At 33.5% G+C, this 1,108,280-nt stretch overlaps 70 protein-coding genes, 5 long non-coding RNA genes and 1 pseudogene across 125 annotated transcripts; 45 read left to right on the forward strand and 31 right to left on the reverse strand.

Moving 5' to 3' along the window:
* Positions 1 to 461: 461 nt before the first annotated feature.
* LOC135836529 (uncharacterized) lies at positions 462 to 4,206 on the forward strand. The gene is made up of 2 exons (XR_010557047.1): positions 462 to 726; positions 3,980 to 4,206. It is a non-coding gene; the product is annotated as an uncharacterized LOC135836529 (long non-coding RNA).
* Positions 4,204 to 5,869, reverse strand: LOC135836527 (uncharacterized). The gene is made up of 2 exons (XM_065351419.1): positions 5,347 to 5,869; positions 4,204 to 4,448 (listed from the first exon to the last, which is right to left on the reverse strand). Exons 1-2 carry the CDS (start codon positions 5,703 to 5,705, stop codon positions 4,388 to 4,390), a joined length of 420 nt encoding a protein of 139 aa, XP_065207491.1. The 5' UTR covers positions 5,706 to 5,869; the 3' UTR covers positions 4,204 to 4,387.
* A 1,963-nt stretch (positions 5,870 to 7,832) lies between these two features.
* On the reverse strand, positions 7,833 to 11,877 carry LOC135836524 (uncharacterized). Its single transcript, XM_065351415.1, has 4 exons — positions 11,616 to 11,877; positions 10,806 to 11,397; positions 10,548 to 10,728; positions 7,833 to 10,474 (listed from the first exon to the last, which is right to left on the reverse strand). Exons 1-4 carry the CDS (start codon positions 11,654 to 11,656, stop codon positions 10,284 to 10,286), a joined length of 1,005 nt encoding a protein of 334 aa, XP_065207487.1. The 5' UTR covers positions 11,657 to 11,877; the 3' UTR covers positions 7,833 to 10,283.
* A 519-nt stretch (positions 11,878 to 12,396) lies between these two features.
* Positions 12,397 to 14,613, forward strand: pths (porthos). Its single transcript, XM_065351411.1, has 9 exons — positions 12,397 to 12,599; positions 12,680 to 12,773; positions 12,878 to 13,042; positions 13,115 to 13,281; positions 13,357 to 13,593; positions 13,664 to 13,887; positions 13,966 to 14,098; positions 14,176 to 14,304; positions 14,389 to 14,613. The coding sequence occupies exons 1-9, from the start codon at positions 12,528 to 12,530 to the stop codon at positions 14,542 to 14,544; spliced, it is 1,377 nt and encodes a 458-aa protein (XP_065207483.1). The 5' UTR covers positions 12,397 to 12,527; the 3' UTR covers positions 14,545 to 14,613.
* A 19-nt stretch (positions 14,614 to 14,632) lies between these two features.
* On the reverse strand, positions 14,633 to 19,569 carry LOC135836516 (uncharacterized). 3 transcript variants are annotated; one of them, XM_065351406.1, is made up of 9 exons: positions 19,445 to 19,569; positions 17,603 to 17,685; positions 16,878 to 17,069; positions 16,667 to 16,795; positions 15,923 to 16,597; positions 15,637 to 15,832; positions 15,104 to 15,420; positions 14,898 to 15,025; positions 14,633 to 14,824 (listed from the first exon to the last, which is right to left on the reverse strand). In XM_065351406.1, exons 2-9 carry the CDS (start codon positions 17,657 to 17,659, stop codon positions 14,641 to 14,643), a joined length of 1,878 nt encoding a protein of 625 aa, XP_065207478.1. In that variant the 5' UTR covers positions 17,660 to 17,685; positions 19,445 to 19,569; the 3' UTR covers positions 14,633 to 14,640. The 3 variants fall into 3 exon arrangements, with proteins under 3 accessions (XP_065207478.1, XP_065207479.1, XP_065207477.1); XM_065351407.1 differs by lacking the exon at positions 19,445 to 19,569 and adding an exon at positions 18,283 to 18,718 and having other exon boundaries at positions 16,926 to 17,069; XM_065351405.1 differs by lacking the exon at positions 19,445 to 19,569 and adding an exon at positions 18,283 to 18,705.
* LOC135836530 (uncharacterized) lies at positions 16,701 to 47,412 on the forward strand. The gene is made up of 2 exons (XR_010557048.1): positions 16,701 to 16,816; positions 45,736 to 47,412. It is a non-coding gene; the product is annotated as an uncharacterized LOC135836530 (long non-coding RNA).
* On the forward strand, positions 21,258 to 40,210 carry LOC135836515 (uncharacterized). Of its 2 annotated transcripts, XM_065351404.1 has the most exons (13): positions 21,258 to 21,565; positions 33,165 to 33,408; positions 33,828 to 34,071; positions 34,714 to 34,964; positions 35,806 to 36,020; positions 36,100 to 36,179; positions 36,256 to 36,310; positions 36,393 to 36,508; positions 36,596 to 36,836; positions 37,540 to 37,622; positions 37,659 to 37,842; positions 37,929 to 38,250; positions 38,382 to 40,210. In XM_065351404.1, the coding sequence occupies exons 2-13, from the start codon at positions 33,238 to 33,240 to the stop codon at positions 39,981 to 39,983; spliced, it is 3,564 nt and encodes a 1,187-aa protein (XP_065207476.1). In that variant the 5' UTR covers positions 21,258 to 21,565; positions 33,165 to 33,237; the 3' UTR covers positions 39,984 to 40,210. The 2 variants fall into 2 exon arrangements, with proteins under 2 accessions (XP_065207476.1, XP_065207475.1); XM_065351403.1 differs by having other exon boundaries at positions 37,540 to 37,842.
* GlcT (ceramide glucosyltransferase) lies at positions 21,564 to 25,823 on the forward strand. The gene has a single exon (XM_065351414.1). It carries the CDS (start codon positions 21,831 to 21,833, stop codon positions 23,010 to 23,012), a length of 1,182 nt encoding a protein of 393 aa, XP_065207486.1. The 5' UTR covers positions 21,564 to 21,830; the 3' UTR covers positions 23,013 to 25,823.
* On the reverse strand, positions 41,653 to 45,287 carry LOC135836517 (probable ubiquitin carboxyl-terminal hydrolase MINDY-4). The gene is made up of 7 exons (XM_065351408.1): positions 44,646 to 45,287; positions 43,760 to 44,568; positions 43,496 to 43,683; positions 43,220 to 43,423; positions 42,595 to 42,805; positions 42,344 to 42,527; positions 41,653 to 42,271 (listed from the first exon to the last, which is right to left on the reverse strand). Exons 1-7 carry the CDS (start codon positions 44,698 to 44,700, stop codon positions 42,144 to 42,146), a joined length of 1,779 nt encoding a protein of 592 aa, XP_065207480.1. The 5' UTR covers positions 44,701 to 45,287; the 3' UTR covers positions 41,653 to 42,143.
* LOC135836519 (uncharacterized) lies at positions 46,697 to 50,348 on the reverse strand. The gene is made up of 4 exons (XM_065351409.1): positions 50,257 to 50,348; positions 48,416 to 48,647; positions 47,887 to 48,322; positions 46,697 to 47,580 (listed from the first exon to the last, which is right to left on the reverse strand). Exons 1-4 carry the CDS (start codon positions 50,343 to 50,345, stop codon positions 46,826 to 46,828), a joined length of 1,512 nt encoding a protein of 503 aa, XP_065207481.1. The 5' UTR covers positions 50,346 to 50,348; the 3' UTR covers positions 46,697 to 46,825.
* A 1,224-nt stretch (positions 50,349 to 51,572) lies between these two features.
* On the reverse strand, positions 51,573 to 53,575 carry LOC135836526 (transmembrane inner ear expressed protein-like). Of its 2 annotated transcripts, none has more exons than XM_065351417.1 (5): positions 53,438 to 53,566; positions 53,006 to 53,199; positions 52,772 to 52,924; positions 52,135 to 52,290; positions 51,573 to 51,977 (listed from the first exon to the last, which is right to left on the reverse strand). In XM_065351417.1, the coding sequence occupies exons 2-5, from the start codon at positions 53,127 to 53,129 to the stop codon at positions 51,850 to 51,852; spliced, it is 561 nt and encodes a 186-aa protein (XP_065207489.1). In that variant the 5' UTR covers positions 53,130 to 53,199; positions 53,438 to 53,566; the 3' UTR covers positions 51,573 to 51,849. The 2 variants fall into 2 exon arrangements, with proteins under 2 accessions (XP_065207489.1, XP_065207490.1); XM_065351418.1 differs by lacking the exon at positions 51,573 to 51,977 and adding an exon at positions 52,656 to 52,702 and having other exon boundaries at positions 52,140 to 52,290; positions 53,438 to 53,575.
* Positions 53,576 to 56,077: 2,502 nt separating this feature from the next.
* schlank lies at positions 56,078 to 61,596 on the forward strand. The gene is made up of 7 exons (XM_065351413.1): positions 56,078 to 57,054; positions 57,139 to 57,372; positions 58,437 to 58,545; positions 58,664 to 58,885; positions 59,881 to 59,999; positions 60,080 to 60,227; positions 60,311 to 61,596. Exons 1-7 carry the CDS (start codon positions 56,831 to 56,833, stop codon positions 60,440 to 60,442), a joined length of 1,188 nt encoding a protein of 395 aa, XP_065207485.1. The 5' UTR covers positions 56,078 to 56,830; the 3' UTR covers positions 60,443 to 61,596.
* Positions 61,597 to 62,056: 460 nt separating this feature from the next.
* On the forward strand, positions 62,057 to 64,093 carry LOC135836520 (ribosome biogenesis protein NOP53). The gene is made up of 7 exons (XM_065351410.1): positions 62,057 to 62,300; positions 62,370 to 62,543; positions 62,619 to 62,815; positions 62,894 to 63,189; positions 63,269 to 63,504; positions 63,599 to 63,865; positions 63,955 to 64,093. Exons 1-7 carry the CDS (start codon positions 62,188 to 62,190, stop codon positions 64,070 to 64,072), a joined length of 1,401 nt encoding a protein of 466 aa, XP_065207482.1. The 5' UTR covers positions 62,057 to 62,187; the 3' UTR covers positions 64,073 to 64,093.
* Positions 64,094 to 64,466: 373 nt separating this feature from the next.
* Positions 64,467 to 66,271, forward strand: l(3)73Ah (lethal (3) 73Ah). The gene is made up of 6 exons (XM_065351416.1): positions 64,467 to 64,621; positions 64,941 to 65,062; positions 65,137 to 65,289; positions 65,369 to 65,511; positions 65,592 to 65,738; positions 65,804 to 66,271. The coding sequence occupies exons 2-6, from the start codon at positions 64,951 to 64,953 to the stop codon at positions 65,927 to 65,929; spliced, it is 681 nt and encodes a 226-aa protein (XP_065207488.1). The 5' UTR covers positions 64,467 to 64,621; positions 64,941 to 64,950; the 3' UTR covers positions 65,930 to 66,271.
* Positions 66,272 to 67,687: 1,416 nt separating this feature from the next.
* LOC135836531 (annexin A1-like) lies at positions 67,688 to 70,187 on the forward strand. The gene is made up of 8 exons (XM_065351420.1): positions 67,688 to 68,087; positions 68,191 to 68,370; positions 68,433 to 68,686; positions 69,096 to 69,181; positions 69,272 to 69,356; positions 69,454 to 69,618; positions 69,700 to 69,881; positions 69,996 to 70,187. The coding sequence occupies exons 3-8, from the start codon at positions 68,653 to 68,655 to the stop codon at positions 70,056 to 70,058; spliced, it is 615 nt and encodes a 204-aa protein (XP_065207492.1). The 5' UTR covers positions 67,688 to 68,087; positions 68,191 to 68,370; positions 68,433 to 68,652; the 3' UTR covers positions 70,059 to 70,187.
* Positions 70,188 to 73,903: 3,716 nt separating this feature from the next.
* On the forward strand, positions 73,904 to 75,693 carry LOC135834103 (annexin A13-like). The gene is made up of 8 exons (XM_065347940.1): positions 73,904 to 73,960; positions 74,087 to 74,266; positions 74,450 to 74,705; positions 74,792 to 74,866; positions 74,924 to 75,043; positions 75,106 to 75,270; positions 75,362 to 75,543; positions 75,628 to 75,693. The coding sequence occupies exons 1-8, from the start codon at positions 73,904 to 73,906 to the stop codon at positions 75,691 to 75,693; spliced, it is 1,101 nt and encodes a 366-aa protein (XP_065204012.1).
* A 604-nt stretch (positions 75,694 to 76,297) lies between these two features.
* On the reverse strand, positions 76,298 to 78,246 carry Bub3 (mitotic checkpoint protein Bub3). The gene is made up of 7 exons (XM_065351437.1): positions 77,643 to 78,246; positions 77,503 to 77,572; positions 77,270 to 77,421; positions 77,045 to 77,200; positions 76,831 to 76,976; positions 76,622 to 76,761; positions 76,298 to 76,545 (listed from the first exon to the last, which is right to left on the reverse strand). The coding sequence occupies exons 1-7, from the start codon at positions 77,856 to 77,858 to the stop codon at positions 76,427 to 76,429; spliced, it is 999 nt and encodes a 332-aa protein (XP_065207509.1). The 5' UTR covers positions 77,859 to 78,246; the 3' UTR covers positions 76,298 to 76,426.
* A 161-nt stretch (positions 78,247 to 78,407) lies between these two features.
* LOC135836540 (arp2/3 complex-activating protein rickA-like) lies at positions 78,408 to 91,296 on the forward strand. Of its 2 annotated transcripts, none has more exons than XM_065351432.1 (8): positions 78,408 to 78,771; positions 78,840 to 79,042; positions 79,123 to 79,258; positions 79,331 to 79,466; positions 79,549 to 80,234; positions 80,320 to 80,430; positions 80,548 to 81,284; positions 91,252 to 91,296. In XM_065351432.1, exons 1-5 carry the CDS (start codon positions 78,684 to 78,686, stop codon positions 80,084 to 80,086), a joined length of 1,101 nt encoding a protein of 366 aa, XP_065207504.1. In that variant the 5' UTR covers positions 78,408 to 78,683; the 3' UTR covers positions 80,087 to 80,234; positions 80,320 to 80,430; positions 80,548 to 81,284; positions 91,252 to 91,296. The 2 variants fall into 2 exon arrangements, with proteins under 2 accessions (XP_065207504.1, XP_065207505.1); XM_065351433.1 differs by having other exon boundaries at positions 78,409 to 78,771; positions 79,549 to 80,005; positions 80,079 to 80,234; positions 80,320 to 81,284.
* LOC135836544 (uncharacterized) lies at positions 79,719 to 91,307 on the reverse strand. Of its 2 annotated transcripts, XM_065351439.1 has the most exons (8): positions 91,252 to 91,307; positions 81,124 to 81,284; positions 80,983 to 81,037; positions 80,756 to 80,905; positions 80,514 to 80,671; positions 80,334 to 80,439; positions 80,165 to 80,267; positions 79,719 to 80,082 (listed from the first exon to the last, which is right to left on the reverse strand). In XM_065351439.1, the coding sequence occupies exons 1-7, from the start codon at positions 91,292 to 91,294 to the stop codon at positions 80,182 to 80,184; spliced, it is 759 nt and encodes a 252-aa protein (XP_065207511.1). In that variant the 5' UTR covers positions 91,295 to 91,307; the 3' UTR covers positions 79,719 to 80,082; positions 80,165 to 80,181. The 2 variants fall into 2 exon arrangements, with proteins under 2 accessions (XP_065207511.1, XP_065207510.1); XM_065351438.1 differs by lacking the exon at positions 79,719 to 80,082 and having other exon boundaries at positions 80,103 to 80,267.
* A 10,025-nt stretch (positions 91,308 to 101,332) lies between these two features.
* Positions 101,333 to 102,622, reverse strand: LOC135834104 (uncharacterized). Its single transcript, XM_065347941.1, has one exon. It carries the CDS (start codon positions 102,620 to 102,622, stop codon positions 101,333 to 101,335), a length of 1,290 nt encoding a protein of 429 aa, XP_065204013.1.
* Positions 102,623 to 105,304: 2,682 nt separating this feature from the next.
* Positions 105,305 to 108,017, forward strand: Usp12-46 (Ubiquitin-specific protease 12/46). Its single transcript, XM_065351431.1, has 9 exons — positions 105,305 to 105,710; positions 105,779 to 105,859; positions 105,936 to 106,155; positions 106,227 to 106,307; positions 106,401 to 106,534; positions 106,611 to 106,766; positions 106,837 to 106,974; positions 107,088 to 107,231; positions 107,323 to 108,017. The coding sequence occupies exons 1-9, from the start codon at positions 105,708 to 105,710 to the stop codon at positions 107,467 to 107,469; spliced, it is 1,104 nt and encodes a 367-aa protein (XP_065207503.1). The 5' UTR covers positions 105,305 to 105,707; the 3' UTR covers positions 107,470 to 108,017.
* Positions 108,018 to 108,062: 45 nt separating this feature from the next.
* On the reverse strand, positions 108,063 to 110,403 carry LOC135836542 (uncharacterized). 2 transcript variants are annotated; one of them, XM_065351436.1, is made up of 8 exons: positions 109,991 to 110,403; positions 109,820 to 109,925; positions 109,640 to 109,746; positions 109,449 to 109,561; positions 109,258 to 109,379; positions 108,991 to 109,181; positions 108,792 to 108,911; positions 108,063 to 108,337 (listed from the first exon to the last, which is right to left on the reverse strand). In XM_065351436.1, the coding sequence occupies exons 1-8, from the start codon at positions 110,179 to 110,181 to the stop codon at positions 108,241 to 108,243; spliced, it is 1,047 nt and encodes a 348-aa protein (XP_065207508.1). In that variant the 5' UTR covers positions 110,182 to 110,403; the 3' UTR covers positions 108,063 to 108,240. The 2 variants fall into 2 exon arrangements, with proteins under 2 accessions (XP_065207508.1, XP_065207507.1); XM_065351435.1 differs by having other exon boundaries at positions 109,640 to 109,749; positions 109,991 to 110,400.
* Positions 110,404 to 111,180: 777 nt separating this feature from the next.
* Positions 111,181 to 112,316, reverse strand: RpS16 (ribosomal protein S16). The gene is made up of 5 exons (XM_065351440.1): positions 112,125 to 112,316; positions 111,885 to 111,929; positions 111,632 to 111,763; positions 111,442 to 111,556; positions 111,181 to 111,369 (listed from the first exon to the last, which is right to left on the reverse strand). The coding sequence occupies exons 1-5, from the start codon at positions 112,164 to 112,166 to the stop codon at positions 111,224 to 111,226; spliced, it is 480 nt and encodes a 159-aa protein (XP_065207512.1). The 5' UTR covers positions 112,167 to 112,316; the 3' UTR covers positions 111,181 to 111,223.
* A 411-nt stretch (positions 112,317 to 112,727) lies between these two features.
* On the forward strand, positions 112,728 to 165,266 carry LOC135836536 (protein inscuteable homolog). Of its 2 annotated transcripts, none has more exons than XM_065351428.1 (9): positions 112,728 to 112,918; positions 159,009 to 160,030; positions 162,321 to 162,527; positions 162,607 to 162,877; positions 163,034 to 163,276; positions 163,364 to 163,535; positions 164,023 to 164,380; positions 164,517 to 164,640; positions 164,834 to 165,266. In XM_065351428.1, the coding sequence occupies exons 2-9, from the start codon at positions 159,015 to 159,017 to the stop codon at positions 164,963 to 164,965; spliced, it is 2,523 nt and encodes an 840-aa protein (XP_065207500.1). In that variant the 5' UTR covers positions 112,728 to 112,918; positions 159,009 to 159,014; the 3' UTR covers positions 164,966 to 165,266. The 2 variants fall into 2 exon arrangements, with proteins under 2 accessions (XP_065207500.1, XP_065207501.1); XM_065351429.1 differs by having other exon boundaries at positions 162,321 to 162,521.
* Positions 165,267 to 165,556: 290 nt separating this feature from the next.
* On the reverse strand, positions 165,557 to 167,788 carry LOC135836546 (uncharacterized). Its single transcript, XM_065351441.1, has 4 exons — positions 166,427 to 167,788; positions 166,212 to 166,277; positions 165,961 to 166,034; positions 165,557 to 165,849 (listed from the first exon to the last, which is right to left on the reverse strand). Exons 1-4 carry the CDS (start codon positions 166,509 to 166,511, stop codon positions 165,766 to 165,768), a joined length of 309 nt encoding a protein of 102 aa, XP_065207513.1. The 5' UTR covers positions 166,512 to 167,788; the 3' UTR covers positions 165,557 to 165,765.
* Positions 167,789 to 167,800: 12 nt separating this feature from the next.
* Positions 167,801 to 171,910, reverse strand: LOC135836534 (uncharacterized). Its single transcript, XM_065351425.1, has 4 exons — positions 171,707 to 171,910; positions 171,500 to 171,601; positions 171,259 to 171,408; positions 167,801 to 171,103 (listed from the first exon to the last, which is right to left on the reverse strand). Exon 4 carries the CDS (start codon positions 170,884 to 170,886, stop codon positions 167,917 to 167,919), a length of 2,970 nt encoding a protein of 989 aa, XP_065207497.1. The 5' UTR covers positions 170,887 to 171,103; positions 171,259 to 171,408; positions 171,500 to 171,601; positions 171,707 to 171,910; the 3' UTR covers positions 167,801 to 167,916.
* A 762-nt stretch (positions 171,911 to 172,672) lies between these two features.
* Positions 172,673 to 176,090, forward strand: LOC135836535 (uncharacterized). 2 transcript variants are annotated; one of them, XM_065351427.1, is made up of 3 exons: positions 172,673 to 172,757; positions 172,869 to 172,994; positions 173,069 to 176,090. In XM_065351427.1, exon 3 carries the CDS (start codon positions 173,157 to 173,159, stop codon positions 175,686 to 175,688), a length of 2,532 nt encoding a protein of 843 aa, XP_065207499.1. In that variant the 5' UTR covers positions 172,673 to 172,757; positions 172,869 to 172,994; positions 173,069 to 173,156; the 3' UTR covers positions 175,689 to 176,090. The 2 variants fall into 2 exon arrangements, with proteins under 2 accessions (XP_065207499.1, XP_065207498.1); XM_065351426.1 differs by having other exon boundaries at positions 173,089 to 176,090.
* A 1,807-nt stretch (positions 176,091 to 177,897) lies between these two features.
* Positions 177,898 to 200,838, reverse strand: larp (La related protein). 2 transcript variants are annotated; one of them, XM_065351421.1, is made up of 20 exons: positions 199,680 to 200,838; positions 191,856 to 191,983; positions 191,623 to 191,685; positions 187,539 to 187,956; positions 187,373 to 187,456; positions 187,051 to 187,292; positions 184,964 to 185,115; positions 184,676 to 184,865; positions 184,074 to 184,593; positions 183,733 to 183,902; positions 183,435 to 183,655; positions 183,118 to 183,337; positions 182,834 to 183,031; positions 182,539 to 182,753; positions 182,123 to 182,277; positions 181,892 to 182,036; positions 181,691 to 181,800; positions 181,467 to 181,600; positions 179,393 to 179,603; positions 177,898 to 178,750 (listed from the first exon to the last, which is right to left on the reverse strand). In XM_065351421.1, exons 1-20 carry the CDS (start codon positions 200,287 to 200,289, stop codon positions 178,668 to 178,670), a joined length of 4,269 nt encoding a protein of 1,422 aa, XP_065207493.1. In that variant the 5' UTR covers positions 200,290 to 200,838; the 3' UTR covers positions 177,898 to 178,667. The 2 variants fall into 2 exon arrangements, with proteins under 2 accessions (XP_065207493.1, XP_065207495.1); XM_065351423.1 differs by having other exon boundaries at positions 184,964 to 185,106; positions 199,680 to 200,837.
* A 913-nt stretch (positions 200,839 to 201,751) lies between these two features.
* Positions 201,752 to 204,188, reverse strand: LOC135836541 (pre-mRNA-splicing factor CWC22 homolog; annotated as a pseudogene).
* Positions 204,188 to 206,803, forward strand: LOC135836537 (uncharacterized). Its single transcript, XM_065351430.1, has 7 exons — positions 204,188 to 204,454; positions 204,525 to 205,282; positions 205,351 to 205,843; positions 205,921 to 205,996; positions 206,074 to 206,174; positions 206,242 to 206,376; positions 206,485 to 206,803. Exons 1-7 carry the CDS (start codon positions 204,380 to 204,382, stop codon positions 206,707 to 206,709), a joined length of 1,863 nt encoding a protein of 620 aa, XP_065207502.1. The 5' UTR covers positions 204,188 to 204,379; the 3' UTR covers positions 206,710 to 206,803.
* A 56-nt stretch (positions 206,804 to 206,859) lies between these two features.
* Positions 206,860 to 211,411, reverse strand: LOC135836533 (DNA repair protein complementing XP-C cells homolog). The gene is made up of 7 exons (XM_065351424.1): positions 211,189 to 211,411; positions 208,545 to 210,931; positions 208,233 to 208,474; positions 207,931 to 208,156; positions 207,698 to 207,863; positions 207,463 to 207,620; positions 206,860 to 207,378 (listed from the first exon to the last, which is right to left on the reverse strand). Exons 2-7 carry the CDS (start codon positions 210,927 to 210,929, stop codon positions 207,211 to 207,213), a joined length of 3,345 nt encoding a protein of 1,114 aa, XP_065207496.1. The 5' UTR covers positions 210,930 to 210,931; positions 211,189 to 211,411; the 3' UTR covers positions 206,860 to 207,210.
* A 1,221-nt stretch (positions 211,412 to 212,632) lies between these two features.
* On the forward strand, positions 212,633 to 290,486 carry LOC135836550 (uncharacterized). Its single transcript, XM_065351444.1, has 5 exons — positions 212,633 to 213,041; positions 285,142 to 285,326; positions 287,901 to 288,305; positions 288,514 to 288,729; positions 289,142 to 290,486. Exons 2-5 carry the CDS (start codon positions 285,186 to 285,188, stop codon positions 289,910 to 289,912), a joined length of 1,533 nt encoding a protein of 510 aa, XP_065207516.1. The 5' UTR covers positions 212,633 to 213,041; positions 285,142 to 285,185; the 3' UTR covers positions 289,913 to 290,486.
* LOC135836548 (uncharacterized) lies at positions 215,969 to 219,729 on the reverse strand. Its single transcript, XM_065351442.1, has 3 exons — positions 219,558 to 219,729; positions 219,259 to 219,450; positions 215,969 to 219,160 (listed from the first exon to the last, which is right to left on the reverse strand). Exon 3 carries the CDS (start codon positions 219,147 to 219,149, stop codon positions 216,351 to 216,353), a length of 2,799 nt encoding a protein of 932 aa, XP_065207514.1. The 5' UTR covers positions 219,150 to 219,160; positions 219,259 to 219,450; positions 219,558 to 219,729; the 3' UTR covers positions 215,969 to 216,350.
* On the forward strand, positions 259,611 to 263,625 carry LOC135836549 (probable serine/threonine-protein kinase tsuA). Its single transcript, XM_065351443.1, has 2 exons — positions 259,611 to 259,826; positions 261,345 to 263,625. The coding sequence occupies exons 1-2, from the start codon at positions 259,742 to 259,744 to the stop codon at positions 263,252 to 263,254; spliced, it is 1,995 nt and encodes a 664-aa protein (XP_065207515.1). The 5' UTR covers positions 259,611 to 259,741; the 3' UTR covers positions 263,255 to 263,625.
* A 1,373-nt stretch (positions 290,487 to 291,859) lies between the features above and the next one.
* On the reverse strand, positions 291,860 to 293,511 carry LOC135836551 (uncharacterized). The gene is made up of 4 exons (XM_065351446.1): positions 293,270 to 293,511; positions 293,083 to 293,204; positions 292,623 to 293,007; positions 291,860 to 292,545 (listed from the first exon to the last, which is right to left on the reverse strand). Exons 1-4 carry the CDS (start codon positions 293,364 to 293,366, stop codon positions 292,040 to 292,042), a joined length of 1,110 nt encoding a protein of 369 aa, XP_065207518.1. The 5' UTR covers positions 293,367 to 293,511; the 3' UTR covers positions 291,860 to 292,039.
* A 5,138-nt stretch (positions 293,512 to 298,649) lies between these two features.
* LOC135836555 (alpha-crystallin B chain) lies at positions 298,650 to 328,794 on the forward strand. 2 transcript variants are annotated; one of them, XM_065351462.1, is made up of 4 exons: positions 298,650 to 299,172; positions 314,009 to 314,032; positions 322,826 to 323,015; positions 328,064 to 328,794. In XM_065351462.1, the coding sequence occupies exons 1-4, from the start codon at positions 298,988 to 298,990 to the stop codon at positions 328,256 to 328,258; spliced, it is 594 nt and encodes a 197-aa protein (XP_065207534.1). In that variant the 5' UTR covers positions 298,650 to 298,987; the 3' UTR covers positions 328,259 to 328,794. The 2 variants fall into 2 exon arrangements, with proteins under 2 accessions (XP_065207534.1, XP_065207535.1); XM_065351463.1 differs by lacking the exon at positions 314,009 to 314,032 and having other exon boundaries at positions 298,745 to 299,172.
* A 1,417-nt stretch (positions 328,795 to 330,211) lies between these two features.
* Positions 330,212 to 335,254, reverse strand: LOC135836553 (uncharacterized). Of its 3 annotated transcripts, XM_065351459.1 has the most exons (5): positions 335,163 to 335,254; positions 334,869 to 335,021; positions 334,599 to 334,695; positions 334,266 to 334,413; positions 330,212 to 333,988 (listed from the first exon to the last, which is right to left on the reverse strand). In XM_065351459.1, the coding sequence occupies exon 5, from the start codon at positions 333,811 to 333,813 to the stop codon at positions 330,478 to 330,480; it is 3,336 nt and encodes a 1,111-aa protein (XP_065207531.1). In that variant the 5' UTR covers positions 333,814 to 333,988; positions 334,266 to 334,413; positions 334,599 to 334,695; positions 334,869 to 335,021; positions 335,163 to 335,254; the 3' UTR covers positions 330,212 to 330,477. The 3 variants fall into 3 exon arrangements, with proteins under 3 accessions (XP_065207531.1, XP_065207530.1, XP_065207529.1); XM_065351458.1 differs by having other exon boundaries at positions 334,893 to 335,170; XM_065351457.1 differs by having other exon boundaries at positions 334,869 to 335,170.
* Positions 335,255 to 335,337: 83 nt separating this feature from the next.
* On the forward strand, positions 335,338 to 340,260 carry LOC135836554 (uncharacterized). 5 transcript variants are annotated; one of them, XR_010557052.1, is made up of 6 exons: positions 335,338 to 335,594; positions 335,710 to 335,823; positions 335,909 to 336,061; positions 336,179 to 336,399; positions 339,382 to 339,452; positions 339,569 to 340,260. XR_010557052.1 is itself a non-coding variant. In XM_065351460.1 (4 exons), the coding sequence occupies exon 4, from the start codon at positions 336,339 to 336,341 to the stop codon at positions 339,306 to 339,308; it is 2,970 nt and encodes a 989-aa protein (XP_065207532.1). In that variant the 5' UTR covers positions 335,338 to 335,594; positions 335,710 to 335,823; positions 335,909 to 336,061; positions 336,179 to 336,338; the 3' UTR covers positions 339,309 to 340,260. The 5 variants fall into 5 exon arrangements, 2 of the variants coding, with proteins under 2 accessions (XP_065207532.1, XP_065207533.1); XR_010557050.1 differs by having other exon boundaries at positions 336,179 to 339,452; XR_010557051.1 differs by having other exon boundaries at positions 339,382 to 340,260.
* Positions 339,859 to 476,102, reverse strand: LOC135836552 (dual 3',5'-cyclic-AMP and -GMP phosphodiesterase 11-like). 9 transcript variants are annotated; one of them, XM_065351449.1, is made up of 23 exons: positions 475,957 to 476,089; positions 450,423 to 450,484; positions 432,962 to 433,063; positions 354,646 to 354,949; positions 354,179 to 354,554; positions 350,906 to 351,586; positions 350,699 to 350,806; positions 349,898 to 350,035; positions 348,174 to 348,284; positions 347,996 to 348,093; positions 347,836 to 347,899; positions 347,410 to 347,544; positions 347,189 to 347,289; positions 346,988 to 347,087; positions 345,230 to 345,316; positions 344,947 to 345,114; positions 344,382 to 344,491; positions 341,829 to 341,916; positions 341,583 to 341,683; positions 341,352 to 341,493; positions 341,186 to 341,260; positions 341,017 to 341,100; positions 339,859 to 340,929 (listed from the first exon to the last, which is right to left on the reverse strand). In XM_065351449.1, the coding sequence occupies exons 2-23, from the start codon at positions 450,445 to 450,447 to the stop codon at positions 340,795 to 340,797; spliced, it is 3,333 nt and encodes a 1,110-aa protein (XP_065207521.1). In that variant the 5' UTR covers positions 450,448 to 450,484; positions 475,957 to 476,089; the 3' UTR covers positions 339,859 to 340,794. The 9 variants fall into 9 exon arrangements, 8 of the variants coding, with proteins under 8 accessions (XP_065207521.1, XP_065207526.1, XP_065207519.1 ...); XM_065351454.1 differs by lacking the exon at positions 450,423 to 450,484 and having other exon boundaries at positions 475,957 to 476,102; XM_065351447.1 differs by lacking the exons at positions 450,423 to 450,484; positions 475,957 to 476,089 and adding an exon at positions 442,020 to 442,110.
* On the forward strand, positions 345,645 to 347,115 carry LOC135836557 (uncharacterized). The gene is made up of 2 exons (XR_010557053.1): positions 345,645 to 346,065; positions 346,925 to 347,115. It is a non-coding gene; the product is annotated as an uncharacterized LOC135836557 (long non-coding RNA).
* LOC135836558 (uncharacterized) lies at positions 348,284 to 349,911 on the forward strand. The gene is made up of 2 exons (XR_010557054.1): positions 348,284 to 349,356; positions 349,517 to 349,911. It is a non-coding gene; the product is annotated as an uncharacterized LOC135836558 (long non-coding RNA).
* Positions 476,103 to 478,129: 2,027 nt separating the features above from the next.
* kel (kelch) lies at positions 478,130 to 481,619 on the reverse strand. The gene is made up of 11 exons (XM_065351464.1): positions 481,292 to 481,619; positions 481,070 to 481,219; positions 480,769 to 480,994; positions 480,514 to 480,689; positions 480,335 to 480,431; positions 480,094 to 480,250; positions 479,913 to 480,019; positions 479,545 to 479,835; positions 479,332 to 479,472; positions 478,991 to 479,246; positions 478,130 to 478,917 (listed from the first exon to the last, which is right to left on the reverse strand). The coding sequence occupies exons 1-11, from the start codon at positions 481,345 to 481,347 to the stop codon at positions 478,733 to 478,735; spliced, it is 1,842 nt and encodes a 613-aa protein (XP_065207536.1). The 5' UTR covers positions 481,348 to 481,619; the 3' UTR covers positions 478,130 to 478,732.
* An 843-nt stretch (positions 481,620 to 482,462) lies between these two features.
* egh (beta-1,4-mannosyltransferase egh) lies at positions 482,463 to 549,862 on the forward strand. Its single transcript, XM_065351466.1, has 3 exons — positions 482,463 to 482,855; positions 483,211 to 484,032; positions 542,709 to 549,862. The coding sequence occupies exons 2-3, from the start codon at positions 483,211 to 483,213 to the stop codon at positions 543,279 to 543,281; spliced, it is 1,395 nt and encodes a 464-aa protein (XP_065207538.1). The 5' UTR covers positions 482,463 to 482,855; the 3' UTR covers positions 543,282 to 549,862.
* Positions 549,863 to 552,998: 3,136 nt separating this feature from the next.
* LOC135836561 (zinc finger protein 605-like) lies at positions 552,999 to 557,098 on the reverse strand. The gene is made up of 4 exons (XM_065351467.1): positions 556,897 to 557,098; positions 556,413 to 556,599; positions 556,124 to 556,236; positions 552,999 to 555,256 (listed from the first exon to the last, which is right to left on the reverse strand). The coding sequence occupies exon 4, from the start codon at positions 555,159 to 555,161 to the stop codon at positions 553,527 to 553,529; it is 1,635 nt and encodes a 544-aa protein (XP_065207539.1). The 5' UTR covers positions 555,162 to 555,256; positions 556,124 to 556,236; positions 556,413 to 556,599; positions 556,897 to 557,098; the 3' UTR covers positions 552,999 to 553,526.
* Positions 557,099 to 557,868: 770 nt separating this feature from the next.
* LOC135836562 (zinc finger protein 583-like) lies at positions 557,869 to 560,198 on the reverse strand. The gene is made up of 2 exons (XM_065351468.1): positions 559,904 to 560,198; positions 557,869 to 559,775 (listed from the first exon to the last, which is right to left on the reverse strand). The coding sequence occupies exon 2, from the start codon at positions 559,605 to 559,607 to the stop codon at positions 558,204 to 558,206; it is 1,404 nt and encodes a 467-aa protein (XP_065207540.1). The 5' UTR covers positions 559,608 to 559,775; positions 559,904 to 560,198; the 3' UTR covers positions 557,869 to 558,203.
* Positions 560,199 to 564,323: 4,125 nt separating this feature from the next.
* LOC135836563 (beta-1,4-mannosyltransferase egh-like) lies at positions 564,324 to 601,534 on the forward strand. Of its 2 annotated transcripts, XM_065351469.1 has the most exons (4): positions 564,324 to 565,049; positions 570,084 to 570,188; positions 572,180 to 572,982; positions 600,172 to 601,534. In XM_065351469.1, exons 2-4 carry the CDS (start codon positions 570,167 to 570,169, stop codon positions 600,748 to 600,750), a joined length of 1,404 nt encoding a protein of 467 aa, XP_065207541.1. In that variant the 5' UTR covers positions 564,324 to 565,049; positions 570,084 to 570,166; the 3' UTR covers positions 600,751 to 601,534. The 2 variants fall into 2 exon arrangements, with proteins under 2 accessions (XP_065207541.1, XP_065207542.1); XM_065351470.1 differs by lacking the exon at positions 570,084 to 570,188.
* A 3,443-nt stretch (positions 601,535 to 604,977) lies between these two features.
* LOC135836564 (beta-1,4-mannosyltransferase egh-like) lies at positions 604,978 to 616,303 on the forward strand. The gene is made up of 4 exons (XM_065351471.1): positions 604,978 to 605,592; positions 610,945 to 611,065; positions 611,292 to 612,094; positions 614,908 to 616,303. Exons 2-4 carry the CDS (start codon positions 611,044 to 611,046, stop codon positions 615,478 to 615,480), a joined length of 1,398 nt encoding a protein of 465 aa, XP_065207543.1. The 5' UTR covers positions 604,978 to 605,592; positions 610,945 to 611,043; the 3' UTR covers positions 615,481 to 616,303.
* Positions 616,304 to 618,369: 2,066 nt separating this feature from the next.
* Positions 618,370 to 621,201, forward strand: LOC135836566 (uncharacterized). Its single transcript, XM_065351473.1, has 10 exons — positions 618,370 to 618,700; positions 618,784 to 618,975; positions 619,054 to 619,240; positions 619,318 to 619,431; positions 619,504 to 619,622; positions 619,697 to 619,837; positions 619,909 to 620,233; positions 620,297 to 620,499; positions 620,587 to 620,749; positions 620,872 to 621,201. The coding sequence occupies exons 1-10, from the start codon at positions 618,513 to 618,515 to the stop codon at positions 621,067 to 621,069; spliced, it is 1,830 nt and encodes a 609-aa protein (XP_065207545.1). The 5' UTR covers positions 618,370 to 618,512; the 3' UTR covers positions 621,070 to 621,201.
* LOC135836565 (A disintegrin and metalloproteinase with thrombospondin motifs adt-1-like) lies at positions 620,792 to 637,667 on the reverse strand. Its single transcript, XM_065351472.1, has 18 exons — positions 637,350 to 637,667; positions 632,986 to 633,061; positions 627,618 to 627,883; positions 627,294 to 627,513; positions 626,955 to 627,208; positions 626,598 to 626,859; positions 626,424 to 626,529; positions 626,193 to 626,327; positions 625,850 to 626,099; positions 625,572 to 625,774; positions 623,082 to 623,148; positions 622,880 to 622,994; positions 622,673 to 622,809; positions 622,347 to 622,583; positions 622,151 to 622,262; positions 621,884 to 622,041; positions 621,614 to 621,773; positions 620,792 to 621,216 (listed from the first exon to the last, which is right to left on the reverse strand). The coding sequence occupies exons 1-18, from the start codon at positions 637,449 to 637,451 to the stop codon at positions 621,116 to 621,118; spliced, it is 2,961 nt and encodes a 986-aa protein (XP_065207544.1). The 5' UTR covers positions 637,452 to 637,667; the 3' UTR covers positions 620,792 to 621,115.
* A 4,584-nt stretch (positions 637,668 to 642,251) lies between these two features.
* L (Lobe) lies at positions 642,252 to 803,982 on the forward strand. Of its 6 annotated transcripts, XM_065351475.1 has the most exons (19): positions 642,252 to 642,487; positions 662,992 to 663,069; positions 663,491 to 663,589; positions 684,259 to 684,405; positions 775,791 to 775,999; positions 792,303 to 792,445; positions 796,516 to 796,726; positions 796,879 to 797,035; positions 797,136 to 797,647; positions 799,032 to 799,418; positions 799,502 to 799,666; positions 799,746 to 799,916; positions 800,753 to 800,980; positions 801,056 to 801,298; positions 801,448 to 801,624; positions 801,709 to 802,140; positions 802,251 to 802,342; positions 802,433 to 802,593; positions 802,677 to 803,982. In XM_065351475.1, exons 1-19 carry the CDS (start codon positions 642,448 to 642,450, stop codon positions 803,108 to 803,110), a joined length of 4,086 nt encoding a protein of 1,361 aa, XP_065207547.1. In that variant the 5' UTR covers positions 642,252 to 642,447; the 3' UTR covers positions 803,111 to 803,982. The 6 variants fall into 6 exon arrangements, with proteins under 6 accessions (XP_065207547.1, XP_065207546.1, XP_065207548.1 ...); XM_065351474.1 differs by having other exon boundaries at positions 802,251 to 802,593; XM_065351476.1 differs by lacking the exons at positions 642,252 to 642,487; positions 662,992 to 663,069; positions 663,491 to 663,589; positions 684,259 to 684,405 and adding an exon at positions 754,841 to 755,241 and having other exon boundaries at positions 802,251 to 802,593.
* Positions 803,983 to 807,996: 4,014 nt separating this feature from the next.
* On the forward strand, positions 807,997 to 812,430 carry LOC135836569 (uncharacterized). The gene is made up of 4 exons (XM_065351481.1): positions 807,997 to 808,252; positions 808,372 to 808,505; positions 808,598 to 808,755; positions 808,913 to 812,430. The coding sequence occupies exon 4, from the start codon at positions 809,134 to 809,136 to the stop codon at positions 812,101 to 812,103; it is 2,970 nt and encodes a 989-aa protein (XP_065207553.1). The 5' UTR covers positions 807,997 to 808,252; positions 808,372 to 808,505; positions 808,598 to 808,755; positions 808,913 to 809,133; the 3' UTR covers positions 812,104 to 812,430.
* A 1,466-nt stretch (positions 812,431 to 813,896) lies between these two features.
* On the reverse strand, positions 813,897 to 814,874 carry LOC135836576 (cyclin-dependent kinases regulatory subunit 1-like). Its single transcript, XM_065351499.1, has 3 exons — positions 814,611 to 814,874; positions 814,384 to 814,511; positions 813,897 to 814,303 (listed from the first exon to the last, which is right to left on the reverse strand). Exons 1-3 carry the CDS (start codon positions 814,667 to 814,669, stop codon positions 814,263 to 814,265), a joined length of 228 nt encoding a protein of 75 aa, XP_065207571.1. The 5' UTR covers positions 814,670 to 814,874; the 3' UTR covers positions 813,897 to 814,262.
* Positions 814,875 to 817,683: 2,809 nt separating this feature from the next.
* alien (COP9 signalosome complex subunit 2 alien) lies at positions 817,684 to 820,076 on the reverse strand. 2 transcript variants are annotated; one of them, XM_065351494.1, is made up of 9 exons: positions 819,844 to 820,076; positions 819,570 to 819,764; positions 819,370 to 819,495; positions 819,140 to 819,307; positions 818,897 to 819,071; positions 818,684 to 818,822; positions 818,418 to 818,608; positions 818,045 to 818,343; positions 817,684 to 817,964 (listed from the first exon to the last, which is right to left on the reverse strand). In XM_065351494.1, exons 1-8 carry the CDS (start codon positions 819,895 to 819,897, stop codon positions 818,057 to 818,059), a joined length of 1,335 nt encoding a protein of 444 aa, XP_065207566.1. In that variant the 5' UTR covers positions 819,898 to 820,076; the 3' UTR covers positions 817,684 to 817,964; positions 818,045 to 818,056. The 2 variants fall into 2 exon arrangements, with proteins under 2 accessions (XP_065207566.1, XP_065207565.1); XM_065351493.1 differs by having other exon boundaries at positions 818,066 to 818,343; positions 819,844 to 820,074.
* Positions 820,077 to 820,606: 530 nt separating this feature from the next.
* On the forward strand, positions 820,607 to 822,367 carry LOC135836575 (ubiquitin-conjugating enzyme E2 N). Its single transcript, XM_065351498.1, has one exon. It carries the CDS (start codon positions 820,841 to 820,843, stop codon positions 821,294 to 821,296), a length of 456 nt encoding a protein of 151 aa, XP_065207570.1. The 5' UTR covers positions 820,607 to 820,840; the 3' UTR covers positions 821,297 to 822,367.
* A 469-nt stretch (positions 822,368 to 822,836) lies between these two features.
* On the reverse strand, positions 822,837 to 972,347 carry LOC135836570 (protein lin-10-like). Of its 11 annotated transcripts, XR_010557058.1 has the most exons (28): positions 972,120 to 972,347; positions 940,009 to 940,078; positions 913,570 to 913,923; positions 858,793 to 859,191; positions 851,444 to 851,572; positions 851,115 to 851,215; positions 850,867 to 850,982; positions 845,974 to 846,186; positions 845,691 to 845,861; positions 845,144 to 845,332; positions 844,708 to 845,064; positions 844,347 to 844,599; positions 844,007 to 844,259; positions 841,381 to 841,415; positions 841,164 to 841,246; positions 839,994 to 840,227; positions 834,940 to 834,979; positions 831,815 to 831,954; positions 829,949 to 830,173; positions 829,047 to 829,133; positions 828,778 to 828,942; positions 825,884 to 826,066; positions 825,583 to 825,795; positions 825,373 to 825,492; positions 825,137 to 825,277; positions 824,879 to 825,041; positions 824,500 to 824,582; positions 822,837 to 824,209 (listed from the first exon to the last, which is right to left on the reverse strand). XR_010557058.1 is itself a non-coding variant. In XM_065351485.1 (26 exons), exons 3-26 carry the CDS (start codon positions 913,845 to 913,847, stop codon positions 824,970 to 824,972), a joined length of 4,152 nt encoding a protein of 1,383 aa, XP_065207557.1. In that variant the 5' UTR covers positions 913,848 to 913,923; positions 940,009 to 940,078; positions 972,120 to 972,347; the 3' UTR covers positions 822,837 to 824,969. The 11 variants fall into 11 exon arrangements, 7 of the variants coding, with proteins under 7 accessions (XP_065207557.1, XP_065207556.1, XP_065207554.1 ...); XR_010557057.1 differs by lacking the exon at positions 824,500 to 824,582; XR_010557056.1 differs by having other exon boundaries at positions 822,837 to 824,582.
* LOC135836572 (uncharacterized) lies at positions 831,167 to 840,613 on the forward strand. Of its 3 annotated transcripts, none has more exons than XM_065351489.1 (10): positions 831,167 to 831,222; positions 835,049 to 835,176; positions 835,305 to 835,535; positions 835,681 to 835,768; positions 835,868 to 836,094; positions 836,206 to 836,346; positions 839,119 to 839,248; positions 839,344 to 839,585; positions 839,660 to 839,938; positions 840,499 to 840,613. In XM_065351489.1, exons 1-10 carry the CDS (start codon positions 831,192 to 831,194, stop codon positions 840,565 to 840,567), a joined length of 1,566 nt encoding a protein of 521 aa, XP_065207561.1. In that variant the 5' UTR covers positions 831,167 to 831,191; the 3' UTR covers positions 840,568 to 840,613. The 3 variants fall into 3 exon arrangements, with proteins under 3 accessions (XP_065207561.1, XP_065207564.1, XP_065207563.1); XM_065351491.1 differs by lacking the exon at positions 831,167 to 831,222 and adding an exon at positions 834,365 to 834,627; XM_065351492.1 differs by lacking the exon at positions 840,499 to 840,613 and having other exon boundaries at positions 839,344 to 839,593; positions 839,660 to 839,828.
* LOC135836574 (uncharacterized) lies at positions 872,502 to 880,993 on the forward strand. 3 transcript variants are annotated; one of them, XM_065351497.1, is made up of 3 exons: positions 872,502 to 872,853; positions 878,232 to 878,622; positions 880,217 to 880,993. In XM_065351497.1, exons 2-3 carry the CDS (start codon positions 878,548 to 878,550, stop codon positions 880,868 to 880,870), a joined length of 729 nt encoding a protein of 242 aa, XP_065207569.1. In that variant the 5' UTR covers positions 872,502 to 872,853; positions 878,232 to 878,547; the 3' UTR covers positions 880,871 to 880,993. The 3 variants fall into 3 exon arrangements, with proteins under 3 accessions (XP_065207569.1, XP_065207567.1, XP_065207568.1); XM_065351495.1 differs by having other exon boundaries at positions 872,502 to 872,837; XM_065351496.1 differs by lacking the exon at positions 872,502 to 872,853 and adding an exon at positions 873,213 to 873,361.
* LOC135834105 (uncharacterized) lies at positions 922,832 to 928,129 on the reverse strand. Its single transcript, XM_065347942.1, has 2 exons — positions 927,340 to 928,129; positions 922,832 to 927,219 (listed from the first exon to the last, which is right to left on the reverse strand). Exons 1-2 carry the CDS (start codon positions 928,127 to 928,129, stop codon positions 922,832 to 922,834), a joined length of 5,178 nt encoding a protein of 1,725 aa, XP_065204014.1.
* Positions 972,348 to 979,243: 6,896 nt separating the features above from the next.
* On the forward strand, positions 979,244 to 989,725 carry LOC135836579 (uncharacterized). Of its 2 annotated transcripts, XM_065351502.1 has the most exons (3): positions 979,244 to 979,538; positions 988,734 to 989,054; positions 989,195 to 989,725. In XM_065351502.1, exons 1-2 carry the CDS (start codon positions 979,521 to 979,523, stop codon positions 989,046 to 989,048), a joined length of 333 nt encoding a protein of 110 aa, XP_065207574.1. In that variant the 5' UTR covers positions 979,244 to 979,520; the 3' UTR covers positions 989,049 to 989,054; positions 989,195 to 989,725. The 2 variants fall into 2 exon arrangements, with proteins under 2 accessions (XP_065207574.1, XP_065207573.1); XM_065351501.1 differs by having other exon boundaries at positions 979,245 to 979,538; positions 988,734 to 989,725.
* An 11,086-nt stretch (positions 989,726 to 1,000,811) lies between these two features.
* LOC135836580 (uncharacterized) lies at positions 1,000,812 to 1,038,468 on the forward strand. The gene is made up of 3 exons (XM_065351504.1): positions 1,000,812 to 1,000,926; positions 1,026,751 to 1,026,848; positions 1,036,114 to 1,038,468. Exons 1-3 carry the CDS (start codon positions 1,000,903 to 1,000,905, stop codon positions 1,036,229 to 1,036,231), a joined length of 240 nt encoding a protein of 79 aa, XP_065207576.1. The 5' UTR covers positions 1,000,812 to 1,000,902; the 3' UTR covers positions 1,036,232 to 1,038,468.
* LOC135836578 (uncharacterized) lies at positions 1,036,583 to 1,043,994 on the reverse strand. Its single transcript, XM_065351500.1, has 4 exons — positions 1,041,917 to 1,043,994; positions 1,041,700 to 1,041,795; positions 1,039,825 to 1,040,091; positions 1,036,583 to 1,039,044 (listed from the first exon to the last, which is right to left on the reverse strand). Exons 2-4 carry the CDS (start codon positions 1,041,715 to 1,041,717, stop codon positions 1,038,958 to 1,038,960), a joined length of 372 nt encoding a protein of 123 aa, XP_065207572.1. The 5' UTR covers positions 1,041,718 to 1,041,795; positions 1,041,917 to 1,043,994; the 3' UTR covers positions 1,036,583 to 1,038,957.
* A 1,656-nt stretch (positions 1,043,995 to 1,045,650) lies between these two features.
* On the forward strand, positions 1,045,651 to 1,046,723 carry LOC135836581 (uncharacterized). The gene is made up of 2 exons (XR_010557059.1): positions 1,045,651 to 1,045,791; positions 1,045,881 to 1,046,723. It is a non-coding gene; the product is annotated as an uncharacterized LOC135836581 (long non-coding RNA).
* Positions 1,046,724 to 1,054,447: 7,724 nt separating this feature from the next.
* On the reverse strand, positions 1,054,448 to 1,054,960 carry LOC135834106 (histone H3-5-like). Its single transcript, XM_065347944.1, has one exon. The coding sequence runs from the start codon at positions 1,054,958 to 1,054,960 to the stop codon at positions 1,054,448 to 1,054,450; it is 513 nt and encodes a 170-aa protein (XP_065204016.1).
* A 969-nt stretch (positions 1,054,961 to 1,055,929) lies between these two features.
* Positions 1,055,930 to 1,057,847, forward strand: LOC135834107 (histone H4-like). Its single transcript, XM_065347945.1, has 2 exons — positions 1,055,930 to 1,056,036; positions 1,057,595 to 1,057,847. The coding sequence occupies exons 1-2, from the start codon at positions 1,055,930 to 1,055,932 to the stop codon at positions 1,057,845 to 1,057,847; spliced, it is 360 nt and encodes a 119-aa protein (XP_065204017.1).
* A 1,226-nt stretch (positions 1,057,848 to 1,059,073) lies between these two features.
* LOC135836583 (histone H3) lies at positions 1,059,074 to 1,059,615 on the forward strand. Its single transcript, XM_065351506.1, has one exon. It carries the CDS (start codon positions 1,059,160 to 1,059,162, stop codon positions 1,059,568 to 1,059,570), a length of 411 nt encoding a protein of 136 aa, XP_065207578.1. The 5' UTR covers positions 1,059,074 to 1,059,159; the 3' UTR covers positions 1,059,571 to 1,059,615.
* Positions 1,059,616 to 1,061,448: 1,833 nt separating this feature from the next.
* Positions 1,061,449 to 1,062,303, forward strand: LOC135836589 (histone H4). The gene has a single exon (XM_065351511.1). The coding sequence runs from the start codon at positions 1,061,650 to 1,061,652 to the stop codon at positions 1,061,959 to 1,061,961; it is 312 nt and encodes a 103-aa protein (XP_065207583.1). The 5' UTR covers positions 1,061,449 to 1,061,649; the 3' UTR covers positions 1,061,962 to 1,062,303.
* A 1,637-nt stretch (positions 1,062,304 to 1,063,940) lies between these two features.
* LOC135836586 (histone H2A) lies at positions 1,063,941 to 1,064,745 on the forward strand. The gene has a single exon (XM_065351509.1). It carries the CDS (start codon positions 1,064,326 to 1,064,328, stop codon positions 1,064,698 to 1,064,700), a length of 375 nt encoding a protein of 124 aa, XP_065207581.1. The 5' UTR covers positions 1,063,941 to 1,064,325; the 3' UTR covers positions 1,064,701 to 1,064,745.
* A 2,423-nt stretch (positions 1,064,746 to 1,067,168) lies between these two features.
* On the forward strand, positions 1,067,169 to 1,067,745 carry LOC135836584 (histone H2B-like). Its single transcript, XM_065351507.1, has one exon. The coding sequence runs from the start codon at positions 1,067,325 to 1,067,327 to the stop codon at positions 1,067,700 to 1,067,702; it is 378 nt and encodes a 125-aa protein (XP_065207579.1). The 5' UTR covers positions 1,067,169 to 1,067,324; the 3' UTR covers positions 1,067,703 to 1,067,745.
* A 1,473-nt stretch (positions 1,067,746 to 1,069,218) lies between these two features.
* Positions 1,069,219 to 1,069,846, forward strand: LOC135836582 (histone H3-like). The gene has a single exon (XM_065351505.1). The coding sequence runs from the start codon at positions 1,069,251 to 1,069,253 to the stop codon at positions 1,069,806 to 1,069,808; it is 558 nt and encodes a 185-aa protein (XP_065207577.1). The 5' UTR covers positions 1,069,219 to 1,069,250; the 3' UTR covers positions 1,069,809 to 1,069,846.
* A 1,280-nt stretch (positions 1,069,847 to 1,071,126) lies between these two features.
* On the forward strand, positions 1,071,127 to 1,072,239 carry LOC135836588 (histone H4). The gene has a single exon (XM_065351510.1). It carries the CDS (start codon positions 1,071,860 to 1,071,862, stop codon positions 1,072,169 to 1,072,171), a length of 312 nt encoding a protein of 103 aa, XP_065207582.1. The 5' UTR covers positions 1,071,127 to 1,071,859; the 3' UTR covers positions 1,072,172 to 1,072,239.
* A 1,179-nt stretch (positions 1,072,240 to 1,073,418) lies between these two features.
* Positions 1,073,419 to 1,074,109, forward strand: LOC135836585 (histone H2A). The gene has a single exon (XM_065351508.1). The coding sequence runs from the start codon at positions 1,073,484 to 1,073,486 to the stop codon at positions 1,073,856 to 1,073,858; it is 375 nt and encodes a 124-aa protein (XP_065207580.1). The 5' UTR covers positions 1,073,419 to 1,073,483; the 3' UTR covers positions 1,073,859 to 1,074,109.
* Positions 1,074,110 to 1,078,111: 4,002 nt separating this feature from the next.
* LOC135836590 (histone H1B-like) lies at positions 1,078,112 to 1,078,860 on the forward strand. The gene has a single exon (XM_065351512.1). It carries the CDS (start codon positions 1,078,177 to 1,078,179, stop codon positions 1,078,804 to 1,078,806), a length of 630 nt encoding a protein of 209 aa, XP_065207584.1. The 5' UTR covers positions 1,078,112 to 1,078,176; the 3' UTR covers positions 1,078,807 to 1,078,860.
* A 126-nt stretch (positions 1,078,861 to 1,078,986) lies between these two features.
* On the forward strand, positions 1,078,987 to 1,080,380 carry LOC135836591 (histone H2B-like). The gene has a single exon (XM_065351514.1). The coding sequence runs from the start codon at positions 1,079,968 to 1,079,970 to the stop codon at positions 1,080,343 to 1,080,345; it is 378 nt and encodes a 125-aa protein (XP_065207586.1). The 5' UTR covers positions 1,078,987 to 1,079,967; the 3' UTR covers positions 1,080,346 to 1,080,380.
* A 1,216-nt stretch (positions 1,080,381 to 1,081,596) lies between these two features.
* LOC135836592 (histone H2A) lies at positions 1,081,597 to 1,083,392 on the forward strand. Its single transcript, XM_065351515.1, has one exon. The coding sequence runs from the start codon at positions 1,082,927 to 1,082,929 to the stop codon at positions 1,083,299 to 1,083,301; it is 375 nt and encodes a 124-aa protein (XP_065207587.1). The 5' UTR covers positions 1,081,597 to 1,082,926; the 3' UTR covers positions 1,083,302 to 1,083,392.
* Positions 1,083,393 to 1,086,299: 2,907 nt separating this feature from the next.
* On the forward strand, positions 1,086,300 to 1,089,254 carry LOC135836594 (probable cytochrome P450 6a14). Its single transcript, XM_065351520.1, has 4 exons — positions 1,086,300 to 1,087,369; positions 1,087,995 to 1,088,219; positions 1,088,308 to 1,088,559; positions 1,088,719 to 1,089,254. Exons 1-4 carry the CDS (start codon positions 1,086,463 to 1,086,465, stop codon positions 1,088,883 to 1,088,885), a joined length of 1,551 nt encoding a protein of 516 aa, XP_065207592.1. The 5' UTR covers positions 1,086,300 to 1,086,462; the 3' UTR covers positions 1,088,886 to 1,089,254.
* A 5,786-nt stretch (positions 1,089,255 to 1,095,040) lies between these two features.
* On the reverse strand, positions 1,095,041 to 1,102,723 carry LOC135836593 (cytochrome P450 4C1-like). 4 transcript variants are annotated; one of them, XM_065351516.1, is made up of 12 exons: positions 1,102,326 to 1,102,723; positions 1,100,216 to 1,100,319; positions 1,100,031 to 1,100,115; positions 1,098,885 to 1,099,076; positions 1,098,689 to 1,098,758; positions 1,098,321 to 1,098,447; positions 1,098,154 to 1,098,220; positions 1,097,594 to 1,097,700; positions 1,097,441 to 1,097,509; positions 1,097,117 to 1,097,288; positions 1,096,832 to 1,097,011; positions 1,095,041 to 1,096,735 (listed from the first exon to the last, which is right to left on the reverse strand). In XM_065351516.1, the coding sequence occupies exons 1-12, from the start codon at positions 1,102,657 to 1,102,659 to the stop codon at positions 1,096,548 to 1,096,550; spliced, it is 1,695 nt and encodes a 564-aa protein (XP_065207588.1). In that variant the 5' UTR covers positions 1,102,660 to 1,102,723; the 3' UTR covers positions 1,095,041 to 1,096,547. The 4 variants fall into 4 exon arrangements, with proteins under 4 accessions (XP_065207588.1, XP_065207589.1, XP_065207591.1 ...); XM_065351517.1 differs by having other exon boundaries at positions 1,097,615 to 1,097,700; positions 1,102,326 to 1,102,722; XM_065351518.1 differs by having other exon boundaries at positions 1,096,563 to 1,096,735; positions 1,096,836 to 1,097,011; positions 1,102,326 to 1,102,722.
* Positions 1,102,724 to 1,108,280: the final 5,557 nt, after the last annotated feature.

Consider the following 1,108,280-nt stretch of genomic DNA (forward strand, 5'->3'; position numbering starts at 1 on the left):
AAATAAAATGAGTGTCGAGTTGAATTCGTCTATAACTAGTGTGACGGTTAAGATGTACCTATTGTGCTAGGAAAATATGATCTGTTGGTATTTCGCTTTATTGTGATTAGTCTGATCGTTATACCGAGCAGTTCGAAAATATATCCCTTCAATATCGAGCTTACTTCGTCTTGAAACCCTCTGTATTAACTTTTGAAACGAAATTCAATTTCATAAACTCAAAGCTTTCAAAATCAAAACCTTCAAACTTGAGCCAATGCTCGGGCATAAGGAATCATCTCGCGGAGATGTTTTCTTTTTTAGGACACCTTGTATATGACGAATTGTATTCGTATTCATCTTCTATTGCGGCGATTTATTTTCTATTTCTCGGACCATCGAATATTGAACAATAAAGAACCGACATTACTTTCATTAGAATTGAATAATATAGTATTTCCAAGCGTAGAAGGGATGGATATTCGTATAGGTACGATTTACTTTGACAGAAGAAACTTTTCGACAAAGATGCAGTTACGATCGATGTAAAGTTGACTGGTTGTAGGTAGTTACCGAAATGGCGGATCGTTCGTTATTGCCGATTTTTTTCATATCTTTAGTTTTGTTCGTAATTATAAAGTATTGTTTAGGAGCACATCTCGAATACCAGGATCGTTTCGATAATAACGTGACGCACTACGTGTTTCAAGAGCTTTATAACACATTAGTAGATCAAGCACCTTACAGGTGAGCTTTTCAAATTTCATTTACCTACCTACCTAAGCAAACCGCAGTACCTACATATTACCTATATGTCTAAAGGGTCAAAGACACCTTGTTGTATAAAAATATATAAGTGCAATTACCACATTGTGATGTGAAATCATTGTCATCCTTTGCGGTGATTCATATAGGTAGGTATGTACTGTAACATATACGTAACCGTAGGTATAAGTCTATAAATAACAATCGTGTGTACCAATATCTAGGCGGTGTAGATGAAAAAAAAGTATAAAGAAAAGACGAGTACACCTACCAACCAATTTAATAAGTATCTATGGCGGTAGTTTTGGTTTTCGTACGTGATATTCGCTGTGCTTATAAATGTATGAATCGAATATCATGACTGATTGCTTTTGAAAACTTGCCGACGTCATTTTTCCATATTAATGTTTTTAACTGTACCTATCATATTCGCTGATAATATCCAAACGGTCCCAGTACTCGGGTGGTTAATGCCTCTGATGCCCATAGGTGCTTCTTTTCATATCAAAACTATAGTATCGTACCATTGGCTAATGCGCTATTTTATTATATCCACGAACACGAGAAAAATGATTCAAAGTTCACGAAAGTGCGATATGCATCGACAATTTTTAAAAAGCAGCCCCAATTATAGCTCGTCAATAGCCGTATAAAGATATGGAGAATAAGCATCTCGTAAAACGAATACCTACCTGTCTGACTTTATCACCGAGAAATCAAAAACCCATATACTAATTATAGGAATATAATTCGTGACCAGGTTAGATTATTTTGACTGAATTCGTATAAAGTTCAACGAACTGCAGGTATTCAATCCACAGGTTACAGAATTTAGTAATTCAATATCGAATATACCGTTTGAATATATTAAAAAATGCTCATTTTTTTTCTTTTTGAATTTTACTATCCAGATTATCGAGTTTCGCAAACTAGTTTACGAGATATATAGGCTATATATTCACATTTGGCAAAAACGTGTGATATAAAATTGTATAGGTAGGTATAATACTCAAACTGGTTATTATAAAACCGCTGCATAGTTGTATCTTTAATTTTCCTATACCAAAAGTTCAGTTATTTTTTATGTCATTTTAAATAATTTATATACGAGTGAATTCGTTCGAAGAGGTCAAAATGACAGACTGGATAAGAACTTATTAAAAATATAAACATTTATAATACCTACTTATACGTCGTGGTGTCAGAAGTTCAAGCAATGATTACAGATGGAAGAAAAATGCCAATAAATCATGATTCCATAAATTTAACGATGAATTTTTTATTCTGGAGATTTCAGGGATTGAGAGATGAAAAAAAATCGCGTCCTAAAATTTCGTCAGTGTTGAAGATGTTGCCTTTTTAGTTTTTTGTGGAGTTATAATTTTAGTGGTGGAAGTTGATTTATCTCTCATTTGTTGGTAAAGGGTTGAAAAAGGTATCAAATCTTAAAATTTATGGAAAGTTTAGAAACTGAAATTGCACTTTTTCAAGAGATGAGGAGATGTCCGAGGTACTGCAAACCATTTTTTTCAAAAATAAAGAATTCTTCACAATAGCCACCGATTTTTGCCAAAATCCAAGAAATGTTATTTTTTTGGTCAATTCACCCTAATGAAACGTACGTAGACCTACCTAATCTTGTGAAATTAAAAAAAAAATTCTGACCACCAATAGGTATGACAGAGTGATTTTCAAGGCTTGAAATCGAATTACAGGTCACTATTTTGTTACAGACAAGTCGAGAAAATCATTGTACATTGTAATATGTTATCCGGATCGAGTATTTTCATTTCTACGAATTTTGTTCTCGGATTTTTTGGGTTCGAGGATTCCTTTCCAACTCCTAACAGGAGTTTTTTTCGCACATTGGACTTGAACACTCGACCTGAGCTTACATACTTAGACTTATGTGTACTTACTTCAATCTGAACGAGACCAACTGACCAAGCTACGACTGAAAAAGCATTTTTTTTTTCGAAGTCCCCAAAATCAAAATTTTAGCAGTTCAAGTTTATTTTTGATTTTAGGAAAATTTTGTAAGATTGGAAGAGCTGTTGGTAATTGGGATAAATTTTCAATTTCAGTAGATCTTTGTATGAAAAAGTATTTCATTTCAAACTTCCGGGCCTCCAACTCGTGATCAGTCACTTGAATGATACCTACTATTTTGGAGCCTCAAGAGAGTTTTCAATTTTCTGCGGGAATTTAAAATTACTCTGGGAAGGTCAGAACTTCAGAAGTGAATTTGATTGATGCTGATTAACAACAGAAGCCCATCTAGGAGGTTTTAAACTGTAGCCTCCAAAAAAATAAAATCGATTTCTTAAAAATTATACTTACACCAACGCAGTGAAGTATTCAATTAGAAACCATCGTCTGTAGGGTTTTTATAACCGCCCTACTCAGTCAAAATTAACCATTTTTGGGCAATTTTATAAGCTCCGGCGAGTTTTCAGATTTCTCCAAAAACTCAAGATGATAAGTGTTTTCAAAGTCTGAAGAAAATTGAAAAATTGCTGGAAGCTCCCAGAAAGGCTCACAAAGAGTTGCCTTCAAGCTATACTTACCTTCCCAAAGAGGCAAAGAATCTCTGTAACCCATCAACTTAGATCGAATTGAAATTTGACTCATTAAAAGAGCACAGGCCTAATACCAACATCTCATAGATAAATATTTTGAGTTTGAAAAGTTGATTTGATTTTTTGATCTTCGGTGAATTTTTGGAAATGAAAATAGCTAAAGGTTTTCGAATTTTTTACAAAAATTGTTTATAGAAAAATATAAGTCTGCATATTGAAGTAATTAGACAGAGATAACTTCGGCCAGAGTAAATATGGATCAATTTGAAAGCCAACTTCCACTGGAGGATTCAGGTAGACTTCAAAGTAGTCTCGATTCGAGATGCCAAATCAAATTTAGCACAAAAACTGATTTCAGATTGCTATCTCATGATTTATCATTTGTCTAAAAAACTGATTCATATAGTACCAAAAATGAGCTATGGGTATTTACGCCATCGGTGTTGACGAGCTGTAGGTATAGATTCTCTGCTTAGTAAAAATGTGAAATTTCAGATTTACTCTTTTGGTGAAAAATGATTTTGAATGAAAAAATGAAAAAATGCACCTAGAAATTAGCACATAGTAGACTGACTTCTCTGCTCTCTCTTCCTCTCCCCTTCCGGTAGATTTTTTCCTCTTGAAACTGCATTGAAATGTTATTTTTTATTTTTCAGATAACACAATTTTCCATCGCAGCTTCTCAAGATTTCCAAACTTGATAGAGAACTTTTCAACATGAAACTCGATTCACTAGACAACTACCTTATTTTTATTTTAAAAGCATTTCTTTTTCTATTTTTAATTTAATTTCTATTCAATAGTTTCAGTTCATTTTTTTCGTCATTTAAATGATGACAACAATGATGTAAGTTATAAGTCAATAAATTAATACGCACGATTACTTACAATTTTTCATTTTATTATTAATCAAGGTACAAATTTAAAATAAGAAAATAAATCACTTTGTTTTTAACACAATCGGTGTTAGAGATACCCTACCTATTTCAATAGTAAGTGAATAAGTAAAAATAGTACTTTATGAAGTTTAACAGGTAATTTCTACATGAGAAATCATTCTACGTTCAATTGCCAGTTGCTCTATTTAGCAAAGGTACCAGTAGGCTTGAAAGGCGTATTCTATTTCTGAAACAAACAAATAGTTATCGCATTTTTTTAAAAAGAGTATTCAGAGTATAAAAACTCAAGCTTCTCTAAATAGATAACTAGTTAGGTACAAAAATCATCGTCCAACCAAGTTCAAATGACTTAAATGATAAAATGCAAGAAAGAAAACTGAATTGCAAAAATTTGCATGACATGAATGTCGTTGATGTTGCATACATTCATTTTAACAGGCGTTGTTATATTTTATTCAATTTGTCCTGGAGATGTATTTTTATTTTTTCGAGTTCGAAATAAGATTCCCAAGTTGAAAAAAAAATTGGTAAGATTGAATTGGTTTAAGTAGGTACCTACTCGAAGGATTTTTTATTTTCTATCCATCTGACAACTTCAAAGTTTACTTTGATATTTATGCCCACTTACGAGAAATTTAGAACTTGTACGTAGGTATAACACTCTTATTGTAATTATTTTTGAAAATTCAATTAAACAAAAAAAAAATGTCTGAGAATGATTTTTAGGAATATTTTAATTTCTCAACAAGAAACAAAATGCACCTGAAATGCATTTGATTTTTCGTAATTTTTTGGTATCTCTACCTGTTTCCAGACACTTTCATGATTTTATTTGGAACCAACAAATTTTTCTTCGTAAAAACTCATTGATTTAATACCTACGAGTAAAAAAAATTACACGAAAAAAAAGTTGGGAAATTTTGAAAAACATTCGTATCAAGTATTCAGCACTTGATTTTTTAATAAACTGAAAAAAATGATACCCATCTAACCAAAACAAATGAAAACTACGTTTAAAAAATTAAAAAACGGATCCACCGATCGATTATTTTTTCGATCAACAAAACCTACTCTATAAGCACACTTCTAAAGTATCAATTAGTTGGTACCAAAAATACACTTACTTTTTATGGGTCTGTTGTTTACATTTCGCTCCATTATCAGATCCGCAGTCGGATAACGAATAAACATTGGGTCCTCCTTGGGGTTTATTCGAATTCGAGCCGGAAACCTCGTTATTATTGTTCAAGAAATCGGACGCCGAGGCGCTCATTAATTGCAAAATTCCATCGGAAGGTGCTACCACCAGAGTCACGTCGTTCATATGGATCCGTAAATTTTCGCTTCCATTTTGGCGTTGATCGTAGACAATTTCATCGTCCGTATCCGGCTTGGAGGTATTTTCAGGTACTGGAATTGTGTAAATAAACGCGAACTGAACAATCAGCAAACAAACGGCGATTACATGAGTGACGGAATTCATGGTTGTCAATGAGAGCAATGAAACAAGTCTAATACAACATCACTGTTTGAGGAGTAAGCGATAATCTTTGGCGCATCTAGACTTGGTACGTGATTCGTATATCTGGTTAATATAGGTGAATTGGCCAACAGCAGGAAGAAGCATTACTACTCGTAGTAGGTAAGGCCAAGCGCGTTCGTTGACGTCCTGCTATTCGTTGTTTTTACTCAGCCGCATCGATAATAAACGAAAGGTAAAAAGATAACTTGCTCTTCGTGCTGTATATCCAGTTGAAATTTGTTACCGGCGATGATATTCAAAATTGATTCCATCATTTCCTTCAGATGTTATATACGATGCACCTATCTCCAGTAGGTCTATAAAATATCTATCGTCTGCTGACTTGACTATATTTTTGGTTTTAAAGATCAACTGCAGCTTATTTACGTATATGGACAATTCATTCTGCATTTGAAGATTGAACTTTATTCAGAAAACGAACTTTGAAACATGGAAAATATTGCAAATCCAAAAATTAATTACTTTTATAAAAATAAATAAAATTTTAAAAAACGAATGTAAATACAGCAGCTTTTCTAGTCCAAAATGACGTTAATTTTAGGAATATTCGTCAATTTTTCAAGAAAAAATAGAAGTTTTCGAAATGATATGCTTCCACTTTTTTGTAGGTACCACGTTAAATGGTTAAATCTCGTTACATTGGGTAGGTATTTCATCAGCTAGAGTTTGAAGTTTCACCAAATCGTTCATTTCCTACCTACCAGCCGAATTTAACTATTATGTATGCCCATTGAATTTTACATAATTAAAAAAATAACATCATCAATGCTGAAATATTTTAACAATTCTTTTCTTCGTGATCATGTTCTCAGCCCCCCTCCCCCACCCCACACTCAAAATCACTTGTAGGAGTAGCTTTGATTTCTATCTTTATGAATATTGATCATATTATAACATTAGGGATCCTATGCCAAATGCAGATACAATTGTAATTTTTTTTCTATAGTTTAGAAACTGTGGAGAGCAATTCAGTAATACTTGAACACTATACCTATACTCGATATACCATTCAACTGGTTTTATTAACGGTAAATACAACTTCTGCAATAATAATCGTGAAGTTTAAGGTTGAAAAAAGTCGAATAATTCCCATAAATAAACAAGGTGATATTGCGATAGTTGCACTGGGTAAATAGCCTATCGATATAAATGAATCATTTTATAACGATAGGTATCCAGAAACAAAATTATTTCGTAGATACTCATCTCGTATTAGAATAATTTTAAACTTCAATTTGCTTCAGCATGAATCAAAGAGAAATTGTTTCTGAGGCAAACAATTTGTAAATTTTGTTTTTGTAGTTCAACATTCAATTTTTCCAAATTTCCTTGTCTCGATATATCACTTTTTGGAAATTATTAAAATGCCTGAACTGAACTCAAAGATCAAATTCGTGGTATACCTATTGGAATTCAAACTACCATCAGCACCACCTCTTCTTTCAAACCAAACGTTAACAAATTTGAATTTATTAAAATTGGACTCGATAAGTTGAACCTTTTGAAAGAATATGCGATAAATGTGTTCGTTCAGTCGAGATGCGGATTAGAGGTAGAATTCACATCAATTCCTATTGATTTATCCAGTATCCATAAAAAAGAAAAACATTTAACAATCGAACCTATCCTCTACAGGACAGGAGAGTAAAAATCAATCTTGATAACAGATACCAAGAAGTCGCAGAATCAATACATCGTTTGCAAATCATTGAGAACGAGCGAGGAAACTTTCAAATTATGATATCAATCTCGATCATTTTCAAAATCAATACATTTTATCGATAAATGATTCATCGTCTTCGGTGAAAAGAGTAACAGATCATTCACACGAACAATGCAGCAGACAGACGGAGAAAATTTACCGACGGGTGTTCCAAAAGAACAGTGAGTGACACATTAAACCGTGCACACTTCAGTCTGGCTGATAACATTTTTTTCATCATTAATTACGTAATAAGTACCTAATCAAAGAGTTCAGAGTTGACTAAAATTTTTTGAGCATACTTTTAAATTTTCATACAGAAATCCACTATCACTATCATATAGGTAGGAAGAAAAAAAATTAGATGATAACGTTCATTAATTTATTTTCAAGTCTTAACGTAATTCTTAATAAACATACATTACCTAATATTAAAAAATACATTATTTCATACGGGAAGACATTAAAATGCAACGCTATATCGACACCAGGCCGCTTAAATTCAAAGGATTACGATTTAATAAAATCGATCTCGAGATCACCTAATTCAATACATCTCGTAAAAATACAGCACCGTTCATCAGTTTCGAAATGAATATAAAAATAACTTATCAGATCACTTACGAATAAATGAAAAAATGTGTTACGTTCTCATCATCCAAAGAAACAAAAAAATCTATCAATATAACCCCGGTATAACCTTCAGAAAACTATAGTTACATCGCCAGAGATGAAACAGTGAACACATATGTTCTAATTCTAAGCTAAAAATCGTCAAAATTTAAAAACAAGTGTCGACTAATTCTACTTTTAAAATTTTTCCAGTGAATAAAAAATACCCTCATTTTGAAAAAGAAATTCCATTCGTTTTCTGGATACAAAAAGGTTAATATTTAAAACTGTAAACGAGCAATACTACGAGAGGTTTTGATTATAACTATTTTAAAATATAATCTTATAAAAATAAAATATAAAAACATAAACTCGTTCAGAATTACGTTTAAAAAATAGGTACGAATGAAGAAGAAAAAAAAAATGAAAAAAAAGCATTTAAAAACTTACCAACTGTAACCTAAAAATTATAAAACAGAATTCAATAAAAGTGTAATCATCCAAAGAGAAAAAAAATCAACTGGTTAACAAGCTTATCACATCAGCAAAATAATAAAATTTCAACAATAAAAGAAGAAAACTACAAAATAACGCGTACAACGCATAATACATCAGTCTAAAAAAAAATCTTATAAAATATAAAATATTTTACAAAAAAAATCTCTTCGAATTGAAAATTTATATAACGGAACAGTTCGTTTTAAAACATAAACTCGTCTTTTTTGAATACCTAATACAGTAATGGTCAAAATTTTTTAGAAAAATGATTTCACAAATTTCTTCTACGGTCTTGAAACACATTTAGAAAAGAAAAAAAAAACTATTCAAATACGAACAAAAATATCAACGAATCGTATACGGAAATGACTGTGAATTTGAACATCGGTGATGATAGAAATAATTCCTTAAAATAAATAACTTACGAATTATTAATCAAAATATGTATAATAATTAAATAAAATCAATCGTGTGAATTTAAAATTAAAAATGGTAAATTGCTATTCTCAAGTCTCATATCTAATCTGACTGAACAACTTGACTATAAAATCCTTCACGTGATAAACACAACTCCAACGATTATTATCGAAAACAAAATAACCGATATCAATTTCTAAAAGTCCAAATTATCATAAACTAAAATTTCACGTATTAAACGGAGAGTCGAAAAGGAATGATGCACAAAAATAACTTAGAAAGATTTTTGATTGTCAGAATTTCTGGTAAATTCAAGTCGCTACTATAATTTGTACTGAAAATTTGGTAAAATAAACCATATCAAACTAATGACTGAATAATATGCTTAATGTCTCCAATATGTACGATTAACGTACTATCAGTAATATTAAAATTCGTTCAACGTAATTAAGTCGGTTAAGCTGTTTACACTTCGATTTGATAACTCTAATTTAGTAAGATAACTCGATAAAATGAACAAAATAATAAGCAACTGGAATATGATAAATTGGGAACTTAATTACCGTTAGAAAAATAGCAACGTAACGAACACAAGAATATATAAATTAAAACAAATAGGCAATTAAACTTACAAGTAACAAAAGAAAATTCTTTCAGCAAATTACTAACAGCATTCTTGAAAAAAAAGAAGAAAAAAAAAACAATAATAAGATATCAGAGGTAGAAATGAAACCACACTAATATCAAATAACAATCAAAGGAACAACTTGTGAAGCGTTAACATAACCGTTCACCAATCCATAAAAAATTCAAGACAAAACAACAATCAATTCGAAAAATCGTTAAATTATAACGATTAAAATCGTACTTCAATCAGGGCAGCTGATTTTTAAACTTTCCAATCAATGGATGGAAATTGAGAAATTATTCTCAATCAATGACTTTAAAATAAAGATTAGATGAGTACGAATGTACCGAAAGGTAATTAGGTAATTTTATTCCTTAGGCCCAGTGAGAAGTTGAAGCGAGCAAAGTCCTATGATTACGTTACGTATAAATGGGCTGAATCAAAAAAGAAAAAAAAATTCATAACAAAAAAATTTCACAAAAAAATCACAAATAGATTTCGATAAATGCGTTTCACACTATAGGGTGAAGTTGAAAACGCGCGTATAAAAATGCCCAATATTTTTGCAGATCAAAACATCACAGTTTCTGGATATGTAACAATACAAGCAATACAAAAATCTAGGCCTAATGAAATAAAATGTACAAATACAAACTGGAATTCATTTTGGAGAAGAACTAGTAGAAGAATGTTGCGCATTGGAATATTGAACTAAATGCTGCAGTATGTAACGAAAGGCATCCAATCCAAATATCTGCCTCCATTGCAATTCCCATAAAGATTGTTCTGCCGGATTCGGACTTGTATTTTGAATTTGTTGACATGTTTCGACGGTTGTGGCCCAAATTGTTTCTACAAAATATAAAAATTTTTAGAATGCATCAAAATGAATATTTTCGACGCGGAATATTCACTATTAAATTACCTATATTCTTAAGTGATTTCTGATATTCGGCAGGATCGGATGTCATCAAAGCTTTGATATTAATAACTTCTGTATACCCAGAGATGTTCTTAACGTACGGATATAATACATGACTGGTGACAATGATAGAATTAGGTTTCACGTGAGCAATCACTGTCTCTACTATTTTGTTGCTGTCGTCCTGTTGAAATAATTTTACATCAGAATCGAACGAATACACACATACTTAATGATGATTCAACACTCGCTAAGACTTACTTCGTACGAAGTATCCAGTAATTGTGTCCAGACACGAGCAGGACCATGAGAGGTATCTGCTATACATAACACCTTTTTGGTATAATTATTATTATTTTGTGGTTGTAACGTCATCGAACCATCCGGAAACACATCGACTATAACGACGGCATCTTCTCCATCGGCAGTTTTACCCCCTAAAACACCTAGCTCTGGATGATTTTTCATATACGATTCCGCTGCAGAAGTGCACATGGAATAAATACGTTTTCCGACGGCTACTTTGTACGTTTTACTATCAGAGAATTCGGTAAGCAGTTTATGAGAACACCAGCCATCGATTGCGCTGAATATACTGCCAAAATCGCATTTCAAATCGGCAAGAAATGTTTCGTGTCTTATGGGTAATTTCTTTTTGCATTTAACGCATATCCAATTATATCTATCTATCACTCTAGCTTTACTCCATCTCATCGGCTCTTGTCCGCATTCGTCATTATTGCAGCATAATTGCTTCGATATCAATCCGTTCTTTTTCAACCATTCGCATAATTTATCCTCACAGCCATTCGCCAACAAAGGCTCGACCACATTCTTGAAGTAATCCGTGTGCCTAAAAATAGACAGAAAATTACCAACGTTAATAAATCATTAAAATTCTTTCCATGGAGTCATATCAACGTGATCTCAAATTAAGTATCGGTTACATAATATAATCGCATACTCGTTTTCGCTGCAATGCGCAATCCGGTCTAATAGCTTTAGCCATCATTTGCATTGAAAGTAACGAAACTGAAAATATAATTTATTGAAAATTGAATGTCACATTACCTTGTACTTTCCTTAAAATTGCTACTTGGCGCGCATTCCATTTTTTCCGGACTTTTTTTTCATTTAAACTTAAATCACATTCCGAAAACTTCGAATTCAACTCGAGGTTACCAAATGAACGAATTCCATCGTGGTTGTCGAAAATATATCATTATTCTTCTAAAAATAAAGTAACACACGCTTCGTTAAATAATTAATTTGAGGGAAATTAAAATAATAAAGGTTATTGATTCCCATTATCTTTATGACTTCCCTTTCCCCTCTACCACTAATTCATTCTTAATTTCAGTAGGTGGGGCATTCAAGGCCACAAGGACGTACATTTTGATTTTTGATGGAAAAAAATTGTGTAATTAATTTCCATTGTGTCAATTTATGCAATAACTCAATAAAAGTACTGTTCTTCAACAAATGATACTCGAATTCAAAATTCTTCAAATTAACTTTCAATACGGAACCAATTACTCAAATGAAAATTTATTTCAAGTAAAATTTTGAAGTGTTTCGAGTGTTTTAAATTTTTCGCATTCTAAAAAGGGAAATTCACTCCGTGTTTTTTGGCAATAATTTACGATTTTTAGCGAATTCTTGTTGCTTTGTGAAACAAACTGCGTCAATTTCCCACGTGCAATATTTTTTTTGTAACATTAATGAGTGCATGTCTTATTGTAGTTGCATTATTTAAACCATGCGATTTGAACTTTTGAAGAAAAGAAAAAATGAAATCACTTGGCCAAATTTCAAAGAATAAAAAGTTCGTCGGTGTGTTTTCAAAAAATAAACACGACGATACAGACGATACCGATAACACGGTAATCGCACGTGCGTGAGCGAAACTTATTTTCTATTTCATTTTACTAGATTTTAGTTTCACGGAATAAGTATTTATGAGATTCTTGAAACTATCTCATCATGAGTGAATCAGATTCCGCGGAAGATGCGGAAATCAAACCTGAAGAAAGTTCGGTCACTTTTAAAGATCTGGTAAATATATAAATCACCTAAGTAGTACCTATGAATCTTATGCTGGTTTTGTATTAATTTTGCGTTGATTACGTTTTCAGGGCGTAGTAGATGTGTTATGTGAAGCTTGTGAGAAATTACAATGGAAAGCACCTACGAAAATTCAAAGAGAAACGATACCACTTGCACTACAAGGTATTGCATTCCCGTTCCTTTCTTTGACATTATTGATGTACCTACACAATTATTTATTCCGTAACATTAGAAGATGATTTGTTAAAAAATATTTTTATTCTCAGGGAAAGATGTTATTGGCCTGGCAGAAACAGGATCCGGCAAAACAGCTGCGTTTGTTATTCCAATTCTACAAGCTTTATTGGAAAATCCTCAAAGATACTTTGCTGTAGTCCTTACTCCCACGAGAGAATTAGCTTTTCAGATCTCGGAACAATTTGAAGCTTTGGGTGAGTGGCATACTTCGCTTGCTAAATTCTATTATTGGTAACGATTCTTGTACTAAAAGTACTCACTTACAGGTGCTAACATCGGTGTAAAATGTGCTGTTATTGTTGGTGGAATGGATATGATGTCGCAGTCCTTGATGTTGAGCAAAAAACCACACGTTATAATCGCCACTCCTGGACGTTTAGTCGATCACTTACAGAACACGAAAGGGTTCAGCTTACGGTCTTTACGATTTTTGGTATGGTTTGTAATCGTATTTTTTGCGAAATGATGATTGTTATAAGTTGATTTTCACTCATTGTGACATGTGAAGGTGATGGACGAAGCTGATCGTATTTTGAATATGGATTTCGAAGCAGAAGTCAACACCATTTTGAAAGCAATTCCTAGAGAAAGACGAACGTTTTTATTTTCGGCTACGATGACGAAAAAAGTTCAAAAATTACAAAGAGCTTCTCTACAAGATCCTGTCAAAATTGAAGTTAGTACGAAATACCAAACTGTTGATCAGTTGCAACAATACTACATTTTCATACCTCAGAAGTACAAGGTGATTATTACCATTTTATCCTGTGATTTCTGTAATTGGATTTTTTTCCTACAATGTATTCATTTTTTAGGACGTATATCTTGTATACCTGCTAAACGAATTAGCTGGCAATTCGTTCATGATATTCTGCTCTACATGTAGTGGAACATTGAGAACAGCGTTGACATTAAGAAATCTCGGATTATCTGCCATACCACTGCATGGACAAATGTCTCAAAATAAACGTTTAGCTGCCTTGACTAAATTTAGAGCGAAATCTAGATCTATTTTAATATCAACTGATGTCGCAAGCAGGTGAGAATTAACTTGATCCATACTTCAATGATCAGTCACAAGCTACCACGGTGATTAACAGATTATTTTTCATTTCAGAGGATTAGATATACCTCACGTTGACGTGGTGATTAATTTAGATATTCCGACTAATAGTAAAGATTACATTCATAGAGTCGGTAGAACTGCCAGAGCTGGTCGTTCCGGCAAAGCTATTACTATTGTTACCCAAGTAAATATAATATCCAAGTTTTCCATTCAGAATCATATTTTTTGAAATATTTTCATCAATTGAAACTTATTTTTCAGTACGATGTGGAATTGTATCAACGAATAGAACAATTAATTGGAAAAAAATTACCCTTGTATACGACCGTAGAGCAAGATGTATTATGTTTACAAGAGAGAGTAGCGGAAGCTCGACGAACTGCTGCAGTGGTAAACTTTTTTCAATACTTTGAAGTAAATCTTTTCATCTATCAAATTTCACTCACGTATTTTGTGAAATATATTTATTTTCAGAGTATCAAAGAACTTGGCGATACATCCAAAAAGAAACGTAGAAGAGTAGACCTGGATGACGACGATGATATGGAAGGAGCTTCTGGAGTACGTAAACGTATAAAAGGTAAACCTGGCGATTATAAAAAGAAATTCAAAAACAAGAAGAGGAAGTGATTTTTTAACGGTTGTTATGTGTGACTTTTTTAAAATACGTATTAAATACACTGTCATTCCTATTTTGAATGATTTTTGTGAATTGATAAACAATCGTCAAGAATTATATTTATTTGAATTTAAAGAGTCGTGGTAATCATATTCAGATCCTGAGTCGTTTTCTGAACATAAATCGAATTCTTTTTTCGTCGTCCAGTAATGCATGTTACTTTTGACATCGTTCAGTAACCATGGCATTTCTAACGAATCGGGAGCCATGTCGATTGACAAGGAATCAAATCTGCAGAAAAAATTTTTCTTCAAATATTTGAACATTAAATTACATAATAGAAACACATTTGGTGAAAACTTACTTCTGGTTGGATATGCTTTCCTTTCGTGGAACTTCTAAAAATTGTTTTTCGTAGATACTCGGTGTACTTCCAGAATCACTGATCAGCGATGTATGTGGTCTAGGAATATCATAATCTGGATCTTCGATCTTGAAAGTTGAATTATAAAAATTTATTAAAATTTCATTTATTATGAAACATAATACTTCGAATCGCATTACACTTACGATATTATTGTGAAATTCGAGAGATTCGTGCGATTTATCACATTGAGTATTCAAAACATTCAACTGAAGTAACAAAGAATCTAGTTCCATACTCGCGCTATTGTCAAAACTTATCGACTCTTTGGTATCGGCGTCATTTGGAGTTGTAATTTTTATTATAGGATAGTTCGAATTTCTATCTTTGAAATCATGATACGTGTAAGAAGTACGATGGCCATTTTTAATGGGTAAATCTGGTAACTTTTCTTCCTCTTGTATATTTTCTGAGGCATCTACGCTGCTTTCTGTGTCTGTATCTGACGATTCTGCTTCAATTTCTGAAACAAAATAATTTTTATGAGGAAAATATCGATTTTTGATTTACTATTTTGAAAGGTCACGCGTTACTCGTGATGTAAGTATTGTCTTAAATCAATGGTTTTATTGCATTGTAAAAACTATTTTGTATCGGAATAGCACAATATGTGTGTATACCTACTCTTCAATTTAATCTATTCATTTATCAAACAATTGATGTTTACAATAAAACTCACCATTATTTGAACTCGCGTTTGTGGTATTTTGCTCGACAAAATTATTGCATGGTGTTATTTCTTCTATTTTACTCTGCGCTGTTTCATCATTTTCTATCGTTTGAATGGTATTTATTTCTTTTATATCTGATTCATTCGATTCCAAAATATTTTCTTCTACAGCTACCGATGTCATTGATTTAGTGTCATGTTTTTCCTGTGGAAAAATCAATCAATAAATTTAAGATTTTCACATAAGTACCTACATAATTTTTTCAATTTTTGATTTGAGAATGATATTATGTACCTCGATTACTTCTGTGGAGCAGTCATTTTCAATTGGTTCAATTGATTGTAAATTTTGAATTTCCATCCTCTTTTTGAAAATTTTTTTCAAAAAGCTGAACGATTTTTTACCCAAAGTGTTGTATTTATTAGAGTCATTTTTACGTTTTCGACGACAACTTGGTTTGTATTTTATAGGTTCTTGCGAATCGCCTGAATTTACGCTGTTTTCTTGAGATCCTTCATCGCTGTGGGTCTGTATGGAACAGCTGCTTAAAAAGTTATATTCTTCTACCGAACTCGTACGAAATTCGGCGAAAATACATTCGCAAGACATACTGCGACGATTCGTTATCCTCTCGTTGATAGAAACAGCATTGATAATGCTACGATAAGAAGAATATTTACGGATGTTGACTTCGCTTCTACATTTCAGCGTATTATCGGCACACGTGTTTTTTTGTAGATTGCATTCCAATGAGGTCGAAATTCTTGTTGTCATAACTTGTAGATTTTCTTGATTAGTAGAGATGTTCTCTATTTCGGTCGAAGTGTGATTTTCAGATAAACTGAAATTCGACTCATTTGCTAAATTTGAAAGATTGTTATCTGATTGTGAGAATGATGATGACTCTTCATGTTCGATTGCCTTGATCGATTCTACGAATTCTTTATGTTTTGACTTTTTCTTCTTCCGCTACAAATAATATCGATAAATATCTCATCTTCGTTTCAATCATATTTAAAATTTGATTTGATTGATTACCTGACTTTTTCGTCGATACTCTATCGAATTCGTTGCGAAGTATAGAATCGGAGATAGGTAGCTGTTTTGTGGTAAGACGCCTACCAAAGCGTGGAACCACTGCTGCTGCTTGTCTTTATTTTTAGTTCTCTGGAAATAATTATCGTGCAGGTAAGTCAAAAGGCATAATTGCAAAATGATCGCTTTAAAGTATATTAAGACGTCTTGTTACCAAAATTATAAGCTGTGTATGTGTGGTGATGTGTATTTGAAAACCTACGTGTGGTTGAACATTTTTCACTAAAGCCATGTTTAATGATCCGCAACAAGGTGACAGATTAGTGTATTCTATGCGGGACTTGTAATAAAGTAGTAACTGCCCTTCTAAAACACACCACCATTTTTTCCATCGTCCCATTATGCTCTGAAACGTAAAATGCTCTAATTAAATTTTCTATTTAAATAATTTACTATCTATTTGAGGAGAAGTGCGAAGTCGTCTTGTCAACTATACAGTTTACACTTCTCTTTAAATTGACTTCTATTTCGAGGAAAATATTTACATTATTCATTTTTCGAGTAACGATGATGCCCCTAGTGATGAGTAATTTTGATTTTTCATTTGAACAACTAAAGAATATTGATGAAATTCTATGTCAGTTGATGTGTCACGTGGACGTGATGATTCAATTCCTATCAAAAAGTTGAATGACATAACAGGAAATACGTACATGAGAGGGTGAAAAGTTCTCTAGAGTTATTGATAATCAGCTAAATGGAGGGGAAGGAGAGGCTATAATGCAGATTTAAAAAGAAAATAAATTCCTACCAGTAAAGTAACATCAACCGATTTAGGTAGGTACCTATCTTTGTTACAAAGTACGTACATTACTCAATTACCTAGGTATTTATTTGATTGCAAAACGACGTCAACCAATTTATTTACTTAGTACTTACCATCTTTCCTCGTTTTTCCAAATATCCGCTCATCTTGTTCAATTTTTCGCATGCCATGTTGGGATAATATTTCAAAATAATACCTAAAATAAAAAAGCTCGGTCAGTTTACAGCGCACATTGACTAATTATAACTCGTTTTAGAATTTGTAATTAAATAAACGAATCAGATAGGTACGTGCGAATAGATAAACGCTTTTGAAAGCTACCGACAGAATGAAGATGAACTTTGAAAACACATTACTCGTAAGTACTCATGGGTAAAAACACATGTTGAAATTTTTTTCGAATGCAACGGAGGAGGAATGAACGTAATGAAACGTATGTTAGCTGAAGCAAAATTAATTTTACTGAAATAAAAAGTATTTCCGTTGGATATGTGTTGAACTGTGAAATGACAAAGTGTCGACGGTGTACTTCCCCAGAACTAATTCAATTTAAGTACTCATTGACAAATAACTTCCGGAAACACCATATGAACTAATTTTATTTCTATCGAATTACGTATTGTGCATTGAAGTTTCCCAAGTTAAAAAGCTGTCATTTGACTTAAAAGGTACGTAATGCGTCACGTTGCATAAAATTGAAAATTTTCACTTTTTTCTGCAAATGTAGGTATCTACTAGTATATTAAAATTCTGGCATAAAATTTAAACTAAGAATAGGATATGATCAACTTACCAATTCTAAAATGAGTCTGGCTTTTATTAATTTGTGTTTTAAAATAAACGCGCGAAAATATATCTAAACAACGCAGGCACAAACACTACCAACGTTAGAGATCGCGGAAGTTGTACTATTAGTAGTAGAAGCATATCGTTATAGCTTCGGTTTCTTGTTATCAGGGAGAGGGCTGTCTAGGAATTACGGATATTGTATCCCTTCTAATGAGTGTCAAACACGGTTTTAGGATTTTTATTATTGTTTTTGTCATGTGGGATTGTAATATAATACTTTTTTGGGGCCTAGTTGCGCTACATCTACTCCTACTCTCTGCTATGCTATTCACATGGTACCTAGCTAAAATTAAATACAGAAATTAGAATTTGGTCTTTTGTAATCTTGCAAAATAACTTTTAAATTTTGAAAGTTTCGTAATTTGAGGAATGAAAGGTTGAAAAAAATAATGGAAATATTTACACTGTAGGAGGATATCAAGTAGGTACAGGTGCCTATCTATATATGTAACATTTCGAGTGTCATTACATTGATATTGAATATGTAGTAAGTTGCAGAGTTATAAAGTATGAATCATGTATTATAATTTTAGATTATGTCGGTGGGCTAAAGGAAACCAATAATATTGACGATAAGATAAACAGGAAAAAAATGAACTAACAGATTCAGTCATGAAATAATATTACTCGTATTTGTGACATAAATTTCATCTCCTCGAGGAAGAGAGATTAATCCTCTGTCAGTTGAAATGATGCGAGGGTGGTGTGTTGGTAAAGTAGTACGGTAGTAATAAATGTAGGAGATACCTACTTACTATCTTAATTAGTCCGATCAGAAATGAGCTTACGTGTAAACGTCCACATTTCAGATTTTTTGCAAAAATCTGTTGTCTACCACATAATTTTAAATTTCCTGATTGAAACCGAGCAATTTTCACGCAGATATCCGTAGTTCTTATGTAACAATCCGAGATAGGAAAAAAATTAACATCACAAAACAGCGCCAGCGATAATTTTGACATAATTTTAATTCGTTCAATGATAACGAAACCGAAATAGCATTAAAAATAAATCTACAATGTTGGTATATTCCATACTAATTGTATATTCATAGGAAAGTGATCGTAAAATGTGTTAATTACTATTACCTGCGAGTAAATATTTACCTGGTAAACGATTCTTTTAACAGGTTGCGTTTAGAATGAAGAATAAAAGTTGGAAAACTTAATACAGAAAATTACTGCGTTACGCTTACTAGGTTGTTACGCTTTCTTGAAGAACCAAGCTCCTGGTGATGTTATAACGTAATTATTATTAATTAAGTAGACTTGATATGATTTTAAAATCAGCATAAACCGTAATTAAAATTCATTCAAAAGCGAACACGAAATTGATTCAATTTGAAATACATACATAAATTTTCGAGGTGAAATTGTTTTCTTCTTGAAAATCATACAGATTGGTTGAGATTTTAATATTGATGCATTGTGAATGAGATTTCCATTTTCGTGGACTGTTTCGTTCCGAAAGAGATCTTCGTGAATTGCTGAGTGCGAGTACCTACTTAAGTAGGTGAGGTAAGGTAAGGGTGGACAAGGTATGGTAAAAGAAGCCGATGCATGCTTGTATTGGGCTACAAAACATGCATGTGGTGTGTTGAAGAAGTTGCCTATGCGTTCCGCCTGATTTGCCAAAAATTAATAATAAGCAGAGGTACCGCATTAGTAATTTTTTAAACTGACGGAATAGTTTGATTAAATCTTCTAAATTTTTTGAAATGTTGAAATGTAGGTACCTACCTTGTGAATCTAATATCCGTTTATTTCTTATTTACTCAACTTGAGGCCTATACCTAATAAGTAAACGTTCACAATAACTGAAAAATACATATGACTTGATTCATATAAAATAATCGGTTGGTCCTAAACGTATAAAATGCAAGAGATCTTCAACAACTTTAAATTTTCAGGAGTACATAGGCATTATTCTGTTAGTAGGAATACTTTCAAACTTGGTTGGCAGAAAAAAAATCGTGAATTGTGAGGACAATCAAGAAGATAGCTGAAATATGTACTCAACTATTTAAGCGCTCTCACTCTCACCGTATGTACTCTCATCATTCATTGCTGCCGCCTGCCATGGGTCTAATTCTAAACTATAGTGGAAAGCCCTATATAGTCCAAACGAAAGAATGCATTAGAATGATTTTGATTCTATGTAGAAGAGCTTGATTGATTTGATAGGATCGAGATCTTTGGGAACTGAAAAAGCGTCATGATCTCAATTCTCAACTCTCAAGCTGTAGCTGGAGAAACGATGCTTCATGTTTTCTAGCGAAAGCGAAAGGTTCATTTTTATCATCGACCATTTATTCCCAAAAGGCAAAAGGTCGATGATTTTTATACTCGTAGGCTAGAAGGCTACCTAGTAACATAGTATGTAGATGTACATTGTACGTAGTAGTACGTAGTACCCAGGTAGAAAATCCTAATCTTGTGAACTATCTTGTGAACTATCTTGTGACTTGTGAGAATATAATGTGAGGTAATCTCTCATTCTTCAAACTCGAAAAGTTGAGTTATAATTTTTTGTTGTATATCGGAAAGTCTTCAACCGAGTGAGTAGTGTTCTTGATCTTGAGTTCTTGAGAGCTTGTAGTAAGGCGTAAGGCACTAGTTCTCGAGCTTTGTTGAAGCTTAAAGACGTCTCAATTTTCAACAAAATGATTCTACCTGCATTTTGAATACAGATTTTATTAAAAACAGGTTTTTTTAGTACATACTTTCATCTTCTTTTGTTCTTGGTATTATGGTATTTAAAAAAAATAAAAAACTAAAATAAAAGTTGAAACTTGAAAATCCATTCATTCCACCTATTCCACCTATTTTAAATACTTTGTAAATTGGCCGCTCGAAACGCTAACTGCTGCCACGTGTTCCATCGGAAAAAAACAAAATTTTCACTCGGCGTGGAGCTTACAATTTTTTTATGCTGGAGTTTTCGATAGCGAAGTTGGACAAAAATTTTTTCTAATTACTTGCATGTGAAATGTTATTGGAAAATAATAATGGAACTGCATCATATCTCGCAGAATCAACAGTAAAATAATGTTTGTTCCTGAACGGTGATTACTTTTCAAAGTTTTATTGAGTGTCAAGTACTTTTTTTCCTACGTAGAGTGTATTACGATAGTGTTTATGTTTAAATTGACTGACGCATACCCTTTAAAATAATATTGTTAATCGCTCATTCCGTTGTAAATTGGACATTGGAGTAAACGTGAATCGGTGAGTGATTCAGTAAATTAATTTACTTATCGTATTAACAAAGTCGCTTCGTCAAGTTTTACATTTTGTTTCAATGTTAACATAAAAACGAAAGCTATAAACAAAAACATGTAAAGTCGCCGTTAAAGTAGTGTGATCGAATCAATCGTTACCCATTTTTTTCACCAAAACATACTGCAGTATTGGAAATCTTTGTACACGTTTCTCGATCATCATCAGCAACTGAAGCAGACTATGGTGAAACTAAAAGAAGCGAGCAGTAGTTATGTTTTACGTATTTTACGCCTTAGCTGTGGTCTTCATTGTAGTATGGTGCGTGTTATGGATACTTCATCTGACAGCTATATTTCACGCTAAACTGAAGCTGCATAGGAAAGTAGATCCTTACCATGGAATCCCGTACGAAGGAGTTTCCATCCTCAAACCGCTCAAGGGTGTGGATACAAATCTGTACTATAACTTAGAGACGTTCTTCACGCTGCAGTTTCCCTTGTACGAAATACTGTTCTGTTTCGAAGAAAGTACCGATCCTGCGATCGCCTTGGTAAACAGTTTAATCGAAAAGTACCCCGATATCGAAGCTAAGATATTCATCGGTGGCAGTACGGTCGGCGTGAATCCTAAAATAAATAACATGCACCAAGGGTACTTGGCGGCGAAATACGATTACGTTATGATATCCGATAGTAATTTGAAAATGAAAGAAGAAACATTGACTGACATGATGCAGTTAATGGAAGACGATGTGGGCATCGTGCATCAGATTCCATTCACAGCCGACCAAGATGGTTTTGCGGCGGTCATCGAGAAAATCTATTTCGGTACTGCTCACGCTCGTATTTACCTATTTGCCGATTTTATGCAAGTCAATTGCCATACTGGCATGTCGACTTTGATACGAAAGTCGCTGCTGGACGATGTCGGCGGCATTCAGTCATTCGGTTGTTATTTGGCCGAAGATTTCTTCATGGCTAAATCGATCATGGAACGGGGTTGGAGGACCCGTATCAGTAGTTTGCCTGCTTTACAAAACCCTGGTTGTTCGAGTGTTCGTTCGTTTCGCGAAAGATTAAAACGATGGACCAAACTTAGGTCCGCCATGGTGCCTCATACCATTTTATTGGAACCGATATCGGAAAGTTTGATCATCGGGGCTTTCACTTCTTGGGCTGTGTGTGTAATGTTTAAATGGGACCCTGTTGTATTTTACCTAGTTCATGTACTTATTTGGTTTCTATTAGATTATACTCTGCTCAGTATCATACAAAACGGTAGCTTACCTTTTAATAAGTTTTACTTTGTAATCGGTTGGTTGTACAGAGAGATAAATGGACCTCTAATATTTCTATCAGCTTTTTGGGATTCGACTATTAGATGGCGATCTAGAACCTATAAAGTACACATCGGTGGAATCGCCGAAGAAATTTCGCCCAAAATTAAAATCTAAATTGCTCAAATTCGTTTTCAGTCTTGGGTCGAATCGTTATTATAATTCTATTTGCCTTTTGTTTTTTTTTCCCTTCGTTCGAAAATAAACGGTTGAAAATTTTCGAACGTTCGTGGTGAAATCTTGTTACACTTCCAGTTACCTAAATTTAACCAAATAAAGAGGTGAATTTTCGTTATTGTAATAATTGTAATAATATTCGCTTAGGTACGAATTATTCAATGTTTCTATCTAAATAGAACACTATGTGTTCGATAATATTGTTTTTTTTCCTGAAAAAGCATAAATACACGTACTTAAAATGTTGATACATGATCATAGGTTAAATGTATGTACTTTTTTTTTTACCTACATGCCATAACTTTTCAACTTTTGATTTTTTTTTCTGTTTTTTTGTTCGTTTGAAACGTTTTTATAAACTTTAAAACGTTACTTTCCTTCCACCGATCTGAATGAGCCAGTATTGTAAAAATTAACGAATTTTTAAACGATATGCCTACGATTATTATTACTCTATACAAGTTTAAAAGGTTCTTTTATCCCTCTTGAAAAAATTAACAAAAGATATCTTAACCTTGAATAAACAATTCGCGAATTTTACGTTTATTATAAAATTGTGTGTATATAATTACTTGTTTTTTGTACGATTTATTTAAAAAATATGAGAAAAAAAACGAAAAATAATTTTTGTAATATTTGTATATTATTCTAGATTTTATATTTAAATCTTTTTTTTCCTTCAGGGTTTATAATTAAAAATATGATTTGAGCTTATTACTTTAAGTGTTCTGGAAAAAAAACGCCCATTTTCCCCCTACTTTTTATATTGACTCGCGTGAACAAAAATGCGATTATTTCGACAAAGATGCAATTATGTATGTATTTCGATATCATTTTCTTATGACCAAAAATATTTCGGATTCGTGATAGGCTTAAATTTACGCTTTATCTACTTAATGTGAAAATTATTAATTTATTGCGCGCTAATCACGACATCGATCCAATTTCCGTATTTTCGCAACTCGATAAGGTACTACATGAAAGTCTTCTATGAAATTTAATATTATTATATCGTTTTATGGTAGTGTTTGAAAGTGGAATATTACCAGTGCGTTGTGAATTACTAGTCTCTTGAGGTGAAGCCGCAGTGTTACTATAGGTCTTGGATTAGGTTACGAACTAACAGAATATTATGCTGAGGTATCGAATCACGAAAGGATATATATTTTGAATTCTGGAGGATTGAATTTTTATCTCGAGTATCTGGTGAGGTGCTATTATTATTCAGTCAGAATTTTTTTTAAAATTTTTGTAGCCATTTATAAGTTTGACATTTTGAAATTTGGGGTTCAAAAGCTTGCATTGTGCTTGTTACCTTATTCTTTGCAACAAATTCATTATCAACTTGTGTGCAAACAATCCAAATTGTTATTTCTCTTATTGGTCTGTTTTGACCACAATTTTGTGTAAAATTGATTTTAAAATGTAATCTTGTTGCTTCACTTTTCATTTTTTTTTTTCGCAGTCTGTTTCTAATGTTGACTCATATCAAAGTCTCTAATGATTTAATCTGCGCTGATAAGAACGATAACGCGATTAGAATCAATTTCACGAATGTTGAACCGAAATAGCTAACTCTTTTGTTGCAAAAATAAAAATGTATTCAGCATCCTTCAACCTACCCATGTCCATGTTCACCTCAATTTTTATCAGTGTTTTTTCATGGGAAGTTTAGAAACAATTTATATTCGTGACTCACTTCAATTGTTATTTCCCATGGTTGATGTGTTATCATTTTCGTTCTCATAAAAATGTGAAGCATCTTTATAAAGAAAATCCAGTCATTAGCTCCAATGCTTATTGAATTTGTGTTTGATCAATTGGTAAAAACTTATTTTTAAATCTCCACTGTGATAATTTTTTGAAAAAAAAATTCAGGCGAGTTTTTTAGTTTGAAATGAAATCTATTCTGGCAAAACTGTGTACACGGTGTTTCTTTTATCTGTATCTGTTTCCTTCCTGTTTGGTCATCTCTGGATGATGTATTAAAATAGAATTCCTCGGCGCTGTTTCTGCAGTCGAACCATGCAATCAGATTACTCAAATGATTTCTAATTAACCTTTAATTAGGATGTGATTTTCCATTTTATTGAAATAAAAAAATTAGTAGGTATTAGAGATAATTATGGAATTAAATGACCAGTGGAAGAATGATTTCAGGGAAAAGGCTAAAAGCTTATACTTTTAAATAACCAATTATCATAATTCGATACTCTAATTAGCGAATTTTTGTTCGATAAAAAGTTAACAACGCCTTGGTATCCATCTTTCGAACCACTATCGTTCAATTTCGAGTACCTACGCAGAATTACCGCGACGAAAATCACCTGTAAAATTGTATAGGTACTATTTTAAACTTAACGATACTTTAAAATAAATGAAAAGTCATGTTTGGCAAATATTTGAATGAAGATTTTTACAACGCCTAATGTATACCAATGTAGATGTACATACGATTTTAATACTTTTTCTATTAACTTTATTGTTTTATCTTTGTCTGAATTGTTACCAGTTTTTACTTTTTTAGTGAGAAGGACTCGAATATTGTGTTATTAATTTTGTACGTCGTTGTAACGATTCAATAACGATTTTTTTTCTAGCCAGTATCACCATTGTTTAGCCTGTAAAATAAGCGTATAAGTTGCTTTTTGAAGTATTGTTTTTTTTTTGAACGTTTGATTTTGGGACACTGTTTTTTTATTTTGAGCTATTTCCTTTTTTTTAATTACAAAAATACATTACTTGATTTGTGATGGTAGCTTATTTATAAGAAGTATAGAAAAATCCAACGTGAACGATACGGTATTCGGGATTCTCGTCTAGATAATATAAATGCATCATTTGAAGAGCGATAAACGTGGAAAAAATTTACTGTTTGGTTGGGTTATTTGGGTGTTGTATACTTACTTGCTAAATTTACAAATACGTTAAATTTTTCGGCAATTTCGAAAGATACGCGGAGAAAAGTACAAACACACGAGACTCGAAGACGATTGCGTCGTATTAAAAATGCACAATCTTGGTTTGGCCAGATAATTTAATATTTACACGTGTAATTTTCGATAAAAAATCATACTATCTACGACGTGCTACGGTAAATTTTTTAGTTTGGATCAAGGGTGTTGGGAATTCGCAAACTTATTGCTGATTTTTTCACCTTGGTACGTGTGTAAGTTTGATGAGACAACCTACACGAATTTACGAGTACGTTATATTATTCTAATAAATGTAGGTGGTCGTTTTAATGGTTTGGTGATCGAAGTGTATGTAATTTTATTACCCTTTTGTTGTAATTTTCAACGTTTATACGAACGACGAGCATGTGCAAAGTTGCGCCGAAGATGAGAAGAACAAATTGGCAATGGCCCTTATTAGATTTTAAGTCGATCGGTGTACGCTAGTCAAGGTTAAGTACAATAATATCATTTTTATTTGTATTTGTATTATTAGTCATTTTCGATATACCTATGTAAATGTAAGAATCCTTGTGTATGTTAGTCTTATATTTTGTAATTCGATACGTTCTATGGCTGGAACATGCTGGAATACTAGAAGAGAGGAATAACTACTCTTATGGGAGTTCGTTTTACCGAATGATCGGATTTAGATTATGTTACCAGAAGGTTATTCAACTTGGAAACTGTTTCGTTGGTGTTTTGAATTTTCGTTTCGTTGTATCGCAGTTTTGTGATGGTTTTTCTAATTTTTTACTCCGATGGCGGTTAATTATACGAATTTACGAGTGTGCTAGTGTTGAAGGGTTGGTCGGACCCGTATCTGCTGATTGGTTTATTAAACAATACGAATCGTATCGTATATTATGAGGAAGAGATTACTTCTAAATTAAAGATGACCCGCGCTTCGTTGCGACGATGGGAATCAATTGGAAACTCGAGTTTCATTTCATCTGTCCTATGACCAATTTACGAGTATTATGTGGAATCGTGTTGAAGGGATCGATTTGAGAGGGGAAAAAGTACGAGAATGAGGGAGGCATAAATACTTACTAATTACTATAATAATTGGTGTATTTGCCATCTTGAAAGGAAAGAAGTAAATGTGGTTTTGGTTTGAATGATGGTTTTATTGCTTTTGGTGTTTTTGTTGGTTGATAGGTAAGTCACATTGATTGCGAACATACGAAAATGCCAAAAATACGTATGTACGACGTACGTAGATTAATTTTTTCCTTGAGAAGGTAAAGATGAAACACTCGACGTGACACCCTCTGAATTGAGCGAAATCCAACTTGAAAGTATATCTAAAGAGCATAGTCATCTTCTGATAAGGGAGGTATCCTAATTGGTGGAAACTTTTTGTACCGGACGGAGCGGGGTCGAAAGAGTATGCAAAAGTACATCACTAGCCAACATTTTGGCTGCTGAACTGAATTTTTCGATTTTTGGCAAATTTTTGAAAATCAAAGGGCCATAAAATGAAGATGCCAAAAAAACAGATTTTTCCAAATTGATCTAGAAAGCTGAAATTTAGTATGTGCCTTATTTCCGACTCGCCAAATCGATTGGAAGCGAGGTCGAGCCATTTTGAGCAGCTCTAAAGCCTTCAGTAAATTTTTGAAAGTTGAGATTTCCACGAAATTCAACTAAAATGTAGTTGAAAATTCAAAAATTCGCTTTATTAGCCTATTTTTAGCATGTCGAGTCGGTTTAAGATGGTTTCAAACCGGTTTAGAGCCTGCAGCCATATTTTGGAAATTGCGTGGTACACATCATTTTTTCAAAATCGGTTTCTGATTCGAAAAAATTCATTGTATCCGAGTCGTTGGATAAAAAAATTCAAATTCAGTTGGTGCCCCGTTTTGGAGCTTCCAGCAATTGTTTGAAGATTCCAGTTTTCGGTTTCAAAATCGATCAAATTCAACTTTAGCACCTAGGAATGCGTTCAATGCGTGCTTGTAAGCTGCTTGATCGATCAGATTACGAGTTGATTTTCAAAAATCATGTATTTCCCTAATGTAGTGGATAAAGAAACTGATTTTGGAAAGATTGTGTTTTATTTGTTGAAGTATTGATGGCATCACTAAGCAGTTTTTATGATTGTTGAAGTCTAAAATTTTCGAAATATGATTGGTGGCTTCAGTATTGTTTAAAACCATCTCCAATCGATTCAATGTGTCGAAATTAGGGTTTAAAGTAAAAAATTTTTAGCTCTTTGACTTCATTGGGTAAAAATTTCGTGGAAATTTCAACTTTAAAAATTCGGCGCTATCGGCTCCAGAACTGCTCAAAATAGTTCAAAACTGTTTCAGTTCATTAGAGGGTTGAGGCAGTCAAAAATAGGGTATATTTACCAATTTTAGATCTCCGAGTGAATTAAGCAACATTTTGATTTTTTTCTTCATTTTTGGCTCAATTTTTTAAAAAAATCACCAAGTTGAAAAGTTGAAAAATGCAGTTTAGCCCCTGAAATTTTGGCTGGTGATGTATTTTTGCATGCTCTTTCAATCTAGCTGTGTTCGATTCAAAAATATTTCTGCCAACTTCGAACTTGTGATGCCTCCTTGAGGGTAAACATGCCAAATTCCTGTGTCCTAGGTCAATTTAGAAGAGCAGACGCGTGACAAGGGTTTTCGCAGTAGAAAAAAGTCATGATGAAATCCACCCTCTTCAAATTGTTCTCGAACGCGAGTCGAGATCATCCTCCCTCAAACCTCTTAATCAAGTCTAAATACGAAATTTGGGCAAATTTGTGGAGATGCCCCTGACTTAGTCGTTCTTATATTTCGAAAAAAATTGTATAAAGTATTAAAAACATCAGACATCCATAAAACCGATGAGGATGGACTTGTAGGACCCCAAAACGTTGAAGATTCGTTATGCAAGTAACCTTTTTGAATTTTCAAAATTTCACCAAAAATCCAAAAATAAACTTCAGCTCCTAGGATTTTGTTTACAAGAGCATGTTCTTTGATTCTAGCTTGATTTCGGTGAAATTGGATTGTGTCAAGTCGAGTTGTTTTCTTCGAAATGCAAAATGTACCTCTTCCTACCTTAAAATGCTCGCGTTTGTTGATGATCATTTTGTTGAGTTATCGGTTGTTTCAAATAATATTTCGCGTCGAGATGTTTATCAGAAAAATTCTCGTGTTAGTGCTACATAAAATAATGTTATGCGATTGTAAACAATGACTACTGCGGAAGAATCGAAGAAGAAAGGAACACGAGTCAAAAAAGTGATAAAAAGGAAAGTTAAAAGGTGAACCTATCTATACGAATTTGTTAAATTCTTGAATTATTATACCTATGTTTGAGAATTTTTTTATTACAATTCATCGAATTTTTCGGATTTTTGTTTGATTAAATGGATTGGGATAGGTATGGATTTTTAGCATAAAAATGTCCAAGTTTTAAGAATTGAATTTTAGGCTTTTAATCCAGTAAATCTTTAAATGGTACTGATGGTTGATTTTGTATAATTTCAACCCCCCTCCTCCCTCCCTTGAATCCGAATATCTGACTGATATCTCGAAATTATGATAGGAATTTCCTAAAAAATGAACTTGAATGTTCAAAATTGAGCTTTTTTATCATGTTTCCGAAAGTTGCTAATCGACTAAATTCGTCACGCTTGGGCTCATTCTAACGGACCGACTACGAAGGTTACCTATCTTGAAATGTTAATAATGTTGATCTTTCGTTCGTCATTTTGGAACATACCAAACCTAACATAATCTTCAGTTTAAAAAAAATTCAACTTCGATGTTCTAATGAACCACTAACGATACTTAATTTGGTTTCACTTTTCATTGAATCTACTCAACACTTTCCGTTTGATTCAAGTACGTGTAAAACGATTACACAGTATGAGGTAATTGCGTGTGTGATGAAATAACTAAAATATTCAAAAAAATGTATTCCAATTGTAGAAAACGTTAACCAGTTACCAGCTGGCTGGATTACTTGTTCTTCATGTACCGGATAGGTATAGGTAGACTATAATGAATGACTACGTCTTGTTTCACCTTTAAAAATATCATCTATATTTATATCTACGAGTACCATAGAACGCTAGAAGTTCGACTTCATTATTATGGAGTAATTTACGTTCTAGTGTGATCTATGAATTTTTTTGATTCCTCAAAGCATTATTTTATTAAATTTTTTATTTCAAATTTCAAGGCTAGTATGAGTGCATACTTCTTATAATTGAATTTCTTAGTTTTGGAATATTGGTACTTGAAGTTGTCTAATCTTACGAGCTCCTTGCAAATTGAATTCTACGTAATCTCCTGGAACTCGTTCATTCTTTTCTTACCGACATCCTCTTGTAGTAAAAAAATTGGGCAATTTTTTTTGAACCTAGGAAGATGGAAACAATTGATAATTGACTAGCTTTGAAGATAAAATCCTGAATCTAATTTCGTATCCTGACTAATCCTATTAAATATTAATAGCTGTAACTGTAGCTACTCGCTAGTCCAGCTGTTCAAATCGTTTACCATTTTAATTCATTATAGTGATTCATTTTTTCAATTTTTCACGTTTCATATTATCAAGTATTGATATGACAGGTAAGTAACAATACCTAAACAATTCCTTGGCCGTTATCGAAGTTAGTGCGAGATACATACATAATATTTTGATATTTACCTACGCATACTTTGCTAACGTGCTGCTAGGTACTTTCCTTGTTTCTTGTGCAATAATAACTGTTGGCGGATTTTATAAATTCCATTTACAATATTCATTTATATGGTCCTCGCTCACTCAAAATAAAAATGAATTGATGAATACCTTTACCTACTCATTAGAATTTCTGTCCCTGCATACTAAATCCCGAAATCCCTGCTGGACTTGAATTTATATGTGATAATAGGTATGTGTGTGCTCAGAAATTACTACATATAAGCTTCCTCGGCAAGCTTCTTTTTTTGTTGAAGATGTAGGTTGGCAACATGGAATAGGCAAATATGACCAATAACGAGTTTGCATTTCAGCTGTTCACTGTGACCAACTTACATTTTCAACTAAAAAATTACATACTCGAATGCTCCTCTGAGCACATTGATTCGTACCTATCATACCCATACGAGTAGGAATAAAAAACAATTTTCTGGTAGTGTTACTTGTGTTTTCCAATATCATGTGAAATGTGTATTTTGAAGTGATTTGTTTTCAATTCTGCGACACCTGGAAACAGTGCGTTATTTATTTTTATTTCTTCAATTTTCCAAAATCTTCCTAATGAAGTAATCATTGATGCGGTTCATCTCGTATATTGTTTCTCTACGAATTAGTTGTGATGTTAATTACTTGACAGATTGCTAAAAGTTCGAAAAGTTCATGCTTATCTCGAGAGTGATGTTTTGACTAACATTATCGCGTCGGTCGTGTTTTTTTTCTCTGAATAAATATAAATTTATACGTCGAAGGTGAAATGTAGTTCATATACCTACCTACTTGAACCTACCTGAAAGGAAACGATGTGCAAGTTGAGGTACACAGACTACAGACATGAATTTTTTTAACTACTTCGCTATGATGAAAATACTCACTCGCTCAAGTAGCATGATAATTTTATTGAAATACTCGTGTATCAGTCGATTCGATGCCTGTATTTGTGAACAATTTTCGAGGTGTTCGCCATTTTTACCTATTACGTTGAAAAGCTGAACTATGAAGTGCGATCAATTTTTAAATTTATCTTGTACGAGTGAATCAGGAGGATGAGTTTGAAAATCTAAGAATTTTATTATCGCTTCGGAGTTTTTTAATTGAGAACATTTTATTTAGTGTTCTTAATTATTAGGCTAATTACCGAAAACCTGAAACGTAACCTAAGCCTTCGGTTAATACAAACCGGTTTCAACTTTTCTAACAATTCTTAATTTTTGAAGAAAAAAAACTATCGATTAGGTATTCAAGTGCATTGTTTTAAAACATGTATTGAAATTACGTTTTCTTTATCAGTTATCAGTGAACCTTTGATTTAACAATAATATACTAAAGAAGTGCGGATGATTAATCAATGATGTAACCTGCATTCGTCAAATGTTAACAAACTGATAATTATATCGTACATATTACTTTTTCACCTACTATCATTGGTGAAAAGAATGATATCTATTCATCTCAAACATAAATTTTGAAGAATGTATTTTTTTAACTGGGTTCAAGATTAGGTTTTATTAAATTATAAAAATATCTAATTTTTTATATTGATAACCCTGAAATGATGAAAAATGCGTTATTTTTAATTGTCCTGATATTCATACTTTGAATTTATTACTCGATTATATACCTTATTGCAATTTTATTATTACATATTTTGTATTACACCTCGATGATTTCAAGCGTAAGGATTTTACTTTGTAACGATGATTGAATGAAATGTACATAGATATTAATTATCTGATGTTTGTGCGGTATCAATGAATAAACATTTTATATTTTTCCATATTTTACTACCTATGTTTATACGGGATGCGCAGAAATACCGAGTACTTCCCAAGTCCAAAAAAAGTTTTTTGTTGAAAATATAGGTTGGCAACGTGAAATAGATGCATATGATTGGTGGAATGTCATCATCTCAGTCCAATAACCTATCATACGCTTTTATTATCATCATTCACTGTGACCAACCGAAACATTTAGCAGAAAATTTGCGGGTATTCGATATTTCTGCGCACCCTGTACGTTCGAGTATTGAACCTATATTCAAAATAATATGTTATCAATTCGCTTTTCAGTTTGTTATAAGGTTATTGTTGCTTTTGTATTTTTTTTTAAATTTTCAACATTTGCGCGTACGGTTGAGGTAAAAAAAAAGTATTTCTTTGAAATAGCTTCATGTAGTACAGGGTGGCCAGAAATATCGGGTACCCCTAAGAAAGTTTTTCATTAAAAATATAGGTTGGCAACGTGAAATAGATGCATATGATTGGTGGAATGTTATCTCTCCAGTCAAACAACCAATCATGTGCTATCATTATTATCATTCACTGTGACCAACCGAAGTATTTTAGCAGAAAACTTTTGTAGGGGTACCCGATATTTCTGGCCACCCTGTACCTAGTTAGTAGGTTAATCGAATTTTTGCAATTATTTCATCACGATTCTGTGTTTTTTTCAGCTTGCGCTTTTAAATTATTTAAATGCGAAGAAATTAATTTTCGACAATATTATTACAATCGGTAAACATCAAGATGTATACCGATTTCGACGAAATGGATATTGAACCCAACGCGGAGCTTGCAGTTGCACCTCCGCGTGAGAAATCGCCACCTGCTCCTACTCCTGCTCCTGTTGCTATTGTTGCTACTCCTGTTGCTCCTGCGCCGGTTCCTGCTGCTGTGAAGGAAGATTCACCTGCGAAGGTAATTATAAACCCGGTTCGTAGTGTTTTATTGATTTGAAAAGAAGTTTTTCCATGTTATTTTTGAAGTTTATGCTGTGTAATCAGAATACCACTGTATTACTCAAGTAAGTATACAGTACCTATTTTAAATAAAACTGTGTACTCGATGAGAAAAGGTGTTAGAAATTTTTCGTTTTTATTTGAATTTAATTGATGCGCCATAAGTATGGTTTTAAAACTTATGACGTTGAGTTGTTTTGAAATTACATGATTTCCTATTTTGCTACGATCGAGTTATCGTATTTACTGTATTTTATTTGTACCAGAAAAAGTAAGTATATTATTGTTAAGATGTGTAAGTTGACTTGTGCTGCGATCGTGTTTTGTGAAGCGGTTTTCGATGTGAAATTATCACCCAGTGTTGTTGGCGTTTTGTAGATTGATAAATCCGACGAAGAATTGCAAAGTCAACTGTTGACGAGAACAGTTCCTTTGGACGATGGCAGTATTGGATACGTTTTTACTTGCACGAAAAATGGACCGTTGGCTACATGGAGATGTCACGCGTGTAATTTTGTCGATAGCTGGAAAAATCTCGTTAAGCATATTGAAAGTAATTGGCATGAGGAGAGTATGTCCAATTTCCAACATTCCAGATCGAATTTTACCAAGGTCGAGAATGGTAAGTGTCTAAATTTTAATATAGTAATGTTGTAATTTAAATGTAAAATGGATTAAAATTTATATCAGAGTGAAGGATGTATCGAAGAAGTATCTGTAATCCCAGTTTGAGAATAGTTTCTTACTACAAGAGTTTTATTGTTTATATTGCTGTTTTTTAATTACTTATTATAATGGCCGATCCAATCAGATTCTTTCGATCGATCAAAGAGTTCTCATTGGTTTATTATGTTTGTTTACTTTCTGATGCAGACCAATGACCATAAATAGTCGATCCATCATCCAATCAGATTGTTTCGATCGATTGCTTTCCTTTGTTTACTTTTTGATTGATGATAACAGCGATCATTGTAATCAGAACTTTTCGATCGATCAATTATTCTCATTGATTTAAATGATTTATGATTTGGTGACTTTTTTCAATTATTAAGGGTATCGATGAATGAGATGATGATAATCTAAATTTGAATCTGCATTAGGTAGTTGCATTTTGTAAATGTTGTGGTTGTGAATTAAGGAAATATCTCTTTCGATGATTTTCTTCATTTTGAATTTCGTGAACAACGTTTTCTTAATAATATTTGTAGAAATGAACCATATACATAAGTAACTGGCGTGTATTGAATCATCTGTTACTACACAGCTATTCCCGATATCTCGAAAGGGCAACCGTTACCACCAGGCATGGAAGATGACGTTATCACCGGCCCATGTCAGCTATGGAAAACCTTAGAAAAATACGATCAGCCTTTAATCGGACTGGAATTCTTGTTAGAGCTGCAAATGATGGAACTGAAGGAACCGCGTTATCTGTGCTTGCTATGCGACAAACGAGGTGACCCTCGTAGTATCTTGGTTCATTTGACGAGTCAAAGCCATTATCTAATTTATCTGGTGAGAATAATATTGTTTTAACGTAGCCAGTATGAATTAAAATTTGAGAAGCGAATAGAAGGCGAACGACATGAGGTGTGTCTGTGCGTTGTATTGCACTATCCGGTGCTTTATGGAAACACGACATGACGTCATAGTCACGCGATGAATATAAACAGCTGTTGAACGTACTTAGTATTATGTATAGTAGTTTTTAAATTTAACATCGATTTGCGTGTGCATTGATCGTAATGATTTTCCCTGAGCTTTTTTTGTCTCGAAGAACGTGTCCTTTAATTTGGTTGTTGAAGGGTGTGAAATTTTTCGGTTCTAAATATACCTACTCGAGTAATTTCGTTTTATCTGAAGTAATTTTCGAACTATACAGCGACGTGATAAACCGCCTAAAGAAAAAAAAGAACAAGCACTTCACTTTTTAGGTTGTTACTAAACTAATGTAATTTCTTATCTGTAATCTGATATATTGGTGCAAACGGCCCTGATAAGAGTAAACATTGTAGTTTGGGGCAGGGGGGAAGTCAGCTCCGGAAAAATACCGTTCGAGTATCGGTTTCGGTTCCTATTTTGTAATCGCATACATTCGTTAATTAGTCTCAAAATAGTTGAAATCAATGAAGATTCGAATATGTATCACGATGGTTGGAAAATGTACTCGTTAACCGATCTAATAGTATATCGAATCAGATTTTCAAATCAGTTGAGAAAAATTCGACGCGATTATTCGAAAATATTTCTAAACACGTTTCATCGCTTACGAACCCACGCATCGAATATTACTAGCGTATTATTCTAATTATTTCGTAATTTTAATATACGATTTTATCGTGACGATTCCTGACAGAGAAAATATTTCAAGTCGTTTCACGCCCTTATCGATAAGCTTCCGAAATCCAACGAATGTCGAGGTAAAGTTAGCACCGTCACCGCACATTTGGTCGCTAAATTAGAAGAAAAATATGGCAGATTACAGCCGACCGCTAGCCGCGAGGAAATCATCAATACACCCGAACAACGAACTATCATTTTGCAGAAAATTGACAGCGGAATACATTTCGTGTAAGAACTTGAAGAAAATCCAGTTCGATGCGTTTGAACGAACGTTGCGTTATTTCTCCTTTTCTTATCTATTTTCTAGCGAATCGCCCGAAGATAAATATTTGGAAGAAATGTTGACGGTCGAATATGTACAAAATACTACCCTGTTGCTTAAAAATTGTATGTGATGGTTGTTTCTAAACAATTATTATTGTTTTCTATTGTGTACTTAAATTTTTTTTAATCGGTTCTCTAGTCCCCCTGAAGCCGAAAATGGCCGACAAATCAAGAACCGAAGAGAATTCGAAAAGGTAAAACGAAATTTATTTTATGTATATGAACATATTGATTAGTTTGTTAAAGAGTAAGTGATCATTTTCATCTCGTTTTCAGCATGTTTAATAAAGGTCGAAGAGGTCTTGCTCAAAAACAATTGCGGAGCAGGAAAGGGCAAGATGCTGATAATGAAGAACCCGATGTGGTGTTTATCAGCAAGAAACCTAAACATGGTAAATATCGAAATCGTAGATCTTTTTTAAAGGTTGAATAAACTTTGACTCGGAAGTGTAAGCAAAATCCGCTCATTTTTGTTATAGATTCTAGAGGACGTGAACTGTCTCCTCGTGGACGTGAATTATCTCCTCGGTCAAGATCACGTAGTTATAGATCATCCAGATCACCACCGCCTGATTACAGACGAAGACATATGTCACCGTCGTACTATCGGTCGAGTAGACATAGATCGAGATCACCTAGAAGACGCTATTCTAGATCCCCTCATGACAGACGTAGATCTAGGTCGCCGGTTAGAGCGCCGCCTCCTCCCAGTAGACACGGGTGAATATTTTTATTTCACGTACATACATAACAAACACAGAAATTAGTACGAAATTTTGAAAGAAATAACTGTTTTTTTTGTATATTACGAGTATGAAGGAAAATTTAAATTAGAATACATTTTTTAAAAAACTGATTTTGACCTCACAAATAGTAAATAGCTCTGTTCTATTCGCTGCTCAGAGCAACTCCGAGCAGAAATTAGACTTTATATATCTCGTTTTTTTCAGCTCTCATTTCGAATAAAGTAAAAAAATTGTGATTTTTGTTATCAGGGAACGACAAAGTTACTCCTTTTACACTTCCTTTTTAGGTAGTGTAAAAAGAGCAGAAAAAAGGAGTAAATTTTTTTACTCGGAGCATGATCTGAGCAGCGAATAGAACAGCTAATTTTCAAAAAGTTTCGCCCTCGCTTTGCTTGGGCAGCAAAACGCTCTCTTTTATTTTTAAATTTAATTTTCAAAGATCAAAACCCGAAAAAGAGCATTGAAAAGAAAAAAGCGTGATAACCGATATTTTTTTCGCTGAAAAATTTTCATACCAGGGGAGGGGTGAATCGAAAAGTACGAAATTTTGTTTTTTTGATTTGGTAGACACCATGATACATAGAAAAAGGAAAATCCTCGAGTGGAAATTTCTCGTACTTCTTGCTACTACTTGAAAAAAAAAATAGCTACCGAACAATTTTATGCAATTATTTCAGGCGTTATCGTGTCTCCCCTGAAAGGTACTACAAACGTACACCTTCGCCAGATATCAGAAGTATTTATGGGCCTGGTTATCGAGGTCATTCTCGGGGTAGAACGCCTCCTGGTTATCGAGGTCATTCTCGGGGTAGATCGCCTCATAGACCTAGAGAAAGAGAAAGAAGTCCGCATCGTAGACCGCATCATAGATCACGTTCGCCCAAACCTGCGTCACGCGCGTCCGAACATCTGTCCAGAAGTACAAAACCACCGGTCGATGGCAAAGATATAAAAGCGGTGAATAATAGCGCTAAAAAAAGGTAACTATTTCAAAAACCGATTTTTTTTCGTCATTGAGATTGGACAAAAAAGAATGAATCGGTTTTATTTTTCATTTTTATCAAAGGGAAGCGGAAAAGAAGCAGTTGGCATTCCAAAAAGAACTGAAAGAAGTCGAGGAGAAGTTGAATAAAGAAATGGAACTTTATACGGAAACACCGGAGAACCACCCGGCTTATCAAGAAGAATGGAAGAAATTTTGGTGCAGCAGATTTAAAGAGCTGCAAACGGAAGGCAAAGTCGATCCTCATAGTTACGATTATAAACCCGAATGGATTACTTTTTGGAACGTTCGTATGAAGGAGTTATTTAACGAAGAATTGGAACGTCAGCGTGAAGAGTTGAAAACCAAGTACGGGGTAAACGATGAAGGAAAAGTGGCTGTATCGGTAAGATTGCGATATTTTTTACTCAATTTCAGCATACGATGCGTTTTAATGAGTTTTTGTTTATATGTAATTTTTTAAAAAAAGAAAAAAAAATCATTAAAAATTTTTGTTTTTTGATTTTAAAATTACAGCCGGCGGAATCTGAAGAAGGTACAAATAAAACCGAAGAAGTCAAAAAACCAGTGGTCGATATTAAAACCATGTGGAAGCAGCTGACCGGTTTTGAAATAAAAGAAACGCCCGCTAAACAAAAATCTATTTCGCCTTGGGAAGATGATAACGACGACGATGACAATGAAAAATCGGGCAATAAAAACGAAAATAACCAGAACAATGTTATCGATAGCGACGCTCAACCAATATCGCCAGAACCGTTGAGTTCGATCTCGGATTCGGAAAGTAGGGGTAGATCCAGAGGAAGATCGTATTCACGTTCAAGGAGTCGTTCACGTTCGCGGTCACGGAAAAGGTCGTACTCCAGAGATCGAGAGTTACTGTTACTGAAAGACGAATACCATCGAAAACCTACGAAAAAGATCCATTTCGAAAATCCGCTGAATATTATAACTGTCCTAAGGCAGTTGTCAGTTCTGGAATTTCAACTTGGTTCCTACACCAGTCACGTCATCACATTGTTATCCAGCGGTTTAGCCATGGAGCGAGTCAAGCCGCAATCCTCAGTCGATTTACTGACAAAAGAAAACGTGATATTTTTAGAATTGGTCAAAGAGAAATTGAAAGGTCAACTGTTGGCCGGAGTAGTCAACAAATCTATGGTCAAGGCTACTTTATTCTGTATAAAAAACATCGAGGACTTATTAGTGGTTGTACCGAAGCTTAGAAATCTTGCTCCTCCGCCAGTTCCTGCTCCTCCACCTGGTCTTTTGTATGGCGCTGGTGTCGAATCGATGGCTCCTGCAGCTCCTTCAATCGGTTACGGCCATCCTGCATCTGCTGGAGGCCATCCTCGTATGTACCATCCTTACGGTATGCCACCGTATGGTAAAATACCCCCGCATGCTATGAAAATGTACGACAGCAGATATAAACCTGAACGATACCCGTTCCGTAAAGGTAGTCCGCCTAAAAGACCGGATAGTACTGATAGACCGACCGAAAGAGTACCGTTTAGCTCTGGTAAAGAAGAATTCCCCTTCGCCAATAACACACAAGATGCGAAAAAAGATATTCCTTCCGCCGTCGAAGAAATTCCTATCGATAAAATTCTCATAGCTAAACAAATAGCCGAAGTTTTGACCGCTCAAGGTAGAACAGACGTTTCCGAAGAAGAATTACAGTCGCTGATCAACACAGTTGTGGAAAGCTTGAAACGTAGTGAAAATGGCAGTGATCCGCAAGCTTTGGCTAAATCGCTCGAAACACTTTTCCCCAAAGAAAACAATACTCCTGTTGATGGTCAGGCGCCCGCAGAAGGCGAACAATTTCCACCATCTAATAATGTCGTCACCATTCCTGATGGATTCAACTTGAACGATGTACCTAGCTCGACATTGGCTATTTTACAAGACGCTTACGCCAATGTATCGTCGATTAACGCTACTAAAACTTTTAGTATAGAGCAGTTGCCCGAAAGCGAGGTAATTCAACTTTTGCGTAATTTCAAAAGTATTCCCAGATTCAAACAGGAGAAATTAATCGAGTATTTGAGAAAATTAGAAGATTCAAATCCTGAACGAGTCGAAGAATTGAAAAAATATGTGAATGTTTTATAGAAAAGTATTTACGATTGAATAATTTTGTGTACATTTTTTTTTCGCGTCCGAGCGAACTGTATGATATTTAAGCTATCGCCGAAGTTTTCATGTTCCGTTTTTACTGGTTACACTGATTTTTTTTTAAGGATTTCTCTACTTTTTTTCAATCATTCGTGTCGCTAATTTGTGTGAAGCATTAGACTTATTTTCATTTATTTAATTTTAATATAAATATTCGAAATCTATTTTGTTATTGATTTGTGATTTGTAGCGGGATGTTTTTAAACTGCTATTGGCACCGTGAAAGAAGCAAGAAGCAAAATGAGAATCTTTGTATTAGTTAGATCTTTTTTCGAGGTTCAGATTTAAACTGGAATGTGATTTTTGGAAAAAAATGTGGTCTGAAACTCTCATAATTAAAATTTCGGCTGCTCAAATTGATATTTCGATTTTTGTCGAATTTTTTAATATCCAAAAATGACTTGGTTATTTTCTGAAGCCAATATTTTTTAGAAACATGCTATTCGGTCATTTCTCAACGTTTTCGTTACTATAATTATAGAAATGCTTTTTTTTATTTAGAATTTTTAAAAAATTTAATTTTTTCATAAACTTGACAAAAAAAATTCAAAGTATCTACACAAAAATATCAACATCATTGAGTGATTTTTTTCAAACTGGCGATTTGTGTGATGGTTGCAAAAAAATGGCATAAAATTTAGTTTTTTTTTTATTAAGTTTTGTTTTATGGTAAAAATTATTGAAAATAATAGCTTTTTTGCAAAAAAATCCAGGAAGTTCTATTTTTTTCAAAAAGTACCCAAAAGCCTCCTTTCTGCCTAAAAATACTAGAAAGTTTCGTTTTTTTCAGCAAAAATTTGAAGAAAAAAAACAGCATAGCTTTTTCGACAAGTAAGTATGACGAAGAAACATCATTTCAAAAATTGCTGAAAAGTTCTGCCTTTTGCTAAAATTACCCAAATTCGGCGTTTTGCCAAAAATTGGCTGTTTCATTTCGCTGCCAAAAATTTTCAAAATAGTCTCAACTTTTTAAAATTGAAACCCAGTAAATTTTAAATGAGGTGTTCAGATTTTTTCTACCTTATATTTGCTCATATTTCATAACATTTTTGGGTATCTGAAGTTACCTACTTTTTTTTGGCAAAAATTGAGTACGTGCCCTGTAAACATGATAAAATTCCGTACCAAAGCTTATATTGACGCCTTTTAACTAAATGGCACCATTTCCAGCCATTATGGAGCTTCCAACGGAATTTTTGAATTTTTCCAGAAGGTGCGGAAATTAATTTGGCCAGCTTAAAATCGAGTTGTGGCTTCTCGACCTGTTTAAACGAGTTAATCCACAACTGGGCAACTTTCAGAGAACTTGAGGGTGCTTTTTTAATGAGCAATTTATGATCATACGCATTTCTTCTTAAGTAAATAAGAATACGAAAATACTCGAGGTGTCCTCAAAAACTGCAAAATCAAGACATGATTTTAGAAATTGCTATTTTTTGATTTTTCAAAAATTAACCAAAAATCAGACAACTGATTTGGTTAGCTGTAATTTTGATGACAGTGATTTCCGACCATGTTTTCCCCAAAAACCATATCAGTCTTGAAATGTGAGGCTAGCACCTCAAGTGGAAGCATAGTGAGTCCATTCAAAATTAAAAACTATTACTTCACTTCAAAACGGTTTATTTATATTGAATAATGAATAATAAAATAAATGCACCCGTTAAAATAGGAAACAAACAACAGAACGAGGAACGTGATACTATAATGATAGTAGAAACGTAATTTCTCAAACATCATCGTAATGTTGAAAATGAGATCAATAAAAACGAATCAGCTGCGTTAAAAATATAAAGTAAAAACAAAGAAGTAGATATTATGATTCATAAAAACACTTATTAACACAAAGATTATAATATAATACTGATTCACGTTTAGGTTCGTAAAGGATATACGTTACGTACACCTACAACACGTGATAATTTCTTAATCAATTAAATGTTTGGGAATTTGTTAACTAGACTAGAAGTGTAATTGACCGGGAACTTGCGTAATTTAAACGCTACTACAATTGCACCAACACGATAAATAGTACGGTAAATATCTCTAAGAACATCTACGTGACTGACTAAGTATTCAAATATAGGTAAATTCTAACTAAACTAAAAATAATTCTGAATTTTCAGCGTAAATCACAATTGCATTCTTCCATTTGGTTCGAATACACAACTGTAAATGAGTACTGTCTTTTTCTAATTGGTCGTCTGAGAAATTGGCCAAAGGATCTGGAAAATTCGATATTATAAGAAACGGCTGTCGAGCTAAGTGAAAACGAATAAAAATGTTTAATTCTTTACCTATGACTAATTTGATATCATTTTCGCACGAAAATGCGGTCATCGAATCGTAATGATATAAAACAAACGGCTGTTCTATGTTCTGCTGCGCGTGTTCCAGTTTACTTGAAAATAAAACCGTAAAATGATCCGTGTAGTTGACCAACCATACAGGAAATTTCGGCGATTTCAAGTTAATGCCCACCTGAAAAGAAAAGGCAAACTCAAATACCAGCATTTTTGAAAAAGAAAATAATTTTCCAATTGTGTACCTCGCAGGTGTTTAGATGTTCGAATAACGATAAAAGCCCAATATTTGATTGCTGTTTGACTCCTTTCAAAAGACAAGAATCAATTTGAATGTCGTTATCGAATACGTTGGATACTGCTTGTCCTGTAATCAAAAGCATCACTAGTTCCATGGAACAGTGTCCGTTTTCTGTGATCAGCGATACGGCATCATCGTCCATGTCTTCTTGAATGCTGAAGAAGCAAATATATCGAATACAAAATACAACTCAGTTTTATTCTAGAAGGTATTTAGATATTTAGTAAAGAGGAAATGATCGTAGATAAACGTCTAAATAAATAATACTTTTGTAATAAAACAAAATGACATTTCTCAAAGAGTGCAAAATAGAAATTCTATAGGAGGTTTAGATAGAATGTGCATTTTCAGCTACTTCCAATAAAATTTTCGTGCGTCAAAATGGACATACGCGTTACACAACTTTACCTTATCTAATTCAAATTTTTAATAATAACTTTTTTCCCGTATTATTATTGTCGATAATTAGTAGCTTTTCCTATTGGTAACAAAGAAGATACACGGATGTATGAAAATAAGTTTTAAAACGGTCACGAAAAGTAGCCTAAAATAATACTAGTAGAACTAACCGATAAATACTTCTGGATAATATCACGCAGATTAAAAAATTCAGGTAACCGTGATTCGGTGAGTTGGTGAAAAATCTCATATTCATAGCAACGGCGTCTTTGAGCTGTTCGAAATCAAAATATTCCGCGTAAACGAACGAATCGGTGATCCCATCTTTGACGTAAGAGCTTCCTTCTATTTTTGAATTATCGTACGAGCTGGGTCTGTGGAAACGATCGCAAGTTCAAAATCAATTTAGATAAATTAGAATTAATACAAAGCAACCTATTTCTTACGTTATGACGGTGGCTTTTTTAAAGTTGCCAGCTTGCCATAAAATATAAGCGAGTGCGTGAATAAAACCATCAACGACTTCTTTCTGACTTGGTCTCAGAGGTTCTTTGAATTTACAGTATCCTGGTTCGAACAACAACGATTTTACGAGGTATGCTTCGACAGCAGCGATTACACCACAACAGCCAGGCTGAAATTATTCATTGGCGAGGATAAATATCAACAATTACAAGTTTCTAAGGATGAGAATGTAATTAAAATATTACTTTTATCTGGACCAGTCTCCATCTACTGGCGGAAATATGGCAGAAGCTGAAACACTGCCTGAGCCATTGATTCGAGAAGTACTTATTTTCGGAACCGATGAGCAATCTTTTCAACGCGATGCTGGTTGCGATATCGATCTCGTAATGATGAACGCTACTACAGTCGTATACTTTGACCGGACTAGAGGAATTATCACTGAGTTGTGACATATCGGTGGTACTTTCAGTAAGTTCGTACTTATCTAGATTCTCATTAAAAGGATAATAATCGTTCGCGTAAATGCCATGTCTTGGTCCAATACGATAAAAGCTTATATCTTCCATGTCAGAAGCTAGGTTATCTATTTTTAACGTCAAAATATACTCGTCGTCGATTTCTTGATTACTAGCGTAAGCACTAGCACTTCGTGATGTAATTTTGCTATCCGTAATTGTATCACTTTTACGACGCGATATACTCTCAGCGCATAAAAACCCTTTGTTTTCAACAGGACTAGAAGGCATTGATATACTTTCTCTGCATTTGCTCGCGTTTTCACTGCTATCCGGTAGCAAACACTTGAATATATTGTTATTTGAAGGTCCTAGACGATAGCTGTTACTCAACGGAGGTAGCGAGTCATCAGTGGCATTTAATGCGGATAAAAGAACGTCTTCTTTTTCGCGTAAAATTTTATGGCAGTATCGATCATGGGCTCCGCTGGTTAATTGGTGTCTACTGTTGTCATTATTGCGAATATACTCTAAGTATTCTTCATCAGACATTTCTCCATCGTCGGCGCTATCCTTTGGGTTGATGCGCCGTTTTCCTGAAATTAAAAAATATCAAATTATATAAGCTTGAAATGCAATTTATGTGCACTTTTCCTTTTATAATTCTCATTACCTGTCTGTTTCGATTGATTCGCACTATTTCCATGTTTACGGTGGAAAGGGAACATATTTTTGGATTACTTATTCGAAATCATGACAACTGTTTCAGTGCACTGAAGTTCAAAGAACAAATACGATGCTGACGATATTCTTCCTCATTTATTCGAATTCAATTTTCTATTATTGACCATTTTGTAAAAAATTCATATCTGATTATAGTTCTACCTACTGCATTTCAACAGTGTTGTTCTGGATGAGAAGTTTACCCAAGCTGTGGTCGGTGGTATTCGTTACACTATCGCAGGCTAACATCCGCAAAAGCTGAGTATTTTAATAAAGTTTTCAAAATCGAAAATGAGTAAATGCGAATTTTGAAAATTAGGTGATAACTGATAAGAAAATTAAACTATTCTGGCCCATGTTGAAATGAAAATAAAGCTTCAACTTTGATTTAGTTACTGAGGATTTACGATGAAATAAACCATATTCGATTGGAAAATGAAGCTGCCTCTTGTCATAGGTAGAGGCTGAAAAGCTTGCTTTTCGTTGGATGAAAAGTTCAAAGTTGGAAACTGATAACAACTTGAAAGTTCGAAATAGTGTTTGTTTACTTTTATTTCTACATTTCAGAGTAGGTAGAGCCAGGAAAGCCGCATGAAGCATTTTTCTTTAAAGTTAAAATTTTTTACTTTTTTTTACATTTTTTAGTTTTTTGAAGCCTTTTGAAGTTTGAACTTGATGGATTTTTAAATTTATTAATTAGTAATGATATGAATGCAGCTTTTGGTAGTTTTGGTGCAACGTAAGCAACGTTTGAAGTTCTGTTGAACGTTAGAAGACGTTCTATTCTACAGATCTTGTTAGGCTTGTATGACAAATTGACAATACCTATTCACCTTTTTGTCGTCACCACATTAAATTCGGAAACGGAAAATGTTATAAAAATTGAAATTTGAAAATACTCGACATTTATTTTAAGGTAGTGTTTTTCTTGTATGTAATGTACTCGTAGTATGTAAGAAAGAGAGAAGAGAAACATTATTTTACGCATGATATTTGTCTTGCACCGAAGTCATCTCATCTTTGATGTTTTATTTTAATAGGTACCACCCAGACCCACACGATAAAAATATAATCGCTCAACGATTTCCACGCATTTACATGACGTATATCATCACGAGGCTGCATTACCATTTACCACAGAAGAAGATAGTTCTAAATGTTAAACTTAAAACTGTTAAAAGTACAACAACTCTTGTGATTTACATTATTATTTACCTACTTACAATGCCGCCAGAACCTTCAATAAACGTTTTTTTTTTTAGTTACCAACATGTGGTTTATATTTTTATGTGTCTATTACCTATTAATTCATATTTGTTGAAGTAAAAATAATCTTTTAATAAACAGAAAATTTCTTAATCGATAGATGTTGTGTTATTATAAAATGCCAAAAATCGCACATGTAATGTAAGCGTTGAAAATTCGATACAGAATACAGGGTATATTCAACTGCAGTTACGACTACGAGTATAGGCATAAAAATTCAGAAAACGTCATCATGACTGGTTGTTTATCCAATGAATTTGATTGAAAAATTCATTAAGAATAAAAATGTCTGAATAATTCAAAATTATGACCATAATTCGTAGTTCTGAACGATGACAAATTGTCTATCTTCAAAATTAAAGGGGCTAACACAGTTTAAAAATTAAAAATCTTCGAAAGTTGGAACTCTTCTTTGGAGGTTTTGAGAATACTTTTTTGTAAAAAAGTAAGTAGGTACTTACTAAAATTGTGTGCATTTTTGTTTATGGATGGGATTCGACTCTGACGCTTATTATGACCTTGTGGTTTTAATTTTTTTCCTGAGTAGATCCCCTCTCCCACCTCCCTCTTAAAGCAAAATTTGAATAACAAAAAAAAACACGAATATTTTTATTAAGTGGTGTAAAGATGTTTCATTGGTTTAATTACTTAGCAATGTAATATTGTCCAACTATCTTTGTCATTTTTTATAAAAATAATATAAAGTTGAGAAATACATGATTGAAAAAGATGCAGTAAAAATTAACATTGATTTATTAATTTTGTTCTGAAAAACATCACAAAAGAAAAAATTTCTTTCATTTTTGTAAGGCCTATACCTAGTATAGGTAGTAGGTAATAGGTATTCGTTAAATGAGATGTCCCTTAACTTACAGTGTATTGTGACTTGAGTAAATTACTATTGTAGGTTGGTGCATCTTCTTCGATCGGATTGGGTCCTGGTCCAACATCTTTAACCTTACTTTGTACAGTTGTAAAAGTACCCTTTATTTTATCCAAAGCTTCCCCTAAACCTGTTCTAATTTGACTGAATTCTTGAGTAACCAAAGACAAACGACCTAATAAGTAGTTCAAATTATCGTCAACTTCGGTCATTCTGCTAGTAATTTGGCCTACTTTACCCTCCATGTGATCTAAAGTTTTCAGACTACCATTTACATAGATTTCGGTATGTTGTTGTAATTTATCCAATGTATCCGCTGAATTGGTCAGTGTTTGATACATGGTTCCGATTTGTCTCCAAACTTGACTGATTTCAGTTTCAATTTTCGAACTCAAATTGGCCAACGCACCATTTTGACTGTTTTGTATATCGAATGAAATTCCGTCAAATCGTTTGTTTACACTCGAATTAAAATCTTTGTTTTGTTCTTTGATGAGTTCAGTTACTTCGAGGAGGACTTCGTGAGATCCGTATTCTATCCTTCGTTTTATATCCAATACGTTATCAGCGGTTTGGATTAAAACTTGTTCGATTTTTGAGAGGCCTTTCATTTCTTTTAGAAGGTGTTCGTAATTTTTCTTCACGTTTAGGTTCAAGGAATCCACAGCTCCTACAGAGTTGGTCAATGTCGCTAAGATGCTGTCTTGCTCTTGGGTTAATGTTTGGAGGGATTTGCCTTAAACAGAAAATAGGTATCATTTTTGTGATTTTCAAAGTAAGTTACCTACCAATTAAAAATAAGTACAGGGTGCCCAGAAATATCGAGTACCCCTAAGAAAGCTTTTCATTAAAAATATAGGTTAGCAACGTGAAATAGATGCATATGATTGGTGGAATTGTTATCTCTCCAGTCTAACAACCAATCACGTGCTATCATTATTATCATTCACTGTGACCAACCAAAGTATTTTAGTAGAAAATTTTTTTAGGGGTACTCGATATTTCTGGGCACCCTGTATAAGTAAACTAAATTGTAACCTACCTATTTCTTCTTGTAGTTTATTAATTTCTCTCTCGCTGAAGTTGATCAAATCGTTCTTGATGATCTGTAAGCTATCGGCTGATAAATGTGATTGAGATGATCCTTCCAAATTTACCGATCGTCTTAAGTTTTCAGCTACTTTATTCGATAAATCTTGAGTTTTTTCAATCACAGTTTCGTGTAGCTTAGTGATCTGATCTTGTAGTTTATATTGCAAGCTCGCCAGCTGTGTGTTCATCGTGTTCGTTTGTTGAGCAGTTTTATCATTCAGTACGGCACTCAAGCTGACCACAACGTTTAGGATTTCATGTACATTGTTGTTGGCAGTCTGCAAACTCATTTTGTTGGTTTGAATAGCTTGCTCCAAATTGGCAAATTTGATCTGAAGTAGTTCTTCGACTTTACTCGGAGTGTCTATAGTAGGCTCGCTGTCAGCCTTATGAAAAAATAAATGAAAATTCGTCAAATATATGAGTAAATAGGTATGAGATTTTATCAGTGATCATGTTTAATCCTCCTGTGCACTTACTTTTGCAACTACATTCTCCAATGTCTCTAATCGTTTGCTTATATTATGCAGAAGGTTCATAATGGAATTCGCATACACCTCTTCGGAATTCTGTTTTTTCTCAACATTGGTAAACGCTTTTTTCAGTTGTTCTCCTAATTGCCTTTCTCGTAACTCGTGTCTTTCTAATTTATCCGTATTATCTCTAAATTGATGTAATAGAGATAATATTGCATCTCGAATATCTTCGTGCCTAAGGACAAAAATTAATAGGTAGGTAAGTACCGTAAGAAGGGATGCCCAAAATAAATTTATCAACTGATTTAATGATGGATAAAATTATATCATTTTAAACTTGGGATAAATTAACTGAACATAACATGACAAGTGGGCTTGTGAAGTATTATTTTCAAAGTTAATGAATCCACATTAGGAAGTATTTCTTGTTATCTTCACTGATTACGCAGCTTCCTGTTCCCTCTTATATCGGATATCCATGTTTCAGCTTTTATCTACATGTTTTGGGTGTATTATTCTATCTAATATCATTGAATAAGTACCTATCTAATGCTTTATAATTTTTTCGTTTGTGTAGCCTTGAAAATGTTTAAAGAATTAAAATTGATTGTAAGATTGTTTGTCAATAACATGCTAGGTACCTGGTACCTATGTACTTATTATAAAGCAAATGTGAAACAATTATCTAATTGGTTAATTAGATAATCAATCAATATCTGTCCAGTTGTATAAAAACTGTTCCTGCTACATGAGAAGCTTGAGGATTTTAAATATTATTGAAAAATAACTGAACAGAATAAATTAGATGTCCGATATTCGGGATAGTTCCTTGAAGTTTTTTCGTTAAATCAATACTCCGCGTTTATTGAAAAAAAAAATGGATCAAGGTTGATGAATTAATTTAGAATTCTTTCCAATAAAAATTTGGTAGGGTCTGCAGGGTGGTGGGTTTGATAGGGATAATGTTCTTGAATTGACAGCTAAAATAAAATAGACCTTTTTTTTAGCATTGCAGGTAAGTATGTAGTAGGTAGTAGGTACATATTACCTTTGTAGTTTGTATGCAAGATAGATGTTCGAATTATGAATTTTGGTTTCAAACGGAATGACCTTTGTGCATTTAATTAGGTGGCTAATTACTTTATTTAATTTTTTCGGCATTATATCAAGTACACTGATAACAACCAGTCAAATGTCAAGGGTGGGTTTATTTATCATTTTTTCAACGATGACGTTTTTTGATCGTCCTATCTACTCGAGAATCTCAAGAAGCATGGAAATTTTTTCTCCGTCAAGTACCTACTCGTAGATACATGCACCTAATCTATACCTCCCGCGGATTAATTTGATTTTGATTTTTCTTTAATGATGTTGTAAGAATAAGAAATTTCTAAGCTTTGAAGTTCCTTACATTATTTTTGAAAAAAACGAATTATGAAAAAATAATTCCAAAAGTATTATAATGAATAAAAATATTTGTGTGTTTTTAAAAAAAAAAGAATACTTAATAATTTTGTTAATCAAAAAAAATATATATATTTTTTCACTTTCATCTAAATTTACCAAATTTTAGTGATAATCACATTCTAGATTCCATTAAATTGAATGCGAAGGAAAAGGTAGTTAGAAAATTAGTAAGCTAGATATGCAATATTATTTGATACCTACTCGTAGGTCACATAGGAACATTTGCCAAGAAATTATTTTGAAAAATGTGCATTAAGAAAATTGTATTTAGGTACATAATATCTAACACATAAAGCTTTCTAGTTTCTACTCAAGTATGAATCAGAAAAGCTTACAAAAAATTTCAATGGTCAACTTGAATATGAAAATTTACTTACGTTATTTCTTTTACCACATTACTTTCCGCAACATTTATAGCACCTTGTAGCATCAAAAATGCAACCACAACAGCTCTCGCGACGTACATCTTCGAAGTCTGCAGAAAAAAAGGATTACGAGTCACGACGGACTATTACAGTTGGTAAAAATGATTCAAAATTCGTTTATAAAATATCCTTAATCACTAAATAATTAATTTTTATTGAATCAAATAATATTCATATACCTTAACCTACGCGATATTAAAAAGCGAATGTACTGTCTCATCTATCGGTCAACAAGAATTTCATTGATTTGAGTAGGTAATTATTAATTAGGTTTTATTTATCTTTGATGCTCCTTTGTGAATACAACAGCATCAAAGTTCACGAAGATAAATTTGCGAATAAAATTATTTGTGCATTGTTATAAAAGTGTTAATCTCAATTACCCGTGTAAATGTAGATTTCATTATCCTATCGCGTATTGTATCATGCAGATTTTAAATAATTAATGGCGTTAGAATTCTTGAATACGGCAAATTTCGAAATAAAAACGTGTAAAAAAGAAAAACATTTGTGATAACGTATGAAAATGAATTTATTCAACTGGAGACGAAATTATTTCAAAGTGAAATAAAAGATATCCATGTAACAATATAAGTGTGGATATCTATCGGTTTATCTGTATTTTTTTTTAATTATTAAAAAAACACTTGTTTTTGAAAATAAAGCATGCCATTTACAAACTTGAAAAAAAATGGATTTGAGTAAATATTTTAATCACATTTTCACGTTCAATAATCTTCGATTATAAAGTACGTCTATAACTTTGAATACCTACCTAAATTATTTTTTACATTTTGAAACGTGTAATAGGACGTTGAACCTTTTTAATCGCCAAAAAAATTTTCGGTCTCTTGATATCAAAATAAATTAGTACCTATGTAATACTAATAATTATTGTTTATTACTCACTGAATTTTCACTGTTTCAGGGAACACACTTCTTCATGAAAAAAAATTGATAATCAGTTAACCGGACGTTTTACGTATTGACGCGAGTTTCGCTATTAAATCATCAACTCCTTCAACAGCCCAATGAAATGCATTAACACTGAACTACTCTATGATGATATTGAACAGTGACAGCAGCTACCATAAAGTAAAAAATACTATTACCGACATGATGTTTTAGTAAATCTGAAACATCCTGATACATATCACAAGCCCTTCCCTTGCTGTGCTAAAGGCGTCCGAAGTTTGTTTATTGATGATGCAGTGGTTACTAATTTGTATGTTTTTTTCTGCTTCATTAAATAACATGCGTTTCTTGAAACACGAATAATAAATGTAATTATCTCAAGTTGGAATAAAATCACAATAATTAGAATACATTTTCGAGCTGAGTATTGTTTTTATTAAGAAAAAAGAATAGAAATACACGTATTTGACTACCGTATCTATAAAAGTCTACATAAAATTTATAAAATTGTGATGCACCTCTAAAAATCATCTAAAAATACTATCAAAATAGTGCATTTTAAAAAAATCTACAAATTGTCTACGATTTTTATTTGAACACACGTTAAATTAAAACTTATTTGCCTATAATTTAGACTGTAATTTGTTTGGAAGATTTTTTTGATCTTAATACATTGAAAGCATTCACAATAGTGACAAATTTATTGTTAAATTGAGTATTGTTTTTATCATCATCCATTAATTTTTCTTCAGATGTTCCTGTATACAAAATAAAATTACGAAAATAAATTATTTTTCAAAATTCAAAAATCAATGTGTTTGATTAAGTATGTACTTAATCGTTTATTGAAAGAACCTAAAAAATCTACGTAGAATACCTTTACCTACCTACCTATCTATTCATTTTACTACTAACCTGTATTCAAAGGGTCGCTGCTAATGGAGGTTTTATCCTGTGTTTGTGATTTTTCATTTATGAAATCTTCTCGAAAATGACACGTTTTTTCTTTAGCTCGTAATTCAGCGTCTTTCTCTTCATCGGTCATTAATTCAAACCGGACTCGTTCAACAGCTATTTAAGTGGATATATGAGCTTATTAAGGGTTTATTGTAATTTAACTTAATTAATTTCATTGCTGTTATAGTTTCAGAACAACTTTCATCTGTTTTTATACTTATAGGGGCGCATCATCAGATTGGCTTTTTTTTATTTCTTTTCGAGTGCTATTTTAATTTCTAGTTCAAATCATTCCAACAGTTCATTTCTAATTGGCATTTAAATGACTGAATAATGTCATTGTTTAATGTTTATTTCACGACTTTGTTCGAATCAAAGCATAATTTTTACAATTTTTTTTATCCATTTAAACTTTACAAAAAACTATTTAAAGGGGAAAAATTCGAAAAACCACATTTATCCACTTAATAATAAAATACTTGATTAGGTTTCTGCCTCATTACGAATTTCTCTTGAGCTCGTATCCCTGATATAAAAGATAAAGCGAATCAACAGCGATTTTCCATTATGTATTAAAAACCAAAATTTCACTCACCTTTTGTTAAATCCATTTCATCCATTTCACCATCCGGAATCAAATTCAATTGTTTGCGAAATTTTTTAGCAATTTGTTTTCGAACATAATCCGCTTCTATTTCTTGCTTCGTTCGAGGAATTCGAAAGCTTATACAACAGCATAAGAATATCACTGCGAAAATATAGGTACTTCATCAAGTATGCTCACCTTGACAAGATTTTGTTCGTTGCTTGAATTTAATTTTTCACTCACGAATTATCAGTATGGTGCAGCAAATGATCGATAAAATGTGCCATACTAGTATATCACCGAAAATTTTCGATTCCAGTATCGCGTCAACTGCACCAGGATCGTCAGTCGTAGAATTATTTTCCATGCTCGATGAATTTTTCCTGTATTAGCAGCTTATGGGGTTTTAAAGCATGTTGATGAATAAGACGAAATTCCTGCAGAAATGAACGACAGATTTTATTACTACGCGAATGTTAATAAATTTGCAGATGCTGGCGCCTGAAAAACGGAAATCGAGAAATACGTGCTTGAAATGTTATTAGATATTTGCATGTGATTTTTTTTTTCTGTAAGTGCCCATGTAATCATTAAAATTTAAGCCGCATTCATCGATACATTGCATATCAATTCGCAATCAGTTCTAAAGTGCAGTTTTGTATTCTACAATTTTACCTGGTATTTTGGCGACGCTCGAAGTCGGAGAAGAGAATAGAACTTTCGGTTAGGTGTTCAAGTAGAAAAATAATAAAAAATCGTATCGCTTTTATTGCACACAGTGGACCACACCCAAAAGCTGTCACGCGATCTTGTTTTAATTTTTTTGTTTTTTTCTTAATGAAAACCTGTAGCATCTTTAATATAACTGAATTGAAAAAGTAAATTTGATAACGACAAATACCAGGTAACATTAGGTCTAAATCATTGCATGGGTTCGGCTTATTTTTGAATCTGCGAGAAATGAAATCAAATAGCAGCAGAACCTACTCATGTAATTGAATTGATGATAGCCTACTTCTTGAAACAATAATATTTTGTTGCATTGCATCTAAAAGATCGGTCCAATGGCTATAAGTATACGGTTTCCAATGCTATGGAGATGGGTACAGAGGAAGGTACATACATATGAATTATAATTTGCATGTCTGAGTCTAGGTACACGGTTCTGTACATGAATTAATCATCATAAGTATGTAATGCACATGTGGGTAGAATTAGGCAGTGGGGTAAGTACATGTCTCTGTAATTCACGTTACTAGTTTTTTTTGTCCTTTAGTTAATTAAATACTTATTTATTATTAATTTATTGATTCTCGCATGATGTTGATAATATGAAAACAAAACAGGCAACCGAATAGGCAACTATTTCGTCGTCGGTCGGTTCTGATTGTTTATTATTTGGTTGTTTTGATTTTCTATAGGCTTACACATTACATGTTTTAAGCTCTGTCCTGTATAAATGTTCGTGACTCGAATAAACAATTTGTAATAAGTTGTTGAAACGTAAATAAAATGCCTATCGTTTCAAAACTCTTGTAAAAATGTACCTACGTAAAAGAACCGTTCGCTCGTCGTAGGTACGTCTTTATACTATGTACAAGTAGAGATACGATATAAGAAAGTTTATCTTGGTGATTAGACTGTATTTTGTTATTAGTTGCTTTTTCTATTTCTGTTATTTACATTACCAAAATCACAGCGCAGTCAAGTTGGGCTATCAATGTGCGAGAGTAAAAAATCTGTTTCATGATCCTAAAAACTGTAAACCAACCAGCACAAAAATTTTTGAACTACCTATATACGTTAATAGGGAATCGAAAAAGGAAAGAGGACTCCAAAAATACACCACCTGCAGCGAAAATTTCAGGTTCTGAAATTCATTTTACGAAAGAATCAAAATGATCAAATTGACATAAAAGGCTGAAATTTGATTTGTACCCCATTTTCGATCTTTTAAAGTTGATTGATGAGGGTCTCATACCATTCTGGAGGCTCCAGCAGATTTTCAGATTTTCCAGTTTTCGAGAAAAAAAACGCTGTAGTAGGATGAAAATGAAATGCAGCACTTATAAACTCGGATTAGCCACCTTTGTGACCCTTTCGATCGATTTAAGTTCATATTTTCGAAAACTCTTTGTGTCGGATCGAATCCAAAATTTTCTTCTGCAATAATTTTTTGGAAAACCAGAGAATCCGCTTGAGGCTCCGAGAACTTTTCTTTCATTTACCGACACATTCATAAACGCTGAATTGTTCATTTTTTTTTCAAAATTAATTGCAAAGAAAATTTTGGATTTGAGCCCTCACACAATATTTTGAAAATATGTCCTTGAATCGATCGGAAGGGTCACAAAAATATGGAAAATATGAGTTTATAGGTGCAGAATTTTTTCACCCTATTATTACTTGCAACGGAGAATCCGAAAATCCACTGAAGGCTCCAGAACGCTTCGAAATTATTACTAATCGACTCGGTAGGTCGAAAATAGAGTTTTCACCAAATTTCAGTTTTTTATGTTGATTTGGACAAATTTGATTTTTTTCATGTTGGGAAATTGGCCAAAATTATGAATTTTCAAAAATTCGCACAAAATCGAAAAATGAATTTTAGCATTTGAAATTTTTGCTGTTGGTGTATTTTGGGGCCACTCAACCTTAGGAGTGTAATAATTATTTCATCGTGACGATATTTTACCTATCTCAAAATTGATTTCACCGTACAAAATTTTGAAAAAATTTCAATGAAGAACCGCCACTGAAGTTTTCAAAAGTTGAAAGTTGAACCCATTTGAATTCAGCTCCCAAGAAGAACTGAAGAAGCGATCTCATTTATCTAATAGACTATAAGTACATATTAATTTTAATATCTAGTGTAAAATACCCACAATGGCACAATACTTTTTTTTTCATGTAGGTAGGTACCTAGAAGTGTTACGAGTATTTACTTGGATCATTTTTATTGCACGGTACTACGATGTTGTTATAAAAAAGTAAACGTTTTTATTATTTTTTTTTTCAAGTCCATATATCATAACGTTTTACGTAGGTCTAGGTATTGTGTAGTGTTTTCCTTCAACGGAGATTTTGAATCGATGTTGAGAATACTAAGTACTTTAGCGGTGTTGATTTGCCTCAACGTTGAAATAAGTACTAGTATTGTTCATGTCATACATGTCGCTTTTCTAGCAATTTTTTGACACGCTCGAATGCCTTCGTGTGTAATCTACCAAATCAAGCAATCATAATAAATTCTACGCGTAAAATTTTAATGGTTTAATGATTTGATTGTCGAGATGGTCTGGTAATTTACCAACTCTGCGGTTGAATTGAGACTTGGAGGAATTGAACATTGTAAAATTGATAACTTGATAGGCTACATGTTTTCTGATGCTACCTGATTTTATAGGATTACGTATTCGAGTCATCGAGTCGAGTGTTTCATTTTATTCGTGATTGATCAATAATTTTTTAATTATTCGACGATTGTGTATCACTTTTTTTATTCATTTTTTTTGCAGACAGAAAAGAGATCGATGTCTCCTGCTGGAGCGCGCTGGGTGCTTTGCAAATGATCGTAAATCGTGATCCATAATTCTACGAAGAAAGCTCTAAGGCTCAGCACCGAACCGGTTCATTTCAAGTTCAACGAAGTCATTTTCTCTCAAAATCAAATTAAATTTTCGTTGAAATTTGAAGAATCAAACTTGATGTTCTAAAAACGAACGACGTTTCGCGTAGTATTTGAACAGATTCAACAGCTGCGCGGTTCTCCCTCTCTTCGAATTTCAGTCATACGATGCGTTGTTGGTGTGTTTGTGTTTGTATATTCATCAACGGTTGTTACGCAAACTTAGCTCCGTGATAACGTCGTACAAATCCTCATTAGAAGAACGTTTTTTCAACTTTATCATGTGCCTGTGTCTGTGGTTGTTATAACGTATGTATTGAAAAGATTAAGGCGTGTTTGGTTTGCTTCCCGGTAAATGCATGTTATGTAATATCCTGATTAATGAATTTTTGAAATTTTGCTAATAAGTGTTAATTTTCTAATCGGAGTGTCGCGTTGACATGGGAATTTATAGTACGTTATGTGTATTCTCCGAAGAAATTTACAGTGCGTATCGTGTGGTCTCCGAATATTTTTGGAGCAAAGAGATTTGGCTGCCGCCGAATTTCACATGGCAGATGTTAGATCCCAAATTCGGACATAATTGCACAGATTACCGGCATTTGTACATCTATCCTATTGCGTTAGCATTCCTCGTATTATTTATTCGAATTGTATTGGAAAAGTGAGTAATGAACGTTCAAAAGTTGCACTTATGTACATGAAAATCATGCTGACCATTATTAACGACTTCATTTTGATTTTTTAGATTTTGTTTCGCACCTCTGGGACTGAAGTTAGGAATTAAAAATGTTAAAAAGAAAAAATTCCACAATAACGTCGTGCTCGAAAATGCCTACAAAGATACATCGGTATGGGATCATAATTTCGTATTGGGCCTTTCAAAACGTATAGATTGGACCGTACGCCAAGTTCAAAGATGGCATCGCCTAAAGAAACTACAAGGAAAACCTAGCACGTTGACCAAGTTTTGCGAAAATAGGTATATATAAGTATTTTAATGGCAAATTATTTCAATGATACACGCTTTTTGCCGGCTATTTGTCAGTATTTAGTCAACGCTACTTTTGTAATCATGAGTCATACTGTGATTAATTTTGGCGTTTCGCGTCGCGTCATTAACGAACATCGATAATTTCCTGTTGTAAGCTAATTTTACTTTCGTTTGGATGTATTTTCTAACTCTGTTGAATCGAATGCTCGTTTATTACTTTTGCAAAGATTTTGAAAACACGCGAGAATTTGTAATTTTTTTGGCTTGGGAGTTCAAGTGGCGTTCGGACTTTTTTGAATTTTGCACAATGCCGGTACACGTGCGTTGTTTTTTTTCGCAATTTTGCAAGAAATTTGTCGAATATTGAAATCACGTTTTAATCACAATGATATTGTATATTGCTCCTTTTGATCGATCCGCCTGAATTACGAAACACTCATTCGTTAAATGACTCGATCTTCTGATTTAATCATCTAATTATAATCGTATTACTTTGATTTCGATTCGTACTCCGTAGGTTCACTTTGGTCTCAAATTAAACCGAATCAATCAATAATAATGAATAACAAAAGCTACTTTGTACTCCTGTATAATAACGTATTTACTACATAGAACATCTTATTATTACGTCGCCTATTGTTTACAAATTTTAAGAAGTGTGTGAGTATCTAAAGAATGTTCGAACCGGTATTCACGTTGTGTAACTTCTTTTGAAAATCCATACGTACTTCGTTTATGAAAAGTCGTTTGAAAGAAAAACAATATCCTTGAAATGCGATAGGATAAAAACGGATTTTGACCGATTACTCGATGTTTTCTCCCCACAGAATGATCACCTTTATCGAAAAAAATGCGTCAATATAAAACACTTATCGAAAGTGAATCCTTATAATATACATTACATCAATTACATGGAATTATATTTATTTAGGAAAAGTATATGTAATGAACGTCGGAATTTATTCTGTTATGTACATAATCTCAAGAATTTTATCGCAATTATGTAGTGATAAGTTGGTAGAGAATTGAAAAAAATTACTCTGTGTTTACAGTTGGAGAAGTTTGTATTACACGAGTTCTTTTATCTACGGTTTGGTCGTGTTATGGGATAAACCATGGTTTTGGAATATCGATTATTGTTGGATTGGATACCCTTATCAAGTGAGAAAATAATTTTGAAAAAATTAATATGAACTATAACCTCGTTGATAAATCACACTACACGGTTTGTGTATTTGATTAAAGATGGGTGATTATACGATTTATTTTTGGTTCACAGGGTGTCACAACGGATGTATGGTGGTACTATATGATCTCATTGGCTTTCTACTGGTCTCTAGCTTTTTCGCAGTTTTTCGACGTGAAAAGAAAAGATTTCTGGCAAATGTTTATTCATCATGTTGCTACTATCGTGTTGCTGTCTTTCTCGTGGATATGTAATTTACACAGAGTTGGAACTTTGGTTCTGGTTATACACGACGCTGCCGATTGTATATTAGATGTGAGTATCAAAATACCAAAACGAAGCTAACGATTTAAATCTTTTTGGCGAAATCCAATCCGCCTAACGAATTGAATTAGGACTAAAGTAAGGCTAGAAAAAAATTACTCGTTTATGCAACCGTATTAAAAGGTATTCATCCAAGTCTTCGGTAAAAATTAACAATACTCGTAATTTTCGTAGCTTAAGACGTAATTTAAAATAATGACGGTTAGTTATATTTTACTACGAAAGTATTCAAATTAAGGCTCAGGCTGACCTAAAATCGACGTCATGGTAAGGAACGATACGCAGCGCGTCATTCAAAAAAATAATAAATCCTCGTAATACTGTTTAATTTCTACGTTATTGGAAAATCTTGACACCCGTTTGATGGACTTGATATAACAAAAAAAAAAAAAAATCAAAAATAAGATATTTCGAAAATTTAAATTTACCTAACGTTTTTGTTGCATTAATTAGTAATAAAAAAAATTAGATTACGTTGAACTGATTGTGTAATCTATAGTCTCAGTCAAGGTCACTCATCGATTTTAAAGCAAGGTCGAAACCTATCATTCCAGTATTTTGGCGACTGTCCATAATATTTTTAAATCAGTTATTGTCGTTTCCTGTTAATTGCGCCATATTTTATCAATCATAATGTCCATAATATTTTTTACTTCACGTTAATCAGCGGTGTAATTTTAATAATTATTTTGTTATCTGCTTCTGATGCTGGTACTTCGTAAAAAGTAACAGTAATTTTTCTACTTTTTTTCATAGTACATTTTTATTGCACATCAAATTATTTTATGGTAGGAAGCGACAGTAGTTTGGAGAGGAAGCATCTAATTTATGAAACAGTAGAATAATTTCACGTTCGAAAATACGTGGTGTGCACTTATTCGCGTTAACTTTTCGGTCATTAGTACAATTCGATTCGCATAAACGATTTTTATCAACTAATAAGCCATTTTCATGAATGATAATCGAATCACTTGTATTTTTTTCAGGGTACGAAAGCTGTCAAATACGCGAAATACGATAACCTTTGTACTGTATTATTTGCCTTATTTTTGGCTGTTTGGATCGGCACCAGGATAATCATATTTCCATTATGGATTCTACGAAGGTGAATAATCCAACATTATTCCACGTGTATAGCGATATATACAAATTAGAGCCTAATTATGATTTTTTTTAAAACCCTAGCACTACACTGGAAGCGCCGTATGTCGCCGGAATGATGTTCCCAGCGTATTATATCTTCAACGGGTTACTTATATTGTTGTTAATACTGCATATTTTCTGGACGAAATTAATTCTACAACTCGCTTATAGAACGTGGACTAAAGGAGAGGTAAAAACTATAAAAGTTGATTAGAAACACGTGTAATTTGATCTTGATAATATTTATATTTAATAACTTTTCAATGATTTCAGCTCGAAGGAGACATTCGAAGTTCATCGAGCGGTGATGATAGTGATGATTCTACTAAAACTTCATTGTGCAATAATCACACGTCAGCGAAAAAGAAAAATGATGAAGCAGATCCGGTAGATTCCATCGATTGAAACCAATTCACGTTTATTTTTTGGTAAAAGTAATTCCTGAAGTACAGTCGCAGTTCCTCAGATTTAAATATCGTTTCAATTTTTGTCATTTTGAAAATTTTATACTTACTACATTCGATGGTCAATTGGTGATTTTAAAAAATACTTAAATATTGTAGAGTGTATAAATAATGTGTATTCGTTTGTACAGTACCTATCATTGTTTTCATAATTTTTTCGAGATTTTCTATTCGTAAAAGTACTGAAAATATCTATCATTTTCGAAGTCGAATACTATCGTATCAATATCGTATTTTGATATCAAGTGAATTTGTTATGCGTTGTTTTTATTCTCGTTGTATGTATTATAATTACTGTTGTAGAAATTCTTATATGTAAGATAATTCGTTAAAGAAAGAGTCGCAACGTTTTAATTTTGTAAAAGTTGTAGTTTTGTGATTGAGTTGTATTATAATTTTTTTTCGAATTGAAAAAATCAAGGAAAAAGTTGAAGCAAAATTACTGTACTCTAGTCGTTCTACCAAATTGTTTTTCTTTTTTTCGAGTTTAATGGCTGAGTAGCTTTGAGCGATTTAAGTACGTGGGCAACCTTTGTTAAATTATTAGGTACCTGTTTTTCACATTTTGAAAAATTGTTTATGTACGAATGTCATCAAATTGTGTAATTTCGTTTGCGAGTAAGCATGTCTGACATATATGTACATCAATGTACATGCGATGAGCAATTTTGTGAGTGATATTGTGAAATACGTTTGTAATTTTGTGTACCTATCGTTTAAACGCACTTACTGTTTGTAGCAAATACCTAAGCGTTGTTGAATTTCCTATGATTATGATTTATAAATTGTGTTAAACTTTTCTTTAAACATTTCATTTTGCTTTTTCCTAGTCCACGTTTTACTAAACTTGAAGAAAAAATTCCATGTGTATCTTTAATTCGTACGGTCTATGAATGGTGTTTAGAAATCGGTAGATTATATTGTCTACTGAATCACTCGAATTGTAATTATTTATGTAACTGCGTTGCCAATCACATTTTCTCATTTTTTATTAATCACTTCCCTTGCATTTAATTTTACTTTACGCTTTTGTGATTATCTTGTCATGAAGTATGTTTTTGAATCTTAGAGAAATAAAATATTTGTTTTTATTTCGATGGTATTATACGTATTTTTATTTTTCGGTCATTTTGTGATGCATGATCATACTTTCACTTTGGTTTACTTTTTTTTTGGAAAATGAATAATTTTTTAGAATCAAACTGAAATTGGTTTCGAATTGAATGGCTTTCAAATGGATTTTCGTGCTGGAACATGACTTTTTGTTTGAGATCGGAGTTCTCCTTTCTCACATATCTACTCCATGTCTCCATTAGTTTAAGTCACTGCAATTTTTTTATTTAAACCTCTCATGATGTCATGAGAAATATGAATGGATTATCCCTATATTATCCCAGAACAGTTGAATAAATTGGATAAATGTTGAAATGTACAAAGTCGAAGATTAATTTAAATTAGCAAAAAAATTGCGAAACGGTCGGATGGAAGAACGATGAACCGAACCGGATGAACGAACGAACCTAATGACGTCACAACATTCTCAACAACCACGTGTTTTCCTTCTTTTCATCAAATTTCTTATCACAGTTGCGAATTTTCTTTTTAAGTTTTTATTTCGATTCATTTTCGGCGATTAAAGAAAAGTAATTGCCTGAACTCATTGTATGTTAACATTATTGAATAACAATGAAAACCAAAAAGAAAGTTTCTAAAAAACTCAAAAGTTCGTGGAGAAAACACGTCGATGTTTCAGACGTCGAAGCATTTCTGGATGATAAAAGATTAGAAGAACGTCTCGGGTAAAATCCTACTTCTACTATTATGTAAAAAATTGTATTGATATCATTACAATGATGAATATTTTACAGAGTCCCATTTGCCAAACGTAAGGATGACGATTTATTCACAATTGACACTAAACCTTCAACTCTCATCCGCGAATCGCTGTTCACATCGAAGAAAGAAAAAGCTCGTAATTTACCTCTGAAATGTTTCGCAGCATTAGAGAATACTTCTGCAGTCCCAGACCCTGTTATTAAAAGGTAACAATTTCGTTTTTTTTTAATATTGAGATCGTCGTGTCAAGTTATGCTGAACAATTGCTTGTATCTTCGCAGAAATACGGTGCGTTCTAAAGAAGAACGTCAACACCCAGCGCTGAGAAAGAAGAATGAAACTCGCCGAAAAGCTGGCATTTTAAAGAAAAAAGAATTCAAAGAATTGAATAAGTATTTCCAAAGACGTGTAAGTCAATTAAAGCAAAAACCCAAACGCAAAGTTGCTGTTGGTAATGACCCATGGGTGGAAACTCCAGGTATGTGTTTGAAGAATCTAGATACTTATTTGCTTTATAACGACCAATTTAAAACTGATAATTTTATTTAACCAACAGATGATTCAAAATTATCTAAATTGAAGAACTGGATGAACAGTAACACACTTCTACATACCGTTCGAAATGTTAGTTGCTTCAAAGAATCATCCAATTATCGACCGGAGAAAGTTGTTACCGAAGTTTCTTCGTTTGAAGTACCTCATCCTGGTATCTCGTATAACCCAACTTTCCAAGATCACTTGACTTTGGTGAAAGAAGTCGCCGAAAAAGAAATAGACCTTCAGAAGAAAGAGGCTCATTTGGATAGAGTCACTCAGAATCTTTTCAAACAGATTACAGCAGAGCAAAATGAGGTAGAATAGTAGGCATTTATATTTTACTATATTTCATCTACTATGAATGTATTGCAATTGGTACGATTTATTTTTTTAGAAAAATTGGTTGGAGGAAATGTCCGAAGGATTACCAATCAGCAATAGTAACGCCGGAAAGGATACTCAAGATGAGAGCGATGTTAGTGATGGAGAATATAAAGCTATCAACCCTCCTGTGACAAGAGAAAAGAAGAAAACAATTAAACAACGAAAGAAATTATTGAAACTGAAACAAGAAGAATTACAGAGACAGGAAGATAAAGAGCAGAAAAAGAAAGTGCAAGATATCAGCAAGTGAGTGCTATTCTTGACGATATTTCAGATTTCTCATTCAAAAGATTTTCAACATTGATTTGAAAATTCCGTAATACTCGAATTTTATTTTCAGGATACGAACTATAATGAACGAAGTACTTCAGAACGAAAAGAAGCAAAAGAGAAGAGAATTGAAAAGAATTAAGAAAGCTGCTGAAAAACTAGAAAAACCTGGACGAGTTGGAAAGAATAAGTTTACCGGAGATGAATCCAACTTTACGAGTGTTAATGAATTAACCGGTAGTTTAAGAGAAATAATCCCCGTTGGTAATATATTGAAGGATCGATTCCATAGTTTGCAGAAACGAAGTTTGATCGAAGTTGTGAAACCTCAATTCAAGTTAGTTTCATTTCATTTTTTGGCTTGCGTCTGATTTTAGGCTCATGAGAATAGAATAGTAACGGATTGTTTTTTTTTTATTTTTTCAGGAAGAAGAATAAGAGGAAGGTTAAAGCATATCAACTGTCATCCCATCGTTTGGAACCGATTGAATTTTCTGCTTCTGATGTTATGAAAAATCTTAAACGAAAAAAGAAAACAAAATAAATATTTTTGTTTGCGTTAGCATTGTGGTGTTTACTGTTTTGTTTTTGTTCCCTTTTATTTATCGATGTCTATCGATGCTAAAAATTTTTATTTTACCTAATGTTTCTGAAATTTTGATGCGATCGTGAAGATCGATAGGTAATGAGCTAAATGACTGTAGACGAATACAGTTGTCGAAGTCTCGTAGAGAGACAAAAATGATCCGTGGAAGTGTTGATTATATAGAATGGCATGGAGCCCAGAAACCAGAGACAATCGATTTTGAAAAGAAGGAAACAATTTTATTATGACTCGACACCGCTACCCGAAAGTGCAAAGTGCAAACAATCAAACATGGTGCAAAGTGCAAACGCTGAAACTCGCAGCGCTTTTACTAACAATGCGGCGATTAAATGAACTAACTTTGTTTATAAAAAAATTTAATCAATTTGGTTCCGATTTTTTCGTTGTAGATAACGAAAAATTTCGGACGAAAATAATTAATTTTCTATTAATTAAGTAGTTTAGCTTCTGTTTCAAAACCTAGTTCAAGGTGGATTCGTTCACGAAGTAAGTCCATGCTTTCTTAATTCATTCATTTTATGTACTTTGATGACGTGTTGATTCTCAGATTCCTCAAAAGTGATTCCATACACTAGAGCCTTTTTCACAATTCATTCTTTTGAGAGAAGAAATTTCTTAGCGGTTTGCTTATCTATATTGTTAAATCAACTCGCAGCTTACTTCTTTTGTGATCAGTCTATCACATTTAAAATGTTGTAAATAATCGAAACACTTCACGTTGTTCCAATATACCTCCTACCTTACCTTCTTGATGTTCACATGTTGTTATTTAAAATTTATGTCGGTGCTTCATCTTTGTTTTTAGCTCTAGTCTGATGATGGGGGAGCGTATTATTAAAATAAAGACGCTGAACCCTCACATAACATGCACAATTTGTAGAGGATATCTAATCGATGCCACCACTGTTACAGAATGTTTGCATACTTGTAAGTTTTCAATTTCCATACATCTATAATTATTAATGAACTATTTTTCATTTGAGATAATATACTTTTCGCAGTTTGCAAAAGTTGTGTTGTGAAGCATCTGGAAGAAGAGAATACCTGTCCAACATGCGATCTTGTGATTCACCAAAGTCATCCTCTGAATTATATAAATTTCGACAGAACTATGCAAGATATGGTATATAAGTTGGTTCCCGGACTAGAAGAAAGTACGACAGTATTGTACTATAAAGCATTAACGAAGAATAAATGTGGAAACATCACAATAATTTTGTTTCATTAATGTAGATGAAATCAATCGAGAACGAGAATTCTATCGTGTTCGTGGATTACCGTATCCTAAAGAAGTGCCTTTAGAAAACGCTAAAATTAAAGAAGAAGAAACCAAAGAAAAAGGAGCCGAATCTGATTATCATCGTTTCGACGAACAAGTGAATAATCTTTCATTTTTCCTGAAATCAAGAATATGATTCAACGTTTCACATTTCTAACTCGAATTTTCATCGTACAGGTTAATATAAGTCTGGAATCTATTGCAAACGATCATATGAAATCGTTGAAACGAAAGTACATCCGAGTTTCTTCTCAAGCAACGGTTACACAGATTAAGAAATTCATCGCCAAGTACGTTTGTGATGGAATGGAGAAATACAGAGATGTAAGTAGAGATACATCGAGATTAATGGAACACTTCATTATTATTTATCTAATGATTCATTTCAGGTGGATATCTTGTGCAATAACGAATTACTAGGCAAAGATCATACCTTGAAGTTTGTTTACGTAACAAGATGGAGATTTCAAAATCCTCCTTTACGATTGCAATACCGACCGAGCATTCAATTATGACAAATATTTTCATCTAAAAAGACCCCTAAATCCATTCCGTTTCTTTTATGAAACTTTTAAAAACCGTATACGCCTATTCTTTATTTTATTATCTACAATCGCAATAGCCAGATAATAAAAAGAAATTTTTAGTAGGAGCAATTTTTTAGATCTCTTTTTTTTCTATTTCTTTTTTTTTCGTGAACGTAATATTTTTTATTTATTTTATTTTTCTCTTCTCTTTCCATTGCGTACCGTGTTTGTACTTTTTGTTGTTTTATCGTGTTATTTTATTTTTTAAATTTCGACTCTATGAGTAAGTGTGTTTTTGTATTCATGAATTTTGTAATAAATTTTACGAATTTTTTGAAATGCGAGTTCGGTTGGTATGAAGAATATAGATTGTAGTAAATCCAAAGATGAGTTGCAGTCCAATTTTTTAGTTATCTTTAATAGGAAGCGCATTCGTTCGAACTTTTCGAAAATTACTGGTGTAAAAATCATGTATGTAAGTAATTTTTTTAATTTATTGCTTGTCACACTGACTGAAGAAGAAGAAGAAAAATTTTAATGAAGGTGTAGTGGGTTGAATTTCGGGGTACCGGTGTAGGTAATTGTGTTGTTAGGTTGTTATAGAATCTCTTCGCAAGAATAATGTTATTTTTTTCAGTCAGAGTCGACTTTAAGAATAATACTGAGACCGGTCATTTGACATTTGAGATTGAAACCTTTGAGTATATAATATACATGATATGGAGGGCTAATAATCCAGCATTCAGCATCTGGTTCAGTAAAAGAACCTATGATAGCGATTTTGATAAATGATAAATGTAAGCGATGAATTGAAGTTCAAATGTTTAAAAATGTTCAAGGGAAGGCTTATAACTTCTTGGGTACTCATTAAACTATTTTTTACTTTACAAAATTGTCTCTTCTCTAAGGTCCAAAATGAGTTGGGTTCTTTTACTGAACCAAGTCGAGCGCGCTCTACAGAATCCTCCACGGAACCTGCTTTATTAGCCCTCCATATCATGTATATTGGTATTATATACTCAAAGATTGAAACTGATTTTCCAATGTTTCCATAGCGATAAGCTGCTCACTTATCGCTAATATTTTATTGATGAATTGCAATGCCAATACCACTTCAACTAAATAGCGCTAGGTAAATTCGACTTCAACTACATACGTAGGTAAAGTAGTCATTTATTCAACAATCAGGTGGTTCAATCTATAAAGTTTAATCAATTAGATGTGTAAATGAGCTAATGGATATATTGATAGGTACATACATTACCAAAAAGTAAGCAAGTCGCCCGCCCCAGAAAAACAAAAAAATATTTGCCTATGTCGTGTAATGTAATTTTCTACGTTACATATTTAATAAGTGGGTACCTTACAATGATTTGGGCTCATAATTTGTTGATGTTGACTTTCATGTAGTGACATTCGGTTGGATGTTTTTAAAAAATAAATCAAGAAGTTTGATAAGTAGTTACAGATTACCCTTTTCATGAATTTCTATTCGAAAAGGGAACCTCTTAGTCACCGATTTTGATAATTTTTGTGCGAAAGCAAGGAAAACTATTGGATAGGTACCTAGATCTTGAAAACTTTCAGTTCACAAGCGCTTTCGTAAAAACGATTAAAAGTGTAATATCCATTTTTTTATATTATGTGTATGTATGCCCTCAAAGTTATGAGATTGAAAAAGATCACCAATTTGAAATCAAATTGCGACAAATAACATATAATCGATATCTTCTGAGGATCTCTTCTTTCTTTCAACAACATTGTAAGGCGTTTACTCCCTTCCACACGACATACTTAGGCCTGTAGTTCTAGAAAATGCGAGTGTAACTATACGGCTAATGATTTATTGTACTTACCCACATATTGTAACAACATATAATATTAGGTACTCATAACGCACAAGCACAAACCAAACATAGGTATTTATTATCTATTTGACATGAAAAATGTACCTACCTATATTGTAAACGAGAACTGTTCACCGTTCAGCAATACTCCATCACGAATTACTGAAACCTACCTACATGTATAATTTTTTACAAAAAGATAATTCTTTGCAGTTAAAGCGTTGAACCTGTGAATGATCAACATGGTTTTCTCTTTATTTGTTGTAATTTTACTCGTTCATCAGTACTTGGTAGTTCAAGTAGGTAGCTATAGCCTGCTAGCGTAATTAACCTAAATTTTATTTTAATCCCTGAGTATTTGGAAATATCAAATTCCTAATTCATGGAAATTACATTTTACAGTCGGAATTGATATGTGATCCAACGGTGAAACCGAAACCAGACTTTCATTGCGATTGGGATGCAGATAAATTGTACCACGATTTCGGCGATGATCAAGGAAATGTCAGGCTCTTATTCCACAGATCTTTAGAGCAACGCCAATCCATTCGAGATTATTTCAATTCCCATTACCATTGGCAGGTCAGAATGAATTTTTCATTTTTACGACGATATTCACCCTCTCATTGAAATATCATTGACAGGTGAGAAAAGATTGCGGTCGTCATTGTACTTACTATGAGTATCCTGCAGCGAATTTAGCCTCTGATCTTGGTAAACAAGCCAGATACAATTTGGATAAATTGTACGATATGATATTCACGAATTTTGAAGATATTCTGATCGGTGTTGTTCACGGTACGATTACTCGAGAATGGAAAGAAGTCGGAGGCATAGGAGGTACTTTGTGCAAATGATAACAAAATGAAAAAGCTGATGAGAGAGTCGTACGAAAAAAGTAGATCAATAATTAGATTACCTATTTACTTATGAATCTTATGAAAACCAAACCATAATAATTTACCGATTGGCACATTTCTGGTGATGTCTGACTAATCATTTCTGCAGTCAGAAATTGCCGTTTTGACAGTCAGATTCGCATTCTGACTACAATCAACCAATCAGAAACAAGTATTTTTTTGAAATTCCAAGATGGCGGTAACTCGTCAGAAGACTGAGTGGAGATCTGAGCGTGGATCTGACTAGTCAGATCCACACTCAGAACCACAGTCAGATATTGCCGTTTTGGCAGTCAGAAAATACATTCTGACTGATATGTAGTCAGATCCCTATTCAGATGCACTATCTAAAAAATGCCGTTTTGCCAACCGGGATTCTCTCTTGTTTAAAAAAATTTGCTAATCTAGATTTTAAAATTAAAATGGAAGACGATTTCAAGACATTCAACAAAGAAGACGCAGCATATCAGAATGCTATGCTCAAGTACTGTTTGGTTAGTACGGGAGGCGTTGCTTTTTTGCGTGTTCTTGTCAGTCAACTATGTAGGTACAAGTACCATGGTTCATATTTCTTTTTGTTGCAGCCGGATCTTTGTCAAGATAAGAAAATCTCCAAAGATCAAGCTACGAAAGAGGCAAAAGCTCTTCAAGATATTGATATAGAAAATGGTGAGTAATTACCTACCTATACTTCAAGCATCTGTGACTTATCCGCAAACGATCATTTTCTAATTCCAATGCGATACCATACTCGTGGATTTCGTAGATAAGGAAAAATTCAAGTGTAAATTGAAAGAATTTTTGAACAAGTATTGCGAACCAGATCTCAAACTTATATTCCAAGCTTACCGTAAGGACGAGGAACATGGCATCGATACAGCTGTAGAGAAAGTGTTTGAAGGCGACGAAAGAAGAGTTTATGACATGATAGGTATGTTATTGACAATTGTGTCTTAAAATGATGATAATACACTGGAAGCATTTATCTGTGTGTGCATATCTATATCTACAGTGCGGTATATCGAAGATACCTGTAGATGTTACGCTGATGAATTACATAAAGCTGTAAAAGGAGGAGGATGCGATTACGATAAAGTGCATCGAATAATTTTAACTCGATCTGAAAGGGACCTGAAGTGTATACTGGACAATTTCCGGAGCCGAAAGGACCAAACCTTCACAGCACGTTTGAAAGTAAGTAAACAGTAGGTACTTTAATTTAATTCACAGGCCAAGATTATAAATTGTGAATTTTTCATTACACATATCTCTACATAATATATTTACGCGACTGTTTTTATTTTCCAGGATGAAACTCGTTTAGAAAAATTATATTTGACTTCTATTCGATATCTGGGCGGTAAACCATAAATATGAATGATTGGTATCAGGATCCTTTCATATTATGTATGTACTTACACGAGTGTTCGGAAATATGCTATTTTACCTACTAGATATAGGTTTCCGCTACGAATAAATTTTTATAAATTTGTTACAAAAGTGGCTGAATTTTGTGATCGACGATACGTATGTACTTAGAGTTTAAGACTAAAGTACATACATCGGTACGATTGTTATAAAAAAATCAATACCTATTGTAGTTAATCAAATGACCACGACATGACCACCAATTTTTCGACCAAGATTGGAAGTCTCATTTCCCCCTCCTTGGTATTAAAATTTCTCTTTGAAAATATACCCGCTGTTACGAACGAATTCGAATCTAAAACTTCGCAAACAGATTTACTCTAATGTAAGTTCAACTGGTCTAAAAAATGACCAAACTAATTCGTAATACGATCAACTTGGTAACTGAAAAAAAAAACAAATCGGGAAAAATGTTAAAAGAGTTGCCTACTCTATTTGCCGTGAATAATATGTACCTGAACCTGATTGTGAACTGTATTTACGGCGAATCGAGTATGCAATTTTATTAACACCAGATTATCTTGGATGTGGAGGAGGAGGGCGCTCGTAATCTTCACGTGTTTACGATTTCTTGCGGAACTGTCATGGGTTTCGAAGGCTCATATCTTGACACTGAACTTGAAGCAGGTCTATTTGAGACGTTTATAGGTTTTAAAGAGACTGTATGGGAGATGCAAAATCAGTAGGTACCTCAGGTACTTGTCTGTTAAACAAAAATCTGAAAACTTCAAATTTGAACTTTCTAAAAATTCGAAAAAAAGTTTGAAAGGGAAGTAACTTAGCATATTGATTGTTGGGCACCTATTAACTTGAAGGCGTTGAGTTTCAATATTAGTTTAGATTTACCTATCATTTCGATTTAATCTCTCTGAACGTTGCATTTTAGCCTACGCGATCAATCACCATCACCAAGTGCACTTAACTTAAACATAGGTACTTAAGTATTATGATTAAAATGATACAGCCAAAATTTTAAAATAACGAGCGATGCATCATTTTGTAGGGTTTCGAGAGGGATGACTTCGCTACGCATTGTTCATTTTGTTCCTCCAGATTCCCAATTTTGAAAAACAATAAAAACACAAACAAAAACAAATTTGAACGAAAGTAGATCGTTTGAGAGAGAATCCGTAAAACAAAATAACATAAACTCAATTTTGTCGAGAACGTATCAAGGCTCAACTGATTTTGATTAAACTCAAAATCTCATAACTTTAATACAATCTCTACAAATCACATTCATCCTATAGTACGACCAAGTCAAAAAAAATAGTACTATTTCAAATTTTTCAAAGGAAACTTTCTTTTGAGAAAAGGGCTGAGCTTTTAATAATATGGTATAATTGAATTCTCAACGAATATTACCTATGGAGGAAGTAAAAGTACACGGTTAACAAACAACAGGTTTTGTGCATTGTTTTTACATAATAGGTACATTAGGTAGTTACCTATGTGCTAAAATAATCAATTCATTTCGTAAAAACAAAACGTAACTTAAATGATCATACGAGTAGGTATATTTCATTACGTAATATTATACCTACGTATATTTTTCGCTGAAATGAGAGCATAATTACTGCATGGTTACTCGTAATCATTAACACGTTGTATTTAACCACTGAGCAAATATCAAAAATTAATGATTACAGCTTGATAACAAGTAAACGAAATTCTATTTTATGAAAATGGGAAAAAAGTACGGTACGTAGACGTACATGAAAAAAAAAATTAATTCTGATCAATGATCATCCATATAGGTAGGTACCATACTTTTTGAAGTGATGTCGATAATGGATCTACGGGTACCTCTACTCTCTACTTGCTCATTTCCTTTATCAGGATTTAAACATAGGTACCAATAAAGATGTGATAATTCTAAACTATCAACAAAATGAGTTGTCCCATTTTTTGATGACATAAATTCTGTAGTCCATTTCAAATACAGTGGAAAGAGTGTTTTTTGGAGAGCATATGAAAATCGAAAAAATATCATTCTGATCGATTAATAACTCTGGATCGCGAAATTCGCGTAAGGGCCTCCTAAATTTTTCAAAAATTATAGGTATTTCCGTAGAAACTTTCATTTAATGACAAGATTGAATTTAAAAAAAAAAAAATGGTGTAACTGCTGCAGGATTCTCAAAAATTATGATAAAAAGGGAGGCATCGAGCACACGGTTAACAAACAGCAGTTTTGGTAGGTATCGTACTTAAAAATTTACACGCTAAATATTCAATTTTCATCAAAACATGATAATATTTCATTATATTTTTCGATAAAGTGCGAGGAAAATTACAGCACGACTGCTCATTATGTGAAATTGTATCTGCGTAATCACCAATATTATGTACTATTTCATCATTGAACCATCCTTTGGTATGAAAACTGCGATTTCAAACAAGCTTGATAACGAACAAAATTCTACATAGGTACATGAAAAAAATCTGCTCGCTGCAGAACATTGCTGATTTACCTACATTTCAGATTTGAACAAAGTTGGACGAACATTTTTTGGAGTGGCCTGTGGAAACTGTAATTTAATATTTTTCTTTTTTTACAAAAAAAAAAAAAAAAAAAAAAAAAGGAAAATTATGATATGAAGAGTGATATTCCAAAACTCGCTTTGTCCATTTTTATCAAAGTTGGGTTTTCAGCAGTACCTGGTAGATGAAGTATTAACTCACATTCCTACATCATCAACCTACCAAAATGAGGTGTTAAGCTCACCTAAATACCCAATTCACTAAAATTTTTAAAAAAAATAATGTTCCAAAACGCGCTTTGTCCATTTTTATTGAAATTTTCTTCAGCAGTATTTAGTGGATGAAGTGTATACCTACACTCCTACATCATAAATCCACCCAAGTAAAGTGCTAAACTCGCCTAAAAAGCCAATTTACCCGTTTAAAGGGAAACTGTTTTTCCTCTTTCCTGAAAAGTTGTGAAAATGGACAAAGCGAGTTTTGGAATATCACTCTTCATATGTAGTAAGATTATTTTCACTAGGTATAAAATAACACTCTCCAGTAAATCGAAGCTCCTGTTAAAATATTTTAAACGAGAAAAAGGAAGAATTTTAAATGAAATTTTCGAAAATAAATTACAATTTATTCAATAGCAAATTAATTAAGTGTTCGAAATAAGGACCAAATCTCGATTTTTACAGTTTTTGAATTTTTTCAAGCAAAAATAAACGGAATATTTTGGGTGCCCAGAAATATCGGGTACCCTTGAAAAAGTTTTCTGCCAAATACTTCGGTTGGTCACAGTGAATGATAACAATGATAGCACATGATTGGTTGTTGGACTGGAGAGATAACATTCCACCAATCATATATGCATCTATTTCACGTTGCCAACCTATATTTTTAATGAAAAACTTTCTTTGTGGTACCCGATATTTCTGGGCACCCTGTATATTAATTTTCATTCAAAAATTCTGTCATTAAAAAGACGTCAAAATTGTAAAAAACGAATATTTTACAATGAGGAATAAAATAGCGAACCATGTACCTACATACATCTATATTATAAATTATAGTATACCCAAGTATACACATTACATACTTACAGACCTTATTTACTATTAATATTCACTAAATAAACGTAGGTAATGGGCACACAAATTTCGTTAATGTTCTCAATTTCAATTCAAATAAAACATAGACTGTATATTATGAGGCAACTGTTGAGCGATATTATGGGCTATCACGAATCACCGATAGGTACTTATAATTGAAAAAAAACAGAGATTTTTTTGTTAGCGTTGAACCTGTGAATGATCAATATGGTTTTCTCATTATTTGTTGCAATTTTACTCATTCGTCAGTTTTTGGTGGTTCGAGTAAGTACCTATTTAACACTCAATAAGCCCATTTCAAATTTCGATATCTACTTACTTAGGTATTTGAAAATACTAAATTCCTAATTCGTGGAAATTACCTATATAATATCTACGTCTTATACGCAGTCGGAATTGATATGCGATCCAACTGTAAAACCAAAACCAGACTTCCACTGCGACGAGGATGCTAAAAAATTATATACTGATGGAAAAGATGACGAAGGAAATGCTAGACTTTTATTCCACAGGTCTTTAGATCAACGCAAAAGTATTCGAGATTACTACGACTCAAAATTCTTCTGGACGGTAAGAATTCGTTCTTCAACTGTGTATAAATATTATGCAAGCTTTTTTCTCTTGAATAGGCCTGGAAAGATTTCAAACTGTGTATAAATATTATGCAAGCTTTTTTCTCTTGAATAGGCCTGGAAAGATTTCATAAAATTTCATGCTTAGATAATTCTTTCAAAATACCTATGATTATAACAGAGAAAACGCAGATGCGGTCGTCATTGTTATTACGATGAAATTTATCCAGCCAATTTAAGTGATGAACTTGGCAGACAATCTCTCTATAATTTGGATAAATTGTACGATATGACTTTCACAAATTTTGAAGACATCTTGACCGGCGTTGTTCACGGCACCATTACTCGAGATTGGAAAGAAGTTGGTGGTATAGAAGAAGTACTTTGTGCTAATGATAACGAAATGAAAAAGCTTTTGAGGGAGTCTTACGAGAAAAGTAAGTATCGATCAAGGTAGCCTAGACTGTAAAATTGATCAATACTCACATTTACGTTTCATTTTAAAAATCATTCTTTTAACCAGATTTTAAAATTAAAATGGAAGAAGATTTTAAGACATTCAACAAGAAGACGCAGCGTATCAGAATGCTATGCTCAAGTATTGTTTGGTCAGTGCGGGATGATTTTAATTCTTTTGTGTGTTTTAATCAAGTAGATATCGAAGTTCCTGAATTCTGTTTTTCATTACAGCCGGATCGTTGTCAAGATAAGAAAATTTCTAAAGAACAAGCTGCAGAAGAAGCAAAAGCTCTTCATGATATTGATATAGAGAACGGTGAGAAAAGAATTACCAATACCAACTTAGATAAGCGAATCAGGCTAATGATATTTTTTTAGAAAAGGAAAAATTCAAGGATAAATTGAAAGAGTTTTTAAACAAGTATTGCGAACCGGATCTCAAACTTATATTCCAAGCTTACCGTAAGGATGATACTCATGGCATCGATACAGATGTAGAGAAAGTATTTGAAGGCGAGGAAAGAAGAGTTTATGACATGATAGGTATGTTTGACAATTGTGTCTTGAAATATGTAATGATAAAACCAGCTAGGAGCATTTACCTGCAATATGCATCTAATCGTAATCTATACAGTGAGATACATCGAAGATACTTGTAAATGCTACGCCGATGAATTACATAAAGCAGTCAAAGGAGGTGGATGTGATTACGACAAAGTGCATAGAATAATTTTAACTCGATCTGAAAGGGACCTGAAGTGTATACTGGACAATTTCCGGAGCCGAAAGGACCAAACCTTCACAGAACGTTTGAAAGTAAATTAATTTACTGGTCCAGGTAAATTATAAACACGCGAATTTTTTATTACATTTTCATACCTATACGTTTTTATTTTATAGGAGGAAACGCCGTTAGAAAAATTATATTTAACGTCCATTCGATATCTTTGCGGAAATCCGGAATGATTTGTACTTATGTTAATTAATTAGTTGTCAGATATATTTTTTAAATAGCTACCTACTAAATTCTACATAATATTTTTCTCGAAGCTCCGCAAACTGATTTGCACAAACTTAAGTTTAACTCGTCACAAGAAACATAACAAGAATGAGCCTTCATAATTTACGAAGATGTTAAAAGAGTTGCATACTCGGTTCGCCGTAAGCAATGGCACATGTGTTGTATTTGCGGCAAACAGATTTGAACGTAACATGAAGTCGGTGATTTCGATTCTGCTTAGATTGTTTTTACAAATATAAGAGGTGTAAAATCAGTAATTAAATTCTGAAGAATTCATACTACATATATTTGAAGTTTTACACGAAACAACTCACCCTAGAGCACATGGCTAATCAACAGTTTTGCTGTATCCACCATTCACACGCTCAATTGTTAAAAATTTCACAAACAAATTTATTGCATCTTGGCTCAAATAAATTCTAAAATCTATTGAACTAGGCACCTATTTGGTTTCTAATATCATAAAGATTTAGGTTTTGATGCTTCATGAGTTTGAAAAAATCGCAATATATTTTGCAAATGTATAATTAATGAGAATTAATCACGCGATTCATCACAAAAAATAAATAATGTATTCAAGATAAACATAACACGATTCATATTTACAGTTACATACCTTTTTTTTCAGCAAATTTATTACGAAAAATGCGTTATCAAACTTGTAAAAATCAAATTATTTTATTTAGGTTTTGTTTCTTGGTCAGTCACGTATCTAATATAAATGCTATCTTCCGGAATTGGATCAGGATGGGTTTCTAATTCGTACATATATGAGCACGCTATTGCTAAAACACCACCTGAAATAACAGAGCAAATACGAATAATCAACAAAAATGGTCGATCGCTTCAATCAACTTCAACTTGAGCACTTACCATCGTTACTAAAGCATAAAGATGCGATCGAGTTACTATAACGGTGAAATTGACACAGTCGTTTTTTATTAAAACCATCCCAAATGTTAACATATCCGTCAGAACCACCAGTGGCGAAAGTATTATACGCTTGATGAAAACTGTTGAAAAAATAGTGTTATTGCGTTCAAATAACATAATTTCGACGCGATTCTTTGATGATTACTTACCTAACGGCATTCACAGGATAAATATATTCGATATTGTTTTCCTTAATACGGTGACATTTAAAAGCGTATTTTTTCTTTTGAATTTCGGGATCAGTGTCCAAATACTCGACTGCTACACGTCCTTCTATACTACTAAGTACGTAACCCTAAACATAAACACGAGTTAATTACCTGTTTTTTGGAATAGAACCAGAGAAATTTATCCTTAACTCACTTGTTTATTAGGAAAACATCGAATACAACGAGTCTGAAACTTCAAACTAGATTCACGCTTTTGAACATAGCCCATGTTTCTTAGATCCCAAATATACACTCTACGGCCGGCAGTTCCTACAACTAGTCGTTCGCCGCATAGACTCATTGTAAATACCTAAACGATAAATATGTCATAAATATTGGTGTTTTTAGAAAAATAATACGGATCATCGCAAATACGTACTTTATCAGGCTGAGGATAAGAACCAACACATCTTGCAGCTCTAGGGTCCCATAATTTTACAGTTGAATCCCAACTGCCGGTAATAATTGAATTAGTCTCGGCAGAATATTCAATCGTCCTGATGGCATTGTCATGAGAGCCGATGAAAGTTTCTGTACGAATCAACATTCACAATTAATGTAAGAAGCATTTCGATTTGTGCTAATTTTATGACTGTAATAAAAGTATAATACCTGAATTAGTGTTTAGGTCATACATTTTCAAAGTATTGTCCAATCCACCACTGAACGAGTGAACAGCATCCTAGAAAAATCAACACATTTAGTATTTCGATTTCAAATGTTTGAAATACATCCGGTTAAATGATACTTACTTGAAAACAAACATCTAATACTGGTCGTTCGTGAGTGTACATCGATCTCAATGTGTTATTTTGAACATCGTATAACCGCACCGAATTATCCCAAGATGAAACTAATAAGAATTGAGACGTTAAAGGTGAAAATTTTACCGATGAAATTGCGTCGGTTGGAGGAGATTTTAGTTGAAATTCTGAACGTGATTCTCCTGACATGTTTGTTACGTGCATGTTTCAATTAACAGTCAATGCCGGTGGAATTGGATGCGGTATTGGCAGTCAAATAATACAAATGAAGAGAAAGTAATTAATTGAAATGAAATATGGAAGATCGAGATACTTAAAGCGATCGTGAAACTAAATATTGATGAGATGAAAACCGAGTAAAATACATTTTTTAAACTTCTGTTACACTTGAAAGTTGCAATTATCAAACATAAACACTAGTCACATGAGTCACATACGCACTTCAAAAAGATGTTTCATGTTGAATAGACTTCGGAAGAAAGTTGAGAATGAATTTAAAAATTGATTAATTAAATGAAATGAAGATCTAACTACGATTCTTCATATTTTTTCGAAGAATTTTTAAAAATTGAAGAAACCGATTTTGTAAACGGAAAAAAAATAATCAATCTTGCCACAGATGCTTATTCGAAAAATTTTATTTTTGCCTACTTGTTTACCTACTAAAATGAGAAATTACGACGCAAACTGTAGTTCGCGCTTAGTTCGCGTCTGAAAAATTCAAAACTTTTCAAAATCCGCATCCGATTTTTTCTTTTGGCAAAACTTTTGGCGGGTATATTGAAAAAGGAGAAAAAGGTAGATAAGAAGATGATGTACATTGGAATTTTTACCACAATAATGAATCGCGATTAAAATTTAAAATGTATAATATGATGAATGAAGCAAACTATAATTGAAAGATATTTCCCTGTTTAGTGAACAATACAATCGACAATTCCGCAAGTTGCATTTATTTTATTGTACCTAATTATATCATCATACTTTCAGACTCAGATTTCGATTGTAAGATTCGTAATTTTCATCATAATGGAAAAAGAAAGTGGGCTCGATGCTCTGAACAAAATAAAAGGAACACGGGACCGCTTCTTAGCGATGCAGAAATTATCTAAAGAAAGTAAGAATAACATTTTTGTGATTCCTATCATTACGTTATCATTCATACTTCACGGATATTTTTTGCAGTTTTTGATGAAACAATAGCTAAAATTAATGAACTGAAACACCACCACGATCAAATCACTTCAAATGCGGATTTACTTCAAAAAAAGAAGAGCGCATTACCGATGTTGGAAGAGAGCAACCGTCTATTAGATAAACGAGTGATAATTTTAGAGAATATTTTACACGACAAGAAGCAGTGTATTGCAGAGCAAGAAACTTTGCTGGTAGGAAAATACGTTTTCTAAATTCATCGTACCTAGGTAAAAAATTTACGAAGTTTGTTTATCGTGATATTATGATGTAGAAAAAAGATCAAGAAGATATTCTTTCTGGAAGATCTTCTCATTGTGACCGCGTTTACGAATACATCAGCAATAATGAAGATCAACATAGCCGGCCTGGTCCATTGATACGCAATGAAAATGATTTCATGTCAAAGGGTAACTAGGTAAAATGTTTGTCTTCGGTTCCTATTACTACGGGAAGTTCATTTCTCGATCAATCTTTCGCAGACTTCGTTGACCTTGCAAAACAGATAGAAAATTGTGAAAATGAATTACGAGTATTGAACGAAAAAGAGTTGAAAACACAATTAGCTCGCAAAGATCTTCAATCTATAGAGAAACTTCAAAAACAAGAAGAACTGCAGTAATTATATTTTCTGAAAACTTTGATACCTAATTTGGTATACCTACTCTAACTATAATCACGTAAAATTTCAATCTTACAGATACCAGCAACTTCTGGATGATAAGAAAGAAACTTTGAAAAATTTAATGCAACAAGTCAAACATTTGAAATTTAATCGAAGAAAATACGAACTGAGCTGTACAATTGAAAACTTATATCAGCAAAATAGTAGTCAGAATGTTCAACCAAGTGGAAATAATCCGAATAGTGAAATCTTGAATTATTTTAATCATTCTACAACTGCTGATAACTCAAAGAGTTCCGAAGTATTGAACAAAATAAAAAAAATGCGAGCAGTGAATACAAGCGAATCGAATACGACACCATCTATGTATCAGGCGATTCGGCGTTTGGGTCCAGATCAAGAAGAATTTAAGGATGCTGCAGTGAAGCGATGCAAGGTTTCTGAAAAACTACCTCCCTCGGTGATTGAGTCTTCTAAATCCAAAATTATACCGTCAGTGGGAGATTCATATAAACTTGGAGAAAGTTCCGATGTAATATTTTTTATTTCTTCGTCGCTACGGGAAAATTTTGTAGAACGTAGTACAATATTCATTTCCTCGACAGATTGCTGAAAATACGAGAAGAAAATTCATTCCAAAGAAACCTTTATTTTCACAGAAGTGAGTTTACACAGGCTCGGAATTATTCACTCGCAAGATTTCTTCCATCAGATTTGTGGTGAAAAAACTTCCACTTGTAATGGAAAACATTTCGAATCAGGTACTTCTTCGCCAACAACCATTGAAACGTCGCCTTAAACATTATAAATTCAATAAAAAATACTTTTTAAAAAAAACTGAATTAGCGTAGAAAAATTACCATGAGGACAAGCGCTGACCGCTACCAATAAATCCATATCCGCGATAAATTCGATATAATCTCCTGGTTTGGCAGGACTTTTCTTGGTGAAATATTGGTGAGTATCCTGTTGAGATTTTTGATAAAATTAGTTCTAATTCAAATGACATCTATAGAATTTAGATCGTGATTTGTACGAACTTTGGTAAATCCTGTGCACATAAATATGTTCCAGACATCATGAACATCATCTTCACTCAAACCGAACCTATCTATTGCCTTAGTCAGCTGCTGATGGCACGAGGTCACACATTTTTCTCCAGTGATCAACTCGCTAGTGTAATTATCACATCGTGTTCCTGTATGATTTTCAAATCAATTTTAATCTGTTTAAACTGAAATGATAATTATAGGTTATGAATTGTCAAGGAAAGCTTACTTACCTATTACATCATGAACTCCAGCCCCATCTTCATCTATACCATATTGCAAAGTATCCGTTACGACAGTTGCTAGGGGATTTAAGTACGGTAAATTACTCCACAATCTGTCGTACGTTGTTAAATGAGCGGAGTGCAGCTGTCTAGTTTTTCCTTTTGAAAAAATAATTTATGTTTATGTAAAATCTATAATTCAAATATTAGATTTTCTGTTTTGATTACCTACATACCCGAGTAAAATCTTTCTTTGCTATTATGTAAATTCCAAAAATTGACGTCTCCTACCTGAAAAGTATCGCCAAACTTGAATTTCTGATCCTGTATTGAATTGGTCCATTTTTTGTGATACCTAGTTATGATAAGTTACTTACTTGCGAACCTTCAGTTACGCTGATTCTACATAATTCGCCTTTTTTCATGGTCCATGCCTCGGCAGTTTTTTTCTGAACAGTGATATTTCTCTTACAAACGCCTTTCAAAGCTGCAGTTTTTTTGGCATCATATTCTGTTCGATTAACAACCGCTGCAGAAGGTTGAAACGGCACCTCCTCCGCCATAATTACGCCAATATAGCTAGAAGTAAAAGTTCAAAGTTAGATTGTGATGTACTTGTTATAACTGGCAACGTTGCTTTATGTATGTATCTTTTCAAAGTAACGGTTTCGTATTGAATATATGTATTATTACCTTTCTGTCATGTCAACGAATATGTTATTATACGCCCTGAGAAAAGATGTCTCGTAGTTTTTATTACAAAATACTTCTTAAATGGTAATAAAATGCTCACAAAGTACCCGGTACACTAGTGGCTCCCATCCGGTGGGCACGATTTTCTTATAAAAAGTGCGATTTATTTCTGTTTTATAAAAAACTATTCTACACGATTGTATCGTCGTAAGTTTCCATTGTTCGAAACCGCGTGTGCAACTTTATTTTCTTATAAAATTCGCGACAATTTATAGAAATGATTACGTAGTTCCTGATCAATTAGAAATAAATGTTACTACTCATTCCAGTAAGTGTAACCTGTTTTTCGTGAAATATTGCGCCGGAAAAACGTCAAAATTCCGCGCAATATTGTATCAGATAAGTCGCTTTCAAGACCAATCACGCCGAATCAATCTCCAATCCTCAAGCTACGGAAACGCGAAGTTCAACGTGTAGAAATAATTAAGAAAAGTGTTCGTAAAACAAAGAATGTTCCAATAGAAATAATCAATCCTAGTGTTGAAGTTTTTGAAGATTTTTATACGAATCAAATCCGAGCATTGTTTGAAAACCTCCCGTTTTCAAACCTAGCCGAGTCAGTACGTGAAAACTTGTCGGAAATGGCTCTGACTGAAGAACAAATAAATACTAAGATCGATGATAAAATCGCCGCAGCTGAAGCTCGAATTAATAATCATGTTACTAAAACGATTACCGATGCGACGAAAGATTTGTTCCAACAAATTTCTACAGCTATGACGACGGCGATAAATAACAGAATGGATGCTGAAATGGCCGAGTTCGAAGTTCCACCTCAGCATATCCAAGTCACGTTACCTAATGAACAGAACTTCATTACCTTATTTCCGAACTCCGGTATAGTCTTCGATGAGCAAAATAAACACCACCCGAATCGTTTCCTTGATCAATTCGAAAACTACATGTCGCAAGTGCAGCTTACCAACGAAATGACTAAAATTATTATGTTTAACACAGCTGTAAAAGTAAACAATGATTCGTGGAGCAGTCGTAGTAAAAATGCGAGAACCTACCAGGATAGCCGAAGAATATTTCTCTCAGTATTCTGGGATGAAGCCTGTCAAAAGGCAGCTCTAGAAGCGTTTAGTAATGAAGCTGCGCCGACCGACTACTCTATTACGAAAGTAATAGAAAGAGTCGAATTATGGTACCCAACGCTGACGAGTATGAAGAAAGTATCACCTAGTGAAGCAATAAGCAGTCTTTACGATAAAATACCACCGGAGTTTCAATATAAAATCTCGAGTGAAGACGTAAACTCTTTCGAACAACTGATTGCCAAATTAAACTCGCTGAAACAGCTGGCTGCCTCAAAAATCTGTAACGTGACCAGCTGGGCTAAACAATTGGAAATCCCTCAGCGAACGACTCACCAGCGAAATGACGATCGCACGTTTCGCGATTATAGTAGCGGTATTATGCAAGACGAGAATGGCAAAACGAGTGATGATCGCGGTGGTTATCGTGGTCGATGGAATAATGGAGAATATCGAGGTGGTTATCGTGGAAGAAGCCGTGGCTATCGAGGTGGCTACCGTGGCGGATATAGAAATTATGACAACTATGATAACAGACCATATGGTGACAAATACGGCGAAGATTCACGTCCATTATCCGAACAACAAACTGGTCAAAATGGTGGCCAAAATGCTACGGAACAACAAGCACAAAATACTACTTCGAATCCTCCGCCAAGCCAATCTCTATTTCAACGACAGCCTCAAGCAAATGCTTCAACATCCGGTAATTCGTTTGCTAATGGTCTATTTGGCAGTCAAACCGGAGCTGCTCAACAGAATTCTTTAAACTAAGTCCTGACTCGTATTCCCGTCCAAGAATAAACCTATGTAAACTAGAAATAAAAAATTGTAAAATAAATTATTTTGGTGATAACATCGCTCAATTATTACTTGGTAACGGGAGTATACGTATGCCAACCTTGGCAAATATTTTTATGACGCTGAAAAATTTTAATCTATCCAATCAAAAGCTGGTAATTTCATTCGGAGAAGGAGAGTTAAACGATGATCGAATTCCGTTAAACTATATCGCATATTGGGTTCAAAAAATCTGTAACCAAATAAAATATCAAAAACCCTCATCAACCTTGGTTCTGTTTCCGATTCTGCATCCGGCGACCAATAAAAAACCTCGTGGTCATATTCGGAGATATTTACGTATTCTATCTATTTACAAGAAAAATATCTATCGTATGAAAAACACCAGGCTAATCACTGAACTATCGAAGCATTTTATCGTAACAACTGGGCATCGAATGAGAACAAATAGATCTGGAGTTATTAATGTTATAAAAGGGAAATTCTTCTATAGTAATAAATTACATGATTTCTTACCTAGAGATGATAACAGTAAAATATTACGATGCCAGTTCGAAGAAATATTGCAGAAATACAATATGATCCAGTCTGAACCTGAAAAGGAAAAATCATCGATAGAAATAAATAAACTACCTACTATGTCAATACCCGAAGAAGAAGAAATCGTACCTGAATCCGTAGCGCGAATTACTCTCAAAAAATCGCCAATTCGTGTAAAATCACCGCCAATATTACGTAGAAAAGTATTCTCGCCATCAAAGAAAAAACTTTCACCAATAAGAAAACCAAAAATTATCCAAACATGCGAAAACAACGACGAAAAAATCGAAATCTGCGAACCAATCACTGAGCAGCATCCGAACGGTGAACCTGAGATAGAAAAACACGAACATATTAACGTTAACTGCATTATAAATCATAATAATGCCGACGATAGCATCTCATCGGAGGAATCGCTTGACTCTTCGGCATCAATGAAAACAGTAGCCACTTGCAACTCACCAGCTAATCTGAGTATCGAAGATGAAATGGAGTTGACATACGATCTATATAATGTTCACTCCAACCAACAGCTAGTACTCTATCAACATCCTGCAGAAGAACAAGCATTAACTATCGAAGAAATTACTGATGAAGTTATAGAAATTAATAAAATAAAAACAATCGAAGCGAATGAACAACCTAAACATCCGCAAAATACAAGTGCTATTCCGTTGAAAATTGAGACTGAAGACTGCGTCGTTTTACTTGATTCCGGTGCTGACGCAAACGTCATTGATCAGGGCACACTTTTCATGCTGCATAGAAATCATCCAAATCACGTTGCTTTCGAACCTGCAAAACAAATTGCCATTGTTAAAGTAGCCAATGGTAACGAAGAAGAATGCCTTGACCTTATGGGCGTCGTACAGTTTAAATTTAAAGACTATAAAATCAACGTAAAATTCCATGTAATGAGAAACCTACCAGGCAAAATTCTTATCGGTCGCCATGCTATGAAAGACAACAATATAGATACTGAGTTTGGTCCAATGAGAGCAAAATGTGAACGTGGTGGCGTGATAGAATACATTGATTTCGTAATTCTAGATAAGTACATCAACATCCGTAAAATTCATATACGTTTAATCGATAAAATAATTAAACCAATCGAACCTGCGAAAGATACCGGTGAAATTCTTCGTAAAAAGCTCCTACGAAATGATAGAAATATTCAGCTATCAAACGAACAACAACAAATCGCTTTCCAACGTTTAAATCCGCACTCTCGTATATTTCGTGACGAAATTGGTCGTTACAATGGTGATCCAGTGGTATTCAAGTTCAACGTTGATAAAGTCCCCAACTTTAATGGTAGAAATTATATCCCAAGCGTTCATATGCGCGAAAAAGTGAAAGCTGAAATGCACCGGTTAATTATTAACGATATTATCAGACCATCGAATACAACTCACGTTAATAATACTATAATACGTACCAAATCCAACGGCTCGCTTCGTATCTGTCTAGATCCAGAAGAACTGAACAAATATCTAATTCCAAACTACAATGAACCACCAAATTCGGAACGTTTGGTTCATGATGGTAAAAAGAAAGTCTATCGATCAACGGGCGATTTTAGCTCTGGATTCTGGCAAGATCCACTCGACGAAAACTCGAAAAAGTACACCGGATTTAAGATGGACGGTGAAATCTGGGAATGGAATGTAGATCCATTTGGTACTGTCGTCGCTATGGGCGAATTCATTGATCGCAGACGAAGAATGTTTTACGGCCTTCCAGTGAAAATGTTCGTTGATGAATTCTTGATTGAAACTGAGACATTCGAGGAGCACGTCCAACTGCTCGAAGAAGTATTTCGGCGAATCAACGAGGCGAATATGACGCTAAACCCGAGCAAAACTAAACTATTTCAGAAAAACGTCGATTTCCTTGGCCACGTTATCGGAGAAGACTCGGTGAAAAAACAAGATCAAAAAATGGAAAAATTACTACGTTTTAGAAATAAATTCTTCAATAAACGCCAAAACAGAGTTATTCTACCAACCGTCACAAATATCAAACAATTCACCGGTCTGACAAACTTATATAGAAAATTCATCGAAAATTATCAGACAATATTAGAGCCAATCACGAAACTTACCAAGAAAGATGTTCCATTTGTATGGGGAAAAGAACAGTCCGATGCGTTCGATCAACTTTATGAAGCTTATCAGCAAAAGTTCGAGTTAAAAATGCCAGATAACGAAGAACCATTCTACATAGAAATTAGCGTCGAACCATCCACTGTGAATGCAGTCTTGTATCAAATACTCGAAGGAGAAAAGCATGTTGTTATGTTCGTGTCATCAGCGCTGAAATCACACGAAAAAAATTATTCCATCATCGAAAAACGAGTATTTGCGCTCGTTAATGCGTTAAAAAAGAACAGAATGTGGCTCATCGGTAGAGAAATTCATGTTCCAATCAGTTTAAAAACAGCAGTATCAAAAATAAAAGACGCATCTGAATTCCATGTTAAAGCAGCCGGCTGGTATCTTTGGACGAAACACCTCAACATCCAATATACTATATCTAAACCTGACCATAAATTATTCAACTCACCTCCGTTAGAATTGATCAGGACCGAAGAAATAATGGATATTTTAGAAATAAGAGTCCAAATAAAACAGGATCTCGAACAAGCGCTTTTTCATCTATCAACATGGCAAAATGATGATCCAAAATTAAAAGCTATTATTAACACATTAAACGGTCAAATTGCAGATAAAATCAAGTTTAGAGGAAAGAAAGCTGTAGCAAAATACGTTGAAAATATCAAAGAGAAATATACAACTGATTACGGCATACTATATCGGACAACTGGAGAATATCCATTACCTTATCTTCCAAGTGCGCTGCTGAGAGAAACTGTTGAATATTTGCACGAATGGTACGGTCATCTCGGGAAAAATAAATTGATTGACATCTTTAATAGAACTTATTACCATCCGTCGGCTGAGAAACATATTGCTTTTATCGTGAGTGTCTGTATTGTCTGCAAACAAAACAAAGTTTACGGATTAAAAAAATATCCGGAGTTTGCTAAAGTTACAGCAAATGATATCGGAGAAAATGTTAGTGTGGATCTTTATGGTCAATTGCCAAATCCACTGGGTCTTCCTCGTGCTATCGTCGTCGCTAAAGATGTATTTAGCAAGAAAGTATATCTAATGGCGCTTAAAGATACGAAAACAGAATCGGTCTTACCTATTCTAACACGAATCAACGATGATATGCGAGCCCATGGTCACAAATTGAAGCGAATCACGACTGACAACGGACCACAGTTTATATCGAATCAGTGGAAAGACGAGTGTAAGCGATTGAAGGTGGAATGTACATACGTATCGCCGTATAATCCTCAGTCATCTACGGTGGAAAGAAGCATGCGTGAAATTGGCACTCAATTGAGAATCTATTTAAATGAAAATAGTAACAGTGAAGACTATACTCACGAAAACTGGCATTATTACGTTTCAGCAGTAGAAAAAAATCTCAATATGGCTCCTTCGGATTATGGTCTTAGTCCATTTGAAATATGGGGCATTCCACAGGATGCACCGAAGCCGGAAATTATAGAAACATTTCGTCATGACATCAATAAACTATTAAAAAAAGCAATAGAAAAAATCAGTACCTACGAGAAAAAATATACTACATTCGATAATCTACCAGATATTATGCACGATGGCGAGTTGTATATTGATAAAAGTGGATTTCTATGGGCAGCTACTGATGGGGCATGTAAAGCCAACGGAAGCGACGATGCTATCGCTGGAATTGGCGTTTGTTTTAAACCAACCAGCCGATATAATATTTCTCAACGATTAAATAAGCAAAAACCCACGAATAATTTGGCCGAACTCTACGCGATAAAAGAGACCATATTAGCTGTGTTATGGAAAACCGATCACCGAAAATTAAAGATCTTGACTGATTCGTTATACGCCAAACAAACTATCGATAAAACACTCGAGTACGAGCTAAATGAATGGAAAAATGCATCAAGGAAATTAGTGGCTCATAAAGACCTTCTTTTACAAATAAAAGAACTAAAAAGCAGAATGCGTTATGTAGAAATAATTCATACAAAAGGTCATAAATATGACTTTACGAACGTAGTAGCGGATAAATTAGCGAAGCAAGCTGTCTATGGCGATGATCGCGAAGAAATCTTGAACTTACCTCAGGAAACTAAGCGTGAAAAAATCCATAAACTCATTCGATTGAAACAGCTAGAACTATGGATCATTCAAGAACAAAAATTCAACGAGAACGACGATCCAGAGAAGAGACTCCAAGAAGGAGATCTAGTAATGATTTCTACTCATCTACATAGTAACGCTGACAGATTTTTAGCCGGTAAATTCTATCCGAAACGCATTGGACCATTTATAGTAGAAGAACAAGTTGATGTCAATTGCTATCTAGTTAGAAATTACAAAACAGAAGAAAACGACGATATAAAATTTGTTAACTTACGCCAAACGACTATTTATGCGAAAAAAGAACAGGTTCAACTGCTCGAAGATAACGTCAAATATACCTCACCATTTGATAAAAGAACTTTTCAGCAGCGGATAGACGATCGGAGAAAACTCGAATTGGTACAGCAGGATGCGGAGTCTGAAAGCGATTATCTCGGTTGGAATGATGAGCAGACAAATCCATCTAAACTGAAACAATTAAAAAATATTATCCAAACGAAGAAAAAGAGAGGTCGTCCACCGAAAGAAAAACCAACGAAAAATGTACTTACTATCAACATGATTGTTTCTAATACGCCGATACCGATCGAAAACAGCTACACTCAAGAATTAATGCGAATCGAAAAAGAAATTGGCGAAGACGAATTATTCAAAAAGGCCACCGAAGTTAGAAAAATTAAACACGAGCAAAATATTTCAAATTCAATCCGCCAACTTCTGAGAAACAAGCTACACGAAGAAATGTCCAAGGAAGACTACCATCGAGTAGTCAGAGGTTGGAATTAACCAAAACGTCACTCATCCGAAAGTAACTGCCTAAAACGCAAAAACATCAAAAAGCCAAAAATCATCTGATAAGAAAAAGATAAAATCACCGATTCTAGAATTCTAAAGGAAGTGCGTCGTAAATTCATTCTCTCGTTAATGTGTTTGATGTGTTTAATGGCTATTCTCTAGTAATTTCATTACGTGCGTTCTCTATTCGATAAAAGCTGATTGATGTAATAATTGCAAATTCAGTTCTATGAGTGTCGATCTGCGTTGCTTTACGGTGGTGTTTTAGAAATAAATTACTACTTTATTCATTACGATGCGTCCCGTTTCATCAATCTCTCGAGTGGCAGACGGTCGAATAGTTCGGAGCTACCGGTATCACGATGACCGTAACTCCTACAGCGAGCGGTCAATCAACGACCTGAAGACCAAACTGAGACAAAAATCCGATATAATCGGAGAATTAAAAGAACAAAATAAATCCGCCAACCGGAGAGCGGAAGATCTACAAAAACGCATCGACGAACTGGAGAAGAAAACAAAAAACCTTCAGTCCAACAGAGTTCCTCTATCTGAATACCGAAACGAAAAGATTATTGCCAACCTGTCGGAGCAAGTTCGTCTTTTAGAAATAAAAATACGTGACCGAGACTACACTATCCGATGTCTCAAAGAGGAGAATATAGAGTCGTCCAACATAATCGATATGGAACGGGATGAACGGAAGCAATACCAAAGGATGCTGCAAGAAGAAAAAGATCGTCAGAATGAAGAAACTGAACGAGTTCGACGTCAATTACAGGAATCCCGAAAGCGAAATCTAGATTTAATACGGCAGCAGACTTGTCTTCAAAACGAGAGAGATGAATCGGTGCAACAGTCAACGGTGTTATCGAGGCAGTTACGACGCATCTCCAAATATCTTACCGGTAAATACCACTCAGAATATATCGTCACAGGGCTGTTATCAATCAAACAAATGAACGACAAACTGTATGCCCATTTTAACAATAGCAGGATGCTCGGTGATAGTTTTGTTGCGTATCTAATTCGTGATGCCCTTATGGAGAATGGCGAAAAATGTATTCTAGAAATGGTCGAAGGAGTTAATATTCGCTATAATATGAAACACTTCCGTGAATACTTAGAAATAAACAACAGAACAGACAGGACATGTACGACTAGCTTCGGTTGGCTTGATATTCAAGACGGTAGAATGACCGACGATAACCTGAAAAAAGAAATCTACGCGATCCTGAGAAAACTGAAATCGAAATACGAAATCGTCCGACTTATTTTACTTCCGCATATCGAAAACGTCTTAAAGATCCAATACGCACAGCCATATGAGTTTCAGTCGATCGTTCAACGGAATGACGAACGGCTAACCTTCTTTAATACTACGCTGATCAATGCAGCGCGAGATATATCAGACGAGACCTGCTCAATCATCATACGAGACATCGAAAACATCGATCAAAACTTCGTTGGGTATAAGTTCTACGTAAAACCCAATTCAACAAAAATATTCTTCCATAATGAATATACAAATGCAACTCGACTGAAGCTAATAGATGAACCAAGGGCTCTTCTTGACGATTAATTCGGTCATCGGTGACTCTCCTCTCTCAAAATATGGTATCTTTATTATTGTGTTACTTACGAATTCACACAGCTATATCGAAGTCTTCAGCTGTGGTTTTCTTTTATTATGTGTTCTTTCATCTTTTTATAGTTATTATTTCTATTACTATCGTTGTTTTGTTTCTCTTTATTAATCATAAGTTCGACTGAACGAAATTGTTTTTGTGTTCTACAAGTGATATGTTGTTTCTTACTATTATTTTTTTTTATTTTTCTAATGTGATACCTCTAGGATAATCGAGGCAAACTACCTTAATTATTGTTCAGTATTTTGTTATTGTTTTTTTTTTGCGACTCGACGTATTATAAAAAGAGTTGTATGAATAGAAATCAAGACTACTTCTTATAAGTTAATTTGTGATATTTTTTTTTACTTATTTTTCTATTCGAGTGTTTTTTACTAGTCGAGTCGGGGCAGGGGGTGTCTGTGGAACTGTCCCTCTTCTCGTGCCTCGCGCCGAGACAGTTGGGGCAGTGAAACGGCACCTCCTCCGCCATAATTACGCCAATATAGCTAGAAGTAAAAGTTCAAAGTTAGATTGTGATGTACTTGTTATAACTGGCAACGTTGCTTTATGTATGTATCTTTTCAAAGTAACGGTTTCGTATTGAATATATGTATTATTACCTTTCTGTCATGTCAACGAATATGTTATTATACGCCCTGAGAAAAGATGTCTCGTAGTTTTTATTACAAAATACTTCTTAAATGGTAATAAAATGCTCACAAAGTACCCGGTACAAGGTGAATTATAGCATATTCTCACAGGACGTTCTGTGGAACTCATTTTTCTCCTTGAAAAAAATCTAAAAAGCACGAAAATATTATTAAACCTTTTAATACGTGTTAATATGTTATCCAGATGATTAAAAAACCGTATCGTAATTAGCTGAGTTACATTTTTTACTTACTTTATACTTACTTTATTCGATTCTTGATAGGTAGGACTGGTAGGTAAATATGTACCTACCTACATATGCGTTGGTGTTGGTTTCTAGTTTCAATTTGAAATAATTGTGGTGAGTTTTTCGCAATGTTCGTCGAATTAAGCACGAATTTCGGACGACTGTTTCAATGTTTCAAAAAAGATAAACGATAAACCCATTGAAATATTTTTGTCTACAATATTTTGCACACGAAAAATCGAGAGTGAACAATTCGTGGCACTATGCATGATTGAATCACGCTATTTACAAAAATAAATAACAAATATGGCTTATCTTTTGAAGCAATTTTTTGTAAGACAACAATTAGTACCAGTTTATTTTAACAATTGTTTCATTTATTAAAATCGAGACGATAACTATGTAATCCATGGTAGGAAACGATGAAGTGTAGACGATAATGGAGGGAGCATTTCAAGAGCATCAGCGTGGACATGGTTTTAATTTCAATTCATCGTAACCTCGATTTGAAGTGAGAAAGGGGAATAATAGGTACTTACATAAATTATGCAATACCTATGTGTATTTACTTACCTAAGTGTGAAATGTATAAAAATTTATGATTTTTCATAATTTCCATAATATTTAACTACAAGTTCAATTTCGTTCGATGCAAAGCTCTAGCTGTGAAACTATGGCTTCATTCTTTTTGAGTTACTCGTAATTTAAATTTTTGTCAACTGTATCGATTCGATTATATTGCTAAACTACCCAAAACCAAGTAAATTACTGGAAAACTTCTATTTTTAATTTTAGGAAAAATATTCAGATCAGAAAGGTTTTCAATTTTCGTGTGAAATTTTTCTCATTTTCTGCCGCAGTGCTGACTGTAGGAAACATATTAACAATTAACGAACAATTAATAACGTTTATTATAAAAAAAATAACAAGGAATATAATTATTACATCTTAACGCTTCGAATATCATAATGTAATACCTGGCAGTGGTGGTTCGGTGTCAGCGTTTATAGCGTGCTAGGCTTGTGTACCACTGTATTTGCTCAGTCGGAGAAGCGTATAATAAACCAATACTTGGCTCAGAGAGTCCAAGTTTTTACCATATAATTCGATGAAACTCGATAAATAATTTACTCTCAGGGTTACGTGGGAGATGATATGTATTGTCATTAAATATAACAGAGATGTGAATAAATACACAGCATCTTTTTATCTTCGAAAGAATTTCCTTATTTTAATAGGTATTTTATACAATATAATTTAATTCGTAGGTATTTCGGAGAAATCTTTATTCTTTTCTTTTTATTTCGATGAGATAAAAAATTCGTTGAAATAAGATGAATCGAACGCATACAACGTATAAAGAAAGCTATACAACTTGAGCTAATTTGGCTGCTGTGCCACCGAGTATATATACACTCGGCGACACAGCTCATCTGCGAGTAGCAGTTTTGGCGTAGTTTAGCCAACCGAGTCGGAGCACCGTACGTCACCACTTCATTGCCCCGTCGAAGCACAGCGTGGTAACACTGTAAGTCGACCAGTGACAACTCCATGGTGAGTACGGTGCCCCTCGGACGAAGCCCAAAAAATTCCAGCTAGCTGGGTTTTTTCGGCCTCGTTCGACTGGCTGCACTGCCACCTACATGATCTAAATATTTACTTTTTGACACAGGGACGCTTCTGTGCCTTCGACTCATCTTGTTTCATTAAAAATCAATTAAAAACTCTTAATTCTAATTTAAAACTCAGCTAAAACTAATTAAAATATAACAATGGTGTATAGAATCTTGATTAAAACCTGTTAAAACTTTTCTTAAAATTACTAAACACACGTAGTGTTATCACCTTAATTGGGAGAAGCCCATTTTCAATCAATCACTTGCCCGTTTATAAATAAAAGAAGACATTTCCGGTATAAAACTAATTACAAGGTAAGAGTATAGTGTCGAACAGTTGCGTCGAACACTTATTAATTAACGCTTAGCTAATTATTTCGTATTTACATTTCAGGATGTTTGAACGCCAGCGGAGAAAGTTTGATCGCCATTTTTATTTCGATGATTCACGGATAACAGATTTTCAATTTGGATGTTTTTAGCCCACGGTTCTTTTTCGATGTAAGTTTTTATTGATTATTAAAATTTAAAATTTCGACGAAATTTATTTGTTCATTTCTTGTTCGTAGATACGATGATGTATCAACTTTATCATACCGCAGTTTGACTAGAATACTGATTTGTTTTGCCCCAAGGCGTTTGGATATGATGAACACCGATGGAAAAAGTGAGCTTCGTTTTTGAATATTAATTAGTATTCATAGTATTAATTTCAATGTTGTACGTAGGATACCGATGAATTTCCACGTTGATTTACGATGGACGTATTTAGTTTCGAGATCCTTTGCTACGATGATAGCTGTTTTCCAAAATGAATTTGGTGAAACGTTCAATGGAATTCATCGCCTTAACTAGGTAATTTTGGTTTTGGTAATTTAGCTTGTTTTCCGAATTTTCAATTTTATTTTTTCCGTAGTACGAGAATATTTTTTCGCTGAAGGCGATGTTGGAATAAATTTACACGTACGACGACGCTAAATGATTACCATAGAATGATACATGAGTTAGAACGATGACTTTACTTTGGTTGAGAGCGGTACTATCCTGGAAGCTGGATACTTCGATGACAGGTAATTATATTTCACCGACGTACCTTCGTCGCCTTTTTCTCATTGTTTGTCTTTTACGTAGCATCGGATTTGTGGAATATTCGTTCGGTGACCGGTGACACATCTTGTTTTGGCTAGCTGAAGATTAAACTTGGTATTATTCGGCGTTGGATTTTCTCGCTGGACGTTCTGTTTTGTACGTATCTGTGACTTTTACAATTTGCATTACTTTTTTCATCGTATTATTTTTTATCTTGTCGTAGTGTTTTCCCTATTTGTTCGTTGTTCCTTTTTGCCCTGACTTTTGAGAATTTGAATTTTTTATACTGTTTAATTTTGATCGAACATTTGACCTCTCTTGTTATCGGATTCTGCTGACGTAATTTGAAAATGTGGTGTGATTTTCTATCCGGTATTTCTTTTAAAATTTCTGTAATTTTAATTCAATCTTTTTTTTATTTTTTACAGATGATTTCGGTTTCAAATGTTCGATTTGTGTTCGAGGTGATTGTATTTGTTCGATGGAGTTTGAATTTTTTGAATCCTGCGCTTTTTTTTAAACAGGTATGCTATTTTTCTGAATTCGTAGAACTTTTCATTTTAATTTTTCAAATTTATTTTTTAAAAAAATTTTGTTTCTGTTTCCTATTAGGTAAGACTGATGAATTTTTCGTTGATTTCTGGTGATGGTGTATTGTAAGATGAAGACACGCTTGGATTTTTTACGTGAATTTACGAATACCGAATTTGTTCTTATTTTTCACCGACGTTGCCACTACTTGCATTGCCTTCAATGGAAGGAATCTACCGAAGACATGACGGCTGATGGAATTTGCCATTTTGATTTCTCGATTAATGTGGCCTTTGAATTCGGTGCTTATCTTCGTATGTGTTGACGATTTTTTATCGAGTCGACAAATTTATCGACTCGATAACACTCATTTTTTCACATTATCGAGGGTCGATAAATCGTCGACTATCAACTCGATAATCGACAATCGAATGATCGGTGACTCTTTCTTTTGGCTGTTTTCTCGTGATTTCGCGATTGATGTGGTTTTCGACGAATTGCTTTTTGGAGACAAAATTTGATGGGTCGGAGGTGTAGGGAATTTTTCAAAATTTCTTGAAATTTCGGAGAACTAAATTCTGGTATAAACCAATTTGACGACGACGATAAATTAATTAAAAATCGATTTCGATCGATAAAAATTTCGAAAAAATATTTTTAGACCTAATTTTTCACTGTGATCTCGATTCTTTCGTTGGTTTTTCAAAATTTTCGTTGGTTTATTAGTTCTAATTGTTTTCGCGTTGTTTTCGATGTTATTTTTATACAATTGAATAGAAAATTCGTTGGTATTCTTCCATAGTCAATTCTTGCTGTTCGAATCTTTTCAGCAAATCGGCGGTTGGTTTTTCCGACGATGTTAATACCTCGAACGCTATGTCCGATAATTTCTGTTCTCCAATTTTATCAGCGACCTGTTGAAATTGGTATCTTTTATCGTCTGATTTTATATGTAAAGCGATGCACACCATTTGAACATTTTTTGACACTTTTTTCTTCCTGTTTTCTTTCAAAATTTTAGCTTTTTCTTGCTGTCTCTGCTTCCTGACCAATTTTCTTGACTCCCTCAACCTATTTAGTTGGTCTTGGAGCCATTCATCGTTCTGTTTGGTAGGTAGTTTTTTTGTAAATTTACCAGTTTTTAAAAATTCTTGTCTCTGTTTTAACTCTTGATTTTCCAATTCGCTGTATCTTTCGCTTATCTCTTTCAGCCTCCTTTCTTCGTTTTCTAGCATTTTGTATACTGCTTCTTCGTCTCCTTTTCTCTTTTTCTCGTCTAGAATTGCCTTTTGGGCTGTAATACGTTCGTGGAATGGTCGATCATCCCATGGGGATTTATACCTAGCTTCGTCTTGCAAAATTCTTAGCTGGTCTTTAGATAGGTAGGGTGTCATTTGCCTAATGTTTGAGATAGGCTTATCATCCGAATTCAAATTTTTGTAGTCTGCTAGTCGGTAGCAGTTGGTCTCAATTTGCTTCGTTATTATATATGGACCTTTTCTTTTTGGAAATAATTTTTTATTTAAATATTTTGGTCCAGATGATTGATTGTGATTTTGCAGCATGACTAGGTCCCCAATTTGGACTCTTTTTTCTGGATCATCATTTTTGTTAAATTCTTTTTCGTCGTGGACAATTTTTTCAAAATTTTTTAATCGAATAAATTTGTTAATTTTTTCCATTTTTTCCTCAGGCTCTTCAACTAATATATCGACCAATTCATCGTCGTACACAGCTGCCTTGGCCAGTCTGTCAGCTAGTAGGTTGGCATAATCGTAGCCATGCCCCTCAACATACTTGATATTTATTTCCTCGAATTCTTTCTTAAGAGAATGGATTATTTGGAGCAGTTCTTTGTTGGCTATTTCTTTTCCAGCCACTTTCCAGTTTTTTTCTTTATATTTCTTGACTCTGCTTATCGTTTCGATGGCATACTTAGAGTCTGTATATATTTCCAGTCGACGATACTTAGTTTTTGACAAAATTAAATCCATTGTTTTTTGAATTGCTACGAGTTCAGCAATATTGTTGGTATATTTAGGCATATTTTGTAATTTTTGACTAATATTTTTCTTTCCATAGGGTCGTAGAATTATTCCAATGCCTGCTACAGCATCATCTTCACCATTTCTGGTGCATGCCCCATCCACGTACACTGTTACCAACTCCTTATCGAGCAACAAATCTTTGTGAGATATTTCTGATTTTTCTGCCTCTTCTAAAGTGATGTAGTCTTTGTCTTTAATTAATTTATTTTTTATTTTAATTAACTCTTCGTCGATATTTATTTCTTTTATAGGAAACAGAGCTGGTGGAGGCTCATCATTTTTGAGGCCCATAATTTCATTTGGCGAGAATTTAAATTCTGTTGGTCGATTATTCATTGCTCGTTCGGCATCAGCCACGTATTGGTGCCATCCTTCATGGGTGTATGTACCTTCTTTTTCTGGATGGTTCAATGCTAGGCGTAGCAGGGTACCTAGTTCTCTCATTGTTCTTTCACACGAATTTGCAGGAGCATTATATGGTGCAATATGAGTTGCTCGAACTCCATATTTTTTACAGGCAGTTTTCCATTCGTCCGAACCAAATTGGGGCCCATTATCGGTTGTTATGGTCTCCAATTTATGTCCCCATTTCTCCAAATCTGCTTTGATACGCATCAGTAGGTCTACACATCGTTGGGTCGTCGAATCGTCGGCTATATGGAACCAGGTGTAATGAAAAAAATTTCTTTCCCAACGATGATGGATTTGGGACCATTTTCTTTACTAGGTAGGGGCCCAAAAATGTCCATGGTCACCAATTGACCTATTTCTTTCGCAGTTATTTTATTGTAGGTAGGATGTTTTTTATACCCATATACTTTATTTTGTTTGCATAAAATGCAAGCATTCGTAATGTTTTGAATGTGTTTCGCAGAATTTGGATAGTAATATGTTCGATTAAAAATGGTTTCCAATCTCTTTGCCCCAAGATGTCCATAAAATTCGTGTAGATAGGTAGTAATTTCGAAGAGTAGGTCATCAGGAAGCCTAATTAAATTTAAATTTTTCAATTTTCGATAGAGTATGCCATTTTCTACGATGTATCTTGATTTCAGATTTTGTATTTTTTTTTCTATTGCTTTTGGTCCTCTTAATTTTGTTTTTTCGTCGACTTCTCCATGTACAATCATTCTCTTTATTTTTCTAAGCTGGTCATCTTTGTCTTGCATTGCTTCCATATTTAAAATTGCATTTGTTAATTGTTCACTTGGGTCCTTTCTTGTAAATTGCTTGTGTTCGATGAAATTTACATCCAGTTTAATTTCAGGGGGCATAGCCTCGAAGTATTTTTTCTTATCTTTTTTTATTTCATAAAAAATATTGAACGAGTTCAAAATTGTAATCCAATAGGCTGCTTTTAAATGTAATTGTGCTACATCTCGCAATTTAGCGATAGGAGTTTTTATCGACTCTGGAACCATTAATTTTTTGCCAATTAACCACATTTGGGCTTTTTTCAATACTGTAACTAGGGCCAAAACCCTCTTTTCGATGAAGGTATAATTTTTTTGGTGCTTTTTCAGTGTTGCACTGATGAACAGAATTACATTGTCATTTTTTTGGTCATCTTGTTGGTATATGACTCCATTTACAGTATCCATGTCACTTGTAATTTCGATGAAAAATTCTTTCTTTGGGTCTGGAGACACCAATTCAAATTCCTTGCAATATTCTTCGTATAATATATTGAATGTGTCGATGTGTTCTTGAGTCCATTCGAAATTTTTCCCTCCTTCGAGCAACAATTTGGTAAATGGTCGAATAATTGTTTGAAAATTTTTAATAAATTTTGAGTATAGGATTGTTAAACCTATCAATTGCTGTACCTGTCGAATATTTTTCAATACGACTCCATTTTTCTTCTTCTGCCAGTGTTTGTTTTTAAATTTTTCCAGTTTTTTAATTTTATCTTTTTGTTTTCCAATTTTATTTTTATCGAGTACATGACCTAAATGGTCAATTTTTGTTTGAAATAATTTTGTTTTCTTGGCATTTAAGGTCAATCCTGCTTTGTCTATTTGTTCTAAAAATTGTACTATTGATTTTAAGTGGTCTTCGAAGGTTTTACTTTTTATTTTGGCGTCATCTACGTATATATCAAGCCCCAAAATATCTTGAATAGCTGTCCTTAGCATACGTATGAAGCAGGCTGCTGCTGTTTTGACCCCAAAGGGCATTACAGTCCATTCATATACACGTCCTTCATATTTGAAAGCTGTATACTTCCAAAAATCAGGGTGTAATAGCATTTGGTGGTATCCTGCTGCAAAATCAAAGACAGATACCCATTGCACTCCATGATTATCGTGCACAATTCGCTCCATAGTGGAGGCTTCTTCTTGGTCGTCGATTAAAATTTTATTTAAATGTGGGGGGTCTAAACATATACGCAGGCTTCCATCTGATTTTTCTCTGGCCAGCATATTATTTAAATACTTGGATTCTGATGGTCTGACATGTCCAAGTTTAATTAATTTTTCAAATTCTTTGTCGAGTTGTTCTTTTTGGTGTTGACTAGGTTTGTAATTCCTAGCTACCCATTCTTTGGCATCAGGATCGATTGAAAATTCAAATTTATATTCTTTGCCATTGTATTGGCCAATTTGACTTCGCCATAGATGTTTGAACGGAATTATTTCGTCGATAACTTTCCATTGTTGCTCTGGTTCCAAATTAGTTTTTCGTAGGTTATTTAAAATAATTGAAAAATTTTCATCGATGGATTTATCTTCAAAAGTTTTATTGTAAAATACATTTAATTCTTTAATTTCTGTTTCAATTTTACAAACACGTACATGGTGAATAAAATGGAGGTTATCTGAAAGAAAATTCAGATATTCTTTTTGACCAGGAATTTTTGTGCATTTTGCTCGTTGTTTCCAAAATTGTAGATCGATGTGTTCTTCCATAATTGTTTCTCTTCCAACCAAAAATCCGCAAGGCAGTCTTCGAACGATATAAAATGGAATTTCCATGTCCACTTTTCCAAATTTCATTTTAATTTTCACAATATATGGCAGAGTTCCTTCGCTCATACCATTGGCAACCCTGATAATTATTTTATTTTTCGGAGTAGCGTATGTGACTGAATTTTTATGTCTACGTTCAATTTTCTTAAGTAGTCTTTCGCTAATTAAATTAATTTCAGCACCGCTATCCAATAGTCCATAATAATCTTCTTTTTCAATTCCAAAATTAACACACGATGTATTTTTCTTTTTTACAGGTGGCGGCAGTGGTATTATCGGATGAACATCTTTTTTGACCTCTTCTTTTGGCCAAAGCTTTGCTGGATACTCGATTGCGAAGATCTGCTTAACTACTGGAGGTGAGACATTATCTTTATCGTTCCTATCGATTTTTTGATGTTTTGTTATAGGTTTTTCTTTGTTTTTCAGGTCTGAATCGATCGACGCCATCCAATCAGTGAAGGAAAATTTTTGTTCTGCAGATTCCGCCGATTTACTGGTGGAAGGTATTGGATTTTCATATAAATTTTCGTTGTTATTTTTATTATTTTTCGCTTGTACTTTTGCATCCCTGTTTTGCTTTGCTCGTCTTTCGTATATTCGTAATTTCGCGTACCAATTTGACCAAAAGTCAGTGACCTTTGGGTCGATTTGATCGATGCATTTGTTTTTATCGTTTTCTAAGCCTTTTTTATCGATCTGCATCGCCATTTTTATCGTGTCTCGATCGCTCGCGATTTGCTTATCTTTTCCGTCGATAGCCTTTTTTATTCGTTCTTGAGAATTTGCCAAGCTGGTTTCATTGCTGGCGATTTCTTGTCTTTTTTTCTCCATCCAGGTAGTTTTCCAATTTATTTTGCGCAATTTTGGGTTGGTATGCGTGTCTAAATTTGTCGTAGGTAGGGTTTTTGGATCTTGCTTATCATTCGTGTCGAACCGATTTTCTATGTATCGAGTAGAAGTAGGTAAAAAATCGTTTTGTTTTTTCGGTGATTTGTTTTTGTTGTTGTTTTTTGCAGACTTCTTGATGTTGTAAACTTCTTCAAAAATCCATCTACCGGTATCTCCTGAATTTAGTCGTTGGACTGCGCTTACCAGCATCCGAAGAGCAGTCTTCAAAAAACTAGGGATAACTGGGGGTTTTCTTGTCTTGTGGTATCGTTGGAAACGATCACAATGGACTCGAACGTTCCCTCTGTCTGTTAAAATTTGCCTATACTTCGTTTTGTCGATGAATAAATCAGCAATTCGGGTGATTAAATTTGTATTTGTCATTTTTGTAATTTTTTTATAAATTTCGATGAAAGTTAAATATCTTCGGAGGCTTTTTGCATTTTTTCGACCTCGTACATAGGGCAGGAGGATCGGGAAAATTACACAAATTTGTTTTGCTCCTTTTTCTTTTATGTATTCAATCGTTTTTCGAAGATAAAACTCAACAAAGTGAAAATCAATGTCACGTTCATTGAGCTCATTTTCTCCAATTGACAAAATTACATTTTCTCTAAATTCCGGTATTTTCTTGATTTGGTCGTAGTGTTCGGTGATCGATCGATTGTTATATAGGCGCCCATTTACTAGGCCTTCTCCCAATATGTCATAAATTTTTTTGTCAATTTTTATCGTCCGGATTTCCCCCCTCGTTGCAGTAATTTCTGCACACGTCGTCATTTGGCGTTTTTTGGGTCAGTTTTCTGCCCCTCTGGCTTATCGTTTCGAGGGGGTGGGGGGTTTCCTTGAGGTTCACGCTGGTCATATTGTCTATATCGATTTCTACGGTAGTTGGGATCGTAGTTTCTTCCCAGATATCTTGGATTTCTATCTTCTTCTTGATTTTGCTGTCTATCTTCTTGGTGGTCATAATTTCTACTTCTATCTTCGTAATTTTTACTTCTTTCTTCCCTATTGTCTTGGTATCTACGGTCTCTGTTATACGGTTCTTCTCGACGATAATCTCTTCTTTCATAATTATTTCGTCGATAGTTGTCTCTGTCATGGTAACGATAATTAATATTTATTTTGGACTGATCTTCTTCCTGATCCCAGATTATGGTCATGTCATCTGTGTCCATGTTTTTGACAGTCTCCAATTTAGCCATGAGTGACTCTTTATTGACCAATCCTTCGCTGTTCGTGTGCTCTTTTATGCACTTAGGGAATTTTTTATACACCTTGGAGATAATCAATTTTTCTCTAGTATCGGTTTTTAACAAGGTGTCGTACCAATTGGAAATATATTCGATAAAGTCGATAATTTTAACAATATGCTTCGGGATTTCCTTCTCAAAGGCCGCTACAGCTGCACTTTTTACATTGTCGTCCCAAAATATATCTAAGAAATATTCCTGGAGCTCTTCGAAAGTCTTTGCTTTTTGGACTTTTTCATTCCAGGCAGTCGATTCGATTTTCACACAGGAAGCTAGAAGCATTCTTCGATTATCTGGATCGATATTTTGAGTTACAGACGGTGTTGTAAATTGAGCTAGGAATTTGTGGGGGAAAAATCGATTTTTTTGCTCAAAGTTAGTCACATTTTTATAAAATAAGTCGATGAAAATTTTATCTGATCCGCTCGTTGGAACTGTAGCAACTTGTACATTTTTCATCGTATTATTTAGGGCCATTTTAGCTCCATCTACCACTGCTTTAACGTTTTCGTCGACTATATCCATGAATTTGTCGTGTGCATCTGATTCAATTTTATCCAAAACATCTTCCATATTCAATTTTAATTGGTCGAAGTAAATTTTGATGTCTTTTTTAATATCGGCGTTTAAATTTGCGATTATTTCGATTTTTATATCTTCTTTTAACTCTTCTTTAAGTTCTTCTTTTATCTGAGTTTTTAGTTCATTTTTTAATTCGGATTTGATGTCGTTTTTTAACTCGCTTTTTGCTAAATTTATATCATTTTTTAATCTTCCTTCTAAATCTGTAATTTCTTGCTGAGTAATCATTTTTAATTTTTTTGTTCTAGGTTTTGGTATCTTCGGAATCGGTGGTGGAGCTATTCGATTTCTGAGTTCAATTCCTGGAGGAATTGGTCTTGCTGGAGATGAAGTTTTTACTGTTGTTTTAGGTATTTTGAATTTTTTGTATTTTTATTTTGAAAAAATATAACTATGGATTCGTGGATTTTTCTGTTTTTATTTATTTTGTTTCGTAGTAGCGGCTGACGAGTCGCATTTATTTTTTAATTTTTATTCCGGATTCGTAGGTGTTTATTTTTTTGAAGATTTTTTAGAAAAAATCATTCTCAAATTTTCGAAGATAATTTTTTAAGCACGAGTCAGGCGCCAATGTAATACCTGGCAGTGGTGGTTCGGTGTCAGCGTTTATAGCGTGCTAGGCTTGTGTACCACTGTATTTGCTCAGTCGGAGAAGCGTATAATAAACCAATACTTGGCTCAGAGAGTCCAAGTTTTTACCATATAATTCGATGAAACTCGATAAATAATTTACTCTCAGGGTTACGTGGGAGATGATATGTATTGTCATTAAATATAACAGAGATGTGAATAAATACACAGCATCTTTTTATCTTCGAAAGAATTTCCTTATTTTAATAGGTATTTTATACAATATAATTTAATTCGTAGGTATTTCGGAGAAATCTTTATTCTTTTCTTTTTATTTCGATGAGATAAAAAATTCGTTGAAATAAGATGAATCGAACGCATACAACGTATAAAGAAAGCTATACAACTTGAGCTAATTTGGCTGCTGTGCCACCGAGTATATATACACTCGGCGACACAGCTCATCTGCGAGTAGCAGTTTTGGCGTAGTTTAGCCAACCGAGTCGGAGCACCGTACGTCACCACTTCAATAACAAGAATACTCGTACATCACGTACACACGAGGAGAGAGACACAACGAGCGTAATTACCGGGAATTACCCGTGAGGTTTACCACACTCGGCCATTCTGCAGTGTGTGTTGTCCTCAACACACCGATTCACGCACTTTTTACGAAATTTCGGCGAACGCAACTCCGGGGAAATGGTACAATTTTCCTCCGAAAAACAAAAACGACAATTATCGCGCTTATCACTAACAATAAACGATTTTTCACGAACTGGTTTTCGCTTCCTTTTCCGATTACGAACACGAATTTCACTCTTTTCAGCAATTTTGCCGGCGTTTTCGACTCGAACGAAGTTGACAGACGTTTCAACGATGTTACACGGCGATTTTTCGGCACTAAACACGACACTATTTTCGTTTAACGACACACGATTCGCCTGTGTGATGATAAATTGATCTTTCCACTTGATCATCGCAACATTCGGGTTTTCGATCCAAGAACAGCCAATGACGAGAGGAACAGGTAACGCATTATCACGGAGGATTAGAATTTCCGTTTCGGGTACTGCCACACCATCGACTGAGACCGTACCTACGATTTTACCAAGTACTTCCGATCCGTTTTCCAAATTACCAACGCCGAAAATTCTCGTATTCGAAGGGGGTTGAATAGTTTCGCACAGGGTGACTGCAGTTGACGCTCGCATCACACATACGCTACTACCATTATCGATCAACGCTCCCGAAATCGTTTTTCCGTTGATAACAGCCGTTTTCACATATTTTTCACGATCAACACCTAACGCTGTATTGACCAGAAGGACGGATTCGGACTTTTTCGTTTCAGGATCAGGAACAACCGGTTTTTCGTTTTCACTTTCAGCAACGTCAGGTTTCGATTTACTAGATTCAAATTCACGAAGTCGTTTGCTCCAATCGGCAGCTTTCGAATAATCGTAAATACGTAGATAATTCGCCATATCTTCGGACTTAAACCCAGCACAAACAGCATTTTTCGATTCTGCAACGGATGCACCAACATCTTTAGCTAAACGCAGCTTATCGAAGATGTATTCGATTGATGATTCGTTATCTTGTTGACATCGCGCGGAGAAACGTTCCCACTTGTCAACCACGTTTCCATCATCTTCGCCAATAAACGTTTCCCAAAAACAACTTCGAAAATCGGACCACGATTTGATATCGTCCGCATTGAGTAGATACCAACTTTTGGCTGCTTTCGTAAGTAATCGCTTCGCAGTTTCCAGCTTTTGTAGGTTATTCCAACCACCGATCAGGCCTTGATTTTCGACGCTTTTCAACCATTCTTTTGCTTCAGTAGCAGACACCTCACCCGTAAACTTCGATATTTCCGGCAGTAGCACTGCGCTGCTAGCTGCTTGGACGATTTCGCTAACGGTATTCATTGAGAGGTCCACTTTCGATGGAGAAAAAGGTGGCGATTGATTTCGTTTCGTTTTGACCATGCTTTCGGCAGAAATCGCGAACAACACACAAAAACACACTTTCAATTATTCAAAACACTTCGTTGACGCACATTCGACCACTTCTGAAATATGTAGGAAACATATTAACAATTAACGAACAATTAATAACGTTTATTATAAAAAAAATAACAAGGAATATAATTATTACATCTTAACGCTTCGAATATCATAACAAGAATACTCGTACATCACGTACACACGAGGAGAGAGACACAACGAGCGTAATTACCGGGAATTACCCGTGAGGTTTACCACACTGACCTCATTTCAATTTTTGAGTTACGATTCAAGATTGCATTAAACTGGCAGCACTGCATCCTTATTTACATTTTTAGTTGCGCAAACTTTTCCAAAAAATAGCAGAAAAGAAAACGCAGATAAAATGCTTGAAAAATGTCGTTTTCAAGTGAAATTTAACCAAAAATATTATTAATTATCGTGTTTCCGAGGTAATTGTTTCATTAAAAAGTCTTTATACTTATTCGATCGCGAGTGAGAAATTGTGGTATTGAGAGCAAGTCTCGTTTTTGTGAGACAGTTCGCCACAACGTAATCGTTCTAGTTTGGCCATTAGTGATAATAAGTCTGTAAACATTTCGTCGACGATTGAATTCTTTTTTGCTGCGTTCGAAGAAGTAAATCATCTCCCAGCGTTACAATTGGTAATAATTACTCCATCGCAGTATGCACTTTGTTGCTGAATACAGATTTTAGAAAAAAAAATCATTATGGTAAGTTATTTGAGGGTATCAGATTCTTAATACGTAACCAGGTACACTAATTAGTGTTTTCATTACAGGGTGGAAATATTTCGCAATTAGAAAAACAAATCGGTTCTGAAAACTTTCCCAATAGTGAACGATATTGTGGACTAGTGAACGTGAGTATGTTTTGTCCGAGAATTGCAATCATGCCAGTTCGATGCCTTTAAAACACGTCCATTTTTTTCGTTTCAGTTTGGGAATACATGTTATAGTAATTCTGTTTTACAAGCGTTATACTTTTGCAAACCATTTCGCGAGAAAGTCCTCGAATACAAAGTTCGAAACAAGCAAAGAAATAAGGAGACGCTTCTGTCTTGCCTGAGTGATTTATTTCACAGTATTGCCAATAATAAGAAACGCGTTAGTACAGTTGCACCTAAGAAATTCATAGCGAGGCTTAGGAAAGAAAAGGGTTTGTAAATTATTTCGTATTTTTCAAATGGTTTAGGTCGTTTTCATTACAGAATTGTGTTTTCTTTACAGAGGAATTCAATAACTATATGCAACAAGATGCTCACGAATTTTTAAATTTTTTAATTAATCGTATTAACGAGATTATTCTTCGTAAGTATTTGTTTACTTTAATGGCAAAGATTAATTGACCTGAAAGTATTCATTGAAAATACGAATACCACGTACTTTGTTCTTCATTTTCAGTTGAAAGAAATCATGGTAAACCAAAGGATATGTCGCATGACGATAATAAGTCCAGTCAAGAGGAACCAACCTGGGTACACGAAATTTTTCAAGGAATCTTGACTAGTGAGACAAGATGTCTTAACTGTGAAACTGTAAGCATTAACGATTACTTTGAACTTTGAACCTATCCTATGGCCGATGGTATTTTAATGCGTTTTTTTCTTACAGATAAGCAGCAAAGATGAAGATTTTTTCGATCTGCAAGTAGATATTGACGAGAATACCAGTATAACCCATTGTTTGAAATGTTATAGCAATACTGAAACGTTATGCGCGGACAATAAATTTAAATGTGATAAATGTAATTCGTATCAAGAAGCTCAAGTTAGTAGTCTTGTTCTATGGCTTCCTTGTTATGGGTTTTTGATTGTAATAATTTTTTTTATCATTCTAGAAACGTATGAGAGTAAAGAAATTGCCGATGATCTTGGCTTTACATCTGAAAAGATTCAAATACGTAGAACATTATAATCGTCATACCAAAGTATCTCATAGGGTCGTGTTTCCTCTAGAATTGAGACTTTTCAATTTTGTAAGTGTGTTTGCTATAATATCTCGACGTGTGTCTTATCAGTTGTTTCGTGTTTATTTAACAAGATAAGTGAAATCTCGATGGGTAATTCAATGTCGAAATCTTGTTTACAGAGCGATGATGCTGTGAATCCTGATCGTATGTATAATTTAGTCGCCGTTGTTGTCCATTGCGGTAGTGGACCAAATCGAGGCCATTACATTAGTATTGTTAAAAGTTACGATTTCTGGTTACTATTTGATGATGATATTATTGACGTAAGTTTTATAATGGATTACCACGTATGGTTCTACGAATGAAAGAAGCTTAATCGGATTTTCAACTTCGTTGAAATTTCTCTGATTACAGAAAATCGACCAATCAGCGTTCGAAGATTTTTACGGGCTTACATCGGACGGTCAAAAATCATCAGAAACTGGGTACATTCTTTTTTACCAGTCCAGAGATACGGAAACAAAAGTTACCAGCAATGACGTAAAAGTAAACGGGAAATAAGGAGCGGTGTTTTGTTATTGTTTTTCCTCAACTAATAAAATTAGTTTAAAAGTTCATACCGCAGAATACCTATTAGAAAAGCTCACTTTTCCAAATTCGACATAATGTAAATTTCAGAAGGCTAGTGTTTTGTTTATTGAGCACATTTCAAGATAATCTACGAATGCAATATTATAATTTAGGGATTCACTATTGTACTACGTGTATTCAGTATTGTATAAATTTATCGTGACTGTTCGCGGATTGCGAAAAAATCTCATGTTAGGTTAAGTTTGTGAACGTAATTTAGTGCTTTGAAATTTATCATATTGCTAATAATTTAAATATCGCGAGGTCGATCGATATACGTGCAATCAAATAAATTTTCATTTACAAAATCGCATACCTATTACCCTACGTTTGTGTGCCCTTTTTTTACTGAACTCTTTTTCGTTTTTTCATTTTTTTTCTGTACTTTTCAAATTATAATCAACTTTTAGGTAGATCTACACGCTGAATACGTATCATAAATGTTTTGTTAAATTTAAATTATATGGTTTTGCTAACTATTTTGCGTTGTTATTTCAAATCGTTTCGTTCGCATTACAAAATGGTTAAACAACACTTATTTATTCAGTTCGATACAATAATTTTAAAAAAAAGAAATACATCAAGATCTAAATAAATGAAATCGTTTCTTTAACATAAACGGAAGCGTAATAAATATTGCAGTCTGTGTAATCGAAATCAACATCACGAATTTCCAAACGATATGTGTAATTTTCGAAATGATCATCTTCGTTTTCGTTTTACAGCTTTGGAATCTGTATACTCGTTTTGCAATTGTCCTTTGGAATCATTCAGTGAATCACTTTCGACATCCGTCAATCTGAAAGAAAATTGTTGATATAATGAAAAATAAATATAAACATCGAAGTTGAAATTTACTGAGGTGTTTCTCAACTTTCGGCGAGTTCAAAAAGTTCCTTGAGAATGTCAGTGACGTAGCCAGAATTTTCTCAAAGAGGGGGCGAAACTAAATTTTAAGGAGCAAAAAAATCGAAATCCGAGGTAATTTTCGGAAAACCTTTCGTGATATGCGATGATTTCATAAAAACGAAGGCAAAATCACTGCTCGAGAGAATCGAGAGCGAAAATTTTTCGAAAAAATTGGTCCACAAAAAGAAAAAACGTACATTTTTGCATGTTTTATTTCAAATTTTCGCTCGCAAAGAAGGGGCAATAGCCCCCTTCGCCCCATCCCCTTGGCTACGCCACTGGAGAATGTCGAAGCATAAAACAGCAGCTCAATAGAAAGCTCATAAAAATTCTTATGGACTTACTTTTGATTTTCTATAGTATGCAACATTTGTAAACCAGTTTCAAAGGAACTCGATAGCAAATCATTTCCTAACATCGAAGTCACATGTAGCTCAGGAATACCGGAATTTTCCTCCTCCAATCTAGGATTTTGACAAATTGACAATCAAAATATTACAAACGATTTTAAGCTACACATCAAATTAAGTCTAATTGACGTACATGATACTTCTCCCATTAACTTGTCTCTGCTCTTCTTTCATTTTTTCAATTACATTATCACAAGCAAGAATTTCATCTTTCACTTCCTTTAGTTTTTTATTCTTATAATCTATAATACTGCTTTGGTAATAGGTAATTAAATTTCTAAGGCTTCCAAGCCCTATTTCATGAAACGTTCTATCGACAACGTCCTGAAACAAAACAGAATTAGGATCCTGAGCAATATACGGAATTACATACCATATAAGGTTTTACAGATATACATACACAAAACCCTGATTCTCCTCTGAGCTTTTCTTTTTCTACATTAAATTTTAACAATCTCAACATTTTCTTAATATATTCTTCGGTTATTTCTGTCAGCACATTTAATGATAAATTGGAAGTATCTGTTGAAAAAATGCTCATTTAGAAATACTTTCATATAAAATGAACTCATTAATGAATAAAAAATGCACCCGTAAAACCGGTAAATGCTAGTACAGTTGCCACCGAGGTACTTAAAGTGTTCAAGGCACTTTCAGGAGTTAAACTAGGAGGTTTTTCGTCCCATATACCATTCACGAAATTGCTATTAAAATAAATCATACAGTTAATCAAAGGATTATTAATTAATTAATTAATTAATTGCACGTAAGATACTCTTTACCTGTCGGTCTGAATTTGTAAGCGTGGACGACTGCAACTGTCGTGTTTCTCTTTGAGTAATTTTGGTACTGGTAAAGTACGAATTTGTTCGTTTAATTGATCTACATCCTTCTGAAATTTACAGCGATAGTAATTGAAAAATAATACCACAATATACGATTTCTCGTGCAGAAAAACTTACTCTTATGGCAGCTTTTTCAACGATAGTTTTCATTTCATCCCGGTAGTTCATCATTTTAATAATATCTTTCATCGTATTATCTAATCTGATGTATTTTGTTTCTTTCCTATTAAAATAAATTCATCAATAACGATGAAACAAATACCGGAAAGAAATTTGAAATGTACTCACTTAATGGGGATGAACCTTGATTGCCGGTCAGGATTAAAAAAGTATCTCTTTGGGTTAATATTTTTGATCGAATTTAGGATTACTTCGTGCTCCGTGTTATTCGATGCATCTCTATTGCACTGTAGTTTAGATGAATTACTACTTCCTTCATATTCTCCCCATAATTTGACTTCATCCATATTTTCATCCATGGTGAATGTTACATTTGTAAAGAACAGAAAATGAAACGATCAACCAGCTCCATGATAGAAGAAACACAATCACTTTGATTTTTCAGTAGATTTTTAATTACTATTTTTGAGATTAAATACATATAAACAACTTCTATCATCGGCGAAATGAAACTTTGAAATCCACGGTCACGTTGTTATCAGTAGTAAACTTTCAATAAGGTACTGTATAATGGGTATGATCGAGGTCAGCCATTTTGGTTGTCTCACGTCGTTGTGTACATTCGTCGATAGTAAATGTTGTATAAGTGTGAGTAAGTCTCACCCACACTTATACAACATTTACTATCGACGAATGTACACAACAACTCGAGACAACCAAAATGACTGACGTCGATCATACCTATTATACAGTACCCTACTTTCAACGTGGTTTTTAGTGATAAAGAAAAGGGTTGAAAATTTACTGCGGAAGACGTGATTAAATGAAATTCGAGAAACGAAGAAAAGTTTGATAAATGAAATGAAATTTAAAAATCGTAAAAACTTTGATAAAGAATAAAATTCAGGTAGAAAATGAAATTTTGAATTAATTTACTTGGAGTAGAGCTGAAGAAATGATCAGACATACTGAAACTACTCTACTCAGAAAATGTGTGTAAAATGTAAAAGTTTTCAAGCCCATTTAAAAGGTCTTTTTTAAAAAAGTACAATCTACTTAGAAATTGAACCCCATAGAACGCCATGAATGAAGGAATCAAAAGTGTGTATGAAGGAAACTGCTGAATGGAAAACTGGGGACAATGCTGACAATTGCAGTTTGAGTTTACGAAGGGCAATTTCAGCTCAAAAAGGTCAACAACCTAACCGATGCCGAAAGGTTACGTTGCACTTTTAAAAATCGTCACATCTGTGAAAATATAAACTTTGAAAATGAGACAGGCCTTTCATCATCTTCTCCTTAAAAAAGGGCAATTTGTAACGCACCTTCACACCGTAAACAAATCAGAAACACGCATAATAAATTGTTTCAATATTTATTGAAAATAATATAAAATGAATATCAACGATAAGATTTCTGGTATCTTGCTCTGGCACCTGGACCACCGAACTTTTTGGATTCGCAGCGTCTAGGATCGGCGACTAATAGAGTTCTGTCATATTGAATCAATACGTCTTTAATTTCTTTCTTGCTAGCTTCGTCAACGTCTAAAAACGAAAAGCAATAGAATTAATCGATTCTCGATAAATTATGGTTGAAAATAACCGTGTTATAATTACATTTCTGATAATATGCTACAAGAGCTTTCGAAATAGCCTGTCTGATGGCATAGATTTGAGCAACGTGACCACCACCGTTTACACGGATCCTCATATCAACGCCAGCGAATTTTTCCTACGAAAAACAAACGATAGTGGTTACTCAAGAACACAAAATAAATTCAATAGAGATACGTGAATTGATACGTACTTTACCCAAAAGAAGGATCGGTTCTTGCAGTTTGTATTGCAACATTTTAGGTTCAATCATTTCCAAAGGTCTGCCGTTCACACGTAAATTACCGTTTCCTCTTTTGCAGTAAGCAACTGCAGTGGCGGTTTTCTAGCAAACAATAAACAAACATAATGAATAATGCGAGTTCAATCAACAATTAATATTGCTAATAGTACGTCTGAAACGACTGAACATATAAGTATCTACAATGAAACACTTCAACACATACCTTCCTGCCGAAAACTTGGACGCATTGGATAGGGGTACGTTTGACCTGAAATAAATAAAGTCAACTAGTTAGAATCACATAATAATTCAAGAGCTGAGAGGTCTTAAATCGATAATTGAAAGCCCCTTTCATGGTACATCAAATTAAAAGTTCTTCATAACTATTCCGAAAGTATCGTCGAGATAATAAGGAACGCCGGAATGTATCTCTGATTACACGTGTTATGAAGAATTTACGTACCTTGGGTTTCTTGACTTTTTCTTTTTTGACAGCTGGGGCCATGTTGATTGATCTACGATTTTTCTTTAGCACAAATGTTTTAAAAGTAACGTGGCAAAATTATTTATTTTAATTTAATTTCAATCATTTAAAACATGATCCACATCAAAAAGATCAGAAATCGTTCGCTGACGAAAAAACAAAAAAGAACGGCATTGAATTTTGGCTTTGTAGTTTTGATTTTTGAGACGAGATGGAAGTACGTAATTTTTCAATGCCATCACGTACTCTGAATTCTGAAAAATATTTTTCTTTTTTTTGAAAAATAAAAATTTTTTATTTTAAATATTATTGTGCTCGAAATAGCATTTTTGAGTTTTATTTTGTCAATTTAAGATGTATTTTTTTCTTTAAAATATTCAAATCGTATTTATCGCCAATTTTGATGGAAAAAATTAAATAAAATCACAAGACTGAAATTTTCCTAATTTCTTCTTCAACTTTTTCCAATTATACACGGTATTATGTCAACACGACGTTACTTTGAAGAACTTTTCGCCCCTCCCACCGTTTTATAATCGTCTATCCCCTCTACTTGCTTATTTTTCAATCAGTTTTCTTCTTCCCGCGAAATCGCGATGATTCAAACTTGAAAAAAAATTTTCATAATTTTTGTGCATGCGTTCGAAAATGGTGTTCTGTTCGGTAAATTGAGTGCTTAATAATCCGATAACGAGAAGTTGTTTTAAAAATGTGCGGTTTTGATGCGTTTTTGTGAATAATTTCTCATTTAGCGAAGAGATTAGCATTTTCCGGTGAGTTTATTATTAATCTATTGCAGTAAATTAGAGTTTTCTTTCCTGTGTTACGAAATGATTTTTCGAGGCAGTAGTACTAGTACCTCATTTTGGGCTAAGCTAGTAACTTTTTTTCTCAAAACTTTGAAAAATGTAAGATCATTTGTTGAAAGATTTTCCCCAGAAATTCTAAAAAAAAATAGATAAAATTCATTTTTTGAGTCAGGATTTTCATGGTAAGTAAGGTAATGTATTGGAAATTTTTTTCAAAGAAATTGGGATCGTCTTGAAAACTGGTTTCTGCATGGTTTCAATCAAAGTTCTAATGATACAGATATTCGAAAATTTTCATTCCAGTTTGGTAGTTTCGAGTTTTTTATTTATTTTTGTTCAGCTGGTGAAATTTGGAAACATTTTATTCCAGTTGGAAATTTTTGCCAGATTTTGATTTCATTGATCACGCTTCATGATGTGGTATGAAATAACAAAAACTTTTCGCAATTCACTTTCAAATTTCAATAACTTTTTGTTTAGTTCAGATATCTTATCTTCTAATCAAATCAGCATAAGAATGCAAGCGTGGTATCTAAAGAAAAATAATTCACATTATTCATAAAATAAGTACCTACCTAATTTCCGAATTTTTAAATGTTATAATTATAAATTATAATAATTGCCTTTTCAAAAAATAGGATTAAGGCACCCATTTAAAATCTATTTTATTTTATAGGAAGTAATTTCCAGCTAAAATTATACCATAATTCACGTTCAACTATCTGATCCTATATGTGCAATATAATTTTATTACCACACCAATCAATACGACTAAGTTAAAACAATCAAAAGAAATCAACACTTTAAATTCTAAAGTGTTTATGGTATTGTGATTGAATAAGTTGAGTTTATTAGACGCCGGTACACTTGTTACTCGAATTTTTATCAGATAACGTATGATTAATTACCCATTACGTTATGTCAAATGAACGTAGGAATTTGACTTGTAAACTCGTCGAACGAATTATTACAAAACTGCCCATAAACGATTTTATGATAATCGACGCACCCGAGCCTTATTAGTTGAATGCGAATAATTTTCATGGAAACGTGAAGTAAAGTTTTCCATCCTTTCAAATCGCATGTAACCTACCTACTTGACGACGAAGACGGTAGAGTATCAGCGAAGAAACTCCTTATTAAGCAAATTAACCTGTGTGTGGGTGTTATTAATTTTTTCAATGGAATTAACGTCTTTGCTTAATACATACAAAGCGCGTAGTAAATTGACGTAAAGTCTCGTACGTTTTGTGACATCGTATTTCTTCGAATTACTTTACTAATATAGATATAAATTTTGACTCTTTTTTAAAGATGTTACGTACCTATAGGAAATAAAAGCAATTAGAATGAGGGGTTTCTTTTTTAGTTGACGCCTATGAATATATTTTGTATCTTAATGGGATTTTTTAGTTATACTCTCGTGTATAATTTCGGCGATTTTTTTTTTGCCAATGTGCAAAGACTTGACCAATTAAACAAGATTTGCGCTCTAATGGATTACGCGTACGTCCTCCTACATACTATGACTGGATTGGCATTTAGAGGAAAAAAATTCCATCGAAACTGGTTTATAGCTTTGGCGACATAAAACGCGTGAACAACAAAGCGCATGCAATTCAAATACATACTTTCCGACTACCAAGTTGCATTAACATTTTATACAATTTTACTTTTCATGTTTACCGATAATGTAACTATCATTTGCCATTACCACCAGGTGTGTAGGGGGTTCGTATGAGTGTGTTATGGTGAATCGTGGCGTAACGCCAATCCATACTCACACGTGCCTAACGGTTTTTCTTTTACACAAGGGATCTTATTAATCGTGTTCCAGCCATTCATTAAATTAAAAACATTGGTAATGCATGAGGCAGATGGCCGATAAATCAATGCTTTTACTAGCATCGCGAATATGGTCAAGTATAAAGTGATGTTTTGTTCCAAACATGCCTACATATTTTAGTAGCATTAATAAAGTAAAAATGATGTCTATTTTTTAAAACTGTGTGGTATATGGCATTTGGCACTTGGCACCTCCTGTATATCTTGAAATTAATTACGGGCTAATTTTCTAGACACCTCCGTAAGTACATATACGAGCTCTCTCGAGTGCTGACTGCTGATTCATTATCTACATACTACGAAAAATTTACCCTGACGCATTGGCATATTATACTACAATACAATTGTCAATTATGTACTTTATTGAAAATAATGCCTTGGCGAAATTTTTCATCCATCGTGATGTCATCGCAGGCGTCGAAAATTCTAGTTTACGAATACTTACGAATAGGTATAGGTACAGTACGGTATTTCACGCTTGGCGAATTCCGAGCGCGTGCTGTTACACGCTCATGGCCCATTCAAAGTATAGTACATATAGTAATAAGTTTGGGTACCTATACTTTGTACTTTCATGGTCTCTTGCATCCGATAAAATGCCAGATGCGGTCTATCTGCAGGAGTGTAAGACAAGGGTGAGCTAGTTGGAGATGCGTTCGGTTACTTTTACTCATTACATATTTTTGCTTGGAAGATGAGACAGGAGTCAGAATGTAATTTTCACCCTTAACGTCTTCGAAAATTGGGTGTGTTTTTCGTACATGTGTTTTTTTTTCAACATCCTTCTCATACCTAGATCTACGTCTGTTGGGTAAGTAGATATGAGTGGCAATAAAGCGTGCAATTCGGTTTCAAGTTCATTTTCTTTATAATTTTGTGCAGGGGTGAGTAAGTTCTCTCAAGTCTAAAGGTCCAGGTATATATTTTTCAAAACCAATTGTAAACAATATGATCTTGAAGTTGGTTATTGAAAAACGTTTCTTGTGGTCATTGACCTCGTTATCAGTTTTGATAGGTAATCGTAACGTCGCAAGAATATGGTATTCCTCCTTTTTCTCATTTCATAAGAAATTGAAAATAATTTCTCATTGAATAATTTTTAATACCTACGATATATGTATTTTTTAAGTACCTAAAATAATAGGTATAATCTTTTGATCGATGTAAGTGTGCAATATTTTCTAAAAACATTGGTATGTATCCAGCTGTAACCACTAACCACCTATATCCATGGTTAAAAATAGCATAGGTAAGTAATGGATAATTTCAACTGTCTCAACCCCCTCGCCCCTCCTTCCCCCAAACGAGTACCTAACTAGCTAGGTACGTTATTTTTTTATAGGTTTCAAGTTTTGTTTTAGTTACAAAAAAATTTGAATAATTAGGAACCAAATTCATTTTTCAAAATTAATTATGACATTTTAATAAAATATTACAATTTTTCTCCAGGGTCCAGACCCTTCATTTTTCGAGCTCTCTAAGAAATAGGAGTCTGGGGCAAGATAATATTCTTTTTTTTTACAGATTTGGTATTGATCTGGTGCTTTTTATATAAGTAAGTACTTCTTTGTGGGCTTTGAAGGTTTATGTTAATATCTCGAGACTGGTTGAACTTTGAGCAAATCTGTTTGCAGTTTTCAAATGAAACGATAACTAGAAAATAGAAAATTGATAGTTAAAAATTGAGATTTAAATATATGGAAATCGGCCTTTCTGATGAAAGGATAACCTTTCTCAAGTATAAAAGTAGAAAGCTAGGTACTTACCTATAATTTTTTTTAAATTTCGTGTAGTAAAATTACTGCAAACTAATTTTCAAAATGGGATTTTGACCTTTCTAAAAAGGAAGCAAGAGGCACAGGTTTTCAAACTTTAACCAACATTTTAGAAAAAAGGAGAAAATTCAAAAGTAAAATTACATTTTTATTATTTTATCATTCAAGGACACAGAGTTCAAATATCTAAGTACTTATTTTTTGACCACATCCCTCTAAACTTCTTTTCTGAGTTGTACAAAAAAAAACAAAACAGTTGACAAACATTGTGATTTTTTTTAGAGCTTTTTCGGTTTTTCTGTTTTTTTTTCAAGTTTTCAAAAAATCTTTAAATCTGAAAAAATTTTTGATTTTGGTAGAATTGTTGAAAAAAAATCACAATTTTGATTATGATGCGTACGTTGCAAATATGTAATCATATTTCTTCACTAAACTACTGGATAAAAAAGGAAAACCGAGTTTGCAATAAAAAATAGCGTTCTACAGCAAAAAATATAATATTTAAAATACGTGTTGATTCTCGCTGATTCGAAAGTACTGAAATCAAATTTCGAATGCCATTTTGATTTTTCAAGTTGGCGGTCGATTTTGAAAAAAACGAAGTACTATTAGGACTCATATCCAGAAAATAAATTTTCATTTTTGAAATTTCTCAGAAACCATTTACAAGGGAGCCTTTTGCCTCAGATTTGAAAAATTTGTTGGTACATAGGTATGTATAGTAAAAAAATATTTCAAAAGACCTTCATCAAGTCTAAAATTTTAATGGCAAAGTTATTTTTTTATGTTAGGTGAGTTGTTTAAAAATTTCAAAATGAGCCAAAAATTGTTTTAAAAAAACAAATTTTTGTAATTGTGTAAAAAATTTGGATTTTTGGTTAGCACGAGTACTTTAAACAAAAAGTTCTTGCAATTTTGATGAAATATTTTTAATTATAAAACAAATTTTCCAAAACTTTCGAGTTCGAGTGATTGATATTAGTTCATAACCGATATTTCAGCTTTTCAACTCAATTTTACTCGATTTTAAAAAACTTGTTTTTTCATTGCCATAATTTTTGGACTTTGGTTTTAATATTTTTCAAAAATTCTACAAAAATAATCTAGAAATGAATTGAAAATAATATGTATGTCTTAGGTAGGTAGTTAAAATTTTGGATGATTTTTCTGACGTGTTTTCCAAATTTCCCAAGTAGGTACTACTTAAGTATCTTGGCATTTTTTTAATTCGAAGAGGACGATTGAAGCACTTGTTTTGTCAGTTTTTCCTGGATTTTCAGAGCCACAAAAACTTCATAATCTTTACCAAAATTCATTTTTTAAAAAAAAAAGTGAAAAGTGAAAAATCATAAATTGAATTGCCTGGTGCTTTTCTCGATCCGACTCCCTTGAACCACCTTCCCATCCCCCTCCCCAGGGCTTCTAAATATGGTGAAAATAGATACAAAATTGAAAATAAATTACGAGACGTTGTTTGTTAGATTTTCAAAATAAAAATGTGGTGTGACTGGGGCGTTGAATTAAATATCAATTGAATTTTTGAATTCGAGTTCTGGGTATCCACAGTTTCTCAATTATGAAAAAAATGTAGGGATGGAAGGTATAAAAAATAAATATCAATTTCCCCCATTAATCGGGGATCAGGACTGTGAGGTAGGGGGGACAACTGAAATTTTGCACTTTTCCGAATTATATTAATTATTCCTCGTGCACGTTGTATGTAAATTGATAAAAATTCATTAAATTGAAGCATTCGACCTGTTTTTTTTTTTTTTTTTTTAATAATCAATAGGTAGGTACACGTGTGACATTTCTTGCAACAAAATGCACCAATATCTACATCTACGATCTACTCACACTCACAGTACACAAACATATAAATTATTACAGGTAAAAGATGCCTTAGCTATAGGTATCGCCGTATTTAAAATGAAATACCAACATTTTCACCTTAATGGTCGAAATCATATAATGGAAACAAGTTCAACTCGGAATCTTTTTAATAATTCGACATCATAATTACCAATTTAGTTGCTATACGATATTGAAAGTGAAATCAAGGTAGGCAATTTCGGATAAAGTTAATTCGCGTAAACTGGTCTGGCATACGCACGAGTATTACTCGTCATCTTAAATATAGCATAGGAAGAAAATCTTCATCTCTTCCCATCCTCATCTCATCCCATCTCATCTACTGAAACAGAGAACACGTTCCATAATAAACATTGCAACAAGACGACGCTCGGCCGTTATCCCGCATTAGATAAATTGTTGATTGAAAAGCGACAAATACATCTGCTCCGAATACCACTCATATCTGTCCCCTATTTCGGTTAAATGTAACTTACTTACCTATACCTATCTGTCTCTATATACTCTGTGGCGTTCAATAAGTGTGTAATATTTCATTACACGGCGCTATAAATACCTAAATAACGATCGTGATCGTCGTCGTTATGGACGGAAAAATCGATGAAATCGCCGAATTCTTCGATCAGATAAAAATTTAATCGTTAGCAACGCTCTGTCTCTGTTTCTCTCTCTCTGCGTGTAGTATATGTACGTAAAGTATTCGTTGGGTTGGGTTAATTATTTCGTCCTTATTTTTTTTTTTTTTCGTAATCATCGGGTCAGGAATTACAAGAATTATTACGACCAAGCAGCGGAAAAACTGAAACCTAATAACGTATTTACGACTGTACGTATACGTTTTCGTATCGCAAGTCGCAAGTGTACTCGTATATATTGTTTTCAAAACATCATATACCTTATAATATATTAATCGCTTCATGTATACGTAGTTCGTCGTGTAAACAAGTCGCTATACGAAAATATTTTACTTTAAAAATCAGGTCAACGTTTTTTGAATCATTCATACGGCCTCTTGCTTCTTGACGCAGGCACGCTGCGCTGCAAAGAGTACCAAAAAATACATAATACTTACCTTACGTACAAAATACAACGAGTACATACAAATCGTACCGTTAAATTTTACCCTTCATCTTTCATTCATTTCTCTAGCCAAATGTACGAGTACCTAGACGTAGACCTACCCTGCGATCATAAAGCACCGAAAGGCAAAAGTAGGGGTAAAATCACGGATACAATTAGGGTGCGAAAAACCGTTAAAACGAGCTACCGCTTTCTTTTCCTTCCGCTGTGAAACATCTGATATCCGGTTTCTGGCTTGAAATCAAAGCAACTCTGGCAATTTACACGAAGAGTAATTCCCGAGTGAAAATTAGCCTACGAAGAGTATAGGTAACCGGGGCGGGGTGAGAGGATTTTTTTCCATAGTACACGAAGGTACCTATATCTATCTACGTATACGAGTACATATGGGCAATTCGCTGACAAATTCCGCATTTTCTCATAATTATGAGTTTATATTATAAAACGATGACTAGATGGTTTTCAAGCTGCTTGTATACGCGACGGAGTTCATATTACATCGATAATGAAATGAAGGGGAAAAATGTCGCGATGGGTGCGTAAGTAGATTTTTTTCTTATCGTTCTCGACTTCTCGAGAAGGTATATTTAATACGCTGTAGGTATCGCATTCCATTGCTAATTTATTTTTTATCGTATATGTAGGTATTCTAATTGTATTAATTTGCGCTGCGTGTATCGATATCTTTACCTGTAGTTTGGTATAAGCAGACATCGAGTAGTCAAATTGAACATTTTCTGAACAAGAATATTATTTAATCGAATTAGGTACTTACCTATTTTAATCGTAATTTAAATGTATTGATTGATTGAAAAATTTGCAATGTACCTAGCTACCTACTTAAAAATGAATTCACTTGATTTACCTAGGTACGTCAAAAAAAAGGAACCAAGTGTTTCAACCGGCTGAAAAGCTTTTGATTCGGACTCCATTAATCAAAAATTCAAAGTGTACCCAAAAATACATCACTGGGCAACCTCTTTGTCAACGAATTTCATTTTTCAAATTTCAGTATTTTTTTTGAAAATTTGAATTCTACGTCTTCTTGACGATGAAAACTGAAAAGTATACGCATATTAGAATTTGATAAGGTCTTGCAAGAAAAGTACCTGTAAAAAAATTGAAGATTTCTAATTTCGGTGAAATTGCAACTTAAGATGTATTTCAAGTTGATATTTTAGTCTTAAACGTTAGCTTTGGAAAACATCCGAAAAAGTGTCAGATGCTCCCCAAATGAGGATATACAATTTTTTTTTAAATTACAAAACCTGGCAGAAATCACCAAAAAATCAGTTTTTTGTAGCTTTAAACATCTTGCACCTGCATAAAAAATTTTGAAAAAATGTACCAAGTGCATAAAAAGTGTTTGTTGATATAGAAAAAAAACGAGTAAACTTTTTGATTAGGTATACTTTGTTCATTATAAAAAAGAAAAAAAAATCAAAAAACCATGGAAAACAGACAGCTTATACCATTTTTACTCAAAAATTAAAAATACAAGGTGTCTAAAAAATTTGTTTGCATTTTCAAAAAAAAAAAAAAAATGCAAGTGCCCAAGTGGACTCTTTAGTTACCCTGTCCAAAGCAAGTGGAAAAAAATAAAAAAAAAAACAGTCGAAAAAATGTGTTTTTTTTCGAAATCAAAAGTCAGAAAGTACAGGGTGACCATAAAAGTTTATTTGCATTTTCAAGGAAAAATCCAAGTAGACTTCAAGACCACTTTGTCCATTTGAAAAATATATAGTTGAAATTATGCGTTTCTTCAACTGAAAATTTAAAGATACAGAACATTCGAAAATTCCGTTTGGATTTTCAAAAAAAAGAACACCTTTAGGTAGATTTTTTGTGTACCCTGTTACACCTAGGAGAGATACGCGATATAATGAATATTTTTCTTGTGATTACGAATATCTTCCTACTATCGAAAAACTAAACATTCAAATTTCATCAATAAAATAATTATTTTTGTTGGAAAAAATGTCAAAAAATTTGGAAAAAGTGTTCAAAAATGTTCACAAATGACCCTTTGGTTATGTCTAGCATTCCTGCAAGTTTGAAGAAATTCGTTTGAGAAATGAGAACTGCTAAAGATAAGATGAAATTTTCTGCTCAAAACGCTTCGAAACAGATTTCAATCATTGGAGAGGTGGGATGGGTCTAAAGGAGGGTGTATACCAAATTTCGACTTTCTGGGCCAATTAAATCATTTGGTAGCATTTTAATTTTTCTTCATTTTTGGCGCGGAAATTTTTCAAAAAAAATTCACCAAAATTGAAAAATGGACTTCAGCATCTGCAATTTTGAGTGGTGATGTACTTTTACAATTTGTATGCTCTTTCAATAATTTAGCCTCGTAACTCTCTCGAAAGTAGAATTTTGAATTGATGGTGTGTCCTCGAATTCTCGAACCAATTGGTCGCAATTTCAAGACGTTTTAGGGCTTCCAGCAGATATTTGGATTTTTCAATTTCGAAATAATCCATAGAAAGGACTCATTCGACTCATACAAACGGAGATTAATTATTCTTGTTTACACTTCGATCGATTTTGACTCAAGGTTTTAGACCTTTGCAGGTTTAAAGAAACTCAAATCGCACCTTTTCAGAAGAGTGACCCCTATTATCACGTTAAAAAAGAAAATTCTTCACTTTGAGGACCCCTATCTTAAACTCCTGTATGAGTGAGAACGTTGAAATTTTTCTGGGGTGTCTCCCACTCAAAATAATTTGCCTCATAAATTTTCATCAAAATTCGGGATACTTTTCTGTTATACAGAGAATCATCAAAAAAACCAATGAAAGAATTCACGTCGCTCGTCTTCATCAAAGAACTAGCTAGTTACCTACCTATTTTAAAATGTTGATCAGATAATTACTCATATTTCCTGCATCGCGTAGCACGTACTACTCATCGTTGTTACCAATTCTAACAAGCGTGAAATATCAAATAGGTATAATTACCGCACGTTTTTATAAATTTTTCATCGAATTTAATATTCGAGATCACGATTTTTAAATCATTTCACGCGCGTATTTTTGTGACCGCCTGCACCGGCCAACGAACTGTCAGGTATAAGGATAGGTAAATCAGGAATATCCGTAAGTAGGTTACCTACACTTGACTTGATCAACAATTTCTTTTCATGAGGTATGCCTGATCCTGAAAATAGTTGCATAGGTAAAGTCTTCTCTGCGAGGAAAGATTTTAAAATCATGAAACTCGAGAATGAATGGCGTTGATAGGAGCTCTGCAGGATTTTTTTCTGAGTTCTTAAAATATGTACGAGTAACAGTGTTGGAAAAAAACGGTTTTTTTTAAAAAAGACAAAACAAACGGTTTTTTTTGTTTAAAACGTTTTTTTTGTTTAAAACAGGGTTTTAAACTGCCGGATTCTCATGTGTTTTAAACGTGTTTTAAACATGTCTAAAATGTGTTTTAAACACGTTTTTAACACAAATTCATTTGTTTTGGATTCAGTTTTTCAAATATACGTCATCCAGTCATCAACTTCCAAGATGCGACGTCATAAAATAGCCATAAGGCTCAAGAAATATTAAAAAATTGAAATCAAAAGACAAAATTTGCCTTCAAAAAAAAGTATAGGAAGAAGAATGAAAATCTAAAAATTCAATTCCTCCAATTTCACTACTTTTTCAACAAGAAATTGAAAAAAAACGTGTTTTTTTCGGGAAATTAGAGTTGAAAAAAAACTTGTTTAAAACAAAAAAAAACATTTTAAACAGAATTTTGTTTTAAACAGGGTCCGTTTTTTTCTCAACGTTTAAAACAGTGTTTTAAACGTTTTAAACACACGGCCCCGTTTTAAACCGACAACACTGACGAGTAACTAGAGATCTCACAGTCTACTTCAATGTTGCTCAAAATTTCAAAAATCCAAATACCTACGTACTTATTGGAGATTGATCAATTTTTTTTTCAACTTTTCAGTTTCACAAATCAGCGTATAACACGAACCAACGTCATAAAAATTTTGAACAGATCCTCCCCCTCCCCCGCCAAAAAAACATATCCGTGACGAAGAAATGAAACATGTTTCGATTAAATAGACGTCTGAATTTTAAAATCTTTATTGTAATACTTACCTATTGTGTAGCAGAATTATTACCCCAGTTATACATAATCAAAATGCACGGAACGAAAATGTTTTCGGCAAAGTTCATACACCTTCCTACGTAATACATATTATCTCATCATCGTACGTAATGTAGGTATTCCTAGATTTGGGTACCAAAGTGTTTCATGCTTCCAAATTGAGTATTACATTTCGCTTTAATGGCTAATTTCATAGTCTAAAAAGCGATTGCTACGAATAGATAAATAAGTAACAATCGCCACTCGCCAGGGTCAAAAAACGAGTTAAAATGGTTAAGCACCTATAAGCACCCATAAAAAGTTGTTGGTTCGCGAGATCTTCTACCGAAATGTGATTAGATAGGTATATCTATCTATGAAATCTATAAACTTTTAAAGTTGTAAAATTTGTGCACGTTTCATTTGGAAAAAAATTCAACACTTGAGAGAATTAGTCTAAAGTGTACACCTTATCCGATTGCCTATTCTTACGTAGGCTTGGGTAGTAGGTATACCTACTTATTTGTTGTCTGCTAATTGAATCCCTATCGAATCTGTAGATACGGTGTATTTTTCAAGTACCAACATTAGACGAGAATGGTCTACTTCCATGTACCTAAATACGAGTACCATTATCCATTATACATAAATATGTAGATAAATGAAATATCTACTTACTCCAGCAGATAAATAATTAAACAATTAGCCTACAAACGACCCATTTTTCAGAAAACCAAACAGGTATAAATGTTTTGATTGGAATCACGATGACAATACAATAGATAAGACTCCTATTGTGTTGTTTGAATTATTTTTCTTATCAGTTACCAGTTACCTATAAAAAAATATGTATTAAACTGAGAACTTATACCTAACTGGATTACTCATGTTTTCGAAATACTTTGCAATGTAGTTACTCATTTCCGGAAATTTACATTACCTACATACATAGGTACCTACAATGTTTTTCCAAGTACTTGTTGTGCCTATTTTCGAATGACGACGTGCGATTAGATGAGTAAGTAAGTACGTCTCCTTATATAGGGAGTGGAAAGTACAAATAACTCATGAAGATTCAGGAGGTAGATATTTCTCTCATGCTCACACCTCAATTGCATGTATCACTCATAGTTTTTGATTCTGAAAAATTATATTTCTCGGCTAAGAATTGAAGCAAACACGTGAACATACCTACTCACTTCAATTAGCACGAGTATGTTTGGCGAAGGGCCTTGGAACGGACATGGATTGGGAGAGTAGAAAGCCTTAAAATTTTTAAAAACTGCAAAAATTCGTCCAAATCTAGAATTTTTAATTTTATGAATTGATATTTATAATTACATACATAATACTCTGGTTTAGGCAGATGTTTTTCATTTGGAGCTCGTGCTCATCGTTAATGGAAAGAGGAACTTTACTTACAAGAGTTTTTTCAAGTTTTCAAAAGCCTGACGATGTATGTAATTTATCAAAAATTCACTGTAATTTGCGAGAAATTTCCAGTAACTTGTCAAAAATTACCAGTAATTTACCAAGAGGCAAAAATTGCCAGTAAGATAACGAAGAATTACCAGTAATTCACCAAGAATTACCGGTAATTTACCCAGAATTACTGGTAATTTACCCAGAATTACCGGTAATTTACCAATAATTACCAGTGTAGTAATTTACCAAGAATTACCAGTGATTTACCAAAAAAATTCCAGTAATTTACCAAAAAATTTCCAGTAATTTACCAACAAAATTCCAGTAATTTACCAACAAAATTCCAGTAATTTACCAACAAAATTCCAGTAATTTACCAAAAAATTTCCAGTAATTTACCAACAAAATTCCAGTAATTTACCAAGAATTACCAGTAATTTACCAAGAATTACCAGTAATTTACCAAGAATTACCAGTAATTTACCAAGAATTACTAGTAATTCTTTCAAGAACTACCAATTTTTTACCAAAAATGTCCCATACCTAATTTTTTAACAAAAATACCTGTATGTACTTCATTTACCACAAATTACCAGTTAGGTATTTACCAAAAAATTTCCAGTAATTTACCAAGAATTTCCAGTACTCAATTCATCAAAAAGTTACCAATACTTGATTTTTACAAAAAATTACCAGTAATTTACAAAAATTTAAATTACTATCAATTCACAAAAAATTATCAATAACTTACTTGAAATGACTAGTCATTTACTGTAAATTACTAGTAATTTATTAAAATTGACTATTGATTTATGAGAATTTACTAGTAATTTAATTACTACAAAAAATATTGATCGAACTCTGTAAGATTTTCTTCCAGTTTGCATTTTCAAAAGTCTGACAAAATGTCTGATATATTCTTTCTTTTGATTTTAAATTCAAAATTTGGCCAAAATTGAAAGAAAATATGTATCAACTCATTTGTTTAGTTTAGAGTAGGTTATCAATCAATTTTCCGAAAGTAAAGGGATTTTAACCGAACAGCATTTCATTTGTTCACTAGGTATACTTCGTGTAGTCTGTATTTATGTACTTATTTGTATTTTCGTCAAAGTTCCAACCAAGAAACACTCCAAAGTCGAAAGTAATGATTTTTTTCACAATTAACGAAAGTGTTGTTGGGTTGAATTGAAACAAGGCGTTTCGTTTTTCCTTCTGACAGCAGCTCGTCAAATTCTGTCCATGTCGTGTTAAACAAAAACATGACACCAAAGCATGGCACGTTTTCATGTGTAAAAATCATAACTGTTTTTACTTTTACATCGTTGGTCGTCGCTTTTACTGGGAATATCGTAGGAAATACGATGTTATAGCGAGTTCAAAGGTTTTCAGAAGAAAACTATACGAACCCCTCTCCTCCTCTCACGTGATAGTGATTTTTTTGACACGAGTAATTCATTTTCTCATTTCTCGAAGCACGTAGATTTATTGACCTAACGGTGAGCTTTTTTCATTAATCTGCACAGAACAGTAGGAAAGTTTCACCGCGGTGAATTGCTGCGATCCACGTACTCGTAGATACCTCTCCTCTAACTTACCTATAAGGTAGGTGGATCAGTGAAGTACTGGGTAGGTAATGCCCAATGAATACGTGTAGAAAGTAATCGTATTAAATTTCGTGCGATGTTAAAAACTTTTAGCGAATTTTTCGTAATCGTGTTATTGGGTATAGACTGTATAGAGGAAGGAGGCTGTGGCTTCTCTTTTTTTTTTTTTTTTGATATTAATTCGGTATTATATGTATCTTACGATGTAACTTTATAACATAGAAACTATCTCAACGATATAATTACTCTGGTTTATCTGGTTTATTTCGTGCCTGAATATAATTTCATAAATATATATTCGTGACCAAGGAGTGATAGTACGCGTACGTGCTGCCACCTCTTATGATAAAGCACACCGAAAGCCACAACTTCGCCTTCGCGAGAGAGTGCTTCTTCAGCATCGTCCCTGTGTCTGGACAAGTATGCCTCGTACTTACACCTTACACTTACCTACCTCGAGTGCGAATAATAACGTTACGTTAGTTAAATTATAGCGCCAGTTTGTACGTTTATATAAACAAAAGTATGTATGTACATTACCGATTCGTATAAATACTTTTACGAATGTCTACCTTACTATAGGCTATATAAAACGTGCAATTTTTTTATCATCTTAACGGTATTGAAGTTTTCATTTCCTAGTAGCACAACCGCCGTGTGCATTTTTTTCACTTATTTACCTCTGAATTACACACACCGTTCGTACACCTTTACTTATATCTTTACCTACTTAATATTTACGTGGAATGTACGCGAAATTACACCTTAAAGGCAGAGATGCAGACTGTACCGGTATCTTCGCAGTTGATAGTAAACAAATATCTCATATATAGGTATAGCCATAAGTAGATAGGTATACTGCAGCTGGAAACGTTAACTAAGAATTTAGCCATTTTTTTTGTCACTTGAACCGACTGTCAAGCACTTGACATTTGCAGATTGTTCGAAGCGGTCATTAACATCGGAATGAACGTGCTGATAGAATTACTCATAACTGGGTTCCTACTTCAGTCATGTAATTATCTGTAAATAGGTATATATTGCTGAATACGATAGATGTCACTTTTTGAAAGCTTTTTTAAATACTTGGTACCTATTATGATTTTTTGACCAATATTGCGATTATTTTTCCATTTAATTTACATCGAAATAATCGCTGACGTTGATCTACAGTAATTGTCTTCCTACGATCGATTCATAGACTGTTTTTTTTCTCTATTGTTTCAAAATACTCGTATACAGCATGGTCGTCTTGTAGTTTACTCAACATTTAGTTAGCCGCGTGTGGTTTATTATTATTTTTTTTCTTATTACTTACCGTTATGACGAGTGTGCTTTTATTTATGGTCCGTGGTATTAATGATTCATTATCGATTTCCTCGATTTGTTTGTCAACTGATTCTGTTTTATCGACCGATAGCCTTGTCTTGAGTATTGTTTTACGATGGATTGAATTGGATTCAAATTTACAAAAGGAGGAGTGTAATGTGTTCAAAAGGGTGGTCGAAGGTTTGGAATGGTTTTGATGTTTACCAGTATGAGTCGATATTTATTTTTAAAATAATTTTTGATTAAATGGCGGAGAAATGGGATTGTCGGAGTCCGTAAGTGATTTTGATTGAATTTGGGAGAAGAATGATGATGAAGTGAATATGAAGTTAGTACGAAGATGGAAGATGGATATTATGATTATGACTGAATAGGTAATTCAATTGGACAACAATTCAAAAGAATTTGAATAAGAGATGAGAGTGTCTTTACTTTGAATTTATGTTTGATTAGCTCTTATATCCTAAAATTATTGAATATTTTTTGAAAAATATTCTCTATTTTTTAAAAAAATATTCTCTATTTTTTAAAAAAATATTCTCTATTTTTTTTTCAAAAAAATTTCTCAAGTCTAAAAACACAATGCTGGAAGTCCCTTCCTCTCCAGTTGAAAAAAAATCAAAAAAATCAAATGAAAAATTTTCAATTTAAAATGCTCAGTTTGAGAAAACTTTTGCCTCGCCCTCCCTCATTGACATGTAATGTTGGTCTCCCAATATTGTGAGAAAAATTGAAACCCATCAGGAAAATGAAATTGAAGGATTTTTCAGAAATTTTCTCTGCATTCTCATTTTCAAGAAAAAACCTCCCTTTGTATTGAAATGGGGAGCACAGTAAAGTGAAATCGGTTTGGAGACTTGAGGTAAAGTTTCCTTGAAAAGAAGGTCAATTAGAGGAATTCTGACGCAACAATTGAACCAACTTTGCTAGGGAGGGGGATAAGGGTAAATTGTTTCTTTAAAATTGGCTCGTTCAGAATAATTCTGCTGCATTTTGAGAATTATTTATGAAATTTTTTGATTTTTTTTCCAAATTTGGATGGCTTCTTGTTCCTTTAAATTCTCACTAGAAAGTTACAATTTTCAGGGATCTTTTTTCGTATATAATTCAACAACTTTGAAGAGTGAGCCCAAAAAAACACGAATTTTTCAAAAACGTCCCTTTTTCAAGAGCAGCTATCTCCGGCGGTGAACTTTTTTCTTGGTAACTTTCAACTCTCTACTCAAAATGAAGCTTTTCACCGAATTTGGTATAAAATACTCCCACATCTATTTTTTCATGATGTACCCTAATATAGGTAGGTAGGTACATTATTATTTCATTGGTAAATTTACAATTTTTTTAGTGGTTCAGGAAATCAGGCCAACTTCCGTCTAATTTTGTCTACCAGTAAGCCATCATTTGGTACAGTTGATGAATTGTGAGTTGACCCTGAATTTTACTCACGGAGTGGCTTCTCCTGCAAATAAATAAATACTTTCAGTTTTTAATGAAATTCGAAAAATTTGAATACCTACACCTCATCCCACATTGAAAAACACTATGCAACCTCATCAACAGTTTGTCGCATTGATCCTTATATTTATACACGTTCAAACAAACAAAGCAGATGAAAAACACCAATAGGTGTAAATTCACCTTGGTATTACCTATGCAATGTACAAATATAATTGTTTTGAAGCTATTGTTTAATCGTTGTATATCTGTGTAGATATTATGACGAGGTAGAGGTGTAGTGGTAGAGGTAGGTATTTCAACGAACGACCATACCATAGACCCACACCCGCCGGCTTGACCTTTTCTCTGTGTCTGCCAGGCCACTCTGCCCGTAGACATTTATTTCAATAATAATTTTGAAGCTGCGACGCTATTAGTATTATACCTTATATTATGCATACATTCATTATTATGTAGCATATAGGCATACGAACTTTACTTACATATGTATATGTTTATGCTACATATGTACTTATGTAGGTACTGTACTTATAGATAACAATGATTTATATTCATTACGAAATTGCTCCCACACACGGTGCATTTCTACTCTCTCGAAGACGGTGATATTTTGTCGAACAAATGTACCCGAATGCTACGGAACAATACACACTCGGATGAATTTTTCTTTTCATTTTTGAGCTGCACATCAACTTCATCTTGTCATGACACACCTCGAAGACCATTTACCCGTACCTACTCAGTTTTATACATGTACATAGGCCTGTGGATGCACGAGAGAGGGTGCTATGTGTCATTATGTATGTATTGAAAAATCTCGCTTGAGACGATGACGAACTGTCGTATTAATTAACCGGTTTAAAATACGTGTAAGACGCTCAACTTGAGAGTATGCTATGATTTAATACATATTCCAGACTCCAGCGTACCGGAACAGGTTACATTATATGTACTTGTTGTATTCGGCGAAGATGTCCATTTAGTAACTAACACGTTATTTATAATAGCGCGTATTGATAATGTAAATATACTTGCTTACGCATAAGCGTATACAGGGTGTCCATGAGGACTGGTTGATGAGAAAATTTTAAAGTCTTCGAATTTTAAAATTTCAAATCCTAGGGGAAAACGATTGGATCTGATCAGGTCGGAATAGATCTTATCCGATCAGACCACTGATTTCATAAAATCTGGCCAGATGAAAATTTTACTCTAGGAATTTCCGGATCTGACCAAAAAAATTTGATCTGATCAATTTTTGTTTCAACTCCTGAAGATAAAACTGCAAAAACCCAATTTTGAGGATGGAGGGGCCCCATAAAAAATTAGCAAGGGGTGTGTGAGGTGGTAGTTCTCAGGAATTATTCGGGGGAACCACCCTTGACAATTTTTCATCGTAAAAGATTAGATAGTCAAAATTGTTTTTATTTTCGAAGTATGATGCTAATTTGCCTCCATTAGTCATTAAAATAGATGTGCCCACTGCCCACCAATTATTGATTTGTTGATCTCTTGTCTTCGCCATTTTCAAGATATAAATACAAATTTGAAAAAAAAAACGTTTGGGAGAAGAGTTGTTAGGGTAATTTTTAGGCTTGTTGACCAAAAAAAAAAAATTCTGGTTACAGTTGAGATTAAAAATTTAACAATAAATTCAAATTTTAGTTTAAAGGTTACAGTTAAGGTTATTCATTTTTTAAAGTTACAGTTAAAGTTTGGGTTATGGTTATTGGTGACCATTTTTTTCAGTCAACGCCGTCAAGGTTACAGTTTTTGGTGGTAATTTTTCCAGTTGAGGTTAAAATTTCGGTTAATAGGTAAAATTTTAGTTGAAAATTGAAGTTTGAAAATTTTAATTCAAAATTTAATAATCTTTTCAAGAAACAATTCTTTATTACCTCTTATCACTAAGATACTCGTATCATTCAAGATCAAGCTTTGATAGTTTGGCTGCAATCATTTGCGCCCAAAATCAGAACTCGATTGCGCACAGGAAGCTTAGGGACATAGGTATAGGGACAGTAGGTGGTACAACTCGTTTGCTCACATATTTTCCTTCTCACTTTCACAGGCTTAGGACTGTCTACTTTATTGGCAGGTGTGATTAAAAATATATGTATCTGTGAGTGTGAGTAGTAAGTAGATACAGTAGACTTCCGCTTATCCGGACTAACTGGGGAATTTGGATGTCCGGATAAGCAAAAATCCGGATAATACGGATTAATATGTTTTTGGTTGAATTTTTGGCCGAAAATGACTGTTTTTTTGATGATAATGGTGTATTTTTGTAATTTTTAATGAAAAGTGCAAAAGATGAATTTTATTTCTTTACAAAATAGAGAAAAACAAACCAAAACCAAAGATAACAATTTTTTTTGAGTATGTACTCGTATATAATTTGTCCGGATAATACGGATTTTGTCCGGATAATCGAAAAGTCCGGATAATAAGGAGAATTTCTTTTCGTCCGGATAATACGGCTGTCCGGATAAGCGGAAGCCGGATAAGCGGAAGTCTACTGTAGTACAATTGATTTAAAATTTAAAGGGAAGTAGGGTGACATCGTTGTCCTCTAAAAGTGTAAAAAATCCATTGTTTTTGCCAAAATTGTCTAAAAGTTTTGAAATCCTATCCTATCTCCTTTTTACTATAAAGTTGTCAAAAAATGTTTGATTTTTCCAAAATTATCAAAAAATGTTCGTTTTTTTTTGGTCAAATTTTTAGGGAGTTCAATTTTTGCCAAAATTGTCAAAATGATGCAACAGAGAATTTCCATTGTTGTGTTTCAGTTCTGCTTGTATAGGAACTACATACGTACAATTGCATATATGTGAGGGCGCATATGGAAAGGGACCTTATGACCAAAAAATCAATTTTCTATTTCTTCGCCAAATTTTTGTAGGGACTCTTTAAAAATCGAGTGGAACCCTCCATAGGCCCCAATTTTTATTATTTCATCGATTTTTTTTACTTTTAAGCAAAGCATGCATACATTTATCATTCATAAAAGTTGAAAAATGACGCAAAAAATTTGAAAAAAGACGTAAAAACGCATAAAAAATGAAAATTTTACAAAAACTCGTGACTTTAACAAGACATGAGTGGAAAAAATCATTAAAAAATTTTCCGATAGCGGAACTCGAATCGAAGACTTTCGGCAAGGTACATACACCTAGCCACCGGTATCGATTTACGAAATGTATTTTTTAACAATATATAACTAACTTTAATGTGAAACTATATAAAAAACACAAGTTGAACCGAAAAACACTGCCACAATCAGCAGCAAACGATTTTTATCAAAACTAATACCCTAAAATTCTTGATAATATCAACAGAATTGCTCACTTTATCAACTTTGTAGTGCCTAATTTGGCCAGTACAGGTCGTTGGAGGGCGTGTGTGAATGTGTGATAATGTATAGGACCTTCGAAGTTGGAATAGCCATATGTAATTGTACCTTAAAACAAGGGGAATAACGCAAAACTTTAAACCCTCCTCTTGTGAAATTTTACTTTTGGTCGTAAGGTCCCTTTCCGTATGCGCCCTCACATATGTGCGCAAAGGAGTTACGGCAAATAGTTTAATGAGTCTGATGCAAACAGTTTAAATTTTTTTAACTTTTTATTCGTGTTTTTTCATTTTATCATTTTTTTAAAAAAATTTCAAATAACTACAAATCACATTGAAAAAAAAATCATAGGTGAAAACTGAAAAAAAATAAAAAACAACACTTTTCAATTTCTTAAAAACTTCTAACAGTTTTTTTTCTAAAAATTTCTCAGTTATGGATGCGCTTACAGCCTACAGTGCATTTTGATCTCAGAAAACAGTTAAGTACAGTTACAGTTGGTAATACTTCCAAGAAAAAAGGTTTTCTGGTTTAGGTTAATTTTTTTTTTGTCAATTTACCAGTTAATTTGTGGTTATGGTTAATGTTTAAAAATAAAAACCAGTTAACAAGCCTCGTAATTTGATAAATTCAGGGAATCAGATTCAGGGAAACGGATTTTGGAAACAAGGAACATACCTAGATTTGGGAAATCGGATTGGAGGAAATGGGTGTTTGGAAAAAATAATCATTGGGGAAATGTCCAGTCAGATAGGATATGTTAAGATATTCCTTTATTGTGTATAGCATATCAAATAAGTTTGTTTTGACTTTTGAGTATAGTAATTATTATTTTAGAAACCTTAGCGTAAAAGATAGATGTACTCGTATATTCGTAAATAAAAAAAAAAAAAAGATAGTGGATTCAGGGAATTGTACCAGAATCCAGTGGACCAGTCCAGTTTATCTAATTCACAACCCAGCCTAGGAACAGTCGGTTTTTTAAAAATTTGACACACCACACTAACCAGCAAGGGCGGCCTCAGTGTGTGGTGCAGAAATCAATTGTTTTTTGTTCGTAGTACCACTCCTTGGCTACCCATACGCAGAATAAATTGCTTTTCTGCGATATTTTAAAAACCTCTCCAACTTTAGCATCTCTGGCTCTGAGCATCTCCACGCAGCCAAAGGTCTTTCTGAATGCCAATACAATTCCGAATTCACTGGATCTGATTAGATCTAAGCTTAATCTTTGGTTTCTGTCTCAATTTGATCAAATTTCATTTCAAATTTTTTACAAAAAATGAGCCAAATTTGAATTTTTAATAATTTGCCAAAAATCTGTAACTGAAATTCAGCATTTTGAACTTAGTCTAAAGATATTAATTTTTTGTAGGCTCTTCTGTGTGTTTTTTTTGTTAGGTCACCTCTTCAATCCCACAGAAATGTAATTTTATTACAAACTTCTTTATTTCGCTAAAAACATAGGTATTCTGAAAAACGAATATCGGAATGTCCTTCAAATTTTTAAAATAGCTGTTAAGTACTTCAAATTTCAAAATGGGCATCCAACTGGTCGAGGAAATTTTTCTCTCATCGTACCTCGTTTCATACGAATTGAAACAAGTATTCGTGGTATGACAGACACTCGATGTCGATGGGACACCCTGTATTATTTACATTCGCGTATGTGCGACTTGCGAACAGGTGCACATGATTCACGGTCGAGGCTACGCGATGACTAGGCGCATGAAGACGCCCGATCCAGCGCCGCGATTGATAGATCCCATTTTTCAGCGTCTTTCGCACGATTTTCAAACCAGATTATTCGATCGATATCGAGGTGGAAAAAATTCCCCACGTATTTAGCCGTATGATGGTCGGTACCTCTTTACCTATATAGCCAATGAAACCCTATACGTATACACATGTTCCATTCGCGCGTCGTTGTCTACTCGACGCGCTCTGGCTCTGGAATTGTACTGTAATTTAACTCTCTATTAAATAGGTACTATAAAACTGCTAACACAATCCAAGCGTGACTTCACAAGTAAACACGACATAATAAATCGTTATTCACGCGCCCGCCGCCGCGCCGTTTCTAAAATGAAAGAAAAAAAGTTTATTTGATTATGTTATTAAACGTGTCTGAAAAAAACATTGTTATTAAAAAGAAAAAAATACTCGACTTTATAAATTTATTTATTCGTTTAAAATAATTCACGCGTGTGCAATAACGCTGCTCGGTGTTACGTTCTATTAGCATATTAGGTACTATAAAACTACCTATTTGTATGGAATGAGGAGTGTTACGTATCGATGTAAAAGATTTCAAATCTGGAATTGTACATAGGTACGTCTATATGTATGTACGTACCTATAGGTATGTGCCGGATTAATTTATGAAAAGGTCATCTCTGCGGTATTGTTACGAAATATCGAACCTATCTCTATCTCCAATGGTGCGTTATGGATGCTGGATTGCTGGATACCTACCTCTTTCGTTTCTATAGGTAACCTAGGTTTTTATAACGTCTTAGTCGCTGTGATAAGAATTTTATACGGGTGATTCGTTCACGCTTACTATTGCGTAATAGATGATTCCGAGTTGGACTTTTATTTAATCGGTATTGTTCATCCCTTTTTGTAATTGCTTTTTTATATACCACGTTGCATTCATCGTGCCTAATCTGCACAGCAGTGCAGTAGGAGAAAGCGTGGGAGTGATTTGAATTAGGATTGGAACTGCCATCTTCATCGTCTCATGATGTGTACATCTGCATATGCAATATGCATGCACTATAAGGTACATACCTACCCATCTTTAATGTTTAATGGACTATGGACAATATAGCTACTTGCAAGGTGTGTGGATGTCAAACCAAAAGACGATTTGAATAATGTAATATTTTAATCTGAAACTACAAAAGAAAACACGACACAATATAACCCATCAGTATTGGGCAGCTCTTGAGGTTTTGAGTGAAAACTGGCTCTTGGAGCTACAGTTTTCAAGCTAACAAGGGAACCTCTTGAGGAGTCACACTCCGATTTGAACGGAACCGCAATTTTTGGAAATAGCATAGTCTAAAACCCCCAAAACCAAAATTTCAGCTGCCCATGTTCATTTTTCGATTTTTGGCGAATTTTTTGAAAATCAAAATTGACTGTTCTTGGCGATTTATGCTTTTTTTTTAAAAGTACGTACTTGATCAATAAAAATGGTCAAAATACATCCCAAAACTAATATTAATTACCCAAATCCAAATTTCACCATTTCCAGCCATTCTGGAGCCTCCGGCGCGATTTTTCAATTTCTCCAGAATTTTGAATTTGCTCCAGAAGGCGTGAATATGAAGTTGGGCAGCTAAAAATCGAGTTGTGTATTATACTCGACCTGTTGAACGAGTTTATCCTCATTTGAGCCGATTTTGAGAGTGACACCTCAAAAGTGGCTTCTTGACCAGCATTTTTCAAGATTAAAAAATCCAAAAAATCAAAAGTTTCCCGTTTGTGTGGAAATTTTTTGAAATTCACGCGAATCGCTGTATTTTGTCCAAAACTAACCCCTCCAATCCAAATTTCACAATTTCCAGCCCTTCTGGAGCCTCCGGCGTGATTTTTCAATTTCTCCAGGATTTTGAATTTGCTCCAGATGCCCTGAATATGCAGTTGGGCAGCTAAAAACCGAGTTGTGTATTATGCTCGACCTGTTTAACGAGTTTATCTACATTTGAGCCGATTTTGGGAGTGACGCCTCAAGAGTGGTTTTTTGACCAGCCTTTTTTCAAAATTAAAAAATCCAAAAAATCAAAAGATAACCGTTTGTGAGGAAATTTTTGAAGAATGTGCTCACTATTGATACCTACTGAATTTTCTCCAAACTTTTAAATAGTACCTACTTACGCTTCAGTCCAGACATGATCAGATCAAAAATAATTTTCCCTTGGGAGATCAGGTCAAAGTTTTGATCGGATTAGATTTCAGATCAGCTCTGATGTAGGTAATATAGGGGAGACCTATGCTAGATCTCATCAGATCTAAAAAAAAAATCTGTTCAGAATTTCTTTTGTCATTTTCATATTTTTTTAAAACCACATTTACCTAGTTTTTGTTGAATTTTGGCAAATTTTGCATAAATTTCATTAAAAATACACGAAATGTAGAAAAGATTTGCATAAAACGTCATAAAAACACTTTGAAAATAACATAAAACCTTTTTAAAAAATGCATTATAATCATTAAAAATTATCAAAAACAAATTTTTTAATAAATTTGAGAAAATTCCATAAAATATAGTTAAAATGCGTTAAAAATAACATTAAAACGTGCATTGGCTAAAACCATTAAGATTCCTAAATATAGGTACCTACCTTACCTACCTAAGTACCTAATGGATAAAATTTATGCAAAATTTGGCTCAATTTACAATAACAAAACACATAGAACGTTCTTAAAACATGTTAATAAAATGGCACAAAAACATTTGAAAAAAACAATAAAATTATTTAAATACCTACCTACTTCCAAAAATTGGAAAAACTTTATCAAAATTTAATATTTACGAAAAATTGCGTAAAACGACTGAAAATTGAAAAAACCCAATTTTAAAATTTTAGCAAAATTGAGGAAAAGTGAAAACTGCAAAAAACATGATGAAAACACTTTGAAAATAAAATCGTAAAACCCCTTAAAATCGCTAGAAACTGATAAAATTCCAGCAAAATAATATGGAAAACTTGGCATAAAACATCTTTAAAATTTGTTTAAAATCATTGGATATTGTCAAAAACTAAATTTTAAAAAATATATTACTCGTACTCATAGGATATATTTTTTAATTTTCACTAATAAAGGACCTCGCAAGTGTGCAAAACGACGGGTCCCACAAGTGTCCAAAGGTTTCGAAATTTCGATTTTTAGCCAATTCCGTCAATTTAAAATAAAAAAATTATCTTTGATCATTTTTGGGCAATTTTTAAAAATTTTTGGACCCAAAAAATATTTGTGAGTCCAAAAAACGTTTTATGAGTTCTATGACTTTTTGATAATTTTGGGACATTTTTTCATTTTTTATTAGCGGAATTGGTCAAAATTATTTGGACTCTTTTGAACCCCCGTGAGACTCTTAGTTTTGCGGTTGAACAGCTACCTAAGGGTCCTCTTACGAAGAAAATGCTTCTCGACAATTTTTATTCCATTTTAACACGTTTTGACGTCGTCGTATGAAATTTTATTTCATGAAAATAATTTTGATGAAATCTCATCTATTTTTGGTAATTTTCAATGGTTTTTATGATATTTTTGTGTTTTAATATCATTTTAAGAATAGGTTTTAACCATGCTACATACAATTTTTAAGCCATAGGTATGTTTTGCCAAATTTTACTAGAATTTCATTAGTCCTAGGTTTTTAAAAATTATTTTAGTGTTTAGTTGAAAGAAACTTTATTTATTTATTATTTCGTTCATTCGTTGATTTTTTTGTGAATTACATGCTTATACTTATAATCTTCCGATGTTAACTTTTAACTAATCTTCAGTTTGTTTTGGTTCTTTTGTTTTAGGTGAGTATAAAATTTTCCTCGACTAAGATCCTAAGATGATTCACATGAGTAAAAAAAGGGAGCTATTTTGTCATTTTCATCTTTACACAGCATAAATTACGAGTACAAATCAGTACCTACCTAATGAATTGCTTGCTGCATCTAAACTTTTTCCACAACAGTAAGTAGGTAGGTACCAGGTATTATTTTTCGCATTTCTTTCAGAATTAATTTTCAACAAATTTCTCTTATAGGCGCCTAAAACAGTCATTTTAAAAATAATCTAATCCAGATTAAAAATACGTAGCTATTTTTATCGAAAAATGACTATATTCGTGGGGAAGGAAGAGGAGAGGGCTGGCTGGTCTCATTTACACGATACTTTTCTTTTAGATAAATTTTGGCTAAATATCATCAAGTCATAGTATGCATTTGAAAATTTTTTTCTTCTCTTTGGAGATGCATAAATACAAAATATGATTTACTCGTAGCTGTCTATGGTCTACTTGAGGTACCTCTACCTACACTACCGTATGGAAAAATGTTCAAAAAAACCAGCTATAGGTACCTGCAGCTAGACGAATATAATGTATAAATGTTTACGCAATAATATTACTTCGATTGTTGTGACTATAGTTATAGCCAGGTATGATTGCGTATGCAGTAGTCTATCGCTTGTTAACCAGTTTCAGTACTGTTTATAAATCCAGTCAAAGATTTTATTTACGGACAATATAACATTACAGCATTGTATAAATTGCAAAGTTGGAAACTGAAGTACATGAAGTATGCGTATCATGTGCTTTAGTTTTCTTTTCTTTCTTCCTTTTTTTTCTTCTTCTTTTGCCTCTCTTCTCTATACCTATGTATATAGGTATAGGTACCTATAGGTATCCTCGCATTTTACGCGCGGTGACAGCTTCGCCGCGTTTAGAACGTGCTCTTCGTCCTCATCAATATTCATTGTCGGTAACCTCATCCTCGTCCTCATCGTACCGAGAATAATCCCTAACTTCGCTATGTTTCTTTGAACTTTTTTTAAAAAATATATAAATCTTATATAAGTACATATACGAGTTGACTGCTTGGCGTATACAAAGATATGTGCGTAGAGTAGACATTGCGAACAGCGTGTTATAGTCTCGTACAAGCGTCAAATATGTGGTATCTTTTTCTCGGATGTCTGAAACATGAGTACAAGATAGGTACTCTCGAGGTTGAGATGACGAATACCTAATGCTGGAAATGGACCTGGTAAATTTGTAGGAGGTTCATTTTTGAGCGGTTTTTTCCGGGGTGGATAGGAGAGGCGGATCAAGCGAGTCAAAACGTGAGTTTTTCAATCTTATCTATGACAATACGATTTTTGAACCAGAGAGGTAACGAATTGATGAATGGGATGTACTTTCAAAGTTCTCCCAAAATTACTCAAACTGAATAATATTGCTGGAAAATTATTGAAAGCAAGTAAATAAAAAATTGATAAAATATCGTGACAATTGTGTGAAATGATGACAAAAATAGACTCAAAATCAGGAAAAAAACTGAATAAATTGGCATTGAAATTATTGAAAATGAAGTAAAACTTCGTAAAATATGACGAAACTTTCATTTAAAAAAATTGATAGAAAAATGAACTACCTAAAAAAACATATTATTTAATTACTAAGAAGTACTCGTAAGTATAGGTACCGAAATTTTTATTCAATTCGATTGTCTCTTTTTTGGGAGGAGGAGGAAGTTTGAAGAAAAACCTAATTAATTAATTTTTATAATTTAATGCAACAATTGGTTTTATCAAATCAGCACATTATGATCATTTTGAAAATTCTCGAATATCCTCCTGTCCTTTTCCATTAATTTAGCAAGGAAAGAAAAGTCCATGAGTTCTAGCTACCCAATCACATCTTTCGATATTTTACAAAGCTATAGATATTATAAATTCAGGCTTCCCTTAAAATTCTATTAAAAAATTGGTGCACGAAATCTTATTATAATAAATTGAAATATGACCGACGAGAGAAGAATCTCAACCAGCATAAAAATTTCCGAACCGGACAAAAGAGACTCGATATAGGACCCTAAAATATACCACCAGCCAAAATTTCAGATACTGAAATCCATTTTTAGATTTTTGGCAAATTTAAAAAAATTCAAATTCGGGCAAAAATATAAATGGAGGGGAAATCAAAATTTTACCAAATGGACCTAGAAAGCTGAAATTTAGTTTTTAACCTATTTCCAACCTCCTAATTCGATTGGTGATGGTTTTGCACCATTCTGGAGCCTCCATTGGATTTTCGAATTTTTCATTATTAGAAAGAAACGCTGTAAACAGGGTGAAAATGAAATTCAGCGCTTATGAAATCGGATTTATTTTCTTTGCGACCCATTCTGGTGCTGGTTCAAATCCAAAATGCTCTCCACTTCTCCAGTAATGATTTACAAAAAAAAAAAAAAAAATATGGAAAAAACCATCGTTTACGAATATGGGAACTAAAAAGGATGAAATTTGGTTTGTCCCTACGCTGTTTTTGATCTACTGAGTCGATTGGTGATGGTTTCGAATCATTTAGAAATTTTGGGATCTGCGCTGGACAAAAATATTTTGAAAATATGTGTCTAAATTGATCTAAAGGATCAGAAAGATGATAAATCCGAGTTTATATTACCTATACCTACGTATTAAATTCATACTTACCTACCTATAGCATTTTTTTTTTTTTTTTTTTTTTGAAAACTGAAGTATCCAAAAATCCGTTGGAGGTTCCAGAACGGTTTGAAACCATCACCAATCGACTAGGGAAGTCAAAAATAGGGTACAAACTAAATTTCAGGGAAGTCAAAAATAGGGTACAAACTAAATTTCAACATCCTAAGTCAATCTGACAAAATTTTGATTTTTACCCATTTTTGGCTCAAATTTGAATTTTCAAAAATTTGCTAAAAATCTAAAAATGAATTTCAGCGCTTGAAATTTTGACTGAAGATGTATTTTGGGGGCCTCTATCGATTCATTCTCTTCCAGTTCAAAAATATATGAACCGGTTGGGAAACTTTCCTTTGTGAGGGCTCTAAAAAGGCTCAAAGCCATAACCAATCGATTCGAAAGATCAAATTGGCTGCCATTTGATTTAAAAAAAAATTGAATTATGCAGTTTTTGGGTTTTAAAAAAAAATTTAAGCCCTTGGTTGAAGTCTTCATTTTTTGAAAGAACAGCCAATATTCCTTGTAAGCTACTCTAATGGGTTCACATGCTGCAGGGCTGATTGAAAAAATCAGCTGACCGACCGAGATTTTCGAAACGTCTCGATACGGGTTGTAAGTCATTCCTATATGTGCACAAGTGATGCACAAAATTCTAATCTCTGGTCCATTTTATGACCATGATTCATGGCCATTCCTCGTTAGATGAAGTAAACAAACGTAAACGTAGGTACTGTTTGAAATCGAACAAGTATAAAGAAATTCTTATAAGGTTGGGTGGAAGTATGCAGGGGAGGGGTATGTTATAAAAATATTATGTAAATCGACACATATGCACGTACGTCTGCGTATAAGTATGTATGTATCAACATAAGTACCTACATAAAGCGAAGATACGAACGCGCAATTGATGTAATTAATTACGTAGGTACGAGTACTTATGCTCAGCATCTGCAGCATTGAATACCTTGGCGAGATAATATATTTTATACGGTCGTCTTCGTGGTCATCTTCCTGGTTCACATGGCTTTGTGTATTACTCGTATATTGGAAAAATAAATGTTGTCATTTTACCACTTCTTACGTAGAAATTACTTACGTTAGGTATACTGGTACGTCGACCAGTGACCACGTCGGCGACTTGAATTGCCCCCGCGCCGCCACAACGACACTTTAATCGGACTAATCATCGTAATAAGGACTACTATAAGAAGACCAGTAATTCATTTTTCAGTGCTCACGAACTGTTGGTGTTGTTGTTGTTACTGCTGAAAATTAAATTTTTACGATGCTAAAATTACCTTCGCGTGAACACTGTGTACCGGTTCAGATGTTTTGATAACTGCCCAGTGCCCACGCCGCCATTGTATGTGCGAAGGTTATAGCGGAATTTCAAAATTACAACATCTCAAGATGCGGCTTGCGACTGCTTTGCTTTTCTCATTATCTGTAGTGGACGTAGACGCGTAGTCGCGTCGTAATATTTAATACTCAACGTGATTATCATTAACACATCTGTAGCATAAACTGTCCTTTGAAATGGCACGGTCCAGGTACGCCAAAAAATAGAGGACATTTTGTTAGATTTTCCACCTTTATAACGAGCCATGCGAACGATTAGTAGAAGTAAACCTGGTTACTTTAGCTTACGTAGGTATGCTGCGAGGGACAGAAAAAGAGCTAGCGGAGCAGATTCGCACGAAGCGCACTTTTCCACCAATTTATATAAGCACGTGACTTCTTGGAATGAAATCATCGACGACGTACTAGTAACTATACTCGTATCGTGATAACCGAGTATCAGAAAACGAATGGAATGGAATGTGCGAGTAACTCGCTCTCGTTTTGAGATAGCGATGGTCGATTTGATTTTCTATTTCTAGGGCATTATACATTATGATGCTTTATAGTAACAGCCTAGAGGGGTATTATTGTTTCTAGCATGGACGTGGATTTCATACACAGTTTTCCATTCATTTTTCTTCGCACTTTTAAAAATTCAAAAAATCGACGAGGTCGAGGATGAAAATCCCTGCCCTCCAGCCTCCAGGTATTCGCCTAGTTCTTATCAAACTTTTCGTTTCGTGAAAAGCATAATATTATGTTATATGGTCTTCGTTTGACATTGGCATTGATAAATCGCTAAAATCTTGGAAATTTTTCCATTCGAATCACATATGTACCGCTATTGAAGACATCGGATATTGAAATTATCCTAGTGCAGATCGCTTTTACCCACACTACCAACATATTTCTGCTATAAAGTGCTGAACTACATACTTATATAAAAATGTAGAAACGTTCGATCACTTTGATTTATCGAATCTCGAATCGAAATCACCATTCGATGTTTTATACGCAGTTGGATTACCTACTTACCTACATGGATATAGGTACCTACTCAGGTATATAGCTCGCTTGTGTTTCATACAAATTCTTTTTGAGAATAATCATGTTTTTCAAAATGGGTTCAAAAATCAGTCTGGTTTTGAGTTCAGATTCTTGGATTTCGCTCAAAAAATTTTTGTTTGTGCTTTACGTTAGGAAAAGGTAAGGGGTTGGTTAGAGTTGTTTTTCTAGTTTTTCTTCAGCATTGAAATTTATTATCTTAATGCCCAACTTTGAAGTTTAATTGCTCAGAACTGCTGCAATTTGGAGAAAATAATGTTTGCAGCGTTTTAAAAATAATTACGAGCAGTTTCAAAAATATTTCGACAAAAATTACAAAATTTCTAAGTAGAGCTTTTTTTGAAAGCTCAATTTTCAAAAGTTTGCCAAATTTCGCAACTGTGATTTTAAAATTGAAAAAAAAAATTGAAACAGATGCATTTTTATGATACATTTTTTTAATCCTCATATTTCTTGAAAATTACAAAAAATTGCAACAATGCGATGTTGAATTTTTTCCAAAAACTTTCAAATCACATTGTTTATTATTTATAATCAGCATTGCTGAAATCCTTCTTCAATATTCTGGAAATTGGGACAGTCGATTAAGGCATCGCTGGTACCACATAAAAAAAAATAAAATAAAAATAAAACAAGCTGATAATTTTCATTTAGCGCTCCCAAAAAGCCAATGAATCATATTTCATACGATTTCTTCAATTTTCAAAAAAATGTTGGGCGCCAATGGGGGCGTTGGATAGGTCTAATTGCAAATCCAAGCTGATGTATTTGTATTCAGCGCACTCAAAAACCTAATAAACCACATTATGACACATGTTCCTTTTCAATTTACAAAAAATAGGGGGGCGGAGTGCAGAGTTGGAGAGGTCAAATCAAAAAAATGAGTTGAAATTCGTATTTGAGACTCTCAAAAACGTGCGAAACAATAGTATTTCTTACATTTTTTTTTCACATTTTGGTCAACATTTTGGAGCTTCAATCCCCCCCCCCCCCTGAAAAGTTTTTCGAATCTTTACTGATGAATAGAAATTGATAGGCCTAGGAAATAAAGAGGTTGATGAACCAACAAAAAGTCTCATATCAGCTTTTGAATAATTCCTACACATATTTTGGTGCTCAAAAACGGATGAAAACCCATCAAAATGAAATTTTTTAATTTCACAATTACCTATTTTATTTTTGACCCTGACCCATCATTTGAAAAAATTTGAAAAAAAATTACCAAGAATATGGCTCAAGGTCGGAAATTTAGCAAACAAATCTACTAGCTTGCAACGTGTTGATAGGTTTCGGACTTCGGAGTAATAACAGTTGAAAATTTTCTTTTTGGATTTTTGGCTAGAATGCGTGCAAAAAAATGAAAAAAAAATCCATGGATTTTAAGTCAGACATTCAAAGACAAAGTGAGGAACAATTTCTGATATTTTGATATGTTAATAGTTTGTTATCAGACTCATAGAAAATTGGGGGAAAGTTTGTTAGTTTTAATCTGATTTCAAAATGTTCTCTCTGCTTTACAAAAACTTGAAAAACATTTCTATGAATTTTTGACATTATACCAGACTGCCTACTAAAAACTTTGAAAAAAATATTTTTTTCCCCTGAAATTTAATGTCTACTTACCTAAATTTATGTAGACTTTCAAATGTCAAGTGTGATTTATAAGAATTTGGAAAAAAATTAGTGAATTTGGTGAAATTATGTCTAAAATTCGAATAGCATTCTGATACAAGACCAAAGTTTTTCTGTTCATTTGGAATTCCAAGTATTGAGTTGACTTGAGAAAAAACATATCCATGATATTTGAAACTTTTCTTGAAAAGGAAACTTTACATCCTGTTTTTTTTTTTGAAATTTTTGAGGTAATTTTTTTATTATTTTAAAAATATGTAGGTACGTACATGAAACTAATTTTCTCGAGAGCACCAAAAAAAAATCAAAGTAATTCTTAATTACATATGTTTTTGTATAGTAGGTATAAATAATTCAAATATACACGATGTAGTGATTCTGACGATGCAACAGGACAAGATTACAATTCACTTACGCATTCAAAACTGGTTCAGTTCAAAAATCAAATCTTATCGGTAGGACATATTAGCGTGAAATAAAATCATGAGTCATTCGAATAAAATCACATGCATCGCATTTATAAGCTCTACGAAAACACTTAAAATAGGTACTAAGTAATATAGGTATAGCAAATACACTAATTCAATTATACCACAACCAGTTTGTAAACAAAATAAGTATACAATGTAGGTACAATCAACTTAAGACTCTCAGCATTATTTTTTCAGAATTGCAGAATATATTTTTTCGATCAATGGGTAACTTTGTCATAAAAACTGGTTGTACCTGTGACCATATCTGGATTGATGTGCGTACCTACCTATCTCAAGCACAGTTTAATTTGGTACCTATTTGAATACACCGTGCGCATATTTTATTAATATACACGTGATAAATTCACTCAAATAGTTTACAATAAATAACATGTCGACGAAGCTGCTAGTGCTGCGAAATTTTACCTTTTTTCTGGCATGTACTTCGAATATTTTGTTGGTATACCCGCGAGTTGAAATCTCTCATATGTCTACGATGTTGATGGTCTATTGAATGATGCTGGTCGAAAGTAGCTTCACTACCGTATAGAAATTTGATCTGTCGAGGTGGTCGGTTAAATTGTCACATATGCCATTGAAACTTTTACAGTTATATAGAGAATTACGCGTAAGAGCGTGTAAAATGTGGTATTTTGCCATTGTACGTATTATATTTAGTAGTATATCGTCCTCATTCATTACTTTTCTTCGGCTTGTGTGCAGCATCTTCGTCTTCGTTACAATGTATAGGTATGTGTATGGGCTTTTCCACGTGCATGTGTGTATACCTAATATTAATAACGGAGACGGTTATTGAACTCCCGAAATTATGATTCGCTAAATTGGCATCTCTGCGCGTACTGGAATTAGTAATTTGTTAATGACATCGATAAAACTTAGCGGATCCGCGATGATTTATTTGCCAACTGTCGATCAGCTCATTGACTGGGGTCTGGGATTCAGATGTATCTAGTACCTACTCACAAAATATAGATACCCTATTCTCCTTCACTCGTCACATCTGACTTTAGACTTTACCTATCTACTTGCATTGCATTGGAATAAGTAAGAGTACTTAATACAGGTATATTTATCTGATCTATGGATGAAATAAACACTCACGATCGATGACGAAAAACTTGCACGTGCATCGATAATTTTTCAAAATATCTCAGCCGAAAAATCATATGGACCATATATACGAGGAGTACCCGATACCATCTTTAGACATCGGTTAAATAAGTCATTAAAGTCCGAATTCCCGCTGCGATAGATAAGCCAGTTCTATTGACCGTTGGCGCTATAATGAAGTATCTCCAACGACGGGATATATCAATATTCTGTTATTTTTTTTGAAAGGTATAATGAATTAACGCCCTATCCCGAACTTCTACATTACGCGACTAGCCGATTTTCTTTTTCTTTTTGGTTTTTATCAATGCTACTTATTAATGCATTATAAATGAACGTAGGTACCTACTGTCTTATCAGATGAAATAAAGTTGTAGATTTTTTTTGAAAGTCGCGATTCGCGCGATCATTATTACACACGTTTTACATATCATAGCCTAGGTATACCAGATTATGGTGGGTTCGATGGTGTAATAAACGCCGATGTAAAGTAGTGTTTTGGTCGTTATTCGAATGCATTTCTCTGTCTATTATTGTAACGAGTTTTGGTAGCTGAATAAAATAAAATGAAATTTATTTCCATTTAATAGGTACCACTGGGATGATTTTTATAGCCATATCTTTGTGTAAGTTTGATGTTTCGAGTTTGTTTTACAATTCTCAATGCCAACGATGGTAAAAAAGATAATGCTGGGTTTATTATTGTTTTCACAGATTGATCTTCCTCGATTGTATTTTAGTTGTTATATCGGTAAGAAGGTATTTTTCTATTTGATGAGTTGTGTGGGATGTGAGGCTTCATTATATCGATGATATTTTTAATCGAGTTTAATAATAAAAAAAAAGTCCGAGTTGATTGGTATGGTACAATATCTACAATTCTACATCAATTGATGAGATCGGAGTTGCAGATGAAGAGAAGGTTATGAAATTCGCAGACATCCACAACATCATTGAAAATGAAGCGGGAATCCCGAATCCATAAATTGTAGCGAAAATTTGTTCGAAATCATCATCATCATCATCATTGAACTTGGACCCTGTGAGCTGTTCCAGCTGTTCAGCCCATCTGAGAAACTGTAGAAGAATTGCTCAAGGCTTGAAAACCGGATAGATATCACTCTCGGTTTTGATTTCGGTTTTATGTTTTTTGAAAAAGTAAAGGTTTTGGTTAATGATTTTGATTTCAAAGCCTCAAAGGAATCAGTTTCAGTTTCAGTTTTTTTTCTTTTTTCTCCATTTTTTAGAGGGAAGAAGGCCAAGAAAGTGATCACCTTTTCAAATACTTTGTGTATGTGACTAGAAAGCGGCACTTTGGCAATGCAAAATTTGTCAACTTCTTTAGTTTTCAGACCTTTTCACCTTTAGCATCAGTTTTTATGTACTTTATTTTTTACCAAAAATGCAGTATTAATTAGGCTAATTACCTGAAAAATTCCAAAACCAATTCAGTTTTCAATCGGTTACGCTCTCAGTTTTGGTATTGAATTTGAGAAAATAACGCTCCTGGTTTTGGTTTTGAGCAATTTTAATTGGTTTTTGGAGGTTTTGGTTTTGGTTTTGGTTTGCAAACCCTGTGAAAAATACCAAAACCAATTCAGTTTTCAATCGGTTAGGCTCTTGGTTTCGGTTTTGAATTTGAGAAATAGGTAACACTCCTAGTTTTGGTTTTGGTCAATTTTAATCGGATTTTTGGGGATTTTGGTTTTGGTTTCTGTTTGCAAGCCCTGGAATTGCGAATTGCTTGCCGATGTGTCATCACGTTTTTTCCTCTGTTTTCCTCTGCTCCTCCTGCCAGTTGTAGTGCATTCTTCGACTTTTTGATGGGACCGTTCATCAGGCATTCTATTAACCTCACACCCGAAATATTATATTTAAAGCTTCTGACTTGTTCCACTGTCAATCTCAGCCCATTTAACAATTTTACTGCATTTTGGCTCTTTCCCCCTCCAAGGATCATCACCTTTGTTTTTGACAACGAGATTCTCATTCCGTATTTATCTGCTACTTTCTGGAGATTGTCTTTATTGTCAGCAAAGACCACCTGATAATCAGCGAATAGCAGGGTATTGACATGGGTGTCATTGATGTCTAGCCCTTTTGGCTTGGTTTTCAGCCATTCTTTAATCATGTAGTCGAAGTAGATGTTGAACAGGCTACACGACATCAAGCATCCCTGTCTTACTCCTCTTCCTATCTTTGCTTCCAACATGTTTCCAGAGCTTACTCTTCTTATTACATTATCCCTGTATATTTCTTCATTCAATTAAGCGTACTAATTGTTCGTTCACTTTGATCTTCCTCAGGATTTCAAACAACTTCCTTCATAAGTTCATACTTGATCATACACCTTCTCCAGATTGGTGAAACACATGTGGGTTTCCAGGTTATACTCTCATCTCTTCTCCACAGGCCTGGACCCACCCACCGAGTTACTAAGAAAATCTCGGCGGCGGGCCGCCACGTATTTGGGGCCATGAGGCAAAAACTGGACCGCTTAAAAAATTTCTGAATGAATTTTTATGCTCAGTGTCCTGCACTTTAAAAAATAAGAGAAAAAGGCCGCTAGTTCTTGGGCCCGGCCCTGCTTCTCCATCAGCAGCTCCGTTGAGTATACTCCATCTATGCACGATCTTCCCTTTTGAAATCCATTTTGGCATTCCAATATTATTGACTCCGCATGGCTCTCAATTCTTCTCGCTAGCATCTTTGCAAGTATTTTGTAAGCAGCATTTAGTAGTCTTATTCTACGATAGTTTCCTGGGTCGTTTTGGTCTCCTTTTTTGAAAATGGGAATTTTATGATGGTTGTACAGAAGTCTTCGGGTATGGTGATGGGATCAATTTTCAAAAATTGATAACATAGGTAATCAAAACAGTATGGGTAGAGTAAAACATTGTAAAAATACATATAAAAATCATAAAAATTGCATAAAACAATGACAAAATACAACCTTAAAATTCGAAAAAAATTGACGAAATTCACATAAAAAATAATTAGGTACTTAAAAAATAGAGTAAAAATTCATCAAGTTTTTATGAAAACTTTAAAAAATGGCAACAGAATAATTATTCCAATATCATCCAAAACGTGGTAAAACTGAAGCAAAAATCGTTGAAAATGAAAAAAAAAACAAGAAAATATGTACCTACCTCTGACGCTAAAATATTTTTTCCAAGTGATTTTCAACTCAAAATGGAAGGTTTCCTCTCAATTTGGTAAAACTCGACTTCCATCATTAATTACTTTTCGTATCTATTAATCTGTGAAAATCAAAAATTTCAGGACTAATTTTATTAGGTAATGTTTTGCGAAGGTATTACGAGGCATAAATTACTGAAAATAGTAAATCTTGGCTTGGATTTTCAAAAATCTAAAAATCAAGCTGAGCAGAAGAAATTTTGGTTATGGGAGTTTCAGACCATACGATTGTCGATTATTATTCCTTTGTTCACCCAAAATTTTGATCCCATTTCATGAGTTGAAAGAACAGAAGTCAGAATTTGTTTAGGGCTTATACCAAATTAACAATAACAGAACCGACCAGTCTTATCAAAAATTCGCTAATGATTATAACCAAAACCAACACGACCTTTGCCAGCTGAAAATTTGCGTTCAACGTGGTCTCCATTTTAAAAACCTCTCCCTCCCAATTTATTAGAATTTTAGGTACCATTTTCATTAAAAGTAACAGTACCTATCGATAACCTATGGACACACTCCACGCACATTACCTGCTATTGTTTGAAATAAGCTCAACCAGATGTTTCTCGATAACGATAAATTCGTATATTTTCCAATAATCAGCGAGTATACTCGAATTCTAACAAAACTTCGCACCCTTTGAAACAACACCAGCTGACATGACACCTCGAAAACTACCCAATTGTATGTCTATAGTTTGTTCTCGCTCACCCAAAACCCAAACCTATTCCGTCATACAAGGTACCGTTACCTCTGCAGTATCTTTCGATAACGAAGTACCTACCTTATAAATTAATCCATAACATTACCTCGACATGAAAAACACAAAGGGTAGCGACCTTGAACCACGATTCTACAATCAGATTTAGATTTCGGTCAACAAAAGTAAATATAAATACGAGATCGAGGTGCTCTTCCCACGTAGACAATTGCTGTACGTACACCGTAGGTACACGTACCCAGTACCTACTAGATGGTACACCGAGGAACCGAATCATCTTCATTGTTTCTTTTTTTTTCTTATTTCATCTCACCAGTCTAGACTTTAGACTTGAGGGTGATAAGTCGATAACTCTTCGAAGAGTAAAAAGAATTACGGTAGTGCCATGCTACGTACGTATCATAACCAGCAACCACAGAAATGTACAGAAAAAAAAACACCGATGATGATACTGTGTGAGCCCAAGCTATCTTTTTCGAACGCGTAATGCTCGTAGTAGGCATAGTAGCCAGGTACGAGTATTAAGAAGAGAACTCGGCGTGGTTAATTTCACGGTGAATTATTACCCAAGTTTTGTATTCTCTGATATACCCATAGAGTAATAAAGTCACCTTAATGTCCAATAAAATAGATACTCTTTTTTCTTCATCGATAACGTATTGCCGACACTTATCACATTGTGGTTAACCTACGCATCAACCATGAACAATATCCGAATGACGGCGAAGTTGGAAAAAAAAATTATAATATACGATAAACCGAACGAATACGGGTATCAGTAAAGAATAATTTTACCAAAAAAAAAGTTTCGAAAAATAAAGAACAAAAAAAGTAAAAAAAAAAATCCATAGCCTACGTCTCAATTATCCATACAAAATAGAAAAATAGAAAGCACGTACTTACGTTAACCTACACCTTGGTGGGGAGGAGTACTTCCTCATCGTCGTCGTCGTCGTCATCGTACTTGGGTGACTTGAACGATGGTGTTTTATTGTTATGTTATAATAAAAAGAGAAAGAATTGAAGTTTTGAAAAAAAAATAAGGTAAGGTGAGTATAAAGTCTGCCTTAATGTGCGAGTTTCATAATCGTGTGTTTATCTCACACCGTTATAGACATAACCTCCGCGATCCGCGAATGTAATTTATTAAAACGAGTAGCGGTATGCGATGTACATATTTAAGCATAGATAGGCTATTTCTAAAATGAAATTTATTAATTTAAAAATTGGCGTTGATCCATATAGGCGCTTTTATGCAGCGCCTACTTTTAAACATATTTTGTACCTATTTCGAGGTTGAAAGGGTTTAATTTTCTGGTTAAAAATTACCTACTACTCGGATTAATTTATGGTTTTGTTTTGAAAATCACTTATTTTCGTAGACCTTATAATCGACGATCGTTGATATTTTCTTTATTAACTGTTTTTACTGCCTACTTTCGATTTATTTATTTATGAATGTTGATTGTAGGGTAAATGTGTAGATACGACTGTAAGTATTACGAGTGATAAGCAAATACACAGGTGTTAACTATGCTGTTTGATATGGCATTTTAAAAAAAAACGATCGATAAATTTAACGTTTTATTTTGTTGTTATGGGTGCAGACTCAAGACTGCAAATTAGGTATTTGACGATTATTTCCTTAATTAGGTCTGCATGGACTTGACAGCTAAGACGTCTTCTTACTTCGAGTCTAATCTGATCTTTGGTGTTGATCTAAGAAAAAATAGTGATTATGTTATGGAATCTACATCATTTATGTCATTTTGGCTCTTGATTCAACTTTAGAATTATACTTCATGCAATTATTTTTTCATACTTAATTTTCAACAACTTTCGAGTGATAAGTACATAGATGGGTACATGTACCTATTTTTTTTGCCAAGTTTACTAAATTTTTGCCATTTCTGGTCAATTTTTACGCTAATTCGGCCATCACGATGTAGATTTAAAAAAAATTTCATTTAAAAGTGTTTGAGTAATTTTTGCAATATATTTTTTGAATTTTATACCTCATTTTTTGAGCCAACTTAGAAAAGTGATCTTGGATTTTGATCGCAATGGCCTGATCCTTCGATATTTTTCTTTTCAAAATTCACCAAACCGAGTAGGTACCAATATACTTACCTAGAAATTTTGATGCAGGGAATCTTCTTCATTTAATGAAATGTATATATGTAAAAGGTTTACATTTTTGTTTTCTCATTTCCCATAAAATAGTTGGAAAATTCTGAGGAATTCTAGGCTCGAATATTTATTCATTTTTGAACTCAATTTTACTTTACATTTGCAGGTCTTTCATTTAAAAACATATTTTCTATTTCATACTTTCGCGATTGCATAAAAATTAAAATTGACGAATTCTTCGTTGTCTGGAACTCATTTCTCATCAATGCAGTTGTAATGGACCAAATCAAAATTTAGGTACCTACCTACTTACCTTTCTGATTCATTTTTTTAAAAAACATCATGTAAGTAGCTGTTCTAAAAAAAAAAAAAGTTTGTACATACTTACCTACTTGGTTTTATCAAAATGGTACTACAAATGATAAATTAATGAATTTATAAGTTTTTAAAAAATTAATCTCATTAAAATATTACATTTGCTTACAAAAAATTCACATCAAATGTACGTAGGTGTATCTATACTTACATTTGACATTATTTACTCTTCAAACTGTATTGCTAATCCACATTTTAATGAAGTTGAGATCCTGTCAAATTTGAATGAATGAAATGAGATTGAATACAGTGACAAACAATTGCTTCAAAAACACGTCAATCAATGTAGGTATAAGTGGTTATCACATGCTCTTGCTTTTTAAAATTTTGACCCAAAATCCAAGCTTGGGCTATCCTTTTTTCTTTAAGAATGTCCATTTTAAAAATGGTATACTCAGTGTTTTTTTTGCGGTGGCACGCTCAAAAATATCAAAAAATTGTCATAAAAACTGAAAAAAAAGAATTTTTTAAAAATGAAGTTTTTAAGCAATTTTGCAAAAAGGAGACTTTTTTTGGAAAACTTTGAATCAAAAAGAAGGCTTTTTATACAGGAAAGGCAAAAAAAACTTCCTAAGAATTTTGACAAAAAAACGTTACAAATTATCGTCAATCTCGCTCAAAATTGACATTCTTTTACAATTTTGACAAACAATGGGAATGTTTTGACAATTTTGGCAAAACCAGGGTTTTTTATGGCAATCCTGGCTAGAACAGAACTGTTTGATAAATTGTGGAAAAAATTGGCCCTTTTTGACAATTTTATCGACAATGGACACTTTTTGACAATTTTGCTAAAAACGGACACTTCTTGACTGTTTTGCCAAAAATCGATGCTTTTTGACAATTGTTTCCAAAAAAACTCACTTTTTGACGATTTTACTAAAAATGGACCCTTCCTGACTGTTTTACCAAACATTTACGTTTATTGACAATTTTTTCCAAAAAATTCAGTTTTTGATAATTTTTAAAAAATATACACTATACCTGACTAATTGACTTGGGCTGGTAAAAAAAACCAGAACCTTATAAAAGCAAGTTTGGCAAAAAACTGGACTTTTGTTGGGAAATTTTAGAGTATTTTCTATAGGTACTGATAAGGCTAAAATCAACTCTTTTTGTATGTTTGAGGGTAGGAGGGAGTATATCTACAAAAAATTATGGACTTATTACACCTTTCAAAAATTGGAGTGTCCTCAAAAAAAAAGTGACAAAAAAGGCCTGGGTGTACTTCTTATACTTGTACTTATTTTAAAATGACACTAAAATGTAATTTTAAATTTTATATAGAGCACTTACCACAATTTGAATTCTAAATACGCCTGTTGAATTTTAAACTTTTGAAAACTTGATGAAAGTTTTTGATTTGAATGGAACTTGAATGTATAAATTTTGGATTCGTTAAAAATGCAAACTTTTCAATATTTTTCATTTACAGAAACCGAGTTTAAATTCAAAAATCATCCTGAAATTTTTTTCCCCGGTAATTCACCTTAAGGTCATTTTTTATACACATCAATATGACGTATCTACGAAAAAATCACCTTAAGGTGAAAGTCCTTTGGCCAAGTCTCAAAAATTTACTCCTTCGAAAATTGTATAGGCAATTTTTGTGCCGCGTCAGTGTTTCTTGCACGTAAATGATGCCAATACGCCTACCAAGTACCTATATGATGAATGTGGGCTCAATCTCAACTGGTCTGTGAGACAGTTATGCGACCAACGGAGGGGAATGAATGTTTCTGAGAACTGGATTTTTACTTAAATCCCCCCGTCTCTCCTACGTATTTTGCATATCTTCAAAATTGAAGGTGTGATTACTGATTACTCATCACTACTGATATACCCTTCTGAATTTCTGAATTTGAACAAATTGTATTCCTAATCCAAATGATAGTAGGTCGAGCAGAAGTTGAAAACCTTTCAGGTTTAAGTAACTTTTTTCTGTGATATGATAAGAGGAATTCGTAGAAAATGTTTTTGTTCATACAAAGGGTACCCCCCCGATAAGATAGGCAAAATGCCCTTAACCTCAGATTTCAATGAAACTCACAGGGTATGTTTAGTACCCCCAAAAAATAATTTTGGTCCCATAGCCCGCTCCCCACCCCACCCCCCTCAGCCAGGGGGGCCAAAAAAGGCGTTTTTCAGGGGAAAAATTCTGTATCAGCGCGTAATTAAGATAAATTGATTCTGTAAACGAATATAGTTAGAGGATACATGGGCGTACCTCCCTGAATTTTTTCAGAATTTTTCATCACACGGGGAGAGAAGGGGGGACAAAAGAAAACTTTAAATCGACATTACTCCGGAACGAAAAAACATACCAAAACGATTTTTTCGTCAAATATGTATCTTTAGGTCTACTTTCTATAGAAGTCATCACCCGGCCATTTGGAGTGGTGGGTCAAGCTCAAAAGCTCAAAAAACTCTCAAAAAACCACGTTTTTTGCGTTTTTCTCCAAAAATATGGACAAATGGCGGAAATCTAAGAGAACCAAGTTGTTCAGCGTGAAATTTTACCTCAGAATTGTGTAATTGAAAATTCATTTACACCGCATGATCGTAAAACTACATGCGCAGAAGTATTTGTGCTTACATCAAGATAGCTGAAAGGGTATTCCTGGGTAAAATAGGTGAAATGTCCCTGTCCTCGGATTTCTGAAATTTTGATGAAACATAGTTGGGTACCATTTAAAAAAATGTCGGAGGCAAAAAATCCCCCCCCCCACCTCCCCTTGCTCATAATAGCGAAAAAAGGGCCTTTTTCGGGGAGAAAAAATCCATGCTTCAACGAGTTTTGACAAAAAAATCTGTATTCACTCAAAATATATGGAGGAGACAGTATAATAAAAGTACCTACATAGGTATTTGAGATTCTGCGCCAATCCATGCTATTGCCATCAAAATCCAAGGCCACTTTTGGGGTTCTACTGAGAAAATTGAAAAGTAAATCTTTTTTTTTTTTGGAGAGGGGGTATTAGTAGTTGGTGTTTTGAAAATATTTTCTTCGCAAAAGTTTCGCTATAATGACGAAAAAATATTGAAAGATAATATATTTCTGAAACTGAGGAAATATTTTGGAACGCAGTGATGACAATATTTTAGGTTTCAAAAAATTGATAAAGATTGGCAAAAATTCCTAAATTTTTGTTGATTTTTCAAAATTGACAAAAACAATTAAAAATAATAGCATAGAATGGACGCAGAATCTAAGATATATTCATTTAGGACTGGGTCGATCGTCATTTTTCTCAAAACAAATTGGGTACAGGGGCTACAGTGAAAAAACCGTGTTTTTCGAAAATACTCCCACTTTAAGGGCACATGTTTTCCCTTTAGGAGCACTTCTGGAGCCAGAATTTTTCTGTACAACTTTCAACTCAAAATGACAGTTTTTGCTAAAATTGGTAAAAATCCAGTTTTTTTTCTTTTTTTGGTGATTTACCCAATCTACTACATAGTACGTAGGTAGGTAATACCTATGTTTTCAATGTACTTGGTAACTCACATAAAAATTTAATCATCGACACCAAAAAGAAACCTTTCTGATAGTTTTGAGTTAGATACCATGTACTTGAAAAGTAGGCTAGTTGTAATTCAAGAAAACCTTGATTAAGAAGTTGCATGGCGTAAATAGCGCTATAATGAAGCATTTTTCACAAAAACTCTAATTTTTGGGCAACCCCTCTCCCCAATGTGGTCGTTGGGAGGGTCCAACTGCAAATCAAACTTCATATTCATGTTCAGCGAGTTCGGTTCATATGATAATGATACCCATATTGTCTGTCTACTTTCGCCCTAAAATTTGGAGAGGGGGTGCCTATGGCCAAAAAATTGGAGTTTAAGAGTATACTCTGCGGAGAGCATTCTAATTTGACAACCGGTCGAAATATGAAACCGATTTGTTCGTTATTTTCATCATTCGTTCGTAAGACTGCATGTAATCGATTGAACGAATTCAGTCGTGCTTATGTCCCGCGACCCGCTCCCATCTAAACTTCAGACGGGGATTTCTCCGTGAATTTTCAAAATTCTTCCAACTTTTTTTCACCAATACTGATTCATCTATGAAATCGAGGGTATGTAGCCATATTTTCTAATTTTGCTTTTACAACAGGGATGTGAGCGTCTAAAGTACCTCCATCCAATTCCCTATTATAGCCATCAAATGTCCTGAATCAAAAATATCTCGACATACCCTCGCTTTTGAAAGCAAACCCTAAAAAAATCCGTTCTATAGTTTTGGCACAATCCCCGCCCAAAGTTGACCATTTTTCATCAAAAAATTAGAATAGCCTTAAAGAAGTTAGTTGGTTTTCTTATTGTTTTTGGAGGCCAGCATCCAAAATTATGGATCGCTTTTTTTGGTGGTGCTGTGACAAAAAAACACAATTTTGAGTGTTTTTTGAGTTTTTGAAGATGGCCTACCTGGAGGGAACATTTGAAAAAAAAATACCAATTATAGTGCTCATGCAGATACATTTTTGAAAAAAAAATTTCATGTAGGTACTTAAATTAGGTTCGGAGATACGGCGGTTTCAAATTTTCTTTTGTCAATATATCTCCCCTGGGGGGCCCACAATTTTTGAAGAAAATTCAAATTGCTAGAATCATATCTCCTTCAAGTATTTTGAGTGAATACAGATTTTTTTGTCAAAACTCGTTGAAGCATGGATTTTTTCTCCCCGAAAAAGGCCCTTTTTTCGCTATTATGAGCAAGGGGAGGTGGGGGGGGGGATTTTTTGCCTCCGACATTTTTTTAAATGGTACCCAACTATGTTTCATCAAAATTTCAGAAATCCGAGGACAGGGACATTTCACCTATTTTACCCAGGAATACCCTTTCAGCTATCTTGATGTAAGCACAAATACTTCTGCGCATGTAGTTTTACGATCATGCGGTGTAAATGAATTTTCAATTACACAATTCTGAGGTAAAATTTCACGCTGAACAACTTGGTTCTCTTAGATTTCCGCCATTTGTCCATATTTTTGGAGAAAAACGCAAAAAACGTGGTTTTTTGAGAGTTTTTTGAGCTTTTGAGCTTGACCCACCACTCCAAATGGCCGGGTGATGACTTCTATAGAAAGTAGATCTAAAGATACATATTTGACGAGAAAATCGTTTTGGTATGTTTTTTCGTTCCGGAGTAATGTCGATTTAAAGTTTTCTTTTGTCCCCCCTTCTCTCCCCGTGTGATGAAAAATTCTGAAAAAATTCAGGGAGGTACGCCCATGTATCCTCTAACTATATTCGTTTACAGAATCAATTTATCTTAATTACGCGCTGATACAGAATTTTTCCCCTGAAAAACGCGTTTTTTGGCCCCCCTGGCTGAGGGGGGTGGGGTGGGGAGCGGGCTATGGGCCCAAAATTATTTTTTGGGGGTACTAAACATACCCTGTGAGTTTCATCGAAATCTGAGGTTAAGGGCATTTTGCCTATCTTATCGGGGGGTACCCTTTTATAGGTATAGCATCATAAGCGTTGGCTCAGTGTTAATCCGATTTCGAATGAATTGAAATTGAAAGTCAAACGAAATTAGATAAAATTTTTTTATTAGTCAATTTGAAATAAAATGGGATGGGGAGGGAGGGAATTTTGAAGTAGGTACATATTGAGCACCCCTAAAAAAATGTCGATATTGAAAATATAAGTTGATCGCTATGAATAGCGATCTGCTCAGGATCTGCTTAGGTAGAGATACCTACCTGATCTGGGATCTAAAAGGAAATAGGTATACTTACTAGTTACTTGATGTGTAATTTGTTTTCATAAAATTGCATTAGGTCATTAATTAAACAATTCTTCTATAAAAATAAATTATTGCGTATCTCTAACTCTGATAGATATCTCGCAGAACCTACTCAACACAAAAAATCTCATATTACGAATCTATTTCTGATTACAGGAAATAATGTGCGAATTTCGACGAACACGCAGCAAAGTCTGGTGGTCGAATTATTTCCACGAAGATGACGAAACAGACGACATAGTCCATCATCCATCGTTATCACGTTCGACCACTTCACGTTTCAGTTGGAGACGTTCCCTGGTCGAAGACAGCAGTCGGAATTCGTCGAGTAGTCCGAGCAACGGCAGTCATAAATCGCAAGACTCGGGGTTTTCTGATTCCGAATCATCTTCGCCTTCAAGCTGCGGTTCGAAGTCAGACAGCGATAATCGCGTCAAAAGCGACGAATCCTGCGACAAATGCGCGTCAGACGAGTCGAAAAACGACGAAAGCCCCAATTCGCCGACCGAATCGACCCTTTCCAAGTTACCAGAAATACCAGTACGAATCAGTAGGCCACATTTGTTACGATACAAAAAACGAGACAGGAATCAGGATAAAAACGAGAAAAATCTACAACTGGTTAAATCGAAATGCAATTCGATCAGCAGCTATTTGGCTGATTGCTATTTTCCTATCAACGATTTCGTTAACGAACCAAAAACACCAAAGGCTGAGTTACCTTGCGCGGAAACGTCGTCTCAAAGATGTACGCTCTCCAGATCCCAAACGTGTCACTCTCTGTATTCAGAATCGAGCGCGGATGAATCCAGAACTTGTTTCATCGTCGATGAGTTACCTAAATTGAGAAGTCCCTCGCTGGAAAATATCGAGAAAACCCCTCTCGGCAGCACCGATACTTTATCTTCGAGTAGTTTCGAAAATAACGATACGGTCAGATTTCTCGATAAAAAAGATCCGCCGAGTGGTCGCTGTTCGCCCGAGTTGCGTGCCGTCGAACAAAAGGATTTACCTTGCTTGAATGTCGATTTGTTGAAGAAGAACGATCACAATGAAACTTTAGATTTAAGCCTGTTACCAGAACCAGCTCATTCGTCGACACCTAAGAAAGATGAAGTCAAGTTACGCGCTGCCAAAAAAATCAGATCTCCGTCTCCTGTGACTGTAGAAGATAATAAGTAAGTATCAATATAGAAAAGGTACCTACCTGTAATTATTTGGAAGGTTTATTTAAATCACCTCATAAAATCTTCGAACGAGAATCCCTTCAATTCAACAATCCCACCTGCTAACGCAAATTTCAAACAAATAGGATGTTTTGAAATTGATTTTTCTATCAAGATGACATAACCCCGCCCCCCCGGTCAGAATTACATAATGGAAATTACCAAAAATTAATTCTATGAAATTAAGCAAAAAAGTTGCGCAAAAATCAGTGTTTAAAAAAATGTTTAAAAAAGTGATGAAACTTCAGAACAATTTGATAAAAAAAATGAACACTAAAAAGTGTTGAGAACATGTAAAATTGTATTTGTATCATAAAAACACAGAAAATTATTAATTAGGTATTTGAGATTTCCCCAAAAGTGATGAAATCTCAGGGAAATTTTAAATGATATCTATTAAAAAAAAACGAAATAAACATCATTAGAATCATTAAAAAATTATCAAAAAAAACAAAAACTGAAGAAATGTTGACAAAATTAAGTAAAAATTGCGTAAATTAATTAATGAAAATTTCCAAAAAAATAATGTAGGTACCACCTAATCTCTGTCGAATTCGACAACAATTGCTTAAAAATACTGTTTAAGATATGAAAACCGAAAAAAAAACATTAAAATCCGATGAAAATTATTTAAAAAATAAAAAATTGTCAAAAGTAGAAAAAGATTGAAAATCTGCATGGAACATTGTAAAAATTATTTCATTCCTACATCAAAAATTTTTCTTATTGCTTTTTGATCAAGTTGAAAATTGAACGTGAAACGAACAGATTTTTAGAAGAAAAAATACATAATACTTATATCTAAATTTTGTTTTCGTTGTTTTAGTACATTCAGGTTTTTTCGTCTCTTTTTTCTTTTTCAATTTCTCAAAAAAAAGTTGTTTATTTACGATTTATCTACGTAAATATTTATTTAGGTATTTCAATTATTTTTTTAAATTTTTGTAAATAACTTTTGTGTTTTGTTTCATTCAAAATTTTAAAAAATCGTATTCATTTCAATTTTTTAAAAAAATACTTGGAAGTAATTCTCCATCCTTTTATTTTCTTTATCCATTTGTTGGCAAAACAAATAATCGCTCATTTTCAAGTACCTAGGTTATTTCTTTTCTTTTTTTAATAATCTATCACAAAAATCTAATTTCTCAAAGAAAATACAGTTGTTTATTCAGGTATAGGTATAATATTTATTTCAATTACCTACTTCTTTTAATTTTTGAGACTTTTCTTTTTGATTTCATTTGAAAATTGAAAAAAGAAGTTTTTTGTTTGTTTTTATTCATTTTGTTTTTTTCAAACAGAATTAATTTTTCAATTTTGTATTTGTTTGATTTTTTTGATAAACTTTTGTTATTTTAAAAATGCATCTCTCGGTGACTTCGATTTCTAAAAGGGAACCTACCTCTGAAGGTCAGGAGAATGTGGTCAAATGTGCATGAGGCAGCGATTTTTGTGAAGAAATTTTTGTAAATCAAAAAAGTGTAAATTCATGAAAGTAGGTAGCTCTAAAATTGATGCCTGCAGTTGAAGTATACCTACCTAAACAAATCATTATGGGTTATGGGTAGAAAAATATTATTCATCTAAAAAATAATCAGTATTATTTTCATTGATCAACACATGACCCACATCAGTTTGATTTATCATTTGAATAATGAGAAACCTAATCTTTATTTCTCAGAAAATTAAATCAGCTACCTACTCGATTATTTGTAAACTTGTTTAATTAGTTGATACGTTGTAGTCAAAAGATGATGGCAATTATCTTTTTTGTGCGTTTATTGCGGTGCATCGAAGAGAGGGGATGGATGGATGGATGGATGGATGGATGGATGAATAAATAAATAAATAAATAAATAAATAAATACAGGGTGCCCAGAAATATCGAGTCCCCCTAAAAAAGTTTTCTACTAAAATACTTTGGTTGGTCGTAGGTCACAGTGAATGATAATAATGATAGCACATGATTGGTTGTTGGACTGGAGAGATAACATTCCACCAATCATATGCATCTATTTCACGTTTCCAACCTATATTTTTAATGAAAATCTTTCTTTGGGGTACTCGATATTTCTGGGCACCCTGTACTTATACCTATGTAGTAGGTACCTTACCATTATTAAAAGGGCTCTAAATATTATTTTTCGAAAAAATAACGCCATAACCATAATAATAGATAGTAACTACGTATTTAATTATAAATATGTATTGATTAATTTACGTATGTATTATTTTAATTCAGACCCATAGATCCACCAGTGGCAAGATGGCTTCGCGAATCAAGATATCGTTACGAACCAGAATGCATGACGACACTTCAAGCGAAATCCATCTCGCAATGCTGTAAAAGAAATCCAAGCACGATGGTCGTTTGGGATTCAGTCAACTCAGTCCTTACGTTTCAACATCGAACTAAACTCATCGCCAACGAATTTTTAAAATTGTACGAGTGAGTTCTCGCGAAAAGTCTCGAAAATACACTCCACAGCCCATTGAAAATTTTTTAACAAAACGTTGTCAATTTTCAGAAAAATCAACATATGCACTGCAGACGACACTAGTTCACATATACAAGGTTTAATTAATAATATTATGGAGTTCATCATCGGTTATTCGCAATTGTTACCTAGAATGGAATCGAATGATAAAGAGAATCTTCTCAAATTAATGGATATGGGTGATAGGCTGAGGCAAATTATCAACACTTCGATCGATCAATCCGCTTTACTGAATGAGATCAATATTTTAGAGAAATTTTTTTCACGTTTCGTCGACAGTGTGCTGATTCAACAAATCACTGTAAGTGTAATAATAGGTACCTACTTTGTTTAAAAGTCGTTCTTGCGTGTTTCATGCTCAAAATATGTTACCAAAACGTAATTACTTAGGTAGTTAAACTTGGAACCTACAAACGTAAATTTATTTATAATTTTTTGCATTTTTTTAAATGTACAGCTATTGTCATCTATACTGGAAAACCCAAGCAGCGAGATCACATTATTAAACGCACTTTCCAGTATTTCCACTTTGAGTACGAATACTTCTCGTGTCAGCGAACTGATCACTCATTTCAACGGAATTCAAAATTTACTCTCGATATGCGCGCATTCCATTTCATCTATTAACGTGAGAACAGCAGCTTTACGTACATTGGCAGCAGTTTGTCAAAATTCAGTCAGCATTCGGCAATTAGAAAAAGTACGTGGACATATCTAGAGATAGGTACCTATGTAGGTACTTGAGTTTTTTGCAACGTTCAACAATGAGTTGATTATTTTATCGTAGGCCGGAGGAATTGAAATACTTTCAAGGTTACTTTCGGATGAAGATACGTCAGAAAATGAACGATTAGAAGTCGTATCAGTGCTAGTCCAAATTACCGCCCCCTGGATCGAAGATGGTCACGTTATTAAAGGATTGGTTTATCATTTGTATCCGATTATCGAATCATTAACTCGTAAGTATGATTTTATTACAGTGAATTTGAGTAATTAAGTGACTTTTTTTTGCTGAGGAATAAAAATGAAGGGTGGTAAAGTATTCTTTTGATCAACATTTCAAGTGCTCAAGCTCATCTTTGAATATTTAACGATATTTTGCGTGTTAAAAATATTTTAAAAAGGTATCATTCGATGATTTTTTCAATTTTTTAATGCTTTTTATTTCAATAAAAGACTCGTAGGTACGTAAGTAGGTATTTACTTAATATTTTTCTCTAAACAAAACAAACAAAGGGTGGATGATCGTTGAAAAAAAAACAAAAATTTTGAACGTGATTATTTTTGCCTAACCTTAAATTTGAAGGAGCTGTAAATGGATTTTTTTATGCAAAAATATATTTTTCGACGAAAGGTTCAAATTGATAACTAAATTAAATTTATTATTATTTCATAAATAATAAAATTAAATATTAAATATGCATTTTTTTCCATTTCTACTCACAGGATTAATAGAACGATGCGAATCCTGCGAAACACTACTCCTATCATCCGCAGCTCTAGCAAATATCACTTTCATCGAGCCTCAAGCTGTATTCGTCCTATTACAACTGGACACAGCAAGATGTCTCCTAACATCTGTAAGAAATCTAGGAGTGCGAGCTTCGGTATTCCTTCAAGAACAAGTCGCCACATTAATTGCAAACATGGCAGCAGTACCAGAGACAAGACCACACTTGGCACAGCATAGGGCAGTGGGTGCTTTACTTTGTTTCTTGCAAGTTAAACATTCACCCATTCAAACCGCCGCTGAAATTTCTGCTGCTGAACGTCTACAGCATAAATCAGCCATAGCTTTATCCAGGTTCGTGCAACGTATGCCGTATTCTTATTACAATTGACACGTTTTAATCATTAAATAATATACCTATAATGCATATTCTATCGAATGTCTATGATATATTCGTATCTTGAAGCGTGGTATTGTGAAAATTTTGCAGATTATGCACTAATCCAGAAATAGCGAAACAAGTTATCGAATTACAAGGTGTCACGCGATTAGTAAGATTATGTCGGGAAGAACGTGAAAGAAATTACAGCGATGGTGTATTAGTCGCTTGTCTGGTAAGCGAATTTCACTTGCATAATACCTACCATGTGTAGATGACTACCATCTATCAGAAAATACACGTAAATAAGAATGCAATACGTATAATAGTATAAATCTCCTCTATAATATAACGAGTAAATCTAGTTTTATAACGCACCTTTTTTTCTATATTTTTTTAATTATCAAACTTTTTTTTTTCGAACGCAGGCTTCTCTACGTAAAATTACTGCTGTCTGCGGAAACGACGTGATTGATAAACTCGATGCCAAAGAATTAGTCGAACCCAGATTGGTTGATTCGTTTCTTCTGTATTCATCCAGACAAGAAAGTTACGTCTAAGTTCATTTAACTTTTTTTTAAAAGTGTAAGTTCTTACCTCGTGTTTTTGTTTTTCACGTATACCTACTTACAGCTTCTTTTATACGTTTTCTTGTCTTGTACACGTGTATTTTTTCTTGTCTTTGAATTAGTTTTCCTTGTAATACGATTCTTTGATGCTATGTTTATTTTATTACAGTGTGCCATATTTTATTTTTATACTATGTTTTCGTATCTTGTACTCATACTCGCGTATTATATTGTTTTTTTTTCAGTCATTCATTATCATTATGAATAAAATATAGCATAACTTATCGTTAGATTCGTTTCATTGTACTTTTTTCCTTCAAAATAAATAATCTTCTTATATAAAAATTCATTGCTCTTCGATTTTCGTCAAAAAAACATGTGAAAAAAAAAGAAAATAAATGAAAAACCAATGCTACAATTGACACGGAATTAGAATCATCATATAGATTCTATGATGATAAGTACCTATTTGCTTGAAATGGAAACTCCCTCATCGTTAATGATCAATAGATCAATGTCTTCCGAAAAATAGACTCATTCTACAATGAAACTTTTGATTGAAGTTACAAAGAACATCGTACATCATGATTCATGCATTTTATTAATTTGAAGCGGATATTTTAATCAGTTGTTATAATTACAAATTCCTAATAAAGAATACGATACTATATTTTAGGTGCGCTGTATAATGTGTTGCCGATGTTGCACTTTTAAGGAATCACAATCTTTCGAATTTCGATAAACTACTATTCTTCGAACTAAATTGATGATTTTTCCACCAGTTATCAAAACTAAGAAATGCTATCATTTCCTTTTGTTTTTGAAATGTTGAAATTGATTTTCCCCATATTGGACAGTCCAGAATCATCGACGATCTATTAAACAGAAAATAACGGAGATGACAATTAAATGATTACTTACTTAGTTATTACATGATAATGATGATTTATAATATTATAATATGAGACACGAAAGGTACAACTTACTATGAAATCTGAATTATTAAAACTTGAATTGAAAGCCGAGTTGTTTTTTATAATATCAATTGAAAATAAAATGCCTGTAAAATAAAAATTTTTTAAAAATGCAAAATACATATCAGAACAATTTAACACGTATCTAGTAGGGGATACCTACTAAAAACATTTTCAATTTTTTCCCCCTTAGGGCTACACATAATATGTATGATTAATTTTAAATTAAAGTTGAAATAATAATATGTACATTTGAAACTTACTGTAATCCGGATATTGTTTAGAATCATTAGCTGAAATCACTTCAATAACTTCATTATTGATAATTCCTGCAAACAAATTGAATTCTTCATTGTAAAATAAAATAGTAACAGCCCCAACAGTGTCAACAGCTCAACACAGTTCTAGATAAGTGCTTATTGCACTCGCGGGTAAGCATTTAAAAAAATGAAAAAAAGTAAAAGGATTAGGTACTCACTGTCCTCCGAGTGAACCAGTAAAAAAAATAAACCCAATATAATTACAATCACTTTAAATACTCGTATCGAATTTCGTAATAACATTGTGTGTAAGTTTTTATTTCGTGTTCTTGAATATTTCTAAATCTTCATCAGCAATAGTACCTAAGAAGGTAGGTTACTTGATTTGATGAAACTGCAATCGAAACTGATCCCTTGTTTCATAAAAAAAATCACCATGCGTCATACTTACTTATTAAAAGGTATTTAACTATTCACACATTAAGAAATTAGTGTACCTTGGTACGTATGGCAATTATAGGTACTTGGCTAATTAAATAGGTAATTTATAAATTGGCGATTGATTTCAATGAGAGTCATGTAAAACATTTCTGTTTCAATAGGTTTATTGAACGTAGATTCTTATAGAGCTGTTTGACAAACAAAGAAAATCAAACATTCTCAATTGCTTTTAAAATACATAAACAGGAAATACCATTCCAGTTGGTCTGATTTTTTTTTTACCTCGAATGAGGAAATCTTACCATGAAGTTTCTAGCTCGGTCGGCGAAAAACAGATCATGTCATTGAGCTCCCAATTTCATTAAAATAATGTGAAAAATCTAGAACTGAGCAAGATATTTATTCTTGGATTTGAACATTTTTTTTGAGTTTGAATAATAGATCTTTAGAAAGTTTGATTAGTGTCGGCCATAGGTTTAATGTCCAAAAAGTATTTGGAAGCTTCAAAGCGACTTAAAACTACCTGCAGGTTGCAGTCAACTTCATAGCGTAAAAGGTTATTGAAATTAGTTTGCAAAGTGGATTCCAGCTTTTCAACTCCATTTCATGAAATGTGGAAACTTCCAAAAAGTCGTTGAAGGCTCCAAAATGACTGGAACCCACCTGCATGTGGAGTGCAGAGTGAACTTTGGATTTTTCAACTCTGTTTTTGGTAAAAATTTTATGGAAATTTGGAGGATTGGGAAGTTTCCAAAAAGTTGCTAAAGGATTCGAAGATTGAACCGACTTGAGTCTACCTGCAGCCTGCCCACTAGATCCGCGCGTTACACTCCTGACGGATCCGTTGTCAGAATTTCAGAGGCCACGTAAGTCACAACACATACAATGTGCTTCTTATGTTTGGGTCTATAGTTGAAATTTTGGGATCTCTTGAGAGGAAACTATATTTTGCATGCTCTTTCACGTCTTTCAGTATGGCTTTTTGTCCGATTCGAAAGCAAGTTGGGATAAGTACCTCCTTCATGAGACAGAAAATTTATTCTTAAAGACAGCTAGGTTTATTTTCTTAGTAAATAATTAGGTATTAGGAACCAGTAACATAAATTTTCAATAGTGAAAAACTTTCTTGCATCTGAAAAAAAAACAAATCGTTCCAATCTCAATCAATTTATTGAAATTTACATAAATGTACCTACTTACAAATACGAGAACACGTTCTACTAGAGAAATTTTTAAACCTAAATTATAACAGTTTAAAAACGATAATTTACCTGGGCAAAAATTGCATATCTCGAATTACTTGTAATTTATCAAATTCATAAACTACATCTACTATTTCATTAATATGATTCATATCAATTTCAACCGCCTTATTGTATATTTTAGACAAACTCTCATCAAATGCTCCTTCCAAACCGTGTTTATCTTTCAATTCACTGACAATTTTTAAAAGATCATGCAACCCAGTCAAAATACTTCGTCGAATCAAATTTTGCTTCAAATGAGAAGATCCGCATTTCTCCACATTACTACTTAAACAACACATCAACCAAACCAGTAACTGATTTTCAGACAGAATAAGACCTTTAGACTTCAGCTCAGGCAAAACTTTGATAATTTGAGCGGCAAATATGATATTAACGTCAGGTAGAACTGAATTCTGTTCATTTTCAAGGGTGAGAAGTCTATTTTCCAGATTATTGACGAAACCTTTGAACTTATCAATCTGTTTCGAGTCGAATTCATGATTTTGAAGAATATCCCAATCAGATATCGTTCTAAATATTACTGAAATATCCGGGAGAGTGTAATTTTTACACGAAGCATCTAGACTCAAAAGACTGACCAGGAAATTCTTCAACCGGTTCTGTTCATCTGGGGTCCATTTTTCTTTGCTCAGAATTTCCAATATTGATAAAGAATCGAATATTTCGACGACGCTTCTAGAATCAAACTGACTGCATATTTTGGTCCCTTTTTCAGCAAGTTTGATAATGAAATGTTTCAAGTTTTTTAACTGATCATCGTTCCATTTCTTGTCATCAAAAATGTTGAATTTACACACAGAGTTTAAGCCGCTGGAAATTTCTTGAGGACTAAATTCATCCACAATAGTACTTCCACGATTTACAGTATTTACGATGAAATGTCGAGCTGCTCGTATTCCAAAAATATGCCACTTGGATAGGGCATTCAAGCTGTTAACGACGCCTCGAGAATCGAATTCATCAGAAATTGAATTCCCTTGTATGACCAGTTCTGCGATAAATTCCTTAGCTCCTTCCAATTCAACGATGTTCCACTTAGAAAGAGCATTTAAGCAATTACTAACTTGTTGGCAATCGAATCTGGTGATCGTTGAACTCCCACGTAAAATTAAACGAACAATGAATTCTCTAGCTCCTTCAAGCTCGTCGATCTTCCACTTAGACACAGCATTCAAGATATTTGCAATCCCTTGAGCATCAAAACCACCAACTGAAGAATTTCCTTGCTTCAGCAGTTCCATGATAAACAAGTTGGCTCCTTCGAATTCGTCGACATTCCATTTACTGAGAGCGTTCAAGCTGTTGGCAATACACTGTGAGTTAAATCTATTGATTAGCAAACGACCGCGTTTTATAAATCGAGTAATTAATTCCCTGGCTCCTTCTACTTCGTCGATATCCCATTTAGAAAGAGCATTCAAGGAGCTAGAAATACTCAATGAGTCGAATGTATCAGCTGATAGAATTCCACATCTGACCAATTGTACTATGAAATCTTTACTTCCTTTCAGTTCGTGAATATTCCATTTAGACAACGCGTTCAAACTATTGGCAATCTCTTGAGGATTGAAACCACCGGTTGTTGATCTTCCTCGTTTTATCAACCGAACGATAAAATCTTTGGAACCGTGGAATTCATCAATATTCCATTTGCTAAACGCATTCAAACTATTGGCGATATTTTGGCAAGTAAATGTATCGATGATAGAGTTTCCATTTTTGATTAACGAAACAATAAAACCTCTAGCTTCTCGCATCTCGTCGACGTTCCACTTGGACAAAGCGTTCAAAATTAGCGCGATCTCCATGGAATTGAATTTATTGGTCACCAAAGTTCCTTGTTTGATTAAGTAAATTATAAACTCGTTGGCACCTCGCAATTCTTCAACGTCCCACTTGGACATTGCGTTGAAGGTTTTAACGATATCCAGAGGAGTGAACCTTTCATCGGTTGATCTTCCTTTTTCAAACAGCAGGTGGATGAATTCTCCGGCACCTTCGAAATCACTTATATTCCATCTGGATAAAGCATTCAAACTGTTTGAAACAGAGAAAGAATCGAACTGATCAATAATTTTGATGCCTCGTTTTACTAAACAACTGATAAATTTCTTCGATCCTTCAAATTCGTTAGTGTTCCATTTCGATAGAGAACTCAGACAATTACTGATACCCTGAGAATCAAATTGATCAGCTGTTTCATTCTCCAGTATCCAAGTTCCTCGACATATCAAACCATTAATTACAGATCTGAACAAATCAACCTCAGCTATTTTCCGGTTACTAATTTGAACACAACCTTCCCATATATCGCTATTCAACACATCCCATTTGGATAACGCGCACAAACTATTAGCAACGTGCCAAGAGCTAAATTTAGAAAGATCTCGACTATTTGGATTTAATAACTGGTCTCCTCTCTCAGCCAATTTAATGATTAACTGTTTGAAATTGTCTCGATGTGCGGAGTTCCATTTGGTACCAAAAATATTGAATTTTAATAAACTATTGAACGTTCCGGAAATTCCACTAGCTTCAATTTTGCCCAGAGAATCGAAACGTCTGAGCCATTCTTGCACCAAATCAGCAACCTCCTCAGATAAGTTTTCGTTTTTTATGATAGAATTTAACTGCTTCGAGAAATCAGCATGTCTTTTGAAGTAGGCGATTCTCTCTTTTTTCCTTTCCATGTGCATGTAACGTAATTCCTTGGAAAAATTAGCGTTATTTGACAAGCTGAGGAATCCCTGTTTCACATTAGAATTAAGAGTATAATGCACTAACTTTGGAGAATCAACATGATCTTGTGAGCTAGAAAGCACGGTTGTTCCGGTTTCTCGCATGTGACATGATTTTTTCGAGAAGTAATTACGACCTCGAAAATTGGGAAACATCTTTAAGGTGGTACCTTCGTGGAAATAATATAACTGCTTCAACATATGAGTGTGACCTTTGCAAATGGAAAACATTTTTACAGTTGAACGTTGTAACACTTCTCAATCAACGAATCTCGGCAAGTGTTCAAACAGTTTAGCCGCAGAATTGGAAATTGTGAGTTACAGCTGCGTAATTCAACAAGAATATGGCAATTACTGGATCGAAAGAATCGTTGCGCTTTCTGTTTTGGTTTCCTTCCTCGAAGATTCGTTTGTTAGATGGCTATGAACAACCCAACCTAAAAGATTCCTGTAACATATTTTTCAGATTAATTTTCAATAATTTGGCACTTTAAAAGTGACTTCGTTTGTAATAAATTTATTAAAATCTGAACATTACAAAATAAACAACACAACGAACTGTATCAATAGAAATGATGATTTTCATTGTGGAATTCCACTCACCTATTTGAATTTTCTCGAGGCACTAAATATCTCGGTTTCTCGACGAATGGACTTTCATTGTAACATCAATAACCCATCGTAGAATAATAAAAACTAAATCAAACAGAATTTTGCTGGTGTTGAGTATATAAGTGTCTACTGAGGCAAAAACTGAAAAAAAGAAAACAAGAGGTAGATGAATGATGACGTTTGATGTAAATCAACGAAGATGGATGATAACTTTTCCATGATGCATACTCACAAATTGGGACACGACGAACAACGACGACTTCTCAATAAAATAGGAAGCGATTTACCGTACTATCAATCTAAGAATACACAATAACTCGGAGATAGAATCTAGCTGAAATGGAAACAGACACATTTTAGCAATCACTCAATCAGCTATCAAAGTAATAAGATATAATTCTACCTAAACAATAGTGAATGTCACTCGAACAATACTTACTAATTAATACTTTTCGAATATTTACCAAACATAAGCAATTGAGTTGGCAATTGGTATATTTATGATAGTTTTCATGAATCAAGGTTAGTTCATTACCGGCACAAAGGTCTCTGCTGCTGCTGATGAATAAGCTTGAATGTATTGAACACGATAATACCGCAGCGTCGAAAGCTTCAGAGCTTCACTGCAATTGATCAAATTGGTCTAATTAGCATTAGCAAAAGTATGAACTATGATTATGAAGCTAGTCAAATAATTAATTTACCTGACTTTGCATTTGGGCACTAGTACACCCTCCTCTCCCCTATCCATCCCAAGAAGTTTGTTTAAAATCATGTGTATCATGTGATAGTTAGTGATAGTGATAATAGTGATAGCAAATGTGATAACAATTTTGAATTTTGAAAAAAAATATTTGAGTCGAATCACGGTCGAAGCAGATTTTATAATTATGAATTAAATTCTGCAGTGCGTACTTTTTAACTTCAGTCCAATTTTTTGATTTGACATTGACTAAATGAACATTAGGAGTGAAATACTCAGTACTCGTAGAGAAGAGATTTCTGCTCATAAAACTTAGATTCGGTTGAAAATTCGTCAAGTTTATTCATACCGGTATAGAACCAATTTTCACGCAAATCCTACCACAGCGGTACTAATTTCTAGCAAATAATTCGTAAGTACAATAAAAAACATAAGAAGATCACATTTACTCTAACATTATTTCATTATTGGCAAAAGTTTTCAATTGTCGGTGTGATGAAATAATTTTTATGACGGATAACCTTGCCAATGATAATACTCATAATACACTGAATTTGAGACTCTCCTGTATTTTTTGCAACATCACTCACTGAAACACCATCTTTAGTTTTCTTCGATTGATTTAGTTTTCTTCGATTGATATCTTCCTTAAGATTCATATATTTATTGTGAGTAATCTTGGTATTAATTTTCTGTTGACAGATATTAAAAACTGTAATGCAGCTTTGAAGTGAATCTTTAATTAATTGCAACTTGGCAACTGAATGGATTGTTCGAAATAACGTTTGTAAGTTCATTTTTATTTTTGTATTCGTGTTATTTGTTTCGTGGTATTCGATTCGAAATATTCATTTTGTATGTTACTGCTCGAAATAGTAATGATTTGTGATATTTTCAGTGTAAAACGAAGAAGTTGAAATATGTATGTGTTTCCTGAATGTTAATTTCTTTCGTTGGATTCCGTTACATTTTCGTATGTTTTCAAAAATGGCTTTAAACAGTTCGATAAAAACGACTCATTAAAGTAAGAAATTATGTTTCGCCTTCCTAAACGTAAACTTTTCGTTTTTTTTTCAAATTCTATACGAATTAAAATAGAATATCTGTATCTGTTTCAGGAATAATTTCACGCAGGGTTTCTCAAAATTCCGATCGTTGAAAGCAGCTGCATCATACGAGTTTCAATATGTTTTCCACCTTACGAGGTCGTGCTCATCTCTCCAAGAAATTATATTTGATCTACGGCAGTAGAGTCCTGAAAATACCGCCAAATTTACGAAGTTACGTCAATTTTTCTAAAAACATTTCTTACCTACAAAAAGGGGGCAACTCGCGAGATCATTGTGATTCTTCAAAGCAGGTGCTTCATACTCATAATGATACGTTAAAATTAGTATCTTTCAGTTTTTCAAATCACCCCGTTTTTTCTCAAAAGTTGCGACGCAATCACGCAAATAGCGAAACAAAACTATTTTCTGCTTATCAAAAACACTCTGATTTTTCAAAAAAATTGTCTTCCACGAGCAAAGATGAGATGGATCAGATAAGCACTCTGGTTGGAGAATGGACAAAGCGTTTCGATTCTTTGGGCAAACTCGATGCCAATATTTTCTGCGGTACTTTGATTACTCTATCAAGATTTCATGTTTTTGATAAGAAATGGAATGAAAAAGATCAGGAAAACTTCAAAGTACTGATTGCTAAAATAGTAGTGGAAGGGAATCGATTATTGGACACGAATCGTCAGTCTGTTTATAAATTAAAACCGTGGCAAATCGCGTATACCTTGAACGCTCTATCTGGTTGGAGTGTATTTAGAAAAGATATGTGGAACGGTAGCTTTGAAGTGTACGGTAAAGAAATAACCGAAGTTCAGCTATTCAAGTCTGTCATCGTTAAACTAATCCATCAAGGGAACAGTTTACTAAATCCTAGTAACAAAACAGTCGATCAGTTCGATTCTCAGACTGTAGCGAACAGCTTGAATGCTTTGTCCAAATGGCACATAAACGAGTTGGAAGGAGCAAGTGAGTTCATTGTTCAATTAATGAAACAAGGAGGTACGGCGGCTACTGGATTTGCTTCAACGCAGCATAATACGGAAGATGAAAAACACATTTGTATGGGAGTCATTAAAACCTTGAAAGCTATGTCTAAATGGCACAACGAGGAATTACAAGGATCTAGAGAGTTTATCACTCAAGTACTTGTGAAAGGAATTTCACTCGCTGGTAAATTCAACTCTAAAGAAATCGCCAACGGTCTAAACGCTTTATCTAAATGGAATATTAATGATTTTCAAGAAGCCAAAGGGTTCATTGTTCTGCTGATCAAACGAGGAAATGCGATTATCGACCAATTTAACTGTCAAGATATTTCCAATTGTTTGAACGCGTTGTCTAAGTGGAGTATAAACGAATTACCGGGCTCTAAAGAATTTGTATCTCAGTTAGTCAAACGTGGAAGTGCTACGGCCAAAGGATTCAATCCTCAAAGCGTTTCTAATAGTTTGAACGCAGTGTCCAAATGGGACATTGATGAAATACAAGGAATTCGGAAATTTATCGTTGAGTTGGTAAAATGCGGAAATCTAACAATCGATATGTTTAGTTCACAAGACGTTTCCAATGCTTTAAACGCCTTTTCTAAGTGTAACATCGATGACTTCGAAGGTGCTAGAAAATTCATCAATCAGCTGATTAAACAAGGAAGTTCTACGATCGATGGATTCGATTCTCAAGAAATTGCCAACAGCTTGAACGCTCTTTCAAAATGGAATATCGAAGAGTTTCGAGGATCCAAAGAGTTCATCACCAATTTAGTTCAACGAGGCAGTGCAACAATAGGTGGATTTCATTCTCAAGAGATAGCTAGCAGCTTGAACGCTCTGTCCAAGTGGACAATAGACGAGTTGCCTGGAACTACAGAATTCATCTCTCAGTTATTAGAACAAGGCAGTTCCATGGTTTCAGAATTTAACTCTCAGGGGATCTCAAATTGTTTAAACGCTCTTTCCAAGTGGAACATCAACGAGTTCCGAGGATCTAAATATTTCATTATTCAGTTATTTAAGAAAGGTATTACAAAGAGCGGTGAATTCATACCTGTAGATATATCTACGAGTCTGAATGCTCTATCTAAATGGGAAATCAACGAATTACCCAGAGCTAGGGAATTTATAGGCAAGTTAATCCAACGAGGAAGCTCGACAGTGGGCAGATTCAATTCTCAGAATGTTGTCAACAGTTTGAATGCATTGTCCAAATGGAGTATAGGCGAATTCGAAGGATCTGAAGAATTCATCTTGAAGATGATTAAACGTGCAAGGTTTCTGATTCGTGAATTTGATCATCAAGCCGTTGCTGCTAGTTTAAACGCGTTTTCCAATTTGAAAGTCCATACGTCGAAAGGAGCTGAGGGCGATTTTCAAGGAGTTGGAGAGTTAATTGATCTATTATGTAAACGAGGTTGTTCAACAGTTGACCAATTCCAACCTCTAGAAATCACCATTAGTCTGAATGCCTTGTCCAAATGCAATATTAATGAATTTCGGGGAACTGGCGAATTTATTGTTCGATTAATAAAGCGAGGGCATTCAACAGTCGACAAATTCAATTCTCAAAACATAGCTGCTAGTTTAAATGCATTATCTAAATGGAATATCAATGAAATCAAAGGATCAAAAGAATTCATCGATCTATTAGTTAAACGAAAATGAAGTTATTAAAAGTTGACGAATTAAAATTGAAATACATACATATCAAACACATTTTAAATGTATAAAAATGAAGAATATTTTCTGTTTTGCTCGAATTGTTTTCAATCTCCTGTGTTTTATTTTTGTAGTGTAGTTTTACGGATGTACATAATTGTCATAATTGTAAATCTGAACTCAATGTACCTATTTTCTTATTTTTCAAATGTTCGTTTTGTTGTTTTTTTTTGTTGTTTATTTACATTTGCCAGATGCAATTTTCAATAAATCGATTAAAATATGGAACCACACGTTTTGTTTCAGATGGAAGAAATTTTTCACCGTTGAAAATTGTACGGTGCCTAATTTATTTCTAGGGAAAATTAACCTCTGTCTTTTGAGAATAAAATGTTTTGTCTTATGAAACCGGTATTCTTACTTGCGTGAACATTTTTAAACTGGGCAGAGCAAGACCGAAGAAGCATGCTAAATAATAAAAATCATCACCCAAAATTTCAGGTTCTGAAGTGCATTCAAAGTTTTTTTTTCGAGTTTTAAAAATCAAAAATCAGGCTATAAAAATAGGAAAATCCAAAATTCTAACAAATTGACTTGGAAAGCTGAAATTTGATATATTAGCGCACTTTTGACCCGCCAAATCGATTGGAAACTGTTTCAAATAATGGTTTTGAGCAGTTCTGGAACTTCCAGTGAATTTTTAGTTCCCAAACTGTTGCTCGTCACTTCTGTTCTGTCTTCCTGCACTTCCACATTTGCCCTTGGTGGAACTTCGGTTTTGTGATTTGAAATAGAAATCCATAATAGAGTATTTCTATCAGATGGTTGGAATTGTTTTTTAAAGATTGTTCTCGCACTTTTAAATCTACTTTCGAAACTAAAATTCACATTCGATTCTGATATTTTGTCCTCTTAAATCATATACTTACTTCTGAGCACAATGTAAAATGAAAAATACCGCAAATTCGGTTTATACATTTTTTTTAAACATTTTCGAAAACAATATAAACTAAATTATACAACAATATCAATAACTGTATAAAATTATACAATACATATAGGAAAATATACGTAAGATAAATACTAAAATTTAATGATAAAATGTAAAATGAACTCTCAATTAAGGCACCTGCATAATAGGAAAAAACCTCATCGAATTTACATTTCGAATATTATGTCACCGAAACAATAAAAAGAACTAATCGAGGGATAACACTACGTAAAAAAATCTTCGTTACTATAGAATCCAGCCATTAAAAAAATTTTGCACTATGATTTTAATTCTCTTCTAAAAAAAAAAAAAAAATACTATCAAAAATCACGACTCGCGTAGCTCGTTACTGGGATAAAAATACAGGTAAAATCGCAGACTTCGACGTATTAATCCGACCTTAATTAATAAATAAGACGTTAGGCTTTTCATTATTAAATTAAACGCACGCGGCAATCGTAAGATGAAATTTAACCGTTTCGAATTACATACAACACGGTAGAACACACCGAAAAAGCGAAGAAGCAGGTGACGCGTAAATCAAGCCATAATTTATTAAAACTAAAGGTAAAACAACAACCTGTTAACAATATAAAATATTTATATTTTAATTTATTAAAATAAGTATCGACAAAAAAGAGAAAAATAATATCGAACAAAATAATAACGTGTAAAAATTATACAAAAAAACCCTTCTTGATTTCACCGCGAAGTCAAAATGGCACCTTTTTTCAGTATGCGAATATAAATAAAATGGAAATTTGCCATTTTTGTATCATCACCCTACTCGAGGGATTCTCGCTCAAATCCACATAAAAACATTCGTCTCCATTCGCAATATCATAATAACATATACGTATATAAATAATCTAATATTTATAAACTCGATTAATCGCGTAAGCGAAAAAGAAAAAAAAACAAGAAACACGAATAAGGAATAGAAAAAGAAATCCCATGACCCCGAAAAGAAGAAAAAGAGCTTATCGTCTAAAAAAAAAATGATGATTAAACTATGTACAAACAGACAATTGATAATTTTATACAAACATTTCTCCTTCTTGCAGAAATAAAAAAAATTGAAGAAATTCTATCACGACTAGACACTAACGATGTTAAAAAAGGTCTTCAACACACGCTTTCGATTTGAAAAAAAAACATTACATTAATAAATATCCGTCTACATAAAACTATGTACTGTATACGCAGGGTATTCTTAAAACACTATTTTACCCTGTTTAGTCAAAATAAAAAAATTACAATTCGATATTTCCTTCTGCGCTGACAAATAAAAAAAAAGCGCCCGAAAAATACTAAGTATCTAGAAATTTGTAACGTGTATTTTTCTCTAAGAAAAAAATTACATCGTTTCGATAAAAACAAAGGGGGGGATACACGTTTAAAATTAGAAAGTTTTCGGAATACGCATGTAAATGATATCAACGAAAACGAGAAAATTTTTCCGCTATAAATCTGAATCGATTATAAAATCCATCTCGATACGATTGGTAAAGAAATTTAGCATGGCCGAGCTTAAATTTTATGCGAGTTATAACGCTGATAAAAAATAGAAAAAATTTACACATAATACGAGAACGCGTCCATTTACTAAACGTTTTCACGTCCAATGATGTCAATTAAAAACCAAAAATTTTCGGTTGTTTTCGCCAATAGTTGATAAGTCTTAAACAATACAAGAAAATTAAATAAAATAAATATTCATCTTATAAACGAAAACAAATAAAAATCATCAAAGTCACTTCCATTTTGTTAACATTCCAAAAAAGAAAAAAAAATCTTGCAACGATAAAATAATTCGAAAACTTCGTCATGCCATAGATTGTCTTTTTTTTTTTTTTTTTTTTTTTAGATCATATTCTCGCGGTAGTCGCGTTATTTCGGAAAATTGCAACGTGTAAAACTTTATGCATAATTGATGAACATAGCGAATTCGAATTTCTTGACGTGTTACATAAATCGAACGTGTTTTGTAATCGTCAAATTTCCGTCATCTTGGGTTTTTCGAGATCGAAATTTACGTGTAGGTTTTTACTCGTCGAATTCTTGATCGATGGTTTAGCTGTGAACAGAACAAAGTACGTTTAATTATATTATTTTCCGACATATCTACATATCAAAGAAAGCATCCGAGTAGTTCTGATGCTTCGATTCACAATCGAGCCATCTTTAAAATATCATCTTCAAATAATGTTATGTATTCACCTCGAACGATTCTCAACGTTTAAAGACACTAACAAAACTCAACAGTACAGAACTTGTGCAATCATGCATAAATGATTTCTATTTCAATTTTGATTTCAGTTTGAAGGTTTATCCACCTCAGATCTCTTCCCTTCTGATTTTGGGTTCCCGAATTTCACAAAAATCGACCATACAACGGAGAGAAACGATCAAATTTTGAAAATCCAAAGAATTTCTGATGATACAAGGTTTGATGAAGGTTCACACGAGACCGTCTTTCGAAAATAGTAACAAGACATCTCAACTGAACTGAGGTTTCATCATCTTGGATTTTTGCGTTAACAAGCAGCAATTTACAAGAAAAACAAAAATTCAAGGTGTACATAAAAATTGAACATGACCGAACACAATCCCTGAAATTTAAAGCCTAACAGTGTATTCTTCAGTTGAGAGAAAAATTCAAAAAAATTGCAACTTGAAAACCTAAAATTCAAAACAATTTTTCAATTCGTAAGCTTACTTCTCGTTCCATTAGGTAAAGTGGAACTCAATTCGATGCTCATCGAATCAGCACGTTTTCTGTTATCACTTTGCACAGACGTCGGAACCGAACCGACAGAGAACTGTCTTCTTCTGGGGTTACGTTCCCAACTCGAACTTTCCGATACACTGCGATTACGTTGGAATCTCTTTTGTCTGCCAATATTATGTCTCATTTGATCTTCGATCGGCTATAAACAAAACAGCAAACGAATTCAAATTAATCATCGGTCTAAAACCATACGTACAAAAATCAGTAACACATCAACACGTGTAATACGCAACAGAGAATAAATTGTCCCTTGGTCTACTTCAAACCCCATTCATGTCATGAAACGGTGTTAGCGAACCCGAGCATTATATTATAGCACTCTTTCGTCTCGTACTCAATCATAAAGTAGATTGATACGTTTCCGGTATTCGTGCAAGAAACATATCTATAGGTAAGCTTTTCTCCTTAATCCTTAAACGTGAACTCACCAGTAACACATCAACATGTATAATATGCAACACAGAATAAATTGTCGCTTGGTCTACTTCAAACCCCATTCATGTCATGAAACGGTGTTAGCGAACCCGAGCATTATATTATAGCACTCTTTCGTCTCGTACTCAATCACAAAGTAGATTGATACGTTTCCGGTATATTCGTGCAATAACCCTATCTGTAAGGTTTTCTCCTTAATCCTTAAACGTAAACTCACCAGTAACACTACTACGCATAAACAACAACACACAATATCTTCGACACATATCAATTCGTGCACGGTACATCTTCGATAGCATCGTTATTTTCAATAACCACGATTTTATCTTCTCGAATTTCATCAAAAAACGAATCTTCTACTAAAACATGTTGGCCAATTTCATCTTCCGCTATCATCCCATCGTCCGACGTGTCGTCGAGGAAACGATCGCTAATTTGAACTTCGCTCGTTTCAACATCTACCTCTTCGGCCCTTTCGACAATACAATACGATCTCGTGACACGTTTCACCGATGCTAAAGATATACCGCATGCTTCGGCGGTCAGACGTTGAGCTTGATTGAAATTCAATCTACGCGGACGCGCCGCGAGCTTTTTAAAAAACGAGTATACGTTAAAAACGATACTTTTCTTCTGAAGTATCAAGTTCTGTTTATCGGTGCTGGTTCTCTTGATACATTCGTTCAATATAACTTTAGAACTTCGTTTATTCTTGGGTAGTTGCTTGTCTTCTGAGGCGTTCGATAATCTTTTCACCGGTTTCTTTTTCGTCTGAGTTGATGATTTAGTGGCATTTGTATCGTTTCCGCCTTCGCTGCATAAAATGGGGATTCCACGTTGAAATTTTGCTACGACTACGTTCGAAGACATGGTATGGTTATTTATAGCGATACTTCGATCGGAAACTGTTTCACGATGATGTTATATTCGTAAAACGAACACGGAAATTGATACGTTACGGTTAGTTTGCCAACACGAGTGCGATAACGAACGTGATGCCGAAGCCGAAATCGATCAACTATTTCGGTATTTCAAGTTACACCTAGTTTTACTCCAACGCGCAAAATTTAATACAAGAATGACTATCATTTGCAATAAACGTAATATTAATATAGAAGCAGCGAACGAATAAAAATAATTAAAATTTTCAACTCTACCCGGAGAACAAAAAAAAAATATTTTCGATTCGATAAGACAAACAAAAATAAACGAGGTAACTTGACGAGGAAAGTAGAAGTAGAGGAAGGAAATCATGAACGGTCCGATCTATCGCGACGCTCTCTATGCAGGAAATCACGTACTATATTTACAACGCATGCGCACAGCTCATTTTTGCGCACATGTGCAACTTTCACAGACAAAATCAGCGTTTTTTTTGAGCCCATTGACATTGACAAACAGCAAAGAAAATTGAGTAATACCGCATCAATAAACTACTATTGTCTATCATATTGAAAAAAATTACTTCCAGAACCATAAAAATACGAATTCGACGAGTTCAAGTCGGTTTCATATTTTAACACGTTACACTAGCGACAAAATAAAAACGATATCATTCGAAACTCACTTCTAAAGCACGAAAATCTTCGATATCCTTGAATTTTGATAAATAAGTTTTCAATTTTGGATCCACTTGTAAAGTACCGCTATGCTTGTAATACTTTAAAAATGCCCAGAATTTTTCCAAAGCATATAATTGTCCTGAAAACAAACGAAAACCCCCGAATTGTAATAAACGAAGTAAAATAATGAGCCGGCTCGTAGTCGTAGCGCAGTTCACCAGAAACTTACCGTTTTCGTAATCCCTCATCGTTTCGATCTGGAAGTCAAGATACAAATCTGGTCGGAATTTCTTTTCCAATCCATAACTGAAGTATCGACAAAGACATTCAAATCCGTATCTAAAACAAAACGAACATATTCCAATTCAAAATCTCAACGTTAACAGAACGCTTCGAAGTTGAAAATACCACATCGTTGAGGGGTTCTTACCGATAACCGTGTTTAGCATCTTCGACAGCCAAAGCTCGAAATTCATCGTACATTTTTCGATTGAAATTATCACGTAAGAAGAACGACCAGAAACGGAACAACGTGTTCATTTCTTGCGTCTGACCGATTCCTAATCTCGCTCGTTCTGCAAACGTACGTAAAATTAACGATTTTAGACAATTGAAAACTCAAAAAACCGATACAGATTTCGAATCATTTGTCGTAACAAACCTTTCAAGCATTTCGAATGCCATTTATGGTAAGCAGTTTGCGTGAAATTATTCTCCTTTAATAAAGCGTGGGACGGATGTTGGAAATTTGGTAATGATTGAGGGGTACTTCCGTAAATAACAGATCCTTCTGTAGGACTAGTGCCTGCATTGCTTCTGTATAACGTAGAAAATGACATTAATAATACAACTACGACGATCAACAAATACACTAACATTGTAATCGGATAATCGTGTACGCGACGCATGACTTTTCAACGTCTATAGACGCCGAAAATTTCAAGCATATGTCGCACGGTTTTACTATCGCACAATCTCTACACCTAAAGATTTATTACAAAAAAATCGATAGGCTCTAGCATGTGCACTAAAATTAACCCAAAACGAAAGCCGAATCAATGTCATCTCAGAACTCACCCAGTGGAATACGTCCTAGGTCTATGCTCTCTGTAGTCCATGATCCAGCCGACATGGTGTTCCGTTGGTTGATTGTGACTGTAATAAATTTTATAACTATTTTCACGAACTTGCGATAGTCGTTCGCTGGTAACTCCGTAGAAACGAGCGGCGTTACGTCGCCTGTCTCGTTTTTGTCTGCTAAATGTGCGAGACTGTACGACCGAATCGGTGGTCTGCAAAATCATCAACGATATATTCATCGATTTGATTACTCAAACTAGTCTATTGGTTGAATTATCCAACAAATACCAACCGGTTTTTGAGCAGATGTCTCTTCCTTTGGAGATTTACTATCTTCCTCCATTTCGAACACTTCGTCGTAGCCGGATGATACACCAGGAGGTGGCGGTGGAACTTCGGGATTACTTGCTCTCGGCATAGGAGGCGTCATTTTCTCGAAATCTTTTTGACTAATCACGTTTACGGTACGGTAATTACTCGGCGAGGATACCTACGAAAGTAACAAGCATAATCGTCAGACATTTTTCTGCAAATAATTCCACCAAAATCAACAACTAGTATGCCCTGCTATTTTACCCATTGCTGTTGGGACCATAAATTTTCTTCGTAAATCTGTAATCCCAAGTCGATGGCTTGTTCCAAATCTTGACTAATTTTCACGCGCGTTTGCCAGTCTCCGGTACGATCGTAACCGTCGTGCTTTAGGCGATTCGGATGCGACGCCTGCGTCACTATTAACAACTTGTTGATTTCGTTATCGCTCAATTCGTCGTAGTCTGAATCTTCGCCTTCAGACCTGCTCGCGTACAGAGTTACACACACACAAATGAGCAAAATTAATGAACATCATAGCGATCGCGTTTGCAACACGAACACGAAATCAAGTTGCTAACCATTCGGTAAACGTGTTATGCCTTCCGGACGGTACGTCCATGTCTTCGTCGAATTGGAAATACAGCTCTTCCTTTTGCGGTACCGATGACGACGGCTTAATGGTGGTTGCCGAAGTCGTAGTGGAAGTCGTCGTCACATTCGTATCCGAAGATATGGTAATACAAGTTGAATCGTAGCTGCTGCCTCTTCTGTCGCGCGTCAATTTCGATCGTCTTTTAACCTGCAAAAAGGATAAATGGAACTCGTTAATCATCCGATTAATCCTCCATCCAGAAAGTTGACAAAACGTGCACATACCTCTTGCCAACGTTCATCGTCGCTAGCTTTTTTATCACTGGTTTCTTTACCGTTGGTCGAATTACTTCTAACGGTATCACTAAAATTACCGGAATCATTTTTCGATTCATCTTCAGTCTTAAGTTCTTCTTCAGTACCGGTTTCGCTATCGTGATTATTCATCTCTACACCTGCGCAAAAAAAAATCATTTGTTACAAATCAATAAAATTGATAAAACAAACGCTCAACCATTTCTTCAATCACCTAATCCTCTTCCACCTCCCCACAACCTACTTTTTTTCTCTCCCAACTCAATTCAACCTCAATGACAATCCAAAAAATCAAAATAAACCATAATCACCTAGATCGGGAAAATCTCCATTTTTCTCATCCATCTCGACGGCAGAAGCAGCACCAACGCCAGTTTGTTTACCACTATCGTCGACCTTCAACTTATCTTCGATGGCTTCGACGCATTCGTCGATATCGTCATCATTCTCGACCGATGACTTCTTCTTCTCTTCCAAACCATTGATCACCGGTATGAATTCCGGCACGTTCGGGTTAAGATTCTCCGAAAACGTGCTGACATGTTCGTCGACGGCCGCGTTGTTCGCCTCTTGTTCGTCAATAGCGTCGTCTTGCAAGTCACCGTAGAACGCCGTCTCATCGGTCGTCGGATGCGAGTACATACGGAAACTCCTCGGCATCGGTGGTGGAGGTATAGCTTGTAAAGGCGCCGTCGCCGGAGCGATCGCAGTCGTAATCACCGGTGGTCCTAGCGGATGAACTGTGAATGGGGCAACGGTAGCGGCGATAGCTGTTGGAGTTGGTACAGCGTCTGGAACCGGCCATTTTGTCGGGTCTTTTTTCGTACGCACCTGGAAATTTGCATCAAAGCGATACATTAGCAGCTGAATTCCAAGTGTGTAAAACAACACAGCCGAGTTGAACGATACGTACTTTGAATCCATCGACTAATTCTAAATGCTCGGATTGCTTGATAGCACATATCACAAGGTTCAAATCGTTGGTCAGTGATCGAACTCGGTGAAATGAGGCTATCAACGTTACTGGTATGAAACCTTCGGAATCCATTTTACGCCTTAAAAATAAGTCTTTCACTAGGTTCTCCTCGCTGAAGTAATATTCTCTGCGAATCAAAAGAATAACAACAACACCAACAATGATCAAACCAGCTATCTTTTTCACCTCGAATCTGCAGCGCTCTTGCTCGAATTTAATACTCACATTTGTTTTTTCACATATTCGATAACCGTAGCTTCGTGCAAATTGCCGTATGTATTAGCCGGAGTATAATAATAAGGCCCCATAAATGGTAATATCAGATCTCCCGACATAATTCCTGTACCACTCAACAATGCAGGATTAATCTGTTCGGTCAACAAAAACAAAACACCATCTTCAATAGATACATCTAGCAATACGTAGGTATTTCTTAAAAGATAAACAACAGGTCAATATCAAAAGATTCTCAACTCGAATATTCAACGAAAACACTACAGTTACACTATCATCTCAATCGTATCGAATCTTTCCACTCGATTAATCTGATTACACATTTTTTTAGCAATTAATTTGGACGGAAATTTATAAAATTCAACCGTTGGAGTTATCTCGACAAGAAAAATTTACTTCTGATTTCACATAAGAACTTGAAAAAAATTGAAAAATGACCATCAACGCGATCGTCGGGTCGAGGCGTAACCGTGGCCTATATTCTCAATTACCTACACAACAATCAATTCGTCTCTCCATATAAAATTACAATATTACCGGATTATCGCTACATACGTCTACTCTACATACATCACTTATTACATGATTTCTAAAAACTAATCGCGTATTCCTTCGTTGGGTATAAAGGTACACACTATATACATATTTTTTTACCTAAGTAATCGTATACTAGTAATTATACATACCAACCTCCATAAGAAAAAACGATACTACAATTTTATCTATCCATCAAAACCAAAATTACAAATAATGAAAAATGGAGAAAAACAAAAAGGTAAACCACTCAAATAATACTAAATTCAGACATCTGAGAGTCGGTGGCCGAATATTTCTCGAAAAAACAAGAAGATTCAAATTTGATTATTGTCATCGATCAACGTCGGCGCGGTGAAGAGGAGCTTCAAAGATCTTTCGCAAATTCAAAAGTGCTTGTTTCATTAATTCGGGATGCTGAGGAATGAGATGGAGGCATCTAACAATATTCGTAAAGTCAGGAAACTTTGTTCTAAAAAAATCCAAAAATTATTGTACTTAATGTGGATTTTGATCGATATTTTACTATTTTTTTGTAATTACCCTTTCCCTTTTTTTCTCCTTCTCATCGTTGATTTAAAAAAAAATTGACGAATTTTTGTAAGGATTTTTTAAATTTTTTGAATGAAATTGGAAAAATTGCGCATTTTGAAGCGAATCGTTCCACAAATGAAGTCGATCCTCCGATTTCGGTCACATTTCCAACTTCTTAAAGTAATAATATGGCTTATGAATTAGTTATAATTTTGAAATTTTCTCTACCTACTTGTCAAACAAAATTAGTAAAAATGATAAAAAATGAAAAAAAATTTTATTCAAGGTGCAAAAAAATCTCTTTCATTATTCCTTTTGCTGATCATCAAACTCTGATTATAAAATTGTTAAAAATAATGGTTCTGTCAAAATTAAAAACAAGTAATAAAAATTTTCCATACGAATCGAATAAAAAAACTTTCAAGGAAACTCGTAATGAAACTAACACAAAAATCGCCAAATTCTACATGAAACATCTGAAGGGCGAAATTGAAAGCTGCTTACGAAGGTAGGTACATGATACCTTAAAAGTGAAATTTTGTACGAAAACCACCACATGAACAAGCATGTTTGTGTTACAATATTCAGAATTGGTTAACTTCAACTTCGCAAAAATAAAATGACAATCGCGTAAAAAAAAGTTTGACAAATTTTCGACCACTTCGAGAGCAATTTTTTTAGGGTTTAACTTGAAAATTCGCAAAAAAATTCAGACAGTAGAATTGGGCAAACAGCTGTTTTTCCCAAACATAATATTTTTCACATCTGCAATACCCACGTAATCGTTGAAAAAAAATTAAGTAGTAAATATGAACACGAAACTAGAAAAGAAACTCGAAGATAACAAAACAACACTCTCAAGTGAGAAATCCTTCAATCGAACGGTTAGTTGGAAAAATCATTCTCTGACATTCTTTTCTCTTTCAAACTCAATGAAGAGTATACGAAAAAATAAAAAATATACCAAGCACCTCCTTACAGGTCTCATCTGCTGAGCAACTTCAACTTACCGGGCAAGTTAGGTAATCGGCGGGATAATCTTGGTACTCGTCGTGTTTAAGGGAGGTAAGGTCCCCGTCTTTAAGGACTTTCTTAACATTGGTAATTCTACTCGTACGAGAAGTGAAAGCGTTTTTGATCGCCGAACGACTATATCGGGTACCACCTCTTAAGCCTTTGAAACTGGTGTTATCATTATGCGGTTGTAAAATATTATCGTCAGTCTTTCGATTCTTAATGGGAGCTCCATTTCCTACAAAAAATACGACAAATTACACACATCATCCAAAAATCCTTCCAATACTACATAATATGAGTAATATTCGCACATACCAGACTTCGATCTCGAACTGAATCTATGTCTGTCTCTCGAAAAATGCGTATCGATTTCCAATCGTTTCCATTTATGTTTTGGAACTGCGAAAAAAAATCACATACACATCAGTATCATAAAAAAAAATCATCGAGTTCTTTACAAATTTACGCTTCTCTTTTTTACCTTTTTTCTGACGTTCGGTCGACGAAGTCGCTGACGAAGAATGACTAGACGGGTGTTCGGCCGATGAACCATTTTTATCCTCATCTTTACTGGCCTCATCTTGCGTTTTGGCACTCCTCTTATTGCTACCTTTACGTTTCATTTTATTACTCAGACCGATCGAGTTGCCATTTTCTTCGCTGCAGCCGCTAACGCTGTCGTCGTCTTGATTGTCTTGACACTGGGCAGTGGAGCCTTTACGATTCTCCTTATTGGCAGGCGAACGATGTCGATAGGAAGATCCCGAAACTACGGAAGACGAACGAGACGAATGCTCAAAGTCTTTATCTTTTGAGCGCGAATTCATCCCCAGTGATTTGTCCAATTTACAAGCGTTGCCGTTCAGCAATCCGAAATGGTCTCCGTTTAAAGCTCGTCTCTGCGTCAAACAAACAACACAAAAAGAATTTTAAAAATGGTCAGAAAACAACATCGAGGTGTGAGGCGGAAAATATTTATCAACGCGTCGCGTAGCGTCGTTCGTTCGTTCTACTTGGAACACGTTTACGATTGAAAATAATATTATTACCCTCTTTTTTTTTTTTGATCCACACTCTAGCATGCGGTGTGCTCTCGTCGCGCTACATGGTATATTTAGTTTGGTTATGTATTGCAAACAGCAACGACTACTACAACGACAACGGCGACATCGACGTCAAAATACATGTACGTAAGTATACGTAGGTACGTAAATAAATACGCGCACCATGCGACAGGGTTGTACAGAACGCAAAAACAAAACTGTGTTACAAACGGGTGTCAAAAAAACAACGCATTTGAAACACTCGTTCCCACATAATCAGAAGTCGTCATCGCTACATACGATTTCAATCATTATTGATATCGGAACGATTTTACAGGGTATCTCATCTACAGGAATTTGTTGCCCGAAAATCGCTACCTTTTCACTACCTTTCAAGATACCCCCCCCCTCCAGATCGATTTTTTCCTTTTTTTTGCAAGGTGTTTAAAACAAAATTTCAAAATGAAAAAAATCAAGACTTTTTAGCAGGACGTTTTTTAAACACTTGGGATTTTTCAAGAGGGAGAGAGGGTGGGCGAGGCAAAATATTTTACATTCAAATTTTTCGCTTTTCTAATGTCTTTAAACATCCTAAGATTTTTTTTCAAGCAAACGGATGTCGAGAACATAACTTTATTACTTTAGGTAATTTTTCATTTTATTTTTACCTGTAAGGTTCTTTGCTAAATGTAACGAAATTAGGCGAAAAAAAAACTTTCTACAACACAACCAATTGTTAGAAATATACAAAAACTTAATGCAAAATTTAAACAATTTTTGTGAAAAAAATCCCAATTTTTCGAAATAAAACGGCAAGTTTTAAACTACGAGTAAATAAGTAAGATAAAAATTATGTTTTTTTGGGCGATGAGTTACATACAAGAAGTTTATTATTTTGTTTCAAAATTTTAAGATTCGAATGATGATTTTTTTTGAAAAATTTGAAATTGAAAAAAAGCAAACGAGCGCAAAAGCTCTCAAAAATGAGTATTTCGAGAGGCATAAAAACGACGTTTTCTTGTGTAATAAACGAAGAAGTTTAGTATTTTTGCTTCAAAATTGTAAAATTTAAATCATGCTTTAAAAAAAAAAGTTCAAGCTTGAAAACAACGCGAACACTTCAAAAGAGTCAGATTTTCAAGAGTCGTTTCTATTGTTTACAAAATGGGTAAATCCTCTCAAAATATCACCTCTTTTTGGTGTTTTTTTTTTTTTTGAAAAATAATTAATTTTTTCATTTTTTTTACATAATTTTCAGACACTTTTCATCTCAAGCTCCTCTCATCTCATCTTCCTACAAAAAATGAACAAGGTCAAAATTATCACAGAAAAAATTTAAAATCAACGCAAAATTAGAGTACTGTCCTGACTGTGACATTATAATAAAAAATTGCGAATTTGAACGTTTAAATTTGGAGAGAAAAAAGTGGAAATTTATTTAAGCCTGAATTTTTTCATGACAAAATTTTTCTACTTTCCGAGAGAATTAGCAAAAATGAAGCAGAAAAAATTCAAAAGGAAATAAATTGGAAAATGTAAATATTGATTCATAAAATCAAAAAACGTAGCACTTTAAGGAAATGTTGACAAAAGCAAGACCTTTTTGATACTTTCTTTAGAAAAACAAACTTCTTATAAATTGGACGGCGCAGACCATGTAATAGCACGTTACAAAGTCAATTTTCTTGGGGTGATGGAAATGTCGCTTGGGCGGATTTGACTGATTGGGGTTCAATTTTGGAAAAAGTTAGAACTTCAAAGAACAATTTAGAAAAATAACCGGACTTTTAAAAAGATGTTGCCAAAAATAGAACTTTCTTGACACTTCTGGAAAAAACAGGCCTTGATAATGTAGACAAAAAAGGACATTTTGAAAATTTTTGCAAAAAAAAATAATTTTAACAAAAACATATCAGGCTTTTTTAGTCAATGTTGACAAAAAACAAGACTTTTTGTAAAGTTTATGGTAAAAATAGGACTTTATAGAGAATTTTGGAAAAAAGCAAGAGTGACTCTTTTTTGGCAATTTTGACAAGAACAGCTTCTCTCGCCAGGACTTTTTTTTTGATAATTTCGGTAAAAATTAAATTTTTTGATAATTTTGCCGGAAAAAAGAACTTTTTTGACAATTTTGGCAAAAAGTCGGACTTTGCTTTTAGTTTCATCACATTTTTCCAACGGATTTATTCCAAGAAATGTAATCTTATTTTCGAAAATGACTACTAACAGAGGAAAAACTCTATTTCTGCTCAAGTATCCAAGCGAAGCGAGGACTGATTTTTGTAATTTTCTTTTTGCCGAACCGAAAACTTTAAATTCAAACTTGCGATTTGGAAAATGGAGAATTCTACTTCCTAAAGGAATTTTTTTTACAAAGGAGGGATATTATGAATTTAAATATTCAAATTTTTTTTTGGTAAAAAGGAAAGAAAACAGGACTTGCAGGACAGTTGGGACTCCCTGATTTAGCAAAATTTGACATTTTCAATTTTTATTCTTCACTTTCGATTAATGGTGGTTACATTTTTCAAAATTGAAAAATATCACTATGATGAAAATGAATGGAAAAAAATAAAAATTTTCCAATTTTACTGCTAAAAAAATATTTCATAATTTTAGAGGGAAAAAACACATTTTAAACAAATAATTCAAAAAATTTTGATCATGCAACGCGATCATTTTCTAGTTTCATTTTTCCTATTCAAAATACGTTTTAAACAGGTTCTATTTGTATCGAAAAGTAGAAAATTCTTTACAAGACAGAAAAACAAAAAAGCTATTGTTTTCTGAAAAAAGTTCTGTACAACCTCGTAGAACACAACCTGCCTTCCTGTACCTGCACACTGCACAGTACATACACATTTCCATCGTTGCAGTCGTTTCGCATATGCCAGATAATTACAAAAAAGTAAAGTCTCATTACTCATTGCTAAAGTATTACCAGATGTTTGCAAGTGTTTCATTCATCTCCTCCCTTCTTCTTTTATACTTTTATTTTCATGTCAAATATTCGCAAATGAATTCAGACAAATGAGTTTCTTTTTAGAATAATCTTATTTCGCGAAGCAGGGGGCGACGAAACAGATTCCGAACAGTACAAGTTCGTACATCCAAAAATTATATGTACTTAAAATATCTTGGAGCTTTCAAATTTCCTGCATCTCTATTGTGAAATCGAGTCTGATCAATGAAAATTTATTTACCTACCATCTTCCTCCTTCCCCACAATTTCGGATCCGCGATACCACCACAACGTTCTACATTCTAATACGATTGAAAGGTCGCATCTACTCGATCTTTCATCATCCGCACCGCGAATTGATTAAACGCGTAAATTAAATAGGTATACCAGAATCACCTCACCTAATTTTTCCCAACACTTATCGAATTTATCAACATTACTCGTATCAGCATGGTCGAATACGTTAATGATAACATACATCGTACCATCATTCGCAAACCCCTACCCCTCTTACTTTCTTACAAAATAATCGAACCATAAGTACACAGTTAAACACTTACTTCAATTTGATTAACTCCACTTCCTAACGATGGCCAGTTTTCAACATCAGTTAGGCCGTTTTCCTGCAACAAGCACAAAAGCCACCACGAGGGCAAAAAAAATTACCACCGTGACGTAAACAAACCGAGCGTAAAAATAATCAAACGCCCGAAGACCCTATAAGAAGAACACAGACACACATGTGACCAGACACGCGTCGAGCAAAGGTAGGTAGGTAGGTAGAGGTACTCACTTTTCTACTCAATTTACCCTTCACCTTATCAGCCGTCGTTACTGGAAGACCGTGAGTATTGGATGGTTTTTCGCTGATGGTTGGTGGTGGTGGTTCTGATTGACTAGCGACGATCTTTTTCGTAGTATCTACAAAACACAAACAAACGGACAAAATGAGCCAAAAAATTGGGTTATTTTTTTAAAACCGACAGATTACGATTAGCTGGTACATCGTATCGGCGGTAAGTCGTCTTATACGTGAGTAGTTTATCGAGTAAAAACAAAAAATATGCGATGTAAATTAGAATATGTACTAATAAAAGTATACGCGTCACTTGTACCGGCGTAGTAGTACGTATAAATCATCGTTAAAATAACGATAAGCGTTTTCTTATCTACGTACATGCGTAAGTACTACTTATTTCTTCGGCTTTAATTTTTAGCAGGAACCTAATAACACCGATAGCTCGTGTTATTCTTGAATTTTTGCAATAAAATAAAGAGAGAGAGAGAGAGAGAGAGAACGAAGACGAAGACTTATCGCAAAAAAAAGAAAAAGAAACCGTAGCTATGCGACATGCAGCACAATCGTGAAGCACGATGCACCAATACAGTTCTTTCGAACTTTCAAACTTATAACAACTTTGTATGCAAGAATCATACTGCTCGTTCCCAGGTCGGTAATTTCAAATCAATTTTCGTCGTTTTGACGTGAAAAGCTACGAGTACTTGTTCGGTCTCCTCTCCGTCTTACACATTTCCTGCAGTGCATCTGTATTGGGAATCGAAGCGGATCTTTGTGTGCTGTAAACGTACGTTTGTGTGCGTAAGTAAACAATCTCATTTGGTCCCAACCTGCGGAAGCGTTCCATAAGATTGCATGTAAATTTGCTACTTTTCAATTTCAATTTTTTCTGAAATTTTGTGTTAAAAAAGGCTCGTTTTTCAATATGATATGTTAGAAAGTCTGAATTTTCGTTTTAAATAAGTTTTTTATCAATAAGTGTCTTATTCATTGAGAAATTTGAACGACAAGCATACCATTTTTACATGGTTTCTTATGGGACTACTTTTTGTTTGGGACCAAATGAGATCGTGTAAACATGGTAAAAATGTGCTTTGACGTCATTGTGACGTCACGCTTCGATTCCCAATACCAATACAGGGTGTTTTACAAAACTCCCAGACAAAAAAATCATGACTTTTTCATGGCCTATTTCTCACATTTTTAATTTTTACCACATGAAAATACCCCCCTCCCCTCAAAATTGAATAACTTGTAACTGCGCGAAAAAACATTTTTATTTGTAAGCAAGTAAGGTATTTAATTTAGTTATTTCATTTTTCTAATTTTTTGAACAAATTTTTCTTTTTCATTTTATGGGCTTTTAAAAACATTTCTATATGTGTTTCGAGCAAAATTCATCACTTTTTACGACTTTTCATGACTTTCATGGCCGTTAGACACCCTGCCATACCATACATGATCGTAAAAAAACAAAACAATTACGTCGCAAAATTTACAAAAAAAATTCCTAATGAATTTCGAATCCTTGATTATTCAGCAACATGATCCGATCAGTTTCAAAATCTACTTCAAAAATGCTTTGAATCGGGAATTTATAATTTTTTTGGCATGACTGTATTTGTTATAAGATTTCTAGAACGAGATTTTGAAAAAATTGAAACAGAGGATAACTCACTGATGAGATAAATGAGTACTGGGTTCTCAAGAAATTCATAATAAGCGTTTCCAAAACAATTTACAAGTCTAGAACCAGTTGTCTGCGATTCCTCAAAAAATAACTTGCATTTTTTTATATCATCGCGAAGTTGAATAACCTTAATGTACACAACTAAGTACATACATGGTTGAAAAAATGTCACGAGAAGAAACTAATATCCTTCATCTTTAATTATTTTGCAATGAAACTGATAATTTTGAAGGCGTTTTCATCGTCAATTTTGAAAATGATAGACAACTGATTCGAAAATCAAGACTTCGTTTTCATGGTATCTACTCGTAACAAAATTTGTTGGAGAAAAAAATCACTACTTTTTTCACTACCTTTTTTCAAGCAAATTTTCAGAAAGCTCTCCACTAGACCCCCCCCCCCCCATTCCTCACAAACACAAAAAATTAACAAAGTCAAATTTTTCACACGAAAATTTAAAAAAAAATTGAAATTGGAAGAAAATTTGTAAGCAAAGTATTTTTAAATTGCAATAAAAGTTATTTAAAAAAAAAAACAATGACATTTTTTCACTACCTTTTCGACTAAATTCACTACTTTTTTTTACTACTTTCACTATTCATTTTTAAAATCACTACTTTTTCACTACTTTCACTACCTGATTTCAGAAATATTTTTCCAGTTGAGCCTAATCCAAAATATGCTATTATAAGTTCACATTAAAACATACCATTTTTATTGGCAATTTCACTTTGAATGATCCAGACCAGAATAAATCCGGCAACAGATAGTACATAACAAGGTCTCGATTTGAAAAAAAAATATTCAATTTCAAACATTATGTGCGTGACAGGTTTGTTATTCCCCCACCTTCGATTTCAATGATTTTAAAAATCTGTCGTAATCGACAAAAAAAATGGTCAGAAATGTACAATTTTGTGCAATAAATTTCATCGATCGAGATCACACTTCGGCAATATGCACCATCCGAAGAGAGGCAAAGGGTGCATTAAACCTCACGTTGGCTTTCTGAAACCAGCTGTACAGATGTGAAAAATTGAGTAGAACAAAATTTTCAAAATTATCAAAAAAATTGAAATCCATTTTCAACGTCACTTCTTGTAACAAATTACAAGCAAACGGTTTTGTATCACAACCACTTTCTGCAACTAGTTTTCATCAACATTTCAGAAAATCATTCAAATATATACCCTCTCCACTCCCCCTGCAAATTAGCTGACCCATTGTTTCAAAAAATCATAATTTTTTGTTACCTTTTTTCACTACATTTAGCCAAATTATCCATCTGCTCACAAAAATGACTCAAATTCAGTTCTGAAAAATCTTGAACCTCTCCCTTTTCTTACAAATTGAAATCCTGAACTTGAATGCACTGAAAAAAATTTTCAAATAAAAGGATGTAATAGTAATACCCTTTCAAATTCGAAAATTGGTACTTTGTTACGATAACATTTTTCAATTCGTTCACTCGAGTAATAAATATGGCTTAGAAGAGTCATTTGAATAATCCAAACATTTTCTCATTTTTGAATTAATAAATTTTTCAAAATTAGCAAATGCCCAATTCTGTGGTACAGATAAGTAACGTGCATTCAATTCACAAAATACAAACATCCACCGAAGGTGTTTTAGACTGGTTTGAAAACGTTTTTCAAATGCAATCTCAACACTGGCCGAAATCATCTCGCTATTAGCAACGATTCGAAACCTATTAGGGTGTTCTTCGGGTTTTTTCAACACACTGTACTGCTGCAGCATGAATTGTAAGAAAAGAAAGAACGAAAGAAAGAAGGAAAGAATGAAAGGAAAAAACTAGTTCAAGAAACCAAGACGGCGGCGGTGCGGCGAATCATCTCCCACTGAGTTGGTTTACACGGTGTAAAAAAAAAATATTGTCAATCTCACTGTCTGCGGCTGTAGCTGTAGCTGACGACTGAGACGACGACGAAGCAGTTGGTAAAGTATTATGCCAGAGAACAGAACATGGCATAAGGCTCGCGTATACTTGAAGAATAGAATCACAATAATACTGTATGCACATACAACCTAGATCAATTACTGAGAATAGATTCTGAAACCAGCGATGCGTCGAACAGACATCTCTGGCAAGTGGCGCACTGCACTCACGTCAGACTGATTCAAAAACAAATGACAGATAACAATTTTGTCTTATTCAAGTTTGAAACTTCCTATTTATGAAAACACAGTAGCTGTAAGTGTAACTATGTACACACAACACCATCACTACACATAAAAATATGTACCTATACATGTAATCTCTCCAATAAGTTCTTACATAGATTAGGGTTTCGATAATTTCGACCAATTTTTAATACACCCCCCCCCCCCCCCAAAGAAGAAAGAAAAAACTTCAATTATGCAATCAAGTTATTATAAGAGAAGTAAACTACTCTTTATTATCAAGTATTATTTACATTGAATACAAAATATCGTACGACCGAGAGAATTAAAACACGTTGTATTATGAAACAACGTTGCCAACTTTCGTTTCGACGACAAGTTTTTCTCCAATCAGAGTTGAAAATTTCAACTTTACTGCGAGAAAAAAACAAACAAACAGCCGAGAGCAAAATTTTTCCACTACAGAGAATAACACCACATTATACGACGTTATATCTGTTTTGTATTCGAGCCTATAATTTTTCAAAATGAATTTCTTTTCAGCTATAAAATTTGTCCCATGTGTTCTCAAAAAGTAAGAGAAAGAAAAACCGAAAACCAAATAAATGAAATAATGATGAATTTATCGATGATAGAGAGACTGAAATTCTTTGAAAGAACTCAGGAGTTCATCGAACTAGTAAGATCGATTCAGTATGTCGATAAATTAATGCATCCAGATCTATGAGCAACCGAAATATTAATTTTTTCCACCATCAACGAAAAAGTAAAAATTTTTGATTTCGAAAGACATTTTTCTTATGAATCTACATCATCTTGAGAAACGATGGATCATAGGAAGCTGAAATATCGTGAACGAAATCAGCCATCGTTGTTTCAATCCTATATTTCCCCTTCCCCTTCACCCCTTTTTAAAAAAAAAAATTCTTCACTCTATCGTATAAAAATTTTAAAATGTTTTCAAACATGTTTTTTTTTTTTTTGAAAACGATATTTTTATAATGAAGTTGAATACTTGATCAATTTTGCACAGCTTTATGGTTTTATACTCGTAATTAAACATTTTTCTGAGTTGGGAAGTTTTTTTCTCTTCATTTGATTGTGTTTTTTTCATCATGCCCAAATAATTTTAGACACCCTGTACCAAAAAAATTTCGATATTTTTGGGCTGAAATCATACTTCAATTTTCTAGAAAAAAGGGAGCTTCCCAGATCAAAATATCAAGAAAAACATTCCAATTTTCAATATCATAACACTTGATTCAAAGTATATACTTGAAACCGACGTACCATTATGGAGCTTATTCACCCCCCCCTCCAAAAATCTGATTTCAAAGATCGAACCAATTTCAAAAAATGACAAGTCAAGCCATCCCATCGCTTCAAAAGTAATTTCACCCGACCCCACCCTCCCCCATTCATAAATAATCACACACCAAAACATTCAAAAATTCAAATCACATAATAGGTTGGCAATAATTAATAAAACTTGGATCAAATTGCAAACAATCAAGTATCGTATACAGCCCTTTCCCCCTAAAAAATAATTAATTCTTCTGACCACAAAAATTCCAAAAAGTGAACGAAGTATCATTTCAGGTAATGCTAACTTCACACAACAAAACCTTTTTACTCTACAATGAATCTGATTCAAATTATTTCGATCTAACAAACGTAAAATGAAAGTACAAATAATCCAAAATTGCAAAATTGGGAAAAAATCTCTCGGTAATAACCCAAAAATGGGATCAGTTTTTCAAAAATGCTATCAGAATATTGTTCCAAGGCAGTCTTGAAATGATGTCGAAAGAATTAGTCACGGAAATAAGTTAAAAAAATTCAAATTCATGATATTATAAGTTAACTAGTTGAACAAAAATTTTACCAAAATCATAAATAAATTTTATAAAAATGTTCGAAAAATTGTACAAAAATATTTTTCAAAATCGAAAAAATATCTCTCGCATATTCGTCTAAAAAGTAGGTCAAATAGATTGTATTTCCAAAAATTTCTCAATTTTTTTCGGGAGGGAGGGAGAGGGGGGAGGGGGCCAAAGTCCTCTTCAAAGCACTCTCGAGAGGTAAAAATTTTTCAAGCTTCGTTTCAGTTTTCCTTTACAAATTAATTCTGATGTTTTGTATCATTTCCTCGAAACTGACCAGAGCCTTTCACTATCAAAAAAATTATCAATTCATTTCGCGAAAATTTTGTTCTTCGGAATGATTTTCGACGAAAAACACACCTAAAAACACCGGTCAGTCCGCCTTATCGTTATTATATTCAATATTCGAGCAACAAGTTGACAAAAAAATAGTACTTTCGGTCGTTGAGTCTTCCGAGAACGAGCAGTTTCTACACGTACGAACATTTTTTCGAACTATCTAATTTCTCGGTAGTACAGTTGGTAAAAATTTGGCCAAAAAAGATGTCGGTATATCAGCGAAAACGTCATAAATGAGAATGAAAAAAAGAGCACCATTAAGATATTAAGAGTGTAAGAGAGAGTAACGGTGTGGCAAAAAATTTCCAACGAGGTTCAAGGTTAAATTATAGCTAAACGATAACGAACATGTGGTTAAACCAGCACTTTACGAAACCATTTCCTTTAAATACTCATTTCCAACGTTAGAAAACAATATACTACATTCCACCTCGATGTAATTTTTTTTCTATCGAATAATCTTTCACTTTGTACGAAGACAGAAAATTTCAATCATGGGTTAATATTTTCGTTCCATGTCACACACACACTCGAAACCATTTCAAATACGTAGATCGAATAATATACTGTCTAAGTACATGCAACCTTGACGCGAATTTGTCCCTGATCTAGACACTGCGAATGTGGAATTCGTTTCCTTACATAATCTTTCCTCTTCTTCACTGTACTTTCAGGTCACTAAAACACGCAGATTTTTTTCACACATGTCTCATAATGCAACAAACACACACGGTAGTTTTAAGACTTCAGTACTTTAGTGTGTTTTCGCGATAAAAAGTGAAATTATTTCGCGCTAATGTAAAATTATCGATGCTCTTTTTCTCTCGTGATATGATAGCGAAGTACGTACGACTGTAAAACCGCATCGTATGGGACTAAAAAATTAACCGGGTGATTTTTTTTTTTTTTTTAAAATAAAAATAAATACGCATCAACGACGGTAGTATAATTACCGTAGACGATTAAATCGCCATCGCCAACATATTATATGTATTCATGGAAGGTCATCTCGAGAAAAATTACGCAGTTATTCAAAGGTTGGTGTTTGAAAACACAATTTTTTCGAATTTTTTGCCAGTTTTCTAGGCGTTATTTATAAATGAACGTGTTTCGTCGTCGTTTTGTAAACATAACGCGATACAGTTGATAAACAATCGCAAAAGTTGGACTCTTTTTTTTTTCTTTTTTACGAAGAGTTTTGAAATTCGAGTTTATTCACTGATGGTGTGACGATTCTCGGCCGATGTTTTGCAAAAATAATAACGATTCGGAGTGACTCGGGAGGCTGAAAAATTTTTATAATTGATTCACCGATATGGTTTCTGCGAACACATGTCATTATTTATGATAGGCAAGGAACTGAGTAAACAATCGGAAATGGTTACGTATTGGCAAATACAATATTATAGATGTACATTTGGAAGATCGATTCAAAATAGTTATGACTTTTCGCTTGTCAATATATATGTATAATACATATAAATGGTAGGTAACTTGCGACATTATTGATCCTCGTTATAGAGTAATTATCGAGGAACAAGTTTCGGTGTATTGTGAGCTAGTTAATGTTACGTACATGGATAGAATTCTACCAATACTTGATTGATATAGTATTGTACATATAACTCGATAATGCCAAGTAAACCAACACACTCGATAATACTACTTATGCAACGTACAAACGTAGACGATAATAATAATAAATTAACTCGTATAATGCAGAGAGAGATAGAGAAAAAAAAGGTAAAATGTAACATTTCTTACCATCGGGCGAATTTTCTTTTTCAGAACACGAAAAGGTATCTGCCTTGAGTACAGAATTTGCGTTTCTTTTTATAGTCCACGGGTTGACTTTAGGTACCGGTGCTTCGACGTATTTTACATCACAGCTCATTGTATTGATTACATCGCTTTTATCGTCGTTAAAAACGATAGGTTTTTCACGCTTTCTATCGCGTATTTTATCTTGTTTTATAGGACTATTTCGCGTTAAAATTATAGGATTAGGTTTAAAGGCTACTTCTTTCTTTTTACTTTTCGCGATTTTTTTCTTCCTTTTGGAACCGCTATAATCTATGAAGTCGTCTTCGGGATCGACATTTTGGTCGTTGGAATTTAAGAGATCAATGTCCGAAGATTTCTCTTCGAGGGTGTTTTGTGAATTGACGTTCTCCTTGTTTACGTTCTCGTTTTCTTTATTACTGTTATTGTCGTCGATCGGGGCCGGTTTGCTTTCCTCTTCTTTGATTGTGTTTTCTTGATCGTTGGAGATGGTCTTGGATTTGGCTGCGTTTGATACGGCGTTGGCGTATGAAAAAACGTTGTTCATTTTACTGCACGAGGCGGCACCGTTTTTCGATACTTCCGCTGCCATTATATGGGCAAGTGGAATCGTAGCGGCGGACGATTATAGAAACTGATCGAAACCGCGCAACGGACGAGTTAAAATTGAAATAAAAGTTAAAATTTGAAACACAACGAAGGTTTCGTGATGTCGACTTTTATCATGCCGCATTACGTTACAAGGGGATTAAATAGAAAAATGAAAAAAGGTCGTCGCTGTGAATAAAATGCATTGGACCTTGGTTAGACTTACAAACTAATGTTATCGGAATAAACACTTTTGCGCGATTAATAACGATTTAAAATACGAATTAAATAAAATATTTACGTTGTCACGTTTTGAAATCTACTATATTCAACGAGTGCCGGAACCGCTTTACTGACGAACCGGTTATTATTGAGGAATACTACGAGAACTGTCTAAATTTAACGTTGCACTTGTAATCCGGAGTGTTATTAATTAAAAATGTACTTTTTAGTACCGATTCAATAGTTAATTTTCGAAAAAACTTAAATTAAACGCAAAAACACTATAAACACCATGTGACAAACTTGAAGACATTATGTTCTGATTACGCGTATTTGCAATGTTGATATTGTGTGAATGTCAATTTGTCGAGTTTCCCTTGCAATGGTTCGAATTTCTCTTTGGATGCGATGAAAACACTTTTAGTTGAAATTCTATTCGACTTCGGATTTGTAACGGTGTCGATGAAACAAAGCGAAGAGTTGATTATCTACGTTTTAAAATGAAATTATTATTTAATATCGAATTTTTCGCAAATTTATAAAAATTGGAGTGCTTTAGCGAATTTGGTTGAAAAACATGTTGTGTTCTTCTGAACAACAACACTGAAACTTTTTGGGTATTTTACTTCGGATTTCGTTGTTGCACAAAAAAGAGGTGAGAAATTTTTTAAATTTTGTAGTGTAGGTGTTTTAAATAGGAAGGTGATTTTTGAATTTTTTTAAAAAAAATAGTTCATTAAAATTTTATAATTTTAATAATTTTCATAGTTATTGTTGTTGTTATAAAAGAATTTTGCTTTTTATTTTAGTAGAACGCCAAGGTGCTCACTAAAAATTTCGAGCAATTTTAATCCAAAATTTTGATATTTATGTACTCTTCGCGACTGTTTTTACTTTTTACAACTTTGAACCTGAATAACTTTCTAACGATCATCAATAGCTAAAGCTCTCAGTAAAAAAACAACAGAACATATTAGAATGTCATTGTATTGCTTGAATCGACCATTTATCTACAGGGCTACAGATTTATAATTTACATCGATGATAATTTATTGTTAATTGCGTGATGTTAATTGATGGCCAACTTCCGAATAAAGTGCTATGATTTTAGTAAACCTGTGAAATTTGCTCTCATTGATTCATGATTGACATGATATTTAAATCAAAATGCATCAGTTAAAATTGAAAGAACATTCTCATTCTCCGTGTTGAAATCGAGACGAGTCGAAGGAACTACTCGTAAATAAAAAAGAGTGAATATCAACTTTTATTCATCTCTTCAATAACGACAAAAACAAAATTAAAAATGAACTAGCAAATTCATTAAATCATAAGTCTTACATCAAAAGTCAAAACACAAATTATGCATTAAATATGTAAATTCGATAATCATATTTTTATGTTCACTAAAAACGATATTATGATACGTCCCTACGACGAAGAACTGGAGGATGAAGAAAAGAAAGAAGTAAGGTGACCATCTTCTCCTTGATTCATGTTGCCTTTCTTTTAAGGATGTTGGTTTCTTCTTCGACTTTTCTTTAGAAACTGCTTTTTTCTTTGATTTTTCTTCAGGAGACGCAGATTTTTTAGTTTTCTTTGCTTTTTGTACAGCTTTTTGGATAAATTCTATCACAGGCGGAGCATTTTCCACAGCACCATTCTTCAGCCATTCCCTTAAATCATCGCTACAGAACAAAAAAAAGGATTAATTTCAAATAGGTACCTACTTAAAACATATAGCGGCGGATGCATAGGAATCACTTACGTCAGACCTCCTAACCCGATCCAAGTGAAAAAATTAATGGAAAATCTGGTATTCTTCGGATTATCTTTACGGAACAATCCTTCGACAGCTTCCTGCATTTCCCTGCAAGTTGAATATTTATTATATTAGCGATAATATTTCGAATACACGCTAAAAACAAACTCAAAAAACATACGGATCCGAAAGACGAACACGTAATTTAAGCAATCCCATATATTCGCACAGTTCTTCGAATAATATTTTAATGAACACTCTTCCTGAAGAAGAAGTATCGTCTTCGCTTAGTCGAATTACGGCAAAAACTGTCTACGGTATCGCATCAGATGATCAGAGTATAACAAATGAGCGAAGAATTTCGCTACGTTGCGTAGTTTGTTCGTGTCTAATCTATGAATTGTGTGGTAGCTATCGACGAATATTTGTTTGAGCGGTTCTATGTAAATTCTGTTAATTTGAGAAAACCTCTGAAAAACAAAAATGGTAATTTAAGATAGGGAAACACTCACATTGAGAAAGGGATGTAAAAAACACTTTACCTGTGCTAATAAACCAAAAAAATTTTCGTACGTTCGTTGCTGCGTGCAACAATCTAAAAATATGTGACACAATTCTACTTCTTGTCCAGGTTTCATTTGCATTTCAAGTAAGTAACTTGTGTGCATATTCTTCGAAATCTAACGAATTATTGATAGTTAAATAGACCGGTCGCCGGAATGCGACTAAATTAGTTTCTATTTCGTCTCGAATTAAATCTGTAATACATACAAACATAAAATTACAGAGTTGATTCAGATAAACCAAAACAACAAAACATGCAACGGATGTTCAATTACTTTTATCAGAGTCTGGATCATCATCGTCGTCAGTTTCGTCATCTCCTAAAATTTCTTTACATAACTGTTTGTATTTATTCTCGTTTTTTTTCGTGATCGGGATCGTGTCTAAATACATCTGCAATGAAATAAAAATATTCAAATAAATGTAATACAATAATGATACCTATTTACGGAAGTATGCATTGATATTTACTCAGAATATCTTGATTATCGAATTTTTCATGAATAGAAACCATATGCATGATTTGTTCTTCTTCGTCAATAAGATCAAGTTCTCCCATTAGGACTGGATAATCTTTGAATTTGTCTTTCCTGACTTGATACATCACTTCTATCATATATTGAACCTGAAATTGAATTTAATAAGTCTTCTGCTTTGAAATAGAAATTAAAACTTATAGGTAAGTATTTGGAACACATACTCGCTTATCTAGATTTCCTTCTTGTAATAGTTTACGAAGAGAATCGAACGTAGAAAACAAACTTTTGGGACTAACTCTATCATGTAATATTATATACTCAAAGGACTAACTTCCCCTAATTTTTCACCACATTCCAAATTTATTTCATCAAACGTCAAAACTCAAAAGTATCAAATCAAAATTTTCATGACGAAAAAATGCAAACTGATAACATGATTGAACCGTATGACCCGCCATGTGCAACTAAGGTACTGTAACCCGGGTATGTCAGACTCCCATTTTGTTCCTCACGAAAAAAAATTGTTGTTTTTCGATTCAAGGTTTTTATGACGGAATTTCTGGCATAGAATGAAAGTAATCATTGAATTAGAGCACATGCTGTGAATTTCACACAATTTCAAACTATTTTTAACCCAAAAATGAAGTGCTGAAAAATGACTGAAATTCAAAACAATTAAATGTATTTCAATTGATACATGTAGCATACCATTGGAAAGCTCGTTCAATTCTCTTTCAAAAATGTTATTATGAAAAAGTTGTAAAAATGCACGGTTTTGAAGATATACGCGGTTAAAGTTTGCCGAATTCCCATATACTGCAATGCTAAGTTCGTCAAACCAGGAACAAAATGGCCGTCTGACATACCTGGGTTACAGTTCCCTAGTGCAACAAAACCTCGTCCTGCCCCTCCCGCCATCATCCAACACATTCTTATCATTCGCTAGTGTTTCCAGTAAATAATTTGTCAGCGAAATTTAAAATCAAACTTCAGTTGAATTATTCGCTTCAAGTACTATCAATAAAATAAATGTATCAATTGAAAAAGTTCCTAGAATAGCTACCAAAATGTTCGTAAACGATCCGAACGATAATTTGGAATCAGATGAAGCAACGAACTACTTCGATTACCTTCCTTATGAGGTACATTTAGCTTTTCTGTATAGGTAATTAATTAATCTAGAGATTCATATAGCCATCCTTCTAATTGCAGCTCATCGTAAAAATCTTCTCCTACTTAACGTGTAAAGAACTAAAACGTGCCAAGCTCGTATGTTCAAGATGGTGTAAAATCAGCGAAGATATTTCGTTAATAAAACTAAAAGATCGAAAATTTGTGTTCAGAGGCTCAATATACGACAACCTTTTCACCGTAATGTTCGATACGTTTCCAAACACCGCATCATATTACAATTTCGAATTTAAGGAAACAACTTTGAATGATGAATTCGAAACATGTATACAATCATATGTCGATAAAATTCACTCGTTGTGTTTCGTCGATTGTAAATTTTCATCGAAAACGATCGAAAAACTAATGCTAAACTGCGTGAATCTGGAAAAATTGTGTTTTAGAAATTGCGAGTGTTATACCGACGATTTTGAAATCATGGATAACATGGAACCAGATAAAATAATGAGACCGAAATTAGAATATTTGGAATTTTCGAGCTGTCATTGGATGTCCGATTATATATTCAATCTATTCATTAGCGTTTATCCTTACGTAAAGAAAATAGTTTTCGACGACGTTCGCATGAATTGTGATTATCGGGTATTTCGAAGGTTTTATCCTTATAATCAAAGCATGGATGAATTTGCATCGGATTCTGTTGTGACATATTTTGCATTCTATAAAAATATCAGCCATAAATGTAAACAAATTGAAAAAATAACTTTGAAAAGTCCTCTCGCGATGTGTGGTCCTGCCGATCAATATCTTATAGAATTCGCATCTACTCCTAATATAAGGTAATTGCCGGGTTTATGTTTTATTTTATGCAGTTACACTCGAGTAATTCTTTGCCCTTTTTTTACAGACTGAAAAAGTTCAAATTGATACAGTGTGATCGACCAAATTCATTCGATACGTTCAAAACGTTCATTACTCATCAGATGAATTTGACTTCTGTGGAATTCGACTGGCAAATGTGCAGTTTTGACAATTTCAAATTTTTACTCAGTCATATTCCTAATCTAGAATCTTTAGCACTTCATTTTAATAACCAAACGATTCCTAAAGATGAATTCATTAGAATTTTATCCAAGTCCTCTTTGAAAAAATTCAAGTGTTATTTTTCGTGGTATAAATTCACAACCGACGGTAGTATCGACTCTGAAAATTTGCCAGCGAATGGGAAACTGCGACATTTACACTTTTCATTGATGGATATCACCACGGCGCTCATCCCCGGCGATATAGTCATCAAGTTACTCAGTGTATTTAATAATTTGGAATATTTATACCTTCATTTTAAGAATTTTAGTAAAGAACATGAATCAAGGATTCCTGAGCTCATTTTTCAAAAACAGGTGAAACTGTCACTTTCGTGATATGAATCGTAATTCATAGTCCTAAAATTCTATTAAAAGTATAATTTCTGTTTCAGATCAATTTGAGAACTTTAATTTTAAATGACTGTCTATGGATTAATAATCTTGCCTTTGAACACGTGAAGTTACCACGTAAGAAATTCATCTGGAATAATAAATTCAAGTTGATTGTTCATTGAGCTATTTTGACAGAAGTGTTTTATTTTCAGATTTGAAACATTTAGAATTGAACAACTGTGATATAAATGGAAAAGCGATCGCCAAATTTGAATTTCCACAACTGAAAGTATTGCGAATTAACGGCTGTAAAGTAATAAATTTGAAATATTTTTTGTAGATAATATATTTTTGTACTGATTTTTAATCAAATAACATAGCCTACAGAATGCGATTTGGATTGGTTGCCACAAAATACTCCATTATTGGAAAAATTGCGAATGAGTGATTTAATATTCGAGGATGGATTGGAAAATCTCTGTCGAGAATTAAAATTTCTTGAACATCTTGTCTTAGTAAGTCTATTTTCATCATTTAGATAGTCGTACGTTTTTTCGCAGTTGAATGAGTAAAATATACATGATACATAATTATGTATTAGTAATTTTATATTGGTGTTTCAGGACTTATGCCACATTGATCGCCCAAAGACCATTTTCAAGTGCTGTCCATCTTTACGATACTTAAAAATGAAATCGTATGATTTTTTGTTCAATTATTTTAGCAAAGAAATTATCATGCGAGATTTAAGTAACGGAGAACCTCGTATAGTGCCTTGGCAGTCTGATGTTATTACTGATAGAAATCCGAATGCACATTTACCAATAACGTTATTTGTTGATCCTTAACTCTTTTAAGTACAATACAATGCAATCGTAACATGTTCCGAATGCCTAATTACTTTTGTAGTTTTTTGTGTTGGAAAAAAATCATTTTCGTATCGTTCAGTTGTATTCTTTTGAAAAAAAAATCTATGAGAATTGAACACAACAGGAAAACTCATTCATAGAAATGCTTATTATTAATAATACTGAGCATAACATTAATCACTGTATTAAACGATAAAATTATAATTAAAAAACGTCACAATGTCGATCAATACCTGAGGAAAATCATTAATATTGTGAGTACCTTACTTCTTATGAAACAGAAAATTACATCTTTATTTATCCGTAATATTTTGAAATGAACAACTTTGAATTGAAACTACGAGATAAATACACTTAATGATCGTTTTAACGCATTAAAATTTACCAATACTGTATCACAATATTTTGTACATTTTTGAATGTATTTCTTGAGGAACATAGAGATAAAAATTCACAAAATCAGGATATGCGTAGAAAACATTACTTCGATTCAGATTTGTCTTGATCAGAAGAGGTACCTGGATCGCCAAAATTATACTTCCTTTTTAGTTTCTCTCTGATGAACATTCCTTTAATTAAACGTCTCCAGTTCGCGTAAACACGTTCTTCCCGTTTTTGTTTTTCTTTTTTCTCAGCTTCTTCAACTTCCTATTGGACCACACAAAATAAATTACGTATTGAGGAAATCTGTTCAATAATTTTTTTTTTCGAATTATGCGTAAATTTACATACTTGATTATAAGCATCCAAGAGAATATCTTTAAATTCTTCGCAAACGACAAATCCGTCTTTGACCGGATACGACCAACCGTTGGTGCTGTATTCGAATCCGGTGATAGCGGCAGCACAATCGATGCTCAATTTATTGGCTATACGCATAAGACCAGGTACTGCGAATAAAATAATGTTGATTAGATTTTCGAATTGAGATCATTATATGTACAAATAAATTGAATTAGAAACTCACTTTGTAAGTACACAGTCCCCTTGGGTAACATACAAGGTTTAAAAAGTTCAACATTTCCAAAACTATTCCTGGGTACGAGACCATTCTCAGCTGTAGGAGGATCATAGTCTTCAGTTTGCCATAAGCCAAATAATTCCAGATCTTTAGGACCTTCACCGGAACCAAACTATAAAATACAACTCATTATAGTACGTAGGATTTCAAAGCAAAGTTGAAAACATGAATAAAATTACTTTATCTTTCTTCTGACGTCCTTTTACAATTTTGTACGGTTTTTCGCCCATTTTCACCACCTTAGCTTCCTTGATCCACATTTCTCTGCCATGTAACTGCACAACACATAATCGCGAATAAACTGGTTCAGCTTTTACAAATCCAAGCGGTGGAGCATCTGGCGGATAAATAGCTTGGAATTTCAACAAATGTCTTTTCAAAGCATACAGTGGATGATTTTTATATCTAAAAGAAATACAATTTATTATGATTTTTAAAATAATATTCAAAATTCAAAAAGATGTATAAATTGAATACTAACTCAGAAATGGCCGTTGGTAACGGTTGCTCTTCCAATATTTTCTCGAGAGCTTCGTCTTCCTCTCTATTTTGAGGATCTTGTGGTGGTTTATACGGATTCACGGTGGTCTTCCACCAAGCATCATCAACCCGGAGTTTTCTCGTCACCGATAAATATTGAGGAACGTATCTTCTAGTGACGTCTTTAATTGTTTGATCACTATTGAATGCAATAACATATCTGACTGGATGGGCAGCTTGATTCTGTAATTTAAAAAAAATGCATTAGTTTACTCTTCGAATTTTAAAACTTAAAAAAATCTATCATACTAACAAATAATTGCTGAGTACAGTGGTAACTTTTATTCGCAATATCCACGCTGGTCCATTGTTCTTCAGCTTCCAAGAATACCTCGAGCCAGTAATTCAATTTATTTCGCTTATTCTTTGTTTCAGATTTCTCCTCGACAGTGACGTCTTCTTCGGATGATAGAACACGACGATCAATTTTCTTCTTCTTTTTCGTCGGTACAAACGTAGCATCAGTATCGTCTTCTTCAGAATCATCAGAAGTACTCATTTCTTCAACCAAATTTTCAGGATCAATTTTTTTACTACTTTTGCTCTTCGAAGTCGACTTTTTGCTATCTTTAGATTTGTTGGATTTTGATGACTCTTTACTTTTAGATGCTTTCGAATCTTCCGCGTCTTTAGCAAAATAACTGGAATTGGTGATTCGTTCGGATTTTCGAGTAGACTTTTCTTCTTCGAAATATTTTGATTGGTCTTTCGAACTTGAACTTTTTGATCGAGCGGATCTTCTGACAGGTTCTTTTTCGGTGTTTTGTTTACTCGATTCTGTGGAGGTGGACTCATTATGAGGACCATTTTTTGAAGATTTCGATTCGCTGGATTTCGCCGACTGAGAACGAGATGAACGTTTTGTTGCCTGAGAACTTTTTTCATCGGATTTTTCGGAAGTGGTTTTGGGTTTTTCTTTAGAAATATTTTTCGAAGAGCTCGAATCTTTTGATTTTTCAGACTGAAAATGAGACGATCGTTCCTCTTTAGTTATAGTATCTTTTTTGTCCGATTTTTCAGATTTACTTTGAGATGATCGTTTCGATTCGGAATGAGAAGATTTCGGTGTTTCTTTCTCTTTAGATTTTTCTGATTTGTTTTCGGAACGTGATCGTTGTTTTGTATCTTTTGAAGACGTTTTGGAGGTTTCCGCTTTTGGTTTGGCATTTGTTTTGCTGCTTTTTGCCGAATTTTCTTTTTCCAACATTTTTTTAGTGCTGGTCGGTGTAGCTGCGTCTTTTTTCGCAGTTATTGGTAATAACTGATCACTGGTTGGTTTTATCGGTACGACGTTTAAATTGACGATCAATCTGCACTTGATTCCTAAAGCTCGGATAATGCAAATGAACATAAAGCATAAATCGTTCTTATTTTCGGCTTCCATTTTCTGAAGTTGCGATTCCAAAGAAACAGAGAGCTGGGTTTTTCTGTCATCTACAGGTTCTTTCTTCAGTTTGATCTTTTTCACGAACCAGTCGATCAATTTACCCAAATAATCCATATCCATTCGCTTGGCAGGGTAACATTTATCATTCGGGAGTAAAGATAAAGCCAAGGATAACAACTCTGGAGAATTTAATATGGAATTAACATGCATGCCATGAGCAATCCAGCATAAAATACTGACTTTGTGAACGTATACTTGATTTTCGCGCCGAATAAAATTCAATCTACGTCGTAAGGTCATCTCTAAATCGGTTTGTTTTTTCTTTTTCAACGCCGGAGCATCCAATAACACCTCTACTTGTTTGGGTATTTCGTAGTTTTCTTGAGAAGATTGACTAACAGATTCTTTAATATCTGTGGCAGACATATCCGTATCTTCTCCCATGGCTAACAATTCAAATACTTCCAAATCTGCTTTATTTTCAGTTTTGGGTTCAGATTTAGCGGTAACTTTTTTGGATTTTTTCGGAGTCGGTTTCTCTAGTTTTTCTGTTTTTTTCGGTTCGGCTTCAATTATGATTTCTTCAACAGGAGTACTGTTTTCATTCGCTTTAACTTTATTGACAAGCGCGGTAAAGTCAAAATATTCAGCTTGGCTGGAACTGGATTCGATTTCTTCTTCTTTAATATTTGGTTCGTCCAAAGGTTCGCTTTTAGTAACGTTATTCGAATTCGAAGATTTATTCGGTTTTACGAACTCATCTGAACTGTCACTATCGGATTTTATCCTCGCAGATGTGTTTAATTTTTTCATCGGCGAACCGTCCGATTTCTTTTTACGTTTAGGGGGAGATTCTTCGCTGGAATCAGATTCATCGGAGCTCAACTTTAATTCAGATTTACTTTGAAGAATTTCAGTGATGGATTTCGGTTTTTTGACGAATTCGTCGGAGCTGCTTTCGTCTTCGGAATCATAACGTTTTCGAGATTTAGCTGATTTTTTAGAATTGCTCACAATTCGAGCTCTTCTTTTCACAGGAGGCGAATCAGATCCAGAGCTTGATTCTTCAGAAAAATCCGGATCGAAATAACTCGATTTTGATGTTTTATTCGGCACAGGAGAAGTGGAACCGTTCCGTTTTGTTTTAGATTTTGGTGCATCGTCCGAGGTATTTTGATTAGTTGCTTTAAAAACGGATGTCGGTTTGGAATTCTCTTTCTGAACGAGTCGAGTTGATCGGCGAGTTTCCATTTCTGTAAAAAAAAATTAATTCGTCTGAGTACATATTTGAATTTATGAATGAATTTACCCGGTTATTATCTATTACGTAATATTTGTCAATAAAAAATGTGTACAGAAAACACGTGATTCAAGTGTTTATTATCAAGCCTGTCGAGAGACGAAATTCATGAAATATTCAATCATCACGTAAAAGAGATGAAACTGAATCTTTCATTTACGATTGTGCAATAAAAATAAGATAATTTTTATAGATAAGTAAGTAATCTACCTGTTATTTTAATTGCTTCAGGAACTGGCAGTTTCTAAACATGAAATCATATCCTGAAGACCAATGTCTTCAACAATTTATCACAGCATTCAAATTTGGAAAGAAATAGTTACATTAAAGTCAACATTACTGAATAAATTAAAAGTGAAGTAATTATAAAGAATAATGCGTTTTAAATTTATAATTCTTACAACTTTGCGCCATCAAAAAATTTTGTTTATCAGTGTTGTAACACAATCGATCAATGAAAATGTCGATATTTTCGTTATCATTTCTTCTCATTCTCGTAATTTCGGTATTGAGGACGGTATTACTGCTTTTTCTCTAATTTTACGATTGAGTTTAAATTAAATTATTCAAATATTCATACAAGATTTTCTTTGTTTTTGTTTTTAATAATTAATTGGCAAAATTGTTTTGCCAATTGACATGTTTTTGATGTTTTGATTTGACAAACCAAACCAAACTTTGGAAAGGACATGAATATACGACTGGTCGACTGTTCAAGATTTTGAGGATTAACTGCTTGAGCTGTTGAAGTGTTGAGCTTGCTTTTTTTTGAAAGGAAAAGGTTATGGAAATGGATGGAAAAGAAGAGATTATCGGAAATGATAAAAGTATTCACTATTCACCGTAAATCCATCAAGAAAATTCAACACCACACACCAGGGCCAAGGACTAAAAATTTAAAGTTGACGATGAGCTACTTCATCCCACCTTGATGTGTAGTATAGCCATAGCCTCAAAATCTTTCAAGCAAAATCTCGTCAAAAGTTCAAAACTACTCGTACATAGGTAATTTTTGTCACTAAAATTAAAAACTAAAAAGTAAAAAAGTATAACCGTACAGCCCTACGCCCTACTTCTATTTCTATCTCGGCTCCGGGCTTTCTCTTTCTCATCTCATTCTTCTGTATTCATCGCAGTTTAAATCACAACACAACTGAAACAGATAAATAGGTAAACATGTAATGCAATGCAATAATAAAGCCGAAAGTGTTGAAATACAAATTTATTCATATTTTTATCAGTCTTATCATTAATTATAATTTAATGATGAATTGATTCAAAAAATTCAGTTGGAAAAAAAATTTAACACCGCATCGAAATCTATCAACAAATTTCTCCAATAAAAAGGTAAATAAAAAAAATCAAAATTTATCTTGACAAAACTCGATGCTGAAATTGTAATACTTATTCAGTTCCCTCAGTTAATCGTTTCATTAGAAAAATCATCATTATACAAACTAAGTACTATTAACCTTTTGACATTAAAAAAACTGATAGGTATTTGTTAAAGAGAAAAGAAAGTAAAAAAAAAGAATTTCAATTTTCAACGAATTCTAAAAGCGACAAACGAAAAAATATTATAGGTGTTTTTAACGGTTGCCATGGAAAAATTAGTTAGCCACTGTCGGGAGTACATTTTCGGTTTGTCTTTTTCGAGCAGAAGCGTATTGCCGCATGCTTGGCAGTTGGATCATGAACGTCACGCCGATTGACCGTATTTTCGCTGGTTCATCAAGTTGACCAATTGCGAACTCGTTATTCGGGCCAATTTTTTTCTCCAGGAATATATTGATGAAAAATTTGTAATTTTTTCCCCAGTGTATTAATCACTTTTTTCGAAGGCGATTTTATACCAAATATTTTCCGAGTGTTATTCTTTCAGACGTTGTTTTTTTTTGGAAGAACAAAATGATTCGCGCGATTAACTTTTTTAATTATAAAATCGACGTTGTTTTCAAGCTTCGTTAATTAAAATGGATTGAAAATTTGACTCGTTTTATCATTACCGATGTGCCCTTATGATAACGAACAGCGTGTTGAATGTAATAATAGCGTTGCAAAAGGTAAGGATTGATTACTTTTATTTTTAGGATAATAGGATTAATTTTTTGATACATATTCATTTACTCGCGGCTCTTGTCGTGATGATTTTTTGAGAATTTTGCACCTACCTACCTACTAACCTATTATAAAAGTCTATTCGTTATTTTTCAAGTCAACAATGATTTGAATCCTTGAAAAAAAAGGAAGCAGGAAAAAGAACCAAAAAATATACCTAGAGTATCATTAATTTAATTTATCAACTCCTCGAAAAAAAAAAGTATTTGTTTGTAAAAATATCACCCACATGAGATTCCATTACACCTACAACAACGTTGAAACCATGCAGTATCACTCGTCTTTATTAGTAGAGGCATGAATAGGTATACCCACTTTACTTACCTATTCTTATTCAACTTGAATATAATCACTTTGATGGGAATCCAAATTCGTGCGGCAAAGATTTGAAAAAAAGAATTCATATAAACAGCTTATTTTGTAACTTTTACTACCTATTTTATAAAATGTAAGTAGGTAGGAAGGTAGATAAGTAGATAGATAGATCTTCATTTGTATATTTTTCACATTATTGTAAATTTCTAATAATTTTAATTCGAAAAGTTCATCTTCTAAATTTAATTTTTCCACTTTTACGAGACAATTCCTCAATAAAAGTTGGTAATTGCTTTTAATCCATAAAAAGCATTTTCACTAAATTAATCTGGCGCGTTAAATTTCAACGGCGACACTTCCATTAATTATTTTTCCCTTCAGTATCTGGAATTTCTTCTAGATGTTTTTATTGTAGGCATAAATAATTCGACTCGAAGTAAGACTTTTCAACGTTCGTGTGGTTCTCAGTTTATGATGAATTGCAGCGTTCATGTCTTGAAGGGGTTAACAGGTGTAATCTTTGACTTGGCGAATTTATTACTCGATAATCTGCTAGCATTTTACGATACGCTGTAGGCGTGTTCTATGCCGATTTTCGAAATGATGATGATTTTCTTGCCGTAGTTGTACTTCTTTAGACTTGAGTCAATCGATATTTCGGTTCAAAAACAGGTCAATGTAACCGAATGGAAGAATTTTCAAAATAATTAGCGTGTAGCTCGCCTATGATTATTTGCGGTTTATCGAAGAGGTTATTTTTCTGATCTGAAAATCTCGAGGTTGAAGAGGAGAGAGTGGATTCAAAACAAAGCTTAAAATTTTTCGAATTCATTCATCAATTTTTTTACATTTACTTATTAAGGTACCCTCAGTTTTTCATCAATGCCAGGCTATTTTTTCAATTTCAATAATTTCGTCTCGCTTGTTTTTTTTTCCAATTTTATATTTTTGCAAAATGTTGCCGGTATAGTAGATTTTTGTCAAAATAAATTCTAAGGGAAGAAGAGACCTTCAATTGTTGAGAGCAATAACTTGTCATATGAGGACGTATGAGGAAAAAAATATTATAATGTCAATATTAACGCAGAAAAATAAATAAAAATAATTAGAAACAAACACACACGTGTGTATAGCGAAGATTATAATTTTAAAAGTGAACAGAATCGAAAGAAGGGTTTTGAAAACCTCGTTCTCAAAGTGTTCAAAATGTTTTGTTGCTTTCGGAGTTTGACATCACGATGTAAATAATTTATCAACAATTCTTATTTATTTAAAAATATATCCACTAAAACTCTGACGAAGTTACAGTTACAAGGTACACTGGAAATTTATTTTTAGAAGCCTAAAATAAATATTGCCATCTTTAACAGACTCAACTCTTTTTTCCCCTTTAAATCCTACTATAAAAGTATATTATTTGTTTGTTGTTTTTGATGTAGGTACTAGGTACAGAAAAAAACTTCAATTTATTTAACAAGGATTTTTCAAGTTTGACAATAACTTTGTGCGTATAGAACCCTCGAAATGATAATTTTTCATTTACCGTATAATTTTACGTATGTTTGTTTCTTTTTTTTTTTCATGTGCCTCAGCAAGTCAGAATTCTATTGCAAAAAGTTTTCGGATAATAATTTTTTACTGGCGTTTTTTAGTCAGCATATTTTTACTTTCATGAGAAACGATAAAGCGTTGAGTGAAAATTTCAAATATACAATTGAATACGTTCGCAGAGAGTCTGACAAAGGAACGCTGAAAAATTGTTTTTTTTTAAATGTTTTCTCAAAGTCAACCTTTTTTATTTTAATTCTATTAAATTGAGCGGATAAAACGAATACTTGGAGATACTGGGACGCGTAATTCGAGCGGTTAAAAATACTACTCGGCAGGCTTTTAGCCTGCGGAAACGTGAAGTGGTTTTTTTGCAAGTAAACACCAAGCTTGCAAGCTGCGATGGGTTTAAACAAAGCGTTCAAATTAGGTTAATGAAATTTACTCATCGAAAAGCTCCTTAGCTGGCGTGAATTTTGCTCGTCTGCTGGTACCTATAGGCTACTATATACATACAACAATGACTCAAATGAACGGTTCTTATTACTTAATCATAAACTTTGATTCGAACGTGTAATTCGCTGCGTAAAAGTTGAACCAATTGAGTTTTATGTAAACAACTCGACCCTCGAATTGGCGAATGTTTCTTGTTTTTCAGTTACAAAACTATACTTGTGTTGTGATCGTATAATCGAGATGTCTCATTTTACATTTCAATATATAAATAAGTGGGTGCTTACAACGCAGGTTAAATACGAATTACTGGTAGTCGGTAGGTAGGTAGGTAGGTAGGTAGGTAGGTAGGTACATACGTACGTATAATTCCTCGTGTTACCTATAACTCTTGAAAATTGAATACACAAGAATAAAAATAAATTTTCTGGATTTGAAATCTGAAGAGGTTGTTCGTAAATTGTAAAATTCATTCGTCGTCAACTCAAAATGTTTCATGCAAAATGGCAAAGTTAAAGCAAAAAATACTTGTTTATATACGAATTACGAAACGAAATCATTTTAATAAAAACGATGTTAAATCAAACAATATCAGTACAAAGATGAACTAACGAGTGCATGTTCGAAGTCAAAACTTAAAATAAGTACCTACAAAACGAAAACAAAAATAAAAATAATTTTCAACTTTTAAACTTACCAATATGATTCATACAAAAACACTTAACGAACCTACCTAAGTGTAAAACAACAGAATTCATTTCATAGTAACTACGCAGGTACCTACAAAACTAAAAAATGTACTAGATTTACATTCACTTAAAATGAACACGTCCAAATTAAATAAAAAATACATCGGTATACTTAATTCAAATAAAAATAAAAAAATCACAATTCAAAATCAACTCCCTACAGAAACGATAAAATTCAAAAATCTGCTTTTACAACGTACGTCTATTTCCAAAATAACTTTCGCGACAAATTCTGATCATATTGACGAAGTGTTCTCCTTTGTGCTTCTTTTTGAATTTAGCCATTTCAACCAAATCGTTTTCAAAAAACCAGTCCATTAATTTCGTCACATAAGAAGAATGGCAATTCTTCTTCAACAACGTGCTAATCGTTTTGATATTCTCGTAAGCATCAAGTTTCTGAATCTTGTACTCTTTTCTTTCCTTCGGCGTTTCAAAATACCAATTCAGAAGTACATCTATCGAATCAAACACAAAATTTTTCTTCAATGTGCAACGATATACTCGATGATGTTCGTCATACGTTTGAAAAATGCAATCTTTGAATACACGTTCGAAAATATCATCAATTGGTAATTTCCATTTCAACTCTCGTACCGATTTTTTGTCTTCTATATACCAATCCATCAAAGATTGCCATCCTGAGTGACCGTAATTATGAAAGATTTCAGCGATTTTCGGCTGCAGATTATCAATTAATTGCTTCTTCAATGCTCGTCGATCTTCGTTTGACTGAAGAAATATGTCGATGTGTTTCTTCACCTGGCTCAATGCTTCACCGTCGAGTATCATTTGTTGCAGTTTTTTCATATATTCTGGACAAAATGCGAAATTTTTTTTCAATTCGTTCGCCGAATCTGTATCATCAGCAAAAATATCGGCAATGATCTCATTCAAAGCATTTCCACCATTTTCTGAAAAAATGCGTTCAGCTTTATACGTACCACTTGATGACAACCAGATATGTTTTTTATATTCTGATACGAGGTTTGGCTGTGATAATAGGAGCTCCATGAGCAAATCATTAATCATTGAGGGTGTCCGATACCACCAGAAGCAATGGTGTCTCAAGTTGGCTGAATTAAATACCAAATTTCGCATGAACTGAACCGATTCAGGGGATTTAGGAAGGCATAAATTCAACAACTGATTTACATCTGCAGGTTCCCAGTAATGAAGAAAACTATTAAAACGACTTTTAACCATATCTTCTACAAAGTTCAGTTTGAATTTCTTCGCTTGCTCGGCATCGGCATTTGAAAGACAACAATCGAACAACATTTTCAGAAAGAAAAAATCTTTACGTTCAATCACTCTCTCACATCTATCTACGAAAAATCTTTCAGTTATTAGTTTGTTTTGAAATTCAGTCAGTAAACGGATATTACCAAAACATGCCTTCAAAATTTGTTGGAGAAAACATACTTTTCCGGGTACCATAAATTCTTTGCAATAATCATACAAATATATATTTTTCGTGAAATTTCGTTCAAATTCTCCATCATCTGCGAGGCATAAGTTCAGTAACGATTCTAAAGCGTAGAATCTTTCATAAACGAATAATTTTTTGCAACAATTTTGGAACAATACCTTTCCAGTGAAATCTTGCTTGAAACTGGTTACTTCTTCGGCATTAGTAAACCATATATTCCACAATTGCTCCAACGCTTTCAACTTTGATAAAGTAATATCTTCTTCATCTTCGTTTATGGCATCTTTCAACACTGAATCACACACGTCGGCAAACAATGTAGTCTTCGTGAATTCTCGTTTAAATTGAATCAAATTATCGCCATCACTTAGAGACCATTCATTAAATAGACGTTCCAGCTTCGTTAATTTAACATCATGGATCTGATCAATTAATTCTTCGCAAAATTTTCTGAAAAATGGTCCTGTAATCATTTCTTGTTTGAGATTTTCATTCGCATATTGGAGCAACGTGTTTAAAAAACTTTCGTCTCCAGCTTTTTTGAACCAGTTCAACGTTTTTTCAAAAATTACATGTTCTTGATTTAGAATATAAGCTCTGAAATCATCACCGGCGCTGGTCCAAATTTCTGTTAAAATAGCGCCAGGAACATGCGAATCTAGCAAAGTCGTGAACACAGACACAAACTGTTCTTGAGTGATGAAATCGCGAAAATCGTACCACGTTGAAATAACTTCTTTATAATTATTATCATCTTGTAAAAACAGGTCTATTATCTCTACAGCTCGAGCCATATAAACCTGAATCAATTGATTCTCAGACAATTTCATCAATGCTAGTTTTATATACGAATACGTATCACCATCATGATCAATCAACCAGATAATATTCTCGACTTGCTCTTCCGCATTTAATCGATCGAAAAAGGGCTCTTTCGCCGACCACCAATATAGAGCCTCATGTCGAAACATGAACACATCCAGGGATAAATTTCCTTCCTTGGGCACTTTATCCAACTCTTTTCGGAAGTAACAGTTCCAATAATAAATCGACGCATCGTCACGAAACTCGACATGATCTACGATATTTTTCGTAAATAGCAACGGTGATAAGCGATCAATATCATCTATCAAAGAATAGTGACATAGAATGTGATACTTTTCAATCTCGCTAAATCTGAGAGAATTCAATAAATTTCTAGCCGTTGCTTTACGATTAATGGTGCCATCTGAATACCAAACTATATCATTTAAATCGTAATACAATTCGTTCTTACGTCCATTACAGCGGAGAACATCATAGGATAAATAAAGAACCCAATCTTTCAATTCTTCTTTTACTTTCTGAACTTGGGTCTTGAGAAGTTCTGTAATGCGTTGAGGAACTTTCAATTTCTTCATTGATTCGAATACATGGCGGATTAACGGAAAATCGCTATTTTCGTCATTATGGTTCGCCCACAAAATACTAGGAAGATCTATGTGTTTCCATAAAGCGACTGCTACGCATGTAGATGCGATTTCTTTCAAATTGGGAATGCGTACTACTGGAGCCATTTCAATTGATACTAAAAAAAGAAAAAAATTAGATACTTAGTTTCAAATTTAAACTAAAATAATAGGTACACCATTATAATGTACTGTACACGTGATCTGCACAACTTACATCATTTAAATGTCGATGCTCGATGATATCGTTGTTTACTGCGAACCGAAACAATAAGTAGGTATTATTTGAATCAGAGCTGAATGAGAACTTCAGGAATCTTCCTCCTTCCGTTGAAATCAAATGATATTATTCGCCAACAATTCGAATCATAATTGATAACTGCTGGAATTACCTTTCCGGAGGCAGTCACTATAGGTAACAATATCAAAACTAACGCATTAGTCGTGTAGTTCACTCAAACACAAGATAAATTTTACAAGTTATAACTTGATAATATGTATGTACTGAGTACTTACCAAGTGTTCCAAATTCCAATGATGTCTAGTTAGTTGTTTCTAAAAAGAGATGAAACTCCAAAGCATCCGCAACCGCAACATCATTACGATATAAGAAAAATATCTATGAAAATGCAAGTTTTTTTTATCAAATTATTTTGTTTTAATTTTCAACTTCACGGAACTACACGGAACGCATGTAGTAGGTAAACAAAAAAAAAACAATCGATTGATAACCGAGATAACCGATAACCGGTTTGAAAAAAAATTGAACGTACAGTGTTGCCACTTCATGAGACCAATCTTCCTCTCGATCTTTTCAAAAAAATTAAATATTTATTTTCATTTTACCTACCTCATGATTTAGATTTTTTTTTAATCATCAAATCTTCCAATCAATTTATTTAGAGCTTTCTTAGTAACTAGGTATATCTATCAAATTCATGATCAGATTCGAATCCAAAATGAGACTAGAATTTCAGAATCCAAATCTTAAAACTTGGATTCAAATTTTACCTTTTGATTGTTTTAAAATAAACTTTTGCTTTCGTGAATTTTGCACTTTCAAGTTTCGAAAATTCAAAGAAGAATTTATCAAGACCATTTTTTCTTTGAAAAAAAATAAAGGTAGGTACCAAATTCTTTCAGGAAATGAACCGCAGCTTCTTTTCTAGAATACAACCTACATAAAATCATTTCGTAATCTTAAAGTTATCACGTTTTCGAGGGCGTTTGAATATTTGATTTTCAAGCTTCTTTTTCCCTGAGAGGTACGATCGTGCACTCAAAAAGAAAATAATTTTAAAATGCCGCCAGACTAAAACATTTTTTATTTTCGACGATACAGCCGTTTGAGATGTTTACTTCTATGTAGTTTAGATCTGCCTACTTGAAAAAACCATCAAAGAATCAAAAATGATTGATTTTTCAGCTTATAATGTAGCTCTTCTCAGAAAAACGCTTACATCGTAGATATCATACTTATCCTTTCTTTCTCTAACAACCAAAAAAATTGAGAAGTCGACACTTGAAAATGGAATAGGTAGTGAAAATTTTATTCAAAAATACCTAATTGTGCGTATACGTAACTTTCTGAATAAAATTTACGAAACCTTTTCTCGTCATTCTCATTTTCCAGCCCCTTTCACATAAAATTACTCACAGGTTGAAATAAATAGGTGTATGGATATTTTGTAATTCAAAAGTGAATTTGATACGAGCTCGAAAGAATTTTCATACGATGCAAATTATCCCATTAAATTAATTCGAAAATGTAGTAAATTATTCGCGAATACATCTCCATGTGGTAGTTTTAGGAAAACCGCAACTTGGTTAGTAATCTCATACAAGTTCAAATATTTTATTAAATCGTTGATTCCCTTTTTACTTCGTAGAAACGTGTAACAGAATAACAGAAGAACGAGGAAATGAACCTACAAAATTCAAGTATGTAGATAAGTAAAATTAAAAAAAAAATCTATTCATTGATTAGGTATTATTTTTTTAAAATAAATAAATACATATGCGTTTTGTTTGTTGATATGTATTGTATTAGAAGGTACTTATTGGTTTCCTTCTGATTCATCTTTTTTTTTGTACCTATTCAATGGAAATTTAAAGAAAATTTTTACTAAAGAATAAATTGGAGTTCATTTCGTTTTTTGTTTTTGTTTTTTTGTTTTTTTTTTTGAATAAACATTTAGTCGAATTATCGATATTGTAAGACAGAAAAAAGACAAGTAGGTAGGTAAATGGGTAAAGTTATTTGTGATGAGCTACGCATTTTTCCGAAGTAAAATATAAACAGTTTGAAAAACCACTTTCACATCGGAATTCCAGCTCGAATTACCAACGTTGCAGGAAAAAATTTCATTTTATGGTAATTGCGTGGTATTTACTGGGATATTTTTTACATCTGAAATATGGTTCGACGATATTAATATTTTTCGAACGAGAGTAGAAAAAAAATCATCGAAATATAAATAACATAACATCATCGTTATTCAAAAAAAAAAAAAAAAAAAGTTTTTAAACAATGTCGAACACGTAGAACTGACGTTGCCGACTTCAATAAAATTCGTCGATAAAATATATTCTTTGTCAGTATGTAGCAGAATATCTTTCGAGTTTGAAAAGTGAAAAAAATTCAACAGTAGAGGAAGAAATAAAAATAAGGCTAACGAAAGATACAAAATCAAACTAAAAATAAACTTTTTTTTTACAGTTTTATTGCTTCAAAAAATATTTACTTTGAAAATGATGGAATTTCTTCGTTGGTTGAAACATTTATTTTTAATCACTTTCTTCCCGTTCACTGTTTCATTATTATAAATTACCATTACCTAGGTACTCGTTTTCTTTCATGTAACAATAAGCGCCTTGGAATCGATTATCATAATGATAAACAAGAAGGTGTTAATAAAATTGCATACCCGGTTCGCCGCAAATATGCATTAACGAAACATACATAGGTACTAGGTAGTTTGGTACGTCATCCTTAATTAACTTATTACGAATTGAATAACAAATTTTTAACGAGTTGAAATTTTTTTACGAATCGATAGTCATAAAAGTGTGCTTTTACACAACATTATCGTTCAACTCCCTCGTGCGACTAGCAAAATAAGTGGATACAAGATAATGTACAACGTTAGCGTTTAAAAAGGTACAGGTGCATTTATTATACCGGCAACTATAGCATACTAGCTACTTTTTTTTTATCTCACTATGCTGCTCGTTGTGATTTTACATTAAATGCTTTTTATATGAAGATTTTCATCGCTTCAGACAAACACGGGCGCAAATTAACTCGCCAGAAATTTCAACGTTGTTTTTAAAATCATTCGCGAACTATTGAAAAGTTTATTTAAAAGATAACCGAGTTGGTTGTTTGTGTTCGTGTTGCATACTCTGCGTCGTCGTCGTCGAGAGTTTGCCTCGTATCAGCGCTAAACATTTACCTGAAATTTCAGCTCACGAATAACAATATAGTGATGTTCTTTAGCAGAAGAAAGCGCACAATAGGTGTGTATTTCTAACAACAATAACGTATATCTCATTATTATATAGATACCTACCATTTCTGCGCATTCAGCGACAATACCCTCTTGAAATTTTCATCCCATATACTAACATATACCTACACTGTAGATAGCTTTTTTACACGAGTATTTTTGCAAACATTACGAAGCAATTGTTTCGTGTTGTTTTTTTTTCAGCGCTCTAGTATGCTCTTCGTTTTAATTTTGTCGACAAAAATAATGTTTTGTGATCGGGTTTTATTCGAGTTAATAATTTTTATCGATGGTTTACAAAATAAACCATCTCCCTAATGAAGTTGATTGCGTTTTTTTCATTTTATTTTTTTTTTATCTATTTCAGTTTATCTCAAAGTTGTCAAGTGAAGTTTTAAAAAATTAGCACGATTCTGTGACCATCCGGTCATTGATGCTTCAAGGATTATTTCTGTAGTTATGTGGCCTTTTCAAAAACAAAAAATCTGTGAAAATCATCCGAGCTCGTATATGTAGGTAGCAATAAATTTTACTCCTCCCAGGTTTTTTCTGCCCATAATTTGTTGCTTCTTATTCCTATTTACAGCAGTTATTCGATAAAGGACAACACAAGTAGAAATACAAAATTTACAACATCGCTGTGAAAGCCTTCCTTCAAAAATTTTCCCGGAAAGAAAAAAAATCGCCAACAATAAAACAGTGATTCTGTTGGGAATTTATGATGAAATGTTCGAACGGTTATTTATAATGATGGTTTGAAAATAAACCAAAGCTTCGATGATTTATTATTTAAACATTGGTTCATGTTTGAAAACACATTTTCGTAACGTTCCCAGATGCTTTTAAATTATTTGTAAGATTTCATTTCGAAAGTTAATTTTTAAAAAGTATGTAGGTACCTACTCGCAACAAAAATTATAAATCGTTCAATGCTCTACGTCGATTCTCAATTAACTGCGCGATAATTTTCGTGAAATGGATCTCAATTAAATGACGTCGGTATTTTTCATTTCATGTGGCTCGACTCGAACGACGAACGTAGCTTTTCTCTTTATCTATACAAAGAAATATCCTTATAAAATGAAATTCCATCGCTGCTACGGAATTTCTCTCAATACTCGGTATACTGACTACATTTTCGTCTCACTCTCAACTAGTTATCCATCTATGTAGTACACATAAGAATTAATTCGAGTAAAGCTTCACCGCAAATGAAAGTTTATGTCAAAGTATCAACTTTTGTAAAATCGTAAAATCTCTCGCCTCGCGTCGGGATATAACTTCAATAAGTGAAATTAAAAACACAATGTACTCGGTATCTCTATACCTATCTAGCTACGTGAGTAGGTATAGTAGATATATAATTCCATTACAAAAATCTTTACAACGTTGAGGAATACTCTTACGCATCAAAACAAAAATATAGAGTGAAAAAGCATATACACGAGTTATTCATCGTAAAGTTGACATTTTCATTTTGCAAAACGTCTGCATCATATAATCAGGCGAAATGTTAATTCCATAACGCGTAGAAAAGTTTTCTATATCAACGAATTATTTTCAACTTTTTCAAACAAAAGCAACGATAACTTTATTTTAGGCAACTTTTTACCTTACCCACATGAATTCGCTGCGTTGGTAATTTTTCTACATCTGTTTCCATTCTAAATTCGCGTTGAAGGTTGAATTCGGATGCAAAACTAATTTCCAGCATTTTTTTTTTTGTTTTTAGAAATTGATTTTCTATGTTTTCTGCACTTATATATTATATTTAGCCATAGCATCATTCATCATCCAATAAGGACGAGCTTCATCTTGTTACAACGATGATGAAACAAATCTACTCCTATACCTTAGCTTTTCGCGTGACTAACGCCAATTTGGTTGAATTTGTAATGTATAAACTAATAAACACGAACGTCTCGTAAAACTTTTTCACTTTATGTGTAGGTAATTTGAAATGTAAAAGCATATAAAATTCACCCTATTGATGATGTTTTATTATTCGTGTACAATGCAAAAAAATGATGTATTGTGTGTTTTTTTTTCACTTCTATAATGTTATTTAGTTTCATAGCGCAACACGTTGATTTTTAAATGAATTATTCATACTAAAAATAGCTACCTCACTTCTATTGTACTGTACCTAGTTACGCCTGCACCGCGCACTTTTCCCCTGTTTGCTCTATTCATAGAAAATAAACTGTTGCTGGACTCGCGCGCGAATTCAACTATCGAAATTTAACACTGCACCGTACCTCGTTTTTCCCGCAAAAAAACGTGCTTCTGGTTTGCTAAAAAGAGCGCTAAACTGTTGCTCATAAATCATTCGTATCTCGTTAATGAAGAAATGTCTACATTTATTGTTTGCTCGTTGATCATCGCCTTTAATTCATTTGTCGTGTAATCATTCATTTTAACGTAATACCTTTAGCTTCGTATTAGTCAAGTTGAAATTTGATTGAAGGAGCTGAAAATGATGCAGTAGGTGTGCTTTACATGTACGTCATTCATAATGTGGTGGGAGCTTTCTGCTTGATGGAAAGATTTTCGAGTGTGTTTATTTTTTAATATGATTACGACGACGTGATGTGGTATGAGTGTTTAAGATGATGAAGATATTTTTTTAAAAAAACATTATGTTTTTTCCCCAGTAACTACAAACGATGATAATTAGCTCTGAAGAGAGCTGAAATACCTATCAACTCTTTCAAAGCAAATTCCCCATCGGTTCCAAGTATTCTGAGGCCTTTACTACAATTTTTCGAGAATTTTTTAATTATCGCAGAAGGTGGGGAAATTAATATGGACAGCTAAAAAACGAGCTCCAGCTTATTCTCGATCTGTAAAACGAGTTTATAGATTGGGGGTGTTGGCTAGGTGATAAGAATAAGAAACAATAATTTGAGCAAATTTCATTTCCTCCACTACCAGAAAATTTCGATTTTTCGAATTTTTGGTCTACTCTTCTGATTCTTTGTAAAGAAGTTGACCTCATCAACAGTCTGACAAGCGAGGTGTATCCCAACCAGCAGAAAATTTTTCAGACAAAGCTAAATCGAAAGGGTCATGCAAAAAATATGTAGGACAGGACATCACCAGCTTAAATTCTAAAAGCAAAAGTGAATTTTTCAATTTTTTGTTTTGACGAATCGTTGAAAATATGTTCACTAAAAATTTGAAAAAATAACAAAATTTTGCCTAGGTAATCGATCTAGAAAACTGAAATTTCATGTGTTCTCTATTTTCGACCCTCCAAATTGATTGGAAAGGGTTCCGAATTAATTTCAACTTTCAAAAACCTGCTGAAAGTTCCAGAACAGCTCAAGAGATCGAAAACAGGGTACATAGGTATATCAAATTTTAACTTTATACCTAGGTTAATTTGGTGAAGTTGTGACTTTTTTGACATTTTTGATCCAAATTTTAGAAAATTTATCAAAAAATTCAATTTGGCTTTCCAAAATGCTGACTGATGATATAATTATGTAACTAGATCTAGCTACCTATTTTTGCATGCTCTTTCGATTCAACTTTGTACAGTTCAAAATTTTCATTGTGGGTATAGGTACAAATTTATGAGTTTTCAAAGAGTTTGGGTTTTTAAAAAAACTGAATGCTCATACATCAGCTTTTCAAGTGTCCACATTAGTTTTTGCATTTTGCATCCTTTAACTCAGGAGAAATTCAAATATACTGAAAAAATCAAAAATCTCGCCGAAGGCCACACAATAGCTGCAAATTATGAAATTTGGTTTGGCGGAGTCGATATCAACTTCGGAACTGATTTTCATCAGTCATCACTTTTACTGCAAAAGTACACTAAAAAAAGAAACATAATATAAATTTTAGAAAATTTCAATTTTTAGATTTTTAAAATAATAGGTATTTCATAGCCATAGTAAGGTACATAGTAGTATATCACACCTTCTCAAGAAGTGTTTTTTTAAAATTTTGACCTCCAAACCTCATTCCAAAAGAAAAAAAAATGGGAAAAGTAGGTAGCTAGTGAAAATGGTGAAATTTTTTGGGCTTTTTGGTTAGAACCTGAAGTAGAAAAAAATTGAAAAAAAATTGAAAAAACAGCTTTCTACTTTTTTTTTGGTGATGATGATTATGAATTTTTTGGAGATGAATCACAATTTTTTGCATTGGAGTTGAAAGAAGGAGAAAAGATAAAATTGTTCTGATATTAATTTTTTTGATAATGCAAAATTTTCAAAATCTGAGCCGAAATTAGGGCTTATTTATTGCCAAAATTGAACCTATTTTTCTCATGTATTTTGGAATATTTCAACTACATTTCCAGCTGAAATTTCAGGGTGTCTGGTGAATTTTTAATAATCAATGATAACCAACAATTCTGAACAAAAGAAATTTCACTTTTTCAACCATGCCAACACTACTTTACAATCTACAAACATTTCATTGCCATAATTTTTCACTGGCCACCCTGGATTCTACCACCTTGGGAAGAACCGAAGATAAAGATTGACTTCGCCTAATTTTGGGGAAAACCAACATAGTGATGTAATTAAAAGAGCTCATCATCAAGAATTGATACATAATTACCAAAATTGAGTTGAAATATTCACAGATGGATCAAAATGTGCCTCATTTGTTGGATGTGCAGTGCTTAGTGACAAGTTTGGTGTCATTTGATATTCTTTACCATCATTTTACTCAATTCTCGCTGGTCTGCTGAATTATTTGCAATTAAATTAGTAGTTAGTTCAACAAACTTCAATCATGCAAAATAAATCTCTCATTATACTTGACTCACATCAGCTATACACAGCTAGTGCACTTCTTTGCCTATTGAATCCGCATCATCATTCTCAACATCCACTGGCTAAAAAATAATCATTTTGACTACACTTCCTTTCAGTCCGGTTACAATAGGGGCATTTGAGCGCTCTCCAGCAAGTTACAGAAACCCCCAGCAATTACAGAAAACGTAAATTTTTTGTTGCAGTTTTCTGTAAAATTGCATTAGTCTGTAGTCCATTTTGATTTTTGAGTCTATCATGAACGCTCAAATCAAAAACTCTAATGTTTTACATTTTCTGTAAATTCTGCAGTGTTCTGTAGAATGCTCGAACACCCCTAATGGTATGGATTTCAGGACATAAAGGCATTGAAGGACACGAATTAGTTGACAAAATGGCAAAAGCAGCAGCCTCACTTTAACTAGTACCAAACATACCAGTCCATAGTGCTGACTTCAAAATTGTTGTGTACAACCACTTATGTTCAGAATGGTTTAATAACTGGAATTACATCTACTCATCTAATAAATTCAGATCCATTGAACCTTCAGTTAAAGTCTGGCCCACCTCCTACCAAATCAACTGCCAAGAGGAAACAGCTCTGAGTAGAAAGCGTATTGCACTCAAAACTCACACATGCCTATCTCCTAGAAAAAAGACCTCCTCCATTTTGTACCATATGTTCTGTCCAAATCACCATCCATCACATTTTAATTGATTGTTTGAAATATTGCGAATTAAAAAATGAAGTTACTAAATAGGCACATTATCAGGAATTCTATGTGATGACCCAGATACTACTGCCAACCTTTTTAAATTTCTACACTCCAGCAGACTTCTAACACAACTCTAACCTTTTTACCTGCCGTGCCTGTGGCCCTTTGTAGCAGTAAAGGCACGTTAATGGAAAAAAGTAAAAAAACAAGTAAATTTGGCCTAAAAATGTGAAAAAAATCAGTTTTACCAAATTGACTTCAAAACTGTAATTTAGTGCTTGCTTACCTTATTCTCGACCTCTTCCCTCGAATCTTCTTTGTAGGTTTTTGAGTTCGTTGAAACTGTTGAAATGGCATCCTCCCATAAGATGGTGAAATCAGCCTTTAAAATGCAGTCGAAAAAGTTTCAAGAGGTTACGTCTCATGTGAAAACTGCAGGAGATTTTTTAAAAAATACGTGGATGTATAGGTAGGTATAATTTAGTTACCTATTAGGAACCATGTTCACCTTTCAGTTCATTCGATAGAATGTTCATGCCATGCCCCACCCAAAATCCTTATCCTTATATAAACAGAAAGATGAACAAATACGTAATTCCATTCCAGTTTTCTATCTTATCTTCGGATAAAATAAAAAATTTATGACAAGAACGCTGGCACAATTTGGAGAAATTCGAATTCAAAATATCGAAAGAAGTAGGCTAAGAAGTCAAAATTGAAAAAAAGAAGGGTTAATGCGGTGTAGTGCTTTTTCTAGTTCTTATATATTTTTGCGACGAACTATGTTCGAAAAAAGTTTTTGGAGATTTGTGTCTAGAATCGATACCAAACTTTCAATGTTTTAAAGAACTTATGTTATAATAAAAGTTTATTCATTCGATAGCTTTTCAAATATACTTACTTATTGAAGATGGGCAAAATTTTTACTCGACGAGTTTAGTTGTTCGCGACGAGTTCTGTGAAAGATACTCGAAACTAAACCGTTGACATTTTTTTTTCAAGTTTTGAAGAATATTCGAGATATTGAACAAGAAATTTGGATATCGTACAGTGTTCGTCAGAAAATAATTTGTTGTTATTTTTTTTCGTGGATTGAATTTATGTATTTCCGCTGTATATTTAGATAAGTATTGCAGTTGTTTAAGGTGTAATGGTATACTTAGAAATGATAAATTACACGTTAACACGCAACACCCATTTTCTAGTGTGGCAATTATTGAAACAAACCGAGTATGCCATTAAAATACCTAAAACATTTGTAGATTTAACCTACTGCTGTTTCGCTGTATATAGATGTATGTAAATTAGTTGCAAATGAACATCCTGCAAGAAAAATCGAGCATAATATACGAAATCTGGTTGGACGTTAATGCGTTGCAATCCACGTTAATTAGAAAATCCCCTCGACAAATATTACACATAAAAGGGGCGCGTAATGAAGTAATTCAGCCAAAGGATAATTTGCCTCGATCGTGTAAACGACGTGTGAGTTCCAATTTAAGGATTAAGTTGTTAATCCGAAAAGGTTACGTGATACTTTAGCATAAAAGTCGACACCGCGAGAAAGAGAACTATAAAATTCTAATCATGTATCACATATCTCACGCATGAACAACTTCAGCGATTAAAGTCGTCGAATTGACCCAAGGTGATTGATAGCGAAAATTTTCTCACGTTTTCCTGTTATTGATTGAGAGACAGCGAGTTATAAAGATGTAGAAGTGACACCTATTGGCCAAAAGTTTTTTCCTATTGTTGTTTTATTTAACACTCGAACGAGCCGGGTAAATGTTTTGCTATTTTTTTTTTCAACTTGGAACCCTTTTAAATCAATAATTTAGAATTTAGATGGCATCGGACGACATTTCGCTGTCATTCTGTCGGATTGTATTTATAGGTATCATGAATGTCTGCCTATATCGCTAGTAAACTAAATTTAACAACATGAGAAAGACTTTTACGTGTGCATGTCGACTTGAGGACTTGATATATTATTTTTCACTCGATCAAGATGTTGAATTACGTACTCGGGTTCAAAATGGACTCGATTACGGCGTGAAACATATTTTATACCGAGTTTTCTTTTATTTTTGAAAGACATGAGACGAATGTTTGAGAGAAATTTGAGTTGACTGATGGAAGGTGTTTGAATGTTGATGATGATATTATGTTTGGATGATTCGAAAAGCTAACATCTCTACAAAAAAATCATATTTGAATACGAATTTGCAAAAGTGAAAAGGACCAATTTTGAATTTAAAATGAAAGAAAAAACTCTGGACTGATTTTTTATTTGTTTGTTCGTTTTGTTGTTTTTTCAATACCTACTCGATCTTACTAGTTGCTTCATGCAGCACCTATTTCTTCAGCTGGTACGTCAAACGTCTGCAAAATTTCTCTTCTTTTTAATGCATAATATTCATCACTAATCACTTTACCTGCCTCAACTTTTAATTACATTTTCATCATTAAAACTTTATTACATTTAATTGAAAAATTTCCAACATTCTATACAAACTGTAATAATGGAAAAACCAAAGGTGCGAATTGATTTTCCAACGAAACAATGAAAATGCTTAATAAACGATTATAAAGTTGATAAAAAGCGAAAAAATATTTCTCGAAACAATTTTCAATCTAAAAAACTTGTTAATTGGCGAACAATACGCCAACGCGGCAGAATCTATTCTTTCACGAGAAAATAGATAGGTACCTCGCTAAATTAAATTTTTTCCGATTTCCCGATATTATTTTAGAAAAAAATTCCACCCAAAGTTTTTGTTTATAGCTGTCTATTCGCTAGTATTAATGGAAATTGAAAATTTTTCCAACCGATACCCGATTTTGAAAAATTTCCCCGGAATGTTGATTCGCAGGGAAGTTGAATTATTATCTACCTGTTCCAATTTACTGTGTGGTATATGAGACGGTGAAGGCCGAACAGACGAAGTCACATATTCAATTTACCTATACCTGTGTGTAGTAGTTATGTGAGTAACAACGTATAGGTAGTAGGTACGTATGTGTATATTTTTCATCTCTCATACCAATTTTCCATCGCATTTCACTGCGCCTACCTGCTTATACTTATATCAGTTGGCTTTTCTTATTTCTATACAGCGATCGATGATGGTGCTTTTTCGTTTTAAAATAACTCATTTTACTATACGTGTGAGTAGGTATTAAGTATATATTTTTTTTTCAGTGAAGAACGTTATACGATTTTATAATTGAATATGTACATCTCGACTCACGATATAGGTGCACTATATCACGCAACTTGATGTTTTCAAACGAATTAATGATGGTAATTTTTTTCAAAGGCGTGTTTATCGTTGCATTATTTTTCAATTAAAAACGAGACCGATGAAAGGTGCTAATAAAAGGTTTTAATGGGTCGTAAAATGCACATGCACGGATACCTATCTTTCTAAGTACAAGTAGGTATAACTATAGAGTTTCTACTTACAATTGGAGATTTTGTAGAACATTTAAAGCTTCGCGAAATGGATCATTTTAAAGTAAAATTAAAAGCGGGGGAATTGACGGAATTTTTGAGCTTGAAAATTTTGCAAGATGTGGAGTTTCTTCAAATCTTTCCCATTGTTCAATTTCAAAAAATAGACTAAATAAATGTAACACCACAAGGGTTGTTGAAACCTTTCCCATTACCTATTCAATTTTTAAAAATCAAATTAACCCGTACAACAATGACCATGCTAATTTCGATGTGAATGTCGACCCATCCACATCCGTCACTTTTGGATGCCACATGTCGATGTGAATTTCGACCCTATGCCGAGCCAATTGTCGATGCAATTGTCGACCAATGCTGATCGACATTTATGTCAACAATTGGCTTTACACAGGATCGAAATTTACATCGACATGTAGGACCCAAATGTGACGGATGTGGATTGCGGATGGATTGACATTGGCATCGAAATTTACATCGACCTTTTGCTACATAAAGTTACGAAATTTTAGTTTCAAAATTGAAATTTTTTTTCCAAAAATGATTTCTCTTAGGTAGCCATTGCTCGATCGTGCTGAAAGCAGCATCGACGCGGAGGCCATCTCCGAGAAGTACAGACAGAAAGTCAGTACAATCTAGAAGTCGATCATTAAAGTCTTTATATTGAGAAAGGTGCAATACTTTACCTAAGAGTACTAAACTAATACTAATACATTTTCATGTCGACAACATGTCAATGTTTATGTTGATGTGAGATTCGACATCAACAATTACATCCACAATATCAATGTAATTTTCCAAATTTGAGAAATATTTGAAAATTTGGTTGATGTTAGTGTTGATGTATTTGTGGACAATCAACTTTCACATCAACATAACATCGACAACTCCAAACTATATTATATTCTGGGAGAACTGGAATTCAATTGAAGAGCTCTATTCCAAAGTGGGTTAAGTCAAATTTTTTCATTTTTCATAAAACGCATTTGAAATTTTTGATGTAGACTTTGTTCTGTTCCTGAAGTGGCACCAATTGTAGAAGGTTGATACATCCTTCCTCTCTTTGGACAAAAAAAATCGATCGTAGAAAAAGTTATTTTTTCGACCATTTTGCACCACTGAAGTTGAAAAATCAATGACTTAACCCACTTTGGAAATAAGAATCGCCGTAAGAATGGAATCTGCCGTTTTGAACCGTACAAACTGCACATTTCGTGTTTTTTTCTTCTGAAATTGGTTAAGTCTTCCTTTCACAACTTTGGACTGTCCAATATGAAGTTGAAACATCAATGACTTAACCCACTTTGGAAATAAGAATCGCCGTAAGAATGAAATCCGCCGTTTTGAACCCTACAAACTGCACATTTCGTGTTTTTTTCTTCTGAAATTGGTCAAGTCTTCCTTTCACAACTTTGGACTGTCAAATATGAAGTTGAAACATCAATGACTTAACCCACTTTGGAAATAAGAATCGCCGCACAGTGGGCCACAGACCCCCAAAAACGGCGATAATTCGGTTTCAACCCTCATTGATGTGATACGTCGAATAATACATTTTCGAGGTCGTAGAATTCGAATCTGCACTTATTTTTTTTGTAGGGGTGGGGGGTGAGGCGTGGGGAGCGGGAAAATTTGAAATGTTGCTTATATTATCGTGTAATATATCGATTAATATGTTTTCGAGGTCGTAGAGTTCGAATATGGAGTTATTTTTTTGGTAGGGGTGAGGGGTGAGGCGCGGGGAGGAAGGAATTTCAAATTTTGCTTATATTATTGTGTAATATGTCGATTGATATGTTTTCGAAGTCGTAGAACTTGAATCTGCACTTATTTTGTTTGTAGGGGTGCGGTGTGAGGCGTGGGGGAGTGAAAAATTCCAAATTTACTTTTTGATGTTTTCTTATACCACTGATTTTTAAAGTTTGCAGTTTTTTACACAAAATCAGAACACATTTTGGAACAAAACTCATATAATCGCGCAATATCGTGTGTTCTCTTCTGCATAGTGATGTGTATTTAGAAGTAGTGTATATTATGTTTTAGCGATTTTTTGCCCGAAATTGCCCCATTGCTTTGCAGGTTCCTTTTTCTAATAAAAATACATCAATTTTCTTCAGAATTGCGGATATACCTATCGCAATTTTAAGATCGAAACATGATATACTCGATTCAATTTTAATTGAAATACATTATTTGAGTTATAAAATGATTTTTTCAAATCAACAATGAAAAAAACCTCAAAAACATGACAAACGGCATATTAAACGACACAATGAGCAAAATTCACCTCTCCACGCCTCACTTTTAATCCCTACCAGAAAAATAACTCCATATTCGAACGCTACGACCTCGAAAACATATTAATCGATATATTACACAATAATATAAGCAAAATTTGAAATTTTCTTACTCCCCACGCCTCACCCCCTACCCCTACAAAAAAAGTAAGTGCAGATTCGAATTCTACGACCTCGAAAACATATCAATCGACATATTACACAATAATATAAGCAAAATTTGAAATTCCTTCCTCCCCGCGCCTCACCCCCACCCCTACCAAAAAAATAACTCCATATTCGAACTCTACGACCTCGAAAACATATTAATCGATATATTACACGATAATATAAGCAACATTTCAAATTTTCCCGCTCCCCACGCCTCACCCCCCACCCCTACAAAAAAAATAAGTGCAGATTCGAATTCTACGACCTCGAAAATGTATTATTCGACGTATTGCACATCAATGAGGGTTGAATCCGAATTAGCTGAATCTCACGCAGTGTTGACTTAACCCATTTTGGAAACCAAAAGTAATTTGACTTAACCCACTTTGGAAAAATGTGAATTTTTAAAGGGCTGGCAACACTGATATGAGGTAGGTATGAAAGTTCTGATACCTATGTTTTGTAAGTACCTCTCTGAACTATTGGATGGCGGTGCTAACTCAATTTTTTTTAAATTTGACTTAACCCACTTTGGAATAGAGCTCTTCAATTATTACTCTCTAAATTTAAAGCAGTCAAATTTCACTGCTTAGCAGTCACGACATTTTGCCTTTTTAAAGCAGTAGTTTTTTTTACTGCAAAACAGTGAAAAATTACTGAATTGATCAGTCAAAATGATTTTTTACTGACCAATTCAGTAATTTTTCACTGTTTTGCAGTAAAAGAAAACTACTGCTTTAAAAAGGCAAAATGCCGTGACTGCTAAGCAGTGAAATTGACTGTTTCAAATTTAGAGAGTATGACAAAATATTGTTAGCAAAGATTTTATTGTTGGAATATGTTTATAAGGTCCATAGAAGTAAAACCGCACAACTTCCCCCACCCGACCGGGTGTGCGTTCTCCCCCAGAGTGGATCTTAGCCCCCCAAAAATCAGTTTTTCGCCATTTTCTCCTCCGCATTGCATTTTAGCGAAAAATATGTTATTAGATAAAAGAATCTACGTCACATTTCCGATCTAATGATGTATCAACTTTCCTTGTATGTTCAAGGGGAGTGGAACCACAACCATTCAAAAAAGGGGGGTTCCTTGAAAATACATAAAGGCTGTAGGCGCCTAAGAGGGGTGAAATGGTCCCCGAAAGCGTTCGAGTTGATATCAGCATGGAAGGTGGGTACGAAGGAGAAACTTCCGCGTGAAAAATTTCAGATCCACACCCCCTTCCCTTTTTGGGGACCCCTCCCCCCTTTTCTGAAACTTCAATCACACTTTTCTCAGCCTCATTTTACCCAATTTTGAAAATTTTTCAGTATGTTATTATGTATATCCTTAGTAGGTATCCCCACAAAAATGTTCAACTCGGGCACGAACCGCTTGATTCTACATCTAAGTACGTCACTTAGACTGCTATCTCGTTTAAATTGAAATTGACCAAAAACCCTTTGAGCCTGAGGTGTGAAACTTTTTGCCGAAGTTGTTAATTTTTTCGTCTTTTTTCAGTACATAGATGAACTTGAATTTCAAAAAATGGTCTTCTCGAAAATGTTTGTTATTTTTCAAGGAATTCAAAAAATTTAACAAAAAAGTCATCAATGCAGACCCGCCCTTTTTCTGCGCCCAAAGTACCACTTTCCTAACAGTTTTGTGAAAATCTGACATCACCAGTCGATTCGCCGTATTTCAAAACCCACATATCTGTGAAATTTTTTTTCCCAAAATTGTGACTTGGTCCCTTTCTGTTCTCACCGATTCAGTTGTAGATGCAAAATATTTCGAGCATCGAAATTAACATCTGCATGTGACGTCGAGATGGTATGTCGAGGTATCAGAAATAACGAAAAAATGTTGGAAATTTTCATTAACCCGACTTCTTTACAGACAGAAGATTACTATACTGAATAACTAATTGGTCACTTTTCCATCATTATGTTGGAAAAAAAACGTAGTCGATGCAAATGTCGATGTCGACAATTGTTGTACTGGAATCTATGAGTTATTTTGTGATTTGGGTGTGCCCTGGTTAGGTTCTTTTGGTATCGCGTTGTGCACTGCATTAGAGCTTTTGGCAGTGTGTTGTGCTTTTGGGTTCACGTTGTGCTTTTGATATTGTGTTGTGCTTTTGGTATTGCATTATGATTTCGGTTTTGTGTTATGCTTTTGACACTGCATTGTGTTTTCAGTATCATGTTGTGCTTTCAAGCTTTCGGTTTCACGTTGTCTTTTTGATATCGCGTTATGCTTCCAAACTTTTGGTATTGATTGTGATTTCCATTTTGATTTTGCTCTGTGATGCTTTCGCACTTTCAGTTTGGTAAAGTGCTTTTGGTATTTGGTACAAATTTATAATTTGAAAAGATAAGATTGGGAATAGATAAATGAAAAAGATGAAGATTTAAAAATATTTTGAAATCTCACTGTGGGTGGTTGAAAAATGAATCACATAGGATAGGTAAATAAGTATTTGTTGATAATAAATTGAAAATTTGAAGGAAAAGATAAGGATTTAGAAATGATCCAAAATCACACAGCAGGTGGTTACAAAATAAATTACACACCTAGTAAATTGAAGGTGAGGAATTTTTACATGCTCCATTTTACCCTGCAGAACCCCCATGCAGTTCTACCAGGTGTCCAAGAACAAGCGACCCAGTATTCCAACACTTGCTGATCAAAAAATTTTTCATCAGCTGTGCATCTTAGTATACGCCTGCTATGTAATAATGAAACCTATTTGAAAAAATGTATACCTACCTATCCATATTATGTATCACAATATTTTTTTGAGAGATATCGATATACGTATCATGAAAGTTGAAACATACTCATGTTCTCCATCTTCATACCCATAATTGAGATAGTGAAAGCTTACAACCCTGAATACAACATACAATTCAAATAGGACCACATCAATTTGTAACACAGTGAGCCAAAAAAATAAGCTATAAAATTTGAAAAAGAAACATTCCAAAATCTCACAACGGGTGTTTAAAAAAATTCTTATCTTGATAGAAACCTAACGTATTCACATCATAATAGGTGGCAAGATAACAAAGAACCTAGATAAAGGGCCCTTTTCCCTTTCTTAGGAAATTATGCTATTAAAATATGACCAAAAATTGCAAATGCTCAGCAATTATCCATTAAAAAATTAAACGAAAACAAATAAATCTACTCCCTCCACCTCAAAAATTCTCATATTCTACTCGTATCTACGATTTTCATGACAAACAATTGGATAGTTCTTGAGTATGAAAAATTAGGTACTTCTCTCAGACTGAGTTGTGTCATTCAAGTTGCAACATTAGTGCACGGAAGGCAATGAACTAGGATAGACACACCCAGCCATAATATGCAAAATATCTATTTTTAATTTTCACCTAATGGTTTTTATATCTGTTCGTGCAACTTTTGCCTTTTTAAAAGGTATACCATTAATCAACTTTTACGATGTGAAAATCTTTTAAAAAATGATCTCATCTAAATTTAACGCATCGATACGAACTTCAATTTAAAGCTATACTCTATCGCGAAACGATTATTACCGCATTAAATATTTAATATTTTCATCCCTGTTAATAGGTACCTACTTTTTCACGGAGATAGTCACAGATTTTTCATCTCATTGCCCCTACAATAATCTTCCCTCCATTAAAAAAAAAATAACATTAATGAAAAAACCAACACTAGGTATGATTTACAAATTTGCAAATACATGGGTCCGTAGCTGGTGAGAATTGTCATGGGTTAGCAGCGCTGAGCTATATCAAAATACATTGATTCAATGCTGCCAACCCACAAAAATTCTCGTCAGCTATGCCCGATACTATTGGTGTTATACTAGTTATACCTATTACTTACTTATAATATGTAGGTACTCGAATAGGTATATTGAATAGATTACGTAGGTACCTAAAAAACGACGAGAATGCGTATATAAAATGACAGGTAATTTAGAAAATTGAAAACGAATTCGTAAGTATCTGAAACTCGAAAACGATGCGTATAAAATTAGGTTACGTTGTCGCCTGTTGGATGTGTAATTTTTCATATTTTTTGCTCAACTCGCTCCGCTTCGAAAAGAAAACGCAACCGAGTAAGTTTTTTTGATCTATAATTTTAGGGGAAAAGAAAAACTTGGTCGCAAATTTAAATACAAAATCTCGTAACTTTTTCCCTAGTTTTTTTGAACATCTAAATTTCTGGTCTACATCGCGCGCGGTAGATAGGTTTTTATTTTGGTTCAGATGAATCGAATCGAGCCTCTTCGCACAAAGATATAGTAACGTAGGAAATTACAACGAGTTTGTAATTATTAATTAGTATTTGGTTAAATTTACGACCTCGAGGTATACTGACCTTTAATGATTAGTGTTTCTTAGAAACATAACGTGTTAAGTTTCGAGCAGAAATTATCGTCTGGGGAATCGATGGGGTGAAGAATTATCGCGTTTAATTTACCTTTAATATTTATACACGCCTAATGTTCGTTAATTACATTTGGCAATGGTTTAATTCTTCGGTTTTTACCTATTCATTTTTCATTTACATTGAATTTAACGAAGATACCTATATCTAGTATCTACATAATGTTCAGTTTGGGGTTTTGTTGATGGAGTTTTTTCTTCTTTTTTTTTCAAAAATCCACCAAAGTGCATAAAATGGATACCTAGGTATGCTTCGAAGAATAGCCAACCAACTCCCACGCTGTGGGCTAAATATAGAAAGCAATACGCGTAAGTTCAGTCTCGAAATTGGTGAAACTTGTACCGAATCTGAATCTGAAACGGAAGCAAATTTACAGCCCATTGGCGTACATTTAAGTTCAAAGTTTAAACGGGTAAATTACTAATTATGAAGCTTAGAAGCGAAACAATCGAGGAGAAGTTGAATTTTCAGCGCGACTGGGCCTAAAGAATAGTACAAAGTTTGTATTTCGCGATTCGACATTTAAACCAACTTTCCAATTATAATTAGGAATTCAAATCAAATACTTGGTAGTTTAATTTGCGAGTTTTTCTCTTCGGCGTTTCGAACAAAAAAAAAAAGAACACAGTTATTACGACGAAAAAGGCTTAAATAAATTGAAACCGGAATTAAAATTCTATATTCGTATCAAAGAACCGGAATCCAGTATAATGACGAGTCAACACGTTTCGTCAAATCGATATTAGGTATATATATATAGGCAGCCAAGGCTTCACATTAAAAATAATGCACCTTCGACTTTCCTATTTGTATAGGGGTTTTTTGCCTTTAAACAAAGTATAAAATGTCGGTTACCCCTTGTGTGTGTGTGTGTTTTTTTCATAGATTTTTCTTCATTTACATTTACCGAAGCTTAAACATTCGCAGCTGTTTTTTTGAAAGCTTTCATTTGTTTATAAATATGGAAGAAACCGTGATGACGGGGAGACTGAAGAAGCAATTCTCAGCCAAGCGTTAAACAAGCTGAAAGACTGAAAAGGCGTGTGTAGTTTCATAAAAGGTTGCAAATAACACTAAAGTGTTGATAGGAAACGAGCAGCAGGCATCATTTTCAAGTAACAACGAAATTCCAATACTCGATCTGCTCTTTAATATTCATTAAACCTTTCGGAAAAGCTCGTTTTGAATAATTTGTTCCTATTTTTTTTTCTGTTCTCGTTCCCGGCTCTGCGCCTCCTTTCCTGGCATCTACCGACATGGAGCGCCAGCGTTTACCTTCTTATCGTTTGAACGATTTTAAGTGCCTTATTGAAATATTTTTCATCCTGCTACATCGATACCTTTGAAATTATCGACTCGAATTTGTCGATTTTTCCCCCTTGTTTACGGATTCCAATTTGAGATGTGAATACGGACGGGGTCTTTCATTTGTATGTAGATCAGTGCTCTGATTGTGTGAGGCTTTGATCTTGTGTCAAATGTTTTGAAGTAGATCAAAACTGAAAATCGTAAGTCAATATATCTCGCTACCATACTCGACGTTCGAGAAATATTTTTCTAGGTACGAGTAGGTAGCGGTACATCTTATGTGCTAACTTTCATCCAATTAAAAAAAAAAAAAATTAAAATCAATTTGCTTTAAAATTATTTACTGAGTTTTAAAAAATAGATACCAATTTTAATAGTTTTTGTGTCTTGTTAAATATACTAACTTGAGTTGGTAAATCTTACAAAAGTTTTTCTTTTCGGTTTTAAATGATATGTCACCAAATATGTGTGATAGGTTACATTTCAGCTTTTTTTTTTTTTTTTTTTTGCAAATAAAGCTCACTACCTCAGATATCTATTAGGTATGCAAATATACACAATTTCACTGCTTTCTAAATTGTTAAAAAAAAAAAAAAAAAAAAAAAAAAAACTTTGAAATATTGGAATTAAATTTGCATACAATTTTAAATCTCAAACTTACCCCGAAATAAAGGCTTTCAATTTTGTAAAACTTGGAATAATTTCTCTTTTCGACGAAAGAATTTCATCCAAAGAAACAAAATATTAAAAAAAACAACGAGTTCCATCATTCCCTCGCCGATATCACCCCTTAAATGAGTTTCGATAACGTCGAGGGAAGAAAATCATCTCGACTCGAATTAATTTTGATCTAATATCGTTAGCTCGACGCTTTCACGCAGCAACGTAGGCAGTATGAAAAAAAGCCTTTGGAAAAAAATTCACTTCTCAACTTGAACATACACAACGCAGATGAGTGGTGTTGAAACTGTTGAAAGCAGCAAAGAAGAAGTATACTATTACGACGAAGCTTTTTCATTAAATGAGAAAGATAAAGGGAGCAATCTAACCTCATATTCTGAAAATCACGAAACTTCAAATACACTCGAACACATTCGTGGCTCATTTTATAAAACACTTGTGCGCTACACAAATATATACAAATTTTCAAGCGTCACAAAGATGGTATTATCATTCAACGGAGCATATACATTGTAACTTACATATACTCGTACATACGATACGTATAGGTATAGGTAGATGTATGTATAGTTAAAGGTTATATAACGGTATGAAAAAGCACATAGCGAATATCTTTTTGTTTTTGCAACGACACAAATTGAATTTTGAATGGCGTGCGCGTAAATCAAGCCGAGGTTTATTCATTTTCAAAATCAATGGCCTCGAAAAGCATCTTCTCTTTGTTAAGGCAATAGCGTTTGAATATTTATCATTTAATTTTACACACAATGACGAACAAAAGAACTTATTAATCCGCTTTTACACTAGCGAAATTATTCAGCCAAATGAACTTTGGCTTGAAAAACATTCGAATAAATGGTAACTGTAAGCTGTACGTATAGGTATCGCTAAAGAAATGCGGGTTGCGTTTCGTTGTTGTTTAACGAACGAGAACACCAAGACGACGATGAGAAAAGGAGATGTTTTTTCGAATTTCACTTCATATTTTAAGTAGATTACTTTACTCTTTGTTCAGGACTCCGCGGATGAGACACACTTTGCAAATTTTACAAAATATTCCATCAAATATCTGCCAGGTTTTCATGCTTCGGATTTAGGTAATTTGATTCATTTGAAATTTGAGGGTTTATGCAGGACTCAAATACTTGAAAAAGAAACTTTAAATAAGTACAAAATTGGCACCTCTGGAAACATTACCCATGACCACACAAATTTTTCATTTTTTTTTTTTTTTTTGAAATTTGGGGCTTTATTTCGATGTTTAAGAGCACCCCCCCCCCCAAACTGTCCCAGACAAAAAAAATTTTAACGTTTATTTTGTCAACATACGAGTGCACATGTACAAATGTGGAGTGCAGAGCTGCAAGAGGACAAGAACGAAAACTACAGAAATGTGTGACCAACCCTTTTATAATTCATTGAGCTACCAAGTCTACTAAATTGACGCTAACTAGGTACAAGACATGTGACTCAATGTCACGTCATCGAAATGAACATTGAAATCTGTTTTTAAAAATTGCAGAGTGAGGAAGGAGTTGGTAGAGAAAAAAATTGAACATTGATACAGTGAGACTAGACTGAACTGCTTCTTCTAAGGTGGGTTTATCAGAAATATTCCTTAGGGAAGGAATATTTGCCGACTACCTGACTAGCTCTAGATTATGCAGCTTTATCTACCTCAATGCACACGGTGAGTAGTTGCAATACTATAAATAAAGAAAGTCTTCTCGAACCAATTACTCATGGATTTTTATTACAGATGTTATGTAATACAAGTAATTGAGCAATATTCGTCGTCGTCGTGGTTCCTTGTCCTTTACAGGACATTGGAAATCGCATTAATGTGGTACCCTTACAGGGTGAGGCGAATGCCTATTGCCACTGCGATTATTCTGGGGAATCGACGTTGTTTCGAGCTTCCACTAGTAGTTTCCCGTTGCTTTCTAGTGACATCTACACAAGCACCTTGGAGCTAGCCGGGTAGTTTAGAGACCCTGAGCTCCTCAGTGTTGACCTCTATAGACGCTCGAACCAGTTTCAGCTTTTTGATTCTGCTAACAGATGGCGTGCATTATCTGTTAGCTCGGCTAAACTGGTAGTCCCCCGGTACTTGGCGTGTAATACCAACTAATTACAAGCAAGCTTATAATTAATTTGTGTGTGAGATAGGTACACACTACCAATCTACTTACTCTACGAGTAGGTAACTTAAAACTATCACAGGAAAACCTGGCAACTTATTATAAAGCAAGGTAGATTATAAAAGAATACGTTGTAGTTGTATTCTTTTAAATTTGAGTGCTCAGGTGATTAACACATCGTCACCTTCCCCTATATTGACAAAATTATGCATAAAAACAGGAGTGTAGATGCGTATGCGTGAATTTGGACTTTTTTCAAAAAAAAAACATGCGGTTCAGCCTGCGAATAGCATGCATAAAAGTAATGTTGAAGCATGTAAAATGAAAGAAAAATAGAAAAAAAATGTTGTCCTGGGTGGGGATCGAACCCAGGACCCGCAGATTCTATTTTTCTGTGTAACCTAACCCACTCAGCCACTTCACTGCTTGCAAAGAGTGAAGTTATTTCTGGATAAATGTTAAGTACTTATTAAATTTTTTAATTTTTCTCCCAAGTCCAAAAATTGCAAACATTTATGGGGAAATAACTCCACTCTTCGCAAGCAGCGAAGTGGCTGAGTGGGTTAGGTAACACGGAAAAACAGAATCTGTGGGTCCCAGTCCCAGGTTTGATCCCCACCCAGGGCAAAAATGTTTTCAATTGTTCTTTCATTTTACATTCTTTAACATTACTTTTACGCATGATATTCGCAGGCTGAATCACATGATTTTTTGAATAAAGTCAAAATTCACGCATTGCTTGTGCTATGCATAAACGCATAGCATGCTATTGCATAATTTTTGTCGATAGGGTTCACACTTGAGGTTCAATTAAACTATGATGTATCATTAGTTAATTAGTTAAGGTAAGGGCGAAAGCAACTACAATAAATGTATAATGACAATTGCCTTTTACTTTTTTAGAAGACTGTTCATTTTGACCATCTCTCCCTGTCAACCCCCAATAATAGGGAAAATAATGGCTATTGTTCTAAATGTGAAACATTTGTGTGGGTCTATCTCTGATTGTCTGGATTGGATCAGAAATATTCCAATAAAAGACCATATGATAATCACATTATAAAACACTAATTAACTATCAACGGATGAGTACATCATAATTTAGGGAGTATGGAATTAAACCATACCAGCCTTGTACAAATTCACTCCAATGACATTGGACCAGGCGAGCTCGAGATACCTAGACCAAGTGATTTCTTTAGGTTCATGATCCTTGCAACGAGGCTCGAATTGCGAGTGCATTATACGTAACGCATTGTCCCCACTATAGAATGAGTACAATAACCTACGCTTATGAGGGAGTTACATTATTAACTGCTAAGGCGATCAGGGCATATCTGCTCATCACAACATGCAGGTGTAGGACATTATAGTGTTCCAAATATATTGAGCAAATCTTAAGAGAGCTTACCTATGAAACTTTTTTTTTCAGTGTTGTTTTGTGATTTTCTCTTTTTACTTGTTATGTTATTTGTACCTACTTGATCCGTTTATTTGTTCATCTGCCTACCTGCTTATTTATTGCGTGATGGTCCATTTTGTGATTTATGCATTTTTGTTCATAGGAGTCCCCATATTTGTAAAAAAAAATTGTATTGTGAATGCAAAAACGCCTATGCAAGGGAAAGACCCAAATCCTTGGTTCCATTCCAAAAATATTTCCAAGTAAGTATTTTAAAGGTTGTTCAAAATTGTCTTATTTCTGCTCACCTATTTTTCGATTTTTCAATTTTCAATTTATAAGGCAGATTAATTTTGACCTCCTCCTCTAGAAAAAATCCTACCACCGGTACTGATCATAAGTCGGCATTTCAGAACGCGAAGCAGTTTCAATTTCATTTTAGTTTGCTCGAATATGTCCAATTTCTCAAATTGAAATTTGAACCATTTCACTTTTCCCATTACAGTACAATGTTGCTGATGTGCTGCAAATAAAACAAAAACAGGATGAAATATGTACATAGATATTTACAAAGAGAAATGTGAGCCTATGCTAAAGTATGTAATGTACACTATAAAGTAAACCCTAGCGACCACGACTGTAACTACTCAAATAAATTGTACGATACATCGACCAAAATTTATATACCCTCTTACTTGTCTATGAAAAAAAAATTACCTATACAGATTGAAAATCAGTCGCGTATTATCGAACACCAAAAACCGAAACTATATATTAGTTACATGACAGTAGTCATAGGAACCGAATAGATCAATAAAGATATACAGAGGTATAAGGAGCGAAGCTCTAATATAATTATCACGATGTAGCCATCAGAGAGAAACGCAGATTGATCAACTTATAAAACCATGAAAAGCTAACCATTACTATACTACTACATGTACAATTACGTGTAACAAAATATAGCCTCACTAACAATTCGAATACCTCCAGCACCAGCTATACCTACCAACCTATCTATAGTATAGTAGGTATCTACCTACCTTCGTAAATACTTTGCTATCGTATCGATATTTTTCAGACAAAGTTACTGTGTAGTATACCTACCTATCTAGTATCTCTACGTCATGTAAATGGTAAATTATTACGACTACGAGTAAGAGAGTGTAAACCGAACAATTGATACAGTTTTGTTAAATTAACTTAAAGTCGACGAATACAAAGGGGAGGTGTTTTTTGTTGTTAATTAAACGTTATACTTACACATCGTAGTACTATATTACGTAGTAGAGGTACCTACATATGTAACGAGTACAATGATGGGTTGCATATATACTTGGCACGTCGTTTTAACAGTTTTGTTCGTCGTGTAACGTGTAGGTACCTACATGTATGTATGTATGTATGTATAACGTTATACATACCTAACTATACAACAGGAGTTAAAATGTAGGTACATAGAGTGTTCTTTGTACAATCGTATGTTTGGGTAAATTTTCAACTGTAAAGAAAATGCCTGCGAGTAAAGTTTTTATTCTGGCTCCAACATTATGAAAACTTTTCACAGCAGAGATGGTTTAACGCTTTTGTTGTTATTTCTGTTCGCAAACAGCTTGGCAAGTTAGACTTTCAATGAAAGTAAGGCAATTTTCCAACTTTGAGCTTTTCTCTACTTTGTACTTCATCAACACATGGGTAAAAAAAAAGAAGAAGAAGAAAGTTTTCTCAAAGTAAACTACACAACGTATCGTCAATACCAATTACAGATGAGAATTTTGTACTTACATTTACGATATAATTTTCTAATATTCTAGATGGTATTTACTTTCGTCGATAGAGGAATAGGATTAATGAAATTCTACTTTCGTCTGGTAAATTGGCAGAGAAAGAGGAATAAAAACACTAGAAGCCTAGACAGTCTGGCGAAGGGGGTAAAAAAATGTTTTAAATATTTGCAAAGCACTCACCAGCACATCATTCTCGATGCCTTAAAATACCTAGGTACTAGTAACTGAATATTTCCTCTTCAGGAATGCCTAAGTATAGCTACAAATTAAATTACGATTTTCTCTCTTTCGCAGTCAGCCTGTTCGCATATGAAAATGTAAATTCGAACCTTTGAAGTGATCGTTTCCCATCTCTATCTTTTGCACCTTGTACTATACGCGAACGCGTTTTAGTTCGATAAATATTCGGCCGATACAAGAATTCCACCGAGTTACGTAAAATACCAACCATTCGTTGCATCAACATATCTCTATACAGATGAACATGTAAACTCCGTGATGTGTATGTACTTGTATCGTAGATACATGTAGTAAGTATAGAGACAGAGAGATACATGTGAACGATTTAGATACACGAACTCGTGGCGTTATTTTTAACCGCGATGCCATTTGAGGTTTTAAAATAGGTCTTAAATGCTGTTTACATTGTATATCCCTCGAGCGTAAACTAATTTATATTAAATCTAATCGCGTAACTTTTTTCAATTTCTTTATCGAGAGAATTTTTTTTTTTTTGTTTCAAATTCGCTTCTATTTATAAAATTTCAGAGCCGATCACGGTTTAAAATTTTTGAATTACGCTCGGATTGTTGCCAGATATCTACTGCATATTTTCAAACGTTAAAATAACATTATAGATAATTCATCGTTTCCAGCATATGCAATTAAAAATGGCTAGGCTGTTTGCCAACTGTTCTCATTCAACGATCGCTGTCGCATGTACGCCTGTTATAGTTGTACTTTGTGTTTTTGCTCCCTTTTTCGTACACGTATAAGTAGGTATATTTCGTTGAACTTTTTTGTTGCCCTTTTATACAGCGACCTTTGAGGTTTGAGTGAGTCGGATTCCAGGATCGTGTGGATTTTTTCAACGTATTATTTCTGTAGGTAGTGTTTGGATTTGGTTGAATTGACTTGCATCGTGTAAGTTTGGCTTAAATGAGTTTAAGAAATTTCACTTAGCATTTACAGGGTGATAGAACTTTAATCTTGCCAAGATAGTTACGTTTGGAATATTTGGGTTTTCAAAGTAAATTGTTTATAATGTATTTTATAAAATTAAAGAATGATGAAAATATTTACTTCAATCGAATACCAATTTTAAAATTACCCAGCACAAAATGAAACTTCATAATAATAAAGATTCCGAGGACATAGAATAAGGGTTTCTGAGATTGTGTCTTTTTTGATTTTGGTGAAGAGTTGTTAAATTGAGGATTTCCAACTGTGACAAAGGATAAGGTACGGAGAAAATCAAAATCGAGAATAAAACTATTTGAAAAAAAATCGTTAATTAAATGGAGAGAAAATATTAAAGATTTAAAAAAGAATATACGAATTAGAGCATTAAGTAGGTATTGATTGAAATGAAAGAAAATCTCAAAATAAAAAATTAATAGGTTTATCTTTTTCGCTGATTCAGACAGATACGAGAGAAAAATGCTGATTATTTAAATGTATCCAAATTTAATTCAATACTAAACGACGATGCTAAATTGAAATTTAAAATTAAAAAACACGTTTTCAAAATTTTAAAGATAAGGAATGCTTTCATAATTGTTTACAGATAAATTCAATATCAATGATACCACTACCAAGATTACAAAATTAAAAAAAAAATCAATCGAAAATAACTCACTTTAAATCAGCGGGTTCTGCGCCAGGAATCAGGTGACTTCCAATTGCCTCACAGGTTAGAGGAAACGAAAATAATGTTTGAAAAGGTAGTCTGCAAAATTGAAACTTTGTGATTGTAAATTTATTGCTACACGTACTCGTCTTCTTTGTTCCTCCTACAACAATAATTCTTGTTTGCTATCTCTGAATGATGACAGGACAAGTTCATGAATTGAGGAATGTTATGTCTTGATACATACCTATTTAGTGCTCCTTTACGAGAATGTGAAGAGTTGTGAGAAATTTTGACTACCAAAGGTACGCGGGTTCTGCGCCAGGAATAAAAAATTGAACCTTCAATTGCCTTAGCCGGCCATAGGTAGTATGGCAGGCATAGGCGTGTTTGGTACCAACGTGTAGATCTCGCCGAGGCGAACACGGTGAGCTACCTGTGAGTCCCTCTATCTAATCATGGGAGGGAGCTACGGGCGTCTAAAGTGTACCAAATGAGCAAAAAATGAAAAATTGTCAAAATAAAAAATTCGACCTAGGGAGCTTGTAGAGTATTCTTTTAACTAAAAATTGCAATTTTTGGCATTGGCCTACCTTCATTTTTGAAGGATTTATGCAACTTTGAAGTTTGGAAACGGATCAATTTCTGTAAAATTGAATTACCTAATCAAACTAAGTACCTTGAGAAAAGTGGGATAAAGGGAGAGCGATGGGTAGAAAACAATTTTCAAGATCAAAATTCTGACTTGAAAATCCCTTTTAAACATAAGAGAAGTACGAACAAACGACCTTCTTATTCCTTTCCTGTTCATTTTAAGTCAATTGAAGAGTTGATCTTTTATTCCTGGCGCAGAACCCGCCCACCTTTCTAGTCAAAATTTCTTATCACAAATCATCACATTCTCGTAAACTAGCACAAAATATGCAATTAGTGGTAACTTTTCTCGATTTATGAACTCGTTCCGTCTCTGTTTATGGATAGCAAACAAGAATTATCGTTCTAGGAGGAACAGAGAAGAACCGCGTAAAAAGTTTCCAATCTCAAAGTCTTCATTTCGCGGACTACTTTTTCATAAACATTAAGAAGAGAAGAACGAACGGATCTCTTCATTTCCCTTTTCTTCTCAGGCAAATGGCAATTGAAGGTCACATATTTGATTCCTGGCGCAGAACCCGCTTACCACTCCGGTCAAAATTTTTGTTCAGTAACTCGTGAATTAATGACTAAATATTCACTAACGTCAAATTCTAATCTCTGGTTTCAAGACACGGTGGAGCCTTTAGCGGATTTTTGTATTTTCCAGTTGAAAAAAAAACAACTGAAAAAAGCAACAAAATTAAATTCAAACGCCTACAAATTGAAATTGACCATTCTGGATCGCTTTAATGAATTAAGAAACCAATTTTCGAAATGCGTTTTTGCTTTTTCAAATTTACAATTTATTCCCTTTTTTGAAGGGTGAGAAAGGAGGCCTGAAAAATTCAAAAATTTTACAGAAGCTCTAAAATGGTTCAAAATGAACATCAATCAATTATTGGAAAGTCAAAAATGAAATATATATATCGAAGTTGCCACAAAAACGGTTAATCCGAGTTTGCAGGTGTTTAGTTTCATTTTTGTTTTTTTTATGGGACCTATTTCTAAACTGGGAAATCCAAAAATCTGCTTTAAAGCACCACCAATCGATTTTTCATCAACTTTTGTGACGCGTTCATTAATTTAAAATTTTTTCAACTTTTCAAACAACTTCATAAAATTGATTTGAAAATAGAACTACGTTTCAACTTATTTTATATTTTTAATTTCGAAAAAATAATAATCAACGTTACTACATAGTTCACATATAAACATATAGGTAGTACGATTTCGTGAAGTTTTTTAATACCATCCGTCAAATTTCATACTGGCCAACAAAAATATGAAGAACATAGCCTATTTGTAAACACGATGAACTTTGAAAGTGATAAAAAACTAATCCATCATAGTACATCCGGCTCGTTTCATATAAAAGAAAGAAAAACTTAGAATTGTGGCGATCGCGTTTCATTTTTCAGATATTTTGACATATTTTTTGAGGGTTTGTTAAAAAAGCAAATATTTACGACGCGTTTGAATGAAGTGGAAAATATTTACTGTCAATTTTTTGCCATTTGGTCCCGTTGATCTTCACCTTATACTCGTCTAGATGTATAGGCCTACTTGAAACCTAAAGTAAATCGAATACAAAGGCCTTTTATATGGTACGAGTACGAAGAGAAAAATGAAGGGTTCTCAAGTCACAATTTTTGATGCTTTTACTCGCGTCACATTTACCTACTCACACATCTACACTATGGGACATGAAAGAAAATCCAAAATTTTTGATTCGTTTAATTTCTATTCATTACAATTTGTAGATTGTACTGGTACCATTAGATACCTACCTATGCTGAATGCTGGAATTATTCCTCATTTCTCGTCAAATTAAACAGAAAACATTTCATTCTACTGGATCAATAACCGTCTTCGCTATTAAGACGTATATATATACCGTTGTATAACGCCAGTAACGAATAAAATACATCATTTAACAAGGCTATAAAACGTGGTTATATTAGAAGAGATTTGCGCTTCAGTTGAAACTACGTTATTCGGAATGCTCGTTAATATTGCTACAATTCCAAGTCAGAACTGTTGAAAGAATACTCGGTTTATTTGCACGCTTCTCTGTTCTCTTAATTTCTTTTTTATTCATTCCTCTGGAGACTTGATTCTATCGTGAAAGTAAAAGAAACGCGAATGAGTGAAGAAAAAAAAATGCAATATCCACCAAAGCAGATATTCTATATTCAACAGATGGCTAGAAATTTACAAAAGGATTATGTATAACAAAGGAATTGTAAACGACCGAAAAACCCAATGTTTTAAAACTGCCGCAAAAAAAAAACACAACATCTCATTTGAATTATTTAATAAGGTACAAATTTTAAGAATTCACTTTACACGACCAAACTCATCGTTGAACCGCTCGAATATAGCTACTCGATGATGAGGTTTCAGATTTTTTTCATCCGATGCCAATATTCTAAATGGATATGATACTGCAATAATTCAAACAGAATGGAAAATTGTTCTGCAAAAGAGATAACTATACGAGATAAATTTTGTAGACGAGGGTGAGGAATTTACCCGAGTTGTTTTATATGGGAAAATTACTTATCCGCGAAAATATATTGAAAATTGCTTTCTGTTTGATTTTCCTCTTAAATTAACATTTTAATTATAGACTTTGCAAGGTTTATTTAAACGACGACGAGACACTGTTTGATGGATAGTTAATTGTTTTTGAAACTTTAGATAAATGTTGATGATTTCGACGCGCTATCCTTTGATGGGAGTAATTTAAGTTTGAGTTTTTTAACGACACAACTGGACTGCAGTTTGAAATTGCTATCATTTTATTTCCCAAAGTGTTCCATTAGTGATGCGGAAAAGTTTATACCTGATTTGTCGATTCGTTTAAATAAATTTTGCAAATAAAACGATTGGTTTTTATTTTAGCTTTTGACGATTTTTCTGGATTTTAGATGACCAGAGTTTGGGAATTTTTTTTCAAATTAAGATGTACTTATTTACCTAATATGTTTTTACTTTTTTTTGCAAAGAATTTTGGAAAATAAAGAAAAGAGTAGGTACCTATGTATACGATTTCAGAAGAGTATCCGCCCACTTACCAGTGGCGTAGCCAGGATTTTCTCAAGGAGGGGGCAAAACCAGATTTTTAGGCATAAAAAATTGAAATGAGGGGTAATTTTCTGGAAATCTATTGTAATGTGTGGTGATTTCATGAAAATGAAGGCATAAATTACTGCTCGAGCGAAGCGAGAGCGAAAATTTTTGGAAAAAATGGGTCCAAACAACGAAAAAACGTCCATTTTTGCATGTTTTCTTTCAAATTTTCGCTCTCAAGGGGGGGGGGGTCATGGCCCCCTTCGCCCCCCCCTTGGCTACGCCACTGCCACTTACCTACTCACCTACCTCTCCGAATATTTGAGAAGGAATAGGGTAAGGAGACTCCTAAAAAAATCAATTTACCTATCTATTTTTTTTGTGATTTTGATCACAAATCAGACGTTTCTAGAATTAGTTTGATTAAGCAGAAATGTTGATTTCGAATTTTATAAAAAAAATTTCTAAAAACATGAAAATGTAATCGTAGGTAGTTACAGTTCACAAATTTAATTTTAAGGCTTTGTCAAATTTTCACTTTCATCAATTTTGTACTTAATTTATATTTCATGTTGTTTTTTTTTTCTTTTTTCAGGTAAGAGCAATCAATGAGAATCCAAGTGATTTGCTACTTGATAGTAAGTGTTAGGAACGAGCTTCCTATTTTCTAAAAATTTTCGGAATCTTTACAATTCTATTTGAGACATGATTTGAAATTAATTTAATTTTAAGAATCGTGAAAAGTCGTGTGTCAGGTGTAAAAATAGGCTACTTGAGTGGTACCTACTTATCAATCGAACTTGTAACTTTGACTTGAATTAAAAATCACGGAAGTGATATTCTCATATGTATTTGAAAAGCTTGGTTCAGAAATTACAGAAAGTTGTAATTTTTACACTGATTTAAGAAATGAAATTCTTAATTTTAGTTCAAAATAATGATTTTAATAATTTTAATTGGAAATATTCCAAAAAATCGAGGCTTTTTTGAGTACAATTGAATACAGCCAGATATTTTAGAGAGCTACTGCTCAAGCCAAAACGTTGGGACGTTTTTCAAGGTAACTTACTGCTTAAGAAATTGAGCTTCTCAACTTCATTATTATCCAGTGAAATGTTTTAAAAAATTGGTGGATTTTCAATTTCCACCCAAGGAGTTGATCCATAAATTTCAGATTAATTGTACCTATTCAATTAATAGGTAAAGTTTTCTAGGAATGATATCTTCTCACGATATTGCTTGAATTTTAAAAATGTTATTTTTGTTGGACTAAATAATTTTTTAATGAAAATTTTCAGACTGTATACTAACAAGAAAAATGCCCCAATTAACAGAAATTTTGGACTTGACAAAGAAAACTTTAAAAAGTACATATCTAAAAGACGCCATCAAGGCCAATTGTTAAGGGCTGGAGTTCAATTTTTGAATATTTTTTTTGGCAATCATATTCTAAAAATTTTCAACTTGGATCATTTTTTGTAAAAAAAATCAAAATTTTATGAGTTAAAATTTGGTTTATGCCCTTTATCAAACTCTTTGGATAAATTTGGTAGCGTTTCGAGCAGTTTTAGAGCCTCTTGAGTTTTTGACTTGGGAAAAACAGATTTTTAAAATGTATTATGCTCGGGTCACAAATATGGTAAATTAGAGATTGCTGATGTTGAATTTCTTTTTGTTGCTATTTACTTATGGCAATTTTCATAAAACTCGAAAATATAAAAATCCATGAAATCATATCCATACCTAAAACTGGTTATATTAAACGCAAAACTGTCCCTTGGTGGACTGAAGACTGTGCCATTGCTGTTAAAAATCGTAGAAAAGCACTCAAACAACTTAAAAACTACCCCTCCATAGATAATCTAATTAACTACAGGAAACTAAAAGCTAAAGCACAATATACCATAAAACAAGCTAAAAAAACATCATGGAAAAACTTCATTGCTAACATTAATCATAAAACACCTATTACTAAACTGTGGACTTCTATTAAAAAACTTGGCTTTAAAAATTTCAACCAAACTCCGAAATTTATTGAATTAAACAATTCTCTCAACTATGACCCTTCAGCTATTGCCGAAGCATTTGCAAAAGAATTTGCTGATACCTCCAGTGATACAAATTTAACTCAAGACTTTCTCAACTTCAAACAAAATAATGAAATCAATCTTCATATAGAAGAAGCCTCTCTAGAACCTTACAACTCAATCTTTTCTTTTGACGAACTTACATTAGCACTTTCCAACGCCAAAAAATCCGCCCCTGGTGCAGATCTCATGCATATTCAATTTATCCAAAATGCTCCCAACAATGTCCTCTTAATACTTTTAGAAATTTTCAATCTCATTTGGACCTCACACAAATTTCCAAAAAGCTGGAACTCAGCTATTATCTTACCCTTCCTAAAACCTAACAAAAATCCGCTAAACATCACTAACTATCGGCCAATATCATTAACCTCAAATCTTTGCAAAATTTTTGAAAAAATGATCAACAAACGACTACTCTGGTTACTCGAATCAAATAACAAGCTATCGCCTTTCCAATGCGGCTTCCGCCCTTCCAGGTCCACACTTCATCAGTTAACATACCTAAACTCGGAAATAAATAAAGCAGTTAAAAACAAAAACCACCTTCTTGCTATCTTCTTTGATATTAACAAAGCATTTGATACTATCTGGAGATATAAAATAATTAAAACACTACACTCTTGGAACATTCAAGGCAATATGCTACATTTTGTTATCAACTTCCTAAAGGATAGGCGTTTTAGAGTAAAAATTTCAGATGTATTATCCAATGAACATATACTAGAAAACGGTGTACCTCAAGGCACTGTAATTAGTCCCACTTTCTTTTTAATTGGTATCAATGATCTCACTGATATCATCCCTTCCCCTATAAAAAAAGCATTATTTGCAGATGATCTCAAGATATTTCTAACATGTCAAGATATTCAACTAGGAGAACATTTGTTACAACAAGCTACAAATAATCTACATACTTGGTCACAAAAGAATGGTCTCAGTTTTTCTCAAACTAAATCTACAGCTATGCATATCTGCAAACGTTACAAATGCTCTAGAGATCTGAAAATACAACTAAACCATACTACTATCCCTACCTCATCCTCAGTTAAATATCTAGGCCTTACTTTTGATAACAATCTCACATGGCGAACTCATATCGATGAAATTAGAAAAAAGTGCTTCAATAAAATCAACTTACTTAAAAAACTCTCTCACACTCATTTTGGCTCTGACCGTCATACATTACTAAAACTATATTGCGCAATCATTAGACCTATACTTGATTATGGATGTCCCATTTTCTTACACGCCCCTTCCTCCACCCTTGATAAACTGAACACAATTCAAAATACAAGCGTGAGAATAGCTACAGGTGCTTTTAGATCTACTCCCACTCCCAGTCTTTTAACTGATGCTTTTGAATGTCCTTTAAACATTCGTAGACATTATATCTCTGCTCTATCCTTCCTAAACATCAAAGCCAACTCAAACTTTAACATTAACTTACAATACTCCACTAATATGCAATCTACCCCTACAAATTTTGGTAATTTTCTTAATGATATTGACTCTAACAATATCAATATCCTACATTTCCCAATTAACCTACTACCACCCTGGCAAAATTACAATCCTACCATTGACCTCTCCCTAACAGAATTTAATAAAAAACAAACAAATCCAATAATTTTCAAAAAACATTTTCTCTGTCTTTTAAACAAATATGAAAAATTTAATCAAATATACACAGATGGTTCAAAATCAAATCAATTTGTAGGTTGTGCTTTCACTCAAAAGGACTTTACCACTCCTATTGCTCTACCTTCTCAATGCACTATTCTAACTGCTGAATTGTATGCGATAAAATATGCTATTTTATACACTACAGACTTCTTACAAAACGAAACTGTCATCTTCTCTGACTCACTCTCTGCAATCCTATCTATAAAAAATTATAAATCAAAGAACTCTCATCCCATCTCTCAAGAAATTGTAAATTTTCTTCAGTCCACCCCTCAGCTTCAAAATTTAGTGTTATGTTGGATCCCTTCACACTCTCAAATAGAAGGTAACGAAATTACTGACAAAACTGCTAAACAGGCTTTCAAAAATCTACCTATAGCAAACATACCAGTTCCCCTTTCTGACTTAAAATTACATGCAAAAAAGATCATGTTTGATGAGTTCCACTCCTACTGGTCCCAAATTCCTAACACAAATAAATTGAAAAGTATTAAAAATTCTGCATCATTCTGGAAAACATCTGAACAACCCAACCGTCGTTCAGAAGTAATACTAACTCGCCTTCGAACTGGACACTCTTTACTCACCCATCAATACTTATTCCTAAAACAACCTCCTCCTATGTGTTCCACTTGCAATGTTCCTCTAAATGTTCCCCACATACTCATACACTGTCCCATTTTCCAACATGCTCGCTCCCTCTTTCTAAATTCCAATCAAATAAATACTATCCTATCAGATGATCCAGTCGCAATAAATAATGTACTGAACTTTATAAATATCACAGGATTAAGACAAAAACTATAATTTAATAATTATATGCTTATTTTATAAATTTTCTTACTTTGTAATATCTATAATTTGTAATTTGTTATGTAGATAACTGTGCCAAATGTAATGATGAGGTGTCCCTAGCCATAGTAGCTGTATATGGCACCCAATAAAATAAATAAATAAATAAATTTGTTTCAGGATTTTCACCGAAAATTGAAAAAATTTCGATTATCTCATATTAAATGGAGCAGATTTGAATTTTCAAAAATCAAAAAAAGGGAATCAGCACTTGGAAGTTGGTCATGAAGGGTAATTTTGGATGTTTTTTCAAATTTCTGCCTTAATTAAAAAATTATTCAAAATAAAACTGGGAAACGATATTTCAAAAAATCTGTTTTTTTTTTGTCTTGAGAGTTTTCACATCAAATCAACATCAAAGTTTGTCCCGTTTCGCGAAAAAATTCCCAGAATTTAGCAAAAAGTGTAAAAGTTACCTATATATTTTTATGTCAATGATGTTTGAAGAAGAGTGAGTTCAGAAATGCAAAATGGCTGAAAAAATGTTGACAAAATTGATTCGATCTATGTAGGTACCAAATTCATTAAATTCATGGACTTCTTATTTTTGATTTTCCGAATCGATTGCTGAGGGCTTAAGCTCATACTTACCTACCTAATGAAATCTCCACAACAGATTGTACAAGTACCTAAGCTACTCAATTTTCTAATTTTTCCAAAAAAAAGCCGAAATTTTTATACATTATTTTTTTAGGCATATTCTTCAAAAAATTAAGGTCAGTTTAAATTTACCTACACAAAATTTTGGCATTTTTGTGAGATTCGAGCGATCAAAAATGAACGAAATATTATCCGAATTTTAGCTTTCAATTCGTGATTAAATCACGAATTGAAAGATATTTTTAAAGAAATGTGATCAAACATTTTTTGCCAATGAAATATTTTCATTTGAGCTGACAGAGAAATTGGGAAAAGAAGACTATTTGCCTCGGACCTCGATATCGTGTGGAGCTTCAGAAATGAAAACCTCGTGGCAAATAATAAATTATTAATCGAACAGGTACCTAGTCTAAATTTTTGAAATAAGGTGCAGTAAAACATTTTCTTTTTTTTTTCTTTTTAGAGGAAATGAAATTACCAAAAAAATTGTTTAAAGGGTCTCTAATATTCATGTAGGTCGGTACTATTATACGATCTGGGCCCTTTTTGATTCCCGATCGCTCTGCCTCTCGGTAAGGTCGTCCCAAAAAGTACTTCCCAAAATTCTCATTTTAAAAGAAAGGTCAATCCCTGATTACAAAACATCAATGATGATGATTCAATTTTTGACAATATGCGCTTACAAGCGTGCCCAAGGTAATTATCAATTATTCGTAGAGTAGGTAAATGATTGATCAAATATTGACTAGGCAGATTTTCCAAATAACGTTAAGAAGATCAATTTATCGGTTAAACGAATACGAAATCCGGTAGCAGCAAATGCGGTTAATAAATACAAGACGACCTTCGAAATTCGAAAACGTAAACTAAATCACACAGAGCGCGAAGAAATTTTCGAATATTTTAAACCACGTTCACAATGAACAAAGCAGAAAAGGGTTGCGGAGGAATACAAATTGAGTTAATTTTACATTAAGCGAGTTTTGAATAATACAATCGAAACTACTACGTCAAGGATTACCGACTGTGTGCTTTCAACGTAGTCTCTCTATCTCTCTCTTTTATGTAATTTGGGAGCTATAGGTACCTATGGTATACTATACACTTGCAATGTACATATTACCTTTCTATATACACTCGCTGTCAATCTTATTCTCGTTCAATTGATACCTACTTATTCGTACATCGGAAAAGGAAAAATACTCGATACTGTACTTTGCTACATTGTTCGTTGTGATGGAATTTTTCTAATATAGCAACTTTTTTTTTCCTTCGCGTCGATTTCGTATCGTCCTTGTTTTTTAAAACAATTACTTAATAAATTGTATCTAGAACGCACGTGCTATCACATACTATACAAGACCCCTTATACTCTTTCGAATGTTTTCAATTTTCTATTTCTCACATATCCAAAGCGAAATTCTACGCTCTACGCTTTGATACGAGTATAACGAATCAACTCTCGCACCACTCTCGATATATACACTAAATGAGTTCACAAGTTGAACAACCATAGCTTGAATCACTTTTCGTGTAGTAATAGAAATCCTTTCCTTGTAAAATGTAATTCGCACTAATTCCGTTTGCTTGACTGCGGAGAAGAGCTCTCGCCAGCTTATGTAAATTTTTTTCCAAACCTTGGAAGTTTTTTCCACTCATCGTCAGTGTAATCCGCAGGATATTTTTAATGAAAGAAATGTCATCGCGAGATATTTGAATTTATTTATTTTTTTTATTCTTTTAAAATATAAAGAACCGGGGCATTTTGCGTATGGCCAAAATAAACATGATTTGAAATTCACCTCGCGGCCTAATTCACGATTCTGTCTTTTCGTATTTGAGAGTACATACTCGAATAAAGTCTACCTATAATATGTAATTATTACCTACCTAATACTCGTTGCAAAATTTATTCAACGTGTGACATTTTTTATTTATAAAAAGTATTAATTTATTTTCTTTCGTGTGCGATGCGGTAAAACGAACCGGATCCGTATCACGCAAATTCTATTAACTTTTCAAGTACCTACATTTCGAGTATACGTGTACGAATTACTCGACGAAGAATATAACCGTTATATGATAACTGTATGAGAAAAATTCGCCCACGTATTCGGTACACCTACCTCTCTAGTCTACCTTGTACATACATAACCCCCATGACAACATGAAGATGTTCTATAGAGAAGAGAAAAAAAGCCACTACGTTCAGCCCTGCTTTATACGAGCACACAATTGTAAAGAACTAGGTCATGTAAATTTCACTATAATTGTCATCTGTCTACTCAAAACCGTTTTAAGTGCTTATAAAAAATATATCTACACATAACAGATTATAAAATTTTGTAGGTATATGTTGAAAAAAAATGTTAAATGATTCATTTCTTCCTATAATTTTTTTTTTGTAAAGCTGTAATGAGGGAATAATTAGTTGTCGAAGTCCAGTATGAAATTGACCAAATCTTATGAAATGCTCCTGTCTTCTTTAGATTTGAAAATTACTCACAATAATTAACTGAAGTCTAAATAAAAATTTACCTCAAAATTTACATGTTTCATGCCGTAGGTATACTTTTTTGTAAGTATGAAAGAAATTGAAAAAAAAAACACGAAAAAAGACCATAAAATTTGTTTAAAAATTCAAGGTGGTATCTGCGTGAGCCTTTTATCAAACGAGTTCTGTACATGTCTTCTCATCACCCCCTCCCCATCTTTCCAAGTGGAAAATAAAGACAGGGTCAACGTGATTTCCAAATCTGACCAGGATTGGCACTTGAACCTTTTTCCAGGGTTAACCTTCACTTACCTAAGAATAAGAATCAACCTTTTTCTCAACCATCATGCTGAAAAATCAGAAATAATCGAGTACTTTTTCTCCTCTATATACTTCATAGTACCTACATATTTATATGAGGTTTTATACGTAATAAAGAAAGACGAGCTATACGTTTATCCTTCGATAAACACTATAAAAATTTTATTCAACCATCACAATCACATTGTATAACATTAAACGAGATTTTTCTACGGTATTCTTCCATTATATCCATTAATCAAATCATAAATTTATAATTATGATGTAATTTACATTTACCTACCTACCTAATGTATCCTTGTTTTAATTCAATTGGTAAGAAAGGTTTCGAAGTGATGTCGCCCTCGTTATTATAACCGCTCTTTATTTCGCTTATCAACATTGTTATAAATTCCGCGAGTATTCGATCGACGAAGTGATTATAATTCGCGATTTGTGAGAAAATGGTATTGGTAGATTGCGCGATTCAGAATGGTTCTGTGGAAATGGTCACCCAGCGTCAAATTACGAATAATATGTGTACGAACGGTGAGTTGTGATTACTTTTTACCAATTGTATTAGGTATTTATTTTTTGGTTCGATAATAGTGAATTTTTCGATTTAAAAATTCAACCGTGTCGTAGCCTGGATATGATTTTAGACAATTTTATATGATGCTTTCTATAGTGATTTGTTTCACCTCGATTATTATAAAAGCTTCCTATTTTATCTAAGTCTAAAATTAAGAAATGAAAAAAAACCACGATGTATGTACAAATTTTCAAATTCTGTTTTTGTTGGTCCAAATTACAATTCAAATATCCATTAAAACCTCCAAAACAGCTCAAGAAAGTCCTTAGTCAACTGCAGATCTCGAAAATTTATCGGTACCTAAATCAAATGGAATGTGTCACAATGAAAGGCTTGGCTATTTCAAAATTTTGTGGAAATTTCAAGTTTCAAAAATCTGCTGAAGACTCCAGGAATTTTCAAAAAGTCACTAGAAGCTTCAAAATGACTTTAACCCACCTGAAGTCGTCTTCAGAGAATGATAAAATTGGAGTGCAGAGTAAATTTCAGTTTTTCATCTCCATTGATGAAATTTTGTTAAAATTTCGAGTTTCAGAAATCTATTGGAGGCTCCAGTAATTTTCAAAAAGTCGCTAGAGACTCCAAAACGACTTGAAATCCACCTGAAGTCGACTTCGTAGCGTATTGAAAATAGTTTGCAGAATTAATTTCGTCTTTCTAGCTCCATTTGATGAAATTTTGTGGGAATTTCAAATTTCAAAAATCTACCGAAGGCTCCAGAACTACTCTAAACGGGCTTAAACAGTTTCCAAACGATTTGGCAGGTCGAAAATGGGGTATATCCCAAATTTCAGCTTTCTAGGTCAATTTGGTGAGATTTCGATTTTTCCTCTCATTTTTGGCCTAAATTTGATTTTCAAAAATTCAACCAAAGATCGAAAAGGGCACTTTAGCACTTGAAATTTTGACAGGGTCTCGCAATACGTTGCCAAATCTTTCATGGCTTGTACATATTTCAAAAGAGACTGTACCTGTTTTCGGAATTTTTAAGAACACAATTTTTTGCAATAGGAATTCAGAAATTGAAATCCAGAATTCAAAAAAACTGTCCAGTGACTCTTTTTCCGTTTAACTGCTTTAATGATTTTTTTTCGATTTTGAGAAGGCTCTGTTCAGGGGAACCAACACTGCTTGTGAAGACCCAGGGGAGATTTTTTCTTGAAAAGAGAGTTATTTAGAAGAGTTTTATCGCAGAAATTGCAAATTTTAAGCAAAAAATGTTTCTAATTTTTTTTTTCATTTTTGGGCCTTTTACCTATTTATGGTTTTATCGTTTGTAATGACGTTGAAGTACAATATTCTTTCTTTGCTTTGATAAAAACTCTACCAATAAATATAGGTCCTGTAAAGGATAAGGAACCACGACGAAATTATAATACATACACAAAGAACGATAAATATCATAAAACCATTCTCAATTAAACTACCTAATAACTTAAATGTAATACACTTACTGATATTGTAGTTTTGTTCAGGTATCCTCACACAATTTGGAGCAATCAGATCAGAATTCACGGAATCTTTACCGCCTCAGCCTTCGTCAGACTCAAATTCATCGGATAGCTCGAGCAGTGAAATAAAATACTTCAAATACATACCTTCGTTACCTCCACTACCAAACCTACCGCAAATAAAACCCAAAGCATTTCAATATGTCAAATCCTCGGGATACTTTCCATCGGCGGAATTACACCATAAAGTCAATTCCAGTCGTCTCAAAGTACCTTCGAAATTCATTAAATCTTCGATTCAAGTATCCAAACGAGCTGAAAATTTGGCGCTGAAACCAACGAGTTGCTACAGTGTCATCGCATCTCCACCTAGCAAACGTATCAAACCAATGGTGAAAGCATTGGGGTCGCGATACAAAGAAAATCTGCAGTTGGTTTTCGAAAATAGACGTCTGTGCTTAGTAACGACTCGTGCCAACGATCAAACTGGTAAAATAACGCTACGAAGATGGGTTTCCGAACCTTGTTTCGCTGTCGAAAACAAAACCAACGAAAATCCTCAATACAAAAGGCGTCATTCGGAAAAATTCAGTTTCGATGAAAATACACCTTCGTTTAAACTATTCGACATACCAACGCCAAAGAAAACGCTAGCTCCAAAAATGACCAATGGTAGATCCTCCACCTCCAACTCAAAGTCGAGAAATACTTCGAAAAATCCTCAAAAAACGCCATCGAAGTCGTCCACTGCAGCGACGAATTCGAAGAATGGTACGCTCAAGTTGGCTCGTCCATCGATACTCGAACCGAAAAAACCCGAAAATAATATCGTAGGTCGTGTTCATACGAGAAGAAAAACGAATCAAGGCACGCAGGTTGAGCAAACGACTAAAGAAGTTGAATCGCAAACTGATTTCAACCAAGAAGCTAAAGATCGCCCTGTTCCTCGTAAAAAGCAAAGCACTCCTTCGACAGATGATAAAAAATCAAAAGAGGGTATGAAAAAGACAGTGATTGCTCCTTTCAGTTTCATGGATCGAGTACAAGCCCTCTTAGAACGAAAGGAGAAACGCAAAAATAAGATCGATAAAACATACGAAATCAAACGATGGGCCAGGCCGCCGCTTATCCTGAAGAAAAAACCTTTCAAATTATCATCGATGGAGAAAAAAATCACCGTACCAGAGCCTATGAAATTTGAAACCGATCTTCGTCGCCAGAAATGGGAAGAGTTCATGAGAGAATTCAATCAACGCCAGCAGGAACAGGAAAAAGAAAAAGAGACCATCAAGCAGAAAGAAATGACAAATTTCAGGAAAACACTAATACCTAAAATTCACACAGTACCTTATAAAAAACTAGGAATCAAACCAAGAAAACGTTTAGTTAGCCAGTTTCGAAAACTAAGAGAACATTCGACCAAAATGGCCGAGTTTAACTACTCGTCCGAAGATGACCTCAATGGTAACAAAACAAGATCCGGCGATCGGGCTAAATTTGCCAAAGTGAAAAAATCCAACCGAAACGAATCAACGTTCAAGATTAAAAGAAATTCTCACATGATTTCCACTCAAAATGAATTCAACTCGAATTATAAAAATTTCTCGAAAAAGAATAAAAATTCAAACTCACCTAACGATAAAATGTTGTCCATCACTCAGAAAATATCCATCAAAGAGAAAAACAATTCGAATGTGAAAAATTCACGAATGTCGTCTTCCGATGAAAACAACACTGTAAAAACATCCTTTCAAAATAGAAACGAGTCGCGTAGAAATTTCTCCACATCGATCAAAAATAGTTCACGAAGTAATTCGTATTCGGTGAAAGACGATTTTGACGGTTTGTACGAAAAAAATGCAACGGCTTCGATCAATTCTAAACAACAATTCAAGGTAGCACCAGCTGTGAAAACGCAGAGGAAAGTTTTTTAATAAAGTTAGAACCACAAATTACATATACCTAGACCTACCATCCTTCCTACCTATTATGATGTTTCTATAATAGATTTTTTTGTATATGCTCTATTATTACAAAGTACTTCAATAGTGAATTCAATAGGAAATGCTCATTAAATCGTTCTGAACAGACCTTGATCAGCTAACTATTGCACTTTTTTCAAACGCCTGCTGAACTCGCTACTTGAATACAAACAATAATATTATGCATGTGAATTATTTTTATTCGTCTTTTTAAAAATCTTTTGTCATTATTATGTATGTATGAATTTGTATTTTTGTGCATACCTACCTACTTATACATATGTAATTAAATTTAAAACAAAATTAAATACCTATTGAATGGACTGGGTGCGTTGGTAATTCCATTTTGGTACGTATTTCTTGTTTAAGTTTTCATTATTGAAGTGTGGGAGCTTCCTTGTCTGTTCATTGTAGGCAACTATGCATACATGAAAGCACAATCAAAGGTATTCTTTCAATTTTGGCTGAGTAGTGAATGGAACTATTCTGAGATGACGAAAAATTATTAATTGTAGAAAATTTTTTGCCTGATTTATTTTTGTAAGGGCTGCAGCAATTCGAAAGTACGTAGCACCTTTAGAAATAAAAATTTGGCCAAAACGTTCTGTAAAATGAACAGATTGAACGATGAGCTTCGTAGAAACTGGTTTTTAATCACAAGAAATGTGGTTTACCTGCTTTTTTTTGCTAATCGGAGGCATCTGAATTACAACTAAGCCTTTTTCGCGAACCAACTTTGTTTCAAAGTGTGAAAAATTTTCAATGCGAAATGAAAAACTTGATCATTTTTTAGGATTTTTAAAGGACGTTGAGAAATAAATGTTGTTGGGAATCAAATCAATTTAAAAAAGAAAAAAAAGAAACCTAAAAGGTACCTTCACTTTCAGTTTTACTTCTTTGCCATGATGAAGAAAACAAATCAGCAGAATTATTTTTCTTCTTCAATACATACAATCATATTAGGCACCTTATAGGTTTATTTTTTTTATTTTTTAAATTGATTTGATTCCCAACAAAATTTATTTCTCAACGTCGTCCTTTAAAAATCCTAAAAAGTGATTAACTTTTTCATTTTGCATTAAAATTGTAATTAGAATTTTCTTCCATAAAATTGTATTCGCAATGAAGTTAATGGAAAACTAAAATTCACTTTGCACCTTAACTAGCTAATATGCTGAGTCAATTGGAGATGGTTTCAAGCTGATCTGAGCCCTCCAGCAATATTTTAAAAATTCTGGACTTGCAAATTCCATAAAAAAGGGTTCAAATGAAATTTAGCTCGAATAAACGCGATTGATGCTTGTTAGTGACCTATTTAAATCACATTCAATTTTTCAGAAATCGATTTCGGAATTGTATATTTCTCCAGTAATATCAGTGACTCACTTGACCGATAGGCGATTGCACACAAATTTTCAATTATGAAATTGTTGAAGAATCTAACTATGTACATTGTACCTGTACCTATTAATTCCCCAAATCCAAATTTCACCATTTCTAGCCATTCTGGAGCCTCCCAGCTCGATTTTTCCAGAATTTTGAATATGCTCTAGAAGGCGTGAATATGAAGTTGGGCAGCTCAAAATCGAGTAAGTATTTATTTTTGGATATTTTAATTACGAAAAAAGCTGGTCAAAAAACCACTCTTGAGGTGTCACTTCCAAAATCGGCTCAAATGTGGATAAACTCGTTAAACAGGTCGAGTATAACACACAACTCGATTTTTAGCTGCCCAACTTCATATTCACGCCTTCTGGAGCATATTCAAAATTCTGGAGAAATTGAAAAATCGCGCTGGAGGCTCTAGAATGGCTGGAAATGGTGAAATTTGGATTTGGGGAATTAATATCAGTTTTTAGGACTTGAAATTGATCATTTTTACTGATCAAGAACCTACGTACTTTTTTTAAAAAATGAGCATAAATCATCAAAAAAATCAATTTTGACCAAAAATCGAAAAATGTAGTTGGGCAGCTGAAAATTTGGTTTTGGGGGTTTTAGACCATGCTCTTTCCAAAAATCGCGGTTCCGTTCCAATCGGAGGGTGAGACCTCAAAAGATTCCCTTGTTAGTAGCTCAAATTAATTTTCGGAAATCAAGATTTTCATAATAATTCAAGACTATCTAAAATAATAAAGTTTACTAAAATTTTGAAATTCGATTTCAAAATTTAGCTTTTCGATCACTCATTCACCAATTTTGATTATTTTTTTTCAATTAAGGGTCCTATGGAGTTGTGAATTTTTCAGGGAAAATAAGAATATCTACCTAGGTACCTTTTAGGGATCAGTATTTTCAAAAAAAAGGTCCCAAAATGTTCAACTTTGTGATTGAGTCGTCTTTTTTTTTGCAATTTTTATAGGTACATTCATCCCTCAAAAAATCTCAGAGCTGCTGATTGTAGTCTCCTCAATTGATAAGCTAATTTTTGAAGGATAAAAAAAATAAAAAAATTTTCCCCAGTACTCTTTTTTAGCTTTGTTTCTACCAAAAGCGTATTAATCAAACATGTAAAAAAAAAACCAAAACTTCAATGTCTATCCCCCAACGAGTCACTCCGGAGCCTTAGATATGTATTTTATAAAAGTTGAAACGATCTTTTTTTAATTAACTTTTACAGATACATTTCACTACAGCTACTCTTAAACAAGCACCCTTAAAAATGTTAAAATACGTGGAAAAGTTTCGAAAACTGACTTGATCCACGAAAGTTCTGCTCTTTCCCTCTATCTCAACTCGACACGACGACGTGACTCGACGTAAATATTATAAAAGACGACTTTTATCGAGCCGAATTCAGAATCCGCCATCGCCATACCGAATGCTATGTGGTACCGCGCTCGAACTTTGATATATAAAATTTAAGCTAAATTTCACGCAGTTAATACTGCCATTTGAGGCTTCATTTGCTCACCTCGTATATAGTAACGATGAAAGCGCCAATTCTAGCGTGAAATTGTATTTAATGTATGTTAAAAATTATCTCTCATACAGCAACCAACAACGCAATGAACGATAGAACCAGCAACCAGCTCTGTACGTCGGAATTCTGCAGCATTAACCGCACCGAAAACCGTTTCGTGCTGATAAATGACGACTTTTCCGCCAAATAACCCAAAGAAAAATTCCATCTAACCAAAGTAAATAATGTATTCGAAACGATAAACCTCTACATATGAATTCTATACTTCGCGAATTGAATACGTGCACGGTTTCGAAGATTTACTAAATTATTAAAAGTAGTTTCCTCGTAGAGTCTTTTTTTTCCTTTTTTCTATTCTACTGTAAGATGAGATGGCCGATAAATGAAAATTTATAAGCTGAAATGGACCTCGGAGCACTGATCTTTTCTTGTTTTGAATTGGGGGGGGGATGTATTGAAAGCCTCTGAAGACAGCATAAATGAGGACCCTCTCCCTCCCATCGTGACAGAATTTTGGAAACGATGTAGGTATATAAAATGAGGGGGAGGGAGAAAATGTAAAAAAAATAATTTATATTTTAAACTTCTCATCTCTGAAAATCAAACCCAGAAAGTAGGTAACAAACACTCATAAAAAATGAAAGAACAATTTCAGAAAAATCTAAAATCTTCAGATCTCACGAGAGAGCCCTAGTTACGGCCATACTGTCTCTAGCGATCGATTTAGAAAGTCTACGCCCATAGTTTCAATCATCTTTGATGAAAAATCTGAACCAAGTTCTTACCTAAGCTGAAAATTACACCTGTTTGAGAAAATATAAATTGCTAGGTAGGTTTCATCTGCTTGCTTATCCCTGTTGGGGTTTTCTTGTTGTGGTAAATAAAATTGTCACAAGTCCGAGAGTAGTAATACATCATCGTTAAATCCTGTTAGAAAAAATGTCACCGTAGATATAAGAAAAACCGACGATGTAATTATATCCCGAAGGTTTTATTACGATAAAACCGACAAAATTCGTTTAACATCGAACCAACAAAACGAATAGCTTTACGTGACTAGAGTACCCTTCTGCCTTTATATTTTTTTCAACCCGGTAAAATTTCCATATTGTGTGTAATATCACCTACCATAATACGAGGTAATTAACGGTTACACGACGCCGTATTGTTAAATTATTTAACCGATATCTTAAAATATTCAAAATGTTGGCGATATTAGTATGTATTATTGCGGAAAAAAACTACCCTGTTGTTGAAATTTTCACGCATGATACGCCTATAACATCTTTATGTAAACACGACGACGACGCGAGCGAAGAAGAAAAGTAAAAAAAAGAAATACATAATAACAGCGTTGAAAATATACACGAGGCTTGATGAATTTTCACTTACACTTTTCTTCCCTCTATAGTAAGGCGGCGGGTTGAATCGGTAAAGAAAACACTTAATATCGCGCTTGAAAAATGTTATTTTTAGCGCGTGTTTTCGTTGACAGTCAAAATTCGCATTTACCAAAATAGATTTTTTGCAGCGCCGAAGTTTCCGACGATATTTTATCATATTCAAAAAGCGTGTCTCCGAAGATAACATAAAAAAGAAATTCAAAAATCGACGTCGTCGTTTAAAATAAGATTCCGATATGAAGGATTTATACATATATCCAAAAGATGAAGTCAGTTCAACCTCGACGACGACAACGACAACGACGACGGTGAGAAGAATAAACCGTCATAAAGTCGATGAATAATTTAATAAAAAAAAATGCCTACGTAGGCGCTCAGTCAGTCAGTCATACTCGTCTTGTACTCGGCAATTTATCCTTCATTGTGAGCACTCGAATATATTCAACGAAAGTATTGTACAGTGAGAGGAAAAAAAGTAGGTAGTACCTCATTATACTTTGATTCGTTGTAATTCAAACGAAAAATATGTGTACAGTGTGTTCAGTAAGTGCAGCGATTTCTTTTGATGATGGTGTAACAATATAAGTACCTAACACCGTTGTGTGATGTTTTGCATAATCTTCACACGAAAGGAGTATTAATGGAATAGTTGGAAATGAGATCAGTTACTTGAATGTCACTATTGTGTGAAGGATCTACTGCACCCCCTTCCACCACCGATCCTTCGGGACAAATTTTTTCTTAAAGGGGGAGTCCTAAGGAATATTTCTAGCCCTTGTTCTAAAAAAAGTGGCCCTATTTACAAAATGGCGGCCATTTTGATTGACAGGTCAGCCGAAATCGCAGATTTTGCATTCCAACATACGACTTGCACGAAATTTTCTAAACCGTACAGAGGTAGATCGAAAGAGCAGGCAACCATTCATCACCTGTCAAAATTTCAAGTGCTGAAAAGCCTTTTTCGATTTTGGTGAAATTTTAAAAATCAAATTTATGACCAAAAATGAGGGGAAAAATCAAAATTTCGCCTAATTGACCTAGAAAGATTTTCGATCTGCCAAATCAATTAGAAACTGTTTCAAGCCGTTTAGAGCAGTTCATGGAGCCTCCAGTAGATTTTTGAAACTTGAAATACCCATAAAATTTCATCAAATGAAGTTGGAAAGCCGAAATTCATTCTGCAAACTAATTTCAATACGCTACGAAGTCGACTGCAGATAAATTTCAAGTCGTTTTGGAGTCTCCAGCGACTTTTTTAGAATTACTGGATCTTTACAGTAGATTTCTGAAGTTTGAAATTTCAACGTAATTTCATCACATGGAGTTGGAAAGCCGAAATTCACTTTGCACAGTAGATTAATACGTGCTAAAGTTGATCAAGTCAAATTTTATGGCATTTATTTAAAAACTGAAGTTTCCAAAAAGGCGAAGGGGGTTCTAAAGTGGATTGAAACTGCCTGCAAGTGCAATCCACTTCGCAATAACGCCAAAAATGGAGTGTCAACTTAATATCATCTTTCTAGCTCAAATGGAGGCGGAAGGGTGAATTTTTTAAATTTTCAAATACGGAAATCGATGCACAAAAATATGTTTCAAACTGAAATATGTACACCGATTTTTTTTAAAAAAATAGCGGATAGGTAGGTACTAGGTAGTCAATTTATCGGTCATTAAGGTCAATAACAAGCACTAATATCGAGCACGCGTGATTAAGATTAATGGAACTGGTTTTATGACTTTTTTTTTTTTGGATACTTAATTGAAATTTCCAAAAAGTAGCTGGAAGCTCTAAAACTACCTACTTGAAACCACCTGCACTCTGCAGTCGACTTCATATCGTATTGAAATTAGTTTGCGGAGTAAATTTCGGCTTTCTAACTCTATTTTTTTGATAAACTGTATAGTGAAAATTTCAAGTTTCAAAAATCTGCTGGAGACTCCAGTAATTTTCAAAAAGTTGCTGGAAGCTCCAAAATGGCTTGAACCCACCTGAAGTCGTCTTCAAAGGGTGTTAAAATTCGAAAGCAGTATAAATTTTGGCTTTCCATCTCCATTTGTTGAAATTTTGTGGGTATTTCAAGTTTCAAAAATCTACTGGAGGCTCCAGAACTGCTCTAAACGGGTTGAAACCGTTTCCAATCGATTTGGCAGATCGAAAATAGAGTATATCCCAAATTTCAACTTTCCAAGTCAATTAGGTAAAATTTTGATTTTTTTAATTCCCTCATTTTTGGCCTAAATTTGATTTTCAAAAACTCATCAAAAATCGAAAAAGGCACTTTAGCACTTGAAATTTTGGCAGGTGATGAATGTTTGCCTGCTCTTTCGATCTACCTTTGTGCGGCTTAAAAAATGTCATGCAAGTCCTATGTTGGAACGCAAAATCTGCGGTTTCGGCTGACCTGTCAATCAATATGGCCGCCATTCTTTAAGTAAGGTCACTTTTTTTTAGGACAAGGGCTATAAAAATGTTCCTTAGGACTCCGCCTTTAAGAAAAAAGTTATCCCGGGGGATCGGCGAGGGGGTGCAGCAAATCCTTATGCAGGCCTACCGACAATCATAGGTACATGTATTTCAACTTCTAACATAAGTATCACTTTTTAAAGCCACTTTCGGCGTGTTCGACGAAAAAAAAACAAACATTGTTTATCAATAAACGCTACATGAAGCGCAGGGGAATCATTATATAAAATGATTTCTTCGTGAAAGAACATATTTGACAAGTTATTTAATCCTATGTGACTTGAATTCGGCTGAAATTTTCGAAAACTATTTTTCCATAACGACGCAGCATAATAATACGCTCATAGAATACGTTAAAACAGTTACCCAACGAGATTATTGGATATTTCTTGGAAAAGATTGACATGTCCCAAACACACGCGTTGCAGAAAATGTGTTCGGATACGTGTTTGTAGTAGATGTAAATGTAAAGTAACGTAATGTAGGTAGTAGGTACCTAAACCTATACGTATCTATACGCTATATGTCTACACCAAGTTGATATGCTCGCATCCCTTCGAAATATATCGTACCTACGCGTGTACGATATAGGTACTACAGGGTTATGTTTTCAATTTATTGCTAATGAACACATTTAACCCTTCAATGTGGTGATTAGACAACTTATATACGGATCATACTATGTTCTCTTGGGGTAAATGAGTAACATTCAAGAATGAAAAGCGATCACCATTTATCATATACAACGTTTTCCTTCATCCCACGTGTGGTATTTGACGTGTCAATTTTAACCACAGCTCAGTCTGTGATCCAAATTATTGTTAAAAGGGTAGTTTTTAAAATGTTGGTATCCTGTGAACTGCGATTCGGCTACAACCTACAGGGTGGCCGGTACATCCCATTCAGCAGCAGTGTGTAGCTATTATTGAATTTTTGCTGGCATATTCGCTCAACATTCAAGTTACGAGGGCAAATTAAATACTTTGTTTTTTTCTTCGCCATCTTGGATGAACAATAAGTAGGTACATTGTTTACTTCTTACAAGGCACGGCACGTATCCCAAGCGGTTGACAATTTTTTGAACTGGACATATAAATACATCACCACTTCACCTGCTAAAACTTCTGCGGTAAGAGGGAATTTTTTGATTTTTGGTGAGTTTTCGAAATCAAAGAGCCAACAATTGAAGAAAAAAATCAAAATTTCACCAAATTGACTTGTAAAATTGAAATTTGCTATTTATTATTTTTAATGCCCCGAATTGACACAAAATAGTTTCAAACCTTTTTGAGCCATTCGTTTTGAAGCCTCCAACAGATTGTTGAAGGATTAACATACCATACAACTTTACCTAATGAAGTTGGAAAGCTAAAATATAGCTTATGTCCTAATTTCATCATGCTGAGTCGAGGCGATTTTAAGACATTTTGGAGCCACCATAGATATTTTAAAAATTCTTGATTTTCAATTGCCATAGGTACCTGTTTAAAGTTACAAAAAACCTAATGTTAATGATGAATTATAAATACTCTTTGGTTGAGTCAGGCATAAGTAGTTTAGAATCAGTGTGTAATGGGTCCAAAGTTGATTTGTGGTTAAGTCAAACACAGCTAGTTTTCAATCAGAGGGTGTTTTCAGACCTAAGAAAAGACCTGTGGTTAAGTATGACAGCGTTTCAATCAGTGGGTGTTTCCAGACCCAAGAAAAGACCTGTGGTTGATTCAGACACAGTTTTTAATCCGTGGGTGTTTTCAGACCCAAGTAAGGACCTGTGGTTGAGTCTGACAGCGTTTCAATCAGTGGGTGTTTTCAAACCCAAGAAAAGACTTCTGGTTGAGTGAGACACAGTTTTTAATCAGTGGGTGTTTTCAAACCCAAGTAAAGACCTGTGGTTGAGTGAGACACGGTTTTTAATCAGTGGCTGTTTTCAGACCCAAGTAAAGACCTATGGTTGAGTCAGACACAGTTTTCAATTAGTGGGTGTCTTCAGACCCAAGTATAAAGACCTGTGGTTGAGTCAGACACAGTTTTCAATCAGTGGATGTTTTCAGACCTAAGAAAAGACCTGTGGTTGAGTCAGACACAGTTTTTAATCAGTGGGTGTTTTCAGACCCAAGAAAGGACCTGTGGTTGAGTCTGACAGCGTTTCAATCAGTGGGTGTTTCCAGACCCTAGAAAAGACCTGTGGTTGAGTCAGACACAGTTTTTAATCCGTGGGTGTTTTCAGACCCAAGTAAGGACCTGTGGTTGAGTCTGGCAGCGTTTCAATCAGTGGGTGTTTTCAAACCCAAGTAGAGACTTGTGGTTGAGTAAGACACGGTTTTTAATCAGTGGGTGTTTTCAAACCCAAGTAAAGACCTGTGGTTGAGTCAGACACAGTTTTCAATCAGTGGGTGTTTTCAACCCCAAGTAAAGACTTGTGGTTGAGTCAGACACAGTTTTTAATCAGTGGGTGTTTTCATACCCAACTATAAGGACTTGTGGTTGAGTCTGACAGCGTTTCAATCAATGGGTGTTTTCAAACCCAAGAAAAGACTTGTGGTTGAGTCAGACACAGTTTTCAATCAGTGGGTGTTTTCAGACCCAAGAAAGGACCTGTGGTTGAGTCTGTCAGCGTTTCAATCAGTGGGTGTTTCCAGACTCAAGAAAAGACCTGTGGTTGAGTCTGACACAGTTTTTAATCAGTGGGTGTTTTCAGACCCATTTAAGGACTTGTGATTGAGTCAGCGTACACAGTTTAATCCGTGGGTGTTTTCAGACCCAAGTAAGGACCTGTGGTTGAGTCTGACAGCGTTTCAATCAGTGGGTGTTTTCAAACCCATGTAAGGACTTATGGTTGAGTCAGCGTACACAGTTTAATCAGTGGGTGTCTTCAGACCCAAGTGTATAGACCTGTGGTAGAGTCAGACACGGTTTTCAATAAGTGGGTGTTTTCAGACCCAATTAAGAACATGTGATTTAATTTATAACTCGTTACAGTTCTGCGCCAGGAGGATTTTTAATGATAGTCATTGATTTCTGTTCTTTTCACATCTGGTGTGCTTGGAAGTCTTGGAACTGATTTAGAACTTGATACCTATTCAATATTGTTCAAATTTATTCGTTTTTTTTGAATTTTTAAAAAAAAGAGTTCTGCGCCAGGAGGATTTTTGTTTGTTCATGCTCTTACGATATTCAAATAATATGTTTTAAAACTTGGTCTTTGAAATTGGAAAAAAATAATTATCTACATCTGCCGTCCATCTTGACAGTATTTTTGGGAAATTTCAATCCATTTTTTTGATTTACCACACTTATCACCCACAAATTTACAACGTTACGAAAATAATTCCTAGCGGGTAGGTACTTACAAAATTTTGGGTTATTCCGTGCTTGCTATAAGTACAAATAAGTAACTTAATTAAATTACCCTTTCAAAACCTACTATGCAAGGTATATGATAATTCCAGTTCATGAATATTCAACTGAAAGACATCAGAGAAAAGAAACTCACCACGCTGTTTTTTTAAAAGCTCCAACATGTTGATAAGTAGGTCGATACAAGTAAATACACTTCAGACGATTTTTCTTGAAACAATTTGTACCATGCCAAGATCTCACGTCAGCTGTTAAACCAACCTGTATCAACGTGTAGAATATGTGTGAACATATCCTTTAACTTGAGAAACTGTACAAACAACACCTTTGGGACATTGTCTTGAAACGTTATACACGTAGCACTTTGACATCTCCTTTTTCAAACAGATAAGAATTTAAGGAATTTAGAATTTTATTAAAATTGTTCATATAATTCCCCTTTCTTATATAAAATTAAAGCTAGTACATCTTCGTTAATATTACCGCCGTTTAACAAATAACTGAAGGGGAAGCTAAAATTTTATTTAAACTTAATAATTTTCAAAAGTTAAAGTCTTTGTTCTAAAGCTTTCCAGTAAATTTTTGGGTTCTAGAATTTTAGGATGCCTACCAAACCAATATAAAATTATATAAGTATATATAAATCTCAACAATACTCATTCAACTTTACACCAATACTTATCCCTGTCAATTTGAAATCAGGCAACTCATTTCACATGAGAGTATGCTTGAAATGCTTTACTTTGTACGTATTAATACTCCATTGAACCTACATAGGTATCTATTTATCGAACACCCTGTATCTTGGAAAATATTCCACGTTTAAAAAGAAATTTCAAGCGATTCTAACTCATTTATACGTAAAATTAATTTCAAATTGGTCAACTTAGCAGCCAACTAACAAATTTTAAAAGGTTAGGTACTTGAGTGTTATCTAATACGATATCGCATCTAATACTACTACGACTACTAAGACGCCATCAATAATTCCTTCATATATTATTCAAAACTGAAAAAGCGCTTTGAGCGACTTTCAAGTTTCTATATCATAAATTTTGTTACGCGAAGTAGCGAGAAAATGCTCGTATGTTTTTCTTCTTGCTCGAAAACTTTTCAACGAATTGTCTCCGTAGGAATTTTTCGCGACAAACTAACTAGATAGATACATATAAGACGTTAATGTGATTTGTATACAGATGGAAATTTTCGCGTTGTTATTTCACACAACGAAACAATTTCGCTAAATCTTACTCATTCGAAATTTAAAATTTATACCGCAACTAGAAACATTTCGCGTCGAAACGAGTTGAATTTTTTCAATATTACAGTAACGCGTAATAAAATGCTAATTCGGAGAATTTTTTTCCAAACGAATCAGAAATTTCGTCCGAAGTTCCATTTTTAAGGGAGAGAATCCTGTATTTGAAATTTTCAAGGCCGGCGGATTATTTAAATTTTGTAATAAAAAAAAAATGTGGAAATGAAATTGAAAAAAAATCTTGCAAACGTTTAAATTTGACGGTTTTAGTTTTTTTAAATAAGTTATCATTCGCAACTTATCGGAATTTCTTCTTCTAAGTATCTGGTAATCCATTTAGTATTCGATTAAATTTGAAATTTAAAAACGCAATTTAAGAAAAAAAACTATACCTCGTAGGTAGACGTATTTATGAATTTAAACAAAGCCAAATTTAAAGATCGCTCGTCCGCTTTGTACCCATTTTTGAAATATTCGACCGAGAAGTTTTCTCACAGATGCTTTACAAAGCTACAAATACGAACACAATGTAAATTTTTTCAGTCTACAAATAATTTAACGATCTGGGCATAGGCAGACGCATGCACCATAATGAGATTAGATTGTTTAAAGTTCCGTCTCAAGTTCTTTTACGGAGTTTTCCACCGAGGGAATAAAACTTAAATGACCAAGTATTTACTACTTTTACAAAGATTACTCAATGTTACATTAAACGCCCTAATTTTTCATGAAAAAAAAGAGAAATTTCGAGTGGAATTTTCTCTTCGTTGGGTTTTACATAATTCAAGTTTTAATTACGTCCTCGTTGTGCTCGATAACCATTTAACTCGGGGTGAAAAAAAATTGCATAATTTATGTTACAGCCGTTAATTTTTTTCCAAGGCGGGGAGTTTTCGGGGTTAATCGATTTCGGAAACAAATGGCGAATTATTTCAGGCATAAATACTACGTCTTCTTGATATTTTAACCGGCGAGAAATCACTACACAGATAAGATATACTTAGCTACCCAAGTGCAAAGAAAAAAATAGTTGAAAAATTAAGCGAATCTTTTCTTTAGTGTAGGTATCTCTACCTACACTTGAATTTTTATATGTACATCGCAAAATCTTGAACTATTTTGATAATTACTATGTCTTTTGCAACCTTTCATGTTGAAGAAATGCTATTTTGGCCTCTCTTCATTGCGCAATTTGGGATTATAAAAGTTATCATCTTCATTCTTTCAAAAGCTGGGTACTCGTAGATGCTTGCATCAAAATCTAGCATGAATTTCCTGCTACTGAAGTCCATATACTTATAATTCTTGTCGGTCTCGAGTCTTTAGTATCACAATGACCAATGACAATCCGAGTATTTATTTAAATTCAGTCAAAAAATCCTCGAATTCAGAAAATTGTCATAATTTTTAAAAATTTGGGGTACCTACATGATACCCTCTCCTCTGAAAAAGGGTTCACACGGGGTCAAAATTACTCGCTCATTAGTTCGAATTTGGCAAACTTTAATAAATGAAAAATGCTTAGAACACATGAACCCCCCCCCCTCCCACAAGCTTCTTATTTTTTGGAGATTATGAACTAATCTAGCTACTGGGAGGTATCTTACCTCCCTTCTTTCCTTATGTAAGTCCGTCTCAAGTGTTTCGTGTCTCATTTATCTCGTAAAATTCAAAGGTTATTCTACAAGTACTATTAGAAAGGAAAATTCCAGAAACATTCTTTGTACCTATTCAAACCATTTGAAAAGTGCAAATTTTTCATTTTTTCTGCAGAACACAGCTAGGTACTAAATTGTGCTCTGGTGAAAATGTAAAATAAAACATGCATACAAAAGTGGTCTTTTTTTCAATTTTGGAACCAATGTTTTCATAAAGTTTTGCTCTCACTTCGCTCAAGCAGTAATTTTGCCTTTTCCCAATGACATATTCAGTCATTTTGAAGAATTTTCTAGAAGTAACACAAAATTTCGATTTTTTTGGGTCTAAAAACCTGCCCCCCCCCCCACATGCCACTGGTGTTCAACACACTATAATTTTAATTTTTGTCAGGAACCCCATAATTTTATTTTTTTATTTTTTAAGTAATAGTATATGTATTTCATTCTCATAAACGCATCACACGCTGCTCAAACACACCTCAATAAATTTGAAAAATTATTTGCTACACATACATATTTTTGGGGGAATAAATTACTCAAAATTGATGAAAAAAAAATTATCTCCTCGAATGAGGCTCGATTGGCATGTATGCACACTTCGATACTAATTTCTAAACCTTCATCAGTGGTGTACTCTTATAAATGAAGATGAGAAACATCCCTTACATGCGGGGTAGAGGAGGCAGTGACCAACATAAACATCCAAGAGAAAGTAGATGCACGGAGAAAACCGGTTCTGTCACTATACATTTCTGTGCAACTACCCTAAACAGTTTACTGTATCTACAGGCTAGGTTTTGGGATGGAATTCATCTTATTGTTATTGTAGTCCCAAACAAAAGAATATTTTTTCTTTTGTTAGGCTACATAAATGAGAACTACGTACATACTGTGGTGGAATATTTTGCCTACATGTTTGCCGAAAAGGAAACATAAAAAACGGACATAATGTGTCTGAAAAAACCCGGTTTAAACAGACACAAGCAGTCACAAATCCGCGGACACAGCAGACACATTGTGTCCACGTTTTTGCACATCGGGTATGCCGTCGTGCATTTATGGATATCGTGCAAACACCCTATTTCTTCATTGAACTTTGCTGTTGTTCAATATATTTTTCTGTCGTGCCATTATATATTCCCCCCCCCCAAAAATAACTCACATTTTTTCCTTTTTTGGTTTGGCGCCCAACGTGGGGCACGAACCCACGACCCTGAGATTACAATGTCAATAATCTTTCAAGGTACGTCAAAGAACTGCTCAGCTACGATTCTATACGAGGTACAATATGGAGGCGCCTGAGACTCATTCTCATCGAGCGTGCTTTCGCTCGAATTGTTCCGATTAAGGGATAATAAGACGCGAAGGAAAAATTGCAAAGAATTCTTCACATATTACCAGCATTAAAATTAAGGCAGCTCAAACGAGAGAACATTTTATATTACAAAACCAGGAATAAAATTTAATCGCGTTGAAAATTATAAAATAGCGAGGTAGCTTTTAATTAAGGCACATTTGATACCCTCTGCCATCATTTTACTTGTAAGTTGCTCGTAAGTCGAAAACGAACCCATAGTGCAGCTGAGAAAATAGGTAAAACAATATCGTATGTTGGTAACTTGTTAATATTAATTTTCAAACTCGCGTCAAATCTTTTTCGCATAAATTATATCTTACTTTAATCGACATTGTTGTTTGGGTACCGTGTTTTGCGTACCTATTTCACGTAGAAAACGTCTCAATATGAAAAGAAAAACGTTAACGTAGCGAGAATAAAAAGGTTCCATTATTGGTTGGAATGAATAATCGAAACGAAATAAATTTCTACATCCATCCGGTAATTACGAAATAGCAACGGAAGGAATTCAATTAAAAGAAAATACAACGAGGGATGTCTTTCAACGTCTTAAACAAAATGAAAATATCACATTAGCAGCCAGACAAAGAATTGTAAAAAGAATAAAGAAAGAAGTAGTTTTCACCTCGTTAGCAAACTGCTCGCTTTTAAAAGAGTCTAATTAAGAAAAAGTAGTCACTGTCACAAAATGTTAACTGTTCAAACATTCGATTATATTTTTCACAATCTGTGGCAAAGGCACTATATATACCTACCTACTCGTACCCTACCCGAGTACCAACTATATGGGTATTCTACTCCGAAATTGAGTTCTTTCAAGCGATAAATTTTTCATACGTAGGTACCTACCTACCTTTTTACCGGCTTTTCGAAGAAAAGTCAGGTACTGTATTTGTCTCAACTGTGACAGTTTCGGTCCGGTGTAAATTTTCTTTGCGTTTTGGGGTGTTGGGATCATTGTGGGACCATTAGTTTTTTTTCAGGTTTCCTTAAAGTTTATATATATATAGATATATATATATATATATGTGTTTATGTACCAATTTTGTGGCAGAGTAAACTCGAAACCTATGAAATTTTGAACAAAGTGCTTTATCCCTCCCGACTGGTGTATTGCCGAAATTTTGAGATTTCGAGTTTTATTAAAATCGGTTTAGGCGTTCCTTAGATATTTCAGATTAAGTGATTTTTTTTGCCATTTTTGCGTCCTTTTGCAGACTTCCTCATCAGTTTTGTTTTTGGTATACCTATTTTTAAATATTTTGCTTAGCAATAATCACTAACGTCTGTCTTTATACCCAAACGATTTCTCAGTTTATTTCTTGTTAGAAACTCGATGGAAAATCGGTTCAGGTGTTCCTTTGACATTTCAGCTTAGGTAGGCTTTGTTGATTTTTTTTGTTATTTTTGCAGACTTTTGCAGACTTCCTCATCAGTTTTGTTTTTGGTATACCTATTTTTTTTAAAGCATAAATGTTTTGCTTAGCAATAATCACTAATGTCTATCTTAATACCCAAACGATTTCTCAGTTTATTTCTTGTTAGGAACTCGATGGGTAATGATGGGCCGATTATTAATCGATTAATCGGGCCTGAAACTCTTTCGATTAATCGATTATTTTTAAAAAAATAATTTGATCAGTTTTCTACGAAAAGCCGGCTCTCTCACGCTAGTTGCGTGAGTGTTTTTTTTTCTCTCTTTCTCTCTCACTCGTAATCACGCGCCAGTAAACAGTTCGTTAACTTAACGGTGAAATTTTATTATGTACGTTCTCAAAAACGTCGCTCCCGTTATATCCAATCAATGGCTGAAAAAAAATTCCCAGCCTATTCAAAGGTTCATTATAAATATCTTTGCGAGTTGTCATTTCGCTTAAAGGTATAGTTCGGAAAATGAAAACACGACGGATTCCATACAGGAGTAAATTATAAATGACAAAAAACTAGAAGAGGTTAGAGAAGGAAAAAAAGGCTGCATACGTTAAAGTTGGATTTTAGTTTTGCAACAAGTTGAATTATATTTTTGTTTTTTTCTCCTTCATAAAATACAGTCAAAGATTTGGGGTTTGTAGGTAATAAATTACGAATGTAAATGGAATATAAATTCAAAATGACGCCTGCAGAAAGTTTCTTTTGCCGCTGACTTTATACGAATTTAATGCGTACAAACTTCAAAACCATAACGTTATCCAGGGTTTCTCAAATTCAACGAGTTTTTTTCTCTCTCTCTCTCTTTGACGCTAACAACGTAACGCAGCGTGCCATTAATGAAATTGTTCACCTTTTGTGGTCTGGTCAAACCAAATTATAAAGTGGAAATATACGTCGATTAATTCAAATACTTACCTGTTCGACTTTTTGGTCTCGGTTTTATTGTGTTGCGGTGGAATTGCTGAGGTACCATAAGATGATATTATTAAGGTTAAAAATCGATTCAACTAGTGCCACTGGGGATACGAAGGTATATTTAACTCCAGGGGCATTACGGATTTTGAAATTGGCTCGATGGTTTAAAACTGAGCTACTCGTAGGTAGGATGGTAAAGTATATTGTAGGTGAGTAAGGTACCTACTACGTAATCCAGTAGGAAGCAACAAATGACGAATTAATTCGTTGCGAATAACGTCGGTATAATTCGCGAGTTAATTTCAACTAGCAACTTATTAAGTCAACGAAGAGAGAATTATTTCTAATACACGTGTTTTGTGTAGAGTGACAACGTGAAATTTTCAACTATAAAGATGATAAGTGGTGCCTTGAAAATGGATAACATATGTGTCGTATGATATGAGCCATTATTTATAAACAGGAATATCAACTAACCGAGATTATGAAATGAATAATTAATTTATTATATTTACAATTGTTTCAATATGACATATGATAATGCTATTTATGAGGATTGTTTTTAACACTGTATTCTACTCATCGAGCAAACATCTCTCCGTTTCTTTATAGAACGTAGGATTTCTTGTTTTCAATCTCAGCAAGAAGCAGCATTTTTTGGCAATTAATTGCAAAAAAGTGATTGACTACTTTTTTACAATTTTATGTTCAAAAAAATATTGACTGAGTAATCAAAAAGTTTTTTGTAAGTTTTTTTTCTGGAAAAAATATTGGTGTTTTGTTCAAAGTTGGTTACTCTATTAAATGATTTTTTTGAAAAAAAAAATTGGTAATGAATAATCCCAATTTTTTATAGAATAGATAACTTGATTGAGTAAAGGTGCCTAATTAGTCAAATATATTTTTTAAATAAATGTTTGAACTAGCTTTGACGGGTTGTTTTTAAACCCTTTTTCATTCTAGAACATCCTAATCTAGTGTACAATGTGCATTAACATTTTTGGGAGATTATTTCAACTCAAAGTCACCCAAGTGCCTGTTTGAAAGCGCAGCAATTTTTCTAATACACCTCAATATGCAAATGAATACGTATTTCACAGGGGAGGGATGTGTTGGTTAAGAGAAAGATTCATGGAAAAAGTACACGTAACATTCCGATAGAAATGTTTCATGTAGATTCGTTTTGTATTCGTGATACATAAGTAGATATTTTCCTCGTAATAATATGCTTTTTTGCGATATGAATGCGAAAAACAATCTCTGTTTTTTTCTAAGGTCTCACCCTCTCCTCCCTTAACTTGCTTAGTTATGTCTCGTTACCAATGATTTCGAATCGAGCATTCATATACATGTATTATTTTTATGTATGTACATACATGTAGGTAGGTAGGTAGGTATTTACGGCAAACTGGTTATGCAATTTTATTAACATCCTCGATGCAGACAATTCATTCCATGTCGGATCTTCCGTTTCTTTTTCACAAGCCGACGTCACAAGCTTCAATTATTAAAATTTCTATGCTAACCCACCGAGGGGTGAGAGGGGGATGAGGCTTGTAATTTTTACGTACATAAGTATTTGTGATTTTTTGTGGAATTTCAAAACTTTAAAAGTTCATTACTGGAGATCGGTTAAACTTCGCTCAAATTTATTTGCAGAGTTTTAAGGTGAAAATTGAAAAAAAAATTCAAAATTGATTATTAAAATGTAAAAGTTCAAAGCTGAACTTTTCAGATCAAAGTCAAGTTTTCATGATAAATGCATTAGTTAAAAGCTATCGATAAGATATTTGAAAAAATTTCTGTAAAAACATTTTTTTTCCAGAACCCAATTTTAGAAATAGGATTACCTACCTAAACATTTTTATGTGCTAGTTCAAATCTCAAATTTTCTCCAGTGATTATTTTTGAAAAAAAATGAAAAAAATCATCGTTTGCGAACGCGTGAACGAAAAAAACTGAAATTTGTTTTGAACCTCATTTTCGACCTGACAAGTCGACTGATGGCGATTTCGAACCGTTCAGGAACTCCCAGCGGATTTTTAGATCTCCAACGACGATTTTTTTTTCAAAAATAATCACTAGAGAAAATTTTGAACTTGAACTGCCACAAAAACATTTTGATAATGGTGTTGAATTTCATTTTCACTCTATTTACAGTGTTTCTTCAAAAACTGAAGTAACCGAAAAACTACTGGAGGCTCCAGAACGGTTCAAAACCGTTATCAATCGACTTGAAAGATAAAAAATAGGTTATAACCCAAATTTTAGCTTCCTCGGTCAATTTGCTAAAATTTTGAATTTTTAAAATTTTGCCAAAAATCGAAAAATGAATTTCAGCCCCTAAAATTTTGGCTGGTTATATATTTTGGGGTCTCCTACCGCTTCCCCTTTGGTTCAAAAATTTCTTGAAGATGAAATGTAAAATTTAATAAATTGAAGAGCTCTATTCCAAAGTGGGTTAAGTCATTTTTTTCACCAAAAAATGCGTTTAAAATTTTTGTTGCTAAGATTTGTTCTGTTTCGAAAGGTCGGTGCACATTTCCTTTCTTTGGACATAGAACAATTGCTTGTTGAAAAAATCACTTTTAAAAATCGATGACTTGACTCACTTTTGAAGTAAAAATCTCCGTAAAACGTGCATTTTTTAAAAATGACTTAATCCACTTTGGAATAGGAGTTCTTCAATTATTCTGATGTATTTTTACCCTGACCATGTGATGAGAAAAATATTTGAAAATTGTTATCCTCACACTTTCCTTCAAACGTTTTTTGGCTGATTTTTTTCTCTTCATTTTTTCATTTTCAGAATGTTATTAGTTCATTTGAACAGATTTAAGAGCAATTTTTTGGACAAAACTGGGATTTCTGAAATGTCGAACGCTAAAAAGTTATTTCAAAAAAGCTGAGACTGTCTCTGTTCGACTCAGCGTGATCGATAAGAGGATGAAAACTGAATGACTATTGACAACCTTTGTCATGAAAGCCAATCCCTGAATAAAACACTCCAAGCAGTATGTGTAATTCAATTGAGCACTTCATTCAAGTGTTTTTTTTTTCAGTCAAAACTTTTCAAAGGTACCTACCTACCTACCTGACCTAGTGATTCAAGAGCTACAAGTGGATATTTTTTCAATATTTGGCCATATAATAAGATAGCTATTAGTTGGAAAAAACAAAAAATCCAACACTTGAATCGAAGTACCTACGTACTCACTTGCTCATCAAACAAAACCATTGATTTAAAATTGACAGCTCCGGTTTGTCCACCATCCTGTTTTTTCCCTCTTTTGTTGCCTTTGTTTTTTTTTCTCCATAACGTTTGAACAACCAAGGAAAATCAATTCAAAAAACATTTCTTTCAAGATTAAATATCAACGTACAATAAATCTTAAAACATAAATCAAACTCGATCATTAACGAGCAGAAACAACAACGAAAAGAAAAAATGAAAACAGAAAAAAACTTCCGCATAAATATAACTGATTAATGACCGTATAAATTAGGTCTTTTTAGAACTCATCGCTCGGTTACAAATTGCTGTACGATTGTACATAGAAAGGGAAAGCCAAAAAAAAAAGAGTAAAATTTACTAACGTCGCTACTTCATTTAGGTATACTTACGTTACATTTCAACGCTACAATTCAATAAGATTAATATTCTGGCATTTTGCGACTACGTATCAAACTTTTAGTCGAAAGGAATACGTTGACGTTTGTTTGGAGAGTTGGAAACAAGCATAATTAATTATTTGCCTAGTTTCAGATTAGGTACCATAGTCTAGCATTATATGTAAGCATCGTGCATCCTTTGTCTACATACCTACGTGTCCTTATACTAGCTTCTATAAAAGCTACCTGGTACAATGCAACAGGAAATTTATATATGAGAGAATTATAATGTATGTGTGAGCTAAAAAGTATATACGCCTACAACACCCAACACGCCAATGATGTTTATTTAATTGCAACTTTTCACATGCAACATACCTCTAAACGAGAGTCTGTTTCAACTTACGAACACGACCGCAGACCTTTGAAGTTTATAGGAATTAATAGGGTCGATTGAATTTGTGGTTTAGTATCTCTACATGGTACCCTGAAACTTACATTATACAGAATTTCTACATATCTGATGATGCAGAAAAAAAATTCTAAATTTCCATTGTAAGTAATTAAGACGACTTTACAGGGTTGATTCGATAAGGTGAAAATTCCAACATAGACACGTCCGTGTGTATTATTCAAATCAGATAGAATTAATGTAAATTTTTTTCATACCAGCAACAAAAAAAGCGAAGGAAAAAGACCCGCAAACGAGCTTAAATATATTCTACTGTAGGTACCTATCTACCTACTACCTACACATTAGGTATTCTTGGAGATAGAATCATTTGGGTGAAATATAAAATAGCAGACCTCGAGCGCGGTTGTCATATGTTCGCGGAACCGCTTTATCGATTCTATGCTATAATGTTGTCTTTTAAATTTAATAAATGTTCGCCTAAACGTGGAATTAAGTTACCTTCTAAGTTATTTTAGAACTTAGAGAGACGTACGAGTATATATATAATGGTGCTTTTGAGGTTGTATTTCGTCGCACATAAAAAAAAGATTTACTGTACAGGATTATGTTTCGGGGAGAGAAAATGTCTTTTTTTTATGATACGCTTCAAGAGCTTAAATTTCTAACGAGAACATGAAAACTACACGTCGTTAGAAAAATGCTTTCCGAGTGAAAAAAAGAAATCAACGAAAACAATTCAATTTTATCCTCCGCTTTGATGATTCGAAAGAAAAAATAGCTCGCGCAGTAAGGCGTTTTTCTCTATTTTAGGCACCTGGAAAAAATTTTTCGAACCGAGTCCTTTTTTTATACGTATTTTTTTGAGAGAGACAATTTACTTTGTTATAAGAAATTAGCTACCGTGTGGAAAGCAAAAGCAACAGGTCAAATTTAACGTAAATATCTATACCTACCTATACTATGTTGTAGTCTTACGGTATGTTGGTAGTTTTCTTCTCGAGCTCATCCTGAAGCAACTTATGAATTAGTTTGAAATTACTTTGCAGGTTGTAAATGGGATTAGCATACGGTAAATGCGGAGTACATTGCAATGGGCGTCGCTTCGAACGCGACAACAACCGCTGTCATATTATCAGAAAGTTTTACTAGGTTGGGCCCAACTCCGACTACTCTCAGCGATCGTGAAAGAGTCAGGATGGAATTCTATCAAACCTACGATGTTATGACTGGCGTAAGTAAACCTTGTATTTTAAATAGGTACTTAATTCATTTTAGCTAAATTTTTCGCTTGTGTATACCAAGTATACTGATGTGGGTAGTTTTTGGCGAAATTTTCCGTTTAGCTAACATTATGTATTCGTGTTCAGCGTCATCAGAAACATACAATTCGATATATATCACATGCCCCAGATTTTCTTTCTAATGTTTCACCCAAAATTGGGGGTGGGGGTGCTCCCCCTCCATCAAGAGATCCCATCTCGAAACTTGAATATTTCAAAAAAGCATCAAAAAGTACATCTATGGAGATTTTTTCAAAATTTTAAATGGTAGCCTCCCACTTACAGCGCCATTTTGAAATTTGAACTTTCAATTTAAAAGTTCAACTTTCAACTTTTGAAAATTTCAAAATGTTTAATAAGTTCTAAATTTAATGCCCATTCGAACTGTGAAATCAGTTTTGATCAAAGTATCATAGTTTTGGAGGAATGGGCTGCTGAAGTTAAGTACGTCGAGACAATGTGAAAATAATGGAAGCCCCTCCAGCCCCCATCCGCCTCCTGAGGGGGCTGGGACCAAACTAATTGCGGGGTTCTTACTTACTGGGTGGGTATATCTATATACTGTAGAAAAAATTTAAGCGAAATCGAAAGACATGACTTTCAAAATCGCCTTTTTTTGGTTGAGTTGGCATGGAGCGACCCAGTGTACTTAATTTAACAAAAAAAAAAACGCGAAAAACTCGTATTTTTAAGTTTTTTTTTGCAAATATGAGCCTTTTGCAGACAAAATTTTAATTTTATGGATTTGTAGGAAGAAAGTAGGTACATGTAAAAAGACACATTTTGGCGAAAACAGTTTTTGCGCCCAATACCCTTCAATCCGGAGCTGTGGTGGTTCAAAGTTTTCTTTTGTAAATTTTACCCCCACCACTATAAATTATGAAAAATTTTGAAAAAAAGGAAATTCAGTTCGAAAATTTTTTTGCAGGTAGGTACCTTACCTACTAGAGCTGAAAACGCCACTCGCTGACAGGGGATAACTACTGTACCTGTACTGTAAATTCTCACTTCTCCCTAGTAACTGCCTAGCTGGTAGCGAGTTGAAAAAATTTCACACCGCTTCACATTATAACGTGTAGCGAGCTGAATGCGTTGCCAGTGTACCGGCATGATGTCATCATTGTCATCAAACATTGTCAAACATCAATCTGATCAATCACACATACGAACGACATGTGTCGAAGCGTAACTCCTCCCACTTACGCATTATCAAGTTTAGGGGTGCGTGCGCAGACTAAGTTCAAAATCAATCGGGTTGTGCTCGCTACACGCTACTATCTATCTACACCCGAATCAACTCGACACCTGCCACTGGCGGGTTAAGCCGGTACAGGGTGCCCAGAAATATCAAGCATCCCTATAAAAAAGTTTTCTACTAAAATACTTTGGTTGGTCACAGTGAATGATAATAATGATAGCACATGATTGGTTGTTGGACTGGAGAGATAACATTCCACCAATCATATGCATCTATTTCACTTTGCCAACCCGTATATTTCCGGGCACCCTGTATTTTCACCAAATACCAGTTAGCGGGTAGCGTAACCTTTTTCAGCTCTAGTACCTACAGGGTGGACAGAAATATCGGGTACCCCTAAGAAAGTTTTTCATTAAAAATATAGGTTGGCAACGTGAAATAGATGCATATGATTGGTGAAATGTTATCTCTCCAGTCTAACAACCAATCATGTGCTACCATTATTATTATTCACTGTGACCAACCGAAGTATTTAGCAGAAAACTTTTTTAGGGGTACCCGATATTTCTGTCCACCCTGTACCTAACAATAATCCATCATAATTTTCCAAATCTGAGAACAAGGCCATATTTTTTTTTTAGTGATTTGTAAAGGTCTCGGTTTCACGGCTTGGGGCAAACTAATTAAAAAGTCCTAGTTTCTGAAATTTTTCCAAAAACTAGGACTTTTTCTTGGAATTTTGGCAAAAAACATAGCTTTTTGTTTGCTAATTTGGTAAAATTGGAACTTTTTGGAATTGGCAAAAGTCATGACTTCTTTGTAATTTTGCCATAAACTAACTTTTTTATAGCTAATATTGCCAAAAAGGTCAAGGCGTTGTGCAAAATTGTAAAAAAGTCCTTTTTTAAACCAATACCTACCTACCTACAAGTTTTTTTTTTTTTTTTTTGGTGTTAGCAAAAGAAGCTGTGTTTATTAGGTACCTACAAAAATTGCAAGAAAAAGTTGGTTTTTGCCTAAATTTTAAAAAGTCCTGGGTTTTTGGCCAAGTAGGTAGACTTCTCCCTCTCTATATTCAAATAATGTAATTTTCGTTTTCCGCCAAAAACACTGCATTAGGAAATACAAAAATTAAAAGGTCACTTGCATCAACCTAATTTTTTTCATTTTCTAATATTTATACCTACTACCTACCTACCAACGTACACCATAATTACGAGTGGATGTGCATTAGCTACCTACTTACTTTATAACTTACGTACTCGGGAATACTTTTACTTATCCAATGATATTTCTAATGCAAACTATTGAAACATTATTTCTGCAGATTCGAATAGCAGCCACTTTAGGAGGATTTTTCGCCCTAATGGTATTACTCGTAGTATACAAAAGTAAATGCAAACCTCGACCCGATGAAACTCTGGAGGCAGCTATCACAACAGCTATAGCAGAAGAGGAAGAGTTAGAAGCGGTACTGAATCAAGCCAAGTTTGACTATTGCATTCGAAGTCCTCGACAGTCATTAGGCAACATGAGCGCTCCAGCATACACTAGATTTTTATCCGTTGGAGGATATGGAAGTTTAATGAATCCACCCACTAGACGATATGAAAGGGGTACTCGGGGACGAGTAAGTCTTCCAGCATCGGATGCTTCATTTAGATACTTCAATTCTTCAGCTTCGAGTAGTCAAGATCGGAGGTCTTCGCAAATGTGGAAATCTTACGACGAGGTAGTTATCTCTTTTTTTTTGTAACAAAAAATCAGTAACATTGATAAAAACCTGTATAAAAATCTTTGCAAAGAATGAAAAGTTAATTGAAATTAGAATTGAAAAAAAAATAAGGACGTTAATAATGAGCCTTTATTCCGTGTTAATAGACGAACTATACCTACCCACCAAAAAGTATACTTAAAATTAAAGCCAATTACAATTTCAGGAGGAAGAAAACGATTTAGAAGAGATCGAAGAAAGCGACGATTTCAACGAAACGAAATTCTTAGCTATTCCAAGCACACGTCGTAAAATAAGCGTCGAACTTAGTCCAAATTTAAATTTAGAAAGAAAAGGTTCATGTTCCAGGGTCGAATTCTTAGCGAGAATGAACAGAAACGCGCAAATGCCAGCGAAAAAATTTAATTCTATAAATATAAAAGTAAGTGCGCAATTTTTTAATCGCCTGCGGTTTTCATCGCCGTCCGTCGAAATTAATTCAGCCGCGAGAAAAAAAGAGGGATTATAACCGTGGGTGAAAAATTTAATCTCGTATGAGGTTCAAATCCTATAGCGTGAAATTGCTGAAATAATTATTTCATCGATTCTTACACATATTTGCTTTTAAGGATTAAAAGATTATTGGAATTTCAAATACCTACCTTTTATACACCTACACTACACTACACAGTATACACCTCTATTCCTACCTATCTATACGACATACAGGTTGTTTTGTCCATCGCATTCGTATCACGATCCAGTATCATTCTAATGATTTCCAACTCCTCGCACACGCGATAAACGAGGAAAAAAATCTATAGGATTAATGAAATAATTATCCTTCTTCGCAGGTAATTCAACCTACGCCTCAGATCTCGCCCAGTGAAAGTAGTTCGGGCCTTCAAGAAGATAATCATTTTTCCGAGCACGTACCACGTATAGAAGGTAAACTGGCACCTTTAGCGTCCATCGGAAGCTGCAGCGCTTTCAGCTCTATAGAATCGGAGAATAGATCTATGGGTTCGGATTCGGTTTTCATAACATCGGAAAATGTCGAAGAAGACGATACAGATAAAGAATTCAACGAAGAAGACCTATCGTCGGCTAAAAGCGACCAAGACTGTACGAATAAAAAATATCGCATAGTTCCAACCACCAATAGTTGTTTTGTGATCTCGGGTAATCCGCTTTTCAATTCGACCAGAAGGTTTTCCGATTCCAATATGCAGAGTTTCGATAACCTTAAAAATACCCCTTTGCCTATCGTTACGAACCTAATGCAGGCAAATAATCAAACCATTACTAGCGTTTGTAATAAAAGTTGTAGCAGTAGCAGCAGTAGTACTAGTTTATCGAGTAATTTTTGTAGCAGTAATTCTACCAATAATTCCGATATACGTAAGAAAGGTATTTTTTCAAGGATCGCCATTATTGATACTAGTTCTCCTAAAAAGACTGATAAAATAATTAAAATGAAGAAAAGACTTTTAAGTAAATCCGTGCCGATGACCATGAATACGTTTAAAGATCGTCCAACGCAGTCTACCAGTGAAAATTTAAAAACTTTATCGTTAACGAATTTCGTCGATACTGATTTATGGACGCAGGAAACATTGTTTTAAACAATTCGATGATTCTTAAAAAAAATGTTTTACCTACTAATAGTCGTGAATTTCTTTTCCTTATTTGTTAAGAAATAGATAGCCTAGGTGATTACCTATCCTGTTTGACAAATATGTACCTACTTACTCGATAGAGAAAATAGGAATTTATTCCAAGTGATAAATAAGCACATATTATTGAAAGCTCTGTACTAAATGTTTATTTTCAACTTGTAAATTTATCCCTATATTCTGTAAGCAAATTTTGCTATTCAAGGCATGTTTGAAAATTTTCTGTAATAATTCTTGTAAAGCAATATAAACCGTAAAATCTCTCCCAGACAAGGACAAATTTAACTGGAGCCAACGAAACAGCAAAAATATAATTTTATTACCGTACTACTATAAATTGCTGATATTTTCTAACGAATCGTAGGAAATAATATTCTAAAAAGCCATTGGTAACTGGATTATAATAAGATGATGAGCTTAATAATCAATACCATCGCAATTTCACAACTTTTCTCGATTTGCCTTCCGTAAATAGATACTTCTTTGTTTGTCTTCAATTTTTTTTTTTTTTTTTTTTTTTTTTTCAATACTTAGCTGTTACACTATCTACTGAATTTCATATTCCAAAGATTTCCAAGCAGAACAGTATCTCAAAAGGAAAAGAAATCAGCAGGTAGATAAATAAAATCTTATCATCTGCCGGCAAAAAAAAAATGAATTCATGATCATAGAAGAATCGAAATGAAAATCTTTCACTTTCACAACTACCTACCTATATCTTGAAATATTGAAGTCATCAGTTTTGATAATTCTTCAACTTGGATTCTGATTTTTTTAAATTTTACTTACATTAGCGGAGCTGTTCGATTTGGTTCGTCTAATGATTGTCCTTCCATCAATTCGAATTGATAGTTTACTGAAAAAAAAATTCTTATCGCATAATTTATCCCATGAAATTAAATTGTAAGTACTTACATCTTGTACAGGAATTGTATTTTGTATACCTACATCTACGTAGACATGGTTGATTCTTGAATACTACATAGTTGAACTATCATATTCGTAACGTACCTCTATCTAGTTTAGTGATTATAAGTGTACCTATTCGATGTTTCATAATGATCTTCGACGTTTTTTAAAATTTAATTATTAATGTATCTGTGATAAAAATATTTTAAATTGTTAAATAGGAGGTGTTTTCATTACTTCTGTAGGATTATATGTACTTAAGTTGTGAACGATTAATGTAAGAAATTAATGTTCATGCTGAGAGTTTTTTTTACCGTTCAGTACTTATTATATAAATGTGTTGTTTTCGATGTAAGTTAGATACTTTAAGTATACGAAATAAATTATTTTGATGAATTACCTACTTATAAGTTTGATTCAATTCACTTCGAATAACAAATTAAATTCAATTAATAATCTCAACGTTTAATACACTGGAACCCTTAAATAAAATTATGAACTGCAGTTCTTACAAATAGGTAGGTATTTATGCTCCTTCAATTTGCAGTAATAGGCAATTAATTGGAATGAAAAATCATCGCAACTCTTTATCTTTCTTGTAAGTAATATTTAATTGCAAACTTCGTCCAGCTGAGCTGTTATTCCAGCCAAATAAGCAGAAATCATCATTTTAAATTTTAAATATTTACTCTACTCTTATGGGAAAATGTTTTCATTTCGCAGGAAGTCGGAACTATTTTTTTTTTTTTTTTTTTTTTTTCATCTACTGAATTTGAATCGAATTCTTTCTGGATAGTTTTAGAGAATAATGATACCTCATTTAAATAAGTTGAATGAATATTAAAAAACGGATAAAAATAATGGACATTTATCAATGATACAGAAAAAAAACCTCTATACCATGAAGTTTATAAAACGCCTTCTTCGAAGCTCTTCAGTTGTACTATTCAGTCGTTCGTGTTACATTATGGAAAAAATCCATCACCATTTCGAAAATATCAAAATATGTATTCAACTTTCGAACAAATTACACGAATAATAATAATAGGTAATCTATAATATACTAAATTAAATAATAATAATAAAAAACAATCACTGATATTCATGTTATTAGAGACACATCGAATAATAATTTCAAATAAAGACAAATTATCACGTAGGAACTGATTAACGTCTAGCCACGCTTTTTCGTTTAGTTTCAATTTTACTAGAATCAGGTTTCACAGACGAATCAGGCTTGCTTTCCGAAGTAGACGAACACCTTTGAGAAAATCTTCTCTTCACCGCGGACTTTTCATCACCCGATGATCTCGTAGGTGATTTCACTTTCTCAGCTTCGGTATTCGAAGGTGTTTCTTGAGATACTATAGAAGCTTTTCGAGAACGAGTAGCAGTAGAAGGCGTAGGTTCGTTGGCTGGTGTTATTTTAGGTGAGGCTTTTCCAGTATTCGAGTTTTCGGCATCGGAACTAACGACCGGCTCGGCTTTCGCGAATTTATTACTTCTGGTTCTTTTTATCTTGACAACTTGATCACTATTACTGACATTCTTCACCTCACTCGGTTGCGGAGGAGGATTTCTCACTTCGGGTGTATCGTCTTTTGTAGCATCATTCGCACTATCGAAATTGTCATCGTTATCTGATGATGGGAAATTAAGGGTAACAATGGTGCCTGAAAATATAGCAAGAATTTTATTAGAATAAAGTTAACGCACAGGACTTGGTTAATTATGAACAAATATATTTTACCTGATGAAACTTCACCGGCTTTGCCATATTGTCTGATAACTTTCTTATTTTCCGTATCATCGCCATATTTTCGTACAATACTTTCGTTTAAATCACCATTATCTGGCCTCTGTTTGGTATCAATCCTTGCACGATCGACACTTTTGTACTGCGGGTTCTCGAACCATTTCAGTTTCTCGTTACCCTTCAGTTTAAATGGTGTTTTAGAATCCGAATCTTCGTCGTCGGTTTCAATACAGCTGACATATTTTCTATACAATCCCGAAACATCTATACTTTTCTTCTCATCGTCGGTTAAACTTTTCACGTATGATTCTGGTATTAGTTCGACTGGAAGTTTGAATTCCTCTTCGTTGTTCTTAAACGGAAGCAGTTCATTATCGTCCTGTAATATTGATCATTTAAATACGTATTCAGGATAACAATTTTATTCTTTTGAGGATGAAAAAAATCATCTTACCAAGCTTTTCAAATTATACCAAGAATTCAACTTCCTCCATAAGACGTCAGAATTAACGGATTTCTTCGAAGATAAAGTGAACTTATCCCAGATTATGGACATTTGAAAATGTTTATCGACTCCTAAAATGAAAATTGAGCTTTATAGTTCATAATTTTCAGCTGACGAATAAAATTGGAATACTTACCAACTGGTTTATTGTCAAGAGTACCGTACAGAAGATGTACTTCATCTTCCACTGTCCATTTGTTCGGATCAGCAAGTTCGGCATCAAAATTTGTCATGATGAGGTGTTTACTTGAAGTAGAGATCAACTAGAAACGAAATATAAAGCTGAATAAAAAATTCTTTACATACCGGCAATTCACATAGAAACTAACTGAAACGAATTGTTTTTCAATTTTCGAATTGATAAGTTTTTTGTTGATAGTGTTTTTCAAAGATAATCAGAATAACTGGATGAAGTCTGAAAATAAATCAATGGTTCATGACATCATGACGTAACTGACGTATTCGACCAATAATAGAAGTGTGGGTCTTCGTAGTGTTTTGGTTTAGTTTTTTTTTAATTTTTAAATTTTTATTTTTTTGTCATTAAAAAAAATGATATACATACTTCATACTTGTATATAAAAAATTATAAAATAAGTATTATGAATTAACTAATAACTTTTTTTTTGCTTTGTAATCAAGTATTCAAAAAATCAAAATTGAATAGTGAGTTCTGCATTTCTTTGGGGCTGAACTATTCAAATATCAAAAAAGTGAAGACTGAAGACGTCGTAAACTTGTACCAGTTGTACCTACTTAATTAACGTTACCAAATTCCCAAAAAATGTCGATTCTTTCATTCGATGATCTTAGAAATTGGAATTTAGATTAGTGTTGCATCGTTGCGACGTTCGTGAGTCCGTATCGTAAGGTATAAATTTGCAAAATTATTAGCACCTACATTACTACTTTAGTACTTAATTAAGTAATGAAAGCCTTCAACAATACTTTAATCAATCATTTATTATAAAGTACCTATTGATTTTTTTAAATCAAGAATTAATTTTCATAAAACTTATTCTGAGTTGAATTGTTTCTTCAACAGCACAATAAACTAAACAAACGAAAACATTCTCTTACCTAATTAAGTTTAGGAATATTATTTCAAACTGGTAGGTACTAGGTACTTATCATCTAACTTATCCATAGAATTTTAATGTTTTGTCGTTGGACAGCTTCACTGGAAACAAATTAAAAATTGAATAGGTACCGTTAATAAATCAATATAAGTTATAAGTCATAATTCATTACTCGTAAGTCGTAAGTTCATTTACAATAGATGCAGTAAGCTTTGATTATCTACACAATTACAGCATTTACGATTTGTCTAGGTGTGAAAGATTTGCAACTTTAAACCTAAATAATTTCTGTTTTTATTTTTACTTATTTTTTAATCATCCATTCTCTTCGTAGCCTACCTATTATCATTATTAATCGAATCAGCTTTAGCTTTTGGTATCATCCTTTGCATTATTTATTAAATTATTTCGAATTCCACGGTCAGCAACTGGAGCGAGACTGGAAACGGTAAGAATAGGAATCGATTACAGAGCTATGATAAATATACGCAGTAGCCCTAATTACCGTGTTAGGAAAAGATGCCTGTTTTTTTTTCGCCAAGTATTGATGAGTATCGAGTTTGGTCAAGAAACTGGTTGCGAATGTGTTGGCGATATTATGATACACATGGCGTTGCATTCTATTTCCGGTTTAGCTTTCGTATGACCATAGATGGAAGTGTACGTTATTTAGTCCTGATGATCACATAAAATACGATGCCTTGTACAATTTAATTCATGAAAGCCAACGTAGGTACATTACAACAATAAGAAATATTATCCTCGCAAATAATTCCAAGATGGAAAAGTTGGGTAAAAATTGAGATAACATCGTACATTACCAGAGATTCATAAATAACCAGCTATCAAACTTCTAACGTTTTATTTCCCATAAAAATTACACACATGTTGATGAGTAGGTATTCTTTTTGCAAGAGTAGTAAAAAGAGAACATTAATTTCTTTTTTTAATATTTAAAAAACTCTCATCAAATTTTCAAACAGTTTATTACATTTTCTGTATGTTTATAATGAAAATCATACCTACGTCATAAAAGTTGTGTGCAGTATATTTTTTGAAGGCGTTCAATGTTGATTGCTGTTACAATTAAAAGATTGACTGTTCGAATCATATGTACATAGGCGTAACTAGACACCTTATTAGGCGATCAGGAATCGATATAATTTTCTTCTCAATGAAAGCATAGTGATGCTGAGGGTGAGCCTACGACCGATGAGTTAAATTTGGTAACATTATGCAATAATTACATACAAGTAGGTAAGTTGTGTCTAGTCTGATGTGTCATACCAATTTTTATAAAAATTTCACGAGTCCCCCTATGGTGTTGCAATTCTACGACCCCTCAAATAAGTATTTTTAAAACTGATGCAAATGCACAACGATGATTAATACTTATCTACAGAAAATAAGCTGTGCGAGCTTGAGATTTTATTTTTACCTACGCGCTACACGCTGTACCTACTTATTGATGCATGCTATGCTTTTGAAAACCAATCCGGTGTGTCGGAGAGTGTCATTGTTGAGTGTAAATGGTAAATGCATTCATTAAAATATTAAATATTACCTCTGAGCAGTAAAATTACAAACGCAACGAATACAATTTTCGCTCGGAAGAATCATCGATACAAATTAAATAGGGAACATAATAATAGAATAGTTGTACACAATTTGTTGGTACCCTACCTAGGTATTTGTCGGGAGTATTTTGCATAAATCACGAATTACGTCAGATACCCAGCATTTAAACTTATTCATCAACCGACAAATTAAATAAGCTTAAATAAACGAGATCAAGGTTAATATATTTTTTACGGTAAATAGATAACACAGAACTCGAAGAAATTTTCAAATTAATGTATTTATTTCGTCTTTTAAACGAAGGCAAATGATCTCAAAGAATTTTTAAATGTGAAAAATACTTTTACTCTTTTTAAACTTTTTTCAAAGTAAGGCCACCTCGATTAAAATTATTCCACATGAAATTTTTCGAACAAGAAGGAGGTCCGAGGTCAATTAATTTTTGAATGTGATTCGTGTAGATGCCTAGGTACTTTACTTCATATAGCTGATAATCTCAGAAAAATTAAATTTTGAAATATGATTTTATCCAGTCCAACTGTCCAAGTCAGCAATACGTAAATACATATACCTTTTTGAAAAATCGACAAAATGTTATCGATTTTCCAATTTTTTGTACCTAATATATTTTAAAAATTTATGAGAGTGTTTCGATCGTTTTATGATTTTAATCATAGCTGTTTGTAAAAGCTTAGCTACTATTCCGTCTTCCCTTTTCAGAAATGTTTGCAGGAGGGATGGCTTTTTATTGCTTTGAATTGAATCATCATTAACGAATAATTTCGTATACATTTACCAATTTTGAAAAGAAAATAATTGTAACTTTGCCTTGGAATGCCTATTTTCCGAAAAAGGGTAAATAAATTGTGCAAATTATTTTTCCTTAAATTTGAACATAAAGCATTACGTTAGCAATATGAAAACATTGCAGTATGGTACCTGTAAGAATACTTTTAAAAAATATCAAAATCGTGAAGAATCATAAAAAAATCGTTAAAATAGCTGAAAATTACCAACCCCAAAACAATGCAAATTCAGCAAAACTTTAGAAAAATGAATGAAAAAGTTTTCAGAAAATGTTAATGATCTAAAAACATTACAAACCATCAAATAACTAACAAAATTTCAGAAAATCTGTAAGAAAAATTACCTATGAAAAAACGTTGAAAACGTGTTAAAATGATGCAAAAATACTAAAAAAATGCGTTGGTATCAAAATTACCAAAAAAATGAGGAAATTTCCAATAGAATTCAACAAAAAATGCAAAACACAGTGTTGGAAACGTTTTTCAAGTGGTGTAAAAACCCTGAAATAAGAATCAAAATCACTAAAATTCACCAAAAACTTAGGTAGGTACAAATAAAAAAGTGTTGAAATGATATTAAAAAAACACTAAAAAAGCAGAAATCAGCAAACAAAAAGATGCAGTAAAATTTGACCAAAATAAAAAACATAAAAAAGTGTCATAAAAATATTAAAATGATATAAAAACTCTGAAAAAGCTTTTAAATAAAGCACCAAAATCACTAAAAAGCACCGAAAAGTGAGGAAAAACTAGTAGAACTTGTCAAAAATGCATGAAAAAAAGTTTAGAATCATCAAATAGTGTTGAAAAAGTATTAAAATGACAAATAAAAACACTAAAAAAAATAATCAAAAGAACTGAAAAAAAACACCAAAAAGCGATAAAAAATTTAAAAAATATACTAAAAAAGTAAATATTTTCGAAAAAAACCTCATAGAACGTAAGTATTAAAATGATGCAAAAACATTGAAATAATCATTAAAATTTCTGAAAGAAAATTCAGTAAAATTCGACAAAAATGCATGAAGAAGTGTTTTAAAAAACGTTTAAATTGTATAAAAACACTTCAGATCTCCATCTCAAAAAAAATGTAGTAAAATTTCTGAAAAAAATGGTCAAAAGTGCCTGAAAAAAAATGTACAAAGTGGGCCAAAATTGTGCTAAAGAACACTAAAAACGCCAAATCGCTGAAAATTCACAAATTTTTTTCTTTTTATCAGTTAATTGCTTATACCTACGATGATATTTCTGTTAAATTTGTATCTCCATCAGAAGGTTCAAAAAACTGACACCACAACAAACGATTTCTGCAATTTCAAAAAATTCACCAAAAATCAAAAAATCTTTCAGCAGCCTATAATGAGGTTCTGAAGTAGAGGTTGACATGCTCCTCCAGTGAACCAAATATCAGATGAACTGAAATTGACGAGTAGTTAAAGTTTCCTTATGATGAGTGAAAAAATGAAATTTATTCTAAGAAATTTGCATTCTATTGTACTTATTTAGGTAGGTCTGGTAGGTAGTAATAGGTACCTTTTCCTGAAGATCCATGTAAGGTATCCTATAACTCCTCAAGTTCAGAAATGAATGGATTGTTGACCCATTGCCTACGGAAGTGATATGAGTGCACCTAGAGTACCCAATTTTAAACATGCTGGTAACGTTTACGTAAATAAACCCAAATTTTAAAAAATTCCACAGCCTTCTAGGTCGATTTAAAACGTATACACTACCATCATCCGACCGCTATGATTTCACCTGTTATAAATTTTTGGCGGCTACCTTCCTACCTACGTGTATGTAAATAACAATCGTAGGTTGTGTATTCTAGAAAAAGTTTTTGGCTCCAAATAGTACGAACTTTTCATTCATTTCAGCATCCTACCTACTGCATCGGATGCTTATTCATCATTATGTTTACAAAAGTGACGTAAACGTGAAGACTCTGTTTGACGAGTGTTTTGGCACTTCTGGCATTTCGCGAAATAAAAACCACCGGCGAGCTTTTTCTTTCTATTTTCTTTTTGCAATCGTCCTCGTAGATTCGCGATTCGCGGAGAGCAAGGGTTTTCTCGAAAATTCTTCCCATATGTACTTCGGATGACGTCATAGATTGAAATTAACAGTGGATCATGCGCGTGGTCGGTGCAAGTATTATTCACTGCTCCCCCACTTTCGGCTTCACGCAATAATTACACCGACGAGGACAACTACAACCACCATTCCGCATTGAACGTTCATTCGCCGTACGTACACGTAAAGCCGAGTTAGTATTTACTCGTAACACATTGTGATTGAGCTATTTGTTCGATAAATTCGTTATCGTTTCCTACCGCGATTTATTTCTATTTACCTTGATAAATTCGCCGGGTTCCGTCAAGTGTTTCGTAAATGTCGGACAGCGGTAATAAACGTAACATCCCAATCAAATTGGGAGACTTCAGCGTTATCGATAACGAATTCAGCAGCATCAGGGAGCGATTCGATGCTGAAATGCGAAAAATGGAAGACGAAATGACCAAATTCAGATCCGAATTGATGAACCGAGAATCCAACTTTTTCAAAACTACCACCAGGTATGTTGATCGTTTTGTGGATAGGTAGATACCTATTACCTACTTTTACTTTCAATCTTGTCGAGTCTTCTTTATTTTGTGTTTTGATAGTGTAAAAGTGATAAGTAGGTAAGGGTTAAATCTGTTTGCAAATTTTGAAATCTTTATGTTACAAAATACGCTTCTTTTGAATTTTGTTAACGTGTAATTTTCGTTTTTTTTTCAAAGTCGAAAGTTTCTTCGTTAGTATTATTTTCAACTTGGCATTCGTATGATTCAATTCAATACCTACTCACATGTGGTGAAATACATTGAGAAAAAATTTAAAAATTCATTTTGATTTTCAATTTTTTTTACCTGTGTTTAAAATGGACCTTTATAGTTCCAGTTCATTGACCTTTATCAACGATATTTTTCTTTAAAAAATGGGTCATTTTATTTGGGTAGATTAGTTTTAAAATTGGTGTTAGAAAAACGCAAGGATTGGCAGGGGAAGGGAAAAGGGCTAACCGAAAAAGTTGAAATTATATCAACTAATCGATACTTACCTATTCGTTGACTTCCTATCTGAAATTTCGGTTACTTCAATTCTTACAACCCAATTGAGAGAATTGCCGGCTTTCAAGAATTTTTCAACAATTTTAGCAGACTTTTCAAAGTTACAGATCAATGCCCTCCCCCTCCCCTCTCCTCTCCCAAAAAGTGCCCCAGTGCCTGTCTGGTATTAAAATTCTTATCCCCTGGAAGTGGAGTTTTCCTCAGGAGGGGGCAAGCCGACCCTGAAAAGTTGTATTCTATAAAAAAAAATCATTTTCAAAAATGTTCTGAGTACATAAATTTTCTATCTGGAGAGTTCTTAGTTAGTTCTCAATAAAACACTATATCCAATTCATTGATTTGAAACAGCTGCTCATTTTGAGCTCACGTATGAACCCCCCCTCCCCACCCTACCCTTCCTTAGAGTGAATTCGCATACTTCGCTTTACACTTTACAGTTATGATCTTGAATTTCACCAGGAGTATTTTTGGTTAATTGAATTTCTTGATTTTACAAAAACAGTAACTAGTTGAAGTTATGCATTCATTTCTTGAAATAGAAAAAATGGTTGTTGGTCAACGACACCCAGAGGGTGGAAATTTTAGTGTGTAATTCAGTAGACCATCAAGTACTTATTCGTAAAAAATCGCCAACTACTTTTTGTTGAAAGGTCAATTTCCTGTTTAAATGGCATATTAAATTTTTTTTTGACAAAATAATTTTTTATGGAGGTGGAGAGGGGTCAAAATGAAATCTATTCTTCTGTTCAGGACTCATTTTGACTCTCATCAATTCTACTTTTAGAATTACTGTGTTTTCAATCGGCTCGCCAATACTTATCTCGAAAACAAAGTATTTTGGATACAAACCAATCGTACTGAGCATGTATATAGAGGGACGTTTCCTTTGCTAATTTTGTAAATGAATTGTTTGGAATTGAATAAATATTTTGAAGTGAATTGAATTTTATGCTCAACAATTTCCTTTTCACTCTTGTCTCAAGGCTTCTGATTAAAAATTCCAAAAAAAAAAATGAATTTTTCATCAAAAGCAATTGATTTAAATTCAATTTTCTAATTTTCTCTGAAAACAATTTGAAAAACAAACAAAAGTCATCTTATGTGAAATTTCAGGTTCCTTTTACTATTTTGGCCTCATTTTATTTTTTCCCAATGATCTTGACTTTTTTCTAAAAATCGTGTTTTCAAAATCGTGAAGCATATAATTTCACACCATTTTACTCCTATTTATTTGGTTATTCAAGGTTTTATTTTTCTGAAATTTTGAGCAAAAAATGGGCAGCTCAACAGTCAACTTTATTCTGTGATTGCTTTTTTGAAACCTCATTAGTCATTACATTCATGATCTACTGCATTTGAGTTGGTTAGTCTAATTCAATTTCATTCGTCATTTAAAGTGTTTAATCTCATTCCCCTTTTTCTGTAGGAGAAAACCTCAGGAGAAAATATGCTTTCGAGAGGGGAGGGGAGGGGAGGAGAGGAAAATTAAATCGCCAACTACACATTTCCCCTATGAAGCTCCGAAGCTTATTTGGACAATATTTCTTTCAATTCAATTATTGTTTGTTTTTTTTCGTACATTAGGTACCTACCTATTTCATTTTTTATTCATTTTTTTTTTCAAAAAAAAGTTTGTATTGGCGGTTGTGAGTTTATTCTTACCTATTAGAAGGGAAAATATCGTGTACAAAATTTTATTTTTCAATTCTTTTTCCTTATTCACGATCATCCCCCTATCTCATCAATAAATCAAAAAGAAATCAAAGGTTGGTTTTCAACGATTGAAATATCTCGAAAAATTTGAAAAAAGATACCAGTTCCTCGCTTTCAATTCGTGTGGAATTTCTTTGGATATTTCTTGAAATTCAGATCCATCGACGAAAATGCTGAGAAGTTGAAATTCCTAACAAAAATAAAATTAAATGAGTAAACTAATGAGTGTCTAATTTTCACTACAATACGTACCATAATTCGTGTAGATAATGGACATTTTGGTATTTTTATCACTCGAATGATCATCGTATTTTATTTAAAATGCAAATATATGTTTTCTCAGAAGCTAACATTATGCATACGACGGCTTTTTGGGGTAAATGAGATTACATTTTTTTTCTCCTAATTAAGATGAGTAACTGGCTGAATTTGTAATATTTGTTCTAAAACTGTCAAAGTCCTCTGCTAAATTAATTACCATCGTATTAACACTTTCATATGAAAAATAAAATGACAATTGACGTTTTGCCAATTACAAATTAGGTATATTACGAAATATCTCGAATGTTGAAAAATTTTAACGCTTCACTGGCACGCTATCCTTGTTCGATGTACGATGAGATATCTAAATTATTTTTTGTGCAGTTTTTTCAATTTCTTATTAAGTACAATATTTTATTTTTTCATCGAGTTTACTTCAAACCCTTTAAAAGTTGAAGTACTTTTATACGAGTTTTTTTTTTCAAATTCGAACTCTTTTGATAATTGCCAAAACATGACTTGTGGCAATATAAACCACATAACCTGTTACTCGTTTTTTTTTTTTTTTTTTTTTTCTTCTAATCCTTATAGCACTCTACGTCCAACTATATACATAAAGTATTTCAGTATGTTAATGCAATTTTTATAGTCATCATCATCACATCGATGCTAAACAAGGACAGTTCAATGAAACATCCATTAGTATATAAACGTATACCTACGAAAGATATCGTGGAAAGTATTTTAAAACGCGGGCAAGCGATGTGGAAATTGTATCAGTTGAACATTTCCTTTTCTAGAGCTACCTACACCTTTTTTTTTTTATTCGCCAACATGTATAACTTAGTTTTGATGGAAGTTTATTTCTTTACAGTCATTTATTCTCCATTCGACCAAACTACATAATGTATTCGGGTCATCGACCCCTAAGTATTTTTTTTACGCAAAATATGAGAACGCGGAAAAAATTATGGGCATTATGGTGAGATGTTATCAGATCAATTGTATCGAGTATTATTTTCATTTTGTTCGACTTATGCCTACGAGGTTATGTAATTATCGAGGTGTCGCCTTCTATTATTATTTCTCCAGAGCCGGATATTTGATCGATATTGCGAAGAGCCTTGCCCTGGAATATGTCCACTCTCTCCCATAGTATTGCTGGAAACATTTGAGCAAACTATCCTACGTAGGTTCCAGTTACCTACGTAGTCTATTTCCTTTTCGAAAATCATCTTGATGTGGGAGAGTAAACGGCTATTTTGTTTGACTTGATGGGCACTTCCTTTTAAATATACAGCCTATTTGGCCTCTGGACAGCGATCACTTCGAACAAAGAAGCGAGATTTTCTCACCAGATGCATAAGCAAATAAATACCGATTGTAAGAAGAACAATTAAAACCACCGATGAAGTACCTAACGAAGATTTTAGTACCGGTAATAATAAGATTTGGATAAAAAGATGGTACTAAATGAAATAGGTATCAGATGTTTACCTATGTACAAAGGAACTGCGGAGTTTTTTATCGAGGAATTCTTCGAATTATTTAAAACTCATCGTGGGTAATGAAAATTACTTTTTTACATAGCACAGATTGGAACTACGAGTAAAAATATTGTATGCTCATAAAGTGCTATTAATCATTGTCAACAACAACGTGTGCAATTGTGTGAAGGCAGCATGTCAATATTTCAAATTCAAATACCTACTCCCTATTGCTCGTATGCTTTGCACGAAGCTATATTTATTTTACTTTGCACCGAGTGGATATATAAATTGAAATTTGCAATAGGTATCCACAATCCGTGGCCTATCGTCGCCGTAGTAAATAAATCAAACGAATGAACGATCGAACGACTTGTAGGTAGGTAAATGGACAATACACGAGTTGAACCCTCCATGTTTTCTCATCGCATGTGATAAAAATACCACATTAGGTAACCTTTAACAACGCAAACGCTGCGAATCGGAATCGTTTGGAAAATTACCCAGCTTTAATGTACCTCTACTTGTGGTACTTGCAAAAGCTCTTGTACTTGTTGCAGAATCGTTGCCGTACCACGAAGGAAACAAAACAAAAAACGTGATTACGAGCCATTTGGCGCGTAAACGTGTACGAGATGAGATGAAGTCTACACAGATTTTGCCGTATTATGGCTGCTTATCTTTGTACGTGTTTCTGGTTTTTCTTAATATGGATATTTTATTAGTTAACCGGCGACAGACAGTTACATTTGTTGGAGATCTCGAACGCTGTGCTGGCGAGTTCCCGGAATAGGTACTTGGATGTTGTGTTGAAATTCTTCTTCTGGAGCAGAATTTATTGGCGGAATTTTTTCGTTGAATTGGGATTGGAAATTCAAATTGCCATTTCCGAAGAAATTCGGTATTGATATCGAAATAGATGAAATATCGATGCATTTCAGTTGAATTTTTTCAAAAATCTGCATACTCTTCGTTCTGGAAGCATTTTTTTTAGATCACAATACCTTAATAGCTTCTTCGAAGACTTGTATATCGTGAGGCATACAAACGATTTTCTTTGTAAGGAGTTTTTTTTGGCTTTGAAACTTTTTTTTAGAAATTTCCATCTTGATCTTGAAAAAGAAAAGAAAACAAGCCCGAACGAAGCTAAGGCAAAATGTTTTGAAAATTTGTGTCTCGAGGTACAAATGAAGCATGTGTTAATTTTTTTAAATTATCAAAAAACAAAAATCTTGTACAAAGACATGGAATTTTAGGCTCACTTCCATTTTGAATTCAAGTTTCAAATTCATGAAAAAAATTTGGACGTTTGAAATTAATTCTGGAACATACAGTCTCTAGCTTAGCAAAAAAAAGTTGACTAAAAAAATCCAATTTTTTTTACTCTTTGAAAAATGCTGAAAAATTTGTATCAATTTTCAAAAAAAAATAGAAATTTCTACCAGAAAAAAGTAAAAGTTTCCACTTTCCCACATTTTTAAAATAAATTTTTGAAAAAATACTGAAAAATTCTCATTAAAAGAAGGTAATACTCTCATTTCAACTCAACAATACAACCAACTGTAATTTTGCATGATTTCTTCCTTTTTTTTTTTTTTGTTTTTTTTGAATAGAAGTGAAATTGTTTCAAAAAATGGCACCGAACTAGGTAGGTACATACTTGTATAAATGTATAGGAATCCCTGGAAATGAGAAGGAATTATGAAAATTAGCTTCTGTCTTTCTTATAATTGTTTTTAATTGTATCTTTTTTTTTCAAAAGTAGGTACTTACTCATTAGAAAAACGCGAAAAATTCACTTTAATTGGTTCAAAATATCAATATAACAATATTGTTCTGCTTTTTAAAAAAATTTCTTACAAATGAAATTTTTTATGGAAAAATTGAAAAAATTTGATGCCAAGTTTTGAAAATTAAAGACAATTTTTCTGTGATTTAATTCCCAGTTTGAAAAAAAATTGTCCATGATTCGGTCAAGCAACACTCTACTTTAAATAGTGATTCGTGATGTTTTTGAGATGAGAGGGGGAGGGGATTGTAGTGGTACTTTTTTAAAAAACCCTGTAAATTGAACCTTATGATATTCCCATTCCTCCCACCACTCTTCTCATTATTCTAAATCCTTTCAAATTCTCAATATTTTAGAGGAGTTGAGAATTGGGCTTTGCTCAAAATAAAGGAGTAAAAAATTCATTTTTTCACATTTAAAATTTTTTTGTACCACAAAAAAATTGTTAGCTCCAAGTGATAGATATTTTGACATTAAGTATTAACCCACACAGCCTATGACAAAATATTTTTCCATTTTTTTTTTTTTTTTTTTTTTTTTTTTTGCTAAAGAATACCTTATTTTAACAGAAAGCTTTCAACAAATCCCTGCAATGATGCTAAAAAATATAGTCATTTAGTCAAGGATCAATTTTGATTTTAAAGGCTCCAAATTTGGAAGAGGAGGGTGTTGTAAAAATTGGCATTTTTTTGGAAAAATGGGTTTTCCAAGTCGCATTTTGAATGAAAATTCAAGGTGACGATTCGAACTATTTTTGCCCATTGGGGGAGAGCTCCTAGTTTTCAAATGAAAATATCCATTTTAAGCTTGGTAGGCATAATTTTAATTGCTCGAAACTTTTTGTAATATTTTTTCGTTTTTTTCTTCTCGCAAATTCTAAATTTTGAAAATGGAAAAGGAAAACTTTCAAAATGAAGTGGGAAATCCAAACAGCGTTCCTATTTTTCAATCAGAAATGTCCATTTTAAGGTAATTTTTATCGCTAAAAACTTTCTGGAATATTTTTTTTTTTTTTTCATGAATTCTTAATTTTGAAAATTGAAAAGAAAAGTTTTCGAAATGAATTTGAAACCCGAACATTTTACGAGTGTAGTTATTACCTACCTTTTTTGACGTCATTCGCCTGTGCAGGTATAAATATCACAAGTTTAATATCCCATCATCGGATAAGTATAGGTAGGTAATTTTATTAAGAGTCACCAGACACCGGTTAATCGATACAATTCGTTTCGCTCGAGTATAATAATTTCACCAAAATAGATCGACCGTTAAATGTCCAGGCGCCGGAGTATTGTCTCACGCGCGGTTAATTTTCTATATTTACTCGAGACTTATACACACGTTCATAATGTAAAAAATTCCACGAAATTATCGATTTTCTGTTTCGAATTGGGTGCAGTGGTAGTTAAGTTAGATATCCTACATGTAGGTACCTAGCCTACGCAAGCATTTGCTCGTAATACGAGGCTGAGGCGCCGTAAAAGTTGTCAGGTTTCTATAAATTACTATAGAACTGTGCACGATGCTCGAGAAACATTCGAGACATTTCGGAAAACGAATGAAAATTGCCGCCTTAGAATTTAACAAATTGATATTTGAAATTTTTTTCTCACTCTTGAGTCTCGCTCGATACATTTTAAAGGTCAACCATTGTATTCGGGTACGATGAACTGTTGAAAGTTGAGCTCTATGTTTTATGCTTTATGAGATCAATTCACTCGGGGTATACGAATTACGAGTATAAATATCATATTGGTGTACCTGATTTTACTGTTCAGCTCTACAGCTACGTACGAGAGTCTAGGTGATCTGCCAATTGCCACCTTCCTTATAGAGAGTCTGTATCACTTATTAATAGACGAATGGCCACACCTGTCACACGTCCAAATTCGAAATTCATTTAGACATTTACGCCAAGACCACGGCACGATGTAAAAATTCGAACAAAAAAAGTACCTATTTACTCGCAAAGTGGTCTGAAGGTCGCAAATATTATGTATATTATGTAGGTAGGCTATACATGCAGTATACTATAAGGTGGGCTCTACCAAATGGACATAACCTTCGCCACAATGACTCTGCAGACAATACATCTTGGACTTGGACTTCTCTTACGTGTTTATACTGTCGTTAGTATACATAGGTACCGGTTCTCTCGTACAGTACGAGATGAAGCTCTTTTCAAAGTAGGTCTCGTCATTGCGTCGTGAACCATAAGGTAAAGAAATAAAAAAAAACTGTTTCCTATGACGACTGACTGGGACTGGTTCGTTGGCCGGATTGTGCACCAGAGGATATGTATGCTTGTTAGTCGAGAAACGGTGATATTTATGGGTATTGATGGCAGCTTGTTCGCGTATTATGTCACGTGCGAGCTCATTCATGGTATCGTGATGAAGATGAGTCAAGATAACTGGAGGTTTCTGAGAAAATGAAACCTTTTGGTTGCCATATGGCTGTTGCGACTTGCGAATGAGACTCTGAGATCGTAAGGGCTAATTTTGACCTACCTTATGATGTGCTGGAGGTTTAAAAATAGTCGTTGGATGAAGGTGAATGCAATGTGACTGAGTATTGAAGCTATTATAGGTGAAGAATTGCAACTTGGAAAAATTATTTCTATTTGATTTTTGAATCAGGTGATATTATAACTAAAACTTGAGGAACATTTGCTTGAAATTGAACTTTAGTATTGCCACCTATCTATTTTATCAATTTTTAATCCATTTACCTAATTGAATACCAGGTGCTCAAAAAGTCTTTAAAACAGAAAATTGGAAAAAATTATTTGGGTGATTAAATAAACATGAGAGGGAAACGGGATGTATTTAAAAATAGGTAGATAATGGTATTTTATCCTACTAGTAAAATAAAGTGATTTTTGACGAGTTTTGAGGTTTATTTCCCGAGCAGAGCGAGGGAAGTAATTAAAAATCGTCGAAAATCACTTTATTTCACTAGTTGAATAACATATTTTATCCAAACGTTGGAAGAAAACGCGCATTTGATCACTCGAGCGACTAGCGAGAGTGAATAAAGTAGTGTTTTATTCTACTAGTAGGATAAAGTATTTTTAGTCCATTTGAAACAGCTACAATAAGCTTTTCAATGATGTAAATCTTCTTCATCAAATTCATCATGAATCATGATGATAACTGGGACTTCCCGAATAGATACTTGGACTTATTTAAATTGAAACATATTCTTAGCCAGAATCAAAATCAGCACATCTGTTTGCAATTCTAGAAATCAGCCTGTGAATCGTCATTACTACAAAATTTATTCCAATAAAGCTATAATATGTAGAGCTCTTTGGAAAAAAGGTTGTAGGTAATGATTTATGCGCCTTATGGTGGATCAAGGGGGGAAAAAATGTTGAAGGATATGGAGCAAATTCGACTTTTCGATCAAAAATCGACCTTAATAGAAAATCGATTCATTTTTCAATCCCATAAATGATAAATCATGTTCGAAATGAAGAAAAAAAAATTAGTCTTAGAAATAGACTTCTTGGTTGAAAATCGATCATGATCATAAATCGAACAATTGAATCCCAAGGATGTTTGCATTTGCATTAAAAACAGACTTCCTGATCTAATTTTGATCATGGTCAAAAATTGATAATTGAATACAAAAAATTGGTTTATTTGCGAAATTTGACGAAGAAAAAATGTTAGCTTTAAAAGCAGACTTCCTGATCTAATATTGATCAAGATCAAAAATCGAATAATTGAACGCAAAAAAATTGATTTATTTACAAAATTTGATCTGATATATGATCAAACATCTTCGAATTCAAAATGAAGAAAAAATGTTTGCTTTAAAAGTCAACTTCTTCGTCAAAAATCAATGTTGACCAGAAATCGATTAATCAAATCTCAAAAATATTACCTATCGAACAATTTTAAAATAAAAAAACCCATTTCAAGCCCAGACACTTGCGATTAAAAATTGATAATTGAAAATTGATTATTTTCTGAGTGTTCTACTTTAGTTATTTTCTCATTATTTTACACCACGTGTAAAGTTTTTTCAGTTGTATCAGGGCCGGACCCAAGAACACAGAAAATTTAGCGGCCCTGATTTTGGGCTCCTCAATTAATTGGCCAAATTTTTTTCTCCCATTTTTTAATTTGAATAATATGGTCTTCAGCCTGCATTAAAGGTTTTACTTGAGCAGTAGCATCAATTTCTTCATCTTTAAAATAAATGATTGGTGTGTGGTGTGTCTTTAGATTCACCAAGTTCAGTTTTAGAGGCTTTTTATTAAAAAATTCATCTGTATTATCACTTTCAAAGCTTTCCCACACCACAATGCTTCATTATCATCTGAAAAGTCTTCTACAGCTGTAACAGAACTTTCTGCAGATCTTGAAAGGCTATCGTGTATGTAGTGATGTTACCTTATTAATGTTTTTTTTGACATTGAATTAATATTTTGCTCTTATTCTTGAGTACCTAGTGTGGCATGATCCTAAATCTTTCTCTCAATTGATTGTGTGGTTACCAACTCTCGTTTGGAAGGTCAAAAATCGATTACCTACCTAATTTCATCGACCATTTTTTTGTTTTGCATCATTCTGTTTCCTCTTTGGTTTTGTTTGTCAAAAAATTGAAAGCCCCCCCCCCCTTTCTAGAAAAAATTAGCTCCAGTGGTGTTATTTGAGACGGATATGAATTTTTTATTCAATGTATTTTTTGGCTCTACACCCCTACACATCCTTTTTTGAGAAAAAATGCCAGTTCCATGAGATGATGCGTTGACCTACGCTATTGTCATGAAAATCCCAAAATATGTACTTTTCGGATTTTTCTGAGAGGTTAAAAATTGATAAACCTTACTTTTGGGTAAATTCGTGTTTTGAAAATGTTTTCATCTCAATATTACACGTTCAGAAAGATATCATTTCTAAAATTTGGGGAATATTTTAGAGTATACTGTGATATCAACTTTTTAAATGATGTTGCCAATTTCAAAAACTCGAAAAAATTTGACAAGTTTTGGATTTTGATGAATATGACTCATATATCGATCCAAAATCTCAAACAACATCTTTTGGAATTGAAAAATTTTTTTACAAAACAGATTCCCTCTCTTTGAGGACCCATGGCCATATCGTTAGAAAATTTAATAGTTTCCGAAATTTCAGCTCATCATTTCAATTTTGAAGTATCAATTTCGAAATTTTTATTTTTCTCTCCAATTTTTATGGTTATTTTGGCATTCTTAAAATTCGCGAAGAAAAATCGAAAAATGAACTTGACCTGCAGAAATGTTGAATTTGGCATTTTTTGGGCATGCTGTCTCCAAAATCCAAATATTCAAAAAAAATTTCAATTTGTTTGAGGGTTGAAATGATTTCCTTGTAAGATTTATCATGGATAGCTTCAATATTGAAATGCGATCTTGAGGCTCATTCCCAGAATATAATAGACAGTAACATACCTAACTCGATTAATTTATCCTCCGCCAGTGATATTTCTAATATTTCCACTCCCTATCTAACTTCATCTTTAGACATTCAAATTGTCAAAAATATGTCAAACGATCCCAGAAGCATAAAATTTCCTCATACCTATTCGCCATTCTAGCAGCAGCATAAGCCTCAGCATGGAGCATGGACTGAAGAATTTCTATAAAACATCATCGTATGATCGATAGTCCACCAACTTATCAAATAATTAATCTAAAGGCTCTCCTGTGACAGCCCCAGATTGACATCGAAAACCATAAACGCGTGTCCCTGAAAGTCGTAAAAATGATCGCAAAATAGGGAGCCACCAGAGAGACTTTATCTCGATACAACATCCACCACATTTCACCATCACGATACCTTGAAGAATAAAAAAAAAGCACATCTAAAGAAAATTATCGTCATAAAACTGCATCGTTGACGACATGAGTATCTCTCATGCAACATGTCCAGCTGATACGATGCTATAAAATTTCACCCAATATTTGACGAAGTTCAGATATCTATCTATGTACTCATCATTGTCATCGATTCGGCTCGATTTCAATAATGGATCTATTGTTTCACTTTACGATTTTACGATGATACAGCGCTGATGGGAATAGGGTTAGTAATGCGTGACGCAATAAGGGGTTGATTTCAACCACCCTTTGTGCATTTTGCAAAAGCTATAAAGTTGAAGATTTAGCATGGCCCTTTTTTTTTCATCATAGTCATCGTACTTATTATGACGATGCATTTTACACGGTGCACTTTTAGTTTAGTACTATGTACTCGTATTTCGGCGTTAAAATTTTTATAGCTGAAGCTCGCTCTTCGGAAATGGCGAATTTACACGTGCGAATGGCAGGAAAAAAGAGATGCGCTGACGCTCAACAGTCAACACTGGCTTTAGAATAAAACAAATTGAGAATATTTGAGTAATAATTATCGAAATATGATGCACTTTTCAACTATTCGGCACGTGCTATGCGACAACAGCGATATTAATATTAATAACCGGAAATAATTATTTGGAAGGAAAGTCGTCGTGTCGTGACGATGACGCTCGCAGAGTCGCAGGCTCATCTGATTGTTACTCTTGACGTTCTTGCGTAACCATAAATCATTATTAAATTCGTCTACATCTGTCTTATTGCATAAATTCGTACTGTAATGCCACGTTCGTCGAGCAAATTATACATTTTGGTATTTTTTTCGACGTCAGCTTCGTCATCGTTGTCATTATCATCATCTTTATTGTCGTGCTTGCAAATATGAATACCACGAAGGATCAAAATGTCCAAGAAAAAGGGGGTAATGACACAAAGTACACCTTTCTTAGTTCTACTTGTATAGATGAAAGGCAAGGTAAGCTGGGTATACCTACTTGTACTTATCACCGCATATGCAAACTTTCTCATACCCATAACGAAGCAGAAACTCAATTTCATCCTAATATTAGTCTTCATCGCAGGGGTGCAAAGCTGCATCGTCGTCGAGCCGACAGCTTAAGAAAAAAAGTCATAAATCAAGGCTTAATTTTAAACGACGCGACAGACGTCGACGTCATCGCCCACCGTCCCTCCTTTGCTGCTGATGAAGAATTTTTGTGGTCATCGTGGTTCGTGTAGTTGATATTAAAAGTGTATGTGTAATGCTCTAGGGATTCGAAATAAAAAGCATGTTCGATTGAGCTACGAGTAAACGGACGGATTAGCGTGCAAAATGCTCCTATATAAGCTACGAATACGAATCTTTGCTATTAATCGTTTAGACTTCGGCGGCCCACGGGTTCAGAGCGCGTGCCAAATGTACGAGTATGGCCGTTTATGAGTCATGCACATTTCGATGGTTACGTAACAAATAGTGCGAAAGAATTTCAAAGTGTTTACTTTCTTCTTCATTTTCTTCTCGTACAAAGTGGTTAGAATGTTTTACGCGTGTATGAACTTGGACAGGTGCAGGAGGATTTCAATTTTCAGCATTGCGGGAGTTTTGTAATAGGAGCTAATTATCTACCTAGGAAGATGACTCATTTTACATGAACTGTCCTTGTTACGAACGTGTTTACTTCTGGGAAGAATCATTTAGAAATATTGGAGCTGATTTATTGTTTTAAAATGTTTATGGCTCAAGATGAATTTTTTTTTCAATTCATCTTGTCACCCGAATATGTGCTTAGGTTTGAACATCTGACTCAAAGTTGAATAAGTACTTAAGTATCTTGTATTTTTGAAATTCAAAGCACACTAAAAAAAAAACAGAACCCTGAACAGAGAGCTTGCTTTTATTTCAATTTTTATTTACAACAAGCTTTCTTCCAGAAAGAGATGAAGGATTCATTTTGAAAATCGAGTTTGAGTACCTACTTAATTAACTATACCTATTTTGAACTATACCTATCTGTAAAAAAGACGGTTTGGTTTTCTGGATTTTTTGCTTTCCCCCATTTGCTGTTGATGATTGAGAGGATTTTCATGTTTTTTGTGTGTGGCTGTGAACTTTTCCCAAAACTGTTTTTTTTTTAAGTGAAAAAATGGGAAAAATTTAAATTTTTCATCTTCCATCTTTTTGCTAAAAATAGCTCAGAAACGAAACTTCATTGAAATAATTGAGACTTTGAATTTATTATTACTAAACTAATTGATGCTGTACCTACTGTTTTTTTTCATTTTTTTTAAATTCTTAGTTTTTGTAAAAAAAAAAAGTCGATTCTTTATGAACAATTTTTTTTAAATACAAATTTTTCCTCTGAAAAATCGATTTTTGGTGAACTTTCCAGCGTTTGCTCTAAACATTCTGAGAAAACAAAATTTTACAGCTAAAAAAGAATTGATCACTCTGAAAATCTGATGCAAAACTTTTTAAGCTGCACAATTTTGTTCGTCTTCCTTTGTTTTCGTAGCACTTTCAGTGTTTTCTAAAAAAAAACCTCAATTTTTGGGATTGAAAAATTTCAAATTTGTCTTTCTTTTTAATTACTTAACTAAAAATCGAGTAATTTTGGAAAAAATTGTGGGTTTTATTGAAAAAAATAATTTAAAAGAAAAAAAATTAAATTTTCCACTTGGAAAATGTCATAAAATTTTGTTTTGAGAAGTTTTTCCCTGATAACCTCAGGTGTTTCCTAAACCATGGTTTTACGAGAAAAAAAATGAAGCGAAGAAAAATTATGGGGTGTAAATTTTTTCATCAAGAAAATTCCATTGTTTTTAACATTGTAGAACATAAAATTTCTCACCAGAAAAATCCCATCATTTTTTTAAAAGCATTTCAAACATCAATTTCAGAGAACTCAACTTCAATTGGTCGAGAAAAATCTAAGGAACAATTATCCAATTAATTATTCTCTACCTTTGCCAGAAAATAAGGAAGGTACACATACTCTCACCGATATTTTGCACTCCATTCGGTATAGGTACATAGAGTACCTATTTACTGGAGAATACATTCCATACACAATACACAATCATAGATAGATTTTACCTAGGTACTTTTATTATTTTCGGTAAATAGATACATATTTTATAAAACAATTTGTCGAAATTGAATACTTATGTACAATTATTATGTTATTTCAATGCTGACATTAGCGTACACTCGGGAGAGAGTTACTTGTGAGTATACAAATTGGTTCAATATATTTACTTACGAGTAATTTGTCGTGCTTTACCACCAAAGTAGCTAGGTACCTATTGGTACTTGCTATTTATTATATCAGCCTTTATAAATAATCACAATATACTATACAATAGGTAGGTACGCTGCTTCAGCGATTTATTTAGATAACTTATCAAAACAAATAGCGCAATTAAACGTCTTTTTAGCACGTTTTGTTGGCTAAAAAAAACTCGCTGTTGCGTAGATTTTTCAAAGCTTTTTCTTCTATTCGTCATGCCTATGTGTACAATATTACTCGAATATTCGTGCGAATAAGTAGCTGTTGAGTAGTTCTTTTTGAATTCGTCAGCTGTTCTTATCTCAGCATTTGCTTTGTAATTAACGCTGGTGCATTATTTCTTGTAATTACAATATTGTACGTACATGATGTTTATTTCGCGTATTCAACGTATAGAATCTACCACAAACCTACTTACTCTAGATTATTAGGTCTGTCTATCGTGTTTCAGTCGTGTACAATTGATCTTAAACACGAATACTTGGTATTTTGTCGACTATAAACAGGGATGTGAAAATTTCAAGTTGGGAAAGGGAGCGAGCTTTTAGTATTATTGATAAAAAAAAAAAAAAATGAACCAGGAGAAAAAGTTTTTATTTTACAGAGGTGGGAGGTGTTAGTCTTATGAGTGGAAAAGAAAAAGCTGTCATGTTTTATGTTTCTTTTAAATTTTTGATGTTGAATATAACCTGGGTTGATTTTTCCAAGTTTTTTTTTCACATTTTATTTACAATGATTGTGATCTAGTGTCTTTAGTTCGTTGTCTTCTACATTTCAGATTTTTCAAAACGATAGGACTTGATAGAATTTGAACAACTAATGACGGGGAAAATGTTTGTTTTAAAATTGGAATGGAGACAGGTGGAGTTATACCTAGTTTTGAAAATTTGAAAAAAATTACATTATTATCATTTTCTTTGGTATACCTAGATATGAATCATAATTCATAAAGTAAATCGACCCATCGGTACTTGCATTAAAATTCTTTTTTTTTTAAAACCTGAAATAATTTGATATTTCACTGATTTAATTAGCTGATGAATTATTGTGATGGTTTTTTTCATTTTTTTGAGATAAGTGAGATATTCAATTTTTTTATTACTCACGAAAAACGTCATAAAAATGTACATTGTACGTACTACGAAGCTATAAATTAGCCTCGTGCAAGTTTTGAAAAACACCAACATCAGGTACAGATATTCGGTAATATAAAAATATGGGCGGCGTATCGTTTCTTTTGAAGCGAAAATTTTCAAGTATTGATCCGCTTCTGTATGCTATTGTCTCACTTTCGGAGAACTTCAGTCTTCAGGTCAGTAGAAGCGTGAAAGTTTTCGGCCTAAATACAAGTATACGTACTACAAAGAATATTACAATACGTTCGAGACTTATTGCTTTAAAATATTACCTAGGTATTTATATTTTTCTTGGAAAAAGTACTAAAAAATAATTACTTACTTCGAAATGTAAATTTAGGTACATACCTAAGTAAATGTTCGAAGTTGAAGAAAAAATAGTATGCTACACACACTAAAAAGCACTCGTACCTGCCTAATTACACTCCAACTAGCTGAGTATAATAAATCATTAAGTTCCTACATATTATAATTATTGTGAAGTCCATTCGAACCGATTTTACGTATTCGGATTTCTGTTTCATTGTTTTAGATGAAATAAATCTGAACGACAAAATTCATTTTTAATATTTATTACGCTTGGATGTTCCCTTTAAATATTTTTCAGTCTCAATTCATATAAATATTACAGGAATATAGATATAGGTAAATTTGTTGTTAAATAAGCTTGGTTTACTTATTACAAATGTACCTATGTACGTAGTACGTACCTACCTACTTACCTTACCCGACACAGCTGGATTTTTTCTTCGTCACAAAACAAGCCAACAAATTTCTAAGTACCTACCTATTTTCTTTTCCTCCTTCGTTCTCGTTCTAATTCCAATATAAACAAAATAATCGACATAGAAATGGATTTTTATAAATGCGCGGTTTTATGTTAAGTGTACAGTGTACATTTTACTCGTTTTAAAAACACCATACCCACGAGTACCAAGAATGGCGAGAAATTAGGTTAGAGTACCTACGATATTTTATTGCGAGGGATTTTCAATATAAATAATGTGGTATATTTAGACTCGAAGTGTTTTGAAAAATGTAACCTCATCGAATGTAAGTATTCGTGTTTGGAAGCTTTTATTAGACTTTTGTAAGCTACCTATGTAAAGAGACGCACGTTCCATTAAACATACAATTGCACTATTAATATTTATAATAACGATGAGGCTTCGAGTAAAAGAAAAAAAATCTATGTTATTGTGACATAAGTATTTTTTATTCAGATGGCTGTTTGATGAAAAAGTCAATTTTCAAAGGGTTTTTTTCTATCCATTGGTAAAAGGAAAAAGACGGTCTTATTTAGGTTCGTGCATACTTTATGTGGTGTCATTTTTGAAAAAAGACGTTAATTATATGAAAAATCATAAGTTCTAAGGCGTTTTTCCAATAGACATATTTTATTGGGTAGTGAATTTTTACTTTTATCAATTTTTGGTATTTTTTTGAGATTTTTATTTCAATTTTACAGAGTTTTTTTGATAAGTACCTCTTCATTCGTGTTATTTTATGCAAATTTATTTTTTTCGTAATATTTGGTTAATTATCCGTACTTTTTTACAACTTTTTACCATTTTGGACATTTTACTCAAATTTTTATTATTTTATCGACTTTTAGTCATTTAACATTTTTTTTTTGACAATTTGATTAGTTTGAACAATTTTAATTCTTAATGAAAAAATGTTGCCAAATTTTACTCAACTTCATTAAAGTTGTATCAATTTTTAGTACCTAATTTTTTGAGATTTTTATGCCAATAATTTTTATCCACTTTTAGTCATTTTTCAACCAGTTTTGATGGCACTTTTACAAATTTTTAAGTAGGTAAATTTTGATTCATGATGTTCAAGTTTATTAAACTTTTTTATCAATTTTTTTGAATATTTTTTGCAATATTTTACTCAAATTTCTCGATGTTTCATCAACTTTGAAGCAATTTTTGCTAAATTTTGGTCTGCTTTACTAAAATTCCATAATTCTTGATCAGTTTTTATGGCAATTTTACATGTTTTACCATACTTGATTGCCAAGACTCTCGTTCGCATTATTTTCACTAAATCAATTTTCAAAATTCTATTTCAATACTCTACAGGAAGGAGGCGTCACAAAAGCTCCGAATTTTGACCAAGTTCTTTATACACAACCTCTCAGTGTGCCTTCAGTCCCTTTTCCCATTTCGAAAGAAAGTTTGGAAAATTAGAGAAAATGTGGTGAGACTATTCAGTTCACGTTAATCCGATGGTGCTGAGTTCAAATTGGATTTTTGAGCCTGTGGTGTGTCAATCAGCCCTCCATTGTTTTCAGTTTTGATTTTGAATCCTAATAAAAACTTAGGTACCTTAATATTATTACAAAAAAATCAGGTAACTTACAGTATATAAAAACCCGAACCAATTTGCAAAATTTTCTAGGTTAGTGACCTTTCAAGTCGGTACATCCAAGTATCCGCGAACGAATGCCATTCATACAGGCATGTCACGTGAGAGAAGCTAGAAGTCGTATGCTTTTTTTCTGCCTCTCTCTTTTAAGGTTATACAGGTCGAGCATTTTATTTGAACTGTCGCAGTTAACATGAAGGTAATGAGATGGTTACGTTTAAGGCACGTAGATATGTACTAAGTATAATGTCGTGTTGGGTACATATTTCATACTCTATTGGACTCTATCCAACTAAGTTATAGGTAGGTAGGTATGTTAGGTACTTCCGAATGTTTAAAAATCATACCGAATCGTCGTTTAACACTTTACCTAGTACCTTACCTATACTCGCGTCAAGTTGATAGTTTTATCGCACCTTGCGACTTGTGCGAGCATACGAAAAAATGTTATCACTGTTTAAACTTTGAGCTTTATCTTTGGTTCTAGTCTGATAGACGAGTATATTACTACAAACGTACGAGTATGTGTTTGTTTTGGAATTTGGATAAACATACGCGAGTACTCGACGTCTACGACGAAGACGTGTTTAACTCACGCAAAGATGAAAGTAAATTGAAAATACATTCGCTCCTCGAGAGGTTCGAGGTAATTAAAATCCAATAAGTGCTATTTTTCTTCGACTTCTTTCTTTTAATTCTACGACCCAAGTTTAATTACTTTTGTATTTATAGGTAGATACTCTGCTGTTGGTCGATAAGTCGATTTACTATACCTATATAGTGAGCCTTGATGCCTATTTTGTTTCCTTTTCTAATTTATTCGCACTTAGTGTACTCGTACCTACTCCTGCCCACCTACACGTATTATAGTAGAACTCGGCGGATTCGATTTTTAACCGCGATTCTATTCCCTGTGCACACCCTGCGCCTAACGAAAAGCTATATAAGTTGTGCTTTGACGTCGTCGATGTAATTAAATTTAGTCACGCTACGTGCTACGTTCCGATCGTAATTTTGAATTGAATGCTGATCCGGCAGATGTCGTTGAGTCAATCACGAACCAGTCGAATGGCCGGTTTATTAGTGGACGATGATGATGAAGATCGAGGAGGAGGTTTTTTTTTTAATTATTCCTTCTAGAAGATTGATAAATTATTCAATTTTTATATCGACGAGATGGTGGGTGTGCTGACCTTTTTTGGTCAACTTCCACTTCGGATGCGTGTACGTTTTTCAAGGAAGAATTCACGTGCTAATTTAACGTTGCGTGGTTGGTTGGTTAAGGAATTCAGGTGTCTATTGGTATGAGTAGCCTATATGGTTTGAATGAGTTATCTGTGCGAAGATCTGACCATAGTCTTGTACATGAAATTCGACTGTACGTGATTCACACCATATTGAGAGGATTTGCCGAATTTATTTATTGAATTTTAACAATGTTGCCAAATATTATGCCCATATACTTTAAGTATCTACTTATGAGAGATGCAATGATAGCGAAAAAAAGTAAAGAGACGAGATGTCCTTGATAATAACGTTAAAGTATTGGTGAAAAATTAGCTATAAAAAATTTCATGCAGGTATTTTGAGAAATTGACGACGGATGTGCTTCCACCTTTAGGTATGGTTTTCTGCGGAACTGGAACTGGAACTCATGATTCATGAAATTAGTGGGAATTTAAGCAGAGGCACAGTGAAAAGAGAAGCGTTGAAACTAATTTTTCGTTTTCAATTTTAAATATTTTTACCAGAACTGATGTTAATCGAAATTACTAAATTTTATTTTAAAAAATAAATTAAATGAAAGAAACTAAAATTTTATACTGTTTTGGAAAAATTGAAAAAAATTATGTTTGTATTTTGGTCGAAAAATTCAAATTTAGTATTGTTACAGTTGAAATTTTTTGCATTTGCTATGCTTATTGCTTACACTTTTTTTATCTGATTGATCCCTTAAGCGGAGGAACTTGCGTTTTAAGGCAGATTAAAATGTTGAGAAGTTCTGTCTTGCTATTTTATTCATGTTTCCAATGATTCCAGTTATTCTTGGAGCGTCAAAGTACACAAATCAGTTTCGATATTTTTCCATGAAACTATGAATAGGCAATTCACAAACATCTGCGACAGTGTTCTTCATAGGTTTTCTTCGAACCAATTCAAAATATTTTCAAGCATTTCTGAACTTCTTGCCAAGTTTCGGTATTTGTTCCTTTTCACGGATTGATGAGAAGTTCAACATTTTGAAATTTAGATTTTAGATCGTTACTGAGAATCTCGGGAAAAATAAAATCAAAAAAGTATAGGGATAGAAGGGGGGATGGAAAAAATGAAAATTTTGAAATGCAAATCTCAAAAAATTCAATTTACCTAAATTGACTGGAGTATTTGAAAATTGATTCATTTCTCAACTTAGAACTTTTCAAAATTCTCTTATCATTTCTTCCCAATTTTTTCAATTTTTCAAACGTTCCTATTTCTTGATTTTGAATCGGTTCCAATATAATATACTCCTCTCCCCTTCCCTCCAAGTGCTTTCCCTGATGTTTTCTTGCGAAAAACTGACGCAATTCTAGGGCCCTATTCATAGTTTTTGAAAAGACAAGTGAGATGAAATTCGGGATTAATGATTTGTTGTTTGGGAACTCAACATTCTTTGGCAAAAAAAAAAAAAAAAATGCTGGAAATACGAGGAAGAGAAATATAGTACTTGGCCATTCTTTCCATATTTTCTTAAAACATGCATAAAAAAGTGGTGATTTTCAATTGAGGATGAGGTAGGTGAAATTTGTGTACTTTTTGACTCATTGACATTACCAAAAAATTGAGAAAATCGCAACTGGTACGTTTACGTTCCAAAAAAATCAAATTTTTGGTAGTTTAAAGATATTACAGCGCATCATACGTGACAAAATTTTTTTAAAAGAATATCTATTTGAAAATTTGAAAAATCATCATTATGTAAAACTAGGTACCTATTTGAGAAATTTTTTATAAATTGTTTCCTTACAAGAAAAGTAAGTTATCTGAAGTATCTCAACTGGCGAAAAAATTTCTGAACAGAACAGAGCTAGACCGAAAGAGCACGCATAAAACATACTATTACTCAAAATTTCAAAAACCAAAGTGCATTTTTCGACTTTTGGTAAATTTTTGAAAATCTTTGGGCTGAAAATGGAAAAAAATCAGAATTTCACCCAATTAACCTAGATATCTGAAATTTGGTATGTACCCTAATTATGACCCGCCGAATCGATTGGAAATGGTTTCGAGCCGTTTTGAGCAGTTCTGAAGCCTCCATCAGATTTTTGAAACTCGAAATTTCTACTAAATTTTATACCAAATGAAGATGGAAAGTTGAAATTCCCACTGCACCCTAATTTCAACGTGCTGAGTCGACTGGTGATGGTTTTGAACCGTTTTGGAGGCTCCAGCAGTATTTTAGAAAGTCCAGTTTTCCAAAAAAAAAAAAAAAAGAAGTCATTGAATCTGTCTAAATTAGCTTTAGCACAAAGCACAACACAAATGCTCGTGATAATATCTCAAAAATTTTCAGTTTTCTGCAAAAATTTGTTCTTACAAACAGATGAAAATTTCTCCAAAATTTCCATCGTTTTGTTCCTTAAATAGTTTCACGATCATAATTTTGTGTTTCTTGCAAAAAGAACTTGAAAATGAAAATAATTACTTACGAAATAGTGAAAAATGATTTTCAGGACATCACGATCCCCCCCCCCCCCTTCTCACTCATCCTACAACACGATTTCATGATTGCTTGGTTGATTTTAAGCCCCACAATACAATATGGGTTGAAAGTTATTTATTGTTGAGGAACTGATTTGAAAATTTTTCTAGGCTGTAGACTAAAATATTCACTGATTACTTACTCTTATCGAATCGGAAATTTGAACATGTTTTGGCTCATTGACATTACAAAAAAAATGCAAGTGATTTATGTGTGTGGCGCGTTTACATTGCAAAAAATCGGAGAGGGGGTCTTTGGTAGAAAATTGCAATGCTCTGAGCCCGAGTATGGCTGTCATCAAAGGAAGAGTGATATTCCAAAACTCGCTTTGTCCATTTTTATCAAAGTTGGGTTTTCAGTGGTACCTGGTAGATGAAGTATTAACTCACATTCCTACATCATCAACCTACCAAAATGAGGTATTAAACTCACCTAAATAGCCAATTCACTAAAAATTTAAAAAAAAATAATGTTTCAAAACGCGCTTTGTCCATTTTTATTGAAATTTTTTTCAGCAGTATACAGTATTTAGTGGATGAAATGTATACCTACACTCCTACATCATAAATCCACCCAAATAAAGTGCTAAACTCGCCTAAAAAGCCAATTTACCCGTTTAAAGAGAAACTGTTTTTCCTCTCTCCTGAAAAGTTGTGAAAATGGACAAAGCGAGTTTTGGAATATCACTCTTCAAAGGCAAAATCATTTTAAAGAAGCTGCTTTACCTATTGTAGATTAGCATTATTCTCTCTTTCTTCACACTCCGATTCCTTTCGACTCTAAAAATGTTGAACAACTCAAAGGTGAATAGTTCAAAATACATAAATCATTCCATTAATTATTATTTTTTGAACATTTCTACGCCGCTGTCTTGAAATTAGTACACCATTAGGCTAGCTTGGCATCGTATTTAAACTCTATAAGAACACTAAACAGCTCTTATATGTTGCCATCTTCTGTGTACTTGAAGCTTATGATTGATTTGCTTTCTTCTGTCCAAAGAAAATAATACCCTGATGATTGAATATCAAATCGCGTGATGCTCGTCACAATCATACTGAATTGATTTTGTTAACGAGACGAACCATGGACGAACCTACATCAAAATCATTGGTTGGTATACCTATGTGAGTTAATGTATAAAAAATGTAAATAGTTATCTGTAGAAGAAAAAAAAAACATTAAGGCAATTTACCTATGTAATGAGTTTGACCCGATGAGATTAGTGTTAAAAGTTACGTCAATACATTGAACCTGGCTAGGTAATAGGTATGTCTCTCCTTAGCTGGTTGAATTGTATTTTTGAGTATGGCATTTTTTCTACTCGCCGATAATAGCAGAAGCTTTTTAGTCGTCTGGTATTCGAGTCTGTACATTATAAATATTACAGGTTGTGATAATATGCCCCGCATTAAGATTATATCGATGGTAATATTTTTCGTTTCTAATCGAAAGTATTATTTATTTTATTTTACAGTTCTTCAAACACAGTCAGCAGTAGCACGGCAGATTCATTAGGAGCACCGAAAAGCAGCACGTGGTTAGATAACATTAATTCGCCCTTAATACAAGAAGATGGAGATAATAAAATGCTCAAGTTACGATTCGACGTGAGCCAATATCAACCCGAAGAAATCGTCGTAAAAACTGTAGATAATAAATTACTGGTGAGTACTGATGAGTTACTGTAATTGTACAATATACCTTACAAGTAGGTACTAGTGGTATAAAATGAAGTGTGAAATACCATAGCACCTATTTTTTTTACACTTATTGACCCTAGGTAGGTAAGCTTTATTATTGTAGGGTATTAAAAGGGTTAAAATTTACACCATAGTCGTCGTTCTTGTCGGATCATCGATCGTTGGTTCTTCGAATAAGTTAGAAAAAAGGTACAAAAACGTGTGTAAGGTTAATCGTTGCTAGTTGCTAGGCCATTCGGTGTGAATTGTCAGAAGGTGAACCCACGCATAAGTCCATTGCGCTATTGTTTGTACATGAACGTTGCCTGTTTCGTCTTTCTGCTCACCTTAAATGGTAAAACGCCGGACCAGTAGACGAATTAAACTAACTAAGCGAAGGAAAAGTGCATTAGAGAAACCAGGTTTTAAACCGAGAGTGGACCCGAGTATAGAGCAGAGGATAGGAGCGTGCAATTTATCGACACGATACGCCTACGTTATGATAGAGTTTTTTTTTTACACGTCTCTCATATAAAAATGTAGTGTACGAGTATTAAACGATGTGCTCAATGAATCAGTGTACGTATTTTTAAACACAGCATCATCGAGACGCCAGGTAAAAGTATTTTCGTAGGCGAGAGTATGGTGCAAGTTTAGAGGGTTATTCCATTCACTATATTCTGTTCCTCTTTCCTCTTCCTCGTGGTGTGGATGGAGGCCTAAGACTAATGTGTTTGGTTAATGCGAGTGAATAGATTATATGAGACTAGTTTGTTAGGTAAGTCTCATTCTGTAGGAATGTTCTTATCGTCTTTTTGAAGGGTTCGTGTTTCTTAAAGGGAGCAATAGATGACTTATTAAATTTTTGTGGGTACACTTTTTTGATTCGTTTTTTGAGGAGGAAAAAAATGTTCATTTTTTAGGTTGGGGGGGGGGTGTTAATCACAAAAGAACCACTCGAAATATCTGGACTTGATTTGAATTACAATTTTACTGGATGGGAAAAATGCTCCGTAGAATTTTTGTCAAAAAATGTTTTATTTTTCAAAAATTGAATTTTTTGAGTCTTGAAAATTCGTCAAAAATTGAAAAATTAATTTTAGTGAGCATTTTACTGAAATTTTGATCACTGAGTTTTTGAAAACATACTTGTCAGTACTACAGATTTCTGATTATGCAGTTCTCCTAAATGAGGAACTGATAAGAAAATAGGTTCATCGCCATTCGTCTCAAAATTTAATTTTGGAGCTCAAAAATTCTTAATTTTTACTGTCAATAACTTATAGTAGGTATTCCTAACATCACATTAAAAAATGTTTTCTATTTTCTTGATCATTGACTTGCTCATAATTTCGAATTTTTAATAAGAAACGACCTTAAAGAAATTTAATTTTTTAATGATCTCAAAACTGAAATTAAGCCAAATTTCGAAAATTGAGCAATCAAACAATTCTTCCGGGTTTTTTATTACATTATGGCTAGGGTGGCTACCATGGCGAATTTCAAACATTTTAATTTACAAAGTTATAAGAATTTTAAATGGTATGCCAAGTGTTGCTCTTTGACCGTGATTTTGGCAGAATTGTCATCATTCATCAATCATAAACCACGAATGCACCTTTTCGAATCATTATTCTTTGACACTATTTTGTTTATTTTGTAAATTTAGCGAATCGGGATTCTGAGTTTTACTCTCCTTGTAGTATTTCACCTACCGTTTTATTGCCAATTTTTTTGTAGGTTGGTTTTGTTATTTTGGCATTATTTTGGGTGTTAGCAAAATGACCTGTAATTTTGTCTATTAAGATGTTCTTCGCGTGTTAATAGATTGGCTACCTACTAATTAATTCCGGGTGTAGAGCTGGAAATTTTGAGAAATTATGGAAATATAGTTTTAAAGCCAAATTTTGGAAACTCATCTTCTTAATGAATAATGCATATCAATTTTATGATGTAAATTTTTGAATTTTTTATGCCGACAATTTTTCATTTAAAAAAATATTATAGCTATACTTAGTCATCTAAAATTCGAAATCAATTTTTAAAAATTGAATTCACTTTACAAAGCACCGGTATTCGATCTCTCGGTGAATTTGATTACTCACGAAATACCCAAATTATACCTCCCCTAATCCATCGTGTATTCATTTGTGGCTGATTTCTAATTCCTACGTACCTATTCAATTCTCTCCTCCCCTATATTTTAGATTAATTCCCCTCTGGACGTTAACATGTTGGTCAGAACATCTAATTAGTAGTACCTAGTACATATCTACCTACCTCCGCATTAAAATTCAGTTTGTTAGTTAATCTGCAAACCAACCCTTTCTTTAGAAGGGCGATTAAAGGGATATTTTCTACCCTTTTACTCTTTTCAGTCGCAATGTACGGAGTAGGTGGTTGCGTAATTATTTTGTGGCGTATTTAAAGCGAATTGATAAAACGAGTCGAATTACAAAACTCACAGTTCTATTTGAATTTTAACCCGATCGAAATATCAGTAACAAACTGGTTTCAAGGGTTAAAATCTGTAGATATTCGTTCGGAGGGGTGGAAGAAGAAGAAATGTGCGAAATCTGGAACTCAATTGCGGTGATTTTAGTACGTAAGACCAGGTGCTTGTTAGTTTTGTGGCTTTATTCTTCGTACAATTTTTTTTTGTTCTTTATTTATCTAGATATAACCATTAAAAGCTTCAAGTCATTATTAAAAAAAAAAAAAACAAAAAAACAATAGTGGAGGAAAATGATATTTTGATAAATCAAAGGTGGAAAAAATATTACACAATACCTAAACGAAAATATTTCTTGGATTATATTTTTATTTATTCAAGTAATTTTTTTTTTTACTCATTCATTTAGATCGAAAGACCTCATTACTTCATTAGATACCTACGAAGGATAAGGACAAAAAAAAGATAATTAAATTCGAAATTTCGCCAAATGATACCATTAAAATCTTCAACATTTTCAAGGGTTTCAGATTGATGGTTGAAGTTTAAATTCAATTGATGTTAGAAAGGCTCTTCAGCTCTTGTGAGCTTGGAATGTACGGTTCCGTTCCATTCTCCTGAAACCTCCTTCATGTTGTTGAGTGAGAGTGAAACACGAGTTCAAAAATCAATCAAAAGTTCATCAAATGTTGTTCAGTTGTACGACTATTTCTGGTGTACAAACTTTTTGACATTCAACTCGATTTTTTTTTTTTTGAAAAATTTTCACTTAAAGGCTTCCACCTTTTTAACCCACCAGAAACCTTTCTGTATCCCAAAAGAAGCATTTTAATTTTTTAAAAAAATAATTTAAAAAAAGTATTTCTTGCTCGTATTATATTTTAAGTAGATATTACTTGACTATTGAATTCATGATTTTTTTAATCTTCAAAAAGCTTTTAACTTAATTTTAAAAAGAAATAATTTAAAAAAAGTATTTCTTGCTCGTATTATATTTTAAGTAGATATTACTTGACTATTGAATTCATGATTTTTTTAATCTTCAAAAAGCTTTTAACTTTAAATTTTTAATCAAAAGGAAAAAAAAGATAACGAATAAAAAATTTGAAGCTTAGATGAATTTTTGAAAATTTTTAATATTTTATAAAAACTTCAATATGTATTTCTTTAAAAAGCAAAACAAATCTGTGTAAATAATTACTTAATTAGAAAAGGAAGGTGGTAGGTAGAGGTACGTGATTTCAATCTATGCAAGCAAAAAAAATCCTCAATATTTGTTCTTTTCCTCTACGACTCTAAATCATCGCAAAACACGTATAAGTAGGACATCCTGTCCAATATACAATTCATACGTAAACTCTCAATGCTTGTCTGATGGTCAAAAACTTTCTGGATTAACACTCGTTTGTCGTTCCACTCTCAACGTCAATATTGCGTTTAAATTACGCAATACGAGTATATTTTAACGAAATATTGCGTTCTGCGTATTGCAACCAGCAACTACGGAGGTGGAATCAACGAGTGAGGGACGAATAAGGTAAAGTTTTTGTGTCTCGATGATGATCTCGCTCTCCAAATACTTACAATTATTTAGGTACATACGATATTTCAATGTCGAATATTCTAAGTATTTTTTAAAAATCTACGACCTTGTTCGCGGTTTTTATTATGTGTTGAAAATAAAAATCGAAAAACTGGTTTCGTATAGTTCGAAATTTTGAATACAAACCTATACCCACGTTAACCTTATTGGTCTTAGAATTGGGAAAATGAAGTCTACGATTAGGCTACACATGCTTACGTTTTGCGGGATTGAAAAATTAGTCGAAGGAAATGCACAAAAAATCGTAGGTATGTGTAGTATAAATACTCGTTCTGTGTTTAAATTCGGATTCAAGGGTATTGTAGCAACTTTTTATCAATTTATTCGTTAGCGAGATAGGTATTGCTTAATTTAATTGAACGGTTATTAAAGTTCACGTGTGTACAACTTTCAATTTCATATTATGATTACCTAGCTCGTTTGCATCGTGCATTCTGAAATAATTCTAAAAACACTTATATTTTTCACCAAAGAGTTAATAATTCATCTATTAGCGAGTGCAGCGTGTAAGCTTTACTGACTGATGTTTATCAAAAAGATGTTTTGAAATAAAATAAAAAAAAGAAGCATCGTTACACCGGAGCCAAGCTTTTAAAAACGTTTATCGTTTAAACGACCCGTAACGCAACATTACACGTTGTAATAGGTATACTCAGTCTCGCAGTTCGCTATGAATTAAAATATCATTTAAAAATAGGTACCTAGAACTCTCTACAAAGAGTACACCATAGAATAGAACACAAACGAGCACCGCCGCTTTGACCTATTGTGTATTACACCGTGAAAAGAAAATCTTTACAGATTTTTAATTGCAATCGGAAGTTACACTTGACTGTTGCGTTTTAATTACTCTCAAGCTGCCTCTATCTCCTCCTCAGCTACCAGGGTCATAGCTGTACATATCCATCTCTACGCTATACAAATTGTACAATTTTTTCGACCAATTGGATTAATTTAATTCGCTTGTTTGTTCTCCAGGTGCACGCTAAACACGAAGAAAAATCAGATACGAAATCCGTGTACAGAGAATACAACCGAGAATTCTTGTTGCCCAAAGGAACGAATCCAGAAAGCATCAAATCGTCGTTGAGTAAAGATGGAGTTTTAACTGTCGAAGCACCTTTGCCAGCCCTCGGAGCTCCCGAAAAATTGATACCAATTGACAAAAAGTAAAAAAAAAAAGGAGAGAGTACTTTCATCGCAACCGCGTCCAGTCTTTTGCACACAATCTGATGAATACCTACGTTGTATTTATTTATTTTTATTTATTTATTAAAGTATTTAATTTTTAATTTAAAAGTAAAAAAAAATCGATAATTTTATAAGTCGAATGTTACACCTGTTTTTGGTTTTATTTTGTTTAGTATTTCGTAGTGAAACAAAGTTGTATAAAAAGAATAGCGCACTGTAATTTTTTTTCAGACAGAGATCAAGCTTTAAAATGCTTCGAAAGTGCCTATAGATTTAAAATTTTTAAAAATCTACCAATTTTAAACCAGAAAAAAAATGTCATCGAGGAACTAACACCGAAAATGTTAATTAATGTTTTTGTATAAGGATTTATCTATTTTTTTTTTTGTATTTTATTTATTAATTGGTACGTTTTTACAATGTACAGTAATGTCATCCGGTTTGAGATTATTTTTCATTTTCCAAACGAGTAAATTTTTATACCACTCTTACACTAAATAAATTTTTTAAAAAAGGTATCGTGTGATTTTTTTCCACTTTTTAACGTATTGTATTACGTCTTGTGCGTGTTTCTCGGTTCTTTTTTTTTACGTAATCTTGACACATTCTTTTACTGCTAAGTTATGCGAGAAGACGTATTCTATATTTAGAATGGTAGGCTGCTGTACGATTTGCACACTGATACGAACGTTTGAATATTTGCCAATTTCTAATCTTATATATGTGTATTTTTGCTCCGAAAAAATCGCATCGAATATTTAAATCGAACGTTTATTTTACGTTACTTTCTTCTGCGCAGGTTAATTGTTCGAATGGTGAAATTTTTGTAAATCTTCAAATACCGATTGACGTACGATGATTTTTTTTATTGCCTTTAACGTTTTGGCTTTTTTGCAGAATTTGATTCTCTAAATTCAGAAGAAACAAAAAAATGAAAAAAAATTTATTTTATTTGCGATTTAATGAAATGAAAAATGGGAAAATAATTCTAGCAATGAATGTTATATTCTCTTATTACGAAATCAATGTACTTCTGATCTAATTTTTTTAATTTCCTTTTTTTGTGAATTGATGGTGTAAAAGTTGAAAGTCAAAAGCTTAAAGCTAAAAGCTCAATGAAATATAGCTAAATTAATAGTTTCGCATTTTTTTTTATATAAATTTGGACCTTCAAAAATAGTAAGTGCCTGCCTATTTTCTTCACTCGTGTCAAAGTGGAGTCGTTGAAACGTAATTTTTATTCAAATGTACCAAAATGATCGGAAATTTCCAATTTCAAAAATTCGCTGGAGGTTCTAGAACTGCTCAAAACCATTTGAAACAATTTCCAATGGATTTGGCGGGTCAAAATGGGCTATAAGTATCTTAAATTTCAGCTTTCTAGATCAATTTCATAAAATTTTGAATTTTTTCTATTTTTTTAGCCTGATTTTTGATTTTTAAGAATTGAAAAAAAAAAATGTAATGCACTTCAAAACTTGTCCAGTGAAAGCAACAGCTCTCAAAATTTCGTATTTCGAGAAATGAATAAACAATTTTTATTTCTATGTGAGGAATTTATTTTTGGATTTAAATATTTTTTTCACTTTGAATAGTAGATCTTTAGAAAGTTTGATTTTGAACAAGAAAATCGAACAGATCTGAGCCAAAAATGTGGTATTCAAATTTCAAAAAAGTCGGTAAATTAAATCTCTTTATTACTAAAAATTTCCAAATAGACTTCGTTGAGTCTCGGCGAAGTTGGAAAATTTGTCGACTTTTCCAAGATTCAACAAATTGGAAGGGAGTGGGGTCCTCCTCCTCAATACGATCGTAATTTAATCGCTGTCAGTCATTACTTTGCATGCTCTTTCAGTCTGGCTTTTTGTCCGATTCAAAAGCAAATTAAAATATACTTAGTAAAAACTTTTTTACATCTAAAAAAAAAAAAAAAAATTGTTCCAATCTCAATCACTTTATTGAAATTTACCTACATACGAGTATGTAGATGAACTTACAAACACACAATGAAAAATTGAAAATAAAACACAGGTAATCTAAAATAATTTGCACAGCGCAGCGGAAAAAAAATCTTACTTTTGTACATTAAATTTCAGATGTTTTTGATCTTTCAATTTTAAATAGCAATTACTAAAAAATACCACGTTCTACATATTAAAGAAATTTTCAAACCTAAATTATAACAGTTTAAAAACGATAATTCACCCAGACAAAAACTGCATATCTCGAATTAAACGTAAATTATCAAATTCATAAATTAATGCTATTATTTCATCAATTTGATTCAAATCAATATCAACCGCCTCATTGTATATTTTAGACAAACTCTCATCAAATGCTCCTTCCAAACCATGTCTATCTTCCAATTCGCTGACAATTTTTATAAGATCATGCAACCCAGTCAAAATATTGTTTAGAATCAAATCTTTCTTTAAATGGGATCCGCATTTCTCCAAATTACTACTCACGCAACACATCAACGAAGCCAGTAACCGATTATCAAACAGAATAAGATTTTTAGACTTCAGCTCCGGCAAAACTTTGATAATTTGAACGGCAAATTCGATATTAACGTCAGGTAGAACTGAATTCTGTTCATTTCCAAGGGTGAGAAGTCGATTTCCCAGATTATTGACGAAACATTTGAACTTATCAATCTGTTTCGAGTCGAATTCGTGATTTTGAAGAATGTCCCAATCAAATATCGCTCTAAATATTACTGAAATCTCCGGGAGAGTGTAATTTTTACACGAAGCATCAAGACTCAAAAGACTGACCAGGAAATTCTTCAACCGGTACTGTTCATCTGGTGTCCATTTTTCTTTGCTCAGAATTTTCAGTATTGATAAAGAATAGAATATTTCGGCGACGCTTCTAGATTCAAACTCACTGCATATGTCGGTGCCTTTTTCAGCGAGTTTGATAATGAAATGTTTCAAGTTTTTCAACTGATTATCGTTCCATTTTTCGCCATCAAAAATTTTAAATTTACACACAGAGTTCAAACCACTGGAAATTTCTATAGGATCAAATTCACTTATGATAGCACTTCCGTGAGTAACTAAATTGATGATAAAATCTTGAGCTTCTCGTATTCCATCAATATCCCACTTGGATAAGGCATTCAAGCTATTAACGACGTTTTGAGAATCGAATTTACTAGAAATTGAATTCCCTTGTTTGACCAGTTCGGAAATAAATCCCTTAGCTCCTTCCAATTCATCGGCCTTCCACTTAGAAAGAGCATTTAAGCAGTTACTAACATTCTGGCAATCAAATCTGGTGATCGTTGAACTCCCACGTTTAAATAATTGAATGATTAATTCTGTAGCTCCTTCAAGCTTGTTGATCTTCCATTTCGACACAGCATTCAAGATATTTGCAATCCCTTGAGCATCAAAATCGTCAACTGAAGAATTTCCTTGCCTCAGCAGTTCGATGATAAACTCGTTGGCTCCTTCGAATTCGTCGACATTCCATTTACTGAGAGCGTTCAAGCTGTTGGCAATACACTGTGAGTTAAATCTATTGATTAGCAAACGACCGCGTTTTATTAATCGAGTAATGAATTCCTTGGATTTTTCTACTTCGTCGATATCCCATTTACAAAGACCGTTTAAGGAGCTAGAAACATTCAACGAGTCGAATGAATCAGCTGTTAGAATTCCACATCTGACCAATTGAACGATGAAATGTTTACTTCCTTCTAAGTCGTGAGTATTCCATTTGGACACCGCGTTCAAACTGATGGCAATCGCTTGAGGATCGAAACCACCGGCTGTAGAGCCTCCTCGTTTCATTAACCGAATGATGAAAACTTTGGAACCATGCAGTTCATCGATATTCCATTTGCTAAACGCGTTCAAACTATTGGCGATATTTTGGCAAGTAAATGTATCGATGATAGAATTTCCTTTTTTGATTAATGAAATAATAAAATCTCTAGCTTCTTGCATCTCGTCGACGTTCCACTTGCACAGAGCATTCAAAGTTAGTGCGATCTCTATAGAATTGAATTTATTGGCCACCAAAGTTCCATTTTTCATTAAGTAAACTATGAACTGTTTGGACCCTCTCAGTTCTTCGACGTTCCATTTGGACATTGCGTTCAAACTATTGGCGATCCCTTGAGGATCGAAACCACTGGCTGTTGCGCTTCCTCTTTGTATTAACCGAACGATGAACTCTTTGGAACCGTGTAATTCATCAATATTCCATTTGCAAAACGCATTCAAACTATTGGCGATATTTTGGCAAGTAAATGTATCGATGATGGAGTTTCCATTTTTGATTAACGAAACAATAAAACCTCTAGCTTCTTGCATCTCGCCGACGTACCACTTGGACAGAGCGTTCAAACTTAGCGCGATCTCCATGGAATTGAATTTATTGGCCACCAAAGTTCCTTGTTCCATTAAGTAAATTACGAACTCCTTGGCTTCTCGAAATTCTTCGACGTCCCACTTGGACATTGCGTTCAAGGTTTTGGCGATATTTGGAGGAGTGAATCTCTCCTCGGTCGAATTTCCTCGTTCAAATAGCAGGTGGATGAATTCTCCGGCACCTTCGAAATCGCTTATATTCCACCTGGATAAAGCAATCAAGCTGTTTGAAACGGAGGAAGAATTGAACTGATCAATAATTTTGATGCCTCGTTTTATTGAACAACTGATGAATTTCTTCGATCCTTTCAACTCGTTAATATTCCAATTCGATAAAGCACTCAGACAATGACCGATACTTTGAGAATCAAATTGATCAGCTGTTCCTTTCTCCAGTATCCAAGTTCCTTGACGTAACAAAGCATCAATTAAAGATTTGAATAAGTCAACCTTGGCTATTTTTTGGTTACTAATTTGAACACAACCTTCCCATACATCGCTATTCAATACATTCCATTTGGATAACGCTTTGAAACTATTAGCAACCTGCCAAGAGTTAAATTTAGAATGAGCTCGGCTATATGGATCCAATGATTGATTTGCTTTCTCAGCCAATTTGATGATCAACTTTTTGAAATTTTCTCGATTTTCAGTATTCCATTCACTATGGAAAATATTTAATTGTAATAAACTATTGAACGTTCCGGAAATTGCACTAGCCTCAATTCTGCCAAGAGAATCGAAACGTAAGAGCCATTCTTCCACCAAATTTCCAATTTCCTCCTTCGAACTTTCATTTTTAATGGCGGAATTTAACTGCTTAGAGAAATCAGCATGTCTTTCGAAGTATGCAATTCTCTGTTTGTTAGTTTCCGTGTGCATGTACCGTAATTCCTTGGAAAAATTAGCGTTATTTGACAAGCTAAGGAATGCCTTTTTCACATTAAAATTGAGAGTATAATGAACCAACTTTGAAGAATCAACATGATCTTGTAAGTTAGAAAGCACAGTTGTTCCACTTTCTTGCATGTGACATGATTTTTCTGAGAAGTAATTACGACCTTGAAGACTGGGAAATATCTTCAAGGTGGTACCTTTATGGAAATAATATAACTGCTTCGACAGATGTGTCTGACCTTTGCAGATAGAAAACATTTTCACAGTTGAACGTTGTAACACTTTTTGACCAACGAACCTCGGCAAGCGTTCAAACAGTTTAGCTGCAGATGGTGACTACTGGTTCGACAAAATCGTTGAGCTTTTTGCTTTGCTTTCCTTCCTCGAAGATTTGTTTGTTAGATGGCTATGAACAACTCAACCTAAAGGATTCCTGCAAAATATTTTTCAGATTAGTTTTCAATAATTTGGCACTTTAAAAACGACTTTGTTTGTAATAATAAATTTTACATAATACACACTCGTAATCTCATCTTTACACCTCTGTCGCTAGATGCAAAATGTACGTCTTTATCAGCGACCTAATGAAGTTTGGTTACTCAGAAAGACGCACATTTTTGCACCTGAACAACAGAAGTGTAATGGCGAGGTTACGAGTGTTTATTATGTAAAGCACCTTACAATACGCAATTTTAAACATAATTTCTTACTTTAACGAGCCATTTACATCCGACATAGCATCTTCATCGAACTGTTTAAAGCTGTTCTCGAAAACATAAAATACGAAATCGTAACGGAATCCAACGAAAGAAATTATCATTCAGGAAACCCATAGAATTTCAACTTCTGCGTTTTACACTGAAAATATCACAAATCATCACCACTTTGAGCAATAACATACAAATAAATATTTCAAACCGAATACCATGAAATAAATACAAAAATTAACTCATAAACGTTATTTCGAACATTCCATTATCAAGTTACTGATGCAAATTACTGCAGTTTGGCTTGTTTGGAGAAAAAAAAACTCCGATAATTACCCATATTCCTTCTACTCGTCGGGTAAAATGTAAGATAATTTGAATCCAACCAAGGTTCGAAAGTTTCACTTCAAAGCTGCATTACAGTTTTTAACAGCTGTGAACAGAAAATTAATACCAACATTACTCACAGTAAATATGTGAATCTTGAAGAAGATTCAAATCAGATGTAATGCAATGATCAATCGAAGAAAACACTAAAGTTCTGATGTTTCGAATATAAAAGAATTTCATACTCAGATTATTATCATTGGCATTGTAGTTACTTACGAATTATTTGCTGGAAATTATTACCTCTGCAATAGGATTTATTACAACCTTTGACGAAGGAAATTGTACGAATTTACATCCGAATCGTTTTACGAGCTGGAATGTGGAATCTCTACGAGCACGAGCCGGCGAGGTACGAGGACTGAGACAGTTCTAGTCAAATCAAAAAATTGGACTTTAGTTTAAAAGCACGCACTGTACGATTTAATTATAAACTTAGCTTCGCTTCGACTCAAAAAATGAAATTATTCATTCAAAATTATTCAAAATTGTCAAATGTTATCATTATTTTACCATCAATTGTTTTCGGAAAGCTGAGTGATAAAGGTAGGGTAGGTAGGGTGAAGGAGATATGAAGGAGATGGCTGGCTGAACCCGTAGCGCTATCTCTCGGAATATCTGAAAACTGAAAACATCACGTGTTTTTTCATTGTCTGTGTTATCAATCAACAATCAACCAGAAAAATCCATAATTCAATTTCTAATTTCTAATCAATCGTATTATTTCAAATAATTATTGCTTTTTAGATCCATTTGATGAATAACTGAGAAACTCTGAAGCCTTCTACTCTGTGATTATACCACGTTCAATAAGTTACGTTCAAGCTTATTTCAGCAGCAGTATTGATAGGACGACTTATGCCGGTAATGAACCGACCTTGATTCATGAAAAACATATAATTGCTTGACGCTTGTTAAATTAAATGTTTCAAAAATTAATAATGAGTGAGTATTGTTCCAGTGACATTCACTATTGTTTACGTAGATGCGTAATATATTATTAATTTGATAAATGATTTGGTGATTGCTGAAATCGGTCTGTTTCAAATTTCCATTTCAGCTGGATTCATGAAGCTGAAGATGATGGTGATTGTGTTTCAATAGTTTCGTCGTTAGATCATCACGTGGTACCTAGTTTATCTAAAATTCGTCGTTGTTCGTCGTGCCCCAATTTGTGAGTATACATCATGGGAAAGTTATCATCGATCTTTGTTGATTCACATCAAACAATCATTCATCTACCTGTGTTTTTTTTTCAGTTTTTGCCTCTATACGTACTAGTTAGTTACTCAACATCAGTAAAATCTTGTGTGATTCAGTTTTTACTATCCTACGATGGGTCATTGAAGTCACAATGAAAAACCATACGTCGAGAAACCGAGATATTTAGTGCCTTAAGAAAAATCAAATTGGTGAGTGGAATTCCACAATAAAAATCATTTCTATTGGCGCAGTTCGGTGTGTTATTTTTCATAATGTTCGGATTTGAGTAAATTTATCATTCAAAGTAAATTTGAAATATTTTACAGGAATCCTTTAGTTACGTTTGGTTGTTCATAGCCATCTGACAAACAAATCTCCGAGGAAGGAAAGCCAAGGAAAAAGTGCAACGATTTTGTCGATCCAGTAGTTACCATAATTATTCTTGTTGAATTGTGCAGCTGCAACTCTCAGTGTTCAACTGTGAAAATGTTTTCCATCTGCAAAGGTCACACGCATCTGTCGAAGCAGTTATATTACATCCATAAAGGTACCACCTTAAAGATATTTCCCAGTCTTCAAGGTCGTAATTACTTCTCAGAAAAATCATATCATGTGCAAGAAACCGGAGCAACTCTACTTTCTACCTCACAAGATCATGTTGATTCTCCAAAGTTGGTTCATTATACTCATAATTCTAATGTCGAACAGGGATTCCTTAGCTTGTCAAATAACGCTAATTTTTCCAAAGAATTACGTTATGTGCACACGAAAAGTAACAAAGAGAGAATCGCCCATTTCAAAAGACACGCTGATTTCTCCAAGCAGTTGAATGCTTTAAATAAAGAAAACTTGGCTGAGGAAATTGGTAATTTGGTGGAAGAATGGCTCTTATGTTTCGATTCTTTAGGCAGAATTGAGGCTAGTGGAATTTCCGGAACGTTCAACAGTTTATTAAAATGTAATATTTTTGGTACCAAATGGAACTCCCAACATCGAGACAATTTCAAAAAGTTGATCATTAAATTGGCTGAGAAAGAAGACCAATTGTTACATCCAAATAGTCGAACGTTTTCTAAATTTAGCTCTTGGCAGGTTGCTAATAGTTTGAACCCATTATCCAAGTGGAATGTGTTGAATAGCGATGTATGGGAAGGTAGTGTTCAAATTAGTAACGGGAAAAATATAGCGAAGGTTGATTTATTCAGATCTGTGATCAGTCGTTTGATATGTCGAGGAACCTGGATACTAGAAAATGAAACAGCTGATCAGTTTGATTCTCAAGGTATCAGTAATTGTCTGAGTGCTCTATCAAATTGGAATACTAACGAGTTCGAAGGATCGAAGAAATTCATCGGTTGTTCAATAAAACGAGCCATCAAAATTATTGATCAGTTCAATTCTTCCTCCGTTTCAAACAGCTTGATTGCTTTATCCAGGTGGAATACAAGCGATTTCGAAGGTGCCGGAGAATTCGTCCACCTGCTGTGTGAACGAGGAAATTCGACCGAGGAAAGATTCACTCCTCTGAATATCGCCAGAACCTTGAACGCAATGTCCAAGTGGGACGACGAAGAATTGAGAGAAGCCAAGAAGTTCGTAATTTACTTGATGACACAAGGAACTTTGGTGGCCAATAAATTCAATTCCATGCAGATCGCGCTAAGTTTGAACGCTCTGTCCAAGTGGAACGTCGAGGAGATGCGAGAAGCTAGAGGTTTTATTGTTTCGTTAATCAAAAATGGAAACTCTATCATCGATACATTTACTTGCCAAAATATCGCCAATAGTTTGAATGCGTTTAGCAAATGGAATATTGATGAATTACCGGGATCCAAAGAGTTCATCGTTCGGTTAATAAAAAGAGGAAGCTCAACAACCAGTGGTTTCAATCCTCAAGAGATTGCCAATAGTTTGAACGCGTTGTCTAAATGGAATATTCACGACTTGAAAGGAAGTAAACAGTTCATCGTGCAATTGGTCAGATGTGGAATTCTAACAGCTGATACATTCGACGCATTGAGTATTTCTAGCTCCTTAAATGCTCTTTGTAAATGGGACATCTACGAATTAGAAAGAACCAAGGAATTCATTACTCGATTAATAAAACGCGGTCGTTTGTTAATCAATAGATTTAACTCACAGTGTATTGCCAACAGCTTGAACGCTCTCAGCAAATGGAATATCGATGAATTCGAAGGAGCCAACGAGTTTATCATGGAGCTGCTGAAGCAAGGAAATTTCTCAGTTGACAGATTCAATGCTCAAGATACCGCAAATATCTTGAATGCTCTGTCAAAGTGGGAAATTGACGAGTTCAAAGGAACTAGAGAATTCATCGTTCGTTTAATTAAACGTGAGAATTCAAAGTCCACTAGATTCGATTGCCAGAATGTTAGTAATTGCTTAAATGCTCTTTCTAAGTGGAACGTCGTGGAATTGGAGGGAGCTGAGGAATTTATTGCAAAACTAGTCCAGCAAGGCAATTCAGTTTCTGGTAAATTCGATTCTCAAAACGTCGTTAATAGCTTGAATGCCCTATGCAAGTGGAATATTGTTGGAATACGAGCAGGTCGAGATTTTATCGTAAATGCTGTAACTCGTGGAAGTGCTATTGCCGATGAATTTACTCCTCAAGAAATTTCCAGCGGTTTATACTCTGTTTGTAAATTGAACATTTTTGATGACAAGAAATGGAATGATAATCAGTTGCATACCTTCAAATGTTTCATTATCAAACTTGCAAAAAAAGGCACTGAAATATGCAGCGAGTTTGAATCTAGAAGCGTCGCCGAAATATTCTATTCTTTATCGATACTGAAAATTCCGAGTAAAGAAAAATGGTCGCTAGATGAACGAAACTCGTTAAAGAATTTCCTTGTCAGTCTTGTTAGTCTAGATGCTTCGTGTAAAAATTACACTCTCATGGCGATTTCAACAATATATAGAACGATATCTGATTGGAATATTCTTCAAAATAATGAATTTGACTCGAAACAGGGTAAGAAGTTCAGAGATTTCATTAATAATCTGGAAAATCGACTTCGTACCCTTGGAAATGAACAGAATTGGAAGGAACCCGACGTTAATATCAAATTTGCCGTTCGAATCATCAAAGATTTACCTGAGCTCAAATCTAAAAACCTTATTCTGTCTGAAAAACCGTTACTAGTTTCGTTGATGAGTTGCTTAAGTAGTAATTTGGAGAAATGTAGATCTTCTCACTTGAAGAAAGATTTGATTGAAAACGGTATTTTGACTGGGTTGCATGATCTTTTAAAAATTGTCAGTGAACTGGAAGATAAACATGGTTTGGAAGGAGCATTTGATGAGAGTTTGTCTAAAATATACAACGAGGTGGTTGGAATTGATTTGAATCATATTGATGAAATAAAAGCTGTAATTTATGAATTTGATAATTTACATGTAATTCGAGATAAGCAGTTTTTGTCTACGTAAATTATCGGTTTTAAGCTATGATAATTTAGGTTTGAAAATTTCTTCTGTAAAACGTGTTATTTTTTGATTTCAGAGAAATTGGTATTTAAAATTATCGTACTTATCAAACAGATCTGAAATGTACCTACAAATTACAAAAATGAGGTATTTTTTCTGTTGTTCGAATTTATTTTAATTACTTATCTGTGATTTATTTTTGTAGTATACTTTGTAAGTATTCAAGTTTCAGAACTTCCTATTTTGTTATTTATATTTTTCAGATGTAATTTTCAATAAATTGATTGAAATTGGAACCATTTGTTTTTTTTCCATTTGGAAGAAAGTTTTCATTCAACGTCTGTCTTAAAGGATATATTTTTTGCATCGAGAGAAGTATCCCCCATCTTGCATGACAATTTTTGACCCAGACCAAAAGCCAGAGAGCATGCAAAATTTAGTTTCCTCCCAAGAACTCTCAAAAAAAACATCAACTTCAGGTAAGTCACTTTTGAATCGTAGAAACACAATTTCTATACAATAAATTTCAGCAAAGCAAAAAATATCCGCAGAATAGGTTTCGTAATTTGTAATTTTATTCGATAAAAATTTTTAATCATATATCTACACAGAGATGAAAATAATAAGAACAAGTAAATATCTACATTAAATTTTAAAATACACATATGTAAGTTTTCATTTAATTTTTGAATCTTAAAATATAGCGTCTCACTTTGTAAAAATTACCATCTAAATTGGTCCTACGTAATCGAATGTTTTACCTTAGGAAAAAAAGAAAAAAAAAGAGAAAAGAAACAAGACAAAACAAGGAGGAAAACAAAAAAATAAATAAATAATAAATAGCATCATTAATCACTGATTAAAAGGAACATAGCTTAACACATGCATTCGTAGCAATTTACGACGAATATATACATACAAAAAGAAAGAAAAAAGAAAAAGAAAAAAAATACACACGAAATTCACACTACGACATTAAACGAGACTAAACACTAAACTGTGCTAAAAGGTGCTCTACACTTTACCAAATTTAAAAAGACTGTTTGCGATAATGAAACAAAAGCGTATTATTAATTTTTAAATCGAGAATATTACACTGTTAAGAGAGAAAAAAATGACAACACTAACGAAATATGTACGAAGAAGCTGATCACAAATTTACAAACACAAATCTACGAAAATTATTTTCAATACAATGTTGCTACAAATACAAATACACATTCGTACTTGCAATTTGGCTATTCGTCATTAGCGATAAAATACAAAAAAAAAATTAATTTCGTAAAAAAATCATTTGTTCAATTAAAGACTGTTTTATTTACATAAAAATTCTTTGGTAATAATGGAGAACATTTTTAAATACTGATATGACTGCGATAAATTATCCACGTAAATTGAATAAAATTAACGAATTGGACATCTCGTTGTGACGGACGAGTTAAATGATCATTTTTGGGATTTTTTTTTTCGTTTCAACGAAGGAATTGATTTAATTTTCGTCGGAGTCGTTTTCGCATTGGATGTGATTTTTAGTTCCTTCTTTGGCTATTTTTTGCCATTGTTCTCGGTTCTTCTTGACGCCTTCTAATAAAGGTTCCAATTTATCTGATAAATCAGCAAACGCCTGTAATTCGAATATTTTTTCACGATTAAATAAAGTGAATTCGAAATATATTATATCTCATTAGATTTTTTCGAAGGTGAAATTTACCTGATAAATTGGTAAACAGATGGAATCGATGAAACCAACTTGCATGTTGGGTAATTGATCTTCTTTCTCTCGATTCATTATATCCTGTGACAAAATATATTGTACGTTTAAACAAAAGGACGTTGATTAAAAAAATTATTCGATTGTTTAAATAAAAAATTCAACTCACGATAGGTGTAGTGTTGAATTTATTCCTTTCGATATCACCTTGCTCGAAAAATTCAGTAGTGACTAATTCAGCCACCTAAAAGGAAAAATTTAGCATATTAAACATAAGTACGTCTAATCACATAAATAGACAAACAGGCACAATTTTCAATGCAAAATTTACTTACTCTTTTTTCAATTGGCCAAGGTTTCGTAATAGCTGCCAAATCACAAACAGTCATAGTCATTCCCCTCAACAGCTCTCTGTGGTCATCCCTATGCCACTGGTATGATTCGGATTTGACCAAATTGAAAAATGCGCTCCGTTTTCTAAAATGAACAAAAGAATACCGTAAATAAAATGTATTATTTTTTCATAATCAACTAAAGGTTTCCATAAATAAAAGTTGAATTCTCACCTGAAATACACAGCGAGGTCAGTTGAGAGAATCGCATCTTCTAATACTTTAACAATACGAGAATATTCGTCCGGAGAAACATTGCCCAAGATTTGATTGCCCTGGTGAACAAAAACATGGAACAAATTATTAACATGGTGTGCATTATAAATTTTTTACATCATATTTCAATGGTTTAAATAAATAAATAAGATGAGTCCTTCTTTACACGATAAAAAGAAAAAAACAGCTAAATGTGTAACCTACCTGACTGTTTAGGATCATAATGCATTGGTCGAAATGGTGATGTTCCATTGTTGATGTGGAATAGAGTTGTGCCAATGGCGAGGAAGCTCTGCAAAAAAATAATAATAATAAATAAATAAAACATCAATTTTGATGCATAAAGCTATTACTATTGAGCTTATAATTTAAATCGATAGAATATATCTTTCGAGCGATTATCTACAATTCAGGGAAAGTCTTGAATTTAACAATGAAAATAAAATATTGAAGTTTGATGAATGCTCCCATCTCGCCTTCCAAAAAACGAGATCGAAACATTTTAATAGCAAACAAATAAAACTCAAAATCAAAAATTTTCAAATTTGGAAAATGTACTGATGTTTTCAAACATTTAAAACAAAAAATGTTGTAGCAAAAAAAATGTACCTACTTCTCAGAAATTTCGGACAACGACAGGAAGTATTTTTTGAAAAAATAGTTATTGATCGAAAAATTCAAAAAAAAAATGAAAATAAGTGAAATAAAATGAGATCCATGATCCATTACATGATAAAAGCAATGTTTAAGTATTAAAATATCAACAAAAAAAAATTAGTCAAAGAAGAAGAACGAGAAATTGTGAAATAAAGACAAAAAAATGCAAGAAACTTCAAAGCAATATTATTTTTTTAAAAAAACAGAACGTTACGTTTTGCAAAAATGTAATTATTGCAAAAACTAATTCATGAAAACTTGATTTAGAAAAAAATAATAATAAAAAATTGAAAAAATATTAAACAAATTAAAAACATTGGTCATTTGCTTAATCGAATAAAGTTTTGTAATGAAAAGTTGAAGCATTTCCAAATGTTGAAAAAACCAACTAAGTAAACTTAATATAAAAAGCAAAAGAAAAAATAGATAGAAAGAAAAATAAACAAAACATTTCAAAGAATGGAAAGTTGGTAAAAATAATCTCATATCACAAAAAATCAAACAAAATCTAAAAAAAAAATGTTAAATTTGAAAAAATACCTAAAAAAAACAAGTGGGGGGAGGGAGGTTTTAAATTTTTATTTTGAATAATCTAATGAATAAAAAAATGATCGAGAAACCAACTTTTAAAAAGTCTTACAATTATTGAAAAAGAAATTGAAAAAATACATGAAAAACGAAAAACATGACTCATTGAATAGAATGAAATTTTGTAAAAAATATCAAAAAAGTGAAGCATTTTTACGCTTGAAAAACTAACCAACTTTAATATCAAAGAGCAATAAACAAAAATCAGAAAAATGAACAAAAATCTATAAAAATTGAAATTTAGAAAAATAGCTTCATTCTTACAAAAAAATGAATAAAAGCTCGAAAAAGCACTGAAAAAGTTGAAAAAAAATAGTAAAATACCCCAAAAAAAATATGTGGGGGAAAAGAGTTCTCATTCTAATTTTTTTTTTTTTTTGCATTATGAATGAGAAAATTACCCAAACAAACTTGAAGAAAAGGTCTCACAATTGAAAAATCGACTTTGAAAAAATAAAAATTTTGTAAAACATTTTGAAAAGTTGAAGTATTTTTCAATGTTGAAAAAACTAACCTAGCTTAATACTAAAATTTAAAAAAAAGAGAGAAAAATGAACAAAAAGTGTTCTAAAAATTGAAATTTCGGAAAAATTATCCTATTCTATAAAACATGATGTTAAAATATCGAAAAATTGAAACAAACAATCAAAAAAAAAGTATACATTTCAAAAATGCTTAGAAAATTGGAAAAAATGGGGAAAAACTTGATTTGGAAAATAACATTTGTTCATTCAACAACATATTAAAAGAATTTTCAACTACATAATAAAATAGTACAAAAAATAACATTAAAAAAACTTCAAGTTGGAAAAAAATTTATTAAAAATATTATAACAAAAATTTTCTCGAAAACATTTTTTTAAAAAAACTTTTTAGAGTAACATTTTATTGAATTGCTTGAGAAATTTTTCTCGTTGATAAAAAAAAAGGAATTATCAATCACAATTAAATAATACTTATACATTTTTTTTTTTTTTGGTAAAAATAGCAAACTTTTAAAACTTGAATCCCAATATATCAAAAATCTTGTTCAATTGGTTGGCTGCAACAGTTAATTTATTTTTATCCTTAGTTGATTATAGTTTCAACAATCGTTTTGATTTTTCGAAAAAATGTTTCAAGAACCATAATTATTAATTTTTCGATCGATTCTAGTGTTTGAAATTTTGATTCATGCCATAAGCCTTAAATTTAAAATAATTTCAGGTTTTAAATTTGATTAAATATTTGGAATTTTTCAACAAAAACGTTACTGTTTCAACTTTTTGAATAAATTTTCAATTTAACACTTAAGTCATTTATTGTAATTTGAAATAGCAATAAAAGGATGTTCCATAAGTTTTTTTTTTAAAATCAAAACTTGAATTGTATCTCATCCCAAATCACAAAATTTTCATAAAATATGATTAGATACTATTAATTAGTATTTTTTTTTTTTTTTTTTTTTTTTTGAAAAATTGGTACATCATCTGATCATCCTTATCAAATAATACAACAAAAACCCGTACGTACTTAATCTGAAACGAATTATTAGTTCCACGATGATCGAGATCATGGCACAAGCACGCGATCATCAATCCTAAACATTCAATTTCGCCAAATATCTTCCACCATTGCGTCGTCTAAACAGGAGGAAAAAAATAAGAGGAAAAAAATTAATAGTCGCAAATACGCACACAATAAACAACCGTAAGAAAAAAACATTTAAAAAAACAAAATAATTTTCCAAGTCGACCAAACAATAAACAAATTTCTTGGTATGTTCGAGTAATATACCGGCGGTTCACAACAAACCCAGCGGCGTCGACATCGTCGTCGTCGTCGATGACCACAGTGTCAACAACCCCGAAGAAAATTTCCTTTCTATCGAAACGTCATCGGCGTGTTATTTAACCACCTCACTCATCGCTCGGTCAACTTGGAATTGGTGAGAATTACGGAATTTGAAAAATTATCAAATCAAGGTCGACGATTATTTAATTGGCCGAATGTAATTTCTAACGCATTAGTAATTGATAATGCGTTGTATTTCGCATTGAAACTCGAAAGAAACACGTCGTAAGTCGTAAATACCTACTGTGATAATAGCAAACATTGTCTGGGCTACGTTGAAGGCGTGTCGCCAATTATGGTACGTCACGTTCCTGTAATTTTTCTTCACACTCAACAACCAACGGCATAACACTTCATAATCAATGTGAAATCTTTCAATGAAATCCAAGTCCAGAAACATACGTAAACATGCCTAATAACAAAACAAAGAATAAAAAAATTAATATTTTTTTCAATTTATTTCAATAATGTGACAAGTAGGTAAATTAGTTATTTAATAAATCGTATTCCATTACACCTACACTCACCTTTAACGTATCGTGATCGTCTAAATCGTTATCGTCGAATGAAAAATCATGCAATTTCAATTTAGCCGCAGAAGGTATTCGCATACCCTGAAAAAAAAATGAAAAAAAAACGCAATAAGTACACCGACAATATCTCAAGTTACCGAAGAAAAGGAGCATGGCTCAAAGGTAAAATGCTGTTAACCGCAGATGAAGTAATTCGACCTGATGTAAAGACAACTCGAGACATAATTTAATAATTAAACGTTCACGTTTGAAAAATGCAATACATCTTGACCTGTCTACTGCTTATTACAAAGCTACCAGTGTACGTTTAAATGTCCCATCAAAACCACATCAAAGTTAACTGATAATAATTACGTAAAAGAATAATTTACATTCGCGTTATGTGCGGTAATAAAAAGCATTTGTCGGTATTAGTCTCGGTTTTGTGAGTCGCAACCACGACCACAAAGAGCATATCATTGCAACGTTTATGCGTTTTGTTTCAAAAGTTGATGCACTTAAAATTCGATAAACTAGTTTATATAAAATGCGTTTTACGTATTTATTACGTTCCATATATAAGTGCAAATATTCTGTTGAAAAACTGGATCGATTTGTGGTAAAAATTTTCAATCGACGAAATTAATAAAATTCCCAGAAAGAAGACCGGTCACTGATACTTGGAAATTGAAGTTAAAATACTGACCAGGGAACCTTTCCAACCCTTCAAGTTCGATTGAGCTACAATTTGGATGACTGAAAGAGCTCATAACCTATGCCTCAGAACGAAATTTTGAGCTCCCGAAGCGGAATTTTCGATGATTGCAGAAATAGCTTATCGCTACAAGTAGGTAAGTAGGTACATTAATTTTCTACAAAAAGAGTAAATAAGGAGATAAAAATCTGAAAATCGATTTGCATACTGAAGTGGACTCCCGAATACATTTCCACCTATTTCGATCAGATTTGAAGTCTCCAGAAAAATTTGAATATTCCTCTAGCATTTTTAAAGTGTTGCAGAAGGCGTTGTAATTAGGTACGTAATTTTGACTGCTAGAAATTTAATCTTGGCATAAGTTCGATATTCCGAATCGATTATTATGGTTAGAGAACTTTGAGGAGTAGAAGTAGTTCAAGTAATTCATGGCAATTTTCTTTAAATGGATATTTTGAAAAGAGTGACAACTTTGGAATTTTTTAAAAATTTGATACTTCCAAATTGTAAAAAAAATACACTTTTCAACTTGTCACTTCAGATTTGCAATTCACATGCCCTAATTCGATTAGAAATATCGAACTTCACGGTAGAATTAAATTTTCAGCACCAGGAAATGAAATTTTTGTTGATTATTTTGCTGCAAAAATTGATGATTCTGGAATTTTTTTCACATTTCAGTTTTATACTTTTTCAATCTATCACTACGAATTTGCAATTTACCGGCCTTAATTGAATCGGAATTTCAATTTACGACAGGATTAAGTTTTCAGCTGCCAAAATTACGAGTAATTTCAACGTCTTCTGCAGCAATTTAAAAATGCTAGAGAAAAGTCAACATTTGCTGAAGGCTCCAGATTAGCTCGAAAATGATGGCAACCGATTCAGAAAAAAAAACTTGAAATTAAATTTCTAGCCGTTACCTTTTGATCAATTGGAAAAAAAAATTAAAATTCAAGTCCAGACATTAAAAAAAAATCATGTTCCTAATGCAGTTACTCAGCATCAAAATATTGGGGTACTTGGCAAGAAGACAGAATACAAAACAATAATCTTACTTTCAGTCTAACGGCATCGTCCAGCGAAGCTGAAGCATGATAACTCAATAACTCCAATGTAACACTTTGCTTAGCCATTGCTATCACAGCCTTTTCATACCTGAAAATACACACAAAAAAAACAACAACGATTATTTCACTAATAACAACAGATTGTACAACATTTTTCATCAAACAAGTACTCAAAAATTTTCCACTCACATGTGAGTATTATGTATTCCCATTCCGCAAAAAATGGCGAACGCTTCGACAAAATTCTCGTCGTTTTTCGTAAACGGTAAGTCGTTGAATTTATTTACCAACTGTAAGTGCCGAATAATAAATTAAAATCAATTCGCACGAGTAGCGTAGGTACTTGTAATTTTACCACCTTCGTATCGTAACATACTAGGTAGGTAATCATTTGGTAGTAAGACGCTCACTTGAATTACTCCGATAATCTGGCCGGATGAATTTTTAATTGGCATACATAAAATGGTTTTATGTCTAAATCCCGCATCTTCGTCTACTTTCGGATCGAATCTGTCGTCTTCGTAAGCGCTTGGAATATTTACAGTCTGCAAGAGTAATCATCATTTGCAATAATCTATTTAAACGTAGGTAGGAGTATATTTGGCGAATATCGTAACGACGGTTTTCTATTTCGAATTTATCATTTTACGAGTAATATACGATATATCGGATCGCAACGAACGTAATTCCGAAGCAATATATATAATATATATATATTTTTTCACTGAATCGTATCGCGATGTATTAAATCGTATATTACGAAAAATTGAAAAAATTTCAGCTACTTTAGGTTATATAATAATATCCACCTTAACCCAACTATGTTCTCTACATACCTCACCTGTGGTAGCTACGTATCCAGTAATACCAACATTAATAGGAAAACGACTTTCAAAAGGACTGCAAAAAAGACACGAAAGAAAACCCATTACAAGATCGATGTTATCGTTTAAAAATATACCAACATTCGTATAAGTACGAGTAGCGCAAACCTACCTAGTTCGTTCATCATTATCTTCACCTTTCAGATCATTCGCTTCGAAGTCAAATACTCTAGAGAAACTTCCCTTAGACGCCTTATGTAATAATAAAACCTACGCGAAACACGATGGTATTAGAAAAGAACTTCTTTTTAATCTACAATTTAAAATTTTCCATCAAAAAGCCCACATACTTGTACTCTTTGGCACTGGATCAACGATTGAGTATGCGTCAAAATTCTAAACACCATATGCTCGATTGTACTTTGTTCTTCGAAGATCATTCTGGCTAAATCTAATAGTACCTGCGAACAAAACGATTTTTTTAATTATTATGCATTTGTCACGTTCTAAGCATAAAATCAGGTATAAACTACATTAACGATATACTTTGCGCATATATGAGTTCTACGGTTCATCTTTACCTATTTATTTTGTTTATTCTAATTATGCAAACCGGTTCGTTAATGATTGCTCTGTCTAAATGAATATGTATTCGAATCGGATTTCAATTTTTTGTCCCCCATTACTTTTATTATGCATGTTTACGACACAGTAGCAGATGTGCGTGTCTCATTAGTGAAACATACAGACGTTTTGCCTACGTTTAGTGTTTAAGGGGTTTCAAAAATTGCAACTAGACTTTAAATTTAATTGACTAAACAAGAAACCAAAAATTGTATCGAAAGCCGATGCCTGATGTGATTTTGGTTTTTGCAGATGTATTAATTTTTCACAAAGGAAGATAAAGTTTGAATCTTTTGATCGGTTTCGAGTTCCGATTTTTCCACCACCAAGGATAAAAAAATCAATTTTATTCTACGAGTAATTTTGATTTCAAAAACGGTTTTCTGGATTCCTTCGACTTCTTATGAGCTCCATTTCAAAGCTTCCAGTAAAATATTCATTTTTTGAATTAACTATATTTTCTCATTTTCTACCCTAAAATGGTTAAGAATTAACTTGAGCATCTAATATCACGACTCAAGTTCATTTTTGGGAAAAAATCTATGGTGAATTTGGCCGTGCGACGTTGCCAATTGACAGTCTTGTATCCTAAATTTAATTTATTTTCTCATCAATTCCTCCCCAACTGGACAACGCAGCGTTGCCAAAGTTACAACTTCATAGAAATTCCTGAATACAATTACAATTAATACATCCAATCGTGCGACGTTGCCAATTAATCAATTTAATTTTATATCCTAAAATTACTAAATTAGATTCTTTTCTTTTCTTTTCTTTTCCAATTCATCATAAGCCAGATTCAACTTTAAGACGTCTTGAAAATTAGTGAAATGCAGCGTTGCCGATGTTACAATTTCATACAAAAGCCCGAATAAAAATATATTTGACAAGGTGACGTGCTGTCAATAGGTAAGCAATTTTAGATCCTAAATACAATTTACTTTCTTCGAATTCCTCTCAAATCATTTGTTTTTTTTTTAAAATAATATTAAGGGTTTGCCAAACCAAAATTTAAACTGAAACTGTAAATTAAAAAAACGGTTAATCGGCATTTTTTTTTTGTTACTAGTAATTGAAACTGAAAATGAAAACGTTAACTTGATGATGGTTACCAAAATCAAAACCGAAACAGTTATTTTTTGGTTTGATGAGCCCTGATACTAATACTTAGCAGCGTTGCCGACGATACAGTTTTATATTAATACAAAAAATATATATATTCGATCACGCGACGTTGCCAATAACCAGTTTTATATCCTAAAATTGATTTCGTTACATTAATTCGTCCCGAACTGGAATCTAGATCTGTGGTTTACTACAGTTCAAAACGCAAATGCAACGTTGCCGATGTTTTAATTTTCGATCAAATACCTCAACAAAAATATACATGGCCATGCAGCGTTGCCAATAAGCAGTTTTATACCATAAATTTCATTTCTCGAATACATACCTGATTACGCTTAACTTCTAATTGACTTTTTTCGTAAAGCTGAGCATTTCTCAAACCAATACCACAAAATTGGAGGTAACTGGAGAATATTTTTTCATCATTGGTGGTAAAACAGCCATCATTTTTCTTATTAATCACCTACAACAATGGAATAAAATCGTTGAGAGATAATGAAGCTGAGAATTTTTGAAGCAATTTCACATTCAGATAAAAATACAGGGTGGATCATGAATCAAGTTTCCAAAAAAAACAAATATCCAATAAAATAAAATTGAGTAGGTACTTACTTATTTAAATTTTTGCTCTAAATATCTCAAAAATAAGGTGCCTTCAGAAAAAAATCAACTGAATGCACTTTACCTCCAGTTCTTCGCAATTAAAGTTCATTTTTTTAGACGGAAAGTTGAATAAAATTGTCTTATATTTTTATCCTCTCAGTTTTTTTATTTTTATTATTATTATTTTTTTTATAGGATCCTGAATTTATTCTTAAAATTGTTCATTTGTTAGACAGAACATGAAAAGATTTTCAATTTTTTATCACGAAGATGAATTTAAAAGAAAGAACTAAAGGATCTTACAAAAAATGAAGAAATGTTAATCAAAGAATTTACTACAGTAAAGTGCAAAGAATTTCTTTCTGCATGTAAAATCCTCTTTTTCTGAGATGTTCCACGAACAAATTTGGAAGTTCGGCTTCATTTAATGATTCGTTTTTGGATTTGCATACGAGCCACCCTGTATGCATTTGTAGTTGTATCTACACATATGTATAAGCATAAATAGTATACGAGTACATACCTGAGCTACACCGATAACTTCACCATTGCAGTCTTTTATGGGCATACATAACAACGATTTTGTTTTGTATCCGGTACGGGCATCGATATCGTGATTGAATCGTTCATCCTACACAATAATAAAACACACGATTAATTACTGAAATAAGGAAACTCCAATCTTCGCCACCATCATCATCATCGTCCCCTTAAAAAAAATCTCACTTACTTTATACGCATCAGGGATATTGACCGGTTCGCCACTATCGGCCACATACCCAACGATACCCATACCCCAAGGTATTCGTATCTCTTTCTTTTTCTCCATCTCTTGCAACGTAGACTGAGAACACACATCGAACAGTTTAGAAACTAAACATTTGGAATGGCAGCCATGAGATCCGCTACTGGGTGTTCTTAAATGCGTCGACGACGTACTGAAAGTTTCACTTTTAAATGGAAGATCAATGGAACCCGTGTTGGTGGACCCGATCGGCGATCCAACAACCACCGAGCCCGTATTGGGCGTCATGATGTTCAGCGGCGCAGTCGAATTCGCCATCACGATTTCATTCCTGACGGGAACCGGAGCCGGTGCATTTTTCTCCATACTCAGGCAGCCGACCGGCTGTATGCGGCCGTTTTCAGTTTTAAACGTGTCGTCTTCTTCATTGGTCAGGCTGCACGTGTTATTGTTGTTGTTGTTGATGTTGATGTTGTTGTTGGAAGCAGTGGTGGTGTTTATAATACTGGCAGACTTACATTTAGAAGTATCAGGAGCCGGAACAGCGGTACGATCTCCTTGGACTAGAAATAGCGAGCTACGATCCGCGTGCAGCAGCGTGCTCACGTTTTGTAAAATTTTATGACATAAGGAACGTACGTCTAACTCGTTGCATATATCTTTGACCTGCAACAACCAAATATCATGTGAGAGTTACTTATTAGTGAATGAAGACGCAACATTTACTTTCAACGATTAGATAACATTAATGAGTGATGAGATAAGAGGTGAATCAAGCTTCCAAACTTTAATGATAAAGTCATAATATCACGAATGATTACTCTACGATAACCCTCAGTACGCGTAATACGGTAATAATTCTGGAAAATTGATAGATGGGTTAGTGGAAACGGAGCTCATTATTTTTATAGAGCAGCAGAGATTTTGTTTCATTGTTTGACTCGGGACCTTTAGAGTTCAGAGTAACCATTTCCATCTTTCAGCTCCACGTTCAGAACACCAAAATATGTACGAGAACTCATGACAACTTCTGGTTCTTGGCTTCGCCTTCCTATTCCCCCTTCAATCAACGAAATTATACTAAATTTCTCAACAACCTCTGGCGTAGCCTTCAATCATTTTTACTTAAAAATCGCTTGAGCCCCCATCAACAGTTCAACACATTCACGAAGCCAAATTTTCAAATAAAGATAAAGATTGCATACTCGAACTTTATAGTCGTTCAGTTTTCAATTTAAAAATTGCAATGAAAATTTCAAAAAGTACAACTTTTATCATTCAATGGAAGAGAAACGAGATCAGAGTCAAAAATTTCAATGTAAAAATTTATTTAAGACCATAAAAAAAGGACAAACAAAAATCAAAATTTCAAAAAACCACTCAACATATTTATAAATAAGTTGTACGAAAATCAAATAAGTCCAAGAATTGGTAAAAATTCTAATTTTTCAAGACAAATCTCCCCCCCCCCCCCGGATCGATATAGCGAGGAGAGAGCGAGGAGGATTAAAAATGCTCAAATTCTAAAAATTTCATTCAAGAGGGTTTTTTGGAGACATTTTTTGATTTTTTTTCCAACTTCTAAACAAAAAATACTTTCAAAAGAGGGTGAGGGAGAAGAGGGTAAACAGAAACGTTACATCAAATATTTTCAAATGAAATATCGATAGAAAACACTGCTTCAATTCTCTCCCCCCCCCCCCCACCTCACCGATTTTGATAAATCACCTCTTGTATTCACCAATAGACCATTTTTGATATTTTTTTTCCTACTGTCTTCCCTTTTACGAGTACATCATAGTTTCGTAAATGAGAACGAAAATATGGTATTTTTTGGACATGAAATTCATATAGAAAACTATATCTACTACATATCTAGTTCAAATTTGAAAGCTGAAAACCAGAAAATTAAACTTCTCACATTAAGACTGATTTTATTTTAATTTGAACATCATAAATTGCCCACAGCTTTGTCCTTGCTTTACTTGATCTAATTTGAGTTCCTAGTTTGAAGTTTTCGAGAATTTTTTGGGATGGAATAATAATTGCCTTGAGATATTCAAAGAATTGAACCTAATCAATAATAAAATTGTGAATTCCAATTTTTGATATTAAACTTTTATTTTTAAAAATTCAAAAATTATTCAGAAATTGCTTGAAGTCTTATTAAGAATTTTGGTTATCGACTCTCCCCCCCCCAAGGCTTCGAACCACCTTTGCCTCTGACCTCGATTGAATAAAATTTTGATATATGTAATTCATTCGCTGAATTGAAATTTTCAAAATGTACCTACCAAAATTGAAAAAAAAATCAGTATGCTTTCTCACAATCCCAATTTTTTTGAGCACTATTTACAAAAAAAATGGTCAAAAATCTTGTTGAGGTGTTCAAACCTTTTCTCCAAACCATTTTTTAAAAATTTTACGTCCCCCAAAAATTCAAAAATGAGAAAGCACCAGTAAAAAAACCGTTCTTGATGAGTTGAAATTCATTTTGAACAGTTTTTTATTTATTTTTTATTCATCATTTATTAAAAATGTACTAAAAAGGAAGTTGAAAAAAGTCAATAATCATTATTTTTTAATGCGTTTTGAACAGTTGTTTAAAAACAAAAATGGAAGTAAAGGAAATTGTACTGTAGAAAAAGCTCAATATCTGATCAATATTTTTTAGAATAACTTCTTAGGGTGCATTTAAATTTCGAAAAAAAAACGATTTTTTGAGAGGAGGAGGTGACAATTTCTATTCTATCAAGAAACACAAAAATGCAAAATTCAGCACTACTCACAGGAGGAATTTTCCAAAATTATTCTTATCATCTATTGGAAAAGTACTTAAAAGAAATTTTAAAACAATTCAGTTTAAAAGTTTTAAAAAATAATTTCAAATAGAAAAAAAACCATGATTATTCATTTTTTGGAAGAAGCAGAAATTTTTATTTACGTCTAGAGGCTCCAATTATCTGAGCAATCCCCTTTTTTTTCATTTGAAAAATTGATTTTCAAAAAAAAGGAGCATTTCAAGGTATAATGAATAATGATACACACTACCGAGATACGAGTATTTTGGCTAAATGGTATAATATTTGAGCAAACTTCGATTCACTTCAATTACCTCATCGCAAATTTCAATCAGGCTAATAAGTTCTTAAAGTTAGCATCGGTCTCGAATATGCCTCCTGGCGCAGAAGCCCCCGATACAGAAATGCCGATTCAAGTTAAAATATCGCGTCAAACCTAACATAAATGAATACTCACGAGTTCAAAAATGAGTTCTTTTTCATCCAGATGTTTCAGTTCATTCCGCGATCTTCGTCTAGAGCGGTTTTGTGCAGCAGACGACTGATGAGTGGCGTTATTTTCCGAAGCAATACCTTCTCTGGTAGGACTAACCGACAGGAATGTAGGAGTGCCATCGATGGTGGTGACAATCGGCTTGAGTAATCCTCCTCGTTCGAACTCGTGAGCCGAGATCTTACGAACCGGCGTCGTAGCCCCAGATGAGGATTTGGTATTCGTGTAGTTCGCGTTCGGATACGTAGGAGAGCCGATATCTTGGGACGAGTTGGAGCTCAACGACGAAGGAGCCGCGTGAGATACCAACCAAGCATCGACAACTTGGCGAGTAGCTTTCCTAAACGAATACGAAATGAAAAATTATACCAAACATTCTGAACAAATTGGAGTAAATTTTTGATTTTATGATGAATCGTACGTTTACCAACCTGATGAAATAATCGTGCGTGAAATCAGGATGCTCGTCTAGCCAAGCTTCCATTTTGGCGTATTCTTGATTGTAGTAGTACTGCTGACAGAATACGTCATCCGAGCAATTATTTTGCAGTTGCGGCGACTGCTGGTGCTGTCCCTGACCACAAAGTTTAACCATTTCTACCGTATCTGGGGCAGCCGTACTTGGCGGAACACTCGGGTACGTTTCGGCCGTCATTCTAGAGTCATCATTACCACCAACATTTCCGCTCAAGTTAGCTCCGATTAGATTCAAACTATTTACTCTAGCGTGCAATCCTATTATCGAACACAAAAACAAATACCAAAATCTATTAATATATCTCGAAACGCGCAAACGATAATACCAAAATATCTTGTAAAATAGGTACTACAACTCTATAAACTAATAGAGTACAAGATACCATCCCATCATTGCATCGAGCTCTCAAGTCTCGACCCGGCCATATCCTTAATCTGCATAGCACTTCAAATAACTCCGAATGGTATTAGGTGTAGGTACTAGGTACCCCGAAACACTCGTAATAGGTACCAAGTACCAACTAAACAGCCAATGTTCCAACATTATGGTCGTATTTCATTACACAACCCTTAAATTACCCGCGTAAGCTTCCCAAGTAATTCTATATACTCGAAATAATTGCTCTTTTTACGCATTCTCGAACGCTAGTAAATATTTTAACGAGTTCGAAAATCCGTCAATTTGCCGCCGATATTACTTTCACACCGCCGAAACCCTACACCGAGACGAAATTCCGCGCGTTCAAATTGCTTAATCGATATAGATAGGTATAGAGGTAGTAGGTAAGCTACCATACCATGTAGCTCTCTAGCTGTAAAGTGTAGACCCACGCTTGGCCCTGCGTAACCATTACGATGATAGGTTTAATTAAAATACAAATAGGTAACTCGATTACTCGATTCTTTACCGTTTAAAGCTATTTTAAGCTCGTAACACGCCCAGAAATGCAAAACTACTGAAATCTCGAACATACCTACCAAAATGGCTATAAAAAGAACGTCCTTTTCCAGCAGCAAAGACGTCACAAAGCCATTACCACTTTTCAAGCCTGATTTCATTTATTTTGTTCTTGGATAAAGAGGCTGATATCCTTGAGCATTATTTAGAATACCACACTCTCTTAAATTCTTCATATCCTCGACATCTCTAAAAATTTGCTCTTCGCTACTCACTCTTAGAGCATAGAAAATTATCAAAATTAACAAAAAACAAGAATATGAAAGGAGAAGGGAAAGACCAAAAAATCTATGATTTTTAGAAAAAAATTTACAAAATCCGTAAGCTAATTCACAAAATTCCATCCTCCTTATAATGCCAACTATTATTTTATACAGCACTGATATAAAACATGATAGAATGACATAAAAACATTCTTAAAAGGATTGAAATCATTAAAAATCTGGAACCAAAAAAACAGATGAAATTTCATCAAAGACAGATTTTGCAAACAATATTCAAAAAGCATAAAAAAAAATCATTACAAATCGCCAAAAAAAATATATTATAAATTTTAGAGAAACCAACGAAAATTGAGTAAAACTTCATTAAAATGCGTTAAAAATGACACAAAAATTTAATAAGCATTGAAATTGCATAGATTTTTCAGAATTTTAATGTTTTTTTCGTTTCGTTTTTTTTTTTACGTTTTCATGATGTTTTTTAAAAATATTGCAAAATCTTGGTAAATTTTATTGAAATTTTATCAGTTTTCAGCAATCTTGAATAACATTTTCTACAATATTTTGAGAGAATTTTGCTGATTTATACACATTTTGACAATTTATTGCTGATTTTGACGAACTTGGTAAAATTTTAGCAGATGCTAATGAATTTTGAGTACCTACTTTTGCGGTAGTTATTGCATGTATTCAACAATATTGAATAATTTCATAGCTTTTTTTATAAACGAATTTACTCAAATTTTATGGAATTTCGCTACTTATGATTTCATCAGATTTTTGTCATTTTTAACAGGATACGTAAAAATAGGGATCAAATGGATCAACTTCAGTAACTTCAACAATCAAACCTTTTTTCATGTTTTAAATCAAAAAATCGCATTTTTTCGCAAACTTTTAATTTTTTTAAATCGACTTTACGAAATACTTATATTATCATCACAATAACCTACCTTGACGGAAATTCAAAAAAACGCAACAACGATCACTCTAATCGATAAAACTCACGAAAAATCGACACCAAAATCATACACAGAACAAAGCCAAAACCAATAGCGAAACCGAAACCGAAACTGAAACTAGATATCCCGACAGTACATCCACAATTATCACACTCGGCGAGAAATTTCACAAAATTCACACAAATTACACGTTTTGCACTCCAATCTATAACTAAAAACCTTGAAAAAAAATATTTGCAAATAAAAACACACGGCTGCTGATGTCTGCACCTCCAAAGCATCAAAGAAAAATGTCTACTACAGACTACAGTGTTGAAAATTACCACGTACTTGTTAAAAACGTGACCATCGTCGTTGACTCTTCGATAGGAAAAAACCACGAGGCTGAATTTTCCCTCCAAATCTTACACCGAGACTCTGACGTTGGTTGTATCCAATTTAGTTTTACCCACTTTTTTCTTCTTACCACTTTCCAGCCTTTCTATATAAATTTCCAATAAATCGCGCGCGAAATTCCCGTATCCTTATCTATGTACTCGTACACAGCGGTAACGATCTCATCGTTACTCACGTTGCCGATATCAATTATCCGAATACACGATGACTACGCGATTACTGCGAGGAAAGCGAACTCGTTTGTCCAATTAAATTTCGTAGTACCCTACCGCGTACTGTAGCTGTAGAGATACAAGTGAACCTACGCATGCCAGGCTGCGTCCATATGACATAATCTTGCTTCCTTTAACGTCAGTACAATTTCCCATATTCATTAATCGAATTCCGAAAGCCATCCTCAATGAAATCATCGACATTGATACGTAATCTACGTACATACGTTGTCTAGTTGTCTATACAATATCACTATTCTACGTTATGTAGGTAGGTACTACGTAGAATGTGTACCTTGTACAAGAACAACTCAATAAACCCACATCATCTCGTCTGGCATCGTGTACCAACGTACGTAAGTTTATCTCTATTAAACGTCACTGCAAGAAAAATTTTCATCCATCAAGTACAAATACCTACTTCTGTAAACATTTCAACCAATAAGACTATACAATCATCGGTTTCATTACACGCTGTAATCCACCAAGGGAAGGGGCTGATTACTGGGGGTGATGTGTTTTGGTTTCGGGAGTTTTAACAGGACATGCTCTCTCGATCTATAGCTTAGATTCCTTCGTTCAAATCGGAGAACCTGAGTTTAGTATACAAGGTTCCCTTGTGAGCTTTCTCAGTCTGTTCTTGAATGATTCCCTCCCTCTCCTTGAAAAATTAGCTTTCAGCATTTGGCAAAATTTTTCGATTTTCACCCCCTACTCTTCTCCTCCTACAATCCACCAGTTCATCAAAATCCATTCTACCAGATGGTCCTATACTTTCACTGCCTGCCTTTGAATACCATCTGACCCAAAAAAAACTACCCTCGAGAATGCAAATACTCTCCATACGAGTATCTTAAATTTAATTACTACAAGTACGTCATCGAGTTGAAATATTACTCATTAATTACACATGTGGAACACGAGCGCGTTGCCTTAAGAAATACGAGAAAATTCACCCAAATCTTCACGATATTACAGATATCAACGCAGATGGCGAATCCCAATATATTCAACGTGTTATTAAAAGCACGTGCGTTGGCAAAAGCTTTAAAACACCAACACGTAGATTTCAAGTAGGTATTCTAAACTCATACGTACTGCACAAACCTCAACTCTTTCACGCGTGTATTTCAATTTCGCACAGATATAAACGTAAATTTTCGCGAGAACACGTGCTTTTGACGAATGTAATCTAAACTTACAGCAAGAAAATATGCATAGATGGTATTTCACTCACGCTATACCTACGTATTTCATACGCGTACATTTATTGAGAAAATATGTACCTACCCCTACCGAGTTTAGCGCTAATATGATCAATTTTATGACGCGTCAATTGTTGAAAAAATAATTTACGCGTTCGGAAAAACCCCCTTCCGTTCCCTTTCTAAATGTTTTTGGATATGTATTTTATTTCCGTTGACGACAATATCATTAAAGTTCAAGTACATTAGACTGATAAAATTTATAACGTCATTGTGTATTGTACTCGTAATACGTATTACCTATAGTATTCCTCGTAATACTCGTAGGTACCGAAGAAAAAAACAAAACGTGTATGGCACATGAATCAGTTTTGGTCGTCATTCTGCATAATATTCCAATCAGTCAGTTAGGGCTGCAGACGTAGGTGCAAGATAGGATTTACGTAAGAATATTGCAGATAAAGCATCCGGACACAAAATATGATCATTCCAAATTTGATAGATCTTCAAGAATATACATCATATCAAATTCTCATTCAATTCGTTCTCAAATTAATAAAGGAATATTCAAATTGAGCAATAAAGATCAGATCTAAACCTTCACCGTTTGTTTTGCTTTTGCAACCACGAAACGACAAATAGGTAGGTAACTAGAGGTACTAGGTAGGTAAGCTTTCAAAGATCACGCGATAGACGAAAGGTGCCAACAAACTACAAAGCTCATCACCTTTCCACGCCAGTATCAGTTTTCATTTTATTAATGAAATTGACCTTTGGTGCCTCTATTTCGACGTAAACGTACATATATAAAAGCAACGTTGAAGAGCAAGGTTACACACACCTAGATCTATTACCTTCTCATAGGTGCGACTATTCGATTTTTTACTCGTATTTCAAAGAGAAAAACACGATGGAAAAATTTGCTTTCAATTTGATAGATAAGAGTTTACTTCAGACCCAGAAAGTCTGTCGTAGCCAAAATTCGATAGGTAGAGATTCTTTTAAACCCAAATACACAACACGAGTATATTAATCTCCACAACTGCACAATAAAAATGTAAATACTTGAGTGGATTGATAATCAATTTTAGAAAAAATCAATGGTCGAAAATTTTAAGTTTTCAGCAAAATAAATAAAAATGTACCTATACATACATAATTAATCATCGAGAGTCTGCTAAATCAAAAAATCAATTAATCAAATAGCCGCTTAATGTTATCACGTTTGTCCGAGCCCGATTTGACAACAGTAAGCGGCTGATAACACAAACTGATTGAAAAAAAAAACTATTTCACATTGTTTCTTTGGACCAGGGATGGTAACTGAAATGAAAAAAAATATCCGTTATTTTTTAGGGGTTATTTTTTTCAAAATTATTGATGGCGGTTAGGTAGGGTTACGGTTATGATTATGACCAAAGAAAATTATGGTTACGGTTAGAAATATAAAGGTTGGGGTTTTTTTTTCATTTATCAAAAAGTATTTGCATAAATGTTTAAAAAAAGTACGCTTGTGGCCTGGGCTGGGGTAAAAGTATGCATTGGAAAACTGGAAAAAGCAACAAAAAAAAACACAATTTCACAGCCTGAAAATATGCATTTTTTGAGTTTGAAGGAAAGAGACAAATTGAGCCATATTTTTGTCAAAAATCATAGTAAATGTCATATTTTACATGGAAAAAATTAGATTTTTACTTTAAAAAATAACCTTAATCAAAACAAAAAAAATGAATTGGTCAAGGTTAAAAAAATTTAAATAAATTATTTTGGTTATGGTTATGGTTACGGTTACAGTTTTTGCCTCATTTTAGCGGTTAAAATTCATATTGGTTAATAAAAATTACGGGTACAGTTACCATCCCTGCTTTGGACATACAGAGTGTGCAGAAATATCATGTATGTACCCCTAAAAAAGTTTTCTGCTAAATATTTCGGTTGGTCATGGTGAATGATAATACTTAATGATAACACATGATTGGTTGTTGGACTGAGATGATAACATTCCACCAATCATATGCATCTAGTTACTTCACGTTGCCCTCTATATATTTTTAATGAAAACTTTCTTTGCAGTTCACATTATTATTGCGCACCCTGTAGTTTATGAACACATTCTACCTCTAAAGTAGAGCTGAAAACAGTACTCGCTGACAGCGGGTAACTACTGTACCCGTATTGTAAATTCTCGCTTCTCGCTAGTAGTGGGTAGCGAGTTGAAAAAATGTCGCACCGGTTCACAATATAACTAGTAGCGCATTGAATGCGTAGTCAGTGTACCGGCATGACATCATCATTGTCATCAATCATGTCAAATGTCAATCACACATATGAACGACAGGTGTCAAAGTGTAACTCCTCCCACTTATGCATTATCAAATTTTGGGGTGCGTGCGCAGACCAAGTGCGAAAACATTCAGGTTGTACTCGCTATACACTACTATCTATATCCAAATCAACCCAATACAACCACTAGTGGGTTTAGCCAGTATTTTAACCAGATACTGGTTAGCGGGTAGTGTAACCGTTTTCAGCTCTACCTAAAGTATGTCAACAGTCATTTAACTACAATTTTGCAAAAATTTCCAGAAAAAGTGTTGAAAATAGGATATAACTTAACTTCAAAAAATTACAAAAGAAGTATTAAAAATGAGGTCATTAAGAAAAAACTTCTGAAATAGAAAAATTATGCAAAAACAGAGTAAAAAAGTGTTAGAAACATTTTAAAATTACATAAAAACACGAAAAAATCCATTAAAATCAGTTAAAAATGATAACATGCATTATCCAATGCTCCAATCACAATAACTGGTTTTTCTATGTACAGTAAAAGCTCATTATAACGCTTTCGGTTATAACGCTGATTTCCTCTGGTCCCTAGACAACCCCATTTAAACCAATGTAAAATTAATCGTGATATAACGATCACGAGCGATTATAAATCGCGTTTAAACGCTCCAAAATTCAGGAAAAATCACATTTTTAAGTAATTTTGATAACAAAAAGCCACTTTTTTGCAACAAAAAAGCAAAATTTTCTGAAAATGTTGGTGGCAACAACAGTTTTTTTTGCAATTTTGATTTTTTTTAAAAAAATTTAAAACTTCTTGGCAACATTTTTCTAAAAAATCGGGTTTTCAACTTTCAACAGTTTCAGTTTATACAAACAAGTGAAATTATTTTCGATTTCGGCCAAAAAAAAGATTTTTTGACATCAAACTTTAATATGTAGTTCCCTTTCAGATTTTTTCACTTCTAAAACTGATTTGAATTGAAACTGCAAGTGATTGACAATCAATTTCAAAATATTATGTATTTCATTGCAATATCATCATTATCACAACGTATCACCCTGTGCTATGGAAAAATGCATGTCATTGCTCCCTGTCTTGCAAACTCCTCACACATTTAGCAAAGCTGCAGCCCTTGCTTTACAAATTGAATCAGTCTGTCAGTCTGTCAGTCAGTCAGTCAGTCATTCAGTCAGTCCATGTGGTCAAAGGGCAACCTCAGTCGCTCTTGCTCCTTCTGCACCATCTTGCACAAGTAAGGTCTCCATTGCACCTGCTCTTGTGACTTATCTCTTTCGATATGAGTCGTCAAAAAGGGACGTTCTATGCATATCTCAACTATCTCAACTCTCGGCATTGCGATAATTTGATTTGAAAATTTAAAGATGAAACTCCAATCGATGAAAATTCTGTAAGAAAAACACACGCGCTTGTGTATAGGTAATTGACTTCATCATTATCTTACACTCGTGTTCTCATGTTGAAAATCTTACGTACGTCTATCTTGATCATACCGAAAAAAGATTACTCGCGCGTTGTTTTCTCTTTATCTTACCTGTTATCTATCTTTACATACACACTACGTAAGTAGGTATATACATTGCTAATCCAATGCCATACAGTGTCTGCTGCGTATTATAGAAAAGCTTCGAAGAAAAACCGACAACTCGCGGTATCGTTTTTGGATATCGAATTTACAATGTACGTCTACATTATGTACACATTACGTATAGTCTACTCTACTCTCTACACACATAATACATCTACTGTACGATGCTATACGATGCTATACGATGATGGTAAAACGACTATAGTGTGGAAATAACCAACACTTGTCGTTACACACGAAATGGGAAATGGGAAAGTTTGGCGATTTAATAACGAGTCGAACTTCCAAGCCCGGACGTAATATAATGATTATGCGGAAAATTTAACCAACTCTATATCCGTGGTATCTGAACAGCTAAAGCATTATCCGATGATCCGATTTAACTTGTATGAAAGAAAATACCATTTTCTCTGCTTCTATAGGTACCAGATATAGGATAGTCTATAAAGTAGCCCAAAATGCTGGAAAGACCGACTACGACATTTACAAACGAATAAAATTAATAGATACGAAGTAGTCTTCTAAAGCATCTTTGGTAATTCCGAACCTATTAAGAATTACATATACTCGAGTTAAGTATTTTAAAACTATTCGTATATTCGTATATGTATTTGGCGTCTCTTTTACACATTACTCCACTCTTCACAAAGAGTTAGCTCGCCGAACAATGAATTAGTACGGATTAAAATTGGACGCAGTTCAAAAGTGTCGTTAATTAACGTACTCTTACGAATACGACGTATGGAACATTTTCCCATAGACTTATTTCAGTTGCAGAAAAAAAAACAACAGATCGTATTTTCATCCAAATCAATAGGTAGATAGGTACTTTCAATTAGGGGGTTTTTTTTCCAAAAGCTTCATACATGTACTCGTACCTACAATCACATGGAAATATCTGCAACGAACATTTACGATGAGACGATTTTATAACCGTCGGCATAGGCACTCGAAGACATATACCAAATACCAATTAACGGTTAATCCAATGAAGATAGTTAGCTGCATATAAAGTCATTAAACTAGTTCGTCATTATCCAAGTAATATACGAGCGAGCAAAAAAAAATACGCTGGAACGCCATCAGGACGCGAGATAAAGCTGATGATGATGATGACGGCGGCAGTGGCGGCGACCACGGATCTATTCTCTTTTTACGATCTACGCATCGTACGTAAATGTATATACCGGAGATGAGTCCGATAGCATAATAAAAGGTAATCGACCTGACGTAAAATTTGTGCTAATTAGCTACCATAAAAAAGTGATAAGATGCACATTCTCTATCTCTTACAGCTTTAACTTTTTGGCTGCAGTTCGCGAATCGCACCAGGTAATATATGTGACTTGACGAGTTGTGACCTTAATTCAGTACCTACGAGTACGTGTGTATGCATACATCTTATCTATCTACATAACTATGTATATGTAGGTACTACGTAGGTAGGTAGGTATTTCGCTGGCTGGGGAAGTAATAAAGAGTTAATCGTGTGATCGCAACAATACATCATAAGAACGATTATTGCAATTTACAAATACGAGTATGTAGTACTTACTCTGTACGCTCTCATAATTTTCAAGATTAATATACTCGTACCTTTACCTATACCTATACATTTTATAAATATGTGCATAGGTAATTATCAGTCATAGAATCGTGTCTGGTAAATTATTGACGATAGTCACGGTTTAAATTTCAATACCAAACTGGGTGAAAAAATTTGCGTAAATACACGATTAGTTTACGAGCCTGCACATAATGGTCAGATAAGGTTAGGCGATTTCCAATTTTTAGCCAAATTTTTTCGCTGACCAGAAAGCACAGTTTATTGCTTTGTATTATACCAATCAATCGATTAGATGTTGAAATTGTTGAAAGGTTGTTATCAAGAATTGGTAAAAAAACGTAATATGTAATTCGAAAATTTGCCTTGGGATCATTAAAATTTTGATCACCATCAGCGCAGTCTCATCAAAAAATTTCTTCCATTTCTTGATCGTTTTTTTCAACTGCTGATAGATCCGTGGCTTTTTTTCATAACGATCAATCGATTTTTTTATTACATTTTTTACTGCAAAAAATTTGCTGCCCCTAGAAATGTGCTCTAAGCGTTTGCTTTTAGTGCCTATACGATAATGCACCCCTGTGTTTAAAACAAAATAATATAGAGTGATTATAACTAGTCTACTTTGAAAACATACTTTTCTCAAATGTTTTGCTTTAATTATGCAAGTCATCGAAAGATATAATTTCATTGTCTGAAACTGTGAACGTATTTTGGAATACAGGGGTGTCAATTTTTTGTTCATGATTGCCAATTAGGTATTTCAAAAAATCAAGAAAATGACCCCGAATTTTATCACAAATCTTCCTTCAGGAGCATCTTTGGAGATAGAATTTTTTCATACATTTTTTATTAAGCTATTTCAGTTATCATTATCGAGAATACAGTAAAGGATAGGTACCTACCAACTGAAAAAAAATGATTGAAAATGTGATTTGGAAAGCTTTAGAAGCTGTCCAGTCATGATCAAACTTGTCGTTACTTTTTTGGGTGGAGGAAGGGGTTGATGAAATAAACTTCAAGAATTCGATTTGGGGCTGGTCAATTGGATTTTTTCAACATTTTTCATCGCATTTTTTCATTAAAAACACCCTTTGGTTCCTCCCATTAAAAGGTGGACCTGAAAACTCTCAAAAAATCCAAAATAATAATTATGGTTAAAATATGAATGTGAATACTCATTTTAGGTAAAGTTTCAACTATCAAAATGTAGTGATTTTTTAAAAAAAATAGGTAGTCTACCTCAAAATTTTAATTTTGGGAATCTTAAAATTTTTTGAGGTTTATACGATGGTTAGTCAGACAACTTTATGCATGCCTTAATTTTAAGGAAGAAAGGACTTGAATCACAATGTGCGCTTAAATTCTATGTATAATTAAGCTCATGAGTCAAGAAAAGTTCCTGATAATCAATTTTTAGGACATTTTGGAAACAATATCAATTTTGAATCCTCCGCTCCCAAGATTCCAAGTTGTTGAACAGCCCTGCTTTTCTTGCCTTTCTCTTGCTTTTGTACCAAAATTGTCAAGAACTCTTAACTTATTGTATTTTTCAGTCAAGCATTGAAAATTCCTTTTTTGAGAATACAGCTTTTTTTCCATTTTCTTCGTTCTTTTGAATGTTGAAAAATATAAAAGTAAGTCTACTCCCCCTCCCTCCCCCTTTCTTTCTTCAATAAAATTTTGGAACGTATGATGTTTCGTGATAAAAATTCTCAAAGTTGGGATAATTTTGGTTTGGCGACATTTAGAGACATGTTTACCCCAAAAAACTGGCTAGAGTAAAACGGAATTTGTAACTTTTTGAAACCTTTTTTCGTACATTTCATCAATACTGTCAATGAAACCAAAAATGTCATGGAATACTGAAATAAGCGGACAAAGAATCGGCTTATAGTATGTACCATTGTACCTCTTTAAAACTCATCATTTCGTCAAGCTATATGGGTCCGCCACAATTCAAATATGGCGGTAAGTTTATCTCAAGAAGACGTATCCAAAATAAGTTCGTCAGACCAACATACTTTTATTTTTCTCTCTGGTAAAAGGTATATGTCTAGGTACCCTGGTGTTTGGTTGTTTACATTTTGCCACAGGGGGTTCTACAGCAAGAGGAGAGCTGTGACTGTGGGTTATGATGGCGGTATAAGTAGATAGACTTCTCTCAAGTAAAACTTGCTACGGAGCTGGTGTGGCTAAGCTGTGGTTACGTTTGGTTCAGTTCAGCTTCGTTATCGAAAGTTAATAAGGTGGTATTATTCATTCGATATTGCGTACCACTGTTCGAAACATGGAGTTCTGTTTACCTCTGCTTTTGCCTTTGCCTCTCTCGGTCTTCCTCCTCCACTGGTGGCGTTTTAACTCTACGAGATCATATTATTTTTGCGTTTTATATATGTATTATGTATCTCGCCAGTCGTCCCGTTCATCGTGTTTCTTCGTCTACAGAATCCATCTACTATTTAGTATCTGGTATCTATCTGTGGTGTATAGGAAAGGTGTACATTAGCGTTAACGATCACCTCTGGCCATTCGACTTCATATAGTGAATATTATAAATGTCTGATCACATACACACAGCTGATCTGGGTATCCAGTTGTACGGCCAACTCATCCGTTAATGTTACGAATGACGGTTCATTTTCGATGAAGGTCGTTGAGAGATATTAACCGAATTATTCGCAACGGTGAAATATAGTACCCATATACTCGAGCACACAGCATAGAAATTATAGTACAATTTACCGTTAGACAGTTGAATACGACTGCGAATTTTGCCATCTATTTTTTACTCAGCCGCATTGCTATAAACGAAATTGAAAAAAAAAATTGATGAAATGAGAGCTAGAGGTAGGTAGTTCTAGGTAAATCATGAATTACTTTTGGCAGATTTCATTTACGAGAAAATCGTGCTTCAAGTAAATACGTAGGTAAGTCTAGTACCCTACCTATTTCAAAGCGTTGCCTTTTCTTCCACCTCCATTCATCAAATTCGATTCTAATCCTACACGTAAAATTGGAAACTATGAGGTCGTCAACTTTGATTACAATCAAGACAAATTAAGAAGAAGACGCGGTATCTTTTTGAAACATCTCGTATTAAATCAACATCCGCAGGAAAAAATAAAATAAAGATGAAAATCTACTCGACATAACAGCAGGAACTTGTTTACTTTATATTCTTCGATTATCAAACAAAAGGCTGCAAAATTACGAGCACAAACCCACGAAATTTTCGAAGCAACAGGTGCCACATTAAATGAATGTTTTTTTTAAAGGTTCGAATAAAAAAAAGGCTACCATTCTCATTCATTTTTCTCTTCTTTTTAAACAGGTAGATGGGTACTCATAATACGTTATTTTATAATACCGGTCTCTCTGTCGAGTTGGTAAAATGTTGATTGATAGCTAGCATTCTGTTTCATACTATAACTACGTCTACGTGTATTGATTTCCGCCTCAGATAGCTTTTCATAATTCCAGATTACTTACTCGTCTCATCGTTTGAATGTTTCCATTAAAATTTCTTCTCATCTTGAAGGGTCAGTGATATAAACGAATAGAAGAATTTAATGCTCTAAGGAATAAAGGCTCGGATTGTTTCCAACAACAAATTGTATGTACCTACCTACATTTTATTATACGAAATGAAACTATTATTTTGATACCGGAAGTACTTTGAAAAAAAAAACATCCCAGTTTCTCTGCGAATTCATTTTAGGTATTTTTTGCGAATATGCGTAGGTAGGCTTTGGATAAGAAAACTCTAAGAGAGTTTGAATAATACATCGTATTTTATTTATTTTTTCAACATATTTGTACCTACCGTAATTGAAATGGTCAGATGCGGAATTTGTGAGCGTTTTTCGAAAAGAGAAAAGAAAAAGGTAAGTATAAAAAATATTATTTTTCCGAAAGCCTTTCAAATGAAGCATCCGTAAGTTCATTTACGAGAAATTTCAGCTCGTTAGATTTCTTCAAACAAGCGCTGTACGTGCGAAGAAGACTGCAGAAAAACCTAAAAGAAGCATATTTTTGGATAGTGTACCTGTTTGAAATATGTAGCTTATTACAAAAAGTATGGGAAATTATTGCCAAAAATTGAATGAAAGTAACTATCTATCGGTCATATCGATAAAAAAAAGTAGAAATTTAATGTACTTGAGGAACATTTTATAAAACTTTAAACAGAAAAAAATCAAGAAAAAACTAAAGAAAAATTTTCACAAAAAGAAATAGATCAGAATTCAGATTTCAATATTTAGGGTCAAAATGTTACTCAAAGAAAACTAGAAAAAATTGTTTAAAAAATAAAGCAGTCAAAGTTACTCATTATGAGAAAAAATGAAAACTTATACAATAAAGTCTGATTGAAGAAATGAAAAAAACAGAACTTTTTATTAGCGGTCTAAGCAGAAAACCTGACTTTTTGACAACAACTCTGGTAAAAGACAGAAATTTCAATTGGTAATTTCGGAAAAAATAGGACTCTTCAGACAGCTACAATTTTGCCAAAAATGGGACTTTCTGACAATTTTGACAAAAAAGCAGGAACTCTGAAAATTTTGCCAAAAATCCAAAATTTTTAGTAATCCAGGTAGAAATTGGACTTTATGATCATTTTGAAAAAAAAAACAAACAGAAACGCAATTTTCACAAAAATGAGCCCTTCGGCAATAAACTAGAAATTATAAAAAATTTGGGTAAAAAAACAAATACTTTTTTGACGTATAGTGTCATCAGTCAATTTTTTTAAGACCTACCTCGAAGTCGAACCACATGTAACACATTATCACATGACTTCGCACGAGTGTCACAGGAAGAAACACCTCATCACGTTTTAAATTCGTGACTAATTTGGAAATTTTTTCACCGTACATGGATATTGCACAAAGACGAACTATTGAATGAATATTATATCGTCGCATCGAAAGTGAAACTCTTCTGTCTCTCTCTCTAGTGAAAACAAAATACGTAACCGGAAACACGTCGTCGTCGACTCGATATTGAAAAAAAAAACGAACCCTTACAAAGTCAACATAATTATTCTCAGTGAAGTGAATAAAAAAAGAAGAAAACAAATGGGCATAGTCCACGTATCGGGTTTTTATGAACGACGTGTTTAAGCTTACATAACCTTTAATACCATTGACCCCGTTTTTTAACAGACAATTATGTACAAGTACAACAATTTGGCCGAATTACGTTCAAGTTCTCTTCTCCATATACATATATATTGATTAGTTCGTATTATTTATTCGACACGACCCCGTATCTTTTGTCCTACGTCCTACCGATAAGTTGACTTTTTAGCTGATGGGTCTATTATAGCTCTCTAGTACCTACACTACACGGTGTTCTTGATATTCTAACACACTCGACAATGAGATATACACAGGAACTAGTGAAAGTCGAATCCAAACACAAACTTGACGTATAAGTACACGAAGGGTATTTTCGATTTATCGTCTATTTTATAACCTACACACCTACATAAGCATACGTTTTGTTGTGATAGTAGGTTGAGATTAGGATAATGAAAAGTTACAATATAAGTGTACCTTAAGTAGGTAGCTAAAGCTAGGTCTCAACAGATAAGATAGGTACCTTAAAACTTGACATTTTCTAACAAATCATGCAATACACATACCTATTTTATACAGTGATCTTCAAACACCAAGATCCATCACTCGAAACACAGATGATTTCAACTTCATCGCGTAAAACACACACAGTTTGTTTCATTAATGAATTTAGAAGCGAGAAACTGACTAAACCGTTTCACTGATAAAACAGTTGCGCGCGCATTTATTTTACGAGAGCGTCGAGTAAACAAAAACAACATGTGTTGATAAAATTTTAGGGTTACGACGCCAGCGACGTTGTCATATCGACGTGTGTTTATTTTGATTATTTACATCGAATGCAATGGTCGAATACCTAAGCACATACTTGAAAGGCTTGAGCTTATGTTCACGTTATATATAATGTAGAGTGATGAGGAGAAGAAGGAGAAGGAGCAGAAGGAGGAGGACTGGAGGAGGACGAATGACAAACATCAATACGTAGATGCAACCTAAAAATTGTGTGATGTGAATTGAAAACTGGGAGATGATCAACCTCAAGTGTTGACAATCAATTAGAGTAGGTAATACCCGCTTACGAGGTTCTTACATGAATCATAGAGTGACTAACTTACCTATTCTCCTCCGAAGTAACATATTGCATGTGAGTAAGTATTGTTTTTATGGCAAAAATTTGCACTCACCTGAAACAAGAAAAAAAAATTACGTTAGTTGATTTCAAATATCGATGTTATACTGTACTTAATTTACTCGTACAATATTACAAAAACTATGGGCACTTACAAAATATCAGTAAAATTTCCAAGAATTTTTTGAAATATGTACTAGGTACCAAAAAAATGAAAAAATTGTGTCGATTTCATAAAAAGTTTTCAAAATTAACAAGAAACCATGGAAACTCGTTCAAAATTCCAAAAATTACAAAGTAATGTTAAAATATTTTATAAAAATAATTCAGAAATTATTTAAGCGACCTACAGACAAACTTGTCTAGGCATAGAAATCATTGAACAACCAAAAAAAACATCTTGCGCAGTAGGCAAGATTAACCGACTTTGCTCTGTTATACAGGAAAATAAACAAACAATTAAACAATTGGTTTTATAAACAATTTGAGGCGTGTAATTTACAAAACAAATACTGAAATTTACCAATTTACCAAAATTTAGCTATTTACCAAAATTTACAGATTTACCAAAATTTACGGATTTACCAAAATTTACCAATTTACCGAAATTTAGCTATTTACCAAAATTTACCAATTTACCAAAATTTCCCAATTTACCAAAATTTATCAATTTACCAAAATTTACCAATTTACCAAAATTTACACCAATTTACCAAAATTTATCAATTTACCAAAATTTACCAATTTACCAAAATTTATCAATTTACCAAAATTTACCAATTTACCAAAATTTACACCAATTTACCAAAATTTATCAATTTACCGAAATTTACCAATTTACCAAAATTTACCAATTTACTAAAATTTACCAATTTACCAAAATTTACCAATTAACCAAAATTTACCAATTTACCAAAATTTACCAATTTACTAAAATTTACCAATTTACCAAAATTTACCAATTTACCAAAATTTATCAATTTACCAAAATTTACCAATTTACCAAAATTTACACCAATTTACCAAAATTTATCAATTTACCGAAATTTACCAATTTACCAAAATTTATCAATTTACCAAAATTTACCAATTTACCAAAATTTACCAATTTACCAACATTTACAAATTTACCAAAAATTACCCCAGCAATTTACCAACATTCACCTCACTAATTTACCAATTTTTTACCGAATTTTTTAAAATTATCCCAGTAATTTACTGCCAAAAGTTTTTACCAATTTACCAAACTTTACCAATTTACCAAAAATAACCCCAGCAATTTACGAAAATTTACCAAGTGGAATACCAATTTACCAATAAAAATTACGCCAATAATGTACCAAAACAAAACAAAGTCGGTAAAATTACCCAAGCAATTTACCAAAATTTTCGACCAACTGTAATTACGAGTAATTCACCAAAAATAACTAATCATTTTATTTACTAAAAATTACTATTAATTCACCAAAAAAAAAAACAAAATTATAAAAATTTACTGGCTATTTACCAAAAACTTGATGTTTTTTGTTGAAACAAAAATTACACTAGAAATTTTTGAAAAATTTTGATTTTTTATGGCAAAAAAATTTTGGACGGATAAAATTAACAAAAAAATTGACAAAAAAATCAACAAAAAAATCAACAAAAAATTTTCGCCTCTAGACTCGCGCGGGATTCGAACACCCGACCTCCGGCGCACCAATCTGCAACTTACACACCCTAACCACCCCATCTGTTTGTTGGGGATGAGCCGTTTGCGAGATATAAGGGTTTACACAAATTTCTGCTTATCCATAACGTTGAAACACACTTAAACGTTCATATCTCGTAAACGGCTGAATCGATTTCGACCAAATTAAAAATTTCTCTAGTTCAGTATCAAAGCAATATTTTGCCATCATCAGTTTCGACTCAAAGTTCGGAGCTTTTGAGTTCAGCGTGACACAAATTTATACATAAATTGATATACCTATATATAAATAAATAAATAAATATATCTATATAGATATGCAAACGGTACCTCTACGTCACCTTTTATATACTCACGCGTTCTCTTCGTCACCGAAATCGGTGACGGAGGCGTTTTGCCGGTGACGAAGACGTTTCCCTGTGTATACCAAGTCCAAACGGTTTGTTTTCCCCTGAAACGTAAAAGGGGAAAAGTTTGTCCGGTGACGAATAGGTCATGTATACACCTACTGTATACAGATTTTTAAAATTTTGTTCCATCAACACTGACATACCCTCGACGTCACCGCATATAAACAGTACCTTTTGGTCACCGCTTTTTAAATGCTTCCAGTTGTGTTATATTTTCGTATTCGGAGCCAGCGTAGTTGTAATCTATTAGGCAAGGCAGCAGGTGACAATTTGGTATAGTCAATATCTTTTTAAATACACAAGGTCACGGAAGAGATCAGTTTATAATCGGAGGCAAATTGGTACCATTCTCGTAAATTTTTTTTGTATAAACTTAAAGCATGTAAATCAAGTGGGGAAAAGAGTATAAGCACTATTATAACTGTGCTGGTTACGAATATGAAGTAAATACACCTCCGGAGGCATTTAAAAGCCTGGTGACCAAAAGGTACTGTTTATGTACGGTGACGTCGAGGATACTTAGGTCCATATATATATATATATAAACTTATCTCGTTTTGCGCCATACGTCTTATCGTGATCAGCACACTCCAAAACGTCAAGAAAAACCACCCCCACCCAAATCCTCAACCATCATGACAAATACAATACCTTACTTTTCCGTTTCACGGCAAAGTCGGTAAAAGTTCAAAATTGAGAAAAATTCCCAAAATTCGTAGAAATTTACCTAAATGTGCTTTAGAGTTGATCAATCATCAAAGTTGTGAAAAAGGATGTAACAATTTTGTCTTTTGAAAAAATTGAGCCAAAATTGACATGCAAGTTGAAAATAAAATTGAAAAATTAAAAAAAATGAGGGTAAAGTCGCCTCTGCAAGGAAAGATTCAACTCAAGGATATGTTTTCAACTTGGAATTTCCATCGTAGGAACTGTACAAGATTTTTTCCAACCCCCCTCTCTCCAAAAATTCGATTATAATTTTAGGAACTCAACATGTAGGATTTTTCAAGTTTTTGAAAGTTTAACGAAATGTCAGAAAATCATTTGAGAGTATGAAGTGATTTTGGAAATTCAGCACATTAATGTTTTTTTCAAGTTTTCAAAAGTCAAACTTGATACCAAACTAATTGTAAGTCAACTGCTGTGCAACTCCAAGAGTCAAAATTTCATTGATCATTTTTTCAAAGTTTTTGAACGGCTGAAATAAAATCAAGAATTCATCGCAATTTTTTCCTAGTTTTTGAAACACTTGATTTAGTATATCAAAATATAAAATAACAAACTTGATAGAATTTTTTTCTACTTTGACGATTTATACTGAATTTTTTCCGAATATTGCTCGATTTTCATGTCATTTAGTTACCTACATTTGAACATTATTGGTAATATTTCAACAGAAAAATTTCAGATCATTTTTCCCAAAAAAAATTTAATGACTTCTATACTCGTGAGATTAATTGTTCCAATATTTTAATGAATTTTAGAGACTTTTTCTTAATTTTCTACATTTTAAACCAACTTTACAACAATTTATTCAATTCTTCATAATAATTCAGAATGAAATGCAAATTCCAACACTTTACAATATCTCCAACAAGGTATATATGTATGTTCTCAAAATTTCCAACAATTTCAGCAAATAATTTTTCATATTTGCACACATATTCTGTAATGATAACAAACTTTCACCCACCTTTCTCCCCTCCTTTGTTTTATCATATTTAGGAGCGGGTAATAAGAAAATTATCAGGTTGTGGGGGATTGAGGTGAAAAAAATGAAAATCATCAAATGTACTTGAATTTGTAAAATTCTATTTTCACCACAAAATATTAAAAATTAAAATTAAAATTTTCAAGGTGGATGATAGTGGAAGGGTTAATTTGCCACCCATCTCCCATTCTGTTACATTCTCAAGTAAGCATGAGAAGATCTCCACAATCTATACACTGATTCAAGACCATAATTCATCTCCTTGTTTCGACTAAAGATTTGATCCGTTTTTATCAACAGATAAAATCCAATTGTCTGCGATAAAACGATTAAAAGAGGAAAATTACAGACAAAATTCTTCGAAATGAGGCACTACTCTATCCAAATTAAATATTCATCAAATTCTTACGACCGCCTACATAAACAATGCTATTGCATTCTCAGACATGAGACAAAAATTTATCTAAAGATAAGTGAAAATTGTAACATGAGCCCTTATACTCGTATACCTAATCCAATGATTTTTTTTTTAGTGAATAGAAAAGAAATAGTTAAGAATAAAATTCTTCTTGGAAACAATGACCATTGTCGAACAACTTCCAACCAATCATCAATATTATATTTGATAAAACCCTTAGTCATACAAACTCGAACGGAAATATGATAATTTTACAGCAGACGTTCGAGATTACCTAGGTATATGCCAGACATTCCAATGGTTTTTACCTGATTCTGATTTCAACTGCAAATTCGCAATAGTAGAAATACATAAGTACGAATTAACCCTTTCGGCTATGAGACAAACTGACGGATAAAATTCGAAGTGCTTTAAACTGAGTAAGGCCGGTTGCTGCCTAGAACTCAAAATTTGCTGGAAATCGCACATTCAGAAAGTATTCATGTCACAAATGGCAATAAACCTTAAGTTGACTATTTTTCGATTTATGACACCGAATAGCATTATAGATCAAAATCAAGCCTTCTGAGGCATCTGATATTACAAGATGAAAATATTGATAACAAGCATTTTTAAAAATGGAAAAAAAGATGAGCTAAAATAAAATAAGTTTGTGTAAAAAAAGAAATTTTTGAAGAAAAACAAGGCATGCGACTTCAGATGGTTATTCAAACTGCAAATGTTTGAAGGTGTTTGCTTGTGGGAGAATTAAAATTGATGGAAAAAGCTTTGTGTTATAGAGAGCATTTTTTGAAATTTTGAAAACTTGTGTCACAATTCAACCTGAAAAGTATGACATCATTTTCATTTTCTGACACATACATCTCTGTTGAGGTGATTTGCTTGGGTGAGTAAGTTACCTCAGAAGATGACTAGGTGAACTTTTGCGAGCATTTGCATTTTATGATAGATACTGTGTCATAATACAGCCCTCAATCTGTTTGTCATAAGGAGATAATAAAAATAAAATACGTACGTCAGGTTGTGGAATTACTGGAATTACTTGTTAGAAGTCATCTTACAGATAATGAATTGATTGAGCGCAGTCTTTATGACACAATATTCATCATAAAATTCAAATGCTTGCAAAAGTTTACCCACTCATCTCCTGAGGCAACTTACTCACCCAAGCAAATTATCTCAAGAGAGATGTATGTGTCAGAACATGAAAATGATACATATTTTTCAGAATTTCATTGAAAATTAGCGTTGAATTGTGACATGAGTTTTCAAAATTTTGAAAAATGCTCTCTATAACACAAAGATTTTTCCATCAATTTTAATCCTCCCACAAGCAAACACCTTCAAACATTTGCAGTTTGAATAACCATCTGAAGTCGCATGCCTTGTTTTTCTTCGAAAATTTCTTTTTTTACACAAACTTATTTTATTTTAGCTCATCTTTTTTTCTATTATTAAAAATGCTTGTTATCAATAATTTCATCTTGAAATATCAGATGCCTCAGAAGGCTTGATATTGATTTATAATGCTATTCGGTGTCATAAATCGAAAAATAGTCAATTTAAGGTTTATTGCCATTTGTGACATGAATACTTTCTGAATGTGCGATTTCCAGCAAATTTTGAGTTCTAGGTAGCAACCGGCCTTACTCAGTTTAAAGCACTTCGAATTTTATCCGCCAGTTTGTCTCGTAGCCGAAAGGGTTAAGACAGATTTTCATGCACTGAGCCAAATACCCTGATTTACTCGAACTATGAGAATTCTCTCTTGGTCTAGTCAGTAGTCACAGACCACTCTACTAGAGGCAGTACACCTCCAGCTGCAGAAGCAAAAACTGACAACAAAGATGAACAACGCTGAGATTGCAGTTAGACCTGCGAACGAAGCTGTATGTTGTATCATCACAAATGGCATCGAGCCAATGATAAATTTAAATCTGTCTCAAAAGGAGCACCGACGAAGCGCGGCGGCGGCGCCAAATTTTACAACCACATGTGCACGATGAAGATGAGATGACGGCCGGATGAAATTCATAGACAATTTGGTCACCTGTCGTGTTTGTCGCTTGTCGCAACTCGCAATCGTATGTCGTATGCTGTAATTTCGAGCTGAATTGGCACGTACAAGTTCAAAGAGTCTAATACATGACGGACGATCGGATCGTTTGAAAATACCTATTTTTTTTTTCGATGACATATTCGATTCGCAGCTTCGTCTCTGTATACTACATCGGCATAGAGATATGTCGAAGTCGAGTCGAACGTGAAATAAAATTACACACTATATGTCACTCGTCCATTTCCACCTGATTAAACTTCATTCTACCAAAGAATGATTACAACAGGAAAAAAGAATCCGTCTGGTTTCTTCCATAGATGTACATAAACTTATAGGAGGTATGTTTGTGTGTTTCGTGTAACGTTATATCACCACTTCTACACCTCTAACCGATCAAAAAAATATATACCAACGTTCAAGGTGTTGTCGGTTCTTTTTTTTCTTTCCTTACTTCATTCGTTAGATAAGTAATATTTGCGCCAACAGCGCCACGCAATGCCAAATGACAACGAAACCAAAACGCCATTTAATAACGAAATGTTTACGTTTAATCTAAATGTGACGGAAAGGAATTCCATCACAACCACTTATTCCATTCTGTTCCGGTTTTACGTATTCAGATGAAGCTCTCATGTGCACCTACAATCTTCTCTAATCATTCTTCTACGAGCTGCCAAAAAATGATGTAAAAAAATTTGGAACGATTGAAGCCTCTAACCTACGACGTTCATTAACGCTACAATATACGAGTATAGAATAAGAAAGAACCCAACCTAATTCACCATATTATGCAGTATACGCCGCTGCGTATAATACACAAGGTATATTATACTCATCGTCAGCAACAAAGTTAATTACACCGACGTCGTCGTCAGTCGTTTGAGTAAATATTTTTCTAATTTACCGCTCGGCAAATTATTTCAAAGTACCGTGGCTTCTTCTCACATGATTCTTTTTTCACCCTCTCTGATGCGTTTCCGTCGTCAAACAGAACAACGGATCTTTTCACGAGTTATTTTCGTTCGAAAGATGAATGAACAGCATCCGAACTATGATTCAATCTAAAAAAATGAAATTTCACTCAGGTTGAAATTGTGAGAACACTAACAGAATAAAATCCTTCTCAAATACATATTATATAGTAAAATGGGAAAATTTTCGAAAGAACATATCCATGACTTGAAACTTTCCTGACAGAAGAGACTCTACCTCCATTTTTGATGAATTTTTGAAAATCGAAGGGTAAAAAATGATGAAAAAATCAAAATTTTACGAACTTGACCAAGAAAACTTGAATTTGGTGGATACTGATAAGATAGGAAATGGTTTCGAACGGTTTAGAGCTATTCTGAAGTCTCCGGAAAATTTTTAAAAGTATAATTTTTCACGAAACTTTACACAATGAAGTTGGAAAATTCAAAAATTTATTTTACCCTCCAATTTCAACCTGCTGAGTATATTGGAGCTGGTATTGAGTCATTCTGAAGCCTCCGGCTTATTGCCAGAATTCCACATTTTCAAAAAATATGCCATAAAAACTGCTCAAATCAATATTAGCACAGAAATTTTCCAAAATCGTTTTCTGCTGGCTCAGAACTATTTATATTTTTCGAATATTTGGATAGTTTTTACGTATGAAATTTCCAAAATATGGCTGGTGAATTTAAAAAATGGTAGAAATGATTCATTGGTTAAAGCTTTCTTCACCAGCGTTATGGCTCTATAGAAAAATGTTCACACCAGATGTACATTCCACGTGTTCTGTTCGTTGGTCATAATGAGTAATCTACCTATACTGTAATATGGTCGAAGTTCCTGTTATCAGTGTAGTGTACTCAGTACACAATGTGGATCAACGATAACGTCACCATCGCACAATTCCGAATAGGAAAATGCAATTAAAATACCGTTTTAGGGAACGCGACATGTAAGTAACTCATTTCACAGCGATGAGATCATTCACGTACGAAATTCATCGTCGTCAGAGTCGTCGGACACATGCGATGGACGATGATGAGTTGACGCATCACAAGAAAAGAGGTCATTCCGTTAAAAAAAATAAATGACGTAATCCAAATCGAAATTTTTGAATGGAAATTTTCACTCGTGTATAACGAGCTGAAAGAAAAATTAAATCATTACAATTTTTAAAAGGGAAAATCATCGGAAAATATGAGCTTATGATCATGATTCAAGCGCCAGCGTGCTAGATGGGTTTTCCGCAAGAATAAAAATCACGCCCGTTGGTTGCTGACCGGATGGCGAAGCCGAAGTGGTGCGGTGAAGATGGCGATGGCGTGGCCGCGGTGACTATGTTTATTTTACAACGACGCCCGACGTCGTCTCTGCTCTGTCCTTGTTGAAATATTACGACGTTGAATAGCGGCCAAATGACTGGAAGAATCATTCATACGATTTGATTTTTTTTTTCGCATTTTTTGATGAATGTAATTAGTACTCTTGGTCGGATTTCCCGCGCTTTTTTTTTTGCTTCGGTATTGGGCCTTGGTTGAGCGCCACGAGCGCGTGTTCGTAAGAGTATGAGTATATTGTTCCGGCGAGGCGAAGATATTTTTCATTTTGTTTTACCAGATTGGGTTGTGCATTATTTAAGAAATAGTATGCAATTATAACGAAATAGCCACTTCGATATTGGCAATATTGTCTGATTAACGTAATCGATGGCGGTATGAAGCAATTGCGAATATTTTTCATCGAGTATGTTGGAAGATGTGTGAGTAGGATCGAATTGAAAAAACATCATCTTCATCGTATGTACTTGAATGTAACTACATACTAAATGGGCAATTATGTGATAATGGCTTTGAATAAAACATATTTCAGTGGCTTCTTGTTGCCTGATTGAAGAACTAAAATTTGAAATAAAAAAATTGGCTATAAAATAAAAACTATTTGCAGTTTTTTTTAAAAAACATTCGCAGAAAAAAAATGCCATTCTTGCATTGAATAACTACATAGAATGAGGCCTATCAAGAAGATTTTCGAAACTAAAGCTGAAAGAGGTACACAAACCATGTTGGTAGTTGAAACGTGCCCTAGAAAGAACAAAGAAAAATTCCTTGAGTAGTAGCTTAGCTACTCAATCGCACATTTCGAGATTTTAAGCAATTTTTTCATGTTGGAAATTTGGATCAAAAATACACTTTTTTTTACTCATGTCAAAACTGGTGCTCAAAACGATGTGTCTCAGAAAAAAGAACCCCAGAGTTGTGCCAGTCCAATCGCACAATCTGAGGCCTCACAGAATTTTTTTTTTCATTTTGAAAGATCACTCACGTTGAAATTGGCCCTCAAAACAAGTACGTAGTTGAAATATGTAACATCCGGTAAGAAGATTCCTGAAGTTGTAGCTGCCCATACTCACACATTTCCACATTAAAAAAAAAAAAAAAAAAAAAAAAATGGGTACCCAAAATATTATTTCCAATTATGTATTTCAAAATTGGCAGTTTAAATGCGGCCAAAAAAATGGTTTCCGGAATAATAATGGTCATTGAATTTCTTCACCGATTCATGTCACTTGATAGACTGTTTAGAACAATTCTAACCCCCCTCCCTGACCCTCAACCTCAATTTTTCGTACGAGCAGTTCACATTTTTTGAGCCCTCATCATCTGGTCAAGAAATCAAAAACAAAAAATATAAAAACACGATCAAAATTGGTGACTGAGAGGTTCTCTTTTTAGAATGATCCCGAAAAATCCATCAAAATGAGAGAACGAAAATCTTCAAAAATTTACACGAATATCTCAACAATTAAATTTTGAAAAGCTTGAATTGAACTTTCAAGACGAAAACTTGACTACACATATTCGTGATGATTGATAAGTATAGGTACAAAAGTTTATAACCAGTATTAAAAAATTTGAAAAAAATTACAGCTATAGTGAAACACTTTTTCATCTTTTTTTTATACTTGACAAAAAATTTTCAAAATGGAATCTTGAAACCTTTTTTTGATCAAAACTCTCATCAGTGCCCTTCAACATGGTAACCCCCCCCCCTCCGCCCAAAAAAACTACTTATAGATTACAAAATCAAAACTTTTACATTGGGTACTAAAATTGAGAAGTAGAAGTGAAATTTAGTTTTAAAAACAACCAATATAAAGGTATAAGGGAAGGAAGCAATAATCCACACCATCCATTTTCCACTGTGCAATAAAGAAAATTCGCCAATTTTCACCAACACAAAAAAAAACATTGTTCTCAATCAAGTAAAAAAAATCCACGAGTACAATTTTTTTCTTTGAAATCGAGATTGCTATACATCCAACGTATCATTTCAAAAATCAAGCTTAATTGGCTTCACATTTTTTTTTTTTTTTTGATATTCCGATAAGAATCTGCAAATGCAAATAAGACTCATATACGAGAAATAACCGGTTTTCTAGAAGTTACCTAACCTGCAAATATACAAATATCAGGGCACTACTTACTTACACATCTTTCAAGAATTTTAACAAACACATCCGTAACTTGAATTACATTTTGAGGCAAGTATTTTCAAATTTCAAATCCGAAATTGAACAGAGTTCACAAAATAATTTCAAATTGAAATACCTAGATAAAGGGAAACATTTATGAAATGAAGCCGAAGAAACCGCCCAGACAAAAATTATGAGAATATTCTAAAAATTTCATTTTTTCGTATTTTTTCGCAAATTCTTTCCTTTTCTATTTCTCCGGAATCAGGTCAATAACCCATTATTTAATCAACTTCACATATCAATTTGCCACGCTTTTGCTCTAAATTTGACGATACGAATCTCATTTAAAAAACCACAAATTACCCGATAACATTTTTTTTTGATGCCTCGTCTATCTGTTGAAGTTTTTACGACCAATTTTACTCGATTAAACTAGTTCGTAAATTTGAAAACCAGTTCGTACGACAGCTTTCGATAAAACTTGGCCATAAAAATGGAAAAATTTCATCCCTGTGAAATTTAACCAATTTTACGATCGGTTATTAAAAAATCAACTCGACAGGAGACACGATGATATATGAAACGGAAAAATGTCAAATAATGATGGAAAATTTCAGAACAGGTCATTCTTCAAACCACGAGCATTCGAGTTGAAGATTTAAAAAATGATAATTCGAGTCTTGGAAAACATTTACCTCTTTCTTTATTTTTTTAAATTCAATTATCACGATTCTGGCGCCGCTACAAGAATGGTAAATAAAGTACTTTGAAACGTAAGTACATACTAAGTACCTAGACCTACGTCAAAATTTCCAAACAATTCGTATCTCTGTACGTACGTCGTCGTAGGTACGCCTCCTCCTTTATTTGATTACATCATTGTAATGTACGTATGTAAAACACATTCAAAACACACCTCCCCCTCTCCCCACAACACCCGCCAAAACAGCATCCGATTCCGACCTAAACACGGCTCCAATCCAAAAAAAAAAGATAAAGAAAGCCCTTTGGAAGAGGAAACATCAAACTAACATCCGATGAACGACGATACCCATTTGAGCGTTTTTTTTTCGAACGTTTATCTAGAATAAAATTACCATAAACGATACAAAGCCATAAAAAAGCGCTACTAATTAAATTTTCGAGCATTAAGACGAGAGCACGCGGAACACAGTTGTAATTTCCGGCTACCACGAAGAACAATAACGCTGAGAGTAAATTTCGAGGTGCTTTTCAATATGCAACGTATGCAAGAAGATAGGTACCATTACGAAGGTATCTATTGTAAGTACAACATGTACATTGTACACGTACAGAGAAATTTCGAACCCTAATTTCTCCTATAGCTTATTTTAATGCATCTTCTCTTCTAAACGTCATCTTTCTAAAAATACACACAGAGACCCAACGTTGCGTTTTTTTCTTTCTCTTTTATTTCTCTTTCTTTTCTTTTTTTTTTTTTTTTTGTCTTTAATCCACTCAACCGCTTAAACTCTCTGGTAATATAGAATTGTACGTGGTATTCGAGCAATGGTACCTACACAGCGATGACATTTTATATTCTCAACAAGAATCGACCTTAACGTTTAATTAACACGTTCGTCGTGTTTCGTACCAAAATGAAAATTTTAACTCCGAAAATTTTCCTAATTTACGTAACATTATCTCGATATCGTCGTGTCATCGGCGACCTATTATCGTATTCCACCAATCTACTCGCTCGAAGAGCCGATTACATTATCATATGGAGCTCGTATATGTATAAAGATAAAAGAAATTCAAATTCATTTATTATTTCCGATTCATTGACCCAAGGGGTACTTAAAATTTCACACCTTATTAGATTTTTGGGTTTATATCTACCATTGGTTCCTCATTCGTTTTCATCTCGTATAACATTGTATCATACGAGTATAGAGATATACGTACAAATTTTCCTTTACAAACTGGGATCGCTTTTTAATACTTCGTCGTATGTATTAGCGCGTTTTAAGAAAAATATTCCAAACTGTCGAAACAACTTTACGCCTGGCTCGTATCGTGATTTATGTCCGCCAACACCATCATCGTGAGAACCTCCTTCCGCATAGCGAATTTGCCACTAGCGAGTAACGAGCAAACGTGAGCACTTATTTTTACGTAAATACCGATTTTCGAATACCGCTGTAAATAATTTTTTTTTTCCTAAGCTCGATTTTTCAATATAATATTATACGTAGCTGCAGCTTAATACAACGTAGTAAACTAATGATTGAATATTTTTTAAAAATCTGTCAAGTCGCCAGACAACCCGTCAAATGCTTTAACCTCCCTTGTTTTTCCCACAGCTTCAAATATAGGGTAATTGAGAAATGACGTCGGCGAATTCTGTAAATCAGGTAAGAGAGAAGAAATAAATCATATCGAGCATCGGATTTATGTCATGTTTTTGAAATTTCAAGGATTCTGGTGTGAAATAATAATTTCATCTTCTCAGGAAAATATTAGTCGTGTTCTAAATTTAATTAGTTTTGAAAAAACTTCGTATTGAATCGGTTTCATATTAAATATGAATTTTAGCATTATTTTTTTAAAATAGATGAAATGATTCTCAGAAAGCTGCGAACAATTTTGAAAAAGACTCGTTGAAAGGTACTCCTTCTCAAGTGATTGCGAAACGTCATCTCTATTCAACAGTTTGCAGCATTAGCATTAGTAAAGATGACGGTGGTAACCGATAAATCACAAAGAAATAAGAATTCGATTGAAAAACAATATAATAATCAAATTACCAAATAAACTTTAAACTAGACAGCTAAGCAAAGCTTAGCTGCAAAGTGTGCGTAGCTAGCTGCCTTTTCTACAGCTATAACCGTTATTACATCTAGGTAGTGCATAAGTGAATCAACCATGTCACAGTGATGAGAATTTTTGAAAGTATTGCTTCTAAATTAAGAAATTTCTAGTTGTTTTTCATAGTTTGCATTGTTTTAAAATTTACAAAATTTCAAATCAATTTCCCGAATTCCCCATCGCTACAATTTCATAAAGTTTTCAATAAATTTTCAGAATTTTGCATTGCTGCTGAGTTAGGAAATTTGCAATCAATTTTTAGAATTCACATTGCCTCTAAATAGTCAAATTTTGAATAATTTTTCAGAATTCTTATTGTCTTTAAATTAAAAAATTTCAAATTCAATTTTCAAGTTCATATTGTTCACAAATTGTAAAAAGTTTACTCAATTTTTGGAATTTACATTGCCTCCAATTTTTCAGAATTCTCATCTTCTTCATAAATATTACAATACTTATTTTATATAATTTTCAAGTTCACATTATCTGCAACTTACAGAACTTTTAATCAATTTTTGGAATTCTCAGCGTCTCTAAATACAAATTTTCATACTATTTTTTTTAGAATTTCCATTGTCTTCAAATTTATAAATTTTCAAACCAACTTTCAGAACTTGCTTTTTATTCTAAATTAAGAATTAAATCTTATAAAATATGTTAAGAATTTGAATTGCCTCTAAATTACACGAAAAAAAATATGGGTAATTTTTACAAAAAAATTTAACTAAATACTGGTATTTAGCACAATTAAGTACCAGATCCCATTTAATAATTTTTACTGTAATCATTTAGTAAAAATTATCATTTTAATAAATTTTGCTATAGGTACCAATGGTAAAAATCATTTTGTTTTAATAATTTTTACTAAATCATGATAATAAAAATTTCATGTTTCAATTGTACAAAAATTAGTTTAATTACTCATTTTGAAGTAATTTTTAAATTATAAGTAGGTAAAAAGTTGAAAATTATTCATGTCAAGGTAATTCTTACTATACTTATGGCTATAGGTAGACAGAAAATTAATGAAATGAATTTTTAGTTAGCAAATGATATCATAATTCATAACTCAATTTCAGCATTATTTTTGCCCCATTATCATGTACTACGTAGGTAGTAAACTCCAAAGCGTTTACCTATCCGATTTTCCTATGAAAAATCTGTCACCTACCTACTTACCTCACGGGGATTCGAACGTGGGTCCCTAAATTTCCTATTCCTACCTACATGCCCTATCCACTCAGCCACCACTTCACTACGAGGGTTACGGCATTAAAATAATATATTTGTTTGGTAAACACCCCACCAAGCCACTCCCACTTGAAATACACAGCTGACAGACTGGGGGTGTAACAGGGTACAATGCAACGCAGCTGTTTATAAAATGATGAAAGGATAAGGCTGGGGGTATAGCAGGGTACAATGAGCGGCAGGTGTTCTACAAGTCCCCTTTTCCCTTTTTTAGGATTTAATGCATTAAAATAATGAACTAAAATTGCAATTACTCAGCAATTACCCATCCGAATTGAATGAAAATTAATCTATTCCCTCCGCCTTAATGATTCTCAAATGGTGTCCAATAGGTACAAAAAACGGTTGGATAGCTTAAGAGAACATTCAGTTCCAATAAAATTTCATTTCTCAAAGCGAAACCAATAGTGTGCTACGCACACTAAAAATCGTAAGAAACTGAAAAAAGTTTGCAAGGCTCTTCCACCCCGCCCCCCAAAAAAGTATTTTTTGGAGAAAAGCGAGACTTTTACAATTTTACCAAAAAGAAGGGCTTCTTGACAGTTTCAGAAAAATAATTTTTGGATAATTATTGGAAAAAATGAAATTTCAAAATTTTCTGGTAACAATGACGGTTTTTAGCAGTTTTTGGGAAAAAACGGGACTTTTTGACCATTTAGACAAAACGAGCGATTTTCTGCTATTATTGGCAGAAAACAAAACTTTGACCAAACAAATGGTTTAAAAGCAATTTTGCTGAAAAAAAATAAAAATAATTATTTATTTGTTAATTTTGGAAAAAGCGAAAATTTTTGACAGTTTTTAGCAAAAAAACAGGACTTTGACAATTTTAGTCAAGACTTTTGCGAATTACAGGTAAAACAAGTGATATTTTATTGCAATTTTTGGAAAAAGAAATCAAAATTTTTGTGCAATATTTTTAAAACAGAATCGAGACGTTTTGGAATTTTTTTTGCGAAAAAACGATAATTTTTAGAAACTTTTAACCAAGCGAGTGTTCGTACCCGAGTTTTTCTTTAAAAAAGTAATTTAAATAACCAAAAAAAAAATCAAAATAGTCACAGACGTGAGCAAAATATCTAAATGGCGGGGAAAAATCGTAAAATAGCCAGAACATTTCATTATGAAACATAATAAAAAGTACTTTTTGGCAACCGTAATTGCGAAAAAATCATGCTTATTTTTTTTCAAATTTTTATTTAAAAAAAGGTGACACTATTTCACGACTTTTTGGTACCTAATTGAGCAGGACAATTTGGCAATAATTTCTGACCAGAAAAAGAGAGATTTTACAATTTCTAATAAAAAAACAAAACTTTAAAAATTTTAGCAAATAGCAGAGCTTTCTTAAAAAATAAAATAAACAATAAAGATTTATTAAATGATATCCGGCGTTGTGGCTTTAAACCTGAACAAGATTTAGGGAACAATAAATAAATTAAGAGAAAATTCATCTAATTTTTGGAAAAAAGTTACACCTTTTTTTTTTTTTTTTAGCAATTTTTAGCAACAAACATCTTTTTTGGCATTTTTAGGTAAAAAGTGCAAGATTTTTTCAGCAATTTGGTAAAAAGAAAGAATTTTTGTGAAATTTTTTGGAAATATTACCGGAAAAAAGTGATGCTTAGTTGAAATTTTTGTCGAAAAAGTGAACATTTTTTTGCAACTTTGAGTAAAAAAGCAACGTATTGGGAAATGTTGACAAAAAAATGAGACGTTCACAATTTTGGCAAGAAATCAAGGCTTTCAGGCAGTTGGTCACAATTACAAAGCAAGACTTTAGGAGGATTGGGAAAAATTGAATTTCTGAAAAAAATCTTCAAAAAAGTATACTTACCTTTAATAACCAAAATGTGACAAAAGTAATCGAAAGGTACTTCTAATAAATTTAGAATTTTAGTTACTTGGAAAAGTAACCGAGCACGAGCCCTGAAAAACATGCTCCTGTTAAAAGCTCACTCATTGGAGCTTTTTTGGTGCCAACGACTCGTCCCAACCAAGAATTATACCACATATTGAATATCCATGCTGAAATGCAATAATTTAACCAAAATGAAAACATTTCCAGCATTCTCCATCACTGCTGTTTCAAAAGTTATAATGCTCCATCAAATGGATCCAGAAAGGACAAGGGAAAGAGAATCCATCTAGTAATACGTCGGAGATACACACAATAAGCACGAAATTCGCCACCTCGTACGTAATTACATACATAGGTTGGTACATAAAATAAATCATAATTTTTTTCACCAGACACAATTCGATTATATGAAACGTCGTATATACCCTTGATTGTTGCAAACGACTACGACATTATTATGGTTATAAGCGCAGCTTATAGGTACACGGAAGGTGTAAAGTTGGGTATGTGCGGTTACATAGAGATACGATGAATTACAATCGTCAAATTTACTATCGCAACGTTAACTAAGTACATACCTACCTAGAGAAGGTAGGTAAAGGTATGACAAGGTATACTCGCAGAACGTACAAAATAATACATTCACATACATAAACAGTAAACACATACCATAGACACAAGTAAGTACAATACCAGCACAAGTACGTACGTACACGTAAAACAGCAAAACTACGCTTTACTGTCTATATCTCCCATACGTACACGTGAAAATGAACTAAAACCCATAACAGTGTGAATAATTGTGAATTGCGCCGCACAAAAAAAGCTCTTCTACATGAAAGGGATAAAGAAATGAACATTTCGTTATAGTATACTACAATAATATCGTTCTACGTATAATATCGTAAATTTATATAAGAATAAAACGTGTAATTGCGGAAGTTTGTAACAGAAAGTGTGTCTGTGTGTGTGCGTGCGTGTGAGTATTCGTAGTTCGTAGTACACATTACACAACTACACATACGTATACACGGTATGAATGAAAGGGTACGGGATGTGAGGGCACCATGGAGAGTGAGAGAGATAGAAAGATAGATAAAAAGAAGAGCCACGATGTTTGATTATTAAAGTCGACGTGAACGGATTGGAAATACATGGTGTAATATAGCTCCGTAATAATGGCGCCTTGTGGTTGGCAAATTCAAACGTTATAAAGGACGATTTAAATGGCAAGGATTGAGGGAGTTCGTTAGTGAGAATTTGTTTTTTACATGGTAAAATGAGCTACACACAGTTTTCCTGCAGTATATACTTTACATGGCAGAGTATTGATTGGCGAGAGGAAAAATAGTACGTGTGTATTTTTATTGTGTAAGAGCCCGTGCCAGTTATTACGAACGAAGGGTCGGGGTTGCGCAGGGATTCTTTGAGTAGGAAGTTTTTTCGTACGAGGATATTAATAACTATTCGCACGTTGCTAAAAAAATTTGGCCTCGTTGGCGTTAAAGACGCGTATCGATGGAGGAAATTTTTTCCGCTGTAGGTGGGCATGTTTTTGACGAGAATTTGGAAAAATATTGACGCACGAGAGAAGGGGAAACACACTTTTGGGGAGCATGCATAAGAAAACAAGATGACTCAAGGCGGGATGATGATGTTGCTCGAATACTCGATATCAGTTGGTGGGTAAATGTCTGAATAAGGAATTTTTGACGTAAGTATTGTCGATATTATAAGAAGGTGGTGAGATCATTTTCTGAGATTTTTTTTTTGCATTGTTTAGAAAAATTCGCAGATTTTTTTCATTTTTTCCAACTATATTTTTCAAGAAAAAAATTTCAAATTTCTGGAATACCACTATTGGTTGAAGGGAGAGACAAATACTATTTTCATATGAAATGAATTCAAAAATATGGTCGCTCATAGGTTAATTTTGTAATAATTTGTAATATGTACTTTTTGAATGAAATTCATTGCTTCTGAAAATAAACAAGTCTTTTTCCAATGAATTTAGGGTTTACAGGGGTCATATTCTATGCTACATATGTAGTTAGAAAATGCTTCTTGAGGACACCCATTCTATTTATCAAAAAAACGGAGATGAAGAAAGTCTATAATAATGTTTTTTACTTGAACCTCTATCGTCAATCATGAAATTGAAATATCCCACATAAAGAATCCTGCAGGTTTTTTTTTTGTTTTTTTTCTCGTTTTCAAAACTCTGGCACTCATGAGAGTCAGTGTCTCAAAAATGTTGGAAAAACGTCCATGTCAAAATCATCAGCACCGGTACTTTGACAAAAATTACAGGTAATTTACTAACAATTAGAAGTCATTGACCCGTCTGTTTGGCCTCTTGAAGTTGTCTGCAAGCCTGTCTGGCTTCTCAAGGTCATCTGTCAGCTTATCTGACCTCCTATAAGGTCATTGACCCGCCTGTCCAACTTCTTGAGGTTGTCTCTGTGCCTGTCTGGCTTCCCAAGGCCGTCTACCTGTCCGCCCTCATAAGGTCATTGACCTGTCTGTACGACGTATTAAGGTCATTGACCTGTCTGTACGACGTATTAAGGTCATTGACCCGTCTGTCTGGCCTTTTGAGGTTGTCTGCGTGCCTGTCTGGATTCCCAAGGTCCCCTGTATTCCTGTATGGCATTTTAAAGATCATTGACCCGTCTGTTTGGCTTCTCAAGATTGTCTGTCTCCCTGGATAACCTCTTAAGGTCATTGACCTGTCTGTATCATCTCTTAAGGTTAGGTATTGGCCCGTCTGACTGACTTTTTGAGGTTGTCTGCGTGCCTTCTCAAGGTCCCCTGCTGTCTTCCTGTCTGGCTTTTCAAGGCCATTGACCCTGTCTGGCCTCTCAAGGTCGTCAGGTTCACCTGTCGAGCCTCTCAGCAATTTATTAGGTCATTTTATTTCAAGTTCTTATAAGTCAGATTTGGTAACTAAAAGTCCACTTTGATACAAAAAAATTTCAAAGATGAGTAGATAAATTTTTTCAAGCTTTCAAAGGTCTAATAAAATCAGGTGGCATTAAAATGACGATTCTTCCGATGATTTTTTTTTTACTGCTACGATTCATCAATAAAACTTAAATTTTTTTATCCATTATTCAATTTGTAAATTTAATCACGATGAAAACCGATTTATTCAAGCTTGAAAATTGAATTATTTCAAGTTGAATGCGATTTTATATCAATTTTTTCCAAAAAGCGTATAAAAACATAGCGAAAAAATATATTTTTCAATTTCCACGAAAATTGTACATCAAATTCAAATATTCCAAATTCAATAATAATAGCGTTTCTTCAATATTCAATTTTACCTACTCAAGACAACTCTCTAATCAAAATTCAACAAAATAAGTAATACCGCATCAGCTACGTACGAGACAAAAATGTATAAGACTACAAAATAAATATTCATTCGAGTAAGACATAAAAAGATATAAAAATTTAAGCACTTGAATGCAGTTTTTAGTTTTTAAAGAGCACATTTCTCTTTTTTACTCCGTACTTTGGAATAAATACGACAATATTGTTCTCGATATAAAACTTCTACGAATAAATTAAAAGCCACTTACGCATACGTACTTTTTACGTTTTACGTATACTTCGGGGTCGATTCAATTCGATATTACCCAGAAGGAAGAAAAAATTACAAGCTTCGAGGAACACATCGAAACAAACGATTCGAACGATAGTATAAAGAGTCGCAGTATACAGTCGTTCGAAAACAGGAAACTTTTATTTTTCAATTTAAAAATTTAGTATTAAAAAACTATATATTTCAGAGCCTTTTTTGTTCTAGTCGTCTCATAAAAAGGAGAAAAAAAGTTCACTTCATATCCGGTATAGACTGAGATACCAAGAACTGTAGCAGCTGACGACGCGACGCAGGGGGAGGTGAGGAACAAAGAGAAAGAAAACCATACGCGTTTATATAGGAGAGAAAATCCACTACCTATTCCAAGTTAAGCGAAATAAAGCTTTAAATTCAGCATCTTCGAACATTACGCTTTTATACATTTCTCACGTAGGTACAAGGAGGAAAGTCAGTCGAGTATCTCTAGAGAATATGTAGGCATACGTTTAGGGGGTAAAAAATTTCAAAACCAACATTCATTCATCGTTATATACCTTTGAGATGCATTCGGCATTAATTTGCGGCCAAAATTTCAAATATAAAGTCAGATAGTTTTTCTACGAGTGGTTGGGGTTCACTTATTTCGTACGTCGAGTATATGAAAAAAATTCATTTTTAAACCACCGCGTAGCTCGTCAAGTTCGAATACACGCGAAATATAATCGCATATCTGTTTCGGTGTCTGTTTATACAAGAGCGCGATGAATTTAATGGATTTTTCATTCATAGCAACAGTAAATAATTTTTTTAAAGCTGATCATAGGTAAACAGAATGGCACAGGTGTGGATTTTCGTCGAAATTCAACTGTTTACGAACGAAAATTAGTTTTTCTATTTCGTCGTGATTTTTTTAAAGCATTTTTTCCCACTATAACTACGCCACGCAGCGAAACGAATTTTATTTTTCATTTTCTCGCGTTTTATTCGATCTATTTCTGTATAAACGGATTATTATTAATCGTACAGGATATTTTTCCTTTTCGGCTCGACGAAACTTTTTTTTTCATTAGATTTCTAGTCGTCGAATATACCTGCACGATTCATGAAATGGAAAATTAATACTCACTCCGCTAAATTCTGGTATTTTACTTTCAATTCAAATGAATCATATCGAATGGTAAGTGCAACTCACCTGTAAAAAAAAAAATAAACGTGAATTAAATTACCTTCGTAAAATTTTCAAATGACGCGGAAAGTACAAGCTATACCTATAGGTACACATAAAACTACTTGTAGGTACATAAAATTAAAATCGTAATAAATTACACATCGCATCGGTTCCATTTCCAATTTCCGATGCTTTTCGAACTATTATTTATAAACCAACAAATCGTAATTTGGGATAAAAAATTATCATAAAATCGTACCGAACGCAAATCTCACGAGCACCGTACACTCTTCAAAATACGAATCTAACAGTAGCAGTGGCATTGTCACCATAAACTATCGTCCATAACGAAATTTACAACTTATTATTCCTTCGCGAATCGCAAACTATAGAAAAAACGCGAAATGTCCCTAATCATCGTCGACTGTATAAATGTGTGTCTGTGTACGTATAACACAACACAACCATGAAATCGCCTACATGAACCATTTTTCAAATTTCCATCTCCCACGAGATATTTGGGCGCATATGTTGCCGCTCGAAATTCTAAAACAGCGTGTCAGATTTACTCGTCGTTGATAAAATATCGTATTCGAAACCGCGTAGCTCTGCGAGCGTTTAAATTTAAACGGTTGAAAAATAATTTTTATTTTCGAGTGCTCATTCGTACTTATATATTCATCGATACGATTTGGTGATCAAATTTAACCGTACAGCTTTTTATAGTGTGGTAAAATTCGAAATAATATCTACGTTAAAGGTAACTAAATGAGCAGAGAGCGAATAATGTGTAGAAATTGGCTCAATCCCCCCCTGCTCAATAAATTTTCTATTTTTCTGGTCGAGATAAGGTGCAGAACCCATTCCCACAGAATAAAATAATACAAAAGTTGTTAAACACTTTTTTTTTAAAATTTTTCTTCATTTCAATTTTGGGATTTGGGTACTTCTTCTCCAAACTGATGGTGCTCCGCGCAGGAAAGCTAGCATTGTTCAAAAGAGAAAATTTTTTCTTGAAAAAAAGGCTGTCATTCACAGTGGTTTCAACACAAAAGTAAACAATTGTAAAAAAAATTCATTTCATTTTTTTGAACTAACGGGACTTTTGAACAGAGGGTCCAAAATTACTCAGGAGACCGAGAAAGGTTCTTTTTTAAAAAAGGGTTCGAAATTCTGATATGAAATTAAAACAAAAATTTTTTAGTTCTGATGAAGAAATAAAAAATTGTTGAAAAATTTTCATCCGGGTTTTCCCTCTTTTTGAAAAACTTGAAAAACAAATTGCGAAAATTTATGGTAAATTACAGATAATTTTTAGAGCACAATTGACCATATTCATGTTATGCGCCAGATCATAGAAAAAACAACGAATTTAGTTAGAATGCCCCTATGTTTCGCATTCATCGATTTTGAAAAACGCATTTGACTCTTTGAAATTGGTGTGTATGATGACAGCTCTTGAAAAGATTGGAATTGATCTTGCTTACCTACGTGTGATCGAGTATATCTATAGAAATGTTACAGCTTCTATTACAGTCAATGGAGAAACAGCAAAAATAAGGCTCAAAAGGGAATAAGACAGGGAGATGCCCTTTCACCTAAATTGTTCACAACCATACTCTATAACAGCATCAGAGATATATTATGGGGAGAAGGAGGACTGGAGATCTCCAGAGAAAAGTTGACCCATTTGCTATATGCTGACGATGTGGTGCTGATATCACAGGATATGGATGAACTTCAGGGAATTCTGGACAAGGTGAGAGATGCATGTCTAGAAGTAGGAGTAGGACTGAAAATTAATAAAGGGAAGACCAACACTATGTGCAATGGGTTCGTAACTGATAGAAAATTTACCCAGCTGGAGGATGATGAAATTGAAATGATTGATGGATTTGTGTACCTGGGCCAAGATATGACAATGAATAACGATTTCAATAGGGAGATATCCAGGAGAATAAAGGCAGCATACTTGAGGCTGCGAGGAATAATCAGAGAGAAGTCAATACCGATATATCTGAGAAGGAAGGTAGCCAATCAATGCATCATCCCAGTGGTCTCATATGCTAGTGAGACATGGGTATTGACAAAAAAGCTGGAAGATAGAATTGTCAAGATGAAGAGGCGAATGGAGCGATCAATGCTGGGGATAACACTGCACGACAAATGGACAGTGGAGAAAATTTGGGAGACCACGAGGGATGACGGACATTATGGAGACAGCTAAGTGGAGTAAGTGGCGCTGGTCTGGTCATGTTGCCAAAAGCGGGGATCAACGATGGGTGGTAAAGACCCCTCAGTGGAGACCAGACAGAAAATGGGCACTGGGGAGACCAAAAAAGAGATGGGAGGATGAGATACAGACATGTGATGGAAAACAGTGGAGTACAGCCCAAAAACCGGAGCTCGTAGAAAGAAGTTGGGGAGGCCTTCATCCAGCAGTGGATTGAAAAAAAGGACTAAAAAGAAAAGAAAAGAAGAAAATTACAGGAGATTACTCGTAAATTATACAGGTAATTTTTGGTAAATTACAGGAGATTACTCGTAAATTACAGGTAATTATTGGTAAATTACAGGAGATCACTCGTAAATTACAGATAATTTTTGGTAAATTACAGGAGATTACTTGTAAATTACAGGTAATTTTTTGTAGATTACAGGTATTTTTTGGTAAATTACTTTTTAATAATTTTTAGGAGCTGTTGGTAATTTTTGGTGAATTGCTGGCATTTGTTGTTAAATTGCCCAGAGCGAACACAAAAATTACAAAAGAATTGTTCAAAAGCATAAAATGATGATAAAATTAAAGAATACATCCAATCTGAAAATTTTAAATATTTGTAATACCTAATATGATTTTTGTTCATCCCTTTATTATTTGTAGACTTTCTTTCCACATTAAAATTTCCTATTTTTGGCCAAAAGTGTCCTCGTAAAAGACGAAATTCCATTTTCGATTCGATTCCACGCCACCTTATACTCGTATTCGGTCAGACCCTTTATAATAATATGGCTTACTCGAGGAGAAATTAGGTGCAAATCGTTTAATAGACGTATTAGACGCAGGTATACAACAAACAATTTTGTTTTTCTCTCAAGGGAGAAATTCGATTAATTGATTTGTATGTACGGTTGCAGCGGGAAATAGGCATAGGATAAGTTAGATTGAAATTTATAAATGGGTTGAATTTTTACATTGCTCGGTCGTAGTAGGTATATGTAGTGTACGACCGACTACAGCCAACCACAGTACAACATCTACAAAGTAAGTATACGACCTTCGCTTATAATAGATTCGCCTGAATGGTACGGATAAAATTTAATAATAAAAAATTACCCGCTGACAATCAAACAATTGGCTATTAATTTGAAACGAAAACACGCGCCGCGGTAATTTATTTTACACGAAAATCCGACCAACGTGTGAGAAAAAAGAATAGAACGATGAACACGGTGTCTGTCGTTTGGTTTATGTATAATTGTAAAGCCTGTCTGTAGGCAGATACGAGGTACATTCCTTCGTACATATTAGGTACATTTTAATCGTTATTCATCGATATGTGTATTGAACATGTTCTGGGAGCGAGAAAATTCGTAGAAATTTCTATGTAATAATTCATTATTGTCAAATATATTTTTTTCATTGTTGTAAAATCGATGATACAACGATTTATAGAACTAATGCTGGTTGAAATACCCACCAAATTTTTCTATGTACAACTGGTCAAGATAAAGGTGCTGATCCAACCACATGTCGTAGGATTTTAAAATCCGCGTGAGAATCGACTTGGAACTGGTTTTCGCGGCTAGACCGCATTCATCTCAAAGGACAGGAAATAATAATATGAAAAATTAATAAAAAAGTGTCAAGCAGCTGGTAACGATGTGATGGTCGTCGCCTCGTCGCGTTCCAAACTCGCCAACGAGTCGTAGAAACACACGTTGGACTACGATCCGATCGCCAAGAGAAACCAGTTGAAATAAATAATATATTGCGCCGACGAGACTTATTTTCCGTAGGATTCGCTTTCGTTAAATTTTCCAGCGAGCGGTCCTTGGGGCATTTTCATATTATCATTTTTTGATTCGTCACACCTTTATCATGAATGATTGACTGATTGATTGATAGATTCGTAGAAATTTCGGAAATTGAAAATTACGTGAAGGAAAATGATTCAAACTATGAAACCATTTTTTTATTTTTCGTGTTCAAAATGTAGAACCTGAAAATCTGTGATAAATTCTGAATTCTCATAACTCTTCAAAGTTCATTCTATGATTTTTGGCGTACCTTCAAAAATTTCATAATGGCGAGTTCGCTTACAATTTTGCCGTTCAGATAGACAAAAAATTTTGAAAATTTGCCAAAAATCATCGATATGTGAATACAAGCAAATTGACCTCGGATATTTGTTCTGAAAATGGTATGTAATGCATCTACGAATAACAATATTTGAAATGGAGTTAGCCAGCAATCTTGGAGAATTTTCAGAAAAAAATAAATACTTCAAAAAAATTCAAAGTCTCAATCGGTTCACATCGGGCTGAGAAAATTTTTTTATTGTAATTTCAGAAAAGAGGGAGTTTCTCAAAAACGAGGGGGGGGGGGTCTGGGGGTCTGAAACTTTCCTTACGGAAGGTACTCAAGGGTGGGTACCTTCCATGCAAATATCAACTCCGACGCTCTCGGGGGCAAATTCACCATACTTATCCACCTATAGCCTTTTCGCATTTTCCAGAATTTTTGCAAGACTTTTTATGAGCTGTTCCCTACCTTCTCCGTTCTTTCAAAATTATTTTTCAAAAAAAAAATATTGAATGAAAATGATTATTAAGAGGGAAAATGCCATCAATAGCTTATAGTTACCTTTTTACATTTTGTCAGAATTTTTAGCAACCTTTTTTCTAGGTTCACCAATAAAGCGCACTCGAGTTAATTAATATTTAAAATAGTGCGATATTCAGAAATAATAATTTCAAAATTATTGTTAAAATAACTATTAAAAAATCAACGAGAAAAAATTCCTTAAAATACACTACGTTCATCAAAATACCTTTTTCCACGAGGAATTTCGTTGAAAAAATATTTTTTCGCATGATCAAATAAACAAAATACCCCGAACACATGTTCAACAACTCAGACTGACATTTTTTCAAAAAAAAAAATGCTAGGTATAAAATATGTCGTCGAATATAATAAAATTAATGACAAAATGACCTATTCGTCGAATACGTGAAATATTCATAACGAATACGAAAAAAAATCAACAAAAGAACCCTCGAATATGTTAAATTACAGAGAAAAAAACGTTCGCTGGGAAACGTTGCGGAGCTTGCAGCAAGAGAAGTTGAACAAACGGCGACGTTTTGAGTAAAAGTCCCACTAGAGAATACTGGAGCGGAAAAATTGTACAAAAATTAATAAATATAATGCACGGTTGCGGTGATATTGAAAAGCTTTCGGAGCTTTTACGCACGTACATTTAACGAACGGCCTTCTGAAATGAAAATGGGGTGAAAAAAAGAGAACGAGACATAGGCTGCGTGCTTTGCACGTCTTTTGAAGATGACTAAATCAACATCACGTATATCTATGTACGAGTAGAAAAGGTGTTGGTCTCGTGGAAAATATACCACAACGTGTGGAAATTGTTGTCAGTGTGGATGTCGACTTGGTTCAGTAACCATGTCTCACCCCATCTCACTCTTTACAGTTTCCACCATCATAGAGGCAGAGGAGCAAATCGTGGTTCGAGATATATGATGAATTTGGACCCGATTTTCGCTAATAATATGAACCTATTTGATGACGATGATAGGGTGATGAACTCACAGGGGACAAATCTATGCATATTCAGACAATTGGAATAATCTAAGCTTCTCGAGTATGATTTTTTTTCAGATCTTTGCCCAAAAATCGTATTTACACCCTCAGAACTTCAACTGAAACACCCTCGACCTTTCCAGGTTTCACCAGATTATCACAAATCATAAATGATCTTCTAGAAAATGATACACACAAGAGGACTGAAAAGAGCCAGGTGATACCAAATACCAACATACCGTACGTATAGATATTCGCAGCAATGGATCCCTGGGAAATCAGATAACAGATGGTGATCGAGAATAAAATTCAATTTTTATACCAGTTATGCAAATGAGCTCATAGGCGCCACACCGGAGCCCAGCATCGACTGTATGATTGGGTTTTTTCTCGACGGTTTGGAAAATTCAACCCAGCCTTGCCTTGAGGGTGGTTGGACCCAGGCAACGGAAACAATTACCGAATTTTAAATCTCGAGGACCTCGTGAGATTGTATTTTCTTGGCAATGTGCTGTTTAGATTCATGCATCATTTCAGAACCGCATGTTATACGTACCTACTACTCGTATCTTGAACATGATCGCGTCTCTCGTTCAAGGATTTACTAAATAACAGCGATTGCGATAAAGAGAAGAGAGAGAAGAAAAAAAAACAAAACAAAACCGGTCGACGGCTCTAGAGATGTTTTATGCGTCACATCTGCGAAGCTGTATGTACTAAGAGTATGCGAGTACCGGAAGGAAACGCGAATTCCAGAGATATTCCAGGCTCGTGGGCGTTGAAATTACGTATTACGAAATAAAGGATGCATACGAGTAAGTATACTTATGACGGATTCTCAGATGCGATACGTCTATTAGAGAAGAACTGAATGCGAACGAGAACATATGTGAATGCTGAATGCTGTTTTGCATCATGAGGTATTTATTGATAGTACGACTGCGACCTTTGCCGCGAAACCGGTTCGTTTTAGCGAATTTTACACCAAGTCGTAACGGGTTTATTGGTTGAAATTTTTAATCGAATATCGGCGTCGTAAGATTTACGTAACGTCTGAATCATTCGTAAAACTCGAAAGTGAGTTTTGTTTTTTCAAGGAAGGGATCCGGATGAATAAGATCGCGAAACCAGCTCGAGTTGCGGATTTTTACAAACTCATTTGCAAATTAGCTCGAAATGGTAATTTTTGGGCGTGGGTATAATGCACCTATAATAAGGTGAATAATATTGAATGTTTCACTTGGACTAGATTGAGAAAAAATTTCTGCAATTTCACCAAGTTGTGCAAGTGCTGCAATGATTTCTCAAAATTGAAAAATTATTCGAAAAATAATGAAAAAATTTATTTTCTTGTCTTTAAAATTAGAGATGAATAGAAAAAAATTGAAATTTGAAAAAAAAATTTGAAATAGTAGGAAACTTACTAAAACATTGTAAAAAATTGTTGAAATGGAAGAACACGTGCTTTGTTTCATTGGAAATTTTGCACAACACTTAAAAATGGCGGAAACGTCATTCTAGATGACTGGAAAATGGGTCAACTCTTTTTTTGAAGTAGGAAATTATTTTTAAAAATTTCATAAAAAATTATTTATTCAATTTGGAAAAAAGAGCAAAAAAATCAAGATTTTAAAATTTAAATGAATGATAATTCGACTATAAAAAAACAAATTATAAAAGAAGAATCATTGCTGAATCAGAAAATTTCTCACTTTAATTCAGTTGATAAGAATCTATGAAAGTGAAAAAAAGTAATATATTGCAATCGTGATCTACACTGTCATTTTCATCATGAATTCTCTCTCTTCTCTCCCATCCCTTAATGAAAATCTTCTTTCTGGCTCTCTTTCTCGACAGTAATTTAAAAATCAATTCGAAAAAATTTTAAAGTAATGACTTAATGAGACTACATAGTTTGTTTATTCACTCAAAAATGAAGTCGAGTTTTGTAACGGCAGGCATCTTCATCAAATTTGATTTATGAATGATTCATTTATTGCGGCATTCATTCGTTCGCGAATGATTTTTCGGCTCAAAATAAATCGTTCGCGAACGAATCATTTACAATATTCATTCAAAAATTGAAGAATGTTCCGTTTGTTTGGTTTGTTTTGAAGTGTATTACCTGATTCAATCCCAAGTGGTTCAGTCGTTCTCGAACGATCTTTCGATTTTGAGCAAATCGTTCGCGAACGAATCGAGTCAAATTTCTGAAGAAATGAAGATGATACCTAGTATTAAAAAATGGTAGTGGCCTAATTTGAATTTTGATTTTTCATTGATTCACTCGTTCGCGAACGATTCGTAAAGAGGGGAAAACTCGTTCGCGAACGAATCATTTACAATTATCATTGAAAGATTCAAGAATGTTTCGTTTTGTTTTGTCGTGTATGTATTATCGGATTCCATTTCTAAGAGATTCAGTCATTCTCGAATGATTCATCGTTTCTGAGCGAATCGTTCGCAAACGAATGAACTATAATTTTTGTTGATCGATCGATTTGTAATGTCAGATTTTGTAATGTAATCATTTATGTGGTCTAATTTACTGATGATTCAGTCATTAGCGAATGAGTTTTTTTTCTTTTGAGCAAATCATTCAAGACCAACTTGTAGCTCACTAACTTTTGTCATTTTCAACGATTTTTGGAAAAACTCTGACAGTTCATCAATTTCTCCTCCGTTTTGAACCATTTTCATGTGAATTTCATCAATTTCAAAATACTGAATTTGGATTGGTCGAAATTAATTTTTTCCATACAGTTGGTAAAATCCGTTCAAAAAAGAGATGTTGAGCACATCTCGGGACATAACACCAATTATTACTTACATATACCAATGTAGAAAAAACCTTCCGAAAGCATTATGTAAATTTTTCCAAGGGTAAGTATTTAGAAATTCAGATAAGGAAATTTAAATACGGACTCATCATGAAGCTGGAAGCTTTGATTTTTCACGCTCGGGAAAAATCATTCCTCAGTATAAAACGTATATCTATGTATGATGGATAGGTAGTCTATTTGGGAAAATCAGGGTAGGGGGGAGGGTGTGACGTTTAATTTACATACCGAAAAAGGCTCTTACCAACACAGGTAAATTTATATTATGCACATACGTTTATATCATAGCACAGTAATGAAATTCCAGGTATGTATTTCGACTAAAAACGTATTCGTACGCGTTGAAATAACTAATTCTTTTCATATGCAAGTACATAAAAGTTTCAAAGGAATTCGCTTCCGGCAAAACCTAAGCACAAACTTGTAAAATTACACTAAAATGTTTAAAATTCAAAACGCAACGAGAACTTGATTACTTCAACAAATATCACATCGTTTGGTCGATATAATTTACCAGATTTTCTTCTAAATAAACAAAAACAGTTCCACGTACGTATGTAGCTTAGTAGCTAGCTACGTACTTAGAAGTTTTGAAAGTAAAATTTCAACTTCGTTCATCGAATGTACAATTTACTCAAGTTTCAACCTAAAATATACGTAAATGAAGAAAGGGTTGAGAAGGGGAGGGGGAAAGAAAAAACCATATCCTGAAACGACTTTAATCATCATCATGGTAAATTTGAATGAGATAACCTTTCAGAGTAATACTTCTTATCACCAAATAATCGAGTACATTAACGTTACGTCATATCAGCTCGATTATTTCACTTCAACTTATTAATCAAACGGTTAAACAATAATCGGGTTTTGTTAGCGTGGAAAATTTCTTTCAAACGAATACGTTTCCTTATAATCGTGAATTTTTTTGAAAAAAAAAAAAAAAAACTTCAAGGAAAATTAGCGTCGACGATTTGTGATAACGACTAATACGAGCCTCTTACACGAGTATAACGATATCATTATGATTAAAAGTTTTCGGAAACATACGACGTGATAATGTAGTAGAACGAACTAATGATTTCGAAACACCAAGTATAAGAATTATTGTAGGATACTTCTATCTTAATTCTTTCCCTCTCTCTCTCTCATTCCCTTCCTCGAAGGCTTCCTTCAAAAAAAAAAAAAAAATTGTCGACGAAAAAAAAATGCCAACCTTGTTATAGTAGGAATGTAAGTTAAGTATACCAATAATTTAAACGTGCATTGACATTATTATCATGCAAAACAGTTTATTGGTCAATGTTCACCCGGTAATTAAGTATGTAAATTAACCAACGTGTACGAGAGTCGAGAGTGCTTTAAAGCACGTAAAAATCAACCACTTTTCAAACGCAATAAGTCGACAAACCTATACAATTTGCGTCTTAACAAAAAAAAAAACGCACATTTTTCGAACAAAAAAAAATCTTATCACGAATTATTACTAAACGTGTACTTGGCGTTATTCTCACGTCATAAAAACACACATATGGTTAAGCTGTCCGATTTCCGGCGCCAGTCGAATCATCATTCCACGAATCGTTCAGGAATTACTTCACGCCAATTTGGCGCGAACTTTTTAAACGAATTGCCACATAGATAGAGAGATACATAAATAACACGAAAGGACTTTTATTAAAAATTGCGGGCTTTGAGGAACTCGAATGCTAATTTGGATCAAGAGGATTGGTTCGTGAAGTTTTTGAGCAATGGAGATGCAGTTTGAGCACTGTTTTTCCTACAAAAAAAGGCGATTTGCACAGTTGAGGTGTTTTCAAAAATGAGAGAAGAAAACTAATTTGGAAAAAAAAACTTTAAAACCCACTTTTTCTCCCTTCTTTTTCAAATCAATGCAGCTTCTTCAATTTTGAAGATACCTTACATGTGCAAAGAAGCTTTTTCGTAGAAAATTAAATTTTTTATTCATTATTGGCATTTTTTGAACTTTCTGAAATACCACCTACCCTTTTGATGATAAAAAAACAGTGATAATGATACTTTTTGCTGAAAATTAAATTTTCTTTTGAAAAGTGGTTTCATTTTATCTCAAAATTTGAGCCAGTAACGTAACGTCAAATCGAAAAAATCACGATTTTTGTGAGGTGAGCCAACTTTTCAGAAAAAAAATTACCAGATATTTCAAGACTGATGTGTTTTTTAGAGCAAAGTCCGCACATTCCAGTGCAGCCAATAACTAGAATTCTCAAGATTTTAGATTATTTCACAAAATTTCTTCAATATCTTTAGATTATCGAATTTTTGAAAAAAAACTGGTTTCAGTACAAATACAAAAAAAAAGTGTTTCCAGACAAAATTGGCTATGGTTTCATTTTTTTGTCTTTGTCTATATTAGGCTACATTTATCAATCGATTTCCAAATCAGTAGAAATTATATTTCAGCGAGTACCCCGCCTCTCGTTCCTCCAGAAACGACTTATTATCGAATCCGGATTTTTGACTAAGAAAAATAAAGAGTCCTGGGAAAACATTTAAACGATGAAACAGGACGTTGAAGGAAGACAAAACGACATTAATGCTTAATGAAATTACTATTTTTTTTTTTTTGAGATTTTTCAATTTCCTGGTTCATTCAAAAGAGCTCAAAACCCTGCTTTGAAGGAAATCTCAATTGAACTTCATTTTTCAAAAATAATCTCATCAATCTGACGACTTTTATGACATAAAAGTCATAAAAACTTCAAATATCTTGAAAATGTTGATCACACTCTTACTGGATAACTTTTCTGAAGACATTGAATACGTTTGTAACGCAACCCCCCTACCCCTCCTCCCAATAAAGGTAACCCTTCGATTTCCCACAAAAAATAATTTTTCAATAACAAAAAAGTTTTAATTTTACGTTTTAAGTGATCGTTTTGAGTTTTTTCAATTTTTCTCAAGAAATTTACCTAATTGATTTAAGAACACAATTTTGAGCTTTACAAAATAGATTTTTTAGAGTTAAAAAATTGAAAATTGAAATATTTCGAACAAAAGTTGAAAAGCTCAACTTTATCGAACGAAATCTGTTTGAAACTTTGAATATGAGTCATCCTAGAACTCGACATTTTTGATAAGATAGAGGGGAACAGAAAAATGATAATTTCAGGGGTTCTCAAATGGGTGTTCGAGAGCTATCAATTTTTATTTTTTAAGAAACCCAGCACGAGCTTTCCTCCTTTCAAAAGTCAACAAGCTCCTTTCTTCAAGGAAGCTGTAATTTACGTGTATCGCAATTCAAACCAGAACACCCCCCCCCTCCACCTAAAAACGGACTCAGAATTTATTATGCTCTCAAACTCGATCTGAATACTTTTAAAAAATTGTCAATCACAATTGATATTGAAATCCTCCTCCCCCACCCCCACCCCCACCCCAAAAAAGAACTTAGAATTTAAACTTTTAAAATTGATCCAAATATTTTCAAAAAAATTTCCAAAAATGCAATTCAAGAGCCCTTTTTCAACAGAAATATTCATAAACATGGAAAAATCCAGGCCCTTTCCCCCTCTCCGCAGACTGATTCATAAACATGAAAAACAACCAATATTTCAAACAAAAAAACAAACAAACCATTCATCAATTTTTTAAAATTTTTCTTCATATCGCCAAAATTTGACCCTGTTTCATTTTGAAAACCTCTTCGACGTTAATTTTTGATCAATTTTATGCAAATAACCCAGAAGTTGAAACCTTATCCTTATAGCATGGTTCACTTCGATGGTGTTTTTTTCGCATTTTACAAACTTGTTGCGTGCTCGGCTTACGATGCATATTTTCGCGAGTCACGAAATCTTTTTTATCGAATTAATTACGTTTATTTCGTAACAATGAAATGACCAAACGACGCTATAATACGCAGTTGTACAAAGCTCAGAGTCAGAGAGCTAAGTAACATGCAGCACACACATATACATTAGCCATAGAATATAGAGAAAGAAAACACACACAAATCTTAACAACAGATTGAAATCCATTACCTCTTTTCAAATACCGTTGAATGCATTTGATAAATGAAGGCCAGCGAAAAGTATGCATTTGTCATTATTTACTTGGATGAACTTTCAACACGATTTATATCATAACTTTCGCGAACACAAAACAAAACGAAAAGAAATTCACGAAATAAACACAATACACGATAAATTAAGTAGGTAGGTGGTTATGTACCTAGCTAAAACAATAATATGTTAGAAATTTTTTTAAAAATATTTTAAAAATTCATACGCGATGAATAAGAAAAAAAAATTGGTCGAATATTTAAACACGAATCACGTGACTGAAGAAGAAAAAAACCAATAAAATCGAAGGAAAATTTAAAAAGTAGTAAAAACACAATACACATTGATCGTCTATTAGATGGAAAATTCGTACAACAGACGAAATAATTAACCGATAATGAACGGCACTTGGGCAGCAGACTCAGACTGGTTTTTAACTTAAGTTTACTTACAAGGCTGATTCACGTTGAACGCTCCCTTCGCCTCGCTGACATTGATAAAAATATAGTGGGGGCACATTGAAAAAGAAGACGGTGAAATCTCCGTTTACGAATAAACAGTGGTGACTAAAGTTGCATATTGCGCGCCGTTTATTTCATCTACTCTTTTCCGACACCGTTATTTTGTGGGCTCGCGAGCTCAACTCGCGATGGCGAAAGCTTTCACCGGATGGAGGAGTCGAAATGGCTTCAATTATTTCGCTATAAATTAACGCAAACCGTGTCTGAGGCGCGGAGGAAGGTGGAAGACAAGTGTGAAAATTTTTTTCACAGATGTATTTTGCAGTTGGAAATTACGTTAACGAAAATTATTGAATTCTACTTCGAAGTCGTCGATAATATGTTAGAAATGTATCCGCGAGTCAACGAACTCCTCGTTTTATATATGTACGTAGAATTATTGTATAGTACTTGGAAGATATGCTATAATTTTACCAATGTAGCTCGTTCTGAACGTACTAAACGACTACTATATCAGCCACCGAGCTCTTAAATGTTTCAAATTCTAAACTTTTCTCCTTTCATAATTCATAATATTGAAAGCTTTTCATTTTCCATTTTCCATTTTACCCCATTTTAGCAGTATTTCCAAAACGTAGGTAGGTAAGGTAGGTACCTGGAAAATGTGTTTTTGCTACATGGGTACCTAATATTACATTGTATAATATTCCAGCTGCTAATGCTGCTGCTTTTCTACGAAGCTGAATGCTGATGAAATTCGACGAATATTTATATGCTTATGATGGATCGTTGATCGATATCGTCATAAAATATTTCATTTTTTCTCTCCCTTTGACCAATAAATATGGTCATTTTGCAAGAAAATGTCATTCCAAGGTTTTCTTCCACTAAGAGATTGTAATCTACCCTCGTCAGTAATTTTTTTTTTCTTTTTTCATAAACGAATATTATTATTTTTTAATGACGTACCGCTTTATCATCGCAATTTTGCCGCAGATAACGAACGTTGAAAAGATAACTGGAATACCGCTTAGGTTCGATCAATTTTGCTGTCTCGACGGATATTGTTTTCTTTTTCATTTTTTTTTTGTTTTTTTTGTTTAATTATTTATCTGAAACGTCGCGTCGCCGTCGTATAGAAATGATAATGGGAAAATATGATTCGTCGTACTCGTATATGTCGATAATGTGTCTATAATGTATTTAATCTATGCAATATTTAAAACTAACCAGAACCACCCTAAGTTTTAATATCGCAAATGCATGCAAAAGAGGTTTGTTTCAGGATGCAAATGTCGTTTGCGAACATTTAAACACGCGATAGAAATTTCAAAGTCGCTTTAATGTACTCGTACATTACATCTATAGTTGTTGGTATCCTTTCCAAAAAGCATAAAAGTATAATCTTTATTATTTATTTGAAAAACTTGCTGTAAGATTTTCTAGCATGTTGATGAGCTACGACGATGACTTCTCAGAGGCATGAAAATTACAGTCGTTGGATGCAATTTTGGCGCCAGAATCGTTTGTTAGAGATTAAAATAATTTTTATCGGGTACAACGGTTTTTTTTGAACACCTATTTGCAATGAAGGTATCCCTATAGCAACAGAAAAATTTTTTAATCGGACAAAAATGATTCAGAAGAGCATGCAACAATACATGACCAGCCAAAATTTCAGGTGCTCAAGGGCATTTTCCGATTTTTAGGGAATTTTTGAAAATCTTTAGACCGAAAATGGGTGGAAAAAACTCAAAATTTCATAAAATTGACTTATTGTTAGAAAACTGAAATTTGGCACGTTCCCCATTTCTGCATCTTCCTCTCTCCGGATATATTGGAAACGCTTTCGAATTGTTTAGAGCTTTTCCGGATCAGGAGCCTCCGGCAGATTTTTAAAAATTGGAATTTTCACAAAATTTTACCCAATGAAGTTTGAAATCTAAAATTCACATAGGTACAACAATTTCAATGTGCTGAGAAGTCGATTGAGAGACGAGTGTAGCTCCATATCAAACCGTTCTTGAGCTTCCAGCAACATTTTGGAAGTTCCGATTTTTCAAAATACCATAATAAGTTGTTCAAAAATTGATTTGGACGGTTTTTATGGCACTATTTGATAATCTGGAATTCCCAAAATATGGTTGGAAGCTACAGAACGATTTGAAACCGCCTTAAACCGACTCAACATGATAAAATTATGGAATATGTAGAAGAATTTTCAGTTTCCCAAATTCATTGGGTAAAATCGGGTGAAAATAATTTCAATTTTCGACTTATCCGTTGGAAGCTCCAGATTTGCTCAAAACAGTTTCGAATCGATTGAGACGGTTCTAGGTAGAACAGGGTGTCTACCAAAATTTGATATTTAAAAAAACGACTTTTCGCGACTTTTTTCAGTACCCCTCCAATTATTTAACGTAAAAAAAAAAGGTTTTACAATAAAGCTCACACTTTCTTTTTTATTGGGGGAGGGGGGAGGGAGGAGTTTTTCGACAACTTTAATAGTTTCCATGTGACATAAAAAATGTATGAAATTCATACTGTAAGGCATAGCAAAAAATTTGAGCTATTCCCGAGTAAACTGCCCTCTTTGCCCCCTCTCGACGATTCTGCTCCTCCAGCAATCTAACAATAATTTCCAGAAAATGATTATAGGTATTTCTGAAAATACACATAAATGGCCCGAACGAAGTAAGAGCAAAAGCACTGGAAAGACGAAAATTCACAATTCCTCAGAAGTGAAAAAACATCATTTTTGATGTGAGAAGTCAATTTTTGTACCTTCAAGACTTCACCTTTGGGTTAAAAATAATATGCCCGAGCGAAACGAGGGCGAAAGCTTTTGAAATTTTGAATTTTTATGGTTATTTAAAATGCTAATTTGGCATTTGACAGTAGCACTACCATTTTCGCGACTTTTGCGACCTATGCTATTTTCAGAATCGCGACCTGGTAGACACCCCGTGAAAGCGAAATTGAAAAAAAAGTCAGCGGATTTTGACCAAATTCAGCAGACCTTCATTTTGAGCTGAAAGTTACTTAGAAAAATAAAATTTGTAGCTTTGGAGGTGTCCCTGAAGGGGTGATATGGGCTCTCAAAGAGGGAGCATTTTCGTAAAAATCGTGATGTTGAATGAAATCATTCCTGAAACTGGGGAAATATTTTGGAACGCAGTGATGCCAATTTTTTGGTCATTTATTGGTGATTTCAAAAAGTTGAAAAAATTTCATAAGTTTTCGGATATCTTCCTCAAAGAAGCTAAAATTCTTCTGAGTAACTTTCAACTCAAAATGAAGGTCTTTGCTGAATTTGGTCAAAATCCGCAGATTTAAAAAAAATTTCGCTATCAATTTGTAATTTAATAATTTCATCTCGAATCAATTTTTTTGAGAGGGATGTAGGAAGGGGATGCATTGATATTGGTTTGTTTTGACTTTTGATAATCTGCTCAAAAATTCGATAAAACGTTAATACCTACATTATGCATCAAAAACCCTTAAACTTTTTGAAAAATCAGCAATTTTGGGCACTCATTTTTTATAGGAAAAAATGAAACAAAAAATTACCGTATTTTCTCAATTTCAGTTTGTTGGAAAAAACATTTCAAAAAATCATGATAAAAGTTTCCAAGTTATTGAATCATACTTGATAATTAAAAAAGATTACATCAGCCTTGAAAATCCATCAACTCGTAATTGATGATACCTTTCTGCCAAAATCTGACATCAATTCGTAGTTATTGGAAATAATTATCACTCTATAACGAAGTCAGTATCAACATTTAGGCAACATTTTATAAAACCATTACTGATAATCTGTCCTACGATCATTTTTTTCCCGTAAAATTTGGCATAATCGTATCATTCGTGATTTTTGTACCATGAAAAAAAAACGAATGAAAAATAAAGGGTGGCTTGTTATCTGATAAAGCAGATTTGAAGATCCATTAGCTTGAGAATAGTGTAATTTTAGGTGTTGAAGGCACCTAAAATTCATTATGGATCCTCGCAGTATAGATTAATATATTAGGTATTCTTTTGAAGCATACTTAAGCATACTTCAGGGAGAACAAAAACATGAAGGTTTGCATATTAAAATATAAAATAAATAAAAAGAATTTATTTTCAATTCGTTTCAAAATGCATTTTTGAAATTCCATAAAACTCATAATTTCAAATTTCAATCTGATGAATTTTGAAAGCTAATAAATCTTTGAACATACAATTTGAATTTTTTTAGGCCTTTCAATTTTTCAACACATTTTTGCTCGTGTTTTGCACGAGATGAAAATGTAGGTAAGAAAACATGTGTACCATTTCTTAAAATCAACATTGTTCGTCGAATCTGTTCAAGGATCTTTCTCTTCTTTTTCTTACGGTTCATCTGTTACACTTGATTTTATACTTCCTCCTGATAGCAATTTGATTAATCAGGTATAACAGACCAACAGCAATCTACTTTCTTTCCACATTCGCTGTAAGTGTATAGTCCAGAGAATTATAAAATCGTGATTTTATTTATACAACGAACAAATTTGATTATTAATTTTCACGACTGTGAAAAAAAATTGCATCCGTCCGCAAAATTATATTATCGTAGTGGTAACACTTTCACTACTGCAAACTAAATGAAGATCGAATATCGCGTAGATACGCAATTCAAGTGAAACCGCGTTCGATTCGTACAATTTTTTCCTGTAAAAAGCTGATATTACTTACTAGGAGTCTGATTACATCAGCGTTTAGTAATGATTAATTTTTTGTAGACGTCGTTATTGAATGCGACCGTGAACTTGTATTTGTCTGTATATGTTTGCGTTATCAAAAGTGGTAGTTGTTGTATGTGTATATGGCCAATAAACATAATAGTTGTTTCTATTAAGCGTAGGTACGTGCAGTCCTATTGCATATTACGATACAATTAATTCTAATATATCGAAAAGTATGCAATTAATTTGAGAAAATACTAGGTCTAGGTGTACTTGGAAGGTTCTGACGATATTTTCTGGACACCTTGCGGTACAAATCTTGTTGATGATTTTTTTTTTTTTTCATTATAGTGAAAATTTTAATCACAATGAATAATTCAAATCACCTTCTCACTATATTTATATTCGTACTTTATGGATTTTAAAAAAATGAGGGTTTTTTCATCTGGAAAATGCAAACCATTTCCGCAGGAAGTCTCTACTAACTATCTTGCGAGATATTCTTTTGTATGTAGTTTATGCAGTACGATGTTTGTTTATCCTACAATGAATTTAGCATCATTAAAAATTCATTAATAAATTGTCCTTCTTTATATATTATACGAACGTAGTCGAGTTAAATTACTACCTTTATGAATAAAAAATTGAAACGTAGTATAATATTAAGGTACTACGTAGGCAACTTGTTGACCATTTCAAGTTCCAAATTATTGTTTCAATGTCACGCTAACTAGATTCTTATTCGCGAATAATTCTTTTAATTCGAGTCGTTAGTATAAAGAGTAAAGTACCTAGCTTTTGAAAGAAAATTCAAAAGTCGTTGTTCTCTAGATTCGGGCCAAGTTTTATAATGATAGTTGAACTTTGTGTGTGGGTGATTTTGAGCCAACGAACGGTTAAATATTTAGAAAAAAAAACACCACGTGATGTTGTTGGGAAAAGTTTAAATGCTAAAGATCGAGATCATCTCGCGAAGAACAATTCCACGGCGGCGTCAACAGACAAAAGGGTGACTACCTTTTTATCGTGTTTCTTTTTAAAAACAAAAGCATTAAGGATGCGAAGCGAAGGCGAACTGAAGACAAGAAAAACACTAATTGCGATGATGTTTTTGTTTATATTTTTTTTTGTCGAGCTTGGAAACATTATGAGCTTGGAGTAGGTATACCTTATACCTACCTATTGTACTAATGCAGTGAAAATATTACAATTGCGAATTAGTCGCAGTATTTTTCCTAATTTCCATGTGGCACTGCATAACTGCTTGCGATTCGAGTAAGTACATATTTTAAAATGTAAAAGACGTATGAGTAATTAAGTGTATGGAAATTTGGAGATCACTCGTGAAAATTTTAATTAGGTAAAAATGAGTGATTTTATGCATTTTTGCATACTCGTAGTTTATAATTGGTAAGTATAGTGAAAACACTTGTATTTATCAAATTTAAAGTTGGGTATTAGTTCAGACGAAGACGTTTTGAAGAGTATATCTATTTTGTTGGCTTTTTATCAAATTTTTAATTAAATTCCAATTATATTTACCTACTTTTTTAAAATAATTTCAATTTCTTATTTTGGATTTATTTATTTTTTAAAAACGAGCTCGTTAATTTTCGTTTCATTATTGATTAGTGATTATAATTTATATGAAATATTTTAAAATCACGATTTTATCTCCATTTCTGTATTTTTTCTACTTTTTAGATGATATAAGTAAAATTAATTCAACGTGTAGTCAAATCGTGCTAAAAAATAAAATAAAATTGAAAATAATACTACTTCAAAATTTTGAAAAAAAAATTAAGGGGAAAGGGACTTGGACAGATTTTTTTAGCTCCAAGTTGACTTTTTGAGTCAAAATGGTAAACCTTTATCTCAAACATTTCATAAACAACATTAAAATAATATTTTTCCAATTAACGATGGAAAGGAGTAGGAGGAGAAAGGAGAAATTTGGTTAATTCCTCGCATTCTCTTTCTCAAAATAATCCAAAAAAGACAAAGTAATTTTTTAAGCGGAGGTTGGGAGCCTCGGCAGATTTTCTGGATCAAAATTGACCCTTTGCCTCAGAATGATAGAATTTTGTCACAAAAACCTATTTAAGTGGATGAGAGAAGGGGGAGGGAGAAGGAATTTGGATAATTTCTCATATTCTATGGCTCAAAGTTAATCCTTAAAAAACATATCAAAGTAATTTCCTGAGCGACGGGTTGATCCTACGGCTCAGAATGGTCAGATTTTTCCTAACAAATCTCATGAAGCAATTAAATAATTTATATTTCATTTTCCAATTGAAGGAAAAGGAGTCAAGAGGGAGGAAGAATTTGGATACTTTTTCTCCTTCAAAGTTGACCCTGAAAAACAAAATCGAGAAATATCTGCATAATTATTTTCAGAAGACAAGGGGGGAGGAGGCCAGGAGGCGAGAATTTCAAGTACATTTCCAAGCTCAACGCTGGTCATTTGGCTCAAAATAGCAATATTTTCAAAATGAACGGTGGAAAAGGCGGAGGAAATTTAAGCCTTTTTCTGGCTCAAAGTACGTAAATCTCGATAACTTCGAAATAAATGCTCTTCTTTCCATTGTTTCGTTCAGACCTGAAATGAATTCGAAATTCGTTTATTTTGGCACAAATTTTCAGTATGGAAGCCTATGTACTTCAATTAATTGAATCGTTTGTTCATGAGATCATTTCTCATGAAGAGGAGGAGGAGTCAAAATGATATTTACCAGGACTTATTCTGACTCTCGACAGCTTTCGTTTTAATTGAGAACGACTAAAAAAAAATAATGGCATAAAAAAATCTGAATGAAAAAAAAATTAAAATCTTCAATTCTACGAGTACATACATTCAAAATTTTAAACTATGGGAACAGTGGGATCCATTCCACCTCTTCTTACAATATGCAATTTAAAAAATCCCAACGCATTAAAAATCAAAAAAATGGTAACTGGCGAGTCATAATTCAAAATTACGAATAGATAAAATTTGATTTCAACGAATGTTGTGCTTGCAGTTCGAAGAAAATTATCCGAACAGAAGGTCAAAACTTCGCTGCAAAGATTTACTGCAGTATAATCTGCTCATTCTCGTATTATAGAGCTCCATTCATTTCTCGAAAGACCCGATTGATATTGGCGTGGGATAATACGGTCGAAAGTTTGCATTCGAGCACCCACTACACAATTGAAAATTATCATTGAACAAATTACTTATCATCTCACAGCACAAAGTTCACCATATGTTGAATACATACACGTCTACGTAAGTACGAGTACGTATGGAGATAAACAATGCAACGAAACTCATTGCGGGGAGAGCAGAATTTGGTAATTATCATTGCGCTGTAATATGTAATACGTTGTTGTACTAGTATTCGTATTATTTATCACTACGTAGTAGAAGAGCGAAGAATTCACTTAGGCTGGGTAACCTTCATACATGAATTATTGTTCGCGATAGTCCAAATTGAAGCATATGCGTGATAAACTGTGTCACTGTGGTTATTGATACCGATGTAAATGTTTGATTTTTTGGCAACCGGGATGAATAATCATCTCATTAGTTGCACATGTGCGTGTGTGTGTGTCTTTGCCGTGTATTCGGTATATGGTATTCATCCAACGAACGCCAGTTCATCACTTGCCTCTCTTCGACAGATTTATAGGTACCTATTTGATCAGAGAAGGAACTGAAAATGTAGGTAGGTAGGTACTAGGTAGGTATTAGTCAGTACTTGCTTCGTTCGTTTTACGAAATATTTCAAATATGTTCCACAAGTCGATTTTTATATCAATTTGGTGAATTTTTTTCACTTGAAGAGTGACTTTTTTGAAGTAAATTAGTCATTAGGCCAAAAATTCATTAAAAATACAACAAAATTTAGCTTTCCACGAAGAAATGAAAGTAAAAAAAAAAAAAAAGTTCTAATTCTAAAAGCACATTTTTCCAATTTTAACAAATAAGGGACACAACCTAAGAAAACCTTCAACTTTCAATTTTAAATTGAAATTTCTTCTTAACAGGAAACAGATTTTTAGTTTTGAAAACATGTTGATTAAAAAATAAAATAAGTTGTTAACGGTAATAAAATCATGTCATCCGAATCACCTAACTTTTGCTTTTGGTAGAAATAGCGTTCAATTTACATAAGTGCTTTTACTTCAAAATCGAAGCACAATTTGAAGAGGTTGGGGCACAGTAGTCAACTCTAAGGCGCACTCGAACTATTACCATTCAAATAAAAACTAATAATAGATTTATGCACATAATAAAAATAAATGACTTACTCACTGTTATATTTTTTCACTCTTATGATAAAAACGTGCACTCACCTGAAATGAAAAAACAAAATAAATTGTCAGTCAATAGATTACTTAGAAAGTTACCTCATAAGGACTATATAGAAATGATTTAAAAGTCGAGTAATTAGAATAAGTACCCATAATATTTATTTTACTAGGCGACAACTTGAAGTACGACGTATTTTGAGGAGGTGTGAACAATGAAACAGTGCAGATTTTTTTGGAGTAGCTGGGAGTGGAGAGAAAGCGAGAGAAGAATTTTTTTAGCAAATGTTGTAGTCTTTTCCTGAAAATTTATTCTTGACAAAGCTCAATCAAACAATCAATTTTTTATTTTTTTAGAAGAAAAATCTTATTTTAAAACCTTTCAAGTGTCCCAGAAGTCGAAAACTGAACAATTAATAAACTTTGAATTCCATCCGGAAATAAGCCTCATCAATTAAAAAGATAATTTTCCACTAATTATTCCAGAATACACAGAATTTTAGTATGCTAAAGGGTGTAGTAGGTGAGTAATTCAAAAAAAAAATCATCGTTTCCTCCCTAATTAAAAGGCCAGTTACTTAATTGCAGTATCTTGAGCCATTTGGACACTTACAAAGAAGGTATGTATCCAAACAGGCAAAAAAGCTTTCAGAATAAGCGGAGAAAAATCAAGTCTTCGAAAATTTCAGGAGCTGAATTGTACGTTTTTCGATTAGTAAGGATTTTTGGAAAATTCAAAATTGAAGTCCATTCTCCTTTAGAACAAAAAAACAACTCAAAATTTTATCAAAAAATAAAACACCGTGTTTTCATACTCTATTTCTGACCTCCCAAATCGATTGGTGATGATTTTGAGCCGTTCTCAAGCCTTTGCAGAATTTCGGATTTTCCAATTTTTTGAAAAAAATGCAATACAATTGGAAATCAGAACTTGAAAAGTCGATATTTTCTTTTTTGTAGCCCCTTTGTTTGATTTATAGCTACAAATTTTCAAAAATTATGTCCTTACAGAGAACTTTGAATAAATTCAAAAATTCGCTGGAGACTCCAGAATAGCTCAAAGGGACTGTCGATCGCTTTTGGAGGTTATAAGAATATACGATATGAACCGCGTATTTCAGCTTTTTATAATAATGATTTGTAAATGAGTTTTGAAATGATTCTTCATAATTAAATCGGTCAAAAGAGCTACGAAGATGATGTATTTTAGAGACTTCAAAAATCCACCAGAGCCCCAGAGGCTCCAGAACAAGTGAAATTACTACCAACTTAATTTCATCAGGTGTTGCATTTTTCAGGGAAAATGTGCCTTTAAATTTTCAAAAATTCGTCAGAAATCGAAAAATCAAAATATTCAATAGGTATCTACCGAAACGTTACCTACATGTTGGGGTATTTTTGGAATATCAACTTTCCAGCTCTTTACTTACATTTGATCAAGTTCAACATCTTTCATAGAAAAGGACTTAAATTTTCAGAGATTCGCCAAAAATCGAAAAATAAACTCAGCACCTGAAATTTTTCTAAGTGTTGTATGTATTCTTGGAGTATAAATTTTTCAGCTTCCCTACCTCAATTTCATCAAACTTTGGACTTTTCATAAAAAATGATCCATCTCAAAAATTCACCAAAAATTAAAAAATTAAAATCAGCAACTGAAATTTGATGATGGTACTTTTTTGGATGCTGTTTGAATACTCCTTTTAATTTTGAAAAAATTACATTGAAAATGAATAAAAACACACATTTTTGGCATAATTATCAAAAAAGGGGGCGGGGGAGATATAAGTACCTAAACAAACATTTTACCAGCAAGTTTTCAAACCATATAAAGAGTTGAAAAACAATTTCATCTACTTTTACGTATTACGAGCAATTTTATAATGCACTAAAATGCACATTGATGATTGGTTCTCATCGCCTGTTTTCCTTCAAAATTTCCCGAGAAAATCCCAAAAAATTGATTTCAACCGAAATCAAGAAATTTTATGCAGACACCATTTTTTGTTCCACTGAACTCTCGATCAAAGTGATAGGTAAAATCAATTGATAATTTTCCTTTTAATACTTCATTCATTATCTTTCTCCGAGCAAACATACACGTGTAGTCGTATCTCCATTCATCTTCATTGACATAATCTGTTATACGTAAAAATACAATTGTAAACGTGCAATCCTATCGTTAACACTATCTTTTAGTCACTTCATCAGATTGATAGTAAAGTACTATGTAGATCTAGATATTATACTAGGCCGTTATAACATGAATTGTAAGAATATACCGGAACATGATTCAACATTGAATCGTTCACGAGTCTTACCGTTACATTAAATAAGTAGAAGTACCTATAACCCTTCACAGTCATCTTCCATTCATCCAACTATGCAATATTTTCGTCATATTTTCCCATTTCAAATTCGAATCAATCATACTGATCATCCCCTCGCGATTATATCCAGCTTGGGCAATTTTTCTCCAAAGAATTAGCGACTGAATAAAATGAATTTACGAGCAAAAGCGAATACGCGAACTGGATTTAATATGTTACGTAATTCGTATCCGGCAATCAAAGCGGGCCGAATTCTATGTAATATGTTAATGTCTTTCAATACACCCTTTTTTAAAAACCTTATCTCATTATTAAATCACTCAACAGTAAGAGAGCAGAAAAACTCGCTACTTGGAAAATACACGTCAACGAGATGAATTTAACAAATCAGTGAAAATACGTATACCTATACCTATTCCACCCTCTCTGTGGATAGTATAACTACCGAAGTTGGTCCTTTTTCGTTAAATTTTCAATGATGTAATTTATCAGATACGCCTAAATAAAACGAGAGGAAAAAAATGGCAAACAAAGTGCGAAATTTTAATTAAAATTTTATCGCTTAGTTATTTATCTTTTGAATGGTTCGGCAGATGTTGGCTTATCAAAGGTAGAACTCGCTGGGAATAATTAATTAAAGCAGTTTATTTAGAAAGCAGATAAAACAACAAGAAATCTACTCGCAATCAAAGGAATTTATTTGTTAGACGCTTTTCAAAACAATGAAGAAGTTTCGCTCGTTTGATGCTGCAGCTGGTGCGAATTCTCTCTACTCGTAGTGTCATTTTTTACAAGTTTTTCGTCAAGTCTGTTTTCAAAGTAGTATAAGGTATAGACTTGGCTGATGAAAATTATACCATCGAGAGGATTTTTTTCACGTTTTGAACCGAGATCAAAGGTAATTAAAGTAGGATTTTTCAACAAATGAATTTTGTTATCCAATTATTTCAAAATTACAGGTAAAGAATTGTTATAATAATTAAATTCTAACAATTCGCGAGATATTTTTCCGTTAATTAAATACTCGTACCTACTTCGTTTACTTTTCATTTCATAAGTTTCATTTTTTCCCTCAAATAAAATTATTTCGCCAAGTCGACATAAGTAAGTGTTTTTTTATGCCTCGAAGGGTTACAAAAACACTCGGTAAATTGTAGTTTTCGCCTTACCAACAATTTCAAAACGTTTGGGTCATTCCATGCCAAATCGGCGGATTTTTGCACGAGGGGTCTTCGATTTTTTTCAAAATCAGATCATTTGTAGAGGTCATCAAACGATGACGAATGACGCAAACCGGACATTTTTTCGATTTTTTTTGACGGAGCTGTGGCGCTTCAAAGTTCTCCAAAATGGCCGAAAATGGAAAATTTCAGTTGCAAATTGCTCCGGTTGTACGTGGTATAGAATTTTGAACTTTTTTTCAAATTGTAGTACTTTGAGAGGGTAATCGACGAGTGATGTCAAAATCAGTGTTGCCACTTTCAAAAACCTAAAAAAATCGATTTTAAAACTTATAATTTAAATATAACCACGATCTCGGCGAGTAAAAATTCTGAAAAAATTCTCAGTTTTAGTCCTTTTTATGTAGAATAACATATCAAAAAATTGGACTGGCATCTTTTTTCATTTTCGAGAAAAAAAAATTACAAGTTTTACAATTGCTGCAAAAGTACCATCCGAAACCTAAAAAATGAAAATTTTTGCATTTTTGAAATATTTTACCAATGTGTAGACGATAATGTGAAAAAAATCCCCCTCCCCCCAATTTGTCGACAAATTGACGAAAAATGCATTAATTTCACTCTTGAAATAAAAATTTATAGCACGAAAAATGTCAATTCGTTGACAAATGGGGGGAGGGGGATTTTTTTCACATTATCGTCTACACATTGGTAAAATATTTCAAAAATGCAAAAATTTTCATTTTTTAGGTTTCGGATGGTACTTTTGCAGCAATTGTAAAACTTGTAATTTTTTTTTCTCGAAAATGAAAAAAGATGCCAGTCCAATTTTTTGATATGTTATTCTATATAAAAAGGACTAAAACTGAGAATTTTTTCAGAATTTTTACTCGCCGAGATCGTGGTTATATTTAAATTATAAGTTTTAAAATCGATTTTTTTAGGTTTTTGAAAGTGGCAACACTGATTTTGACATCACTCGTCGATTACCCTCTCAAAGTACTACAATTTGAAAAAAAGTTCAAAATTCTATACCACGTACAACCGGAGCAATTTGCAACTGAAATTTTCCATTTTCGGCCATTTTGGAGAACTTTGAAGCGCCACAGCTCCGTCAAAAAAAATCGAAAAAATGTCCGGTTTGCGTCATTCGTCATCGTTTGATGACCTCTACAAATGATCTGATTTTGAAAAAAATCGAAGACCCCTCGTGCAAAAATCCGCCGATTTGGCATGGAATGACCCATTACAGTTTTTTTTTACGTTGATATTTATTTTTAAAAGAAAATTCATTATTTACAAAATACGACTATAAGAAGGTAGGTACCTAGCTTCCCACGTACCTATTGCTACGTTATTTCCGAGTGTTTTCAATTTTCTTTTCGTCTTGGTAATTTCAACGTGAAGAAAAAACAGTTGTAATTTGATTAAATTTGAAAAACCTTATATTTTTTCATAATAGAGTAACGTCGACAATATATTTTTACTCGATTATTACGATAGCGATTTTTTTCTGCCACCGAAAGGTATTCGAGGAACTAATTTAAATTATAGCGTCTAATTTTATCGAAGCTTTTAATAGCGAACGTGAAGGGGAAAAGGAATTATTCAATTTTAGAAAGAAGTTTTAAAAATATCACCTTAATGAGAGCTTTTGTAAAACGACACCATTTCAACATTAAGGGTTAATAAGAAAAATTGCGCGATATAAATTGAAATTTACGCGCTAGTTGATCGTTCGGCGATATTAAAAAAAGTGTGTAGGGCGTAAATGGAAACAATTAACCATTTCTTTATAATTGCTAATTTATGCGTTCGGTGGTAAACATTTTTCTAATGTCTGTGGGGGTTCAACTCGTATAATTTCACTCAACAACTGATGATTTTTTACACATGTTGGTCCATCGAGATGTTTTTCTTTCATTATACATTACGTCGAAGAAATTGTGTTTTTTTTCGCCATATGACCGTTACGTTGTGGGCGATTTTTGTGTAATTTTTATCGATTCTTGGAATATAATGGTCGTATGTGATAGCATAGAAAACTATGGATACAAGTTTTTTAGTCGGCGCATCTCGAGGAATTCGTAATTTATGAGAGAAGATATTTAAAGGAATTTGATTGTTTTAAGCGTTTTTACGCGGAATCTCGTTCATGACACGAGCTCGAGCAGAACTTATTGCGATTCGATGAACAGTACGTGTTGCTGGAGAATTTGTTGAAACTTGTTCAGTAAGATTGGACGATTGTGGAATGCTCTTCTCTGCATTCTCGGTGACGGCGACGCTATGTGCGAATTCAGACTGCTTAAAGAGTTACTCGCGAAACGAATCTATGAAAGAAAATATCCAAGTTTGACAATAGCCTGGAGTATAGTTTTTATACGACTGAAGGCGAATGCGATGACGGTGGAAGGGTAGCAAGAAAAGAAGGTATGCTAGTAGGAAGAATTTGAACTTTGAGCTTTCGCTAAGCAGAGGTTTCTTTCCACGACAAATTTACCTTGGTACGTTGAATTTAAATGCATTTTTTTTTTCAACGACAAAAATATTCATTACAAAGGAACTACCGAAGGGAGGGAGGAAGAGATCCGGATCTGATTTCAATGGGAATTAATTTTTTAAAAAAGCAGATTCCGAAACGATTATCGAAATATTTTCAGCAGCTCAAATCACATCTTTCACTTGAGGTCACTGAGTTCAAATATCAATTTATTTTCTAAATTCGATTCTTTAGTGTCCTAAATAGCCACTCTGACTATTCTCGAGATGGAGACTGGAGAGACAATGAAAGACGGAGTCAAAAAAATGATTTGATACACAAGTTCGACAACGTTAAATTAGTAGAAATCGACATGTTACGCTTTATTTTCGTAATTTCTCAATTTTCTTCTCAACATTGAGAAGCTAGGGGACACTCTGGAGTCATATCCAAAAAATAAACAAATTTTTGAACTCAGCAGCGCGCCCTGAAACCCTACAAAACGACGTTCCACACGCCATCTTTGATTTTTTTGGTCTCACTGTATTTCGAAATGTTTTTTTTTGGGGGGGGGGGGGGGGTGTCAAAGGTCACATTGAAATGGTGGTAAAGTCTCTCTCCAAAGAAAATTTTGAATCGTGATATGTTTTTAACTCTCAAGTTATCTTACTCTGCGTTTGGAATTGATCCTTTAAAAAAAAGCTGACAAAAATTTGAAAACTTCCAAAAAAAAACTGGTGTAAAGTCTCCTCTGCGAGGAAAGTTTTGATAGTTTTTCTTTGCCAATTATTGTACTCCTCAGTTTAGGTGCACCTATTACCAAGAGAAGTGTTTTTTGACTGGACAAAGCTAAATCGATTGAGCATAATGTCAAAATGCATCACCATTCACCAGTTATCATTTCGGATGCTAAAGTGCATTTTTCGATTTTTGAAATTGATGAATTTTTGTGAATAAAATTTTGGGCCAAAAAAAGCAAACGAATTAAAATGTTACTAAATTTTCCTAGAAAGCTAAAATTTGGCATGAACCATATTTTAGCCCCCACCTGAATAGATTGAAAACGGTTTCGAACCGGTTTGAGTAGTTCTGAAGCCTTCAGCAAATTTTTGAAATATGCATTTCTACAAAAAATTTTCCCCAATGAAGTTGAGAATCTAAAATTTGCGTTGGATCCTGATTTCGACATGCTAATTGTAAGTCGATCGGATGTAGTTTCAAGTCATTCTGGAGCCTCCAGACATTTTTGAGAAAAAATCAGCTTCTCCAAAAAATTTATAATTTCCACAATAGGTAGGTTTCTGCCGGTTCAGAACCGTATGTTTTTCGAATTTACAATCGTGAAATCGTTGGAGAAATATGAGGATTCAAACTGGCTTAAACCGATTTTTGGAAAAGTGATGTGTAAGTAATCGGTTAAGTAGCTCACCAACAAGCACCAATCGCGTTCAAATGCACTGAAGTTAATTTGGACGGTTTTTATGGTATTTTTTGAAAATCTTATAATTTCCAAAATACAGCTGGAGGCTCCAAAATGACCACAGATCATCTCCAATCGACTCTCAGCATGTTGAAAACGTATAACTTTTGGTGAATAGAATTTTGTGGATAATTATTTCAGCGTTCAAAAATCTGCTGAAGGCTCCAGAACTGCTCAAAACGGTCCGAAATCATTTTTAATTTATTCAGGGGGGGGGGGTCCAAAATAGGATGCATTCTAAATTTCAGCTTTGTAGGTGAATTTGGAAAATTTTCATTTTTCCCTATTTTTAGCCCTTTGATTTTTTTAAATTCAAAAATCGAAAAATGCACCTGAGCACCTGGAATTTTGGCGCATGATGTGCTTTTGAATGTTTTTTCGATTCAGCAAAATCTGGTTTAAAAATTTTTCAGTCAGTTGGAATACCAAGAGACCTAGATCTATATCTCTTCTGTTGAACAAGAAATCGAGAAAAAAGACTTCATTTTTGGTACAGGTTGACTAACGTCGGCAAAATATACCTAACAATAAGATTTTAAAACAAAATCAAAATTTTACTGGAGTGATAGTTGAAATCGGTACTGGACACTTCGGATAGTTTCCTTGTGGTTAGGATTGGTTTGAAATGTTGGAAGAAAATACATACTAAAAAGGACTTAGATTAGTTCAAAGCAGCGTAAAGTTTATTAAGTGTTATGAAAATTGGCAATCAAAAATTTCCTAAAATTTCCTTTTTTTGGGGTGTTTGTAATTGCATGATTATTACACCCGTCGTGAGTCAAATGTGATAAAAAAAGCTTTTAATGGAATAAAAATTCAAAAATATATCACAGAAGTTGAAAAAAAGATTCAAAAATTAAAAAATGCTACCTCACTTAAATTTTTGGAGAAAAAATATTGAGTATTTTTCATGATTACTAAAATCGCCAAAAATTAATTTTGCAACAATCATTTCCTATTTTTTAGCTGAATCTGACGAGACTAATAATCACAATACAGTACCTTCTTCTGATGTCAAATTCAAACCAGGTGTTTTCTTCCTTTAAATCATGTGCTGAGAGCAGATATCTCGCAGCAAATACACCGAAAGTCATTTATAAACACGAAGATGAACGTTTTTTCCCTCATATGAGGTACCTACTACCTGTACCAACCGACAATTCGAGCTAATATTTAATGGTTTCAATCCTCCCTGCTCCCTTTCCTCTACACCATAGTCATGCGAAAATAATGGAAAAAACGACACCAGGTACTACCTACAGGTGATTTGTTTAAATCAAGCGTTACTTTATATGGTACACGAGTTTACGAGTATCTTCATCTTTTACATAGTTTGAAGAAAAATGCACATGGGAGTAAAATGAAAAAAACGTGGAATTTGTTTTCAAGTTTGACTTTGAATGAGGCGAAGCGAAAACGAAATTATCACGCGTTATGGATACAGCTCTCGTCACAAAGCAGGTCACCTTAGAAATTTTTTCCTACCCAAAGTCAACATTAAACACATTTTGTCTAAATCTAAGACAAATTATTATAAGTATACAAAATGTATAAAGCAATAAAAAATTCTTTCTATTCGAGAATCTCTTATTCCCAAAGGGCAATAAGGCAATTTACAAATATCACTATAATTCAAAGTACCTACTTAAAATCTCATACCATTCAGTTCGCACAACTTAGTAGGTATGTAGGAAAATAGATAGGTACTTGGGTTTAAAAACAATCCGAGGCAAATATTTATTCGCGATATGGCCAACTTAGCTAGATTTTCAACCGTAATTTCGCAGTCTAAATATTACAAAGATAAAATTTGGCAAAATGATCCCACAACACAACAAAGTCATTAAGAAGTCATACGAAAAGGATCACCGAGTATGTCCGACCGTGCAGTCCAACCCATCGCATTAATCATAATTTGCACAGTGTAAGAATGGAAAATGGACTTGAAAAAAAACATTGAGTAGGGTTAGTATCGCGCATATGCAAACCTGTTCATATTTCCGTTATACTCGATGAGACTGAACCGAAACCGAAGCATAAGGTATGAAAACATAACACGCTTCTATGGCGTGATTACGACGCGATTTAATGATAATTGCGGCGGTATTAAGAAAAAAACCGCCACATTACGAACCATTTGCCCTTTGATTATTATTTTACTCGTACATAACGTTACCTATAGCGATACACAGAACACTCCCACGCACCTTTCCCCAAACCGCGAATACGTATGTATTTCGATATCGCCGCGATTCGCGAGCTTCCTTTATACGTCATTTATTACCTCTCATTCATAAAAACACCATTCGGTTTACTATTGTTGTTGTTTTTACTTATTTCTTTCATATTCGTCGTGTTTGAAAGTCCGTTCAAATGTTTTTACTGTGGCGATGGGATGGCGTTCCTCGTCCGATGGAAAGTTTTTTCAAGCGCAACGCTAACCGCTGATTCTGCTTCGATTTATAAATTATCATTCGTAGAAGGTTTTCTTGACGAAAAAAAGAGATAAATTATCTATACGTCGATACACGTGTGAAAAATTCACGAGAAAAGACTTCGTTTCGCTAAATTTACCAATATCTGTACCACATAACCTATTCGCACTTGTTTCCAATTTAATAAAAATTAGTTTTATTGTTTGAGTGAAAATTTCGACGCAAATACTCATTTTAAATAATGGTAAAGATTTACCAGTTTTCACTCGTTTAGCTCGTAAGTTGATTTTTTTTCTCCTTTAATTGCACAGAGAAAAAAAAATTAAGAAAGTGGGTTAACTTATTCGTAAACTACTTTGATGACGTAATTTTTACTATGTTGCATTTAATGATCATTTTTTTTTTCTTTTTGTCGTCTACCAAATAAATTACCTACGCAGTTTACTAGAATTACATATAACGACAGACGACGAAAATTTCAACTAAACAAGTCATGCCTACAATAATATTCTAATCGTCTAATTTGTAGTAATCGTATAGGCTACACTGCTCATATTATTGTAAGTGGGATAACTTTTAACATTGAGGAGGGAAAGGGGAGAGTAAATGCTCTTGTTTTCATTCCATAACTAACCAAGGGTACCCAAAAGTTGAAATCCACCACCCGCTGAGGAATTTTTCGCGAATATTTTTTTTTTTGGAGATGCGATGAACCAAAATTTTCAATAAATGTCTCATTATGTCAACAAAAAAATTATACCTCATTTTACAAAATTCGATTTTAGGGTAAAAAAAAATTATCAATTTTTGAACGTCCCTAATGACATGAAAAAAGCTGCATTAGAAATTTCAGATGCAAAATTTGAGTTGCTCATCTCCCACATGGAATAAAAATTCAATTTTCAATTTCAAACATAAAAAAAAGTTTAAATTTATTCACTTGTCTTATTTTGACCTCTTTCTGACGTATTTCATGAAAAAGTTTACAAAAATCACACTCACAGCAAAAAAATTAAAATTTGTTTATTTTTTGAATTTTGATTTTTTTGTGATGAGTTTATTTCACCGAGTGAAGGGTTTTTTTCAACAGATACGTAAAAATAGGGGTCAAATGGGTCAACTTTACCAATCAAAACTTTTTTTCATGTTTTAAATCAAAAAATCGTATTTTTTTCGCAAACTTTCAATTTTTTCAAATCGACTTTTCGACAAGTTACCATCCCAATTTTTTAATATGTTGTTCAGCATGAACAGTTGTCCATATAATATATTTTTTTCAGATTTTTTGAGGGTCGGAACGATATGAAAACTACGTTTTGAAACTTTTTGAGCTAATTTTTTGTACGAAAAAAAGTGGCAACACTGATTTTTATGATATCACCAAAAAGCCTTTCAAAACCCCTAACTATGGGAAAAAGTTCCATTTTGGTAGGTATCGCGGTTATCGAGTAATCCACTGCTGAAATGGATGATATTTTATGGTTCACTGAAAACTTTGACACACCCTGGCTGCCGTTCAAAATGGGCTAAAGGGCTGCGATTTGCGCCATTGGTCATCCCTTCAAAAGGTCTTTCCACAGGAAAAATTTCAAAAAAAAATCGCCCAACCCACCTACCACATCTTGGTCCAATTGACGTGAAATGACCCGTTAGTGTTTTTATTTAAAGCTTTTAGGTACTTGTTTATAGTGTTTCATTGATGCTTTATGTAATAATGTTCTCTCAATTTTGTTTTTTAAGGATGGGCTATACTGAATTTAAGGGGATACTTATTCCCTTAACTTATACTTTAGCTTGGTTTATACTGAATTTAACGTCCGTTAACCTAAAATTTGCCTTTGTTTAACTTCTAGGGTTAAGTTTAAGTTTACGGTTAAATTCAGTATAGCCCCTCCTTTACAGTGTTCATCTATCACTTTTCTGTAATTTAAACTTTTAAGCAATTTTATTGCTTGTTTGAGCATTTTTACTTCATTTTAACACGTTTTCGACACTTTTTCTGGCATTTTTGGTATAAATGTCACCGAGGAATTATTTTGTGGTAATTTTCAATGATCTTCATTTTGGGGGGGGGGGGAGGGGGTGACTTTACACCACTTTGTTTTTAGCACTTTTTCATGCATCACTTTTTGGTAATTTTCAATTTTTTTACCAACTTGAATGTTTTTACAACAGTATTTAGGAAAAAATTCAATATCATTTTTACCGCAATCTTTTGCTGTCTTTTCGAAATTTTATTAACAAAAAAGCAATATTTCAAGTTATCAGGTGTCCAACAAATTTCTCAAAACCAAAACATAGAACTTTTTTCAGAATCTTCAATCTGAGAGATATGTACTTATTTTGCCCCCTCCCTCCAAAGTATCTTTTCTCGAAAAACAAATTATCTACATCAAGATATGAAACACAACAGATTTTTTACTTGTATTTCTGTAATTTCAAACGGTAAATTAGAAGAGAGAGAATGTATTTTCAACAGAAAGTATTAGAGGAGTTTCTCAGTTCAGTGCACTTTTCTAATTTAGCAATATTTTTATTAAATGCGAAATTTTTTCAATACTTTCATCGTTTTTTGAAACCTGTTAGAAATTTTGTTTTTTTTCTTTTCTTCAAAAAAAATCCGTTACTATTCTTTTGTTTTCGTATTCAATTTCAAAACACTGTCTAAAATCACAACCGTTATATACACAGCATCATCTACACTTACACGTTAAGCAGTACGAATATATTACATAAAAATACGACTATTTTGATAAACAAGTCACGTACGTTGATATAAAATAATTTTCAAATTATTTAATTTTTCGAAGCTTTGGCAAAAAAAATTCGTAGAATGGATTAGCATGAGAAAGAAATATCTGTTGATAAAATCGCAGTTATTCCTAGTATAACCCTACTATGATGTAATTTGGCCAGATTCGTTAATATCTCATTCAACTGGCCGAATAATATTTTACTTTTTAGTTTCCAAGAACTGAGTATACATACAAACTACAACTACATACTATATAGAATTAAAACTGCAATCGTATATATGACCTTACACGGCTAAATTTTTTATTTGACTCGACAGAAATGAGATTATTACGCCGTTGAAATGACAGCTTAAAGCCCTCCAGCAAATAGCCTTTTTCACAAAAATATACACAGTCACCATTCAAAACAACTGATAAAAGTGTTGCCAGTAATAACACTTTGCACGTGAGACATGTGCGGCGTGCGCTGTGGCTGTACACACTACACAGACGAAAATTATCTTACGATAAATTTTCATTAGTAAACACTGCGCCGCCTATTTTGTTTTTCTTCTATTTCCCCAAACAGCGAATTAAGTTATAAAGGTTTTTGTCCTCATTTCTATGTATCAGTGCCGTACTATTAAGTACACAACATACACAACACACAGTTTCATTAATGACCTAACTTATTACGCCATCGAATTAAAATATGATGTGACGAAAATATACATCCGGTAGGTAGGTACTTGATTTTTTTTTTTGAATTACCTACTCAAAAAATAAAAAAAATCAATCAGATTGGTAAGTTTTATCGCTTCGAGTAAAGTTGTCAAATGAGTAGGTATAGCAGTAAACTGTTCGAGTGTTTGCGATAGATAAGCTTGATTATAAAAACAAGGTGATAAAGTTGACAATGTATGTATGTATTATTAAAAAAATGTTCCAGTTAATTATAATATTAGTACATGAGCCTACACAATTAATTTTCCACTGTTATTAGTTTACAAAACTATGAGCATCGAGTACCTACGCATAGGAAAATGATGAATGTTATTTTGTTTGATCATTGCAGTCTGTCGGTATACGATTTAAGTACCTAGTCGCAATCGTAGAAAACGTAAGGGGAAGTACATAGAGAAGGGCATTGCCCTAATCTACACACTAACAGCTTTTGCTCTGGCGAGAAGAAAAATACCTGTGATGGAGTTTACCTGTGATAGATGTCTACTCTCTTTTAGTTGAAAATATTCGTAACTTTAGATCTGAAATGTCAATCTACTTATTTGTATTTTAGGGGAGTGGGGTGGCGGTAAATAAAACTTCTGAACCTTCCTCCTCCCAAAAAACATTACAATGTGGTGTTTAATGAAATCACGAAGGTATACTATGAAACAAATTCACAATTTTTTTTACTTCTGAGTAGGTAAGTAGTTCTAATTAAGATCAATTATCAGGATAAATTTTTAGAAATGATATTTTTAAATTTTCAATTTTTGGAAAGTTTTGAAAGTTTTAGCCCTAGAGTAAAAATGAATTAAAGGTTTGAATCAAAATTTTGGTCACGGTATTTTGAAAAAAAAACACTCCAGTTTTCTTCGAATCTCTCCTCCAACTTTCCAAAAAAAAAAAAAAGTTAATTACGACCAGTGTAGCATTATAATTATTCAAAAGCAAAGTTTTCATTTTTCGAAAATTTAGTTTTAAACAAGGCTTTGCTTTGGGTAAGTAATCATTCTAATTGTTGGTCGAAAATAATTTTTAATTGAAGTTCATGATTTCAAACAAGGCTGAATAAAATCACGAAAAATATTATTCGAATTACGGATCACGAATCATGTAGGTAAGTACCTAATGTTCAATAAAAAAGATTTGAATCAATTATGTTTGAAGTTTGATTTAGTGAGTATTTTATTAGCTTTAGTACATAGAAAAAGAAAATGCTATGGAATTGACGAATTGCTTTATACTTGTGTTTGTGAATTATTATTTTCAAGGTATGCCCATTTTCTTCTTTCCTTTTTAATATTTTAGGGAAATTGTTTTACGAAGAAGGAAGAAATCCTTCATAAAGCGAATTACAGCTACTCGTAAAAAAAAAAAATTTAATGATTCAAATTACGATATTTTTGATTCCGAATTGTGATTCGAATCGTTCCCAACTCTGCTAATAATTTCGAATAAAGAATCGCTGTTGACAAAAAATTGATAAATCTTAGATATTTTCAAAGAAAAAATAGATACTTAGAAGAAAATGAGAACATTAAATCATATTCATGTATGTGTAGTTTGAATTTTGGACATTTTAGTTGGCAAATTTTGAGATTATTCTTCATTGAGAAATTTTCCAAGAATTTTATTTCACAAAAAGATTCACTGGTGCATTTTTTTTCTATGAAAATATCTGAGATTCATCAATTTTTTGTCAGCAGCGATTCAAATTTTTTCGAAATTATTTTTAGCAGAGTTGGGAACGACTCGAATCACGATTCAGATTCAGAATTAAAAATATCGTGATTTCGATCATTTTTAAATTTATTTTTTTTAGCTGTAATTCGTGATTTATATCTAACAATCCTGCAGATGTTTTAGGTTTCAATTTTTGGTCATTTTTCAACTAATTTTTCACCATTTTAGCAAGTTTTAACATTGTTTCTTGGAATTTTTGCTAAATTTGTTAAAATTTCATTAAACATTTTGTTAATTTTTAGTCATTTTCATGACAATATCATACTTTGAGTACCTACTATCCTACATATACGAGTATATGTATTGAAAAAAGGATAAGAAGATCATGGAACACTGAAATTAAATATTCGGGAGAAAAATTTATCTAAAACAAAAGATATAATTTTTCTAATCTATACTTGCTTTTTTTTTTTACTACGGAACACTCATTTTATCATTAGAGCACTTCTGGAATTTTTTCTCTCGTATACAAAATTAACAGAACAATATGAGGAAGAGTCGATGAAAACATACAAGTATTACCTCTACTCACGAGACCTATACAATAAATGGTTTTTTTCATAATAACGATGAAACGATATAAAGAGCAATTTAAAGCATCAACCATTTACTGTACAAAGTCTTTTAATGCTCAGAATAGGAATTAATTCCTAATTACCCTCGTATCTTTTGTGCAGTGTGCTGAGAAACACTCGAAACCATATGGTATTCGTCACCCTAGTAATAAATTTTAATAAAGAGTTACTCGAGCTTGGATGAGTTATTAAAAATATACAAAAGAAATATGTTTCACTCATTAACGTATAGCTCTTCGTATTCACGCGGAATAATACATATTTTTTTCGCCATAGAAAAAAGAGAGAAAAAAGGCAACAAAGAAATTGTATAGTTTGGAAAATTTACTCGGTGATTTCCACGTAGGTATACTTACTCGTACTAGGTACGTAGGTAAGTAAAGTACACAATTCGTCGAATGAAGAAATTGATTATAGCGCGTTTTATATAGTACCTGGCTTTCGACGAAAATTTATAATACCAATTAAATATTGAAATTAGCTTTCTCGATGGTTTAAAACAATGGGCTACATATCACAACTACAAGCTGAGTCTATGTAGGTAATCGAATCGACTGCAATAAAGGCAAAAATTTTAATAAAAGTTGATAAGAAAAATTGAATTTTTCGAATAATAGTCAAGGTTACATTTTAACAATGCGAATTCAAATTATTCATATTGTGTTTTAATGATTCGTCGCGTATTCCACGAACCACACCTCACTCCACCAACATAACACACATAAAATAAGACACTCTAAGGTGAATTTATCAACTGACTGAAACTAATTACCATTTTTTTCTTATTTTCAGCCAATACCTGATCGCACCCATGTGACCGCTGTCATTGAATCGGATTCGCGCAAGCAAAATGAATCGAACTGTAGGTATAGGTACGAGTATTTTTACGAACCACTGAGCATGTTTTATCGAATCAACACAATATCGTAAATCAAATTTACATTACGATATTCTTCACATACTATTGCGATTGCTTGGCTGGCGTAGCGAGCGCGAGTTGATGCTGCGGCGAAGAAAATCGCGTATAAATTTACTCTCAAGATGACATTACCATGCACTTAATCCCATATTCACGTGTGTTTCTTGTACGTACATATATTGACTTATTAGCGAAAAGCTTTAATTAATGTAACGACGACGCCGTTCAAAACGATCTTGGGTCAAACATGCGAGAAACGTTTCGTAATATTTATCGTATTATGATAAAAACAAAAACACCGTAGCAGCGTGATAAGATTTAGTACACCGGTATACCTGTAGGTTTAAATTTTGATATTTACCTATACCTTCGTAAATAGTCGCACACACATACACACACTTGGTGAGGAAGCAGACAGAAGACGACATAATTCAATTTTCAAAATCGAAGAGGAAAAATTTTAGAAATTTCAAAAAATAGTCGAAGATTGAATTTTTTTGAAGCAATGCTGCACTACCTACAACTTTTCAAAATTCTTCTGTGGTGATTCAGTATGTATACAGTGTATCACATTAATTGATTATTAAAAAAAAAATTGGTGATTTGACCTCTGAAACTTTATGGATACAAAATAGCAGATCAATGTTTTGAAAATTTCATTGGGCAGAAAAATATTATCATGAAAAATGTGAAAAAAAGCAAAAATTACCAACATTCAAAATGTCAACACATTTTTCATACTTTTTCATGCATTTTTGGCAAACACTAAAATTTCATCTCTTTCAAACAATTTCAAAAGATTTTACTGTTTTCTTTATATTTTTTGATAAATTTTTCTGAAATTTCATCACTTTTTGGTAATTTATGGGGGGGGGGGGGACTTAATTGAAATCTAAGACCTTATCATTAAAAAAAAAAATTAAAATCATTCCACATTTTTGTTTCCAGCTTTCCTTTCAAAATTCGTTCGAACCACATCTGGCCAATTGGGAGGAAAAATCTGTGGGGTGATCCGGGAGGGGACTCGAGCTAAGAAGTTGAGAAAATCTGGCGAAAAAAAGTTGGAGGAAAAATCTCAATCTCACCCTCCCTCCCTCCCTCCCTTCCTCCTCCCTCTTACGACAAACCACTTCGTCACGTCACTGTAAGTTAGGTGAATACAACGAAGTGTTCGAAATTCCCTCTCCCCACCTCCATTTTCTCTACCGACTTTTCAACAATAAATAGAGTTGAAGAAAGGGAGGAAAATCATGAAAAAATTAACTGGAAGAAAGAATGATGATGTTGAATCTGGTTCATTTGATGTGTAAATCCACGTACTTACTTATTCAAATTTTTTGATCTCTGCTCTATTTTACTCCTTTTTTTTGCAATAAAATAGAGGGGGAAATTGTTGGAAAATTATAGACCTAGCAAAAAGGAGAGGAAAGAAAAAATTTTTGATGACGTGACTTTACTCATAAAATCTGGTACATACCTTACATAGATTCAATTCCTAGTTTTTTTTGTTTTGCTTCATTGAACGTTGATAATTTTCAGTGGCTTCCATTTTTTCTTTTTCACTTTTTTTTGTGCATTTTTGACAAGTTTTACTTATGTATTCCGTAACTTTTTGGTCATTTTCAATTATTTTATTGCTCCTTTGGGTGTTTTTACATCATTTCGATGCTTTCTTAAAACACTTTCTCCAACATTGAGCAAATTTTGGAGTTTGGAAATTTTTAAAAATTTTATTGCTTCTTTGGGTGTACATTTTGACGCGTTTTCAGTGCTCTTTCATGGATTTAGAGCAAATAGATACAAAAATTTCAACAAAATTGTGGTCACAATATTGCTTTTATCATAGTTGACATTTTTGGCTCTAATTGTTCAAAAACCAGCAAAATCTTTCAAAGGAAATTTGCAATTTCAGAAGTTTCAGAGAACTTGCAATTTTTTTTTGTTGGAAATTCAGTGCTTTGGACGGAGGAAAAGTATTGACTGTTAGAATTTCCAATATTTTCATATTTCTAGGGAAAAGGGGGGAAGGGCCCTGTATTTTTCGGAATATCATTTTTGAAATACACGTGGTTTTAGTCGATTTTTATTTCCCTCGAAATGAAATAATTTCGAACCGTTTAACGTAAATCTTCAGCAGAAGATTGAGAGTATTATAATTTTCGTCATTTTGCTTTTTGAAATTTAATGACCACACTATGTCAAAATATCGTACAACTTGATAATTATTTCGAAACACTGATCAGAAAAATGTTTAGTGTTGCAAACATCGCCCCTTCAATCCAAATTTTGAAAAAATAAAAATGAGGTTAAAGTTTCTTTTTAAAGCATCAAGTAAAAGGCTATCAAGGTATTCTGTAGATATCCGTAATCCACAATGCACCAACTAATTAAAAGTACGTAGGTAAGGTATGTGTATTTGCTATTGACTCACCTAAAGGTCGTCTCGGTCTCCAAAGCACAGGCGGCGATGGAACATGTCTGATGCCTGACGAATCCAGCTTGGCGATTCTCCTGGACCCGACGATCGAATAATCTACACAAATAAACGTAAAAACAACTAATTACTTTAAGAAATAATTAACAGATCGACGCTATAACATGTACCGATGCCGATGACGCTCTACGAGAAACCATTTAATACACACGACTAATAGAAATTCTTTTAAAATTCTCTCCTCACAAGTCAACATTGTGTATCGAAGACATGCTAATGCGCTGTATGACGTCACGACGCGGCGGGTTTTCCACTCACTGCATCGTATGTCTATGTACTGTAGTGTACTGTACATGAGACAATAAAGTACACCAATGTGTAAACAGGTCCTATATGTACGTATGTAGTACACGACGCAATTAAACCAAAATTCACCAATGATGTCTTTTAGTGATAATGTCGACCGATGGGTGTGTTATAATTTATGAATCTTAACTTAACGATGGCAAGTTCTCTTCTACCGCATGTACGATACCGTTCATAATTTCAAACGAATGATAACCGAACGTCGCGTCTGCTTGAATCAGCGTTGTTTTCCTTGTGTCAGTTTCTTATGACACGTCAAAGTGTCAACTTGAATGAAGCCTTAGAAAATCTCTTCGTCAAGGATCGTTATTCATGTATACTCGTATTGCTCAGCATTACATCTGTCTTGAGTTTTGAAAAATGCGCGAATTTTTCAAATCGAAACGCATGCATTTTCGAAATTTCAAAAATATAGGGTCATAGGTCATTATGTCACTAGACAACCCGTTTTAGTCCAAGAGCTATACCACTGCGATTGGGCCGAAATAACTGAAAGCTGGGGATGGTCTCAAAAGTTAGTTTACATACCCCTATTTTGAAAGCACTTGGTCTGCCGATCCGCAGCTGCTGCTTTAAAGCTCAGTAAAAGCTCGAAAGTTCAAAATTTTTCTGAACTTTCAGCTGAGAAAACTGATGGCTAAAATTGGTGCCTAATTATAGCATTTTTCGTGCTGAATCCGAATATATCGGTCTGCCGACCCATAAGTGCCGCCAAACCCCCGCCAGACTGGTTCAAAAGGGGAGCAAATTTGGCAAATTTCACGTTTCTGGGCTAAATTCTCACAAAAAGCTACAAAATCGGGTTAAAAATTATTTTCAAGCAGTTTAACGGAATGCTCTATGGCTGAGATGATTTTTAGGCACCGAAATGTTTCAAAATTTTCATTTTTCGGGGGGTGGGGCGTGAGGGGAGTATTAATGAATTCAGCAAATATGGCCTTGTGATGCATCAAAATATATGTTTTTTGACCGTATTTTCCTCCAATGTGAAAAATATTGCCATAATTGAATTCTACGACCCAAAAAACATATATTTTGATATATCACAAGGCCATATTTGCTGAATTCATTAATACTCCCCTCACGCCCCACTCCCCAAAAAATGAAAATTTTGAAAAATTTCTATGCCTAAAAATCATCTTAGCCACAGAGCATTCCGTTAAACTGCTTGAAAATAATTTTTAACCCGATTTTGTAGCTTTTTGTGAGAATTTAGCCCAGAAACGTGAAATTTGCCAAATTTGCTCCCCTTTTGAACCAGTCTGGCGGGGGTTTGGCGGCACTTATGGGTCGGCAGACCGATATATTCGGATTCAGCACGAAAAATGCTATAATAAGGCACCAATTTTAGCCATCAGTTTTCTCAGCTGAAAGTTTAGAAAAATTTTGAACTTTCGAGCTTTTACTTAGCTTTAAAGCAGCAGCTGCGGATCGGCAGACCAAGTGCTTTCAAAATAGGGGTATGTATACTAACTTTTGAGACCATCCCCAGCTTTCAGTTATTTCGGCCCAATCGCAGTGGTATATCTCTTGGACTATTTAAGGCATTGCGCCTCTCTATTTCGCTAAAAAAATTATAGGTTCTTCCAACTAATTAAGTTAAGAATAAGAAACCACCAAAAAATTCTCAACGTTTTTAAACAGCTCCGATTTTTTGAGTCAATGCACAATTTTGCAATACTATAAAATGAAATCGATTAAAATTAGACTAATTCAAATCAATTCATGCAGATTCACTCAAAAATAATTGAAAGCAGCTTCAAATTAATTACCTATTTGAACATTTTTAAAGTTCAAAAATGATTTTTTTGCAAAATTGCAATTCCAAATTCAGAGAGCTACTTTTTAAAAATTTGAAAAAAAACAATATGCACGTTAGAGCGGATCGCGAAAAAAAAAGTTAAACGATTTTGACCAAATTATGTAGAGAAGTTCATTTTGAGAGGAAAGTCGCCCAGAAAAATTCGTAGCTATAGAAGTGTTTGTGAAAGGGAGATATAAGTCCTCAAAGAAGGGCCCTTTTCGAAAAAATTATGATTTTTTTGCTTTAGGTAGTTCTTACCCAACCCAACTTGTATCGGCAAAAGTGGCTTAGATCCGAAGCTCTACGAGGCCGAAAATTGGTATCACTGCATTCCAAAATATTTTTCCAGTTTCAGAAACCATAAGTATTTTTTGATGATCTGGCATAATTAATTGCGAAATATTCACGAAAAAAATACTTTCAAAACGCGAATTTATCCAAAAATAAGCAAGTTGCAAATTTTCAACAGCTCATTTGGAATTGAATCACGTTCCTCATTGTCAGAACAGATTGGGTGGGGAAGTGGGGACTATAGGATGGGTCGTTTTTCAGGTTTTTTTTCGAATTTTGATGGAGCCTAGCAAAAAATGCCAAATTTGTTGGTCAACGTTTAACTCCCTCCTCCCCGCTTAAGCTCAAAGTTTTTAAAAAATTGAACCCCCCTCCCCATCGAGGACCCACTATCTTGATTTGTTGAATTTTCAGAAATGCTATATTAACCCGCTGGATTACACAAGAGGGCTCCAAATTTCAAAAAATTGAAATGTTAGTGTGACTCACGATTCTGTGGGTTAAGAAGTGACTTTTTTGGTACGAGCATTTTGGATCTCATAATAAGCTCCTGATTCCCTAAAATTATAAGAAAGTCTCGTGATTTATCCTTCGTTGGGGTTTCACTTATCACGACTCAATCTGTCCACCACTTCTTACTTAGCTTTCAGAAACACTCCTCCAGCCTTTAAAAAAAATGGCACAAATTCAATTTTAAAAATAAGAAACTCAGAATAAGTACATATAAGAATTTTCAATTGAAAAGGTAACAAAAAAGTAACTCACTTATCATTAGGTAATTTTCACGTTTTTTTTCATCAGAAATGCACCAAAATAAAATTGAGGGATCGATCTTTTCCGACAAAAAATAATATTTTATGTTTTAATAAAAAGTATAGAATTTTTGACGGTTTTACTAACTTCATTCGGATTTTTTAAATGAAATTTCGATAAATTAAAGGGCTAGACTTGTAAAAAAAAATGGTTAAATTAACGGGAAAAAAACATCGAAAATTATTTTTAAAAATGATAAAAATTAATAACATTGAAGATTGCAAAAGCTTCCTCAGTTGATTGAAAATTATTTCAAATACAAGAAAAATTATTGAATTAAACAATAAAAAAGCGATGAAAATCGCTTCACTTAGAATAGAAAATTTATAATATTTTTTGAAAAAAAAGGAGAATGTTAAATTAAAAAGGAAAATTTGAAAATCACTTCATGTTGATAAAACATTAACAAAATTTTAAAAAATTAATAAAGTACCACACAAATTGTAACAATATTATCAAGAAAAAATTGTAAAATTAACCAAAACCACGTTGAAAAATAACGAAAAAAACTTGTAAAAGCTAACACTTTGTTCAAGAGCAGCAATAACTGCTCAAAATGACCTAAAACTCGTAAAAAAAAATACATCAAAATAAAATTTAAATACAACAAAAAGTTCATAAAATGGATAATACTGTGAAAAATTGCAAAAATTACACAAGATATCATAATGATAAAATGGTTACTAAATATAAAAAAATTGGAAAATTCTAAAAATAATTTCAAAAATTGCAAAAAATACGGAAGAAAAAAATTAACTCGTCAAGTTTGACAAAATAGCGTTGAAAAGGATGCAGCAGTAAACAAATCTCAAAATTGCTAAAAATACCATAAAAACTAATCGAAAATCCAATACGAAAAAAGGGAAATCTCTTCACAAAATGAGGACATGAGAAAATATGACAAAAAATACACCTCTACTAAAATTTTGTGCTCATGCACATCTTCGAAAACGCATTAATTTATCAAATAAAAAAATGTAGGTAGATACTTACACCAAAATTCGTAAACCATCATAAAACATGAAGAATCTCGAAAAAAATTCCGGTAATTTTGAATCTCGTATTTCATTTAAAGTATTAACAATTGGATCACCGCGTTTTATAATGTAACCTAACTTATACATAGATCTACACTTATGTGTAACCCATGTTTTGGATTTTTCCTATCAACGCCTCGTGCTTTATAATTCATAAAACAGCTGTTAGGTACTTCTAAAGTTTAATGACATATAACATAGGATAATACGAACGAACTACGAAGCATGTACGAGCACTTCTGAAAACAATGATCGAACTACACGGTATTTGAACTTTTAAAAAAAGTTCATTAAAGCATAGACAATGAAGTTCGTTAGCAGATTAGTCAAATGCAATTGTGCAAACTGAAAGTAACCATTCACTAATTATCAACCTAATTAAAAATTAACAAGTTGACACTTTCCAGCTTTTTTTTTGTCACCTACATACTTGATAAATTTTTTAACGAAAGATCATTTTTAAATGAGCAGGTACCATGCTGATTTTATCTCAACCCACAAAAAAGTGTAAAAATTTGAGGCAATATTTTCACAAATTTTTTACAAGAAGATTAAATAATTATTCAATATTCATAAATAAATCGTTGACTCGATATGAAATAAATGTAGCGGAAAAAATCACTTCAGAATTATCATTTTAAATAGTGATATGATTTCGAAAAATTGATAGCCTACATTGAGAGCATTGACAAGGCTCTACAGTCTACATACCCACTTCCAGTTGACAGATATTTCACGATAAAATATACCTCCCGATAGTTATATTATGGGCAGGTATAAGTAGTACATGGCGATTTGTTGATAAATTAAATCGTACGATTATATTTTGGTAAATTTCCACAGCTCTTTTTAAAAAAAACAAACCATCATCGTATACTTCAGACCATACCGCTATTTAGTTTATTTACAAAGTCCTCGGCAATTCATAACAACCACAAGAAAACACGACTCGAATTAAAGACCTATAGGTCACTAGTTCAACAATATGTGACATATTGAAACCGTCCAGTCCGGCAGATCAGACAGGGTTGTTATTTTGTGTAGGTAACTGTACAATGCAGGCACGTTTTTCGTGAAAACTACATAATTAATGAAATTATTCGACCATAAACATGGAGCTAGAGAGTACCATGCCTGCCAGCGATGTTGGTGTTGGTGTTGGTGCGGTATCTTCGAGGTGGCGATATTTCTTATAATTGGCTGAAATTATTCCAGCTGCGAATACCTCGAATGGAACCGATTAAATAAACGCGCTATCAATTTCAAAGGGGCAAATGCGAGCAGAGAATTCCATTGTACGAAAAATTAACCTGATATCCGTATCAACGCATATCATCGCCGAGGGATGAATTTCAATTACGCCCGTATACCCGGAAGTCTTTGCCTGCTGCAAATTAACTGCATGATTCGAAAAATTTACCCTTCTCTTGTACCATAGCCGTCGGGCTTTATCTGACACGAGAGCTTATTATCATAATCATAACAATAATATAATAAGCACGTGTTATCGTAAACAAACGTCACTCGTACTAGATTCTAAACGCGCCAATTTCGCAGCATAAACGCGCGAAAAATTACCTCACATCGTCGGATCACATCCAACCTGTCTGTTTGGGTGATATCATTATTATATGTATAGGGGATCAGTTTTGGAAATTATCTCAACAACGGTCACTTCAAATACGGCCACTTTTATCTAATAAACCGAGTAATATGTGAGTTCAAAATGATGGCGCCGATAGATAATAATAATTGTCAACTATTAATTAAGCGCATAATTGCAATTCCAGACGGGTTATACGTACAGCGTCTGTTTCAATCAAAATTAATTGTTCTTCGTTAAAATTGTTCACGTTTTTAAATATAAATGTCTGCCATGCCCGTTTCTGTTATACCAAGCAATTTCATTATTATAGATACGTAGTGATGCGTTAGCGCGTTGGCATCGTTACCAAGTGACTAGTTTTCATCAGTAAGTAAGTGGGTGAATCAAATTAACAGGATTAGTCCATTGGTGAAATTACTGTGTGAGTTAACTTCAAGTTGAACACATTCGATGGTTCAAACCACAATTCAAAACTATAGGCTCAAGTACGAGTATAATGTTTCCATTTTCGAATTTATTTTTCAACTTGCACGATAGATAAGAGTATAAGGAAAATAATTTGAGGAGACGTCTAAAAAGAAGACTTTCGTACCGAATTGGAGAAGTTTCGGTAAAAGAGATCCGAAAAAGTCTGGCAGACTTCTTTTCTCAATTGACTCAAGTTACGAAGTGTATAGTAGAATTAAGAATTTCGATTAATCAATTTTTGATGTTTTATGCGAATTTTACAGCTTTTTATGCATTAAACATAATTTTTTGTGAGATTTCATTTCAATTTGGCAGTAGATACGCATTTGCTGAATAATTTTTTTGATACCTATTTCAGGAATTTTTTGGGTAATTTAACTAAAATTTTACAGCATTGCGTAATTTTTGGTTAATCTCAACTGTTTGCATTACATTTAAAGAAGTTCTTGTGCAATTATTGCAATATTTTGCTCAATTCAGCTGATTTTTATCCATTTATGATTATTTTCATAAGATAAGTACATCAGTTTGGCAATTTTTGATACAATTTAGGCAATTTTTGTGAAATTTCATTCAATCCTGAACTTTTTTGGTAATTTTCAATTGTTTGGACAATTTCTGGCTTAAATTTCGAAACATTTAATGAACTCTTAGTTATTTTCAATTGTGATCATAGTATACGTATTTAAACAAATCTAATAGTTGTTTCATTCAGATTCGGCTCCAGATTGCCTTTCTTTAGTAGCTAAATTTTATTTTTATGCAAAATTTCACAAAAATTTACAATTATTTTTTATGAAATTTTATGCAATTAAAATTGATGTTTTTTATAATATTCAGCAACCGTGTTCATTATTTTATAATTTTAAAACATTACGAAGAACTAATTCAGAATTCTCATCCAAAATAGTAAAGTGAAGTGTTCGCCAAAAACTTCGAAATTGCCGGAAAAATTGTTGAAAATAATCATCAATGCAGAATTACGAAATGGAGAAAAAAATTCATGAAACACTAAATCGGCTAAAAATGACCGAAAATCGAAAAACTAGAAAAATAGGTAAGTACTAATGAATCGACACAAAATATTGTTCAAAGTTGATAGAATATTCGAAAACAACTATGTAAGTAAAGCAAACTATTTTATGAAAATTGTTCAAATGTGATACTAATTTTTGAGGTTTCAAAGATATTTTTGGCAGTTTTTGCAGAATTTTGGGAAATTTTCGGAGATTTCAATAATTTATTCGTTGATTACTTATGTGAATTTAATGCATTTTTTTGAGTACTTTTACATACTTTAGAATACTTTTTCAACGCTTTGTCGTAAAGTTTTGCCAAATTTTGGGGATATTTCATCAATTTTTGAATTGATTTTCAGTGATTTTAATGTTGTTTACTTGTTTTGAATGTTTTCCGCCTATTTCAACACAATTATCATTCTTTTTCATGATTTTTTGGTAATTTTTACTAAAATTACAGCAATTTTCGGTAATTAGCAGTGTTTTTAATTCTTATTTGACGTTCTTTCACCATTTTAACGCGTTCTTAACACTTTTTTATGCATTTTCGGCAAATTTAATTACAAATTTGCGATATTTCGAGGTAATTTACAATGTTCTACACACTCTTTGAGTATTTTCACATCATTTCGACACCTTATAGCACTTTTTCATGCATTTATGACAAATACATATTACCGATATTTTATTATTTTATGCTAATATGTAGTTTTTTGGATGTTTTTGCATCGTTTTAACTCAATTTCAACTTTTCTTTACTGGCATTTTAGGCGAATTTTGCTGAAATTTCATCGCTTTCTGCCATTTTTCAGTGTTTTAGTGCTTTTTAAAAATATTTTTCTACGCTTTCAACGCTTCTTCAAGCATTTTTGAAATATTTTACAATCATTTTAATCTACTTTTAAAACTTCTTCATGCACTTTTGCCAAATTTTGCTGAAATTTTACCATTTTTTTAATTGATTTATAGGTATTTTAATGTTTTCAGGAGTATTTTGCATCAGTTTATCACGTTTTCAACTCTTTTTTGGGCACTTTTGCTTTGAAGCAGCATTCAAATTGCAATCAATTTTTACCCTATTGCAATATTCCCAACAATTTTCATTTACTTCAATTAGGTACAATGTAGTTCATAACCACACTCCCCCCCAAAAAAATTAATAAGGTTGAGCTTTTTAATTTAAAATATCTTATCTTATTTTGTTCTTAATAATTAATAATATGACTATAATGTAAATGAAAATGCCGTATGCGGGTAATTTACAAGCAAAAGGTATGAAATTGGATTAGATTCCTTTAATTTTTGACGGAAAGTTAGGAATTTGAAAAAAATAATTCTATAAAATAAAACTTGGGTTCTATAAAAACAATATTTCTCCCTAAAAAAAAACCACCAACCTCACAAACCAAATCTAACCCCCCCACCCCCATTTCACGCGTGTTAATAATCTTGTATTACGAACACTGAAAAAAAAAATGCCTTTATTTTCAAGGATTATACCATACCTGGGAAGGAACTGATTTAAATCGCAAAAATAAAAACATGAATTATTACTTTACTTGTATATGAAGTTTTCAAAAACTTCGACAAAGACAATTTGATTGATATAAAAATTAATCGACGAAAAAAAATATTTACGAAAAATACCTACTGCAAGTAATGTCTTTATAACTTTCAATAAGCAAATCAATAAAACGATGATTTTTCTGCGAACTTATTTGCATCATTATTCACAACTTTCACAATCGATAGCTTTTTTTGAACAACGAACAACGCAATAGTCGAAATAAAGTTATCAGAACAAACTAGGCAGAGATTTATCGGACAATCTCTCTCAGTAGAGAAATCAATACGATCCTAATTTTTTTAATCGCATGTTCGTCGGGTACTTAATGAGATTTAAAATTTAGCAACATAGAAGTTTCCAAAACGATTGAAATATTAATTAACTAACATGATTAAAATTGTTGGCAAAATTGGCATCACACAAACGTAAAATTTCCCATACTAAGCTCAAATTTGTCACACATGAAAAGAAACTCGAGTTTGTCAATTTTTCATTTATTTTTCCATCTAAATTCGCGGTTACGTATTCTCTTACGCCAATATTATTAAATAAGAGAATTATTTCACAAAGTTTTCGAATGAGTGTGAAACAAAGTAGGTATATTTATAGTCCATGTCACATATCCAATCTTTATAGAGATCTCTCATGCGAATGAAACTCTTACAAAATCTGAGATTTTTCAATATTCTTATTACGTTTCAAAATCAATTCCTAAATATAGGCTTTTATTTTTATGAAAACGAAAGCGAGCGTGAAACTCGTACCAATGTATAACAAAGTTACATTAATTATACGAGTTAATAAATATAGCAAACTTTCTAACAAATATTATGAATTCGAGCTTCAAAAATGTTTCTAAATTCACGATCATATAGATTCCATGAAAGAAATCCCAAACTATAATATACGTATTCTTCTCACGAGTAGATAAAATTCAAAGAGTATACTGTCTGGTTTAATAATTTCGACAAAGTTTTAATCTGATAGAATATATGAGTCATAAAATGATACCTACGTTCAATATGCCCCTAAGAAGGTTAATATACCAATATTGCTTTATTAAATACATAATAAAAATCGATTAAAATCTGGTACTTTTTTTCCTACTCTTCAAACGTAATAATTAAGATAACTCGTCTGCGATTTGATTACACGTATTGGATTATCGATATGTGTGCTCGATTTGCGATTACTCATTATATATGTAAGTAAGGCTTCCAAAGACATTAGCTTATATCGATTGATAATTTTTCAAAACATCGGCGAGTGTATCTCTAGCTTACATTAGGTATACTATCGTACTGAAGGCTTGATTCGAGATTTTCTCGCGATTTTAAGCAGAGGATTAACACTTACGTAAATGAACGTAATAAATTTTCAAAATATTGAATCGAAACGATCGATATTGACCTTAAGAAGTATCGTCATCGATTTCAGATCTGAATTAGCGTATAGAAAAAAAATGTAGGTAGGTATTTAAATTCGAAGATTAATTTACAAGAGATATTAATTAAAATAGTTCGCGTAAGGCCATCTCTAGACTAAGTAGTCGTATTAAAAATTCACACCCGAACTATAAACTGGAAAAAAATTTCAAACGAGAGGAAAAAATCGCTCGACAAGGTGACGAGGAATTCCTACAACCGAGAGAAAAAATTCCATATTCGTTACGTCTGTCCGCGTTGACAAGACTGGCAGAGTATTTTCCAAAACATCAACGAGAAATCTGCATGACTTTCCTATATCTGTGGCACATTTTTCGATCAAAAAACCTGTACCGGTTCTTCGAAGCGAAAAATTTCGCATTAATCATTCCGGACTGTGTGGCTGCGGTGGCGTAACATGGCGCATAAATTCTTCGCACACGAAAAAGTTACTCGTACATTTTACAAAGAAGGAAAAAAAAAGGCGTTGTACACGAGGAATGTGGTCATTACAGGTCGACGCAAGTTCACCAAATGTTGCAGAATTAAAAAATTCGCCAAATAAACAACAACTTTAAAGGTTAGTAGTTAACAATTGTTGTCCGATTGGACGAAGCAAGGATTTTCTTAATTCATTACCTTGTCAAGGACAACTGGATGCTAATGAATTGTACTCGAAGCCAATTTTTAAACTAGAAATTTTTTTAGGGGTTCGGAAAATCGTACGCGTTGGTCAGGTTTAAAAACCCATCCATCGTGGCCGTCTTATGCACTGGTAAAAGTAGCGCACAACGTTTACACACACAGCTATAGACTAAACCAGTTAAAGCTAAATTTTTTTCTACATCGATAAATCAGTCACTCGACGGCGAACTACGAATGAATTTTTCTCGCTGTGTTTTTGCAAACATGATACCAACAGCCATAAATCTACGCCACGTTAATTACCGCGGATTAAAATATTACCGAAAATTATTCCTCATTAATTAACGTCGTCGTCGTCTTCGTCGTCTTTTAAGGCAAATCGACGTGTATAACCTCGCATCTCTTCTTATTCTCTACATACAATGTAGCATCATCTTCATGCAACTCATACGACCAGTTCCATGTATCTACTCGTTCAATGCGTTATAAGTTTAAAGCTTTCAAAGTGAACACGACGGGATGTGAAAATCACAACCGAGCCGACGAATTTCGACAGCATGTTATCGTTGAAAAACACATGAAACTTGGCTATATCGCCGGCGCATACAAAGCTAATCAAAAAGCTCACTGAATGGGGATATAGAGAATATACGCGAATATAAGCTCGCGTTGCGAAAACACTTTTGCCATCTTGAAAGCTCACACGAGCGGATAAAGAATACACCACTTTTGGAGTCGAAATGACAAAGCTGACAAGTAAACAAAATTCGACTCTTTTACCAATTGATATTTAAAAGGTTAAACAAAAATCAACATGTTACAACGTCTTTCAACGCTATATCCAGCAATACACATTTCACAAATGCCGACCGATAAAATACTATACGAATACGAGTTACCAGTACACACATACGTATGTATGTTCACAGTACAAAACTCGAAAAAGGATTATAAAGCCTCTCCATAAGCTACTTGTCTTCTATACCGTCTAACGCCAGTCATTTTTATTACATAAGAGTCATTTTACAGTGTCATATTACACGGTACATTATAAATCTCATTGTCAAATGACCTAACATCAAATGTACAGAGACGGAGATTTTTCTTTTTCAGGAAAACGTTTCGAATAACTTTTTCTTTCTCGGACCAAGTTGAATGGAATTTTTTCAACTAAGTATAAAAATATTTATAAATTCGAAGACGGATACGTACCTACTACCTACTTCTATGTATAGATGTATACACAAACGCCCCACTTGTATAAGTTTATATTACAGGGTGTTTCGTAAGTGGCGAATCTCCAGCGAATTGCCCTAGTAGGCAACTCGACTCGACTTAAAGTACGTATGGTTGCCTACAATCGTTGTATTTTAGGCGCTGGGATAGACTACTTTTGCATGAACAAACTAACAAACTCAAACATCAGCATTCCAACCCTTAACTCAATCAAATTATCATATTCTTTAAAACCGAATTCAAAAATTGATGGAAATTGGAGAAATAAAATTTAGCGCTTGAAATTTTGTATCGTGTGGTGTTTCATCTGTAGGATTTTCATCTAGAAGATAATTATTTCGTTTCATCTGGAGAGTTGATTAGAATGGATTTGAAAACCGAAGAATTTCATGTTGCGTAGGTATTGATCACATGGAGGGCTACAGGAGGTGTCAAAATAAACTTTCTGGCATATAACTTTAGTCGGTGCTTATTGAATAAAATTTCATTGTTGGTCCCTCCAGAGTGATTTGAAATTTCTCGAGGAATTTGAGAACTCGCTGGAAGCTCTAGAATGATCTTAAATTAGTGGATGGGAGTTGAATTGGTAGAAATTATTCACATTAGTTGAATTTATATTCATCAAAAAGTTGAACAGCTTTCTTGAATTTTCAAATTTTCTAAAATTCACCAAAAATCAAAAAATGAACTTTGGGATTTAAGATTTTGGTTGTGGGAGTTTTAGGACGTTCGATCTAGCGTGATTTCGTTCAAATCAGGGAATGCTCATCGAAAGAGCATGTTCAAAACTCCTCAAATTCAAGTTGTTAATTGATGCGATTCATTTTTCAATTTTTAAAGCATTCTTTTTTTTTTTTTTTAATTTCAGACTTTACAAATACGAACATTTTGAAAATCTAATGAAACATAGGAGATCAGAAATTTCATTCTTCATGCACTTTTTCTCAAAGTCTCAATTTTTTTGTAAAATGCCAATCACATGAAAATTGTAATGATTTATAAAAAGCGTACTGAGCTGCTTACGAAATTACGAATGGTACAAAATTCGGCACTGAACGGAGATCTTGAAAATTTTAATATTGGAAATTGATCAAAATGGTGCGAAACCTTCGAGGTAAAATTTTTAGATCACAGCAAAATTGCACTATTCGTTTAAAATCAGGTACTATCTTTTGGCAATTTTTCATCGAATTTCTTAAATAATTACCAAAAACTTCATATACTTAGACAGGAAGCACAGTCATTATAATTAAATGAATTAAAAGCAGCAAAACCATAACAATGAAATTTTATTCTCTCAACATTTTACTACTGTCATGAATACTTAAAGAATTGTGTAAAATCACTACCCGGGACTTCTTTGTCACTTTCTTTTTAGAGACACTCTAATTCTCGAAAGTTGTAAGTCCATAATTTTTTGTACCCCCTCCACACCCCAAACAACTGAAAAGAATTGATTTTTGCCTCATCGGTTCAAAAAGTCCTATTTTTGTTCCAAAATTGCCAAATAAAACTCCTGTTTTTTGCCAAACTTGCATATGATAAGGTTCGTTTTTTTTTCGCTCAATTTGCCCGAGTCAAGTGTCAATTTTTTGGAGGAAAAAAAGTGTCAAAAAGCGTCAATTTTTGGCACAATTGTCAGAAAGTATCATTTATTGCCAAAATTTTCAAACAGCCCTGTTCTTGCCAAGTGCTATAAAATCAAGTTAGTTGACAGAATGATGATATTCTCCTGAAATTACAAAAAATTAAAGCACTTTTCAAAATAAGTTTTAGGTACAAAAACAATGAAATTAATTTTTTTTATTCAAAAAACAAAGAAAATTGGATAAAAGAGCGAAAAGTAAATAAGACGAAAAAAACTATTTTACAAATAATCTAAAAAAAATCAAAAAATAGCATCACTGGGCATCATGGCATTTTTTTGAAATATTGGTTTCACAGGCATTCCAAAAAGGGAACCACAAAAATCTACGAAAAAAAATAAATGAAAAATAATATCAAACAATGTAAGTACTTGAAAATTATTTTTTTTTAAATACTTAAATATAATTTCACGAAATAAAAAAAACTGAAAAATTATTTTAAAAAATACAATCTGACAAAATAAATATGTGTAACTTCAGATACCGAAATACACTTTAGAAATGTTGATAAAATCCTCAAAATAGTCAATACAACATAATAAATGGATCCTTTTTTTCATTTTCAAGTACCTATCAAAAAAAGTCACACTTAATCATCTGAAAAAATGAGTATTTTCAAATTTCTAAGATGTAAGTATTTTTTGGATGTCGTGTTCGTTCATCTTGAGTATAGTTAGTTACGTATTAAGGACTTACTTTTTCAAGTAAGTATTTTTTTCAAATGATTTTTTTGTTCCAGTCAACATTTAAAATACGTATATCCCCAAGATCTTAAATTAGTTTTAAAGACAAGCCAGCTGCAAATATTTTTCAATTTAGAGAATCATGAAAAATTTAAGCTGCCGAAAAAGCTGATGTTACTAAATACCACCTTGAGACATCTAATCCATCCATCCGTAATTTTTCAAAATTTTAGATGCGAAAACTACAATTTTTTCATTTTTTATGGAATTTTCACTTCTGATTAATTTGTAATGTATTCGGTCAAAAATAGAATTGTTTTTCTCATTTGTTCTTTTTTGCTTATTCGATCTAGACCATACTAAATCAATTTAAACCATTTTTTCAAGATCTGAAGAAAAACAATAATTTTTCTCATAATTCACATTCTATTAAAGAAATGTTTTACGTTTCCGATAGTGAAAATTGCCATACTACCTTGGCCTATACAAAATTTCAAGTCTGTAGAAATAAACCCACTTGAGTTCAAGACAAGTTGCCATCTCACTGAGTTGAAGGAAGTTCATCACTTATGAAACACCCTGTACGGCCCCTATCTATTGCAGCACGTCTCTTTATTTTCCATCTCTGCCTCTCTTTCTCTCGAACAACATACTAGGAAATTCTTTCAAGCTTAAATCCGTAATTTATCTTGTGTTAAAGATGAAATTCGCTCAACATCCAGTCTCTTCACAAACTATCACGACTAAATGAACGAGAAAAATTTAGGTACCTTTTTCGAACGTTTCAGACATTTCGAGTTCAAAAAAGAGAGGGAAAAAAGAAAAAGAAAAGGAAACAGACCGCAAAACGTACCAGAGTATATACACATGATATAGGGTTACTTATATTACGTAGGCGTTATCATAATATAATTTCTTTGGCCATTTTTTCTCTTCTTTTTCTAATATCATATCCGCACTAAATCGTAGCAAGATCTTTAATAAGATTTTATTACTTCGGGAAAACATTGGTGTTATCCTTTAACGTAGCATAGCATCAATACTGATGCAATATCGTGCGCCACATTTACTCCGGCACAAAATTTCAAATCACTTTTGATTGAGGATATTGTTGTTCGTTTTGTTGCAAAACCATATAAACTTTATCAGGCTACGTTTATTCAGCAATATCGTATCAACGAGTCGACAGTTTTTCTCTTCTTCTTTTTTTTTTCGTTATTTTGCTCTCTTCAAGATGTCTCCATGAATAAATTTACCACGTGTTCGTTTTCCTACTCATGGGTGTTTTCTGATGGCTAAAATACATTTAGTACGTATTTTATCGATTCCCTATGATTGTATAAGACTATACTCTCTATTAAAATTGGATATTCAAATTTGTACGTTTCTTTTGTTTCATTTCATACGACAATAGAAAGCAATTTCTTTTTAGTAAACGTCTGGGAGAGTTTTCAGATTACGAGTAACTTATTCTTCGAACAGCAAAATATTTTTTTCAGCCACAAAAACGCAGAATTCATTAATTTTTTTCGAATTTTCTGCGATGAAAAGGTAGGTATTAAAAATGAATTATTTATAATTTATTCTCGATAGAGACGTTTGCGTTATAGACATTCTATCGCGGGAAATTGACATTACCTATACAGATGAATGAGATCGTGACTTCGTAGTATTGTGACTGGCAAACTCGTTTTCACCTTTAATAAGACACGGTAGGTCTTGACTTTTGGAATACGAGTAGATGAAATAAGATTTGGGATACGTAATACGTATAGGTGTGATTCTCTCGGGTCTACTTGTAAATTAAAAGAATATAGGTGCTTGATGACAATTTCCAACAATGCTCAAGTAGACAAACAATGGAATACTCCACCTATCAAGATATCAACAGAAGTTTCCAAAGATACCTAGTTTCAGAAGAAAACAATGATAATTTTTTATCTTCCTTTTATTTCAAATAAGCTAAATCAGCTGATACGAGTACCTAACCTAGATGGAAAGATCCATCATCGTTGGAATTTTTCCTAGTAAAATAGCAAAGTACATACGTGCCACAGAAGCAAATTTTAGATGAACATTACATTCATTTTTTTCAGTAAAATATGCGAAAAATTAAAGTAAGTTATGCACATAAAAATATGAAGATATATGTTGAAAAAAACACAAGTTTTTTAGTGCTCTAGTTGGTAATCGAGCAAATAAATGTTCAATTAAAATGCAATTGAAATTGACTTGTAACAGCAGAAGATTTTTTTATAAGAGACAGTACTGCCAAAGTTTAGTTCCTTGGAAAAAACCTAAAAATCAAAAATGAAAAAAAAATACTATAAAAAATGGTAAAATATGCTAAAATGTCTGCGAATAAGCCAAATTACGTGCATTACGTTAGAATACGTATGAGAATGGGAACTAAATGGAGCTCATTTGAGTGAAAATTTAGTGGTTTAGAAAAGTATCGTCATCTCTTTCGTGTGCCTTTACGCTCTCTCGAAAATATGCGAGCATATATCATGCCTTTTAAATTTCTTTTCCAAGTCGTATTTTAAATTTTTCATTCATTACCTACAATTTGAAATACGTATTGTTTGAAATTGTTTTTCTGAAATCCAAAAAGCAAATTTGTGGTTATATTTTTCTCACCTCTTTTCATGCTTTTCCTCCCAAAATGGGATACTTAAGGGATTACGATTGAATTGGCGAATTAGGGTATCACACAAATGATCTTCTCCAAAAAATGTTCAATACTTATAGAGCGGAAGAAATGAAATGAAAATTTTGTACGATGATTTTTTTGAGCTATCAACATACAAATTTTAAAAAAAATTCTGGTTTTTAATTTATAAAATCACTTACTCTTATACACGTTGGTTACATCCATGTACTTTATTATTCATACAGCGAAAAGTGGAACTCACCTGAAACAAAAAAAATTACATCTTAGATTAGTTGATTTCAAATCATCTCATATTTCCACTACCAGATTTAACCATTTTAGCCAAGACTAAGAATTTAAAAAAAAATCACGAAAAGACTAGTGGGGCGAAACTGCTTTTTACTCGGATTTTGGTTTTCATGCTACTAATATTTCTCGCTTTTTAATCTGCTCCCAGCGCATCCCCAAAACAAGATTTTCAAAGGTTTGAAGGTTAAGATACATAAGGGCAATGACCCTGAATTTTTTCAATTTTTTTTACCCCTACAATAACTCTGAAATCCATTTTAAAAACTTCAAATCAATATTGAGGGGAGTCCAAAATCTGAAAAAAAAACAAAAAGATATTTTATTTTATCAGAGTATTTTCTACTACTTTGGGAATTTTTACAGAATTTTTCAAGAGGTGGCCGCAGGGTGTCCACTCATTTCTGGAAATGATTTTCCCTGACTTTTCCAGGTTTTCCAGACCAATTTTTCCATTTTTCCAGACCATTTTTCTCAATTTTCTATGCTCACACCGTACTTTAATTGACAAAAAATTTTTTTTGGGGGGGGGGGTAATTTTTTTTCATAAGCTTCTCTTCGAACTGGATACTTCATCGGATATAAAAAACAGCTTAACTTTGATTATTAACTTTTCCAATTAAAAATAAATAAAACATGCATCAAATATACCTATGTATTCATATGACTTATGAAAATTTTTCTTTTCTTTTTTTGATTTTTGAAGGCCTCAAAATGTTAAATTTGTTCATTATAAAACGAGAGACAAATTGGCCCGAGCGAAGCGAGGGCGAAAATTTTAGAAAATTTTCACTTCAAGATGCCTGAAAACGTGTTTTTTTTTAATGCGAAGAGTGTTCATTTTTTGGTTTTTCAAATTTTAATATTGGAATGGATGTTTTTTTGAAGGAAGTTTACTCTTGAAAAAGAAAAGAGAACCGGCTCGAGCGAAGCGAGGACGGAAGCTTCTGAGAATTTGAGTTTCGAGAGTCATAAAAACGAGGTTTTTTTATGTGAGGACGAGTAGCTTTTTTTTGTCTTTTAAAATTTTAGAATATTTGAATTATGTTTTTTTTTTTTTGAAGGAAGTTGATTTTGAAAAATTAAACAGAACAGGCCCAAGCGAGGGCGAAAGCTCTTGTAAATTTGTATGTATTTCGAGATGTTTATGAATGATGTTTTTTTCATTTTTTCGTGAGGAGTTCATTTTTTGGTATAAAAAATTGATTTTTATAATCTAGAAATTTTCATGTTGTCGTTGAAAAAGAAAAGAAGCCCGAGCGAAGCGAGGGCAAAAGCTTTTGAAAATTTGCGTTTCGAGAAGTGAAAAACAGTGTTTTTCTTTCATCACAGGTCCTTATTCAGAATTTTCAATTGATCGTTTTTTCAAAATTCCAGGGATTTTGCGTGAAAATTACGAAATTCCCTGACTATTCCCTGACTTTTCCAGACCGACCGAATTCCCTGACTTTTCCAGGTTTTCCAGGTTTTCCAGACCTGTGGACACCCTGTCAGGCCGCTGCTCCATGCCCATAAAAATTGGTCAATTACCCCATATTATTTCCAATTACCTCAATTGACCTTATACCCCTACAGTCTACATATGTAAATAAAATATGCAAAAAGCGAATTTTTGAACAATTTTTTTTACAAATTAAAACTTTTCATCAAGTTCACGATCACTGGAAATGCTGCAAATCTTTCAAATCTAAAAAACTTCAACCCGAAAGGCACTCACGATACCATCTAGTCACATTTTTCTTCATTACGGTTCTTCAAAGACGAAAAAAATGTCACAGGTGAGCGTACGTAATTTACGTTCAGAGGGGATTGTTTCTACTTTAAAAAAAAATTATTTCATTTTTCCCCACCTCAATCGGTGCCTACTGCCTACGCGAACAATTCTCTAAATTTAATTAACGTTCGCTGCTTCCGATGTAATTTAATATCACGTAGTCAGTGAAGCGAATAAGATTGAGAAATAAGTCACATCGTAATTTTATAAAATTACAAAAATAAAGTAATAAAGCACGGAGAAAAAAATTATTTTACAACGAGAAAAAAGCCCAAGAGAGATATGTAACTTCAAAAGTCGCCTTTTTGTTACGTAGCATCTTCGTTACTCTTGCGGCATGAAAACAAAATTCATTTCTCCGTGTAATCTGATTTTTCGATACGAAATGAAGCTAATGGCGCAGATAAGTTGGAAAATCGACGTTTATTCTTCAACTGAAAGATTCTGCTTCTGAAAGAATAACTGAAATTCTGCGAAGAAAAAAAAGGGCCATAAAATGATATAAAACCAAACTCTCGATTTCTAATAATCAATCAATATATAAATGAAGATCAACGTGATGATAATTCATCTATCATTGAAAGAGATAACTCAACTGATGATTTTTTAATCTGTAATCTAATGGTCTGCGACTATACGAATTACGATTCTTCGTATTGTTTGTAACCAGTGGTATGAGAAAATACGTTGTTGTTCAACTCTGAGAACAATTTCGAAAATTTTAAACGAAAATTTCGTCGAATTAATGGTAAAATTTTCCAACACCGCGTAAGTTATTTCGAAGCAGACATCAAGACGCCACCAAATCAACCAATAACATTACATTGGTAATTAACTTTCGAACGAATATTATTGGAAATTCAAATTATAATTCACAAAGAAATTATATCATCGCAAATTGCAATAAATTCCAACGATATAAAACGAAGAGATGGTCAATTCTGCCAAACAAATTAAACATATCGACCGACAATCGCCGACAAGACAATCGTTTTCATAGTCGCAATTGGTGAATCAGATAGGATGAATATGATTGATACACATTCGGAACTCGGAAGCCTTCCATTAGCTCATCGGCAAACTCTTCGGCGTGCAAAAAATACATAGTAATGCCAACTGTTTTACAACATTAGTCTAATCTCTTTTTGAAAAAGATTCAATTATCAATCATCCGATAATTGCGCAATACCGCAAATTTTACGATCATACCGATGGACTTCACTTCTACGAAATACGAAACCGATGAATTCATCGGAATATTGCGACTCGTCTTAATTAGAATCGATTTTTGCATTAATGCAGAAGTCATCACAATAAATACAAGTACATTACGTACGTCTTTTTTCTCCATCATAGCAATAATCCAATCAAAGTTTCCCTCGAGATCTTATATACCTACGTAGAGACGTACGTACGTGGTGGTCTACACAGCACAGAGACTCATCAAACGTCCGTTCAAAGTCGAATACGTCTTCAATTATTATTATTCAAAGCTACGCTATCGATTTCAATACCTTTTTTGAATCATTTACGTATAAGTTAAGACCACCTCTTGACGAATACCAATGCTTTACTATACCTACTCTCAGCCAAACATCAACAAAATTAACACGTACTTATTCCGGCGAGCTGCTTTTCCGCACAAATTTATATTGATAAACAATCGAAGCAAAACAGATGTGACCACTATCTCAATGATACGCTGTTTCGATCACGTTTTCGTACATTCGCAAATTCGCAAATTGCGTTCGCTAATACGATACTTGGAAGTCTTTGTCGTATATGGCTGGTGCAATATGTGAAAAAAAAACAACAACCGTAAGCATGATGTCATGTCGAATGCCAATGACCTGATTTCTCCGCCAGTCGATTAATTTAAACTTCAAACAGGGACGAAGGAAAGGGGGGATGGGGGCAAGCTAACCCCTAGCACTTTGAGAAAGTTGGGAAAAGACAGTTTTTTTAAATTTTGAGTGATATAAATGGATGTTATTTTACTTTTCTGTGTATTTATGAATTTTCGAAATCTTTTGCCCTCGCTTCGCTCGGGGCTAGGGGTCGAACCAATTTACAGTCCTACTCTTGAAGAGAAATTTCCAAAAAGTTTTTATTTCAATCCTTTCAATCCAAAAAAATATATTTATTTACACCTTTCGATAAAGCAATTGCCAAAATTTTTGCCTTCGCTTTGCTCGGGCCAATTTGTTCTCCATTTCATGTGAATTTTTAAATTCAAATCAGAGAAGAAGAATTTGAATCCAGAAAAATATATTTCACGCATGGAAAATTATGTTCTTTTTTATAACCTCTTGGTTAGACAATTTTCAAAGTTCAGAACCTCACTTCGCTCGGGGGGGTCAATTTGATTTTCTTCATGAAAAATATGTAAGAAAACTTACAGTAATATTACTCAAATTGAGTACCTTTTTCAAGTTTTAGATACTAATAGTTGCTTATTCGACATGAAAATGTTTTAAATGCACCAAGCATAATTTTCTGTTAATACTTGTTTTTTTTCTAGCTGATTTAGTTGGGAATTTTGTGTCCCCCCCCCCCCTGGGAACAGCACTTCGTTACAATCTTGACTTTAAATTACATGTGAAAAGAGTGAACAAAACTAGCCTTCGACTTATATGGAGAGTAAATACCGAAAAAATCGATTATGCAAAATAAAGTAAGTATTCGATTTCAAAAATTCTTCGAAATACATATTAATCATTATCTTACGTGGAATTCACTTGATAATTAGCAACTAACTAGGTGCGTTTAGGGAAATTGAGGCCAATAGCACGTGCCAGCTGAAACAATAAGCGCAATAAGTAACTAAGTTGACTCCAGTACTTTACCTTTCTCCCCCCATCTATCCCCTCTCTCACGACATTAAAAGTTCAGAACTTTTTATTTTTTATCGCGAAAACTTGAAACAAAGAAGGAAGTGGGAAAATGTCTCATCTTCAACTTTTCGAAATGAAGAGAAAATATGTTGGAAAAAATGTCCGAATCTTTTGCTAGAATTAGTAAGCAATCGAGGCAATTGTCATTTTCAACTATTCCCAAAATGAAAATGAGATATTTTCCCAATTTCCAATTTTTTGCCCTTTCTTACTGATAGGCTATTTTCGATTTTTCTTACTATTCAGACAAAAAGTACCTAACCATGAAGTGATCTTTTTAAATTTTCTATCAAAAAATATACATTATGTACCCTTCTCCATATCGCCCATCATATTTTGAACAGAATACAATTTTTGAAAATACGAGTATCTAGGTACCAAAATACTGCAAATAGACTACTTCAACTAACAAAAAAAAAAACTGCCAGAAACATTTTGAAATATTTGAAAATTTTTTTAATTTTCAAGGCTTCGATTTCTCGTTTAAATGACCATAATTTTTCGCGAGGCTTCATAAAATTATCATTAAAAATTGAAAAGCAACCTACCCCAGCATATAAATTCAATAATTTTACCTCTTTGAATCCTTTGATTTTTTTTTAAATTTTAAATCACATTACAAGAGAACTTCTACAACTCATCGACTCAGAGTCCGATCGAGCTGAAATTTGGCTCACTGAAAGAACATGTCACCAAACCTCAGAACTAAATTTTCATCTGCCCAAATTGATTACAACGCCTTCTGGAGCAATTTTAAACTGCTGAAAAAAGTCAACGTCTGCTGGAGGCTCCAGATCGGTTCAAAAATAGTGGCAATCGATTTGGACGATCGACTTTATAGAGCAGGAAAAGTTTTGAGAAATTTTTTGCCAAAATTAACGATTTTGGAATTCAAAATTTGAGATTTTTCAACTTGTATAAAAATACATTTTTCAACTCGTCATCTCCGATTTTCGATTCACCGACCTTAATCGATTCGAAATACCGAAATTATCAAATTTTCAGCTGCCGAAGTTGATTACAAAGCCTTCTGGAGCGTTTTGAAATTTTCGGAGAAAAGTCGAATTTTGCTAAAGGCTCCAGATCGATCTAAAAATGGTAGCAATCGATTTGGGGAGTCGACTTTGGTACACAAACGAAGTTTCGGATTTTTATATCAATGCTTGCTCTTTTTGTAGAAAATTAATATACCAACAGGCTAGTTTGGTCATTTTCAAAAATTCGCCAAAAATTGAAAAATGAACTTCGGCAGCTGAAAATTGGGTTCTGAGGTTGGATGACATGCTCATTCAGTGAGCCAAATTTCAGCTCGGTCGGAGTGGACGCATTCGAAAAATAAATGTTGTCTTTTTTGAGGTGTGTGACGTGTGACTAGAATTCTATGACATAGTATTTTTGAGGAAAGGCACCTTAAAAGTGTGTTTTTAGAGATGCGAACCATGAAAATGTCCTCACTTGTTTAATTCGAACTCGTACATGCTCCATCCCTCCCTCCCCCTCCCCCTTTCAACTGAACCTTCGTTACTCATCAATCATCATTTCAGATTGTAAATTCGTAATCGCGAATGTTTTGAAAAGTTCTGAAAAAATCAATTCCAGACATTTCCCCAAAGGTCGAAATTCAAATTAGGTAGGTACGTCTACTTAGCTTACGTATTTACATCAGTTCATTTTCATGTCGAATCAAAAATGAAGCTCTTCGTTGTAAAGTTGGAATTAAAACTTCGCTTACATTTCGTAAACTCGGTTAATTCTGAAAGGCCGTAGGGTTTTCACATACTACGTGTAATTCCTACACAGATTGTTGAAATAAATCGAATTCTGTAACAAATCACGCGAGATTTTCCGCTGGAAAAAATATTTCATTATCGAACGGCGCGGGGCATACCATTGAAAAATGATTTTCGAGCTCGAAAATTAAGAAAAATTTCGCCCTTTTTACTTCTACACATCCAAACAATTCATAATTGTCTGGCATTTTACGTCTTATGAATTCCATCTGTGCACGACAAAAGAAAAATATTTCGGCAGGAAATTGCGTAAAAATTTCAACAACACGAACGAAGAAACATTCGAATAATCTCAGATCGCTGAAATTTCCACTTAAATTCGTACAAACCACGCATAACAAGACGTTTTTTCACGCTCCTATATACAAGAAAAACGCATTAATTTGCAGCAAATCGCGAAAAATAGCGAATGTAAATTTCGCAAAATCTTTCAAAATAACCAATAAGAATAAGTAGCTTTCGAAAGCTTTTTCATCGCGAAAAAATAATGTAAATCTTATTTGCCGTATATTTTCTTATTCGCGGTTGATACGATGCGATGCGACGCGACGCTCTCTCTATACACGAAGGAATAAGTATATCTCCAAACCGAGGTTTATTTGTCTTATCAACGAGCCACTGATACAGAACAATGCAAAAAGGCAAACATTTACACGGGCTATACTAAATCAACCATCAAATTTATCCCATTACCATAACAAACCGAGCAGCATCCCGAAAATCTGCTTAAAATTTGTTTATTCGAAAATATTGAATTTTATGCGACCTTATATCCAGTAATACATACCAGTAGCAAATGCCCACCTACTCTTATACGTATACAGTAAGTGCATGGTACGTAAAATAACAAAACCGTCGAGCTAATCCATTGTTTCAACGATATAAAAGTGCTTTTTTTTATATCCGTCTTAATGAACGAATATACTAACTAGAATTAAACCGCAGTAAGTTTAACATTGTCGCACAATATTACCGTATTTTTTAATAGGTCGCACGTGCCAACAAAATAAAAACTCCATATAAATTTTCAAACCTGAACCCGCATCTAGATTTTCGCCCAAAAAAATTTCACGCCGCGTAATTTACGTCAAATTGGAGAACATTTGCAAACATGTTGACCTCAAAATGAAATTCTTTCCACCACGTGTGAATAATGCAACAATGAACTTAGGTAATAAGAAACTGCAAAATATATAATCATACTGATACAGATCATCTTTCGAGAACCAAATTCTAACCAATGAGTTTCATCGACGAGCACTTATCTGTAGAAAAACCGAACCGAAGTTTTCCTTTTGCTGGAAAAATTCTCCTATATTTGATTTTAAAACGATACATCAAATCGCGTTTAAATTTCACATAACTATAAATTCCATAATAAATTCTCGTTATACATTTTCTCTTTTCGTGTAAATGTTCAACAGCACATGCGACTTGTGCTTTTTATCGTATCAACATCCCTTTACCCTTTTTTCGGCGCTACAATTCTCGTATTTTCTGAAACGTGAGATATTTCCAACAAACATAACGTTATAAAACTTTCTGTTCGGTTCATTCTAATACATTTAGAGAGAAATCTCCGCTTGTGCGAGTTTTATTATTGAATTTTTTCAACTGTTGTGGCAAAAAAAAAATCAGGATTTTTTATACTTGTGAAAAGTTGTAACGTTGCTGGTTACACTCGGATCTTTGATAAATTAAATTAAAATCGACGATGGCTGGAAATCTTTGTTTTAATCTTGGAGCTCTTAGAAGGAGCTCGATAAAAAAAATCAAGATCATTTTCGTGTTCAAGACTTTAAAAAACATTATTGTTTACGATATTTTCTTTTAAAATTTCGACTCAATTTAGAAGGCGGGCGGGCGAGAGATATTCCTTCTCCCTGGAACTTCACGGTCTGCTCATCCTGAGTTGGAATTTAAAAAGCTCAAAACTGAACTTTCAAGGTAGAAACACAAATTTGTATGATTAGAGCAAAAGCTGAAAGTTGACATACAAAAATCTAAAAAAAAGTTGCAGGACTTTTGGCAGGACGATTTTCAAACACTCCATGATTTTTTTCAGGGAGGGAAGGACAGTCAAAATTGTATGCACTAATCATTCTACGTATTTTCCAATGTCTTTGGATGTTTCAAGATTTTTTCAAGTCAGAGTAAAGTGGGGGAGGGCGGGCCAAGAATACCTGTAATTTTAATTTTTTATTGGTAGAACATTTTGAAGACTAAATGCAAACTAGAAACATTTTTTGAGGGGAGGAGGAGGATGCATAAATTAAGCATATGAATTTTTCTCTTTTACAATTATTTCGGATAGGTATTCTCATTTTGTTTGAAGGGGAGGCATTAACAATATTTTTGCTATTTCAGTGTTTTATTTATTTTTAAACTTCATCATCATCATCATCATCATCATCAAAAGTTTATTTAACAACGTCCGGCGTCTTGGTCTTGAACGTCAACAATAGGTATAGAAATTAAATTAACAAAAAGCAAAAATATAACAACAGAATGACAAAATTCACAAAAATCAAATAGAATTTTAACAAAGCAAATCAGATAAGTTATAACAAATCATAAATCCCTGCACAAAATAGGAATAAGAACAACTTTTTACACATTTCTTCTTCACTTTCATGTGCTTGCATGCATTCAAAATCCTCCCCCCCCGCGGGTTTTGTTTTTGATTATTTCACATGTATTTTATGTACATGAATCTACAACTACATATTATACTTAGTATGTTGGATTGTCACATTAACATTACATGTCATCACCTTGAAGGCAAATCCATGTATGTATGTCCATAAAAAATTGTCTTTTTGCATCACTGATAAGACTCTGGGAAGTCTGGGATGCCCTGAATTGGAAAATTGGCATCTGAGTGCAGTAAAAGTGCACCATGGAATATGCACAAAGCTAACCAATGTTCAATCAGAACTCAATAAATCCTTCAGAGCACATCCAAACCTTATCAGTGATGCTAACATCGTACTTTTTTTCATGGACATACACAGATTTGCCTTTAAGGTAACAAATTGTCACTTTTTTGAGGGATTTTTCAGTTTCAATTTGTTCTGCAGGAAGTAGTTTTAGTTGGAACAATGAATTGATACTGTTTGTACTTACAAGTTCTGCTTATTAGAATTGATTTGAGACTAGGTATGTTTGATTCTCGCGTACAAATCATCGTGTACCCTTACGCCGAATTGGGTATTTGGACTAACATCCTTTATGTTGGTGTTGCCTCTATCGCGTTGATGACGTATCTCATGGAAATTTATTTTCAAGCTTCCACTAGTAGTTTCCCACTTGCTTACTAGTGACATCTACACAAGCACCTTGGAGCTAGCAGGGTTGTTTAGAGACCCTGAGCTCCTCAGTGTTGACCTGTATAGACATTCAAACCAGTTTCAGCTTAGCAGTTATACGACTCGATGATGATGTTTGATTCTACATATAAACCGGAGTATTCTACATATAAAGCAGAAGGATAAAAAAATGCAAAATTCCAAATTTTGTTGAGATTTTATTTTATAAAATTTTACAAAAATTCCATCATCTTCTTATCCCAATTTTTACCAATTTAAAATCTTTATTTCGTGTTTTTATGCTATTTTTACATGTTTTCAACAAATTTTGTCAAATTTTGCCAAAATCTGTGATTTTTTCCAATTTTTGAAGATTTCTTAATTCTGTCTATCAACCAAATGAAATGCTCTTTATTCCAATAAGTGGGAAAATATGCATGTAAGAAGATACAACCATTCTATCCCCGCCCATTTCATTCCATTAACCAAATTATTCTATTATCCACAATTCTAATAAGTGGGACTTACTGTAATAGCTTTCAATCTGAGGTATGATGAGTGGATCAAGTCTCAATGAAACTATCAGCTCTGTTGTTCTGTATTCAAATGGTTTGTACGAGTATGTGTTAAATTTATTTATGTTGAAGACGAGAGTGGAACGTTTTGAAATGATTTATATGACTATAGTATTATTGGCGAATTTGATGTATTGTTTTAGAGCTAAATATAGTTTCTTCTTTCTTATAGAGCAGTAATTTCAGATTCCTCAGTAAGTTTGATTATAAGGCTGGTTCGGAACGCAGTGATAGACATAATGCATGGTTGGTGATTGGATTTTTGAGCGTTTTCAATGGAATTTTCATAATTATTTTAAAAAAATATACTTTTCTCAACTCATGTCTAGAGAGGCCCTCGGAATGTGTATTATAGATAATTGGAATAGGACAGAAGTAGAAGACTTTGTAGAGTTGCAGAGCTACCATTCTTTCAATTAGTATCAAAATTAAGTATCGAAGTGTGAGTGTGAATGACATATTATGCATGATCAGAAACGACATTTTCCGGAAAGATAACTGGCCAATTTGAATAATTCAAACCCCAGAAAGACCCTCAATTTTTTTATTGAACAACTGAAATATTTTTGTGAGCCACCATGGGTTGCTGTGCTGAAAGCAACGGTAAGAAATTAACCGAAATCGTTGATTAAGTGACCGAGAGGTCCCGTTGTGAGGCAGCAAATTTGAATTTACGGCGCATACATATTACATATACATACACATCATACAGAAGAAATGGATTAACATTAAACAAGTTGCCTATATTTCACACCACAGGAATACATGCTACTGAGCATTATATCCATGATCACAACCATATATTCAGACTTTCAAAACATAATGACTATCACCTCCTCTCTTTTACGAGTATTTACCAAGAAACGAAAGCCAACACACACACACGTTGAAACGCTGACAATCGAAAATTTTTTAAATCTTCTTTAAAATTAGAAGGTAAATGACAAAGCTTCATTATCGAATAAATTCATCCTTTATACATTTTCAACAAACAGAAATATGCAGCTCAGCTTTCATCAAATCAATAAATCAAAACTCAAATTAATTCAAAAAAGCTTAACCTATCAACTTTTTAATAGTAATTGTTCCGCTATAAAAACGACGTCAAAGAACCCGTGCAGAAACAATTCTGAAAAATTACCCCGACGATATTAAAACAAAAAGAATTTTGAAACCCTCGGCGATTTTTAATACTCACGTTAAATGCGCAGCATTTTGAAGTCTTAAATAATAAAGCTCATTATAGTATACACAATAAAGCTATTTCTTGTACCATTTATTCTGCATATAAAAAGCACACCACGAGCAAGACGAGCGAACAACGTAGCTCCTCCAGATGCCCATAATGAGTAATAATTTTTCGCTTTCTTTCAGCGTTAAATTTCAAATCAACTCGTCGATTAATAATCTGAAACAAATCAAGAGATCGAAGGTTGCTTGAGCCGAGCAGAAGTGGCGAAAAAGCGCGTTTCTTTTGAAACATAAATCTCAAATAGTCCGGATTTTATTACTCCATAAGTCGGTCATACACCTGCTACTACATGTTGTACATTACGAGGTATTTGAACGAGTAAAAACGAAACATCAGTATAAATTTACACAAAAATAGGTATTTTCCTGGTACATACGTAAACGTATACATTCATGTGTCAGCACATAAATCTCCACCCCTTTCATTTGCTGCATTGTATATTCACTATAGTGAGAAGGGGATAACGGGGAAGGAAACGATTGGTGGTGATTTTTTTCCATTCTAATTTCATTAAAACCGATGTATTTTATCCCGATATACGAGTATATCGTCACGTCGAGGCGAATAAGTTTCGTATTTGAATAAAACTTTAAAGGATTCTAACAAAGTTAACTTTTTGTCACATTCGAGCGAGGTGGAAATCTGTCACCGGAATGGTAACACGCACAGACAACTTTTAACACCTGTACCATTTCCTGACGAAATTTTTCAACTTTTGTCTCTCAGTTGGGTAAAAAACAATACATTTTATACGGCCGCATTCGTCGAGTTGAACGACAAAAAAAAGTAGGTAAAACTTTCACGAGTGAATCAAACGTCCCCGATTAATGCTATATCGAATAAGTTTTAGAAAATTTACAACGTATTTACGTCCCTTTAATCCGATTAACTCCAGATTTCAGCTGCTTTCGTTCAAACTTTAAAGTAATGTGATTTTGGAACATGGTTTGGTACTTTTTCAGCCTCATATTTAAGCCAAAAACTCAAAAGTACCTACGGGTATTATGGTATTAATTTTTAGTAGCACTTGGCGCACTTACTCTGTATTTTCATTAAAATTAAAATTTAACTTAATTATAAGCACTCAACAAGATTATATAATTATACCGAGTAAGTTATTAACGCTTATTAAAATCACTCAACGATGACGCGACTTTCTCATAAAATTTACACCGAAGATCTTAAAACGTGAGTTGGGCGAATATGAATTTTTCAACAGGCAGCTGAACAATCTTTGCTGTATATTTCTACGAGCTGGAAAATTAAATCATCGATGACGAAACTCGAGTTAGTATGAAAAGCAAACCTAATACGTACAACTTTGACTATGATGAGATGGCCTACTCATTTTAAAAAAGAAAATCTCATTCGTTAGTTTCGATTTCTACTTGACATATTTCCAAAATTCGAGTCTTTAAATTGTAGATACCTGTTTTGGATTTATAAACTTCGCAATTCAACTTTCCAAAGCAATATTTCTCAAAAGTTCAAGTTCTTCATCTCGAGAGAAATGAAAATAGATACTTTCCAGGAAGAGCTTTCAAGATTTGTATGTACTACCTACCGTTTTAGAAGTAGTCATTGTACGAGTTCTGTTCTGCTACGAGCATTAATTCAGTCTTTATTCGAAAATTCGTTCACTTAGCGTAAAGAGGATTAAAACTACCATTCGTCGGAAAATTTTCCCTCTATAATTTGTTAACCAAGACATTAAATAGGTACGTGTAGTTTCCAAAATTCAATTAGTCACCTAGGATAAACATGCGACTGCTCACATAATTTTGAAAAACTAGCACAAATCCAAGGAGTATATAAAATTTTGAAAATACGAATTCTCGAACTTCCTTTTCATAACCAGGTCTCATACTTTATATCGACGCGTAAAAATAGGTATACAAAATAATTCCGACCGAGAGAACGAACGTGGAATAAATTCTGCCATCACAATTAATTTTTTTTCTCTAGTAGGTACCGCCGTCTCCACCCCCTGCATAAAAAACCTCCAATTCTCATCTCAATATTGAAACTAGGCAACTTCGAAGAAAGGAACAAATTTAATATCGTTTTTGGCGAACAGGAATTCTCAAAATGTCGCGGAAGGCTCCAGAATAACTCGAAAGTAAAGTGAGGTAAATACCAAATTTCAGCTTTCCAATTTCAAACTTGATTGGGTGAAATTTAAATTTAAATTTAAATTTTTGAGGCTCCGTGTAAAATTTAATACGATAGGTAATCTTGTAAGAAAGGCAATTTTTGTTTTTCAATTGATCATTTTTTTAGACGCAAATATTCGTTTCATTGAGAGGCTCAAAAAACTTAAAATCGAAAAATTCAACTTTGACAACCCTTAAAATAAAGAAACGTTGGAGAACGCTGTGAGCTGGGCTTTTTTGAAAGTTCAATTTTCAAAAGCTTGCCATAGTTCAAAGGTGTAATTAAAAAATTTTGGAAAAAAAATCAGGAAGCAAACTTTAATGATGCATACTTACAGTTGAGATATTTTCATGATGAGATTCACAAAACCACGGAGGAAGGGAATAAACAGCCCCAAAGTGTTGGTCAAAATTTAAAAAAATATCAAATATCGTGTGACATTATCGTTTCATATTTTGCGACGTAGGTCTTTCCAAAATTATAACTTACTTTATTGATTTGATCACTCCAAAGCAAATATTGACCCTAAAATTTTCTGAAAATTGAAAAGATTTCAGCGATAATTTTGGGGGTCGATTGAAATGTTGGAAGGGCCGAATGAATTTTGGTGAGATTTTTTGAAAATCGAGCTTTCAAAAAAATCAAAACTTTCAGCTTTTGAAATTTTTAGCAAATTCTTTTCAAGCCACTTTCAATCACTTTTGATACGCTACAAACAGATTTTCTTCAAGTTGCTCGATCCTAAATTTCCGAACAATTAGATTCCAAAATGTTGGACACTATATGACGAGAAATTTCAATTACTGAAAAAAATACCCCCCCCCCCCACCTGCTCCAAGGAAATTGGAGAGCAAATGATTGTAATTTATTTTCCTTCTAAATACAAAGAACATTCGAAAAAATTTGAGCAAAATCGAGGTACCTACATAAACACCAAACATGGGCAGATTCAACATGGAATAACCTTTTTATACAAACACTTTGCAAGAAAAAAAAACTTTTACGAGATTTTTTCCAATTTGAAATCTAATTTGTCTACACCAACAGCGAACTTTTTAATTAAAAACTATAAAATTTTAGACAAACGCCAAATTTAGAATTTACTTTTCCCATATTTCAATTGTTCACCCTTAATCTACCTTACCTACTCCAACAAAAAATTAATCAAAAAAGCATTCAACATCTCAATAAAAAAGATAAGGAGAAAAACGTGCATCGGATTTAAATACCAAGACCAAGAGCCATCTTCAAACGTGCATTAAGTAATCACAATATTAATGTTAGGTCGTACTTGAGCGATAGAAACATAAATTTAAATGTTATCCTCAAACAATCTCGTACTAAATCGTAAACAGACAAAAACACGTGGAAAAATGTAATACCTTCCCCTCGAACAAACAGCTATACCTACCTACCTCAGCCAGAATAGTTCAAAAAGACTAAAATGGAAAAGGACGACGGAAGATAAAGATTTATGGATAAACATGAAAGAGGTTTATCTCAGATTTTGGCTCGAATATATATAGTTGAAAAGGATGGAAAATGAGAATATGGTATAAAGGGTAAGAGAAACAGAGAGGACGGTGAAAAAATAAAAGCAGATTATCCGTTCGATTCGGAATACGCAAAATTCGAAGACCGTATAGCGTAGCTTTGCAAATAATTTTGACAACAAATTCGAAGCATTCGTTTAATTAAATCGCCGTTAAATCTTCGCTCGGTAATTACAAATAAGTCAAATAAGAAACTAAAACAGGAACCAAGGTTTTCCCAACCAATATTAAGACCTTTTTATCAATTCACCGATGTAATTCTCATTTCATTATACGTATTCGACGACGGGTAAATATTTACCATAGCACTAGCAGATCTTCTAAACAAAAGAGAAGATTCTTGTATTTGCGCCCACGAGCATCATTTACACCATCTCATCGAGTCGTCGCCGTATTCTTTGAAACAATCGTAAAATAATATTACAACCTAAACACTAAAAATGGAAAAAAATTCCCAACCTATCAAAAATACAATTTACCTTTCAAATTATTGTAAATCAATTCGAACATAACTGTAAAATTTGCATATCTTTCGACATTTAAAAAATAATAACCGCCAGACGATGCTATATCTCGTGAGGCACTCACTTTGTCGTATCGTAAGCCAGCTTGTGAAAAAAAAAACTTGAAAATACTACGTCAATCATACTGACGTCAGTGATTCAAAAGTAAAAGCTAGAAAAGCACATGGACATATTCTTATCTATAAATTATTATCGAGTTAGCACTCGTCGATGGCTTTATAGTAATACATCAATTAATCTCTCATAAACTCGGCAGGAAATTCGCTGTAAACATTATTACACCAGCTCTAAATGCAAATCTAACAAAAAATTTACCGCCGCATAAATTTATGTAGCGAAAAATCTCAAATGAGTCATTGCTCATTGGATTAGACACTCTTCATATTCGACTTGGGAAAAAAATAATGATTTCAGATATCGTCATCGTGCGCGATGTACGAGTAACTACCCGTACAGAGCAAAATAATGAGTCATAAATCAAAAGCTCCGAAGGAGAAAAAAAAGTCAAATCATCCAACGTCAAGTAGTAATTTTCACAATGTATCTAATAAAACGTACCCTCGGAATTAAATCTACCAGAAAACCATTCTGTTTGATTTTTTTTTTTCATTCGAATCAGCTGCCTTTTTTTTTTTGGTAAAACATGTGACATCAATCACTTGGTTCCAATGTGACCAAAGTTTTATTCTATCTATCGAGTGCGTAGTTTTAAAAATTCGAGCTAAATGAGCAACACGTCTAATACCATCGAAAAGCCTCATTTTTTTCCACACACGAGCTGGCCAATAGAGTAAAAAAAATATTTCATCGTGCCACAAAAGGCTCTAATTAAACGTGACGCTGCTTCATTCTTTTTCTTTCCCTAGTCGATTATTAATCATAACGAACATCGATTAACCCTTTATGGTAAGTTTTTAAAGGGTTAATTACCATCCGAAGAGTACAGATAAGAGTGTAGAAAACTTTTAGATGGAAGTTGGACGATTATGCCAATAGCACGTTCAACGAGTCAAGTTGCTGGCTGGCTCATAAAAGCATCGCAGCTTTGAAAATTATGCATAAATACGCCAACAGAATGGTTAAATTCATTCCTCGGATCGATCTACGTAATACACTCTACAGTGAATCTATTCACTTCGGAAGAGATTTTACGCGGGTAATAAACATTTTCGAAGTTTTCAAATAGGTAAATTTACCATACCGACTGTACATATTTAACACCATAGGAGGAGGAGGAAAATTCTCAAGTTATTGTTCCAGAGTGGTCATATGTGTAAGTACCTGAACTGATATTTATTAACGACGGTACAAGATTTATATTTATAACATAAACCCCCATTAGCCGAATGTTTTCAAACCTTAGACGAGAGGGGGTGAGGGGCAGTCGAAAAAATGCTGTAACATAATATTGAAAGAGCGAAATAAAAATATAAAAACCTGTTACTCTTTCTCTTTGCCTTGATGATTCAAAATTCATTTCGAAATAAAAAAATTGTTCACACAGTTGAGATTTTTTCACCAGAAAATATCATCAGCGACGATTTTTCACTCTCAACTCTCATGTCACCTCAAAGTTGAAACTTCGAATAGATTTGAATGTTCAAATTTCAGGTCAGTAACAAATTTCAATAATTTTACTGCCGAAGCTTTTTCAATTTTGAAGATGAGCCATTGTCTATCTTCAAAAGTTATACCAATTGAAAATTGATTCAATTGGAACGTTTTTAAACCCCCCCTTTTTTACCTACTTACAGGTATTCTAAGAAGGAAAGGCGAAAACGTCTTGAGGTAGGTAGGTATTTACATACGATTTGAACGAGACTTAGATTTTTGAAAAGAGTGGGGCCTGAAATCTCCATAACCAAAATTTCAGTGGTCCAAATTGATTTTTTGATTTTTGGTGAATTTTTGAAAATCCTAAATTGACCATTTTTGGCTATTAATGTTTAGAAAAAAATATCTATTTAGGTATGATAATTTACTCAATAAAAATGATGAAATGTAGGTAATCCTGAAACTATAATATCAACTTCCAGAACCGGATTTCACTGGATGTTTTGAATCATTTCGGAACCTCGTCCAGCACGATTTTCAATTTTTCCAGAATACGTGGAAATTAATTTGGGCGGCTAAAAATTAAGCTACACTTCATTGTTAACCTGTTTATAGGGTTTATTCACATTTGAGCCGAATTAAAGGAAAACACTTCGAGTGCGTTTTTTTAAGCAGCAAGAAAAAAATTCAAAAAAATCAAAAATTTTCTGTTGGCAGGGGAAATTTTTGAAATTTGCACGAATGACTGTATCTTATGCCTAAAACCAATCCTCAGAATACGAATTTCACAATTTTTGAATGATTCTGTAGCCTCTAGTCCAATTTTAGATTTCTCCAGGATTTCAAAATTCCTCCAGAATGTGTGGAAATTAATTTAAGCAGCAAAAAGTCGATTTGTGGCTCATTTTCGAGTTTCAACTCATTTAAAGAGTTTATCCACATTCGGCTTGATTTCCAGGTGACCACCTCGAGTGCGTTTTTTTAAATAGCGTATTTTTAATGATAGAACTGAAGACTGTTGGTCAAAAATCATCCTCCGGGTATTCTGGAAATAAATTTTTAAAATGCTAGAGAAATTGAAAATCGCGTTGAGGCTCCAGAATGACTGGAAATAATGAAATTCAGTTCAGGGGACTTCATATTAATTTCAAGACTGATTCCATAAAAAAAAAACTCAAATAGCCAAAGATGGTCAATTTTAAATTTTCAAATCTTCAGCAAAAATCGATAAAAACGATTTCGAGACGAACTCAATTTTTTTGGCAGAAGAAATTTTGCAAAAAAAATTTCAAGACGTTTTGTTTTCGTCATCCTACATTTGAATGGGACACCTTGTATAAAATGGTCATAGTCGTATTTCAAGATTTATGATCAAACGCAAATTACATTCTATGTCATTTTGCTGCATACGTCAGTCATTGCAATCGCGTTTTTTGGCTTTAAACACAAAATGCACTTGAAAAATTATTCGTTTTTAATAACACCTCAACATGGTCTACGTATACGAAGAGATAATCCCAGAGAAACTCTTCAAGTCAAATCTCGACGTAGAAATAAATGAATCACTCAGATAAGTACTCATTTTCCCAATATGACAACATTTTACGCAATTTGACAACAAACTATTCAAAATATCTGAAATGACTCTCAGAAAGACATTTTGACTTGGTCATCATTTAGATATAGTAGTGCATCGTTTCGTTCATTTTATAATCGAAATTTCCAACGCATTCGACTCTTTCGCCTCCGATATGACAACTAATCAAACTGAAATGTCATTCGGGTCACATACTGAAATATCTGCAGGAGCATCATCAAGTGTTTTTTCAGCACACGTTTCAGGATTTTAGTGCAATTAACAACAACTCGGCATCGGCAGTCCGCACACATCGTGCACGTGCACAAATAAACATATCTTCGCGTCGGTCGTCGGACACTCGAGATCGTACAATCTGGTACGGTTCAAATTCATTTTTCAATTACCTACGACGTCATTTTCGACGTCAACCATGTGCCAAAAAAGGTACTCGAGATTTAAAAAGCTCCGCGAATGATAAAAAACTTGACTGGTCGATCGTGTACATAACATACGCACCACACCAATCCTACGTTCGAAATCATTTTCAAGTACACAGTAAATTAGGTAAATGTTTGAGAAATATCTAAAAAGATTAGATAACATTTAAGGTAATATTTACATTACTACTACACATACAACTGCATTATTTTCACGCGTATAAATTAATTTTCACTCTCGTTGAAAAAGATGAAATCATTTTCCTCGTATGTTAAATCATCTCGTAAACATGTCATTAAAAGAGGTTATACTACTTGTACACTTTGCGATATAGTAGGTACCCAAACATCGCGTAATGTAATCTGCTAGACGAAGACAAACGTTTATTTCACCTCATTACACAGATTATACTCGTTTTCGAGTACCTAATACGTGGAAATATTTTTCAAAAACTGCTACTCGAGAGGTTTTTTGATAAAAAAAAATTCTACACTGGGATCATAAGTGATAAAATCGATATCCATTTCATCTCTAATGACGATATTATGGTACGTTGATTAGTTTAAATTAAATGTCCTCTTGGTTATTTTAATTAACACCACATTGTCATCACATCTAATGTCACAATGAAATGTTTATATTGTTCTACGATACAAACTTACAAAGTAACGCATTACGCTGCACCACACTGACTGCTCACGCCAGCGAGGCCCTTAGGGAATCACCAGTGAAAACAACAGTTCGCACTTCGCATCAATCAAAACGTATCTCTTACATTCAATTTTCAACTTGAGTCGAGTTCAAAATAGTTTTGGAATCTAGCAAACCGATTTTTAAAAATAGAATTAATAATGATTCAAATCGTTGAAACGGAGTCCATTAGAAAAATTTACTGGAAATGCAGTTGTTTCATTTTTATCGTAAAAAGGAAAGTTCAGAGAACGTAACAGGACACCATAAAATTATCATTTTACAGAGGAATTTCAACGTTGTAACAATTATTTTTGCAATATTTTCTCATTAATGAAAGTCGTAAGAGAAATTTTTAGAAAAATTGCTCAGTAAAACTGACGGAAAATTTAATGGAATTTCTATACCTAATGATAAATTTTCAGAAAAATTGCGAATTGAATCGTTTCCGGCTCCGTTTCACAAAATGTTTGAATTTTTACCCCTTCAAAATCAAAAAATATTGAAAAAAATAAAAAAGCAGAAATGGGGGGAAATGATACTTAAATACGAATTTTCAATGAAAAACACACGAACGGAACAGGGCTTATGAGTTCTACCTCAATGCAGACAATTTTAGGGAAATAGTCTTTTTTTAAAACTCTATCATTGAATCTGGTCTTTTTCAAGGAATTTGGCCAAATTCTCTTCAACTTCTTTAAACTACATAGTTTTCCATAATTATCATCCATATATTTCAAAAGTGCCTACTTGACCCTTCAAAGCCTCAGAGTAATTCAGAGGATGGATTTCAAAAATTAACAATCGAGAAGTTTAACGGAAAAATTAAATTGTGATACTCGAAAAAAAAAAAATGAATTTGAGATAACTCTTTTCCTAAACTAAGAATCCCTCAATCTCTTCAAAATGATTTTTGTTTGTTTCTAAAGCTGTTCCCATTCCCTCCTAAATTTTTTCAGGGAGTATGAAGGAGAAATTTTAACGCAAGCATTTCATTCCTTTTTTTGATATCACGACAAAATTTGGAATGAAGCGGGGTCAGTTGTCGCGAGAATTTCAATTTCAAAAAAATTTCATTTTGATAAGCAAAAAAATGTTTGTAAAAACTGACATTTTTAACATTTGAAAATTTTTTATGTTTTTTAATAAAATGGAAATCTATGTACAAAAAGGCAAACGGACAAAAATTGTGAAAAATTGTTAAAATTTCATTTTGAAATTTGAAAAGCAAAATGAGATGTAATAATTTCATCTACGTAAATATTGAAATTGAGAAATTACAAAATTTTCAAAATCCAATTCCAAAACTAAATTAAATACAAAAGCAGTCAAAAATTCAAATTTATTTTTCACACAAGTCCAGTAACATTTCAGAATGAAAATTTTTTCTGCTGGTGAAATTTTTTCAAAGTGGAAAAATCCCACAACAATTGGCGCTATTTTATTCCCATTCAAATGCTGTGTTTTGAAAATTGATGAGAAAAGGATCTAAAAAACTGTCAAGTTTCAATTGATAAAATTTCATTCTACCTACCTAAAGTTCTAAACATTTCCATCTGAATAATATTAATTTAAAGGTTTTTGGATTCAAAAAAAAAAAAAAAGCATATATCTTACTCGTTTTGAGAAATCCTCAATTTCCAATTGCGGATTTCTGAAGGTAGATGGTTTTCAATTTTCATTAAAAAAAGTTAAATCTAGCAAAAACACAAACCAGAATGTTTAGCTAGTTTGAGAAGATGCAATTCAAGTTTTTACACTTCTCCAACGAAAAAAGTTACCGTGATTATACCTACAATTTTTAGCTCCTAACACAGCGCAGAAAAATTGTTACGCACAAAAATGAGATTTTCGGTTTTCAAAAATTTGGAAAAAAGAAGTTTTATCTGAAATTCTCAGATTCGCTGTTTCAGAAAGTGAAAGTAAAATCATCCATAAGTTTTTAAAATTTGATTTTTTTTTCAAATTGTCAATGAAAAATTAGGGGAAAAATGTAAGAATGATGAGGTGTTTTTTTTTGTGGACAAACAAAAGTGATTTCGGATTGGGAAAAATGGGGATCTTCAAGTTTACAAGGCATGTCAACTTCAAATTTTAATTTCAAGTCAATTTGATCATCCACAAAGAAGCAGGGAACAAAAAGTTGCAAATTGCAATAGGTAGGCAGTAGGCACGTAACAATTGTGTCAATTCTTCCAGAGCTAGGTAAATTCACCCAAAACTAATTCATATTTTGTAATATGTAAAACCAAACCATACATATATTTGCGAACTTGCAATATGCAAATTGCAAACTACCCATTATTATTATACTTAATGGATTAATGAATTTACAATCGTAAATAAGACGTATTTTTCTTCATTAACATTTCCAGCTGATTTTATTTACTTAATTGAATTCTTCGACGTGAAATATAAATTCTTAAATTATTCCACGTCAGATTATCATTTTATTCTTTAAAATGTAAATCACTGTTTTCACCTCAATACTCGAATTCTCGAAGGAGTTAAAAACTATAAAGCTTATGAATTTACATCGACAAAACAAAGTACTCGTATATATTTTCGCAGCTAAGATTCATTTTGCGATGGAAATGTTTACTTTTGATTCCAGCAGATGGGACGGAATTCCATTTGATTGAAATGCTTTTGTAATTGCGAGAACGTTTCCCAGAGAAACGTTCATTTTTCTTATTTTGTAGAAGTAGAAAAACGATTTCGATTTAAATTTTCATTCGACTCGTCGTCGGTTGTCGTATACTACTTATATAAAAGGCAGCGGTAGAAATCCGCAGGTAAATGAATCGTTCAGTCTAGATTTCCTTCAACTGTTTATTCAGGACATGCTTTCCTAATGTGAAATGATTCGTGACTTATATCATTTTCCAAAATTATTATGAACGAGCTGAGGTAGGTACTAGGTATCATACCTAATACCTAAACCTTTACAAAATGTCGCACCTTCTTCAGTGAATTTATACTCGTATGCGGTACCCACATTGACGTTTTCATCGTGGTATTAGTGGAAAAAGCAAACAGGAAGTTGGAGCCGGATACTAACATTTTAATTCATTGCACGAAACAAATTGTACCTAAGTGAAGTGTGCAGTGATGAAGGTTATGAAAAATTCATAACCAGGTACCTACATACCAAAAAAAAGAACTTCTAACCGATACGAAAAAAAATCGAAATTTTTTTCTATCTTACCTATGCTTCTAAAGAATTACAAAGGTAGGTAAGGTAGGCAGCTAGGCACTATTGAATACCTAAAACCTGTCCACAAGTCTATATATCTGTCAAGTTGTGATATTTTTTTCTAATACTGATTCTCCAATCATTTCGCATACCTATCTACTAAAAAACCATATTTTTCAACGCCAACATAAGTAACATGGAATTATTTTATGATACATTATTAATGAAGAGAATTTGCTGTACAAATGCGCATTAAAATTCACGTGGAATTTTTTTCTTCTTCCTATAACACTCGAAGCGTTATTGTTTTCAAAAATGTAGCCGTACGAATGCGATTTTTTCCTCCGACGATGAGACAAAAGTAATACATCTTTTCAAGTATAAATGTCAGTAAATTTTCAAAATGTAAACATTCAGTGTTGTATAAAGTAACGATTCCCCATTCTTCTGTGTTATAGAAAGTAATATCTCGTTGTTTGCTTGGTATATTTATCATTTTTTCCCCGCTCGTCCACGATATTTCCCCATTTATAAAACGACACGATGGAATTCAAATTTGTATCCTGTTTTTTCCTTCGTCTACGCGCAATTTTTTTTCGCTTAGCTCTAAAACAATCAACTGGGATAATTTTTTTTCGCGTATTAATCACTGTGGAATAATTAATAATTTTTTTAAGTGCAGGTTGCAACCCACTGGACAGTTTTGACAGCGAGCCGAGACTGCTGGCGTTCGTTGATCCCATTTCGAAAGCTAGCATAATCCAAACAAGATTATCATGAATGACTGAATAATGAAAATGGAACGAAATATACCTATTGCGAAACATGTTAATTGACTTATGAACAGCTGAACACCACTGTAAGCGTCAAGCGGGTAAAATCGTCACATTAAAAAAAATTCTCAACTGTGAAAGACGTAATCCACATCATGTAGCGAGTTTATTTACATTTTATCGTGATAATACACTTCAAAACACGAATATGAATCCTAAATAAAAACATACTCGAATACCTAGTTCACCACGAGAGAAAAAAAAACAACCGACAAAAAACTAGGTGCTGAACAATACTAAACTGTTTGTTTCAACGTGGAACATAATAATTATCACGAATTAAATTCATTTCTCAAATTATCAATTCATCGTGGAATGTTGCGCAAAACATAAATTGTTATCAATTCAATTCCATATTATTCAAATGGTCATTTTTATGAAACCGGCGCGGCGGCGAAATACTGAAATACATTATCATAGTGCTATTATGACTAGGATTATGTACCTATATGCAAATGATTTCAGATAACTTTTTCATTTTGATGCAAATCTTTTTGTAAAATTACCTCCAGTTTTCAAATGATTATTTTAAATTTTAATATAGTGGTAAAATCAATAGAAAAAGAGCACTCAAACAAAAAATTAATAGACTAGCTCCTATTTGAACTTCCCAATAATTTCAACTGATTGTCAAAGTTTACACAATATATAAAATATATTGAGAAGAATAATAAAAACTTGAAATTTAAATTTAAAAAATTGCAACACATAATACTTCATGAAACCTTGATTCTTTCTGATTTTTAATGCGATTTCGACCAATCAAAATTTGGTAAAAAAAAAGTAGGTAGGTGCTTCTGTGTCAAACATTGATAACACGTTGATGAAAAGCCATTAAAACCAGTAAACTTGGTTAAATCGTAAAAGAACTGAAAATACTTCACATCAATGAAAAAAAAACCACAATGAAATCGAGTTTTTTTGAACGAAATCAATGCGAAATTTTAACCAAAATTCAAAAGGTAACATGTGTCGAAAAAGTTAAATATAGAACATGTTGATTTTACGACACCGTAGGCGGTTGGTCGAACATGACACGAATGCATGGAAAGCAGAAATCAACCCGACAGAGAGAACTAAGAACAATGGGATATAAATTACGAGTATTAAATTTGTCCTTTTCAAACGCAGATATTCGAAACGAAGAAAAAAAATGCAAAAAATACGCAATAAATACGACAAAGTTCCGGTAAAGTGGTCTTATCACTACGTTATCAGTAAATTGTTAGTGGGGAAGAGTGGCGATGAAACAGGTTTGAAAAAATTCATTCGGTTGAAATTTAAGGAATTATGAATAATGAAAATTAATCTTACCTTTTCAGCAGCTATAGTACGTGACGTGGATAATAGGAAAAAAGTACCAATTAAGTTGAAATTTTGGCAATAAAGGAAAAAAACATCTTATTTCGCGCGCGGTTTCACACTCATATCAAAACGAATATTTGATTATGAAAACGCAGGTTGCCAGCTAAAACGCGATGTACACCTACAAGTACGACACGCATTATGAATTGCGCATGCGCAGTCTCTTTCATATGATGACTTACCGGTAACCCAAGTTTCAAAATGATGATAATATGTTCGCGCTATTCGAGCAAAACGAATAGAATAGTTAATGAGGCTACTGTAATAATTCATCCTTCGTTTTTTTTTGTGCACTGAATGCTTATTTCCAGTATGAATCGAGCTTGAATATTAGATTTGCTAGCTATATTTGTCAAATTTCCCGTAACTTTTTCCGCCCAGTGAAGAGAGTTTGGTGAATAAATCGTTGATTATGCCTGTTGAGTCTGCATATGCCTATTATTACTTATTTGCTCATCAATGGTGACATTTTTATCGAAACTAATGAGACGTGAAATGTATTGAAATATTGATGTTTCTACGATGCTATGTAAATAAATACATTGATAGGAAATTTTACCTACACAACTTGTAGAACAGATTTTCATTTCAATATTCGCATAATCCTAATCGTATGACCCAAGCTCACAGTACTTTTCCGAATAGGTAGATTAGATAGGTAGGTACGTAGTACGTACATCGCAACTCCAGCTCTTTTCACTTTTCTTCAATCACCAGAGGTACAGAAGTATGCTTCATTTTGAAGTCAATTTTAATCTCTCTCAAAGTCTTACTGCTTGAAAACAATCGAACTTTTCCGGAGTGAACAGTTGTCAAAAAAAATTTGATAACTGATGGTGATGAAGACTTTCACCAGACCCAGGACATTATTAAATATTCACCGCTATTAAATTTAAGATGCAAGCACTTACTTACGCAGCATGTGCATAAAAATTGCCACTAAAATATTTCTACTTGCTAGTTAAGATACAACAATAGAAAATACTCTATCATGACGCGAATATTAATTAATAATTAATGATTCTATTTTCATACTTTGATACAACGTTTCGTTTAAATTTTCAATTGATTGAAGAAAAAAGTCACTTAAAAGACAAATTTTTGCAATAAAAATTTAACCTGAAACGAAACGAAACGAAACGCTAATTACTTAATTGAGCTGTTTTCTTTCAAAAAGAATAAAAACGTCAAAGTTGTATAACTTCAAACCAAACTTAATTAATAAGTTTATGAAGTTGTAGCCTACAATGTTTAAAATATACAACACTGTAGTGAAGAAAAAAATCTAAAATTGCATAAAGCAATATGCTTGTCTCAAAAAAAAAAAAAAATTAAAATTTAACATTCTAAGTACCTATTTTTCTTTCGAAATCAGATTAATGAACATTTCTTCTCCACACATCTTTATTTTTTTTGAAAATCAAGTCGGAATTATTCAGCATTACGTAGTTATCTATCGAGATATTTTTGTAAAAATTAGATGATATTTATATTTTCAAAAAAAAAAAAAAAAAAAAAAAAAACGTTCAAAATCATAAGCCGCCAATCCGAATGTACTCAATTTGAAGATACTAATTTTAAACAAAATCTCACATTGTCTGGATGTTTTCCGGTACATAATTACACAGTTCCTTTCATGGAACTTCCATAATGAAATATATAATTGTATTTTCCTGATTTGTTATTTTCATCACGAAAACGCAACTCATACGATAGGTTGAAATCAAGCAGTAAAAATCGTTCAACAAATTACCGTTAGTTTTTTGGACTCTTTTCTTTCTCAAATTCATAGGTGATGCGCGTGACATAATTTTCAACAATACTCGCACTTTTGAGCGACGACAAAGCTACCGGGCGGTACCGCACCATCAACAGATTGGTTGAACATACACGAATTTAAAACAAACGTAGTTAGTTGTTTGAATTAGGAAGAAGGAACGATTCATCGCTAACAATCGCTATAAATAATTATTTTGTAAACGAGCTGGTATGCGAATACCTACCTACGTAATGAATACATAAAAACTCAAATTTTACACCATTCACTATTTGTTTTACATTCAGAAAATGTTACCAGTGCAGATTTGGTATTTTTTCTTAAAATTTCGCGAAAATGAAAAAATTATTGTATAAAAAATTTTATTAGCGATAAAAAATACAAGAAGCTATAAATTATTTGGAATGATTCACTGGATTGGGGGAAAAATTTAACACGATTAAAAGTCAGACTAATCGGAGATTCAACCGATCAAATACTATAGTATAACGATTTTACTTCGCAACACGAAACAGCCATCGAAAAACTTAAGCATAGATTTTACAGCAATTTTAAATTGCTTTATGCTATAACGTCAAGTTGATTAAATTTGCAGCATAAGGTAGGTAAGGTACCTTTACACAACACATAACAACAACATAACAGCAATATATTCTAAATGAACTAAAATAATGGTTAAATAATACGTTGAGTTCCAACGTTACTCACCACACATCACATTGATTCATCAGTCACACGATTGACGCTACCACATCAAAATTCAATTATTTGGAACACTCGTTGCATGATATTTAAGAAAATAAAAGGAGATACTTTTGATACGTGATGTTACCGGCATGTTGTTGTTTAAATGAGACTAGAACGACCTGCAGATCGACGATTTTTCAAGATCGTGTCGATCATAAGAATTGCAAGCGTACTCCAGGTTTCTAGTCTCGGGTCGTACTCTCATAATAATAAATTAGGTGGTTTATCTATCAACGTTACACCGGCATAGCTTCGACCAATACTCATGGATTTCGGTAACAATTTCCACGTGTTCGTATTAGCGCAATATACTTCTACGGAAGACAAATTTGTTGTGCCGTCATCTCCACCCACAACGTATAAAAATCCATTATACGAAACAACGCCTGATAAAACGAAATCGAGTGTGAATAAAAATAAACTTCAATTTAAAATACGTAGACGTTCAATGGAATTTACCAGCATTTCTTCTACACAGAGACATATCAGCGATTGTTTTCCATTGTCCAACGGTAGGATCAAATGCTTCAACAGTGTTTCGAACAGTAGGTCCATCGTGACCTCCGACAGCATATAATATACCATCCATGACACCAACACCAGCTCCACTTCGTTTACATGACATTTCGGCTACTGGAAGCCAAGCACTCGTTTCGGGGCAAAAACATTCCACTGTACTTAGGCACTGACGAGAAATACCATCGTATCCTCCAACCTATTAAAAATAATGATAAAATTATAAACAAAAGAGTTACCAACGCCGAAACAATAACGTTTTCGAAAATCATTTCACAACTTACAGCATACAGCAGATCATTCAAAACACCGACACCAACACTACTCCTTCTAGTTGACATAGCTGCGATTGGAGACCACAGCTGAGTTTTTGGATCAAATACTTCAGCCGTTTCCAAGCCATTTACTCCATCAAATCCACCAACCTACAAAATTAATTCATCGAATAAAAATTCTGTATTCTAAAATTACTCTTACATAAATCTGCGTATTCGTACAGCGTAAATTTTATTCCCCAAAACAGCAACTCCCAAAGTTGATCTTCTAGCTCCCATATCAACACCAGAACTCCACGTATTGGTTTGAATATCATAAACATCGACACTTTTCACACGCTGAGAACCATTGAATCCGCCAACAGCGTATACTTTGTTTCCAAGAAGAACCAAGCCCGCTCTGCATCTTCTGTTTGGAATATCGGCAGCAATAAACCATTTCTGTTCTTTCAAGTCATAACATTCGACACTTCTGATAGCTTTCGGTGCTTGACCTCCGACCACCAAAAGAGACTAAAGAAATCGTAAAAAATTAAATTTCAACCGATAATAAAATTCATATCTTAATAGATGCATAAAAGTGTAAGTACTTTGTGTTTATTAGCCTCTCTGGGAGTTGTACGGACAGTTTTAACTGACGTTTGTTGTTCGGATTTCATCAAATGATATTTCAGAGCTTCAATAATAAAGTCTTTACCTACATCACAAAAAATATTGATTAGTTAAAATTCATTTTTAAAAGCGCAATCAATTCAGTTCAAGATTACAAACATTGTAGATCAGCGCGTAAAAGTGGCTCATGGTCAACTCGCTGTAGTAAATATTCTCTACTGGTAAGAGGTAGCCGAACATGTTCCATAAGTACAGGGAGGTGCGCTTTTCGATTTTCTTCGTCATGTTTCACCCAATTTATGACACATTCGAACACCTAAATAGACACAATTAGGACATAACAATAATGTAAGTTTTTAACATTACAATATGATCTGAAGACTTGGTGAACAAAATTTACTTCTTCTTCAGTTCGAACGATCAATTTATCGTTTTGAATCAATTGAATAACTTGCTTTATTGATAATGATAAAAATTCTTCTCCTTCGACAACCTCCCTGTGAAAAAAAATTGTCAAATGAAACACCTTCGAAAATCAACATCACATGTCATTATTCATACTGTGTAAACATTACGTACGAAAAATGATGTTCGACATATTCGTCAGATTGTGCGAGTAAGTTTAAACAACCATGTAAATCAGCAAACGCTCGTATACCGAGACAATTCGAAGGATGTAACTGACTTTCTAAAAATTCGCAACAAGCATCCCTTACGTAAGTCAATTGAAGCAAGTTTGCGGCAGGTAACAACGACTGAAAGAAAAAAACATCAAGTATTACGCAGCTAGAAACGTATAACACTATGATTGTGTCTTTTCAATTTTTATATTACCTGAACATTATCTTCGGTAACGTAAATTTTACCAGTATACACATACTCGATTAATAATTCTAAGGCTAGTCCATCCAAATCTTTCAAAACAACACGGTCATGTTTTCTTTCTTCGAATTTAGTAAACATTGCATAAAAATAGGAACTACATCCAGCTAGAACAGTACGATGAGCATGGATTTGAGTATCTTCGGCAACCAGAACCACATCACATAAGACTTTGTCACTGTACAAGCAAACAAAGGAATTAATTTGAATTATTCAGGCCGTATGCAAATCTCACCTTGAGTACAACACTTACATCCGCATTTTGTTGAGAAATTGTAAGGATTTTCGCGAATGATGATCATTTTCATATGGTGGCCTTTCTTTAGGTTTATTTTTCGAAACTTGTTTCTGAGAACTTTCATCTAAGGAGTTTTGACTAGCATATCGTAGTAATTTTCCACTGCTGAAAGATGATAAATAATGATTATTCAAGTTGTCTGAATACAATAGTGATAAAATAATTCTGCAACCATACCTTGAACTTTCTGGAGCAAATGGATCAATCGCAGTACTATTGTCCAAGGAATTCATAGCGAAAATTTTACGTACTTTTGAGTACAATCAGATCAGAAACACATGAATAAAAACTTATCAACTGCACAGAGCAAACAATGGAACGAAATTAGATGCAGAATGATTGAAGAATTACATTAGTAAGCGGATAATACTTGTATGATAACATTGATCTAAAATTTATATATTTTTATTCATAAATTAGCAATTTTAATGCTGATAGCTTTGAACGTGCTTCGAATAAAAATTTTATTTTTGTTATGATCATTGATCAGTTCCAATTTCGTTTCATTCGTTTCGAAAAAAAATAACAGTTCATAAGGTCATTTCTTGATTTGCTACCGAAATGCGTATTGCGGCCAAACGAGATGTTCTTCGTTGTTTTGAAGTTTTTGGAAGCAGGTTCGTTCTACGAATTTTCTTTCATCTTTTGCTGGAGGTGCTCAGTGGTCAGTGGACTTCTTTTACAAAAAATGAGAATTGTATGATCTAATAAAGATAGAGAGAAATTTTCTGCTGTACTGTACGACGATTCACAATCATAACAATCGTTTCAAAATTTAAAAAACACAATTACCGGATAGTAGTACCTAGTACTAGTAACATATTGATGAGGAATATACATACAAATTACTTACTTCACTGAATAGTTTCCTCTCAGGAAATCTCAAAACGTCAACTTCAGACCTAAACAAAAGAAGCGCTATATACGAGATATAAGTACGTCTTTTGGCCTCTGAATGAATTCTAAAAACTCAGAGTCAGTTCAATCAAGGAGAGACGATATGATCATAAGATGGGATATGCAATCATGAAATTTGTTTTGAATTTTGAATAATAAATCACTTAATCACTGAGCTATCACTGAGCTCACTCAAGGTTTTTTCCAAGTTCAGAAACTTCAAAACTTTTCAACTTTTCAAGTTTTCGTTTTCAATAATTTCAGATCACCTTTCTTATCATATTTTTATTTTGTTTATTTTTGTTTGATCTTGACTGGTAAAAAAAAAACAAAAAAAATTACTTGTAGACACCGCACTCTACAAAGTTAATTTTGTACTACAATGTAAACTGTAAACAAAACATTCATGAATGGAGCTTGGCTGAATCCATTATAATGTGTATCCATGAGGGAAAAATTTTGCGCCTGACATTTTGCTGAACGTCGCCCGTCGGTGAGGTAAAAAATTGGTTTCGTACCAATTAGACTCGTTTGGATTAGTTTTTGATGTTGTATGATGTGGGTTCTTGTTTGAGGCTAGTCTATGTTGTTCGGTTCGTTTGTTAGTATTGTTTTAATTAAATTTAAGTTCTTATAAGTAAATTATAATCGTGAAAGTTTAGTGTTATGGTTTTCGAAAGTATGTGTTATTTTTTGGTTATATCTTTTCTGTGCCGAATTTGATAACTCCGTGTGTGTAGCTCTCGTCAGTTATTTAAATGCCCGCTGAATATATTTAACGGTCGTTCCGAATAATTTGTTATAAAACTAGTCAGCTGAGAAATTAACGTCTTAGATTGTAAAGGTAAATGACTCAATATTCAATTCATCGAATTCGTGAAATCATTCTTATCGTATTCAGTAAACTCTGTATCTGGTTGAGATGAGTTTGCCGCCTTAAATCCTCATTGGAAACTTCTCGTTTCCAGTTATGCACATTGTTTTCCTTAAACTGTTGTAAAGTACGAGTTACGTTAGGTGGATTACATTACGAAGGCTTCGTTCAAATATTCATCCCTCAATAATTTTTGTTTACATACTCTATCCATACGCACGATATTTCAAAAAAATGATTTCACGAATTGATGTATCGGTACTAGCTGTTTTTCTACCAATACTCGAGTAGAAGTAAAGCTGATGGTTTTGTTTTTTGTTTCTAGATGAGGATGTTAGTAGTGAGCAGCACAACAAAACATATTCTACATTGCACGTTACTGATTACGGTGATCATATTATTCGAACTGTGGACCGGAGGTATCAAATTATCCGAGAAGACTCAGCAAAGCTTCGAGTTCAATCCTTGGGAAAGATACGGATATTTTTGGTGTTCAGTTTTATATCTTCTTAGAATACTGACGTTCTTGCCATTTCCGCAAGTGCTGTTCAACTTTTTCGGTCTTACGTGCTACAATGCGTTTCCCGACAAAGTCGTATTAAAAGGATCGCCTTTGCTGGCGCCTTTTATATGCATAAGAGTGGTTACCAGAGGCGATTATCCGCAGCTAGTGCGTGATAACGTAGCCCGAAACATGGCCAGATGCTGCGAAGCTGGCTTAGAAAACTTCATCATGGAAGTAGTCACAGACAAACCGATTGGTTTACCAGTTCACAGGCGGATACGTGAACTCGTCGTTCCTTCAACTTATAAGACCAAAAGTGGAGCGTTATTCAAAGCTCGAGCTTTACAGTATTGTTTAGAAGACGGAGTTAATATCTTAGCCGATCAAGATTGGGTCGTGCATTTGGACGAAGAAACCTTACTCACCGAGAACTCCATTCGTGGTATTTTGAATTTTACCTACGATGGTAAACATCAGTTCGGACAAGGACTCATTACCTACGCCAATGAACAAGTTATTAATTGGATTACCACCTTAGCTGATAGTTTTCGAGTCGCCGACGATATGGGAAAACTAAGATTACAACTTAGTCTACTACATAAACCCATCCTAAGCTGGAAAGGATCTTACGTCGTGACTCAGGTAATTTTTTCAAGCTTAATTTCATTAACTTAAGCCCATTTCGAGTTTCTCCGGTACAAAGAACACGGATATTTCGTTCAAACTTCACCGAAAGGTTGTTTTACTCGAGTTCCAATGCCGCCAGCTCGTATAAATTCTACACATTAGGAGTACACACATACGTTCTCTATGCGAGCACATCGTCGTTCCGGCCCAAAGATTCTCGTAATTGTTTCGTCCTTGTTGGGATCTTCGTTCGATGTATAATTTCGTTACTTTTATTTTCATTCACCCACTCGTCTTCGGGGTGTTTTCACCAAGGGTAAAAATTTTTCGCGCAGACTTGTCTCATTGACGGTATTTTATCTACGAATTGAAAAATGCATTAAATTTACGCACGTCTACGTACGTATCAATCGACGTACTGATAATTCATATCGATACAGCATCTTCAACATTTACAAACATTGCTTTTAATTGATTAGTACGACTGATATGTGATGTTCTACTATCTTTGATAATTTTACAACTCACTGGAGCGGGTTAACTAAACTAAAATTATACATCATTTGCTTTAATTAGCCAAAGCAAGTTGAGATTTGTGACGAAACGACATTTCATAACGTACTTATATAGAATTCTGCTGCTGCGACTGCGAAGAGAAAGCATGTAGAAAATTTATCGCCAGTGTCAGTGTAAAAAGATGGTTATACATGTGTATCTGTTGTATAAGGAGTTGTTCGCAGGGTTTTGGAGTGAACGAAGAGAACAGGTGTTGGGACGTTAACGGTCGTATTGTTTTTTTTTCTTTACTCTTGCGCATTGTTTATGATCGAAGCTACAAGTTGTACGTGTGTTATATAAAAGTAAACATTCGTATTTCTAATGATAAGATATCACAAATCGAGGATTTAACTTGTCATGTGCTTAACACGATGTTCCATATTAAAACCTACGTACCTACGTTCGTCGTGAAGAAATTTCATACTATCGAAATGCTTGAAAAAAATGGGCAAATTTTTCAGTTTAGAGTCGTGCTACGTGATGTAGTTTGAATTTAGCTCTTTCTCAACGGAATCGATAAATATTTTCACAATCTATATTACTGTTGAATGGGATTTTATTTCCTTGTATTTTATTCACGATCGTCTAATAACAACGTTTTACTTTAATAGGTTTTTCCCTCCTTAAAACGTCTACCAACAATCGTAATTATTGCACATGCTTCGTTACCATGTTCGATTGTAAAAAAATTACTCCCAGAGCAAAAAAATTCCAAGCCCGGATGGCGGCTCAAGTTTATCGCTCGCGTACACCGAAACAAAGTCGCCTTCGCAGTTCGCACCTGCACTCGCCATTTGTGAAGTCGTGGTCTCTACGTTGCCGGACGCTCTTCCCACTTGCCAAATCATGAGCTGCAAGAATCCTCCAAAGTCTAAACACCATCAAGTCAATGTCATTGTTTACCGGTGGTCGGTGGTCTTCAACGTTCGTTGGAATACTGGTCGTTGAGAGCTTGAGACGTTGATGCAGCCGGTGTGCAAGACGAATAAGACTTCACCATCCATGAGTAGTACTCACTCTAGACGAAGACCAAATCATCTAACGATGGTAATTACTGTTACATTCCAAGGTCAACGGCGACGTCATATCTTTTCAGCAAAAACGGTGTCATCGTCACCGACAATGTTAACATGTTTTTTTCCACCATGTTGCCAAATTGTCCGCGAAAAAAGTGCACAAGTTGAGACGTCGTCGTCGGACTGCCGGTGAGAAATGGAGAATGGCGAAGGCGATGAAAAACCGCGACTACGACTCGTTAACGTATTTTCCAGGTCCATGCTCGTGTTATCTTGATAACCTATATCATGTGTATTTTCATTTTTAATGTGTCGTCGTCGAGTGTTTAGAGACTTCGAAGCGAGACCAAGTTGAAAGTAAAATTACACTGGTACTGGGTGGTTTTCCTTATCTGACTGTGTACATAAAAGCTCCTACACTGTACTTGAAGAGTACCATTATCTTTTTCTAAAGTATCGTCGTGAATTTTGTAACGATGTGTAGAAGATGCGTTATTTGCTGCCATGTATTAGAATTCCTGCCCTGCCCTATAACTGGTTCGCGAACATTTTAATTCATAGAAGAAATTCCGTGTCAAAACTGCATTCGTTATGAAGCTGCGTGCTTCGTACCAGTACAAGTTCATCTGTAACTTGCATAATTATTGTGCTATTGGTATAATGTGTTTGCTTTTTGATGCCTTCTATGTAGGTGCACTGCATATTTATGTGTAAATGTTTCAATTTCACCTATGTTGAGTTGAAATGCAGTTATTTTCTCTTTAAATGCGAATGTTCGGATAGATTTCATGGAAAATTTTACCAACTTTTCTCTTCTTTATGGATTAATGATGGGTAGAAGAAGATTCACAGGGTGTCTATGGGTTCAGAAAGCCTAGAAGTCGAGAACTTAAATTTTACGATAAGATTTTACTCGAATTCCTTGAAAATGGGGAATTTTTCTTTTTCATTGCTCTAGATTTGGCAACCCTGCCATAGAATTTTGGTGCGATTTGGTTCACTTGAGCTGTAGTTGGCGAGAAGAAAGGGATTTAAACAGGTGCACAAATTTTGATGCATGTAATTTTTCAATGTACGTGATGAATTATATTATGTAAATTTTCGATGAGAAATTGCTCAGTAAATTTGAACTTCCCAATTTTTGTTCAAAATATGTATTTCAAAAACAAAATTTTTCATTGATAAAAGATGAAACAAATCGTCTTTTAAAGCTCTAAAATTTTTTGTGCTACTCAATTGTAGGTACTTCTCTTTTTTTGTGGAACCACTTTTTCCCCAAAAAATATTATATTGGATAAATTCTGAAGAAGAGAGGGGCACGCATTCCTAGCCTTTGTTTTTGAAAATTTTCTTTTAAAAAAAGTTTGAAGGCTTTGAGATGTTTTTAGTTCAAGAACTATTCAAAATTGGATTACGTATATCTTGAAATATGTAATTATGCACTTTAGTGAAAAAAAACTGCTTTGTACTGGACTTGTTTTCGGTTTCTTTTTTGAGTTGCCAAGTTGAAGTTACCGTTTTTTAAATTTTCCAAAAATTTAATTTTTCCAAATCTTGGCCCTACTTTTTGAATAAAAAAAAAAGAAAAATGTACATAATACATAATGTATCGACAGTCAGAAAGATTATGAGTAGGTAATTATGAAAATATTCACTTTTTCATTCTTTTGGAACTGGTTTCCTCGTATTTTCAGCGTTTCGGTTACAAAGCCCGCAAAAAGTCTCTGCTTTTGTCAATCAAATTACCCAAAAGTGTTGTTTCTTGCCAAAAATTGCTAAAACGTTGTGGCTTATTCGCAAAAAATTCCAAGTCTCTTATTTTTTTCCAAATATTGCCGAAAAGTCTTGCTTTGTTGGCGAAAATTGCCATTCCTTTTTGCTGTAATTGTCAATGTCTCACTTTTCGCCAATATTTTTCAACAAAAAGTCACGTTTTTACCAAAATAATTGCTAAAAGTTCTCATTTTCTGTACAAAATTGCAAACAAATAGTATAATTTTCAATTTTTTCTGAATCGACAAAAATTCTCACTTTTCTTATACCAAATTGATGACAACTTTTGCTTGTTTGCTAAAAGTTGCCAAAAAATCTCTTTTTAGTCAAAAATTACTAAAAATTGTTGGTTTCTGACAAAAATTCTTCTGTGTCTCAATTTTTCCCAAAAATTTCTCATAAATTTTGCTTTTTCGCCTAAAATAGGTATTCAAAAATTCTCATTTTTCGAAAAAAATTTTGAAACTATAATTTTTTTGCCAATATTCGTCAAGAAGTGCTGCTTTTTACTGAAATAAAAGTTTCATTATTATATTTTAATTAGACTGTTAGGTAATTGTTTCGTAATTTTTTTTACACTTCCAATTAAAATTTTCTGTTTTTTTTTTCTACATTAATGTCTATCCTTTTTTTTTCAAATAAATGAGCAACTGAGAAAACACTGATTCAAAAATTAACTAATTCTGTGGATTAGGATGGATCGTGAAAATGAAAGTCGAAGAATTTTACCAAATTTAGCGAAGACCTTTATTTTGAGTTGAAAGTCAGCCAGCAAACTTTTTTGCTCCAGAGGAGTTCCATAGAGGTGATTTATAAATCCCCAAAGAAATCGTGTTTTTTTTCGTTCTAGCTCTTTCCTAGCCCCAGCTAAGCTGTTTTGAAAAAAAAAAAATATATGGTTCAATTCCGAAAGATAGTGTGTATTTGAGATTATACTCGTACGTCGACCTAGGTCATTTGCATCAAAACCCAATAGATAGCACGTTTGGAATTCTACTGAGCAATTGAAAATCTACCAATCGCTTATTTTTGGGTAAATTCGTACTTGGTTTCTTCAAATTTTTTTCGTGGGACAAGATCCTTGTTTTTGTGGGTTTTCTCAAAAAACGATTCGTTCGCAAACCATGTATAATATTCACTTTGAACCAATTAGAAAAATGATTTTTCTCCTCCTTGATTCATTTCAACCTGTACTTCTCTTGTAACGTAGAAATAATGCATTCTCCGTTCAAATTTCCGAGAAAAAACAACGTTTTACTATGTATTTTCTAAACACCTTGTAGACGAAACGAAAAGTTCTGGCGTCTAGGTTGTTGGAATCACCCACGATATATACAATATACATAGAAACACCTCACGTTATCTTCATATGGTCAAGCACATTCTCGTATTATTATTCCATGGTTATGGAGTTCGAAGACTTGATGGTGGGACTTATTTTATGTTCTAGCCTGCGATGAAACTTCTCTAAAACCCAAGTCTTCTAAATATTAATACGTTAAGCGAAATTCCTTCGCTGCCATGACGTAAAAAAGCCCCTTCAAACTTTAATTTTTGGCATTATACTCCGCCGGAATTTAAGCCGAAAAAAATTCTACGCGTATTCCGAACTAACATTATTTTTTAGTTTTCCATTTTTCATAATCTCCTAATGGATGGAGTTTGTCTAAAGCTAGAAAAAAATTTCTACATGTTATCTTCCTCTTTTAAATGACCTTTGTGGAATCGACAACGATACTCGAGAAAGTAATTTGAAACTTGGTTTGTCGTACGATAAAACGAATTCGACTTTCACGAGTAACATTTATCTGTTGTAGAAAAAAAATAATACAGCTGTAAAAAGCTAATGAAAGATTTCAGATTGTGTATTTTTGGATATTTTGTGCATAGACACGGTGATAAGGTGTGATACGGAGGCCACCACGTCGATCTGAAACTTCCTTCTTTAGATAATCTATCGCTTAAATTTTGTGAAATTATTTCGGTGCTGTTTCATGTTTTCTTGGTTGATTAGAGTGGTCATTATAGATGGCGAAAAAAAAGCGTGGAAATTTTTCTCCTATAGTTTCAACTGTTGGTTGTGAGTTGTGAGATCCGAGGCGTGGCACATTTTCATCATTAGGGCAATTTGTTTAGTCTAATTTTTTCTTCTTTTTTTTTTTTTTGAAAATACGTATTTAAAACTAATTTTCTGCTTAATTAGAAAATACAGCGACGAATTTTGTTGTATTTTTCGTTGGCTCAGCGGATAGACAGACGTTTGTGCATTATTTACATTTATTAATATACTGTTTACAAAATGCTTTTCGTTAATGAATAACAATTATACAGTAGTTTTGTAAAGTATGTACGTGTGACTCAAACGATGATAATTTAAACGAACCATAATTATTAGAACGAATTGTATCGAGTATAACTAAGGTCCAAGAGGGGGTTTCCTCGCCATATTCAAATATGTGCATGAGAATTACCATACGAAAGAGTCCATTCCACGGCCGACGATGCGTCAAGTATCGAAAAGATAAGTAAACGACTCAAATATAAACGATAAAAAAAAATCGAGTACATAGTTCATTGGAAGTTTATTGAATTAGATATAATGTCTAATTATTCTCTCTGCATTACGTGTATCGACAATTTAAGCAGTTTATTTCACACGATTTTATCTCTCGTGTATTTTACGGTAAAGTTAATTGATCCGATTACGCGGAGAGCAAGTATACTGCATAGTTTTGTACTATGCCAAGGCAAATGCTTCATCGTTAAATAACTCGCAGAGAAGTTTCATTTGAAATAGTCTTGACGTTTTATAAAATGAAAAACTTGGTTAAAAATTGATCCAGCCTCGAAGAAACGGAATGGCATTTCATTCGCGGCTCGAGTATTAAAATTTATACGTTCGAGATTAAAAAGCGAAGAAAAAAAAACACTGTAAAAGGCATCGTGTAAAGTGCGAGTTATCCTATCCTATGGTAACATTTTATTTTAGACGAATTTCACCGAGAAGGTGAAATTTTCGTTGGCTTACATTTTTTATAAAACCGACGAAAGTTTTTTACCTTTTGATGCGCAATTTTCAATGGCTAAAGGGGGGACTTTTATAGAGTTTGAAAAAAAATTGCCGGCATATTGTGTCGTATTTATGGTGTCGTATAAATCTACCGTAGAAGTAAGTATTCAGATAAGTGGATTTTTTGCGCTGTTTAAATATGCATTAGATTTTTTTCGTAGGGTTTTTTTCTTTCTACTTTTTTTTAAAAATGTAAAAAGTGAATGTTGTCGTTGAATATAAAAAACACCAAGTTGTGTGTATTTGACGATATTATGCTAATTTTTCAAAACATAACATTACGAATGTACGTAAACTAAAGGATTTTCGATGAATTTGCTTTATTTAAAACGAGAAAGTTCCTCTCTGCAGTACGAGACCCACATTAGAGATTGTTTTTCGGAAATGCTATTTCCACAATAGGTTTATGGAGTCTCGAGTAAATTTGGATTTTCGCTCGAGATTGCTAATTGATGAATTTTTTTCCTCATCGTTTGGACATTCTGTGAGCATCGTACGATTAGTGTGGGAAGAAATTTTCTTAGTTTTGATTCGCGTTTTCGTTGCGCAGTTGAAATGTATTTTTGAAGTGGTGAAAAATTTAAAATTCGTTTGAGTGCGTGTTTTTTTTTTTCAGTGAACAATAAAAGAGGCATTTTCAAACTGCATGTATTTTATCGATCGGAATTTAGATTGCATGAAGAGTATGATTGATAAAACAACCACTCGAACCACTTCTGATTGAATTTAACAAAACGTAATCAGGTGAAAAGAGCATGTCATTCTCTTGTAATTTGTAATTGTAATGAAACTTTGGTGTTTCATTAATTTGCTGGTGAGTTCATTTTTGAAACTGAAGTTGACATTTTTTTCTCTTTCCTATCATCCTACTACCTGACTTTGATTTTCCGGATCGATTATGAAACCTAGCAGAACTCATTTAAAATATTTAGAGTAATTTTGATGTTGAAAAAAAAACTTTGAATTTTTGAAAAAAATATTATAGGATGCATCTAAACTACCATCAGTTAGCCTTCCATTCTCTTCTTCATAGTTTTCTTGCGACAAATTAATGCTAGATGCTCAAAAGTTGAATTTTTAGATTCACCGGACCAAACACAAGGAGGAAGAGGAAGTCTCAAAGTAGTCACTCGAGTTTTACCCCTCCAGGTTTTTTGAAAATTCATTATAAAAAAAATTAAAAACTGGTATTGTTTAAACTTTTGAAAATTTTGGCATAAAGTTTACGCCGTTGAAAGGCTAAGAGTGTGAAATCGTAAAATTGTATATCAAAATTTGCTGCCAGCCAATGTTTGTTACAGATCAGGTTTATTTGTAATTGTCAACATTTTCACTTTTTCTTCAAAAATTCCCAAAAAGTCTCATTTTGTGTTAAAAATTGCTGAAAATTTTCATTTTTTTTTTTTTTTTTTTTTTTTGACAAGAATTGCTAAAGAGCTTCATTTTTTTCTGAAATCGTCGAAGTTTTACTTTTAGCCGAAAATAGCGAAATATCTTGCCTTTGTCAATACTTATTGTCAAAAAAATTGCTGCAAATTGTCACCTTTTTTTTGCAAAAAATTTCATGAAGTTTCACTTTTTTCCAAAAATTACCTAGAATTACTTGAAATTGCCAAAAAGTCTCATTTTTTGTCAGGAATAGTCAACAATTCTCCCCTTTTTCGTCAAAAATTGTAGTTCTGCAAAACCTCATAAAACGTCTGCGTTCATTTACTAGAAGCTTGAAATACTTCATCAGCTTAAATTCTGGGTTTCCAAATTTCCAAGGGATAATTATAGCGAAAATTTCTCCAATGTCAGCCTGTGTGATGTTGAAAAACGGTAAATTTCTAGCATTTTTATTCATTTCTTTCATATTTTCTACAACCTACGAGTACTTTAAGAGAAATTTTCTGAAAAGAGTTGTATCTGCTTGAAAAATGATAGCCTGAAAATTCCACTCTGCTGAAAAATCCTTTTAATCTGCGTTTGTATGTTTTTGAAATTTCTTTAGACGTTCTGTACGAGGCAAATACACAAAACTAGAGGTAAAGGTGCATAGAATCGTAAAATTGAGAAAAATAAAAGTACAATATTCAAGGCGGCGGTATATTTTCCAGTTGTTTTTATGCTTTGTCATACTATATCTTACACAAGTTCATGCTTTTCTTTATTTTCTCTATTTTTCTTCCAAACTTCCCGCTTCTTTTCTCGCCTATCTAACGTAAAAACTAAATTACGATTTTCCTTCGCATTGGCGTGTGTATTCGTAAGTATAAGAAAAATAAACCAGAAATATTGCCGAAACGTTTCATTTTTGTAGAAAAATTTTCATATGTATGTATGTATGTAGATGCAGCCAACTGTAATATACTTACTGTTATTATTCTTGAAAATGTAAATTTTTTCTCATTGATTAATGTATCGAGTTTTATTATACTCGTGCTTGGAAATGTATTATATTTGGAAACGAGATTACGATAATTTTGGTTTTTCTGCACTTTTATTATTTGTTTGAAAATTTTTTTTCCATCGTGGCGGAAAATTTATACGGCTTCGTTATTTTACGTATACATTGTATCGTAGATTTGTATTCAATGTTCTCTCGAATCGTTGCTCTGTGGTTATTTGTACGTTAGTGAAAATATAAACTCGTGTATTTTTTTTTCTCGATACAGTAGGCATTTTGTTTCAGTGTTGGGCAATGATTTCAATTTCCTTATTGTCTGTATCAGGTTGATTTGTTGCTGTTGTTGTTGTTGTTGTAAGCGCAGCAGCTTTGGTTTACGAGGCTGGGAAAATTTGTGTGCGTGTCGTGTACGATAAAAGATAACTCGACACGTGTATTTGACGCGAAATTAAAGGGGGGAAAAAACAAGGTCCTGTGGATCGTTTTTCTTACTTACGAGTAGATGAAGTTTCAACTTCGTAATACACTTGGTGGAGTTTTTGAAGTATGACTCGGTACCGCGAGTAAGTTGATTCGTGTTTTACGAAGTTTTTTTTTTTTCGCTGGCTAGATAATATTGAATTTTGTGCGGGGGCTCTTAGCATTTAGTGTACGTGGTCGTGGTAGGTAGGTAGTAGGTACTCGGTACTCGAACCAGAAGTCGATTCTTCGTGGTACTCGAAAGGTGTATCTTATCTGACTTGTTGGATTTTTTTTTGAAAAAGAAATCCCTCGAATGCGGTTATCGCGTTCGCTTTGTAATGGTTTTCCTATAAAATACTTGTATACTTATCTTTCTCGCCCGGCGCGGCGTAGAATTATACGCGTAAAGTGATCTTTGGCGCTGTGTGAAACTCAAGTACGTACCCCGAAGTCGAGAGAATTTTAATTTCATTTCGGCGAGAAGTACAAATTTAAATGTTGGAACGTGGAGAATTCGTTGCGAAATTTAATTCTTAGTCGGGGTTTTCTTCGTTCTACATAGCTTATACGCCTCTTTTCTACGTACTTGGGTATTTTTTTTTTTGCGTACGCCTTGGCATCGTTCGTAGAACGAATTTCAAACTCCCTGCGGTGTTTTTCCACGCTTTACGTGATCGAAAACGCACCAAGGCATGTTTTTTGTCTTTTGTATATCAGAGAAAAGTTTAAATCTTTGAAGATTTTAGCGGATTTTTCCACCATTTGAAGTATTACCCTTTTTTTTTCACTCATACTGTGTGTTATATTGCTGGTAATTTGAATCGTCTGTGTATAGCGAAGCCTCCCTCGTTTTGTTGTAAATACCTACTCATACCATATGCTCAACCTACATTGTGCTCGAAAAGATTTGGCAATCTTTTTCGCTTCCGATGATGCATTTTTCTTATTGACGTGATTCTCGGTAATCTTATCATTGTCAAATGGATTAGATTTTTCGAGTGTTTATGAAACTTAATTCATTACGTTGGTAGTAAATGAAGTATAGGGGACAAATGACTAATTCCACTCGATGATGATTTATTCTTGAATTCGTGATTTGATGTCATTTGGCCATCGAAACTTCGCAATTTCTTTATGATTCATTTCTGCATAGTGTTTCAATTTCGCTCATTTTCTGCATCATTAATTGAAATTCGATCGTTTTGATGTCACTTTTGAATTATTCATGAGGTGAATCCAAATAAATGGAGTACTTTTACGAAGCAGACCATCGTCTTTATGATGAAATGTGCAAATAAGTAACATAGATCGATGAGGAAAGTTTTATTTGCTGGGGATGGTAAATTCGATAACAAACTTGAACTGGTTTTTTTTTAGTTTACTAACCTGTATTGAGTGAATTTTGTATTTTTTTTTTTATGTCTATTTGGCATAGAATCAAAATATTTCGGTCTGATTCCTGGTCAAAACTTTGAACGAAGATTTTAATTTGATAATTTTTGTAGCAACTCGACTTGGATACTTTTTTACGTTTAGTTACATTTCGTTATCATTTTTTTCAAATTCCTAAACTGTGAAAGTCATTTTTTTAAATAATTTTTTTTTGAGATAAAAACAGAATGATGATTTTTGGGGGGGGGGAGGGGAAGAGGGATACCTACAGATCGAAATGAACCCTCTACCTGCCTATGTGAAAAAATAAAGGCATGAAAGGTTATTGACATTAAAATGGATGGATCGAAAAAAACAATCTGAATTTCCACGAAAATTAATATGGAAATACATATGCTTTGAGCGAAAGACTTCTTACCGAAATGTCAACTTTTCCCAAACTGTAAAGAGAGCCAAGCTAAAAGTCATCAAAATGGGGTTATTTTTAAAAAATAATGATAACAATTTTTGCCACTTTTGGGGTATGTTACCTACGCTGAAGTCCTCTTCCAGCGATTTTTATAAGAGGTACCTAGGTCGCGAAAAATACGATTTATCATCGAAAACTAACTCTGTATTCGTGCTCAGCGAATTAAAATACCCTCAATTACCACGATTTTTGCGGTCATTTCAGTTTCGAATTTGTTTTTTTTTGTTCGGATTTTTCCGAAAATTCATTAAAAAAGGATAAACTGTTTCAAAATTCCGTCAAATAGATCGCAGAAAAAGTGTCTACCTAATAGTATATTTCAACTTGTTGAGCACGAATCTGCCATTAGTTTTTTCTAAGTGGGATTTTTAGTAAAAAATTTTGCGATATACCTCTCATCAAATCATTACTAGGGGGCTAAAAGTAGTAAAAATGTCAAGATGGGTCATGAGAAGTCGAAAAACTTAGTTGGGAGGAAGGGATAACGAAAGTATTAGCATGGATAATACATGCCTAATCAAAGGCCGAAAATGTAGGCATCTTTCGTAAAAATAATGCTACTTTGAGGACACCTGGTTCCGCCTCTCATACGGCGCGGCGTGGGTGTTCAACATTTCTCTGAGTAGTCTCCCACTGAAAGTTAAACTCTTCCATTGTCCCCCCCCCCTAAAAAATCGTACTTGATCAATTGAGAATTGAAAAATTCTGATTAAAACTCTTAATTTTTCGCATGGAACAGTTTAAGACAGTATTAAATAATGCCATTGAACCGACAACAGGATAAAAATTACATAAATCATAAAAATTAAGACAGGTGTACTTTCGTTTTTCGAATTAATCGTGCTGCGAGCGCGGTATTCATTACGATGAAGTGTAAAAATGGTTTAAAATGTCGTCTTTGGTACCCTTTTATCGACTCTTTTTTTTTCATGTCAAACCATTAGTAAAAATAATCAAAACTCTTGAGTCAAAATGTTTATATTTTACAAGAAAATTGGTAACATTTGCACGAATGGACTTCTAAACTTAAGTTAAACAAACTTCAATTAAGCCAAACGTTATGAATTATTCGTATGTGGGTTCTCCGGAACCTCACTAGTACCTTACTTTTATGTTTTGATCCATAGTTGGAAGATTACCTTGTTTATTATTTAAAAACGTTTCTTTTAAATCATAATTATTAATTATACTCGGCAACATTGCGATGGTGAAAAATGTCTAGAAAATTAGAAATTAAAACACACCCTGGATGTTTCATATATTTATTCAGTTGAACTTTATTTTTTGCTTGATTAATGATTTGATTACAATTGATTGAAAAAAAATGAAAAGTTGGTGAAAACTGAATTTTTGTCAACTTACTCGTAATTTCCTATGCATATTTCGCATAAAAAATGTGCATTAATAAGCACTCATTTCACGGTTTTTCAAGCATATCTATTTCTCTTTCGTCATGATTATCGTATAATTGCTTTAGGCAGGATGGATATTATCAACGTTTATTTACAAAATCGATCGATTCGAGTTATTTTCCACTCGAGAGTGCTAATTTCCAAAGTCTCGGAAGACAAGAGAGGGAAAAGGAAATGCGTTAAAATTCTTGGAATTCGTGGTTCGCGGATATTTTCGAAAAAATTGGTTTCGCTATTAATACTCGACTCTCGTATCGGTTCGACTTTATAGCCTTTTGACTTCCTTGTGTATGAGTGGCTCGTCGAAAATACTCTATTTTCCGTACGATGATGGTATTTTTCCGCCTTCAAAGTTGGCAAAAAAGGGTTTGATGAATTATCGTAGGTATATATATATATACTTGTTACAAGAATTATTATTGGGCGAAATGTCATCAACGAAACGTTAAAAGTTGAAAGTATACATTTACGTTGGCGATACGTATGCTGAACTGGCGAAGGCAGCGGGGCTAGTAATTCGATTAGGAAGAATCTTTTCAAAATGTAGAAAGCCGAATTGTAACGCGAGGGTAATTTATAACTGCTGTTGTAGAGAACTGTCATCGAATAAATGAAGGATTCGCTTCGAAACTGAATCGATTAATCGATTGAAACCTTTCAGCCTTTTCGTATTAGCAAATTTGTTCATCGAAAGAGTTGGTATGACTGAATATGTATGTATTTTTTTTTCAAATTAATCACAACAGACGGTGACAGTAAAATGCTATCAAACTGTCTTGTAAATATTTTGACGCGTTCGTATTATGACGCGACGCGGTCGACTCGCTCGCTATTCGCTCGATTAAGCGACTCTTGTACCCATAAACCGCATAGTAATATGATGAAGAATCGTATATATCTGCGCGAATGATGAATCGAAGGGTTCGTCTGGTGTGAAATTACTACATTTATTTGAGAAAATATTATATCGTTTAAATGGATAATTTCTCTATTAAATGGCGCAACGAGCACGATTCAAGAGGAAAATACGCTGCGTTTTCGTGATTTAATGACATGTTTAATTTGTGTCTTTCGTTTTTGACAGATATCGACGTAACTTGAGGTTAAAAAAGCGTGCGTGAAATTTACCAAATTGTGGTAGGTTTTTTTTGTGCGAAAAGTGTGTATTTATTGTGTAGGTATTGAAATTCTGCAGTTCGTGTACTTAGTATGTGAGGTTCAAAAGACGAAATCATTCAACAAAGTTAAATTTGTTGATTTTACTCGAAGTATTTCAAAAACGATACCTCAAAAAAGTTTTTAGGTACATACTTACTTTGAAGCAAAGTTGAATGATTCAACATTTTTATCTCATTTTTATCATTCAGATTTTTGACGTCAAACAAAATTGTTAAGCCGTCAACATCTAGGTGAGTAATTCAAGAGATGAATTTTGAAAAATTTCATGAGATAGGATCATGTTGAAAATTGGATTTCATTCTCAGCACATGAAATGAAATTGAGGTCAGTTCAATGTACTCGATTTTAGAAATGAAGAAATTACCACGTTTCTTGATTTCCTCTATATAAAATCGTACATATATCCTCTGAACACTGCCGTTGAAAATTAACGCAGAAACCTTTCAAATGTGGTTCGAATTTATTGTACGTAATTAGGTTTTTACATACTTCGCTTTTCGGTGTGATTATTCGTGTATTTATTTGGGTTTTTATTTTGTTTGTTTCAGGTAAGCTTTCCAAGCGTTTTCTGTGAATAAATATTAAGTTCAACCAGAAATTGGATGTGATTGGTAATGTACCTAAAAGATATGCTGTATCCTATTCAGAGATCGAACGAGTCTGCTGGGAAATGAGACCCTTACAGGACTCGAAGACTACGAGTCTTAGAACCTTAAAAGAGGTCAAATACCATCTTTTGTAATTGGACCATTTTTCCCAAAAGAAGTTGAGTGGGGACTGAAGTAGAAAAAACGCGATTTTTTGAAAATGCTGACTCTTTGAGCACACATATCTGCCCTCCAAGGGCACCTCTGGCACCTCTGGAGCAACAAAAATTTCCGAGTGACTTTCAAATCAAAATTAAGGTTTTCATGGAAGTTTGTCCCAAGACTAAAAAAAAATAGAATCGAATGCAACTCGGAGTCTTCTCCCTCTCCCCCCGCAACCTCCCAAAGAAAAGTTCGAGAATATCAAAAAAATTGTCATGAAAATTTAAAAAATGAAGGAATTAAAAAAATAAATAAATCCAAATACAAAATCTTATCAAGGTTGCCACACTGAAATTTTTGGATTATGGAACATTATTAGTTACTTGAAGAGCAAAAAAAAGTGATCAAAATTAGGGTGGGGGGGGGGGTATGAAAATTAGGGACTTTCAACTTCAATTTAGTGTTCTCCCAATGAAGGAGATACAAAAAAAGACTTGTAACATCTACTTTCTACATACCTACTTATTTTTCAAAATTTCCACGATGATCCAATGAATTATGCATGGTATTGGACTATTGGCTGAAAAAAATGAATGAGCAGTGATGATAAAATTGACAAAAAATTATGAAATTTAGGTATCGAATAAATCACCTAGTTGGATGAAAAATTCAAATCAATTTAAATTAGAGAAATTTTGAGATTTTTATAGTTTTCGACGTCTAACAAGGGAAGTATCCCGACCGGCACAAACTGCCATTATTTTTTAAACACTTTTGAAACAAAATTGAATGAAGCTTAGGGTAATTGAACCTTCCGGAAACGAATTATAGTATTAGTTTTGCGATATTGCTACTTAAATCGATGCTAAAGAGCAGCAAAAATGATAAAGTTGAAATTTTAAAGTCACCCCCCCCCCCAAATTGACGGTAAAATATACGTAAATTTGCTCTAAATTCAACCAGTCTTGAGATTTAGACCTTCAAAGTTTGAATAGTTGGCAAAAAATTGTAAAATGCTTTAAAATTACGATCCCTCCTCCAGCGTCTTGAAAGCTAGGACAAAAATAAAACATTGCAGACAACTTGTGAAAAAAATTGAGTGAATTCGGAGAACTCAATTTCGTTTTTAATGTAAATCGATGTGAAGTAGGTCGTCTCTCTCACAAATTTTTTTTAAAAGTTCGTCCATTAAATTACTTCCTAGTGTCAGGTAGTTGAAATGCTGTGAGTGACATTTCTTTTCGTGGAATAAATCGAAAAAAGTATTTGAAGAGTGATATTCCAAAACTCGCTTTGTCCATTTTCACAACTTTTCAGGAGAGAGGAAAAACAGTTTCCCTTTAAACGGGTAAATTGGCTTTTTAGGCGAGTTAAGCACTTTATTTGGGTGGATTTATGATGTAGGAGTGTAGGTATACATTTCATCCACTAAATTCTGCTGAAAAAAATTTCAATAAAAATGGACAAAGCGCGTTTTGGAACATTATTTTTTTTTTAATTTTTAGTGAATTGGCTATTTAGATGAGTTTAACACCTCATTTTGGTAGGTTGATGATGTAGGAATGTGAGTTAATACTTCATCTACCAGGTACCACTGAAAACCCAACTTTGATAAAAATGGACAAAGCGAGTTTTGGAATATCACTCTTCATTTTATGCCTGATAATTTGTTTGCTTTAGAAGCTATTTTTATCCATTCTCACTGCAGTAAAAAAAAAATCCATTTATATAGCGACTAATATTAGATACTTATACCTGATTAAAGGGAGTTAAAAAAATTGTCCAAGCACGAGTATTACGTACGTAGGATAATACCATTACTATCAGAAGCCAATTTCAAACGAGGAAGGTATAAAGGATTTCGTTTTATGCATTCCGACAGTGTATGTGCATGTGGTATTATTGGAAAATCAAGTCTGAAGGCTGAAAAATAAATGGACAATACGTTACGCCTTTTCCGGCATCGGCGATTACGTAACGACAGAGTGTTTTTATTACAAAGGTGTCGTTATATGTGTTAAGGTTGCGGATGTGCCAGTGCCAATACGCTGAGTGGATCGTTTTCCGGTCAGTGAACTCTTGAACTTTTTTAAATATCGAACAGCGATGCCTTTTGATGAAATTTTGATTTAAAATTTTCACGAGGTTAATCACTTTTTTAACGATTGTCTAGCGCAAGTACACATACGAGAGTGTTATTATCATCGAAGGGTGCGAGGAATTCTTTCGATTACGAAAATTACGACGGCGCTAGAGTATTTCTAGTATATTGAATTAATGTTCTACGGTGGTATGCAATTGAAAGCTATTTGACGATGTGCCAGTAACACCGCCGTTCCGGTTAAAAAATTTTTACACCGGGTTTAAATACGTGTATTTTTCACGAGATTCGTTATCTTCCGAGAAATTGAGTGAAAGAAAGTAATTTTTATCTGGTTTTTCCTATAAAAAGGGAATGACGGAAGAATTCGTAGAATATCAATATCGACTTAATCTGTTTTTGATGCTGCTCGATTTGTGATTTTAATTTAATACGAACGAAGTTGACTTGAAGGTGGTTTTGGCAACCGATGAGATGTGCAGTGCACATTTTGTAGAGGATCAAGGTGTGAAATTATTTTTGGTTTGATAACCACGTCCAAATGTTGGCTTTCTCCATTTGCCCGAGTTGGGATGTTTTCAAAGTATAGCATTGGTAATCTATCGTGAACTGAACGAATTTAAACCTATCGTCACTATAGCACTTTGCTTGGAATTTAGGGTCGACTTTTCGAGTGAAAAAATGAAGTTTATGTTTTCATATAAGTATGGGCGGTGTCGTCAAACTCGTAAAACGTTCCAAAAATGTCGTGAAAAAATTTAATTTTGGGAATGGAATTACCGCATAAAGGTTGACGTTTTGACTTGCAATGTTTTTCTTTTTCTTTTTTTAACGAAGACTCAGGGTATACGAAGTGTAAGTAAGAAAATTTTAAATTGATTTATTGAGTTTTATTTCGAATTGGCATCGAGACGAAATGTTCAGTTGAAACAAAACCTTTGTTTGTTTCAACCTTTGACAGGTCTTGGTGTTTATTCGAGGTTCTGGGGAAATTATAGAAAACGTGAAGTGTTTTGCAGCAAAATTACGATTCTTTAGTGTATATTTTTTCAATTTGTTGAGAAATGAATTTTGCAAACCAAAAAAAATGAAGTAAAGAAGTGCGATGTTGAAGCGTGGAGGAAGCTGTTGAAAATACGTGTGGAAAAATAAACAGTCGTATGAAAACTACTATGGAAATTGGGAATGAATAAGTTTTATTATTGAAAAAACAAAAATGAATTTCAAAGTTGTAAATTGAAATTTGTTTTTCTCTGTCATCTGAAGGAAGAAGAGAGCTAAAATGATGTTTCATCTTTATAATAGCTTTGTTATGATCATAGCTGGTCGGTTTTTTCATAAAAACTGTTGGAAAACCAAAAATCAATCACGTTCGAACGTCGAATTCTGAAACTAAAATCCAATAATTTTCTGGATGTTTAATTAAGTGACTGGAATCAAAATCAAACTGAATCAGCTTTCAGCGTTGACCAGTTTTTCAGAATTTTCAAGATTTGCCATCGTGAATTTCGATTTATGGAAAGATTGAACCATGAATACCTAGAACCTAGATGATGGACCTGCACGATTGAGGTTTACCTTTTTTTTTTTTCATTCATTCTAAGGACTTCATTGATGTCATTTTTTGATGGACGATTTATGGATTTTATATAGATGGTAAACATTAAATAGCCCTTTTTTATAAAATTGAATATTAATTCAGTACATCTTGTAGGGTTTAATGATCATTAGCACTTCGTCATGTTGGTATTAGGTTTTTGTAAAGTGCTCCATTTTCAGTGATCCAAAAAAAGAAGAAAGAATAAAAATGAGTAATACGATTCGGACGTTATCTTAATTCCACGGACGAAGGGAATTGAAAGAAAAATTCACCCCATAAAACAACTGAAAAATCAAGGCCAAATTTTACAATTTTACGCTATCCTTGGCCTATTGAAATTCCTTTTTTCTTACGGAGTTCGAAATACGAGGGTTTCATTTTATTCGAGCGTATAATTTACACACAAAAAAAAGAACAACAAATAAGCTGGAAACAATATGTAAAAACGTGCGTTTATTTTTCAAATAAATAATTCATCGACTCTGCGGCGTTGAGTTAGAATCAAATGAAGGATATAGTATACGATGCGCTAAACTCCGAATGTTTGTAAAATTGACAGAATTTCGAGGATTGCAGGATACGAATTCGTATAATAACCTGTAAATGATATAGAAAAAGCTACAGAATAGGAAAATATGGCCGAAAAATATGCTTTTGACATTTGAAAAAAAAATACATAAATTTTGTATTCGTCGTGTTGAATCGAATTTCTACGCAATTTGCAAAAAGATACGTATAGGTACATAGTGTGTATCTTTAAAAACTTTTTCGGATCGTTAAAACCTCCTTAGGTATTTATGTTTTGTTTATTCGAGTTGGAAAAATTCATCGCCTGTTGGAATAAGTCTGAGAAGAAAAACGAGGAATGAATTTTCTCTCGATTTTTTTCTTTCGCTGAGAAATGAAAATAAAATGGAAATATTCTAAGTGTAGTGAAGAAAAACGAACCACTTTTATACGAATCGAATCACGTCACGCGGAAGAACGCGTAATTGTTGAATGGGTCGATGACATGCTCGGATCAATTTTATTTTTACAGAAAAATTCCATTTAAAATGTACTACCTTGGCGTAGATAACGAAAACATCGCCGCCGGTAGCAGGAAAAAATGTTAAAATGTCTTTTCTTTGTGTTCGGTAGTCGGTATCGAAAAAATTACGTAAAACGGCGAGAAAAATCGTTCGATATGATTTTCATAACGTTAAACGATGCTGGAACACTGTAAGGGGAAAGGGTGACGTTACGGTTAGGTGACATGAGCGTCGCGACGTTCGGAGAGAAAAGTTTAAAGTAATAGTCGGCGCCATTAAGTCGAAAATTTTTGATGATTTTGAAGTCGACTTGATGAAGTATGGGCGTGTACGAATCCTTTTTATATTATTTTGCTATGGTGTGCAGGATTTTCTAGTCTTATTATGCGCTTATGGTATCAACGTCGTCGAGCTTACTCGGTGCGAGCTCGAGCTCGAGCTCGGGTTCGGGTATGGGCTTTTAACGGTAATTTATAATTTATCATTTTCGTCCACTCGGTTAATAATTTTCTATGGTATTGTTAGATTATTGCCTGGGCCAGTTGAAGTTAATTTTGATTAATGTAGGCGAGCGAATTGTTAGTTGATACTTGTGCGTATATGCGATACTCGTCCCGTGCACTGTACACTCTGCACAGTGTACATTGTATCTTGTACCAGCGAATTTATCACCACGTACGCCATACACCATGGTGGATATTGCGAACCATTAATTTTACCTCTCGCAGTCTCGCAATGTAGCTTACACGAGTAGGTACTTTTTTGAGACCTCCTATTCCCTAGATTCATACAGGGTGTCCTTTTGACGTCTATCATTTTTCAGGTTTTGGGTAGAAACAGCCAAATGTAATCGAGGTATACAATTATACATATGTATATTTTGAAGAGATTTTGGCTCCAAAAATTTCAGCCTAAATTGACTAAAAATCAAGAAAACTGCTAACTTTAATGAGATAGAAAGTGAGACTACCAAAGACGAACATCGATGGCACAGATGAATCCAACTAGCAGTTCAGCGTCATTATATTGAAAAAAATCTAGAAAGGCGCCTCTACAGCATTTCCCTTTCTACGTCGCAAAGTTTGGACATCTTACGTCAAATTGGGAGGAAGGCTTCAGGCTGTTTTGTAGCTGTCAAAAAACGCGAAAAATAGCTTAAAAATCCACTTTTGATCTCTAAGAAGGGTCAAATTCTGCTAGCTGATTAAAACCTACCAAAAGGCACATCTGTTGCACTTTCTCAGTGGTTGTGGAAAATTTGGACGACTTTTTTCAACTTGAGTAAGCTGAAGGACAAAAATAGGAGCAGAATTAATTTTTATCCGCCATAAAAAAGGAAAAGGGCGAGGACGGCCTGGAACGCTGAAATTTGGATATTTTAATCATATTGTGCTCAACTGTAACTTTTAGTTACTTTTTCAAAATTTTGGTCACTAAAGTTGGGTACTTTTTTTTTAAATTTGCAAAATACAATTTTTCCAAATCTTGGCCCTACTTCTTGAATTAAAAAAAAAAAAAAAAAAAAATGTGAATATCAACGAGGTAAATAATTTTTGAAAGTATTCACTTTTTTATTTTTTCTAATGGAATAAACACTGTCTTCTCAGTGTTACGGTTTATTAATCCTTGCCTTCTGGCTAAAATTGTTTGTCTCGTTTTCTGCCAGAAATAGTAAAAATTCTTGGCTTTTATCAAAATTGCCAACAGGTGTTGTTTCTTACCAGAAATTGCAAAAAATTCCGAATGCCTCATTTTTCCTCTCAAAAATTGCTCGAAAGTTTCACTTTGTTGCCAAAAATTCAAAAAGCCTTGCCTTTTTGCTAAAATTATCAATGTTCATTTTCCAAAAAAAAGTCACTTTTTGACCGAAAAATTGCAATTAAGTTACTTAGTTATTTCCAAAAAATGATGCTTTTTTCTAAAAATTGACAAAAATTTTCGCTTTTCATCAAAGTATTGAAAAATGTCGCTTTTTTACCAAAAAATACCAAAAATGACTGAAAATTGTTGCTTTTTGGGAAAAAAGTTTTCAAAGGTAAGGTCTCAATTTTTTCCCAAAAAATTGCTCAAAAATCTGTCTTACCAGAAATTCTTTAAAAATTCTCGTTTTTCATGTCAAAAATTTAGTCCTGCTGTTTGCTGAAATTGTCTCAATCTCAATCACGAGGTTCATTATTATTATAATTATTATAATTAAAATGTTTATTGTTTCGTAATTTTTTTACATTTTTGACCATTTTTATAGAGTCCTTATTAATTTCCTCCAGAATAAGGACCTTTCTGTTATTTTTAACGTTCACTCTCACATTTAGGGATACATCTAGATCTCAAGTCCAAGTTTGGCCTTTTTTGATTCATTCTAGTTTCAAAAAACAGAAAAAATTTGATAAGTTTCTGGGTACTTTTTTGATGGTTTTTATTTTTTTGAAATAAGCAATGATGGCTAAAAATAGTAAAATTGGCCTTGGATTTCAATGCCAATGACCCAAGTTAATGCAGAATCTCAAATACTACCGTATCTTTCGGAACATGTCATTTTTCCCAAAAAGGGTCAAGTAGAGACTAGAGTAAAAAAAACACAATTTTATCGGAAAAATCCCCTCTTCAAGGTCTCATATGACCCCTCCAGAGACACCGGTCCTCTGGATCTAAAATTTCTTCAAAATGAAAGTTTTTCTCGAATTTAGTCAAAGTCCTGCGACATTCTTTTTTTGCGATCCACTCTAATGATTGTTTTATTTTGATCGTACGTGGCTATATAACTTAATCCAAATTGTGACACCCTGTATACACTATTGAATACGGACACATGAACGAATATGGTCGAATGTTTTTCGCTGGTGAGTAATTCACTAATTGACCGGCTTATGTGTATAAATGGCGATCGTAAATTATTTTCAAGTTTAAATTTGCAATTCTCGAATTGAATTTAATTGGTAAGCGTATTCCCGCTACACTGTATTCGCGAGTTTGGTTAATTATTTGCGAAATTTTCAACTTCTCGTTTCGATTAGGTACTTACTAGCTTTACTCGTACGCATTTTTCTTTATCGTAATAGCAATGCGGTATAGTACTTGTACGACTTGTCATTTTGTTAAAGATACCGCAGTCGTATGCCATAGCTATCGGCGTGGAATTGTTTCAGCGGTTATTTATAAGTCGTACCTCACTCCTTATATCATGCAGGAATTCCATGGGTAAGCAAATAATCGGTTTTGCATCGTCGTCTCGAAATCATCGTTATTTTTCTTACCAGAGCTTTTATTAACATTTCCGAACAGAAATAGCTCATCGGTTTGGCATAATACGTAACGAAAAAAAAAATGACAGTCAAGGTCTTGATCCAATTTTTTTCTTCGTTCGTTTGTATTTGCAGAAAACTGATTATTATTCGGAGATAATGAAAATTCGCCAGTTTTTCAAATTCGTAAGGACATTCTCATTGTACTTACATTTTATGGAGTTGATTGACCTTAAGATTGACAATAGAATGGTTAAGGTTTTTCCTTGAGCTACGTATTATTTTGTTTAAGAAATATCGCATGGAAAGGAGGCGATTAACCAGGTGTAATGATTTCACCTGTATGGTAAAAACTGGTTGTTTATTAGGAGATTATTTTCAGTTTTCTTTGAATTTTTTTTTTTACATCAGATAAAGTGTACTTAGTTGGGTTTCTCTTGAATGAAGTAAATTTGACCCTGGAACCAGTTTTTTTTTCACTAGTTGGAAAATTTTTCAAGGGATTGTCAGAAATTGTCTCCGCGTGTGAAAATTTTCCTAAAATTGATGACTCTTTAAACTTGTGCATTTTTTTCGAAAATTGAATGGTTTTTAAAATTGCAGCTTTTTTGGGAGGGGGGATTTTAAATAACTGCCTGTTCCGTTCGTAATTTCTTGATAACTTTTGGAGAAGATGATAGTGTACCTGAAATGTAAAATTTGGAAAGTCGTTGTAATGAGGCATAGAGCATAGTTCTGCATAAATTGAAGAAAAATCATTATCTAAAACTAACCTCATTTAAATTTTGGAAAAAAAAGAAAAAGGTTTAGTCCGAAAGCTTCCAATGACCCTAAATTTCGCTAAAGTGTGAAAGTTCTCAATTATGTTTTCCTTTCTTCTTTCCTTCCAGGATTTTCCTTCAAACATCTATGTACTTATATAAATCCTCCATAATGAACCATCCGATCATTTGCCATCATTCATAATTTTAGAAAAATATGAAAATGATCGCACGTGTATCCTGTATATTGTATGAATAGAAAAAAAGTGAAAAAAATGATGAAAATATAGTAAAGCATTAAAATAAACTAGAGATATTTTTTCCAATCGGCGAAGAGTGTGAAATTTACGTAAACAGTTGTATTTTTTTACCCAAGATAATGGAATAGAATAATAGTGTAAGAAGGAAAAAAAGTAAATAAAATAGAGTAAAACCACGTCGTCGATACGTTGCTTTTACATAATTCAACCTATCGTATTACCCAAGTCATTGAATCTTTCTTTCAAGCCGATACAAACGTCGTGTCGAGAGAGTGTTACGATTTGTATTGCACATAATATTTTTATAAAGCGAGAGGTGTAATGGCATTTTAATGCACATATGTATACGCTCGCTGGTGCTAATTTTACAACCAGATAGTTCGTAATACTCAAGATTTACTTACCTACTTTGATGTTCATGCATTCGGAGTAACGTCATCACAAATACGTATCGAATTGCGAAATCATTTTGTAATCAATGAACTGGTTGTTGAGATGGTCAGCTGTTTGAATACTGTATACAGAAGAATGAAATCGATTTGAAAATTTTGAAAATGAAATGAAAAGCTGCAATTGAAAAAATTCTTTGGGATTTCCAAATTCGAAATTACGTATAAATGTGGAGTTTGTTCCTAATAGGGAGTATTTATGTGATTACAAATCACACAGCACCACGACGATCTTATTATGCAGAATTAAAAATAATAACAAGGTGAATACGTTATTTTCCACGTTTCCGTCACATAATACAGCCATTTTAGAAGAGTGACCGCATAGTCGCGTATACAAAGTCACATAATCGCATTGCTTGCAATCGATTAGAAATCATTCGCAGAACGTACAAGTCTACAAGTAGAGGATTATTTACTGCAGGTATATCATGAAAGTCATCGCTGACGACTACGAATTTAACCTGCAGACAACGAGTCGACTCTATACGATGATGGATTAATTAATAGCACACGATTTAACCAAGACTTGGCTAATTATTAACCGATGGAATGCTATTATAGTCGTGTAAATGATAAATGGATTCCGTTAAAGGTAAACGGAAGTCAACGAATTGTGCATGTTAGAGGTTTTACATAGCATTTTGCATAGCATGGTAGTGTATCGCCTATGACTATGAAGCATTGTTTCAAGTTATTTAGTCTATGGATTAGGCGATAGGTTTACGTACCCATATATTCGTTACGACGATATACGCGATGCGATTGTTATAGAGTCATATTTTGTGTATTGTATGTGTAATATATGGCGTATATAACTGTGTGGTATGTATTGTATATGTACATTAATGGTATACCATGTCCATCGATTGGTGGCGTTGATTATAGTGAAAATAAACCTTACAGAAATCGTGCCTCTGCTACTCGTTGTAGTACGATCGAAGGTACGAAAAATGCATCGCGTGCTTAACAGTTATTTAACAAATTATGTAGTAGAGCGCCGCTCGCACCATACCATATAATATGTTAAATTAAAGGCCAAACTTTTGCGACCATTTTGTACAATGTTACGTAGACGTAGGTCTAGATGTAGAGGTATTGGTAATTTGAGGTGGAGTGAAGGAAGTGGTGTACTCGTATTCTGGGCACCAGTTGATAGCGTCGAATTTTTATTCGTGTAAGTATCATATATACTGCGGCACAATTTCAAATTTTAATGCGTAGTATTGCTTATAAAGTATTGTTCAAATGCTCTAGTGTTATTGTCATTGTAGAGAAATAGAGTTTTGAGCAACGTTTTTGAAGAAAAACAAATTTCTACAAAAATATTGTAGAATGTACAACCTTATTTGTCATACGAACTTTCAGCAAAAAAAATCACTGGGTTTTCTGGCTTTTCTCCATGTTTTTGATCGAAAGTCAACAGATACAGAAATTTTGTTGTCAGATCTCCTCTCGTGAATTATATTTCTCTATTTTTCATTTTATTCTTGAGGTATTTTTCTGAAACGAAAGTATCAAAAAGCACCAAAAAAAATCAAAGTTTTATCGAATTTCTCATAAATCCTCCACCATTACTTACCAATCGTTTATTAACAAGTGAATCTGTTTTCAAACGAATTGTTTACGTGTAAATTGATTCATTTCTCAGTGAATTGTTCGTGAGAGTATTACATAAATTACTTTAAGGGAATCATTCATGAATGAATTGATTGTTTTTTTGAAAGAACCATTCGCGAACAAATTGATCATTTCTTCAATTTATGAATCAATTCGTTCGCGAATGATTAACCAAAAATTATTCAATTCCTACGTGAATGATTCCTTCAAAAATTGAGTAAATGAATCGATTCGTTCGCGAACGAGTCACTTATCCAAATCAATTCGTTCGCGAATGATTCACTAAAAAAATCGATTCGTTTGCGAATGATTCACCAACTATTAATAAATTCGTTCGCGAACGATTCACCTAGAAATCAATCAATTTCTTCAATCGCCAATCGGTTGTGAATGATTCGATTCGATTCGATTCACTTCGCTTGAAAACAGATCAATTCCTATGCACAACAACTAGTTTCACAAAAACCGAATCAATCGTAAATTAATTGAGCCGTTTGCGAATGATTCACCGAGAAATCAATCAATTTATTTAATCACCAATCGTTCGTAAATCATTCGATTCTATTGTAAAAAGGTCAATTGTGAATAAATTCGTTCGTAAAACAGATTTTTATTTGAAGAAAAGTTGGTCTTCTCGCGAATAATGCATGAGTGTTTTACCTCCAGAATTAAGTCCTCTTACCTGTTGAAAATATCTTTCACAAATGTATGTAATTAGTAGGTACCTACCTACTACCTACCATTTTCCAAATTCCGTTAAAACATGATTGTAGAAAATGTTTTCAGCTGTTTTTGAGGGCTTGGTTCTGAGTGGAAACTTTATTAGGAGTAGATCAACTGCTTTGCATGAACAAATCGATTAAAATGAGTAGTTGCTTTTCTACAACTACAACAAATGGTGACAATTTGAAAAAAAAAACGTTGGTTTTTTTGACAGTTTTTTGTGAGTACTTCACGATTTTGAAATATCTCGAGAGCAAAATGAGATAGAGAAGTAATGAAATTTTGGTTCTCTCTATACCATATTTCTAGGCTTTTTTCGAAAACTCGAAAAACTATTCAAACAACGTGTATTTTGTAGAAGTTCTTGATTTTTAATCAGAAATTTTCCCTTTGAAATTTCAATGTGTTTAGCTGCATTTTTGCTTTTTCGTTAAGACTTTTTTTGGAGGCGAAAAAGTAAATTTTTCTGATATGCTACTACATTTAACAAGAAAAAAAAAGAGAGGTCACACCAGGGCTTGTGCTCAATTTCTTACAAAAGAAAAAATTTGCGTAGTACCTAATCAAAAAAATTTTAAAAAGTACCTGACCAAAAAGTAAGAAAAAAAATACAAAACGAGTGCAAAACATTTTTCATGCAAAAAAATCATAACAAATTGCCGTTGAATTTATTTTATGAAGAAAAATCAATCAAAAATTTTAAAATTTAAAACAAGAAAAAGGACTTTTTAAAATTATTGGCAAAAAAGTAAGATTATTTCGCAAAGGGTTGAAAAAAAACGAAGTTCTTTAGCAATTTTTGGAGAAAAAAGGTCACTGTTTGCAAAAAAGCAACAATTAATAAGCAAATTTTAAGAAAAAAACGAGTCTTGTCACTTGAAACAAAAAGCGAGACTTTTTGCTATTTCTAGACTGAACGCAATGCAACGACAATTTTAGCTAAAAGCAAATATTTTTAGCAATTTTTAACTAAAAAGTATATTTTGTAAATTTATGAAATGAAATGAAATTTTTTCGCAATTTCAGACAAAAAAATGTGTCGGTGAAAATGAGCGAAAAGTTTTCTAATTTTTTGCCAAAAAAAGCTTAAATTCTTCAACTTTTTGTTTAAAAAAATGAGATTTTGAACAATTTTTCGCCATCAAAGCGACGATTTCCTTCAATTTGTAGCAAAAAAAGAGACCTTTTTTTGGCAATTTTGACAAAGGTAAAGACTTTGTTACACGAGTAATGAAAACGAGACGATAATTTCGAAAGTAAACAAAATTTTAAAACTATCCATCGTATCGATATAACCGCGTCGAATTCCCAATCTACGCCACTTTATAGTTGGAAAAATGCAACTTTAAACACGCAATGTCGTCTCGTTCAACCTTTGCTAACTAACGAAAAAGCAGATAAGGTATACCTACCACTATAACGAATTCGAAATCGAATTAAGAGTTTCCAAAGGTACGCGCACAATTTACCCTCTATTCAGGCGTATAATTCACTTCTTGCGTATTTACCTGCGGTGCGGCGGTATAATCTCTTGGCTCGTAAATCGAAGTCTCTCGAAGTCGAACCTTCCAACACGGCACAAGAATCCGGCCCAATTAGCCATTCGCGGCAATTAATAGCCTTTCGTAACGGCACATCGTCGAAAAATTTCCTATTCGATAATGTACATACCTTACCTTCCTATACAAATAAACTATCGAAAACAAAAACGATTTCTACGAAAGGAAAAAAAATTATCGTGACCGGAGGTAATTTCAACTCAGCGAGCCACCTTTCCTCGCCTAGCTTCGAGAAACAAGCAATCAAATTTTATGCCAGATTTGTGATCGATACTGAAACGTCACGTCGAGTTATATAGTGAGTGTCAACGCAGCGAATTTTTTTTGTCGCCTATCAAACTTAACTGCAGCATTGTATTCGTACAGCGAGATATCTCCGCAGACAATAGCTGCCGCTGGCGTATCTTGGAAAACTTAAAATTTCAATCACGTCCCGAAATACGCCATGTTTCCCTCTCATTTCTCGCTACACTAGAGAAACAGATCCTTATCTGAAGTTGGTACGTACGAGTAATTCGACATGTGTTTCGATCTCGATAGACTTTTTCACCATACAAAGCTGATGGCTTCTTTCGTCTATCTAGATAATTATATTTAATGCTGCGACTTTACTACTTCGACGTCTATGATTCGAACTGCGAAAAATAAATCGGTCCCGTTTTTCCTCTCGTACTTTCTCTCACGCTGAGTTTTTCTTATTTCCTCTCGTTTTTTTTTCAATTTCATAGCTTTTGAAAAACTAAATCCCAGTTTCGAGATGTTCAAAATGATATATTATTAAAAAAATAGAGCGTATTGAAACGGTGTGAAACAAATTTCGCAGTGCTTTGGAACGAAATATATATATTTGTTAGATTGAAAAAAAATCCTTCTAGAGGTATTTCATGTGACATTTGCTCCATTCGTAGTGTAAATAAAAAACAATAGTTTATCGCTGCCATTTTTTCTGGAGAAATTCGCATAAAAATCACTTGCACTCGATTACTTTGAAAAGACGTCTATTTGGTGTTATGCACTTGGGAAAACCATAAAAAATAGACGGAGTATCAATTTTTACCCTCTCCTTTCAATCTGTACCTTTTTCCTGTCTCCAGATCGTTTGAACGGTATAAAATTCAAATATGGCTAGAAAGAAACCAATGTGTCCACCTGTCTAGGAACACAACAACAGTTCAACAGATGAATTCTGGAACTCGAGTATCTATTCCTAAAATCCTAAAACACCAAATGTTGACAAAATTTGGTAAAAATCTTCATTTTTAAATGAAAGTCAGCCCAAAAAAAATGTTTTGCTCTAGAGGTGTCCCTGGAGGCTGGAGATATGGGATTTTTCAAAAATTTTCGATCATTGTTTAGTTCGGTGAAAGGTCATCAAGTCATTCTTTTTTTTTCAAGATTAATTTGCAATGCCAGGGAATGCGTTCCATTGAGCGAGAAATACAGAAAAAATTGATATTTTGGAGCAAAAAATTATTTTTTAATTCGTCGCTTCGTTGTATTCGTAAAAAAAAAATCATTCTGCCCTTGCAGTCACACGAAATCGACAAATTTTCGCATCTGACTTTCCATTTCTAATGCAAAGAAAAGTCAAAAAAAAAATAAAAAATTGTACATTGATCGATATCTCATCGACACGCCATATAGCAGTTATTATTCGAGTAAAACGAACAAAAAAGAAACAGATACACGTACCGAAAAATTGTCACGCGCGAACTAAAATTACTCATAATTAGTTTAAACGAAACAAAGTACCAGTGATTTATTTAGATATACGTCTGAAAATCTCCAATATCATCGCTATCCTCTCACAGGAAAAAAGAAACACCCACGTTCATTTACACACTACAACTTCAGAAGCCCTGAATCAAATGAGGAAGTTGTCGAATGCATAAAAGTAGCGTAAAAACAATCGAACCAAAAGGTCTAACTTTTATCTTTGCTCGATAACGTGCCGTAAACGAGATACACAGTACAGTATAAATTTACCAGGAAAAGCTTTTTTTTTCTGAGTATACTTCGTAAAGAAAAATATTATCGAAAACTTTTGAAAATTTTCGACTTGAAACTCGCTACTTCTCTTTGAAGAAACGAGTTGTGTGTATTCATTAAACACTTGAATCGACCTCATCGTCTTTCATAGTGTAATCGAAATGTGTACTCGGCTATGAAAACATAACAATTAAACTTGAAAATAACACTTTTTTTACGTACTAAACCGAAAGAGGTTCACTTTGTGTTTTAAGTATTGTTAAAGTTGGTAGCTCGTGAAGTCAAACTGTTGTACTAGTTTTAGCGAATGTTACGAGTATTTTGGCTAATATTTTTCGAAGTTTTTTTTTCTTTACGTGCTGTTTGTAGTTTTTGCTAATCAACTTGTTACCGAGAAATAAGCGTTAATTTTCACACTTTTTTGACCCTGAAAAGTCTCGTAGTATGATCACAATCGGTTGACCATTGGGGGTGCGTTTTTCTTCAAAAAAATGAGCGAATTAAATGAAAATCATAATCGAACAAGATTTCACGTCAGAAAATTGATTGGGTAAATAGAAAAAAGTACCTACTCAAACATGGAAATTCTGATGTTGATTTTCGTACTCTTCTGTACGTATTTCTGTACTTACTGTTGAAGTTGATTTAAATAAAAATATCCTAATAACGTTTGTAATTTTTTAATTATGTAACGTTATCGAAAGTGATTTCCTTTCTGGATGAGTATTGCGTATTGTGTATCTGCCTTCCTGTGGGTTGAGAGTTTATTCGAGGCAAAATAAATATCGTCGATGATAGATTAATAATTTGATATCGGGATTTTCAAGGGTTATTTTTAACGAGAGAAATGGAAGAACTTTCGAATGTTGGATCTGAATCGATTTTTCAAAATTTTCGCTGTGTAGTGATGAAAAATAATTTCATGCCCATGATCACTATATCTCACCGACTGGGGGGAGGGGGGCTTAGATTACACGATTTTCACAGTTGAGCTAGGTTTTAGAAATTTTTTGCAACATATCGAACAATTTTTATCATTTCCTTGTTCAGATTCAGGGAGTAAAATTACCCCAATTTTCAATATTTTCTCGAGAATTTATTACAAAAATTTCAAGAATTTCTATTTAGGTAATTCTGAAATCTGTCATTTTTCATGAAAAATCTAATTCAAATTGAAAAACTGATGAAAATAATCACTTTCACTTTCGCGATTCAATAATCTACCCCACTGTATTTTTTGACTAAAATTTAGTACATGAATGCAATTCAAGAAAATGTTTATTGTCAATAAATGAGGGAGAGAGTGAGGAGGAATAGGTTGAAAAATATCCAAGAAAATTGTGTTTGAAAGTATTGGAAAGAATGAACTACTTTATCCGCACGGATTTTTTAAAAAGTGCAAACCGGTTAATTTTTCAATTCAAATTCATTTTTTGGCATTATTGTTTAGAACCATTTGTGTTTTTTTTACCAATGTACAGTTTGTTGTTGCTTTTTTGAGTCTGGAGATCAATGAATTTTGATTTTTTGCATACGATAACAACTGCTGGGCCCTGTTATAGAAAATTAATTAATAATTAGGTACTCGAAAAGAGTGAAAATTGATATTCCCTAGTGTTTATGGCTAGTTCGTTAACCTAGAAAATGAGGGATTTATCCATCTGGATTTACCCAAAAATTGAACAATTTCAAGTATTTGCTTACACGCAGCTCAAAAAAATAACTCGCCCAGTAATTTTTCGTCTCTTCTTCGAATCATTAGCATGATTCTGTTCAAATCGAATCATTCAACGTATGTATTTAAAAATACCTCGTACGATTTTGTTCGATACGCGGGGAGTACTTGTTAGACTGGTTTGTTTCGTATTTTTTTTCAAGGTTTTAACGATGTCGAAGAAGAAGTAGAAGGAAGTATTTTTGCATTATAAGAATCAGATGTACGAATGAGTATATTTAAGATTCTTTTCCTTTGTGCTAAATTTTGGCGGAGAAACAGGCTACTCTAAAATATTGAATTCTCTTTCTGTCGAGTATTTTATTAATTTGACACGAATATTGACGTTGAATTTTCATTTTTAGAAATGCATGAATTGATGGAAAAGAGTATAGTTTAAAATTCAAAGTTTATTTATTTTGAAAGCACGAAATATTTGATACGCGAGATTACGAGTATTTTTAGACGTTCGCGGTTTCTCGCTCGTATCACTTCGGTTCTTATGTAATTAACGTGAACGCACATGGCGAATATTATACAGAAGCGACCGCGGCTGGTCCAATTTTCAAGAGACTAACGCTACCTATTATGCGTCATGTATAGCGTGAATTTATACGTATAATAATGCTGTAAAATTAATGCTATGATTTCGTCCTGGGTGAGATTCTATAGGTATGAAAAATATGCGCGCAGTTTCGCTATGGTAGAGTTCGGCCGACGTTGTTTCAAATTAGGATATTCTAACAGTATCGAGGGAAATATGACTTTTTATGCATTGTTATTTCGCAGTTCAAGGTTAATTACGATATTCGACGAATGCTTCCATTTGGGTAATTCGAGACTATACTATGCTCGGAAATATTTCATAGACTGTACGATCATCGTGATGAATTAGATGTATGCGTATACGAGAAGTGCGTTAAATATAATTTATGTGTAAAAGGAATTTTTTTCATCAATTACATACTCAGTCAGAGAGTATGATATTTATGCGGCATCGTCAATGAAATCATTGAATGAATAATCGTGCTAAGTATATTCTATATGGTCTAGCATATGAGTCAAGTATTGTTTTCTTTCACCTCGGTATCGTGATTGTTTCCATCATTTCCTCGTTAATACGTCATTACTTACTACGTATACCGTGTTACTTATTGATAAGAAATAAAAATCTAAATGTTTGAAAAATTACGCGGTTAAATGACCCAGCTTATGAGGCGGTGCTTGGCGTTTATTCGCCCACAGATATAGTGTTGCTAAAAAAAGCACAGGTTTTCAGCGCTACAGGGTGTTTGAGATATTTTTTCTAGCTTCTAAATGTAGTACTACTTACTTACTATGTGTAGGTATGTAGTATGTACCTAGCCTACTGTGTACGTAAATGTACCTGTACCTACTATACGATGATTTTACTTGCATTGAGCAGTTACCCTTGAAATAGTTATGAGCGTATTGATAATTGATATAGGTACTATAGGTATAGATTGTGATTTGTTTGCGGTATTTATTGGCTTTACGGTACGGCAAGGATATGTGTTTATTAACGCGATGAGTAATCAAAAGTTTTTAATTGAAAAATAGGTAATATGAACAGGTGATGGTACGTGTGTTGCATGAATGAAGTGATTATTCGATTTTCAGCGCATTCATTTTGGGGAAATTGGTTTTAATCTTGAAAATGTGTTTTTGGGTGTTTGAATTATTCGCTGATTTTAAAATGAAAAATAGGTTCTAAAAATAACATTACCGAATGTCTTTAAACTATTGGGTAGAAATTTTTAAAATGATTGATTTTGCATAATTTAGAGTTTGGAATCGATTATTGGTATCTACTAGCAAAAACTGCGGAACTGCTACAATTTTGGAGAAAATCTCTTTGGAGCGTCGCGTCGTTCTAAAGGTCATTTAAGAACAGTTTTTTTTAAATATTCGATGAAAGTTCAAAGTCGAGTTTTTTTTTTTGAAAACTGATATTTTCAAAAACTTGTCACAAAAGCCAAAGCGACAACATTACAAACCGTACCATTTTCAAAGCTACCAAAAAGTTTCATTCTTTTCGAAAAAAATACTCGAAAGTTTCACTTTTTTAATCAATGCCAACAATTGCCAAAAATTTTGATTTATGCAAAAAATTGAAGAAATATCACTTTTCATTTCACTCAAATTATCAAAGTCCTTCTTTTTAACAAAAATTCTCGATTTTTGGCAAAATTGGCTTCAAGTCTCACTTTTTTTGTAAGTCTTGCATTTTTGCCAAATAATTGCTATAAATAGCTAACAAATATCACCTTTTGTCGATAGTTTTCCAAAAACCCTGCTTTTTGCAAAAATTGTCCAAGTTATGCATTTTGGCAATTTATTGTCAAAATTTCTCCCTTTTTACCAAAATTTCTAAAGTTTTGCTTTTTTGCCAAAAAATTGCTACAAAGTCTCGCCTTTTGCTGAAATTTTTTCGAAGCCTTGTTTTTTGACAAAAATAACAGAAAGTTTGGCCTTTTGTATAAATCCAAAAAGTCTTTTTCAAAAAAATTGTTCTAATGTGTCGTTTTTTTTTGTCTATAATTGCGGAAATTCCCGCTTTTTTGCCTAAAATTGTCAACAAAATTGACATTTTTTTAATCAAAAAGCTGCTTTTACTTTTTGCTAAAATTGTACAAGTTTCTATTTAGTTTCAAAATACTACAACTCTGTAGAACACCGCAAAAAATATATTTTTTTATATTTCAAACATTTTTCAAAAAGTGTGTTAAAGCTTATTTTGCATTCTAAAAATTTCTTCACGCAGTTTAGTGAGGTTTCAGTTCATAAAAATATTGAAATAATGTACTAGTTTTTGAAATAGAAGTATCAATTTTTATTTTTTTTATAATTATTGTTATTTTTTCAAATTTTTATTTTTTTTTCGATTTTAATTTTTTGATTTTTTAAAAATCGTACTATATTTCTTTTTTTCAAAATATGTTTTCAAGTTTATTCAAGTTGTTATAGGCTTTTTTGGTGGTGGTGGTGGTGGTGGTGGGGGGGGGGGGGGGTATTTATTTACAACTTTTGGCTTCAAATGAATACTGAAGACATCGAATGCAGAAAAAAATGGTTTGAATATTAGGTATTGAAATTATATTTTTTCAGATGAAAGGATTTTTCGTTTTCATTTTTTCAGTCAAACTTTTTTGGGATTTTATTTTCATTATTTATTTGATACTACAATTTTTTTTCATTTTATTCATTTTAAAAATGCTTTATTTTTTGGAAAAACTACATTTTATGTAAATCAAATAATGTTTCATTTCACTAATTTTTAAATTTTTTAAAGATTTCCTTTTCATTTCTTCATTATTGTTCAGATTGAGAAAAATACCCCACTTCAATTTTTGGTACCTATGTAGGTAGCAACATTATTATTTATTTCATCCATCTTCGTTTTTCAATTTTTCCAATCTTTTTTTCAATTCTAAAAAAAATGTTGCGTTTAAATGTTATTATTTTTTAAACAATGATATAAATTATGCGTTAGTCAAAATTTCATATTATAGCATCAGACATGCATTGCTTTTATGTGACTTGTTTTCCCTTTTCATCATACGATTATCCATTGCTTTGATGAATTCTTCCACACATCATTAAAAAGGGTCTTTTTCAACCCCTTCTCTTTCAAAAAAAAGAACTTGGAATGCGATCGATGATTTGATTGTAATCGGTAAATTTGAATTTGATAGTTGTTTGCTTACTGTTGCATTTACTCGTATTTTCGTGTGCATTCGTGTGAAAATATACATTTCGATTTTTTTTATCAAGGGCCTTTATCTTGCTACCGTGTAATTTTGAAATTTTATTCGAAAATTTCTCAGGGTGGCGATGATGACCTCAATTTGAACACGCTGTTATTATCAGCACGTCGAGAAATTATTCCGCTAATATAGAAAATAATGTTAATGCATCAACCTTGGATAAAACTATCGCATGCGGCGAATTTTAATACACAACGCTTGCATATACCATAGAAGAGTTCATCATATGCCGCATTCAGCTAAATACAATTTTGATTATTACGAAGAAAAATGATAATCTATAGATAGATGTTACGTTGAATCCATATTCGAAGTGAAATGAAAATCGGAATAATTTAAATTAATTGAAAAATACGTAGATATTTACATAGTAGTTAGCTTTACGTAGTTGGTAGGTCTAGGTACTGCCTTAGGTAGCATGTTGTACCTATTTTGGAGTGTTTGACGTATGAGTATTCGATCTTCTAAGCTGACATTAAAAATTATATACCGTGTTGTATTAAATGATGACAATCTTCAAGCCATACACACGTGTACAATACTTCTGATACTTGATTTTTATTGTAAATAAATATACGTTTAAAACCATTCCAGTTGAATGATGGAAAGAAAAGAAACCCTCGTACGCGAAAAATTTATTACCAGGGTGAATTTATACTCGTACGTTTGGGAATCGCCGAATTACTGTACAATGTACATGTGTAGTGGGTACTTGTTCATTTTTAACAAGTTTAAGTTATTATGTAATTGAGCCTTTTTTATAAAAGTTATGTTATGTACACAACGCATGTACCTATAGCTATACTATATTGGTATGGGTGGCTTCGTACGAGTAGAATACCTAACATTGAGGCGTTATTTCGCTAGAGCAAGGTCTCTGACTCTTTTTCTCTCTATGCCAACAGCGTATCCTCAAAAGACTGTTAAAAATTAACGCAGAAACCTTTCAAATGTGGTTTGGGTTTTAGTGTAATTAAGTTTTTACTTTGTTCCTGCGGTTTAATTATTCGTGTATTTATTCGGGTGTTTTATTTTGTTTGTTTCAGGTAAGCTTTCCAAGCGTTTATTGCTGTGCAGATAAATTCAACCATACAAATGATACGGTAACGTTGCCTGGTAAAGGATATCCTGCTGATAGCGTTTTTTTTTCTTCTAAATTTACGCGATGATTCAATACGAAATTACCATCATAATTTAGTGAAAAATTGGAATCATTTCAATTATTATTAATATTGTAGAAAATAGTGCGAATTGAAATCGTCATTTAATTAGAATTGGTGATTGTTAAAAAATTACCCGACGTTATCTCTTCTTTTCATATGATTGAGAGCCTCCAAATAATCTCTTTGCAAAGTATGAATTTGTGGCTTTCTATATTGGTCCTGACGTAATGTAATGTGACTTTTCTCCTCTCTCTGCATTTTTTATTTGAAAAATTACATTATAAGTATAGAGGAAGATGACTTCTGTGTCGCGCTGTATCATTTCCATTCTTAATATAGGCCACTTTGTCTCAAAAATACTTGATCGACGACGTATTTGAAGAATGAAATAATTACATAAATAAATTTCCAGGGTCAAAATTCATTAATGTACGACTACGTGTACGCACTATACGCGCGTAAATACATCCTATTCTTATCAGCTGTAATTACCCAACTCGAATAAAATTGTAGGAATACCCTATATTCTCGTAATATGAGTCATACGAGTGTAACACAACCGAATGGAAAAAGTTCGAGTTATCAAAAAATGAAAAAGTTTGCGAATAGGTAGTAGTCGATTAATCCTCGTATACAAAAGTTAAATAGAACAAGGTGCTTTTTGCTCTCTTTACGATTAAATTTTCATTTTTAATTTCAACTTTCTACTCAAGGCGGTCGGCCCACTTTACCGTTCGATAAAGAAAGGGTAAACTGACGAAGGCTTCCTTTTAAGAGGCGTGGTGGCGTTAAAACTTTCAATTAATTGAATTATAAACACGTTTACGTGTTATAATACTGCTATGATTACGTTCGGTAGGTGTATGGTTGCTTTTTCCACGATATGTTTTCTTCTTATAAGGATAAGTAGGTATCGAGAAAATTCATTTTGCCGTATCTCTTTCTGCGTACAAAACGTGTGTATCGAGTTTCCGCGATCTGTGTTAAGGTATATGGGCTGAATTTGAGAGATAAAAGAGGTGCTTTTAAATGCACTATGTATGGGGTGTCCTACCATGTTTTTGTCGAAGATCGAATTTATATAGTTTTGAAAAAAAAGACAGAATGACTCTTTATTCGTGCTTCTTCTCCTTGTCCTTGCCTCCGTCTACTTCTTGTTTCTTTCTAAAAAAAAAGGCAAGTGAAGATGAATATTTTTTGGAGGATAATATTCGATTATTATTTCAAATTCTTGAAAATTTTTGAAAAGCATAAAACACGAGCGTTGTTTTTACTAAAGGTCTATTTGAGGTAATTCGCAGCAAACTTCTTGTTAGATTTCATAAATTTCTCCGAAAAAAGTATGAAATTTCCACCTCTAATGAGTGCTCTGTTATTGTAAAATTTTCCTTTTATTCATGCCTGCTTGTATGTACTCGTTTCTCTGAAGTAGATGAATAAGGTGGGACACCCTGTATATATGGAGCCTACTTCGAAAAAGTAATTTCGTTTACGAATTTATCGTTCGCGTGAGAAAACGATTAAGGAGGAAATGATCAAAGATGAGACGTATATCTTACCTAAAACGTGTAACGAGAAAATTTTCAATTTCTTCGCTCTTGAGAGTATTTCAAAGGTAAACATTTCCTTTCCTTCGTATATACCTACTTACGTTAGATTAATCACGAGAACTGGCAAAAAGGAAATTTTGCCTCGAACGATGATTCGGTTTGTTTATATTTTTATTCAAAAGCATTCAGTTGTACGATGTGTTTATGCAAGAAGTTCAGTCTTTATCTTAAAATTACGTACCTACGGTACGGTTCTTTTTTCATTTCTTTATCTTTGTCGCAGCTGTTAGGTACTAAAGTGTTATTTTTTCGAATTGTTTAAATATTGTCGTAATTCGGATTTTTTTCCCCGATAAGTCGAGTCGCTTATCGAGGTTGAGGTAATTTTTACCGCTGTTATTATGCGTTTTTTTTTATGGCTCGTGTTTGATATTCATTCAGCAGTAGTTGTAGTTTTAGCTGTTTTATAGTAACGCCTTCAGATTGCTGCGGTTTTCCTTTTACGAAATCTTCGTTGCGCTGCTGTTTTGGTTTAATTTATTTCATCGGGTTGCCGCCTATGCCGGATAGGTTTTTGGAGTGTTAACGCACGAAGGCGAAATCTCCAACGAGTAAATTTTTACAAGAGATTAATTCGCAGGATTATTTCAAAAAAGGGTAGTTTTTAAAAGTTGAAAAAAAAAATTGAATTTGAGCCAAATATTTGTCTTTTTTTTTTTGCTCGGCGTGATATTGAAATTCATTATGGAGATACTACGGTGGTTGATGATGCTTTGTTTTTAGGCGATTTGGAGGGGGGGGGGGTTGATTGAAATTATGGTGTTATAATGAATATAATATATACATGTGCAAGGATCAAGTAGACTTGTAGACTTGGCTATAGGATACACACATTTTGAATGCGGATTTCTGCGCGAGGGGTCTTCGATTTTTCTCAAGATCAAGTCATCAAACGATGACGAATGACGCAAACCGGACATTTTTTCGATTTTTTTGGCGGAGCTGTGGGGCTTTAAAGTTTTCCAAAATAGCCGAAAATGGAAAATTTCAGTTGCAAATTGCTCCCGTTGTGCGTGGTGTAGAATATTTAACTTATTTTTTTTCAAATTGTAATACTTTGAGAGGGTAATCAACGAATGATGTCAAAATCAATGTTGCCACTTTCAAAAACCTAAATACAAAAATTCGATTTAAAAACTTATCATTTAAATATAACCATGATGTCCGCGAGTGAAAATTCTGAAAAAATTCTCAGTTTTAGTCCTTGTTGTGTAGAATAACATATCAAAAAATTAGACTGGCGTTTTTTTTAATTTTCGAGAAAAAAAATTACAAGTTTGGTACTTATTGCAAAAATCCCATCAGAAACCTAAAAAATGAAAATTTTTGCATTTTCGAGATATTCTACCAATGTGTAGAAGAGCATTTGAAAAAAATTTCCGCGCCCAGCAATTTGTCAACGAATTGACGAGAAATACCATTTTTCGTGCTATAATTTTAAGAATGAAACATATTGAAAAAATTTCACCGCTGTTTTAAACAAAAGCAGAAACCTAAAAAATGAATTTTTTTGCATTTTTGAAATATTTCACCAATATGTAGACGGGCATGTGTAAAATCCCCCCTCCCTTAATTTGTCAGTGAATTTACGAGAAATACAATTTTTCTGGCTATGATTTTGCAATTGACCCATATTGGAAAAATTTTGCCGCCGTTTTAAACATATGGAAAGAACATAATTTTCATGAAAATTTTTACTAGGAGTGAAACCGGGTCAAGTGCAACAATTTTTACTTGACCGAAAATTTTTTAAATTTCAGATTCAAGTCTGCACTCTTTTCACGATTTTTTGGATACAGAATTTTGTAATCTAGAACTACAAAAACATGGATAATATCGACCCGAAATTCTTTTCAAGCATTTCTGTATTCCTTAGTCCCTCTCTGCACTTCTTTACCAAGAAAAGAAAATCGTAATTTATGACTTGAAAGAAAAAGTAATCAAATTTTACTTTGAATTTTTATCCCTCCTGAACTTCCACTCTCTTTTTTTTAGGGAAAAAATTCGTAATTTAACGTTTCAAAAACATATTTATCTATCCAAATTTCGTTTTAAACAGTTTTAAAATGGCCTTAGAGCAGGTTTTCTCGCTGGCTTTCTTCTCCCCTTTAAAATTATTTTCTGCTAAAATGATTAAATTACAAGTTTGAAAGCAATTTTTTCTGACCAGTTGTTTACTCAGAAAAAAATTGAAATTTTTAAAATGCAGTGTAAAGAATATGAGAATTTATTATTCATCTCAGATCTTTCTCGTCTTGGGACCTTCGGGATATAAGCGCATGAGGTAAATGACCGTGAAATAAAATGAAAGCTGCGGATTCTTTTTTAAAAAATTTATTTCGAGACCGGGTTTTTAAAAATGGTTTTATGCAGCTTATTTATGTACGAGGTAAGTAGCTATACCTGTGGTCTGTGGTAGCCCAACATGGCAAGATTTCATTTTACTCACAAATAACCTAGCTGTCGGCTCGGTTATATAGTTTTTTCCTTACAGTCAGATAATGAATTCGCGGCGTTTAGCGAAGTCGTATATCCTATGCAGGGAAAAATGAAACATGGAAAAAGCTTTTAGAAAAACTACACAGCTCGTTACATGTGCAAAGGCGGCTTTTTATGTACGTGGTCGCGAGTGCGAGTATCATGGACGCAGGCCAGATTTTTAAAGAGAATAAATTGAAAATTTTGATTAATGGCGAGCTTTCTTCTGACTGGAAATTTATGCCGCGTAGGAGGAGAAAGCGAACGAGTGATGAATAAATAGCGGCGCAAAAGATTGCCGTGTAGTCGAAGTCGCGTTTACTCGTACAATTTTAAAAGCTTCCGAGAGTATGTATTGAAAAGCCTTTATGGTGTTCGAGGAGAATGTTTGGCGGTTGATTTTTCTCGTTTGTGTGGTTCGATGATGACGTTTTCGAAACGAATGTGGCATTTTAAGGGGTTAAAAGTTTGAATGGGAATTTTAGTGTGTATCGAATTAAATCGAATTTCAACATTACGTACGAGCGTAATCGAGTGAAAATTATTCATATTTTTACCACTGAAACGACTCGAAGTTTAGTTTATTGTAAAGTATGGTGCAGATTCGAAGAAATTATAGATATTACGCTCTCGTATACAAATTATGTATGCTGAACGAGTACCTATTCGATTCGACTGTACGATTCGACGAGTTGCTTATTTATTTCCCGAAGTCTCGAATATACTTACTCGACTTTATCAACGCGCGAGTAATTTACCGAAAAAATTATCACGATTGACCTTGCGTAGTTTTGGGATGTCGTGTGTAAGAGAATCGAGTAGTTACCTGTAATATGACAGAACGAACAACGATGACGTGAAGGTATTCTTATTATAAATGGTGTAAAATCAAACAACACCGAACAATAAGATGTGATCTGTGAAAAATCAAGACCAAATTTATCCACATTGTAGTTGGAAAATAATCATTAATTTACGAAAATATCATATTTTTCATCTTCGAATCGAGAAATAAGGCAATTTAAATAGAGAAAATTATGCTAAGGCCGAATTTCAGCCGTTTGAGTGGAAAAAGCATCGAAGGGAGGTGGCGCCTCGACGCCGCGTCTATGTTTTATTCGCTCTTCAAGGTCGATTCTTCGATATAAAATACGATTCATTTAAGATTAACTGTAAAGTAGAAAGAAAAATATACAAATTTTATAGCGCCGTTGATTGTCGACGAGTTTTGTTTCTCTAGTAAAAGAAAATTTTTCTCGTTCACTGCGTCTATCTGTTGATTTAGAAAGATAATTCGAAATCCTTTTTTTTTTCTATGTAGTTGACGTATTTTTCTGATTTCAGTCTGGGTGGGATAAGTTTTATGGTGCTATTTTTTCCCAAAAAGAAATGACCTTTTAAAATAGTGGGAAAAAACTGAATGATGCAAAGGTCATTTTTTCCTGAATAAATATGTATTATTTTTTTTACTACGTGAACTGAAGAAAAATATTTTTTAGTAGGTACCTACTTGTATAGGTAAAAATATGAAAAATTTAACTATGCTTTATTTCGAATTCGGAGAAAAAGTGAAAAGAGAAGTTCGCTGAATATGTCCAACTAAATTCAGATTTTCAAATATCGTCATGTTTTCAAAATTTTGGTTCGGTAAAAAAGTGAAAATTATCAAAATAATGTACCTAATTGTAAGTCTCGATTTTTCGAGGTGTTTCTCACATCGATTTTATAGTTTTCATACGTTTTAAAAGGAACTTTGTTTTTAAAAAAGAAAGCACAAAATTGTTCATATCAAACCAGTTTCAATGGCTTTTCATAATTTCTAAGAAAGGTCGATGACCCAAACTTTTCAGAAACAGGTTCAGTGATTCGCAAACTGCTTCAATGGGTTTTTCAACATTTTTATGAAGGGCCAATGATCCAAACTTTTTTGAAACTGGTTCTGGGATTCACAACCTGTTGTTAGTAGTTTATCTGAATTTATTGTGAAACTTCCGTAATTTTATTTTATTTTTTACAAGACGTTTTAAGTATGTAGATCTGTGAGCCGAAGATTTCTGAAACCGGTTCAATGGTTTGTCATCTGTTTGAGTTAATTTTCCATAAAATGAAAAGTTATCATTGTTTTTAATAAAGACCAAAAAAAAATTTCCAAAACTGGTTCGTTGATTTGCAACCACTTTATCAGTACTTTTTTAGAGTTTCTTGTGAAAATAGTTCAATGGTTTGCAACCGGTTATCAATAGTTTTTCAGAATTTCTTCGGAAAATTGAAACCAGTTCAGTAGTTTGCACAGTATACCATCAATAATTTTTCAAAACATTTGAAATAAATCCGTCAGCCAAAGATTTCTGAAACCGGTTCAGGGGTTTGCAATCTATTCCAGTTTATTTTCAATAAAATGAAAACTGAAAAGTTATCATTAATCAATAGCTTTTTAAAACTTTTATGTAGCCCGATGATGAGCCAAACATTTCTGAAACCAAATCAGTGATTCGTAACCTGTTATTAAAAATGTCAAAATATTTGAAAATGATCAGTGAATCGAACATTTTCAAAATCAGTGCAATGGATTGAAACCGGTTATGAACAGTTTTTCAGAATTTCTTCGGAAAATCGGAAATCAGTTCAGTGGTTTGCAATCTGATATCGATATTTTTTCAGAATTTTTGAAGTAGATCCGCGAGCCAAAGATTTCTACACCGGTTCAATGGTTCGTAATCTGTTGGATTATTTTTTTGAGGTGGGGTCAATTTCTGAATTGGTTGGACTATAAATAGTCTCTCAAAATATTTAATCTCGATTAATGACGAGTCGAACATTTTTGAAACCGGTTCTGTGATTTGTAATTCATTATGAATAATTTTTTTAAATTGATCGATAAATTAAACATTTTTAAAAACGGTTAATTTGCTATCGACAATTTTTAAAAACAACATGAAAATGTTTCGAAAGAAAATGCTCGAAAAGTATTTTATTTTTGGTGTATTGAAATTGAAAATTTAGAAAATTCAAGCTCTATGATAAAAAAGCTATAAATGAGAATCACGGAGCCTTAAAAATCATTCATTTTTTATACCAAAATTGTTTTCCATCCTAGGATGGAGAACACTTAGGATTTGATTGAATGATGAGCGATGCCAACTTCCCCAAACAATATCTCCTCTTCATTTCAAGATACAAAAAAAAGTCATAGAACAAAAAATTATAGATTTTTATTGCTCTATAACTTTTACTCGAAAACATTTTTTCGTATCTTCATTTTCCAAAGAGTTATTGATAACTGCTTGCAAACTACTCGCGATAAATCAAAAAACACGAATTCGAAAACGACGTCTAATAAATTTCATTCTCAAATAAAAAAAAAACGTATCTTTGAAAAGTAACATTTCGAATGCCCTTATTGCAGTCGACTGTTTCGAGTTAAACGCGTCAAATTTCCAGATTACTCGTAACACGTTAAATGAAATTCAAAAATTTCAAACAACATCGAAGCTAGATCACCCGAAGGTGTGAAAATACGCACGTCTAGTACGTTATTTACAATCGGCGAGAAAACGATTTGTAATTCGGCGTTATTTTTTACACTCGGCGTCGGATAATATTGATTTAAACAGCGCTGAATATAAATTCAGTCTAGAACGACGCCAGCCAGCGAGATTTTCCCACGAGAAAATCTCCCCAAGCTGCTTAACAATCGAAAGGGTAAAAATTCGAAATCTATTTGACCAGCTTTTCGAGCTGACGAGTACGAGAGAACATTCACCACGTACAACAAGATCGGGAAAAAAACACAGACACATTCAACAACCGTACAGAAGATTGAGCATGAAAATTGTCTAGAGCGTGGACGTGGAAAAATTTCAGGTTATCGAATGCTTACGTCAATACGACAATTCGAGGTCTCCGTAAGACAACGCGTTGAATAGCGAGGGAAAAAATGACTACGTCCAAATCCTACGTACTTTTTACTGCATTCGAGAAAAATTTCATCGTTGAGGTTGCCAATTAGTAAAATAAAAAATAAAAAAATTGGAACGTTTATAAGTGAAATAAAAAGTTTGTGTAGTTGTGTGCGATTATACTGCTATCGCACATACGTATGTTATGCGTGTATTATGACGAGAGTATGTAATTACATTTTGACATTTTCCCTTTCGCTACGAGACACGGTTGGTCAACCTAACTCGAGCTGGTATGAAAAAATCTGCCTAGAAGGTATAAAACATTTTGGTAGGTACACCTTTTAAATTACATGTTAATTGAGACAAATTAACTTCAATTATTCTCGCGATAGTTTTCACTTAGGCGTATATACGATAAGGCGAAGATCTGCCTATGTCAAACATTACGCTATGTAGATGTACCACATAACCATTTTACGACACTTACTACTGGTATTAGAAATAACGTGTAGATAGTTTTATTTTTACATTCGTCTGCAATCTCTGTATCCGGCCTGTCGTCCCCGAATCTAAAATATATCCCTTTTGGTTTCCTATTTTTAAAAATCACATTACAAGTTTTTACGCCAGGTCGTAAAAAAAATTCCAAATAGAAGGGCAAGGGCATAGAGCAACCACCGTTTGTACCATTCGAAAGAGTTATTAAACAGTTGAACAAAATAGAGAGAAAAAAAATCACGTCATGCCAAATAATAAAATCCACGTAATAATTTTCGTCTCCGTGCTCTGCCTTCCATGGTTTCGATTCGCAATTAAATTAAACATTTTTGATTTTCCATTAATACTTAATATACTACATCATCATCATTCTGTTTGTGTAGAGAAAAAATAAACACGCCTCGGTGAACTTTCGTTTTTAAATTCTTCGCAATTATTATTACTGTAGTTGTGCCATTATCGTACGCTATTTTGCAAAATATGAGCCAACATTGTGTAAAGGGTTTGGTTTTCGGAGACATTTTTCTACGACAGTGAAACTTTATTGCGTTCATTTATTCTGTTCGGCGTATAAAAGGCGCAATTTAGCGGCTCCGATGTTCGAGTGGAAAACTCAATCCCCTGCTCCCTTCATTGACCTATTGGGTATTTTCTGATACCTTCGTTTTAACTGGATGTCTTCGGTTGCTCCCTTTGCTACCTATTCGATTTCACAAAACCAAAAACGCTCGATATCATTTTACCAAATTGACTCTATTATACGACTAATAAACGTATATAAATATGGCGAGATTACTTCGATAAGGTACTTTTAAAATTTCTATGTACATACGCTACACGTGTGCCCTTCAATAAACTTTTTCAAAAAGAAGGTAAAAAAATTCAATAGCTAGATTAAGGTGAGAAAAAAATCAATTTCAAAAGAATATGGATAAGTCACGTGGATTGTAATGGCAAAAAGGTACATTTACCATTTTCATAAGCTATAATATAGTAATTTTTTTTTCATTTCATAATTTTGTAGGTTGAATGGTTATGGAGGCACATTTTAAAGAATAAGTGGTCAATTTTTCTCGATTTTACTACTTACGTATTTTAATGGATGGAATATTTTTCAAGATGTTTGCTTTTTATACGAAGATGCCTGAAGCGGTTGAGAAAAATGCTATTAATGAAAAAACCTTGAACCCCTTCCCCTTTCATTCGAATCCCAAATTAACTCATAGAGTCATAGTTTATCTCCAGTGGGGTACTTACCAAGAATGTGTTTATTTTGAACCTCCCATAAAAATCTTTCCCAGTGAGTTCATTTGATCAACAAATTCCTGATTTCTTCTTTCGTTTCTAGTGAAAAGATAATCAATTAGAAAAAACACTCGAGTCAGAAAAAATTTTCAAACTTTTTGAATTTTCAGCTTTTGCTGAGAAGAAAGGGGAATTTTGGAAGTCATTTAGCTATAATTTTTTGCTGAGTTCCATCAAATTTCAAAAACACTTGGAAAAGACCGAACCTAGTGTTACATGTCGACTCCCATTGTTTTGTTATAATGGTCCCCAAAAATCATATTTTAATTTTACTGCTGCAAATAGGTGGCTGAATAAAAATATAAAAAAATCGATTTAGACCATTCATTTAACAAGAAAACATCTCAAGGTATTTTCTTCCGATTTGAACAGGACCTGCGATTTTTGGAGAGAGCATGGTTTGAAATTCTCATAACCAAAATTCCAGCCACCCAAATTGATTTTTCAATTTTTGGCGAATTTTTGAAAATCCAAAATTGACCAAATTTGACGACTTGTGCTTTTTTGTTTAACGCATTCCTTTAGTAAAAATGATGAACTGTGTCCTGAAACCGAATTTCAAAATTTCAGGCTACTCTGGAGCTTCCAACACGATTTTCGAATTCTTCAAAAGACACAAATCGAGTTGTGGCTTATGTATAATTTATTCCAAAGTGTTTATACTAAATCGAAAAAATGAAGAAGGACGACTTTTTGATGAATTTTAGATGACGAAATTTTCACTTCTGGACGACCTTTTTTCAAGAATTACGTAGGTTTCAAATTCTACTTCGATGGATGATTTTTCACTTGCAGAATTTTTCACGCTGCTGGCCAGTGATCACTGATCAAGTAATGAAAAAATTCTATCACGTCACGATTTTTCACATTTTCAGAATTGATGACTATACATATTATCAATTACCAATATTTTCGTTATTTTCTCTATGACCATGAAAATGCAGGTTTTTTTCAGTTCAATTTTCACTAGCTTCTTTTACCCTTTTTTTTCTTCGAAAAACATTGGTACATCATTCGATAATTTTTCAGCGAATTATTGTGGAATTTTGCGAAAGAAAAAACTACTAACACAACAAACTTTTCAACTAAATTTCAATTGGTTATAAAATTTATATGTCTGCTTGTAACGCTTACTCTAACTTTTTTGCCGACTATTCAGCAACACTTGTCTCTATTTTATTGCCTAACTTCGTTCCATAAAACGCTAAAATACGGTTTTAGATATTTTTGTTATGTTACGGTTCTTGTTTAAATTGTAAAAAATATAGAGAAAACAAAAGTAAGTTTTCAAGACCTGTCCTGAAAAAACCAATTACAACAATTCTCCTTTTTTTTCGGCAAAAATTTCTTCGTTCGCGTGAGGCTATTTAGTTATGAAATTTTTGGAATAGGTAAATTATAAATTGCATTTTATTTGTATACATTCTCCTATGGTGAAAAAAAATGAATATTTTTGCATGTTTGATTCGAAGAAATCATAATGAAAATGAAACTGAAACAGAAAGAGAATTATTTTACTGAAAACAAAATGCAATTCATATGCAATGATGTAATCTCATATGTACAATGCATTTGTGTTTTCCTGACCATTCGAGCCATTAACTTGGCAGAATATGTGCCAAAAAAATGACACAAGATTAAGTTTTCTTATATCTGTTTGATGTTCGAAGGGAATTATGTGAAAGGAAGTGGATGTATGATGTTATCCATATGTGAGTTTTTTCCTCAAGTTGAATCAGCTTTGATTTTGTTTTGAAAATTTCCAGATTTATGTCAGCGTATAGATATAGTTAGTACGTATTAAAGTACTTTGTACATTGTTTCGATAAACACGTGAGCGATTATTGGTCGATCGATCAAATCGACTCGTGAAAACAAAAGGTTCTATTTGTAAGTATAAATTTAATCCGAGAGAATAATTTTTTCGTTTATACGCGAATAGGTAAATAAACGCAGCGGCTGGAAATTAAATTAGATTTAATTTATTCGGATAAAGAACACGTACACGGCGAAACGAAAATGTAAAACATTTGTCGAGCAGACGAAAGCGAATTTCGTGCGCAGGTAGAGAAAGAATGGCGGGTATGCAACATTTTAACATCGCGGCCAAAAATTAAAGTATGTATTCAAAAGAGAATAGACTCGAATACGAAAAAGTATGAGAGAGAGAGACGAAAAAAAAAATTGTACGTACTATATACCGGGCTTATGATAAATTTTGCGTGTCGAGAGCTAAAATACGAGTACGTACGTAAATTTTATACGAAGTTGGGTTGGGTAGGTAGGTATGACAAGGTCTGAACACACGCACAACTTTATCCCGTGTACAATAGCATGGTAATGTTTATAAATGACAATATTGTTAATTTTTATTATAATTATTCAACATATTATATACGACGAGTATTTTGGCGTACGAGTTCATCTTTCGTGTACGCGAACAAATTTCATTAATTTTTTTCTCTCCGACGCGACGCGACGTCCGCAATAGTGAATTACTAGATTATGATATTAAAAAATAAACAACGCCCCCCGGCGTGAAACATACCACCACGAACATGATTAAAAGACTTACGAGCGTGTAGCTGTCTTAAATTATCATGTAAAGGTGATGAATTATCAAACATCCGACGACGACGAAGGGGTTGCGAAAAATACCTCTTTTCGTGGTTTGAATTTTCACACATACTCGAGGTCGATCGACTTGTAATTTTATGGCGCGAAAAAAGACGCCTTTTTGGCTGCGGTATAGTTTTTACGGTCGTCGCAATAATATAAACATGCAAAAGGTATTCGATCGAACCTTTGAATAAAAAAACCATTCTAAGGATAATCGCGTACGATAGTCACGAAAATGAGAGCTTATGATAGCTTTGCCCTGTTGCCCCGGGTGAGAAATGGTTACGAATAATTATTACATAAGTAAAAGCTAAAACGAAGAAGTAAAATCCCATCTTCATTTCCGCGCGCCAAGTTACCCATACCAGCGACTATTGCACTGACTGGCTACCTTACTTAGGTGTACGTTTTGTGAAATTAGATTTTACGCTTCGCAGTATTCCGGACAACACCCGAATTTCCGTTGGCCATTATTTTGAAATCGTTGGACCGACTGTATAAATTAAACGTAACGTTTTTACGCAGGCTTTTCCATTGCTGCGAAATGAAAATATCGCGTGTTTTTAGAGGGTTCTTTACTATTAACCTACCTTTACCTGTATCGTGTTTATCGAAACCTGGATGGAATTGTTTTGTTCAGTTCATGCCAGATGTATGACTTGTAAAGAGGTTTGGAAATAATTCACCATTAGGGAGACAGAAAGTGGCATGTGTGAATGGAAACATAGATATCTTTGATTTAAATTTGTACTCGAATGCATCGAAAATGGGGACTATGTGATGCAAATTTCATTCAAAAGTGTATACGTATACAGGATGTTCCAACTTCGATCGGAAAGCTGGCGTCTGGTGATAGTACTCGGCGAGGCGAATAAAATTTATTATGTACACGAGTAGTCTATCTTGTGAATTGAAGGAGCCACGTGCTGCGTAAAACTAGAAATTTATTAATTTTGAAAGATTCATCAAAATTAAAGAAGTGTTTGAATCATTCAAATAATGCCCAAAACCCATAGTACTTGAGTGGACGAACAAAAAATGCTATTATGACAAATTGCCTATCTTCGAAATTGAAGGGGCAAACTTGATTCCAAATTTACAAATTTGTCTTGCCCCAGATTTTAAACATTTTGAATTTTCAAATTGTGTTCACGCCTTCAATTTTGAAGATAGGCAATTGGTCATAATAACTTTTTTTGTACGTCCATTTGAGTACTATGGGTTATTGAAGTCATTTCAATGATGCAGACATTTTCTTACCATCTGTGAATTGAAGAAATTATGTCAATTTTGGGCAAAAATTGACCAATTTTGAACAATTTGTCAAAAATGAAAAAAATGTTTGGATCATTTAGGTCACTTTAGTAACTCATAGTATTTGAGTGGGCGTACAAAAAAAGTTATTATGACAAATCGCCTATCTTCAAAATTAAAGGTGCAAACACAATTTGAAAATTCAAAATTTTCAAAATCTAGGGCAAGACAAATTTGGAAATTTGGAATCAAGTTTGCCCCTTCAATTTCGAAGACTGGCAATTTGTCATAATAACATTTTTTGTTTGTCCACTCAAGTAGTATGGGTTTTGGGCATTATTTGAATGATTCAAACATTTCTTTAATTTTGATGAATCTTTCAAATTGGTAAATTTATAGTTTTGCGTAGCACGTGGCTCCTTCAATTCACAAGATAGACTACTTGCGTACATAATGAATTTTGTTCTTCTCGCCGAGTACTATCACCACACGCCAGCTTTCCGATCCAAGTTGGAACATGTTCTGAGTTTCACCAGTTTAGAGACGCTGAGTTCGAAGATAAGTTTTTCCCTTCCCTACATTACTCCAATTTTTGTTGTTTTTTTTTTTTTGGTAAAAAAAACACTTGAATCAGTACAATTTGGTGAGTATACGAATCTGGTCTTTATAGGTCGACTTTCTGGATGGAAAAAACGTTTTTCAGTGTCTTTTCATTCATTTTTCGTAAGTAGGTACATATGTATTTTTTCAGTTTCTAAAAATAAGCTGCGAAATTCATCATTTTTTGCCCAAACATTAATTGACCTATTCATCTCGAATTCGTATTCACGCTGTAAATGAAACTGCTCTGCGGAACGACTTCTTTTCATGGTAATTTTTCTCAGTTTTATGAGTGAAAAATTCTATTTTTCATTTTTCTCCAGGATTTTTTTTTTGTTGAAAAATGGCGGATTTCAGGATAAAAAAGTAATACATATGTATGTATTTGAAATTTACCTACAAAATCAGTGATTAAAAAAATGTAAACTGGAGTAATTTGACTGCAACTGAATCTATAGTGAATACAGCGATGGGAAAATTTTTTAAAAGCTGCCTCAATTTCACCTCCTCGTTTAAAATTGAATAAAATCAACAAAAGATCCTGTCATTGGGGCACAGCATAATATTTTATTTGAACTTGAAAAAAATAGGAGGAAAACAAAACACAGGATTGGTTTGTCTGTTTTGAGCTGAAAACTGAGTGTTTAGTGTTAACTCTTCTAGACACCTATGATTTGTAAAATCTTCTTTCTTTCCTTCATATTTAAATTATTTTTTGAATTCTATTTGTAATTCTGAATGGCGCTCAAAATTGTCTTATTTAGGTTTTCTCACCTGATTAGAGACGGAAAATGATCAATTACCGGTGCGTTCAGATTTTGTAGAAGTTTTTATTGAATTCCTTTCTACCTAAACCCACATTACAAACGCCTCATTAACGTTAACCGACTACCCACTATCGCGTATGACAGATATTGAAATTCTCCTGCAATGAAGAAGTCGTATCGTATCGTTTTGGGAGACAGTAATAATAATACGACGTGAATGTAATTTCTGAAATCTCTGGATTTGTTTCAAAAAACAATAATGACGTAGGTACTCGGCGGCTGCATGAGCGACGAGCGTATAGAGCAGACTAAGACCGTTTTTCTTTCATCGGCTATTCAACGTGAACCTGTAATTCATTCGTGAAACTAAATATTACTCATAAATTGCCCGCTTCATTCATTAAACGGTATTAGAGATAAACGAGTATGAACCTAAATCATATTATTTTTACATCGGGTTTGGCCGACATACGTATCAAGCCAAGTATAGGCGGTAACACTTGGCTCGCGAGTGAGTGAGTGAGTGGTGCTGATGCTGTACTATGCATCATGTGTACAGATGAGACATATGATGACCGAACCGAACCTCTATCTTGATACAATTTTCTTTTCTCCTGCGCGCGAGAGAACTTTGACGTCAAAATTCAAGGTGTTGGTGGAATTGTGTCATATGGTTTGCCTGAGAAATAATCAAGAACAGAAGTACGAGTATTTCATAGAAATGTATACGTTCGATAGATAGAGATACGTAGGTTTTACTTTGGTGTTTGATATTTTAGTATTTTACACATACACAGCACACACCTACTATCCGCCCGCTTCGAACGGTATGGTGTGTTAAAATTAGATATCGTAATAGTCTTGACTCTTGAGTCGATGAACTAAAAGAGAGGAGTGTGGTTACGTATCGAGATATGATATTGTATTTTTATATAAAGATTAATTACTCATATGAAACTGGTTGGCGGAAGGACGAGCCTTTTAAATATAGGCTGTTTACTCGATACGCGTGTTCTGCTCGTAAGAATTTAATAGCGAATTAATCAAACAGAAGTGTAACGTTTTTTATGGCTTGTATCCTGACACTGGACTTGACAGCGTGAAGGCTCGTTGACGAGTGAAGGAGTAACGCAGGAGTGACTAAAGAGCTTTAGAGTGACTGGTTTGAAACAGTGTCGCCAAATATGAGGGTGAAAAATGAAAGTATACTATACATTATTCGAAAATTTTGAAAGTTGGAAAAAAGTACCAAAAAAAAAATACAAATTTGACTTATTGGATTTTTGTGGATACCCTGACTCGTAATGTTTGAAAAATTTGACAGCCTCTTCCCCAATATTTAAGTGACTGTGTCTATTGTTTGATATTTGAAGGGTACACTGAAAGAAATGATTTTCAAAACGTGTTATTCAGTCCCAAAATTGATGCAATGGTTACTGCACAGTACAGTAATTTTCAAATTACCTCATTTTGATGTAATGATTACATAGTTTAAATCAGAGAATGCATCAAATAATGGAATGAGTACATCGGCAGGATGGATTTATTGCATCACTTTTTAAAATTCATTTCTATGTTCTCATTACATTTCTTTGGGGATTCAGTCCTGCAGACATGGTATTCAAAACATCATTTGGTGGGTAATAATTACATCATGTAGTAAGCAATGATTACATTCCTTAAACATGACTGAGAACCTTGTAGTGATTTACTGAATACAGTAAACGATGTACTGAGTACATCGCCATGCTGCAATGAAATCCAAATCCTTTATTCCCAAACAGTGAAAAACATATAAATACGTCTTCTAGGGCCTAAATCAAATATTCTACTCGCGGCCAAGTCGTTAAGTGCAGGTAGTTAGGAACAAGAGGTCGCCGGTTCGAATCCCAGTTAGGTCGGAAAATTTTCGTAGGTAAATAAGGTCTTGAAAAATTCGATGCAGTGAGGATTATTTAGATGTGCGGAGAAACTTGAAATTGATATACCCCTAACCCCACTTTTTAAATATTGTTGAATAAAAGCGATGTAATGGTTACCGCACTTCTGTGTAATAGTTACTTCTCTAAATATGTACTGATTAATGCGTTTCATTCCTATACCAAAATTACCGCGTTTTAATGCACTGAGTGCATCGTTTTAATGTAACGATTACTGTTTATTTCTTTCAGTGTATAGAGAATTGAAAACGTCGTCGGTCTGTAAAACATGGAAAAGTTAGCGAAAATAAATTCTTTAAAAAACTGTTGATATTAATACCTACGATTGAGCTAAAAATTTAGAAAATATCTGTTCCGAAATAAAATTGAAAAATTTTTCATTTTCGCCCTTCCCCTTCCTTGGTGACTTTTCTGATGAAAACAGGTTAATTAAGTTACTTTCTTCACTAAATGACCAATTCAGTTACGATTCCTGTTTTTATGAATCTTGACAATCAAGGTTTGAATTTTGGGTACCTAATTAGTGATTAGATTCTCAATTCTTTAAAATTTCAAAATAAATTGCATCAAAATTAATTTAGAAACTTGATGGTCTTCGATCAAGGTTCGGTTTTTAAAAAAATCCAGTCATTATCAGATTTTTTTAAATCAAGGTTCAAAATTTTGAAATTTTCTTTTTTTGATGAATTTAATTTAGATTTTACAGCTTTCCTTCTCACAAAGGAACCTTTTGAACTCACACTCTCGGATTTGAACGAAACATAGCTAGATCGAAAAATAATGCTCTAAAATCCCCTATACCCAACATTCTAAGAGCGAATTGAAATTTATGGAAAAATTCGAAAACTTGCTGGAGGCTTCAAAAAGGTTCAATCGCTCTTGTTGAAAAATCCTATTTTTTCTGAAATTTACAAATTGGTCAAAAATTCACATCATTTTGAATTCACACTTTTGGAATCTCGCAATAACTATCTAAAATGGTCGAGAGGGTGTCCAGTAAGCACCGACTAATTTAATAAGTGCTAGAGCTCATTTTTGATTCTTCCAGAGCGATTTAAAATTTCTGGAGAAAATTGTAAAATTGCTGGAGACTCCAGAATTGTCCAAAACTCGTATAGATACGTCTTAGTTGTTGATTTATGGAAATCGAATCGAAAAATTATTCACATTGGTTCATTTTGCTGTGTAAAATTTATGTTTTTTAAAACAGCATGAAAATTGTCCTTGAAACAGGTTTTTTGAATTTCTTACATTTTCAAAAAATTTACTAAAAATGAACTTGGAGCACTTGAATTTTTTTACACGGAGTTTCAAGACTCAATCTTTTGATCTAGCTTGGTTTCAATCGCTCAGTTTGAAGAGTCTAATTTTGAAAGGTTCTCTTGTGAGCGTCATGAAAGTAATCTTATTCGCATAGAATCTAAATGTGATATTGAATGAATGAAGAAGTCGCCGTCATTTTGCATCTTGAGCTGTTTATGAAGTGCACCTAAATAAGTCTTATGCATTGCATTTCTCATTACCTTCATGCTTCGGCAATCTGAATACATTTGCCAAAATTTGTGCCTATGTTTTTTTCCCTTTTCAACGTCCCGTTGTAACTCCATAGTACAGAAGGAAATAACGATACTTATGAAAATATGACTCATTGAAATGACGAAAAACTTGACGTGTCTACATATGTAATATGTATATTGAACTCTGTGCAAATTCTATTAAAAATATTGTGTATTTCGGCCTGATAGAGAGAAATTTATATTCATAATTAAAAAGAATTCCAACCGTCGCGTTGACTCATCGAGAGGAAGAGGTTTATTTTAATACGACGAATTCCATGTACGTATTTCAATTCTTCTCGTAAAATTATCAATCAGTCGGCTTAAAATACTTCTGACATATGTTCTCGTGAATTTGCGTCCATTCTTCGACTTTATACATAGTACATTATATTTACGAAAGAAGTAAACCTATTTGACTATATGTATAGGTAAAAGAAAACGAATGAATACGTTTAACACATATTTGAAAAATCTCTCGACTCGTTAGTGAAGTTTAATTTCGTCTTCGATAATTAATTTAACGAGATGTTGAAAAGCATCTTTCGAAGCATTGTAAAAACAATAATTAACTCTGTATTTTTTCGCATTCTGATGCGAAGAGTCTATAATATGCTTGAACTGAAAAGACGACTTTCAAGCAAATTATCCTAAGTGTTGGTGATTTGTTTCGTTAGATGTTTGAGTTTCTTCGGAACCGAGATTACCTAATCTCTATGCCCGGATTACAGAACTTTTGTTGACTTTGTTGAGCAAATAGCCCAGTTTTTTTAATTGAAAATTTTCTCAAATTTTTCGAACATTTTGAAAAAATATGATAGCCTCTGTTGAAAATATTCCCTTTTTCAGCAGTAAGAGTAATTTTTCCCTGTGGGAGGAAGCTTCCACCTACTTCCCTCTCTATTCACGATGATAAACGTCAACTTGCTGCTAATTTGACGTTTTCACCGAGGACGAACGCGTTATCGTACGACAGGTGCCCCTACTTCAGTCCAGTAATGTTTAGTGGTTATTTTGGTACATTGCATTATTTTCAACGCGCAATTATAGGTGAATGGTCGTCGTACAGAGGTGATTCGATTGTCGGATGATTTGTCATTGTGGCCTTGACTCGTGGAATAATTCCGGCGATGATGTTACGTCATCATCGGTGTATAGTATTCTGTTTAGTGTGTAGTGTATAGTATACCTTTACCTGTGTATGGTGGAATTTTATGCCGCCGACAACAACAAACGTCGACGACGCGGAAACTAGGTTTGTGTTTGATTGACGTGTGCGCCGAATTGAATTACGTATATATCTTTTAGCCTATTCAAAGGCGGTAAATAATAGGTTTGGGATGTGTGTATTGGAATCGTCGAATATACATAGCTGCCAAAAAGGATATTGAATTTTAGATTATGTGTGATTTTTCAACTCGAAGTCGAATTAAGACGTCGATTTGTTGGTATGAATTGGATGGAAGTGAGTTTATGAAATCGATTTTTAGAATAACTTGGATTGTTGAAGCGTGTTTCTTTATACGAACGAATAAAAGAAACTGAACTCGGTGTAAATTTTGGGAGAAATTGTCTTGATGATGATTTTTGATGTTTGGGATCTTATGATTATGAAGAATCATTTTTGAGCTACGTTAGCCTGATGGTGACCCTGGGGGAGGGGGGGGGTGAAAATTAATTTTGTGGTCTTGGTTTGAAAACTGACTGAAGAGATTGAATAGAGGATGATTTCGATTCAGGTTTATTTTCATTTTTAGAAGAAGAGAGAGAGAGAGTGGATAAAAAAAAGTGAAGCTGAACGTGGACCTGATCGATGGGAAATCTAAAGTTCTACAACATGTCTGAAAGTTAACGCAGTAAAGCAGAAGAAGAGAAAGCTCGTTTTTTGGCATTTTTCTTTCTTGACGAACTTTCTGTCACGCTTTCACTCTACTTTTTCAAACTGTTCATTTGTGAAGTTGAAATTAGGCTTGTGGAATTTAATTTTGAAAGCTATTCTTCTGCATCTTTCGAAAATTTCGACTTTTCAACCCCTTGCTCACCTGCTTCAGCGGTTAATTCGCTCCACCTCCCTCTCAAAAAACAGTTTTTAAATTTTTCATTCAAGTATGTAAATGAAATTGAATCCATCAAAAAATAAATGAATCCATTATTTCTAAAACAGGCAAAAATTCAACTGCACCTACAAAATCCTATAAATATTACGAGAAGAAAATAAAAAAGTAAAAAAAAAGAGGAAAATTTCAAAATCGACAGTCTGTTGTATGATTTTCTTCTTAGTTGTGTTTTGTTTCTTATGTAAAAAGGGAGGGGTGTGTGAGTCGCAAAAAATGTTTTGAGAAAATTCGGGAATTTAATTTCAAAATTTCATCAAGGTGAACCGTTTTAGTATTTTTTTTCGAATTTTAAAAATTGCAATTTTTTGAAAATTTTTTTCATACTTATCCGACGAAAAATAAATTTAATAATTTTGGAAATTGGTGAAAAGTTGAAAAAAAATAATCTCGCTATTTGAGTGTAAATGAGATCACAGGGTGTCTAGCAAAATTTTGACCCTTCCCCTACTCTTCGAAAATTAAAATATTTGAAAAAGGATCCTTCTGAAAGTTGTGCTTTTGTCCTATTTTTTTCAATCATTGAACTTTTTTTATCAATCCTCTCATTTTTTCTCGAGTGATATTGAATTGAAAGGAAAAAAATCTGAAAAAATATTGATAACTCTCCTTTTAAAAATTGAAATATATCTCTCAAAAAAATGTCTTGGTTTTCCATCTTCAATTTAAACATTGAAATTTTCTTGTTGTAGAATTTTTGACATTTTTCTTTGGTGACGTAGAATTGAAAAAAAAAGACAATTGAAAATTTTGTCTCCTTTTGAAGAATTTCAAAATATTTGGAATAATGTCACGTTTTCCCATCTTCCTAAATCAAGTTTTAAAATTTTCGTTCATTTTTCAAAAATATTTTTCATGGGGAAAAAACTGAAAATTTAAAAATTTCGAAATGAAAAAAGTTTCAGGTGTTTCTTTGAGTAATTTTAAAAAATCTGATGAAATATTGAGAAGATGTTTTGCTTTTTTCTTGTTTTTTTATGTTGCTCTGCTTGTTAGACAGTTAGACACCATTAGACTATAGAAATGAAACGATCTGATAAATTTCCTTTGCAGGCCAACTCTTAATGTATTGACATTAGGTAAAAATCATAAAAATTGATGAGACTTTGTAAAACATCGAGCGAAATATCGAAATGAAGTGACATCGTGAAAAAACCCCACATAAAAAATTATAAAAACCGTCAAATTATCGTAGAAATAATTTGAAAGTTATGAGAAATGGATTGAACATCCTGGAAATATGAAAAATCCTGATATGGTGGAATGTTTTCATCATTTTTTTTTCAGCAATCAGCGCGAAAAATTCTAAGAAAATCTCCCATCAAAATTGAATTTCCAACCTACGTTATTTTGGAAAAAAGGGTCGTCCAAAAGTGAAAATTTGCTCATCTGAAAGTCTTCAAAAAATCGTCCTTTTTCATTTTTTAGTAGACAGCTTGCAAATATCTGCCTACACGATTGTGTTTTTTGAGTACTTTTTTTAGTTTCAACGAATTTGTAGATCAAATATTTTATTGTAAACAAAAAAATTGATCATTTTCGACGACTAACATCGTTGGTTTCTACTTTTCTGTTACAGGTGGCAGCCGAAAGACAAGTATCCTTCGACAACGGCCTGAACGGCTCGGTCGCCGAAGACTGCTACTTCGCCATGCAAGCCTACAAAGCCGGCTATTCTTTTAATTTCGTCGAAGGCGAAATGTGGGAAAAATCGCCGTTCTCGCTGTGGGATTTCATGCAACAGCGTAAACGATGGCTTCAAGGGGTTCTGCTGGTGGTGCACTCGCCCGAAATACCCATCCGGTATAAACTATTATTAGCTATATCGTGCTACTCCTGGGTCACGATGCCACTTTCGTCGTCGAATCTGTTTCTTTCGGCCTTTTTCCCTATACCTTGTCCAGGGGTGATGGATTTCTTGTGCGCTTTCATCGGCGCCGTCAACATCTACATGTACATGTTCGGCGTAATGAAATCCTTCTCGTTGTATCGTTTAGGTTTAATTAAATTTTCATTTTGTTTATTAGGCGCCCTTTGCGTCATTCCGTTAAACGTACTGATAGAAAATGTTGCTGTGATTTTAGGCTTATTTGGTAAAAAACATAAATTTTATATTGTCAATAAACAACTACAACCGTTAATTTCGGTATAACGACCACAACCACCACCACCATCATCGTTTTCTCTTCGATTCAAGTCGAAGAGGGTTTCTTCTTCGAATCATGTGTTGTTGTTGGTCTCTGAACTATTCTACTTCGATGTATAATTACGTAATTACGTATTATGCTGATCGTGTGTTTTATTATTGATTGTATCGATGAAGAAGAAGGAACCTGGTGATCGACTGATCCGCTGGCTGGATCGTGTGCTGCTGCTAGACTGTGTTGTTTCACTTCAGTTTTGTTACGTTACGGTTACGTTCCGTTCCGCGGATAAAAATCGACGTCGAGTTCTACCTATTTTGCTGACAAACAGACGTCGACTGAAGATCTCACCGTTGTGTGGTGGGCTTTGCTCTGTGTCGTTTGTTTTTTTTTTTTTTAATATTTAAGTGTGTTTCTTTTTGTCTTATATTTTATTTCTTCTTTTTTTTTCAAATTACATTTTTTTATTTACGATATTCGTACGAAAAAAAAGGCCATGTTACGTTAGAGTAATATGTGCTGTAAAATGTCACCTTGTAATTTTTATTTATTTTTTATTTTGTGCATGTCAGTGTTTATATTATGAGACGGACGTCCGCTGCACGTTCGATTACTTTACACGATTTATTTTTTATTAATTCGAGCCGACAATGCTTTTATACTTACCTTTTTTTTTGTTTTTTTCTATCGTCGCGTCGTCAGTGATTTCAATCCCTCAGTGAGAGGTAGCTATCGAAATTTTTGAACCATGTAGTACTCAGGATAATTTATTATAAAAAAAAGCATGCTTGTAATAGATTTTTATCAATTTTTTTTTATAGGACTTTCCATTTGTTACCAAGTTTATGTTTTTCTTTCTTTCTTTGCATAATTCTCTGTACTTATTAAGGTAATCGATACTTAATTTTTTTTCTTTTTCATTTACTCGTTGAAAGCGTTGTATTTTCCTTCTTTTTGTGTGTTTATGTGTGTGTAAATTGCTCGTATTTATTTTGTCCACTATTTTTTGTACGCTTTTATATTATGTTAATTGCCGAGGCTTATTGGTCGTTGGAATTTGTTATTGGTGCTCTCTGAAAGATACTCGATATACGGTATCGTCTTTCTAGAGGTTATTGAACTTGTTCAGTGGTGTTGTGAAGGTTGATGTTGTGTGAAAAGTGCGTCGAGAAGAGGGGTTTGCGAAAACTTGTGAAATCGGGCGAATGTTGAAAATTTCAAGTCCAAGTCCAAGCAATGTTTTTAGGGTTTTTGTTCAAAGTTGAGATATTTTTTTCAAGAAACGCGCTTTTGCACGTTACGAGAAAAATTGATAAAACTGCAAAAAAATCATTTTTCCTACCCTTCTCCATCCAATATAGGCTATTATCTCTTTCAAAAATATTACTATGTATGAGAACAATTGAAGAAATGTGCGAATAAATTGAAAAAAAATCAGGAAATTATGTGGTCGCTTTGCTCGTTGAATTAGAACCAGTTTCGAGACCTGTTTGAGGAGAAATTCTCTTCATAAATTTTTTTTTTTTTGTGTTTGTATTGCCTCACAAAAATTTACAGGGGCCGAAGGGGGGATTTTGAGCGTAATTTCATTCTTTTTCATTGAAAAAACAATCAAGAATTAGGAAGTAAAAACCAAACTTCTTCGAATAAACGATGTGGCTTTCAAAAAAATCGAAAATTTTTACATTTAGGTATTTCTAATCAAAACTTCGTCTTATTTAACGTATGGGATCCCCAGTGTAAAAAAAGAGGGATTTTGAGAGCATTAAGTAGGACTTTCCAGTCTAAATAAAATTTGGTAAATTCGACAGTTTAGAGATGAATAAATAATTTGACTCGACAGAGAGAAAAAAATTGCGAAGATTAGGAGGAACCAGAGACAGAGAGGAACACAGAATGTAATCAAAAATTTATAAAATCAACTTTGAACTTGGTGAAATTTAATCGATTCGAGTCGAAGTTAATTCAGTGGAGAATACGGTTCGAGAAAATTGGCAAAAGTTATAACTTACCTTTGTACTCTTACTCTCCTTCACCTTCCCCATCCCCACTTTTGTTTTCATAAGATGACAACGGTGAATTTTGAATGACTGTTTGTTATACCTATTAAAATCTTACTGCGAGTTTCGAAGGACCTTATCATTATTTGCTTTCGCTAAAGTTTGAAACACGATTCATTAGTGTAAGCAAATTCTAATCGATCTTTTTCTAGCTTTTTTTTTGAATTGCCAGCACGAACGTTGCAAATTCTGAGAGTAATTTTTTTGGATTTTGATATTCATTTTTTACCATTTTCAATGGGTCGTATCGTGCAATGAACGAATTTCAAAATTCGTGAACTGGAAAAGAGGACAATGTTATTTTTTGTATTGGACCAGAGAAAAAAAGATGATTTTTGAAAATTTGTTCGTTGATGATAAATTTATTGATAAGTTGAATGAGAACTTTTTTTTTAAAAATAAATTTTACCTCCCATTTTTTTTCAAATTGAATGTAATATTTTTAAAGAAAATGTGTTGTATTGATTTGATCGCGATAGAACCTCTTGTTTTGAAAAAACGAACCCCCCCCCCTCCTCCCAGTTCAAACCATGATTTTGGATGCTCTTTCTTGTAAAATTTAAAAAAATGATTTGAAATTGAAAATTAAAATTTTTTGATGCTTTGTTTTTTATAAAAAATATTCTCCAAATTTTTTTCAAATGGTTTGGGAAGTGTTGAAGTTTTTATCCAAATTTGAGCATTTTTCTATTGATACGACCTTAAATTTTTTATGATTATATATTTTTTGTTTCTAATGTTTTGAAACTTCTCGCATTTCTTAAAATTTGGGTGTTTATAATATTAAAAAATTGAGATGCAAAATTATTTTGAAAAAATGTGAGTAAATTGCCTCCTCCTTTTTTACCTCTTATTCTAGCTTCAAAGAGACTATAAAAATTGAAAATGTCAAGTGCAAAATACTCGAAAATCTAATAACAGTAGAAATATTGATTCAAATGCTGCAAATTTAAATTTCAAAAAAAAAAAATGTCTAAAATTTAATCTTCTGCTTTTTTTCTATCGAATTAATTCAACAGCCTTCGGGTTGCTTTTAAGAAAATAATTCGAGTAATTAAATGATGGAAAATTAGATAAAAGTTTGATTTTTTTAAAACAACGACTTTTGTTGGTAACTAAATTGAGTTCTTGTTGGCATGAAAATTTACATAAAGGGCATTATAATATAAAGAAGAAGTGGAAGCAACAGAATAAATTAAACCAATTTTCTTTTTTTCTCTTGAATAATTTTTTTTTTTTTTTAAATATAAAAGTGTCCCTTTGGCTGAATTTTTTTCAGTACATACCGATCACTTTCAAGTATTCATTCGAGTTCAATTTCCTCGATTACAAACAATCCTTCGCAGGTACTCGTACCTACGTTGATAAGTTTATCGAAGCTTTTGAAAAAGAAACCACGCGCGATAAAAAAGCTTTCGACTCGTAGTAATTTTATTTATCGAATCGAACTTGTCAGCTGTTTTAAAAAAATGGACCTAAGTACCTATTTAACGATCAGGCATAAAGTGGTCAAGAGATTCTCACTTTTGTTATTTAATGTTTACCTATACTCTTCCTAATTGATAAAGTAACTCAAAATTGCCATCATTGTACATGATAAAAGACGAAAACCCCTATGTAAATATTTTTCAACTATTTTTACTCATTTTTCAAACAATAAAAGTGTAAAAATTCGCTCTACACGAAAGTGAGACGAACATAAGAAGACGTGTAAATTGACGTGTTGCCTTCTTGAAAGAACAGCTTTGATAGGGTAGTTTGGACAATACATGCCATTTTTATTATCCCCCATACGACTCAATTAAGTACACTAAACTCGAATTTACAACTTTCTTTTCTCTTCTTCATTGTTTCAATTTTTTTTTTTTTTTTTTTGAGTGATGTTCTCAGAAATTTTTCACCTGTATATTCTCTAATTCTTCCATTTGTAGGTGTGGTAAAATTTACGCGACGAAGTAGACTTATTTTGTCGATTTTTGGAATAAAAATGAAACAAAATTATCTAATTTGCTCGTCATTACAGAGCTTATAATTTTTATACGACGACGGTTGTAATAAAATACGACCGAGTGGACGAAGCGAAAAAAATTCACCACGTCGTATACATATAATGAATACCTCATTTATATTTATATACCTACGCTAGACGTATTATATCTCGACTCGAAAACGCTTAAAAACTCCTCGTATAAATTAAGTAGATATATAAATTTTCAACACCTTGAATTTATTATCTCTACACGAGTAAACTCTTTATTTATTTTATCGGTCGCGTAATTCGCCGAGCGATGATTAAATTTCGTACGATAATTAAAACCTTACTTAGTCTATGGCAAAACGCAATCGAACTCGAAAATTTTTATTAAATTTCCATAACGAACAAATTTTAGACTTAATAGATACCTTTTTTTTTTTTTTTTTCGTTTCTATTATTAATCACGTGTATTTGTAAATTCGATCGAGTGCATTATTTTAATAATACTGGTTCCTAAAACAGAAACAATTTTTTCGAATTCAACTTAATTATTTTATTAATCGTTGTTACTATTTTTGTTGACTGTGTGTTTATTGTTGAAAGTTCTTTTTTTTCTTTTTATTAATTTTTAAGGTGTACTCTTTTCTTACTCGTAGGACACGAATGGGCTTTAAATATTATAGATTAATTTTGTATACTGTTTTGTTACAAGATGAAATCTACCCTGTATGTCTCCGGTATTCGGGCCCCCTCCCCCCTCCTCGACCCTTGTCTCTGAAAACCGGAGATATTCGACCATTTATGATGTACGTGTATAACGACGAAGCGTGCAAAAAACACATATTTTTTTTATTGTATAGAATATTTTTTTCTTTTGTAGTCTCGAGCGATATTTTATATTATTTATTTCTTACATTTATAACGCACTTAGATTTTATACGGTATCATTATATACTCTGTAATCATATTAGAAATGTTAGGGCAGCACTTTGCATTTCCTCTGTTTCCCTATTGACCCCATGAGCCCCCGTATTTGTCAATCGTGTTAAGTTGTAAGTTAATTTAGATCTCAAAATAGCTGACTTTTCGGGGGGGTAATGTATCATTGCGATCAGTTGACCGGAGTTTGGTGCTATATTCGAACATGAGACCGGATTTATTTGATCGTATTAGGCAAAAGATACTCGTATTTGATGAGAAACTGGTGTTTTTATGATGATGGATATTTAAAAAAAAAAACTCCTTGTATATATAAAATCGCAATTTATTGGTTATGTTTCTCTTGAAAAATTTTGTTACTTAATTTTTAAAGTTTATTTTTTATACGTGTTGGAAATTTCAATGTGTTTTTTAAATTCGAAAAAAATAAAATGTGGATTTTTTTGGCCCAAAAACAGGAAACTTGGTACTTATGTTTTTTTTATATAGGCAAATGATGGATTACTTTTTTTTTTTACAATAAGACTCTTATTAGTAATTTATTGGTGTGCTAGTCCGTCCAAGGATATATTTATTACTTATTATTATTATTATTATTTTTTTAGAAAGTATTATTTACATATTTTTTTTAAATTTTAAATTTGAATCTTTTTTTTTTAAATGTCAAAATTGAAAAATTTTATTTTTATAAATTGATTCGGTTAAATCAACAATTGATGAAAATCTTCAAAACCTGTAATCATGTTGAAATTTCCATATTTTAACGATTAATAAATAATGCCTACTACGAACCTAGGAACCTACATGCAGACGAATTTTGTATTCCATGTAAATAATATTCGCATTAGTGTTATTGAACCCTTTTAATATTATCACGCAACTCTTTATTTACTATTAGGACTTTTTGACTTTTTTTTTTGTTTGATTTTTTTACCTACTCGTATTACGTAGTTTTGCTCTCGTTATGTGTTCGGATTATCTGGTACATTTTAATTTTTTTTACTCGAGTTTCGATCCGAAACAGGATTAAAGTACAAAATTTAACGATGTCGTTTACTTGATGATCCGATATGGCGAGGTATTACCTGCATAATATAAAAAATACTTAATAATCGTGATGTTTAATTTTGGCATCTGTAGAATTATGCCGGAAAAAATAATAGTGCTTCGAACTTTCCCCTTTTGTGTAATTTTACCTCACTATTGATTGATATTATGCTACTTATAGATATTGAAATTTCGAACAAGAACCCGTATGAACGTATCTATCTACCTATACTTAATGAACTGATGTTTATGAAAGCATTTTAGAAATTTTATCTATGTATTACATTGGACCAAATATCGTAAACGATGAATATTTTTGTGTATTTTTTTGTTTAAGTTGTTTTTTTTTTTTACATCGCTCATTTCGTGTAAGTAACGCCTTTTAAACATAATATGCCTCTTTATTTTTATTGTATCGCATTGTATTAAAAAATTTTTGTTACTTAAATCATGTGTCTAGAATAGATGGATTTTTTTGAATGTATGCCATTATATATGTGTGAATGCTGTGATGTGAGTTTTCACTATTTTATTACACTTAAATATAATAATCTTTCTTTCTTGTGAATTTTAATTTATTTTATTATGGTGTTCGGATCGATATTTTTTACGTTCTTGGATGAGTAAAATGATGGCCGGACTCGACAAAACATCTTACTTATCAGAATAGTGGGTTTATAAGGTGTTAGAAAATTTGGATGAATTTTTTTTAGCCAAAAGTACCGACCATCATCACTTAAGTTCAGGCTAAAAAAATTGCAAAAATGATTAAGAAATGATTCGATAAGGTTCTGCCAAGATTTGAACCCATTTTGATCGGCCATGTGCAACCTTTTTCAAAAATTTCAATAATGGCCCAATTTTAGGCTCAAAAGTTTTTTAAGAGTGGTCAAAAATATTTTCGTCGAAATATTTGAAATTTCTTGCAAAAATCTCGAAAATCATGGGTCAAGTTTAGACTTGACAATTTTCTAAATTGTTCAAAAAAAAGTTTTGATGAGAATTTTTGATTTTCTGTCAAAATTTCAAGTCATCGATTGATGGATTGCATATTACGTTAAGTACATATCTCTAAAAACCCCGGAAATCATAGTCAATTTTATGCTTTTTATAGGTCACAGAACACTCCTTTCAAAAATATGAAAAATCACGACTCCAATTATTATTTAGGGCTCAAAATTGATCAAAAATGCTTAGAAAATGGAAATTTTTGATTTTATAAAAGTCCAATAATCATGATCTAGTTTTAGGCTCAAAATTCTGTAAAAACGCTCAAAAAAGTGTTCATCGAAATATTTGAATTTCTTGCAAAGTTTTGACTCATTTTGGTGCGTCGTGTAACTTTTTTTTTTCAATTCCCAGAATTATGGGCCAAGCTTGGGCTTAAAATTTTTGGAAAGTGCTAAAAAAAATTGTAGTAGAAATTTTTGATTTTCTGCTGAACTTTTAAACAATTTTTCTCATGGTTGGTTTGGTAGATCGCAAAACACGTTTTTCCAAAATTCCAAAACTTATACTCAATTTTGAGTTCAATTTTTTTTTAAATGCTCAAAACAATGTTTTGTTGAAATATTAAAATTTATCGCGAAATTTTTATCCATTTTGATTGGGTCACACGTCATTCTTTGAAAATACCGAAAATTACAACCCAATTTTGAGCTCAAAATGTTTCAGTTGTGTTTGAGACAAGTTTTGATGAACATTTTTGATCTTCCGCTGAAGTTTTAATCTACCTTCTCAATTTGTTCTGTCACAGAAACATTTCTCAAAAATTCAAAAAATTATGACTCAATTTTGGGCTTAAAATTCTTTAAACATGCTCGAAAACATTTTCGTTGAAATATTTGAATTTGTCGCAAATCAAAAAATCTCAAAAAAGTTTCGATGGAAAGTTTTGATTTTCTACTATTTTAATCTAATCTGCTCAATCGCATCAGTTACATGACACATTTTTCAAAATTTCAAAATACCAAGTACCAAGGATATACCTAACACAAACTCAGAATTTTTCAAAAAAGCTCAATAAAATTTTGATGGAAATATTTGATTTACTGCCATAACTACTTTGATCGGTCGCATGAAATCTTGTTTGAGAATTCCGAGAATCATGACCCAATTTTGAAATCAAAATTCTTTTAAAACGTTCAAAAAACATTCTTGTTGAAATATTTGAATTTCTCGTGAAATTCTAGGAAATGTTTCTCCTTTTTGGCTTAAAGTCCTTCAAAAAATATAATTAATTAGACTGTAGACTATAAATTCTTGTTTGAGAGGTTCAAAATAATTATGTAGGTACTTATTATGATGATGATGTGATCCTCTGCATGACTTTTGAGCTTCATTTTTGAGTTTTGTCCCTTCCAATTCGTGAGTTACGTTTGAAGGCGACCTTAAATTTGAATTCAGCGTTTCTTAAAACGCCCTCTATACTGAATTTGAATTTTTTTTTCTTCAGCCCTCTCAAAAAAATGATAAAATAATTCGAAAAATCAAAATAATTTCATTCTCGAATATCTAGGTCATGTTATTAGGCGAATAAATTGAAATGCAATTCGAAAACGGTTCGCCTTTGTAGATTCTGGATATGCAGCTTATTCGACATTTTGAAATCATCGTAACAGTGTTACTTTGACTATTTTGACCCACAAAGCTGGTTGTGGTATTAGGAGAATATAAAATGTAGAAGGTCGCTAGGTTCAAATTTTCAACTGGTCAAGGAGTTCGTTATTATTTCAACAGATAGCGCCACGTATCCACAAGAAGTAAGAACTTGAAATTCCCAGTTATTTGCAAATGCCAGCATAGTTTGTTAATATTTCGAGAGATGGCGTTAGGCATCCGTTAGCATTAAATTAAATTTTAAACTTGATGTTTTTGAATATTTTTCGTCACGGTCGACGATATTTTTAAAAAACATTTCAAGCATAAATTTATATTTGTTTTGAGTCTGAACTCGAAATTGGCTTCGAGAGGCGAGGTGCAGAATTTCAAATTTAGCTCAGTCGAAAGTCAAAAGTAATATAGCTCTTCAAAAATCAGAATTCCTGTAAGACCTCTCAATCAAGAACTTGAAATCATTTCAGCACAGAAAGGAGGGGGAAAGCATGAAATCAGCAAAAAAATTCGATCATCTCACCTTCACTACGTATTGAAATATTTCTAGACATATTTTTGAATCCCTTAAGCCCTTTGACACTATTTCGGTGACAAAACCAGGAAACAAACTCGAATATTGAAATTTTATGAGACAAAAATTTATGGTCAGTGATTTGAATTTCGAAAATAATTATTTTTCGGAGGATTGTTAGGTATTTTATATTTTTCAATACTTGTTTTTAATGTAGAAAAAAAAAAGCTTAAATCCAAGATGTCACACATTCAGATGTTGGGTACATTATTTCATACATCTCTATCATTACCTGCATAATCCATAGTTGAGAAATAAATATTATGATCACATCGAAATATTTAATTACCATTTGCAATGAAATACCTAAATGAAAAAAATGGACGAGTCTTACATTTTTTGATAATTGGAAATGTATTTCTTCAGTAATACATACCTATTTTAAAATAAATTACTATGCGCCTTAAGCACATTGAAAATAAATAAAACAATTATCGAGATGACTTAGTCACAATTCACACAATGGCGTATTGTATCGCCAACTCATACAGAGCAAATAACCATCGATAAAAAACCGAAACAACAAAATATAAAAATAATACGTAAGAACCAAGCGCAAGAAGAAAATTTACGAAATCGTTCAATAATAATATTAAATTTTTACACTTCATAAGCATAGGTATACGTAGGTAATTATAAATTCTGACTTTAGGATAAAAATAGGTAAGTACATATATAAATATAAAACTGCTAAAAACAAGACTTTTCGTGAACACAACAATTAAATGAAACTGAAATCTCTATTTCTAAAACATAATACATACAAAAACCTGAGAACTTGAGGTACTTAGCACATGGTAATGTTTTACTGTGCTTGTGCCTCATTTAACACACTATACCCACATTACTCTCTTGGTAGCGAGTACTAGACCAATAGGTATTTTCAAATTACAGAAAAACTTTCCTACTGTATTTAAACGTATCATTGTTTTGATACGTTTATTCGATAAAAAAAAAGCGACATATTATTGAGCTAAAAATTCGCGACTTTCATTCTCGAAATTCAATACGAATGCGCAGCAAAATTCTAGGTAAGCTGAGTGTTTCAATCATCATCGTCAATTACAATGTAATCTTTCACAACAGGTTCAACGTGTTTTTTCGCACGAGTCGGAGTTCGTCCAATTTTCAACGGATCATGTTGAGATGGTTCTATCTTGAGGGTTTCACTAACATTCGCGAAGTCTTCGACGACCGCGACCCTCAAATTAGGAAAATTCGCCTCGAATTGCGAATCTAAATTAACGTCGCAAAAATTAAATGAAACAGGGGTTTCGTCTTCTTCGGGACTGACTTGCTCGTCATCTTCGAATAACGATTTAACCCTTAAATCCAAATCTTTACTAACTCTTTTTATTGGTCTACCTGGGTAAAATTGTTCTTCCGAAACGTAATCACGTTTTTTTGAAAATTCGTCTTCATCGACCGTTGAATCTAAATGCTGTCTAAACTTTGGCGTGTTCTTGATTTTGAGTTCTTTTTGACGTGCAACTGACTTGCTGTTTACGCTAGTTTGGGTAACAATTTTCTCCAATCTTTTCAAAGCGTTTTTTCTCGTGTGATCTTTCTTCTGGTGATTTTTCCACACATGACGATTCAAGATCAATTTCGAATTGAAGGTAGCATCGCAAACACCGCACGAAAATCGAATCACTTGCTGCTGCGGTGGCGGCAGTTTGAGCGAACTCGGTAGTCGTAAATCTCCTACTACTTCGTGAAAATTTCTATAATGTTGCTCCAGCACCACCTCCTGTTTATGATGGAAATCACAATAATTACACCAGATGTGCGTATCTATGGACACCTCGCGACATTTTAGTTTATGAGTAATCATCGATCTCTCCCAATAAAAAGTAGTTTTGCAGAGTTTACAGGTGAACGGTCGAACTCCCGTGTGAAACCTTTCATGGCGCAATTTACTCGAGATCGTAGCGAAAGTATTAGGACAATAAGAGCAACATAATTCATTGGTGTATACCATTTCTACACCACCTGGTGTTATTAAACGTTTTTTAGTACGTGGTTTTTTGACATTCGTAGTCGTTATTTTAGCGAGTGATTCTTCAACCGTAAGAATATCCTTATTCTCAAACTTGGATGATTTCGAGCTCTTCGCATTCTCTTCTTTTCGGGGTTTCGGTAAAATTTTTTGTACATAACCGCTGCTTATATTACTCAGAACTTTAGACGAAGGTTTACGATTTCTACGTAGGTTCATTTTACGTATTTTCATCTTACGCCTTTCCGATTCGATATCGGCTGGTTTTTTCGCTGTGACTGCGGGTTTGGACACGGTGCTAACCAAATTATTATGGCACTCTCTATGGAAACGATTTATATGCGTTCTCAGTATGGCTAAATTGTTGAACGTACACCAGCAGAAACTACAAGTGTACAGGCATGATCCAGTGTGTGAATCTTGCTCGTGTTTTTCTTTATCGCATCTCCTTCTGAACGTAAATGGGCAAAATGAACAGGTGAATTTAGCAGAACTGTCAATCAAATCTTTCTTAGTTTGTTCCGGATTAGGCTGTTCGATCTCATGCATGCGTTTCTTGTGAAGTCTTAATTGAGTGATGTCTGCAAATATCTTTTCGCAAGTAAGGCACATGAATAATTTCTCATTTTCAGGATTTCGATCAAGTCGTTTCGAAGGAGATGCAGTGGTACTGTTCTGCATTTTTTTCTTCAAGTTGTCATTAGATTTGTCTGAGGTGGTTTTCAGCCTTGGTTTACACGAACGATGTGGACTGGTTCTGGATTTTGAAGTAAACTCTGTGGACAAAAATTGAAACATTAGTTCCTTACTGAGCTCTCCTGTAATAATTTTAGGCGTAGGTATTTGAATTATGTGAATATTTAGAAATTAAATATTATTTTGAACGTTTATTTACTCGAAAGTAATTTCAACAAATTTTGATAATATTGACATAATTTTATATTATGTAGAAAAATGAATTAAATTCGAGGGTGAGATGATTGTTTTAAAATGGCAATTTTTTCTCCAAAAGTGGCCATTTTCAAAAATCCAACAGCACCTACGCACTTGAAAAATAATTTGTTTTCAAATTTTAAGGAAGTTGCGTTCCAAATCTAAAATTCCATTTAGGCTCCAATTTCAACACGCTGAATTGATTGGAGGTGGCTTAAGACGTTTTTGAGTCACCAACGATATTTTGGAAATTTCAGATTTTCATGAAATTCCATAAAAGCTATACCTACAAAGCTACAAAATAACTGTAGCAGTAGTATGTATAATCGCGATTGGTTATTAGAGACTTATGTGGTCGATCATACCCCATTTTTTCAAAATCTAGGGCTCGTACTCAATTTTTTCCAAAAAAAAAAAAGGTAACTTTGGAACCAAAAAAGAGCAAAACAATAATGCAATAAAAAAATCACCAAAAAAAACAAACAAAAAGAACGGAACCATTAGGAGGTAAATAAATACAAATTATTTTCAATAATATAGAACCGGCGAAGAGCAATGTGAAATGCTGCATTAATTTCCGAAAGACCAACTCGAATTTGTGAACATCAATCAACGTATGTATCTTTCACAGCCATATGAACGATCAGTCGATCAATCAATTATAATTCTGAAAACAATAATGTTACCATTTTCACTCCAATTAAGTATACCTTTATCGATGTAAAATGTAATTAGAAACGCTGCTGGATGGCGATGTCGTTAAACACAATCTTCTAAACTGAAGATAACCTCGTAGACAGATAAAATGCTTCAGGAGCTGGAGCTGAAAAATAATACCATGTTTACTAGGTATTATATATATTTAAAAAAAGAAGAAAAGCTCAATATAGAACTCTGAAGTATAAAGAAGAAGTTGAAAAGTAAACAAGAGAAAGATTTAAGACAGATAATTGCAATGCTGACTAAAGACATCGTAACGATGAAAAATAAAATACGTACTTTTCCTAGTAACTTCATGAATCAATTATAGAAGAATCTCGTTGATCAACCAACTCGAAACTGAAATATTGGCTGTCTTTAAAATTCGGTAATAATGCCAATTCGAATATTCTAAGATTAACAACGATCATGCATCTAATTCAATGGACTAGTTGTATTCTCGAAGGAGGAATTATAAGTGAAAAATCTGAAATCAAATCGATGGTGGATTAGGAACAAAAATATTCAAATCGTAGAGATTTCGGTGAAATCAACACGTGACCGGACTATCATGAATAGTAAATTCGTTCGTAATTGTTAGATGCTCATTATGGAACTTGAAATGTGTCACCGAAATAAATTTCTGGATTAGGATTACTACCAAGTGATACATAGATAACACTACATTGTAACACAATTCGAAAAAATCATATTGAAATTTGGTGAATACTAAGCAAGGCAAAGCAACAACAATCGTGAAAGTATAGGAATTTAGTAGACTTACGTTTTTTTCTAACTCTAGTCTTCGGTTCCCATAAGTTATATCGCAATTACATCATGAAAATGAAATTAACAAAAACTCCATTGATCACAGACTCCGGTAAATTCATTTGTCTATCACCCTTACCTTATCAGTATCAGTATTACTCAACATGTTTTAGTTTACTGAATACGAATTGTCAAGTGTACCCCAAAATATGGACGTATTCGTCTCATCTGTATAGAGGCCAGAGGGTGGAAGAGAGAAGAGAGGATTGGTCTTTGGTAATTGGTATCTGGTGGTCAAAATCAAAACTCAGACTTGAAGTAACTAGATCCTCATTTTTGAAAATAAAACACGTACATTTTCATAATTTCACCTTCAATTTTCAAAATTTAGAAAAATCGAAAACTTCATTCATTCCTTGAAAGATGGAAAGTGGAAACAAACGCCAAAAAGAAAAACATTGCTGTTGCTCCACTCGCCTGATTTCCCTAATCTTCATCGGTCACTCATTCAATATTTTTAAAAATAAAATCTCATAGAAATTGCATAATATGATGATGTTAAGAAAATAAAAATAATGAAACGCTCGCTATGAATGAATTGAATCACAAACATTTTCCAGAAATTGAAGTAATCGACGACTTTCTTGAAAGATTTCTTCTGCTTGAATATCAAAATTTAACACCAATTTTGAAATAGTAGATTATGCAACTAGGGAGATAATGTGATTTTCAACAAATTTTGAGGTTTATTTCCCGAGTGAAGCGAGGGAAGTAACTCAAAATGGTTGAAGATCACATTATCTCCCTTGTTCCATAAAATATTTTACGTTTTTAAGGGAGAAAATCGCTAGTTTGTCCACCGAGCGATTAGCGAGCGGGAGATAATGTAGCGGATTATCTCCCTAGAAACGTAAATGAAAATTTTACTCGTACATAAAATATTATCTGTCTTCATTTTGATCAGTATTAACACAAGGAAACAGATTCGTTCAAAATTCAAACATATTTTTTTTCAAAAGCATGACAAATTAATTAATAATAAATTAATATAGATTACAGCCAACATTAATGGTCGCAAAAATGGTCAAAATAGAAGATGAAAAATCACAAACATATAAATTAAATTAAAAAACAATAACTTAATTTGAGCAAATGCAAAATAATATCGAATATCTTTTTCGACGTTTCAGTGTAACAACATATTACGAGTAATGAAAATACTTGAGTGGAATAAAAATAAGTTAAATACCTAAAAACTAGTGGACGAAATAGTAAAAAACATGGTAATCCTCAAAAAAATTCACAGCACATAAGCGTCAACTTTTAATCGTCAATTACGATGAATTCTGACCAAAGAGCTTCATCATCGTCGTCCATTCTCTCATCAGGTTCTTCCTTAATAAAGACCGGCGATTGTTTTCCAGCAGCATCATTTTGAAGGGCATCTGAAGAATGATTTTCTTTCTGAAGGAAAGATTCGTATTCGTTCAAATCAAATTCGTGCGTATTTTGATAGTGCAGTTCTAAATTGGTTCGCACTTTGGTGCAGTAATCGCAAAAGTGGCACCAAATCATGTCATGCATATCACCACATTTCATTTCGTGATCAGAACACGTACGCGGTAAACGGAATACCATTTCACAATCTTTGCACTTATATGACCATTCACCGGTGTGGATTTTCTCGTGTAATTGTTTTGAATACACATTTGCAAAAAAGTTCGGGCAATATGAACAGAACAAATCATCAGCGTAGATCATTTTCACGCCACCAGGAGTATGATGCTTAGGTACAGAATTCGATTGGTTCACACCTTCGGTATACTTTTTGGTTGATTCCAAATCTGTTGAAACTTCACGTTTTCTTCGTTTACGTTTTTTCAACGAAATATGTTTACCATGGGCTTTTCTTTCGTGCCTATACACGTTAAATTTAGCAGTGAATCTCGAATCGCAGTAGGAACATTTGAAGGCTCCATTTTTCGAGCGTTTTCGGACAACGTTGGAGTTACTAGCTTGGCACTCTGGGCGATTTAGTACAGCGTTCGAGTTATTAGCTTGACATTTTGGACTATTTTGGACAGCGGTCGAGTCAGTAGCTTGACATTTTGCGGAGAATTCGTGTTTTCGTAACCAGTTGACGGAAGAAAATACTTTTCCACACTTTGAACAAGCAGTTTGCTCTTCTTTCTTGGAATTTACGCCAGAAATTTGCGGTGCAAACTGTTTTCGTTCTTTGTGGTCGTTCCTCTCGTGAATGAGTAGATTTCCGAACCGTAAGAAAAGTCGAGTACATTTCTTGCACTGGAAAGGGCGCAGCTTACCGAGAGAAGTTTGATGAATCTGTCTCAAATGTTCTTTAAGGTTGCTCTTCTGAAGTATCAACTCGCATACGGGGCACTTGACAGCTTCTTGAAAGCTCTTACAGTCATGACCTGCCAAGTGTTTCTTATATTCGACTGAACCGAGCAGTTGTTTTTTGCACTTGACGCACGTGTAAGTTTTTTTCGGGGGCCCACGTCCGGTACGGATCACACGGTTGAAATGAGATGAATCTCGATGTACATTCTTCATATGATTTTTGTACATCGATATTCCATGCAGTCTTTTTTCACATAACGAACATGAGTAAATATACATTTTCATGGGACAGTATAGTACACCAACTATTTTCGGCGTTTCGCTTTGTTCAACAATACTTTTTGGAATATTTACGGTGGGATTCATCTTTGAATCACGTTCGTCGTCTGGCTTATAATTCAACGATTCTTGGTTTCTTTCGATGTCAAGCTCACTGCCTTGAGAGCTCAGCGATGTTAGTTTTCATACTTGATTTGGTTTTAAATCGGTCAACAGATGTCTCATTATAGACCCAACTACAGTTTGTTATTGATCCTGTGTGGGAAAAAAACGCATTATAAACTAGAATACGTGTACAGCAACAATGATTACATAGATTGCTACGAGAAACAAGAATGTAATTCTAATAATTTACAGCTGTTACCAAAGGAAATTTAACTTACAATCAAAATCGAACTGGAATCGCATATACGAATTCTTACTGAAGATGAATTACTGGAGTTGATGGAGATACAAGTCTCATCCTTCGTGACTTTTTCAATTAAATCTTTTTACAGTAGTTGGGCAGGGCAAATCTGGAAATGCAGGACGACAGAAGCGACGACTCGACGAGCAACAGTTTGAATTTGAGATCAGATGAGAGGGAGATTCCAGATTCCGGTTGAGCAAAGCAAAAGGGTTGAATTTTCAAAATCAAAACAACACCTCGTGACAGTCGTGACACGCGTCAATTTAGAGAGAATGTTCTGGTTTACCTCCGGGTAAACCACCCACAGGCGAGAATAACGTGTACCTTAGGGAATGTTACGATCAGGTTTACCTAGGGGTAAACCCCGACAAAAATTTCAAGGAATGTTACCATGTATGTTTACTCGAGAGTAAACCCAGACAAAATTTTTAATTTTATCATGCATTTGGTGAGATAAGATTTTGTTTTCAGTGTTGGGGGGGGGGGGGGGGCGCGCTCGGCTTCGCCTCGCGCGTGTCCGTATCTCCTACTTTTGCTACGCGAGTACTCCTCGTGAATCGGGCGCTTCGCGCCCTCGCGGCCCCTCAAGGGCCGCACTCGGAGCAAGAGCTCGCTTCGCTCACTCTGCACTTATTCGGTCGGGCGCTTCGCGCCCTCCCTCAATATTAACATATCGGCATTTAACCTAACCTTAACCTAACCTCTCTTTAATAATTACAAAATCATGCCGAATAGGACCATGCTGCTTTCTAGTTTCTACTGCTCAACGATACAATATTGTCCAAAAAATTCATTATTCTATAAAAAAATCAAAAAAATTGATTAAAATAAAATCAATTTTCTGTCAAAATCAAAAATCAACTCGTAAATGGTAAAAATGAAAAATTGTAAAAAAAATTGAAAAAATTTGTGCTCAAATAAGAAATAAAATAAAATAATTATTTCATATTTGCCTAATGCCTACACAATATTTTATTATTTTATCTGTCAAAATCAAAATCAAGCAAAAATTGAATTATCAAAAAAAATTGATTTCAGGGAATGTTATGATGCATGTTTACTTAGAAGTAAACCCTAACAAATTGATCAACGAATGTTAGGGTGCATGTTTACTCGAGAGTAAACCAATACAATGAATTAATGTGCAGATTTACCAAAGGTAAACCTAAAAATGGACTTTCCTTGAAGTACACTTCATTCTCACCCAGGATAAGGGTAAACCTTGTTTTGGTAAACCTGTGTTTTTACATTCTCTCCAATTCGACTTCTCAGACAGTCGTGACCTATTTTTTTTCTGCTTCATAAAGAGCACAACAGCACGAATACAACGGTTATTACCAGTTTAATGTGTAATTTACGGTACGAGACAAATAATTTTTTTTTTTACCATTATATAATTGTATTTTTAATTTTCAAATTTTAATTTTACTGAAGGAAGTGGAACGTGGAACGAATAAATTTTGGTTATTGGATACCCGATAAGATCGTTTGAGCTATGGGTTATGGGATGGGATGATGATGAAAGCCGAGCGAAATTCAATTTTGTACATATGTGATGTTGCATGTTGCACAATATATTATTTTATATTTATTATATCGCAATCGCATTCACGCTTTAATTTTAAAATTAAATTAGGTAATTAGGTATGTTCAGACTATAGTTATCATTTTTAAATTTTAACTTTCCTTAGACCCCTTGGGACTTGGTAAATGAATAAAAATAATAATTAACTAAGACAACTGTGCAAAAAACATTAGTAGGTAGAGGTACTTCAACATTGAAATGATTTGAATTTGACAAATCAAATGACTTGAGCAACGCCGGTTGCCAATTTCGATTCTACTCACAACCATAATCGTAAAATTGAACATCGACTTGACTAGAGGTTGAGGTGAATGAATTTTCGTACCTAACTGCATCTTGTAATAGGCTGGCATTCTGTTGGAGAATTTTTCATTTCAGTAGGATGTGAATAATAAAAAAAAATTAATAATTTGGGCTCAAAAACTTGTACTCAAAGTTAGGTAGATTGAATTTCATGTTTTCAAATACAAAATTTCAACGAGTATTAATTTCATTAGAAAATTAAAAATGATATTTATCAGTTTATCACTAATTGTTCTTAATCGGCATTGAATAATTATGAGAAAAATGAGCATTTTAGCGATTGTTTCGATGAAACACGAGAGAAACTTTCATTTTGCATTGAAACAACTTATACGCACATTTTCTTGATTTTTATTCAATTTTTCATTTTTTACTTGAGGAAATTTTTTCTCCATTTTGGCTTATCAAAATCAAAATACAATCGAAACCTCTTATTCTTGGACACTCAGTACTCGTCGAATGATCAGCGATGATAAACTCGTCATCGTAATCGTACTCGCTTGGGTGCGATACTAACAATTACAAGCATATTGCAAATTTGTACTCGTCTCCCAATTTGTGAGGCAAGATGTGATGTCTTGCGAGAATGAACGGCATCGTGAAGAGATGTGAGATGTGGTACTTACGGAGAGTTGGGTATGTAGGAAGAGTCGCTTATCTAATTGAAAAATTGAAGTTTTCTTGAATTTCTGAAGGTATTAACTTGTGAAGTTTACTAGTACGTCATAAAAGCTTTCAAAAACAAGAGTAGGTATACTTACTTCAATAAAATGTATTTGTTGTCCCCCTCTCCTCCCTCAAAACAAAACTGTTCAAAAATGTGAGGTCGATTTTTAAAACATTAATACCTACTTACGTATATTAATTTATTAATAATTTAGATCATATAAAGGTACATACAATTTTTGCTTTGGTAACTTTGATGTGGACTGCATTACGTATATAAATTTTGTTTTTTCGTTTAAAATTCTGCTCTCATTTGAACTTACGTACCAAAGTGAGATTTGAACTGCCCAAATTTTTATTTGTTATAAAAATTGCAATAATTGTTTTAACTCTACCTAATAAAATTTTTAAAAGTTCTCTCTCTAATCAGTAATCACTCTTGGAGTCGAAGGGTTGAAAATTTATGTACTTTCAATTTATAATGAAGCAAAAATGTTGGACTTTTTCGATTGCCTGTTCATTTACCAACAAAGTTTAGTACCTACCTACCTACGTTTGAAATAAAACAAACATCGTGCAGATATATGTATATCTCGGTACTTAACCCGCCCCCCTCAACATTCAAAAATGTCATCGACTAATAAATTTTCCTGCGCCAGAACAAAATATATGTAGTATGGCATTGAGGTATCCAGAGGGGGTGCGTAGAGGTTGCACCAATAATTTCTCACGTTGGGCATTTTGCCTACTTTTTCATTTCAAGGGGCAAACTTTTTAGAAAAAATTGGTAATTTCCACATTCATTGATACTCGTATTTTATTTTTTTAAATTCAAAAACAGGTGGAATGTATTGACATTGACTCCTCACTGACAATTGTGTGTCCATGTCCAACTTGCTCGTGCACAGCAATTTGCCTATTCTTTTAATTTAAGGGGCAAAAAATTTCAAGCTTCTGGCCTGTACAAAAATTTGTTTAAACATTTCTCAATTCTGCCCCTTAAAATAAAGAAGTAGGCAACTTTCTTCACGCGGCAAATGAACGGTAGAGCATACACGCATGTGTAGGAGTCGTTACTACCCATTACTACTCTATCACTCGTTCCTGTGTTCCTGGTTCCTGCGGAGCGATCATAGGAAGAAACCGGTTTGTGATAATTGTCACATTTGTCACCATGTTGTGGTTGACGGGTGAATACCTAGAACTATGGACCAAAGAAGGTGTAGGTGATGAATATTCACTATTCAGGTACCTAGGTCAGTATTGGGAATTGGGAATATTCGACGAAAAATTCATACCGAAAATTGTACGTGATCAATTATCGTAAAATGAATTTTATTTTATACCAATTTACGTCTTATTGTTACGAACCTGCTGAATGTTTTAATTTAATTATTTAGCGTGTATTAACAATACATAGTACATATGATAGTACCCAAATCACTGACATCTGTATCAATGATCAGTTAAGTAAATAGGTACTTCATTATTTGGAAATGCAAATATGATAGTTTCAAACTTTATCAGAGTGAACTTGTGTTTATGTATTTTACTACATACAACTCAATTTCTTAACCATGAGTAGCTTTCCATAATTTCATCAAACTACAACTGTAATCCCCGATAGTAAACCACTGAATACTTACAAATACCTACATTATCTATTTTATTCTTTTGAAAGTAAAAATATAGCCTACATACTATAAACGTCTGCAAATATTGAACCTATTTTTGCTACCGCAATCGGTTTTTGATAACTGTTTCAGAACCATGTAAGCCCCTCCATTATATGGAATGTTCGAAGTATAGTGCACAGTGGTTGACTGGCTTTGACATGTTTTTTGTAAGTAGTAGGTGGCTAGTTCTCATGTTTGTATGTATTACGTAATCGTAAAGTTTTTCGTTTGAAAAATGAGAAAAATCTATCCTCAATAAATTCACATGCAGTGTTGTTATATTTTTGTAGTTTAAAGATACAAATTAATTACCTTCTTCTTTTTTATTGTTGGTCAAATTACCAACGTGTTTCGAACGAGTTATTATTTTTTTTATACAACAGCCCCTTATCTGAGCTGCTGATTACGAGACTGGCGACAAACGGGAGGTCTGCGTGATGAATATCCAACGCACATTGCACTGCGATACGGTTTAGATACGTTAGTGGTTTCAAGTTCCTTGTGAGTATTTCGGCGAATTCCGGTTTGATTCTGACTCCAGTTACGAGTTACGACCGGTCGATTTAGTTTTGTTTTGAATAATATTTCAGTGATCAGTGATAGAAATTTGTTTTCGTTACCTACGAATTTTACTCATTTCTAATTTTGTATAATAGTATAGTTAATGTGTTAACGTAACGTAAGCTCAAGTTCGAAACGTTCCAATTGATTAGCCTTACAGTGTTTTTTTTTTGCTGACAAGTGTATAAAATTTTGAATTTTGTTGAAAATGAAAATGGAAACGTAAACTCATTGATATGGTACAATGTTTCAAAAATGAAAGTTACTTTCAACCAGTGAAAGAAAAATATTCAAGGATGTTTTGATGTGATCGAAGCCAAAAATTGAAGGTAAATTTGTCATGTAAATACTTACGTGTATAGTAAACGTGTAGGAAACTAGAGGAATTTCTCCAATTTAAATTTCGCTTTTTGTTTTATACCTAATTATAATTCGATGATGACCGAGAGGTGTTATACATTTTCTTGCTGAGGTGAGCAAATAAACGCTTTAAAAAATCCAGCATTTAATGAGCAATTAAGCAATATTCTCCTTGCTTGTGGTAGGTACATACATACAACACGTGCGTGGTACTCGTCACTCAAGTAGGTTATAGTTTCTTGCCCGATTCATTTTGATTTTAAAAAAAAGTTGCACGAAATTTCTCAGAATTTATTGCTGTGTTGAGAATTATTGTTTTATTTAATTGCTTAAGAAGTCTTCAGATTCGAAGTGATTTTATAGAAACCAGTTAGAAAATAATCTAAAAATTTGAGTAAGTCATGATAGGGTATTCGTTGTAAAAATTCGTTCATTTTTATTTTTTCCTGAAAATCTATCTCATAATTGAATATTAAAATGTAATTATTAATTGATCATAATATTGACCTTTCGATCGATTCATTACGCTTCAAAATGGCGGTTTTGTTAAAAAAAAAAAGAGAGAGAAATTGAAAACTCCAGGAGTATCACTACGTAAATACTTCCATAGTAGCATCAAACCATGAAATTTTTTTTGTCAAAGCAACTCTAAAAACAGACGAGGAAGCAATCTCCGCAATATTAGATTTCGATATCATTGACCCTCATCAACATAAATTTCTTTTAAAAAATTGTGATCAAAAAGAGACGAGTTAGTAAACATAAAATTGTCTTCAGAGTAAGATTTAGACCCCCAAAGAAGCATTTCAAATATTTAAATAGAAAATATTTTATTTTAAAACCACGGAATTACTATAAAAGTATACCTATACCTAAGTAATTTGCAAATTTTCAGCTTCTGAATACAATCCGAAAAGTGGTCTTGGTTTCCATGAAATTCAGTTGAAATTTTCTAATTTAATTTCGAGCGTTCTCAAAAGAAATCGAATATCGAAATCTAGGTTGCGAAAAATGAATAATCTCAAAAAAATCAGGGAAAAGACGTACGAAACCTGTTTTATGGTAACCATACGTACAGGGTGCCCAGAAATATCGAGTACCTCTGAGAAAGCTTTTCATTAAAAATATAGGTTGGTAACGTGAAATAGATGCATATGATTGGTGGAATGTTATCTCTCCAGTCCAACAACCAATCATGTGCTATCATTATTATCATTCACTGTGACCAACCGAACTATTTTAGTAGAAAACTTTTTTAGGGGTACTCGATATTTCTGGGCACCCTGTAGCTAGAAAAAATGTCAATCGACACCCTTATTGCTGGTCATCCTACGTCGAATCTGCCCTGTTTTGGGATTCGGTAGGCACTCTGATTTTGATCAAAATTTTATTGTAAGTTCCTGATACAGGGTGCCCAGAAATATTGTGAACCCCTAAAAAAGTTTTCTGCCAAATGTTTCGGTTGATCAGACTGAATGATAATAACGATAGCACATGATTGGTTGTTAGACCAAGGTAATAACATTGCACCAATCATATGCATCTATTTCACGTTGCCAACCTACATTTTTAATAAAAAATGTTCTTTGGGGTTCACGATATTTTTGGGCACCCTGTACTTACTTGATAGGACAGCTGGAAAGTCGTTATCGTTGGTTACGTCACCCAACTCCGCTAAGGCAGATGAAACGTTGTTGAAGGTTTTTTCAGCAATTGAAATTTTTCTTCGATTCGTCGTGATGCTCATCTTTGTAAACTTGCATTTTCAGTCAATTTTAGAGGTATTGGAAGGATCAAATTGAAAAGACATTTTTTTTTCTTCTTCAAGAATTGAGTAAAAAAATAAGTTGATATTCGTAATCGACTTTTTTAAAAACGTATTTACATTTTTTTTTACATTTTGACCAGAATTTTGGGGCTGTGTAAATGCGGCACCGTCCATGATTTTGCAAATCCCTTCACGAAAAGAGTTCATAGTCGTAAATATGTATTTTCAAAATGTGGGTATGCTTTCTGGATTTTTAAAAAACAAAATTTAATTTACAGTCCCAAAATTTGGCAAGCTTTTAAAAATCTCAACTTCGAACATTTGAAACTTTAGGTAAATATTTTCAAACTCAAAAATTGTACGTACATATGTATTTCGTAAAATTGATTCCTGATTCTAAGAAAATGTTTCCCATTTTGAAATTTTTGGCCGGACTTGGTCATAGAAATACTTTTTAAAGTTAAGTGTCGATCTTTTGCCCAAGAATGGTTTACCTACACGTAAAATGTTGAACTGAGAGTTGAAATGAAGCTTTCGAAAACTTACCACGAGCATTTTGTACTCTCGATTAAATTTCAAGCATACAATGTTACATATTTTTTACATTACGTAAATGTACCTACTTTATAGTCTGCGGATGGTAACTTTTCACTCACTTATTATCTCACTATACGCACTCGCATACCACAGTGTTATCACATTGTTATCACAAAGGTACCCAGAGGTACCTTGTAATAAGAGTAAAAGTGCACTTCAATTGATCAGTACAGTAATCAGTTTACTTATGTACGCGACGATTATTCTCGTAATCTCCTCTTTCTATGCACCTATTATCCTAAACTGTTACTTATTGCTGATTTAGAAACGATATGATATGTGTGTAGTAGGGCGGGTCGAAAAAAAACGCAGGTCTCGGAATTTTCTGAAATTCACGTATGTGGTTCCTTTTGAGTTGAAACCACCCCAAAAAAATTTTGAGCCCCCCGCGGCACCGTGGGGCTGAGCCACGTGGCCTCAAAGTGGGGCCATTTTAGCTAAAAATTCACGTTTTTCAGGTTTAAAGCTCTAAAATCGATTTTTAAAATTTACGGCTAGCACTCAATTTGTAGAGTTTGAGATGCTGAATCTCACTGTGGAGTTCGTTTTTTTGTTCGGTGGTCCCTTACGTCTCCAACAAGTCCTTGAAAGTACAAAAATTGCTGATTTTAAGGTGTCACGAAAACGTTTTCGCAAATTTATGCCCAAATGGTGTTTTATAGGGGGACATATCGATGTAGTATGTTGTATATGTAGTCGAGGGGTTAAATTTAGAATCATCAATATGCCCTCAGATCGCTGATAGGGTACATGATTCAAGTTTTATACAACATTTTAGGATTTCATCAATTTGAAAATTTCAACAGATTGCTTCTCATTTTTTCAAAAAAATTTTCATTTTATTTTTTAAAAATTCAATTTTGAATGACATAAATGTATCTTGGAAGTACACAAAACCTTTTTTGAAAAATATGAAAATCATTCGAAAATATCAAAAAATGATGGATCATCAAAAAACGACAAAAATTTGAGAAAATGTCTCATTTGCGTAAAATTTTGCACAGACTTCTTAGATAATTGAAAATTACCTACCAAGAATTAATCAGAACTTCTCAAAATTGAATGATGATTTGTCAAAACTGCAGAAAGTGTCACAATACTTAAGTATCAAAATTGTGCCAAAAAAAACAGTTTTTATTTTCAAAATTCAAAGTATGAATCAACCTAAAAAAAAATGTAAAAAAAAACCAAAAAAAAACCTCAAAGACCACAAAAATCTGTTTTGGATTCCACTTTAGGCATCGCGTTGATGCTTCTCAATTTCTTCTCAATTTTTGTCGTTTTTTGATGGTCCATCATTTTTTGATATTTTCGAATGATTTTCATATTTTTCAAAAAAGGTTTTGTGTACTTCCAAGATACATTTATGTCATTCAAAATTGAATTTTTAAAAAATAAAATGAAAATTTTTTTGAAAAAATGAGAAGCAATCTGTTGAAATTTTCAAATTGATGAAATCCTAAAATGTTGTATAAAACTTGAATCAGGAAATCAAGCAGTAGATGAATCAGCTAAATCAGCTGTTACCCCCTCTAAAATTTTCTCTGTGACCCATGATGATGTTATTAACATTCTAAAAATCATCCAAAACTCCAATTGGCAAAACCTATGGAACTCAAAAACAAATCACAAACTATTTACCCACAAAAAATCAATCCTCCCTTGGAAGCACCTTAGTCACCTAAACAGATCAGAAGAAATTATAATCACCCGCCTCCGAATTGGTCATACCAAATTAACCCACAGCCACTTGTACACCAAAGCTCCTAAACCCACCTGTCAATTCTGTAATTCTGAAATAATCTCCACTCAACACCTTCTATTCTACTGCCCCTCCCTCAAAACAAAACGCCAATCCTTAAACATTTCAGACCTCAACCCTACAATTCCTGACAACATCAAACAGATGGAAAACATTCTCAAATACATCAAAGAAATCAATCTTTCAAACCAAATCTAGACTAACCCCTCGAAACTGGGCGTAAAAATCCTGGCAATTATACACGCCCAGTATAAAAAAATGTCAAAAAAAAAAAAAAAAATGTACCCTATCAGCGATCTGAGGGCATATTGATGATTCTAAATTTAACCCCTCGACTACATATACAACATACTACATCGATATGTCCCCCTATAAAACACCATTTGGGCATAAATTTGCGAAAACGTTTTCGTGACACCTTAAAATCAGCAATTTTTGTACTTTCAAGGACTTGTTGGAGACGTAAGGGACCACCGAACAAAAAAACGAACTCCACAGTGAGATTCAGCATCTCAAACTCTACAAATTGAGTGCTAGCCGTAAATTTTAAAAATCGATTTTAGAGCTTTAAACCTGAAAAACGTGAATTTTTAGCTAAAATGGCCCCACTTTGAGGCCACGTGGCTCAGCCCCACGGTGCCGCGGGGGGCTCAAAATTTTTTTGGGGTGGTTTCAACTCAAAAGGAACCACATACGTGAATTTCAGAAAATTCCGAGACCTGCGTTTTTTTTCGACCCGCCCTAGTGTGTAGTGTACCTAACTACCTATCTTCCCTTATAGCTTTGCTTACCATCTCATTTTATCTTGAACATAAATTATATTTATATATTTATTTATTTAAATGATCTTTCTTGTCTTTAACTATGTTTATATAGGTAGCTTTTATGAATCAACTCTACGACTAAAAATATCCATTTGCAATATCTTTCTGCGGATCAGACAGTCTAAAGAGATAAGCATGTTGAAAGTTGCTTCTCGAGGTAAACATTCAATATATAATAATTACGATTTATTAATTTCGCTAAATTATCTTATGGAATATGAACCAAAAAATATGTAGGTACATACATGATATAGATGAATTACGAGCTGAAAAATAATTATTACACATCCCCCCCTCGCCCTTTCTGAGCTGCATTTTGATACAGTAATTGGTCACGTGGTGTTGAAAATGATATAATTTATCTACAGGGCAGAACGACTACAAAGTAAAACGCCATAAAATGTATTAAAGGTTGCATATCCACGTTCATCTGACATTTTGTTGGGTATAACCGATGATATCACAACAAGAAAACGTGCTAAAAGTACAACATAATCTGGACTTTGCTGCACAGCTAGGTACCTACGAAATATCGAAAAATGTTGAAAATATTTCAATCAAATCGTTCAACATTGGACCCTTGAACTAAAAACTACCTACCAAAATTGAATTTAATAATTAGCTACTTGAACTACAGAATTTTAAATTGGTTATGGATGCTTGATGACAAAATCAGTTACCTACTTACTACGTTGAAAGTGATTTTCATTATTCAAAACTTTTTTGGTTTACAATTTGAATTACTTACTTATGTACTAATTTCACAATTTAAAAGATGTTGAGTCATAGCCACATTCGCAGATTTTGTGAAGTATTAAAAAAAAAAATTTTGGATCTGAAAAATTATTCCAAGTACGGAAGAGCACACATAGATAAAAAACGTTGGTAAGGTGCCAAGTTGGAAAAATCGAATCATTCCATCTTTCGCAGAATACATATATCTGCACTTTTAAACAAGGTTAAATTTAACATTTATAAAATTCGATAAGTTTGCTATCTAAAAAGTACCTAATTAATACCAGAATATTCGATACTTGTTAATCTGATTGATTTGCACCAAATTAAAATCAGACTCATGCAGAGCCTGTGAAAAACAAAACAGGCCCTCTCACCAAACGTCATTTCAACTTTTTCCTCTCACTAGCCAAACAAAAAAAATGAATTCATTGGTAAATTTATTGAATTAGAAATGTTCCTTTAAAAACTGGAATTAACCGATGCAATTTTCTTGTTAAATTTTTGTTAGATTGAAATTTCATTCACCAAGAAATCAGCATCCACCTCTCTCCTCCCTTTGTCCTAATCCTAATGAAAAATTGAAAAAAATCAAAAAATTTAAATATGGATATATTTTAAATTTTAATTAATATTTTTTGAAACCCAAAATACATGTTGAGTAAGGCTCTGGAAAAATCATAATCTATTTTTTTTTTTTTTCAAAACATTCGAATTAAAATAAAATTTCAAATGAATAAAAAATATATACCGATAAGATTATTTGATCAGGTAGGCCTATTTTTAAGACAGAAAAAGTGGGTAAACTTTGAAAAATCAAAAAATGTTAATATTGCCTTTGGCACAAAAAAATAAATAATATTTTTTACTTAATGAAATGTCGAGAATTTGAAGAATTATCTTTAAAACGATAAAACTGTGCTCGAAGAAAACGATTTTAAAAATACATATTTTCAAAAAATACCAGATAAAAAATAAAATCAATGAAAAAATTCAATCTTTTTTTAATCAACCGTTTTCAGCTCGTGTTAAAATTTATAATTAAGAAATTGAGTTAGTCAACCTTCACAAACATTCCTTTCTCCAGAAAATTTTTTGAACTAGACAGAAAAATCGAAAGAGCATCCAGCAAAAGTACACATCGAGGCCAAATTTCAGGCGTTTAATTTTATTTTTAGACTTTTATTTTCACCTTCATTTTCAGATTATTTTTATGCCAATGTAGTGTTATTGAGGAAAACGTATTTTGTTATATTTTTATTCATTTTTTTATTCGAATGTGATAATTTTTATTCTATGTTAACGCCGCGTTCTCTCTCTTGTAGAGACAGCAAGGTGGCTTGAAATTTTTCTAATTTTTTCACCATTCAATTCCGAATGAAATGAAGTCATGGTCGTCTTAATATGTTACAGGTGTGATTACCCGAAACAAAATAAAACATGCGTTGCATTGTATGGGATTCATTTTCGTAATCGCATTCATGATGAAGCACGTAGCATCGTTTGCTGAATTAAGTTCAAAAAATGCCGACGCATGGGAAATGTACGGACCAACAATGTACATCATGATGAGCCTAGTCAGATTCCTAGTCTTCCTCGCTTTACCTCAAGTTGTGCTGAATTTTCTCGGTCTAATATGTTTCAACGCGTTTCCGGAAAAAGTCACTTTAAAAGGATCCTCGTTACTGACGCCTTTGATTTGTATACGGATCGTAACTCGAGGCGATTATCCGCAATTAGTACGCGATAACGTGGCCAGGAACATGGCTCATTGCTCGGAAGCTGGAATGGATAATTTTATAATCGAAGTAGTCACCGATAAAATGATCGGATTTCCGAAGCACAGGCGAATTCGGGAAATCGTTATACCGTCCACTTATACGCCTAAAAGTGGAGCTATGTATAAAGCTCGAGCTTTACAGTACTGTCTGGAAGATGGTGTGAATATTTTGGCTGATAATGATTACATTGTGCATTTGGACGAAGAAACCATTATGACGGTGAACTCGATAAAAGGAATTATTAATTTTATACTCGATGGTAAATATGATTTTGGTCAAGGGCTGATTACTTACGCCAACGATAAAATCGTCAATTGGACTACGACTTTGGCTGACAGTATTCGAGTTGCAGACGATATGGGTAAATTAAGAGCCCAGTTTTACTTCTTCCATAAGCCCGTTCTTAGTTGGAAAGGATCTTATGTTGTGTCCAGGGTAAGTTTTGATACATTTATGCTTATGTATGTCAATGTGAAGACAATAAATGCAATGCATGGGTGTTGGTGGTACATTTTTATTGAATAAGGCTTCATGAGCGAAATTTTGGTTCATGAAAAATTGAGCTTTGGCAGGATGCGATGTTCTTTTACTTTAGTTTGAAATGTTTTTTAAAATAATAGTAAGCACCAATTCGTTTAGTTTTTAATTCGCTTTAAACAGAGGAATATCGCATGAAGTGCTCAGATTATGTATTTGGTAATTAGTATAGGTAAGGCACTCAAATTAATAGAAAAATATTAATAAGCGGGACAATAGCCATTTTAATAATTGAAATATCATATTGTAACGCTTTAGAAATTAGAATCATATATCAACTTGGAATTTAATATATTCAAAATTTGTTAGGTACCTATTCAAATATACGTAGCTATGATCAAAATGTTGTGGGTTGGGTGAATTATGAATTAATTGAATTTTGGAGTGGTTTTGAGTAGGGTTGGAGGATGCATTTCAGATGAATTTGTTTGTTATATAAGTAAGAGTTCTTCTGAAGTCTATATGTTGTGTACCAAGTCCGAAATTGTACAATTCGGGGTTGGTACAGCCAATTTTGTACCATCTCCGAAGTGTCCGGACCAAGCGTGAATATTACTTTCTCATCGGACTTGGTCTGTACCATGCCCGGAGGGTCCGGACAAAGTGTTCGACTTGGTACAATTGTGTTGTGCAAAGTCCGAAATATAGTTTTATAGTGAATTAATTCGAATTTTACACCCCTTTATACCACACATATTGAACCAAATAAAAGGAAATTTAAAGATGACTCTATGTGTAAAATACACCACCAGCAAAATTTTCAGGTGCTGAAATTCATTTTTGTTGATTTTTGGGGAATTTTTAAAGATTCAAATATTGCTACACTCGCGTCTCAAGAAAAAAAATAAAAAGATCAGATTGAGGTACCAACTAAAATGCTGAAATTTGGTTTTTACTCTCTATTTTCAACTTCTCGAGTTGTGAAATTCTCGTACCTAACTCATTTGAAAACTATGCACTAAAACTTTAGATTCCAAATTCATTTTTTTAATAGATTTTTCAAAGTCAAAATTTTACCAAATTGTCGTGAAAGACTGAAATTTGGTTTGTACCATTTTTCTGAGTTAATAGCTGATTTCTCCATTAATTTTTTAAAAAATTAAAAAAATTTTGGATTTGACGTGTACAAAATGGTTTTGAAAAAATCGATCGAAAAGGTCATAAAGATCGATGGCTAACCCGAGTTTATGCTAAATTTTAATTTGCCTGCGAGTAAATACGGCCCTTTATTTTTTTTCTTGAGAAGTGAGTATAGCAATATTTGAATCTTGAAAAAATCCCCAAAAATCAACAAATGAATTTCAGCACCTGAAAATTTTGCTGGTGGTGTATTTTAGAGTCATCTTAAATTTCCTTTTATTTGGTTCAATATTTGTGGTATAAAGGGGTGTAAAATTCGAATTAATTCATTATAAAACTATATTTCGGACTTCGTACAACACAATTGTACCAAGTCGAACACATTGTCCGGACCCTCCGGGCATGGTACAAACCAAGTCCGATGAAAAATTAATATTCACGCTTGGTCCGGACACTTCGGAGATGGTACAAAATTGGCTGTACCAACCCCGAATTGTACAATTTCGGACTTCTGGGGGTAATTTTGCTGCTTCACAGTAAATGCTATCTAAATTGGAGAGGAATAAAGAACTCTTATACAGATCTTTAGAGCTGTATTTCGGATTGTTTTTTTTAGGATATTGGACATTTTATTAGAGATATTTGCCAAACATGAATTGATTTTGTAAAATTACACCATTTTGGAAAGCTGGGCAATTTTTAGAAAACTTTACTCATTAAAATTGGACGAACATAGCGAGGAACCGGGGAACCTCTCACTATGACTAATCCCTTCGGATCTGACATCTGGATTCTGGTTAAAATTCGTCATCTAAATATGATTCACCAGTATCTGTACTTACGCGAATTTAATCTAGTGTCGATAAAAATCCCGAACTGAAAGTCCAAAACGGAAGGCCTTATCGGCATTGAAATAGGGTTTTACATCGATACTTATATCAAGAAATTAATGATGTATATGTACTTCATTAATTATTTGCAAACGTAATTGAATTTAAACACAGGATGCTAAATCATGATGTGGAATATTTCGAGATAATGTGATAATTTCTCCTAAAATTACGTACCTATTATAAATTAGATCGACGAGTGAAATATTAACGTGATATCGTCCATCCAAAGTGATGAAGTTGAATCATTAAAAAAAACAGAGATTATACAATTGCATACCGCTTGAGCGATGACTTAATTTTATGCTGACATCGCTGAGGAAACCTCCGGGTTATGTTAAGTTAACAAGTAAAATTAAAATACTGACTTCACAAAGGAAACCTCTGGGTGCTGACATGGACCCGGAGGTTTCCTCAGTAATGTCAGCTCTCAATGGATATTTACGGTCGGTATAGGTAACATTTATACAGGGTGCCCAGAAATATCGAGTACCCCTAAGAAAGTTTTTCATTAAAAATATAGGTTGGCAACGTGAAATAGATGCATATGATTGGTGGAATGTTATCTCTCCAGTCCAACAACCAATCATGTGCTATCATTATTATCATTCACTGTGACCAACCAACGTATTTTAGTAGAAAACTTTTTTAGGGGTAAGTACTCGATATTTCTGGGCACCCTGTATATTCGTACAGTGCTCAATTTAAGCTCTCCGTCAACCGTTTTCGTTTCTTACTGATCTTATAAATGACCGATGAGACAAAGTAATAAGTACTTTCGAAAGCTCAATTCTTTCTCTTTCCAATGGTGTAATTACTTTTTTATTTGATGATGTTATCACGACGAAAAATTCATTTCTAGTAACGCATGTGGAAAAAAACACATTCCAAAAATATTCGTACACCTCACAAAATGATAGAAAAAATTAAACTCCGGCTGTGTGGTGACGGATTTACACGGGGATGGTACCATTGGGTAGCTGGGACTATGACGAGTCGAATGCACACCGAGTTGACTCAGCTAGCTCTTCGTGGGAGGGAGAAAAGTGTACCTAAAGTTGGAATTCTTTTTTGGACATACGCTGAGCGCTCAAATTTTGGGGTAATTGAAAAAAATGAACATACCATCTTGTAGAGAAAATAATTTCCAACAAGATAGGTTTCATCATCATTTACCTATCTTCAATCGTACAGGCGCCATTTACGAAATTACTGATGAAAAAAAAAGTACATTTTATTCTGTTTTCTATTTTCAAGTGACTTTTCCCCTTACAGTTTCAATGATACCTCAAAGGTGAGATGACCATCGTGTAGGAAATTGAATTTCCTACAAAAACAGTCCTCTGAACATATCGAGTATCCTCAAAATTGAAGGAGCATGACGGCCTAATGAAGCTAGACTCATTTGTGATGAAAGAAAGAATAGAAGTCAAAATGGGTTATCTTGTCTTTTTCAAATGAGAATACCTGCTGCAGGTTTGAACATGTTTGACCTTTTTTTTTTTTTTTGTAAAAAAACTAATTTCTTACAAAAAAGGTCAATTTAGGAAGAAATAACTCTTGCTTCTCAGTTTTTACTATTTATTAGTGCAAAGCTTTTCAAACACCAAGTGTTCATCATCAGGCTTAAATCACTATTGAACAAAATAACCAAGTCTACAAGCTTATATACTAGTGTACAAGGGTGTGGTAGTTTAACAGTACAAGGGTGTGGCAGTACAAGGGTGTGGTCATGTGGAAGAGGGTGTGGTTGTAGGTGAGGATGTGGTAGGAGTCATGTCTTCAAGTTTGGTTTTAATAACAGAAAGTAGGATATTTTCTAAGGGTTTTAAGTCATTATTTAGTAAATTTGTTTTGTTTTTCATCATGGCTATTGCTTCCCTAATGTTTAATTGAGATGGTTTATCTATTTTTTGTATGAGGTTCAGGTTTTCAAAGGAAGTAGTGTGGTTGGTGGCAATGAGATGATCTGAGAGAGCAGACTTATTTTCATATTTGTATTTAGCATAATAAAGATGTTCCTTGAACCTCTTTTTGATGTTTCTTTTGGTTTGACCTATATAAATTCCTTGGCAATCTTTACATTTGATTTTGTAGATGCCACTACAGTCTTCAGGTTTGTCTTTGTCTTTAGTGTTACCAAGAAGGTTTTTAATTTTGTTATCATTGGTGAAAATGGGTTGTATGTTGTGTTTTCTGAAGACTGTTTTCATTTTATTTGTGAGAGGGGGATAGTAACTGATCCTAACTCTTTTGACATCATCTTTTTCAGCAATAAAGGTTGTGGCATCTCTGATTAGTTTTTTGTTTTCATGTTTTCTTATAAGTTTTTGGATAGATGTTTTTGTGTAGCCAAGGTTGGAAGCAATAGACATGATGTTTTTTATTTCTTTATTTTGGTTATTTTTATTTAGGGGGAGATTTAAACACCTGTGTATCATGCTGTTGAAAGCAGCAAATTTTTGGTTCCAAGGCTGGAAAGAGTCTGAAGGAATGTAGTTATTGGTGTGGGTGGGTTTTCTATAGATATCAAATTCAAGATGGTCAGAATGTCTAATGATTAACATGTCCAGAAAAGGGAGTTTGTTTTGTTGTTCAAGCTCATAAGTGAATTTGATGGTAGGATAGAGACTATTTAAAGCATTGAGGAATTCCTCAATGTTGAAGTCTTCAGGAATGATACACAGGATGTCATCAACATATCTAAACCATGCTTTGGGAAAGTTTTTATTGTTCTTTTTGAATTTTGTCTCAAGGTGGCTCAGGAAAAAATTTGCCAAAAAGGGAGATAAGGGGTAGCCCATAGCTGTGCCTCCTGTTTGTTTGTAGTAAGTTCCATTTATTTGGAAAATGTTTTGGGAAGTGCATAACTTTATAGTATTCATATAATGGGTTATTTCTTTTTTGTTGATATTTTGTTCTTTTAGCCAGTTTTCTATCATTTCTAAAGTCTCAGGAATAGGCACACTGGGGAAAAGATTTTGTACATCAAAAGATATGAGCCTGTCTGTGTCATTAATAGTAATCCCTTGCAGTTTTTCTGCAAGTTCATAATTATTTTTAACTTGAAGAGTTTCAGGAAAAGGAAGGTTTTGGAGGTTACAAAGGAGTTTTTTGGCAATGTTATAGGAAGGAGAGTTGATATTGGCCACAATTGGTCTCATAGGATAGTTAGGTTTATGGATCTTGGGAAGACAGTACATTTTAGGAACTTTAGGATTGGAAGGAAAAGGAGTGTTATTAAGGAAGGGAGTAGTTTTCACCAAACTTTTCACTTCTTTCACCATTTTATCCACAGGATCACTTTTTAACTTCTCATAAGGTCCTTCATTAAGAAGGGTTTCACACTTTTCCAAGTATTCATCTTTCTTCATTATCACTACGGTGTTTCCCTTGTCTGCTTTCATATAGTAGACACCTTTCTGTCTCAAGCTTTTGATGGTGTTGTTGTGGGGATGAAATGGAATTCTTGTTGGTTTATGGGTTTTGATGATGTCTACCACTTCTTTCTTTATGCTGATTTTTGTTTCTGAGGTCTCTCTCCACAATGAAGCATCCACATCAGAAATAATATCTTCAATAGGAGGCCTCATGGGTGGTAAAGAGAATTTTAGACCCTTGTTTAGAAGATCCAATTCTTCTTTGGAGAACACCACATCAGTTAGGTTTTTCACATACACAGTAGTCTCATTAACACCATTACTGTCACTGCCACTGACACTAACAACATTGCTAACACCACTATGGTTACTTTTTTCTTTTAACAGATTTTTCAACTTTTTGTTTTGTGAATTTCTTTTCTTTCTCTTTTTCTCCTCAATTGATCTGAACATCTTTCTTTCCATTTCATCCCACTGCAGTTTTGGTATGGTCTGGCTTAGTTTTTTGTGAAGTGCATATAGTTCCACTTCTATGCTGGATCTTTTTGCATACAGGCTGTGAAGCTCAGAGCTTAACCAATAGGTTTTGGCTTTCTCTAGAGCCCTTTTTGTGGAAGGAGTTTTCACTTTACTGTTAAACACCACACACTTAGGGAAAACATTGTGTACCCTACACTGTTTAAGAAAACTAATATCAAGAGGTATCAACTTCACCTTAGTTTTTAGACTTTGGTATCTGTTGAATAATGAATTAGGTTCATTAGGCTCGAATGCCATAATGTCAAAGGTAAAAAGAACCTTTTAGCGAGAAGTTTGTTAGATTAGGAAGAAATAACTCTTGCTTCTCAGTTTTTACTATTTATTAGTGCAAAGCTTTTCAAACACCAAGTGTTCATCATCAGGCTTAAATCACTATTGAACAAAATAACCAAGTCTACAAGCTTATATACTAGTGTACAAGGGTGTGGTAGTTTAACAGTACAAGGGTGTGGCAGTACAAGGGTGTGGTCATGTGGAAGAGGGTGTGGTTGTAGGTGAGGATGTGGTAGGAGTCATGTCTTCAAGTTTGGTTTTAATAACAGAAAGTAGGATATTTTCTAAGGGTTTTAAGTCATTATTTAGTAAATTTGTTTTGTTTTTCATCATGGCTATTGCTTCCCTAATGTTTAATTGAGATGGTTTATCTATTTTTTGTATGAGGTTCAGGTTTTCAAAGGAAGTAGTGTGGTTGGTGGCAATGAGATGATCTGAGAGAGCAGACTTATTTTCATATTTGTATTTAGCATAATAAAGATGTTCCTTGAACCTCTTTTTGATGTTTCTTTTGGTTTGACCTATATAAATTCCTTGGCAATCTTTACATTTGATTTTGTAGATGCCACTACAGTCTTCAGGTTTGTCTTTGTCTTTAGTGTTACCAAGAAGGTTTTTAATTTTGTTATCATTGGTGAAAATGGGTTGTATGTTGTGTTTTCTGAAGACTGTTTTCATTTTATTTGTGAGAGGGGGATAGTAACTGATCCTAACTCTTTTGACATCATCTTTTTCAGCAATAAAGGTTGTGGCATCTCTGATTAGTTTTTTGTTTTCATGTTTTCTTATAAGTTTTTGGATAGATGTTTTTGTGTAGCCAAGGTTGGAAGCAATAGACATGATGTTTTTTATTTCTTTATTTTGGTTATTTTTATTTAGGGGGAGATTTAAACACCTGTGTATCATGCTGTTGAAAGCAGCAAATTTTTGGTTCCAAGGCTGGAAAGAGTCTGAAGGAATGTAGTTATTGGTGTGGGTGGGTTTTCTATAGATATCAAATTCAAGATGGTCAGAATGTCTAATGATTAACATGTCCAGAAAAGGGAGTTTGTTTTGTTGTTCAAGCTCATAAGTGAATTTGATGGTAGGATAGAGACTATTTAAAGCATTGAGGAATTCCTCAATGTTGAAGTCTTCAGGAATGATACACAGGATGTCATCAACATATCTAAACCATGCTTTGGGAAAGTTTTTATTGTTCTTTTTGAATTTTGTCTCAAGGTGGCTCATGAAAAAATTTGCCAAAAAGGGAGATAAGGGGTTGCCCATAGCTGTGCCTCCTGTTTGTTTGTAGTAAGTTCCATTTATTTGGAAAATGTTTTGGGAAGTGCATAATTTTATAGTATTCATATAATGGGTTATTTCTTTTTTGTTGATATTTTGTTCTTTTAGCCAGTTTTCTATCATTTCTAAAGTCTCAGGAATAGGCACACTGGGGAAAAGATTTTGTACATCAAAAGATATGAGCCTGTCTGTGTCATTAATAGTAATCCCTTGCAGTTTTTCTGCAAGTTCATAATTATTTTTAACTTGAAGAGTTTCAGGAAAAGGAAGGTTTTGGAGGTTACAAAGGAGTTTTTTGGCAATGTTATAGGAAGGAGAGTTGATATTGGCCACAATTGGTCTCATAGGATAGTTAGGTTTATGGATCTTGGGAAGACAGTACATTTTAGGAACTTTAGGATTGGAAGGAAAAGGAGTGTTATTAAGGAAGGGAGTAGTTTTCACCAAACTTTTCACTTCTTTCACCATTTTATCCACAGGATCACTTTTTAACTTCTCATAAGGTCCTTCATTAAGAAGGGTTTCACACTTTTCCAAGTATTCATCTTTCTTCATTATCACTACGGTGTTTCCCTTGTCTGCTTTCATATAGTAGACACCTTTCTGTCTCAAGCTTTTGATGGTGTTGTTGTGGGGATGAAATGGAATTCTTGTTGGTTTATGGGTTTTGATGATGTCTACCACTTCTTTCTTTATGCTGATTTTTGTTTCTGAGGTCTCTCTCCACAATGAAGCATCCACATCAGAAATAATATCTTCAATAGGAGGCCTCATGGGTGGTAAAGAGAATTTTAGACCCTTGTTTAGAAGATCCAATTCTTCTTTGGAGAACACCACATCAGTTAGGTTTTTCACATACACAGTAGTCTCATTAACACCATTACTGTCACTGCCACTGACACTAACAACATTGCTAACACCACTATGGTTACTTTTTTCTTTTAACAGATTTTTCAACTTTTTGTTTTGTGAATTTCTTTTCTTTCTCTTTTTCTCCTCAATTGATCTGAACATCTTTCTTTCCATTTCATCCCACTGCAGTTTTGGTATGGTCTGGCTTAGTTTTTTGTGAAGTGCATATAGTTCCACTTCTATGCTGGATCTTTTTGCATACAGGCTGTGAAGCTCAGAGCTTAACCAATAGGTTTTGGCTTTCTCTAGAGCCCTTTTTGTGGAAGGAGTTTTCACTTTACTGTTAAACACCACACACTTAGGGAAAACATTGTGTACCCTACACTGTTTAAGAAAACTAATATCAAGAGGTATCAACTTCACCTTAGTTTTTAGACTTTGGTATCTGTTGAATAATGAATTAGGTTCATTAGGCTCGAATGCCATAATGTCAAAGGTAAAAAGAACCTTTTAGCGAGAAGTTTGTTAGATTAGGAAGAAATAACTCTTGCTTCTCAGTTTTTACTATTTATTAGTGCAAAGCTTTTCAAACACCAAGTGTTCATCATCAGGCTTAAATCACTATTGAACAAAATAACCAAGTCTACAAGCTTATATACTAGTGTACAAGGGTGTGGTAGTTTAACAGTACAAGGGTGTGGCAGTACAAGGGTGTGGTCATGTGGAAGAGGGTGTGGTTGTAGGTGAGGATGTGGTAGGAGTCATGTCTTCAAGTTTGGTTTTAATAACAGAAAGTAGGATATTTTCTAAGGGTTTTAAGTCATTATTTAGTAAATTTGTTTTGTTTTTCATCATGGCTATTGCTTCCCTAATGTTTAATTGAGATGGTTTATCTATTTTTTGTATGAGGTTCAGGTTTTCAAAGGAAGTAGTGTGGTTGGTGGCAATGAGATGATCTGAGAGAGCAGACTTATTTTCATATTTGTATTTAGCATAATAAAGATGTTCCTTGAACCTCTTTTTGATGTTTCTTTTGGTTTGACCTATATAAATTCCTTGGCAATCTTTACATTTGATTTTGTAGATGCCACTACAGTCTTCAGGTTTGTCTTTGTCTTTAGTGTTACCAAGAAGGTTTTTAATTTTGTTATCATTGGTGAAAATGGGTTGTATGTTGTGTTTTCTGAAGACTGTTTTCATTTTATTTGTGAGAGGGGGATAGTAACTGATCCTAACTCTTTTGACATCATCTTTTTCAGCAATAAAGGTTGTGGCATCTCTGATTAGTTTTTTGTTTTCATGTTTTCTTATAAGTTTTTGGATAGATGTTTTTGTGTAGCCAAGGTTGGAAGCAATAGACATGATGTTTTTTATTTCTTTATTTTGGTTATTTTTATTTAGGGGGAGATTTAAACACCTGTGTATCATGCTGTTGAAAGCAGCAAATTTTTGGTTCCAAGGCTGGAAAGAGTCTGAAGGAATGTAGTTATTGGTGTGGGTGGGTTTTCTATAGATATCAAATTCAAGATGGTCAGAATGTCTAATGATTAACATGTCCAGAAAAGGGAGTTTGTTTTGTTGTTCAAGCTCATAAGTGAATTTGATGGTAGGATAGAGACTATTTAAAGCATTGAGGAATTCCTCAATGTTGAAGTCTTCAGGAATGATACACAGGATGTCATCAACATATCTAAACCATGCTTTGGGAAAGTTTTTATTGTTCTTTTTGAATTTTGTCTCAAGGTGGCTCAGGAAAAAATTTGCCAAAAAGGGAGATAAGGGGTAGCCCATAGCTGTGCCTCCTGTTTGTTTGTAGTAAGTTCCATTTATTTGGAAAATGTTTTGGGAAGTGCATAACTTTATAGTATTCATATAATGGGTTATTTCTTTTTTGTTGATATTTTGTTCTTTTAGCCAGTTTTCTATCATTTCTAAAGTCTCAGGAATAGGCACACTGGGGAAAAGATTTTGTACATCAAAAGATATGAGCCTGTCTGTGTCATTAATAGTAATCCCTTGCAGTTTTTCTGCAAGTTCATAATTATTTTTAACTTGAAGAGTTTCAGGAAAAGGAAGGTTTTGGAGGTTACAAAGGAGTTTTTTGGCAATGTTATAGGAAGGAGAGTTGATATTGGCCACAATTGGTCTCATAGGATAGTTAGGTTTATGGATCTTGGGAAGACAGTACATTTTAGGAACTTTAGGATTGGAAGGAAAAGGAGTGTTATTAAGGAAGGGAGTAGTTTTCACCAAACTTTTCACTTCTTTCACCATTTTATCCACAGGATCACTTTTTAACTTCTCATAAGGTCCTTCATTAAGAAGGGTTTCACACTTTTCCAAGTATTCATCTTTCTTCATTATCACTACGGTGTTTCCCTTGTCTGCTTTCATATAGTAGACACCTTTCTGTCTCAAGCTTTTGATGGTGTTGTTGTGGGGATGAAATGGAATTCTTGTTGGTTTATGGGTTTTGATGATGTCTACCACTTCTTTCTTTATGCTGATTTTTGTTTCTGAGGTCTCTCTCCACAATGAAGCATCCACATCAGAAATAATATCTTCAATAGGAGGCCTCATGGGTGGTAAAGAGAATTTTAGACCCTTGTTTAGAAGATCCAATTCTTCTTTGGAGAACACCACATCAGTTAGGTTTTTCACATACACAGTAGTCTCATTAACACCATTACTGTCACTGCCACTGACACTAACAACATTGCTAACACCACTATGGTTACTTTTTTCTTTTAACAGATTTTTCAACTTTTTGTTTTGTGAATTTCTTTTCTTTCTCTTTTTCTCCTCAATTGATCTGAACATCTTTCTTTCCATTTCATCCCACTGCAGTTTTGGTATGGTCTGGCTTAGTTTTTTGTGAAGTGCATATAGTTCCACTTCTATGCTGGATCTTTTTGCATACAGGCTGTGAAGCTCAGAGCTTAACCAATAGGTTTTGGCTTTCTCTAGAGCCCTTTTTGTGGAAGGAGTTTTCACTTTACTGTTAAACACCACACACTTAGGGAAAACATTGTGTACCCTACACTGTTTAAGAAAACTAATATCAAGAGGTATCAACTTCACCTTAGTTTTTAGACTTTGGTATCTGTTGAATAATGAATTAGGTTCATTAGGCTCGAATGCCATAATGTCAAAGGTAAAAAGAACCTTTTAGCGAGAAGTTTGTTAGATTAGGAAGAAATAACTCTTGCTTCTCAGTTTTTACTATTTATTAGTGCAAAGCTTTTCAAACACCAAGTGTTCATCATCAGGCTTAAATCACTATTGAACAAAATAACCAAGTCTACAAGCTTATATACTAGTGTACAAGGGTGTGGTAGTTTAACAGTACAAGGGTGTGGCAGTACAAGGGTGTGGTCATGTGGAAGAGGGTGTGGTTGTAGGTGAGGATGTGGTAGGAGTCATGTCTTCAAGTTTGGTTTTAATAACAGAAAGTAGGATATTTTCTAAGGGTTTTAAGTCATTATTTAGTAAATTTGTTTTGTTTTTCATCATGGCTATTGCTTCCCTAATGTTTAATTGAGATGGTTTATCTATTTTTTGTATGAGGTTCAGGTTTTCAAAGGAAGTAGTGTGGTTGGTGGCAATGAGATGATCTGAGAGAGCAGACTTATTTTCATATTTGTATTTAGCATAATAAAGATGTTCCTTGAACCTCTTTTTGATGTTTCTTTTGGTTTGACCTATATAAATTCCTTGGCAATCTTTACATTTGATTTTGTAGATGCCACTACAGTCTTCAGGTTTGTCTTTGTCTTTAGTGTTACCAAGAAGGTTTTTAATTTTGTTATCATTGGTGAAAATGGGTTGTATGTTGTGTTTTCTGAAGACTGTTTTCATTTTATTTGTGAGAGGGGGATAGTAACTGATCCTAACTCTTTTGACATCATCTTTTTCAGCAATAAAGGTTGTGGCATCTCTGATTAGTTTTTTGTTTTCATGTTTTCTTATAAGTTTTTGGATAGATGTTTTTGTGTAGCCAAGGTTGGAAGCAATAGACATGATGTTTTTTATTTCTTTATTTTGGTTATTTTTATTTAGGGGGAGATTTAAACACCTGTGTATCATGCTGTTGAAAGCAGCAAATTTTTGGTTCCAAGGCTGGAAAGAGTCTGAAGGAATGTAGTTATTGGTGTGGGTGGGTTTTCTATAGATATCAAATTCAAGATGGTCAGAATGTCTAATGATTAACATGTCCAGAAAAGGGAGTTTGTTTTGTTGTTCAAGCTCATAAGTGAATTTGATGGTAGGATAGAGACTATTTAAAGCATTGAGGAATTCCTCAATGTTGAAGTCTTCAGGAATGATACACAGGATGTCATCAACATATCTAAACCATGCTTTGGGAAAGTTTTTATTGTTCTTTTTGAATTTTGTCTCAAGGTGGCTCAGGAAAAAATTTGCCAAAAAGGGAGATAAGGGGTAGCCCATAGCTGTGCCTCCTGTTTGTTTGTAGTAAGTTCCATTTATTTGGAAAATGTTTTGGGAAGTGCATAACTTTATAGTATTCATATAATGGGTTATTTCTTTTTTGTTGATATTTTGTTCTTTTAGCCAGTTTTCTATCATTTCTAAAGTCTCAGGAATAGGCACACTGGGGAAAAGATTTTGTACATCAAAAGATATGAGCCTGTCTGTGTCATTAATAGTAATCCCTTGCAGTTTTTCTGCAAGTTCATAATTATTTTTAACTTGAAGAGTTTCAGGAAAAGGAAGGTTTTGGAGGTTACAAAGGAGTTTTTTGGCAATGTTATAGGAAGGAGAGTTGATATTGGCCACAATTGGTCTCATAGGATAGTTAGGTTTATGGATCTTGGGAAGACAGTACATTTTAGGAACTTTAGGATTGGAAGGAAAAGGAGTGTTATTAAGGAAGGGAGTAGTTTTCACCAAACTTTTCACTTCTTTCACCATTTTATCCACAGGATCACTTTTTAACTTCTCATAAGGTCCTTCATTAAGAAGGGTTTCACACTTTTCCAAGTATTCATCTTTCTTCATTATCACTACGGTGTTTCCCTTGTCTGCTTTCATATAGTAGACACCTTTCTGTCTCAAGCTTTTGATGGTGTTGTTGTGGGGATGAAATGGAATTCTTGTTGGTTTATGGGTTTTGATGATGTCTACCACTTCTTTCTTTATGCTGATTTTTGTTTCTGAGGTCTCTCTCCACAATGAAGCATCCACATCAGAAATAATATCTTCAATAGGAGGCCTCATGGGTGGTAAAGAGAATTTTAGACCCTTGTTTAGAAGATCCAATTCTTCTTTGGAGAACACCACATCAGTTAGGTTTTTCACATACACAGTAGTCTCATTAACACCATTACTGTCACTGCCACTGACACTAACAACATTGCTAACACCACTATGGTTACTTTTTTCTTTTAACAGATTTTTCAACTTTTTGTTTTGTGAATTTCTTTTCTTTCTCTTTTTCTCCTCAATTGATCTGAACATCTTTCTTTCCATTTCATCCCACTGCAGTTTTGGTATGGTCTGGCTTAGTTTTTTGTGAAGTGCATATAGTTCCACTTCTATGCTGGATCTTTTTGCATACAGGCTGTGAAGCTCAGAGCTTAACCAATAGGTTTTGGCTTTCTCTAGAGCCCTTTTTGTGGAAGGAGTTTTCACTTTACTGTTAAACACCACACACTTAGGGAAAACATTGTGTACCCTACACTGTTTAAGAAAACTAATATCAAGAGGTATCAACTTCACCTTAGTTTTTAGACTTTGGTATCTGTTGAATAATGAATTAGGTTCATTAGGCTCGAATGCCATAATGTCAAAGGTAAAAAGAACCTTTTAGCGAGAAGTTTGTTAGATTAGGAAGAAATAACTCTTGCTTCTCAGTTTTTACTATTTATTAGTGCAAAGCTTTTCAAACACCAAGTGTTCATCATCAGGCTTAAATCACTATTGAACAAAATAACCAAGTCTACAAGCTTATATACTAGTGTACAAGGGTGTGGTAGTTTAACAGTACAAGGGTGTGGCAGTACAAGGGTGTGGTCATGTGGAAGAGGGTGTGGTTGTAGGTGAGGATGTGGTAGGAGTCATGTCTTCAAGTTTGGTTTTAATAACAGAAAGTAGGATATTTTCTAAGGGTTTTAAGTCATTATTTAGTAAATTTGTTTTGTTTTTCATCATGGCTATTGCTTCCCTAATGTTTAATTGAGATGGTTTATCTATTTTTTGTATGAGGTTCAGGTTTTCAAAGGAAGTAGTGTGGTTGGTGGCAATGAGATGATCTGAGAGAGCAGACTTATTTTCATATTTGTATTTAGCATAATAAAGATGTTCCTTGAACCTCTTTTTGATGTTTCTTTTGGTTTGACCTATATAAATTCCTTGGCAATCTTTACATTTGATTTTGTAGATGCCACTACAGTCTTCAGGTTTGTCTTTGTCTTTAGTGTTACCAAGAAGGTTTTTAATTTTGTTATCATTGGTGAAAATGGGTTGTATGTTGTGTTTTCTGAAGACTGTTTTCATTTTATTTGTGAGAGGGGGATAGTAACTGATCCTAACTCTTTTGACATCATCTTTTTCAGCAATAAAGGTTGTGGCATCTCTGATTAGTTTTTTGTTTTCATGTTTTCTTATAAGTTTTTGGATAGATGTTTTTGTGTAGCCAAGGTTGGAAGCAATAGACATGATGTTTTTTATTTCTTTATTTTGGTTATTTTTATTTAGGGGGAGATTTAAACACCTGTGTATCATGCTGTTGAAAGCAGCAAATTTTTGGTTCCAAGGCTGGAAAGAGTCTGAAGGAATGTAGTTATTGGTGTGGGTGGGTTTTCTATAGATATCAAATTCAAGATGGTCAGAATGTCTAATGATTAACATGTCCAGAAAAGGGAGTTTGTTTTGTTGTTCAAGCTCATAAGTGAATTTGATGGTAGGATAGAGACTATTTAAAGCATTGAGGAATTCCTCAATGTTGAAGTCTTCAGGAATGATACACAGGATGTCATCAACATATCTAAACCATGCTTTGGGAAAGTTTTTATTGTTCTTTTTGAATTTTGTCTCAAGGTGGCTCATGAAAAAATTTGCCAAAAAGGGAGATAAGGGGTTGCCCATAGCTGTGCCTCCTGTTTGTTTGTAGTAAGTTCCATTTATTTGGAAAATGTTTTGGGAAGTGCATAATTTTATAGTATTCATATAATGGGTTATTTCTTTTTTGTTGATATTTTGTTCTTTTAGCCAGTTTTCTATCATTTCTAAAGTCTCAGGAATAGGCACACTGGGGAAAAGATTTTGTACATCAAAAGATATGAGCCTGTCTGTGTCATTAATAGTAATCCCTTGCAGTTTTTCTGCAAGTTCATAATTATTTTTAACTTGAAGAGTTTCAGGAAAAGGAAGGTTTTGGAGGTTACAAAGGAGTTTTTTGGCAATGTTATAGGAAGGAGAGTTGATATTGGCCACAATTGGTCTCATAGGATAGTTAGGTTTATGGATCTTGGGAAGACAGTACATTTTAGGAACTTTAGGATTGGAAGGAAAAGGAGTGTTATTAAGGAAGGGAGTAGTTTTCACCAAACTTTTCACTTCTTTCACCATTTTATCCACAGGATCACTTTTTAACTTCTCATAAGGTCCTTCATTAAGAAGGGTTTCACACTTTTCCAAGTATTCATCTTTCTTCATTATCACTACGGTGTTTCCCTTGTCTGCTTTCATATAGTAGACACCTTTCTGTCTCAAGCTTTTGATGGTGTTGTTGTGGGGATGAAATGGAATTCTTGTTGGTTTATGGGTTTTGATGATGTCTACCACTTCTTTCTTTATGCTGATTTTTGTTTCTGAGGTCTCTCTCCACAATGAAGCATCCACATCAGAAATAATATCTTCAATAGGAGGCCTCATGGGTGGTAAAGAGAATTTTAGACCCTTGTTTAGAAGATCCAATTCTTCTTTGGAGAACACCACATCAGTTAGGTTTTTCACATACACAGTAGTCTCATTAACACCATTACTGTCACTGCCACTGACACTAACAACATTGCTAACACCACTATGGTTACTTTTTTCTTTTAACAGATTTTTCAACTTTTTGTTTTGTGAATTTCTTTTCTTTCTCTTTTTCTCCTCAATTGATCTGAACATCTTTCTTTCCATTTCATCCCACTGCAGTTTTGGTATGGTCTGGCTTAGTTTTTTGTGAAGTGCATATAGTTCCACTTCTATGCTGGATCTTTTTGCATACAGGCTGTGAAGCTCAGAGCTTAACCAATAGGTTTTGGCTTTCTCTAGAGCCCTTTTTGTGGAAGGAGTTTTCACTTTACTGTTAAACACCACACACTTAGGGAAAACATTGTGTACCCTACACTGTTTAAGAAAACTAATATCAAGAGGTATCAACTTCACCTTAGTTTTTAGACTTTGGTATCTGTTGAATAATGAATTAGGTTCATTAGGCTCGAATGCCATAATGTCAAAGGTAAAAAGAACCTTTTAGCGAGAAGTTTGTTAGATTAGGAAGAAATAACTCTTGCTTCTCAGTTTTTACTATTTATTAGTGCAAAGCTTTTCAAACACCAAGTGTTCATCATCAGGCTTAAATCACTATTGAACAAAATAACCAAGTCTACAAGCTTATATACTAGTGTACAAGGGTGTGGTAGTTTAACAGTACAAGGGTGTGGCAGTACAAGGGTGTGGTCATGTGGAAGAGGGTGTGGTTGTAGGTGAGGATGTGGTAGGAGTCATGTCTTCAAGTTTGGTTTTAATAACAGAAAGTAGGATATTTTCTAAGGGTTTTAAGTCATTATTTAGTAAATTTGTTTTGTTTTTCATCATGGCTATTGCTTCCCTAATGTTTAATTGAGATGGTTTATCTATTTTTTGTATGAGGTTCAGGTTTTCAAAGGAAGTAGTGTGGTTGGTGGCAATGAGATGATCTGAGAGAGCAGACTTATTTTCATATTTGTATTTAGCATAATAAAGATGTTCCTTGAACCTCTTTTTGATGTTTCTTTTGGTTTGACCTATATAAATTCCTTGGCAATCTTTACATTTGATTTTGTAGATGCCACTACAGTCTTCAGGTTTGTCTTTGTCTTTAGTGTTACCAAGAAGGTTTTTAATTTTGTTATCATTGGTGAAAATGGGTTGTATGTTGTGTTTTCTGAAGACTGTTTTCATTTTATTTGTGAGAGGGGGATAGTAACTGATCCTAACTCTTTTGACATCATCTTTTTCAGCAATAAAGGTTGTGGCATCTCTGATTAGTTTTTTGTTTTCATGTTTTCTTATAAGTTTTTGGATAGATGTTTTTGTGTAGCCAAGGTTGGAAGCAATAGACATGATGTTTTTTATTTCTTTATTTTGGTTATTTTTATTTAGGGGGAGATTTAAACACCTGTGTATCATGCTGTTGAAAGCAGCAAATTTTTGGTTCCAAGGCTGGAAAGAGTCTGAAGGAATGTAGTTATTGGTGTGGGTGGGTTTTCTATAGATATCAAATTCAAGATGGTCAGAATGTCTAATGATTAACATGTCCAGAAAAGGGAGTTTGTTTTGTTGTTCAAGCTCATAAGTGAATTTGATGGTAGGATAGAGACTATTTAAAGCATTGAGGAATTCCTCAATGTTGAAGTCTTCAGGAATGATACACAGGATGTCATCAACATATCTAAACCATGCTTTGGGAAAGTTTTTATTGTTCTTTTTGAATTTTGTCTCAAGGTGGCTCAGGAAAAAATTTGCCAAAAAGGGAGATAAGGGGTAGCCCATAGCTGTGCCTCCTGTTTGTTTGTAGTAAGTTCCATTTATTTGGAAAATGTTTTGGGAAGTGCATAACTTTATAGTATTCATATAATGGGTTATTTCTTTTTTGTTGATATTTTGTTCTTTTAGCCAGTTTTCTATCATTTCTAAAGTCTCAGGAATAGGCACACTGGGGAAAAGATTTTGTACATCAAAAGATATGAGCCTGTCTGTGTCATTAATAGTAATCCCTTGCAGTTTTTCTGCAAGTTCATAATTATTTTTAACTTGAAGAGTTTCAGGAAAAGGAAGGTTTTGGAGGTTACAAAGGAGTTTTTTGGCAATGTTATAGGAAGGAGAGTTGATATTGGCCACAATTGGTCTCATAGGATAGTTAGGTTTATGGATCTTGGGAAGACAGTACATTTTAGGAACTTTAGGATTGGAAGGAAAAGGAGTGTTATTAAGGAAGGGAGTAGTTTTCACCAAACTTTTCACTTCTTTCACCATTTTATCCACAGGATCACTTTTTAACTTCTCATAAGGTCCTTCATTAAGAAGGGTTTCACACTTTTCCAAGTATTCATCTTTCTTCATTATCACTACGGTGTTTCCCTTGTCTGCTTTCATATAGTAGACACCTTTCTGTCTCAAGCTTTTGATGGTGTTGTTGTGGGGATGAAATGGAATTCTTGTTGGTTTATGGGTTTTGATGATGTCTACCACTTCTTTCTTTATGCTGATTTTTGTTTCTGAGGTCTCTCTCCACAATGAAGCATCCACATCAGAAATAATATCTTCAATAGGAGGCCTCATGGGTGGTAAAGAGAATTTTAGACCCTTGTTTAGAAGATCCAATTCTTCTTTGGAGAACACCACATCAGTTAGGTTTTTCACATACACAGTAGTCTCATTAACACCATTACTGTCACTGCCACTGACACTAACAACATTGCTAACACCACTATGGTTACTTTTTTCTTTTAACAGATTTTTCAACTTTTTGTTTTGTGAATTTCTTTTCTTTCTCTTTTTCTCCTCAATTGATCTGAACATCTTTCTTTCCATTTCATCCCACTGCAGTTTTGGTATGGTCTGGCTTAGTTTTTTGTGAAGTGCATATAGTTCCACTTCTATGCTGGATCTTTTTGCATACAGGCTGTGAAGCTCAGAGCTTAACCAATAGGTTTTGGCTTTCTCTAGAGCCCTTTTTGTGGAAGGAGTTTTCACTTTACTGTTAAACACCACACACTTAGGGAAAACATTGTGTACCCTACACTGTTTAAGAAAACTAATATCAAGAGGTATCAACTTCACCTTAGTTTTTAGACTTTGGTATCTGTTGAATAATGAATTAGGTTCATTAGGCTCGAATGCCATAATGTCAAAGGTAAAAAGAACCTTTTAGCGAGAAGTTTGTTAGATTAGGAAGAAATAACTCTTGCTTCTCAGTTTTTACTATTTATTAGTGCAAAGCTTTTCAAACACCAAGTGTTCATCATCAGGCTTAAATCACTATTGAACAAAATAACCAAGTCTACAAGCTTATATACTAGTGTACAAGGGTGTGGTAGTTTAACAGTACAAGGGTGTGGCAGTACAAGGGTGTGGTCATGTGGAAGAGGGTGTGGTTGTAGGTGAGGATGTGGTAGGAGTCATGTCTTCAAGTTTGGTTTTAATAACAGAAAGTAGGATATTTTCTAAGGGTTTTAAGTCATTATTTAGTAAATTTGTTTTGTTTTTCATCATGGCTATTGCTTCCCTAATGTTTAATTGAGATGGTTTATCTATTTTTTGTATGAGGTTCAGGTTTTCAAAGGAAGTAGTGTGGTTGGTGGCAATGAGATGATCTGAGAGAGCAGACTTATTTTCATATTTGTATTTAGCATAATAAAGATGTTCCTTGAACCTCTTTTTGATGTTTCTTTTGGTTTGACCTATATAAATTCCTTGGCAATCTTTACATTTGATTTTGTAGATGCCACTACAGTCTTCAGGTTTGTCTTTGTCTTTAGTGTTACCAAGAAGGTTTTTAATTTTGTTATCATTGGTGAAAATGGGTTGTATGTTGTGTTTTCTGAAGACTGTTTTCATTTTATTTGTGAGAGGGGGATAGTAACTGATCCTAACTCTTTTGACATCATCTTTTTCAGCAATAAAGGTTGTGGCATCTCTGATTAGTTTTTTGTTTTCATGTTTTCTTATAAGTTTTTGGATAGATGTTTTTGTGTAGCCAAGGTTGGAAGCAATAGACATGATGTTTTTTATTTCTTTATTTTGGTTATTTTTATTTAGGGGGAGATTTAAACACCTGTGTATCATGCTGTTGAAAGCAGCAAATTTTTGGTTCCAAGGCTGGAAAGAGTCTGAAGGAATGTAGTTATTGGTGTGGGTGGGTTTTCTATAGATATCAAATTCAAGATGGTCAGAATGTCTAATGATTAACATGTCCAGAAAAGGGAGTTTGTTTTGTTGTTCAAGCTCATAAGTGAATTTGATGGTAGGATAGAGACTATTTAAAGCATTGAGGAATTCCTCAATGTTGAAGTCTTCAGGAATGATACACAGGATGTCATCAACATATCTAAACCATGCTTTGGGAAAGTTTTTATTGTTCTTTTTGAATTTTGTCTCAAGGTGGCTCATGAAAAAATTTGCCAAAAAGGGAGATAAGGGGTTGCCCATAGCTGTGCCTCCTGTTTGTTTGTAGTAAGTTCCATTTATTTGGAAAATGTTTTGGGAAGTGCATAATTTTATAGTATTCATATAATGGGTTATTTCTTTTTTGTTGATATTTTGTTCTTTTAGCCAGTTTTCTATCATTTCTAAAGTCTCAGGAATAGGCACACTGGGGAAAAGATTTTGTACATCAAAAGATATGAGCCTGTCTGTGTCATTAATAGTAATCCCTTGCAGTTTTTCTGCAAGTTCATAATTATTTTTAACTTGAAGAGTTTCAGGAAAAGGAAGGTTTTGGAGGTTACAAAGGAGTTTTTTGGCAATGTTATAGGAAGGAGAGTTGATATTGGCCACAATTGGTCTCATAGGATAGTTAGGTTTATGGATCTTGGGAAGACAGTACATTTTAGGAACTTTAGGATTGGAAGGAAAAGGAGTGTTATTAAGGAAGGGAGTAGTTTTCACCAAACTTTTCACTTCTTTCACCATTTTATCCACAGGATCACTTTTTAACTTCTCATAAGGTCCTTCATTAAGAAGGGTTTCACACTTTTCCAAGTATTCATCTTTCTTCATTATCACTACGGTGTTTCCCTTGTCTGCTTTCATATAGTAGACACCTTTCTGTCTCAAGCTTTTGATGGTGTTGTTGTGGGGATGAAATGGAATTCTTGTTGGTTTATGGGTTTTGATGATGTCTACCACTTCTTTCTTTATGCTGATTTTTGTTTCTGAGGTCTCTCTCCACAATGAAGCATCCACATCAGAAATAATATCTTCAATAGGAGGCCTCATGGGTGGTAAAGAGAATTTTAGACCCTTGTTTAGAAGATCCAATTCTTCTTTGGAGAACACCACATCAGTTAGGTTTTTCACATACACAGTAGTCTCATTAACACCATTACTGTCACTGCCACTGACACTAACAACATTGCTAACACCACTATGGTTACTTTTTTCTTTTAACAGATTTTTCAACTTTTTGTTTTGTGAATTTCTTTTCTTTCTCTTTTTCTCCTCAATTGATCTGAACATCTTTCTTTCCATTTCATCCCACTGCAGTTTTGGTATGGTCTGGCTTAGTTTTTTGTGAAGTGCATATAGTTCCACTTCTATGCTGGATCTTTTTGCATACAGGCTGTGAAGCTCAGAGCTTAACCAATAGGTTTTGGCTTTCTATTTTCAACTTTTTGTTTTGTGAATTTCTTTTCTTTCTCTTTTTCTCCTCAATTGATCTGAACATCTTTCTTTCCATTTCATCCCACTGCAGTTTTGGTATGGTCTGGCTTAGTTTTTTGTGAAGTGCATATAGTTCCACTTCTATGCTGGATCTTTTTGCATACAGGCTGTGAAGCTCAGAGCTTAACCAATAGGTTTTGGCTTTCTCTAGAGCCCTTTTTGTGGAAGGAGTTTTCACTTTACTGTTAAACACCACACACTTAGGGAAAACATTGTGTACCCTACACTGTTTAAGAAAACTAATATCAAGAGGTATCAACTTCACCTTAGTTTTTAGACTTTGGTATCTGTTGAATAATGAATTAGGTTCATTAGGCTCGAATGCCATAATGTCAAAGGTAAAAAGAACCTTTTAGCGAGAAGTTTGTTAGATTAGGAAGAAATAACTCTTGCTTCTCAGTTTTTACTATTTATTAGTGCAAAGCTTTTCAAACACCAAGTGTTCATCATCAGGCTTAAATCACTATTGAACAAAATAACCAAGTCTACAAGCTTATATACTAGTGTACAAGGGTGTGGTAGTTTAACAGTACAAGGGTGTGGCAGTACAAGGGTGTGGTCATGTGGAAGAGGGTGTGGTTGTTAGACTTGGTTATTTTGTTCAATAGTGATTTAAGCCTGATGATGAACACTTGGTGTTTGAAAAGCTTTGCACTAATAAATAGTAAAAACTGAGAAGCAAGAGTTATTTCTTCCTAATCTAACAAACTTCTCGCTAAAAGGTTCTTTTTACCTTTGACATTATGGCATTCGAGCCTAATGAACCTAATTCATTATTCAACAGATACCAAAGTCTAAAAACTAAGGTGAAGTTGATACCTCTTGATATTAGTTTTCTTAAACAGTGTAGGGTACACAATGTTTTCCCTAAGTGTGTGGTGTTTAACAGTAAAGTGAAAACTCCTTCCACAAAAAGGGCTCTAGAGAAAGCCAAAACCTATTGGTTAAGCTCTGAGCTTCACAGCCTGTATGCAAAAAGATCCAGCATAGAAGTGGAACTATATGCACTTCACAAAAAACTAAGCCAGACCATACCAAAACTGCAGTGGGATGAAATGGAAAGAAAGATGTTCAGATCAATTGAGGAGAAAAAGAGAAAGAAAAGAAATTCACAAAACAAAAAGTTGAAAAATCTGTTAAAAGAAAAAAGTAACCATAGTGGTGTTAGCAATGTTGTTAGTGTCAGTGGCAGTGACAGTAATGGTGTTAATGAGACTACTGTGTATGTGAAAAACCTAACTGATGTGGTGTTCTCCAAAGAAGAATTGGATCTTCTAAACAAGGGTCTAAAATTCTCTTTACCACCCATGAGGCCTCCTATTGAAGATATTATTTCTGATGTGGATGCTTCATTGTGGAGAGAGACCTCAGAAACAAAAATCAGCATAAAGAAAGAAGTGGTAGACATCATCAAAACCCATAAACCAACAAGAATTCCATTTCATCCCCACAACAACACCATCAAAAGCTTGAGACAGAAAGGTGTCTACTATATGAAAGCAGACAAGGGAAACACCGTAGTGATAATGAAGAAAGATGAATACTTGGAAAAGTGTGAAACCCTTCTTAATGAAGGACCTTATGAGAAGTTAAAAAGTGATCCTGTGGATAAAATGGTGAAAGAAGTGAAAAGTTTGGTGAAAACTACTCCCTTCCTTAATAACACTCCTTTTCCTTCCAATCCTAAAGTTCCTAAAATGTACTGTCTTCCCAAGATCCATAAACCTAACTATCCTATGAGACCAATTGTGGCCAATATCAACTCTCCTTCCTATAACATTGCCAAAAAACTCCTTTGTAACCTCCAAAACCTTCCTTTTCCTGAAACTCTTCAAGTTAAAAATAATTATGAACTTGCAGAAAAACTGCAAGGGATTACTATTAATGACACAGACAGGCTCATATCTTTTGATGTACAAAATCTTTTCCCCAGTGTGCCTATTCCTGAGACTTTAGAAATGATAGAAAACTGGCTAAAAGAACAAAATATCAACAAAAAAGAAATAACCCATTATATGAATACTATAAAATTATGCACTTCCCAAAACATTTTCCAAATAAATGGAACTTACTACAAACAAACAGGAGGCACAGCTATGGGCAACCCCTTATCTCCCTTTTTGGCAAATTTTTTCATGAGCCACCTTGAGACAAAATTCAAAAAGAACAATAAAAACTTTCCCAAAGCATGGTTTAGATATGTTGATGACATCCTGTGTATCATTCCTGAAGACTTCAACATTGAGGAATTCCTCAATGCTTTAAATAGTCTCTATCCTACCATCAAATTCACTTATGAGCTTGAACAACAAAACAAACTCCCTTTTCTGGACATGTTAATCATTAGACATTCTGACCATCTTGAATTTGATATCTATAGAAAACCCACCCACACCAATAACTACATTCCTTCAGACTCTTTCCAGCCTTGGAACCAAAAATTTGCTGCTTTCAACAGCATGATACACAGGTGTTTAAATCTCCCCCTAAATAAAAATAACCAAAATAAAGAAATAAAAAACATCATGTCTATTGCTTCCAACCTTGGCTACACAAAAACATCTATCCAAAAACTTATAAGAAAACATGAAAACAAAAAACTAATCAGAGATGCCACAACCTTTATTGCTGAAAAAGATGATGTCAAAAGAGTTAGGATCAGTTACTATCCCCCTCTCACAAATAAAATGAAAACAGTCTTCAGAAAACACAACATACAACCCATTTTCACCAATGATAACAAAATTAAAAACCTTCTTGGTAACACTAAAGACAAAGACAAACCTGAAGACTGTAGTGGCATCTACAAAATCAAATGTAAAGATTGCCAAGGAATTTATATAGGTCAAACCAAAAGAAACATCAAAAAGAGGTTCAAGGAACATCTTTATTATGCTAAATACAAATATGAAAATAAGTCTGCTCTCTCAGATCATCTCATTGCCACCAACCACACTACTTCCTTTGAAAACCTGAACCTCATACAAAAAATAGATAAACCATCTCAATTAAACATTAGGGAAGCAATAGCCATGATGAAAAACAAAACAAATTTACTAAATAATGACTTAAAACCCTTAGAAAATATCCTACTTTCTGTTATTAAAACCAAACTTGAAGACATGACTCCTACCACATCCTCACCTACAACCACACCCTCTTCCACATGACCACACCCTTGTACTGCCACACCCTTGTACTGTTAAACTACCACACCCTTGTACACTAGTATATAAGCTTGTAGACTTGGTTATTTTGTTCAATAGTGATTTAAGCCTGATGATGAACACTTGGTGTTTGAAAAGCTTTGCACTAATAAATAGTAAAAACTGAGAAGCAAGAGTTATTTCTTCCTAATCTAACAAACTTCTCGCTAAAAGGTTCTTTTTACCTTTGAAAAAAGGTCAAACATGTTCAAACCTGCAGCAGGTAAGTATTCTCAATTGAGAAATGACTTTTCTTTCTTTCATTGCAGATCAGTCTAGCTTCCGTAGACTGTTGCTCCTTCAATTTTGAGAATACCCGATATGTTCAGAGGACAGTTTTTGTAGGAAATTCAATTTCCTACACGATGATTATCTCACCTTTGTGGTATCTTTGAAATTGAAAACCTCGCTTATAAATAGAGAACAGAATAAAATGTACTTTTTTTCTTCAGTAATTTCGTGAATGGCGCCTGTACAATTGAAGATAGGTAAATGATGATGAACTTGTTGGAAATGTTTTTCTCTACAAGATGATAGGTATTTTCATTTTTTCAATTTCCCCAAAATTTGATTCCAACTTTAGGTACACTTTTCTCTCTCCCACGAAGAGCTAGCTGAGTCAACTCGGTGTGCATTAGACTCGTCATAGTCCCAGCTACCCATGGTACCATCCCCGTGTAAATCCGTCACCACACAGCCGGAGTTTAAAGACATTTTTTCTATCATTTTGTGAGGTGTACGAATATTTTTGGAATGTGTTTTTTTCCACATGCGTTACTAGAAATGATTTTTTCGTCGTGATAACATCATAAAATGAAAAAGTAATTACACCATTGGAAAGAGGAAGAATTGAGCTTTCAAAAGTACTTATTACTTTGTCTCATCGATCATTTTTTGCAAAGACGGACAATTTTTGAAAAAAATGCCAATCCCAAAACATTAATTAGTAATTTTAAAAACTTGACAATTCCTACAAAATTTTACACTTTTGCCAAAGTGTTAAATTTTGAGGCGAACCTTTTGATTTTTTGGATTTTTAGCATCTCAAGTTTTTTGGTAAATTCGATGGTTTTAAAAAATGTGGAAATTTTAGGAAATTCCACAATTTTAAAAATTGTATTATTTTGCAAAAGTTTGAGAAAATTGAACAAAGTTGAACAATTGAACAATTTGTTGAAACTTGCAAGCGTTACACAACTGAACGTTTTGCAAAAAAAATTCTACATATTGAAAATTTTTTATGATTTTGGAACATTATGACAATTTTTAATTAGTTTTAAAGTTTTATCATTTCAAAGAATTCAGGTTTCTTGGAATACCAATCAAGTTATTTTGAAAACGTTGATTTTTAAAAAAAATGTAATTCATTAGTAATTTGGAAAAATATTACAATTTCTTAGACTTTGGTCCTTTATAAAAGCTCAGAAATTTTCATCATTAATTTTAAGGAACTTTGCAACATTTTAAAAAACCTGACAATTTTGATAGGTAAATCTTGCGATTTTGGGAAACTTAATTAATCTTATAGAAAATTTGAACAACAATGAAAAATTGAATGATTTTCAAGAAGTTGGCTAAAATTTTAAAAAAGACCAGGGTTTTAATTTTTTTTCAAAACACGCGCCGCTTTTTAAAAAAAAACTTCTGACTTCATCGAAAATTTCACAATATTTCTACAGCTGCTTTAAAAATATAAGTATGCATATTTCATTGGTGTTTTTCAAAATAGCTTCTTTTATTGGCCTTGGTCTTCTTTTTTTGAGAAATCTCATTTTGCTTAAATAACACTCGTAGAATTTCTTGTGTGCTAACCTATTTATAAATCACTTCATATCGCCAACGCTTTCAATACCTTTACATCTCTATAGGTGTCAAAATTTTATCTCATTATCGATTACCCATCTCTAATGAATTTATCTTTCACAGGTGGAAGCTGAAAAACGTGTATCATTCGATAACGGCGTCAAAGGCTCGCTGGCCGAAGACTGTTACTTCGCAATGAAAGCTTACCAGCTCGGATGCACTTTCAGTTTCATCGACGGTGAAATGTGGGAAAAATCACCATTCACCATACGCGACTACATCGAGCAGCGAAAACGATGGGTTCAAGGACTCATGTTGGTTGTTCTTTCGCCAGAAATAAGCTGGCGTTATAAATTCTGGCTATCTATGTCATTATACGCTTGGATTACCATGCCTTTGACTGTAACGAACATTGTTGTGAATTTCTTTTTCCCAATACCGATGCCCATCTGGGTGAATTGCATATGCATATTTTGCGGCATTGTCAACATCTACATGTATTTTTTTGGCATGATAAAGTCGATCTCTCTGTATAGAATAGGCGTTTTCAAATACTTCTTGTGCTTAGTTGGCATCGTCTACACGGTACTTATAGCCACAGTCATGGAAAATATTGCTGTTTTAAAAGGTGTTTTTGGTTCTAAGAAGACGTTCTATATCGTGAAAAAAGATTCCAATCATACTTGTACCAGTGTAGCGTAGTTCTGTCGTAGGTAAGGTGTTTCTTCAATGTAAAAAAACAATTTGAGAAGGCAATTGCTCATCCGAAGTAGGCGATGTTGAACAAGTAGTATCATCGTTCGTTTTCAAATTCAGCCGAATATTTACCTAGAACATACTTCAGTATAAAATGTATGGATGTGTTACAGTTTTCTTTAGAGTCATTATTGATAAAGTCGGTAGGAACTAGGTATACGTAAATTTGTTACTCGTAGGTAGCTACTAAAAAAATCGTGCAACGATTTTAGAGCTTGTGTGTTCAAGGTTTCCCCATTTTTTTTTTTTTTTTTTTTTTCATTTCTTTTCGTTATCAAGTTGTGTATGTGTAGAGTTGTGTTATTTTCAATTGCATGTATTTCTATTTCTTCTTCTTCTTTTTTTTGAAATATGAAAGTAGCAGAAATAATAAATATTAGATAAACGCCATTATTCATTTTTATCTCAGATTTTTCTCGCAGAATTTAACAGGTATGTAGAGTAATTGTTATGAATGAATTTTCATGGTGATGTGAACTTTTTCTCATTATGAAAATTAAAATCAATGCGTGGTCGAACTTTGGTGTGAAAATAGTTTTTTAGTTTTTTCCCCCTTCAATTTTATGGTTAGGTATATTTACGTATAGGTACTTATTTTGATTTATGAAGTTTTATTATGATCTTTTTTGTGATATTATTTAGTATTGTATTTCATTATGAGTTTTTTTTAAGAAATCGTTATTTTATTTTGTTTGTACCTACTTTTAAAATACATGTATCTGGAGTTATATATTTTATACTGAATTACTTCAAGTAGAGTTAGCTTGATAGGTACCTAATTGTCTTGTCAAATGTTTAGATTAATTATGAGTGATTGAATATTGATCTGTCAAGAGAGTTAACGAAAGTCTTCAAAGTCTTGTAAACTCAATAAAGAAATCATTTTCTTCGATGATTATCCTTAGACGATCGTGTCTAAAGTCGCCTTGAAAACTTTGCGGTAGTGAGAACTGAGAATATGATTCAGGTAAAGGAGTCTCAATATTGCTCCAATAATATCAAATTTTGAAATGGTTGTGATTATATAAATACAGTTTTATCCTCCCTGTTTTCTAATTACGAACACTCGAAATGGTCGAAAATTCATAACCCTAAGTGTACCTAGTACCTACTTACTTGTATCGAAAGGCAAGCCGACTTTGTGAGTTTGTGGTACCCTTTTCTCCTCTTTCCTAGCTATTTTTTTTGCGTCAACTTATTTATGGCTTTGTGTCTCGTTACCCGCAACACCAAATCACTTTTAATCACCGATGATGCGCTCTATAATTCTCGTTGAGACCTGCCTACGCATACATCGTTTAATTTTATTTCAAGTACCTACATATAACTCCATTCATTAATGAGAACATTTTGCTGTAAAATAAATTTTATGAGAAATGCCTCGAAAGTCGAAACTATGTAATGAGCGAACACGTGGCTACGCAGTGCGCGCACTATAAATAAAAATTTGTATTTTTAACTCGTATAATATTCAACAAAGTTTGGTTTTTTTCAGTAGGTTGGTGTTGAAATTCTGATTTCTGTAATAAAGGAACATGCTCGGCGAAAACATGTCAATTTCTTCTGCAACAACTTTTGAAATTTGGTTTTTAATATGTACTCGAAAATTAGACCAGAAAAAATAACTTGAAAAATTATGTAGGTACCTTTAGGTAGGTATAGTAAAAGTTGTGAAAAAAATCATCGAAAACAACCTTTACAACCCGTTTGCTTTGATTGGGCTGAAATGTTGCTCATTTCAAGAGCACATTACTCAATTTCAGAACTAAGTTTTAAGCTGCCAAAATTAAGTTTTTGTTGTTTTTTTTTTTGGAAAATTTTTGAAATGTGCGGAGATGATTTTATAGACTATACTGATGAGTAGGTACAAAATACATACAACAATATATATGTATTAACAACAAAATATGAACAAAAAATAAACAAGAAATATACCTACTATAATATGCAAGAGGAAAGTCAACATTGAAAAAATTTTAAGGGAAAGCAATAAGAAAAAAAAAATCAAATAAAACAATGAGTTCAAATATTATTGAATAATTTAAGCACTTTTAAAAAAGTAAACAGTTTTTGGCACAGATTTTCATCATCAGCTGTCAGATGATCGTATTTAAAATCATTACGCAGCTTATACTTTCAGCCAATCTAAAGGCTCCCACGAAAGTTGACTTCTCTCTAGCAAGCAACTACATGCATACAAATCTTTTCAAAATGCATTGTAATCAACTTCGCCAGATAAAAATTTAATTATGGCATAAGTTCGACATTCCGAATCGATTGGGGCAGATGAATTTAAAATTCGAAATGATGTGTTGAAAAATGATTTTTTTTGAAGTAGATAATCTCAATTTAAAAAAAAAAACAAGCAAAAAAATTGTCAATTTTTGCAATATACGAGTAATTAAATTACTCGAAACTTTTTTTACCTCCCAAAGTCAACCTTTGCGATCGATTCAGAATGTCAATCTAGTGACTGGAGTATGCATTATGTATTTCAAAGGAAGTTGATTGCAACGCCTTCCGCAGTGATTAGAAATTTCTGGACTGAAGAAAACTTTTTCTGGAAGCCTCAGATCTGTTCTGAAATGGTGGAAATCGATCGGAGGGGGAGGGGAGGGAGGGATCGACTCTAGAATATAAGCCAATTTTCAGATTTTCTCTTTATTTAGGTACCCTTTTTGTAGAAAATTAATATACTATAGGTACCTAGGTTATTACTTCGTCCATTTCCAAAAATTCACCAACAATTGAAAAACCAACTTTGGCAGCTCAAAATTTGGTTCTAATTCTGCGGTCTACGTGACATGCTCTTTCAATGAGCTAAATAATCACATGCAACCGATGTTGACTAGTAGTAAACGTTCAACGTTTCCTCGTCGGAAGGAAAATATGAAAAATTATTGAAAACATTTCACACAAATAAGTAGCGACTTAAAAGAAATTGGAAAACATTTTTTTTTTTCAGAAAAATATTTTCCAAGAAATGGACAAATAGGTAATCATAAGAAAAAAAAGAGTTTTTGAAAATTAGAAATTTCTTTTAAAAAATGAATGGATGATTAATTTAGGTACTTGGACCTATTGGGAAATTCATGAAGCTTACCCTCGGATAATCTTTTTGAATAATGAAGGATTATTTTTAAAAAAAGGGAAATTAATTTTTCTGCATATAAATCGCAGGTAAGCAAATTTTCGAAATAAGTAACCTGAAGTGGAGAAATATATTCAGTAAAACAAAAATAATTTTTTTTTGGGAGGGTGTTTATAATTACTAGATTATTATACTTACCCTACGTCAGATTATATTGAATTTGTCAGGTTGTGTTTTTTAACAAGAGTAATACATTTTTCTATTTCAGAGGGGCTGTCAGGAATGGAGAGAGAGTTTTCATCTATTTGAAGAGATAATCGATCTTGGTGTAACTGGGGACAATAGGAAAAAAAAATTTGTGCAATTTTGTTCGAATTTCTCAATTTAAGATGTTTTATAAATTACACGTAATTAGGCATTCGATCACCAAACTCCATGAGAAAAGTACCTACACATATATTAATTTAACCAGAGTAATTCCTCGGAAAATAATTGAGTATCTTGAATCTGATTCATATTTTTTGATAGACTCCAATTTGAGGAAGCTTCCATAAATTCAAAATTAGAATCTCTGATTTGTAAATAAAGTCGCCATGATTCCCTTAACATGTACAATATTTTTTCAAGAATTGTCCACAAAACTCTCCAGAATTTTGAAAGGGTTATCAACTGTGCGAATTTTTTAATACTTATATGATTTTGTTACTTTTACCAACATAAGTACCATGAAGGTAGGGTACTAATTGGGTAGGCAATAGGCATGAACTTCTCACAGAAAACTATCAAATGCAAATTCCTATATCGGCTATATCCCACAGTACATTATCATTCTATCCACTCATCTACCTATAACAAAAATGTGAGTAGGTATACTAGGTAGCTGGGTTCCTATAAAGCTACTTGCGAGTAATTGTATACATATTTCTACTAATCGTTTTCTGATAACTGTGTTCACTGTTCAGAACCATACAGCCCCTCCACCTTACGAAAAGCTCGAAGTGCGAGCGTAGTGAACTGGATCGACACATCCATATGTACATGTAGGTACATATATGAATATTACAGTTTATTTACAGAGTTAGTTCTTACTTATTACCGTTAGGTAGTTTTTTTTTTTTTTTTTGGAAATCCTTCCTCAATAAGTTTATTCTGCGTGTGTTCTAATTTTCAAATGGTTAAAAGCGCAAATTTTCCTTAGCGTAATACCGTCGTGTTTTAGATATAAAGTAATTTATTTTCTGTACAAAAATGATGTACCTATACCGTATGTATTGCTGATATGGCAATAAGTGGGAGCACTTGTCGTACATAAAATTACCGCCATGAAAAACCATTCATTGCGCTACGAAACGCTACGTGTTTCACTGTTTCGGTGCGCCGATAATTTTGGGCGAAATCAGGTTTCATTTTGATTATACCGTTCATATTGAAACCCATCGAAGTGATCGGAATCGTGTATTTGGTACAAGTTTTATTAATTCGGTAATAGTATATTTATGTTAAATGAAATTCCTGGCTTAGTGATGTTTTTTGTGCTGGTGCGTTGATATTTGAATCGCGAACTTGTGCTTTGGACTGTTTATGATTTCGCTGATTTGGTGCAGTGTTGTTGACTCTGATCAGAATGAAGATTACTTTTAACCATCGAAGGAAACTTTTCGAAGATGTTTTAATGTGATTGAGCCTAAATTTGATAGGTAAATCGATTTGCTTAATCCTTATCTATATTGTATATCTACTGCGAGTAGCAGACCTATAAAGTAGATGAGATCCGCAAATGTATGTTTTGGGTTTTGTTTTGTACTCGAATTCAATATGTGATGTGATTCATTTAATTTATTACTAACGCAAGTAGGTACCCAAGCAAAGTAAATAGAAGTCTCGAAAAATTAAGCACCTAATTAACAACTGAAGCACTTCTGTTTATAGTAGGTACTAGGTAGCATAGGTACCTACTGCAGGTACATACTTGGTATTGTGTCAGTCGAATATAAGTAGGTACATTTATTTATCGGCGTTCTTTGATGGAAAATTTCGTACAAAATTACTTGAAAGTGTATCTAAAGATGATGGTTCTAGACCTATAACCACACTAGGACGGCTAGATGCCAATAATTGATGTTAAAATTATCTCGACGAATGAGAATCTTAATCACAATCTGCATATATATGCAAACGTATTCATAAACCATCAAGGGAAGGGGAACATCTCGATAGTTTAGTCATCGTTTCATCGATTTCACTCACTTTTTTCATTAGATCATGGGGTCCCATCTAGGGTTATTTTCGAAAACATTTCAGTCGCTCAATCGATGAATTGAAGGTCCTACAAGAGCGTAAATTTTCCAAAATGGGCCTAAAGTTGTACCACCCGAGTTAAGAAAATCAAATACCTGCTCATTTATTACTTCGAAAGATGTAGTTTCTAGTCAGATTTTTCGTGGAATTATTTTTCAAAATTCAATTTTGGTAGGTACCATCATGGGAAAATAACATTTTTTGGAGGGTTTGAATAGGTACCTATTTCAAAAAACTACATTGTTGATTAGTGATTTACTATGCCAAAAAATGTGATTTACTGATTAGTCAGCTTCAACTCTGGCGGCTTATCACATTTTGAAGATCTATTTCAAAGTTCAATGCGACGTGAGAAGAGAAAAAAAATTATCAAATTGGTGTTTTTTTTTTTTTTTAGAAAAAACCATAGGTTGAGATATAGGTGAATTAGTCTGAATTGATTTTTTCACATTTTTCTTCTACCTCGTTATTCTTTGTAATGATGAAAAATGATTCTTATAATAAAATCTAAATGTTGCTTGCACTGTAGCGTTTTCCAAAAATATTCATTTAATTTTTTAATTTATTAGTGCAATTTTTTTGGCTATTTTGGAAAGATCAAGCCCCCTCCCTACTCGGCAAAACGTTTCAGAGTAGGGTCCTCTTCAGAAATTGTGTTTTTTCACCATCTCTTCCGACTGATAAGTTTACCTTTCTAACACTGACTTTATTTATTAATTAAAAAAAAAAAAAAAAATGGCAACCAACTGCCGGATGTTACTGATACGATAGTCCATACAGCTATGATTGCTGACTCAACAGCAAACTGGTACGAGTGAAGTGAGAGCGATAGCTCTTGAAAAAATGTAGGTATAATTCGATCAAGACGTAGATAAGTGAATTAGGCTAAAACAAAAGGGAGTAAGGTCTATGGAATAATTATTTATCAGAATGAAAGAGTGTCCCTCGATTTTTCATGACCAAGATCTGCACTTTCTCTCAATAGGCCTGTCATCAAGAAAAATACAGAGATATCAGAACATTGAACTTTTAAATAATGCATTTTGCTATTTTATTATATTTTTTAAAGAAAAAAATGGTAAAAATAAAATAGGTACCTAATGGACTGACTTTATTAGATGATTTTCTTTTGACTGGTTGGGGCCTTCTTAGAACCTTATTTAATGTGTGTTTTTTTTTTCAACGAGATCTTTCTACATTAATTACTGGATGAAAAAAATGAGCTTCATCATTATTCATTAGAAAGGGTCCATATTACCAATAAGGTCCCTTTTTTATGAGAACCCCCACTTGGCTAATGGCTATACTGACTGATTTTCTGACTAAGAATGAATTAAAATTCTAAACTGAGAATTCAAACAAAGTTTTTAACAAGGAAGACGAGTATTTTGGTATTATTTATAAATCAAGTGGAATTTCCATACTCGTATTCAAGATACCGACGATGTGTGAGTGATAATGATAAAGTTTACATGTTATCATCTGACCAGTTATCAAATTACGATTACATACCATGTAAGAAGAGTAAAAGTGCATTTCAAATGATAATATTAGTACCTACTTACTTGAATCACGTGCAATATTTGCGCGTTTCTTTCATAACTTGAGTTTTAATTTCGAAACGCGATGATGCATTTATTTTAATATTAGATAAATATATTTGCAAATGAGTACATAATTGGCAGAAAATGCAACATAAATAACCGTTAAATTTTAATGGAAACAATGTGAACAGTTTCCAAGAGGCTAACAATTGAACCTCTTGATCATTCATCGTCAAAAGTATCGATTTCACTCAAGTACCTACTACATACCCACAGGGTGCCCAGAAATATCGAGCACCCCTAAGAAAGTTTTTCATTAAAAATATAGGTTGGCAACATGAAATAGATGCATATGATTGGTGGAATGTTCTCTCTACAGTCCAACAACCAATCATGTGCTATCATTATTATCATTCACTGTGACCAACCAAAGTATTTTGGTAGAAAACTTTTTTAGGGGTGCTCGATATTTCTGGGCACCCTGTACGAGTACCTACCTATTCCTTTACTTAAACATGAACCATATCGCACTCATTGAGTATCTTACTAAAAAATCTTATTCGACAAAAAATCTCATCTCATAAATTACCACATTAACAGATGAAAAAATCAATCAAATTGTGAGTTATTACTCGAAAAAAAAACCTGATTTCTGATCCAGGTAGGTAGCCCATAAAAATACACTTTTTGGACCTCAATAATACGTACACATACTCGTATTTTTAAAATATTATGTAGGCTAGTGTGAAATTCATCATTTTTTTCAATGTCACCTTCAGTGAGGAAATTTATGTATATTTTGCCATCCAATTATTCTAATTGCTTCGGGAAAAAATGAATACTTTTGGAACGAAAGTCTAAATTTTGAAAAAATACACGCAACCGTAATCACAGGAGAATAATATTTACCTATCCTATCTACTTGAACAGCCACCTACGAGTACATGTTTTTTCAATTATTATAAGGTAGGTATATTAAGTAGGTACATAATGTTGGAAATAAATAAAATTACATTTCCCTGCCTCCACAATGTTAAAAGTAGCGAACGTGACGTGATCTTCATCAAGTTGAAAAATTGAATTGTTGTGGGGAAATTTTCAAATCGAATGCGGCAATTTTGTTTATAAAAGTTTGGAAAAATCGCACACGAGTTCAAAAAATATGGAAAAAATTCATTTCTGTCTTCTTTTAAGCTTTTCCAATGTTATCCTCGTTTTTTTTTCTTTCGTTACTGTTATTCAATTATTTCTCTGATATTTCATCAATCGGTTGCGGAGTGTCTTCCTTTTTTCTTCCATTTTTTATTGTTCACTTGGTGTTTTTGAAAATCATTTATACTGACACACCTGTAATTTAAACGAGACCAAGCTGTGAAAGAAAAAGAAAAATTGTACCTAGGTGCTGAAGTTCATTTTTGAATTTTTGGCTGCTTGAAAAATATAAAGATGATGAATTTTCATCTCTTTCACAATTTTTTTTCTTCCAATAAACTTTACAGCATGAGAACAATATGTATATGTATTTTGAGTAATTTTGAAGCCCCCTGTGAGTTTTCAATTTTCTTTAGAAATTTTTAATTACCTACGAGTACCTACCTTTGAAATGATCAAACAGTGATTCTTTTCGAGGAAATGAAATAATTATCTTCACTGTTTCATTTTGTTTGAAAAAAAAAATTAATAGAAATGAAGAAGTCAAAAATTCACCATAATGATAGATTTTTGAAAGTTTTGGAATTTTAAAGGATTTATACTGAGAAAAAAAGGAACTCCAATCCAGATTAGCCACTTTTAAGGTCATTTTGATGTTCAGAAAAATTTAAGGAAATTTTAAGACACTCTCCTCATGCAAGCATCTTCATCTCCATGATTTTTGTAAGTCTTTAATGAAACTCGCTATTAAGATGGAATATTCAATGCAAAAGTTGCATTTTTTAAAAATAAGTAACCCAAAGCCACAAGCCTTCACCTTCTGTGGAAAGATTACAAAAAGGATATCCATAATTTGAAATGTCTTTCTCTTTTGAAAAACGTTGTACATGCTTACTTACCTAATTATTTTCACAAAATAGACGAGTTTTCATTTTACGTGAAAATAGTATAAATTTACGTAGGTAGGTATATCTACCTATCAAACCTCGTCTGCATCCTCGTCATGTTATGTTTGCGTGAATAACGCAGTCTCTAATGAGTAATGACTAATTTTTTCCTAAAAAAATTTTCGTGCACTGGGTTTTTTGACTAACAGTAACAAGTAGATAACAAATTTATAAATGGGCATATGCACTCATAATTACAATTGATGCCTGCGATCGACACCGGTATGCGTATGAAAGAAAATAGGGCAACATAATCTTTTTTTCAATAGGTACTGATCAATTTACCAAACACTTGTTAATTGTTCCTATGTGTATATAACCTATTTACAGAATCGTAAATTCAAAAATCCCCCTTGTAGCTGTGAAAGTATCTAGGTACATGGATAAAAAGATATATACCTACAAATTTATTTACAATAAGATCGAATTAAATCTTATTTACGAAGCGATTCGATTGAAATATTAAATAGCCATTCGGGCAGTTGTACTTCACTTACTATGCTAGTATAATATAAAAAAAACTAGGCAGTCTTGATTTTTTTTTTTTTTTTTGATTTTTGAAAGGCACTTTTCAGATTTTGAATTTATGATGAAAAGTTGAGCTTTTATTACGGAAGTTCGACGTTGGACTTCGGATATGAATGTATCAAAACTATCAAATTTCCAATTTTTTAATCAAAATTCCAAAAAAATAGAAATAGAATTATGAATTTTTTCAAAATTCCACAGTCTATTGAAAAATCAAAATGTCATCATATTGAGCAAAGTAAGAAACCCAAATTTGGTTTATACTCTATTTTTGACCTGTCAACTCGATTAGTAGTAGTTCCGCGAGCCCTTTTGGAATCTATAATGGATTATTTGATTTTCCAATTTTGAAAAAAAAAAGTAAATAACCAAAATGAAACTAAGCATCTTCAAACTCAAACTCATCAGCATTGTGGTTATTTTGATCGATTCGGGAACAAATTTTCAAAATCTTATCTTGGGCTCTTCTAGTTGTTAATAGCTCGTACCTATTTGATAATTCGGACTTTCATTTTTACTTTGCATTAACCAACCTCTGATATGACCTACCTAATGGTATTTTTTCTATCGATGTTTACAGGTTTTATGAATTCTACGTTTATTCGTAGATACGATCGAAAACACTCACTGTCACATCAGAATATCCTGTGAGTCAAGCTGTTGAAATAGATATATAAGCATGCTGAAAACTGCCACCCGAGGTAAAATGTTATTTTATAGGTCATTCGCGAATTCACGCAAAATGGCTGACATCTGGCGAATTTTATAGTGTTAATTGAAAAGGGGATACTGAGGAAATCGTGATACGCGACATTTTTTTATTGTGAATACTTTTTCAACTCAAATTCTTTCCAAATCTCCAGTTATTGCACCTCTATGCTGACGAACCTTCTAAAATAGTAAATGATTGTATTCAACATGTTGCAGGTATGATCACTCCAAACAGAATAAAACATGCATTACATTGTATGGGATTCCTTTTCGTGATCATATTCATGATGAAGCATTTAGTATCATTCGCTGAACTAAAGTCTAAAAATGCCGACGCGTGGAAAACGTACGGGCCAACAATGTACACAATGATGGTCGCTATAAGATTACTAGTCTTACTCGCTCTACCTCAAGTTGTGCTGAATTTCCTCGGTCTAATATGTTTCAACGCGTTTCCGGAAAAAGTCACTTTAAAAGGATCCTCGTTACTGACGCCTTTGATTTGTATACGGATCGTAACTCGAGGCGATTATCCGCAATTAGTACGCGATAACGTGGCCAGGAACATGGCTCGTTGTTCGGAAGCCGGCATGGATAATTTTCTAATCGAAGTAGTCACCGATAAAATGATCGGATTACCGAATCACAGACGAATTCGAGAAATCGTCATACCGTCCACGTATACGCCTAAAAGTGGAGCTAAGTATAAAGCTCGAGCTTTACAGTACTGTCTGGAAGATGGTGTGAATATTTTGGCTGATAATGATTACATTGTGCATTTGGACGAAGAAACCATTATGACGGTGAACTCGATACGAGGCATTGTTAATTTTATACTCGATGGTAAATATGATTTTGGTCAAGGGCTGATTACTTACGCCAACGATAAAATCGTCAATTGGACTACGACTTTGGCTGACAGTATTCGAGTTGCAGACGATATGGGTAAATTAAGAGCCCAGTTTTATTTCTTCCATAAGCCCATACTCAGTTGGAAAGGATCGTTTATTGTGTCAAGGGTAAATTTTGAAACTATTTTTTATCGTTAGGTATGTCAAGCTATAATGAGAGTGTTGTGGTGGTATTTTGTTTGCATGATGAGAATTCTGAAAGAGCTGAAATTTTTTAAATTAGGTAGGTACCTATCTTGAAACAGAACATCGCGTAAACAGTTTTCAGAAATCGAATCGATTCATACCATTTTGCTTTCTATGTAACTTGTAACAATTGGAAAGTTAAATTAAGAGGGTTCAAATTAACTGAAAACGGTAATCTAGAAACGCGAATCAATTCCGTTATCAAGTGATGAAACGATTATTCATGCAGTGCTACATATGTAAAAAAAATTATCAAATTGAACATTACACTGCGAAGCAGAACCTTTTATCTTTTTTCACCATATATTTATATAAATCATACTACTATTAGTGGTATTTAACGTGTTTCTCGTAATCAATTTTAAAATCATAAAACGTAAAATATTGCTTTATAAAATAATGCTCGAATAGGTAGAGGTACCTACTCGTACAAATTCAAAAATTCGTCCTTACGTAGTGGCAGAATACCCTGGATACCTAGCTCAGCTACCTACTTAATTTTTTGAAAAATATAAGTAATTCGTGATTCAAATTTGAATAAGATTAGAACAAAATCTTGTCTATGATAATGCTTTCACGGAGTAACATCTGAAATTGCCCAATAAGAAGTCGAAATGACTGCTATTTCAAAAGTAATAAATGAATCTTGATAAATTTTTGAAGTCAAAAAAGAGGTCTTTTTTAAATCAAGACAACAGAAACACCTATGAAAAAAATTTCTCAAAAAATCAAAAAAGTTTCAGTTGAAAAAAAAATTGATTGTGCTGTTTTTAATTGGAATTACAAAATGCACTCATTTGTTGTATTTATTTTTCACATTTTTAAATTATAGATGTTTTTATTGGGAAACTGTTGTACCAGGGACCGATTTTTCGTTTTTTGGGAATGGACTCCACCCATTAACTATTTTTGAAAATGTGAATAGGGTGCATCAAAGAATGGTCTTTTACAAAAAAAAAACGAGACATTCACATTTATTCAAAACTCAATCCCCTCCCCTCCAGAATTTTTTGAAAAAGTCACTTTTTTTTGGTCCATGGTACAACGGGTCGTGTACCAAGGACCAAAAGGAAATTTACCCTGGAAAATGCCTAAAAGTTGGCTGTGAAGGCATGAAGTTCACGTATGGATCATAGACATTCATTATACATATTTACTTTTTACAGTAAGATCATATATTAAAATTTTGCAGAATTTTTTTTTCTAATTTCAGAAGTTTGTCATGTTGTACCAGGGACCATCGATTTTCCCTCAAATTTCAACCAATTTTAACCAATTTCGAAACGTTTTTAGATGCTACAATGTAAAAACTGTGTAAAGGGCATCCTGGCATCTGAAAAAGTATCAAAATTCGGAAAATTAAATGAAAAAATTGCGGTCCGTGATACACGATGAAATTTGGTCCCAGGTACAAGACCTCCCAAAATTTAGAAAAAAATTTCTACAAAATTTCACACAATATTTTTCCAAAAAGTGAATATGTGTACTTACACTTGGATGGTGTAGCTACACGTTGCACTAATTGCTTTGACAAATTTCAAATAAACAGTAGGTCAAAATGAGTTCACAAAACATGGCAAAATGTAATTTTTCGTTTTCAGACGTGATAATCGTGTGCAAAATTTTCAAATGAAAACTTTATCGCCTATACTTAGTTTATTTTGTGACATAGTACCCTAGTGATGCTTTAAAACGTAGGGTCCCTGGTACAACAGGTCCGGGGTACAACAATCTCCCCTACTGAAAGTTGGGCTTTCAATTAAAAAATTCAAGGTTCAACTTCCCACAAAATTTTTAAAAAAGTTTAGAATATTTTTTTAGTTTATTTTTTTTATAATGTGAAGAGATGGATCCATGGAATAGATTCGTGTTGGGTTGGGTATGACCATTTAAGAAATCAAGGCTCCTCAACGTTAAATAATCTCACTGAAAATTGGCAGCCTGAAAGAGGGAACCCTCTCTTCTCGCTCACTAAACAGATCCAGGTGTGTAAATGAAGGTGGTTTTTCAGTAAGTAGGATAACATGATCCTATATTAAGTATGGAATAATTATGAGTGAAATCGGAAAAAGAAACCTGGTCGAATTGATATGGAACTAGCCCTTTATCTGCCTTCCCTGTACCTTTTTATTTCAATTTTTTTTCAACGTTCAGGTATGTATTAGGTAGCTATGGACTAAAAAAAAGGGTATAGTTTTTTCTATTTTTTGAAGATTTTTTTGGCTGAACTATTTTTTGAGCTATTATTGCTGGAATTTTGTTGCCATTCAGAGCACCAGGTAGAAAAAGTATCTGACTTTCATAAATAGGTACCTACCTACTTATTCTGCAAAATTAACATTTCTATTGGAATTTTTCGAGAAAAAAGTCTTGATAGGTGGTTTTTTTGTCAATTTATTCTCTACTCCTAAGACGTCGAAGGTTGGTACTTGGTACTTAAAATTCGGTGATCGATGCCAACTTCCATAAAAAACATATTTCGAATGAACATTATGCATTCATGCTCGTGTACGCAAATGAGCGATGCAAGTTGATCCAAGGTTGTTTACTTTTTCTCATCAACACGGGTCTTCAAGAAATTCCAAGCTTTTTTTCTTAATTTTTGAAAAATATTCTTGAAAATTTGGATTATATATTATTTTTTATACCGCCACCTCTCAACACCATTCTGAAATCTCGACCATCTCCAGATGTAAAAGAAATTCGTCAATCAATAATAAATTTATATTTTACAGGTGGAAGCTGAAAAACGTGTATCCTTCGATAACGGTATGAAAGGCTCGCTAGCCGAAGACTGTTACTTCGCTATGAAAGCTTACCAACTCGGATGCACTTTCAACTTCATCGACGGAGACATGTGGGAAAAGTCACCGTTCACCATTCGCGACTACATCGAACAAAGAAAACGATGGATTCAAGGACTCATGTTGGTGGTTATTTCGCCAGAAATAAGCTGGCGTTATAAATTCTGGCTATCTATGTCTTTATACGCTTGGATTACCATTCCGCTAACTTTATCGAACATTTTTCTCAGTTTCTTTTTCCCCATACCGATGCCTATCTGGTTGAATTGCTTATGCATATTTATCGGCTCCGTCAACTTGTATATGTATTTTTTTGGCACGATAAAATCGATCTCCGTGTATCGAATAGGTGTTTGCAGATATAGCTTGTGCTTGGTCAGTGTCATCTACGTTGTACTTATTGCTACAATTATGGAGAATATTGCTGTCATAAAAAGTGTTTTTGGCTCTAAGAAGGCGTTTTACATTGTGAAAAAAGATTCCAATAATTTGATCGTGGCATAGGTATTGTGCCCAATATTACAAATGTAGATACCTACCTATTATTTGTTTTCCAAGTCAATGTTTTTTTTTTTCGTTTTTTGTTATAAATTAGTTAGGTAGTTAGATATAGGTACATTAGATGTTCTTTTTTCGTGTAAGAAAAAAACCGATGAGGCGACGATACGTTGAACAAGTGTTATTGCACGTTTTTATAGATACAGTCAAATAAGTATACATGTTCATAACTAGAACATTTATCTACTAAGTATGCATATGAGGTGTTTTAGTAGGTACCTACTTCTACTCGTATGTACCATTGGCACTCGATCGCATTGTTTTACTCGTCTAACGAATAAGTGAAATGATTCCGAGCTTGTGTATTCGAGAATTCCCCAGTGCTTTGTTTTACCTACCTCCTTATCAAATTGTGTGTGCAGAATGCAAGAATTCTTTCAAGTATTTTCAGCTGCGTAGTCGTATTTTATTTTTTATTTCCCATCAAAGTAACCAAAATATGTTGGGTACCTTTCATTCTTCATCGTTATCTAAAATTTTTCTCTTCTGCAACTGTAAATTTTTTAAAATATTTTTTTGTTGTTGTGGAGAACAACGAGCGCTTATTTGTGAAAATGATTTTATTTTTTCACTAACGTAGTAGTTTTATACCTACCTTTGCTTTGTGAAGGTTTACAATTTACATGAGTATGTTTTCTTTTGTGATATTACTTAGTATCGGTATTTTATAATAAGTCGATTAGATATTTTGCAACTTCGATAAGAAATCATTATTTTCTTTTGTTTTTAATTTAAAAATACATGTAGATTTTTTTATTGTGACCTGAAACAGAGTGTTAATTATTTTGTAAATTCTTTGGTAAATACTTCGAAAGTGAGTATTGTTGATTTGCCGAGCTGAAATAAGCTTCTTATGAGTATTCTGCAACGAAATAACGTTTCCCATTGATTACCCAATATAGGCAGTTAGGCACACATATGTTGTGGCAACAGTTTAGTATCGAGAATTATTCATAGGGTGATAGGTATAGTGTTGTCGCTTTACAACACGCGTGTGAAAATTTGTTCTGGGGACCATGACCTCGATGAAGTACCTGTCTGTAAATTTTTCTATTTGGAACATATGCGGAATTTAGATACTCACGTTATCATTTTACGATATAGGAATAGAATACAAGATGTTCAGTTCAATGAATTTCTTATCAACATTTGCTCGCAAGTAATACCTACGACAATATTCCGAGAATAATGTGCAGATATTCGCAAGGAAATCACTCGAGATGTCTGGCACCAATTTAAACTATAGAGATATACTCGTAATTTCAAGAAAACTTTGAAATTCAGCTGCCTGTTAGGCAAATTTTTGCTAATTTTGAAACACTTTGTCTATAAAATTCACTTAACTGGAATGGAGCTGTTTGACTCATCGAAAGAGCACGTCGCCCACGTATCGTATCATACGTAAAATTCTGCAGAGCTATCTATAAGTACGATTTTTAAAAATGATGGAGGCGTCTACCTATCTAGATCACCAAACGCGATGTCGTTATTTTGTTAAATTGAAAGTAGGTATAATCTCTTCAAAATGTTAAAGAGTAACTAGATTGAAGATCATATTGATATTTACCTAATAAGAAAACACGATTAAAATGAGTTCACTGGTTCACAAAAGTTCAAGTAAGCACATCCTTTTTTTTCAGTTTGCTTTCTCAAAAATTCAAACTGCGAGTCGATTTTTAAATAGCTAGAGATTCTATTCCAATTTATGTAGGTGTATCAAATTTAGTTTACAAAAACAATATTTTGAACGTCGATTTCAAAACGAAAAGAGTCCGTAGTACTCAATATCACGATAAGTACATAGGAAAGGGTTCATTTCCAATTAAGTATTGTTATCCGCGATTGAATTTTAAAGGCGCTTATTTGAGTAAAAATGATTCCTATAATTATTCCGAAGAGATTAATTAATACTTAGGAATAATAATGTATACCTATGCTTTGAGTAAAAAGGCCAAAAGTTATAGTTTGTTTGGTTCTGGCGTCGCTAATTTTAATTCATCTATCATTTTCTTTTTGTAAGAGTAGGTGTAGGTACACGTACAAGCACAAATTTTGATTTTTCCAATTCCAACTAAGTAAGTACCTACGAGTAATTATACCTGTATTAATCACAGCTTGTTTCTGTGTATTAATTTTAATACTCTGCCTCCCATCAAAATATTTTTAATTTTCAGTTTTTCTTTATAATTCTTTTGTTTAAATTAAATTTCATTTTAGAAATTTTATTTTCATTTCAATAAGGTAGGTATCTATATATCTACTCGTGTACTCGTACTTTATTCGTGATTTTTTAATTTTAATTTATACCTATTTAATCGAAAAATTTGTTTCATTCTGAAACCATGAGTAAAAAACCTGTAACTGATTTTCAATTTTTCAGACAGAGTAAGATTTTTAGACTTGAAATCTTAGATAATTTGAACGGCAAGTTTGATATTAACGTCAGGTTTCACCGAATTCTGTTCATTTCCAAGAATGAGAATTGAGAAGTCGCTTTTCCAGAGGTATTGACGAGAACGAGATTACGACTCTCCGTAATTCACAATAAGAAACAATCGGCACCGTTGGAATAATTTTAGAAAGATGTACATAAACGTTTTGAATGGAATCATAAGGATTTAATTCATTTTCATCTCGAATCTCAGTTTCTGTTAAAAAGAAGTGAGTGCGTCCAACAAAATTAAAAATTCGTAACGTAACTACTAATTTATTTTGGAAATTTTGAAATAAAATTATTTGAAATGAAAAATATCAAAACAAAAAATTTAGTTTAATTTATTACCGATAGATGCCATTGTACGAAAGTCCGTTTCTTATCAAATGCCAACAAAAAAAATCACAATTTTTTAGCGGTAATGAATTTTGAAAACTTTGTCAGTTCAATTAAAAGTGAAATAATGACGTTGTTTGCAGTGTTTTAGGTGATAACTTTGATATTTTTGAGTAATCTACATCCATGATAACTTAACGTAGTCAGAATGGCAGAAATGAACTTCGTTGATTTCCAAATGAAAGTTCTTCGTGGCATTGGCTACAATAATGTTTCCACCACGAACAGAGCATATCAGTGGATAAAAAGTAATAGTACCATCGATGGACCATGTTTAAATTACTTGAAAAATTATGTAACAGAAGACAACTTCATCACCCAAAAAGAAATGAACATGTAAGTCATTGTATTATCGAGGTGCTTTTCTTCTTTTCATCACTCACCTACCGGCTACCAACTCACTCTTTGTATTCTCTCAGGTACAAAAATATAATAAGCCAAGATCTTATACCGATTAGTGAAGAAGAAATTGATAAAGCTCTGGAAGAATTCTATTTGGAAGATGCTCCTATGGCAGGTTTTAATCATAGCGATACTTTCTACGTTGAAAATGAACTAGAAAAAGCAGAAACTTATTTGAAAGAATTGGAATTCTCGAAACGACTTCTGCAGTAAGTTATTTGTTTACTTTTGAAGTATCGAAGAAAACATTGTGTTGATTTGAATTGTGTTTCTCTCGTTTTTTGTAGAAGACAGTATAACAAAGTTCAAGACGAAATCAATGTTTTGAGGACGAAAAACAAAGATAAAGAAACTAATATTGAGAATGCATCTGAACGTGCAAAAAAAATTGATCGTATGTACGAAGAAACATCGAAAAAACTTCAAAATGATTTGAACCAAATTGGAAACACATTCCATAAATTAACGGATAAGGTATGGAGATCTACGAACATAACTGTATTATTTCTGTTCATGAATATTTCATTGGTTTAATTTTGTTCTATATTTAGAACGTTACTGAAGAAGAGCACAGTATTTTCACCATTAATTTTGAAATTTTCAAAAAAATAAATTGTACGTTCAGGGATAGCATTGACTTCATACTAGAGAAGCAGTTTGGTAAAGTAAGTTGGTGTTTAAAATGTTCTTATTCGTATTCGAGTATTTAGTTATGGTAATATTCTGTTATTACTCAGATTCCAGTGCATATAACTGACTCAGAAAATGAAACCGACCCGAGTACTTTGAATAAATTTTTAAACGATGACTTGGGTGACTGGAAGAAAGCTGAAGATTTGGTATCAATTGTTCTCAGGTTAGTATATTTTATACTCGATTTCAAAGCTATCCAGATATGAACGGTGGTCACATTCCTATTTTATGTTACAGTTTAGGAGACCAAACATTTAAAAACTTGATGATTAAATGTGAAGAAGCTGAACTTGGTCAATTGACAGAATTTCTACGTAATTTAAAATTTGAGATCACCGCCAAAAATAGTCTTTCTGGTGCCGGAATCGCCTGTCTACAGTGAGTTCGAACCGTTCCACGAAATTGTTTCACTATTCGTGTGATTTTCACCTTTGTTTTTATTCATGCAGAGCTCAAATTTCGATTAATGACGAAACGACAGAAGAATACAAGAAGAAGTCTGAGCAAATGCAGAACTCTTTGGAAAAGTTCCACAAAAATAACCCTCTGCATGAAATATTACTCAGTGAGAAGTTAAAAGTGGAACAGAAGTCAAAAAATGACAAAAAATGCGTTCGTAAAATATCCGAATTGTGTTCTAAATACGCTGATCTAATCACCGTTCAAGCTTGCTTATTAGAAAACGAAAGAGAAAACGTTACTTTAGCTGTTGATCTGTATAAGCGAGGTATCGATGTTTTAGGAACGCAAGAACAAAAGCATTTAAAAGCGATGGTAATTATCTCTTTGTATTTTTAATTTATTTAGTGCTCGTTTTAACGACACATTCGTTCGCAGGAAAATTTAGAAAAACTGAAAAATCAACCGGAACTAGAACAAAATACTAATACATTCTTGAAATCAACTTTAAACTTATTAAATTTAGTCAGTTCTGATCCAGCTCCTCATAAAATGGTTCAAAAATATCCGAAAGCGGTTTGCGGTGCCAAAAAGAAAATTGTTTCGCTTGTTGATGAAGAATTTCGACGAATTCAGTCAATGTAAATTTAATCCTAATTTAAAACTACGAACGAGAAAAATCATTTGAAGTCTTGATAGTAATGATCGAATTCGTTTATTTTTTACAGACACACTCTTATTTTAGAACTAGATGAAATTGTTTTCAATGGACCTGCTAAACAGCCATTCCATATTGTAGATTTAATGGCAGATAAAAGGATCATTGAGTTGCGATATGCAGAATTCAGTAAAATATATCGTGGCTTCAAAACTAAATACAACGAAGAAATGGTACGTTCGGTTAACATAGCAATCCATTCCTTTCAAATAATATATTTTTATTTCAAAAAATTTATTTGTAAAAAAAAATTCTACACAATTTTTATACACAAAAACACGTTTTTCCCTTGCAGGAGAAATTGAACAACGACGAATATTTGAAACTGGAAAAATTGCTATGGATTATGTTCCTAACGGATCCTACGTCTTTACAAGATAATTTAGTAAAATTAAGACAAAGATCCGGCGCCAATAAAAGTCTGAATGTGAGAAAAGGTGAAAGTATGTTCGTACTGAAAGATAATAAAGTCACCGGGACATCTTTTTATTGAATACGATTCACCATATCGCCATCGGAAAACAATCGTAAAGGTATTTTCAGTACGAATGAACTCTGTCGAATTCTGTTTTCTTGATGTGGATGGGATTTTGCAAATCTATCGAAAATTTACTTCCCATTCTGTCATTTGAATAGTAACCTGAAAAATTATCTTCAATTTATTATGTGTTTATTGCGTTACCTTTTATTAACGACAATTTAATTCTTTGCTTATTTATATGTTATGTTTTTTCTAAGTTGGCTGCGTACAATTTTTTTAAAAAGTATTATTCGTTTGTGCATAATGGTTTTATTTTACGATAATTGTACTTTTTGTATTTGTTGAGAATTATTCACCTGAGACGAATATAGGTGGTACTGCTGGTCTTTCGCCGAGCATGATTGATACTACTCTTTTTTGTTTACTCGATATCTTAATTTATTAATATTTTTAAAAAGCTCTCTTATAACTGAAGTCTTCTTCTTTTCAATTTTTAATTGAAATATTTCGAAATAAGCGTGTAATTTATTATTGTAAATAATGTAAATATACGAACCGTGTTTTAGATAAAAAACGATATCTTTTAATGTTTCGTATATGGTTGGATCGGAATAAGTGTGAGATATTTTTGCTTGTAGGATTTGTCGTTTAATTCTTTCCATTAATGGTAAAGTGTATTCAAAATTATATATAGGAGTGTTTTCAGATCCAAATTCCTGAAATAAAAAATACGTGGCATTAAGTACATTAACGAGAAAAAATATCAAAAGTGGAAACGTACGTTGAAGATTTTTAATATATTTTGTGAAATATTCTAGGTACTTACGAGGCATTTGCCATTCACACAAAATGCTTTACGACTAGAATCGCCTCTAGTGCAGTCGGTTCCAAACGGAAACCAACCTTCTTCTCCGTTGACTAAATAAAATCTATGATTAACTGAATCGTCTTGACAGGCTAATCTGCAAGGTCTATGAGGATCATCTGTTCAAACAGAATCAGTTGAAATTGAGATTATAAAATGATCGAATTTAAATAATTTATTGTAAAATTGCGAGTTGTACATAATATTGTACGTCGTGTAAACCCCTACCTGTTGTGGCAGCTAATTGCATTCCTAGACCTGATAGGCGACGAACTCGTTGACTAAATTTATTACAAACTGTGGTGGCATGTTCTAATACAGTTTTAGTAGAACTACATTTCTGTTGAAAAAAAATAATAATAAATTAGGTATACTTTTGGCTGGATTGTTGAACTAGAAGAGTAAAATGAATAATAAATTTTACTTGACTATGTTCACATGTTTGAACGTTTACTGTAGCGTTGCAAGATGGACATTGCTTTTTTTCAACCAAACGCATGCCCGTTCCTGGAGTAATACAATTATAAAAACATTCAGATGCTGGACGCCAAGGAATAGTCGGCGATTCCCTTCTTTTATCTCGAATTATGTTTGCATGAGCACAATAGTCATCGGAATGAGCATAGATCACGTCGATAGAACTCTTGACACATGTAAACTCCTATTTTAAAAAAAGTTGACGTAGGTAGCATGGTAGATTTTATTCCAGTTGATATAATAATTCAAAATAAATTACGAATGAAAGTTTACTTTGCATAATCCTCGTATGCAGAAAGTTGATTTCTTTCCCTTTCTCAGTTGACAAACGGTACCATCCGGATACGACCAACCGCGACTTTTCCAGCCACCCTTTCTTTTATTACACCAAACTTTACAAGCTTCTTCAGCTGAAAAGCAACATGATTTTAAAAGGGAATAGCTCGAGAAGTGTGTAGAATTTCATGGAATACGTCTTACGATCAGCACTTGTTCGTTGTTGTCCTGTTCCAAATAGTTCTGGATCAACTTCGCTCGCTCGGAAACATATTTCGTTGGAAAAATCTCTGAGTGTGATGACTCCAACTCTTTGGCACTGGAAAAATATGGCCATTGAAACGTAAACATTGAATATTATCAAAAGTGAAGGAAATAGTTTGTATATTCGAGTGTTTTTATTCACCTGCTGAGCTGTACAAGTTTTATATTTTTGATCATTGCCCGCACACATTTCGCCCCCATTTTCTGGTCTGCAAAAAATATCGTAGTTTGATTTGATTAAACGTAGAGATCTATCATCAATATTCATTTTGGTCTACGCTCTAGTCGGTAAAAAGTGGTGCTGGTATTTTTACGACACAAAAAATTCACTTGGTTTTTTGTAGATATGGGTTTAAAATGGTGAGAAAAAACATATTTTGGATTTTCGCAGTCGCACAAGGGAAAAGGCTTGCACCATTGGGCAGAGTCGAATTTTAAAGTGACGCCAAGAAATTCAAATATTTTGACAAAAATGTTTTTTGGACATGTTCGAAGAATTTTGAGACAAAATTAGGTCATAAACTCATGATTTTTGAAAAAGCTTCTATCGACATATTTCTTGACCAATATCACAATTTTTGGGATTTTTTGAAATAGGATCATGCAACTTATCAAAATGGATCAAGAATTTGCAAAAAAGTTCAATTATTTCAACGGAAATGTTTTTGAGGACATTTTTGAAGAATTTTGAGAACAAAATTATGCAATGATTTTTCAGGTTCTTGAAAAGTGTAACAGGAGACCTATCAGAATGCATTAAAATTTTTGCGAAAATTCAAAAATTTCCCTAAAATGGTTTTGAGCAGTTTTGAAAAATTTTGAGCCCAGAATTGGGCCATGATTTTTGTTGATTTTTTTTTTTGAAACCGAATCATGCAACTTATCAAAATGGGTAAAGATTTCGCGAAACATTCAAATATTTTGACGACAATGTTTTTGGGCATAGAATTCAAGAATTTCAATACTCAAGTTCAATATTGTGTCATGATTTTCGGGATTTTCAAAAAAAAGAAAAGGTCACACATTAACCTACTAGAATGGCTGAAATTTCTGCAAAAAATCAGAAATGTATAGTAAAAACCCTTTTTTGTGCACTTCTGAAGATTTTTGAACCTTACAATAAAGGGAACCTCTTGAGGTGTCACATTCCGATTTGAACGGGACCGCGATTTTTGGAAAAGTCTAAAACCCCCAAAACAAAATTTTCAGCTGCCCAAGTACATTTTTCGATTTTTGGCAAACCTTTGATTGAAAGTTCAAAATTGACTGTTTTTGGCGATTTATGCATTTTTTAAAAAAGTACGTACTTGATCAGTGAAAATGGTCAAAATAAATCCCAAAAATTGATATCAATTACCCGAATCCAAATTTCACCATTTCCAGCTATTCTGGAGCCTCCAGCGCGATTTTCAATTTCTCCAGAATTTTGAATTTGCTCCAGAAGGCATGAATATGGAGTTGGGCAGCTAAAAATCGAGTTGTGTATTACACTCGACTTGTTTAACGAGTTTATTGACATTTGAGCCGATTTTGAGTGTGACACCTCAAAAGTGGTTTTTTGACCAGCGTTTTTCAAAATTAGAAAATTCAAAAAATCAAAAGTTTCCCGTTTGCGTGGAACTTTTTGAAACTCGCGCGAATCGCTGTATTTTGTCCATAAATAACTTCCCAAATCCCAATTTCACCATTTCCAGCCATTCTGGAGCCTCCAGCGCGATTTTCAATTTCTCCAGAATTTTGAATTTGCTCCAGAAGGCGTGAATATAAAGCTGACCAGTTAAAAATCGAGTTATGTAATACACTCGACCTGTTTAACGAGCTTATCCACATTTGAGCTGATTTTGGGAGTAAACTTGATTTTTTGGATTTTTTAATTTTGAAAAAAGCTGGTCAAAAAACCACTCTAGAGGTGTCACTCCCAAAATCGGCTCAAATGTGGATAAACTCGTTAAGCAGGTCGAGTATAATACACAACTCGATTTTTAGCTGCCCAACTTCATATTCACTCCTTCTGAAGCATTGGATTTTTTAATTTTGAAAAAAGCTGGTCAAAAAACTACTTGAGGAGTCACTCTCAAAATCGGCTCAAATGTGGATAAACTCGTTAAACAGGTCGAGTGTAATACACAACTCGATTTTTAGCTGCCCAACTGCATATTCACGCCTTCTGGAGCAAATTCAAAATTCTGGAGAAATTGAAAATCGCGCTGAACGCTCCAGAATGGCTGGAATTGGTGAAATTTGGATTCGGGTAATTGATATTAGTTTTGGGATTTATTTTGACCATTTTTACTGATCAAGTACGAACTTTTTAAAAAAAATGCATAAATCGCCAGAAACAGTCAATTTTGAATTTTCAAATGTTCGCTAAAAATCGAAAAATGAAGGTGGGCAGCTGAAAATTCAGTGGGAGGGGGGGGGGGTTAGACTGTGCTCTTTCACAAAATCGCGGCCCCATTCAAATCGGAGTGTAACGCCTCAAGAGGATCCCTTCACCCTTGTTAGCTTGGGTCGTGATTGTAGTCGTTTTTTTAGGAGAAAATCAAAAGTTTATATCAATTCCATAAATCTCTTAAACCTATGACTGTATCAATGTAAGTATACTGGTTTTGGAAAAAATAAATAAACGAACCTGGGATTATTACATCTTCTGGAAGCAACCATGATACCAATGCTGCCAGCATTTAAGCCATCATTGTCCCCATGAAGACAAGAAGACGCACATTCGGAGTATGGCGACCAGCCACTCCAACCGCCGTTTATAACTTGATGGGGAGCGTATCCAGCTTCTAGAACGGTGAGCCCTTTTTCGATACATCGACCGCTGCGACACCACTGTGAAAACCATTCTTGTCAGATATTTCAGTCAATCAAAGAACAACGAACTGACGAAGAATTGAAATTATCTACCTTATTTGTTCCACAAATGGTGCCTTCTAAAGCTGGATGCGAAGTCCAAATGTAATTATCTCTGGCACATTGTAAATCTTTGCAGATATCTTCGAGTAATTGAGTTGGAGAATGGTGGCTAGTACTGCCATATTTTAGTTTACATTGTTGCTGTGCATCGAATCTTTCTCCTGGTAAGATTCCATTGGAACCGTGATCCAGTATATTTGATGTGGTACTTTTGTCGAATAGGCATCGAGATTGTTTACTCCTAGAATAGGAATGCAAAATAGAAATCAGCTAGTATTTAAAAAAAAAAATGATGCCCATCAATGAATATAGGTGATTTGATAGGTATACTTACTGCAAGAATTGTTGTAAATATTGCTTACTGCAAGTAGACCAAGTAATTTTCCCACTTCCTAGAGTAGGAGACATAATAAAACTAGTAGGATCACAGTTATTGTCAGCAGAAGGTCCATCGTGACGCATTCCCAAACTTGAGAAGGAACAAAAAAGCAAAGAATAATCTCGAATTTCTAATAAAAATTCTTAGGTATTAGTGATAAATGGTGGGTAATGTAGTATCATTTACTTATGGCCTATTTCATGGGCAACGACGTAAGCACTTTCAAAATGGCGTCCTTCGTTGACCGTACAACTACTTGTAGCTGTGCACATTCCAGCCACTGGTGCTAAACCTAAAATTTTTCCCAGATTAATTTCGTTGTCCCATTTCTATGCTAACTTGGACTGAGTTCTGACTCACCAACGACTTGATTGCTGATTTTTCCATTCTTACTCAACACATATAAATCTAAACCGGTGAGGATTACAGCATGGTCCCAGTGTAATGGATCATCATCGCTGTACGGATTCTCCAAATGTTGCCAATTACAAAAACTGCTCAAAAATTTATCTACATCGTGTACTCTGACCAATCCCGAAGGATCAGTGTGCAGAATTTCCAGTCTTTTCAGCACGAAATTTATCACCCATCCTAGTGACGGATCGTGGTATAGTAAATGGACCTAGAAAATAATTCCAAGTCTGAATTAATGAACAGTACCTACCTGTATGGTCTCCTTGTATCTACGTAGAAATGCATACGTATTTTTTTACTTACAGCATTAATCAAAGCAAGTACAAATTTGATCAGTTCTTTTTCAGTATTTTGAGGAAAAGTCGAACTCATATGAGCGTACAAGTCTTTATCGACGAAAACAGCCGTTTCTACAAAAATCTCCGTATTCAAAGGCGGAGTAGGTAAGGTCGTTGTAGGACTGGCGTTTCGTTTAATTCGTCCATTAAGATTCGAATCACTATCACCTTTACGTACAAAAGTATTTCCACACTGTAGTCGGTGACCGGTGGAATTATCTGCGAACATGACCCAGAAATGGTGACTCTGCTTACGCTGAGAACGTTATTTTTCAAAATAAATTATTCATGTAGACCACTTTACCTGTCGCCTGCTTCTCGGTATGAAATTTTTCCACATTTCGTTTTCTTCTTCTGGCTTTGTAATTAATTTTGTCGTTCAGCAAACTGGTTTGAATAGCGTTATACTGGCCTAGGCGTTTTTTAATCATAACATGAGGAACATTTGATGAGTCTTTTAGGTAACGTTTAGGCAGTGGATGTATAATGAAGCATTCGTTCGTATCGACAAATATTATTCCACGCTACACAATAATATATACGAGTGATTAATTACCTATGTCCCACCTATAAATAATATTTGTTACACATATTTCAAATAGGTAGGTACAGGTACCTATCAACTCACCAATCCATCGCAAACATCCAGAGCAGCATAAACTGGCCCTTTACTCTGAAAGTAACAATTCAAACTGGGTATTTCATTGGATATAACGCGTGAATGATTATCCCGTCTGCTCAAAGCTACAAAATGAGTATCGACCAAGTTCTCATTCGGCTGTAAATTCAGGGCCAATTGTTTACCGAATTTATGCAAATTTAACCATACAGAGACCGTATTCGCATACTTCGGTGATCTTCCCGAATTCACATTGACCGATGTAATATCGCCTTCTGTAATATAATAATAAACGCAATGTTACAGTTTTTTTTCTTAGGTACTCGTACAATCATTTCGTTCCTATAATATCTAAATCTAGTTTAATTGTTGAACACGTATGAAAGAAAAAGTGTATGCTCAACCAGTCGAGAAAAACTGATAAACAATAAAGATACGCTGGTTTAATTTTCAGGTTCGTAAACCTGGAAACGTGTGCTATGATCTTGTTACCATTTTTTATAGACTTTTTTACGTAATTTTGCAATCGTATTAAAGAAGATTTACCTGTAATCAGAACCAACCAGATCATATGTGAATAAGGCTACACTTCTTGTGCGGTAGGTATCATACACCTATACTAATTGGAGAGTTCTCATAGTGTACCGAAAGTTGTATAATGCTTGTAATTTCTTTCATTAGACTATTGTTTGGTGTTATCAAATATTAATTTTTAGTGTTAAAATTGAAGAGAAGGTTTGTGTTGATGACAGGTTTCAAAGAATTGCCTTTTGAGAACTACTAGATAGGTATGGTTGGTTTTTGTAAATCAAAATACTATACCATCAAGCAGTTTTTTTCGACAAATTTTGATGGGAAGGCCTATTTTCATTCAAAAAATTGTTTTTCACGATTGTTCTATTTTGTATTTTGACAGTTTTTTTTTTTTGTTTCCTAAACATAAACGTTTAGAACTTTTGACGAAATTTTTTTTTTTTGTCGAAAATTTGCCTACCTATTGGAGGTTTTTTTAATGCATCTTATTCTTACCCTTTCTCATAAATGAATGACGTGACCGAGGCAAGGCCATCGGATACGTACCTCACCTACCTTATTTGTTATAGCTTCGAGAAATTTAATTCTTTTCAAAGAACTAGCAAAGCAATGAAGTATAGGTACCTAACCTACCTACCTCGTATAATGCTTTCCATAAAATCATCATAACTGTATCTGTCATCGATATTTACACCATTGACCAAGAAAATTGCTCGACTTGCGGATTTATATCCATTTCGAAGATGACTTTCTTATTAATACGAGAAAAATACCTAGGTACATCTGCCCACGAAAGTGAAAGCGATAAAATTAATTCGCAAGTACTCGAAATGCATCGCTTTTGTACACTTCATATGAAATTCAAATGTCAAATCAGGAAGAAGAAGATGCATATGTAACTGATAACGTTACTGATAACGCCGTAATACTATTACAGCTAGGTTTATGTGTGCTATTTTATGTATGAGAATTACGCGAATGAGGAAAAAGAAAACCAATTCACGCACTAAAGATTCTGTTAATGAATCCTTCTAAGGTCCAGTACGTTTCTGATGTTTAATCGGTTTTAATCTTTTAAAACCCAGACTATTTATTAACCTAAGTACGTACCTATAAGAAAAATTAATATGCGTTTACGTAGTTGTAGGTTCTTGTAGGTATAGGTCATCTTCTGCTAATTTGTGTACCTATACCTAACGTTGCGAGTACCTACTCGTACATATACCTAATGTGTTTTTCTCTTATTCTGATTGTTAGTCCTCGTTTCTACATATTTTGATTTAGAGACTGCTGTAGAATCCTCTCCTCCCCCGAGACTAATTTACCACAATAATTCGTAAAAATAGTAAGTTTCTCGAACTTTGGAACTCAAAAAAATTTAGGTACCTTGTGAGGAAGAGACCTAGATTTTTCATGGTGTTTAATTTATCGAGCGAATCTTTACAACCAGTCAACTCTGATCGAGCTGAGAAGGCGTTGTTACAAATGAGAGGAATATAAGATAAGATCCGAAGGGAGTTTAAGAAGACTTGAGGACCATGGCGATGTGATCTCAGGTTTAAAAAAGTGACCTTCGAACGATTTTTGGAGGACTAATTTCGTGCAATATCAAAATCAGAACACACAAATAAATGGGAAAAACTTGACTTATTGATAGGTAATTCTGAACAGAGCAGTTGTTTTGGAGTTGGAAAAAGGATGACAGGTTCCAATCGCGGAAAAATTTTTGAGATTTTATTTTGTAAAATGAATGACGAAATACTGCTGTTGAAGGATCAATTGGGGAAGAAGCAGAGGGAGAGAAGTGCTCATTGTAAAGAATCTCTTCATTATTATGATACATGCATTTTTTTTCAGATGGTCTGAAAGGTCTGATGATTCCACATAATTTACTTAAAAGAAAAATGTCCGAATATTAGACGATGGCAATCGACATCCTATCATTTTGAGTCACCAAGAAGTCACCAGGATTCACCAAGGAGTCACTGGACATTCAAAAAAAATTTTCAAGGTCCTGAGGACATTCTGGTGATTTTTTTCATCAACAATTCGTCTTAAAACTGACAGTAAACCCACTTGGCGACTTCTGGTGAATCTGTCACCAAAAAGTCACAAGGATTCACCAAGTAGTCAGCAGAAATTCTAAAAAAATGTCTAGGGTCATGGGACATTCTGGTAATTTTATCATCATAAATTCCCCTAAAGAAAGTTAAAAACTCACTCGGTGACTTCTGGTGAATCTGTCACCAAGAAGTCGCCAGGATTCATCAAGAAGTTACCGGACACTCAAAAAAATTTTTCAAAGGCCCTGAGGACATCATGGTGATTTTTTTCACTAACAATTCGTCTCAAAAACGACAACAAACCCACTTAGTGACTTCTGGTGAATCTGTCACCAAGAAGTCTCCACTTCTCCAGGATTCACCAAGAAGTCACCAGACACTCGAAAACAAATTTTAGGTTCATGAGGACATTCTGGTGATTTTTTCACCAACAATTCGTCATAAATAAGACAAAAAATCAACTTGGTGACTTCTGGTGAATCTGTCACCAAGAATCACCAGGATTCACCAAAGAGTCACCAGACATTCTAGAAAAAATTTAGGGTCATGAGGACATTCTGGTGAAGTTTTCACCAACAATTCGTCATAAATAAGACAAAAAACCAACTTGGTGACTTCTGGTGAATCTGTCACCAAGGAGTCACCAGACATTCGAAAAAAAATTTCTAGGGCCATGAGAACATTCTGGTGATTTTTTCACCAACAATTCGCCATAAATAAGACAAAAAACCCACTTGGTGACTTCTGGTGAATCTGTCATCAAGAAGTCACCAGAATTCACCAAGGGGTTCCAGACATTCGAAAAAAAATTTCTAGGTTCATGAGGACATTCTGGTGGGTTTTTCACCAACTATTCTCACTTGGTGACTTCTGGTGAATGTCTCGTCCAAGCAGTCACCAGGATAAAATAATTTCAATCCTTTTTCACCTTTCTAACATGGTGCATTTTTAAAAAAATCTTATGATGTATTTTTGAGAGCCCTGTTCAAGATCTGGCATCTAAATTTTATTCTCAACTCAATAGGTATCCACCTACCAAAAAAATATTCATGTTTTTTTTTTTTTGGTTTAAATGATGTATAAAAACATAAAAAAATCAAGCAATTTTATTCGTTCTCAAAATATGTAGGTAAAAATACCTACGAGGGGTGATCAACAATTTCTTGGATTGTTGCTCCTATTTCGCGACTATTATAGCTAGCGAGTCGAATGAAGTGGCATTTGATAGCTTAAACCTTCCTCTTTCCAACGAGCTACTGACGACCTTGTTTGGATGCTTAGTTTACAGTTGTACGGGCGGTTGAATGAGGTAGTGACAGTATAGTTTTTCGATTTTTTTTTCGTAGTCAAAATGGTGATTTTCGAAGAACGCGCAATTTTGTTTTTTGGTCATGAAATCTTTCACCCAGTGTCTTGAAATGATGAGATTGGCTCCAGTGTGATTTAGTGATGAGGGCTAATGTCCATTTTTGGTACCAGAAATTCGCAAAAGGCCGCGATTTGATTGCAGGTGATGCCATAAGGGAGTGACCTCAAAATGCCCGCTCTCCAGATCAAATTTCTCGAGTAGGCACTTTAATTCGTTCGAACAGATGTTTGACAATTCGAGAATCATGTTCTTCCGTCAATTTGAGCTATGGGACAGTTCAAAAAATTCTCAAAGACGATTTAGAAATGATCTGTCACCAAGAAGTCACCACTTCACCAGAATTCACCAAGGGGTTCCAGACATTCGAAAAAAATTTCTAGGTCCATGAGGACATTCAGGTGGTTTTTTCACCAACAATGCCCACTTGGTGACTTCTGGCGAATGTCTCCAAGCAGTCACCAGGATACGAGTAAAATAATTTCAATCCTTTTCCACCTTTATAACATGGTGCATTTTTTCAAATCTTATGATGTTGTATTTTTGAGAGCCCTGTTCAAGATCTGGCATCTGAATTTTATTCTCAACTCAATAGGTACCCAGGTACCCACCTACCAAAAAAAATAATCATGTTTTTTTTATTTATTTAAATGACGTGTAAAAACATAAAAAATCAAGCAATTTTATTCGTTCTCAAAATATTTATGTAAAAATACCTATGGGATTGGGTATCTACATAAAAAATTGTGAAAATTACGCGAAAGATGCTGAAATACCTATGAAATTTTACCACAATTAAGTAGGTACGTAAGATGCATGAAATAAAATTGGGTTCAGAATGCATTTTTCTGAAACGTAAAATAATTTCATCGTTTGCGAAATCGGATATTTTGCAATATCGTAACAGATATTTGCATGCTGCATTCTGATTAATATTTTGTATTGCAAAATCCCATCCTCTCTTCTCCTCTCCTCTCCAAAAAAAAATAGTGAAAACCCAAATATGTACCATTAATTTCAGAATTTTGACTCAACTGCTCAACGCAACGGTGGAGTAGGTATCGTGAGAAATTCGGCTCCAAAAAAAAATCGTAGAAGGGAATAAAGTTGCACAAAAAGAGGAAATGAGATAGGTACGTAAAAATGAAAAATTTTTGAATGGCAAACTTTGTAAGAAAAGGCCTCCTATGGCTGTGGGTAAAATTTCTCCTCTGGGCAAAAAATTTGAGCAAAAAAAAGTATCTATTCAAACAAGTTTGAGACGTTCTACGTACATATCAGAATATGAAGGAAAAAAATTAACAAAATTTTTATAAATTTTTCAAACCTTTTCCGTTTTTAACACGTGATGTACCTATCTATTTGTAATTAAAGAAATGATTTTGGTGTACGTACTTATCATTAGAATACGAACCTGAAATAACATTCGTTCCAGCTATAGATTTCCATTCTGCTGGAGTCAATGTGACATGAATGTGAGAATCTGTCACCTAAAAAAATAAAAAAAAAAATAAAAAAAATAGAAAATATTCCCAAAAAGTGAAATAAGTACCTACATAAATTCGAGCACATGGTTTACTATGCTAGCTATGTCATTGGAAAATATGTAGTTCCGATGTTAGATGAATTGATAAGCATATGCATGGGTCAGTTACGAGATTCATATTTACTCGTAATTATACTTTTACATAATAGAGCTTGGCTCGAGTTAATGACCGACTTTTTCAGATATGCCAGTTGTTTTGAATGTTGTGCGAACTATGATCTCGTTGCTCTGTGCAAATAATACACATATGGCCACATGGTATAATGGTAATTCATTACACCTATTCGTGTATAATGTACCAAATTGCAATCAGCTGGGTTTAATCCGCGAATTTATACCTATACCTTACAGTCAAGATATTTGAACCTGATATACAAATGAACTAGTTCAGCTTCAAATGAATGAATAAAAACGCAACATCATCATGTATGTATTTAAAAAAGGAGAGCTATGGAAAATGCAGGTCATACGAATTATCGTTCCTAAATAGATCAATTTTCTTTACCGAGGTACCTATGTCTAAAAATGAAAATTATTTTCAACGGATGTTGCTATTGAAACCATTTTGAAAATTTTTCACCTAATAACGGAAGTAAGTCGGCGAGTTTCCTATACTCGAGATTCGATGTGAGAATCTTGCCGGCCTAGGTGACATACTATACACTCGCGATGTTTATTCGCAGACGATCAAGAAAGTCATTTCAAGACCTAATTACATTTCCACTAGACAAACAGGTGTTTAAATTCCAGCTATTTCCTTTTAATTTTATCTTCAACAACGCAGACATACGGCTACTATCTTATTCGCTCAAGTTTGAGATTTATTTGAACTACTAAACTCACAAAGTTGGACTCCTTATCATTGTTTCATGCACCTAGCTGAGTGGAGTGTATCAATGCATACACATGCAAATAATTAAACCAAATTAATATCATATATGACCCTCGATCAATTTCCGTTCAAATAGGCTACACCAAGAACCTTCTGCACGTTAAACAAACAAGATGAATATTCGGCTTCTCTCGTCTCGTCCAAGTATTAAATACTACCTATAGGTAAGTATTTAGTTAGGTATGTTTGTATATACACGTCTAATAGAATGACCCTAACGTTATAAGAATGGTGTTTTTTTCTTCTTTCAAGAGTCATTGTACCGTGAAAAAGGAAAAATACGGTACGTTCTTCATAACTAAAGACCTATTAATCGGTATATACCCAGAGATGTCTGACCTTAGCGTTTCAACCGATGCGGTGTATTCGCCGAATGGAATGGAATAGAATGGATTAATACTTGAAAAAATTTCATTCAAGGAGTTCGTCTTCATCGTCTTCGTCTGATTATAATTGACAATTAGAAATTAGTGAAAGTAGACGCGAACAATTCAACAGTGATGATGGTTTTTTGTATGGGTACCATTTTTTTTTGTTTTTCAAATAATTGCAACGGATACTAGCTGAGTCGGATACTTTGAAAATTTCATTTTTATCAGATTTTATAATTTTACACCGAAGGTTACGTGTGGAAGTTCGACCCTCAAAGTACCAGCCATTTTACCTTCTTCTTCACAGTCTGTGGGTAAAAACAATGATTGCCGTATTGACACTTGATCATATAACTGATTCGCTAATTTTGCACCGCTGATGGATATGATATCTGATCATAACCGTGTTCGAGATTTATGCCAATTTTTTTACTTATGAAGGTGCCCAGACCTACCGATCTGTTTTTCTCGTAGCGAATTAATGTTCGTTAACGCGAAATTGGTAAATTCATCGTAGTTATTTTGCATTAATTAGATACCTATAAGTATAGGTAATTTATCTAATGAATGATGAGAACAGTCTAAATGTGTGTTTTATCGAACTAATTTACTTGGTTAGATTTTTTAAATAGCTTTTATTGATAAGCTGGCGTACTTAGGTACCTACATATAAAGAAGAACGTCGTTATTATTTCATATGTTTTCGAGATCATTTCCGGGATTACCTGATAGACAAAATTAAAAGCAATAACTTAATAGAGAAAAATTTGACCATCTTGAAAAGTTCAATAATTTTTTGTGTCACTTTTTTTTCAATTTAAAAATTAGTTGGAAGAAATGCGTTTTTACATTACCAATTTCTTATAGGTATGATCATTCTTGAAAAAAGGCTACTTTTCACTCGAGAAAAATTTTTTTTCCAAGTCATGGATTATTTTTGAGCTCTAAATTTTAAAGAACATAATTTTTAATTGCAGAACAGGGTGACTCATGTGCAAGATCTCAATAAAGAAAATTGTTCAGTCAAGTTGAGCTTTCTAATTTTTACTCAAAATAATCTCAAAAGCAAAGCCCTGTAACGTGAAAAATTTTATGTTCTATAATTCTGTTTCACTTTATTTTTCTACAAGATCCTTGTTTTTTTTTTAATTCAAAAAATGATTTTTTTAATGGAAAAATTGAAAAATTTCATAATTTTTCAGCTGCTCACAAACAATTGATTAAAATCGAGTTCGTAAATCGTAAATTTAAGCTCAAAATACACATTTTAAATATGATACAGAGTCTCCTAGAATCACAGCCACTTGATGAAAAATGTCTACCTATACTTCATAATATTTTGCCTCTTGTTAATTCATGAGCCTGATTTTCTTTGGAATATGAAAAAATCAGACTAATACGTTCCATCCCATTCTGAGATTTTGAATGGAAATGGGACTATGCACAATCCGTTCCAGGGTCTCTAAGCTCAAATTTAGTGTTTGGAGTTGGATTTCAGGCGTTTGATTTGAGTTGACCTTGACCTGAAATTTGATGATTCAAATTTTTAGGAAAGGTGGAGGGAGACGAATATGGGTTTGAGAAAAGTAAAAATGGAATCGATTAAAATGAAATCAAAAGCTGTACTACATGTTCAAAAATCAGCATTCTCGAGCGATTTAAAGGCGAGAAATCTGGAGAGTTTTGTGTTTTTTGACATTGAAAATCCCTCCGAATTATTGTAGGAGGCTTAAATTGGTATGGTTAGGTATGTATACATGTTTTAAGAGTTTGATCTAGGCGTGCATTTTTGGGGTTTTGGACTTTTGAGCCCTTCGCCACCCCTTTCCAGCTGCAAAAGTTGATTTTTTGTGCCTTTTGTGATGGATTTGAGCATCCCCCTCTCTAAAGTGGCTTTAGGAGTCTGAGGAGGTATCCTAGACCCTTTGATGATTTCAAACTCTTCAACTTCTTCTCATGCATAAAAAATTTTTTAAAAAAGTATATTTTTATGCATTTTTTAGAATTTTTGATCTTATGTTATCGCTTGAGCCTTTACAAATTGACCTGGAAAGCTTAAATTTGGTACTGTATATATTCAAAGGATATCCTAAATGTGCCATTATTGTGCCTTTTTGGGGAGTTCTACATTCCTACCTTCTTCTTCGACCTTCTCCAGCTACAAAAAATGGATTCTAGTTCTTTTTCAATAGGTTTTTGGTAAAAGCAGGTTCTGAAAGATTGATCTATCCAAATAGAGTGAGTATAGTGGTGATTCCTTGTTTTTTTTTTTTCGTAAAACCACAAGTTCCTCCCTCCCAAAAAATAAATTTTCAGTGATGCATTTTTTTCTTTCAATTTTTTTATTACAAAAAATTGATTTTTGACACGAACTGACGATCTTATTAATTTATATTTCAGAAGAGTAGAGAGTACCTAGGTATCCTTTTTATTAACGATTATTTTCTGTTTTTGTTTTTTTTTTTTCAAAATTCTCCCATTCCCAATTTAAAAATGTAGTAACGTTAAAAAAATTATCAATTTTTTGACTGCCAATTCGTCAAAAAATGATAAATAAATTGAGCTTTTTTTGTTAAATACTTTGCAAAGAGTGTAGATCGAAAAGCTGACTATTTTTTCATAATACAAAGAGCCATTTTACGTACAAATGCACATTTTTATGCAAAAAAATACCTGAAGCTGACTTTTTCTCAAGTTTTCAGTTTTCAAATTTTCTGAAAATTTTGAAAAAATTGAAGGATTCTATGATCTGAAGCATTTTAAAACTTGAAGTTGTGGATTTCGAGACATGATTTTGCAAATATCGTTCAATTTCGCGAGTTTTATACCTGATTGTTTAGTTACCTACCTACTTAGCCTAGTAAAGTTTGATATAATTAGGTATTTGTTAATTCCCAACTCAGACACTCACCTGAATTTTTTTAATTTCATAAATACATCAATAATATAAAATTTTTAAAAAATCTTACCTTAAATGTAAAATCTCCATTGATTTCCTCATTTCTGCTAATCTCACATAATAATAAAACATTTAAAAAAACACGTAAAAATTTAGTCAAATATAAATGCATTTCACGTATCGCATCTCCATGCCCAATAAGATTGCAAACAATATTCAAAATTCATCCGGCACTCGCGTCAACTCGTAATTTTTCATTATGAAAAAAATTTTCTTTAATATTTAACGCGCTTGAAAAAAAAAACGTGCGAAAAAAACGTGTGAGATAACGATGCGCCAAACGAACTACGAACTCGATCACTATCGAAACTAGTTGTTGGTGAGCTACCTAGCTTCTGACCATTCATGACCAATGGTTACCAAAGCGGTACATTGTATGGTGGCAGTGAAGGGGACGAGAAGAGGTTGCTGGATTGTTTGCAAACTTAGATCACTACCTATGTCCTTTAATGGTGATTTTTCTTTATGGGTACATTTTTTATTTCGATTTGATAATATAATAGGTTCTTTTTTTCCAAATGTCATACAGATATTTAAAGAAGAAAAAAAAAATGAACCAATTTTGGCATAAAAATTGATCGTTGAGCGAATTAAATCATCACACGTTTGAGCTGAAGATTTAGGTAGGTAGTAACATGTTTACGCATTATCTGCCTTGTTTAAAACGAACACGCATGAAATACCGTGCCTAATTTTAATTTAGAGAAAAAAATTCATTTAAATTAAATACACGATAGTAGATTGGTGTAAAACATCGCGGAAAAGAATGGCTACTATGCATACATTGTAGCATATAACTGTGCGATGATGTTATGCTCGCATTGATTAAATTAAACAGATAAACGTATGTACTTGTGGATACTCTTCACTCCCTACCCACTATTTAGGACTATGGTACCTACTTATATCTACATAGGAGCCTAAAGTATTAGGCAGACGGAAGTCTAGAATGGCTGATTTGAATGCCCTTGAAAATATTTCAATTTTGGAACCAAAAGTAAGTCACAATACATAGACCTAAAACAATGGTAGATATACAAAACATATATAAAATTCTTCAAATACACATAGGTCGCTGACATTGAATGATTTCGAAAGTTTTAAACCCGATTAAACAATATGTTGAAATAAGCCGTTAAAATAATACCTTATACGTTACAAATTGACACGCCTGGAAAATATTATAGTCCTAAATATGCGCGGAATACGTAAAAATAGCGGGAAAATGTGACATAATGTTTGTAAAGGTGATTTACTTGAACTAAATTGGAGAATGTTTAATAGATATAGAGTTTTTTTTTTATTTCGATCGGCCTAGTTATCTATTTCTCTTCACATGAAAGAAATCTTTTTTATTGCTCGCTGTCTCGTATTATTATTTGTTTTGTCACATAATGAAAAAAGTTTTACAACGAATGTTTGCAGTCGAAAAGAAGTAATTAAATGTGTTGTGAGGTTTTTTTTTTTGGCTTGTAGATTTGGATGCTTTAAAGTGAACGAACTCGGGTTTGTGATCAGATGACTTTTGGGCCATTGAAGTGTGCCTATCTGCAAAAATTCGCTATGGTTTTTAAATGTCCAGACGCCCAGGCCTACCTAGGTACTTATCTAGTTGATGTTAATGAACTTGATAAGCGTGTAGTGTGCCATAGGTGCTCTGACTAATTGATTTAATGTCTCATGCTCATCTCCTTTTCCTCGCAACTCTTTCGGACATTTGTCAAGTTCACCAGATAAAATTCTTAATTCATTGCCAATGAATACTTACTTGGAAAGTATTCAAACTGGCAAAAAAATTTTGAACCGAACAAACCTAAATCGAAAAACTGTGCAAAAAAAACATCACCAACCAAAATTTCAGGTAATGAAGAGCGTTTTTCATTTTTTCGTGAATTTTTAAAAATTGAAAAAAAATCAAGATTTTACAGAATTGACGTAGAAAACTGAAAGGTATATTATTGTACTAATCTATTGAGTCTGGAATTTCCAAAATATGACTGGAGGTTGCGGAACGGCTTGAAACTACCTTTAATCAAATCAGCTTATTGAAATTATAGTTCAAAGTAAATTTCAGCTTTTCAATTAAAATTTTGTGGAAATTTCAACTTATAAGAATGTACTGAAGGTTCCAGAACTGCCTACAATAATTCGAAACCGTTTCCAATCGATTTGGATACAGAAGGGGGAGGGGGGGTCGAAAATAAGATTCACATCAAATTTCAAATTTCCAGGTAATTTTAGTTGAATTTTTATTTCTTTAGTATTTTTGACTCAAATGTAATTTTTTTTAAATCCCCAATACTTAATCAAAAAAACGTACAGCCCCAAAATTTTTGGTTATATAATGATATAAATATTTTTGCATATTTTTTTTTTATCAAAGTTTGTTCCGTTTAAACATTTTTTTTTGCCCTTGAAATATCTTAAATAGGGCTAATTATAAGTAATTCCGAAAGAATTTCGATATTTTGTTTTTGAAAATTCACTTATCATTTTCAAAACCATCTGAAAAATCAAAAAAGTGCAAATTTTTTTGAACGATATTTTGAAATTATTCTACAACAACTTTTTTCTAAACACTCTCTCCTTTCCAAACAAAAAAAAATTTGAGAGAATGTCTCGTTTTTTTTTCTGAAGCAAGATTCGTCATCAGTTTTTTTTTTAAAGAAAGGGCATGGGCATAGAAATCGAAGGTAAAAGCCAAAAGGGTCAAAAAATGTCAGGCTACGTTGAAAGAATTCAAACCAGAATCTGTTGTTTTGGACTTTGATCCGAATGAACTTTCTTCGAGCCCATTTCGCTTTCAAATTTCAATCAGAAGTTTGCAAAATTTGAAAGGAAAATATTTTTATTTACAAAAATGTAAGCAAAAATAACAACCACGTTTATCTTGGTGGAGTATTTTTTAGCACTTACTTTTTTTGTGGATCGAGAAAGAAAGAGAAAGAAGTGGAGAAATAAAAAAATACCCTAATTAAATTTTGTCCAATTTTTTTTCGAAGTGTAATTTGCCGAATTCAATTGGAAGGAAAATTAGGTAATAAAAATACACTAAGGGTAATAAGTAAATATTTTGGATTAAAAAGTTTTCAAATTGTTTTTTCAATATTAAGAATTAATTTTAAATGAATAAAATCGACAAATAATTGAAATGTTTATAATACTTTTGATTCAAAATTTCACAAACCGTCTCAATTTCAAAGTAGGTATTTCGACGAAAAACCCTAATACTTTTTTGGTGTGGTTTTAAAATAACTCCTATCAAGATCAAGAAACAAAATGCAAACTTAAAATAATTCATTGATAATTTTATTGGTTAGAAGGGAACGCAAAAAAAAATTGTAGGTATTTTCGTATTCATCATCGTAATTTTTAAAAGAAAAAGTTTGAAATGATCATTTTACATCAATTAAACACGATATTATTAATTTGTTTGAAAAAAATTATCTATAAAATGGCAGAATGGCTCAAGCTGGGGAACATTAAAAAGAATAAAAAAATAAAATAAAACGAAATATGGTGAAAAAATGCTTGTTAATTTTAAATAAAGGTAATTCCCATATTTTTAAAATCTATTTTAAAAGTGGGTAGTGGAATACCACAAATTAGGTATATTGCAAAATTTATAATAGATATTTTAGTAATAGAATTCTGCAATAGGTACACTACCTATTTTACATTTCCCAACAATTCTTTCGAAACATTTTAAACAGAAAAAAGGATATCATTTTACGGTTTTTAAGCTGAAACTTTGATGCTTGAAAAATTGCATTTTCTCTAACGAGTGTTTCATCGATAATCAATTAGATTTTAAAAATAATTAGTCGATTCACATAACGTTAGTAAATTTTAAATTATTTTCTTATGCATATTCAATATTCATCTTACTCAAAAGTTCATCTTTGAAAACCACGTTATCTCTATTTTTAAGATATATCACTAATGATGTTCTTCATATCATAAAATAATTTCGATTTTTTTTTCCTAATTACATGGATTAGGAGGCAAAGAGAGGGAACCGGAGACCTGATTTTATTCATTACAAACATTTGGCGGATATCGACCAATTTGAAATTTTATTCAGCGGATATTTTATTTGATCGAAAATTGAAATTAAACCATTTCAAAAGAATTTCAAACTGCATAGGTACAAAAATAAAAAAACGTATGTACGTAAATTGATAATGAAATAAAATGCACGGTAACTTCAATTTCAAACATTCGTAAATTTGCTACGTTGAAAAGCGTAAACGTTGAACACAAATTACAGTATTGTTATTTGTATTACATGCGATATAAACGTATAAATTTTTATTTTATCTTTAATCCCATTGAGGGTTCTCTTTCAACAACTACATCGACTGCGTTAACCTCCCTGAACTTGAAATATTTATGCATGCGCATGCATGATGCTATTAAAAATTCAATTTTCTTCTCAAAAAATTTTTACTCGTTGGAAAAGGTGAACAAAGTCGCAGTAACGAAGTAATTTTCTTTTCTTGAAAATAAAAAATTGTCAAACAGGTAATTAAAAACATCAAAAAAATGTAATACGAGTTAATATTTAGGTGTTCTGATTTGTAGAAAAAATGTCAATTCTAAATTATTCTCACCAAAACCGTACCCAATGTTCACAAAAACACCTCGTAGACCTTCATATCACGATGACCAAAAACAATCATACCGCATGCCTTTACCTAGATAACAATTCCGAAACAATTATGCAACATTGATAACACAAAATTGCACCCATTATGAAGAGTAAAAACGCCCGCAGAGCATATTTGCTGATAACCTTTCACGAAGCTCCTCCTTTTACGTTCACAAAAAGCCACCCTTCTCACCCCTTTTTCGACAAGACGGAAGGAAACAGAAACAGTTTCAGTCTGGAAACGGAAACGCCGGTCAGTGATATATTTAACAATCGCGAATTCGAACGTGCTTTCGTGTACTTTTTTGCGTAAAAATTGTAAAAAAATTAATTCGGAAAATTCAACAAGTGTTTCGAGTATTAATCGTTACGAAAACTGTTTTACAATACCGAGTACTCGATGTGATTTTTTTTTTCATTTTTACCGTTTGTTATTGTTGTATGTATTACGTAAGTCATGTCTAGACGGAAACAAGCCAAACCGAGGTTATGGAAAAGTAAGTTCCGAAAGGATATTTACATATTTTTTTTTTTTAGTGATTGTTGGTGGAAAAATTTTATTGATTGGGTTATTGAAATTATTAATTTTTGAAATGGTTTTTATTTCGAGATTATTTAACGATGGGTTCTGTTTTACTGTTTATTTTTATCGTGATAATTCGCAGTTTGTAGAAATTTATTGCTGGATTGTAATTTTACATTTTGGTGTTATTTTTTTCATTTCTTTTTTATCTTATCCTGAAATTATTTATTTATCTGCTTATCCAAATTTTGAACTGGAAATTAAATTTTTAAAGAAATGAGCCTCACATAAAGAATCAAAACATTACTATTGAATTTTTTCAAACAAATAAAAAAATACTTCCCAATATTTTCGAATAAAAAAACTTCTAGGTAGGTATAAAATGTATTGGAATTTTTCGAGGAAGTTCAATGACCTTGCATTTCATGAACATATTGGCGAAAAATTCAAATTGTTTAGAGTTTCAGCTGCCGAGAAATATTTTATTGCTTCATTTCAATTTTCAATGTGTTCCATTTAACGCAAAATTTCCCAACTTTTATTCCGAGTCAATTTTATAAACTTCCAGCAATATTGCTTTCGGTTTAGTTTTGTATTTTATGACCATATTATTTCCTTTTCATTGATTTTTCATCAGAAATTTTGCTTTGATTGAAAAAATACCTTCTATAATATTATTTTGAGTATTTTTTTTTTTTTTTTTTTTTTTAACAGAAAAATCGTCAATGTGGAAAAAGTTGCAATATTATGGTGGTTACGAACGGTTTCGAAAGTCAATTGTTTTTTTGAGGAAATTTTCAAAATATTCTCAGGTGTTTGAGTCTGAGTCATGTTAGATTTTTATTAATGGTCAATTTCAGAAAGAATGGGATTTCATTTTATGAAATGACTCCTTATTAAAAAAAAAAAGTTTCCAATTATGAGATTATTATTTGTTTTTAAGATTAGAGAATCTGTTTCTGGATTAATTTGCAAACCTCCATAATTACCCGCAATTAAAATTGAAAAAAAATTTACGTTAAAAAATTTATTTGTTTAGTATTCTTTTCATTTAATCACTCAAATTCATCGCAGATCTGGTTTTATTTGCCTAAATTCAAGTTTTAAGTTTTCTAGTCCTCGCCCTTCCATGCTTGAAATAAGTAGACGATATGTTTACAAACGGAATAATTTAGAATGGAGATGAGATCTTTGAGATTTATACAGTGCATAATTAAGTTATATTCCTAATATATTCAGAGGTAGACATGTTGCCCATGCCCAACTTCTTAGCTACCAGAACAGAAATGGATAAATACATAGATAGGTGTATTTTCATAATTTTTCATTTTAAGTTTTTTCCCTCCTTATTTTCAAGTTATTTTGGTAATTTGAAGAACTATGAGAGTTTTCCGAGGTGGAGTTAATGTTCGCCATTTTTTCCTGCAATTATTCGAAACTGCCGAAATTTTTTGGATAATTTTATCTACCTGAATTTCGATTGGTTATATTTTGGAATGTCTCTGATGGCGAGAAAATAATTTTCGACTGTATGATGACCACTTTCAGAGAGAAAACTCTTTATCAAACACCTCGTGTTTTTATATTTTTTAAAGGGCAACTTGCTGCCCATCAAAAAATTTGAAAAATTTCTAGAACTTACCCTTAAATGGATTTTTTATGTCTTGGAAGTTTGAAATAAAATTAGTTGAAAATCGACAAATCAAAACTTTTGGATGAAAAATCACTTTTTGTACTGCAGACAGCAGGGGAAAACAAAGGGGGAGGTAAGTAGAGGGCTCGAAATGTTAGAAGAAGATTTTTAGACCCTAGGGAGCAATTTCTAGTGGTTGGTCTTAAAATTGGCGCTCAAACTGATTGACTAACCCTATTTACCGATGCCCTTTCTTTCTCAACATCACAGTACCTAGTTATCTATTTGAGGATGTTGATGAAGAAAAAGTTTCACGATACATTTTCCCATTAAAAATCATGTACCCATCCATTTGTAAATAACCAAATAACCGTCTTGGGTTGGAAGCAAGAATAAATGATACAAAAAAAATTAAGTTATTATTTAGTCAACGTTTTGGCACATTTTTCAAAATATCTGATACTGTGCCCCCTGGCAGTGCCCTGATGACATTCCACATGATTTTAAATAAAATACGTTGTGGCACCATTTGGTGGTGCCACAACGTAAATTTTGGTGCCTGAACGTGTGTAAAGTATATAAGATGGTGCCACAAGTACATCAATTATGAGTATCTATATATATTGAAGGGTGGTTTTCCAAAAGTGGGTACCTAAGTCAATTTTTTTGAAAATTGAGTTTTTCACACCATTGTGTTCTATAGGTCATATCATATCTCACTTATTTAATGCCTAACCTACCGAAAATACCTATTTATCTACGCACAATCCAGCTTTTCTGTAAGTTGCGGATTGCAATGGTTTTTCCAAAACGCAATAAGTCATGATCACTTCGTTTTCGTTACTTTTATAGCCAAAATAGAGCTGCGAATATGGTTTTTTAATAGATAGTACTGTAATATGTACCTACTTAATTTTCGTTTTTATTTTATTGCCAAAATGCAGATAATTTTTTTTTAAATGATAGTGCTGTAGATAAATACTTAATTTTTGTCAATTTTATCGCCAAAATGGAGGTAAAAATTTTTTTTAATCAAAAATCTTTTTTTGCAATTTATAGTGTTGTAATAGGCACTTAATTTTTGTTTAAAATACAGGTAAATTTTTTTCATTTATCCAGCTGGATGATCTTCCCCTACTCCAAATTATAGATGAAAAATTTTATCTGAGCCATCACAAAAGAGGAATTCCAACCGGTAGAAAAATTTTTGTACCACTTTTGCACGCAACTTTTTTTCTTTTCACAAAAATGGGTAAGACTGAAACTGAAAAAAATTCAAGAAACTGGAATGAAAATGAAAAAAACCAAAACCAGAGCTGAAACCTGAGAAAATTAAAAAATCAAACTGGCTCCAGTATTCGAGTACTGCCATGACTTAGCTTTAGTCCTGTCTTAGCTCAACTCCAGCTATTCAAGTCACCGATTGGTTTTTGAATGCATTAATCATTGGATTTGAAATCGGTGGTCGAAAAATATACCCAATATTTTGATATCCTACTCAAAAATATATGGAAATTTAAATTTTCTCCCCCTCCAAAGTTTACGTCAGTTGGTTTTTCAGGTTTTTGAATTGGGTAAAATATTTAAATTTGATCGAATTTAGCGAAGCAACCTTTATTTTGAGTTCAAGATCACTCAGAAAATGTTTAGCTCCCAAGGTGTTTCTGGAGGGAAGATATGGTCCACTGGTCCAGTCTTAAAAGATAGTATTTGAGACTCTGCGTCGACCTGACAATTGACATGACCTAAGCCATTGCCATGAAAATCCAAGACCACTTTTAGGGTTCAACTGAGCGGTTGAAAATTGGCAAACCACTTATTTTTGGGTACTTAAATTTGTATTTTGAAATTTTTTTTCTCAAATATTTCATATCTATCAATTATGCCAAAACATCTAAAATAATCATTTTTGAAACTGGGGAAATATTTTGGAACTCAGTGGTGCCAATTTTTTGGTCATTATGACCAAATTTTAAAAAAAATAATTAAAAAAAAATATCCCAAAACTTTATTTTGAGACATTACAAAGACACGATGGACTGGAGCAGCAAATGCAGCTTCATTAAAAAAAACCCAATGTAATACACAGTATTCACGCATTAATAAAGCACGAATAAAGAAGAATCATTAAAATATAACATCGAGCAAAAAGAAAAGCGAAAAAAATGTTAAAAGGTTGATATTAGGCCATAGCACTAGCAGTGTACGTATTCGACTGGCCTTTTTTAGTCTACTATCCAGAAGAGCGACGTTATAAGAGAGTAATACAAAAGATAAAAATCTATTTTGGATAAGTTAATAGGGAGGTGGATATTGGAGCTACGTAGTATACGATGTTATTGGTACCAAGGGAGCGATAGTAAACCCCCGCACGACATAACGTCCGAGTAAAATGTCGCAGCTTGTATACGCATTCAAACGAGTGTTAGGTAAACGACGGGGTGCGGTCATTTGGTGAGACCGACGGCCGACGGGTAAACGAAGGGCCTTCATTAATTACCGTTTTTCTTTTTAATAAAAGGTTTTATCCGAAGAGCTTTTAGCAAAGGCTGTGCCATGCCATACCGCCTTACCGCGTTTCGATAGAATATACATGCTAGGATTGCTGCTAGGGTTAAGTATACGATACCGAGAAGTACAGTACTACGATTATCGAAGATATAGCACGTTTTTATTCGTTGATTTACTCGTGCGAATATTTTCAGCGACAAGGCGAGGAAAACGGAGGCTAAATTGGTTAATTAGGGAGGCTAGAAAAACACAACGGCGGCGCAGCAGGCTGGATTGGATGAACTTTCTATGTCGGAATATGGCGCTGGCGACTCGGTCGCTCGATTTAATTGAACGTCTTATTTGAAACTTATTAAGAAAACGACCCGTAAAATAATAACAAGAGGCGACACAGACGTAGAAACCGCAATCGCGTTATACAACGAGCGACGTGCCCAGTTTTACAAATTGAGATTTTGTCTGCAAAATGCCGGCACCTAAATGCACCCTGCGCCGTTTCTTCGCGCTCCACTTGTATCGTTTTTAGTTTCTTCCTATTTCGAAAGAAATTCAGCTTTTTATTGAAATGACTCAAAACGAAACTTTCTCACTCGCAATTCCATATTTGATATTGCATCATTTTTCCGAAGTGCCGGTAACGGGTTTATCTTTATATAGCTTTTTTACGTGTATACGATATTAAACCTTCATTTGGTCAATGTCGCTATGAATTCCGATTCGCTATGTATTCGCCTTCGTAAGGGGGTTTGCACGCTTCCTCTTCTGATACGAGTACTATACGAATTGACTTGACCATCTACCAGATCTTAATAAAATAGCTGATTTGTTGGTTTGATTGAACGTATCCAGTATAGGTAGGTATTTGTTCGTACAGAAAAATTTCACGAGCTAGGTAGAAGTACCAATCTACGAAAATCTAACACTACTCAAACTGTTCGATTTTTGGCGAATACGTCTTGGAAACCAAATTTGGCCTTAGGGGCAAAAGTGTAAGAAAATCAAAATTTCACTGAATTGAGCTTTGATATGCAGTATGCACTTTCTTTTCAACTCACCGAATCTATTAGAAGTGGTTTCAAATCAGGTAGGTGAGGTAGGTACCTAATTAAATTAACAAAAAAAATTGACAATTACCCATTTGGGATTGGGGCACCCGAGAAAAAAAAGGTAGGTATGGGTACGAATACAGCATGAACAAATTCCATATATATGTTCATGAAAAAAAAGTTGTCGTTGCGTGCCACTGATAAGACTGTCGGGATGCCCGGAATGGGAAAATTTGCATCTGGGTGTGTAGTAAAAGTGCACCACAGAAGATGCATGAAGCTGACTGATGTTCAATCAAGACTCAACAAACCATTCCGAGTCCCAAGCATATCCGAACCTTACCTATCAGTGATGAGTAAAATCATACTTTTTCTTATGGACATAATATACAGATTTGCCTCATAAGGTACCTAACAATATATATCTCAGGCTTGTAGGACCGGACCAAAAAACCTGACTGATGACCTCAACCAGACCCAAAAATGCCCACAAGACTGAGTGGACTGGACCAGACCAGCCCTAACCCCTCTGAAACAAATGTACATCAATATTAGCCGAACTGATGACCCTCTTCAGGAAAAATAGGTACCAATAAGAACAGACATAGACCGAAGACCTTTCTAAAAAAATCAGACCAATCACCCGGGTTTGGATCCTAGTTACATCCAATTTTTCACATTTTTAATGCCAGTTTATATGCCTATTTTGATAAAATTTCTATCATGATTCAATTTCTTTTGAAGCTTTAACATTCTGAAATTAAACAAAATCCCATTTTTCAGCTCATCTAATGTGTTTAATTAGAAGTTTTTTTCTTTCTGAAAAATGAAGACGTTTTTTTGGATTCGGGCTGACCCATGACCAGGATAAAAATTTCTGGTGAGGATAGGACCAGACAGGACTGACCTACAAAGACGAAAAAGTCGTAGCAGTCTGCCGTTATGTAAGAGCCAAATTTTTCTGCCAGAAACATTGAGGGCTTTTGAACTACTCACACCCTCGTTTCGCTCCTGTGCTTCGTCTGTATTGGTGGGGGAGGGGGACTTCGTCCCCCCTGAACCCCCCTTGGGCTTCACCCAACTCTCTCCTTCCGCTGTTTCCTTCTTATGTTGGCGGGGGGACTCGGGGACTCCATCCTCCCTGCACCCCCTTGGGCTTTGCCCAACTCTCTCTTTCCGCTGTTTCCTTCTTGTATTCGCGGGGAGGGGGGCTCTGTCCTCCTTGCACCGCCTCGGGCTTCCCCCCAACTCTCTTCTTCCTCCTTCAGTTAATATGGTAACAAACCTGTCTTGACCCTGAAACGGGTCAAATGGGGTTGGAAGGTTGAAACAGACAAAAGGCACTTCGGGTACATCCTCCCATTGTACTGTGAAAATTTGAAACGTCTAGGTCAATTCAGAGGACCTGTAGGCTTTCCTAACCATCAAAAACACATTTGACCCTGAAAAGGGGTCAAATAGGGTTGGAAGGTTGAAACCTGCAAAAGGCACTTCAGGTACATCCTCCCATTGTACTGTGAAAATTTGGACCCTCTAGGTCAATTTGGAGAGGCTGTAGGCTTTCCTAAATGTCGGTTGAAAGTCGAAAACCGTAAAACAGCCCAAAATTTCACTTTTTTGACCCGGATGAGGGGTAAAATGGGATTGGAAGGTTGAAACCTGCAAACGGCACTTCAGGTACATCCTCCCATTGTACCGTGAAAATTTGGACCCTCTAGGTCAAGAGGTCAAATGGGGTTGGAAGGTTGAAAAATGCAAAAGGCACTTCGGGTACATCTTCCCATTGCACTGTGAAAATTTGGACCCTCTAGGTCAATTTGGAGGGGCTGTAGGCTTTCCTAAACATCGAAAAACACGTAAAATAGACCAAAAATCCACCTTTTTGACCCTGGAGAGAGGTCAAATGTGGTTGGAAGGTTGAAACTAGCAATAAGTGCTCACGGGACACCCTCTCATTGTATTCTGAAAATTTCGACCCCCTAGATCAGTTGTAGGGGTGAGGGGGTCAAAAATAGGAGTAAAATGTGGTTTTTCCCACCTTAAATGGGGTGGGGATGACCTAGGAAGCTGAAATTTGGATATGTTGATCACAATGAAGGTACTGACCAATGATATGATTTTGGACCCTTTTTGTCCATTTGGGGTCATATTATGCCCCTCCAAAAAATGACCTTTCTATAATTTTCAAAATTTATGAAAAGGTGACACATGACCAAAACATCAATTTTTCTTTTATGATTGATTTTTATGTAAAATTTAATGCAGAATCTGATGGAATCATTTTTAGCTTGTATTTTGCAATCAAAATTGGTGAAAAACTGCTCTAAAGTGATATAGTAGGTACTCGTAGGTACCAGTTATTATTTATTAATTATTATTTTTACATTCAAACTTGATTTGTGTCGGTTTGGAGCCATTCTGGAGGCCGAAGCGGATTTTTGGATTTTCTAATTTTGGAGTGAATGTTATTTCTTAGAAGAGCCAAAATAAAATTAACTAAAATTTTCTGCCTTCAGGATCTTTTCAATCGACTTAAAAACTGATTTTCAACGTCTATTTCTATCAACCAAGAAAAATTATACATTCACCAAAGGCTTCAGAATAGTTTAAAATTCAGCATCAATCGATTCGAAAACTCTAAAAAATAATATTCCTATCAAGTACATAAATTTCGGTTTCTTCACATTTTGATTTTTCAATTGGAAATGCTGTTACAATTTTTATAAATAGGGCTAGGATTTTTATGCAAATGCTTGTATGTAGTAGATACCGCATAACAATGTTTCTTTTGCGATTCGTGCGTATGATTAAAAATTTTGTTTTGCCCTCCCTTCCGAAAAGTTCTAGCTACTCCATTATTTTTATCCTATCGGTATGGGTATGATGAATGATTTAATTTTGAAAAGAAAAGAAATTCATTTTCTACTCGTATGAAAAAGATTTGCAGTTTTTTCACAAAAACAATAAGTAAAAAGCGTTGGAAAGAAAGAATTATCTAATCTTCATTTGACTCAAAAACATTCATTTTACAAATTCGCTAAAGTTTGTGCTTGCCTATTTAGTAGGTACCTATATTATAATAACACGTATTTAATTAGCTTAATAGGTACGTAAGTATCAAGTAAGTTCATAGTCGGTACATATCCCAACAGATGAGAGACACTAGTTCAATTAAACAAATATAGTAGGTACAGGTAGACCTACCTTGGCGAAATTAAATAATACGAATAAAATTCCGACAATGAAAATAAGCAAAAACAGAGTGGCATTTTTTTACATTCTTCTTTTTAGTACATCGCGTGTTAAAGAAAATCGTAAAAAAAAGCGAGAAGTAAGGAAAGTCGGTGTAGAAGAAAAGTTGATGCGAAATCTTTCGAGAATTGCTAACGTCATCATTGACGAAGATGAAGTTCTCTTTGTAGTTCTCGAGGGGAGAAGTGTGTACACCTTCGGGATTTTCATTTCTGGTGCTGCGTCCAGGAGACGTCGTTCTTCAATTCCTAGGAGACTGTAAGACTTCCATAGAAAAGTTTACCGTTCGAGTCTGTATGTTGTTAAAATGGATCGGTATCCCGTGGGATTGTTCCTCGGCCTTTGCTTAGCGAAACTGTGTGTGTGTAGCACTGTAGCTGTGTACTGTATATGTGTGTGCCAGTGCCTGTGCACTGTGCAGACTAACGGAGATCTCGACGTCTCGGGAGAATTAAAATTTCGTGCCGCAATCCTCCATTTCCCTCCGCTTCTTAGTACGTACTTTGCGCTCCAATTTTCTCATTTTTTACCGGTATGTGCGCATTTTACAGACGGACTAATGCGCGATGTTTCAGAAAAATAAAAACTAATTTAGTGTCCGAGCGGGATCGTAATTATGGTATCTTTGGGGACTAAAAGAAGTCGGCATTAAAACCGCACTTTATTGCAGCGCTACGTTTCATTTTCCCTCATTACGAGTATACGGCATTGGCTAATTTTGGCCACGGTGACAAATGCGTTAATGGTGTTTGATTTTAATGCCATGTCGTTTCGATGAGAATGAGAACATCTCGCGTCGCGTTGGTATATAGGGTGGCAGTGTTTTATCGCCAACTCATCATAATACGTGCTGTGGAATTATTTGACTAATGATGTTATAGGATATTTTTAATTACACCGAATGGCGCAGTTTTACACCTTTTTTTGGTGGTTAGTTTTACTCGCGTTGCATTCACACGTGAGAAAATGGGGGAAATTTCGGATACTAGTGCTCGACAGCAGATATGATCTATGTATCATTCATTCTGAGCCCCATCTGTGCGAATAATTATCGAAATGATGTGCACATCAAAAATTAAAGGATGCATAAATGAGAGCAAGGGAACTATGTTTGGGAAATTTTGATTCAAATGTATAAAAAGAGGCAAATTATCGAATAAATTTCGTTTTTTTTTCGAATTCGATTCTTTTCTGCAAAAAAAAAATGTAATTTTTACACTTATCAGTTTATATTGTCCGACATATGACGATATGAATAATTCCCCCTCCCCATTCGATCTTCTGGGACAACTTTTTTCTTAAAGAGGACATCCTAAGGAACAATTTTTCTTTTCAAAATTGGATTCATACGAAACTTTTTGAACTGGACAAAGATAGATCGAAAGAGCATGCAAAAATTTATGACCAGCCAAAATTTCAAGTGCTGAAGTGAATTTTTTGATTTTTGGTGAATTTTTAAAAATCAAATTTAATCAAAAAATGATTAAAAAATCAGAATTTTTCCTAATTGACCTAGAAAGCTGAAATTTAGGCTATACTCTATTTACAACCTGCCAACTCGATTGGAAACGGTTTCAAACCGTTTGAGCTGTTCTGGAGCCTCCATCAGATTTTTAAAACTGGAAATTTCCACAAAATTTCATCAAATGAAGTCGGAAGCCCAAAATTCACGCTGCAATCTCATTTAAACACGCTATCAAGTCGATTGCTGGCGAGTTCAAGTCATTTTGGACCTTCCAGCGACGTTTTGAAAAATCTTAGAGTCTCCAGTAGATTTTTGAAATTTGAAATTCCTACAAAATTTAATCAAATGGAGTTCAAAAATCAAAATTTACTCTGAGAATTAATTTTAATACGCTATGAAGTCGATTGCAGGAGGATTTCAAGTCGTTTTGAAGCCTGTTGCGACTTTTTGGAAATTACTGGAGCCTCCAGCAGATTTTTCAATGCTCGAAATTCCCATAAAATTTTACTAAACAGGGCTGGAAATCCGAAATTTACTTTGCACTCCAATTTCAAGTTTCAACACGCTATGTGGCCGATTGCAGGCGAATTCAAGTAATTTTGGAGCCTCCAGTAACTTTTTAAAAATTCCTAGAGCCTCCAGCAGATTTTTGAAACTTTAAATTTCCATAAAGTTTTACGAAATGGAGTTGAAAATGAAATTTTGTGGAAATTTCAAGTTTCAAAAATCTGCTGGAGGCTCCAGAACTGCTCATCGATTTGGCATCGGGTCGAAAATAGGGTATCCTAAATTTAAGCTTTTTAGGTCAATTTGATAAAATTTTGAATTTTCTCATTTTTGACTTGAATTTGATTTTTTTTTAATTCTCCAAAAATCAAAAAATGCACTTCAGCACTTGACATTTTGACTGATGATGAATTTTTTGATGCTCTTTCCATTTTGTTGGAAAGCAAAACAAAATTGCCTCCATTTTATTGGTAGGGCTAACTTTTTTTTTTTGGTAAATGCTTTAAAATATTCTTTATAGGATGTACTCCTCAAGAAAAATGTTGTCTCAGAGGATCGGAGGGTGGGAGGGAAGGGGGAGGTGCAATTACTCCTATTGTCATATGTCGGACGCCGGACTAATACAATTGAACGGATTTTAGAGGTTGACTCACATTTTCAAATTTTGATTTTGAATCAGTGTCTGCAAAAAAAACCATTAGTACCTATATTTCAAAAAAAATAAAAAATAAAAAATATAGGTATCTAGCTACCGAACTAGATGTGATTTTTAAAAAAAATCACCTATGTGTTGTTCAACTTTCATAATTTTTAAACAGCGATCCACCCCTCGAAAACATCTTCAACTCTTTACAAAAAAGGAACCGCAAGTAAAGTAAGTAGGTACTCTCGCAACAATGATTTTAGCTCGCAAATCAAATTACCGGAAGCAAGAAGGCGAAGATTCTTCTACGTTGCTTTTCCTTTCAGTCCTTTCCTTCGCGAACCGACGACGAACTCATTCTTATTTACAGTTTTGTCGGGAGAATTATAATCAAAAATTCATTCAGTTTGGAATTTTTCAAAAATGACGAAGAAAAAACATTAGAGAAACGCGACACACTGTTCGAAGCTTTTGAAAATTTCATGTATACTTATGGTCGAAGGAATATTGACGTTTTTGTATGTATCTTTTATTACTCATTACATTTCACAGTGGAAACTGAAACTTTCACAGAACTGAGATGGCGCGTAAATGGCAGATTTTATTAATATACGATGAGAATATTTACCCTGTCGTTTTACCTGGGTTTGCCTTTTTCCTTTTCTTTACTTATTTTTCGAGTGGAAAGTCTGATATGAATATCCAGAGTTTTGCATAAAATGTTACTCGATTTGAATTTTTCAAATTGTTCGCGAGAAGCTTACCTACCTACCTACGTATAGTACGTACTTAGCATATTTTTTGAAATTCTCTTACAGATTCGGTAGATAGGCGTACACGAGTATCAAAAAATTTCCCTAAGACGTCATTTCAAAGAATTCCTTTTTGAAACAACATACTTGCCTACCTACCAACTTATAGGAACAAATAATTAGAAAATATTCGAAAAGTATTTTTTACGAGTTGTTTTTATTATTAATAAGTAAGTATAAAGGTGGTGAGAAAGTTTAAATTCTTGCACTGCTTTCATCATTTTAAAAGCCAAGCAGATTGCGGAACCAAGTTTTAATAACAAACATCGCATTTCCACCTCAGCTCGGATTATTTTGGTTTAATGAAAGATGAAACGAAAAAGGGAAAACGAATCCCGACTCATTTTAGCCCCATGGGACATCTGTAAACTCTCTAGTACACCTGTGACCCTATCTTCTTCATTAAAAGGGTTTCCAATATTCAACGTTAGGTGCGGGCATCTTTCATCCTCCCGCCTTCGACTTCATTGCGCTGCTGAATACGAAGAGACTCGGTACGCCGTACGCGAGATAGAAAAATATTATTGATGTAAATTTCTCTCAGCTCGCAATTTATAAAATATGTATACGTGGTTTAAACTAATGCTCAATTATTTATGAAATTTTAGACTCGCACAACGAATTTATAACGTGGCTTTCTCGTCGCGCGCTCCTCTAACGTCAAAAAGGTTTTTAAAATTTTCAGCTCGAATTTAATCTGTGTCAACCGAGTGTTGCAATGTGTATTAAATTTATTATTTACAAGCGAATATCCGGTATTTTGAAAATTTCATCGATATCGAGATACTTTCACGTTGTAGTTAGGTGTTGCGGAGAAATATTTTCACAATGGCTAATTACGATGGTATAGTGATGGTACGAAATTACATGAATTTATTCGGAGTACTTATTGATGTAATTACGCTGATTTTGTCCTCCATTTTAAACCCTTTCATTTTCAAAAATTCGTCAAAAATCGAAAATTACGTCTTAGCACCTGAAATTTTAGCTGGTGGCGTATTTTTATGCTATTTCGATTTAGCTTTGTTCGGTTTAAAAATCTTTCTGCTAGTTGGGATAAGGGATACCTCCCTTGTCAGTAATGGCAACAGCTTAAATATGTATCAAAAAATGTGGCCAAAATTGCTTGAAAATTAGCTAAAATGTTATGAAATTAAGTCAAAATTATTGAAACTTGATAAACCGTTGCAAATATTAAAGTCAAATATCGCAAAAGTATTAAAAATTGCAACAAAATTGCTGAAATTTGCCAAAAAAAATTTATGAAGTTGTGAATGTGAAGTTCAATTTTACATGAAGCACTGAAAGAACACTAGGTATAGAAGTGGTATTAGAATCACTGCAGAACTGTACCATACAAAATGCTGAAAAAATGGCAAAATTGAACAAAATTTTGCGAAATTTGCTGAACAATTTGTTAAAATGTCATAGGTATAAAAACAATTTAAAATTAATGGAAGTTGATGCAAAATTGCAAAAAGCAAGAAAAATTTCACAAAAAATTCTCAAACAACAAAAATTATGAGAAAGTTGGATACCTATATTTTAATTAAGAAAGAAAATTATGTAATGTAGAAGTGCATAAAAACGAGAATCATAACTCATAAGATGTTTTCTCAAATAAGTATACACGTTTATTTCGGATAATTTTTGAAAAACAATGTTAGCCAAATGGAGAATCACCTCTCATAAGGTCGTTTTTCGAATGCACACGTTCATTTGAGGTGTATTTTATTTAAAAAACAACGTTAGTCAGATGGAGAATCATACCTCATAATGCGATTTTTTAAACATATTATACATGTTTATTTATGGCATATTTTGAAAAACAACCTTAGCTGGATAGAGAATAATAACACATAATGTGGGTTTTTGATTATCAATATCAACATGTTTGGATATAGGTACGTTGAACAACTGCGTTAGCTAGATGGAAAATCACAATGCATTATGGTGGTTGTTCAAATGAATTTGTGTTCATTTGGAATAACATTTCAAATTTTAAAAGCAGCGTTAGCTAGATGAAGAACAATCAACTCATAATGTGGTTTTTCAATCATACACATGCTTATTTGAGGTAGATTTTGTAAAACAATGCTAGTTAGATGGAGAATCGTAACTAATAAGGTTGTTTTTAAAATTTATCTAATTTTTGGAATAATTTTTGAAAAAGAAAATAAGTCAAGTAAAGAATCATAACTTATAAATTGATTCTGACATTTTTTTGTGTAAAATTATGACATATTTCATCGTTTTCAAGCTTTTTAAATTGTTTTAATCAAGTTTAAACCATTTCAGCCATTTGTTTTCAATTTTTGACAAATAATCAGTGATGGAAAACTGAAACTGAAACTAACACTGAACTGAAAACTGAAACTGAAACTAGAACTGAAATGAGAAAAACTGAAACTAAAAACTGAAAACTTGAACTGAAAAAAATAAAACTGAAACTAAAAACTAAAAACGTGAAATGAAATGTAAAAAAAATTTTGCCATCACTGAATTTTGTCCACAAAATCATCAATCTATTCCCAAAAAATTCTTATTTTTTTCAAAGGCTTTTGCCCTCGCTTCGGTCGGGCCAATTTAATTCCCTTCTTTCTACTCAGAGTTTAAAAAAACCATTGATGAAATTTAGAAAAAGTTGAAATCAGAAAAACCGGAATGGCGAATTTTTTCATTAAATGAAATTGATATTGTTCTACTTTTTGAACTACAAATTATTCAAGCTTTTTCCCTCGCTTCGCCTGGGTCACTTTGTTTCTCTTCTCAAGATTACAATTTTAAGAAACCCATTGTATTTGAAAAATGTTGAGATAAAAAAATCTAATTTTTTCATTAAAATTGATGTTGTCCTACTTTTTAAATCACAAATTTTCCAAAACTAAAAACTTTTGCCCTCGCTTCGCTCGGGCCATTCAAGATGCTCCTTGTAACATATTAAACATATGAAAATTAAACAGAACAGTTCCAGAAATACTCAATACTCAAAGTATACAAAAAATGCAAATTTTTCACCTTTTTCTGAACAGAACAGAACTACTGGATTTTCAAAGTTTTTTGATACTACAGTGCTCAACACGTTAAAATTTTGATTATTGTGGAAAAATAACAATTTTTGCCAGGAAAGGGACGATGCAATCCTCCTTCCAAGTGGCAAACTTGTCTCCCCCGCCCGGATTTTCTCTGTGCAGCCCTGCATATTTCTTCACAATTTTTGAGTTTGAAATGTTTGAATTTGAAATTTGAAGTTTTTGTTGGCAAGTCAAGTAGGAATAGCAAATTAGTTATGAAAATTCATGAAAGAAAAGAAAAAAATTTTCATTTCTTTTTAAACCTCAAGAAAAAAATGGTAAAACTGAAACTGAAAACTGAAACTAAAAACTTGAACTGAAAAAAATAAAACTGAAACTAAAAACTAAAAACATGAACTGAAATGTAAAAGTTTTGCAATCACATTTTTTGTTCATGAATAAATTATTCAATTTCATTAAAATTTGATCATTTTTCTTTTTCAGACATTTTTTTTTTCAATATTTTGCTGGAATTTTGCAACGGTTCAGCATCTTATTTAACTGATACTGATACATTGTAAAAGTCTGATAAAAATTCCGGCTTGAGTGCAATCTCAGTAAAAGGGATGACTCTGAATTTTCATCATCTTCAAAGGAGATCACTTTTTTGGAGAATTTCTGCATTTTCCTAATTTTTGATAGAATAATCAAGAGTTAATTACGACTTTGGTCGTCCAAAAAGCAGTGGCAGAATAAGCGGGTTAATTCGGTCTCAGTCTATTTTTTCAAAGCTTTCTTCACCTCCCTCTCCAGATTATAAGTAACAAAAGTGCCATGTAAAAACACCAATATTACATTTTTTTAAATTTCAGATTTTTTGACCAAAAATCAGTTTTGAAATGTCAAAAAAACGACTCCCGATCTCTCCCCCCTCCTGTCAACCATCAGTTACGAGATGAAAAATTTAATTTTTGTTTTTGCAAATATTTTCCAATGTAGGTACCTCATGCGGATTTTCAGCACAATTCTTAAACGATCAAAAAAACGTGTTTCGGCTGAATTTTCCACATTGGGAACAGAATCCTTTCAACACCCTTCCTCTCGCCTCTTTCCAAAATATTTGCGGAGCCTGCTACTAAATTTTTTTCTGCTTCAAGAAAGTAAGCCTTAAAAAATAATACATTTTGTTGAATATGCAGCTCATCTTTTTCTTAAGACCTGCAAATGTAAATTTTTTTATTCGATTCGGAATCAAAATTGTCGATAACGAAGTTGAAAATTTAATCATCACAATACACAACGTATAGAATTTGATTTTATGAAAAAAAAATCAATGGAAAATTTTTCAGACCAGATACCTACCTACGTAGGTACGTAAGCTTAAAAAGGCGAGAGTTCATCCCCCAAAAAAATATAGGTAGCGTGAGAGAAAGAGAGAGAAACCGAAAGGAGGAAAGGAAAAACGCATTAAAACCTCAAAACGATATAAAGTTTCTTTTACGCGCACATGAATAGAAAAATTTTTAGTATTTTTGAAACTTTAATACCTTAGGACAAGTCTGTATGAAGTTGGCAATCGACCTCGAAGCGACCTAGCAGAATGTAACCGTTATACACGACACATTCTCAATGGAATTCATTTCAGAACGACTAATGGGACAAGGCTGGCGTGTTATCATGACTACAGGGTTGGAAAAGGATGGAGAGAGTGTTTAAGCTGGACAACAGGACCAGCATTACGATCCCTGGGGACCGCTCTGGGACAGTGCGGTAACCGTAGTAAAATTAGACGGGCGACTCCTCTTCGCCCCACGATATACAGGTATATTGCGACTGTTTATTATACAGTTATTGTTACCATAGTAACGAGTACTCGAGGGACCATTCTCTAGGGACTTCGAAGAGCCTTGTTACTCGTATATTGTCGTAAGTACGTATAAAATTTCGAGCGATGTTGGCGTTCTCTGTCGTTTTTTGAAACATTACAGAACTTTTTTTTTTGAGGTATAAAAAACGCTCGCACATCAACTTATTTGTACTGAAATTTATCACGATGCTGCGAAATTTTCTAACCGAGTAACACGCGCGTCTTGTTGGATTATTAATTTGGATAGCGAGTATTTGGGTCAGTTCTCTTGGTTGCGTGATTGTTAGTGGTGCAACTTTGCAGCTAGGGTGAGTGATGATTGATTGTTGAACGAGTTATTGTTGAAAGCGTTAAGCTGCGGGAATTTACGACTCCGTGGTCCGGTATTTACGTAATTGGCGAGCTATCCGAAGCTGCGGCGTTGTGCGAATCTTCGTACCTCGATGTGATTTGTGGCGGATTTTTTTCTCCAGTTGAATCGAAAATTTTCTATTTATCGATCGAATTGGTTCGATTTCAAGTACCTACTTGCGATGTACCAGTGTACCTGTACCTATGTAATTAACGGATTTATGGGGAATTTTGAAATTGGAATTTGCAAATTTTCTTCTTTAGAATTCAATTATTTTTTTCAAAATGAACTAATACGAGTACTTTTAGATCTAACAACTACGATAACTCAATTTTTCCAAGTGATGCTTAGATTTGACAATATCCATCTTCATAGTTATTCATCCTCTAAGTATTTTCTTAAACTAATTCGCAATCACTCTGACAAAAAATATTTGAAGCAAAAATCATACGTACATACATACATACAGGGTGTGTTAATCGTTAATCAGCGCCTTTCATTTAAAGATATAGGCAACACATGCTGCACAACTATGAATAGTCTTGCCAATCGAAACGTTTTATGAGAAAAGGTTATGAAGTGTCGATTGCGCAGTTTAAAAAATGGTGAATTTGGGTAGATTTCTGATTATTAGAGATTTATAAATTATGAATTCAAAATGTTTTATAACATATCTACACATTGTAAGGAAGATTTTGAAAAAAAATGAGCAAAATCGATTCAGTTTTCATTAAAATTTGGAGGAGGGGGCCCAAAAATTGGTTTTTGGGCCATATCTCCCTCTGTATGGGACCAAATCGGTTCAAATTTTGGAATTCGGTTCAAAATGCAATTTGGAAGAAAACATATTTCCAACATTTTTTAAAATTGATTTTAGGGTCTCTTTCCCTAAATTTGGGGTCCTAAAAATCAAAATTTGGCCTTCGCTATATTTTTCGCATCAAGTACACTCGTCGAGAGCTTTCTATTAAAAAAAAAAATTAGCTTCGTAAGTACAATTAGGGCTAAATGAGAGCCTGCTGAACTTTTTTTGCTCGATTTTTGGTTGTAGCTTTATACTCGTACTATAGATTCTGAATTCATTTTACTCTTGTCATCGGTCTTAATCTGAACCAGCAGCGAATCGCAGTTTATTCCTCAAGAACAACTATTAGACAACCATTTTCAATATTTTAGGTACCTACCTACTTATTCATTTTTAATGAATTAACGAAGAAAAATTATAAAATTAATCAAATTAAACTTTTTTTTTGAAAGAAAAAATGAAATGCTCAAAATTAAAAATAAATAAATTTACGCAAGTATCTTTGGAAAAATTTTGAAAATATAAATTGCTAAAAATGCAAAAAAAAAGTGTCAACTGAAAATATACTTAATAACAAAAAATACTCCGTTTGAGTGTTTGACCACTTCTGTTTTAATATTTGCTTCATATGTTTTAATTTTAAAAAAGTACTACCGAAAAACCAAAATTTGCACGGACCTTTTTGACCCCCAAAAAGGAGACAAAAATATAGGTACGGATCTTAGAGCAGTTCGGTTTTGCCATCATTCTAAGTACATAATATGTATTTTCGCCCCAATTTTAATGACATTTTATCGACTTTTAAAATTTTTGTATCAATTTTTCTTAAATTTTCTCAAATTTTCATGAGATTTGAAGAGATTTTCCTGATTTTTCATTTCAAATATTCATTTGCCCAGGAAAACAGTTGCAGACTTGAAGATCCTATTGGATCCGAAATAATCCAGATTAAAAAAAAAAAACAAATGTTCATTCATTTATTTTAAATCAGACTAAATATCTAATGAGTTCAATTGGATGAAAGTAGATCGACAAATCAGTTCAATGAGTTAGATCTGATCAAAAATCAGATTCGTTCCAGTCTAAAAAATGATGCGTTCCAAATATATATGGATAGGTTCATTTCTCTGGAATGGATTATTGGATCGAATCGGATCGAGATCCAATTAGATTTAATCCATCGTAGATCTTATCTCACATAATTGGATCAAAACTTTTTACTTGGGAATTTTTTTGATACGGTCTTAATTTTGGAAAAATGAAACTTTTTTTTTCTTTTAATTAGGGCAAAGAGCAGGGGTTTCAATCTCTGGGATTTTCCACCCATTTTAGGACGCCTGTGGAGAAATTCAGAGAGATGGAATCGAAAAAATTGGCCAAAATTTAAACTCGGTGCTTTCGAATTAGTAGCAGGTTAATATTAAACTACCTACCTACTTGGCTTTCAAATTTTTTCTGAATTTTTATCAGAATTAGGGTCCTTAAGTTTTCAAGAGGTATTGTGATACTATTTTGAAAATAAATGCGTTGAAAAAAGGATTGAAATCAGTTTTAACTTTAATCAGGTTTGGCACGTACCAGTACTCATTAAAACATACCATTTTTACATTAAAACTTCTCTCATATTTTTTTCAATTTCAGAAAACAGGATAGGAATAATTCACAAGGTCGTAACGTCTCTTAAGATGTGTAAATTCAGCCAACAAATTTATATTCTTCAAAAAAATCCAAGTTTGTTTTGTGTCCATGTTATCTAATAAATAAAATTGTCTGCAAGAGGGGAGAGGGGAGGTATTAGAATATCGAATTTTGAATTTTTCATAAGTCAAAAAGAGGCACTAAAGCATCATAAAAAAGTCCTACCTAATTTCTTATTTTTTATTTCAGCTGCAACCCTGGCGATTTTTTTCAACGTTACATAGCTATCAATTTTTATCCTCATCCAGGAAGAATTGAGCTTCAACAATGAAATTTCAATTTTGAGCTTTTTAAACTGTAATTGTTGATTTTTAATTTCTCATTCGTTTTCTTCAAAACTCATGGCATATGTATCTTAAGGATTGCCAAAAATATTTGTTTCAAGTTCAATCATTTTCGAGATATTATGAGCGTTTGAAGTGTAAGGAGTAAAGATGATGACGAGTTTTGCCCCTCCCCATCCCCTTCCCCCATCTCATTCCTGAATGGTTAAGATGGGAATGGAAATTATTATAACTAGGTATTCATTTCCAGAATATCGAGGTGAACTCCTGAAAAAATTGAGTGAGATGCGATGAGGAACTGGCCTCATTTTTGATTAGAATTGAGATAGGTACCTACGTAAAATAAATTCCTTTTCAATTTCAATGTTCTCTGTCATCTGCAATAGGTAGTGAAACGAATCTGTTCAGAAACAGTCCTATTTTTTCTCATTTATTCGAAGATTTGAGTAACTTTCAAACTATGTGACATCGACACGATAAAGAATTATTTTCTTTTTCTTAGGTTATCAAAAATTAAAGCTCAAATCTATAAATATATTGTGTAAGTAGGTATCCATCCTTTTTATTCAATGTTAATTTAATTTTTCAGGGGAAGAAGAGGAAGAAGAAGATGAAAATTTAGAACAAATTAGCATTAATACGACTTGCGAAAGCGGTTCGCTGAATTGTAAGTGAAAATTTCATTTTGAATAGGCATAAGTGCTAATTAGTTGATACTTATTTTCTCAACATACTCAAACCCAAGTGTATAAGTTTACAAATTATAATCATTTGTTGAACAGCCTTTTATTCAAAGGAAATTTGGAAAAAGTCAAAAGTGTTCCCATTATTTTATAAAAATAAATTCTTAAAGTACATTCTGAACTGAAAAAAATATAGGTGAACGATTTTTTAGGGAAGGAGAAGGAAAGAGCAAGTTTTATCCTGGTTAGGGGATAGGGGTGCACTTACTTGATAAAAAAATAAAAAGTACGTGGCAAGGGTGGGATGATGATCTTGCCCTCTCATTCTCTTCAACCAAGTCATTGTCGATGACATTAATATCTTTGTACATTCTATACGTATCTAATAAAACACTATAATTTCAGGCAAGGAAGAAGCTAGCGATTTAGAGGACGAAGATCGCATTCCATTTGTGGCTGTTTCGACGACGCAACCTAAAACTGAAAATGTGGGCTTAGAATCGGGTGAGTAAATTCGTTGCTACGTTGTTGTGTGTAATTTAGCATTATGGTGTTTTGTGGAAAAGTCTGGCGAAATTTGACGAACACGTATTTCTGGATTAAGAAATATGAGTCGTCAGCAATGTACTATACGAAATACGAATAAGTATACGATAATGTATACTTAGTATTGGTGTGTGTATTTATGAGAGAGAAAAGAACATTCATACATTTCCGCATTGCAGTATGTAGTAGGTACGCTCTTAAAATATCACTCAAACTGCATTTCCGCGTTTTCGACTTGGTTTTCGGCATCGAACTCTATAACAATTAAAATTTTAAAAATAACGCGAGAGTTTTTTTCGCGTCTGCACACGTTCGTTCCCTATTGCACGCCTTTGATTATGTGAGCGGCGGCGCGGCGTAAAACGTGATTTAAACGCTTATCAAACGAAGATTTCGGTCGACTTTCATTCTTGTCAGTTCATTTGGGAATAATTCAAAAGTAATTCGTTTTTCGGGTGATGCAGAAAATTTGGTGGTCGCGCTCTTTATGTTGTCATAGAAACCGTTGAAAGAATGCGTCCCCGATGATACTGGTTCGGGGGCAAATTCGTCCCTTACGCTTGATTAATGCCACCTAAAAAGACGGGGGCACTGTTCTCATTTCATCCTTCGGGATTATCTTTCACTTGCGAAATAGAGAGAATCATCTTAATTCCTTCATGCAAGTCAGCTTTCTTCTTAACTGTGGAAATATCATTAACTAATCTTTGTCTCTTCGTTCGTCTTGAGGATTAATATATAAATGTGTGCGTGTGAGTGCACTATATACCGGTACAGAGCACAGTATGGGTACACGGTGCGATACTTGTGCGTGTAAATGTGTCCGTATATCTATATATAAATTACAAAAGTCGCACAAATTAGCAAGGGAATATGGGAATTTATTTCCAGCTCCCAAAGGTCGACTGCATTTTAGTGAAATACGTACTGTACTCGCTATGCTAGGTATATAGTGAAAGTTTCAAGCTTATATTCCTCCAAGGCTGACTTCCAATTTATGATGCAACCGATTTCGTTATAGAGTTGAAATTTTACGCGCCAAAATTATTCAACGTTTGGAAAAATTTTCGTTTCGGATTCCCGCCTTGTTCTCGTTCCATGATTTTAATTCTTTATTGCTCGTTGTCCCGGAGTAATTCGATACGTGAATACCTACCTTCTGAGTTTTCATGATAATTGAGAAAGCTGAAAACTGCTGCCATTTTGCGACGAAATTCAATGTCAGTACTTCGAAATGGGTTCCTGAGTTTATTCAATCGTGTGCAATGAGAATATATTTAAAAAAAAAATAAAAAACAAAGATTTTTCAAGATGGAGAGTCACTGCAGCTTTTAAGGTATTTTTTTTCTAAATATAAGCACGTACAAAAATATGTAATCTAATTGAGCTGGTTAATCATCAAAAACGATATTAGGAACATGAATAATTATAACCCTTAAAAATGTTTCATCAATTCACGTATTTTACATAATTATTTGACGCAGTTTTTGAAAAACAACGTTAGCTGTAGGAAGAATTATCGTTCTTAAAGCGGTTTTGCTAGTATAGAAATTAACTCGAGAATTTGAGAGAAACGACGTCAATGGTGTGGAGAATCTTAACTCTTATGGCGATTTTGCCAATTTACATTCTTATATGAGGTGGTTTTTGAGAAAGGGCGTTAGCTGGGAGAAAAATCGTAACCGTTAAGAGGGTTTCGTCAATGTTTTCTCCAATTTTTGGATATTTTATTGATTTTTTGGTCGTTTTTAATAGTATTTAAGTCATTTTAGTAGGGTTCAGTTAGGTTTAACAAACAACGATGTTTTATGCAATTTTTAGTCAATTTTCAAGTGGCTCCTTAGTCTTTAAGTTCACTGACTGGCTATCTAGCCTCTCTCGGCAGTTTATCTGCCTGCCTGGTCACTCTAGGTTGTCCAGTGCCTGTCTGCTGCCTCTCAAGACCACTGACCTACCTGGATGACCTCTCATGGTGGTCTGTCAACCTGTCTGGCTTCTTAAGGTCATTGACCCGTCTGTCTGGTCTCTCAAGGTCGTCTGTCTGACTACCTTCTTAAGGTCATTAATCCGTCAGTCTGGCCTATAAGGTCATTGACCCGATTGTCTGGCATCTTAAGGTCAACGACCCGTCTGTCGGGCTTCTTGTTGTCATCTGTCTGCCTTCTCAAGTTCACTGACCCTTCAGTATGGCTGTCAAATGTCGTCCTGCCTGCTTGTATGGCCGCTTAAGGTCATTGACTTTCGTTATGGCTTTCCAAGGTTGTCTGTCTGCCTGTCCGGCTTCTTAAGGTCCCAACCACCTTCCTTCTACAATCACTCTAAACAGAACTAGTCCAATCAATACTCCGATCTGATTGGATTTGTACAATGCTCAGATCTGATCTGATCAAAGAGGTCTAATCTGATCTAATCAGATTTTTCTATCAACTCTAAACTTGCGCAGGTAATCTGATCGAAACTTTGATCATGATTAGACATGAAGAATAACGTACCACTGCCCAGCTCTGATCTGTTAAAGAGGCCCAATCAGATCAAATCTAATCAAAACTCTGATCTCATTGATCTGATCCAATCAAAGAGACTTGTTCAGATGTAATCAAGTTTCTCCTATTGGATCTGATTACGTCTGAAGAGATCTAACTGATCAAAATTTTAATCTGATCTGAACTAATCAAGTTCGGTCAAATCGAATCTAACGTAAGCTCCAAATGTTTAGATTTGTTGAGACCATATCAGATTCAATTATAGGCATTGTCCAGTTAGAATTTTAATGAAATTAAGCAAAATTGTATATTCACCAAAAAATTACATAAGATGACATTAAAGGCTGACTTGTTAAAATAAGATTTTTATCTTTACTAATGAAGTAATAACCGACTTGAAGGCAAGAATAATTCAAATTTTTGCCAAAGAAAAAAACAAACCGTTTTAAGGACAATGATTTCTTCTCTAGCTAACGTTGTTTTTAAAATGTTCATAAATAAATATCCGATTTGAAAAAATTGATTAAAAAATTATGGTTCTCCTTTCAGCGGATGTCACCTTACAAATACATGATATAACAAATGAAGTCACCAAAGTGACATGTAGGTACATGGATCTTGAAATCTTCAAACGATAGAATAGAAAAATTCAGTTGGGAAATTTTCTCCACATTATCGAATATTTTAATGATTCATTCGTTGAATTACCTTCTCCACAAAGTTGAATGGTTGAACATTGAATTTTCATTGTGAAAAATCACCTTGAACGAGCGTTGCTTAATTATTTCTTCTAGTTTCAATCGCTTATTAACTAAAATGTCAACGATTACAACGAATTTCACGCTGAATGAGATTTAATTACACGTTCTCGTTCGAAACTACATCCTTAATATCTACTTAGCTTACTTCCTTTATTATTGAAGAATTAAATTTTACCAGGATTAACAGAACACGTTTTTTTTTCAATAGATATATCTGATTAAGTTTTCTGAACGTAGGTATTTCAATTAAAAATTTGATTGGGTGATTTGTAAAAGAAAACACTCACAAATCCATAAGTATTAAAAACCGTTCGATAAATTAAAAAGGTAAAAACAATTTAGATTAAGCGAAAGAATCGACGAGATATGTTATAAAATTATACACAATCCTCCGGGGAAATGTGTTCCTTCGGTAACTACTCGCGTACCTATGCTGCAGTTACCTACGTAGAAAACCAACCTACCTATACCCAAATCGAACCCTTATTTCATTCGTTCACAAATCCGCAAGAAGGCTCACACAATGCAGAATTTTTTCCTAAAATTTCACCCTTACTCGCGTTGTTCTTTTTTGCGTGTAAAATTTAACCACTGGAAAATAATTAGGCGGAAAATTTTAATCGACGTTCGGATACGAGTCTGCGCCGTTTTCGTGACAGAGAAAAATGGCTTTACAGCCGATGGATGATGTAAATGCATTAGTAATCGGCCAACTTGCTAATTGATTTGTGTAGTTGGTAGGTACAGGACGTGCACATTCGAAATCGAATACACGAGACAAAGAGGAGGATGTGAGTGTGACTGACTTTGCTAGGTACCTACGTGATGTGGCAGAAATCGTGGTTGCTTAATTTTTACGAAAGGTTTCGATGAGGGTGGTGATGGATGAGATAAATTGTGAGTTTGGCTTTAGTAATTATTGCGAGTGTGTCCTAGATTCGTTTTGGGGAGATATCAATTTTTCATTACCTACCTACCTATTTTTTTTTCTTGGTTTTTGAAGATTATTAAGTATATACTTATGTGTTCGTGTATATATATAAGTTGGGTAGGTATTTTTTTAAAAAGTGGATTGACGCTTCAGATTGGGTTGTTTTAATATTTTTGGAGGGCATAATTTTTAAAATTTTATGGTTGATAATTTTGAAACGAAACTTTTCTTGTTTTTCCCAAAATATTATTGAAAGTAGAAACATAAAAAAAAACGAGGTAAATAGTTAATTTTATAGAACTAACACTAAAGCCACCGCCGCCATAATCATCATCATCTTCGCAACCTCCCCATCAATGCAACAAATCCAACCTTTACTTTAAAAAATACAATCAACGTCGATAATGGCGAAATTTTCAAATTTACCATAAACGACGACTAGAAAAATAAAATGAAATAATAACGCGACGCAGAAATACACGTATACGTGTATAAAACGATAAAAAGCACGTAACGATATTGGGAAACAATGGTGACGACAGTTCGGGGTATAGCGGAGGTAAGAAGTGGATTAATTGACGAAGGAAAAACACTTTTTCGGACGGAGTAACATCGAAAGCGACGTTTAAAACCGCAGTCAGAGTCTGAAACGTTGCTGAATTTCAGCATTCCGTCGACTCTGCGTGTAGTGTTTCAAATGCTGAAAACCGACGGCAGCTTTCCTCTGGAGAATTTACTACGTTACACGGGGAAACGATGGAAAATGTAAAGAGGAAAGGAGTAACGTGGTCCCTGGGGGAAGCCACCCTTTCAGTAGAGCCGAGCGGATGCGTTCCCAGGTGGTTTTTCCAAACCGAGAGCTCTTTTCGTTCCCCGTATTTTAGTTTCGGAAAATTCACTATAAGGTTGGGAAAATTCGCAGAGTCCGGGAAAAACGTTCTCCATTTTCCAAATGCTTTTTCTTTAGCTATTCTTCGCGTTTTTCCCCAGGAAAAAAAACTCTGATTAGTTGAAATTCTCTAGAGAAGCATACCTCAAGTTGGCTTGTCTGTCGAATTCTTTAGCTTAACTTATCATACGAATATATATACGAAGGCCTAGTTGCGGCTTCACCCCCCTCCCCCGCAGTCTATAGCGTGGATGTATTTCGTCGATTAAAATCCCTCCAATGGCGCACAGTATACTAGGATGAAATAAATGAAGACGTTTATTCCAAAACGAGCTGTTTTTATATCTAATTTTGGTGTTTTCTTTGTGTAAATTTTCGCAGATTGCAGATTTGTTTCTCAGCAATGTTTTACGCTGATTTTTTCGAAGTGGAAATGAAAAAATAAATGAAGCTTAGAAGTATTTTAAAAAATCAATTCGCCGCACACCTTCAAATTTGCAGGAAAAAAATATTGCATTTTAAAAAATGCCCAAATGAATGGATAGTGCTATTAAAATTGAACGAATTTTCTAATCACAGCTTTTTGCCTAAGATTTGAATTTGAAAAGTTATTAGTTCAATGCTACGAACGCTAAATTTTCCAATGATGCTCTGGCCACACTTCAAATGCACTCCATTCCCTCTCCCAAACCAGGTTTTTGTAAACCATACCATAAGTCGGCGAAAAACGCATAATATGCGACCTATAGTATGGTTTCTATGTTGTGTATGCAGAATTACAAAACTCTGAAATACGATATAAAATGATGAAAAAGCAAAAAAAGAAAAAAAGGTCGTAATTTGTACGTAATTAGTTTCTCAAAATTCTTAAAAAAAACTCTTTTTCAAAACTTTTAATTTCATTTTTCTCAGCTTTTTAATTTTATGACATGGAAAAGCTCAAATTAAATGTTTAAAAAAGCATATCTCCGTCAGTTTAAAACATTTTTTCAACCTGTTTTCACTACCTAAGTATTTGAAAGCTCAATAAAAACAAAATTTGATGAGCCAAAAAAAAAACAAAAAAAATTCCGTCAATTTCCTAATAAAGAGAAAAGGGGCCTCGGATTAAGATATACCTACTCAAGGAATTTTTGCAGGTCATATAATTCGAAAAGATTGAAAATTTTGAAATATGAATGGAAAATATAAAAATTTGGAAATGTTCTGACACCTCACTGAAGGTGGTTAAAAAATACATCACGTACCTAGTTGCTGATAACAAATTTATGGATTTAGAAATGTTCCAGAATCACACAGCAGGTGGTTTATTATAAGTGGGAGTGAATCGAGTCGGTGGGGCCTTCCCCTTCAATTTGTTTGTTACCTTGGGCAAGATTGATATTTTGCAGTTCATTCCACATTTTTGACTGATTTTTGCTTGACGTTGGAATAATTATTACTTATTACCTTAAGCTCAATATTGTCCAAATTTTTAGCCAAAAAGTTCAAAAATTGTGAATGTAAATTTTTCAATTTTTCAATAAAATTATAAAACGCTACAGAAAATAGTGCCAAGCTGACAGTAGGTTTGCAACAAACACCTATCGCATTTAGAGGTGCTCAAGTTCATTTGGACACGTTTTAGAGCATTTTCTCAAAACTGTAGTTTCCAAAATGTAGATATAAATAACTATATAGAGGCTCCAGGTCCAGGAAGACTTGAAATCACTTGAAATTGATCTGCAAGGTTAAAAGTCACCAAATTTCAACTTTCTTACTCAACAGGATGAAATTTTGTGCGAAATTTTTGATTTCCAAAATTTTTTAAACGTTCCAGAATTGCTCAGAATGGATTGAAAACTACGTCCAGTCGATGTCGGTGGATGGAGAAGGGTCAAACACACGATACATACTTATGTACTAAATTTTAGCTTTCTAGCTCAATTCAGTAAAAATTGTATTTTTTTCCTTTTTTAAGCCCTTTAATTTTTAAAAATTCTCAAATGGGGTATTATTGCGTGATCTTTCACTTTCGATATAGCTTGCTTTGGTCCAATAATTTTTCTGTTGAATAAGGTGTTACTTGTATTTTTATTTTTTTTTATTTTTTCAAGGATAGGTAATCTCTGGAAAATTTTTTAGATTTGAACCAGCAAAATTGTGTAGATTTTTAACCACAAAAACGATTACTTTGAGTGTACAACTGCTGAATTTCGCGCAAGATAAATTAAGGGTGCCATTTATCAGCACGACGAGAAAAGGGGATTTTGCACGACAGATGTGAACGCCTGAAAACCAGGTATTGAACGACAGAAAGTGTTGTCATCCATTGCACGACAGAAAAATTAAAAGTGCACGCCGGCGTATGCCCGACGAATTAAATAAAATACACAGACAGATTTGCTAAAGAAACGACAAAATTGAGATCAAAACGACAAATTATGAAATTTAATGAAAGTTGGTGATACTCATGCACAATATATTAAAATAAAGACAAATTACTCGTGGGTTAAAATTAGGAAATTTAAAAATATTGTGAAATGTAATGTTCTATTAAGTAGGTAAATTAAACAACAAGTCCCTTTTTACATAGCTTTGCTCGGCCTCCCTCTCTTCCTCTTCTGCCCAAGAGGCACATTTTTCGCTTCAATCGGCACTGTCACTTTCTGAAGTTTTACTTCTATTCCTAATGTGTGCTTACATATCACATTTTTAGCGAAAAATGGGCAAGTACACTTTTATTTGCGATCGTCATCGTACATAGAAATGGTCCACACATTGAACATTTCCTTTTTTAGTTCATCGAATGATTTCCATGTCTCATATTTTCGCTTATATGTACCTAGCAACTGCGGAGTTCGAAATAGGTTTCTTCGCTGATGAGGAAGCCACAAAGAAAATTTGACAATCTGAAGCCGTGGAATCCTTAATAACATGGGCATTTTTGACGTACCATTGGTAAGATTCAGTCCACATTGGAAGCGATATAGCCATCTCACTGGAAAAAGGAAGAGATAAATTGTATCGAACATTCGTCGGGAATTCCCTTTTTCGTGACGTGAATTTTTCATGTTTGTTGACCAAGGTCTGTCGTTCAATGTTGTCGTTCTAACAACCAAAACAGTCGTTAAGTCGCCTGTCGTTCAAAAACCATTATGTTGTCGTGGGGTTGTCCTGTCGTGGGGTTGTCCTGTCGTGCAATTCATTTATTCTGTCGTTCAATTAAAGTTTTCCCATAAATTAACACCAAATCATTTCATGGCCTGATTTTTTCCAAACTAGGAAATCCAGAAATTCACTGAAGACTGCAGAACGGCTTGATACCATCGCGAATCGATTTAGGAGGTCCAGAATAGGGCATTGACCAAATTTCAGTTTTCTGTCTCTGTTTAATCAAACTTCGATTTTATAAATGGAAAATAATTAAAAGCCACTCAAATTGTTTTTTTTTAATTCATAAAAAATCAAAAAATAAAATTTAGCACTTAAAATTTTGACCGTGGATGAAGTTTTTTTTGATGATTACCTACTACTTCCCTTGTTAGTTTAAATGCACATCCATTCAAAAACTTGAAATCTGTTTTGCCTCCCCTTCCCTCCATTGATGGGTTATTTAGGGATTTAGTGGTCAAAAGTATTTCATTATGCACATTAATACTTTCCAATATTTCTGAATCTTGCTTTATGAAAAGGATGAATTTTGCTTTTCACTTAATTTCTATTTTATTCCTCGCCCCTTTCAATTGAGGGGTTCCATGGAAAAGGGGCCTTATTCAATTTTATTGTTTTTTTGATTTTTACATTAATTCTGAATATATTTAATTTTTTTTTAATTCCACGTCATATTCAGTGATATTGAAGTGTTCTTCCATGGGAAAAAAAACGAATTGTAAAATGTTTGCTTGTAGAAAAAAATTGTAAGTCTATTTTGAACTTGTAAAAATCAGTGGAAAAAATTGACTATCTAAGGCCCCTTTTCCATGAAGCCTCTCAATTATATTCTCTCAATACAAACTTATTTTGTTCATAATGGGTGCAAAAAGTTATGTTTGCTCTACCAAAAAAAACAATGCAAACAATTTTTAGTTTTTTTTTCATTCTTCTGCAGGGAAAGGAATTTTGAATGAAAAAATCTTCATGACAAATAGGTAGGTACCATTCATTTTCTTTGAGACAAGAAAATTCCACTAAAATTACCAAAAAAAAAAAAATGAAACTTCACCCAATTAAAACCATTTTTTTTAGAAAATTGTGCCGGAAATTTTTTTCTGAAAAATGCTGAGCCGGTGAATTACTACGCAACGTAAAAATATCTAAGCTACTTTAGCTTCGTATTACAAGGTTGGAAATGTTGAAAATAATGTAAAAATTCGCGTATACATTGTAATCGTTCATTTACTTCGTAATTACTCGTAATTCATCGTATTATCGAGATACAGTGTATAGCTTACACTTCCGAGAAGTCAACAAACATCTCCGATGACTTTTAGATTTTTTCTACTCGAATGTCCGCGATTCTGTTCGAGTATTACTACCGTTTTACGTTTCCGGTTCGCATTATGGCGATTTTATTTCGTTTTATTTTATTGTACATTTTGTATTAGTGTAAATATGTTCGAATACATTTTTTATTTCGAATTGTGCACCGTATTTCAATAGGTTATGGGCTACAGACGCGTTATACTGTGCCTTTCGAGATAAAACGCTAATCGTGATGTATTTCGTTCGTAACGTTATCTAATTCAAATTCGAAGGTTCATGTACGGTTGTATTATTCGAAAATTAGATCGCAGTTGTTAGCTGTTGATATCTAATCGCGCGTTATCATTCGACGTACAGATTGTGGATCGCAGTTGTGAGCTGTTGATATCCATATTCGCCTAATTGTATCATGGATTATATCAAGGGTATAAAGCCTCTGTCCTGTTCCAGTGATTGGCCGTCATGGAAAGATAAAGTGCTCGACGTACTCGCCTTGTTTAATGCCGTGGACATCGTCGAAGGTAAGTCAACCTGCCCAGATGAACCAAAAACGACCGATACCGCCGCCGACGCCGCCGAAAGACGTAAGTTGATTGCAACATGGCAAAAATCTTCTCTACAAGCGAAAATAATCATTTCCCAAACCGTTTCCGAAGAGCTACACAGTCGAATCGCTGGTAGACTATCTGCACGCGAAGCATGGCAAGTGCTTACGAAGGAATTCGATGACAAGGCAGAAGACCAAATATTCCGCGAATGCCTGAATTTCTTTAGTACCGAGTGGAATGATTACGAAGATGCGCCCTCTGTTGTTGCTCGAATTAAAAATCAACACCGAGAATTTCGAGCTGGTCTGGAAAATCGTAAAATCGAGACAGTTGATAAGCTGTTAGAAATTTTATTCGTTTCGAAAGTATTACACATTCTTCCAAGTCGTTTCGAAGCTTTTAAATCGAGCTACCTTCTTCTCAATGCTCAAGCTGATAAGTCACTAAGTAATTTGTCCGATTCGCTTATCACGCACGAGCGTAACGTCGCACCAGTACATAGTTCAACGTCGTCATCGTCATCCGAAGCTATGTTCGTTAAATCTGGTCAGAAGAGTGGTTCGAATGTCGTCGCGAAAACGTCTGGTGATCAATCCGTTCGAAATCATCAGAGAAACGCTCAAGTGTGTAAATACTGTTCTGGGAAAGGGCACTGGCTGAAAAAGTGCTCACAGTGGATCAACGACGGTAAACCACCCTTTCCTGCTCGAGCTAACGATACTTCAGGTTGTTCGCCTCAAGTAAATGTTTCTGGTTGTTCGCTAAAACTCAACGATATCGATTCAGAACCTAAAAGCGCTCTACTCGCCGATTGTGAGCAACTGAATCTCGTTACATCTTCGTCAGATCAATCTTGGTGGATTGATAACGGTGCTACGAAGCACATTACGTCGAATCGAGAATGGTTTCATACGTACGAAACATTTTCGAAACCGAATTACGTCAAAGCTGCTGGCAGTCGCGTCACAGCAGTTGGTCATGGATCGATCGAAGTTGCTAGCTTCGTAAATGGTCAACTTGTCAAGTTCGATTTGACTGACGTATGGTACGTTCCAGGTATTTCGAAGAATTTGTTCTCAGTCGTCGCGGCTCACGATAAAAAGTCAGAGAGCAGATTTTATTCGAATCCAACGTTCTGCAAATTCGAGGCAGATAATCGCGTCATGTTCACCGGTATGAGATCGAAAAATGGTTCTCTTTTCAAAGCGTCATTCGAGACCATTTTGCCGGAACCACAGGTGAATGCTGTTGAGAGCAGCGAAATCGTGCAACTTTATCACAAACGATGGGGCCATATCGATAAAAATCACGTTCGAGCTAAACTTGCAGAATTGGGCCTGAAGAAACGATCACAGGAAACTAAAACCAATTCGAGCAAACCCTGTCAGTTCGATAAAGTTCATCGCGAAACGTTCGAAAAACGTTCTTTGACCAGAGCAGTTGGTGAGCTGCTTTCTGGTGATATTTGCGGGCCATTCGATTGTTCCTTTGGTGGTCGCAAATATCTCATCGTTATCAAAGATGATTATTCGAATTATCATCATACGTTCGTCGAGAAGGAGAAAACCGCCGCAGTAGTATCTCGTTGCGTTCGAGAGGTACTATTCAAAGCTCGCACCCTTGGTCATCGAGTGTTAGAATTCCAGTCTAGCCGCCAAGGTGAGTTCGATAACAAAGCGGTTCGTTCAGTATTACGAGAGTTCGATGTTCGTCATCATTTTACGCCACACGCAGCTGTTGAACGCGGTAGCAGTGCGATTGTCGAGTTGGCGCGAACATTGAAATATTCGAATCCAGAGATTACGTATCCGATCGAAATCTGGGCTGAACTTGTTACCACCGCTACATATTTGCTGAATCGAGTAGGCAAATCAACGATCAACGGTTCGACTCCTTACGAGATGTGGTTTGGTATACCACCACGAATAAAACATCTTCGAATTGTTAGTTCGAAATGTTACGCTAACGTTACGATCCAGTCACGTCAAAATCTGGATAAAAAGGTTCTCGAAGGTTACCTCGTTGGATACGATGGTGATGAGCAGTATCGAGTTTACGTTCCAGAGAAACGTGACATTGTTATTTCGAAAGATGTCACTTTCTACGAGAAACTTCGAGATTGCGACCAACGAGTTACCATTCCGATCACTCGAGATTTGTTAGATCCGATTGATAACGATACTGATACCGAAATAAGCGATGAGAAGAAAAGTTCACCTTCTACGTCGAAGTCATCGCTTGTTACGCCGAAATCTTCGACCAAATCGACTCCGAAAAGTTCGCCGAAATTGACGCCGAAAAGCTCGCTGAAATCATCGAATAGTTCTTTGCTCGAGAATGACGAATTCGATGATGCTAACGATATTATCAACGACGATTGTCAAGATGATTCCTCACTCGGTTCAGACTTGGCAAAATGGCGATTACTACGCGGCCAAAATCGTTCGAAATCTCAAGACGTCAACGATCACGCTAATTGCGTTGAGATTGAGATTTTCACGGCTGAAATAGAAGCTTCAACGAAATCGTACGCGGAAGCTGTTCGAAGCCAACCTCGTTCCAATTCAAAAGACCCTATGGACACCGCGATCCGTTCCATAGCCGCTAACGACGCGCCGGATTTGCGTTCAAGATCTCAGGGAAAGCGATCAGACATCGATAAGTCTGATATTTCGATTCGATCATCGATCAGCAGCAAACGAGCTGCTGTTACGTCGCCAGAGACACGTCGATATCTCTCTGGAAAACCCTACCAACAAAAACGTCAGCTGTCTACATCACGTAAATGGAGACAGCTCTAGAGTTCCAGCTCTCGCCGGATGTTTGAGTTCGATTCACTCGACATCTAGTGTACCTATTCGAATATGCTGACGCGGCGATTTGTGGATCCAGGTAGCTGATCGAGTTACTTATCCAAGTTCATCGCCGCTATCAAAGCATCTTTAACATCGACCGAATTCGAGTATACATGATCAAAGTTTTTCATGTCGTACGGAGCAGTTTTTATTTTTTTTGCTCGATAATTCTCGAATTAGGGAAAGTGTTGAAAATAATGTAAAAATTCGCGTATACATTGTAATCGTTCATTTACTTCGTAATTACTCGTAATTCATCGTATTATCGAGATACAGTGTATAGCTTACACTTCCGAGAAGTCAACAAACATCTCCGATGACTTTTAGATTTTTTCTACTCGAATGTCCGCGATTCTGTTCGAGTATTACTACCGTTTTACGTTTCCGGTTCGCATTATGGCGATTTTATTTCGTTTTATTTTATTGTACATTTTGTATTAGTGTAAATATGTTCGAATACATTTTTTATTTCGAATTGTGCACCGTATTTCAATAGGAAATGGTTGAAAAATTTGTTCGGCTTCTTGAGCTTACTAGCAACGTTGGCAATATATCGACTAAGTGTCTTTTATTGCCTCCTCGAGGACAGTGATTTTAATATAAAGGTCCCTTGCCAATGTGTTGCAGCGAGTTTTAGAGTGCACGAGTTGGTTTAATGTGACTTGCGAACTTAAACGATGGCGTTTGAAAAGACCGCCGGTGCCAGACTCGATCGATTGGTGAATTTCTAATTGAACGCGATTGATCGAGAATAATAAAAATTTTTGGTTAAATTTTTTATCATGTCGAATGACCGTTTTGAATTCCCAAATGATGAGAAGCTTATGTAGAGCAAAAAGGAACTGTAAAATTTCGTTCAAATACGTGAATAAACTGACAAGCGAGTTTAAATAATTTGGAAGCTGTAGTACACCTAACCTACCTATCTGCTATTTTCAACTGTGGAAATAATTTCGTCATTTTCACTTCTTCTGTCTACAGATCAACGAAATTACATTTTCCGTGTGATACTATGAAATACCTGACGTGAATTTATACTTTTGAAATTCGCTTCCCTTCTCTGTCCCTTCGCTTCACCTCGCGTTAAATTCTTAAAACCAAACGAGTCGACCTTTTAGCATGAATAGTGTGGTGTACCTCTACCTATACCTATCATATCTCTCATGTGTTATTGGAGAAAATAGGTAAAAAGCAAAGCACCGAGGATGGAAGGTTTTCGTATAAAGTACCTCATCTATGGTACACGTCGAGAGAAAAAATTCCCTCAAGATGAAAATTAATCGATCACCGCATATGATTAAAACGAAGCCACGCGGCATATCTGAGAAAATGTAATCTTACCTAAAAACGTACCTAGTCGTACACACAGTCTTACGTTTCAACAGTTTTCTTTATTTTCGTTTCTCTACCTCGTCTCGCGTATACACAAAGTTTATGCCGCAATATCTTTTTCTTTTTCTTTTTTTTTTTCATCTTCCACTCGTCTTCTATTCCTTTTCAAGCCTTTTTCTTTACCTTTACCCTATTTCTGTAATTAGCATACCTCTTTTCAGCAACAGCATGCCGAGTACGTCCTTTGGGATTTGGTTCATTTCTACCTAAGTCCCCCTGGTAATTCTTCAACTCCTCTTCTGCACTACGCCGCTTTATACGCCAACATTTCTGAGTTCATCGATTTTTTTCTATTTCTAGAACGGGTTAGTGCCCGTTTTCTGTCACCATATTGCATTTTAAAAACAGCTTTACTCCCGGCTCACTGCTATGTTAATTATACGCGAATCAGTGGAATGCAATTTTCGCTCCAGTGTTACGAGTATTTTTCAAAAAATACTTATTTTTTTTGGCGTAGTGTGTGTTTGCGCCACCGAATAACACCGAGTGAAATTTTTCAACCTTTTTCGTACGTTATATAATTTTAAACGAGGTATGCACAGGATCGTGTTTCGCTAATGTACCCGTCAATCAGTTCGACGTTGGATTAAACCCAACCAAGAATAGGTCCGGACTTTGAAAATTGCCAATACTTGCTCTTTGACAAGAATTTTTCAGGATTCGTCGAAATGTTTTTCTCGTATGCGTAGACCTACCTATGTAGGTAGGTATATACTTTTGGAACGTAGAAAATATTTTGTGTATTTTGACGAAACAAAAAACACCAAAGCATATTTGAATTCGCTTCAAAAGCTGAATGTGTTTTTTTTGTACCTCTCTAAATTATTTGTACAACTGTTTGACCTTCGAAACGACGATGAACTTGAGTAGATTTACGGTTAGTTGAACGAAATATCTAACTGAGTAACTTGAAATTAATCTATAAGCAACTTGTCTAACATTAAAAATTAATAATTTGCATAGTTCGTCTTTGAAGGGCACAGTTTCAAATTATTTTTTACCCCTCGAGCGTCGTAATGGGTATATATTGTTTTTGGAGAATTGCTTAGTTTAAATTGTGTTATGTAAGGCGATGGATTCGAAACTAATTTTGTACTTGTTTCTTTGAAATAGTAAACTTTAAGACAGGTAATTCAAGTATATAAGTTTAAGTACCTATATTGGAAGGGAAAAAATTTCGGTAGAATCTTCTTTTAAAATAAGGATATATTTTTTTGTTTCATGAAATGTTTCCATCATTGTTATTACTTAATTTATTGATACCTAATTCATCAGATAGGTATTTAAGTTTTTCAGAGGGATGAAAAAATGAAAATATTAGGTATGTATTTGAAAAATTTATTAATTCGTTTTCGTATTGATTTTCGCAATATTCTGGAACGACTTTTTGAATTTCATTTTTGATTTCCAAGTGGGTACCTTTTTTAGAGTTGTTAACGTCCATTCTTCAAAATTGCAGTTTTTTCTGTGAGTAATTCAGTAGGTATTCTAGGAAAAAGGGAGAGGTACGTCATGGGAACAAAATTCATAATTTCGTGATATTGTATTATGGCGTGAGGTGTAAAAATAGAATTACATATTATGTTTTCTGACATTTAAAATATTCGTTTTTGATATTTCTTGATTAAAAAAAAAAAAAAAAAAACACGAAAGAGAGCCATAGGTAGTATACCTAAAATAAGAGATGAGATCAACTCCAAGGACCCAACCATGAAATTACGTCTGAAGTAATTCTGAAAATAAAATTGTATTTTGATTTCAAATTCAAATTTTTATCAGATAAAAATTGTACCTTTCTATATGTTTAATTAATGAATTTAATCAAAAATAGGTACATCTAATTAGTTTGACTTTTATTAAAACAGAAAAATTGAACTTCGTGCAATTTTTTCCAAATTTTATGCAACTTTGATAATAAGTATTGGTAAAACGTTAAATAATCTTTCGCAATTTTCATCGAATTTTGCTCAAATTTTGAGATTATTTTATCAATAATCTATAGTTATTTTTTAATTGTTTTTATGCGATTTTAACAAGTTAACGTTGTTTTATACAATTTTGGGCAAAGTTTGTTCAATCTTAATGAGATTTCATCACCTTTTTGATAATTTGGACATTCTAAACCCTATAAGAATATTTTTTGCAATTCTTGCTGAATTAGGACAAATTTCGTCAGTTTGAGATAATTTAGGATAATTTTAGATTTTTTCAAAAGTTCCTATGTCACTTTACTTATAACACGAGTTGACAATATTTTATACAATTTTTACAAAAATTCATCTAAAAAAATGTTATCACGTTATCAATTATTCGTGATTTTTCAACGATTTTTATTTTTACGCCATTTTTAACATTTTTTAGTTCCGTTTTATTGCAATTTTAATTGAATTTTTCCAAAGGTTTCTAAAATTTCATCACTTGTTGGTAATTTTTAAAGATTTTAGTGCTTTTTTAGCTACTTTTATGCATTTTAATCACGTTTTGACGACATTCTACGTGATTTTTTGAAAATGTTAATAATGTTTGATCAGTTTTTAGTAGGTATAATTTTCAATGTTTTAATTGTTTCAAAAGTGTATCGTTTAATGTGTTTTTTTGGCATGTTTCAGTAACGTTTTTATGCAATTTCTACTGAATCTTGCCCAATTTTCCTTTTTTTTTTCTTCGGAATTCAAACTACACATAGTCAGAAATGATTCATCAAAATAATCTGTACTCTTTAAAAAATCGTGGTTCAACTATGCACATTTTGCAGTTGAAATAGATTCAAGAAATAGGCATAACGTTATCTTGAAGATTAAAATTCACAAACGCAAAGATAATGCCTGGAACAAAACTTAGGTCCCTCGGGCTAAATACTATTACCTATAAACTGTAAACAGTCTCTCTATTTTTAAATTTAAGTATGTATTTGAAAAATATTTGTCCCCCATTTCTAAAAATAACCAATGTAAAAAAATTGACTTCTCATAAAAAAATTATTATTTAGCCTTCTTTTTTTTCTTTTTTCAAATTGGATTTTCTAAAAATTTATTACCTACTAATTTGAATTTTTAAAATGTTTAAGCCAGAAAAAACATACTTCTCACATTTTTTAAAACATGAATTTCTGCAAGCTTCCGCCCTCGCTTCGTTCAAATCTGTTTGTATTTCTTCCATTTCAAAATTGAATCTTTAAAAAAATGTCAAATTCTAAAATTATGTACTTACCTAGGCAAAAAAATGAACTCTTCACAACAAACATGTTTTTTTACCTTTCGAAGTACGAATTTTTGAAAGCTTGATTAATGATTACCCTTTTTTCAAAACTTATTGACACTCGCCATTTTATTCCGCAGAATTTGTATTTTTTTCTCAGATCATTCTGATAATTTTCGATCGACACCCCCCTCTCCTCCCCGAAAACCTCCAATTTCATATTTTTAAGTCAAGTTTTCAACCATTGATTTTAGTTTTTATTTCAAGTTGGATAATATTTGCAGAATTGAATTATCAAGACGCTGATTTATTCAGAATTACGTGATGAAGTACTATAGCCAATTCTTTTCGATAAATTTTTTATTTGAATCGAGTTATTGATTTTTTAAGGTTGGTTCTCATCTTTGCTTCAGCGGTGATCATTTAAATTGAATATTTCAACATTCTTGAAATTAATTCATTTTTAACATATGTATTATTTTACAGTCTATCTTTATTTTTAATTACTCGTATGTAATCAAAAATTGAAATTTTAATCATTTACAATTTTTTTTCTTACTGCCTCATAGGTTAATTCAAAAGTTACATTACTTGTTGTCAGAAAAAATTATTGAACAGAAAATAAATCTCTTGATTACCTATTTAAAAAATTGAAAAAAAATTTATATACAAAATCGACTAATTAAGTGAGTGAGTACCTCGTCTTTGATTATTCAATCAACATCTAGATGTCCTCAAATTTTAATGCAGGTATCATCGACCACAAATGAAGTACAAAATATTATTTATAATTTTATTTCTCGTGTTTTAATTCGACATTTTTGTTAAAACAATCCATTCCTCGCTTACTTTTTTTGTAATTCTTACACAGGTAATTTTATTCTAAAGCGTTCTTCAAATTGCACGTAAAGATTTGGATCCTTAGTTAATATACGATGTTTATTTCGTAATGATTGTCTCGTGCTTGGTAGCCTAAGTGGTAGAGCCATGACTTCGTACGTTAGAGTGGCGAACAACACAGACCGACGAGTCGTCGGTTCGAACCCCGTCACAGAGGCAAGAGCTTTCTTGCAATGTAACAAACATGCCATACGATGCATGTACAAGTACCTATAGAAAAACTAGAACAGTCTGCACCTTCACGAGATATTTTTGGCCAACAAAAATAATTATTTTATTTAAGGTTAAATTGTAAAATAAAACGCATTCAACTTATTTTCAATTTTTCAACCGTCAAAGTGCCTAATAATTTATTTTAAAATAAATTATTAGGTACCGACTACCTACCTACCAAATGATCTTAGAATATTTTTCAACAAATTATTGTAATCACGTTTTCGGTTTTAGATTATTTTTTCATTTTAAATGTAAGTAAGTATTGTTTTTTTCTGTTTTTTTTTCTTTTTTTTGAAAAAATCTGTAAGTATTTTATTTTTTGCAATTAATTTTAGTGCTCTGGTATACCTACCTAGTTTATGTTAGATTAAAAACAATTTTTCAATTATTCGGTTCTGATCTGTGAATAGTGATTTCATGATTAAATGATTGATCAATTTTTTGATATTAACACGAATAATTGAATTGTGGTCACTTCATGAATTGATCGATTATCAGAGAACCGGTCGATTTATCAATTTTTATTATGGCTAATCATTCGATTTTATTTTTTTTATCAGTTATAATAAAGCATTTAATCAACAAGTGCAGCTGAACTTTTACTTTGATTGAAATACATACAACAAATTACTTCTTCGACGTAAATACATAGCGAATTATAAAATCTGTTGATATGTATTGTACGTTGAAATTTGAGTGATGCAAAATATTATACACGAATGCTTCATTAGTTGCCTATCTCACCAAAGACCATGCGCAGCGATACATTTAAGCAAGGTTTCCCACAAATTCTTTAAAAATTAGATATAAATCAAAATGTGAAACAAGCTGCCTAATTCCTGCTCGAAGGCGTGATTTATACGAATTAGTAAGCCGTATTCTGTATTTCTCGCACATATTTGAAAATTTCGAGCTACTTTAGATGAAAAAATTTCACCACCATTTACGACGCATAATTCGATAATCGGAGAAATTTCAAAATACGCAAGACTTTGGAAATAAAAAAGAAAAATTCGATACAAAGACAAAACGAAGTTATAAAAAAAAAAAAAAAAAAAAAAATAGAAACAAAAGCGCAAAGCCTATATTACAGCAGAGGTATGGAAGTTCTCTCAGAAGAGTAATACGTTAGTATATTTATACTCGTTGTAAGAACTTATATAGAAGGAAGCATAGGCTATGCTCTTCTCTCTCACGGTCCCATATCATATCAAACGATTCTCATAGAGACCATTAAGGTAGAACTGCGCCCTCGAGACAGTTCACTCACTGCTTACTGGTGTATGTGTGTAAACGTGTACGTACGTCGAAATGAGAGAAAAACAGCGCGCGCTCTGATGACAAAAACTAAATTCACGTGTGTTTTTTTTTGTTTCAAAAAAAAAACTAAACTAAAAAAAAAGGAGAAAGGTACACCAATCGTACATTTCTTATACCTCGTAAGCGCCCCGATTCCGACAACGCCAAACGGAGCAATTTTCAAAAAGTGACACCCCGGATAAGTTTTTATGACGTTTTTCGTTATTGTTTGATTTTACGTCCCTTGTTTACTGCTTACCTCTCGTTAAACGAATGTTGTCGGTGAAATCGTTCTCGTTTTTCCCTCGTTTTTCATTACGGTTTATCAAAAAAGTTTTCCCTTAACAAGTTTCGCCGCTCGTTTGGCCACATCGTGTAACTGGTAAACTAACAATTAAACAAGATTTTCACCAGCGTAATTCGTTCATATTTTTTAAAACATCTCGAAAAATTTAAATCTCACTTTTTTCATCCGACGATATCGCATTGTCCCTTTATGGCCGTAAAATGACGATACACTGGGTCAGATTCGGGTGTATTTTTTTTCTTTTTTTTACTCGCTGAAATTACACGAATACAAAAACACATCGCTCGACGAATCGAAAATATACTAAGAAATACGAGATTAAAAACGGTATGAATTTAAAATACATTGTTGTTAATTTCGCACTCGCCTTTTTCTGTTGTTTAGGAGAAGAAAACGATTTGAAAGAAGATAACTGTACAGAAGACAATTTTGAACACTATTCCCGAGAGTATTTGTCCAGAAATTCCGAACTGAAAAATGACGATCAATTCGAACAATATCTACAGGACGATGAAAACAGTCTCGATTCAGGTTTGCTTTTTTTCCTTTCTCTCTTTTTTTTTACCACTTTCTACTCTTCTTTTTTTTATACGTGATTCATTTTTTTTTTACTTTTTACGTTCGTAAATGAAAATGAGGATTTGAGTTGATTTTTTTCTCTTTTCGGTAATGAATTGAAAACATCGACTCTAATTTATAGATAAATTTCGATTTGGAATCGAATTTGATTACCGATAAAATAAATGCCTTTTCGTTTCGACGACGACGACGATTCCGAGCTAATAATGTTTCTATTTGGAATCGACGCTCGACGAGACTTCTTATATAAATTCCCGACATTTTTCAGTCGAACCTTTTTCAATTCTGGCGTCATCTTCATTATGTACCTTACCTTACCTACCTATCGAATTAAGTTGCTACTGGGGTGATTCGACTCGTGTTAATTAATTTGCATAAGTAGTGCCGTAAATATTGTAATACCAATGTTGGTTTTTATCGTGGTGCGAGGAACTGGTTTCTCGATTACCTGCTGATATGTGTTGACAAAGTGGAAAGTGGCTGCGTGTATGCGTTGGGTTATTACTATTAATATTATGCGAAATTTGGACGTGGACGCTTATTTATGGGTCCGTGACAGGTATAAAGAATACGTGTATTCGCCAATTGGTGTTTGTCCAGCAATATTCCTAATCTATTGTGATATTTTAGTCGTTGAAGTAGTCTGTTTATTATAGACTGGTGTCCTTTGAAGTTCCTTATTTTTGTGGGAAGAATTTATTTAGTCCTCTATCTTCTAATTGTGAGATTATTGGTGTCGATGATGAGTTCGCTCCATTAAAAAATAAATTAATAAAAAAATTCGTTTGAAACGAAAAATGAAAAAAAAATATGTTGTTGTAGGTGTATACTTTTTTTTTTTTTGTAGAACACTATTGTGAGAAATTCCCAAATCTCGATTAAGAATTAATTGAATAAAGCTGACTTATCGCATGCCAACTTGCACCCAAAATTAAGTCAGATCCTCCAGATTGGCTCATTTTTTTCACGTTTTCCTACGATGGTCCAGTAAAATAATCACCATCGTTTTTGTCTCAAGTCTCCGGAAGGGAGAGGGAAGCCTGTTGCAAAACTCGTGCAAACTTTGAAAGCTCATCTCAGAGCTGGTGTTGAACTTGGAGCAAATCTGTTTTAGATTTTTTCAAAGAGAATGAATTAAAACAGATTAAAAATCGACAATAATTAAAATTTAAAAACTCGAAGTTGAAATTGCACAAGCTACATGTAAAAATCTGAAAAAATAGAGAGGAGACCTTTTTTACATTTTTTCAACAAATTATTTTTCAAAATTGGATCTCAACACGCTCGAAGAGCTCAGGAAACGTTGATCAAAATTCAAAAAATTCAGTACCTACCAAGTATACCTATTGAACGTAAACAGGCGTATTCGAAAGATCTCTAGTTCAAAATATCGACTTATTTTTTTATTCAGTCGAATTTGGCGTAAAAAAATGTATTTTTAATTTATAGCTTGAAAAAATTTTAAAATGTTGATGATTTTTCCATTACATTTTTTTTTTTTTGGAGTTAACGAACAGTGAGCCTAATTTGTTTTTAACGAAGTACAGCTATAGTAGCTATTCGTGTAAATTTTAAAAATTCCTCTTTCAGCATTTTTCGATTTTTTTCCGAATATTATACTGGTTAAAAAAATACACTTTGAGTTGGCCACCTGAAAACTGGCTCGAATGTGAGTAAACTGACTTGAAAGTGTAAAATTCGGTTTAAGGAGTTGGAATTATTTTCAGAGCTAATTTTCATCATTTTTACTGAACAAATACCTCATTTTTTGAAAACATAAACGTTGGAAAGTGGTCGATTTTGGATAAATTCAAAAAATCAATTTGGGTGGCTGAAATTTTGGTTATATCTAAGGGTTTCAGAATATACCCTTTTCAAAAATCGTAGTCATGTTCAAATCAGAGGTGGTCACCTCGAGGGGTTCCCTTGTCAGTTTCATAATTTAGCGAGATACCTATAAGAATTTTTGAAGTTCTTAAAATTTGAATATATTTCCGAATAATTTTGCAAAAAAAATCAATGAAATTTAATTGGAAAGTTTCTTCCTGCATTTTAATTTTCAGAATATTTTTATGTCTACTGGGTGGATTGTTTTTCAATTTTTTTTTTGAATTTTGATAGAGTTTACAAAAAATTATGGCCAAATTACCTACCTCAATAAGACGCAGGAAAAATTTCCAATTTTTGACCAACGCAACGTTCGAACCTCTTCGTAGGTTAAGTATGATCGCGTTTAAGACATTAAAAAAATGCACGAGTTCTCAAAATATTCGTTCTTTCCTTTAACATAATATGAAAATTTTGTTATCATCAACTAGAGATGGTGAGTGGGCAATGGGCATCAATAGACTACCCAAGCTGAAAAAAATTCAAATTTTTTCATCAACTCGTATGAAAAATTTGAAATTTTTTCTACGCTTTATGGAGGATATTTTGCCATAATTTTTTTCTAGGGTCCATCGAAATTCGAAAAAAGTTGGAAAACTTTAGACTGCCACTTTTTCGAAGAATTTTTGATAATGTCGAAAAAATTTTAAATCTGTGTATTTTATAAAGTTTTTTGGAAGGACGAAGGAGGAGTGCTGGAAAGTGGCCTATGCTCGATGAACTTACAAGGGAAACTCTTGAGGTGTCACACTCCGATTTGAACAGGACCACGATTTTTGGAAAGAGCATAGTCTAAAACCCCCAAAACCAAATTTTCAGCTGCCCAAGTTCATTTTTTGATTTTTGGCGAACGTTTGAAAATTCAAAATTGACTGTTTTTGGCGATTTATGCATTTTTTTAAAAAGTACACGTACTTGATCAATAAAAATGGTCAGAAAAATTCCAAAACTGATATCAATTACCCAAATCCAAATTTCACCATTTCCAGCCATTCTGGAGCCTCCAGCGCGATTTTCAATTTCTCCAGAATTTTGAATTTGCTCCAGAAGGCGTGAATATACAGTTGAAAAATAAAGTTTACTCCCAAAATTGGCTCAAATGTGGATAAACTCGTTGAACAGGTCGAGTATAATACACAACTCGATTTTTAGCTGCTCAACTTCATATTCACGTGATCTGGAGCAAATTCAAAATTTTGGAGAAATTGAAAAATCGCGCTGGAGGCTCCGAAACGGCTGGAAATTGTGAAGTTTGGATTGGGGGGGGGGGGTTAGTGCTCGAATAAATACAGCGATTCGCGCAAATTTTGAGAATTTCCACGCAAACGGAAAACTTGATTTTTTGGATTTTTAAATTTTGAAAACAGCTGGTCAAAAAACCACTCTTGAGATGTCACTCTAAGAATCAGCTCAAATGTGGATAAGCTCGTTAAACAGGTCGAGTGTATTACACAACTCGATTTTTAACTGGCCAGCTTTATATTCACGCCTTCTGGAGCAAATTCAAAGTTCTGGAGAAATTGAAAATCGCGCTGGAGGCCCCAGAATGGCTGGAAATGGTGAAATTGGGATTTGGGAAGTAATTTATGGAAAAAATACGGCGATTCGCGCGAATTTCAAAAAATTCCACGCAAACGGGAAACTTTTGATTTTTTGAATTTTCTAATTTTGAAAAAAGCTGGTCAAAAAACCACTTTTGAGGTGTCACACTCAAAATCGGCTCAAATGTCAATAAACTCGTTAAACAAGTCGAGTGTAATACACAACTCGATTTTTAGCTGCCCAACTCCATATTCATGCCTTCTGGGTCAAATTCAAAATTCTGGAGAAATTGAAAATCGCGCTGGAAGCTCCAGAATGGCTGGAAATGGTGAAATTTGGATTCGGGTAATTGATATCAATTTTTGGGATTTATTTTGACCATTTTTACTGATCAAGTACGTACTTTTTAAAAAATGCATAAATCGCCAAAAACAGTCAATTTTGAATTTTCAAACGTTCGCCAAAAATCAAAAAATGAACTTGGGCAGCTGAAAATGTGGTTTTGGGGGGTTTTAGACTATGCTCTTTTCAAAAATCGTGGTCTCGTTCAAATCGGAGTGTGACACCTCAAGAGGTTCCCTTGTTAGTAATTCCTAAGTACATATTGTATACCTACGTATTAAAAATTGAAAGCTTCTAAAAAATAATAAGTAGGTAGGTACCTATTTTTCAAAACTTTCTGTTGCAGTTTGAAAATTTTCAATGTTTTTTGCTTCGATCTCATGGTAGGTACCTATATGAAAATTTTTGACAATTTTAAAAGTAAATCTTTCAACGTTTCAATGTTTTTTCGTTCATCTTTGGCGATATTTCTCACAATATTAAGTACATATTTTCGACTATAGATATACCCTTCAATCTTATATTAAACATACTCCATATTAAGTGTTCGTAGGATGTACATTGTACAGCTTTGCAATGTATCTTTGTATCGTACTTAATTACATGTAGGTTTAAATCCCAACATGGCCCTATACGCGAATTCACATCTCACACTGGCAAACTTTGAAGCCGGACAACTTTTACGAGTACATGGGTTTAGGTGCAGCAAAAATTTAGTTAGTACACGATTAAATCAGAAAATAAAACCGCATTAGAAACAATTAGCATAAAATTCGGTTCCGATGGGGATTTTAAATCATGCAAACATGGCCACAAATGAAAGAACCGATAAAACAGTTTTCAACTTTATCCTTCGGTGTAAAATTTTTAAACCGTGTCGGCGCGTCCGCGTCCGCGTCAACTTCGCTCGCAGCTCGAATAAAGCTCGATCCAACCAAGTCTGATTGCGACAAGTCTAACTCGTCGCCGTAAAATTTTTCGCCTTTTGCAGCATCTGCGATATGTCTTGACGAAGTGAAAATTTTAAGCGTAAGTAAAGCACGACCAGCGTCAATAATTGAACGTGAACTACGCCAAGAGTAAATGTAAAAGTGGTGCATTCTTGTCTAGTTTCAGTAATCAGATAATAATGACGACGGTGAATTTTCTTTATTCAACGGGGAAAACGGTAAAAGGGTGACAAGGTAAGAATCTACAGTTGCCATTACTCGCGCCGTATTTTCTCGATCGTTTGGCAGCACTATACCTGTGAAGCGTGGTTCGTCTTTTGAATTAATAAACGGCATTTATTTTCCGCTTATCAGCATAAAGATCTTTCGTTTTCTATCCGTCTTTGTCTGCGTGTACCAAAAACAGACTTGTTTTATCAATAATTCAACGCGATGTTCGTTCACGTAAACGAGATTCGTTTCGAATGAAACTTCAACTTTAAAAATTTCATCTTTCGGTTAAACGCGAAATGAAGCATCGAATGGAAACCGTTTTTGAAAATTTAACTGCTACGTCAAAGAATTTCGAAAGGAATTAAAACCGAGCGAAATACGCTCGGGGATTTCATGACGTGGCGCGGTGGTTACGACGATGGGGGATTTCGTTTGAGTTTTCATAAATTTTACAACGTATGAGCGATTGTTTTTCATTTCTTTAATTAACTTTGATTTTACGAGCTGTTTAGAGTTCTCCAGAACGGAACAAATCCCCTTCCCATAAAAAAATCTCGAGTTTGTCTCGTCATATTGGGAGTTTATTTTAATAAGTCAATCTTGAAATTTATTTCAAAATTGGCACTTTTCGTTGAGACAATTTTTTCGTGAATTTGAACTTTAATATTTTCTGTTTTATAATAAAAAAATTTTTTTGAGTTTTTTCGAGACACGTGCTAGAAGGATTACCCACCACCTCGCCCTCTCGCCCAATCCCAAATACAATACACCTATGGATGCACTTTTCACTCCGCATATAGTAAACAAACACCATAAGTACCTCGAGTATAGTATTTTACACATTGATAGGATCAAGTATTTCTCGAAAAAGTACTCTACCTAATCATGTTATCCAATTTTGCGAGATTTATTTGAAACACGCTGCCTATAAACTTACACAACTATTCGTCTGCTACAAACATATTTCGCCCATTGCCTCTACATTTAAATAGCGGTCGAGTGTACATGTACTTGTTGAAAATTCAATTATCCAAGCACCTCTGCTGGCATTGCCAAGCGACGATTTCGTAGGAGCAGTAGATAAACTTACACATCAATTGAATACTCGCATTTAGTAATAAGATTGACAATTACCGCCTTCGTATAGAAATAATACGAGTATATCTAACATTCATTCCAACATCTATTATTGTCATACAACTCAAGAAGCCAACTAATAAGCAAACTGAGACAGAGAGGCGATGGCGAATTAAAATACCATTCGATGAAATTCGACGCAGGTAATGGCGAAAATAACTTCCTTAAAAAGCGAGAATAAAGCAGAAGAAAAAAAAAGCTTAAAATTCAATTCTCGCAACATGATGTACATTTAAATGTAAATGAAACTTTCGAACGCGTTTTCGTGAAACACTATTTGCACATTTGTGGTTTTATCGTGGGAGTAACAATATATAATACCATATACGAGTACTATATACTGCTGCGGCAAGTCATGGAGCAAATATTTCACTGTTGTGAATGAAAAAAATGCGCTTAGCCAAAATGAACCGTTTAATATTTAGGTACCTCTACTCGGTGATACGAGTTTATTAGTGGGACATTTACGCTATGCCGAGAATTCCCGGCATTTAAACACTATTTTAGTAATGTAGGCGTGATTTTACCCAAACAAAAAAGCTATACCTATTCCTTTTCAAAGTGAATAGATATATTTATATCAAAACGAGATACCTGAATGTAAATTCTCTACCATTATGCAATAAATTTTCAAACTTGCGAAACTGATCCGAAATATTTACGAAATCGATTATAGAGAGAACATCCTTATGTCTCGTTCTTATTACGCTGGTTTATTGTTAACGTGAATTTGTGACTTTACAGCGTGAAAAGTTGCGTAGGAGGGGGGGGGGCATTTTTTGACTAAATTAAGTAATGGGTAATATTTTTCCATTTTTGCATAATACACTTTTATAGTCCTTTATTTTCTCAAAAAGTCTTAAAAAACGAAGATTATAACAAGGGAACTTCTCAATCACTCAGTTTCTGATTTTCTTGCTCTTTTTTTAGTCAAAGCATTAAGACCCATGGAGTAAGTATCAAAAAATTTCAGCTGCCTAAGTGCTTATATAAAAAATTAAAGGTTCTATGACATTTTGAATTTTTCAAAACTGTCCTCAAAAATTGCACAATGACTATGTTGTGACCTAGTCCAGAAAAAGGCGGTATCTGGAAACCTCTAAGGAGTCATTACATATATGATAGCAAAATGTGCAAAAATGACTGATGTTTAACTCCCTCCCCCCTCCCTTCAAAGTTTCCTTTCAGGTTTTTAACTCCAATAAGTGGTCTTTGTTCTTGTCAGAGATACATTTTTTCACGATTTTTTTTTTTTGGTTTCCATTCCACCTTTTAAATCCACTAATTTCTATGAAAGGAAATCCTTGAAAATTGTAGCTTCCTTAATGAAAATTACTCGTAAAAATAGTACGGAGAGATTCCTAAGTAATAAAGTTTGGGAAAAAATGAAAAGTGTAATTCGAAATTTTTAATTGAAAATTCTCAATTCCTGTAACACCAGAATTCTTTTGAAAAACCACCTTTTCAATTGGAACGACCTCTCTTAGTCGTCAAATGATGTTGCTTCCCTGAGTTTCTCTTGAGGTACATAGCGAAAATGCTGAAAAACTAAAAAGAACAGAATAGAACAAAAGTCATTTATAGTGATGATTTTTTTATTTTCCATATTTATGCTTTGTAAATTCTTTCAATCAGAAGGACGTTCAAAAATACGCCAACCACCAACATTTTAAACTCGTTTCATTTTTCGATGTTTGACAAATTTTAAAAAAATCAAATAACACTATTTTTTATGAAAACATATCAAAATTTGATAAAATTGAGATTTTGTTTGCATAATGTCTCATTGTTAATCTCTTGAATAAATTTTTGGAGCCTTTTCCAACACATTTTTGGATTGACCAGTTTTGGAAAAAATTGTGAAAAATTAATAAGACTATTTTTTATGAAAAAATATCAAAATTTGATAAAATTGAGCACATTTTTGAATTGATCAGTTTTGGAAATATTGTGAAAAATTACCGAAATGAAATTTAGCATCTTTTTCGCACCACAGGAAAGTATAAAAATCTGCCAATTTGACCAAATTTCGAGTTTTCAATGAAAAATCAGGCAATTTTGAATTTTTTTCGAAATCAAAAAATAAGAAATGAAATTCATTGATTCTAGAAAACGGCTGAACCGATTTCGATGAAACTTGAAACTTTACTAGGCTTCCATGATTCCTACGAGGAAACATAATCTCCATCGGTCCAAAAGTTCGCAGCTTTAGAATTATTAACAAGTGGAACTGTTTTCAAACAAATTGTTTACGTATAAATTGATTCAATTCTGAATGAACTGTTCGTGAGAGTACCTATCAATTCATTTAAGGGAATCATTCATGAACGAATTGATTAATTTTTTGAAAGAACCATTCACCAACGAATTTATCAATTCTTCAATATATGAATCAATTCGTTCGCGAATGATTCACCAAAAATTATCCAATTCGTTCGCGAATGATTCACCAAAAATTATCCAATTCGTTCGCGAGTGGTTCACCTAGAGATTGAATAATTGAATCGATTCGTTCGTGAACAAGTTACTTATACAAATCAATTCGTTCGCGAATGATTCATTAAAAAATTCAATTCGTTCGCGAATGATTCACCAAACATCGCTCAATTCGTTCGCGAATGACTTACTAAAAAATTCAATTCGTTCGCGAATGATTTACTAAAAAATTCAATTCGTTCACGAACGATTCACCAAAAATTATTCAATTCGTTCGCGAGTGGTTCACCTAGAAATTAAGTAATTGAATCGATTCTTTCGTGAACGAGTCACTTATACGAATCAATTCGTTCGCGAATGATTCACCAAAAATGATTCACCAAACATTGTTCAATTCGTTCGCGAATGATTCACTAAAAAATTCAATTCGTTCTCGAACGATTCACAAAAAATTATTCAATTTGTTCGCGAATGATTTACCAAAAATTATTCAATTCGTTCGCGAGTGGTTCACCTAGAAATTAAGTACATAATTGAATTGATTCGTTCGTATACGAGTCACTTATACGAATCAATTCGTTCGCGAATGATTCACCAATTATTAATCAATTCGTTCGCGAGTGATTCACCTAGAAATTAATCAATTTGTCCAATCGCCAACCGGTTGTGAATGATTCGATTCGATGCTCTTCGCTTGAAAACCGATCAATTCCTATACAATAGTTTCACAAAAACCGAATCAATCGTAAGTTACGAGTATTTGATCCGTTTGCGTTTGCGAATGATTCACCAAGAAATCAATCAATTTATTTAATCACCAATCGTTCGTAAAAGATTCGATTCGATTGTAAACAGATCAATTGCTATACAAATGTTTTAAAAAAAGTGACTCAATTTGTTCGGAAAAGATTTTGTATTTGAAGAAAAGTCGGTCTTCTCACGCTTAATTTTCGACTCCCTGTTTTTTTTTTATCCTAAAATCATGCACTGTTTTCTACTCGGAGTGGGGGGAGGGTTTTAAGCACAGAAGTTCGCCCAGAGTGGAAGATACCCGAATCTGGCCCTGCTGAAATCCAAGTAGAAACGTAGGTAGGTACCTACATTAAAAAAAAAACGAATACTAACACGCGCAAACGGGCAATCAAAATCAAGGGAAAAGTTTTTGACAAGTGTGCGCAAATGAGCCATTGATTTTCGGTCAATTTTTTTAAAAACGCGCGCAAACGTCTTTTTACCTTTTTATGAGTATACCTATAATAGGTACTTGAAGAAATTACTTACACCTTGAAATACTTTCAACTAAGTAGGTATCTGTAAGTACCTATTTAAGTATTTATTCAATCAAAAAATATCCTGGATTTAAAAATCATCTAATTTTGAAAATCAAAAAAAAATCCTATTCTCTGATCGTGTAGTTAGGTAGGTACTTACAAAAAATCGAAATTTTCATCTGATTAGTGTTCTACTAGCGTACCTAAGTATGCGTTGAAACGTTAAGAACCGCTATACCTATGCAGGTAGGTATTACATGTTACCTCGTATTCTCATGATATCGAGTCGTGTAAATTCTTATAATATTTTTTTCCCTATCATTATTAATTAATAAATGGAAGGTTTTTTTTTTCAAATTACTTTCCAAGGTGAAACAATGCTGGACATCGTTCATCTTTTCCATACCTATGTGTACTTCATTCCATGTGTACCGGAGTAAAATTCTTCTAATTAGACGTCGCCGATGTGACCGTAATACATATTTAAATTTTGCCTATAACAGAATAAAGTTCATCTTCGAGCTGATTAAGTTTGTGGCAAAATTATGAAGGATAATAGAATATGCAACTCGTATCCTCGCGACTCGCGTATTATGTACTATACGAATGGAAGGAACCCCCCTCCCCCCAGCACGAAGCCATCGTCAAATACATTATACAAAATACATATCTGCACTTATATATAGGGCGCTATACGCGTTGGTTTTAATTTGTGACGTATATAAAAAAATATCATTATATGAGAAGAAAGTGATAACAGTTTATACAGAGACGAAAATCGTCGATACGGCGAAGAAAAGTAAGTGAAAATTGTCAGTGAAGGAGCGACTTTCGCGAATGTAACACTTTAAAATTACACCCCTGCTTTTTGTCGCTCGTAAGAAAATGTAGCCGTGGGCCGGGGGCTGTGTTCGCATTGTCGGGACGCAATTTTGCGGCGCCAAGACGCCAGTTTCGCTTATTATTGTAGAGGTATGACTCAATTGTTTGCGACTCAAAACGACTCACGAAGGGGCTATTACAACCGTTGGAATATTCCCGAAGTGGCACCACTGTTGTTCGTATTCTCCTATCATTTAAATGTTTTTCTTCGCTCTTAATGGTAACACTGTTAAGGAAAATGGTTTACGTTATTGTTACGTCAATAGGTAATAATAGAACACTTAATTTGCAAAAATACAACAACTTTTTTCCCTCGTGTTGCTGATGCTGCCCTTTCTTCTTCGGGGTTTAAGGAACTAAGAAAAGGAAGGGTTCTTCATACGTGCAGATTGCTTATGCGTGCATATATTTGTGCTGGCGAAGGCGAAGGCGAAGGCGAAGGCGAATTTGGGTCAGCCTAGCTCTGTATTTTGGAAAATTATTTTTTCTACGTTTAAGAATTATGTGCGAAAAAATGTCGGTCGTGAAAAATTATCGAGCATTTTTTTTCGTTTTGTTTTTATGTTTCGTATGCAATTTCATTTTTGCAGCCTTTCGGCGCCGTCAAGTCGTACTTCACGTTTAGAAAATTGGTTCGAGGATACGACAAATACTTCTCGTCGGTTCAACGAATAGGATTTATCTACGATTTAATTCGAGTTAATGGATTTTTAATGATTTATCTGCGTCAGGAAAATATTTCAAACGGAATATCTAAGCTTAGGATATGGCGATCTTTCCAAAATACACCTTTAAAAATAGTATAATTATCGTCACAGGGTCGCAAATAATATGAAAAATGAAAAAAAATTCAATTTTTTTTTTATTTTGCGAAAAATTAAAAGAAGTCATTACCACGTGTCGTTTATTTACGTAAACAAACCAATTTTAATTTGAATATTTTCCAGTTGATAATTTATACGTACAGAATCCTCAACTAAGATATGGCTATGAAATATGACTTTACTATAGCGTAAAAAGAGAACCAAACAGGAAAAAAAAATACACCACGTTGACGTCGTTAGCACCCTAAAATTTCACCGTTTCTTGTACTTTTATAACGAGATTTCTCGCACATTCGTCATTTAAAGTCAATTTATTCTGCTCCATCAAGTTTTGAAAAACATGCCCAAGTGCCAACAATGAAAGATTAGCTATTACTGAAACCCGGAATGATACTTGAAATTCATTGTTCACGCCGTTGGGAGTGTCATATTCTTTGTTCCGTTTATGTTGGTCTGCTCTTTTTTCCTTCTAACCCCTTAATGAGCGGGTTAAACGTTAACAGGTAAACGGTAGATTGTATTTATCTAGGCTCCGAAATCGTTTCCATTCCTCGATTCCCGTTATTTTTTCACCTGACATTTGTGTACCTTTTTCTTGTAACAGGACAGATTATCAAGGTGCATGGTGAATGTGAAGAGAAAGCGGATACGATTCGCCAAGTGTGACAATGAGAGAGAAAGAGAGAGGTTTAGCTTGCCAGAAAAATGTGTGTAGGTCGAACTGTTGGCAGGAGGAGAGCGGTTTGCTAGAAGTAATTAATCCGAGTGTGATTCAACGTTTTCCTGGTAGGCTAAATGCAGGATAGGGGTTTTTTCCAGCTCAAATCCCTTTTGGTTTCTACGTCGTAGGAGGTTTTTTTCTGCATGTAAGGTTTGTGGTTGATGGGTGAAGTGGTGGTTATTATTTTAGTATCAATTGTCATTGCAGGTTTTTTTCTTTTTTGCTTTCGAATGTTGTATCATTGTGAGTGATAATTTGTCAAAATCAAAATTAGCTTTGCTATTTTACGATTGTGTATTTTTAGATGCTCATTTTTCACCTATATTTATATCCACACTATACTGTTTTTTATCGGAGTATCATAGCTCATGAGATAGCTTCTCACATCCATGTGGTGTACCAGATCAGCAACACGACTATTAATTTACGGAAGCTGCACCCCCGCCCTTCCAAAAATTGAGTTTCTAAAAATATTATTGTTTTCATTTAAGTAGCTGCATCGAAAACTGTTTTTTGAACTCCATAATTTCGAGTTGAAGTCGATCGTTGGTGAAAAACATGAAAAAGGAAGTGCCTTGTTGATTATCGTTAATTTGAAAGTGCTAAGTTCATATCTACATTTCATTTTGATTCGACTCTTCCAAACTCCTTCCAGCAGTGCCCCAGATTTAGCCAAATCACCAAAAAAATTGAAATGAAATGTGGTATATTTTTTTTAATTTTTGAGGATGCAGAGTTCAAATATTCGCTCAATTTTTAAATTCAACTCTTCAATAATACCTGGCCGATTTAAAAAACAAAAAGTTAAAAGTTGATAAAATGTGGTGTTAGGTACTTAAATGTCAATTTTCTAAACATAAATTTTCGAAAGCTTTGCCCTCCATTTGTTCGAGTCTGTTTGCTTGTATTTTATTTAAAAATTGAAATTTTAAATTACCCATAGGCAATGCTTCTAAAATTGTGGAGTCAAAAAAAAATCTATCGTTCAAATTTTGAAAAATGTTTAAACCAAACAAAATACATTTTTCACCCGAAAAAACATTGTTTTATTACTTTTCGAAACAAGATTTTCCCCTCGTTTCGCTAAGGCTTGTGTTTGTTTGCATTTCATTTTCATAATTGAAATTTTTAAAAACTCAACACTCAAATTTTGAAATTTTGGAGCCAAAAAAATGAACAATTTTTTTAAAAACACATTGCTTTTTATCTCTTATTGAAATACAATTTTTCGTATATACCTACATATTTGAAACTTCCATAAATTCAAAAGGGAAAATGAAAATTTTTTAATAAGCTTTAATTGAGTAAGTACCTATCATGTTTCATGTATATCAATTGATAAAATTGTAATTTCATCATCCTATTTCATTTTAGAAACTCGTCATTTTATTCGGAAAAATTGGTATTTTTTTCTCATACTTACCGATCGAAAAATTTTCAGTTACCCCCCCCCCCCTCCTGAAAACCTTCTAGTTTTGTTCCTGTGAGTTTGACTTATTTTTGCGAAATTGAATAAACATGCAAAACAAAAATTAATTGCACAACTACCATTCAAATACTTATCCAAACCTCAGAAAAAACAGGATGAGGAAGATTCTGAGGAGCATGGGGGGGGGGGGGGTAAAATTTTATGAGTCTCATTCGGTGCATCCGCCAGGGGCCCCCAAATTACCCAGTCCGTGCCTGTGTTGTAGTGAGCCATTTTCGTGATTTTTCGTGCTATTTTTCAAAATTGAGGAGGAGCAAAGGGTACCTCCTGAGGGATTATATTGTCCAAAAAACGAGTAGAATCCGAACTCATCAGCACCCTCAAAAATCTAACAATCGATGCGTGAGATATCATTTTGAAATTTCTATCTATTATACATACGAGTACATATTTGGGTTTTAGGGAGACGGAGGCGGTCGGAAGAGTCGGATTGAGAGAAAAAATAAACATTTATGTAATAAACTCAGCCTCCGTGTGAAAAATTGATAATAATCAATATTCCACTGCACTTTAACAAGTTTTTAAAAAAATATACTTGTCCTCACTTGATGTTGAAATCCTATTTTGAAAAATAGACTGCAACAAATAAGGTAAAAAAGTGTCGTCCCCGTAATTTTTCAAAATCTTTACATGATAGCTTTCACCTTTTGCATTCGCTGTGGAAAGTTCAGTTTTTGCAATCAAAATTCAACAGAAGATCAGCCCACTTTCATCCTGTGAAAAATGTTTTTTTTTTGTACTGAACCATCGAAGGGAACCTGTTGAAAAATTGCGAAAATCGCAGGACTCCGACTACATTTTTTGTTCGAGTTGAAAGAGAAAACCATAAGTAAGTAAGTAAGTACCTTTGTTTTTCAACTTTTCTGAAAAATTTACGTTTTGGCAATACAGTAGGTAAGCTCTTTTTCCTCGTCATGGTCCCCAGCTCGCACATGAATCTTTTCTCCCCCTTTCACACTAAATGAGTCCGAGTGGAATAAAGTGGATTTTCAGTTCATGGAATGCCATAGACTTATTAATAAATTTTGTCTCATTTAAGGTCAATGAAAGAAGTTTACAATTTTAATGTCCTCGTAATGATTATGTTTTCGAAGGAATAAGTGTACTTGGGTCGTCGAAAGGGTGGGGCAAAGGGAACAGTTTTTCCCGGAAAGAAGAGCTTGTTGAAATAAAAACCTGTTTTTTTTTTTTTTTTACTTCTCAAAACACAAATTTTCGAAAGCTTCTGGCTTCACTTGAGCCCGTTCTCTTTTCTTTTTCAAAATTAACATATTAAAAAAAATTCTTTCAAATTATAAAATTTTAAAAGCCCAAAAATAAACTCCTTGCATTAAAAAAACATCGTTTGTAGTTCGCTCAAAATAAAAATGAATCGGTGAGAACAGAAAGGGACCAAGTCACAATTTCGGAAAACTTTTTTTTCATGGATATGTGGGTTTTGAAATACGGCGGATCGACTGGTGATGTCAGATTTCCGCAAAACTGCCGGGAAACTGGTATTTGGGCGCAGAAAAAGGGCGGATATGCATTGATGACCTTTTTTGTTAAATTTTTTGAATTCCTTGTAAAATAACAAACATTTTCGAGAAGACCATTTTTTTAAATTCAGGTTCATCTCTGTACTGAAAAAAGACGAAAAAATTAACAACTTGGGCAAAAAGTTTTACACCTCAAGGGGTTTTTGGTCAATTTAAACGAGATAGCAGTCCAAGTGATGTACTCAGATGTAGAATCAAGCCCCATTCGTGCCCGAGCAATTTCAAGAGAAATTTTGGTGATTGAGTGCAGAAAGGGTCTAAGTCCCATTTGTTTAGGCAGCAACAGCGCCGGCGCCCGTGAATATTTTTTTTTCGAAACTGCGCTAAAAATTGTGTCTTGGGGTTCACTTTACAAAAGTTTTAGTCGTCCTCTTTTTTTTTTCAAAAGCAACTTTCTAAAAAAACATCGTTATACCTCTCGAAGTTAAATTTTCAAAAACTTTCGCCCTTGTTTCCCTTGGGTCAATTTCTTTCTTGTTTTAAGATGGAGAAATTCACATTTTTTTAGACCTCCAAAAATCCAAAACGGAAGATGAAAAGTTTATTCTTTCAAATTCTAAAATTTTGAAAGCTCAATAACAAACTCCTTGCATTAAAAAACATCGTTTTTAGTTCTCTCAAAATAGGTACATACAAATTTACAAAAGTTTTAGCCATCCTCTTTTTTTTTCAAAATCAACTTCCTAAAAAACGTTGTGTTTACACCTCTCGAAATGGAATTTTCAAAAACTTTCGCCCTTGCTTCGCTTGGATTAATTTATATCTTGTTTTAAGATAAAAAATTCACATTTAGGCCCCCAAAAATGCAAAACACAAGATAAAAATTTTTATAAGTCATATGAATATGATATCATTCGGCAAAATTGCTATTTTTCCCTAGTATCAGTCGGAAAATTTTTCAGTCGAATCCCCTCCCCCTCTCAAAAAACCTCTATATATTTTTGTTCCTAGAAATGGCCCAAATTCTATTTGCCCCCAGTCCGTATTGGCTCTCGACTGTACTTTCAAAAAAACAAAAAAAAATTGTTCAATTTTTCAACTCAAATAAGCAAACCCCCGATCAAAAAATGATTACGTAAAGTTTGGTTCTCAGCATATCCGAAGAAAACGCAACAAAAAGAAAAGAAATTAAACGTCTTTCCGAATACTCAAATTGTTCCCTTTTCTTACGTCGACTTATTCGGTGGCAAAAATTGTGTCAAAATCTAACCCTCGATCGTTTTTAGAGTAATAAATAAAAAATCAAGACGTCGAGCAGCTGCGCCCTATACCTACATTTATTAATAACTTGGCGTTTTATGAATGCGAATTGGACGAATTGTGCGAGGGTAACCTTTATGACACATTTCGCCCAACGTTCACCCACACTTCGGCCTTCCTCAGCTCCGTCTCTTTCGTTATTTTGTCGTATTACCTACGTGTAGGTATCTATCCTCTGCAGCAGGGTGGTTTTTGATCTTTAGCACATCGTAGAACGTTGGTTTTGATTTGCTTTTTTCACGTTGCCGCGTTGGTTGGCGATGTTATGATTATTATTTTTTATGTAAAAAAGACGTTGTTCGTTTAGCGCATAACTACTTGCAAAAAGTAAACACAAATTTAAAAATAAAGCTCAGATAATACGATAGTATAGTGTTATAGGAGAAAGCTATCTAGTCATTTTATGTATGGAAAAAGTTTGTACAACAAAACTATGAGTATGAGGTTTTCTTGCTGCGATCTAAGTATGGTTATACGAAACGTAGAGATATTGTATAGTCTGCGTATACTCGTAGCATAAAAACTGCACAGAACAACGTTGAACTTTTAATTCGTGTAGCGAGGAGGGGGCTGGAGGTGGCGTTTTTAGCAGGTCGATTACGGCGTTGAGGGGGTACGAAGAACTATACGTAATACGTATATATACGAAGAGCATAGCGTCAGCGGAGACTATACTACGTAGTCGTATACGTAGCTCGTATGCGACTTATATCGAACGTTGGCCGAGAGACCCTAGGATGGGCGAAGGGGATCGGGAGCTCGAAGTGGAGCAGACGAATAGAAATAACGTTTTTCGACGTGCAGAGTGAGCCTCACCCCGTCCTTAAGGCAAAAACGGATTTCGCTTCTGGTTTTCCCATGGGGACTAATAAAAAGGCTATGAAATGGGTCCCTCAGGTCTCGTAATAGCAGCGCTCTTAATAGCGTACGCAGACTTTAGGGCGCGCTTGTTGTACGAAAATTAACCGAGGGACACCTTTTTAAAGCACCGGGTATAAACCGGCTTTCGTTGTAATTACGGAGTTTTTGTTTTTAGTGTGCCACCAGGTTTTAAAAGCTAACGGCTCCGCTCCGGAGAGGACTATAGCGTTGTACTGTCGTTTAAGGATACAAATTTGCTGGGCGGATATCTAAAGAACTTTTAAGCCCCGAAGGGACAATATAATCGTTGTAACGGCTGGACAAAATGATGATCCCTTCATAAACTAACCCCTTAAACTGCGCGCACTCGCCTCCCTTCGCCTCTATACCTGCGTCTGTGTGTGTCGCTATGTGCCGAGTAGGTCTTACGTATATATAGATATACCCACCGTAGTGAACGAACAGGCGAGCGGAAAACCGTGTATATATACCTTTTGCTTGAAAAGTTCAACCGAAAAACAATAAGCTTCCGTTATATGGGGCAATTTCGGACCGATTATAAACTTGGCTAAAATTAAATTACCGCCCTTCCTTAACATTAAGCTTCCGAGTACTTTTTATAATTTCGTAAACGGCGTCTGCGGAATTTCGTACCGTTGTTTATGTTACCAAACAACATTGCGAAGTTGGGTTTTCCCCATCTTTTCCAATCTTTTCGAACGTATAGTCTTTTAACTATAAATTAAGCTGTTCCATAGATATTGTACTTCAGTAAATGAATGAACGTTCATCCGTACCTATCTTTAAATTGTACCCAAGATGCATGAAGATCCCTTAATCAAAATTTTATAAAGTTGCGAAGATCAAGTTTGAATATGTGTTCAATTTTTTGTAGTCCATTGTTTTCAAAAAAAAAAATATACTTACTGGAAATGAACATTTTCTTAAAATTTATGAAAGAGCCGAATCAGCAATTTTGAAAAGTTCTCACTCTCTTCCAAACAGAAAATAGGTGGAGACTGAATCATATACTTTATATTTTTTATCGACGAAAAACAAAAGCTACAGTTCAAGCTGTCTCATGAATTTCTTCCTCATTTCCTCCTGTCACAACTTTTTTCATTTTAAAAAATATTACTCATAAGGAAAAAAGTTCATTTAAATTGTATTGAACCAAAAATAGGTACTAAATCTTGATCACTTTGCCAACTGTTCAAGGCCATGGAGAAAGGGCCTACTACATAGAGCAATCAGCCTCAGGACCCGAAAAAAATTCAAAATGTAACAAAAAATACCAACTTTTATGTTCTTAAGAAAAAAATCGATTTTTTGAATCATTTTCTGTAAGTTTATTTTTCATGGATGGACCAAGGAGGGCTCAAATTACACTTAATCTGGGTCAGTTTCAGTTTTTGCTACCCTAATATGACACACTTTTCAGCTCATCTTTCTCCAAATTGTCTTTTACTCTTATCTTCAAAAAAAAATTGTAGGTAGCTAGGTGTAGGTACCTCACAATAATGAGGTTTCTCAAAATTTTAAAAATATTGGGTTTTTGAGACGAAAATATTTTCAAACCTAAAAAAAAAAATCAGTCCTCCAAAGAGTTAAAAAAAATTTTCAACCCCTAAAAAATCATCAAAACTGATTTTTTTTTTTTTAAATAAAAATAACAAAATATTTTTATTTTTGAGGTACCTGTGGAGGAAGGGAAAAATTGTTGTATGAGAGAAAATCCCCCCCCGCTCCCTCAGCAAGAAATGGCAATGTTCTCATCAAAAATTCGTATTCATCACCAACTTGACTGAAAATTTTAACATTTCTTATGCTAAGGGGAAAATTTTTAACGTGATATAATCTTTGGACCTAAAAGTTTAGCAGGTAAATTTTTTTGTCAAAATGTTGATCTCAAGCTATAATACCTACATATGTATGTATTCTTAACATTTTTCTAGAGAAAAGGTGCTCCGTACAACTCCTCAATATGAATATTTCAAGAGAGGTTTTCTCACATTTTGCATTTTTGGAGAATTTTCGGTTTTATGCACTCGTAATTTTGAAGCTGTAACCAATCAGAAGTTGCGGAAAAAAATCCAAAGTATTGGAAAAGATGATGTTTGTACCAATATGGTTTTGAAGAATCTGATGCCAGCTTTGAAACCAACCTCGAAATTTGGGGATCAAAATTTCAAAATGTACAATTTAGCTATCGAATTGTAGGTTTTCAATGGTGCTGACTGCTGATTCCAATTCTAAAATTTATTTGACCACCAAACTCAAAATTGAGCCACCTCTTAGAGCCTCAGTTGGTGACATTGGAGCCCAAAATTTTAAATAATGTAATATGGATATCGAATCGTAGGTTTTCAAAAGCACCCAAACCAATTATGAAACCATATTTGATCTCAAAACTAAAATAGAGTCTTAATTCCATAAAGAAAGACTTACAAGGGAATCTCTTGAGGTGTCCGCCTCCGATTTGAACGGGACTGCGATTTTTGGAAAGAGCATGTTCTAAAACCCCAAAATCCAAATTTTCAGCTGCCCAAGTTCATTTTTCGATTTTTGGCGAATTTTTGAAAATCCAAAATTGACTAAGTATTTTGGTGATTTATGTTTTTTTTTTAAAAAAAAGTACGTACTTGATCAGTAAAAATGTTCAAAATGAGTCATAAAATTGATATTAACCCCCCCCCCAATCCAAATTTCGCCATTTCCAGCCATTCTGGAGCCTCTAGCGCGATTTTTCAATTTCTCCAGAATTTTCAATTTGCTCCAGAAGGCGTGAATATGAAGTTGGGCAGCTAAAAATCGAGTTGTGTGTTATACTCGGCCTGTTTAACGAATTTATCCACATTTGAGCCGATTCTGAAGCGGACACCTCAAGAGTGTTTTTTTTACCAGCTTTTTCGTAATAAAAATATCCAAAAATTAAAGGGAGGCCCAAAAAGAAAGGCTGGAAATGGTGAAATTCGCTTTCGTGTGGTTAATTAATGACGAAATACAACGATTCGCACAAATTTCAAAAATTTTCTCACAAATGAGGGATTTTTGGTTTTTGGATATTTTTATTTTGAAAAAAAGCTGGTCAAAAAACCACTCTTGAGGTGTCCGCTTCAGAATCGGCTCAAATGTGGATAAATTCGTTAAACAGGCCGAGTATAACACACAACTCGATTTTTAGCTGCCCAACTTCATATTCACGCCTTCTGGAGCAAATTGAAAATTCTGGAGAAATTGAAAAATCGCGCTGGAGGCTCCAGAATGGCTGGAAATGGCGAAATTTGGATTGGGGGGGGTTAATATCAATTTTATGACTCATTTTGAACATTTTTACTGATCAAGTACGTACTTTTTTTTTTAAAAAAAAAACATAAATCACCAAAATAGTCAATTTTGGATTTTCAAAAATTCGCCAAAAATCGTAAAATGAACTTGAGCAGCTGAAAATTTGGATTTTGGGGTTTTAGAACATGCTCTTTCCAAAAATCGCAGTCCCGTTCAAATCGGAGGCGGACACCTCAAGAGATTCCCTTGTTAGGTCCATTGATTTTGAAATTTTTGCATTTTTGGAGGTTTGCATTCTCCTGTAAAATTTCACTTTTTAAGATGTAACCTTGAAGGTGCGATATGTACCTAGTTCGTTGGAAAGTAAGATACTACCTACATTAATTTCAAGTATAGAAAAAAAAGTAAATCCCCCATCGATTGACATAATTTTCGAGCTGATCTGGAGTATCCAGTAACAGCTGACTCTTCACTGGGGTCTCCAAAACGGCTCGAAACCGCTACCAACCGATTAAAAAAGTAGAAAATATGGTACTCACAAGCTAATTTTCCGCACTACATCAATTTTATCAAATTCTGATTTTTTTTTAAAATGAAAGATGATAATTCAAGTTGGAATTTTCAAAAATTCGTCAAAAATCCAAAAATGAAATTCTGTGCTTAAAATTTGGACTCATGGTATGTATTTGACGCCCTTTCGAATTCTCTTCATTCGGAAGTAAACGATTATCACTACAAATAACCTTTCCCTCACCCTATCCAATTTATTCCAACATTTAGAAAACGATGCCTCATGCCTACGCCAAGTTCACCCTATACGCAGTTGTTGCAATTTATTTAACTAGACCGGACACCTTATTCTATCCTACAGAGAACGAATAATGATCGTAATTTGTGCCGCTAGGTACTCACATCGAGTGAATTTCAAGTATCACCGAGACGACATTTTTGCCTTATTGCTCCCAAGAAATGGCATGACTTGACAATTTGGGGAAAATACAGAAAAAAAAAAGGATTCGGATGTACGGTCCGTGATTATATTTCTTTCAAATGAGCACCCAACCGTACACCATTCTGCTCCATATATTTTTTCCGATATCAAATACATACGTACGAATTTTGAATATCCTGCTCACATTCGTACCAAGTTTAGATACGAGTATATGCTCGCACACGACTATACGAGTACTTATACGAGATGTTTTTGCTCTGAATATTCATCATTTTCTTGACCATATGTAACCCGCGCGTTTTCGACCGAATAACACAATTTGTTTGTAAAGTAATTACGTGACACGCGAGCGTATGTTTTTTTTTATCCTATAGTCGTCTTGTTGGCCGCTGATTATGAAAAAAAAGACGCCAAATTTTCATGATCCGTCATGTTACCCGTTACGCTGATTGGCGAAATTATTCGAAAGGTTGAATAAGGCTACGAGACGTACATTACGAGTGCCTACTGCCTACATAGCGGTGAAATGTGGATTCTTGTGGCGCGCTGCATTGCGTTGGTGTTTGCACGGTAACGATGAAATAGGGCTTTCTTTTCCCTACTCAGTCCATCGCGAAAAGGAAAAAAAATTTAACCGAAACACTTTGCCTTGTGTGATGAAGTAAAAAAAATCGCGCAGTCATCAAATCGTGATGTGAACCGAAATAAATCTCTTGTTTTTTTTTTCAGCGTGTTTGATTTGGTTGCCATCATGCTGTACTCGATCATCGTCGCTTCGGCCCTTCGATGGGATTCGGTGGCCGGATAGTCGATTCATTAAGATTCAATTATCATCGATTACGATGTACTACGAAACCATCCCCGAAGGTATTTTTGCGCCCTTGACTTTCCGCCTTAACATTTATAGGTGGTGGTGGTGTTCGCTGAACCGTGTAGTATTTCTTATATGATTGGCGCTCCTAAAAGGGGAGAAATATCAGATGGTAATTTTCATTATTGTATATTCCATAATGACAATAGACCCGCAATGAAAAATTAAATAGGCCTGAACGCCTGAATGTTTCAATATTTATGCAGGTCTGTAGGTATCAACAGTTCTATATGCAAGCAAAATGCTTGACATTAAATATAAATTTTTTCCTGAAAAATTGACGAAAATCTTGCTAAAATCGAATTTCATTCCTTCCAACCGATCTATAGAGTTATCAAGAGAGGCTCAAATCTAATTGATTTTTGGAAAAAAATTCACCGCGTTTCAGCGAATTTTAGCCGAAAATTTTAAATTAATTTTATAAGATTTGAAATTTAAAAAAAAGAATAAAAAATAACCCTACTGAAAAAGGTGCCTGGTTAAATTCATGGATATTTTTCATGAAAATCGTAGGTAGCCAATAAACATTTTGATTTGACGAGTCAATAATTGATTAAAAAATTATTTTTCCCGAAAATTTAGCAATACTAGAAAACCCGTTAAAACCGCGCATACTGCGCGGTTCTCCTAGAGCGTGGAAGCATAAATAAAAAATTCAAATGCGTTCCTTTTTCTCAATCTTCATTCCGTAGAAAAGAGCTCATTTGTTGACTTTTTTAGAGCTTGAATTACACATTTTTGAGAGCTATTTGCTCTTTTTCCACCTGAGAACCTTATTGTTCAAATTCAAGAAATGTTCAAAGTTTGAATCAGAAAAATGAATTCCTCCCTGCATGAAGAAACTTTTTTTTTACTTGTACCTACTTCTCAAAGCATGAATTTTTGAAATCTTTTTGTCCCCGCTTTGCTCAGGCTCGTTTGTTTTTTTTTTCAATTTTGAGTTTTTCAAAATACCTCTCAAAATACTGATTTTAGAGAGCTTTTGCCCTTGCTTCGTTAGGGCCGGTTTGTTTCTGTTTTCCGCAATTGAAAAATTTTAGACTTGAAGGAGAAATCGACATTTTTATACCTACGTTGTATGAATATTAGACAAAATTGTACCTTTCAAATGACAAAATTGTTATTTTATCTCATACTTTTTTTACTTTAAAACTCGCCGTTTCATTTCAAAAAATTGGTACATATATTTTTCCCCCCAAATGTCGTTCCAGTTTTCCATCAATTTTTTGTAAGTATACATATATATTTTTAAAAAAAATTCTATGTTGAAAAAAGTTTTTTATTCGTCCCGTTTCATTACATTAGCACGAACCTTAAAGGTGAAAATAAAATCATAAATTGAAGTGATAAAATTATATTTTTGACATCCACTTGCTTGAGAAAAATCTTGGGATGTTTGAAGCTGTTTGAAGACATTGGAAAAGTAAAAAATTTTAAGGTAAAATTTTGCCCACCCTTCGGCTCCCATTTCTTATAAGATCGTAAGTGTTTAAAAAATGTCCTGCGTAAGTCTTGCTTTTTTATTTTGAAATTTTGTAAGACACCTTGTCTTATAACATGTGTTTATTTGTACTTATTATTTTTTTTTAATGATTTTGATTGAAATTAAAAAATACGTTGTACACAAATTTTCTTCCAATTCCAATTTTTTTGATTTTTTTGTATTTGGTTGGAAGAAGACAGTGTAAAAAGTACTGAAAAAGTATAGTGATTTTTCAAAAAAAAAAATCTGTTAGATACCTACCATGTATTAACCCGATTCAGAATTGGATTCAAAACAAAAATGAAGTGTGAAAATTGAATCCTATTCACAACTGTATCTGAATCACAGCGTCACAATTCATTTTTTTTGAAATTCACCAATTTTTCCAATTTTTTCTCTTCAAGGAGTGTTTTTGATAGAAATGTCTTATCAATTTTTTGAGCACTGAGCACCGTTCACTTCGAAAATTGAAAACACAAATTCGCAGCTATATGGTACCTAGGTACTAAGTATAGCATGAAGTCTACTGCAGGTAGTTTTTAAATCGTTTTTAAGCCTCCAGCAACCTTTTGGAAATTACTTGAATCTCCAGCAGATTTTTCAGTGCTCGAAAATTTCCATAAAATTTTTACCAAACAGAGATGGAAATCCAAAATTCACTCTGCACTCAATTTAAACGCGTTATCAAATCTACTGTAGGTGGGTTCAAGTCATTTTGGAGCCCGCAGCGACTTTTTGAAAATTCCCAAAGCCTCCGGCAGATTTTAGAAACTTGAAAATTTCGCCAAATGGAGTTATACAATCTAAATTCACTCTGTAACATAATTTCAACATGCCATGAAGTCTACTGCAGGCGGATTTCAAGTCGTTTTGAAACTTTCAGATACTTTTTTGGACCTTCATGGCAGATAAGGCTCCGGTTATTTGTTTCAAAATTGGTGTATTCCTGTCTCAAACATATTTTTGTCCATCGATTTCATACTTCTTTGAAAAGTTGAAAAATTATCCTTCAGCCTCTGCTTGAGGAAAGACAAAAATTCAGTTAACATTCCATTTTTAACACAAAATCTGTCCGAAATATTTCTTGATTTTATTTTGCATCAAAACTTCATTTCTAGTCAGCAGTAGGTAGCAAAACTAACAAAAATTGAATTGCGAATCACGATTTTTGAATCAGTCCATTGAATCCTTTGAAAACTGAATCGCAGATTCTGAATCAGATTCTATTTTTTGGGAGAATCGCCCCAATTGAACCCAATTCATTTTTTTTTTGTTAATCACCCCATCTCTGGTCTTGTGGAATCAAAAAAACTTTGCTGAATGCTGCGTTGTGATTGGCCGAAATGGTTTCTCGAGCTTTTTGAACATTATTTAGCCAAATTTTTTGAACTTTCAATAATAGCCTGCATATCTACACTTCACAAGCTTTCTATTGAGGGGTCTTTTATGAAAATCAGTTGAGTACATACTGAGGTCTCGTGGGAACAAAAAAATGTACATCATTCTAATCACCAAATGCTGCGTTATGATTGACTGAAATGAATACTCGAGGTTTTTGAACTTTTGGCCAAACTTTTCAAACTTTCTAGAATACCCTGCAAATCTACTCTTCACAAGCTTTCTATTGAGGGGACTTTTATGAAAATCGGTTAAGTACTTTCTGAGATCTCGTGGGAATTATATAATATGCCGAATGCTGCGTTGTGATTGGCCGAAATGATTTCTTGAGCTTTTTGAGCTTTTGGGCAAACTTTTCGAACTTTCAAGAATAGCCTGCAAATCTACACTTCACAAGCTTTCTATTGAGGGGTCTTTTATGAAAAATCGGTTGATCTAATTGCTGAATGCTGTGTTGTGATTGGCTGAAATAATTTCTAAAGGTTTTTGAGCTTTTAACCAAACTTTTCAAACTTTCAAGAATAGCATGCAAATCTACACTTCACAAGCTTTCTATTGAAGGGTATTTTATGAAAATCGGTTAAGTACTTTCTGAAATCTCGTGGGAATTATACTATAATATGCCGAATGCTGCGTTGTGATTGGCCGAAATGATTTTTTGAGCTTTGTGAGCTTTTGGGCAAACTTTTTGAACTTTCAAGAATAGCCTGCAAATCTACACTTCACAAGCTTTCTATTGATGGGTCTTTTATGAAAATCCGTTGAGTACTCACTGAGATCTCGTGGGAACAAAAAAACCTACATCATTTTAATATATAAGATGGCCAATTGGACGATTTTTAATAAATATTTTAGCTGTTTAAAAATTTGAATGTGGTCAAAAATTAAAGTTTTCCATATAGGGGCTAATTCTCATTCTACTCCTTGTTTGATCCCAAAACCAAAATTGAGCCCCGTTGATTACCAATTTTGAAATTAACTGGACTCAATAACATCAGAACTGAGACTTCCGGAGCCTCGTGTGCCAATAAATTACTCTCCTCCCTCCGGCTGGTATGTATTTTTAGGGGATTTTTTTCACATTCGAATTTCTCTGAGTATTTTTGAAATATTGGCTCCTAAAAAAAGAGAGAAATGGGAGAGATTTCTAACTATAACGAAAGAAATGAGGGTATCAAAATACAAGTTTTTGAAGGAGCTGATTCTCCAAAATCAAAATTGAATCCCTCAGAAGTAGGGAGCTTGGTGCCTAAAATTTTGAAAAATTCAATATGGATATCGATTTACTTACAGGTTTTGAAAAGCTTAGATTCTGATTCAAAAATCAGTCTGGCTCTAAAATCAAAATCGCGCCTCGAATCCCCACAGAAGTCTTTGGCTCAAAATTTTTAAAAATACACCATGGGTGGGTAATTCTCAAAAAAAGTTTAAAAATCATATAACAGGTGGTTTTACTTGAATACTATTTACAATTGAAATTGTTTGGTAGCATTGTGTAGATACCACCTCGGGTATCACGTGCATATAGTTTCGTGTCCCTCAACCCCCCTCCACTATGGGTCAAGTCCCCCCCAAACCCCGAAAATTCCATCATCGTGGCTTGTAACCACTTTCAATTTTTCAACTTCATCTTCAAAAATTAATTACATTATGACTTTTTCTGAGAAAAAAAAGGATTCATATTGTGTGATATCCAGAGTAAATGATACCAATACAAATTTTCAGAATGATACTTATACCCTGAAACCGAGGCCATAAAAAGATGTAACCAGTTTTTGCTCCATCGCCGTGGCCAATTTTTGTTTATTTTTTCCTGGCTCTCCTATTCGACTTTTTTTGCGGTCAAATGGCTACACTGTATTGTTTCAGTGATAGCAGTGCTGTGCCCATTTCACAAACATCAAGGAAATACAGTCACCCGTTCTCCGAATGGTAATCTGTGAAAATTGTACAGATTACCATTTTCCAGATCCATCGCCGTGGCTTATCATTCTCACGTTTAAAAGAGACATTTTTTTTTTCTTGAAAAAAAGAAGATATTCAAATGGTAAGTATTTGATGACCACAACTTTGAAAATTGAAAAATTATTGATTCTAAGTATTACTAGTGAAACAAATTTTAGTTCTTTTTTTTCTTACGTCGTGGATAGTACAGTTCGGTATTTCGTCGTGGCTATCGTGATTTTTTGTCCACGGTGAAGGAAAGTACCTACCTTATCAAGGTTTGAATACTCCCATTAAAATGTACCTAGTATCTACTCGATGACCCTTTTGTGAGCTAAAGCTACTAATAACTGCTCTAGTTATACCTATACCTACCTACCCAAAAGTAGTGAATAGCCTTTTTTTTCAACATGTGACACCGATTTTTTTGAAGCCCCTCCCCCGCCCCTATTGAAGATGACTTGGGCCTGAAGTCATTTTAGGGGTCCTGGGTATGCCTAGAATCAAGTCCCTTTTGAAAAAAATTCAAAAAAAGGTTTTCATTTTTGAAAAATTTTAGTACTGAAATTTAAACTTTTTTTGAGAATCACCCGAGTACCGAAGATTCCGATTCTGAAACCTTTTGACTCCAAAACTAAAATTGAGTCGCTCAGAGAAGTTTCAGTAAGGGATCAAAATATCATTAAAATGTAATAGAGAATGTTGATTCTGATTCTGGAATCTTAGCAGTTTGACATTAAAATCAAAAATGATTGCATTTTTCGACAATTTTTTCAAAATTCTAGAAAAAAGAGAACAAAGATTTCTTCATTAGTCATTACATTGCCGATTTAAAATCGTCATAAAAGTGGCAAAACTTGTAAATTCTTTAGCTTCGACGGGATCATTATAATACGTAGGACGCTTTTTCACGGAATTTCAAACTTCATCTTAATCCTCTAAAATGATGGTGATGGTGAAAATTACTTAGTATAGGTATACCTACACAGTACCTATACACACTAAGTTACCTTGTTGATGGGTATTAGGTTCCTATACTTCCTACCATTTAAATTCATTGTTCTTTCAAATGCAATTAGTTTTTAGAACCCTTTTAAACATTCTGATTCCTGAATGTACACATGAAAGTGTTCAAATGCCATTTCATTTTGGTAAAATAGACACCTAATTAGATTTCAGATCCAAAAAGGCCACCCACATAACTCAATTCTTATCGTATGCTGAGAGTTTCGTAAAATAATTGACCGTGAAAAAATATGCTTTAAACATAATAATGTTGCATTTTTAGTTCATTTTTCTCGGTTAGGTACCAAATAATGATCTGATAAAATTATATTAGAGAGATAGGCTATAGAATTACACCAATGAATTTGAGATGGTCCAATTTTTAGTTGACGTTTAATTATAATTTTTAGATTGAAAGGCTCTGCAGCAGAGTTGAGGATCAATTAATGGTGGTCTCATTCAATTTTTTGATCACAAGAATTGATCTGGAATAAATAAGCTGAAGTTTGAGTATATAAATAATATGTAAATAGGTACCTATTTGATGCACTTTTATAGCTCTATAATCTTTTTTCATTTAAATTGGATTGAGATTTCAGTACCCATAGGTACCTATTTAAAAAGAACTAGGTATTTTCTGGCGAGAAAAGTTCATTTTACGGTTTACCTCCTAATTTTCAGTGTATTTTTCTCCATTCATTCATTCCTCCTTTTTTTCGCATACGACCAGAACACCCACACGATAAAGAACCCCTTATCTATATAGATAGGTATTGGTCAAATGAACCGGACCATCGAAAAACACAGCAACTCGGGCCAAAGCTGGAACCCACATCCTTCGAAAATTACCTAATAAAAATAAATGCTCACGTACTGTGGCGCATAAACATAAACCACTGCAAAGCACACCGATACCACCCAGCACAGATACGCTAGATCACCACTTTTCATCGTACCGATTACCGAATAATTACTCCGGTTTCCTGTACCGAACACTTTTGCGGTTACCGTTTATCGAATGTTTTTCATAAACGATTAGCCCTCTTCATTTGTGCTTATGAAAAAGTAAAATTTATGCACGACCGATTCGAAGAGCTGAGTGATGGTGGATTGGTTTGGCGCAGAGTACAAAAACCGATATAGTTTGATTTTTCAGCAGGTGTCGCCATAGGTCGTAAGGTTTTTCAATCTCTGTGTCGGTATATGCGCGATTGATACCAGCAGGTGCTTTCTTACACCTGTTCTGGCTGCTGTGAAAAGGCACGCGTCTCAGGCTGCAGCATCTCCCCTTTAAATCATTACCTATAGGTACGAATCGATCTATTCGTTTATTGCGATCAGCGTATCGGAACGGTTTTTTTTTTCAATCGGCATTTTTGGATCGTCGAAAGGTGCAATGTGGTGGTCTGTCTGTGTTTGGTTTTGGTATACTTACGAATTCGATCATCGATCTGTGTACAATCAGTGAATTCTCAGTAGATGTGATTACGTAGAAATTATTGGCGAATCAGTTGAATCTAGGTGTTGGTTTTTATTGAATAATTTTGATTCGAAAATTCTCTTTCGAAGCTTCAGGTGGTTTAAAAATGGTCAGCAGCTGATTTGGGAGATCGAAAATATGTAAGATGTAGGTACATAAATCGAATTTCGTCATCTCATAATTTTCATAATCCTTGAACTTTCAAAAATTTTCAAAAATCGATATTCAATCCTTAAAATTTTGCTTATGGCTGGGTACTCGTATTTTTAAATTATTTGGACATTTTTAATTAAAAAAAATATTTTTTTTTTAGTCCCTTATTTGAAATTTTTTTGGGGCAATGCTCTAAAATAAGTATATGTAAACCGAAATGATTTTTTTATTCAACCAGTCAACACTTTATTGCCACATTACAAACTTGAAAACGCCACTAAACAAAACCCTCCATCAAAAACATCCAACTAAATTGAAAAGTGTGAAGGGTTTTTATTTATAAATATTTAAAAAAGCGACGAAATAATCTGAAACAAATTTACTCTCGAACGAATTCGTCTCGTCGACTCGTCGTACAGAGCTCGAAAAGTTTTAGGAAACCTTGATGCGCATTGTATTGGGAACCAAGTCTGTATATAAAGGTACATATACGTAGTTGACACAAAGGTAAAAGCTCACCACAGTTCCCAAATGTATCTCTCGAGGGTTAACTCTGTAAGCTTAAATTGTGTTGCGGCTTTGGGACTACGTCGGCGATGGTAAGAACAACGGAGGAAAAAAAAGCACCGCAAAAAAAAGAAGGCTAAATTCGTATTAGAAAAGAGAAAACTCACGGTAATAACTATAAACAGAGAGGAAATAGTTACAGAGCAAAAAAAAAAATAAAACAAGATTATTATGAATGTAGACAGATTAAGTTGAAAATATTCCAGATTATATTGCAAACAGTAGCCCAACAGTGTTGCGTTCGTACTCGAATACAAATTTCTTTTGCGTGAAAATGGAAATATTTTCGTCGTGTTTACTCTCGCACCTTTGGTAATATAATTTAGACTAAATTTTGGTAATATTGTTGCACTATCTAGATTAATAGAGTTGAACGGTAGCATGAGGAAAATTAAATAAAAAATAAATTATGGAATGAGCTTGAAACGAAAATACTCAGGTAGGTACCTACCGAACCTATTTATTTTATGGCCAGAGTGTTTGAGAAAATAAAAACCTACTTTAATGCTAATTATTTAGGTAAGTGGGAAAAAAAGATCGGTATACATCTTTCTGAGGATTTTTTTTTAAGTTCAAGGAGCTTTTGCATTCTCTTCCTTTTTCAAAGAATAAATGTTTCCAAAACATCGTAATGTGTCTCGTATATATTCGATATAATTTCATCATTTTAATCTCGACCTTCGTTCAAAATTTAAATCCAAATCCAAACACGAGAAAAATGAATGGTAAAAAAAAGGTCTAAAACATTGAACAAGTTCCAACAAACGTTGGAAGTTATGAAACGAAATTCGTTGCCGATTTTAAAGTTTGATTCGCCCTTTAGGATTCATTTAATAGGCATTAGGAATAGGGCATCCTCTGGGGAGCTTTTAGATACGAAAAAGTTGATGCATTCGGGTTTAAGCTATTCGGTCTGCGGATGTATTTAAAATTTGTGGAAATTTATTAAAACGGAGTAACTTTACTGAGGCTGGCGTTCGGTTAATCCGCAAAAGCTACCTCTTTCCGAATATCTCTTCATCTCTCTCTCTCTTTCTCTTTTCGTTTAAGTATACAAAGATGTGTGAGATTTCAGTGCGAAAATTTATAAACCTTTTTTAAGATTCATTCGTATACACTTATATGTACGGCTTCATGGCTTCCATTTTGAAATCCACCAAGGGCAATTTTAGAACTTTCACGCGAAAAGTGCTGCGTAAAGTGTAACTTGATATGTTCTTATTCGTTCGTTGTGATGAAAAAAAATTGCACGATTCGAGATTTCGTGTTTTTATTTAGGTAGATAATTCTGCAGGATTTTAGCTGCGTTTTTTTTCTTCTTTATTTTTGATTTATGCTACCTACTTGATTCAATTTTTAGATCATTTTTTCTGAAATGAGTTACGAGAGAACTTTTACAAGCAGCAAACTCTGACTGAATTGAGTTGAAATTTGGCTCACTGAAAGGCCCCAGCTACCCAAACCTCGGAACCAAATTTTGAGCTAAAAAGAGTATACCTATATAACATATACAAACCATTTGGATACAGAACAAAAGAGCTCCTAGTTTCATTGGGACTTGATCCACTCAACATACCTCAGATTGAAAGCTATTGTAAACAGTACCTATCAAATTCATTGTTCCAACTGAAACTACTTCCTACAGAACAAACAGAAGATCAGAGGTAATTCTAGCCAAATCCAACATAATTATTGTAGATTCATGTAATGTACAACAGAAAAAACATTTTTTTTTTAAAATATAGGTATTTTTTGGAGAAATATTCAATTTTTGGTAGAAAATGAACATGATTGGTAAAAAAATGAACATAATTTTTCCCAAGAAGAGAAAACTATCTTTTTCGCAGGAAAAACATTTTTTGGAAAAACTGGGCAATTTTTGGAAAAGCATGGATTTTTTGACAGAAATGAACACTTCTTGTAGAAAAAAATATCTTACATATCATTTTTTGGAGAAAAGTAACTAAGTATATTTTTTGACAACAAATTTTTTTGGAAAAGCTGATACTTACTTTTTTAAAAAAAAGATATTGAAACAACAAAACATGGTATTTTTTTGGTACAGAAAATGAGCATTTTGACGAGAAATTACAATTTTTTAAGCATAATGAGTGAATTGGGATCTCTTGAAGCCCTTCAAACATTTGAAGATGCGTTTAAAAAACTGCGTTGCTCCAAAAAATTATGTGAACAAAAAGTCACCATTGAGATTTTTTCAACAGTAAAGTTTAATTATTGTAGGTACCTATCTAATCATTACATCGATAGGTTCAGGTATATCGAATCGTGTTCAGCAGAAATTCGCAGTTTTTAAAATTTTTTGATTCTCAAAAACAAATCACGCATTGTCAAAACTTTAAAAGCTAAAAAAATTACTCACTTATAGAAATTTCAGGATGGCTCAAAACTAGAATCAGTGAATTTGTTAAATCGAATAAAAGATGTTGCGTTTGCGGATAACGTATTTTTAAATATTTTTTTTCCAAAAAAGGGTGTAGTCGATGGAGAAAATTTTTGGATTTAAACCTGCCGAAACAGATTTTGAAAAATTGTTTCTGATTTGATCATAATGCATCACAATAAGGATGATCAATACGAATTTGTAATTACTAAATTTCATTTGGGCTTCTTTAATGAGAATTTTTCAGCCTTCAGGTTAAAAACAAAAATGAATGTTAAGAGAAAAAATTAGAAAATTCAAAAATTTGTTGAAGGCTCCAGAATAACTTAAAACCACCAGCAATCGATTCAGCGGGTTCGCAATATGAATCAAATTTCATATTTCCATGATTACCTCAAATTTTTTCGAATTTTTAATTTATTATGAGAATGATAATGGTACAAATAAATTATTTCATTAGGTACATATCTACTTTTTAGAAAAATTACCAAAATCGAAATTTATTTTTATTTTATTTTATTTTATTATTTCTGTTGTTATTAAATCTCATTTTAATGACATATTAATTATTAAAATTATATTTTTTTTAAATTTAAAGTTTGAAATAATATTTTTCAAATATTTTCAATGATTTTAAATTTTATGTATAATTAAAGAAATAATTATATCAAAGTATCGCAAACCAAATTGATTTTAAAAAGAGGTTAATGTGCGTTAAGCTGAGGGAAACACTTCATGAAGATAATTAAAAATTTTGAAACACGTATGATGTACGTATATAAGTACTTGACCCTTATTAATAGGGGAGGGGGAGTAACTAGGTACAACAATCTTTTTCTCTTTTGATTACTTTCGACCTTGCTCGTCCAAAAGTATCCATGCAAAGTTGTAAATTCAAAACGACCCGTCAGAGAACTTACAAAACATCCTGTAGACTGAATAGTACGTGGGCTTGGGGCTTTTACATTGTAGGCTAACTTTGGAAAAAATACTTCACGTATACTCGTATACGAGAAAAGCAGGCGCTATATGAAAACATTAGCAAACTACATCTTTATGAAGTATAGTCTAAGGTCGTATTTAGGGTCAGAATTATTTCGGTTACCGGACGAGAGATTTAATTGCCTTCGGGCCTTTCGCAAAGGGCGGAAAGTAATTTATACGAACAAAAGATGCGAAACAAAACACTTAACCCGAAAGCTACGTTTCTTCTTATCCTTTAAACAGAGGCTACGTTATCTAGTACCGAGTTGTGTATTACGCATATTAATACACAGTGTCCGGATAAAGGACAATTATAATACCGCAAAAGCACCTCAACGACCGACCCCTTCCTTGCACTATTATACTGTTTATAATACCATCATTGTGTTAGATAAGGTCGCTGTACGCCGTAAATTGATTTTTATGACGTCTGGACTGACCGTTAGGAAATTTCGCAGGGTTGCCATCGTTTCGCGCTCAAGATATTATCACTTTATTTATACTCTCTCTATATTACGATTCCTCCAACAAATTTCCATATGATTTATTATATTTACGATATGTTAGGCCGGGTCGTCGTCGGTCGCCTTTGCCGAGCCTGTGTGATTTTCTCATCGTATATACAGCTCAGCTCGTGCCGATAAATCATTATAATTTGTCACATTAGCCATAAATGTCGTTTAACAAGCTTCGAAAAGTACTTAATTGAAATTCAGCCCAGTTTCATTAACGCGATAAGTCCATAGACACGACTTAGGTACTTATAAGTAAGTATAATTATACATAGTATGCTAATACTTTGAGAGAAAAATTTCAATATTTTAATTACTCGCGTGTTTTTTTTTTTGGCCTAAAATATCGCGCGCGATAGCATCTACACCTGTTAAAGGGGAAACGGAATTTCACAATTTTTTTTTATTTTTCTTAATACATACATAATATACTGTACAATAACGTGATTGTTCGGTACCTTTCAAAAACTCCGCGGGACATTTCGAATAGGATTTATTTTCATTCTTTGGGTGATTCTGCGGTTAAAAAGAAGGGTTGGCTTTTTTTTCGTTCGCTCGTTTAAATGAAATAAAGGGTAGGTTACAGGTTCCCTTAAGGGTGACAGCAGTAATAACAGAACACCCACTATACGATTGTCTTACTACTTCCCCCTTCGGTTGTTGCGCTTTTATTGTAATGTAATTCACATTCCCACGAAATTCTCAAATTTATCTTTTTCATCTATCAGATCAAATTACAATTAAAAACAATTCCGGATTTTTTTATTAATTCTAAGCTTCTTTTTTTTTCGCTCTCTTCTCGTATTTTTTTTGTACACGTACGAGCGTATTTATGTATAGTAATGTGTGCGATACTATGAACAAATCGGCCAGGACGATTCATTTTTGGAGGATGTGAAAATAAAAGATAGCATTTAATTCGCAATACGAGTTCGACAATGTGTAACCGGTAGAATTCAATCGAGAATGGATTCGGATAAGCGTATAGGTATGAATCCAGAAGAAGGGGTTATTTTGAAAGACCTTGTTGCGAAAGTGCCTTAAATTTAGAAGGGTACCAGGCGAGCAGGGGAGTTTATCACGATATGATTGGATATGGATATGTAAGAAATGAAATAAATGGATGTCCTCTAATTGTTTCAAAGGTGTAGGAGTACATGTAAGTAAATAAGATTAGCTCATGAATCACGATACACGGAGGAAATGTAGGGATTTTCCTTAGGGTTTATGCACCCGGTTTCATAGCATGCAAAATTGGAATTTTTTGCAGCTCCTTCAAAAAATTGTCAAAAAATCAAATTCTAATTCTTTATCGACACAAGTTGATTTTTTGGCAAATTTCATTTTTTCTTTTTTTAAATCTTCATTTGCACCAGACCTGACTAATCCTCAAGAAAAAAAAAAAAAAAAAAAAACTGAGACCAAAAACCCGAACAAAATGAAAATATTGTTTGAAGAACATCTGAACCAATAACCTCCATCAAAACATTGAGATTGAGCATGACCAACAGACCAGACTGGACCATTTGAAAGCTTCAAACAAAGACCTTGATATAGGAGCGACCACAAATCCCATGCAGTGGCCTGTGCCCCTGTGGTCCTACAAAGCCCAATGTGTAATTGGTATTTTCTTATGTCATCTTGCTTATCTATTACAGTAAGTCCCGCTTATTAGAATTGCGGATAATAGAATAATTCAGTAAAATCAGTTTTGGTTAATGGAATGAAATGCGCTGGGGCAGAACATTTTGTACCTATCTTCTTACATGCAAATGTTTCTGCTTATTGGAATAAAAAGAGCATTTCATTCGCTTAATAGAATTAAAAAATCTTCAAAAATTGAAAAATCACTAATTTCAGCAAAATTTAACAAAAATTGAATGAAAATATGTTGAAAACATGTAAAAACTAAAAATGGTATAAAACATGAAATAAAGATTTTATAAATTGGGGAAAATTGGGAGATGATGGAATTTTTGTAAAATTGTATAAAAATCATAGGTACAAAAAAGTGTTTAAAACATATTAAAAGACTAAACGTAACTAAAAAACTGAAAAAGTATTAAAATTAACTTCAAAATACAATCATCCAAAAGTGATAAAATTGAAATCTCAACAAAATTTGGAATTTTGCGTTTTTTCATCCTTCCGCTTTATAGAATCAAACATACCTGGTCTGAAATTGATTCTAATAAGTGGGACTTACTGTATTTCATTTCTTTGCCGTGCAAACATATACTGTTAAATGTAGGTATTATACATAAATAGACATGCATTAAATTATTATTCTGTCAGCAATATCTTATTATACCTATCATCGTTCAAATTCAATTCAACCGTCATTCAAAAACTTTTTTCATCATTCTTTTACCTATGCAAAAGATAAATTGTTTTGCTGTGAAAATGCCTATTTCATCATCATCATTATCAAAAGTTTATTCAACAATGTCTGGCGTCTTGGTCTTTGTAGTGGGAGAAAAATATGTACACAGCTTTCTCCCACTTAAGTGGAAGAAAAATATTTTTATCCCTCACCTACACTGGGAGAAATTTACACACGAAAAGTTCAGTCACCTTTAATGGGAGAAAATTTCCCTGTCACCTAACTGGCAGAAAAATTCTCAGTCTCTTTATTGGAAGAATATTTTTCTACCCCCTAAGCGACAGATTTGCGATCATTTTAGTGACCAATTATGACATCAGTGACCAAGCTGCGGCATTTTTTACATCCTACTTAGTGGTGGTGGCGCTTATGTCCAATAATAATCAATTAATTATCAAATATAGCCGAATATACTCAAATATAACATGATTTTTTAGGTGGTGGCGCCAGGCTGTGCACCACTCTCACGGTAATAACCAATAGGAAACAAGTTTATCACGAATATTGCCGAGTGTAGTCGAATATGACATAATCTTAGTGCCGGCCACGCGAGATAGCACCACTAGAAGCGTTCGATGCGTGCGCCACTTACCCTACCCGTTTCTCGCCTGATTTTCGTTGTAGGTAGGTTATAAAAGCTCTGATCTGAGACAGATAGGCAGAACTGCCGACATCAACGCTGCCAAGTATACATCCAATGATACTTCCATCTCCCTGGGATGGGCAGAAGCCCTCCCAGCAGAAGATACCAATAAATCCATCTCAATAAGTTCCAATATTTCCAACTTTAGTTCCTACTGTTTCCAACTTTAGTTTCCTACAGTTCCAGTCATATTGGACTTACTTAGATGAATTTTGGGGTCTGGAGCCTCGGACTTTGACATCATCTGCGATGACATTGTTTCTCACGTCAAGTCCCTATGGGTCAACTAGTGAATCTTCAGCTGCCTCGGATCACTTTTTGAAATGCACGGAGATAGGTTTTAATCACAAATGGCTTTGGTTCACATTGATCATTTTAGTTTCCAAGTTCAAGACCTTGGCTCACATTGTATTCCTTTATTTTCCTTTTTGTTTGAAAACGGCGTTGGCTCACATTGTGCGTTTTAGTTTTAAGTAAGTAGGTACAGACTCTTGGTTCACATTGTCTTCTTTATTTTCCTTTTTGTTGCACACAACTTTTAGTCACTCCCAACTCCCCAGGGTTTACAATCCTTTTTATTTTTCTTTGCTTTGTCCACAATAATTATAAGAATAAATGTCCTAAATGTGAATTTATCTTGGACTTTTATTCAACTTTCGGGACTTTGAAACTCCAATGAATATTTCCAACTTTACCACAAATATATCATTCTATCGAAATTTCTATCACTAATTTTCCAACAGAACGAGAGTGCATGACAAGATATCCAGATGGTCAAAGTAGATATGAATTATTAGTCCATATTTTCATATCTTCAATGAAATCAAGATTCAAAAATTTTCAATTTTTACAATTTTGGTGAAAAATCAAAAACTTCAAAAAATTATTCAATTTTTCCATCTATGGTAGTTTTTGAAATTTTCTGTCGATTTCTCCCTCTACACCTTCAATGTCAACAATACAGAAATTAAATTAACAAAAAAAATTTAACAAATAGCAAAATACATATAACAACAAACTGACACAATCTCAACAAAAGTATTGCAAAATTCACAAAAATTCAACAAAAGTTCAACAGAAATATAGTAGGTATGATTTTTCAACAAAGCAAAATAAAATATAAGTTATAATAAATCATAAATCCCTGCACAAATTAAATTCAATCTGTTTAAGGTATAAAACTGAAATTTGGAATAAGTACACTGCACTTTGCATTTTGCAAATTAATTTGAGGTGTTTTCAAATCGCTTTGTATTTGACCCTCCAGCACTTAAAAAAAAAACAAAATTCAAATTGGCACAAAGTCTCAAAATTTGTTATATTTAGGAACAACTCGACCAATGGCATGCCATTTTTCCAAAATCATGTCCTGTAAGTTCTGTTTCACATTTTTCTTAATCAGGAATGTGGTGCTTACGTAATAAATAATTTTGAAAATTCATCAAGGTACCTAGCTACCTATTCGTCTGTGGGTGTAGAGGGGTACTGTGTTTGTAACTATCTAATACCAGCTATGCCTGGATTATTACCGAAATATATTATATTTTTGTATCTTTGTATACTTATCTATGTATTGTGGGTATTGTTTGGTAGAACAATTCAAAATGCACGCCGAGTCAATTAAAAGCAGTTTTGATCAGTTATTTTTTTCAAATTTTGAAAAATTGCGTTAAAAGAAGCTATTAATGAAGTTAAGCAAGCATCTAAAATTTTGCAAACTGATGAATTTTTGAATACGTACCTTACCTACTTTTCTAATGTATTCTTTTGCCTCAATATTAGGTATATTTATGTATTTTTTTATTGATTGGGATCTTCATTCTCGAAATTTTTTCTCAATTTATTGTATAGAAATCAACTTTAAAAGTTGATACTTACCTTCTTTACGCCGCGCCATTTGGAAATGATACATGGCATTCCACCAATTTGAAAATGAACTGGAGGCAAAAATTTCTTCGAAACATACGTGTAAATTTTCCGCTAGAAAAAAATCACCTTAACGAAAATGGAGAAAGTTTGATCGTTGAAAAAATCCTTGAAAGCAGTTTCTCATATGTGATTTTGAAAATTACCGAGTTCAAGGACTCGTTCGCGTCTATATTTTCAAATTTTCTTAAATATACTATACTCCGTAAGCCTATAACTACAACGATTTTTAGCTTTGCTATACGAATTTTAGTAAATGAAAAAAGTTTACTTATACGCGATCTTCTTTCGCACCATAATATAATGATAAGACGTTCGACGCTACGTGATATTTTTTGGTAGGTAATCACATCTACCGTACGAGGATGAGAGGCAATAACCCAATGTTCACCTCGCGTACCTACCTATACTGATTTTTGAAGAAATCAGCATCGCGACGAAATTACTCCCGAATACGATTCGCTTTTTAATACGTCCTCGGTGAATAAAAATTACTTATTGCATAGCCTTATGAGAAAATTTTTTAGAATTGAATCTGCGCATTTGGAGCGAGAGAGAGAGGCGAAGTTAAAAAGTTGAAAATTCGTAACTTTGATAAACTTAATCGATAGTTAAAAGTTTAAACTTCTCATCGCCCCCAGGTAATTCGTCGAAGAAACTTTTGCAGGTGAAGGTAGAGCAATAGCAGGGAGCAGTTGGGTGGTGGAAAGAGAGAAAGCATTTTTCATATAAATATCGCGAAGATTATATAAACCGTAATGGTTAAAAGGCATACGTTTTATAGCGAGCATAACACGGCGACGGCGGCGGCGGCGAACGAAGCGACGCGCGCGAAGGAGAGAGCGGAAGGGTCAAAATGGGTTTCACTGGGAGAAATTCTAGTTGGAAAAGCGTTTGATGGAGTGAGAAAAAGAGAGATGGAAAGCGAAAGATACCGAAGGTACGAGGCAAAAGCTTCGAAAGCTCCTGCATATCATCTTAAAGTTTAATTGAGTCTCGACGCTTTGGGAGCTAATGCCTGTTTTTGAGATTGCTTTCGGGGAGTAAAACGGATCCCCACGGGAGCCAAAACTTATAGATCAAACAAATTATAAAAGATGGCGCTATTTCACGTTACACACAGTTCGCGCCGCGCTACCGTAAAAGCCTAAAAAGACAAATTTGCTACAATATTCGAGCCGCGTATCGTACGCTACGTAGCTCGTAGTACGTCTACGTACTACGTACAGCTTCGGTGTAGATTTTCTTCTCTTTTTTTTTACTCCCCTTGCCTTTCTTCATGCTCCCTTGTTTGACTTGTCGATCTATGGTCTGTGCGAACGTTACTTATCCTTATGATGTATTAATTTTTTACCTATATCGACTCTATACTTATTCTGATCGTCTCGGTTATATTTTGCAAGAACTCGTATACCTATCTCGTAGCCATCGATAAGAGAATTGGAAAAAATCATTACGATGCCGGCTGCTGCGACAGCGACGACATAGAATATGGTACGAAGACGAACGCGCGTACGAAGGTACCAATACCAAGTACACGAGTACTATTCATCGACGCATCAATATGTCGAAATTACTGCACAATGACTCGAAAACACAGTTTCAATGTAGGTTTTTAATTTGGTCGATTTCCCAATACATACGGCGTTTGTATTACGGCGGCTCGAATAGGCGCCCTGCACACGATATTGTGTCATATCCGCGGGGTTTCCATTATTGAGCCGGACCCCCGTACCGAAGGTCTAGCCTTGGGTCCGTACCCAGGGTGTCTTAAACTACTCTGCTCCATCCACCGTAGGGTGTCAGTATCCTCTTCGTGTTTCAAATCTGCGTTTATGTATTATCATACGACTAGATTATCGGTCTAGTCTGTGCTGTACTATAAGCACACCGACAGACGCTTAATGTAACTTTTTTCTTCTATCTTCATCTCTCTTTCTCTTTTTCTCTCCGTATTCAATGCTTCTTATGTAGTATACTGTACACGGTGCCTTTTATTATATCAAAATAATTTTTTTTTTTCATATACCGAACTCGGTCGGTGGTATCTTCATGTAGACCGTGTACCACCAAACTCCCTTATTTCGGACTGCCAAGTGTGTATACAGTGGTTTGGAATTAGTTAATATGAATGGTTTAGTTTTCCAGCTCAAAATCACTTACAGTCTCAGTCTTCTTGTATTTTTATGTTTTTTTGATCGTGTGTGTTCGTGGTAGTGACTTTTTTCCAATTTTTTTTTAAAATTTTTAATGGAAAAATGCAACCTGGTAAGCATTTTTAAAAATATTTTTTCGCGACTTTTTTAACGTTTCGATAGGGTACACTCTGTTTGAATCGTGAAGTGCGAATTCAAGCACAGGGTGTCCAATTGTCTGCAATTATGCTTGGTCATGCTATCGTGTATTTAGAGCCTGAAGGTTCGAAAAGTCGTTCAACTTGGTTTCGTTGAAGGTTACAAAAAAGTTCGTGGATGGTCATTTTTTAGATTGAAGGAAGGAAGTTGATAATTTTATCAGTTTTTAATGTTTTTTTCACTATTTATATCTCAAAAATATTTAAAAAAAAAAAAAAAAAAAAGGAAAATGAAAAATAGGGAGATTTTTCTGGTTTGGCTTACCTACCTATGGAAAATAGGTTAGGAAAAAAAAGGCCTGAGTGAAAATAAATTGAAAACATTAACTCAATTTTTCCGAATTTACATATTTTCAATTCTGGTAGGTAGGTACTTAATCTATTTTTTTAAATAACAAACATGTTTTTTTTTTAATTTTCGAAAATAAGATGAAAATTTTTGTCTTGACATTCAAACTTTGCAATTTTTGCTACTGCTGTTTTTTAAAATTTTTATTATATTATTATTGTTGTAAAATTTCAATAATTTCATTTTTTTGTTTGACCAATACATTGACTGTTATGGCTTGAGTGTCACTCATTTTTTTGCTTCCTAAATTTGTATTTTGCTCCAAATTCATTAGAAAAAAAAAATATTAAGAAAGAAATTGCAGAAATGATGACGATGGCCCAGGAGAGAATCTAAAATTATAATGTCTCTTGTCTCTCTTATTCCTATTTTAAAAGATACAAAAAGCAAACACTTTATTATTAAATTATCATGTAATCTATCTTACCTTTTAGATTTGAAATTCTTTCGAGCATTTTTAGGTAGGTATCATTTAATTTTTATTCAATTTAATTGCTGTTGATGCAAAAACATTGGGAATCTGTTTCAATTTTTTCAAGATAAGGAACTGCTCGTAAAGCATTTTAAGACATTCTTAGAATGAGATTCCTTTTTTATATTGATTTCCTGACATTTGAAAGTTTTTGAACGAATCTTTAGTGAAGAGACGTAAGATGGGGACTTAAATGAATGGAATAAGAATTAGAATATGCCTAAAAATTTTAAAACTTACCTATATTTTAAATGTACGTACCAATAAAATTAAGTTTCAAAGGTCTTTTATGTTAATATTTTTGTCATTTTCAAAATTTGAAAAAATTTCATGCTCTGTAAGTCTAAAAAAGTTGAAGAAAATCATAAAAAATCTTTTTTTTCCTCAATTTTATATTCTCTAGTGATCTGAGATATTTTCCAGTTATTCTGAAATTTCCCCCTGAATTCGTTTTTTTCTAAATTAAGTAATTGAAAATTGAGTTGACGATCCAAAACAACGTTTTTGGGAGGTAAGGAAAAGGGAGAAGAGAGAGTGGGTAGTATTTGATTTGGTGATACCTTCGCAGTAAAAATGTAGCTCATCTTCCTCCGAAGATTCTCGGGCTTGAGAATCAACAACATTGAGAAGATCGAGACTTAAATATGAATTTGAAGGCTGAAAAAATTCCATTTCATGCTTACGTCGTTTAAAGATCAGGGTGTCCACACGTCTGGAAAACTCGGAAAACCTGGAAAAGTCAGGGAATTTCGGCCGTCTGGAAAAGTCAGAGAAAAGTCAGGGAATTTCAGAAATTTTGAGCAATTTTCCCTCAAAAGCCAGGGAATTTTTTGAACATGTTGATCTGTAATTTTTTATAATTCCAAGTTAGTAGTTTTATTGTACTTATTTTGGTTAAAATTTCCCTCGCGTTGCTCGGTATAATTTCGTCCTTGGAACCAAATATGTTGAAAAACGTGTTTTTTTTAATGCAAGGGGGAAAATAATTTTTAACAGTGTTTTTATTTGATTAAAAAGTCTGGAAAAATTGGTCTGGAAAACCTGGAAAAGTCAGGGAAAATCATTTCCAGAAATTAGATGGACACTCTGAAAGATACCGTTTTCTCCCTCTTACTCGAATTTCCATTTTTTTCCGCCAGTAAAACTAGAAAAATATAGTAAGAATTGCTGTATATTTACTTGAAAAATCTATGGAATGAGCTGTGAAATTTAATTGGCTGACTTGAACCAAAATAAAGTTCAATCCGTCGATTTCGTTCAATTTTTTCTTACGAGTTTACTTTGATGGTCTAGCGAAGTTCACGATTGTCATTTCTGTCCCAGAACCGGAGGGGAAAGGGTGGCAAGGTGGGGGGACCTTTCGTAATTTTCAAGTGGTTGGATTTGAGAAAATGAATATTGGAGAGTCAACGTTGGTAGCTAATTGAAGTAGAATTCAAACTTCAAAGACGAAAGCTCAAAGTTGAAAATTTTTAAAAATTATAATGAAGACGTATTTTAAAAATGGAATTGAAAATCGTGTTTGAGACTTCAGAATGATTCGAAACGACGAAATTCGGATTCCCGGGGGGGGGGGAATATTAGTATCAGGGCTATCTAACGTTCATCATTTTTGCTGATTAAGGACGAATTTTTTTAAGTTAAATTGCTGAAAATGATGAATTTTGGATTTTTAAAAATTCGTCAATGTGGATTAAAAAATCAAGATATCTTTCAGAAATTCATGAATCATAGAAAGAAGTTCGGATGAAGGGGTGGCCAATATTAAATTCATAATTTTTGAATTTAATTGATCATAAAAATATATGTACTTCCTTTAGCTATATAATCTTTTGTTCTTCAGGTTGCTCTGAAATGTGATTAGAAAGGTCCTCGTTAAAAAACAAAAAATCACATCCCTTCCTTCACTCCACCACAGCATTAAGTATGCTAAATTTAGTTTTCAGTTCTTCTGCAGTCTTCATTAATGAAACGAAAAATCGGTAGATAAAATGTATACGGTACCTACTCGTCAAAGCATCGCATCGGTGCAAAAAAAACGCAACCTGGAAATATTTAATAGAAGGGAAATGCTCGTAAATATTTAATTTACTCGTTGGTATTGCATTTATATCCATTAAACACGCGAAAAGGTGCAAAAGCCATAAACTGCGATAATGACATTGGAACCAGCATTAATACTTACAGAGATGATGTGTAGACAGAACGGTTGCCATTTCGATGCGTTTTTTTGTTTACATTGCACGGCTATTCGATAATGGTATTGTCCCAAAGGCCTATTTAGTACCAGTTAACCCATACTACACCCTGAAATTGTATGCCAGTATTTTTTTTTATCGTATAGTACAGTACTCAAAAATACGAGAACGAGAACGTGTGGGTATAAATAACAAGGGTGATAGAGAGTATCACAATTGTTCAATTTTCTCGTATTGGAGAACGATGAGGATGATGCTGGTAGGCGGCAAGTTTTTTTCTATTTACAACTGGGTACTCGATGTTGAAGAATTTTGTTCGATCGACTCGCTACAGTTGATTATATCGAGAAATTAATCGACCTAAAGGAAAACACTGAGAGAAGAAGAGAACAAAGTGTAATAAAACTTTTCGATAAAGACGTTTCTGTTCTGTCATATTGGCTGAGGAATGACTAGGCGTTAAATTGTTTATAAAAACTACCTAAACTCTTCACCCATCCGTAGCTATGAGAGAATTCAGCATTCGCTCATCCCTTCGCTTCACTCTTCGCCCCCCAGCGCAGACTCTATCGTGTATAATTCAATAGAAGTGTGATATCTTCTTTCGAGTTAACGTCCAACAAGAATGAGATAGCCGCCGACCTACAATACAAATACTATCGAACCAGTTCATTTCACGGTATAATGCAGAACAAACAAACGAAAATTGATTATCTCTTATAGAGGCTCTTAGTGCCCGTGATGATGGCGCGGCCGTCGTCGAAGGCTGCGGTAAACACCATCTTCCAGATTGATTTGCACAGTGTAACTTTTTTTCCCCACATCTCTCTACTGGGAATGGTTTTTTTTTACACGGCAACGGTATAGGACGTGATTTACAAGATATGTTTTTATTGAAATTATTACCAAAAAATTCACCTTCGAAAAATATCCTATAAACTAAGGACGATTTATGATGGTGAAAAAAAAACATCAACTTTGCTCTGGATGTCGTAATTTTGAAGTGATTTTATCATTCGAAACGAAATTTGGAGATATGTGAAAATGGTTGAGTATTTGCAGATCTGGAATACCTTTATTTTTGGACATCAGGTTTCAAATTTTTTCGGAAATGGTCGCAATTGATTCACGGAGCAGGGTCAACATTGAAATTGAAGGGATTTGGGGCACAGCAAAAAGAGCTACTTAGATGCTCAAATCTAAAAAATAAATAAGGCAGGTCTTTGAACTGGGCCCTCTCAAATTAGTAACAATCGACATGACAAATCATATATTTTCATAATATCTCAAAATTCGTCATTCAAAAATTGCAAGAGGGCTAAAAAAAAAAGACCACCCTCATCACAATTCTAATTGTAAAACGTTCACAAATTCTGCTGATCTAGCACATTTACCTTTCAAATCAATTACGACAAGCTGCCACAGGACAATGACTTGTTTCAAAAATTCTAAACTACGCGACCAGGTTGATGAAAAAAACACAGCACTGAGGTCTTGAGGGAATCTTGGTGAGGAAAATTGTCACGGGGTGATTGTATAACGTGGTCATCTTTCAACCGGTTCCCACGGTACGTCACGACGTTCACCTATACGTCTCTGTCTCTCATTCTGTCCAACAACTTCTCAATAAATCAATTTGTCGGTAAGTGCGCGCTGCGTGAAATACGGATCGCTAACAGACACCGTAATTTCCGACTATTATGAAAATTAATTTAAGAATTACTCCTAGTTTCTTTTCCTTCGCTGTATAGAATCACTTTAAGTAGCGGTTTTTCTCTCACTAGTACAAATTACCTGATAATTTTCGAAGGTTGAACGCAGTAGTACACGCGATGAATGAAAAAAAAAATACGTGAAACTTTCGAGTCTTTATGTTCTTCGAGTTTTTAACACTTGTGAAAAGTTTTTGAAATGATTCCGGCGTTAATTTTGTACGTATGACGGGACCCAGTATTAATTACGCAGTCACTCAGGTATTAATGTGAATAAGTATGTGATCGAGTAATCTAGATAAATAAATTTTAAAAATAACGAAAGAACCGATTTTTTTTTTGAAAATTGCTCAAATATTAATGAGTGCTTTTCTCGACAAAATTTTACATATTAAGGATTAGGGGTGGATCGCAAAAAGAAAAAAAGTTGGAGAACTTTAACCGTGGAGACCTTCATCTTAAATTGAAAATTAGATGCTCAGAAAAATTTTTGGCTTCGGAAATTCTCCTGGAGGGGAGATCTGGGTTCTCAATGTGGTGGCATTCTCGAAAAAAATCAAGTTTTTTTCACTCTAGCCCCTGCACAACCTGTTTTGAGAAAAATACTGCGTCGACCTACGCTATTGCCTTCAAAATCGAACACAACTTTTAGAGTTTCACTGAGCGGTTAAAAATATGCAAATCGCTTATTTCTGGGTAAATTCGTGTTTTGAACATTTTTTCTTCTCAAATGCTTTGCATCAGATAATCAAGCCAAAACGTGGAAAAATATAATTTCTGAAACTGGGGAAATATTTTGGAACGCAGTGGTGCCAATTTTTCGCATTATTGCCAATTTTAAAAAACCAAAAAAATTTATAATTTTTTTGCTGTTTTTTCAAAATTTTGAAATTGGCAATAATGACCAAAAGTTGCCACCACTGCGTTCCAAAATATTTCCCCAGTTTCAGAAATGGTATTTGTTCACGCTTTGGTTTGATTAATGCGAAATGTTTGAGAAGAAAAAAATTTCAAACCACGAATTTACCCAAAAATACCAGCGATTTGCAAATTTTTAACAAGTCAACATGACCCTAAAAGTGGTTTTTGATTTTGATTACTTACCTAGGTAAATTCTAATTCAACTGGATAAACATTTTTTCAAATCTGGGGAAATTTGATCTAGTTGGGATCTCATTAGATTCTGATTCAATCAGATAAATATGTATGTCATGAAATCCGAAATTATAATTTAGGTTTATTGAATTCAAAACTTTTTTCTTAAGTAAGTAAGTAGGTACCTAGATCTTGTAATTTTATTTATTGCAGATGTGATTTGTTACAATAAAATCTAAATCTGATCCAATTGGGTCAAAATTTTATAAAACCAGGATTAATTTGGATGTACCTAGTTGGATGTAAAATTTTTCTATAAGACAAGTATAAATAAAAATCTCTTCTAACGATGCCGGTATAGGTTTAGGTACGACTACGAATATACTGCTAAAACGTTGAAATTTGATGTGATTGACCTTAGAAGATAAAGGAGACTTCAAAAATTGTTTTTTGCTGAAATCTTACGATTTCTTATCTACCTATTAGGTACATATTTTTTGTAACACAAGAAGTAAAACTTATAAAAAACTTGTACCTAATTTTCAAGAATTCTCCAAAAATTAAAAAAATATTTTGGTTCTGACAACAGGAACCTTTTAAAATTGAACTTTCCGATTTAAAGAGAGCATGTCTTGAAACCACCGTTATTAGAATTTTTGGTCCTGAAGCTCATTTTTGGATATTTTGGTAAATTTTTAAAAATTTTGTAAGGGCGATTTTTAAGCTTTTTCATGAAATGTACATTTTTTTGAGTATAATGAATCAATTTGAATAATTCCTTCAATTCAACTCCCACACATCAATGAATCCGGAGTCGTCTGGTTACATTCAACTGTACATACAGTAGATAGTACTTGAGGAGACGAACAAAATACGTTATTATGATAAGTTGCCTATCTTGTAAAATGAAGGGGCTACGTGCTCCGCAAAATCGAAAATTTACCAATTTTGAAAAATTTATCAAAAATAAGAAAATGTATGAATCATTGAAATGATGCCCCTAACCCATAATACTCGAGTGGACGAACAGAACATGATATTATAACCAATTGCCTATCTTCAACATTGAAGGAGCAAACCTGATTCAAAATTTCCAAATTTTGATTGCCCCAAATTTGAGTTTTGAAATTGTGCTTGTCCCTTCAATTTTGAAGATGGGTAATTGGTCATGATTACATTTTTTGTTCATCCACTCAAGTACTATAGGTTAGGAGCATTACTTAAATGATACAAACATTTTCTTACTGTCTGCAAATTGAAGAAATTACCCCATTTTTGAACTAAAATTTACCTGTTTTAAAAAATCCTTCTAAAATAAGAAAATATTTGAATCATTCAAATAATGCGCCTAACCCATAGTACTCGAGTGGACGAACAAAAAATATTATTATGACCAATTTCCTATCTTCAAAATTGAAGGGGCAAGCACAATTTCAAAACGCAAATTTGGGGCACTCGAAATTTGGAAATTTTGAATCAGGTTTGCCCCTTCAATTTTGAAGATAGGCAATTGGCCATAATATCATTTTTTGTTCATCCACTCGAGTACTATGGGTTAGTGGCATCATTTAAATGATTCAAACATATTTTCTTATTTTTGATGAAATTTTCTCAAAATTTATCCCTATCTTGGTAAAATTTGGTTGGTTTCTGTAATTTTTGATTTTTTTCAAAATTTTAATATTGTAAACCCTTTTGCAAAAGACATGGAAATTAATGTGGGTGGCAGAAAATCGAATTGTGGTTTATTCTCGACCTACTCAATGAGTTTATAGTACCCATTTCGGATGATTCCCAGACGGACATCTCGACTCTGTTATTTTGACCAACAAATTTAAGCAAATGAAAAAAAATCGAAAATTTTTATATTCTGAGGGAGCATTTTGAAATTTGCCCAATGGCTGTGTATCTTCTCCAAGACAATCACCACCCTCCCTCCCCCGCCATTATAATTTTACGTATCTACTATTTTGAGCTATTCGAAAAAAAGTAATTAGGCAGGTACCTACTTCATAAAAAATTTAAAAAACACAATCAAGGATGACCGCTAAAAAATCGGCTCAAATGTGAATAAACTCGTAAAACAAATTGGGAATGAGCAACAATCTTGATTTCTAGCAGCCCAAAATAATTTAGCCACAATTGCAGGAGAAATCAAAATTTTTTGGAAAAATCGAAAACTATGCTGGATGAGGTTCTAGAATGTTTGGAAATTTTCTAAAATTCTGTTCGAAGGAGTTGATATTAATTCCGGACTAATTCTCGTCGCATTTTTACATTATTACTAAACCTCGTCAAAAAAATCGAAAAATAAATTTAGGCAACTGAATTTTTGATTATTTGGGGGCTTGGACCAATACGATTTCCAAAAATCGCCACCCCGTTTGAATCGAAGGTGGACACTCCGAAAAGTTACCTCATTGTCAAAATTGTACAGTTTTTGCTTAAAGTATCTTCAAAAAAAAAAAAATGAGAAAGGCTCAGAAATTTTGTGTTGCTTTTCTTTTTTTTTGCAGGACTTCTGTACTTCTGATATATCAAAAATGAATTTAGTTCGAAGATGAAATTTGAAAATTTAGGTCAGCACATTTTTGAATTCATCAGAGGACCAAACAAATTATAAATCGTAAAAATGATCACGTTTTGTTGATCTAAGGTGATCTTTGGATCATTTTTGATTTTTTTTAAATGTACATATTGACCGTCGCGCTCTTTTCCCACAAATTTTAGCAAAAGGAACCGCGATAAAATGGATTCAACAGCCAAAGAGTCTCGTCAGAGCCCTTCTGTACATATTTTGGGAGGCAGCCCATGAGTTCCCAAAAATTCGTCTAAATCAAACGTCTTTTATACTCAAAGACTAAAACTCGAAGACATTAACAAGTAGGTAATAATGGAATGATTCAAAAATACAAAAATTGACACCTATATGAAAATGATGAAATTCGCCTTTAAAACGGTCGAACCCAGACACATACGGTACCTCTAATACCTATCATCATTCGCACATACTTAAAAACCAATCAGGTACAGGTACGCGAGTTTTCCATGAAATATGGAAAATGTGCAGTAATTTTATTACCTTTTTAAGAGAGCCTTCTTCGATAATGAATTCCTATAATGTAGTAACAATACATATACAACAACATACGCGTTACACACGTTATGTGAGAAGATTATAGATGTGCTACCAGGAACGCATAGTTCTCGACAGTGCGCGGTTTTTATTGACGGAAACGATTAATGTCCTCATTTGTTACAATTAAAGGTAAACCAAGTTTTGTTTAAACGCGTCGTAATTTCATTACCATTAGGTTTTGGTAACCGCTTTGGTCACACTGTTTGATGGTCACGCTTATAAAAGTATAGGTAGGTAGGTAGGTAGGTAGTCAGGTGTACGAGTATACTTATGTATTTATTCACGGCGACTTTTATACAGCTGGACGAAGGGTGAAGAAGGTTATAAAATGATAATAATTTCCGTAAATCCATAGGTGATAAATTTTCAAACATCAATCTTTGATAGACCAGAGTTATGTAGATGCACAGAAGCTAAGTGCCTGCGTGCCCAAAGACTGTCAGGATCATCTCTTTCGTATACTTACTCGTACTATAGGTACATTGCATTTCATCCGAGTGTAGGTAGTTCTATAAAAGAAACTAAATATCTCGAAAGATGAAAGCATGAAAGGAAAAAAAAATGTGAAGAAAAAACCGTAACTGTATTAAAAAATGAATCGAACTTGGCGTCGCCGTTGTTGGTGTTATTAGATTTTAATAACTTCTTCGAAAGACAGTTTTGAAACGTTTAATTTGTACGAAGCAGCATTTCCTGTGCGACTTTATATTATTTCGTGCGCTTTCTCAGTTGTGATGTTTGTGAAAAGAACGGATTAAGTCTTCAAGGGCGGTCTAACGGCATTTACGTCAATGTGTCATCTACAATATTGGTGAAAGGTCGAGAAATACACTATAGGTATGTATACCAAAACCGGGGGAGTATTTACGAGGGATTTTTTTCACTTGTCCTGGCAGACGCACCCTCTTTATACCTCGACAATGTAGGTACCCCATTCACCCTGGACTCGATTCATTAATAATGTTCAGATTAAATACTCTTCTGTATCCGCGGGCCATTGAAAGAGGATTTTTAATTCACACGACTCTCCACGACACACAGGCTAACGTACAGTACCTAAGCTAAATGCTTTGAGATGGCAATTCAGCGTAAAGCCACGCGTTATTGACTTTGTTCAATTGTAAATGGATCGAATCGTATAGTCATTTGTATGCTGCTTGTTTGTCCAACGAAGACAAGATAATCGATATCGTCGATAGCGGTTTTACGTATTATAATGCGGCATAGCGAAGATCATCAGCAGATGGGAAACTTGTGCTCGGTGGCGGTGGTGCCGGCGGTTTATGTACTAATGCAGGATTGCAGGTCTTCTGTCGAGTATTAACTGTGCCTTGTCTGTGTAGTTGCCGGATGATAATTTGTGGTAAATGCGGCCGAATAAGGCGGCCAAAGTAGCGCAATTTCGATACGTTCGAGTAGAGCTTTGGGTATTTGGGAGAACGAATGTGAGTAAAGGTTTGCACGAAGGACGAGGTGAGTTTGGTCGTTACATTTTTCTTTTTGATCGTGTTTTTCAAAGTGATGAAGAATGAAGAGATGGATCACGCCATTTGAGTAGTGAAAGGAAATTTTCGTTCGTCCTTGCTTTTCTCCATTTCTCAACTGTATATCTATACTTAGTATTTCAAAGTTTCGTTAAGCATTTTGATTAGAAAGAGATGAAAATATTTGATCAATTTTCAACTAGCCGAAGAGGTGTAATGGGACACACTTGTAGGGGAGGAATTTAGTTAGTATAGCCTCATTTCGTGTGACTGGTCGAAAAATAAGTTTAGATTTGAATGAAACTAATCTGGATCGAAGCAGCATGTTTTAAGACTTCCGTAAGTGTTTTGAAGACGCAACCTTTCATGATGCCAGCTTAAAATGAATACATTCACCTTAAGGTGCTGTAATTGCATAAAGTATCATGGACACGATCAGCTCCTTAGACGCCTTAAGGTGAACATCCTCAAATTCGCTCTTTTTAATATGTAATGTTGCGGGTCACACTTCACAATGAATAGAATAGATAAGAGGGGCTCGCGGATATAGCGTTGTGTTGGTGGAAGTCCCACCTACACGTTGGTGATGATAGTTTTGTTCTCCGCTAAGCCGCCATACGCCGGTTAACAAGAAACAAGTGCCTCTCCCTCTGGTTTCCAATTTACAACAAAAAAAAAACTCTTAAAAATGGTCATCGTTTGTGTTAGGTAATTATTCAAGTAATGCAGCTCAGTTTAATGTTGTGAAGCGTGAATTAGGTATCATCTGATAAGGTAACAATTATATAAGGTGAACATGCACTTAATTTAGTGGCAACAACGTATTTGCATTGAAAATACACGTGGGGCCTCACAGACCCCTTGCACAATGACGGTTAAAAAAAACTCTTCTAAGTGCAATTTTCAAACTTTTTTATGAGCAAAGTGAATCAACGTGGATAATTTCTTCAATTCAACTTCTATACACCTACAATTTTTGGTTTTGAGCCATCCTTGAGCCTCCAGCAATTTTTCAATTTTCTCCAGAAATCTCAAATCGCTCTGGAAGGACTAAAACTGAAAGTGAACTTCTAAAAAGGATCTAGAGGATAGCTAATGACCATCAATCAACGTTATAGGTTCTAATCGTTTATTTTTAGATTTCCAGAAGGATTTGAAATTTCTTAAGAAAATTGGAAAATTGAGGTAGACTCCAGAATGGCCTAATTGAGAAAAACTATACAATTAGTCGCATGTTCCAAGCCCCCAAATAATCAAAATTCAGTTACCTTAATTCGTTATTCAATTTTTTTGGTGAGTTTTAGTAGGTGATCTTAAACTTGGCCATTTTTGGCGATTTATGCTTGAAAAAGAAAATTAATTCAGTAAAAATGCGGTTAGAATTAGTCCGGAACTAATATCAACTCCTTCGTGCAGAATTTCAGAAAATTTCCAGAAATTCTAGAACCTCCAGCATACTATTCGATTTTTCCAAAAATTTCGATTTATCCGGCAATTGTGCCAAAATTATTTTGGGCTGCTAGAAATCAAGTTGTTGCTTATTCTCAAGCAACTCAAATTTACATATTCCGTGTCGTCTTCAGGTAAGTTGAAAATCGTTCCGGAGGCTCCAGAATGGCTCAAAATGGTTGGTACGTAAAATTGTAATGGTGGGGGGGGGAGGGAGAGGATTGTCTTAGAAAAGATACAGCCATTGGACAAATTTCAAAATTGTCTCCCAGAATACACATTTTAAAAGTGTTTGACATTTTCATATTTTGCTCAACCCCAAATGCATATAAACTCGTTAAGCAAGTCGAGAATAAGCCACAATTCGACTTTCTGGTACCCAAATTAATTTCCATCTCTTGTGAAAAAATACAAAATTTTTGAAAAAAAATAGAGAATTTCGCTGGAGGCTCCAGAGTGGTTGAAAATGAAATATTTGAGTAAAATGACGTGGAAAAATGCTCAAAAAATTGTAAAAAAAATCAAAAGTTACGAAAAACGAATCAAATTTTATCAAGATGGGGAAAATTTTTAAGAAAAGTGTTCAAAGCATCCAAAAAAACTGGGTAATCGGCACAAAAATTACTGAAAATAAATAATATCATAATAAAGTGATGACATTTTTGGCAAAATTGAACTAAATTCATTGAAAATTGCTCGTAAAGCCATACAAATATCTATCTGAAATTGATTGAAACTTGACGAAACGTCCAGAAAATTAGATAAAGTAGGTATTGTCATAAAAAATGAAAATGCTCGAAATATTAAAAAATATGTTGAAAATTACCGAAAATTAATCAAGCGTTGTTGAAATGGAATAAAATTTTGTAAAAATGATTTATAAACTATCGTTTTAAAAAAATGTGAAATTGGGATAGGTAGCCTAAAGATTATTTTAAAAAATACCAACTATTTCAATCATATGAAGAGAAAGTCTGTGGAAATGATCTTTGTATAAGAAATAGGTATCCATCTAATTTATAGATTAGTTTTGAATACATACAACCCCATTCTTACCTATATCAACTTGTTAGGTCCATATTTTCTTATATTTTTTGAACGAGCATCAACTGTTTATTTCCCACGAATTACCTACTAATGATTCTCGTTCAATTGAACCGCGGTCATAAAGGTGAGCAATGAGCATTATGAATTGATACAAGTATTCGAAACTATTTGTGAGGTTGGGCATGTATGGTATTTTCTCCCCTTCTAAAGCCAAAAATGCCCTTTTTAAAAAGCATTTATCGTCGTTTTGTCGCCGCCGAATAATTTCTCAATTGAATTTTTCTCATCATTTACCTACTCCTATGTTAAAAATAATAGCAAATACTCGCTGTCTTCGTTACTCCAACGTAAACTTGGGTATTTAACGTTGATTATGTGGTCGTCGAGGCGGTAGTTATTGAATAAAAGGCGTTTATCTTTGCCCAGTAGGCGCGGGGGAGAAGATGCTGAGAAATTCTACGAAAAAATTACAAGTATTTTAATCAACGGTAAACGTGTTTCTGTGTTTCTAAAAAATTACAACATTTTCCTGTACACAAACAGTTTTCTTATCAGAGTCGCGGATAAGAGGGTTAGAAATTAGGCGTCGTCTGTCCACAAGGCCCAGTCGTCTCTTCTCAATGTAATATTTACCCAACAAAGACTCTGTGGTTCTTTTATTCTACTACATCGGTATTGTATAACCTAATTCCAAGACGAGAGGTAAGTCAGGAAGTTAAAGGGACGTAATATCAAGGGTTGTCGAATCTCCCAGCGAAACCTTTTAGTATTTATTATTCTACCTTGTTACACATTGTTGTCAAGCACCCGAGGAGGGGCCACCCTTAAAGAATGGCAGGGGTACTAAGGATAGGTAAAGGTAAAGGTATATATCTCTCTCTCTTTTTTATTGTGTACCTGCCAGATTAATGTATACTTAGGTACGATTAGAAAGCCATTTACGGGGTAAAGTGATTTTAAAACTTCAATTGTGTTTTTCTTTTGTTATAGGTAAGTTTCCATCGAATCAATTTGAAGGTATAAGGTATACGAGGTGTTAATGAAGCGATCCAGACACTTGGGCTTGCAATCCTTGCGTCACGCTGTGTATAGCAATACCTAATAAAGATGACCTCGTCGTGGAAATTTTGGTAACCCCCGAGTGAAATAATTTTAATCACAATGAACAGCTTAAAAATGATATAAAAAACCTGTCGCCAGAGCTATTTAGGAGGACATTAGGTGTTGTCCGAAAATCGCCCGTTTGCTTCACAGTTTAAATAATACTAAGGGTAGGTGATTACGTTTTCGCTTTTTCATAGACTCGAATAATGGAAAAATTCTCTCGGCAGGTAATCTATTGGTCATCTGATGTTATCTTCTTCTTTTAACTTCCTTTCGACGAGAAGGATTCTCGTCCTAGTCTCTCTCATCGTAGTCGTATACGCTACGGTGTGTTTTTAATTCACCACTCACCAGCGTCAGCGGTCAGTCGAGCTGAGTGAGAGGTGGAATTTAATTCATAAATGAGGTTGACTAGCTGTACAGCACATCGCACGCTGACAAGGCTCCCAAAACCCTGAGGAGTGGTTTTGTGTATTTGTTTTGGTATATCGGAACGTAGCGCGGCGTGATGGCGCACCGGAAATTATCTCAGATCGAGTTAATCTTCAGACATCGATTCTTTATCAATGAATCGAGCTGGAGAACTGGCAGGGCAGGTAATTCGGTAGCACTAGTGTGTAAGGGTTCTTACCGGATACACAATTGCCGATATTTATCTCGTGGTGGCGACGATGCCATGATACGCGGTTTCATTTTCAAATCTTTCTAGTGGGCTTGTACGTGGTGTCGAATTGCTCTCACCGTGTTTAAAGTAAATAGATATGTAGTTGTGTGTTTGGTGTACCCTTGTAATTGTGACTTATGAGAGACGTGATCTTTCGATCAGAAAATGTCCAGACGAAAAAGTTGAAATGTGAGTCATTTTTAAGATCTTCGAGTTTGGAGATTTTTACAAGACACGAAATTTTCTCTAATATTTTTGGCGAGAGTCATACAGATGGAACTTTTGGCTAGTAGCAGTAGTAGCATTGATTTTCAACGTATAAATAAGAAGATGAAAACGTTGATGTACACATATGTACTCGTACAATTGAAAAGAAATACCATAGGCAATTTGGCTTTTTTACTAGTAAGGTGTAAAAATTTTCAACATTGAGGATTTCGATATCTATTAAAAAAGTGGAGGGGATGCATCAGAAGTACAGTGAAGATGAATTCTTGAAAAGTAAAGTTTTTTTTTTGATGCCTATACCTGTAGAAAAATGAATTTTGGAAAAACTTGAGGATTTGCAAAAAAGTTTTAACATATTGTGGAACATGAAACCTTTATGTATTGTGGTTTTAGAAACTGAATTTTCAATTTTTACCTTGGATCATTTCAGATGTCCATTCATTTTTCAATTCTGTAATAAATTTTTCAATTTTGAAAAAAAGAAAAGAAATGTGTATTAGGAACTCTTAATCATCATTTTTGAATACTAGGGAGTTTCTAGCAATAAAATGTTGAATATTCGTTTCTTCACCAGTCCTGACCTTTTAAAAACATGTTACCTACCTACAACATTTGATTTGAATTGTTGAAAAATTGGAATTCATTATTACTTTCAAGGAAAGCTGATTCGATAATATTTACAATTCGAAAACTGATTTGGGCAGCATGAAATCTGATCTTCGTGTGGTTTCGAGCTACCCTTGTCAGAAATTGATCCTGTCACTCCCAATAAAGTTCAGTTGAATATTTCTAGCGGGATTTTTGGCAAACTTTTTTCGTCAAGTTTTGAGCAGTTATTTGAATCCGCCAGAACTTGAAAAAATTACTTTAAAGATGTTGCAACGTACTAATTCCATCAACTTTTTAGAAAAAGTGATACAAGTTTTTCTTAGAAAACAAAAATTTTTAAATTTTTCAAATAACATACTTCCCAAGGGAAAATCTCCCCTCTTCCATGCCTCTTCCTGTCTTCTGAGCAATGGGTCTCACAAAGTCAGAAAATTTTTAAGAATAGGTACATATTAATACAATGAAATAAATATGTTTTATTGTTTCAAAAAACCTCTTTTTCAAGAAGAAAAGTCCCTCAATCCCCCTCCAAAATAATAGCTTCTCTGGATAGAACTCCCTAAAGTTGAAAAAAATGAAAAACTATCAAGTAGGTACATAATTATAGGTACCTATTGGTATCTAAGCTATATGTGCATAGCAACAAGCAACATGTTCATTTTCAAAAAGGTCAATTATTTTGAGTTGATTAGACTCTTTGTTTGGTTTATTTTAAACTAATTAGTCGCTTTGTTTGCAATTTGGTCACTTCATTTGAAGGTTGATTTGAAAATTAATTTGTCAAAAAATTGATTAAAAATTATTTTGCCAAAAAATCGATTGAAAATAATTAATTTGTCAAAAAATTGTTTGAAAATTAATTTGTCATTGTCAAAAAGTTGATTGAAAATCACTGCAAAAAAATAAATGCAAAATCACACCAAAAAATCCATTTATAATAAATTTCAAAAAACTCCATTGAAATCGGAACAAAAACATTACCTCAGTTTACTTCACTGTAAAAATATTTTTTGAAATTTAAAAATTTCTAAATTACCACAATGAACATTGTCTAGGTACCATACCTAGTACCTACTAAACTAAAACTGAAGTTCTAAATCACTGCCGAAAATTTTATTCAAGTTCACTCCCAAAAATTTATCCCAAATCACTATGAAAAAAATTAATTCAAAATCACCGCAAAAAATTCATTCAAAATCGTCATAGCAAAAATTCTTTAATGAATTGCAAATCTGATTACCTCCAAAAACATAATTTCGAATCTTTTTCAAAAAATATGTATCTAACTAACCTATTTACTTATCTATCCTTGGAAAACTCGTCAAAAAATCAAAACTCATTGATAAAAAAAATCAAATTAATTTGAAAATTATTTTGAAAATTAAAAACAAAAATGAATTCCATATTTCAAAAATATTTCAAAAAAAAACTCTAAAAAATATAGTATGCACTCATATTATCCAAAAAAATTTCTCCTATTACGTAGGAATATTATTCTTTTAAATTTTTTTTTCAACTCTAGGAAACTCTGTACTGAAGGGTCAGCATTGTTTGAAGGTTTTTTCTTGAGAAGAGGTTATTTGGGGATTAAAGCAGTCTCAAAAATAAATTGAAAAATTTTGTCATTTTATTTTATTTTATATTTTTTTAAAGCTGGGAAACTTTGTTCAGAGTCCATTCCCATACTACTTTAGCCTTTCACTTCCGAATTAAGGTTAGGACGCGTATCTTGGGTATTTTTGTGCTCTTCAAAATTTTTTTTGAAATATTTTAAAGATCAAGAACAAATTACGTTTCCTTGTCCAATGATTTTTTAAGGCATTCGAAGTAGTAATAACTGTACATTTTTATGACGGTGCTAATAATAATTACAACGTGTTCCTCAAACCAATATCCATCTACTGTTGAACCAAATAATAAACAATCGATTATCTGTGATTGTTGAGTAAGTAAATAGAACATCCAATTCACAGATTACCTAGAATAAAGCAGGGATTTCCAAAAACAAAATTCTTCAAATACATAATAATTATAATGAAGTGTTTATCTCAATAACTATCAACTTGATAACAAAACGATAAAGATTACGAATCATTACTTTAAAATAGTTATAGATAGGTACATATTTATTTTTAAATCAATACATTTTTTTTTTAAAACGGGGAATTCGTTCTAAAATTGATAAGTTGCATGGTTTACCTATATGTTATAATGAAAGAACTGATTCAGTGCCTCAGTGGCTGGGACCTTTCAATGGTGCATATAAATTACTGTTTTTTTTATTCTTAGAAGAAAAGTGAAAGCCAAGCACGAAAAATTGCTTCAGTTTTATGAATGAACATATTTAAACAGTTCAAATTGATATTCAATTTGAAAATTTTGAAATCACCAGCGCCATAGCCTTATTTTATAAGAATTTTTCAATTTTTTGTTTTGAAATTTAGAACTTATAGTTTAAGAAACTTTCTATGCAAAAAACTTTAAAGACAAATTTTAGATAAAAAATGCGAATTAATTTTCTGTATGTTTTTTTTTTGCTTTTATTAATTTTACCTATACATAGTTGAATTCCCACTACCACTACCTATTCGAAAGTTCTTCGTTCAAACTAAAATCCACGCTGGTGGTGGCGCACGAATGATCTCAAACATTCGAAATAAACACCCATATAAAATATAAATACAACAATCAGAAATAAACTAACATAAATTCATTTTTAGAATCATCCTTCGAGATATGCAACCCATATGCAACCCTACTAAGGTATTAAGTATAGGTACGTACCTATGAAACTATTTCAAATCAGAAATGAAATATATTTTTACGTGAAAAATTTGCACGTTAGTAGGTAGCTGAATTCTCTACGGATAATTTTCAATTTTCATAACCCAGCACAGCTGTTTGTTTCGAGCAGACGACCGCAGATATAGTAAACATTTTATCGAACATAATTCAAAATAATATTATGCACTCCTGTTCGAATTTCAAAACTAGGTTAATGTATCTATACTTGGAAGAAGTAAAAGAATTACAGCAATTGCAACGAGCGACCATTTGAATTGCAATCACTCGTGTCGTTTTCATCGTCGTCGTCGTCGTCGTCGTATATTTCATTAAAAATATTTTGAAAATGGAAAGAAAAACCGCCTACAATAATTATTTCGTTCAGTTTTAATAATCGGAAGCGTAAAATTACGGATAAACTGTAGCACCGAGTGAGTGAATTTTTAATAAATATTTCCGTTTTGAAATAATAGACGCAAAACTGTGTATTTATGTGCCATTTTTTGATTACGCTGCCGTAATTAATTACGTGCGTTTCCTGCGGCCGACCGAGCCCGGGTTTCTTTATTGTTTTCTTTGTTGCCACGAATTTGGGTGAGAATGACGATGCCATGGAGCCATAGAGTATATAGCGACAATAATAACCCTGGTCTATTATATTGTGTGTATCGATACCTAGTTGGCTAAAGATCAATAAGTTATCTGTGTTTATTTTTTCACGTTCATAGTTCGAAAGAATTTCTATATAAGTGAATAGCTCAATATCTTCTTCGGATAATAACGTAGATATAGGAAGAGAATTTTTTCCGAAGGGGAAACTATCGGCATATTGAAGACTTAATAATTCGTGGAATTATTTTGATTTTTCTGAGTAGGTAGGTATTTTTATAGAATTGGTATTTTTTAATTTGGATTGCGTAATTTTACTTTTTGTATTATAACTTACTTAAGTGTGAACGATTGAACTATTAGGTTAAAATGTACCTACCTAATTGATGGCTTAAAGTTGATTATTGCGATAAAACGAATCCGAAAAAAGATAAGGTATGATAAGAATTAACGAACACCCGTGCCAGGTTCTTCTTCAATTACTCAAATTGGAATATTTCTGATTTCACTCTTTAATTAGTTCGGTTTTCATGGTAGAATTCACCTATTTAAGTACTTACGTGGGTACTTATAAGTATCTGATAATTTTTCTTAAAACTAATTCCAACAAATTCAACTCTGTTAAAACAAATACAATCGTAAGCTCAACAGAATAGAGCTCAGCGAAGCCAAGCCCAAAAAACCCAGGCCCAATAAACTAGTCAAGTCGGTAGCAGAGATTCCGCTTTCGATTTGAATGGTACCGTGATTTTTTGAAAAAGTATGGTCTAAAGCCTCCCTTAACCAAAATTTCACTTGCCCAAATTCATTTTTCAATTTGTGAAGAATTTTTGAAAATTCAAAATTGACCAGTTTTGGAAAATTAGGTATGCTTTTTTAAATAAAAATGAAAAAAGGTGGAAAATTAGTCCTCAAACTAATATCAAATTCCCTCGAACCTATTTTCACATTTTCTGGCCATTCTGGAGTCTCCAACGCGATTTTCGATCTCTCTATGGAGCTTAAAGTTTCTTCAGAAGTCGTGGAAATCAATTTGGGCTGCTAAAAATTGAGCTGTGATATTATCCTAGACCTCTTCAAAGGATTTATTCACATTTTAGCTAATTTCCAGGCAGGCACTTTAAACGTATTTTTTTGAGCAGAATATTTTATTTAAAAATAATCAAAACGTTTCCATTTGTTGGGAAATTTTTGAAATTTGCACGAGTAGCTTCATTTTGTCTACCCCCTCCCCCCATCCCCCCCCCCCGAGTTCCGTAATTTCAAGCCATTCTAAAGCCCAGCACGATTTTTGACTCCTCCGGAATTTTAAAATTTCTCCGAAAGCCTGGAAATTAATTTGGGGTGCTAAAAATAAAACTGTGGCTTATTGTTCTTTCTAACGAATCTATCCATCATTTGAGCTAATTTCCAGGCAAACACCTAAAGGAACTTATTTTTCTTTTTTAATGATGAAAATATTGAAAAATTGCTATAAAAACTAAAAAAAATGAAAGAATTTGATAAAAATAAAAAAAAAATTGGTAACTTTTTCAAAGAATTTTTGATTTTTTTGGTAAAAATTATTCAAAATACAAAATTTATAAAGGTTGCCACATTGAAAATTTTGAATTATGGGGCATTATTACTTACCTACTTGAAAAGAAAAAAAAAATTAAAACGAAGGTTATTATAGGTACTTTTTTATATTTTCATACAAATTTTTTTAAACAATGAAAAAATAATTTAGGTACTTCGATTTTTTTTTCTCTAAGCCCAGGGAGAGGAGGGTATGAAGTACAAAAAAGGCTTGAATTGGTAGGTAATGTAGAATGTTGATAGAAAAAAATCGCACTTGAGTCGTTCGCCCAAGAATCGGGTCGAGGATAAGCCACGACGCGATTTCTAGCATCCCAAATTTTTAAAATTCTGGATGAAATTGGTAATAGCTTCGGAGGCAGCAGAATGGCCAGAAATTGCGAATTTCAGCTATAGGAAATTGTGTGTTAGTTTCGGGACCAATTTTCATTCATTTTTATTAAATAAGCGCACATTTTTCGGAAAAAAGCTCGAATCTCCCAAAATGGTAAAGTTTGAATTTTCAGAAATTCGTCAAAAATTGGAAAATCTATTTGAGCAGCTGAAGTTTTGATTTAAAACCACAGTCTTTCTAAAAATTGTGGTCCCATTTACATAGAAGGCGGACACCTCGACATGACTGACCCCTTGTAAATCCATCGAAATTCAAAACAGAAGTAATGAAATGAAACTAAGCATATAAGGTCTAACGAAGCCCAATAGGTAATTTATTTTTGGTTCTTGAATTGGAGTAGGTACTCTAATTCTGTGAGTGGTTAAAATGTGTCCAATTGGTCAGACCGACAATTGAAAGTCCTACCTGAGACTTGTTGCTGCCTTAGGTGTTGTACATTTTGAGTTTTGGTTTTTATTTTTGAAAAAATTTTAGCCCAAAAATACCTCTTTTTCACTCGTGTCGAATGCAGCCCTCAAAACGTTTCTGGTAGTTGGAGTGTGACCTAGATAGAAGATTCCCTGAGTTGTAGCTTCACTAGCACATTTTTCGAGATTTTTTGAGGGACAATTCGGGCTTGAAAATATTTCTTTTCTCACTTAAGTATCAAAAGTAGCTCTAGAATTTTTTTTGCAAGTCTGAATGATCGAAATTTTAAAAATATTTTATGATGATACGAGCCAAAATGCGTTGGTGATCCATTATTGGATACCTGCCTACCTATTTAATCTCAATATTTATGTAGTAGGAAGGTAAATCCTGCGTGTACCTTAGTCATTGAATGAAGCCAAACCTGAGTAAAAAAAATGCACTAGGAAAAAAAGTAGAAAACCAACCAATCGTAGCCCTTTATTAAACCGAGTATCGTTACGTATTATATGGACCAATGAAAACATCTCGATTCTCGATCTCAAGAGTAAAAAATTTGCTACCGTAGCATGATTTAGCATGTAGAAGAGGCGAAGCAACGAACGGGTGAATCTGTCAAGGATCACTTCGTATGGATAATTAAATAAACCGCGAATTTTTAACCGCTGAAAAGATCAGCTTCCGCTTCTCGCTTCGCTCGATCACGTCATTTGACGCGATAGAAAGAGAGACAGAGAGCGAAGCCGACATCCATATCGCGAATACACTATAGATATGTTGCTGTATGACCAGGCATGATGCGAATACGCGATGGTGTCGCAGCGTCATCGATATCGCGTACACATCTTCAATACGTGGTGAGTTTTTTTTTATTTCGTTCCCTGATCGCTGGGATGAAAAGTACTCGATTTTTCGACTCCCGTTACAAAATATATCACGAATCGAGCTACCTGATACGGTGTAATATACGGTACCGTTCGCTTAGCTCGCTGTACTCGTATTTGCGCGGAGCGCTCGCGTTCTACAATATATGGCGATGAAGCCTCCCACAGAGAATTAATTCCACGGAGGAGTGCACATACCATTGAATAATGGTAAAAGAAAAGCCCTACGAGTAATTACGAATAAAACTTTCTTCGCTAGAAAAAGTACCTAGTGTGTTTTTTTTTGTGCCTTCGTCTTTTTTACTCTTCATCATCATACCATATTCGATGATTCGTTCGCGCCATAATATGCCTTAACGAATTAAACGCTGATTCGGCGCATATCGAGCTAATTTCCGAAACGGTATTTCATTAACATGCAAATGTGTTTTTAGGACAGACCAATAGATACCCACATCGACTGCCCTATGACGTGCTGTGACCGAAAATATACACTACGTGGTGTGTTTTGCACGTAAATATTTACTCTGTGACTTATATTCCATGAAATCATGAAAAAAAAACTCAAAATCGAACGAAAAAAATATATGAGTAACCTTATATCGAAGTAAGGAAACGTAGGGTATCATACCTGTCCGAAAGATTATCAGTAGGTACTTGGCTAATTTCAAGTAGGTCTATTCTAGATTAAAACCAAAGGGTGCAGAGAATTGGAAACCTACTTTGATATTAATAAACATAAAAAAGCTGAGAAACTTTCACCTTGAACTTTGTCCACGGTTCGATGCTAAATCCTCCTCGGTGAATTTTTAATAATTTCCAATTTTGATATGTGTCTAGACTTGACAGTGTTCCCGTTTTCGTTTCCAAGTTGACGTGGCGTCGTTCAAATGCCCAGATAAGAGTGTTTACTGAAAACTTTTCAAATCGAGTAACGAGCGAGGTATTTTATACATTTTTCCCCCCAAGTGTCAGAAATATTATACGAGTGGGGAACGGTGATTTTTTTAAATTTAATGATATCAACCTCGAAACCGACTCGAGTCACCTCGTTTGGTTTAATTGTATCTGTATAGTTTTTGTATAGCTTTTATCTGCAATTTGTGTTTTTGGTGGGTTATTTCTGTAAGAGGACGATTGTTTTCATATTTGAAGAAAACTTTAAGCTAGAGTGCTCTCAAATCTAAAATTTTCTTCAGATTGGTATTGGTAGGTATAGTTACTTGGAAATTTTGTCAAATTTCAATGCTGATTCGACTCAGTTTTTGAAGCCTAGCAAAAAACTGTGGCTAAATGACCTTCACAAGATGTGAGAAAGATTTCAAATTTTCAGATCCGTGTTTAACCCTTCTTCGGCGAGAGTTCAAAGTTTGAAAATTTTTTCAAACGTTTAATTTTGTCTTAGATAAGCTACGTAGAGTTTTTTTTCTTTAATTTTTATTTTAGGTGGTCTCTTGATGCATTAGTATTTGCATATTATCGCTTTTTATAGGTCATTAGAATTGGTCAAAGTTCATTTCTTTCATGTTCAGGAGTTCTCAAAATTCGTCTTTCTCTTTAAAATAAATGCTAATTTTATAATTAAATTAAACATCTCTTTTAAGATTACGAAATTCGACTTAAAAAATTGATTTACTGACAAAAAAGTGAAGAATTTTTTTTTTCTTAGACGAGTAGGTATGAAAAAATTTTATTCAACTTAGGTAGGTACCTAAGTAGATATCTCAAAATTTCAGCTCTTGTTGAAGGAGATAGCTTAAACATTCACCTAAAAGTATGACATTTTTCGTAATGTTCAGGTAATTTTGCCATAAATTACTTTCATAAAATTAAAAAAAAAAAAAAAATGGAAAACTATCTGCTGTAATTACTGTACGTACCTTTCATTGAATTAATGTGCATATAGTGAAAAAGTCGAAAAATCTTTTCGAAAATTATTAAAATCCTAAAAATTCTCTCAAAATATGCGAAGAAGAAATTTAAAAATTAAAATAAAAATGGCCCTTATTGCTTTTGTTTGCTTGGACGAAAATATATTTTCTTCTTCTTATCCTCTTATAAAAATGATTAATGATTTTCGAAAAACTGACTTGCCTTTTCAAAGAAATATTATACACTTTTAAGAGAAAAAGATATTTTTTTTCAGTGCTACGAGCTTAAAATTTTTCAAAAATTTCTCGCATTTGTTTTTCCTCTGCGTGCAAAAAGTTGATCTCTGCTTTTTTAAAAAATAACGAAATAATATGAGTATTACATTGTATAGTTTTTTACTCAGAAAAAATGAGAAATTTTTCTTGGGAGAAGAAGGGAGGGAAGAGGCTACCGCGCTAAAAATTTAAGATGAAAAGATCGAGGAAAAAATTGAAAAATTAGTATGGCTGAGGATTTTAACCCGATTCTGTGTAGACCTTCATTTTAAGTTGGAAGTTTCTCAGAAAAAATTTCAACTCTGAAGATGTGCCGAGCTTTCAAAGAGAGACATTTTTTAAAGGAAAAAACGTTTTTTTTTCGTGCTAGCCTCTTCCAACCTGTTTTGAAAAAAATAGCAGCTAGTTCCAGATTCAGTTTTAACTTGGGCTATTGCTGTCAAAATCCAAAATCCAAAATTTGATCAAGTTTTTCCCTATATTCTTCAACTTTCTAAGGTTGACAATGACTTTCAAAAAAATTGGTACCGCTTCATCCTAAAATATTCCCCTCAGCTTCAAAAATGACATCTTATAATGTTTTAGCGAAGAAAATCTGTACCATAAGGTAGAAGCTAAAGCAAGAAAAGTCATAATTTTTCCCCCAAAAATAGTTATACCCACTTCTTTTTGAGCGCCCATTTTTTCCCTCTGAGACACCTTCGGGGATCAAAATTTTTCTGAGTAACTTTCAACTCAAAATGAAATGAAGGACTTCACTGAGTTTGGACAAAATCCTCCAAAAAATTTTCTTTGCAATCCTTTTTTCTTGGAATCTTATTTCTTTAACCTAAAAAAAAAAGGGATGAAGTTTCCGAGTTGTTACTCGTGAAACAATAATTTTTTAAAACTAATATCTCAGCTGTATCCGCTTCTTTTATCACCATTCACCCATGTACAAATACATTACCTAGAACGAATTCTATTTAAAAATCTTTATGATACCCAGGTAAAATAAAATACAAATCGTTGGATTATTTCAAAAAAGGAAACAAAAAAGCACTTTATTATAAAGGTTTCCCTTTGGCTACAAAAAAAAACCGATTGATTTTTTTTTTTTAAAGGACAGACTTATGGTGACTCCTTTATACCAGTACCTATTGGGTATTCTAATTCAAAGTAAAGATATAATAGTGACCGGGCAATTGCATTGTCTACACATTCTTATTGTACATGTATTGGTATCTATATTTTGTTGGAACGATGAGGTATTCGTATAATGCTGAAAGGACCTCTTGTCCATCACAGGGTGAACTGATCCTTCGGAGCCGGATTTTCGATGTGCGATAAGTAAGTACATTCTCGTCTGATTAGAATTTGCCTATATGACTACTCTCGTATACGTGTACGAATTCAGGATAACGTGAGAATAGTCAATTGGCAAAGGCAAAAGCTGTTGAAAATCGTGACCATCGTTTCTTTGGTCATAATATACCTAACCTCAGTCACATTTTTCAGTTGTGACTACACCACAAAAAATCAACCAATTACAAAACAATAAAATCAAATAATTTATGTAAAAGTGGTAAATTAATGATTTAAATGAACTTTTTATTACTTGTGGATTTGGCTAAAGAAAAATCAATAGTTTTAGCTGAAATATCCGCTATTCTAATCTCAAAAATTTTTCTATTTCGCTAATTACCTAATTACGGTACCTATAGACATAGTCAATATCCTCAGTCACATGAGTTCCGTTCGGCCTTCACATGTATTTGTTCAGTAGTCAATAGTCATATTGAAAAATCTGACTGCACAAAAAAAACCATCGCCAACCGGAAGGTGAGACCTTTGTGAGCGGCTTTTTAAATCGCCAAACAAAACATTCAGTGTTTCAAAATGATAATACGCAAAATAAATGGAACGTGCTCTACTAGCTGAGTTATTGGTTGTAAATTAGCCATTTGTGGGTGTAGATATTTCTGTCAGGAAGCTAATTTACACGTGTACACTTATTCAAACTTCAAAAGTACACCTGCATATAGTATAAATAGGTTAGGTACCCAGACCTACCAGGCATTTGGGTCCATATTGATGTAGGTAGGTTAGGTACTTATAATCGACTTTTTCCATGAAAAAAAAAAGTCTGCTCGTTTTAGTTCTACTTCGCTATTGTATGTAATTCTGGGAAACAATGCAAGCAGATAGTATATTGTATTTTTGTTATCACTGTATAACGTTCTCAAATGTTTCTTTTCAAGGCCTTAGGGTGGGAAGATCGAGCTGGGGGAGGGTCAAGACTTCTTTGCAGAATGACGAAATCTCAAAATTGTAGCAGCCCTGCGTTGTCAGCTACTAGACTTCGTTTATTTGTGGGTAATTGAGTCTATTCTTCTAATGAATACGATTCAAGCTGTTTACAGTAAGACCATAGGTCTAATTTAACGACTCAACTAGGTAAATGTAAGTACTAAAGGTTGATGCCAAAATGTGAAAATATCATTACTTATATTGCAGTTATTAATAGGCATCAGATGGGTATTTAGTATTTACTGTTTACCACGATAAATAATGTTCTAGCATAAAATGTGATTATTCATATTCAGTATACGTGTACGTAGGATTTGAGTAATAAGTAATGTTTTCATCGTTGTGAAAAACACACAGTATCAACATTCGTGGGACTATGCTTACAATCAATGGTATCCTACGTCAATTATACTTACAATGAATGTACGTACCTTACCTAGCCTATCGATAAGATAACATTATGCCCTGATTCATGTCTATTCATAATTATTCTCGAGTGCGGTTTACTTCAATTTTTATCTCATGGAATTTATTTGTGGTACTATACGAGGTGTCGATGCATTGAAAACGATGATGCACGTTTATTCAAGAATGTTACAAAATTGAAAATTTTTTGATGACATCTTACGATACCTATACTTATCACCTACCTACCTAATAAACGTTCATTGTGGGCCTATCAGAGTAATAATAGGTCCGAGGTCGAATGGCCTGTATTGTTTCCTTTAGTGAAATTATCATGTAATTAAACGAAATTATCCCTTTCTTCAGAAGCGTGACGAAGCGATGCGTCGTGAGGAGGGTGGAGACTTGAGACTGAAATTCTCTCATTTTTTCTCGCTAAATTTTCCCAACTTTTTACTCCAGACTCCTCCCCCCCCCCCTCAGCCAAGATTTTTCCAATTAATTGGCCAGATGATGGTTAAGCCCTTTTTTTAAAAGGGGAGAAACAAAAATTTGAATAAAAAATTTATTTGGATTGTTTCATTGATTGGATTAAGTATAGGTATTTTTGGAATTTCTCGAGTTGATTTTTTCATTCCAGGAAACGTTTAAAGAGTCCGAGTAAAGCGAAAGGGCGAAAGATTTTGAAGATTTATAATTTAAGGAGTAAAAATCATGGTTTTTGGTGATTTTTTGATTTTTCCAGCTCATGCAACATTCTCAATTTTTCCCAAATTTCCCCTAAAATTCTCAACTTTTTCCCAACGTTTTTCTGCCTGGAGGGGGGAGGGGGTCCTCTTTGGCATGCGTCTGCCTTTCTTAGGTTCTCAGCTACCTACCAATACATCTAAAGGTGTACGTACTTATATTGTATGTTTTGAAATACTTTATAGGTATGTAGATATAGATCTGGACTCCCTTCCTTTGATGATGGTAAGCCATGAATATATGGATTCGATATGGTCATCAAATTTCAACGATTCAAGTGTAAAAAGATACAACGAATTGAATCACGTAGATGTATTGTAGTGATTTAAACAGCACCGTGAATAGAAAAGGTGGAAATGTACCTAGCTATGCCTAGTCATATTGTATGTATAGTATTTTATCGTAAAAATAAATGCAATAATGTGAAAACAGCATCTAAGTAGGTACATTGCTCTAATAAAGTCCGATTGAACCTACCCAATAATTATCATTTGTGATCAACTGATCAGAGAAATTGTGCATATAAAAAATCTCGCCCATGAGTAGAAAAACAATCACCAGTTCAGTCATGATTCATGAGTGTATTTTGTTAGCCTATTCTTCTAATTAAAAGAATGAACCAGTTTTAATTAGCCTTACAATTTGCAATTTGAAATACCCAAGTAGGTACATTATAAAATAAATAATAAGTACACATTACAATTTACATTACATATGTAAATGTATATCGTAGGTCCACTTGTAATAACATTATGTTTGGGAATAAAATGATTAGAAGGCGGGTGTGCCCATAGTGGGGGCACTTAGTCTGCCCCACCCACGAGTACGCAGAACCAATGGGCGATTGGATGTTAAAGGACCGCGTGTTCTGAAACCGAAGACTTGACCTGAAGAAAAAAAACACCTCGAGTATCGTCAAGTTTCCTAAGAGTGAACGTCTTTAATGATTATCGTTTTGGTGATGGTATCGGTAACGTTTGCTCTTCGAGTGTTTTCCAGTTCGAGTTGGGTTTTTATTTTATCGCGTCTATAACGTCGCGTATCTCATCTCGCGTATCGTTCGTCTTCGTGTACCACCGCGGCGCCGATCGAATACCCTATCGGGGACTTAAATGATAGGTCGTGCGGTTTCGAATTCGAATTTGCCATCGATGACAGATTTTCGTTTTTTGTACGGAGGAAAAAAACTCTAGTTTATGAACGTTGCAGAGTGATATGTTATTCAAAGGTAACAGCAGTAGTCTTCAGCAGTTGATCGAAAAGTTGCAGTCTAATAAGGAACATAGTAATACCAAAGGTGAGCTTTTATCAGTTCTTTATTAAATCGGTGTGTGTGTGGTTGATTGGGTGATAGGGTGATTTGGTGGCAGTTTTTGGGGTGATTTTTATCGATGATCTGGGTGGAATTGAGATTTGGGTTTTTTTGTCAACATAATTTTATTTTTGATGGGTGAGCAGTTGATGGTGGATTACCTATTGTAAGAAAATTTGATTATTTTTAGTCGTACTTTTTGTATTGGGTGAAACGTGAAACGATGATTTTGGATCTGCTAAAAAGTGTGAGGTGTGTGTGTGGTTGATTGGGTGATTTGGTGGCAGTTTTTGGGGTGATTGTTATTGATGATCTGGGTGGAGTTGAGATTTTGCCAACATAATTTTATTTTTGATGAGTGAGCAGTTGATGGTAGATTACCTATTGTAAAAAAAATTGATTATTTTTATATAGTCGTACTTTTTGGATTGGGTGAAACGTGAAACGATGATTTTGGATCTGCTAGAAAATGTGACGATTTGATAGATTCTTTCTCAAATCGGAGATATTCTCTAATTAACTTTTAAAAATTGATGTTTTATTGAAATTTGGCTCAAAATTTTCAAGATTTTGTTATTCAATCTTTACGTGCGAAATTTCCTGTGAAATTGGAATCAGGTATCTACCTACAATTTGCAATCAATTAAAATGTAAAACAACATCTTTACCTCAGTCAAGAACGTCAGAATGCCATCAAAAGCAAAATTAGAGTATAATAGGCGAGGATTGTTGGAGGGGTGATAAAGTGAAAAATGAAAAGTTGACGAAGTAGAGTATTTTTGTTACTTTGAAGCAATTCTAATTTTTCAAGAAATAGTGATTAAATTTTTATGTACCTACCTGCTCCCAACTTATGGCTACAAGTGGTAAAAAAAAATACTCGAATACAACAATTTTTTGAGTGCAAATTTTACTGAAATCAATACTTGAAAGTTGATTATAATTTTTACTCCTGCACACCTGCACAAGGCATACCTACCTAAGATCAATTTCAAATTTTTTATTATAAGTATAGATAACGTTGTTAGATAATATGTGCTAAAATCTCGAAATATTCTCCCATAAGTCATAATCTCATAGGTTGGTAGGTATATTTTTTACAGTTTAAAAAATCATGGTATCAAATTTTGGCATTTTTCTTTCCAAAAATATGTGAAAATATGAGATTTTCTGTAAAGCTGTATTCAAGTTAACTAAAATGAGACTTCTCTACTGAAAAAATACAACTTAACTATTTTAATTTTTAGACTTGTTAAATCGTCTTATAAATTTGCTTAATCAAAAGTAAAGTAGTTAGCTAGGAGGGGTAGTGAAGGAGTCATTTTCTTCCATAAGGATGAAAATTTGTTATAAAACTTACAAAAATAGCTAAAATAAGCGTTTTTTGCCTTTTAGACCAATTTTTTCAAATTAATTTTTATGAAATAATCATAGGTGCCTATTATTAAAGAATCTTTAGAAAATTATTTCAAATCTCGACTTTTTCATACCTGAAAAATATTGTTTTGCTCGCCCTTTTGACAAATTATAAAATTTTTAAAGTTAGTGCAATTTGAAGTTTTTAGAAAAAAATTTCAATTTTTAGGGTAATTAATTAAATTTCTGAATCAGCTTGTTTGAACAGAAGTGACTAAAAAAACATAACATTTCACATACATATAAAATATTTTCGTCCAGGAAAATCTAAATCAGAAAATTGATTAGTAATTGTAAGTCATGTTAGCTTCAAGTTGTACAATGTTGTACCCTTTCTGTTTAAAATATCAATGGTGTTACTTTTAAACCAAAATAACCTTTTGTGTTATTTTTTGCATATGCTCATTGTAGCATTTTGCTTTTTGTGCAAACTTGTCCCCAAATTTGCACTTTTAGGCCCCCGATAAACTTTACCTTTTTAACATCTCCTGTTTTTCATATCAACTAATTGTTCATCTGAGAATCTTGCAAATTGGTCCTTTTACGTTCGTTAGATACAAACGCAACTTCAGCAATCAATTCAGCAAGTCAAACTGTCTACTTCAATTTGATAAAAATTTTATATTATTCGTGAGCAATGGAACAAAACTTGAAACAGTCAAAAATCCATAAAAAATTCTAAGAATATGAAATAAAGTGAGTGAATAACGAAACCATGTTTTATTCAAAAATATGAAAAGATCAACGAGAACATTATTTTTTATAAAATTCATCTTTAGCCTGGTTTTTAAAAACGAAATATTGTAATCATTATTTTGAAAAAAGTTTGTGCATTCTTTGAGGCGCAAAAAGATTATTTTTAAATAAAATTATAATAAAAAATTTCCCATTTTTTTCTGAGATGTGGGTAAGTATTTACCTATAGAAATTTTCGTTGACAAACCAAGTTCACTATGAGTGGCCATTTTATCACTTGTTTATAAAAGTACATCTATTAAATAATATTTAATATAGGCTCACATAAAAAATAATGCCTGTCTACTTACATTTTTTTATGCCCAAAATTTAAGGTTAAAACTTCAAAACACCAAGAACTGGTTTGTATATTTTCCCAAGTAATTTTTTCGTGAGAGGAGTGGGAGTGAGAAGGAAGAGGGGTTTACTTCTTTACAGAAATGTTCAGTGCTCATTTTTTCGGTTTAATTATTCCTTCTTCTTTTAGTTCTTTATTTTTTTGAAAAATATGGTTTGAACAACATTTTTGGAGTGTTTTTGTACTGAAAATATGGGTAGGTACTCTTTTGAATTTAATAAATTGTAAATTTTGCATTTATCTCAACTTGAACAAATGTAATTAAAATGAGTTTAGAAATCATAGATTTTTTTTTGATAAAATCGAAGCAAACCAATGAAAGTTTCTCATTTTGACAAAACTTTAATAAGCTCTCCTTTGAATGCTATTCAATGCAATCATCCAAATTTTAAAAAAATTGCTAAATTTTTTCAAAATTTATAATAATTTTTATCATCAGAAACAGTACGTAATTTACGATGATTCACCGTGAAAAAGTTTTCGAGGAGCATTTTTTTTCTTTTTTCAAGAATGGCTGTGGCCTTTTCATGTGTAATTTTGATTTGAAAAAAACTAAATCAATGATGCGGCCTGTCGTTGAATGTTTGGTAGACATTTTTTCTCAGTTTTTTTATATACTCAATTTCACAATTTAAAATTGTCTCTTTATTTATTCTACGCTTTTACACAATTTTTTCCCCCAAAAAAAACCAACTGAACATCAAGCAAACGTATGTATTTCATTTTAAATACACAACGACGTCTTTTTACCAGATCAAATAAAAGTAGGCAGAGGTAGGTATACCTAAACCATATCTAATTTTGCCACATAAACATACCACCTAAATTAAACTCTCAGTCCGACCTTAATTTTTTTCTATGCCCAGGTAGGTAGCTCTAAAAATATTTTTACAACCACATCAATATAGGTACATATTTGAACGTTACCGAAAAGTAAAAAAAAAAAAAATCAAAGTGGCGGTTAAAACCCAAGCCCACGAAATAATTAAAGGTATTTACACCTCAGTCGTCTCTTATACGCTCGTGCTATACCTACAGAAAAAAAGAAGAGGTGAAATTATCCAATCACGATTTATATTTTAATTTTCCTTTTTTTTTTTTTATCTGTCCCCGTAATACAACGAATTAAAAACAAGCCTACGGGTAGCGTAGCTTAGGATACTCGTAGTACCTACTACCTACCTATGTAAATTTCCATACATGTTTTTATGCGGCGCACGCGCTAGTACCTATATGTAAGTATAGTAAAGGGTATGTAATGTAAGGTATAAGTCAATGTGTCGGAACTACCTGTTAAAACGTGTTCTTTCATGTGTAAGTATGTAGATTCAGTATCGCTTGTATGGATATGTAAAAGACAAACCTTTAAGATCTCAATTAAAGAGCAGATTATAATGAGCCCATTAAACACAGTGTGGAATACGGCCAGCGTCACGTCAACGCTGTTAATTTGATTCTTACTTTTATACAACGAATTAGACTAATACCAAACTGTCATTAAAAAATATAAAGTACACGAAAATGGGAGAGAGAGAGATGGATAGAGAAACGACCGTGTAGATATACGAGTATAGTTACCGTGTGTATGATGACAGGAAATAGTCAATAGACGAAAAACAAGAAGGATCAAGACGTTAGTTTCACGCCAACACTATAATGCATAACGGTACCCTTTTCTTGAAGGAAAATTTGATGTACTGCATGGGTTATGGGTTAACCAGGTTACCTATACCTGATTTTCAAAAACGTGTAAATATAGATGGCCATTTTATCCTGATTTGATTGAAATTTAAACTCGAAATAGAATCGTGATTGATTCAAAACCCTCGTACAAAGAAAACAATTATTCGTCGAAAGGACAAAGTTCTGTGCAAAAAGTCCAAGAAAATCACCCACCAGCTCATCAACTTAGAAAACCTATAAAAAATGGTTTCCAGTTAAGAGATTACGTTTAGTTCGTTTCTTCGTATTTTAAAAGTGTGAAAAAAAGGGTTCGAATGTTTTGAGGTTCGAGGAATTAACACAAAAGATGTCCAAAGATTAATGACTGTTTTATTTTCACTCCAACCAGACACTTTATGTGAAAGGGTGACCTGCGTTGACATTTATTGTGATTTTTTTCCTGTTTTCAGGAATATAGTGGGTACTGGGTAGCTCCTACAAAAAACACCTCAGTATAGAATATAGTTAAGGAATTAAACTAGGTACCTAGACTTACTGAGAAAGATACTTGAGCTGAACTGAAGTTGACAGACATAATGTATTCTTTGGTACCATGTACAATACATATTTTTAAAAAATATAGATGAATATTGACGCTAAGATATCGGAGTACCTGGACCTACTAAAGTACACGAAGAATTGATGGGTGAGGAGGATGGGAGGGGGGAAGGTATGGTTTTATCGCGTGTTTTATAGGTACGGACTAGTACGGACAATCGGTGTCGGTGTACGAGTATAAGGCACTCGAAGGTACACTAACTTTGCCTTCCACCAGTGACCAAGCGGGAAAAAATCATCACTGAAACTCGAGGAAACGGATTAAAATTCTCCAACAAACTCGGGAAACGGACGAAGCCCGTAAAACCGCATTAGGACAATTAGATACGCCTTTCACAATTAATCTTAATGTGCGGTTAAATGCGTTAACGAGGTCTTAAATAGTTATTATGTTTTAGTTAATCGTTTACACGAGTTCTCGCCTGTGTCTCTTTCGAGCACCTTTGAGGAAAGCCATCTCCAGAGTGTTGACTCGTCACTTGACAATTTAGTTAGTTGCATCGAGTTTAAATACCTAAGTACGTACCTACCTACATATAGATTCGAAGATTCGATGTATTGATTTTTTTAAAGGGCGAGATGTTTGATTTTTTTGTTTTCAATTACTCGAAGATAAGAGTGGGTGAAATTTGCATTAGTATTCTCCGGACGGTTATTGCCATTATCCTGGGGTGAGATTCTTCAGATTTTTGGTTCGATTGCTTTTATCTCGAGGGTCATTCCACGTCAATTGGACCAAGAAGTGGTAGGTGGGTTCGGCGATTTTTTTGAAATTTTTCCTGCGGAAAGACCTTCCGAAGGGATGACCAATGGCGCAAATCGCAGCCCTCTAGCCCATTTTTAACGACAGCCAGGGGGTGTCAAAGTTTTCAGTGAACCCAAAATATCATCCATTTCAGCAGTGGATTGCTCGATAACCGCGATACCTACCAAAATGGAACTTTTCCCCATAGTTAGAGGTTTTAAAAGGCTTTTAGGTGATATCATACAAATCAGTGTTGCCACTTTTTTTCGTACAAAAAATTAGCTCAAAAAGTTTCAAAACGTAGTTTTTATATCGTTCCGACTCTCAAAAATTCTAAAAAAAAATATATTATGGACAACTGTTCATGCTGAACAACATATTAAAAAATCGGGATGGTAACTTGTAACAAAGTCGATTTAAAAAAATTTAAATTTTGCGAAAAAATGCGATTTTTTGATTTAAAACATGAAAAAAAGTTTTGATTGGTAAAGTTGACCCATTTGACCCCTATTTTTACGTACCTGTTGAAAAAGTTGAAAAAACCCCTTCACTCGGTGAAATTAACTCATCACAAAAAAATCAAAATTCAAAAAAATTCAAAAAAAAGCCAATTTTATTTTTTTTACTGTGAGTGAGATTTTTATCAACTTTTTCATGAAATACGTCAGAAAGTGGTCAAAATAAGACAACTGAATAAATTTAAACTTTTTTTGATGTTTGAAATTGAAAATTGAATTTTTTCGAGTTTTGATTTTTTTGTGATGAGTTTATTTTATTGAGTGAAGGGGTTTTTTCAACTTTTTCAACAGATACTTAAAAATAGGGATCAAATGGGTCAACTTTACAAATCAAAACTTTTTTTCATGTTTTAAATCAAAAAATCGCATTTTTTCGCAAAATTTAAATTTTTTTAAATCGACTTTGTTACAAGTTACCATCCCAATTTTTTAATATGTTGTTCAGCATGAACAGTTGTCCATAATATATTTTTTTCAGAATTTTTGAGGGTCGGAACGATATGAAAATTACGTTTTGAAACTTTTTGAGCTAATTTTTTGTACGAAAAGAAGTGGCAACACTGATTTGTATGATATCACCAAAAAGCCTTTTAAAACCTCTAACTATGGGGAAAAGTTCCATTTTTGTAGGTATCGCGGTTATCGAGCAATCCACTGCTGAAATGGATGATATTTTAGGTTCACTGAAAACTTTGACACCCCCTGGCTGCCGTTAAAAATGAGCTAGAGGGCTGCGATTTGCGCCATTGGTCATCCCTTCAAAAGGTCTTTCCACAGGAAAAATTTCAAAAAAATCGCCGCACCCACCTACCACTTCTTGGTCCAATTGACGTGGAATGACCCTCCTTCGTTTCAATTTCTGGAAATCGTAAGCGAAGTCTATTTTTGTAGTAAAAATCGTTCACGTGTAATTGTTTGAAAAAATTTTCCTTGACAAAAAAATTGATCAAGTATGTACCTAGGTACATATATTATTTTTTTGAAATTGAAGTCATTTTTGAGCAATTCTTCGTTATTGATCAACAATCTTTGCTTCGTCAAAAACCACCCTGACCTGATTTTTTTATGCTTTTTTTTGAGTTTTTAAAAAAGGCGTCCTTGTTTAAAAATAATGCAGGATGACCCTAAATTTATCAGATCTTTTTCTTTTAAGAATTGGTCAATTTTTATTCGTAAGCTGATGACGATTTTTGGAAACTACTGAGTTGATTTTTAGCTTCAATCTGTTAAATTTAATACTCACTTGGCTAAAAAAATTTCCAATTTAGAAAAAAATACACTTACGAGATTTTGGTAAGAAAATTACATCTTGAGTTTTTGAAAATGAAGGGTAAAAACAACCTAAGCTTGCCTAATAAATTGATAATTATTGAGTAACAGTAACGACCTTGGGATTATAAAAAAACGTCGTCAATGGCTACTTTTTGTGGGGGGGGGGACGATTTTGCTTCTTGTGGATGAAAATTTGATGTGGAATCCGGACAAAAAGTAACATTTTAACTTCATGCTTACTTATAAATAATTCGAAGGATTTTTGAAAAACTATTTCAAATGTTGACCATTTTACATTTTTCATTTTTATTTCTTGAAAATGTTATTTTCCCCTCTTCTCAGAAAATCCGCGGACTACGTCACTAACCATCAATTGTAAACTTTTGTTTGTAAATCATGAAATTATAAATTTCATTCAAAAATGTTTAAAAGTTTTCAATTTTTTAAAGGTTTTATTTTTTTAAACACATTACTTAGGTATACAAAAAATTGAATAAGAAATGGAGGGTGGAGAAGGGGGTATTTTTAAACCAAAAAATTGTTTCTAAAATCAAAATAACCAAAAAAATTGTGTTCAATTTTTTTTAAATGGATTTAATTACTTTTGAAGCTAAATTAAAACCACGCTCTGCTACCATTTTAGAAAACTTTTTAATTGGAAGCAAAAATGAACTAGCAGCAACTAGCAGTTTTCATTTGGGAACAATTGAACAATATTCATTCTTAATTTCAAGGTTTTTCTTTCCCAGATAGAATTTTTCTAATCTTTCAATATAGGTAGCCTAAAATGAACCTAAAAATGAGCTATAGTTATAGCGAATAAAGACAAAAAAAATAAATACAATGATTACATTTTGAGTCAGAAAGTAGCAGAAAAAACATGTGAAATTGAGAAGATAGGATTAATTTTTTTGAAATCCAAACTGAAACCAGGCTCTGCTACCATATAAGAAAAGTTATAGGAATCGAAAAGGAATAAGCTGAAGTCAGAAAAATGAAAAAAGTTGTATACCTAGTATTGAACAAAATCTAAAAATTCAGACGAAATAACATTTGTAAAGTGGAGTCAAAACCACGCTCTGCTACCATATGAGACAAATTATGGGAAGAAAAAAGAATGGTTAAGAAGTTTTCGTTTGATGAAACTGAAACAAGTGCAAATTTTAATTAAACTGCTTTATTATTTTGGTCTTCTGTAATTTTTCTTACATGGTAGCAGAACGTGGTTTCAATTGGGTTCAATGAGTTTCCATGAATGACACAATTAGGAGAATGTGATGTCTTTTCATTTCAAAATGTCCATTAAAATTGCATTTTCAGGTCGAAAAAGTTGTGAAAAACTATGCTTCAAGTTGAGAAAATTGGGAAAATCGACTAGGTTTGCAGTTTCAGTTTTCACTTTTCCCAGTCCTTCTCCGCCTTCTGTTAAAAATTTTTTTAAGATGTTGCCAATTTCTTATGTACCTATTTAAAACTAGTTAGACACTTTCAATCATCAATTTCGGTTTTTCCATCCTTCAGTGTAGGCAGCAAAGGCATTGAAAAAAGTGCATTCAATTTCACCAAGTTGATCGAAATATTCCCCGAAGACCTTTCGGTTACGAATTTAGTCATCTCAGCCTCGGTAATGGGTAGATTTTCGAAACTAAATCTAATTAGTCGCTTACTCATTCCAAAGCGTGTTAATTATTAGGACCAAAAGACGTCAAAACTTCGCAGACCCAGTGGGAAAATCCCACTTCCTTTTCAAGGCTGCAACAGCAATGTATCCAAATCCCCAAACAATCTCTCCAAGGCGCCTTCATCTCTGATGGCGAAATAGTCTGTTGCGATAACGCGGTAGATCTCATTCCATTTTCCATTACATGGTGTAAGGAGTACAAAGATTTAACTCTTTGGCTGCAATTCTTAGAAATGTATAGGTAAAAGATGATTTTGACTCGAACGAGTATTTATACTTAGATATGATATTTAGAGAAATAGATACCATCCGATGTGAAATGTAGCGAAAAATTTTGACGTTTTTTTTTTTTTTTTGAATGATGTGTGTAAAAATTTCATCTTTCCTACTGTTCGGTTTTGGTGTGGTTTGAAAGTGAGCGGGAGTTTGGCCTTTCTTCTTCGTGTGTGACTTGATTAAGGAGTATTTTTCTCGTTCATTTGACCGTTATGAAACCTGACAACAGTTCAAGTCCCGATAGACCGGCGTATAAAGGATTTTACTACAGCGACGATGGCGGAGAGTTGCAGACTATACTCGAGCAAAACGCATATATAAAAATAACCAAGTCGCAATGTACCAGCTAAAAGAAAAAAAAAGGGTTAATACGGTAAAAGGTTGACTTTTTAAAACACGACTTTCAATACGCCAGAGATTGGCCAAATATGAGGAATCCATTTTGCTATGTACCTCTTTCTCTTAGGTTGCCTTATGTGCGTGTGTTGTTTTGAGACATACGAGTAGGTACGACGAGTATAGTACGCTGTGAAAAGGATATTTCTTTAATATAGGAGGCCATCTCCCAAAGGACACCAACGCCGGAGTCTGTAACGGGACTTTTTGGTAGAATAACGTGCGTGTACATCAGCCTCAGCCTCAGCCTACCTGGTTTGCTTTTCTGCTGTGTGTTGGATTTCGCGTTCGCCTTTGCCTCATCGTCGTCGTTTCACTCACTGCCTGTGTTGTCGCGCTCGCCTTTGCTTTGCTTACCTTTCACGCGAAATACGCGGGATAAAAAAGGGGCTAATAAGGTGGCTTTAAAATGGTAATTACGCTAACGCGTCAACGTCCAGCGCATTTACCACCTACCTTGTGTACGTAGCTTGCTAGTGCTACCTTTCTTTCATATGTGTCAATAAAGTGAATCATATTCTTAATGACTAATGAGGTTTCATCTCTGCGGTTTTCTCGGAAATCTCGTTCAAAGCGGAATTTTCATCATTTTCAACCATAACTACTGTTTCAGTTTTATACCTGTCCATTTATTAATAATGCACTCATTACTCGCAAAGCCCCAAAGGCAGTAGTTCAAAATATGTGACATAGGTATAATCAAATATTTGTGTCACACCCTACTTCATCTGAAGGGTGGACAGAAAAATGAAATCCCGGATTGGAAAATTGGTGGAGAAGTTTACTGTGGAATGGAAGATACCCCAGAAAAATTGAAGCGTCCTGGCAGGTGTAAAAGAGCCAAGCCAACGATCCTCAAAGTAAGGTCTCAATAACTTTGCTAAAAAGGGACAATTCAAGTCCAAACTTCTCATACTTATTGAATTTTAAATTCGATACCTTTATTAGCCCTTTTATCAGCAATTTTTTGAGGGGTATATTGTAAAGACTGATTTTCAATCAATTTTAAGGCACTTTACCATTGAAAATTCAATTTTGAAAAAAATGACGCCATATTCGTTTTCAGCACTTTTTTCGCCGTTATTTTGATCAAATCTTCAATTTTATTTCGATTTTTTTCATGATCATTTCCAAAACTAAAAAATTTTGGAATCAATTGGAGGCTTCATAACATCTTAAGAACATTTCTTATTTGAGTCAGTGAGAATAAATTTTGAAAATTTGTGCCCAAATACATCTGAGAAGTATCTGAGAAGTAAAAAGGACGCTCAAATCTGGGTTGGTTGATGATGAATTTCACTTTTACCTCGAAAGACGATTCCAGAAAAACTATTCAAAACCCCTCAAATCCATTCGATGGGTCAAAAATTGTTTGGTATGAACAAGATATCAACTTTCAACACATTTTGACCAAATTTTGAATTCTTCATTGAAAATAAGCTATTGATTTTTTTGAAAATTTACAAAAAAAAATCGAAAAATGAAATTTAGCACAAAAATTTGGCTTGGTGCAATATTTTTGATTCTTTTCCGATTGGTTGGGGATACCTTTTTTATGGTGAGAAGAATCGATCAACAAAGATGGATGCTCTTAAATTTCTCATACAAAATCCAGTAAAAAAAATCGAATTTTGAAAATTTGAGTAAAATAATCGCAAAAAGTGCTTTTGGGAGGGGGGGAGAAGTTGAGCTTACTGAATACTAATTTGAAATTTATGGATCAATTTTCTAAGTGGAAAAGCGAATTTTTGGAAATTTGATTTCTTGACTTGATTTCTCATGAACAGACTTCAGATTTGAGGCTGTAAAAAAGATATTTAAAATTCAGGAAAACCATCGCGAAAAGAGTGGAAATTGGAGTAATTTGACCCATAGAATCCAAATATGGTTTAATAAGATCTCTCGATCATCTTTGAAAAAGTCGATCACTTTCTATGATCGAAATCGAAAATCAAGAAATCGATTGCCAAAGGATCGCTCTCAGTCTCTGGAGAGAAGAACCAACGTAATTTTGGCCAATTTTTGCCAAATAAAAACAAAAGCAAAACGAAACAACTATGCAATCGATTATCGGAAATGAATCGATTTTTGCTCATGATCGACCTTTTGATCAAGAAGTTTATGGATAAAATTGATTTTTCATTTCGAACATGATCGATGATATGAGATCGGAAATCGCTAATGAATCGATTTTAACGGTTCAATTAATCTATTTGAGGGTGAAATTGATTTTAAATATCGAATGCAGGAAATTGAAATTCGCAAATGACTTCATTTGTGGGGTTCAATTGAACGATTTTTGATCAGGAGGCCAAATGGCATGAATAAAAAAATATAAATATATCAATCTTTGCTTCGTCAAAAACCACCCTGACCTGATTTTTTTATGCTTTTTTTGAGTTTTTAAAAAAGGCGTCCTTGTTTAAAAATAATGCACGATGACCCTAAATTTATCAGATCTTTTTCTTCTAAGAATTGGTAAATTTTTATTCGTAAGCTGATGAAGATTTTTGGAAACTGCTGAGTTGATTTTTAGCTTCAATTTGTTAAATTCAATACAGGACAAAAAAATTTCCAATTTAGAAAAAAATACACTTACCTACGAGATTTTGGTATGAAAATTACATCTAATTTTTTTTTTGAAAATGAAGAGTAAAAAAACCCTAAGCTTACTTAATAAAATTAATAATTGAGTAACAGTAACGACCTTGGGATTATAAAAAGTCGTCAGTGGATATTTTTTGTGGGTGGCAGGGGGGGAGGAGATGATTTTGTTTCTTGTGGATTCAAAAATGTTCAAAAGCTTTCAATTTTTGAAAGGTTTTTTTTTTAAACACATTACTTATGTATATATGTATGTACCTACATACAAAAAATTGAATAAAAGAAGGAGGAGGAGGGAGTATCTTTTAAACCTAAAAATTGTTTTTAAAATCAAAGTACTTAACCAAAAAAATTGTGTTTAAATTTTTAAAAAAAATGGATTTAATTGCTTTTGAAGCTAAATTAAAACCATGCTCTGCTACCATTTTAGAAAACTTTTTGATTGGAAGCAAAAATGAACTAGCAGTTTTCATTTGGGAAAACACATTGAAATTACAAATTAAGAATGAACAATATTCATTCTTAATTTCAAGGTTTTTCTTTCTCAGATAGAATTTTATTACATTTTGAGTCAGAAGGTAGCAGAAAACACGTGAAATTGAGAAGATAGGATTCATTTTTTTGGAAGCCAAACTGAAACCAGGCTCTGCTACCATATAAGAAAAATTATAGGAATCGAAAAGGAATAAGCAGTATGAATAAAAAAATATATACCTATATACCGAATGAGGCAGTCATCTGTACATAGGGCGAAAAATTCTGTGGAAACTTTTTTTTTGTAGAGAGTGCTAGAAGTAACCTATTGACATCAAAATAAGATAAAATTTAAATCGATTTGAGAGTCATTTTCTCAAATTTTTCTATCCTAATCTCATTTATTTAATTTTAATTTAAAATAAAAACTAAAAATGAGCAAGGCAGATGAGAGTATCAACAAAATATGTAATAATCGAATTTTATATGGTGTAGAAGATAAAAGTTTCATTCAGAACAAACATTTGCGATAGCTTGGTCCTTGGTAAAATACGATTAGAGAAGCGAAATAGCCACAGGTACTAGTATATCTCAATAATGATGAAATTTCAAACACAGGAAATATTGAGTTAAATGAGGTACAAATGAATACCTATACGATAAAGCCTGGCTCGAATTGCATTCAAATTATCACTTGCAAGACACAAGTACGCGCAAGTCTAAAATAGGTGCCATTTGTACGAAGCTTCTGGCAATGAAAAAACTATACCTAGAAATACCTACCTATCTACATCTAAGTAATAGAGTCTCGTGATAAATAGGTACGCTGAACAGATATAGACAAGTATTTTCCCCACCTTTGGTGATTACACAAGGGTAGTTTCGAGAAAGGTGCTGCGATTTATAATTCCCATATCTCCTAGTGGCATTTCCAAGAACCAATTATTCTAAAAATCCCTCGAATGCGTTAATTACCTTATATACTATACCAATCTACACAGACCTACACATTTTGAATGACGTTTTAGCATCTATAGCGTTAATTTAGTACGTGAATGGTGAATACTCTCGGCACGTACACCGATCAGTTGGAATTTCACTATTTTAAATCACCACGTATCATGACTAAAGGTAATATTTACATTTTCCCCAGCTACTGGAATTCTTATTAAGTTATACGAGGAGATGTGTACTAACAGCAACAGGTTCACTAGCAGCCTATCACTGAGTTATTCTGGCTCGTGTTGGTGGTAATTATAAACAATCTGTGGGAGATCCGTACGTAGGTACTCGTATTACGTGGTGAAGCAGCTTTTTAAAAAGCTATAAATAAAACGAATTGATAATTTTTTTTTATCTCGTGTTTAAATTTTAATACTTTTGGGGACAAATTACTACGCGATGAAGTATTCAATTTGTCAGTTGGGTTGGCGATGAGTAATAAATTATATCGAATGGATTCGTTTAATCATTTTACGATTTTTTTTTTTTTTGCTTCTTTGAAGATACTGTTTTAAAAGGAAATGCATTTTTTGTAAACTGTTTTGGAATCTTTGCAGCATTTTGAATTTTTTTCAATGAGTGAAAATTACTGTACCTCTAAAAAATCAGTGAACTATAACTGTGGATCCTTTTGAAAATTTTTTTTATGCCAATTTTTGGCTCTACGTATTATGATGCCACGAACTCAACGTAGTACGTTCAAAAAAGTTTAAAATAAGCAGATCCGATTGTTTGAGCTATGAAATACATTTTTAATCACATTAGGTACAGCCATTTCAATCAAGAAATAGGGTACCAGTATGTTTATATTTTTTGAAAAAAGGAGGCTAGAAAAGGAAAACTGAGCTGTAAATGAAATTATTGATAGAAAAGGTCTTAAAATTTCACCTCGAACCGTATCAACCTAATTTTTTCTCGAAAGAAGTTAATGGGCATTGATTTTAGCGTATCAATGGTAATGGGTAGGAACTCAAGGTACACCCCAGCACACGATGAAGACCAGGACAAGGAAAGGAGCGAGGGTGCTATCGATGTTTAAATAAATCTAAAAACACTTCTTCGAAACGTGCTACAAATGCTACAATCCTCGCACAGGGAAAATGACCCAATACGTCGGACCAATTCAGATTCACATGCACTGCAGTGTTCTATTTAACCTAACCATCAAAATACACAAAACACCCATCTCCCTTGGTATCCTAAATATCTATATACGTTTCTGTTGACATCAACGGCGACAACACCCAAGGAAAAAAATCGAACAATCGCCACAGCATCGTCTGGCAACAAACGGTGAATACAACCTGCTTTGGAAACAAGTTACAAGAAGGATAAAAGGTTCGAAATGACCCGAGTAAAAACATCTCTTTAGTTTTGAAAATGATCCAAAGCTATTAGGGTTTTAAAAATGTTACGGCGCGCACGAATTAAGTATGTTTTTTTTCGCCTCGATTGTTATTATGTAAATGGTAGGTCAGTTTTGAATAAAAGAAGTAGGAAAAAAAATACGACGAGAGGAAAAAAAACCATTATAAAAGATCGCCATTTAGAGAGGCGACGCGGACGCGGCGATTGTAGTATTATTCTCGTGGTCCTAAGAGCGCGAGTTTCGAAGAATCTCGTCTCCTCAGTCTCTCTGGACGTGCATGTGTAACTTTACGATTTCTTTTATGCAGACGGAGGAGTGAAATTAATAAATGTCGTTGTAAAATCGCTTCTTTATTTAGTCGATATTGGATTATTTGTTTTTTTTTCTTCTTCTCTTCTTTTCAATCGATGGCGTTTCTTTCACCCATGATATATGAGTATTTGTTGTTCAGGACAGGTTGATTCTGATTGAAAAATTTCAATAAGGTATGGTGTTTGGGCTTTGGTTTTCTAATGTCGAATAGTGTAATTTTTTTCCTGGTTCGTCTATGTCCTATTGTCGTGAAAACGTTAAAATGTGATTTTTTTTTCGGTCTGTTCAATTTATGCGACTTTGCGGTTGGTGTCGTTTACGTAAGTACGATGACCACAAATTATACACGCCTGTTTGACAGCTGACTGTAGTAAACGTCGCTAAATTGACTATATAATGTTGTAGTTTACACGAGGAAATTATTAGGTGTTTTTTTTTTCAATACGTTCGGGACTCGACGTGGTGATGTTAAACTTTATGGTATACGAGCAGATCGAGACCACGATAGAAATACTACTACGTTTGGGAATGTGGAAGGTCACCGAATGGCGGTTTTTATTTTAAAGAGTGATCGATAATGTAATATATGGCGATGGTCACCTCAAACTCGATAATATTATGTAGATTGGTGTTGAAGAAAATACTTATTATCATTGATGTGTTGGATAATCAGAATAAACTTTTCGAGAAAAAGTTCAAATAATAACAATGCACGAGTACCCTAAGTATGGCCTATATGATCAAATTCGATGTTTCAAAAAAATCATGATCATTATTCAATCGAATCAATTTATCAGTGATCTTAAATGAAACAAAATGATCTCCGTGAATGATCAGATAAGCGTTATTAACCCTAAATCGGGTATTCAAACCGTTTTCATTGAAAGAGGATGACTCATTCAGGAGAGGTTGGATTTTCCGAACGGATCTTTCGCTTATTCTGTCAAGGATTTCGCTCCTTTTTTCACTGAAGAATGGGGACCCATAAGGTAACTTACAAAAAATAAAGAGTAGACGTTTTCAAAATGCAAATCGCACGTTGCATAAATCCTTAAATGACGTTTCATGGTCAGATTTTGAGATTCAATTATGATGCGAACGGTGAAAATTGAAAATGGTACACATTTTTGAGAGACCTAATTTTCCACGAAAGTTGTGTAAAATGTCGAAAAACGTTGCTACAGCTTTGAAAATTAATTACTTCAGATCTATTTTAATCATCATCGTGTTTTGGTATCCCTGTTCTAGTTGAGCAGGGGAAAAAATGTATTTTTGGAGCCCACATTTTTTCAAAAAAATTCCTTAAAATTTTGAAAAATACGATTGGATTGTAATCTTGAGAATCTTTTATTTTGGTATTTTTAAAATCGTAATTTTGCTTTTTGAAGACGTGATTGATGAAAAGATGTGCAGGCGAGGAATTTTCTCGGTCACTTGGTCACCAATTTTGTTAATTTTTTTCATCACGCCATGCAGACCTACAGGGCTGTCTCTCCCTCCCCAGCCCTCCAAAAATCAGGTATTCGAACGAAAAATTTAAAGTATGAGAGAGTTTGAAGTTCTCAAAATACATAGTTCAAAGACCTCGTATAAAATAATGAAAACAATAAATTACAATTTGGAGTCCAATTTATTGTTAAGTATAAATGTAGGTAAAAGTAATTATAAGCATAAGTGTAATTTTTAGCTGCCCCATTTGACCAAAAATCAAAACCTCAAATCTTAATACATATGTACAATTTAGCTGTCACAACTGTAGGAATCTTCTTCCTAGACCCTTGTCTAGCTATACCAATTCATCCTGGGAACCACTTTTGAAGTTTGTAAAAAAAAAGTAAGTATTTTTGAGACTTTTGTAAAAAAAAAAAATGTCTAAAATTTCAATTTGTGGAACTGAGCAGCCATAACCCTCGAAATCTTTTTTATTTTTTTTGGGGGGGGGGGGGGGTTAATATTCCAACCACCAATCCGTTTTTTGAGGATTTTTTTTTTTTGGCATTTGTGTGAAAAAATTCATTTTTGGTGTCAAATTTTTTCAAAAAAAAATCTGTAAAATTTTGATACTTAGGCTATGCGGAACTGAGCAGCCACAACTCTGGATTTTTTTTTTGAGTTATAGCTTATTATCCAACTATCAATCTGTTTTTTGAGTAAGTATTTTTTGGCATTTGTGAGAAAAAGTACATTTTTTGTGTCAAATTTTTTCAAAATAAAAATCCCTAAAATTTCGATACTAATGTGCATTTGAGCAGCCACAACTCTCGGAATCTTCTTTTGGGTCATAATTCCAACTACAAATGTTTTTGGGACCATTTGTGCATTTGCGGAAAAAAATGTATTTTTGAGACCAAACATTTTTTCAAAAAAATGTCTTAAAATTTTGTTTTGTGCAATTATTAGAAAGTTGCAATTCTGTGAATTTTGTTTCTACGTCATATTCCAACGATCAACGTGATTTGAGGACTAGTTTTGATATAAGTAAGTGAGAAAAAATGGTACCTAGACCTAACTATTTTCAATAATCCATTTTTCATTCAAAAAAGTGTCTTAAAATCCCAAAATGTGCAGATGAACCGCTGAAACTCGCAGAATCTTTTTTCTGGCCCATATTTTTCAACACGTAGCTTATTTTTAGGGTCATTTCTAGCATTTGTGAGGAAGAGGTTTTTTTGTGGCAAATTTTTTCAATGGATTTTCTTTTCTTTTACCAGTGATTTTATTTTTTATTGTAATTTTTCCAAATTTTACTGAAATTTCATAATGTTTTTGGTTGATTTTTAGTGACTTTAATGCTTTAAAAATAAGTCAAAATTATTCTAACCACTAAAAATTTGATGCAATTTTTGCTACGTTTTGTCAAATTTCTCATGAAAATTCACTGCTTTTAAGCTTTTGAAATTACCAAAGGCAACTTTTCAATCTTGAAAGTTGAAACCACTTGAGAAGGGCCGGTATTGGCATGGAAATCTGGAAAAACATTCTCAAATGTTAACACAGCTATACATTTTTCGGACGAGATGTGAGGTGAGGAGGGATGAAAAAAAATACTCAAATTGAATATTTAGAAATACACATTTTTAGAAAAAAGAAATCCAAGAAACAGTGTGATCAAAGTTCTGCAGATATGTTGAGATAAGTATACCTACCTCTTACATTTTGATTTCGAGACTGTGTGAAACACTCAGTTTTTAGTTTTTGTGCAAACATTTTGTTAAAGTTCTCATCTATTTCACAAAAATATTGGGTTTATTTTGGAATCTTCTCTACCTAAGTGTAGTAAGCTTTCATAGTAGACAATAAGCATTGAAGATTTTTTCTAACCTTTTTCCAAACGATTCTTGTTACGTTAAAACGACCTCCTAGATGTTGTTTATTTTGATACCTAGATAACTTGGAATTTTGAAATGTGTTTTCAATATTTTCTTATCAAGAGAAAAAATTGTTGAAAAGTGTTCGTTAAAATGAATTAACGTAGATAAGGTGCTGGGGTTTGGGACTATTCGTGTTAGAAATACATAGGAGACGATACAAAGGAGATCAGATAATTCGGTATTTTTCGTTATCAAATAGGTATTGGTGACCATTACAAATACTTATGATGATAATTCAACATTATTTATTGGAAATGAAATGGATGTGTGTAGGTAAATGTATTCTGAAGCATTGATACTTGTATCCACCTGAGCTAAAATGTGCTTGTAACCCATAGCTTGTCTTATAGATCCCATAGCCTGGTGGTGCAAGTGTAATGTAAGTAAGTTAAGTACCTGCATAGCATCTACAGTTCAACACAATGCTTGATTGCATGAATATTGTAAACTTGTCGTGTAAAACAAATTACACCTATAGATCATTTTAAAAATTAACCATCTCCTATTACTTCTAATTAGGTAGGTCGCGCGTATATCATCATCGTATTAGAATAAGAAGACGTCGATATAGAGACGATGGGTTACATATGTCTATGACATGGGAAAACTCTCGTACTTTCATGAGCTATACCTATATTTTAGGGCAGCAAAATGCGTTTAAGTGAGAAAAGGAACCAACTATTGGTACATACCTATATCGACTATCGTATGTAATGTACTCGTACTTGCATCTAAAATTAATTCAACCCCCGGGAGTACCTATGGTGGATTGCTCGAATCGGCATTTCAATATGCTACTAAAACTCCGACAGCTTCATCTGAAGATTCGGCGGGAGCCCAAGTGGCTCTATTTATAAAGTTGTTAACATTGAACTGGCGGGTTATATTGGGTGCGTGCATAGCCACCCGCGGTTGACACCAGCGGGAGACGACGTTCGGTTACGTTCGGACCCCCGGAGACTTAACTAAAAGCAGCTCGTGTGTCAGGAACCAGAATACCGAGCGATGGCGGCGGAGTGCAGCTTGAAAAATCCCACCCGAGCCCGAGTCCCAGCCCGAGTATACCGCGCGTCCTCTTCGTCGTACGTTACATAAATCACGGACCACTCGTAAATCACGCCAATATTGTTTGTATTTGGTGGTGGCTACGGTGTCCGCGTCGCCATCGATTAGCGCGACTTTTCTCGGCCGATAGCCGATTGATTTAGAGTCCAATTGGTGAGCCGGTGTACCTATATTATAATACCTACTCCTCTGTGTGTACTGTATAGTATAGTGTATACTGCTGGAAAACACAAGGACGTTGTCTCGTTTATATTGCCGCCGCACCGAGCTGCGAGCCCTTGGTGTACGAAAATTGGCCATTTCAAAGTATAATATTCCGGATATTAAATTTTTAACGCTGATACACGAACCTAATACTCGAGATGTTTGGTACGATTTATTTGAAATTTAAGCGTTAGACTTTCTTATACTCTATACCTTACCTACCGTAACGTAACGAGGAACCTATTCCATCCGTGACAATTTTTGATTCGTTGTTCGGAATTGAATTATTGCCAATGTTGATACTTCGAAAAAGTTCAATGTGTAGGTAGCTTAATTGAACCGAACCGAACGTATAAAAATCCACCCCTTACCTTATGTTATTCGCAAAGGACGTTGCAAATTTAACGTGTACGGTAACTTCGAACTAACGAATTTTTTGTTTGTTTGTTTTTGCAGATACACTGGGGACAGAAGGCGGCTCATCTTGGGTCTCCGAGGACCACACGACGTCTCCTGGAAGTTCGTGCCCGACGCCGAATTCCACCACGGAGGTCGCGGATTCCGAATTATCATTTACGGTAGGCGTTACCGAAGGTACTCCACACGCTTGCCGTTTCTGCGATAAAGCATTTCCTCGGAACAGTTACCTCAGACGACATGAACAGGTGAGTTCTGGTGTGCTTTGATTTTACATTTTACATTTTACCATAGTGATCGTGATGAAGTGAAATGCAATAGTTTGTGTTGATGAAATCGTAATTGGAGGAAATGCACCCTCCTCTTTTGAAATCGAATCAATTTTGGAACCATCAAATTCGTTGATTCGTTCCCAAAGGCCTGTCTTGACATCTTTCCCGAAAATTCATGACGAAGAAGAAAAGGATTGAAGGGGGAGAAAAGTTCTCTCTATCAAATTCATCTAAAAAAATGTGAACAAATTTCTTTCTAATTAACATTTTTAAAATTTTTTCAAGTTTTTTTTCATTTTTTAAATTTTTTTTCTCTTTTCTTTTGTTTTGGTCAAGTAAATACTCGTTTTGAAAATATTTGAATTTTTTGAATTACTCATAGTCATAATATAAACAAATCATAACTTACCTATCAACAAATTGTGTTATTTTCTCAACATTTTACTTCATTTTTTGAGAAAATTTTTTTCAAATTTTTGTCGCTCGGTGTTTAAAAAAGATTGTAAAATGTTGATCCTCGAAAAATTAAAACATCAGACATTTTAAGGAAATACGAGAAGATAATAATTATTTTACCAAATAATTCTAACTGATTTTTTAAATGGGTTTTCCCTTATTTTTTTGAAATTGAAACGAGGATTCAACTTTTACATTTCTAAAAGTGAAAACCCATGACAATTCTTTGTAAAATTGTGAGCTAGGACATTAAAGTAAAATTGTGCAAGATAAATGCCTCATATTGATATCATAAAAACACTTTCAAATTTTTTGAAAATACGTACTTGTCATTGAACAATTTATTAAGAGGTTAATCAAATCATTCATGAAATATCTGTTCAGTGTTCTAAAAACCAAAATTCTTGTCTAAAAAATTTCAATTGTTTGGATTTTTCCAAAGTGTTTGAAATTACTTTTTTCGAAAATTATTCGTAATTTAAAGTCGCTTTAGAACCATTTAAAAGTATTTTTTTTTCCAAATAGGTATTTTATCTTTTTTTGGTTGGTTTTATTTCTTAATTCTTATTGATTTTATAACAACTTTCATATGTTTTTCACTAGTTTCATCCTATGAATTGAATATTTTGAATAATTCGTACAAAACTGTTTTCATGGGATTTAAATTAGAATTTTTTTTTTGATGATTTACCCACTGCATTTTCATGAGTAGTAGACTGCTTTATTTTTGTAATTTTGAATGATTTTTAAAAAATTTGATTAAACATTAGATTTTTAAAAATTTAACAAATACAACATACTTATTATAAAATAGTCTTCTATAGTGTACATGAATCCTTAAAATAAAAAAAAAATACATATAATTTTTTTTGGTTTTTAAACAATTTTGGTGGTGCTAATTTTAATTGGTTTTCTATTTTTTCTAATCAATTTTTATGGTTTTGGTATACTTAATTCTCGCTGTTTTTTTTTACATTTTTTCAACTTTTACGTTATCATTCACAATTTTCCTGCTAATTTGATGAATTTAACAAATAAAAAAAAAAAAATGTGATACTATTCCAGAAAGTTGTTAATTTTTTCGATATTTGTAGGTAGTTTTATTGTTACCTATTTCATCAGATTTTGAGTCAGTTTTATGAGCGTATATTACATGATTTTGTTCATGATTTATATTAGTTTTTAAAAAGAATTATGATATTTTTTTCAGAATAAGTACCTATCCCCTTATTTGAGGATTAATTTCATATTTTTTACAATTGTTCAAATTGACTCATTTTTTGGCAATTTTTATTGATAAAAATTAAAAATAATAACACAACACTGCAGATTTGTAGATACCTATGTATTTCGCATTTAAACAGCTCGTTTCTATTGTAATTTGTAAGAATATAATGAGTAAATCAACTTCTCTTCTTCTTAAAGGATTCGAGCGACAATTTTTCAGTTTTACCTAAACGTGATTTTAACCAGATTCCCAACATTGAATCAATTTTGATTTAAATTTAGTGTGTAGGTATTTCCTACAATAATTTTTGTCTTTTCAAAATGGTTTACCAGAGGAAAGAAAATGATTAGGTCTGATGTGATCAGAAGTATGATCGGATCCAATCTTGTCTTTTTTATTGGATCAGATCAGGTTTCAATAGATCTGATACAAATGAAACTTTGATCTAGCCACTTCTTCTCACTTATGAGGTCAAACCGGATCAATGGAATTCTGATCACTGATCAGATTCAATCATTTCCTGCTCGGTTAGGGATTTGAACTTTCTAACTAATGTAACGTTTTGACATTTTTTTTTGTTATTTTGAAGGATCTGGTCATAAATTTAATGATCATTATCATACATTTCAAACAATTTTCTTATAAGTAACTATGAATCAGTAAATTAATTTTAAATCTTTTTTCGGTTTTTGCCAACAATTTCAATTTATAAAGTTTCCAAATTTCAAATTTGTGTTCTGAAAAAAAAGTATCTAATAATGAAACCGTAGAATAAAAGACATATAGGTAAGTAAGTAAATATAATTTTAATCTTTTCATCAACCAAGTCGTCAAGTGAGATGTTATAGTATACAAGTTACCTGCATACATTTTAGATATCTAAAATATCTTGTAAGCACAAATTGTACATAATTCTACCTACATGCATATGTAGTGTAGGTAAACTTGTAGACATATACAAAAGCGCCAGGTACACTGACTAAAAAAGATAATACTGCGTGTCTAGTGTTCACAGTTTCAAGAAATTTATGGCTGTATCGTGTGCTGCTTGTAGTAGTACGTATATCTACGATAGCCGAAAAAGTACGAATATCTGCTCTTCATCTACAGAATATTTAGTCTAAAAAGTACACGAATTTACACACGTTTTTACTCGTACGATATGATCAGTAATGAGCCGTGCATTACAACACAGGTGCTTCCTGTAGGTTAAAGGTTTCGGTTTAACCGCAAGAAGTGCAATTTGTCTAAATATCAACGATCGTTCGCTCGCGCAGTGATTCTAAAAATACATGTTATCTAGGGATTGAGTTTCTCTACGTAACTTGATCCGTATTTTTCTCTACCTGTGGACTTGATACAAGGTGGGCCTAAAAAAAACTTTAGTAATTCGTACGCAAATTTTTATATTAATTTTTTTAATATTCAATTATTATTCAAAATGTATGGATTTTTGGGGTTTTTGAAAATTTTATAAAATATGTATCTGCATAAAAATAAACGCTTCAATTTTTTATTCAAATTCCATCTTCAATCTTCATATTGTAAAATACCTAGTACCTACCTAATTGTTTTTTTTCTTTTTTTCGTTTTTTTGGCTATTTTTTGATGCTTTTCATTTTTATTTTCAAATCATCAAAAATCTCAAATTGTCCAGATTATGCAATTTATTTTGTAAAATTTCAATCCGGCCATTTTAATGGATTTTGAACAACTTTCTGTAAATAATTTTTTTCATGTTTTGAGCAATTTTTGCAATGTTTCATTTATACCATAATTATTTGTCATAGGTACCTACTCTTTTGCAATTTTTGATCAATTTTCTGAAATTTTATTCATGTTTGGTAATTCTTGACGCCAATTTTTTCAGTAAAAATTTTCACGAAATATGATTTACTTTTTTTCATTATTTTCAACATCTTTCGTCCATCAATTTACAGTCGTTTTCAACTATTTTCATAGCATTTTAACAAATTTTCAAGCAATTTTCACAGAAGATCATTCAATTTTATTGCTTTTTCACCAATTTTTTTGTTAAATTTTATAATTCCGGTAGTGTTATCGAATTCACTGTTTTTGCGTTACTTTTTGTAATTTTTGAGGAATCTCATTCTGTTTTAATGGTATTTAAGTACCTGTTGATTTTTGAAATTGTTTAATTACATAGGTCAATTTTTTGCAAAACGTTGCTCAAATTTTGAGATATTTTGACCAATTTGTTTTTGAATATTTTAAAAGCATTTTAAGCAGTTGGATATTTTATGCAATTTTTTGTCATTGCAAGTCAATTTTCAAAATTATGATGATTTAAATTTCCTTCTCAAGCAATCAAATGTGAAGCTTTGTTTTATTAGATCCACCTTGTATGTACATTTATTCATTCTTCTGTGGGAGTACTGACGCTAAACATCTTCAGTACAAGGTGTCAAAAACGATGTGATGAATTTTCAATGAGAAATCTTCCAAAATCTCAGTTCAGCTTTCTAGGATACCTATATAATGTAAGTCCTGTGGGTAACTCAAACCATAAGTTCAGATAGAGAAAAAAGCCGAAGACATCGTGTCGATTAAAATCAACACGTAAATTTTTTCTCTTATCAAATACTTTGGAGGGAAGGAGACCGAGGAGAGCCTGCTGATACAACGTAAGCACGCTTGCCGTCCACCGGAGAAGCTTAAAATGCTTCTTAATCCTAAGCATCCATCACACGAACTCATAGTATAAGCATAGAAAACGCTATCAAGATGAATAAAGCGTCGTCTAAAAATAATAATAACATTAAAAAGCCTCCTCCTGCAGTGTCCTGTGAAGTCGGCATCGCATTTTACCCACTCGTCGCGTATCTCTCTGCCGTCCTCTCTAATATACCACCTTTACTACATCTCTCGCTAATTTATTGTAAACGCTTCGAAATACGTATACATGACAGCACCCGGTCTCCCCGTTGTTTTAAATAATATCACCACTCAACACGATCGTTGATAACTCACTTTTTTCTTCACTAACCGAGATATATCACAATACTGAACCTGTTTTAACCGCACGTACTTTTCTTTCTCTCTCTCTCGTCATAGTTTTTACTCGTACCGTGCAAGTACTACATCTTCACACACAAACACTCTTTTGGAAAACGTACCTATATCCCAAAAATGTAAACTGGTTTTCGTGAAAGCTTACCCGCGCGCTCGCCAAATTAGCGAAATTTATTTGTTCGGATAATTTTTCGAAGATGGAACCGGTTGACTATAACTTTACGTTGTATATTTCTTTTTTCTTCTGGGGTTTCAAAATACATCGCGTAATTTTTCAAAGGTTATAAATTTCAATACTAATGCGATCATAGTACCTATCTACCTAAATAGTATTTTTTTTATACACCCGAAATTTATAGTATACCTACCTGCTCTCAAAAGCTCCACTTTGTTGTACCTAATACCTATTTTCTGCCTGTATAGGTAGATAAAGTTTTTTATGATAATTTTCTCACATCTCCCGATATAGTCAGATGCGAGTCGTTGTCTTATAGCTTGGTGGCTGTGCTCTTGTGGTTTATTCATGTCTCGTCATAAATACCGAACGAAATACGGAAAAAACTGCAGCTACGTAACCTGAGTGTTTACCTATAGGATACCTGTACTTGCCATTAGTCTAAAGGTTTATGAAATGTCTTCATAGAGGCAATGGAACTAGATGACAAAACCTAACAAACTAGTTTTAATTGTTGTATTTATTAAAAACTGACCTTGTCCGTCATTGTTTCTCGTGCAGTGTATCGATGGTTCGTTCGGTCGAGTTTATTTTCGAACACGATGAATTTATATTTGGTCACTGCTTCGTGAATCTGTCATCAAGAAATCACCAGGCCAACGAAAAACTTTTCAAGTGCTGTGAAGACTTTCTACTTCACCAAAAATTTGCTATAAGAATGATGAAAACCTACGTAATGTGCTGACTCTTTGGTGAAAGATTCGCCAACGAATGGTCACTGCTTTGTGAATCTGTAACTGTCACCAAGAAGTCACCAGACCGTCGAAAAAATTTTCAACTGCCATGGGCGCCACAAGAATGACGAAAAACCTGTGTGGTGACTCTTTGGTGAAAGATTTACTCCCAAGTCACCGAGTCAAAAATTAATTACTCGTGGTCACTGCTCGGTGAATCTGTCACCAATGAAGTCACCAGACCGTCGAAAATATATTCTGGTGCCCCTGCCATAGGCCATAGAAACGTTCTGGGGATTATGGTTCTCCAACAATTCACCATAAGAATGACGAAAACCTACGTATGTGACGACTCTTTGGTAACTTTTCGGTGACATTTTCACCACCAAGTCACCAATCAAAAATCGATTACAATTGGTCACTCACTATTTTCTAGTACTGAGAATTTACCTTCTCGTAATTTTTTTATATTACATTTTTACGTGCCTCCAAATTTTCGAGATATTCCTACAACTGTGCCCTCACTCCCACCCAAAAAGTTCTATCAATGCAAGCAACTCTTTGCTTCCGAATCGATTAATGAATTTGGAAGAACCTACGTACCTATACCTAACTCAGTTTCTGGAAATTTTAAATAAATTACTGATAATCTTTTTGGTAAATTTCTGAAAATATTTGTCAAATTTTTGGTAATCTTTAATAGATTATTGGTAATGGTAATCTTCAGAAAATTACTGGTCATTTTTGGTAAATTACTGGTAATTCTTGGTAAATTACTGGTAATTCTTGGTAAATTAATGGTAATTCTTGGTAAATTACTGGTAATTCTTGGTAAATTACTGGTAATTCTTGGTAAATTACTGGTAATTCTTGGTAAATTACTGGTCATTCTTGGTAAATTACTGGTAATTCTTGGTAAATTACTGGTAATTCTTCGTAAATTACTGGTAATTCTTCGTAAATTACTGGTAATTCTTGGTAAATTTCCGTAGGGGAATTTTTGTAAACTACTGGAAATCTTTGACCAATTGCTGGTAATTTTCAATTTAGATAAATCTGTAATAATATTTGATGAATTGGTAATCTTAGTTAGTAGGTATAATAAATGACTAGTAAAATTGTTGATAAATTACTGATGATATTTGTCGAATTTTTGGCAATCAATCATTAGTAAATTTTAAATTAAATTATTGATAATCTTTCTTGAAATACCTGCCGGTAACTTCTGGCAAGCTGCTCGCAATATTTGGCGATCTTTGGCGAATTATTGGTAATATTTTGATAAATGTCTGGAAATTTCTTGTAAACTACTGAGATGGTTGGCGTGATGCTGACTTTTAAAAACGGAGAGAAATAGTTGTTAAATGCGTCAGACTTTTAACAATAGTTGGATGAGAATTCCTTTCCCAAAGTTGGTGGTAAAAAGTGGTAAATTTCCAAAAAGGAATATAAAAAAATTCAAAAATTTATCCTCAAAGTTTTGCGTCTTCCCTTTACTTGAGCACCTCCGCCTATCACTTCATTTTTATCAATCTTTTTTGTGAAGAAAGACTTATTACTTGCACCGAATTACTCAAAATACTACCTCCCAAACAAATTTCAATCACTGAAACTTATCCTCTCTAAAAATGGAATAAATAAATGTAATTAACGAGGTTTCTGTTCCCCAAGAAACTTGACTATGCCCCTCCCTCCCCCGCGTACCCGAGAAAATGAGATGGCAAAATTGCTTGGTTTGGATCCAATTATTCTCATACTGTACAAGGAAAAATCCTGGCACCTGCACTCGTAATGATTTTGATTCTACATATTCTGTCTGACTTGGGAAATTTGAAAAAAGTGATCAACTTCTGGTAATTTCAAATTACATCAGGTAAACTTTTGATATAAAATCGGAATTTTGAAAACTTGGGAAAAAATTAATAAGTTGTTAAAATAATGCCAATTTCTCAAAAATGGCTTTCTGACATTTTTTCTGGTTTTTGAAGACTTGGAAAAAATCTTATCGAGTTTCTTTGTATGGCATTTCGTAATCAAGTTTTTAGCCGAAAATATATCGATGATACAAACTTCCCTTGGAGAGGAGGCCTTACCTAGATTTTTTTAACTTCATTTAACAACTCGACCTCCCTTCCCTGTCCCAAAACAACATTTAAAAAAATTATCATTTCACCATGTAGCCATAATTCAAGGCAATAATTTGATTCACCCCCCCCCAAATTGAAAACCGAAAATGTCTGCCCTTTATTCATAGTACTATTTCAGTGAAAAACAACATCATCAACATCCATTTAAAAAACAGCCACTTGAAATAATTCAAAACCAAAATCCCTTTCGGAATTAATCAAAAACGGCGGCATGGTGGAATTTCAAGCAGCAACAACAAGACAGTAATCTAAAAACTCAATTAATGAATGACATAAATAGCCTATTAAACATCGCCGCTAACAAATTGATAAAACAAATCTAAGGGGGGTATTCGCATGAAAACCGAATGAAACGTGTGTAATAAATTTCTGCTCGACTACGATTTCATTTCCGCGACGCGCGACGGCGACGAGCGACGCTTTCGCCATGCATCGAATCTTGTGATAATTGGCGCAGATGCTGCGTAAAAATTACATCATAAACAAATGTCAACTATATTCGGATACCTGGCGAGTACACATTACGATGGCGAATTTAGTAAATTATTACAACCGAGAGAATATGTATGATGTACACTAAACTTGTGCAGGTACTCTTCTCGGTATGCGATTGAGTTGTATCTTGCGAAAAAATCGCCCGAAGTGAGTGTGTAACTTGTCTACTTGTTGAACCAACCACTGGTTTACGTCTTACTTTGGTGATAAGTGATTCATACTAGAAGAAGTGATGGGAGGAGGGGCAAGTGAATTGGCGAGTGGAAATTTTCAGGGAGCTGAGGTTTTATACCTACTTGGTCTTGATGAATTTTTATTCTTAGGAGATAATTTATTCCAGTCTGATTGGAGTATATTATTTAAGCAATGTGGATTAAAACCACGCTCTGCTACCATTTGCAGAATTAGATTCGATTTGGCTATTTGAATCACTTCGTTCACCAAAATCGCTACTGATAGTGTCAGGCGGACTGGTGGAACTTGATTGGCGCTGATTTTCAAAACGGAACTTTTCTAGCGTTATCACATGAGTCAGCTAAAAAAATCACATCTTCTAAAAATTGGGCGAAAATGGTCACAATATTCACTAAAAGATCTATTTATTGAGAACAGATCATCCCCCACAATCTCTCAATCATCTTTCAACAACCATTTATTCAACAGATCACCTAAAGTACGTACCTACACTTTTTGTTGCCGGTGGATGGTGGTCCTATCCTAAATATCCCTTCAAAGATCCCTATAAACGTTACACCGCAACCTAACCTCAAGTTTTCTCTTCCTATCTCTCCCTACTCTCTCCGTACAGCACACACAGCGATACCATAAATTTATACCTCCGTATAAAATACCATAAAAATGATAAATTTCGTCCATTTCGGGCGGAACGGGAACGCGTATAGGGTACATCGGCGCTGCGGCCAAGTTCAGAAAATACTATAAGTATATCATGAAAAGTTACAAAAAATATTTATATTGCGATCAAGCGTTTATACTGATGTAGATAAAGTATGCGGCACTGACAGTTTTCGTAATGTGTATAAAAGAAGACTTAAAAGACAGAGATGAAAAAAATCTAAACCAGTTCCCCCTGGTAAATGTTGTTCTATTACATGTGTTACAAACTGTGAACATGGTAACCGGTCGTTACCGGCTTTGTTTTTATATGAAAAACTTTAATAATGAAAAGGAAATAAATAATAGACAAAATCGCCTTGACAGTGAAGAACGCGTCGCATACTCCATAGCCATACTACTATAGGTAGAGACCAGATGCGTGTGCGTCGCTATATTACCTAAATAGTAGCTAAGATTATTAATACGTGCATCGGTGGATGAAGTAGAGGTATACTGGATACCGATGCCTATGGTATTTCTTCAACACCTGAAACCTTTCAACGTATAGGTATTCCATTGCAATTATTATTGAAGTTATCCCTGAAAATTATTACGTGTCAGTTTCCCCATTCCTTTGTAATGAAAATGTATGTAAATATCTAGATGACCTGATTCATAGGAAATAATACTTACCTATACGTTGGCTAATTGATTTCCATTGTGCTGCTAAATAATTCAGCTGCAGTGACTATGTGATGGAATTTGCAACATGTGAATAATGACGAGGTCTTGAAAATCATTCGTCATTTTTACAAACGTGTTGATACTTATCGGAAGTGATGAGGATGCCAGCAATGGAAGATTTGAGCTAACGAGGGATAGTCAGAAGTGCTCAGGGCCAGTGCAGGTGGCTATATTGCTATCAAGCATACCTCTTTCATGATCAATTTCGTGCTGGAATTTGAATTACAAGTGTTGAGTCCTCCTTAAGTTAATTGTCAGATCTCTGCGATCAGATTCTAATAAGGCTCTCAGAAATCAGTCTCCTCTAATCCTCTAGTAGAAGTTGTTAATTGACCAGAGAGGCGAGATTTTGAAGGCAAAATGAGTCTCAAAAGAAGTACATAGATAAGGAACTATGATGAATGGTTTGTAAGAAGCCAGAGAAAGGGAATCTAAAAAATATTGAAAAAGGAGATTCAAAAAATATCCAAAAACCAGTTTTTTGAGAATCCGCGTAAAAAAACATACTCACTTTTACTTACTCATACTCACTGATACCTACTCGAAATGATTTTTAATCATTAGGTATCTTATTCACAAAAAAAGAAAAGAAAAAAATGTAATAAAATTTTGAGCAAAATTTTCTTAATGATCCAAAATCAGGGTTGTAATAAATTGAAAACCTTAAAAACTGAAACAAAAAAAATGAAAAAAACTGTTGAAACATAATTAGGAAAAACAAAAATGCAAACAGAAAAATCTAAAAACGTAAATAAGAACAAAAACTAAGAACTGAAAATCAAATCGAACAAAAAACGAAAACAATTGGAAACCAAAAAAAAAGTGTTTTTCCATTTAATTTTCATTTTGCATAAGAATGAACGTGGCATTGACAAAATGATATTTTTGTAGGTAAGCCTAGTTTGTACCTACCTAATAGAAAAAAAATCAGCAATCGAAAAAAACATTCTTGAAAATTTTTATGATTTTACATACTTAGTTATTTTTCCAATCAATGCTCTAAAAATTGAAGAAACTGAAACGAATAAAAAATGGAAGAAACTTTAAAAACGAAATGTTTGGAAAAACGAAAACTGGAACCTAAAAAAAAGAAAAAGAAAAACAGAAACGAAGAACAAAAACTGAAGAAACATCCAGTTTTCATAACTCTGCCCTAAATTGCATCAACATTTCATTCAATTTTTTTATAAAATTTTGAAAGGGGTCGAAAAACTCAACGGAAAAAAAATGAAAATTTGAGCGACTTAGTGAACATTGAGGAGTCAAATCTAAAAAATAAATTGATATTCAGATCCATTGTCAGTGATTTTGGTTTCGATCTTATTATTTGTTCTCGAACACTGATTAATTCTACTGAAACTGGATCTCCAACAAAAGTTGAACTTATCCAGCTCCATGATGCTTTTTTCCGTAGGCCCAATTGCCAAAAAACCCAATTTTTTCCAATTTTTTAAAATTGATTTTTTCAATTTTTCAATTTTTTTCGCTTGCAGGACTACATGAAAATGCAATAGTATTAGCAAGACGTTGAAATTATTGCATATTTCCAACTACATAAAATGAAGGATATAGAGGGGGGAGGTTCAAAATTCTTCAGTTCAGAAATTTTGAGAAAAAAGTAAGGGGTGGGACCCTTTCAGTTGTCAAATTTTGAAGAGGTAGGCGAATTTCTGCAAATTTTGTTGTCAGAAAATTTTAAAAATTGTTATAGAGAAAAATCAGGATTTCCTGACAATTTTGACTAAAAGTGAGACATTTTTTTAAATTTTGGTAAAAGAGGCCATTTCTAACAATACTTTGACATGTAGTATCAACTTTTTATTTATTTTTTTTTTTTTTGCAAAAAATTACATTTTAGGACTACTTAGATAAAAATTGGGATTTTTTGACGATTTTGGCGAAAAATGCGACTTTCTGCCAACTTTGCTGAATTTGACACTTTCTGACAATTTTAACATGAAAATAGGACTTTTTAACATTTTTTGCAAAAACAAGACTTTTTAGTAATTATTGGACAAAAATTAAAACTTTGAAAAATCTACTGGTGACTCCAGAACTGCTCAAAACGAAACCAATTCTAATTTTTCCGGAAGGGGGGGCTCGAAAATATGGTACACATATCAAATTTCAGTTAAAATCGAATAATGCACTTCAGCACCCGAAATTTCAACTGGTGATGTATTTTTGCATGTTCTTTCAATTTAGTTTTGAAAAATTGAGAAAATGTTCTGCCAATAAGGACACTTCCCTTTTAAGTAAGGTTCTCTCATATCCAGGCTATTTCAGGTAAGGTACATGCTTACAATTGAGCCATATTATCCACTTTTACATTAAACATCGAGACCATTTCTCGCACATAAACTCGGACGCACACACACAAACCCAACCACCATCTCAATCGAAAGCAGACAAATCAGCTACCGTTTCTGGGACCTACATACGTATAATCAAACACCCCTAATTATAGCTTTTGATCTGAAGTATGTTGAGTGGATCAAGTCCTAATGAAACTATGAGCTCTTTTGTTTTGTATCCAAATATGTGAGATAAAATCTTCTAAAACAGTATGAAATAAAATTTTAGGACAAATCTGACCACCTGAGTTATAACTCCAGTCATCCATCTACTCAGATTGTTGGTGTTATCCTCATGGACATCCTTCAAAAACCTCTTATGATCAATTATTTATACCTTTATCCATTTTCAACAATGCCTATGATGATTGACCAATGACCGTTCTTCCATGAAACAAGACTCCAGTCATCATCATTTTTTCCATTTGCAAAACCTGCAACAAAGATCCAGATCATACTCGCAGATAAATATGTAGACATAGCTAAATAATCTTCGCAGCGATTTCTCAGTTTTAAAGCAAATATCCTCTACTTACTTGTCTATTATGCACTTTGCAGTGGGTAGCGAATTAATAATGATAATGTAAGAAAAAAAAAAAAAGAATAAGAATATAAAAAATTAGAACACATTGGTATTATACTCGACCTGTAAGACCAGATCCTTATTAGTGCAATTATACAAGGTACCTCTTCTTTTTTGTACCATAGGTAAGTTTATACGGTGTTCGTGTGCATTATGTACGCCTGAGGAAGAAGGGCATATAGAAGGGGTCAGAAAGAGGATAGCTACATCAAGTCATAACAAGATCATTGGTAACCGCGTGAACAATGATGATCATCGCGCTATCTATCTCATTATGATGTAAGACCATCGATGATTCATAATGAATGCAACTTTATAGAAATTACGTGACATCTATTATACATTGTACACCTGAACATCGACTTGATTTTTTTCCTCCTCTTCTGTCTTATAGGTAGGCAAGTACTTCTTTCTCCAGGGGGCTTTTAATCTTGACCTGGCCAATGCACGTTGCAGAAAAACGGATATTTAATCTAGATTATAAATATTGGCGAGTTTTGAAAATATTGCATCGTTTTGTTTTTGTATAGCATAAGTATGCATAAGTAATGTAATGTTCTCGTGTAATACGAGTAGATGCGAAAAATCAACTATAGAATTATACGGACCTGCTGTTCGCGATGGTGTTGAGGAATAATATGGTACGTGTTTAACTTGGACTTGGAGTACACCTACATTCGTTTATATAAATGATTTATCAATAAGTCTGTGTCGTTGCGGTTATAAATGTGCTAGAAGATGGTGTCTTAGTTTGGTACATTTAATACCATTTTTGGATAATCGATGGTTCTTACGGCACATTTATGTATCTATCTATGGAATGTGCTTCCAACTTCCTGATGTGTTAAATTTGTGAAAAAATAGTGTGGAAAGAAATTTCGAAAAAATATGAGACATGTATGGAGAAAATAATTCATCGGAAGCTCCGAAGCTGTGAGTTCCAAAAATTTTAATTCTAAACTTTTTCACGAATACCCATATTTTTTTATGAAACAAATCGGTTACTTCATTAAATAACACCTTTAGGGCCACTTTGAAGACTCTAGCAAGGTTTCAATTTTCTTCGAAAGAATTTCGATTGACTTCAGAACGCTGGAAGTGCCAAAAATGAACTTCAGCATCTGAAACTTTGACCATTGCTTGCTGAGGACCCTCCTGATCGTTTTGGGCTATTACATATGAAATTCCAATTGTGGTAGCTCAAAAGTAGGCTACTAAATTTTTAACCAGGTGGTAAATTCCAATTCCACAAGCAGCCTATGTGTCGTTTGCTGGGTCAGTAGCACTACCCCAAGCTAAAAGAGCCCTTTCTGGGCACCTATAAAGTCCCAGTGAATTGTATAAATTTTCTCCAAAAATTTAAAATTGCTCTGGAAAGTTCAGAAATGAATTTTAGCGCCTAAAATTTCAGTTATACGGTTTTAAGAAATGTTCATTCAATTATTTAACTAACGTTAGTGAGCTCAAAAGGTTCCATTCTTTCCAAGAATTAAAAACTGAAACTGAATTTGTCTAAAATCGATTTGTGATCATCATTTTTTTGAGATTTCTTCAAAATTTGTTCACTCGTCGCTTACAAGTTTCAAAAAAAAAAATTGCCAAAACTTGAAAAATTAAATCTTTATGAACAAAATTTCATCGAAAATCGATTAAATAGGTACCTACTTGGAGTTCTGGAGTCAATTTTTATCCCCAATAACACACATTATAAACTTCTCGTCGAAGTATTCTCCTATTTCTAAATGCATCTAAGTATAAATACCACCTTCGGTAAGTCTACTTAAAGACGAAATTCTCTCATCTCAACTGGCAACTTTTAACAGAATTAAGATGTCGAGTTTGGGTTCCCACATCTCCTGCCAGTGTTGGAAGAAAACATAGGCTACATTAAATCAACCTTTTCTTTTTTCATGTAGGTAAGTACTTAATAGGTACTTACTGTACTCAAGTTGAAATATCTTTGGTAAGATTGCAAGATCTTCTTTAACGAAGTTTAAGCTACTTACAGATAGAATTATCATGTGATGGATATTTTTGGTTATGTAAATGTGCAGTTGTCATGAATTTTCAAAAAATCTATACGATACGGATATTTACAAATTTTTTCAAAGTTTTATGTCAATATAAAGATGCACATTCGTAATCACATTTTTCAAACGCAACTGGATACTAAAAGACCAGCATTTCGCTGAAAAAGTGGACCAATGAAAATCGATTTGAGAACCCTAATACCTACTTGGCACCCACTGAAGAAAGTATTAGTATCATACTGGAGGCAGTGGTATTATAAATTGACTTGAAAAAAATCAAGATTGGCTTAAAACCAAGCTTTCGATGTTTCTGCTTAAAAAGTAGGTACTATAAGTAAAGCATCTCGAAATTTTGAATTTTTACTAAACACGTCCTTATATTTTAAAAATTTTTTAAATACTTACTTAATGTCAAAAAAACTAAAATTGGCGATTTTTTAAAATTCTAATAAGCTTATTTGTGGCATCCTAGGTTTTCTTTCATAAAAATCTATAGGTAAGTAGTTCTCGTTTATTGAACGATCGTTGACCAGTTAGGTACAATGGCTTAGGTGGGTACTTCAGATATCGATTAAAAGATCTCACAACGATCTAAGGTACCTATACAAATAAAACACGATTTTTCAAATATAACGTATTCTTGATACGATATTTTCCACCTTACAGCATTACACTACGTATACTCTGCAGCATAAACCTATAATGTCCTTTCTTAACCACACAGGAGAACCTTGACAACGGCTTCCTACAACTTCTTAATAACCGGTAGCAAGTTCGTTACCATTTCAGCTATGTAAGCTCGTATCGATATGTATGCTCGAGTGCGACAGAGTATATGGGTAGATATATAAGAACGTCGATCATTATTATCAGAAAGGAATTACCTATTTCCAGAGAAACGGCAACGACGACCACGAATACATCTCATATATACGCAGACGTGCCATTACTGCAAATCACATATCCGTACAGTTCCCAGTAACTGACCTGGCATTGGGTGTCTTCTGTTGATCTAGCAATGCACTTCCTCGCCGCTCTTCCGAATTCTGCGCGATCGAGTGTAGAGTAAAAAAAAAAAAAAAAGGTTGACAAACGATGAGAAATATCCGAGAAAGAGAAGTTAACTGTGCTGTGTGATCTTATGGAATCTGAGAAAACTAGTTAAAGAGCGACCGCGCTGTTTTAAAAAAGAAGACGCAACATGCGGGTATATAATGGTCGTACGTTGACCTCGAACTTATAATTGCATTTGATGGTTTTTTTTCCTTATGCGACTTTTTTTTTGCGCGTTGCAAAAATTCTCCTTATAGTCTTGTTGTGTACTACGTATAGGTACACGTATAGGCATATGTAAGACTGGCTCAAAAAATCGTCCTTACGTGCAGATATTTGCGTTCTCTTCTGTGGGCGCCGAGAATAAGTAATTTTATAATAAAAAGGCTCGTTTTGCTGGTTTGTTGCAGACTCATACCGATTGTATGCCTTTCCAATGCCAATATTGTAATACGCTGTTTAAACATAAACGAAGTCGGGATCGTCATATAAAAATACATACCGGAGAAAAGAAGTATAAATGTTCGAAATGTGATGCCGGATATACCAGAAGGTAAGAAAATTTTGTTACGTATAATTAATTAGTTCAAATAATAACCATAGATATTATTGCTTAAGTACATTGTAAGTTGAGAAGATGAATGTGAGTATTGTATTGATGTGAGAAGATGAACTTAGCCGAGTTCAAGTTTCTGAGTAGGTACGCCCACAATCTCAAAATTTCAAATTGAATTCACTAGCAGGAGAACCACTTGAATTGATAAATTCTGATTTAAACAAAATCATGCTAGATCAAAAAATCAAGGGATTTCAAATTGCTCTGAAAATCTCAAAAGTGTACCCACCCACCTACCTACCTACCTACCTACTTGAACACTATTGTAATTTTCATTGGTTGTTTATTGACGACCCTCTCAGGTACTTTCATTGTAATTCTTTTAAAGCAGTGTTAAAAATTCGCTGTAGGTTTGAAAATGAGGAAATGACTTAAAAAGTGGTTGTTTTTTGAGTCGGGTTTTGAACGCAACTGATTATCTGAAAAACTAGCTGTTCATGGTGTGTCATTTTCAAACGTTTTATTTTTTGTTTTATTTTTTATTTGATTGAAAATTCATTTTTGAATTGAAACATCCGCAATTTCGGGTTAATGACTTGAAACAATCCACAATGTCTCAATATGTTTTTTCCCAACATGACTTTTGACTCTTTCATCTTTCAGAGCAATTTGAAATTCCCTGAGAAAATTGAAAATTCATTAGAGGCTTCAAAATTACTCAAAAGTGGTTGTATTCGACCTAGAGTACCTAACTACCTACCTAGGTATTTAAATGAAATTAAATTTTTCATACTATTAGCTTCTTCTTCTTCTTTTTTTTTATTTGCATTTTTAAAATTTTTAAAAACTAACCAACAATTTAAAAACGTAATCCTGCTTCAATTTTGATGCTCTTTCGATCTAGCTTGGTCAATGGTCAATGGTCATTGGTCATAAGTTATTCAAAATTGAGTGTGCTGATTCAAACAACTCTCTTGTTCGAGTTATAAAATTATTTTCAGTTTTGAATTTTTTGGGAGAGGGGGAGTGGAGAGGAGCTTTTTAAGAATTATTTGTTTAAAAAAAGGATTCAAAATGGTATATCGTTTAGATCCCATGTCATACATCATTTTTATAAATTTTAATCAGAAAATTTAAATGAACTGGGATTTTTTTGGTGAATTCTTTGCCTATGTGATAAAATTTTTCGAAACGGTACTAAATTTAAAAGCTACTCTTCATTTACTTAAATTCAGTAATTGGGATTTCAAATATCAATTCAACTTTTTAAAAAGAATGTGAAAATTCTTACTTGATAAGTTGAGACATTATCTATTATATTATTCTCTGCCTATTAGAAGGATGTTACGTAACAACCTTAAAGCAGATCCCATTCCCAGTACGGTTCTTTTTTTTCTTCAATTTCAAAAATGATGAAAAATATTTTTTGTTTGAAATTTCTTTCATGGAGGAGAGGAGGGAAGGGTAAATTATTTTTCAATAAAATATTTTTAGGACAGAGTATTGAGAGAAATTCAAAAACTTTATCATGAAAATTGTGAAATTGTGTAGTGGTATAGAAATTACTCGCACAATACCGAAAATACTTACTTACCCTATAAGTACCTAAATTACCTATTACTAAAATTTGATTAAAAATATTTTCAAAATGGAATGATAACTAAGTCAAAAATTCAGAAAGTGGATTGGTATAAGCAATAGAAATTTGCCAAACAGACTTATCAGTTGATTAAAAATCAACTCAACAAATTGATTAAAAAACTAGTTTATCCAATTCAGCGAAAAACTAGTTAAAATGTCGTGAAAAAGCTTAAAATTAATGAAAATCCACGAAACATTTCAAAAATTGAATAAAGTATCGCAAAAATTCGTGAAAGTTGCTAAAACGTCGTAAAATGTCATAAAAATGGCTGAAAATAACAGACGAAATATCTCGAAATTTGGGTTTATGAAAAATTTATAAAATAATTATCAATATTGAATAAAATTTTGCAAAAATATAATTAGATGCATAAAGTACCTACTTTTTTTAAACCACAGAATCAACGTAAAAATTGCTTAAAATTTCAAAAAAAAAATCGATGAAATAGTTTTAAAAAATTTAGCAAAAATTGCATAAAGAATTAAAATTTCTTGAAATAACAAAAAAAAAAACAATCGAAAATTACCATACGTTTTTTGAGAAAATTGCTTAGATTATCGAATATTATCAATAAAATTGATCAGTAATGAAAATATCAAATCAGTGGAATAAAATTTGGCAAAAATTGCATAAAGTACCATAAAAACTGTAAGTGTAAAATGGTCTGAAAACAATTGAAAATTGGCAACCATTTATTGAAAATTTGAAATATTTCATTTAAAGTTGATGAGTAGGTATCTCAAAATTCAAGTAAAATCAATGTTGTAAAACTCAAAAGTGGATCAATATCTTCCATTGAAGAAAATTAAGAACAAAAACCTATAATTTGTGAACATGATTTATTTTTATGGCTCATACTATTAAGTATAAATCATGAATCACACCTTTAAAAAAATGATTCGAATCTCGGATCATGAATCACGTCTAAAAATATGATTCGAATCACGAATCAAAAATTCAAAATCACAATAAGTATTTTGAATCCGAATCCAGATTTGAATCATTCCAAACCCTGTGTACAGTTTTCTCTATTTTCAACGAGTTTTTGTGGGAAGAAGGATCAATGTCAAGAATTCCTTCCATAAAACCATAAATTCAATATCTGCAAATGAGGGAACCAAAAGAAATTTTTCTGGTGAGGGAAGTCTCAAAACAATCCAGTGGTTATTTCACGCAAATCACTACGATTTGTTTCAATTTTATGTCAAATTTTGGACATCGGCGAAACAGAAAATAAGGTAGGATTAATTTTGAATAAAATATAGGAAGTCAGCACAGATCTGAAAAAAGTAGATAAGGTACAATTTCATTTCATGTAGGCATCACTTGAACTGAAAAAAATCACTGACGAAAAAATAGGTAGGTGGAGAAAATGACTTCAAGTGAACTGGTTTGAGAATGGTATGTACAATGTACATGAATTCGAGAGGAAAGAAGGAAGGTGAAAATCCGCATTGATCCGATGTTACTTTCGATTAAGACTTAAAGGTGCATGCGTAAACTTCACGCACGTCCAAATGGCGCGTGTTAGTCCTCATGGTTCACGACGATCGATGGTGATATTAGTCCATTTGTGTAATTCCAATATAATGTATAGAGGTACCTGTACCTATAAAAGTGATCGTATAGATACTATCTATTAGATTTAATATAGTTATTAAGGCTGATCTCTGTATCTATCACTGTACGAGTAATATCCGTGTATTTTACGGACACGTATCGAGACTGGCGTGTGCACTTGATACGTGGAACGTTGATGGCGATTCACATATGGCGACAGGACAATACAAATCGATCAATAGGGTGATACAGTTCGTTATACTGTTTGGCCGAATGTGTATACGTTTGATTAAATGAAGAATGCATTTTATTCTTATTTTCGTGCGTCTGCAACTGTGTACTGTGTATTGGCACGTGCTTCGCTGCGGCGATCTACCTTTTGAAATTTCTCCGCTCTTTGGACTTTTTATAATAAACTTGTTTGCGCCAATAGCTGCGATACCTCGTTAGGTCTATTTTTCTCACTTGTCTCTTGCTCTTGTAACCTATGCTGTTGAATTGGTTATATGTATTTGTATGAAAGCTAAACGAAAAATTTGATAACACGTTCGATACACGGTTTTAAAAGAGATTAACTATAGCGATGAAGAATGTCGCTGGAAATTGATAAGTGTGATTTTAAATTGAAATTACGTGATGTGGTAATTGGGAGAGTGTGGAGATCAAGCTGACGTGAGCGTATACTAAACTCGATCTATTGTCTAATTTCTGGAAATTTTGATAGGTTGTTGATTTTTTTTTTATCAATTTTTGCCTGAAAATTTAGGAAAACTCGATTAAGAATAATTTGAAAAACAACCTTAAAATCATGTTAGGCACCTTTGAATTGAAATTATTAACCTTATGTCTTTTTTTGTGATTCCAGCGATCATTTGAAAATTCATTTGAAAACACATGACAATCGAAAGCCATTCCAATGTACTCTCTGCAATCGAGGCTACGGTACTGCTGCGGCTCTCACGTCGCATATGCAGAATCACAAACGATCGAACGAAATTTCATCTCAACCAGCACCAGCCGGTAGCATCAAATGTCACAAATGCTCGGAAACGTTCAGAGAACCGGAAGAGTTACAAGTAAGTGTATGAAAACCGGACTCGATTTGATCCATAAATAATCCAAGTGTCCTTTTAGACTAAGTATAAATAGGTACACTGGTACAGTAATATATACACCGAGTCAAAGATGAACCATTTTAAAATCATTTTTTACACGATTAATGTTTCAGAATCACATGAATTTGCACCAGTCGCCGGAAAATGTACACAATTCCAATAACAAATCGTCCAAGAATTCGTACCCAACCATTCTAATATGTCCTTATTGTCGCAAAGATAATTTCTCAACAATGGAAGCTCTACAATCTCACGTGCAATCGGCTCACAGTAAGTATTTCGCCTGTTTTTACACCGACCCCCTTCAAATTTCCGTATATAAGTACAGCTGAAATTCAGTCGATATTAATTCCACCCTTATGATTTCCAGAATCAATTTTCAACGGAGACTTGCAACGCGAGATCTCAAATTTGAAACTAAGATCTCCGGCTCCGACGCCCAGCCAATTAAATTCGTCTTCGCCTTTAAACGTAACGCAGTCTTTCAATTCATTACCGTCCTACTATTGCGATCAATGCACGATGAAGTTTTCATCGTTACAAGCCCTTCAAAAACATACGTCTGCGGTGCATGGTTTCTCCGCCAACACCTACAACAACCTCAAGTACTTGATGTCACCTGAGATGTACAATAATGGCAAATTGTACTGCATGTTTTGCGCTATGCAGTTCTTGACGCCTGCCGCGTACGCCGAGCATTATATCATATTTCACGGTCCGTATCATCCGCAATTAATGGCGTTAACTCCGCCGGAACAAATGAAACCGACTGATTTATCAAAGAAAACGTCTCCCGTCAAACGTCCCAATATCGATGAGCATCGAGCTTCGCCTCGTAAGAAGAGTAAAGTCAATGAAAACTCGATTTTGAATTCTAATAATGTGAGTATACTTACAGATTTTAATCATTATAGTGTACAATGGCCATAAGGGGTGTCTGATTGGTGGATTTGGGACTTGATTCACCAAATTTCGACGTGATTTCCATTTTTTAAAATTGAAATATTACAAAAGAGTATTACGACCAACAAAATGTTTGTGCTTACTTACTTATATTATATTTAAAAAATAAAAAACAAAAAAACAAGATAAAAAACGAAAGTAAAGACTATTTGATGCAAAAAAATGAAAAAAAAATCACAAAATAGGTACCTAATGCTGGTTTTAAAATTTCGGCAAAAAAATGACTCAACAAAAGTGCTTGGATATTTATTCATTTTTTTTAATGAAAAAAATTTTTAAAAACACAAAAAGTTGTTAAAAAATGAGACAAATACTAAATAAGTACCTACCTAATACAAAATTTAAAAAAAAAAAAAAAACAGAAAAAGCCAGAAGTCCATGACCACGACTGTTGCTTTTAAAATTTTTACATAAGGAAATGACTTGATTTTTTTAAATGGAAAAAACACTTTAGATCTGAAAATTGTTTACTTAAAAATTCGAAAAATCCAAAAAAATCACAAATGCTGATTTAAAAATTTTGGCATGAAAAAATGACTCAATATAAGTATGTAGGTATCTAATGATTAGGTATTTATTTTTAAATTTTAAAAAAAAACAAAAGTTTTTAAAAAATGAGAAAAATACAAAAGACAAAAAAAAGTAAAAATATAAAAAAATTTTTAAGAAATGAAAAAAATACAAAAAATTTAAAAAAAAAAAACAGAAAGAATTAGAAGTGTAAAACTGTTGCTTTTAAAACTTTTGCCCAAATTTTAATCTTTTTTCACATTTTCCCCATTTTTTTGGGGTATGTTTACATTTTTAATGTTTTACCATGTTTTTCATTTTTTTTAACGAGCACGTTTTTTACTCAATATCATTTCCATCATTTGGGAAATTTCCTACGATGCCCACATTGGGATGTTTTGCATCAATTGATCGACTGAATGATTAAATTTCAGCTTTCTCGAAACATCAATTTAATTGAAAAAATTTCAGCTTTTAATAGGCTAGCTGAATTGAAACTTGAGAATTTTCTCAATTACAGCATTGATCGAGTAAACTTCAGAATCCACTCAATAAACTTCAGAATATTGATTGACTAAACTCTTCATTCTTTACAAACTTCAACACTCATAATCGTAGAATTGTCTATTAACATTGACCATACTGATAAGAGTGCCAAAAAATCAATTTTTTAAATTGCACCTAAAATAAAGACCACCCTAACTAAATGACAATCAGACACCATGTACTCTTATGTATGTACCTTACTTTAAAATAGAGGATCTAAATAATCTTACGGTTGATTTCCTTACAGCACCGATACGGTTATCCGGGCCCATTACTATGCAATCAATGTAGCGCCGCATTCACCGATTTCGAATCGTTCCGGGCTCATATCAAATTACACATCGAAGAAACCAGCGGAGGCCTGCTAGGAGGAGCTTCTCCAATGGAGCGTAAACGTGCATCGGCCGAATTCACGTGCCCTCATTGCCGATCAGTGTTCTCATCTAATGAAGAAATAAGTCAGCACATCGTGACGCATTTTTTAGCCTCCAGTGTCGAATACAGTTGCGAAAATTGCCAAAAATCGTACGATAAAGGCGACGATTTGCAAAAGCATTTAATGGAGGTACACGCGCATCACTTGTACAGTTGCTCCATTTGTAACGAGGTGTTCGACTCAAAAATGGCGATACAGGTTGGTTTCGTGACATTTTGAAATACTCAATGTTCTGATTAGATTAGGTTTTATAATATACTAAGAATTTGTTTTACGTTTAGGTTCATTTCACCATTAGACATAGTAACGAAGCCAAAGTTTATCGGTGTACTGGGTGCTCATCGTCTAACGCTGCCTTTCATTCGGAGATGGAGTTTGCGAATCATGTGAAAACAATGCATACCAATAATTCGCCGTTGTTGGCTGCGTTTGCGACTCATCATCATGTAAGGTTTTTCTCTTTTTATTTCATTTTCAAGTTTAGAATTATTTTTACGTTTTTAATCGTTGTTTTAACATCTACAGAATACTCAAATGCTGAGATGCTTCATTTGCCACATGACTTTTCCGACCGAATTAGAAATGCAGTTACATTTACCAACCCATGGTAAACAGTTCCAATGTACGTTGTGTCCACAATCGTTCCACATCGAGTATTTATTGGATAAACATATGCAGAATGATCATAGTACTCCGGTACGTATAATTTTTTGTTAGAACAGCAAATCGCCCATTAAGTATTGATGACTCCTTCGAAAGATGATTATGCAAACTTTTCAACATGATAATAGGAAGAGTTGCATATTGCAACCATTTTCAAACTTCACCATTTTTTGTCGAACAATATCATTTATTGCTGTTTATTGCTAAAAATTGCCAAAAAGTCCTGCTTTTTGCTAAAATTGTCAAAATCTTGCTTTTTGCCAAAAAATTAACAACCATTCTCTCTTTTTTGCAGAATTACTGAAAAATATCAATTTTTCCCGAAAATAACTCAAATGTCTAGTTTTCTTATCAACTTTTTGGCAAAAATCGTGATTTTTTTGTCAGTAATTGCCACCGAGTCCTGTTTTTTGCAACATTTCTGAAAAATTTCCCTTTTTCCCAAAAAGTTGACCACATGTAGCTTGTTTTCTGCAAAAAATTCTGCTTTTTGTATTTCAATTTTTTTCTCTCTTCTTTGCCAGAAATTGCCAGAAAATTTATTACTTTTTTTACTAATAATTGGAAAGTCCTTCTTTTTAAAAAAATGATCAAAGTCTTGCTTTCTACCAAAAATTCTTTTTTTTTTTAAATTTGCAAAATTATTCTCTTTTTAGCAAAATGGCTAAAAAATTATCGATTTTTTTTTTTCAAAAAATTTCAAAAAGTCTTATTTGTTTGATAAAAAATTGCAAAGTTAGGTCTAATTAAAAATTATTTGAAAAATTCCTCAACTGTATCCTTCTCTTCTCGCCTACTTTTCATATTATATTTCTTCATTTCAATTAAACATTACTTGTATTAATTTATGGTTTTGTTTGTTCACATAGCAAATCAATGGATCATTAGAAAACTGCTTGGATTCGAACAACAAAGAATCATCGCCCATTCTATCGCCGAATAACCGTTTCGACAATCAAATGAAAAAGAATGAGGGTTCTGAATCGAAAAGCAACTTCATCTGCTGTGATATTTGTGAAAAATGTGACTTTTCCAATGATAACGAATTACTCAATCACAAAAAACTATTCCACCATAAACTGTTGTCTCCTGTAAAGGTAGGTTTGGGTTTTACCAAGAAAAATAAAAAGTAAATCTGTAAATTGTGAGTCTAATTATCGATATTTTTACAGCATGAAAGTTCAGAAAATTCAGAAGACAGATTAAAATTGTCTCAAAAGCATAAATCCAATTCGTCGTCGTCTTCACCAACGATTCGATGCGACAATAAAAAAATGGAGTCTTTTAATGGCGATTCGAACGGCAGTAATTTGACATGCTGCGAAATTTGCGAAAAACGCGATTTTGCAAACGAAGCTGAGTTGATGTCTCATAAAAAATTGATCCATAATGTGAAATTATCTCCTCATGGCAAGGTTAGTTCATCGTCGTAAATACCGAATGTTTTTTGCTTGGAAATTTTTGTCACTATGAACCCTTTAAATTGGACATTTTGCCCTCGTGAACTGGCCGAAGATCGAACTGTTATTTTCACCAAAATAATGTTAATCTTTTTTTTTTTTAGGTAAGCTTGAACTGCGCATACTGTAAAGAAAACTGTAAATCGAGATCAGATTTGGAAAACCATATGAAAACACATTCTCAGAACTCCACTTCGTCTGGAAAACATAAATGTATAATCTGTGATGAAATGTGTCCAACAGCTGCCGTTTTAGCTGAACACAAACTTACCCATTGCAAGGTGAATTTTCTATCAGATGATCTAATTTTTCTCCCTCAGCCTCAAGTGCGAATTACCTAATTGTAAAATACAATATTATTACAGGTGCTATCGGGGAAAACATGCATGCAATGTAAAGGTTCGATTACAACAGAAGAGCAATTCTTTTCGCACATCCAGCAGCACAGCTCGCCCCAAAACGGAACGAATAACAATAACAACTCGTCCCAGAACTCATTGGTTTTACCAACATTTTGTGTAATTTGTCGGCAAACTTTATCATCGGAGATGGAAGCTCGAATGCATGCCAGATTCCATTTACACCAATCTGCTGATTTGGTACCATGCTCTGTATGCTTCCATATGTCCGAAAGGCAAGATTTGATCGCCGGAATTTGCAAAGAATGTTATCAAAGGCATGGAAAATCGTCACCTTTTAGATGTCCGGAGTGTCATATGAAATTTGATAACGGTCCAGCGATTGAAATCCATTTGGCAACAGTGCACAGGAAAAGTTACCAGTGCATCAAATGCCAAGTAAGTGTTTTTTCCCACTTAGCCGGGTCTCATTTTAGGTATTATTTTTAAAAAATGAAATATGTAATTTCCATTTTCCAAGTTACTGACAAAATGCTGTATTTTCTTAGGTGAGCTTCGATAACGAGAAAGAAATCCAACACCACGTCGCTTCTCATGTAATGATCGACGGTCTGAATGGTCACGAATGTCGACTTTGTCGGTTAGTATTGCCTTCACCGGTGCAATTACAAGCTCATCTAATCGAGCATACATTCGCTGGCTGCGCTACATTCACTTGCTATTTGTGCAGTTCTGTGTTTACTACTGCTCAAGGCTTACAAACGCATATTCTAGAGCATGGTTTAGCTGCTAGACCCTACGATTGCTCCAGATGTAAACAGAAATTCTTCTTTACTTCCGAATTAGAACACCATAGCTATGTGCATTTGGAGGAAATGGCTCTAAGTGAAGGTATGTAAAATCATCCTCAATCAATCACACCAGAAATATTTACCTATATTTTATTTTTCACGTGGTATTATTTTTTTTTACAGGTCACGGATATTTTTACGGTCAAGAGAAGAACTTACTGAAGGATAAATCTGCAAATATTCCATACATTAATCATTCCATCTCATTGGCCGAGAATTTATACAATAATAACAAAGAACCAGGCAACAAATACCACTGTACCGAATGCGGTATTGATTTTCCTCACGCCAATGATCTGTACGATCACAAAAATCGCGCTCACAATAACCAGAACGATAGATACGTTCAAAATGGCGAACACAAGCGTAAACGAGAAACTCCGAATCCTACAGAAGCCAATAGAGTAAAGTATGAAGAGCAAAATGATAACGTAGATGTAGACGAAAAGATGGATGCTAAACAGAATGACTGCGAATCAGAAGACGAACAAATCGATGTTGTTACTACAAAGACTGAAGAACAAGCTGAAAATATTGAAAAAAATGACAAACAATAAGCGAATTTATTATTTAACTTATTTTAAAAATTCAAAGCAATCTTTTCAGTGGCGTAGCTCACAAAAATTTTACTATTAAATGGGGAATGAAAATTGAAGGAAAAGGAAGGGAGTAATAATGTACCTACCTAATTTGAATTTTATGCATTTTTTTTTTTTTTTATTTTGAAATGTTCAATGTTCAAGTTTTAAACCATAAGGTCATTTTAGGTACACGTGCCTACCTAAAAAAAAAAAAAAAAAAATGTGAAAAAGCAAAAGGGACAAACGTCCAGTGGTCCAGTTCGCCTCCCTTGACTACGCCACTGATACTTCTCTATCTAGTCAATTTTGTAAACGTTTGCAATCCACTATACTGAATTTGTTGTTATGTATTTGCCTTCATACGTAATAATTATCTATGTTGAAAATATTATAAACATTTTTAAATTTGTGATATTTATGATAGGTGCAATATGCATAGGTAAAATATTGATAATTTTGTTATTTTTTTTCTTTTTTTGTTCAACATACTGAATGTTAGTGCTTTCTTATATTATTATCTTACGATGTATAGTAATGTTGTTATAATTGCCTGTAATGGATTTTTTTAAATGCCTGAACCATAAAGCATTACCAAAAAAAAAAAGTTTTAAAGCTTGCTATTTGTATAGTTTTATTATTTATGTATTCAGTTTGTAAATAATTTTGAGAGCAGTTGTGGTGTAACCATTAACAATTATTTATGCTAGTTTATTGATTTTTTTAAAAAAAGTTTGCAATATTTATTGTTCGTATTATTTTGTTATTGTTGTAATTCTTCATTTTGTACATAATTATTCTGTTATTATTATTAAGATAGGCTTGCCTAATAAATACACAAGTTAATTTTATCTGATTGTGTGTATACTTCATAATTTAATAATTATTTACTTCAAATAGGTAATTGGTAACTCGAAAGGCAAACGTAATATTCAAATCGTTAACCGTCTTTTAAAAACACGATAAGGTAGACACAAAATTTAAATAAAAATATTTTCCAACTGCGGGAGTAATCTTCAAAAAATCGAAAAACTCTTGAGAAAAAATACTCGATAATCATAATATACAGTTTAAATTCCAAATAACTTTCCGCGACGATCCCATCTGTGCTTTACTGCTTTTCGTTAAATGTTAAATTGAATCATGCGTATTTACGGCAAACTGAGTAGGCAACTTATCTTTCACCATTTCTTTATACATATCTAGGTGACTTGTTCAGTCTGTCTTTACTCTTTAATCGGATAGGTACTTTCGCAGTAATTTGAATGACCTGTTCATAATCAGCGATGCTTTATTAGTTATTACTAACAATCGATTCCTCAATGCTCAATTATTCATACACTGTATTATTATAGGTAGCGTTTAATGTTTAATTAAATCAAAAGTACAAATTAAAAAAAAATCATGATTGCCTCTTGTTATGGTGAAAATATGCAACTTGAACGACTTCTAAAAATCTAATTTAGTCACATTTTGTGTGTGGATCTTTAAGGTATAAAAAAATTATGGGTCCTCGAGATGGATTTTGAACAAAATTCAAATTTATTTCTCAGTCTACCTCGCAGTCCACCCCACCGACAACATTTTCCTCCTAAGCAGTTTTCAGCTCGAACTTCTTTTATTTAGGCAGGATCGCATAGAATAGAAGGATTTCTAAAAAATTACAGTAGGTACTAGAAAGTATAGCACTTTACTGAAAAGAGAATTGGACTTTGAGGAAAAATCGGACTTTTGCAATTCTCCACTTGCCACAATAGAGATTATTTTCAATATTTTCAATTTTCAATATTTCATCTATTTATTTTCCAGCTGCTGTAGCTGTACTGCATATTGCTAACTGCTAACAAGTTACCTACAAGAGGGTCATTCCACGTCAATTGGACCAAGAAGTGGTAGGTGGGTTCGGCGATTTTTTTGAAATTTTTCCTGTGGAAAGACCTTCCGAAGGGATGACCAATGGCGCAAATCGCAGCCCTCTAGCTCATTTTTAACGGCAGCCAGGGGGTGTCAAAGTTTTCAGTGAACCTAAATTATCTTCCATTTCAGCAGTGGATTGCTCGATAACTGCGATACCTACAAAAATGGAACTTTTCCCCATAGTTAGAGGTTTTGAAAGGCTTTTTGATGATATCATAAAAATCAGTGTTGCCACTTTTTTTCGTACAAAAAATTAGCTCAAAAAGTTTCAAAACGTAATTTTCATATCGTACCGACTCTCAAAAATTCTGAAAAAAATATATTATGGACAACTGTTCATGCTGAACAACATATTAAAAAATTGGGATGGTAACTTGTAACAAAGTCGATTCAAAAAAATTTAAACTTTGCGAAAAAATGCGATTTTTTGATTTAAAACATGAAAAAAAGTTTTGATTGGTAAAGTTGAACCATTTGACCCCTATTTTCACGTATCTGTTGAAAAAGTTGGAAAAAACTCCTTTCACTCAATAAAATAAACTCATCACAAAAAAATCAAAATTTGAAAAAATTCAATTTTCAATTTCAAACATCAAAAAAAGTTTAAATTTATTCAGTTGTCTTATTTTGACCACTTTCTGACGTATTTCATGAAAAAGTTGATAAAAATCTCACTCACTGCAAAAAAAAAATTATATTTGCTTTTTTTTTAATTTTTTTTAATTTTGATTTTTTGTGATGAGTTAATTTCACCGAGTGAAGGGGTTTTTTCAACTTTTTCAACAGATACGTAAAAATAGGGATCAAATGGGTCAACTCTACTAATCAAAACTTTTTTTCATGTTTTAAATCAAAAAATCGCATTTTTTCGCAAAGTTTAAATTTTTTTAAATCGACTTTGTTACAAGTTACCATCCCAATTTTTTAATATGTTGTTCAGCATGAACAGTTGTCCATAATATATTTTTTTCAGAATTTTTGAGAGTCGGAACGATATGAAAATTACGTTTTGAAACTTTTTGAGCTAATTTTTTGTACGAAAAAAAGTGGCAACACTGATTTTTATGATATCATCAAAAAGCCTTTCAAAACCTCCAACTATGGGAAAAAGTTCCATTTTTGTAGGTATCGCAGTTATCGAGCAATCCACTGCTGAAATGGATGATAATTTAGGTTCACTGAAAACTTTGACACCCCCTGGCTGCCGTTAAAAATGAGCTAGAGGGCTGCGATTTGCGCCATTGGTCATCCCTTCGGAAGGTCTTTCCACAGGAAAAATTTCAAAAAAATCGCCGAACCCACCTACCACTTCTTGGTCCAATTGACGTGGAATGACCCAAGAGTATTAATTTCACTAGTGTTTGTTTAAATTATTGCAATTGAAGGGCCTGATGGAAGAAGGGCATCCTCGGAAAAACATAGTTTTGAGAAAAACGCGTTTAAAGTTTTACTTTTGTTGCCAATTAAAAACTACTCAACGTATTGATTTGTGGTTGGTGTTTTTTTTTATTTGAAGTGTCAGCAACAAGTATTGACCATCACTTGCCAAATAATTTATCCACATCTTCGAAAAAAATGAGATTTAAAAACTCGCGTCGGAGGCCCTTCTTCCATAAGTTGATTTTGATTTTCATTAACTTCATCTTTTAACGTGATTAAATGGAAAACTAAGCATTTGAAGAGTGATATTCCAAAACTCGCTTTGTCCATTTTCACAACTTTTCAGGAGAGAGGAAAAACAGTTTCCCTTTAAACGGGTAAATTGGCTTTTTAGGCGAGTTTAGCACTTTATTTGGGTGGATTTATGATGTAGGAGTGTAGGTATACATTTCATCCACTAAATACTGCTGAAAAAAATTTCAATAAAAATGTACGAAGCACGTTTTGGAACATTATTTTTTTTTTAATTTTTAGTGAATTGGCTATTTAGGTGAGTTTAACACCTCATTTTGGTAGGTTGATGATGTAGGAATATGAGTTAATACTTCATCTACCAGGTACCACTGAAAACCCAACTTTGATAAAAATGGACAAAGCGAGTTTTGGAATATCACTCTTCATTTTAGAAAAAAACTAATGACATTATGTCGATTGGAAATTTAATTCTCTACAACTTTGACTACTTGAAATTTTCGTAGGATGCTTCCTTTCGCCTCCAGATCAATTTTTTATGAAACTGTAACAGGTACCTACCTACGGTATGGCGGTACGCCGATTGACATGTTATGAATAAAACATCACGTAGCTTATTGCTCTAGGAACAAGATCATGAACTGAAACTCACACCAAAGGTAATAAAGACTTCAAGGAACTCAAATCACCAAAAGGCGGAAAAAGGGCCTCCGGCTGAGGAGGCCCCTCTTCCATCCATCAGGCCCTTCAATTAGCTTCTGAGATAATGGAGAATTCGCGATTAGGTGCCAAATGCGTTAATTTTCTAAAACTATTCAATACATAATTAAAATTATAAGAAATAAGAATAATCAAATTTTTATTAGAATGTATCGGCGCCTCCTCCCGAAATTACGTTCTGTAAATAAATATAAATAGCAATTAGCATGCTGTTCTGTGTCTCGCATGTGTCTTTGACTATATATACATGGACTGCTATCTCCTATTGTTGTTGAACGGGAATCGTGAAGCCAAAGCAATAGAGGTACTAGATCGGGACATGGGCTCTGAGCATGCGCGAGATTTCGTTGCAACGAGCGTAGCGGTCGTTGGAACGTAGGAGGGTGTTCGTCGCTCCGTGGTTCACGGTGATTGGAAGGTGCGAGGGTGGGTGGAATTCCTGCGCGCGCATGAAAATTCCCGATGCTCCCGATCTAGTACCTCTATTACTTCGGCTTCATCGGCGACAATGAAGATAGTAGTCCATGTATATATAGTCAAAGGCATGTGTCTCGACTCCACCTCACCTCTAGCGCCTCTAGCCGCATGTACGTCTTATCAGTTATCACTGATTACTGATTAGTGATTAGTATTTTGATCAGCTTTAATTAAACTTTTGCTTTTTAGATCAACTTGATCAATAATTATTAGTGGAGCTCTGAAGCTTTCTACACTACGATATTATCGTACTCAATACATTCAAGCTTATTCATCAGCAGCAGTATTGATATTGATAGGCTATAGGCTGACTTTATGCCGGTAATAAATCGACCTTGATTCATGAAAAGCATCGTGTTCGAAAATTAATAATGAGTAAGTATTGTTTGAATGGCATTCAATATTATTTACGTAGATACATATATGTATTATTACTTTGATAACTAATTGATTGATTGCTGAAATCTACTGAAATCTATCTGTTTCCCTTTTAGCTGGATTCGATCTCCGAGTATTTATGTACAGTATCTTTAGATTGATGGTAATGGTGATTGTATTTCAATAGTTTCGTCATTAGATCACTGCCTATTTTAGCTAGAAGTCGTCGTCGTTCGTCCTGTCCCAATTTGTGAGTATTCATCATGGAAAAGTTATCATCGATCTTCGTTGATTTACTTGGTACTTCAAACGCTATCATTTCATTTACGTGTTTTTTTTCAGTTTTTGCCTCAGTTGTTGCCCAAAATCAGTAAAATCTCGTGTGATTCAGTTTTTATTATCGTACGATATGTCACTGAAGTTACAATGAACATCCATACGTCGAGAAACCAAGATATTTAGTGCCTTATTTGACTTTAACCCGAAGAAAATTCAAATTGGTGAGTGGAATAATTCCTTTTGAAAATTATTTCTATCAACGCAGTTCAGTGTTTTGCTGTTTAGAACGTTCGAATTTTGATAAATTTATTACAAACAAAGTTTATTTTCAACGTTTCATGCGCCACTTTTTTAAAATAAATTTGAAATATTCCACAGGGAATCTTTTACGTTGGGTTATTCATAGCCACCGAACGAAGAAATCTTCGAGAAAGCAAAGCAAAGTAAAAAGCGAAACGATTTTGTCGATCCAGTCGTTACCATACTCTTGTCGAGTTGCGCAGCTACACCTCTCGAGTTTTTAATTCTGCGGCTAAACCGAATTCGAACGCTTGCCGAGGTTCGTTGATCGAAAAGTGTTTCAACGTTCAACTGTAAAAATGTTTTCCATCTGCAAAGGTCGCACACATCTGTCAAAGCAGTTATATCATTTCCGCGAAGGTACCACCATAAAGATATTTTCCAATCGTCGAGGTTGTAATTACTTCTCTGAAAAATCATATCACGTGCAAGAAACAGGAACAACTGTGCTTTCAAGCTCACAAGATCGTGTTGATTCTCCGAAGTTAGTTCATTATACTCATAATTCTAATGTGAAACAGACATTCCTTAGCCTGTCAAATATCGCCAAGTTTTCTAAGGAATTACGTTACTTGTACACGGAAAGTAAAAAAGAGGGAATCGCCAACTTCAAGAAACACTCTGATTTCTCCAGGCAGTTAAATTTTACGTTAAAAAGCTTCAACTTGGCTGAGGACACTGCTATTTTGGTGGAAGAATGGCTCTTACGTTTTGATTCTTTGGGTGAAATTGAAGCTGCTACAATTTCCGGTACGTTCAATAGTTTATCAAGAATGAATATTTTTGGTAACGAATGGAACTCCGAGTATCGAGAAAGTTTCAAAAGGCTAATCGTCAGATTGGCTGTAAAAGGAGACCAGATATTAGATACAAATAATCGAGCTTTTTCTAAATTTAACTCTTGGCAGGTTGCTAATTGTTTGAATGCGTTATCCAAATGGAATGTGTTGAACAATAATGTATGGGAAGGTTGTATTCAAATTAGTCACCAAAAAATCAGCAAGGTTGATTTATTCAGATCTGTAATTAGTGGTTTGATATGTCGAGGAGCTCATTTACTGGGGAATAAAACAGCTGATGAATTTGATGCTCAAGGTATCAGTAATTGTCTAAGTGCACTATCGAAATGGAATATTAACGAGTTCAACGGATCCAAGAAATTCATCAATGAATTAGTAAAACTAGGCATCAACAATATTGATCAGTTCAATTCTTTAGCTGTTACAAGCAGCCTGAGTGCTTTGTCCTGTTGGAATATAAATGATTTCGAAGGTGCCAGAGAATTCATCGTACTGCTGTTCGAACAAGGAAGTTCAACCAGTAATAGATTCACTCCTCTGAGTATGGCCAGAACCTTGAACGCAATATCCAAATGGAACGTCGAAGAATTTCGAGGAGCCAAGGAGTTCATAATTCATTTAATTCAACAAGGAACTTTGGTGGTGAATAAATTCAATTCCATGCAGATCTCGCTCATTTTGAACGCTTTGTCCAAGTGGAACATTGATGAGATGCATGAAGCTAGAGGTTTTATTGTTTCGTTAACCAAATATGGAAACTCTATCAGCGATACGTTTAATTACCAAGATATCGTTACCTGTTTGAATGCGTTTTGTAAATGGAATATTGATGAATTACACGGTTCCAAACAGTTCATTGTTCGATTAATAAAACGAGGAGGCTCAACAACCCATGGTTTCGATGATCAAGCGATCGGCAATAGTTTGAACGCGTTGTCAAAATGGGACATTCACAAGTTGGATGGAAGTAAATATTTCATTATACAATTGATCAGATGTGGAATTCTAACAGCTGATACATTCGATTCGTTGAATATTTCTACCTCCTTAAATGCGCTTTCTAAATGGGATATCAATGAATTAGAAAGATCCAGAGAATTTATTACTCAATTAATAAAACGCGGCCGTTCCATAATCGATAGATTCACTTCTCAACGAATTGCTGTCACCTTGAACGCTCTTATTAAATGGAACGTCGACGAATTCGAAGGAGCTCGAGAGTTCATCATTGAACTACTAAAGCAAGGAAATTCTTCAGTTGACAGTTTTGATGCTCAAGCCACCGCAAATGTCTTGAATGCTGTGTCAAAGTGGAAAATTGATGAGCTCGAAGAAACTAGAGAATTCGTCGTTCGTTTAATTAAACATGGAAGTTTAACAATCACCAGATTCGATTGCCAGAACGTTAGTAATTGCTTAAATGCTCTTTCTAAGTGGAAAATCAATGAATTGGAAGGAGCTACAGAATTTATCGCAGAACTGGTCAAACAAGGCAATTCAGTTTCTGGTGAATTCAATTCGCAAGAGGTCGTTAATAGCTTGAATGCTCTATCGAAGTGGGATATCGTTGGGATACGAACAGCTCGAGATTTTATCATCAATTTAATAATTCGCGGAAGTGCTATCGTTGATGAATTCAGTCCTCTAGGAATTTCCGCCGGTTTGAACTCCGTATGTGAATTGAACATTTTTGACGTTGAGAAATGGAACGATGATCAATCGAAAACCTTCAAACGTTTCATTATAAAACTTGCAAAAAAAGGCACCGAAATATACAGTGAGTTTGATTCTCGAAGCGTCGATGACATATTCGATGCTTTTTCAGAACTAAAAATTCTGAGTAAAGAAAAATGGACGCTAGATGAACAGAACGTATTGAAGAATTTCCTTGTCAGTATTTCTAGTTTAGATGATTTGTGTAAAAAATGTACTCTGCCGGAGATTTCAAGAATTTACAGAACGATATCTGATTGGAATATTCTTCAAAATAATGAATTCGACTCGAAACAGATTGAAAAATTCGTAGATCTCGTCAATAATCTGGAAAAGGGACTTTCCATTCTTGGAAATGACCAGAGTTTGGTAAAACCTGACGTTAATATCAAATTTGCCGTTCAAATTATCAAAGATTTACCTGAGCTAAAGTCTAAAAATCTTATTCTGTCTGAAAATCAGTTACTGGTTTCGTTGATGTGTTGTTTGAGTAGTAATGTGGAGAAATGCGAATCTTCCGAGTTGAAGAAAGATTTGGTTCAAAGAAGTATTTTAACTGGGTTGCATGATCTTCTAAAAATGACCGATGAATTGGAAGATAGACGTAGTTTAATAGGAGCATTTGATGAGAGTTTATCTAAAATATACAATAAGCTGGTTGGAATTGATTTGAATCATATTGATGAAATAGTAGATGTGGTTTATAAATTTGATAAATTACAAGTAATTCGAGATATGCAGTTTTTGTCCAAGTAAATGATCGTTTTTAAGCTGTGTTAATTCAGGTTTGGAAATTTCTTTCGTGGAACGTGTGATTTTTTGATTTTAGAGGAATTGCTATTTAAAATTGAAATATCAAACACATCTGAAATGTACAAAAACGAAGGATTTTTTCTATTCTGTTCAAATTATTTTGTATTACCTGTGTTTTATTTTCATAGTGTACATACTTTGTAAGTAATGTAAGTAGGCCTATGTAAATTTCAGAACTTCCTATTGTTATTATTCAAGTGTTCATTTAATTGTCTGTTGTTTTGTTCCGGTTGTAATTTTCAATAAATCGATTGATTTCACTGTTGAAAATTGTATGTATAGTACTTAATTTATTCACAGAGAAAATTGACCGCTGTCTTTGAGAATACATTTTTTTGTATTACCAGGGGGTATCCTAACTTGCATGACAATTTTTAAACAGTGGACAAAAAGCCAGACCGAAAGAGCATGCAGAATCATGAACATCGCGAATCAAAATTGCAAGTTCTGAAGTACCTAGTTACATTTTTTCATATTTTTTCTTATTTTTGAAAATGAAATTCAGGTTAAAAATGAAAATAAAGTTGAAATTTTACTAAATTTCCCTAGAAAGCTGTTTGGGGTGTATCCCATTTTTGACCGACCAAATCGATGGGAAATAGTTTCAAATCGTTTTCAGCAGTTCTGGAACTTTCAACAAATTTTAAAAATTTGAAATATCCAAAAACTTTTACGAAATAAAATTATAAGCCTGAAATTCACTCTGAATCTTGATTTCAGCATGCTGAGTCCACTGGAGGTGATTTAAAGTCGTTTTGAAATCCCCAACGTCTTTTAAAAAATTCAATTTTTTGAAAAAGAAAATGTCATGAAATTAATGTGTCCAAATTAACTTGAGCATGTATGCTCGAGATTGTGGTTTGCAAAAAGTCACTGGAGGCTCCGAATCGCCTGTAATGTAATTGACTCGGAATGTTAAAAATAGGAAATATGTACCTACTCTGATTTTTAATTTTTTACGCATCCGATTATGGATAAATAGTGTAATCGGTCAAGAGTCAAGTATACTTACTTGCTGAAGTTGATTTAAATAGATTTAATGAACTTTTTTTTTGAAAACTGGAAATTTCCAAAAAGTTGCTGGTGGCTCCAGAACGACTTGAAATCACCTCTAGTCGACTCAGAGTGTTGAGAAATTAAGGTGTAGAAAGAATTTCGAGTTTTCAATTCATTTGGTAAAATGTAGTGGAAATTTCATGTTCAAAAAATTTGCAGGAGGCTCCAGAACAGCTCAAAACGATTCGAAACCGCTTCCAATTGATTTGGCGGGTCGGAAATAACGTACATCTCAAATTTCAGGTTTCTAGGTCAATTTGGTAAAATTTTGATTTTTTTCTCATTTTTTCCAAACTTGATTTTTAAATGATCCAAACATTTTCGCATTTTTGGCAAATTTCTCAAAATTGGTTAATTTTCTCCCAAAAATGGTTCAATTTCCTCAAATATACAGGTAGTAAGAAAACGTTTGCATAAATTGAAATGACTTCAAAATTTGAAGCATCTCAAATTCGGAAATTTCGAATCAAGTTTGTCCCTTCAATTTGGAAGATACGAGTAGGTAAGCTGTCATAAAAACATGTTTGTTCGTCCACATTCGAATAATTCAAACATTTTCTTCTTTATTTTTGATAGATTTTTTTCAAAATTAGTAAATTTGAAATTTCGAAAGTCATAATGAAGTTTTTTGTTCGTCTCGTCGAGTACAACTTCTATAACAGTACAGAGTACAGTTGAACTTCCACAAGACATTAACAATTTTTTTATTCAAAATTATTACAAAATAGGATGACTTTTTCTATACAGCTTAGCTTACAAAACCAATTTTCAACTTTCAGGACGTATCAGATAAACACACATTATCGAAAAATAAAATGCCTACAATAAAATTATTTTACATATCAAATAATGTATAAGTAACTTCTCTAATATTCATTCCGGAACTGAGGCCGTATAAAAATACGTAGATCAAGTTGCTACTAAATACTCGAATATAATCTAAAGTAACACTTTATCAAAAATACAAATAATCAAATTCAAATCTCATTATCAAAATACCAAAACAAAAAAAATACATAGGTACAATACAAAAATTTCAATTGATATCACGTTGATTTTGGCCGTCGAAACAATAAAATATGAGGTTCTGAAACACACGAAAAATCACCCACTTGAATAAAGAGTATTCTAATTAATGAAACACATAATAAATTACTATTTAATTACCTGGACCATGAATCATGTAGTGAATCCAGCCGGGGCTTTGTTGAACACCCAAATTGCGCCATTCTGACTCAGTCATAAGAAATGTACGAGGAACAAATTTAGATATATCACTTGGCAAGATCACGTGCCTATAATACAAGAGGTGAATATATCAATATAATTTTAAAAGTTTATCGAAGATTATTCATAGCTACACCTATATGTTAAGTGAATCAAATTATTCATACCTGTATTCGTACGTATCATCGGAGTATTTCGGCGAGTATTGTATTTGGTCATAGGGCATGATTATTGGAAATATTAAACATTACATACACATTCGGAACAAATGAACCAGTTACAACCTTATTTCTATACAATTTTTTCAACTTTAAAGCCGAGAATTCATCGAAATTGCGATCGATCAAGATCAAACGAGAGGAAGATGATTTTACAAAAAATGATAAAATTCTGGCAAATTATCAATTACTGATTTTCCCGCGTTTTCTACATCAAGGTTGCCTACTTGCAAGTTGAAAAATGAGAACATGAAAAATTATTAATTCATCATATTGATGAATATGATTTGAGTGCAATTTAATATTCATCACTATCACCTTTATAATAACTATTCAAAGTCAATTAAATCAATGAATACAGAAAAAAATTGAAAAATCAAAAATAATGAAAAAATCGACCGAAATTTTTTATTCTAAAAAAAACAACCCTTAGCATTATATTGGCATTGAAAAAGCACGGCGTCAATCCAACTTTTTATTTTTCACCAGTGTGACCACATGAGGATTCAGTACGTTGAGAAATTTCATTCAATTTTTTTTTCAGAGTTTCACTCGGCACTCCCCGTCCGTCCCCTACCGCCGGTGAATGGCATTGATTAGATTTTTGATTGTGTATGTATTTTTATTGTGCATTTGTAGTAGTTTAGTTTCATGGTATAGGTATAGTATAGTATTCATTGGCATTCCTGAAGCAGTTCCAAAATTTGTTTAAATTTAATTTGTACGAATTAATTGTGTAAATTTTATTTTTACTTTTCGTTTTTCAATTTCACAATATTCTGCATTTGACGTAAATCATCTGGATTTCAATTGTTCTTGGTATCGGAGACATAGAATTTTTGAAGAATGACCAGTAAGTTATCAATTTTTACATAACCATAGTTTACAATCTTTTCGATTGTTTACTATACTCGTAAGCGTGAAAAATACGATTAATAATTTACGTATGTACAACGTAAATTCAGTCTTTCCAATAATTTGACTGATTTCGTTCACCTACGTTGTCGATATCCGAGTGGAATACATAATAATATCTTATATGTACTAACACCTATGTATCTTTGCTCCATGATTTAATAGGAGGTAACGCTAGAGATTTGGCCAGAGAAAAAAATATGAAAAAGAGGATCGAATTGCAAAAGAAAAAAGGGGCCAACGAGAAAGATTCAAATAAGGGTATGACATTAGAGCAAAGAAAGCAAAGGTAAAAATTTCAACTTCACAATTCATTTTGTCGTTGATCGTTGATAATCACAGTTTTTTATTACAGGGATGCTGATCTTATGCGAGAGAAACAACGCAAAGCGGCGGCGGAGATAAAACAACGCTCGTAACTGTTTACTTATCATAGGTATAATTTCAATATCATAATTTTTACTTAAAAGAATGCTGCGCCATTAAATCAATTCAATTCGGCCAATCTACCTACATACACTCAATAATTTTTTAATTTTATATCTATTTTAAGTTTTGAAAAACCCAATCCTGTATGAAACTATGTATAGAAATTGACTTTCAATATACATACTGTCAACATTATTTGAGATAAAATTCCCATTTCCCAATATGCTTGCTAAATTGTTGATTGCGTCTCCATTGTAATAAATGTTAATTTTTCTAGCCGAATACTGGAATTTTTGTTTTTCCCCTCCGTTACCAGATGAATACGCAATGAGGCATCGTAATATTATTATTCGTTTAAAAAAAGTAGTTTATTAACGCCGTCTGCCAAGTTGTTTGACGGCTTTGTATTATTATGTAACAGTTGTCCGCGTATCGCAGAAGAAAATGTAATTTTGTTTATTTTTCTAATGTTATCGTAATTACCAATTTAGAATTACACTTCAATTAAGAACCATTTTATTTCCATAATCTTTAGTAATTGTTCCTTGAAAGAAATCGTCATGAGAAAATATTAGCGATGTAGTAAATTGCCTCTCTACTGACTCGTTGAAATGATTTTAAATGGAGTAGCCTGCGAAAAGAGGTACGAGTCGGGATCGGGTTATTAATTAGAACGTGGTGAAAAGCTATACCGCTACTTTCAAATATATTGTTAATTTTTTTCAAAGTGTGAACCTTGAAATCGTCGAGCAGAGGCGTAACAGGCTTACTATTAGTAAAACTTGGACTAGCACAGTAAAAGTAACAATAATGATGATACGTAGGATGTGCAGAGTTGAACAAATGGAAATCAATTTTACCAGTTAAATGAACTGACCTCGAATATTTTTCGTTCGTGCTGTATGCTTTCTAAATGATGAATTAGGTACACGTTACGTTGAGATTTTCGAATTACATATCCCCTAGGCAATTTCCTGGATTGTATTTTAAGCTTAGTTCAAGTTCAACATCCAAAAAAAAAAATCGTTTTATGAGATCGAGGTTTGAACTGGCTGGGAAAGCTCCCTTCTGAGTAGGTAGATTTTCAAAAATAGGAAATGGAAGACATTTTCTTGGAGGAAATCAGAAAAAAATTCACACGAGCTCGAAAAAATCAGCAAAATTTCATTTCCGTCTTCTGGCAACAATTTACGCTTTATAACCTGCCTTTGAGCATCCTGTGCCACACTTTCTGAGGTCGATTATTTCACAGTTGATTTGTCCCCCCATGTTACGCTTATCGCTTCACTACGAGCTTCTGAAAAATATATTTTGATTCACACGAATTTTGAATGACGTAACAGTGAAAATTGCGATTAAACATGCATTAAGTACATACAATATTTACTTTCAACCACCAAAAAAAAGTTACTCGCCCATAAACCATTCACATGCGTTATTAACGATGCGCGTAAAAACATTTACAAGCGCACGTTGACTCATAAATTACCAAGTGTGTAATTAATTTCTGCAATAGGTGCATATTATTTCAGTACACGAAGGTTATCGAAGTCAAGTTCATGACCGCATCAATTAGGCCTATCGCTCAACCTAATGTAAATCGTTAGGCCTACATTTTATTCTAATTGGTAGGATAATACACGAATTCAAGAGTAAAACACATGAAAGAAATACTAAATCATTATAAAGCGATATTTAATTAGAAAGAATTTCATCACAGATTTTTTTTTTTTAGATAAATCTTTATATATCTTAAAACGAAGAAAGCAAACAAAATTATACAAATTTCATTAAAATAGGAATAATAATTCGAAAGAAATTCGTAAATAAAAGTATTCAAAGACCAGGATGCTAATGTAAATGAGAAGTTGGCCACGGTTACGCTCATTTTTTGAGGAGGGTCTTCATCGTAACGAATCGCTATTTTGCGGTATGAAACAATCACGAACGAACAAACGCCTAAAAATAATCGAAGATAATCAGAATATGAGATTAATGAATTGATACAAGACAGACACAGAACACGAAAACAAAATTACATCTCAATGACTTCAATTTACTTTGCTGGTAATTGTGTTATGCAACGAAGACAGCTGCGTTGTCCATTTATCAACGGCGTTGTATCTGGAACTGCAGGCGTTCTCTCGACTCAACTCCAGCACCTGATTCACTTGGTCTATTCTACCACGTACTGTATTATCTAGGATACATGAGACTAACAAGTTTTCCACCTCGTTCACGTCGATATTCAATTCTTTCGAAATGAATGGTATGTGTATTCTGGTGTACGGTTTGATCAGTTTCATCAATACTTGGGTTCGAATGTTGCGCAAGAGATCTGTGAAAATTTTCAAAAATTTGTTTTAATAAAAAATTCAAACATACAAGAAATAATATTTTTACGATCTGTACCTTCGATGTGTTCTTTAATAAACGGATCATCCATAATATTGGCTCGGTGTTTCTTCAGTATACTTTCAAATTCATTTATATCGTCGTTTTGGTAAGCGGAAACTAAATTGGTCATCGCCAAGATTTCAGGATCGTTTTTATACGGTTTGGCTTCTTGCGAATCGAAAGGATTGATACCCGATTTCATCAACCTGCAGAAAAACGTAAAATTCACGTGTTTACGAAACGATTTCGTAGCTTATTTGATAGATCATCGGTTTACGTACATATTGGCTAATACAAGGTACTTCAAACAGGTAGTTCTTCTAGGGTTACCGGATTCGTCATAATTCTTGAATGCTTCGAAGAAATCGGTATGAGCCTTTTCAAATTCTTGTTCACGTAAATGCATTTTTCCGCCACATTCTATGAATTTACAAACGCCAGTAATATTTTGCTTCGATGAAAAGAAAAAAAATAATATGATGAATTAAGTTTACCTCGAATCACGCCCATAATCAACGGATGAGGAATAGCCGATTTAATATGCAACGATTGTTCGTACAGGGTTTTCAGTTTCTTATTATTTTTTTGAGCAGTATACATTTGAATTTCTAAAGCGTAGATTTCTAGTAGTTGAGTTCCTTTCTTCAAGTCATCTTCACCATCGTCAGTCTACAGAATAAACGTACTCGTGAGTAAATATTCAGATTCGAGTTAATTAAAGGTAAAGGTTGAATTACCTGACAGGATTGATGAAGCTGTTTCAAAATCTTGGATAATTTTGAAAAATCACCTCTATCGAAATACAGTTTACCCAACTTGGTGTTAGTTTTAAACCACAATCTATCATTTTTAGCATCCTTCAAAGCGTCTAACGTAGTCTCGTAGAAATCTTGCAACAAAGACATCTGAAACTAAAGCAATTAGTATTCCGGCGTTGATTCGACAAGCAGATGTTCTTTCGACTTACATTTTTTGAGGTAGATATATAGTCTAGAATCGAGTTGATTGACTTTTCGCTGTGATTTCGAGTCACCGCGCTTTTAATATAAGTTAGTAACTGCTTGTACCTGGCCATCATCTCATCGTAATTATTCTACAACAATGAAACCGGCATATTAACAGGTGAACGTTACTTCTAAGTGTTATTTCAACAATTAGGCAACGTACTAGTTTGAAATTAATCTTAATCATTTGTTTCAAAGCTTTGAAACCCCATTCTCCTTTATCGCCGCCTTCTAGATCTAACACTTTCTGAAACGAAGCCAATGCGGCTTTTGGATCGTCTTCCTTCAATGCTTTAGAATTATAGTATTGGTTTTCCAAATCGACATCGGGTTCCGAATTGCTATCCTCGGAATACTCCTACAATGAAGGTATATTTGGATTAATCTATAGCATCTTGAGGGTTTCCTCGAATCGTAAGTGAATTCAAAGAACTTACCAATCCATAGTCTTCTTCCTCTTCACACATGTAGTCGTCTTCGCAATCAGACATGATGATGAGTTATTTCACAAGCGTGAATCCATACAAACATTCAGAAATCAATAAGCACCAAAAACACTACACCGGATTAGTAATTTTGTAATTTCACGATTCACATCAATTTTTGAAAATTTGGTAAAATTATGGAGAATTTTTTGATCGACGGAATTTTATTTTCAAATCATTGCGCTTTGATGTTTTTGTTTCTTTTGTTGAAATCGGTGATTCCACAAAAAAACAATGCCTTTCGATTCTCTGAAACTTGGGTTTTGAAAATTTAAATGATTTTTTTTTCAAAATACCCGGTGAAAATTGAAATTATTTTTTGAAAAAAGGATCAATTTATCGAAAAAATCATCAAATTTTTCATCAAAAGTTACGAATTCCGAGGAAAAATATCAGAAAAGTCACGATAAAAAAAAATTGTCAGTTTCGCATTTTTTGTTTTTTTTCTTGGCCACACTGGCAAAATTGAGAAATTATTTACATGACAACTTATCAAAAAGACATTATTCAAACTCATGTAATTTCGTTTTGAACAGAATTTTTCTCATATTTGATTATCGATCTTCGATTTGAATTAAAATTTTCATATTTTAATTAATTTTTTCTGTAATTCCATCTTCAAAAAATTGTTAAAAAGAATAAATCGCTAGAAAAAGAGAAAAAAACAGCATACGTGCTCATTGCACGCGATCTCCTGTGCTTTGTTTATTTATCTGTGAAATATTTGCATTGTAATGGTCAATCGTGGTAGTAGAGGTAGTTTGTGGTGTATTTGAAGATCATTTTCCATAAGAATTTGTATTACTATTTCGAAAAAAAATGTATCGGGAACATAAAACGTGTTCGGTAGTGTCTCTGTAATATATGATTCGTTAAAAAAACCTAACTCTCAGTACAACGGTAACTAGTGTAACTTAATATTTGGAGAAGAAAACTACGCTATCATATTATGTCCGCACTACCTCGTAGAATTATCAAAGAAACCCAGCGATTGATGCAAGAACCTGTACCCGGGATCAGCGCTGTTCCGGATGAAAGTAATGCACGATATTTTCACGTTATAGTAACTGGTCCGGAGGATTCTCCGTTCGAAGGAGGCCTCTTCAAATTGGAGCTTTTCTTACCCGAAGATTACCCTATGTCTGCGCCGAAAGTTAGATTCATTACTAAAATCTACCACCCAAATATTGATAAATTAGGAAGAATATGTTTAGATATATTAAAAGACAAATGGAGTCCAGCATTACAAATTCGCACCGTACTCTTATCAATACAAGCGCTGCTCAGTGCACCGAATCCCGACGATCCTTTAGCAAATGATGTGGCAGAGCTTTGGAAGATCAACGAAAGCGAAGCGATTCGTAATGCCAAAGAATGGACCAGAAAGTACGCGATGGATAACTGATTTACAGACTGATTGTTTTAATCGTTTTATGGCAATGTATGAAAATAGTGTTTTTTCTATTCTTAATCGAAGTTATTGATTCTATCAAAAGTGTTTCGAAACTGAGTGATATTTCAATTTTTTTTGTCTCGTGAATGCTTATCGTTCGCATTCCAATTTGTTTTCCTTCTCCAGTATGAAAATACTATTCGTATCAGCTAGAAGGTTATTTTAGAAACAAATTTTTATGTAAACGTAAGAAGGATATTGTATGTTGTATTGTCATTAATAAATTTAAATTACTTGTATCGTTAACGAAATAGTTTTTATTTTTTCCCCTTTAAACTGTACGCCCTTATCCGGTGAGGTTTTAATGCTATAAAATCGTTTTACGAATACATATTAATTTCCTTTTTTTTTTTTGTTATTTAGCAAAAAGATAATGCGATGTTTGTACGATAGAACACTATTTTTTGCGTAATTTATTTATTCGATACTTTTTTCTCATTTTTTTCTATTAATTTTATGTTGTTTTTTTTCAAAACCTGCTTCAGATATTGTTCCACTATTATGTGATGTACACAAATTTTATGAAAATTATCAAAAAAAACCAACGTTGTATATTTTTCCCTTCTACTCTTACATTATTTCTTGTGTTTTGTATGATTTTTTCATTTCACTGAGATAGGCATTCGCTATTAGTATCCTTTGCGTAGTTACAATAACATGTTTTACTTTACATTTATGTTTTATTTTTATACCCTAAATCACCTCGTCGAACAATCCTTTTCTATTGCTAGAGTCAATTTTTCATCACAATGTCGTAAGCCTACGCTTTGAATCACATGAAATTGATTATTAGACCGTGCATCGAGTTTCTTCGAACTTTCAGGAAAATAAAGGCATTTAAAGAGGTCACCCTAATAGCGTAGAAACACGACTTTGCTATAGTTTCTCAAGCTCGATAGGAAACTTCCTCTTGGTAAAATTTACTTTTAAAAAATGTGATTCTTATATTATTTTGTCGTTGCCAATATCAACGTTGAATTATACCTACATTTTTAATATTAAAATTAAATATTTTCATTTGCATAGTGTTTATTTTTTTTTTCATTGTCAGCACGTGGGGGATACTCGAAAGATAAAAGTTCTTCGATCAAGGTAACAATAATATATCGTAAATCTCTCGTAAAAACTCAGGGGTTCTTAAAACAACACGTTACCATCAGAGTATATTGAAAATCTAACTCGACGTTGCGTACCTGCCATCAGGTCATTGATACCTACTTCTGTGCTAAATTATAAATAAAAAAACGATTGAACGATGTTAATGCTATAATATTAAGCGCAGCGTATGTCATTTTGTTGATTACTTGTTGAAGTTGATGATATTTTTGTCCATTGTATTGTGTATTTGTATACTACTTTATTTCAACAATTTAAATAAACTATAAATCGTATCGACGTATCGTTGTTTTGCCAACATCTGCAGCTTAGTTTTTCTTCTTTTTCTACGAAAATACCTACTCAGAAACGTTTTATGAAAATAATCACTTTGAAATAAGACAGTTTGCAAAATTGATTTATTTGTTATTATCAACCGTAATACACGTATGCAAATAAGAAAGTATTGCGTTCTTTATATGACTACGTTTTTTTGTTTCTTTTTTCATTAAATTTTAACAAAAATTCAGAATTAACAGAGAAATTCATAATAAGTGAAGAAACGAGAAGCGAAGAATGTTTCGACATTAAGTATAAAATTAAAACGTAGTTACATTACAAAAAAAAAAAAAAAAAAAAAAAAAATTGAACAGAAAAACAAAAAAATTAAGAACGGAAAAAAGGAGGGAAACATTCAAAAATGACGCTTTAACAACCAAGCCGAAAAAATGAGTAATTTACACGCATTTTAAAAACCGCTGCAGTTCATTTCACTCCTGAAAAACATTACGAAATTGGTAATACTGGAGAAAATATAATATTCCTTACAAAAGCGTCATTTCGAATCGATCGAGGGTTCCCAAAATTATACCATCTTTTTGCTTTGTTATTCAGCTCGCAGAACCCCATAAACGCGATTATTGCTAAACGAATGGTAAAATAGCGTTATTTCGCTTCCTGCCTTAAAAAATATAATACAAAACATCGAACAACGTTCGCTTATATTATGTAATACATATTATACGTGTATTCGACATTTCATACAATTTAGGAACCTCTTTTCAAAAACTAAAAAATAACGTATAAAAAAAATTCAAGTTTAAATAATTTTTTTGTGCAGTATATAAATTCAAGCACACAATATACAGAGAAAAATGACTAACAACCTTTATACTTTACTACATCGTTAGAGAGATATTGGATTTAAAATGGGAGGGGAGAGGATTTTGAAAAGAAAATCGTACAGAAAAGCTAAACCATAATAGTACAGTACGCTAGGATTCTGTAACAATTTTTCTCAATCAAGACACACTCGTAACAGATGTAGAAATTGAAATTCAATATTTACAGTATTCCGAGGCATATAACACACTGTATACCTTTTATAGCAAAAATACCTCACTCAAACGTATCCTTTTTTTAGTAGAAAAAAAAAGTATACATAATAAACTAAAACATAGATAAAAATAATAATAATAAAAAAAAACCGTTTGTGACTAGATTATAGATATTATACTAAACGTATATAAATGCTATTATAAAATACACGTATGGCCTTACAATAAATTGTATAATTCACGTCGACCAAAAGAGAAAAAGAAACCACGAATAGGTAGGTAATGTTTCCAAATAGAAAAACAACAGTAGGTACATAGAAGGAATATTCGCGTTCGTTTGATTATTCTTCCGTACGTACGTAGGTATTCCTTATAATAATATAATCGCGCACGCAGGTATAAGAAAAATGATTGAAGTAATTTTAAGTTGAAGCTGAAATAGAAAAATTTCAATAATATTGGATCAGTTTGCATTTTACTGATAACGTCTTTATAAATCCAACCTCATTGGTTAGTGATAAGATATTGATCAATCTGATTATACAGGAATAATGCTGTCTATCTCAATTCTGATTGATTGATTTCTTATCAGTAAATCGATGTGATAAGCCATCAACCAATATCTATTGTTCACTTATAATCCTATTCCTTAATTCTGATTTCTGATTAGCCAATTTCTTATCAGTAATCGATGAAGTTGAAAAGAAATTAATTAAATAATACCTAATTAATAGCTTTAGCTATTTTTCTCAAATCAACTTGGTCTTTTGAGCAAAATACCCAATCAATTCTGAAACCTTCTTAACCTACGAACATGAAAAACTGCTTACTCAACATTTTCAAACAATCAAGCAAACAGGACATAGATAGGTAACATCGATAGACTAATAATTTAAAAAATAAAACTCATCAGGCGACTGATTTAAATTCAAATTCAAATTTGAAATATCGATCGCACGAATTAGGTATTTCACAGACTCTGTCGAAAATTGGGTACGGTACAATTTTACAACAGAATGAAACATGATGGTTTCAGAATCGATTATACAATTACGTATTAGCTTAGGCTTTACATAATTCAACAATTTTCAGTATATCTTACCATGGTAACGATAACAATATGGCATTAATCGAATGATATTACGTTTTAAAAAAGCTAGGAAAAGAACATTATTCGTATAACGAGATATCGTCTAAATGAAAACCGGCGTTTCTTGACCGGTTAATAATCTAAACATGGACGTAGGCATGGTTTTCATGAGTATCTGAAACACAAAAAACAAAAAAACGGTATTAGAAAAAAATATCTATTTTAAATATTAGCAGGTAGTCGATTGGTAATTTATATGTAGATAGTTACTTCGCCAACGGAGGTAGCTAATAAAGTGACTATTTTTTCATGTGGGACGGCAACGACGCTTTGATTATTTATTTCGATTATCCTATGGCCAACTCGAACACCTCCTCGTTCAGCTATACCGCCTCTTAATAAGCTACATATCTGCGAAGATAAAGTTAGGAAAATATTATCGCGTGTGAATTGATTATTATATTCAACACGTTCAACGACGAATTGATTTCGAATGTGCAACTTACCACGCCATTTTGTACACTAAATCCAAGCTGATACTTGGTATCAGGTCGTTTAATTTTAACTTCGACTACAGGAGCGCAAGGAACTACGGTTAATTTGACAACGGTATGAGGTTTAGAATTCTGTAATATTTACGTAATAAATTGAAGATAATGTCAAATAGGTAAGTGAAATTGTATAAATCAACGCCGCAGATTGTTTTAATTCCATACCTTAATATAATTTTGACAAGTTGATAATGGTAAACCGACTAATGAAACGCCATTCACAGCAATAATCTGATCGCCTATGTTCAACTGACCGCACCGGGCCGCTGCTCCGGATGGAGCTAGGTTAGCTATCACAACAGTTGGCAACATAGAACCCCAGCCTGATTCTACTATTACAACGCCTAAAATTTCTCCTTTCATTTTTGGCACTACAACCTAACAATGAATTTTTTTAAAAAAGAAAAGAATTAGTATTTTAACACGACGCGATGTGATGAATGATTATTGTGTGATGATTTTTAACCTCTTTTTGAAGTTCTTTTTTCGCAAACATCTGTAACTCGTCGCCAAAGATTTCTTGCGAGTTGAGAACTTCTTGGTAATCCATTTCTTTGACGAAGCTATGGTCTTCGATACCATTCGCCTTCAGGAATTCCATATAAGCGACTTGGAATGCTTGGCCTATTGATTGAGCGATAAATTGTGCCTGAAATAAGCGATTGGAATAAGTTTAGAAGTTCGTAAATCAGTATTGCTCCATGTGTGGCACAAGTTTGAAGTTCGGTGTCAGTTCTATGGTTCAAGTATTGTTATAGGTATTGTTTTGATTTCAAAGTTGAATATGGTTTCAGGATTTTACAATGAAAAAAATGGGGGAAATCATGTTATCGGTTTTACAGCTCTCAAAATCGTTCATCTTGGAAAAAATAATAATAAATAAAAGTAAGCCTACGTATATGAAAACGTTTTCATAATAATAACAATCCTGATTTAAGAAAAACAAAAACAGGCTACAACTTTCAAGTCAGATTACCTAACAGAAAATGGAAACAGCCAAAATCGTAACCGAAAAATTATGAATAGGTAAAATTCAAATCTGGCTGCGAAATCATCATTTAAATTGCTACAGAAATTTTTCAATATGCAATTCAAATAACAAAAAAAGATGCTCCTGGATTTGTAAAATTATCATGGATTATTGTTGGGTACCTACATATGAAAAATTTCAGAGCCAAAAATCCGCCCTCTCATCCCACCTCCTTGTCTAATATAACTTAAAAACGAGTTTTCGGCGAGAAAAAAATCTGTATCCATAAGGTATTGGAGGTAAAGTTTATCTAGGTATCACCTCGAATTTGTACACGATTTTTTCAGAATTTTTAATCGCGTTGGTGGGGGTAAAATTGACAAAATAAAACTTTGAACCCCCATTGCTTCGGACTGAAACGTGGTATACAGAAAATTTTTCCACCAAAACATGTACATAAATTTTGATGAGCACTTTCTCCTATAACATACGAGTTGAATAAAAAAACTTGTCTGCACCGTACTCATTTTCTCGAAAAACCTTTTAAGATACACGTTTTTTACATTTTTATGGCAAAAATATAGTAAAATACGTAAACTTTAACCCCAAAAATGTCTCAAAAAAATGACAAAAACACCTGCCCATGAATTGTAGGAGCGGACACACTCCATATTTTATTTTATTTTTTTAAAATTTTATTTAAAGCAAATTTTTAAAATATACTTAACCTTACAGCAGCTGTACTTAAATTTAATAGGGCAATTTTTGGTACACCCAGATTTTAATGCAATAAATAATAATGCTAGATCGATAGAGCATGCTCAAAAATTCTCAAATTCATGTTTCTAGCTGTTGAGTTACTTTTTTGATTTTTTTAAAAAGCAATTTTAGAAGTTTTTCAATTATTGGACTAGCAATAACTCGTGTAAGAATATGTTTTCCACTGATATTTCATCGAAGCAAATTTTTCAGACGTTTGTTCCCCTTTTTTCAGTTTTCACAAAATTTGATCCTTCTTTTATTCTTGTATTCCCACCTCTGTTCCATTCTTCCAACCCTGACAGCAACCCCCACATTTAAGTGGGGTCAGTTTGTCAAATAAGAGGGATTGCAGTACCTACTGTGCCCAACGTTGGGTCATTTTCAGACCAAAAATCATCATCGATGGCGCACATGTTGTAGAAAGGGAACTTCGATTTGGGCTGTGTTTTGAGTTGTATATTTAGTACTTTTGCAGGAGTTTTTGATTTTTTCTACAGAATCATGAGCTGCGAAGTTCGTTTTGGTTATTTCAAATTGCATAACGAGTATTTTTGTAGGGGTTTGGAGGAAAATCCAACGCCTGAATCATTTTGAGGTCATTTTTACGAATTATTCAAAAGGAGCTGGGCCCGAATTTCATATTATTTTTACAAAAAACCCCCAAGGGAGTTTCTGGGAGCAATTTTCATATCCAATGGGATAGTTTGAGGGGCTAAATCAAAAAAACGACGTGATATTCGTATTCAGCGCTTTCATAAACCTGAAAAACCACATTTCACAAGATTTTGTTGGAATTTTAGCACATTTCAATGACCAATGAGTGCATTGAAGGGGCAGATTTTCTGGAATTGGTGCGATGTGCAAGGGAAGAGGGGCGTCATAGGGTCGAATCAAAAAAATGAGTTGATATTCGTATTCAACGCTCCCAAAAATCTAATTAACTCACGATTTTTTCAATTTTCAGGAAATTTTAAAGGCCACTGGGGGGGGGCGTTAAAGACGTCGAATCAAAAAAGCGAGTTGATATTCGTACTCAGAAATCTCGAAAATGTATGAATTGATATGTCACACGATATTTTACACTTTGACCCCCCCCCCCGCCGGCGTGGTTTTACGAATCCCAGCACGAAAAGTTCATAATCGTAAATATCATAAAAATGTATCTTTCTGGATTTTTTCAAATTCTTAAATTAAGTAACAAAATTTGGCAGGCTTTTGAAAATCGAGCTTTTAAAAACGCTCAACTTCAAAGGTAGCAAAATCGGAGAACTTCGAGTTAAAACGTGACTGGTTTGACTTGGAATGCCCCTCAAGGAATTATACTGATGCTCGGAGAATCGACATAAAATAGCCCATAATTTTGTTCCTCCATTTATTGGGTCGATCACCGGGACACCCGGTATATTTCCTGAAGATTCTTAAATTATGAGATTTATCTGAAATTTATTAGTACCTAGGGTAGGAAGTTGGCCATTATTAAATTTTAGACACTAGACTGATAAGTATTCAATTTCACCTGAATTTATATTCAACAATACCTAATGTTTGAACTGTTCATTTAGTCAAATTGAATGGTTGATCAGTTATTTTAACAGTAGGTAGTACATATCTTATTAGCTCATAATCACCTCTTCGCTTTCAAAAACATGACAGATCATTTTAGGAGTTCTATTTATCTTAGGAGGATCTTCAACATCGTGAGGAACAAATCTTCTACGAGCCATTAATACGACAAGATCTCCAATATCAGCAATATACGATATCGTTCTTAAAGCATGATCCATCATTATCTCCTACAAAAAATGAAATAAAATAATCAATAAAACAGTATTTTTTTTTCTTCAAAAGACATCCTAAGAAACAAAAAACGAAATATTTTTCACGACGTAATACTCACTTTTAAATCCGTATTCAATACCATAATTTTTTCCGTCGAAATAAACAAATCTACTTCAGTACTAGGTTGAGATTCACCATCAGGAGCCTGTAAAAATTATTCAACTCGTAACATAAGATTATAACAAAGCGTGCAAATGTAGGTTTCAATGTGAATTATGTAACATGAGGGGGATTAAGAAAACCATAAATGAATATTGTTTGGTTCCTTTAACTTTTCTTTCTTTTTTTTTCTCCAAAATTTCAATTTCATAATATGTACAAAGTTCCAAAAATTTACGTTCGTGTATCGCATACAAAGAAAAAAAATTGAAAAATACATTTTAAATACTATCATCAATACTTACTAAAGCCTAAAAAGAAATCCAACGCAGCGTTAAAAATAAATTAAGAATATTATAATGGAGAAAAGTCTATCGAACGGAACATAAAATATTATACAGGAGCACATAAGTATACGGAAGCTTGTGAAACAATACGTCCATTTATTGATACGTAAGTATAAGTAAGCTGCCGTTGAACGCAACACGATCTCATCGTCGGTGTTTCTAATACAATTTTATACTTTTTCTTTCATGTAGGTACTCAACTTTTACTCGTCGTAAAAAATACCGTACAATTTAATCCGTATTAGAAACACCGAGTTGAGAAGAATACAAGACTTCACAGAGAACACAAAACCGTTGCGTAATTAAGTGACATTGTGCAACAGATTCGCGAATTGTTTCCTAATTATAATCAATTTTTGCTCTTTTATTTTTTGATAAAATACTTTATAGTGCTGAATTTAATGTGTGTGCTCGTGCTTTTTTTTCTAAAAAAGTAAAAAATCGGCTGGGATACAGGTGCACGGGGATAATTTCGTTTAAATTTAAGCTTAAATACAAAATGGCGACTCCGCACCTTAATTTTAATCACAGCCTCTTCGACCATATTCTTTTTTAAACGTTTCTTCATCATGGTCGGTTTTTTTTTGATTGGCTCTTCTTCGTCTACCTCCACAGAGCCCAAAAATCTCAACCGGAACACAGAGCCGGGTCCGAGGTTGGTGCCCAAAATATCTTCCGAGTCGTCCGTATCGCTTCCAAAAGTACCCGCTTTTTTGCAACCGGCGTGATGGTTTTCCACCTACGCACACGTACACAAATACTGCTATGCCCTAACCTTTCACCAGCTTATAATTATAGTTTAAATTAGGCCTATAAAAAATTAATTAATATTTCATTCGTGATTTTAAGCTAATTATTTTACAGTGGTCTGGTTTCACAAAAAAAAAAAAAAAGAAGCGAGTGAAATTCTCAGTTTTCAGTTGCTTTTAGAAAATTCTTTCAAATTATCAAAAGCTATTTAATTTATGGCAAAAACGTGGTTGAAAAATTATAAAAATTAAATAAAAAATCAAGCAACGATCAACAAAAGCAAATTTACAATTTTTTCATATTTTTTTTTTCTCATGGAGCTTGGCTAATTTTCATCGATCGAGTGATCAGAATGATTTTTTTCACACCTAAATGGGTATTTAATTCAAAATTGGTTTTTTGAGGGATAATTTTTTCAAAAATTAGTAACGAAGAATTGAAAAAAAAAGAAAAAAAAACGAAGGCAACATGTTTCTAATCAACCTTCTTGATTCAACTTCAAAAAAAAAAAAAAAATTCAACACCCACTCAAATATCATCTATCGAAATCGCAGGTATCTTCAAAAACCAACACAACAATTCAAAAAATTATAAAATAAATAAAGCGACCAATTAAAAATAAAAAAAAGCAACCCATTTCAAGCAAAAAAAAAAAAACTATGCTATAGCAAATATCTCAACTCTTCCTTAAATATACATTTTCCATCGACAGCTTCCACATAGCAATTTATAATACATTAATAATAAATTAAAAAATAAACTCAGGATCATCAGGTGCTGGTGAAAGGATATTTTAGCGGCAGCTGATAAAAATTAAAGTACGTGTGCGTAAATAGCAAAAAAAATAAGAACTTAAAAAACATATTACACCATATTGCTGGCAACTATCAAGCGAATTTCTATTTCTGAATCGAAAACTATAAGGTCGAATTCAAAGATACACCCGATTACTACTCTCATTTGATTTTTGTTTTGTTTTTTTTGTTTTTAAAATAATTCACGATCGCATGCAAAAATATCATGTACCAAAAAATACAGGTATATCACAATTTTCATCATTTTTTTTTTTTACAAACTATACAGGTAAATTCAAACAAATTCGTTTATGGTTTCATGAAAATGATTTTTTTTTAGAAATATGATGCATGGTAGACGACAACGTGTGTGATTGTACGGGAGTTTTTATTTAAATATTACATAGCTACCTAAACCCAGCTTTGGAAAAAAAACTCATAACATCAAATCCACAACCATACCTACTAATCTCTAGCGCGTTCAAATATCTTCTATATTGAAAAAAAAAAAAAAAAAAATACTAAATCTCTATAAATTACAACACGTCATTATAGATCGGTGCATGAATCACCACCCGCAAAAATTTACCATACTTTTCAAACAAAAATGTTTCTTTTTTTTTCGCTACACCCTACTCGACTCGACGCTAATTCGAGCACATCTATCAGCTATATGAGTATTTTAACAGTACACCGCTGCGTAAAATATTACCACTAAGTTTCCAGTTCCCTTTCGTTTATACAATAAAATGAAACAAAAAAATAAATTGATTGCGTATAAAAATTGAAAAGGAAGAAAAATGGAGTGCGAAAAACAAACAGAAGGGTGATATTACCTTTATTCTAGAGACCGCTTCTTCGGCTTGCATCATTCTGGTAGCTTTGGTAGGTTGACCTTCGCATACGAGCTGCGTCGATCCTAGATATCGGGCTCGGAATAGGACTCCTTCTATTAACACTGATGGGTCGTGTAAACCTGCAGAAAAAAGCGAAAAATTAGATTACGGTGTCATGGTTTTATGTTTTTATGATACTTATTGAATATGTACATTATTAATGAATTTTGCACAGTAAGAAGAAAATAAAAGATTTGAAGATCTAATCACATTAAAAAAGCAGAGATGAAACGAATGAAAACTCGAATTTGATTTAATTTATGCAATTATTAATGTTATGGAACATTAAGAATCAGAAAAGCAAAAATTTGAACTTACTGTTCAGAAAATTAAATATGTAATTTTCTAAATTTATTCAAATTGGAAACTTTTAGAAATTATAATAAACAGCTCAAGTTGCCAGAATGTTGTGAACATTTTCAAAAATACCAAAAAACATAGCAAAAAATAAAAATAGGTACTTCATTATCAGAATTCATTTTTTTTAAAATCACAATCATCGTAGAAAATGATTCTAAGAAAGAAAATTGTAAGCAATAATTATGACAAAAAGAAATCTAAAAATTTACGATATTTTTCAAGAGTTGTGTTAAGCAAATTTTATGAGTTGTTTTTTGCATACACGATATTAAATAATTTTAATTTTCCAAACATTTTTACTCAATCTTCACCAGAAAAATCACGCCAAGGTTTTCTGATTCAGAAAAAAAAATGTTGGCTGATTTTTCTCGTAAATAGAGATGGGAAAGGGGGGGGGGAGGTACAACTTTTTTAGGAAAAAATTCATGGAAGAAATCACCCACCCCCAAGCTTTAAAAAAATGTGAAAATGAAAGAAAAAAATCATTAAAAAATTTAATAAAAAGAACCACAAGAATGTAAAATTTAAAACGGAGTTTGAGAAAAATAAAATAAAATAACGAATTTGACTGAAAATAGGGAGAAAATCTCTCTCTCCCCCTCGTTCAGTCAGGTGTCTCATAGGATACCTCACAAAGTGAATTTCCTCTACCTAATGAACAGCTAAGAATTGTATACTTTGATCTTGGATTTTCTAAAATAACCAAAAATTGCACGAATGAAAAAAAATCCAATGGTCAGTTAAGCATCATTCTGAAAAAAGTTTATTCAGGTCACGTTTTGAGGACCAATTTTAATACCAACGAGAAAAATAACATTTTTAGTACCTCAAAATTTTTAATAAGCGAAGTGTCTATACGTAAAAACCTCAATTATTAAAATGTTCTATAGTTATGGCCAGATTTCAACCACTGATGCTTTTGTTTTGAGGCCCATTTCCAACTTGAGTGAAAATATGTGTATTTTTCAAAATTTCAATTACTCAAAAAGGGGTCACAAAACTTCGAAAATTCAATCAGTTATATTCCAACAACCAACACGAATTATACCCATCACTTCAAAAAATATCTTCTGTTTTACTCATTCGCATCAAAATTGGACCTCTAAACGCAAACGTATAGTTAAAATGATATCAGAAGCAACGTTTTTCGGTATAGGTAATCAAAAACTAGCTACTTGATTTTTTAATCTGAATTATGCCATTTTTATACTTGGACTATTTTCAGAAAATGCATACCCTCGTAAGACTCCATAACTTTTTTTATTGGTTCTCCTTCCCTTTTAAAAAGAAAATGATTGAATCTGATCTGATCAAATCGGCCGAACAATTCAAGGATTCGATTTGACCTGACCAGGTAAGATCAAAGTTTTGATCGAATAAGATCTATTCAAGACGTGATAAGATCCAATAGGGGAGACCTGATTGGAGCTGATCAGATCCGGACATTTTGATGAATTCAATCTGACTTGATCAAATTAGATCCAATCATTTTCCCCTAAGTTGATCAAAAAAAAACATGGCTTAAATTGTAAAAGCAAGTCATATTTAAAAATGAGAGAAGGGGTCCACATTGAGATCCGAAATTTTTTTAAAGTGTTTTGACGTCACCTTGCAACTTTTTTCGAACGTTCCTTACAACTTTCCAAAAAAAAGGTCACATTTTTTCTTAATTTCTTGGACAAATGCTGGAAGGGTCCCATAAAAAAAAATTGTTAAAAAATGAAAACGAAACTGTAAAATTTTTTAAAAACCGAAGTTCAAGCTTTTTTGCATAAAAAAAACTCAAGTTTTTCACACATTTTTGGAAAAAGATACAAATTGAACAAGGTAGGTACATTGAACCGAAAAAAAAATATCCAAAAACTAGCTCCCAATGGCAAAAAAAAGCTTACTGAATTTTGCCAATAAGAAATTTCACTATTCTGAAATTTAATTTTTCAATTCTTTTCAGGGATGCTCGGTTGACTCAAAAAACGACAAAAAAATATTATACGATGGAAAAAAGTAACTTCATTATTAAAGTTAAATCTGAGATCCAAAACAACGGTGGTCGTGAAAGCAACATTTTCACGTCATTATGCTTTTTTGCAAGTCCTAAAATTACAAAACTTTGTTTAAAAATATCAAAATTGAAAACTTTTTCAAAATTTGAAATGTCTCATTTTTTAATGGATCAAAATTTATCAAAAATTCTCATCGCTTTTGTTTGGCGCATGCGTCCCAAAAATTTACAATTGGCTACCAAACTCAAAAACCTCGTTGTACAACTTTTTAATCATAGAAAACAAATTCGTTATCAATTATCAAAACTCGAGAAAAAGATGTTCTACAAAATGGAGCGTATAATTCGACAGTGTTTATAAAACTATCAACGATGATACTCACCACAAAAGGTAATTACAATTACATCCAATATCGAAGCGTAATAGTAAAAAAAAATAAAAAAAGAAGAAAGTTCAAATTAGAGAACTGACGTAATTAATGAAAAAAAAATCACCTTATCAGACACGATTGCAAAAAAAAATCTCAACTGTACATTTTAATATAATAACTAAAGCGTGTATCTTTACGCGTTAAATTAGGTAGGTAAACGAAATTATTTTATCTACTTTTCATCAACCCATTTGTCACCTAGCAATCACTCGCTTAAATGACAAATAGCTGAACGATTCGTATTTTTAAAATAATTCCCAAGATAATATTACCTTCTTTATTACGATTTTTCTTCTTACCATTTTCTTTATCCTGAAATACATACAAAAAAATACCAATTAATCATAATTATGTAATGGAATATCGTCATTTTGGTTACAGTGAGGAAACGCGTGTTTCAAGTATTTTTCGTATTTCTATTCCTTTCGATACAGTCATTTTTACGAGAGGCGATTAAAATCGGCTATCATGTAATGACAGATCGTCCGGAGAAATATTTTGTCATTGGTGTAAGTAAAATGTACTTATAAATAATTTAAATTCGAAAAAAAATATGCACGGTGTTATCAAAACTACAAAACAAAAAAAAGGACTTTAAAATTCAAACTTTATGGCAATATATCTATGATTTGTGTAGAAATACGATTGGCAATCGTCGACCTTATTCAAAGCTCAAATCGGATTTTCAATGCTTCACGTCATAATGCAAATACCAGCTGGAATGTGGGCTCAACAGTACGGTGCTAAGGTGGTGATGCAGTTATCAATGTTGTACTGTGCTTCGATTTCATTTGTGACTCCTTTCGCGATCATATTCGGAGGACCTATTACGCTTATCGTCTTCGTATCATTGCAAGGGCTCGGACAGGTAAGTGATTATAAGGTACAAAGCTACCACACAAATTAAAAAACAAAAACAAAATCGTGCGAATTACCAAGCTACGAGCGAAAATGCAACGCAAGCAGGCTATAAAACTGTACGTAGGTAATGTAGGTATCTGTTTATCTCGCAGGGTTGTTTTATTCCAAGTTTTTACGTATTCACGTCTCAATGGGTGCCGTTGCAACATCGTAGTTTCATTTTTTCCGCAGCTTTCGGAGGTAGGTTGTAATAATCATGATTATATACTCGTACTTGTACAGAAACATATTTGAAATTAAGTTCAATCGTAATTTTTGTAAATTTGAATTCTTCGTAAGGATTACATTTTGGCACAGCGGTCGGAATTCCAATAATTGACACTATTTGCCACACCAAACTAGGCTGGTTATCTGGTTATATTCTGTCCGCTTTGATGGGATTATCCTGGGTCATCTGTTCAGTGTACACGATGAAAAGCTGGGTCATCAGGGAAAGAATATCGATGAATACGAGAGATCAATACGATACGATATTCGAAGTGATCGATATATCGGAGAAAGGAGTGGTAAGTCATATCGGGTGATTTTTTTACTACTAGATTTATGCATTTCTGTTCGTCACAATTTCGCGACTTCTTTTAGGATCGACAATGCGATTGCTTGTTTTTGATTCGCAGACCATATCTGTGCCGTGGAAACGAATCATGACCTCGATACCGTTCTGGAGCACCATGCTGGATCATTTTGGTTCCGTTTGGATAAGTGGTGTTTTTCTGCAAGATCATGCTTTCTTGAATAGGCATCATCATATGCAATCTGTAAGTTCAACAGATCATCTATTCGTTTTGCAAATACTTCCTACTAACATTCCGAGCGAATATTCCAATTACTTGGGTACCTAATGTGGACAGTGGTTTTCAAAGCACGATTGTCTTACAATACAACCAAAAATGGAAAATCCACAAAATATTGTACAGCTACACAATCACACCGTTAACGCTAAGATTTCATTTTTAATTTTTTGTCCCCCATTGGCGACCTAAAATATTGATAGTGAGCCTCAAAATGTAATCGTAGGCTGAATATGGAAGGAAAAAAACACTTTTCAGAGTTCCAGCTCCCTAATTATATTTTTCCAAATTCAATAAAATTTTGTTTGAAAACTTTAGGCTCTCAAAACCAGTTAATTCTCTACAGGTACCTACCAAAATTGGATCTCCGGACATCTTAATCAATCACCTCAATAGAACCCTCAATTTTTCGATTGGATAGCTAAAATTTTGTCAAGGTTTCATTAAAAAAATTAAAGAAATGAACATAAAAGCTCTTGAGAAGTCTGCCTCTGATTTGAACGAGACCACGATTTTTAGAAAGAGCATGACCTAAAAGCTTTGTAACCAAAATTTCAGCTGCTAAAATTGATTTGCCGATTTTTGATGAATTTTTGCAAATCCAAAATTAACCATTTTCGACGATTTTAGCTTTCAAAAAAAAAGAAAAAAAAACTCATTTACAAATATGTACTTAAGTAAAAAAATAGTCTTGAAACTAATATTTAACCCCTCCCCCCATCAAATTTCACTGTATTAGGCTGTTCTGGAGCCTCCAGATCGATTTTCAATTTCTTCTAGGATCTTTAAATTTCTCCAAAGGATGAAAAAGTTATTTCAGGCAGCTAAAAATCAACTACAGGTTTATTCTCGACCTATTCAACGAGTTCATCAGCAATTGAGCTAATTTCATGGTGGACACCTTGAGTGTGATTTTTTCAATTTTTGAAAAAAATTTCTCTCAATAACATTGCTGATCAAAAAAACATTCGAGGTGTTCGCCTGGAAATCGATCCAAATGTGAATAAACTCGTTAAGCAAGTTGAGAATACGACACAACTCGATTTTTAGCTGCCCAAATCAATTTCCATGATTTTTGAACAAATTTTAAAATTCCGGATAAATTTAAAATCGCGCTGGAAGCTCCAGAATGGCTAAAAAAAAAGTGAAATTCGGATTCGAGGGTTGGTTTTAGATTAAATGCAGCCATTTTTGCACCATTCCAAATTTCCCAACAAAAAGGGAATTTTCGAACTTTTTTTCTAATATGTTGGTATTGCTGGTCAAAAAGACACTTCTGGAGAAATCGAAAATCGCGCCCTCAAATTTTAAAAAAATATTGGATTTTCAAAAACTCGCTAAAAATTGAAATTTTGGTTATTGGGGTTTTAGATTTTTTTTTTAAATCGTGGCCTCGTTCGAATTGGAAGAGAATACCTCGAAAAGTAGTTCTCTTTTTATGCTAGACACAAATATTCTGAGAGAAGAGAGAGACGCTTCAAGTCTTGCCTTCCAGCGCTAAGAGAATTTGAAATAAGAAACTTAGTCTATTATGCAAATTTTTAAAGCTTATCAATCCCATCTGAAAGCCTGTAAAGAAGATTAGAGCAATTCAAAAAAAAATTTGATAAACAAACTCCAAACCATGAACAAAAAACACAATAATAAACAATACCCCACATCCTTGCATAACTTTCAATTTTTTTAATTTTTTTGAACACTTTTTGAGCCAATTTTTTGGAAGGGGACAAGAAGCTTTTTGATGCTCACAAACTGCTGGAGATCCAAAAAAAAATTCCTGGGTGTATCATTACCCATTTTTTAAATTAAAGCACATCATCTCAAAAATTGAAAGAGAGTTTTCATAGAGTTCCCTGTCAAATAAGTTGAATCCCTATAAAATTTGTCAATTTTTATGAAAGTAGATATCAAAATATGTATTTTGACTCTCCATCGCCACATTATCCTGAAATCACTTTTTCTATCAATTTGTACAATACTCCAAACGGTAGAAAAAATTAATAATTTACCAAAAAAAAAAAATTATCTCATTTTCTTTTCTTTTCCAGTTTTCCTTTTGGATTTGGCCTTAAATCAAATGCGGTGGAGGAAGGGGGGAAATTATTTTTCTGATACTGATAGTCTCGAGTCCACAATACTAATCTTAAAATTGAAAAAAATACTATCCCATTAACAATTTTCCCAAACTGAAATCTTTCTGCCGATCAAAAAACACTATACCTTGACAAATTGACAATTTTGTTTGTTTGTTTACATTTTCCACACCGTCCCATCCTCATATAATTTTTTCTCAGACCATAATTTATACCTACTTACCACAAAATTTTCAAAAATAGCATTTTTTTTGAAAATAAGTGAGCATGACTCTATTAATTCTGATTACCAGACTATTAAGATTTTTTTCGGAGTCTTCATTGGGAGGGATTTGATCTGCTATGAGCTCATACACAGCGTATTTACTTGTTGGAATACCTCCAATGAGTATCGATAGGCTTCCTCAGATGTACACTGTGCACATTCGATTTGTACCTAGATTTCTTCGTTCAAAGATCAACATCTCACAAGTGATATCGAACTCCTGCGAAAAAATGGATACTGACGCGTTCAAAAAAAAAAAAAAATCATTCATCTTAAAGCTATCAACACCATCGAGATCTGAATGATTCACTAGCAATACTGTAGAAATTGTCCATCGGTAATTTGAATATTTCCAGTAATATTGAGATGTTCTGTTCGCAGGTACACGACGATTTCGCTACTTTGAATTTACTCTCGTTCATCATGATATTCGTCTACGGTTCGATCATGATATCAACCAAAAGATTCAATTTTCAAAGAATCACTAGACGGCGCGTCATGAGCAGCATAGGTGACTAATCGTAGTACTTTCGTTCAATACATCACGTTATTTTGATACATTCGTGCGTATATTTTTAACACATCGGTATAACTTTGATCGAACAGCATTATGGGGTGGAAGCATATTACTCTTCATCATATCCGCATTCAAACCGAAAAATACAATTTGTCGAATCATCTATCTGATGGGAGCAGCTTTTTCAGCGAGCGCATATTGCGGTGTATTCCTCAACCACGACGAATTATCACCTTTTTTCGCCGGTACTTTGATGGGTATCTCGAACGTCGTAGGAAACACCGCGAACATATTTCGATCACTCGTGCAAAACTACATTGTCACCAATCCAGTACGAAGGTATTATCATTTCGCCAAACAATCAGAGTAAATTTTCACCCGTGTGGTATTATTTTCTATACGTAGGATTCGAACGATCAATGGCGACTGAATTTCTTGGCCAGTTCGACAGTGGTGTTTTTCGCTAATTTACCCTTCGTGATGTACGGTTCATCCGATGAGCAACCCTGGTCACCGAAATTCGACTACGCTTATTACGAAGAAGAAGAAGAAGACAACAGTAGTAACCCTCAGATCGTCGAAGGCCGAGGAAGACGTGCAACTCTACAAGAAGATAAGCCGACGTCGTCGCTTAGCAAATCAAAATCAACTAAGAAGCATTTGAAAACGAAAAAAACCAAAAAGGTATCTATCTACTCGTAAGGTACTATTAACGTAGTCACACGTTCATTGGTCAAACCTTTTTCGTCGATCCGTTATCGATTAAATCGCTAATACTGGGCGACGACGGAGGCGATGTGTTTTGCACAGGGCTCAAAGAAAGACCGCCGTTTGTACTGACGGCGTCTCCTGGCGATTTTTTAACCGATAATGATTGCGAAGTAACTGTGGTCGTCGTATTAGTACCTAACGTAGATATTTGTCCGCCTAAACCGAATGGTAACAAAGATCTGGATTTTTTCCTCCATCCGCCCTGAGACGATCGCATGAAATACATCAAAATGTTAACATTTTTCACTCGTGAGAAAGCTGTTGTGAGAGCAAGATATATGCTCTCGCGGTTTGTTTACATCGAGTTTAAGTACTTAATAAAATCTGGCAACATTTTGCTCTCATTCCGTCGAAAAAAATCCTTATCGTTTTGATAACTTACAGATAAAAAATTTCACCGCGGAAGCCATCAGCTTATTATTTGAATGAAAAAATATCTAAAACTTATGTTGGTATAAATGTTTATGTTTCAGCATTCGAATAAAGCGCTACGGTTACCCAAAAAGAAATCACGCTTGGTTCACAAAAGATGGAAGAAATAATAAGTACATATTAATTTAAAGAATAAAATAAAACTTTTGAAATATTTTTACAATTCTTTCATTAATTTTGTCTCATGAACGTTGGTATACGATATTATCAACCTACTCACTTCAGGATAATTCATATAAAACGCGTAATGTAACATGATGAAACAATGATTCACCCAAGTTTTTTTCTCATTTCGAAAAATTTTCGCGCGAATTACCTCGTACTATACGTAGGTAAGGTAATCATAATATATGAACACCGTGTAACGTTAACACTTAATTAATGAAATATTAAAAATCACATCAAAAAGCCGAGAATAACCGAGCGTCGTTATCAGAATTCGTTGATGCGAGCGAACATCGTTCGCGTAATCAACATGTGTATTACTCGCACACTAACCCACACACTAAGTGCCGAGACCAATTTAAACCAGTTAAAATTAACGCAAGTTTATCGAAGAGAGAAAACCCATGAAATTATTTTCTAGCCTCGATAATGTACGAGTACGTATGAATAAATCACTATCAACTACATACTACGTTCGTAGACGTACGTTAGGTACGATTTAACGTAAGTCAACGATACGTACAGATTGTTCGCTACTTACATTTTTTTCGTCGAAAAATCCTTGATCGTCGGTACGCTGCTCCCCTAAAAGTCTATCTGTTTCGAGGTCTGTGTCAGGTTCGTCTGCGAAAAAATATACGAGATTGTCAATTTTTTATTGATACAGTTGGTTCGAATAATATGATTTTTCTTTACGAACGCTTCGTACGTATTTATTACTATATGTAGTAAGCTGTTGGAGTGATTTCAATTCTTACCTTCGTCAGCGCTAGGACCCGAACCGACGCCTTTCCTGTTGGGTGAACATGTAAAACAAAACAAAAAACAGTGTGAATTAATTAAGTTCAATGCGTATAGTTGACACTGAATTTGGAGAGTAAATAAAATACCTAAATAAATATTTGTTTAGGATTTAATTACCGTGATAGGTTTAGATACCTATCCTAATTATTTTATTTTAAATACTACGATGTTCTTTAATATGTAGTTCACACAAATTAATGTGAATAGGGCAATAATTTACCTATTAGGAAAGGAGAAGGAAATTAATTATATAAAACCAAAAAAAAAAAAACATCTCACTCGCCAACAAAATACGAAAAAAATATGTTGATACATTGAGGAATTGAATTGACGTTTGGTGTCGTAATAAAATAATAAAAATGAAAAATAATTAAAAAAAAAAAAACAAACAAAGAAAAATTAAACAAGAAAAACAGAAAAAATTGATGTAAAAACACTGAAAAAGTTATTCAGTGCGATGAAATGAAATTTTAATTGATGAAAATCACAGGTACAGAAAAAGAAAAAAATATGAAAAATTATTTTTAAAAACGACAAAAGCAGAAAAATTTGAATCGGAGAAAATGAATCAAAAAACAAGTATTATTGATTTAAAATCACTGAAAAATATAATTGGTCTGATAGAATAAAATATTAAAAACAAAACAGAAAAAATTAAAGAAAAATTATATCACAAAACGTCGCAAAACTTCACAAGAGAGTAAGAAATGAAATCAGAGGAGAAAAAAAGAGAATTCCGATGTAAAATAAAATGTCAGAACTTTGTTTAAAAATGTAGAGAAATTGAAGCTTTTTTTTCAATAAAGAAATAGAAATAATTTCGAAAAAGAATAGTTTTAAAAAATTTTATTGAAAATGTACGCCAAGAGCAGAATCTCCAGAGAAAAAAAAGTACAGAAAATTAGAAAAAATCTTTTTCTAGGAACACAAACAAACAAATTAACAAAAATATTTCTAAAAATAATTTTTAAAAAAATGAAAAAGTATTCTTTTTATTTTAGTCCATACAAAAATATCTATTTTAAAAAAAGTATAAATTAGGCCAATTTTTGTTTTAATTCAAAATATTTTTCAAAAAATTGGAAAAAATTTCAATTTGCATGAATTTTATTAAATTTTGAACACAGGCGAGAAAATTACATTTTTTAGCTTCAGAATTTGAAACTTCGAGTGCGACTGAAATGAAGATTACGCTACACTTGAAAAATTGAGTCTACAACACTAAAAAGGCAAATTTGAAATAAATAAATTCTCGTTTGTATGCCAATGTATTTACATCCTCTTCTTTAAAAAATAATAAAATTTCAATAAAAAAGAAAAAAGTTTAGTGTTTCTCTTCATTTTATTTTATTCATTTTTGAAATGAAGAAATTAATTAGAATTTTGAGAGTTAATCTCAAAATTGTGATTGTTTTGGGTGGAGGGGGGCTAAACGTGTATTTTCTAAGAGAAATTGCTCAATTCAAACTCATTTAAATAAATGATATTTTTTCAACATTAAAGAATTGGGAAAAAGTTGAACCAAAAAGAAAAATTTTCATCAAGTTGCAGCATACTATTGAATAAAATTTTTCATCCGATTCAGAATCCATTCAGAGACCCCTCCCTTCCTTTCTGCACTCCAAAATACATAAATCAATTATGTCAGCTTTCCATTTTTTTTTTTTTTTTTTTTTTTTTAGTGACTTAAACAAAAAATTGATTAAATTTTTTAAAAATGGTACGAAAATTGCATAAATGTTTGAAAAAATTGAATGGCCAGTGGTTATGCAGGACAAACCACAATCTCGTTTAAAGGCACAATTCAGACAGAGGCGACAAGTGAATAATTTCAATTCTCAATAAGGTGTAAAAGGGGATTTTTAGCCTCAAAATTTTTCATGAAAAGTGATCCAAAATTTAAAAATATGCGATTGAGGTGCTACAAATGAGATGATTTCTTTCCTAGGCCAGATTTCAACTGAAAATGTGCTTTGAGAATCACTTTCGACACAAGTTAGAAAAGGAGTTAAGTATTTTTCGGCTCTAATTTGTTCATAAAAACAAATACAAAATTTAAAAATATACGATTGGTGTGGTACCACAGCAGGAGAGATCTATTTCCTAGGTCACATATCAACTGAAAATGTGCTTTGAGAACCACTTTTGACATGAGAGAAAAGTTACATTTTTGAGCTAAAAAAAAAACACAAAATTTTAATACATGCGATTGAACAGCTACAACTCGAGAGATCGTTTTCTTACATCATATTTCAACTGACAATGTGTTTTGAAGACCACTCTTGACATGAGTAAGAAAAAAACTATTTTTGACCCAATTTTTTCCTTTAAAAAATGTCTTAAAAATCTCGAAATGTGCATTTAGACAGCTATAATTATAATAATTTCCCATTTATGTCACATTTTTATTACTTTTGGGTAATTTTGGTTTCAGTGTCCTCAATTTTTTGTTTTGGGGTCGCAGTAATTCTTTTTTTGTTGAAAACTACCTAATGGGTTCTAATGCTCTGGCGCAAAAAAAAAAGAGAAAAATCTATAACTATCGAACAATAATATTGTACATATTTTTCAGCCACGTACCTCGGTACCCAAATAGGAGTCTCGGATTTATTCGAATTACACGACTCGCGATCATCGTTATCACCATTGATTACGCAAGAAGGTCGTAATGGTAACGTTTTAGTACGCTGTAGTGTCATACGTATATCTTTAATGGTAGCTTCGACTCCGCCAGGAGTCTGATTACTGGAAGATTGATGAAAATTACGACTCTCTCTGTGCGGTGCCGGAGCCGGAGGAGGAGGCGATGGATTACGTCGATCTATCGAACCACCTGTCAAAACACCACTCGTATTAATACCTATATTTTCTACCATTCAATAATTATAACGAAGATGCAATATTTGGAGACAATAATTACTCAATGGATCTAAGGAATCTAAATCGATATCTGCGTTATTGCGAGATTCTGATATCTTATCTATACCGGCGCTATGTACTGATAAACTAGTCGAAGGAACATTGGCACTTTGAGGAGTGAAATTCGATTGAGATATCGACGATACGGTTATCGGAGCTGTCGTTGTGCTTGAGACTGAGCACGCCGTCGATCTGTTACTTTTTTCTATGATTTCTCTTTCTATTTCGGTTATTTGTTTCTTCATTAATAACACCTGTCAATCGAAGCAATCACAATATTAGGTAAAATTACTTACATACCTATTTCATGATACGAGTAAGTAAGTTGATTCTTTAAATTGCCAAAACGACGGACTACTAACCGTAGCATTATTATTTTCATTATCGCTGGTATGGCCACTGGAAAGACCATCTTCTAAAACTGGCATACTCGGGTACAACCTATCCATCGGACCCTGGCCCGAGTTACCGATATCCGGATCCATAATCAACATCAACGAAGACACATCGCTATCACCTTCACCGAAATTCGATTCGCAGTCTGTGGTTTCCGGTGATAACGTAAAATTACGACTTTGGCCGAATCGTTTTTCTAAATCGGGCGAAATTGAATATCGATTATGGTGAACTAAATTCTTACTATTGCTGGACATTTGAAATTCCAATGGTAGACCTAGATTTTCTGTTGAAACCGTATAATTCGATAGAAATCCTTGATCCTGGATCAACCACAAAAAAAAAAATACAATCAGTATTTTGACGATAAATACGAATAATTGGACGACGATTTCAACTCACCTGATTATTAGAGTACTCCGAAGAGTCTTGACTATGTTTTCTAGGCGATGATTGTAAATTACCATCTCTAGCTTCGGCCAATCGTAAGCCAACGTACGAGCTGCCTTGATCATAGCCTTTTCCTTGATCATAGCTCTTTCCTTGATCAAAGCTCGTCCTTCTTCTTCTTTTTAATTCGTATTCTAATTCCTACAACACACACGAACGAATACGTTACTAACCAATCGTAAAAATATATACACCGATCATTTGGAAAATTTACCCAAGCTGTTTTAATTAAATTTAAATTTTCACGTAGATTAAAAATACCAAACAACATAGCTGATACTCGAAGGAATTCCACCAACGGACTGAAATATCCTTTCGTATCAAAATGTAGGTATACGTAATTTCTACATCTCTTACTCATATTTACAAATATGATAAGCAAATTTTTAAATATTTGAAATAAATGTAGCGTGAATAGATCTGGGCAGCAGAATGTTTTCCTTTTTCAGCTTTCGCATACGAGTATTTAATAATATCGATATTTTTTTTATCAACTAACTCGAAATTGTTGAGCTTTATCTTGAGTATCATCTGGTTTGAAAAATTCTTCTAAAACTTTTCTAGTCTCCGAATACTCGTAAAGGTAATTAAACGACGAACTCGTTGTAGTCGAAGGTAAAGATGTGGTTACACTCGAAACACTAGCGATTGGACTTTCGTCTAAGATTCTCTGCACAAAAAGAAAACCAAACAGGTAATTAAATCATTATTATTTTCGAGCTATAAGTATTTGTATTATGTACTCGATTTCGTAGCTTTTTTGACCAAGTCATCGAACTAACCTGTGGAAAGCCAGGTCTTGGAAACGTTACAGTAGGCGATGATAACAAAGTTGGCATAATATTTTCAGTCGTTCGAAGTCCGTACCTTCTCGGAGACCCTTCGTATTCGGCTATTGGCAAACTACCAATGACATGAGGCGCAGAAATCTTATTCAGTTCGGTATTTTTCTCAGCACCTTCGCCCGAATCTACTTTACTCGCTAATTTGCTTTCCTGTAACAAGATAAATACGCAATGATTAATGTACAACGTCGGTGTGAAAATTTTTCTACATTTTTTTCGCCCTAGCTGCGCCCTATACTCTCACTATGTTTCTACTTTCTACGGGGTAAACACATAAAAAGTTACACTGACAAAAAACCAGCGGTTAATTTCCACAATTTTTTTCACCCTTTACCGCGAAACTTTTCACAACCAAGTTCAACGTTCCGTAATGGTTGTATAGTGCAACAATTCTTCTAACACGTTTTACTGGTACGGGTTACGCTGCTTTTTTTTCTCAACCACCCCACACCCCCTCACCCCTACACCGCCAGTGTGGTGTTCTCATTTCGTTGAATAACCCTTTTCATCGCGAAATAGTGCGTCCCCATTTTTTACCACTTTTTATTACCCCGAATAGAGTTGTCTTCTTTTTATACAACACTTCTTTTTGCTCTACTGTACTGCTCAGGCAGCACACACAAACACCACCGTAAGACCTATGTGTGTGTATACTAATTTACTAAAAACGTGTGTTATTCTTCGTGGCCATCGTCGTTTTTTTTCCACACATGGTAGGTGGTAAAAACTCCTGCTCGACATCTATCTTATTTTTCTTTTTCTTTTCCACCTACACACAATGAAATGTGCAACACAATACCTATCTATACGTTTACACGAATTCAAGCGAAATTTTAAGCATCCCTGATAGATTTTCATGTTTGAACAACCAACTTAAATCTTCTTTATGTATCCCATGAAACGTATTTTTTCTTACACCGTACCAACACTATTCATCCGAAATCGCAATCGAACAACAACAAAAAAAAAATAAAAACGTTATAAACATCACAAAGACCAGTAGTAAAAAAAGCACCCACACGCGAACAAAAAAAATAACGAAAAATTTTCCTCATCCAGTTAGATAGATAGTATTTTTTTCAACGAATGAAATTTATCCGATAAAGTTCCTTTATAGTCGTTTCGTTTCCTGAAATTAATTTTTCTCCAGCAGTTCCGCGTACCGTGTCGTCGTAGGGATAAGGAACAAGTGTAAAGATATGACTAAATCTCGCGTAGCTATAAAACTGTAAAAAATAAGGCTATAATTTTTTATGCATTTTTTTTACCCTTCATTTTTTCGCATCACGATTCAAGATAGGTAGTTGAGTACCTTAATTGCTGGGTATAGTTTTGAATAAAAAACTGAAAATATTAAAAGTGATCTGGATAAAGGCTAATCTCAAATTTTTAAGTGAATAAAAATACTCATCCGGATCGATTGCATGCGAATAAATGTTGACGATGAAATTGAGTCAAAAACCTGCATAAATTCATGAATCATTGTTTATTTTTTCATCTCAACCATACGTAATCTTTGATCACGATCTAATGTAGATATCCATAGCAGATTCGATATGATCTTGAATAAATGCTAATTCGATAGAATCACCACCAATATATGTGTACCTGTAGGTAAGGTACTAATTTTTATTGCCAGTACGAGAATTACTCGAACCGGAATTTATTAAATTAAACAAATACTTTGGCACAAGCAGTATGAAGAGCTCATCGAGAACTTCAGAATACTATTACATATAATTTTTGTCCGCCACAATTATTCATTTCCTTATTTTTGGAAAAACTATCAATTGAAAAAAAAAACTAGGAAGCTGTAAGACAAGCTGAGCTATAACAAGAGTAGCATGTAGGTAAAACATATTCATTTCTAAGGTTAGCTCTTACAAACATTTTTTTGTTTTTTTTGAAATCATCAATATTGGTAATCGATTGCACTTATATTTCTCAATATTCTTTTTTCAAATTCTCATCACCATTATTTCGAAATATTTTCATTCAAATTGCAAAAAAAAAAGCAATGCAAAATAATTTTAGAAATTTTAAATGAATGATTTACTTTAAAATCGATATTGAATTTTTTTGGTATTGAAAATTCCTGATGGTATAAAAAACAAAAATTTCAAAGCTGAATTTAATTTCAAAAATTAAAACACCCTTTTTCCAAATTCTGAAAAAAAAATGAAAATAAAAATAGAATAACAATTTTTAAATAAAAATAGAATAAGTAACAATTTTTAAATAAAAATGAAAAGTAGGATTACTTTTTTTTTTTTTGGAATTCTCACCTGAAAACAAAATTCAAAATTTCTTTCGAATTTTCATCAATTATTTTGAAATATTTCAATCAAAATTTCAAAAAAAAAACAACATTAAGTAATACAAAATAATTTTACAAGTTTTAACCTATAAAAAATTGTAATGGAAATTTTTTTATTTTAAAAATTCGAATAAAAAATTTCAAAGCTGAATAATTTTATTTTAATAATTAAAAATACATATTATGCATTTTTTCCAAATCCTGAATTTGGAAAAATGTGGCCCCTCCCTCTCAGAGAAAATTTAAACAATAGGGCTACGTCCCTTTTTACGAAGTCCCAAAAAAGAAAAAGCAAAAAAATAATAGACAATTTTTAATAAATTTTCAATTTACGAGTTTTTTTTTTTTTTTTTTTTTGGGTGTTTGTAATTACTTGATTATTACACCCGTCGTATGAGATTTAAATCGAGTTGGTAAGGTCAAGTATTTTAATTAGGTCTAAGAATTTTTTAATTTCGGAAGGGTCGTCTGGTATGAATTGGGATCTTTCATCTATTTGTAGGGACAGTCTGTGCTGATGTAAGGAGGGACAGTGAAATAGTAAGTGTTGGACAGATATAAGTTCTGACAGGCAGAACTGACATGTGGGTTTTGGGGCCTTTTCATAGAGGTGATTGTGTGTGATTTTTGTGTGGCCAATTCTCAGTCTGGTTATAATGATTTCTTCAAGTCTGTAGCCCATGTTTTGCAAATATCTCAAATAAAACTTCAAATATCCTAAAAACAATTCAAAATTCAGCCCTAAGGATCTGTCTAGGAGCCCTCTATTCCTCTCCAATTTATGAGTTGAATTGAAATTCTCCTAAAATCCTCTCCTCAAAGTTGATTTTTGTACTCTTCTTCTCTCAAAATGAACTACTGAAATTAAAAAAAGGAGTTTTTTTTCATGATTACGTATTAAAAATAAAATTATTATTTCAGAGCGGTTTTTTTTCAAATCTTTGTTTAACCTTTTGGAGGTTTTCTAGATTCCCATGTTGGGGAAACAAATTGTTTTGAAGAGTGTAATAGAGTACTCTGCTCAATTGACCAAATCATAAAAAATTTAGCTTTCAAAGAAAAATTATTTTGGAAAATAAAAGTTTCAAAAAAGCTCAAATCCTTAATTTCTAACAAAACAAATGGATATAAATTAGAAATTTTTTTCAAAAATAATTCAACAACACAAGTAAAAAAGGCTGGTCAAAAGCACTTTTTGTAAACATTTAAAAAAATACATAGGTAATAAGAAGAAAAATTGTAATATGTAGGTACCTACTTTAACGATTGTAAAAAAAGGTCATCTGGCAGTTCGCAAGTTGAGCAAAAATGAAAAAATGAAAATCTTGGTAAAAGAAAATGCCTTTGACCAAAAAATAAAAAAAGCATTTTTTCAAAATTTTTTTAGTCTGATTTAAATAAATTATTTCTACACATTCAACTTGAATAGAAATTTCAGTTGATTTTACCCAACAACATAACTAGGTATCCCGACCGATCCGATCTCAATTTTCCTGAGAAAAAATCGAGATAGATTGATCCAGAATCGCCGAATCCCGATTTCAGGTTTTTGATTTTTGGCCAAAATGTTCGAATGATTGATTGTGAACAAACAAAAAATTTATAACAGCTGATTTGGCTCCGACCAATCACCTTTCATTATTTACTAACAACATACGATTTTGATCACGATTTTGATCACGATTTTGATTTTGATTTTCGATCCGATCAGACAAAATCAAAGAGTCGGGTCGACAAGATCGTGATTTAAATTGAGATGTTTAATACATCATTTCCTGATTTTACCATCTTCTTAAAAGTGCTTCATTTTTTACTTCGACCTTTCTTCAAAAAAATCTACCTAATTTTCTAATTGAACGACCAAAAACCGATTAAGAAAGGAAGGGAGGGGGAGAGAGGAGGGAAAGAGGGACTAGAAAACAACTAATCTGAAGGAATCAACAATTTTCACGATTGAAAAAAATCAAACTTTCAAATCTTTGTTTGGCTAAAAAAATGTTCGAAATCCACAAACTTACTCCATAAAAAATATAGATTTTCACTCAAAATATCTGAACAACCCCTTCTTCTTTTACCTCATTCCTCGCAGGAAAAGAGACACTTAAGACACTTTACCTATTTACACCTAGATCTACACAAAACGAAAACCTTCTAAGAAGGCAACAAAACACGTTCGAATTCGAAACAAGAGTAAACTTTGCCAAAAGCTGGTAGAATTTGAAAAATTTCATTACAACCCTCCATTCGACTTGGACGCGTAAAACGTAGAAAAGCTATATACACTCAAAGTAATTCTAACAAGACCAGACAACTCTCAAAGGACTGGTAAGAAAATCGACTGTATTATTAGAAATGACGTCAGCAGAGAGAGAGTAAAACTGCATAAGGGTTTGGTTGCGAAGTACATGGGCATGGTATCGAGATATAGGCTGCAAAAGCTCGCAATTACCACCCCAGTACATTAGGAACGTTTGCGAATATGATTTAGAGAAAATTACGCCGGCTGCACTTACTTTATTGGAATTGTGCGATAAATTATTATAATGATATGTGCGTTGAGGGATATGAGTTGAATTATCACTTTTCCAATTCTCGTCGATATCGTCAAATATCACCGATCCGTTAATACCTGCAAAGGATTAAAAACAAATACAAAATTCAGAAACATCTACTCGTTGATTTAATACCTCTACATAATATACTCGAACGTTCGTTCGTTGCAAGTCTAACACACTTGTATTTTTCTTTTTAATTTACTCACCTAAAGAAATCGTTTGCGGATGCTTCACCGATTTTATTTCCGATGAGAACACGGTTTCTGTTATTTCTCGAGTATTTTCGTGTTTTTTATCTTCGCTCATTCTGCAATACACAAAATTAAGAAGAAAAAAAAAAGAAACTCTTAGTGAAACGTCGTCGAATGCATCTCCATTAAAAAAAAAAAGAAATAGAAGCGAAAAAAAAATAATCATTATCAAGACGTAATTCTGAACGAGAAATAAGTAAGGGTAGAAAAAAAACCGCCGCGTAAAATTTCGCGTATTTTTTCAATGATTTCCAAAATATCGCAATTTAAAATTCTCCATCTACCTTGCTCTTAATTCCCAAACGCGACCGGGAGATTTAATTTTTTCCGAATCGAAAGACGATCTTGATTTTCGACACGCTTTACTTCTACTCTGACTGAATACTTCTCTTCCACCAGCTATTTCAATTATCCTGTTTTCAATTTATAACACAAAAGTTGGTTAAATTTTTAAACGAAAAATTAATTATTAACATGCCAAGCTAATATTTTTGCTCAATCAAAATCGAAGCTCTCTATAGGCCTTTGCAAATTATCGATCAAATCTACGTATGTAAAATCAGCGAAATAAAACAACAATACGAGTAAAACTACAGATAACTACAGCAACGAAAAATCTAATCATGTACAAAAAAACACTCAAGCACTCTTATTTGGTACACGACAACACAGTTAGTAATAATTTTTATTGGAAAATAATTTAGTGATTTTTTTCAATTATTCACTTTGGGAAATTGATGGATGATTCCAAAAAAAAACTAGAAACAATCGATTTCAAAAAAATTGATGATTTATTAAATTATGAAAATAATCCAAAAACTTGAATTTTGATTGAAACTTTGTTTCACATATGCAACAATGAATCGGTAGGTATCTAAAAAATTTCCTTAAAATCTTCGGTACTCGAATTCTTTAGCATTTATTCCGTTTATATTAATGATTTATTTCGCAACTGCCTAAAATACGCGTAAAATTGGTGTGAAAACGAAACAAAAATGCATAATTACTGGTCATCATTCGACCTTTGTTGATAAGAAGCTATATAGGCTAAGGTGTAGGATCGGCGTACAAGTTTGAAATTAAATTTACTAGAACGAAGATAAGCTTTCATTTTCGCGTAATAAACGGAACCTATTATTAAGAATTTATCGTAAACTAGGCACAGAAATTCAGTAAAAGGGTTTTTGCTTCGCGCATTTCTCGAAAAAAGATAAAATCATCGCCTAACGTGGTGATTAAGAACAATACATAACGATCAGATATATTTTTATATTACTAAAAAAAAAACATAATAATAAGAAAAGTTTATTGAAACAGACGAAATACCTACACTATAGGTTTTTAATAGTAACAAAATGGCGAACCCGAGTGGGGCATGAATTTTACGTTTTTTTCTTTTCCCACAAGTAATAAATTTCAAAGCTTATCTGCGATAGAAAAAATTTAATCATTCGGTGCGTAAAGTTTCTTAATATTCGACGCTCGAATGCTCTCATAAGCGTGGAAGAAATTGGTAAAAAGATGAGATTTGTGGGCACTCGTTTCAAATTATTTATGAACTCGGTAAATAAAATAAACGGACGTGGAATTTTTTCCCCCTCGTGCGAGGCGAAAAGCTAAATAAAAATTTACCGTCGAAACTGCGCAGGGTACAAAATGAAAAAAATTTCGAGTGGTTTTACGCGTATAATTAGGTAGTAAACTGAGCGTGAGATTTTTCCCGAGAGTGAGGAGAGATTTCGAACATTTATACCTGCGTATTTTTCATTTTCAACATCATAAAAAAAAACGCATTTCCGCAGCAGAGGGAAAAACTACCACGAAAAATCGTGTACCCATTGAATTTGTGCGATGGAGCGAACGAATCACTTATTGAAAAAAATGATAATAAAATTATCGTTTGACAAATTGTAAATACTCGTAGATATTAATCCGCGTAAATAAATCAGACCTGACTATTATGATAGGTTTGAAAATACCTTATGGAATAATTACACCGTAATCGTTGGCGATTTAATTTTTACGAGCTTGCCGCGCAAGGTTGTCGGGTCATTTAAAAAGGGTTGTCGGACCTTACAAGGACATAAACTAGACGACTCTCCCAAGAGATAGAATTAGAAAAAGTTGGCTAACAAGGAAAGCCCAGAGTTTTACGATGAAATTTTCAAAACTCCGCTATAGATATATACCTTGGATCGAATGCAACGATATAGTTTTTAAAAAATCCCCAAGGAGGATGTCGTATACATACCGAAGCGATGTTAGGGTAATTTTTTTTTTAAATAAATTTTTTTCCCCCAGAAGTTTTTGTACTTTGCTGCACAGTGCACATACACGTATTAGTATATTTAGTATACATGTCGAAAACTTTTGAAAAAGTTCCAATAAGATGGCTAGCATAAAAATGGTTGAATATTTATTAAAATCAATAAAACGGCTGTCGAGTGTAGCCGTAATACTATTTTGTCGTCGTATAAATAATTCTTTAATTGTGTTCATTTGACATTTACCAAATACATAGTCAGTTTTCTATACTCATTCAACGTACACGCATTGGTCGCAGATGGGTATATAGTTTTGCTATGTATAGTCTCAACGCTCAACAAATATACAAGCGATGTTTTTGAGCTAAAATTTTTCCCTTCGATGAAGATGGAAACAAACGATTAAAGTGAAATTTCACCACTGAAATGTTCTTCTTTTTGGCTTTCTCGACTGGATTTGAAATCGAGCCAATTTTTTGTGTGCGTGAAAAATGAGCAGTGTATAGTTTATGTCAGTGTACTCTAATCAATTATGTTTTGTTTTATTTTTTTTAAATCGAATTAATTTTTTGAAATAAGAGCTCTCAAATGCTTAAAATTCAACTTGAACGATTTGAACAACAAAATGGATCACGTGTCTAAGTAAGCTAAATTTTTCATTTTACAGGACCGAAAATGTTCCATTACAGTAAGTAGAGGAGAAGTACACAGAACGTACTTCTGACTTTTTTAGAATAAAAAATACTTTCGAAAGTTGAAAATCATTTTAAAAAATCATTAACGTGAAGCACTGAAGCTAAAAATTTTAGGATGTAGGTATATACAATGTTGTCAAATTTACAGCGTTAATATAAAAATTTTCCTGTTTTTTTATTCCCAGATAATTACAGAAAATGGCTACTAAAGCAAGATTTTCTAAACTTGCCAATTTCAAAAATTCGGAAAAAATAAAAAAATTGATGTTTTTGCCCATAGCAAAAAAAATTCCCCCAGTTTCAGAAATGGTATCTTTCGATGCTTTTTGGCTCAAAGCATACCTAATCTAATGCAAAATATTTTAGAAGAATAAATTTTTAAATCAAAAAAATCCACCCAAAAGTAACCTTTGTATTTACTTTTCGTCGTGCTATGAACATTTCAATTCAATTTTGAAAAAATGAACTTTTCAAAAATATGGATTCGATCCTTGAAAAAAAAATGCTCAAACGCAAAATGGTAACCTAAAGTAATTTTTTTTTCTGAAATTCATTATGTACTTTTTTTGGTTAGGATTGTAGAAAAAAAATCAAAAGATCATACAAAATACTTCAGCTGCCAAAATTTCAGTTGCTAAAGTGCATTTTTCGACTTTTGGCAAATTTTCAAAAATCAAATTTTGGGTCAAAAAAGTAAAAGAAATCAAAATTTTATCGAATTGACCTCGAAAGCTGAACTTTGTTATGCATCCTATGACCCCTCCCCCTCCCCCGAATCGATTGGTAACGGTTCAAAACCATTTTGAGGAATTCCGAAGTCTCCAGCAGATTTTTATTCAATGAAGTTGAAAAGTTGAAATTTAATTTACCCCTCTCCCTCCCATTTAAATAGGCTGAGTCGAATGGAAGTGATTTATTTAAGCCGTTCTGGAACCTTCAACCATATTTTGGAAAATTCCAGATTTTCAAAAAATGCAACAAAAACCGTCCGATTTAACGTTTAGCAAATTTTGTGCTTGTTAGTGACTCACTTGACCAATTACGTATCAATTTTCCAAAAACAGTAACTATCTGCCGGTTCAGACTTCAGAATCGAAGATGTATTTTACTTATATTCAATTATGAAATCACTGAAGAAATATAACGTTTCGATTTTAAGGTGTTTTTTTGAAAGCCAGAATTTTCAACAAATTGCTGGAGGTTCTAGAATAGCTTGAAACTACCTTGAATCGACTCATCCGGTTAAAATTAAGTTATAAAGTGAACTTTTGCTTTCCATCCTCATTGGGTAAAATTACGACGAAGAAAAGTCAACTTTCAAAAATCTGCTGGATGCTCCAGAACTGCTCGAAATGATTCGAAACCGTTTCCAATCAATTCAGAATCTCAAAAAAAGAGTACGCGCTGAATTTCAATTTTCTACGCCAATTTGGTAAAATTTTGATTTTTTCTCATTCTTGGTCCAAACTTCAAAATTTTTGAAAAATTCTCCAAAAATGCACTTTTCACATTTTACCGTTTTCTTCAAATTTTGGAAAGTCTAAAAAAATTTAATTGTCGCTCAAGTCCAAAATGAACCTCAAAGCATAATAATTGACAGAGTATGATTAGAAAAAACCTGAAACATTCGCAACATTCCCAGAGTTTTTCTTTTTTCCTCCATCTACATCAAAGCGACCCTCAAAACGTTATTATAATTGAAATGCGACCAAAAATTACGTTTATTCGTCATCTACCCTTTCAGACCATATTTTAAAACTCAAAATCTTGCAGGACCTTCAATTTTTTGAATGAAGCATCCAAAAGTTCCTATTTTCTGTTAATAAATGAGTCAAACAGATGATTGAGTGGTCCAGAAGTTTCCTGAAAGTAGCATCAAAACCGAACCTCTAATTCCGAAAAAGGGTCTCTTTGTAATTTCCTCTTCAATTTCGAGACAAACGTCAAACACCTTTTCACACACAGTGTTTTGTTTCTCGAATCTCGATCGAATAGAAATTCAAAAGTATTACAAGTAGGTACTTTCTACTTAATCAGGACACCCTGTATACACGAATAAAATTTCGTACCCTCGTCGGTGTAACTTTACAAAATCTACAATATTTACTTATATATAAACAGGATAAAATAATTACATCGTATTAAAACGCTACAATGAAAAATACTCGGAAATTCATCGCATCCAAAATTAAATTTCCTAATCAACTAATCTGTTTTTATTTGCAAAACGCGCCCGGAATATTTATCGCCGAATCGTCGACTACAAACTCGCTGGAATCAATCTACAGGGTGTTCCAGAATAACCTTTCACATTTTGGTAACCACTGATCTGTGTTCAAGTGGAGCTAGGGGAATGGTAAAGGCGGTTCTAGGTAGCCAAAGCATGCCGAATTATGTTTCAATAGTTATTTTTTGTCCTGGAGAAGTAGATGGCTGTACAGTGTACGTTTACTGTGAAGGTCTTTTTTTAAAAATAAAGACTCCTGGACCCCTTCACTCTTTACTCATCGGTAACGAAGCTCATTTTTATCTAAACAGTGAAGTGAATATACAGAATGTGCGCTTCAAGTGTACAGAGAATCTTTTGATAATACTCGAGAAACCTCTACACGCCGTCAAGTTGACTGTTTGGTTGGGCGTGGCTAAAGTTGGTGTAGTGGGACCATGTGTGTTTAATGAAACAGTGATGGTGAGGGGTAAGGCAAAATGTTGAACAAGTTTCTTGTTCCTGAACTGAAAGGCAGATAAAATAGAGTTACTTACTTGGTTCCAACATGTTGGAGCTACCTATCATTCAGAGACCAACACAATATGTTTAGCGCGTGAGCACTTTGGACATTGAATAATTTCGTTGAACACAGAAATTTAAAGGCCACCTCGATCCCCTGATTTTTCAGCCTATGATTTTTTTTTATGGAGTTACCTCAAGTCAAAAGTGTATCAGGATGAATCTAGGACTCTGAAACATCTTCTAGGTAATCTTAATCGTGAGTCGAGACTGATAGGAAGAGAAGTGTTCAATAATTTGAAAAAATGTTCGGTTGAATGTGTCAAAAATGATGGAAAATATCTCGATGAAAAAATTTTTAAAACTTGATTTTTAATGGAAACTCAAATATACGGTCTAAAAACGGCATGTTTCTACTTCATTTTGGTTGTAAAAGAATTTTTGTAAACATTTTTCTCTCAGAGTAATAAGAAAAACAAATGTGAAAGGTTATTCTGGAACACCCTGTAGTATACAAAACTCGTTGTTAGCCGGAGCAAAAAAGAGAAGGGATGCAACTCGATAAATAGCTGGTATTTCTTTTTTGATTTTAATGAACGGAATTGTTGAATAATTAATAAAGAAAATTCGTTATAGAGAGCAGATTCGACGAAACTAAACTATAAAGTAATAATCTACAGCAACGAGAAGAACGAAGGCGAATGACGTTTTCACTCAAAGAGAAGACGAGAACGCGCAGAAAAATACCAACGACCTGATACGCAAATCCGCCTTATAAAAAAATTAAAATATCCTCCACGTCGATGACAAATAGCTGCGCATATAATGCGATGACGAGCAGCAGCAGATCTGACTGACTGACTGACTGACGGTGAATTGTATGCGAATATTTGCACGATATGCAATTCTAATAACGCGATTAAACATAATGGTCTTTGGTTTTGACTGATTCGTTTGGCCGCATCATTACGACAGTTGACGACGTCGTCATCGTCGGTCGGATTAATATTTGGAATTAATTTCCGCGCCTCGCCGTGTAATGATAAATGGAATACGAAGAGGGTAGCTTTGCCTAGCTCGTTTGCTGTATACAGACACACGGAGGACGAGTAGTAGACTATATAATAACTGTGCAGCGTAGTACATGTAAATGGGTGTAAGATAAATAGCTTCGACTTTAACTCGATCGTCCCTCTAAAACCCCACCGAATTGATTGTTAATTTGAAAGCCGAACGTATTTTACTGATAAAGGTGCTTGTATGTACAAATAGGTCATCTATAAGGTGGCTATCGTAATCAACTGGTGGTAATTTGGCAAAAGCTCCATACCATCGTGTACCAGCTACTTAATAATCGCCTATTTACTTTAGCCACGAAAATATTCCATATCAAAGCTAAATCATCCGAAGCGTTAAGCAAAACTATCGAGAGGGGTTGTATAGGCGAACCTCATCTCTATACATAGTAGGTCTTGCGCCAGCGCACCTCTTTTTCAACATATACCCAAAATAAATGATGCAAAAACAAAAACAACTTTATCAAGCCTCATTTCAAGCGAATTTTCCGACTATTTCGTATATTTACCTAAAAACTACTCTACTTTAGTACTATATGTACCTCTCTAACCTACGTATACATCTATACGCGCGTATAAAGACGTACACTTTATATAAAAGCTGGCGGGAAAAAAATCGATTTTCTTTATTTTTCCGTCTTGTCTAGTCTACACAGGCAAGGCACACATGCGAAAAGCGCACACTAAAAACGACAATTTCAAATGGCCCATCAAAGACCAAAAACTTTTCTTATCTCGACTCTAAACATATAATAAGAGCATAAGGTAAACGCGGATCTCACACTCACAACAAGCGTCCTATACTAAACTAACTTCTCGAGCTTTTAATTGGCCTTTACTATTTGTTATGGTCTACGAAATGGTAATTACCTGGAGTCACGTAATTTATATTGATGAGCTGCCGGAGGTATTTTATGCACTTTTCGTCGAACTTGCTGCTGTTGCGGTTGTTGCTGTTGCTGTTGCTGATGGTGATGATGGTGGTGATTGTGGCCATGATGATGGTTATGGTGCTGCTGCTGTTGCTGTTGCTGTTGGTGGTGGTAATGATGATGATGACTATGATGCGATGAGGTTACATCGGATGATGTCGAAGGTACTATAACAGGATGCGGAGGCGATGAGGTTTCTTCGCTGTCGTCATCGTCATCGCTCATGTCGAACGGCGACGATGCTCGGCTGCAGCCGCTATCGTCGTTGTCCGCAGGAAGAACGCTGTTCGAGGTGCCATTACAACCAACATTGTTTTGTTCGTTTTGTTTATCACAACTGTAACAATATAAGAAATGATTGTATGTTAGTTTTATTCGATAATATACAAATTTGTGCTGAGAAAACTGGTACTTAGGTTATCATAATTTTTTCAAGAAATATACTGTGTAAAATTTGTAAATTATTATAAGTTATGAAATTATTAAATCTGCAAAGGCATGCGGTAGACTTATTTAAAAATTTTCGTTTTGAAAATCAGTGCATGATTTTCAAAATGACTCGGTCCAAAAGTCAATGTAGTTGAAGCGGATTCTGCGCCAGGAGGAAAGTCATTTTGCAAAAATGTCACCAAGATTTGTAAATTATTACAAGTTATGAAATAATTGAAGCTGCAAGAGAATACAGAAGACTCATTTCAAAGTTTTATTTTGAAAATCACTACGCATGATTTTCAAATTGACTCAGTCCAAAAGTCATGACGCAGGAGGCGGGTTCTGCGCCAGGAGGAAAGTCAGTTGGCACAAATTTCGTGTCTCACACATGAACAGAAAAACATGCAGCAGATAAAATAATGAAAAACAATAAAAAAGGCGCAGAAGATGGCTTCACTGGTGACCATTTTCATGTTCGAAATCTTCAAAAACATCAACTCATATCACATTTTGTGGAATGATTTTTCAAATTTTGGTCAAATTATACTTTCGCGTTTCTCTCTTTATCAATTGAAGAGCTCTATTCCAAAGTGGGTTAAGTCATTTTTTCCCCCAATAAGGCGTTTAAAATTTTTGATACTAAAATTTGTTCTGTTTCCAAAGGTCGGTGCACCTTTCATTTCTTTGGATATAGAACAAATTGCTTGTAGAAAAATTTACTTTGAAAAATCGATGACTTAACCCACTTTTGAAGTAAAAATCTCCGTAAAACATGCTTTTTTTGAAAAAATGACTTGACCCACTTTGGAATAGAGCTTTTCAATTCCATTCGCTGTTTTTTTTTGACAATCAGACATCAATTATAGGAAGTTATTTGTTCTGTTTCACCGCTGAATATTATTGCGAAACGTCGAAAATAGAAAAATAGACTCATATTAACATCTTCCCTCTCTCCCTTCCTTCCCCTTTTCATTCAGCTGCAAACTAAAAACCCTCCGGTCAAGCAACCCGGAACCATTCAGAAACATTTTTGAATACCCTCTCAATTAACACACGGTACCAATTTACATTAAAAAAAAAAAAAAAAAAAAAAACTATTGACTACATCGTCAAAATCAAAACCCAAAACAAGAATCGATAATAAAATAAAAACACTAACAACGTCACCATCTTCCAGCCACAACATTATACCCACCACACAGTATATGAAATGATGAAATGAGAATTTTAATTCAACATGTTATTCCATCACGATGGCGTACCTAATTCAAAATCGACGCTTTCGCTATGAAAATTAATAGACGTCATCGTTACCCACATAGCCTTTCGTCCCTTAGCAGTTAATTATCTTCTAATTTGATATAAACCATGTCCCATCACACGGTTAAGATCAGATAGCCGCTGAATCGTAGGGATTTTTTTCAATCTCGGATTACGTTGGAGCTCGTTTCAGCATCGCATCGCCATGCCATGCCAGCTTCCCTACGTTCTCAACGATGAAATAAATACGATTCACAAGCGATAGTAAAACTATCCTGTGTCCGATAGTGGTATACGCGCGGATAGCAGATTATTCGATGAAAATCCAATTTCCGTTTATATTTCTTTGAAAATATTTTGCAAACGAGGATCGCAGCCTGTTTAAAGTAAAGTTTAACCTCAGGTACCTATATGTGGAAAAAGCGTGGATTGGGATTCTTTATAGTTTTGTTCGTATAATTTTATTCCAAATTGGAAATATTTATACTTTTTTTGGTGTAAAAATTTCAGTTTCTTTGGAAGGAAATACATAATTATGTAGGTTTTTCAAAATCAGAGCACGATTATCAACCTTGTGTTGTCATAAAGTTATGATACTAGAGGCGGGGTTTGCGCCAGGAAGAAATGTAAAATCAGTGTTGAGGGTCACAAAAACAGTGCAATGGAATTAATATGTGTAGAATTTTATTTTTATGGCCCAATTTTTAAAGAGCTTTAAAATCCTATTTTTTTTTTTTTTTTTTGAGAATCCAAAACGGCTTAAAACTGTTATAACTTCATTTAGGAAATCGAAAACAAGGTACATATGTGTATTGTAAATCAAACAACTTCATTGTTTTCGTACATCTCAATTTGATCAAATTTTGATTTTTCAATGAAAATTTTCAACTCGAGTTGCATGCCAGCTCAATAAATTTTTGATCATGATTAAAATCTTTGTAATTTTACAAATCCCCATCTAAAATCATTGATAATTTTCTAATTTCAAGAAAATTTGACGTGCATTAAAAAATACCTAATTTTTTCAAACAAAAAATGAAAATTTTTTTTGGATGTTTGAATTTTAAAAAAATGGAAAATAGAAACAAATTACGAAAATTTTCATAATTATTACGTTTTTGTTTAGCTACTGAAACTTTCTAAATTTCCAGCAGTTTGTTTCGGAACTCGACATGACATTTAAAGTTGAAAGTAGGTATCTGAAAAAAGTTCATGAAAAAAATTTCCGAATCAAATTCGATTTTCTTCTAACGAAATGAAATAAATAGGTAAGTAGGACGATGAAATGAAAATATAGTCCACAGTTTAGTGGATGAATGATGATGCACTCACATAGTAGAAAGAAGTACGAAGATGAGGAAGTAGTATTGAATTTTGAGCTTGAATAAAAATTAAACTTGACCTTTGACCTATTTAGTTGAAGGACGCGGGTCAATAAAATATATTGACAATTTCATTTCCCTGGCTTTGTAGCCTTTTTGAATGGATGTGGAAATTGCATAAAACATGAGATGAGTAAAGTAAACTCGTGTGATTCATTTCGTAGTGGTTTGCGTGTAGCTCTATCTTCTATCTTTATGGAATAATTTTCTTCAAAGCTGTTCCATTTGCATTCCACCATATGGACGGAATTAGGTACAAGAAATACTCAACACAGAATAATTTTTTCGGTCTTAATTCCATCTTTTGAAAAAACGATTTGTATCGACAGATGTGAAAGTCAATCAAATTACTCCTTCAGCGGATAATTTGAGCATGATAGTAAGGCATAAGTCTTACTCAAAAATCAAATAATTTTCTCTCTCTTTTTCGCCCGTATCTCTCCCCAAAATAATTTGTCACATTTATCAGGACAAAAAAAAACTTTTCAAGCAGGAAAAAAATTGAAATAACAATTTAGAGCGTATAAAATGCAAATTTTTTTCAATAAAACTTTACACCGGTAACCTAAATTTTACGATAGTTTGGAAAAGCTAATAAATAAAGTCCGCAACCTGTGGCATTTAGGTAGCTGTATTTGATTTACGAGTAATACGAATTTTAAATATTCGCCACCGCGAAAACGAAGCAGATAAAGAGAGAAGAAGGGAACACGACGGCTAAATCGATAGGTTGGTTCGACGTTTGATAACTGTGTATATATGGCAAATGCCAAAAGTACAATTCGCCGATTTGAGCCGGCAGCGTTGAAAATTTAAAATTCAAATAATCGAACATTTCCATCCCAGCGGACTCGGCGAAAGCCGAAAGCTCCAGGAAAACAACTCGTTTAGTGAAAAAAAAAGCGAATGAGAAAGAAAAAAACCGGCTGGTAATATAGTTGAGCTTCGAGCGAAATCCCACCAAAGCGAACACCGCCGTTACTTTGGCGGTGTTCATTTAAAAAGTTGAAAGTATTAGGAAAACTGCTACACAAAAAAGTATATAATACGTTAGAACAACGGAACGCGCAGTCACTGCTGTTTTGCTCTTTATCTATGTCTCTCTCTTCTCTACATTACACAAGTACGAGTATATACAGATACCTAGCGAAAGTTTTTTCTTGCTTTTTTTCTCTATTTCTCACCAGCGTACAAGTGGAGGAAAAAACCAGGAAATGTATAAAGCAAAAGGATTGAATAAGGCAAAAAAAATTCACCGTTCGAGTTTTAATTTTAATCCTTAAAATCACCAGTACCAACCTCGAGTCTGATAGGATTGCTCGCGATGGTAGAGTACTCGCAATTTAATGTAAATTGTTTATCGGCTTGGTCGATGATTACGATTCCAGTAGGTATACGTTGTACGAGTATTTAATATTTGATCCAGGAGTTTTTGTTTTGCTCGAGCCAAAGATTACCCACTTTGCGAATACCGCACACAATGCCCCAATCCTTAAATGTGCCATGAGAGGTTATTTTTCACGCTAAATGATCTTCATTACTGTAAACGACGATATTATAAAATCCTCTGGTCGGAGTTTTTCCGCAGGTTAATGCTTCACTAGGTAAATGTTTCGCTGCGAAGATAGCAACGAATATTGTTTTACCGCGAGAACGTTATACCTACACGAATTATTAAATTCATTAGAAGCCGAGTGATACCTACTTATTTTAATTTCGAAAAATGTCCGAAATTCGATCGAAATTTATAGCTTTATCGTATAGGGGGTAATTTATTTTCCATTAGAAAAGTTAATCGAAATATGACAAAAGTATAAGTTACCTCTTTTTATATACGTCGTGTCGTCTAAAATTTATACCTCGTTTTTTAGATCAGCCTACGAGTGCGAATTTTGAATCGACTCGAGAGAAAATCATATAAACGAAGGTCGATTATTTTACAGATATATTTTTTTTAACCACCAACGACATATTGAACTGTATACTTATACTAACGTGTATCGTCGTGTATTTTCTAGTAAGTTTCTTTCGTTTGGCCAAAGTATATTGCGCTTGTAAAATATCACATCTGCAACTTATTCTCGTAGTATAAACCTCTCATACGCTGCAAAGGGACCCACTGATACCTTTGTAGCGTATAGATAACGAAGTTATTATCCTGTTTCTATGTGTATAGTACGAGTATGTAGTGCCTCTGCTAGTATGTGGAGCTTGTTTTTTTTTTCGCTCTCTTCTTCTTTGAAATACATCGAGTCAAATAATCGGATATTGAGCTTATTTTGTGTCCATAGAGGTTGCTATTCTTTCCTTTTATTCGTGCCACTGCTGCTAAAATATTTTCACCGATCGGATTCGTTTCATTTTTTTTCTTCTTAAGATATGTTTTTTCGAGCTGCTAATGGTCTATTCATAATTCTTCAGAGGGAGAGCATTTTCGCATCATTTGGGAGAAATAAGACAAGTTATTAGCTGCATTCTTGAAATTTCGAGATTATCACACCTAATTTAATAATGCCACATCTTAAAGACAAGTGGAAATTCCATTCTTGTACTATTAATTTGATGAGCATCGTGTTTTGGTGATGGTTACTATAATGTCAGAGGGAAAAAAAACAGTTGATATTCGGACTCACCCATATAACGAGAACCTAACAAACGGTTCGCCATGTAAAATACTTGATATTTTTTTCTGATCATTTCGGGACCAAATTATGGTATAATTCTGAGTGAATTGAAAAAATAAACGAATTTCAATTTGTTTTTGCTATGAATGTAATTTTTATCATCTTTTTCACGAAATACGTCAGAAAGAGGTCAAAATAAGACAACTGAATAAATTTAAACTTTTTTAAAGTTTGGAATTGAAAATTGAATTTTTTCGAATTTGATTTTTTTTGTGATGAATTCATTTCATCGAGTAAAAGGGGTTTTTCAACTTTTTCAACGGATACGTAAAAATAGGGGTCAAATGGGTCAACTTCACCAATCAAAACTTTTTTTCGTGTTTTAAATCGAAAAATCGCAATTTTTTTCGCCAACTTTCAATTTTTTAAAATCGACTTTACAAAATAATGCCATTTCAATTTTTTAATTTGTTGTTCAGCATGAAAATTTGTCCATAATACGTATATTTTTTTTAGAATTTTTGAGAGTCAGAAGGATACGAAAACTACGTTTTGAAACTGATTTTTACGATATAACCAAAAAGTCTTTCAAAACTCTTAACTATTGGAAAAAGTTCCATTTTGGTATTGGGGTTATCGACTAATCCACTGCTGAAATGGATGATATTTTAAGTTTACTAAAAACTTTGACACCCCCTAGCAGCCTTTAAAAAGGCCCTAAAGGGCTGCGATTTGCGCCATTAGTCCATCCCTTCGGAAGGTTTTATCACAAGAAAAATTTCAAAAAAATCACCGACCCCCCTAACCACTTCTTGGTTGAATTGACGTAGAATGACCCCCCCCCCTATAACCCTTTGAAATGGGAGGAAATTGCAATTCCAGTTTAAAATTTCCTAGTTTGACAGTTTGTTGTCAATCGAATTTTTTCAAACTTACAGGAATATTAAAAAATATCAAGTGTTACTCATGGAAATTTTTCAAAAAAATTTTCAAGCATATCTTCTTGTGCGAGATGCGCATTCTTAGCTTTTAAACAGCACTTTCAGTAAGTTATTTCAGAAGTATAATTATGAAAAATAGCCAATAGGTAGATACAACATACGTTTTTTCCAGAATTTTTTATATCAGATAAAAGACCTTCAAAAATGCAAAAAATTGTATTTTTTCAACATTTTTCCCGCCTAAATTGTCTATTTGAACTGAATTTTTTTTTCGCAGTATATACTAAAAGACGCCCAATTAATTACATCATCAACCCGAATTTGGATCGTATTTTTAGGTACTACAAAAAAATTAAATTGCGCGATTTTGAGAACCACTGAACCCCCTCCCGGGGCAACCGAGGCCAAAACTTATGTCTAGATCAATACCAACTCAAAATACATCATAAATATTGCAATTTCAGAGAAATTAAAAATTTTTGATTTTTTCCACCCGTGATCAGTGCATTTTTCCAAATTAAAAAAACCTGACTTTGACGAAAATGAGTGAAAAAAATTCAAAGATTTTTAATTTCTCTGAAATTGCAAAATGATTTTCATTAGAAAAAATGTCTTCACCCTTTTTTGAAAGGGAATTTAAAATTTGAAAATAAAATCTAGATGTGGGTTTAGCAGGTGAAGAGTTGCAAGTTGATTTTGATATTTATGTACAGAGTGGGTCGACTGTTCAGTCAACATTTATTTCACACAGGTACAGCGCCTTTGTGAAGTGTTTTATTCAGACCAAGAATAATTACTTACTTAGTAAGATAATTCAATCATTAGTATTTTTTTGTGGTAAAATAATAGGAAATGGATTTTTTGCCCAAATGACCTTTTTTGTTGTAATTTTAAATGGAATTTTTTCATTATCATTTTTAATGAGTTTTTTATGCTGATTTTAAATAATTTTTTGGTGTAATTTTGAATCAATTTTATTCATAGTGATTTAGGGTAAGTATAGTAGGTACTTACATTTTTGGGAGTAATCAAGGACTCACATTTTGGGAGCTAATAATTCAGAAATTTGATTTTCAATTTTTTGAAGAATTTTTCTGTGGCAATAATTTTGAATAGAATTTTCTTCATTTCAAATGAATTTTTTGTGACGAGTGTTTTTATGTTGATTTCTGATGATTTTTTTTTTTTTTTAGTAAATTTGAACAAATTTTTCGTGATGATTTTGGATTAATTTTTTTCAAGTTGATCTGGGATAATTTTTCTGTGAGTGAACTAGGACAACGTTTTGGACCATTATTTAGAATTTTAGTTCCAATTTAGTAAAAAATTGTTGTGTGGTGATTTAGAAGTTTGAAATTTTTTGGGTGGCCGAGGGAATATACATATTTGTATTGATTTCAAAGGAGTTTTTTGTGACTGCTGAATTCATTTTTTGGAGGAGGGAGGGAGGGAGGGAGGGAGGGAGGGAGGGAAGGAAGAGGTATTGCAAATAAATATTTGAAATCATTTTGAATGAATTTTTTGGAGTGATTTTGAACGATTTTTTTCAAGGAATTAGTTTTTAAACCAACCTTTAAATGAATTGGAAAATGAAGGGAAGCGACTAATTAATTTAAAAATGATTAAAAAAGAACCAAACAAAGCGACTAATCAACTTAAAATCATTAATATCAAATATTTGATTTTAATGATATTTATTTTCTTCCCTCTCCTCCCTTCGAAATTGTCCATCCACGTAATTATGGAATATTACTTCATCAACCACCTGTTGTGATGACTAGTTATAATAATTTTTGATTTTTTTTTCATGAAAAATTTCAATTTAAAAATACATTTTAGATATTTCTCATCCAAGTAAAATTGACGTAATGAACTGGAAAAAAATCACTATTCAGGAATTTGATGTGTACAGTCTTGGATTACACATCGTCGGTAATTCGTATAGAAATAGAATGTGGTGCTCGTGTATCGGCGTTTAAAATTAATTCAGCTCAAGTTGATGTTGGTTCTTACACATAAGAAATATGAGACTAGCGTGAGTATAGGCGATAAATTATTACGTCGAGGGCATTATCCAGCATCGCAGACGAAAGTTGTGTGTTTTTAAATTTTTAACTAAAATCAATTTAAAGGATTGCCTGTAATAATCGCGGTATCATTCGGGTATATTCATCGCTATAGGTATTTGGTAGACCGTAGGTAAGTAAGGTACCGATAAAAATGAAGCTCGTGTATATATTTACGTCCGCGATAATGGAGGTGATTTGTTAAACTGTGTTTGAGAGAAATACGATGCTGCGAGCACTCTGCAGACAAACGAACTCATACACTACAGTCTATATAAAACAAATGGTATTACGAGTATTTGAAAATGGACTAAGCTTATCGCGTATAACAAAATTGGAGACAATTTTCAACGATCGTTTGCACTTAGAAAAGCACGAGGTACAATACTTGTGTCTTGTATATCTACAGAAGTGTGTCTCTGTTTACGTACCTGCCTCGTATTACGTACCTACGAATGAAATGCTACGAATTAGCGAATATTTATCGTGTTCATAACTTATTTAAGATCAGTGGAAGGAATTAGAAATTATTAAGCCGAGCGGAATACTACTTTACAGTTGAAGCAGCAGATGATGTCGAAGATGGAAGCGTAATTTTAGATGTTTGCTGTAATTGATTTTGAATATAAAACGGGGCACCGCTGCGCTGCTCGCTAAGTCCGTTTTAAAATCCATCTTGGAATAAATTTCGTTAATGCAGAAGAGCCGCATTATCGATAGAGCATTCACATTTTACAAACCCTTTCTTAATTCGATTTGTATATAACATTTCAGAAATGTATAAGGGGGACCCTTTTCTCGTTTTTGAATTAGTCATTATCGGTGTATATAGAGGTAGGCAATATAGGCATACTGCACGACACAACGGCCAAACCATCGCTCAAGTGAAGATTTTCTATATACGTATGTGTATTGTGTAGCATGTGCTCAAGTGTCATGTACAGAGTTTCTTTTTTGCTTTTCGTATTTTTCTCTTTTCGAGGCGAATTTCTATACGCAGGTACTTGAGAACGTGTACCTTTGAAAAGTCTCATACACCGCACAAGCGAAAGTTGAATATTTCGATATCACAAAAAAATATCGTCCTGTATGAATAGCAAATACGATACGATTCTTGTATTTTTCCATTGCTAAAAATTAACCAAGTATTCGAAAACGTGGCTTGCAATGAAATTACACTTATAAAATTCGAATCTATTCGTTTTTCGCTAACACAAAGTTAATTTGCCGTACACCTAACCTAGCTGTACTTCATATTGTACCTATTTTTTTTTTTTTTTTTACACGAAAGCAATTTTAATGACATATATAGCTTTCAGTTATAACAGAGCCATAACAAAATTCATATTCAGTCACGCATCGTGCCTTCAACTTCAAAGTTATGACGTAATTTTTAACCAAAAAAATTTATTCGCGTTTATTTTGAAGGCTGCCGCGATGTCGATGAGGATGACAAAAAAGTAAACTTTATTCTTACGCCTATTGTTTTTGAAATTTATTTTCGTTTGTGATGTGTAATTCATTATCATATTTTTCTTTGATGTTTTATTCAGTACTGAGCTGAGAGCGTCATGACACATGAACGCTTCGGTTTACCGAGATGTAATGCATAATGCTAAGGGGATCAATGGTGTTGATGAATCTTTTGTAAATACCTAGCGTGTTTTATTGAACGTGTGTTTGTACACTTTGGTACTTTTGTGATCTTGAAAAAAAAAAGGTAACAAATCGACCAAGTACATTTTTATTGTTAGCATGAAAGGACGGAAATTTTATAATTGTTCGTTGATTCGAATGATTTTTTATTAGTGTGATTCCTGAAATAAAAAAGGTTGATGAAATTATTTTTTTTTAAAAGAATTCAAAATGAATTCCAAAATTTCAGCGACATAGGGGTAACGACCCTATTTTTACCCCCCCCCCATGAAGACATTTCTTGGAATTTCTTTTGATCTAATGAAGCCAGAGAAAAACTAAAAAACTTGTTGAAATCAGCGTGCATTCCTTAGCAAAATTCAGCATTTGTAAAAGCTTTAATTTAATTAATTTGTCCGAAAAAAATTAATCACAAAAAAATGACTTTGTTATTTTTTTTACCCCATTCGTTATTCCCCCCTTTTTTGTTGTGTTATCAATTGTAACAACGTAGGTACCTAATTCGAAATTTTCTCAAAAATTATTAATTTATCACGCCAAAAAGTGCCCTTTGCATTATCATTGGTGTATTCATAGCTTGAAAACAAAATTGAGAATTTATAAAGATTATTTGCGCAAATTTTCAACAAAAAAATTAAAAACACCTATTTTTGGGCTTCAAAATTCCTGTACTGCCAGATGAGAATTTTTTGCGGGCAAGGGTGGTGAAAATATGCTATGAAAGTTCCTGCTCCAATTTTTTGTTTTCGTGTTACTGCTCTACCTAAATAAGTATTCGAGTCTTCAATTTTGTACCTTTTTTTGTTTCGTTTGCTTTCATAGAAAGTCTATATTTGAGGATTTTCAGTCATTTATTCAAGTTTTTTGGAGGATTGTTTACACTGAGGTAGGTATACCAAACTGCGGCAATTCTTTTTTTAGACAATATTATTTACAAAAGTTCAAAGCCATACATTCAGATATACTCCTCCAAAAATGGGCGAAACTGATATCACACCTTTAAACGGTCGTCAACGAGCTAAAATTCAGGGGGGAGGGGTGAAAAATTGAAGAAGGAAATTGATATGGGTTTTCTATTTTTTCACACTGGTAAAAAATTTAGTCAAGAAAAATCGACTAAAATTCATATCACATTTTTTTTTAGTCTTCTGAACCATGAACATTGAATGGAAAATGAAGCTTTTCAAGAGCGTTGTGTTCTAAAAAAAGCTCAAAACATGTTTACCAGCCAGGATAATGAGATTCATTTCCTCCAAGAAAGCTAGGCATATATTTAAAATACTTTGAGCCTAATTTTCAAAGTTTATAGGGTAACATTTTTTTCTTTTTTTTTTTTTCAAAAGGCATCAGCAAAAATTAAAAACTCAACTTTATTGATTTTATTATTTTTATTAAAATTCCATCACTCTGGCCATTTCTACAATTTTTCCGCACAAATAGGTATTACCTAATTCTCAATGAAGGAAACAAATTAAATTAAGAAAAAAGGGAGGAAAAAAGGAGACGAAAAGAATGAAAAACTATCAACAGCATACCTCAAATTTCAACAAGTATTTTGAAATTAGGCAATTAATCGTCTCCTTTGCACCACAATCCAAAAATGAAATTTCATTTGCTGAAATGAAATTCTGAAACTAGTTGTAGAGAAGTGTTAAGAAAAATTTGTGACTCAGGGAATGTTCCACGAAAAAAAAATTTCAACTCGAATGATTCCTCTTCACTAATCATTCAACAGTCAGCTTGAAAATAAAAATGAACACAATCATCGCGAGCACACTATTTCCCACCAAGTCTCGTGAGGAAACACGAGCGTTCTCGTGCGGCTAAAAACAGCACATTCTGACAAGATGGTTGAATAAACTACAGCACAAACTATCAAAGTGTAAGCAATTTTTTTTCAAAAAAAGGTATCGTGAAGAATCCCCGAAGCCTAAATCCCAATTCTCAAATTGATCAGAAATAACATATTTTTTATATCTATGGAATATTTTTTTTCGAATAAGTAAATATTTCGATTTTTTTACCTATACAATGAACGTCTAAAGCAAATCTTTCACGTAGGTACATTTTTTCTTCATTCAAAGACAAAAAATTTAAAATTCCACTCACGAACTAAATTCCCATTTTTCGATATTTAAATAAGGTGCTCTTCAAGTCTTCAAAAGTGGATTTTTTTTGACAATTTGAAATGTTTTATGGCTCAAGTTCAGCCGCCTACTCATTGAAAATTTGTGTTGTTTCGAACGCAGAAGAATACGTCGCGTCGCCGTTTCCCGGGGATTCGTCGCGTCGCGTCATGGAAAAAATATTATGCTCGGAGGCACTGACCTCATTTTTCAAAGTAGACCGTTTGATATCGATAAAATTTGTATTAATCGAAATAAAAATTTACACGCGTCATCAAACTACTTCCAAGGAAGGGCTGAGGGAAAGAAGTCCCGAAAAATTCGAATTTTTTTATCCACGAAGCACATATAAATAAAGACCACCTAGACATAAAAAGAACTTGAAAAATACGATAGGTACGGGTAGCTTACGCTTCCTTATTCGGCTCATCGAATCTCAACGAAATTCTCTATTATACTCAAATTCATCGTATGCGCAACAAAATACGAGGAAAAATGCTAGATTTCTTACGGTTATATTCAGAAGCACCTTAGATAGGAAAAAAAATGGTTTCACTATCAAATAGAACCATCTTTTGTAGTACAATAAAACGAGAAATGTAGGTAGGTATCATAAACCATACCAAACAGGAATTTATCCGGACGTTGTTGCTTCTTTTTTTTTGAAAAGACATTGAGATGTCACATTATTTGCATTTTATTTTATCATTTTGCAAATTCGCACTGCTTGTACATTTGACTGAGTAAATTTCCAGTAAAAAATTGGCAAAAGAAAGACATATCCAAATGAAAGAGAGAGTAGGTCTAGGTATCTATCGGACGACTATGGCTAAATTGACGTCAAACGTGGAATCTCACACAAGATAGAGAAAAAACAGCAACTCAATTACAAGATGTGTACATAAGTTGAAACACAAAATATGCTCGTATTCTTCCTCAATTCTTCTTCAAAAAATCACGCTGGACGACGAAGCTGTTACCTACTATTTAATATTCAGGATTTTGGAATGACAACAAAACTAAAAAATTCGCCTCAAGTGGCCGCGAGCTCATTATCACGTAAATAGAAATGATTTCTTTCATACCGAACGAGTCTTCCAAGGTAATCAACATCACCTTTGAATTTATCAAAGTAGTATGTAATGTACACGTCGTTGTACGCTACCAGTACAGGTTTTGGGTCGCTCGAAAGCCAGCGATAACAGGCCAACAGTATAGAGGGCAACGTTATATGGTGCATGTGTCAGTGAAAGAAAAAGTGTACTAAGAATGAATCCTATTAGTTCTAGTGTTACAAATTTTCAATCAATTTTATAGTGAAATTATTATACCTACATATACTACATCGGAGAGTTTTTTACGTTTTTTTTTGTTTTCGGTGACGAGTATTAGTGAATGTGTTTCTACAAAATATTGTGAATAACTCGAGTGGGAACTTCTCACAAATACTACGACCCAGTGTGAAGAACGACGAAGAATCTTCATGATAAACATAGGTATTTTAACCAATGGGTAATCGTCTTATCATATTTTACGTATAATATTGACAACATATCGCATTAAAATTACACGTTATTTTCCGTATAGGTAAGGTAATTTGCATACCTTGAAACGTGAATTTTTTCTCCTCCTACGTAACTTATTTCATCATCATCGTATCGTCACTTAAAATTCCATTATTGCTCCAAATATCTACATTGCGAGGCAAATTTTTTCTCGCATATTTACGCAAAAAAAAGGCCGAGAAATTTCTATATAGGAAAAAATATATTCACCTACAACACCACCACAGCAGAGACGATAAACGTTATCAAATTTCATTAATGAACCAAAATATCTCGTAACGTTATTCGATAAAGAATATAAAATTACTATTTCAACTTGTAATCTCATTCTGAGTATTTCGACTAAATTATAACAGCGTTAAGTGGTACTTCGGTGTTCATCCTGTATATGGACAATTTTACACAAAATTCGTCGATCGATGCGAAAATGAACCTCAACCTTGCAACTTCATCGAGTACGTATTATTCATTTTGGGAAATTTTTCGGCACAACTTAAGATTTAATAATGTTCTTTTAAGTACGACTCGCGGCCTCGAAACTTTTTGATAGATTATTCAGAAACCTTTACACTTGTATACGACACAGGGTGACTTGAAACTCGACGGCTGTCTAATGTATGTTTTAGATTAGGTTAGCAGGAGGGTACAAGGGAGGAATAACTCTTTAAAACGAAATTACGTCCATTTTAAATTTCAAAAAGGCAATGATACATATTAGATATTTTGGGTAAAAGAATTTTTTTAAAAAAGAATCCCCTGAAGAGAAAATTTCTTTTGACAGATTTTCAAAATTTAGAGGGAGAAAGGCTACTGAACTTTCAGTAAGAAAAATGATGGTGAAAAATTTACAAACACCGGCCAAAATGTTTGTAAAATACTTGAAAAAGAAATATTAATTTTGCGTTTGACTTTTATAAATCATTTTTAAAGCAGATTGAGTGGAAAGGAATCTTCCCAATTTTTTAGAAACCGCTTTAAAAGGTGTTAAGACTGAAAATTGCAGTTTGATAATGAAATTTCAAGATTTGATGTCAAGACCCCCCTCCCTTCCACTCTATCTCTCTCCCTCCCAAAAACATCACAAAAAATTGAAAACAGACCAAATTTGATTGCCTTGAAGAAAAAAAAACTCAAAAAATTAATCCAACGGTTTGGATACGAGAAGTTTTTTTTTTACTAGAGATGAAGATTTATCTATCGATTATTTTCACGCTAGAATTGATATTCAATTTGATAAGTAATGGAACACAGAGAAAAAATAAACGAGATGTTTCTTAGGAATAAAATTCATAAGAGATGAAGCTAACAAAAAATTTTATGATAAAATTACAATAAAATATAGACGTAAGAAAATGGTTGAACATTTTTGGAGTTGAAATCATAAAAGGACCAAGAAAAATTACGAATTAACAACCCAATCCAATTTTTTTCTCGTAAACAATTTTTTTTCAATTTGTTAAAAACCACTCAAAAAACATTTTTTTGAAATTTTTCAAAAACAGAATACTCCTCTTTAATTTGTATAGGAACCCAAATCATGGTCAGTCGGAGAAAAGAGACGTATAAGTCACAACTTGGCCTAGTTCTGCAAAAAAAAAATCACCACAATACCGAGAAAATAGCACAATCGATAACGATTCGGCCTTCTTGAGTGGGTTCTCTCAAAAAGAGGAAAATTTCTTTCCCCTCTATATGCTCTTTGAATTCGAAAATATCCAAATACGTACAAAAATACCTGGTTGAAATGGTTGATGACACGAGTAATATTAATTTTTACTTTTAGTTTAAAATTTACACTTCCTTTCCATCAAGGTTTTTAAGCATTAGCATAACGAATACAAACAAAATCGCAGAGGGAAAAAAATTGCAAGAACGTTATCTGTGAAATTCACCACGGTTGAGAAATATTTTAAAAATAGTAACGGAAACGTACGGCGATTAACATTACTTTAGCCAAGTCTAGGTCTTAGAACGAATCTTATTATGTATTACAGAAGATAAATTTTCCCCCAATTTTTCACAAAAATGTCAATTGCTGATTTTTTTGAAAAATGCGTTAACACGTTGAGGCGATTCTATTGCAAAATTTTTTTCATTCGTTATCAGCAAGTTCTCCTTTTCTGCATTTTCAAGATTTGTTGCTCTATTTTTGATGAGATAGAGAACACCTATAAGTTAATAGATTTTGACTAAAAAATGAAGAGAGATCACTCAAGAATTCGTTCTTTTCAAAATTATTCTCAAAAAATACATAATTCTACTTTCACGTTCCTAAAGAATAATTGGCATCAGTGCTTCAGAATTTTTTGAACACCCAGTATCATTCATTTCTACTCGTTTGATGGAAGACTAAGTATAAAGGCATTCCAGTGATAAAAATACGAAAATTTCGATATTGAAAAACCTGTATTAATTGAAAAATAATCGCATTTCACTTCTCAATTGTGCCAACATCACAAATATGTGGTCATTTTCAATTCTGCATCATCATTTTGCCACGCAGCAAAAATACCTATATGTCAAAATAATATTCAAAAAGAACAAAATTTTCGATCAAAAACCATAGGCATACTATTCTACTTCACATCCGCAATATCCAGTCAAACGTCAAAAGCTAAAAACTCCGGACAGGAAAGAAAGAGGGGAATTTGAAAATTCAAAACTCAAATCAACGTCGAACACTCGAAATACACGAATCGCGGCCAATCAAAGTACCTAGTAAAAATCTATTTGAAAAATTAATTTAAAACGAATTGAATTTTTCTCAACAAAGAGGTATCCTTTTATGTATAAAAGGCCGTTCCAAAGAAATGAAAACCAATTAACCAATGTTCCAAGCATATCTAACAATTTTTAATTAATTTATAGCATATCGATTTCGAATACAGCTTTGTTCAGTTTGCCAATAAACTGCGATGTATACACAGGAAACACCTTTGAACAAGCTTCCATAATATAAATGTTCCTCTATGTGTAGTAATTGTGCACCACACGCGTGCCCAGATAGGTACCTACTTTAATAATAACGGGATCTGCTTTCATGATGTTAGCAGTAACGTACACGTGCGAATTTACAGCAATAGAATCGAATAATTTCAATCATTTTGTCTTCACACGAGCGTGTGTTATACGCGGTATTTATTTTTTTTCTCTCTTTGTTTCGTTGATCAAATTGATTGCAATGTTCTCAAGTCTCAACTCGACTGTATTCAAGCCTCAAGGTAAAACGTACCTGTATGTGTAAACACCTATAGTCCAGAAAATCGCACATCCCTCGGCTCTAGGGTAAATTCTTGTAAAAATTACCTACATAATTATTCAGAAGGCGTAATATTGGAAGATCTGAACTTGATGAATGATAATTGATAGCGATTAACTCATTACACATTTGATTTGCATCGTACGAGTATTGGTACAAAGCTATACGTATTAAAATTGCCTACGCGCTTACGATAATCATAAAATTTGAACTAACATCATTTTACAACACATACTCGAATACTGGAAATAATTTTCAAATCACACCAATCCTACACTTATTCATAATTAAAAACGTAATCGAATGAAAATTAATATGCGCGGTATCATGAAAAATGCAGTCAATACTTTGCAAAATTTCTGAAGAGTTTTAGATTACTTTTGAATGATTAATGATACTGAGACTGATTTGACCAGAATTAAACTTCATCTAAAAGACGTTTTTTATGCTTATTTTTTTATCGATGCATACATGGTGGACTATCATTAAAAAACAACTACAGAATAATTATTTTTCTCGGCACATCGCAATCTACCGGAAACTTGAAAAATGCAAGATATAGAATTTTTCAATTTTAAATACATATGCTCTGATATATTTTTTTGTTCAAGAAAAAGTTTCGCTCATTGCTTTCAATTTTGACTTGAACGAAAAATGAACATACCTAAATTATTGTAGAACTTTGAATGTCTACAAAAAAAGTCATAGCGATTTGTATTTTGCGGTTTGCCCAGACCTGAAATTGAAGGTGCTATAGAATATTTTGAAAATTTCAATCAATCGTTTAGTCAAGTACCCACTTCCGTTTTGAATACGGGCTAAAATTAGAAAGATACCTCATTTACCTATTTATTTTATTTTTTCTAAGTTTTGCAATTGGGGAAATTAAATTTAAATCACCTAAAAAAATGATGATGCAACCTTGATGAATTAACACAAAATAAGCTTCTGTTTGCCTTCCAGTTTTTAGGGTCAACAACCTCACTTCTGGTTCTATTTTATAAAATGATTACAATTTTTTCTCCTAAAACCAATTTAAGTTTCAATGAATTCTCAAAGTTCTGGTTGCTTGTTAGTTGGCTTTTCTTACATTAAAAAAAAAAAATCGCTTCAATTCAAGAAATTATCCAAAATTTTGATTGCGCCAGTTTCAGTTCACTACTCAAAAATCTAGAATTCGTTTGAAAACCATTTAAACTTTTATTTGAGTTCATTCAGAAAATTCGAAATTAGGTACCAAAATGAATTGTTGTTAATTAATTACTAATTATGTAACTAGTTATGTACGAATACCAAGTTTCATTGAAAGTTCAATGGTTTTTATTGTGGTGGTTTTTTAAGAGCCCCATTTTTTGAAATTCTGGCACCTACCTTAATTCTGAAAATTTTTTCTCAGTGGTTGTTTCGCAGGCTGTTTTTTGAGAAAATGCATAGAAATGAATAAAAATTGTTTTTTGATAGCAATAATCAGCTAAAATTTCCAAAAAAATCGGTTTCGAATATGGTGGTTTTACTTTAAATCCTGGACATTGGCACTGCAGAGTGCTTACATCTTAACAATCTCAATAAAATCGAAAATTTTCCGATAATTTTACCAATAAATTTATCAAGGTCAACCGATTTAATAGTCAAGCCAATATGAAACCTGTCAAAAAATTGAAATATTTCTCCAGTAACTTCAAATGTTTCTGGACCGTAGACATATGAATTTAGTCGATTTATCTAATCCAACCGGTTTCGAAAATTCCTAATTAGTTTTAACACTCTGAATAATGTACCAAGCAATTAAAAAATCTGCCTCCTCTATTTAAATTTCTCAAGAGAAATCACGTTCTATGATTTTTTTTGCAACACCCTGTTTTTTTTTTACCCAGCCATGCGCCATTGAAAATATTTTCTGAATGAAGTCAAACACCAGTTAAATCAGCTCGCTATCATTAATAATCATCTGACAACTACCTATACATAAGTATATGAACTTCAGCGACACACTGAAGGAACTACAAGCACTTATAAAACAAGTTTCCAGCAGCCAACATTCATACTTTGCATTTTTTTTTCTACAGGTGGAAATTGCTCACGTTATCAATGCATACCAGCACCTCGAGCCTAGTCAAGGTCGTCATAAAAAGCACGCCGAGTTCAAAACGTAATAACAAATAAAGAACGTAAACCAACGCCTAACATCATTATTGTTTCTCTAATCATTCCACGTAACGTGCACACATACCACGTATATTATTATTATTATTATACGTACGAAGTTTCGGTGCAGCACATTCGACAGACGTATACGGGCACTGTACACATAAACACTTCACATGGTGCGCGAAAGTTTTCGATAAAATGGGCATATTGTGGTGCTGATAATGCGTATTAGTCATGAGTTTGATAAACCAGTTCGCCGTCAATCTTCAAGATACCGTTTCATTTTATCGAGGCCGACGTCAGTTTAAGGTAAAGTGTTTACTTATAGATTATGTATAAAAATTTAGTATAAATAGGTATTTTTGTAGCTTAAGGATTACCTCTATAGGTAGGTAGGTACTCGAGTTGTGGTGTTGTAAAACGACTAAATTCTTCTTAAGATATTTGCTTACCAAATACATACAAGTACAATGTACATACTACATAGATATGCCACTGACGATGAACGATAGGTGGGTGTGAACATGTAGTCATCACCTTCGTTGATCAAGGCATTCTAAAGATGTACCATTTATACGAGTACGTACAAACAGCTACAGGAACAGTGGAACACCCATAGGTAACTTACAAGATGTCAACTTGAAAGATTGATATGGTTGACAAGCTCATAGGTAATTACGCAATTATCAGCCCAACAGGAAGGAGGGAAAGAGATGGAAGATTAGTTTGGTAATGAGCAGCACCAAAATAAATTACCCGAAAGATCGAACTTGGCTTAAATTGTGCATAAATGAACGAAAATGTCCTGCTGGCTACTACCTACGTGTACAATGTACATTCAATAATTCGAATTTATAGGGGGGGTTGACCTCTGAAAAGAAGGGTAATTTGTCCTCAAACTTGCAAAATTAGTTTTAAATTTTCTAAACTGAACGTATTTAATGATAGCAATAGCAGCATAATACAGAACTCTAAAAAAAAGAACAAAACAAGATTTTTTGGGATTTTAGTCCAACATCAAAATTAAAAGCACTATCAGTGATTGAATTTTTCAAATTGCTCTAGTGTCTTCAATTTAGAAACTGGTCAAAATATCTCACTAGAACCTTTCATTTTGAGTTGAAAGTCACTCAGAACATTTTTAGCTCCGGAAGTCCTCGCGGAATGGAGATATGAATGGGTGCTCAAAGAGGGGAAATTTTCGGAAAAATTGTGGTTTTTTCGTTCTAGTCCTTACTCAACCTGTTTTTAGAAAAAATGGCCCAGTTCTAGAAAGTACATATTTGAGGTTCTGCGTCGACCAGCGCGATTGCCATTAAAATCCAAAACCACTTCTAGGATTCTACTGAACGGTTGGAAATTTACAAATCGATTATAGGGAAAATTCGAGTTCTCAAAATATGTACTTTCTTGTCAAAAATTTTGAAATACACTGGCACTAATTTTTTAATCATTATTGTCAATTCCAAAAACCGAGAAAAATAGCCAAAAACTTATCAAATTTTTTCATTTTATTTTATTGATTTATCTCAGATCACTGCTCATAAACTATATTTTCGGCAGCAAAAATTGATTTCCACCTTTTCTAGAAAACATCTGAAGTTACTCCACATAAAATAAGAATACTTCCAAGATTTTTAAATTTACTTGTACAACTTTTCATAACTTCACAAACCCAAAATTGAACAAAAAACCAACAACAAAACGTAAAATGCTCCAAGCATTAATTTAAAAACCATCTCCTTCTCCTCCACACACACACAAAAAAAAAAAAAAAAACAATAAAATACATTGTTCGTCTAAAATTACAACACCATCATCCGAAAAACGTTCCTAAATAACGACCTTAAGCAAAACTACGATACTTCGGTGATCTCATTCGAGCATTGGTTTTAATTTACAGGATTTACTGAAATACATTCGCAAACAAGGTCCGACGCAAAGCCCTCAACAAACTACTCGCGAGCTGAACGCGTATTTAGATCAAATCGTAGCCGATGTCACCGAGCAACTCCGCGTCAAGAAACTAGAAACCATACCTATCAACCTAGTTCAAGACCAATTCGTCAAAAAATGGATGGGCCTAACGTTAAAAGGCAACTACGTCGCCAAAAACGGACTAATATCGAATTTATCCACCGTCCATCGTAAAGAGCAGTGCGTTTTGGCAGCTGTTAAAAACGAAAGTCGTATATTTAGTTTCACATTGAGCTTGAAACAGGCCAAAATCGAGTTCGAAAAATACGAATTGCATTGCGGCCCGATCAATACGAATGGCCGAATATCCATCGAAGCCAGAGACAACGCTTTTAACGTTAAAATAAATATACATTTGAAAAAAAATACTAAAGTAGAAAGCATAGACGTGACACGAGCTGAGATAACTAAATGTGGTAATTTCAAAGTTAGCGTTACCGGTTTCGGTAATTTAGGTGGTAATAGTATAGCCAAGATGATCATAAAATCCATTCTGAATAAGCATAAGAGTGAGATGAAAGCTATGTTTGAAAAAGACTTGAAAATTTATATTAAGGATACGATTGAAAAATTTTTATAAAATTTTCTACTTATGTGAATATTTTTATGTCTACTTTTTTTTTGCATTATCGAACGCGATCTTTATTCTAGTATTTTTGTACATTTATTTCATTTTAAATATACGTTGTATTCGATTTTCTTATATGTGTGTGGACTATGTTTTCAATTTTTCATTGTATCGAATTTGTAACCAGACCGATACGAAACAACAGACTGAAAATAGTAAGTAAGGTATAAAACATTACCTAAAATGGTTTAAATTAGTTTTATACAAAGGTACAGAACTTGAACTTCAAAAACCTAAAAATGGCGTTTTAGAAAAAATCGACCAAGTATGTACATATATCATCAGAACAGGCGTCAATTTTTAATATTATGTATTATTGAAAAATTTTCTTCAAAGTTTCTAAAAAACCTAATTTTTTTCAATAGGTACTAGGTAGCAGAAAAAGACAAATTATTCGAAATTTTGAACAAACTTTATGTCAAAATATCACCATTTCGCTAAGATTTTTCTATGAACTATAAATCATTTAAAAAACTTAACTTACTCATTTCACGTAAAATGACCTTTTATTCTTACAAAGAAAATTCAATACTCACCTGAAACAAAGAAACAGAATAAATTGTTAATAAGTTGATTGAAAAATACCATGCAGTTATAACAACGAATGCAATACCTAATCTTTAGAAATTAAATAATACCATAAATACTTTGAATTAATTTAATGAACTTCACACTCTGTAAACTCATTTTTGTTATTTGAAAGTAGGAGGAAAATTTGCCACCACACCGGAAATACATACATACGAAATAAGCAATTGAAACTGTTCTCGAAAAATGTTTAAAAATTGATGAAATGACAATAAATTTTTCAAACGTGCTTCAAAATGGCCTAAAAATGTATAAAACTGCTTGAAAATGCTTTAAAATCTCATTTTAAAAAATGATGAAAATATTTAAAATTGATAAAAATTGATGATGTCGCCTGACAATCTGTCAAACTGGAGTAGGTAAGTAATACATTGTTCAAAATATTTAAAAAATCGATAGAGTGACCATAAAAATGTCCAAATATACCTCAAAATGACACGAAAACCTATAAAATTGCTTGAAATGTTCTGAAAAACCTCACCAAAAAAATACTAAAATATTTAAAATTTATAAATATCAACGAAATCACGCAAACCTCTGCTAAAATACAATAAAAATTAACGGAAATACTCTCAAAATTGATGAAATGAAGATAAAACATTCAAACATGCTTTACACTGGCGTAAAAATCTATAAAACTGCATAAAAATGCTTTCAAACAACATTTTAAAAATGATAAAAATATTTAAAATTGATAAAATGAGATGAAGTCAGTTGAAAATCAGTTAAACTGGAGTAATAAAAAATTGAACTGCATAATTTGAAGATAGTCGTAACATGAGGAACTTGCAGAGAGTAGGGAGGAGGGAAGGGGTTGAAAATTGAAATTGAATACTCCAGGTAGGTACCTACGAGTATATTTCCCATTTTTTCAAACATTTTGTCAACTTGACTTTTCCAGCTTCAAATATCGTAGAGAAGTGTGCCTCAGGAAGTAAGTATTACCACACAGGGTGTCCATTATTTTTGACAAGTCATTTTCCTTGACTTTTCCAGATTTTCCAGACTATTTTTTCCAATTTTCTACACTCACCCCATACTTTAATTGAAGAAAAAGTTGTCGGGGAGGGGGAGGGGGGAATTTTTCATAAGTTTCTCTCCGGGTTGTATACTTCTTCGGATATAAAAAAACAGCTGAACTTGGATTAATTTTTTTAATTCAAAATAAAATTAAACTTCCAAAATCTTTCAAAACCTTGAAATATGTTTCATTGGGTGCATTTTTTCAACATTCCTGGGATTTTGCGTAAAAATTACGAAATTCTCCAACTTTTCCCAGTTTTCCAGATTTTTCAAGAGAATGGACATCCTGCCACAGATAGAGCTATTGATGGGAAGGAGGTGCGTTTAAAATTTTTTGAAAAAATAAAAAATATAATGATTGTACTTGGGGCACGGGGAACTTGAAACGAGCTGGATGGGGGGGGGGGGTTAAATTCCTCCAATAATATAAAAATAAATTTTAGTCTCACAGAAGTTCATTTGAGAGGCTTTACTGCTATAAAATTCTTGAAAATGTTGAAAAGTCGTCTAATTGAAATGCCTTTTTGACTAGAAAATTGAAGTAGGAAAATACATAATCTGAAAACATTTCGAAGAGGAGAAACGTATGGTGAACTGAGAGAAGAGTAAGTATCATGTGAAATAAATGATTATTTTTCAATCCTCAACATTTTTCCCAAACCTCAGAAATCCTCAGCGAACTGGGGACAAATTTTCAAAGTTAGCTTTCTATTCCGAAGCAGAAAAAAATAACTTTGATAATTTTAATAATTCATTTCATTTCATATCAAGTTGGAAAAAAGCTCGTAACTTCGATAATCCATTAAAGATTATCGAACGAATTAAGTAGCTTTTTTTTTTAGCAACTTTCTTGTAGCATATCGCAATATCGCACAGCTCGAATCGAACACAGTACACACAGAGTCGACCTTGCCAAAACGCTTTTTATGAGTCACGCGATTCAAAAACCCTACCGTAATAACAAAGTTTACCCCTCGATGCACGATGCGGTCATACGCCGAATCCCTTCATCAACATCCTAATAATTCGAAGCTCGTTTTAAACTAGATTATACATTTTATCGTGTCACCATAATTCAACTACAAAATCGTTGTTACCTGCCCTCGCAACAGAGTTAGGTGAAACGCGACCAAAGATCAGAGCTCGCGAAACCCTACTATACGCGGTCGTCATAGACACCTCGTATCGATGAATTTTTAAAGCCCATCCTCACCTCGGAGCTTGGAAATTGCTTAAACGACGACGACAAATTTGATCAAACGCATCAATTATAAATTACAGCACAGGCACATGTACTTTACTCGCAAAACAATCGTCAACTTGATGCTGCAGAAAACTTTGCCAATGATTAGAGCGCCTAGCCATAGTGTCAAATTACTATACAACATGGATGTTTTGGAAGTTTTGTCAGCTATAAAATGAACTCCATTTACCCCGCTCACCTTCTCGATCGCCCTTCTTAACTTAATTGTTTCGAAAGAAAATTGCGTAGAAGGCGAATCTTCTTTCCCTTCAGGTCGTTTCCTATACTATATACTTAAGTAATTTACACCGATCTAAACTTACTTTTTACTAAGTATCGCGTTTATATATTTAGGTAGATAGTATACCTATAGTAGATGGAGATACGCAGTTTCCGAATCCGAATACGAGTCGAGTAGGCATATAAGGTGTTCTTTTTCCCGTCTGTGCTTCAGCAGCTTTCGATTTGCAGCATCGTTGATTCGTTCTCGAAGGCAATTTACTTATAGGCTTGTACATCCAGACATGCTATTTCCTTTTTAAACCGATTTTTGCTGCGAATTTCACCGCACACATCGATGGCGTGAAAAGTTTTGTTTAGGATTTTTTTCTTCTCCTATTTTCTGAGAAATGTTATACATAAAAAGCCTCTGGTTTTACACGTATCCTGCTGTGTAGCATTACATACGACGACGATCGTAATAATACTGTAATATTTATGGTAAATCGACGAAAAAAAGCCAGCTACCTTTTCGCAAATTCTACTCTCGTTGTGTATTCCGGTCGCGTTTCGCCCTTTATTCAAACATTATCGAGTAAAATGTCCATTCGTGTCCTATACGTGTCCAACAGATTAGGATACAATAAGCGCGCGTTTAAACCTTTAAAGTAAACTTTATAGTTTATTTGTAAAAGCTGCAGGACAATTTATTTATCCGACGATTCGATTTTTTCATCTAAAAAAATATATATAGTGGAAGAGAAATTGAACAGATAGCTTGAAAATTACTACGGAATTGTTCAAAATATTAAAAAATGGGCCCAAAAATATAGTAAAAATAAAAACATAAATATTCTCGTACGTTAAAATTGTTTGAAATCGGCATCATGCGGCAGAAAATTTGTCAAATCGAAAAGTTCAATTGGATGGACGTGTTCAAGTAATACAATATCTAGACGGCAGAAAGTGTTGATTTATTAGGATTTCTTGAAATTGAAATGCCAGTTTTAGCTGTCTCGATTCATCTCACAGAATGTGAGTAAAAATTACGCGATAAAGGGAGCCAAATCCGGAGTAGGTGATGGGAAATGAAAACCGTCACCATATTTGGTCTCAGCGTGAAATTGTAACCCACTTTGATGGGTCACAACGATAGTTTTGAAAAATGAAGTTGCAAAGTCAAGTGTTGGGGGCTAAAACTAGGCGAGGGTGGGGTATAAAACAAAAACTGTAAACATTTTTGGCTTTGGCGTAACATTTTAACCCACTTTGATGGGTCACATGGCCAGTTTCGGTAACGAAACCAGGAAGTTACAGAATGGTAAATAGCACAAGGGAAGATGGTGTAACACAAAAACCATCACCATTTTTGGCCTCAGAGTGAAATTCGAACAATTTATATGGGTGACAGGGTTAGTTTTGAAAACGTAATCCAAGGTGTCTAAACATAGGGTAACAAGCTAAAGCTGGACAAAAACAGATTTTTTTTCAAATGTTTCAGTGTGGAGAAAGGAGGGTTTAAATTTATCCAAGCCAAAATTTTTTTGAAAACAAAATGTTTCCCAAAGAGAACTACAAATTTTTTTTTGAAAAATCATGCTCTGCAAGAGAGAATAAATGAGATTTTCTGTACAAAGTTTGATTGAAAAAATTGAAAAAAAAATAGAATTTGATTAGTAAGTTTGGTAAAACATTTTGGTAATTTTGATCAAAAAAAAAAAAAAGCTTTTTATGGCAATTTAGGCAGAAACCATCGAACAGCGAACAGTTGCGACAATTTTGGCAAAAAAAAACAGAACCTTTTTTTGAAATTTAGGTAAAAAACATGATATTTTTTAGCTTTTGTTAGCAAAAGAATCAGAGCTTTTTTTGAATTTTCGAAAAAAATTAGGCTTTTTGACAATTTTTACAGAAAAAAACAAAACAATTTTTTGCAATTTTTTGTAGCTTTTTATCATTTTAAATTAAAAACTTGTTTCTTGGCAAAAAAATAACATTTTTATTGAAAAAAAAACAGAAATTTTCAGACAGTCATAAGGGAAAAATCAATGAAAACAGGAATTTCTCAGCAATTGACAAAAACTCAGACTTTTGACAATTTTTGAAAAAAAACAGAACTTTTTTGGTAATCTTGACAATTTTGGCCCGAACTGTATCTTTTCTAAATTTCAGAAAAATTTCAAACTTTTTGATAATTTTGGCAAAAAACAGGATTTTTTGAACTTTTTGTCAAAACACACGTTTTTTGGAATTTTGAAGAAATTAGATTTGTTAAGCTACGGTATTGAAGTGAAAACCAATTTTTGAATGTTTCGGCAAAAAAGCAAGCAGAACTATTACACACCCTATCATCGTGAAGTTGGTTTCAGGGGACATTAATTTCAACCCACTTTGATGAGTTACACAGATAAATTCATTTGAAAATAGGAAGGCCTACAATAAATTAGAAAATTTTTCAAAGCATTTCCAAATATTTTTCCAAATAATTACTAAGCAATACTTCTTTTGCAATTTTTACAAAAATGAGGCTTTATTGTGGACAGCTTTTGCAAAAGAAACACACAAGAAAAAAAAACATTTTCTTAATCCTGACAACAACATTTTTTAAAAAAAATGTTTTTAAAAAAATGTTGACAAGGAATATTTTTTCAAAACGTTAGCTAAAAAACAGGACAAAAGTACAGAACTACTTTTTGAACTACCTATACTTTTAGGGTGAAAAATGACCGATCGTAATATTTTTTGGCATTTCTTCGAAAAAGGAAAATCACTCCCTTTGAAAATCTGTTCACCAAGCATTACAGTAGAAAAAAAAAGACAGTTTTTAATCTTCCTAATTCAATATTTGTTCTCTTTGTTTTTCGAAATCCAATAAAGAATTTCCTATCATACAAAATATCGAAGAGTTCTTTTATATTGCAAGCAAGGTAGACTATATAGAAAGGGTATCGGTAAAGAAAGTGCAATAAGAAGCACATTACCTTCGTATTTTGTCGCCATTACCTGAGCTACCTTTTTTCCCTTCGTAAGAAGCACAAACCAGAGAGTATTTTTTCGTTAGCTTTTGCTTTTTATGGAGAAAAATACCCCGACGAACAAAAACGTCGATTACCAAGTTTCTATTTTCGTCTAATACCTACCTAGATATACGTGCAAATTGGCGAAACTTTTGAAAAATGTTCATAACACATACGTCACACGTACCTACGTATTCGCAGGCGAAATTTAATTTTAAAGAAAAAAAATCAAAACACCGCCACGCTACGTGTTTAATTTCTAGCGTAGCTAAAATCAACCCTATTTATATGTAAATTCGTATATTCGAAATTACCCATCTTTATCGCGAACCTTTCGCAACCCTTCAGACTGCTATAGTTTAACCCCAGCCAGAAGCCATTTGAAATGAAATAAATTTTTCATTTTAAAAAAATACAAAATCATTCACCTATCATAACAGGTATCGTATAGGGTGAGCTTTTACGCTACAAATCAATTTTTCAAATCGGCCAAATTAAGCCGTCCAAAATACAAAGAAAACATTCGGCTTCGGCGTTCGGTTCGATTAAGAAGGGAAAAAAACGAACCGCTGAAAACGTCCGCAATTCGTACCTCTACCTAACCTACAACTATTCTTCAATCTCCAATATAGGTACACGATTCTGTAGTTTACATTTCGTAGTACATCAATTCGCTATTAGCTTTCGAATGTATTATGTAAACAAATCTTCAGTCTTTTGTACGCTAAAACCTTTATTGATGGGAGTTCTTTTGATGAAAAAAATCACCCAGGTAATGCAAGTTACTACTACGAGTACATTCAAGTAACGATAAGGTACCTTATTTGTAGCGAAGAAAAGAATAATCAAACAGCGGTCAATGGTTCGCTTTTATATGGAAATACGAGTAAATTATAGATTTTCTACCATCCAGGAAGGCGTTTTGGTCGCTTGCTGACAAAGAGTTTATTCAAGTTTTTTTTTTAAAAATGTTTTTAGTCTCAATGAGTAGAAGAGGCCTGGGAGGCAAAGATCTATTCGTAATTTATCAACTCGATCAAAACTCCTCGGATATACGATCATGCATCATCAGATCAGCTCAGATCTCACTATTCAGAATGATGGAGGAGGAGGGAAGAGAGGAGATATTTCAAACTTTTGGAAATTCGACCAGCATTTGATAGGACACTCTACCTACACAATAGCCCGTATTTCATCCACAGAAAATTCAACTAAAAAGTAATTAGAAATTTAACGCGTTTCGGATATAAATTAAACGGCGTTAACGCGAAATTATAGTTAAATTCTGCAAGGCGGCCACCCCTAAGACGCGCGAAACTGTGAGAAAGGAAAAAAGTACACCGAATCGATAGCATCAAGTTGGACGAATTAATGAAGTGGATTCGTGTTAGTGGAATATTACCGAAGAGACGGTGCAGCTTTGAGGGCGCTGTGCCTGGCGTGACGAAAAAAATTTATAATTTAAGTTTATATTATACCGTGTGCAGCGTTTACAACGGTAATTGTTCCCCGTTGTCCGTTCCGTGTGTACAAATATATTGATTCGAAATTTACAGTAATTTTGTAGGTACGTTCGATTTTGGCGTATTTATTTATACTCGTTACAAATAGATAGGAATTAGGGATAAATGGTGCTAATACAAGTGGGTGTAGGGTATATAGATCCAATTATTTCGGCAAGGGAAAGAAAGCCCACCGGATTCATTGAATAATGACGTCATAATACGAGATTTTGACAGCAGCAGTTTTTCGATCCGAGTAACGCTGAATTTTATGTCTGCTGTTTGGGGTTAAGGTGTGTCTGTGTGTGTATATGTATGTGTGTTGAATGGTACGTTAATTGAGTTTTTACATTATTCGTACATTCTTCTAAAAAAAAAAAATGCAATTATTAAAATAAGTAAGCAGTGGAAAAACTTCGCGACGAATAATTCCCATGTCCTTGAATACGTAGTTAGGTACTAGGTACATATTGTGCCTACACGAGCGCAATGTGCTAATTAAATTCATTGTCCAATGACATAAGAACCAAATTACTTTTTTTGTAAGTACAACAGAAGAAAATATTCTAAGTGAGCAAACATAAAAGATTTTGAATTCAAATATTCTAAAACTTATACTTGTAATTCTAACAGATTCATAGGGAACTGTTATACTTCGTAAATTTTCGACATCAATGGATCTTGGACTCGAAATGTTTTTTTTTTTTTTTTGAGAGGGAGGGGGCAACTATTTTACAAAATTTATATCGAAATTTGTTTATGGACAAATTCTGGTCTTTGTTGTTTTTTTAAACTTAAAATTCGAAAATTTGTATGATGAGATGAGGGAACTTAAGCTCCATTTTGTCACTCATAGTATGAGCTTCGCAGAACCTAAAACCAGATTAGGCTCAGTATAGGTAGGTCAAATGCGAACCTTGAAAAAGTCAACCTGCCAACAAAATGTTTAAAAATGTTTAAAAATGGCTGATTTTCGGGATTTTATAAAATTCGCCTCCCCTCCCCTTAATCCACTACCCAGCCACCCGTCTCAGATTCTCATACCCAAATATGATTGCAATATCTACTTATTACAATTTTTCATCAAGCCCAAAAATTCTCAAATCAGGTAAATTTTTACGATTTTGAAAACGTTTAGGGTTTAGGACAAACTCGTATAGAGGATTAGACCTCGTACTGTGCACCATTTTCGACTCAACAAATCAATTGACGACGATTTTGAGCTCTTTTGGAATCCACGAATAGATTTTTGAAATTTGAAAGTTTCGGAAAAATTGTCACGAACAGTCTTTGTTTCTTTCAATTTTTTTTTAGGCCGAAATGTGTGAAATATAATTTTTTTGTACATTAAAAAAATACTGTTACCCTGCTTCCTTTTCAAAGCAGGCGAACGCTATCCCAACTCACAAAAATATTTTGAACGGACAAACTTGAATCGAAATTGCGTGCAAACATACTTACATCACAAGTCAAAATTTCAGAACTAAAGTATATTTTTCGATTCATGGTAAATTTTTGAATTATAGGCTCAAAAGCATGCCAGAAAATCAAAATTCAACTAAATTGACCAGGGAAGCTAAATTTGGGCATGTACCCTATTTTTGATCCCCACCCCACAAAACGATCGAAAAAGATTTCGAATCAAAACCGTTTTGAGCAATTCCGGAGCCTACTGTAGATTTTTAAAAGCTGAATTTGGAAAGCTAAAATTGTTTTCATATCCCAATTTTAACATTGTGGATTCAAAATAATTCATGTATTTCTCCAGTGATTTTATCTGCTGGATGCTCCAAAATTATTCAGGTCAATGTGATAAAATTTTAATTTTTATGATTGTCAAAAATTCACCAAAAATCAAAAAAATGCAATTTTTTAGCTCTTAAAATTTTGGCTGGCGATGTACTCGTATTGTCGCACCTACCCTTTCGATTTAGCGTCGTGCGATTTAAAAAAATGTCTGATGGTTGGAATGGTGGGGGAAGGGGTGACGAAAAAATTCAACGAAAAAGAGGGGTTGCTGATGAAAACAACTGCACCTTTTGTAATTACGAGTATAACTAAAAAAACTCAAAAATCACTTGAGTATTTTTAAGCACTCAAAAAAAAGTATAAATGAAAGCTGCAGAACCGAATTAAAAACTTTTTTTCAATACTTATTTTTGTAATTTTTTTCAATTTTTTTTCTGAAATTTTGGGTTTTTAAAACCTTTATTTAAGAAGGAAAGAGGAATAATATTGACTTGAACTGCTCAAATTTTTAAAATCTAGACGACATAAAATTTTGGGAAAAAATGAGAATGAATTAAACGCAAATTCCTCCAAATAAACCAAGAGTGTTGAAATTCGTATCGAAATATATACCCACTGCCTTCATTCATCACATTACATTAGACTTTTCAGACAATTCGGCTGAAAAAGCATCGCAGCTTTTTTTTCCACCAGTCGTATCTTTTTTTAGCTTTTATTTCGGTGTTCATTGGACGAAATGCGAATTATACGAGCCCATAAAACATACTCGTATAAGCGACTGTCTCTCTCTTCGTCTAGCTCTCCCTTTCGTCTGGGGTTTAGGCCTTTTTCTATACTATACGAATACTCGTATATGTGTAACGCGCTTATCATTATTTTTAAATTACACCGCATAAATGTATCCGGCACGATGACGATCGTCATTTTAATAGATGAGGAAAAAGGAAAAAGCACGTCGATTTGGTTAACTTTCGCATCGAACGTTAGCCTAGCCTTAGCCAGCATGGTGGTGCGGCGTGCTGCCGTGCCGCGTCGCGATGACAAAGCAAAACCAAAACGTGTGTTCTGCTCGATTCGTCCGATCATTCGTACCATTGAAGAAAGCATTTGCGTGTTTGCGGTAAAACATTCGTAAACGAGCGAGAGAGAGCGAGAGAAAAAGCCGAGCAGAAAAAAAAAGGCCTACACAAAAGAACCTCTAAAATATGCCAGTGCGTAAGAACTCGACTGAATTAATAAATTTAATGCATATCCGCGATGTGCTGCGTTGCCTATGCCTTTGCGGCCTCAATGCCTCATACGCCCAAAAATATCACCGGCTTGGTATTTCCATAATGGTAAACATTCGTTATCCGTACACACCGGCATACTTTTAATGCTAATTTACTATATAAGCTCGCGATGGTGACGATTTTCACCGACTAAAAATTCTCTACTCTTTCGCCATCTACGAGTATAGTATGAATAGCGGAGAAAATCCCCCTATTTCTTGCGTCGCGCGGCAGCAGCCGCGGCGTGGCGCCAAGATAACACTACTTATAAAACCCCCAGCTACCAACAAGTCGATATGCTTTAGGGGTAGGTAACGTGTAAAAGTTACGCAGCACACGCGAAACCAAGCCAAGCCAAAAACGACTAGACAACGCGCGACATTGCTGACTAACCATTGTTTTCCAAGAAATATCCACGTAATATAAGGGAGTTCGGTCAAAAAGATCAAAGCCACCCTTTTTTTCTCAACACCCTTCGCTTTTTTCTTCCCTATGTACACACACTTCAACTTTATTCGTTTATATTAAGATATGCACGATTATGTATACTACTCGTACTCGTAGTATTCGTATATTCGTCGTACACAGCGAACGAGACAATTCTACACCCGTCGAGGAGTTATTTTTACAACTAAATTGTAAAATACTTAGCAACCATAACCAATTGCACAGAGCAGCTGTTTTTATCAAAATATCGTATTCATATTTGTTTTCGAAGAGAAATTTATACGATTTCGGGGTTATGAATGGAACTTTCACATGTGGTGTGAAAATATGGCATTTTACTCTGCATATCGTTTTTCCTTCTTCTGTATGATTCCTTTTCCTTCGCAATTAGAAATCTTCGATTTTTTTCAACTCATTTTCGTCAGATGCGATTGGTTACCAATTTGGAGAAATGTGCTCGTAAGTCACCCGGAAGAGTTGTCAGAGGTTCCCAAAATGATAAAATTCAATTTTTTAAATAAAAATTATAAAACATGGAAAAACTTGACGAACTTGGTCCAAATTCAGGTTGATATTTAACTTTTCCATGATATTACGAGAAAAATAATAGTTTTTTGCATTTTTGAAGGTCTTACATTTTCAAACGTGTTCTCTTTGAAACCTTTTCTACGAGTATGTTGCCAATTTCGGCAAATTTTGAAGATTTTTCAAGCAATTTTCTTCAAATTTTGCCCAATTTTACCAAAATTTAAGTAACTTTTAATGAAATGAAAGTGCAATTTATAGGCCAAAAGTATCACCAAATTTTCATTATTTTTTGGAAATTTTCATCGATTAAAATGAGTTTTTTTTTGTGTTCCAACATCATTAAAACATAATTCCATACTCAACACTTTTTCATGCCATTCATGACACTTTTAAATGCGAATTTTGCACAGCTTTTCTAATACACATTCCAGTAGCTTTTCCTTGATTTTTAGGTTTGTGTTTTGAAGTCACTTAAACAATGTGTTGTGAAAATTTTTACACCATTTTGTCAAAATCTGTTGAAATTTCATCACTTTTCAGCAGTTTTCAGTGATTCTGATCGTTCTTTTGTGATTTAATACCATTTTAACATGTAGGTATAGGGCTAGGATTTTTAAACGCGTTTCATATCAAAATGAAGCTTTACTTACTCAAACCCAATAAGATACCTCCCTTAAAATAGGTATATGTACAACTTAAACCAAAATCAACTAAAAGAAGAAAAGGAAAAAAAAGGAAAAAACTAAAACTTAAAACCGAAATTGAAAATTAAAAAAAAGAAAATCTAAAAACTGAAAATTGAAACATGAAAACTGAAACTATTATTTTTCAGTTTTTCATCCCTTGTTTTTTTTAAAATACCTAATTTATTTTTAAAAATTATTTTGTTTTTTTTTAAAATGTGCAAAAAGTTAATAAATTTTTGTATTTTTGGAACTAATTTTTGCAATTTTTGCAATTTTACCTATTTTTACCCAAAGAAACGCACGAAACGCTAACAACGAAAAAAGGCACAAAATAAGCAAAATTTTTATGTACCATTTTGGCCAAAATTAAAAAAGAGATTTCAACGATGTTTTCTGTAATTCTTGCTTAATCTTGTCAAACCTTTCTAGGTAAAATTTTATCATTTTTTTTGGTAGATTTTTAGTGCTTTCAATGCTTTATTCATACATTAAAATAATTTAAACGATGCTTCATGCAATTTTCATCAGGTTTTGTCAAACTTTACAGAAACTTTGTTTCTAGTCATTTTTATTGATTTTCATTTTTTTAGGAGGAGGAGGAGGGTGATTTAATACTATTTTAACATGTTTTCAACACCTCTAAATGCCTTTTTCGCGAGATATTAGGTACTCAAATTTCGTTGGATTTTGATGACTGAAATGTTCAAAAAAAACCTTTTGCAAGAGTATCTGGAATATTCAGTTTCCATTTTCCATAATAAGATATTTCAAATTCAACTTTGTACAACCAACTTCCTCCAACATTTTGTACTTCTCACATAAAATACTAAAACCTGCCCCTATAATCCTAAGGAAAAAAGGCAAACAATAGCACCAAAAATTAAAAAAAGGTGTAAAAAAAAGTCACGCATAATTAAACCCCAGCTTAGCAAAAGGGAAAAGAAAAGTTGTCGAAAAAAAGACAAATCTACTGCTTTTGTATTTCCTGTCGTGTTACGAATTTCTTTTCTTTAATAATGTTTCTTCGACCTTGAAAGCTACACAATTAAAGTATTAATTGTTACAGAAACACATTTTTAATACCTTACGAACTTTAATTCAAAAGTTATTCTTTCATTGTCTTGTATGTAATCGCAATGGCTCAGGATTTATTCTATTTTCCACATCACGAAAAAGCTCACCGGTCAAAAAGTTCTGCGAAACTGCCACTGGGCTATTCCCCGTCTTGTATAGCTTATTCTTTTTCAAAAATTCGTGAGAAATTCATTCAACGCCAACGTCAAAACGCCACTAAAGTAGCCTAGGCTATTCCTAAATAATACAGCAGGTTCAGTACTCGTATTTTCTCAAGGTGGACTGCGCGTAATATGGGTTGCATAGTTTTATTTTCACAAGGAAGTAGCTGGCTGACAGTAGGTGGGTATTCATTTATGAACTTCTTTAATCGTTGCTCTTTGAAGTGAAAATATCATTGAAATTAAAAATATAGGGTACCAATTCGACTTTATTATTTTTTAATGCTGAAATTCAAAAGGGAAAAAGATACTGCTGAAAAGTTGGAAATACACGAGACAGGAAGAAAATATTAAAGAAAACAATAACAATAATTACGTATCTAAGCGTATTATTTTTTCGGAGAATGAATTACGGGGAAAAAATGATAAATTTTCATTTATGTACTTTTGTTGAAATGGAAAAATTTTTACCGGATTTTTCATCGAATATCTTATTTAAAATAAAAACGAAAAACTTTTTCGACGTTCTAATTTTTTATCATCTTGCGTTTGTTTTTGTTTCTGTTTCGGTTTTTTTAGTTTTCCTTTCTTTTTTACCAAGCTCGCGTAAGCAGAAAAATGAAAAAACTTTTCGAAATTAATACGAAGCGATTTTTTTTCCAGCATTAGAACCATATTCTGGTTTGGAAGAAGGCAGATATCGGCTGGATATGATTCTGTTCTTTATATACTGCATCTTCAATCTCCATTATTAGGTATCATTTAAATACAAAAAGTTCAAAAGAATAGGGAATGTAATAAACAAATTTCCTATTGATGAAATTAGGTAGGTACTCAGCATTTTCAATAAAATTCAGGATATGGGATCAGAGATGAACGAAAATAGTTTCTCAACGGGGCAAAATCATTAAAAATTTCACTTCTTTTTTGGTCAGAATGTTACCTGAAGGGAAAAAATTCAAAAATGTAAAATTTTTTGTTTCGAGGGAAATTTTTGAAATTTGCATGAATGGTTGTGTATCTCATAAAACAAACCCCTCGAATCCGGATTTTACCATTTCGAACTCTTCTGAAGCTTCAAGAACGATTTTCGATTCCTCTAGAATTTTAAATTTATCCATCAGAAGGCGTGGAAATGCATTTGGATATAGCTAAAGATAAGAGTTATGGCTTACTCACTGAGCTATTTTCCAGACAGACCCTTCAAGTGGGTTTTTGACCACCAATACCATCATATTGTTTTAAAAGATAATTGAAGGGCGGTTTTCCAAAAAGCGATAAGTCAAAAATTATGATTTCGAGATAAATGATGTTTTTAGTGCCCATTCCAAGGCGCGATGCACTTGGAGTATGCCACCTATCCTGCATGTTGTATTGGATCTACCTCAACACATACGTGTTGGTTTCGTGGTGTAACTCAAGTTTGCAGCGCTTCTGCGGCAGAAAAAGTAAACTGACTTATCGCCTTTTGGAAAAACAATTTTTCACGTTTTCATTTATATGATGAAACCAGTGTTGCAAATTGATGTAAGTAAACTCCAATCACAATACAAAAGTATATGACCAAAAAAATTGATTACAAAAAATTTTACCTGTATTTTAAACAAAAATTAAATACCTATTACAACACTATAAATTGAAAAAAAAAGATTTTTAATTTTAAAAAAATCTTACCACTATTTCGGCAATAAATTTACGAAAAAAAATTTTTTGTTTGAAAAAAATTTTTTACCTCCATTTTGGCAATAAAATTGACAAAAATTAAGTATTTATCTACAGTACTATCATTTAAAAAAAATGTATCTGCATTTTGGCAATAAAATAAAAACGAAAATTAAGTACATATTACAGTACTATCTATTAAAAAAACCATATTCGCAGCTCTATTTTGGCTATAAAAGTAACGAAAACGAAGTAATCATGACTTATTGGGTTTTGGAAAAACGATTGCAATCCGCAACTTACAGAAAAGCTGGATTGTGCGTAGATAAATGGGTATTTTGGGTAGGTTGGGCATTAAATAGGTGAGATACGACCTATAGAACACAATGGCGTGAAAAACTCAATTTTCAAAAAAATTGACTTATCCACTTTTGGAAAACCGCCCTTCAATTGGAGAATACTGTTCAAAAAACACTCACGAGAAAATCAGCTGAAAATCAGCTCCAATCACGATAAGCATTTCAAACAGGTTGAGAATAAGCCACAGCTCGATTTTTAGCTGTTCTAACCAATGTCCACGCCTTTTAAGAAAATTTTAAAGTTCTGGAGGAATCGAAAATCGCACTGGAGCCTCCAGAATGGCTGAAAATACACAGTGAAATTCTGTTCGAGTGATTCAGTTTCAGGACTAATTTCCATTATTTTTACAGACTAAATGAATGTATTTTCTTTAAAAATAGCACAAATTGCCAAAAATTTGTCAAAAATGAAAATTTTGCATTAACTTGTGATGATTTATTGTGCCAATTTATGCATTTGGTTTTTATTTAGTATCCTAAAGTTATTAAATACGTCCACTCTATGCCAACTGGTAACAAAAAAGATAAATTTGACAATTTTTTCCATTTCCCAAATGCCCTGGGGGTAAGCTACCCCTTTCTTCCTTCAGTTTAATTCGCCCGGCCCTGTATGGAATTCAGCACATGAAATTTTATACGATAGCCTAATGTACTTCTGAGAGTTCTTCATTTCAATTTGTAATTTTTTGTTAATTAAGAAGTCATTTCCGTTATTGATCATTTGCACTTTTTGCCCACTTGTACTACCAGGGTCTGTTTCATCATAAATATCTTTAGGAATTCTCGAATATACCGGATACTGAACTAACGGAATAGATATTTTAAGCACTCTACAGGACTTCTGAAATATACAACATCGAATTCATGTAAATTGTAAATCGTTTATAAACGAACATGATGGCTTAATCGAATGCAACACGTTCTTTTGGAGAATTTAAATGATTATAGATGCATCTGCATACAAATTGTACATGTGTAGTGTAGTTATGGGCGTGTATTGAGTTTGGTGCGAGCTACATATAACGCCATTTTGGAATTTGAATTTTCGAATCCAAATTAGGTATTACATACGTACGTTCATGATGCATAGGTAAAGGTATATGTACTTTTTATACCAATTCACGTTGTAGTAGTAGAGCAAACAAACCGTTCATAGATACGGTCATTAGATAAATGACCAAAGCATCGAACAGGTGTAGGCGAGGTGGCTTCGGTACAACAGAGAAGCATCGTAATCGAGTAAATTTCAATCAAAATTATAACTTTGATTTACTATGTAATTTGTCGCATCGTGTACTGTACTACGTGTACGTACTGCACACAATTACACGTGGGTAAAGAGATACATCGGAGCTTACAGCAGCGCCACCGCACCTCATGTACATACAAAAGCATGCAGAAGCGTAACACGGATGTACCTATACTTAGTACCTACTATGTATGTATCTGTTTTGGTAAAGTATACACGGTAATTAATTTTTAAACCGTGTTCTGTAATGAATTATCGAAAATTAAACCCGTTTGCGACGGTCAAATACGTGTAAACTCGTCGAAGCAACGTAATTTCTGGCGGTGATTTAATTAAGCGTACATAATCGGTTACAATTAGCCAAGTAAACAGAACTCGCACGGAAAAACGGACTAGCTGCCGATGGTAAAATGGGCAATTTTTCATTCATGTTTGCAGCCTGAACACGGGCGCGACCAATTTGATACGATCAACATCCGCGTTTTGCGTTCATGTGTGTCTCTTCTCTGCCAATGTAGTATGTACCTGCGGTACCTACACCATAACATATGGTTCTATTAATCACGACACGACACGACACCACGATGAAAAGGAATTAGTCCTATATGGAAGTTTTCTCTCTGGACACAAAGTTGTAGGTATATAGAGAGATGCGTGTATAAGTCTTATATGCCATGCCATCTGCCATAGGCCTAGGCTGATCATACTAGAACGACGATGTCTCTCTAAAGCTGCCTCGTGTCTCTCATAACCGCCACGTAAAAGTGAATGTCGCTCGGTGCTGGTTGTGCTTTCGTATATACTATATGTGACGTGTCTTCGCTTTGGGGCAAAATATAGAAAAGTCAACGCTATACACCACCTTATATGTACCATAGTAATAGTATAGACCGGAGCGATACCTCATTATAAGAAGATTTCAGCTCAGCCCTTCGTGTATATTGTACACATGCACATTTCAGCTATGAAGTTAAACAACCAACGTGTTACGAATTTATTACATTCCAGAATTCTAATCCGGCTTCAAATGGAAAAGCCTTGTGATAAGGATTTCTCATTACGTTTTCCACCGAGCGTTTTACCTTTTACAATGAATAATGAAGTTTTATTTGTAATCTAACATGTGAAAAATTTCACCCACCAACGAATTCAACTGCATAATATGCTAAGTTGGAATTACCTACTTTTTAAATGTGAATGCGATGTTTCAGGAAAAGTTACTATTTTACTTTTTTTAATGGAGTTACTTTTCTCTGTGATCTGCCGAGTGCAGATTGCAATATTGGATCAATTCTATGGGCTTCAAAATACACAGGATCTTGGCATTCTTCAGTTGGGACCAGGCATGTTTGATTGTATAAACCGGGATATTCTTAAAAAGCAAAATGATAAAAAAAACGCAAAATTCCAAATTTTGTTGAAATTTCATCACTTTTTGACAGAGCTTCAAAGCCATACCCGACTACCCGTACCCAATAAAACTATTTTGAACCCAAATACCCAATAGATCGGGTACTACATTCGGATATTCCCCCAAAATTGTATCCAAAAACAATCAATTAATTGAAAACACCAGTGGTAGAGTCAGACACTGTTTCAATCAGTCCAAGCAAGGATGGTTGAGACAAACACTATTCCAATCAGTGGGTATGTTCAGACCCAAGTAAGGACCTGTGGTTGAGACAGACACTATTTAAATCAGTGGGTGTTTTCAGACTCAATCCATCTTTCGTCCTTTCGTCTTCTGGTTTTTTCATCCTTACATCGTTTTATCTTTACATCTGTTTGGTGTTTTGGTCGTTTTGTCCTCCTTTTGTCCTTTCATACTTCTGTACTTCTGGAATACCCATACCCAATTCTCCAAGAAGAAAATCTGTACCTGTACCTGATACCCGTACCCGAGAATGCTTGGGTACAAAGCCCTGCTTTTTGATGTTTTTTGAAGTTGATTTCAATACTTTTTCAGTTTTTTAGTTACATTTAATCTTTCAATATGTTTTAAACATTATTTTTGTTCTTTTTTCATAAATAAAAGTTTTACAAAAATCCTCAGTTGTCATCTTTCGCCAATTTTCACTATTTTTGAATCTTTATTTCGTATTTGTACGTCATTTTAACAATATGTTTTCAACACGTTTTCATCCAGTTTTCATCCAATTTTTGTTGAATTTTGCTGAAATTCATGATATTTTCCACCATTGAAGATAAAGATTAGTTAATTGCTCTTTTCTATTCTAATAAGCGATAAAATTTGCATATAAGAAGATACAAACTTTCTATCCCAACATATTTCATTCCATTAACCAAATTATTCTATTATCCCTAATTCTATCAAGTGTGACTTACTGTACATATGTACAAGGGAAAACAACAAGAGGAAGAAAAGTTCAGAGCTGATGACAACCATCTCACCAGCAAACACCCTGCGAAACCGTGACAGACACCATTAGGTGCACTAGGAACCGAGTAATTTAGACTTTTCCTTTTGAAAAAATTGAGTGCCTGAGGGAGAATTTCAAAACGTCCACAATGATTTTCATTTTATTTGAAATGAACGCCAACCTTCTACCAAAATTGAAAATGACGAGCAAATCGTAATTTGTGAGATCCATAAAATATTCTCAGAATTGAGCAAGCACTACAAAAATGACTGGAAATTTGAAAAAAAAAAACGCTGAAGTACTTACCTAGAAAAAGTGCAAAACAATTGTTAAAAAGACACAACATTTGGAGAAATTTTTCAAAAATCAAGAAAAATTTGGTAAAATAGTTTAAAATGAGAAAAAAATTGATAAATGATGTAAAAATGGTTAGAAATGAAATTGATCAAACGTCATGTATGTACATAATACTTATAAGTAGAGGAAAATACTATAAAGAAGCAGAACTTTGGAAAAAATGCAAAATTTAATCAAATTTTAATGAGTAATTAAACGTGAATTTTCTACAACTCATGAAAATCCAGGAAGCTGTAAAAGAGCTGGAAACCCTCATCAATCAATTTCAGAGGTCGAAAATATTAAAATCTAGTTAATTTAAATCAACTTTATCAACAGTTTATTGCGATTTTATCAAATTCTAATTATTATATTGGAAATTTGGCCAAATTTAAATTTTAAAAGATTTCAAAGATTTATGAATGAATTAAAACTTTCAAAATTTGGCTCGGTGGTGAATTTTGCTTATCCTTTGATTTTTTTTTTTGGTTCTTTGCAAACAATTTGCAACTGGTTTTCAAGCCTTTTTGTTTTCTTTAAATCAAATCTAAAATATGTAAGTAAGTACTTGAACGCGTTCTAATTCAACTCCGATTAAATTTAGTACCTAACAAAGTACACAAAATTCTGGTGAACATTTTTCATTATCATATTGTAGTATTTTTTGAAAACCTTTGAAACATCTAAAAATCGCAGGCATCCATCTCTACTTATGTCCCTTCATTTTTCAATGTTGGCAAATTAATCTACATTGGTGTAATTTGTTTTGCTTCGTAGCAGACAAATGATTCGAAATCCTTTGCGGAACACCCAGTAATGTGAAAGGAGGAGAGGTTTAATCGACGACAGAATGAAGAAGGAGAATTGTTGAACCCGAATTGTGCTGTTATCTTTACCTTTACCTTATATGCTTGAGCACAAAGCAAGACGGAGAGATGAAGAGGAAGGGAATGAGTGACATTAAAGGGAATAAATGTGTGCAGAGAACGCAGGATACAAGAGGATGATATGGCTAAACGGACGCCGTTGCAAAGAGGAAATTAACAAGGCTTGTGTAAGAGATTATAGACGAACGGTACAAGACATTCAAACTATATAGTATAACAATCGATTGGTTGCAAATAAAACAATACAATGGTATAAATATCTATCTGTGTCTCTTTCTACTTCTCTCTTTTACTAGGTATACCTACCTATGTGGAGCAAAACAAGGCATCAGGAAACGAGAACGAAATTAAAATAAACACACCAGACCGGTATACGTATAGTATAGTATAGTATAGTTACGAGTAGGTATACGAAAACGGAACAAGCAAATAATTCGCTGGTCGGTTTTAGAGGCGAGCAAAAATTACTTCAACTTTGCCACTCTGTGAAGCTGGTGGCTGGAAAAAGATAAAGTGCACCGAACATACTGCTGAAGAAGGAAGAAAGAGTAGAGGGGCAGAAAAGGTGGGTCAGAAATTAAATAAATTCCGGCCAACAAAAGCTGAAATTTTAATTGAACCGCTTTCCGTAATGTTTGCCGAATTTGTATTACGCGCATTGCTTTTATTTGTCAAATGGGTAAAACTTGTTTCAGCCTTCGAAATAGCCTTTAACGAAGCGTAATACTTTGAAATCGCGTTCACGAAAAATACGGTCCTCTTGCCACTTGCGTTTCACCAGATACGTACGTATAAAAGCTTGACCAAGACCGTAGGACGTACGACGATATAACGATAGGTCATTCGAAAATGTTGATATAAGGTTTTTACTTTGGCAAGAAAAGCGGTTAACGTTGCAAAAGATTTCGCCTTCGGCAACGGAAACAACAAAAGCAACAAAAGTCGTCGGCGTGGTATTTGAATTTGTAATTCTTCTGGGAGATCTCGCTCGCCCCTCGAAACGAATTACACTACGTTAAATTATACCAACGTTGGGGTATTATTTTTTAATTTCATTATTTTCGCCCGATTCGGAAAAACTACGCTCAGTGCTATGATTTCTTTTTATTAGATTTCCCAGTGCTGCGCTGTTCACTGTTCCTGTTGCTTTACACGCGTACAAGATTTTTCATTTCGACTTTACTATAGTGTTTATTTTGTACTATAACGACGGTGAATATTTTCCAAAAGCTGTAACCATTGGTAATGAAATGACCATTGCGGTACCAATACGTAATACAAATGGACCAATTTTTTCAACCAGGTTACCTTTTTTCCCCTTTAATGTTTGTTTTGTACGTACTGGATGAGGTTTGTTTTCGAAATTATATAGACTGAAAGAAAATGAAAGTTTAAAGTGACCCTGGATTTCTTTTTCATTTTTCGGAATGTGGTCTTTGTTGCTGTAATCAATTTATGATAAGGTCAATTACTTATTCAATGATTTTGATTTTGGGGAATTAAATGCATTTTAAGACAAAATCTCATAAAAAAAAAAAAAAAATGAAATAAAAAATAGAAAAAATTGCACATAGATAAATTTTTGTTTTGCAACCAAAATTTTGAAAATTGCTGGAGGCTCCAGGAATGATTCAAAACCAGTAGTTCTTTGTTTGTGGGAGTTGAATTATTAAAGAAACTATTCATAATGATTCACTTTGCTAAAAAAAAATAGGTTTTATGAACAAATGTAGCGTTTTTGAATTTTTTAAAATTTTCAAACATTCGCCAAAATCCAAAAACGAACTTTAATTCAAAATTCCAAATCGCTGGAGGCTCCAGGGCGGGCCGAAACCAGTAATTATCTAATGTATAAGGGTTGAATTGAAAAAACATCTTGCGCAGTACGCAAGATCAACCGACTTTGCTTTGTTATACAGAAAAATAAAAAAATTATCAAAAGTTACTGGCTATTTACAAAAAACTTTTACCAAATCAAAAATTACCCCAGCAATTTACCAAAATTTTCGACCAATTTTATCAGAAAAGTAAAAATTACCCCACCAATTAACCAAAATTTACCAATTTACCAACCATTTTACCAAAAATAACCCCAGCAATTTATAACATTTACCTCAGTAATTTACCAGACATTACCTCAAAATTTACCAATTTACCAAAATTTACCAATTTACCATAATTTACCAATTCACAAAAATTTACCAATTTAAATAACTCCAGCAATTTACCAACATTTACCTCAGTAATTTACCAGACATTACCCACCAATTTACCAATTTTCCAATTTACCAAAAATTACCCCAGAAATTTACCAACATTTACCTCAGTAATTTACCAGACATTTTCTCACAAATTTACCAATTTTTTACCGACTTTTTTAATCACCCCAGTAATTTACTGCCAAAGGTTTTTACCAATTTACCAAAATTTACCAATTTACCAAAAATAACCCCAACAATTTACCAACATTTACCTCAGTAATTTACCAGACATTACCCCACTAATTTACCAATTTTTTATTAACCCAGTAATTTACTTCCAATGGTTGACACCAATACAACAAAATAAATTACCCCACTAATTTAACAATACCAAAAATTACCACAGCAATTTACTAAAATTTACCAATTTACCAAAAATTACCCCAGTAATTTACCAATATTTCCAACCAACTTTATTGAAAAACTGAAAATTACCCCAGCAATTTACGAAAATTTACTTACCAATTGGAATACCAATTTATCAAAAATTACGCCATTAATTTACCAAAACAAAAATTACCCAAGCAATTTACTTACCAAAATTTTCGACCAACTTTAATTACGAGTAATTCACCAAAAATAACTAATCATTTTATTTACTAAAAATTATCAAAAGTTACTGGCTATTTACCAAAAACTTGATGTTTTTTGTTAAAACAAAAATTATACTAAAAATTTTTGAAAAATTTTGATTTTTTATGGCAAAAAATTTTGAACGGATAAAATCAACAAAAAAATCAACAAAAAATTTTCTCCTCTTGACTTGCGCGGGATTCGAACACCCGACCTCCGGCGCACCAATCTGCAACTTACACACCCTAACCACCCCATCTGTTTGTTGGGGGTGAGCCGTTTGCGAGATATTAGGGTTTACACAAATTTCTGCTTATCCATAACGTTGAAACACACTTAAACGTTCATATCTCGTAAACGGCTGAATCGATTTCGACCAAATTAAAAATTTCTCTAGTTCAGTATCAAAGCAATATTTTGCCATCATCAGTTTTGACTTAAAGTTTGGAGCTTTTGAGTTCAGCGTGACACAAATTTATACATAAATTGATATATACATACATACATACATACATACATACATATATATATAAACTTATCTCGTTTTGCGCCATACGTCTTATCGTGATCAGCACACTCCGAAACGTCAAGAAAATCCACCCCCACCCAATTCTTGAACCATCATGACAAATACAATACCTCACTTTTCCGTTTCACGGCAAAGTCGGTAAAAAATTATTCACATTGCTTCACTTGGCTAAAAAAAATTATGAAATTCGTCTTTAACACAGCATTTTTAAATTTTTCAAAAATTTTTTAAAAATCCAAAAATGAATGTTAGGATTTAAAATTAAGGCTATACGGGGGCTTTGGGATATGATTTTTCGATCGAACTTGGTTTCCTCTAAATCGGAGAGTGTCGTTTTAAAAGGCTCTCTTACAATAAATAATTAAGCAAAATTGTTGAAAAATTGTTTTTGTGTCAAATTTTTTTTTAAAACACGTACTTTTTTCTTAATAGAAAAATGTATTGCTTTTAGCTCTCTCAATCTCCTATTTCCAACCCCCTCCTTCTTTCTCCCCAAAAAATCAGTAGTCATGCAACATTAGAATAAATTTCGTCCCAAGGAAGCCTTCCACTCTGCGAAGACCCACCTCTCACCTAGCGCACAATCCATCCATCAAGACTCCGATAAAATAAATACTCGGCGATTTTCATTAAAACTTCCGCATCCAGGCACAAGTACCATTTACCTGGGCTCGCAATACCGACGAGGAAGAGTTTTTGCGCCACTTTCAAATGAGTTTTCCTCTTTTCGCGAACGTGTCGTCGATTTAAACTTTATCTTTTCGACGATGCGCATTTTTCACCCTTCTAATAAATTACCACCTCGTACTCGTTTAATTGCGATTTTATTATTTTTCGGTTTGTAAACGTCGAGAAGCGGCGATACTCTCGTGTGCTTTGCGTAAACACTCCATATCAAGTACGGTAAAGCGAATAAATTTCTACATTCTCGATTTAATTGATGACGAGAGCTTCTTCGCACACGCCATCATCCCTTCTTTCTCACTCACGTAGTACGTAGGTAGGTATATAAGGGTACCTACGAGTATGGCTTGGCACGTCGTCGTGTATAAAACGCAAACCGTAGTAGGTCTAGGTATATATCAAAAACAATGTAAATATAAGCGCGCTCGAACTTATAGAATTTCAAATGATACAGAATAATTGTAAATTTCGCAGCTCATTTTTGCCGCTCATCGTCTTCGTCGTCTCTAGAGCTTAATACATCTTAGTTTGTCTTTTCCTACAACGCCTCCTACAAGCGCCAAGTTGAGCCCTAAACTACACATAAATGCGAAAACGTAATGTTGGCCAAAAATTTTCTTATACTCGAGCGAGGTACTAGAACGAGTGTAAAATTCTATCTAATGTTTACCTGGCTCGAATACCGATCGTGTGTTTTTACCTTCGGAGCAAAATTAATATTGCACGGAAGTATTCGGATTTTTTTTTTGTGTAAAATTAATTTTTAAATATCAGTAGCTATTTACTTACATTCATCTACCTACTAGTATATTTTTGAGGAATTTTTTCACAAGCCAAAAAAAAGGGATTGGTAATTTTGCGAAAATGGTAGACATTTTTTTGCTTTGTTTTTGTCTCCTCTACATTACGAAATTTTTTTTTAAATATGCTTTTTAAACAAGAGTTTCAAAAAAACCTATAAGCAAAGCAGCATTATTTTGAATTTTTATAATTTTTGAAACATGATCCTAACGTAAAATCGTCTCCCTCTCATTGCATTTTTTTCGATAGGTTAAAAAAACACAGAAATAAATTTGATTTTAAATTTCAGTACTACGTATCTGAGAACCCTATACCTTTTTATAAAGTGTGTAATATTTTTCAAATAATTCTGTTCTTTGAAAAAAAATAATAATTTTCAAAATTTCAAGACTGATTTTAGTTATTTTTATTGAATAAATAACTTTCTTTCAGAAAAAAGCATAAATCTCCAAAAATAATCAATTTTGGATTTTCAAAAAAATCGTCAAAAATCGAAAAATCAATTTTGGGCAGCTGAAATTTTGATTGTAAACTTTCGCTTTTATCAAGATGATTAATTTTATAGAACTCACAAGGAAATCTCTTGAGGTGCCATTCATCCGATTTGAACGGGACCACGATTTTTGAAAAGAGCATAATCTAAAACCCCAAAACCAAATTTTCAGCTGCCCAACTTCATTTTCCGATTTTTGGTGAACGTTTAGAAATTCAAAATTCACTGTTTTTAGTGATTTATGCTTCTTTAAAAAAAGTACGTAAATGATCAATAAAAATGATCAAAATAAGTCCTAAAATTGATATCAATTCCCCAAATCCAAATGTCACAATTTCCAGTTATTCTGGAGCCACGATTGGATTTATAGCTGCCCAACATCAATGTTCACACCTTCTGGAGCATATTCAAAATTCTGGAAAAATTGAAAAATTGCGTAGGAGGCTTCAGAATTACTGGAAATAGTGAAATTTGAAATTGGGGAATTAATATCAGTTTTAGTGCTTATTTTTGTAATTTTAATTGATCATGTACGCACTTTTTTAAAAAAAGCATCAATCATTAAAAACAGTCAATTTTGAATTTTCAAACATTCGCCAAAAATCGAAAAATGAAGTTGAGCAGCTAGCTGAAAATTTGGTTTTTGGGGTTTTAGACCATGTTCTTTCCGAAAATCGCGATCCCGTTCAAATCGGATGATGACACCTCAAGAGGTTCCCTTGCCAGATTATATTTTGTAGAAAATGAATAAGATATGAGCATGAGAAATAATTCCAAGCAGGCAGAGGCACATTACATGGCTCATTCAATTTAAAATTTGGGCAAAATATGTGAATAACTAATTACGTATACTTTTTATTTTCTATTAAACCGCTTAATCAAATTTCATCCAAATTAAAATAATTCAAAGACCATGCAAATTGACGAGTGATGTCATCTGATGCTGTGATTCACCACAACTTGTCCCTTCGAATCTCAAGGTTAATAAACCAATTTACACGTGCGTTGTTCGAATAGCCACATCACCAAGCAAATCACCCCAAACTATTTTCCCAACATCAAGTATGATCGAACTTTCGAAACCATACCCAAAACCCTGCTTCTTCTCTCTAAAAATACAGCTGATACACTTCAACATAGTCCAACTACGAGTATTCTCGCATACAACGCGCAACTTTAAAAGCTTTCCACGACTGCAAAAATCAAAACAAATTTTCGCACTCGTTACCCATTCTACGAGCGACTCTATTCAATCAAGTTATCCCGGCTTTTAAAACTTTACACTATGGCACTTATTTAAAACGAAGACGCCTGTTTTTTTTTCGCTTGAAAATCGTACCAAAAAAAAAAACGCAGCCTAATTTTTTTCCTTTAATTTATAAACTTCAACTCGAGCCGGTGCGCCAGCATCGTTGTCGAGTTTCATTCGACCTAAATCCTTCGCGTTTTACTAAAACGTCCTATCCAATTCTTTCGACATGACCCGGCCAATTTTCAACATCGAAACCCCCGCATCCGGCGCCACACTGCTTCTCGGGGCTTCGGTCTACAAAAGAGATAAAAATTTTTCATACATCGTATACTATATCTATAGCGAGATTCTGCTTCGCTAAAGCGAAAACCTCTCGTCGACGAGAAACACGGCCAATAAAAAAAAATCCTCTCAACGTGAAACCTTTCAACCAAAAGGTATATGTTTCAAATTCGCCAAACGAGCTACCATCTTAAACAATTTATAACGGTAAACATTTCGATAAACGTGCATTTACATTCAAGCGGTGTGAAGTAAATAAATATTTTCTCCGACATAACCGCAAACGACATTGTTTCATCAAATCTCGAAAAATACCCAAAATATACATACCGTAAACTGGGGTAACATTGAAATCGCGGGGTAACATTGAAGGGTGCGGTTTTTCATCATATCATGCTCCATGGCGGTGGAACTATGAAGTATGGAACAATTCTGACACCGGGAATGGATAGAGTACACTTTGGCGATTATTTTTCCTATGTTATCATTTTCAACTAGTGGTTCCAACACCAGTGAAAAAGCAAGCGAAAAAAAGTGCTGTTTTTATCAATTTTAATTAACATGAAAAGCTTGGTGTCTGGAATTTTGAATTTTCAAAGAACGAGTCAAGTGACATTATAGATGTCTTGGTACATCTCCCGACTATAAATTAGCGCATTTGTTCATGTGCCAAAGTTGTTCCCTGAGGAGTAAAAAAATAATATTCAAACTGGGGTAACTTTGAAGTCTATAAAAAAATCATGAAATTTTGGTAAAATTGGACAAAAATGCATGAAAATGCTTGTAAACTTGTTAAAAACGATGTGAAAACTTGAAAAACAGCTCTGAAATCATTAAAAAATCATAAAATTTGGTCAAATTGGCCAAAATGCATGAAAAACGCCTGAAAACTAGAAAAATTCCAAATTATCATTTTGGAGCACTCTTTCATAAATTCAATTGTGAATATGGATCATTTTGTAAGTGCTTGACGCGTATAAAGTGACCAAAAAGTGAATACTCATGTTTTTGATAATTTTTGACCTTGATTGAAGCACATTTCAAGGGGTCTTCAAAGTTACCCCAAACGCTGGGTAACTTTGAAGGGCACTTCTTTTGGCTCTTGCGCTTGACAGGAAAAAGGTAGGCAACTTCTGTAACCGCCAAAACATAGTGCTGACATAGCTTTATCAAAAGCACCACACACATTTCCCCTACCTCCGCCATTTATACCTCTAAACATAAAAAATACTGAAAAATCCTTCAATGTTACCCCAGTTTACGGTAATATATTTTACGCGAATAAAAATTTTTATCGATTTTTAAAACACGCCACAGCGCCAGAAAAAACCCACACACACGCACGATTTAAGGCAACCTTCGTTCTTTTGCAAAAGCAATCTATATTCGGAAACTAAAATGTTCGGTCGTTGGTACGCAACAAAATGTAGGTTATGACGTCAGCTATTAACTATGACGTCATTTTCGCGGCTCGATTCATGAACAAAAACACTGCATTTGTATAAAGAAAAAAAACAAAAATACAAAAATACCAAAAAAATTCATCCGTTTTGCAAATTTATGCCACGTATTGAATAAACAATCGTTATCGAGGAGATTCAAACGTCGACGTAAAGTGACGTTGAGACAGGTAATATCCTAAACCTATGTAAATACGGTAGCAAGCAAAGATTCTCGTGTTTTAGCTCGGTTTTTGAAGGAGAAATTTGTTGGAAATTCAAATTAAAAAAAATACGTTTCGAAAAATAATTTAAAATTTACCTCTAAAAATTTTAGTCACTTTCGCAAGCATTGCTAATTGACAAAATGGCCAAACATAAAATAATTATTGTTCTTCAGAATTGAATCGATAATAGGAAAATAATAATTATAATCATTCAATTTCCAAAAAATCAAAATTTTAAGAAATAAACTTTTAAAAAATACCAATAAAAAATTCAACTATCACAAAAACTGAAAAACCATATCGATATAAATCATTAAGAAAATTTATTAGTTTTTTTTAAAAAAATCTCAAAGAACTAAAATCAAATTTTGTCCATCAAAAGGCGTCAATTTCACCCTACCAATTCAGCTATTTTCACTTTGCTTGACAGACAATACGCCAAAAAATAAGTATCCATTTGCATTACAAATTACATCAACCGTGATGACATCTAGAATCAACTAACACCGCAGATTGAAATAATTATATTCGAAATATTTTCCAACTAAGTATGTTCACGTCGAAGAAACGATAACGAGCATTCAAATTTCACGCTCAAAAATTGACTTTCTTTCTAGACGATAATGAGATTCCGAAAACATCAACGACATGGAATTAATGAATGAAAAAAAAAACTAGATTTGAAGCGAAAGTTTTTTTAAAATGAAATAATTGAAAATAATTGGTTTTTCTCTCCAACTAGGGTGAAATTTCTTTTAATCTTGCATTCTACAGCATGGAGCACAATTTGGCACCTGGTATCTTGATTTTTATCTACTTGGTTTTATTTTGTAGAAAGTCTCGATGAATGCAAATCGCTGCTTTGAAAAAATTTCAATATTTTTTACCATGAAACATTAGATGTCTATCTACTGTAGGACGATTATTGTTCATTATTTTGGTTCATGAAGGGAGGGGAGGGGAGGGGATGAGGAATACAAAAGGGTGAAATAGCGCCAAAAAGAACGAAGCAAAAATCTCACACTCCCTTTGAGTAAAAAAATGAAACCTTTTAAATGTATCTGTTTGGACCTAATTCTTTTTTCTTTTTGGAATTTCCTCAATTTTTAACAAAATATCCAAAGAATAGAGGAAAGAAGAGAGGAAAGAATGATATTCAAAACATTTTTTCCAAATCATTTTACACGTTACCTATTTCTCTTCATCTCTTCAATCCCCCTTCCCCTCCTCACCAAACAAAAAAAGAATACCTTGTAAATTCAGATTCGTCTCATCCACTATCATTTTAGCCCAAATTCCCAGAAGAATGGGCGTAAAATTTATTCTTCAAGGAAAATTTCAAATCATGAATATGTTTTTTGCTGAAGTCAACTGAAAGTTTATAATTTCGAGAAAAATCTGACAAAGTATCATAAAAGTCATTTTTGATACTCGTAGTTTGTTGTAAGTTGAGCTATTCGCTGTTTTTCCCCAAGTTCTTCGAAGTCAGATTTGATACTTGAACAAGTCCATTTCTAGAATTGTTCATTTTTTTCAAAGTTTTTAAAAGTCGACCATAACTTCAAGATTGATTGGAATTTTTTCCAAGTTCTCAAAGGTCTGACCTAATATTTTAAAATTGTCTTACTCTTAAATATTGGAAATGGGGCAATTTTTTTTTAAGGTGGCGTCACGCAAATTTCGCAATGACCCCCCCCCCCTCATGACTCAAAAAATACATCATACTTCTGAAAATATTTCAGTTCATAAGCTGCAACCCTCGATATCTGAGGTAAGAACACAGTCAAGATATTCCACAACAGAAGAACAAAGATATATTAGTCCGAGTGAATCTGTGAAACTTTCCCCCAAGGAGCTACGAGCGACGTGTTGAAGTTAAAACTTTCACATAAATAAAACACTCCACACGAGGTTTCCACTTTCCACCGCAGCATCATCAATTTACAGTAACTTAAGAGACAGGACCAGAGAAGACGTATTACATTAATTACTTGATGTACAAGGAATCAATATGTAATACGTACTGCAGTGTGATAAATTAATCCTCATCGACCCTCTTGAAATTTTTATAGCAAAAATTGTGGACTATTTTCCAGGGATTCTAAAAATTTCACTTCTTGTGATTTTTTTTTTTGTTTTTTGGTACTCGTGTCTTGATTTTGTCAAAAGCTGCACAGTTTGGAATTCGCACTTTTGCGAGGAAAATATCCCACAGACGAAAATTTTGATACCGAGGAAATAAATTGAAAGAGCATCTGCGAATACCAAATTTTTGAGAATGAATTTTTATGCTTAAATTTTTGGTGAATTTTCAAAAATCAATAGACAAATGTTTCATGGAAAAAAATCAAATCTAATCAAACTGAGCAGGAAAGCTAAAATTTGATGTGTACCTTATTTTCAATCTCCTGAATCTAGTGGTTTCAAATCATTCTGGAACCTCCAGCGAATTAAAAAATTTTAAATTAAAAAAAATAAAATAAGACCACTGAAAGTGCTCAAATTGAATTCAGAATGAACTGGAATCAACTGTTCTAGTAAACGCCTGCCATCAATTTGGGCACAATTTTTCGAAACCATCGCAGATTAATTATAATCAATAGGGTCGAAAAAATCTGAAAATGAAATTCAGTCATCGAAAGTTTGCCTTGATGGTGTATTTTTGGTTTTGGGTACTCCCTGATCGATTTTTCTCTCTTCGATCCAGGCTCATAAACAGTATTCTTGTTCACATACCTAATTGAAATTCTAATCTTTATTTGGGTTCCTCAAGAAAAAAAAAACAAACAAGTTTCGTAATTTTTGGAACGCCTTGCTGTAAGACGGTCTATAATTTTCCGAATAAAAAATCAAGCAAGTATTGAACAATCTTCATCACCCTATAACCACTCAGCAGTAAAAACCCCTCATAAGAACTAATTGAACACACCGAATACAGGGCGCAACCAAAAACACACCGTAATTTTCTCTCATACAAAGATGAAAAAAATATAAAATTATAACGTTTTCTCGACGTATTTGATTTTCTTACATTATACTACCTTTTTTCCACGTTGAAAATAAATAATGGAAAACCCAGTAATGAAAATATTTTCGGCAAACGCTTCCATCAATTTGAGAATTGCGAGCCTTTGAATTAGCATCACAAACTGGCGTTTTTTGTTCACTTTTTTTTTTCATCGTCGAATAACAAGCTCGATTCGCGTTGTTTACAAAAGAGCAAATCCGGGACCATTAATTTGCTTACACTCAAGAGATCGTATCGCCTTAGGAATGAATTTTTAGTAATCATTTTTAATATTTAAATTTATTTGAAATATCGCGTTAAACTTCTGCTACATTTAAGTTGTTAAAGTATAGTTTAGTGGAAGTTGTTGAAAGTTATGCGAATTTTTATGGTACACCCTTTGTGTAGAATAACGTTACGTAGTATATGTTTAAAAGTTCAAAATACGAGTACATAATAACGCTGTATAGTACGTACAGAGTATACCTGTATATACAGATTATTATTATATCGATCAAGCGTGTTCGCTCGCTTCATTTTTTATTTATTTTTCCTCCTTTTTGATACGGAACCGCAAGTCGAAAGTTTATTTTTTCGCGAGGAGATCGCGATCGTGTACGATAATTCGTCGACATCTCGTCCTCAAACCAACCATATAAATTGGCAAGTAAGTACAAGGAAGCAAGTAGGGTATTGGTAATTATTTTCCAAGTGGACTTACTTATCGGTAATGGAGCGTCTATCGTGCGTTATGGCGTTACCAGCGTTGTCCATCAGTTGTGTACAGTCATCATCAAGCTTGTCACCGACAGGCACCGGATTACGATTGATATCGATCGATGTAATCTGATTAGCGTTCGAAGATTCGGTATCGCCGTTCAGCGTCGTATTATTCGACAAATTAGCGTTGTTCTTCGGCTTACACTTTGGGAAAAGTCGCGCGATCCGATCCGCGTTATATTCCACGTTATCCAAGTGAAGGCTAACCAAGCTGCTCATCGCTGCTGAATGATGTGAAAAGGACGACGAATCGCCCCTTCATTAGGATATATGGATTGCGCGACGGCGTCTGGTCCTGCAAAATCAAAAACATGCAGACTTTTAATAAAGCAGAATGAAATTTGAAAGCTCAACATGTGATAAATATTCGTGCAAAGTTTCCAATTCTAGGTAGAGGTACAGTATATGAGAATTATTTACTCGTACATACACTATTCGTCAATAAGTATAAACGACCATACTGTACATTCACTCTTCTGTCCCTTTCTATTCAGTGGTGAAATCAAAAAACTTTCATTTATTGCCCTCGCAATCGGGCAAAAATATTCACTATTGTTTCTTTACACAATAGACTCAGTAATCACTCGACTAAAAAATGAAATCCAAAATGTTTATTTTTAAAAAAAGACAATTCGACGTATTTTTGCAAAATAATTAATCGTATTCAATCTTTTCAACAGCATGTGCAATATAAAACATATTTTTTTTTTGTTGAAAATATTGGTGAGAGAATTTTGAATTACACATGAAAATGAAAATATCATGCATCTGAGTAATAAAAACAACTGAATATTGTCCGACAAATTATTCATAGACATTTCTGGTACCTATCATTGAATTGAGAAATAATATTTCAAACTTGTAAAAAGTAAAAAAAACCGATTTTTCAGAAATTCTTGTAAAGCAAGCTCCATGCCAATTTAATTCGGAAAAACCAGAAAAACTGCCATAAAATTTGGATATAAATTGTTTAGAGATGTTGACTTTACTCAAAACGAGTTACAACAAAAAAACAGCTTTAAAAAATTTTAAAGGGAGAGAGGATACGTTGAGTGATTTTTCTTTTGAAATTTCGTAAATTTTACTTAGCCAAATTTGAGGAACCAAAAAAATTACAAAATGTGAGAACAACATTTTAATGCAGAAAAAAATCAACAAAAAAAACTCGATCAAGACTGACAATTTAAGCAAAAATCAGATTTTTTTTGAAAGTTATATATTGGTAAAAAAAAGATTCTTCTATGCAATTTTCGTTTTAAAAATTTGGATTATTTCGCAACTTTTCTCGAAAAAAGCGAAATTTTCTGACTATTTCAATCAGAAAACTGGAAATTTTTGGCAATTTTCAACAAAGGGTGGGACGGAAAATTTCAGCAAAATGCAGAACTTTTCGGCAATTTTTGGCAAAAACGTAAAATGTTGACAATTTTAGCAAAAGGCAGAGGTATTTAGCAATTTTTAGAAAAAAATCTGGCGAATACTCGTACACATTTGAAATTATTGTTGAATTTTTTTACCTTCAAAGTTCATTTTGAAATTGATAAATGACCCAAACTCGGCTAGCAATAAGCTGAAAGAGACTGTTATCAATGTATTTCCCAACTTCGTGTCAATTTTAAGCAATTTGTTAGGATGGTGCTTTCCTCATAGTGAAAAAAGTGCGTTTCGACAGTGAATACGATCCTTTTTGGTTAAAATTTTCTGCCACTATATATGGAATCAGAGAGGGTCAAATTACTTCAATTTTACTCTTTTTGCGATGATTTGTCTCAATTTTGAATATTTATCCCTTTTTCTCCCTGTAATCCAAAATTTTTCACAAAAGATCTACCCTATTTACAAAGGAATCTTTTCACACCCATGGCCCTGCTTAGGTATTTTCCGCTCCGGACGAATATTTTTTTGCCTCCCCTTCCTCTGCCCCCATATAACACAAGCGGTATCCTAATCATCAGATAATTTTTCGGATCAAGCGAAAAAATTGAAAAAGAATATAAATACAAATTGTGCACCTACTTGAACAAATTTTAGGTATGTACTCAATTTCTTTTCAAAATTGCTGGTGAATGTAGGTGTACAAATTTCAAAAGCTTAGCTTCCTACTGGGATTTTGAAATTGACCAGCGGAAGTTGGTCTTTGGGGTCCAAAACTCCTGTGACAAAATTTTCAGATCACTCTGTTCAGCCCTAACCCCTCCAAACAAGGCGAAATTAATATTTCTGTTGAAAATTTTTTCCTTCGGCAGTTTTCAACCATATTTTTTCAAACTCTAGATATTACCCAGGGTCATTCGTGTAGATTTTTTGGAACTTTTTCGAATGAATCTCTCAAGTGCAATGCGCATTTGTAGTCTTTTTCAATGGCACTTTTGGTTACTTCCAGCCGAAATAGACTACATATCGCAATTTCAACGAAATCATAAATCTTCGATTTTTCATACTCATTTTCATCAATGTGATTATTTTCCAATTTGGAAAAAAAAATGTATAAAATTTTTTCCAAAATTAAACGGTCTAAAAATCAGCTAGAGGCTTAAAGAATACTCAAAACTATCACTAATCGATAAGGCAGATAAAAAATGAGGTATAAACTCAATTGAATCAGTGGGAACAGAAAGGGACCAAGTCACATTTTTCGGATATAGGGGTTTCAAAGTACGGTGGATCGACTGGTGATGTCAGATTTCCGCAAAACTGCCGGGAAAATGGTATTTGGGCGCAGAAAAAGGGCGGATCCGCATTTATGACTTTTTTGTAAAATGTTTTAAATTCCTTGAAAAATATCTAACATTTTTGAGAGGACCATTTTTCGAAATTCAAGTTAATCTCTGAACTGAAAAATTATGAAAAAATTAACAACTTCGGCAAAAAGTCTTATACCTCAAGGGTTTTTTGGCCAATTCAAACGAGATTGCAGTCTAAATGATGTACTTAGATGTAGAATCAAGCCCCATTCGTGCCCGAGCAATTTCAACAGAAATTTTGTCGATAGGGTGCAGAAAGGGTCTAAGTCCCATTTGTTTAGGCAGCAACAGCGCCGGCGCACGTGAATATTTTTTTTTCTAAACAATGCTAAAAATTGTGCCTTGGGGTCCTCTTTTAATGACCTAAAGCATGTTTACCAAAAATTTTTAATTTTCAAATAAATCAGTTTTTTGTTATTCCTGAAAAGTGCGAAAATGGACTTAGCCCCTTTCTGTTCCCACCGATTCAATTTCATCTATGTACCTCGATTTTATCGAATTTTTATGGGTACTTTTTAAGAAAAATTCCTAAATAGATATAACTTGCAGTGTTTCGCCCAGAATCGTCACCGATTCCCATCCAACATACTTTACAGGACAATTATTCTACCTGTACCAGTGTACCAGCCTTATACAGCGACCAAGTTTAATCAGAATCGTACCGCAGAAACTTCCCCATAATGGAAACTTTGGTCCAAAATGAAGGTACCCAACAGCGTGCATAATAAAAAGGCCAGACCTTCGTTTAAAGTAGCCTTTAATCGATTCATCAAAACCGCATCCGTTTCGAATTCCAATTGAAAACTTTTAAAAATACGCTTCATTTCGATCAAATTCCATTCGACTGGTCGGTCTCGTTCATTTGAGAGAAAAAATGATAATGCCCAAAACCGAAATGAAAATCCGCTGGTAATAAAATCGGTCGCGGATGGTGACCACATCGTCAATTAGAATACGCACATTAGAGCGGCAGTACTTCCGCATGTGTATAGGTTTAGCTACCTGGTAAACTCGTATCTCGTATCTACACAAAAGGGGTGTAAAGAAAAACTCGACGTATACAATTCACAAAAGGATTGGTCGCTCGTCGGGAAACAAGTGTAAAAATACGCGCTATTTAAACTACACTCGTTATAGGAAGTATTTAACCACGATTTTCCCGCCAGTAAGTTCGATTTCCCGGTCGTCAAATAAATCACCTTTAATTCGCAAGTTTATTTCGCGTTTTTTTTTTCTCGCAGCTTTTATACTTTCTGGGTTTCTAATAAACGAGCGCGCTATGTATAATACATCAACGATGAAACGTATACTTCACTACCGCCCTCATCGGAACGTTTTCCATTTTTTCTTTACATCGCGCGCGCGATCAAAATTAATTCAATTTTCAACGCCGCAAACCACTTATAAAAATCGAGAATAAAAATCTTTTAAACCATCAATTTCATAATTCTTTGTTTCTCTAGAGAGTCGGCTCTCGGAACAAGAAAAAAAAACATCTACCTACTATTCGCGTTGCTGTATTGATGTTCATCTTTTTAAAAAAATTTCCAAAGCGTGAAAATTACTAGTTAAAAAAAAAAGAAGGAAAAGAAAACCTAACGTAAAAAGGAAGCTCGAATAAGAAAATTTATAACGTTTCCTTTGGCTGCGTTCTCTATGCTTTTTCAATACATTTCGTTGCTTTTCAAAATAGTAATTAGAGAACCCTTTGGAAAATAAAAATGATTGACTTGTTCTCCTTTTTTACCCTTTTTTGTAGAGCCTTCTTCTTTTCTGGAATTTTCCGCTGCGTTGCTCTGTATAAGGCTATGCCTTTTACTAACTCAACGTGAATTCAAATCGTTTCGTCGTGTCATCTATCATTGTATGCATGAAATAGGTAAATATACGGAAGTGGATAGGTCTTCTTAGCATACCACACACAAGCAATAAATGTATACAACAGATACACGTGTACATTGTATGACGTTAAATGTATCTAACATAAGTAATATGATATTACTTTTGTATTCGTATCATATACCTTGTTTAACAAAATAACTCGACAAACATTGTGATATTTCTGCTGTAAAAAGAAGTTACCTAGATTAGATATGTACATGCCCTGCAAAAATGAAGCGTTGATTAATTTTGGAAATATGTATTTATAATTTCAACATCATGGAAGGAAAAAATTCAAAAAATCAGAAATTTTCTGTAGTAGGAAAATTTTTGAAATTTCCACGAATGGCATTGCCTCGTCTGAAACCGACCCCCAATATTCGAATTTCACTCATTCGAGCCATTCTAAAGTCTCCAACGCGATTTTCGATTTTTTCAGAATTTTAAAATTTCTCCACAGGGTATAGAAATTAAATTTGGACAGCTAAAAATCAAGTTATGGATTATTATCGACTTATTATATGTACAAGATTATCTGCATTTGGCCCAATCTTCAGATGGACTCCTCAAGTGTGTTTCTCTGACCAGCATATTTTTAATGATAACTGGAGAATGATGGTCAATAGAAACACCCTCGAGGTGTCCGGCTGAAAATCTGCTCAGATGAGAAAAGACACTTCAAACAGGTTGAGAATAAGCCACAACTCGGTTTTTATTTGCACAAATTATTTTCCATGTGTTTTGGAGAAATATTGTAAAATTCTGAAGAAACCGAAAATTGCATTGAAGACTCCAGGTATGACCGAAAATGGTGAAGTTCGGTCCAAAAGAGTTGATATTGGTATCAAGATTAATTTCCATAATTTTTATTGAATAAATACACATTTTTTAAAAGCATTATCGCTGAAAATATGTAGTCAATTTTGAGTTTTCAAAAATTCGCCAAAAATTGAAAACATCAATTCGGACACCTGAAATTTTGACTATGGAGGTTTCAGATTAAGCTTTCTTTTAAAAATCTCGGTCCCATTAAAATTGGATGCGGAAACCTCAAGAGATTCCCTAGTTAGTTACATGCAAAAAATTTCCGGTGTCGACGGTGATTTTTCCAGCTTTTGAAGACGGTAAAAAATCAAATTTGGATTAAAACAGCAAAACCTAAATTTTATCGAATCGAGCTAAAAAGCTGAAATATGATCGGCATTTTTATCTATAACCGCCTTTTCCTTCCAAAAAAAACAATATTCAAAGTGGTTTTGGGCAATTGGGAGAGATTAGAAAATTTTCGGAAGTTACAATTTCCACAAAATTTCACCCAATTAAGTTAAATACATGTAGCTGAAATTTGCTAATTATACCTATTACACTTTCAACCTCACAGATCAATAGAGGCTCAAGAAATATTTTTCAACTTCCAGATTTATTCGACGATTTAAACAACAAATTGAAAAAAAAATCACCTTACACGAACCGTTTGATGAAAAAAGCTGAAATTCAGTTTATATTTTACACTTTCGATATGCTGAGTCGACTGGAGGTGGTCTCAAGTCAGTCTGAAGCTTTTAGCGAAATTTCGGAAATTCCATTTTCAGATAATGCCTCAAAATCTGTGGAAATAGACCTTGGTCCTTGAAAAAATGATATTTTATTTTTGGAGGGAATAATGAAGAATTGATTATATGTGAAAAGTAGTACAGTAAATAATATACATTATTTTTGGGTAAACATTTCTCGCGTTGAGAATTTATTAGCATCGAGATGTTCAAAGTCGTTCTCCTACCTCTGTCATCAAATCTTGTGTAAATAGGATGCATACGTTTTTCAAAATGTAAATTTATTTAAACTTAACGATAATTGGTGAGTTTTATTTTCTTTGCTGAAAAGACGCGACAAATCATCGCAAATAAGATCTAAACGATTCAAATGGAGAAATTCATCCCCATTTCGCGAAAACCAAACTCAAATACACCGAAAACTTATTCCATTCGATAGCTGGTAAAATAAAAGAAAATGTAAGGCTTTTAAATCGTGCGCTAAAGACGACATTTTCCCCAGAATCGTACATCAGGTAAAAGCTATCGCACGAAACGTGTCTCATCTCTCAAAGCAAAGCCTTATGTTTTACGAGGTTTTTTTTTCACTCTTACGTAAGAGAAGAAAATTATTCGCGTTGAAATGATCGAGAAACGGAATCAGATTAAATTAATTCGAAATCCGCGTAGCCTATTTTCATCTGGTTTATTTCATTTCACCCACCGTATAGGCGTACAAGTACAAGTACACGATTTTGTCGCGCGAGAAAATTAAATAAAACGTATTTTGGCGTTTTTACGCACTCTGCGTCGTGTAAACGCTATCGTATAGCTTTTCTTCTTTTCGATGTGTAAAAATATATAAAAAGGAAGAATAACTCGAGACCATTATTCCCATCTCATCCGGAACATCGTGGACGTGTCATTGGTTTTGACGTGTTTCTCACGTATTTTCTTCTCGCTGGCAAAAAGCATTAAAATTTTAAAAATACTCGCTGCTTTATAAACTTCCCTTACATGAGGGTTTTTAAAGCACGCCAATGAAAAGTATCTTTGTTTTTTTTCTCTCTCTCTCTCTCTCTTCAACTTGTGACGATGAATTATTCAATATTTTATCATATTTTTTGGCTGCGTTTTAAATTGATTAAATTTTTAACACAATGAAGTTTCATACAATGAGGACAGCAGAGGAGGGGAGGGGGGGAGGTTATTACATGGTCTAAATTTCAACGCTCGTCTTCGGTCGATACGTTAAATTTCACGTCTTGGTCTCGGATATTTTTCGTTTTTTCATTAATAGCGAACAAAAAAATTGTCTCGTGAGAAATTTCGCTGTACCTACTTGATGTTTTTGCGGTGAAAAGTTCACCTGTCTAGTGTCCCAAATTGATTTATAAAACTCGTGCCGAAATTCTGAACTCTTGCCAAAGCAATAATTTACCATTACTATCCCCAGGTAGTATTAGGTGGTGGGTACTGGTATAGCTAAGTAAAGTACACGAAATGATCTTTCAAAGGAGTGTTTCTTTTACACAGATCTTCAATGAAAATGTAATTTGAACGTGGACTTTTTTCTGCTTCATTTAGAAATTCCTCCGTGTAAAAGGTAGATATTTCTTTCATGTTTAAAAAATTTCATGTGACGAAAAGTAGCAAAAAAGAATGAAATTTCAAATATTTTACTTTAATAATGCGTCAAAACAGAATGTTTTCAGCATCGTACGATTATTAAATAAAAACAAAACTTTTCGAAATAATTTGAAGATTTTACCTATTTGAAAAAAGTTGCTCCGCCTATACATAGTGCTTCGGGTAACAATCGAATTGTCAAAAAAAAAAAAATTTCAAGTCTTTCCATAGCAGTAATTCACGATACCATTTTGGAGAATTCTGGTTATGACTCCAAGTCCGTAAAAAAATCAAAAAAATGTCAAAAATACATGATAAAATGAGGAATAATTCTAGATTTGAGTCTGTTGAAAGTATCTCAAGGTTGTTTACAGTCAACTGGAATGAAAAAATAATAATTTTTGAAGTATTTTTTTCAAAGTTTGACTCGAACCCGATATTTTGGACCCCCAAACCATCATGGTATCGGATGGGGTAAAATGTAGAATGACAATTGATGCGTACCTACTAACTATACTCAAAACGACCATAATCTCATTTTTGAAAATTTTGGACATTTTTCAGAATTGGACTCGGACCCGGTACTTTGGACCTCGCTGACTGTGTCATTGTGTCAGGTAGGTAAAAATGGAGAATGGCAATCGATGCGTACCTACTAACTGTACCCAAAACGATCATAAGCTCATTTTTGAAAAATTTGGAGAATTCTGGGTTTGACTCTAAGGTACTCATATGTACTTGAATTTTTTGACAAAAAGAATGCAGACTTCATCCCAGCGGAAAATGATTGGATCTGACCAGGTTTGATCAGATTCAGACAATCCCTGGATCCCATGTGATCTGACCAGATCTAATCTAATCAGACTTTTGATCAGATTAGACAAATTAAAATTCAACAAAAGCTCATCTAAAACAGCTGAAAAATTCTTAAATTTGGATGCACCTCTTCTTGAGCATTCCACCTCTCTCTTTTCAACCACCTTTCTTCAAATTTCAAAATTTATCCGCATTGACATCGTTTATTCCACCTCAAAAATATAAGAATGTGGTGGAAAATTTGGCAAATTTCGGTTCAGCTGGGAATGAGTCAATGAAAAAAATTGAATTTTTAGTAGATACATCGATGAGTACATACAACACTGTCACTGTAGGATGAATAAAAGCAACGTACATTTTTAACCTTTATTCGATTAAATTTCGCGTAATAATAACGGAGAATGTTTTCATAACGAGAGAAAAACGGATAATAAATTCAAAAGCTACGAATTCGTTGAGGAAAATAACAACAAACGTCTAAACAAACGATAGCCGCGTATATCCGAAAACGTACACAAACAGAGGCGTAAATACGCCGTAACTACGCGATCGAAAACGCGACGCAACTTTTGCTTATTTTTACTTGATGCAAAATACTCGTTTACATCCCGCCGCCGTCGGCGCTGGTACCATCCGGCGTCGAAACTTCATCTACGTCGATGAGCGGTATCAGATTATGGACAGGGCGCTTCAAAACAGTGCCGTTACGGCAAATGACGTCGACGGAGCGCACTGTACCTTGACTATCTGGATACGTACGAATGATTCGGCCTAATGGCCACTGCAAAGGTGCGGTCTCCTCTTTGCTGAGGATTACAATGTCGTTAATCTCGAACTGACGAGTTGAAGCAGTCCATTTGACCCGTTTCTGCAGGGAGGTTAGGACTTCTGGCTTCCAACGTCGCCAAATAGCGTTGCGCAGTTGGGTTACAAGGTCCCAGCGCGTTCGGTAGTGGGAGACGTCGCTGTTGGATGTGTCATCTGAGACAGCTACAAGCGGACGTCCGATTAGAAAATGCCCAGGTGTCAGGGCATCGAAGCTGGAGGCTGGATCGCGCAGCGGTACAATCGGGCGCGAATTCATAATCGATTCGATGTGGCACAGAAGAGTACCAAATTCGTCGGTGGTGAGTGCTGTGTCACCGATCGTTTTGTACAGGTGATTCTTCATAATGCGTACGGCAGCTTCCCATAATCCACCCATGTGCGGCGCAGCAGGGGGGTTGAAGCGCCATTCGATCGGAGCTGGTGATGAGAATTTTTGTATCTCGGTGGATTTGGCAAGTTCGTTGAACTTGTCATTCAATTCGTTGGCGGCGCCGGTGAAATTGGTGCCGTTATCCGAGTAGATGGTTAGAGGGCAGCCACGGCGTGCTGCAAAACGTTTCAATGCGGCGAGAGACGCCGCTGTTGTGAGGTCCAGGACCACCTCAAGGTGAACAGCTCGAGTGCTAAAGCATACGAATACGGCGACGTATGACTTCAGTTTGATAGTGCTTCGTGAGCGAATCTCTGATTTGCGATTAAATGGGCCGGCGTAGTCGACACCAACGATGGAAAATGGCGGTGATGGGTGAACTCTGTCAGCTGGCAAATCGGCCATCGGCGGATTTCGGTGAGCGTTTCGACGAAATCGTGCGCATTTGGCGCAGGTACGTATAACCTGCTGAATTTGAGCATTCAGGTTACCGATGAGCCAGTATCTGCGGCGTAGATAAGCGGTGATGAACTGGGGTCCGGCATGTGCAAATCGGCGATGGCAATCTCGAATCAGCAAATGCGTGAATCGATGGTTTGCCGGAATGATTACTGGATGACGTTGATGGTATGGTAGGTCCGCACGTTCGATGCGGCCACCAACGCGTATAAGTCCCTTCTCGAGAAAGGGAGACAGTGATGTGAGTCGACTGCGACTTGGAAGCGGTCGCTTGGCGTTCAGCTTGTCAAATTCCTTTGGGTAGGTCTCGTGCTGAGCTTTCAGGGCCAATTCAAGTTCGGCGCGTCGATGTTCAGCAGCAGAGAAACTTCCGCTCAGAGGCGGCGTTTTTCTGACTCGTGAGAGGAAGAAGTCCTTGATGCGGAGCCAAGCGGTGATGATACTCAGGACTTTACTGAGGTCCGAGTACTGGTTAATGACGTATCTGGCGAAATCTGCGTATTGGGGAGGTATTTCATCCAGCACTGTGTTCACATGAACATATACGAGAGTCGCCTGGAAAATCTCTTCTCCAAATTCGCGTGAGAGATGATTAGGTGATATCTTCAACTCGTGAAGGAACTCTGGACCATGGAGCCAGAGATCAAAACGAGGTTCAAGTTCGCTAAATGATTTTTGGCGTGTAGCCAAGTCTGCTGGGTTGAGTTCGCCTGCAACATGTCGCCATTTTTCAGCTGGAAATGTGCGAACGATGTTCTTCACTCGGTTTGCGACGAATTGGGTCCAATGACCTGGTTCTTTGGCTAGGTATGCCAACACGATTGTCGAATCGGTGTAGGCATAACAGCGATCTCGGTTACAACCTAGGGTTGTAATAACTGGTTCGAAAAGTTCGGTCAGGAGTGCAGCAGCGCAGAGCTCCAACTCCGGAATCGTACGTGGTTGGCGTTGAGGAGCGACGCGCGTTTTTGACGCAATTAGCCGCACAACTGGTGGCGCATTCTCCTTGAGAATGCGAGCGTAGATACAGGCAGCATATGCTTCCTTACTAGCGTCTGAAAACCCATGCAGCTCAAGATGAACGGATTCGGCGTTTCCTACATAGCGAGGAAACTGTAGGCTGGCGGATGCGGTGATATCGTTAAGGAAACGATCGAAACGCTGCTGGAAATCGGCGGAGACGTTTTCGTCCCAGTCCAGATTATCTGTCCACAACTCTTGGATGAGAAGCTTGCCGGTGATTGCGAGAGGTGCGAGAAATCCCAACGGATCAAAGATGCTGGATACTTTCGAGAGTGCGATACGTTTCGTTACGGTGTTCTCTGGAACTGTGACGTTGGCCAGAGATGGAAAACTGAAGAAGTCACCGGCTGAGTCCCATTCGACTCCAAGAGTGCGGCCTACTGACGAGCCACAGAGAGGTGCGTGGTCTGCCAGCTCACCGGAGAAGCGCCATTTGCCTAGCTCCATGCCAGCAGTACGTAATAAAGCGACTAACTCGTCAATGAGCTTTTTTACAGCTTCCAACGAGTCAGCACCACTCAGTGTATCGTCGACGTATGTATTTTTACGCAGAACTGCCGCCGCCGCTGGAAATTTTGACTCGCCATCATCAGCAAGTTGAAAAATCGTTCGAATTGCGGAATGCGGCGCGGAGCTCGTTCCATAGGTAATGTTGTTCAGTTGGCAGTCGATTATCTCGCCATTTTCGTAGATAACGATGCGCTGAAGGTCGCGGTCTTCGTCTGGTACCCACATCTGGCGGTACATTTTGATTATATCAGCGGTGAATGCGTATAAGAACATTCGGAAGCGGAGAAAGATGATGAATAGTGGCGCCTGCAACGTTGGGCCCACTAACAGTATGTCATTCAATGAGACGCCATTTGTCGTCTTCATTGAAGCATCGAATACAACTCGAATCTTCCCATTGTGGTAAACAGCGTGATGTGGGATGTAGTAGGTAATCTGGTTTGGTATTGGAGGTGCGCAGCGCGTCAAATGACCAAGCGCTTCGTATTCGCGTAAGAATTCACGATACTCTGCTGAAACGCAAGTGCGTTTCAGAAGGTTGATAGCTAGCTGGTGCGATTCACCAAGAATTTTGTCGGATCGTCGTGGTAGCTTTACGATAAAACGGCCTGAGACTGGATCACGCTTGTGTGTCTCAATGAATATTCGTTCACACTCGAGTTCGTCAACTGACCTGCTGTCTTTGACGCGCGGTGGCTCGTTGAGGCTTAAGAACTCTGTGATTGAGTCCACTTCTGGTTGCGTCAACTTCACATGCAGGCAGCGCACACTCGGTTCGATCGATGACATTGAGTATGGACCAGCGAGGAGCCATCTAAGCTGAGACGAGATGAGCGTTGGTCGATTCGGCTGAGTAATCATTGACGGTTGGAGGATTTGGTACAAATGATCAACTCCAATGAGTAGGTCAATGACCTTTGACTCGTGATATCGCGGATCAGCGAGATGGTAGCGTTGGGCAAAGTCCCATTCTGGCGGAGGCGTAAACGATACTGATGGTAACGGATCGGTGATCGAATCTACCACTATTGCGTGTAGATTAACGGAGAATTCACCGTTGCGCGATGTAAGCTTGATAGTGGTGGTTGAGTTGGCTGAAGACCGCGCTCCACCAACGCCACTGATCACTACTGACGATTTATTGAGCTTCAAGTTCAATTTCTGCGCGATATCTTTTGTGAGTAACGTAACGTGCGAAGCGCCATCAAGCAAAGCAGTTGCGTTGATATGATGGGTCGCAGAGGCGAGGCGGACACCTGCGGTACTCAATAATACTTCGCGGAGCTGTCGCTGCGTCACTGCGGATAGAAATGTCGCATTTGTGGACACTAACTGAGTCGGTTTCGGAGGCTCGGATGTCTGATTTGTAGTGCTAGGAGTACCGGAAGGTGGCGTAGGTGCCGCCGCCGAAGACGGAGGCGGTTGATGCGCATTATTGGACTCGAGCGGATGTAACAACGTGTGATGCGCTTTGCCGCACTGCTTGCATTTGATCGAGCGACACACCTTCGCCCAATGACCACCACGGAAGCAATTAACGCATAGCTTCGAGTCGCGAACGCGCTGGTAGCGTTCTTGAATCGGTAGACGTTTGAAGGCGTCGCACTGGTAGAGTGGATGAACCTGGTTACAACACGGACACATTCTGACGACTGAATCACCGCTGCCAACCGTAGATTGCGCCGACGACGAGTTCAACGATGCGGCTTGCGTAACTAATGCAGTGGAGGCGCCACGTGTGCGTTGAGGAGGTTGTCTAGTATTGGCTGCAGCATTCTGCTTCGATGCGGTTACGAATACTGAAGAAACGACTCGAATCCGGTTTTCTAGGAACTTGATCAGCTCACTGTACGCGTCTACGTCTGGTTCGGCGTTATCGACAGCTTGCTCGTTGTTGAGGGACGTCTCTCAGAGCTCACGGCTGCGCGAATCGAGTTTTGTAACGATGAGCTGGACGATAAGTTCGTTAGACAGGGCATCACGTTTGAAGCCCATGTTTTCGACGGCTCGTATACTGATTAACGCAGTATTGGCAAGTTTACGGAGCGATTCAGGATCGTTTTCTTTCACCTCACCCAGTTCGAAAAGTTTCTGGAGGTGAAGGCGAAGATTCAAGCGCTTATTCTCGTACCGACGTTTCAGGATCTCGATTACGACCGCATAACTACCAGCTTCGACGTGGATGTTCTGAACGAGGTCAGCTGACTCGCCAGTTAGACAGGACAGCAGATGCTCGTGACGGTGCAGGTCGTCTAAACGAGGGCTACGGACGCCACTCTGGAACCATTGAAAGAAACTGGCCCAATCCTCGGACTTGTTCGAGAACTTGGGCAGATTCAACTTGGGTAACCGAACTGAATTATCGGCTGCGGAGCAACTACGGTATTCGGAGCCTTCGTTGCTCGGTTCGGGTGTAGCCTGCTCGAGAAGCGTTTCTAACTTTGATACGATTTCGAAGTACTTGGATTCGGCAGTTACAGCTGTAACTGCGCAATCTGACTCTGTGTCGTTACCTTCGGTGGTAAGAATATCGTTATTATAAGAAGCAAACAAACCAAATTGTTCTTCCAGGTGTCGGATACGTCGTCGGAGCTCGGGAGCAGATTTACTCGTTTGCGGATTGTCTGCCCAGGTACGGGTGTTGTCGAATACGATAATAACGTTGTCGCGTAGTTTACGGAGCTGCTCGATGGTGCGTCTATTCGCCATGATGTTGGAAAATAGCGTTACTGAAGTGTACCCACGGATTGTGGATATTAGCGATCGGATGCGATATACTGGAGTACCCACGGAGTGGATATTACGAACGGATGCGATTTTCTGGAGTACCCACGGAGTGGATATTACGAACGGATGCGATTTTCGAATTCCAACGTACGACGAACGTTGAAACGATTACGATTGCGAAGCGACCTGATGATTATCCAACATGGATATTACGGAAGTAGCGAATTACGAATTCGAAACGAATTAAAAAAGCTTACCCAAGATTGGATATTACCAAAGCATTGAAAACGGAACGATTATCTCACTTGAGATATTGCTGAATTTCAATCACGTCCTAGGGTCACCATAATGTAGGATGAATAAAAGCAACGTACATTTTTAACCTTTATTCGATTAAATTTCGTGTAATAATAACGGAGAATGTTTTCATAACGAGAGAAAAACGGATAATAAATTCAAAAGCTACGAATTCGTTGAGGAAAATAACAACAAACGTCTAAACAAACGATAGCCGCGTATATCCGAAAACGTACACAAACAGAGGCGTAAATACGCCGTAATTACGCGATCGAAAACGCGACGCAACTTTTGCTTATTTTTACTTGATGCAAAATACTCGTTTACAGTCACCATAGAAAACTTCATAAAAGAGAACTCACATCATGATATTTGAATACAAACAATAACACACAGAAGATAGTATAAGGCGCCATCACTCCAGCTCTCCGATTAATTTTATTATTCAGTAAGTATCCGAAGAGGTTAAGTAAGTAAATTATAAATAAATATACCGAAGACAGTCAAGAAACTCTTTCCATTTACATCAAGCCAATCGACATTCATAGGTCTTATACGGTGATAAGAATTAGGCACGTTTTATGTTTTATTCATAACTCGGGCTATTCTCGCGGTAGAATGATTTGGTAACACTTAACGGAAATCTCATCGGAACGGCGCATTATTTATTGAACCCATTAAACGATAAGGGCAATATGGATTTCGGTTTCGGCTCGGCGGCCCTACAAACACGCATTTCAGATTCAATATAGGTATAGTTCCTATACTATCCTATAATATGTCTGAGTATCGATAAACCTCGCCAAAAAATTACCCGCACATTATCGTATATATACCGCTGCGTCCTTCGTGAATAAAAAATATACAAAAATTAGCCCAGACGAGGTACGGATTTGGAAAAGAATTAATTTCCACAAAAGGTTTTATTGCTTTTCCCATTCCCTTCAGCATGTATACAGAAAATCTATCGCACTCTTCTACCACTCTCACTTCCCTCGAGAGATGCGTAAATGCGACCTTTTCAATAGTTTTCCACTACTCTCGTGCATTTAGTACAAGGATACGAGAAAAACATCGCAGCTCAGTAAAAAAAAATCCGTGAAATTCTCTACGAGAAAAATTCTAATCAAAATTTATCCGAGTGTCATAGTCAATACGTAACGACTTACGAGGGTGCGAAAGTTATCAACCGATACTTCGTAGAATTTCACACTTTAATCGTAGGTACTTGAGAAAGCATCAGTTTTTTTCCAATTTGGGCGAAGGGGGCAAGAAAAAGTATTTGATAAATGACTTTGGAAAGACGTGGTAACAATTCTATCCACTCAACTTGATTCGTACGCCTCCATTCGGTTTTTAAAAGTTTGACAATTTCAAAAATCTAATGGTGATTGAAAAAAATTCGCAAAATTTTCAAACCATCTAATAAATTTACGAAAAGAAAACGTTCGACTTTTTCAAGTACGGTCCTTTCAAAATTGCAAGGCTTCTATCAGAACTGTAATCGATCAATAACTATTTTTTTTTGTACGGTATCAAAATATTCCAGTGAAATCAGCTGGTCATTTTCGTGAATTACCGATGTACTTTTCGAAATCGAATAACTAGTTTGTAATTTATTCAACGGTACAAATGACTCGATTAAAGGACACCTGAAAAATGTATTAATGATCATTCTGATACTTACTTCTAGACTTGAAAAAAAAATCAATAAAAACAATGATGTAAATTTAGAAAAAATGCCTCACAATGAAGGTATTCCAACTAAAAAAAATCTTTAAATCAGGTAAACCTAGGTCGAAAGAGCATGCAAAAATAGATTACCAGCCCTTTCAGACATTGAAATGCATTTTATGATTTTTGGAGAATTTTTGAACATAAAATTTGGGCAAAAATTAGGAAAAAAGTCAACCTTTTGGGGTACATTATTCATACTAAATTTTAGTTTTCTGAGTCGTCTTCGTAACATTTCAATTTATTTGCATTTTTGGCCCAAATTAATTTACCTAATCTTCAAAAATTTTCCAAAAATCAAGAGAAATTTTTGACATTTTTATTTCAAGTATTCGAGTACATCATTGTGCAGTTTTTCTGGTACCGAAACCGAATTTACCTTTTCTAATTTAAAAAATTATTTCAAAAGAGCCTTTTGATGAAATTCTTTCTAAGCACTATTATTCCATTTGCAAAATGCAAAACTTCCACAATTTTCGCAAAAAACAGGACTTTTTAAAAATTATTTGCAAAAGTGATAGTTTTTGGAAATTTTTGGCAAAAAAGAGAGACTTTCGGAAAATTGTTGAGAAAAAGTGAGACTTTGCGACTTGCAATTTTAGCAAAAAACAAGTCTTTTAGCAATTATTGGCAAAAAACTGCATTTTTTGCAATATTTGTCAAAAAAGTTGAAAAACTCAACACTTCAAATTGTTTATTATTAAGGAAAAAGTGTGAATTTTCAGTAATTTTTCTAAAAAGCGAGATGTTTTGTAATTTTTTTGCCAAAAGCAAGACTTTTACAATTTTAGTGAAAAAAAAACTTTTTGACATTTTGGAAAAAAGGGTTAATTTTTCGCAATTTTAGTCGAAAAAGCGGCACTTTTTTCATTTTTGGAAATTTTCAACAATTTTGGCTTTTTGGTAGGTAATTTGAAAAGGGGGAGATTTTTTACTATTTTAGTATTTTTGGCAAAAAGAGAGTCATTTTTTCTTGTTTTCTTCACAAAATAAAGCTAATACTTGAAAAAATTGGGTTTTGGAACAAAAGTATAGGTATAACCAAAAGTTGAGTATACTTTTAGTAACTTAAGTAACTTAAATGGTTACGTGAAAAGTAACTCAGTACGAGCCTTGTATGTTGTCTCCGATTCAATTTTTGCGATCGTCATAGCATACGTATTACGTAGTAACTTTTTAGTTTGTTGGTGGCATTCTGGAACAATTCCTACAACGATCGATAGAACCATCGCTCCTCTTAAATCTGTCCCTGAGGACATCTTTTTTTAAACGGTCTCTTTTTCTTTAACAGAGATGAACTTTCACACCGAAACCTGAAAGATGTTTTCTGAACGTGAAAGGGTAAAATTGGCGAATATTCAGTCAGCAGATTGAAATATGTATAGGCACTTCTTTCACATTTTGAGAAACCGTACCCCCTCCCCCCCAGAAAGTCAAGGCCATAGAAAAGTATTACTTATTAAATATTTGGTTCTCAGAAGGACGAATTACGACGTAAAATAATAAAATACTCCTACATATTAGGTACATCAATGGAAATATCCCTTTCGAAGATTATTTCTCCAAATACACGTTTTTCAATACATACTCGTATACCTAACTCAACTGTTTTAAATTGAAGCAAACAATCGCTCGATACTTAATTCGAATTCTATTGATATTACTCGGGCCAATATAGTTAATACACAGTAGACCATGCAGTAGACCATACAACACAACCAATATTTCCATCCAAGAAAACACCGTCAGAAAATCGCCTCTTTAGTGACGTAAAGAACCCCTATAAACAGATCCACACATGTTCAACGAGCAGCTAACCTATTAATACAGCGAAGAAACCGCTTAATTCGAAATTTCGTCGTTAAACTTTAATCAACTACTCGCAAAATATGGTATTTAATTTACTCGTAATACACTACATACCACACACTGATGTGTTGATTTGTCGCGGTGAGATGTACTCAAAATCCACTCTTGAATCGTGAATTACCTTTTTACACGTAGCTGTGGTAAAATTCTTAATCATATGCAGGTGTCAGTCAAACTCACGAGGAATTAATACTCGTGCCACTGGAAATAGTTGCTGGCGAAAGTTAATCTACCACAATGCACGTTTTTTGTATCCCTGGGCTTGTAAAACTTGCGTAAACTTAGCCCTCATCGTCGATAAAATTTACTCATTAAAAATTGCCTTTAATTTTACTCGTGCATGAACCACCGAACACTGCCACTCGAGTCTATTTTAAACTCGTATTACAGAAAATCGAATACGCAGTGATTATCTTAAACCTTCGGGATTAGCGGTGTAACTTTTTCGAAATTATTATCAACGCGATTCAAATTACCATCATTTTTTTTCGCGCTCTCTCTATACATTTCCACAAAACACGTACTATACAAGTTTTTTTTTTTTTTTTCTAAACGTGAAAAATAACGAGAGATAAATTATTGCGCAGGTGTGATTAATGGTATATCAGTATTGTACGACGCTATACATTCGCGTCGCTTCGGTCTGCGAAATGATTAAAATTTAAATCACTTTTTTTCCATACGCAAATCCAACTTTGTACGCTTGTTTCGATTTTAATAGTGAAAAAAACGCGAATTTTATGCGAACATGAGCACTTGGCCGATTCTCTGAGGGCCTTTGTGGCGTATAGTTACATACGCAGAGGTATAGCAGCGACGAAGGTTGCGTTCAAGGTTTAAATGTAAATATTTGCAAGGTAAGTAAGTTATTCGAAATGTGCGTGTTATTATATTTTCCATATTCGCAAAATTGGCGAAATTTACAAATCGATCAACAAAACCGAAACGATGGATGGTAAAGGAGCAATTTCGAACGTTAATTTGATTTAAAATTGAGAATTTACACTCGGGTTATTCAACGAGGTATTCGAAAATTTTATGAAATGTTTCATGGCCAATTTTCATCCACTCGTCGTCAACAGAGTTCGGAATATTTCATTAGGTAACTAGAAACAAATTCAAAAAAAAGGGGGGAAATTTTGATAACTAATAATAGGTATACGGGGTGTTCTGTAACAGATGTTAAGTAAATGATTTGCCTGGTAAAACTGCGAACCAAACAATGAAAGTAGGTGTAGAAAAAATTCAACCTAACGATAAGGAGATATCTCAAGGCAGCTTTCACAAAAAAAATCAGTGGTCTAAACAAAAAATTGACAGTTCTGCGGAATTTTAAATTTTCCAAAAAAGTTCAAAACTGCTGCATGGTAAAAGTTGATGAAGAAAAATAAAAACACGTTTCTTGTAAAATTCGAATTACAGTAAAATTTTGAGGCTTAATTTTAATACGTACATGATCGGAAATGGTATCAATTGGAGGTCTATTTTTTTCCAAAAAATGTCCTAGATTAGATTTCAAAATGTGTGATTGGGCAACTACAACTCTGAGAATTTTTTTTCTATTCAGAATTCATTCCAAATACGTACAAACGAGTTTTGAGAGCAATTTTAGACAGGGATCAGAAAAAGTGTATTTTTCAGGTTTAAATTTTTTCAAGAAAATTACTCAACATATGGAAATGTACGACTGGGCGGTTACAATAGCTCTGAGAATCTCTTTTTAGGTTATATTCCAACTACCAGCAACACATTTTAAGGGCTGTTTTCAACACGAGTCAGAAAAAGTGCATTTTTGAGTTCCAAATTTTCCCCAAAAAATTCCCTATAGTTTTGAAATGTTGTGATTGGGCTGCTACAATACATCTGGGAATCTCTTTTTGATGTGATATTCCAACTATCAACGTGTTTTGAAGGCCATTTCCGACATGAGCAAGAAAAAGTGTATTTTTAGGGTCCAAAGTTTTTCAAAAAAATCCTCAAATCTCAAAATGTATCCAAATCGGTCACTGCGGGACCAAAGTCTTCTCTAGATTGATTCATATGTACATAGATTGTATTTTAAATTGAATATCTCTTCAAAATCAGTTAGTTTTTCCAAAAAGAGATACTAAAAAAGGAAAGACGGAGGCTTGTTTAGAGAACAAAAAATGGAAAAAAAGAAAAATATTCTTCCTATGAAATTATTTATTACTCGGAAAATTTTTAGATACGTACATACTTTCTTCAAATTTTCAAGCTTGTCATATTTTTTTTGTCAAGTTCATTTTCGAAGTCATCTGAAGTTGTTTAGAATTTTTAGCAAAGCCAAGATGCCAAAGCATAACCGCCAGATATTTGTTTCAAATACTATTCCACGAGTCCTAGAGTATACCTATACCTAGTACCTACGTAAGCCATAAGCATAGGAAATTTCCACGAAGCCCTTGAATAGTTTTCTAACAATTAGAAATTGACTAGCAAGTACGTCAACATACGAAAATGATTCTCTTCCTTCGATAAAATTAATAACTTGTTTGGATGTAAGTTAATCAACATCAGCTTTCATTATGAATATCAAATGAAGTATTATTTTCGAACAGCAGATTGATTCATGCATTGCACATAGATAATTCCCGAAAAAACTTCATTGTGGTGAAAGGAGAGAAGGTAGATTCATTATTAAAAAAGGGTATCACCCTCTATCGACGCTATCGCAATGTTTTCAAGACATAGAATTTTCCATACTTTACTCCAATTTTGAGATAGACAAGAGCAACTATTAAAGCAAATTATTTATAATGACCGCAAGAAATTTAAAAGAAAAATTGTGCTAAGGCCTACCCTACAGAAGAAAATACATAGAAAGAAAATGACTATGAATGGAGATAAATTGAGCATATTTTAAAGTCGAATATATAGTTGGTAGGCGTTTCATTGCTCAAATAAACAAGAAAGAAACTATTTTAAAATTTTCAATAAGGCGGTGGAAAAAAAATTCAATAGTAAAAAATAATCCGACGAATGGCTAAGAGGATACCTACGTTTTAATTAACAATGTTCAAGAAGGCCATCTTAAAGAATAAAAAATAATCATGAAATTTTCATTAAGTTTAACGCGCACGAAGGCGGGTAACACGAGATAAGAAACGAAGGCAAAGGCTGAAAAAAAAAACTCCAAGATATATACGCCGAGGCTAAAAAACAATTTCCACAATAAACCTTAACTCTAGTGAAATATTCAAATTACCTCTATTTAAATTCTTCGACTGCATTTGAACAAGAGGAAAAAATTTTCTAATTTTTGCCAAATTAAGGTAATTTTTTTCTAAAGTGAAATTTTTTCCTTTATACCTTAATGGGAAAACATGATAGACCAAACGTCTAGGTTTATGGTTGAAGAAAGATGATCGAGTTCACCGTGTTTTTATCGTACACGTTTCATAAATACGACAATTATTAATTTTACCGGCCCGGTGGCGAAAACTACACCGTTAAAGTATTTCGCGAATGAAATACCTAGTACCTACCCAGTCGGGTAAAATGTTTCGAAAACACTGTTGAGACCATAGCCAAAATACCGTTTCCTAAATTATGATGGATTGCTTAACTTCCATCTGATCTCGTAAGTATGAAATGACGACGCAACAATTTTATTTCTCGGTCGCAACGAGAACGCCTTCTGCGAAACCTCGAACATCAAAAATTTAACCTTTATCAACAACGTTACAAGTGGCTTTAGTTCGTTTATTGTGCACATTTACGAGTATTCGAGGGTGTTTTTCTCGCGAATCTTCCCTTGATTTGGAAACAATAAGACTATACGAAGAGGTGTAAAAGCGAGAAAAAAATCCTCGTAATCCGATCTACGAGTTGTGTATAAGATTGCAAGTTGTTAAAATAACGAAACACGAAACTGTCGAAAAAAGAAGAAACATTCAATTAAACTGACATTAACAGGGCATCGTCAAATAATCGAAACAATTCTCAAGTATTACAAAAAGGTGTAAGAAAAAAACCTCGCGCATAAGGTTACAAGGTGAGTTTTTTTCTTCATCTTCGTTTATTGTGTCGTTTTTCTCCAACTGTACAAAAAAGTAAATCTGACGTGAAAGTTTAATTTTCCACCCAATTATAAACAGTCTTTTGTCACAAAACACTCTCTCTTAACTTTATCAAATTTTCCACTCAACTTTTCTAACCTTTCAAAAATTTCGAACCGTTTTTAAAAATTTAAAATGAACCGGCACTTTGTAAGATTGCTACATAATTTAAAAGCTTTGAAATACGACATCCTTGCCTTGCGTCTAGCCGAAAGTCTTCTTATGAAATGCGGACGTGGCTTTAATGCGTTAAAATTTTAAACGATATAGGAAACGGGAAAAAAATTCGAAGTATCGTGACGGTATTTTTTAGTCGAATTTGCCAATTTCTTAATAAAATGCTCGGGTAACTTTTCAGTTGAAATATTTCATTAAAAACGTCGACTCGTACACACCGAGAGATGAAAAGGGATGTGAAACTGAGAAAGCACAATAATAAAAAAAATAAAATCAAGAACAACCCAGGCTAGGATATATGTACCTATCTACTCATTTATTCCATATCTAAAATCGCTTCATCAGAAGACAGAAAGATTTGACTGCATGGCATGAGCTCTGCAAATGACATCAAAATGTAAACCCTTTAAAAATGCCAAAAACTGTGTTTTTCAGTAGGCAGAGAAATGGAAAACAGTTCGCTTAATTTAAAGTCAACAGTTTCAGTTTCACGCGCTCAGCCTTCAGAAACTGCCCAGAAATGCAACTTCTTGAAAACTGATGAAAATACTCGAATGACAAAAATCGAAAAGAAAGATACGAGAGATCTTTACATTTAAAATTTTACTTAAGTATTTAAGAAACAGGATGTATAAGCTTGATTTAAAAAACAAAAATACCTACAGATTTCATTCGTAGTTTTGGCGATTCAACTGTTTCTATGAACGCTCGACAAATTTTTAAGCAATTTTCGCGAAATTGTGAACTTTACTGATATTTTATCAGTTTTTAACAATCCCAGATACCTATTATACCTGCATTTGTCAGAAAGAAGAGCTTATACATAAGTAACTATTTTCCATTAAAAAATCAATCAACTAATTTTCAAGCTTCATCAATTACAATAGACATCTATGTACAAATGTACAAAAGGGTGTTGTAATTCATAAAATTTCCCCTTTTTTCACTAGTCGAGATGATCGCCACCAGAGCTGCGATTTTTTCTCATGTCAAGTTAGGATACTTGTTACCAGATGGCAACATTGAAAATTTTTTTCAAAAGGAAGAAGAAAAATTAAAATTTTTAATTCTATATTTTTCAAAACAAATCTCAGTTAAAAACACAATTCTTCTTTTTTTAAAACAAAAAGTATTAAAAAAAAAAACAATCGTCAATTCCAGACATTTTTTTACTTTGCTCAAACTTCAAATGCAATTGAAATACCAATTCAGGGACTTAAGAATTCGAGGAATTGTTCTACTAGCAAATGAACGATAAAAATCACGCAGAGTGACACGAATTTCAAAAATTGCACAAAGTTCTTATCAATACCTAGTAGGTAATCAATAATTACAAATTTTCATAACAGAGATGAAAAAACAAAAAACAATCCACTTCAGACATCACTTTTACAAATTTTCCAAACAAAATAAAAGTCTTCCGACTTCCGACTACAAAACACTACATGTACATCCGTTTTCTGAGTTTGTATGAGAAAATCAGAAGCAACGTTATTTGCTCAAAAGTTGATTCAGAATTTTTCCAAATTTTCAAAAGCAAAAAATGTCAAAAAGTAATGACCATGTGGTAATTTATCAAAAATTTCCGTATTGTAGTAATTTACCAAAAATTACCATATTGTCGTCGTCGTGGTTCCATATCCTTTACAGGACATTGGAAATTGCATTTAGTGATACCCTAACAGAGTGAGGCGAATGCCTATGCTACAGTGATTATTCTAGGGAATCGACGTTTTTTGAGCTTCACGTAGTAGCAGGCTTGTAGGACCGCTCAGGTTTTGAGGTTGCTCCAAAATCAAGGTCTTTGTTTGAAGCTTTTAAACGGTCCGGTCCGGTCATTCTGTTCTACATTTTTTGTTTTTTGTAGGTTGGTCCGGTCCGGTCCGATCCGGTCCTGACTAGAAATTTTTATACTGGTCATGGGTCAGCCCAGGTCCAAAAATCGGTCTTCATTTTTCAGAAAGAAAAAAACTTCATAACACATTAGATGAGTTGAAAAATAGAATTTTTGCATTCAAAAAATTGAAACTTTGATAGAAATTGAATCATAATGGAAATTTATTCAAAATAGGCATCTAAAATGGGCATTATAAAATTTGAAAAATTGAACATAATGAGGTCCAAACCGCGGTCATTGGTCCAATTTTTTTAGAAAGGTCTTCTGTGTTGGTCTGTCCCTGGTATTTTTTCTGAAGAGAGTCATCCCGCGTTCGGTTAATATTTACATGAATATATGAAAAACAAAGGCTATATTCGTATTCAGCGATATCGAAAATATACTATTCCATGTGTCACACGAATCAAACCATTTTTTTCACTTTTACCCCTTTGGGGAGGTGCTGGGGGCCATGGGTGAGGTCCAATCGAAAATTTGACGTCATATTCGTATTCAGCGTTACAAAAAACATACTATTTCATGTGTCGCACGAACAAAACACTTTTTTGAATCTTTACTCCCTTTGGGGAGGTGCCGGGGGCCTTGGATGGGGTCTAATCAAAAATCTGAAGTCATATTCGTGTTCAGCGTTGCCGAAAACATATAATTCGATATATCACATGCCCCAAATTTTCTTTTGAAAGTTTCACCCAAAATTGGGGATGGGGTGCTCCCCCTCCGTCAACGAGTGCCATCTCGAAACCTAAATATTTCGAAAACGTATCAAAATGTACATATATGGAAATTTTTTAAAAATTTTAAATGGTAGCTCCCACTTACAGCGCCATTTTGAAATTTGAGCTTTCAACTTTTGAAAATTTCAAAATACTTAGAAAGTTTAAAATTCAATGCCCTTTCGAACTGTGAAGTCAGTTTTGATCAAAGTATCATAGTTTTGGAGGAATGGGCTGCTGAAGTTGAGTACCTCGAGACAATGTGAAAATAATGGAAGCTTCCCCCCACCCGCCCCCTGAGGGGGCTGGGACCAAACTGATTGCGGCTTTCTTACTTACTGGGTGGGTAGATATTGTAAAAAAAAATGAGCGAAATCGAAGGACATGACTCAAAAACATTGGTTGAGTTGACATGGAATGACCCTTCAGTAATCAGCTCAAACCAGTTACAGCTTTTAGATACTGACAACAGATTGCGTGCGTTTCTGTTACCTCTGCTGTTCTGGTGCTCGGAGCAATTTACCAAAAATTACCGTATCGTGGTAATTCACCAAAGGTTACCGGGTAACAATTACCAAAAATTACCCTCCTGTAATTACTAAAAAATTGAGAAATTGCCAGTACCTACTTTTGTATAATTATCCAAATATTGGGAGCCTAATTTGTGTAAGAAATGACCAATTTTTTGCAAGTTTGAAAAAAACTGACAAAATATTATTAAAATTTACTGTAAGTAAGTAAATCTAGGTTCCTAATTCTTAAAAATAACCTAATGTTTTCAGTTTTTAGAAGTCTGCGGTACTAAATGTCGAGAAATGTAAGTACTCCCTAAAAATTAGAAATTGATCAAATTGGTTTCCGTACAAACATCTTAAAAATTTAGAAAAAAGCTCGCAGTAAAAAAAAACCACGCCAATACAACCCATTACGCACCCAAACCTTTCACTGAGAATTTCTCCACACTTTTTGTTCCACTTCGACGACCACGAAACTAAGTAGCCTACATCAATAGTGGAATTTTTAATAAATGAAATTCGCCTAAAAGGAACCATCTCGTACAATAAAATAAATTTTATACAATCAAGGCAAACTTACCAAAATGACCTCAAAATTGATACGCAATTGGCGATATTATGCAAATTGGCACAGCTCGTTCGCAAAATACCTAAAAACACGCCATTAATGAATTATTAATAAAAGCAGCCCGATAATGAAAAGAGTAATGGGTTTAAAGAGGTTAAACTTTTTACTCGGCTTTTAAAAAAATTACCGAGAAACACACCTATAACAAGATACTTTTGCGAGGTAGTAATAGTCACGTATAAGATTTTATTTTCGCAGCGTTTCGTGAAAGAAGATGAAGAAAAAAAAATCGCAACGGCGATGAAACATGTGGCATGTGGAAAGTTTCTTTATGAGTTTTTTTCGTTAAAATTTTTGCGTTGTCCATTAAAACGAGTAGAGTCGAGTCGCGTCGCGTTCATTTTTTTGAACATTCGCAGTAGGTAGTAGGTAGGTAGTAGGTACCCAGTACTCGACAACGCACACTTCAATAATTCACCCTCATCAACTCGTCACACAAGTAAGCTAACGTTACTAAATGCTTTTTCTTCAGTCTTTTCGACACTAACGCGGATATTAAGACTCGAGTATTTTTTCACCCCCGATCCCCTGGATTTGCCGCTGATTCCGCCGAGTAAACCCATTTCTTATAAAACCCACTCGATCACACATCGCTTTTCTGTGTACGTACTCGCAACCCTTGGAAAAAACATCCCCACTCGAGGCGAAACTATTTCCCAAAACGTGTAACGTGCGTCGCCATCGCCGCGCCGCGGCCACGCTGACGGAAAACTTATTCGTTTCGATGCGAACACGAATTCGGCGAAGCATGAAAGCCAAGACAACTGGTAATTTATAACATTCGATACATTTACAACTATAAATAACATAATTTATACCGACCATTTAGTCTGTATAGTACGAAATTTCAATTTAAATGGCAAATAAGAGGACGATTTAGGAGTCTAATAAAAAACCCATTGCAGCTTTTTTTAATGAAAATCCAAAGGATGACATTCGACGAGAGTTTCGCTATTATTAGAGTACGAGAAGGTACGTATACAATTTTGCCAACGCAACTAGCTTACGCATAGTAATCGACTTCGAATCTGTTATGCATTAAAATGAATATAAGTTAAACATTTGTCTATATAGATAGGGGGGGGGGGTGGTTAAAAAAATCCTCTTGTGTATACACAGTGATGCTGCGGAAGATACACGTTTGTAATTCATTCTACGTAACCATGGTCCTTTTTACATTATAAAATCGACGCTTTAGTAAACACACGTATAGTTCTAAAAACAATACAGGCGCATTTTAAGGTCATAAGGAAAATAAATAAAATATCAAAACAAAAGCTCCGCTCGTATCTCGGTCGCCATTACAAGAGGAAAAAAATCATCGACGATCGTGCTCCACGCGCACAAACACGCTATTTGGAACCGCATTATCGGGTCATTTCGTGCCTTTGACCACCGTAAATCCGGCCCTGGCCGTGCGATGCGTGTATGAAGTGAGAGAAATTTTTTCGGCGGTCGTGGTGAAATGTGTGCGACAGCGTTGTATATTCGTACTCGTACTCGTACTCGTAGGTATAGGTACGCCAGTATGTGCGCGCCTTTAATTAAATTCCACAAGGCTCCCCTGCTTATTCCACGGTTATGTAAACGACTTAAACGATCGTATTGCGGCGAAGGTGTTTTTATTTATGAAAAGCTCTAACGACACCGAATTCGGATTTTCCAAACCCACCAGTCACATTAGGGTACGTAAAAACGTTCCAAATTTAATTTCGCCGCCGTTCGTTGCTTTCCTTCTTCACATGTATATAGGCCTGTACTGTACTGGGTGTTTCGAAAAAAATCCTGTCGTCATTGTGCACGCATAATACCCATGTATGAGTGAGTAGTTGATGTACCTACTACCTACCTACCAACGCCTACAGATTTAAATCTAGTATGTAAAAAGTCTCGTGAAAGAAAAATTTTCTCAGCTAAGTGTATAAGAGACAAATTTATCACTATACCTATATGGCCCAGGGTTACCAATCTAAATAGCAGAAAATGCAGCTAATATTATAATTTAAAAAATGTTCACGTTTTTGTAATTTCACAGACAAAATCTAAATTGGGCCCAAAGATCCAAAGTTTCCAAGCACAAGTTTCTTGGAAATCCAAATATTGGAGGTATAACGACTCCAGTAGGGCTATAAGAAAATACAAACGAAAATTTGTCTTCGAATTGTCTCGTGCAAAAATCAAACAAGATTTCATGACTCATCTTCCGAACTTAAAAATATTTTGAGGACCAGACAACCGTCAAAAATGATAGTCACAACTTTGTTCATCACTTCGCACCTTTCGGAGTGATAAAGTTACATTTTTTTAAAAAAGTGACGCTCTCGTTTTTTCCCCAAAGTAGATTAATTCATTGACGATTTTCAATTTGAATTAATTCCGGCAATAAAATTAATTTTTTAAAATGATGATGGAAGCTTATATTTTTTTAGAGCTTGTCTGGCAAGTGACGACAGAATTGAGGAGAAAATATTTTAAAACGTTCAAAAATGATAAATGAGAATTTTCAATCCGGATTTCACGTTCAACTTTGACAATGTACATAGAAAAAAGCTCAGCAAAAAATTGTCCATGTTGAAAATTGAAGGAGCTATAGACTCAAATATTTGGAGAAGCCTTTCACAAAAATCAGGTAAATGGCAAATAAGTATCATTAAAAATTGATCAAATAGTTAGCTATGTACCTACATTTCACAAAAAATTTAATATAGAAAATAGAGTAAAATTGCCATTAAAACCACTGATCATAAAATTACATGATTGAGCGAAGCTACTTATAAACTTATATGTAAAAATTGCTTGAAACATCGTAAAACATGTTAATGAGTAACATGCTATCAAAGCAAACTAAAAAATGGTAAATGCAACTCAAAATTACATACTCAACTACAAATTGTAGTAAAAATTGCCAACAGATATTATAGAAAATTATCAAAAATTGATCAAAATTGTAATAACCACTAAAATTAACATAGGTAAGTACAGCTGTGGTAAAATTAACAAAATGTAGAAACGTTTTTCGAAAATATGTAGGTAGCCAAAATTATAATTAAAAATAATTAATCGAACATTTTCAAAATGTTACGAAGTACCATAAGAATTATTGAACTGCCATATCTGTAATTGAAAAACATCTTAAATGAATAAAAACGCTTTAAAATTAAGCAAACTGCGAGGAAAATTGATCAAAAGTTTCTTATAAAAACTGATGAAAATGACCACAAATTGACAAAACATCTCAAAATATTGCAAAAATTCCACAAATATCAAAAAAAGTTGTTGAAAATAACGAAAAAATAAACAAATAGGTATTATCGAACCGAATGAAATTCTTCGAAAATTACAAGAAGTAGTTGCGCCATTTTGAAAAACTGAATTCTCGACCAAAAAAATCCTAGGTACAAAAGTACCAAAAATAAGAGACATATTTTCAATAAATAAAATTGGAAGAAGTTCATTAATTAACATTTTTGCAATACATTTCAATGCTAAATTTTATTGGAATTTTATACATGAATATTTGTTGTTGTTGTTGTTGTTGTTGTGGAGTGATCATATTGCATTCATACACGTTTTCAAGTGAATGATGATGTTTCATGGAGTTTTTCCGACATTTTGTCGACTTTAACAGTATGTATGTAATTTCATTATTTTTTTGCACTTTTCATTAATTTATGTTTTTTTTTTCAGTTGTTTTATTACTTTTTTCGTATTTTTATACTATTGTATCACTTTTTAAACATTTTCTGATGCAATTTTATCAGTTATTGGTAATTTTCAAAGATTTTAATAATAGTTTTTTTTTTATATACATATCGTATTTTAACACTTTTTCCTGCGATTTTTGCTTAAGTTAAATTTCAGAAATTTTTGGTGGTTTACAGAGTTTTTAATGTTTACATATTTTTAGGTAATTTTAACAATTTTAAATGAAGATTTTTCAAAAATGTTGTCAATTTTCACAGTTATTCTACTACTTTTTTGTTTTTTTCATAAATTTTAATTTTTTTTCTCGAGTTTTTGTGTAATTTTATCATAATTTTATTTAAATACTTCTGTACGCAATTTTTGCCAAATTATACAAAGATTTCAAAATCATCATGGTTTTTAGAGATTTCAATTTTTTTAAAATGTTTTTATGTCATAATGCAGTTTTTGTCAAAATATACTGAAATTTCATCAATTTTTGGCAATTACAATTAAAATTCATAATGTTTTGTAATTTTTTAAAGTGAAAAGCACATCGAAGATATCGTCATCTGTTGGATCACTCACATCAGTAAGTACAACCATTTTAGTCGAAAATAATCATTTTTGGGCCCATCCTTCCGGAACCTCCGTCCTCCAGTACTCAAAGGAAAAATATATCCACTCGTAATTTTCCAATATTCTGTTGAGGTTAAAAATACGACCGTGTGTCCCTCCATCTCTTCATTTCCTCAAGTAATTAAGAGATCGCTGACTTGTCTACCTAAAGGGAATCACGACCACCAGAATAAAATACACAGATATGTGCGTATTTTTTCTAACACCGTGTGCTATATCGAGTGGAAAAAACCAAAAACACGCATATTCGAGATTGCGTTTTCATTTTTATCCAAATTTTCCACATTTGTATCGCGTGGTTGATTATTTTTCTTATCAGTCTTATACTACATATATATACGAATCGCTACCTAAACCCATAGATACCTACAATGAAAGCAATGGTTGCAATAAGTATACGTATAACCGTTCGATACAGAGCAATCGTATAAAAAACCAGACCGTATATTTTGAAACACTCCGGCTATTCAAATAATTACTCGGCTAACTTGTCCGCAAGATGGTATCGAACTAGCGGTAGGTTTTAATTTAGTAAATTTATTTGCCTCTTCGGGTTTGCAGCAAGCGATATCGGTATGGCGATGGCGGTGGTGCAGACATTCGAAAAATCCTCGCAACGACTCGACGTCGACGACGATGGGACGCAGCTTTGCGAATCGTACCCCATCTAAAGTTCTGGGTAACTTTTCACCAGTTCGTATTTACTCGTTAAATTTAATAATTTTCCTTTCAAAATGTGCCTCGCCGCGCTGCGCCTGACTTTCGAGTACGCGCCGCGCCGCGGCGGTGCGGCACAAGGCAGATACGAAAATCATAACTATCTCGTTGACTTCATTAAATTAACCTGTTTAAAACACGAATACCTACTCGGCGAACACGCTAAATGCTATTTCATGGCTTACTATCGCGCCAGCGAAAATTTTACGAAATGAATAACTTCAATTAAACACATTTCAAAAGACTTTTGCCTTAGTAAGCGAATGCGCCATCAACAACGAGTAAGTATTTACGTGTATTCGTAAAACTGTGTGCAACGATGCTAGGTATAGCGAGAGCGTTAGTTTTTGAGAAATTCGTCATGACAACTTTTTCTCGCAACAGCGACGTATAATTTTGCCGATTTCGTTAAGCGTTCGTTTCATTCCGTCCGCCAGCGACGTAGGGTGTTTTTATATGCAAACACATCACCTGCCGAGGAAAAACTTTTCCCTGACACTTTTTCCGACGACTGAGTTTTTCCGCGACTTATTCGCATCAATAGCTTATATATCGTGAGTTTATATACGTATAATTGCATGCGACTTTTTTTTCTTCCTTTGTCTTTTTCTCGAGCTTTCAAATTACACAACGAGCTCGCGTACGTCATATATACCTGTGCTGGTGTATTGGCGGTTGTCATGGAACCGATATAGGTTTCACGAAAAGGGGTCAATAACTACCACAGCAAACGATTAAAAAAACCTCTTCTTTTACGTCGTCGTCGGTTTATATTACTACCTATTTGAGTTAATGTAAATGCTGCTCAGAGGAAATTAGCGGATGACCAAAATTTTTACTAAATAAATTTTAATGCTCAATTTTTTGAAGTATTCTAACTAGAGATACTTCTACACAGAATATAAATTTTTTGAAAATTTTTAACATCTAGATAACAAATTATTTAAATGAATAAACTAAAAAATTGAAAATTGAAGAGGAAGTTCCGCACAAGGAACCGGATTTCCTCATATTGTTTTTTTTATCGATTTCATCAAGCATTATACCTTTCTCAAAAACCAGACACTGTAGCATACTGCTTTCATCTTCCGATACTGTAACTACATATAGAATAAACTTTTATTATTATTATTTCCAGCATTCATATAATGAAAGCGTTGCCTTCGACAGACTTTACACTCGTTCACATTAAACAGAACATAATATGATGCAAATACAGACACACTAAACTCGCCATAGCATACAGAGCATTATACGCGCGTAAATTGTGGACACTTTGATGATATGAATTCTCAACATTTATATCGTCGGCTATAATTCTTCACTATGAGTATTCGAAGCGGTTATCGAGTTTCTTATATGTAATGTACGAGTACTATGTAGATGTAGTAGAATGTATGTAATGTAGCGATATAATATACGCTTTTGTGATTTATTGGAAAACTTTACAGCGTGCGATATGTTGTCAAAGCTTTTATGAAAAATACTAGGGTATTCTCAAGTACGTACACACTCGTTTTTATCAAAACTTGTTGTTTGCTTTGTCGTTGCTCTTCTTCCACGTACTTAGAAAATTATATCGAGTTGAAGAAAATCATCTTATTATTTGTACAGCTCTTAAGCTATTCTCCCCTTTTTTATTCACAGCCCAAGTATACAGGTCTGGGGCAGCATCCGATCCTTGACGCCTATAATATGGAATGGAAGGGAAGGTTTATATTTCAGGAATAAGGACATCGCTCCACTGAAGGAGCTGACGGTATACGAGTATATACTGTTCAGAATATCTAAGCTGTTCTGCATAGATTATCACAAGGTCCATCAATATTTTAAAGATGAAGTATTTTGGAATTTGTCAAACTGACAATAAGGAGGAGATAATTTTCAAATTCGAGTGATTTTCTAGCCAAATTATCAAATTTTCAAAATTTTTGCTTCAAAAGACTGATTGATAAATTGGTAAACGGCAGATTTTTAAAAATCTAACGAAATGTTGAGAATTATTTATCTCAATTTCTTTCAATTTACTTATCTAAACTCACCAGAGAGGGAACCTTTTGAACTGTCATTCTTCGATTTGAACAAAACTAAGCCAAATCGAAAGAGTATAACCTAAAATTCCCGTAACCAAAATTTCGGGTCCTAAAATTCATTTTTGGGCAATTTTTAAAAAATAAAAAAAAATAAAAAAAGCTGTTTAAAGGGAGATTTTTTAATTTTTTTATGCTTTCGGCTATTCTGGAGCCTCCAGCGAGTTTTCAAATTTCTCCATAAATTTCAAATCGCTGTATATGGGCCAAAAAAGAAATGCAGAGATTTCAGCTTTGATCTGAGCTTATTGAGCGCTCTCTCGATCGTTTTAGGTTACCACGAAATTCCAGGAGTACCTATCAGTTCAAAAGTGAATTTTTGACCAATTCGTAATTCCGAAAATGTGAAAAAAATCAGAATTTCAAATCATCTAGTCTGTGTTTACACGATAACCCGATTTGGAAACAATGACAATTTAACCTCTTCGGAGCTTCCAGCAAATTTTCACATTTCTCCAGAAATTTTAAATCGTTCTGGAAAAATCAACAATAAACTCTAGAACCTCATAGCATTGGTCAGTGCATCATTAGGCATTCATCCCCTCAACTGTTGAAATTCATTGCCACATTAAAACAACATTTTTGACTTTTTGAAATTTTAAAAACTCGCCGAAAATCCAAAAATTAACTTTAGGCGCTGAAATTTGGATTACAGCGTGGCAGTTTGAGAACAAGCTCTTTCGATCTAGCATGGTTCTGTTCACAGCAAAGAGTGACAGTTCAAAAGGTTCCATCGCTCGTGAGTTTGAATAACTTGGAAGAAATTGCGATATCTAAGTACATTTTTAACACTTCGTCAAATTTTCAAAAATTCAGAAAAAAGACCTAAATTATTCCAGACCATTTGAGTGACACTAACAGTAACATTTTTGATGTCAGAGTTTTAGAAAATTAAAAAAATAATAAATCCCGAAGCAATTTGAGAGAGCTTGGAAAAATTGCATTAGGCATGGTGAAAAATCCATCAAAATTATGCGAAATGAAAACATAAATATATTAAAATCATTGAAAATCGCGATGAAATTTTATCAAAATTTTCAAACATAAAATGACATAATATAAAGTCGTTAAAAGATGTTAAAATGGAATTTTAAAAAATTTAAAAGGCAATTTAAATGACTTAAAACTGGCAAAATTTACAAAAAAATGTCACAGAAGTCTTCGATTTTTCACTACTTGCGTATTTTTATCAGATGTGATTATTCTTCAGTTTGAAAAAATTTACCCTCAACTAGTAAGAGAAAATCGACGATTTTCAGCTATGTAAATCACTCGAAAAGAGGATCAGGGGTTCCCAAAATGACCCAAATAAATTTTTGTTAGATAATAAAAGTGATGAAATATAGAAAAATTGACGAATTTGGTCCAAATCCAGATTGATGGTGTAATTCGACGTCTTTGATGATACATTACTAGGAAACAAATTTCGACCAAAATAATTGACCACTTTAAACGGGAAAAAACACGTATCCGAATGGTTTTATGGTGATGGAACTGATGGAGCAGCAGCCACTCACTCGGAAAAATTCTGAAAAAATTACCGATACACTAAAAAATGAAAAAAAAATTTTTGGTTAATTTCACGAGTTTGGACTTTCCTCTACATTGATTCAAAGTTTTCAAAGTGGATTTTGGGGTCGGTATTGAGGTCAAAAAAATTTGAAAAAATTCAGGATCATTACCTTTAAGTACCTTTACCTTCACACCAATAAAAAATTATTTTTTTCAGACCGAGACCAATCAAAACAAGCATTTATTCATGGACTCATTCCTATTTTGGAAATTAAAAAAAGATTCCATAAAGAGCATTTGACACAACCTCAATTTTTTCAGGTATTTTTTTCAACATATATTTGCAAACTTGACATTGACCAGGTAGACTGTTTAGAAGGATGGGTTAAAACAACTGAACAAATCAAGTTTTGCGAGTTCCAATACTGCGAAAAAGTTGCCTCTCGAGGAGCACATCAAAATGAAAAAATGTTTCGCAAAAATCCATTAACACGCGAATATAGTTTCCTCCAACCAGGAAATTTTTTTCCACCAAATTACCCCACAATGTTCTCATCTTGAGCGAAAATTTTAACTAAACTTCGTTAGTCGGATTATACCTTTTTAGCTGTAATAATTTAGGGTTAAGTTTTAACCATAACGTTTTTCCTGGCACGAGTAAATAACGCATGTACACGGCGGCAGCGATTAAATTTCCCCAATATCGAGTATTCTTTCGCAATAAATTTCACACCAACGTAGGTACATTGTACCGTACCTATCTACCTGGCTAGCTACCTATCTACAGCATGAATATTCACGTAGAATGGCCGCATCTTGGTCGCGTCGAAAGTGAATTTTAATCTGTATTAGCATAAAGGCATACATAGTAGTACAACATCGAAGCAGCCAGCGCGGAATCTATTTGAGACAATGAATTAGCAAGAGCAGGTTATTAGGTTGAAAAAGAGGATGGCTTTTGAACGGGCCGCAAATTTAATACCCTTATTCGTATTATATTCATGTGCGGGATTTAGGAAGCGTATACACACGACGTGGTATGGCGTAGCTTCGCCTTTCCCGGCTTGACGAGAACCGCTGAAAGTTTGATGAAAAATTATTTTTAAAAAGTGCGAAACGGTAAAAAAACACAAGGCGTTAATTTAAAATGAAACTTTTTTGACGAATAGGAAACCACCCAGTGTACCCGAAGGTAGGTCGTATAAAAAGCTCACATAATACGCGGTTTTTACCGCCTAGTATCGGATCGATGTTGCTATTGTTCCCTTACTTCTCGCCGTTTTTCTTCCAGTTTAATATTGGCCTTCTTTCGGGTGTTTTTTTCCTGTTTTTTTCATTATTCGCCGACTCGTGGGTAATTCCTCTTTGTTTTTGTTAATTTCGGCGCGAAAAAAAGTTTCAATTTTGTCAAGGAAACTAAATCAAGTCCGCACGAAGAGAAAAATTATTAAAGCAGGTGGAATGATCGCCGAGATACGACGCTATGTAGAAAAATGTCAAACGGTTTTCATTTTCGCTTCGTTCATCATTCCGAATAGTGTGTTTAATTAAGCGGTTATAACACCGAGGTGTTTATTTTAACGAGTAATATTTACATTTTAGAATTTTTCTTCCTTCTAATGTCTAAGTCGCTGATTTCTCAAGTTTTTAGAACAGGGTTGTCACATAAACTAATATTTTTTTTTTTTTAGCTTGAGTGTATTTGAAGGAACACACACAGAAACATACGTATATCGGTACGCGTGTCTAAATAAAATATTATTTCAATGTAACCCGAGTGAGCACACACAGAGGTCTCCGAAGATATGAAAATGATACGCCAATGGTGTATTATACAGCGAACTGAAAAGTGGAAAAATTGCGAATTCATTCGACACGATTACGACGATATATTCCCCTGCGTATTCTTTTTCAAGTGGACACAAGCGCCGCATAGAAAAGGCTTCTTTTTTTCCCGAACTCATTAGAATATAATATACAATCTTCATGCGCTTATGTATCCAGCACCTGTTGATTTTGTCAACAGTTGTTTAAATGGTGTGTATTTACAAGAGTAATTAATGGAGGGGTTTTGTCTCGTAGGGAATATTAGAGCAGCTACGGTGAAAGTGTCCAGCAGAGTATGGTAGGTATGTCTATCTGTATGTCTATGTACGTATTTGTACTCGACTCTCGAGATATGGTACCTACTGAATGGTACCTTCGGGTACTTAATTAGATGCCTATTTTTAAGTATGTACAATTTGTATAGGTACATATACCAATGTATTACGATTTGTATGAGGTTTAATTATTTTTTCAAATAGATCCAATGCCATTACCTTGCGCTTCATTTATGGTAGTCAAGAACAATCAAATTTACATGAAAAGTACCAGTAATATTTGAAACGTATTCGTATTGAAAATTCGCATCGATTCTTGATTGAATATTTTACTCTTTTCCTTTTGTTTCGGATTAATTAGAATTAGAAATGAAAAACAATTCGAAAAGGAAAAATACTCAACGTTGGGATATTATTAGAGCAACTCGCGTACTTCTTTTGTAATTACAATACGCGCCTTTGTCGTGCATTTTTACAAGTACAGGTACCTTGCTACCTGCTCAGAATACGTCGTCATCGTCTTGTGACGTGAAAAAGAAAAAATACAAGCTCGTGTTATTTAAAATATAGAGGTACATACAATATGATGTATGTGAGTAATAGGGTGCCCCTTAATCATTTCACTCGTGGGAACAACTCAACCGTAAATATTAGGTAATTCTTTATGGAAATTGCCTGCGTTTTTTTCTCTTTCAAGGGGAGAAAAACGGTATTTTGGTCGTTAAGGTGTTTCTGCCATTTGAAAAGTTGATAGCAGTTTGAATTTTTGGATCAGGTGTGAAAATTTTTAAAATCTTCAATATTCAAGTTGAAATCGTGTTTTTGACGTTATTGAGATTTTTTTAAAGCGAAGGTTACTTTATAACTCTTCAATTTTTGCGTATATTTAATTGAGTAGGTACATGAATTTTGAATCTGCTTTTGTCGCGACGTCACTCCAGCTCCCCCTCTGGATCATAGGAAAAAAAGGTGGGCTTGATGCATTTTTTTCATATTACATATTCAAATTGGGTCATGTTCAGAATTGGACTTTTTCAGAAAACGTTCAAAAGAAGGCATAGTGGATCAGTTTTCAAACGAATTGTTTACGTATAAATTGATTCAATTTTGAGTGAACTGTTCGTGAGAGTATAGATTCATTTAAGGGAATCATTCATGAACGAATTGATTAATTATTTGAAAGAACCATTCGCGAACGAATTAATCAATTCGTATTCACCAAAAATCAAGTAAATGAATCGATCCGTTCGTGAACGAGTCACTTATACGAATCAATTCGTTCGCGAATGATTTACCAAAAACTATTCAATTCGTTCGCGAATAAATCACCAAAAATTATTAATCAATTTGTCCCATTGCCAATCGGTTGCGAATGATTCGGTTCGATTCACTTCGCTTGAAAACAGACCAATTCCTGTACAATAGTTTCACAAAAACCGAATCAATCGTAAATTAATTGATGCGTTTATGTTTGCGAATGATTCACCAAGAAATCAATCAATTTATTTAATCACCAATCGTTCGTAAATGATTCGATTCGATTATAAACAGATCAATTGCTGTACAAATGTTTCAAAAAAAGTGACTCAATTTGTTCAAAAAAGATTTGCATTTGAGGAAAATTCGGTCTTCTCTTAAGCGTGAGTGTTTTTTTACAACTCGTCAACTCAACTCTGATAAAGCTGAAATTTAGCTCACTGAAAGAGGATATCGCCCACACCTCAGAACCAAATTTACAGCTGCCAAAGTTGATTGAAAATTTTTTAATGAATTTTTCAATATGAGGGAAATAACTTGTAAGGTACGTTAATTTTCTACAAATAGAGGAAAACCTTGATATGAAAAGTTGCCATCATTTTCAAGCTCATCTGAAGCTTCCAGTAAAAGTTTACTTGACTTCCACAATTTGAAAAATAGCTATAGAAGTTGTTGTTATCAACTTCAGCAACTGAAAATTCCATCTCATCATAAGCTCGACATTCTAAATTATTTTAATACGATCGCTCAACTGACTCAAGTGGAGCAAGATTTTACCAAAAATTGTGAAATTACTTACTTATTGTCATACACGAGGTCAAAGATTTGTATTCTAATTCGTACTCACCTGAAACACAAAAAAAAACAACAACTGTGAATTAGAACATCAGAATAAATAATAAAATTAATTGAAAGAGTATAATAAGAATCACACAAAAATTTTCGCTGAAACAAAATTAGTGAAAAATCGTTCAAATTTCAGCAGAAATTGAACAAAAACTCTACAAAATTCACTGATCTTTCGAGAAATTTAAATAAGTTTTTAGCTGATTTTATTGCTTATTAGAAAATTTTCTTAGAAATAGGACACCGTTAGTTTCTTGCCAAGCACGAAAGAGCCACTATAGGTACAGCAGATAGCGAACCGAAAACTTCTCTAGTACAGTTTTTCCTCTTGATTCGCGGTGTGATATCGATCCTAGCCAAACATTATCTCAATGTCAATTCACTTCGATGGGAAATTTCAAGTGGATTAAAATCGAACCGAACCATCTTCTCATTATAGGATTAAACTTGCAGAGTAAAAACCACAGTATACCGGGAGGGAAAAAAAGCTCGCCGAACCAAGGACAAAAAAGGGACATCTGGATTTATTATCAACAATTCTAAATTAGTCAAAAATACCCTCAGTTGTACGATTGCCCCAGCGCTTGACTAATCTTGCAGCGAGCAACTTGTTAGCGTCAACTTTTCTCACTGCGGGCATGTGGAAACTTAGCACCAGAATACTACATTCCCTTGTCTTCATTAATCGTCGGTTTAAATCGATTTATTATCTGAGAGCCTTATACTCTCGGTATATTTCGCGTACGTAATCGAGCTATACATATAATACGGCTGCCTTTGCGTTCGATACGCATTCATTAATTTTCGTTCGTTCGTTGGTTTGTCGGCCCGGCCGCGCCGGTTGTTTTGGAACCGGTAAAAAATCTGCCCATTGACCCAGTTATACCAGTCGAACGCCTCATCTACCAAAACGGCAAACTTTCAACCGATCAGTTAAAAGCTCGTGACTTTTATCGCGGAAAGGCGAAAACCAAGCCGAAGGTGACGTCGACGTCGACGTCGCGCTCAACGTGAAAACACACCTATCAATCAAAACACCAGTTAAGGAAACCGACTTGCCAGCGTCTACCATTAAACGTAATTCATTCGAGCAGTGTAAAAACACTGTTTTCGACGACGCAAAAAACGACACATTTAATGAGCTGGCAAAAATATTGACACGCCGGTGAAATTTTCCACGTTTAAAGGTAACTTTAGTGGTAAGTATAAGACCTGGACTTGAGCTGAGTTGCGGTTGCGTTTACAAAGCTCATAAATTTCTTACATTGCAGCTCGCGTCGTATACATAAGCCTCGCGTGCTCACTGTAGGTAAGGTACCTACAACTAAAAGTATAGCAACGTATTTTAAGAACGCGCCTTCATCTTCGTTCAGTTTTCTATATTATGCTTTTTCTTCATCGTCGACGATCAATTTACGAATTCGTGTACTACAAAAAAATACCAGCTTGTTTGCTTATCTTTACCCTTCGCCTTTATTCTTATTCATTTGCGTTTTCTTTCTTTCTTTCATTATATGTAGGTAAGGTAAGGTGCTCGTATAATAACAAATTTCAAATGCGTTTCAACAGTCGCACAACAGTGTACGTCGTCTATCGATTTTAATAATTTAACCCGCACGTGTAAGTGCACAAAGAGGTACTTTCGTCGAAACGATTTTTCTTTATCATACACCTCGATATTTATCATTTTACAGTATCATCTTCCACACATTATGCATACAATTTGCATAACAGACATTGTATACCTATCCAGTAACTGTCGAATGCGTGGGTGCGATATTTTGTAAATTACTTTTCGACATCATTGTGGTCTACGTGTGCTACTCATTTTTACGTCTGCGAATTTTTTCCCTTCAAAAACTAGCCACGTACCTACTCGTACGTATTTTTTCGCAAATGAATTTTTCGTTGGTTTCATTTTTCAAAGGTTGATGAAGTTCAGGGTGGTCTAATTGAGAGGTTCTGTTCAACATTTTCGAATAAAATAGAGTTTTTTCAATTTTAGCTCAACATATAACAAAAACAGCTTCCTGGAAAATCATGAATCACTTCCTACTCGTACTGCAGGGAAACTTATACTTCACGATTTCGTTCCTTGACATTTTTTTGAAGGATTCTCAATTTTTCCAAAAATTGTTTTTTGAGCAGAAAAATTTGATTGTTTTTTCAATTTTTTCCCCAAAACACAGCATTATGTTTTCGAGTATTTTCAAAATTTGCTCAAAATTTTTCAAAAACAAAACCTAGCAAAACATAAAGTTTGCTACATATTTTATGCTCTCCGATTTCATCTCTCTTTACATTTTTTGAAGAAGAGGAGGAAGGTCCTCAATAAAAAGTGAATTGTTCAAATTTTGCGCCAAGTAAATCTCAAGAAAAAAATAATGCATAGAAAAGTGAATAACACACTACAAAAAATGAACATTTTATTCTCCTTCATTTTTTCAGTGAGTTCATGGTTTTTCTAAAAAAAAATGTTTCCAAGGACTTTGTTATTCAGACAAAAATTTAAAAGCTCAACTTCACTCAGGGTGTCTAACAAAACTCCCAGATGAAAAATCATGATTTTTTTCATGACTCATTTTTCACATTTTTGCCGCATGAAAATACCCCCTCTCCTCCCTCCCCAAAAAATTAAATAACTTGAAACTGCGAGGAAATGTTTGTCAATTTGTAGGCAAGTAGGAATTTCGGTTTTTTCATTTTTTTTTATTTTTTGGACAAATCTTAAATCTTTTGTTTTTTTGATTTTTTTTCAATGACTTTTTCATGACTTTTCATGGCTTTTATGACCACCTACCAAAATTCATGACTTTTTCATGACTTTCATGACTGTTAGACACCCTGTCACTGAACATTTTTTTCTTGAATTAGACTTTTTTCAGCCCGTTATCGTTGCTTTAAATTAGTCACCTCAAGACATAGGTACTTGAATGATTAGTCTACAATATTTTGATGATCATAACTGTTGTACTGTATATACTTAACAACATTTTTGAATTTCGTGCATTCTCCTATTCTATGGGGATAATTTTTCATTTACGGGGCGAATGGTTGATGAAATTAAAATCACCGTCTTCAAATCCTAGGTTTAATACGATACTCATACTGAATAGGGTAAACCTCTTCATTTTCCCGAAATGGGTTTCAACCGGTTCGGAAGTGAATAAATAATTATTTCTCCAACGACTTCATGATTGGACATAGGCACCTAGTTGACAGAATTGAAATTTTCCAAAATACTGCTAGAGACTCCAAAGCTGCTCAATAAACGGTTCAAAATAATTGCCATCAAATTCGGGAGGTCGGAAATAGGATACATACTTTTCAGCTTTCTCGGTCAATTTGGTAAAATTTTGATTTTTTTCACGTTTTTGGTCTAAGTAGGTAGTAGGTAGTAGGTACCTACTCTTTCAAAACTTTCCAACAAAAATGAAAACCTGTGCATTATCATTGATCATGAAAAGTATTCAGTTTTCTGGAGGAGTGGAAAGAGGAGAAGAGGGGAACAGATATTAAAAATTCAGGTGAAATATTTTCATAAAATAAAAATGACTTATCTGATCGACTATAAAAGAAACATTTTGTCAGTTTAGACATAATTCACGATCCTATTCGACAGATTGTCCTACTCATAACAAAATTGCTACATTGCTTCCCAATAAGATTTTTTAAAATGCTGTCATACACACACACAACTTATCAATACTGACATAAAAGGATAACAATTCCAATTGTTTCATTGAAAGACGAACTGAAAACCCATCACCACAAATACATATAACAAATACATCGATGTGTGTTCTGTACACGTAGAACGTCAACGTTCTACAATTCCACAAGTAGGTACAGAAAACCATCCATTATAATACATGTATCAAGATTTACCACCCAACTTCTTATACTTATTGTTAAAATTGAGTTTAAAAATAGGTCTCTTTTAGTAGGTAATCATATTTTTATAGATTTTTCAATTCATACGTCACTAAAGCATTTCAAAAAAAAAGAACGCCTTCGTCAAAACGCTTCCGATTTTTTTCACGCGATTTTATTTTCACGTCAACTATTTCAAATCTTTACATTTTCTTTCTTCGCCATAATTCGCTCAATTTTAGAAAACACAGAGCACGAAAAAATAAAAACGACTATAAATTAAATTTCGAGACGAACGAAACGTTGTCTTTGATTTTCAACTTTATAATGCCGAAATTAAGGCACGTATATATCGTGTCGACAAAAATAAGAAATATGAAAATTTCGTCGACCGTATATAATGGACGAATAATTCAAATCGCAGGAAATGACGGCCACATTTTGGATGCAGAATCCTGGAAACGTTCTGCACATGCGCCAAACATGATGCTTACGGCGTTGGTGGAGAGAGAGACGGTTCACTAGTTCAACCCACCCATGTTCATTGTTCAACCAGTAAACCGTCTCTCTCTCCACCAGCACCGTAAGCGTCATGTTTGACGCATGAGCAGAAGGTTTCCAGGATTCTGCATCCAAAATCTAGGCTTCACATTTTGTCATTTTTTCACCGTTGAATTATTCGTCCATTATATACGGTCGACGGAAAATTTACAGAATATAAAAATTGAAAGAAAATGATGGCGCAGCTTATCCACACCTACTACCGCGAGTATATTTAAATTTCGAAATATTTTTCCACAAATAAACGGTTACTATGTAGGGTTTTTTGAGCTTCGCCTACAGCTCTTGTCTCTCAAAATCCATCACTTGAACTTTCGCGGGTTTTATTCACATTGTTTCGATGCGAATATTAAAAAAAAAAAAAAAAAAAAAACGTTATATACTCGTATTCTGCAACATGTTTATCATAATTTTACGCTTCCGCGAAAAGAATTAAGTAAATTCGCGTCGTCGCATCGTCGGATTGCATTTTTAAATAATCCGAAGTACGTTTGGGGAACAATCAAGCAACGAAAGCTCAAGCTCTCGCCTTTGCGACGAAAATACGATTAAATGCGAAATTGTACGAGTACAAACAAATTTATCGTCGCGTTCGCTCTAATCGTTCAATTCGAGATAATAAATTGAATACCATAGGTCATTGAACGAACGAGAACAAAAGGTGCACCCAGAATCGAGAATCGGGTATACTTTATGAAACAATAATCGCGCAGTCAAATAAATTTTACGAGTTTCCTTGTTTAGCGCAGAGCTCACACCTCCTTCTACCCCCCACCATTCGACGGTCAGAACCCTTTTTTTCGTCGCTTTCTTCTGCTCGACACTTCTTGGAAAGAAATTTAGACAAACGATACGTAACGTGTCAGCAAATAGTATTTTGGAAGAAATTGATAATTTGAAAAGATATATCCTGAAGACGATGAGTTAGAAAATTGGCTTATTTTTTCGATTCGATTACTCTACATCTACACCCTCCTCCTCCTCCTCCTCCTCTTCCTCCTACAGGGTGTAATCATTGAAAGTAAGGTGGGAGATGTCGTTTTTTGTCAGCCCTTCAATTTCGAAAGGAATTTTAACGATTCATAAAAATACGACATGACATGTCGATTCCCACTAATTTGAGGTTGCTGAGTTCAAATTCATTTTTTAGTTTCGATCGGTCCAGAGTCTTCCTATCACCAATTTCTTTCAAAATGAGAGACTAGAAAAGAAAGAAAGCAAATTGCCCGCCTCCTCTTTCCATCAACTCGTCAAAATTTGTTCTACAAGATGAATATCAAAACTGATGACCAACGGATTCAGGAAAATGACCAAAAACATGCATTCGGAGTTCCAAAAACTGAAAAATTCAATTTTGAGGAATAAAACAGAAAAAATCACACAGCGATCTCAATTTCTAAGAATCCTCAATCGTTTTATTTTGTTTCATCCCTGTACATAACATTTCCAAAATATCACATCCCTGTTTCATACATTTCCACATACAAAGTAGATATTAGGTATAGGTACCTCTCTTTACTTCAAACTCGAAAGAAAATAAACTTCGAGCGGAAGAGGGCCACCGATGGTTATGGTTATTGAGAAATTGAATATTTTAATCCAACGACACGTGCTGTAGGACTAAAACCAAAGCATATAAATATTTCACGACGCCTTAAAATACATGTAGGTATTGATACCCGCACGAGTATTATTAGGTACAAGCACTTGGAAAATCTTACACGATGCATTTATAAAGGGAGAAATAAAACGAGCCAAGTGAAAAAAATCCCCTTATACCCTAACGTATTCGATATTTCCGTCGGATATTAGGTGTTTCGTGCGAAATAAAACTTACCCGACGCGGAAAATTAATCAAAAACGTGGTTTTAGCGATGATTTATTCGCCGGCTACGTGATTGAGGTGTTATAACGAGAAACTGCGGAGACATTCGACGATAAAAGTGCGCACTACGTACTTTATCCACTACCTAGACCTATACTTACCTACCTACGTAAAGCTTACCACCAACACCTCCACTTACCCTTTGTCGATGTTCTTTTTTTTTTCAATTCATACATCGTGTTTCAGGGTGGCAGTAAAATCTCCCATCCAATACGCTGCGTTTACTGAGTAAATGTAGGAATGTTTGCCTTACACGTCTGCAGCAGGGGCAAAAACTGGTAGCTTCATTGACAATTTTTCCCATTATTTTCAGCAGAGATGATGATTTTTTTCTTTCAAATTTTTTCATAAGGAAACTGATTTTTCCATTTTCAATGAATTTTCGAAGATCCAAAATTGAAAATTGACTATTTAGCGATCTATGCTTTCATCGAAAAAAAAGTATTTATTAAATAAAGACGATGAAAATTAGTCCTGGAACTAATGTTAGCCATTCTAAATGAAATGTCCTCGTTTTTTGCCATTTTGGAACGTTCGGCGCGGTTTTATATTCCTCCAGAAGTCATAGAAATTGAGGAGTCGGCCTGCAAAGTGACCTAACTGCAAAAATTGAATTTTTGAGGTAGCTTTTTGTTGCACCCTGTAGCGAACCCGTGTACATATTTTTCAGAAACGAAAAGGTGATTAGGTGAGTGAAGGTTGACCCTTTCGATTCCTGAAAACAGATTTCGAAAAAATGTGACTTCAATTTCTTAGGACACGTTTTTCTCATTCATCTCGAAATTAATTTTTTTCCGTTAGGTCACTTTGCAGGCCGACTCCTCAATTGATTTAGGCAGCTAAAAATCAAGCTGCAGGTTGTTCTTGACCTGTTTAACGAGCTTATCCACATTTGAGTCAATTTCTAAACAAACTCTTCCAGTGTTATTTCTTTTGATTTTTTACATTTTTATTTCAATATTTCGCATCATTATGCTGGTCAAAGGCTGGAAATCAGCTAAAATCTGAATGAACTCGTTGAGCAGATTGAGAATAAACTACAATTAATTCGATTTTTAGCTCCCCCAAAATAATTTCCACGCCTCTGAAAAAAATTGAAAAATTCTGGAGAAATCGAACATCGTGCTGGAGGCTCCAGAATCGTCTGAGACGATAAAATCGGTTCGATACAATTTAGTTTTAGAATTAATTTTTATCATTTTTACCGAATAAGTTGATAATTTTTTCAAAAGCATAAATTACTGAAAATGGTCAAGTTTGGATTTTCAAAACTTCGTAAAAATAAATTTTCAAAAACTTTGGTTAAAATGAAAATTTAAACATTTTATTTTGACCTCTTCCCTGCTTACTCAACATTAACGCTCCATCACTAAAAATTCTAGACACTTGAATACTCTTTTCTGTCGTTTAAACTTGAAATGCAACTTTTTATTTGTACTCAACACAGCGATGCGCCTGGACTCTAGGGAACAGGCAAACATCCCTACAAAGATGCAATAAGTGTTGCATATTTAAAGAGCAAAAGGTCTTACCTCCGCCTTGAAACACCCTGCATACAAATAAAAATAAAAAATAATAATAACAAGGTGTAAGTAAAAGTAAACGAAATGGTAAAATCAGCCAAGAAACGAGTTTCAAGCTGCAATATACCTACTCTGCAATTAAAAATGTAAAATATATTAAGCGAATAAAGCCAGTTTAGCTATTAAAAGTTTTTTCATTTAATTCAGCGTCGCGTCGCTGTCGTCCGCAAAATACGAACGGGGGTGAAAAAAAAATGAGAATTATTCGTCATTTTATTTCAGCTAAAAACGTTACAATGTTTTAATTTTACATTTTTCGCCGCATGTTTGAAACCATTAAATATTACGACGTACATTAACACGGGAGCCATTGAAATGAAACCATGTGCTTTTTGGTATAAGCGCATACAATGTTATTTTTTTCCATGTAACAAAAATTCGTCGTGGCTTTTCACTCCGCTGGTATGTGTGCTGCTCTATACGTAATTCTGTAGGTGGTGGTATTCACACGAATGTGTCACTCACTCGTTAAAACCACGACGATTTGTATATACAATATACACTGGACGCAAAAAACCAGCTATTTGAAAAATGCCGCTAAAATTTTCAGCCCGGGTCAGCGGAGTCGTTAATACAATGTATGTGACTTATGAACTTTTAAACCGTATCGTTGGTCGGTGCTTTCTTTCAATTTAAAAATGTCACGTTATTTGGCGAAGCTACCATGCCGACCGCCGCAGGGCGAGATGAAGTAATTATTAAAATAGGATTACGATTATTATTTTTATATTATCTTTTTTCCAACGAAAAGTCGCAGAAATTAAATTAAAAAAACACGGAAGAATGTAAATAATATTATTGCACCGAGCTTTTTCTTATCTTAATTAAACAATAATCGTAATTTTCACGAAGGCGGTAAAAAATGCGCGAGAAGAAAACAAATGAGATTCGAAGGGATGGAAAATTTTATTCTACGTTCGGTTCATTTTGATGGATGGGATGGCGCGAAGAGAAATTTCGTTTGTTTTTCTTTTTCACGTCATTCTTTCGCGAAATTTACTCACGTTTGGGTTTATAAAGCGAATCTCGTTAGGAAGCTCAGTTTTTTACTATGTAATAACAAAAGACAGTTATGGAGAAGGGAGTATGCATGAAATTCACTTCACGGTGTTGAGAATGATATTTTTATCATTTTGGGATACTTACTTATTCATTTTTCTCAAAAACGGGCTTAAGCTTATTTAGAAGAATTCTGACCAGAACTGAATATTTTTCAAAAAATGTTCACAGCCTTTAATTTTGAATTTTTCTGTTTTTTTTGTGAGATCGGGGGGGGGGGCTATGTAAAATTGCACCGACATTGTTTATGGCAGGCATGAAGGATTTTCCTAAAAACTGGACTATAGGCAAATAGGTATATAAGAATTCTGACACAACGAGAAATTTTCAAATAAATCTTACTGGCTTTCATATTTTCATTTCATTTTTTTTTTGAATTTTTTCAACTTGAGAGGGGGACTCCCTACCAAGGTGTCTACAGGAATTCGTTGACCAAAAATCACTACTTTTTCACTACCTACCTTTCAAAAAAAAAGTCACTACCTTCTAAAATATTTTAACCACCCCCTCCCCCTTCAGATCAATTTTTTAATTTTTAAAATTTTTTTTGTTTAGACTTTGTAATTTATTAGGGTACATGTGTTACTATTTAACTATATATTTCGAGAAAATTTTTTTCAAATATGAATTTTTTTGCAATTTTAGCAGTGTTCTTCATTTATTTTTCAATTTTTCATGTTCGGAAAATTAGATTTTCCACTTTTTTCAATTTTTCACTACTTTTTAAATTGCTGAAAATCACTACTTTTTCACTACTGTCACTACCGGCTATCAAAATCACTATCTTTTCATTACCTGTAGACACCCTGCCTACAAAGGGACCAAAATATCTTGGAAGACCGAGAGACTATTTTTAAACTTAAAAACTGGGTTATTTTAAAAAAAATTGGACCAAAAATAGAGAATTTTTGAATCAATAGATTGCTTTTTTCATTTCATTTTTTTTTCAGCGGAAGAAAGGCTTTCTCAATTTTGAAGTTAAAGAGCTAAAATTTTCAGGGATTTCTTTTTTATGAAAACCAATAACGGGGAGGGGAGAAAAAATCACACAAGAAGAATTTTTACAAGGGTGAAATTCAATTTCTGATTTATTTTCAATGTTTTGGAAACTGCTAAAAACGACATTTGTTTTTTTCATTTTTTTTTTTTAGAAACGATCGCCTGAAATGTAGTAAGTAAACTGACCTAAAACCTGCAAACAGATCCGTTTAATTTAAATTGAAATAGTTTTTCGGGGAGGAGGCTGCTCGTAATGAGGTAAACAAATCTGCAGCCTGGAGAGGAGACAAATCTGTTTACTCTAAAATGGGATGTTTTTTGTTGTTGAAAAAATCGACTCAAAATAATGTAAGTACATAATATCCGAACGAATCTGTAACCTGAAGACAGATCGGTTTGTTTAAAGTTTGAGGTGTTATTATTATTTTTTGAAGTCAACAAATGAGTAACCGTGGCTTTGATTTTAAAATCAGATTTTTTGAGTAAAAATCCTGAATTATAATTCAAACTTTATCAATGAATTATTCAGGAAAGCGAAGGTACCGGTACTTGTATACCGGCAAAAATATCGTCGGTTAATGAAATTCGTCACCTTGCAATTTCAAATATACTCGTACCTACTTATCGTATTCAAAATACGAAGCTACTAGTTGGAGATGGCGTTCGTTATTCTGCGCTCAGCCGATAAATCATCGCTTTTATGCTGCAATGAATAGAACGGCGGAATTATCTATCCGATTGACTCTGCGTATGTACTATGTACTTGTACTATGTAGTATGCGCCAATGCAAAACTTTCGTATAATAAACTACTCGTATATACAAAATACGAGTCTACGACGATGGCTGGTGGTGTCCTTTCGCAGGGAAAACAGTACACACTCCGGCACGATATGAGAATATGAACCGTCGTATAGCAACGACGACGGCGACGTTATCGCGATAAAAGCGCAGCCAAAAACAATGCCAATCGAAAAAAAGCAACGATTTTCGAATCCGAATAGGAAATTTTAATTATCGACGATGATTCGCGTGATTGAGATTCGCGCGCCCGAACACAAACGCGCGCGGTATTACATCGTGATTGTAATTTAAAGAAAATAAACTGTTTATGAAGGGAGATTTCGGGCGGAAAGTTGCCATTTTTCTTAATCCCATCAACGAACGCTAAAAGGGTTATTGTTTTTCTTGTTGTTTTCTCTTCGCATTGTGTGATAAAGTATAAGAAGTTTAATCACAAGTTTAAAATTTAGAAAGCCTCCTGTACCGTATTCACCCCTTGCCGTCGTCGAGCTTTTAATGAAGAATGTAAACTTTTAAGCGACCTTATGTTATATACTTATTCCTTCTCTTCTCACTCGATCCCTTTGAGGGGGTATTTTGTTCGACTATAGAAGCATTCGTCTGTTCCTATTCTTGTTTCTGTATCCGTCATTAATACGTAGAATACGATCAAATACATTCTGATTTGCTGAAATTTCGCGACACTTTAATTTATGTTTAATGTCGATCAAAACCCGAATCCTTTAATTATTTTTATAAATTTGCAGAGCTAATTAAGGGGAAATTTTTTCTTTGTGAAGTGTTTCGGAATATACTTCAGGGTAAGTTGGTTCTCTCTTCTTTCACAGGAGCCTGCAGATATTCTTCAAGGCGAAAATTTCAGCCCTTTTCCTGACACCGTGGTTCAAAAGTTCAATGAGCATACAAAAAGTCTAAGGAAGAAGGTGGGACTTTGTCACTATTTTTTAGAAACTATACAGCTCTTCTGGAATTGTCAGTTTATATGCATCGTGAATTCTTTATGCAGGATTGCAACACTTTGATTCACATAAAAAACAATAACGTTTTCCATCATTTTGAAAAAAATCTGGATTCTTTCAGCCTTTACATCAGTATTATATCGATTACAAAAAATTATAATAGAATTTCAAATACTGTCTGAATTTGATCACGCTAAAAAAAAATGCTCAGCAATCATCCTAAGATTTATGAGAGGTGGTTCACTTGTGAGATCAAATTCGTTCAAGTGTTCGAAAGGGCCTACATCGGGCCATTTGTGGATGTACCGAAGGAAATTTCAGAAAATTTCTATTAAAAAACGAAATTTTATGGAATGTGAGGCCTATTAGAAACCCTAGAGACTGGAAATTCAATCCTTGAAATAATGAGAAGTAGGAGAAGGTAGGAACTAGGAAGAGTAAAACTTATTCAAGGGCCCATTAAGTACATATAACAAAATATATGAAGTTAAGTATGTAATTTCAAACCACTACCGCCATCATCACCTTCCCCAAACCAAAACTCAAAAATTAGTGACTCATCAGAATCAGACGCTCTATTTACAACCATTCCACAAAAAAAATTAATACCTCTGGATTTTTCGCAAAAAAGGTTTATAACTCATTTCACTTTTTTAAGTTAAAAAAACAAATCAAGTAAAAATTCAGTAAATTTGCAACAAATTTTTAAAAATTCAGCACAAAATCTTCAACTTTTACCTAGTGCAAATTATGACTTGTGAAGTTAAAATTTTTATTTTTACTACCTACATGGTTTTCTGGTTATTTCACATGAACATTATTTTCATCACTAGAATTTATTCTCTGCAGCACAATCAACCAAAAAAAAAGAGAAATTATTCATTACGTTTTTTATTTTCTGCAAAACAAATTTTACCAAATTTTGGAAAAATTTAAAAATAAAAACAAAACTAGTAAGTAATTTTCTTTAAAAAATTAGAAAGCTTTTCAAAAAAAAAAAAAAAAAATGAATATTTACTCGCATGCACAATTTTGTTTTCCTGGTTATTTTTCAAGAGACTTCCAAATTTTTTCAAAAATATATTTCTTGAAATAAAAAAATTCAATTTTTTATTACAAAATTTATTCTAATTGAACTTTTTAACATTTTCGCCTGAATTCAAGCGAAAAATCTTTCAAAATAACACTTTTTTGATGGGAAATTTCATGCTCTTTGATTTTCTTCTTCCAGTTTTTTTTTTCATATAAGCCTGAGTCGCATCCCCTCAAAAAAAATTTCAGGATGGAAAATTTGAAGTTCCATGCACAATTCGTTAGTCTACAAAGTATACATGTCACGAAGGAAGAGGGATCATTGAAAAAAATAGTGAAATGAGACATACATCTCTTGCGCTCCTGGCGCAGAATTCCTTTCCACGCCACTGAGCTTTAATACCACGTGTAAGTAGTACTTTTACCTTGATAAAACAACCATGTACTTGAGAATGCATCTCGCTTCGTTAAAAAAGGCAGACATTGTTCGTACCACATCATTCTTACCTCATACAGAGAATATTTTCATAAAATTAAAGTGAAAGTATCACACAAAAACACACCTTTGAAGCAAAACTTGCGCAAGTATTTCACAAAATGATGGCTCATTCGTTGAAAATAAAAGCCTACTCTAATTTTCACTTTCTCATGTAGGTCCATGTTTATAGTACTGAAAATTATTCAGACATTGATAAAACATTGCAATTTGAATAGTCAGTCGCTCTGATGAAAAAATTCCACAATTTCTAAACATCTTGAAAAAATGTCACATAAAGGAACTCATCGATTAATTTATTTTCAAAAATGTACACATAGGTACGTTTCTTAACACAGTCGAACGAATTGAAGAAAATATCTCAACTACAATAGTCGTACATTTTCCACATTTCTTCACAAGCATTTTACGTTGTTAGCGAACAAAGTATTATACTTCGCCGAATAAAAAATAAAAAAACAACACAATATCCTTTAAATTCATCCTTTGATTCGCCCTAGCTGGGTTCAATTTCCTCTATTTTTCTTCTCCACTTCTCACTTCTTTTTTTTTTTTAATAAAGCGGGGCAATTTTTCAAACATTGTCACCAAAACGCCTCCGGTCTCGTCAATACGTCAAAAACACGCTTTCGTTTCCACAGCATGAAACCGAGCACACGAACCAGGTAGGTCTAGGTATTCAATACAAGAAACAAGACTCGGTATACGAGTAGGTACATAGCGACACTTGGAGAAAGGTCTTTTTAAATATACATACGTAGTTCGAGATAGCACATAACTTTAGAATAAACAAGTAAACTATACCGTTCGTTAGTTAAAACAAAACCAAAGCCTGTATGGATAATATAAACCGGGGCAGAAAAAAAAAATCATAAACGATGAACTACCTACCAACAATACCAGCAACACTTTAGTGTAAAAAAAAAAAATTGTAAAAACAAGCAACGCAAGACTTGTAATTAAATAACTCTACTAGAAACGTTAAGCACTTGAAGCATTTTTTTCCCGGTTTAACTTGAAAACTCTTTTAAAGACGTTAACTCGCACAGGAAAGGGATGAAATAAAAGAAACTTCAAAAAGGAAATATGCCGGCGTTAGTTTTTAAAAAGTATGAAAAAAAGTAGAAACTCTACCGTACATTTAATATGTTTAATACGGTGTAAAGCTAATTTCGAATTTTATAATTCGCTACGTTTAAACGTATCCCACGTCCTTTTTTTCCATTTAGCCTTTGTGTTTCGACTTACAATGCAAATTATGTTTATCTTTTTTAACGATTATTCGTTAGTTTTTTTTTAAAAAAAAAGGCTCGACCGACGTGCCCAGTCTGATTTAGTTTATTCCCCAGATACTGTTATGTATACCTAGTGCACGTGCATATACGTGTATACTATTTCTACATATTCATTGTCCATTGTACATAAATAAACGTTTTCCAATGAAAAATTACTTCACACAAATTGCTTCAATAATCCAGGCTTAATACCGAATCAACCAACATATTCGGGCCATATTTAAAGCGTTAATTTTACATTCGTTAAATAAATACGAGCTCGTCTGTCATAGCAGCTACACAGCATCGCGATACTACTGCGAAATTATATAGTTTTCTCGGCGAAATTTCCATACGTATTAATTACAATTCAACTATTCAAACAATTATCCATATAGCGTCAATAATAATTTCATTTGCCATAAACGATTGATGGGCTGTACTTAGACCTACTTTTTTAGTCGAGTGAAAAGTTGCATCGTTATAGGCTTTTTCACATACATATGTACAGAAAAAAAGTATATTTTAGTCCGAACTTTGCGGCGAAACATTCAAAATATTCGTAACTCATTAACTACATAGAAGAGAAGTGTGAGGAAAATGATTAGACTCCATTGATAAGCACTTCGAATGATGGGGGTTGGGGGATGAAGATAAGGTTTAGTTAAAAAAAAAACCAACGCATAATTCATTTGAATTTTGACTTAGTTCAGTTCAAAAGAAAGAGGGATTCTAGGTAAAATCGAAAAATACGGGTCTTACTGGGTTCAACGCCTCCAAAAACATATCAATCGATGTCACATGCCGAACTTTGTCGATGAAATTTTGACCTAAATTGGAGGAGGTGGGGATCGGAGCTGGTTGCTTGCTTCTGAGAGCACCCATCTTGAAAAAAAGAGGAATATTTCAAAATAGTACTAACTTAAAATTATGTCGGTAATGATTTTTCTGTAATTTTCAATTGTAGCTCGCACTTGAAGCGCCATTATGAAAGTTCAACTTTTAATTGGAAAGTTTACCTTTTAAAAACTTTAACAAAAGTTAATGAATCAAATTTTAATGTATTTTCAACTGTGAATTCGGTTTTGAGCTAATTGTATCAGTATAATACACTCTTGAATTTCAAATACATAACTCTCTTTCCTAGGTTATTTGGGAGTGAACCAATGGTAGGTATTTTGTACAGTTGCTGGGTAGGTAGATCATGTAAAAGACTCGAGGTCAAAAACTGATGTGGACTGATTTGTACGTATGTACTCAATGATCCAGGATACTAATTTAACAAGCTGAGGACGATTAATAGTACATTTTTTGACTAATTTTTGTTAAAATCATAAAATTATTTGAATTCTTGAAAAGTTTCTTTTTCATAATTTTTTCTGCTAACTCAACAAAAAATTGCAAAATTTTTCAAAATTTCATATCAAAATTCAACTTATAAAATTAAATGGTAGGGGTATTTCTTTTTAAAAAATACTAAAATAACTGATAAAAATCAAGAATAAAAACTCGATAGAAATTTTTTCCATGGAATATCGGAGAATTTTTTTACTTTAACACCTATTAAAATTGAAATAGAAATTTAGTTGAGTTACCGAAGTAAAAAAATGCATAAAAAAATATTTAAAATGCCTAAATGCTCACGAGGCTTTGATAATTGGTGAGGGAAGGATCAGGGTATGTTAAGCCATTTCGAGAATTTCTATCTCAAAAATGGTTTCATTAGCAGCCAAAAACCAAAAACAAAAAAGTGGTCGATATTAAGAACCCTTACTTTAATGCATAAATGGACTTGACGGATATTTTGATTTCATGTCCTTCTTTTTAAAAAATTGGCGAAGCTTCAGGAGAATTTTCTTATTCGATTTACTTCAATTTAGAAAAATAATAAAAGATACTCTGCAGTATTTTTGAATTTAGACCAACGTTTTGAGAATTGACAATAAACAACTCTTCTATTTTTGTTTAGGATTCATCAAGATCCAAGATTGAAAATCTTCATTTTATCATTGTACTTACTTCCATTTCCAAATAACCCTGGAATTTGATTTTGATTTTTTTTTTAGATTTTCTTAAAAATCGAAAGAACAAATTTTCTTCGAATATTATACCTACTCATTTTTACATAGGTACATTACTTCAAATTTTTGGTCACCGTTTTAATTCATTATTATAGTTTTTTTTCTCGAGGAGCCATTTTTTTCAAAGGCCTGAAATACACGTCTATAAAGGAAAATTCATAAAAAACCTCCTCTTCCTTCTTCCTTTAGTTGGGTCCAAAGACACTTGACAATTTGCAGAAGATATCGCCAAAATACGTACTTGGGTTTTCTGCTTAAAATAATAATTCTCGTTCAAGTACAAAGACACACACACACACAATCTCGCCTCAGTTTCGGATCAGATTAAAACATTAATAACCACTTCACCTAGCCCAGTAAACCGAGCGCAATAGCTGCAGAGGAAATATTGAAAAATCAAGAAAATTCGAAATTTTCTACCACATACTCGTGTTAAAAAGGTCGATAGCACATTTTATCCAAACGACGGAGTAACATAAGGTGGTTTTTAATACAAAAACACAAGAAACATTCAAACCAAAGTGCACTTCACTTCAATTTTTGCTTTCCTCTTGTAGACGAGAAACATCCTTTACGTTAACTAACAAAAAAATTTCCCAGATACGCGAGCTGCAGAAAGAGTGAGTATTTTACACGACACCAGCCTTTGTAAAATGCCAATAGACCGATCTTCATTGTTTAGTTGGTAAAAGCTATTCCTTACAATGTATTGTTCTTTTACACGCGAACAATGGAGCATATCGGAAAACGGAAAAATTCACGAGTAGCATTAACCGATATTCTAGTGCAATACTCATTCGAGAGGTTTTTCCAAATAATATGTAAAAACAAAATCCACCCTAGACGTTCAATCGACCATTTAGAAATAAGCGTTGGAAAAAAATTTAAATCCTATTTACCATTTTCGTATTTTCCTGTACTTCTTTTTTTCACCTCTTCTCGCTCTTTTTTTTTTTATCACACCATCAACCCTACACATTATAAAAAGACCATTATGAAAAATCGTAAACGAACTGGTAATTTGTATTAACCGAATGGAAATCAATACGTAACCGTATTCTTGGCAAATTTATCATTGTCAGACAAACACTATTCTGATATATGTTCGAACAGAAGACGATTCTTCGAATGAGTTTCACGTTTTATCCGTTTTTTTCCTCTCTTTTTATACATGAAAAAGCAAAATAGCAATGCGAAAAAAGAAGTAATGAAAGGAATTTAGCTGAAAAAAATTGCCAATTTGTTATTTTGCAGGTTTACCCGTTTAATCGACGGAAATTTCTTTTTCAACTTTAATCTTACAGTATAAAAGAGGCCTTTTTTTGTATTCATGAATATTCATTTCCTATTAGAATTTTTTTAATTTCCTTTCTTTTTTGTTTTTGTATTTTTTTTCAGGTTAGGTCGTGTGTATTGTTAAAGCTACAATCTATGTAGAATACACTATTTCGAGGGTAAATACGATCGTTTATTTTATCCTTTTATAAATAACGAGCAATGAAAATTTTCTCGGTAATTACTGAAACAATTTTAGAATAAAATCGTTCTGCTTGAATAAACCCAAGTTACTGTAATTTTTATCATTACAATAAATATAAAGAGTAATTCGCTGAAAAAAGGTCAACAAAACGTTTTGTGCAAAATTTCACCACGATGACGTAGATTTTCATGTTCAAGAAATCGATACAGTTGAAAATTTGTTTTATACTCGACGCTCGTGTTTTTTTTCTCTTTAATTCGTGCTCATCTCATTTCGCATATGGAATATCAAATAAAAAGCTTCATCGATGATGTATTTGAAATTCACTACACATACTTAGTACAGAAATTTTTGGCAAAATTTGGCAGGTAGATAACAAGAAATAAAATTAACAATTTTATTTATTCAATTTACAGTATCGCTGCTTGATTGTCTAATGAGTTTAATTTGTTTATGGCATAGATACTTTTGACCGTTTTGTTTCAGAATTGAGTAACTTTGGCACTCTTCAAGAACGATCTTATCTCAAGAATTTTTCAAGATGAAAAGTTGCTACTTAAATGCTTTTTCTTGCAGCACAATAAATTGTACAAAAATGGTTATACGACATTAGAACCAAAAAGAAACTGATCAGCTGAAATTACATCTCAAAGTATACTATCGAAAGTAGCATCGAGTAGATAAGTATGTCGAGTAACAAAAAACAACACACAAAAAAATAACAGAATACTAGAGTCGAATTTTAAATTACCATAATGAATGTCGACTGACGAAAGTATACATTCATTTTATACCTTCATTGTGAAAGAAAAGAAGCAGTATATTCAATTCGAAACGATAAAACATGACATATAATGCCAGCAAAACAGACAATTACTAAGAATTGCCAACCGTAGCAGTTCTTTCACAAAGAGAGATAACACCTTCACGAGTGTTATTCCAGCTATAGAACGAAAAACCAAACGAAAGGGTTGAAATTATGATCAACAGAAACACTATAGATTTCATATTTTTCATAATTATTCAGTGAATTGTGGTTCAGAAATGGTTCGTTAGATAAGAGTAGTGGCCAGTGAAGGAAATATCTTCACTCCAGCAGCAATGTAAATAGTGAAAAGAAAGTTGACTTACATTTAAACGCTATCCATATTCACAATTATCATTTGTGTTTGGTAAACTGAATTCAAATTCGAACACCACGCAAAACAAACGGAAAGAAAGATAGTATTTCACAATTAAACAAATTAATTAATTAAGCGATAAAATATTAAAATAAAAGGGCACAACACTGGGTTTTTTAATTTTTAGAAAAAAATCGTAAAATTCACGCAGCAGAGACGATGATAACTAAATGTAACATAAAGATAACACACGCATAACATAACACCCTTCAAAAGCACAGAAAAAACCTTTAGAAATGAAACTTTTGAAAAAAAGGCCAATAAGAACAGTGTTGCCTCGTGTAGGAATAAATAATGGTAACTTCGAATGGGTCAAAAATTTAATTACTCGATCGATGTTTCGATAATCATTGAATCGAGTTTGAAATAATTATTTTCATGCTTGTTAATTACGTAAAAACGAATTAAATTTTTTCAGTGGTGAAAGTAAAGAATTTAATTTGGAGTGACGAGTGACGCGTTTTAGGAAGTCAAAGAGTTCCAGTTTTGATTTCTATTGAGCTTACACTGTAATTATTCAATGCTGGCAATTCTATGGCGCAAAAAACTTTTTTTTTATTTTTAATTATTTTAAATTTTATTTAAAATAAAAAATAATAAGAATTTTTTGTTTTCTTTCTTGATAAAAAATAAAAATATAATTTAATTAAATTATTGTGACATTTGTGTTTGTGACTCAGTTAATTATTTTGTGAATTTACTTCGAGTTCAAATATGAGTACTGAATGGTTTATTTTATATTATTGTTGATTTGTCGAGCTGAAAAAATAGTTTCAAGAAAACTTCAAAATTTAGCTGCCTGAATTGCCTTTTAATTTTTCAACTGTTATTTTTTGGTTAATTTTTCACAAATTTTGAATTTGAAATTGAAACACTGTGTCCATTAAACTCCATTGAACTTGAATCGAGCTGAAATTTGGGTCGCCGAAATAGCACGTCGCCCAGGTCGCCCAGCGCCCACGTTTCATAGTTCATACGTTAAATTCTGAGCTATCTAAGTACGATTTTTTGATTTTTGAGCAATTTTTGAAAATTATGACGTAAGTAACTAATAGGTTCATCAGAAGCGTCTATCTAGAGCACCAAACGCGATGTCGTTTCAACAGGCTAGACGAGCGATGTTATTCTGTTCAAAATGTTGAAGAGTAGATTAAAGATCATTTTAATGATTACCTACCTACTAAAAACACGATTAAAATGCATGCGTTTACTAGTTCACAAAAGTTCAAGTACGTGTCTACTATTTTCCAGTTTGCTTTCTAAGAAATTCAAACTGCGAGTCAATTTTTAAATAGCCAGAGATCCTATCTCAATATACCAAATTTATTCTACAAAAATAATATTTCGAACGTCGATTTCAAAACGAAAAGAGTCCATGGTACGCTCAATATCGCGATAAGTAGGAAGAAATGGGTTCTTTTTCCAATTACATAATATAGGTAAATTTTAAAGGCGCTTATTTGAGTCAAAATGATTCCTAATTATTCCGAAGAGATTAATTGAACTTAAAAATGTATACCTATCTATACTTCTTTAGGTAAAAAAGTCAATTTTGTTTGGCTCTGGCGTCGCTAATTTATCTATCATTTTCTTTTTGAAAGAGTAAGTACACTGTACAAGCGTAATAATTTGATTTTGAAATACCTATTTTGATTTTTCCAACTACGAGTACTACGAGTACCTAATTATACCTGAACTCAAAGTCAATTGCAGGTAATTCAAGCTGTTTTGGAGCCTCTAGTGACTATTTTGGAAACTTCAGTTTGTCAAAAAACGACATAAAACGTGTGTGATTGGTTAAGTGAGCCACCATCAAAAATCACAATCTCGATGGAGCATGCGTGCTCAAGTTGATTGAATTTTTAAAAATACGCCCGGAACTCCAAAACAACTTGAAATCATTCGAGTTTTCAATTTTATTTGGTGAAAGTTTTCAGAAAATTTAATCGATTTGTTAGGTCAAAAATGGGAACTGGGGTACATCCAAAATTTCTGCTTTTTGGGTAGATTTGGTAAAATTTTAGTTTCATTCTCATTATGACCTGAATTTGATTTTCAAAAATTCAAAAATAAAAAAAAATGTAAAAATGCGCTTTGGAACCTGAAATTTTGACTGATGATGTTCATTATTTTGCATGTTCTTTCAGTATGGTTTTGTGTCAAGTTCAAAAATTGTTATGCAAGTTGGGATAACCCCCTCATAAGACAAATAATTTATGCTCAAAAACAGCGGTTGATTTTCTCTCTAAATAAATTAGATACCGTACAATTTCAACAGTGAAAACTTTCTTCCGCCTGAAACAAAACAAATGGTTCCAATTTTAATCGATTTATTAGAAAATTTCGTTTCATCCGGAAAATGCGAATTAACAAAAAAAAAGCATAATGAAACGAACAATTGAATAGTAACAAAACAGGAAGTTCTGAAACTTATAATACATATTTTTACAAGTACATACACTATGAAAATAAAACGGGTAATAAATTTGAACAGAACAGAAAAAATCCTTCATTTTTGTAAATTTCACATGTGTTTGATATTTTAATTTTAAATAGCAATTCCTCTTAAATCAAAAATAATTCTTCCAAAACTAAAAAATAACACGTTCCATTAAAGAATTTTTCAAACCTAAATTGGTTAAAAATGATAATTTATCAAGACAAAAACTGCGTATCTCGAATTACTTGTAATTTATAAAATTCATAAACTACATCTACTACCTATTTCTGTATTTCATCAATATTATGATTCATATCAATTCCAATCACCTTATTGTATATTTTACACAAACTTTCATCAAATGCTCTTTCCAAACCGTGTCTATCTTCAATTCACTGACAATTTTTAAAACATCATGCAACCCAGTCAAATACTTCTTTGAATCAAATCTTCCTTCAAACAAGAAGATCCACATTTCTCAACATTACCTACTACTTAAGCAACACATCAACCAAACCATAAATTGCATTTTTTAATTTTTAGACGAAAAGGAAGGGTTTTTGACTATTATGTATGAAACATTATTAAAAAGAGAATTTAATTTTCAATTTTTTTTCCAAAAAAATTAAATTCCGATCATTCCTAATGCCTGAGACAAATTCAATTTTCACCCATTTTCAGCATTTCACAACTTTTTATTAAAAATACATCAAAGATCGTAACTCCTAATTTTTTTTGAAATTTTCTCAATACTCAGCATTTTCCCCTCTTTAGTCTTTACATTGTGATATAAACACCAGATTTAGAACTTCACATGTTCACATCAATAATTTAATAAATCATGTAGGTAATCCACCGACTACTACTGGTAAAAACTAAAAAGTGGTAAATAAACAAAGTTATTAGTAGTTACCTACTGTAGAAAAAAGAATATTTGATGTTGCGTAATTAAATTTGTGTTGGTTGTTGCATAATTTTTAAGATGTATCTTTGATGTATGTAATTTTAATAAAAATTTGTGAAATGCTGAAAAGGGGCGAAAAGTGAAAATTGAATTTGTTGCATTAGAAATGATCGAAATTTATTTTTTTTACAGAAAAAAATTGAAAATTAAATTCACTTTAAATAATGTTTTACACGTAATAGTCAAAAGCCCGTCCGTTTTCGTGTAAAAATTTAAAAATGCAATTTATAATTTGAATTTCTTCGAATGCTGAATACTGAGAAAATTAAAAGAATTGGGAGTCACGATATATCTTTAATGTATTTTTAATAAAATGTTGTGAAATGCTGAAAACCGGTGAAAACTGACAATTGCTACATGAAAATTGAATTTGTCGCGATGGAAATGGTCGAAATTCATTTTTTTTAATACCAAAAAATCGGAAAATAAATTCCCTTTAAATAATATGTTTATAAGCAAAAAACCCTACCGTTTTTGCTTGAAAATCAAAAAAACGCGATTTCGCCCTGTAGTGTAGAGAGGGAAGACTACCAACTCAATAACTTGCGATCTTTTCTGCAAGGATCGCTATTGTGCAACATGCCTACTCAATGCTCATGAGTAATTGAGTAAATGAGTATATAGATGTATTGAAATCAAATCACTTGACAAAAAAATCTTAAAAGAATTGTCATGACTCATGACTGATTTAATTTTAAAATTAAAGTAACTACAGTTGAATACTAACTAGGTATTCGGTTCATTTCATTTTTTGAATACGATCCGACGATTTCAGTTTCAAAATCCATATTCTATTTTAAAAAAAGACGTGAGTGAACTAATCTTACAGAATCATTTTGAAATATTGAAATTGAAAAATTGCTTGCTAATTTTGATTTACAGTTTACTTAAATATTTTAGATACTTATACTTACTCAGGTGACATTGAATTTCAGATTTTCAAATGTTTCTTCTAATCAAAATATTTATAGAAGATTCTGAGCAGCATTCTTTATTGTTGGTATCCATTTTTCATTTTTTTCTTATTAAATTTAACGGCTCATTAGGTACTAGACTAATAGAGTACCTAAAACTTGAAAGTTTTAATGACATTTATAGTAATATTAATTTGAAAATAAATTCGACTCTAAAATACATTTTGGCCTTACTTTGTACCTAGCGTTAGTAGTTTTGAATTGCATGAAATATGAACTGGGTACCTAATATTAAGTTATTTTTCTTTCACATGCTTGTGTAATAACAAGCATCGAGAATAGGAAAGCAGAAATTGGATTAATATTTGAAATTAAAGGCATCCTACTGTAACAATATTCTGACCACAGATTCTGTCGAGTTTAAAAATTGAACCAGTTTTTTAATAATTCATGAATTGTGGGGAAAATTTTTAATTTTTTCAATAATTTTTCAAAATGAAGAAATCGTCCCAACTATGCACGTAATCAGTACGAATATGGTGTAGGTATGCAGATACTAAAATTTTTTAAATCCAAAAAGAAAATCTCAAAAAACGTCACGAGTAATGTTCCTCCACTTCTCAGTACCTACTTAATGTAGGCTACAAAATTGATTTTTAATAATCAGATTTTTTTTAGTTCAACAGGAAGTGAAACCAAATTGGAACTAAATCTTCTTCTTTTGTGTAAAAATAGCTCCGAAGATTGGCATTTTTTCAAATGTCTTTCAGAAGGTTTTGACCATGACAATAACTGTAAAAATTATGTTGCACATGGTGAAACATTCAAACTCCATGATATTTAAAAAATATTTGATACTTTATGTTTCAATTTTTTTGACGCCAGTCGGCGTACATTCAAAATAATCCAAGATAACTGATAAGTAGCAAGTAATCTTTCATATTCAACATCTAGGTAGTGTAGGTACCTACCTAATGTTTGCATTCATTTTCAATTTTTCTCAGTAACCTCATTTCCGTTTTTATTTTGTTCGCTTTATTTTAGCTCACTTTTTATCAATAGACATAAGTTTAATATTTTAATACCTACATTTATTTTTAGCCAGCTAGGTCTATTTGTCATATCTTCGAATTATGATGTTAGGATTCATTTTACACAAACTGCAATTTGCACTTTGGAAGTTGATAATACTTTTTCGTTTGCCAGTTTTAATGCAGCTTCCCGATCTCAAACTCACATACAGCTATTACTTCAATTCGAGTTGAAACTTTCTCAAAAAAAATTTGGTTTGCTGAGCTGCGACTGCGAGACTCTCAAAGTAGAACCATTTGAGGAGCTTGGAATCAAAACTCACTTTTGCCATCGGACAAAGTTTCGAGAAAATCGACAATAACTGATTTCGCCTAGTGCGTTGATGAAAAAAACGTCGCAAAGTGTGTCGAGCTCTTGAGTAAGACTACTAAATAGGATTCCATGAGAAAATTGTTTTTTTCAAGTTGCCATATCGTTGCAGTATGGCTTTCAAGTTTGGCAAAAGTGAGTTTTGATTCCAAGGTGGGGTAATTTTACTTTCTTTTGCAAATATATCGAAAAATACGCCTCCTAGAAGAAAACTAACGTCATTATGTCGATTGGAAATTTAATTCTCTACAATTTTCCTCGATTCTATTTTTCTGTAGAATGCTTCGTTCCGTCTCCAGACAGCTTTAAAAGTTTTGAGCGCTGAATTTTTCCAAAAATTATACTTTCTTTTGCAAATATATAGAAAACTAAGCACCCTAGAAAAAAACTAACGACATTATGTCGATTGGAAATTTAATTCTCTACAATTTTCCTCGACTTCATTTTTCTGTAGAGTATTTTGTTCCGCCTCCAGATAGCTTTAAAAGTTTTGAGCACTCAATACATCCAATTTTTTATCTCCTCAGTTGCATAACTTACAAATTCAAAACTACCATTTTCGCTATTTTCACTATCAGAAAATGCTTCCGAAGTTGCAATTGAATCATTTTGGCTTTGTAGACTGCCATGCGACCTTGGAAATACAGTTTTTTTTATAGCTTGGAGTCAAAACTCACTTTTGCCAGTGGCAAAAGTGAGTTTTGACTCCAAGGGCACTTTTTAACACGAAATTGTGAAGAACTGGGGCCGAATTCGGAAAAATGGATTCTATAGGGTGATAGAGAAATTGAAGAAGTATCCGAATCCGCAAAAAAACGCATATCGATTTTTGGTGGCAAAAGTGAGTTTTGATTCCAAGCTCCTCATTTATCTACACTCTCAAAAGTCAAAACTATTTCTAAAAAACTGCTGGCAGAGAAATTCGTTCTTCAACTTTGTAGAATGAGGAGATAAAAGGTCAAAGCAATGAAAAAAAAATTCTTTCATAAATACTTGAGTTATACTTAGTAAAATAGAAAATAGAATAACATCCAGGTATACAATACCTACTTAACCTACGGTGAATTTTTCCATCTCACAAAAAATACCTCATCACCAATATTGTTAGAAAGGAACTTACCGGTATAAAATCAACTAATTCCGCGCGCAAATAAGGTATTTAAACTGAATAACCTTGAGCTGTGGTGGAAGAAAGTAGAAAATTTAGCGACGTCCGAGAAATCAGCGTGATGAAGCCGGTTCCTGCTATTTTGCACGCATTAGAATGAATTAGGAATAACCTACTGGACTTGGTCGTACTGACATTCCATCTTATCCCAATTACTAGTTTTGTTTCTACTGAATTAACGTCGATTAATTTCTTCGCAAACGTGACCCTCATCAGCGTTAAAACCAGTTACTCTAAACTAACACTTGCATAAGACTGTTTACGATGCAATCTGTCCTCAATGATGTAAGATTACGGCTGGAGCGACTTGTAAAGACATACTTACCCACAAACTTATTCGCTTCTTTTCGTTTTAGCGATAGCTTCTTTAGTAGTTGACAGGACTATCTATGATGTTTGGTAAAATTGAGTGTTAGTGTTGGCAGTGTTTTTTGAGTGTGTTGACTGGTCTTTGGATTTTAAAAATGTTCGCCGGCAAAGTGGTGAGTTTTTATTATATTTTATTCAAAATACGCGCTCGTTCAGATTTATTTTTATGTTTTTGATAATGCTCATAATTTATATACCTAATATGTGAGCGACCGGTACCTACATATTTTATTGAAAAAATTTTCGCTTTGGTTCTTGATTTTTAAAAAAAAATTATTTAATTGCGTACCTATCTTTTTTGTTTTTTCTATTGCAAAAGAATCAGTTTGGTCAGAATGGCCTACAAATATTGTTGACCACCTCCTCATACCCGTCTTCATACTTGCCCTTGCAGGAAGCTATTTTCCGGTCTCCAGTATTTGTGGCTAATTTTAAAATTCTAACACAAGTTCATGAAATTTGGTTGTTTACAGCATGGCAAATTTATTGAAACAATTTAAAAAATTGTATTAGACATATTATTTTTAAAAACTTTATTCAAAGCATCGGGAAATTTTTCTGTCTAATTAAACAGCAGATGATTTTGAAAGAAACTTAAAATGAATATTTGAAAAAGTTTTGAAATTTTTCCATTATACTTACGTATGTATACTGAAACGAATGCTTTTAAACCAATCATGAAGGAAGCGGTGGGGGTGGGGGGAGCACTGCAAATGTCAAAAAATCAAATTTTTGGAACGCCAACATAACATTGTAATGGAATTTGGAGGCAACTTTTTACAGTGGTTGCTTTTTAAACAAACCCTTATTGTCACTCTGATGAAACAAAATTTTGAAAATTTTAATTTTAGGTAAGTAAAGTACTTTAAAAAAACATTTTTAAAATGAGAATTCACGGAGAAGAATTTTAAACAAATTGGGACAATTTTAAAAACTTTAATTCAATATTTTTAGAAATGTTTGTGAGGCTGAAATAAACTGACAAACGTTGACACTTCCAGACCTTTTTAGCCTAATTTTATCAATATTTCGGAATTGAGGTCAAGACCACACTTGAAATCCGTTTTGGGATACCGAAGGCAGATGCGGATGACTTTGATTAAAAATTCACGGATGTCCAAATTCTCAAGAGCGGGGGGGGGGGGGGGTATAGGTGAAAAGGGTAAAAAAAATAAAAATCAATTGATAGGCAATCAAAAGTTTTATGACCTATCCAAAAATCAGTCTCTTAAAACATATTGGAGGGAAACATTTTTTTTTCGTGTTTTTGACTGGTAAAAAACTGTTGTGTTACGCTCCCACCCCACCCCTCCAAATTGACCTAAGATAGGCTGAAATTTGGCATACATATACATTTACAAAGAGGTCCTGATTCCTTGAATGTCTTTTGCTTTTCATTTTTTATTTTCAATTTCATCACATGAAATTTGATTTTACTATAACTAAACGTGTCGAATGGAAGGCTTGATTTTGATCTCAGTTTTCTGCGGCGTCAATACCATCTCAAAACTGTCGAAACACGAAAATTTTTAAAATTTTAGCAATTTTTTTATAAATTTCAAGTTACATAAAGGCACAATACATTTCAGTGATGAATTTAGAACAATCATCGCATCATCTTGAAAATTTTGACGTTAGCTTAATAATGTTAATGAACATGTTTAATTCGTCTTCACTCATTTCGACAATTTTTACACAATTTCAAACAATTTTTATGCAAATTCATCATATTTTACGTTATTTTGAACCATACCTATAATTAATGCAACATTGACAATGGAAAAATCATTTTTAATTCTTAAATTTAAATTTATGTAACTCTGCGATTATACACACTTACTCGTCAATTTAATTACATACATAGGGTACACATTTTAATTTGCTAGTAGAAGAATTGCAATGAATCATACCTAGATACTTACCTCCATTTCCATTTATTCGATTAATGGTCACCTTATGTACAAGCGGTTGGTATATGGCATTAAAAGTGCAAGAAAACAATAACATATCTGAGATGATTACCTGCTACTTATAAACATGCAAAATTAATATCCAAGTAAATGATACAATGATCGTGAAATTCACGTTACATCACTTTCATACTTTGTCAACGTCCTTGACACGCAGGTTCATTGACTCGTTATTATTGTGATAAAAACTGTGTTTGCGCTTCAGCTAGGAATCTTGAGCAACTGGATATGTTGTTAATCGCGTTGTTATATAATTCCTGGTTTTTAATCGTTGCTGCGGTACATAATAATGAAACTTATGTTTATTTTTATCCGTCCAAAATTCATGTATTAATAACGATTTAAAAGTAAAATAAAAAAATCACACAAGTTATCTCAAGTCAACTTTTGGTTTCTTTGTCCAAGAGTCATTATGGAAAGCACACGAACGCCATTTAAAAGGACATAAGTCGTAAGTCGAGTAATTTGTGCTTATTAATGCGTATAAAGGTTTACGAATTCGAGGGATAGATATCTGTTTAAGTTGACTGTTTATGGCAATGGCATAAAGGAAACATACACTCACTCGAGTGTGCCAATCAGTAATATGGTGACCGAGTTGATAACGTACTTAGCTCTCTCATACCTACAAACCTGTGAGTGACGTGCTTTGAAAATTTACAGTAATTAATTACGTTCGCAATCATATCAGCATAAATAAAGGTGTCTCTGTTTACTCTAGTTTTGTCGTACGAGATAGGTACTTACAGTCTTACACGAATCCAAATACGAGTAGATATTTTGTCTTTAAACTAGATGTACCTTACCTATACACATTTTGTAGATATTCTTGCATTAAAATCTCTCATTTGTGTTTAACTTTCATCACATCAAAGGGAAATATTTTCGTGTTTACATGCCTGATTTTAAATTGACAAGTTTCACTCTCTTATCTAAATGTTGGAAGTTCCTAGGCAAAAATCAAATATCAACATAGATATGCGCATTTTTGATTTCCTATTTTCATTTCACACATGTCGAGTTTATTGTTTGCTCTTCGCATTGTTTTAAAAATTAATACCCAACTCTAACGAGTTATTCGTGTCAATGCCATATAAGCTTTTATGGAGATATGCCTATTGCCTATTTTCAATTATATAACATTGCTGTATCGATGGATGGAATGATTTTAATTTCCTCCTTCTTTTCAAAATCCTGCGTAAAGAAGCTTTTCAGATACCTATCGTAATTTGATTTCAATATTTTGTCGATATATCGTCGTGTAGAAATTTTTCTTTTGAAAGCTTCGGGCATTCCGTTTCTATATCTGATTATTTTTAACCTACATACGGTTCTTTGATCGATCTCGTCTTTTTTTGGTGCGCTGTTTCAGGGTAAATGTTACGAAATTGTGACGTAGGTAGGTACCTATATTTGCAGCTTAGGTATCTCTCATCGTTTTGTACTTTGATATTGATCCTAAAATAAAGTTATTTGATGTCAATAATACATTATAATTGTCTCTTTAATACCCAAATTTTATTCTAAGTAGGTACATTATAAAAATATGTATGTCTCGAAATTAAATGAAAAAATTTGAAAAATTTTCAATAAAAAAAAATTATTCCATTGATTAATTTTTTTCATCAATTTCCTCCCGATCTGCGTAAAAAATTCAATCACAATCGCCTACTTAAGTTTCAAACAGCATATCCCACTTCAACCTGTGTTATTTAATTCAAATCATGGCGAAGAAATTATTATTCTTGTGTTATTCCAGTTTTTCGAAACGATCGATATTTTGTAACCTTTTTTCCAGGCGAGTTCAACTTAACTAGCAAATGGGTCCTAGAAACATCTTTCCGCCTACTCACAGGTTAAGCCACTCGTAAAATTGTTGTTTTAAAAGTAGGTACGCGTTGTTCGTAACCCCTTTTCTTTTCCTCTCCCCTAAAATGACAGTACAAATACACTAACATAAGTATTACATAACTCAATATACAATGAATCAAATTTTTGTGAAAAATTCTTCTCGCATCAGAACCACGAACAAATATCGAAGAAATTTTCAACGTTTTGTTTGTCAAGTTTATTGTTATTTTTGCGTCGGTAAAACGTTCGTGTATCGTAAATTTATACGTACAAATGCAGACCATGGAGGGTTAACTTTTTCCAGGTGAAACCCGTGATTCTTTAGGGTTGCACGGTTTAGGCTTGGCAAACGTAGACGCATTTAAGGAAATATTTTATGGCTTAGTAGGGGTGATTTTTTTTTTTTTGAAATAAGTATACTGGGTGTAATTTATTTTTATTGAGTCTACGTTTTTGTCGTTATTGTTCATATCATTCCATAACACAAGATTATTACCTAAGTTTAATTACCAAATTCGTTTTCATACAAATAATACCAAATTTTGAAATATAAGTACCTACACCTGTTTGAATAATCGACAGTCGACACGATTTTCACAATGTTCCAAAAATATCATAATATGGGCTCATTGGACCATCGCACTGCCCGAAACATCGCAATGTTATCTATCTGTGTGTTAAAAATTAATGAGACATTGAGTAAAAAAATATAATCATAAGTAGAGCATAATTTCCGTGTTTTTCGTATATCAGTTTTATTATAGGTACCTGCTCGATTCTATAATTACAAGTTATCGTATGTTTTGACATTTCGCCGTTTATAAAGTTAGTTTTAATGTCAAAACCATACGAATACGATTATAAGAGTGTAATCGTGATAGTTAACACGTTTTATATATCTTATATAAGCGAGAAATATTATCACCATATTACTAATAACCACACCTATCTACTACGTAGAAATGATGAGCATTGGGTGTAAGTATGAAAATATCAAGCCGGAGCCGGAGTTAACTTAACAATATGCAATATTACTGTATGTACTTCATATCAACCTTTTCATTCTGGAGCCTATTTATTTTAGCGCAAGGATTCGAGTAGATTAATTGAGCTATTTTACTACGAAGTGATGTAGGTATTTATACTTACGTTGAGAGAGAAATAGGTACCTATGTAGGAAGGCATATAGATAGACCTCATGCACACGCTACAGCTAGATGACATTATTACAATACCTTTCAAATTCAAAAGCAACATAGATAATTATAAGGAAGGTTTTTCTCTGGATTAATCAACAAGAATATTAATTTTGCTCGCTATTCTGCTTTGAAGGCTCTCGAACACGTGTTCCTCTTCATCGTTGGTGTAGTACGACATACGATTTTATTAAATTTAGGTTCAAGTTCAAGTTTACGTTATAATAAGTACTCGTATGCAGCAAATAGCTACCTATGTAGAGCTATAATTATAGATCAACTAGAATTGGGTACCTAATTGAAAACTTTTTTCTGCTCTAGTGTCAATTAATTAATCCAAAATTCGATTTTTTAACCAAAAATTATAATTTAAAAAAAAATTACAAACCCGTAAAGCAAAATGACCATTTTTTGCAACTTTGAAAGTTTCTCCTGACCACAAAAACAACTCAAATTGAAAAACCCCACTCTGTTTTTTGTTTTAGGGTCTAAAGTATTGATTAAGCCCATTTTCAACCCGAACAAAAATATGCAGCTGCCTAGTGTTATTTACCTAATTTTCACATTTTGGGGGAAATGTACTTAGGTATTTTTTAGAGCCGAATTTGTTAAAAAACTGCCCCATGATTTCAAAATGTACGGTTGGAATGCTGCTATCCCAGTATGTTTTTTTCTGGGTCGCATTATTTCAATTATTAATGTGTTTTGAACGCCCCTTTTGATACGAATGAGAAAAAATGTATTTCGAGGGGTCAATTATTGTTGTTCTAAAAAAAAAGACCCATAATCCGAAAATGTTCAATTAGGGTGCTCCAGCTGCTACTTCAAGACTCCTTTTTCTTAGCCATATTTCATTAGGACTACAAACATGTTTTGAGGTCCATTTTTGACACATGTAAGAGAAAGTACATTTCAGGAGCACAACTTTTTTCAAACCCCCATAATGCGTGATTGTATGGGTTGCTATATATTTCGGGATTCTATTCATTTAAAATCAGAAAGAAACTTTTTTCCTGTATTGGTTTGTATTTAAAATCTTTTTTGTTCATTTAAAAAAAAAAGGCCCCTACATTTTTTTTTACTCGTGTCGAGAGTGAATCTCAAAATTATTTGCGGCTACAATTTGCTCATTTCAGCTCTTTTTTGGAACATTGTTGCATTTTTTGAAAAATGTATGCCCTAAAATTGAATAAATGGACCTCAAAACGCGATGGCGAGTAGAATATAACCTAAGCAGAATATTTCCTCTTTTTAAAATGCTTTTTATTGGACCCAAATAAATACAAGCGAGCTTCAAAGCGTGATAGTTGATTTGACTCCAAAAAATACAGCTTATCCACTCGTATTTTCCTCTCTAGTTTGAATGTGACTAAAAAGCTGATTTCGTTTTTGAATTTTTGGTGAATTTTTTTCAATTCTTGGGCTTAAATTTCTCTGAAACATTAGATCAAATTGAGAAATAAAGCTGTAATTTGATTTACATCCTTGTGAGGGCGTATGCAAAAAGAGACCACTTGATCAAAAAACAAAAAAAAAAATCACCAAATTTTCGTAGGAATTCTTTGAGAATTAAATGGAACCTCCCATACACTTTAATTTCTAAGATTTCATAAAATATTTCAGTTTCAAAGAAAGTATGACAAAAATTAAGTCATTCAAAAAAAGTCAAAAACAGTTTTAAAAAACACACGACATATTCTTATGTGAAATTACCTACTCACTTTGAAACTATTTATTCTTAAAAATTTTAATTAGCAAAGAAGGAAAAATGAAAATACTGTATAAAAATGCAAAAAATTATTTTAAAAACGACATAAAGTCATTTTTTTGAAAATTTGTTTCCGGAAATTTGTAAACGCTTTTCTTGGAAAATTTTATTTTTGGTCAAATGGCGCCTTTTCGTATTTGTAGCCTATGAAAATGAGTAAGTGTCAGTATAGATACAGCTAGTGTTCGCATCCAACCTATCTTCTTGCATAAAATAAGATTACAAGTCGTCTGTCATGAAACTAACTCGCTTAAAGTTACCTAATCACAATTTCACTACGTTCCATAATACATATTGGAAGTGTCATCAAATGAGTCATTAAATGTTTAGGTAGTATTAACCTAATGTTTATCAATAATGCATTTCACGACACATCTAACTTAAGTAGAAGTACGTCGGTTCAAATTAAATGGCTTAAGCCTACATTCGTGATTACTGTGAAAGCCATTTACGCATTTTTAGTTCACATGCGCATGAGATTTATTTAAAAATTTCAACACATCGAACATCGTCTAGTTTTAATTCACTTTTACTCATATAGGGATTTTCAGTTGATGAACAGTAAATGATGGAGCAAAAATTAATGCTAGATGGGATATGTAGTCTACATTTCAGGGCATTCAACAAGTATAAGACAAGATCATCGTGAAGCTGGTTAAACTGGTTGTACTCGTACCAGCGATTATTCTCCTTATAACTGTATAGCTATGCAACTTATTATACTTTTCGTTTATTCGCAGATGAAGTATTGCAGAATCTTCAGGTGTCTTCATCATCATTTTATTAGGATGGTAATTTACGAAGTACCTATTTATACAGGCGCAGAAAAATATTAACAGAATGTGAGATTATTATTCAAAAATAGCCAAAGTTCTACAGCTGAATAGATTCGAAAGGGATGATAATAATAAAAATCACAAACGCCACCGAATAAGAGAACTTCTTAAAACACTAGATTTTTTAAATTAAGCATTCTTTCATACTGTTTTTTAATTCTTCAATTGAAGGAAATTCACCTATATACGTTTTCCAGTATCCTACGCGAATACTATGATGAAAAAAAAGTTCATTAAGTAGGCCTACCTAAAATATTTCTAAAGCGAAATAATTTTTAAAAAATCTCTAATTTTGCGAGTTTAATTTCTTTAGTTTTGAAAACAAAAAAAATTACAAAATTTCCATCCTATTGATGAACTTAATTCAACTCCGGTCGAACTTGAATTCGGTCGAGGGAAAATTAATTCGCGCTTCAAGAAAAAAAAAGAAAAAAGGTCGCTTGTACATGGCTGTAGAATTAATTCTCAGTTTTTTTTTTTTTCAAATCATTAATAGGTAATCTATTGCTATTCTTTATATTACTTTTACTTTCATACTAAGAGTTACATTGTAGAGTAAACAAAGTAATGTATTATGCGTTATTTGAAAAATTTTAATCTTTTTCTGCACCATTAGCATTTTGAAAATCGATAAAAATTCAAAATGATAGCAGATGTAAAAGTAAAAACATGTAAATGACGTTTTCTCATTTAATGACTGCGAGAAAAGAATTCCATGTTTAATACCATGAAGGTTGTTCTCTCCGTCACTCTTTCATAATTTTATTTGTTGTCTCTATTTAAGCGTACTCTCATTCCATTGTATTCCATTTCTGACTGTCATCCATTGACCTACATTCTCCTAGTATATCGATTGAACTCTACGAAAATGAAATTATCGCCAGATAGCGTCCTAATAATTTTGTTTTGACGAAATACGAGTGTGCCACACAAAGGTATACGGATAACAGCGAAAATAGAGTGCAGCAATTTTCAATCAGGTGGTGTGGTCAAGAAGGGTGCGTGCGTGAGGAGGTATAATAATATGATATTTTTCGTTGACAATGAACATTGTGTACCTAGTAAAGCCTAATGGGTTTTATTATTTAGGCTGGGTTATTTGGCAGAAAATTTATGCGAGTAGAAGTTGCCTGGGAAAGAAGTGAAAATTATTGTAACGAGGCTTGAAGGCTTTTAAAAACTTTAAATAAATACGAGATACCTAGCTCCATTATTATTTTTGTGCGGTACCTAAATGAATATTTAAAAATTTTTAAGATTCTAAAAATGTCGAAAAAAATATTCAAATACAAATATTTATCTTAAAATTGCTCAATAATTGACTCTTAATTGTCTAAAATTCATTCAAAGTTGGAAAATTCGATTAAAACTAAAAAAAAAAAATCCATTCGAGCATGGTTTTTTATGCATTTTTGTTCAATTTTCAATGATTTTTACCCGAATTTTTGGGTAAAATTGTCTTGTTTGCCACATCCTCCCTTCAAAACTCAAAATTGCAACATCTCCATTTAAATTTTTTAAACCATTTATACATAATTCAATCGAGATAAAATGATGAAATATTCATCGACATTACAGTCCCTTTAACTGCAATTTCTCTATTAAAAATACACCTCGCATAATGGAACGGTCACTTTATTAAAATTTGATAAAAGACTCGACGGTAAATGTGGTTTTGTAATTTCAGACCATTTTGCTGGTATTCTGTTTGGTTTGCCGTGTGACTATGACCAATGGAGCGATTAAATTAATAACGACGTTATTACGAGACAACGTCGCTGGCGCGCCAGTTGTTCATCAAACCCAAAAGTGGCCGTTCCATCCGGACGAAGGTTCAAGAAGAAATCCCGAATTTGAGGCACTTAATGGACACCATGCTTATTATCTGATCGAACGTTTTGGGTTAGGTACAGATGGCAGACAAGCCGAGCGAAAATATCAACAGACGATCAGAGATCTAGGCGTGCCTACGACGTCCTACGATAAAGTACAAATATATTGATCATTGGTAAGTTGAAGTTTTAAAATTTTTCAACTCGTTTAAAAATTTCAAATCGTCCAAATCAATAGTGTCAAATTATGATCGCAAAAAAGTACAATTTTTTAGCGTATAATTTTAATGTATTTTTTTAAAAAAACACAATGTAGGTACCCATCTAATGCGGAAAAAAATACGTAAAATTGTGCAACATGTTGGAAATTTTTACACGTAAATTGTAACGCTAGAAACGGTGTGAATAAAAAAGATCTCTAATCGTTAGACAATATTATTCGGCGGTATACATCACATCAATTAAACTTTCAAAAGACTTGACACGTGGGTACAAAGTCATGTACGAAAATGCTGGAACAAAGCCAGATTCCTTATTAAAAATTTAATATCGCATTAAACGATGATAAAATCTCCATTGTTATCCTTTATGCACAAAAGTGCTGTTTGACAAACGCCCTGCGCTTGTTTTTCGCTTAATTATCATCTTAAAGCCTATATAGCGACGTAGCGACCTTTTTAAGATGAATGAAGTAGGTAAATAAAATGATGGATATGTATAAAAAAGAGTAAAATGTACCTATAACATTTTGATTGTTGTAATATTAAATATCCCTACATCGTGTAGGAATTGTGTAGATATTTGACGTGTATATATTGTATATTGAAAGTATATTATTATTATCTTTTTTCGGACTTTTATTTTCTGTTTAGCTAGTAGGTACATATAGCTACATGTGTTCGTATTTTTCTCCAACTCTCAACCTCATAATACTCGTTGCACATTTTATAATCTAGCTTTTTTCCCACATATACATATCAACCATCCACCATAAGTAAGCTACACGAATAAATCTTTTGAAAATATAATACTCAATAATTCAGAGAAAATGTACAAAATTTCCTCACGAGTTACGATTTCATTTTTAAAACATAAACTTCTCTGGGGGATAGGCACATGAGCCTTGCAGGAAATGAAAAATTACTCGTTCGAGATCATTAGGGAATGTTTCATTGGATCGGTTTTCTCTATCAAACTAGCTCCACTGGCCGTTGAATTGAATTTACGAGATGGGTTATGTATTTTGCATTTTATCTGTAAACCTTTAAAAATCAGTAACTGTTGCGGCGTTTATTTTGTTGGCTTCAGTGTAAAGTACCTACGTATACTTTTGGTATAGTTTTGGTTTGGAAATAAGTTATACCTGTATCAATCGCTATCATGTTGAGGTGTTTTTCTGGTTTTTTTTAAGGGTGAAAAAGTGATTTAATTTTTCAAATCTTTTTTCAAGAATATCCTACCTATTACAAAATTAGGACTACGAATGAAGTAAAAATATACTTTCACTGAAATGAGAAATTTGTATCTATTATTTTGTGAAAAAGGATGGAAAATGAAAACAAATTGAACACTTCTAAAGTACCTACTACGTTTTGAGATGTCATGGCATATAATTGAATAAAAAAGCACGCAAAAATACATCACAAGCTAAAATTTCAGGAATTCGATTGTATTTTTCGATTTTTGGTGAATTTTTCATGCGAAAAATCAGCATTTTCACCAAATTGATCCAGAGAGTTGAAACTTTTCAATGCAATTTAACTTAGGTAGGTACTTGTTATTTTGATCCAATCATTTGAGACCGATTTTGGAATCGTTTTGAGCAGCTCTGAATCCTCAAGAAGATTTTTGAATGTGACATTTCCCAAAAATTTTCTCAACGAAGGTGAAAAGTTTAAATATTTCTTTATACTATCTCAATGTCAACATGCTGAGTCAATTTAAGGTGGTTTTTAGTCGTTCTGGAGCCTCCAGTCATATTGTGGAAACTTCAGATTTCCAAAAAAATTGTCAATATTGTTCAAATTAATTTTAGCACGTAAGTTGATTGGTGCTTGTTAGTGACCAACTGGACTGAATTCATACGTATTTTCCAAAATTGGTTTCTGCCTGTTGAATGTCATAGGACCCAATATTAAGTAGGTGGGTAGCTATCTTTCAAATTTTCAATTATGAAATCATTGGACAAACATTGTGGTTCCTGCAAACTAGTACTTATGCAATGGTTTTGGAAAAATGATGTGTTGGGTAGGATAGGTGAGTACATGAAAAGAAAATTTTAGCTTTTCAACTTCATTGGATAAAATTTTGTGGAAAATTCTCAAGTTTCATAAATCAGCTGGAGAATTTTCAACTAGCCATCTCAAAATGGATCCAAATACCTAGTTTACAATTCATTCGGTTGGTGGGGGCGTGGCGCGGCGGGGTCGAGAGTAGAATACATATTACCAACCAATTTCAGGTTTCCAGGTAAATTACGTAAAATTTTGGCTTTTCACATTTTTGACCCAAATTTAATTTTAAAAAATTCATTAAAAATTGAAAAATGCCCTTCATACCTAAAATGTTTTCTGTGACCTATTTTTGATTTTTTGCACTCCTTTTCGATTTAGGTATACCCGGTTTAAAATTTTTTCGAGAGTAGATCACACTAAACGAAAATTCTAGAAATTACCAATACTAATTTTAAAATCCTTGGGAAAAATTATAAAAATCGTCCTGCTTTGGAAAATGAAACGACATTTTCATAACTTTTTGGAATTTTTAAAAAAAATTGGAGAGCTTAGAGGGACACTGAGAGCTTAAATCCGAAAAATAAAATACTAAATATTCGAATTTTGCATCATCCTCATAAACCTAAAACGACGGATCATTTTCAATTTTTTCATATTTCAATTGTTTACTGAGGGAGAAGGGGGAGGGGAGCTCAGATAAGCTGAGATAAAAATATAGGTCAGTATTCGAATCTACAGCTTCAAATTAGCAGCAATCGATATGTCATTTAAATTTAAATTTTAGATAGGTAGGTACCTAATTTGAATAAAAATCTGTTAGGTGAGGAGTCCTTGTGCGTCGTTTGCAGTTTTAAGATCTTAGTTTGGTGATGATCTGCTCTTTTTACAATTTCTCAAATACATAATTAGTTAGGTAGTTTAAAATCCAATCAATTCGCAAAAATTTAATGATCTTATTAAAATTAGATAGGTACCTAATTGCCGAAGAAATTGCAAAGTAAGTTAGGCATAGCCCCAGTCAAATATTATAAAAAAAAATGGAATGGCACTTTGAGTAGATATTAAAATGAACAACTCTTACGAAAAACAATGTTACAGTTATATTGAAATTCGGCAACGCTGTTTTCAAAGATAGGACAGGGCATTGATTAACAATTAAAGGATAATTGCAACATCTCACTATAACAACACGAACCCTCGTCTTTTTCGTAATAGCTGAGAAAATTGAAGTTAATGAAAAACATGTACCTACGATTCATATTAAGTCACTTTAGGTGTCGACATTACTATCTGTTTGTTCCACATTCCGTCATATTTTAAAGTCGTGTATATCTGTGGTATTTTCTATCCATCTATTTTGGAGTGTATATAGGTACCTGCGTATGAAGTTATTATAATTATGTAGACGAAAATCCATACGATTTTATGCACGAATAAGGTTCCCTTTCCAACCCATCAGAACCCTTCGAATACCTCGACTACTTTTGCTTTTTGAACCCAAACCGACATAATATTGTAACGCTGGATATCTAAACTTGATCTATGACGTCACGAAAGAAAAAAATAATCGACAAGTGTTCGGCGATAAAATCGGGATAATTTTTCGTAGTTGTCAACTTCTCACGATTAATCACTTGGTTTTCATTGTTCGTGTCTTAATTAAAAAGTACGGTACTTACCTATCGAAAATACATACCCTATACCGAAAAGTTCAAGGTCAAAGGGGATTCGTAGTACGAACAATATTCTCCATAAGAATGCCTACCTACCTATATACTCATATTGACATCAAAGCTCTGCTATATTTCTATCGCCCAAAGGATAATAAAGTTATGCATTGTGCTATGTGGCCACCGCAAAGACAGCGCTTCGTCATTTTTGTGTATTTTCAAAATAACACAATGTAAACGAACTTGTTTCATAAACAATTTCGCATCCGCGTCCGAAATTAAAAATAGCTCGCTCGTTTAAAAATAAACACCACAAAGTAAAGTGTTTTTACGCAAAATGTACCCGCGGCAGCGTATGTATAGATAACGTCGTTTCGGAATGGTTTTTAATGTTGATGTTACTTAGAGGTAGGTTTTTCAAGTACACAATAGATTTTAGCATACATCATTACCATTAAATATAGGTTAAATGAAAAATAAGCCGGATAGTTTGGGAAAGATTCCAGAATTAATGCACAAAATGTTTATAAACATTTTTTTTTTTTTTTGACAACCAGGTCCGGTGATTATAATTACTTACCTACCTATATGAGGTTTATGCGAATGAATAAAATGCTGGATTTTCTTCATGTGTAGTTCTACTTGTTTTTGAACTAAACAAAAAAATACAGAGGTATAGCCGGTATAGGCCTTTAAGGCCGGGTCGACAATGTTGAGGCTTACAAAATAGCTCGGGTCGAATTAAACGAACCGTGGTCTCCAGAGGCAGCATTTTCGCACAATGTTCGCAAGCCTCGCCGGATCCAATAAAAATTAATTTTCTACTGCTGAAATTGGTCAATTGAATTAGAATCAACCGGCCTTTTGCTATAGCTTTGAAAATTCCTCTACTTAAAAAATATTAAATTTTAGGGGATCACGTCTGTGTTTACTGTTTACACATATCTACGTAGATTAGAGTTTTAGAGCACATTGCTGTTGAGCATGAACAATTATATTATACGAATAAGTTAAACATATTAACCAAGTAAATTAACCTCACATATCTGAGCAGTAATGTCTACTGTAGGCTGAAAATAGGTACCTATTTATTATATATTACTCCCAAGGCACCAAACTCTTTAGGATAGTCGCTTTCTATACTGAAATAGAAAAGTATGAAACTCAGTACCATTTGAAGTTTGTTAAATACATTTTTTCCCTTAAATATTTTTGGAATTTTCATTTTTGAGAACCGTGCTGAGAGATTTTTGATCTTTAATAATTTTTTTGGAGAGTAACACAAATAGAAACATATGTTCTACCAAAACATCATTTTTTAAATCCTACTTTTTTTTTGCATTTTTGAGCAACTGGAGGAGATGGGGGTAATTTGAAGGATCAAAAATTTCACCAGAGAGTTTTTAAACGCACTTTTGGGTAGTTTTAACGAAAAGTAGGATTTTTTGACAGTTGTGTTAACAAAAAAACAAGATTTTTCGATAGTAGTTATCAATGAAAAGCAAAATCTTTTTGGTGGTTTTGACCGAAAATGCAAAACTTGTTCACAGTTTTAGCAACAAAAAAAAAACAGTAGAACTTTCTATCAATTTTTAGCAATTTGGACTAGTTTTTTTTTGGAATTTCACAAAAAAACATGAAAGGAAAATTTTTTCAGAAAATAGAAAACAAGAAAACTTGTCGCAATTTTTGAAAAAAAGCAAGATTTTTAGCAGTTTTGTAAAAAGCAAAACTTATTTAGTATCTAACTCTGGAAAAAAGAAAGACTTTTTGACAATTTTTGAAAATTTTGACCAAAAAAAACAGAACTTTTTCGCAATTTTTACAATTTTTGCAAGAAATCAATTTTTTTTTGGAAAGCAAAACTTTTTCGAATTCAACTTGAAAGATGAGGTTTTTCAAAAAATCCAGGACACTTCCCATTTATAAAATTTGTATGTAGTATGTTTATTTTTGCAACATTTTTTTTTATTACAAAATGAGTTATTTTTCTGGAAAAATTTTTTTTGGACGTGGATTACATTTCTTTCGTTGTTATACATATGAAAATAATTACCTTTCAAGTTCCCTGAACCTGATAGGTACTTTGTTATGGTAAGTGACTAAGTATCTATTAATGAGAAATACTTAATTTTTAAGTCAAGTAGGTAGGTATCTGTTTTTCATTGCGAAATTAATTATCAGTACTACGATAAAAGCTCATTTTCAATGTCAATATGAAATATCTCACTCTTGAATATTATGTCTTCAAATTAAAATTCATGCGTACAATCCTAAGAAAGTATCTATCTTTAAAATAGATACCCATAGCAAATATTTCTCAAGCCTAAAGCTCAAAAAATTCCATGAATTTCGTCGTTTTCCCGGGCTTAATATTATGAACAGAATTCGCAAAAAGGTTGACCTACTTTGAACACACATGTTTGTTTAAGTAGGTACCTAGGTAATAACTTTGAAAACCCTCTAAATGGTAAAAATAACATACTATTATCCTTACACTTTACAGCCTCAGGTGGCCTCGAAAAATGGAAACATACTGCATTAATTTGCAAAATGAAAATGCACTGAATTTTGCAAAAAGCTTGTTTCAATTCAACTTTTCGTCGGAAACTTATTTCAAAGGTTTCCATATTTGAAACTTCTGTTTTAAAAAGTAGGTCACAGGTACAATTTTTGGAAGTCGAGGATGATGAAACGATAGAGATAGGTACCTAGTTACGGACTAGGTAAATATTGGCAAGAAACTGAAATTTTAGCTGCTTCAGCCTGCAAAAAACTTTTAAACGTGTCTAAACTCGTAAAATTTGATCAACTCGACTGATGAGTGATAATATGATCATTTTTTTCATTTCACATTCACATTCAAAAATAAATCCCTATACTTTTAAACACGCACGTCATAAATTAAGACATAGCAATGCACACGATTTACAGAAATGACTAACATTGTAAGCAGTATACGCTTAATTGAATAATTTTCGTCGAAGGCATTCGGTCCGTTAAATGGTTCCGGATGTACGATGCGTTTCAACTAAATATCTAATCCGCATTCGTTGATTTTTAATTTGGAATAATGAACGAGCTAATATCCTTACATAATTTAGCTTTAAAATTAACTTTTAAATGAGCATAGGGCCGATTGATCCCGGTACAGTCACGTATAGACTTACGCTTTTTAAATGACATCACAAAACCGATTAAAATATCCGAGAAAATGGTTCAAAAATTACGATATCCTTTTGTTGAAATATTAATTACCTAAAACCTATACACATGTAAATGAGTTTACAAATAATAACAGAAAACGATTCCGTCATTAGCATTTATTTTACTCTCAAAATCGTCCAGCCAGAGAGCTGTTAGAAATAGGTATCTAATCTATCAAAGAAATGCGCTGCTCGTTTTGTCGTCCATCGCTATTGTTTACCTAGCGAGTGCCTCTGCCTACCTCTTGCGTTATAAGGAATCAAAGCGATCGAACGCAGACGAATAAAAATTGTGAAATTAGAAAGTAACCTTACCTTCCGTTATATGGCGAAAATAAAAGTGCATGTAATCGGCAATTTATTATTTCATCCGTAAAAAGTACCGTTAGTATAGAAAATGCAATTTAAATAATCACAAATGGTGGTATCTGGATGCCTCCTCTCTCTTCTACTCTCACTCGATGTCAAAGTGTTCCCTCTCTTCTCACTCATCTCCACGGATACAATCGTACCACTACCGATACCTACTTCTGCCGTTATAAAAAAATCTCCGTATAGGTTTGGAAGTGGTTTGTAAACTGGTCTTCTTCGTAACTTACCTATAGGTACGTAGAATTCCTGTAGGTACAGATTTATTGCATGAGATTTTCTTTTTCATTTTTTATTTTGAGCTGTAAAAAAACCTAGTAACCTATACCTGAGGGTAGTGAGGGTATTTGCCTGGATAGGTATTTTTTTGGGCTGAGAGTTTTATAAATGAAAGTGTATAGAAAAAATTAAGCGAATCCGAAGCACAAGACTTCATTTTTGGTTCAAGTTGAAGATGGAGTAAATCTGAAGTATTTTTCAACTCTTCTATAGAATTTCGTAATTTTATTATAATCTCTAAGATTCGAAAATCAAAAATCAACAATAAAAATGTACCTTATTGTTTCTCTAAAAAGAGAGAATTTCTATCTAATGTTCCATCGTATACTTTTACGAGTTGATTGTTGGATTGATTGATATAAAAGTGTTAACCCTAAACAAAAACTTACGCCGGTACTGGTTTTCCAACATTCGTTGCAATTATTTTCACATTATGACTAATTGATTGTAAACAGTTGCATTCGAGCATTCTTCAGGTTACATCCGTATACTTTATGATTAGAACAGTAACCTACTAAAATATACGCCAAACGCAGGTTGCAGGTACCTAGACTTCGTAGAACTAATTGAAATAGATGAATCAGGAATAATTCTTCGTAAAAAAAATATATGAATGATATTTCAAACCAATGATTTCATCTTCCTTCTATACCAGTTTATGATAAATATCCCGAAGCATTCATATAATATGAACTCTAGGTACCTTCCTACCTACCTACCTACGATTCCAGGTGTATTTCTCCACAATATTATAATAATAACATCACTGTTAGACGAAGACGATAGGTACAATATGAATGATGAAAACGTTTGTTTTCCATTTCCATATTCCAAGCCAACCGCAAACAGCCTAGGTGTCCTAGCTGTGTTGCGAATACACCATCGATATCGCAATGTTGTAATTTCATGCAGGTTTTTTGAAATGCAAATTTCAAAATATTAGCACCATATCTAGATAGGTAGGTACGCATACCCATCATACATCGACATGTGCGACGAATTGATACCATGTTTGGTTCGAATATCGTTATATGCTAATTTTACAAACTTACAATGAGAAAATTTTTCAATTTCGAATCCTCGAGTCGAAAGTCGAAAGGAAACTTTTGATAGCGTCTCGAGTCGCAAAAGTTGCCAGAAATGGAAAATATTCGAGTTATTCTTCATCTGTAGATAATTCTGCGTAGGTCTAGGTAGGTACCAAAGGTGTTTCAAAAGATGAAACGCAAGTAAGTAGGTAGTTGCGTGAGAAATTATAGGGACGTTGCTGTTTCATTCAGATATGAGCTATAAAATCATTAAATGTTGAAATGAATTTAACGAATCGTGAAAAAGGTCATTTTGCGAAATATCGAGATTTTTCTGCATCGTTCGGTTTTCCATTTCTTTCTTCGTGCTTTATCTGTAATTTTTGGTTATTACTCGATGAAAATTATAATAGATTTTAAAATTGAAGCATTTGGGGAGGGAAGTCATTTTTCGATAGATTTAAATTTTAAGTAGATAGGTATTTGTAACGTACTTACCTATTATATATATTTTTTTCGATAAAGGTGGACTTGAACTAGATATTTAAATTCTATTTTGCAAGGGAGCTTCAACGAATCACAAAACGTGTTTTTTTGTTTTTTTTGAATAGAACATTTTTCTTTGTGAAACATCTTTAATGTTACACCTTGGACTAATTTTTCTGTAAAATGTTTTTTTTTTTTTTTTTTTTTTTTTGTGATAAAAGTCACTTAAAAATTGTTCGGCGTATTCGAAAAAAAATGACGGTATCAACGATGTTTAAACAAATTGAAAAATCCAGATTAATTATTTTATTTATTGTTAGTTTGGTTATTTTATCAACAACTTTGTTGCTGTACCTATTATTCAAAATAACGTGAAGATGATGCAAAAAAGCACCTTATTAAAACCCCATTTTCAAAATATGAGAAAAATTTCCCTCCCCCACCCTTCGTGCCACAAATTGGGCATTTATTTCCATTTCAATATACAAAAATAGAAAAAAATGATCGAATATTGAACAAATTTTCTTTGTTTTTAAAACATTCGATACACAGAACCCTTCTCCTACCCGCCACAGCCCTTCTGTGGTGATATTACTTATCCTCCAAAGTTCACTTCTGTACAATACTCATTTTTGAATAAATAAAATGGAACATAAAATGTTCAAAAGTGAATCAAATACCGACTGATTTTTAAAACCCTACTAACAGAGTTTTTTAAAGCTGGAGAATCCCAAAATCTGCTGAAGTCTCCGGAACGGGTCGAAACCATCATCAATCGTCTCCTGAAGTCGAAATTTGAAAATAGGGTACAAACTAAATTTCAGTCATTTTTATGTCAATTGATCAAATTTTGATTTATTAATGAGAAATGGCCCGGGGCCAAATTCGAATTTTTGAAAATTCTCAAAAAATTGTAAAATGAATTTCAGCACAAAAAATTTTAGCTAGTTAAGCTAGTGATGTGTTTTGAGATCCTCTTTCAATTCCTCTGTGTTCGGTTCAAAAATTGTGGTGCGATGCATTTAATTTAAAATTTTTCGGGCAAAAAATTCTTTAATTGGACAAATTTTTACCGTTCTCATAGATTTTGGCTCTCATAAACCTCTTCACATGAGCCTCTATGAGGCCAACATTATTCTTTAAGGTTTGTTTTTTCAAAGAATTTTCTGGTTTTACGGTCGAAAAAATCATTGTGGTTGCAAAGCGTGAAAATAAGACTGAAATTTTGATTTTCAAAATTTTGGACCGATTCAATCATATTCATGCTTAGGCACCCAATTGCCCATAATACGAGTATGATCAAAACACGTATTTGATGCAAATTTTCAATCGAAAAAATCCTTAAAAAGTAGGGACCTAGTCGAATTTTTACAGTTCTTAAAGATTTTGAGGTCAGTATTCTAAAGGACCTCAATATAGCCGTAGTCAAAATTTTTTTTGCGGTTTCTTTTTCATGTGTTTTTTGGTTTTAGCAAATTTTTGGGTCATTTAAACGTATAGATCAGATCCTCAGTTTATTTCAAGACCTTCGTAGTTCAAATTTTTAATTAAAAAAACAAAAAAAAACCCAAGGTATAAATTAGACATATTTATTTTTTCTAGTCTAGTTTGAAATAATTTGCAGGACGAAGACTTCACATCGATTTATCCATTTTGAAGATCAAAAAACTGACAAAAAGTTTTAAAATAAGATTGTTGGCATTTTATGTACTTTATTTACACGCTAGCCAAATTTCGTACCATTTGACTGAAAAATGCCCATTGAATTATAAGTGTGAAATTCCTATATTTTGAGGTTAGTCCCTGACTCTGACAAAGTGAATTATTCTGTGATGGTGGGCTCTAGAATTATCCTTTACCATTAGAAGTCGAGGGCTGAAAAAGTATCTGGAAAAATTAATCCTATTTACTTTCAAGTAGGCATACCTGCGGTCTTTTTTTAAAAAAAACTGCTGATTTGGAATTTCACCATTTCACGTAACGAAATTTCTCATCCTTAATTCTTTCTCGTCTGTACCATGTGAGTATATTATCGTACTTGGAAAATTTTCCAGTGCGTACATCGCGACATCAAACGATGCTGAAAAAAATTGCTCGATCGATAAAAACATTAGCGAGTTGGTACATCGAAATGAAAATTTCATTTTAAAGAAGTAGCATCTCGGAATCTCGAAATACACAATAGCCTTATCCCAGTTGGAGCTTAATTTCTTTTTATTTTTCCGCCACGCTATAACGAACGTATACTCGTAATATAGCATTAAGCACTTACGCGTAATTCTATATCCTCTGTTTCTAAAAGGTAAGTTACTTTAACGACCTCACCACCCCGCAAACAGTTATTTACTTTCGCGCCGAAAAAAAGAAGCAGAAAAAAAAACCATTAACCTATACAAGGTTTACGAATCATTAACGAGACGACAGAGACTGCAGTTAACGGTACTTAGGTTTACTGTTACAAAAAAATTTATTTAAACAATTTTTCGAATCATTGTACTTTTACTTTCGACGTTCAGACGGTTTTAATTCACTTTCTCTTGGCGCGTCACGCCGAAAAGAAAGCGCGCGTGATTATGTGGGTGCGAGGAGAGAAGTAGGGCCGGACTAGGGCCATAGGCAACTTTCACTGGTATCCCCGGAATATTGAAGACTTGTCGTATACTCGTTTCCAGCCAGTAAGATGGTCTCTTTACATAGTTCATCATATGCTGTTTGAAGTACGTGTACGTGCGATTCGTGTACGTTTTTAGTGATGAAAAATCCGATAATTAATTCGGTAAGTTGGAATTTTTTCAGATTTGTAATTATTCAATGAGTGTGTATATAAGTTAAGTATTCGCGTTATTGTGTATTCGTAAAAACGATGGTTTTATAAATTTGTTGTGTTCGAATCCGAATGTGTGGTAAGATTTTGTAAAATTTTAATTCGAGAATTTTCCACCGTTTAAAATCAAGATTAGTTACCTCTATACCTACCTGTACCTATCTAGTCGACGAGTAAACACATAATCGTGGTTCGATTAGTAGACGATGCCGGTTCGCCTATTAAATCGAGTTTTTCTTTCCAACCAGACAAATATTTTAAAAGCTATTTAGACAAATTTAATACCATTAAGAAGTCTTACAAGAAAATATTCCTCCGTCTGCATGTAATTTCCTTCTACAATACTCGAGGATTAAAAATTTTCAAAATTATTATCACAGAGTGAAATTTCACCCAAACTTACTAATGGAATATTAATTTCAAATAGAGCAACATTAAACAAAAGAGCTTGTTTTGTCTTTTAATTGGCAAAATAGTAGCTCTAGCGACGCATAGTGAAAATGGTTAAAATGTATTTTACATTAGTAAGTAACCGGAGGCCTATACCAAACGCAATTAAAAAAGAGGGGAGGGCGGCTCGTGTTAATTAAACCAACTGAAAATCATCGCTCATTTATTTCCATTAATGAATACGCGTTTCGTTATCGATTAAGTTTCTCGGTGAAATTAATTTAGTTGACGAAAAATTCGAGGTTAGAAGAGCACTCGGGTGCTTGAACTTGCCGCTTTGATTGTCGTGAAAAAATTCACAACCGATTCAATGCCAATTTCTCAAGTTGTAATTTAAAACCTTGTATTGTCAAGTGACAATTTTTTCTCATCCGAATGGCATTTTTCAAACAAAAGAAATGCACGGATCATTTAAGCCGGTTCGTTGTTTTTTTTTCAAGATTTAAGTCAAATACAGATATACTCGTACTTTCTCGATTTGAAACAAATTAAGTATACACACTTTGGTAGCTACATTTATAAATAAATTGACATGTAGGTAACAGGTCTGAATGAGAATGATCGACAATTTATATGAAGGTATCCTACTGAGCCGTAAAAGCTATCTACCTACCTGTCTAAGATGATAACAAAACCAAAAATAGGTATATTTTGAGATATTTGAAAAAATCCATTGTTTTGTTTCAATCCTCAAAAGGAACATATTCAAATAGTGGAATGATTAAACAGATTAGCAGGCCCGTAGCCAAAATCTGGCTGTAGCTGGGGCGAAGGAAATATCAGCTGGGGCAGCACTTTTTGAGGCTCGAACATCTGTGAAACATCCCCCCCCTTTAACCCCCCTCAACCATCCGTTATTCCAAAACAATTTTTAAAAAAAATGAACAGAATGAGTGTGTATATTTCAGAAAAAGATTATACATAATGCGTGATGCTGGGGTTGAGTCTAATACAGCTGAGGAGGTTGGTTACAAAGTTAGACAAACGCCACTTCTACAAAAATCAAGTTAGATATTGATTCTTATAGGATTTTCAACGCTCTTTTCATTGCCGAGGTCTGTTATTTTCAATATAGTACGTAAAAGGGTGAAAAACGTGCTCAAAGTTTTGCCTTAGTTTCAAACACAGACATGTGCAAATTGTCTTAGTTTCAAAAACAGACATATCCAGGATATGTCTGTTTTTGAAACTAAGATGATAGGATATGTCTCGTTTTGAAACTAAGATAATGTTCACATGTCCGTGTTTGAAACTAAGGCCCAACTTTGATCACGTTTTTTGACCTTTTATGTACTATTTTGAAACTAAGGGATCTCAGAAATGGAAAGAGGGTTAAAAATCCTATGCGTATCAAAACCTAACTGATCTAGATAGCTTCAATTTCAAATTATCTTCATCTTGGTTTCAAAATCAGACAAGTGCATTTTCAGGTTCTTTTTATTAGTGGTGGGGGGGCAATGGTGGAAGGATATTTTTTGTATTTTTGTTACTCAGTATCATCACTACAATTTGTCAAATATCCCCCGCCTTTACAATGCTGTATATTTTTGTAACAAAAAACATAGTTTTTCTCAAAATCAACCCTGTGGCATTTGTCTAACTTTGTAACCAAGCTCCTCAGCTGTAATCTGCGCGATTTACTGTGAAACTCTTGTAATAATTCTTTGGCTGTGACTGTTTCTGTTTAAATATTGTCATGAGGTAAAATAGTAAAATTTGACTCGCGTCCAAACAACATTAAAAAAATATATTATTCAAATTTTTAAAGAAATGTTAAGACAAAAAACGCTCTTTTCACCTGAAAAACTTTACTTCTTGAAACAAACTTTTGCCCTCACTCAGGGCTCGTACTTGGTCACTTTTCAAGAAACTAAGTTACTAAATTGGGTTACTTTTTCGATAAGTAGCTTTGGTTTTCCAAATTATTAAGTATTACATATTTTTTTTAATTTCAAAAATTCAATTTTTGCATTTAACTTGATGAGAAAAAAATGCTAGTAATATCCATAAGTGAATAATTTGAGAAAGTTTACCTACTTATACATACACTTTTATCACCAAAAATAGCTCAAAATCTCACTTTTTGTCAACATTTCCAAAAATATCCTCGTTTCTTGCCAAAAATTGTTACTTTTTGGTAAAAAAAATTCAAGAAATATCCATTTCCCTTTCTAAAAATTACCAAATAATTCCGCTTTTTTGCTTGAAAAAAATGTCAATGACCGAAATTTCTCCCATTTTCAACCGTAGGTTACGAAAAAAAATAATCATTTTTTTGGCCTATGATTGCCAAAAATTCGTGGTTTTCCTCAAAAATAGTCCATCTTGCTTTTTGCTAAGATTGTCAAAATTCTCGGTTTTTCGCAAAAAATTATAAAAATTTTCATTCTTTCTTAAAAATTGTCCATAGGTCTTCCCTATTGCTGAAAATTTTAGCTTTTTCATAGTGTAAAAGTCTCAATTTTTTATGTAAAATTGCCATAAATTGCACAAAGTGAAAGTCTCACTTTTCGAAAAAAATTGCAAAAAGATGTAGGTACTGGATTTCTAATCCTCACAAATTACTAATTTTTACTCAAATTACATATCAAATTTTTGATTTAAAATTTAGTGAACGCATCGAGTGAGCCATCGAGCTATCAAATGCAATTCATGCTAGTGTAGCCATTTCATGAACGTAACCATAATTTTACATTGTTGAGTTTTTGGTTTTTTGCACTTTCTGATTTTTTTTTCTGATTTTACTGGTCGGGGCAAACGCGTTTTTTTTTGATTTTGCTACCTGGGGCAAACAGCCTTTCTAGCCGGGGCATTGCCCCGGCTGCCCCTACGCTGGCTACGGGCCTGCAGATTAGTGACGAATGAGTTAACCGAAAAATCTTGCAGAGAAATGTCAAAACATACTTTTTCAAAGCTAAAATGATGGTTGGAAAGTGTACCCCCTCCCCCCAAATCTAACATATGTAACCTACCGTTTAAGTGTACTCGTCAAATTTTAGCCTCGCTTCAGTGACGACTTAAAGTTGAGTAAGTATTGCTGAAAAAAGTATAGATATCCATTTTTTAGAAGCTGGAAATGAGCGATGAAGGGTTGAAAATTCGAAACTTCTAAAACGCAAAAACCCAAAATTTTTCCCTCCAATTTTTTTTTCTTCAATTTTAATCCTGATTTTTGATTCTTTTATGCAACTTTCATTTTTTTCTAATCGTTCCTTATTTCAATATTTATGTGATTTTTATCCTCTTCACCCCCCCATCAAAAAGTTGGGCGTTGGTGATTTTAGTTCAAGGTCATCCGTACTTGAATTTTTTCAATTTGCCCCAATACTTTTCTGAATTTGAGCGAATTTTGTTGAAAAATACGTTTCAAAATCTCAAAAATTCATTTTCATTATTTTAGGCGTTTTTAAAGAGACGTAAAATTTTCGGTAAAATTGAAATAAATTAAATTATACACGAGTTTAGTAAATTGGACAAATTTTTGAGCGCGGAAAACAATAATAATTCAAATTTTAATTGAAAAATTAGGTTTTACAGTTTTATAAACTGTATTATTGACTTTTTCAAACATTTTGATCTGTTTTCAAATCCATGTTAGGTTCATTTTTCTTCCAATTTGTATTTTTTTTTTTTTTCATTAACAGAAATAATGGGTCAAGAACATAAGGACAAGGGAGGGGGCAACATGATCATAAATTGTTCGCTAATTTCAGCTTCCCAACGTAAAATGCAATAACTATTGTCTAATTTTGTTATTTATTCCTATTCCAGCAGTAATTTTTCTAATTTTTTGAGGACCTTAAACATTTTTCTATTACCGGATTTATAAGAAAAAAACAGGACTACGTTCATCGTTCGATCTGTTTTTATTGAACAGAAATGCTGAATTTAGAAAAATGTTCCTTCAATGAAAAACTGTGGAATTCGTTTTTCATCGTAGGTATTTCTTACTTAGACTACTTAGGCTAGGAATGCGTAACTGAAATATTTCCTCATTCCTTCGTTTTATTCACCTTGAAGAATGAAATCAACGTTATCCCGAAAAAATCTAATCCATTCAACAAAATGAAATCGTGTAAAAACGAAAATATCAACTTGGTAATAAAATTTGACAACAAGATACGTTTTATTTAATATTTCATTCGTAATTTTTTCGGGAAAAAAATCGAAAATATTGCAGAAAAAAATCTATACGATTAAAAAATAATATTGCCTCATCAAACGAAGGGAATTCCCTTGACAATGCACAATATCATTCCAAGTCAGCTTTAAAGTTCAAGTTCAACATCGTTAAATCATTTTTCAATAACGAGAAAAAATATCATAATTCCGATTTTTCAATACCGTAAAAACCTTACGTAATTACGAGCAATACCTTTCCACGTGTAAAAATAACCTAACGTCTGGAGCTATTTAAAAAAAAATAATCCGGGGGGATAAGAAAAAACAAATTCCGGGTGTAATTTATTCAAATTTGAATTCACCCCGGTTGTTTAAGTTGATTACCCGCGATGTAAATTGATCGGGAATTCTACCACCCTGTCAGCGTCAGGTGACCTATTTTCCCCTCCATTTTTCCCGTCTACCGAGGTTATCAGCTGTTGATAGCGGCTCGAATAAAAACTTCTCATTCTGTAGTAAGTTTACGAACGCGCTACTGCTACATTATTGATCTACTCGGTAAGTCGTTCAAATTCATTGTTTTTTTGGGGCTTTTTTCACTATAAATTAATACTTTTTTTGAATTTAATTTATATTTTTTTAAAGCAATATTGTGATAGTTTAGTTTGTGTTTCGGTGCGAGTAGTTAATACGAAAATATAGGTACTTTTTTCTCGTTTGTTATACACGAACCGCCGAAGTTTTCTGGGTCGTTTGGAATCGATTACCTCGAAATTGTGTTGCGATTTTTGTTTTTGTGTGGACGAATATTTTACAGAATTTTTTTTTAGGTTTTTGAGTGTGTTTTTGAATTGGATTGTGTGTTTGTGTTGTGTGTGTGTTTTTTTAAAAAAATTTATACTTAAATTTTTATACAAAGTGTAGGCATTTATATTAATTTTATTTAATTAAATTTGTACCTATAGTTAAGTTCGTGAGCTTTTACTAGTATTTTTACTCCAGTTCCTATCCCTTTAGACGCCAAAAAATTCCAAAACCGGTGTAATTTTCTTCAAATCGCAAATTTTTGCTTCAATTGAAACGAATTGTTGAAATTAAAAGACCTCATTTCGTGTTTCATACAAACTACATATCTTCATAATTCTTGAACTCTTGCGTAGTTTTTTTTTTTTTAACCCATTCTAAATTATCAACAATTATTCAATTCAAGAGTTTTCGCAGTGTGGTAGGATACACGAAACTAAAACGTGTATGACTGTTTGAAATTTACAACTGTTATTAAAATTTCATCTTCATCGTACATTGTCGTAACGCAAAAATATGTGAAAAGAAGCGTAAGTAAACATTGTGGTGTGAACTAATTCCACCATACTATTGACTTTTAAAGTTTTTCAATGTCATGTAATTCAACCATGAGTACTTATTCGAGTTACAGGTTTTTTCAGTTGTTCGACACATATCTTTAAATTTTTTAAAGCTCTTTTCGAATGAAATATTTAGTCGAATAAATCGATATCGATATCTAGGTTCTTTGAAATTAGATGGATTTTCGGATATAAACGGATGATTTGATTTGAATTTATTTCTCGATAAAATTCCATAAATTCTTTATCTATGAATTTGATTACAGGGTCTTTAGAAAAAATTCAGTGATTGAATAACTAAATAGGTAGGTATTCCAACCTATTCAAAATTATCGACGTGGTTTTTAAATACGAAAAATGACGTGTAGGGGTAACTCGTGTGATCCCTTTAGGCTTTTATTTTGCAAAAATGATTGAAAAATTATTTAAAAAATCTTTCGAACGTTCTACTCCAATTATAAACAGACTGCGAATATAAAAGAAAGAGAATCATGAACGCAAAAAATTCAAATTCGTTTCGAACTGTTGGTTTTATTATCTAGAATGCCACATGCCTATACTTAGAAAAGACTCTCTCGTCGATGTTTATAGATTTTATTTTAATTAAACGCGTCCTGCAATTTATATTACGAATGGGTTGAATCCGTACAATAACGAAATGATTGAATTCGTTTGTATCGGAATTCGAGTTAGGTCCTTTTGTTTAATTATATTACTCATATATACGACACGAAGAGAGCTCTCTTTCGTATAATTAACTCAGTCGATAGTGCGAATTCTCAAGTCAAAAGAGGACTGTTCTTTTCAACGTAGGATGGATTTTATTCATTAATATGGAATACTCAGGTGACATATTCTACAAGCCGGATAATTCTTGGTGGTCTAGTTTTGGACACTGTGTATGTCTGCGCGAATATGGGCCATAAGCCGGTTTAGTGGGTGGGTACTTTCACTCGTTGTTGTTGTCGTCGTCGAAATTCGCATTTCGCAGTCAACAGACGATGAGTGAAAATACACCAAGTACCTGAGGTGAAAAATACTATAGGTGTTGTGGTGAAAATTACGTCACATGAAATTTTAATCCTATTGTCGTGTTTTAGGCAGGTAAATTGCTTATGTTTTTAGTTAAAATGAGTTGTTCATAGAGATCGGCCTTGTTTTTGGTATGTCAGAATTCTGTCTCGTAAAATGATTCTCTCAGATGCCTCTCATTTGTACTCTTTCTTCCTTGTGAAGAACGATTAAATGCAAAGTAAAATCGACAGTGGATCGTTAAAGAGATTAATTAGGTAGGTTTTTAATCATTTGGATGTTCGAGTATAGAATTGAGAATTTGCACGTTTCTTTTTTGCGTTAATTTATCAATCAGACTTTTTAACTGATTGTAATAGTGAGAGTTGATTCGAATTTTGCGATTTTTATCCGTCATATTTGCGATACGAGTCGAATGAAAATTCGAAATCAGAGTTTATATAGGCATAAATTTCTTCAGTGTTTACTCTCCAGTCTCCTTGAGGCGATTCGATTTGTTTTGATAAGTGTGGATGACATGGGTGGCAAAATAGGTATTATGACAGTGTATTAATATTGCAAACTATTTTTTCAATTTGAACTGGAATCTGGGAATATAACTACAAAAATAGTAGGTAGGTAGGTACCCATTATTTTCGATGGGCTCAAAATCAATCGAAACCGGCTTCCAATTTTTGACCAAAAATTCATCTCGTTGTAATTCCTCCCCCCCCCCTCCCATAACTGTCATCATCGTATCAAAAACTCGAATTACATCACTGATTTTCTAAATGATTATTCAAATTCTCAACAAACTACTCGATCATACCTATCATTTATCCATTACCAATATCGAACTTGATACATCGTATTCGATGTGAAAGCTAAACATCTCTTCTCGATTACCTACCTATACCATTATGGAACTCCTATATAAGATACATATTTTTCAATCAGGTTTTTATTACTCGTACATATGTATGTACATTAGTTTACGATAATTCTGATCTAATGTTTTGTAAGCAATGAAACTGAGTCCTATGTAGACACTGTTTTATTACTCGTTATCAAGTCGCTTAGTAATTGAACGATTTTAACTCTATACGAGAACCTGTTGAGTCAATTAAAGACACCGCGAGCATTTTATTACGCGAGGAATTTAACGGAGCACTACTGTGTTTAAGCTAACAGTGCCATTACTCACGATGGCACAGGCACGATTTAGCCTATGCATCATGCATGTTTTTTTCCCCTTCGCACTTTCTAGTATGTAGGTAGTAGGTAGTAGGTACCACTGACGATGGCACATTCGAGTGTGTAGGGCTGTTTAAATATGGCGTGTGTGGGTCAAGTAGATAGATAAATAGCTACTATCCTTTAATGTAATATTATAATGGTTCGAAATTGCTCAAATTGCTATTGTTGCTGGTGCTGGAGAAATGTTATTTGATGATGCGATTCTTTGGTGTAGGAATTTCAAATGAGTTTGGAACTGGTTGTAGGGATTGTTTTTTTTCTGGGTTTAAGTCGTTATTTGGTTATTTGATCTGGTGAATATTTTGTATAGACATGTTTGATGAGTTCTTGACACGAAAGGAATCACATTAATGATTTATAAGAAGGTATATCGTACGAAAATTTGCTCCAAAATCATGACTATTAAACTCAAAGTAGGGTAATTTTGCTCGTCTCCAACTCGCGGAAAAATTCTCAATTCTTTGAACCTGAAAACTGAAAAACAAAACCTTGATACAAAAGTCAATGATTTGATAAAATCCAGATTGTCCAACCTAAAAATCAATTGAGCCAACTTTGAAAGTCAATCTGCGATTTTTTCTCTGTCTCCTTAATTTTACTCGGGCTTAGCACGTTTTTCCAAGTTCATTAAATGATTTATTCAAACCTATTCATAGTTGTTATGTGTTTTCAACTCCTATGCAAAACCAAAACCGAAACTAAAACCGTAACTGAAGTTTTGAAAAACAATTATAAAGCTGAAACATTACATAAAATGACAATTTTTGGGAATATTCGTAGGCACCTAATTTGATACTAATGATAAAAAAAAAAACTACAAAAATAACACAAAAAAAATTGAAATTGAAACTGAAAAATCAACAAAACTTCAACTCGTTCAATTCATATTAATTCAAAAGTAAACTGTGATTGAGCTCAAATTCTCAGCGATGGAAAAATAAAAATAAAATTAAAACAAAACGTGGAAAAAACTGAAATTGAAATGAAGAAAACTAAAACTTTGAACTGAAATGAATGAAACTGAAACTGAAACTGAAACTGAAAAAAAAAACCAGAATCTAAAAAATGAAAACTGAACCGAGGCTACATCAAAACAAAGAAGCAATATTTTAAAAAATCTGATTTTTTAATCCATTAATGAATAGGTAGATAATGAGCTGTATTTTTTGAATACACGCATTTGCCAAAAACATTAAGTGAAAATTATAACTGAATTTGAAACTGTAAACCAAACTAGAAAAAGAAAAACTAAAATATTCTAGTTTTTCCATCACTACAAAATCAATCTTACAAAAAAGTACTTACTTTAAGGTGAACTTAACTTGGTCCAATTTTATTTAATGTGATCATTCGTAATTCAGGTAGGTACCTTCATAAGAACAGAAACTGAACCAATGACTAAATCTATTAACTTCGTAACTTGCTTCATTGAATATTTTTTGAAATCAAAAAACAAAATTAAATAATTTGTAATGTCCCAAAAAACATAACAGAACTAACAAAAGAACGAAAAAAACTTCAACGATTGTTAAGTACTAAACAAAATAAGAAACTTACATTTTTCTACTGAAATAAAAACGGCCACTGAAAATTAAAACCATAACTATGCTCAAAACATAAAAGAAAAAAACAAAAATTTTACACGAGTCAAAAAAAAAATGAGAACTTGCAATTGCAATTTGATCTCATAATAAAAACAGAAACTGAACCCATAACTAAATAAATACCTACTCTAACGAAAATTTCGTTTTCAACTGATAAAAAATGAATACACCGACAGTTTTGAAAAAATTGGTTCAAAACACAAAAAAAAAGTTTATTTTGTTCATTTTATATCAAATTTTCATCCTTGATGGGGGGGGGGGTGGCAATAGCCCATTTACCTACTTTTAAAGTGAAAAATAGAAAATTGTATGTTTTGCGTTCTGACAGAAGAGAGGGAGGATAGGGGTCAATGAACTCATAAAATGCTTCCATTTCCCCTTTTGGAGTACAAATTTGAAAGGCAATTCAATTTATTTCAATTAGGTATGAATTGGCAAATCTGAGGAAATATTCATACCTCCCCCCTCTCCTCCCCTTCTTCTCTTTCATTGTTACCGAAAAGAGAAAATTTTCGTTTTTTTACAACCATGATCATCCATTGAAATTCAATCGTATTTTGAAGAGAACTGAAGACTACAGTTTGAAATGCAACAGAAACTGAAACGATTCAAAATAACAGACACAACTTAACAATTCTACAAATTTGACTATAGGTATACCTACTTAAACGATAATAATAACACCTCATCAATAATTCTACTCCACAACCCTCGCGAATTCGCTAAAAGCTTGACCCTATTTTAAAATTATTCACAACTGGAAAAAAAATCTGATTTGGTATTTGGAAACACGTCAAATTATGTAGAAATAACTAACCCAACTCGTCTATTCGAAGCTTTTATATTATTCAAGGTGTATTATCGGTTCGCCTGGTTTCTGCACTTTAATTATGTTAGGACAAGGGAAATACCTTACTATCCCGAGCAGGACATACACCGTATAGTGTAAGAGGGATGCAACGTTCGCGGGGGTACCTTTTGCACTGCTACGAAATTTCAATTCGCCCTAAAAAATCTATGACCTAAATACAATAATGGATAGACCCGAACGATTTCCAGGCAAAAGTAGGTCAGGCTCCACCTATTAAACTTTCAACAGCTTTCATTTGTTGTTTTTTTTTCTTTCATTTCTTCTACACGGCTAAAACCACCCCCTACATGAGAATTTTCCTTCTTCCGCGATTCCAGGAACTAACCCCAATCTGGGTCAGATGATTCTGCGCGCCTTATCTCCTTGAGGTATGGTATGTGAAATTTGTATATGTTCTAGGTCACACCGAGATAAATTATTAGAGTACGTATTACCCGGTATAGTACATGTGGTTTATCGTTGTTTGGTTTAGGGAAGTATAGATACTATAAAATTTTACTCCTCGACATAAGGTAATTTTCTCATATTGATTTTTTTTTCATCGTATTTTTCGTATATCTACTATACCTACCTATACTATTTTACCAATTTTTTCCCATATCAAAGTATAGGTATATCGATTGAATAGAATATGATATGTGTACAGGTACCTATAAAATTGATATTTTTTTCTTCCTCGGTATCAATTTTTTATGAGACCTTTCTTTCGGACAATTTTCTTCGCTTTATGAACGGTCGGTGTGTTTTTTAACCTATGATTATGGTTTCTTTTGTATACGTAGGTACGCTTTGTTTTGCGTGTGTATGAACAGTGAACGTGCTAATCGTAAATTAAGAAGTGCTGGGTAATTTTTTTCACTTTGTGGAACGTTTACTACACAGCATTTATAAAAATTCTTCGTTAATTACCTATTTAACCAACAACTTCGTTGTTGTGTATGGTTTTTTATTACCCTGTAAATTACGAGTCAATTTTTTTTTTGAGAGAGAGAAGAGTGAAACAGCATTTTTTAAAAGTTATATCATAAATTTACTCATTGAGAGGCTAATGACTCGAGTTTTATGAAAATTTGTACAGTTTAAAGTATAATTATTGGATGTGGAAAAATTCTTGTAAGATCAGTTTCCATTTTTCAACGAGTGTGTGACTGATTTTTTTTGTGTGAATGCATTTTTTTATACGCTCACAAATCCATCAGAATCAGAATGTTGTTCAAAAATTTTCCATTGCCAGTTTCGATAATATTTCTTATTTTAATTTCGTGTTTAAATTTTTTTGATGTGGTAAAATTATTTATGAACTGATTGTTTGAGATGAAGAAATAATGAACTCAAATTTGTACGAAAAATCTCGCAGGCTGTAAAATTTATCGAACTCCAGAAATATTACATTCTATTTTTAAGCATTCCACAAAGAATAAATCTATTTGTATCTTTCGAATAAGCTCATTAAATCTAAATTTTTCTCGAAGCATTTTTAAAGAAACAGAAACACCAAAAAAATTCGTCGCTCGGAAAGAAGAAAAAAATATAACGCTGGAGAACGAAAGAAATTTAATCCGATCGTTTATATCGCGCCTACGCTGCGTTAAAAATCCCTTCATGGTTTTTAACTACTCGATATGGCAGCACTGATTCGGTAATAAGTTAGCCCATGGAGGAGGGTACCCCGACTCCTAGTCTTTAGTCCTGGTGACCTCATTACAGTAGAACCGTCAGTGTATAGCCTAGCACAATGTAAACATTAAGTTAGTTCGTTAGTTAGCTATAATGTGTATTTTTTCGGTGTATTTTGGTAAATTTTTTTATAATTTATAAGAATATCTGATTTCTGGTGAGTAATTCTTGATAGTTTGTTTTTTCGGCGTGTGTGTTTTCAATATACGTGGAGTTTTATACTCGAGTTAGATAAGATAATTGAATACGAAGGTCGCTGGGAAAAATTTTTAAGCGGAAATTACTCTATGAAATTCAATTTGAAGATGTACACGATTAATGTTAATGCCTTGAAAAGCTTATGGAATTTTATTTTTATCGTGACCTAGATACACACTGTGTAGGTACGATATGGTGATGATTTTTCCATAAACCGAAAGCTCTGTAGATTTGAATTTTTCGACGAGTTTTTTCGACTTGTATTTTTCGTTGTAGGTATCGAATATTCAAAATATTTAGCAACTGTATAGGTTTGTGTATGAAACGAAGTAGGTACATGGTGTATATAATTACATACGTGATATTTTCGACTATAAAAATGTCATCGTTGAAATTGATACGTTGCTTGTGCCTAAATTATTTTTAAAATTCGCCAAAATGAATTTTTCTCATTTTGCGAAGTAATATTGCGTAACGTTTTAGAGCTTAATTTGAAATTTTATCGCGAGCTATTAAATTATGTATAGTGACGAGAAATTTTTAGATGCACATTTTTATGTCTATCTCGTTTTCCAAGTTTTACGGTAATCTGGGCTCTATATACGAGTGTATAGGATTTATATAAAAGGTACCTGTACATACACGAGGCAGAAATTTCCACTATTTTATAAGTTGCAAACGGATTTCATTTCATATTTTAAATTTTTATTTTCTTCACGAGTTCGTACATATAGATATAGTATATTTTGTGACTCATTATCGTGATAATGGCCTGCGATTTTATGACGATTGTTGAACTTTTATTGTGCATCTGAAACGACGATAAACGTTGAGCAATTTTTCATCGCGTACACGTGAAAGTGTTTAAGGTGCTGAGGTAACACTTGATGAGTTTACAATGTACTCGATGTATTTCGCTCTGTGTGATAGAATTTGATTTAGGTAGGCTAGGTACCCGGACCTATTTATGTTCAAAGAGCTTAAGAAAGTGGGGAGGGGGTATTTTATGCTTTATTTTCATTGAGAATGTTGTTTGAAGGGTTTAAAATTTTTTAGTGCTACTGCTAATAGATTTGATATTTTGCAGAAAATTTGTTTTTATGGAAAACATTTGGTGTAAAAATAAAAAATCAATTTCTTGGACGAATAAATTAAGCCCTAGAGAAAAATTGAATAGAAACAAAATTGTAGCTTTTAAGATTTTCTACCAAAAAGATAATATTAGTTTCCTTGCTAACATGCTCGGTTTTTGAGATATTCGCGAAAAAATTGAAAGTTTATGTTTTTCGAACTTGAAACAGAAATATCTTGAAAACTAAGCTTCTTGGAGAAAAATATGACGGAACTTGACTGATAAAAAATTTACGCCCTACAGTTGTAATTCTATTCTGCCAAAAACACTTGAAAGATGGGAGAAAATTTTCTACCATGGATTAGTTCTGGATATCTCAATTTTTCTCGTAACCGGTAGGAAAAATTCTATCGAAATCACCTACGAAATTTCAAACAACATTCCCTTATCAATTTGTAAAACCTAAAGCAGTGGCGTGCACTGAGTTGAAAGATTACCGGGCATTTTTCATTCATGACGATACCACCACCACCACCCCCCCCCAGGCCAAAATTTTTTTCAAGTCAAAGACGAAACTAGACGTTTTATTTTAGGAAGGGATAGGGTCAAGCGGAAATTTTCCAACTGATTTGGAAAAAATACTTATTTTACCAAGAAAACAGTCAATTTTAAGAATTTTGCTGATTGAAGTAGTATTCAATTCAGATTTATGACTGTTGATGAAAGTTATCTTTAAAAAAAACAACAAAATTAGAAGCTTCATATGGAATGTTGTATTGTGGAAAAGAGAAACAATAGACCCAAGCGAAGCGAGGGCAAAAGCATTTGAAAATTTGTATTTTGAGATCTGAAAAAACATTGACGAGTTCATTTTTTTGGCTTTAAAATATTCTAGAATTTGAATAAATGTTTTTTAAATTCAATTTTAAAAAGAAAACTAAGTGAACGGACCCGAACAAAGTGAGGGGTGAAGTAAATTATTTGGTATTTTTTTAAACAAAAAGTAAATTTTTCTATCTTGGGCTCTTCAAAAGGTGAAAAAACATAAAAATTATTTAGCCCGAGCGAAGCGAGGGCAAAAGCTTTCAAAAATGTCTTATTCAAGTTCCAAAAAATTAGGTTTCTTTGTTAATTTACCCATGATAAATCTTGCGATTGATTTCGTCCATGCCAGAAGTAGATTATCAGCTTGTCACTGAAGATCTTATGTGTATCGACTTGTTCATTTTTTAAAAATTTTTCCAGATTTTTAATTTGATTTATTTTTTAAAAATTTTCAACTTGTAAACATTTTTTAATTTGAAAACTTTTCAGTTTATTGAAGTTTTTTTTTTTGCAAATCAAGCATTCAAAGTGTTTTGAAAATTTTAGTATAGAATGAAAAATCAGTTTTTTTTTTGAAATGATTTAATAATTAAAATTTAACCAGCTTAGCACAAAATTTTGCATTTTTCAAATGTTCAATATGAGTATTTCTGGAATTTTTCTGTTAATTTTCATACTTTAGTTTTATTCTTAAAATTTTTGAAAGCATCATCATGAAGGGCCCGAGCGAAGCGAGGGCAAACGCTCTTCAAAATTTTTAGTTTGAAGAAGCAAAACTACTGTAATTTTTATACGAAATTCTAGTTTTTCCATCACTCACTCAGTGGCGGACTGGGTCGGTTTGGGCCCCCTGGTGGATGCACCGAATGAGGCCCCCAAAATTTTTTTCTTCCCCTTAAGAATCTTTCTCGTTCTGTTTTTTTCTCAGGTTTGGATACTTGAATGTAAGTTGTGCGATTGATTTTTATTTTTGTCTTTTTATTCAATATTTATTATGTAGGTATAGTAGGTACCTAATAGCAAAAAGAACCATTTTTTTTTGAAGAGCGAGGATGAAGGAGAAATTTGCCATAAGAAAAAAATATCGAGTATGCCGAATTAAATGAACTTTTTAAAAATGAAATAAAAGATAAATTGACAATTTTGTCAATTGATATACATATTATGTAATTCGTTGCTTTATTAGGAAAAGGTCGTAACTACAATTTTTATAAAAAATGAGATAGTGGTATCATTGGAAAGAGAATTTTGTCCTCTACATGATGCAACACTTGAAATTGAATTTTGATGTTTTTTGTTCTCGTAATAGCCGAAAACAAATGGTTTTAAATATACGTTTTCAAAACCGTTACAATGAAAAGGTTCTAAATGATATTGTTTCTCAGATTGAACCTATTTCTTTCGATTTTTGTAATTTGTTGGTAAGAAAAGTCATTATAAACACATAATTTCACGTAATTTCACTGATAAATTGCAGAAAATCAACCTCATCACCTTAAGGATATCGTTCCTGTGTATTTCTTATGGGCTTTTGATGAAAAAAGCTTGACTTAAGGTGAAAGTTCCTTTGTTGAATTTTACTTTTTTCAGTTCAGAGTTCCTCAAATAAAAAAATGAAAAATCAGTGCTACCAGGATGTTTATTTTGAAAATTAGCAGGAAAATGATTGCAATAACCAAATGTTCTCTTACCTTATCTAAAACTATCAAGTGTACTTGATAGAATGCTCTTTAAAAATTAAAATGCATTTTCTGAGAAATCAACTTTCATGTAGTTACGACCTTTTCCTAATAAAGCAACGAATTCATATTTGGGCTAATGAAAAATTCTAATTTCCCTTCTAAATTTATGAAAGTTTCAAAAAATGCATTTTTTTTCGATTTAGAAAAGTGATAGAAATTGACCCGAGCAAAGCGAGGGCAAAAGCTTTTAAAAATTTTCATTTCAAAAGGTAAAAAACGATGGTTTTGAAAAATTTGTTCACTTTTTTAGTACAAAATTTTAGAACTTGAAAAATTTCAAATTTGAAAATGAAAAGCAAACAGGCTCTGAGTGGAGTGAGAGCAAAATCTAGTTTCGAGAAATAGAAAAACAACGTTTTTTTATAGGTGAGAAGTGTTTTTTTTTTTGTTGAAAAATTCCTTGAAATTTGAATACCTATCTACTCAATAGATTTTTATAAAAGTTTGATCTCAATTTGAAAAAAAAACACACAGGCCCAAGTGAAGTGAGGACAGAAAATTTCAAAAATTTGTATTTTGAGTGGAAAAAAACAATGTTTTTTGTGGTGACTGATGAGTTTATTCTTTTGATCACACAATTTCAGAACTTGAATTTACTAAAATTGAAAATTTAGATTTTTGAAGAAAAAATCTCACAAAATTTTTCGTTGGAGAAAGTCCAAATATCATCTTTTTTTGGTTTGAACATGGCCCCGGCGCGGGGGGCCGCTTGTTGTATCGGGACCCCTCACAATTATGAATAATTTGAGAAATAGAAGATAACAAATTCAGCCCGAGCAAAGCGAGGGCAAAAGCGTCTGAAAAAATGAGAATTTTGAGAATAGATTAGTGATTTTGTCCGCAAATTAACGATTTTGCCAATAAATTCCGAATTTTTAAAATATGAATGAGAGGGATATAATACCTCCTCAACCCCCTTAAATTCGCCCCCAGACTTTCTGATCACGTTTCAAAATATTTGTGAAATACAACATTTACCTACCCATTATTTTTTTTCATTCAAGTTATAACTTATTTAATGTAGTACGTATAGAGAAGTACCTAATACCTATAGGTACTATTCTATGGTGAGTGTGTGCAGCAATTATCAACTCGCTGTGTTTAGTGAAGTCAACGATATTATGGAATAGTTTAGAGTTGAAAACAGGGCGGTTCGAGGGGAGAAGGGTGCAAAGGGGCAGATCGCCTCGAGCCCACGCTTTCTGGAGAGCCCGTCAAAAGAAGGGCCCGCTATGAAAAAAACCCATTTCCTTAAATTCTCGAAACACAAATTTTCGAAAGCTGTTGCCCTCGCTTTGCTCGGACTTGTTTTCTTTTCTTTTCCAAAATTAACATCCTGAAAAGATCTTTCAAATCCTAAAGCGAAACAAACTCCTCGCATACATATACAAAAACGTCGTTTTTTGCTTTTTTCAAAATACAAATTTTCAAAAACTTTCGTCCTTGCTCGCTGAGGCCACTTTGTTTCTTGTTTTAAAATAAAAAATTCACATTTGGGTCCTCAAAAATCCAAAACAGAAAATCTCATATAAATACGATATCAATCGGCTAAATTGTTATTATTTCCCTACATCAGTTGGAAAATTTTCAGTCACCCCCCCCCCCTCAAACCGCTATATATTTTCGTTCCTAGAAATGTTCCCAAATCATATTTCTACCGCTGCAGGTCTTGTACTGATAGGTTAAGGTATAAAAAATGAATTTTGTTGAGTAGAATTGAATATTATTTATAATAGGGTTAATTTATGGCATTTCAATGGCGGCACTAGTTTTTGATCACTTTTTGAAGTTCGTGTGAAACGACATTTGCCATTGCCTGCTTTTAAACATATCAACTGATCACGTAACACAACACTTCATCGCCATTCTTCATTCAAGCCATAATAGGAGGACATAGGTGGCCGGTGGGTACTACTTTGATAGCAGTATTAAGCAGTTTAATATTATTTCATTTCTACTTTGATTTAACAATTTATTTCACAGTAGATTTTTTGTCTGTTTTTTTTTCCTAACTAACTCATTAAATATTTGCCTACTACCACCATCATCGCCGCCGCCGCCACCACCACCACCACCACCCCCCCAAAATTTTACCGGGCATTTGCCCGGTAAAGTATTAGAGTGCACGCCACTGACCTAAAGCTCCTTCGAGAGAATACAAAATTTTCAAAAAACACACTCCAATTTTTCATTCGGATCAGGTACCTATTTATGCGTAATCTAAGCATGAATACAAAAATAAGCGAATTAATTTCATCGTGTTGAAAATTTATTCATAAATTCGGAAAAAATGACAAAAATTGATTACAGTTGCGAAACTTTGCTAAAATTTTAATTGAAAAATAGTTCGTAATTAATTTATAACGTCATGTTGATGAAAATTTCACGGTATAAATATTATCTCCTTTTTTCACCTCGTCAAAAAAAAATTATTTTGCGGAAACTTTCACCCTTTTGAATTTTAAAAATTTAAATTCAACTACACGAGTGTTTTTTTTCGACCTTTTCCCGTGTCCATTTTTTTTTCTTATATCCAGCAATCCTTTTTGTAAAATTGAGATAAATGAAGACAACGTTCTTTTATTCTCGGGGAAAGATTGTACCTTTTTTTTTTTCATGTCAGAGAAATCGTAAATTACAGTAAAAGAACTTCAAGACCTATAGAAAAGTATTTGGTGATTAGTCACGTATGTAGCTTTGAAAATTTCACAATTTTTGAAAATACTCATGAATTGTAGGTACACCTGGAAATGGAATTTCCTTCATTCCTTGTCAAATTAAATGTCTCATCTTGTATGTGAAATGTATTTGCCACATGATGTACCTACACGTTTTTTGGCATTTAATCAATGTGTCAGAAATGCACTGGCACAGGTGTTAACGAACAAATTGGTGACCTCCAACATCTTAGTTGGGCAAAACTTACCCTCGAGTTATTCGAAAGTTCAAAATAATGTTATAAAACAAAGATACCCCCTGCAATGTCAGATTTTATTGCAATTTTTGGAGGAAATCGTGTGCTTCGATTGCTTCAAAGGAATACAACGCCTTGAAAATGCAAAATTGACATAAATTTCGTATGAGCTTTTTTTACGTACCTATTTAAATTTACTTTAAAATTTGTTTTTTCCATATTCTGCTCATCCTGAATATTAAAGGTTCTACAGTTTTGAAATTTAAAAATGGCTACAAGAATCGTTCAATATGAAAGATAGGTAAATTAGATTCGCACGTACCCATCCATGAATGAAATGAGTCAGTCAAAATTAATAAAAAGTTACAGACCCCTCTTTCCCCTTTCTAAATAATAATGAAACACTGTAGTATGAATTTTGCTCATATCGTACGATTAAAGGCGATAGATTTGGGAGTGTTTCGATATCTAATCAGTTGTGGTTCAAATGTCATTATTTTCCAACACCTCAGTCGAGTCGTATTTCATCCCGATGATGTCAAAATGTTTCAGATAATGTTTATCTATAAAGTGTAGATGCTTAATTGCTCGTGTCGTGTCGTCATTTCTTTCACCATATTGACGATGATTGCTCATTTTCGTAAATTTGAATCCTCCAATAGATAGTAATTTGAGACTCGAGAAAGCTCTAAATTTAATCACCTCCCTAATGATTTTTTTTAAATCGACCAAGGGGTTAAAATTTCCAGAACTTGTAGGCTTATGACGTGAAAATGTTGTTGAAAATCTATACGTATAGGTATTCGTCTATCACCTACCATCTATTTCACTGTCGAATTGCGTATACCGTGAACGTTTGTGGTTCAATATACGAAGCAAAAGATGGTCTCCAGGGATCCAGGAATCGGTATGCGGTACATGTTCGATTTTTACTTTAAGTTGTGCTGAAATTTTCAAGCAGTTGAGAAATTATTTCATTTTGTATTGTCTGCAAGTCGCTTGGGTCGTCCCCTGCTCGCCATCTTGCTCTCACATTCTCTAGGTACATTTGGCACCGAGTTATATTTAGGGTAGGTAATTTTTCTCATCGTGTCTTTGACCTTTCATCACGAGAGCTCGTGTTTGAGTGGGAAAAGACGTCCTTAAATTTGAGCACCTATGTGTAAAAAGAATTGTAAAAAAAATCTCGCATCTTGTATATCGTCGTTGTCGTTGTATAGGTACCTACTCGTGTTGTAGTCGTATTTCATCGAACGGAAATGCGAGCGGCAGATTTGAAAAAATATGCGAAACTATATATTCACTTCACCATGAACTACTTTCTTGACATTAACAATTGCTACAATTGCAAGCGTTCCAACGAAAACAAACGCCAAGTTATAGAACAGATGATAAGTTGGCAGTTCGACACTTCTACTCTCTGTATCTTCAATTACGATAAAATTTATGGGATAAAAAAATGAATAAATGGCAAATTTCATCAGCAGAAAATTTAGAAGATTAAAAAAAAAATGAGATGTATTATATCAAGATGGGTTAAGCAATAAAAAAAAGTACTTTACGTATGCGAACGAATCACGTGTGTGAAGGGTCTTTCTCACACCAAAACATCACAACTTTGTTACGCTGTAGTCTATAAAATGACTATGCATGTGTACTACAACTGCAAATGTACGATAATATTTTCGCTATACGTTGGAAAGGACATGGCGAATTACAAGTCATACATTGTATTTTGCCATCTCGCGTAGTTATTGATGAATAAAAAAAATGTCAACTGACCGAAGCACACAGAACACGATGTACATAGTACGACGATGACGACTTAATCAGTATTAATTTGTTCTTTATGAATTAAATTAACCATCTAGAAAAGTTGTATGTTGGTTAAATGAATTAAATTGAATTTGTAAGCTTTGTACATAAGTATGTATTACAGAGAATGGAGATATTTACGTGTTAGGGTTAAACATTTTGCGAACCTTGTCTATGATTGTTTTCCTCAAAAGCCCATCCAATCCAATGCTCGTCATATGGTTATTACCTACGTATAAACTATACTTGGGCTCACCTACTTATGGGTGAAACCTGATAGGCTAAAAATATCGCATTCTATAGTCCATCGTTGATAGATAAAATTCGACCAATGTTCGAAAACTGTCCCTTGAAAAAAAAGCACTAGATAGGTAATACGCAGTCTGCATAGGCGATAAAAAAATATAGGTCACGTAATCGTCGAGTATGGGAGTTTTTTTTGTTGATATTCTAACGTTCTACGATATTTTATTGGAGTATTTTTTTATGTAGGCGGTTTCTTAATTGAAATAAATGGTTAAACCAGAAGCCTCTTCTGTAGCTGTCTCAAAATAATGCCGCGAAATTTATGCCCAGTGGTTTTTCAAGCATAAGGGGTAATACACGAATCCTGCGGTGATCAAACTCGAAATCTTTTTAAGTTGGGTTAAAAAAGGGGGTACAAGTAATAAGTCTTTTTTCTTCCGTATTAGTACATATTTTTTCCACATCGAGTAAAAACGACAAAAACACTTTTCGATTGTACTTGTAGGGTTAAAAAAAAAAAAAAAGTATTAAAAATCCATCATACTATAATTATACAATGAAGGTAGGTACGAATAGTGAGGAAAAAAATTACCAGTTGAGGAGTAACGAACTGTATTATAGAATTTTCAGCGTGATGTTTTTACGTGGGAGGTATCCAATTTTAGAAAGATGAGACGAGTTTCAAATTCTTCGCTTCAATTTTTTCAGTATCATCGGTTTAAGATTTCATATTGACGTAGGAAGATGAAAGGATTATTCTTCACGAAAGCCAAGTTAGGGGAAAAAATAAAATAAAAAGTCGGTCGCGAAAGTTGTTTTTTTTGGTATCTAAGAAGCTTTGTAGTATAGTGTATTATTGCTGAACTTGATTTTTCTTTTCATGTTGTATCCTTGAAGGATGCCGATAATCTGCGCTTTAGACGTCTTTTTGAGTTTTTCGTAACATTCTACCTCGTGGAAAAATCCAGTTTGATCGCCGATTTGTGAGAAAACAAGAGAGGGGGGGGGGGGGGTGAATATCGTTTTAATTCGATGCTTTTTGACTTTTATTATTCGTTATTAAAATCTGTAGCAGGTATCATTTGCTTTTTTTAGTGAAAGGAGTACTGATTAGGCACATTGAAAAGTAATTGTAAGTTTTTCTACGAAGAGAAAATTGTTCGGAGGTTTTCATGGTCTCGGGTTATTTTCAGTCAGTTGATTGGAATACTTGTTGAAGTTGAAAGTACTCGAGAGTTGAACAAATGTCACAGAAATATTTCAATTTTTTTTTTGACTTCAAACAACGAACTTTGAATTTACATTGAAAAGTTTAAATTAGGTTCTGCGCCAGGAGCTCAAATTTGAAAAAAATCAACAAAATCAACAGTATATTTTTTATAGTGATTTCTAACATTGAAATGATTTTTTTAGAATTTCCAAGTGGAATGTTCCAATTATTTTATTAAAAACGCATCACTGTTAATTTTACCATTTCATTTTTTGAGTCCTTCAAGAAATTTGGACCCGGAGAAAAAAAGGCAAATTTTTCGAAAAAAATTGTCAAGCTGCAACTCTGGAAACGCAGAGTCGCAACCGCGAAACCTATCCCCACCTTTATTTTCCAAATTCGAGCTCCAAAATTAAAAAAAATGAGATATTTTACTTAAAATAACATTTTGAGACCCACTTTTAACATGATAGACAAAAGATGATTTTTACAAAACTACACAATTTTAGTCAGCAATTATTTTGCAATTTTTTCTTCTCCCATGTTGAAAATGGACCTCAAAAAGCGATAGCGGTTGGAATACATACATATTTGTAAAATTTGCAATTATGCCCAATCACGCTTATAGAAAGGAGAGGGGGGGGGGGTCCTGATCTCAAATAACTCATATTGGACCACTCTTGAAATATTAACCTGCAACAACTCCCATCCAGCTATCTTAAACATTTTCAGAGGTTCTCAAGATTGAATGCTTGGTCGTTGTTGAGGTGAAAAATTCTAAAAAATTCAAGATCATCCATGCAAAGGTTCAAATCTCTGTTGGTTGAAAACAGTTCTGAATCATCCTTGATAGCTGTACAAAGAGTGAAAATGTTTTGAGATTACAATTAGAAATAAATATATAGTCTTTGTCTTTCAAATGAATCGTTTAAAGGTCGTTAAAGTCCTTCAATATGTGAAATATGCAACTGCATACTGCATAGAAAATGATTTTAAACCATTCCGATAAAATCTACGGAAACAGATTATATGTATAAAAATACGTATACAATCATCCTTATCTATCTTTTCGAAAAGAGATACAGCATTTTGAAATCTTGGCAGTGTCAGTTGATGCCCCAAACTAATTACGAAGATAATCTACCATGCCTTTTTTTTTCAATACCCCGGAAGATGTAATTTTCCATATCGTCTATCGAATGTCTGTTTTTCAAAACCTAATCTTACTTGATTGATTTTTTTTTTCAAAATTAATGAAACAGCTGCGCATTTTAGATATTATCTACACGAGTACATCGATGATAAAGTTGTCATTATTGCGAATACCGTGTGGCGATTTTCTCACGTAAACGTCTCGTGTGTATTCTAATTTAGGTAGGTACATAAATTGTACAGAATTTGAAAACAAAGCCTTGGACTTGTGCCGGTTAAAATTTATTTTTCACGTTTCGGTACCTATACTACGTAAAATTTGAACGTGAAATTTTGTTCATTGAAGTACCTCCAAGTCTATCTGTCTGTGCAGTATTCCGTGGGGCGTAATAACCTCTAAAAAAAAACAAAAAAAAAACACGAATAATGAGAATTTTCTACGACGAAAAAAGAAAAAAGAGTCGTCTCGTGCGACGTTACAGCGGTTTATTTTGTATAAGTAAAATTTATTTAGTGCGGGAAATACTTGTAAGTAGTTACGAAGAAAGAAAAATTATACTTGGCTGGAAATTTTCTTTGGTTTTTCAATATTAAACTGCAGACGATGACGTTTCTCCAAGGGCGATATTTTAATTGGTAATTAGTCGAAGGAGCGAGAGAGATTTTTAACGGAGTAAAATATTCGTAAAATTCTCATTTTAAGGAAACTACCAAGCTGGAAAACAATACCCCGATACCTTCCCTTTATGTCGAATTATTTCTCGGGCGATAAATTCCTTCTTAAATGAATTCTCGTCTTGGATGACGAAAAACTCGAAAATGTAATTTCTTATTATAAAAAATTCGACTCTCTACTGCTGGTCATTTTTTCCCTTAGCCATTGCGCAGATTTTATTGCTGTGGGAATACTCGAACGGGGAGGAATGTACATATTTCTTTTTTGGTCGAGATTTAACGACAGTATAGTGGTAGTTTGAATTACACGTACATATGGTCACGATGGTGGTGACGAAATATATCATGTTCTTACTTCTCATACGATGGTATATAGAATTCGACGCGAAGAATATATTTCGACAAATTTTACGACTCGGTTGCGAGAATTGAACGACCCGTATTTCAAAACAAATATAACCTCCAAAAAAATACTGATACGAAAGTAGTTCGCGTTCGAGTGAAAATTTAGCCAGCTTGGTAGGGAAAAAAATTGGGTGTTGGCCCAGATTTTGAACTGAAAGTTGACGAACGATTCCGTGCGTTTTGGTGGTGGGTTAAATGGATCGAAGTTGCACCTCACGTTGTTTGGGCAATCGCTTACTTGGTATCCCTTCTGTTCGACTAAAGCTCGTCGTCGAATTATAAATGGAAAACGCGCCATGTGAAGGGATGCTCTTGAATTTATTAACCGCGTATACCATGCTGTGTTTACTGTTGGTAGTATATAGGTACTAAATTTTATACTAATTATTCCGCGATGGTATTTTTTTTTACTGTCGACTACGTCGAGTTCTTCGCCATGCATGGTATACCTTCCTAAAGAATGAGGGTTCGATCGATTTTTATCCCATCGTCGGTGGCGAAACACACCTAAACGTAAGCTGACACCTACGTAAACGACAGCAAAGCCTGTATTTTTATTAGCTTTAGGCCTATATAACTTTACCAAAATCGAATAAGTGTACCAAGGTTAGGTTAAAACGCCCTACGTTCGAATACACTCTACGTGAATAGGTATTTCCTATTACATTTTTCAAACTATACAGGGTGTTCTTTGGAATTGATCACAACGTACAGTTAGGTTTTCGTTATCGCTTTGCTATACATATAGTTGTTAGGCGAAACCAATCCGCGTTTTGTACTTAATCTCTCTCTTTTTTTTACCCAAATGATAAAAACGCTTCAGATAAATAGTTTCAAAGTCTTCAACATTGTGATAACAGCAGCGTAACGCGAAACCTCGCGTTTCCTATCTTTATGGCTACTTACCATGTAACGTAGAAAATGGTTGTTGGAAAAAATTGTTAAATAAATATTGAAATGTTTCTTATCTCGAGTATAGATATCTAATTATCGTATATAAGCATGGTTTTATAATATTATAAGTGTTTTTTTTCTTTTTTTTTTTACATTTGCAATTGTAAAAGCATGCGAATGTCGAACGAATTTTTTGCAATCAAATTACGAGTACCTACCCACCTGTATTTATTACGTTCTAACGGTTTTTGTTTCTTTTTGATTGTTTACAGGTATCTGTGTTGGCATTTGTATCCATTGTGGCGATGTTAGCCGATAGTGGAGTCCTAGGGTTGACTCCTAGGGCTCCAAATTTCCCTTATTTCGAGCGGTAAGTTTGAATTTTTTGTTCTGCAATAGAATTTTACTTATAGGTACTGTCTATCCTGTTGAGTGAAATTCTGCATTGAAATCTGTGGATGGGTTGTTGAAAGATCGCTAGATTTAAATTCTGCACAGTTATAAGTGTATTCGGACCAAAAAAATTCATTCAGTAGGAAAAGGGGATAATGTTTGAGTGAGGGGATCAACATTACACCAACTAGGTAGGTCTAGGTACCTACTCCTATAATTATAGGAAATTCATTGTAATATGTACATTCGCACTTGATTGCTGCTCTGAAAAACGTGCAAAATTCTTCACAACATTTCATAAATAAATTGTGCATGTAAACCTTTGAAGACTTAAGAATTTCACTCAGCAGGCCAGGCAGATTTTTATGTAGTCTAGTCACGGTACCCAGTTACTAAATAAAATATATCTAGTTCTGTCCTGGCCTCCCACCTGAAAATAACTGGATCTGACATAGCTCAAATCAGATCCGGACATTTTTTGGATCCAATTTAATCTGACTAGATCTAATAAAATCAGCAGATAAGATCGAAGTTTTGATCAAATTAGATCTAATCAGATCCAATTTTCATCCTCTGAGTGATTTATCCTCTTATTTGACTCACCTATAAATCATTTCTCTTCCGTCTCCTTAAATTCTTCAATATTTTACTGATGCTCAATTTTAGTACAATAATGCCCTTTGAAAAAATCAAGTTAGGTACACATAATTATATGATGATTACTGTAAAAAAGTTGAAAATAAAAAATTTGAGAAACCATAGAAAACCGATAAGTTGACCTGAGCGAAGAATCAAAATGAATTAAACTTTTACACATCATTAAGAACATTTGTGCAAGAATTTACCTAGTTGACTTACTAAAAATAGATGGGAATATTTCCGACTTTCACTCAAAAATTCTAATATGAAACCTCCGAACTGAAACACTTACCTACTCGTATTAACGATCAATTTACAAAAACTGAAACTGAAACTATATTCTGACAATACCTTAGTATACCTACCTATTTAATGAAACGATAAACTGACTGAGCTAAGTATTTGAAGAAATTGTATTAGGACTAAAAAAAGACAGAGTGAGGGAAAAGGGCCGGAGTATCATGAAATAATTAAAAATTGTTGATTTTTTACAATTTTTTAGCAATAAAAACACGTTATAGAATTTTGTGCTCCCTGGCATGAAAAAATTCACACAAAATGAGTATATAAATGGGCTCAAAATAAAAAAAAAACATACAAGTTTAGATAGGTAAACGTTCTTAAAATTGCTCAAAAGTTTTGAAAAGATTATATAATTGAAAAGAAAATTTTTGGACTATGGCTAAACATAGTGTTTTAAATAGGTACCTACTTGAAAATCGTTAAATTTTCTTATCCTGGCCAACAATTTTTTAGATCCTCCCTTGATTAGATACACTTATTTAAACTCAGTAATTCTTATCCATTTTCAAGATTTATATGCATCTACTTATCCATTGATAAAAATAATGACATTTTTCAAGTGAAGGGGGAGGGGAGGAGAAAGATGTATGTAGTATGTTATTAATGCTCTATTTACGACAATGATCACAGACATTGCCTATTTGAGGAACTAATATTTCAATAAGTGGGTAAATGTGATTTCTGAGTTGATAGTGCTACAAACTGTACTTGGTACCTATATTTCGAAAAAGTAGCACAATCTAAAGGTCGAATATATGATTGCATTTTAAAATCATTATCGAAGAAAACATGATTTTTACGCTAAAATTTGCTGAAATAAGATGAGACTTCTTAAAATAGGTACCTTATTCAAAAATGAAAATTCCTCGCATGAAATGTAATATTACCTATTTTAAAAAAAGGATTATCTTTCAAAATGGCCTATACCTTCAAAATAAAAATGTGGTATCTATATTCAATTCAATCAAAAAATTACATGTTGAAGAATTCAAAAATATCCTTAAAAAATGGTCTGGACAGGTACTTTGGCACCTACAAGAAAATGGTCCATTTTTAAAATCTTATTGACAATTGTCTTGAAGAACCATACCTATTGAAATCTTGTGATTCTTTGGAGATCTACAATTTTGGTGGAAACCATTTTTTTTCCATCTTGAAATGTTAAATAAGTATTGATCCTTCAAAAACGACTTTAGGCAATAAATTACTGAAGAATTGGTGATCATGCAATTGATCACGTTAACCTTTGAACTACATACCGCGACCGTAGGCAAATATATCGTTCTTATAGGCGATTATCATCACTTCTCAGTATTTATAGGTACTCTTTTTGAATCTTAAAATTGTTGCTATAAAAATGAGTTTGCATATCAAAATTTTCAAAAAAAAAAGGGGGTAGGTATAGTTGGAAACTTGAGAAGGAATTTTAAAAGTTGATAATTCGAATCAAAAATCGTTGATTGGCGAGTACCTGTGAACAAAAATAACAGACCAGTTTGGCAGTTTTTATAGTTTGTGAATCATTATTCATTACCTACACATTCGGTGTCATTCTGGAAAAATACAATTCTTAACGAACTCGAGAAATTAATTACTGCTCAATTACTTCAGCTTCAAGATAATATAACACTACTTACAATATTATCTTTTCGTTCTTTATATTCTACTTTTTACTCAAGAGTCACGAACAGCCGAAATTATCTGAATATTTTTTCTTTGCCTTTGATGTTGTATGAGTTCAAACTACACTTGCTTGATCTATCAGTCTATTCTCTCCGTAAATCTTTAATTATAATTATAATTGCTTATTTTAAATTCAAATGTTGGTAGAGAATGTAAATAGGGAACGTATCACCTATCTTCCAAAATAGGTACAGATAAAGCTATATGAAAACATATTAGGTACCCTCATCACAAAACTTGCTCAGTATAAAGATGAAAGAGTCGAGTAACAACAACACATTTGCCATAAGATCTGGGAAGTTATATATGCTCTAAAATTTTCCAAACTCAAAGTAAAGTACGATTACCTATCCCTGCAAACGTACCTCTACCTACTTTACTTGTTGTAATACATACAACATGTGTTTGTATAATATATAAAATATCTCAATTTTTTATTAGAAAATCCCTTTTCTACTAATCCGCGCACATAAACAAGCCGGAGCGGTTATAGTGCTTGTCGTTTGTGCATTTTTAATAAAGCGTCAACTTGTTCGCCATTTTACTACACGTGGCTGTTGCTGTTGCCGTTGAAAACACTCTCGTTTTTCGAACCAAGGTTATAATTACTCGATCGTTATTCATTGGTAAAAAATTCACCGCAGGTGTGGGGGATTCAGTTGGAATCTCGTTGAAAAATCATACCTGCGAGTTGGAGATTCGCGAATTAATGGCTAGTACCTACCTAAAAATGTTACCGGCACTATTAAGTGATGACAGGGAACACGAATGGCATGTGCTTTTTACGGTCAATTAACCAGTTAGATATAAATGAATTATCTCTTAGTCTAATGTAAAAAAAAAATGCGCCAATATGATTTCGATAAGTGCTTATTCTCCATTTTTCAGAAGGGTAAGAAAGGGTGGGAGTTTATAGCAATCTTTTGAAAATGATCGAATACCTAGCTGAACTAAAATAGCGTTATTAACGAATCGTTTTGCTATTGAGAAAAGTGAATAAAATCGTGATCTTTACGCGAGCACTGTGCATGTTTCCATTTCGACCTAGTTTTTGGCATCGTAAGCGGCTCATAGGTTTTTGGTACACGCGGCATCATTAGCGGCGCGATTTCGTATCGTATAATATACGTGATGCGTGCTGAATACGATCAGTTTTCGTGATTTTGTAAATCTCTTCGAAAATACAACACATACCCACCTTTTCAGACCTGTACGAATATATAGTGTTGGTATATCAAAAGAGAACTTCTTAGGTCGTTCAGACGTGATGATTTTACATAAATATAACGAGTAAACGATCCGATAAAAAAAATGATATCAGACGAATACACGTTGAAATTTCTTTCGAAAACTTCTTCATATCACGAAATCCACATTATGTTTGGAAAAACTTCTTACTCGATGAATGCCTGGAAACAAAACACAGAAGGGGGAAAATTTCCCGTAGTGGAATTTTTATTTATTTATTTTTAATTATAGAACGAGAATACGCGCGATTTCTTAAAACAACACATACGCGATCATTATGCAAGGACGACGGAGAGAGGTGTGGTGGTGTATGTGAAGAAAAATCACAATAATGTGTGTAATACTCGTTCATTTAATATTACGTCAAGGTCGTTTTGAATTGTATTGTTTATATAGAATTTTTATTGCGCATGCAGAAACGCTAGAATTTTCAGCCAGGAATTATTCATAAGCGAGGCGATTTTTATAGGCGAATAAATTCGGACTGGGTGCTTCGTCTACCTGTTCGAATTGCATCGAAAGGATTACATGGCGGTGTTATTTTGGTTTAGTGCGTCTGGAGCTGATCATATGGAGCCTATAAACGTGATAGAAGTACCATTCAAAGGTATAAATATCCCTGGGGACTTTTAGCAGTTTTCTAAATTAAATGATGGCTTTTACGTTCGTTCGTACGTATTTTATTACGCGTGCGGGTGATTTTGCTTGCTTTTTATATACAGGGTGTCCTATTAAATTAGAGTACATGTTGGATGAATAGAAAATTTAATAATATAGAGCGCCTTACTTTTGAGTTTTGAGATCTGAAAGGGTAGTTATTTTAAATATTCCAAAAAATACATATATATATATTAAATGAAAAGAAAAAAGATGTTTTAGAGCTAAAAATCTTGAGAAAAAAATCTTGAAAATCTCTTCAAAATAAGCATCCAGCTCAATAAATCATTATTTTTTCTTTTTTTTTACCTCATTCTACGGCTTCCAATCTCTTTTGTGAAAAAATATTATAGGTACCTACCTACATTTAAAATCATTCCATCGTTTTTAAAAGACGGTATTTTGCTTCAGGGTACTTTAGATACATTTTTTTCGAATTTAAAATTAGATGTCTCAAAGGTGGCTGAAACTGCCTCAAAAAGATGAGTTAATAATTTCAAAATTTCCAGGTTTCAAAATTTCCAGGTTTCAAAATTTTAAAAAATCGGTAAATTTTTGGTACTTATTTAAAAAAAATGAATTATAAGTACTCTCTAGATTTAAAATATTGAAATAGTAATAAAAACACCAAAAAATTGCAGTCAGTAGTTCTAAAAACTCACGTACTGTATGATTCACAAAAATTCAGAAAATATTGATTGATGAATTTTGTTTTTAAAAAGTTATTCATACTTTTCTATTTTTTTGCAGGGTTGTGAGTGATTTTTTAAATTAATTTTTAATTTTAACCCTAATATAAAATGATTTGAAAAATCAAGTTCTTACTGAAAAAAATAGAATTGGGAGGTGTGAAATTTTCAGCATATAGGTGCTTATTTTGAGCTCATTTAATCAGTTTCAAGACTCCCACGTTTTCAAAAAAAAAAAAAAAAAAAAAAAAAAAAAATAGAGTAATTGTCTAAAAATTAAAAAGCAGTAAAAAATAAAATCAGTACAACTTCGCTTTTGCTTGAAAAAATTTAAGAACCCCGATTACCTTAAATAATTCTTTTGAAATCCAAACCAAAAATATAAATTCTCATGTAGGTACATTTTCTCGATTTACCTAATTATGTACAATGAATTAAGTAATTAAGTATCCCTTCAAACAAGACAGGTGCAAGTGCAACCCACCTTGCTAGTTGCTATACCCTAATCTGAAGTTTGGCAAACATTTAAATTTTAAAACGATATCCCATCTTGTAAGCAGTAGGTCTAGGTACATTATGCAATGCACCTTAACCATCCATTTCGTTAGCTTCCTCCCTTCACTTCCCTTTTCAATCGAGTGCATTGCGGTGCGTCTTTTTATGTCTGGATGTACTGTGACCATAGTACATTATTATAAAGGGGCATTACCGCGTGTAAAATGTACCTACGGCTTGTAAAATCGTATGCATTAATAAAGGTTATGCGAGTACGATGCTTTGAATGGGTATAGGTTTTGTTGGTTAGGTTACAATACAACTTCTATCTGAAGCCATTTTCTCGGAAAAACAAAACATGCGATTAGCCAAGATTTCAATATTTTATAACCGAATGAATAAAATATTATATTTCTGACATTTCAAACATAGCCTGAACTTTGGCCTATTTAACGCCGGCACATTTCAATACGCTGTACCGCGCCCCTCTCTGTAAAGGTTCGAAAAATTAATTCCATACGCCGTGCTGTCAGTTTCACTTGCTAGTAGCTGTCGTTACTTGCCTCTCTGGTAAAAGGAAAAAAATAGCATCGAACGCGTTTTACAATAGCACAATATGATTTAATTTCGTATCCGGGACTTTTTTTTTACTGTTCGCAATTTATTCAGTTTGGTTGTGATGATAAACCTACCTAGATGAGGAGATAGGTATCAAATTTTAATGCAATTTTTCTCTTGAAGAGGTGCATAGTTAGGTGTTCATTTTTATTTTTAGTTAGATTGGACCGAGATTTCCTTTGTTATCATTCTGTCAACACCATTCAAACTGTTGAATTTGAAGGAGGAGAAGGGGATGTAGATGATATCGATTTTGTGATTCTAGAAAGTCTTTCCTAACCGTTTCCAGCCCGGCACCCCCTCATAATTTTTTAATTTCTTAGTATGAATACTTTTTGGACAAAAGTAGGAACTAAATGCATTTTATGATGAAAATCAGGTAGTATGAAGGGGTAGGAGGAAGAAAAGGACCGTTACCCCGAAATGAACTGTTTTAAATATCCCAGCAAACATTTTAATGAAGTTGAATTTAGCTTAAAATTTGGAAATGAGGCATCAATTGATTAAAATCGACGACTAAGTATACCGATGAGAAATCGAATCCTTAGGACATAATTGCGGAATCACGAATTAGATCAACAATGATCTAATGATTTTTAAAATATAGCTTAAAAGTGAATTCCTATAATCTCTCGAAGGAAATTTATAAATAAAATTATTGATTTAGGTACGGCTTATTGATTTTTTGGATCATGATAAATCGATAAATGAATCCAAAACGATAGCAAAAGAGTAATTACGCCAAGTACCTACGTAAAATTTGAATACTTAGACTTTTATTAGCAGAAAATTGAAAGATCGAATCGACGATTCAATTAAAATTTACGACCATCGAATTGATTGAATAATTTGAAAATGATTCATAAAAAAAAATCATTCAACCAACCCCCCTTCCCATACTTCGGACACGAAATAGGTACTTATTTAGAGCATGTTTACTATGGTATTTTTTGAGTGCATTATTGAGTGACATATGAGGTGATCATTTTAGCAGATACCTATCTGAAGTAATTGATTAAGTAACCTTATGTTATTAATTTTGTGAATGATCTAAGACTTTCAATTCTTTAAAAATCGAATTTTAATTTCAAATTTGCAAATTTTTAATATTCGCAAAATTGAACAATACTTGGTAAAATGTAAAACGCTGAAAATTTGTCATTCTGCTGCTGGCACGACGACGATGGTTATCATTTCGAGCATAAATTAGAATGAATAAACCGCTTCTTTATATTCGCAAGCACACTCTGAGCTACTGCGGATTTTAAATTATATCGCGAAGATGCATTTAAAATTCATGGAATTTCATGCAATTTTAACGAGCAAAGTAGGATGATATTTGAAAATATCGAGATGAAAATTTAAACATCTGATTCTCGTTCATTTCGGCACCGCGTTTGCTTAACCGATATTGCTCGCGCATATATTTTATAATTAACGAAAAAAGCCAATTAGGATTTTGTGCTTGGCGAGCGCGTATTTCCAGAAGTCGCAGATTATTAAAAGCAACACCATCGACTAATGCACCACGTAAAACTCGTAGCAAATCCGAATTAAAAAATACTATCTCGGAAGTAAAGATTCAAATATGTACTTATAAGACGTGCTTCGAAGTATATTTTAAAATTAATTCCGTCGTACTGCAAATTAAGTAATCGAAACTCTTATTCGATTTGTTGAAGATATACGATAGGTAGGTACCTCGAGTTCGCCATGTTTGATTAAAAAAAAAAAGTTGCGATATTTGGAATTTTGGATCTTTGAGGCTCCGACAAGCTGAGTTTTATTCAACTCGAAGAAATTTTTGAATAGAAACTCTCGCAACATTAATAAATGTACGATGCTCGTAAAACATAATATTAAGGCGAACAAACTCGACTCGTGTAAATATTTCGACTACATTTAATATTAAAAAAGTTGGCAAACTTGTAAATCTTATAAATCCTTCAATATTTACCGTAGGCAAAACCTTTACACGACCTGTTTCAAAGTTGCTAAACGTGATGAGAGAACTATACCCTACCTACAACGTGTACATTTATAACGATGTATTTCGTTTTTCATTGTTTCCCCCCTACCACTTTCCATGCCCATGTTAGCTAGTATACTTACTCGTGGATGGAAAGTTGCCTATACAAAAGCCCTTTAAAAATCATTGTGAGATAAGGTATGTACCATGAAAAGTGATCGTTGCGAAGACAACATTATAATTTTTACATTGCTTGCTTCTGTATCTATGTGTTTTTCTTCCTCTTCGAATCTTAAAACATATCATGTTTTAAAAAATTCAAACCGTACGAACGCGTACAATTTTAAATGCATATGTTCACCTTGAACAATTGTGTATTTCTGTCATATCGGCATTGTATGTGTTATGTATGCTTATTAAGTACAATTTTATTCATGATGTTAACATCGCTGATAACTGAAGAGTTGAATAACGGGTTCCTCAATATTTGAAATTTTAATTGCCAACGGATCCTCGTGTTGTATGAGTTTCAAAAGATTGGGTATGATTCGATTTATTTTCGAGGAGTTCTTTAATATGTTTGATAAAAAATGATTGATTTTTTTTTTTGTAAAATTTGGGATCTAGTAGCTTGAAGTATGGAGTTCAATACCTACTCATCCTGAAAAATTGTAGTTATGACTAAAAACTTATTTTACTTACTTACCTACTGAAAAAAAAAAAAAATTATAAAAATAAAAGCAGAAATTTTCTTACAATAACTTTTTATTTCAAGTTGAAATATTTTCAGAAAAATGTTGATATGGTAAATGAAATTAATTTTTCCTATTTTCCCTCCTTTTTCCTATTTTTGTGTGGTGTTTTCTAATACTATTTTATAAAAAATAAATCATACTTAGATAAATGTTATACTTACATATTTTTATTTTATTTTTTTTCAGACCCAACTATCGATATCCATATTACGATGAAAACGGTCGAGGAAAACTACTGTACGGTTTTGGAGGCCAGGATTTGTATCAGTATAAGTCATATTCGCCACTCGAAGGCATTCATTAATTGATAAACAAAAAAAAAAAAAAAAAATGTATTTTAACGTTCATATTTTGTAAAAGTTGCACACTATGATTAGAGGGCTTCGTTTTTATTTTCGTCGAAGATTTTTTTTACTAAATTTTATTTTGTACGATATAGTTTGTAAATGAGTATTCTTAAGCTTTGTATTCAGCGTCGAGTATTTTTAATTTTAATTTTAAGCCTTAATTTTAATGTAGCAATTATTTAGTTTCTTAGCAATAGAAACTAAGTATTGCGTCTAAATGGATTCATATGGAGAACAGTTACCAGAAAGAGGCTTCTCGGAGTTGTTTACTATTGTTTTGTCGGTTCACGCGTCGAACTTTTTACCCATTTCAAGTACCATCTACGAATCATATTTTCAACATTGTGAAATTCATTCGAAATAGACATCGTACTCATCATCTGTATCAATGAAAAATATCCTAAGCTGTCAAACTATATTATCAATGTTTTTATAACCGCATTTTATCAAAAGTATTAAATATACGTATTTTATATAACACATTTTGAAATCTTTTTAATATCGACCTCGACTATTTTGGTCGTTATTTTAAATATTTCATTGCTGTGGGAATTCGTAAACGTAAACATTCAATAAGTTTTACACGTGTTAATCCACATTAAAGTCAACGCCAATATTGTAATACGATTGGTAAAAGATTCAACGACGAAGATCATTAATTCAATCTACCTATCTACTCGGAAACAATCAATATTAACAGATTCGCCGCTGTACTTGGTGAAATGTTGGATGCTTAACGATAAAACGATTGTCAGGAAAACCAACGACCCAAGTCTCTTAATGTAAATATAATCTTAAGGGCCTATTTTTACGTTTTTTTTTTCGTTTGTTTAATTGGGAGATGAATGTTGTGTGGAGCTTTTATACGCTCAGTGTGAGTGAGTTTTTAATCCTTAAGTATTTATTTAGGTGTTTTTTGTTTCTTTTTTTCTTTTTGTTAAGTTTTGTTTCGTTTTTTTCTCTTTTATTCTAAGAAAATGACTATGATTAGTGAAAATTTATAATTTCTGTAAGTTTAAGGGTATCGCAGCTAAAAGTACAAAAATTAATGTGTACGAGGTACTTGTAAGTTTTTTTGTTATACTACTTTTGTTTTAGTCAGGATTAAAATTTAGGTAATTTTTTCTCTAGGTTAAAAAATGTTCGAATAGTCAAATGATTTTTGTTTTTAAGTTTTACGATCGATTTTTTGTTATAATGGTTGAGAGATTGGCGATATTAATTACATTATAAGAAAATTTTCTTTTCTACTAAGTTTTTTTTTCTTTTGTTTTTTTTCTGTTTTTTCCTTTTTTTTCTTCGTTTTATATTTATCGAATTGATTAAGTTTTTTTTTGTTCTATTTTTACGAAGCGTTGAATCCGCACATTATGTATAATTTTTTTGTTTTTGTTTTTCTATTAACAAAGCACAAGTTTGAAGAAAAAACAAAATGTTTCGAAGCATTTCTATTAAAGAGGTTTTCTTTGTAATCAAAATTACTGCAAAGTGTCCTTAATTAGGTTTAAAAAACGAATAAGCTACACCGTTTTGATGCAGGGTACTATATTCCGATTCAAGAGATGGCTTTTTTTTTTTTTTTACTTTACATATTTTTCTAAGCGTGTTTTTCAAGAAAAGAACCAATCATTTTGTACATAACACATTAAAAAGAAAAAAAAGAGTGACACGTTCAATTAAAAAATGCTTTCTGTCGCTCTAATCTCATTTTTTTTTCTATTCGCTATCTATCTACATTTTTTACCCTGTATATAGGAAGAATCTTAGAACAGTTTGACTGACTTTTGATTTTTTTTTTCGTCTAAAATTCATTTATTTATTTTAAATATCAAAAATATATTATACTAAGATTCGCCCTAGGAAATCGAATTGTTTTTGTATTAAAAAAAATTTGAAACGATCTAAGTCTTTTATTTTAGTTAGTTCCTATATAGGTTTAATCTATATTAATATAGTCTATGATTATGGAAAGCTGAAAAAAATTCAAATTATCCGACAACACAGTAATAGAGGAAACAAAATTGTTATCACAAATGAAATAGGATTTAACGAAACGAGTATATTATAATATATTAGTAATAGACATATTGAAAAAATGGCCGGCTGTAAAGTGCAATAATATTGATGTTTTGTAATGCAGTTAATATTTTAACTATTAACAAACATATTATAATAAATTTTATATTGTACCTTATTTTGTTTGATGATTTCCAATTTGTATGAAGGATTTGTATAAAAGTACATAGTTGAAAATTGTTGTTGTGAATATTATGGTGTGGAAAATAAAATTTTTTTAAAATTCTTCTCTTTCAAAATTCTGTATGTTTTACTTTGTGCGCATAAAAGCTCCACCATGTATGGATAAGTTTATGCTAACTTGACTTCGTTACAATATAGGCAGTGAATTTAATAAAAATACATAGGAAGTAGTTTTTTTTTTTTTTTTTTTTTTTTTAAATAACCAATTTGGTATAAGTAATGAAATTTGTAGGGACATTATACCTCAAAATAAAATATTTTTACGCTCACACATCAAATACCTTCCTAATGATAGAAATCTTTATCGAATCAGTAATTCAATTGGAAAGAATCGGCGATTGCATTTTTTATATTTTTTATAATGCATACAAATAATAACACCTTAAGATACGAAGAACAAGTAAGTAAGTATAACTATACAATATCATGATTTAGTTGATGCTGTTGTGGTGGTTGAAAAAACTCTCCTTTTTTTCTTGATGACTTTGGTGTAATTTTTTACTGGAAGAGCCTGAAACAATATCAATATTATAGGTAATTATTAAATCGAATCAAAGTTTTGAATTCATTCAATTTTTTTCGTATGCATTATAATTTTATGACAAATGAGGCATTCAATACACAGCATCTACCTATCTATCTATCTACTTGCAATTGGCAACTTCAGCAAAAGAACATATTAAAATTGAAACTCTACCCAGAGAACAGTGGTGTTAAAATTTGCCTATGCCCATTGCCTACTTACTCAAGAGAAGAGAAAAAAACCGAAAAATTTGTAACGAGATAGAAGGTGGACAAAATTATCATAAAATTAAAAGAAACTATGTAAATAAGTTTCGATAAATTTATGTAAATTAATCCGACCTGCAAATAGGTAGATTTTAACAATGAGATTTAATTACTTCATGCATTTTGACCTCCATTAGATACATAGAAGTTAGTCACACAATTTGGACAATTTCTATAAGTAAGTAAGTACTCATACCTCTAAAAGGTATAGGTAACCTGGTCATTATCGATGATTAATTCTATTATAGTTTTGGAAAAGGTCGACATTTCCGGACTTTGGCCTCATCGTTACATAAACAAACAGTTGACTAAAGAAAGTTCTCAAATATCTTGAACGACTGAACGAGATGATACATACAACATATAACATTAGGCACTGACAGAGATACCTTATCTGCATAATTATTTGTTTTTTGATTGTGTGTAACATAAGATTGAAAAGAAAGTCCCATGCATATTAAACTGAAAGCTGGTAAGTAAATAATATTGTTGTCTTACTCACCGTGGTAGTAGTTGTAGTAGTAGTGCTGGTTACTTCCGGGAAAGCATATGATTTATTATAGCCCATCGATTCAATCAGATGTCTGCCTTTTGGACCGTATTTTTGTTCAAATGATCTCCGGAATTTTTTACCGTCATCGGGACTGAATGATATATTTTGCGAATGTTGCCCAGAAGAAGACATTAAAAAATCAAATATGTTTATGCCTTCTGTTGCCTTTGAAAACATCACTTTCGTTATGATTAATATTAAAAATTGGATAATTACCTGAAAAGAGAAATTAAAATTAAAGTTAGGTACTTAATTTTATCACCTACTCGTGAACGATTTTTTTTTGTTGGAAAATTTTGCGTGTGTGAGAGTGTAGATGGAAGGGGTGGGAAGATTAGGATAAATTACACCAAGAGAATGTAGGTAGGTACATACTAAAAATCGAAAGTTTCCAATTTGACTTTCTTTTAAACAGAATTCTAATTTTTTTAAATGTTTCCAATTTTTAATTTAAAAAAAAAATTGTTACAAAAAAATTCTGTCAAAAATGATACTTCCTTTTAAAAGGTTATCAAAAATATCTCTTTTGATGAGTACCTTCACCACCTGCTCATTTTCATGATATTTTTTAAATTAAACGGGATAAAATTATTTTTAAGTACCTAAACATTTTTGATCAAGTTTTATACCCAACGACAGTCGTAGCTGTTCAATCGCATTTTTGGACAATTTTCCGAATATTTAAGGACTAAAAATACCCTATGACTTTACTTGATACATCCTGGGAATTTCGAAATGATTTGAATATTGTATAAATACCAGTGTTGTCAGTTTAAAACAGTACTGTATGTTTAAAACGTTTAAAACAGTGTTTTAAACGTCGAGAAAAAAACAGACAGTGTTTAAAACAAAATTCTGTTTAAAATGTTTTTTTTTGTTTTAAACAAGTTTTTTTTCCAGCTCCAATTTCCTTAAAAAAACACGTTTTTTTTCAATTTTTCGTTGAAAAAGTAGTGAAATTGAAGAAACTGAATTTTTAGATTTGCATTCTTCTTCCTATACTTTTTTTCAAAGACAAATTTTGTGTTTTGATTTCAATTTTTCAATATTTCTTGAACCTTATAGCTATTTTATGACGTCACATCTTAAAAGTTCACGACTGGATAACGTATATTTGAAAAACTGAATCCAAAACAAATAAATTTGTGTTAAAAACGTGTTTAAAACCAAAAAAAATGTTTTAAACAAAAAAAACCGTTTGTTTTGTCTTTTTTTAAAAAAAACCGTTTTTTTTCCAACACTGATAAATACCTATGTATACTTATTGTTAGATTAATGTTAGATGAAATCATGAAAGAGATCTAAGGGTCAGTTATCTGTTCCATAGAATACTGTTTCTATTATTCACATTTCAACTAAAAACATATGTTTCGAAGCCCAAATTCGGTGGCAGTGCAGAGTTCATATAGGTAGGTACTAGGAGGTATACTTGAGTGATACATTTTTGAAGGCTCAACCGAAATAGAAAATCTTCAGAATCTCAGATGTCTGTCTGCACTTTTCGGGATTTTAAAGATGACTTTTTTTTTTTTTTTTTTTTTTTACCAGGTATCCACCAACAAAATGTTTTTGAAATTTAAAAAAAAGTGCTGATGACAACAAAATATTTCATATTTTCAAGTTTTCAAGGATCAAAATGCTGAACAAGCAATAACGAGCCAGAGTGAGCTAAGTAGGTATATTCACGCGCAAAAATATCTGTTGGACGAACGATTGATTAAAAAAAAAAAAAAAAACAAACGGTCACTCCCGAACGTTTAATTGAGCCATAAGTATTTACTTAATAATAACACAAATAAAAGTAAGGTAGGTCCAGGTACTTACTCCGTAGCGAAATCTCATGGTGCACTCGCACGCGGCACATGCATATGACTAGCTTTAGGTAGAGGTACAAACTGCTGTAGTAACTTGTGACATCGACTATGATACAATATAGAAATTAATTATATACAATTATTTTGTAACTTTCTACACATAAAGAGTGAGGTGTTACTAAAACGATATTATTTATTAACTAAAATTATAACCGGAGAAAGCATACCTAATTTGTTTCATGCTCCAGCAAAAAAAGCGGAAAAGTTACATATGTAATAATGTATCTATTAGTAATCTTTTCATGCATTATCATTCTCGTTAATTCCTCGTCTATTGAATCAAATGAATGCATATTGATTAGGTTAGACAGTCCAGGTAAACACTATTAAAAATCGTTCAACTCGTTCAACTGGTTGAAATGTTTATATTTTCAGTAATTAACGAATACGAATAACGGATTAAAGAGCAGGCATAGGTAAAGTGCACAAAAACTAATCAGGAAATCCAAATGTATATTGCAGTAATAAAAGTATAGGTAGTATTGCTTTATTATCGTTTTCATCTAGATTAGATTGAATCTTCGCCTATGTAACACATACTCATTGAAATATAAAACCATCGGAGCATTTCACTCGATCCTAATCTAATTTCGGATAACTGCAGCATTGCAAACGATTTCATAATAATTAATCTACTATTTTTCAGTTTGCTTTTCTAAGAAATTCAAACTGCGAGTCGATTTTTAAATAGCCAAGAGATCCTATCCCAATATACCTAATTTATTCTACAAAAATAATATTTCGAACGTCGATTTCAAAACGAAAAGAGTCCATGGTACGCTCAATATCACAATAAGTAGGAAGGGGTTCTTTTCCAATTACCTACATATAATAATTGTTATCTGCGATTGAATTTTAAAGGCGCTTATTTGAGTAAAAATGATTCCTAATTATTCCGAAGAGATTAATTGAACTTAAAAATGTATAAGTACCAATCTATACTGCTTTGGTTAAAAAAGTCTACTTTGTTTGGCTCTGGCGTCGCTAATTTATCTATCATTTTCTTTTTGAAAGAGTAAATAAGTACACTGTACAAGCGTAATAGGTATGTAATTTTTCCAACTACGAGTACCTACTTAATTATACCAAAACTAATCACCGTTTGTTTCTGCACATTAATTCCCTATTTTTAACAATTCCGAGTGAATTGCAGGTGATTTAAGCTGTTTTGGAGCCTCTAGTGACTTTTTGGAAAACCAGTTTTTCAAAAAACGACATAAAACGTGTGTGATTGGTTAAGCGAGCCACCATCAAAAATCACTATCTCGAGCATACGTGCTCAAGTTAATTTAGACAGATTTTAAGACATTTTTTCTCTCGAAAAATTGAATTATTAAAAATACGCCCGAGACTCCAGAACAACTTAAAATCATTGGAGTTTTCAATTTTATCTATTTGGTGAAAGTTTTTAAAAAATTTAATCGATTTGTTAGGTTAGAAATGGGAACTGAGGTATTTCCCAAATTTCTGCTTTTTGGGGTCGATTTGGTAAAATTTCAACTTTATTCTCATTACCTATTTGCCTGAATTTGATTTTCAAAAATTCAAAAATGAAAAAAAATAAAAAAATGCGCTTTGGAACTTGAAATTTTGACTGATGATGTTCATTATTTTGCATGTTCTTTCAATATGGTTTTTTGTCAAGTTCAAAAATTATTGTCATGCAAGTTGGGACACTCCCCTCATAAGATACCATACAATTAATTTTCAACAGTGAAAACTTTCTTCCGTCTGAAACAAAACGAATGGTTCCAATTTTAATCAATTTATTGAAAATAACATCCGGAAAATGCAAATTAACAAAAAAAAAAAAAATGACAACGAACAATCGAATAGTAACAAAATAGGAAGTTCTGAAATTTATATACGTACATATTTACAAGTCGTACACTATGAACATAAAACACAGGTAGGTAATAATAAATTTGAACAGAACAGAAACAATCCTTCATTTTTGTACATTTCACATGTGTTTGACTTTGATATTTCAATTTTAAATAGCAATTCCTCTTGAATAAAAAAAAATCCTCCAAAACCAAAAAAATAACACGTTCCACTGAAGAAAATATTTTCAAACCTAAATTATCACAGCTTAAAAATGATCATTTACTAAGACAAAAACTGCGCATCTCGAATTACTTGTAATTTATCAAATTCATAAACTACATCATTGTTTAAAATATACAATAAGGTGGTTGGAATTGATATGAATCATAATATTGATGAAATAGTCTACTATTTCAACAATATTATGATTCATCAAGCAGTCCGGTCGGACTGCCCCGCCAAGCAAGAAAAAAAACGAACACAAAAAAAAACAACAACAACAACGATAATACAAACGTGATCACAGTCCGACCACTTACTGCTTAATTCTCTGAACAACTAAGCGTATTTTCGATGTTCAATTTCTCGCGAATAAAAAAACGTACGATTCTGATTTTTTGATATGTTGTTGGCATCAACGAGAACTTTAATTTGGTATGCTAACAAACTTTGTACGGTAAAAAATGATGTAGATTGGAGTACCCAAAGTTAGCATTTTGGGGTAATTTTTGAAATCTCAAATCTTCGTGTCAACAAAAAACTACTGAACCAATTCAAGTCAAATTTCGCACACTGGTGTAAATTAACGAGTTATTTCTAAATACAACGTCAGTTTTTAAAAAAAATTATTTTTGACCCACTTTTTCTCAATTTGAAAATTTCTCTCCCCCCAAAAACACCCCCAAAATGAAAATTTTTCGTAGTACCGTAGAAAAGGGTCATCTACATCATATTCACTATCAATGTGCAAAATTTCAAGTAAATCGGTTCATTAGGAGAGGCTGTAGCCTTGTCAACGGAAATTATCTTTATGATTTTTCAGTGACAGAAATGAGATAGTAGTGGAGAAGAAAAAACAAAATGAAAATTTTTAGTTGAAATGTAAAAAAGGGTCATCTACATGACTTAAACTACCACTATACAAAATTTCAATTAAATCCGTTCATTTGAAGAGGCTGTAGCCTTGTCAACGGAAAGTTCCGGTGGTGTATTTTACTGATTCCGGCGGCACTGGTGGAGCTGAACAGAAAAGAAGGAGAAAGCGGTTTGGGCGAAGCCCAAGGGGGGGTGTGGGGGGGACTTCGTCCCCCCCCCAACGAACAGAAACAGTAAACACTACTGATAATTAGTGATAAGAAGTATTTCTTCGTGAATTGTGATTTTTAGTTGGTCACCGGTCACTGCTGTCACCGAGGATATCAAATTGATCAAGAAAACGCAGCTGTTTTCATTTTCATGGTTCTGAACTTCCGAAGCTTTGATTGCTGCCCTGAATCAAGTAAGTGATGAACATTTTTGAACCTGAAAACAAATTTCTAATCATGTGATGATTTTCAGGTGAAATTCAATGAACAATTGATGCCGATGAAATCATGAATACTTGAAGAAAGTGACAATGACGAAGAAATTCATCAGTCAAGATAACTATTTGTATATGTGGTGGACAGAATATTAATTCTGCAGGTTGTATTTGTACGAAGTACTTGAAACAGCAACCAAGTTGCATTTGGTAATGGATACATGTCCGGTGGTGGTCCTCATTCAAGGCTACTGTCAGAAGGAAAAATGAAAGAAAGCAATGCAGCAATCATATTTGTGCAAGTATTATCGGCTATGATGCATTTAGTAAGCATCGCGTAACATACACTTATAAATATACAAAGTATTTTTATAGTTCTCCATGTGAGAATAAAACTTCCTACGTCACTGAATCTGTAGATAATAATTAATTATATGCCTAATGTAATCGAAAGCATGTGATATCTGGCACACAAACATAGTTATCTATACCCAATTAATTAATTATTCTCCCAGCATTGATTACAGAATCTACGAAGTACATGTACCTAAGCTATTTATTTTTACACCATCTTTTGTTTAGCACAATAGAAACATTATTCATTGAGATATCAAAGTGGATACTTATGTTTTTTGTACGCAGAGAAAAACCACGTCAAATTAGGAGATTTTGGATTTAGTATGGTTTCAGTAAAAGGTAAGTACTAAGTACTAACTAAGTAAATGAAACAACACTAGAGAAACGTATATAAAACAATTAATTTGGTATATTTTTTCAAAATTTAGGAAGTAACGAAGAGCTCTTCACGTTTTTCTGCCATTTCAGTGGCACGTTAGAAACGCAGTATTTTATTAGCGAGTAATTCCTACGCCGCAGCCAGCTCATTCGTCGCAGTATTGTATTACTTTAATACGCGAGTTCATAATACTATAAGAAATTATATGTACATTACATACTATGAACATTTCTAAACTAAGTATTAGGTATATTTCAGGAGGAATACTATGCATAATAGGTAAGTACCAACATTAGATGGAGACGAAAAATTATCTGAAATCGAAATTAAAGCCAAGAAGCAGCTGTTAGCTTACAGTATCGATGATAAAATATTAGAAGAGCAGACAATAGAATGTATTAAAAGCGATGTGATGTAATCGCGACGTATCAAATAATTATTCATAAATTATCAACTTCGAATCATAATGTACCCCTGCAGTTACAAGAATTACTGCTAAAAAAAACTCAAATCACGCTTGTTCACACCTTCTTGTTATTACAAAAAGAGTACTTAAGTAATAAGATGCGTGGACGTGAAAAAAACCTAATAAATTTTTTGTATAATTTTACAGAATGTTGCATTTATTATTACGGTACTGCTCGTACTAATCGTTCTTCTAGGTACTGATAGAAATATTGAATCAATATGTTAGTGAAATAAAAATACTTATTTACAAATTTTCTACTTTTCATGAAGGAATGTGTTTATTTGCATGAGAATGAACAATATAACTTATGTAAATTTTCTAGCCGTGAAATCATTGTACCATTTTGATGCGTTATCTAGCATTTAATTGATCACACAACCCTTGACTAATACGCAAATAATTGCAATCGTATAACGCAACGAATATTGGTTTGAAATCATTTTTAATTAGTAACCGGGTATGTACTTGTACTATACATTTGAAGGGTAGATCAATTACTTCTGCAACTTTGATATTTCATCATAGAACTATTTGGCGAGAGAATAAACTTTTCTTTGCATAGGATAATATTTTTAATAATTTGATATATTCTCCATTTTCAATTAGGGCACGCAAAAAAGTAAATACGAACGATTCAATTTATGCAGAAATATTAGGCATTAAATTTACAAGCAGTGATGGCAAAACTTTTGTACTTATTTCAGTTTTCAGGTTTTAGTTTTAGTTTCGCTTTTTTCAGCTTTAGTTTTGCGTCTTTCACTTTCAGTTTCAGTTTTTCATCACTGATTACAAGTACTTACCATTCACCAGTGTACAAATGACAGATTGATACCCTATCATGCAGAAATTATTGTCACTTTTTTTAATAATTATATTTTTATTCATCTAGAAAAGAAAACTACTGATATCCTTCTGAAAAAAGAATACCTCTAAGAAGAGAAAAACCTACCCAGCTAAAAAAAAATTATGTACTGAAAAAGTTGATTTTTGAATATAAATTATTAGTAGGCAAATATAATTTAAAAAAAAAAAAAACGACTGATATCCGCCCGAAAAAATACTTTTAAAAAGCAAAAAACCCGCCAAGCTAGAAAAAAAACGGCAAAAGTTGGTCTTTGAAAAAAAACCTGATAGGTAAATGTAGGAACTTCCAAAAAAAAAAAAAAAAAAAAAACAGGAACGATCTGCTGAAAAAATAATGTGATATCGCACTACCGCCAAGCAATCATTGTTTTGAAAATCAATTTTATCAGTCTGGGCTTTGAAAAATTTTAGACCCATCAGTTTCAAAGATGTATTACAAAATCATATCAAAGTAAAAAGTGCTTGAAAATCATTGTAGGATAGAAACACTCAAATCCATCAGGTATTGAAAATAAATTTGAAAACCGGGCCAAGCTTGGTGGGAACTTTTCGGCCCGGTTTTCAAATTCATTTTCAATACCTGATGGATTTGAGTGTTTCTATCCTACAATGATTTTCAAGCACTTTTTACTTTGATATGATTTTGTAATACATCTTTGAAACTGATGGGTCTAAAATTTTTCAAAGCCCAGACTGATAAAATTGATTTTCAAAACAATGATTGCTTGGCGGTAGTGCGATATCACATTATTTTTTCAGCAGATCGTTCCTGTTTTTTTTTTTTTTTTTTTTTTTGGAAGTTCCTACATTTACCTATCAGGTTTTTTTTCAAAGACCAACTTTTGCCGTTTTTTTTTCTAGCTTGGCGGGTTTTTTGCTTTTTAAAAGTATTTTTTCGGGCGGATATCAATTCCAGCCACCTTATTGTATGTTTTACACAAACTTTCATCAAATGCTCCTTCCAAATCGTGTCTATCTTTCAATTCACTGACAATTTTTAAAACATCATGCAACCCAGTCAAAATACTTCTTTGAATCAAATCTTCCTTCAAACAAGAAAATCCACATTTCTCAACATTACTAATTAAGCAACACATCAACCAAACCAGTAACCGATTTTCAGACACAATAAAATTTTTAGACTAGAGCTGGGGCAAAACTTTCATCATTTGAACGGAAAATTCGATATTAACGTCAGGTTGAACCGGATTCTGTTCAACTCCAAGGGTGAGAAGTCGATTTTCGAGATTATTGACGAAATTTTTGAACTTATCAACTTGTTTCGAGTCGAATTCATTATTTTCAACAATATTCCAATCAGATATCGTTCTATATATGTATCATTGAAATCTCCACGAGAGTGTAATTTTTACACGAAGCATCTAGACTAAAAAGAATGACCAGAAAACTCTTCAGCCAGTTCTGTTCATCTGGCGTCCATTTTTCTTTACTCAGAATTTCCAGTATTGAAAAAGCATCAAATATTTCAGCGACGATTCTAGAATTAAATTCACTGCATATTTTGGTGCCTCTTTCTGTAAGTTTGATAATGAAACGTTTGAAGTTTTTCACCTGATTATCGTTCCATTTCTTGCTATCAAAAATGTTAAATTTATATACGGAGTTCAACCCGCTGGAAATTTCTTAAGGACTAAATTCATCAACAATAGCAATTCCGCGAGTTATTGAATTGATTATAGAATCTTGAGCTGCTTGTAATCCAACAATATTACACTTGGATAAGGCATTCAAGCTATTAACAACATGTTGCGATTTGAATTCACTAGAAATTGAATTCCCTTGTTTGGCCAGTTCTGCAATAAATTCCTTAGCTCCTTCCAATTCATTGATGTTCCACTTAAAAAGAGCATTTAAGCAATTACTAATTTCCTGGCAATCAAATCTGGCGATCTTTGAACTCCCATGTTTAATTAAACAAACGATGAATTCTCCAGTTCCTACGAACTCGTCGATTTCCCACTTGGGCAGCGCATTCAAGATATTTGCTGTCTGTTGAGCATTGAATCCATCAACTAAGAAATTTCCTTTACTTCAGTAGCTCGATAATAAACTCTTTGGTTCCTTCGAATTCGTCGATGTTCCATTAACTGAGAGCGTTCAAGCTGTTGGCAATACTCTGCGGATTGAATCTGTTGATTAGGAAACGACCGCGTTTTATTAATCGAGTAATAAATTCATTGGTTCTTTCTAATTCGTCGATATCCCATTTGCAAAGAGCATTTAAGGTGCTAGAAACATTCAACGAGTCGAATGTATCAGCTGTTAGAATTCCACATCTGATCAATTGTACGATGAAAGCTTTACTTCCTTCCAGCTCGTGAATATTCCATTTAAACAACGCGTTCAAACTATTGAGATTCCTCGTTTTACTAACCGAACGATGAATTCTTTGGACCCATGCAATTCATCAATATTCCATTTAATGGAATATTGATGAATTGCATGGTTCCAAAGAATTCATCGTTCGGTTAATAAAACGAGGAAGCTTAATAGCCGGTGGTTTTGATTTTCAAAGCGCATTTAAACTGTTGACGATATTTCGGCGAGTGAATGTACCGACGATAGAGTTTCCATTTTTGATTAACGAAACAATAAAACCTCTAGCTTCTCGCATCTCGTCGACGTTTCACTTGGACAGAGCGTTCAAACTTAGTGCGATCTCCATGGAATTGAATTTATCGGCCACCAAAGTTCCTTGTTTCATTACGAACTCCTTGGCTCCTCGCAATTCTTCGACGTCCCACTTGGACATTGCGATCAAGGTTCTGGCGATATTTGGAGGAGTGAATCTTTCTTTGGTTGAATGAATTTCTTGGATTTTTCAAACTCGTCAACATTCCACCTTGATAGCGCATTTAGACAACTAGCGATATCTTGAGAATCAAATTCATCAGCGGTTTCATTCTCCAGTATCAAAGTTCATCGACGTATCAAACCACTAAATAGAGACTCGAATAAATCAACGTAGGGTATTTCTGGTTACCAATTTGAACACAACCATCCCATACATCGCTATTCAGCACATCCCATTGGAATAACGCCTTCAAACTATTAGCAACCTGCCAAGAGCTAAATTTAGAAGGAGCTCTGCTATATGTAAATAATAATTGATCTCCTTTCTCAGCCAATTTAATGATTAACTTTTTGAAATTTTCTCGATTTTCAGTATTCCATTCAGTAGCAAAAATATTGTATTTTATCAAACTATTGAACGTCCCGGAAATTCCACTAGCCTCAATACTGCCCAGAGAATCGAAACGCCTAAGCCATTCTTGCACTAAATAACCAACCTCCTCGGTGGAGATATTTTTCGTAGAATTCAACTGCTTGGAGAAATCGGCGTGAGTTCTGAAATTGGTGATTTTCGTGTGCGCGTAACGTGATCCTTTGGAAAAATTAGCGCAATCTGATAAGGTAAGAAACGCTTGTTTTACTTTAGAATTACGAGTATAGTAAACTTGTTTTGGAAAATTAACACGATCTCGTAAGTCAGACAGCACTGTTATTGTTTCTTCAACGTAATATGATTTTATTGAGAAGCAATTACTACCTCGAAGAGAAGGGAACATCTTCATCGTGCTACCATTATGGAAGTAATAAGTATAACTGCTTTGACAGATGTGTGTACCCTTTGTAGATGGAAAACATTTCTACAGTTTGTGGAACTTAGTAACACCTATCGACCATCAAATCTCAACAGACGTTCAAAAAACCATCAACTGGAGCCGCGTCACTCATTGAAAGTATGATTATGACAAGATTGACAGCAACGCTTCGTTTTCGTTTTGTTTTTCTCGGAGAGTTGTTTGCACGATGGTTATGAACAATGGAACACAAGGGATCCCTGTAAAATATTGCAAATATTCCATTAAATTCGTACTGTCTTGAAACGTTGTATAGTTTGTGATATAAGCACTAAGAAGAAAAGTTGATAAAATTAGGGTATTCAAAATAATGGAGAGCGTTTACACAGAATAATCATTTTCGATACAATATGCACGGTTTCAATATAAATGATTTTCAATGTAGAATTCCACTCACCAACTTGAATTTTCATCAGTTTATAGGCAAATGAGGCATTAAATATCTTGGTTTCTTGATATTTTCAATGCACTGCACCCTTTGCTATCCACGTTTACAAAATTTTCTGAAACACAAAGCAATAAAATCAAATTCAACTATTCGTATCAATAGTTAGTTGGATGATTTAAAATTATCTCGCAGCACGAATACCAAAGTTTACAAGCATTGCTCATTTATTACGGTTATTTAAAATTATTTTCATAATTACAAAGTAATAGCGTACTATGAACAATTAATGGAAGAAGAAGCTTATCTATTCAATAATACCTGCTAGTGAATAGGATTTTTTATTGCAACTTCGATTGTCCATCATACGATAGTAAAAACTGAATTACACAAGATTCTGCTGATTTTAGGTAACTAGCAAGACTGAAAAAAAATATATATGTAGAAAAATGATTGCATTTGAATTAAATCAACGAACATCCGTGATGACATATTTATGACGAATAGGTATGTAGGTACTTACAAATTGGAACTTGACGAACGACGACAACTTCTAGAAGTTGATGAAGTAGGCGGTGATCTAAGGAAGAAATTATTGAAAATACAATCGCCGTTACTATCAGTATCAATCTTGGAACACACAAGCAGCCAGTGATCGGATTCAGCTGCAATGAAAACAGATTTCAACAATCACTCAATTAGTCACCTAAATATGGATACATGTATGATAACAACTACGAATTTCACTCGAACAACACGTACTCATCAATAATTTTCGGAAATTTATCAAGCAATTACCATATACCATATTTTCCATGAAGCAAGGGCAATTTAAAGCCAGCTAATCAGCATTGCTGCTGATAAATCGCCGAGTTAGCCGAGTAGAAAGCCGCAGAGCTTCACTATTATCTATGAAACTGATTTGAAAAGCAATGAAATAATTAACAACTTTGATAGAAGACGTAACAAATTCAAAATTCCAACTTGAACTGAAACTGAATTCTCCTCAAACTCAACTCAAGGGCTCAAATATTAACAAATTTGAAACAAAATTCTATTCTTATCAAATTGAAATTCAGACAAGGAGGTATAGACAGTAGAGGGAAGATTACGCACTACGCTTTGCCAACAGCTTGCGATCTTTTCTGCAAGGGTCGCTATTGTACTGTACCTAGGTACAACAAAAAATTCAGTAAATTCACGCTAAATCAATAATCATTAAATACTAAATACTATACTACTGTACTGTTAGTATTTAGTAAGTTGTAAAATATTGTAATGTAACTATTATTTCTATCAGTTCATTTTTTAAATAGGATCCGACCATTTCAGTTTCAAAATTCAAAATTAAAATTCTATTTAAAAAAAAAACGTAAACTAATCTCACATCTTGGTCATCTCACAGAATCATTTGAATTTGAAATATTATTGAAATTGAAAAATTAAATTACTAGCTAATTAGGTATTTTGATTTACAGATATGAGATAACCGTTAGGTACCTAAATTTTTTAAATATGCCCAACAGCTCAGCTCAGCTCAGATGAGGTGACAACTGACAACTGACATTGAATTTCAAATGTTCAAGACTTCAAGCTCAAATGTGTCTTCTAATCAAAATCATTTTAGGTATAGGATAGAAGATCCTCAATAGCATTCTTTATCTTTGTTATCCATTTTTCTTATTGAATTAAACGGTTTATTACTAGGCTAATAGAGTAAAAGTTATGATATTTTTTATTCTATAGCATTAGTAATGTTAATTTGAAAATAAATTCGACTCTAAAACACATTTTGGCCTTACGTTTTCTATAAGCTTACCTACTTAACTTACAATGCTTGATTAAATATATATAATCAAGGCTTGCAATATTACGAGGAATGAGTATCGAATTAAATTCGATACTGTTTGGATGGAAAATGGAAAAGAAAATACTAATAAGTTATAATGACTGAAGTTATAAATATTTCATTTTTGTCTTTGTGAAAGATACCTATAATTTCTAAAACTTGGGAAATATTTTAGATTTTGAACGGAGTGGTGCAAATTTTTGGACCATTTTTCATTTTATTTTTTGCCGATTTTAAAAATTTAGAAAAATTGCCAAAAATTTGACTTTTTTGAAATTTCCAAAATATTTCCCCAGTTTCAGGAATGACATCTTTCGATGTTTTGGCTTATAATCAATGCAAAATATTGGAGAAGAAAATTAAAAAAAAAAATTGATTTATCTAAAAATAAGCGATTTGCAAATTTGCGATTTCAACTGTTCAGTAGAACTCTTAAAGTATCCAAAATGGGTAAGGTGGCGCCAGAAGTGAAAAAGACCACTTTTTTTTTTTTTTTTTTTTGTTGAAAATGCTCCCTTTTTGATAGCTCATTCATTTCTCCTGTTCAAGAGCACCTCCGGGCCTAAAATGTTTTCTGAGTAAATTTGAAGCTCTCTGGTGAATTTTGTTAAAATTTGCTGACTTTTTTTTTGAACAATCCACTCTACTGTAAGTATTTGCTAGATACTGCAGAAGGTACCATGTAAGTAAAAAAAATACACGTACCTCCGCATGAATCTGTATAATTATTTTCCAATATAGGTAGGTGTTTAAGATTGGAAACCCCTGCTTTCCAAAAGCACAATCGATGCATTAAAGCGCAAACGATCAACGAAAAGCGCAAATAGTTACTTATAAATACATTTAACAGCCCCATTGCCACGAATGAAAATGTTCTTTTCAGTTTCTAGTCAACTTGCATAATATGCAGAAATTTCTATTTTTCATTCAAAACTTCGAAGTTGTATCACTTTTGAAATATAGGTACCTACCTATACAAATACGAATACCTGTAAATAAAATAAGTGGTGGTGATGTAACATGGAAAAATTTATTATCAATTAATGTTACGTCAACAATGTGAAATCTCAAATTGAAGAAATTCATTGATTGGTCCTGAAAAGGACCATTTTCATCATTATAAAAACGAACCAAGCTATATGCTGCTTCAGAGCCTCGTTTCCACTTCCGATTGATACGTAAATAAGCTTTGGTCATTAATAATATTCAATTCACTTGCTGAATTTTCATGTAAATTATTTCATAATCCATTGAATATACATTTCGTCGACGATGATTCATTACATCCGCTGATTTTGAACTGCTTTTGCCATCTCAACTTAAACTATGTAGGTACACGTAGGTAATTGGAAAAAATTATTGTACGCTAGGCGTAAACCGCTCGTCATCTTCCACTACGAAGTCTCATCGCAATTTGAATGTCTTTAGGCATGATCGTTACACGTTTGGCATGAATGGAGCATAAATTCGCGTCTTCAAAAATACTAACCAAATAGGCTTCACCAGCCTCTTGCAAAGCTAGAACTGCCGATGTTTGAAAACGTAGATCAGCTTTGAAATCTTGAGCAATTTCACGAACTAAACGTTGGAAAGGTAATTTATGAATCAATAATTGCGTACTTTTTTGAAATCGACGAATTTCTCTCAAGGCAACAGTTCCAGGACGATATCTGTGGGATTTCAATTTCAAAGCATCACCTGTACCACCAGGTTTCCGAACTGTTTTGGTAGCCATTCGAGTGTTGGAATTTGTTGATCCATTGTTTGATTTCGAGTAGCTGGGCTTATTATTTTTTGGTTTATTGATGCCGCCACCAGCTCTTTTTACCACGAAGATTTTTTTCCCATGAATTGATTGTTGAGGCGATCTTTTAGGAGTGCTTTTTGGACGAGCCATTCGGAATTCACAAACTATTCACTCAGTTACAATATTATTTAAATAACATACGAATAAAAACGAAATTAAAAAAAACAAGTTTTATTTCGGAAACGCGAATCCTTTTCTATTTAATATGAAATTGATTTTCAACACACTTTGACCGACGGCGGATTTTAAATTACTCGAACGATCATATTCGATTACAGATGGTTGGAACAATATACGAAAACACCTTAACAAATACCTATACTCGTAGCCTGTACCTATGTCTTGAAATAGTTGTATGATAATTTGAGATAAAATGAATCGTGGTCTCATTGGCTGAATTACCTACATAGGTATAGGCACTGTCACATTTTGAATTTTTGAATAATAACGTATCATAAAATCGTATATCGCCCAAGTGTGATAACAGGTACATATTTTCATTGCAGCGCTAAATATTCACTGACGTTTGCTAACCTAACAAGAACGCACTGGCAAATTTCCGTTTTGTTTTCATCACAGAATAAGAAAATGCACCTATCTAAATGCCTACTCGGAGGTACCTACATATGAGCACAGTAAAATTAAAATGCCGAATAAAATTTAAATAAACATTTCAGTAAGTAGGTACCTAATCAAATCTATTCATTCATTGCAGTTTTTCACATCCACATTCTCTCACAAAAAATTAAAAAACAAAAAAAAAAGTGGATCACGGTCCGTGCAGCGTGCAGTCAGTTGTGCACGCAAATTTTTCAATTCAAAACAAATCAAAACAAGCGTGGGCATTTTTAGTATTAGCTCATAGCTTAATGTGACAGTGATCTTGAAATGATCGAAGCGCTCAACACCTATTGGTTGAAACGAAGTTATCTTCGAACCAATCATAGAGCTCCATTCCCTTTATAATTTCATATAAATATAACATGCGTTTCAAATACCTTCATTGTATTGTTTGTTAGACTGTATTGTGCGTATTTTCACATACTCAAGAATTTCAAGATGACTGGTCGCGGTAAAGGAGGTAAAGGTTTAGGCAAAGGTGGTGCTAAACGTCATCGTAAAGTTCTCCGCGATAACATCCAAGGAACCCAGTTGACCAAATGCTAGCAAATTTTACGCTAGCACGAATGGTGCCGGAATTTGAGACACTTTTTTTAAAAATGCTAGCAAATCAGTAGTGATTAGGTCGCATTAGCGTAGCAGAATTGAGCACAAACAGCTAGGGTATAGCTAGCATAAAGCTAGCGAAAAGCTAGCATTTTGTTAGCACTTTGCTTGCAATTCTACTACGTAAATGCGACTAAATCGCGACTGATTTGCTAGCATTTTTAAAAAAAGTGTCTCAAATTCCGGCACCATTCGTGCTAGCGTAAAATTTGCTAGCATGAGGCTAGCATTTTGCTAGCGCAGGAAAAGTTTGATTATCAGGAAAATTATTTTTACTAATTAACTTTTAAAAATACTAGGAGGTGTTTTCAATCAGGTCAAGGTAGTTCTCCAATATCCAAAAATAGGCAACTGACCTCCTACGCTAGCTCACCGCTAGCATAGCGCTAGTGAGGTGTGCCAGAGTAAGTAGAGTGATAGCACTCTTCTTACTATCATACAAAATACTACCTTGAGCTTATATTAAGATTGACTACATACTTTATCTAAGAGTAGCAAAGTATACCATGAGAGAGAACAACGCTAGCAATTTGCTAGCATTAAGCTAGCGCTTGGGTTAGAAGTCTCTTTATTGAAAAATAAAGTTTTTTTTTTTTTTTTTAAATTAAAAAATTGCCAAAATTTAAAATTTGAAAATGAAATATCAAACAAACTAAAAATAAGAAATTTCAAAAACATTTGAACAACATTTTTAATGAACAAATTATACATTATAAAAAATGAAATGATTACAAGAATGATTTTTCAATAATGGAATATTCTTCAAAATTATTGTTCAAAGTTGAAAAGTAGCTAAAATGGAAAGGAAAAAACCTACCTGTTAAAATGAAAAGCATTAACAAATGTGAAATTTTTTTTAAAATGAAAATAAAAAAATCATTGAGAAACGAAAAATTACGTAGGTATTTAGGTATCTGTTAAAAATATTTAAAAATTCCATTTAAAAAATGAAGAAATGGAAGTATTTTTCTGAAAAATGGGTGAAAGAGATTCACTGAAGTTTTTCTGTACTTGCATGAGTAGGCTATGAAGGAAATGCCAGTGAAAAACATGCTAGAAAAAAAATGCCACATACTTGCTCGCATTTTGCTAGAATCTAATTCCATACAGAAAGCTAGCTGAAAAGTGAGGGCAATCAGCTAGCGTTTTTCTATTGCTAGATTGCAAAGTAAAAGCTAGACGAGAGAGACTAGAGATCTGCTCGCATTTTGCTAGCATTAGATTGCTAGATAAATGTAAGCAGATAAATGCAAGCGTATTGCTAGTGTAGAAAAGCAAGCAATTATCCGTTAGTAAAACGCTAGCATTAAGCAAGCACAATTATTGTGATACAAATGCTAGCTGAAAAAAGCGAGAGAATTGCTAAAGAATTGCTAGAACATAATTTGCCAGAAAAAAAGTGCTAGCAAATTGCTAGCTTTTTGCGAAAGATTTAATGCTAGCTACAAAAAGCTAGAAAAATGCTAGCACTTTCCCAAAACGTGAGTAAAATGCTAGCAATCCGCTAGCACTTGGTCAACTGGGAATAACCAAACCAGCTATCCGTCGATTAGCCAGACGTGGTGGAGTAAAACGTATCTCTGGATTGATCTACGAAGAAACCCGTGGTGTCTTGAAAGTTTTCTTAGAAAATGTTATTCGAGATGCTGTAACCTACACCGAACACGCGAAAAGGAAGACCGTTACGGCCATGGATGTAGTCTACGCGCTGAAACGTCAAGGTAGAACTTTGTACGGTTTCGGAGGTTAAACTCATCGAAGATCCAGATCAAGTTCATTGGACCCATGTTTTCATTTTGAAAATAATCTATCAACATCAAAACGGCCCTTCTCAGGGCCAACATATTAATTTCTTTCAATATTGTGAAATGTTGAAGGTTGCAGTTGGCATAATTTTCAAATTTTTCAGTTTTCATAATTGATCAATCAAATTAATGAAATTTTCAAAAGTCAAAATGGAAACTGTTGACGGAATTTTATCTGAAGAGGTTTTAATTTAATAAAAGTATGATATCGACTATGACTATTGACTACCTATTGGTTGGGTAATTTGGTATTAGTTAAGGGCAGAATGATCCCATTCTATTCTTCATCTATTAGTTCAAGTTTAGCTTTAAAATTGAAAAAGTTCGTTGATCAAATTCAAAGATTATTATCTGTCTTCGTCTTCAAGAATATTCATCGCGAACATCAACCAAAATTAAAAGTTGGTATGCTCTGTTCACATGAAAACACATTTGAGTGAGAAAAAGACCATCTTGAAAGTTGAAGTATTGAGATTTATCAATTTTTGGCAATACCATTCATTATAATGTATATCTATCTACCTACAGTGTGTGTACTGAGTACCCGAATTTGAAAATGATGAAGATTCGAGGTCGTTTACAATTACAACGATCAACGTGAACGTCTTGAACACAATATTCAGTGCCTATGTTTAATACCCCCTTGTTCTGATGAGAAATATTATTATTTGTATTCATCTTGTACTCGTATTTTATATAAACTGAGTATTATGAATGTTTTATTTTTTTGTAAAAATTGAAATGTATAATAATGTCATTATTATACATTTCAATTTTCAAAAAAAAATATTCTCCCCTGAAAAAGCAAGTCATCGTACAGAATATGTAGCTATTTAAAAACCGCTTTATAATATGTGAAATTCCATCTGAATAATGTGGTTTGAATAGTTCGATGATTGCGCTGTTTGCGTTGTGATAAACATGTTTTTTGTTTCAATGATTATGAAACGAATATTATTATTGATTGAAATTCGAATAATATGAATTAGCATACTGTAATTAAAGTTGAAATTGCATTGTAGCGTTATTTTATTTTCGAGATATCATTATTTTATAATGCAACAGTCATCGTAAGTCATTTAATGCTACGTCATTGGCTTCTCGAATAGCACGTGGCAGCCAATAGAATTCGTCGTTTTCAAACACGAGATCTGAAAGTGTATAAATACTCGATGATCTCTGTCGTGTACGTTATTCGTTTACTTTGTTAATCATTCGTTCAGTCGTGTGTTTTTGTGCATTCCACTTCACTTCGAAATGGCTCGTACCAAGCAAACCGCTCGTAAATCCACCGGAGGAAAAGCCCCGAGAAAACAATTGGCTACCAAAGCTGCCCGTAAAAGCGCACCAGCCACCGGAGGAGTCAAGAAACCTCATCGTTATCGTCCCGGTACGGTCGCTCTTCGTGAAATTCGTCGTTACCAGAAATCGACCGAACTTTTGATCCGTAAATTGCCCTTCCAACGGTTGGTTCGTGAAATCGCCCAAGATTTCAAAACTGATTTACGTTTCCAAAGCTCTGCTGTTATGGCCTTACAAGAAGCCAGCGAAGCTTACTTGGTCGGTCTTTTTGAAGATACCAACTTGTGCGCTATTCACGCTAAGCGTGTGACGATTATGCCGAAAGATATCCAATTGGCAAGAAGAATCCGTGGTGAACGAGCTTAATTCAGTTGAAAATATACTGTTTGTATTAAAACGGCCCTTTTCAGGGCCACCAATTTTATTTCTTCTCGAATTGTGGTTGTTACCGGTGGTGAATATCATCAATAAACTTATTAATATTAAATAATACTCTTATCGAAGTCGAATTATGAATCAGTATAATTTAGAATCTATTCAATCTATGACTCGATGTGATGTGAAAAGCGAAATATTGATTGTGAATCAGTTAAATTGATAATTAAATGAGTGCTCGAATTGATACTTGAAAGTTGAAATGTCGCAAAAATCAAATATCAATCAATTTTTTTCTTTTTTTCTTGATATTGTAGCCAGGTATTATGATTTGAGAGAATGAGAGATTAAGAAGCAAAACTCAAACTCGTTTGCCAGCCAAATCAATTTTTTTTGCAGTTTCGAATAGTTTTTCATGCTTCATGGGTATAATACTCATTTCTTGGTTGCTTCGATTTCTAGTGAAAATGATCTCGTAACGTAAATTTCGAGTGGGTGTCAAAACTCAATTTTACCATAAGCAGAAAAAGAGTGATGACTAACGATTTTTTCTTTATACAATTTAATTAATGCTTCTGATCACATACAAACATGAGTATGATGAATTGATGAGATGAAACCTATATAATAGGGTCATTAGAAGTTGAGTTTTGAATGTTTTGAGTACAAATTTGAGGAAATAAATTACCTTCAATAAAATCTCACAGATTTTGTGAAAATGAATTTTGCGAATTGATTTTTTCTTCGATAATAATTATTTTGTTACTTTATTTACTTACAGTGGTAAAGGTTAGAACGATCGATTACAGTTGTTTTTTTGGCCAAAATTCTTGACCTTTGGATCAAAACTCACTTTTCCCAAACTTGTCCTTCACTTTTTTCACATGAGATAAGGAGACTACGTACTTGAATAAATATTCTACACAGATTGGGACCATTTTGGCAGTTTCGAAGTTCACCCACCTTACTTGGAAATCATTTTTCCTTTATTTCTCGAAATCAACTTTTTGGCAGAAGTGAGTTTTGCGTCTACGCTCCTCATTTATAAACATACATATTTAAAACTATCAACCTCAAATTGATAATTTGCATTCAAACGCCGACAAAAACAGATCGATATTCGAAATTAGTTTACTTGCACAAATGTGCTTGCGTTCTTGTTTATCAACTGCATGCCTGATATTACCTGTAACTACATTGAAGGTAATATTGCGGAAAAGCTAAGTATATAATACTAACTTCACATGATTCCGATTTATTATAACACCAATCATTTCCGTTGTGTATAATGACCAACAAGCCTAAAGAATAACGTGGAAATGATATTAGCAATAACATTTAACATAGATGATGGACAATTGATTGAATGAATTTTTGCAAGTAGGTACACTGTATGCCTACATACTACAACATGAAGTGTGCTATGTAGGAAATTCATGTTCGACATTGCCTCAAGCTCGTAATAAATCATTTGGATATGAACGAATATGAGCGGCTTGCTGCGCTTTCGATTCGTACACCCCAAAATAACAATTAAAATTTTTCAAATACATATTATTAGTACTAAAAAAATGTATAAAATTAAAGATCTCCAAAAACGAGTAGGTAAATGAAATCACATCGATCAAAATTTTATTACTCAACAAGGTAAAATTTGAGATTCATTCAGTTTTAATAGGCGTAATTAAATACCTACTGAAAATTTGAATTTTGAATCTGAATAAATGACAGTCGAAATGAATATTTTAATTTTTAATCTAAATTCCAAAATTCAATAAAATAATTTTCCAATAAATAATCGTTATTTCAATACACAAAAAAAAACGTTACTTCGTAACTTCGTTAGGTTCAAATTTAAAACGTAAACTGTATCCTGATTGGTCGAAGCGCGTATACGCAAAATTAACGGAGTTGCATGAAAAGCGAAACGTTCATTGGTTGATGCATCAACCAATCAGGAAACAGCATTTCCGTTTTCGTTTCATATAAATACAGCCGAGCGTTTCGTAAGGTATTATTGTGAATTTACGTTCTTGTTGTTAATTGTTGTGTAAATCTTCATTTGCCAAAATGACTGGTCGTGGTAAAGGTGGTAAAGGTCTCGGAAAAGGTGGCGCCAAACGTCATCGTAAAGTTTTACGTGATAACATCCAAGGTATCACGAAACCAGCTATCCGTCGTTTAGCCAGACGTGGTGGTGTGAAACGTATCTCTGGATTGATCTACGAAGAAACCCGTGGTGTCCTCAAAGTTTTCTTGGAAAACGTTATTCGTGATGCTGTCACCTACACCGAACACGCCAAGAGGAAAACCGTCACCGCCATGGATGTCGTATACGCCTTAAAACGTCAAGGCAGAACCCTCTACGGTTTCGGAGGTTAAGCGCGTCCAATTTGGAATATTTCCAGATTCAAAATCCGTTAAAACGGCCCTTTTCAGGGCCACCAAAATAATTTCTTCCTACAATGTGAAACAGTTGTTAAAACTTGATATCATGAGTATGAGTTGGTGTGGTGAATTCAATATTGAACATAATATGTAGATCACAATTTCACATGATCACATGGAATTGAATGCGTACCTCGCACCGTCAGGTTGGGATCTCATTTCCAATTTTCCGTGTGTACTGTGTGGTCAATTAAAATTAGCCTATATTGTCTCGTAGACTTTTCTTTTTCGTCACTCAAGTCTCAAGCTGTACCCAAATACCCAAAAAGAGATACGTTATATTGGATTGGAACTTGGAAGAAAAAGATGATAAATTGATAATATAGAGAAGCGTGAATGAATTATTCAATTTGTGATTTTTCTTCCGAATGTAGTATTGGTTGTACTTGATAATGTTCGTTCATAGAATTTGTTCTGTTCTAATGATGTGGTATTTTTATTTTTCAAATTCACTCCAGCGAAGGAAGCTCAAAATAGAAATGTATGTTTGTTGTTCGAAATTCAAATCGATCACTTATGTGATGAATACGAAGTAGGGAATAAATTATTTACTCTTCAGTTGGGTGAAAATTAAAAATGATGATGTATTTTGAACCGCAAAACACAGAATTTCCGAGTACCAATGCTACATTAGCAAATCAGTTCTTTTTTCATTTTTTAAAATTGATTTCCATATGTTTTTGACATTTTCAGAGCATTATTTCACCGAATTTTCTAGGTATACTTTTCAAACTAGGGTTATAGCAACATAAGTATTATTTGTAGTGTTATTAATTTTCGGAAAATCTATAGATTTTGGTTAATCAACAATTTTTTTCAAGGTGTAGGCACCTATACTCTACATGAAACCAAATATTTACGATTTTCTGATGTGAAGGTTAAAGGTATTTCGTTCAGTTCGGCATTTACAAATGCTCTCCTGTGATTCGTTGATAACATATTTCAAAAGTTTACTCTTTTTTTCAAGTTCATAAGTTACTATTGTTCCCAACTTTCCAAGTCTTACAAGACAGAGAGTTTACATGACCTTGAAAAGCGAAAACTTAAAGCCTAGTTCACAAACAAAAACGTAAAACATAAGATATAAGAAAATGTTCTTTGATTGGCTAGTTCTTATGTTTGACGTAAAAAATACCCATAAGAATGGGAATCTTATGTCAAAACGTAAGAATTAGCCAATCAGAGAACGTTTTCTTATGCCTTACGTTTTACGTTTTTGTTTGTGAACTAGGCTCAATACTCGACTGTGATTGGTTTTAAAAATGTTTTACATAAAGAAGTTGAGATTGAGAATTAAAGATCACCTTGAAACGTATAGCTGGATTTTGGAAGTTTAGAATTGTCTTGTTGGAATATAGAATTCGAAAAATATTTTTCAGAAATATGATTCAAAGGATGATTTATAACGTCATTGTTTCAATAAAATACTTTGCATGATAATGAATCAACGTTTCAAAAAGAGGGAATGAAGCTCAAAATCATTTTAAAAAAATACTGTTCGGCGATTGGTTGAAAATGATAATTGTGATTCAAGATGTATTCGGTTTTCTGTTATCATTAGTAATTCAAATTTTGATTTTTCGAAAATTTTGGATTGAAAATTAGTCTGAATAAAACACAACGCAAGAATGTATAACAAATGTTACAATGATCAATCAATCAACCAATAATTTACATTCGAGCAATTAGATATGCAAAATTTCAAAATGAACTGAACTTCAGCTCACATACACAGTTACATTTCAATGCTTGATGATTTCTTGTCTCATTCATAAATCATAATATTTTATTCGTCCTTTTTACTTTTCACTTTACATTCACAGATCTACTATCAACTCAAATGCTAACACACTTAACACTTCCCTTTCCACGCGATTCAGCCAATTCTAATTTCCCAAACTACATTCATCAATCAGAATTCTAATTGATACGACACAATGTGATTGCAAATTCATGAAGTATTTTACGTAATAATATTCGTAATGAATGGAAAACTAATTCATCAATTTATATCTTGTAACAAAAGTAATCGAAACAAATTATGTATCGCTCAAAAAAACAAGTTCGTAAAACACTTTCATACGTATAACATTACTAGTACTTAACGTTGTTTCATAAAAGAGCGATTTCAACCAATGAGATCTCGGTAAATGAAATGAACGAAATACTCGCTTGTGATTGGTTGTAAAATTTTAACATTTTTGATATATAAGCTACGGTGTCCTAGAAGGTGTTATTATTCAGTATTCGTACATTCTAGTTCTTCTGTATTTGTTAACGTGTTTAATCTCAAGAATCATGTCTGGTCGTGGTAAAGGCGGTAAAGTCAAGGGAAAGTCAAAGACCCGTTCTTCCCGTGCTGGTTTGCAGTTCCCGGTTGGTCGTATCCATCGTTTGCTCCGGAAAGGAAATTACGCTGAACGTGTCGGAGGCGGTGCTCCAGTATACTTGGCTGCCGTTATGGAATATTTGGCCGCTGAAGTTTTGGAGTTGGCAGGTAATGCCGCTCGTGATAACAAGAAAACTCGTATTATTCCGAGGCATTTGCAATTGGCCATCAGAAACGACGAAGAATTGAACAAATTGTTGTCCGGTGTCACCATTGCTCAAGGTGGTGTCCTCCCGAACATTCAAGCTGTTCTTTTACCGAAGAAAACCGAGAAGAAAGCTTAAGCTTTCCATCATTATCTAAAACGGCCCTTTTCAGGGCCAACAAAATCATTTCTTCACTAATGTGATTCACTAGTCTTGTGGTGTGGAAAAGTTTCCATATATTTTTGCTTAATTGAAACTGAATGAAGTATTTTATTTTACTTTACTTAATTACTTGTCTGTTGTCTCAATGATGTTAAAACTACGAACATCGATAAACCATTATCGTATGTAATCTAGTAACCACAATAGTAATGGAACGAACTTTGTCGTGATTGAAAGATGTTGCAAAGAAAAAACAGACGATTAATCAAATTTTGATTGTTGAGAGGGTGGTAATAGTACATTTTGAAACTAGTTTTATTCCAACATTCTGTTGTGTAGTAACCTTTTCGAAACATAGGCTAAAACATGAATTATTATCTTTTTTACTTCGTGCCAAAATATGAGGGTCTTTTGAGATGTAGAAAACGAATCTGAACCTCCTTTTTTTCTTCGAATTTTGTCTCCTTTTCTTATTTGTAATGATATGAAAATACAGCTATTTTCTTCAAAAAAAAAAAATAAAAAAAAAATAACTTCGATTTTTCAAATTCAATTTTCCTTTGTTGAGTATGTAGTTGTTTAAATATTTTATAATATTGATCAAAATAGACCAGAGCTTTGGGTTATTGAACCAATCCGTGTGGATAGATTGTCGAAAAGTTGTCTCTCGAAATTGAAGGGCTGATGGGGAAAACAGCCATAGTCACCAAAAATCGATTTCGTTTTTATTGTGAATTCTTATAATACTTTGGTCGAGAAATTCGATGGTGATAATCGATTTTCACAAAATAATAATCTCAGTAGTCAAATACGTCTTCGAAAAATCGATATATCGATTTTCAACTTTCGATAGTTCAGGAAAACAACCATAGTCAATAACTATGGTTGTTTTCACCACTGAATTTCGCCAAAATTACACTAAAATCGTTGACTATGGCTGTTTTCCCCAATTGGCGCGTTTTGGAGCCAGAATTTATCATAATTTATTTCCCGTTGGTGAAAACAACCATAGTCACGGATTTTAGTGTAATTTTGGCGAATTCGCGAGTGAAAACAACCATAGTCAGGTTTTTGTCAGGCTGATTTTCATTAAATCGTAAAATTTACCTATTTAACTACTTGTATTGCATTTTCCGAGTTCATCATCGGAATCCTACGTATGAAATCTACAAATAAAGTAACATACTACATGCCTGGAAATCCACAATGATTTGTGAGAATGTTTTTCCATGCCCTGTAAAATTTACTTCAACTGACCATGGCTGTTTTCACAATCAGCCCTTCAATTGATTTTGACACAGATTCAAGAATGTAAACTTTCAAAAATCTGCTAGAGGCTCTAGAACTGCTCAAAACGGTTCTAAACCGTAAGTACAAATAAAAATACTGAAAGTTTAACGAAGCATATATTTGAGAGCAATTTCAAACCAGTCAACTAAAAAAAAATCACCAACGGGCGATCTCTCCAATTTGTAAATTTATTATGTGATGTGATATCTTTTTCAAAATGTAGATGTTCATTGTGATTGAAACCAGTTTAGTTAAACAGCTATGCCATACAGCTGTCACGTAGAAAATTTGTCATGTTATTCGAAATAAACAGTAACTGAAAACCGTAGGTACCATATATTATAGCTTTATTTAGACGAGTAGGTACTCGTAAATGAAAATGTAATTCGTAGGAATTTAGGGTTAGTTCTTCGACGATACCTAAATAAAATTAATACATATTAGGTATGTACAATTTAGCATTTCGAGTTCGATAATCTGAAGGTAGAAATGATAACTCATGTTGAAAATTACTAAAATCAGGTATAATCTAAAGCGTTATAGGTAAATTAATTAATTCATTACAGAATGTCGAATTATCATTATCATCCTATCAAAAGCGGAAGAAAAATTTACTTCTTTTATTTGATTATAGTCAACGTCTCAAGTTTTCAAATTTCGCTGTCGTTAGACGGTTTATTATTCTTTTGATTCGTTCTCACTGAACTACTAGCGAGTCAATCGTAAAGTAATTATGATTTAAAAACGTTCGTAAAAAAAGTCTGTTTCTAAAATATGACAAAATAAAACGTGAAATTCTAAAAACGAAAGTTCTTATTATTTTTTTCACTTTTCCATCATTTTCAGGAAAAAACCAAAATTCGCTTTTAATGTATTTTCGTTTGAAAGGTGTTAAGAAGTAAAATATTCGGGGAATGGAAGCAACGGGCAAATGAAATTGGTTGCACCATTACACTTTTTCATTCAAGTGTAACAGTAGTCCGTAAAATGAATTTCATTTCAATAAGAAGTCGAATTGAAATCAATGAAAATACAATTTGGTTTGAATTTTTCGTAATTTCGTGTCTATGAATGAAAAAGTCAAGTCTTTCTTTACTCATCCGGTAAAAATAAAAAGCACGTTATGAACCACAAAGAAACTGTACGTTAACGCGGTTTTGTAAGAACCGAGAATCAGCCAACCGCGTAACAGAAAACCTGTACTCGCTCCTCATTGGCCAACAAAATGTAGCTCCGCATTATAAATACTCGTGATCTCGTAGCAGAGTATTATTTCTCGTTTTGCAAGATTGTTCGTTAGTTGTCTCGCAATGGCTCCTCCGAAAAGCGCTGGTAAAGCTGTCAAGAAGGCCGGTAAAGCCCAGAAGAACATCAAGAAGGATGATGGCAAGAAGAAGCATAAGAAAAGGAAAGAATCCTATGCCATCTATATCTACAAAGTGTTGAAGCAGGTCCATCCCGATACTGGAGTTAGCTCGAAAGCTATGAGCATCATGAACTCGTTCGTCAACGACATTTTCGAAAGAATTGCCGCCGAATCGAGCCGTTTAGCTCACTACAACAAGCGTTCCACCATCACCAGTCGGGAAGTCCAGACCGCTGTTCGTCTTTTGTTGCCTGGAGAATTGGCCAAACACGCTGTTTCCGAAGGCACCAAGGCTGTAACTAAATACACCAGTTCGAAGTAAAGCCCCGTCATCGTATTATTAAAACGGCCCTTTTCAGGGCCACCATTAATATTTCTTCGCATTAGTGATTTGACTACGTTGATTACTGAAGTGATTAGTGATTAGTAATTACTAATTAGTAAGTAGGTTGAGATTTGAGAAAAAGTCAGAGAGAGACTGAGATGAGTGAATTTCGAAGTTGATATAAGATGCGTAACATAGTATCATAGTAACATTTGTAGTAACAACTTGAGTTGAATTTTGATTTACTTGTTCATGTACTGTTGTAGACTGTAGTAGATAGTGTAGTGTAGATATAGATAGATACCTCGAGATACCTGTATTTCTCACAAGCCTCCTTCGAAATCGTAATAGTCCAGAGGGTTTCAGGTTTGAGTATTAGTATTGCGTTTAGTTTCAATTTGCTTCTGACTTTCTGACTCTGACCTGAAAATTTTCAAATTTGTGCATTGAGCACAGAGTCATGAAGGGAGAAAGGTTGTTTGGCGATCACAATGAAATATTATTTGAAATGGAAAAATACTCGTTTTTGATAGGATGATAAAGATAATTCGACATTCAGTAATAAATTTACCTGTAGCGCTTTAGATTATAGCTACCTAACTTTAGTAATTTTCAACATTTCAATTTCCGAACATTAAACATGAGTAGATATTATTCATTTATTTTGTGAAGTTCTTGTCTTCATTTTTTACAATACTAATACTTGAACCTTCAAATTGTCGAACTCGAAAGCTAAGAAATACCTATCTAATATGAATTTTATTTAGGTAATGCAAAATAGGTACCTAATATTATTTTTATTTAGGTATCATCGAAGAATTAACGAGTTACATTTTTCATCTCACCAGTTCATGGAAGCATACAACACTCTAGGCCTACTGTAAAAAATTACAGAATATTAAACGAGAGAAATTTCTTATAAAAAATTCACGTTTTCATCATTTCGTTTTCGTATTTTACGTATATTCGTATAGTAATGAAACTCAGAAATTTATTCAAAAAATTGAAAGCGTGGATCAGAGAACATCGGTAGAATAAAAAAAAAGCTTTAAAGTGAATAGAAATAGAAATGGGAATTTGGCAAATAAAAAAATTCATAAGTCATGGGGAAAAGAATACTCAATCAAAGAATGTAATTTAATTTTAATTTCTAATGGAGTTTGGAAAGTTTTACTCTGAGTTTGATTTTTTTAAATTATGTGATTGTTTGAGGTTATTCGAAGTTTCACGCTTCTGAATTTTTCAAAAACTGCCACAAAGGCTCGAAGGAGAAAAACAGTGGGTAGTAGCATCAACCTATAACCTATTAGTTGATCTAAAATAACAATCAACGCGTAAATTAAATTATTTAATGCTCTTAAAAGACCAGTTAATTATTTTACCTACAACTTTTATGAAATTCAAAATTGTGGTAAAATTTTAGTCATTGTATCGTAAATAAAAAATAAAAATCACGATGAAAAATTCAAAAAGAAAACGTTAAATTCATTGTCCAGGTACCCATGATTACCATATTGGTGAAATACGAATTCTGATTGGTCGATCATGAAAAAACCGCCAGCCAATCATATTCGTTCTTTGCAAACACCAGACACGGAAGTGTATAAATACTGCGAACGTTTCTCCCTCAACATCATTTGCTCATTGTTCCAGTTTGAAGTAACGTGTGTTCCTGTTTTACTATCATTCGACATGGCTCGTACCAAGCAAACCGCTCGTAAATCCACCGGAGGAAAAGCCCCGAGAAAGCAGTTGGCCACCAAAGCCGCTCGTAAAAGTGCACCAGCCACCGGAGGAGTCAAGAAACCTCATCGTTATCGTCCCGGTACGGTCGCTCTTCGTGAAATTCGTCGTTACCAGAAATCGACCGAACTTTTGATCCGTAAATTGCCTTTCCAACGGTTAGTTCGTGAAATCGCTCAAGATTTCAAAACTGATTTACGTTTCCAAAGCTCAGCTGTTATGGCCTTACAAGAAGCTAGCGAAGCTTACTTGGTCGGTCTTTTTGAAGATACCAACTTGTGCGCTATTCACGCCAAGCGTGTAACGATCATGCCTAAAGATATCCAATTGGCAAGAAGAATCCGTGGAGAAAGAGCTTAATTTATTCAAGCGTTAAAACAAAACGGCCCTTTTCAGGGCCACCAATAATATTTCTTCATCGATGAGTGTTTAAAACGTTGTATTTATTAAATAAACACACTATTGTTTGTATCTATTTCAGGTCTTTTTGCAACTTGCATAGCCAAGTCAAGTTCAACATGATGAATTCTGAACTTTTTTTTTCAGTAACAAACAGAAATATCAGTTTACTTTTTGAACTATGCATTAATTGACAATTTAAAATTTAATTTCATATCAGAACGCTGTGTTCTGAGTTCTGATAAGATTCTGCGATAGTTCAGTTTTCACTACTAGTCTATGTCTATTGTCTACCATGAGAATTATTATTGCATATCATGATGTATTGATTGATTCACGTTTAGGTCATGAAAAAATGCATCATATGAGATGCAATTACGAGAATGAGTTGATCAAATCTAACTTCTCAACACGTTTCTCATCGTATTTCAATTTCATTAATCGATTGCATAATTTGGTAGTTTGGAATTCAACGAATTCAACAACAGTGTTAAATCCAAAAGTGAAGAAATATGTTTGGTGGCCCTTAAGAGCCATTTTATATTTAATCAAAATTCGTTCAAGTCATAATTATTAAAATCATACTGATTTTCGTTGGGCAGTTATTGAAAAATGTATACGCATGGTTGGTATGGGGCCACAGGAAAAATTGAAATCAAACAGTAATAAACGCTAACACATTCATATTATTTGATTGATATTTTACATCAGAATTGTCTAGCAAATGAGAATTATTGCATAATTATCATGATATTGATTGCGATTGCTTCATGTTTGAGTCATAAGGAAAAAATGCGTCATATGAGATGAGATTACGAGAATGAGTTGATCACGTTTTTCATCATTGTATTTCAATTTAATTTATCGATTGCATTTTCACACGAATAATTGGTTTGGAATTCAACAACAGTGTTTAATCCAAAAGTGAAGAAATAAGTTTGGTGGCTCTTAAAAGAGCCATTTTAATTAATCAATATTCTATCAAGTCGTAATTAAAATAATATAAACCTTATAATTTAAGCAATTTTATTTCTTTTAGAATTCTTCCGGTCACCGGTCAGTTTAACATCGTTGGAAATTTCATCACCATTCAATTCCTATCACCCCTCATTCGTCTAGCTAATTGCAAATCACGCGGCATAATCGTTACACGTTTAGCATGAATTGCACATAAAATTGTATCTTCGAACAAGCCGACCAGGTACATTTCACTTGCTTCTTGCAAAGCTCCAATTGCTGCACTTTGAAAACGCAAGTCAGATTTGAAATCTCGAGCTATCTCGCGTACTAGACGTTGAAACGGTAATCTTCTAATCAAAAGCTCGGTGCTTTTTTGGTAACGACGAATTTCACTCAAAGCAGCAGTTCCTGGACGATATCGATATTTACGTTTCTTCTTTTCCTCCAAATAACTGGCAGTTTTACGCGATTGATGAGAAAAAGTTGAGTTTCTTCCAAATCCAACAACTTTTCGAGCGACGTAGGGTGAGGTTCGGACCATCGCGATAATGATTGTATAATTGAAAAAATTAATTTAAAATGATGACCGGTTTAATTAAAAGCTCCAAGCTTCCAAATTAGTAGTAAAACAGTATAGGTGAACACCAAGTATAAGATTCAAGACAATAAAATTAAAAATGTCGTCACTTCTTCCGTTAATGTCAAAAGTTGTAAAATTTGTAATTATCAATAATTGAAAGTAGGTCACGATTTTCGAATATCTGCGATTGTTACCTGTTGCATGGAAAATCAAAACGGAAAATATTCCCAAATTTACAAAGAATGAAAGCTGAACTCCCATTGGTCCAATTACCTTTACGAGCTAAAACCAAAACAGTTGATATTTTTTTCAAATACTCGCTCGCTCATTGGCCGAGGTCGAATCGAATTCTAGCCAATGAGGAACGAGCATTCGTATTTCATTTTTGTATAAATACTGGTACGAAGCATTACTGTAATCATTCGTTTCTCTTGTTCCATTTTGTTCTGTGCAAGAAGCTTCATTTATCAAGATGACTGGACGCGGTAAAGGAGGAAAAGGTTTGGGAAAAGGTGGCGCCAAACGTCATCGTAAAGTTTTACGTGATAACATCCAAGGTATCACGAAACCAGCAATCCGTCGTCTGGCTAGACGTGGTGGTGTCAAACGTATCTCCGGCTTGATCTACGAAGAAACCCGTGGTGTCCTCAAAGTATTCTTGGAAAACGTTATTCGTGATGCTGTTACCTACACCGAACACGCCAAGAGGAAAACCGTCACCGCCATGGATGTCGTATACGCCTTAAAACGTCAAGGCAGAACCCTCTACGGTTTCGGAGGTTAAGCGCGTCCAATTTTGGAATATTTCCAGATTCAAAATCCGTTAAAACGGCCCTTTTCAGGGCCAACAAATGTATTTCTTCTTCAACATGTTTAAACACTTGTGGAAGTTCGAACTAGAAGTAAATTCTGTTCTGTTTACAATGACCTCAGAAAGCTAATGAAAAAACGTTGACTGTTGTACACTGAATTTCAAAGTGCTTTTTTACTGCAAAATAAGTTTACTTTTATGCCAAAAAAACACTTTGAATTTTGAATTTTTTTTATTACCACGAATGCCTCCGTTATGTATTATAATACAAAATTTTACAGTGAAAAAAATACGTGTAAAATTACGGCCATTATAAAAATGGGTGTAGAATTAATTCATGAAATAAAATAGGGGAAAAATACTCTTGAATACATAAATACTGAGCACCCAGAAGTGAATATTTTGAAGAAAACTGAAAAGAAGAATGTAGCAATGTAGGTACTCAGTTTTATATAAGAGTTGAGTACAAGTGAAAATGATAACAAACGAAATCATGTATCTCTCACTCACAGTATTCATATTTGCGTAATTAATTACCAATTATATATCGAATTTTTGAGGAATAAATTATATTTTTCAAAATCATATTCGCAAACATTTTCTTTTCAATTCAATTACTGAAATAGCAATGAAATGATGAAAGGGATGGACCTAATTAAATTCATCTTCCTTTTACAGTCTAATTTTAAGACCACACCAAATGAAGTTTTCAAATTTGAAATAAGTAAATGAAAATTATAATGCTTGATGGGGATATCCTGTATTCATGATTTTTCTGACTCGTTGTCAAGACAAATGCTTAAATGTTTGAAAACCACTTTAATGAAGCTTACAGCCTTCTGATCTAAAGCTGATCGGGAAAATTGTATGATTATTTTCTGTACCCTCTGATTTTAAAAATTTAAAAGTGAGATAGAGGGATTTTCATGCCAATTATATGAGATTTTAGTTTTGATCATAAATCGAATTGATAAAATGAAACGAAAATCATAAAATGCGTAATGTTCGTTTCTCTGGACCTTCAAGTTTCAGCATTTTAATTTTGTTTTGAAATATTAGTACTATACGCATAAACCACTTTAATTCACATGATATAACGCAACACTAACGTTGTTTACTGAAACATTCGTTTGCACCAATCACGATTCAGCTTTCCGTTCACTCGTTTGTGATTGGTTCTAAGCATGCCAAGTTTTCATATATAAGCTGCGGTCACTCTGCAAACTTCATTCAGTTCATTCCGTTTTCTGCTGTTTGTTGTTACTTGTGAAGAATCGAAATCATCATGTCTGGACGTGGTAAAGGTGGTAAAGTCAAGGGAAAGTCAAAGACTCGTTCTTCCCGTGCCGGATTACAGTTTCCAGTTGGTCGTATCCATCGTCTGCTCCGTAAAGGAAATTACGCCGAACGTGTTGGAGGTGGTGCCCCTGTGTACTTAGCCGCCGTCATGGAGTACTTGGCCGCTGAAGTTTTGGAATTGGCAGGCAATGCTGCTCGTGATAACAAGAAAACCCGTATCATTCCCAGGCATTTACAATTGGCCATCAGGAACGACGAAGAATTGAACAAGCTGTTGTCTGGTGTCACCATTGCCCAAGGTGGTGTACTTCCGAACATTCAAGCTGTTCTTTTACCGAAGAAAACCGAAAAGAAAGCTTAAGCTTTTACTTCGCAGCGAATTAAAACGGCCCTTTTCAGGGCCAACAATTGAATTTCTTCGACAATTGTGAATTTAATACTGTGTGGTGTTTAGAAACCTTTAGCAATTTATGCTTGCTACGATATTAAGAAACATTTCAATATTTTTATGCATATTGCATTTTCAATTATCAGCTTTCTGCGTTCATATTTCATAATTCATATGTTGATGTTGACAGTTAAATTTATTTTTCGAGATCGACTAATTAAAATTCTTCTTCTTACTTCTTCCCGAATAGATTTCTACTTTCTAGTAAGATACTTGTAATTTAGTTTCGATTTCGATTTTGAAAGTAACGATAATGATGTGAAATTGAAAAATAGATATATGCTCATTTATTTCAGGCAAAATATTAAATATCGTACATCTATAGCTCTAGCTCTTATAACTTTACAAAATGTTCGGAAATACTAAAACTATTCGAATTTATTTTATTTGAGTATGAGTATCATTTTCACTCGTCTTGGCAAGTTCTACTCAAAAATTAGGCAGAATTTTTCTGAAGTAGGTTTGCTGGTTCGGAAAATCGTAAATGTTTGCGATAATTTTGAATGAAAATGTTCAAAATACTTATCAACCTGAAAATATTTTAAAATGAACTTTGGCTCATTTTAAAGGAATTTTTTTCTTTTTTAGCAAGAGGTACTTTATTGTACCTTGATATGGTCCAATAATGGTCAGAAGTACTTCCCAGTAAAAATGGAATAAGCAATTATTAAAAAGAAAAAATCAAAAAAACGTATTTCTTGCCTAAAAGTTTTTTTTTCGTATTTCTTTAAAAATACAAAAGAAGCTGAATTTCTTAATGAAGTACATAACAAGATTAAAGGACGTGGTCGCGAGTATTATGTAGTAAATTAGCGATGTCAATTTTGAAATTGTCCAAAGAAAAGTTTTCAGAAATTTTTTTTACACCACCAAATTATCTCAAAAGACTAGGAAAAAAATTCGATGAAAATCGAAGTTTTAAGCGTGAAATCAACGTGATATATTAGTGACGGAAACACACAAAACTGAAAATTTGATAAATATTAGGTATATCGCACCTTCTGTAAAATGAAGTTAATTTTTATTTTAAAAATTCAACAAAAAGTCTACAGCCAATACCAAAATATAGGATATTTTTTGTTCAAGATTTTCCATTCTACGGATTTCTTTTGAAGAGCCCTTAGTTTCAATGCTACATCAAAAAAAAAATTAAAATTGATGATAGAAAAAAAACTTTTGACCTCCGCCATCCTATACCATCAAAGAATTATCTCGTAAACAACGTTAGAGAAACGTTATATCATGCGAATTAAAGTGGTTTAACTTTTAAGCGTATATTATATTACAATTCTTTCAGAAACAAAATTAATACTAAAACAATATAAAGTCCTAAAGAAACGAATAGTACGCATTTTATGAATTTTGTTTAATTTTATCAATGCGATTTAATATCATTTATTCAAATTTTTATGCAAATTCAAAAATCAGCTTCCTACTTTCATGAGTTGAAGTTGAATTCATTTTTCGAGTTTGATTGAAATTAGTTTTCCGTGAGTGGATTTATAACTCACTGTCAGTTCTAAAAGTAGCATTACGATTGTGAAACTCAGAAACTCACTTATTACAATCAAACAATGCTTCCGGTTTGAAGATCATGATGGTTTCTTTTGCTTCTTCCGCGTTCAGGTTCAATTTTGTACAACATTTTCGAAGGAAGCCCAAATAAATAGGATAACTATTGATACGTATGCTCATATTTGAGGTAAAATATTGAATATTGTATAGCAATATTTGAATTGAAGTAATACAAAGTATTCGGATATATATTTTATGCTAAAAATATTCTCAATTATTAAAATTGAATAAGGGTATCATTTCACTCGTTTTGACAAATTCTACTCGTAAAAATTATGATATTTTTTCTGAAGTAGGTTCGTTAAATCGCTAATTAATAAAAGAATACCGAATGGCGAAAGTCATTTTAAGTAATCTAACTTTAGGTATGTACCTACATAATGAAAATTAGTGTAACCATACCAAAATGCAAAAATTCTCAAAATGTTCGAAAAATCGCAATACTTGCACTTTGCAGTAATTTTGCATGAAAATGTTCAAATATCAGCAAGAAAATATTTGAAAATACACTTGCTTATTTAAAAGAGGCCTTTTCTTTTGTAATAAGAGGTACTTTTTTGTACCTTGATATAGCATAGTCCAATAATAGCCAAAAATATTGGAGAAGCCAAACATGAAGAGATTTTTCAGTCACTTCCCAGAAAAATGAAAGAAACAATTATGAAAAAAAAGAAATGATTTTCTCGCACGAATAATTCATTTTGTATTTCTTTAAAAATGCAACAGGAAGCTTAATTTTTAGCAAGATGAAAGTGTAATGTCGTGTTCATGGATTAAAAAATAATAAAATATACTCGTATTAGTAAATTAGTTGCGTGGATTTTGTAATGGTTCAATGACTAATTTTCAGATATTATTTTTAGACCACTAAACTACCTATCTTAAAGACTAGGAAAAAAATTCGATGAAAATCGTAAACCATCACTCAATGAGTTATTTTCAAACTTGAAACCAACGTTAATAATGATGAAAAACATAAAATGTTGAAAATTTTATAAATTATACCTCCTGTAAAATAATTTTAATACATTACTAAAAATTCAACAGCCCCTAACAAAATATAGGACATTTTTAGCTGTACAATTTCAGTTCTATGCATTTTTTTGTAGAATGCTTTTAATTACTGCTATGTCGAAAAAATTAAAAAATTGAAAAAAAAAACTTCGAACTTATTCGGCTTAAAAGATAATTTTTTTCAAAATTTTTCTTTAAATGTGTATAGCGCGACGAAAAGTGCATAAAATGTTAATTTTGATTTCATTTTCAGCAGAAAAATATCATTTGGCAAAATAAGTAGGTACAATGGTACATATACAAATAAAAATCTGCACTCCATATTGAAAACTGATTTCAAATTCAGAGTGCAATTGTCTCACTCTTTCGGTTTAACTTCAGAGAGTTGTACGTTGTACTAATCATTTTTAAAAATCAACAAAATCAAAAAAATTCATATCCAACTTTCTCATTGTCTCTAATTGAATGATGAAGCTTTGATATTATAAATTTCAAACATTCAGCTTCGCGCCATAATGACTTCTTTCATCTATGAAGATGGATCGAGAAATGAAACATTCATCATAAATACTGAAAAATGAAAAAAATAAGTTGAGAAATGTTGAGTATAAAATTTGATAGCTTTAATATCAATACATAATTATTATCATAGTAGGTATGCATGATATTATTCAATTTGAATCGTTTTGAAGAACGCCTACACTGTATTGACGTAGGTACAAAATAAGCACATATTTTCCAATGTTCTTGATGAATGAAAATTAAATTAAAACTGAGTATTTTTTGAACATTTATGATTATTTAGCTATCCATTTCTACAAAAAAAATGACTCCAAATTTTCTCTTACAGTTTTTTACGTATCTATGGTTTATGTTAGGTATGATGAATAAGGCCTTCACACAATCCATCCGCAAAACTTGGTCAAAAGCTTCAATTTACTTTTTAAAATTTCATTTATTCATTTCATCGCGAATAAAGCTTAAATTTACGAAATTTTAAATATATAAAATATGAAAAAACACAATTTTTTTCTCACAACCTGAAACCAAACGTAATTCGTACGATTTCAACTGAGAAAATATTTGTTCTTCGGAGCTCACGAAATTATTTTTTTTCGCCCGTTTCCGCGCATCGCAGAGGTATAATTTTTATATATTTGAAATCTTCAAAGTTCGTAGAATAATTTAAATAATAATTCGAAGCTATTTTATCATTAATTTTTTTAATTAAAACGTTTTTATTCGCAAGTATCAATACTTCGATCTCGACTTGTCTACGAAAAAGCATTACCTACGGATTTATTTCGCTCTAAATGCATACAAATTCGATATCATTTTCATCGTTAATCTTTGTAGAATCTGAAAAAATTAATTTCAAAAAATTTAATTCGTTTTACAAACGAAAAAATCAAAATAAACGAGGCAAGAAAACACGAAAAACGAACTTTCGCAATTCATGTATCGCAACGGAGTACTGTTTCCTCTATACGGTATTACTCGAGCGCAGCGCGCATGAGGTCTTCACTACGGTATTACTTTCTACTATATATACGCTCGCCAATCTCAGTTGCAGTATTATTGCTCTTACTGTTCTATCACGTTTGTGTGTTTTACGTTACCGTGAAAAATATTATTCTTCAACATGGTTGAACCGACTGCTGAAACCGTTCCCGCTACTCCCGTAGCTGCGTCGCCGAAAAAGAAGAAAACCGCAACCAAAGCGAAATCGGCCGCTGCCAAAACTGCGACTCACCCGCCCACCGCTCAAATGGTCACCGGTGCCATCAAGGCTTTGAATGAACGTGGTGGTTCTTCGCTCCAAGCCATCAAGAAGTCCATCAGCGGATTATACAAAATCGATGCCGAGAAAGCCGCTCCCTTTATCAAAAAATACCTGAAAAGCGCTGTTACTAAAGGTACCTTGATCCAGACCAAAGGCAAAGGCGCTTCTGGTTCGTTCAAATTAGCCGTCAAAGCTAAAGCTGAACCGAAAAAGAAGACCGCTGCACCCAAGAAGAAAACTGCTGCGCCTAAAAAACCTAAATCGACTGAAGCTAAACCGAAGAAAGCCAAGGCTTCGCCTAAGAAAGCTGCCACCAAAAAGGCTGCCAAACCGAAAGCCGCTAAGCCTGCAGCCACTCCGAAGAAAGCCAAGGCTCCTAGCAAAGCTAAAGCTACCAAAGCTACGCCTGCGAAGAAACCCAAGTCTCCTAAACCCAAGAAGGCGGCGACCAAGAAACCAGCAGCCAAGAAGACTATCTCGAAGAAGTAAATCTGCGATATTTACCATCTTAAAACGGCCCTTTTCAGGGCCACTAAAAATATTTCTTCTCAAAATGGTTGAACACTGTTGCATTTATGAATTATGATTACGAAAAGCATCAATTCGAATTTGATACGATGATCTTAAAGTATCTCGTTTCAAAATGAAGTATTATTTTTCAAAATAAGATAGTTGAAATTTTTCAAGTTTGAATTTGAACAATAATTTTTCGAGTTGAGAATTTTAAAATTTCAGTTTCTGAAAATATTCGATGAAGCCTCTCCATGTTGACCTTGAATTTTCGTGTACGATATTAAGGAAGGTTTAAGGTACTCGTAAATTTTGAACATTGAAGTGCACGAAATAATTGAGAAAAATGCAGTGAAATATATTTTATGTGGGAGGGGGGCATTGGAGTTACAATTGAATTGACTGAGTAATTTGATAGAAATAAGAGATTGAATGAAAAAAATACGAGAATCAAATGAACCAACGTTACACTATACGTAACAAAGTAACGTACTTGATAATGAACGTATAACAGTGTATGGAAGTTTGAAGAGATGAAATGTAACTGATGTTATCAGCTAAGCTGCAAAATGATGTGTGAGTGTGATCATGTAACTATAATATTTCGATATATTTGAATATTTTTGACAGTTAAACAGGTACAATTCTGAAAATAATTTCAAATTTTTAAAGGGTCTCGATAAAATAATGCAACTAAAGTTACTTCGTAAAAAATAACATTCAGCCAATAGGAGTGCAGGGAATTCGTTTTCATGATTCTACTTCATTTCTACGAAAAATACTAGATACCATAACTCGTTCGACATTATGTATTGAATGTAATTGATCTATTTTGCAACCATAACGCAAAATTCATGAAAAATGATAGAATTTAGATCAAAAATATAAAAAAATCTTGTAAAATCGAACATCTCGAGTATTCAAATTGAAAACAGCATTATTCCGTCGAGTATATAGCAACACTAACGCAGTTTCTCGAAAAATCGAAATCGGCCAATAGAAACGCTCAGTTTGTGTACTCTCATCTTATTGGCTAATTCGACCGTGAGTACGATATATAAATAACAGAAGATCGACTAACGTATCATTACTTATTTTTCGTTCGTTGAAGTACGCTGAATTAGTGTTTATTGTATTGCAATGGCTCCTCCGAAAAGTGTTGGTAAAGCTGTGAAGAAGGCCGGTAAGGCACAGAAGAACATCAAGAAGGACGACAGTAAGAAGAAGCATAAGAAAAGGAAAGAATCTTACGCTATCTACATTTACAAAGTCCTGAAGCAAGTTCATCCCGACACCGGTGTTAGTTCAAAGGCGATGAGCATCATGAACTCCTTCGTCAACGATATTTTCGAAAGAATCGCCGCCGAGTCCAGTCGTTTGGCCCACTACAACAAGCGGTCGACGATTACCAGTCGGGAAGTCCAAACTGCCGTTCGTCTTTTGTTACCCGGTGAATTGGCTAAACACGCCGTTTCCGAAGGTACGAAAGCCGTCACCAAATACACCAGCTCGAAGTAAATTCAACGATGTTGTTTCAAAACGGCCCTTTTCAGGGCCACCAATAATATTTCTTCAAAATAGTGATGAAACATGTTAGCATTGTTACTTCTGTTTAATTTTGGATGTTCGTACTTTCATCTTAATTGAACCTTTTCGGTGAAATAAAAAAATACGTAAGTAAGAGTGCTATGTACCAAAGATAGACTTATTCTTGTGAAAATTTGAAATTAATGACGATTTTCCTGCCCAAGTCGGTAAATCCCAAAATAATTCGACCGGAATAATGAAACTTGAAAATAATTCAACTTCATCCCCACTCTGTGAAACTTCAAATGTTCGATCGATTCGACTCACTAATTAGTAATTTATTTGAGTTGATTCATTAATAGATTGAGCAAGTAAATACCTACTTGATTTTTATATTTCAGTGTTTTTCAAATTTCAATTATGTTGATTTTTGAGATTTTTGATATTTCTTCTAAATAGTGATACACATGTTGGTTTGGTTCGGTTAGAATTTAGAAATTTCAATGTTGGATAAATTGTTAATTAGTTGATTCATTTTATCATCCAAACTTCAGTTGATTATTTTTAAAAAATATAATTGATTTGAAAAATAAAATTCATTAGTACCTCAACCTAATAGTAATTGAAATTCTGAGTCGCACACGTCTGATTACTAAATAACCACTTTGAAACAGTCATACTTACGAATATAATGATTTTTATTATTCAAACTTCTGTTGAAGAATATTTTTTGAAAAATGATTGATTTACCTACTAATATTATGACTTATGAGATCGTTCGAAATTAACGTTACTTACGATTATATAGCAGCTCTCTGGCAACGCTAACATCAAAAATTATTGAATAAACCTAATGAAAAATAGGTATTTCAAAATACTTTTAGCTAGGTCCTTCAGAACAATTAGGTTGAGTTATCCTAATGGTGCTTCCATTTACCTCTTTTGCCCTTAAAATAATATCAATATAACTAATAATTGAATGAAATCTAATGTGCTCACAGCTTCACAAGACTCGAAACACCTAGTTGTATCGTGTATGGGGATTAAATTGAATGAATTATTTACATTGGTTTATTTTGTTTTTAAAAAATTATACTGTATTTTATAAAAAAAAGTTCAAACATTGCTCTTAGAACAGATTTTTTAATTTCTTTAAATTTTCAAAAATCTAAAAATGAATTCAAGGATTTGAAAGGTATCGGGATTTTAGAATTTTATCTAGCTTATACTTTTGTTTAAATTGGGGAATGCCAATTTATAAAGTTCCTTTGTTAGGAAAAAAAAATGAATTTGAAAAAAATCTTTATCAATAGAAATCATTTAGAAGCTAACGATTCAAATTCATCAGTGAAACATAAATTGTACGTTGAAATAACCATCTTAAATGCTATGATATAGCAAGAACTAACGTTGTTTTTCAATTTTAAAACTTTATAAATAACAAACACGAATTATGCAGTAGTACATATTTTAGAAATATCTGATTTCTTTTCGGCTATTCTTGCAATTTTTTATTCTAAAAAGTGAATAGCTACATGTTGAGAACCCAAGTCAAAAAAACCAAGGTAGGTATTTTACCGAACCCTACAAGATTACGATACTCAAAATAAATTGAATTTTTAATGGTCGACGATTTTTAATAAGTTTTATAACGACGATTATTCCATAGTATCGCTATCGCACAAGTATCTGATAAAAAATAATTATGCAACGATGAATTTGAAAATATAAAAATTTGAAATTTTTTAGTTGGATTTGATTTAGAATTAACCCTTAAATGCCACACTTACATTTTTTTCAAGATTTTCTTGCACTGGACTGACGAGAGATTTGATATCATGGCTACCTGATACATGTGCGTAAATGTTCAGCCTTTCATTTGGCATGTTTGACACATTGCCTACTTTCATATTTTAAGGGGCACAATTTTTTGAAAAAAAAAATAAAAATTTTTCATATTTTTTGATAGTTTTTTGTAGCCAATCGACAGCGACTGGAATGAAACTACCGCCTGTTAAATATTTATGTATCCATGCTCTACTAATTTATGTACAACAACTTGCCTATTTTTCTCATTTAAGGGGCAAAAAATTCAAAAATAATTATTATTTCACTCGTTTTAAAAAATTTCTGCCCCTTAAAATAAAAAAGTATGCAATATGCTCAACAGCGGAATTGAAGCGCAAGACATACACACACATGTACCAATAGTCGTTCCCACCCGAGCACTCTTTCCTGCCAGCGTAACGCATCGAAAAAACTGGTGTGGTGAAATTCACCACCTTGTGGCATTTAAGGGTTAAAAGAAAAGTTTACAGCTTGAAAAAATCTGAGTAACAAGGAACCATGTAATAAATCATCTTACACTGTATAAAATAATACGAACCTAACGTTAATTCATGAAAAATATGTTTACGCCAATCAGAATCGAGATCACAAACACTCGTTCCTGATTGGCTTATAAAAATTCCACGTTTTGATATATAAACTCCGGTCTCGGTTTCACCATCATTCATATCTCTCTTTTACTTCACACTTGTGACTTGTGTTATTTTTACGTTATCGTTTCAAAATGTCTGGACGTGGCAAAGGTGGTAAAGTTAAAGGAAAGTCAAAGACTCGTTCATCTCGTGCTGGACTTCAGTTCCCAGTTGGACGTATCCACAGACTGCTCCGTAAAGGAAACTATGCCGAACGAGTTGGAGGAGGTGCTCCAGTATACCTCGCTGCTGTCATGGAATACTTAGCCGCTGAAGTTTTGGAATTGGCAGGCAATGCTGCCCGTGACAACAAGAAAACTCGTATCATCCCGAGACATTTGCAGTTGGCCATCAGAAATGATGAAGAATTGAACAAGTTGTTGTCCGGTGTCACTATCGCTCAAGGTGGTGTGCTCCCGAATATTCAAGCTGTTCTTTTGCCCAAGAAGACGGAAAAGAAAGCTTAAGCTTTTCTATCATTATCTAAAAAGGCCCTTTTCAGGGCCAACAAATATTATTTCTTCAAAATAGTGATTAAATTGTTGCACAGTTGTTTGAGTTGTTGTTTTGTTCTTACTTCGAACTTTCGAAGTCTGAAGTCTGAATTTCGGAGTTCTCTTCTCTTCTCTTCTCTATGGAGTATAAATTAATAATACATCATAATAAATTGAAAAATGAAAAAATAATTGCATTAAATTAGTAACATAGGCACGTTACAGTTGGTTACTTTTATTCAAGTTACAATTATGATGTTGCAACTTGTAATTGATTGACACAATTGGAATTATTTACTTATCAGTCATTACTTCCATTAAAAACTCGTAATTCGTAGGTATCTTATATTATATTCCTCAATTATTTTTTTTCATGAAATGACAGATGATAAATTTTATAAAATGAATTATTTCATATTCATGTACATATGTATTTGTATGTACATATCTACATTTATCTTTTGAATTTGATCTGGACAAGTAGCTCAATTTCAAAGTTTTCAGATCAAAAATTTACACAAATAAACGAGTCGATAAGTCATCCTTGGGTAGTAAAACTACCAGACAATTGAAGAACAGTCTTACAAGCATGTTTGCTTGCATGATATAAATATAACGTTGCTTATTTTTTTCATTCTTGGTGAATAATTTTCTCATCTTGTAATCAGCACGTCTTGTCATTCATGATTTCCTCATAGTCTGATTGAGTAATTAATAATCATCTTGCGAAAACATTACAAGTAGATACACAAGTTTTCGCTTCAACTTGATATTTTAGAAAAAAACAATTTAATTTTTCAAATATCATTCACGGTGGTACATGGAAATTTAAAAATATGTGATCATATGGGAAAATTCAACGTAGATCGAAGTACATACTATGTTATGAATTCTGAAGTTGAATGTACTCGCAATACTGATCAATCAATGAAAATATTACTACAATATTGTTTAAAAATAGGCAAGTTATTCTGACTAGAATTTGAATGTTTTAAAAAACACTTATTAAAGCTCAACTTTTCAAAAAAGCATCATCAGAGCATATTAAGTATTTCATTTTAGTTATTGAAAAAATATTGATGAGGAATAGTGCGCTCCTCGCTGAACGATGAAAGAATTGGTGGATGTTTCATTAAAATGGCAAAATTAAAGAAGTAAATACTTATTATTACATACAAACTTCCAGAGTAGAATCAAAGAACACATGTAAACTCTCTTTATAAATGTTTGAAAATTCTGGAAAAAACTAAAATGTGACATGCGATCAGCAGTGATACTTGAGAAATGTTAATAACATTCTACGATAATTAGCTTGAAAATCAATACTTCAATTTTCATTCTCAAAACACTGTTGAAATCAAATTCTAAAATCTTCGTCTAGCTTGATCAATTATTTAAAATAATCTAGAAGTCATATTCATGAGGTGAAAATTAGTTGATGAATATATGATGGAGAAAACGTTGGACGAATAAATTCACAAAACAGCTTTAAAAGCAACGATTTTTCTAGCAGTTAACGTCATTTGCTGGTTTTTCAATTTTTCCCAGTTTTTTATTAATTTTTTTTCTTTCGACGGTCTCGAATGAATATCAATGTAGAGGTAAAAACTGAACTATTTTGTAAAAGTTATAACGAAGACCTAGGTTATTGTAAATTCCAACGATGAATGAAATTTCCATGAAATTAAATGGGACTTGGCAAACTTTGGTTGAAGAAATATTTCTGAGACAATTGTTAAATTTGAAATAACATTGAAGTAATTTTTAACAACGTAGGTACAAAGGTACAATTGTACAAAATATACCTAGGTCAGAAAATCTCGAAATTTGGGCAAAATCTTGCTAAATTGCCAAAATTAGTTTTAAAAAATGGGTATCAAAATTTAATAAAATGTCGTCCAAATTGCATAAAGTATCTGACAATTGAGTAATTACCATATAAAAATGGTTCAACAAACGTATCAACAAAATTGAGCCAAACGTTGCAAAAATTGCCAACAAATTTGTTTAAAATATCATGTCAAAACACAAAACTTTTGGTTGAAATAGAAAAATGTGTAGGTATATTAAAATGTAAAAAACGGATCAAATGCCAAAAATGTTGAAAAATACCAAAAAAATAAGGAAAATTACTTTTAAAAAAAATGATGGAATATAATATAGGTACATATTATGTATTTAAAAAAAACTCATTCTAAAATTTATCCAAACATGACAATCGAAAACGAAATCAACAATAACACGCCGCATCGCTGTTGAAATGTTGAAAATACTATTTCAAGTAGGTACCAACTTGACTTTTTTTTTTTTTTTTTTTTTTTCAAATTATTGATAATAAAGCTTAAAGATGTAGGTACCTACATTATATATTTTTTAAATGTTCCATAATGTTTTTCTGTAGTATTTTCAATAGGTATTTTTTTCAATTTTTGCCTAGGTAAGTATTTTTTTCAAATTTCAGACAATTTTTACGATTTTTTTTTGCGATGGCAGATATAGGTATCTACAAACCAATTTTAAAAAGTTTTCAAGGGTTTTGACGTGATATTTTAAACACATTTTCACGTAATTTTTGCAACCTTTGGTTCGATTTTTCTGATTTTTCATTATAGGTACCTACAGTTTTACTTGACTGATACATTTTTTGAACTATTTTCATATTGTATACGCATGATTGAGCATTGAGCTAAACTGACGGTGATACTTTGAGCCGGTATCAGCCTAATTTATATACTTTTGACACCAAGCATAGTGTAGATATACAAATTAGATAGGCAGATGTTTATTTGAGCTGATATTAGGTATAATTAGGTACTCGTAAACAATCATTTTGTAAGTACTTATTTTCGCTTCAACTATTACTTACCGAAGTACGTAACTTGATGAAATGATGATTACAATTTACGTTTATTGCACCATTCGTGAAAATTCTGAAACAATAGAGGGGGTATGAGTATAAATGATAATACTACATCTTACTATCGAATTTGCCACAAATCTCGACTAAAAGTTGATTGCACCTAGTACGTTTAGAAACGAACCAGTCGCGTTATACGTTATCGATGAATTTTTCTTAAATTTTTTTTATTTCGTGTCGGTTAAATACTCGTACGAGTATAATAATTTTTTCCAACATGTTTTTCAATTTAAATACCATTAGCCTTGTAGGCATTGTAATCGCGTTATTTTGGTATTTTAGCAGATCCACCTTCAATTACTGGAAAAAATTAAAAATACCCTATAAAAAACCGGTGGCATTTTTCGGTAACGCGTACGATTTCGCATTATTCAAAGCGTCATTTCACGATAACCTTCATTCAATTTACAACCATTTCCCCGATGACCCATTCGGAGGATTTTTCGAGATGCGTTCGCCAGTTCTACTGCTCAAAGATCCTACCATCGTAACGCACGTGCTGATAAAAGATTTTAAATCGTTTGTAAATCGCGGATTCACTTTCACGGTACCGGATAAAGAACTGAATCCATTTTCCGGCCACTTATTTTTGTCCGATGGAGACCGATGGCGTGCTCTGAGGAGTAAAATGAGCCCAGTGTTCACTTCGGGTAAATTAAAATACATGTACGAGCAAATTTTTCAATGTGTCGGTGTCCTCAATCAATTCGTGGAGAGAAATTTGAAGAACGATTCGTGCGATGTGGACGTGAAAGAGTTATTCGAACGGTTTACTATTGATGTGATTGGAACGTGCGCTTTTGGTCTGGAATGTAATTCGTTGAAAGATTCTAACGCCGAATTTCAAGCTATGGGTGTTAAAATTTTCAAACCAACCTTTGCGAATGCCATTCGTGTTCTATTTAGTGCCTTTAGTCCGAAATTAATTGTGTTTTTCAAGATTGCCGATGTGAAAAAAGAAATAACCGAGTTCTTCCTTAACGTTATCCTTAGCTCGGTTACGTATCGTCGGAAAAACAACGTTGAAAGGAATGACTTCTTGCAATTGTTGATGGAGTTGCAGAACACCAGTTCGGATCCGAAATATAGCGTTGGTGTTCGAAACAGTAGTGTATTGAAGGGTGGTAAGTACCTACTTTTAATCACATGGCAAGGTAAATAACTTTAAAGATAGGATAGGTACCTACATATGGTACCTACATATTTTAATATGTAGGTTGAGAAAATCTCGTCTCAGAGATGGAAAAGTCGGTCAAATCTCTTAGTTCCAGGTACATATATTTGTTTTATTTTTTCAATTCTTGGTAAAATTCTCTTCAATTTTTAAATTCTATGAACTTTACCACCCTTTTCCACTTTTGTTCATTTTCATTTATTATACCAATTTATTTACCTTTTTCAATTTTATAAAATAGGTAATCTGAAATTTTTACTTTTAACCGTCCAATAGATTTTTTGAAATGAATCGAAAAAATACCTAAATCCGAATAAGCTCAAGCAAAAGTCACATCAAAATCACGAACAAAAAATTTCCCACTTTGTGTAAGGCAATTTTGAAAATTAAACGTTGCTTGACAAAAAAAAAGATCAACATTTTGAACGGATAGATAAGCTTTTGGAAGTGTTGCAACTCTCTAACCTACTGTTCTGGTGCCTGATAAATTATTCATCTGTTTTATATGGATACAGTATAAGTGTAAGTGTAAAAGCTCGGAGTAAAATTAATCGTAAATTTAATTCTCATTACAGAGGAATTCGACGAAATAGACGTGGCAGCAAATGCTTTCCTCTTTTTTGCGGCCGGATTTGAAACGACCGCTTCGACGTTAAGTTTTTGCCTGTACGAGCTCGCCATTAACCAAGATATTCAAGAAAAATTGAGGCAAGAAGTGGAAACTGTGAAAACGCAATGCGGCGGAAAGTTGACCGCTGAATGTTTGAAAGATTTCAATTACATGGATATGGTTTTAGCAGGTAGAACTAAACGGTCGACGTAGCCGACGCTAATGTTCTTTAATAATGCTCCAAGTATTCGTCACTCTTAATTAAATCTTTTCATTAGAAACTTTACGAAAATATCCGCCTTTACCGGTGCTGCATCGAGAAAGCGTCGAAGATTACGTCATCCCTGATACGAAAATCAGACTTCCAGCTCGTACCAAAATACAAATACCGGTGTATTCGATTCATCACGATTGGAAATATTATCCGAATCCGGAAAAATTTGATCCGGAAAGATTTAACGCCGAGAATAAACTCAGTAGAATGAATGGAACTTATATTCCTTTCGGAGATGGACCCAGATATTGTATCGGTGAGTGATTTAACTCGATTAATTAATTAGGTACCCACATACCTACCCACTTCAGTACAGTATCTACTTATTGTTATTTTAGTTCCTATTTTTTCAAATAGGTACCTATGTACTCTTCTAATTTGAATCGCTTTACGTAATTTTGTATCAATTTTTCAGGTAAACGTTTTGCTTATATGGAAATGAAAGCTGCCTTAGCTGATATTATGACCAAATATGAATTTTCTCCGTGTAATAAAACCCAGATTCCTCTTTCCTACAAGCACGGGTCCATTTTAATGTCGCCTAAAAATGGAATTTGGCTTAATATTTCAAAAATCAAGTAAAAATGAGATATTTGTAATGCTCAATTCTTTACTTATTTATTCCTGTTCTTAATAACATAATCCTAAATCTACACAGATAGCCTATTACCTATTATGTATTATATTATGTTCTTGAAGCCGGTGATTATTTGTAAAATATTTTTATGTTACCTAGATCTAAGTATAAATTTATCTGCAGTAAATCCAGCCTATAATGAGTTTTTAATGAATGAAAAAAGTATCCATTCGTTGTGATTTAATTTAATTTTGTAAAAATCGTATGTCTTTATACTTATAGTAAATACTTACTTAATTTTTAAAATTTGTATTTGCGTCTTTTCAAATTCTCGGTGTAAAAAAACCATGCCGATAAATAATTATTTTCACGTTCGTCAGCGTTTAATTTCGCAGTTCACATTTAATTATCTCGCTCAACGTACAAGACAACATGATATTTTTTCAGTTTTTTAATAACTGAATGGCACGCATTACTAAACAATAAAATTGGCGCTTTGGAGTAGGATTCTTAAGAATAAATACTATTGCTAGATTTTTAATAATAGATACCTCGTATGACTAAAATTGGTACCTATTTTTTGAATTTAATAATCGAGTAAAAAATGAGAACCTGTAATTGTGAAAGTTTACAAAATATTCCAGGTATTTGGGTGTTCAAATTTATTTTCACACAATGCAGCATTATTTTACAGGTAGTAGGTATGCATAAATATTTATTATTTGGGTGAATATACTTACCACCTAATTATCATATCGTTACACAGATTTGAAATATCGGGTAAATTACTGATATTGATATAATATGTGTAACAACTAGTTTAAGTAAGTATATCTTGACGTCATAGAAAATAATTACCTACCTGTACCTACCAATGCAACGGATTATCTGGCTGGTTGTTCATCTCTTTTCTCAAGTCATTGGTTAAAAATTTCAACAGACAACTCGTGCTATAGGTACCTAATTCTGCGAGAACAATATTATAATCCATGAAGTTCTAATTAGTGATTCAGCTTTACTTAATAGTTTAATGAGTACCTATGATGCAACCAGTTTCAAATTTTTTGAACTTTCTATTCGAGTTTTTTCATTTCATCTGCATTGATCATTTTTTAAATTAAAATTTCAAATTGCTATAGTTAAATCACATTAAAAAAACACAGGCTTGTTAACCGAAAAAAAATTCTGGCCAAGGATACGGTTAAAAATTTAACAAGAAATTCAAAATTTAGGTTTAAGAATTACGCTTAAGGTTATTCATTTTTTAAAGTTACGGTCAAGGTTTAATTGGGTTACGGTTATTGGTTAAGGTGTAGTTTTTGGTGGTAATTTATCCTATTGAGGTTGAAATTTCAGTTAATGGTTAAAATTAAAGTTAAAAATTTGAAATTTTCTAAAACTTTTCTCCGAGTTTGAAATTTTACAATTTTTTATTATAGTCGAGGAGCCTGCATAAGGATCACCTGCACCCCCTGCCGATCCTCTGGGGCAATTTTTTTCTTAAAGGGGGGGGGGTCTTAAGGAACAACTCTAGCCCTTGTCCTAAAAAAAGTGGCCCTATTTACAAAATGGCGGCCACTTTGATTGACAGGTCAGCCGAAATCGCAAATTTTGCGTTCCAAAATAGGACTAGCACGAAATTTTTTAAACGACACAAACGTAGATCGAAAGATCAGGCAAAAATTCATCACCTGTCAAAATTTCAAGTGCTAAAGTGCGTTTTTCGATTTTTGGTGATTTTTTTGAAAATCAAATTTAGGCCAAAAATGAGGGGGAAAAAAATCAAAATTTTACCAAATTGACCAAGAAAGCTGAAATTTGGGGTATACCCTATTTTAGACATGCCAAATCGATTGAAAACTGTTTCAATCCGTTTTGAGCAGTTCTGGAGCCTCCAGCAGATTTTTGAAACTCGAAATTCCCACAAAATTTCATCAAAAATATGGAGATGGAACCCCGAAATTTACTCTGCAAACTAATTTCAATACGCCACGAAGTCAACTGCAGGTGGATTTCAAGTCGTTTTGGAGCCTCCAGCAACCTTTTGAAAATACTGGATCCTCCAGTAGATTTTTGAAACTTGAAACTTCTCCAAAGTTTCATAAAACGGAGATGGAAAACCAAAATTTACTCCGCACTCCAAGTTTGACACCTTCTAAAGACGACTTCAGGTGAGTTCAAGTCATTTCGGAGCCTCCAGCAACTTTTTGAAAATTACAGGAGTCTCCACCAGATTTTTGAAACTTGAAATTCCCACAATATTTTATGAAATGGAGTTGGGAAGCCGAAATTTAATTTGCAAACTAATTTCAATACGCTACGAAGCCAACTGCAGGTGGATTTCAAGTTGTTTTGGAGCGACCAGTGACTTTTTGAAAATTACTGGAGCCTCGAGGCTCCCAGTAGAATTTTTAAACTTTATATCTCCAAAAATTTCATCAAACGGAGATGGAGAGCGGAAATTCATTCTGCAAACTAATTTCAATACGGTACGCTACGAAGTCGACTGCTGGTGGATTTCAAGTCGTTTTGGAGCCTCCAGCGACTTTTTGAAAGATTGTTTGGCGTTTTTTGGAAAATTGAAATTTAAAAAGTAGCTAGAAGCTTCAAAACTATTTGAAACCACCATGTAGTCGACTTCATGTCGTATTGAAATTTATAGTTTGCGAAGTAAATTTCGGCTTTCCATTTCCATTTGATGAAATTTTGGAGAAATTTCAAGTTTCAAAAATCTACTGGAGGCTCCAGTGTTTTCAAAAGGTTGCTGGAGGCTCCAAAACGACTTGAAAGCCACCTGCAGTTGACTTTGTAGCGTATTGAAATTAGTTTGCAGAGTAAATTTCGGCTTTCCATCTCCGCATTTGATGAAATTTTGTGGGAATTTTTGAGTTTCAAAAATCTGCTGGAGGCTCCAGAACTGCTCAAAACAGGTTGAAACAGCTTATCATCGATTTTGCATGTTGAAAATAGGGTTCATCCCAAATTTCAGCTTTCTTGGTCAATTTGGTAAAATTTTGATTTTTCCCCTCATTTTTGGGCTAAATTTGATTTTCAAAAATTCACCAAAAATCAAAAAACGCACTTTAGCACTTGAAATTTTGAAAAGTGATGAATTTTTGCCTGATATTTCGATCTACGTTTAATTGTACCGTTCTACCGTTGAAAAAATGTCGTGCAAGTCCTATTTTGGAACCCAAAATCTGCGATTTCAGCTGACCTGTCAATCAAAACGGCCGCCATTTTGTAAGTGGGACCAATTTTTTTTTTGAGGACAAGGACTAGAAATATTCCTCAGGACCCTCCCTTTAAGAAAAAAGTTGCCCTGGAGGATCGGCAGGGGGTGCAGGTCATACTTATGCGCCCCCCCCCCACTATTAGGTATTCTAAAATGATACCAAATACATTCAACTTACATTTGAAGTCTAAAAATTGAAACACTAGTGAAATTTAAATTCAAAATTCAACAATCTTTTTAAGAAGCAATTCTTTGTTACCTTGTATCATTAAAATATCATTTAAGATCGAGGTTTAATCATAGTTTAAGGATCCAAGTACCTATGATGCAACCAGTTTCAACTTTTTTGAACTTTCTATTCACGTTTTTTTTATTTTATCTTTTGATCATTTTTTAGATTAAAATTTCAAATCACATTGAAAAAAACCACATACAGTGGAACCGCGATAAGTGCAACCTCAATAAGTGAAAATTCACGTTAAGTGCAACCAAAATTAATCCCCGGTCCCTACAGTCGATTTACCATGTAAATTCACCTCCATAACTGCAACAGTACCTCGATAAGTGCAATGAATTTGGCGAATTTTTAGTGAAAATCATTCAAACCAATGTAAAAATTTGAAAAATACAGGTAAAAAAAGTAGAAAATATCCAAAAAATCCTCCAAGATTTACTTTGAAATGATAAAATGTCCAAAAAAAATTATGTAAAATTGGAAAACCGGTAGAGTTGGCATAAAATGGATGTAGGTAACGTAAAATCAAATGAAAAATCATCAAAATTGAGTTTAAAAAATTAGGCACTTGTCACGTAATTTATTCACTTTGATAAGTGCAAATTGCAAAAAAATAACCTTGCTTAGTGCAAACCTTTTTAAGTAAACAACTCAATAAGTGCACTAATTTTTCCGGTCCCTTGAGTTTGCACTTATCGCGGTTTCACTGTATTAAAATGGTTACTGTTATGGTTTATTTTGATCTCAATAAACATGTTACAGTTAGTTACAGTTAGTGATATGTACTTCCATAAATAATTTTTTTGGTGGAAGATTGACGGATTGCAAAAATTACAATTTCTAATATACTTTATATAGGTAGCATTTTTTCACCATGTAAAATTTGTTTACAAAAGACTAGGTAATGCTGTATTTGTTAGACATTTAATTCATCACAATAACAAAAATTTCGGCCATAAAACCTGTGTATTTGAAATACCTCTTCTTGATTCATATATCTTGAAAACAGACAATTCAACCAACGCTTTCCACACCTGAAGAACTAAAAGTGGTAATTCAAAGTTTACATAACATTTTAAAATGCGTACAGCCTTAAAAGATGCGCCTTGCGCAGCAACTAAGTATTAAGACCAAAGGTTTCATAAACAAAAAAAAAGCTAGTGAAAGCCCCAAGATGAAAATTCACTTTACCTTGATGCTATTTGTCATACAAGCACCTATTTTTGTGCTGAAAATATGTACGTATTCGTAGTTAACGAAGTGTACTTTTTAGGGTATCTCTTGAAATGAATTAAATCCTTATTTTATTGTCACCGTGAGTGGTTTCAAAGTCAAAAGTATTACTTGTGCCATTTTGGATTTTTATTTTTAATTTATATAATAACTAAACCATGTAATGGAAACGTGTTAATGGTGCTCTCGTATAACTTTGAACTTTCGTCTAAACTTGCCTCTTGCCTACGTACTTTTCAGACTTCTTTTACTTCGCGTAAAGTCTTTTGATTTCGTCCTTCACTTGACTTTATTTTTCAATCTATTTCGAGTTCACTCGATAAAGACATAAAAAAGAGCAGAAAGAGAACCATACAAAATAAAAGCCAAAAGGAAAAACACGAATAAATATTGTGTAATTTGCGAAACAACAACGAAAAGAAAAAATTCAATCGCGATTTTATGCTAATCGTGGGCTGAATATTTTAGGCAGAGAATTCATCAAAAAGTACTCATTTTCATGCTTTGATATGCATAATTTCGATGGAAAATATTCCTTTTTGTTTTACTACCTGTACCTGCTACCTGTACCTACCTAATATAGTTATTAAGAAAATACAAATCGAAAAGTAGGTGAATTATTTTTACATCGTCTTGAGTTTTTGAGGTTTCGACTAAAAATACTCTTACCTAATCTCATCCCCTTACTCACTCTATAATTTGTATGTAGGTACTATAGGTAGGTAGTCCTTCTCTTCTTTAGGTACTACCTGTGTCTACCCAGCAACTCATACCTATGTTAATTTTTTTCATAATGAAATTAACATTCGCAAACGACAAAAGATAATACCTACATTTTGAGTTTTGTAACATTCGCTTTTATCTGTAACATATTATAAAGGAGCTAATTTTAAAACCACTTTCGCCTTTGCAATTAAACGCAATTTTCCTCTTTTGTTTCCTTCTCATCATTCAACACAAAACCAAATTATAAACTAACCGCTTCCTATTTGGATGATGCTTTATCTTAATACGAACTTTCTAATTTAATTTGTACGTCGGGGGTTGGGAGCTGTTCTAACATTTGCCGTATACATGTTACACAACAAAATGTATGTGAGAAAAGTTCAGGTGAATCATTAAGTAGAGCAAGAGGTGCCGAGTTATGAAGTTTAGTTACCGGTGCTACATATTAACGGTTATAAAGAAGTTTAAGCTTAAAGTTAGCAGGCTGCGAATGTTGTAAACGAGATAAGAGTGGTTTTTGTTGCAGCAAAAATTTCAGATCCTCATGTCTGAGACGTGAGGCGTGATGCTGAGACAATTGTAAATTAATTTACTCTTTGTTTTCGTTTGAGATTATAGGCATATGTACCTAGGTACCTACATATCCCATCTAGAAGTTCGATTTACTGTACAAATAATGTGTAGAGTAATCGTTGCATTAAGAATGAGTAATATAGTGTAATAATATCAGATTTACGCGGTTATAAATATATTTACATATTTTGATGTAACATTAGTACAGATATTTATTTATAAGATGAAGGCGCCGGTACCTAATACCCTAATTAAGCTTATTTAATTTATATCTACATTCTTATATGTTATTGACCATGAATGGTAAATGGTCAAAAGTTATCAGCAGATTGATTACATTGTTAAATTTCAATTATCATCTTGTAAATATTTGGCATTTGCTTCAGAAGGGATAGATAGTTCGTGAGTACCTAGGTATGAAAAATTGAACCACAAGATGCAATGTGATTTTATCAACTAACTTACACCTTAGATTATAATAATTCCCCATCGCAGATGATAGGTTATCAGGAATGACCCTGAATTTTACATTGAAAAATTTAACTAGGTATTTGTATGCTTTTTAGTACTTTTAGGTGCAATAATTGCGCAATACTATTCATTTGTTTATGTTTACAGCATTTCAAAAGGTACCTATTACCAAAAATTTCACCAGTTGGTGTCATTTAAGAATAGTAATGTATAATTACATCCAAAATCAAATCTGAATGAAATGTTGAATAAAACATGTGATTGGGCAGCTAGAATTCTCAAAATCATTTTTCATTTTATACTTAACTAAGTATGTACTTACGTTTTGAAATTCTTCTCGACATTTGTGAGGAAAAGTGCAAGTAAGTACCTACTTCTTCAGTTAAAATTTATCAAAAAAAAAAAAAAACTAAAATCTCAAAACGTATTGTTGAGCAGCTAAAACTCTGGAAAGCTTCTATTCAGGTCACATTGTATCATCGTTTTGAGGCTCACTCTCGACATGACTGAAATAAGTGCATTTTTTAGGAACAAACTTTAAAAAATATGACCTAAAAACCTGAAAATGTGTGAGTGGGCAGCTGCAACTTTGAGATTTGCAATCATATTTCAGCTTTAATCGCATTTTGAGACCCACGGTTGACATGCGTGAGAGAAAGTGTATTTTTTAGGCCCCTATATTTTTTGGAAAAATACCTCTTCACTCAAGAAGACTAATTTCAACCGTTCTTCCACCTGAGTTTATAATTTTGGTTAGCGGAATAAGTATCAAAATTGTGAAATTGCAAGAACGTTTCAAAGTAATTTTCGACCAACATAAGAAAAAATATGAAAAATAGAAGTTTTTGAAACGACATGACACGAGGAACGATTTCACAAATGTCGTTCTGCAGAAAATTGAAGAGTTGCTGGAGGCTCTAGAAAGTTGAAATAAAACTTTTAACTACTAGGTAGGTATTCAGATTGATTCGTTTTTTTTTTAATGGAACGGAAATTTTAAAAAATTGAAAATTTGCTACACTTACCTTATGTAGGTAGAGGTACTTACTTAATGTGTTAAGTAAAATGTTCTTTTTTTTTTTAATTGTTATTTTTTACAATGTGAGAGAATTTTATACAAGCTGCATTATAATTACCTAGGTACTAGTTAAACATTCCTAGCTTGGATAATACCTACTTGTCAACCCTTCGTTATTAAAATAATGACGATGTTAATGACTCGCCATGCCTGTAATCTAATTTAACGTAATAACCTGTTGAGCTTCTCAATAAAATGTCGATGGATAATTCAATATCTTCCATTTTAATATCGGTGGTTATTTTGAAATTTCGTATCATAGTTGAGAGTTGCGCCTTCATCGACACCATCGCATATTTTTGACCTGCAGAATAATTTTACGATAATATCCATTCGTTTAAAAAAAAAAAAAAAAAAAAAAAAAGGTAGGTCTACCAGATTTTGACTCATGAAAAATTACCTACGCATCCTCTAGGTCCTGCACCAAACGGTACGAAACTCGCTTTATGTCGATTAGCAACTTTATCAGGATCAAAGTTACTGGGATCCCAAATTTCAGGATTGGGGTATATTTCAGGATTCAAGTGAATTGCGAGACCAAAAAGTGCGATGTTGCATCCTGATGGGATTATCTTTCCATCTAAAATTATCGTCATGAAATTATTAAATGAATGATCGGTGATCACAAATTTAAAAAACAGCTCGTTGGTTCGATAAAAGTGTAAACGTTACGAAGAGAGCTTACCACTGATCGGTATGTCTTCTTGCGTATGACGCAGTCCAAGTGGCACTACTGTAAATCTTCGAAGGGTTTCTTTGATGCATTGCTCCAGATATGATAATTTTGAAAGATCTTCGAGATTCGGTAAACGATTCTCATCACCAAATACCGAGTGAATTTCTTCGTAAACTCTTTTCTAAAAGGTGATATATAAATTGATTACCTATCAGGTGTTTAGTTCAATTTTATTTATTTTGAATTGAACACAATCACTTTTAGCATTAAATATTGGTCTTTAAATTATTTAGGTAGGTACTTATTCTGAGTACCTACTTATTTGAAACTTACTTGAACGTCTTGTCTCATTCCCAGCATCAGCATACAAAAGCAAATGGTCACAGCAGTAGTTTCACTTCCCTGTAGAACAGAAACTATGTCTAATTATTGAACTTTTATTTGTACAGACATTATTTTGATAAAATAGAAGCGGTATTTATTTACTGCAAACATCATAGTATTCACTTCATCCGTAAGCTCTTTATCCGTGAAATTGGTGTTTGCGTCATGGTAATTTAATAAAATATCTATAAAGTTTTGCATTGTCTTTTCTAAAATAGGAAACAAACCAGACCGAGATTAGTGCATAATATACATACATAGGTAGGTAATTAATTATTTTCAAAACTAGTGTACTGTTACTCCTTCAAATTTTCAAGATAGGCAACTTATTTGTCATGAAACAAAAATAATTCAGGTAGGGAGTAGGGACCTAGTTGATTATTTTGTGAATTGAAAAAAAATTGCCATTCGCTTTAAAATCTACCAATCAGATGCACTTTAAAATTCGCCGAAGATGTACCTATCAAGAAAACGTTTGAATCATTCAAATGATGACCATTGAGTCTTACTTCAGCAAGAAGAGTAAAAAATGGCATCGACTGGCCAACAATCTTCAAAATTGGAGAGGAAAATCAGACATTTGCAAATTTTCAAGCTAGATTGAGGTATCTATTCAATTTTTAAGATTTTATTTGAAAGTGTACCTATTGCTTGATGCTTACCTTGTCCTGTGCGAACATAGCCTTCAGTTTTCATTTTTTCAAATTGTTCGCGTCGTTTTTTCACCACCTAAAAATGATAAGTAAGTACATCGAAATTTATTTTGAAATTGAAGTTTTTTCGTAAGTACAACAAGTTTGCTTGTATTTAAACAAAATATAAAATTTACTTTCAAAGGTAATTCTCGTACGGTATCAAATATTTTTCCGAATCCCAATAAGTATCGATAAGCTTTGAAAGTGATTGAAGGCATTAACCAAGGTTTATAGATTCTTAAACTCACTAATTTTGATGATCTGAAAAGTACAAATAGGTACATTAATTTAAATCTTGTAATAGAATGATGTTTTTTTTTCTAGGGGGAGGGGAGAATGAAAAACTACGATGCCTAAAGAAAGAAATTGCTGCAATATATTTAATTTCTAATTTAAAGAATAATTTTATATTCGTTAGAAATACCCTTGAACGTAATTTTCTGAAATTTTGTTTGTATACTTGAGAAAAGTTTGAATTAAGTTAATAGTATGTGATCTTTACTTTATTAAATCTTCTCCATATTTCATCACCTCCGCCGAGTCATCAGCATCCGTGTAACCCATCGTAGTCTCTGTATATAGATCCAACAAATAGTACGTTAAATTGATGTGAATTATTATCATAACTCAATGAATAGGTAAAATATTTATTATCACTGGTACTACCTCCATAAATGAGGTACGAGTATTTTACTTACCACAAATCGTCATTATAGAATTTTCCGAGATATAAGGCCATAAATCAAATTGCTTTTTGGTGCCGACTTCTTTTTTCAATTGGTTGATCAAGGTGACACATTTCTCGTTGAATATTTGTAAGAAATTATGATATAGCATGGTTGGATTGAGAGCTGGATTTATAATACGACGATTTCTTTTCCATCTATTTACTGTAGGGAAATTAGGTTTCTAATTAGAAATTTTATAATCGTTAATAGTTCTTCTTCTTATTACTTTGGAAATGCTTTTGGGATTACAAAGGAATATTCATAGAAAAAAATAAAGGTTCTTTGATTTTGCTCAAATTTTGATATGTTGTGTAGGTACCTAATTCGAGTCAAAGACCCACGTCATATAAAATTTCACTCCTATAGATGTTTTCGGAGGGGAGCTAGTTCTCCCTCCCCCAAAAAGTAAAGTCATTTTCGAAAAAAAAAATTCAAATTTTTAAGGCTGAAAACCAAAATTTGAAAGATTGGCACTAACCGTCCCAAGTGCGATTGAAGATGCTGAGTCGAATGGCGTAATTACTAATCAGTTTTTTAAAATTAAACGCCTCCTCCGCATTTTTTATTCAGCTCATGAAAACGGGTTTTTGAGTTTTGAGCGAAAACCAAACCACTTTGGAAAAATGTATGTCGAACAAAAGTTGTAGAGAATTGAATTCAAAGTCGACTTTGTGTCTCAGATTTTCGCTGGAACCAACTGTACACTCCACAATCACTCGTCTTCACTTTCTCATTCAATCAGCAATGTTGGTACTTATAGTCTTTCAATGCCATGGTCACACAAATTTACATCTGTTGGTTTAAAAACATGAAGTCATTGAAAAATTAAAGTAATACTACTTACCCATAGGTACTACTCTCTGTCTCCCATTCAGTTCCATTAAAAAAAAAATTAAATTGTGCTTACGATTAAATAAAGACTTAAGCCTACACGAAAACGAAATGATGTACGTACCATCGTGTTAGAAACGTATAAGGCAACATTACTTAGGTAATTACATCCATGTCTTTATTCAGTACCTATCACTAACAACTAGATGTACCTATGTATCTATCTCTACCTCATTAGTATATATATATATAAAAAAAACAACGTTGGTTGATTAAATAATTCACCTTCAGAAGTGATAAGTCCATCGCCTAACATATCTGCAACGAATTTGTAACTGTTGTCTTTCTCCAAAGTTTTAAAAGCTACCGTCTATAAAAAGAAATATATGTACGTGTAGATATGACATGCGTTCTTCAAACTCTGTTTACAGACATGATATTAAAAGTAGACATGACTATGACTCAATTACTTGATAGTCTTCTGGAGTCGAAATGATGATGTACGGTTTGTGAACTAGCCATACTCTTGGATTTTTATACGTATTCGCAAGTGCGATTCCATTTTTCAAAACAACTGAAAAAATTTCTCGAGCAGTTAAGTAGGTATTTTTTTGCAACAAATCACGGCCGACGAATAGCAGAATAATTCTTTTAGTTAGGTATTTCACCTTAAGTATTTACTAATTTAAATTATTGGAGGTCACATGAGTTGGAATATCAATAAATCGGAGCAACGTTGAGTGAAAAATTCATTTTTTTTTTTTTCGAAATCGGCAATAATGGTCAAAGAATTGACACCCCTGAATGCAAAACTATTTCCCTCTTCTAGAATATTTCATACTGTACCACATCAAAAGATATTATTCCTGAAACTTGGGAATCGTTTTAGAATGCAGCGGAGCCAATTTTTTGGTCATTATGGCCATTTTTTAAAAAATGGGAGAAACAGCCAAAATCTTGTATGGCCAGAAACTTTGTTCCGCTGAGTTTCAAAATGTTTCCCCAGTTTTCAAAATGTCTCGCTAATACGTACCTTACCTTCTAGTTCTTGATGTTTTGATACTGTACATAATAGTTATCCATATTGCGAAATACTGGAGAAGAACACATTTGTGATCTGTCACGAGAAAACCAGGTTAGTGTCCAAAACGTAAATTTTACAGGGCGGGCATTTGAAGTTTTGAATCTATGTGTTCGGCGATCTATGATTCGTAGGTCCTTGAAACTTGGACCACTTTTGGCCACAAGGGGTGCCAACATAACCTGACATTTTTTTTTCAAAATCAGGGTTGCCAAAGGCCGACAATCAAAATTTCCCCAAATCGATTTTTTCGTTTTTTTAAAATTTTGCGCCAAAAATGTCGCGAAAACTACTAAGAATGAATAATTAATATAAAATGAAGTTGTTTATTGAGTTTTTCAATTTTTTCAAAAATTTTGTCCAAGGTGAAAAGAGTTGATTTTTCCAGCTTAAGCCTCATTCAAATGTCAATAAAATGGCACTAATCCTCCAAATGTGGGCCGATTGCCCCAAAAATTTGCATGTTGACTCCCCAGAACATACTTTTCAAGAAAATCACAAAAAAAAATTTTTTCAAACTTTTTTTGTAGTTGCTCTATTTTTTTAACCTTGAATTTAGGGTCAAAAGAATCGTTCGCGAACGTTTTAACCACCACAGGTGGATTCTGCACACTGAGTACTACCAATATCCATAAAAAAAACCAAATCGATTTTTTGGACACTAACCTGGTTTTCTCGTGACAGATCACATTTTCAAAACCCAAATTCACCCTAAAAAAAAGCTATTTACAAATTTTGAATCCTTAGTTGAACCCTAACAGTGGTCTTTGACTTTGATGGCAATGACCAATATGGCCCAGGTCGTTGCAGTATCACGAATACTACCTCCTGGAGAAGGGGATGGAAAGATAGCTGAAAGCTAAAAGCTATAAACAAAACTCAACTGTATTATTGAAAAGCTAAAAAGCTATCCAAAAGCTTTATTTATTCAGATTTCTTTCAGCTTTTTTGCAAATTCATTTGATTCAGTTTCTGTTCGAGTTATTTTTCAATTTTCACATTTTACTTTTCTCCTTTTTCCAGTTTTTTTGTTTTTTTTTTTGTTGTGGTTGTTGGATTTACATTTTCCTTTCAATTCACCTCACTAATAAAGAATTGAAAAGCCGAAAGCTGAAAGCCAAAAGCTGAAGCTAAAGTTTTATAAATTTTTTAGAAGCCAAAAGCTAAAAGGCTAAAAGTTTTATCTCCATCCCTGCCTGGAGATGGACTGTTTTTCCCAAAGGCCAAAACAAGTTGAATTAGGATTTGAAACAAAAAACCCACATTTCTTTCAAAACCACAATTTTTTCGAAAACGCTACCTTTCTGAGTACCAATATTTCCCTTCCACTCTATTTGAGAGATTTTTTTTCTGAATTATTTTCAATTCCAAAGTAAGGTCTCTCACTGACTTTGCTCTAAATCCTCTGGCTTTTTTTTTTTTTTTTTTTTTCGTGATCCACACTCATAAGTGCAGTGTAAGTATAAATTTAAATTTTACAAAATTTGAACAAAACATACCTTTAGGCGATCCTAAAAATTCGTGAGCGTTTCCAATGATTGGGAGCCCTTTAGGTCCATCGAACTGATCGATCATTTTCTCCAAACGTCGGTGCTTGATTTTATAATCAACATAATAATAAATTATGCTTAAAATTGCAGAAAAAAATAAAAACCCGTAAACCTTTTTACTTTGAAAAATAAATACTAAAACACTACTTTGCAAATGATCAAAACTGATAACGTTATCCATGTTTGAAAGAGGTGGAAAAGTGTTTCTTCTCGTAATACGTAACCAAATAACCACTAACCAGCAGTGCCAAAATAAATCCGAATAAGAATGAAGTAAGTACATTTATATTGCGTTGTTTTACACAAATTATTATTGCCGCGTATCCGGGGTGTTGTAGACGATCGTCTAAATCATCGTAAAGTACATAAAAGAATTTGTTTTCCGAAATCAAACTGGTTTATAATGTGTTTGAACTTCATCCTTATTTTGGAGAATAGGTACGAGTAGGTAGCTACCTAATACCTCTACTCACCGAAGATGTTTACTTGTCATAAAATTCTAATTTTAAATTACCTCTTACAAGGATTATTTGTTTTTTCAATTAGTGATCTTCGTACAAAAATTAGTAATGGTTTATTCATTTAAAAATTATTTGTTTAAAAAAAAAATGTTTTCAGTAATAACTATTTTGATTAAAAATAACTACATGATGATTTCATTGGCTCACGATTAGTGTACTGGGCCAGTGAATGTTTCTAGGGATGAATTAACTTTTTTTTTTTCAACATCAAACATAGGTACCTATGAATGCTCAAGAGGAGGAAAATCCTTCTCAGGGGAGGCATTCTACACTTGGGTGGGTCGTTTTTCAACCTAACTATTTTGAATTTTGATGGAGCCTATAGCGAAACATCATAGCCAAATGATCTCAATGAGGCCCCGGGGTACGAAAAATTTCGAATTTTTTGGTCAACATATCGTGTACAAAATATGGAAAATCAGTTGTAATTCTAATTTTACCATCTTGAGAAGATGATTGAAATTTTTTCAAAAAATTAAAACAATTGAAAATTTGTTAGATTTTGAAAACTTTGAGCTCTAGCGGGGGAGAGGTTGACCAGGAAATTTTCCTGCATGTTATGTTGAGTTCATTTGGCCATAATTTTTTGCTAGACTCTGTATAAAAATTCGAAAAAAGTTGAAAAACGACCCACCCTAATCTTCACCCACAAAATAACCTAAACAAGTTTATAGCCATTGAATTTTATTTTCGATTTTTGTCAATTTCGAAAAATTTTTAATCTTGCCAGTTTTCAAGATAAATATTTGACCTGATTTTTTTGATTTCCGTTTTCCATAAAAATGACACAAAAAGGATCCATGCAGATGAATTCAAGTCCGCTCAATCAAACTTGAATTGATTGTTCTACAAATTATATGTAGGTATACTTTCTTTTGGTTGATATACCTATAATGGTTACATCATATCTTACGCTATTTTATAAAATTTTTGAAGGCACCTCGTACACCTACCTACCTATATGCAACTAAATCTACCCATACATTTTCAGTAACCATCGTATTCGTACACCATGTTTGCTCATATGAAATTGAAACCTTATCTCAATGCGGTTTTTTAAAGATATTAAAATTTCAGCTCAGATTTAGTCTACGCAATAAACAGCGGTGATTTATAATTCATAAATTAAACAAGCGAATTTTCGAGATTAATAATATTATAAAAGAGCTCGCGGTTATTTAGGGCGAAAATGATTAAAAATTCAATGAGCTCGAAGTAGGTATTTGTGGCATTATTTCATACCTACCAATGTATAAGTTTAAAATTTTGATGTAGGTATATCGCAAAAAGACCCAGGCGTCTGCTCTTTTTATACACCAGCAAAGTAAACGTTTACCTACAAAATGTTACCTATATACTTTTGCTTTCACCCCCTCCTTCTCTCTTATTCTTTTTTCTTATCACCATACAAATATATAAGTTTCTCATAACCTCGGGTGCAATGCATGGTACAGTTCTAAATTCAAAGTTGGTGTATTTTTAAAACTACATACTTTCTTTTTTTTCTTTATTTCTTTGCTCGGTTGCTTAAAACCGAAACATGACTACCATGCTGAGAAAATAATTTTCCAACGAGGTCTGCCACATCACGTCGCCACGTTGAATTGATGACAAAAAAGTGCTTCGAGCTGTTTAAAAGTTTTCCAAATTTGATAACCTTATATTTGACCTTTTTCTTTTTTATAGCATGTTCTGTGCCAATGAAATCTTTGTAAAAGTAATGCTTGGTCTCATTGATGACGAATAACTTTTTAAAGGATTCGCATATTTTTACGATTCATTTTTAACCATGGTATAGGTATCAATGAAAGAAAATGCTAAATAGGGGAATTTATATAGATTAAAACACGACTAAGTCTGTATAATTAGATCGCGAGTTTGTAATAAAATTTATAGGTACTCGAGTACTTTATATTTTTTGAAGTATGTAACTTGAGAATTTTTTTCCTAGATTTTTTTTTACTTTTATTGCTCTAAAAGGTAATGTCTGTGTCTTTAATGTTTTACCCCATCGATACAAAAAACGTAATAAAATTATTGATAGTCACGGAATAAAATAGCAGCAATTCGTTTGACATGACTGAAGCGAGCGTTTTTTCCCTCTAAGGTGATTTTCTTTTCTGTTATTTTTTTCCATTCTTTCGCTATTCTTTTTTATATCGAAGGTTTAAATTTGATATAACGCGACCTGCCCTCGTAAATATATTCGTGTATTTTCCTTTGCACTATATTGCTATATAGAGCATTTGAAATCTGTATTTATACCCGTAGATAACAGGAACAGGAATAATTTTAATATAAAATACCTATTTCGCCTTTTTTTGACAAATAAGTGGATTTTTGGAATAGCGAAACTGCGCCTATAAAATATTAATTCCGAAAGAAAGTCGATTACGTTATGTGCGTACTATACACGTTCGAAATATACTTACTGTACGATATACTCGTAGTATAGTATAGGAGTACGTTACTCGTAGGATTTTCTTTCCTCTTTTTTTTTCTTTTTTATTTTCATTTTTCCAATTTTAGACGACGACAAGTTCGTCTAGACGTATTATAATGGGATCGGAAAAATAAATTCGCGATTAGACTATACATATAGAGTTTAAAGTTGTTACACTTCATACACTAGTTCATGACCACGATGTAAAATTTCACCATAAATAACTCGGTGTTTATTTCGAACCGGAGGTAATAAATAAGGTTGAAGTTAAACTTTGGTAATTTATCAGCGGTGCCGTTTTTCGTTAAAAACCGCAATAAGAAAAAAGCTTGAGAAACTTTTGAGCTTACAAAATGAAACAGAAAAAGTAGAAAAGGGTTTTTACACCGAAGAAAACAGGAACCTCTGTTGTAGATAATAAAGTGATAAACGGATACATTTTGTTCTTTTTTTTTTTATTCTTCATGTTCTTCTCGCAGTCTCCTCTTCTTTGTCACTTGTTCTTCTGCTGTTTTGATAAAGTCAGCAGGAAACATCACGAAATTCTATTTTTAAACTTGAAGAGACTTAAGTTATGGCCAAACGGAGGAGAAATTTTTTACGTTATCAAAATTTCAACGCGTTTGATTTTTTCAGCAGATTCAACAAGAGTTGCAATTCATTCTTTGTTTCCGTGGGTTTTTTTTCTTTTGCACTGCGAAAATGTAATACGTGCTATAAGTTGGTCTTTATAGGTGTAAGTTTTGGTGTAAAAAGTGTCCTGTACATTTATTCTTATATAAATATAGTTGAATGAAATGGTACAATGTTTGATATAGGTCACCAGTTTCTTTACTTTTTTTTTTTGGAAAGTTGAAGAATAGAGCTGCGAATATAAATTTATGATGATTTTGAGAAAATTATTAGTTTCAGACTCATAAGGGAATATTATAATTATGGGCTGGAATAGAACTGATTATAATTTAAGTATTTTTTAAAAAAAATTTTAATGGTTAGCTGCTCATTTACACAAAATACTAACAGGGTTCTGAATTTGCAAATTTCAAGTTTTCAAAAGAGTAATAATTTTTAGTGCTAATTTTATATTAAAAAAAAATTATTGAACAGTCTGATGCTCTCTGAGTAAGTTTTTTTTCGTAATGCTTCATTAACTAGACTCTTTGAGAGCTCCGTGTGGCCAGCCCCGACCATGTGGGGGTGGGGGTCGAAAATAGTGCCAATCGTTTGTGCTTCGTTTGTGCACTAATTACTTTCGTTTGTGCTCACCCCCCCCTTCATGGCGTATTTGAAGGGAGCCTTGGTCGGGGCTGGGGACACGCAGCCCCGACCATGAGGGGGAGGGGGTTATACCTAGGTATACGCTGAGGGGCTCTGGAGAGGGGTAGGCAAGTGTAGCAGAACATCTGAGGTCATATTCGTGCTCAGCGGTATCGAATCATTTGAAAACGACACCAATGTCATCAAAAAAACTTTTATTTCGAAAATCGTGAAAACTGAGGGGGGCTGAGGGGCTCTAGAGAGGGGTAGGTGAGTGTAGCAGAAAATCTGAGGTCATATTCGTGCTCAGCGGTATCGAATCATATGGAAACGATACCCTACTCATTGATAGTTATTTTTCTCAAAATTCCCATTTCACCCCCGTGTCTCCAGCCCCCTTCCATTTCAACTTTGTAGGGGAGTGAGCACAAACGAAACCAATTGGTACACAAACGTGCACAAACGATTGGCACTATTTTCGACCCTCTCCCCCTCATGGTCGGGGCTGCGTGTCCCCAGCCCCGACCAAGAATAACTACGCTTTTAATTACAACTCATACAAGTATAACAAAACGAACGCAATGGGTCAATTTGATGAGTGCACAATCCTCAGCATCAGTGGTTTTCATTCCTCTAAAGCCCTTCCTATGGGCTCCCCCTATTAGCATGTCCCCAGCCCCGACCATTTCAACTTTGTAGGGGAGCGAGCACAAACGAAACCAATTGGTGCACAAACGTGCACAAACGAAGCACAAACGATTGGCACTATTTTCGACCCCCTTCCCCCTCATGGTCATGGCTGCGTGTCCCCAGCCCCGACCATTTTCACTTTGTAGGGGAGCAAGCACAAACGAAACCAATTGGTGCACAAACGAAACCAATTGGTGCACAAACGTGCACGAACGAAGCACAAACGATTGACACTAATTTCAACCCCCTCCCCCTCATGGTCGGGGCTGCGTGTCCCCAGCCCCGACCAAGGCTCCCTTCAAATACGCCATGAAGGGGGTGAGCACAAACGAAAGTAATTAGTGCACAAACGTGCACAAACGAAGCACAAACGATTGGCACTATTTTCGACCCCCACCCCCACATGGTCGGGGCTGGCCACACGGAGCCCTCTTTGAGCTTTTGGAGGTCATTTTCAGTGAGAATAATAATAAAAAAGTATTCTTAAGGTTCAATAAATGAAAAAATTACGAAAAGTGACAATAAATTCTATCGAGCAGCTGAACTGTTGAAAATTGTTTTTTTTTTCTTTCCATATTTTGATGTTTCTCATTGTTTCTAGTATTTTTTTCAAAGACTTGGTTTCAATGTGAATATAATTAATTGAGGATTTATGGATATCATCAGGAAATTGGTTATTAAAAATTCATTATCCGTTACCTCCTTAAATAAAAAATAACTTTTTGAAAAACATTTCTAAAGCTGGAAAAAAGGTGTATTTTTTGAGGATGAAGGGGGGCGGGCGAGGAGTAAACTTTTTAGAAATTGAAAAAATTTAAAAAAAATTAGATATAAGGTTACAGCTACAGTTCTGCGAATTGTGTTCTTCGAAGCAATCCTTTAATTTTTCCAATTCCAGTGTTTGGAACTAACTTTTGAAGTAGATTTTTGGTGATCGTTTTTTCGAAGATTTTATAAGTTGGTTTGGTTACCTATTATGTACATACTTTCATT

This window comes from Planococcus citri, chromosome 2 (genome assembly GCF_950023065.1).
Source record: "Planococcus citri chromosome 2, ihPlaCitr1.1, whole genome shotgun sequence".
NCBI lineage: Eukaryota > Metazoa > Arthropoda > Insecta > Hemiptera > Pseudococcidae > Planococcus > Planococcus citri.

Bases quoted from the DNA above. Each gene is read 5' to 3' on its own strand.
- alien (XM_065351493.1), bottom strand. From the start codon at position 819,897: ATGTCTGATTGCGAAGACGACTACATGTGTGAAGAGGAAGAAGACTAT. The intron at 819,765-819,843 runs GTAAGTTCTTTG...CCTTCATTGTAG, and splicing joins AGGAAGAAGACTATGGATTG to GAGTATTCCGAGGATAGCAA. The intron at 818,823-818,896 runs GTAAACTTAATT...GTAAATTCATAG, and splicing joins GATTATGGGCGTGATTCGAG to AATGTGGCGGAAAAATGCAT.
- LOC135834104 (XM_065347941.1), bottom strand. From the start codon at position 102,622: ATGATTACTCAGCAAGAAATTACAGATTTAGAAGGAAGATTAAAAAAT.
- larp (XM_065351421.1), bottom strand. From the start codon at position 200,289: ATGGCAGCGGAAGTATCGAAAAACGGTGCCGCCTCGTGCAGTAAAATG. The intron at 182,037-182,122 runs GTTTGTTACGAC...GTACGTTTGCAG, and splicing joins GCATTCGAAATGCTTGAAAG to AACGAGCGAGATTAGGAATC. The intron at 181,801-181,891 runs GTAAGAACCCCT...GTTTTGTTTTAG, and splicing joins GATGCTAAACACGGTTATCG to ATACGGATTTGAATGTCTTT.
- LOC135834107 (XM_065347945.1), top strand. From the start codon at position 1,055,930: ATGACTGGTCGCGGTAAAGGAGGTAAAGGTTTAGGCAAAGGTGGTGCT. The intron at 1,056,037-1,057,594 runs GCAAATTTTACG...GTAAAATGCTAG, and splicing joins ACCCAGTTGACCAAATGCTA to CAATCCGCTAGCACTTGGTC.
- LOC135836592 (XM_065351515.1), top strand. From the start codon at position 1,082,927: ATGTCTGGACGTGGCAAAGGTGGTAAAGTTAAAGGAAAGTCAAAGACT.
- LOC135834105 (XM_065347942.1), bottom strand. From the start codon at position 928,129: ATGGCGAATAGACGCACCATCGAGCAGCTCCGTAAACTACGCGACAAC. The intron at 927,220-927,339 runs GTGAGCTCTGAG...TCGTTTCTTCAG, and splicing joins AAAACTCGATTCGCGCAGCC to TATTCGTAACCGCATCGAAG.
- LOC135836517 (XM_065351408.1), bottom strand. From the start codon at position 44,700: ATGTTCCCTTTCCACCGTAAACATGGAAATAGTGCGAATCAATCGAAA. The intron at 42,806-43,219 runs GTTAGTTCTACT...TTGCTTCTTCAG, and splicing joins TTATCCAGAAGTATTTATCG to CATTCAAGAAGACATGGACG. The intron at 42,272-42,343 runs GTAAAGAATTAA...CGAATTTTCCAG, and splicing joins TGATATCAAATTAGTCATAG to ATCCTTTGGCCAATTTCTCA.
- LOC135836520 (XM_065351410.1), top strand. From the start codon at position 62,188: ATGAAAACCAAAAAGAAAGTTTCTAAAAAACTCAAAAGTTCGTGGAGA. The intron at 62,544-62,618 runs GTAACAATTTCG...GTATCTTCGCAG, and splicing joins CCAGACCCTGTTATTAAAAG to AAATACGGTGCGTTCTAAAG. The intron at 63,866-63,954 runs GTTAGTTTCATT...TTATTTTTTCAG, and splicing joins GTTGTGAAACCTCAATTCAA to GAAGAAGAATAAGAGGAAGG.
- RpS16 (XM_065351440.1), bottom strand. From the start codon at position 112,166: ATGGCCCCAGCTGTCAAAAAAGAAAAAGTCAAGAAACCCAAG. The intron at 111,557-111,631 runs GTACGTATCAAT...TGTTTTTCGTAG, and splicing joins CGATCCTTCTTTTGGGTAAA to GAAAAATTCGCTGGCGTTGA. The intron at 111,370-111,441 runs GTAATTATAACA...TTTCGTTTTTAG, and splicing joins TGTAGCATATTATCAGAAAT to ACGTTGACGAAGCTAGCAAG.
- LOC135836584 (XM_065351507.1), top strand. From the start codon at position 1,067,325: ATGGCTCCTCCGAAAAGCGCTGGTAAAGCTGTCAAGAAGGCCGGTAAA.
- kel (XM_065351464.1), bottom strand. From the start codon at position 481,347: ATGAATTCCTTGGACAATAGTACTGCGATTGATCCATTTGCTCCAGAA. The intron at 481,220-481,291 runs GTATGGTTGCAG...ATCATCTTTCAG, and splicing joins TTTGCTCCAGAAAGTTCAAG to CAGTGGAAAATTACTACGAT. The intron at 479,836-479,912 runs GTACTTACACTT...CGATTTCTTTAG, and splicing joins GAGAGGCTAATAAACACAAA to TCTCTTTTGGTGGTCGGAGG.
- LOC135834103 (XM_065347940.1), top strand. From the start codon at position 73,904: ATGGTTTTCTCATTATTTGTTGCAATTTTACTCATTCGTCAGTTTTTG. The intron at 74,267-74,449 runs GTAAGAATTCGT...TGATTATAACAG, and splicing joins ACTCAAAATTCTTCTGGACG to AGAAAACGCAGATGCGGTCG. The intron at 75,544-75,627 runs GTAAATTAATTT...TTTATTTTATAG, and splicing joins CCTTCACAGAACGTTTGAAA to GAGGAAACGCCGTTAGAAAA.
- LOC135836544 (XM_065351439.1), bottom strand. From the start codon at position 91,294: ATGAGTTCCACAGAACGTCCTGTGAGAATATGCTATAATTCAC. The intron at 81,285-91,251 runs CTTGTACCGGGT...TGCCGTTTCAAC, and splicing joins GAGAATATGCTATAATTCAC to CTTCTGCAGCGGTTGTTAAT. The intron at 80,672-80,755 runs GTAAGTAAGCTT...AAAATCATACAG, and splicing joins TGGAGTTCATGATGTAATAG to GAACACGATGTGATAATTAC.
- LOC135836548 (XM_065351442.1), bottom strand. From the start codon at position 219,149: ATGGCTCCAGTAGTACGCATTCCCAATTTGAAAGAAATCGCATCTACA.
- LOC135836591 (XM_065351514.1), top strand. From the start codon at position 1,079,968: ATGGCTCCTCCGAAAAGTGTTGGTAAAGCTGTGAAGAAGGCCGGTAAG.
- LOC135836533 (XM_065351424.1), bottom strand. From the start codon at position 210,929: ATGGAAACTCGCCGATCAACTCGACTCGTTCAGAAAGAGAATTCCAAA. The intron at 207,621-207,697 runs GTGAGTTTCTAA...TTTTATTCGCAG, and splicing joins GGGGACTGTGTACTTACAAA to TACCTGGTCTTATGCGTATA. The intron at 207,379-207,462 runs GTATGTAAATTT...GTGGTCCAATAG, and splicing joins TCTTGGATGCTTATAATCAA to GAAGTTGAAGAAGCTGAGAA.
- LOC135836572 (XM_065351489.1), top strand. From the start codon at position 831,192: ATGCAAAAATATCATGTACCAAAAAATACAG. The intron at 839,249-839,343 runs GTGACTAATCGT...TTGATCGAACAG, and splicing joins GCGCGTCATGAGCAGCATAG to CATTATGGGGTGGAAGCATA. The intron at 839,939-840,498 runs GTATCTATCTAC...TTTATGTTTCAG, and splicing joins AAACGAAAAAAACCAAAAAG to CATTCGAATAAAGCGCTACG.
- LOC135836526 (XM_065351417.1), bottom strand. From the start codon at position 53,129: ATGGAAAATAATTCTACGACTGACGATCCTGGTGCAGTTGACGCGATA. The intron at 52,925-53,005 runs GTGAGTGAAAAA...ATATTTTCGCAG, and splicing joins CTGCACCATACTGATAATTC to TGATATTCTTATGCTGTTGT. The intron at 52,291-52,771 runs GTGAGTGAAATT...CCACTTAAATAG, and splicing joins TGAAATGGATTTAACAAAAG to CTGTTGAACGAGTCCGGTTT.
- LOC135836550 (XM_065351444.1), top strand. From the start codon at position 285,186: ATGGGCGTCGCTTCGAACGCGACAACAACCGCTGTCATATTATCAGAA. The intron at 285,327-287,900 runs GTAAGTAAACCT...TTATTTCTGCAG, and splicing joins CCTACGATGTTATGACTGGC to ATTCGAATAGCAGCCACTTT. The intron at 288,306-288,513 runs GTAGTTATCTCT...TTACAATTTCAG, and splicing joins TGTGGAAATCTTACGACGAG to GAGGAAGAAAACGATTTAGA.
- LOC135836553 (XM_065351459.1), bottom strand. From the start codon at position 333,813: ATGTTTTCTATCTGCAAAGGTCAGACACATCTGTCGAAGCAGTTATAT.
- LOC135836593 (XM_065351516.1), bottom strand. From the start codon at position 1,102,659: ATGTACTTACTTCATTCTTATTCGGATTTATTTTGGCACTGCTGGTTA. The intron at 1,098,448-1,098,688 runs GTAAAGATCACA...TGTACTTTTCAG, and splicing joins TATGGAGAAGATTTAATAAA to ATCATCAAAATTAGTGAGTT. The intron at 1,098,221-1,098,320 runs GTAAATTTTATA...TATCATTTTTAG, and splicing joins TACGAGAATTACCTTTGAAA to GTGGTGAAAAAACGACGCGA.
- egh (XM_065351466.1), top strand. From the start codon at position 483,211: ATGAGGATGTTAGTAGTGAGCAGCACAACAAAACATATTCTACATTGC. The intron at 484,033-542,708 runs GTAATTTTTTCA...TTTCTGTTACAG, and splicing joins GATCTTACGTCGTGACTCAG to GTGGCAGCCGAAAGACAAGT.
- Usp12-46 (XM_065351431.1), top strand. The intron at 106,156-106,226 runs GTTTGTAAATTA...TTTTCTTTACAG, and splicing joins GAGGCTTAGGAAAGAAAAGG to AGGAATTCAATAACTATATG. The intron at 106,535-106,610 runs GTAAGCATTAAC...TTTTTCTTACAG, and splicing joins GATGTCTTAACTGTGAAACT to ATAAGCAGCAAAGATGAAGA.
- LOC135836569 (XM_065351481.1), top strand. From the start codon at position 809,134: ATGTTTTCCATCTGCAAAGGTCGCACACATCTGTCAAAGCAGTTATAT.
- LOC135836578 (XM_065351500.1), bottom strand. The intron at 1,039,045-1,039,824 runs GTGAGTAAGACA...ATATTGTTTCAG, and splicing joins CTACTACAACTACTACCACG to GCTCTTCCAGTAAAAAATTA.
- LOC135836549 (XM_065351443.1), top strand. From the start codon at position 259,742: ATGGTATTGGTAGATTGCGCGATTCAGAATGGTTCTGTGGAAATGGTC. The intron at 259,827-261,344 runs GTGAGTTGTGAT...AGTTTTGTTCAG, and splicing joins GAATAATATGTGTACGAACG to GTATCCTCACACAATTTGGA.
- LOC135836516 (XM_065351406.1), bottom strand. From the start codon at position 17,659: ATGGCATGCGAAAAATTGAACAAGATGAGCGGATATTTGGAAAAACGA. The intron at 15,026-15,103 runs GTAAGTGTAATG...TCAACTTTCAAG, and splicing joins TCGAATTTCACAATAATATC to ATCGAAGATCCAGATTATGA. The intron at 14,825-14,897 runs GTAAGTTTTCAC...TTTTTTCTGCAG, and splicing joins GAAAGCATATCCAACCAGAA to ATTTGATTCCTTGTCAATCG.
- LOC135836580 (XM_065351504.1), top strand. From the start codon at position 1,000,903: ATGAAAAATCCGATAATTAATTCG. The intron at 1,000,927-1,026,750 runs GTAAGTTGGAAT...GATTGTTTACAG, and splicing joins AAAATCCGATAATTAATTCG to GTATCTGTGTTGGCATTTGT. The intron at 1,026,849-1,036,113 runs GTAAGTTTGAAT...ATTTTTTTTCAG, and splicing joins AATTTCCCTTATTTCGAGCG to ACCCAACTATCGATATCCAT.
- LOC135836561 (XM_065351467.1), bottom strand. From the start codon at position 555,161: ATGCAGAACAGTACCACTGCATCTCCTTCGAAACGACTTGATCGAAAT.
- LOC135836576 (XM_065351499.1), bottom strand. From the start codon at position 814,669: ATGCCCTATGACCAAATACAATACTCGCCGAAATACTCCGATGATACG. The intron at 814,512-814,610 runs GTATGAATAATT...CTTGTATTATAG, and splicing joins GATGATACGTACGAATACAG to GCACGTGATCTTGCCAAGTG. The intron at 814,304-814,383 runs GTAATTAAATAG...CGTGTGTTTCAG, and splicing joins CTACATGATTCATGGTCCAG to AACCTCATATTTTATTGTTT.
- LOC135836594 (XM_065351520.1), top strand. From the start codon at position 1,086,463: ATGTTTTTCAATTTAAATACCATTAGCCTTGTAGGCATTGTAATCGCG. The intron at 1,088,220-1,088,307 runs GTAGAACTAAAC...TCTTTTCATTAG, and splicing joins CATGGATATGGTTTTAGCAG to AAACTTTACGAAAATATCCG. The intron at 1,088,560-1,088,718 runs GTGAGTGATTTA...TCAATTTTTCAG, and splicing joins TGGACCCAGATATTGTATCG to GTAAACGTTTTGCTTATATG.
- LOC135836588 (XM_065351510.1), top strand. From the start codon at position 1,071,860: ATGACTGGACGCGGTAAAGGAGGAAAAGGTTTGGGAAAAGGTGGCGCC.
- LOC135836563 (XM_065351469.1), top strand. From the start codon at position 570,167: ATGTTGAAAGTTGCTTCTCGAG. The intron at 570,189-572,179 runs GTAAACATTCAA...AATATGTTACAG, and splicing joins GTTGAAAGTTGCTTCTCGAG to GTGTGATTACCCGAAACAAA. The intron at 572,983-600,171 runs GTAAGTTTTGAT...TATCTTTCACAG, and splicing joins GATCTTATGTTGTGTCCAGG to GTGGAAGCTGAAAAACGTGT.
- LOC135836585 (XM_065351508.1), top strand. From the start codon at position 1,073,484: ATGTCTGGACGTGGTAAAGGTGGTAAAGTCAAGGGAAAGTCAAAGACT.
- LOC135836575 (XM_065351498.1), top strand. From the start codon at position 820,841: ATGTCCGCACTACCTCGTAGAATTATCAAAGAAACCCAGCGATTGATG.
- LOC135836534 (XM_065351425.1), bottom strand. From the start codon at position 170,886: ATGTTTTCCATTTGCAAAGGTCACACTCATATGTTGAAGCAGTTATAT.
- LOC135836574 (XM_065351497.1), top strand. From the start codon at position 878,548: ATGAGTTTGATAAACCAGTTCGCCGTCAATCTTCAAGATACCGTTTCA. The intron at 878,623-880,216 runs GTAAAGTGTTTA...TTTAATTTACAG, and splicing joins GAGGCCGACGTCAGTTTAAG to GATTTACTGAAATACATTCG.
- LOC135836555 (XM_065351462.1), top strand. From the start codon at position 298,988: ATGTCGGACAGCGGTAATAAACGTAACATCCCAATCAAATTGGGAGAC. The intron at 299,173-314,008 runs GTATGTTGATCG...TGCTGACATTAG, and splicing joins TTTTTCAAAACTACCACCAG to CGTACACTCGGGAGAGAGTT. The intron at 314,033-322,825 runs GTGAGTATACAA...TTTATTTTACAG, and splicing joins CACTCGGGAGAGAGTTACTT to TTCTTCAAACACAGTCAGCA.
- LOC135836540 (XM_065351432.1), top strand. From the start codon at position 78,684: ATGGAAAAAGAAAGTGGGCTCGATGCTCTGAACAAAATAAAAGGAACA. The intron at 79,043-79,122 runs GTAGGAAAATAC...ATTATGATGTAG, and splicing joins CAGAGCAAGAAACTTTGCTG to AAAAAAGATCAAGAAGATAT. The intron at 79,467-79,548 runs GTAATTATATTT...TCAATCTTACAG, and splicing joins CAAAAACAAGAAGAACTGCA to ATACCAGCAACTTCTGGATG.
- LOC135834106 (XM_065347944.1), bottom strand. From the start codon at position 1,054,960: ATGGCTCGTCCAAAAAGCACTCCTAAAAGATCGCCTCAACAATCAATT.
- schlank (XM_065351413.1), top strand. From the start codon at position 56,831: ATGGGAATTTATAGTACGTTATGTGTATTCTCCGAAGAAATTTACAGT. The intron at 58,546-58,663 runs GTGAGAAAATAA...TTTGGTTCACAG, and splicing joins GGATTGGATACCCTTATCAA to GGTGTCACAACGGATGTATG. The intron at 58,886-59,880 runs GTGAGTATCAAA...TATTTTTTTCAG, and splicing joins CTGCCGATTGTATATTAGAT to GGTACGAAAGCTGTCAAATA.
- LOC135836590 (XM_065351512.1), top strand. From the start codon at position 1,078,177: ATGGTTGAACCGACTGCTGAAACCGTTCCCGCTACTCCCGTAGCTGCG.
- LOC135836554 (XM_065351460.1), top strand. From the start codon at position 336,339: ATGTTTTCCATCTGCAAAGGTCACACGCATCTGTCGAAGCAGTTATAT.
- pths (XM_065351411.1), top strand. From the start codon at position 12,528: ATGAGTGAATCAGATTCCGCGGAAGATGCGGAAATCAAACCTGAAGAA. The intron at 12,600-12,679 runs GTAAATATATAA...TTACGTTTTCAG, and splicing joins CGGTCACTTTTAAAGATCTG to GGCGTAGTAGATGTGTTATG. The intron at 13,043-13,114 runs GTGAGTGGCATA...ACTCACTTACAG, and splicing joins GGAACAATTTGAAGCTTTGG to GTGCTAACATCGGTGTAAAA.
- LOC135836564 (XM_065351471.1), top strand. From the start codon at position 611,044: ATGCTGAAAACTGCCACCCGAG. The intron at 611,066-611,291 runs GTAAAATGTTAT...AACATGTTGCAG, and splicing joins GCTGAAAACTGCCACCCGAG to GTATGATCACTCCAAACAGA. The intron at 612,095-614,907 runs GTAAATTTTGAA...TATATTTTACAG, and splicing joins GATCGTTTATTGTGTCAAGG to GTGGAAGCTGAAAAACGTGT.
- LOC135836524 (XM_065351415.1), bottom strand. From the start codon at position 11,656: ATGGAATGCGCGCCAAGTAGCAATTTTAAGGAAAGTACAAG. The intron at 10,729-10,805 runs GTAAGTCTTAGC...TTATTTCAACAG, and splicing joins TACTGGATACTTCGTACGAA to GACGACAGCAACAAAATAGT. The intron at 10,475-10,547 runs GTAATTTAATAG...TATATTTTGTAG, and splicing joins GAAATCACTTAAGAATATAG to AAACAATTTGGGCCACAACC.
- GlcT (XM_065351414.1), top strand. From the start codon at position 21,831: ATGTTTTACGTATTTTACGCCTTAGCTGTGGTCTTCATTGTAGTATGG.
- LOC135836552 (XM_065351447.1), bottom strand. From the start codon at position 442,095: ATGATGCAAATAAGTTCGCAGAAAAATCATCGTTTTATTGATTTGCTT. The intron at 347,900-347,995 runs GTAGGTTTGCGC...TCTTTTTTGCAG, and splicing joins GATAATGATGAACGAACTAG to TCCTTTTGAAAGTCGTTTTC. The intron at 347,545-347,835 runs GTATGTAGAGAA...TTACTCTTGCAG, and splicing joins ACGTAGCTACCACAGGTGAG to ACTGTAAATATTCCAAGCGC.
- LOC135836535 (XM_065351427.1), top strand. From the start codon at position 173,157: ATGTTTTCCACCTTACGAGGTCGTGCTCATCTCTCCAAGAAATTATAT.
- LOC135836562 (XM_065351468.1), bottom strand. From the start codon at position 559,607: ATGAATCCCACCGTAAATATTCCAAAAAGTATTGTTGAACAAAGCGAA.
- LOC135836546 (XM_065351441.1), bottom strand. From the start codon at position 166,511: ATGTTATTACGAAATTCGATACGAGTATTTAAAGTGATTGTAATTATA. The intron at 166,278-166,426 runs GTGAGTACCTAA...ATTTGTTTGCAG, and splicing joins ACTGGTTCACTCGGAGGACA to GAATTATCAATAATGAAGTT. The intron at 165,850-165,960 runs GTAAGTTGTACC...TCTGTTTAATAG, and splicing joins TTAATAATTCAGATTTCATA to ATCGTCGATGATTCTGGACT.
- LOC135836519 (XM_065351409.1), bottom strand. From the start codon at position 50,345: ATGTACGTCGCGAGAGCTGTTGTGGTTGCATTTTTGATGCTACAAGGT. The intron at 48,323-48,415 runs GTAAGTGCACAG...TTTTTTCATAAG, and splicing joins TGGAGAATGTAGTTGCAAAA to GCTGACAGCGAGCCTACTAT. The intron at 47,581-47,886 runs GTAGGTTACAAT...TTTCTGTTTAAG, and splicing joins TAAACTACAAGAAGAAATAG to GCAAATCCCTCCAAACATTA.
- Bub3 (XM_065351437.1), bottom strand. From the start codon at position 77,858: ATGCACGTAACAAACATGTCAGGAGAATCACGTTCAGAATTTCAACTA. The intron at 77,573-77,642 runs GTAAGTATCATT...TGATTTTTCTAG, and splicing joins TATTAGATGTTTGTTTTCAA to GATGCTGTTCACTCGTTCAG. The intron at 76,977-77,044 runs GTGAGTTAAGGA...GTTTATGTTTAG, and splicing joins GATGTTTTCCTAATAAACAA to GGTTACGTACTTAGTAGTAT.
- LOC135836536 (XM_065351428.1), top strand. From the start codon at position 159,015: ATGTGCGAATTTCGACGAACACGCAGCAAAGTCTGGTGGTCGAATTAT. The intron at 160,031-162,320 runs GTAAGTATCAAT...ATTTTAATTCAG, and splicing joins GTGACTGTAGAAGATAATAA to ACCCATAGATCCACCAGTGG. The intron at 163,536-164,022 runs GTAAGTATGATT...TTCTACTCACAG, and splicing joins GATTATCGAATCATTAACTC to GATTAATAGAACGATGCGAA.
- LOC135836537 (XM_065351430.1), top strand. From the start codon at position 204,380: ATGTTCGTAAACGATCCGAACGATAATTTGGAATCAGATGAAGCAACG. The intron at 205,283-205,350 runs GTAATTGCCGGG...CTTTTTTTACAG, and splicing joins GCATCTACTCCTAATATAAG to ACTGAAAAAGTTCAAATTGA. The intron at 206,377-206,484 runs GTAAGTCTATTT...TTGGTGTTTCAG, and splicing joins TTCTTGAACATCTTGTCTTA to GACTTATGCCACATTGATCG.
- LOC135836527 (XM_065351419.1), bottom strand. From the start codon at position 5,705: ATGAATTCCGTCACTCATGTAATCGCCGTTTGTTTGCTGATTGTTCAG. The intron at 4,449-5,346 runs GTAAGTGTATTT...TGTTTGTTTCAG, and splicing joins AAACAACAGACCCATAAAAA to AAATAGAATACGCCTTTCAA.
- LOC135836515 (XM_065351403.1), top strand. From the start codon at position 33,238: ATGTATACCGATTTCGACGAAATGGATATTGAACCCAACGCGGAGCTT. The intron at 36,021-36,099 runs GTAAGAACTTGA...TCTATTTTCTAG, and splicing joins GACAGCGGAATACATTTCGT to CGAATCGCCCGAAGATAAAT. The intron at 36,180-36,255 runs GTATGTGATGGT...TCGGTTCTCTAG, and splicing joins TACCCTGTTGCTTAAAAATT to TCCCCCTGAAGCCGAAAATG.
- LOC135836582 (XM_065351505.1), top strand. From the start codon at position 1,069,251: ATGAAAAAACCGCCAGCCAATCATATTCGTTCTTTGCAAACACCAGAC.
- LOC135836565 (XM_065351472.1), bottom strand. From the start codon at position 637,451: ATGCATTTATATTTGACTAAATTTTTACGTGTTTTTTTAAATGTTTTA. The intron at 633,062-637,349 runs GTAAGATTTTTT...TTATTTTTTTAG, and splicing joins ATGGAGATTTTACATTTAAG to GTGACAGATTCTCACATTCA. The intron at 626,860-626,954 runs GTAAGTAAAAAA...ATTATTTTCTAG, and splicing joins TACTTGCTTTGATTAATGCT to GTCCATTTACTATACCACGA.
- LOC135836583 (XM_065351506.1), top strand. From the start codon at position 1,059,160: ATGGCTCGTACCAAGCAAACCGCTCGTAAATCCACCGGAGGAAAAGCC.
- LOC135836542 (XM_065351435.1), bottom strand. From the start codon at position 110,181: ATGGATGAAAATATGGATGAAGTCAAATTATGGGGAGAATATGAAGGA. The intron at 109,926-109,990 runs GTGAGTACATTT...TTATTTTAATAG, and splicing joins TCAAGGTTCATCCCCATTAA to GAAAGAAACAAAATACATCA. The intron at 109,380-109,448 runs GTGCATTTTTTA...TTTTTTCAACAG, and splicing joins AGCATTTACCGGTTTTACGG to ATACTTCCAATTTATCATTA.
- LOC135836570 (XM_065351483.1), bottom strand. From the start codon at position 913,847: ATGAGCAGCTTGGTTAGCCTTCACTTGGATAACGTGGAATATAACGCG. The intron at 841,247-841,380 runs GTAAGAATTGAA...ATTTTTTCGCAG, and splicing joins GGGTCCTAGCGCTGACGAAG to ACGAACCTGACACAGACCTC. The intron at 840,228-841,163 runs GTAAGTAGCGAA...CGATCGTCTCAG, and splicing joins GATTTTTCGACGAAAAAAAT to GGCGGATGGAGGAAAAAATC.
- LOC135836551 (XM_065351446.1), bottom strand. From the start codon at position 293,366: ATGACAAATTTTGATGCCGAACTTGCTGATCCGAACAAATGGACAGTG. The intron at 293,205-293,269 runs GTAAGTATTCCA...TTTTCATTTTAG, and splicing joins TCTTGACAATAAACCAGTTG to GAGTCGATAAACATTTTCAA. The intron at 292,546-292,622 runs GTAAAATATATT...CTATATTTTCAG, and splicing joins AGCCGGTGAAGTTTCATCAG to GCACCATTGTTACCCTTAAT.
- LOC135836566 (XM_065351473.1), top strand. From the start codon at position 618,513: ATGGCAGAAATGAACTTCGTTGATTTCCAAATGAAAGTTCTTCGTGGC. The intron at 618,701-618,783 runs GTAAGTCATTGT...GTATTCTCTCAG, and splicing joins ACCCAAAAAGAAATGAACAT to GTACAAAAATATAATAAGCC. The intron at 619,623-619,696 runs GTTAGTATATTT...TTTATGTTACAG, and splicing joins TTGGTATCAATTGTTCTCAG to TTTAGGAGACCAAACATTTA.
- LOC135836586 (XM_065351509.1), top strand. From the start codon at position 1,064,326: ATGTCTGGTCGTGGTAAAGGCGGTAAAGTCAAGGGAAAGTCAAAGACC.
- LOC135836589 (XM_065351511.1), top strand. From the start codon at position 1,061,650: ATGACTGGTCGTGGTAAAGGTGGTAAAGGTCTCGGAAAAGGTGGCGCC.
- L (XM_065351474.1), top strand. From the start codon at position 642,448: ATGTCTAGACGGAAACAAGCCAAACCGAGGTTATGGAAAA. The intron at 796,727-796,878 runs GTAAGTGTATGA...TTAATGTTTCAG, and splicing joins GAGAACCGGAAGAGTTACAA to AATCACATGAATTTGCACCA. The intron at 800,981-801,055 runs GTAGGTTTGGGT...ATATTTTTACAG, and splicing joins AACTGTTGTCTCCTGTAAAG to CATGAAAGTTCAGAAAATTC.
- LOC135836531 (XM_065351420.1), top strand. From the start codon at position 68,653: ATGAAAAAGCTGATGAGAGAGTCGTACGAAAAAA. The intron at 69,619-69,699 runs GTATGTTATTGA...CTATATCTACAG, and splicing joins AAGAGTTTATGACATGATAG to TGCGGTATATCGAAGATACC. The intron at 69,882-69,995 runs GTAAGTAAACAG...TTTATTTTCCAG, and splicing joins CCTTCACAGCACGTTTGAAA to GATGAAACTCGTTTAGAAAA.